We start from the raw sequence: 1,111,400 nt of genomic DNA, 5'->3' as shown, positions 1-1,111,400 counted from the left end.
TTTAAGGATTTTTTTTATAAAATTCGTTTTTTGTATCATTCTTTATTTAAAATGGCAAATACAATTTAAGTTAGTTAATTTTGATAGGTGGATTGAAAACTACTTGCAATCTAATTGGTTGAATGATGTACGACACTTAAAAGTTAAGTTTCTCCAATCACAGATGTTAAAGTTAATTACCTAAAACTGCATTTGCGCTGTTAAATAAAAAATTATACAAAAAACGAATTTTATAAAAAAAAATCCTTAAATCTAATGCATATTTAAAATCTACCTATAACATTAAAATTCTTTCCATCTTATATAGTCTAATGTGTATATAGGATTCTGTAAACTTAAATCTCGTGATTGTGTAAATTAAATGAGGAGAGTAAACACCTGCCCAGGCCAATATCAAACAAGAACAGGGTCCAATTCTTAAAATTATTGGTTAGATATCACCTGTCAAGACCATTGTCAAGTATGAATAGGGTTCAATCCTTGAAATTATATAAGAAAAGTAAATACATACCAAATGAATCCTTAAAATTATCAATAATACCTGTTATGTCAAATTTTAAGTTATAATTTTAAGTAAAATCCTTAAAATTAAAGAAATGTTAACACATACCGAGTCCAATGCCAAGAAAAAAAGAGTCCAATTCATAAATTATCCAGGTAAATTCCATAAAAGAAAAAAGGATAAAATGTAATAAGTTTAGAACAAGAATATCAAACTATTCAGCGACTATTAATTCTTTCCCCTATAGAAAAATTTAAGAATGGAGCTCAGGATTATTAATTCTTCTTTTTAAGATGATTTTAAGTATCAAGCTAAAAAATAAGAACATGACTTTCTGCCAACTATTACTTCTTCTGCCCAGAGAGAATTTAAGTATCGAGCTCAGCACAAGAATTAAACTATTACTCCTTTCTCTTTCTAGTACAGAGGGTTTTAACCTTTAACATTCAATAAAGGATTATTTAGGGTTTAAAGCCATTTATTGAAAAGGGTTATAAGTTGTTTGACCCCTGTAAAGCTATAAGTTCAAGTTCAACAAACAAAAACAAGTATGACAACATCAATAAGTAGCGAAGTACAGAAAAATCCTTGATAGGAATATGGACAAGGCGATTTAAAGAGACACCATGGAAACTGTCCCAATTTTGTATAACTTTTACGGAACATGTTCCAGTTACGTCATATTTTTCTTTCCCGAAAAAGGGAAGGGGGAAAGAAAAAAAAGGGAAGGGGGGAAGAAAAAAGAGATTGGAGAAAAGGGGGTTTTCCCCATCTCTTTTGAAGAGATTTTCTTCCCCCCCTTCTCTTTTTCGGGAAAGAAAAATATGACGTAACTGGAACATGTTCCGCAAAAGTTATACAAAATTGGGACAGTTTCAACTTTCCATGGTGTCATTTAAAGAGCATTTCTTAAAATCAAGAAGCACGAAAACTTTTTCACATAATTTCATATTTTTATATATATATATTTGTATTTTTAGCCTGACTGACAGACCGACGGACAAAGTAAATTACAATCTACATGCTCATTTGTATAGGGAACATTCTAAAAAAAATTGGCTGGTTATCTTGAATAACAAACAATGAAGAGGCCGCGCTAAGATCTCGTAAACGGCTGGAAAGAATACTCTACAATTTTCAGGTTATAGGAGAGACTGCGTAAAGTGGCACCAAAAAATGACATTATATAATTAAGTTAAACAATGAGAGGCCAGTATACACTGTAATTGACCAATGGTAAAATTTATACTGACCTTCCAATGGTTTTTTTATCGTATGACATCATTTTTTGGTGCTTTTTTACGCTGTTTCGTTATAGGACATTTAGAATAGATCATCAACTGCACTATAATAAACATTTCCCCACCCTAAACTTATTCAAGATTTGACTCACCCGTTTGATATAAAAATTAATCGGCTTAACTTTATAAGAGGATTCAGAATATCTTTACTAATTTGCATTATTTCAAATATGTAATTATGTGCATTGTGAATAATGAATGTTTTTTATCTCGGTTTTATTAATTTTAAATTAATCCTCAATCAAATGAATGCAATTAATATTACGTATAATAATTATAAAGTTTCAAATTACATCTAAAAGCAGTATATGCAAAGATTATATATTGGAATTAATAAATTTTATGATTGTAAAAGATAGGGAGATCGTTTCAAAGTAGTAAACTTAACATTCGATTGTTTTTACAAATCAGTAAATAAAAGTATCATTAAAGACATTAGAGTAAAATAATAAAGGGGAAAGGGGTTGAACACAGTGCCGACTTTCAATTGGTTATTTGAATATCAGTCAATAGTGTCGGAATTATATTACCACAGCCTAGTCCTTACGATAATCTACCTCTCCTCCAAAGTTTTGCTCATGCCTGTAAAAGGGGGTGTACATAAATTGTCCTTCTACTTTCCTGAATATTAAGTAAGGCTATATAAAGTGCATGGAAACAATGTGTTTTAATATTCTCCCTGTTGATTTAATTAGTCATTCTATAATAACATAACACTGCCGAAAATAGGAACTTATTTTATTAAAAATAATTTTAAAAATTATTACAGAAAATATTTAATTTTTTTGATAGATTCAGCTTAAAAATAACCAAAGGAAAAGTAATTTGGTCCTAATTAAATTTCTGTATATTTTGATTATTTTATTTTACATATCCTTCCTCTTTTGCTGTTTGATGGTGTATAATCATTTATTGCCACTTATGCCAACAACGAAATTAATTGGAAACAAATCACAAAATATTATACGTGATTTTCAGCAGTCGTTGGTGGGCAAAAACTTAGTAAAATTGACGAACTTTTTTTTCCGCCACCGAAATATTATCTTAGGTTTATTGAGCTTTTGGTTATACATTATTCCTGTTGCTATATTTAATGTTGATAAAATAACAGCATATAAGTTTTCTAGGGTTCATGGTGTTTAAACTTTTAAAAAAATCAAATACAGAATATATATTTTTAAACTTTATCTCTATCCTACAAGACATGGAAGTGAATTGGCCTTGATTTTTTTATATATTGACACAGATATTTCAAGCAAACTATATTTAGGGATCTAAAGGGATAAGACAATGGTCGAAAAATTTATGTTCATCCCCAATAATGATACACAAAATTACCATTTCTATGTATTAAAGTGAGTGCTTGAAATGTTTGAACACCGATGTTATGCCGACATTTTTGATTGGCTATAAAACAGATAATTTCATATACATTACTTTTTGAACCCATCTTGGGAAGGGTAAAATAATTTTCCAGTGTCCTATTTCTGTATATAGATTTGTAAGAATAAAATGTTATGTATATTTACTACCTTATAATAAAATCCTTATTCTACATGTTCGTTAAAAAATAATATATTAACAAGGATGATAACATTAAAAAATAGAAAAATAGCTTGGTCATTAAGCTAATCCTTTCTATACAAACCAACAATAACTTATAATGGTTAGATTATGATACACAAAATTACCCATTCTGTAGATTATAATTAATGATTGAAACACTTAATTATCAAATCAAAATTCATAAACAGTCCCAAAAGCTTTTCAGCCAACGAATAAGAAAACGTTATCATAAAACTTTGGGAACCCAATAAACAGCCCAATTTCCACTCCCTAACTGGACAATTAGTATAATTAAAATTCATTTTTTTTCTATCCCTATATTCGTGTAAAATGTTCTAATCCTGTATAATTGATCAGTTGCAAGTGTAGAAGTATTATTGACGGAGTGGAGAATATATTCAAGTGTTATTTTCTAACCTTGTTATCAGTTATATATTTACAATTTTATTACGATGTTTTATTGATATATTTAATAGTTTATAAAGAAATACTATTTACAGTGTGGCTTCTAAACCGATTGATATACGCTTGACAGTTCTCAGCAATACTGAAAAATCATGTATAGCATCGTAGTACTGATAGTTTTCTAAGAATATGAAAATAAAAATTATAAAATTCAAACCTGTCTATCTGTGTGTAACGAAGGATCTCATCAACCGCTGAATCTATTACAATGCAATGTAGCTTCTCATAGGTTCTGGGAAGGTTTATAGCTATTTTGGTAAACAGCTAATCTTAACATAGATTGACGAAGACCAAACTGCATAACTTTTGCACCACTTTTGACGTCATATTCTCTATCTCTTTTTTAGGGGTTTTCTTTCCCACTTCTCCTCTTATCTTCCTCATTATATGACGTTACAGAAATCAAAAGTGACACAAAAGTTATGTATTTTGGTCTTCGTCCATAGATTGAATAGTATAACGGAATTATAATAAGTTTGTTCAGGTGTTTTATTTAATTTCAGAGCAATTAAATCATTTCATTATGAATCATAGTATTTTATAAATTATTTAACATATAACATTGTTACATTAATGTTATAGTTAAATTTTTTAAATTTAAATAATTTTACAGCTATGACTGTGAAAATTATTTAATAAAGAAGAGTTCAAATAGTGATCATATTATCATTGAACTGCCAATATTATATTGTAAAACAGTTAGGGAGTTGAATCCATTTTTATAGAAGCAGAAATATAATCTATGATTATGGTTTGGACCCTCTAAAACTGTAATCTACCCTTCCACTTTCCCCTCTCTTGGTGAAGATATCTTCAACGCCGATACGATTTTTGAAATATAAGATTCCACTTTTGTCTCTCTTGTTGAAGATATCTTCACCAAGAGAGGCAAAAGTGGAATCTTAAATTTCAAAAATCGTATCGGCGTTGAAGATATCTTCACCAAGAGAGGGGAAAGTGGAATCTTACATTTCAAAAATCGTATCGGCGTTGAAGATATCTTCACCAAGAGAAGGGAAAGTAGAATCTTAAATTTCAAAAATCGTATCGGCGTTGAAGATATCTTCACCAAGAGAGGGGAAAGTGAAAAGGTAGATTACAGTTTTAGAGGGTCCAAACCATAATCATAGATTATATTTCTGCTTCTATAAAAATGGATTCAACTCCCTAACTGTAAAAGCCATCAACTTTTTAAAGAAATTTGGAAGATGATTATGACGTCATACGATACAATAATCAATGAGAGGCCAGCATAAATCGTATGACGTCATAATATGTGGAGGGATTTTAATCATCTTCAAGTTTTGACTAGTAAACAAAATAAAGGAACGAGATTTTACAGAACAGTTTAAAGAAATTCTATATAGAATGCATTTTAAGTAATTTAATCTTTTATTATTGTTAAATTTTATAATCTTGTTATTTCAGACAACCACTGAGTATGATCACATATGATATGATTCTTTTTAACTCATGAAAAAGGTATTTTTTTAAAAATATGATGATACACAAAATTACCCCTCAGTAGATTAGTACAATTAGTGGCTGAAACGTTTTGACACTCAACTAAATGAACCAGCTAATCAAAATTATATAAAAGTCCCTACGATTTTCAACAAATAAGAAAACGTTAATCTAAGACTTTGAAATCTTTGCTATTGATTTGATGATTAACTTGGTGCCTTGAAATTGATCGAGAAGCAGATAGTACAGCCAAATAAAAAATTACGCCATGCCATACAAGTGACCAATGATAGGCCAGTATAGATTGTAATTGACAAATAGTAAAATGTATACTGGCCTATTATTGGTCATTTGCATTGTATGACGTCTTTTTTATTAGGCACTATATGCTGCTTTAATGTTGCTGAACCCTATTTTTATTTTTCAGGCTTTGCTTTTATTTTTCTTGTTGTTGTTCTTGTGAAATTTATATAATGTTTGCTGTACTTAGTTGATATTTTATGCATTATCTTGGTTTAAACTTAGTTTCTAAACAGAACTTTGGCCTCTTTCAGGTTCAAAATATGACGGAAGTTCTTTTTTTTTATGGAAGTTCAAACATGTTTAAAATGGACGTACGCACATTCTTATAACGATTATAGAGTTGTTACGCTTTCTAAATCGTACCCAACTACTACAGGAATCACCATGCAAAGTTTGAAATCGATAGGATTATTATAACATGTCTAAATTAACGAAAAGAGTTAAACTTTACGAACGGACCGACCGTAATTATAAAAAGGCTTCGTTTTAAAAAGGACTACCTCATTATCTGAGACCTGATTTAAACTTTGTTATATAACAAGTATTTCAAGATTTCCTGTTATGACATTGTTGGTCATTTTCCACATTTTGCCTGTCGAACACTGAAACTCCTCCTTAATGTAAAAATTAATTTGAAAATAAATTTATATGTCTAAATCCTACGGGACTCATGCCTACGGTTCCCTACTTTGTTATATAACAAGTATTTCAAGATTTCCTATTATATCATTGTTGGTCATTTCCCACATTTTGCCTGTCGAACACTGAAACTCCTCCTTAATGTAAACATTAATTTGAAAATAAATTTATATGTCTAACTCCTACGGGACTCATGCCTACGGTTCCCTAAACCTGCACGGCTACCCAGTAACCAATAAAACTTAACCAACAGATCTATAGTATAGATGTATATACAGACAACTACCTCCCTTCTTTTTTCAAAGACCTCTTTCGTCTTTCGTCTGCTTCTAAATTATTTTCTGCTACTTTGCTGCGTTAATATTAGCGACACCATTGGTTGATTTTCAATGACCCAATAGAAAGCGAAGCGATGGAGAGATACAGTTATTTATCTCTTTCTCCCTCTAGTGTTTTACTCTAATACTTAACCTAATACCTAATATGAAAAGTAATATATAAACAAACAAAAATTTATTTTCAATTAATTAAAAAAATACAAAGTCGTGTGGTGTTAGAGCACAAAAAGACACTTTAAAGGAAAATCCCACATTGTTTAATGCAAACCCTGCAATCCTAACCCAAATACTATTCTCAACAGAGAAACCGTGGAAAGACAATTAAAGAATATTTTTTTTTTTCAATCTTATTATTATATCTTGGCTTACAAATGCAAATTGAGTAGACAGGGTTGTAGATTTATTTAGTCATTCTAAATAGATTCTAAATGTAAAGAGAAAGAGAGGGGGGTAAAACTTAAAATCTTAATCATAAACATACCTTAGACCTAAATACCAGTCTTATAGAAAAATAATAAGAGGAAGCAGACAATTTAAGAATTCACTTTCATTTTACCTAAGTTTTAGAAATATTGGGTTAAAACCAGACAATGAACAATAAATTGATGTACAGAACATTTTATTATGATTTACAAATTACCCTTTCTAACGAATATAATTATCTTTAAAAATATACAAATTTTGCATGTACAGGGTCTCCGTCCGACCTTGTTAAAAGTTTAAACTTTAAATAACCCAAACACAACTGAGACTTTCCTTACCTTTTAGTAAAAGTTAAAAAAAATTTCTATATACACGAATATCTATATTGCAGCTTGTTACATGTGAATTAAAAAAATATATATGTTTAGATCAATGCCATAAAGAAAAAATGGATAATGTTTATTTTGATGAATTTAGTACATACAGGTAAACAATTCAAAGAAAAAGTTCGGTGCTCAACAAAAAAATTGACTTTCTAGCACTAGAACCACGCCTATTAATTTTTAATGATATTAAAAATAAGGTTACAGTATTTTTTCCTCCAACCTAACACCTTATACGATGGGCCCTAAGTATACTTACTGTGTAATAGCCCTGCAACCCATATATAAACCCCTTCCCCAATTTTTCAATTCATATCAAAAATAAAATATTTTAAAGTAAAAAGTAATACATAAGACACCCATATATAGGTGACGGAGTATATAATGTAATAATCTTTATTAAACTTTAGGTATTTCAGAGTCAGCTGACCGTGACCAAGGTTTGAAAGAGAATCACACAATAATTGTAAAAGCCAATACAACTAAAAATATCATGAAAAACAAACATACATTAAACGTTAGTTTAGCATTGAAATTCCAAGCTAATACAACAGAATCTTCCCTAAATATACAAAATTCATCTTTAGAAACTATGGCTTTAATTACAAACTTAACAACAGTAAAACCAGTTTCAGAAGCATTATTATTACAAACAACAGTAGTGATGTTACCAACCAATCAAACAACTAGAAAACCGCCATTAAATTTAACAACAGTTGTAATAACAACAACTACCCCATCTACTTCAAAGCCAGCAAATAATTCAACAACAACTTTATCATTAAATACAACATCAGCCAAAGCTACAACAACAACCCCTTCTACTTTAGTAAATTCAACAACAACAGTGCCGGAAACACAATCATTAGGTGAGTAACAATGTACATTTTTCTTAAAAACCCGCGACCGTTGCTAAACAAACACGTAGCGTATCCGCTCGCCGTCGAGTTCGAATCTCGGCTTAACACCAAATCATAACTAAGGACATTTAAAATGTATTAAAAGCTATTGATCCATCTCAACGTTTGAAATGATTCTTAATTCGGCTATGTCAGTGAATGGCATAAACAGTATGGGAATGCCTTAGCCCAAAACAGGCGCAACTCAAAGGTCGTGCAATTAAAGAGTTGGTTGTCTGATGGGTGTTACTCAACCTAATGTCCTGCGTGTTTGGACAGAAAAGGAGAGATTTGGCTCCCTCTAGTTATCCTTGTCATTTACAGCCAGGGACTAAGGGAGGGGAAAATGGATCGAATATTCAATCTTTAGGAGTCTCAGACTTTGGGGACTGGCTTAAAGGGAATGTGCAAGAATTTGGCAGTTTCTGACTGAGTTTGGGGACTTGCGCAAGAAATGCCGTTACTCGCTATGTTAGTTTTGAATATATATAGTTTTGCAGACAGAGAGTAGTTCAAATATAAATACACGGCCCCCCTCCCATACTATATTTCACTCCCTTCATCCCCACCTCCTTTTTAAAAGTAGACGAGAAAGGGAAATGGAGAAGGGAGGTGGGGGAAATAAACAGGATAAAAAGGGGCAGGAAGGCATGCGGGTCATATACTTGCCCATCCAGCTACATGCCTGCCTGCCCCTTTTTTCGTGTTCACAATACTTGCCCCCAAATCTCTTTTCTCTTTTCCTGGCATCTGAAGAGATCCAGGGAGATATTTCTAGTAATTAATTACAGAATGGTTATGTCAGTCTGTAATACTGTTAATCTTATTTTCAAATGATTGCTTTTTTTTCTTAGAACTATTTTCTTAGTTTATGGTTTTCTAGATTTAATCAACAATCACTTTACAATTTCCACTATATTTTCGGGATTATTCTGGTTTTCATGGCCTTTCTTCAAAAACTCTTAAAATGAATTAATTGCCCATTGTCCCCTCCCTTACTCCCTGATTTACAGCAGCCTTGCCCGTATGATCTAATTAATGGACATTTTCTAAGACAAGAATAACTTATAACTTTTTAAAATCATGTTTATAGTTAAACTAAAACAATTGTTTCTTTTAGGATGGGAAATACCAACATTTAGGTTATTGATACATTAATTTAATATTAGTTATTTGTTGCATCGTTTTGTAAACAGCTTTATTTTATATAAACTGGTTTTAATCTTATGATTGTATATTTTTATATTCGTAGAAAAATGGATATAAACTGCACTACGTAATTTTTCAGTATGGCTAAGAATCAGTTCTAGTCCATCGGAAATTTATCGGTTTCGAAGCCATACTGAAAAAGTTTTTAAAACAATTCATGTATCAATGTATCAGTACTCTTGGTGGAATTTTTGTTCTTTCCTTAATCATCACTGCTGCAATATTTACAAAGGTAATTAGAATATTTATTGCTTATTGCTTTAGGTCCTGTTAGGTTAGGTTATATTGGGTACTAGGAAGCCCAGTTTCAGTGCATAAAAGCGAAGCACTGAAACGGTAGTACAAACTAAAGGGTGAGCAAAAAAAATGCGTACCTTTTTTTAAATTAAAATTGCGCGGCTTTTGTTAATAGTAGAAAAATGTTACGCATATTGTTAGAACCGTTAGGAAGTCTATTTTTTGGAAATATAAAAACGATTCCTGTGCTACGTATAGTTTAGGAGCTATGTGGTAAAATGTCCCAACTGGCTTAAAACTTGACTTGCGAGTAAATCATTAAAGATGAAATTTTTCCACTTTTCTCACATTTATCAATACAGCTCCTAAACTAAAAATAGCACAAAAATCGTTAGAACCGCTATGAAGTCTATTTTTTGGAAATATAAGAACCATTACTGTGCAACTTATAGTTTAGGAGCTACGTAGAAGAATGTCCCAACTGACTTAAAACTTGACTTGAGAGTAAATCATTAAAGATAAAAAAAGTGTGTGCAAAAATGCGGACATTTTTAAAATTCAAACTGCTCGGCTTGTGTGAATAGTAGAAAAATGCTATGTATATCGTTAGAACCGTCATAAGCTCTATTTTTTGGAAATATAAGTACGATTTTTGTGCTATTTTTAGTTTAGGAGCTGTATTGATAAATGTGAGAAAAGTGGAAAAATTTCATCTTTAATGATTTACTCGCAAGTCAAGTTTTAATTCAGTGGGGACATTTTACCACATAGCTCATAAATTATACGTAGCACAGGAATCGTTTTTATATTTCCAAAAAATAGACTTCATAGCGGTTCTAATGGTATGCATAACGTTTTTCTACTATTAACACAAGCTGAGCAACTAGAATTTTAAAAATGTACGTATTTTTATTTGCATACCCTTTACTTTAATCTTTAATGATTTACTCGCAAGTCAAGTTTTAAGCCAGTTGGGACATTTTAATACGTAGCTCCCCAACCATACGAAGCAGAGGAATCGTTCTTATATTTCCAAAAAATAGACTTCATAGCGGTTCTAATGGTATGCATAACGTTTTTCTACTATTAACACAAGCCGCGCAATTTCAATTTCAAAAAGGTACGCATTTTTTTGCTCACCCTTTACTAGAGGAATCACCATGCAAAGGTGAAATCGGTAGGACAATTCTAACATGCCTAAATTAACGAAAAAAGCTATCCGTTACGGACGGACCGACCCTAATTATAGAAAAGCTTTGCTTTTAAAAATATGCACTTACACAAATATAAACACAGATAAAGGAAAGTAAACAATGGCAAGACACGAGAAAAGAAAGGGGGTAAAGGGTAGAAAAATAATTTTTAAAATGAACACAAAACCAACCGTACTGTTACAAATTCTACCTACTTAGTTAGAATAGTTACTTGAACAACTAAAAAAAATACTTTTAAGCAATTTATTTTGCGGTTTCCATCAACGTGCTGGTCAAGCATAGAAAACCCCCATCCTTTATTTTGAAATTAATTGAAAATAAGGGAGTTGTAGGGGGTTAGTTTTCCTTTTGTTTTCAAATAAGGATAGGTTAGATTTTAGTGGGGTAAATAAATACCCCGCAAGGTTAATGCATAGCGAAAAACAACACCTCCTTTCGTTCAATTTACTTTTGAAAACGGATGGGGGAGGGGTCTCAGTGGTTGGTAGGCACTTCCAGGGAAAGCCCCTATTACTGTACGGATATTATGAATATCTAAAACATTTATATACATTTTCTTCAGACTATGTTAGAAGAACGTCGTTTTAGAGGCCGCTATAATCCCCACAAGCTAGAGGCATTACAGGTCAAAACTTTTATTTTTAAGTTTATTTGTTTTAATTTATGCTAATAAATTCATTGTCTGTCTTCAAAGACAATTTTGAATAAACTTTAAATTGAAACTTGGAATTTAAAGTTTAAAAAATACATACTTTTTAAAAAATAATTTACTCTTTAACTAAGGGTTATGATATTTATCTGTGGCTTACAGTGTAGAAGGATAAAGTGACTCAAAAAGTCATCCATGTGACGTCATAAAAATGAGTGGTTATCCATCTCTTTTTTTAGGGGTTTTTCTTTCCAACTTCTCCTCTCATCTCCCTCATTTTTATGACATCAAATGAGTGGTTATTCATCTCTTTTTTAGGGATATTTTTCCAAGGATATTAGGTTAAGTAACATCCATCAGACAACCAACCCTTTGATTTTACGACCTTTGTTTAAGAAGTCCTAACTGTGCATGGTAATGAGTTGCGCCTTTTTATAGGCCGAGCCCAACTATTACCATTTATGTCGCACACTGACATAGCAGCAATATGAACCATTTTTAACGTCTTTTAGTAATAACGCGTTGTCGGCCCGAGATTTGAACCTATCACCTCTCCCGCGACGAGCGAATGCGCTGCGTGTTGAGCCACGATCGCAGGTTTAGGTTTAGCAGTTAGAGAGATACTTTGGTACATACACACACAGAAAGACATCCTATAACTTTTATTTAAGGATGATTATTTAGGTGGAGAAACAATTGAAACTAGAATTACCAAATCCTGAGAGGCTCATCTAATTATATTTTATTTACATAAATTTTTTATATTTCAAATAAATTATATTGATATATTTTATCTCTTTTTTCAAAAGCGAAGCTTTTCTTTAACTAGACCCGATCCGTCCGTCCGTAACGTAAAGCTTTTTTCTTTAATTTAGGCATGTTAGAATTGTCCTATCGTTTTCAAACTTTGCACGATGATTCCTGTAGTAGTTAGGTACGATTTAGAAAGCGTATCAAATCTATAATCGTTACCATATTAAGTATTTTTTATGTGATATAATATTCCGATTTACTGTACTGATTCCTATGACAATAAAGTACAATATTATAAGAAAAGCCTCTTTTTAATCAAGTTCATTAAATGTAAGTATGTCTTTAAACATTATTCTGTATTAGAGCAGTTTTTCAACAAATTTACTTACAATTTGTTTCGACTTCTATATTCTGATTATTCAGTCCTTCCATTTCAAAGCTTCATTATTATGGATGTTGTCATCCTTGTTTTTCTAATATCCTGTGAAGGTTTCTTTCTGGCAAATATGTACAGTTATGTTATGATGTAAGGTATATTTATGTTTAGACAAATTTCAGGCAAATATCTTTTCCAAATATCACCTATAAAGCCCCCTTTGTTTCTAAATGATTTCTTTTAGTCAATAAAAGTCATATTTTGAAGTTCAAATAAATAAACTATATCACCATGGCAGAGTAGTGAGTGCCTAAAGATTGTTGAATCTAGTGAAGCTGATGAAAGAAGATCCTATACCGTGTGGGCTCAGAAAAATCTATATATCAGAAAACAGTTCCTCGATTGAATTGACCAAAACTACAACTCTCCCAATCAACAAATGATTTTCATTATAATAGAGGTATCTTTACCTTGTATTTCTTAGGTACCATTTATGGAACATAATCGTTATTCAGTGGATATGTTAATTTTGTTTTTGTCCGTCCGTCAGTCCGTTTGTCAGCTCAACCGTCAGTCCATTCATCTGTTCGTAAGTCAGTAACGCTATGGGGGAAATAATTTAAATTTTAAATAATTTAGAATTCTACATATTTTTACCAAGTTTTATAATGACTTGCTTTTTGTTAGGGTGCTAGATTGATTCCAAGATTTTCACGTTTTAGCTTAATGGTTCAAAAGACCATTATAAACTTTTAGATTCAAATCTAAATTTCGTTATTTATGACAATGCTCTATAAATCATTTTTTCCCTATGTCTATCCATAATTTTTAAGCTTCGCTACTTGCCATCCTTGTTGTTTATGTCTTAAACATCTTAAACATAATCTTTATATAATAGTTTTATTAGCTACACTGTTAATCATATATGTATATAATATACATGTATCTTTGTATCGAAATGCAACATGATGTCAAATTGATCTCTTTAGGCCCCAGGGCATTCCCCCCATCCATCACCTCTCTTGTTACCTTGATCTCCCCCCTCCTCCAGTATTAACCCTTTATTTGAGAGGCGATGTTAAACCTCCGATTAGATGTGAGTTGGGCCAGGTGAGGTGAGGTTAGATTCTCCGAGAATTCAAGAGACCAGTGTCCCGGCATTATACTTCATTTAGATCTTTACATCTCCCATAGATGGAAACTGAAATTAAAGGATTTAAATCGTGTAATATGTGAGTGATATTACTATAAACTATTTTGTACAGAACTATGTACAGTGATTTTAATTATAAGGTAAAAGTAATTTTTGTTTTTTACGTCGTTTTAGATTTTTGTTAGTTTAAAGATGATGCATTTCTATTTTTACAAAATGCTTAACTTGAAATTAGAATTAAATAGAATAAGAGAAAAACATTTTTTTTAAAAAGTATTGTTCTTATTGTATTTTAAACCATCAAACACAATAAATATTTTTCCAATTAATATTAATACTATAAAATAATGTATAGCATCAAATTATAGACAATTTTCCACGAATATAAACATAAAATCATAAAAATAAAACCAGTTTTGTTTGACCAGGCCTTCGGCACCTTTGGGCTATCAAAACTGGTTTTAAAGGTTTTCTTTTTATATCCATGGAAAGCTGTCTAAAATACGATCCGATAAGAAACTATATTCCTTTCAGCAGTTTTGTAGAAGTAAATACTAATTCGGTCTTGAACCTTTTAGCCCCAAAATCTACACTTTTTTCTAGACTTTAAGTTATAGAATTTTGAATTTGTTTATCTTATAGGCAAATGAAAAACTTGATTATATAACAGTATACTAATCAACTGTAAGAAATTTGAATGTGCCTTCCTTTTCTCGAAAAATTGGATAAGTTGTCGTAATGAACTTATTACACTAGTCCCCAAAAATTGGTTTAACAACTTTGGGGACTTTTACAGAATTTTTATTCGTTGGTTTATTAAGTTGAGTGTTCATACGTTTTTACCAATAGCTTTATTCCACGGAATTTGTATTTTTATGTTTCATCATCGGGGATGAACATCAATTTATCGGCAATTGTCTTATAACTTTAGATCCATATGTAATTTAAGTGAGATAAATAATAGATGTGGGCTAGAAGAATATTTCACTTGGAATTGTTTGTTTGAATCTTGATCCATTGTCCAAGGCAAATTGTTTGTAAAAATCTGTGTAAATGTAAGTCTTTTTCATGCGGAATTGAAAGATATCCAGTAAATTGAGTTTTGTAAGTTTTGTATACATGTTAAAAGAAGTTATCAGACACTGTTTATAAACAAACAGATTTAAATTACCAATTTTGTCCTGTTCATGTTAATACAAACTAAGTAACAGGGTCCTAGGACACGTCGGAGTTGACTCTTAACCTAACCTTACCTATTTTACACTTTCTCATAGGTTTTTTAAATGCGGGGGACTTATTTGTATATTCATATCTTAACCTAACCTAACCTGTATAGAAATACTTAATTTTGATAATTCAATATTCTAACACTCGAATCCTGCGTTTGTCCACTCCGAAGTTTGGGACTCCTGCGTTTGTACAAGGTTTGTTCTAACTCAAAATAGTTTGTCTCAAAAGCTAGCTGTTTATCAAAACCCAATTATTCCAAGTTTCATGCAGCTAAAGCTTGTTTCCAGCAAAGGGTGGTAAAAAATAGCGGGCTGCCGCAGAGAGAGAGGACAATGGACTGGTTATTACACTAGTGCCAAAAGTTTTTTCTTATTCGTTGTCTTAACAATTTTGGATAATTTTAATGAATTTTGATTGGTTGGTTTAATAGCTTGAGTGTCCAAACGTTTCATAATTTTGTGTATTAACATCGGGGAAGTATATAAATTTATCGGTCGTTGTCTTATCCTTTTAGAACAGGCAGGACAGGTTTTCATGACAGGCAGCTGGTCATATAAACACGGCATAGTACTGACCTTAAGTGCCATGCAATTAAATAGTTGTCTGATCGGCTAGGGGTTTTTAAATACTGGCCTAACAAGTACATATAAATAGTTTATCATTAAGAATATAAAGAAGGACCAAGGAAGAAATTTAACAATATGCTGTTTATTACACTAGTCCCCAAAGTATTTTAATAGTATTTACTTACTAGTTGGCTTTACAACTTTGGGGAGTTCAATGAATTTTGATTGGTTCATTTAAGTTAAGCGTCCAAAAGTTATAATTAGTAGTAATTGTTATATAAAAGTGGGGTAAAGTTGTTTATTATCAATGGGTATGCCCATAAATTTATACTCCATTATAATATCCATGTGATTCCTGTCAGAACCCCTTTTTGTAGCAATCTGCACTGGAACCGAAAGTACGTACATGGACAATCTTCAACCGCAGAAGGCAAAACATAATATACTAATAAAAGAAAACTCAATAAAGCTTCTTTTTCCAAATTTGAATACCTTAAAATTATTATTGGCTGATACCTTAATTATTTAATGTTTGTTGCCATGAAGCCATCTAAACTTCTACACACATATATCAATTAGATTCAACAATCTGACAAACTTTTTTATTTCATTTTGCAAACCCTACCGCTATAAAAAAAAAAGTTTGTTTCATCCTCAAACACTGTAAAAAACTCTCTCATATTTTGGTATTTCTGGCATGGTAATATTTATGGTAGGGTAACACTGTATGGTTCTCCTTTACAGTGAAACTTCTGAGATGAATGAAGGCTATTTTATTTTGGTAAATAAGAATGGGTATGGTATCAGGCTCTTTTTCTATCCTTCCATAATCCTTTGAATATAGAACCCCTAGACGCTACTAAAACATAAAGAAAACGGAGAAAAGTAACAAACCAGGAAATAGGGGACAATTAGCTGTTAATTACACTAGTCCCCAAAGTTTTATGATATTTTTTTCTTTTTCGTTGGTTTAACAACTTTTGGGATTTTTATCGAGTATTGCATGACTGGTTGGTTCAATAAGTTAAGTGTCCAAACGTTTCAGCCCATTATTTTAATCTACAAAAGAGGGAATTTTGTGTATGATCATCGGGGATGTGAATTAATTTATTGACCATTGTCTTAACCCTGTAGATCCCTGTGATAGAACACGTTTTTTGAATATTGACGAATATTTTGATATTGTTTTTACAGTGAGGACAATACTTCATTCATCAAGATGAGGAGGAAAGTCATAAAAATATGTTGCAAGAGCGTACGTAGAGGGTAAAAGCAAATATTTATTAAAACGCACATTTTAAATTTGAAGCTCGTTATAGTGCCTATAAATATAAATATAAAGATTAGATTTTATAATATTTTTGCAAATAATTCAATTTAGGAAACAGCCTATAGTGCCTATACAAAATGATGTCAAACAATACAAATGACAAACGAAAGGCCAATGGCAAGCCAGTATACTTTTCAATTCACCAATGGTAGGCCATTGTGACATTACATCTTATAGGCACTATAAAAAGCTTAAATATGCGACTTTAAGATGGAGAAAAAATCTTCTCTGTCAAAAAAAAAATATGTTTAAAGACATTTAATGTAACAGTAAAACGTCTTAAGAAGTACAAATGCATTTTATTATTCCAACTTTATTGGATTATAATTTTCTAAAAAGAAACCAGCCTTTTCAAATTCAGAGTACATTCTTTTTCATTAAGTTTATATAATACCAGGGGAGTATTCAGGATTTTGGGCAGAGGGGGCAGGGACACAACAAAATCTCTTTTCTGCTACCCCCTAACCCCAAAATATTTTGGTAGAGGTTTCAGATAAAATTCTAACCCCCTTCTTAATTTTTCACATTTTTCTGCAAAATTTAAGTTGGAAGGGATACGTCATCCCCTTTATCAATGGTCTTTTTTATTATTTTCTCTCTCCTACTAACCCACCCCCCCCCCCTGCTTGAACGCCGCTATATAATACATAGTTCTCTAACTAGATTAGTTTCAGTGGAATTTTAGTTTTCTTTTTTTATATGAACAAACTTTTCTGAATAATTCTCTTTCCATTTTTCTTTATAACAAAATACATCTTATAATAAGAAGGGACCATACCCAGCATCTACTAAAGTGGTTTTGTTTCTTTAGAAATGTTGCATTGACATGTCGTTAATTTTCAATACGTCTTTTTTGTGACGTATTTAAAGAAAATGACTTATTAATATGTCTTTAATTGTTTTTTATTTGCAATTATTTTTCTTAAAAAAAGAAATTACAAATTAATGCCTGATTAAATATAAAAATTATGGTTGTTTCAATGCGTCATTTTGTATTTTTTCCACATATTAATATATATGTGTAGAATTACATATTAATGTGACAGTAAATAAAATAAATAATGTTGAATTAAAACGTCCTTATTGTGTAATGTGTCATCTTGATTAATTGAATAATTTTCAAGACACTTTAGGAAATAAGGAAGAGTTCAGAAAAAATTCTGACATAATTATTTTTAAATTTTTTTTTCTTCTTAAAAACTAAAAGTTTGTAACATAAAAATAAAATCAAGAAATCTATTATTTTTATTTTTGAAGTTAAATTTTTCTTATTAAAAGACAAAAAAAATTTCTGAACTATGATCCCCATATAAATATTATGAGTATTTAGTAATGTTTAAACCCTACAAACAAACATTACAATTTATAGGTAATTTAATTTGTGTGAAGAATAAGATTTACTTAATAATAGAACTTCGTTCGTACATGTGATGAGAGAATGAGTTAAATGAATTTTAAAAACATTTTTCCTTCTCTTGTTGCATAATTTCGAAAGGAGATCATAATCGACGATTAATCATGAATATAAGTTTTACAATGTTGAGGTAAGAAGTTAGCTTAAACAACTTTGGGGACTTTAGTGAATTTCAATTGGTTTTATAACTTTAAAGGTAAGAGTTCTATTTTATATCAATCCTATTATATTAATTAGTAAACGTTTTTTGTCTGTCCCAAAGGATCTCGCTAACTGCTGAACCGATATTGTTCTCTTTTACAGTGAAGCTTCTTATAGGTCCTGGGAAGGTTTTTAACTATCTTTTGGGAGGATTCTACACCCCCCTCCCCCCCAAAAAAATATTTTTTAAAACTCTTTTGAAACTCAAATTTAAAATGGGATAAGGTCAACTTTTCCCCCTCCTACCAGTGCCCCTAGAGGCTTCTAACCAATCTGTTCCATGATATTTTGTATGTTGGTCGGTTGGTTAGGCAATAAAAGGCAGAAATTTAAAAATATATATAAAAAAAGATTTTCTGGTATTATCCTCTTAGAAATTTTTTTTTCAATATTGAAAATTTGAGTACCCCCCCCCCCCCCCCCCCCCCAACAGCGAACTATGAACTCTGGCCGCAGCGCTCGGCTCCCTAGCCTGCATAGCCGCAGCGCTCGGCCCCCTTGCCTGCCTAGCCGCAGCGCTCGGCCCCCTTGCCTGCCTAGCCGCAGCGCTCGGCTCCCTAGCCTAAAACCTAACCTAACCTAAAATAGTTGTTCGTTGGTAGTCGGGGGGGGGGGGGGGAGGGGGGGGGGGAAGGGGTGGGGTACAAAATTGAAAAAAATTTTTAAAAAAATTTCTAAGAGGATAACGCCGATTTTCTCGTTTCCTGATTAAGAGTGAGGTCTTATTATTTTCCTGTGTACATTTCTCATATTCAAGCATCTAGATTAATTGCAATTTTTATTAAAATAATCCATTTTTTATTTAACTCAAATCAATTTCTAATTATTAATTAATTCAATGATTTAATTAAAAAAATATTTATTTAATTCAATATAATAATTGTTTAATATTAAATCTAATATTTTATTGATACACATTAAATACCAATTTTGGCGGCCATATTGTTTTTTTTTGACGTTTTACAGTAAAAGAATGACGTTTTGATATGTCTTTATTTAAATAATATGTCATTTAATATTTTTGTTATTTATATTTTTTAGTGACGTATTTTCAGAGTTAAGGCCGCATTTTTAGGATTTAATAAAATATTATTATTTTTAAATTAATATTTGAATTATATTGTCAGTTTGGCGGCCATCTTGTTTTTCTGGACGTTTTAAAGGAAAAATTGACGTTTTAATGCGCCGTTATTTAAGATAACATGTCATTAAATTTAAAATATTGTTATTATTTATATTTTTTTTTGGTGACGTTTTTTTAAAGATAACGATGTATTTTTGGTACACAAAACGTCCTTTAAAAAAATATGAAACGTCATTTGTATAGTAATAAAAAAGTTACGTCATTAAGGACGTATTAATGCGACATGTTTCTTAAAATAATGCGATAAAAGTATATGCTGGGTACCAATAGCTTAAAACCATAAATAAAGCATAAAAGGTATCTTAAGGGATAAGACATGAGCGAAAAATTGATATGCATTTAAAATTATGATTAACAAAATACTATACTTCTTTTGTAGATAAAAAGTTATTGATGAAAAGTTTAAACATTGTTGGTTTGTCACAATATATTAACAAATGAGAGAATGTGTTTTTCTCGTATTCATTCGAATCCGGTGGATAGGAACCGGTTCTCATCCATACGAAAAAACTATGTCTAGCATCGAATTATGTCCATCTTTCTACGAATATAAAAATGTACAATCATAAAATTAAAACCAGTTTTTTAGCCCGTGCCTTCGGCACCTCGGGGCTAAAAAACTGGTTTTAATCTTATAATTGTACATTCTATATCCGCGGAAAGCTGTTTATAATACGATGCGAGAAATAACTATTAAAATTAAGGGAACCAGTACAATGAACATCCAAATGTGTCCTGTCATTCTTTGTAGAACAAAAGCCATTTTCATAGTTGTGGATCCATAACATTCTAGCTGTTGGCAACATCTTAAAATAAATAAGTTTTTTAAAAGCGAAGCTTTTCTATAATTTGGGTCGGTCCGTCCGTCCGTAACGGATAGCTATTTTCGTTAATTTAGGCATGTTAGAATTGTCCTATCGATTTCAAATTTTGCATGGTGATTCCTTTAGTAGTTAGGTACGATTTAGAAAGCGTAGCAACTCTATAATCATTACCAAAATGTCCGTACGTCCAGTTTAAACATGTTGATTTTTTTTACTTTTTTAACAACAAATTTTTATGTGATCCAATCATCCGATTGATCTGATTTTTGGTATATTGATTCCTGGGACAACACAGTATAATGTTATAAGCGACGCAACTCTATAATCAAGTCCTAAAAATGTAAGTATGCCCATAAACATTATCTTGTTTTAAAACAAATTTACTTACAATTTTGCTTCGACTCTTATACATGTATATTCTGATTATTCAGTTCTGACACTATATAAGTGTTAATGTCCGTTTGTCCTACCGTTTCAGTGCTTCGCTTTTATGGATGTTGTCATCCTTGTTTTTCATATAAATTAGGTTTTTCGAATAAGGATTACACTGTCGTTTCTGTAACTCTTCCAATAAAGAATATATCACTAATATCAGCTTCAGTAGCGCAGTTTCCACAAACTACGTCCTAGTAAATTATGGAGTTTATGGCCTTACATCCTTATTCCAATGTAATCACTAGACAAAATATATAATTTTGTCTTCACTGTTAGTTATCTATCCCAATAATTTTCAAGTATAACTTACTGTTTTACGCTTGTTACTGCTGCGCTACTTAAGGATATAATTATTCTTGTTTCTCATTTCTAAAGAAAATATGAAGACATTGTTTGAAGAAAATGGCTCCGTCAGAAGCACTTAAGATCAACAAATTGCTTTTGCTATTTACTTTCAACAAATTTGTAACAGATATAAATGAATGGGAAAAAGGATGATTACGTCCCATGATAGAAAATAAAAAAAGATAGTGACATAACAAATTTATAGTTTTCCCTTAAACCTATGCCGCCCACATCCCCTTCCCCCCAAAGTTTTGCCTTACATTTTAATTGAGAGAAAGTCACAATGGCGTAATTATGCAACTTTTCTTGAAACATATTTTTGATCGGCGGCCACAGGAGCCATCCAAAAGTCATGAATATTTTTAAAAGTGTCTAAAAGATACTCTATCATATTCTTTACGCCTTTTTTGTTCCAATCACAAAAAATATATAATCTTACTAAAGACTTTTTTGACTTTAGTAAGGTCGTTGACAGGTATAACTGGCACCATAATTGAAGGACCTGTTTCCTGGACCATCCTCTTGATATTAACTGACCATAAAATCAACATTTTTTGATAAAATTATTTAAAATTTTATTTTATTTTGATATATATCACATTTCTTTTTCCCGTTACTCTTAGGTCATTTTGCAAAACAGTGGTTGTTGTTTACTACATTCCCTGCCTGGATTAGTGATTTTTTAGAACCCCCTGAAATAGGGTTAAGAACGTAAGGGCGGAATCTAATTTAGGAAAGCTTCGCTTTTAAAATATGCAAAAAAAAAACCTGATAACTCTAAAATTCAAAAAATGCACATTGGAAAATGAGTTTATCTTTATTCTAAAATTTCAATTTTTATTTCTATTTTATTGCGGAAATTGTATTTGGAATTTGCCATCATAGATAAAAAAAAAACTATTTGTAAATTAAACTCGTAATGTTGAGGATGTCTGTCTGTGAGTGTGTATAGCTAAGGAACCGGTAAATGATATGGTTCTCATTTACAGGGAAGCTTCCTGTAGTTTCAATGATTCTTTATAACAATTTTGGAGGAGGGTACCTACAACCTCCCAATAGGTAATCAACTCCCCCCCTTCCCCTAAAAAATATAAAGTTCCGTTCGAGGCCTGTGTTGATGTAGCCGCTATGTATAAAATCTATTAAAGAATAAGATCACTTTTCAATAATTAGTACCACAAAGAAGGTACTTGGGGGATTTCTTTAGGAAGTGATGGGTTATTATGCATAATTCCATTTGAATAATATTTCCCACTGAGCTGTTTCCAATGTTATTGAGTACATTCTAAAAGTGAAAGTTACGCTAAGCGTAAACAAAACGACATAACTTAGAATTTAGCAGATCACCTTTATGTAAAATTTGTATGTCTATTCACTAAGTTCTAATGTAAAAGGAGATATTCATAGTTATACTTGTATACCTCTTCTACACCAATATGGATGTAGAATATACATGAATATTATAACAGAGGAAAAATTGTTGTCAATTTAGCTTGCTAACATGAATGTTATTTATTGGTCAGTTCGTTTATTCATTAGGAGGAGAGGAAATGGGGAAAGAGGGTGGATGTAGGGGATCATTACTTTAGACAGCTACAAGTTTCAATTAGTACATGATATTTTGGTTCAAGAACTATGTAATAATAAATCCATTCATTTGTCCCTTTTTAGATTAAGATAAAAGGTGGAAAAGTTAGCACACTGACATTTTGTACATTTCAATCTTAATCAAACCATAAATGTAAGTATTATTTGATATTCATTTATTCATTCTTTCTGATTACTGTTATATAGTCTGCAGAGCTTATACCAATAACGAAATTAATTCAAAAATATCACAAAACCTAGACGTGTTTTTCAGCTGTCGTTGGGGGGCAACTCATCATAAAACTGACGACCTCTCCATTTGCCTCAAATATTATTTTAGATTTATTTTGCTTGTTGGTTATACCTTATTCCTGAGTATAATCTCCCTTCTCCCGTATCTTTCAAGATTATGAAGCTATGTGAGGCATAATTTAAGTACCTTTTATATAATCACACAACAGCAGTCACTCACAAGCACACAGTGGTCCTCAAGGCAAAAGAAGTTTGACAAAACCTACCATAAAAACGGACTATATGGCCATCAAATATACACATTGGAGGGCCAGGAACTGATTTTCTTAAAATCATAGCTGTTCCTTCTTGGGGTTTATTCCATTTTAAAGTTAACAGACCAAATTCCCTAAAAAATCAAGGTTGTTTGTCACGATTTTGTTGCTTTGGATTCAAACCTTTATAACTTTGGCTGTATGAAAGACTCATGAAAGCTAAACCTACCATTGGAAAGCCTATTGAATGACAATTTCAGACATAGCTTTAAATTTTTTGTAGCTTTCTTACTTTTTGCTCTACAAGGAAAATTGTAACCAAAGGGAGAAAATTTATTGATAAATCTATTCTCAGAAAGGCTTTCACTAGGGTATTTTGATATAAATTTTTCAGGATTTTTCTTATGTTCAGTGATTCTTTTGATGACAAATGCAAAAAAATACACTTTCATACATTTAATTTGGTATATTTGCATTTTTTCTACCTTGTGCCAAAAATTTTTTATAAAAATTATAAGTTGGTGTATATTTTTTTTGTCCAAAATTGTACATAAATTTCAGGAATAAATATTAAGAACCATCAATTGCTACATTTTACATGTGTAGTTTTAAATTTCCTATATTTATGGTTGTGTAGGAGCCTCAAAAATGCTAAACCTACCATTGTAAAGCTTGTTGAACACTCTATCCAAATAAATCTACAACTTTAAAAAAAAAATTGACTTAAAAGGCTTGCACAGGATTTATGTTAGGTGTAATAAATTTCACCAAAAAAGTTTTCTTTCCTACAAAATTTGGAGTAGAAGGGAGGTTACAAAGCAGTAATAGTTATCACATGTCCTGTTTCAACACCAATCTATGGAGGGGGTGTGCCCCCCCCCAAAAAAAAAATGGTGCAGGGCTTAGGTGCCCCCCTCTTTCCCCCCCTAAAAAGGGAGGGGGGTAACATTTTGATAGTTGAAAATAATGCAAAATTTAAAAATTTAAAAAAATATTTTTTTCAAAACTCAACAAGATATAACATACCCCCCCCCTGGCCCCCCTCCCCTATCCCATATCTATGGGGAATAATTTACAGTTGGGGGAGAGGGGGGGTGGGGTGTAAAAAGTGCATGAAGAGTCATCATCATTGCCTCTTAGTTCTCGGCAGAACTTAGGCCATGCACAATGGTTCTCCAATCTTCCTTTGTTTGGGCACGTTTTGAGGCAATGCTGAAAGATGGAATTTTTAAATCTTTCAGTTCACTTAAAGGGACTGTAAACGTAAATTTTTCTCATCTTAATATCAAATCTTAACATTATCTCATTCATGATATCTCACAGATAGAGCAAAACGCGCTTTTGTTTGCTTAAAAAACGGCTTTTTCTGATGATTATTATAAGGTACAGGGAAAGGAAGAAATTTTCGTATTATATAAAATGTGCATTAAATTCTTTTTTTCTCCCATTATAGCTAAAATTAAACTTTTTCACATAGTTCTTGATTTTTCCTAACAGTTAAGCTAACTTTTAACATAATCCTTGCTTTAAACCAATGTATAGTTACTAACAATTGATAAAATAAGCAATATTCTTTATTGAAAACCAAATACAATAACAAAGCTAGAAACTGTTTTTTTAGTATCCAATTAACTTTAGATGGCCCATCTCTCGCCCACCTTTAATTACAAAATTTGTAAATAATAAAGATGCAATATTTCTTTATAAACAGTCTGATAAAAGTTTAAACTAATTCTCCAAAGTGGGTTGTTTATAGTCCAACACAATAAAAAAGGATATTATCACTTCAGATTCAACCCTTTGTAAACAGTAAGGTATTTTTTTGTCAATAGTTGGAACTTAAAATAAATCTTTATTACTTAATTTCTACGTTATTACAGCATGAATTACCAATTTTATGTCATAAAATAAATGCTTAACAGTAAGTAAATAGTTTAAACTATATGTGACAAGTTAAATATCCCTACAAACATTTTAATAAAGAAAAAAGTTCAGATTTTCCCTGTTTTTCCAGTTTTCCCTCCCAAAATACCAAAAAATCAAGGCTTAAATCCTTGATATTTTTGTTAATACGACGTTTTTAGTTGATCAGTTTATTGAAAGGTGCTTAGAAAATGTTAAGATTTGATAATATGATGAGAAATTTTTACCTTTAGACTCCCTTTAAGTGTTCCCTCCTCCAGGTTGTTTTTGGTCTACCTGGTTTCCTCTTTCCTATTTGGGGGTTCCAAGTCAAGGCCTGGATATATCATCATGTCCTTTCCTTAGTGTGTGCCCCAACAATCACCATTTCCTCTGTTTTATTGTCAGTTTAATGTCTGACATGTCACTGCGCTCTAGAAGCTCAGCATTTGTGATCTTATTTGGCCAAAAGATCTAGTGGATTCTCCTGAGACATTTATTGATATATGTCTGTAGCTTGGAGACCACTGCTGTGTTTAGGAACCAAGTTTCAGCCCCATACATCAAAACAGAGAGAACATCTTAACTTGGTCTTTATGGAGATGTTGTTGGAATTCAAAATTTTGTTCAGGCTGGCAAAGGCTGTCCTAGATTTGTTAATTCTAGCTTTACATCTGTTAAAGTGCCTCCAGCTTCATCAATTTTACTTCCAAGATACTCAAAACAATCTACATCCTCAAGAATTTGGTCTCCAATAGTAATTGGTTCTTGGGAATTTGCATTTAATTTGAGTATTTTGATTTTAGGAACATTAATTTCTAGTCCAATTTTCTTGGAAGTTTCAGCTATCATGTTAGTCCTTCTTTGCATTTGACTTCTATTGCTTGTTAACAAAGCAATATCATCAGCAAAGTCCAAAACTCCCAAATATTTTGGATTGCCAAATAGCTCCCAGCAAATGCCATCATTACTTTCACAGTTCTTCATGATCGATCCAGTCAATGGCAAGGAGGAAAAGGAAGGGAGAAAGAAGGCATCCTTGTCTGACGCCTGTTTCAATCTCAAAAAAGGTTGATAGTTTACCTTTATACATTACATTTCCACCTCCTTTATGAAAGATAGCTTTAATGATATTGATTATCTTTTATGGAATGCCATAGTGTCGGCAGATTTTCCAGAGAGATCTGTCTAAAGAATCAAATGCTTTTTTGTAGTCAATGAAGTTTACAAAGAGCTCAGAGTTCCATTCCTTGGATTGCTCTATGATGATTCTTAGAGAGGTTACCTGATCAATATTGGAACGGTTTAGTCTAAATCCAGCCTGATTAGGTCTTAGCTTTTCATTAACCTTTTTCTTTATTCTATTAAGAAAAATCTTACTAAGGATACGGCTAGGTACTGAAAGAAGCATTATCCCTCTGTAGTTTCCACATTGGGTCAAGTGTCCTTTTTTGGCTAGTAATGAGATATGTCCATTCTTCCAGTCCTCTGGGCATAACTCATCATTCCATATCTTTGTGATCAAAGGTAGGAATGCCTCAGCTGATGTATCTAGGTCTGCTTTTATGACCTCAGCTGGTATGTTATCAGGTCCAGTGGCCTTGTTATTTTTCAAATTTTTAATGGCCTCTTTGATTTCCAATAGATTTGGCGCTTGACAGTCAATGTCAAGTGCATCTGAGGGTGGAATCTCAGTTTCTTCCTCTGGAACTGGAAGATTCAGCAGTTCAGTGAAGTCCTCTGCCCATCTATTTGGAATATCTTCATCAGTTTTAAGGAGTGAACCATCCTTGTCTCTGATGTGTGATCCTGATTTGTGTACTTTACCTGCAATGCTCTTAGTAATCTCATAGACATCTTTCATTCTATTTTGATTAGCAGCATTTTCTGCTTGCATAGCAAGGTTTTCCAAGTGTTCTTTTTTGTCAATTCTGACACTTCTTTGGATTTCCCTGCTGAGCATCTTATACAGGGTTTATCTTCTGGAAAGTTTCTAGAAAGTGTCTTTTATCTTACATCTCTTCTTTGATCCATGAGATCAATTGATCTTTTAGTGATCCACGGCTTTTGGTTAGCCTTTTTGAAACCTAATTATTCTTGGCTAGTATCATTATAAACTTTTTTGATACTTTGCCCAATATCTTCAACTCCATCTTCCTCTTGAAGAACAACTTAAATCTGTTCTTTTGAGTGAGCTTAAACTCTTGTAGCTTTTCAGAGTTTTGAAGGGTTGTTAAATTATATTTCTTCCTGGGGTTAGGGTTTGAGTCCTGCTTTTTAAATCTAAGCCGAACTTTAGAAGATAGAAGATAATGGTCTGAATTAACATCAGGTCCTCTTTCAACCCTGACATCAAGGAGAGAACCTTTTATACATCTAGATATACAGATGTGGTCTATCTGTTTAAAGGTTCTTTGATCTGGTGATCTCCAGGTGGCAGTATGAATCTTCTTGTGTTTCAAGATGGTTCCACCAATGACAAGTTTGTTTTCAGTACAAAAACTTACAAGTCTATCACCATTGTCATTTTCCTTGCCATTACTTAAGCCTAGGCCATATTTGCCCATGACTTCTTCTAAATTCTCATTATTACTCCCCTCTTGAGCATTGAAATCTCCTAGGAGCATGGTCAGGTCCTTTTCTTTATGACCATTCTTAAATACAGAGTCAAGCTGGTCATAAAATTTGTTTTTGACCTCTGTATCTGCTTGTTCTGTAAGAGCATATGCTACTATAATTCTCAGATTGATGTTTATATCTGAGGATTTGAAGTAAGCCTCCATGATTCTTGGACCATGGGGTTGGCAACTGATCATGGCCTGCTCTGCTTGCTTGGTCAGCATAAGAGCCACCCCTTGCTTATGTCCTAGATTCTCATTCATATGGCCTGGGATTGTTAGCCCCACCCAAACCCCCTGAACTGGGGGAAGTTACCAGAATTTAGAAGGGAAGAGTTTAAAAAGATGAAAAAAATTCCCAGAGATGTCTAAGGAGGTGTGGGGATGGGTTGAAATCACCCCCCCCCTAATTTTTTTAAAAAGATATATAGCAGATAATACCCCCCCCCCACCCCATAAAAGTGTTACCCCTGGGGTAAATATATTTTAGGAAAATAAAATAAATTTCAGCACTTTTCATGCACTTTTTACACCCCCCCCCCTCTCCCCCAACTATGAATTATTCTCCATAGATATGGGGTAGGGGAGGGGGGCCAGGGGGGGGGGGTATGTTATATCTTGTTGAGTTTTGAAAAAAATTATTTTTTTAAATTTTGCATTATTTTCAACTATCAAAATGTTACCCCCCTCCCTTTGTAGGGGGGAAAAGGGGGGGGGGCACCTGCACCATTTTTTTTTTGGGGGGGGGGGCACACCCCCTCCATAGATTGGTGTTGAAACAGGACATGTGATAACTATTACTGCTTTGTAACCTCCCATCTACTCCAAATTTTGTAGGAAAGAAAACATTTTTGGTGAAATTTATTACACCTAACATAAATCCTGTGCAAGCCTTTTAAGTCAATTTTTTTTTTTTAAAGTCGTAGATTTATTTGGATAGAGTGTTGAACATGCTTTACAATGGTAGGTTTTGCATTTTTGAGGCTCCTACACAACCATAAATATAGGAAATTTAAAACTACACATGTAAAATGTAGCAATTGATGGTTCTTAATATTTATTCCTGAAATTTATGTACAATTTTTGGACAAAAAAATATACACCAACTTATAATTTTTATAAAAAATTTTTGGCACAAGGTAGAAAAAATGCAAATATACCAAATTAAATGTATGAAAGTGTATTTTTTGCATTTGTCATCAAAAGAATCACTGAACATAAGAAAAATCCTGAAAAATTTATATCAAAATACCCTAGTGAAAGCCTTTCTGAGAATAGATTTATCAATAAATTTTCTCCCTTTGGTTACAATTTTCCTTGTAGAGCAAAAAGTAAGAAAGCTACAAAAAATTTAAAGCTATGTCTGAAATTGTCATTCAATAGGCTTTCCAATGGTAGGTTTAGCTTTCATGAGTCTTTCATACAGCCAAAGTTATAAAGGTTTGAATCCAAAGCAACAAAATCGTGACAAACAACCTTGATTTTTTAGGGAATTTGGTCTGTTAACTTTAAAATGGAATAAACCCCAAGAAGGAACAGCTATGATTTTAAGAAAATCAGTTCCTGGCCCTCCAATGTGTATATTTGATGGCCATATAGTCCGTTTTTATGGTAGGTTTTGTCAAACTTCTTTTGCCTTGAGGACCACTGTGAGCAATCACCCTATTATAAAAGTAATTTAAGGTTATTAAACATATATATCTTAGAGTATCTTTCTGAAGATTGCAAAAGCATGAAACTTTAAGTTAAAGATAAGTAAAATTGAAGCAAAAAGCATTGTTTTACTAAAAATATAAATGTTTTTATATTTGATATAGTTTATAGACAAAAATGAATAATATATATTTTTAGTAGCCAAGCTACTCTATAATTCACAATGTCCGTCCGTCCGTCCGTCCGTCAGTCCGTAATTAATGAATTGGGGGAAACGTGATTTTCTCGGCTCGTATAAAAGATAGGGATCTGAAATTTTTTGACAACATTCCCATCATTAAGGAGCACAATTAACTATAAAACATCAATGGCGGTTAGACTGCTTTTTAGCAGGTTTTAGGCTATTTTCTATATTTTCCAATTTTTCCCCATATCTTTGGTGTTTATGGTCCGATTTTCAAAATTTTTTCAGTTAAAGATATCCAAATTAAATTTCCCGTCATTTGAAGAAAACAACAATGGCGGTCAGACTGCCTTTTTGCAGGTTTTTGGCTATTTTTATATTTTTCACATTTTCCCCATATCTTTGGTGTTTATGGTCCGATTTTTGAAATTTTTTCAGTTAAAGATATCCAAATTAAATTTCCTGTTGTTTGAAAAAAAACAATGACAGTCAGACTGCCTTTTTGCAGGTTTTTGGCTATTTTTATATTTTTCACATTTTTACCCAGATCTTTGGTGTTTATGGTTCAATTTTAAAAAAAAATTTTCAGTTAAAGATATTAAAATTAAATTTCTGGCGTTTTAAGAAAGAAACAATGCGGCCAAACTGCCTTTTAGGTTTTTGGCTATTTTGATATGTTTGACATATTTCCCCATATCTTTGGTATTTTTGTTCCTATTTTAAAACTTTTTTGCATTAACAGTTTTAAAAATTTGTTGCCATTGTTATGTGCATCTAGTATGTAATTTATTTTAACCGTCTTCATCATACAAAATAAAACAAGGTTTCGTGTTTAATTTCTCCAATAAATCTATTCTTGATTTTAATAAATACACTTCAAATCTACTTTTACGTATTCCCATCCACAATTTTTTGTGCTTCGCTACTTATGGATGTTGTCATACTTGTTTTAATTGTTACTTACATATAATCAAAAGGTCAAAAAACCTGATATTACTTAATACTTTAGCTGATCTCAAATCTAGGAGAAAAAACTACATAAACAAAATACTGACTTTTAAAGTTTTGCTTTTACAGAAAAATCTGTAAAAGTTTGGGGATTATAATTGCATAATTTTAAAAAGTTTATGTACAAAGTAAATTTTTCTAGCAAGTAAAGAGAAGAGAACATAAACTATTAACTTTAAAAGCTGGTAGTTAATCTCAAATTGAAAATGAGGATAATTTTTTCTGCAAACTTTGATGGTTGAAACTACATTATAACTCATTTCATTTTTTCTAAATTATAGTTGTGAAGCTACTTTTCAATTTAAATGTCTAAGTCTGCCTGTTGGCTGTAAGTCCAACTTTGTAGAGCTTTTAGGATGGAGTTTTCACCTACTAGAAGCAGTTTTGGTTTGTGTTTTTTCATTTATGATTTATATAAAAATGACTTTTTATCATATTTTTTTTGCTAAATTTATTAAAAAATCACTGCCACTGTTAATCTTTCCTATCTTAATTTAAAATTGAACCTTCAAAACTTTATATGTACCTTGTACAAGGGACCAGGACTATGACATATCATTCTAAGCAAAAATTTCCTTTCTTTCCACTCCCCCGCCTCTTCTTATCCACTTCCCTTTAGTTACAAAATAAAACAAGTTTTACACCATCATTACACCATTAGAATATTTAAAATTTACAGCAATTTCAAACAGAATTAATTTGCTGAATCACTGGCCCCTATAATCACATAAAATAGTTTACCCCTAGGAACTCATATTTATATACTATGTTAATGTATAGTTTAGTCAGAAAACCTTAACTTTTATACTGTTGTGTATGTGTTTTATAAGAATAGATGTAGAATATACATAGATATTCTGAAAGTGAGAATATTGTCGTCAATTTATGCTGTTATTTTCCCTGTCATTTATTGGTCAGTTCGTTTATCCTGTAGGAAGGGAGGGGATTGGATAAAGGGGATGGAAGGGTATATCGTTATTTTAACCCGCTGCGTGTTTCACTTAATTAGAGAATATAAAAATCTTGTGTAATATCCAAGTGATAATATATTCATTTATAGAAGTGTAAACTTAACTGATACAATATAAATCGAATTATCCAAAGTTTCAAGAAATAATTGCTCCTTTCCTTTTTTTCTTTGGAACGTTCGTGTATTACTGCTTGTTTATTTGATTTGTATCCTGTTTCACAAAACTTCTTTTGGCTAAATTTCTCCTTTTTAAAAGCAAAGCTTTTCCATAATTAGGATCAGTCCGTCCGTCAGTCAGTCCGTAAGGGTTAACTCTATTCGTTAATTTAGGCATGTTAGAATTGTCCTTTCGATCTAATACTTTGCATGGTGATTCTTGTAGTAGTTAGGTACGATTTAGAAAACGTAGGAACTTTATAATCGTTAACAGAATGTCCGTACGTCCATTTTTAACATGTTGATTTTTAACAACAAATTTTTATGTGATACAATTATTTGATTGATTTGATTTTTGAAATACTGATTCCTAAGACAACAAAGTACAATGTTATAAGCAAAGCATATATATAATCAAGTCCTAAAACTGTAAGTATTAGGGTGGGCCCATTTCCCCCTTTTTTTAGATTTTACTGTTATCATAAGTTGTGGAAGTCATATATATGTATGATAAGCCCCATTCAAGTTTCAAAAGTGACTTAGCTCTTATGGCTGCCGGCGCGCGGGGGGTATAAAAAGTGCCCACCCCCTTATAAAACCAAAAATTTAAATTCCTTCAAACACAGGCATGTTGCATATCAAAATGACCGCATTGAAATGCTTATTACAAATCTGAAAACCGTTTTGAAAAATATTGCTCCTAGTTCGAATAAGATCTCATTAAGTACCTAAAAACAGCTGATTTAGTCAAAATTGTTCATTTTGGTAAGTTATTTGAAATTCATTTCAGACTAAAACAATATTTTTCAAAACGGTTTTCAGATCTGTAATCAGCATTTCAATGCGGTCATTTTGATATACAACATGCCTGTGTTTGAAGGAATTTCGATTTTTGGTTTTATAGGGGGGTGGGCACATTTTATACCCCCCGCGCGCCCGTTGTTTTTGGATTAAAAAACCTCTTTCAAGTTTTACAGGGTTTTATATTGGCCCAGTAATCCTTGCAAATGTCTACTAATGTGCAATTCCAAAATCGACCCACCCTAGTAAGTATGTGCTTAAACAGTATCATGTATTTAAGCAGCTTTGCAAATAAAATACTTACAATTTAGTTTGGACTTATGCTTATATTAATATTCTGCTTATGCAGTTCCGACACTCTAAAAGTGTTAATGTTTGTTTGTCCTTTCATTTCAGAGCTTCGCTTTAATGGATGTTGTCATCCTTGTTCTAGATACAAAAAGTGCTTGAGATTTATGATATAAATTTTGAAATATTTGAAATTAATATATGCAAATTTTTAAAACTTAATTTTGTATCTTTTTGCCCCAACTGTTTACTTGGTTCCTCTTGATGACTTAGAGTAGTTACGCTACTTGGAATAGTAAACAAATGTTTGTATGTATGTATAATGTAAACATGTATACAAATTCACTGCCGCAATGGATATAAGAAATACGTGGATATTGTGCCAGGGGAGAAATTTTCATCTATTTAGATTGCTGACATAAACATCATTTATTGATATGTTCGTACATCCAATAGGAGGGGAGGGAATTGGGTAAAGGAGGTGTATAGTGGGATCATTATTTTAGCCAGCTACGAGTTTCACTTATTAGAGTTCATGATAATCTGGTGTATGATCCAAGTAGTAATAAATCCATTACAGCCGTATTTACAAAATCAGGGAAAACGGAATTGGACAATAGACGATATTTCAGTTTTCCTATTTGTAAAATTCTGCGTTTGCTATCTTAAGAATAAATGTAATAATAAATTCGTAAATGTTTAAGAATAAAAAAGGGTTATAGTTTAGTTAAACCGCTATTATCCCTTCCCTCCCTGTATGAAATACATATAGAATGAGTCATTTATATAAATTTAAAATCATCTGAGTTTCTTTGAACTTTTTCTATGTCGAAAGTTTTGACATTTTTTAATTGATTGCTGATAAGAAAAAAGGTTGAAATCTAGCTCTTTTATAATAGAGTTATAATTTTGTTAGTTGCAATAATTTGTGGTTTACATAATTGGTATACTTGTAGGGTGTCAAATTATCTATTATATACGATTATTTTTGTCAATCCTTATAATAAAGTAACAGGATATTTGTTTGTTTGTTTGTCTGTCTGTTTGTCTGTCTGTACCGAAATATCTCGCTAACCGCTGAACTGATCGGGTTCTCCTTAACAGGGTAGCTTCTCATAGGTCCCGGAACGTTTTTTACATTTCTTTTAAAAATCTAAATTAAGAAAAAATGGATTTTTGGATTCAATTCCCTCCTCATCAAGTGCTCCTAGTAGAATAGATCTTGGTGGTCAATCAATCCGCCAAACTTAAAAAGGTATCCTAAGCAGACAAACCACTTTGTTTATTTGTATATGATTCCTTCTAATAATACGAGTGACAAATTATATTGATGCTTTTTTGTTCGTCTCTATGCTACACCTTAATTTGCAAAGAAGTTGTATCAACTTTTTTTTTTATAGCTAGCCGGTCCTTTTAGTAAGTAGTAGATGTAAAATTTTTCATAGAATTCAGATATGCAATCGGTTTTTATGTAGACCTCTTATTTTTTAAGTAATTTAAGTTTAAAAAAAAAAAAATTAAGTCGATTTTAAGGTACTAAAATGCAACAAAAAAAAGAAAGAAAATGGCCATTATGAACAAAAATAGTAAGATCTTTAATTTGACACCATACTTTTTCAATTCTGTCAGGTAATTATTGAAAAAATCGATTTTTTTAAACCCACGAGAATAAAAACTTTGAACTCAATTTTATCATTTCACAAGTAAAAAAATATGGGTTCATATTTACCTTTAGAATCAGAAAAATATTACGAATCCATTGTAAGCAAAATTGAAAAAAAAAGTTTACAATATAGTATATAAACTACAATAAAAGGAATTATATGAAAATATCATATTATATTGTACAGGCAACGTCTTAACTTTTGAATTGGGTATAAAAATGGGAAGGGGGTATAGAGGGGGTAAAGAGGGGGTAAAAAAGGGAAGACGATAGTGTTGCCAGAACAAAAAATACAATTGGCCATTTTTATATTTTTTAATTTTTTTACTTTTTTTCAATTTTGCTTACAATGGATTCGTAATATTTTTCTGATTCTAAAGGTATATATGAACCCATGTTTTTTATGTCTGTTTGAGAAAATATTTAGGTCTAAAGTTTTTATTAAACCGAGGTTAAAAAAATAGATTTTTTCAATAATTACTCAACAGAATTTTAAAAGTAAGGTGTCAAATTAAAGATCTTACTATTTTTGTTCTTACTGGCCATTTTCTTCTTTTATTTTGTTGCGTTTTAGTACCTTAAAACCGACTTAATTATTTTTTTAAAAAACTTAAATTACTTAAAAAATAAGAGGTCTACAAAAAAACCGATTGCATATCTGAATTCTATGAAAAATTTTACATCTACTACTTACTAAAAGAACCGGCTAGCCATAAAAAAAAAAAAATGATACACCTTCTTTTACAATATTCATAATTTGCTTTAAGTTACAAAATTTTCAATTCAATTTTTTTGGGGCTATAAGTAACTGCAGTGTGTAAAATTTATAGGCTGAAAAAAAAACTGGTCATAAAGCTTTTTTTTACAGAATTATGGCTAAATACATTATCAAACACTAGAGGCTACGCTCCTAGGGGCCTCTAGGGGCACTTGAGGAGGGAGGAATTGAATTTGATAACCCATTTTTTTATTTAAGATTTAAAAAGAAAAAGATAAAATATTTTGTTTATGGGGGGGGGGGGGGCGGCAGGTTCATTTTTTTCGAGGGACGATTCTCCTGTGATAATGGTGGTACCTTCCCCAAAATAGTTATATACCTTTCCGGGACCTAAGAGAGCTACCATGTTAAGGAGAACCTGATAGGTTCAAAGGTTAGCGAGATCAAACAAACAAACAGACATACATTCTACTTTGTATCATAGATGAAGCCCAAGTTATGTTTTACTCTTTAAAGAAGTTGGCAGAATAAAAAATATATTTCAATTAGCATTTTCATATCACAAACCTTAGCATTACATTAATTTTGTTTAATTTTCTTGTTTTTTTTCAGGAACACCATGAAAAGAAATGGATAACTGATGAACCTTGGAAAACAAATTTTCAATACATCAATGTTAGAATAATTTGAATTATGTTAGTCAATGGTCTTACCTCGGGGACCCCTAAAATTTCCAGTAACCAAATAACTCCTGAAAATTGTCAAGATCCTCTTAAAGTGAATCTAGAAGCCAGGGTTGATGAGACTGCAGAACTGAAAGAATTGTCCAACTGCATTGATGCAGCAAAAATGCAGATGCCAGGAATGTATATTATTCATAATATTTTTTTAAACATCAAGCTAAACTCTTTTTGTATAAAATAGTAAGGTTTTTTTTTGTCTGTTGAAAAGGATCAAGCTAACCACTGAACCGGTCTGGTTCTCAATTTACTTTGTATCTTTGCATAGGTCTTGGGAATGTTTATAACTATTTTGTTGAGTGGAACCATAACCCTCCTAAGATAATCTAGAATGTATTTTTGATTTTTAAATAAAATTTAAAAGGGGGGAGGTCTCGACTCCCCTCCACCTATCTCAAGAAGCACTAGGCGCGTTGCCGCTATTTTTTTAATAATGCAACTTTCTTTAAACCATAACTAGGTTAGAAAATTTGTGTATTGAAGGACAAACAGACGGACATTTGAAATTATGGCGTAAAATCTTGCAAAAAAAGTTAGGTGATGTTTTAATAATAACCATTTTTAGTACCTTAAAACAATGCAAAAATCATCCCTAAACCTAATTAAAGCTTCCTTAATTAGAGAACTCATTCGATTATCAGTTTAGTGAGTTTTTATCGGACAAACATTAAAATAAAACACTAGAGGGAGAAAGGGTTAAATAACTGTATCTCCCCATCGCAACCGTCTTGTGCAAACTTTCTATTTGGTCATTGAAAATCAACCAATGTTAGCGCTTATAATAACACAGCAAAGTAGCAGAAAATAATTTAGAAGCAGACGAAAGAGGTATTTGAAAAAGGAAGGGAGGTAGTTGTCTGTATATACATCTATACTATAGATCTGTTGGACAAAGAAACAAAAAATATTACTACTTGACAATTTAGGATTTAATAAAATGTTGTAAATAATCAAATAGAATTCATAAATTTTAGAGAGTCAAACAGAAAAAGAAGAAATGCAGGTAGAATAAATAGGTACACCGACAAACCTCCTAAACCTCCTAAAGGGACAAACCTCATAAACCTCCTAAAGGGACAAACCTCCTAAAGGGACAAACCTCCAAAAGGGACAATTCTCCTATAGAGACAAACCTACTAAACCTCCTATAGAGACAAACCTCCTAAACCCTCTAAAGGGACAAACCTCCTAAACCTTCTAAAGGGACAAACCTCCTAAAGGGACAAACCTCCAAAAGGGACAATTCTCCTATAGAGACAAACCTACTAAACCTCCTATAGAGAGAAACCTCCTAAACCTCCTAAAGGGACAAACCTCCTAAACCTTTTAGAAGGACAAACCTCCTAAAGTACAAACAAAGGAGGTTTGTCGGTGTACCGAAAAAATGTTCAATGTCAAATCCTCCATTTTAATTCGGCCAACAGAAAAAAAAACAGTGTAGGAACATTCTAGCCATGTTATTGGTTAAAAATCGCAGTTATTTTTAAATTTTTATATGTAATAAGTCCACAATAAATAGATGTTATGCTTAGGATATATCAAGCTCCCAGAAAATTATATTTCGTTGCTAGTATTATTGGAATAAATCATAGGTCACTAAATACAAACACAAATCTTTTTAAGTTAATGTATCTAATTTATTGTATGTCCAGCTACATGTCTGTTTGTCTGTTTTTCTGTACCGAAGGATCTCGCTTATCGCTGAACTGATCGGGTTCTTCTTAACAGGGTAGCTTCTCATAGGTCCCGGGAAGGTTTATAACTATTTAGGGAGAGGGTACCACACACTACCAAGAGAAATCGCCAACCCAAATTTTTTTTAAAACTGAAATTAAAAATGGGGTGCAACTCCCCCCCAATTTTTTTTACTTTTTCTTTTAAAATCTAAAATAATAAATTGGATTACCTAATTCGACTCTCCCCTCCACAAGGGCGTAGCCACTAGTATTAGATATACAAGCAAATTGACCATCGTCGCAAATATTATCCAGAGTGATAACGGAATAGCTTTTTAAATCTATAATACAAAATAGAACGATGTCTGTCTGTTTATCTGTATGTCCTTTTGTTTTTCCTAAGCTTAAGATCCCGATAACCGCTGAACCGATAAGGGAAGATACCTACTAGTCATGTGGTGATTTAGGCTATTTTCTTAAAGCCCTCGTAACCCCCCCCCCCCTCAACTTTTTTTTACAAATCAGAATGAACGGTTCTTTATAGGAGGGGGACTTCCAAAAACCTCTTGGGGTGAAGCCCCAAGGCCTAGAGGTTCTAGTTTTTTTTTGTAAAACAGGATGTTTTTAATCATTAATTCCTAATGTCCTGACAAGAATAATAATTGATTTTCCAGTATTGCTTCGAAACCGATTAATATCCGCTGGATTAGAATCGGTTCTAAGCCATTCTGGAAAATCATGTATCGTATCGTATTATATCCAGTTTTCTACGAATATAAAAATGTACAATTATAATATTAAAACCAGTTTTGCTAGCCCGTGTCTTCGGACCTTTGGGGTTAACAAAACTGGTTTTTAAATCTTATAATGTTTCATTTTGATAGCTGACTTTAATACGATGCGATAAATAACTATGACATGATGTTTTGTATTTAGAATGATGTTGATTCTGATGCCAATACAAACACAAACAAAGCAATTAATAACCAAGAAAATGACTCCACATCTCAGGAACAGGGAGATAGATAGATAATGTAATAGAGAAATAGCATTTTTAATATGGATTAGAATCCTATTGAATCCGCTGGATTACAACCGATTCTAAGCCATACTATATAGCATCGTGTTAGAGACAATTTTCCTCGAATATCAAAATTAAAATCATAAGATTAAAAGCAGTTTGTTAGCAAGGGTCTTCGGTGTCTGGGGGCTAACAAAACTGGTTGTAGTCCTATAACTTTTCATTTTAATATCTACGGAAAGCTGTCTATTATACGATAACATAAACAACTATTTTAAGTATCTTGTCGGAAATAAGGTATAATCAACACGCGAAATAAATCTCAAGTAATATTTTGGAGGCAAATGAAAAGGTCGTTAATTCTACTAAGTGTTGCCCAAACGACAGCTGAGAATCACGTATAGGTTTTGTGATTTTTCCCCGATTAATTTCGTTGTTGGTAAAAGCCAGGGATCGGAAGCCTCACGTAAGCCGCGCATAAGCCTCAGTTTTAAACCTGCTTGTGAGCAGAAAAAAAAATTTCAGAAAGAAGAATTGTCTGCTAAAGAGCCGTTTTATACACCCAGCTAAATTTTATAGTGATAAAATCACGATTTCACTGAGGCTTACACGCGGCTTACGTGAGGCTTCCGATCCCTGGTAAAAGCTGGTACCTTATTCTTTCTTAAAAGCTGGCATGATATTTTAAATAGTTTTCTTATCCCTATCTCTGTACTGTATTAGTCCCAGGATAAAGCCTCAGCAGAAAATAAAGGAACAATAATGGAGGCGCTGTCTATATCCAAGTTGTTAGAAAAGAAACAATACACCAAAGATATAAATACAAAAGCCACGTCTCTACAAGATGTATCCACGCCTTTTAGACATTCAGGTATTGTTGTTGTTTTAGTTTAAACTAACGTTTACGCCCCTAGAGGCCTGTAAGGGGAATTTTAGAAGGGGGGGGGGGAGTTTGATTCGATAATAAAAATTTTTATTTTAGATTTTTAAAAAGAATTGGGGGGGGGGGATCAACAACACTTCCACCCCTCCCATTTTAATTTTAGTTTTAAAAAATTAAAAGAAAATTTATTTTGGGAAAGTAATTTTTTTCTAGAAACGATTTTTCTTTGGAGGGTGGTATTACCCTCCTCTAAAATAATTATAAACCTTCCCAAGACCTGTGAAAAGCTACCCTGTAAAGGAGAATCATATTGGCTCAGCGGTAAGCGAGATCCTTTGGTACAAACAGACAGACAGATAGAATTTTCTGAGAATTTAGCTAGGTTTCAACAGGATAAAAAGTAGAATTTATAGCTGCACAATTTAAGGTCAGAAAACACTCCAGTAAGTTGATTAAATATATACATTTTTATGTTTTTCACACAACTAAAATAAAAGTTATAGGGTTAAAATGTCCTATTTTTTTTATTCCAAAAAGTATTGGGTTTGCACGGGTGGCGTTGAAAAAGTAGAGTCCAGGCTTCCAAAATCTTAATTTTAAACCCCCTTCCGCACATTTTAACTCCAAATGAGTATACTATTCTGTAAATATCTGTATAAGTAAAGATATAAAATCTATAAATAACTACCTGGATCCAGTGTTAAGGACCTTTTTCGTCTGCCAGCAAATTTCTCTCTGCTCTTTTGTAGGGACTTTGCTGTGTTAATACTTCCGACGCTATTGGCTGATATTCAAAGACCACTTTAATATTCTGTATAATTTAAGGTGTATCTGACCTAGTATATGTGATACCTCCAGAGCCCAGTTACACAGCCCCCATCCTGTCAGCCTGTACATCAGAACCTAATAACATCCAGCTTCCAAGGAATGCTTAATCCGTCACAGAAATTATAATCTTTATTATAAGTTTGTTTGTTTAAATAGGGTTAGCTTTTATTCAACCCATATGGTAGAAAAATTATTTCTTCTTTAGAATAAAATTATTGGTAAATGTGTTAGTAAATTTGGTTTGAAACTTCTTAAATACAGGATACTGTTTAAGGTCATACCTACATTTTTAGGACTTTATTATAGAAATGCGTCAATTTTAAATTGTATCTTGTTGTAATACTATTCAGTATTCCAAAAATCATATGAATAGACTAATAGGATAATTATAACAACAAAAATTTGTTAGCAAAAAAAGGAAACAAATTAGCATGTTTTAAATGGGATTATTATAGGTATCAGCATGCAAAGTTTTAAATAAATAGGATACTTCAAACCTGTATAAATCTACGAACAGAACTAACTGTCCTAGACGGACGGACGTACCGACTGTAACTATAGAAAAAAATTAAGCATAAATATTCAGGATAAGAAACCCGGTATATTCCTCCGCTACTGGAAAAGACTCAAAGAGTGGTCTTTCTAGGTAAATGAAAATAGTTATTTCTCGCATCCTATTATAAACACCTTTCCGCAATTATATACCCGAGATGCCGAAGGCACGGGTTAAAAAAATGGTTTTAATCTTATGATTGTAAATTTTTATATTCGTAAACTGGATATAATACGATGCTAGACATAATTTTAAAGTATGGATGAGAACTGGTTCTAATCCACCGGACATTAATCGGTTTCGAATGAATACAAGAATAGTTATTTCTCGTATCTCGTAAAAAAAACTAGTTTTAATCTTATGATTGTACATTTCTATATTCGTAGAAAACTGGATATAATACGATGCTAGACATAGTTTTTTCGTATGGATGAGAACCGGTTCCTATCCACCGGATTCGAATGAATACGAGAAACGTTTTTATTTCATTTTTCGGAATGTTGCTGAAAGTTTGATAGCGTCATATAAAAAAAAACCTGCTGCATGCCTTCCTAAATTGTTTTACTTTATTCTTAGTGGTTTTGCTCTTACCATTTTGTGAAAGGGGGAAGAAAATAGCATATATCCTTTAAATAAAATAAGAAAACTACCACGAGATTCGTGTAAAGCTTCTCTAAAAGGATTGTTGTAAATTGGTTAACACAATAAAATCCTTAGAAAAGATATGAAAATGAAAAACAAGAAATGTATCATACAAATCCATTATTAATTTATTTAGGCAATACACGATGCCAAATGTGAGCGAAATCACCACCTCGCCCAACTTGTCTAGACCTCCCTTGCCAGACTACATGTTGCCCCCGCCCTCATACAGGCAGACAACCAGCCAGCAGCTGGCAGAGGAGACACTGGTATCTAGAACAGACAGGCAGACAACCAGCCAGCAGCTGGCAGAGGAGACACTGGTATCTAGAACACACAGGCAGACAAGCAGCCAGCAGCTGACAGAGGAGCCACAGGTATCTAGAACACACAGTCAGACAACCAGCCAGCAGCTGACAGAGGAGCCACAGGTATCTAGAACACCCTCGCCACCCCCCTCACCATCAACTGGCATAATTGCAACTGAAGGAGATGTTGATTTGATGCTTGGGGTCAATTTGTCTATGCCTTCTACCCCTCGGCTACATAACAGGTTAGTGTAATGGATGTAGAATATACGTGGATGATATAACAGGAGAAAAACTGTCGTCAATTTGTATTCCAATTTTCTCCCGCGTTTATTGGTCGGGCCGTTTATCCAGTAGTAGGAAATAGGTTGGGGTATAGTAGGGAAAGTAAAGATCATTATTTTAGCCCGCTACAGAGTACACTTAATATAGAACATGAAAATCTGGTGTAAGATCCAAGTAATAGCACATCCATTGTTATTATATTCCCTCAAAGTTCCAAGCGTGCACATAAACCCATCCATTTTTTGAAAATGATACAATTATAAAGGAGTTGGATTTTTTCCTATGCTTGAGGGATATGTACCTGAAGTGCTTTAACCCTGTACCCAATATAACCTTACCTACAAAGAAATGAAGTCAAATCAAAGTCAAATCAAAGTTATTGCGATCTTTTAAATGATATTTTAAATAAGATAAAATAATATAACTTTCACTTATTTTCAATTTATTTCCAAAAAATCAACTTTTCGGCTAAAGAAATACTGGTATTATTGCTAAAAAATTATACTATTCATCTAACTCTTGAAATGTTGATTCTAAGAACAACAATGTTATATATAAGCAAAACATCTCTATGATCAAGTCCTAATAATGTAAGTATATCCAAAACAGTATCCTGTATGTAACCAGTTTTACAACAGATTTACTTAGAATTTTGAGTAGACTTCTTCTTTTGTATTCTGCTCCTTCAGTTACGACACTATTCAATTGTTAATGTTCGTTTGTCCTCGCTTTTATGGGTTTTTGTACATTTTGAGAATAAATGTGCTTTTATCTACTTAGGTAATTGAATCGATACGCTAAATCTAAGTGATATCTGTCCTCATATAGATATTATAGATTATCTAAATAATGCAAACACTAATTCATTCACTTAGAAAACAAGGAAACCGGGATTAGTCAATGAAAATTTAAATTATATTTAGAATTTCCTTTAGTAGGGAACAATTCAATGTCATACTAGAGACGTTTAAAATAGTACATACTCTTGCTTTGTTAGGCGGCTGACATAAACTGTAAGAATATAGGGAATGCCTTGGCTCATAAACAGGCGTAATTGATTTCTATTAACAATTAGTACTTCCAATAAAAGGTCATGCAATGAACAGGTTGGTTGTCAGTTGGATAACCTAATACACATCAGGCGAATGGACGCTTTACACTTATAAGACGCGTGGACAGGGATATAACGATAGGTAATTGACTTAATTGTAACTTTTAGTGCAATAGGTATAGTTTAGTCTACCTAAGGGATCAATGAAAATTTGTTACTTGTGTTTATGGTTCCATTTATTAGGGTGGTTTAAGTAAGACACCTGCTACTCTCAGAAAACCAAAAATCCTGAGAGAGAGAGAGAGGACAATGGGCTGTTTCTTACACTAGTTCCCAAAGTTTTCATATTTGTTGGTTTCACTAATTTGAGGAGTTTTTACTGAATTTTGATTGGTTGTTTTATTAAGGTAAGTGTTCAAATTGTTCAACCACTAATCTTAATCTAATTTAATGAATATCATCCTGAAATATGAGAACAATGGTCAATATATATTTTCCATCTACCATCCTATGTATTCCTGACTCATAACACACACGCACATACATGAATAATTAATAAACTAAATAAGTGTTTGCATACTATTTCGCACCTTCAAACTAAATTCAATTTTGGTACGGGTAGGTATAGGCATTCAGTAGATTTATCTATCTTATTTTCTTCATTTGAATGGGGTTTTTTTTATCAGAATAATAACCATTCATGGGTTTTAACAAATTAAAATTTAGGAAAATGTAAAACAATTTAAAGAAAAAAGATTCCAGAGACAATATAATTTCCCTTAAACCCTTAACGGTCGGGAGGGAGGGGGCGTTTTTGAATACCTCTATCCTGGCGGGCACAGGATGCCAGCAAACCTGAATTAGTACATCCTCAAATGAAATATAGGTGTTCAAGTCAATTTCAGGTTCCAGGTTGCAGGTCCTGATCCTATAGGGCTACAGAAATCTGTAAAAGGCTCTTGTGACCGCAATATTCGACTTAGATACGTCAGATTTAAAACTTAATCTTGTCTACATGTAGTAATAAAATTAGGCCTTTATTTTCTTCAATTTCGAAATGTATTATAACATAAAAATTTAAATCTTAACCAATCAGATATTATAGCAGACTTGAATCAGTTTATGTTTGTGTAAGCAAAGAAATTTTAGTTTTACAAACCCAACATTAACTTCCATGATTTCATTAGCAAAATCAAGAAGATTGATTTCTTTTGATAAATTGATGTACATCCCCAATGATAAAACACAAATTGAACCTTCCTGTAGATTACAATAAGTAAACGAAACGTTTGGACACTTAACTTAATTAACCAACCCCCAAAGTTGTTAAGCCAATAAATTAGAAAACATTATTGTAAAACTTTGGGGACTAGTGTGATTAAATTTCCTCTCCCTCCCTGTTTCTTTGGTATTTTTAAAGCATCGCATGAATCTATCTATCTCTAGTATGAACTATCAGGGAGGCAGGGAGGGGACATTGGGCTGTTTATTACACTAGTCCCCAAAGTTTTATAATAACGTTTTCTAACGTTTACTTAACAACTTTTGGGACTTTTGATGAATTTTTATTGTTAATTTTATTTGAGTGTTTAAACGTTTCAAATACTAATTGTAATCTTAAGCCGGGGTATCTTTGAGTAATATCATTAGGGATGTACATTAATTTATTGTCTTATTCCTTTAGATCCGTGATGAACTATGGTTGTATGAAATATGAATATTTAATTTATCAATCAATATATAATATCTCTTCCTTAGTTAATATCAAATATCTTTGCAGCAAATCAGCTATACAACTCAAATGTCTGTTTGTATGAGAGGTGGAAAAATGGCCTGAAACCTTCCCAGACTTAAATTTGAAAAATAATATTGCATAAAACCATAGGGGATCTTTGTGAATCCTTTTTAAAAGCGAAGCTTTTCTATAATTAGGGTCGGTCCGTCCGTACGTCCGTCACGGATAGCTTTTTTCGTTAATTTAGGCATGTTAGAATTGTCCTATCGATTTCAAACTTTGCATGGTGATTCCTGTAGAAGTTAGGTACGAGTTAGAAAGCGTAGCAACTCTATAATCATTACCAGAATGTCCGTACGTCCATTTTAAACATGTTGATTTTTTTACATTTTTAACAACAAATTTGTATGTGACCTAATTATCCGATTGGTCTGATTTTTGGTATACTGAAACCTGGAACAACAAAGTACAATATTATAAGCGAAGCATCTCTATAATCAAGTCCTAAAAATGTAAGTAAGTCCATAAACATTATCCTGTATCAAGCAGTTTTTTAACAAATTTGCTTACAATTTTGCTTTGACTCTTATACATTTACATTCTGATTATTCAGTTCTGACATTATACAAGTGTTATTGTCCGTTTGTCATACCGTTTCAGAGCTTCGCTTTTATGGATGTTGTCATCCTTGTTTAAATAAAGAACTGAAGAGGGGGAGGGGAGGTATTTTTTGCAAAACTCCTTACCTAACCCGACATGAGCAAACATTAAAACCAAAAAAAACGAAGACTAACAACCCCAGTCTCCTTATTTTAAATTCATTTTAAATTTAAGCGGTGATCATTTCAGAATTCAAGAAGTTAATTTGTTTATTTACAGTTTATATCAATTATGTCCACTTTATGGTTTAATTTGTCCTTGTTTGAATAAGTTGAAAATGATTATATTAGGGGAGGGTTGGATAATTTTGACTTCTTATTTTAAAAAAACAATGGCCAGGCGGTTCATTGTTTAATTTTAATCAATTAAGTTTACTTGTGGTTTAATTCAACCTTGTTTTTACAAAACATTTGTCTGTATAAAAATTTCTTTTCATGCTAAACAAGATTTTATGCAACTTAATTTTTTCCTAGAGCAAAGATTTCTAGTAATCTACTTATTCTAAAAATAATTTTAATTGCATAAAAATCTTAAACTCTTTGTAGGATCTGGAAGCTACGGTTAGGCAAACAGAAAATAGCCTAAAACCATCCCAGGACCTTTATGAAGCCGTGCCAAAAAATAGAACTAAATTAGTTTTGTAGTTATTAAAATCTTAAGCTACATAGAAAAAACACCTTAAAAATCCTAACATAGATTAATTCCCTTTATTTTACTTTATATGTCTTTTGATTATATACGTCAATATTAGGGATCTAAAGAGATAAGGCAATAGCTGATGAAATTATGTACATCCCCAATGATGATACACAAAATAACTCCTTCTGTTGATAAAAATTAGTGGTTGAAGCGTTTGAACACTCAACCTAATGAAATAATCAAAATTTACTAAAGTCCCCAAAGTTGTTAAGCCAAGAAGAAGATAACGTTATTATAAAAACTTTGGGGACTAGTGTAATAAACAGTCCATTGTCCCCTCTCTCTCTCTGCATAAATATTCTTGTTTTGTTAACAGTTAAAAAAACAATAAAATTACGCAATATTTACAAATTTAAATATCTAACTTGGTTGAAGAAAGAAAAATATTGTTGACTTGTTGAGTTGGCGCTTTTAAGATTTCTCTTCAAAACTTTACATAGTTGAGTTTACTTTTTTTACAATAGCATGTAAAGTTTAACAAGTATGGAAACGTCCATGGGAGAATTGAGTATGAAATCAGAAGTGATAATAAAGGACAAATGGGGTCATTTTTTGGAAAAAACCCATACTGTCCTGTTGTGACGTCTTAAATTTCGGGAAAGGGAAAAGAGAAAGAGAAAGGAGATCCATTTCTCCCATCTACTTTGAAGAGATTGTCTTCTCCTATCCCGAAATTTATAACGTCACAACAGGACAAAATAGACTTTGTCATTTTTGTGCGTATTTTCTGTAAAGTTTAGTCAAATGCGCTTATAAATGTTCTTAATTATGACCATTCCATATATATATTATAATATATATTTATAAACAGTTTGAATTAATAAGCGCATTTGACTAAATGGTTACACACAATTTTTTTGAGAATACAAGAAAAAAATACTTCCTTTTTCATATTAAGATTATTCAGTTTGCCAATCACATCTTAAATGTGATCCACTATTATTTTATGAAGACTTAAATTAAGGCTGAACAAAGGGAATGTCACAGTATGTAAAAAAAATTCCGTATAACCAATGTAATTGTGATATAATATTCTTTAATATATGTGTACATAAATGATTTTTATCCAATTTTTTCTTTAATATTGTGAATGACTTTTAAAATAATATTGTTATACTTTAAATGTAATTTTTGTAAGTAAATTATGAAGAAAAATATAGAATCAAATAATAATAATAATAAGATTAAGGAAATAAAAAAACTAACACTAATTAAGTCTTGATTATAGGATGCCTCCTATAAAATTGTACCTTATCGTTCTAGAAATGAAAATTTTTAAAATATCGCTGTACTACGATAATTTGACAAAATTATAATATTAATCAACTTTAATATTTTTTAGTATTGAATATTGAGTTGCTGTTCTAAAAAAATCATCAAGCAAGGTTTAAAATCGATAGAAAGATTCTAACATGAACATATAATTTAGCATAGCCATTATTACCGGACAAACGGACGTATGGACAGACACACCCTTACCTTGGAAAAGCTTCGCTTTTAACAATCAAAGTTGAACTGTTGAAGTACAAATACTCATTTTCTCAAATATACTTGGACTTCAACACAGTTTTATTTATTTAACAACCGTTTTTTTTAAAAACAGTTCTTTTTAATCCGTGACCGTGCCGCAACTCTTAGCGTATCCGCTCGTCGTCGGGAATGTGATAGGTTCGAATCTCAGTCCGACACCGCGTCATAACTAAAACTTTAAAAATGGTTTCTACTGCTGCTATGCCAGGTGCGCGACTTAAATAGTTAGAGTAGGGAGAATGCCTTGGCCCAAAACAGGCGCAACTCACTACCATGCACAGTTAAGACTTCTTAGACAAAGGTCGTGCAATCAAAGTTTTGGTTGTCTGATTGGTTGTATGGACGCATTACACCGCAATCAAAGGGATTAGGGCTGACAACCCTATCCCATAACTATAAAAAGCCATATTGTTACAGAAACACTGACAAATTGTAAGCGGTCTATGCTACCCCCGTGCAGGGATAAGGGATGGGAAACGTAGGAAAATATTATTTCAGGCCTATTTCAAGCCTAGGCCTATTTCTAGCCTAATAAACCAGTTTTGGGATGGCGCAGTGCTTCGTATAAAACGCTAATAAAAAGCTGTGTGTGTGTGTGTAGATAAAGTATAGAATCAAATTCAGGTAGCTAGTTTAAAGTAAAAAACATAACTTTTTATAAACCTATATATTAATGGCTTTTGTTAAAATGAAGTTTTTTCTCTCCCAAAATTTTTTTATCTTTTACTTTGGTAATTTGAACTGTCAGAAAGCTATCGTTGGGTTTCCCTCAGACAGATTTTAGTTTGTATTATTTGCATTTTTATTAATGAGTAAAAATTTTATTTGAAAATTTCATTGTTAATTAAAATTCAAAATAAATAAATTAATATGCACTTGGGTGACATTCTACTAAGTATTCTTTGGATACTATTGTTGTAGTGATATATTTGTACTGTGTTGTATTGTGTATTGTACAATGTACATATATTAGGGTTAAAGTGTTGTATCAATTTCGTATTAAATTTTTAAAATTCAAAATACAACATCTAATTTATAAACTACCAAATGAAAATTCGTAGCTACCTCCTTTCCAAAAAATAATCCCGTTATTTTTGTTTTTCTATATGGCCCTTTTTTAATGTTTAACTCTAAGCAGATTTAATAATTAAGCTAATGTGATCTAACACCATTTATATTTATTTTTTAGTAGCAGACGAAATCATTATTTTTTCCAGAATTGTCTGCTTCTAAAATTTTCGCCAATTGGTGATTGGTTGTTAAAAACAGGCCGATTCTTATTGGTTTAGAGCAATAGCTAGTTGGGAGCGTCCGCCAGTTTGATAGGAATTTGTAATAGTTGCAATATCCCTTTAGAATCTAGGCCCGGACCTAATTAATGGCCAGGTTTCCTATCCCTTATCCCTGCCCCCGTGGAGTGAAAAGGGCTTGTTACTGTTTAATCTTTTCTACACAAGTTTGGTCTGTATATCACAACGTTAACAGTGCTAAATGACCAATTTAGCAATTTTTTACAATTGATATCATAAAGCTATTCATAAATATAGCTTATCATACAACATTAACACTTAAATTTTTTAGGATAACAAATTGTTCAAGAGCAATTTTATGCATAGCTCTTTTATGGTTTTATAGACGAAATTAATAATTTTATTTGCAAGAAATTTATATAAATTTGAAGCAATTTTGCACGAAAAAAAGGTTTTATATCTGAAGAAAGAAAAGATGGAAAGTTTTAACTTATTTTGATATATCTTGGGGATTAGAGAAGGAACTGTCAACTGCAGAGTTTTAAAAAGCGGAGCTTTTCTATTAATAGGAACGATTTAGAAAGTGAAGTAAATCTATAATCGTTACAATCGTTACAATTTAACCTTTTTGACAACAAGTTTTTATGTAATAAAATTATCCTATTCATCTGATTTTTTATTCTATTACAACATGGTACAATTTTATAAGCGAAGCATCTCTATAATGAAGTCTTAAAACTGTAAGTATGTCCCAAATAGTATCCTCTATTTATGCAGTTTTATTATTCAGTTTTGACACTCTATAAGAGTTAATGTTCGTTTGTCCAATCGTTTCAGAGCTTTGCTTTAATGGATATTGTCATCCTTGTTTGGTAGTGACGCTACTCTATAGATAAACTAAGTGTGTCTGTCTTACTTTTGAATTGTACGTACTTTTCATATTGGTTTGCCTGTCTATATAATGCTTCTCCTCAAGTTAATTAGGTATAGTTATTTATTACATCGTGTTATAGACCTTTTGTAGTGTGGATAACAAAATAAAAGAATAATTACGGTTTTGTTTCCCCCAAGGGGCCGGAGGCCCGTGCAAACAATATAGGGATTAATTTTATTTTTCATTGAATTTTTTTTAATACAGTACAATACATGCTGTTTCAGTGTGGATCATAACCGGTTCTATACCAGCAGAAATTCCCCATATTGTAAGTCATACTGAAATATATTTTTTTTTGTTTCTCTATGATATGAAATGAGATGCCTTTATTTTTGCTTCGACGGTACCCATGGAGTTATATAATGAGATTAGTAATGCATAAAAAGATATCCTGACTTTTAAACTGAACTTTATCACCTTTTATATTTAAAACAATCGTGGTTAGAGTAAGGAATTGTTCCATAATTATAACCTTATTTTATGTTTTAAGCTTAAGATTTCGATAACAACTGAAAAAATAGAGTTCTCCCTTTTCGAAAGCTTCACTTCTGTCCTGGCATGGCTTTAGGTTATTTTAATGGACACAGAAAATACTCCACTCAATCGATTCTGCTTCTCAGGGCACAATATACTGGTTCTATCGTTATTTGATGCTATTTTAATAAAGGTACTAAGAAAGAGGGGTAATAAGGCTCCACCAATAAAAATATCCTGGGAGAACTCGGCAGACCTGCTATTGGGTAGAAACTGTACACATTTTGGTATGAAAGGTCTTATTTTTTTATTTCTTCCCAATAAAAAAGTCGGCTATAAACGGTCGAATTTCTTAATTAAAACCCATAGATCAATTAGTTTCCATAGCTTTCAAATTTCGTTCGGACGGGTGTTAGTGACACTACTCCTTAACTTTTTATAGATTTTTATACATTTAAGAAATAGGAAAAATTTATTAAACTTAGATAATAAAATACGAGTCTATTCCCTTTCCATTTTTATAAGTGCAATTTTTATTTTGAAATTAATTGTCATGATACATTTTTTTTATTTCGTTGGTTCATATATTTTAAGGTGTTGACGCAATAATACCCTCTAATAAAATCAAAACCCTGTATCCGAATATTAAGCATTAATTGTTCTAAATGTTGACGAGATCTGAAAGTTCATACCACGCACAATCTATTTAATATTTTAGAAGTATCTTCTGTAAACTAAAGGAATACAGTTTATAGTCAGGTAGTTAACATATGATATACCAGTTTTAAAAAACAATTATTCGACATCTTTTTTTAAGATAATGTTGGAGTCTTAATTTTCTCATATAAAGTAAAAATAATAATAATAAAGTAACGTGCAATATATTTTTGTAATGTTTAAAAAATATTTTAATTACTAAAAGAATCTAATAAAATAGTTTTAGTCAATACTGAATAAAGGATGATAAATCCTTTTAAAAACTATGTAAAAGTTCCTCTTTGATTGTGACAAATTGTTTTACTATACATTATTCTTCTTGTCTCATAATTCTATTGCTATTTTTAAAGTTTCCCCTAAAACACGCCATATCTATCGATGTAAAAATGAAATCTTTAAATAAGCTTTTGAACTATTCATGAACACGTACTACTTAAGAATAAAATATAAACTATAATTTTTTCTAGTTTTATGTACTTTTCTTTGACTTTTACAGGAAAAGAAAAGTTTTTAGTTCATTTATATTTAATGAATTGCATTTCTAATTAAATTTCTGTAATGCAACCTTTTTAGCTACTTTGAATATGCTTTTTTAAGAGCAGAATACTCTGTATAACAATTGCATTGTGGTATTCGGCAACCGTGAGCCATGCCTATGGCACCCCTGATCTGGGGTTCGGTGGAGGGTCAACGGCCCTCCCCCGAGTCCTGGGGAAGGGGTCTAGTGACCCCCTCCCTACGCTTAGAATTAATGATTGAATCTGTCATGTTTATTATGGTTAACTGTATTCTTAATTCTCCCCCACCCTTTTCAGGGATGGGGGATCATTATTGCCCAAACTGACCATTGTATATGTATTATTTATGCTTTTATGTTATGATTATTTATTCCTATCCATGTTATTATTGTTTGTTGTATATAGCTTCAGTATCTTTTAAACCTTCAATAAAGTGACAACTGAAATTAGATGTTGATCATTATCTAGTGAAAGCTAGAGAAGCGTAGCTTCTCTATAGTAAGGTGTCCACGTCTGTCACACTGCCGTAATCTAATTGAACTCCGGTGTCTGCCATTTATCCTCGGCGGATACCACAACTTTGGTGACAGCTGTGTGAGATTACGGCGAACCACAAGTGTAGAGCAGACGCGCATCTGAGGCTAAGGTACTCCCAGCAGTGAATCTGGCAAAACTGACGCAAGCAACCTGAATTACCCACCCTGGACAGCAAAGTTTAACTCTGCATCCGGCAGTTGTGGAAGCGAGACAGCGAAATTCGACGAATAACCGCGAGCAGCGCTGATATCTAACGGAGAATTGAGCGCCAAAAGGGCTGAAACAGGCCTGCGGACCGGCTGAAACAAGCCAAATAAGTGTAAACGGCTGGAAATAGGCCAACTTTACTGCAAGAAATAGCAGGATCCGAACCAGTGGCGCTAGCAGGACGGGACATTCCCTGCCGCCATCAGCCGGATTTGGATCAGCGGCGCTAGCAGGACGGGACATTCCCTGCCGCCGATAGGCTGAAACATGCCACATAGCTGCAAGCTGCGAGCTAACATACGAGTGTAGTGCACCAGAACAGAGAAAAACTACGTCAACTCCGAGTATCCTGAGAAGCTACAACGCAGCCACCCATCTAGAAAACAGATATTATATCACATTTGCAGGGATTACCACCCTAGTGTGATGGCCAAACAATAGATTTATGAGCAAAGCTTGGCAAACAAATTGTTGTGTTGTGATAAATCTAAGAATAGAACAGGCTTGGATTATTGTGTATTGTGATAACAGCTAAAAATAGAACAGAGTTGGTAAACAAATCTGTTATGCAATTGTGATAAGGACAAAAATAAAAGCTAGATGTAATATAATAAAGACCCTGATATACAATCAAAACAATCTCAAGCCCACAGCACAACAACAATACACCCCTTATTCCAAGGGAAGGGGAGGGGCCCCTCTCCATTGAAGGCAAATACAATCAGGGTGATATAATAGATAAGCCTAGGATTAAGAAGAAAGGCCCTATTACACCAGCACACAGTTACCCCCCTCCCTCACAGGGGGAACGGACGGAGTTACCCCCGTCCCCTCACGCGCTTCCCCCTTCCTACCCACACTAGACTAAGTCCGTCTGTAGTGTGGGGCTAGCGATCGGACACACAGAGCGCCATTCACAGGTAGCGCGACAGAGTGCGGAAAATATCATAAATCCAACGGACGAAAGCGGACCAATGAGAGAGCGAGTTGAGGGGTGAGAGCGCGTTTTCCCCGTGTGCGCGGATTTGACGGCGCGGACGCGCGTTACAAGGACAGGAGATTCCACGCACACACACACACACACACTCACACCGGAGCGGAGCTACTCCATAGCATTTAACAGGGGTATTTTAGCAAATAAAGAATTGCAAGTTTCTTTCCTTCTAGCTCTAGTGTGATAAAGGAAAACCCAATCAGTTCCTGACAGCAGTTCAGACCCTCAACATCTATCTACCTCTACCAGCCTACCCTACAACCTCAACACCTAACTAGTGATAAGTACAGCTAAGTTATATCTTTGCAACTAAACTCCCAACCTAGTGATACAAACAGTGTTGGCTGTTAGGCTAGGAAGCCCCAAGTGACAAACCATTCATTTTAGTACTATATAACTTTGTGCCCGCCGTTTCACCGTTGACCCAATGGACCAGCATCAAGCCCCAGGAGGTGACCAAGCCCCAGGATGGCTCCAGGATGACCCTCAGCCGGCCCCAGCCGAGTACCGCAAGCTGATGCTGAGCAATCTGCCGGAGTTTAGAGGGCCGCCCAAGCAATCCTGGTCGGCACATATCCGCAGACTTGAGATGTAATGGGCGGCTTACCGCGTGCCACCTCATGATTCCCTCAACCGCCGCAACGCCCTACTACTGTCATTGGTAGGGCAAGCGGCGGAAATGGCGTCCCATCTGTTTGGCGAGGCAGGCCAAGCCTTGACCTACGAACAGGTCAAGACCGAGTGTGAATTGCTATTTCGCCCTGCTTTTGAATCCCAAACGCTTAAACAAGCGTTTAGGGATTACAAGCAACACTCGACAGAACCTATACAAGCGTACATATCAACTAAGTGCGCCTTGTATAGGGATGCCTACAACCATGAGGATCTTGAGTTGTTGGTGGACGAATTAAATCGTGGAATTCGTAACGCCAATGTAAAACGCCTCATGATGAACCATGAAATTACGAGTGTACCTGAGTACACTCGTAAGGCCATGTTCACCGTGACCATGGTTACTAAGCAGCTGAAGGAAGGTGTGTGCTTAGTGGACTCGACCGACGGGCTGACTGGATCTGCCTGCATCCAGTTGCCCCAATATGACGAGTCGGAGCCAATGGAGATTGGCTCCTTGGCTCCGGGTCTCCACCAGATGGGGAAGGTCGCTCCAGATGACAAGGTTCCCGGCCGCTGCTACCGCTGCCAGGGGAGAGGCCACCGAGCTCGAGACTGCCCAACGCCTGTGGAAGTTAGCCTAGAGGAGAGACGCACCCAGCCACGCCGTGACCGTTCTGCCAAGTGTGAGCGTTGCCACTATGACGGTCACACGGCGGCCGATTGTAGAGCTGACTGGGCCCAGGTAGCCAGCCGCAGGCGCACCGCCGACAAGGGTGCCCCTCCAGGGAAGCCCAGCAGAGTGGCCCATATGGAAGGGAGCGCGCCCCCAGCACCACCACAGCAAGCAGCCGCCCCCAGAGCTGCGGACCGAGCCGATGGGATGCCGCAGTTCGGGACTGTCCCAGCTAGGATCAACGTACTGGGCGGCGCGGCTGAACCCAACCGGGTTGGCCTAGGCTTCAGCCTTAACCATCTGGGGCCAGAGCTGATACAGCCCAACAACATAGCCGAGCCAGAGGTGCTGAGGCCCCAGCCTTTCAGCCTCAACATGATGGAACCTGCCCGACTGAGCCTACCCAGCAAGAGTGGAGGGGCGCTGCCCAGCGTCCCTGAGACGGTGTATGGGGAGGTCCTGGCAGCCGCCGAACGAGAGAGGCAGGAGGTGCTAGCCAGCACCTCTGCATCGATGTATGGGACGCCACCCGGCGTCGCCACCTGGGATGATGGGGGGGGTGCTATCCAGCGCCTCCCACCTGGTGCCTGGGGCGACAACCGTCGCCGCCACCGAGATACCTGGATCCTGGAACGAGCCAGCCTCCAACCTGATGTCTGGGGCGACAACCGTCGCCGCCACCGAGAGACCTGAGTCCTGGAACGAGCCAGCGGTCCCAGAGGAAGGGGTGACACCCGTCACCCCCAGTCAGCCAGCGCCACCAGCCTGCAGGGAGAGCCCAGCTACATGCCAGCCAGCGCCACCAGCCTGCAGGGAGAGCCCAGCTACCTGCCATCCAGAGCCCCCTGCCAGCCAAGGGAACCCAGCTGCTCAACATCAGGATAAGTTGAATTTGTTAAATGTGTTGTATCCAAAATATTGTAAACACCCAGCCTTGCCTGTGCCCCCTGCACCTGAGGCTGGGGAGATTGAAATTTGGGAAAATAAGGACTTGCCTGTGCCACATGCACCTGAGTTCCTAGGGCAGGGGAGGGCAGTGAGTAAGGGCGAGCCTGTGCCACATGCACTTCAGCCCCATGCCACTGGGCATGCTTTGGACAAGGGAAGGGAGCACTTAGGGCTAGGGGAGCCGACACCCAGGCAAGTGCCAGTCGCTTGCCAGTCTGTCATTGGGGAGGGTATCGGGGTGCCTCGGCCGCATACAGATAACGCTCAATGGAAACTTGTATCTAGCCAGGAGCAGCCCAGCCGTGTCCAGTCCCAGGAAGCAGCCGTGACCAGAGCTGAAGATCCCCAGCCGCGTGTACGAGGAAGATGGTTGCCTGGAAGCCTCTCCCATTGGTGGATGGTCCTGTGGGGCCTCCTGCTGGCAGCCGTGTGGCCTACAACCAGCTACGTCCTGGTGGGGTGGGACTGTGCCAACCCCACCCATGTCACGTCTTACAATAAAGAAAAGATGTGTAACACGGAGCCCCTACACCAAGAGGTGCCCCTGGGCCATGAAGTACACGTCCTGCAGCAAGTCAAGGTGAGGGAAACCACTGGGTACAGTTGTCAGCTCACCGTGTCCCAGTGGACATTCAGGTGTGGGGTATGGGGTCACCTCAAGGTGACCTCGGTCCCCACCCTCATGAGGCCAACCAAGATAGACCCAGAAGCGTGCCGAGACCTGGCCAGGAACCGAGTCTACACGTTGCCAGGCAAGACCCAGCCACTGACGTTCCAGCTGAACCACCCCCTGTTCTTCACCATCGACATGGTGGGCGCCCTCGTCAACAGCCCCGAGGGGGTGGGTTGTGAGGGGGAGGACGTCCACTTTGAGGGCCAGCTATACCGCAACGAATTAGTGCTCCAGGAGCAACGGCTGCTGGTCAAGGAGGAGACCTATGTGGTGGAGGATGGACGGGTGGAGTCCCAGTCTGACCACTTGACCCTAGAGTGTCCCCATTCTGAGCTGTCCTGCATCACTGGAGAAGCAACCTACGTGTGGGACCACCTGGGGAGAGATTGCCCCTTGAGGCTGATCCGCAGCCTCCAGCCCAGCCTGGTGATGGATGCATATCTGGTTGACCATCAGGCTCAGTTTTTCATCAACATGACCAACCCCACCTCGATTGTGAACTGCGACTTCGAGGCCCATGCCACAAACCATCCAGCGCTGTTCGTGGCAGCTGACCCAGCCGCGGCTGCGCTGCCCAGAGTGTCGGCCAGGGATGTTGACGTTCCCCTTCAAGCACAGATACATGCAGGTTATATTGGGTTTACCCTGGAAACGCGCATGAAAAGCACCGCAGCAGAAGGAGTGGCGGCCAACTGCTGGAAGCTCCAGCAACTAGACCCGGCCCACCCGGTGCGTGTCCAGGGGAGCACGTTCTCGGTACTGAGGGGAGACATCCTGCTGCAGCTGACCTGCCAACGTCACAAGTACGTTGTCCGCGAACACAAGGAGTGTTGGGACAAAGTGCCAGTAGAGCCCACAGGTTTTGTAGACGCTGTGACACGGGTATACAGTGAACACGCCACCAAGATTCCCTGCTCCTCCACCTACCCCCTGACTGTGCACGCGGAGGAAGGCTGGATAGAGTTAACCCCCGCTCCCAAGAAGAGGCCACCCCCGCTGGATACGCCTAAGCAGTTGTTGACAGAACCCTTAGATGACTTCAGTTCAGGTGGCTTGTATTCGCAGGCTGAGTTGAACGACTGGCAACAACTGCTGGCGTTCCCAGCATACAAGAGTGCCATGCTGACCGGCCTATCCTATGGCTCCTGCGTTCAGCAAGGCAGCTGTTCGGCCACAGGAGACCATGGGATAGTGTCCTACAACATTGACCGACTGGCGGAGGAAGGAGAGGCAGCCCTGGATGTCTGGGCTGGATTTAGACAAGCCATCCACGAGTGGGGAGATGGCGCAGCCATACTGTGTTTGCTGTTGTTGATCCTCAAACTGCTGGGGGACCTAACCATCATCTCCCTGGCAGCCGCACAAGGAGGAGTCCGAGCAGCCCTGAATGCGATATCACAAGTGTTCCTGTACCATCCAGCTTTATATAGGAAAGCGCTGGCTAGAGCCAGGCTCAACCATGCCAAGTCCCGGGACTTTTCAGTGGACTGGGATGCCATTCCCATCGGCAGGGAAGCAGCAGAGGAAATGGTGTCTATGAAATCCACTGACAGCGGGCATGACCGCCCAGGTAGGCCAGGACCGCCCTCTGGCAGACCCCGCGGCCCCTCAGGAGGACAGGCCGCTGCTCAGACGATCAACCTGACAGCCAGTGCCCCAGCCGCTGCCAACAACAACCAGCAGGCCCCACTGCTGACTGTTCCAGCAACAACTGTGCCACCAGCAAACCTGATACCTGCCGGCGCTGACCAACGTGTCCAACCCAAGCCAGCCGCTGCCTTCTATCCCACATTGGGAGCCCACCAACCCTAAGAAGATACTCACCACTAGGATTCCATTGAATCATTATCGTTTGTATATATTTTAGCCCCAAGGAGCGGGCCGAAGGCCTCAACCACTGTCGGAAGTCTGGTAGGGAAACCCCCTCCCAGCCTTCCGAGGGGAGAGTTGTGGTATTCGGCAACCGTGAGCCATGCCTATGGCACCCCTGATCTGGGGTTCGGTGGAGGGTCAACGGCCCTCCCCCGAGTCCTGGGGAAGGGGTCTAGTGACCCCCTCCCTACGCTTAGAATTAATGATTGAATCTGTCATGTTTATTATGGTTAACTGTATTCTTAATTCTCCCCCACCCTTTTCAGGGATGGGGGATCATTATTGCCCAAACTGACCATTGTATATGTATTATTTATGCTTTTATGTTATGATTATTTATTCCTATCCATGTTATTATTGTTTGTTGTATATAGCTTCAGTATCTTTTAAACCTTCAATAAAGTGACAACTGAAATTAGATGTTGATCATTATCTAGTGAAAGCTAGAGAAGCGTAGCTTCTCTATAGTAAGGTGTCCACGTCTGTCACACTGCCGTAATCTAATTGAACTCCGGTGTCTGCCATTTATCCTCGGCGGATACCACAGCATATCAACCGAACATTCATCGCTATTCAGTAAACAGCTAAATATTTGTTTTTTGAACAAGGATGACAACATCCATAAATGCGAAGCTCTGAAACGGTAGTAAATACGAACATTACACTTGAAGAGTGTACGAACTGAATAATCAGAATATAAATGTATTACAAAATTGTAAGTAGATTTGTTGAAAAACTGCTTAAATACAGAATAATGTTAAAGGAGATACTAACATGTTTTACTTGATTAAAGAGACCCTGCGCTTATAACATTGTACAATGTTATCCTAGGCTAGGAATCAGTATTTTAAAAATCAGATCAATCGGAAAATAATTTGTTCTTTAAAAAGTTAAAAATCAACATGTTTAAAATGGACATATTCGTACCTAACTACTACAGAAATCGCCATGCCAAGTTTGAAATCGATAGGACAATTCTAACATGCCTAAATCCAATCTCCTCCACATCATTTTGATCTAAGGAAGTAATAGATTAGATGATCAATGATCATGAGAATATTCACAAATGATTCATCTATCTATCTTTACTGAATAAGATTATTACTGTAAGAATGAATCCCATAGTATACTGACGGACAGACAGACAAAGTGAATTATAAAGGAGCTTTGCTACTAAAATGATCTTTAGACTATATTTATACTTTTTGTATAATTTAAATGCCACAAAGAGTTAACCTTTCAGATTAGTTCAAACTTAAATTTTCAAGTCTGCTGGTTGATTTTTTAATGGAACATTACAAGTTGTTCTTATAATGATCTACTTTTTTAAATATGTGGCCCGAATAAAGCGAGTAAAAATATTGTGCTCATGACCACAGGATAATTACCTAATGAGTATTATTTTCCTATACTAAAGGGTGTGCAAAAAAAAATGCGGACCTTTTTAAAATTTAGATTGCGGCTTATGTTAATAGTAGAAAAACGTTATGCATACCATTAGAACCGCTATGAAGTCTATTTTTTTGGAAATATAAAAACGATTTCTGTGCTACGTATAATTTATGAGCTATGTAGTAGAATGTCCCTACTGAATTAAAACTTGACTTGCGAGTAAATCATTAAAGATTAAATTTTTCCACTTTTCTCACATTTATCAATACAGCTCCTAAACTAAAAATAGCACAGAAATCGTACTTATATTTCCAAAAAATATAGCTTATGACGGTTCCAACGATATACATAGCATTTTTCTACTATTCACACAAGCCGAGCAGTTTGAATTTTAAAAATGTCCGCATTTTTGCACACACTTTTTTTATCTTTAATGATTTACTCTCAAGTCAAGTTTTAAGTAAGTTGGGACATTCTTCTACGTAGCTCCTAAACTATAAGTAGCACAGTAATGGTTCTTATATTTCCACAAAATAGACTTCATAGCGGTTCTAATGGTATGCATAACGTTTTTCTACTATTAACACAAGCCGCGCAATCTAAATTTTAAAAAGGTCCGCATTTTTTTTTTGCACACCCTTTATCAAAATCATTAAGTAAAAGAATAGAGGGTGCAGGGGTTAAATAGCTGTATTTCCATGTTGTTGGAGACCTTTTACAGACTTTCAATTGGGTCTTTAGATATCAACCAACAACGTCGGAAATATTACCACAGCTACAAAATAGCATAATACAATTTTCTAGCAGACGCAAAAAGTCCCCACCATTAACCCTTAACAGTCGGGCCCCTTGCCGCACCTTAATCAGTCGGAGGGGGGGGGGCGTTCAACGCCCCCCCATATTATCTCAGTTCCTATTAGAGCTAGAGGGCTAATAAATTTTGTGCAAGTCCCCTGTGTTATGATGAATTTCCGACCTTAAGTAAGTCATAGTCAATTTTCGCTTCCTTCACCCTTTTATTTAACAACCTTTGTTTTTAGGTCCTTTTTTACTTAAAAATTTCAAACGGCTGTATTTTTTTAATTTTTGAAGCTAGAATAAAATTTTTTTGGCAGAAAATGTTTATCTTTATGTAAATTTTATATTTTAAATATCAAATATAAATTTCAGCTGCCGCAGCTGTACTTGGCAGCTGCCAGCCGCCGCAGTCGGCGGTCGGCGAGAAAACGGCGGCGGATCTTTATGAAATTTTAATACGTTATGTAGACATGTAAGAAAAGCTTAAGTTTAAAATTTGAAGTCTCTAAGTCAAAAATTGCGGCCACAGGAGCCTTTTAAAGATTTCTGGAGACCTGGAGGATCAGGACCTGCAGGATCATACCTGGAACCTGAAATTGACTTGAACACCTGTATTTAATATGAGGATGTACTACTAGAGGATATTTTAGTATTTTGGTAAGATAAAATGCTTTGTTTAAGTCAAAAAATATTTTTGCTCTTTACCTGGATGACCCTGCAAGGTTTGCTGGCATCCTGTGCCCGCCAGGATGGAGATATTCAAAAAATTTCAACTCTCAGTTATGTGTCATACCCACACTTAAAAAGTCAAGCAGTTTGGGCTCTTTATCTTTCACACACAGAAAATGAGATAGAAAAAACCAGATGGGGGGGGTGTTCAACGCCCCCCCCCCCCCGACCGTTAAGGGTTAAAAACCAGGTAGCTGTCTGGTTTGTACATCTATACTTATACATTTATTCAAAAAAACCATAGGGATAAATATGATTCTTCTATACGAAAATTTGGGGATGGACCACACTGTGCCAAATGAAAAAAAAATTTAAGATTGTCAGATATAACATGACACATAGAATTATTCGATTTAGTATGATGTAGAATCAGATATGTATGTATAGTATATGTGACAAACCCGCTTTGAAGCGGTTTCACCTGAAATTTAATAGCCTTGTGTGTCAGTACACACACACACATACACTCACACACACACACACACATACACTCGCACATACTCACACACACAAACACAAACACTCACACACACACACAACACTTGTTTGAACAGTAATGCAATAAAACCTGTTCAAATAGTTTCCATATTTGCATGCCTTGTTGCTTGCCATTATTGTACCCCTTTAACAGTTCTTCCAGGGATCTAAAAAGATAAGAAAATGGCCGATAAATTGATGTACATCCCCAATTAGAATACACAAAATTACCCCTTCTTTAGATTTAAATTAATTGTTGAAACATTTGAGCACTCATCTTAATAAATCAACCAATCAAAATTCAATAAAGTCCGCAAAGCCAACGAATAAGAAAACTTTGGGGACTAGTGTAATAAACAGCCCATTGTCCCCTCTCTCTCTGCAATTCTTCCTAAATAAAAGCCATGGGGTGCGATCAACTCCACATATTATCGTGTTTTATAATCGCAAAAATACACAATCCTTATAATAAAGTAACACGATCTCTCTCTATCTCTCTCTTTCTCTGTCTGTTTCTAGCTCACAGCTGAACCGAATATTCCTGGGAAGGTTTATAGCTATTTGGGGGGAGGGTACTTCCGCCCTCTCAAATGAAATAGCAAAATATAAAGCGCCGCCTAGTGGGTATTTTTTTTGGTAAACAGCTGATCTTAACATTGATTAAAAAAGAAAACTTTTTTCGTGCCCCTAGAGGCTTCTATGAGCATAGCCACTAGTTGCAAATGAAGTACTAAAGTAAAATGAAAGCAAAGAAAAATAAGAAAAACTGTTTGTGCTGTAATAATAATCGTTAATTCTAAAAATTATACATCTTGCGGATGTATTGACTCAAAACAAACTCTTTCTTAACCTTAAGCTTATTTGTAAACAAGGATGACAAACTGCATGAGTTGAGTTACTTTTTTTTTACTTCTTTCCAAACGTATCTTAATTTAACCCTTGAGTAAGGGTATAGTGGTTGGACTATAAATTATTTTGGTCTCCAACCATCGGCTTATTACCTTTGTTGACTTTTTTTTCTTGATGAATGGTACAGACTTGAATTTTCCAAACTTTTCTGCCATTGATTTTAATCTACAGATTTTTTCTCCTCTTAACTAAACCTCTATCATACCTTACACTACAAAAGTAAAATATTGTGAAGATTTGTAAATGAAAATAACGTACATGTTCTTCTTAACTTTTACAATAACAATTAACTAACTCTTAATTAATTAACTTAAGTTTTTCACTTAAAATAAATAAAATAAGTTAGCGAAATTGCAAAAATAAAGAAAAAACAGTTGATATCTTTAAAATATAAATTTTTCCAGGTATGAAGTTTATAAGAAGAGAACTAAAAAAATTACTATTATTGAAAATGAAATTAGGGGGGGGGGGGGAAGTCACTCAAATATCAGCCACACGACGTCAAAAAATGAGGGAGATGAGAGGAGAAGTGGGAGAGGAAACCCGTATAAAAAGAGATAATCCCTCAGGTGGCTGATTTTTGAGTGATTTACTCTCCCTTTAAATGAAATACAGACATAAAAGTATATTCAGAAAGGTATAAGAAAATTTAAAAAAAAACGTAGTTCCTCCAAAGACATAGTTTTTTTATCGGTAAAAGCACAAACTAATATTGCTCTTTAAAATTGTCACCAAAAATCGAGTATCTACCTTATATAGAAGCTGAGAAAATGATGTTTATTTTTCAGACTGATGGAAGCTTCCACAATATCTGGAAATCCTGAGAACCAGGGGTGAGTAATAGTTTTTTATCGTATTGTTTTTTTGAACAGATTTCCGCGGATATTAAAATGAAAAATAAAAAAGATTGTATGGCTCGAGAGGCCGTGTGGTCAAAGTCCCCGGCTAACAAAACCGGTATTTATCTGGATTTTATTTTAATATTCGTGCAAAATATCTGTAATACGATGCTATATATATTACGTTTCAGTGAGGCTGAGAACCGGTTATCCACCGGATTACAATCTGGTTCGAAGCCATATTGGAAAACATTTTTATTCTATTGCACTATAAAGATAGATCAGTAAAACTATTATTTTTATGTTTTTTTATCTTTTACACTCAGATTCAATTTTATTTTTTAAATTACAAATAGCACAAAAATGATACTTATATTTCCAAAAAACTAGAGTTTTTGACGATTCTAACGGAATGTATAGCACTTTTTTACTATTAACACAAGCCGCGCAATTTGAATTTTAAAAATGTTGCCTTTTTGCACAACCTTTAATTCTGTAAATCTTCGAAAATAAGGCCTTTGAAAACCTGATTTTTAAGGCAAAATTTGCTGATACAATTGTTTTTTTTATGCATAATTAAGTTTTTAGAAATAACGTTTTTCTTGAAACACCATGTATGAATAACCAGTATATAACTTACTTGTTCCGTCGGTTTGCTAGTCATGCTACGAAGATACATGTAAGAACACATATGAAAGGTTTCGTGATATTTTCATCAATAATTTTATCCTTTTAATCTGAAAATCTGCTCTTCAAATCACTTTGTCTGGGTTTCCATCAGTTATTTTTCTGCTTTGTTTCTAATGTTTTCATTATTGATTATATGTAAATGATAGATTTGAATGGATGAAAAGAATAATTAAGAAAAGCTGTTAGTTCTAAATTACAGAGAAAATTTGCTGTTTTTAACACACAAAAGAAAACCATTTTACTTTGAAATATAAGTTAATCAAATACAAGCATTAATGAAGATTTATCAAGAGTTTTTTTATCAGAGAAGGAGAGGACAATGGGCTGTTTATTACACTAGTCCCCAAAGCTTTGCAATAATGTTTTCTTATTCGTTCGTTTAACAACTTTGGGGACTTCAGTTAATTTTGATTCGTTGTTTCATTAAGTTGAGTATTCAAACGTTTTAACCACTAATTTTAATCTACAGAAGGAGTAATTTTATGCATCATCAATTTATCGACCATTGTCTTATCCCTTTAGATTCCTGGGTTTTTATAATGAAACTTACTTCTTCAATATATAAAAGTAATAAATAATGTACACAAGAGATGGCGGAAGTTTGCCAGAGAAATCCTCTCTAGTTAATATTATGTACTAGAGAGACATCTATTAAAAAGAATGGTGCAATACTCTAACAAGTATTTACAATTACCAAATATTAAATCCTTATAATAAAATAACATGATGTCTGTTTATCTGCTGTATCGGAGGATATCGCTAACCGCTAAGCTGATTCGCCTTTACAGGGTAGCTTCTTAGGTAAGTCCTGGGAAGATTTATAACTATTTTTGGGGGCAGGTACCATCACAATCCTGAGAAATCGCCACTATAAAAAAAAATCCACATAAAAAAAATCCAAAATTTTAGTGTATTGCTTCAATTAGATCTGAAATCAATGCCTATGGAATAAAATAAATTAGATATGTTGAGTAGATTTGGGACAAAGACTTTTTTTTAAATATAGAACGAACAAGCTAACAATATTGCTTTATTCACTTATACAAGAAGAATTCATAGAAGATAATTAATTTATGTATCTAAAATACATCTGTAATGAATAGCAGATCATTTTAAACCAAACTCTTATTTTTTCCAATAATATTTTTTGTTTTATGAATTATTTCAGTTTATTTAAAGCTTTTTATTATGCGTAAAAGCAATAAGACATACCAACCAACTTATACGCAATATGTAGGTTGCTTGTAGAGTATATTCGCTGGTAAAATCTGCTTCAGTCCACCTGAATCTTGTCATAACCCCCAGGAAACTGACTGCTATTCAGTATTTTTATCATGAAATGCAGTGGCGTGAAATAGAGGGTGTAGTAAGGTGTCAACACATCCCTTCAAATTTAAAATTGAATGGCCTGCATTCCCCATTTTTTCATTTCTGCTGTGATAGAATCGCTATTCCTTATTTGCAAAGGGCTCGGCAGAAGCCCTTCAAAGGATGCTTTTATTGAATTCTAAAAAAATGCTCTGCTGTAGTTGAATCAACGACGTTTAGCAGCTATAAGCTGTAGTTATTTGTGGTTACAGCTAAGGCTTCCTTAAAAGGAAATCAAAAATGTATTATGGAAAGGAAACGAAGTAGCGTATTTCTTCGTATTTTCATAACAGCTTTTGATAGGTTGAGTTATGTTATGTTATGTTAGGTTAGGTTAAATAAATGTTAATGATTGCCCCGCATTGTTAAGAAACATGCCTCGCATGGTAAGAGGCCTCCGCAGGGGCTATAAATAGGAGAAAAGCTGCAACGAAACCCGCTTATTTGTTTCCTTTCCATGATCCAAAATATTTACATATATCCCAATCTCTGACAACCAGCTTTTCCTTTCTATGATGCATTTTTTATCACAGAGAGGTTTGTTGGCCCAACCCATTAAAAACTTTTCTTTGGTGAGAAGATTCTGGAAGCAGAAATTAATAAGATCAAAAAGACATTTCTTCTCCTTCTAAGGAACATGATAGCATATACGTTTTAAGGGAAACTCGCTTGCTTCACTTTTTAATATTTCAAATAACAACGCTCATTAGATATATGAATGCTTCTTTTAAGTACTTTTAACAAAAACCTACCGAAAGTAATTATACAGTACACATTTTTGAAAGTTTTACTTTTAATTTACATTTAAAATAAGATATTAGAGGGTGTTTTTTAAAAGTAGGACGTCTTTAGCTATAACTACAGAGTATATTTGCTTCATGACCCGACTTGTGAGAATCAGTGGTTAAAATGATTTTTAAACAGAGTGAGTTTTAAAAGGGTTATTTTTAGTTTTAGATTCAATTTCTAAGTGATTTAGAGAACCTTAAACTTATTTTAATTATAAGTTTATAAATTTAACTCTTAGAATATCCTTTAACACTTAAAAGTAATGAATCTAATATAATGAATATTATGTAGACCTTGTCCTTGAATTATGATCAAACTTTTACCCAAAGACTTAAAAAATAAAAGTTTATTAATATCGAATTTAAATAATTTAATGATTTTCTGTCTATCAGACCCATAAGTCTTTACTGTTTTGGAAGGTATTTCATTAGCTAACCCTTCCAAATTTGTAAAAAATTTCATCTTATCATTCATATAAAAAATTTGGGCAGGGGTGTCATATATAGGTTTTATATTTTTTTTTATGAAAGTACATATTACCATTGAGATAAGGCAAGTTTGAGATTGGCCGCGACTAAGGTTCAAATTTTAACGCGTTTGGATGTTTTAAAGTTTTTTTTAGAGGGATTGCCATTTTTGGGTCAGATTTAGACATCCAGCTGATTTTTAAAAATGTAAAAGGTTGATTTCACCAAGGCTTACGGGAAGCTTACCCACCTGCTACCGAGCCCTGACATAAAGACATGAACTGAAATGAGATGAAGTGTTTTAATCTTTTAATTAGGCATTTCTATAACATAATAATTAGCGGTTGCATCCCTAACATTTAAGTTTAAGTTTAAATGGGGGAATAAAATAGTATAGAACCATCCAAATGCTTTAAACTAAAAATAAAATAGCCCCGGGACTTTCCTTAAAAGGCTAATATAATCAGTTGAGTAGTTATTGAAATCTTAAGGATCAAAAAGCAAACTTTACTACTTTAAATTATATAATTACATATATAAACACAAGATATTTTTTTAATATTTTATTAATGTAGCGTAGTTAATTATATTCATATGCAACTCTTTAATTTTTTTCTGAAAAAATGCACAATCGGGACATTTATGATAGCAACTAAAATATGTCTTACACTATTCAAAACCGTCTCTTTTAAAATATCTCAGAGTGAAGGCTAGGAGCAATAATTTTCTACTCCATTAGACTCACATTTTCTTTATAGGCAAGTAATTCATATTTTAAACAATAGGAAAATTATTAAAATGCATTTTTCTGCATTAGACCTGTTAATTTTAGTCTTTTTTTGAAAGTTTTATATAATATTAAGATTTGCTTCAATATAACTTTTAAGTAAGAATCTGCGAATACTAATAACCTCGAGGGATAAGACAATGGGCAATAAATTGATGTACATTGTACGCCAAAATTTTAATTCTAAACTTTAAATTTCCAGTCCAATGTCCAAATCCTTCATTGGATGGCTAAACACAATAAAATAGGCAAGTCATATGGTTTAGTTTGTTAAGTAGAGATTTATCATATATAGGTTTTCATGTTCCCAGGAGTAGGTCTAGGTGTTTTGTAGTAATTCCACCAAAACCTCAAATATAAACCTCTTTTAATTTTGAAAATAGGCTCGGATAAATATATATATTATATATGCATTCCATTGCAAAAAACGTGATCTTTGGTTTGTTTAAATGTTCATTTATTTAGCATTTTTCAAGAATGTCAAGCGTTGGAAAATTTTTAGAATGTGAGAACCATTTATTTTGATTTAAATGGTACATATGATTTTCATTTAAATTCATTTTTTGGACCCATGAGAAAATTATTTTAACGTGAGAACCATTTAATTTTCATTGAATTTCATTTTTTGGAAGTGTGGGAAAAAACGGAAGAAAAAATATGTTTTAGTATAAAGAAATGTTCTATCAGTTTCAAACCTTTTTCATTCGATAGATCATACTGACTTTGGAAAAAAAGTCAGACCAATTTTTGAAATTCAATCTGTATAAAAAAGATATTCAAGTTTTAATTTTTTGTTTTGAAAATATTATTTTACTTGTATTGACGCCATCTTGGATTATGATAATTTTTTTGTCAGAAGATTTTTTTTTCTAAAATATATTTAAAATATTAACTTTTTACAATAAAAAAATCTTTGAACTTAAATTGACCAATAATTCAAAGATTTTTTTTCTTTGATTTGGAAGATTTTTTATGATTTTTATTTTTAATGTCAAATAAAAACACAACAGTGAAAAAAATGAAAATTAAATGAAAAAACGTTTTATGATTTTATTCAAGAAATTATTTGCTAACATCACCTTTTTGTTGCAATAGAATGTTATTTAAGCAAACAAAATTTAAACCTATTTATTTACCAACTCAAAAATATTTAAATATGAAGTTTATTTTGTATTACAAATTGTTTTTATATATATAAATTGAATTTCTTAACCAATGCTTTGCCGATGTCAAACAAACATTTGACATACTATATATAAAACAAAGTTGCTTGATGTCTGTCCGTTTGTCTGTCTGTCCCTCAAGATCTCGGTAGCCACTGAACCGATTGGATTATACTCTTCAGGGAATATACAAACTGGTCCTGTGGTGCCTTAGGTGTTTTCTTGGGGGGTGGGACACCCACAACCCACCCAAAAACAAAACAATACCACCCCATTTTTTTGTTTATATGGAAGTTAGTTCACATAAAACTACTTGCAGCACCAGTAGTACATAATTTTTTTTTTTTTTAATTACCTCTTGGGGCAAAGCCCCCTAGAGGCTAGGGGCGAAACCGCTAGTATATTCTAAACCAACAATAGGAACTTATTGGCTTTACAATCACATGTAATTTGTAAAATTAAATTATTGTACAGGGCTACTTTGCATCTTTGTACTTGGTAATTTCATAAGATAAACTTCAAACTGGTTAAGGTCCAGATAAACCAGTTACGTAATAAAGGTATGCAAAAACATATCCTACTATATAAAGTACAAAGGTTTTTTGGTTGAAGCCCCTAGATGTTAGGGACGTAGCCCCTAGTAATAATACTAAAGTAGAAGCATATCTATCTGTCTATTTGTGATTTTTCTTTCCAAGAAATCTTCCTAAAGCTCTCACGGCTTTCATTCGACCCAACATTAGAGTAAAACACTAAAGTTAGAAGGGGTATGTGAATGCCCCCATCCTAAGGACCTTGTATCGACTCAAAATTGAGTCTTTGAAAATCAACCAATAGTGTTGGTAATATTAACACAGCTAAGAAGCAGAAAACAAATCGATAGCAGACGAAAAAGGACCTTGGAAAAGGGGAGGGGGTTATTATCTGTATATACATCTTTACTATAGATCTGTTGCCCCCCACCTCCTAAATAAAATGATTCATTTTCAATCTAAAAACTATATTTATCCAGCAGGTTACGAGATTTTTTGGTACAAATAGACTGACACAAAAGCAATCTTGCTCCTATGATTTTAATATTATAATGGTGCACTACTTAAAAATTATAATTGATATTTTCTTGCTATAGAATTAGTTTGTTTATGCACATAATATGTGAGTATCCCAACAAACAACAAACCTATTTCTAAAAAGAAAAAAAAGTTTGTCTCTTCAAAATAAGAATACCGTGAAAAACTTTTAGATTCGTTTACAAAGCAACAGATGAAATTATACCCCCCGAGTTTTCCAACCCTTTCACTCATTTTTAGCTGGAAAATTGTTGGTCACTGTCCCCCCATCCTCCCTTTTTTCCTACAATTACTCTGTGAGAATATATATTCTCCTGGTTATATGGCTCTGGGAGGCCTAGGCTCGGAGAATTTGTTTACTTCTCGGAGACAGGACAAGTAAAGTTTGGTTGAGTGTTGAGACATCACGGATACCACCTGACAAAAAATATTCAGATCAAATAAATATCGTTTTTATGTATCAAGCGTAATTTAATGTGAATTAAAATGATGTTTTTTTTTTATTTAAATAGTTTGTATTTGGAAATTATTAACAGATGTTCTAAATAATATTGCTTAGGTTAATGGTTTTTACACTAATATTAAATATGTTAATTTTCAATAGTAAATTTAGATCTTTACTGTACAACTAAAATAAATAACGATCATTTTAATGTTTGTTAAGTGCTACTTTAATTTGAAATGTTCTCATGATTTAAATGGACATAAAAATCAAGGGTTTGAACCAATAGATAGATATTCCTGCTTTTTATCTTTTAAAACATTTACAATTACTCATGTGAAATATGAAATTAACTTGATTAAGACTAGAATAGAACAGTTTTATCAGCCCGTCATTTAATATGTTTATTTGTTTATTTAAATCTGCTAATGTATAATACAAAGTAGAATGATGTTTGTTTGTCTGTCTGTTTGTCTGTCTGTTTGTCTGTCTGTTTGTCTGTCTGTTTGTCTGTCTGTTTGTCTGTCTGTTTGTCTGTCTGTTTGTCTGTCTGTTTGTTTGTAGCGAAGGATCTCGCTAACCGCTGAACCGATCGGGTTCTCCTCACAGGGTAGCTTCTCATAGGTCCCGGGAAGGTTTATAACTATTTTGTTGGGGGGGAAAATGAAAAATACCCCCCCCCCCAAAAAAAAAAAAAAAAAAAAAATTTTTATTTTTTAAAAAATCTAAAACACGAACAATTAGTTTGATAAAACCTCTTGGGGCAAAGCCCCTAGAGGCTAGGGGCGAAGCAGCTAGTAAACAAGAAAGAAACAGTTGATTTCCTCAAATTACTAAGGCAGAACGACGTACAGACAGACCTGAATCATGAAGTAGTTTCTAACAAAAAATCAAAATAATAATAATTTTCATCAAAAAAACACACTTTTTAATCAAATACTTTTTGAATTTTTGTTTTCAAAAGCAAATTATTTACATAAATTTAAAACATTAAATTTATTCAAATTTTAAAAAAGTAAAGTGTTACATGAATTCTTAAAATGTAAACATTTTATGTAACATGTAATTTGCACATTTTTTATCAAAAAATTGAATAACATTGAGAATAAAGTTTAAAATATACATTCACTCTGCTCAGTTGAGAGATTCAAAAGTATAAAATGATGGTCATTAATTAAAAATGTTTTTGCACCAAATAATGTAAACTATTTCGAGAGGGGGGGGGGGGGGAGGTCGTTTCTATTAGTTAAAAATGGCAAAAAATATGCAAATTTGAGTAATTATGTTTTGGGGTTTTCAATTCCTAGCGGCAGCAGGACCCAACAAATGTAAATAAAGAAAGTCACTCAGTGTGACGTCATAAAAATGAGTGATCCCCTGTAAAAGAGATGGATAATCACTCATTTTTATGACGTCACATGTCTAATCCATTTTTAAAGGTGCCTAAAAATACTAAATCACATTCATAAAATGTTTTTTTTTTCAAACACAAATTAAGTAAGCTTACTAAAGCCAATTAAAAGGCTGTTGACACATTGATATGTATACCTGGCACCAGAAGTACCTGGTACCCGGAGCGTCCTGCTTAATATAAAATATACATTTTTTTAATTACATCCTAACCAAACTTAACTTAAGCTTACTAAAAAGTATTTTTCTTAAAAATATCTTTAAGTTGATTAAATCATAAAATTTAAGGAGGCATTTTAAATTTTGCACCTACTTACTTTTTTGATTTTTTGCTCCTAACGGTAAAAGATATCGCTTGGGAGGTATATCACTTTCAATCGTCCTTTGTTTTAATTTTGAGCATCTTCTTTTTTTTAATACAGCAGTGGAGGAGGGATTTTCAGGTGCCCTCCTTTCCCCGGCCCCCTCCTCCTTTTGAATAAATATAAAATTATCTTACATCAACGGTATAAGTTTATAAGATTGCAAAAATAGTAATCTTAGATTAAAGGTAAAAAGATTCAATATTCTTAATAATAATTGGGTGAATATTCATTGAGAAATAATTAATCAAAGGATTTAGGACAGATTTAGTTATTATCATTGTAAATATTCTGGGTTTTTGCAGGAACCGGGACAAATATTCCAATAATTATTCTCATTCGCATATTTCAATGTTTTTCTGGTCTTTATCTGAGAGGGAGGGGACAACAGATCTATTGTATAGATGTATATACAGATAACTACCCCCCTTCCTTTTTCAATGACCTTTTTCATCTGCTACCAAAATGGTTTCTGCTACTTGGCTAATGTTAATTAAAGCGACACCATTGGTCAATTTTCAATTACCCAATAAAGGGACGGCACAAGGACACTGCGATGGGGAAATATAAGGATCTCGCTAACCGCTGAACCGATATGGTTCTCCTTTAGAATGAAGCTTCTTATAGGTCCCAGAGTGGTTTTAGGCTGTTTATTTATTTTTAAAAAGTAGTTGTAAGGTTTTAAGTTATTTTTCTGCACTTTCATGTCCCTTCTAATATACCTAGATACTAGGGACGCAGCCGCTAGTCTTTTATATTTGAATAAAATATAGTTTGCATATCCCAGCAGTAAATGGGTGGTGATAACCTAAAAATTAAAACTAAGATTAAAATCAAATGACTAAATAAGACAACATCACCAAATATTTTAACCCTTCCCTGTAATATTCGGGGGGTGAATAATAATATTGTCATAGTTGGAGTGGTAGTTTGTTGGTAACTACTGATAAGAAAATCAATTAGGATTAGCCTCATACACTGAATAATTATTATAATGTTCATGGTAACTGGGCAAAGTGTCTTAAAAATCAGCCATGTGCCGTCATAAAAATGAGGGATTATGATCCAATGACGTCCAAGGGGGGGGGGGGGTAAAGGTTTGATTATCTCCCAACCAAACGAAAGAATAAAAAGAAGACTTCATTATTATTTTTTATATGCACTAGCGGCTTCGCCCCTAGCCTCTAGGGGCTTTGCCCCAAGAGGTAGTTAATGCAAAAAAAATAAGTACCTGGTGCGAAGCCCCCATTCCACCATTAATTTTAAATATTAGAAAAAAAATGGGGTAGATTTTTTCATTTTTAGGGGGGTTGGGGGTGTCCCATCCCCCAAAAAAAGCTTAAAACCACCACAGGACCAATAGGTATATACCCTGAAGAGTAGAATCCGATCGGTTCAGTGGTTAACGCGATCTTAAGGGACAGACGGACAGACAGACAGACATCGTTCTACTTTGTATTATAGATAAAAAGATACTTTTTAGAATATTAGCACCAAAGGGACGTCCAGGGGGGGTGAAGGTAAAGTGGTGATTCTGTGGTAATACGACAACCAGACGGACAGGCAGTTTACAGAGTTGCTACGCTGTGACTTATCATAACAAACCCACTGCACTAATCTTATTATATCACCATCTATCTCATGACCGATGTTGACCCCGCTATCTAGCGGTCAAACTGGCCTGCCTAAATGTGGGGAGGGACTCAAACATGCAGCTATCACGCGCCCCTCACGCGCTTATATAACCGGGAGGCGCTGCCTCCCCTTTTACCACCGCTGCCCCCACAGCCTGTCTACCGCCGGGAGCTAAGCCCTAGCGTCCCACACCCCCTTCAAACCTAACCATTGTTATAATCTGTTGTATATATATAGTAAACATTGCTTGTAAATATTATTCAGTTAAATATATAATTTCTGTATGACTAAATCCTGCTAGTTTGTTTTGGTAGAATAATTCAAGGCTAGGGCTCGTTGAACTCGAACTCGTTACCCTGTGGGCCGAGAACGCTCGGCTTACCAGAACTTGGTGTCAGCGTGTTTCAATCGAGCCTTACAGAAACTAGCCTATTCTACCTCTGATTGGACCCTTTGGCAAGTAAGGGGACAATCAGCCGCCAACTGAGAAGCCAACTGACCCGTGAGACGGCCTTTTTAGGTCGAATTTCCATCATTTTGAACGCAATATGTGGGCCTCTGGCCTACGGCAAGCAGATTTAGCCTGCTAAAAGCGCCAGTTAAGACGCTTTTTCCGTACCGTGTAGGAGTAGCGCTAGGTGCGCAGCCACGGAAATCGGATAATTTAGCTCAGACGGCTACAGAACTGAGTCTAAATTGGCAAGTGTAGCTGGGACAAGCCCCAGGACACCCAGGCCAAACCTACGAGACAGACAGCTGGGTGCTGGTCTCCTTGAGAAGGCAATGTGTGGCTGCGAAGCCTCAGCACACAAGTAAGCCCTACCACTGCGACGGATAGCAGATTTTGAGCCACAGGCACGGCAGGACGGGACATTCCCTGCCGCTGCCTTCCAGGATTCGAACCCGAGGCGCTGTAGGACGGGCCATTCCCTGCCGCCATTTTCGGGATTCTAACCAGCGGCGCTGTAGGACGGGTCATTCCCTACCGCCGTCACCCCTCTGAACCTTGCAGGACGGACATTCCCTGCTGCCAGTGCTTCCAGAATCACCCCTAGAGCTCCTAGTGATAACAACACATAAGTGTGTATAAATGTCAACCAAGTGATAAAAAGAAATATAAAATTGTTGACCCAGTGATAATTAATAAGCTCTAGTGATTCGAAGCTACAGTCTAAGCCACCATGGTAAGCGATACCACCATAGCTGCGGTTCGGCCACCACCGAAGTTTCTGCCAACCCCAGCCGAACGGGAGGCCCCCTTGTCTCAAGGGCAGGACCTCCACTTCCCCTGCCACATCAGGGTGAGGTTTCCTACTCCTGACCCTGCCCAGCATGTACAGGTTGATGCCATGATCGATTCTGGCAACCGTGTACCAGGGTCTGCTGTAATTTCTGAACACCTCATGCACGCAATGGGCGTGCAACGCATGTTGATTCCGGACAACACCCAAATCCTGACTGCTAACGAGGAAGGCCAGCCCCTCCAGGTAATAGGAAAATTGAAAGAATTATATATGGCAGTCTCACACACCCTTATACTCCATCTTTACCACGTGACCGTGGTCCGGAACCTCTCACACCCTCTGAACCTAGGAGGGTATTTTCTCAAGGAGTTCGGAACTAGGCTCTGTTTCGACATGCAACCACCTTGCTTGTGGGTGCGTGGGGAGTTTATCCCACTCCGTGGCGTCCCCATTGACCGGGAGACAGCCGAGAGAGAGTTGAGCTATGAGGGGCCTCTGCCAGGCCCACTGCCAGAGCAGCCGCGTGTGGTCGAGAAAGGCACGCACTGGGTGGATGCTGCGCTCAACGCCCATAGGGGGGCCAACCTGCTAGCCATGGGGTTGCCCCCAGTGCCCAAGGTGCCGCGGGAGAACCTGCCAACAACGTTCCCTGAAATTGCCAGCCCTCCAGAACCAATCTTCTCCGCCGACACCTTTATCAACGGCCAGCCGTGTCCACCTGGCCCCCTCTACCTGGGACCCCCAGCCAGTCAACCAGCCAAGTCCGAGTCCAGACCCGTCAAGTCGCGGTCTGATGCACCCGGAGCCACACTCAACTCCCAGCGCCTCGGCCTCTCCCAGCGCCGAGCCCGTCAAATCGTGGCCGGACGCCCTCGGAGCCACACTTGGCTCCGACACGTCAGCCCCTCCCGAGGCCGAGCCCGTCAAGTCGCGGCCGGTAGCTCCCGGAGCCGAAGCTGACCCCACACCAGCCACGTATAGGCTAAGGGCTGTCACTCCAACTGACGGCCAGCCACCCCAACTTCGCACGGCCAAGCGGGTGGTCTTGCCTGGCCGCGGTGTCATGGCGGTCCCTGTTGAGTTAGTAGGCCACCGCACCAAGGATGCCATCCAACTAGCTGCCCCAGAACAGAGGTTTGGGGAGGATCTTGTCATCCCAGAAGGCCTGTATGCCCACAGGCCTGGATCCGCCACTGTGTTTCGAGTGCTGGTAGTAAATGAAGGGGAGACGCCCCTCCTGCTGGATGCTGGCCTCCCAGTGGCAGGGGAGCTGGTCAAGCCTGACATTCTAGAGGTTTCTGATAAGCCTCCCCCGAGTCTCCACTCGTTCCAAGAGCCTGTTGAGCCCCCAGATATGCAGGAGTTGTGGGAGGCCCTTGAGATGGAAGACAACGAGTTCCTGCGCAAGGATCCCTTGCTCAAAAAGGAGGTTTGGACCATGTTATCAGAGTACAGGGACGTCTTCTCCAACTCTACCCCCGGCTGCACAGATGTAGTCGAGCTGCAGCTGCGCCTCAAGCCAGGGACCCAGCCGATCCGCCAGAGATTTAGGGATCTGAACCCGCGGCAGGAGGCTGAGCTGGAGAAACAATTGGACACTTGGCTACAGGAGGGAGTCATAGAGCCGTCAGACTCCGCCTGGAGCAGCCCCTTGGTGCCCATCAAGAAGAAGGACGGGAGCACCCGCTGGGCCGTCGACTACAGAGCCCTCAACAAGTGCCTGGAGCTGGATAGCTACCCTCTGCCCAGGATCCAGCAGCTGGTAGAACGAGCTGGAGGGCACCGCGTCTACAGTGCCCTAGACGCGGTGGCCGCATACTACACCATCCGTGTGTCTGAGGACAGCCGGCCCTGCACCGCCTTCACCACCCCCAGAGGCTTGTATCAATGGAAAAGGATGCCCTTTGGCCTGGCTACGGCACCATCTGTCTATTCCAGATTTATTGCAGGGGTCCTAAACCCATTAGGCACAGCCAACCTCCAGTCATACCTTGACGACGTCCTGACCTTCAACCAGGATACCTGGGCCCACCTGGCTAGGCTCCGGGAGGTCTTGGAAGCCCACCGCAGGGGAGGAATCCGCCTCAAGCCAGCCAAGACTAAGCTGTTCCGAGCCAAGGTGGATTATCTGGGCCACACCCTCAGCCGTGAGGGGATAGCCATGCAAGAGGATTATATTGACCGTATCCTGGACTGGCCGGCCCCCAGCACCCCCAAAGATTTGCTGGCGCTTCTGGGGTTCTTTGGATACTACCGCCTGTTCATCCCAGAGTATGCCGACCTCACCTACGAGATGAATCGGCAGAAGACGGCCAAGACCCTAGCCTGGACACCTGAGATGGAAGCCCAGCTGCTGCAGCTCAAGGACAAGTTCCGTCAAGCCCCCATCCGAGCGCCGCCCAGGTTTGACTTACCAGCGGTATTCCAGCTCACCACAGATTTCAGCAGCCGCGCCATCTCTGCCATTCTGAGTCAATGCCAGGACGGCAAGGAGAGGCTGATTGCCGCCGTGGGGCGCAAGACAACCGACCCCGAGACTCGCTACCCGTCCTGGAAGGGAGAGATGGCCGCCATTATGTATGGAATCCGGAAATTCCACGGCATCTTGTCCTACCGCAGCTTCCAGATCAACACTGATTCCTCAGCCTTGCTGCAGATGAAGTCACTGAACACATCCACAGGGATGGTGGCCCGCTGGCAAGAGGAGCTAGCGGCCCTAGATTTTACTGTCTGCCACCGTCCTGGCACCCAGAACACCAACGCTGACGCCCTCAGCCGCCGGGAGGACGCCAACATGCCAACGGCCAGCGCCGAAGAATTAGCAGAGCAGGCTGAGTATATCCACAACCTTGGTCAGCTAGGGGAGTCCGCAGCCAGCCGGCCCCCTGCCGCCCGACTGGACCCAACTAGAGTACTAGAAGCCCAGACACAAGACCCTCTCCTGCTCCGTGTCCGCCAGTGGGTGGCTGATGGCAGAGCCCCAACCAAGGCTGAGCTGCGCGGCAAGGAACGAGACGAGCAGCAGTACGCCAGCCGCTTCCCAGCCCTGGGACTTGACGAGCATGGTTGTCTCACCACCACTGACCAGACCCTGACAGGGGAACGGACAAGATACCTGCTGCCTTTGGCCCTCCAGCAGGACGCGTTCTTTCTAGCCCATGGGACCCCCATGGCCGGACACTTTGGGATGGACGCGACTATCGCCCGCGTTGCCATGCACTTCTGGTGGCCCAACCTGGCCCGTGACGTCCGCCTGATGGTTCAGACTTGTCCTGAATGTGTCCAGAAGGTTACCAAGGAAAGGTTGAAGCAAGGGATACATGTACCCTCCCGCCAGGGGTATCCACAGCAAGTCCTGTTCATCGACCTGGTGGGGCCGCTGCCAGAGACCCCAGCTGGGAACCGCTACATCCTCACCTGCCAAGATGGGTTCAGCCGATTTGTCAGCCTCTACGCCATCCCCAACAAGCGCACCCTCACGGTGGCTGAAGCCCTGCTGCACCGCCACCTGGCCACGTTCGGATGCCCCCTGAAGATCCACTCCGATAATGGGATGGAGTTCACCGGCCAGGTATTCCAGGAACTGGCCTCCAAGCTTGAGATTGGCCTGACACATCCACCACCCTACAACCCGCAGTCCAACCGAGTGGAAAGGTTCCATCGGACGCTCAATACAGGCATGCGTCTGTTCTTAGACAGAGACGACAACAACTGGGAGCCCCACTTGCCTGCCATTGCCTTCGCCTACAACACCAAGGCCTGCAGATCTACCGGCGTGACCCCGTTCCTGGCCTTCTTTGGGAGAGAGGCCAAGCTTCCGGTGGACATGGTGCTCCAGCTGCCAGAAACAGAATATGCCTCGGTTCCAGCCAACGTCCAAGCTCTCCTGCAACGTTACTATGCAGTGTATGATGCCATCCAGCAGAAGGAGGAGGGAGCCATCCGGAGGAGCGCGGCAGCCTACGAAGGCACGGCCAAGTACGAGGTGGGAGATTTGGTCTGGTACCTGATGACAGCCATCCCTATCCGGGTAGGAGCTAGGAGGCCAAGCAACCTGAATCAAGCAGGCGCCCCCATGGAATTTTATGCGCCCTCATCCATCGTCATTCCCCCCTTGGGAACCACCAGAGTTAGCCTAGGCCTCCGTGTCCAGCTACCCGCTGAGGCAGAGCTAGTCCTGCAGACGAGGCAAAATTTCCAGCGCCGGGGCTTAGCCGTCGCCAACCCCCGTCTAGAAGCCAACCAGGAGCTGACAATGCTGATATCCAACCACAGCCAGACCGAGCAACGAGTGTCCCGTGGAGCCTGTGTAGCCAGAGCTGTCCTCCATCAAGCTGTGCCCCAGGAAGAGCCTGTCCTGCGCAGACATAGGTTGTCGTATCCCCAGGTTCAAGGCCTGGTGGCTTGAGAGCCACGCAACCCTTGAAGGGGAGGTTGTGGTAATACGACAACCAGACGGACAGGCAGTTTACAGAGTTGCTACGCTGTGACTTATCATAACAAACCCACTGCACTAATCTTATTATATCACCATCTATCTCATGACCGATGTTGACCCCGCTATCTAGCGGTCAAACTGGCCTGCCTAAATGTGGGGAGGGACTCAAACATGCAGCTATCACGCGCCCCTCACGCGCTTATATAACCGGGAGGCGCTGCCTCCCCTTTTACCACCGCTGCCCCCACAGCCTGTCTACCGCCGGGAGCTAAGCCCTAGCGTCCCACACCCCCTTCAAACCTAACCATTGTTATAATCTGTTGTATATATATAGTAAACATTGCTTGTAAATATTATTCAGTTAAATATATAATTTCTGTATGACTAAATCCTGCTAGTTTGTTTTGGTAGAATAATTCAAGGCTAGGGCTCGTTGAACTCGAACTCGTTACCCTGTGGGCCGAGAACGCTCGGCTTACCAGAATTCCATCCCCCAAATGAGTTTGGGGGTGCCTACATACAAAAGTTTTGATTTTTAATTTTTACCCCCTCCTCCTCAAATACAAAAAAGCTTGGATGTCCTTTCAGCTATGATATAAAAGATTAACCCCCCAAAAATTTTTTCTTCCTTTGTTTTCTCCCCCTCCCCCCCCCCCCCACGTAAAAAAATTGGACGTCCTTAAAGCACCATGTATATGCAAATTATATTATCATTGTAGCTCTTGTACACAGTATGTATAGGTTAGGTTAAGTAAGAGCCAAGCAAGAAACTACACCGAAGGGATTTGAATTCATAATCTTGATTTTAAAAACATCTCTTTAAATCTTCTTGTCCGTATTCTCATCTTTGATTTTTTTTGTGCTTCGCTACTCTTGCTTGTTGTCATACTTGTTTGTATGGGATTTTACTGCAAACACAATCCAATTTAAGATGCAAGTTTTTTGCAAAAAAAAAGGTGGAAAATTTGGCCAATTAACTTTTTTTTTAAATGTAAGATCCCTATATTCTTTTAATGAATAAAAGATGAAACCCCTACTTTTGGTTGTTGTCATACTTGTTTGTATGGGATTCCACTTATCATTATGCAAACACAATCCAATTTTTTATGCAAATTTTTTCCTAAGGTTCGCAAAAAAAGTTGAAAAATTTGGCCAATTAAATGTAAGATACCTATATTTCTTTAATGAACCAATTATAAAAACCCCTTCTCTTTTCTAATTGTCGTGAAGCAATTTATGAAAAAAACATTAGAAATATAATGCTAAAAAAAACTTTATAAAGGGTCGGTTAATGTTGGCTCAACTGGCAAATTTATGGGTAATGCAATGAAAATTTCAATTTAATTGAGATTAAATGGAAATTTTATATAATATATATTGATGGATCTGTCATTTTTTCTAAACTTCTGTAGTTGATTGTATGAGCCTAATAAGCTAAATAAGGACGTAATTAAAAAGTTCTAATGTTAACAAGAATGATAACATTCATACGTAGAACAACTTTGGATCACAAAAACAAAAAAAAATGGACCAAAAATTAAAGCAGCTTATAGTGTCTAATAAAAATGACGTCATAAAAACAAATGACTAATGATAGGCAGTATACGATTATATTGACCAATGGTGAAAAGTATACTGGCCTATCATTGGTCATAAATGGTGCTTTTTTGATGGTGCGACAGGATAGTTTTTTTATACTCTCTAATGGGAATGGTGAAGGAAGTTTGTCCTACACAAAATAACTAAAAAGTGTTGCTCTATTGTAGTCAAGCAGTTACTGAGATATTATTCAACACAAAGTTATATTTAACAACATCCATAAAAGCGAAGCTCTGAAATGGTAGGACAAACGAACATTAACACTTGTAGAGTGTCAGAACTGAATAATCAGAAAATATATGTACAGTTCGAAAGTAAATTTATTGCAAAACTGCATAAATACAGGATACTCTTTAGGGACATACTTACATTTTAGGACGTTAGTAAAGAGATGCTTTGCTTATAATACTGTACGTTGTTGCTACTACAGGAATCACAATGCAAAGTTTGAAAGCGATAGGACAATTCTAACATGCATAAATTAACGAAAAAAAGCTATCCGTTCAAGACGAACGTACGGATGGACGGACACACCGTAATTATAGAAAAGCTTCGCTTTTAATAAGCAAACTTTAGAGCAAAATTTACAATATTTCAAAGTCCTAACAAGCTTAGTATAACTTTTGGAATTTTTGTACTTCAAAATTTACTTGTACTATTCGGCATAATGATACCAACTTGTTTCTTCAATTTGAATTTATGTCTTATGATTTAAGAGATAAATAATGCCTTTCCCCAGAAATGAAGAATTTTTTGAGCCCCTTAAGAATTTTAAAAAGTTGAAGATAGTTTTAAAACTTAAATATGCCGTTCAAGAAATAATTCTAAGAAGCGATAATTAAAAAGTTTTTTTTTCCTTTTTTAATTTAATTTCCTAATTATTTTGAAAAAATAGTTTTTTTACTTATACTGTTTTAATAAGAAATGAATGTTTTCGCCGTTAGCTTTAAGGAACTTTGCCAGTTTTCCATCTATAATACAAAGTAGAAAATGTCTGTCTGTCCTTCTGTCTGTCTGTCTGTCTGATGTTTAAAATTTCAGTAACAACTGAAAGAATATATAGTTAATGATACTGTAGTGGTTAAAAGCTTTTTAAAAAGTTTAAAAGGTTTGAAAACCTCCCGCCCCCAATAAAAGAAGAAAATAATCCCGCTCCCCAAAGAATTAATTTTTAATTTTTGTAAATAACAACAAGTCAGGGGTGTTGGGGAACCCCCACCACACAATGGGGCAAAGCATCAAGATGAAAATTAACCCTACTCCCCCCAATTTTTTTTACGAATCATGATAGTTTACAATCTATTTGTTCGAGTTTTACCTGGGTTTAATTTTGCCAGAAATTTTTTAGATAATAGAGGAAGGAGCGAAGCTAAATTGAATGCATATAATTTGGGTTATTAAATACAAACTGAAGGCATAAAGAAAGCATCTAAACACAGGGAGGGAGGGGACAATGGACTGTTTATTACACTAGGCCTTAAAGTTTATAATAACGTTTACTTTGGGGACTTTTATTGAATTGTGATTGGTTGGTTCATTTAGATGGTTGTCCAATCGATTTAACCACTAATTTTAATACACGGAAGGGGTAATATTGTGTGTCATCATTGGGGATGTACATTGTACATCAATTTATTGGCCATTGTCTTATCCCTTTAGATTCCTGCCCTTTATACATTTGCCCTGATGTGGTTATGATGTATTAAATTGAAATTATCATTTAAGTCTGCAAACTTAAGGAATGATTTTGCAAATCCGCAGTTGCTGTTTATTTTGTATATGCGGGTAGTATCATTCTTTATGGTTGTGTGGACTTAATTCTAAATAGTTAATGTTTTTTTTAACCAATCAAAGATGGCAATACTTATAAAATTAAGCTAAATCATTTATTTAATTACCAAAGTTTTAGCTATAATTATAGAGTTGCCTTGCCTAAATATTTTTACAAAATAAATTGCACATGTTTTAAAATGGACAATTTAAAAGACAAAATATGTTCTTAAGTTGTGACGTAATAATCATAATAAGTATTACTCTTAAATGAGTGATAGAAAAAAGAAAAATATATCTTACACTTTTTAAAAAGTAACGTATAGCTGTCAAAGTTAAATTCTGCGTGTTAAAATTGTCCTTTGGATTTGAAACTTTCCATAAAGAAGTAGGATACGATATAGAAGGCGAAGCAACTTTATAATCGTTACCAGTAAGTCCGTACGTTCATTAAAAACATTTAGGGCAACATTTGTTTTGTATAATTGACTATAAACAAAGCTTTTCTATTAAAAAGTCCTACAAATGTAAGTAATTATACAACGAATATTTATACAATTTTTATTTAGACTTATAAATCTTTATTCTGCTTGTTAAGTTCTTAGACAAGTGTTAATGTTCGTTTGTTCTATTGGTTGATTTTAGAGCTTCGCTTTTTATAGATGTTGTCATCCTTATTCTTGTAAAAAAATTACGTCTAAGATTATGAAATTCAATATTTACAGGATAATTTATCTTATCTGTATGGCTTCTATAAACGAACAAGGATGACAGATCGAAAGCGAAGATTTTAACAGTAGGACAAATGAACATGAACCCTTAACGGTCGGGAGGGGGGGTGTTGAACGCCCCCCCCCCCCCCTCCGGTTTTTTCTATCTCATTTTCTGTGTGTGAAAGATAAAGAGTCCAAACTGCGTGAATTTTTAAGTATGGGTTTAACACATAACTGAGAGTTGGAATTTTTTGAATATCTCCATCCTGGCGGTCACATGATGCCAGCAAACCTGGCAGGGTCATCCAGGTAAAGAGCAAAATATTTTTTTTTTACTAAAACAAAGCATTTTATCATACCAAAATACTAAAATATCCTCTAGTAGTCACTAGTCGCCGGAAGGGAAAAGCAGTTTTTTGAAAGGGGCTATCTGAGATTATTACAGATTCTGATATATACATATATAGACTAATGAAAAATGCAAAAAACGAAATCAAAAGCGTTCCTTCTTGGGAGAAAATCCGGGAAAAAGATTTTAGCTATTTTTAACCTAAAATTCACATTGGCAAGCCTGCAAAAAATATAAAAACATTTTAAACATGTCATTGCTCAGCAACTAGAAGTGGTATAAAAATGCTACGCATACCATTGGAAAGGTCATAACCTCTAGTTTTCATAAAGGTATATAACGTTTTTGTACTATTATTAGTTTTTGAGCTATCCTCTAAAGTATACTCAAGTTCTAAAAATGCAGTTTTTTCATGAATTTTAAGTTTGATACTAGTTACACAAACCTTTTTAAAATTATATTGCTTAGCACTTAGGAGTTATATAATTATTTTATAAAAGTACGGGTACATTTGTATATTTTAAGTAATTTCAATTTTAGCTTAATTAAAAATTGTCTTAGAAATGCGTATAGTTTGTAGTAAGAACCAAGGAGGGAGGGCGGAGTTTATACACTTATAGGAAATGAAATGCAGTATAAAATTAGTAGAAAAAGTGGTAGAAAAATGCTACGCATACCATTGGAAAGCTCATAACCTCTAGTTTTTATAAAGGTATATAACGTTTTTGTACTATTATTAGTTTTGAGCTATCTTCTGAAGTATACACAAGTTTTAAAAATGCAGTTTTTTCTTGAATTTTAAGTTTGATACTTGTTACACAAAACTTTTTAAAACTATATTGCTTAGCACCTAGGAGTTATATATATTATTTTATATAGGTATATTTGTATATTTTAGGTACTTTCAATTTAAGCTTTGAAATGTGTATAGTTTTTAGTAAGAACCAAGGAGAGAGGGGGGAGTTTATACACTAGTAAATGAAATGCAGTATAAAATTTTGCCCTGGTTGTTTTTGTTATAGTTATTGACCGGATTCTTTTTGTAAAATCTTTTATATGATTAAATTCACCAGTAAAACTCTAAAATTTAATTTTGGCACTTTCCTTCTAGGGGCTAGTGGGGTAAAACAGCCCCCAAGACACTGAAATTATAAGAAATGAGATTATTTTCAAAAACATTAAGTTAATTTTTTTAATGTTAACATTTTTGGACATTTTCAATGTCAAGCTAATTTTTTTAATGTAAATTTTTTTGACATATTTTAGCAAAGTAGTCACTAAAGATTTCATTTTGGCACTTTCATTCTTGGGGCCCCAAAACACTAAAATTTAAAGTTATGAGCCTATTTTTAAAGATATCAAGATAATTTTTTTAACTTAAAATTTATTCTCATAATTTAAATATGTAGCCATATGTGACACTTTCCTTCTTGGGGCTTCCTAAAGCATATTAAAATTATAAGTCAGTATCAGATTTTGCCCTGGATGTTTTGGACTTGTTGTTATAGTTATTTTTTTTAAGTTGGTTCTACGATGTGATTGGTTATAAGATATGAGATTATTTTTGAAGACATTAAGCTTATTTTTTTAATGTAAACATTTTTCACATAATTGAACTAAGGAGTTATTACAGATTTCATTTTGGCACTTTCCTTCTAGAGTCTATTGGGGTAAAACACCTTTAAAATACAAAAATTATGAGTTCTGAGCTTATTTTCAAAGATTTCATGTTGAACTTTAATAAAAACTTATTTCAAATCATAGAAAAAAATAATTTAGTCCTTGAAAGAGGTGCCTAATTGAAATCTATAGTGATTATTTAGTTAAGTTATTTGAAGAAAAAAAGTTTTCATTAACAAAATCAGCCCAGTATTTTTAAAAATAAGCCCAGAACTTAAACTTTTAGTAGTTTTGGGGGAAGTTTTACCCCACTAGCCACTAGAAGAAAAGTGTCAAACTTAATGTTTATTGATAATTAATTATATAAGATTACAAAAATAATCAGGTTAATAACTATACCAACTAGCCCAAACATCCAGAGCAAAATTTTATACTAAATTTCATTTCCTAAAAGTGTATAAACTCCCCCCCCCCCCCTTTCCTGTATTTTATAACAATTTGGGGTTGTTTTTTACCCCACTAGCCCTGAGAAAGAAAGTGTTAAAATGAAATCTTTAGTTGCAACATAGCTCAATTATGTGATAAATTAACATTTAAAAATCAGCTTAATATCTCTAAAAAAACCTCAAGTCTTAAATTTTAGTGTTTTGGAGGGTGAAATACCCCACTAGCCCCAAGAAGGAAAGTGCCAAAATGAAATCTTTTGTGGCTACCTAGCTAAATTATGCAAAAAAGGTTTACATTAAAAAAAATTTGCTTGATATCTCTAAAAATAAGCTCAGACATTAGATTTTAGTGTCTTAGGGGCTGTTTTACCCCATTAGCCCCTAGAAGGAAAGTGCCAAAATTTAATTTTCAAAGTTTTACTTGTATATTTAATCATGTAATTTTACAAAAAAAAAAAATAAGGTTAATAACCATAACAACAAGCCCAAAAACATCCAGGGCAAAATTTTATACTGCATTTCATTTCCTATAAGTGTATTAACTCCACCCTCCCTCCTTGGTTCTTACTACAAACTATACGCATTTCAAAGACAATTTTTAATTAAGCTAAAATTGAAATTACCCAAAATATACAAATGTACCTTTATAAAATAGTTAACTCCTAAGTGCTAAGCAATATAATTTTAAAAAGGTTTGTGTAACTAGTATCAAACTTAAAATTCATGAAAAAACTGCATTTTTAAAACTTGAGTATACTTTAGAGGATAGCTCAAAAACTAATAATAGTACAAAAACGTTATATACCTTTATGAAAACTAGAGGTTATGAGCTTTCCAATGGTATGCGTAGCATTTTTCTACCACTTCTAGGTGCTGAGCAATGACATTTTTAAAATGTCTTTATATTTTTTGCATGCTTGCCAATGTGAATTTTAGGTTAAAAATAGCTAAAATCTTTTTCCCGGATTTTCTCCCAAGAAGGAACGCTTTTGATTTCGTTTTTTGCATTTTTCATTAGTCTATATATGTATAAATCAGAATCTGTAATAATCTCAGATAGCCCCTTTCAAAAAACTGCTTTTTCCTTCCGGCGACCAGTGTAGTACATCCTTACATGAAATACAGGTGTTCAAGTCATTTTCAGGTTCCAGGTATGATCCTGCAGGTTCTGATCCTCCAGGTCTCCAGAAATCTTTAAAAGGCTCCTGTGGCCGCAATTTTTTACTTAGAGACTTCAAATTTAAACTGAAGATTTTCTAACATGTCTACATAACGTATCAAAATTTCATAAAGATCCGCCGCCGTTTTCCCGCCGACCGCCGACTGTGGCGGCTGGCAGCTGCCAAGTACAGCTGCGGTCGCTGAAATTTATATTTTGATATTTTTAATGTAAAATTTACATAAAAATATACATTTTCTGGAAAAAATTGTTCTTCTAGCTTCAAAAATAAAAAAATAAATTTTCAAGCAAAAGAGACCTAAAAACAAAGGTTGTTAAATAAAAGGGCGAAGGAAGCGAAAATTGACTTAGACTTATAAAAGGTCGGAAATTCATTATCAAACAAGGGACTTGCACAACAAAAATTAGCCCTTTAGCTCGAAAAGAAACTGAGATAATAGGGGGGGGGGGCGTTGAACGACAAGAGGCCCGACTGTAAAGGGTTAACACTTGTGTCAGAACTGAATAATCGGAATAAAAATTTATATAAATTTTACGTATTTTGTTGAATACAGGATAAAGTTCAAGGACATACTTACATTTTTAGGACTTAATTATAGAGATACTTCGCTTATAACATGATACTTTGTTGTCCTAGGAATCATTATTAAAAAAATCAGACCAAACAGATAATTATATCACATAAAAAATTTGCTGTAAAAAGTTTAAAATAAACATGTTTAAAATATCATTCTGATAACGATTATAGAGTTGGTACGCTTTCTAAATCGTACCTAACCACTTCAGGAATCACCATGCAAAGTTTGAAATAGATAGAACAAATCTAATCTATTTAAAATAATTAAAAGAGCTAACTGTCCGTGACGTACGGATGAACGGACGGACCTACTCTTATTATAGAAAATTTTCGCTTTTAGAAAGAGAAGTACGGGGGAGGATGTACTGAAAATGGATTTTTTCAGCTACTCCGGTCAAATGGAAAATGTATAAACGATTTAAACATTATTCATTCAAAATTCTAATTTTTCAAATTTAGATTTTTTTGGTAAGTTTGAAGCCTTTTTAGCATAGTTTGAGATAGGACGCGGAAGCTAGGTACACTTTCGGAAACTAAAATTCAGTACATCAAGTAGAGGGTTAAATTTTCTTCTGGTAATGAAGGGATATTGTGCTGGTGATTGTTTACAGGAGATAAATCATAATTGACTCTTTGTAATTAATAAAAACAAGTTTAATAACAAATAAAAGTATCCTAGCTTTGAACAATAAATAGGAAGCTCTATATAGTGCCCACTAGCGGCTTTGCCCCTAGCCTCTAGTAGCTTTGCCCAAGAGGTTTGATCAATAAGCTATAAAAATTGGAAAGAATTTTAATGAATATAATAGATTTGAAATCTGCATAAAATAGAATTTTTTATAAAATTCGTTTTGTTGTATAATTCTTTATCTATAAGCGCAAATACAAATTAAGTTAAATAATTTTGACATCTGTGATCTGCGCCCTGATTAGAGAAGCTTAAGTGACGTACATCATTCAACCAATTAGAGCGCATGTAGTTTTCAATCCACCTATCCTATTGGTCAAAATTTATTAACTTAAATTGGATTTGCGCTTTTAAATAATGAATCATATAAAAAATCCTTAAAATTTTATGCAGATTTCAAATCTATTATATTCAATAAAATTCTTTCCAATTTTTATAGCTTATTGATCAATCTAATTTTCCGTATTTTAGATTTAAAAGAAAAATGTTAAAAAGTTTTAAAAAGAAAAGTTATTATTTGGGGGGGGGGGATTTTTAATATTTGAGGGGGTTAGGGTGTCACACCCTCCAAGAAAATAGTTTTAAACTTTCCTGGGACCTATGAGAATCTACACTGTAAAGAAGAACCCGATCAGTTTAGCGGTTAGCGGGATCCTTCGGTACAAACAAACAGACATACAGACATCGTTCTACTTTGTAATAGAGAATAAAAATGACGTCATACCATACAATAAACCAATGATTTGAAAATACCAATGGAAGGCCGGTATGACGTCATTTTTTATAGGCACAATAAAAAGCTTTGACAATCTATGATTAATTTGTGCTCTCCCCCCCTTCCATTTCATCAAGCTTTATGATACGAATTATACCTTTGTTACCTATTAGAATTTCGATTGATTACAACTATGTATCATAATCTTTCAAAGTCAGGCACCTGGCAAAATATCAGAATGTACTTTGTTAGACGTCATCCTATTGGTTGCAATGAATGAATCCCAAACTCATTGAAAGCTGAAAGTAGAAAGAGATTCACTTGATTTACAGCTTCACAAAACTTTTCCATATTTTTTTTCCAGAAGAAATAACACCAGGGCTCGGCAGCTGCTCAATTTAAGTACACCATAGATTTGTTTAGGCTTGGCATGTAGCGCACTGTCAACAAAAATTAGGCTCCTGCAATTAAACTCTGAAGCAGCTTATATTGCCTAACAAAAAATGATGTTATTCAATACAAATGACCAATGATAGGCCAATATACATTTAAATTGACCAACGGTAAAATGTATACTGATCAATCATTGGTCATTCGTATTGTATGACGTTATTTCTATTAGGCACTGTAAGCTTCTTCTTAAGCTTTCGGCTTTCAGTTGCGACAAGCCAAATGTTTTACATGGCAGTTTATTTTTGATTAGTTACTGTTGCAGTTGTTCCAATATGTATAGCGTGCTGTAGAAAGTTCAACTTTAAGAAGCTGAAAAGTCGGCTGCTGAGCCCTGGGAGCAAAAAAGTTAATTGCCTCCATTCTGACGGGAAGAATTGAATTTGTAAGTTTGTTTTACTTACTTTCCAACTAACTCAAGCTTGGGATGGAGGTGACAATGGCAGTTAATAACATGAACAATCTTCTCATCATATAGGCATAATTTGAACTATTTAACGACCATGACGTCACGCCCATTCACCCGCAACAGGAATAATAACCAGGGATCTAAAGAGATAAGACAATGACCGATAAATTGATGTACATCCCCAATGATGATACACAAAATTACATCTTTAATAGATTAAAATCATTGGATTAAACGTTTAAACACTCTACTCAATGAATCAACCATTCAAAGTTCAAAAAACACTATTATAAAACTTTGGGGACTACTGAAATAAACAGCCCATTGTACCCTCCTTCTCTCTCTCTCTCTCTCTATAATTATTAAAACAATCTATATGGTGGATTTATGGTTTAAATATCCCTTAATCCCTGAAGTCACGCTCATTCCCACGCGACACGAATTATAACAATAAAAAAGAAAGTTAATATCCATTGGGGCTTAGCAAAAGTTGTTAATTTTTAGATATCTATAAGCATAGATGTCCAAGCTTTTTTTTTGGGGGGGGGGTAAAATTCTTTTAAGGGGGGGGTAATTCGTTTTTTTGGGGGGTAAAATGGCGCAGGAAGCGCGCCGCAAATTTCCCCCCCCCCAAAAAAAAAAAAAAAATTTTACCCCGGGGGTAAAATTTGCTTGGGGGAGGTAATTACCCCCACTGAAATCTGTTAACAGGGGTAAATTTAGTTTACTCCCCCCAAAAAAAAATTTACCCCCGGGGTAAAATTTTTGAGGGGGGTAATTTAAATTTTATTAAATATTTAGTATAAAAAATTTTTGTTATTAGAGTTTTTTTATTTTGGGGGATAAATACCCCCTCCTAAATGGTTGGGGGTGCCTACGGCACTCCCTGGGTAGGGGTAAATTTTAAATGGGGGGGGGGGGGGTAAAATGAAAAATTTTTTTGGGGTGCCTACGACAATTCCAAAATTGTTTGGGGGGGGGGGTAATCGCCCTATTACTCCCCCCCCCCCCTTGGACGTCTATGTCTATAAGAACAGATCTATAGTATTGATGTATATACAGACAACTATTTCCCTTTCTTTTTCAAAGACCACTTTCGTCTGCTTCTAAATTATTTTCTTCTACTTGGCTGTGTTATTATAAGAGACACCATTGGTTGATTTTCAATGACCCAATAGAAGGGTTGCACAATGTGGTTGCGATGGGGAAATACAGTTATTTAACCCTTTCTCCTTCTAGTGTTTTACTCTAATTTTATAAGTAAATTGCTTCTCCACTTACTGGCGGCTAACTGATGCCTTTTAATTGAATACTGCTAGTATAGTATATGCTATTAGAGTGGCCTTAGCCTCTAGGGGAGGGTGAGGAAGCTCATTAAAATAGCCTAAAACCACCACACAGCATTTGTAAAGCTTCCCTGAAAAGTAATCTCATTCGAACCAGCGCTTTTGAGATCTTTAGCTTCAGACCAAAAAATGTATACAGGGTATAATTCTAAAAATGTTTTTTCAAGAGTAGATTTTTATTTATCTTTGCTAAATTATTGAAAAATTGATTAACGTATCTATCAAATAAATTGTAAAAAAAATTGTGTTTTAAAAAATATTGTATGACTAAATTTAAAGTACTTCATGTAAAGTTGACAAAATATAAACCCTTCAATAGAAAAAAAATCAAAAAAACTCAGACATAGAAAACCAAAAAGTAATTATTAGCGTGTGTCAGTCACTAGAAAGGATATACAATATACGTGGATATTATGACAGGGGGAAAACAAGGAATTCATTTATTGGTCAGTTGGTTCATCAATAGGATGGCAGGGGATGGGGTAAAGAAGTGATAGGGGGGTAGGTCATTATTTTAGCCAGCTGCAAGTTTTACTTTATGAGAGATCATGAAAATCTGGCGTGACATCCAAGTAATAAAATATCCATTGTTACTCATACAGTTGGGGAGTTGATTCCATTTTTATAGAAGCAGAAATATGATAATCTATGATTACGGTTTTGACCCTCTAAAAAACATAATCTACCATTCCACTTTCCCCTCTCTTGGTGATGATATCATCAACGCCGATACGATTTTTGAAATGTACCATTCCACTTTCAATAGAGGCGAAACTGGAATGGTACATTTATGTTTACATATTAGCGTATTCACAAACATTGATAGTAATGGTATATTCTAGTTATTATTTTTATTTTTACATAAAAAAAAATTAATTATAAATAGTATTTTATACATTCCTACGATAAACATAATTTAAAAATAGTATGTATGATTTCAATTATGTTAATGTTAAAAGTGTAAACCACAATTCCAGTTTCGCCTCTCTTGAAAGTGGAATGGTACATTTCAAAAATCGTATCGGCACAGATGATATCATCACCAAGAGAGGCAAAATTGGAAAGGTAAATTACAAAAAACATATCAGCGTTGAAAGGAAAGGGGAAAGTGGAATGGTAGATTACGTTTTTTAGAGGGTCAAAACAGTAATCATAGATTATATTTCTGCTTCTATAAAAATGGATTCAACTCCCCAACTGTCATAAGTAATGAACTAGGCTCGAAGAAAACATTTTTATTTTTCCTCAATTTGATTAAAAGTGCATTGATTATATGCATCTTATTGTACAATAATATGCCTTAAGTTTTATTATCTTGTGGAAAAGAATCAATAAATTTCCTCTTTTATAAAGTTTTCTTCTTAACAAAGATTACAACATCCATAAAAGTGAAGCTCTGAAACGGTATGACAGACGAACATTAACTCTTGTAGAGTGTCAGAACTGAATATGCAAAATCTAAATATATAAGTTTTAACAAAATTTTACGTAAATTTGTTGCAAAACTTCTTAAATACAGAATACTGTTTAAGGACATACTGACATGTTAGGACGTGATTAAAGAGATGCTTCGCTAATAATATTGTACCTTATTGTAATAGGAATCAGTATTCCAAAAATCAGATGAATTGGAATATTATATCACATAAAAATTTGTTGTTAAATAAGTTAAAAAATCAACATGTTCAAAATGGACGTAAAAAAATTCTGTTAACGATGATAGTGTTGCTACGCTGAATCGTACCTAAGTACTACAGAAATCATCATGCAAAGTTTGATATCGATAGGAGAATTCTAACATGCATAAATAAACAAAAAAAATATAAGAGACCGACCCTAATTAGAGAAAAGCTTCGCTTTTAAAAAGTAGTTTGTTAAAATTGTTTTATAGGGGTAAGGGCGAAAGTCATTAAAAACAATAATTTTCAAAAACTCTTACTTTTAACTGACACAAAAGTTGGAGTAACAATCGGTTTTTCATCAAGTGGCATATCCCTCTGTCTAATTATGCTTTTCAACCTTTAACTTGATGTCTCCATTGTGCTATTAGTTTTTTTTTTGTTCTTCAGGGAAAACTTTTGGCTTAGCCGCAAACACAATATAATTAGTTTTCTTTGTGAAGCTAAACTTTTCTATAATTAGGGTCAGTGTGTGTAAGGACAATAGGACAGTTACAGTCACTCAAAAATCAGACACTTTTAAGACTTAATTAAATACTTTTTGCCTACAATATAAGAGCGTAACGTTTTCTTATTCGTTGGCTTATTAATTTAGGGGACTAATTTAATTTAATTTTGATTAACTAATTGTATCCAAACGTTTCAACCACTAATTGTAATCTACAGAAGGGGTATTTCATGTATCACCATTTGTGGTGTACATCAATTTATCGGCCATTGTCTTATCCCTTAAGATCCATGGTAACCAATTCTCGTTTTAGTTTTTACCATATGAATGTTGTCATCCTTGTTTTATTGTTTACAGATTATAATGGAGGAAAAATAATAGAATGTTAGAGAGTGAGAAATTTATTAATTAATATAAAAAATTGTTATTCTTCTTGATAGTTAACAAGGGGGCTATTAAAAAAGATGTCATACATTGTTGTAGCAAAGCTTTTCTACAGACCTTTTGATAAAAGGATATACTTAGATTGTTTAAAATTGCTTTGCTAGCATTTCACTTTTCAGATCAATCAACTATTAGAAAATAAAATATCCAAATATGATTGATTTATTTTTTTAGTGGCGTTGCTGCAAAAGATGTAATGTACAAAAATTCTTTTATAAACCTATTTAGTAATTTAGGTTTTTAGATTGGTAACATTAGACCTTTTGTAGGATTACGTCTTTTGTAGGGTTAGATCTTTTGTAAATAAGGTCTTTTGTAACATTAGACATTTTGTAGGGTTAGGTTTTTGGAGGGTTAGATCTTTTGTAAATTAGATTTTTTGTAGAGATATATCTTTTGTAAGTTAGATTTTTTGTAGGGATAGATCTTTTTGTAAATTAGATCTTTTGTAGGGATAGATCTTTTGTAAATTAGATCTTATGTATCAACGCCTTTTTAATAGCCTCCTTTTTTATAAAGTGCGAAAACCAAATTTGCGTGTGAAATTTTGATCTCAATGCTGGTCTGGCTAAATGAACTGATCAACATGTCCTTCATTAATAATTCACTCAAGAATCTTCTGTCAAGGTAAGTTTTCAGGGAAACGCTGGAAAGTATCATGTGTGACGTCATGAAAATATGTCTGAAGAGATGGCTGGACAAAAATCAGCCATGTGACGTCATAAAAATGAGGGAGATGACAGGAAAAGTGGGTAAGAAAACCCCCTTATAAAGAGATTGACAATCCTTCATTTTTATGACGTCACATGGCTGATTTTTGAGACACTTTGTCCAGCTAAAGGAAAGAGAGGAGAAGTAGGAAAGGAAACGTTTTTTTTATCTCACATATGACAGTTTCCAGCGCTTCGTGTTCGAAGGACCTTGTTCTACAGGGGGTGGCGGTAACCCAACCCATTTAATTAATTGTACTAATAGTTAATATAAAACAACTTATAGTTTGTGCCTTTTGTTTAAAGCATAATCTAATCGTTTCAGAGGTTATCAAGATGGACAGACAAACATTCTTTTTATTTGTTTTATTATTCCATTAAGATCTCGCCAATCACTGAATCGATGGAGTTTTCCTATATAGAGAAAACTTTATTTTTTAATATGCTGCCGAGCCCTACTGTGGATTCTTTTTTTTTAAATTAAGGATCGCTGCATCGTTGGTGAGGAAAAATTGTTATTGTGAAAAATCCTCCAAAATTACATAAAAAATCTACAAAATTAAATACCTAAAATCTAATGTTTTAAACAATTTTGCCTCACCAGCGAGTTTATAGAGTTTAAGAAACTTGAATTACATAAAATGTAAAATAAAATATGCGTAAAATGTTAAAATCCAACGTAAAAATAACATTTTACAAATATAAAAATAAACCAATATATAAACGTTTCCATATATACTTCCCTCATATAAGATCAGAAAATAAATAGAACTTATTTGCTTTTAATTTCAAAGATATTGTATACTTTTCTGGGGTACATGGATGTGGGACAATAGCCGATAAACTCATGTACATTCCCTATGATGATATTCAAAATTACTCCTTCTGTAAATTATAAAAAGTGGTTTAAACGTTTGGACACTTAACTTAATGAACCAACCAACCAACCTAAATTTTTAAGAAATTCCCCAAAGTTGTTAAGCTAACATAAAAAAAATATTATTAAACTGTGGGGACTAGTGTAATAAAAAAAAACCAATGTCCCCTTCCTCCCTGATATTTTTCCGGGAAACAGAGATAGAAAAATAGATAATAAATTAAACTTGCCTTAATTTTTTATATTTAAAACACTGGTTTTTAAGCTTCTATTTAAAAGGTAAACGAAGGATTGTTTGTTAAATAATCTACCATTGTGCTTTCCGTCCTGACATTTTGTAGTCACAATTCTTATACTGCGTTCAGGGTATATTTTGAAGAATTTTGTAGTATTTTCGTTAAATGAAAATACAAAACTCCCAGAAAAAATTTGAAAGATATTTTTAAAGATTACAAGTGTGTGCGTGATTTTATAGTGCCTATAAAATGACGTCATACAATGCAAATGACCAGGCCAGTTTACATTTTATTTGACCAATATGGTAATATATTAGTTATTTCTCGCATCGTATTATAAACGGCTTTCCGCGGATATAGAATGTACAATTATGAGATTAAAACTAGTTTTTTTAGCCCCGAGGTGACGAAGTCACCGGCTAAAAAACTAGTTTTAATCTTATGATTGTACATTTCTATATTCGTAGAAAGCTGGATATAATACGATGCTAGACATAGTTTTTTCGTATGGATGAGAACCGGTTCCTATCCACCGGATTCGAATGAATACGAGAAAATATATTCTTGCCTATTAATGAACATTTGTATTTTAAATTAGATTTTCATGATAAGGATCTAAGATTGCTTTATTTTGTGCTGTTTTAAATATGTGTTAAAATTGTAACATATCATGGAAAACTAAAAATGACTTAATATACTAGAATAGAATGTTTACAAAGACGTATTCAATATACTCTTTTAAAAGTTCAAACTTTGATGTTTAGCAAATTTGAAACAAATATTTGGATACGTCCCTTAATTTTCAAGTTATCCATACTTTCCCCCTCTTCATTAAAAATGTACTTTATAATTGCAAACCTTAGAAAGAAAACACTATAAGTTTTATCCATGAGCATTAAATTTTCAACTATTCCAACTGTAGTTCTTCTATTATTTTCTGGTTTAACTGTGTCTTCATCACCAACATATCTATGGTTGTTTTCATCCTTGTTTTTAATTTTTAAAAGTATCTATAGATTATTCACTGCCGAAATTAGTTATTCTAGCCAATTTACTTATTTGGTTTATAATTTTTTTACATCCTTTTTGTAACAAAATGTGCAATTTATTCAAATTCAAGTTGAAATATAATGGAAAACCAATTTTTATGCAAAATTAAAATTAGATTGCCATGGTACATCATTTAAATTAAAAAAAGGATGACAAAATCCATAGATAGCACAAACAACAAAGTTAGTTATTCAGCAAATGTGACAAAGAGAGGGGTAGGCTTCTGGTAAAATCCGTAAAGGTTATGTGTTATAAGTAAAAAACAGTAGTAGAACGTTAAAAATTTATGTTAACTTTAAAAAAAAAAAATTTCTTTAGTACTTTTCAATAAGAAATACACATATTTAGTGAATATTATCGTTCTACTTCTATTTTTCGCTTTTAAACACACACCTTTACGGATTCTACCAGAAACCTACCCCTCTCTTTATGGTATGATCTAGCACATACTGACATGCCTAGGAAGAACGTCGCTCAACCTTTCTGTTTACACAATCCGCGAAAAACATACACACTCACCCTTATAGACCAGTTCAGTAACATACACTTAGTATATCCATTATATAGAATGGATAGTTTTTTTGTTTGAGTGTTATGGTCGCTCTATCTATATAGCATCATTTGTCCTTTTTTGTCCTGGGATGGTTTTAGGCTATTCTATTTTAGATCAAAACCAATAGGTGGTTTTCTTTCTCTCTCTCTCTCTCTCTTCCTTCGAATACAGTCCTTCTAGATTAAAGCCACCAGTAAGCCTAAAACTTTTGCTTTCTTGACCTTACAAAAATAACTTAAACAATACATTAATTTAGGATAAAAAAATACAAATAAACTGTGCATTGTAATATTTGCAGGGATCTAGAGGGATTAGACAATGGCCGGTAAATTGAATTACATCACCAATGATGATACACAAAATTACAACTTCTGTAGATTACACTTTGTAATTTAAACGTTTGGAAACCAATCAAAATTCACTAAAAATTCCAAAGTTGTTAAGCCAACAAATAAGAGACGCTAATTTGATATTTTGGGGAGTTGTGTAACAAACAGCCCATTGTCCAATCCAGTCGCGACTTAGCTTCAATTTTAAACCCGTTTGGATGCTTGAAAAATTTCGAGGAGGAATTGCCATATTTGGGTGAGGTTTAGACTTCTAGCTGATTTTTAAAATTGTAAAATGTTGAATTTTCTACGGGTTTACAGGCAGCTGCCGAGCCCTGATGTTGTTATGTTCGTGAATGGTACCAAGATAAGAAAAAAAAATAACTTTTAGTATTTTTTTTTAGCTAGGCATATCATAACTTTTTTCTCACATCAAAATTAAGGACTGTTTAGAAAACTAGCGGTTGCACTCAGACCCCTTGGCTAAAAAGTAAAAGTCCTAAAGCTGTAGAACCTTAATAAATGTACAAAAAAATGAAAATTTAATAAGATAGACAGACAGACATCATATTACCTTAGAACATAGAAGGATAGATAAAAAGTTAAACGTAGGGCAATTTGTGTAACCAAATGTCAAGAAAATTACTTCATTTATATGCATCCCATTACAAATATATCAACAACCAACTGTCTTGGACGACATAAAAAGCATGCTTCGCTTCTTAATCATAAAAATCTACAATGTCTATATCAAAATGTTGGGTAAAAATAGATTTGATATTCAAATAAAATCTTATGAAACATTTAAAATGCGTATCTTTTCAATTTTAAAACTCTTATTTGTCTAATTGAATTATTAATATTGTCATCCACAGAATGATGAAAAAAGAATAAAAAGATAATCATCTACAATTGAGATAATAGGAAAAACGAACAAAGTAGAACGATGTCAGTATGTTTGTCTGAAGTTTAAGATCTCGCTAACTGCTGAGTCATGATGGTTCTCCTTTACAGTGAAACTTCTTATAGGTCATTGAAGGTTGTAAAACTATTTTGTGGGAGAGGCATCTCCACTCTCCTGAAGGAAACAGCTGTGCAAATATCTCACAAAAAATTATATTAACCAGTATATTTAAATGTAAAATTAAAATCAAAGGGTCGTATAATAATCTACAACTGCACTGGTACTAACTCTGGTCTATAGAAAAGTTTTGCTGTTAATAATGAGTGTCATGTTTTTTACGAACCTTGAGAAGTTTTTTTTCTCTGGTAGCGTTGTATTAGCAGTGACAGTTGGGAAGTAGAAATAATCCTTGCCATCTTTTATTTTAATTTAACACTTTTTATTTGCAGGGTTGGCTGCTTTTACAACAATTTTTTTTACTTATCCCGTTAAAAAAATTGTGTCTTTAATTGTCAACATGAGTATGTACTTAAACTGTAATTAGACTTTCGATATGTTGATATCAGTGTTAGTCATATAAACAGCAATTTTACAATTATTCTTCACTTCTTTTTTATAAGGTAAAAACAATTAGTACAAAAGTTTCTTTCTTTGTTAGTTTAGCCAAACAATTCTCAGAATACAAATGAAAAATCTAGATATCATTGGTCAAAGCCTGTTTCATTACTACATGCTAATTAACTTTCAACTTTGCAACAACCTTTGCAACTAGAAAAAAATACAATTTCCCTGTATTTGTCAGTTCTTCAGCAAGGCTTTCTAATTTTTGTTTGAAGATTCACTTGACATGGGTGAAATTGAGTTACACATCTATTTTCAATTATAGTTTTAGAAATTAAGTTCTTTTTGGAGAGTGGTGTTACCATCCCCCATTTATTAACATTTCCTGGACCTATTTGAAGCTTTATCGTATAAAAGAACCATATTAGTTTAGGTTTGTAGAAAACTAAATATAATACGATTCGAAACATGATTTTTCACTATGGCTTAGAGTTGGTAATCCATCGAATATTGATCGGTTTCAAAGCGATACTGGAATAGTTATTTCTCGTATCATATTATAAACGGCTTTCCTCGGATATAGAGTGTGCAATTATAAGATTAAAACCAATTTTTTTAGCCCCGAGGTGCTGAAGGCACCTGCTAACAAAACTGGTTTTAATCTTATGATTGTACATTTTTATATTCGTAGAAAGCTGGATATAAAACGATGCTAGACATAGTTTTTTCGTATGGATGAGAACCGGTTCCTATCCACCGGATTCGAATAAATATGAGAATATCTGTTCCCATCACTGATGGTAAAAATGCAATATTGACAAAGACAGCGATGATTGGTTCAGTTAAATATAAACTTGGAAAAACTCAGAGGGAGAGGGGGCAAAGGCTTGTTTATTACACTAGTTTCCAAACTTTTATAATGTATTCTTATTCGTTGAATAAGAACTTTAGTAAATTTTGATTGGTTGCTTCCTTGTGTTGAGTGTTCAACCGTTTCAACCACTTTTTTTTAATCTACACAATTTTGTGTAACATCATTGGGGATGTACATAAAATTTTCGGCTGTTGTCTTATCCCTGGATAAAACTACATACATATTTATAAATAGTTTTCCACGCTATATCTTTTACCAAGACGTCATAGTTCTATTTATAAAAAAAAAAGTATTTTGTAGCTTGGCAAATTGATATGTAACAAGAATGATTTATTGACTATGTCAAAAAGAAGCAAAGATTTAATGTATCAGAATTAAATATGTTCTTCTGTTTTTGCTGCAAATGTAGTTTATACAACAAAAAAAGTTTTTTTTTTATTGCATTGTATTATAGACAACTTTCCGCGGATAATAAAACGGAAAATTATTATATTAAACCAGTTTTGTTGACCACGAGGGACAAAATTAGTATTTATTTCATGATTTTTGTTTTAATATTCGTGGATAATTGTCTGTAATACGATGCTATACATGACTTTCAGTATTTTTCAGAGAACCGGTTCTAATCTAGTTGATATTAATCGTTTCGAAGCTTTATTATAATAATTTATGAATCTCATAACAACAGACATAACAACACATATGGAAAATCTTTTCCTTCAATTGTTTAAATAATTCATGACTGTCATCAAAACAGTTTAATATTTTGTTGAAAAAAAATTGCAATTTTTTTAACATTGTTAATATTTGCATGATAAAATTATGCAAAACATAAAGCAATGTAAATTGATAATTTACAAGGATCTAGAGGGATAAGACAATGACCGATAAATTGATGTACATCCCCAATGGTGACTTACAAAATTATCCCTTCTGTAGATTATAATTAGTGGTTGAAACGTTTGAACACTTACTTAATACACAAATCAATCAAAATTCAGTCCTTAAAAAGTCCTTAAAGTGGAAAAGCCAACTAATAAAAAAATGTTATTCTAAAATTTTGGGGACTAGTGAAATAAAAAGCCCATTATCCCCTCCCTCTCTCTCTCTCTCTCTCTCTCTCTGTAAAATTAAGCTAAACATAAAGCAGTGTAAATTGATAATTTATAGTTCATTATGTCTTTCAACACGCAAGGTGTATTCTATAAGGCTAATAATTCCCTAGTGTTGGAGTCAGGGATCTGAAGGGAACAATGGCGTTAAATTGATGTATATATCCAATAATGATAAACAAAATTAAAACTTGTGTAGATTACAATCATTGGTTAACACGTTTAGACACTCACCGTAATGAACAAACCAATCAAATTCATTAAAAGTTCCCAAAGTTGTTAAGCCAACGAAGAAGCAAATGTTATTATAAAACTTTGGGGACTAGTGTATTGAACAGCCCAATGTCCCCTCCCTCCCTGTTTTGGAGCAGTATTGACGCAAATCAGAAGAAAATAAAAATGTAAAGCTATTTAATTTAATTATAGAATTTATAAAGAGAACGTTGTAATTCTATTTTTTTTCGTTGATTCGTAAGTGCAGGAGGAAAAATAAGCGGTTATTAAGACCATTCAGAAACAAAACATTAAGTCTTAAACCCCTAGAAATAACTTTGAAATAATGATTTTCTTTTCCCTTTAGATTTTACCCATAATGCAATTAAGTCAATTTTAAACCTTTAACCCTTAACGGTCGGGGGGGGGGGGGGGGCGTTGAACGCCCCCCATCCGGTTTTTTCTATCTCATTTTCTGTGTGTGAAAGATAAAGAGCCCAAACTGCTTGACTTTTTAAGTATGGGTATGACACATAACTGAGAGTTGGAATTTTTTGAAAATCTCCATCCTGGCGGGCACAGGATGCCAGCAAACCTGGCAGGGTCATCCAGGTAAAGAACAAAAATATTTTTTTGACCTAAACAAAGCATTTTATCTTACCAAATTACTAAAATATCCTTTAGTAGTACATCCTCATCTTAAATACAGGTGTTCAAGTGAATTTCAGGTTCCAGGTATGATCCTGCAGGTCCTGATCCTCCAGGTCTCCAGAAATCTTTAAAAGGCTCCTGTGGCCGCAATTTTTTACTTAGAGACTTCAAATTTTAAACTTAAGCTTTTCTTACATGTCTAGATAATGTATTAAAATTTCATAAAGATCCGCCGCCGTTTTCCCGCCGACCGCATACTGCGGCGGCTGGCAGCTGCCAAGTACAGCTGCGGCCGCTGAAATTTATGTTTTGATATTTCCAATATAAAATTTACATAAAAATAAACATTTTCTGCAAAAAAATTGTTCTTCTAGCTTCTATAATAAAAAAATTACAGCCGTTTGAAATTTTTAAGTAAAAAAGGACCTAAAAACAAAGGTTGTTAAATAAAAGGGTGAAGGAAGCGAAAATTGACTTAGACTTATAAAAAGTCGGAAATTCATCATAACACAGTGGACTTGCACAAAAAATTTTAGCCCTCTAGCTCTAATAGGAACTGAGATAATAAGGGGGGCGTTGAACGCCCCCCCCCCCCCCCCGACTGATTTAGGTGCGGCAAGGGGCCCGACTATTATGGGTTAATTTTTATTTTAAAAGATAAAAAAGTACTTTATTAATTTTACCCTATGCCCCTTCAAAAGTCCAGGCAATCAATGTGAAGAAAAGATTTACGTTGAAAAGTTTCAATCAGCTTCTTATCCATATTTTCCTCACTGTCAATAGTAGGGGGTGCTTCAAAACTTCAACATTTTTTTGATCATGGAAAGAAAACAAAGTAGCGGGTTTCATCGCAATTTCACAGTAGCTTTTGATAATTTCTTTTAGGTTAGGTAAATGTTGGTCATTGCCCCTCAATGTTAAAGCCCCCCGCATCGGCTAGAAATAGGGAAAAAGCTAATGTGAAAATACAACGAAATACGCTAGTTCGTTTTCTTTCCATGATCCGATTTATTTTTGTTTGTTTTGTTGACCAATGAAATATTCAAACTGTTTCTGCGCTGACTTGAGTCCAAAACACTTAAAATATGAATTTGGATCATGGACAAATTAGCCATGGACAAAATAGCCTTGGACAAAATAGCATCAAGAACGAAATTACCTTTAGGACATTTACTTAAGACAAATAGCCTCAACTGAATAATGATCATGGCCATAGCGTTCAGCCCCCTGGCCTGCTTAGCCGAGGGCGCTCGCCCCCCCTAGTCATATAAACTAACCTAACATAATGGCGTAATTTTTATAGCAATATAAAAAGCTTCATTTTTGATAATTTATATTTTTTTTTATTTTTGTGTCCCACCTATCGACTGCACTTACCGGAAATTTATCCTTTTTATTGGTGCCATTCATTTCCGACTCAATTTTATCTCACCAAGTATAAACATACAATTGATTACCAATTTTTTCCCTAATTTCCGAAGTTGTACGACAGATACCTCAACTATTGCAATAGCTTTTTCAGCTACTCCGGTCAAAGGGAAAGGCTGAAAGGGAAAACAAAGCGATTTATACATTATACAGTAAGGGATATAAGTTTTCCGGAATTTTATTCTAGGGAGTAGATTTGAAATCTGCATCAAATTTTAAGGATTTTTTATAAAATTCGTTTTTTGTAAAATTCTTTATCTAACAGCGGAAATACATTTTAAGTTAATTAATTTTGACCAATAGGATAGGTGGATTTTAAACTACCTGCGCTCTAATTGGTTGAATGATGTACGACATCCAATCAGAGCGCAGATTTTTTAAATCCACCAATCACGGATGCCAAAATTAATTAACTTAATTTGTATTTCCGCTTTTAGATAAAGAATTATACAAAAAACGAATTTTATAAAAAATCCTTAAAATTTGATGCAGATTTCAAATCTACTCCCTAGAATAAAATTCCGGAAAACTTATATCCCTTATTATACAGTTAAAATTTGAATTTTTCAAATTTTGATTTTTAAAAAACTTTTTTAGCTAGTAGTAAATATTGAGATAGGATGAGGGTGATATGTACAAAATTGGAAACTAAGATTCATCTGGTCTCACCAAGTACATAGCACAATGGATTTATAATTGCATGGATCTGACACCAGATTTTCATGTTCTTTAAAAAAGTGAACTCTGTGGTAGGCTAAGATAAAGATCTCCCCACTGTCCCCTCTTTGCCCCACCCCCTCCCTTCCTACTATATAAACTGTCCGACAAATAAATGCGAGGGAAAATTGAAACCTAAATTGACGACAATATTTCCCAATGTCATAATATCCACGTATATTTTACATCCATTCTTAGCACAGAGATGTTATTAGATCTGTATTATCAACTCCACTTAATGCTCAGATAACAAAAAGCTAAACATATAAACCTATCCTTAAGTAGTAAGGTTATTTTTGTCTGTAACGAAGGATCTCGCTAACCGCTGAACCGATAAGTTTCTTCTTTACAGTGAAGCTTTGCATAGGCCTAGGAAAGGTTTTTAACTATTTTGGGTAGGAGTATCTCATTCTCCACCCCCCACCAAAAAAAAAAATTCCCCTCACCCGTAGCCGCTAGTTCTATTATATAAAGTTAAAATGTTGTTTTTTTTTGTCTGAAGCTTCAGATATCAATTACTAATGAACCAATTGGGTTCTCTGTTTCAGGTAGGCTTCCCATAGGCCCTGTTGTGGTTTTAAGCTATTTTTTAGGCTCTCTTTACCCATTTGAATACAGACTCGTTTGATGCTAGGGGCGTATTGCTAGTTATCACAAAAACATTGATATTATATTAGGTATTAATAGATAACCAAATATTTATGATCTAAAATATCAAGAACAATTTTAGATCAGAGAGGGAGGGGACATTTAGCTGTTTATTAGACTAGTCCCCAATATTTGAAAATCATGTTAACTTATTCGTTGTTTTAACAATTTTGGGGACTTTTATTGAATGTTGATTGGTTGGTTCATTATGTTTAGTGTCTAAACGTTTAAAACCCCTAATTGTAGTTTACAGAAAGAATAATTTTGTGTATATTGATTGGGGAAGTGCATCAATTTATCGGCCACTGGCTAAACTTCATAAGGGTTGTTTTTGATAAAATACGTTTGTCAACCTTGCTTTACTAAATTAAGGCTGTAGTTTAAATCTGCAATGTTGATATTTATACGGAAATAATGGCACACCATGTAATCAGACACAAATCAGACATTGTACCATTAAATTTTCCAAATATATCACTATACCTAATACTTTAAATTAAAAGTTATATTTTAGAACAAACAGCAAAAATGCCTCAGTTTCATAATCAATCTGCGTCATTTCGTGGCTAAAAAAATGCTTTTAATATTATATTTGTATATGTCGTATCTGCGGAAAGCTGTTTATAATACAATGCGAGAAATAAATATTCCCATGTCCCTTCGAAACCAATTAATATTCGGTGGATTAGAACCAGTTCTCTGCCATCAGGGCTAAAAAACTGGTTTTAATCTAATAGTTTTTCGTTTTAATATCCGCGGAAACTTGTCTATAATACGATGCGATAACTAACTATTCTTGCATATTTTTATCTTTGTAAGGTTGCGTGATTTATTTGGGATACATTTCTAGACAATGACGTTAACAAGTTGAAATCAATATTTCTTAAATATCATCCTGTGTTACCACATCCAAATATATTTATGGAATACCAGGAATTCTTAATTTGTGGAAATATAAATGTATTAGATTATAAATTTGTGCTCTGTGCTTCTTTTTATTCTCAGTATAGATTATATTTTAGCATTGCAAGGTTTCGTGATTTTTTCATTATATCTAATCTTAAGGTATACTTATCTAGTTGATTAGTCTAGTTTCACCAAGTCTATAAAGTTTCACCAAATTTACAGTTTTGATTTAAACTCGAATCATGTCGGGTTGAAGTAAATAGCATTAAACCAACCCAGACTTTTACTGGCTACTACTTTACTAATCCCTTTTGGAACTCACCAAAGTTGACCTAAATTGTGTTTATATAAGTATCCTTACAAACTTAATTCTGTAATATTTATTTATCGCATCGTATTATAGACAGCTTTCCGTAGATATTAATACGATGAAATATATAATTTTTAATATGGCTCAGAACAGTTTCTAATCCAGTAGATTTTAATTGGTTTCTAAGCGAAACTTTAAAAGTTATTACATATAAAAATCAAAGTTTATCTCAGCCGTTGTGAAAAAGTTTTATTCAGATAAGTAATATTTTACACGACTCTCACATCATACAGCTTTACTAACAGAGAGTTTTAATTAAATACTTATGATTGGTTTGTACAAATATGATGATTTTCAACTTTTTTAACAACTATTTTTTTATGTGATATAATAATCAGATTGATCAATCAAGTAAAAAAAATGTAGGTATTTACTTAAACAATTTTAATCTACAAAACGGATAATTTTGTGTATCATCATTGGAGATGTACATAAGTTTATCGGCCATTGTCCTATCCCTTTAAATCCTTGCCAGGGGTTACCATGATTACAATAATATTTATTACTTTGCTCTAGTAATAAAAAGAGAAGAAGGCAGATATTAAAACAAAAAGTTTTTATCGTGTTGGTACTTTTTACTTTTTATTTGGCCTATTTGTCTCGAAATACCAGAGATACAAAGAATTACAAACACCTCAAAATAATTCAGTCCATTGTATGTCGATAATAGGCTTTAGCGTGCAAAAGAGTGGTTTAGAAAAAGAGTGCACATCACTGATTTTAAGCTTTGTTTTAAATGGTTTTTATACTTTTAACATAAAAATTACTCCAATACAGGAAAATATTACTATAATTTTCATATTCCAAAATGATTAAAACAATTTATTTTCCCTAAATATTTATGCAAATTTTCGGGACTTTGAAATTAATAAACTTGTCTACTTATATTGAATAAAATAACCCCTTCTTTGAAATTAAAACTCTTAATTGAAAAGTTAGGATACATGTTTTGAACCAACCAATCTAATTTCCAAGAATAAGATAACGTCAATATCAACTTTTTAATCTACACTAGCATTTAGGGGCTGGAAAAAGACGTTAGTATTTTATATAATAGGATATCTCCTAAAACAATTTTGTTACAAAGACTTTTGACAAAGCCACACGTTGATTAAAACTTAATAAACCATTAAAATAAAATACTTAAAATTTTAAAAGCCTGTCATAGTATATAAAAATTTTTCATGTGACCTATTTTTTGTTTTTCATTGTTTTTATATGCAGGGAGGGAGGGGACATTAACTTGTTTATTACACTAGTTCCTAAAGTTTCATAATATTATAAATATGGAGTGATTGGTTCATTAAATTGAGTGTCCAAATGTTTCAACCACTAATTATAATCTTTAGAAGAGGTAATTCTGTGTATCATCATTTTGGATGCACATAAATGTATCGACCATTGTCTTATCCCTTTAGATGCCTGCCCTATTTGTGCTTCAATTGTTTTGTTTAATAATTGTAAAAAGAGAAAATCTAGACAACAAAGAATTAATGTAAACCTTACTAAATGAACCACCAGAGAATGGAAACAAAAACAATTGGTGAGCAATAAAATGAGACATAAAGCTTTATGATATTTCATTATGTGGTAATACGACACCCAGACGGACAGGCCGTTTACAGAGTTGCTTCGCTGTGACTTATGATAACAAACCCCCTGCACTAATCCTATTATATCACCATCTATCTCATGACCGCTGTTGACCCCGCACCCAGCGGTCAAACTAGCCTGCCTAAATGTGGGGAGGGGACTCAAACATGCAACTATCACGAGTCCCTCACGCGCTTATATAACCGGGAGGCGTTGCCTCCCCTTTTACCACCGCTGCCCCCACAGCCTGTCTACCGTCGGGAGCTAAGCCCTAGCGCCCCACACCCCCTTCAAACCTAACCATTGTTATATTTTGTTGTATATATATAGTAAACATAACTTGTAAATATTATTCAGTTTAAATATATAATTTCTGTATGATTGAATCCTGCTTGTTTGTTTGGTAGAATAATTAAAGGCTAGGGCTCGTTGAATCCGAACTCGTTACCCCGTGGGCCGAGAACGCTCGGCTTACCAGAACTTGGTGTCAGCGTGTTTCAATCGAGCCTTACAGAAACTAGCCTATTCTACCTCTGATTGGACCCTTTGGCAAGTAAGGGGACAATCAGCCGCCAACTGACCCGTGAGACGGCCTTTTTAGGTCGAATTTCCATCATTTTGAACGCAATATGTGGGCCTCTGGCCTACGGCAAGCAGATTTAGCCTGCTAAAAGCGCCAGTTAAGACGCTTTTTCCGTGTCGTGTAGGAGTAGCGCTAGGTGCGCAGCCACGGCAATCGGATAATTTAGCTCAGACGGCTACAGAACTGAGTCTAAATTGGCAAGTGTAGCTGGGACAAGCCCCAGGACACCCAGGCCAAACCTACGAGACAGACAGCTGGGTGCTGGTCTCCCTAAGAAGGCAATGTGTGGCTGCGAAGCTTCAGCACACAAGTAAGCCCTACCACTGCGACGGATAGCAGATTTTGAGCCACAGGCACGGCAGGACGGGACATTCCCTGCCGCTGCCTCCCAGGATTCGAACCCGAGGCGCTGCAGGACGGGCCATTCCCTGCCGCCATTTTCGGGATTCGAACCAGCGGCGCTGTAGGACGGGTCATTCCCTACCGCCGTCACCCCTCTGAACCTTGCAGGACGGACATTCCCTGCTGCCAGTGCTTCCAGAATCACACCTAGAGCTCCTAGTGATAACAACACATAAGTGTGTATAAATGTCAACCAAGTGATAAGAATAAATATAAAATTGTTGACCAAGTGATAATTAATAAGCTCTAGTGATTCGAAGCTACAGTCTAAGCCACCATGGTAAGCGATACCACCATAGCTGCGGTTCGGCCACCACCAAAGTTTCTGCCAACCCCAGCCGAACGAGAGGCCCCCTTGTCTCAAGGGCAGGACCTCCACTTCCCCTGCCATGTCAGGGTGAGGTTTCCTACCCCTGACCCTGCCCAGCATGTACAGGTTGATGCCATGATTGATTCTGGCAACCGTGTACCAGGGTCTGCTGTAATTTCTGAGCACCTCATGCACGCGATGGGCGTGCAACGCATGTTGATTCCGGACAACACCCAGATCCTGACTGCTAATGAGGAAGGCCAGCCCCTCCAGGTAATAGGAAAGTTAAAAGAGTTATATATGGCAGTCTCACACACTCTTATACTCCATCTATACCACGTGACTGTGGTCCGGAACCTCTCACACCCTCTGAACCTAGGAGGGTATTTTCTCAAGGAGTTCGGAACTAGGCTCTGTTTCGACATGCAACCACCTTGCTTGTGGGTGCGTGGGGAGTTTATCCCACTCCGTGGCGTCCCCATTGACCGGGAGACAGCCGAGAGAGAGCTAAGCTATGAGGGGCCCCTGCCAGGCCCCCTGCCTGAGCAGCCGCGTGTGGTTGAGAAAGGCACACACTGGGTGGACGCTGAGCTCAACGCACACAAGGGAGCTAACCTGCTAGCCATGGGGTTGCCCCCAGTGCCCAAGGTGCCAAGGGAGAGCCTGCCAACAACGTTTCCTGAGATTGCCAGCCCTCCAGAACCAATCTTCTCCGCCGACACCTTTATCAACGGCCAGCCGTGTCCACCTGGCCCCCTCTACCTGGGACCTCCAGCCAGTCCACCAGCCAAGCCCGAGTCCAGACCCGTCAAGTCGCGGTCTGATGTACCCGGAGCCACACTCAACTCTCAGGCCCCAGCCTCTCCCGGCGCCGTGCCCGTCAAGTCGCGGCCGGACGTCCACGGAGCCAAAGCTGGACCCAGCACTTTGGCCTCTCCCAGCGCCGAGCCCGTCAAATCGTGGCCGGACGCCCTCGGAGCCACACCTGGCTCCGACACGTCAGCCCCTCCAGAAGCCGAGCCCGTCAAGTCGCGGCCGGTGGGTCCCGGAGCCAAAGCTGACCCCGCACCAGCCACGTATAGGCTAAGCGCTGTCTCTCCAACTGATGGCCAGCCACCCCAGCTCCGCACAGCCAAGCGGGTGGTCCTGCCTGGCCGCGGGGTTATGGCGGTCCCTGTTGAGCTAGTAGGCCATCGCACCAAGGATGCCATCCAACTAGCTGCCCCAGAACAGAGGTTTGGGGAGGATCTTGTTATTCCAGAGGGCCTGTATGCCCACAGGCCTGGCTCTGCCACTGTGTTTAGAGTACTGGTGGTCAATGAGGGGGAGGTGCCCCTCTTGCTGGATGCTGGCCTCCCAGTGGCAGGGGAGCTGGTCAAACCTGACATTCTAGAGGTCTCTGATACGCCTCCCCCGCGTCTCCACTCGTTCCAAGAACCTGCTGAGCCTATAGACATGCAGGAGTTGTGGGAGGCCCTGGAGATGGAAGACAATGAGTTCCTACGCAAGGACCCCTTGCTCAAGAAGGAGGTCTGGACTATGTTGTCAGAATACAGGGACGTCTTCTCCAATTCTACCCCCGGCTGCACAGATGTGGTTGAGTTGCAGCTGCGCCTCAAGCCAGGCAAGAGGCTGAACTGGAGAAACAACTGGACACCTGGCTACAGGAGGGAGTTATAGAGCCGTCAGACTCCGCCTGGAGCAGCCCCCTGGTGCCCATCAAGAAGAAGGACGGGAGCACCCGCTGGGCTATGGACTATGTTGTCAGAATACAGGGACGTCTTCTCCAATTCTACCCCCGGCTGCACAGATGTGGTTGAGTTGCAGCTGCGCCTCAAGCCAGGCAAGAGGCTGAACTGGAGAAACAACTGGACACCTGGCTACAGGAGGGAGTTATAGAGCCGTCAGACTCCGCCTGGAGCAGCCCCCTGGTGCCCATCAAGAAGAAGGACGGGAGCACCCGCTGGGCCGTCGACTACAGAGCCCTCAACAAGTGTCTGGAGCTGGACAGCTACCCCCTGCCTAGGATCCAGCAGTTGGTGGAACGAGCTGGCGGGCACCGTGTCTACAGTGCTTTAGACGCGGTGGCCGCATACTACACCATCCGTGTGTCCGAGGACAGCCGGCCCTGCACCGCCTTCACCACCCCCAGGGGCTTGTATCAATGGAAAAGGATGCCCTTTGGCCTGGCTACGGCACCGTCTGTCTATTCCAGGTTTATTGCAGGGGTCCTAAACCCACTAGGCACAGCCAACCTCCAGTCATACCTTGACGACGTCCTGACCTTCCACCAGGATACCTGGGCCCACCTGGCCAGGCTCCGAGAGGTCTTGGAAGCCCACCGCAGGGGAGGGATCCGCCTCAAGCCAGCCAAGACCAAGCTGTTCCGATCCAAGGTGGATTATCTGGGCCACACCCTCAGCCGTGAGGGGATAGCCATGCAAGAGGACTATATTGACCGTATCTTGGACTGGCCAGCCCCTAGCACCCCCAAGGATTTGCTGGCGTTGCTGGGGTTCTTTGGATACTACCGCCTGTTCATCCCAGAGTATGCAGACCTCACCTACGAGATGAACCGACAGAAGACGGCCAAGGCCCTAACCTGGACGCCTGAGATGGAAGCCCAGCTGCTGCAACTCAAGGACAAGTTCCGCAAGGCCCCCATCTGAGCGCCGCCCAGGTTTGATTTGCCAGCGGTGTTCCAGCTCACCACAGATTTCAGCAGCTGCGCCATCTCTGCCATACTGAGTCAATGTCAGGAGGGCAAGGAGAGGCTGATTGCCGCCGTGGGGCGCAAGACAACCGACCCTGAGACGCGCTACCCGTCCTGGAAGGGAGAGATGGCCGCCATTATGTATGGGATCCGAAAATTCCACGGCATCTTGTCCTACCGCAGCTTCCAGATCAACACTGATTCCTCTGCCTTGCTACAGATGAAATCACTGAACACATCCACAGGGATGGTGGCCCGCTGGCAGGAGGAGCTAGCGGCCTTAGACTTTACCGTCTGCCACAGGCCTGGCACCCAGAATACCAACGCCGACGCCCTCAGCCGCCGGGAAGATGCCAACATGCCAACGGCTAGCGCCGAAGAATTAGCAGAGCAGGCTGAGTATATCCACAACCTTTGCCAGCTAGGGGAGTCCGCAGCTAGCCGGCCTCCTGCCGCCCGACTGGATCCAGCTAGAGTATTGGAGGCCCAGACACAGGACCCCCTCCTGCTCCGTGTCCGCCAATGGGTGGCTGATGGCAAAGCCCCAACCAAGGCTGAGCTGCGTGGCAAGGAACGAGACGAGCAGCAGTACGCCAGCCGCTTCCCAGCCCTGGGGCTTGACGAGCATGGCTGCCTCACCACCACTGACCAGACTATGACAGGAGAGAGGACAAGATACCTGCTGCCTTCGGCCCTCCAGCAGGACGCGTTCTTTCTAGCCCATGGGACCCCCATGGCTGGGCACTTTGGGATGGACGCAACTATCGCCCGCGTTGCCATGCACTTCTGGTGGCCCAACCTGGCCCGTGACGTCCGCCTGATGGTACAAACCTGCCCTGAGTGTGTCCAGAAAGTTACCAAGGAGAGGCTGAAGCAGGGGATCCACGTGCCCTCCCGCCAGGGGTATCCACAGCAAGTCCTATTCATCGACCTGGTGGGGCCACTGCCAGAGACCCCAGCTGGGAACCGCTACATCCTCACCTGCCAAGATGGATTCAGCCGGTTTGTCAGCCTCTACGCCATCCCCAACAAGCGCACCCTCACGGTGGCCGAAGCCCTGTTGCACCGCCACCTGGCCACGTTCGGATGCCCCCTGAAGATCCATTCCGACAATGGAATGGAATTTACCGGCCAGGTATTCCAGGAACTGGCCTCCAGGCTTGAGATTGGCCTGACACATCCACCACCCTACAACCCGCAGTCCAACCGAGTGGAGAGGTTTCATAGGACGCTCAACTCCGGCATGCGCCTGTTCCTAGACAGAGACGATAACAACTGGGAGCCACACCTGCCTGCCATCGCCTTCGCATACAACACCAAGGCCTGCAGATCCACTGGCGTGACCCCGTTCCTGGCCTTCTTTGGGAGAGAGGCCAAACTTCCGGTGGACATGGTACTACGGCTGCCAGAGACCGAATATGCTTCAGTTCCAGCCAACGTCCAAGCTCTCTTGCAGCGCTACTATGCAGTGTATGATGCCATCCAGCAGAAGGAGGAGGGAGCCATAAGGAGGAGCGCGGCAGCTTACGAAGGCACGGCCAAGTATGAGGTTGGAGACTTGGTCTGGTACCTGGCCCCCCGCCTGGTGCCAGGGAAGGCAGCCAAGATTACCAAGAGATGGACTGGCCCCTGGAAGGTAGTGAGGAAAGCTACAGAAGTCCATTATGTCATTAAACCTGCCTCTCCAGTAGCCAGGATCTCAGAAGTTACCGCGCATGTAGGCCGACTGCGCAAATACACTGGAGATGTGACTGCCCCCCAGATTCCAGCAGACATCCAAGTTGACATGGACGGCGACGAGGATGCCACCGAGCTGCCAGTTGGAGCGGCGGCGCCCGCAGCTAGCAACCCAGGAGAGCTCCCAGTGCACCAGCCAGCCACAGCCGCCCCACAGCCTAGCAGCCAAGATCGTGACCCAGTAGAGGAGAACCTGCAGGAGCAGCCCAACGAACCACCGCCGCCGCCGCCCGCTCCAGAGCCACTCAGAGATGCCATCTGGAACCCTGACGCGGACATGGAGAACCTGCCAGCCAGCAGCGAGCCTGTAGGAGAAGAGCCAGCCACTGCGATGGAAGAAGCCGCCCCAGAAGAAGAAGAAGAAGCCATGTGCCCCCTGCTGATGACAGCCATCCCCATCCGGGTAGGAGCCAGGAGACCAAGCAACCTGAATCAAGCAGGCGCCCCCATGGAGTTCTATGCACCCTTTGCCATCACCATTCCACCCTTAGGAACCACCAGAGTCTGCCTAGGCCTCCGTGTCCAGCTACCAGCCGAGGCAGAACTGATCCTGCAGACGAGGCAAAATTTCCAGCGGCGAGGCTTGGCCGTCGCCAACCCACGCCTAGAAGCCAACCAGGAGCTGACAATGCTGATCACCAACCACAGTCAGACCGAGCAACGAGTGTCCCAGGGAGCCTGTGTAGCCCGAGCTGTCCTCCATCGAGCTGTGCCCCAAGAACTGCCTGTCCGGCGCAGGCATAGGCTGTCGTATCCCCAGGTTCAAGGCCTGGTGGCTCAGGAGCCACGCAACCCTTGAAGGGGAGGTTGTGGTAATACGACACCCAGACGGACAGGCCGTTTACAGAGTTGCTTCGCTGTGACTTATGATAACAAACCCCCTGCACTAATCCTATTATATCACCATCTATCTCATGACCGCTGTTGACCCCGCACCCAGCGGTCAAACTAGCCTGCCTAAATGTGGGGAGGGGACTCAAACATGCAACTATCACGAGTCCCTCACGCGCTTATATAACCGGGAGGCGTTGCCTCCCCTTTTACCACCGCTGCCCCCACAGCCTGTCTACCGTCGGGAGCTAAGCCCTAGCGCCCCACACCCCCTTCAAACCTAACCATTGTTATATTTTGTTGTATATATATAGTAAACATAACTTGTAAATATTATTCAGTTTAAATATATAATTTCTGTATGATTGAATCCTGCTTGTTTGTTTGGTAGAATAATTAAAGGCTAGGGCTCGTTGAATCCGAACTCGTTACCCCGTGGGCCGAGAACGCTCGGCTTACCAGAATTACACGGAACTCTTGTCTTTTAATGGTTGATAAGACAGTTGAGGCGCTGAAAGAATTTCGAAAGTTTGTTTAATCTTCCAAAAGTTGGATTTGCAGTATGGATGCCATTTTTTAAAGATAAATGGAGCGTTTACACAAAGTTGGAACCGGTAGCCCCTCACTAACCTATCTTAAATTAATTGAACACAATTAGGGGGATTGGGCTCCTATGTCTAACCCCTTTGGAGGGTTACACCTACAGAGATATAACATGACTTAAAAAGATAAACAAATGAAAAAACTACCTCACCCCTTTTTTTCAATAATAATGGGTGTGGGGTGGGGGGTATCAGTGCTTAACGACGTACTATGTCTGAAAGCACTTGATACAGCAGTATTACCAGGAATAAATTAATGTACATCCTCAATGATTATGCACAAAATTTCCCCTTATGTAGCTTATAAGTAGTGGTTGAAACGTTTGGACATTCAACCAATCAAAATTTATTAAAAATCCCCAAAGTTGTTCAGACAACGTATAAGAAAACATTTAAAACTTTGTGGAATAGTGTAATAAACAGCCGAATGTCCCCTCTCTCCCTGATTATAAAACACAAAAATCTGTAAACTGTGACAAAGATCAATTTATATTTTTTGCAAAAGTCATGTTAAAACCCTAACTGTAAGATGAAGTATATAAGAATGTAGGTTATACTGTGTGTAAAGAATTTTATAGATGGAAATAGACAAAAGAATTCATGTTTAGTTTTACAAAGTATATTTTTCAAAAGAAGAAAAGCTTTTCCTTAATATAGCTGCTGTTATTTTAAGCATTTTCAATCTTCGTATAATAAATATTTTTATAGTTTGCTTTTTCGAGCCAAGTTTTGAGTTTAAGAACTTTCCTATTAGTTTTTGCTATAAGAGGAATTTCTAGGACAATTAGTGTCACCACTATAACATAGAAACAGTACATTTTTATTTGTTGATCTGGTTCTTTATTTAGCTTCGATTTCTTGACAAGTAAGAGGTATAAACAAGGATGACAACATTCTTAAAAAGGAAGCTTAAATAATCCTAGAATGTGAGTTATTGAGCAGATGTAAAGTGGTAATAAACCAATTTCCGAAACCTTTATATTCCAGAGCATGACCGACGAAGTAACTGGACAAAGTGTCTCAAAAATCAGCCATGTGACGTTTTAAAAATGAGGGAGTATCCAACTCTTTTATAGGGGTTTTATTCCCACTTCTTCTCTCATCTCCCTCTTTTTCATGACGTCACATGGCTGATGTTTGAGACACTTTGTCTCGTTACCAAACGAACCGACAAAGCCCATATTTTCCTGTTGTGACGTAATAAGTTTTGGGATAGGAGAAGGGAAGGAGGGAAGAAAGTCTCTTCAAAGGAGATGGAAGAAATTTGGTTCTCCTTTCCCTTTTCCTTTCCCTTTCCAGAAATTTATGACGTCACAACAGGAGAAATATGGGCTTTTTCCGACGAACCAAGTAAGTTGGATACTGGAATTTCATGTAAAAAAAATCTTGAGTTTCATCACAAATGGCAGTCATGAAAATAACAATTCTTAGAAATCGTTACAGACAGACGGATGTACAGATAAAATTCATAAAACAATAGCTTCGCTACTAAAAGTATTATGTTTAAAAAAGATTTGCAGTAGGTCTAGGTGTTAAATAAATGTTTATAAATATTTTAGCGAGACCCCTGCGAAGTTTAATTTTCATTACTCTCAAGCATGCAACCACATTGTACATTCCACAAGTTATTTCCAGCCGCTAGGCGGCTGAATTGCAGCTTATAGCAAATAACTGCTATTTTGAGAATCGTTGGTATTCATTAGAACCACACAAATGACTTCTTAACTAACAACTAAAGTTTTAAAAAGTTCAAATAATTTAGATATTCATTTTTCATTTGGGGTGAAGGTGCAACCTACATATTTTATAAAATGAGGAAGATAATAAAAAAGATGAAGAAAGTTTTTATGTTGTAATCTTTTATGGGAAGTATTTGCAAAATAGATTGAAACATAAAACGTGTACTAATGGGGTTAGTGGTTTTTGAGATATTATTGAACATACATAAATCCAGCTTTCTTAGTGACATCACATACAAAATAATTAAAATAAATAGGTAAGTTAATTGAATTTAATTCCATTTTCCCCGACATTTACATATCAGTACTGTCACAATTTTTGAAATATTAAAAACACCTTAATTAGATTTGATGTATATTTTTACAGAGAATATGGACCTATAACTATTTTTTTTATACTTCTGGAAAACGCAGTTTTTTTAACACCGTTTACATGTCAATTTTCTAGAAATAAAATCTAAATTTCGGCTGTCTGTGCTTGTAATATTGCAGAAGAATGAATTAATGAATAAAGTTTGTTGTTCATTTGTCTACACAAATTCAAAAACAAACTTGTACACCTGAAAATTAGTAGATAATTATATTCTTTTTGTACTTAATTATTATATTGGTGTAAAATGTCAGTTATATTCATTTGTTACTAAGAATATCTTAAAAGTTCAAAAAAGATTTTTTTTAGTCTAAACACGTTATTTGGGGAATTAAGGGGTATAGTGTCTTTCGTAACATCGCACCTTAAGGGGGCGATTCTTCGTATTTTTCACAGTAGCTTTTCTCCTATTTCTGGGGGGCTCTAACCCTGCTGGGCCAATTACCTAACCCTGTGGGGCAATCACTTAACCCAATATAACCTAACCTAACATAAAAAAAGCTATAAAAAGCCATTTTAAAAATACGACGAATCGCCCCTTATAAGGCGATGTTACGAAAGGAACTATTCCCGAATTAAGGAATTAGAATTAATATAATAAGCATTAATAGTAGATCCCTAAAATCTAACTGCAACTAGACAAAACAAGGATGACAACATCCATAAAAGCGATGCTCTAAAACGGTATAACAAACAAATATTAACTCTTGTAGAGTGTCTTAACTGAATATACAAAATATAGATATATAAGTTTTGATAAAATTTTACGCAAATTTGTTGCAAAACTTCTTAAATACAGAAAACTGTTTAAGGACCTACTGACATTTTTAGGACTTGATTATAGATATGTTTTCCTTATAATAGTGTACCTTATTGAAATAAGAATCGGTACTCTAAAATTAGATCAATCGGATGATTATATCACATAAAAATTGTTGCTAAAAAAGTTAAAATTAACATATTTAAAATGGACGTTCGGACATTCTGGTTACAATTAAAGAGGTGCTACGCTTTCTAAATCGTACCTAACTACTGCAGGAATCATCATGAAAAGTTTGAAATCGATTGGACAATTCTAACATGCCTAAATTAACGAAAAAACTATCCGTTACGGACGTACTGACGGACAGACCCTAAATATGGGAAAGTTTCACTTTTAAAAACGGATATACAGTCATTTATAATCATGGAGTGGGTTTGCTACTAAAAATTAAATTTAGACAAAATTTATGAAAAGTCGAGTATTCATCTTTTTTTGACGGATGATTTCTACTTTCTTTCCTACCATCCATCCTGTGCAGGAATCTAAAGTAATAAGACAATGGCCAATAAATTGTCACACAAAATTACCCCTTCTGTAGATTAAAATTAGTAGTTGAAACATTGAACACTCAACTTAACATTCTTTTTTTATGACGGATGATTTTTACTTTTTCTCCCACCATATATCCTACTCAGGGATCTACAGGGATAAGACAATGGCCAATAAATTGATAAACCAAATTACCCCTTCTGTAGATTAAAATTAAGGGTTATATTGTTTAAACACTCAACTTAATGAATCAACAAATCAAAATTCCCTAAAGTCCCAAAAGTTGTTAAGACAACGAATACGAAAATGTTATTATACAACTTTGGGAACTAGTTTAATAAACAGCTCATTGTCCCCCCCCCCCCTCTCTGCAAACTAAGTAACAGCTTCTCAACAACTAGTATGAAGGGAAGAAAAGTAGTGTTTTAGAGCTTCGCTTCTATGGATGTTGTCATTATTGTCCTACATAAACCTGGTCTTGAGTAATCTGCCCAAACTGGAATTAAATGGGTTTCAACCAGATATAAATATTCACCCCACAAATTTATTCACTCACACACCCAAATTCACTTACACTAGCACACACACATACACACATACTCACCTCCGAGAGGAGCCCGGTTAAATTCTCCGACCAAAAACAAAATTGGTTGACCACGTTTATACTCCTCATGTGATTTCTAGTATTCTCCGTCGATCTCTCTCTCTCTCTTTTTCTCTCTCTCTCTTTCTCTTTTTTATCTTTCTCACTGGCATTTTAACTTTTAACTTTTTCTCCTATTTTCTCTCTCACTTTTTCAATCTCTCTCTCTCTCTCTCTCTCTCTCTCTCTCTCTCTCTCTCTCTCTCTCTCTCTCTCTCTCTCTCTCTCTCTCCTTCTCTATCTCTCTTTCTCTCTCTGAATGTATTACAGACAATTTTCCACAAATATTAAAATGACAATCATAAAATTAATACCAGTTTTGTTAGACCGCGCCTTCAGATCTTTGGGGCTAAAAAACTGGTTTAAATTTTATAAATGTACTTTTATTATCCGCAGAAGGCTGTCTATAATACGATGCGAGAAATAACTATTCTCTTTCTTCTCTCTCAAAGTTACTTCCTTTCCCCCTCTCCCTATCTGTGTGTATCGCTGAATCATCCTTCGCAGGCCTCTTTTTCGATCATTCGTCTGTTCGGACCATGTTAGCCTCCCCTACCCTGTAACCTCTTTTCATCTCTCAACATTAATCTTATTTTATATTTTGTTCTCCTTCACAGTTTCTCTCTCTCTCTCTCTCTCTCTCTCTCTCTTTCTCTCTCTCTCTCTCTCTCTCTCTCTCTCTCTCTCTCTCTCTCTCTCTCTCTCACTCTCTCCTTTTTTTTCTCCTCTTATCAATTATACCTTCCCTGTTCTCTCCTCATTAAATTCTATATTATTCTGTCTTTCTCTCTCTCTCTCTCTCTCTCTCTCGTTATCTCTCTACTTCCGAAACCCCCCTCTCTCTTTCTCTTTATCTCTGTAATTGTAGGTATCCTAAATCCACCAGTTGGAGCAAAGATGGTCCTTGTCCCGGTCCTGTGCCCGGTCATTATAATATTTCCTATTTGACCGTTTTTTCGTGTAGAACCGGGTACAAAAGTTATTGACCATTATTAACAAACATGTTTAGTGTTTAATTATTAGTTGAATATTTCTGTGTTTAATCTCCATATTATATAATATTGAAAGCATTATCAAATCCATAACCTCGTAATTATTAGATTTCAGTTTATTTAAATGAATTAGATAATGGTAATTTGTATTGGTTAAAGGCAAAAGTCACAAAGCTATAATAATACTTATAGATAATGATAGCAAATTAAATGCCAAATAATCATTTTTCTTTATAAATTATCAAATATTTTCATAGTCAAAAAAGTTGACTCAAGTATCTCAAATGGCAAGTATGGATGATAATATCCATTAGGCGAATGAAAAAAGAATTTGACACAAGAAAAGTAATCAAAAAAAAATGAGAAATGAGAAATGCTATAAATTGGAAAAAATAGGACAATTCTACAATACCTAAATTGCGGCAAGTTATTAATATATTAGGTACTAACGACTACGCCCCTAGAGGCCTCAAGGGTAGGGGGGAGATGACTCTCCAACATTTTTAACTTTATTTATCAAAAAGTTTTTTTTTCTAGTGACGATTTAACCCCCACCCTCCCCAAATATAGTTTTAAACCTTCCCAGGACGTATAAGAAGCTTCACTGTAAAGGAGAACCTTAAAGGTTCAGCGGTTGGCGAGATCCTTAGCTTACTACTTTATGTAATAATATATATTTATATTAAACAAAAAAAAATTTCTATACATAAATTATTAGAATTAAACAAAAATTTTAATAAAATTTTAGGTTGAGAAAGATAGCAACTATGTTAAAATTTCTAGAATAAACCAATTTCAAAGATTATGTTAATGATTAAGTTCGCTAATATAATGTCTCTTTCGACATACAATTATTTCTTAAAAATTGTCCACACCATGAATAGAGTGTAAAATATCAGGGATCTTAAGGGATAAGACAATGGCCAATAAATTGATGTACATCCCCAATTATGACACAATATCTGTTGATAAAAATTAGTGGTTGAAACTTCGTGAACACGCAACTTAATAAACCGACTAATCAAAATTCATTAAAAGTACCCAAAGTTGTTAAGCCAACAAAATAAGGTTAAAATAAACTTTGGGGACTAGTGTAATAAAGAGCCCAATGTCCCCTCTCTCCCCGATAAAATATGAATGGGTGTCAAACACCATTCTAAAGTCAAGGTGACTAAAAATTAAACAATGTACGCATGAGTTTGCAAATTATTCAGGGATCTACAGGGATAAGACAATGGCTGTTAAATTAATGTACATCTCCAATAATAATACACAAAATTCCCCCCTTATGTAGATTACAATTAGTGGTTAAAACGTTTGGACGCTCAAGTAATAAACCAACCAATTCAAATACTATGAAAGTCCCCAATGTTGTTAATAGAACGAATAAGAAAAAATATCATAAAACTTTGGGGACAGCCCAATAACTCCCTGCTCCCTGATAATTGCTGCATTCATTTTATGACGTCTACCAAATTATAGACATGGACAAGTATACTGAAAATAAATCTATAGAATAAGTTGTATTCTAGACAACTACCTGTATCCCCCTTTTGGGGACCTTTTTAGCCTGCTAGCTTCACAGTAATAATATTCCCGACGCTATTGGTTGATTTTCAAAGAATCAATTTAAAGACGGCACAGTTCAATTTACAGCTAAGATTGCATGATTTAATTGATAAATATCGAGGGTTTGATATTGAAGTTTTATTTTGTCGAATATTAAACACATTTTCTGGTTATTTTTAGATTGAAGTTTTTGCGACATTTATTTCATATTATTTCTTTTATTTATGCTTCAATTTCTAAAAAAAATATTCAATTTTAAAATAAGTGTTAATATATAAAAATATAAAGAAATATTGAAACAAAGCTTTTAACTTCTACTTATGTCGTGTTTCTACGTTCGATTCTGACATTATGATTTCTGTAATAATTGGGTATTATCTAGAATGTTAATCTGAAACATTAATATTATTTCTCGTATTCATTCGAGTCCGGTGGATAGGAACCGGTTCTCATCCATACGAAAAAAAGTATGTCTAGCATCGTTTTACAAACCGCTTTCTACGAATATAGAAATATACAATCATAAGATTAAAACCACTTTTTTAGCCCGTGCCTTCGGCACCTCGGGGCTAAAAAACTGGTTTTAATCTTATAGTTGTACATTTTTATATCCGCGAAAAGCCGTTATAATACGATGAAAGAAATAACTATTAGCTAATTAGACAATGAATTTGGACAGTCGAAATTTTTCTGCTAATTTAATTTAAAAACGATATGTTCTAAGAGTGATTAAAGACGGTCGGTGATTTAAGCATACCATTTTTAAAAATACAAGCGGCTTCGCCCCAGAGGCCTCTAGGGGTACTTGAGAAAGGGGGAATTGAATCCCAAAACCAATTATTTTAAAATTTAGTTTTTTAGAAATTAAAAATTTTGGGGAGGGGGTAATTTTTTTCTAGGGGCTATTTCTCTTGGAAGGATGATGGTACCCTCCCCCAAAATATTTATAAACCTTCCCGGGACATATAAGAAGCTACCTTGTTAAGGAGAATCCAATCGGTTCAGCGGTTAGCGATATCCTTCGGTACAAACAAACAGACATACAGACAGACATCGTTAAACTTTGTATTGTAGATAACTTTTTGCGTCTATTTAATGCATTATAACTAATATTAGCATTGGATTTGTGTTCTGACTTTTATGGATGCTGTAATCTTTTTTATAACTAAATTCATTTTTAAACAAGGATGACAACATCCAAAAAAAGCGAAGCTCTGAAATGGAGGGACAAACGAACATTAACCCTTATAGAGTGCCAAAACTTAATAACCAGAATATTAATGCATAAGACTAAACAAAATTGTAAGTAAATTTGTTGCAAAATATCTTAAATACATGACACTGTTTGAGGACGTACTTAAATTTTTAAGACTTGATTATAGAGATGATTCACCTATAACAGTGCACCTTGTTGTAATAGGAGTCAGTATACAAGAAATAAAAAAGTAAAAAGTCAGCAGGTTTTAAATGGACGTTCGGACTTTCTGGTAATGAGTTTCTGCGCTTTTTAAGTCGTATCTAACTGTTACAGGAATCATCATGCAATGTTTGAAATCGATAGGACAATTATAACCTAATATTAACGAAAAGTGCTAATTGTTACAGACGGACGGACGGACGGACCGACCCTAACTGTAAAGAAGCTTCGCGTTTAAAAAAAAATGGAAAAGTACAAAGTTTATCATAATAAAACCTGGCACAAAAAGCTGTTGAATTGATAAAGATAATAAAAACTAATATGAAAGTTTTTCTCCAGTTTTACTTCTTTCTTGGTTTTTAAACACAAGAAATATTAAAATTGCACTAGCATTAAATAAGAGTTTACATAATATAAAGCTATTTTTTTTTAATGTTGAATGCTATGTTTTCTAACTTTGACTAATCTTACAAATGTCTGTGTGAGTAAAGCACTTAAAACAAAGCACAAAAATTAGTTCTAGGTTCTGGTCAAAAGATGGTTTCAATAAAAGCTTAAAGCCTGCAGAGCTAAGACCCTAATGGTCCTAAAGATAACTGTATGGGGGGGAGGGGTTACGTTGTCCATGATGATGGGTTCTACCACCTAGGACGTCCAATAGGGGGGGGGGGGTAAGGTGATTACTCCTCCCCCCCAAATGAATTTGGGGTTGTCAAAATATTGAAGTTTTAATCCCCCCCCCCAAAAAAAATGAAAAAGCTTGGACGTCCTTTCCTATATGATATAAAGATCCCCCCCCCCCCAAAAAAAAAATATAAAAGATTGGACGCATGTCTACCACTAGGAAATCTTAATAAAATCTAATTGTCTTTCTATCTCCGTTCTTTTCGGAATAAAAGTTTTATTTTCAGTTATACTCAGGCGTTGAAAGTATAATGAATAAATTAAATTTACATCTCGTTCTCTCCCCCCCCCCCCTCTAAATAAATGACAGCAATCAATAATGACGAATTATGTACAAGATTATTTTATCGTTCGTTTTTATTTATTTTTTATTACACTAGTCCCCAAAGTTTTACATTAATGTTTTCTTATATGTTGGCTAAACATCTTTGGAGACCTAAGTTAATTATGATTGGTTGGCTTATTAAGTTTAGTGTTCAAATGTTCCAACCACTGATATTTTAATGTACAGAAGGTGTAATTTTATTTATCATCATTGTGGATGTACATAAATTTATCGGCCATTATCCTATCCTGTAATCCGTGAATACATTAGACTTATTTTGCCTGTAGGATGTGTCACGGACAAATGGGGTTTAATATCACATTTTATTAAACAAGGATTATATCTTACAGAAAGATTAGGTTCAGGGAATAAAGGAAATGTAAAAAAGAATTTTGAAGCAGCTTATAGTGCCCAATAAAAAATAAGGTCACAAAATACAAATGACAAATGATGGGGCAGTATACATTGGTCATTGGTCATTTTAAAAGTATGGCGTCCTTTTTTATTAGGGACTATAAGCTGCTTTACAGTAAGAAATATGTCATAGATGATCAACACTTTATTATAAACGTTCTTGAATTTTATCAAAATTTTTATCAGCTTGCAATTTTTGCGTTTATTATTATCCTTGTTGTTACATTAAGTCAATCTGGATACAGCGGAAAGTGTCATGTTTGACGTCATAAAAATACATCTAAAAAGGAAGGACGAGAGGAGAAGTGAAAAAGGAAACCCCTAAAATAGAAATGGATAATAGACGTATTTTTATGACGTCATACGTGACACTACTCTCTGTCCCGTCAATCTGTGGATATTAAATACTTTGAATTTGCCATTTACATATCCCAATATCCCTTAACAGAATAAGAGTTGGGTGAATTCTAAGTAAAGTAAAATTACTTTACATTATTATTGTGAAGCAGAGCTATTTATTACAGCTATTCCTACGGGATGAAACTAGCCAAGCGTCTGACAATTATGGACATGCAAAGAATTTAGATTTACAATATGATCTGGAAAATATAATTCTATAATCTAAAGTAGTAAGGTTTATTGCTGTCCTTTAAAGCAACTGAACCGAATCTATTATATTTTGTTTTTTAAAAAGTATTTACCTTCATACATGACAAAACATATACATATTGATCTGTAACCTTGTTTACAATCTAAGATGCATTATTAAGTAGAATGTAAATGCTTCCATTCATGTTCATAATACATCAATTGGTTTCCTTGCAACCTTGAATACCCTGTCAACATTACGAGCTGACTTATTGGGTTATTTGACTTATTTATATCCTTGTTTACAATTTTCTATATATTATGTATCCTATTTTATAAAGTAGTAAGATGTTTTTTGTCTGTAGCGAAGTATCTTGCTGACTGCTGAACCGATATGGTTCTCCTTTACAGTGAAGCTTCTAATAATTAGATTGAAAAGCATCCTCCCCTCTACCTTAAGTGCCCCTAGAGGCTTCTAGGCTAGTAACAAATATTCTAAAAACATAAAACCAACTATAGACAACTTCTTGAAAATCACAATTCAATGAAAACGTTGAACATTTGCGTAGCTTGGCAAAGTATCCAAAAAAATCAGCCATGTGACGTCATAACAATGAGAAATTATACATCTCTTTTTTATGGGTTTTCTTCCCACTTTTCTCCCCTATATTTATGACGTGACATGGCTGCTTTTTGAGACACTTTGAGACAGCTAATGCATATGCTAACAGGGTATAATTATGTGCACAATACTACTTGCATATATCAGTCAATTAGGCATCATCCACCCTCCATACGTTGTCTCTCTTAGCATACTTGAATAGCTCCTCTAATTGTTTATCCATCTGTATTCCCCAGAAATATAAAGGGATAAGACAATAGCTGATACATTGCTGTACATTCCCAATGATGATATACAACATTTCCATTTCTGTAGATAACAATTCACTGTGGGCTACAATTGAATCAAGACAAAAGTAAGTGCCGAGCCCTGGGACCTATGTAGGGTGAAAATATACATAAATCCTTGATGATTCCAGGTGGAGACAAAATATTTTTGCGGGGTCTTTTGGTTTTTTTTCAATTTAAAGTTCTGAAAAAAAATTGAAAAAAATATGAAAATCTTTAATAAAAAACAAACAAAAAATAATTTTTAATATTTTTTTTTATTTAAAGATACAAACAACTTATATAAATACTATAAGCTTTAAAAAAATCACCATTTTCAAATTTAGACTTTCAATATAAAGATTTGTAGAAAAAACCTAACAACAAATTCTAACATATTTCTGATCAACATAGCAATAAAACGTCTTTTGCAAAATCTTTATCATCAAAAATAAATAGCACTTACTAAAGACTTTTTTTCATTTAAACTTATACTTTTCACATTAATTAACTTTAAAGATTGATTTTTAAAAAAAGAAAGGTTGCGTGATTTTTTTATTCATAATTAATTGCCTAATTTTGAGATTCAGATAAAAAACCTTACTGCTTTATATCATTGGATACTCTACTAACAGCGGCTACGCCTCTAGAGGCATATCGGGACCCTTAGGTTGGGGGGGAAGACAAACCCCCCCCCTTACAATTACAGTTTTTTTTAATGAAAAGGTTAAAAACATTTATTTTGGAGAGTTGATTCTCTTGGGATAGTGATGGTACCCTTCCCCAAAATAGTAATAAACATTACCAGGACATATAAGAAGCTACCATGTAAAGGAGAACCATATTGGTTCAGTGGTTAGTGAGATCCCTTGGTGCACAAAGACTCACATAGAACTTGTTACTTTATTATAAAGATACATATATACACAGAAACTCTACAATCAGAGTATGTCTGTTTGTTCATCTGTCTGTATAAAAACATTACAGAATATATTTATTTGGTACTAGCAGCTACGCCCCTAGAGGCCTTTAGGGGCACTTGAGAGGGGAAGAAGTGGTTGAATTCTACAACTAGATTTTTATTTTAGACTTAAAAAGAAAAAGTTATTTTTTGTGTGTAAAATGGGGTCCTTTTTTAGGGGTTGATTTCTCCTAGGATGGTGGAGGTACCCTCCCAAAATAAGTTATAAACCTTCCAAGAACCAATGAGAAGCTACATAGAAAAAAAGAACCATTGATCATTGTTAATTACTATTCAGGGATCTAAAGGGATAAGACAATGACCGCTAAATTGATTTACATTCCCAAATATGATACATGGATAACCCTTCTGTATGTTTTAGTTAATGGTTGAAATGTTGGGCACTTAATTTAATAATCCAACCAAACAAAAATCGCAACAGATCCCCTAAGTAGTTAAGCCAACGAATAACAAATTCCTATATTAAACTATGGGGACTAGTCTAATAAACAGCCCATTGTCCCATCTCCCTCTGATTAATATATTTTTGTATCTGTATATTACACTTGCTATTTTCTTTATTTGTATTCTTTTAAACTTAAGAGCTTCACTAATTATGGATGTTGTCTTTTTCCCTTGCAATTAAATTCAATTACCTAATTCTGGATATTCTTTGAGGTTGATAATTACAATTATATTTTATTAAATGGAAAAAGAACAATTTAATCATAATTCAAGATAAAAATTATTTTATCACTAGCGGTTTTGCCCCTAGAGACATCTAGGGGCCCTTGATAAGTGGGGGGAAGTTGACCCCTCCCCTAATTTCAGTTTTAGTATGTAAAAGAAAAAGTTTTTTTTAAATGTTGGGTAGGAACTAATTTTTTCTAAACTCAAAACTTCTCAGGACCATGAAAAACTTGAACCAAGAAGAACTATATCAGTTAAGCGGTTACAAAGAATCTTCAGTACCGACAGACACCCTCACACACACACACACAAACAGACAGACACAGAAACTGTTACTTTTATATAAGGATTAATAGACACTAAACTACTCCTTAATATGTTGATCCTATTATCAGTCTAAAAGATAGGTCAATAAAGAAGAACCAAATTGGTCCAGCGGTTAGCAAGAACTTTAGGCACAGACAGAAAAAACACACAGACATCCTATCTTTTTTATACAGGGATATAACTTTTAAACGATAGGAAAATTTTTTTTTTCCAGATGATATTTCTCTCCCTGCTTCAAAGCACTATTTATGATACACAATAGATTGATGTCTGTTTGTCCATCTTTCTGATGCTTAAGAACTGATATGGTTCTTTTTTTACTTTACTATGTAGCTTCTCATTGGTCCTTGGAAGGTTTATAACTTTTTTTGAGAAAGAGAAGAGAAATCGCCCCTTAAAAAAGGACCACAACACACAAATAAAACTTTTTCTCTTTAAGCCTAAAATAAAAATATTGTTGTTGAATTCAACCCCTTCTTCACCTCTTAAGTGCCCCTAAAGGCCTCTAAGCAAAATAAATATAGCAAAATAAATATATTCTGTATTGTTTTTATACAGACGGATGAACAAACAGACATACTCTGATTGTAGAGTTTTTGTGTATATATGTATCTTTATAATAAAGTAACAGGTTCTATGTGAGTCTTTGTGAACTATGGTTCTCCTTGATATGGTAGCTTTTCATATGTCCTGGTAATGTTTATAACTATTTTGGGGAAGGGTACCATCACTATCCCAAGAGAATCAACTCTCCAAAATAAATGTTTTGACTTATTCATTAAAAAAACTGTAATTGTAAGGGGGGTTCGACTTCCCCCCCCCAACCCAAGGGCCTCATATGCCTCTAGAGGCGTAGCCGCTGCTAGAAGATTATCCATTAATATAAAGTAGTAAAGTTTTTTATCTGAATCTCAAAATTAGGCAATTAATTATGAATAAAAAAATCACGCAATCTTTCTTTAAAAAAAAATCAATCTTTAAAGTTAAATAATGTGAAAAGTATAAGTTTAAATGAAAAAAAGTCTTTAGTAAGTGCTATTTATTTTTGATGATAAAGATTTTGCAAAAGACGTTTTATTGCTATGTTGATCAGAAATATGTTAGAATTTGTTGTTAGGTTTTTTCTACAAACCTTTATATTGAAAGTCTAAATTTGAAAATGGTGATTTTTTTAAAGCTTATAGTATTTATATAAGTTGTTTGTATCTTTAAATAAAAAAAAATATTACAAATCATTTTTTGTTTGTTTTTTATTAAAGATTTTCATATTTTTTTCAATTTTTTTTCAGAACTTTAAATTGAAAAAAAACCAAAAGACCCCGCTAAAATATTTTGTCTCCACCTGGAATCATCAAGGATTTATGTATATTTTCACCCTACATAGGTCCCAGGGCTCGGCACTTACTTTTGTCTTGATTCAATTGTAGCCCACAGTGAATTAGTAGCTGAAACGTTGGAACACTCAGCTAAATAAACCAACCAATCCTACTTCGATGAAAGTTTTCAAAGTTGTTAGCTAACGTTAAAGAAAACGTTATTGTAAAATTTTGGGGACTAGTGTAATAAACAGCCAAATGTCTTGTCCCTACCTGGTATTCTCTGTACACTTACTATTTTATTCATATTAGATACTTTATGTATTGTTTTAGTAACAAGAGGGTAATTGTACTTTATCTATTTGAAACAGCGTAAAGGTTCAGTAAAAAATGACGTCATTTTTATTGGACACTATACAATGTTTTCTTCATTTTAGTTTTTTAACAATTTAATTTTGAAACAAAGGTGAAAACATTCATAAGTAGCAAAATATATTGGAAAACAATCCCAAAAAAATCTGCAATTTATCTTAATTAGCAGCAGAGAAAATTAAAAATATATTAAAAGTAAAAAAATAAAGCTGCTTTTTCTTTCATCTTCGAAAACAAAGTAAACAAGAACCACGGGAAATTCAATTTTGATACTATTGCTCACAAAAATCAGACCAAAAAGACCAAAGATGTGTGAAAATCAATAGAAATATAGAACCGGCTTAAAAACTGCTATGGATATTCTCATAAATATCCCAGTATGATGGGAATCGTGACCAAAACATCAGAGGACTAGCTTTAATAGCAGCTAAGTAAATCTTATTTCACCCATACCGTTACTGACAGACGGACAGACAAAGTTGATTATAGAGTAGCTTCGCTACTTAAAAACGATTAAAGAAAATGGTTGCTTGCTGTCCTTTGGTAAAATAAGATCAAAATAGTACAGATACACATAAAACTAACAAACATACAGACAAACATGTACAGTAGCTTTGTTAACGGTGAAATTGATTGGCTGAAAAGAAAATTAGACAAAGATAAAGAATACGTTGCATAAAAAGCAGGATATTATGTTGAGGGGAAGGTATAAACAATACATTATGAAAGAAAAAGTAATTGATGAGTAATTTGTTTTTAAAAGCGAAGCTTTTCTATAATTAGGATTGGTCCGTCCGTCCGTAACGGTTAGCTTTAATCGTTAATTTAGGCCTATAACTATTGTCCTATTGATTTCTATCTTCATGATAATATTCCTGTATTGGTTAGGTACGATTTAGAAATCGTAGCAATTCTTTAATCGTTACCAGAATATCTGTACATCCATTTTAAACATTAATTTTTATGTAATATAATCATCTGATTTATTTGATTTTTGGAATACTGATTCTTAGTACAATTAGGTACAATATTATAAGCGAAGAACTATAATCACTTTTAAAAATGTCATTATGTCCTTAAAGAGTATTCTGTATTTAAGAAGTATTGCAAGAATTTTATCAAAAATTATATATATTTATATTTTGCATATTCAGTTCTGACACTTTACAGGTGTTAATGTTCGTTTGTCATACCGTTTCAGAGCTTTGCTCATATGGATGTTGTCATCCTTGTTAATCTTTACCTTATTGATTCATTCTTTTGCAATACAATATATGTAAAGTAAAGGTAAATTAATCTCTCTATTGATATTTTTGTAAAGCCTTCCTGGGTAATGGAACAAAGTGTCTAAAAAAACAGCCATGTGACGTCATAAAAATGAGGGAGATGAGAGGAGAAATGGGAAAGAAACCCCCTTAAAAAAGAGATGGATATTCCCTCATTTTTATGACGTTACATGGCTGATTTTTTAGACACTTTATCCCACTACCTTCCTGTTATTCTACAAAGTATTCTATGATTCCAATGTCTACCTATTGGTTTTTCTTGGCTTAACTTGCTAAATAGTTGTTGTCAAGTCTCTAATGAAAATAAAGTGATAGATATTGGAAGCAACAATAGCTTTTCCATAGAAATTGGGTTGCCGAATTTTTTCTCTGCCAAATATACCTTGATTATAATTCATGCACTTTTACGTTGAGAAAAAAACAGTCCATAAATTCTTAGTAAAAAACAAAAATAAACACCTTTTTGGTTACAATTAACACTAACAATAAGTTGTATCCTCCTCCCCCACACTCAAAGGTTAGGGGTTATATTTTGTCATATAAGATAGTACTCTGGTGGGTTAGATGAGAGCTTTCAGAAAATTTGAAAGTTTGAATTGCTAGAGATTGTTTCTTAAAGGGACTTAGCATGAAAGAATTTCTCATCGTATTATCAAACTTTAACATCATATCATTCATAATATTTGAAAGATAAGACTAAATGATCTCTTGTTTCCTTAAAAAAAGGCTTTTTCAGACAATTTCTAATAAAGCAAAAATTGGAAGAAATTTTTCCAGATCGTATATATTTGAAGTTAAATGTCTTTTTTCCTTCTATAGCTAAAACTAAACTTTTTTCCTTCCCGTTAAGCCTACTTTATACATAAACTTTGCTTTAAACCAATGTATAGTTACTTGGAAATTAGTAAAAATAAGCCATAAAGAAAATTTTGGCATATTGCTAACATAGCAACCATAATATGAAATAAAAATACATAAATACTTATATTCTAACATGGCAACCATGATATGTAATACAAACACATAAATACTAATACTCTAACATAGCAAAGGTGATATGTAATACAAACACATAAATACTGATATTCTAACATGGCAACCATGATATGTAATACAAACACACAAATATTAATATTCTAAAATGGCAACCATGTTACTTAATACAAACAATTAAATACTAATATTCTAACATGGCAACCATGATATGTAATACAAACACATAAAAACTAATACTCTAACATGGCAACCATGATACTTAATACAAACAAATAAATACTAATATTCTAACATGGCAACTATGATACGTAATACAAACACATAAATACTAATATTCTAACATGGCAACTATGATACATAAAACAAACACATAAATACTAATATTCTTGCATGGCAACCATGATACGTAATGTAAACACATAAATACTAATATGCTAACATGGCAACCATGATTGGTAATACAAACAAATAAATACTAATATTCTAACATGGCAACTATGATACGTAATACAAACACATAAATACTAATATTCTAACATGGCAACTATGATACATAAAACAAACACATAAATACTAATATACTTACATGGCAACCATGATACGTAATGTAAACACATAAATATTAATATGCTAACATGGCAACCATGATTGGTAATACAAACACATAAATACTAATATTCTAACATGGCAACTATGATACGAAATACAAACACATAAATACTAATATTCTAACATGGCAACTATGATACGTAATACGAACACATAAATACTAATATTCTAACATGGCAACCATGATACGTAATACAAACACATAAATACTAATATTCTAACATGGCAACCATGATAGGTAATACAAACACATAAATACTAATATTCTAACATGGCAACCATGATATGTATTACAAACACATAAATACTAATTACTAATATTATAACATGGCAACCATGATACGTAATACAAACACATAAATACTAATATTCCAACTTGGCAACCATGATAGGTAACACAAACACATAAATACTAAAATTCTAACATGGCAACCATGATTAGTAATACAAACACATAAATACTAATATTCTTCCTCAATTATTTAGGCTTATCATTTATTCATTTTCGGTATACTCAATGAACACGGATCCAGAGATATAGAAATAGTAATTTATCGAATCGTATTATTGACAGATTTTCGCGGATATTACAATAAAAGTTATACGATTAAAACAAGAGTTGAAACCGAGGGGTCGAAGGCCCGGGCAAACAAAACTGGTATTAATTTTGTGAATTTTATTTTAATATTTGTGGAAAATTGCCTGTAATATGATGCATAATTTTTCAGCATAGCTAAAAACCGGTTCTAATCCAACGGATACTAATCGGTTTCGAAGCCATTCTGAAAATTAATTTTGTAATATTTCCATGCTTATGGCGTATATAAAGGACAGAGTTACAGTTCTTTGTAAACTTTTGGGCAGATTTTGGAAATAATTTAAATTCCGAGACAAGGGTGTTGGAGAGGAGGGTCCACAGGTCGTTTAAAGAAAGATAACCAATAATTTATCATTCAAATAGATTTGAAAGCTATTTTAGTAAATATTGTAAAAAGTAAATATGGCTATATCTACACAATAAAGGAATTTTTATGCTTTGCAGATGCCCCCTAGAAATTGTTACGTTACAATATCATACATTTTCTTTAGCCCAATCATTTGTTCAAAAGATTTTACTCTAAAATGCTTATTTAAACCCTAAGTACATAATTATGTTAAACATTTTTTTGCTTCAGAAAATTATATCAATGTGCTCTTTTAACATGTAAAAGAAGGCAAAAACTTAGTTTCTTGAATTCAACAAGATGATAATCTACATAATAGCGGCGTTGATAAAAAGAAATAATCATCAAATAATAATTATATACAGAGAAGAAACGCTTAATCATTAAGAAAATCAAGAATCTCCATTGCAATTATCTGAATCTATAAAATGATCCTATCATTTTTAAATATCTTAGTTAAAACAGAATAAATTTAATTTTTAAAAGCGAAGCTTTTCTATAATTAGGGTCCGAGACAGATATCTTGTTTCGTTAATTTAGGCATGTTAGAATTGTCCTATCGATTTCAAACTTTGCATGGTGATTCCTGTGGTAGTTAGACACGATTTAGAAGGCGTACCATTACCAGAATGTCCGTACGTCCATTTTAAACGGCTATACTCAAAAAACGCCTATCTCAGAAAACGCCTATCTCAAAAAACGCCCATCTCAGAAAACGCCTATCTCAAAAAAAAAATTATAAAGCAATTTAACATCTTCTATTTAACAATTTAACTTTCCATATTTGATGAATTTTGGGGGAAAAATAGGGTAAGGCTATTTTAATGTCTTATCTCTATATTCCTTCTTATTTTCATCAGATTAAAAAATGATGTTATTTTGAATGAGCTTCAATAATTAAATTCTTTCCTCCAATGAGTTCTCCCTACAATAATTTTCTCCCATTTATTTATATTCTCTTAATATAGCAGCTACTCTTTAGTTTACCATTTTATCCATATTTGTACATAGTTTATTAATTGGTTGATTTGGTAACTGTTTATTTTTGTTTTAAGTAAGAGATCATGAATGACAATTATTGTATTATTCTATTGAATACTATTTATAAATTAGGCTTTATTTTTCAAAAATGTAGTGGGCATTTTATGTAAAAGGCGTTTTTTGAGATAGGCGTTTTCTGAGATGGGCGTTTTTTGAGATAGGCGTTTTCTGAGATGGGCGTTTTTTGAGATAGGCGTTTTCTGAGATAGGCGTTTTTTTAGATGACCCTTTTAAACATATTTTTACTTTTTTTAACAACAAATTTTTAAGTGAACTAATTATCCGATTGTTCTGATTTTTGGTATATTGATTCCTGGGACAACAAAGTAGAACATTATAAGCAAAGCAACCCTATAATCAAGTCTTAAAATGTAAGTATGTCCGTAAAAATTATCATATATCAAGAAGTTTTTCAACAAATTTACTTACAATTTTGCTTTGACTCTTATTTATTTATATACTGATTATTCAGTTCTGACACTATACAAATGTTAAGGTCCGTTTGTCCTACCGTTTCAGTGCTTCGCTTTTATGGATGTTGTCATCCTTGTTCAATGAAAATTAAACGATATTTATTTGGCAAAATATTATTATTACAGAAATAATAATGAAAGATTCTATTGTGTTGCTTCCTGTTAAGGATCAGAGTATAATATATATGTCCCCACCCCGTGGACCCAGTGCCGACTTTTAATTGGGTCTTTGAATATCAGCCAATAGCATCGCAAATATTAACACAGCTAAGTCTCTTCAAAAAGGAATAAAGCAAATTGCTAGCAAACAAAACAGGCCCTCAAAACAGGGACCAATAATTGTCTGGGTTATATGTACATCTATTTGTTACGGTAGCACTTACAGACATTCTAAATTTAAAAAGCTTTGCTCATAAAAGTACTCTTATCAACAAGTTGTGAAGAAAGAATAAATATTTACTGACAGAGAAAGAAAAGCAGGGCTCGGCAGATGCTCACTAGCCGCTGTTTGATTCTTAATTTTTACTAAAAGGTTGAATTGTCAAATTAGAAATTATCAGCTGATTTTAAACTTGTAAAATGTCAAGTTTCTTGCGGCAGATGGGTTGCTTATTCGCGGATGCCGAGCCCCGAGCAAAAGTATGAACAAACTTACACAATTCTTTAGACATCTTTCAATTTTATCTTGTCAATTTTTGGAAACTATGTATTACATGTCATATTCGGTTAAAAATTCGAGTATTTGCTTTTTTTCTTAAAATTTGCATATCATTTTTCTTTTTTTACGGTTGGAAATTTTTTTTACCTTCCAATCAGGGACGTCTAAGGGGTGGGGGTAAAAGGGTGATTACCACCTCCCCCCCCCCAAAAAAAAAAAATTGGACGCCCTTGCTTCCAATATTGTTTTTTTCATCAAAATGTTGTTTTTTATTACTAAGCCATCAGTGGAAATTATTGTTAAAGGGTTATTTTTTAAAATCATATCCGAATTATTTAAAGAGAATGATTTATAGAGAAGCTATGCTAACATATTGAAATATGAGAAATTAATGCATCGATATTGAATTTTCTGAATTTCCAAGTGTTGTACCTTCACCACACACATCATGGTAACTTCAGATTGGGCTATGTTCAAATAAAGAAACCGGATCATGTAAAGAAAACGAAGTTTCGGGTTTCGCTGCATTTTCACAGTAGCTTTTCTCCTATTTCTTCACAGTAGCTTTTCTTCTATTTCTAGTCCCTGTAGGGGGCTCTAACCCTGCGGGGCCTATTTTCTAACCCTGCATGGCAATCATTAACACTTACCTAACCTAACCTAACCTAAAATAACCTTTCAAAAGCTGCTGTGAAAATGCGACGAGACCCGCAAATTTGTTTTCTTTCCATGACCCAAGAAACAAGTAAATAAGAATTGTATCTTCAGCTTGAAATTAAATGAAAATTTGGATCAAGTGCAGTTCACGGTAAAGTGTTCTTGATAACGATTATCTCCAAAAATCTATAAACTTTAAAGGCTTCTTACGGCCAAAAAATTACGGGTATTAAATCACTTTTACATTTTTTTGCACAGGTTTTTATACTAGCACATGATTTAATCTTAAGGTACCCTTGAGGTTCCCTACTCCAAATGTTCACATTATTTCATAGAATAGGGAAAGAATACTTTTTTATTAATTCGAAGTTTTTCTATAATTAGGGTCGGTACGTCCGTCCGTCCGCCCTACGTTCGTAAGTCTGTCTGTAACAAATAGCTTTTTTCGTTAATTTAGGCATGTTAGAATTGTCCTATCGATTTCAAACTTTGCATGGTGATTCCTTGTAATGATGATTGTTTAAATCTTTTAACAACAAGTTTTTTTTGTGATACAATGCTCCAGATGCTCTGATTTTTTTAATACTGCATCCCTATAATCAAGTGCTAAAAATGTCCTTAAATATTACCCCAAATTTAACAAATTGACTTACAATTTAGTTTCGACTTTATACATTTAATGTTAATGGTTGTTTGTCCTATCGTTTCAGAGCATCGCTTTTATGGATGTTGTCATCCTTGAATTTCTACACCCTAGCTTGTGCATTTTAGTCTAATTTTTAATTATTTTGCATTTTTTTTTGAAGATTTTCATAATTTAATTTTACTTTGATATAAATTAAATTGTTTAAAGCCCAGGCTAACAAAACTAATAATAATTTTAATATCCCGTATCCAGTTATATTGAAAATGGTAGAATATCCAAACCAACCCTACATATTAGTGAAACCTTTTCTTTTAAAATTTGTCAAATGAAATTGGATTGACCCCGCGATGCCAAAGAAAGGATCAATCAGCGTCGATAAAATGCAAATTTTTGTTCTTTTAACTTTTTTGCAATATCGATTTGTTAAATATATTTCATAGAATTTAAATTAATGAAGCATACTTGGCGAAAAAAAATTACTTAGTTTAGTAAAACCACTATACAATATTTATAAAAAAAATCTTCTTTATTGACAACTATACTTTTGTACAATGCGATAAAGTAAAACAAAATTCAAATTTATTTTCTCATATTCATTCGAATCCGGTGGATAGGAACCGGTTCTCATCCATACGAAAATTTATTTTCTCGTATTCATTCGTAACTGATTAATATCCGGTGGATTAGAAACGGTCCTCATCTGTACGAAAAAAAAATATGTATAGCATCGTATCATATCCAGTTTTCTACGATATCAAAAGTGTACAATCATAAGATTAAAATCTTATCTCAACTAGAAAGGGAGTAGTGGCCCCCCAAAGACAAGAACCCCCAAAAAATTAAGTTCTTGATACATTTTTTTCTGGAGAAAGCGCATGTTGGGGTGCCATGGCGTTTGTGTTTGTTACAGCATAATTAAAAGATTTTTTATTTTATTCTTCGCGAAATTTAAAACTCCCTTGAAAAACGAAGAAAATAATCATGAAATTCTGATAACTATAAGTGTGGTCAAATTGCTTTCAAAAAGTTCTAATAAAAAAACTTACTGTATTTGTGTTTGCAATAACTAAATATGAATGATAATATTAACAAAAATTTATACCTTTTGCCTTTGGACCATTGCAATGTATTATTATTAATGTAGTGAAATCAATAATGCCATTATACAGTAGAATATACTCATTTATCCAACAAATATTATATAGATAAATATCAGAGATCTAAAGGGATAGGACAATGGCCCAAAAATTGATGTATATCCCCAAAGCTTTTAAATGTTTAAAAATATCTACATTCACTAATGCTCTTTTTTTTGGGTATAGTTCCCTTTCGTGACAACGCCTCTTAAGGGGCATTTCGTCGTATTTTCAAAGGAGTTTTTGATAGTTTATTATATGTTAGGTTAGGTGATTGCCCCGCAAGGTTGGAGCCCCCTGTAGGTGTTACAAATAGGAAAAAATCCACTATGAAAATGCGACGAAACGCCTCTTAAGAGGCGTTGTCACGATCAGGACTATACCCATCTTTTTCGATATAGTAAACTTTTACTGAAATTATTATACAATGAATTTATTTATAAAATAGTATTTATTTAAGTTATCTTTTAGAACTAAAATGATTAATTTACACAATATGTATGAAATAAGAGGTCATAGTTCCGTTTTATGACAATTCTAGGCTTGTACCAATTTTATATTCTGTTTTTCTATTGACAATATTCTTTTTATGTTACTAGCAGCGACGCCCCTAGCATCTAGGGGTTCTGTATTTGAAGTGGCAGACAAGCATGGGCTAGCAAATAGCTTAAAACCATCTCAAGACTTAAATCTGAAAATGAAACAGTCTATAACCACCACAAGACCTATGAGAAGTTTATCTATAATAGCTAAAAATTCAGTAGTTCTCGAGATCTTAAGTTTCAGACTAAAACTCTTACTACTTTTTATAATAGGATTGTAATTTGTAATTCAATAGCAAATTTGCAAATATGTATAGCATTTAGGTAAGGATATATTAGATTTGGTTCAGCGGCTCTTATTAAGAATATGGCCTCATTTGACATATTTCTTTATATCATACTAGCGGCTTTGCCCCTAGCCTCTAGGGGCTTTGCCCCAAGAGTCACAATTACATCTTGTATTACCTACCCAGCCGAAAACAAATTTGTATGGATCGCAAATTTTCGCGAATAAATAGCGAATTCGTAAAAAAAAATTGGGCAGGGATTTTTTGTTGTTTGGGGGGGCCGGGGTGTCCCACACCCCAAGAAAATAGCCTAAAATCACAATAGGACCATTAGATATATTCCCCGAAGAATAGAATCCGATCGGTTCAGTGGTTACCAAGATCTTAAGGGATAGACTGACGGACAGATGGACGGACAGACGGACGGACAGACATACATTGTTCTACTTTGTATTATAGATTGGTACAACCTTAGTAGAAGTAAAAATTGAAGAAAAAAACAGTCATCAATAAAAATGTTAGCTGTAAGCCTGTATGAAAACATCTAATGGTTAGTGTTGGTTAAAAATCTGTTAAAAATGTTGGCGCCCCAAGATGAACAGTTTGATCTGACATACAGTATAGAGGAGCCCTTGCCCTCCCCACCTCCTATATTTACACTAACGTAAGTTTTTAAAAGTTTTATAAAAATGTATAATGCTAAAAGATTTTAAGAAGATGCAATTACAATGAGTATAAATTGATAAAGTGTCTCGAAAATCAGCCATGTGACGTCATAAAAATGAAGGAGATGTGAAAAAGAAAACCCCTAAAAATAAGATAGATAATCCCTAATTTTTATGACGTCACATGGATGATTTTTTGAGACAATTTGTCCAGTTACAACATGGGTACGCAGAGTAAACACCCTCCATAAATTTCATTTTTTTTAACTCTCCCTCAAGCATCACACATCTCTGAAAAAATCCTTTCCAGTATCTGGACCAAGTTTCTCAAAAACCAGCCATGTGACGTCATAAAAATGAGGGATTATCCATCTCTATTTAGGGGCTTTCTTTCCACACTTCTCTTATCTCCCTCATATTTATGACGTCACATGGCTGATTTTTGAGACACTTTGTCAAGTTACCCTTTGCACGCCACTAAAAAGTACACTACAGTTATAAAGATGTCTATTTTAAAATATTCATCTTTTTAGAAATATTGTAAATAAAAGAAATATGGGGGACTAAGTAGAAATAAAAATATAAACCATATAAAGATGCAAATACTTGTTAATATTACGTGGAATCAGGAATGATCCTTCTTGTTGATAGTAGAATGAAAAAAACGCCCACCAATTAAGTAAATCACTGGAGGGGGGAGGAGTTAAATTAAACTGTATGTCCCCATCCTAAGGAACTTGTGCGGACTCTCAATTGGGTCTTTGAAAATCAACCAATAATGTCGGGAATATTAACACAGCCAAGTAGCAGAAAATAATTTGCTAGCAGACGAAAAGGTAGTTAGTGTTGATATTCCCGACGCTATTCGTTGATTTTCAATGACCCAATTGAAAGGCGGCATAGGGTCCTTAGGAAGGGTACAAACGATAATTTCCCTCCTTTATATTATGGGATGATGTTAATTTGTTCATTTATTTTCTAGCTATTATACCTTATGGATGATGTCAACCTTGTTAAAATATTATCGGGTGCAATGGTCATCTACTTTCTCATTACTGGAAAATTCCTGGGATGATCATGCAACTATTTGAAAATAATATTTTCTTTATATGCTGACGTCTTTCTATTGTCAGACAAATATATATTTTATACACCATACATACATGTTAGCATGGTTCATAATTTAATACCTCTAAATCATCAACAGGTAGGGGACAATGGGATGTCTATTACACTAGTCCCCAAAGTTTTTAATAACTTTTTCTTATTCGTTATTTATCAACTTTAATGCATTTTTGATTGGTTGATTCATTAATTTGAGTGTCCAAACGTTTTATCCACTAGTTTTAATCTACAAAAGGGGTAATTTTATGTATCATCAAGTCTTTTCCCTTAAGATCCCTGTAAATCATGGATCTTTAAGGAGAACGATATTAAATGATAAATTTATGTACATCCCCAATGATGTTAAAACAAATTATTCCTGATGTATAGTAGAATGATAGTTTGGAACCAATTAATAAAAATTTATAAAGATTACTTAATTTTTTTAGCTTACGAATATGATAACGTGTTTATAAAGCTTTGGGTACAGATTACCCAAAGCTTTATAACTATGATATTTTATTATTACTAAAATTTAAGTAATTTCATGGACCTGTAATTGGTTTGTTACAAACTAATAGTGTCACGTTTCAACCAATAATTTCATTCTACAGAATAATGAATATTTTGTTTATCAAAATTGGAGATGTATATTAATTTATTCTCCTTTGTCTTATCCCTCAAGATCCTTTGGTATTACTTTTTTACTTTAAATGATTCTTTTAAAGCTTTTTTAAGAATGTCTTCTCAGTATGCTGTTTAAGAAATTTAAGACACATACTAAAATCAGACAAAAAAATTAATATTCTAATACGATTCTTTTATTGCATTTTGACCCAGTCTTTTACTTATTTCATATGTTATATTCTACATAGATTATAAATTGGTGACATTTATACAGGGAAGGAGGGGACATTGGGATGTTTATTACACAAGTCCCCAAAGTTTTATAATATTGTTTTTATTCATTGTCTCGACAACTTTTGAAACTTTTATTAACTCTTGATTGGTATGTTCATTAAGTTAAGTGTACAAACGTTTCAACCGCTGAAATCAATCTACAGATGGGATGATTTTGTGTATCATCATTCTGAATTTATCAGCCATTGTTTTATCCCTTTAGATTCCTAAATACAGGGATTTAGAGGTGAAATAATTAGTTAGTAATAAGTAATTTTTGTGGGGGAAAGAAAGGTTGTAAATTAATTAAACAGAATTATCCCCTTCCTGCTTGCATTAACTAATATTTGTTGCTGATGCATCATAATAGAGATGTAACATATGAATAAGATAAAATATTATATAGGAATTTCACGTAGATATAAGTTGATAGAAGATAGGATAAGATAAAAACAAGGATGAAACATCCCTAAAAATGCTCTGAAGCGGTAGGACAAATGAACATTAACACTTGTAGAGTGTCAAAACTGAATAATAAGAATATAAATGTATAAAAATCAAAACAAATTGTAATTAATTTTGTTGAAAAACTGCTTAAATAAAGTATAAAATTTAAGAACATACTTACATTTTTAAGACTTGATTATAGAGATGATTCGCTTACAACATTGTACTTTGTTATTCTAGTAATCAGTATTCCAAAAATTGCCATGTTTAAAATGTACGTACGGACATTCTGGTAATGACTATAGAGTTGCTACGCTTTCTATATTGTACCTTAATACTACAAGAATCACCATGCAAAGTTTAAAATCGATAGGACAATTCTAACATGCCTAAAGCTATCCGTTACAGACGTACGGACGGACCGACTGTAGAAAAGCTTCGCTTTGAACAAGATTTTAAAGTTGTATTTCAGTATTTGTTATTTTGGTCTAACTGTAATTTTAATTTTGCCCAAAAACATTCCCAAGAAAAATTCTAACAATAAAATAGTTGAAAACCATCCTGATACTTATTTGAGGCTTCCTTAAAATGGGGAACTCACTCAGTTCTGTAGTTATGGAAATCTCTAGCTGAGACAAAAAAAAAGTCTTATTACTTTATGTAATAGGATATATATATTTACTTTTAAATGTTTTAAAGGAAATAAATTAGTTTAGAATGGTCAACTAATAATTAGAGTTAGAATACAACATAATATATCTAGCTTTCCAAATCAATTTATCCTTGTTAAATATATTATTTCCTACTGCAGGTGAAGAGCAAGGTCGAGCTAATATTTCTCTAATTATATTCTCTCTTGTCTACATATTTTCAATAACATCCCATCAGCTACAAATACAAACCCATCCTCCCCTCCTCCGACCAATAAATCTTTAAATATAGATGTATAAGATTAGATTAGATTTATTATTCTTGGGTGTACATATATAGAAAAAAAAAAATAATAAATGAATTTAATAAATATACATTTATATTTACAGTTAAATTTTATTGATATGGTTAATTTATAAAAAAAAATGTCTTCCAAAATGGCAGTTTCCTAAAAGGTAGGAAGTATGCAGTTATGTGTTTTCACACATTGTTTTCATACAGGTCATAACCAGACAACTAACTGGATCCCTCTGTTGGGGACCTTTTTGCGTCTGCTAGCAACTTGATTTCTGCTCTTTTGTAGCGACTTGGCTGTGTTAATATTTCTGATGCTATTGGTTGATTTTCATAGACCTAATTGAAAGTCGGCATATAATTATTTGACTACTTCCCCTTCTATTGTTTTAATCTAATCTCCCACACCATATATTTCATATATTTCTGATAACAAGGCTTTACCATTTTTGTCTTTTTTCTTTAATAACGCTAATTTTCAAATGGAAAAATGATGAAAAGATGCAAAGCAGGTGTTGACATTTTGTGCAATTTAAGAATGAAATATTGTGCAAAATATATACACAGAATACAAGCCTATTATATTAAATAGTCAGGTTTTTTTTGTCTCTAGCATAAAATATCAATAACTACTGAAATGATTAATTTCTCCACTTTAAGTAAGCTTCACATAGGTCCTTTGATGGTCCTAGGCTATTAAGCATCATTAATTACAAGATAAATAGGACTTGAAACATAAATATTTATGTCAGGAGTACCTACTTATTTTAGTTGTAGTTTTTAGATATTTACCTTTATCATTACCTCGTAAGGGCGGGATTCTTCTTCGATTTAAGTGATCATCTAGAGTATCCAAAGCATCATCCATGTGTAATGGGATGTGATACTCTAACACCCAAGGATTTTAGGTTAAGTAACATCCATCAGACAACCAACCCTTTGATTGCACGACCTTTGTCTGAGAAGTAATAACTGTGCATAGCAGTAAGTTGCGCCTGTTTATGGACTAAGGCATTCCCCCTACTCTTACTATATTTGTCGTGCACCTGATATAGCAGTAGTAGGAACCATTTATTTTAACGTCTTTAGTTATGACGCGGTATCGGCCCGAGATTCAAACCTATCACCTCCCTGGCGACGAGCGGATGCGCTACATGTTGAGCCACGATCGCGGATAACTTTTTAGTTTTTAGATATAGGGGGGTTAATTATAATACGTTATTTTCAGAAAATGGGAAGTTGTTTTCTCGTAATAGACTATAATATAGAATATGCCTTTTTCCTGTACTTCTAATAAACATTATTTTTTGCTAGATCAATTGAAATAGCATCATAATACTTAAAAAAGATGTATCTTCCTTTTTTAATTAAGTTAATCTTCAATTCATATATTTAAAGTATTGTTAATTTCCATACAAATAAGAATAATAATAATACAATGATATAATGGTGATTTCAATTACGATAAAACAGTATCATGCACATAAAATCATTTTAACCATCAAGACAAGAACAGTTTAATACATTCCTAAAAGTTTGAAAGTGCATTTCTAATTAATATATTTGTAGACTCGACAAAGTGGCTGAAATAAATGAGCCGTGTGACGTCAGTAGATCATCTCTTTTTAAGAGTTTCCTTTCACAGTTCTCCTCTCATCTCTCCCTTTTATGACGTCACACGGCTCCTTTTTTCAGCCACTTTGTCGAGTCACACAAATTTGACACTAACATTTTATGATTGTACTTTTGAAGAAAAGAAAATAGTTAATTTAGGAAAGTAGATTATAGAGTAGCTAATGATTATTACATACCTAATTCCTTTTTATCTGTAGGATTATCCTAATACGATATATTTGTTCTCAAACATTAGTATTATATTAATAATCATTAGTATAAAGCATTCTTTGGAAAGATTATTATTAAAATCGAAGCTATAATTAGTGTCGGTCCGTCCATCTGGAACTGATAGTTTTTTTTTGTTAATTTAGGCATGTTATAATTGTCATATCGATTTTAAACTTTTCGTGGTGATTCCTGTAGTAGTTAGGCATTGTTTGAAAGCGTAGCAACTCTATAATCATTACCAGAATATCCGTACGTCCATTTTTTAAAATGTACATTTTTAACTTTTTCAGTAACAAAATTTTATGTGATACAATTATCCGAGTGATCTGATTTTTGGAATACTGATTCCTAGGACAACAAAGTACAATGTTATAAGCGGAGCATCTCAATAATCAATATGTAAATATGTCCTTAAACATTATCTTGTATTTAAACAGTTTTTCAAATGATATTCTTACAATTTTGTTTCGACTTTCATACATTTATATTCTGATTATCATTCTTTTTGTTATTGGTTTCCCACCACCAACAAAAAAAAAACAATGTAGAGGGTAACCCTATCCCTCTTGGAATAATTCCTCAAGAGGCTAGGGGCTAAACCACTAGTTAGTTGTAAAATATTTTTGTGAAGTAATTAAATAAATTTCCAAAGTTTAAACTCTACAAGTTCATATTAACCTTGGAATAAGGTGTAAAGAAAATAGAAATATAATGTATCTAGACTTTTTTTATACTAAAAATCAGCAAAAAACTATTATAAATTTTTGGATCTTGGAAAGAAAGCAAAGTAGTATTTTATTTTAGGTTAGGTTAGGTAAATGTTAATGACTGCCCCGAATGTTTAGAACCATCCAGATATTAATCGTTTTTGAATGAATATGAGAAAAATTTTCATTTCCTTTTCGTTTTATTAGAAGGATCTACTAGTTATCTAGAACATGGTGTTTTTAGGCTCTAGGTAATTCTACTCTAATGTAAACGCTAAGGATCAATATAACTTTGCACATTTACATACCTACACACTGCAGGAATCTAAAGGGATAAGACAATGGCCTTTAAATTAATGTACATTCCCAATAAAATTGTCCCCTCCTGTAGATTACAGTTAGTTGTTGAATCGTTTGGACACCAACTGAATGAACTAACCAATCAAAGTCCTCAAAGTTTCAACTAATAAGAAAACACTACTATAAAACTTTGGGGCCTAGTGTTATAAAAAGTCCAATGTCCCCTCCCGCCCTGCCTACATTGGATGCAAGCAAAGGACAATGACCGATAATTTTCTCTTCCGCATATTTAATCAAGGGAATAGTAGCTTTGTAAAATTCAGTAAAGTTGTAAGTAATATTACAGTCAAATGCGCTTATTAGGTCAAACTGTTTTTAATATGAGTTTAACTAGGAACCTAGTAAAAGTGGTTGACTCTGATTATGACGTAGAAAAATTTACCAATGAGAGGCCAGTATACACTGTAATTGACCAATAGTAAAATTTATAGTGGCCTCTCATTGGCTAATTTTTTTTACGTCATAATCAGAGTCAGACTAGGTTATTAGCTATCGTTTGGTACACTTAAGAACAGTTAGACTTAATTTTCGCATTTGACTGGAAGCTTGATCACAATTTTTAGGAATATTGCGAAAGCTACTATTCCCTTTGTGCTTTTGTGCAAGTATATGAACTATTTTTGATGAATTTGCCATTAGAATGTTTTTAGATTTGGTCGATATGTCTGTATTTTCCATTAAAGGCTCTTGAATTAAAAAAATTTTCTATATTTTCTCGTCTTATTGAATATGTTTATCCTCGTTTTTGAAGGCTATAGCTAGAAACACATATCTTATGAACTAGTAGGACAAAGTGTCCCAAAAATCAGCCATGTGACGTCATAAAATGAGGGATTATCTCATCTCCCTCATTTTTATGACGTCACATGCCTGACTCTTTGTCCTACTACCTTATGAACAATCTTAATCTTAATGTACATACCGTATATGTACTTGTAACTTATAAATCTAATCTAACTTTAAATCAAACATTATGTAGATAATTTTCTACAATATAAGAGTAAAAGAGTAAAGAAAGTTAGATTACATACTTTTTAACATTTAGAATAATAAGAACTTCGTTATTTGTTATCTGTTCAATTGATCAATCACAAAAAGAATTTTATAAAGAATATTGTCAACTATAAAATAGTTAAACTGTTTTTAACATATTTTTGAGGGGCAGTTATTCTTTTTCTTGGGGTGATTTCTCTTGGGAGGGTGGTGATTTCCTTCCCCAAAATAGTTAAAAACCTTCTCAGGACCTATGAGAAGCTACCCTATTAAGGAGATCAGAGGAGATATCTTACGCTACAGACAAAAAATGCTTACTATTTTATATAATGGGATAAACTCTAAGTATATTCAACCTCCCTACTGAAAAGCCGCTGAAAATTGCCTAAGTTTCTGCCTAAACTCTTGTTAATGGCTAAAGTACTTGTTGTAGCTAAGCTAATCTATAATTTGAAATGTCCGTCTGTCTGAATCGTTTTGGGAAAACCGTGATTTTCTCGGCTCCTATTCAAGATAGGCAGCTAAAAATTTTAGTAAAGATTCCTGTGACATATGCCCATCTAATCTATACATTGTTTTGGCCATGTGTTATTATTTGAGGTGCTAGATCGATTCCTAGATTTTCAGGATTTTCTTAACTCCTTTTCAAGATAGAAGTCTGAACTTTTTAGGGATTAATATATTATACATTCTACATATTTTCATTAAGTTTTATCATTAAAACGCACAAAATTAAAACCTTTTACTGGGAAAATAAATAAATAAATAAGGAAATTATGCCCCAAAACATGAATATCCCTGTAATAAGGTTTCCCCTCTGGTATACTGGATTTACTTGATTTACCTCACTCAACTTTCTGGCGTGTTGTACAGTGAAAAAACTACCCCCCCCTTATTTTTGATTTTCATCAAAATTAAGGGGGGGGTTAAAAACTACCCCCCCCTTATTTTTGATTTTTGTCAAAACTAAGCGGGGGGTTAAAAAACTACCCCCCCCTTATTTTTGATTTTTGTCAAAACTAAGCGGGGGGGGGGGGGTTTTCGGTGCTCCGGTCTTCACATGTAAGCAAGCACCTTTAATCCTGGTAAAATATCGGTTTAGAATCTATCATAATGGTTACATTAGAATATGTATGTATAGAAATAACAAGTTACACTATTATTTTTATCAACATAAGCCTGTAGTTATAGCGTATAATGTTATTTAGATTACGTCATTGTTTTTAAAAACCAAGCTTTTCTACAATTAGGGTCGGTCCGTCCGTCCGTAGGTCCGACCGTCCGTAACGGTTAGTTATTTTCATTAATTTAGGCATGTTAGGATTGTCCTATTAGAGTTCAAACTTTGCATGATGATTCCTGTAGTAGTTAGGTACGACTTAGAAAGCGTAGCAACTCTATTATCAATTCTAGAATGTCCGTGCGTCCTTTTAAACATGTTGATGTTTAACTTTTTTAACAACAACTTTTTATGCACAATAATTATCCGATTCATCCAATTTTTGGAATGCTGATTCCTAGGACAACAATTTACAATTTTATAATCGAATAATCTCTATAATAAAGTCTCAAAAATGTAAGTATGTTCTTAAACATTATCCTTCTTATAAGCAGTTTACTTACAATTATGTTTTGAATTTTATACATTTATATTCTTATTATGCATTTCTGACACTTTTGTTTAAGAGCTTCACTTTTATGGATGTTGTCATCATTGTTTAAATTAAAATGTCCATTTAAGCATTTTTGCTGCTTAAAGGTGCGTAGATTTGAACATAATCGAACTTGTTTTTAATTTGTGATAGAATTCCAAGAAGACTTTGCTCCTTAATTGACAAATCTGCCCATTATTGAAAACTTAAAATGAGATTTCAGGTTTTGGTTTTGACAACCACAGAATTAACATTGATTTCAGGGATAAGGCATCTTAATATAAAACATTTCTGTGTTTAATAAAATACAAAAATACCTAAAATGTAGGGGATTTAAATGAAAAACAGTACCTTACTCTTTGGAATTAAAGCGAGTTGTAGAAAGGGGGATTTAAACATTTTTAATTCAGGCATTAGAAAATTTATAAATAAGCCACCGTGGATGCTTTTTCTTTTATTCCTGGGAATGAAATATCGGTTATTGTGACACAGCAATGGACCCATCCTCTTACTCATGCCAAGTTCAGATTATTCATTCAGTTTTACAACAGAGAGAGAGAGAGAGGGGGGGGGAATGGACTGTCCATTACACAAGTCCCCAAAGTTTTATAATAACGTTTTCTTATTCGTTGGCTTAACAATTTTGTGAACTTTTAATGAATTTTCATTGCTATGTTTATTAAATTTGGCAGCTGTCATCTAAAGTGATAGAGGTCGAATTTCTTATTTTCTTTCTTTGAAATACCATAATTATCTACCAAAATTTTTTATTTTTAAACTTAAAAAATGAGAGAAAAGTTTTAAAAATGGATTTTTCTATTAATTTTATGGATTCCATACATATAAAACCTTACACATAAATTTGCATATTTTGTAGTATATTCATTAATTTTTCATGGAATAGAAAGATATTTCAAAACTGATTACTTGGGCTTACAAAGAAACTGTTTCAGAAAAAGGACTTTAAATGTAATCAGGAATCCAAAGGGATAAGACAATGGCCGATTAAATTTGTACATACTAAATGCTTATACAAAAAAATTACCTATTCTATAATTTATAATTAGTGGTTGAAAAGTTTGTAACCTCAACAAATAACCAACCAATCAAAATTCTAAAACTTGTTAATCAGAAAACGCTGTAATAAAACTTTGGAGACATAATCAGTCAGACACTATTACTGTGTTCATTTTAAAAACTTGGAAGCAAATTAGGTATATGACTTTTAGATCATTGAATAAAATCGCCGTCAGCATCAATCACCGCCTCTACCCGCCTTCTCAACCGCCGGCAGGCCCAGGTCAGAATGTAACTGTCCAAGCTGGCGAAGTTCTCCTTGATAGTGGCAATGAGGGAGGTCTTTATGGTATGGGTACGTCTATTGGTGCATGCTTCAAATTAGCCCAAGGTCCAAAAGTCCATTGAATTAAGATCGGGCTGCTGGGAGGCCCCATTTCCTTAGGAATGTGAGTAACCGCAGGATCCAAATTCAACCAACTTTCAAGCTACCCTTTGACACGGAGGCTCTTATTTGGACCACAGTTGAGCTAGAACGACGTTCTATACCTTTTTTGGAAATGTCAGGAAAATTCATCTAGGGTTGTCAGCGCAATTCATAGTCTAAAATAAGTTTTAAGTTCCATATGGGTCTCTGACGTCGAGAAACGAGAAATTTTAACGATTTTACACGATTTTTGACGTTTTTGACATCTCTAAATCTGCCACGTTTCACTTTTCCGGAGTACTAAAGCCAAGCCATTTTAGATAAAGAGATGTAGTCTTTTCTAGTGTCTTACTTATGTATCTAACAGTATGCCCAGCAAGTTGCATAACTCTAGCTCATCTACAGATGGGCTGAGGTCCGATTTAGTGGGCCCTAGTTAAGAATCCAGATTATACCACCAGCGCACTTCGAATCTGTTATGTTGAACATAAGCGCGGCCAGCTCGGAGTACGAGTCCATCTTCGCCCAAAGATTTTTTTGTGCTAAAAGGTCATTACCTTAGCTTTTTATAGTTGGGTCAAACGTCCTGATTGGTCAAGTAGTTTTGACGCTATGGCCGTTTTAAAAAAGTGCCTAGATATGTGGTGCACCCTGTATGTCTAGGTTAGACTCTTTAGTCACTTTTACACAGAGAGGCAATTGACAAATTATCATCTCTATTTCAAATTTTTTATCCAGTTTTACACAGTTAGCTGTATTAAACCAACTAAAAAGATTAATTTTCCCACCTTGTTATAATTATCTAGCGAATACGCCCCTAGAGGCATTCAGGGGCACTTGAGAAGGTAGGAGTTGAATTTGATAACCTAATAGCCCCACTCATTTTCGATTTTAGTTTTTAAGAATTTGTTTTAAAAATAAATTTGTTGAGGGGGGGGGGTATAATTTTTCCCGTAAATGGTTATAAACCTTTCCAAGACCAATGAGAAGCTACACTGTAAAGGGTAACCATATCTGTTCCGCGGATAGTGAGATCCTTCGGTGCAAACAAAAAGACAGACAGGCTGTTACCTTATTAATTAAAGTTGTATTTCTTGTTTTTAAACTGTTTTTAACCTTTTTTTGAATGGGGGGTCAAAACTATACTAGGACACCTATAGAATCAGACTGCAGAGCCCAAATTTGAATTAAGTCCCCAATAAACTTTTTTTGGGGGGATTTAAAAATTAATTTTTAGTGTTGCTGTAATCATTTTGACCGAAGCAAAAGCTCTTTTTATACTTCGGGTAATATTGTGGCTTACAGAACATTTTTATATAATTCACTTTATATTGATACAATAAAAAAACATTACTCTGTTCATTTGAAATATTTTTTTTTCCAAAACAATTAATTTCATTGAAAAATCAAACATTTACAATAAAACAAATAATTCTGAAATCTTACCAATAAGAAGTCTTGTTTTATATAATTCTTTACAATTCAAAAAAAGAGTGTTTTCACAAAGTGACGTACTTCCAATGTAGTTAAATATTTTTTGTTTAATTAAAATGAAAAGAATGAAAACCATACACATAAAAGATACAAACTTTTTAAAATTATTTTAAAATATAAGTTTGAATAATCTTATTTTATAACACATTTGTATATGTGACAAAAATAAATTTGTTGTATTGCATAAACATTTGTTGTCATTTAACCCTTTACAGCCATTTTTTATGTTTTTAAAATAAGTGAGAGAACACAAACATGTTCATGTTAATTCGTTGATATATTATAAAGAATTAACTTTTTAGTTAATTTTTATAGTAAAATCATAAGGCCTAATTTTACTCTATACCAGAATACAATATTTATGAAGCAAAACACTCTAAAAGCTACGAATTTTACCCAAATAAAAAAAGACCTTTTGTCTCAGTCAAAATGATCACAGCAATAGTAAAAATTAATATTTAAATCCCCCCAAAAAAGTTTATTGGGGACTTAATTCAAATTTAGGTTCTGCAGTCTCATTCTACTGGTGTCATAGTATATTTTTATATACGTTTTAAAAATAGGTTAAAAACAGTTTACCCAATAACTTTCATTTATAATTCGTACTTTATGTTTATGCTAGAAAACCAGCTTCAACTAAATACACACAAAAAGCAAAATTCTACAAAACTAATAGTTGACATAAATATAATTAAAGGATTACATAAATGAATTTGGTCTGGCAAAATGGACTAATTGGAATAAAATTTCACTTCTTCTAATTTAGAGGTACAGCTGCTTTAAATAATTGTCTGTTTGTTTGCCAATTTGTACGAATAAAAATTAAAATTGTCAAATTCCAAAAGTGGGTCATTTTGTTCTTGTATTTTTGGTGAATTTGGTTGTAACCTTTTAGTTAGATGCTCTTATTTAGTCAAACTTTACATTATAAGACTTTTTAAATTCTTCTTTAGCTTTATTATTTCTAAAATAATATTTTAATCTAAAATTGCAATCATTTGTATCTACAAGGGGGTTATTATTTTGGTGTATTTTCTGTAAAGTTGGTTGTGACCTTTGAGTTAAATGCTTTTATTATTGCAAACTGTTATTAATTATGACTATTTCTAAAATATATATATACATTTGGTCATAATTAAGAACAGTTTGACTTAATTAGATCATTTTACTGAAAGTTAGGACTCTTCTTTACAAAAAATATGCAAAAATAACCTCTTTATGTTTTTTTTTACTTATAAATATGACGTAAGTTCTTTATTGCTTCTTTACTTATGGACAAACAACTGATCTATAGTATAGATGTAAATACATACAACTACCTCTCTTCCTTTTTTAAAGACCTCTTTCGTCTGCTTCTAAATTATTTTCTGCTACTTGGCTATGTTATTATAAGCGACACCATTGGTTGATTTTCAAGGACCCAATAGAAAGGTTGCACAAGGCAGTTGCGATGGGGAGATACAGTTATTTAATCCTTTCTCAAGTCTTAAACAGCCCATTGTCCCCTCTCTCTCTTTGGATTATAATACATAAATAAAAAACAAATCTTTTGATCCAAAAGAAATAATAAGCCTGTATTTACGTATCACATGATTGCTACCCAAACGCTACTAAGGTACCTAGCAAGATGTTTGAACGTTTCACAAATCTTGAAATAACAAGGATGACAACATCCATAAAAGCTAAGCTCTGAAAGGGTAGAACAAACAAATAAGTAGAGTAGAGTGTCAAAACTGAATAAGAAGAATTTATATAAGTCTAAAAAAAATTTTTTGTAAATTTTTTGCTGAACTGCTTTATAAATAATACTGTTTAAGGGCTTACTTACATTTGTAGGGCTTGTTTATAGAGATGTTTCGCATATAACATTGTAAATTGTTGTATTAGGAATCTTTATGCAAAGAAATCGTACCTAATTTTTATAGGAATCATAGATAGAACATTTCTAACATGTTTAAATTAACGAAAAGTGTTAACGGGCGGACGGACCCTAATTATAGAAAATCTTCGCTTTTAAAAAGTGTAAGATTTTTGTGTTAATCTGTAAAGGAATATCATAAAGACGTTAACTTTAAGCCATCTTCCCTTCGTAGGAATTTAAATAAAACTTTTACACTACACACCATGGGGTAAATTCACTTCCCCAATGGGGCGTTAACAGGGTTTTACCAAAATCGAGGAGGTGAAAAGTTGTAATAAAACAAACTATATACAAGAGAGGTGTTATTTTATTTAAACGGAGAAGTGGCTACACCCCCTACACAATCAACATGTCAAAGTCAACCATGCCTCGATTAAGGGGTAAAATGACGCGCGAAGGGCGAAAATTTTTTCACATTCCTTTATTTTGTGAGAAGGGTTGTTAAACTACCTTTATTCACGCCTCTGCTTCTACAAGAAAGAATTAAATTGCTTTTTATCCCTTTCTTGATTATCATGATTAAAAACTCTTCTAATTTATTTGGCATTGCGCATACTTTGCTAATGTCCACTATGTGTAGGGGAACACACACTCCTACACACCGATAGGATTTAACTTTATCATAAAAATGAATTTATGATTTTCAGTATGTAGCAATTTAGGTTGTATTTACATATTAAGAGCATTTTATATGATTTATATACATTAAACCCAGGGACCTGAAGGGATAAGACAATGGCCGATAAATTGATATACATCCTCTATGATTATACACAGGATTACTGCTTCTGTAGATTACAATTAGTGGTTGAAACGTTTAAACACTCAACTAAATGAACAAACTATTCAAAATTAAGCTGCAAATTTGGCTTCTAAATAATGAATATAAATTATTTGCGGCTGGCATGCCCTGCTGTTCTGACATAACACTTTTGTTAGTATTTAAATTTGTGAGGAGGATAACAAAAGGGAATTTTTCGCTCTAGTTTGCTGCGAGTGAATGAGTCAGCATTTTCCGGACTAAATTTTGCTAGTGTGTGTGATTTTATTATCAAATTATACTGGTATATGTATACTAGTAGTGTACAATTTATTCATGACTTGTTCAGCTACGCCCCCTAGATGCCTCCAGGGGCACGTAAAATGTTTTCTTTTCAATCTATGTTAAGATCAGCTGTTTTTCCATAAAAATAGTCTTTCGCCGCTGGATGTTGTTAGTTATGTTTTTTAGTTTTTTTTGCGATTTCTCTTGGGAGGGTGGTGTTCCCTCCCCGAAATATCTATTTCCTATAAGAAGCTACCCTATGAAGTATCAGTTCAGTGGTTACCGAGATCCTTCGTCACACACACACACAGACAGACAGAGAATCTTCTACTTCATTATAAGGTTTAGATAGTGGCAAAGCTTCTTTAAAATTCGTGTTTTTTTTGTATTACATTTCTCTTGTTCATTCAATCGTCCTTTATCAGCAAGTTGTAACTTTAACCACAGATATAAAAAAAAACTTTTATTTAGCCGCATTTTAAAAATTCAAAGCCCTGTTTTCATCTTTTTATCTAAAGAAGTATATTTTTTTTAATCTACACAACAAGAAAAACTAAAGGCTAAAGAAAAAAATAACTATATGTCTTTAAAAATCTTCATAGAACTTTAAATTTGCAAATTCGTTATAATTATTCTACAGTTATTACCTATTTAATTGTCCGAAACTAGAAACATCCAGTTTATCTACAATTTATAAGCTCATTCCGGGCTCAGACTTTTTGGGCAGAGAGTCTGGTAATAAAAGGATGGTTGCAATTTTATTAGCTCACTGCCCTACTTTTTATAGAATAAAAAGAACATCTATCATATTGAGATTAATATATTAATTTTATCAAACATGCATAATTCAATGAAGTTTTTTAATAAAGATAAAAGTTTTTTTATTTTGAAGATGATTGAAGTCCTTCCACAGATTATAATGTCATACGATAGAATAGCCAATGAGGGCCAGTATACACTGTAATTGAACAATAGTAAAATTTATGCTGGCCTCTTATTGGTTATTCCAACGTATGATATCATAATCTGTGGAGGGACTGTAATCATCTTCTTTATTTTCATCAAAAGAAAATTTCAAAATCTTTTTTGCCCATCCAACATAATCGTTAGGCAAAGTTTGGATTAAAGGCTGACATGCAAGAAGTAGGTAGAAACTTTTGTCCGTATTGACATTTTTTGATAAATAGTTTTTTAAGCGCTGGAAAGTTTCATGTCTGACGTCATAAAAATACTTCTAAAAAAGAGGAATGACAGGAGAAGTAGCAAAGGAAACCCCTACCCCTCCCCACCCCCCAAAAAAACCGGATTTAGACGTATTTCTATGACTTAACATATGACAATTTCCAGCACTTTATTTTTTTATGAATTATCACACGCTATTCTTATGTCAAAATGACATTAATCAAGCTTGTAGGATTAAATCTTAGGGATCTAAAGGGATAAGACAATGGCCGATAAATTGATGTACATCCCCAATGAAAATACACAAAATATTTCTTCAGCAGATAAAAATTAGTGGTTGAAAAGTTTTAACACTTAACTTAATGATCTAACCAATCAAAGTTCACTGAAGTCCCCAAAGTATTCTCCCTTCTCTTTCTGATTAATTCTAGTATACAAAGTTGTTAATTGTTTGATAACAAGAACAACAAGAATAAAAATTATAGAGATAAAGATATAGAAATATCAAACGAAGATTTTTAAAGTCCCTCCACAGATTATGACGTCACACGATAGAATAACCAATGAGAGGCCAGCATAAATTTTACCATTGGTCAATTACAGTAAACACTGGCCTCTCATTGGCTATTCTATTATAGGACGTCATAATCTGTGAAGGGACTTTAATCTTCTTCCATTAAACTAATTTTGATCTCATATTTTAAAAGAAATACTTTTGAATAAAAGTTAAACAAAGGGGAGAAAGAGATATATGTACATTGTACACAGACAATTAAGTTTTAAGATAATGACTCAGATATTCTAAATCTGAAATGGGGAAGAAGAAGGTTGTAAACATAAATTCTGTTTTGAATTCCTAATTTAATATTCAGACACAATTAAGCCTAACAAATAGTATATATTATTCATTTAACAATGCTATCCTAGTATAAAAACTAATAGGATGTCTCTTTGTGTGCACTGAAGTATCTCGCTAATCGCTGTAGCTGGACAAAGTGTCTCAAAATCAGCCATGTCACGTCATAAAAATGAGAGTAATTAGAGAAGTGGGAAAGAAAACCCATAAAAAGGAGATTGATAATCCCTCATTTGTATTACGTTATTCAGCTACTAATCGCTAAACCGATATGTGTCTTAGGGGAGTTTCTTGGGAGTGTACCATCACCCTCTCGAGAAAAAAAAAGTTCCCCCCTTCCCCGCCCCAACTTTAAATGCCCCTATAATCCTTTAGGGGCGTAGAAAGTGTGCGAGCATTCATAACCGGCATAATTAAGGTTTCTGAGATCTTAGTGAACATGCATACAAAATCCAGCTCTTCTGTTCGTAGTTATGATATTTTGTCTCAAACTGATGAAACGATTCCATCAAAACCTTTAACTTTATTAAAGGTCAAATATACTCAAATGGTTTAGGAAGCTCTTTATCGTGCGTTTAATAAATGATATCATACTGATCAACCATTATCGATGAAAATGTATACTGGTTATTGGTAATTTAGTATGTGTTACGGCCTATCATTTGTCATTTGTATTGTTTGACATCATCTTATTAATATTTTAGGGAAAGTGGCAGTCCTAGAGATAAATTAGAACTTCTGGAGGCAGAACAGAAACTCTTGCCTGGCAAGGATCAGAACTTTGAAAAAGAGGTGAGCTATTTATAAGTAGCTACTATAGCTACTCTACTCCGTCTTTCCGTCTGAAACTTTTTGATGGAAACGATTCCTCTTGAAGGTAGTTGGTTAAAGATTATTTTGACATTTCAATCATTATGAAACATGTTTTCATAAACTTTTAAGCAGCTCTTATCTTTTACAACTGATTTCCACATATCTTTTGGTGTTTTTGTTCCGAATTCAATATAGCAATTGATAAACTTATTTTTATTTGTTGGTAGAGTACTTACTATAAAATTAAAAACTCCAGTTAGGTATTTTATACAAAAATATTTTTTATGTGTGTATTTAACACAGAGTAGACAAAACAGGAAGCGCTGAAAAGTGTCGTGTGTGACATCATTAAAATGCGTCTAAAAAGGAGGGATCAGAGGAGAAGTGGGAAAGGAAACCCCCTTAAAAACAGATGGATAATGGACCTATTTTATATGACGTCACAAATAAAACTTTTCAGCACTTTACAAAAGAGGAACATATAGATGAAATTACCAGGAATAAGGTATAACCAACAAGCAAAATAAATCTAAAATAATTTTGGGGGGCAAATGGAGAGGTCGTCAATTTTACGATGTGTTCCCCCCCAACGACAGCTGAAAAACACATATAGGTTTCGTGATTTTCTTCCGAATTAATTTCGTTATTGGTATGAGCTGTGAAATTACACTAATGAATTATTTGATATATAAGTTCAAAAAAATGACTGGTGTTTTAAAGATCTAAAAAATAAGAGCTATACCTTTAAAATTATGCCAAATTGTCTTGAGAATCCCCATTATATATATTTAGATAAAAAATCATATTATTATATGTTAATCATTTTATCATCTAAAAGTCTATTTCTTTTAGAACATCATTTTATATAGATGTAAAATATTGTTTATAAACATCAACGTACAACAGACATAAATCAAATCCTTTCTGTTTTATACTAGCCTGGGCTTTATTGCTGTTTTGGATCATGTCAGATTTTAGTCTTTTTTTTTAAAGCGAAGCTTTTCTATTTTTAGGATCGGTACGTCCGTCTGTCCATAACAGATAGCTATTATTGTAAAGATAGGCATGTTAGAGTTGTCCTATCGATTTCAAACTTGGCATGATTTCAGTAGTAAGCGTGGCAACTCTATAATCGTTATCAGAATGTCCGTGCAACCATTTAAAATATGTTGATTTTTTACTTTTTACTTTTTAACTTTTTCACCAACAAATTATTACGATTACAACTTTCTTATTATTTTTATAGTATTTTTTTATGAATATGAACTCTATGCAAATGAGAGACCTAATTCGCAGAGAGAGAGAGAGATAGTGGGCTGTTTATTACACTAGTCCCCAAAGTTTTATAATAACGTTTTCTTATTAGTTGGCTCAACAAATTTGAGGACTTTAGTGAATTTATGTAGATTGGTTGATTCATTAAGTTCAAGGGGTATTTTTGTGTATCGTCATTGGGGATGTACATCATTTTATCAGCCATTGTCTTGTCCCTTTAGATCCCGGCCTAACTCGTATTTTCAACTTGGTCCCCTGTTTCATCTCTGTTGGGCTTGAAATTAAAATTCAGATTGGAAACATATATCATTTCTTATCATTTATCTATGTACATTTTCCTCCGAGAAAAAACAGATAGCTCTATGTCTTTTTAAAAGCGAAGCTTTTCAATAATTAGGGTCGGTCCGTGATTGATAGCTTTTTTTCGTTAATTTAGGCATGTTAGAATTGTCCTATCGATTTCAAATTTTGCATGGTGATTCCTGTAGTAGTTCGGTACCTTTAAGAAAGCTTAGCAATCTATAATCGGACGTACGAACGGACCGACCCTTATTATACAAGAAAAGCTTTGCTTTTAAAATCATCTAAAAGTGTCTGAAATGTAAATTGAAGCTAGAATGAATTAGATATAAACAAAAGGTGTTGTTTAATAAAGCAGAGACATGTATTAATTTTTCAAGTATGGCTTCGAAACCAACTAATATTTGCTGGATTAGAACCAGTATTAGAGCCATACTGAAAAATCATATAAAGCATCGTATTACATACAATTTTTTACAACATTAAAATAAAAACTATAAAATTAATAATAGTTTAGTTAGCCCTGGTCTTTGGACCCTTGGGGTTAAAAAAGCTGATTTAATCTTAAGATTTCTCATTTCAATATCCGCGGAAAGTTAGCTTTAATACGATAAATAAATATTAAAGAGTTAAGATATACTTATATCTATAAATAACTGTTACTTCTTGTTTATTGTCTAATTTCATCAACTTTAAAACATAAAAAATTTAATTAGCTTTTTGAGAAATCCTAAGTGATTTATTGTTTATACCTACCAAAAGTTATTAATCACATTTTGGCTAAACAATTTCTCATCTGCGAGTGATCATCATTGCTGCTTTTGCTATGTGATGATAATAAACAAAATAGTCCCCGTTCAGTCTTCAAAAATAATCAACAGATGTACATTGATGTTCTTTGTAGACAGATAGGGGACAATGGGCTGTTTATCACAAAGTCCCTTAAGTTTTATAATAACGTTTTTCTGACTCGTTGTCTTAACAACTTCTGGGACTTCAGTGAAGTTTTATTGGTTCGTTTATTAAAAATGAGTGTTCAAACTTTTCAACCACTAATTTGAATCTAAATTTATACATCAATGTATCAGCCATTGTCTTATCCCTTTAGATCAATGTGTTCTTTGCCATTCCCTTTCTATTATATTTATCTGGTTCCCGGCCGTAACTTTTGAATGATGAAACCACCAGGGATCTAAAGGAATAAGACAATGGCTGATAGATAAATATTCATCCCCAATGATTAAACCCAAAATTACCCCTTCTGTAGATTACAATTAGTGTTTGAAACCTGGACACTCATATTAATGAACAAACCAACAAAATTTGATAAAATTCCCCAAAGTCAACAAATAAGAAAATACTATTATAAAACTTTTGGGACTAGAGAAATAAACAGCCCATTGTCCACTCCCTCCCTGTATGAAACCACACAGGACTACAATACTATCTCTCTCATCTTTCATTTCCGACAAGGCTTTTGTTTTTAGTAGCGCAGCTATTCTACAATTTGGACCTGGCCGTTTGTTCATTAAATTTTATATTGTTTATTTTTTATAATTAATTGTTTGGATCATGTAAATAAAACGAAGTAGCGGGTTTTGTCGTATTTTCATAGTAGCTTTTGATAGGTTATTTAAGGCTATGAAATTGGCCCCACTGGGTTGAGACCCCCGTACGGGTTAGAAATAGAAAAAAGTTACTTTGAAAATACGACGAAACCCGATACTTCGTTTTCTTTTCATGATCCAATTGTTCTATTATTCTCTATTATAAAGTTTATTTTAATCACAAAGTATTAAATTGTATGATCGTTACAATCTCGCGAATGTTGGACCTATCATTCAATAATTTAATATTGGTTTATGGCAGGTTTTAGGCTCTTTAAGGGCATTCTCCCGTTACCTCCAGTTTATATATGAAGCCATTAATTAAATATTAAATTTTCGGAAGGGGGGAGATTCCCTCCCCCAAAATAGTTAAAAACCTTCGCTGGACCGATAAAAAAGTTACACTGTAAAGGAGAATCATATCGGTTCAGTGGTTAGAGAGATTCTTAGCAACGGATAAAAAAGCTTTCTACTTTATATAATAGGATAGTGTTAAATTTATTGATTCAAAGCTGCATTAGGATACAATTGTCCTTGTTATTTATGATTCATTGTTGATGGATTTTTTAAAAAGAATTTGGTTGTTTATGATTTAATTTAAAAAAAACATTTCTTTAAGAGTAAAGATGTCATAAGATTATTTTCATAATTTTTTTTTCATAAGTTTAAAATTTATGTGTTGTAAATTAATGAAATTTAGATTAAAATAATTTTGGAAAAATCCAAATTAAATAATGAAATAAATAAATGTATTTTTAAATAAATGTGAATCGAGAAACAAATGTAAGGTTAAAAATACTACAAAAAGTTCTCAATTTTGGGGAAGCTTCTCTTACTTCCTGGTATGGTTTTTGACTATATTTTTGCCTTCTCTCTCCCCCTTTCAATACAGAGCCCATATATGTATGGCAGCATGTTTTTAATGGACGTGCGGACTTTCTGGTAACGATTATAGAGTAGCAACCCCTTGCAATACGTGCCTAACTGTTATAGGAATCATCATTACAAAGTTTGAAATCAATAGAACAATTATAACATGCCTAGATTAACGAAAAAATTTAACTGTTAAGAACGGACGGGCCGACCCTAATTATAGAAAAAGGTTTCTTTGAAAATATGTAACTGATTAATTTAATGTGTATTCACAGAGAGAGAGAGGAGACAATTGGCTGTTTATTACACTAGTCCCCAAAGTTTTACATTAACGTTTTCTTATTCGTAAGCTAAGGAAATTTTGGGGACTTTAGTAAATTTTTTTTTGGCTGGATCATTAAGTTGAGTTTTCAAAAGATTCAATTAATAATTTGAAACTGCTGAAGGGTTAATTTTGTGTGCTATTATTGGGGATGTACATAAATTAGATTCTGGTATATTCAAGTCCAGCCTTTTCTTTGTTAATATAACGCCCCCGAGATCTAAACCACACACAACCATTTCCAGGGAGGGAGGGGACAATGGGCTGTTTATTACCCTAGTCCCAAAAGTTTTTTATTAACGTTTTCTTATTTGTTGGACTAACAACTTTGGGGACTTTTACTAAATTTTGAATGGTTGGCTTAGTAAGTTGAGTGTCAAAACGTTTTTACCGCAAATTGTAATTCTAATATATGGTAAATTTGTGTCTTATTGGGGATGTACATTAATTTATCATCCATTGTCTTATCCCTTTAGATCCCTGACCATTTCAGATTTCAATAATAGATTACACAATTCCTTTTAACATAAAATACAAACTTGGAACGGGCAGGCACAGGAACATATAATCCAGGTATAATACAATGGCCGACCAATTTATGGACATCCCCTGCAATGATAATGCACAAAATTACCCCCTCTGCAGATTGCAATTAGTGGTTAAAATTTTTGGACACTCAACTTAATGAACCAACCAATCAGATATCACTAAAGTCTCCAACATTATTAAAACTTTGGGGACTAGTGTACTAAACAGCCCATTGTCCCCTCTATCTCAGCATATAACAGATTTTAATACATTTGAGTCATATAATGTTGTTGTTCTCTTTTTTGCTTGTCATTTTAAAACGGAATGGGGAAATTATATTTTTTTCACTCATTTAAATACATATGTAAAGCTGAGATTACTTTTAATGTTAAAATAAGCCTCTGAAGTTAAAATATAGATTCAATTTTCAGAATATTTGTCCCTCTCTACCCGTGAGAACGCAAAACTAAGTTTTGCCAAAAGCCTGCAAATCATTAAATTCAGATGAATACATTTTTTTGCATTTTAAATTTTATATTTACCCTATTCAATTTTGTTTGTTTATATACACATTCTTTACACATCCAAAAAAAACTGCAGATTTTATGAATCTGCTCTAAGTCCTTACTCCCACATAACAATATAGCAAATCTCTCTTTCTCTCTCTTTTGTCACTCGTTCTCTATCTATCTATATCTATCTATCTATCTCTATCTACTGTATATATCGTTCACTTTCTTCCTTTTCTATATTTACTTATAAAATTTGTCGGTGCTTTCCCTCTATATGCCAGTCGAGGACTGAACCTTACACCCCTTTCGATCAAATATTAAAAAAAATAAAAGAAGTTTGTTTATCCCTGTGCCTAAGTCCTGCTGGGTGTCCTAATTCTGCGTGACCTATACCCCTTGTGGTGACCTAACCCTGCAGAGCTAACCTGACTTAAATTGATAATTTATTTCCATTTATTTTAAAACAAGGATGACAACATCCATAAAAGCGAAGCACTGAAACGGTAGGACAAACGGACATTAACACTTATATAGTGTCAGAACTGAATAATTAGAATATAAATGTATAAGAGTCAAAGCAAAATTGTAAGTAAATTTTTTGAAAAACTGCTTGATACAGGATAATGTTTATGGACATACATACATTTTTAGGACTTGATTATAGAGTTGCTTCACTTATAACATTATACTTTGTTGCCCCAGGAATCAACATACCAAAAATCAGATCAATTGAATAATTAGATCACATGAAAATTTGTTGTTAAAAAAGTAAAAAATGTTTAAAATGGATGTACGGACATTCTTGTAAAGATTATAGAGTTGCTACGCTTTTTAAATCGTACCTAACTACTAAAGGAATCACCATGCAAAGTTTAAAGTCGATAGGACAATTCTAACATGCCTAAATTAATTTAAAAAGCTATACGTTACAAACGGACGGACGTACGGGCTGACCCTAATTATAGAAAAGCTTCGCTTTTAAAAATAATGATAAGGTTTTCTGTGCGTTTTTGAGGAAAATGCCAGATTTTCTAATGATGCTTATTTTCTTTCATTAATACAGATATAAATATTTTAGAAGTTTCGGCCTTTACGGAGAGCCCATACTCGGCACCCCCGACTAGCCAATGGTAGAGTTGGCAACCGCGCTGTGAGTCAAGATTATGGACAGGGTAAGCAATTTCTTTTTTTGCGACTTGGTTTGGAAATTTATACAATAATAATTATTATTGCATCGTATTATAAACGGCTTTCCGCGGATATAAAATGTACAATTATAAGATTAAAACCAGTTTTTTTAGCCCCGATTGTACATTTTTATATTCGTAGCAATCTGGATATAATACGACATAGTTTTCGTATGGATGAGAACCGGTTCTTTTCCACCGGATTCGAATGAATACGAGAATAATTATCATCGCATCGTATTATAAACAGCTTTCCGAGAAAATGAATATGTACAATTAAAAGATTAAAACTAGTTTTGTTGGCCCCGAGATGCTGAAGGCACGGGCTAACAAAATTGGTTTTAATATTATGATTGTACATTTTATTCGTATAAAACTAGATATAATACGATACGATACGACACATAATTTTTCAGTATGATTTACAACCGGTCCTAATCCCGCAAATATTAATCGGTTTTGAGGCCATACTGGAAATGTATAACTAACGATAATGTTATACCTGTAAAGTCCTATAATAAAATTTTTTGTCTGTCCCAGAAAATCGACCAAGTTCACTATTTTATGGTTTGAGCTATTAATCAAAATTAGGAATCTTCTAAAAACTCAATCATTTTTTGATTTTTTTTACGATCTTGTTTTAAGTACGTTTAATCATCCATAAGATATGGTTTATAGATATATATTACTTTCTAGGATAACAAAAAATACAAATTGCACCCATACGATGGGAAATTATTAAATGTTTTGTGTAAGAAATAAGTTTCTAACTCTTTAACAAAATGATTTTTTCTCAAGAAACCTTTACAGTACATGCGTGATACTTTTAGTTTTGTATTAATATTTTAGATTGAGACTTTAGTATGTTAATTTCTTTATACATTTAAATACGATTTAATATTTAGACTTTTAAAAAGAAATTGAGCAAGAAACTGAAATAGTAAATAGAGTCATTTATCACAAATGTTACAATATAAAAACCCTTCAAACTAGATTTTGTTTAGATGTACTAATGTTTTTTTCATAAGAATGTTTTCAATGCTATGCTACCTATGGGTGTAATTTTTGGAAGTTTTTATAGTACCCATAACAAATAACGTCTCACTGGCCTACCATTGGTCAATTTCAAAGTATACTAGCCTGCCATTGATAATTTAGTCTCTGTATTGGCCTAGCATTGGTAATTTGTATTGTATGACATCAGTTTGTTATATGCACTATAAAGAGTGTAATCTTTTTGGTAAAACATGAATGCCTTTTTTCCAAAAGTACTGATTTATATCGATTGTAAACTATTTAATGAGTCAAATGTTTGAGTAAAACTAGGCAAATAATTCAGTGCTTTGATCTCTGCCAAGTTTCAAAGAACAAGTACAAATATTCAGGGAGAAGGGAGTAATAAACTTATCTTTTATCTGTACCAAATTTGAAAGAACAAGTACAAATATTTAGGGAGAAGGAAATACTAATCTTGCTTTTATCTGTACCAAATTTTGAAGAAGAAGTACAAATATTCCGGGAGAAGGGAGAGAGTGTACTACTCTTGCTTTTATCTGTTCCAAATTTGAAAGAAGAAGTACAAATATTCAGGGAGAAGGAAGTACTAAACTTAATTTTTATCTGTGCCAAATTTGAAGGTTCAAGTACAAATATTCAGGGAGAAGGGAGTACTAATCTTGCTTCTATCTGTACCAAATTTTAAAGAACAAGTACAAATATTCAGGGAGAAGGGAGAGAGTGTACTACTCTTTCTTTTTTCTGTTCTAAATTTGAAAGAAAAAGTAATAATATTCAGGAAGAAGGGAGTACTAAACTTATCTTTTATCTGTACCAAATTTAAAGAAAAAGTACAAATATCCAGGGAGAAGGGAGTACTAATCTTATTTTTAACTGTACCAAATTTAAAAGAACAAGTACAAATATTCAGAAAGAAAGGGAGATGTAGTACTAAACCTGCTTTAATCATTGCCAAAAATTAGAAAAAAAATTAAGGGTGAAATCTAGAAATGCAATGCCCTGTGTATTTTATTATATATTGTGTGTAGCTATACAGGGAGGGAGGGGACATTGGGCTGTTTATAACACTATAAGTCCCCAAAGTTTTATCACATCGTTTTCTTATTCGTTGGGTTAACAACTTTGGGAACTTTTATTAAACTTTAATTGGTTTGTTCATTAATTTGAGTGTCCAAACGTTTCCACCACTATTTGTAATCTTCAGAAGTGGTAATGTTGTGTATCATCATTGTAGATCAATTTATCAGCCATTGTCTTATTCTTTAGATCCCTGGTAGCTATATGACAAGGAAAAGATGTAATAAATAGTTGCTGATCTATGAATATAAATAAATATGTACACGAACATATAAATGTCCAAATGTAGTAAAGCTCGATGATCCAGAATTAACAGTAGTATATACATACAATAACACAATGTTAAATTTATACATTAAAAGTTAGGTTTTTAGACAGTTTTTATACTGTTCAGCACAGATAAATGATTATAAAGTTAAAAACTTTGTAGTTAAATATTTAACTGATTATGATATATCAAATCTCAAAATGGAAGATTTTTAGAGTGTCTATTAAAAAGGACGTCATACTGGCCTTCTATTAGTCATTTAAATTGTATATTGGCCTGCCATTGGTAATTTAGTCTGTGTACTGGCCTATCATTGTTTTTTTGAGTTGCATGACGCCATTTTTTATAGGCACAATTAAAAAGCTTCCGCCAAGTGAATTTTGTTGAAATTAAATGATTGTGGATAAAAAGAACAAATGGAAAAAAAACTGTCAACAGTCCAGACAGACAAACAGACATAATCAACGACTTTTAGAGTAGCATCGCTTACTTTATATTCCATGCAATAAATGTCTGAAAGCTTTTATTAACAAACAAATTTTTGAGAAAAGAAAAAGACAATGAATAGTCAGGGAAAGGGCAAAATCTTTTAATCTAACCAACCACACTACCCCCCTCCCCCCCCATCCCTAAATATAATTTGTAAAGTCGGAAAAAAACTTGAATGCTAAAGACGGGGCTGCAGTTGAAAAAATAGACACAAATATATTTTTTAATCAGCCATGTGACCAGGGGCATCGAAGCTTTTTTTTGTGGGGGGGTAAAAATTTTTTAGGGGGGTAAAATGGCGCGCGAAGCGCGCCGCAAACTTTTTTTACCCCCCCAAAATTTTTACCCTGTGGGTAAAATTTGCTTGGAGGGGTAATTACCCCCCCTGAAATCTGTTGGCAGGGGTAAATTTAGTTTACCCCCCCCAAAATTTACCCCCGGGGTAAAATTTTTGGGGGGGGTAATTTAAATTTTATTAAATATATAGTATTAAAAATGCGCGCGAAGCGCGCAAAATTTTTTTTATTAGAGATTTTTTATTTTGGGGGGGGTATTTACCCCCACAAAAATTGTTTGGGGGGGGGGTAATCGCCCCATTACCCCCCCCTTTGACGCCTATGCATGTGACGTCATAAAAATGAGGGATTAGCTAGCTCTTTAATAGGGTTTTTTTCCGCTTCTTCTCTAATCTCCCTTATTTTTATGACGTCAAATGGCTGATTTTTGAGACACTTTGTCTAGTTACAAATATAATTGTACCTATTTTTTCAACCACCCCCCTACCCCCTGTAAAGATTTTTATTAAAGAAGCTACTCTTTAACTAAGGAAATTTCTCTGCTGACAACTGCTGACTTTACTATTCTTGTATTTGCTGCTTTACTTATGGATTTGAAATGACTTTTTCTTATTTCTCTATAAACTCTTCTAGTCTATATTTTATACTATCCTTATAATAAAGTAACAGGATGTCTGTGTGTTTGTTTGTCTGTATGTTTGTACCAAAGAATTTCGCTAACCACTGAACTGATCAGAATCTCCTTTACAGGGCAGCTTCTCATAGGTCCAGGGAAAGTTTATAACTATTTTGAAGGAGGTTAACCCTCCCGAGAGAAATCGCCCCTAGAAAAAAAAATATCCCCCACCGAAAAAAAAATATTTTTATTTTTAAAACTAAAATAAAAAATGGAATTTTGAAGGGGTATCAAAACCACTGCTCTCCCTAAAAAAAAACTCCCCCCCCCCTCAACAATTCAAAAAAGATTTTTTTAATATAAAATAGAAATAAATGGGTTTTGGGATTCAACTCCCCCCTTAAAAAGTACCCCTAGAGGCATCTAAGGGCGTAGTCGCTAGTTAAGAGTAAAGGGCTTCTTTCAATAGCAAAATAAAAGATTTGCCAGAAAGTTTAGTAAATTAGTTTAGTCACTGTCTGGTGTTGGAAAATTTATAAATACAAATTCCAGTATAGCTTCGAAACCGATTAATATCCGGTAGATTAGAACCAATTCTCCCCATACTGAAAAACTATGTATAGCATATATATTATATCCAGTTTTTGGAGAATATAAAAATGAATAATCATAAGATTAAAACCATTGTTTTAGCCCCGAGATGACGAAGGCACGGGCTAAAAACCTGATCTTATAATTGAGCATTTTTATATCCGCGGAAAGCTGTTTATAATACGATGCGAAAAATAACTATTATATCATTAATACACAATCTTTACCTTAAACTTGTAAACTTTAGGATTTAAATTTTTCAAACTTTAAGTTCTGGCAATTTCCTTTGGAAGTTAAATGCTTTATTGAAAAACTAAATTATAAATAGAAAAACAAGGATAACAACATCCATAAAAGCGAAACTCTAAAATCAGTTAACGTCATAAGAACAGGAAGATGAGTAGAGTCCCTCCACAGATTATGACGTCATACGATAAAATAACCAATGAGAGGCCAGCATAAATTTTACCACTGCACTGGTCAATTATAGTGTATACTGGCCTCTCATTGGCTATTCTATCGTATGACGTCATAATCTGTCGAGGAACTTTAATCTTCTTCTAAGAACAGTAAGTCTTGTAGAAAAAAAAACATTTTAATACAGAATAGGAAGGGGAAAAGATTTTATTTACAGAGTCATGTCCTATTAAGAAGCTGTGTTTTATTTAAATGAGTATTTTGCTCACTGCTTTATGTTTAAAGGGTTGGGAAAAATAGCATAAATCTATCCTAAGACTAAAATCGAAAACTTAAGTAGCTTAAAAGAGCACGAGGATCTATCAGGCTTCAGACAAAAAAAATGTTATTACATAATATTTTAGGATTTTATTCATTTAAATTTTGTGTTATGCAAAAAAAGAAACTTTTAATAATCAATTCTCGCATCGTATTATAAACAGCTTTCCACGGATATAAAATGTACAATTATAAGATTGAAACCAGGTTTTTTTCCCAAGATGAAGGCACGGACTAAATTTTTTTTTTATTATTATGATTGTACATTTTTATATTCATAGAAAACTGGATATTATACGATGCTTGACATAATTTTTTCGTATGGATGGAAACCGGTTCCAATCGGATTCGAATGAAAACAAGAAAAAGTTTTCCATATTTTTGTTGAGAACTAAAACATGCAGATTAAAAACAGAATTCAATTCTAAATTTTAAAAAAAATGGATTGCTAGATCATCAAATAGAAATGAATTTCTCGTATTTATGCTCTGAATTTCAATCTAGTATTATAATGAGTAGGCACACCAAATTAGATTAGATCAGCTCAGGGATCCAAGAGATAAGACAATGGCCGATATATTGATGTACATTCCAATAATGATACACAAAATCATCCCTTCTGTAGATTACAATTAGTGGTTGAAACGTTTAGACGCTTAACTTAATAAGCCAACCAATCAAAATTTTGAGTCCCAAAAATTGTTAAACGAATAAGAAAACGTTATTATAAAACTTTGGTTACCGATGAAATAAACAGCCAATTGTCCCCTCTCTCCCTTAGATCATCTAGTTGAATATATATCATTTTTGTGTGTTTTAGAAAGAATAATTATGTCCACAAGAAGCGCAGAATATTGAGAATACAAGATATTAGGGGGGGGGGGGGAAACAGTAATCTGTAATAGATATAATAGCATAGTTGAATATGTACTAGCGGCCACGCCCCTAGAACTATCGAGGGGCACTTAAGGTTGGACCAAAAAAATTAACCCTCCCACATTTTCAATTTGAGTTTTACAAAGAAACAGTTAAAAAATATTTTTTAAGGGGGGGGGGTCCTTTTTTACTGGGAGTGTGGAGATACCCACCCCCAAAATAGTTAAAAACCTTCCCTGGACCTGTAAGAAGCTTCAGAAGAAGGAGAACTTTATAGGTTATGCAGTTAGTGATATCCTTCGCTACAGACAAAAAAAAGCTTACTACTTTATATAGTAGGATAGATGTATTTGACAAACTATCACGGGCCTTTGAAAGTGCATGTTATTGGTGGGTGCAAAGGGGAGTAAGTATAAACTGATCGTGACTCGTTTGAGATGTGCTTTGTAAACAGAGGTAGTCAGAGGTGGATTCTTTAAAAAAACTTTTTGGCTCACTGACTCCTTAAATTAGTGAGGCTCGCTAAAGTATTTTGTGAATCGCATAAAAAATCTACAAAAATTAAACAAATTCATAATAGGGTTATTAACATGAGATTTTGTTTAATTATTGTGAATTTTTTAATGCAATTTTGGAGGATTTTTCACAAAATTTCTTAGCAAGCCTCACTAATTTTAGTGAGGTAGTGAGCCAAAAAGTTTTTTTTAAGAATCCACCTCAGGTAAATATGTGTAATTCATTTGAAAAGGCAGCATGAATAACTTCATAAATTTGAGGGGCTACTTAAATTGATTGAATTGACCAAAAAAAACTTGATCAAAATCAATGGTAATATGTATAGTTTATTACTTACTTTATTACAGCTAAGTAGCAGAAAATGATTTAGAAGTAGACGAAAAAGGTCATTGAAAAAGAAATGGAGGTAGTTGTCTGTATATATATCTAAAGGGTGAGATCTTCTTTGGGATAATAGATCTATAGTATACATACTTTATGTATACTATAGATCTATTATCCCAAAGAATACACAATTAAAATATTAAAAAGTACAAAGAAAAGTTTTGGATGTTCCTGTATATGTCTGTACTTCAATATATTATATGAAGAGTAGAATGTTGAAGAATATTTAAATTTTTAATCATATTACTATCGATATTAAAATCTCATCTTTATGTTCATGAGAATTTTACATAATTTTAATTTTAAGAATATTGTATAATTTTCTTTCTCTAGAAAAAAAGATTTTGATGGAATAATAACTCTTCTCTTATTCATTGAAAACCCATTAATATCCGTTTTTTTTTTTAGCCCGTGCCTTCGGCATTTCGAGGCTAATAAAATGGTTTTAATCCTATAATTATACATTTTATATCCGCAGAAAGCTATTTGTAATACGATGCAAGAAATAACTATTATCAGCTAAGTTTCTCTTTAAATTGTCCATACGTATGTTCGATGGCCAGGTTATCAACTGGCCAAACCTTGTAAAAAAATTTATGCTAGCATAGGGTTTAGGGTTTCCAAAGTCTTAGATATTCCTTTAAAACTTTATGAGGCTCAGGAAATACTTACGGAAGGGCAGAAAAAAAGCCTCAAATCTAAATATAAAATAGCCTAAAACTATCTGGGGGCCTATGTTATGATTCCCTAAAATGGAGAACACAATTCAGTAGTTTTCGAAATATCAAGTCGAAATCATTCCCTTTTAAATTTGAGTTTCAAAAGAGTAAAAAAAATTTTTTTTGGGGGGGTTAGGATGCCCTCCCCAAAAATAGTTTAAAACCTCCTTAGGACCTAAAAGAAGCTTCACTGTAAAGGAGAACATTATCGGTTCAGCGGTTAGCGAGATCCTTCGGGACAGACAAAAAACGCTTACTACTTTATATAATAGGATAGCTTGAAAACATACCAATACTTAAATATGATATCCAAATAGCCTAAAACCAGCCTGGGACCTATGAAAAGCTTATCTAAAATAGATAGCCAAATCAGTTCAGTAGTTATTAAAATATTAAGTTACAGACCAATAATAACCTTACATCTTTATAGAGTACTAGCAGCTTTCTAGGGGCGATTTTATTGGGTGTACCCTATCCCAAAATATTAACTTTCCCCGCGAGAGACTTTTCTATAGAGAAACCCGTTTCTTATACTATCTATAAAATCTAGCGGCTGCTCCCCTAGTATCTAGGGGCTCTTTATTCGAAGGAATCTGGGTGGGCAGAAAAATAGCCCAAAAGCATCTCAGGATCTATAAGAAGCTTCTCTGTAACTGAGAACCATATCGGTTCAGTAGTTAGCAAGATCCTTCATTACAGACAAAAAAAGCTTACTACTTTATATAATAGGATATGCTCTCTTTAATCAAATTAACATGACAATAATGAAATTTTTTATTTAGGTTATCCTGACTATGTAGTGAACGGTATGGCCCGCCGGTCCCAGTCTCTGCGGCTGGGCCGGTCAGAGCCAGGTATTTCAGATGTCAAGGATACCAGAGTGTCCATTGATGGAGATGATACCAGGTAATTTTAACTATGTTTTTGACTAAGATTGTATATACAAATACTTTAGGCCTTTAGGGGCAGCTTAGGCTGGAAAGTGTTTTCGTAAAATAAATTTTTTATTTTAGATTTATAAAAAAAATTTGGGTGGGTGCGGAGGTCGACCTTCCCCCCCCCCCCCCTCCTCCTTTTCAATTTATCTTGGGAGAGTGGTGGTACCCTCTCCCAAAATAGTTATAAGTCTATGAGAAGCTAACCTGTAAAGAAGTACCATATTGGATCAGCGGTCAGCGAGATCCTTCATTACAAACAGACAGACAGACAAATATCCTGTTACTTTATTATAAGGACATCATAAACTTATGAACATTCTAGAACTGAAGTTAACTCATAATTTTTAAATTCAAACCCTGCCATATATTAACATGATTTAAAGTGCATTAAATTTTGGAGATTGACCCCAAAATATTTGGAGTTTCTTACTTGGCATGTAAAGAACTTTTTATGAACACTTTACCCAGGTTTCTAACTGACAAAAAAAAATCCGTCAAACATTGAGAACTGACGGCTTTGTCTGTTTGGAGTATTATATGTACCATTGTACATTATACATTTTTACTCTGTACAAATATCACAATCTAGTTCTGGCGACCATAGTTTTGTATCAGCACTCTGTACAAATATTACAATCCAGTTCTGGCGACCATGCTTATGATCATTCTTCCATGACCTGTACAAATATTATAATCTAGTTCTGGCAACCATGCTTTTGTTCATTCTTTTATGATCTATACAATTATTACAATCCAGTTTTCGTGACCATGGTTTTGTTTATCCATCCATGATTTATACAAATATTACAATCCAGTTCTGGCAACCATGGTTTTTTATCAGTAGTCTGTACAAATATTAAAAACTAGTTCTGGCGACCATGGTTTTGTTTCAGTACTCTGTACAAATATTATAATCTAGTTCTGGCAACCATGGTTTTGTTTCAGCACTATGTGCAAATATTAAAAACTAGTTCTGGCGACCATGGTTTGGTTTCAGCATTCTTTACAAATATTACAATCTAGTTCAGGCAACCATGCTTTTGTATCAGTACTCTGTACAAATATTATAATCTAATTCTGGTGACCATGGTTTTGTTTCAGTATTCTGTACAAATATTACAATCTAGTTCTGGCAACCATGGTTTTGTATCAGTACACTGTACAAATATTAAAATCTAGTTCTGGCGACCATGGTTTTGTTTCAGCATTCTTTACAAATATTACAATCTAGTTCTGGTGACCATGCTTTTGTTCATCCATACATAATGTGTACAAATATTACAATTTAGTTCTGGCAACCATGCTTTTGTTTTTCCATCCATGATCTGTACAAATATTATAATATAGTTCTGGCAACCATTCTTTTGTCCATTTATCCATGATCTTTAGATCCTTATTGACCTACACTCTGTACAAATATTAGAATCTTGTTCTGGCGACCATGCTTTTGTGCATCCATCAATGATCTGTACAAATATTATAATATAGTTCTGGCAACCATAGTTTTGTTTCAGCACTCTGTACAAATATTATAATCTAGTTCTGGCAACCATGGTTTTGTTTCAGCACTCTGTACAAATATTATAATCTAGTTCTGGCAACTATGGTTTTGTGCATCCATCCATGATCTGTACAAATATTAAAAACTAGTTCTGGCGACCATGGTTTGGTTTCAGCATTCTTTACAAATATTGCAATCCAGTTCTGGCAAACATGGTTTTGTTTCAGCATTCTGTACAGATATTATAATCTAGTTCAGGCAACCGTGCTTTTGTTCATCCATACATGATCTTCAGATCTATAGTGTAAAATTATATTTATTTTACATGGATACGGGGGGGTAGGCCTAGGGGTAGGACAACGGTCAAGAAGTTTATTTCCCCTTTTTTCTATAGATTTCTGCCTTTTGTAGCTAGTAAAATAAATAGTGAAGGAAATGTTGTAGTTTGACGTCTTCCTCCCTGACTTAACAATATAATTGTGCAAACAATATAATTTATCATATTTCCTCAGAGACTTCAAGGGGGGGGGGGTTAAATTGGTTATTACCCCTCCAATTTTCATTTTAATTTTTATCCTCCCCAACAAATAAAAAAACTTGGACGTCCTTGGAATTGTGATTTAAAGATTAGACCCCCCCCCAAATAAAAAAGCTTGGACGTCCTTGTATTTCCTATTTAGTCGGGTTTAGCAAACAAAATTGTTTGCACTTCTAAGAAATATAGAAATATTAAAATGCAGAAAAAAATATAAAATATTATCCAAAGTTGGCTTATTCATTTATGATGTATGAATTTATTATAGAAGCCCCGGGCTAACAAAACTTGTTTTAATTTTATGATTCTTTTTGATATTCTTGAAAAATTGTCTGTAATTCGATGCACGATCTTTCAGTGTGGTTGATAACCGGTTCTAATCCACCGGATATTTAAAGGTTTCGAAGCCATACTGAAATAGTTATTTCTCGCATCGTATTATAAACAGCTTTCCGCGGATATAGAATGTACAATTATAAGATTAAACCAGTTTTTTTTAGCCCCGAGATGCCGAAGGCACGGGCTAAAAAAAACTGGTTTTACTCTTATGATTGTACATTTTTATATTCACAGAAAGCTGGATATAATACGATGCTAGACATAGTTTTTTCGTATGGATGAGAACCGGTTCCTATCCACCGGATTCGAATGAATACGAGAAAACTGTAACTCATATCAGATTATTTTTTTATTTTTTCCTAACTTATTGTAAAATAGTATAGTGTGCCAAACTGAATGGTAATGTACAGAGTACAATTTTCATCAATATATTACAGTTGATGGCGATGGTTACAGTTTTGTACTGTATTTCATAGATCTAAGGGGATAAGACACTGGACGATAAATTGATGTACCTCCCCAATGATGATACTTAAAATTACCCCTTCTGTAGATAACAATTAATGGTTGGACACTCAACTTAATAAAACAACCGATAAAATTTTATAGAAGTCCCCAAAGTTGTTTAGCCTATGAATATTCAGAAAACATTTTTTTTAAATTTTGGGACTAGTGTAATAAAGAGCCCAATGTCACCTCCCTCTCTGGCTGTATTATTATAATGCATCCAACATTAAAACTAAATGAATAGATATAGAATATTACGACAGGGGAAAAATTGTCGTCAATTTGGGTTGCTATCATTGCTTTCATTTATTGGCTAGTTAACCAGTTCATGTTTTTATGTCACTAGTAAAATATAGGTTTTTTAGCCAAAAAGATGAATACTCTAGAAATTTGACCAGATATCATTTATTTATACTTATATAGAGAGCGCCACGTTTTTATTTAAATCATAAGTGCATGGCCTAAAGAATAAAATGCATTTGAACTTGAGTGTATTTTTTCTTGAAAAAAAGCTGTAAAATTATGTTTTTTAACTATAAAATTCATTGAAAAAAATCCGCAAGTTAAAAAATGAAAAATCCGTGAAGCTTTTTAGTAATAAAATTCATTCTTAGTGTGATTTATTCTCGAATAATAAAGATGCATAGTTTGCAATAGATCATTGAAGAGATCCAAAATAATTTGTGTTGCTTGTGAAAGAAAAGGCAAGAATTGCCAAGATATGGAGAAAAATGAAACATTGTTCGTTCTTGTAAATCAAGTGCAAATGAAGGAACAAACAGGTCTTTGTAATACTTGTAAAACATATTTATTAACATATTTTTAATTATGAATTATAAATTCAAAGTTATTTGTCATTAAAAGCAAAACTTTTCTGAAAATAGTGTCGGTCTGTTCGTCCGTATGGATAGTTTTTTTTCCGTTAACTTGTGCATCTTAGAATTGCCTTAATGATTTTAAACTTTGCATGGTGATTCCTGTAGTAGTTAAGTATTTATGATTTAGAAAACGTAGCAACTGTATAATCGTTCCAAGAATGTCCGTACTCAGTTTTTCAACAAATTTACTCCAATTTTGTTTTGACATTTAGAATATTTACATATATTATGATTATTCTATAAGTGTTAATGTTCGTTCGTCATAGTGACCTATTCCAGTATGAGAAACTGAATTGCAATAATATTTTTTTTGAAATCTTTATATACTTTGAAATTTATTTCAATTTTTGAATGTCATCTTAGTTAATTAATTTATTTCTATACAAAAAAAACAAATATTTTTGTGGATTTAAAAGAACTTCATATAAAATAAATGAATAAAACTTGTTGAAATGATGTTAGATCTTTGGAAAATAGAGGGTTTTATTATAAAAAATGAAAAAAAATTAGGCCATGCACTTAGAATTTAAATAAAGACGTGGGGCTCTCTATATAGGCATTAATAAATGATATCTGGTCGAATTTTCAGAGTATTCATCTTTTTGGCTAAAAAACCTACATTTTACTAGTGATGTGCAGTTTATTAAACTAGTCCCTAAAGTTTTATATTAACGGCTTCTTAGAGACTTTTGATAATTTTGGTTGGTTGGATCATTAAGTTGAGTGTCCAAACGTTTCAACCACTAATTTTAATCTATTGAACTTAAAGGCCATTAATCTTGACTCGGTAAACATGAAGACACTGCTTAAAAAACTTTCAGGTTCCTAATCTGTATCTATATTTTCAGATCAACAAATCCAAGAAAATTTTATTTCTTCCAATCTGTACCTTACAGTACAAAAAGGGTTACCATTTACTGTTCACCAAATCGGCCATATCAATAAAAGAAAATGAGTTTTTATTACTCATATTTAACATACTGTGTAACAGATATTTCCTCTATCCATCGAATTACTATTTATAAAATGTAATTCTTTAGTCTTTAGATTAAATATTTTTAGCCTTTACTAAAGAGTGTAAGAATATTCAACAACATAACAAGGATGACAACATCCATAAAAGCGAAGCACTGAAACGGTAGGACAAACGGACATGAACACTTTTATAGTGTCAGAACTGAATAATCAGAATATAAATGTATAAGAGTCGAAGCAAAATTGTAAGTAAATTTGTTGAAAAACTGCTGTATACAGGATAATGTTTATGAACATACTTACATATGTAGGACTTGATTATAGAGGTGCTTTGCTTATTACATTACACTTTGTTGTCCCAGGAATCAATATACCAAAAATCAGATCAATCGGATGATTAGATCACATAAAAATTTGTTGTTAAAAAAGTAAAAATATCAACATGTTTAAAATGGACGTACGGAAATTTTAGTAATGATTAAAGAGTTGCTACGCTTTCTAAATCGTACCTAACTACTAAAGGAATCACCATGCAAAATTTGAAATCAATAGGACAATTCTAACATGCCTAAATTAACAAAAAAAAGCTATCCGTTACGGACGGACCGACCCTAATGATAGAAAGCTTCGCTTTTAATAATAAAGTTATTAGGGTGATCTGGTTCTGATCCATACTGAAAAATCATGTATGGTATTGCATTGAAGACAGTTTTCTACTATTAATAAAATATAAATCATAATGTTAATACCAGTTTTGTAAAAATGGTATGATATTATGCTATTTTTTAATGTTGAATATTTTTTTCCACATTCCCACCTAAACAACATAGAAATAAATATGTTTGGTATTATAGATTTAATATATTATACTTTGACATTATTAATCTGATAATAATCCAATTATTTAGGAATTAAGAATATTTTATTTTGGGGGGGAGGGGATTGTTTTTATTCAGTCATAGGGCAAAGACCTCTCTCCCATATAATTGTCAAAAAATGTTTAAAGACTTTTTAAAAGCGAAGCTTTTTCTATAATTAGGGTTGGTCCTTCCGTACGTCCGTAACGTATAGCTTTTTTGTTAATTTAAACAGGTTAGAATTGTCCTATCGATTTCAAACTTTGCATGATGGTACCTATAACAGTTAGGTACGACTTAAAAGTGAAACAACTCTATAATCGTAACAAGAAAATCCGTATGTCCATTTCAAACATACTGATTTTTTTGATTTTTTTGACATAGATTTTTGTAGAATTATCCATTTCATCTGATTTTTAGAATACTGATTCATATTACAACAAGGTACAATGTTATAAGCAAAGCATCCTTATAATCAAGTTCTTTGTTGTCATCCTTGTTTTTATCAAAGCTACTATAGAAGTCTTATTGGTATGAAAATTGTAACAATTTATCAGCAAATTGGCATATTTTAACATTTTTATTAAATCCTATATTATTGTAACAAAAACATACGGACATAAACACTTGTATAGTAAATTTTTTGAAAAACTGCTTGATACAGGATAATGTTTATGGACATACTTACATTTTTAGGACTTGATTATAGAATTTCTTCGCTTATAATATTGTACTTTGTGTCCCAGGAATCAGTATACCAAGATCAGATCAATCGGATAATTAGATCACATAAAAATTTGTTGTTAAAAAAGTAAACAACAACATGTTTTAAATAAACTTAAGGACATTCTGGTAGTGATTATAGAGTTGCTACGCTTTCTGGATCGTACCTAATTACTACAGGAATCGCCATGCAAAGTTTGAAATCGATAGAACAATTCTAACATGCCTGAATTAACGAAAAAAGCTATCCATTCCGGACGGACGGACCGACCCTAATTATAGAAAAGCTTCGCTTTTAAAAAAATCCCAAAACAGTGTGATAATCTATGCATATATTTAGTTTAAATCAGAAACAGTTTGTTTTCAAGTAATTCATTGTAATTCAACCATTGAAAGCTTTGATCTTATGAAATTTTTTGGCAAATAAATGGCAAGCCAAATATACGAGGCAATAGCCCTATGAGATACTATCCTTAAAGGGCTCTTATAATTCTGTTTAACCTACTCTAATCTAAAATTAGCATTATAAATACTTTTTCCAAAGATACGGAAATGGTCATGTGTGACGTTATAAAAAGACGTTCAAATCCATCTCTTTTTTAGGAGTTTTCCTTTCCCACTTCTCCACTTATCCTACCTTTTTTAGGGTATCTTTTTGACGTCACACATGACCCTTTCTGTATCTACCTGCATATTCGGTTTAAGATAAACTGCCTCTGAAGTTTATTTTGTTTGTTTAGAAGATTGCTGGAACGAGGAGCATTACCTGGAGATCAGACTGATACTAAAGTTCATTTCTCAACAGGTATCCTATTATAGAAAAGTAGTAAGCTTTTTGTCTGTAGCGAATGATCTCGCTAACAACAGCTGAACCAATATTGTTCTCCTTTACAGTAAGGCGAATAGTACCGATACAGAGCCATACTTAAAAATCATTTACCGCATAATCATGACAAGAAAAGCAAAGATTATTTATTTAAAATTTTGAACAACTTTGCTTTTATGAAGTCTTTCATAAAACCTCTCTATATATGATTTATTTAAGGCTGAATTACCGTGACCTTAGCAAAGCAACTGATAAAAATGGCCATGAATCAACTAACTTCAGGAGTCGTTTTATGAAGAACTTTATAAAAACAAACTTGTTCAAAATTTTAAATAAATAATCTTTACTTTTCTTGTCATGATTATGCGGTAGCTCCTAGGGGATGAAATTGAACTTGACATTTTCAAATATAATTTTCTCAAAAACGGCTGCATTTTAGATTTTATTGAAAAGTAAAATGAAGTTACCTAACCTAGGGTAATGAAATGCACTATATGTCCCAAAATAAGTTCTGACACAAAAGTCAAAGCATCTTCGAACGCGCTGTAGTATCATAATTTGAACTCGGTTAATGCTAAATGATTGAAAATGCTAGTATTGTCAAAATAAATTTGCGATAATTAAAGCATAATTATATAGTTCATGAAAAGTTTTGATTTGTGTTTGATAAGTTGATAAAAATACAGGATCTAGTGCAGTCCATGGTGAAATGTTTCTGGTAACGATTATTTCCAGAGGCCGATGCACTTTAAATGCCAAAAGGTGGAACTAATATGACATATTTATTACTCAATAATGCACAGTTATCTCGCAGTGCACACAAATTCGCGAAAAAGACTTTTCTATACGTTTTTTTCAGTGAAGCTTTCCCTGTGCATCATGGGATCTTGGCTATTTCAGATTATTTATAGGTCTTCTCATGTCGCATAGAATGGCGTGCGGGCATGACATTTACATTGTACATTCAGCCGTTTTGCTGCTAGAATTCCTCATAGAATTTTGAAGATAATCGTTACCAGATCAACTAAAAATTGATTGCCCATTTCTTCCCTAATTTCCAAAGTTGTACAGCAGATAACCCTAATATTGCAAAACCTATTTTTAACTACTTCGGTCAAAGGGAAAAGCGATATAATGTACAAACGATTTATACATTATACATTAAAAATTTTAATTTTTCAAATTTTGATTTTTTAAAGTTTGAAGCTTTTTTAACGAGTAGTAAAAATTGAGATAGTATGAGGTAACTTTGTACACAATCTGCAACTCAAATTCAGCTGACCCATAACCAGGAACATTATACCGTGAACTGCACTAGATCCAAATTACCAAAATAAACAACAGAAATAATTGTATAATTCATTGGTGATCACAGTGTTGGTAGCTAGCGAATATTGGGAGGAAAAAAAGGTTTGCATATTAATTAAACATCTATGGAAAAAATTGAAATTTAACTGGTAAGTTTATTGATATAATTTTCCTTCTTTTCTTTTCTTTCCTTTACTATTTATTTCCTTGTTTCATCATAACGTATGTTAAATAAACGGGGATATTTTGACAGAAGAAACATTTTCGTCAATTTATGTTGCTATTTTCCCTGTCATTCATTGTTCGGGCCGTTCATCCGGTAGGAGGGAAGGGGGTGTGGTAAAGGGGAGAATATCCCGCTACAAGTTTTACTTTATTAGAGGAAATGAAATCTGATGTATAATCCAAATAATTAAATTTTTATTATTGTTCACCCTTTACTGCTATGAATAAGGTCATACTTTTTTTGCAAATTCTAAAAGTACACGTTTTATAGAAATGATAAAGAAGTAACTTTTTTTGCACAACATAATCCTAATTAGAAATAACAATAAATAAAACACTTTTTTAAAAACCAATTACCAAGTTATTATTTTTAGAAATATTTTGCACATTTTTATCATGTTTCACATATTTAATTTCCTGAAGATTGATGCTTTAGGTTTTAAAAGAAAAAATGTTTAGGTCTTTTTTTTTTTGGGGGGGGGGGTAGGATATTTTTCTATGGGCTATTTCTCTTCGGATGGTTGAGATACCTTCTCTCAAAATAGTTAAAAACCTTCCCTGGACCTGTAAAAAGCTTCCCAGTAAAGGAGAACCATATCAGCTCATTGGTTAGCGAGATCCTTCGTTACTTGCAAAAAAGCTTACTATTTTATATAATACTAGCGGCTTCGCCCCTAGCCTCTAGGGCTTTGCCCCATGAGGTTATTAAAGAAAAAAAATAATTACCTTTGGAGATGCCCCCACAAATTTTAAATAATTTTTAAAAAAAAATAAGTACCTGATGAGAAGCCCCCATTTTAAATAATTAAAAAAAAAGACTAAAAAAAGAGGGGGGGATTTTTTCATTTTTGAGAGGGTTTGGGGTGTCCATTAGGTATATTCCCAGAAGAGTAGAATTTAATCGGTTCAGTGGTTACCGAGATCTTAAGGGACAGACAGACAGACGGACAGACAGACGGATGGACAGACATCATTCTACTTTGTATTATGGATAGCGGCTACGCTCCCTAGAGACCTCTAGGGGAAACTTGAGGAGGGGGGAGTCGAATTTGATAACCCAATTTCTTATTTTAGATTTTTTTAAAAAGGTAAAAAAATTTCGGCGGTTGGATTTTCTTTTTTTTTTAGAAAGGGGTAAGCCTCTCTCCCCTTCCCCCATTTTAAATTTTAGTTAAAAAAAAAATTTGTGGGGGAGGAGTATTTTTCATTTTTTTTTTGGGGGGGGGGGTTGAAGGTGTCCCACCTCCCAAGAAAATAGTTATAAACTTTCCCGGGACCTATGAGAAGCTACCATGTTAAGGAGAACCCGATCGGTTCAGCGGTTAGCGAGATCCTTCGGTACAAACAAACACACAGACACACAAACATCCTGATACTTTAGTATAAGGATGATATCTTTTACCTGCAACGAACTAATTGTTATACGTTTGAGAAATCCTATGATATAAAGTAGTAAGTTTTTTGTCTGTAGCTTTAAATTTCAATGGCTACTAAACTGATTAAGTTCCACATATATGGGAAGCTTCACAATGGTCTTTGGATGGTTTTAGGCTACCTTTCTTCCCTTCCCTACTATTATATAAAAAAAGCCCCTAGAGTCTAGGGGCGCAGCCTTTAGTATAAATCAAATTAAAAGAGATATTCCACTAATTTTGCTATTCTTAACAGTCCATTATTTTGCCTCGTTTTTTTAAAAAGTATAATACCCTAATTCATTCATTTTTTTGCAAAATAAAGTTTGCATTGTGTGAATTAATTTAGCATTGTTTATTTGCTGTGCCAAAGTGTCAGTGACATTTATCTTCTAAGGGTGTATTTAGAATTGTTAAAGTCGGGTAAAAAATAATGGTACACCGACAAACCTCATAAAGGGACAAACCTCCTAGAGGACATCTCTTAAGTAAAACGTCCTAGGATTTTTCAAAAATTATGAAATAATAATTCGTTAATTTGTGCATGTTAGAATTGTCCTATCGATTTCAAACTTTTCATCTAGTAGTAAGGTACGATTTAGAAAGCGTAGCGATTCTATTATCTTCACCAGAATGTCCGTAAGTCTTTTTTAAACATGTTGATTTTTAACTTTTTTAACAACAATTTTATATATTACAATCATCCGATTGATCTGATTTTTGGTGTACTGATTCCTATTACAATAAGGTACAGTGTTATAAGCGAAGCATCTCTATAATTTCTAAAAATGTTAGTATGCCCTTAAACAGTATTCTGTATATTTTAATTTTTAATATTCAGTTCTGACACTCTACAGGAGTTAATGTTCGTCTGACATACCATTTCCGAGCTTCGCTATTATAAATGTTGTCATCCTTGTTTACATTTTAGATAGAGATGATATATCCTTGTATGGAACTCCTAAAGAAGAGATTATACCATTGAATACATCCAGGTAAATAGTAAGCTTATCACGAAACCTATACGTGTTTTTCAGCTGTCGTTGGGGGGCAACACATCGTAAAATTGACGACCTCTCCAATTGCCCCCCAAACATTATTTTCAAATGGTTTCGCTTGTTAGCTATACCTTATTCCTGGTAAAAAAAAATTTTTGTCATTAACAAAGCTAACAGCAAATTATCCCTATGTGATAGTTGACAACATACAAACTTTAATAAAAATTGTATTTATGGTTAGGTTGGGTATGGTAGGATGCTGTAACTTGACAAAGTGTCTCAAAAATCAGCCATGTGACGTCACAAAATGAGGCAATCTCTCTTTTCAAAAAAATTTACAAAGCATCCAAACGGGTTTAAATTCGGGGCTTCGTCGCGGCTGACGCGCGGCTGCCGAGATCTGTTTTCTGTAACACAATACGGCGATATTTATAGGTCCCCTGTGTATTAAAAAAGTGTATTAAATGTATCTTTTTATCCTAAACACGCTTTTAGACATGTTAACCCGACCAGAATAGTTGTTTCTCGCATCGTATTATAAACAGCTTTTCGCGGATATAAAATGTACATTGTACAATTGTGCCGTAGGCACCGGCTAAAAAATTGGTTTTAATCTTATGATTGTCAATTTTATATACGTATATAGAAAATTGGATAAAATACGATGCTAAACGTTTTTTTCGTATGGATGAGGACCGGTTTTAATCCAACGGATGTTAATCGGTTTTGAATGAATATGAGAAAATTAAATTCTTTCATCTTAAACTTATATTAACTCTTTCTTGCAAACTACTTTTCTTAGAAAAGTTTTCCTCTCCGATAAAAATTTTATTTGAATTGAATCGAAGAAAAAGAGAAAGATACTTATTAATGTATTTTCAGCATAAGTATATATATTTTTGTATTAATGAAGTAAAAATAAAACGAGAGGAAATGTCTGATGTCAAAATTAAAGCCATACAACATTTCCTTCTATAGCATATACGCCCCTAGAGGCCTAGGTGTTAGTTATGTTATTATCTTATTGCAAAAATGTCCGCAGGGCGGCGTTTTTTTTTAATTTTATTTTTGTCGATTTCTCTGGGGAGGATGGTGGTACCCTCCCCCAAAATAGTTATAAACCTTCCCTGAGAAGCCACCCTGTTAATGAGAACCCGATCGGTTCAGCGGTTAACGAGATTCTTCGGTACAGACAAATAGACAAACGCACAACCTGTTACTTTATTATATGGATAATAAGGATAAATATGAAGTGAGATATAGAATAGCTTCACACTAGTGATGAAATCATACACACAAAAAAATTGCACCTCTATTTTAAATAGCAGCAAAGATAATCACAATTCCCAATACATTGTAGTCTCTGTTATAATTAAATTATAAACAGCTTTCCTCGGATATAAAAAAATATACAATAGTATATATAAGAAAATACTAGTTTTGTTAGATTCCAAAGGCACGTCCTAAAATAACTGGTTTCAATCTTATGATTTTACATTTTTATATTCGTGGAAAACTGTATATAATACGATGCTATACATAGTTTTTCAGTATTGCTGAGAACCGGTTCTAATCCACCGGATATTAATCGGTTTTGAATGAATACTAGAAAATATTTGAAGCTTCTGGCTGTACTTTGCCATGATATTTGTTACGACACATGCTCTCATGAGTTAATGTGTTTTCCACCGTCTATAATTCAGTTATACTTATTTGGTTAACACTCACTCAGGGATAGGGCAATACAGGATGAAATTATATTTCCCAGAATTCGAAAATGCTAAAGTTAATGCTTAATGCTAAAATATGGCTTTAAATAAAACAATTCAAACAATTATGCTATAACAAATGTGTTCTAAAACAGAATTTTAAACCTTTTTGAATATTAGAATGTTTTTTTTAATTCGTTACCTCCTTTTCTAATAGTTATACAAACTTTAACCAGCTTTTAAGACTTTATGTAATAAAGTTATTTTTGTCTGTAAAAAATAAATAAGCTGATAACAAAAACAATTTCATAGGGTTCATTGGTAGGCAATCTAATAAAAAAGCTGCCATTTTTGTGTCGTTGCTTTACGGTTTTTGAAACTACTAAGAGGATTTTGACCTTGTCATCTGCCAGCCGCCGCAGCTTAAGGTCTACAGAAATATGAAATTAATTTTATATGCCATTTAGACATGTTAGAAAAGCTTAAGTTTAAAATTTGAAGTCTCTAAGTTAAAAATTGCGGTCACAGGAGCCTTTTAAAAAAATGCAACTCTCAGTTATGTGTCATACCTATATTTAAAAAGTCACTCAGTTATGGCCCTCTTTCTTCCACACACAGAAAATTAGATAGAAAAACTGGATTGGAGGGGGTCGTTCACCCCCCCCCCATACCCAACCATTATAGGTTTTCTAAGTTTGTTTGATAGAAGTTATTGAAAGTTAAATTGTTTTTTTAGAGATATTCATGAAATGATCCTTCACTACGATTATGATTTGTAAGTAGAGCCTACAAAAATAATTATTACTCAATAAACTGCTTGAAAATAACTAAAACATTGAATAAAACAGTAAATAAATAAGGATGACAACATTCATACAAGCGAAGCACTGAAACAGTAGGAAAAACGAACATTAGCATTTGTATGGTGTTAGAAGTGAATAATCAGAATATAAATGTATATGAGTCGAAACAAAATTGTAAGTAAATTTGTTAAACAAATGCTTTATACGGGATAATGTTTATGGACATACTTACATTTTTAACTTGATTATAGAGTAGCATAATATTGTACTTTATTGTCCAAGGAATCAATATACTAGAATTCAGATCAATCGGATAATTATATCACTTAAAAATTTGTTGTTAAAAAGTAAAAATATCAATATGTGTAAAATTGACGTAAGTACCGACCCTAATTATAGAAAAGCTTCGCTTTTAAAAGTAAGTTATGAAAATATCACTAATCTATACACCGTGCACCTAAATTAAAACTATTTATTTTATATTTTTCATTCCAACTTTAATTAAAATTTAATTTCCTTTCAAGACAAAATAAAATTACGCATGTAAAAATGAATAGAGCCAGATAAGTAAAACAGGTAAAAATAAAGTTTCTGCAAAGTTTGATAATATTTGTCAGGGTATGCCAGTCGCTGATTCTAAGTAGGTTACATTACCTCGTAAGGGCGGGATTCATATTCCATTTTTATTTGATCTTCTTGAGATTCCAAAGCATCATTCGCTTGTAATGGGATGCAATACTCTAACACTCAAGGATATTAGGTTAGATAACATCCAACAGACAACTAACTCTTTTACTGAGAAGTCCTAACTGTGCATGGTAATGAGTTACAACTGTATGGGCTAAGGTATTCCGCATACTCTAACTTTTTATTTCGCACACATGAAATAGCAGCAGTAGGAACCATTTTTAACGTCTTTAGTTATGACGCGTTGTCGGGATGAGATTCGAACCTATCACCTTCCCATTTTAAAAGATAGCTTTGCTAAAGCTACTACTTACTGCGAATAAAATGTTTTATATTTTCTTAACATTAAGCGCTTAAATTTTCGCTTTACTGCCAAAAATACTGAAAACAAGGATGACAACATCCATAAAAGCGTTGCTACACTTTCTAAAGCGTACCTATAACTACTGTAGGAATCATAATTCAAAGTTTGAAATCGATAGGACAATTAACATGCTTACATTAACGAAAAAAGCTAACCGTTACAGATGTAAGGACGGACTGACCCTAATTATAGAAAAGCTTTGCTTTTAAAATTATGAATTTATTGGCTTTGACTTTGTGCAAAAAAAAGTCAACATGTATGCAGCTGACAATCTCTGCTAATTTTTCTGCTTATTCAGCTAAACAATTTAGATAAAGTAATAAAAGTTTGGAATAAAACTGGAAAGTAATTTTAAATGTCGCTTTAACGTCAAAGTTTTATATTCAACTTGAAGTCAACATGATGTTTGAGTTTTATTTATGAGATAACTTTTACATTATTTAGGAACATTCGCATTTGGATAGAAATAAGAAAAAAAGAGATTTATTAAAATGAAAATAATTTTAATATTTATCTTAAAAACTATGAAACAGCGTAGATGATTTTTGGTTTATATTTTTATTGATAAGATAAAATAAAATTCAACAAAATGCCTAACTTAAAGGGTTAATTGCAGCTTATACCAATAACGAAATTAATTCGGAAAAAAATACGTCTTTTTCAGCTGTCGTTGAGGGGCCACACATCGTAAAATTGACGACCTCTCCATTTGCCCCCCAAATATTACTTTAGATTTTTTTCGCTTGTTATGCTAAAAATAAATGGGTTAGGTAAATAGAATTGTACTTTTAATTTGAAACCTTTTTAAAACTAATAATATAATACAATTACTTATTAAAATATTTTTGGTAAGTCTAATTCATAATTGAATTATACATAGGTATTATATTTTCTCCCCGGGGCCATATAGTTACAAGTTATTGAGGGTACCACAATTCCACAAAAAAAACCCTAAACCTTACATCACAACTATATCAAACTAGCTGCTATTGTCACTAAACTAAATTATTAAATTAACATAAAACAAGGATGGTGCTATCCATAAGATGGGAAGATCAACAATTATGGATTTACGTAAAAAAATCAACAATAGAACAGTGACATCGCTGCAAAATTTCAGACGTCTATCTTGAATAGGCGTCAAGAAAATCATGAAAACTTAAACATCTTAGGATTGATCAAGTATCCCAATCAAATAACAATATGAAGAATGTGAACTTATTTAAGTTCTGAAAATTTCAGGCATCTTTTTTAAAAAGGAACCAAGAAAATCCCCAAAACGGTTAAGACATACGGATGAACAGACATATATTTCAATTATAGAGTATCTTCGCTATTAAAAAGGAAACAAGTCAAATTGGAAAGAATTTGTAATGGTAACTATGTGGAAAATATCTTTCTAACATTCCTCACATTTTCTCCACTTATACAAACCAGGTATATAGGGATTGGACAATGGATCTAAATTTCATTTTCTTGGCTGTCTTAGACTTTGGGTACTGCAACTAATGCAACTTTTCTTATTTTGGCTAATTTTAACAACTATGGCGACAAGTGCACACAATGCTCCTGCATTTGTTATTATCCTTCTAGACAAAAATCAAATCATAGCACTTACTATTTTCTTCAAATTTTCTGGATATATCTGGTTTACATGTCCTTTTAGCAAAAACTCATATAATGAATTAATTTTCCATTGTTCCATCCCTATATACTAACACAATTTGGCCAAAACTAGGGATGGAAAAGATATGGCCTCCGTAAAAATTCTTTAAATATTTGCTCCAGCAAAAGTAATTCTCTTTATACCTAATACAACTCTATATGTGTAACCTAAATCAATTAATTTGTTCTTGCTCATTGCAATTAGAATCGTGCAGAAGGGGGTGTATCCACCATCTGGTAAAACTAAGGTGGATTTAAAGTCTTGCCCCCATAACCTCCCCTTAAAAAACAGCCAAGGTGGTGTTAGTTTTTACATTTTATGTGTCTTACAACCTTTGCACCAACAAGTAAGTGTGTTAAACCTATCTTTAAGGTACAGTTACCCAGTAGACAGAGAATCTACACAAGTTTTAAAAATACAAGAGCATAACATTTTATTTAAAGAAACAAGGTCTATTGTGTTTGTCTTTTTTTATTTCACCAACCACTGAACCTATAAGGTTCTCCAATTTATGAAGGCTTTGCATAGGTAATGGAATGGTTTCAGCCTGTTTCATTTTAAAAATGGTTTTAGATTATTTCTGCCCCCTGTTTTGAATCATGGCCACAAATGCTAGGGATGCATTTTAACTACCAAAATACTGTATCAGAAAGTTAAATTCATATTTTCTGTACATTTAAGTAAATATACCTCTATACAACATTTTAAAACTGTACAAAATCGGTCCTTGATTAACCCCCCCATCATCTTTACGGATAAGAAAAAAACTTTACAAAGTTTGTTTTATTGTTGGAGATTATTTTAAGAATTTCTGTTATAGTTTTCAAATTAACATTCTTATACACAGTTTGAAACTTGCAGGTTTAATCTGAAGGGTTCCCAACCGCAGTTATCTGTATGTAAGTGTATCCACTAGAATCTCATAAATGGCCTGACTGATCGTTCAACAAATTTCCAGATGTTTTTTCCGGGGTTCAGGGAATGTTCCTTGGCTATTTTTAGGGAAGGAGGCGTGTACCACCCTCTCCCCATTCTCCATTGAAGATATTTGGGAAACATTTTATTTTCAGGGCGTAGCCAATATGTGACACCCCTCCCAATTTCTCCATTGAAGATATTGGGGGAAAACCTTTCTGGTTGGAGCTAATACTATTTGTAGTATTTTTAAAAACAAAGTGGTAAAAAAGTTTAAAAGTGTGACATTAGCTACATAAACCTCACTCTCAGATTCTAAAAGATGTATATACAGATAACTATCTGGCCCCATTTATTAAAGACCTTATTCATATGCTAGTAAATTGTTTTATTCTACTTGGCTGTGTTAATATTCCTGACACTAATGGCTGATTTTCAAAGAACCAATTGAGAGCCGGCAAAAAGTCCTTGGGATGGGGACATACAGTTGTTTAACCCCTTCCCCATTTATTATTTTAAGAAAATAATCTACCATTGATCTACTTAAAAATTTATTTTTTTAGTCAATATATACCAAAATTTATTTTGTTTAAAAAACCTTTAAGCAAATTGCTTGAAATGAATTTGTCTCCAGGGAAAACTTAGTTGACTCTGCTTACATAAGGTATATAATTTCATATGCCCCGAAGGGAATAGTAGCTTTCGCAATATTGTGTAAAATTGTGAGCAAGCTTCCAGTCAAATGCACTATTAAGTCTAACTGTTCTTAATGTTGACCAAACAAATATTTAAAAACTGTTTGACCTAATAAGCGCATTTGACTGGAATCTTACTGCTTCTACTATTAACACAAGCCGCACAATTTTGATTTTAAATTTTAAATTTTAGGTTAAAATTGAAGTTAGGCCGGATATCCGGCCATTTTTAATATTCGGTAATTTGCTGGATATCGAACGTTGGCCCTATATCTGATCGGAACCGGATATCCGGCATTACAATTCAGCCGGATATTTGGTATCCGGCCAAAAAAGTAACCGGCCCAACCCTAGTTAAAATCAAATAAGGTATTTTTAGGTATTTCAAAAAATACGTATTTGTGTTCTTTAGACTTTTGCAAAAGGTTTGCTTCAGTTCTTTTGAGAATTTTTTCATAATTATTTTCAAGACTTCTATTTAAGAAGTATTAGCTTAGTCTTAGAAGCTTAAATTATTTGGGAAAGGGCTTTGAGGGGGGAGGGGGGACGATTATCATATATTTTATTTGTAAAAAAAAATGCAGAATATAAATGCCACCTTCCAAAACCTTAAAAAAGATTTATCCAAAATTATTTTTAAGTTATAAACGAAGCATTTTATAATCTATTGTTGTAAGATTGCTTGAGCGTGTTTGTGTATGTGTGTGTGTGTGTGTGCTGGCATAATGTATATTGGAATTCGATGCCCATCTTTTTTGCAAACAAAGCCTAGATGACAAAAAAGGGTTATCTATCTGTGTCTACACCTAACTTGTTATACATATTTACAAAAGGATATATTAACAAGGATGACAACATCCATAAAAGCGAAGGTCTGAAACGGTAGGACAAAAGGGCGTTAACACTTGTAGAGTGTCAGAACTGAATAATCAGAATATAAATGTATAAGAGTCGAAGCAAAATTGTAAGTAAATTTGTTAAAAATTGCTTGATGCAGATTAATGTTGAAGGACATACCTACATTTTTTTAGACTTGATTATAGTGTTGCTTCGCTTATAATTTTGTACCCCGGAATCAGTATACCAAAAATTTGATCAATCGGATAATTAGATCATATAAAAATTATTTTTTTGTTAAAAAAGTGAAAAAATCAACATGTTCAAAAAGGACGTACGGACATTCTGGTAACGATTATGGAGTTGCTACGCTTTCTAAATTGTACCTAACTACTGCAGGGAATACCAAGCAAAATTTGAAATCGATAGGACAATTCTAACGTGCCTAAATTAACGAAAAAATCTATCCGTCAAGGACGGACGGACGTACGGACCAACCCTTATTATAGGAAAGCTTCGCTTTTAACAAGGAAATGTATTTCCATTAGTATGTATGGATATGGTTTAATGTTTGTTTTAACCCTACCATAATGTCCAGTAAAAAATAACATTTGTTGGGATGTGTGTATAAATTTTTTTTTTCTGTGTTGACTAAGATTTCGCAGATAGGTGGACCCATTTTCTTGACCCTTAGTAAGATTTTGATAAGGTAAGGTCAATCGCATCTAAACGAAATTATATCTCCTATAACCCCCCAACCCCCCCAAAAAATCTTTTCATCTCTAAACTTTCGAATCCCCTCCATTTTTTAAAGATTTCCCTAGTAATAGTTATTTTGCTTATTTGAAGGAGTAAGGAAAGTAGGGAAATAACCTAAAACCAAACCTAAATTCAAGAATTAAATAGCTTAAAACCATCCAGAGACCTATGAAAAGCTTCCTAAAACGGAGAACTAAATCGGTTCAGTGGTTATCGAAATCTTAAGCTACAGACAAATAAACTTTACTACTTTATATAAATTTAAATTATTAGTTTTTAAAAAATGTCGTAATCAGTAATAAATCAATATCTTTTATGGTGTTCAAAATAAAATTAAAATAAAAATAAATATGCCCAACCAACAGTGTCAAAGTTACAATAACATTAGCTAAAATATTTTCCATTAACAAATTAGATTAGTTCAATTTTAGGATGTTTTTGCTAATTCCAGTTCATTATACGATATACATACATACTTTGTTGTACTTTCTCATAAAAGGGAGGAATTAAATTTTTTACATTTTTAAAAGCGAAGCTTTTCTATAATTAGGGTCAATTAAATCTTTTCGTTAATTTAAACAGGTTAAACTCCTATCGATATCAAACTTTGCATAATGATTCCTATAACGATTAAGGAAGCGTAGCAACTTTATTATCGTTACCAGAAAGTCCGTACGTCCATTTAAAACATGCTGATTTTTTGCTTTTTTGGCAACAAATTTTTGTATGTTATAATTATCCTATTCATCTGATTTTTAGAACTCTGATTCCTATTTTAGATAAGATAAGTAATTGCAAAATATTTTTTTTAATTCTACGAGCGGCTACGACCGAAGAGGCCTCTAGGGGCACTTGAGGAGGGGGTTAGTTAAATCCAAAAACCCATTTTTTAAATTGGTACCCTCCCCCACAAAACAGTTATAAGCCTTTCCTGAACCTATGAGAAGCTACCCTGTTCAGGAGAACTCGATCGGTTCAGCGGTTAGCGAGATCCTTCGGTACAAACAGACATCCTGTTACTTAATTATAAGAATTTTAGGATACTTAGATATAAAATCCAACTAAAAATCCAACTAGTTTTTTTAATTTAGGTAAAGTGTTTGTCCCTTGATTGAGTTTCCAGTAGTAGATAGACTGGGGTACTTTACAAAGTTTCTCAAAAATCAGCCATGTGGCGTCATAAAAATGAGGGAGATGAGAGAAGAAGTGGTGAAGGAAACCCCTGAAAAAGAGATAGATAATCCCTCATTTTCATGACGTCACATGGCTGATTTTTTAGACACTTGGTAAAGTTAAGTACTTTAAATCATAATTAAAAAGTAGATTTGCCACTGAAATATAAAATAATTTATTGCACTATACAAAAATGCACACTAAAATTTAAACAAATTGTAATTTTAACTGAAAAAAACACAATTTCCATAACAGACACATTCTAAAATGCACTGTAATCATTCTTAAGCTTTATTGAATATATTTAAACTATTCAAATGCACCCATAATGTTCAAGACAATATGCCATAAAAAATGTTGGGTATTGTGGCAACGCCCCTTAAGGGGCGATTCTTCTTATTTTCACAGTAGCTTTTCTCCTATGTCTAGCAGCTGCGGGGGGCTCTAACCCTGCGGGGCAATCACCTAACCCAGTATAACTTTACCTAAAATAACCTATTAAAAGCCATTTTAAAAATACGACGAATCGCTACTTAAGGGGCGTTGCCACAAAAGGGACTATACCCATAAGGTTTTAGTAGGTTAAGAATTAAAAATCAGTGCAGTTGATAGACTTTTTAATGGAATTTCATATAATCTTGTATATAATAACAAGTAAAGCGGTTGCGTCCATTGCATCTAGGGACTTTGTATTGGAAGGCAGATAAGGTAAAAAAAATAGCCTAAAACCATCCCAGGACCCATGTGAAGCTTGTCTGAAAGGGAGAGTCCAATCTGTACAGTAGTTACTACTTTACATAAAAGGATAATAATTTTCTTTTTAGAAATTCCGTATCGAGTGAGTTTAAGCCAGGTAACTCGGGATGGGTGAAGAACCAGCTGCAGAACATCTTCGCTCCCACGGACAACAAGCTGGCCATGAAGCTGTTCGGGTCAAAGAAGGCGCTGATGAAGGAGCGAGTGAGACAAAAGGCCGCGGGCCACTGGATTATTCATCCTTGCTCCAGCTTTAGGTATAACAAAATCGTGGAATCATGGAAAGAAAACGAAGCAACGGGTTTCGTCGTATTTTCACAGTAGCTTTTCGCTTATTTCTAGCCCCTGTGAGGGGTTATAACTCTGCGGGGTTCATTTCCTAACCCTGCAGGGCCATCATTAACATTTACCTAACCTAACCGTACCTCAAAAAAATCAAAAGCTACTGTGATAATACGATTAAACCCGCTACTTCGTTTTTTTTTATGTATTAAGCGTAAAATCAGGGACCGACAGTTGCGCATACGAGCCCGTTTGGGTACTTTTAACAATCATTCGAATGCACCGCAACTGCCGAACCCTGATTTATTTTTACACTTGTTTTCTTGAGCAATTTTTTGTATCTTTTAAGTTCTTAAGGAATCTTATAATTAAAAATGTTAAGACTCTTTATATAAATGAATTAGATTTCTTGCTTACACTTACCTTTAACTAAAAAAGTGGCAAAGCAATAACAAAACTCATACTAAAAACATTCCTTTTTACCTCATATATAGACTGCTACCCTACTATATAAAGTAGTAAGCTTTTTTGTCTGTAGCGAAGGATCTCGCTTACCACTGAACCCTTACAGTAAAGCTTTTAATTGGTCAAGAGAAGGTTTTTAACTATGTAGGAAGAGGGGTTCAATAAAATAAATTTTACATTTTCTTTTCAAAACCCAAATTGAAAATTCCAGGGTGGCGTGGTCGACTTACCCACCCCCCGCTCACCTCAAGTGTCTCTAGAGGCTTCTAGAGTCGCAGCAGCTAGTGTTTCATAAAATATGATTTTACCTATTTCTTGTTTAGATTCTATTGGGACCTGTGTATGTTGTTATTACTTGTTGCGAACCTGATTATTCTTCCTGTGGCCATTTCCTTCTTCAACGACGACCTCTCCACCAGATGGATTGTATTCAACTGTATGTCCGACACCATCTTTCTCATTGATATTGTTGTCAATTTTAGAACAGGTAATTGTGTCTTTTTTTAATACCAATATAACAGAGTTTTTATTGTCGAAGCTACTCGATAATTCGAAATTTCCGTCTGTCTATCCGTCTGTTAGAGACAAAGTGGGATTTTCTCGGCTCTTATTGAGTATAGACAGCTGAATTTTTTAGACATTAAACAAGTTTATATTCGTCATATTTCAACCAAGTTTTATCAAGATTTGCACAATAATTAGGGTGCTAGATCGATTCCTAGATTTTTAGGTTTTCATGATTTTTTCAATTTCTAATCAAGATTGACGGCTGAAATATTCAGGGATCAAATAAATTCACATTCAACAAATTTTCAAATAGTTTCATTATGATTTGTCTATTATTTGCAGTGCTAGATTGATTTATAGCATTTTATGTTTTCTTGATTTTAAAGGTTTTGTGATTATCAAATTTAATATTTATTTTTATGCCACTGCTCTAGAGATATTTTTTCCCCGATATCCATCTATAATTTTTGAGCTTCGCTACATGTGGATGTTGTCATCCTTGTTATATTATTATTAACTAGCGGCTACGGGGAATTTGAGGAGATGAAAGTCGAATTTGATAACCCAATTTCTTATTTCAGATTTTTAATTTTAGTTAAAAAAGGTGTTTACTCTTGGGAGGGTGGTGGTGCCCTCCCCCAAAATAGTTATAAACCTTACCGGGACCCGATCGGTTCAGCGGTTAGCGAGATCCTTCGGTACAGACAAACATCCTAAAATCCTAAAATAGGTCCGATATAAAGCTTTCCTTGAGAGGAGAAATCTGAAGCTTTAGACAAAAAAAACCTTACTCTTTATATAATAGGATTAGAATATAGGCATAAACAAAAAGTTTTTTATGCTTATTGAAAGATACTTTTTTTATGTAATTGTTACTTAACAAGAGTTTATGTTTTATAATCGCAAACACAAAAATATAATTTTTCAATCCATCAGTTTTAGAAAAATGATGTAAAAGGGATGATTTGCAAGTATTTTCCTTCATAAAAATGATAAATTCTGCCGTTGAAAAGGGAAATATTACTATGATCAGACAAGATTTAAAGATTTATGAAACTATGTCTTTGCAAAGTCTAGCCTAGTAGTACCGCATGTAGAAATAATACTTTAAATATTAGGTTAACCATATCTTATCTATAATACAAAGTAGAAGGATGTCTGTCCGTCAGTCTCTCCGTCAGTCTATCCGTCCGTCTGTCCGTCAGTCTGTCCGTCAGTCTGTCCGTCAGTCTGTCCGTCAGTCTGTCCGTCAGTCTGTCCGTCAGTCTGTCCGTCTGTCTGTCTGTCTGTCCGTCCGTCCGTCCGTCCCTTAAGATCTTGGTAACCACTGAACTGATTGGTTTCTACTCTTCAGGGAATATACCTACTGGTCCTGTGGTGACTTAAGGCTATTTTCTTGAGGGGTGGGACACCCCCAACCCCCCGAAAAAAAAATCCCCCCCCCCATTTTTTTTGTTTATGTTGAAGTTAGTTCGATAAAACTACTGGCAGCACCAGTAGTACTTATTTTTTTTTAATTACCTCTTGGGGCAAAGACCCTAGAGGCTAGAGATGAAGTCGCTAGTTATAGATACAAAAGAATACATTATTAGTATAGAAAATTTATAAAATTGACAAAAAGCAAGCTCCTATATTGCGATTTAGCCGGTTATTTTAATGGGTTTTTTTACTTTTTCTCAGCTTGTATGAATGATAATCGTCTAAATTTTTATGTTAATTATAAAATGTGTGCTTTCATAATATTTGTATCCTTTTTTAAAGTAGTTACTGAGTTCTTAATCTTCAGACAGAAAGACGGATAGACAGACAGACATTGTTCTACTTTGTATTATAGAAATAATAAGTTGAAGCACTTCCTCTGAATTAAGGCTGAACACTGAAAATTGTATGAGTATTAATCATATTCAATGACAATAGACAAATAAAAACAAGGAAATTTATTTTCATACGCAGTACAGGAAATGTTTTGACAAAATAAAATTGAAAAATTATAGAATTTCTGTGATATGAACAACCCTCTTTTATTGTTTTCCTGAAAAAAGTACCTTCTGCCGAAAATTTAAAAATTAATTAGCTCGAGTTTCTTTCTGGTGTTATTAGTACTTGAGATAAGGTGATTGGATGGGGTAAAGGGGGTTAATGGGGGCATCGTTATTTAAGCCAGCTGCGAGCATCACTGTAGTACAAGAGTACAGGATAATCTGGTGCAACATCCAAGTAATAATTCAGTGTGAGAGCAGATTACAGACAAGCTGTAGTACAATAATAAAGACAGAATAAAAATGGAATAAATATATTAATATTTATTCTTATTGAAAGTAAACTAAAACAAGTCATACGTAGCGCAGTTATAAAAAACTAATTACATTTTATGAATATCGAATAGTTGTTTATTTATTATAAAAAAAATCATTTCTATACAAAATGTGTTAATAATTTTCAAATTTAAATAAAAGGTTTTCGTTGGTAATGTCAACGAAATATGATCCTTTTGAAAGTTTATTTAATTTCATGAAAAAGGGTCGGTCGAATATAGAGTACACAAACAGACAAGAAACAGATTGTAGCATAGCTCTGCTACAAAAAAAAAGAATATGAATACGCTGTACACCACATTACACATAAAAATTATATAAACTTAACATTAGAATATTAAAAGGGTTCTTGAATAAATAAATTTGGTTCTTTAATGTTATGACGTAATTTGATTTATAACCTTATATAGGCACATGTACAAGATTTTGTTATTGGTAGGGGGAGCGGAGAGTTGGTTGCTGAGAAAATTTATATGCTCATAATGATTTTTAACCATTCCTTCGTTGTAAATTTTATGACTACTGTGAAGGTGTGCTATGGGAGCATTCAACAAAACAAGGACGACGACATCCAAAAAGGCGAAACAGTAGGACAAACGGACATTAACACTTGTATAGTGTCAGAACTGAATAATCAGAATATAAATGAAGCAAATTTGTGAGTAAATTTGTTGAAAAACTTTTTGATACAGGGTAATGTTTCTGGACATATTTACATTTTTAGGACTTGATTATAGAGTTGCTTTGCTTATAATATTGTACTTTGTTGTCCTAGGAATTAGTATACCAAAAATCAGAACAATCGGATAATTAGATCACATAAAAATTAGTTGATAAAAATGTAAAAAAATCAACATGTTTAAAATGGACGTACGGACATTTTGGTAATGATTATAGAGTTGCTACGCTTTCTAAATCGTACCTAACTATTACAGGAATCACCATGCAAAATTTGAAATCGATAGGACAATTCTAACATGCCTAAATTAATGAAAAAAGCTATCCATCTCAGACGTACGGACGGACCGTCCCTAAAAAGGATTAAAGGGTTGTAGCTACATTTACACATTAGATCTTTGATGCGTAGTGTTTCTACATCCTCTTCATTTCGTACGGGGGGGAGGGTCATAACACTGACAAATCCATGTCAAACATGCTTCTGATTTAGAATTAAAGATTTAGCCTGCTTAAAATAAACTGGCGGCTCCGGCTCCAGAACCCTCTGGGACCAGAGTTGTCTGTATTATTTTGAGGGGAGGAGTTGATCCCCTCTATAGACATTGAAGGAGCTTCACTGTAAAGGAAAACCATATTGGTTGAGCGGTTGGCGAGATCCTTTTCTACAGACATAAAAAAAACTTACTGCTTTATATAATAGGATAAAGAATTTCTGAACATTAATTCAATATTTTGATTGTAATATTTTGCCACAGCTGACAAAAAAGATGAATTAATGTTAAAAAGCAAAGATTATTGATAGAATAAAAATGTACGCTGTACCATATGGATCAAGGAATCGGCAAAAAAAGTTTTTTTTTTTAAATTTCATCCTCATATATAAAAGTAAGAAAATTATTTTACATTCTTCTTTTTCGAATACCAAAGCACTTTTTAAAAGCGAAGCTTTTCTATAATTAGGGTCGGTCAGTCCGTCCGTTCGTCCTTCAGTTCGTCCGTAATGGATAGCTTTTTTCGTCAATTTAGGCATGTTAGAATTGTCCTATCGATTTCAAACTTTGCACGATGGTTCCTGTAGTAGTTAGGTACGATTTAGATAGCGTAGCAACTCTATAATCGTTACTAGAATGTCCGTACGTTTATTTTAAACATGTTGATTTTTTTTACTTTTTTAATAGGTAACAATTTTTTATGTGATAAAATCATCAGATTGATCTGATTTTTTAATTATTGATTCCTATTACAATAAGGTACAATATTAAGAGCGAAGCATCTCTATAATCAAGTTTTAAAAATGTCAGCATGTCCTTAAACAGAATTCTGTATTTAAGAAGTTTTGCAACAAATTTACGTATAATTTTATCAAACCTTATATTTGATATTTTTCATGTTCAGTTCTGAGACTTAACAAAAGTTAATGTTCGTCTGTCATATCGTTTCAGAGCTTCGCTTTTATTGATGTTGTCATCCTTGTTTTTTTTATAAAATTAGAGTATTTTTTTCATATTGACATAATAAACAGGTTAGGTAAGAACCCATAAACTGTACAAGAAAGGTTTAAAACTAACCCCTGCAGGAAGACTTATCCTTGTTCACCTTTCTTAATCAAACCTAACTATTTGTAAGAATGAAAAAATATTCTTTAGGGTAATCAAAATTGAGGGATCTATTCTGAATAAAAAAAGTACTTAATGTTAACATGTTAACCGATTGTAACCACTTATGAATAATTTTTTTTATTTGCAAATTTTCATCTATTTACTTGTCCTGACATGCGTGGTTCCAGTATAAAGTTTTAGTTGTGCCAAGAATAACATTAACATGTCTCTCTCTTCCTTTATGCCATGTCCAACTTATTTTAGCATTCGAGTTAGGGATAGAGACATATAATAATGTATAATACAGAGATAGATATGTAGAATATTATATGTCTCTGTCTTATTTATGCCATGTCCAGCTTATTTTAGCATTCAAGTTAGGGACAGAGACATACAATAATGTATAATACAGAGATATATATGTAGAATATTATATGTCTCTGTCATACTTTATGCCATGTCCAACTTATTTTGACATTCGAGTTAGGGATAGAGACATACAATAATGTATAATACAGAGATAGATATGTAGAATATTATATGTTTCTGTCTTACTTTATGCCATGTCCAACTTATTTTAGCATTCGAGTTAGGGACAAAGACAGATATTATTATTCATGTCTGTCTTTCTTTATTTGTCATGGACAGACAGATCAACAGAGACAAATATGTGAAGAGAAGATGTGAGATCATTTTTCTCAGGAGTAAGAAATATAGACATACAAATATTCCTTTATACATTGGTTAGGCATTATGTTTCATGATAAATTTTTACCGAGTGGCCGAATGCCCGCTAACAATGCGTATTAATTTTATTATTCCATTTTAATATTCGTGGAAAGTTGTCTGTATTACGATGCCGTACAGGAAAACTTTATTTTCCCTGATCCAAATCCATTATCCTGGCTGCATATACCTGTCCTTGACCATAAGCGGAACACAATATTAAAAGAGTAAACAATATCAATAAGCATTGATTTTATTAAGAAATACTATACACACAAAAAAATAGTGCCCTAATAGTGTGATAATACAAATAAATACACAAAAAAAATAGTGCCCTAATAGTGTGATAATACAAACAAATACACAAAAATAATAGTGTCCTAATAGTGTGATAATACAAACAAATACACAAAAAAAAATAGTGTCCTAATAGTGTGATAATACAAACAAATACACAAAAATAATAGTGTCCTAATAGTGTGATAATACAAACAAATACACAAAAATAATAGTGTCCTAATAGTGTGATAATACAAACAAATACACAAAAATAATAGTGTCCTAATAGTGTGATAATACAAACAAATACACAAAAAAAATAGTGTCCTAATAGTGTGATAATACAAACAAATACACAAAAATAATAGTGTCCTAATAGTGTGTTTATACAAACAAATACACAAAAATAATAGTGTCCTAATAGTGTGATAATACAAACAAATACACAAAAATAATAGTGTCCTAATAGTGTGATAATACAAACAAATACACAAAAATAATAGTGTCCTAATAGTGTGATTATCTACCTTTTTAAAGGTGAAGCTTTTCTTTAATTGGGGTCGGTCTGTTCGTACGTCCGAAAGAGGGTCATTTTTTTCGCATAATTTCGGCAAGTTGTGTGCGTTTAAGCGCATTTGACTGGAAGCTTGCACCCAACTTTACGGAATTATTAAAAAAGGATGCCGCTCTTAGTGTTTTGATTTGTCACAATCATAAAAAGGGACATATTTCAATTGAAACTCGTTCATACATATTTTTGCAAGCAAAAAAAATCTTTCAATAAATGACATATAATGTACATATGTGTTTTGGTGATCGTAAAGTAAATATTTAAGTTTGTTATATAAACTCTATAAACTTGCATCTCATGAGAGTATATATGTGTGTGTGTGTGTTTGTGTGTGAGTGTGTGTGTGTGTGTGTGTTTTTTAGCAGCATAGCTATTCTATTTTTCAAAGTGTTCTTTTGTCTGTTCTTGAGAAAAAAAGAAAAGAATATACGGGAGTAGTTCCTTTCGTGGCAACGCCCCTTAAGGGGCGATTCGTCGTATTTTTAAAATGGCTTTTTATAGGTTATTTTTGGCTAGGTTAGGTTATATTGGGAAAGGTGATTGCCCCACTGGGTTAGGAAATTGGCCCCGCAGGGGCTAGAAATAGAATAAAAAAATACTGTTAAAATTACGAAGAATCGCCCCTTAAGGTGCGTTGCCACGAAAGGGACTATTATTGAATATACCTATAGTTTAACTAAATTCCCATCAACCTTTTAAAGGGATAGTTGCACGAAGTGTATTTAAATTTGAAATTAGTGAACTGCATATTTTTTTCTGTTCAATAGTTTAAACTTCATCTATTGGACATATATTTGAAAGAATTTAAATTTTCTACCAGGTAGTTTTAAAAATATCAAGACATGAAATTTTTTTTTATATATGCAACATGAATGGCTGTTCTGTTTTCACAAAAAAAAACAGCATGATGACTATTTTGGTGGTGCCTCATTGATTGTTATTCATTGTTAGATGGTATTTCTATAACTTATAACTTATTCTTTTAGGTTTAGTAAGTTTTTTTTAAGGCAATAGCCCCATATAGACAGACTCTTTATATACTAAAAATTTTTGAAAATAATGATTACATTTATTAGCCACGCTACTCATAAATATATCTATCCTTGTTTGAATGTGTTCTAAGTTTAACTTGTTAAATTGGCTATTTTCGTTGTAAGAATTCTAATTTTTCACCGGGAACAATTTATGTTAAGATTGCAGTGTAGACCTTCACACATTTCAAACAAACTTTAGTTTTATATATTCTGCAAACATGTTAATCAGTAAAAAAAAATTTTTTCTTAAATTATAATATATCAATCGCTAAATTCAATAAAAATTACGTTATACTGGCCTACCATTGGTCAATTGAAATGTATACTGGCCTGCTATTAGTAATTTAGTTTATGTATTGACCTATAATTGGTAATTTGTATTTTATGACGTCATTTTTTATAGACACTATAAAGAGTCTACAGTGCCTCAAAAATCAGCCATGTGAGGTCATACAAAAGAGGGCTTATCTATCTCTTTTATTCCAGGTATAATGCAACAGTGAACAGGTCATCCTGGATCCAAAGTTAAATATAATTATTATTCCAGGTATAATGCAGCACGACAACAGTGAACAGGTCATCCTGGATCCCAAGTTAATTATAATTATTATTCCAGGTATAATGCAGCAGGACAACAGTGAACAGGTCATCCTGGATCCCAAGTTAATTGCCAGAGATTATATCAGGAATAGCATATCAAATTTCCCAGGAGTCTTATAATTTTTTTAGCAAAGCTCCTCTATAAGTTTTTTAGAGGTATAGTCCCTTTCGTGGCAACGCCTCTTCAGGGGCGGTTCGTCTTTTTTTGACATTTATTTTTATAGGTTAGGTTAGGATAAGTTGGGTTAAGTTTGCCCCGCAGGGTTAGACAATTGGCTCCGCATGGTTAAAGCCATCCGTAGGGGCATAGAAATAGGGGAAAATCTACTGTGAAAATACGACGAAACGCCCCTTTTTAGTCTTAAGAAAAAATACTTTTTTTAAATCTGGAAAATTAAAAAAGCACCAAAAATATAAAGGCAAAAAATTACTTAATTAGAAAGGTATAAAAAACATTTTGTGAGAAAAGTTTTTACCTATGGTATTTTTATTCTTTGTTATTCAAAATAAAAGATCCCATGGTAATTTCATGCATTCCAAGAAATATTATAATGGGAATAGTACAAATGAATAAATACTTCTCTAACTTCTTGTTCATATCCCTATAATAAAGTAACAGGATGTCTGTCTGTTTGTTTGTCTGTCTTTCTGTCTGTCTGTATGTCTGTACCGAAGGATCTCGCTAACCGCTGAACCGATTGGGTTCTCCTTAACAGGGTAGCTTCTCATAGGTCATAGTTTCGGTATTCAATTCCCTTCTCCTCTATTGCCCCTAGAGGCCTCTAGGGGCGTAGCCGCTGGTATGTATTTAATTTATTTTTTAAAAGGACAGCTAAATTCATTCACATATGGGGTTTTCTTTCCGTCTTCTCCTCTCATCTTCCTAATAATTATGACGTTACGTGGCTGATTTTTTAGTGACTTCCCCCCCCCCCCTTACCTTATATTGGTTTGCAATTTTAATGTTATTATCTTTTTATGTTTTTATGTTGTATCGAAATGATTCCTATATCTTATCTAATGTTTATTTTCTCTAATAATGGGGAGAGAAAAGGAAAAATGAGAGCTAGAGTGTATTATTTTATAAAGGCTCGGCAACCAAACTATTGGTTGCAGTTTGAGAAAAAGGTAGCTCTGTTGTAAGCTCCTTTTTAAAAACTTACTGAAGGCGCCAGTCTACGATTTTTTTTAATGAACGGCTGTTTTGACTGTTTTTTTGCGGTTGAGACTGTCAAATTATGCATCGAAATAGCTAAAGTTAGTCCAAACATTTCTTAATTATATGAAAATAGTGTTATTGGGGATTGTAAAATGATGCAGCTGCCGAGCCTTGTATATTATTTTGCCACAAACATCATTACTTTTGTGAACAAAAATGTGATATTGTGTTGAAAACAATAATACTATCACAAAATAAAGTCAAACAACTCTACTGTATCTATACCAATATATTTACACTTTTGTTTTCTCAACTGCATTATTTAAAACTATCGGCTACGGACCTAGAGGCCTCTAGGGGCACTTGATTAGATTTAACAAGTAATTCTTATTTTAGTTTTTTTTAAAATTAAAATTATTTTGGGGGGGAGGTGGTAATTTTTTCTTGGGGCGATTTCTCTAGGGAGGGTGGTGGCACCTTTCCTAAAAATAGTTATAAACATTAATGGGACCTATGAGAAGATACCCTGTAAAGAAGAACCATATCAGTTTAGTAAAAACAGACACACATCCAGTTACTTTATTATAAGAATTATTGTCTTTCCCCCTTATTTATGCACAATTAGGACAATCATTTTTCCATTAGGAAAATAGCTTAAAACCATTGTATTACCAGTAGGCATACTCTTTGAAAAAGAAAGCCCATCAAGGCGGTTAACAAAGTCCTAATCTCCAGAAGAACGTACGTCCTAAAAATAAAATAAAATAAGATATGAAAACAACAAATTCATGCTGTTAAACGTCATAAGTTCCCAAAAGCAAATTTTTTGTATGTTGAAATTATTCATTTCATGCATTATTTAAAAATACCACCACTGGCGTCGAAAATTATTCTTTGTTGTCAGTGGGAGGTTAGCAAAATGTTCAAAATACCAGTATGACATGTCCTTGACTATAGCACAACAGACAAACCTTTAAAACAATATCAAGAAGAACTTTGCTACAAAAATAAGTTGGAAATTTGAAGACGAAGAAAGTCGCTCAAAAAATCAGCATGTGACCTTAAAAAAATGAGGGATTATCCATCTCTTTTTTAAGGATTTTCTTTTCCACTCCTCCTCTCCTCGTCCCTCATTTTTATGACGTCAGAATTTTTTTTGAACGACTTCTGGAAATTTGATTATAATATAACCTGCGCTAGATCTTGGTTCTTTTTGGATCTAATAAGTTCTGTACCACTGGATTATATCTTCCTTATTTTCAACAGTCTTAGAGGAGAGAAACTGGTGAGTAGAATTTTAGTTTATTTTGGTTAGTTTAAGTTGGGTAGGGTATGACAGGGTTTTGTATGGCTCAGGGGCTGCTATTCAACCAATTAATTCCAATTAGAATTGCCGCAAAATTTAATATTTTGTTGGGGTAAAGTTTGCGTATAACTTTTTTGGGGTACTGAAGAGTAGTGGGTAAATAGGAGGAGAAAAAGGGAAGGGGGTTGTGGGGAAATTTTCTTTTAGAATTGTTTGTCAGATTCTCTTCTCTTTTCCCTGGTATGGCTTTAAATACAACTGGTGCTTTTCCTCTAATAGGCGATTGAGCACTGAAACCCCATACTCCCATTTTAAATTTAAAGTAATAAGAAAACAACAGAAAAATTATCCACCCTCGCCCTTTATTTCCAATTTATTTCTAAATAAAATAAGTCAGGGTGTTTCTGAGCTTGACCAGGCACTATATAAAACAAGTTTAAAGATAAAAGTAGTTTGCAATATAAAAAAAAATTAAGATTGGCTTACCAATTTATTTATTTATATAAGTTTTGATATTTTACAATTACCTAATATTTGGTAATGGGAATTAATATTTGACATTTAACGAGATAGGGAAAGTAGAATTGTTGTTAACTAGTATCCAGAATTTCTACCATTATTAAATCTTCTTTGAACTGTATAATTAGGTGGAATATAAAGATAGGTCAATTGCTAAACAAAATTTAGAAATTGGAACATTTTACATGAAATATTTAATTCGCTCCTAGCATCAAGGGGAGGGCTGAAAAATAGCCTAAAACCACTCTGAGGTATTTATAAATCTTCCCTGAAAAGCACAATCAATTCACACCAACATTTTCCAAGATATTTATAGAAAAAAAACTACTTTATATCAAGTACTAGTAAGTTCACAAAAATTGAAGATGCAACTACTAATTTCAAACTGATTTTTTACAAAAATTTGGGGGATTTTTTTGTGGGGGGGGGGGGTTTAACCCCCAAGAAAATAGCCTAAAACCAACACAGGACCAGTAGGTATATTCCCTGAAGAGTATAATCCGATCGGTTCAGTGGTACCGAGATCTTAAGGGACAGACGGACGGACGGACAGACAGACGAACAGACAGGCATCATTCTACTTTGTATTATAGATTACTAAACCACTGAAACATAAAAAATGGAAAAAAAATTCAACTGCCATTTGCTAATCCCTGATAGATTCTGAGAATGATTATTGCATGTACTAAAATGAAAATACAGTTTATAATTTTAGAATTCAAACATTGATTTCATATTAGAGTAAAACACTAGAAGGGAAAAGGGTTAAATAATTAATACATATATCTCCCCATTGACTTGCAATTGGGTCATTAAAAATCAACCAATGTTGTGGTGTGTATTATTACAGCCAAGTAGCAGAATACAAATTGGTAGCAGACTAATAATGTCATTGAAAAAGGGAGGGAGGGAGTTATTTGTACATACATCTATACTATAGATCTGTTTATTTCATAAATATTTTCATTTCACTAAAGGTTATGTCTTCTTACATAATAAGCTTTTTGTTTTTACCTTTTTTACCAATCAAAAATAATCTTTTAATGCTTTTTCATCAATTATATGTACCTTAGGACCTCAAAACAGTTATCCCCAAAGCATTTCTTCTGTGGTGTCTTTGAAAGTTCGGATTTTACAGACAACTAAATCAACAGTAAATAACAATAACCAAAGTCAATATGTTAAAAAAAGTTTGAGTAACACTCTCATTTTTAACAGTTCAATATCCCTTCCCTTCGTAACTTTACAAAGTGTCTCAAGAATCAGCCATGTGACGTCATAAAAATGAGGGAGATGAGCGGAGAAGTGGGAAAGAAAAATCCAACAATCCCTCATTTTTATAACGTCACGTGGCTGATTTTTGAGACACTTTGTATGGTTCCTTTCGAGGGTAATATTAAAGTCCAAATTACATTTTGTTTAAGAACGAGGATGTGACGAGCTTCCAGATCTTGCACGCGGGGCGGGCCCTCAGAATTCTCCGCCTTGCCAAACTTCTCAGCCTTATCCGGTTACTCCGACTCTCCAGGCTGGTCAGATATGTCAGCCAGTGGGAGGAAGTTTATGTAAGTAAATTATTCTATTTTTGAAAGATTTTTAAGTAAATTATTTTAAGCTTTATTAGGATAACATCCAGTAGCGAAATAACTCATAATTTCCAGTAACCTTTAACTTATAGCAGCTTAAAGATTTTTTTCTATTTAATGTCTTTGAATCATAATATTTATAGGAATTTTAGAGCCTGTTTCAAATTTTCCTAAACGGTTAGAAAAATTGATATATAGAGTAGCTGCGGAACTAAAAAGATAATGCATATCTACAACTTTTATAATAAATAAGTTTATACTAGTAAAGGCAAATTTTCTTTTAAGTATCATTATAAAAAAAACATAGATTGTTACTTTGGTTTTATTAAGAAGCATCAAAATTTTAATATTTAAAAATTAAAGTTCACATATAAATTTTTAACCTGACCAAAACCAAAGCACAGCTTTTTTTATGCGATTAAAATCACTAAAATCACACATTTTACTGCACATTATACATACACAAGCAAACTAATTTTTTCAGAGCCTTTTATAAAACACACTAAAACGTTTTTTAAATACATACACCTATCAACGATAAAAATTGCATGAATTAACTTTTTTTGGAAAGACACGAATATTTTTTCCGTATATTGTGTTGAAAAAATGTTATAATAACTCAGAAAATTAATAAGCATGAAACTATACGGATCAACTGCAGTTCACGGTAAAACATTCCCGGTAACAAATATTTCCAAAAATCTATGAACTTTAAAGGCTGCTAGCTGCCAAACGGCTGAACGTACAGATCATACCCGCACACCATTTTAAGCGGCATAAGAAGGCAAACAAATAATCTGGAATAGCCAAGATCCAATGATGCACAGGGAAAGCTTCACTGAAGCAAAAACGCGTAAAATAGTTCTTTTTGCGCATTTCTCTACACTGCGAGATAATTATGCATTATTAATTTATGGCTATTCCAGATTATTTGTCGGCCTTCTTATGCCTCTTAAAGCAGTTTGCGGGCATGATCTGTACGTTCAGCCTTTTGGCAGCTAGCACCATAGACGTCCAAGGGGGGGGGGGGGGGGAGTAATGGGCCGTAGGCACCCTCAAAATTTTTTTCATTTTACCCCCCCCCCCCCCCCATTTAAAATTTACCCCAACCATTTAGGAGGGGGTATTTACCCCCCCAAACAATTTTGAGGGGGTAATAATAAAAAAATTTGCGCGCTTCGTGCGCATTTTTAATACTAAATATTGAATCAAATTTAAATTACCCCCCCAAGCAAATTTTAGCCCCGGGGTAAAAATTTTGGGGGGGGGGTAGAAAAAATTTCGGCTCGCTTCGCGCGCCATTTCCCCCCCCCCCAAAAAAAAAAAGCTTGGACGTCTATGGCTAGCACTCTATAAAATTCTTAGATTTTTAGAAATATTCGTTACCAGGAATATTTTACCGTAAACTGCAGTTGATCCAACTAATCAATTTTCCCCCCAAACATCAAGAAGTTTCACTTTTATCCTACTTTGTCCCTTCACACTAAAAAAAAGCAAATCATAATGTTGAATTAAAATTGTAACAATTATTTATCGCATTGTATTATAAACAGCTTTCTGCGGATATAAAAATGTACAATTTTAAAATTAAACCAGTTTTGTTAGCCACGAGATGCAAAATAATTTTAATTATCTTAATATTATAACTGTACTTTTATATATTGGTATAAAACTGGATAAGATACGATCCATGATTTTCATTATGGCTTAGAACCGGTTCTTATCCAGTGGATTAATCGGTTTCGAAGCCATACTGGAAAAGATTTATATGACTACCTATCTACTAAAGTAGCTGGTTGTATGTTTGTTTAAATGTATTCCTTAGTAAAATATTTGAGATGGCTGAACAAATCAAGCCACAATTTACATAAAAACGTCCTTCAGGGCAGGATTTAGGTCATTTTCAGGAAAGTAAGGTCCCCTCCCCTCAAGAAAGATAGAGCTCAGAAGAAAAAAAAATATTATCTTAACCCCCCCCCCCAAAAAAAAAAAATCTGTAAACAAAAATCAAAACGCGAAATATTTACCTCCACACCTAGTTTTATGTACTAACGTTAATAAGGAAAATTACACTTTTAAGAATCATAGAATAGTTATTTCTCGCATCGTATTACAAACAGCTTTTTGCGGATATAAATATGTACAATAATAAGATTAAAACAGTGCCTTCGGCATCTCGGGGATAAAAAAAAACTGGCTTTAATCTTATTATTGTGCATTTTTATATTCGTAGAAAACTGGATATAATACGATAGATACTACACATAATTTTTTCATATGGATGAGAACCGTTTCTAATCCACCAGATATTAATCGTTTTTGAATAAATATGAGAAAAAAATATCTGATTTTCTTGATAGTCATTTATTGATATTTAAAAAGTTTTGCTGAAAAGGAATAAGGTTTTACTTTATTAAATCTTTTTTTATTGAAGGAAAAAATATGGGTTGGTTTTCATATATATTTAAATTTTTATTCTAATTATTACTTATTTAATTAATAAATCTATTACAAAAACTTAGAAGCAACTAATTATAGTTTATTAAGAAAATTACTGTCTAGTAGAATCAGGAATACGGGATTAAAAATGGAATAAAGCTTTTTAAGTAAACCAAAAAGGAATAGTAGCTTTCGCAAAATTACGTAAAGCTGTAAACAAGATTCTAGTCAAATGCGCTTATTAGGTCAAACTGTTTTTAAACAAGCGTTTAATTATACTATGCGTTTCATCAACATTAGGAACAGTTACACTTAATAAGTGCATTTGACCTTTGATTTTATTAAATATTGCCAAAACTGCTATTCCCTTTTTAAAAATTTGAGCTAATTCATCTTTCACTGTTCTATCCCTGAAAATAACAAAAAAAAAGACTTTCTTGTTGACCTTATAATAAACAAAAGTTAATAGTTTGAAAACTTTTTTTATTACCCCTTCCTTTCTCTTCCTCTGTGTTCCCTTTTCATACCTTTTTTCCTTAATTTGAATAACTATTATAGTTTAAAGTGTTACTTCTTGACTGTTTCTCTTTTATAAATTTAAAAAAATAGATTTAATGCAGTTCTGTGAACTTAAAAAGCTGCTAGCTGCCAAACAGGTGAACATACGAGTCATGCCTGCACACTCTTTTAAGTCGTATAAGAAGTCCTATAAACAATCTGGAATAGCCAAAATTCATTGATACACAGGAAAAGCTCCATTGAAGAAAAACGCATAAAATATGTCTTTTTCACGCATTTATGCGAGTTCTTTCTTGAGTAATGACTATTCCAGACTATTTACAGTCTTTCATTTGCTGGTTAAAATTTTGTGCGAGTATAATCTATACGTTTCACCTATTGGCCATTAATAGCTTTAAAGTTCATAGATTTTTGACTTTTTGAGATAATCGTTACCTGTAACATATTACCGTGAACTGCACTAGATCCAAGAAATTTAACAAAAAAATTGTACACTGACATAAGGCCTTAATAAATTATTTTACTTGTTTTGATAGAGGGAAAGATATAGGCTAAAAGAAAAAGAAAATTTAAGTCTTTCAAAGATTATTAGGGCTCAGTAATTTTTGACATAAATACATTTGTTATAAAAACATATGTCATAAAAGTACACTTGTTATAAAAACATTTGTCATAAAGGTACGTTTGTCAAAAATTACATTTGTCATAAATTATATTTGTCTTAAAGTGACAAACATAAATTTATGAAAAATGTTTTTATGATAGACATATCTTTATGAGAAATGTTTTTATGAGAAATGTAATTTATGGCAAATGTACGTTTTTGACAAATGTTTTTTTACAAATGTAGTTATGACAAGTGTTTCTTTTATGACAAGTGTACCATTATGACAAATGTATTTATTACAAATATATTTATGACAAGTGTATTTATGACAAAAATTACTGAGCACTATTTTTTTATCCTAAACTAATCAATAATATTACATATTTCCCGATTAATTTCCGGTGGATTAGAACCGGATCTCAGACATACGGAAATAATATTTCTTTATTGATCTATTTTTTTAAAACAACAAAATTTTAAGAAACAAATGAAAAAATAATTCTTTTTCAGGCCTTTGGTATTATAACTTTAGAAAAAATATAATAATGCCTCATTAAAATTAGTGAGGCTCGCTAAATTTTTTGTGAAAAATCCTTCAAAATCGAATTAAAAATCTACAAAAATTAAACAAAATCTTATGTTAGTAGATAACCCTTTTCTGATTTTTAAATAATTTTGTAGATTTTTTATGCGATTTTGGAGGATTTTTCACAACATTTATTAGCGAGCCTCACTAAATTTAGTGAGGCAGTGTTCAAGTTAAAAAGTTTTTTAAGAATCCACTTCTGAATATTTATGGCAAATATAACAATAGCCATAGAGAATATAGTATTACATTAATAAGGCTTTAGCTAAACACTTGCCAAAATCATTAATAAGATGTACTTTTACTTTATATTTCACAAAAAAGTGTAAAATTATCTATAAATTAACTTTTATGGGGTTAAAAAAGGAAGGTGTTATTGTTGTAGAATTTCTCGTAAATAAAGTTATCAAAGAAAATTTTTTTAAATTCATAATATTAATACGGTCATAAATTAGAACTATAAATATTCCTTTCAATTACTGGGTGTTTTACCTAAAAATTATAAACTTTAATAATTATTTTATTGAATTCACATCAAATATGTTTTTCATGTGAAAAAAAAACACACACACTAATCAGTTTCATGGGTTTGAGCAAAACTGTGTTCAGATTTTGCAAAATGCGCGGAAAAAGACGCGGGAAAGGGGATCTATGGAAAGTAGAGACGACAAAAACTGTCTGCTAAAGGTATTCATAATGCAAGGGTCACGTGTGCAATTATCATTTTGCTGTTTTTTTTCATCTTTTATATTTATTTGTTTTTGATCAGATGGTCTTGTTGCAGTGTGGGATTTGAATTGATTTTTATTTAATAAAGAGTGACAAATCTACAAGTTTCTTATACAAATCTTATTACTTTGATTTTTTAAAAACATTACTTAAATATGAAGTATAATATTTTTAATTTGTTGTCGTCTATCAAAAAAAAAATAGAAAGGCATGACTTAAGAAAATTAGAAATTATAATTTGTGTTTGATAAACGCTTATCTTATTACTAGTAACATTTTTTCTGGGCAAAGATCTCTAAAAGAAAAAGGTAGATTAGTCGCTTCATATTACTGAAATCAATTTAAAATCCTCACTGTAGTAGTATATAAATAATAAATTAGTTTGTGTGTCTTATTTATTTAATTATTATTTAAAATTATGTGGTTAGTCCTCCTTATGTTCTCTTTATGTATATTAGTTCATTTATATAAGAAATAGAGAGGTTTTAAAATAACCTAAAGCATTTTTGGCCATCTGATTAGTAAATTAAAACATCATTTGCTATTAAATTAAAGTAACCCTCCCTCTAATGACCCATTTTTTTGGCGCATGTGCGAAATGGTTTGGCATGCGGATTTGCAATAATGTTTATTTATGACCATTTTCATCATTTCTACCTAGCTGCATACTGCATACTCACGCTAGACTTCTTGAAGGAGAAAGTTTAAAGTGGCTTCTGCAAAAAATGAAATTTCAACCTTTTAAAATTTTTGTAGAAAAATTTGATACTGTACGTATTGGTGCAAAAAATGGGGACAATTTTTAAATTGATTTGACGGGGCTGTTTATTTACGTCACAAGTGAGGGGAAAGAAAAGGGAAGGAGGAAAGAAACCCCCTAGAAAAGAGATGGGGGTATGACGTCACACACCAAAACAATTTGAAATTTGTCCCCATTTTTTGCACCAATACGTACAGCATCGACTGTGATTTTCTTTTAGTGTCAGAGCAACTTTCAACTTTCTTTGCATAGAAACACAGCGTGTTAAATATAAATTATAATTTTTATACCATTTTCTGATCTTTCTCTTTTATTTCTAGCTCTGTCATATTTGCATATTTGATATTTGTAGAAAAAAAAACCTTTGAAAATTTACCTTTTTTGAAATGTTTAAAATTCCATTCAAAATGGGATAAAATCTAAATTGGTGCAATTAAATTTTTATTCATATAATGCATGTTTTAATAAAGTATAATTCAGCAAATAATAAAGCTTAATAATCTATATAAAAAAGTGTGAGATTTTTGTGCTGTACGTTTAGCTTTTGTATTTATTCTTTATAAATAATTAGTAAACAACTTGTTTGAATTAATTTCAACGCTTATTTTTTGTTCATTGGTCATTATGAGCAAATTTTTACAGTCTTTTTATATGCCGCCTTTTTTGAGTATACAAAATGAAAAAGAGAAAGAAAAGAAAAGGAATTTAGGGCAAGACCTGGGGCTGCTATTCAGCTAAATTAATTTCATTTGAAATTGAAGAAAATTGAATATTTTGTTGGCGTAAAACTTGTTTTTTAATGTAATTGAAGAGAAGTGGATGAGAAGGGGAGAATTAAAGGAAGGAGTTGTGGGGAAATTTCCCCTAAGTTCTTTGTCAGAATTACATTCCCTTTTCCCTGGGCGGGACCAAACACTTCGGGGCTATCCAGTATTCATTATAACTTAAACAATAAAAACTAACACCTCCCCCCCCCGCACACCTTATTTTCAATTTACTTTCTGAGGGTTTCTGTGCTCACAATGCACAATTGCCCAAAAACCATTAATCATTTTTGCTGAAAGCGTAACATTAATAAGTACACCAGAAAATATTTGTAGAGTAGCTTTGATATTACATTTGAAATAAAACAGAAATTAACATAACTTAAATCATAAAACTTGAAAACAATTATTTTTCTTTTGTAATAAGATTATTAGGGATTTGTATTTTCTGTATATGATAGTTTGGATTTGGGTTTTTAGGGGGATGGAGGTGTTACACCACCCAAGAAAATATCTAAAAACCACCACAGGACTAGTAGATATATTACCTTAAAAGTATAATCCAATGGGTTCAGTGGTTACCAAGATATTGAGCTTCAGACGGACGGACAGACATGAAGCTACTTTGTATTATAGATAATTCACATATACATATATTCCATGTATCAGAAGACATCTTATTGTAATTTATAGAATAAGTAAAGAGCCTCTTCTAATAAGAAGTGAGGCTAATCTAGAATTGTGGTCCTCAGATCTCGTAAACGTAGCTTATCTGCAAAAATGCAAGACAAAGGGTGGGCCAAATAAATTTCAGTGCAGTTCTTAACAACCTAATGTTTTTATTAATTGCTGTACTTCATAAAAAAAAAACAATTACAGAATTTAGCAGACAATCCCCCCCTTTTGATTTTAACTGAAGAGGCATACATACCCATAAAATAGTATGCCACCTGACAAATCTACACACCTCTATGTTATCTAAGGCAAACATGCTTACAACTAATGTTAGGTTTAAGCATAATTCATTATAATTAAACCATTACATTTTCTGACGGTACTACAATTGTTGCGCTGTTTATGAATAAAATCATCCTCTTGTTGATTATTTTCTGCCTTGATTAGCTGGCAAGCATCTATACCTTTCAATCATACAGTAATCACATAAATACAGATAACAGTACATTTTTATGGATTATTCATTTAGTGCCTTGGAAATAAATTTATATGAATGTAGGTAACGCCGCTACTATTTATAACTATAGTGTGTTCCAGTCCGTACGTCTGATTGTTTAAAGTAAAAAATCCTTAATTAAGAAAATACTTTTATTTTAATAAGCTTTGCTATGCTAGTTTAAATTATTTTATTTTGCTTTTTAAATCTTTTTGTATATAACAATCATTTAAGAATTTTCAAAATGCTTTTAATATAAAATACATAATCTTATATAAATTAATTTTTACTAATGAATGCTTCTATGACAAATAATAAAATTATATTAATTATTTGTTGCTTTAAAAAGGATTACACATTATCTAAATTAACCTTCAGTAGATAAAAAGAAATATTTCAGATAGAAAGTGGAGTTTTTCAGACTAAGGTACATATATATATTTTTTGTTACGTTTTACTGGACCCCTATACCCCATTTTCATCATATACATATACATAATATAGTTTGGTATTTGTGTAAGGTTTAATATGTCTTTTTAATTTTTCAACCAATTCCGCGTGTAAAATTTTTCTTTGGCTGATTTTTTGTAATTTTTAGATTGTAAGATTCAAAAAAAGGTTTCATCAAAACTTTATTTGAATTGCTTATGTTTAAGTTTATGTGTTATTTGCCAGGGAGTGAGGGAGGGGACAATGGGCAATTAATTCAATATAAGAGTTATCAAAGAAAGGGCATGAAATCCAGTTTAATCCAATAAATTTGTAGGAAATTATAAAGGGATTGTTAATTTAATAATAGATTTCCATAGCGTCATGTAAAGTGAAATCACAACTTGTTTTTGATGCAATATATTGAGGTTTTTTGGTGTGATTTTTATATTAAAATATTATTGGACCCGGCCAGCTGCTAGCAAGAATATGACTGCTCCTTTTTATTATGTTTATTTCCGTTGCCCCTTGCCTCTTGCCCCCACCTCCCTTCTCCCTTCTCCCCGTCTGCTACATTCCAAACTAACACAACGAGTGTTTATTTCCCTTGCCCCCACTTCCCCTATCCCTTCTCCCCGTCTGCAATATTCAAAACATACATAACGAGTAGCGGCATTTCATGCGCAAGTCCCCAAACTCAGTTAGAAACTGCTAAATTCTTGCACATTCCCTTTAAGCCAGTCCCCAAAGTCTGAGACTCCTAAAAATTGAATATTCGATCCATTGTCCCCTCCCTTACTCCCTGGTTATTTGCGTTCTTAGGTTCAGCTATTGAAATTACTCCCCCCCCCCCCAAAATTGAATTTTAAAGTTTGAATATTAACCCCCACCCCCAAAAAAAATAAAAAAACTTGGACGTCCTAGCCTTTATGGTATTAAGATTACCCCCCCCCCCCAAAAAAAAAAAGAATTTTGAATTTTTACCCCCACCCCCAAAAATGAAAAAGCTTGGACGCCCTCCCTTGGTCCATGACAATATAATTTAACATCAAATGATTGAATTTCAGAATTTGAAAAAGAAAAGAAATTAAAATTTTATAACTTAGTCTGAAATTCGACCACTACTAGAGATAACAATATCCAAAAAGCGAAGAAATTTATTGCTCTAAATATAATAGTGAAATGATGAAATCATGAATTCTAATTTAAGCAACAATTAAAACCAATATAAAGATGACTTTTAGACATTAAATGATCTAATTCGCTTTTTTGTGTTGTTAAATTGGCTTGAAAAAAGTTTCGTTATTTAAATTGCAGGTACTTTATAACAAGGAATTGTTCGCCCTTCTGTTCGAAGAGTTTTTTGGCTTAACTAATGTGACTATAACCTATTTTTATGCATTTAAAATATAACAAATTACTTATTTAGAAGCTTTTTTTACAATATTCTTAAAATTGTTAAAACAAAAATGCTGCGCTGCTTATGAACATATTTTTATTTGTTATCTAATATCAATTAAGTATTACAATATTGACTCGATCTATCCATCGATCTCCTTTCCTAAATTTGGTTTCTTTAATACTTGCTCATGCTCATATATACCCCCTTTTATATAAATAGTGGCAGTGTTTAGTTAATGCCTAATGCTTCAATTTATATGTTAATTCAGGGATGAAAGTAATCTTTCAACTTTTAATAGGTTACAAGTTCCTTTCGTGGCAACGTCCCTTAAGGGGTGTTTCTTCGTATTTTCACAGTAGCTTTTCTCCTATTTCTAGCCCCTGCGGTTAATTGCATAAACCTGTGGGAAAATCAACTAACCCGACGATGGCAATAACCTATCAAAAGCCATTTTGAAAATACGACGAATCGCCCCTTAAGAGGCGTTGCCAAGAAAGGGACTATATACCCAAAATATGTTTTAAACATCCCTAAATTCTCATTGCTATTATACCCCTTTGAGTGAAATTTTTCTGTTCTGTGCATGATTTAAATAAATTACAACAAAAAAAATAAAAAAAACTTAAAATCAACTTATTTATTTCTTTAGTTTGGACTATTCTTATTTTTTTAAAGTATTCTTGGTAACATTTTCATTATAAAATGTGCGCGAACAGATTTTTGCCAGGGGGATTGAATGAAAATGATCCCGTGATTAATAGGAAATATGTTTGATTTAATTGTGCTGTCAGTTTTTATATATTTTTATCTCTCATAATTATATTTCTAAAATTTCATTATCATTAAGTTGCCATAATTTAAAAGTGTTTCGTAACTGTAAAACAGTATCTCATTCTGCATATTCATTTATTAATATTTTCATTATTTGTATTTAGTAGATAATTATTGTTTTATATTTAGGCATTTTAAAGTATACTAGTGTTTCTACTCTATAACATATGTCGTATGTTACTTTGTCTGAGTAAAATAAGTAAAATCAACATTTATTTTATTTATATTTTTAATTCTTCCAAACTATAGATTCCTGAAAATTTAATAGGCTTCACAACATATGTATATTAAAATTCATGAAAACATTTATAAAATTAATCAGATTTCTTTCAAACCTTTATTGCTGCGCTCATTATGGAAATAATTTCATTCTTTTAATTAAAAAATTTGACCAAAGTATATCATAATTCTACACAAAATAGAAAATAGAATTATTTTCAGACATATTTGGTAAAGTTTGCGTAAAACCCCCCTGCTGATTTCCCCCCAACTGGGACTGAACATGTAAAAATACCATCTCGTTAATTTTAGCAAAGGGGACAATCTAGAAGAGGTATTAGAAGCGGATTTTCAAATATTTTGCAATTAGTGCATGTTTGACTTTAACAAAGCTTTTGACATTGTCTTAATAATAGTTTCAATTATAAGATAATAGGCCAAATCTTTTACAATTTCGATTGGAGTTAGGGGTTCTTAAGGCTTACATAACCTTTATTTTAAAGAAGGTTTAAAAACTCTAACTCCTAGTCTAGCCGAGGAAATTTTATTAGATTTTGCTTAATGCATATTTAAAAGACCCATTAACAAATTTAATATCTTTTGTAAAATGTCCCCTTTGAGAGTTAACATAATTTTGTCCCGCATTTTCTTCTTGATGACTGCATTACAAGTAATAACAATTGTGTTTACATCTTTTAAAGAGTAAAATATTCTAATAAATAACTTTGTACAGTTAAATTTAGATTTCATCTTCAAACTTGCTTGATTTTTTTATGTGAATTTATTCAGAGACAATGCATGATTTTTAAATGTAAGAGGGAAAGACTAATGAAAATTGAAAATATATACAGAAATATTAAAGGTTACAGGACAAACGCAGGAGTCTCAAACGCAGGAGTGGACAAATGCAGGAGTGTTAAAATATAGATTTAATTAAGTATTTCTATTCAGATTAGGTTAGGTTAAGATATGAATGTACAAATAAGCCCCTCGAAGGGGTTAGGCATTAAAAAATGTAAAAGATAGTCTAAAAGTTAGGTTAAGTGTCCACTCCTGCGTTTGTCCACTCCTAAGACCATATTAAAGTTTTGACATAAGATGTAGATTGGTTTAAAGTAGTTGCACCCGCTTATTAACTCCACACTAACCCAGTAACCCCTGTCTACACATCAAACAGGTGTACTACATGTCAACTAAAACATTAAATTTCAGTTGTTGAACTCAATTGGTGTGTTTATGCGCATATTCAACCTAATCTGCATGATGCTGTTGGTTGGCCACTGGTCAGGATGCCTCCAGTTCCTTGTGCCCATGCTCCAGGGATTCCCACTTGACTCCTGGGTGGCCATCAACGAACTCCAGGTAAATCCTGGCCCCCATGTAATAATAACCACTCTAACGCAGTGACAATTCTTTTAGTTTCTGAACATGGCGAGTGTGTTCATGCGGATCTTCAACTTGATCTGCATGATGCTGCTGGTGGGCCATTGGTCGGGCTGCCTCCAGTTTCTTGTGCCAATGCTCCAAGGCTTCCCAAGCAATAGCTGGGTGGCCATTAATGAGCTGCAGGTATCATTGTCATGTGTATTGTGTTTGTGTATACACATCATGTTGTTTGTCCGAAACTGTAATTTTTTTTTGAAATGGTTAGAATATTTTTTATTCTATTTGTTTATTAACACTGAATTTTTTTATTCTATAAAAGTATCATTTTTAAGTCTCGTATATGTAAATTATACTACAAAACATATAGCAACCATAAAACAGCTTATATAAAAAAATTTATTGTAAAGATTATTTTAATACTTAGATTCTGTCTTTTAAAATAAATAATGATACTATTATAGATTGATAAATTATACAGACCTCTGCACATTTATAAGTTGGCAAAAAGTTATGCCCATCACACTTTTAGATCCTTTAGGGGCAAAAAGCCTTTTGGAAGTTAGTTGTCAAACGTTTAGGTCCTTGAATAAATGTTCAATCTTTGCACTTTCTTGCTGTCAAATTAGCTTCTTTTAAATATGCATTAAAATTTCAATGCATATTTTGGAAAAGGTTTAATTAATTAGTAGGATCTAATTTGAACCAGGCAAATTAATTAATCTTTTTAGTGCATTAGAAATAAGTTCAAACTACCTGCTTTGCAAACATTCTAACATTATTTACATTGTATTTTTGATGGAAATAAGATATGAATTGAATGAAATTAGGAACATGTGTTATTTACTAGAAAAAAAAGGATGACAACATCCATAAAAGCAAAGCTCTGAAACGGTATGACAGACGAACAATAACTCTTGCAGAATGTCAGGGTTGAATATACAGAATATGAATACATACTGCTTAACTACAGAATTCTGTTAAAGGACATACTAACTTTTTTTGGACTTGATTTTAGAGATGCTTCGCTTAGAACATTGTACCTTGTTGTAAGAGGAATCAGTACTCCAAAAATTAGATCAATCGGATGATAATATCACATGAAAAATTGTTGTTAAAAACATTTTAAAAATCCACATGTGTAAAATGGACGTACGAACATTCTGGTGACGAATATAGAGTTGCTACGCTTTCCAAGTCGTACCTAACTTCTACAGGAATCATAATACAAAGTTTGATATCAATAGGACAATTCTAACAGGCCTAAATTAACGAAAAAAGCTATCTGTTACCTATGGACTGACCGACACTAATTGTAGAAAAGCTTCGCTTTTAAAAATAGTGAATTAAAAAAGCATCAGTTGAAAAATGATATTTCATGAGAGAAAATTAATTTTCTCTGTACCATTATAAATTATGCAAGATGTGCATAATATTTTCATAGATAAAAGAAACTTGCATAATCAGCACTATTCTTAACATATTTAAGCATATTACCATAAGCCCACAAATATGAATTGTGTATCACGCCGCCCTTCAATAAAATTAAGACATATTTGTTGTCTCCTTAGCAAGTTCAATTTCACAATATAGTATTTTTAACAACTCTTAATAATCCAATTTATCTTTAAGAGATTTTTCATGAAAATTTAAACAGTTTTTATCTAAAAATACAATCAGAAGATTTTTATCTTAAGGCCTCGGTGGTCTTTTTTGGTGTTTTAAAATATCTCTGAATTGTATTAAAGGACAGCATGTTCTACACAATAGATTTAGTTGCACTTAGTGTAGATTTACAAATTTATGTTTTGGGATTTCTAGCCGCTTTGATTGTCAGATTTCAAAATTAAATACTCCAATGTATGCACAAAAAAAAAGATGCTTTAAGGCATTTTTTAAGAAGTGTCTATAAAAGTTTCAGGATTTACATATGTATAAGTTGTAATATGGATAATAATTTTAGTAACTATAATATTAGTTGATATATGGACGTACTACTAGCTACTTGGAATTATGGTCACTCATATACTTGTTTGTATGATGAGTATTTACTATTTTCCATGTTGGAATTATGGTCACTCATATACTTGTTTGTATGATGAGTATTTACTATTTTCCATGTTGGAATTATGGTCACTCATATACTTGTTTGTATGATGAGTATTTACTATTTTCCATGTTGGAATTATGGTCACTCATATACTTGTTTGTATTATGAGTATTTACTATTTTCCATGTTGGAATTATGTTCACTCATATACTTGTTAGTATTATGAGTATTTACTATTTTCCATGTTGGAATTATGGTCACTCATATACTTGTTTGTATTATGAGTATTTACTATTTTCCATGTTGGAATTATGGTCACTCAAATACATGTTTGTATGATGAGTATTTACTATTTTCCATGTTGGAATGCACTTAAGAGAATCATACACAGAATATTAAACAAGAACAATACAGATTTTTCTGGCATGTCAGAAAGAAGGGAAGTGTAGTCTTAAAATAATGTTTTAGATATTACAGAATATGTAAACTGTGGGTTTTAATAATTGTCAGTATATATTGTAATCTTTAGAGAATAGTTATTTCTTGCATCGTATTATAAACAGCTCTCCACAGATATAAAATGAACAGTTATAAAATTAAAACCAGTTTTTAGCCCCGAGATGCAAAAGAAAACTTGATATAATACAATGCTAGACAATGTTTTTTTGTAAGGATGAGAACCAGTTTTGAATGAATAAAAAATTCTAAAAATCATTTTTGATTGTTTGTAAAGTCAAGAATAAGAACATAATTTCTCTGTGCAACATCTACATACTCTGTAATTACTAAGACTGTATCTCCTTACTTGATGACATACCAAATGTATTATTATTGAAAACAGGTATTTGAATTTATTTCTGAATTGCAAGCAAAAAGACAAAATTTACAACTTGTAAACCATGTTCCTTTGGGAATTTAGATATTTAGTGCACTGGGAAAAGAAACTGTATAAATATCTTTTATAAATTTTTTTTTGTAAAAATAGAATTCCTGATCAAAATATTTCTGATAATCAAAAGATGTTTGAAAATTGAATAGATTATCTCTAAATCTTCTCAAATATTATATACATTCATTTTGACAATTGGCAACAGAAAAGAAATAGAAACAGGTGTACAGAGTGTCCAAATGTCCTTAAAGGTATCATAAACATAAAAAGTATCTTATTTTCTTACATAAACAGAAGGAAGGACGCCTAAACTAAGATGTGTAATCTTCTGTTTCTTCCTAACTTTAAATGACTTTTGAAATGTATTAAAAAATCAGGAATTGCTACTAAAATCAACTTGTTAATTTACGCAAATTCCAACACTTTTGCAAAAATGTAATTATTAAAAACAAAATAGAAAAAATATGACAAAAAAAAGACAGACATAACAGAATTATTTTCATGTTTCAACTTTTGTTTGCACCTAGGTAGCAAGGCATACAAAACTTTTTCTCTTGTCAAAACTTTAACCTTTCCATTGTTGTAAAGTTTTGTTATAATTAGCAGAAAAATGTTTGTACTTTTATTTTTCCATTTATTTCTATCAATTTATTAACAGAGTAATTAATGATGAGATTGAGGCAGTTGATATAGTTCCAAACCATACCCTACCATACTATTATATCATTAGCCAGAGATGCTATATATGGTTACAGGTGGATAAAATAATTGGTATTTTCTAGTTATTTCTTGTTAATCATCTGTTTAATTATGCAAATAATTGATGTCTGAGAAAAAGTAATTTTTAAGGAATCATTAATATGCAAAGAAAGCTATTTTTATGATTACATTTTTTTTTCTTTCCATAAAATTAATAAATTTTGCTTTAAACTTTTATACATGATTTAGTGTAATTTCTTGGCAGTATTAAGTTTTCTTGGTTAGCTAGACAAATTAATGGTTTGTCTGTAAAGAAAATTAAGTAAATATTTCATTGTAAAATATAAAAAGATATACAAATACAAGAAAGATATCCCACAGGTTTCAGGTAGAGATGTACTTGGAATTGGATAGTAATGTTAATACTTAGAGCAGCAAACCCATCACCTATCTTATTATAGGATAGTTCAACACCACTCCATAGATAAAATCTGTTAGTAGACAGCAGTACAAATATATTTTATGTATTGTCAGTTCTTATTGGTAAAGTTATCCTAATTGTGAGTAGTTTCTCATTTTTATGCACATTATTAATAATTATGAGGGGAAAAAATACCAGAAAGAAGGCCATAAAAATGTTTTAATGATATGCATAAAAATAACTGACACATTCACAGAAAGAGGAATGCTTTAAATTTTATTTCTTTCTTCTTAATCTATTATATCGTAAGCTGTTTTTGACCTATTTTTAAAAGGTATATCAAAAATATGCTATGACACCAGTAGAATCAGACTGCAGAGCTAAAAATAAGAATTGGCCCCAAAATAACCTTTTTGGGGGATTTTAAAGTTTATTTTTACTATGGATATTGGATTGAGAAAAAAAAATTTTCAGAAGGTTTTTTTTTATTTTAGGGTAAAATTCTTTGCTTTATTTTTGAGCCTATTCTGCAGTATGATTCTACTGGTGTCATAGTATATTTTTGATACACCTTTTAAAAATAACAGATCAAAGAAATGTTTTTTTTCTTTTTTCATAATTTTTATCCAGCTTAGTTTCCATTGGTCCTATGTTATATTACTTTATAATAGTTGTAGAGGCTTTCCTGAAATATTTTTTCTTTTTAACATTTTAACTATTTTAGGATGTATCATGGCTAGAACAGTATTCTTGGGCCCTCTTCAAGGTAAACAAAAACTTTTTTATATAATTTGATTATTAACAATATTGAGGAACAAATTGGAACGTTATTTTATTTCAGGATAAAAAAAAATATTTGAACTATCCTGTTTACACAACTAAATTTAGAAATTTTAAATAAAATTATGCAGTCAAAATCTTTAAAAATATTCATAATTTTAAAAATTAAATTTTTAGTATCCATCCTATTCTTTAATTTGAATTGAGGCACTGTCTTAATGTGAATTTATTAGCAATTTTACATATGCCATGTATTCTTGGACACCCTGTCTAAATATTTGTTTATATTTTTGGCAATATCACATATAATGTGTATTTTTGGACACCCTGTATAAATATTTGTTTATACAGCATGACCCTCGAAAAAGTATTTTTAAGCATCTGCAGCCCTTATTTCTCAATGAATTATTAAAAAATGCATATGTCCTTGTTCTCCGTAGTATTCCACGTAAGTAGATATAAAAATATTTTTTTTACCTCCATTAACACCGGAGATTTTTAGAGCTAAAGTTTTGAAAAAGTGACTGAGAAAATGAATTTTTTTTTGTTTCTCATATTTTTTGGATGGTTATATTATTTTTTTCTGGCAACTGAATAATGATACACAAGGAAAAACAAGTTAACTAATTATTTCTTTTTTATTCCACCAAAAAATATGAATTTTTAATGGCAAAAAATACTACTGAATGAATTGATTATTTGCAAATTTTAGGTTATTTATTAACCCTTATTTATAGAAAAGGATTAATTATGACAGTTGCTCCGCCTACTTTTCTGACATCTCAATTATTTAATAGGGGGTAAACTAAGCTTTTTAGACTAAAAAATCATTATGTTTATTTTTATTTTCTTTATAACTTTTTTGTTATTAAAGTTATGATTGTGAAACAAAAACTATTTTCCTGCTATATTCATAGAGATTTATTTGGTTTTTTAATCTTAAACAATTTTGCCTAATAAGTAAGTTTTTCAAAATATCATTAAACTAAAAAGACTCAAAAAATATGTGTAAAAAAATGCTTTTTACTCAAAAACTAAATTTTTTATTTCATTTTTGTATAAAGTTTCTGCTAGTAACAAAAATAAAAGGATTTCTAGCTTAATTTTGCTAAAAAAGTCGTTTCATGTTAAAAGTTACTTTTTCCTCAGTCACTTTTTCAAAACTTTAGCACTAAAAATCTCCGGTGTAAATGGAGGTAAAAAAAAATATTTTTATATCTACTTACGTGGAATACTATAGAGAACAAGGACATATGCATTTTTTAATAATTCATTGAGAAATAAGGGCTGCAGATGCTTAAAAATACTTTTTCGAGGGTCATGCTGTATATTTAGGCAATGTCACATATTATGTGTATTGGTGGACACCCTGTATAAATATTTGTTGATATATTTAGGTCATGTCATATATGTTGTGTATTTGTGGACACCCTGTATAAATATTTGTTTATATATTTAGGCAATGTCACATATGATGTGTATTGGTGGACACCCTGTATAAATATTTGTTTATATATTTAGGCAATTTTACATAGGTTGTTAATAATTGATTTTATTAATCAATTTTTCAAATTTGTATTTGTGGACACCCTGTATAAATATTTGTTTATATATTTAGGCTATGTCACACATGTTGTGTATTGGATATGGACGTTTCCCGCCACAATCTCTGACGGATATGTGGCTCACTATGCTTAGTATGATCAGGAATATAAACAACCAAAGCAACCACAGCTGTTTAGTAATTCATTGACCTTATATTAGTATGTTCTGATATAGCAAGGATAAGAACAGCAGTGTAGCTATCTAAAAGGATAAGACAGGGGCTGATAAAATGATGAACATTCCCGATGATGACAAACAAAATTGCCCCTTTTGTAGATTAAAATTAGTGGTTGAAACGGTTGGTCACTCAACTTCATGAGCCAACCAATAAAATTCAATAAAGTACCCAAAATAAACCCAACGAATAAGAAAATTTTATTATAAAGCTTTGGTGACTAGTGTAATAAACAGTCCAACGTCCCCTCTATCCCTTAGCAAATCACAGAAAGAAAGAAAAAGAATTGAATTTTAAATAAAAGAGCAGAAAAAAAGCAGAAGGACATATCTTAATAAACATATAGACGGACAAAGTGTGTCCAATAGCGTAAATTGACACAGGCGAATCTTTCTTATCTGAACTAAATTTGCTCAGCGTAATAAGGTGATGTGTTCGAATCTGTTCCAAGCCATACGAGAAAATCAACTATCATATCGTTTTACAGACAGTTTCCCTCAACAATAAAATAAAAAATATAAAATTAATCTTATACTTTATCATTTTATTATCCTCGGAAAGCTGTTTATGATACGATTTGATTTGTCGGTCTTTACACCAAATGCATTATTTTTATTTTATTTTATAGCTTATCCTTATTTAATTATTTTTTTTCATATTATTGTGTTTGATTTAATTTAAAAAGAATTAATAAAATAATCAAAAAAATCAGACTCTATGAACACAGTAATAGTGGACGAACACAGTAATAGTGTCTGACTGATTTAACGTAACAAAAAAAATTAGCCAATGAGAGGCCGTTATTGACCAATGGTAAAATTTATAGTGGCCTCTCATTGGCTAATTTTTTTGTTACGTCATAATCAGTCAGACACTATTACTGTGTTCAGACTCTATCCTAAAAAAGCATTCAAAGATTTTTTATTCTGATATTTGACAAATACCATAACTGTAGAATTAAAAATCTTAGTAGTATTATGTTGCATAATACATTGACCTAAATTCTGTTGTTTTCTTTTCTATTTGTCTAATATTGGAGAAAAAAATGTACTATGCTAATAGTTTCTTTCTTTCAAGATCTAATATTTTTTGGTCATTGATACTAAGGGGGCAAGACAATAGCCGATATATTTATGTACATCCCCGATGAATATAACCAAAGTTGCCCCTTCTGTAGATTTAAATTAGTGGTTGAAACGTTTAAACACTCAACTTAATAAACAACCAATCAAAATTCACTAATGTCACCAAAGTTGTTATGTCAACGAAACAGAAAACGTTATTATTAAATTTTGAGGACTAGTGTAATAAACAGACCATTTCTCTTTCTCTCTCTTTCTCTGGAAAGAAATACTTAGATTTTAAAATAAAGGGTAAATGAGTTCAAAAGAATCTCAGAAATTAAATTAAATTTGAAGAAGAAAAGCTGTTCAGAGAAATAGACAATAAACAAATAAAAACTAAAAATTTAAATATTGAATAAAAATATCATTGCTTTGGTTGATTGATTGATTGATTGGTTAGTGGGGCAACTTGTTACGCCATGTTTCTTGGTCACGCCACCAACCTTATTCAGAGCTTGGATTCTTCTAGACGTCAGTATAGAGAGAAGGTAATATAATCTGCAGACACACAGGGATAAGACAAGTGCCGATAAATTGATGTACATATCCAATTATGATGCACAAAGTTACCCCTTCTGTAGATTAAAATTAGTGGTTAAAAGATTGAACACTCAACTTAATGAGCCAACCAATCAAAATTTACTAAAGTCCCCAAGGTGGTTGGAGCAATGAATAGGAAAACGTTATTGTAAGACTTTGGGACTAGTGTAATAAATATACCATTGTCCCCTCTCTCTCTCTCTCTGGCAGACAGTACTCTGCTTTTCTTATAAAGAACTACAGGTTCAGCCATAAAAAAGATACCAATTGATAGCTAACATTTAAAGCATAATTTAACTTCATGGAACACTTTACTTGTCGTTTTTACTCAAACTAATTTTTTATGAAGACATTTCTAGTCCCTGAAGGATCTTAAACCTTGCAGGCAATAAAAATACGCTCGTCTAGTCCAACCTCTATTTATGTTTAAATATTGTAAAGTTCCTATTACATTTGGACATTTTCTAAATCAATGTATTTTATCAGTTTTAACAGTATTATTTTCATTTTTTTATATTATTATAATATTTTAGTTAAAGCAAGTAGAGGAGTATATGGCCTATAGAAAGCTTCCACGAGATACAAGAAACAGAATCACTGAATATTTTGAGCACAGATATCAGGTATGCCTCAATTAACTTAGGGATAACACAATGGCCGATAAATTGATGTAAATCCCCAATGAAGATATGCAAAATTATCCCTTCTATAGGTAAAATCAATATTTGAAACGTTTGAACAATCAACTTATGTATCAACCATTCAAAATTTACTGAAGCCCCCGAAGTTCTTAAGCCAACGAATAAGTAAATGTTACTATAAAACTTTGCTTATTCAGTTCTGACACTCTACAAAAGTTAATGCTCTTTTGTCCTACAGTTTCAGATCTTTTATGGATGTTGTCATCCTTGTTTTTATTTTATTTAAGTTGTTTGTTGAATCAATGATTGCTTATGCAGAAATTAGCATACTAATGTATAATAAGGGTGCTAGAGTGTAAAATTAAGTTTTTATTACCATTGTTAGTTAAGACAGTGCAAAATGGCACCAAAAATGACGTCATACGATAAAATAACCAATGAGAGGCGAGTATATATTTTACCATTGGTCAATTACAATGTATACTGGCCTCTCATTGGACAACTTTACTGTATGACGTCATTTTTTTGGTGCTATTTTCGCTTTCTCTTGTTACTTCTGTTATGAAAATATAAAATTATGTTTATGTTTAAGAAAAAGAAGAGAAAATATCCTTTCTTTTTAGGAAAACTTCATTTTCTTCACATTATCTTAATAAAATTGATATTTTATCGTGGCATATAAGAATTAATTTAATAAAATTCTGGCACCCTTAATATAAAAAGCTAAATTTAGACCTTTTTTGTTAGTTTAGTACACAAGGTTTTGTTGGGATAAAATGTTTTCTTAATCCATGTAGATCTCAGGGATTTAAAGGGATAAGACTATGGAATCCACTTGATTATCTCTTTTCAACATTATATTTATTGATGTAACTTTGTACAATATAATCATGATTTAATATTACCATTCCTAAGTTAATAGAGCTAACAAACAATCGATTAAAACTTAAAACTTTGGGGACAATAATTTAATGTTGATGGCACCCCTCCCTCCCTGATGTAAACCCCATTTCCTTTTCTTTAATCCTAAGCTAATGGAATTCACTTGGAAATTCTAATTGAAGGAAGATAAGAAGTTTTGCAGGGATACGAGGGATAGGGTAATGTGAACACAACTCTTTCCTGTTTATAAAAGGGAAATAATTGGTGTACATCCCCAATGATGACACACAAAAATACCCCTTCTATAGATTAAGAATAATGGTTAAAACGTTTGAACTCTCAACAATAGAAGTCCCCAAAGTTGATAAGCCAAATAAGAAAATGTTATTATAAAATTTTTGGGACTTTTGTAATGAATAGACCATTGTCCCCTATCTCTATGAACTTTTCCAAATTCAATGGGAGTCTTTATATCCTTATAAGATAGATCATGCTCATTATTGGGACATGTCAAAATCATCCTTGATTTTAAATATCTCAAGACCTATAAGAAGCATCACTGTAAAGGAGAACCATATCGGTTCAGCGGGTAGCGAGATCCTTTGCTACCGACAAAAAGCTCACTACTTTATGTAATATGATTAGGCATCCTTGACGCAAGAGATTTAGCTGCACTTACAGAAAGACAGAAGTAAAGACACGAGCGCTTATTGAGTAGCATTGCTACTAAAAAGAACAATCTACGAGTGACGTTTCACTTTTTCCCTGATTTTTCTCTTACATAGGATTTTAGATTTGCAATCATGTCACTTTATATTTTACATACTTAAACCTATGTATCAATCAATTCTATTTATTTTAATAGTTAAAGAAAATCTAAGAGGAAAGAGGGAAAAATTACAAATTTTGGGCTATAGTCCCTTTTGTGGAAACGCCTCTTAAGGGGAGTTTCGTCGTATTTTCACAGTCGCTCTAACACTGCGGGACAATCACCTAACCTAAAATAACCTATCCAAAGCTAATGTGAAAATACGACGAAACGCCCCTTAAGAGGCGAAAAGGTCTATACCCAAATTTTGCCAAATGATCATTACGTAGACCGTACGGCAATTTTACAAAAGTGTGATTCGTAATTTTCATGTATTTTAAACGAAAATGTATGAATTCCATCATTACTTCTTTATACAGTAATACTAACATAATCGTTTTAATTAAGATAAAAACCTTTGAGTTTTATTTGTACTTTTATATACAAGACTGTTTCAAATTTTAGTGAAAATTCCAAAAGGAATAATGAATTTCTTAAAAATCAATAAATTAAAATATTTAAAACTTTGTAACTGATACTCTTAACTATAATCGGAGAGAATTAACGAATAAATTGCTGGCGGGGCATTTTTAAACCTTTTGAAAAATATATGCTTATTGTTTTTACATTTTCCACTTATTTGCAATTTTTATATAATATCTTCAAACCGTTGGATTTAAAGCAATTTGGATTTTGTTTTTCTTTGAATCTGTCACACTTTTTAACATTATGGCATATGTCTCTCGTTTTTTTTAATGGGATTTTTAAGTTATTGATATTAGTTATTTCTCGCAACGTATTATAAACAGCTTTCCGCGGATAGAAGCTGTACAATTAGAAGATTAAACCCGTTTTTTTAGTTCTGAGATGCTGAAGGCACGGGCTAAAAAACTGGTTTTAATCTTATGATTTGTACATTTTTATATGCGTAGAAAACTACATATAATATGATGCTACCCAGGTTGTCCTTAGTATAGGTAGAATTTTTTTTTTGTATTATAAAAATTATACAAAACATACAAAAGTACTATTGTATCAATTTTTTAAAAACTTTGTACAGTAAATTTTTTTTGGCAAAGTCCCCTTGTACATGTTGTATCAATTTTGTATACAATAGTACTTTTCTGTTTTTTTTTTACTAATTAGTATATTTTTTTTTGTATATGTTGTACACTTTTTTTTTCATTTTCGTACTAATACCATTTTCCTGATTGTATATCTTGTATTCATTTTTTGTACAATAGTATTTATTTCAAAAATTTGGCAGAGTCCAAACATTTTTTACTATTTGAATATTTTAATATGTATACTAAAGTAACAAAAATAATTAGGTTATAATTTGTGGATTTAAAACAGTTTTTTGTTTCATGCTTTTTATATTAATTTTTTTATACAATAGTACAAAGTTTTGGAAATTTGGCTAAGTCCAAATTTTAGGACTTTGCCTAAAAATGAACATAGTATTGATTGTATAATTTTTTTTTGTATGATAGTATATTTCAAAAATATTTTCCAATATTCCAATATTTTGACTCTAACAAAATTTTAAAAATGTATACAATTGGACAACCAAAAACATACAATAACCTAAATTTTGATAAGTTCCAAAACTGAAAACTTAGGAAATATTTTTAAAAACATTTTTTGAATATGAAAAAAAATTTAGAATTTGCCAAAAAAATTGTTTAATTCTACAATTTTAATTTTATTTTTGAGTACAAATTTTTTTTTAAGTAAAAAATTTTGGGACTTAGCCTGATAATTGAAAAAGTGTACAACATATACAAAAATTAAATATGTTACTATAAAACATAAAAGTACTATTGTAGACAAAATTGATACAACATGTACAAGAAAAAGATTAAGGGACTTAGCCAAAAAAAAGGACAGTACAAAATTTAAAAAATAATAATAGTACTTTTGTATATTTTGTATAATTTTCATAATAAAAAAAAATTCTACCTGATATAGTTCAAATTTTTGTTGCTAGGTGTCTTTCACTTTTTAGAATTTTTTTTTTTAAATATTGTCTAACTCTACAATTTCAATTTTGTTTCTTGGTTTTTTTAAGTACAAAAATGGACTGTACAAAATTACAAAAAAATAATACAATAGTACTTATTTATGTTTTGTATAATTTTCATAATACAAAAAAATTCTACCTATACTAAGAACAACCTGGAAAGACTCTTAATCTTTTTATATAAAGTAATAACGATTTTTTGCCTAAAGCTTAAGATTACATAGACTACTGAACTGATTGAATTCTCCTTTTAAGGGAAGGTTCACATAGGTCCTGTGATGGTTTTATGCTATCTTATTTTTAGATTTAAGCCCCTAGATGGTAGAGGCTATTTTTATGTCGCCTTATTACACTAAAAGGGGGGCAGCTGCACAATGGGTGATTACCCCCCCAAAATGAATTTGGGGGTCACCCCCAAAATGAATTTGGGGGTCATCCCCAAAATTTTGGATTTTCAATTTTTACCCCCCCCCCCCCCAAAATTTGTATTTTCAAAATTTTACCCCCCCAAATAAAAAAGCTTGGACGCCCCTGCTGCAAGTGAATAATAACAAGGATGACATCAGCCATAAAAGCTATTTTCTGAAACGGTAGGACAGACAAACTTAACCCTGATTGAGTGTCAGAACTTTATTTACAAAATAGAAATATAAAAGTTTTGAAAAAAATATATGTATATTTGTTGTAAAACTTATTAAAATACAGAATTCTGTTTAAGGACATACTGGCATTTTTAGGACTTGATTACAGAATTGCTTTGCTTGAAATCTTGGTACCTTATTGTAATAGGAATCAGTACTCCAAAAATTATATCTATCCGATGATTATATAACATAAATATTTGTTGTTAAAAAAGTTAAAAATCACAATGTTTAAAATGGACATACGGACATTCTGGTAACGATTATAGAGTTGCTACGCTTTCTAAATCGTACCTCCGCAGGTATCATTTTGAAAAGTTTAAAATCAATAGGACTATTATAACTTGCCTAAATTAACATAAAAAAGCTATCTGTTACGTACGGACGGACGTACGGACTGACGCTAAATATAGAAAAGCTTCTCTTTTAAAAAGATATACATAGAGAAATATAAAAGAAGAATTTTATTATGTAAAGCAGTAAGGCTTTATGTTCTGAAACTTAAGATCTCAATAACTACTGATCAGGCTTTCTATTTCAGGTAAGCCTAATATTTGTCTTGTGATGGTTTTAGGCTATTTTATTTTCAGTCGTAGATTGGTTTTATGCTATTCTATTTTAAGTTTTGGGAAGGTTTTAGCAGGGTTCGGAAGCCGCGCCTCAGCCGCGCATAAGCCTCAGTTTTAAACCTGCTTGTGAGCAGAAAAAGAAATTTTTGAAAGAAGGATTGTCTACTAAAGAGACAGTTTTATACATCCAGCTAAATTTTATAATGATAAAATGACGATTTCACTGAGGCTTACACGCGGCTTACGCGCGGCTTCCGATCCCTGGGTTTTAGGCTTTTTCTCTCCCCTTTAAATACAGAGCCACAAGATTCTAGGGGCGTAACTGCTAGTATTATATAATGGGTTATTATTAAATGGATTTTACACCAGATTATCATGTACTTTAATAAAGTGAAACTTGTAGCTGGCTAAAAGAACAAACAAAGAACCCACTTTACCCCACCCCTCCCCTCCTACTGGAAGAACAAACTATCAAATAAATGATATTCAAGTTGTGAACCATCCAATGAAAATTCAATAAAAGTACCCAAAGTTGTTAAGCAAACAAACAATTCTAAGACTTTGGGGACTAGTGTAAAAAACAGCCCAAAGTCCCCTCCCTCCCTGTGTATAAAATTGTGGTGAGCTGGCTTTTATTCACTTTTCAATGCACATTTTAAATGGATTGTAACAATTTTCTACCTTATATAGTTAAAATTTTCGCCGCTAAATGTCTCTTACTTTTTAGAAAAACTTTATTTTTTTTTTTTTTTTTAAATATATGGTTGTTTAAAAATGCAAGAAGTAAATCTTATTTAAATTTGTTTCCCTTTTAATTGTTTTTTTTTCAATATTTTGAAATATTTTGATTTTAATAGTTACAAAATTTAAACTATAGAGGTAAGTCAATCAAATCTAGTCAAGAGTTAAGTTAAGTCATGATAGAGTTGAAAATAAAATGTTTCACCCTACTTCAAATTATGAAGCAAAGGATGAGAATATTCCAAGTACTCTTATTATGCTAAAACAGAGTTAAACACATGGAAATATATCCCTTAACTCAATAATATTTTTTGAGGAAATATAATTCTGTTCAAACTGTCTGGATGGCATCACATAAAAATTACAAAATTGGTAGTACTCTTGGATAGAAATGTAAACATTTTGGGCTTACTTTTGCATCCCTTCGTATCAATTTTTTAAATGTCGTACGAAATTTGCAAGGGGTCCTAAATTTTTTCTTTTAAATTTGTCGTATACATTTTTTGTGCTTTGTACTAATTTTTATTTGTATTAATTTTTACTGCCTCGTACTAATTTTCTAACCCACTGGATCACGGCCGAAAAATGGCTTTCGTATATAATATATGTCTCTAGTACTAACAAAATTTCTCGTACTCTCGTAAGAATTATTGCATAACAATGATATACTTTCGTAGAACCAACAAATTTTCTATACTATAGTATAACAAAATTGATACAATTTTAGAGTAAGACCATATATACTATTGTAAACAAAATGATATACGAAAAAAAATTTCCACCTATACGAATGATAACCTGGGTAGACATAGTTTTTGAACACAGTAATAGTGTCTGACTGATTATGACGTAACAAAAAAAAATAAGCCAATGAGAGGCCACTATAAATTTTACCATTGGTCAATAACGGCCTCTCATTGGCAAATTTTTTTTTTGTTACGTCATAATCAGACACTATTACTGTGTTCATAGTTTTTTCGTATGGATGAGAACCGGTTCCTATCCACCGGATTAGGATGAATACGAGAAATAGAATTTTTGTACTTTATTCGAAGTTGTTGAGGGGTTTGTTCACAAAAACTTATTAAATGAAATATTTTGAATTTTCAAGATTTTGAAATTAGTTTTTATTAATCTTAAAGGCGTAAGCTTACATGGAAACTAATCTTGATCTTATTTTTCAATATTTCAGGGCAAATTTTTCGATGAAGAGGCAATATTGGGAGAGTTATCGGAGAAACTCAGAGAGGTGAGAACAATAGATTTAATATAATAGAGTATCACATACAGTTTATAGAAATATTGAGAGAGTTATCATAGAAACTCAGAGAGGTGAGTACAATAGAGTTAATATAATAGAGTATCAAATACAGTTAATAGAAATATAAAGAGAATTATCATAGAAACTCAGAGAGGTGAGAATAATAGAGATGATATAATAGAATATCACATACAGTTTGTAGAAATATTAAGAGAGTTATCACAGAAACTCAGAGAGGTGAGTACAATAGAGTTAATATAATAGATTATCACATTTAGTTTATAGAAATATTAAGAGAGTTATCATAGAAACTCAAAGATGTGAGTACAATAGAGTTAATATAATAGAGTATCAAATACAGTTAATAGAAATATAAAGAGAATTATCATAGAAACTCAGAAGGTGAGAACAATAGAGTTAATATAATAGAGTATCACATACAGTTTATAGAAATATTAAGAGAGTTATCATAGAAACTCAGAGAGGTGAGAATAACAGAGTTAATATAATAAAGTATCACATACAGTTTATAGAAATATTTAGAGAGTTATCATAGAAACTCAGAGAGGTGAGAACAATAGAGTTAATATAATAGAGTATCACATACAGTTTATCGGAGAAGTAAGGTAATAGAGTTAATATAATAGAGTAGCATAAAGAGATAGGACAATAGAGTTAATAGTTGAGAGTCAATGTCTTATTCTACCTCCTCAGAAATAAATCACAACAATCTGTTTAAAACTAGTTGAATATAAGAAACTTATATTCTAATCTTTTCTAAATAATTTCCTTTTGCTAGAAATTAATAAAGTTGTACTTTTTACCATCATCAAGCAAATTTTCATTTGTCATATAATGTATGCTATCATTAATTTTTAATTAACACAGCTTTTTAATACGTTTTGCTAAATTATTTACAATTATAAAGTAATTGTTAGAAAAATTATTTGAAAATTTAAAAAATATAATTTTGTATAATTAATCTCGTAAGCACTTTAAACTGTTTCATTATTAAGTGAATAGCTGGTGAATAAATAGAATAAAAAAAGAAATTTTTTGAAACGCCTAAAGTCTTTGAATAGAGATTGATTTTTTTTGTCAAGATCATTTAAAATGTTTATGGTTTTCAAAGTTAACCTTGTAATCTTAAACCTACCAAAGTAATTATTAAATTAGTATCTCCATTAAAAAAATCTTTAAAATCCAAAGATTCAAGAGCAAATAGCTATGCTATTAGAAATAATTTTAATAACTACAAATAATTCAGTAAAGATTTTTGAAACTACCTTTGGATCATTGAAAGAAAACGAAGTAGCGGATTTAGTCGTATTTTCACAGTAGCTTTTCTCCTAATTTTAGCCCCTGCGGGGGGCTCTAAATCTGCGGGCTAATTTCCTTACCCTGCATGGCAATTATCAACATTTACCTAACCTAGAATAACCTATCAAAAGCTACTGTGAAAATAAGACGAAACCCACTACTTCGTTTTCTTTCCATAATCCATTCCTTTTTTTTCAAGACACATCCTAATTACTATTGAGAAAGTATAAAATAATGATATTACTCCTTTTGAAGGCATGTTTCTGTATTTTTTCTTCTAGATAATTACAATTCTTAGGAATAAGACTATCAGAGTTGTTAAATTTGCGGCTGGCGAAACCTGGGAAATAAAATATTAAAATTGGCATGGATTTGCTTTGTATGGTGTCAGAGAGTCTAGAATATGTGATTAATAGTTTGCATGGTAGTAAAGTTAATGGCACTAAATGCACAAGAAACCGAAGAAAACTAAGAAGACAAGATAAATGACTGTTTATTTTTCAGGGAAAAAGCAATAAATAAAAATAATAAACCCTAATGCTATTTTAAAGCTAGAAGAAAATTGGGGTATAGTCCCTTTCGTGGAAACGCCTCGTATTTTCACAGTAGCTTTGGATATGTTATTTTAGTAGGTTAGGTAATTTCCCCGCGCAGTTATGCAATTGGCTCCGCAGGGTTAAAGCTCCCTAAAGGGGCTGGAAATAGGGGGAAAGCTATTGTGAAAATACGACAAAACGCTCCTTAGTAGTCGTTGTCACAAAAGAGACAATACCCGAAAAATGTACTTTGATGATATTTTCATATTTTACTTTTTAGGAAATACACACTGGATATAAAATATACGTGAATATTTTGACAGGGGGAAAATTATCGTCAAAAAAATCAGTCTTGCGACGTAAAATAAGGGATTATCCAACTATTTCTTATCTTTCCCATTTCTCCTCTCATCTCTCTCATTTTTATGACGTCACATTGCTGATTTTTGAGACACTTTGTCCAGTTGAACATATTTCATAAAAGTTTTTTGGATGATACTTTGTAATGTGTATATATCAGTCCAGTAAGTCGGACTGACATCAGCAGTCTACATAAAAATAAAAATTTACTTTTCTCTCTTTGCCTGCAATTACACAGTTATAATCATTTATATTTAAAAACATTTCTTTTCCAAGTCTCTTTTTCTTATCAAAAGAATTAGGACGTTGGAAAAGATTTACTGTTTATCATTTTTAGTAGCGAAGCTACTATATACTTTGAAATGCCTGTCTGTATGTCTGAAACGTGACGTCTCATCTCCTACAAAAGATAGAAGGCTGAAACTTTTTGTTCATCAAAATGGAGCATAATTGAGTATACAACATACGTTGCGGTCTGACTGCTTTTAAGCAGCTTTTTAGCCGCTTTTTCTTTTTACAACATATTTTTCCGGCTCCAACAAAAGATACACAGCTGAAACTTTTTGCCAACATTCTCCCTACATTATGCACCATAATTAGGTATAAAAAAAATTATGGTAGTCTGACTGCTTTTAAGCAGCTTTTTAGCTGCTTTTCTTTTTACAACTTTCATATATAATTACCTTTTTTTATATTTTCGTGATTTTAAGTTTTTGGATATACTCTCTCTTTCTTTTCTTTGTTATGATAACATATAATCTGCTCTAAGTCACTTTGTCCGTTTGTCTATGTCACAAATTTTTGCTGCGATACTTATGGGTGTTGTCATCCTTATTATATTTTAACTTATTGTTGAGTAATTGTCTTACAGAAAATTATAATTTCATTATTAAGTTTCTTTCTTCAAGCTTTTTATAGTGCACATCAAAAATGATGTCATACTGGCCTAACATTGGTTAATTAAAATTTATACTGGCCTGTCATTTTTGATACAGTCTGTTTATAGGCCTATCATTGGTTATTTGTATTGTATGACGTCATTTTTATAGGCACTAAAAAGAGCTTCTTCTTTCCTTATATCTAATGAGTATCTGATTGTATTTTTCTTTGAATTATTTTCTTATAATATTCTATTATCCAAGCTAAGCTACTCATTTATCTACCCATCTACTAATCTCTCTAATCCTTTAATCTATGTATCAACAGATCTATAGTATAGATGTATGTATGTATATACAGACAACTACCTCCCTTTCTTTTTCAAAGACCTCTTTCGTCTGCTTCTAAATTTTTTTTTGCTACTTGGTTTTGTTAATATAAGCGACACTATTGGTTGATTTTCAATGACCCAATAGAAAGGTTGCACATTAACTAGGTGGTTGCGATGGGTAGATACAGTTATTTAACCCTTTCTTTATCTAGTGTTTTACTCTAATTATTATCTAGGACGTGGTGAACTATAACTGTAGAGCGCTGGTCGCTTCTGTACCATTCTTCGCGCACGCTGACCCCTCCTTTGTTTCTGAAGTTGTTACCAAGTTACAGTATGAAGTATTCCAACCAGGTAGCTATTATCAGGGATCTTAAGGGATAAGACAATTGCCGAGAAAATTGATGTACATCCCCAATGATAATACACAAAATTATAACTTCTTTAGAATACAATTAGTGGTTGAAACATTCGGACGCGATAGTTAATGAACCAACCAATCAAGATTTAATAAAAGTCCCAAAAGTTGTGTGAGACAACGCATACGAAAACGTTAATATAAAACTTTAGGGACTAGTGTAATAATATCCTAATGTCCCCTTCTCCCTCAGTTATTATTAAAAGGGATAAATGAAAAGTAGTTCGCGGATTTTTTTTATGAACCACAGGTTTTGGGAGTTTTATTCCTCTCCAAGAAAAAACATTCGGTGGTACCTGTGAAACGACAAACTTGTTGATAAAAATTTTATTGGTGGCGGTGTTATTCGCCCCTTTACACCCCTCCCCCCGTAGACATTACTGATATCATATACAAAAGTTTACAAGCTCCCCCCCCCCTTCTTTATTTTAGAGGTTTAAGGTCAATAAAATTGCAAAAAAACACAAAGTTATAAAAGCTAGCCAGAAACTATATACTGGGACCTATGTAAAGCTTTTCTCAAAATGAAGTACTCAATTAATTCAGATTATTGTTTGATTTCATAATTTTTAGGGGACATAATCATCAAGGAGGGCACCATCGGGTCAAAGATGTACTTCATCCAGGAGGGCATTGTCGACATTGTCATGAGCTCGGGCGAGGTCGCCACCAGTCTGTCCGACGGCTCATACTTTGGCGAGATCTGCTTGTTGACAAACGCGCGCAGGGTGGCCAGTGTGCGCGCGGAGACGTACTGCAATGTGTTCTCCTTGTCTGTTGAGCATTTTAATGCCGTGCTTGAGACGTATCCGCTGATGAGAAGGACTATGGAAAGCGTTGCGGCTGAAAGGTAGGGAAAATGTATTTACATTATTAAAATTCTTTGTTTAATAAGAGAGATTTTTAGAAGCAGCTCATACTGCTGATAAAAAATGACGTCATACAATACAAATGACCAACAAAAGGCCAATATACAATGTAATTGACTAATGGTAAAATATATACTGGCCTGTCATTGGTCATTTGTTTTGTATGACGTCATTTTTTATTAAGCACTATAAGATGCTTCAGATTTTTAGTTTTTTACTTTTTTGTGATTTTAAAGATTCAACGTTTTGTTTTGAGTTTGGTAAATTTGAATTAATAGAGTTTCTGGCATGGTTTTTATCTAAATTTATGTTTCGTTACTTTTAGAAATACAATTTTCTTTTTTTTTATTTTTTCTGTCACAATTCATTCATTTGTAAATGCAATTCTACCATTCAAATTTTATCTTTTCTTCTTTTAAAATTGGGGATTTAAAAGTACATTCAGAAAGATGCTTTGTACTTAAATAATTTTAAAAGAAAAAGGGGTCATAGCTTAATTTTTTAATGGCATTTTAAAACGACTATTAGATAAAAGATGCTGTACATAGCTAATTAAATAGGCATTTTAAAGCAGGGGGACATTGGGCTCTTTATTATTCTAGTCCCAAAAGTCTTATAATAACGTTTTCTTATTCGTTGGCTTTACAACCTTGGGACCTTTAATAAATGGTTCATTTAAGTATGTGTCCAAACATCCCAACCACTAATTGCAGTCTACAGAAGGGGTAATTTAGCGTATTATAATTTTGCCATTGTCTTATTCCTTTTATATCCTTAATTACTTAACAAAAATTTTTAACTGAGATAATTAAGTTTTTTATATAAGGGAATAGTAGCTTTTACAATATTCCGTAAAATTGTGAGCAAGCTTCCAGTCAAATGCGCTTATTAAGTCTAACTGTTCTTAGCGTTGACCAAAAGCATATTAAAAACAGTTTGACCTAATAAGCTCATTTGACTGGAATCTTACTCAAAACTTTAGGGAATTTTGCGAAAGCTACTATTCCCTTTTTTTTGGATTAATACAATTTTCGTCCTTTTTTTATTTGTATGAAAATTATGAAATGCAAGTCTTTACCCGAACAATCACATATATAATTTTATTTGTTTTCTTTCTTGAGATGCACTTTCAACTTTTCTTTCTTATTTTATTTAGTTATAGGAATCAAATGCATCATTTTTTACATTTATATATTGCATATTTTGGTTTTATAGTTTTTGGGTATTAAAGTTATATTTTCGGCATGGCAGTCAAGTGTCTATCAGTGGCATTAGACAACCCCCATGTCGAGCGGCTGCCGATCTTTCAACCTTTATTATTTGGAATTTTTAAAAGTAGATTTTAAAAAAACTTTGGGTATAGTGCTTTTGTGGCAACGCCTATTAAGGGGAATTTTGTCGTATTTTCACATTAGCTTTTCCCCTATTTTTTGCCCATGCGTGGGGCTCTAACCCTGCAGGGGCAAATGCCTAACCTTGGGTGCAAATACCAAACCCAACTTAACCTAAAATAACCTATTAAAAGCTACTATGAAAAGAGGCGTTGTCACGAAAGGGACTATACCCCAAACTTGTAATGATTTAATCTGTTGCTTAGTTTTTGGTTTTTAGTCGTTTTCCTCTTTATATTTTATTTTATATTTTGTTTTGTTTAGTAATGTATATTATAAATAATTCATACATTCTTATACATTATAGTTATCGCTATATGTTAATTACATAAAACAAAGTTACAGACATTTAATCTTAATTTCATTAGTTTGGTATTATTTTTTAAATTTATTTCCTAGGCTTCTCATGTGGAATATGTAAGATAATTGTGCTACCCTTGGAAAAAAAAACTATTTTTGTCAAATGCTTTACTTAATTCATTTAATTTACTTAAAAGAACATTGTTTTACTCTTAAGCATCTGATAAAATTTAAAAACAGTTTACATGGAGACCACATATAAATTTTAAAAAATATTAATTCCCCCCTTTTTTTAAGTATGAACATTTTTAGTTGTTTGATATATTTATTTAAGAATATGGTAAAAATACTATACATATAAAATCTATATACCCATGTAGTATAAATATTTTTTCATACGCTGTAAATATTTAAACTCAATACTGATTTTTATTTCTGCAGCTTTTTTTTAAATTTTCCATAAGCAAATTTTGTCCTGCGTTATATTTAAAAGGGAGGAGTAGGTTGCGCTAAAAATCTGTAAAGGTTGTGAGTTTTAAGTTAAAAACAGTAGTAGAACCAAAAAAAATTGTGTTAACTTTAAAAAGAAAAAATTTTGTCTATAGTTCTTTTCAATAAGAAATACACATATTTAGTGAATATTGTCGTTCTATTTTTTAAGCCTTAAAACTCACACCTTTGCGGATTTTTAGCGCAACCTACTCCTCCCTTTATTTTACGATATAATAAAAAAATATTTTTTATACACAGAAAATAAACCTTTTCCTTTCGCTTTTTTGAGTTTATAATGTTTTCAGGATATGAAAAAGACAATTAAAGTTACTATAAATATTTATTTTAAATCAGGATAACAAAATGGTACCCTAACCTAAATCTGTCGAATATAATTAGGTAATCAAGGATCATGTTGAAAATATGAAGGAAGATTTTTTTTTGTCATGATTTTAAAGGCTGCTTAGTGCTATAGATTGGTCCCTCGTTTTCACTTATAATAACTATTATTAAAATCATTAGAATTTTATGTTATTATCCGTGTGGAATTGCCTATAATACAATGCAATACATGACTTTTCAGCATTACCATAAAGCCATATTGAAAATATAATTCGCATGAAAAATTAGCATTCTAGCGTCTTTTCGTTGGCTTGACTTGTGACTTTTAAATTTTAGTTTTTAAGTTGTGCGACCTGCCCTTTGGCATATAGTAGCCTTTAAAATTATTTTAAAGAATAATTGGATCATGGAAAGAAAAGGAAGTAGCGGATTTCGTCTTATTTTCACATTATCTTATTTTAGGTTAGGTAAATGTTAATAATTGCCCTGCAGGGTTAGGAAATTGGCCCCGCAAGGCGAGAAATAGGAGAAAAGTTACTGTGAAAATACGATGAAACCCACTACTCGCCTTCTTTCCATGATCCGAATGATCTTTCTTTGTAATTTGTACATGATCCTGCAATGCAGCACAATAACTATAAGAAAAATTATCAATGTAAACCTATAACACCCAGCACTAATATTTTACTTATTTGTAAAACTTATTTTTTTTTATATTGATATTTAGCCCTGTTGGACCCCTTGTTAAGTTTAATTACAAAGTAATAGGCTGTCATACTGTTATTAAGATCTTCGAAATGCTAAAAACAAATGCAAACTTGTAAACCCCTCTTATCTTATAATTTATTGTTTCTCAACTTTATCAAATCATTATATTATCTTTAAAATAAAGGCCCTTAAGATAATATATATACCTTTTAAATATCCAAAAAAAAAATTTAATACTTTGAAAAAATTGCAAAATAATCAATTTTTCTATTAATTTTTCAAAGTAAAGAAATTGAATTAATCTAAGAAAATTTTGTCCTGTCCATAAAGTTTTCAAAGAGAACATATTAAAAATGCACAAAACTGAAAAGCACAATGAAAATTAAATTGAACATAACAAAATATGTAGTAATGTCTAAATGTTACGTAAAACAAGGATGACAGCATCCATAAAAGCAAAGCACTGAAACAGTAGAACAAACGGACATTAAAACTAGTATAGTGTCAGAACTGAATAATCAGAATATAAATGTAAAAGAGTCGAAGCATAATTGTAAGTAAAATTGTTAAAAAACTGATTGATACAGAATAATGTTTATGGGCATACTTACATTTTTAGAACTTGATTATAGAGTCACTTATAATATTGTACTTTGTTGTCCCAGGAATCAATATACCAAAATTCAGATCAATCGGATTATTAGATCACATAAAAATTTGTTGTTAAAAAGTAGAAAAATCTACATGTTTAAAATGGACGCACGGACATTCTGTTAATGATTATAGAGTTGCTACGCTTTCTAAATCTTACCTAACTACTACAGGAATCACCATGCAAAGTGTGAAATCAAAAGGACAATTCTAACATGCCTAAATTAACGAAAAAAGCTATTTGTTACGGACGGACAGACGTACGGTCGTACTGACCATAATTATAGAAAAGCTTCGCTTTTAAAAATCCACAAGGAAAACAGCTTTCAAAGCAGCTTTAAATGTTACGTAAAAAATACTGTTATAATAAGGTTTCCAGTATAGCTTTCAAACCGATTAATATCCGGGGGATTAGAACCGGTTCTCAGCTGTACTAAAAAGTTATGTATAGCATAGTATTATATCCAGTTTTCTACGAATATAAAAATGTAAGATCATAAGATTAAAACCAGTTTTTTAGCACGTGCATTCGGCAAATCATGCTAAAAAAGCTTGTTTTAATCTTATAATTGTACAGTTTTATATCCGCGGAAAGTTGCCTACAATACGATGCGAGAAATAACTATTACTGTTTTTATATAAAGAAAAATTTATTCTGATTTTTCACCCTTTGATTTTTTATGTAGTATTATATTTTTTAGAAAGATTAAAGTAAGATCTATATTGTAAGCAAAAAAAATGAAGTTAATTAATAATGTACAAATTAGCACGCTTTTGTCTATTAACATGCATAACACTTGATAGGCTATATTTAAATGCTAAATGTAAAATCCACCACAGCAAAGCAAAGCTTCTCTTTAAATTATACTAGCGGCTACTTAAACTCCATTTTTATCTTAGTTTTTAAAAAAGGGGCAATTTATCTTTGGAGGGTGGTAGTACTCTCCCCAAAAATAGGTACAGACAAACAAGCAAACATCCTTTTACTTTATTAAAAGGATTGACATCCTCTTAGATATCATTTAGCTCCAAATAATCTGGACAAAACACAAATTTTGTAGCTGGACAAAGTGTCTCAGTCTTGTGACGTCAAAAAAATGAGATATTATCAATTTCTTTTTTTCAGGGGTTTTCTTTACCACTTCTCCCCTCATTTTTATGATGTCACATGGCTGATTTTTGAGACACTTTGTTCAGCTAAATAAACTTTTTCTAGCTAAACTTTCTTTAAAGTGAAATTGAGGAAACGTTGTGAGAAAAATTTCTGTATGAAGACCTTAGGATGTAATTAAATTGTAGCATATCTAAAAATTACAACAAACCCTTAAATAGCACGTCGTTTGTTATTTGTTTCTATTGACAAGGTAAAAAAACAAAATATATAAACTAAATCCTTACAAAAATAAAAATAAAAAATTTTAATCAAATGCTATGCAAAAGTCGAAAAAAAGTATCAAAGGCATAATTTGATTTAAAAACCGCAGTGCTACACAATTAAATAAATAAAACAACAATTATTTCTTGCAGAGAGAGAGGGGACAATCGGCATTTTATTATACTAGTCCCCAAAGTTTTATAATAACATTTTGTTAGTCTTGGCTTAACTACTTTGGGGGAGGAATGAGAAACTGTCCCAATTTTGTATAACTTTAGCGGAACAAGTTCCAATTCCAGTTCCAAGTTCCAAGAAGGGGGAAAGAAAAAAAAGGGAAGGGGGGAAGAAAAAAGAGATGGGAGAAAAGGGGGTTTTCCCCATCTCTTTTGAAGAGATTTTCTTCCCCCCCTCCCTTTTTCGGGAAAGAAAAATATGACGTAATTGGAACTTGTTCCGCTAAAGTTATACAAAATTGGGACAGTTTCTCATTCCTCCTTTGGGGACATATACTGAATTTTAATTGGTTTGTTTATTAAGTTGACTGTCCAAACGTTTCAACCATTAATCTTAATCTAGAAAATAGGTAATTTTGTGTGTCATCATTTGGGATGTACATCAATAAATCAGCCATTGCCTTATCCCTTTAGATCCCTGGTTTCTTGTCACTTGCTGCAGTGCTAATGGAATTTTTTTCCTTCTGCAGTTGGTAGGAAAACCAGATTTTTAAAACTTCCAATCAAAGATATCTTTTTACCTCATATACAAAAAAAAGTCTGGCGCATCCCAAATAGTAATAAGTTATGTTATGTTATTTAATTTACACTGTTAAATATAAAGGTGCTTGCTTGCTTATTACACCAATTGAAATATTTCTTATAATACATCTAAACTAAATCAATAAAAAAATAAAGTAAAATGATCTCTGTCTGTCTGTCTGTACCGAAGGATCTCGATAACCGCTGCACTGATATTGTTCTCCTTTACAGTGTAACGGATTTTTTTTGGTAAACAGCGATCTGAAAATAAATTGAAAAGAAATCATTTTATGTTCCTTACAGGCCTCTTTAAATATAAGGAAGTAGAGAGATTGAAATGTATAAGTAAATCTGTATTCTTAACCAGTTCAAGACAACCAATCCTTTTGTTGCACGCGGTTAAAAATTTTATAATTAGCTTGGACTGGTTTGGGCCCAAGCATTAGCCTATTTTTGCCTATTACACAATAGAATACTTGTATCATTCTAACTTAATTTATCAATATTCCACTTTTATACATCAGATCACAATAAAAACAAGGATGAAAAAATGCATAAAGATAAAGCATGATTATTTGTTAAAGCTACCAAAAAAAATCATAGTAATGTCCTTTTGAATCGTTATTCTCATTAAACATTTATAGCATTTTCATTTTAAGAATTAAACCAATAGAGTGTTCAATCCTTATCGATAGATTGATTGTCGAAAAAAGTCGATCTAAAATTAAATTCATATGAAGTTGCCTCGCTATAGATATTATCACGTCTAAGTACAGGAGTCTCATGATTATATATAGAAACACAACTTATTTTTTTCCATCTTACTTATGAAATACAATTGTTTCACTAATTAATAGATCATCAGTTCAAATAAAAATGTTAAACAAGTATGAAAACATCCATAAGTATCGAAGCTCAAAAATCATGGATAAATATCTAGAAAAAAAGAACTTGAGAGAAGTTTCAGCCGTCTATCTCGAATAGGATTAAAGGAAATCATGAAAATTTAAAAATCTAGGAATCGAACTGAAACCCCAACCAATCGACAAATCTCAATAAAACTTAATTTAAGTATTCAGAATATTAAGGTATTCAATCTATGAAAATTTCAGTCGTCTATCTTGAATAGGAGTTGAGAAAATCGTGAAAACTTAAAAATGTATGAAACAATCTAGCACAAAAATTAATTGACGAATCTTTATGAAACTTGGTAAAAAGAAGAATAGTAACATATTTAATCCCTGAAAATTTCAGCCTTTTGTCTTTTATAGTCTTTTATAGGAGCCGAGATCGAAAATCACGTTTCCCCCGCTTCGTGATTGGCGGACAGTCGGACGGACGGACATTTCGAATCATAGAGTAGCTTCGCTACTAAATATAAGTAGTCTGAGGGGGAGGTAAAAAATATGTGTTAAATTGTTACCACCTACAGGGTTTTTCAAGGTATATCCTGAATGGGCTAGGGGAAATGCATTTTGATTGAAAGTGGAGGGAGAGGTATATAACTGCAATATGTACAAAATTACAGACGGACTTATTTTGTTTATTAAAAAGTTTTCCTTTTATCAATTGTTATTGGGAATCTAAGAGAGAATGTTATTATGTTATCTATATGTGTATTTGATTAATCCAAATTATAGTGTTTAATTGAGCAAGTAATAATAACAAGAGATAATGGGGACAATGGGCTGTTTATTACACTAGTCCCCAAAGTTTTATTTAAACGTTTTCGTATTAGTTGGCTTAATTACTTTGGGGACTTAAGTAAATTAGGATTGGTTGGTTTATGAAGTTGAGTGTTCAATCGTTTAAACCACTAATTTTACTCTAAATTGGGGTAATTTTGTGTATCATCATTGGGGATTTACATCAATTTATCGGCAATTGTCTTATGCCTTTAGATCCCTAGTTTTATTTAGCAAGTAATAATAACAATAATGATATTGATAATAATAAAAAACTAAATATAAAACAATTAATTTTTTATATCTTAACAAGGCTTGCAATATGCATAAAAGAGGAACTCAATAGATTAATAGCAATGCCTTTGTTGTGGAGAAAAAAATAAGGGCGAAAAAAATCCACTTATCTTCATGGAAAAAGTCATTTTTAGTACGAATATGCTATGATGTCAAAAGTTTTTGAAAAAAAACTCAAGAATTTTATACCAGTTGTAGAAAACGATTTCCAGTATGGCTTCCGTACCGATTAATATCTGCTAGTTTAGAACCGGTTCTCAGTCATACTGAAAAATAAATTATAACATCGTTTTACTGACTATTTTCCACGAATATTAAAATGTAAATCATAAGATTAATACAATTTATGTTAGCCAGGGGCTAACACAACTGATTCATTTTTTTTTATTTTATTATCCGCGGAAAGCTTATAATACTATACGATAAATGACTATTATAGATTTTAACTAGCGGATGCGTCCCTAGTATTCCATAGAAAAAGAAAGGATGATCAGAAAAATTGCCTAAAATCATCAAAAGACTCAAAATCAAAAAATTAAATTATCCTAAAACTATCCCGGGGCCAATGTGAAGCTTCCATAAAATCTAGAAGTCTTTTGGTTCAGAAATTCTCGAAATCTTACGCTACAGACAAAAACCTTACTACTTTATATAATAGGTCAATACGTTAAGACGTACATACATAAAGAAAAGCTTAAATGTTTTAAACTATGTTGCATTTTTAAACTTATCTAATTACATTAAAGACATCAATAGAGAGAAGGAAAATAACCTTTAAAATAATTAAACTGTTTTTAACCTATTTTTAAAACATATATCAAAAATATACTATGACACCAGTAGAATTAAACTGCAGAGCCTAAATTTGAATTAAGTCCCCAATAAACTTTTTTGAGGGGATTTAAAAATTAATTTTACTGTTGCTGTGGTCATTTTTGATCAGAGCAAAAGGTCTTTTTTTATTTGGGTAAAATTCGTAGCTTTTAGAGTGTTTTGCTTCATATATATAGTATTCTGGTATAGAGTAAAATTAGGCCTTTTGATTTCATCTAAATTAATTCATTAAAAACTTAATTCTTTACAATATATCAATGAATTAACTTTATCGTGCTTGTTTTCCATCACTTATTTAAAACACAAAAAAATTGGCTGTAAAGGGTTAAATAGTGAAAGATGACAACAAATGTTTACGCAATATAACAAATTTTTTTTTGTCACATATACAAATATGATAAAATATAAGATTATTCAAACTTATTTTTTTAAATATTTTTAAAAAGCATGTATCTTTTATGTGTATAGTTCTCATTCTTTTCATTTTAATTAAATAAAAATTATTTAACTACATTGGAAATAAGTCACTTTGTGAAAACACTCTTTTTGAATTGTAAAAAACTGAAATGAAACAAGGATTCTAATTGGTTCAGACTTCAGAATAATATGTTTTATTTTAATGTTAAATTTCTTCTATATAAATTATTGTTTCAGAAAAAAAATTAATTGCATCGAACAGAGTAGAGTTTTTATTATTGTATTGATATAATCTGAATCACATCAAATTGTTCTGTAAGAAACAATTTAACCCTAAACTAAAAAATGCTTTTGCTTCCATCAAAATGATCACAGCAACATATAAAATTGATTTTTAAATCCCCCAAAAAAAAGTTTATTGGGGACTTAATTCAAATTTGGGCTCTGCAGTCTGATTCTACTGGTGTCATAGTATATTTTTGATATATGATAAAAAAATAGGTTAAAAACAGTAGTATTTGTTTCATCTCTATTAAAAGAACTTAAACATTTTTATTAAAATTAAAAATAATTAGAATGCATGATTGTTATATCAAAATTGATACATATTTTGTTGTTATATACATATATTTTTGGATATAAATTAAAAAGGAAATAATTTTTACATTCAAAAATATACATTTAATGACTTAAAAAATTATTTCCTTTTTCATTAAAATACTTAATAGACAATTTAAATAATAAAATTTCTTTTTTTAGGTTAAACAAAATTGGAAAGAACCCACATCTGGTATCAGACAGGTAATTAATAGTTATTTCTTTCATCGTATTATAAACTGCTTTCCGCGAATATAGAATGTACAATTATAAGATTAAAACTAGTTTTTTTTAGCCCCGAGTTGCCTAAAAAAACTTGTTTCAATCTTATGATTGTGTATTTCTATATTCGTAGAAAGTTGGATATAATACGATGATAGACATAGTTTTTTCGTATGGATGAGAACCGGTTCCTATCCACCGGATTCGAATGAATACGAGAATAGTTATTTCTCGTATCGTATTATAAACGGCTTTCCGCGGATATAGAATGTACAATTATAAGATTAAAACTAGTTTTTTTAGCCCCGAGGTGCCGGAGGCACCGGCTAAAAAAAACTGGTTTCAATCTTATGATTGTACATTTCTATATTCGTAGAAAACTGGATATAATACGATGCTAGACATAGTTTTTTCGTATTCATGAGAACCGGTTCCTATCCACCGGATTCGAATGAATACGAGAAAAAATATTAAAAAACAGGTCAGTTGAATTTGAATTGCCGAATGTGTACACAGTTTCCTTGGTGATTTCTCATCCTACTTCAAGTTCTGAGAATAAAATAACTAATCTGAACCCGGTATTAGTGTCTTAGAAATTATCTTAGTGACGTAAAAAAAATAGGATGTGTCGATACTACTAGGATTTTTAAGAATTGTTAATATAGGCCTGAAATCAAGGTTTTTTGTGCTTTTAAAAAATATTAAAAATATTTCTAAAAATTCTACATTATTTTTGCTCACTTTTAAAAAACAAAATCAACTTTTTTTTATTTTTTTTATAAAATTATCTTTCAAAATTGAAATAAGATCTATCATCTGATATTGTACTTCTTACATAACTCAAGAGTTGACTTACAATGTGTAAATATTTTATAGATTATTTAGCAAAATAATAAAAAAACTATATGTAATTTCGTGATTAATAATTGGCTTAATCTTACATTAAACATTGAATGATTTTAAATAATTTTCAAATATTTGCTTTTATAATTATACTTATTGTATAAACATCTCATAAGTTAGCGCAAAATGCTATATATTTTATCACATATGAACTATTTTTTAAGCCAGCTTTTTAGTCAAAATTTCAAACCAATAACAATTAAATCAAAAGATATTAGGTTAAAACTATATATAAACGAGAGTAAAGAAATAAGATATTGCTATCAACAACAACAAAAAAGGGTTTTGTCTAGTTTTTGGTAAAAATAACGCATATTTATCATTTTAAATTAAAGCTATCTTTTCAAGATTACATCTATAAATTCGTCTGTATTTTATAACTTATAACTGTTACCATGAAGAATCAATTGATTTTCCATAATAATTTTATTTCTATATTAAATTTAGAGACAGCTAATTTTTCTTTAAATATAATGAGATGTTTATCAGAAATTTTTAATTAAGCATAATAATGTATATATAAAAAAGACAATTACGAATAAAAACAAAACAATCAATTATTAGATTATTTATATCAATAAATTTAACGGAATTTGAACGTAATTGTTAAAAAAGCTAGCTTAAACAGTTTTGCCATTAAAAAATAACCTTCTTTATGAATGGTACATTCTAACAAGGGTAATGATATCCAGTAGAGCAACATATTTAACAAATATGTCTTTAAATAATCAGTCTATTTAACAAATATCTTTTTAAAATGCATAAGTTATATTACCTCTCACAAGATTGTTTAGTCCTTTGACACTGTACATAATTATTATTTGATTGATCTATCCTTAATTTTTATTCATATTCAATTTTATTGTTTGTATATAAATATTTAATACCTGTATTATAATACGGTTATTATTTTTTTGCTATGTTTTTATAAAATAAATATCTAAGCAAATGTTACCAATTCTTATAATTATCTGGAATTGAAAAGAATTACTTTCATTCGGTTGCTTAAAAGAGGAGAAAAAGAAATGTATTGAGTCAGATAGTAGCCTTAACCTGTACAGCTTTACATTTATTTCATAGATAAATTGAAATTGAAATTAGATAAAATTATTAATTGATTTTAGATTATTAAACAAGACATGTTAGAATTATCCTATCAATTTCAAACTCTTCATGATGATTCCTATGACAGTTAGGTATAATTTAGAAAGCAACTCTATCATTGTTAACAGAAAGTCAGTACGTCCATTTAAAACATGCTTTGTGTGTTTTTTGGCTGCTATTGAAGAAAGACAACTGAAATTTTAAGTGAAAAGGTCTTTTAAGAGGTGTTTTAATGTATTTTTTTTTACAGTAGCTTTTGATGGATTATTTTAGGTTAGGTTAGGTGATTAACCTGCAGGGTTAGGAAAATGGCCCCGCATGGATAGAGCCCCCCCCCCCCGCAGTGGCTAGAAATAGGATAAAATCTACTGTGAAAATACCAAGAAACGTCCCTTAAGAGGCATTGTCATGAAAGGGACTATACCCAAGATATATGTGCATCTACTTAACGACTTCCAAAATTTGAGGGTGCCCTCAAGTAATCACCCCTTCCCCCCCCCCTGCATCTACTCTATACATTATTTTGTCTGTCTGACTGTCGGTCATGCTTAAAAAACCTTATTGTTGGAGAAATGTTATTTTCACGACTGCTTTTTTAGATAGCCAGCTGTAAGTTTTAGTCAAGATACCTTATATTTATACAGATCTGCTCCATATATTTATTGTCTGTCTGTCTGACAGATATACTTAAAAGGACAATTTAGTTTTAAAAGAAAAAAATTTAAAAAATGTTGGTGGTTTTTTTTCTAAGCGCGTGAGGGTGCAGGTACCCTATCCTAAAATAGTTATAAACCTTCCCATGACCTATGACCTATGTCCCTGCAAAGGAGAAGCATATTAGTTAGGAAGATCCTTCCATATAAATAGACACACACACACAAACATTCTTTTACTTTGATATAAGGATTAGCATTTTGTTACTGTATCCTATTACTAGCGGCTACGCCTTAGAGGCCTCTTGGGGCACTTGAGGAGGAGAGAGTCCAATTTAATAAACCAATTTATTTTTCTAGATTTTAAAAGGAAAAGACAAACAAACAAACAAAGAGACTTTATTATATCCTATTATATAAATTAGTAAGCTAAGCTTTTTTTGACTGTAGCAACGGATCTTGTTAACCGCTGAACCTAAAGGGTTCTTCTTTACAGTGAAGCTTATTATAGGTATAGAGAAGTTTATAACTATTTAGGAAGAGGGCTCTCCACTCTCCAAAAAAAATAACACCTAGAAAAAAAGTACCATCTCCGCAATTTTACTTTTTTGTTTTAAAACTTAAATTGAAAATTGGAAGAATGAACTTTCCCCCTTACCACCCTAAAAGATTCTAGTGATGTTACTGCTAGTGATAATATATTATAGTTTATATCAACATAATATGCGGATTTTAAGAAAAATTTAATCAAATATGCGGACTTTTTTCAACCTTTTTTTGACAACATTTATTAGACATATTAGAATTATACTATTGATTTCAAATTTTGCACGGAAGTATGTCCTTTTACTGTATGCTATATTTACGCAATTTTGCAACAAATTTATGTGCAATTTCATTTAGACTTCAAAATTAATATTCTGCTTATTAAGTTCTGACACTCTAGCTATTGTGCGTTTGTTCTACCTTCTGATTTTTGTGCTTCGTTTTTATGGATGTTGTCATCCTTGTCTAGAAAATACAAATTAATTAATCTATGGTAGAAAGTACAGAGAGTATAAATTATTTCCTACATTTTCTTTATCAATTATCAATTATCAATCACCTCTATTATCCATCTCTTTTTTAGGGGTTACCTTTCCCACCTCCCCTCTAATCCCTCGTTTTTAGTTACGTCACTAAGATAATTTCTAAGACACTAATACCGGGTTCACTAATCTTTCAAAATTTTCTGTATTAAAATTTGATTCATGCAAATTTGTTATGTAAAGATGTATAGTACATTCTAGGTCCAATGGTGTGTCATCACCTATGCATAAAAATAAACAGCTATAACTGCTGGATATTAGATTATTCAACTATCTAATTTATGAAAAATTTGTCTATGTTGCGTTCAAGTCTCTACGATTTTTTTGTGATTTCTCTTAAGATGGTGGTGGTACCCTCCCCCCAAATAGTTATAAACCTTTCCGGGAGCTATGAGAAGCTAACGTGTTAAGGAGAACCCGATCGGTTTAGCGGTTAACAAGATCCTTCGGTACAAACAGACATCCTTTTACTTTATTATAAGGATAATACTGGCTTATCTCATGTGAAAATAGCAGTATTAAGATTTTAAACATAATGTTGGTTGCCTATTATGCTGTTTTCTTAATCTTTATTGCGCCTGTGATGGGACACCATGTACTCTGTTTAGATCAACTAAAAATGGATTTTCCATTTTTTTCCTAATTTCTGAAGTTCTAAAACAGATAACCCAACTATTGCAAAATCTATTTTCAGCTACTCCAGTCCAAGGGAAAGGCTGAAAAAAGTTTAATAAAACGTAAAAATAACTTAATTTGTGAAAACAAAGCGATTTATACATTATACAATCAAAATTTTAATTTTTCAAATTTTAATTTTTCTTTTTAAACTTTGAAGCTTTTTTAGCTAGTAGTAAATATTTAGATAGGATGAGGGTGATACGTACACAATCGGAAACTACATTTTAGCTGACCTATGTTTATGGTTAAAATGATTTATTATTGCTTGGGCTAGATAGAAAGAAGAATAGGCTAATAACTCAGGGATCTAAAGAGATAAGACAATGGCCGATGAATTTATGTACATCCCCAATGCAACCCCTTCTGTAGATTACACTTAGTGGTTGAAATGTTCGAATCATGAACTAAATGAATCAACCAATCATTTCACTAAAGTAACCAAAGTTCTTAAGCTAACCAATAACAAAGCATTATTATAAAACTTTGGGGACTTCTGTAATAAACAACCCATTGTCCCCTGTCTCTGCTAATAATGGGTTCAGTAATTATTGAAATCCTAAGCTACAGACAAAAAAACTTACTTACTACTTTTTTTAAATGTAACCAAATACTTGGTTTTTTTACTTACTTTGGTAGATGAAACGTTTGTACACTGTACAGAGATTTCATAAGCATAATTACCAAGAATACCCAAGAATAAATAATCACCAAATTAAAATTAGGTTTTATTCTAGTTTTAACATACAACTATTATTTCTCTTTTGATTATTCAATTGTTTTTTTTTGTAGGAATATAATTTGGACTTATTTTTCTAATTTTGATTATAGAAAAACAAGGATGACAACATCCATAAGTAGCGAAGCTCAAATATTATGGGTGGACATCTGGAAAAAAAGAACTATAGAGCAGTGTCATAAAAGATAAACGTTAAACTAAAATAAATCACGAGTGTTTTTAAAATTGATCGATCTAGCACCCCAACCAATAAGCAAATCTTAATGAAACTTTGTGGGAATATGTAAAATGTTAATTCATAGTGTAATAAACACCCCATTTCCCCACTCTCTCTCTCTCTCTCTCTTTAAATAATATTTAATTTCTGAGTATCTATCCCTGTCCCCCCTGACGCAGACTGGATATTAGAGGATACATAATCTGTCTCGTGTTTGCTTTGGCACGGTTACACTTGGCTAACAACATTAATACGCAAGATATAACACTCAGTCAATCCAGGGAGGGAGGGGACATTGGGCTCTTTATTACACTAGTCCCCAAAGTCTTATAAAAACGTTTGTTTTTTCATTGGCATAACAACTTTGGGGACTTTAATAGAATTGGATTGGTTGGTTCATTAAGTTGAGTGTCAATACGTTTCACCCACTAATTGTAATTTACAGAAGGGGTAATTTTGTGTATCATCATTAGGGATATACATCAATTCATTGACCATTGTCTTATCCCTTTAGATACCTGCATTCAATCACATTATCAAAACATTTTTATCATAAGGGCGCATTTGACCTTGGAATATCATTAACATCCACCAGACAATCAACTAGTGAATTGTACTATATTACACCTGAAATTATTACGCCAAGAAATGCCACAAAAATTAAACCGCTTACTTTCAAATTATTAGCGCTGCTGCTATGTCAGGTGCACAACATAGTTAGAGTAGTGGAAATGCCTTGGCACATAATCAGGCGCAACTAATTACCATGCACAGTTAGTACTTCTCAGACAAAGGTCACGCAATCAAAGGGTTGGTTGTCTGTTGGATTATGCTTAACCTAATATCCTTGGATGTATCGCATCCCATTACAAGCATATGATGTTCTGGATTCTCTTGATAATCACTTTAAAAATCGAAGGAGAATACGTTTATACCGTCTCATTAAAACAGAATTTCTTAACAGTAAATACAATTAAAACTTTCTGGATTGAAATAAAATAGGAATGAAAAGAAAACTATCCCACTTTAAACTTTATAAAACTGAATGCATAAAAGGATTCAATAACTTTTTTTTATACATTGTTAGTGTAATTGTTTCTTTTCCAGCAATGTAAAAGGTCTAAATTATAAACTTGATAAACGCTATTTTCAAGTCAAACTTACACAAATTGACACTTTGGGGATTTTTTATGAATTTTGATTGGTTAGTTCAACAGATCTATAGTATAGATGTATATACAGAAAACTTCCTCCCTTCCTTTTTCAAAAACCTTCTTGGTCTGCTTCTAACTTGTTTTCTGCTACTTGGCTGTGTTAATATAAGCGACACCATTGGTTGATTTTTAATGACACAATAGAAAGGTAGCACGATGTGGTTGCGATTGGAGAATACAGTTATTTAACCCTTTCTCTCTCTAGTGTTTTACTCTAATGTTGGTTCATTATGTTGAGTGTCCAAACGTATGAAAAAGGGCTCCACAGATTATGACGTCATACGATAGAATAACCAATGAGAGGCCAGCATAAATTTTACCAATGGTGTAAATCTCTGCTGGCCTCTCATTGGCTATTCTATCGTATGACGTCATAATCTGTGGAGTATTTATATAAATTTATTTGCCATTGTCTTATCCCTTAAGATCCCTGGATTAAAATAATGGTCCTAAAAATATGGTTTTTATTATTATAATAGCTTTTAGTTAATTATCATATTATTTTTTTTCTATTTCTATATTTACTAATCATTGATTTGAAACTCTTTCATGAGTAAAAATACACTAATAATTATTTTACAAAAATATTAAATTTTTTCATAAATGAAAATCAATTTATTTTAACCAAGTTTAGACGTGTAAGGTGTAAGGGGTAACAAAAACAAAACACTATACTTGGCTTGAATCCAAAAAACCTTTGTTGTAAAAGATAGGTTAACAAGGATGACAACATCCATGAAAGCGAAGCTCTGAAACTGTAGTACAAACGGACATCAACACTTGTATAATGTTAGAACTGAACAACCATAATATAAATGTATAAGAGTCGAAGCAAAATTGTAAGTAAAATTGTTGAAAAACTGCTTAATACGGAACAATGTTTATGGACATACTTACATTTTTATGACTTGATTATAGATTTGCTTCGCTTATAATATTGTACTTTGTTGTCCCAGGAAGCATTCTAAATCGTACCTAACTACTACAGGAATCACCATGCAAAGTTTGAAATCGATAGGGCAATTCTAACATGCTTAAATAACGAAAAAAGCTATCCGTAACGGACAGACGTACGGACCGACCCTAATTATAGAAAAGCTTCGCTTTTAAAAACATGTTTTGTTGTGTACTGATAACTGATAAGTAGTAGCAAGGATTTAGAGATAATTAATGGAATGAACAGGAAATAAATAATCTTCAGTAACTTATCCCTTCTTCCTTGGTAAATAGAGTCAGAGAGAGAGAGGGGGACAATGGGCTGTTTATTACACTAGTTTTATAATAACGTTTTCGTATTCGCTAGCTTAACAACTTCAGAGACTTTTAATGAATTTTTATTGGTTGGTTTATTAAATTAAGTATCCATACGTTTCAACTACTAATTGTAATCTACAGAATGGGTTATTTTGTGTATTAACATTGGGGTTATACATCAATTTATCGGTCATAGATCCTTTTAGATCCCTGAAATAGAGTAAAGAGGAACTAAATGGTCTTTATTTCCTCTAGCCCCGCCTTCTTTAATCCAGGGAGGGAGGAAACATTAGGCTGTTTATTACACTAGTCCCAAAAGTTTTTTAATAACCTTTTCTAACTCGTTGGCTTAACAACTTTGAGGACTTTTATTCTATTTTGATTGGCAGAGTATCCAAACGGTGTAATCACTAATTGTAATCTACAAAAGAGACAATCTTGTGTAGCATCATTGGGGATGTACATCAATTTATCGGTCATTGTCTTATCCCTGTAGGTCCTTGATATAATCACTGATCTTCTAACCAAACAGATTTACAATAATAAAGCAACAAAAACAATAATATCCATTAGACGTAAAGCAATGACAAGCTAAAAATATTTTTGTTGTAAATAAAATAAAAAATACATTTTATTGACTGTCAATTTATTATTACGATTAAATAGGTAATATTAAACAGGAATAAGGTATAGCCAACAAGCAAAATAAATCCTAAATAATATTTGGGGGGGGGGCAGATAAAAAGGTCGTCAATTCTATTAAGTGTTGCCCCCCAACGACAGCTGAAATTCACGTTTAGTTTTATGTTTTTTTTAGAATCAATTTCATTGTTGGTATAAGATGAATTTTAAACAGTTTTTAAAATGTGCATAAAAAAGTGAATATAAAACTTACATACTATCCTATTATATAAAAGAGTAAGCTTTTTTGTCTGTACCGAAGGATCTCGCTGAACAATTTTTTTTTTCCTTTGCAGTGAAGCTTTTTTGCAGGTTCAGTAAAGATTTTTAATTATTTTTTTTGGGAGGATATCTCTATCCTCCAAAAGTAAAATTTTGAATACTGTTTAAAATTTAATGAATATGGAGGAGGGTTGGATACCCCCCCCCCCCCCAAACCTTTATGTCCCCTAGGCTTCTAGGGACATTACTACTGTTATAAAGTAGCTACAACATCACGATTTAACATTATTGCCTGACAACCCAACTCAGTAGAGTATCTTTGCTTTATAAAACTATTCTTATAGCTTCGCTCCTAGCATCTTGGCGCTTTGCCTCAAGACTGTAATTAAAAACAATAGAATAAGTACCTGTTGTGGAGCGACCACCAAAGTTCTAATTACCAGCCTTAAAAAATTGGGAGGGGGGTATTTTTTGTTTTTTTTTGGGGGGGGGTGGGGTAGGGGTGTCTCTAAAATATCCTAAAACCACCACAGTTCCAGTAGATATATTCCCTGAAGAGTAGAATCCAATCGGTTCAGTGGTTACCGATATCTTAATTGACAGACGGACGGACAGACAGACATCAATCTACTTTGCATTATAGAAGATAATATGAAATGAGACGTATGTATTTGAGAATATACAAAGAATTACATCTCTTTTGATGAGTTTACATTTTTAAGACAAGAGCTTACTTCACGGCAAAAAAAAGATGCTCTATGGCTCTTCAGATAATAACAGATCTATAGTATAGATGTATATTGTATAACGTATATACAGATACTACCTCCCTTCCTTTTTCAATGACCTTTTTCGTCAGCACTTTTTACAGTTATAAATCTATCTCAACCATAACATTTAAAAATTAGTAACTACTGCTGCTTCATAACGAAATATATTTCAAAGATAAAAATCTTCATTATTAATTGCATCTCTTGTAGAAGTGAATCAAGCAATATTAGCTTGGTCGTTTCGTCAGACACAAAACAAACATCTAACTACTTTTTAAACGTACTTTTAAGAGGTTGCGTGATCTTTTTACTTTTTTAAAGATCAGAATAGTTATTTCTCGCATCGTATTATAAACGGCTTTCCGCGGATATAGAATGTACAATTATGAGATTAAAACTAGTTTTTTTAGCCCCGAGGTGACGAAGTCACCGGCTAAAAAAATCTTATGATTGTACATTTCTATATTCGTAGAAAACTGGATATAATACGATGCTAGACATAGTTTTTTCGTATTCATGAAAACCGGTTCCTATCCACCAGATTCAAATGAATACGAGAAAAATAATTAAAATTATTTATAAATGTAGCTGGACAAAGTGGTTCAAAAAATGAGGGATTATCCATCTTTTTTAAAAACTTTAATTTATTTCTTTGTCTATATTTATTTTACTGCCCTGATAATAAACATTAGTTTTCAAAGAACTAAGTCATTTAGAGTTTTTTTTTATATAAGATCATTCAAAATTGATATGGAAATGAAAGAAATTAAGAGGATATTAATATCATATTTTTGTCAAGTCTCTGCTTTTAAGTTTTTTTCATTCCCACGAAATGACGAGTATATTACGTCAAGAAAAACAAGGATGACAACATCCGTAAAAGCGAAGCTCTGAAACGGTTGGGCAAACGAACATTAACACTTGGAAAATGACAATGCATAAGTATTAAAAATAATGTAAGCAGTTTTGTTGCAAAATTTCTAAAAAATTGTAGGTCTCGATTATAGAAATGCTACCTTTTAACATTGTAAATTGTTGAAATAGAAACTTCTACTCTCATCTCCCTCATTTATATGACGTCACGTGGCTTATTTTTGAGAAACTTTGTCTAAAGGAAAGTGAGTCATCTGCACTTCTTCTATCACAAACAGACAGACAGACAGAATCACATATATAGTAGCTTCGCTTCTTGAAAATCACAGTTGATCCTTTTCTTTTTATCATTTATATTTCATTGACAATAGTCAGGGATCTAAAGGAATATGACAATGGCCGATAAATTGATGTACATTCCCAATGATGATACAAAAATTAAAATTAGGGGTTGGAACGCAAGAACAATCAAAATATTAAACTAACCAATCAAAATTCAAAATATCATTTATATTTCATTGACAATAGTCAGGGATCTAAAGGAATATGACAATGGCCGATAAATTGATGTACGTCCCCAATGATGATACAAAAATTAAAATTAGGGGTTGGAACGCAAGAATAATCAAAATATTAAACTATCCAATCAAAATTCACAAAATTCAAAAGTCCCCAAAGTGGTTAAGGCAACGAATAAGAAAATTTTATTATAAAACTTTGGGGACCAGTGTAATAAACAGCCCATTGTCCCCTCTCTCTCTGAATACTAGTATTGTGCAAGCGGATTGTAATAAAATAATACGAAAGTTGATTATTTTTTTACAAAGAATTTTTTAAAATTTTCACATTTCTCTTTGTTTTATAATCTGCTTGCGGCTACTCCCTTAGAAGCCTCTAGGGACACCTAAAGTGAGAGGGGGGGGAAATTGATCCCCATCCCATTAAATTAAACTTGGGTTTAAAATTTTTTTTAGGGGAAGTATATTTTTTTATTAGGAGAGTAGTGATACCCTCCCCCAAAATAGTTAAAAACCGTCCAAGAACATATAAGAAGCTTTCCTGTAAAAGAGAACCATATTGGTTCAGCGGTTAGCGATATCTTTCGCTACAAAGAAAAAAGCTTACTTCTTGAATCTTTATATAATAGGAATATTAGAATTAAATTATTTTTATGGAACTTTTTTCATATTTTTGAATATGAAACAATATTTATTTCTCTTATGATTGTACATTTTTATATAAGTTGAAAACTGGATATAATACGACATATAATAGACATAATTTTTTCGTATGGATAAGAACCGGTTCTAATCCACCGGATATTAATCGGTTTCGAACCCTACTTTTAAAAAAATATTATATATATTTATAAAATTGTGAAAGATATCTTCTCGTATAAAGCTAAATAATTCCAAGATTTCTTCCTAAAACCTTATAATACTTTTCCGATAATTCTTTAGTTGGTCAGATTTTGGTGGATTTTTTAATCAACTAGATTTTAAATCCCTAGCAATCAGGATGGCAACATCCATAAAAGTGAAGCTTGATAAACAAAACATATAGGGAACAAGGATGACAACATCCATATAAGCGAAGCTCTTATATCAGGAGGAAGGACAAACGAACAATGACATTTGTAGAGTATCAGAACTTCGCGCGCCATTTTACCCCTTCCCCCCCCCCCTCCCAAAAAAAAAAAAGCTTGGACGCCCCTGTCAAATTCAGTTACTTTTTTAACTTTAAAAGTATACTAGCGTCTACGCCCCAAGAGGCCTCTAGTGACCATTGATGATGGAGGGGAGTCGACCCAATCCACTTTAAATTTTAGTTTTAAAAATTTTATGGGAATCATTTTTCTTGGGACTTTATTATTCTAGGGAGAGTGGTGGTACCCTCCCCTAAAATAGTTAAAAACCTTCACAGGACCTATGAAAAGCTACACTGTAATCAAGAGTCTTCGTTACAGACAAAAAAAAACCTTACTACTTTAAATAATAGGATTGTATTTCACGTATAATTTCTATGGTAATTTTTAAAGTTTGCATATGAATCACAGAATGTTAAAAACTTATTTTTTGGTTCTGGAAAGACATTTTTATTGCTTATTATGATCGTTAGAATATTAATTCAAAACAAATTTTGCTATGAGGTTTTGGAACATATCATTTTTGTTTAACATTGTGTCAAATTTTTACATATTACATGTTATGTTATCTTATTTTTCTTCATGATTAATGAAATTTTCCAGAAAAAGTTTTCTCACAAGATAATGATTTAAAGTTTAAAAATTTGTTTAAAACCAAGGCCGCATTAAAACAGAAAGAATAATTTCATAGCAATTTAATAAAATATCTTTTAACGCCTCGTATTATAAACAGCTTTCCGCCGATATACAAATGAACAATTATAAGATTGAACCCAGTTCTTATCCACCGGCTATGTATCGGTTCCGAAGCCATTCTTGAAAAGTCATGTAAAATACAAGGATAAAAGACAAGCTAAAGGCTTTTGTGAGTATTTTTAAAAGCGAAGCTTTTCTATAATGATGTTCGGTCCGTCCGTCCGTACGCCCGTCCGTCCGGATCGGATAGCTTTTTTCATTAATTTAGGCATATTAGAATTGTCCTATTGATTTCAAACTTTGTAAGGCGATTCCTGTAGTAGTTAGGTACGATTTAGAAAGCTTAGCAGCTCTATAATCAAGTCCTAAAAATGTAAGTATGTCCATAAATATTATCCTGTATCCTGAAAGTTTTTCAACAAATTTACTTACTTTTTTGCTTCGACTCTTATACATTTAAAATCTGATTATTTAGTTTTGACACTATTCAAGTGTTAATGTCCGTTTGTTCCACCGTTTCAGTGATTCGCTTTTATGGAAGCTGTCATCCTTGTTAAGTAAATTTATTGCTTTAAAACACCTGTTTAAGTTTAAGTTTAAAAGTATTCAATATAATCAATAACTAATATTTAAATGAATATAGAATATACGTGGTTATTATGACTTCGGTTGCTAACATGGACATTACTTATTGGTTAGTTCGATCATCCAGTAGGTGGAGTGGGGATAGGGTAAATGGGGTGGAAGAGGGTCGTGTAGCCTGCTGCAAGTTTCATTTTATTAGAGTACATGATAATCTGGTGAAAGATCCAAGTAATAATAAATCCAATAATATTTATCTCAACATTGATGAATTCTAGATGTGCAACCAAGAAAATGCATTGTAAAAGTTAAACTATTTCTAGCATAACAAGGATGACAACATCCATAAAAGCGAAGCTCTGAAATGGAAGGACAAACTAACATTAATACTTGTCAGAACTGAATTAGCAGAATATTAATGCATAAGTACAAACAATATTGTAAGTAATTTTGTTGCAAAACTGCATAAATAGATGATACTGTTGAAGGACATACTTACATTTTTAGGACTTGTTTATAGAGATGCTTCGCTTATAACATTGTACCCTGTTGTAATAGGAATTAGTATTCAAAAAATTAGATATACGGGATAATTTTAAAGTTTGAAATCGATAGGACAATTCTAACCTGTTTAAAAGAGCTTACCGTTACGGACGTACGGACCGACCCTAATTATAGAAAAGCTTCGCTTTTAACAAAGCTCCAGGGCTCGGCAGCCACATTTGCTCATTGCCACAGTTTTGACAAGACCTCAAAGGGTCCATAGTCAATCTCGCAGTTCTGAAAAGTGGCAATTGCCAAAGCTGTAGCAGCAAAAAAAAGTCAAAATTTTTCATATAAAAGCCGTTTTTTTACAACATTAATTTTCTTCTAAATTCCAAAGACGAAGCTGCAACCGAATTATCCTAAAAACAGGCGGCTGCCAATTCCTGCAAAAACTTTCATTTTTTGATATGACTTTTGACAAAGAAAAAAAATGGCTCTTTGAAATATTTTGTTTTGCATCAAATGTCCTAACTTTGAAGAAAAGTTCTCTTTTTATGCAATAAATTGATAAAAATATGGATCGATTGAAAGATTTTTTTCAATGTCGAATTTTAAACTTTTTCAGTGCATATCAAAAGTCATTTTTGATACTTTCAACTAAGATAAAAAGGTTATTTTTTTCATTTATAAAAATATTAAGAATATATTTTAAGCGTAGGCTATTTTTTTACGTCTGCTAGCAAATTGCTTTCTGCTCTTGCCTGTGTTGATATTCCCGATGCTATTGATTGATTTTACTAGACCCAATTGAACGTAGAGTGTCCTCGGGGCGGGGAAATACAGTTATTTAACCTCTATTGTTTTTCTCTAATTTGATAATAATTATATTTTCAGGGAAAATCTTGAGTCTGATTGCCAGGCCGTGAATGCAATAGTGAACTCCTTGACCAAAGGAGATGGCAGTCTGGAATCTTTGATAGCTGAAGCTAAACATTCACCCAGGCAAACAAACAGATTTTAATGTTAATTTTTAATTTTTAGAAGGAATTATATTTGCCTATTTTACAAATTTACACACTTTTGGGACACCCTGTGCATGTTTTTAAAAAATGGTGGTTTTTGCCCCTTTTTGGGGGGAAGGGGTCATTTTAGGGCCAGAGACTATTTCTTCATTTTTGTACAACTTTTCAAGGCACATAATTTGTTATTTATACATCAACCGCCTCCGGCGAACCGTTTTGCCGTTATTCACCGCCAAAGGCGGAATTTTGACCTTTTTTACCGTTCTCGAGGTTTTAACGGGCATTTTTGGTAAGAAGGCGTTGATTTATCAAAATCACTCTGAAATACTTTTATTTAGGCTATTTTATTTACTAAATTTCATGTGAAGTAGAAATTTTTGTGCATCTAACCGTTTTTCGTCAAGATGGATTTCAATTGTTAAAACAAGTGAATGAAGTGAATATAATATTAATAATTGATACAACATTAGTAATAAAAGAAACATAAATCACGTCCATTTAAAATTCCTTTTGACAAAAATGGGTTGTATATACAAAAAAATTTATTTCACATGAAATTTAGTAAATAAAATAGCCTAAATAAAAGTATTTCAGAGTGATTTAGATAAATCAACGCCTTCTTACCAAAAATGCCCGTTAAAACCTCGAGAATGGTAAAAAAAGGTCAAAATTCCGCCTTTGGCGGTAAATAACGGCAAAACGGTTCGCCGGAGGCGGTTGATGTATAAATAACAAATTATGTGCCTTGAAAAGTTGTACAAAAATGAAGAAATAGTCTCTGGCCCTAAAATGACCCCTTCCCCCCAAAAAGGGGCAAAAACCACCATTTTTTAAAAACATGCACAGGGTGTCCCAAAAGTGTGTAAATTTGTAAAATAGGCAAATATTATTGTTATTAGTCAAAATCTGTATCTATATGACAGTTTTAGGTAACTTAAAAAAACAAAAAAAAATTTAAAAAAACAAAAAAAAATTTCTCATTTTTTTGAAAATACAGGGTGTCCAAAAAATATAAAAATTGTAATCTGGTCAGAAAACACTATGGCCTAACACACTTAGATACTTTGTATGCTAATTTGAAAAAAATAATCAATTTGGACCAATTTTTAGCTCTACAGACGCAAAAATCACTTTTACAGGGTGTTTCAAAAATTTCTCAGGTGTCCAAATTTGGAGTTACCACGCCAAATTTACTTCATATGTGTTGTAAAATGGATGATATTCACTCTCTAGGCAAGAAATGGGCAAACTTCGTTTCCTGACAGTGTCAAAAGTTTAAAAAACCTGTTTTGACATTTTTCTTAGGACACCCTGTAATTCATGATTTTTGTGATTTTAAAGACAAATTCTATATTGTACCCATCTGGGGGATAAATTTGATATATAAAACATGTCTGTAAGTTGAAAATTAATGTAAAAATTTTAAACTTGAAAATCATGAAAAAATGCCTTTTTTTCATTGTGAAAACACCACAGTGAGAAAATGCGCGAAAAATCGGACTTTAAATGGATTAAAAAGGTTAAAAATCACCCAGCCCTTAGTTTTATGACCAAATGAAGGGGACTGGAAGTTTTTATCAAAATCTGAGACCTCATGCAGAAAAATGTTTTTTTCGTAAATAATGTGCCATATGAAAGATAAAAAATATTTAAGTTCCTCTTAAAATCTCATCTCCTTCATAGCGTTACAGACTGATTGACGAACGAACGTGCAGAAAAGTGAACTATAGAGTAGCTTCGCTGATAAAAAGAATTTTTAGGTATAGTCACTTTCGTGGCAACGCCTCTTAGCTTTTCCCCTATTTTTAGACCCTGTGGGGCAAGCACATAACCCAACTTAACCTAACATAAAATAACCTATAAAAAGCTACTTTAAAATTACGACGAAACGCCCCTTAAGAGGCATTGCAACGAAAGTGACTATACCCGAATGTTTTACATTTTGTACGGAAAGAAATGTTTAAATTATCCTTATAGCAGAAGACCAAATAAAATTACAGAATATCCTCTTAATGAAAATGATAAAAAGAAAAGATTTATTTGATGAGCAGCTAATCTATACATAGGGTATGTCAGACCGTCTTTTTGACCTTCTATCTTTTTGTTAGATTGGTATAGTCTACTTTAAGTCTCTGTAGAGTGATCACCCAGTGAATGGACTGTTTATTACACTGGTCCCCAAATAACGTTTTCTTATTCGTTGGCTTAACGACTTTGGGGACTTTAATGAACTTTGGTAGGCTGGTTAATTAAGTTGAGTGTCCAAAAGTTTCAATCACTAATTTAAATTTACTGGAGGGGTAATTTTGTGTATCATCATTGGGGATGTGCATCAATTTTTCATTCTACAGTCTAACCTCAGCATTTGCGAGATTTCCTAAATATAACTCTTTTTCTTAAACTATTAGAGATTGACAGGGGTTAAATAACTGTATGTCCCCACCCCGAGGTCCCTGTGTAGACTTTCGATTGGGTCCTTGAAAATCAACCAATAATGTCGGGAATATCAACACAGCCAAGTCGTTACAAAAGAGCAGAAAGAAATTTGCTAGCAGACGAAAAAGGTCCCCAACAGGGGTTAGTTGTCTGGTTACACAGCTATATTTATATATTTGTTGCGCTACTTATGAACAAGTTTTTCCTTGATAGAAGCGAAGCTACTCTATAATTCACTTTGTCCGTCAGTCAGTCCGTAACGCTATGGGGGAAATGAGATTTACTCAGCTCCTATAAAAGATAGAATGCTGAAATTTTTTGACAACACTTCTATTTCTAAGGAGCATAATTAACTATAAAACATCAATGGCGGTCGGACCGCTTTTTAGCATGTTTTAGGCTATTTTTTGTATTTTTCACATTTTTCTCCATATCTTCGGTGTTTATGGTCCGATTTCCAAAATTTTTTCAGTTATAGATATCAAAATTAAATTTCCTGTCCTTTAAAGAAAACAACCATGACAGTCAGACTGCCTTTGTGCAGGTTTTTGGCTATTTTTAATTTTTCCCCTTATTTTTCAATTTCTCTTATATATATAGTCCGATTTTCCAAATTTTTAAAGTTAGGGATATAGAAATTAAATTTCCTTTCGTTTTAAGAAAACAACCATGGCGGTCAGACTGCCTATTAGTAGGTATTTGGCTATTTTTATATGTTTTACATATTTCACCATATCTTTGGTGTTTTTGGTCCAATTTTTAAACTTTTTGGGATATCAGTATCTAAATAATTTTTCCCATTGTTATGAGCATCTTTTATGTAATTTACTTATAAAACAAGGTTTCATGTTTATTTTCTCCAATAAATCTTTTCAAATACACTTTTAATCTACTTGTATGTATTACCAATCCATCCATGATTTTTTGTGCTTCGCTACTTATGGATGTTGTCATCCTTGTTTTTATATGAATGTTCTGTAAGATTGTTAGAAAGAAAGTTAATTAAAAGATTTTTTTCTTATTAAACTTTCAAAGATTAATGTTGAGAACTGCATTTTTCATTATTTTTATCATTTATGCTTTTTTAGTGATTTTTAAGAAGACAAAGATTCATTTGTAGTGCCTAAAAAATTACGTCATACAATACAAATGACCAATAATAGGCCAATTTTTATCGTTGGCCTAACAAGTATGAACTCTTTAGTGAATTTAAATTGGTAGATTCAAAGTTAAGTGTTCAAACGTTTCAATCACAAATTTTAATCTACAGAAGGGATAATTTTGTGAACCATTACCGTGGATGTAAATGGATTTATCAGCCGTTGTCTTATCCCTTTAGATCCCTGCATCTACACATTTCCGCAATAGAATATTATACAAGATTTATTCACCAATCCAATCTCAGAAATTAGCTCTATCCACAAAATATGTATAAACCTAACCTAAAGTGGGAAAAAATATCTTGTTAATTTTTTTACTACTAATAGAATGTAATAATAAATAACAAGGTTGACAACATTAATAAAAGCGAAGCTCTGAAACGGTAGGACAAACAAACATTAACTCTTGTAGAGTGTCAAAACTCATTAATCAGTATATAAAAGTCGAAAAAATTAAAAGTAAATTTGTTAGAACCTGCTAAAATACAGTATAATGTTTAGGGACTTACTTACATTTTTAGGACTTGATTATAGAGATGCTTCGCTTATGACATTGTACTTTGTTGTCCTAGGAATTAGAATTCCAAAAATCAGATCAATCGGATAATAATATCACATACAAATTTGTTGTTATAAAAGTTAAAAATTGACATTTTTAAAATGGACGTACGGACATTCTGATATTGATTATAAAGTTGCTACGCTTTCGAAATTGTACCTAACTACTATAGGAACCACCCTGCAAAGTGTGAAAACGATAGGACAACTCTAACATGCTTAAATTAACGAAAAGAGCTATCAGTTCCGGACGGACGGACCAACTCTAATTATAGAAAAGCTTCGCTTTTAAAAATATAGGATATCTTATTTTTCTTCCTTTCTTTACAAATAATCATTTGGTTTAAATAATAAAGGCTTTGAAAAAAACCTAAGAATTTTATTTATGACCAAAAGCATTGTGAAAATTAGGATAATTAAGATTTAGTTAAATGTGTTACATTAAGTTTAACAGTAAGTAATTAAAATAAGCAACTAATACATTAGTCTAGTCTATGAATAATTCAAATTATCTATGCCTACATATATCAGGGCTCGGCAGTCGTGCGTCAACCGCTTGTAAGCCCCAGTAAAATCGTAAAATTAGAACACAGTAATAGTGTCTGACTGATTATGACGTAACAAAAAAAAATTAGCCAATGAGAGGCTGTTATTGACCAATGGTAAAATTTATAGTGACCTCTCATTGGCTAATTTTTTTTAAGTTAAGGCTTTTTCACGGCTGAGGAACGGCTGCCGAGCCCAACTATATATCCGTTAGGAAATTAGTATATGGGGGGAAACGGGAATTTCTCAGCAGCTATAATGAGTTTTTGTGAAGAATCCCCTGACCAATAGCATTTAACTGTCTAATAGATTTGAAAACTTGGTTTTGTCTGCTGCGTAATGGAAAATAATCTACTACCTATTGTCTGTATGTCCGTCATTAAGCTCAATTAAAAATAAAACTTAAAATCTGTTTATTGCTGCAGGAAAAACTCGAACCTCTCGCACCTGTCCAGGATGATCATTAACGCCAAGTTTAGTGAGATCCCTCGCGCCTTGTCCCAGGGCCACCTCGGCCCACCCTCCTCCAACCAGCCGAGTCTCAACCACAGCAGGTCAGAGATCTGCCTGGAGAGGCAGCAGCCGGCTGATCAGGACAGGTTCACCGGCCAGCAGCGGCAGTTTGTTGGCGGATTTTATAACACTATTTTACAGCAAACAATATCAAAGGATAATCCGAACGATAACCGTCAAATTCAAGACTTTAAATATCCAAACAGAGCGGCTAATAACAAGGAGCAAATTCCGACAAATCCGCCGCCGCCATATGCGGAATGTAGCGGTAGCGGCAATAATACTAGCACTGCTGGTGCAAGCACCTCTGCTAGCAAAGAAGCCAAAAATTCGGACCTATGTCCCGCCATGGAGATGGCGACTATGGCCGCCGACAGGGCGGGCCACTGCGGCGGCAGTGAAGGTAGTGAGCGGGCGGTCAACAGTGGCCCTGCCAGCGGCAAAAACGTGTCAAGACATTTTTCTACTGGAATTAGTGATCAGTATAGTCAGAAATTAGCTTCCCAGTCATAAATATGTATACATATTATAATAAATATATCAATTGTAGTTGTCGATGTTATCCCGCCATTTTTATCACGTGACACCAGGTAAGTTTATCACGTGACACCAGGTAAGTTTAAAGGCCTAACCATGGCTTTGTTAATGTCACTAAAATGGCAAAAAAATGTAATAGTAGTTTATAGAAATATATCAAATTTATTTAAAATAATGATTAAAGTTTTTATGACTTAAAATTGCATTTGTTTTCATTTAAATTAATAATAGCATTTATTTTAAAAAAGCTGTTTTATTAGAAAATGTACAAAAGTAGTTGATAACCATAATCTTTCTTAAAATATGCATAAAGAAATTCTATCTTTCTGTGACATTTGAAATACTGAAATTTCCCTTAAACAACCTATATACTATTATATTTAAAGTAGTAAAGGTTTAGATTAAAGCACGTTTTTATATGATACTCAAATAAATAAAAAGATATTTACGATAATGAGTATTTTTCTTTGACATTTAATCAAAAGCATATCTTTATTTTGCATATATAGTTATAAAGTTATGTTTCGTGCAATGTAAATAGTATAATTTAACATTTAAAGGGCATATTCTATAGATCTTATAATCTTATTTTTCGTATTCATTCGAAACCGATTAATAGTGGTGGATTAGAACCGGTTCTCATCCAAACGAAAAAATATGTCTAGCATCGTATTATATCGGGGGCGTCCAAGCTTTTTTTTGGGGGGGGGGTAAAATGGCGCGCGAAGCGCGCCGCAATTTTTTTTACCCCCCCCCGAAAAAAAAATTTTTACCCCGGGGGTAAAATTTGCTTGGGGGGGGGGGGGGTAATTACCCCCCCTGAAATCTGTTGGCAGGGGTAAATTTAGTTTACCCCCCCCCCCAAAAAAATTTACCCCTGGGGTAAAATTTTTTGGGGGGGTAATTTAAATTTTATTAAATATATAGTATAAAAAATGCGCGCGAAGCGCGCAAAAATCTTTTTTATTACAGATTTTTTATTTTGGGGGGGGGGGGGGGTATTTACCCCCTCCTAAATTGTTGGGGGTGACTACGGCACCCCCAGGGTAGGGGTAAATTTTAAATGGGGGGGGGGGGTAAAATGAAAAAAAAATTGGGAGTGCCTACGGCACCCCCAAAATCGTTTGGTGGGGGTAATCGCCCCATTACCCCCCCCCCTTGGACGTCTATGTATTATATCCAGCTTTCTACGAATACTAGCGGTTACACCCCTAGAATCCTCTAGGGGCACTTAGGGGTGGAGGGGGAAAATTCGACCTCGTCCATTTTAAATTTGAGTTTCAAAAGAGTAAAAAATATTTTGGAGGGAGGAGGGGGGTGAAGACACCCTCCCCAAAAATAGTTTAAAACCTTCCCAGGACCTATAAGAAGCTTTATTGTTAAGGAGAACCATATCGATTCAGCGGTTAGCGAGATCCTTCGGGACAGACAAAAAACGCTTACTTCTTTATATATTAGGATAAAAATGTACAATCTAAAGATCTATAATTGTACATTTCATATCCGCAGAAAGCTGTTTATAATACAATGCGAGGATTAACTATTATAGTTTATTTAATGTAACACGCCATAACTTAATACAATTAAAAAGTCTTGTCAAGTATCATTATGGCACAATCAGACCATAAATTAGGCTGCCTTTGGCGCATTTCCTGAAAAAAATAATTATATTGAAATGTTAATAATATCACATTAGACATTGTATTAAGCCTTGAATATGTAGTGGGACAAAGTGTCTCAAAAATCAGCCATGTGAAGTGGGGAAAGAAACCCCCTAAAAAGGAAAAGGATAATCCCTTATTTTTATGACGTCACATGGCTGATTTTTTAGACACTTTGTCCAGTTACGTATAAAATAAGGTTTTGTTTTTTGATTGTTTTTTGTACTCTGCAAGATATCTTGGTTGTTTCAAAGAAAAGGCGTGGCGGTTCAGTTCAACTTTTTGTACTGTAGTGATATTAAAAGAATAGGGTGTAGTCCCTTTCGTGACAACGCCTCTTAAGGGGCTTTTCGTCGTATTTTCACAGTAGACTTTCTCCTGTTTCTAGCCCCTGCAGGGGGCTCTAACCCTACGGGGCCGATTGCCCAACCCTACGAGGCAATCACCTAACCTAACCTAAATTAACCTATTAAAAGGTACTTTAAAAATTAGACGAAACGCCCCTTAAGAGGAGTTGTCACGAAAAGTACTATACTAAAATTACTTTCTGAATTTTTTTCTGCTTATTTTTAAGTTAATTTCTTGATTTGAAATGTGAAATGTTGTAGAAAATTTCTCCTGCCAAAAAAAAATATTTCATTATTAGCTTCCAGTAGCTGTGGTAAATAAGAAAACATTATTATAGTAGCGAATCTTCTTTATAATTAGGTTATATCAGTACGTCCGTTAATTTCATCTGCTATTTAAGATCCTTGTTATTATCTGAAATTTGTATTGCTGCGCTTCTTTCAAACATAGTTGTTCTTGAATTATGTAGAAACAAGGATGACAACATCCATAAAAGCAAAGCTTTGAAAAAGCAGGACAAACGAACATTAACACTTGTTGAGTGTCAGAACTGAATAATCAGAATATAAATGCATAGAATTCGAAACAAAATTGTAAGTAAATTTGTTAAAAAGCTGCTACATGCAGGATAATGTTTAAGTACATACTTACATTTTTAGGACTTGATTATAGAGATGATTCGCTAATAACATTGTACATTGTTGTCCTAGGAATCAGTATTTCAATAATCAGATCAATCGGATAATTAATTATAATGCATAAAGATTTGTTGTTAAAAACGTTAAAAATCAACATGTTAAAATGGACGTACGGACATTCTGGTTATTATTATAGAAATGCTAAGCTTTCTAAATCGTACCTAACTATTACAGGAATCGATAGGACAATTCTAACATACCTAAATTAATGAAAAGCGCTAACCGTTACGGACGTACGGACCGACCCTAATTATAGAACAGCTTCGCTTTGATAAAGACATATTTTATTTATAAATGTTACCATTTATTGTATAGTATAAAAAAAGCATATTTTAAATTTGTTTCGTAGTTTTAAATTTTAAATTATATAACATTAATATTAAAAAATTTATTTAAAGTTCTATACATTCCAAATTTTATTTTAAAATATTAGATTTAAATTTCATTGCATTATTGTTTATATCAAATTTTATTATATATATTATTTTTATTGTAAGTTTATTTTGAAGATTATTGAATGATACCAAGATATATATACAGGGTGCGGCACATAAATCCGGACTTTTTCTAATTTGTAAACAAACGAACATAAAATTGTCAATTTTAAAGATTTTATCGAATTTTAAAAACTGAGAGGCAAAATAGGTATATGACTATTAGATTATTCAATAAAATCGCCGACAGCCCCAATTACCGCCCCTAGCCGCCCCCTGAACCGCCTGCAGGCCCTGGCCACCATGTTCCCGTACAAACTAGAGAAGTTCTCCTTGATAGTGGCAATGGGGGAGGTCTTTGTGGTATAGGCACGTCTATTGGTGCATGCTTCAAAGTAGCTGTGGGTCAAATAGTCTAATGGATTAAGATCTGGGCTGCTAGGAGGCAACATTTCCTTAGGGACGTGAGTAACCGCAGGATCTAAATTCCCATCTTTCAATTAACCCTTCGACACGGCGGCTCTTATCTGGGCTACAGTTGAGCTAGAACAAAGTTTTATACCTTTTTGGAAATGGCATGAAGATTTAGCAAGGGTCGTCAGCGCAACCCATAGTCTAAAATGAGATTCAAGGTTCCATATGGGCCCCTGTAGACGAGAATCGTGAAATTTTTAAGATTTTTATCGTTTTTAACATCTTACAATCTGCCACGTGTCAATTTGCCGGAGTACTACGGCCAGGCAAACTTAAAAAAAGAACTCTAGTAATTTCTAGTACCTAACTTATGTATCTAACAGTACCTTCAGCAAGTTTCATGAGCAACCTGCGCACTTCGAATTTGCCTAGTTGAACATATGCGCTGCCAGCTAGTAGTACACGTCCTACATCGTCCAAAGATTTTTATGGGTAAAAAGATCATTACCTAAGCTTTTCATAGTGGGGTCAAACGTCCTGATTGGTCAAGTAGTCTACGCGCTATGGCCGTTTAAAAAAAGTCCGGATTTATGTGCCGCACCCTCGTATCGATGGAGTTTCCATCGATACGAGTCATGGCGTAGATGTATATGGTTCCATTGGAATTCAGCCCACACGGGATTCAACCCACGGAATTCAGCCCAGTGGGATTCAACCCAACGGTATTCAGCCCACACGGGATTCAACCCACGGTATTCAGCCCAAACATGACTCAACCCACGGAATTCAGTCCATACGGGACTCAACCCACGGTATTCAGTCCATACGGGACTCAACCCACGGAATTCAGTCCATACGGGACTCAACCCACGGAATTCAGTCCACACGGGATTCAACCCATTATATATGATGAACTGAAAATAGTTGCCGAATGTGTACGCAGTTTCCTGAGTGTTTCCTCATCCTAGCTCAATATTTACTACTAGCTAAAAAAGCTTCAAACTTCAAAAAAAAAATCAAAATTTAAAAAATTCAAATTTATAATGTATAATGTATAAATCGTTTATACATTCAAATTTTGATTTTTTTAAGGGAAGTTTGAAGATTTGTAGCTAGTAGTAAATATTGAGCTAGGATGAGGAAACACCCAGGAAACTGCGTACACATTCGGCAACTATTTTCAGTTGATCTTATATATATATATAAAATTCTCAGTTTTAAAAAATATTTTTTTTCAAATTTGAGAACAAAATTTTAGAAAATAATTTTTGTTCTCTATTTTTTTTATAGCATATTTTATAAGAAAATTTTTTAAAAATAAATTTACATTAACTTTTTTCAAAACTTGAAAAAAAACTTTTTGTCTAAAAATTTTGTTCTCAAATTTAATTTTTTTTTAAACTGGTAATTTTATATATATATTGGGCTGAATTCCATGGGTTGAGTCCCGTATGGACTGAATTCCGTGGGTTGAGTCCCGTATGGACTGAATTCCGTAGGTTGAATCCCGTGTGGGCTGAATTCCGTGGGTTGAGTCCTGTGTGGGCTGAATTCCGTGTGGGCTGAATCCCTTTGGGTTGAATCCCGCTGGGCTGAATTCCGTGGGTTGAATCCCGTGTGGACTGAATTCCAATGGAACCGATGTATATATAACTTTTCTAACAAATTAAGCCCCAAACATAAAACACGTTTTTCTAAAAAATTTAATTTTGTACAACCCTTTAGAAATATAATATAAGAGAAAAAAATAGTTTTTAACATTTTCTGTTTTGTATTTTGATATTCTCTTGATTAGCAATTTGAAGTTTTTAACTAACATTTTTGCATTCTTTTTTTTCAATTATAATTTTGACTATTTTTTGGCAATACAAAAAAATATCTAAAACACAAAGTGGAACGATTTTTGTCTGTCTGTCTATTTGTTTCTTTGTACAGAGGGATATCGCTAACCACTGAACCGATCGGGTTCTCCTTAACAAGGTAGTTCTCATAGGTCCCGGGAAGGTTTATAACTATTAAAATCTAAATAAAAAAAAAATAGTTTTTTGGATTAACTCCCCACTCTTAAGTGCCCCTAGAGGCCTCTAGGGGCGAAGCCGCTAGTTAAAATATAAAGTTTTACTTAAATCAATTTTAAAGTAAGATAATAACTTATAAAAATGTATTATTACCTTCAATTTTTCCTTGAAAATACTACAAATGTGAAAAAATACTTTGTGTACAACGAGAATAGATATTCAAATTTATTCTTTCTTGTTATATAAACTGTTAAAAATGTATCTATATAAAGAAAACGCCGTACCTTAATTCAATCAAGACATTTCATCAAAAGACCAAAAATGACTGCATGTGAATGTAATAAAAAGGCTTTCTATAAGACATCATAAGTATGAATATGTTAACAGTGTATTTTAAGATAACTGGCTTTAATAATTGTCTTTTGGTTGGATTTATAAATTGGCAATGAATCAAATGCTTTGCTGATATCAAGAAATCAATTATTTAGGTATATTCTATTTTTAATTAATATTGAAAATTTTAGTTTTTTTTTCGCTCATCATAATAGAATTTTTGGATATAGCCCCTGCGGGGGGGGGGCTCTAACCCTGCGGGGCAATCACCTAACCTAACTTAACCTAGAATAGCCTCTCAAAAATAACTTTTAAAATACGGCGAATCGCCCCTTAAGAGGCGATGCTACATCAAGTAGGTTGTGTGAAAACTGCTGGTGGGTTGAAAACCAATGTTAAATTTTTATTCGAGTTATCTCAAAATACATTAAAATACTATAATTTTCAATGCAAATAATTATGTTAAGAAAAAAAGAGGTAGGTTGTGCTATTGTGGTATGCGGCAGCTCTGGACCATGCAGAAACCAAGACATTATAGTGATGCTACGCACCTAGCTAAATCCTGTTATTCTACAATTATAAAGCCACCTGAAAATATGTTAGATAACGGTACTGATTTCATCTCCCAGTTGTCCTGCAAATGGAGGGAGGGGTGTTACCCCTCCCTCTCCCATCTTAAGCACCGGAACCTTCCCCTTCAACCACCAAGTTATCAGCACCACCTCAACCCTGAGGATAAAGGATCTAAACCTGCCCTCACCTGATAGAATCACCCCCACACAGACTGTTGTTGTCACAAGTAATCATCAAACCTTCCCTCTTTAGTACCCAGACCTACCACTCAACCCCTCTATGCTTATCTACCTATTGTGCTGCTCCATGGGCTATCCTGCCTGCCCCAGACAGGGATAGCCATCTACCTAACCATTGCAATTATCTATGTTTTACTGTATGATTTATCTTTAACTATCTTTATTCCTAATCCATCTGTATTTATATTATGGTTAACTGTATTCCTAATTCCCCCCACCCTTTCCAGGGATGGGGAATCATGATTGCCCAAACTGACTATTGTATATGTATTATAATGCTTTTATGTTATGATCATTTATTCCTATCCATGTAGTTATTGTTTGTTGTATATAGCTTTAGTATCCTTTAACCCTTCAATAAAGTGACAACTGAAATAGATGTTGATTCTTGTCTAGTGAATGCTAGAGAAGCGTAGCTTCTCTATAGTAAGGTGTCCACGTCTGTTCACACTGCCGTAGTCTTTATTCGAACTCTGGTGTCTGCCATTTACCCTAGGCGGATACCACAACTTTGGTGACAGCTGTGTGAGATTACGGCGAACCACAAGTGTAGAGCAGACGCGCATCTGAGGCTAAGGTACTCCCAGCAGTGAATCTGGCAAAACTGACGCAAGCAACCTGAATTACCCACCCTGGACAGCAAAGTTTAACTCTGCATCCGGCAGTTGTGGAAGCGAGACAGCGAAATTTGATGAATAACCGCGAGCAGCGCTGATATCTAACGGAGAATTGAGCGCCAAAAGGGCTGAAACAGGCCTGCGGACCGGCTGAAACAAGCCAAATAAGTGTAAACGGCTGAAAATAGGCCAATTTTACTGCAAGAGATAGCAGGATCCGAACCAGTGGCGCTAGCAGGACGGGACATTCCCTGCCGCCATCAGCTGGATTTGGATAAGCGGCGCTAGCAGGACGGGACATTCCCTGCCGCCGATAGGCTGAAACACGCCACATAGCTGCAAGCGGCGCTAGCAGGACGGGACATTCCCTGCCGCCGATAGGCTGAAACACGCCACATAGCTGCAAGCTGCGAGCCAACATACGAGTGTAGTGCACCAGAACAGAGAAAAACTACGTCAACTCCAAGTATCCTGAGAGGCTACAACGCAGCCACCCATCTAGAAAAAACAGATATTATGTTACATTGCAGGGATTACCACCCTGGTGTTATGGCCAAACAATAGATTTATGAGCAAAGCTTGGCAAACAAATTGTTGTGTTGTGATAAATCTAAGAATAGAACAGGCTTGGATTATTGTGTATTGTGATAACAGCTAAAAATAGAACAGAGTTGGTAAACAAATCTGTTATGCAATTGTGATAAGGACAAAAATAGAAGCTAGATGTAATATAATAAAGACCCTGATATACAATCAAATCACCTCAAGCCTATAGCACAACAACAATACACCCCTTATTCCAAGGGAAAGGGAGGAGCCCCTCTCCATTGAAGGCAAATACAATCAGGGTGATATAATAGATAAGCCTAGGATTAAGAAGAAAAGGCACTATTATACCAGCACACAGTTACCTCCCTCCCTCACAGGGGAAACGGACGGAGTTACCCCCGTCCCCTCACGCGCTTCCCCCTTCCTACCCACACTAGACTAAGTCCGTCTGTAGTGTGGGGCTAGCGATCGGACACACAGAGCGCCATTCACGGGTAGCGCAACAGAGTGCGGAAAATATCATAAATCCAACGGACGAAGCGGACCAATGAGAGAGCGAGTTGAGGGGTGAGAGCGCGTTTTATCTGTGTGCGCGGATTGACGGTGCGTAAGCGCGCTGCACGGAAAGGAGATTTCACGCACACACACACACACACACCCACACAGGAGAGGGGCCACTCTCTAGCATACATCAGAGATATTTTTTTAGGAGAAAAACTTGCAAGCTCCTCCCTCCCTGTCTACAGTGTGATAAGGGAAACTAAACCAGTTCCTTGAACCCGCTCAGACCCTCAACATCTCCTAGCCCTGCCAACCCTACTTCAAAGCTGAGTGGTTAGTGAAACAAATATATGTATATATAAATACCCAAGTGATAATTAATGTTGTTTTTTTTGTATCATGGGTACAAGCAAGTGAATACTAACCTCACCAAACAACACTGGAAACTGATATGGTAACTGAACGAAAGTACGCCCCCCCTGTGGACATAGCCTGACTTGCTGCCCCACACTGGGCAGTGGTGGTGTGTACCTGGACCATCGACCCTCATAGTTGTGAACTATATACAGAGGAAGCGTGATTTTTTTTGGAGCAAGGAGGAAAAGCTAGCTAGCTCTGGGGATATTCCTATACACGTATATATATATATATATGGGCGTGTAGCCATGTATATATATAGATAGCCTACCTATCCATATATCTACTAGCGGATACGCTCCTAGAGACATCTGTGGATGCCTAACATATTCCCTGTTACCTTTAAGCTAAGATCCGCTGGTTACCACAGAAATCAAGAGCTATACTGGAAAGGAGAACAACTCAGGCTCAACAGTTAAACAAGACGCTGGCACCAACAGACCAACACCCTGCTACTTATCATGGGGGCGCGCCAGCCACAGAAACTCTTGAGCCAGGAGGACCGAGCCTACGGCTACGTGGACTACCACCCTAATTACACGGCTATAGTATTTATACTAGGGGTGAGCCGGCTCGAACCCCCTTGCGGCGCGGCTACTCTACTCTGCTTCTATATCTACAAGATACTACTTCTGTTATTACTTTGGCCTACTGTGTTGAGTACAGTGAACATCAAACACATGCCAGGTCACAGACCCCTGGTCCCTGAGATGCCCTTGTCTGGAAGGGTGACTGAATGTCCGCTGCACAGCTCCTGTTCAGTTGGTGTTCAACGCACGAGAAATAGCAATACTGGACTGGGGATTGCTGAACCTGTAGGTGTCCTCCTGGGGGTGTTGAACGATGCAACTGAGCCTAATGAGAAGGTGACAAGCTTCAGAGACTTAGTGGCCAGCCCCAAGATGGACACTACCACCAGAACTGAGACTCCAACGGGGCCCAGCCCTAGGGCCAGTACCACCTGTTTCTGGGGTGGAAACGTCCTCCCTGGCGCTGGCCTCACCAAGCTGGAGGATGGGGAGCTGTCCCAGGGGAATAGGCTCTTCACCCAGATGCCCGACGCGTACCTGGGGGTGGGGGAGCCGCCACCCAAGCCTCCCTGGGAGCCCCCAGGCATGGAACGACTGGGGACCGGCCTAAGGATGGGGACTGGTGACCTGCTGCAGTGGAAGACTTTACCCAGCACGGAGGGAGCAGGGTTGACCAGCAGCAGTGAGGCTGTTCCCCCACACTCCAAGACCAGATGCCGCTACTCTGTTGAACCACTGCACATGTCCCAGCCAAGTTCCCCCATGCTGCTGAAGATGGAGGCCCACCAGGATGCAGAGCTCCAACCAGGGAAGTCAATAAGAAGGCCACCCCTTGCCAAAACCAGAACCACCGCAGGGGCTCCCCACCAGCAGCTGATGGAGCCTGGCAGGGACGCAATACCAGCTGGCAACTCTGGCCCAACTCAGGTGGCTACCAACAGTCTGCTGACAGTCCGGAATACAGTTCAGGCTACCATCAGTATGGCATCTTCTGGGCCTTGCTGGCCCACCTGTGGGTACCTGTCCACACACTGGCCACAGGTACCCCCCAGAGATCATAGCCCCCTTTCCGACTGGCACCATCAACGGCCTTTGCTACCAACCACCTGGCATACCCAGAGGCAGGATCCCTCATGTGGAGAAGCACCTGCAGAAGCTAAGGCCGAGGCTGGCCTCGCCACCCAGGGGAGGAGAGCCGCTGTTGGATGGAAGGAACCTGTGTGTATGGGGAGGAGGCTGAATGTAACCAAGGAGCCACCACAAGCAGCCCAGCACCGCCTGACCCCTAGTAGGGGAGACCCTGTTTGTCAGCTGGTGCCCCAACTGGAGGAGGAGAGACCTGGCAGGTTGATACACCCTGGGGAAGCCGGCCTGATGGGACCCAGCTGGACGAAGGGGCGCTGCCGCTTCAACGGCCACACAGCCGCCAAGTGTAGAACCGGTTGGGACCGGGCAATGAAGAAACACCAGGCCGCCCAACAACCTGCATGCAACCAGTCTGCCACCCAGGTCCACCTGGAGGGAGATGCCCAGCAGTCACCCCAACTAGCTGCCGCCGCTGGGGCCGCGGCTACCCAGGAGTCTGTGTCTCAGATTGGGACCATGGTGGCCAGGATCAACGTGCTGGGAGGAGCGGCTGAACCCAACCGGGTTGGCCTGGACCTCAGCCGCAACCACAGGGGACCGGTGTCCGTAACCCCTGTCACCCCCAGCAAGAGCCGAGGGGCGCTACCCAGCGCCACCGGGACGGTGTACGAGGAGGTCCTGGCGGCTGCCGAGTGGGAGAGGCAAGAGGCGCTAGCCAGCGAGTCTGAGTCGATGTATGGGACGCCAACCGGCGTCGCCACCTGGAAGGAACGAGAGGTGCTTCCCTGCACCACCAAGCTGATGTCTGGGGCGACAACCGTCGCCGCCACCTGTGAAGACTGGGGGGTGCTATCCAGCGCCCCACGCTGGTGCCTGGGGCGACAACCGTCGCCGCCACCGAGAGACCTGGACCCCTGTGAAGACTGGGGGGTGCTATCCAGCGCCCCCACACTGGTGCCTGGGGCGACAACCGTCGCCGCCACCGAGATACCTGGACCCCGGAATGAGCCCGCAGCCCCAGAGGAAGGGGTGACACCCGTCACCCCCAGCCAGCCAGAGCCCCCAGCCAGCAGGGAGAGTCCAGCTGTCCCTCACCCTCAACTGCATCCAGCTGTCTACCTCCCTCAACCAAGCCAGGGTAATTGTATTGCACTGGTGTACCAGGAAGTTTGGGCTGGGCCAAACTTGCCTGCGCCCCCTGCATCTGCCCCAGGAGCCAGGGTATCAGCCATTACCAGCCAAACTGAAGAAGCTTTGACCGCTGCCTGGGGAGTACTAGATGCGCCAAGTGCTGAGCCTAACCATAGAAGTAGAGGATCCCCAACAATTATGTCTACCCAAGATGGAGACAATGTGCCTGGACCCCTTCAGGCTAGGGGAGGAAATCCGGAGCCTTGTGCCTCCAGTCCACCAGCAGCAGTGTCCGTGGATGGGCCTGTCTCCCAGCCAACTAGAGCGGAGCCACCCTTGCAGATCCAAGACAGCCTCCGGCATAAAGGATGGACTGTTACCTTTCCCTACCCCGCAGGTCGGACTGCCATGCACCACCCTGCCAATGTCCAGAATGAGCCTGAAGGAGGCAACGCTCCTACAGTATGGCAACCACCACCTGCCCCCGTTGACAGAGACCCTGGAAGCCGAATGAACCTGACCAGCCCCGAGGGCGAAGAAACTGCGCCTGCATCCAGTAGCCAGCCTGCCAGCAGCAAGGTGACCAACACGATGGAGACCACCAGCCCAGTGGAGAAACCTGAAGAGGTGTATACCAGGCGGCTGTTGGTCCAAGCCCCCTCATGTGCTGTGCCACCCCTGGAGGTTGCCAGGGTGGCCTCAGAGGTACACATCCAACGGCCAGAATATCCAACAGGACCAGCTGCTCCAGCAGATATAGCCGATTCCGTTAGACCTGGGGAGGGCTGGAGTCCACCACCGTCCAGCAACTGGTATCCTGGCGGACCCATTCCACAAGGACAACAAACTGAAGGCCGCAACCACTGTCGGAAGTCTGGCGGTGCAGACAACCCCTCCAGCCTTCCGAGGGGAGAGTTGTGGTATGCGGCAGCTCTGGACCATGCAGAAACCAAGACATTATAGTGATGCTACGCACCTAGCTAAATCCTGTTATTCTACAATTATAAAGCCACCTGAAAATATGTTAGATAACGGTACTGATTTCATCTCCCAGTTGTCCTGCAAATGGAGGGAGGGGTGTTACCCCTCCCTCTCCCATCTTAAGCACCGGAACCTTCCCCTTCAACCACCAAGTTATCAGCACCACCTCAACCCTGAGGATAAAGGATCTAAACCTGCCCTCACCTGATAGAATCACCCCCACACAGACTGTTGTTGTCACAAGTAATCATCAAACCTTCCCTCTTTAGTACCCAGACCTACCACTCAACCCCTCTATGCTTATCTACCTATTGTGCTGCTCCATGGGCTATCCTGCCTGCCCCAGACAGGGATAGCCATCTACCTAACCATTGCAATTATCTATGTTTTACTGTATGATTTATCTTTAACTATCTTTATTCCTAATCCATCTGTATTTATATTATGGTTAACTGTATTCCTAATTCCCCCCACCCTTTCCAGGGATGGGGAATCATGATTGCCCAAACTGACTATTGTATATGTATTATAATGCTTTTATGTTATGATCATTTATTCCTATCCATGTAGTTATTGTTTGTTGTATATAGCTTTAGTATCCTTTAACCCTTCAATAAAGTGACAACTGAAATAGATGTTGATTCTTGTCTAGTGAATGCTAGAGAAGCGTAGCTTCTCTATAGTAAGGTGTCCACGTCTGTTCACACTGCCGTAGTCTTTATTCGAACTCTGGTGTCTGCCATTTACCCTAGGCGGATACCACACTATAATTCCGTAAAGTTTAAACTTAAGAATTTAAAATAAAAGTAGAACTCTAAATTTTGTATGGCGGTTGCTCTAATTTAGTACAATATAGTACATATCCACGTTTTACCCCCATTAAAGCAACTGCCATGCCAAATTTTAGAGTTCTCCTTCTATTTTAAATTCTTAAAACTCACAACTTTACGGAATTTTAGCACAACCTACCTCCCCCTTTGTCTGACTTATTACCAAATTGTTATTTATTGGTGCCATATAAAATTGTCTTGTTTGGATTAAGGTATGTTGTGAGAGAAAAGTATATGCAAATGATAATGTGTTAACATGAGAAATGTATCTTTTTATTAAAATAATATATTATACGAACATGGTATTTATACACTGTTTGTTCTTTTTAAAAGCGGTCCGTCCATAAGTCCGTCCGTACATCATTACGTCCGTAATGGTTAGATCTTTTTGTTAATTTAGAATTTTCCTATCGATTTCAAACTGCATGATGATTCCTATAACAGTATGGTAAGATTGAGAGAGCGCAGCAACTCTGTAATCGTTACCAGAAAGTCCATACGTCCATTTGAAACATGATGAATTTATACTTCTTTGACAACAACTTTTTGTATGTTAGAATTATCTGATTTTTGTAATTCTAATTCCTATTACAACAAGGTACATTATTCTATAACTTATTACGTCGGCAGCTGTATGAGATCATAATCATTGCCTTTTTAGTTCTTATTAGAACATAGGCTACGCACAATGGTTCCCCAATCTCCCTTGGATTGGGCACGTTTTTAGGCATCACTGTTTTGTGATATTTAGATTTTCTTATCTTTTGGTTCATTTAGGAGTTCATTCCTCCAGGTATTTTTGGTCTACCTGGTTTTCTTTTTCCCCCTTGGGGATTACATGTGATGGCTTGATTGGCTAGATCACCATGCACTTAAAGTGTGCCCCAACCATTTTCTCTGTTTTATTGTGAGTTTGATGTATGATATATCACTGCGCTTTAGTTAAAAGCTTAGTATTTGTGATCTTGTGATTTGGCCGAAAGATCTTGGCTGTATAAGATAGGTTACAGAAAATTCTTGTTAGGATTCTCTAACCCCCCGCCAAAAAAAAAAAATTGGGTTTCAAATTCAACTTCCCCCCTCAAATGCCCCTAGAGGCTCTAGTATCCTAAAACATACCAACCATGTCTGCAGTCAGCAAAAACAAAACACTAGGTATACTTTTAAATGCGTGAAGTAATACCTCAAGTAGATAATCCTACCTTTTTGATTATAGCTCTTTCAGAGTTCAGCGTCGATTTAAGAAAATGATTTTATATAGTTGAAACAATATTAAATGTCGTCTTGAGCATAAGATAAATAAAACTAAAACAAATGTTTAGTAATATTATTATACAGGGATCTAAAGGGATAAGACAATAGCCAATAAACTTATGTACATCACACGATACATGATACACAAAATTACCCCTTCATCAAATTGAAATTGGTGGTTTGGAAACTCAACTTAATTAACCAACCAATCAAATTCTGATAAAGTCCCAAAAGTTGTTGAGCCCAACGAAAACCAGAGTTGCGGAGCCGGAGCCGGGAGCTGTGGAGCCTCCATATTTTGCTGGAGCCAAAGGCAGAGCCGTAATTATCGCATAAAAACTGCTCCGGCTCCGGACTAGATAAACAAAGAGATTTTTAATAAATTATAATTTGGTAACTCTGTTTTGTCATGTGCAAATGCCCCTTTTAAGTTTTTTAAGTCCATTTTTATCAAAATTGAACTTTTAAAACCTTCAAAAGTCAAAAATAGACGTGGGAAAAAAAATTGTCGAGTTTTTCTTTATTTTAGGTCGGAGCCAGAGCCGCACCAAAATCAAACGGCTCCGCAACGCTGACGAAAACAATATGTTATTATAAAACGTTGGGGACTATTGTAATAAACAGCCCCCCTCCCTCCCTCAATATTTTGTTTATGGTTTGGTTAGGTTATTTTAGGTTAGGTTATGTCACAATAACCAACATAAACTAACCTAATATAATCACGCAACCTCTACTATTGGATACGGTTATAAGATTCCAATGGAACAGCTCTTTATATTGCCAGGGGATAAAAAAAAACTTTCCGAAATATCCTGTATGACATCATATTAAAACATTCAATTAATTACATACCCTTATTTGCAATAAAGTCTCTAAATAACAAAACTCAAATGCCTTCTCAGTCAAAAATGTTTTTAAAAGGTTGCGTGATTGTGTTTTCAAAATACTGAAGAATTTCATGTATGCCTTATTAAACATAAAAAACATTTATTCAGTGACAGATTACGTCCTACGAAGCAGTACATACAATAGTACACCAAGCTACTGCTTAGTACCAGGTGTACTTTACAATTTTTCATAATATATATGTATAAAATTTAAATTGTATGACTATTAAGATTGAAATTGCGCCAAATATTTTCTCAAGGGCTAATTGTAATATAGAATTTGGCGCAATTTGTACAGGATGTATAGTAAACAGAAACAACAAGTTAGGAAAAAACAAAATATATAAATTGAATAAGCATTAATTTAGAAAAACAGGAAATAATAATGTTTCACCTGATTAGCACGCAACTATACTTGTTGTTTGTCTTAAATCTTGCAGTAGCGCAGATACTTTAAGATTAGCTTGTACGTCCTTAAGACAGTCATTGTCTGATAGAACATTAAGGAATTGTCTCAGAAATCTAAAGGGATAAGACAATGGCCGATAAATTGATGTACAACCCCAAAGATGATACAATAAATTACCCCTTCTGTAGATTAAAATTAGTGGTTGAAACGTTTGAACAATTAACTTCAATTGTAGATTACAATTAATAATTGAAATGTTTGTACACTTTGTAAACTTCATGAACTAACCAATCAAAAGTCCCCAAAGCTTTTATGCTAACGAATAAGAAAAAGTTTTTTAAAAAGTTTGGATATTAGGGTAGTAAACAGCCCACTGTCCACTCTCTCTCTGAATTGTCTGCTATCTTACTTGACTCTGACATTAGGCTTTTTATTACACTTAATAATAGCTTTAAAAACTTTGGGGACTTTTGATTGGAAAGTTTATCAAGTTGAGTATATAAACGTTTCAACTACTAATTGTAATCTATCGAAAGGACAATTTTGTGTACCATCATTGGAAATGTACGTACATCAATTTATTGGCTCTTTAGATCCCTGCATGTGTATTATCTTTCGCTCTTGTATAACATTGTCAAATTATTTGAACTAAAACTAGCGGCTTCGCCCCTAGCCTCTAGGGGCTTTGCCCCAAGAGGTTTGATCGAACCAATTTTTCGTATTTTAGATTTAAAACAAAAATTTTTACAAAAAATTTCTTTGGGGGGAGATTTTTTTTTGGGGGGGGGAGGGTTGTCGATCCCACTATTTTAATTTTAGTTTTAAAAAGAAAAAAAAATTTGTAAAGGAGAACCCGATCGGTTCAGCAGTTAGCGAGATCCTTCGCTACAAACAAACAGACAGACAAACAGACAGACAGACATTGTTCTACTTTGTATTAATTGTAGATAAACCCTCTCTTGTTATTTATTACTAGCGGCTATCCACTTGAGGCCTCTAGAGGTCCTTAAAGGGGGGGGGGGGAGTAGACAAGCCACGCTTACAATTTTAGTTTTAAATGGAGGTAAAAATATATTTTTTGATGGGGGGAGAGTAATTTTTCCCAGGGGTGATTTCTCTTGGGAGGGTCGAGGTACCCTCCCCCAAAATAGTTATAAACTTTGTCAGGAGCTATGATAAGCTATATTTTAAAGGAGAATCTTATCGTTTCATCGGTTAGCAAGATCCTTTGGTACAGACAGACAGACAGACTTATCCTTTTACTTAGATAAGGATTGTGTTTTCGAATTTAAAAGGTATGCAGATGTTGTGATATGCGGAAGGGAATACACACCCTTATATCTAATAATTAATTCTGTCTATAAAAGGTTATCCACCTGATTTCTCATTTGACCAACTGACCGCTACCGTAATCCCGATTCCCTTCCCTTTTTTATAATTCATCATCTTCTTATTCTACCCCCTTTTTACAACCATTTCCTTCCCCCTTTCATACTCTTTCTTCTTATTATTATACCCCCTTTTTTTTGACTTTACAATTACTTCCTTTTCTACCGTTTTGTATGTTCTCATAATTCTTATGGAATTTTTTAAAAGCATTAAGTAAAACTTTAAACAAATTTTGTAATGCGATTTGATATTGAATATAATGTTTTATATATAACAAAAAATCAGAAGTAGACTTTAAATTGTAGACAAGTATAAATTTCTTATGTTATTTCTTTGTTATTTTGACGAAATCGACGTTTTTAAATCCTGTCAAATTTAAATAACTGCTAGGTAAATTTTGGAACCAGATAACATTATCCAAATGGAAGAAATTAAGGTGAGGAAATACTTTGTTTCTGAAATATTTTACTATTTTAAAGGAACACCACTTGTAGTAATAATGTGGGAATTATCATTATTGTTATTATTATTATTTAAAGTTTATTGATGCATGCAATAAAAATTAAAAATAACCATTTCCTCACTTTAAAATGCAATTAATACAATACATATTTAAAGTGAAGCTTTTCTATAGATAGGAAAGAAATTAATATATATTCGTTTTTTTTAAAGCAAAGCTTTTCTATAATTAGGATCCGTCCGTCCGTCCGTACGTACGTACGTAATGAATAGCTCTTTTCGTTAATTTAGGCATGTTAGAATTGTCCTATCGATTTCAAACTTTGCATGATGATTCCTATAGGAGTTAGGTACGAGTTAGAAAGCAAAGCAACTCTCTAATCCGTACGTTCATTTTAAACATGTTGATTTTTAACTTTTTTAACATCAAATTTTTATGTGATCTAATTATCCGATTGAGCTGATTTTTTTTATGGTGATTCCTGGGACAACAAAGTATAATGTTATAAGCGAAGCAACTCTATAATCAAGTCCTAGAAATGTAAGTATGTCCATAAACATTATCCTGTATCAAGCAGTTTTCCAACAAATTTACTTACAATTTTGCTTTAACTCTAATACATTTATATTCTGATTATTCAGTTCTGACACTAAACAAGTGTTAATGTCCGTTTGTCCTACAGTTTCAGTGCTTCGCTTTTATGGATGTTGTCATCCTTGTTTAATATATGAAAAACAGCCTAGGAAATACGGAAGGACAGATAAACGGACGTTTAAAATTAAACATTAAATTGCAATACAGTAAAGCTACTGACAATTAGTCAGTTCTGTAAATTTTTTGAAGCAGAAACCGTGTGCAGTGTAGATACTGCGCTTAACCCAAGGATCTACAGCGATAAGACAATGGCCGATAAATTGTTTAACATCCCCAAAGACGATACACAAAATTACCCCTTCTCTAGATTACCATTAATAGTTGAAACATGTAAAACAACCAATTACAATTCATTAAAAGTCCTTAAAGTTATTGGGCCAATGAATTAGAAAATATTATTACAAAACTTTGAGGACTAGTGTAATAAACAGCCCATAGATCTATGTCTATAGAATCTAGTGCAAATGAAAATGACTACATACTGGCCTACCATTGGTAAATTAAAATGTATACTAGCCTGCTATTGGTAATTTAGTCTGTGTGTATTGGCCTATCATTGGTCACTCGTATTGTATTTTTTATTGTCATTTTTTATAGGTACTTTAAAGAGCTTCAGATTTATAAAAACTGCACTACTGAAAAAAGTTGTATTTCATGTTAATTGAAAATATTTTAAAATGCTATTAACACTTTGATGTGAATTTATTAGAGGATATTATTTTTATTGTCATAGTGTTTTCACAATCTTGCGAACATTTTGGACACCCACTAGATGCCAGAGAGGGAGAGGACATTGGGCAGTTTATTACACTAGTTAAAGTAGTATAAACGTTTTCTTAATCGTTGGCTTACCAACTTTGGGAACTATCATCGAATTTTGATTGGTTGGTTCAAAAAGTTGACTGTCAAAACGTTTCAATCACTAATTTAAATCATATAAAGGGGTAATTTTGTGTTTCATCATGGGGCTTGTTATGCTTTTGGTAGCTGAAATTAATTTGTGAAACAAAAATCCAAATCATGGATTAAACAATACGAAATTTTTTTCCAGTATAGCTTTGAAACCCCCTGTTGAAACCGTTTAATATCCGCTGTTTAAGAACCGGTTTTCAGCAATACTGAAAAATCATGTTTATCATCGTATTGGACACAATTTTCCACGAACATTAAAAAAATCAACTATTAATACCAGTTTAGTAAGCCCATGTCTTCGGCCCCTCGGGGATAACAACACTGGTTTTGATATTATAATTTTTCTTTTAAGTATCTGCGGAAAGCTGCCTATAATAGGATGCGATAAATAACTATTCTTAATATATTTATTCTGGATTATAGGAACAATAGTTTAGATGTACTAAATTTATCAAAAGGACAGTTTAAAATCTTTAAGGTATCATGAAAGGTTTAAAAGGACACTACGTTCTAATTTTAACTAAATTCTTTAAAAATAAAGCATTTATATATAGAAAACATCATTTACTTCAACTGTTTAGCCATTATAAATAAAAGTCTTTTTTTTATATTATACCTTTTTAATAATCTTAATATTTAAATTATTTTATATGAGTTGTTTTCCTTTATTGGTAACAATAATAGCAGGGTTGTTCAGAAGGGGAGTTGGAGGGGTGTATTTACCCCTGGCAAAATTAAGGGGATGGATACACCATAATATTACACCACTCTTGTTGTTTCTTTAACGCCCCTCAACATATGTAGGTTTAAGGGAGGTGTCAAAAATCGTAAGGGGTGTCAAATTTTTAGGGTTCGCTTCGGGCACCTTTTCCCCCCTTGCAAAACCCTGTGGACGCAACAGAATAATAGCATGCTTATAGAAAAAAATAGCTAGATTCCCTTTTAGTGGAAGAAAACAGGGATCTAAAGGGATAAGACAATCAAATAAAATTATATACATCACCAATGATAATACACAAAATTACCTCTTTTGTAGATTAAAATTAGTCTTTGGAACGTTTGGACACTTAACTAAATCAAAATTCAATAAAGTCACCAAAGCTATCAATCCAACAAATAAGAAAACATTATTAAAAATTTGAGGACTAGTGTAATAAACAGCCTAATGTCCCCTCCCTCCATGTATATAAAAGAGAGATTTCAAGGGGGCGGATTTTAATAAATTAGTCCTAAATGATTTAGCATATATCTGTGAAATTTTTTACAAAATTTTTCTCACCATATAGCATGCCATTGTCCTCACAAAACGGCTAAATTAGATAAGCAAAAAATAGAGTGAAACACAAATAATATAATTCTGGTTAAATGTACAGGACCTCGAAAGGCAATCTCCTACCTTTTGCTTTTCATTTCATTCGCCTGGCATAGCAGATTAGGACGATTACTCTTGGGTTGGTGGTGGTACCCTCCTTCAATATAGTTATAAACCTTTACAGGACCTATGGGAAGCTACTGTGCAAAGGAGAACCACATCGATTCAGCAATTAGCGAGATCCTTCGGTACATAGAGACAGACAAACAAACAAAATGACAGAGATCCTGCTACTTTATGATAAGTACAGCTATCCTGTTATACCTGATAACAATTCCTACTTCGACAAACCTACCCAGAAAAGCTACATTTAAACTGGGGGCTTAACGGAGGGGGGTGACTGACAACACCACTCTATATCACATTTTACCTTATAGATGCTTAGACTGCATTTGCAAATCCCTGTGCACGCCTCTGATTAATAACGCGAACAAAAAACAAGAAGCTTCTAGTGCTTAATAAAATATTACGTCATACAATACAAATGACCAATGATAAGTCAGTATACATTTATACTGACCAATGCAATGGTAAAAACAATTGGTAATAATGAAAAAACGTCTGATCAGAAACAAATTACTAGATATTGGTTTACAAAGTGGCTAGGACACATATAGCGGTTTAGTAATTAATTTTATCCTTAAAAATTGTTGAAAATTATTTTCTAGGTTTGTTTAGTGTGTACATTAAACTAAGGAATCTATAGGAACAATGGCCGATAAAGTGATGTACATCCCCAATGCTGATACATAAAATCACCCCTTCTGTAGCGTAAAGTTAGTGGTTAAAATGTTTGAATACTCAAGTTAATAAACCAATCTATCAAAATCAAAAAAAAATTTAATATTTATCCATACATTAAAGTAACAGGATGTCTGTGATTCTATCTCGCTAGTTTCTCGCTAACCACTCACCGATATGGTTTTCCTTTCGAATGTCCTGGGAAGGTTTATAACTATTTGTGGGATGGCGCCACCTTTCTCCAAATAAAAATTATTTTTTTATCTGCTACTAAAACAAAGATGAAACATAATATCTGTAGATCATCAATAACAAGCTGAAAAACAGTAAAAATCACTCAATATGATATTTATATTTCCACTCAAGGAGCAAGGAAGCGGATATTGGACCAGGGATCTCAAGTCAAAAAAAATTTTTACCCTACTTTCATAGCAAAAATACACGACTTTATAAGACTTTTTAAAAGGGGAAGGGAGGGGTAGAAAAAAGGGGGAAGGGGTAAAGTAAAAAGGGGGAGGGGGTAAAGGGGGAAATTTTTACTTGCATCCCGATTTTTAAGTCAAAATAAGTAACATTCAGATTAAGCTATAATATCGATTCTTGCCCAAAAATCTGCTGTGATTTCATAGAAAAAATTTTTTTAATTTTTGGATCTATGTGTTCCATTTAATAAGTCACAAAAGAGATAAATTTAGGGAATTGCTGGATGACGTTTAAAATACCCCCTATGGTGAAATATAACACCAAACAATAAAAAATGTGCACTTCATTTTTCAGATTTGGGTTCAAAGAGAATTTTCTTGGGACATATTTCAAAATTTGAGAAATACACGACATTTTTGGAAATTACACGACTTTTAGGCCAAAAAAAGGTCATGTCACAACTCAATAATTTTTACACGCAACCAAAGTGAAATACACGACTTTTAGGCAAAAGTCGTGTAAAAAACACGACATTGTGATCCCTGTATTGGACTTAAATTATGCTCGTCTCAAAGATTACTGAGCTATTTCTTTAAATCATTTTAGTGTTGAGCCAGATCAGGGTGCGCCAATGGTGATCTGGAGGTTGGCCGAAGGTGAGCCACAGCCACTGCTAAAAAAACATTGATCTTTAAAAGACTTTTGGTCCGGTGTTGCCAGATCACTGGCGACATTCAATACAATATCAATCTGTGCCGTAATAAATATAAAAATATTTTCACAATAGTTTTGCAATGAAATATTAAAACTAATTGAAAAAACTATTAGTTTATTAAATACAGCTCACCCCAATCCAGCTCAGTGGCTATACCAAAGGAGTGTAGCCGGTGTGCCAGAGGTGATCCACTTGGTGAGCCGGATCACCAATGCCATTTTGATTTAAAGATCAATATGAGGTGCGCCAATCTGGATCACCTCTGGCGCACCCCGATCCAGCTCGATTTAAAGATCCAGCTCTGTTCTGTTTTACACTAAAATGTTGTTAATTTGTTGTTATTCCTCTAAAGTCTAAAATTGTCTAAAGTTTTAATAAATACTGTACAACAGTACATATTTTGAAAATAATACTCAAAAATTCTTTAAAGATACATCTTTGATGAATAATTATTTTTTCTTTCATAATTTTTTTAATGTATTTTAGTATGTATGTTATAAAGTACTTAAATACACGTTCAAAGCATTATACTAGTATAGTAAACTGTGGGACTTAGAGGATTTTATTTTTCTCTACTTGTAGTTGTAGAAGGTTTGGACACCCAACATAATGAACCAACCAACCAAATTTAATAAAAGTCCACAAAGTTGTTAGACCAACGATTTAGAAAACGTTATTATAAGACTTCGGGGAAAAATGTAAATAAACAGCCCAATGTCCCCTCCCTTAGTGGTCTCTATGTCTATCTCAAACTCGATTATAAAAATATATTAATTTTTTGGACACACATAACAAATAATAATAATTACGGTATTATAAAACAAGTATTAAATAGTTAAGGGGTTATAAGTAACAAGTTAACTCTAATATTAAAAGAGTATTTAGGGCAAGTTTTTTATTTTCCAAAATTTATTCCAAATTTTAAAATATAGTGTTCAGATATTGTGGCAAAAAAATACATATGTTGATAAAATAGAAATTTAAAGGGGAACTTTTAAATATTCTATTATTTTCTTTATTGATAACAATTATATCACATCATTAGATATTACAATAAAAAGAGGTTATTTTGACCGAAAAGAATTGTAAGTGTAATATTTAATTTTAATAAAATCTTTGGAAGGGGATGAATTGACTTTTTAGACTATTTTACAAAATTTGTAGAATATCAAGGAAGGAGGGGACATTGGGTTCTTTATTACACTAGTCCCCAAAGTTTTCTTATCCTTTGGCTTAACAACTTTGGGGACTTTTATTTAATTTTGATTAGTCGATTAGTTATCAAAACGTTTCAACCACTAATTGTTTTCTACAGAAGTGGTAATTTTATATCTCATAATTGTGGATATACAACATTTTATCGGCCATTGTCTTATCCTTTTGGTAAAATCTACTTGTACCAAGTTATGAATTATGTTAAATCTGGTGATCTTTATCTAACTGAACTTTAGTCGTCAAACTACGACACATAGACACTAGTTTAAGTAGATAGAAAGATAGATCACGCTTGGTTTTTTATTAAATGAATAAGTTAGGGTACAATGTTTGGCACTTTCGATACAAGTAAATGATAATAAAAAACCCATAGAATGCGATAATAACTTCAGAAAAATCGAAGAAAATAGTTTTAATACTTAATTAACGTTTTTAAGTTTTTCTTCAAAAAGTTTAGATAAGATGTCTTTAAAAGTCGTCTATGATTTTGTCAGGGATAAAAATGTAACTTTAAAATAAGAATTACAACATATTTTTTCAATTAGTACAAAGTAAAATTTTGAACATTTTATTGATCAGTATATTTTTTAAAATGTGAAGTAGAAACCTGAATATTTTATCATGAAAATTGTGTTATGATTTGATTGTCTGCTAGATTACAAGAAAAAAGATACTGACAGTACTTGTTGGTTCTTTAAAAATAATTAGGTAGATTACTTTCAGAACCCCTCTTTTTGCAACGTTATTTCAATAGAACAGAGCCGTAGTCTTAGTGTACTCAATATCTAGACAGCCAACCATTGTTTTAGAATTGTTCAATTTTTTTAACTTCTTATAAAAACAGAATTAATGGTATTTTTGTAAATATTATACCTCCAAGAAATGGCTATACTTCCCAATCATATGTTGTGTGATATTTAAGAGGAATTATTTTGATATAATGTCATTAAAATATTCGTTGAAAAAAGTGCTATTCTAGCTTATACTTTACATTTTAATGTGTATGATAATTCAAATAAAAGATAATGAAGATTTATATTATATTTAATTGTTATAATTATAAAGAAAAACCTGGAAACAGTAAAAAACTGACTTTATTTTATTGACGTAGGGAAAATTTTGTCAAATATTTGAATAAAATAACAATACAAAACAAAATAAATTATTTTTAATATAGTCACAAAAAGGCTTAATGAGTTTAGGAAATATTTCATTCAATAATCATGTCATTTAAACTCTATCACACAGAATACAGTGTAAAAAGATGTTCTCGTTTTAATTTTAAGTAATTTCAAATGCATTTTAATACCTTTTAATGATTTATTTTTTGAAACATCTTTTTATAAAATGTTATTGGTTTTTGAAGTTATATGTTAAAATGTTTTTAAATTTTGTTAACATTTTGTTTTAAATGTAGAAAATTGGTAATTCTAAACATTCAAAAAATGATTTTATTAAATTTTCATCACTTAAATTGCATGTTTGATGAAATTTTCAACTGATAATTCAAGAAAAATCGTTTAAGTTTTATTATATTTTACTTTGAAATGTTAAAAAAATATAATTATTGTCAAAAATGTGGAAGTTATACTTTCCTCAAAAAAAGACCTAAAACATGCAAATTAACACGTGTAATGAGATTTTTTTTCTTTCAGGTTTAATTTTAAGTAATTATTGATATTTTTTGTAAAAAGGATTTTATATAAAAAGTTTTAAAACTCGAGTTATGTAGTGGTTCTAAAAAAGGTTGCGAATTTATGCAATTTTCTTGCAAAAAAAATTTTCTAGGATTTTAAAAATAGCAAAGGGTGTTATTAGACGTACTTACAGATACAATTGCAAAGTCATTTTGGCCAAACACTAAAATAAAGTTTTGACATCTGAGGGTCCAACCGTGAGATATAAATATATAGATGTAAAAATCGATATATTATTATTTGGATGTTGCACCAGATGTTCATGTACCCTGAAAAAGTGATGCTCCCGGATGACTAAAATAACGATACCCCCCATCCACCTTCTTTACGCCTCCCCTCAGGATGAACAAACTATACAATAAATAAGGTCCATATTTGCAAGCTAAATTAATGACAATTTTTCCCTGTTGTCAATATATCCACGTATATCATATATCCATTGGTGTAGGATAGACAGATAGATTAACCCGCGACCGTGGCTTAACACATAGCATATCCGTTCGTCGTGGAAGAGGTGAGAGACTCGAACTCGACTCAATACAGCGTCATTACTAAAGACGTTAAAAATTGATTCCTACTGCTACTATGTGAGATGTGTGACATTAAATAGATATTGAAAGGAAATGCCTGGGCCTAAAACAGGCACCATGCATAGTTTCATCATCTGCAAATGACTTCCAGATAAAGTTCGAGCAATCAAAGAGTTGGTTGTCTGTGTAATAATAACCTAATACCTCGGGTGTCTGCACAGAAAAGGGGATAGATTGGCCAGAGATCTAAAGGTATAAGACAATGGCCGATAATTTGATCTCTAATACACAATATTACCCCTTTGGACACTCGACTTAATAAATCAACTAATCAAAATTCACTAAAGTCCCCAAAGTTGTAAAACCAACGAATAAGAAAATGTTATTTTAAAACTTAGGGGACATAAAACAGCTCTTTGTCCCCTCTCTCTCTCTGGTTTTTAATCTATCGCATTGCAAGGAAAGTAAGATAGGTAGGGTAGCTACGCTTCAAAAATATTTGCTCACGAAATTGTCTGCAAAAAATACAAAAAGATTTTTATCAGTATAAAATTAAGCTGTCTATTTATGTATCCTATTATATAAAGTAGCCAGCTTTTTTGTCTGTGGCGAATGATCTCGCTAACCGCTGAACCGATATGGTTATCCTTTACAGCAAAGCTTTTTATAGGTCCCGTGATGGATTTAGGCCAATTTTTCACCCATGGATATCTGGATATGAAGTCTGGATATGGTTTTATGTTATTTTTCTGCACTTTCATATCCCTTGGAATATAGAGCCCTAGATGCAAGGACGTCCAATGCGGGGGGGGTGTAATTGGGTTATAACGACCCCCACCCCCACCCCTCCCCCCAAAAAATTTAAAACCTTGGACGTCCTTGCCTTTATAATATAAAGATTAACCCACCCCCCCCCCAAAAAAAAAAAATAATTTGAAATTCTCCCCCCCAAAAAATGAAAAGGCGCATCTGCAAGTTGTATACTATAAAACTAATAAAAAATCTTTACTCGGCCAGGCATGTGACATGCAGGCATTTAGTAGCAAAGTTACTCTATAAATCCTCAGAAGATTGCCTTATTGTAATGTACTTTGTCTGTCTGTTAGTTATTAAAATATTTTTTAGTAGCGAAGCTACTCTATAATTCGCTTTGTTAGTAGCGAAGCTACTCTATAATTCGCTTTGTCCGTCAGTCAGTCCGTCAGTCAGTCAGTCCGTAACGCTATGGGGGAAATGGGATTTACTCATCTCCTATAAAAGATAGAATGCTGAAATTTTTTGACAACATTCTAATCATTAAGGAGCACAATTAAGTATAAAACATCGATGACGGTTGGACCGCTTTTTAGCAGGTTTTAGGCTATTTTTGTATTTTTCACATTTTTCTCCATATCTTCAGTGTTTATGGTCCGATTTTCAAAATTTTTTCAGTTATAGATATCAAAATTAAATTTCCTGTCGTTTAAAGAAAACAACTATGACGGTCAGACTGCCTTTAGGCAGGTTTTAGGCTATTTTTGTATTTTTCACATTTTTCTCCATATCTTTGGTGTTTATGGTCCGATTTCCAAAATTTGTTCAGTTATACATATCAAAATTTAATTTTCTGTCCTTTAAAGAAAACAACTATAATGGTCAGACTGGCTTTCAGCAGGTTTTTGGCTATTTTTAAAATTTTCCATTATTTTTCCATATCTCTGATACATTTTGAGATATCAGTATTAAAATAATTTTTCCCATTGTTATGAGCATCTTTTATGTAATTTACTTTGACCATCATCGTTATACAAAATAAAACAAGGTTTCGTGTTTATTTTCTCCAATAAATCTATTCTTGATTTTGATAAATACACTACTTTTACATAATCCCATCCATGATATTTTGTGCTTCGCTACTTATGGATGTTGTCATCCTTGTTTTAATTTAAAATGTTTGCAAATTATGAATGTTGTCATCCTTGTTCTAAAGTACATTGATTTAAAAGCCTGATGTAGCAACATAAAAACAAGGATGACAACATCAATAAAAGCGAAGCTCTTATATCTTTTGCAAAATTGTAAATACAGGATATACTTACAATTTAAGACTTGATTTAAAAGGACAATTCTAACATGCCTAAATCAACTTCAAATAAAGGCTGATTGGTTTGTTTATTTTTATTGAGTGTTCAAATGTTTCAACCTCTAATTGGAATCTACAAAATCTAATTTTGTTTATGATCATTTGGGATGGACAGTAAATTATCGGGTATTGTCTTATCCCTTTAGATCCTGAATCTACATTAATTGAATATTCAAGTCTTGCGTTGACAAACAAACCCATGTACAACCATACGCTATTTAGAATGTAAAGTAGCTAATAATGTCAAAACACAAAAAAAGTCTTGAAATTTTGTGTACTTTGTTGATTTATATGTCTGAATAAGTTGATGTTAGATGTTAATTTAAATCAACAAAAAAATCAAATTATCCAGCTTATTCAATTTTTTTTTGAGAAGCTGCTTTTTATAGTGCATAATTCTTTTTCAAAACCGATTAATATCCGCTGGATTAGAACCGATGCTAAGCCATACGGAAACATCATGTATTGTATCGAATTATATCCAGTTTTCTACTAATATAGAAATGTACATTTAACATATTAAAACCAGTTTTGTTAAACCGTGACTTCGACATCTCAGGGCTAGCAAAACTAGTTTTTGTCTTACAATTGTATATTTTTATATCCGTGAAAAGTTGTTTATAAAACGATGCGATAAATATTAAATAACTATTCCTGTTTTAGGATTATAATCTATATAATTTTGCATCATTGTTAAAACACTTTCATATAAATAACATTAAATTATAAAAATGAATTTAACACATGGAAAATCTTTTTAGGGTTCATTGAGTTCATTAATCGCAATTACTCTATAAATATAATTGTGCGTTTTTTAAGGGATCTAAAGTGCTAAGACAATGGTCAATGAATTAATGTATATCCCAAATTATAATACACAAAATTACCCCTTCTGTAGATAAAAATTAGTAACAGAAACATTTAGGTCCCCAAAGTTGTTAAGTCAACGAAAAAGAAAACGTTATTATAAAACCTTTGGGACTAGTGTAATTAACAGCACATTGTCCCCTCTCTCTCTGCATAACCCTGAGATTTCTCGCTGGATCTTTAAATCATTTAGTGGTGCGCCGGATTGGGGCGCGCCAGATTTGGCGCACCTCATATTAATCTTTAAATTAAAATGGCATTGGCGATCCGGCGCACCCAGTGGATCACCTGGCGCACCGGCTTCACTCGTTTGGTTGGCTCACCTTCAGCCCACCTCCGGACCACCTCTGGCGCGCCCCGATCTGGCGCACCACTAAAATGATTTAAAAATTGTCCTTTGGTCTATTCTTAGATTTATTATTACATGGATCTTATACCAGATTACCATATACTCTAATAAAGTGAAACTTATAGCTGGCTAAAATAAGGATCCCTCCATTCACACCCCTTAACCCCATCCCCTCCCCTCCTACTGGATAAAATAAATGACAAGGAAATTAGCAACCTAAATATTCGCCTGTCATAATATCCATGTATATTCTACATCCATAATTCTTAAAGTTCATAACATATAGATAGTGTCATACTTGTTTGTACTTTTATTTAATATAGTTTTTTGGGGGGATAGATTTTTTTTTAGTAGTTTCTTGTATTCTTAGAAGAGGATAGCTATAACTGTGTTTGTGTACAAAGTACATTACTCTCTACCAGCACACGCAAAAAGTCAATGACCCAGAAGCTGTTTGCTAAAAAAAAGGTTTTGTTTGTATTATTATAAATTTGTTATATTTTGAGTTGTTTAAAAGATATTGTTAGTTTATAATTGGTGCGCTAATCAAAGAGATAGAGAGGGAACAATGGGCTGTTTATTACTCTAGTAACCAAAGTATTATAATAACGTTGTCTTATTCGTTAGCTCAACAATTTTAGGGGCTTTTATTAAGGTGGGTGTTTAAATTTTTCTACCACTTATTTTAATCTACAGAAGGGTATCATCATTTGGGATGTACATTATTTTATCGGTCATTGTCTTATCCTTTTAGATCCCTGGTTTTTATTACAGACTAATTTACCGCACCCCCCAACCAAACTATCCTAATCTTTTAGCAAAACTTACAAATAAATCAAAATGACACAATTTAGACCTTAAATTAAGGATAAGAACCCTAATTATATTTGGTTTTAATTTTAGGCCTTTCTTCTCTTTCTCCATCTCTTCCTTACCCTCTTCTATCTCTTAGCCTTTCCCCTCTTCTAATCTTTTAACAAAAACTTATTATTAACTAAACCAAAATTACATGAATTTAACCTTTAATTACAGATGCTTATAATCATTGCTCTTTCTTTCTAATCCCCTACCTAACCCCATTCTTTTTGTCTTCCCGCCCAATGCTTCAGCCCAAGGAGAGAGGGGACATCAGGCTGTTTATTATGCTAGTTCCCAAAGTTTTATAATAACGTTTTCTTATTAGTTGACTGAACAACTTTTTTTATTTGTTGGTTCGTTGAGTTAAGTGTCATAACGTTTCGACCACTTATTGTGATCTAAAGATTGGGTAATATTGAGTATCATCATTGGGAATGTAAATATATTTATTGGCCATTGTCTTATCCCTTTAGATCCCTGGCTTAAGCCACTAATTTTTCCGCCCATTGACCTAATGACACATAGGCAACGACATGCATAAAGGAATGGAAAAAAATAACTAGAAAACAGAAAAAAATCTTATATTGAAATTGTGTAATTAGCCAGAGAATGGGCTATTTATTTATACACTAGTTCCCAAAGGTTTTATATTACCGTTTTCTTAAAACTTAGACCTTTTACAATTTTGGGGACTGTGTCAAATCTAAAGACTTTAAGAATAGTTCCTAACTTGCAACTACTGCTACGTTAGGTGTGTGACAATAGAATTTTAGGGGATACGACTCATTTTTTATGCATAGTTTTTACTTAGTAAGCCAATTTTATTTAATTTGCGCCCCTAGCTTTTAGATGGACTAAGGTGGACAGAAAAAAGTCTTAAAACATCCCAGAACCTATGTGAAGTTTCTTCAAAACGGAGAACTCAAACAGTTCGACAGTTATCAAAATTTTAAGCTTCAGACAAAATAAATCTATTTTAAATGAGTTATAGACCTGTAATAATGTCAGAAAGTTGGTTTCCAAACCCTTTGATCGAAAATAGCCTAAAACCACCACATGCCTACGGACAATCGGAGCTAACAACTTGTCATAATCTTGAAATTTTTCATTTTAATATCCGCGGATCGCTTTCTAAATTTTACATGATCCTGTATCCCTGCAGGAGCTGTGTCCAATGCTCAAGTTTCGTCACCTTGCTCCCTATAATTAAATTCTAAAGGATGATTCGCACAGATAAATAGATAGGAATATGAAAGTAAAAATATTTCCAAAAATGACTAAAAATTTATAAAAGTAACTTTTTTTAGATAAAAATTAAAGCTATTTTACTTTTTTGTTACAAGCACGAAAAAGTGTCACCAAATTTTTTTTTTTTTTAGATTAAATATCCCAAATTTTTAAAACTCAACCAATCTATCAAATGAAAGTATGTAGGGTCATTTTATCTTTCTTTTATCTATCCCTACATCCGTGAAAACTCGTCATCTTTTGTCCCTGCAATTATAAATAAAATTTGCCGTCACACTTCAAATGTAGATGAAAATTATAAAAACAAACAATAAAACAGGTGGGATGCACCAGTTTTATATCAAACTAAAGGCTGCGCCCCTAGCATCTATAGACTTAAAAGGATATAAAGAGGGCAGAAAAATAGCTTAAAACCTTCCCAAGACAAAATCAAAAACTATCCCTAGACTTTCCTGAAATAGAGAACCCTATCAGTTCGGTAGCTATTTTGATCTTAAGCTTCAGACAAAAACCATTACTATTTTTTAAAAACGAAGCTTTTCTATAATTAAGGTTCGTCTGTCCGTCCGGAACGGACAGCTTTTTTTTGTTAATTTAGGCATTTTAGAATTGTCCTATCGATTTCAAACTTTGCATGGTGATTCCTGAAGAGTTAAGTACGATTTAGAAAGCGTCCATTTTAAACATATTAATTTTTTTTACTTTTTTAACAATAAATGTTTATGTGATTTAATTGTCCGATTGGTCTAATTTTTGCAATACTGATTACTGAGACAACAAAGTACAATATTATAAGCGAAGCAACTCTATAATCAAATCCTAAAATTGTAAGTATGTCCATAAACATTATCCTGTATCAAGCAGTTTTTCAACAAATTTATACTCTTATACTTTTATATTCTGATTATTCAGTTCTGACACTATACAAGTATTAATGTCCGTTTGTTCTACCGTTTCGGAGCTTTGCTTTTATGAATGTAGTCATCCTTGTTATAAAAAGGATTATAGGTATATCCATCAAAGAAGATTTATTTTGATCTAGTATTCAAAACTTAACGAATAATAAATGAAGATTGTATTATGATATTAAGATTAATAATAATTCCAACATTTTAAATGCTCAACAGGTTTTATATTTGTTTAAAAGATTAAAAAAATTTCAGACGATAATTCATAGTTGTAAAGTTCAGCTTCTAACCTTACTTAGAGTATATCCTATCGAAATCTACAGGGATTAGACAATGGTAGTAAAATTGTTGTACACCCCCAATGTCGAACACACAAAATCACCCCTTCTGTTGATTAAAATTAGTGGTTGAAACGTTTGGACATTCATTAATGAACCAACCAATTAAAATTCACTAAAGTCCCCAAAGTTGTTAAGCTAACGAATTGGAAAACATTATTATAAAACTTTGAGGACTAGTTTAATTACCAGCCCATTGTCCTCTCTCTCTTTCTCTCTGAGTTATTAGGTAGGTTATTAGTCACCTGTTTTTCCCATTATGTCTTTGAGACGATGCACCCCACCCCCTTCCCCAAAAACAGCAAAAAATATTTAAAATGAATCTTGATACAGAAATATTTTAGAAAAGCCGCAGTATTCATTGAATATATAATTCAATTAACGAAAGATAAAACAAAGATTTCAAAAATCTGTAGATTTTGTTGTTTCGTTGTATTTTGTGAACACTGGGTCAGATTGGCTAATAATCCCCTAAGTCAGATGGTTTGCTGGGAGCGATTGTCTGTTGGTCAAACTATACTTAACCTGTACTTTAAAGCAGGGACTTGAGAAGGGGGGTATTAAAGGGTCAAGGAGGTAGAATAGGGGAGGGGGAAAATGAATTAGATAGTTATTAAGCAATATACAATATGATGCAGTTATTGTACCTTTCTATTTAGTTTAATAAGTTTTTTTTTCAAAAATAAAAACTAACTTCCTGTTTATTTAAATACCATGAAAGATGCTGAGTTAGAGGGGACAATGGGGCCATGGGCTGTTTATTACTCTAGTCCCCAAAGTTTTATTAACGTTTTCTTATTCGTTGGATTAACAACTTTGGGAACTTTTAATGAATTTGATTAGTTGATTCATTAAGTCAGGTGCCCAAAAGTTTCAGCCAATAATTGTACTCTACAGAAGATAGAATTTTGTGTCGAATTTGATTGGTTGGTAAATTTTAAGTTGACTTACATTGTAAAGGAGAACCATATTGGTTCAACGGTTAGCGAGATTCTTCTGAACAAACAGACAGAAAGACATCCTGTTACTTTTATATCAGGATTATTCTAAACGAATTTATTGTATCATGATGAAACCTATTTGGAAGGAAATGAAATAAATCTTCTTTGTAATACAAATATGTTAAATGCTTTATTGACCACGCCTCTTTTTAACATAAGTTTTAGAAAGGGCTGTTGGTCTAAAACTCCACCTCTTTCATCATAAAAATGTAGAACAACCCTACCCCTATGAGATGCCTTTGAAGGGCGGCGTAACCGCTAGCAATGAATTTAAAAATGTTAATGTGAAAGGAAATGGAAAATTTCAACAAACCTTTTTATTGACAACTATAAAATATGTGAAATGCTACCCTGACTCCACCCATTTTTATGCTCAACTCCTCCGTATAAAAACCTAAGGGTCTAATGGAAGAGGGTAAGTAGGCGGGGACAATCAGGTTGAACAGCCATATTAAAAATAATGAAAACTTATATCGTTTTAACAAAAATACTAAAAAAAAATTTACTTCTAAACGGAAAAAGTTCAAACAAACAAAAAAATTCTAAGGTAATAAAAAGTAGTAAGGTTTGATTTACTTTTCTGGAAGATTTATAAATGTCTCAAGATGTTTTAGGCTATTTTCCTGACTTTCCCTCGGCCTCCCCTAGAATCTACTAGTCACTTTATATAACAACAAGGATGACAACATCCATAAAAGCGAAGCACTGAAACGGTAGGACAAACGGACATTAACACTTGTATAGTATCTGAACTGAAAAATCGGAACATAAATGTATAAATGTCGAATCAAAATTGTAGATAAATTTGTTGAAAAACTGCTTAAAAACAGGATAATGTTTATGGATATACTTACATTTTTGGACTTGATTATAGAGTTGCTTCGCTTATAATATTGTTCTTTGTTGTCCCAGTAATCAATATACCAAAAATCAGATCAAACGGATAATTAAAACACTTGAAAATTTGTTGTTAAAAAAGTAGAAAAATCAACATGTTTAAAATGGACGTACGGACATTCTGGTAATGATTATAGAGTTGCTACGCTTTCTAAATCGTACCCAACTACTACAGGAATCATCATGCAAAGTTTGAAATCGATAGGACAATTCTAACATGCCTAAATTAACGAATAAAAGCTATCTATCTCGGACGAACGGACGTACGGACCGACCCTAATTATAGAAAAGCTTCGCTTTTAACAAGTGGAAAAACAGAAAACTAGAACAAACCATATGTTGTTTTATCCTTATAATAAAGTAACAGGATGTTTGTGTGTTTGTATGTTTGTACCGAAGGATCTCGCTAACCGCTGAACCGATCGGGTTCTCCTTAACAGGGTAGCTTCTCATAGGTCCCGGGAAGGTTTATAACTATTTTCTTGGGGGGTGGGACACCCCCAACTCCCCAAAAAAATGAAAAATCCCCCCCCCCCCATTTTTTTTTATTTTTCTTTTAAAATCTAAAATAAGATATTCAATTATTAAATTCGACTCCTCAAGTGCCCCTAGAGGCCTCTAGGGGCGTAGCCGCTAGTTTAACCTAAAATATTAAGCAAATTTTTAAAAATGCATGATTGTAGGACAATAATTTTCTATAACAATTGTGTGGGATTCTTTCAAAGGTGAAGATTTTATTATTATTTCCTCATTTTAAACTTTTTCATTTGGAGAGCAAAGGGTGATTATTACAGAGGGGTGTTAAATAAAATCCACCAAAAACTTCACTGACTTTCAAAAACACTAATTTACATAAAAATTGTCTATCAGATCAAAAAAAGGTTAAAATAAAATATCAAGTAACTCAAAATTTGTTATACATTTTTTTTGTAAAATTGTATAATTTATCAGCTTCCAAAGGAAATATTTACATGTCTTTTGTAGCATGACTAGACAGACAGACCAAGTCAACTATATAATGCATACTTGCAATGCGAATCCCAAAAATTTAGGGCGTCTCTCATAAATAGCAACAATTTATTGTCTACTCCCTACCATTTCCAAAAGACGGGCCTAATATCTAATTATAGAGTAGCTTCGCTTCTAAAAATTTATTCGGATTCTATGGAACACCTTAAAAAGGTTTGTAAAAGGTTTACGGAAGGTCCAAAGAAGGAAGGAAAGGGGGAGATTCAATAATAATTACAATAAAGGCAATTTTCAATATAGAATACAGACAAGTAGTCTGAAATAAAAACTATTTTGTAAATGATTGGAGAAACAATAACAAACTAACAAAATTTGTAAAGAAAGGAGAACATAATGCAGTAATAATAATGAAATTTGTTAAATTAATCTATATTACAAGGTAGAATGATGTCAATCTGTACGTCTTTCTATCTGAAGCTTGTGATCTCAGTAACCACTGAACCGATTAGGCTTTCTCTTAGGTGAATAAGCTAATGGTCCTGCGGACGTCTTATATAAAGAAGTAAGATTTATTTGTCTGAAGTTTAATATCCTAATATCTGCTGAACTGATTTACTTCTCCTTTTTGGGAAAGCTTCAATAATACAAAAAGACTTGATATTGCCGGAATTATAAAAAGAATTAAATCTTTTATGGACGTTGTTAAATATTTCATAAAATTCTATTCAATCTGAGTTTAAATTTGTTGAAATCCGTCAATTAACTAGGAAAATAAAATCAATTTTGATAATAATCTTTTAATGACGAAAAGTTTGAATAATATAGGATAGTTCAATAAAAAGTATGATAATTCAAGGAGGGAGAGGACAATGACCTGTTTATTACACTAGTACCCAAAATTTCATAAGAGTGTTTTTTTTTCGTCGGATTAAAACCTTTGGGAACTTTTCATGGTTTTGATTAGTTGGTTCATTAAGTTGAGTGTCCAAGCGTTTCAACCTTAATTTTAATATACAAAAGGGGTAACTTTGTGCATCATCATTGGGCATTTACAATGTACATCAATTTGTTGACCATTGTCTTATCCCTTTAGATCCCTGTTTCCCCCCCCCCCTCTTAGATTTTAAAGGTTTCTTGTTCCCATCCTTGTTTTGAATATTGTTTTTTTTTATGGGGTGGATAGGGGGGGAGGGATGTTGACTCCTGAAATTTGCATGGGAAAGGATGTGAATTTGTTTATGTGTATGAGGATAATAATAAAAATTCTTTCCATAATTATTTATGATTATTTAATGAAATTATGTAAAGGGTGTATAACCAGAAAGAGAGGGGAAAATAGGCTTTTATTACTCTAGTACCATTAGTTGTATAATAACGTTTTCTTATTCGTTGGCTTTGCAACTTTTGGGACTTAAGTAAATTATAATGTTGTTTTATTAAGTTGAGTGTTCAAACGTTTCAACCACTGCACTGATTATAATCTACTGAAGGGGTAATTTTGTGTGTCATCATTAGAGATGTACATCAATCTATCGGCCATTGTATTACTACTTTAGAATCCTAGTTAAAAACAGCGAAGCTTTTCTACAATTAGGGATAGTTTTCCATAATTTCGTCCGTAATGCATACGCTCTTATCGTTAGTTTAGCTAAAAGCAAAGCATCTCTGTAATCAAGTTTCAAATGTAAGTATGTTTATATTAAAGATTCTGTATTAGTCTGTTAGTCTGTTTGTAATGCTCTAGAGTATATCAAATAAAGAAAATAAATTTTGTTGAAAATTTGTTGCTAAATGCTAGCTGCACATCTACTCTTTAAATCAAACTTTCCGTCAGTCTATCGGCTATGGTCTAAAATAATCATCAAAAATTTAGTGTAAATATTTGTACCATTGAGCATCATTACTTACTATGTCCTTTGCTTTGTGCTGTAATGGCTATCAGCAAGGAATAATAAATGACAACTAGCGGCAACGTTTACGGCAAAATAGTTTAAAGAATGTGTTGACTTTCAAAACCAACCCAACATGCCTAACATATCTACCTCTAAAGTTTTGTCTTTAAATTGTTGTTTATACACATGTTAATTAAATTGTTTGTAAGAATTTATTAGGACCAAGGGAAAGCGGAAGCAAAGTCGATCACATATCCCTCACATGACCATATCCTACACACACACTCATGCACACTCACACACACAAACACACACTTACACATGAACACACACACACACTCACACACACTCACACACACACACATACACACACACACACACACACACACTCACACACACACACTCACGCACACTCACACTCACACACACACACACACACTCACGCACACTCACACTCACACACACACACACACACACACACACACACACACACACACACACACACACACACACACACACACACACACACACACACACACACACACACACACACACACACACACACACACAGACACTTTGTGTGACCAAAACTTTCATCATAAGTATGGTTGGTCATTCCAGGGAGGGAGAGGACATTGGGCTGGTTATGATAACGTTTTCTTAATCGTTGGCTCAACAACTTTTATTGAATTTAGATTGGTTCATTAAGATGAGTGTCCAAACGTTTCAACTACTAAATATAGTCTATAGAAGGGGCACTTTTGTGTACCATCATTGGAGATGTTCATAAAATTTATCGTTCATTTTCTTATCCCTTTAGATACCTGATAGTTAGTCATTTCTCTTACACACGCTACTAGGCCGGGTACAATTGAAATGGTTTCATTTCCTCCAATTATATCAATTACTAGCGGCTACACTCTCTAGAGGCCTCTAGGGGCACTTGAGGTGGTGTGAGGGTTGAATTTGACCCCACTCCAAAACTTTTAAATTTTTAGTTTTAAAAAGAAAAATATAATAATAAGGGTAGATCCGTCCGTTCGTAACAGTAAACTTTTTTCGTTATCAGAAAGTCTGTACGTTCATTTAAAACATTTTCGGAATAATGATTCCTAGTGCAACAAGATATAATATTATAAGGCATCTCTATATTCAAACCAAAAAAATTTGGCTCGCTTCGCGCGCATTTTTACTACTAAATATATCATAATTAGGTAGGTACCTTTTTACATTATTCAATTACCCCCATAAAAAAAATTTTACCCCGGAGGTAAATGTTTTCTTTGGGGGGAGAACAAAATATACCCCTGCCAACAGATTTTAGGGGGGGGGGGGGGTAATAACCCCCGGGGTAAAAATTTAGTGGGGGGGTTAAAAAATTTTCGGACCGCTTAGCGCGCCTTTTTACCCCCCAAAAACCAAATTACCACCCCCCTTAACAAATTTTTACCCCCCCCCCCCAAATAAAAAAGCTTAGACGCCCCTGGGCTGTGAAGATTAAATTTTAAAAGACTTATTTATTTCACAAGGTTATTATTATAATACGTACCCAAAAAGGTGCAAAAATCATTCATGACAAAATGTGTGGGATTTTTCCCACAAATAATTGTCTTTTTAACTTTTTGTTAATATTCTAAGTAGCGAAGCTACTCTATAACTTACTTTGTATGTCCATCCTTTAGTTCGTCTGTAACACTTCAAGAAAAACGTGATTTTCGTAGCTATTACTTAAGATAAAAGATTGATTTTTTTATAAATATTCTCTATATCAATATGAATCTAGACATATTTAGACAACCACTAAACAAATTTTCTATCACGAATTTTGTTTGTTTGTCCATCCATATTTTTTGTGCTGTACTTCTCATGGGAACACAGTAATACTGTCTGACTGATTATGACGTAACAAAAAAAATTAGCAAATGAGAGGCCACTATAAATTTTACCATTGGTCAATAACGGCCTCTCATTGGCTAATTTTTTTTGTTACTTCATAATCAGTCAGACACTATTACTGTGTTCTTCTCATGGATGTTGTCATTCTTGTTTTAGATATGAGTTTATTGAAGAACTTCTTGAAATTTTTTCCCAAAGAAAATATCTGTGTAAGACTATTGTTAAAATTGACCTCAGGGGAAAACAATGTTTAAAAAATCTAAAATTTTTCTAGAAGAGTTAGAAAAAAATCCAAAGACATTTTTGCAATCGCCCATTACTTCATCCTATTGGTCTAAAGACATTAAATTTAGCAGTAGAGAAAGTATAATCCTTGATAGATGTAATTTAAAGACTATTGCTTCTATATTAAAAAGTATAACAATTCAGCAAAAATATCTTTATATTCCTGTTATTAAAGAAAATTTGATAGAAAATTTAGCCAATCACCAGGAAATTTATGCAAAACTAAAAGAGGTGGTTATAAACATTTCAAATGAGTTTGAGTTTAGTTCCTTACAATGTTTATCTTTGCATAAGAATAAAAATGCAGAAAAACCTCTTTTTTATCTTACATATGAGACACCATCAATTTTTTCGCTTTTTTTCAAACAAATGCATAAGAAAAAAATTGCTAGTATTCATCCTTCAATAGAAACTAGAAAGGTAGATAAAAAATGGTTCCCAGATATTGAAAGTTTTCAAAATAGTTTTAAGATTGTTCTTGATCTACCTATAACTCTATATTATAAAGGATTCCTTTTTGAACAATACATACGCACACTGGTAAGTTGTACAAAATTATTCAAATGGAATCTAATAGATAGTGATATTTGTACTAAATGTTATGTAAAAAATGATTCAGATCATGCAATTTTTTTCTGCAAATTCCCGAAATACTTCGCCCATACGTCTTCTTCCCTCTTTTGACGGCCAGGAAGCATCCTACGTAAGTTTTAAAGACAATTTTAAAAAGCTTACTGTAGGACAGGACCCGTCGTATTTGCAGTTATTGTTGAGCAGTGAGAAGGTCTGTAAAAATAAAGAGCTGAGACTCCAATTAACTCAGATTCAATCGCATGAATCTCAGTGGGCTTACCTTGACTCGCGTTTCAAGTCTAAGACACGTCAAATGCTCTGCCTTTTCAACCAATGGGAGAAGAAGTCTAAACCGTCGGACTCCAACCAGATTGTGACTGTGTTAGCAGAGTTTGGTGGTGCAGTTAGCCAGCTGGAGCAGCTGACTAAAGATGATGAAGATGATGAGGTTACCACCAGTCAGTGGTTGACCGTGATCCTTTTGGAGATGTTATCCAAAAAGTTACCTCGAGATTTTCAAGATAAGCTTAATTTGGCGTTGGGCTCAATGGACGTCCCAAATTTGCCAAAGTTGATGCAGATTATCGAGGAACAGAGGGGCGCTATTTTAATGCGGTGCTCGACTGATATGGACACCCCCTCTAAGAAGAAAGGTAATCCTGCGACAGCAGCTACCGCCGTAGGTAAACCTGGTAAATCTAAGATGAAGCAGTCATGTTTTGTTAATGGCTGTAATGATATGCACTTACTTTACAAGTGCCCAAAATTTCATGACCTGTCAGTGCCAGACAGGAAGAGTTTTGTGGAGAGTGCTGGATGCTGTTGGCTTTGTTTGCAGAAAGGGCATAAATCTGTGGATTGCCCGAAGGCAAATGTAATAGGCGGATGCAAAGTGGATAATTGTGGTCAGACCCATAACAACCTCATCCATGAGAGTGTTGATATGGCTGCCGCCGTCTATGAAGCACATACTTCCCCTGAGGCGAACCTAATGTTAATGTTACAACAATTAGACGTCGTTGATATTAATCGCCAGGAGGTCCCAGTGACCGCCATGTGGGACACTGGTTCAACTATCACAATGGTAACCCAGTCACATGTTAATAAACTTCAGTTACCTTTTACTGGGCGTTCAGCAAGAATTTCTCTAGCTGATGGTGAAGTTAAATGTCTCCCGACGGTCAAGCTATGTTTAGTTGATCGACACAAGAATTATCACATGTTAGAACCTGTGGTAGTGCCTCTCATTGGTCCTAAAGAGGCAATATGCTCCATGAATCCTGTGGAGGCAGCTGTTTTGTTTGATATGAAACCTGAAGATTTTACTTTGGTTAATGGGCAGGTGGATTTGCTCATTGGGCACCTGCGCCCGTCGATGTTTCCCTACTCTGAACGCTCAGTAGGAGAAACCATGCTTTACTCCAGCCTGTTTGGATCTGGATATTTTGCTGTTAGTGCTAATGGATTAGCAAAGAGTAGGTATGTTGTCTGCTCAGATTTCGAGTTGGAAAGTGAAGCTATAGGGTTTTTAAAACCAGAAAGCTCAGATGTTCAGCCGCAGCCGACTGTTGGTGCTGCTTGTGATGCTATTATTGAACCTGTTGGTTCTGCTTGTAACGCTGTTGATGAACCTTTTGGTTCTGCTAGTGCTGCAGCCGTTGACAACATGGCTACGGCGGGTGTTGCCGTGGTTATTACTGATAATGATGTTAGTTGTGCTGCAGTTATTCCTGATGATATTGGTGACGATAATGTGGCCGTTGATAACATTGTTACGGCGGGTGTTGAGCCGATGAATGATTCGGTTCCAGCCGGACAAGAGCCGACTGGAGTTTCGGTTCCGGCTAGACAAGAGCCGATCAGAGTTTCAGTTCCAGCTGGACAAGAGCCGACGGGAGTTTCGGTTCCAGCTGGGCAAGAGCCGATAAGATATTCGGTCCCGGCCGGACAAGAGCCGACGGGAGTTTCGGTTCCGGCCGGACAAAAGCCGGTAGATGATTCTAAGTTTTATGACAGCCACACTTGGCTGCTGCCAACCTTGCCGCCCGACACAGGGTAAGAGGCCTGCAAATGGCGGGTGGAAATATGGCGGGTGTTGCCGCCAGAAAGTCATTGAAAATTTTCAAACCACACATATCTAATCTACAACATAAACTATTTCTGTGTGAAAATGATCTTTAAAGAAAAAATATTACAAGTTATATGTTGAGCTTGTGAAAGGAACCTAAATCGGTTCTGTAAAGAATAGGTATTCATTATTCAACTAATTTTATTGTTCATACCTAAGCACAAAAATTCTACAAAACTGTTTAGACTTTTAAAGCAGATTTAAAAAGACTTTGTTTCTTTAAGTATGATTTTGAAAAGCAAAAGTTCGTGTGTTTTAACTACCAAATGATTTTTGCAGAATTTAAATCGAGAAAAATAGATTTTTTGTACAAATTATTTTTCGAGGTATTTTTTTATGGTTCACGTTTACTTAAAAAATGTTATTTCTCAGATTCTCATATGAAATAATGCATTAAAGTAAAGAACACAACATGTAATATTATTATGATAATGTTTAAAATATTCTTCATTATTATTTTAAAAGATTATCGCAAAAAATCAAGATATTTGTTTAAATTTGTAAGCAAATCAAAGATTTTCTTTCATTCCGGAGGCAGAGATTTTTAACAATTCATGTACAAAAGTTTTTCTTTCACTCCGGGAGCTGGGATTCCTATTAATCCACGCGTAAAGATTTTTTTTTCATTCCGAGAGCAGAGATTCGTAGTAATATACGTACCTAGCGATTTCGGACAATTTTAAACCTTGAGAAAATACTTTTAGCAATTATTTTCCTAGGTACATATATTTTCGTTCATGTTTAAGCATTTATAATAATGAACACGATGTATGATATTATTAAAATATTGATTATTATTTTATATGAATATCACAGAATTAATTTAAGATAAACTATGCATATTTTAAATTAAAACTTTACCTTCATTTTTATCGCAGATATTAAAATTGAAGCAGTATTTTTTTTAAAAAAGAAATTACCCATTTCTTAAGATTTATAAGTAACGCAAATTTTGATACAATTTCGTTTAAACTTTCAAATCGATGCAAGATTTTTTTCATTTGAAATGCAAACTTAAGTTTTTTATACGTTTTCGCAAGTTCTTTCAATGATTTAAGTCTTTCCGAGACCTGGGATTTTTTCGAGGAAAATTTCCTAGGTACCTACACAGATATAAACATTTTTATCCTTGTTGGATTGAAATTTGATATGATAAGAAATTAACAAAATGAGATTTTTACATCATTTAAATATTTCTTTATGATTTATTACAATCACATAAATAATTTAATATTACATGCATATTAAAATTATTACTATTTACCTTTGAACTGATGTATCTAAAGAAAAATGCAGATTTTTTTCACGATGAATTAAGTAGATTCTTTGATTTCGTAGAATTAAGCTTAATAAGACCGCTTTACGCCGTACCTAAGCTCTGTTTCCTCGGCCAGGCATGACACAAAACGGCAAAACTAAAGCATAAGATAATTTATTTAATTTCGATTTGCTTTGATTGATGATTTAAAAGTTTCTTTGAATTATTTCATGATTCTTTTTATTTTTTGATTAGAATTAAACATCACTAATTATGTTTGTTTCAGTTGATGCAGCCCTGCGCCAGAAATCCTGTTGGAAATTATGCAGTATCAAAAGATGTGATGGAAAGTCATAACGTCCGACAGGATAGCTGGAACAAGGCATTTATTAATATTTGATGGATGTTGTTAGTTTGTATCTTGAGGGATTCATTCTAACTGAGGCCCAAGTTGCCTTTAATTATGACTGTATGAATATGTATATGTTGCTTTCTTCTTAAAACAGAGAGAAATTGAAGATTCAGCATTTTAGAAAAGTTCTTTTCTTACGTTGAGCTTTTGTTTTATTTTAGTAAATTTAATTTGCACATTTCAATTGCAATTTTAATTTTACGCAATTCTGATTCACGAAGATTTAAAATTATGAAATTTTAATTTCCAAAGTTTGATGATTTTTTTTACAGTCATATTTTATTTAGATTTAAGCATCTATTTTATTAAAACATGTTTAGATTTAAGGATCTTACTTATCTTATCTGAAAATGTTTAGATGTAAGAGCAATTATTTTTCTGTCAGAGAAAAATTCTAATTATTGAGAAGTTTTTATGCAATTTTACTTTTCTTTTCTAGCAAAAAGATTTAGTAGAAGAAATGTTATTATTTAATCTTTCTTTCTTTTGATGAAAAAAGTTTGAGTTGATTATTTAATTATCGATGCGATTTTTAGTATAAAAATCATTTACCTATTTATTATGTAGGTACCTAATTGAAGTTTAGGTACTAATGATTATTAATTCATGTATTCGCAATTACATGGTCTGTAATTCTAATTTTATTTGAGATTATGAGGCCATGATATAATGAGATGTGTGAGTGGTAAATGTGCAATTCATGAATGTTGAATGCTTTTCCCATTCCTTATTCCTGTCCTTATGTGGTAGCTGAGGCGGTTTGAGTTATTGTGGTATTCGTAAGTTACCATAACCAATTTTAGGCCTTATGGCCATGACATTTTAAACTCTTGTAATTTATGTGTTATGAGATTGTGATTTCGTGGACACTGTCTGCACGTATATTGCAAAGATGAGGTATTGTGTTCGATTCCCAGTGAATAGACGGGTGTGTGTCGGTATGTATTTCTTGTATTCCCTGGCAAGTTCGAACCCATTAATCCCTTTTCCTTACACCAGAATTCCCCAGAGAATGAGTGTGTTACGCGGCATTCCTAACTATCTCCGCGCGGCGCGTGGCTTGTAAACGAACAAAAGAGACGCGCACTTTTCCTTTGATAAGTCCCACGTGAGGAGCTACGTGAATGAAAATAATGTATTGCTTGAATATACATGCGCTCTGATGTGTGGAATATCTCAAATAAGCCTTCCTGCTTAGTTTGACATCATATGTGGTAAGAATTTATCTTTTAATTCTTGAAAATAAGCGTAGAATGGTACAATTTTATGAAGAAATTTAAATCATTAATTTTTCAACAAATAGACCATTTAACTGCTAAGTTTTGATATACGAATATTTACTTTTATATTATTGATCATTTTATTCTAAAATTATCAATTTCTGATGCGATTTAATATGATTCGTGCCAATTTAAAGTTTTTTAGAAAATTCATATTTTTTATTAAATTGAAATCACGCAACCTCGATGTTACAAAATAATAACAATTAATTTTATGTAATTAATTCTTATATTTTTGTTTTAGACTTACTGTTTTCATGGTAATAAATACACATTCGTAAACTTCACTATGTTGGTCATTCGGAGGGCTTCGAGATAAGATTTCGAGAACGGCTAGGCATTGCGTTCCGAAACAGTGGTATATCAACATATCTCATTGAAAAATTTATTAATTTTGTTTTGAAATATAAAGACAACACAAAATATTTTAGTATTTGATTTTCAAACTGTCTCCAAATATAACTAGATATTTTTTTACAATATATTATAATATCGCTTGTTATTATCAATTTATGTGCTATTTTATAAACTGTATATATTAATAATTCAAGACTATGTGATTTAATTATGTATAGTTTGTTCTTAAAGGAATAAATTATTAAATAAGAAAAAAAAAAAAAAAAAAAAAATATGGTCAGAAGCTCTTTGGGAAATGTAGTGGCTTTTAATAAGGCGTGGGACTCACAATGTTAAGAAAAAAATGATAAAAAAAAGAGGAAGAGAGAGAGAGAGAGAGTGAGTGAGAGAGAGAGAGAGATAGAGATAGAGAGATAGAGAGAGAGAGAGAGAGAGAGAGAGAGAGAAAGAGAAAGGGAGAGAGAAATAGAGAAAGAAAGATACTAAAAAATAATTTAGCTGGTCAAAAGCCATATGGGAAATGCCATGGCTTTAAATGAGGTCAGGATGTGATATTGTCGGAGCGTGTGTGATATAGGAAAGAAAGTTAATTTAACAAGGATGGTAACATCCACAAGGAGTAAAGCATGGAAACATTATCAAGAACAACCAAATAGAAAGAGGTACAAATTTTCTTTTTTTATAAAACTGAACTCTACAATATATAAATGCATTTGAGAAAAAAATCTTCAAATTCTATCCAAATAAAGCATTCAAATAAACAGGCCTACCTTGGATAAAGCATAATAAAAAAATGTCCGTTTTAGAAGAAGTTAATCATTTCAATTGAAGCTTTTGTATGAAAAGGGTCGGTTCGTCACTCCGTAACGGGAAGCTCTTTTCGTTACTAGAAATTCCGTACTTTCATTTGAAACATGCTGATTTTAACTTTTTGGCAAAAAATTATGCATGATATAATCATCCTATTTATTTGATTTTTTAATACTGGTTCTAAGGAAAACAAGGTAAAGTATTGTATGCTAGGCATCAAATCCTAAAAATGAAAAAGTGTCCTTTAGCTTATTAATATTCTTATTATTAGGTTTAACAATCTACAAGAGTAATTGTTCGTTTGTACTTCCTCCTGGTATTAGAGCCTCGCTTTTAAGGATGTTGTCATCCATGTTTTTTTTGTTAATTTTACTAAGAAAATATGCACTAGATATCAAGCTTATCAAACATAACAAGAGATTATGAATTTGATAAGATATTATCTTATCAAGGATAACAACATCCAAAAATGCGAAGCTCTAAAAAATCAGAAAGATAGAAAAACGAACAATAACTTTAGTTGAGGGTCTGAACTTAATAAGCAGAACATTAATTTGTAAGTCTAAACAAAATTGTACATGAATTTTTGCAAACTTGTGTGATTACAGGATTTTGTTTAAGGACATACTTACATGTTTAGGACTTGTTTATAGAGATAAGAGATGCTTGGCTTAAATTATTGATAATATCGTTTTAAATGAACGTGTGGACTTTCTGGTAACGATTATAGAGTTGCTTTGCTTTATCAATCGTACCTAGCTGTTAAAGGAATCATCACGCAAAGTTTGAAATTGATTGAACAATTTTAACAAGTCTAAATTAATGAAACGAGCTATACGTTATGGGCGGACGGACCTACCCTAATTATAAAAAAGCTTCGCTTTCATTAATCATATAATTCTATAGATATATCTTATGTAGATATTACAAAGTTCGATAAAAAATTACGTTAAGGATAACAACATCAATAAAAGCGGAGCTGTATAATCAGAAGGAAGGACAAACGGACAATGACTCTAGTAGAGTGTTAGAGCTCAATAAGCAGAGCATTAATTTAAAATTCTAAACAAAATTGTACATAAATTTATGAACACAGTAATAGTGTCTGACTAATTATGACGTAACAAAAAAAATTAGCCAATAAGAGGCCGTTATTGACCAATGGTAAAATTTATAGTGGCCTCTCATTGGCTAATTTTTTTTTTGTTACGTCATAATCAGTCAGACACTATTACTGTGTTCAAATTTATTGCATACTTGCGTAAATACAGGATTCTGTTTAAGGACAAACCTACATATTTATGTCTTGATTATTCGGTTTATCAACATGTTTTAAACGGGCGTATGGACTTTCTGGTAATGATTATAAAGTTGTTACTCTCGATAGCAAGCATTATTCAAAGTTTAAAATCGATAAGACTATTCTAACATGTCTAAATTGATAATTTACAGACTGACGGACGGAGCGACCCTAATCATAGAAGAGCTTCGCTTTTATTAATCATATAGTTCTGTAGATATATTTTTATTTTATGTAGATATTTCAAAGTCTCATAAAAATTAAGAATATACAAGGACATTAATCTGCATAGACAACTACTCATTAAGAACTACCTTCGCTTGAATCTCTTTATAATGCATATAAAAAATGACGTCATATTAGAATAGTTCATTATTCTAATAAGACGTAATTCGAAATTTTTCGGCCAAAAATTTTGAAATTTAGTGTCTATAAAAAATGGGATAGTATAAGAAAAAATTTCGCATGAAAATAACTAATTACGTCATATTTCTATAGTCTATGAGTATGACGTCATAGGCACTACAAAGAGCTTCCCTTCGCATCCAAATTGATCAAACAAAAATTAATTAGATCTACAACCATTACCCAAGAGGTGATCCAAAAAAAAATAAGGCGAAATTCGTAAAAGGACAAAGACACAAATCTGCAGCAAAAAAATGGAGAAAAAATGGAAAAGCTTCGCTTAAAAGCCTAAATTAGATACAAAGTAGCTGACTTATCAAAAATCTTATATTTCATGTGTTAATGTTTTTCTTAGTAAATAAATGCATTTAAATCAAGTTTTTAGGTGTAAAAATCATAAATAAATATTTCTAAAAGTACTAATGGCGGCGTCCTTCACATATAGGGCCACATTAAGTTTATTCTTTTTACAGAGGAGACTTTACAAACAGGGAAGCAGGTGACGTTCGGCTGTTTATTTTAATGGTCCCAAAAGTTTTACAGTAACGTTTTCTTATTCGTTGGCTCAACAACATTGAATACAATATTGAATTTTATTTGGTTGATTTATTAAGTTGAGGGGGTAATTTTGTGGAATATCATAGGGAATGTATATCAATTTATCGGCCATTATCTTATCCCTTTAAATCCTTGGGGTAAAAATCTGTTTAATGTTTATTGATGCATTTTTTTCAACAAAATGTTTTTTTAGGCTTTGATGTTTGATGCAGTAATAACAAAAACATGTTTTTTTTATAGAGTTAAAGCTACTATTTAAAAGTTTATATTTAAGACTAGCTGCTGTGCCCCTCGAGGCACCTAAAATGGGAGAGGGAAAAGTTGCCTCCCCCCATTTTATTTTCATTTTTAAGAAGAAAAAGTAAAAAAATTATTTGTGTTTTTTAGGGTAAGGGTTTCATTTTTTATTCTCTGTAAAGGAGAACCATATCGGTTCAGCAAGGAGCGAGATCCTTCGCAAAAGACAAAAAGGCTTACTACTTTATATATTAGGAATTACGTCTATTTTAGCTAATTGTTTTATTTATGAGCTGAACAACGTTACTTGCTATGAATGTTGCCAACCTTGTTTAAAGAAACATATGTAAATAATTTTTAAATTTAAGATTTCAGAATTCTTATATAACATTGTATTTTTTTATTTAAACTGCATTCTAATAAAATAAAATTAGTTGTTTTTCCATTTTATTTCTAATAACTGGCTAATGAATTGATGTAAATCCCCATTGATGATACACAAAACTACCCCTTCTTGATAAACCAATTAATCAAGATTCAATAAAAGTCCGCATAGTTGTTAAGCCAACAAATAAGAAAAATTTGGGGACTAGTGTAATAAACAGCCCATTGACCCCTCTTTTCCTGGTAACCGTGCTTTTAAAAAGCTTCACTGAAAATGCTCTAACTGTATCAGCCTTGCCCAAAGTGAAGCTTTCCTAAAATTAAGAACTCTAAATGTTCCTCGTTTAGCTTGTCATAACAGACAAACACAAAAAAAAACTTACTACTTTTTACATTAGGTTGTTATCTTTAAGTTTGAGAAAGATAAAATTATGTCTTATCTCTTATTTACCTAAAACATAAAAAAAAACAAGAATAACTGTGTTCATATAAATATATTGTTTTTATTTAGGTATCAGTTTTTTTTCTATCTGATATGTCTGGAGAGAGAGAGGACAATGGGCTATTTATCACACAAATCAACAAAGTTATATAATAAGGTATTCTTATTCGTCGGCTTAAAAACTTTTGGGACTTTTGAATTTTGACTGGTTGGTTAATTAAGTTGAGTGTTCAATAACTCATTCGGCTTAATCTACAGAAGGGGTAATTTTGTAAATCATCATTGGGGATTTACAATTCAAGTCAATATATCGGCCATTGTCTTATCCCTTTTGATCTTTGGATGTATCTCAACTAGCTGCTTCGTCCTAGCATCTAGGAGCTCTGTTTGTAGGAGTAGGGCACAAAAATACATTAAAACCATCAAGTCCTACCACAATAAGTAAAATAGCCTGAATCCTCCACGGGACATATGTGAAGCCTCGTTATAATAGAAAACTCAATCATTTAAGTAGTGATCAAAATCTTAAGCTACTGACAAAAAACCTTATTACTTTATATGATAAAAAAGTCATCCCCCAACTTTATCAATAGCACAAAGCAAATTTAAGGTATATATTTCAATTTTTGTAAGAGTAGCTTAAAATTTATGAGATAAAGATTTTTATTAAACTTCAATTTAACTTTTAACAATAGATGTCACTTTTCCATGTCGTTTTTAATACATTTTGATATTTAAAAAGATTTTAAATCATTTTTTTGGTAAAAATGCATGACTCAATTTAAAATTTTATCTTGAATAAACAAAATTATAAAAGCATATCAATGTAATTAAAGTTATAGAATAGTATTTTGACTTTAAAATTATTAGTAGATATTTTTTAAATGAATTTAGAATCATATTATAAAGAATCGCAATATCTAAAATAACAATTTTATTTCGAAGCAAAGCTTTTCTACAAATATGATCTGTGTATTTTAACTCATGGATCTAAAGGGATAAGACAATGGCCAATAAATTGATGTACATCCCCAATGATGATAATTCACAAAATTACCTTTTCTGTAGATTATAATCAGTGGTTAATTCATTTGGACACTCAACTGAATGAACCAACCAATCAATATTCAATAAAAGTCTCCAAGGTTGATAAGCCAACGACTAAGAAAACTTTGGGAACTAGAATAATAAACAGCCCAATGTCTCCTTCCACCCTGATTAGAATTACTTATCGAAAAGTTAGGGGGGGGGTTATGTAAGCATTCTGGTTACAAAGTTTTATTAACACGTTTCCTCATTCGTTGGCTACTATGGATACTTAATTCTTTATGTGAAAAATTGTTCACTGATAATTTTAACCTACAGAAAGGGTAATTTTTATGGATTATGAGGGATCGTCATGCAAAGTTTGTAGTCGATAGAACAATTCTACCATGTCTAAATTAACGAAAATAGCTAACCGTTACGGACGTACGTAGGAACGGACAGCCTTATCATAGAAATGCTTTGCTTTAAAAAAAATCATTAATCTAAATCTTATATGATAAGCGCAAATGTTATCAAGCAAAATTGATTAAACTGAAACTTTATGAAATCTAACACTTCTCAATAATGATATGACTCAAATCAAAATTCAAAGTAACTCATACCATTTGGCAGGGAGGGAGGGTACATAAAACAGGTACCCAAAGTTTTATTCTTATTTGTTGGCTTAAAAACTTTTTAAAAGTAATTGTAACCGTTTGGCAGGGAGGGAGGGTACATAAAACTGGTACCCAAAGTTTTATGATCATGTTCGCTTACTAAAATTTTAGGTACTTTTTTGAATCTTGATAGGTTGGTTAAGAATTTTCAACCGACATCTAAAGCTATTAGAATTGACAATTTTGTTTGTCATGGCTGGGACTGTATATCAAATTATCGAAATTAATATTTTGGCAACTTTTGCAATAGTACGAAATCTTAACTTTAAGTTTGAAATGTTTCATGTTATTAATAGGTTAGCTTTGTTAAGATTAAATTTAATTTTTAAAATTAAAACCTAGGTAAAATTTTTATTACATTAGTCCCCAAAGTCTTATAATAACCATTTCTTATTTGTTGACTTAACAACCTTGGGGACTTATTCATTATGGAATTTTAATTGGTTGTTTCGTTTAGTTGAGTGTCCAAACTTACCAACCAATAATTTAAATCAAAAGGGGTAATTTTGTGTATCATCATTGATGATGTACAATGTACATAAATGTATCGGCCATTGTCTCATCCTCTAGATCCCTATAAAATTGTATATTAAAAATCACGCAACCTTGAGACCCAAAATTGGATATATGTTTGTTAGCTCAAGTCACAGAAGCCAAAGCTTTTTTTTAATTTTGTTTTTCATTTTAACCCCCCTATATAGAGCGCAAATTTGTTCATTGCTAGTTGGTTTTATGACACATATTTTGAACATTTATTAAAATCAGACTGAACTATATATTTTTATTATACATCTACGCCCTTTTGACCGCTTTCGTTCTTATTCCTAATCATGTCAGTCAGGCCCTCGGATATATTTTTACTCTCATTAAAATCACGAAACCTCTTATCGAAACCCAAAAGATTTATGTCTATATATTTATAGCTTTTCCAAATGTCCATTATGGTTATGAAACCAAATATCCGCTGGATTTGGACCGGTTCTAATCCATACGGGAAAATGGTGTTTACAATTTTCAAAGAAAATTATAAAAAAAATAGAATCAATACCAGTTACTAAATGTTAGCTTGTTCCTTAAGGGCTAGTTACACTGGAATGTAATTTTAAAAATTCTTTTTACTATCCGCGGAATTCTGCAAGTTTTGAATTGATCTTACAATTAATTTGTTCAGCTTTCTATGATAAATAGACATTCTCTATGTGTAGATTAAATTTTTAAATATAAATAATAATAATCACCAAACTTCTCCTATTTTTTTTTACAAAATAGAATTAGTAGGGCATTTATACTTTATTTTTGACTTGCTTAACCTTATACGCATTTGTTGACCTCTAGAACTATAGCATTGACGCAAAATATACGCTTTTGTTTGTTTTAAGTCTTAAAATTATGATTAGTTCCAGATAACATTTTTATGACCTCAATATATGAAGATGAATTAAGACCGAATGAAAATTTTCTCCCAGCTTTCGACCCCTCGGGTCTAACAAAACTGATGTTATCTTGTAATTTTTCTTCAATATCCGCGAAAACTGTCTATAATACGATGCGTTAAATACCTATTCTACTGAAACCGTAAAGAAAAGGGATCATACTACTTTAAAAAAGTGGAATTTAAACATTTTTATAACATAATACTCCATTTATTTCGAGCGAATTATTTCTATAAAGCCAAAATAAGAAACTAATGTATGTATATAATTTTTATCATAAATTTATTTTTTCATAATTAAACTAATAATATCATAATAATAATAATAATGAGATACAATATTTTCTTTTTTATAACTCTTCTCATAGTTATTCTTTGGTATTCAGCTTTTCAGTAGGAATTTTAGTGTGATTTTTCAATGACTGGGTTTTTATTTCTGTTACAAATAAGCTCTGTGTGGTTGTCTTGACTGTGTGTATAGCTTTGGTTCAGGGTAAGTGGGTATATTTCATACATAATTAAGCTCTGTATGTACGAATAACATCCCTAATGGTGGCCCTACACAGGGGACACTCTCCAGAGCTGTTAAACTGCTGGACAGCACAGGTGAAACACATGCACATGTGGCCGCAGCTGTACAACACACAGTCAACATCTTGCTCGTAACAGATAACACAATCATTGCTGCTGGTCAGACCACTGCTGCCGCCAGCAGAGTCGTGGCTGATGTCCAGCGACGAGTTGACGGAGCACGGGAGGCTGTGGGGGTCGGTGATGATGCAGGATTTGGGGCGGGGAGCAACTCCGTTGTTGGAACGGATAGATTTGCGGTTGAGTGAAGGAGTATGACTAGATTTCTTGAGGTTGGGAGTGTTGTTGATAGCCGGGGCCACCCCAAGGAGTTGGATCTTTAGGGGCACACCATAGATATCAATAAAGGGACGGGTGGGGATGGAGATGTCACTGTGGAACAAAACTCTATCAGGACCATTGTTGATGGAGCAGAGAACAGCTCCGTCCAAGCCAAGGGTGAAGCAGAGCTCATCTCCAGCATAAGGAGCCGGAATGACATCCTTGGAGAGCACCCAGTACTCAGGTCTCTGCAGGAGTAGCTCACTGTCCTCGGGCAGGCTGCCGGCAGTCATGTTACGGGCAGCAGGGTCGGCAGAGGTCAGACCAAAGGTCAGGCTGCCGACATAGGTGCTTTCTGTCTCCAGCACACGGATGACAACACTTTCTCCGGGCTGCAGCAGGCTGTCAAGGAAAACATAGCCGTGGCAGAATTCAGTGTCTAATCTGGAGGCCACGGTGCCGTTGTTATTTAAAGTCACGTGTTGCCCGACACAGCCACGGTGGAAGGCGGCTCTGGCCAGCCTACGGCTGCCATAATAACTACTGTTGCTCTGTTGGGTGTTAGAGTTAGCATTGACACTGCAAGGAGTAATTCTACCACAAGATTCGGACCTTCTAAGACCACTATTATTATTATAACTATTGTAACTTTGTTGGTTAGCGGCCACAGGACGCTCTAAAGTGTGGTTATAAACAGGCTTTTGTTGTTGTTGGGATAACATATTGTTTAAACTACGGCGGGGATCCACTAATTCAATAACATTGCTGTTGCCATAAACATCGACAAGTCCCCACAACTGGCGGCGGGTGTCAACACCGCTGAAAAAGACGCCCTTGTCTTCGCCGTTCACGCCGAAAACAACATCACCACCGTTTGTCACATAATAATACATAACACTGTCTTTATCGGCAAACTTTTCGGACAAAGCCTTGGCCCAAAAGCCGGGTCTGTTGGTGAGATCTGGGCAGGCATACTTGGGCAGCTGACCGGCCATTGAGCGGGGATCAACGGCTGAGAATCCGAAGCGGATAGAGCCGGACCACTGGTCGGATTTGGTGATGAAACGGATGAAAATTTTCTCGTTGACACGGACTGGTCTGTGTGTGAAAACTACGGCTTTGCAAAAACTTTCAACTCTGAAAAAAATAAAATAAAATTAGTTAAATAAAAACAAAATTAATAAAATTATTCGGTTGGAAAAATAATCTAAAACTTAGAAAAGCATGAAGGGTGAAAATAAAGGCTAATTTTTCTACAAGTTTGAATCATTAAAGATAAAATATCTATCTATTTAAGTTAACTTGCAGGTAAAAATTAACCAAGCAAATCGAGAGAAAAGCAACCAACCATAAAGTTTTGACTATCATTATACCAAGACCTACTTTTAAAGCTTGGATTTCTATGAAATTATAACCGTAAAAATACTTGTTGATAAACTTTTCTATGTATATAATTAAGAGTTTTAGACTTAAAAAAGTTTTTTTTTAATAATGAAATGTAAAAATTATTACCTTTCAGCAATTGTATTTCCTTTTGTTAAAAGGACATTATCCCCGTGCACAGGATGAAATTCTAAGGGTTGTCCAGGGGGGCAGATAAGCCCCTGTTTGGTGGACAGGCCAATTCTTTGTTTAATTTTCTTTAACACTTTCATGTTTGCTTGTTTAGCACAAACTGATTTAGTTGGGAGCAGAGCGCGTTCCACTACTCTATCTCTCTCTCTGCTCGTACCGTCCCGTCTCTCTCAGAGCTCCCCAGGATAGATAGATACTAGGGGGGTGGGGGAAATAATAGATAGATATTAGGGGTAACAAACAGGGGGGAAATATCTCCAGAGTTAGGAAGAAGGAGGTGCTAGGGGTTGTCCTCCCTAAGGGGGAAGAAAAGGGGGTGGCAGATGCCAAATTTCCTGCACCTTTCAGTTTAATAACACACTCTCCTTTACAAATATAACCCCTACTCCACCCCCTCTCTTCTACATCCTTTATTATTATGTGTGCACCCGGCTTGTGCTTCCACTAGCAAAGTGTTGTTTCAATACAGTATATAAAAAGTATATAGAATATTTTTACAAGATTTTTTTCTATTTAAAATCTTGAAAACTTTTTTTCAAAAGTTATAGGAAACATTTTTTTTTCAATTTTGAAAAAATATTTTTTTTGCTATTTTTATGTTTTTTTGAAATATATGCACATCTAACCGGTGGCTTGTGCTATCAGTTCTATACAATATTAAACCCCCACCTCCTATTTAACAATCCCCTATCTAAAAACCCTCCATCCCTTGATTTACTACCCCTATTTCCCCCTCCTGTTTAATATTATTTTGCTTCTGTTTAGTAGTTCAAGTATAAAACATATATTTTTTGTCGACTGCTTGAAAGCTAGCGCAACTTTTATACTTTGATTTTGTGTACTTTTATCTTAAGAAAAACTTTGCTGGGGGTTTCTGGTGTCTATTTAGCCCAGATCACAAAAATTAAAACCTAAGGTTATATTTCTGTACTTAGCTGTAAGGTTAGGTTCTTTTCTTGATTTGTGGGACACACTCCAACCCAAAAAAAGCAAATTATCTCCCCAAAAATGTTTTTTCGGGAATTTCATATTTTTTAAAAAAATTTATTTTATCTAATTTTTTTTAACTTCTAAAAACAAATAAATGTTTAAGAACATTGAAAAATGTAAAGTTGCACTATCCCTTGACAGAAGGCGCACATCTGAATACTAAAAGTTGCCCTATCCCTTGACAGAAGGCGTACATCTGAATATTAAAAGTTGCACTATCCCTTGACAGAAGGCGCACATCTGAATACTAAAAGTTGCCCTATCCCTTGACAGAAGGCGTACATCTGAATATTAAAAGTTGCACTATCCCTTGACAGAAGGCGCACATCTGAATGGCCATCTGCTCTCTCCATGGTAGGAACATTTGCTCCAGGTGCTTACACAAACAAGGACAATTATATTCAAAGAGAGAGAGGGGACAATGGGCTGTTTATTACACTAGTCCCTAAAGTTTTAAGATAACGTTTTCTTATTTGTTGTATTAACAATTTTGGGGACTAAAGTAAATTTTGATTGTTGAGTCGAACGTTTCAACCACTAATTTTAATCTACAGAAGGGGTAATTATCCTTCTAGATGTACATCAATTTATCGTACATTGTTTTATCACTTTAGATCCCTGATGATTGTATCAGTAAGTAACAACATTTAAGTTAGATTTAAAAGAATTCCTACAGAATAATATTTTATTCTGATATCAATGTTTTCAAATTGAACATATATTAAGAAAAAATTTCCAATTTTTGGTAGGTATTGTAGATAAATCACTAAATTTGACGCAATCTCAGCTGCTATCTTATAAAGTGTTAAGCAACAAAAATTTAAGATTTTTAAATAACTTCAATATTCAATTTATAAATATACTTTCCTTTGCAAGGAAAAGCATATACTTAAAAAAAACCTAATTGTATATGAGCTTCGCTTTTAAAATAGGGGGAATCTAGTGGGGGGGGGGGAATGGGGAAAATTGAAAGGGGATTATTATGGGGGGGAAAGAAAAAGGGGGGAAATCAATCTAAAAACATGAAGAAAATATATATTACATTTCAGAAAGAAGGTTTCAGAACGGGTTAAGACTGAGGAAATCAAAAAAAGGGGTGGAAAAATTTACTGGGAGGTTTTTTTTTGTTTGGGGGGGGGGTAATGACCACTTTTACACACATACATACTATTATAATACACAGGCTACTATTAATTTCATTTTTCTTTAAGCCTACCCCTTTTTTCTTAGACCCTTTTTTGGATATCTTATATTACAGTTAGTGTAAGTGTGTGTGTGTGTGTGTGAATGTGTGTGTATGTGTATGTGTTTTTTTGTGTGTGTGTGTGTGTGTTCTCGCGACCATTTCCTTTTGGATATCCAATTCGTCATCCGGTCACACACGCACACACAGGGAAGAGGATAAATAGTCTCAAGAAAATTTTATTTTATATCTTATCATCTCTGTAATCTTTTTTTCATAGCTTTACTTTGACTACATCAAACAATTTAAGATATAACTAAGAGCTATATATTTGAAAGAATTAAAATAGCCTAAAACCAAACTTGGATATCTAAATATAATAGCCTAAAACCTCCAGGGACTTATAAGAAATTCTATAAAATGAAAAACTCAATCGATTGAGTAGTTATAGAAATCTTAAGCTACAGACAAAAATAAACTTTAATAATTTATTATATTTATTTCTGTCAGTTGTTCTACTATTTATACCTTTTACATAACTCATTTATTTCCCCAAAAACATAAAAAGAAGCTCCTTGACTTTTTAGTATATAAAATACAAATGACCAATGATAGGCAAATACACGGACTAAATTACCAATGGCAAACCAGTTTACATTTTAATTGACCAATGGTAGGCCAGTATGAATTCTTTTTTTATAGGCTCTATAAAAGGCTTCAACATTAAACTTTATTAAATACATGTCCCTAGAAAAACACATACAAACCCCTGAGGAAGTCAAAGGGTGGGGGGGGGGGGGGTAAGTAATGAGAAAGAAGGAAATGGGTGGAGTAATGCGAATTTTATTGTAAACAATAAGTGGCGCACACGCTCACACATAGATAGATAGATAGATGATTAGATCAGGGAAAGAGGGGACATTGGGCTGTTTATTACTCTAGTCCCCAAAGTTTTATAAAAACGTTGGATTAACAATCATGGAGACTTTCATTGAATTTTGATTGGTTGGTTGATTTAGTTGAGTAATTGCAATCTACAGAAGGGACAAGTTTATGTGTTATCATTGGGGATGTACATCAATTTATCGGCCATTGTCTAATCCCTTTAGATCCCTGGATAGAATTACAAGTTATCGTGAGACAAAAGAGAGAAATCTAAGACAGGATATGATTAAATTTCAAGACATTTATATGGGTTCTGGCGCATTCATTGTTTGTTAGATAGAAAGATAGACAGACAGACAGGTTGATAGATAGATAGTCATATATATTTTTTCAGGTATAAGACAATGGCCAATAAATTGATGTTCATCCCCAATGATAACACGGAAAATTTAACCCATTAACTCATCTTAATGAACCAATCAATCAAATTTCAATAAAAGTCCCCAAGGTTGTTAAGCCAACGAATAAGAAAACGTGAGTTATAGAGTAAATGCCCATTTTTCAGAAGAATCACCACATACATATTAGTTTATAGGATAGATGACCTTTAGTCAAATGAAATTTCAGAGGTCTTGAGTTGAGTTTCAATAAGGTGTTTCAGACAAACATATGGATATTTCGAAATATAGAGAATCTTTGCTTTTAAAACGAATATGAATCCTATCATATAAAGTAGTAAGATCTCTTGATTGTAGTGAAGGATCTCGCTAACTGCTGAACCGATATGGTTTTCCTGTGAAGTGAGCTTCTTATAGGTCCAGGGAAGTTTTTAACTATTTTTGGGGATGGTATGTTCACCCTTCTAATAAAAAATGACCCCCAACAAAATTTTTACGTTTCTTTTTAAAACTTAAATTGAAAATTAAAAATTGACTCCCCCCCCCCCCCCTCACCAACTTAAGGAAAGTAAGATCTAGGGGCGTTGCTGCTAGCAGATAATAAGATATCAAATAGAAGGGATAGATAGATATAAAATGTAGGTCAAGAAATCGGACAATAAACAAAGAGACAGGAAGAAAGAGAGATAAAAGGAGAAATCGGTCATTTTCAAAATAGCCCCGGAGAGCGATAATTAATAGCTAAATAGATAATTAATAGATAAATCTAAATTATGTCATTAAGGCTAAAAGGGCTTTATGACATACACATATATAGACAGGAAGTTGGGGGAGGGAGGGGCGGGGGGCGTGGTTACGGTAGCGTGAGCACATATACAAGTATAGGAAGGAAGTTACCCCCCCCCCCTTCCCCTCCGGGAGATAGATAGATACTTAATAAGGTATTTTTTGGATAGATAGATACTTAGGTAAGGTGTCAGGAAGTTAATTTTTTTAGGGGGAGGAGTCAGAAAGAAAGATAGATAGAAAAATAAATAAGGATCTTTTTTTGGAGAAAGGGGGGAGCAGGGAGGAAATCACAAAAAACGGAATTTCTACTTTATGATTGTAGAATTCAAGCTTTCATTTAAAATAGTTAAAAATTTTGTTATATAAATCAGCATTTTTTTAATGGACGTACATACTTTCTAGTAACGATAATAGAGTTGCAAATTGTTATAGGATTCAACATGCAAAATTTGAAATCATTCTGACAATTCTAACATGTTAACAAATTAACGAGAAGATAATCTGTTCAGATAGACGGACAGAGCGGCTCTAATTTAAGAAAAGCTTCGCTTATAATAATTATGGTTTTAAGCTCCATGAAATAATATTACATACTTATTTTGAAGTTAATGTCATGATTTTAGATAAAACAAGAATGACAACACCCATAAAAGCAAAGCTTGGAAGCGGTAGGACAAGAGAATATTAACTTTTTTTAGTGTCAGAACTGAATAAGCATAATATAAATGTATAAGTTTTGACAAAATTGTACGTAAATTTTGTTGCAAAACTATTAAATACAGGATACTTTTTAAAGGACATACTTACATTTTTGGGACTTAATTATTGAGATTATCCGCTTAAAATATCCTGGGTTGTCCTAGGAAAGGAATCGTTGTTACAAAAATTAATTAAATAGGATTGTAACAAAATATCACAGGAATCATCATACAAAGTTTGAAATCGATAGGACAATTCTAAGATAATCAGATATTTTATATTATTTTAGTAAAAAAAACTTTAAATTTATTTTTAATTAATCTATTTTATTTTAAGCCTATTAAATATTAATTTATTTTTATAAAACATTTAAACAAAAAATTCATATGTTAATTTATATAGGATCTAATACTAGTTTAAAATCAAATAGTTAAGGAACTGGTCTGCCTGAATCATTAGAGCTGAACGTATCAATGGATCTGATGCTCCTTGGCCGCTCAGGTGACTCGCGGAATCCTGCAGATGAACTTCTGGTGGCGGGGGATGATCCAGGGGTAACCTTAACTTCTTCCATTTGAATGCTCTCGTCTTTTCCACCTCCGATTCTTGTAAAGAGCCGGAATGCAATGATGAGCAGGGTAGCAAAGATGCAGGAAGCACAGAAAATTGTTGAAATGACCAGAACTGTCAAAGTTATATTTCTGGTACAGTAATAATCGCTTGCCTCGTCTGTATACGTTATATTTTTAAACGTAACAGCAATGTAGATGAAGAAAGCGAAGAATATTATAACCTGGGACAGAAGCATTGCATGGTGCGAATTAATCATGAGCCAGACCACAATACTCTCTTTTCTGGATAGCATTCCATCAGTCCAGGCATCCTCTACCATAATCTTACAAGCCAGGCCAATGATGACAGTAAACAGAGATATACATCCAGCAACTAAAGCGAAATCCAGGAACCCAACGTTGCACTCTCCGGGATCATGAGCAACATACAAGAACCAGAGCAGGTTAGCAAATGACAGGGGCAGGATGGGCCCGGACAGCTGGGCCGTGTTCAAATGCGGGCTGTCATAGGGCGGGTTCATGGTCAAATCCAAGTTGTATTTATACCAAGGCATGTTTTCGGCTGATTCACTTCTTTGTAGTCTAAAAAAAATAAAAATAATACACAAAATTTAATTTAATAATAACAAATTTAAATACTTACGTATAAATTATATTCCAGTATGGCTTGGAAACCGATTAAATATCCGCTGGATTAGAACCGGTTCTCAGACATACTAAAAAATCATGTATAGCGTCTTACCACAGACAATTTTTTACGAACAATAATAAAAATCATATATTTAATACCAGTTTTGTTAGCCCGGGCATTCGGCAGTAGGATTTAACAAATACGGTTTGAATCTTATTTTCTATTTTAATATCCACAGAAAGCTGTCTATAATGCATTGCGATAAATAAATATAATAAATTAAGTAAAAAAAAATAATTACCTTTCTTGTCGGAAGTTTTAAATGTACTATGACAATATAAAAAAAACTTTAGACCAAATTTAATTTCGTTGATTTTTTTTGTTTTCAGTTGGCAGATTTTTTCCCCCAAATTAATTATTATTTTTCAAAAATCAATATTTATCTAATTCTAAAATTAGCAATCTGTTTATAATTTTCAAGCACTCGCTTATCCATCTCTATTAAAATTTAACTAACAACTTAACTAAGGGCTCGGCAGCCGCCTATAAGCCTCAAGGAAATAAGCCTTGTACAATTTGGCAATCCCTTTAAAATCCAAAGCTAATAAAAGGGTTCAAGTTTGAGTCTTAGTCGCGGCTGAAGCGCGGCTGCCGAGACCTACCGTATATCTTCTAAACAAAAGTAACTTGCTAATTATAAAAAAGCGTCGCTTTTAAAAAGAAGATAAAGTTAACATTTATTACTTTTGGGCATCTAAAATTTTTAATTTATTACATAAATAAGCTGTTTAAATACAGAATACTGTTGAAAGACATACTTACATTTTTAGGACTTGATTATTGAGATGCTTCGCTTATCATATTGTACCGTGTTATAATAGGAATCGGATTATTATATCACATTAAAATTTTTGTTTAAAATCAACATGTTAAAAATGGAAGCACGGACATTCTGGTAACGATTATAGAGTTGCTACTACAGGAATCATCAAAAAAAGTTTGAATTCGATAGGACAATTCTAACATGCCTAAATTAACGAAAATAGCTATCCGTTACGGGCGGACGGACGGACCGACCCTAATTATAGAAAAGCTTCGCTTTTAACAAGGAAAGCGAAGTCTTGGATCGGTAGGAAAAACGAACAGTAACACTTATAACATTATACCTTGATGTTATAGGAATTATTATTCCAAAAATCAAATGAATAGGGTAATTATAAAGCTTTAAAAGCTAACCGTTACGGACGGACGGAGCAATCCTAATTATAAAAAAAGCTTCGCTTTTAATGAACTATTTCTAGAAATTATTATGCTATTCTTTGTTTATACTGATTAAATTACCTTCCGTTCAAGTTTACATTTATTGCATTCATTGACATGTTATAAGTTGCTATTCTTAAAAGCAAAGCTTTTCTATAATTAGGGTCGTTACGTCCGTACGTACGGAACGGATAGCTTTCTTCGTTAATTTGGTAATGTTAGAATTGTCCTATAGATTTCAAACTTTGCAGGATGATTCTGTAGTAGTTGGGAGCGATTTAAAAAGCGTAGCAACTCTATAATCGTTTCTAGAATGTCCATGGGTCCATGTTGATTTTTAACGATTTTTTACAACAAATTTTTATGTGATGATTATCCGATTGATCTGATTTTTGGAATACTGAGTCTATAGGATAAATGTCAATTTTTTGTTTATGCTGCGCTACATATCTTTAACAATTCCTTTTTAAGAAGAATACTTTTTTACTGATTAAATAGAGAAAACTTATCTCAAGAAAACCATTTGCAAGTCTCACAGAAAAATCACTGAATGATAAAAAAATTATTGTTTAAAAAAAACAAGGATGACAACATCCATAAAGCACAGAAACGGTAGATATTTAAAAGAAACTATTGGCGAAAAAGTTAAAAACAAAATAGTACCGCTATCTACAGGTTTATGTGAAAATATGAGGACTGTTTCATAAATTCTTTAAGAATTTTAATCTTTAAAACAATATTTTCTTTAATAATTGAATTAAGAATGTTCGGATATTCTTCAAACTGTGAACATTTCCGCATTAAAATTAATATAACAAAGAGATTTGTTTTAAAATTAAGAAAATTAAGAAAACCCAAAATTATTTAAATCGTCTTAAATCTTCATATCAAGGCAGAAAATTTTTACAATAACGTTACAACAGCTTTGGGGACTTTTATTGAATTTTGATTGGCTTGTTAATTAAATTGATTGTCCAACGTTTCATCCACTAAATATAATCTATAAAAGGGGTAATTTTGTGTTTTATTATTGAGGATGTACATCAATTTATCGGCCATTGTCTTATTCCTGATATCAAGGTAATAGATTAATTTTAGTTTTTCAAAAATTGTTTTCTGAAAAGCTAAAGGTGTTTTAAATCGTTATGTATCGATGGACGTGCGCCCAGACAATTATTATCGAAAAGCTTTTAAAAAGACCAATAGAAAAACTATTTCATAAATTAAAACAGTTATAAGCAATAACAATGGTCCACAGGTTAAATTCCTGCAAAATAACATTGTTCTTTCTAAATAATTACATTTTAACAAGAGATTAGCCCAGATTTCCTCCAATTCTTTTTGTTAGAGTTATTCTTTTATATGAAAATGAATATAAATTTATAATATTGCATTTGTCGAATGCCATGTGCATTGTTGTAAGTATAGTTATATATCGCATCGTATTATAGACAGCTTTCCGCGGATATTAAAATAAAAAAATAAACCAGTTAAACCTCGAGTGGCCTAAGACCCGGGCTTACCAAACTGGTATTGATTTTATGATTTTTATTTTAATATTCATGGAAAAGTGTCTGTTAAACGATGCTATACATGATTTTTCAGTATGGCTGAGAACCGGGTCTATTCCAGCTCATAATTATCGGTTTCAAAGACATGCTGGAAAGGATTCTGAAACCATATAACAAATTTACAAAAAAGTTTTTAATCTAAAGTTTTACATCGTAAGATAATCAATTGTAATTAAATTTAAAAATAATATTTAGTTAAGAATTATTTACTAATTTTATTAATTTACAAAAAGAAAATTTCTTGAGAAAAAATCTAAGCTAAAAAGGGGAGGAGTTTCATAAATACATTTAACCTTTTCTTAATCCTTGCTTAATCCTTTCAAGAATGTCGTAAAAGAAAAGATTTTTAAAGTTTTTATATTTATAATATCCCCGCCTTTTTCCGTCCACCTTGCTTTTATATTATTCCGTTCTTCCGTTTTGTTTTAGGAAAAGTTAGTGTTTATTTGATGTTACAAAATAAGAATAGCTATATATGTCATCGTATTATAAACAGCTTTCCACGGATAACAAACTGGTTTTAATATTATGATTGTACATTTTGATTATCGTAGAAAACTGGATATAATACACTGCTCTGCATAATTTTTCAGTGTGGCAGAATAACAGGATCGAATTCGAAGGAAGATGAGATAATCTTTCAAAGACTTATCTCTCTAGTCCTTATATGAAAATAACACGTAGAGTGTTGGTTTGTTTGTCTTTACCGCTTAACCTTTATGGTCTTCATTTACAGTGAAGATTCTCATAGGTCACAGGAAGGATTTTATTTATTTTGATGGAGGGTTCTTCTACAAGAGGATTCCCTCTCGAAAATCTCCCCCCACCCCCCCCCCCCCCTAGATATACCACACTTTTCTGGGATCTTGCTGAGTCAAGTATCAACTGTTGGGAATATCAAAGGATGACTCCATGCAAAATTTGAGCCGGATCCGGCCAAAACCGGCCGTGAATTTTATGAAAAACCGGTTTTTTCCGGTTTTTAGGAGGTATCTGTAAATCGATTCAGCTGGAGCAAAACCGGTTGGAGGTACAAAAAATTTTACTTCACATGAAATTTAGCCAATGCAATTGCCTACAAAAATGTACTTCATCATCAACTTGATTGGACAACTCTTTCCCCTCCTAAATGTCCATTTAAACCTCGGAAACGGCAAAAATCGCCAAAAATCAAGCCTTCGGCGGCAAATAACGGCTAAACGGTCAGCCGGAGGCGAATGAAACATAAATAAAGAAATGTCAGCCTCAAAAAGTTGTTCAACATCAAAGAGATGCTTGAAGTCTCTAAAACGACTCCTTCCCCTCCTTTAAGGGGAAAAACTGAAAAAACGTGATTTTCAAAAGTATGCCCACTTCGTGGGTGTGGGGGGCACTGAACCCGTCACCCCAGGGTCACCAAATATAAAGTCTAGGCGGCCCACAATGCTGAATTTTCACCAAGTGAAAGTCTTGTGTCATTATCTCTTATGAGAAAAAAGTTATTAATTAATTAAAATTTCAAATTGTGATTTTTTGATGGATTTCTTTGATGAAATGACAGGCCGGTCAATTTTTAGGCCATTTTTTGCGGTTTTTGGGCCGCCACGCCCAAACGGTTTGAGATAATCTCACGGGACCTTTTGCCCAACCTAAGTCTGGTTATTTGTGAGGTCTAGGGAAAAAAACAGACTTACGCAAAAGATTATAATTATAATCTTTACACAGAAAAATGGCACGAGGTGAGGGTTTGAGGGGGCAAAATGAGCCGACCAGCGATTTTTGACAGCGCGCAGCAACGTCGTGCTTTATTCAATCAGGGATTTTTTTTTTTCTTAGACCTTACAAATAACCAGGCTTAGGTCGGGCAAAAGGTCCCGTGAGATTATCTCAAACCGTTCGGGCGTGGCGGGCCAAAAACAGCAAAAAATGGCCTAAAAATTGACCGGCCTGTCATTTCATCAAAGAAATCCATCAAAAAATCACAATTTGAAATTTTAATTAATTAATAACTTTTTTCTCATAAGAGATAATGACACAAGACTTTCACTTGGTGAAAATTCAGCATTGTGGGCCGCCTAGACTTTATATTTGGTGACCCTGGGGTGACGGGTTCAGTGCCCCCCACACCCACGAAGTGGGCATACTTTTGAAAATCACGTTTTTTCAGTTTTTCCCCTTAAAGGAGGGGAAGGAGTCGTTTTAGAGACTTCAAGCATCTCTTTGATGTTGAACAACTTTTTGAGGCTGACATTTCTTTATTTATGTTTTATTCGCCTCCGGCTGACCGTTTAGCCGTTATTTGCCGCCGAAGGCTTGATTTTTGGCGATTTTTGCCGTTTCCGAGGTTTTAATGGACATTTAGGAGGGGAAAGAGTTGTCCAATCAAGTTGATGATGAAGTACATTTTTGTAGGCAATTGCATTGGCTAAATTTCATGTGAAGTAAAATTTTTTGTACCTCCAACCGGTTTTGCTCCAGCTGAATCGATTTACAGATACCTCCTAAAAACCGGAAAAAACCGGTTTTTCATAAAATTCACGGCCGGTTTTGGCCGGATCCGGCTCAAATTTTGCATAGAGTCATCCTTTGATATTCCCAACAGTTGATACTTGACTCAGCAAGATCCCAGAAAAGTATGGTATATCTACCCCCCCCTCACTTCAATTATTTAAAGTTTTCCTAGATGCATTAGCACTTAAATATTTTCATCCCTAAATTTTCAACTAAAACGTATGAACATAATTTGTTTGATCTTATTCCGCCCTTGACAAAAATTAAGACGGACATACAGACGGACGAATATAACGGAAACAATAAAATAAGAAATATGCAGCCAAAGTTTCTTTGTAAAAGTATATAATTGTCAAAAATGCATACGCCAAAGCTGAAACCTCTAAAAAAACATAACTTTTTAAACGCACAAAGAACAAGGATGACAACATCCATTTCAACGAAGCTTTAGAAAAGAAAGTATGTAAAACGAACATAAACAATTGTAGAGTTTTAGAACTTAATATGCAGGTCTAAACAAAATTGTATATAACTGTGATGAAAAATTTCTTAATACAGGATATTGTTTAAGGTCATACTTATATATTAGGACTTGATTTTGAAGACGCTTCACTTATAATATTGTAGCTTGTTATACGCTTTCTAAATTGTACCTTACTGTTACAGGAATCATAATGAAAAGTTTGAAATTGATAGGATAATTCTAAATTAACGTAAAGATCTATCCGTTACATACTGTCGGACGGACGGACTGACAAAAAGGTGGACGTGCGGACAGACCCTAATTTTAGAAAATTTTATATTTCTTGTAAAAACTTTGAACTCTAAATAAGATGCCGACATAGAATCACACTTCATCAAACAAAGGAAAATATAAACCTGTAAAATATTTCATTATTTTCATGGCTTAAGATTTTTAATAACTACTATGTCCTTTTTTTTCTTTCTTTGATCTTAATGTTATCTTTTAGTCGCCTGTATAAAAGGAATCTACATCACGTAGCGCATCCTCTCGTTGTCGGAGAGGTGATATGTTCGAATGCCTTGGCCAAATCATTACCACGCACAGTTAGGACTTCCAGCCAAAGGTCGTGTAATCAAAGAGTTGCTTGGCTAATGGGTGTTTGAGAGAAAAGGAGAGATTTGACTTTCCTTAGTTATTTATCCTTGGTTGTTGGACCTGACGATAAAGTGTCATGTATGTATGTAGCCATGATTATCTGAAGTTAGGATTCAGATGCACGAGGAGATTGGAGGTGAGAATCCTTTGGCCAATCCTAGATTGGTAAGCTTCGCGCACAGCTGAGTGCATTCTATGTTACATTACAAGCTGACCCGCAATTATCGTGGAAGCTACTCAATTATTACATCACCCTGGCCTAGAGTTTTGGCAGGTGTTCCTTATTAGACCATCCTAATTAATGGCACTCTCATATGAATGAGGAGCATGGACGAGGGAAAGCACGATTACAGTTGCTTGATAGGTAGGATCCTAACTTTCTACAAATCTCCCTCCTTACAACCTAAGGGCATCACAGGGAAGGTTGCGTGATTATATTTTGACAAACTGCAACAGCATTTGTCATCCAAGTGCAATATCTATGAGGGGACTTGAACTCAGATTTTCCCAACCACAGTGTAGTGCGCTAACCACTACTCTATGGGACACCCTAAAGTGTGATGGACAGCAGCCTCGCCCATTTGAGTAAATTGATATGTATAGTTGCTATGCTTATATTTGAGTAAATTGATATGTATAGTTGCTATGCTTATATTTGAGTAAATTGATATGTATAGTTGCTATGCTTATATTATCATGTTTGATATTGTCCATATGCCTCCGAGATTATAAGAAAGTGAAAATTTCATTAGTCAAAGGAAGGGAAAATATTTTGTAAAAAAAACAAATAAAAAATAGATCTTTCCCTATTTAAAACTTTAATTAGCAGTTACGCCCCTAGAAGCTTTTTTTGAAAAACAGTTTTAAAAATTGTTGGTGGTGGTCATTTTCTTATTGGATGGGAGAGGTGCCCTCCCCCAAAATAATTAAAAACCTTTCCTGGACCTATAAAAAACATCACTGTAAAGGAGAGCCATATCGATTCAGCAGTTAGCGAGATCCTTCTCTGCAGACAAAAACCTTACATAACAGGATATTTTGTTTTGGTTTTCTAATTTGTTTTTTAGATTTTTTATCTTCAAATGTTTGGCTTGATGTCCTAGTAGGTGCAAATTTGGAGTAAGAGAGACACAGAGAGAGAGACAGAGAAAGAGAAAGAGAGAGAGTTTAAGTGGTCGAAAGAAGAGAGTAGAAAAATTCTTTCTGAATATTTCAAACTGTCAATCATTTTTGGCGATTCCTAAGGCGAACTAAGCATATTATAATAACTGCATAGTTACACTTTATTCCAGACTAGAAATCTATTGTGATCCTATGATTTTCATAACTATTAAAATAATAATTTAATATTCATATGATTGTAGAGATGTGTTGATTTCTCTATTAGACTTTACTTAGACTAGACCAGAAATTTTCTTTAATTAAGTAAAATGGGTTTTAAAGGTTTATTGAAGCTTTTTTTACTACCAATTAAGCCTAAATAAACAAGTATTGCGGAAAAGGGTGTCAACAGCCCTCCCCTTTTCCCCCACTCAACAATACCCCCCCCCCTACCTTGTAAAACCCTGTGCACGCCTCTGAACAAGAATATAACTACCATAAATATCGCAGCCACAATAATAAAAAAGTTTTAAAAGAATAAACAAACGTTAAAATTGAATAGAAATAATTATGTACTAGCAAAGCTACATACTGGCCTCTACGTGTTGTGTGTTTCTGTTTATTAGCAAGTTACTTAGTCGTACATACAAACAGACCTTAGTTATGGAAAAGTTAACCAATACATTTTTTTATATATCATATTTTTTTTATAAATCATGAGTCTATAGGTTCCAAGTCTAATGTTTTGATTATTGCCATGGGACTCCTTAGGATAAAAGTATGAAACTTACACGAGTTAATCATTTATCTATCTATCTAAGCAACTTGTGTTAACAATTATCCATTATCTATCATATTTATGTTCATCTATATTCTGCGATCAATATAACATTATCTATCCATTTATATCTATTTGTCTATCCATTATTCTAGTTTCTACCTATAATACAAAGTAGCTTAATGTCTGTCCGTTCCTTGAGATCTCGGTAACCACCGAACCGATCGGATTCTACTCTTCAGAGAATATACCTACTGGTTCTGTAGTGATTTTAAGCTATTTTCTTTGGAGGTGGGACACCTCCAACACCCCCCCCCCTTCAAAAAAAATTCAAAAAATCCCCCTTCAGTTTTCTTTAGGTAGGCTGTAGCAGTACCTATTTTTTTTTATTTAAAATGTAGTAGTTGCAGCACCAGAGGTACTTAATCTTTTTTTAAATTAAATCTTGAAGCAAAGCCTCTAGAGGCTAGGAGCGAAGCCGCTAGTTTATCTATTAATTTATCCAACCAAATAGCTACCAAGATGGTTTAAGGCTATCATTTACATCATTCTTTTAGAAAGGTCAAAAATGTCTTGGGATGGTTTCATGCTATTTTCCTTCCCAGCAAACTCTAAAAAGACAAGGATGACAAAATCCATAAAAGCAAAGCTATGAAACGGTAGGACAAACGAACATTAACACTTGTAGAGTGTTAGAACTCATTAATCAGAATATAAAAGTATAAAGGTCGAAAAATTTAAAAACTGCTGAAATACAGGATTATGTTTAAGAACATACTTACATTTTTAGGACTAAATTATAGAGTTGCTTAGCTTATAATATTGTACTTTGTTTTCCCAGAAATCAGTATACAAAAATCTGATCAATTGGAAAATTAGATCACATAATAACTACTACAGGAACAACCATGCAAAGTTTGAGATAGGACAGCTCTAACATGCTTAAATTAACGAAAAGAGCTATCCGTTCCGGACAGACGTACGGACCGACCCTAATTATAGAAAAGCTTCGCTTTTAAAAACCTAAAGGATGGGGGAGAAACGAGCAATGCCTATTTAGGACATAAATAAATTTGGTCATTTGTGTCAGATTTGATTACCTCAAAAATTGGCAATGTTATGATAATAAAATTAAAATTATATAAAATTATTGTTAAAAATATAATTTTATTAAAATTTTGTTTTAAAAATAAAACTATTCTTTAAGATGCAATTTAAGCATATATTCATAAAGTCAAAACTTCATATGTTTGTTAATTTAAAATAAAGTGGGACTTAACTTTAATATGAAACTATATAAAAAAGCAGGTTAATTAAAGAGACATCTATAGTATATTAATTTTAACAAAAAAGGGCATAAATTTATATTTATTTTGTTATCTTTTGTAAATAAATCTAAATATTTTATACTGAACTATGTTGCTCTATAATTCAGAGTTCAAACAAAAAGAGAGAAGATAGATGGAGTAAAATACAAGATTTGAAATAGATGTATGGACATGTTTGTTTATAATTATAGAGTAGCTATATAAATGTGATACCAAAAATCAACATTAAACAATATTATGCCAAGTTTTATTTTTTCAATTTTCAGTAAACCTATTTTTCTAGGCCGAACTGTAGAACGGACAGAACCTATTTATACTTTGCTTTGAATGGGCTATTCCTTGTTTCAAAGTAAGAAAGCTTTATCTTTTATAGAAAGATAAAGAAAATATTATCTTTGTTAATGTAAGATTATTATTCAGGGATCTAAAGGGATAAGACAATGGCCGATAAATTGATCTACATCCCCTATGATGATACACAAAATTACTCCATCTGAGAGTTAGTGGTTGAAACGTTTGAACACTCAACTTAATAAATTAACAAATTAAAAGTCCCAAAAGTTGGTAAGTAAACGAATGATAAAACGTTATTATAAAACTTTGGGGACTATTGTAACAATCAGACCATTGTCCCCTTCATCCCTGACTTTTCCTATATTCTTATCTCTCTTTGTTAAAACTAAATTTCTATATTTGGTATCGGTCCGTCCGTAATGTAAGCCTCATATAATTAGTTTAAAGCATATTGTTAGAGTTATAGAGTAGCTACGATACTAATTACATACATACTACATATGTTTGCTTAACTAATCAAATTTCCGCAGGTATTGAAAGAAATATGTTTATACAATTCTGACATAAAGTTAAATATTTTTTTGCTAAAAAAATTATTTTTGTTTATAACTCTTCACTGAAGAAAATGGTTTAGCTGAATAATTGTTTTACTAAAAAAAGTTAAGCGCAACTACGCCCCTAGTATCCAGGAGCTCTGTAATCGAAGGGACAGAAAGGCTAGAAAAATAGCTTAAAACCATCCAAAGATTTAAATCTGAAAATAGTATAGCCTCAAACCATCACAAATCCTATATGAAGCTTACTTAAAAAAAAGAACCAATTCGGTTCAGTAATCATTGAGATTGAGTTTCAGACAAAAACTCTTACTACTTTATTAAATAGAATAAGTTATAAATTTCTAGATATACTTTTTGGTTAAAACGAACGCCGACCCTTGAAAGGGGCAAACTTTGACTTAGGGCTTTAATTACACATTAGAGTCTTAGGATCATATTCTAACACGTTGAGAAACTGCGACTTGATTTTTTTAGTGGGTTGATTCACAGAGAGAGAGGGGACACTGGGCTGTTTATTACACTAGTCCCCAAAGTTTTATATAATAACATTTTCTTATTCCTTGGTTTTTATTAAATTTTGGTTTGTTCAGACGCTTTAACCACTAATTTAAATCTGCAGAAGGGATAATTTTGTGTATCATTAGGGATGTACATCAATTTATCGGCTATTGTCTTATCCCTTTAAATCTCTAGTTGATTCAGCACCAGAGGCATGCAGATTTGGTGTCAAGGTGGGTGGATACACAAACCTATGAGTCCCCCACACCCCCTCTGACTTAAAATTACACCACTCTTGTTGTATTACACCCCCTTAGAGCTCAAAGTCCCTTCTTTCAAAAAATACACAAACTTTGAAAATTTTAAATTTTATGTCATCAACATATGCTTCAAAATTTAGTATGAAGAATTAAAAATGAGTAACGTCTTGGCCTAAAAAAGGTATTTATAGCTATTTAAAAAGTGAATCTCCTAACCCTAATAAAAACCTATGCACGCGTGTGATTTCTAAACTTTAAGAAAAACATCCCTAGCCTATGTACTAAACTAATTTTCTTTTATAATGTAGATTATTTACCTACCCTTAAGCCAATAGACTTGATTATTTGATTTCACCCTTGTGTTAACATGGTTAATACAAGAACGACAACATTCATAAAAGCGAATAATAAGGAACTAAAACGAGCAATAACTCTTTTAAAGTGTAAGTACTTAATAAGCAGAAAATAAATTTCTAACTCTAAACAAAATTCGCTGCATAATTACGTAAATACAGAATACAGTAAAAGGATATACTTTTATTAGGATTTGATTATAGAGATGCATCGCTTATAATGTTTTACCTTGTACATAAAAAGTTTGAAATCGATAGGACAATTCTCATATGTTTAAATTAACAAAAAGAGTTGACCGTTACAGTCGGACGGACGGACCGACCCTTATTACAGAAAAGCTTCGCTTAAAAAAGGGGGAAAGAAATTCAAAAGCTTTGCTACTTATAAAATTTTAATAACATTAAATTAGTAAATAATAATTTAATGTCTAAATGACACAATATAATTAATTATATACATATAAACAATAAACATGCCACATAACTTTGTCAATCAAATTTACCTCACAAACCGTATTCAAAAGTATCAGAAAGTTTGTCTGTCTGTGTGTACCGAAGGATCTAGCTATCCGCTTAACTGATATGGTTCTCCTTTACAATGTAGCTTTTCATAGGTCCTGGAAGGGTTTAAAACTATTTTAGGGGAGGGTACCATCATCCTCCCTAGAAAAATCGCATCCAGATAAAAAAAAAACCCTCCACCCCCCCCCCCCCTGTTTCTTAGAATCAATGCAACTTTCTTGCCTATTGCATTAAAAAATAAAAATCTAAATGTCCATTAAAATGTCATAATCTGTGATTAACAGACAAGGACAGAAAAAGTTTGTTTAATTTGTCATAGTTGCTCTAATTTTGGGATATTAGGTTTTTAACAAATTCTTTTTTATTTTTCTAAAACCTTTTATTTTTATTATCCTTATTTTTCTATCAATTAATTTGTTTCTGTAATATGAATAAAAATATTTGTATCTATCTCTCTATTCTTTCGTTGAATTCTCTTTTCTATCTAAATTTTATTTTCATTTGTCCATTTATTGAGGGGCTAGTCCAGCCGTTTATAAGATCTTACTGAAAATACAGACCTACATACGTGTCGTTATTTAGGTATTTTTGATAAAAAAAAAAACTCATAAATAATAAGCAGCTTACAGTGACTATGGAAAAAAAATAAAAACTTTCCAATAAACGAGTATAATTGTACAATGTACATGTAATCAAACGATTTTCCCTAAAAAAAAATTACTTCTTGTAAATAGATTTTTAGCACCCCAACCCTTTTTCCCTCCTAAATATTTTTTTTTACATCCAACCCTTTTTCTTCCTAATAAGCCAACAAAAGCAGGGAGGAAAGGGACATTTGGCTGTTTATTACACAAGTCCCCAAAGTTTTATAATAACATTTTTCTTACTCGTTGGCATAACAACTTTGGGGACTTTTATTGAATTTTGATTGGTTTACTCATTAGGTTGAGTGTCCAAACTTTAAACCCACAAATTGTAATCTACATAAGGAGTAATTTTGTGTAACATCATTGGGGATGTACATTAATTTATCGGCCATCGTCTTATCCCCTTAGATCCCTGCAACACAAGTGTATGCTAAAACGTTCATCATGCAACTAGACGTTTTAGTTAAGTAACAAATTTGAGGAGGAAAAACTACAAAAATGTAAAAAAAAAACAGAATAAAAAGATAAAAAGAAGAGATAGAGTGAAAATAGAGAAAAGAGATATTAAAAGAATAAACAAGAAAACATATAGCGGGAAAAAGAAAAAGTTAAAAAATAAGCAAGTCATAAAATTAACAAAACTGGTAATTAATTTATAAATCTAATTTTATATTCGTGGAACATTGTCTGTAATACGATGCTGTACATGAAATTTCAGTAAGGCGGAGAACCGGTTCTAATCCACTGGATATAAATCGATTTCAAGGCGATACTGGAAAAATAATTTCCACATGGTATTATCAGCCGTATTGTAAAAACACGTCACACACCCGCAAAAATCTTTGCTACCCTTTCTGTAGAATTAACAGGGAGGAAGGGAGGGGTCATTGGACTAGAAATTATTCCTATACCCAAAATTATAAGTTCGATAATTCGTTGGCTTTAAAATTTTGAGTACTTTTATCTCATCTGGATTGGTTGGTTTCAAACTAACAATATCCAAAGTTTTAAAGGAATGATGAAGGATTGATTTTGTTTAACATCATTGTGGATATCTTAAGATTCCTGGTACTAAAGAATGCTTGTGAAAACTTGTCTAAACCAGGGAGGGAGGGGACAATGGGTTGTTTATCATACTAGTCCCCAAATTTTATAATAAAGTTTTCGTATTAGTAGGCTTAGCAACTTTGAGGACTTTCAATGAATTTTGATAGGTTGAGTGTCCAGACGAGGAAATTTTGTGTATTATCATAGGGGATATACATCATTTTATCGCCCATTGTCTTATCCCTTTATATCCCTGTGTCCAATCCCTATAATTTTATTTCTGAACAATGAAACTTGCCAAGTAAGTCAATTTTACCTATTTATCTATCTAACTATCTATTTATCTATCTATCTATTTTTAAAAGCGAAGCTTTTCTATATTTAGGGTCGGTCCGTCCGAGATAGATAGCTTTTTTTCGTTAATTTAGGCATGTTAGAATTGTTCTATCGATTTCAAACTTTGCATGATGATTCATGTAGTAGTTAGGTACGATTTAGAAAGCGTAGCAACTCTATAATCATTACCAGAATGTCCGTACGTCCATTTTAAACATGTTGATTTTTCTACTTTTTTAACAACAAATTTTTATGTGATCTAATTATCCGTTTCTTCTGATTTTTGGTATATTGATTCCTGAAACAACAAAGAACAATATTACAAGCGAAGCAACTCTATAATCAAGTCCTAAAAATGTAAGTATGTCCACAAACATTATCCTGTATCAAGCAGTTTTTCCACAAATTTACTTACAATTTTGCTTCGACTCTTATACTTTTATATTCTGATTATTCAGTTCAGACACTATACAAGTGTTAATGTCCGTTTGTCCTACCGTTTCAGTGCTTCGCTTTTATGGATGTTGTCATCCTTGTTTTTATCCATCTATCTATCTATCTTATTAGTTGGCATAACAACTTTGGGGGCTTTTTAAAAATTTTGAAAGGTTGATTCATTAAGTTGAGTGTTCAAACGATTCAACCACTAATTATAATCTACAGAAGTGTTAATTTAGTGTATACTCATTGGGTATATTCATCAATATATCGGCCACTGTCTTATCCCTTTAGATCCCTGACCTCTGATGTTAATGAAAGCTGTCCAAAATGTCAGCTCCTGAGCTGCTGTTATAATAGAAAAAGTGGATGAACTGAATTTAGTTTCCGAAAGTGTGAGTAGCTTCCGCGTCCTATCTTAATATTTGCTACTAGCTAAAAAAGCTTCAAACTTCAAAAAAAAATCAAAATTTGAAAAATTAAAATTTTTGAATGTATAATGTATAAATCGTTTATACATTAAATCGCTTTTCCATTTGACCGGAGTCGCTGAAAATAGGGACTGCAATAATTGGGTTATCTGCTGTACACTTTAGGAAACTAGGGCTCGAATAGGAAATTTATTTCAGCTGATCAAAAAGTGAGAGTTGTTATCAGGGATACAGGAATGTGTAAATGCAAATAAATAAATTGGAAAATTAAGCAGGGATCTGAAGGTATAAGACAATGGCCGATAAATTGATGTACATCCCTAATAAAGATACACAAAATTATCCCATCTCTAAATTACAATCAGTGGTTGAAACGTTTTGACACTGAACTTGATAAACCAACCAATCAAATTCAATTAAATTCCCCAACGTTGTTTAGCCAACTAATAAGAAAACTTTAGGGACTAATTTATTAAACAGTCGAATGTCCGCTACCTCCCTGGGGAAAATGCACCCCTCTCCCTAGAAACCTAAGTTTTCCCCCCTGCTTTCAAAGTTTTGGGGGGTAAATATGTTGTTACCTTTATCCCTAGATAACATAAATTACGATCAAGGGTATGGTATCAAACCGTCAAAGGCTTGTGTTAGAAATAATCAGGGAGAAAGGGAATATTGGGTACTTGCTTACATGTGGTAGACTGTAAGTAAAAGGTTTTAATTTTGCGCAAAATTAAAACCTTTTACTGGCCCCCCTCCTCCTTATTTTCTGTTCAGGGATACATCAATTACTAAAATCAGTCAATAAATAAGGAAATTATGCCCCAAAACATGAATATCCCTGTAATAAGGTTTCCCCTCTGGTATACTGGATTTACTTGATTTACCTCACTCAACTTTCTGGCGTGTTGTACAGTGAAAAAACTAACCCCCCCCCCTTATTTTTGATTTTCTTCAAAATTAAGGGGGAGTTAAAAACTACCCCCCCCCCCTTATTTTTGATTTTTGTCAAAACTAAGCGGGGGGTTAAAAAACTACCCCCCCCCCCTTATTTTTGATTTTTGTCAAAACTAAGCGGGGGGGGGGGGGTTTTCGGTGCTCCGGTCTTCACATGTAAGCAAGCACCGAATATTGAACTGTAAATTATTATGTTACAAAAGTTATTTTGTTAAAAGTGAAAGTGTTCTAACAATTCAACCACTATTTGTAATCTACAGAAGGGGTAATTTTGTTCTTCATTATTGGAGATATACATTATTTTTTTCCAGTGTCTTATCCCTTACGATCCCTGAGTTTGATTCAGATGAAATATCCCTACTTAAGTAAAACTCAGAGAGGGAGGATACTTTGTGCTGTTTATTACACTTGTCCCCAATGTTTTATAACAACGTTTTATAATAACTTTGGGGACTTTTTGGAATTTATATTGGTTGGTTTTTCAAGTTGAGTGTCTAAATATTTCAACTACTAATTATAATCTACAAAAGGGGTGATATACATTGGGGAATGGGATGTACATCAATTTATCGGCCATTGTCTTATTCCTTTAGATCCGTTCTTTTTACCCAATCTCATATTCCTGAAAATATATAGGTGGATTATTTATCGGCCAATGTCTTATCCCTCTAGATCCCTGGGGTAAAACCTGTCAACGGGCTTGTGTCGGCCCCTGGTGTTGGTATGAATATTAGAATTGGCAAAGAAAGTAAGTTTTAATTTATTGCAGGTTCCATTTCCTTATGCTCTTGGTACATTTGCTAAACAAGGATAAAATTTAGTAAAGTTATAATGAAATGATATTGAGATCCCGAAAGAGAGAAAAAGAGATATTACAAAAAAAAAGCTAAAAAAGATATATAGAGATGGAAAGAAATATAGGCAGAAAGAAAGAGAAAAAGATTTTTTAAAAAGAAAGAGAGAGAGGGAGAGAGAGAGAGAAAGAGAGAGAAAAAAAAGAGAAAGAGAGAGAAAAAAAAGAGAAAGAGAGAGAGAGAAGGGAGAGAAATGAGAGAGAAAAAAAGAAAGGACGAAAAAGAAAGAAAGAGAGAGAGAGAGGGAAAGAATTAACGAGAAAAAGAACAATAAAAAAGACTATATAAAGATATACACTCAATACAAAAAAAAATAAGACTTTAGAGGAAATTGAACATTTATGCAAGCTGTCAATCAATTTTCCAAAATTGCCTGTATAATTAAACTAGAGTATAGATAGAGTAATCAAATATTTATTTTGGAAACCAACGTACCCTATTGTTTGATATTTAAATTAATCCTCCATTGTCTTGTCCCTTGTTTCCAACATGGTTTCAACCCCTACGACTATTATCAGAATGCTCCTGACATAACAGCAGTAGTAAAAAAAGAAAGCGAAGAAGCGGATTTCGTCGGAGTTTTACAGTAGCTTTTGATAGGTTATTATTGGTAAGGTTAGCTAAATGTTAATGATTGCCCTACAGGGGCTAGAAATAGGAGAAAAGCTATTGTGAAAATATGACAAAACCCTCTACTTCGTTTTCTTTCCATGATCTAAGCTTTTTACTCAACTAACTTTATTGGGTTTTTGAACAATCTAAAAATTAAAATTTTCTAGCTCTAATATTTGAATTTTATTGAGGAATTTTAACTATAAAGTAAAACAAATATTTTATAGACACATTCTTTTGTATAGCTACTGGGTGCCAATAATTAATTAGATAGATAGCGAGATACCAAGATAGATAGATATCTTAAATATATATTTCTTTTATATAGAAGGATAGATAGATACCAAGATTGATAGATATCTTAAACACACATTCTTTTATATAGCTACTGGGTGCCAATAATTAATTAGGTAGATAGCGAGATACCAAGATAGATAGATATCTTAAATATATATTTCTTTTATATAGAAGGAAAGATAGAAAGCAATATACCAAGATAGATAGATATCTTAAACACACATTCTTTTATAGAGAAACTTGGTGTCAATAGTAAGATGGATAGATAATAGTTTACAGAAGGAAGGTAGATAGCGAGATACCAAGATATCTTAAAGACACATTCTTTAATATAGCTATTGGGTGCCAATAATTAATTAGATAGATAGTGAGATACCAAGATAGATAGATAGATAGATATCTTAAATATATATTTCTTTTATATAGAAGGATAGATAGATACCAAGATACCAAGATTGATAGATATCTTAAACACACATTCTTTTATATAGCTACAGGAAGCCAATAATCAATTAGAATAGGGTCCGTACGACCGTCTGTCCTTAACAGTTATTTTTTTTTATTTAGACATGTTTGAATTTTCATATCGATTACAAACCTTGCCTGATGAGTCCTATAACACTTATTCAGTTCTTACACTCTGCGAGTTTTAATGTTCGTTTGTCCTACTATATCAAAGCTTCGCTTTTATGGATCTTGTCATCCTTGTTATCAAATAGCTACTTAATGTCAATAACTAATTAGATAAATTGTATAATAGAACAGCTTATTGAAGGATATATCTAGATATATTAAAGACACGTTACTTTATATAGATCTTTTAAGGTTTAATTCTATAAAGCTTTTAAAAATATATCTGATTTAGAAATCTAAAACAAATTGTCCCACATATTTTGTCGTATTTAATAATGTATCATAAATCCTTTAATCTATTTACATATCTCATAACTAATTAGTCCCTACCATCTTTTTGTTTAAAACCAGAAATCTAAAGGGATAAGACAATGGCCGATATATTGATGTACAATGTACATCCCCAATGGTGATACACAAAATTACCCATTTTGTAACAATTTGTGGTTGAAATGTTAGGACACTCAACTTAATAAACCAACCAATCAAAATTATTAAAAGTCCCCAAAGATGTTAGGCCAACGAATAAGAAAACGTTAGTGTAAAACTTAATTAACAGCCCAATGACCCCTCCCTCTCCCTGATTTAAAACCCTCATTTTGACCATTGAAAAATTTAAATCTGCCATATTTAGAATAATTATGCAGCACCTATATTTGTCATCAGGCCCTCATAACTATAGATAATGATAAAATATAAGGATAGGCAATCAATATAATAAAGTATCTCTATATGTCTGTCACTCTGTACTGAAGGATCTCTCTATCCGCTGAACCGATATGGTTCTCCTTTACAGTGTATCTTCTTATATGTAGGTCATCGGTAGGTTTATGACTATTTATCTAAAGGTTAATGGTCGATAAATTGATGTGTACATCCCCAATGATGATTCACAAAATGACCCATTCTGTAGATTACGATTGGTGGTTGACACGTTTGAAAACTCAACTTAATGAACCAACCAATCAAAATTCAATAAAAGTTCCTAAAGTTGTTAGGCCGATGAATAAGAAAACTTAACTATAAAACTTTGGGGACTAGTGTAATAACTAGCCCATCGTATAATTATTATGCAATATACCTATCCCTATATTAGCTAATACCCTTATTTTAGCATGTAAGATCAAAATCTTACATCTGTAGGCGAATAAACATTAATCCTTTATTTATTAAACATTAGAGCTAATAATATTAGATTGAGCAATTTAAAGGGCCTAAGGTTTCTATTTTTAGATAAAACCTCGTCATAGAAAAGACGTTAAATCTGATATGGTTACAAATTAGAATATTATAGGTGTAATATTTTTGTCAAAAAACAAATACAGCTTTTATCGATTAATCAATGGGTTTGTTTCCGGATGGATGTTACTTTTATGCCCTTAGCGATTATACAATAATAGAAAAAGAAATCAACTAAGGATCTTCAAAAATGCTGGTTTGGATGGGTTGTAATTTTGTGAGAAATGTCTTAGGGTAGTTTTAGGCTATTTTCCTAATCTCTCCTAGATGCTATAGGCGAAGCAACTAGTATTGAAAATAGTATAAAGCGACTCTTGCGTAAATTTGAAGCCTTCCTGAAAATAACAACAGAAATATTCGTTTGTATGAGAGACATTCTTAAATAAGTTCATTTGTTATGATAAAGTCGAAAAAATATCATCCTTGACTACTTTTAATAAATGCCACAAAGTCGTTGCTTCTTTTCGTTTTTTTTTATGTATTTGATGACTCTAACTAAAACGTCTACTACCTCAAACCCATATTTGACACTAGAGCTACAGAAAATCAAACCCTTTGGTCAAAGAGAATTAAAAATTTGTTTTAATCCCTCATATTTCATATTTATTTTAGATAAACCATTTGATTAAATATTGTTACTTTAAATCCAGGGATCTAAAGAAATAGGACAATGCCTGATAAATTTATGTAAATCCCAATGATGGTACACAAAATTACACCTTCTGTAGATTATAATTAGTAGCTGAAACGTTTGGACACTCAACTTAATAAACCAACTAATCAAAATTCAAGAAAAAGTCCCCAACGTTGATAAGCCAACGAATAAGAAAACGTTATTATAAAACTTTGGGGACTTTGATAGAAAAAAACAGCCCATTGAACCCTCCCTCACTGCTTCAAATATATGTACCCGTAATATTTCTTATGGGAAATATTTTTTGTAAAAAGATTGAAATCATAAAATCTGAAACAGTGTCCTTAGTAGATTAAAATCAAAACTGTGTTTACACAAAAAGAAAATTATTTTAAATAGCCAAATTCTCAATTAGGTTTAAGACAAATGACATAAATTAACCAGTTTATTACAATAGTTCCCAATGTTTTAAAATAACGTTTTCTTATTCGTTGGCTTAAAATCCTTTCTATTAAATTTTGATCGGTTGGTTCATTAAGTGTTGTCCAATCGTTTCAACCACTAATTGTAATGTACAGAAGGAGCAATTTTGTGCATCCTCATTGGGGATGTACATCAATTTATCAAATATTGTCTTATCCCTTTTGATATTCACAAATTATAGATTAACTTTACCTAAACGTAGAAACATAAAATCCTGCAAAACAAACAGCTAGGATCATGGGGGGTGACAACGACCCTTGCTAAATCTACATAAAAAAATTTACAAATGTTTGATAAAGATTAAATATTTGATTCTAGTCATATCAAACAATTTTATCTTGCTTTTTTCCTCATTTTTATTAAATCTTCTAAAACCTTTAAATTTTTGTAATGTTCAAAGGAAAAATCCATTTTTCTTTAAAATATACAAGCGGTTGCGCCCATAGTATCAAGGCGCTTTATACTTGTAGGGATATGGAAGGGCATAAAACCATACCCAGACTTATTCATAGAAACAAAATAGCCTAAAACCATCTCAGGGCCTATAAGAAACTTGACTGTAAAGAAAAACCATATTGGTTCAGCGGTTAGCGAGATCCTTCGCTACAGACAATAAAGCTTACTATTTTATATAATAGAATAGAATGAGCTCAATACTCAAACCTGTAACCACCCTTTAAGAAATAGCTAAAAACCAATCACAGAACCAGTCATTAATTGTGTATCCCCTAATAAAATGCAAAATCGGTTCAGCGGTTACCGAGATCTAAGCTTCAGACTGACGTACAGACTAACATTGTTCTAATTTTGTATTAAAGAGTGAGTGAATTTTTTGCAATAGATATGAAATGCGGTTTTGAATTATAGATAAAAATTTTATAACCTTCCATTTAATTAGACAAGGATAATAATCTACATTAAAGGGCAACTTAGAAAGAAACATTATTTGAAAGCGAAAAAGTCATTTTAAAAGAATAATAGAGAAGAAAGATACAATGAAAGAATAACATAGAAAAAGAAAGAGAAATAGAGAAAATACGATAAATATAGGAATGCAAAAGAAACAAAAAAACATTACAAAAAAAGATATGAAAGAGTAAGAGAAAAAGAGAGAGAGAGAGAGATAAATATAGAGAGTAGGAGAAAGAAAGAAGAAAGAGAGAGAGATAAATATAGAGAGTAGGAGAAAGAAAGAAGAAAGAGAGAGAAGGAGCTAAGGTTAGTTAGAGAGATATAGTGAAAGAGAGACAGAGAGAGAGAGAGAGAGAGAGAGAGAGAGAGATAAAAAGAAAGAAAGAGAGAGAGAGAAAGAAAGAAAGAAAGAAAGAAGAAATATAGAAGGAGAGAGAGAGAGAGAGAAAGAGACAGAAAAAAGACAAATCAAGAGAGAGAGAGAGAGAGAGAAAGAATGAATGCGGAAGAGAAATTAAAATTAAAGAGTCGGAAATTAAAATATTTGAATGAAAACATCCAATTAAATTTTGCCCAAACATTGAACAGGATGAAAATTCTTTCAATTATTTTTCTCTTCCCATCAACTATTTATTAATAGGGGACATTAGGCTGTTTATTACACTAGTCCCCAAAGTTTTATGATGGCGTTTTCTTATTTTCTTAACAACTTTGGGGACCTTTATTGAATTTTTATCGGTAACTGCGTTAAGTTGAGTGTCTAAACGTTTCAACTACTAATTGTATTTTACAGAAAGGGTAATTTTGTTTTAAAAGTTTTCTTATTAGTTCACTTTACAATTTTGATTGGTTGGTTCATTAAGTTGAGTTTCTGAACGTTTCAACCAGTAGGTATATTCTCTGAAGAGTAGAACCCAATCGGTTCAGCGGTTACCGAGAACTTAAGCTTCGTACAAACGAACGGACAGGCAGACATTGTCTACATCAGTTAGGGAGTTGAATCCATTTTTATAGAAGCAGAAATATAATCTATGATTATGGTTTGGACCCTCTAAAACTGTAATCTACCCTTCCACTTTCCCCTCTCTTGGTGAAGATATCTTCAACGCCGATACGATTTTTGAAATATAAGATTCCACTTTTGTCTCTCTTGTTAAAGATATCTTCACCAAGAGAGGCAAAAGTGGAATCTTAAATTTCAAAAATCGTATCAGCGTTGAAGATATCTTCACCAAGAGAGGGGAAAGTGGAATCTTACATTTCAAAAATCGTATCGGCGTTGAAGACATCTTCACCAAGAGAGGGGAAAGTAGAATCTTACATTTCAAAAATCGTATCGGCGTTGAAGATATCTTCACCAAGAGAGGGGAAAGTGGAAAGGTAGATTACAGTTTTAGAGGGTCCAAACCATAATCATAGATTATATTTCTGCTTCTATAAAAATGGATTCAACTCCCTAACTGTACATTGTATTATAGATATTAGCGCATTTCCAATACAGCTTTCGGACCGTCTGCTAGTCTTCTAGTCGTTACTTTTACTACGTTGACAAAGATTTTAAAAACTTTAATACAAATATTTTTCAGACTGTTTTGTTATTGTTTGATTTCCTGCCTATCCCACTTCCCCTTGATTTCCACCCTCCTATCCCACTACCCCTTGATTGCAACACCTGTAATTTTCTCCCTAGTTCCTCGTATGCCAATTAATTTACAACTATTTTATAAAATCTCAGGAACCTAAGAATAAGTCAATAGTTAGTTTTTAGATTGATACTCCCTTATATAGAGATACAGAAAGTGTCATGTGTGACGTCATAAGGAAAGGTCTAAAAAGAAAGGATGAGAGGAGAAGTGGGAAAAAAATAAACAAGCCATTTACTGTAAATCCCCTGATTCAAGTAAGCAATTTCACCTTTTAATTTTTATTATTGATGTAGATAAATTATTTCATTTTTATTTATAGCATTAAAATATTAAAATGCAAAAAATATTTTTGTCAAATCATCTATGATTTGCGAAAAGACTAAAACAAAAATCTTTTCTTTATAGTTAAATTTAATCAATGAATCTTTACCAGAATATAAATAGCAAGATTAGTTTAATATTATTCCTTTATCCATCACCTCCCCCTCTCTCTCTCTTTTACATTCTCAAATTTTCAAACTCATTTATGTCCTATTCTTTTAAAACATGAGTATTCCTTCAAAATCGGTGAATTTCTTTAATTTATAATTATTATGTTTTCACTTTTCTATAGACATTTTGTTTTTTTATCAGATATAAAAGGCAAAGATAAAATTCAATGTAGGGATAGTTTATTTTACTGACCATTTTCTTGGAACCATTTGGCAGTGATGATTAAATGGAGGTTCTATAAACGGAGTAGTAAAGGTATAGATTGCTGAAGAAAAAAAGAAAAGAAATCAACAACTAATCAATTTAAATTAATTGAATATTGACCATTTTGCTAAAATGTTCCTTTCAATAAATCTTTTAAGCTTGAGTGTATGCACATGGTGCAAACATGAATGCTTATATTTCAATAAGCGGTACACAAAGCATATGAAAAGTGAATATTCCTTATTTCCGGTACAAAGAAAAGAAAGATAAACAAAACAATTCACTTGATTTGTTTTTAAAATTTGAGTATTCCCGCTACTCTATAAGTTTGTACACAGGTTTTTTGTCACTAGCAATAATAGCACACATCTTTAACAGGGATCTAAAGGGGTAGGACAATTACCGATAAATTGATGTACATCCAAAATAATGATACACAAAATTACCCTATCTGTAGACTCTCAACTTGATGAACCAACCAATCAAAGTGCAAAAGTTGTAAGTTGTAAAGCCAACTAATAAGAAATCGTTATTTTTTAACTTTGGGGGCTAGTGTAATAAACAGCCCATTGTCCCATTAGCAATAGTTACTTTTTTTGTTTTTTTTTTGGAAGAATAGAGAAAGCATACTCAAAAATAGTTAAAATCCTTCACTTGTAACTCTAAGAAGCTTCACAGTATATAAGGAAGAACCATATCGGGTCAGTGGTTAGCGAGATCTTACGATACAAACAGACCTGTACATACATAGACAGACAAACAAACTTCCCCTTACTTTTGCATAACAAAAAAAGAATTAGTTTACCGTCCTATCCGAACAAAAATTCACAATTTAAATTTGATGAACTTTAGATTTAGAATTTTGTTTTACGTCCAGAATAATTTGAAACAATTCTTATTCGTTGGCTTTGCGACTTAGGGGACTTTTAGTGAGTTTTAATTGGTTGGTTTTATACGTAGAATGTCCAAACGTTTAAACCACTAATTGTAATCTACAGAAGGGGTAATTTTGTGTATCATCATAGGAGATGTACATCAAATAATCAGCTATTGTCTTATCCCTTTAGATCCCGGATCATATTATCTTTCTCTATCTATAATTCATAATACAGGAGCGCAGCTAATCGTAACTCATAATTGTATTCATTATTATAATGTTTTGAATTAGTTTTTATATCTGCCACATTGCTTATAATAGAGTTCTTACGAAATGAAAAAAATCCAAGATAGAAAATATTGTAAAATTTTGTAGCAGCTTTTATGGTATGTTTCATCAGGCGGTATTTTTATCTCATTAAAACACCAAAGGCAAAATTTTATTTTTAAGAATATCTTTTTTAAATCTTTAAACTAAACTTTAAAGCAAATATTTCATACAAAAAAAATGATTAAAGAGTATTTGTAAATAGAATTGGCTTTATATTGTAGTTTCTCTATGAATAAACTATTAGGAATTACTGTTAAAAATAAAAATGATGCAACTACGTTATTACCCAATAACTTTTATTCTAATTCAATGTCCTTTATTAACTTGTTATTTATATGGGCTTTATTGGTTAATTCAATTTTTTCCTAAAATTAAAATTACGCAATGTTGTATGCATACTTACTATGATCTATGAATGGTTGGTTATGAATTGTTGAAAAGTAATTATAAATTATTGTATAATAGTAATTAAACCTTTAATTACTTTTTTTATTCACTGCAGGCGCATATATCCTGTGCTTTATGTGCTTTATATGAGCAAGGTGTTAATTTGGTCAGTGTCTAAGGTAGAGTAAGGGGGGGGGGGGGGGGGGGTGTAAATTACCCCACCCAAAAACTTAGATTAAACTCCCCCCATATTTATAGTATTTTACTTCTAACAAAACAAAAAATCATCCATTCTCGTTTATTTTAATCTTAGGGATATATTCAGCTTTGGTGGGGGGTTAAGGAAATAATAAAGCCCTGGAATGGGTTAAAAAACGAAGCCTAACAAGTTACATATCTGTCTGTTTAGGAATTAGGCATTAGCTGCCAACTACAGCAGCAAATTGCCCTTCAAAATTTAGCCGTACTGTATTACACCTTTATAAGAGAAAACTGTCCTACCTGACATCAAAACAGATAAAAAATCTAAAGCAAACATAACCTAGACTGAGATTGATGCAACAAAAACATCTACTCTACTTCTTAATATAGTTATTTATTAATTTTTAAAACATTCATTTTAATGATATTTTAAGAAAAAAAGTTTTTCTTCTTTATCTTTTTTATAGTACAACTTAAGAAATAATTAGTTAGGACATCTAGTGACAAAGTTTAACACTAAATTTGAAAATCTTCAGGTCATAAAAAAAGATTTTTGGGGGAACAAGGACTTTGAAATTTGAGAATTTTACTACAAAATTTATTACTTTTTAGCGACACAGCAACAATTTACAGATTTTGCAGCTGCAATGGCACATATTAGTCTGGTTTTAAGCCGTTTTTTTTATTCTAGGATTTTCTGAAGAAAAAACATACAATTGCAATGGTAAATCATTTGCAATACATAAAGAGAGAGGTGAAAATGGGTTGCTTATTACACTAGTCCCTAAAGTTTTACAATAACGTTTTTTTTCGTTTGCTTAACAACTTTGGGGACCCTTACTACTGAATTTTGTTTGGTTGGTTTATTAAGTTCAGTGATCAAACGTTTCAACCACTAATTTTAATCTACAGAAGAGGTAATTTTGTGTGTCATTATTGTGGATGTAAATCAATTCATCGGCCTTTGTCTTATCCCTTTAGATCCCTGGCTTACATGTGATTAGGAAGCAACCGTTTAATGGATCTTAAGACTATCATTCGAAATTTCTTAAAGGATATATCTTCCAATCCCAATAGATCTAAAGAAACTTTAAATTCTTAAAATCTGTAGAAATATGTGATTGTGAAAATGTTTTTGTTTGGTATGTAACATTTCTGTATGTTATTCTTAAAATGCAGCTAAAATTTATAATTATCAAGAGCTCATTAACCAGGGATCTAAAGAGATGATACAATGGCTGATAAATTATTATACATCTCCAATTATGATACATAAAGTTAACCCTTCTGTAGATTAAAATTAGTGGTTAAAACTCTTAGAAATTAAGCTTAATGAACCAATTAAAATTCATTAAAGTTCCAAAGTTGTTATGCCAACGAATAAGAAAACGTTAGTTCATTCCTGACAAATACATAGTAATAATGCAACGGATTAGAATTTTTGCTAATTTCACAAATTATTTTTTTCAAACTGTTTCGTTTGAACACTCCCCCCCCCCCCTACACAGAATAAAATCAAGATAACAAGAACAACTGCAAGTAAAAACATATGACACATCCAATTGAGAATACTATCTATGGAAATTATCAGCACAAATATCCCATTCCTCCCCCCCCCCCCATACACTTCCACTATTTTCGCCTATTTTGTGTGTCCATTAAAAATAACCAATAAAATCTGGTGATTATTAACTTTCTAAAAAACAAGGCTTTACGATAGTATGTCAGGTTTTTATGTATTGAAGTACTAGATTAAAAGAATAGAGGGGAAAGGGGTAGTATGCTTTGATGACCCTACCAAGTGTACTCTGTGCCGACTCTCAAGAGGGTCTTTGAATATCAGCCAATAGGGTCTTTAAATATCAGCCAACAGTATTAAAAATATTAGAACAGAAATCACTAGCAGACAAGAAAAGTATTTTTAAAGCTTCTCTAGTATGGCATGGTGTGCTGTTTTAAGTTAATCTGTCCTGTTTGATAGTGACACCCTAGTGCCTACTCCATATCTGTTCTCTCCCACAAGGATGAGCTGCAATCTTGATTGCGAAGTTTTTCCTTGATTATAATCTGTTTCATTGTGTTTGTGGGTGTGTGTGTATGTGTGGAGAGGGGGATGGGCGCGTGCGTGTGTGTGTGAATCAGGTTGAATTTCGTAGAGAGAGACCCAGGGCCGTTTTTAAGATCTTAACTGACCTAAATCATAATAAATAATGAAACAAAACTTATTTTATCGAAAAAGCGGAAATACTCTTTTAGAATAGCGTTATTAAGTAAATATGTTATACTAAGTTGCATAATGTCAATGTAAATATCAGACAAAGCCTTTGATTTGACGTTTATTCTAACGGCTTCTTAGATTTTAATGTACAAAAGAACACACAAACAACCTTCTACTAAACATTTTGATATGCAAAGTATTTATTTCATATGTGTCAATCTATGATTTGTTATAAATACCTGCGGTTTTTACAAGAATATGTAAATGTAATTAAAAATCTAAAGATTATGCATATTTTTTTTTTTTTTTTTTTCGCGGTAGGGGTTGGATTTTTTTGTGATAGTTGCATAGTCATATATAATTTTCGTTTAGATTAAATTATATTGAATACCTATCAAATGCTCTATTTTTGTTTTAGTATGTTCTCTCCCTCTGATTTGCTGAGCTTTGCGTTTAAGGATGTTGTCATTCTTGTTTTTATCAGAGAGAGAGGGGAAAATGGGCTGTTTATAATACTAGTCCCCAAAGTTTTGTAATAACGTTTTCTTATTCGTTGGCGTAACAACTTTAAGGACTTAAGTGGGTTTTGATTGTTTGTTTCATTAAGCTGTGTGTTTAAACGTTTTAACCACTAATTTTGATCTACAGAAGGGTTAATTTAGTGTATCATCAATGAGGATAGTTGCAATCTCTTTCAGGAAGAAACCTAGTACCTTTATTAATATGCAATCTCTTTCAGGAAAAAAATCAATTAGTTATAAAAATTGTAACTTTATTAGTAACTCGCCCTATTTATATGCACCTTAGAGGAAATAAATCTTATCTTATCTTATCTTATCTTATCAATTTATCGGCTATTGTCTTATCCCATTAGATCCTTGTGAAAAGGTATAGGTGGCTTATTCCTATCATGATTAAAGTTTAAGGTTAAAAGGTTGTCATGCATTATCGCTTAAGAATTCTACACGAACAAAAAAACTTTTATCTTATTACATTATTATAACTGTTATAACTAACTTCTATAATTTTCAACTAATATATTTTTAAAGGCGAAGTTTTTCTATAATGACAACGGTCCGTTGCGTCTGTAACTCTTTTCCTTAATTTAGACATGTTAGAATTGCCGTATAGATTTCAAACTTTGCATGATGATTCCTATAACAGATAAGGAAAAGTAGAAACATCAAAGAAAGCGAGGCAACTCTATAATTAAATCCTAAAAATAAAAAGAATTCCTCTTTTACTGTATTCTGTATTAAAAATAAATAAATAATTCGCTAATGTCCGTTGCTTTTTGGTTGATTTTATTTTTGTCAGATGGGGGTGGGGGATTTATGTATGATGTGACATATATGAATTCTTTAGATTAAAATCACATGGGTGCTACCCCCCCCCCCCCCTCCCTTTCTCATAATCCATGAATAATTTAGAATTTTCAGAAGGGTTAAATTGTTTACTTTAAGGGTTAAACCACAGAAAGGATAAATATATGCATTATATCGGAAATAAATTTACCTCAAATAAGTGGTCAGGTTTTTTGAGATGATTAGACATTTATACTTTTTCTGATTTTATACATAGCCCACTATTAGATCCGCACTAAATACTTTTTAAAAGCTTTGATTTTTTATAATTAGAGTCGATCATTCAGTCCGTAACATATAACTCTTTAGTTTAGGCACGTTAGAATTGTCCTATCGATTTCAAACTTTGCATGGTGATTTCTGTAGTAGTTAGGTACAATTTAGAAAGAATAGCAACTCCATAATCGTTACCAGAATTTTAAAGATGTTGATTTTTAACTTGTTAATATCAAATTTTTATGTGATGTAATTATTTGATTGATCTGATTTTAGGAATACTGATTCTTAGGACAAATAAGTACAATGTTATAGGCGAAAATTTTTGAAGGGTTTTGGCTGTTTTCTACCCCTCCATCTTTCATTGAATACTAGAGGCGAAGGCACTATCATCTTGATTATCATCGTGTCTTGAAAAAGGTAGGAAAGGATTTTCAAAAAAGCTTTCGATTCGCAATCTATGTAAGTTTTAGTACATGAATCATATGTTACATACCATTGGAATATTTTTAAAGATTCAAAACTACTGATTCTAATACTAAGGTTTGACACATACTATGGGCTGTTCCTAAGAATTTTCATTATTTGCTATTACAGTGGCAATTGGTCTAGTGGTTCAAGTTGCCTTTCGACACTGACAAAACAAATAGAAAATGAGGGAGGAGGGGAAGATTTATTTTCTTTCCCTTACTTTTCAAACAAATTAAAAAGAAGAAGGGATATTTTTTCCTATGTTTAAGAGAAAACACCTATTATTCCCATATCTAAAAGGATAATAATAGGTTTTATTACTTTTTGTCGATTACAAGGGCTTGTCTATTTTTATTAACCTACTAATGTTTTATAATCCAAAACAATTATATCATAGTTTAAAGCTCAGAAGATGAAATTTTCCAAACAAAAATCTAATTGCGCTTATATTGGGATTTATCAAGACCTTGCCTTTCTACGCTTTATATAAACCCCGAACCACTTCATTATGCAATCTACATTTTCCTGGATATTTTGTCTACGGTAGCCCATAAGTGTACAGCTTTACAGTACATTGTTTCTATTTGTTAAAGCAACACGTATGATAAAAGAAAAAGATTCTTTTTAAAGTAAAATGCTTGTATTTCAATCAAAATCTATATTTTTTTATTTTTTACCGATCCACGTCATTATGCAAATCAAAAGAAAATCAATGAGAAAACGTTCTTTTTTAATATTGCTTGGCTGGAGGCTGCTATGACTACAAAAATTGGACCATAGTTCAATATATAAGTTTTCTTCAAGGGCATGCACTTTGATAACATTTAGCTCACCATCACCACCAGTAAGAGCATCTTAAAGGCCATCATCCTCAAAATCAAGATTTTAAAATGGATTATTTTAACACATCAAAAAACATTTTTGTATACTTTTCAGACAAATTTTTATTTTTTACATGTATTTAGCTTCATCCATAAGACTGGGGGTCGGCAGCTGTCCTTTAAAGTGATAGGGATAGAATTTCTTTTTTTCAATTATTTCTTATTTAGAAAAATCAATAAAATCTACCTTAAACTGTTTTTCATTATAATTAATGCATAAATCTCTTAAAAAATTGTTATTTTATCAGAATTGATTTTAAAAAGTGGAGAAAAGGGCAAAACAAACGTTTTCTCATTGATTTTCTTTTGATTTGCATAATGAAGTGGATCGATAAAAAATACAAAAATATAGATTTTGATTGAAATATAAGCATTTTACTTTAAACAGAATCTTTTTCTTTTATCATATGTGTTGCTTTAACAAATAGAAACAATGTACTGTAAAGATTTACACTTATGGTCTACCGTAGACAAAATATCCAGGAAAATGTAGATTGCATAATGAAGTGGTTCGGGGTTTAGACATGCTTGTTCCTGTTTATAATCAAAAGTTATGAAAACAACCATTTTCCACAATCATTAATTTTCTGCTGTTATAGCGAATATAATATTTTTTTAGGATCCCAATTTCAAGTATGTATGTGTTAGTGGGTGGGTTAACAAGTCCCCCCCCCCCCTCACCTTTTTTCTCATATCAGATCAAATTGGGAGGAAGATCAACAATTTAGATCAAAATTATGCATCTTTAAACAATTTTAAGGAATTTTAGAATCTTTGCGAAGAAATTCATAGAAATAAATCAAGATTTTTTCATTAAACAATTTCCTAAATGGAAACTATGTTAGAATTGTCCTATTGATGATTCCTTTAACAGTTAGGTATGATTAAGAAAGCGTAGCAACTCTTAATCTTTGCCAGAAAGTCCGTACGTTCATTTGAAACTTGCTGATTTATAACTGTTTTGTCAACATTTTTTATATGATTTAATTATCTTATTCATACAATTTTTGGAATAATGATTCTTAAGACAACAAGGTAGAATATTAAAATTATGTCCTGTACTTACGCCTTTTTGCAACAAATTAATGAACAATTTCGTTTTTACTTAAAAATCAATGTTCTACTTATTGGGTACTGACACTCTAAAAGAGTTATTTTTCGTTTGTACTTCTCTTTTATGGATTTTGTCATCCTTTTTTATAATTTAAATAGGTAGAAACTGAAATATTATAATTATAATCCTTAAAAATATGCAAGGTGTTTTATAATTAAATAAAATTGATTCAAATATTTTTTTTTATTTTATGTGTGATGAAATAAGGCGGAGTCATTGAATATTTCATTTATCTCCACATGTTTAAAAGAGGCGGAGATATTAATTTTTAAACAAACACTTTGAAATACCAAATTTACCCAAGGATCTAAAGGGATAAGACAATGGCCGATAAATTGATGTAAATCCTCAATCATGAAACACAAAATTACTCCTTCTGTAAATTACAATTAGTGGTTGAATAGAAATAGGAGAGAAGAACTATAGTGTGAACCCCTTTTTCGTAAATCTGACAAAGGAACTCCTCCAGCTGACAAAAAACTTTAAAATATATGATTTCTAGAAAGCTAACTTTATATTAACCCATTAGTGCCGAACCGGGTTTTAAAACCCGGTGCCAGAAAATGTAAAAAAAACCGGTTTCCGGCTTCATAATTGCATCATTCTCAGTATGAATCCCCCCTCTACTACCCTGGCTTTCATTTCCCCCTGGAGCAGGCAGTTTTGCTTACTTCCGTTTGCCGGTATAGATCAACAAAGTTTGAAAATCATGACAATTCAAAATACCCCATCTAACTTTTTTGTTTTTATAGTAAAGTCGCTGATTTTTTTCGTTAAATCTAAAGTTTATTGACAAGTACATCTATTTGTGAATTCGTTTTATTTAAATTATTATTTTTTATATGATTTTTTTATCGTTTTTTTACGCCCTATATAGGCCCGGTTTGGCATTTCCATTTTGAGTCTGAAATTTTTATTACCCGGTTTCACTAATAGATCTTTTTTGACAACAACAACAAAACAGGGTTTTTTTACCCGAAATCGCCGGCTAAACACGAAATTTGAAATAAATCGCTTCGTATTATACTTGTAGCTCTTTAGATTACATGAGGTTGTGTAGTTTTCAATTACGGATCGTATCAAAGTTCTAAAAATTGTTCATCTCACTTTTGGCGTTCAAAAATTACATTTTTCGATTTTTGGTCAAAATAACCGGGTTTATACAGGTCAACCGGGTTTTAAAACTGGGGGAAAGCACCAAAAACGGGTGTTAATGCCTGGTTGGTATTTATGGCCAAGCCGAACCGGGTTTTTTTGCAACTTTCCTGTGCACGCCACTAGAGCAAAACAAAAAAATACAAATTCCGTTTTGACCATTATAAAGCTTCCCTGAAACTTACAGCTCGATCGGCCCATAAAAGTGGCGCTCGGCACTAATGGGTTAAGGAATTCAACAATTCATAGCTAACTTATTAAAGGATTTGTAATATGCTTTACACTATACTAGAAAATAAATTTTAACACGATATCATTTACGTGAGAAAAGCTTTATCTTAAGAAATGCGACTATTTACAGCTGACTCTTTATATGAACAAAATGAAAAAAATATGCCCTTTCCTCTTACACATGTGTGTACAGTGTATACACAGTACAACGCTAGGTCCTGTTGAAAACATAACGAACGTACTGTTGAATTGCTATTTGTTGTTATTTTATTTTTATATAACTTATTTCAGGGTAAACATCAAACAAATTATGAATTTATGTATTTTAAATGTTTATAATAGATACGAATTACGAATTAAAGATTATAAATCATGTACATTTGAAGTCCGAGATATTTTTTTTTGTTTTAATAGAAACTCAAGAAAAAAATATAATTTTTTTAACTTAAATTCATAAAGGTATTTTTATTTTTTTACAACGATTGCAATAGATGAAGCATATTTATTATTAATGCACAGATAAACATAGATGTGAAACAACAATATAAAGAACAGCTCTAGTTAACTCTAATGAAAAAACTAGAAAACGTCAGTTTAATTCAACCAATGAGATTTCATGTATGCTCCGATGCGATTCATTTATTGGCTCATTTAGACATTACCTCTCTTTCTTAGTACCTTTATTAGTGGTTGAAACGTTTGGACACTCATTTTAATGAACCAACCAATCCAAATTCAATAAAATTTCCTGGCGTTGTTAAGTCAAAGAATACAAAAACGTTATCATAAAACTTTGGGGACAATGTCCCTTCTCTCCCTGAAATTTACCTAATATTTTTTTTATTTACTCAAGAATTTTCACACAGCTGAAACATAATTATGAGTTTTATATTAAAATAGGCGGAGATTTTGAGTTTCATATAAGAAATTATATTAAAATCTTTTAAAAAGGGGATAGTTAATAGTCATATGAATCTTTTATTTTGGACTTTTTTACATGGTTGATAAAAAGAAATTGCTTTATTCACTTCTACAAGATACTGTTAAAAGTCTTCAAATTCAAAATATATTTAGATTAAAGTGACTTTTTTCAATTTATATGGGTGAAGATTTTCTGTAACTATTAGAAGATTTGAAAAATACAAACATATTTAATATATAAATTCGTCTTTTTACCGCTGATCTAAAATGATGATTTTCCCAGGAAGAAAAGAGACATTGGGCTGTTTTTTACTCTAGTCCCCAAAGTCCAAAGTCTTAAAATATCTTTTATTAAATTTTGATTGGTTGGATGTCTAAACCACTAATTGTAATCTAGAGAAGCGGTAATTTTGTGTATCATCATTTGGGATGTTCATCAATGTATCGTCCTTTGTCTTATCCTTTTAGATTCCTGTGATTAACCACATGGAAAGAGGCGGAGATTTCATGGATATTACAGATAAAGAATCTTCAATGTAAACATAATGAAAAAGGCGGAGTCTTATAAAGTTTTCACACACCTGATTCATAATAAATGGGCGGAGTTTCTAATCAAAATTTTAGATAATTAGTTTGTTAAAGTAAATATGATGAAAAGAGGCGTTGTCTTTGATAAAACAAACATCTTTATACAGATAATTAATCCTTGGAACTATTTTCGTTATTTCTTATACTTATCCTTATAATAAAGTAAAAATCTCTGTGTTTTTGTGTTTCGTTAATCGTTATAAACCGAAGGATCTAGCTAACCGTTGAATCAAAATGATTCTCTTTTACAATACAGATTTTCATCCTGGGAAAGTTAATGTGGGGAGGAGGTTGTTAATTCAACCCCTACCATCTCAAGTATCCCTAGATGCCTCTAGGAGCGTAGCCACAAGTGGAATATAATTTGATTCCTCTAACTATTCTTTTTAAAGTTTTGATAAAATATTCTAATGTAGCAAAGGCAATCTCTGAGATTGGAGATGCGATCCTCAATTTTCAAATTCTTTGAACGTACATATGAGACTTTTACAGAAATGCTTCGCATCCACGACTATCTATCTATGCTTGATATAAAGTTAACACTTTATAGATCATATTATGAACCTTTGATTGACACGTGCCCTGCAATTAACTAGTAGCACTCAGGGGCAAGACACAATTACTTTAGCTAGGCCCAAGGCATTATTTGTATCAATTTATGCATTCATAGGCCTATCCTTACCTATATGACACCATATATAGGTAACGCTAGCCTATTCGTGGTAATCTGTATGTGATTTGCTAATAGTATATGTTTATTAAAGATATTATGTTTATAGTTAATGTAATCTTATAAACAACCAGTTCAAATATGTATGCCTACAACCATGCCTGATTTACGTCACATATTAACACACAGATATTTAATTGCACAGACAAACACTAAAATCCTGGTCCAGAGCTAATGTTATAGCATGTACCTCTTGAATTTATTCAGTTATTTACTAACTCTCCTACCATCAACTTCTCTTTCTGGCTTTAAAAAGGTAATGACTTAGTTGTTTGGCATGCATTGTAGTTTAAATTTAGGCCCCTTAGTACTTAGCATGAATTGAGCTCAGGCCTTATGTTAGAACTCTAACACTTAGCACAATTCACTGCTTGGGACTTAGGGCACATTTCTGTCCTACTCTACTTATAATTTTAACACTTATCCTGTAAATATTTCCATACTTAACTTATGCACTTGTGATATAAATACACTTTATAAAAACATTTTCCTTCCTTAATACTTAATATACTTATATGATTCTGATCGAATATCAAAACCAACCATTTATTCTTAGGTTAAAGCAACCTAATACTTCGCGTGGGTCTTTTGTTGAGCTTCCACCAGCTCAACCAAATTCGTATTATACTTGTGGGAATAGAGGGTTAAGCATTCTAAATAAGCGAACCGACGATGAGAATGTCTATGTGTATTGCATTAAAATTAGGATTTAGTAGTACTCATAGAAGAGCGGTCTCCATACCTAACTATGGACAAACGCCCCATTCGCACCCACAATGGTGCAACTTACCGGTTGTATCTTGAAAAAAATTTTACTTCATAAATTTTTTTTTCTTTTTTCCTTACCGTACCCGAACCGCCTAAGGCAGGTATTTTTACCAAAATCGAATAATTGTAGTTATGGCAAAATCGGATTTACCAAAACCTGTGATACTATTTGAGAGCAAGGTTAGGACTATGAGGCGTTTGAAGAGATAGGGACTGAAAGGCACGACACAAATGCAATTGAGAGCCTCGTGTACGAGCAGTTGCACTAGCTGACACTCTAGAGGCCCTAGAGAATGCTAGCATATTTGTGGCCATTGGTCGCCGCCCTATAAGGACACTCGCACTGGTTGACACTCTAGAGGCCCTAGAGAATACCAGCACACCGGCACCTCCATGTCCGCCTCTCTTTAGTAAAACACTTGATTTGGAATAATCTATGATTGAGCTATGTGCAAAATTTTGATTTCTGGACTTAGTCAGAATTTTGAAATTTAGGAGTTGTGCTAGGTGGCGGAGTATATATATATAAATCTTCGGACTTAGTATGATTTTTACTTATTCGGGAATTCTCTAAGTGTTGAAATACTTGAATCTTTGATACTTAAACTAGAACTTATTAAGAATCAAGCATGGAGTAACTTTTCATTTATAAGCTATCAAAATACTATTTGGAAAGGACCATTTTGAACTGCCTTATTAAATGAAAACTTAGGAGCAAATCCTATAGAACACGGGAAACGCTGTTAGTTGGGATACATATTGTCTTTGGAGCCATGTTTCTGAAACAATATGCCGAAAGCAGTTAGTACTCTTGAGTCGTAGTAAAGGGCCAAAAGATTATTACAAACTTGTAGCATTTATACTCAAGTTAAACTGTACTAATACTTTGGTGCCGTTAGAACCGATTTTCTGAGATTTGCACTTACTTATACATGCCTAGGACTTATATTCTTAATGCAATTCTGATTTATACGCGGATGTATCAAAATAACTATTGCCTCCAAAAATTTTGAGTTAAACAAAATATTTCAAAGTCTCAAAGATATTCTCAACATCGATCGGTCGGAATGATATAAGTGTAGACAAATTGCTGTATGCAATCAGAGAAATAACTCCAGAGACTTCCTGAGACTCTGAGCAAAATATTCCACTTTTGGACTTAGCACCATTTCTATTTCTTTTGTTACAGAGAGAATCTCGAATTTCTGGACTTATAGTAATCTCTATGAAATTGTGAACTTGGTTGGAAATTTACCAAAATTCGGACTTGTAATAATTACGATTTTTCCAACTAGATTAACAAATTTCATTTACCACACTTAAAAGAAAATTTTGTCTAAGAGTATTTTTGTCTTAGCCAAAATATTCCAATTATGGACTTAGAGAGATTCTATTTCTTTTGGTGAAGGATAATTCTAACACTCTAATACTTTATAATTTTAAAATCCTTAACTTAGCGAGATTTGCATTTAGTCAAAATATTCCAATAGTGGACTTAGAGTGATTCTATTTCTTTTGACTTATAGGCAATCTCTAAAGTAGCTTTGTGAATGAACTGTTAGGAAATTTCATCTCGGACAAAATACTCCACGTCTGGACTTAGAGTAATTCTATTTCTTTTGTCTCAAGAAAAAAAATTCACTAATTTTGTACTTAGCATAATTTCATTGAAAGGTTTTGGACTTAGTCAAAATTCACTAATTTTGTACTTAGCATAATTTCATTGAAAGGTTTTGGACTTAGTCGAAATTCACTAATTTTGTACTTAGCATAATTTCATTGAGAGATTTTGGACTTAGTCAAAATTCACTAATTTTGTACTTAGTATAATTTCAATAAGAAAACTTTTTTTGATTTAGTCAAAATTTATTAATTTTGCACTTAAAATATTTTCAGAATTTTTTTTCCCTAAGCCGAAATTTGTTGATTTTTGTACTTAGAATAATTTCATTAGAAACTTTTTGGACTTAGTCAAAATTTTCCAACCTTGGACTTAGAGTGATTCTATTTTATTTTGACTTAGAAAGTTTTAATTCAATCTTAACTTAGAAAACTTTTGCTTGTATGTTCCTTACAAATACATACATAAATACAATAAACAGTTCACTCAACAATAAGTAGGACATGAAAACTAAATTTTTACTTGCTTTGTTAATGCTAACATTTCTATTTCATGTACCACCAGGATTCAGCAGTGAAAGTGAAGACAAGTTAATTACTAGTGATAGTGACCATTAGTGATATAAAAGTATAGTCAACAATATAGGCCCTATATGTACTGAATAGCACACTTTAAGAGACAAAGTTCTATACACCAAACGCAGCAGGAGGTTGCAGCAGCCTACCTTGGGAGAGTAGGACGTCTCTAAAAGAAGTAGCAGAAGTACTACGGAAAAGTACCCTACTGTCTTTAAATATCCGGAATCATAAACTTTTTTATATCGAGAAACGTATGTTTACTTAGGCTTACTAGCACATAGACTATAACCAAGTAACATAAAAGTGTGTCTACATATAGCCCAGAGTTTTTATAACCTAACAAATTACTTTTAGATAAGTTAGAAAAAAAGTGCACTAAAATCAGTCAGATTAGTTTTCAAAAAAGTATAAGTATTGTTTAATTCAAAGTTGATAGGCTCCTTTGAAGTTTGATTGACAACCTCCACATTATAGGTTGGCCACCTAGTGTAGGATCTCACACTTCCTCAGAGTAAACTTGCACTTGAATACTGTATTACTACTAATTATAATTAGATTACATCCGGTCAGATAATTTTGAAAACAATCTTTACATATATAAATATAGGAATATCTAAATTGTATATCCCACTACAGTTATAAGAATTGAAGTCATAAGTGAAGCCCCAATTTTGCGCAAATTACGTTATAGGATTGGAAGGAAACCCCTAATACAACTATAAGTAAGAGGTGGCGAGATCTTTGACATTCAGGCAAAATTGTTGCAATATTATTAGAATATAGACGATCCTTTGGGAGTGAACCTTAGTAAGTTATATTCATAATAGCCTTACAGGAATAAGTAGATCGTAGGCTATAAACACATATCCTAGAGTGAAGTAAGAGTTCAACAAGGATTATAAATTGCTGTTTCTTTTCTCGACAACCATAATTTGCTAGGAAAGTCGACTCCTGAGCAAACTAAAAGTTAATTTGCGATAGTATATAAGCATACCCAAATTAACTCCGCTGCAAACATTACTTAACTTAATAACCAATTTGAATAGCTAACTAGCTCAAATTGACTCCATAAATAAAACTATATAAAAGTTAAGTAGGAGTGTTTCTACAGTTGAGCTTAATTAAGGATAAGGGTGCATTAGCGCACATCTTTAGAATATCAATCAAAAGCTCACACGCACGTATATACGACGTAGAAACAACTATAGGTGAAGCATATATCATACCCATCTATAACTAAACACAATTTAAAGCAAAGAATTGTTAACTTAAACAGATTCTTGATTGTTTTAAACTATACTCATTATTTGTACTCCTCTCGAACTCCCGCTATTTTTATCATAAAAATAGTACAACATTCCACTGGCATCTAAAAGAACTTACAATTAGTTCTAAGACTTTACAACTATTATCATGTCATCTGCCCGCAAGCAAGGCCAGCAGGATGATAAAGCTGGTAAGGAAACCACTCCTTGTCGGGGACGCTCGACAACACCTGGTATAAACACCCCTTCAGCTGATACAGACATTAGAGACTCCGATGCTTATGAGGAAATACAAATATCCAATCTAGAAGAATCAGAACAAATTGGCAAGAGGAGTATGAGCCCTGAAGTGAATGCAATATCTCTGGCCTCACTATCAACTCAAGCTAACTTAACAGACTCATGGAAAACTGTTTCCCGCAGGCAGACAAAAGTAGCAGAACCAGCAGAAGAACTTCTACTCTCGCAGAAACTGAACACAATACAACTTGGTAGACCTAACACGAGTGGTTCACTTGAAGTTGGAAGGAATCTCTGCACAAACTGTACAACGAGTATAGAACACAAGAGAATCCACACCACCAACACTTCGAAATCTAAAGAGAGAAGAGCTAACTACAGAGACAGACAAATTGCCAAAATAGAGGCCATCTCAAATTATCATAGAAGAAAATCCACCGTTAAAGAAATGGCTACAAAATCACCCAATCCCAAACCTCATCACAGAGATAACAGGGACAGGCATTTTCAGAGGAATACCAAGCGGGATTATCAGGCTTCTTATAGGTTATCACCTGGACGCTACTGTGTAGCATGTGGACAATATTCTCACAACATATCTGATGGATGTAGATTATTATGCGATGATACAGGGCGGTTATACCCAACGGTATTGACATCAGCTTTCTGTACAAACTGTTATAAGACATATGGTAAAGAGTTATACCATTCTCGACACTTATGTCCTGGAAGGCCAGCCATGATGGAATTATACCATAGTGGTAAGGTGAAACCTAGTGGTGTCTTCAGGCAAACATATGAAGACTGGGCTAAAGCCAATGCTGAGGAATCATCTAGAGATTGTAACCTCAGTGGAATCACAGCTACCACAGCGAAAATAATTCCCAATGAGCCTAAAGATCAAGTAAGAGATAACATTACACCAACAAAGGAGGAAGAAAGAAAATTGTACCTTCATTGCTCTGGTTGTATGCCAGAAGAAATAGATTGTAAATATGACTATGATGTACGCATGACAGCTTTACTTGACTCAGCAACAGATAAAAACATCATATCAGCCAGGTACTATAGCAAGTTGTTTGGCATAGTAATGAACGATGATAAAAATCAGCTGGAAGAAAGTCATGATCTACCAGTTACATGTGCAGACCACAAGATTCCCGAACCCAGAGAAGTAACTCTCATGATTCGCCCCACATCACTCTCAAGCCGTCATTACCCAATTCCCTTTTCAATTGTAGCTGAAGACCATGAGGATGTCGCACCTCTGATAATTGGACTAAATGGTATTAGAAGCCTACAGCTAACATGGACGCCTGTCACAGACAAATACCGGTTAGCACCGTGTTTGTATTCTATTCTTCACCCTGAAGGACCGCTGAGCAGTATCTTCTGTTCTGAACTTGAGCTCCAGCTCTGTACAGGAGTAGTTAAAAAGATCAAAGCTAAAGAAACCCAAGTGATAGTAATGAATATCAACCACTTTTTCAACCTAGCACCTGGAACACAAGTAATCCTCAGCGACGATCATATTTCAAACGAAAATGCAGGAATTAAAATCTTACCTGGACAAACACAACTCATTATCAATGATGATGGACAACTCAGTGGCAGAGCTTTAATAATCAACAACTCCAATCACACTATCACCAACACAGTTATCACTGGTTACATAGAGTCCAGCGACCAATCTATTGTCAGAGAGGTAGTCGTTGATTTTGACTTCTCAGGATCATTCATATATGGACTACCTATGCTACCAGAAGTAGACGAATCTGATGACGAATTGGATCAACTTGCCATAGCACGAAACACGCCAGCTATTAATTAGATCACTCTAATTACTAGTAGCCAACCCAATAATACTCTTATACCAATCTGAAAAACAAAATCAATAATTACATTGATTAACTTATTAAGCTGATAGATACACTTTAATTCATACAGCTATCGAACAAGGGCACTCACATATCATGAGTGATCTTAATCTGATTATCATCTTAATGCTAAATAAAAACTCCAGTCTCATCTACTCCTGAATACAGTAAATTCATTGAACACATAGATGATGTTGTAGAAATTAGGTTAAGGTGTATGGTCAAGATTGAAAATTTCACACACTACTATTTCAAAAAAAAAAAGAGAGAGAAACTTGAATAGTAATATAGCTAATGTTTTATGGCATAATTCTAAAATCTTCATACATTCACATGTAGACAAAAGAAAAGGTCCTGAACAATCAACAGTGCCAAAATACCACTGGGACTTTGTCTAAAGACTATCATTACTTGTGAAGCAAACTTTACACTAAAACTCAACCTAAGACAGACAAGACAAAATTGTAAAACAAAAATATATATATTAAGGACATGACCTAGATAGTACACTCCACCCCAGGAGCCCAGTATACTTAGGGAGTATCATTAAATTGATTGAACTATCTAAAACCGAAGTCAGAATTACTGAGCATACATTTTGAATATTCTGAAGAAAGTTGTGGAGAATACGCACATAAAAGATAGAAAATTTAGTCTGAGAAAATTTCACTTACCTTGAAAAGTTGTAACTTTTCCTTGGTTCTAGGTTTACATGTCTATCGCAGTATAAATTGAAAACAAGCATAGCAGTTTTCAAAAGATATATGGACTTACAGATTTTACTGAAAAAAAAAAAAAGAGACTTTTTACGCGCATATTCACAACAATAGGCATAAATGAACCTATAGCACATTCGATCTCACTTATACTTTCGGGTTGGATGAGCTTTTGTCTCAATCCTAGCACAATGGTGAAACTTAGAGGACACTAAGAAAGTTTGGCAATTGGACCAGTTTTGGTAGAATTAACTAGCACATTGACATGTAAAATAACCCTGTCAAATAAGGCTAGTACCACCTCTAGCTTTTATGTAATAGTCTTATTATACACTGCATTATCAGAACTCACAGACCACTTTTATCACCTGATCTAATCTTTATATGAGCATACAATACTATATCACTCCTGGTGATAAGATACCAAGCTTATCGTTGCATTTGCAAGCAAGGGAAAACAGTATTGAATCGCTTGAATTTAAATTTTAATTATCTCGAAAACCCTATGAATTATAATTCCCAAGTAACCTTGCAGTTAACATTAAGTCTAAGAAACACATCCAGGATACTTAACCCATCAGCCTTTAATAATGCCTGAAACATGTACCCAAAACTATGCTGCGGCAAAAGTGCATCTAATTTGTATATAATTGTGATAAAGACAAAAACTATCGATTAGGATCTGTACGAACAAAACTATATTTTTAATGCTCTTATTTAAGAACACAGCAACAGTATACATTGTGATATGCCACAATTTCACCCATCAATGATTTTATTTAAAAATCTAGTAATTAAGCAAAAACCATTGCCTACCCTCAAAGAAAATTTCAATCAAAACAAGATTAAGTTTTCTTTCTTGCATATTGTACTCAGACTTCTTTAAAAACTTTAAACTTCAGAACTATAACATAACCCAAATACCAATGCATCTTGTCAACAAATGATTAACAGGCATATTACAGTTCTAACCAAATTAGATTTGAACTGCTATAACAGCAACACAACTAATAATAATACCATAAAATATTTAAGTTATAAACCATATGAACTAATTATAACTCATACTATAAGAAGGGAACACTTTTGCTCTTCTTTCCTTACGCGATATTATATGCTGTACGCAATTTTTGATAAAACAGGGATATTTAAAAGTTTAAATAATAAAACTCCCCTATATCTATTTTAAACTGTTTTTAACCTATTTTTTTATCATATATCAAAAATATACTATGACACCAGTAGAATCAGACTGCAGAGCCCAAATTTGAATTAAGTCCCCAATAAACTTTTTTTGGGGGATTTAAAAATCAATTTTATATGTTGCTGTGATCATTTTGATGGAAGCAAAAGCATTTTTTAGTTTGGGGTTAAATTGTTTCTTACAGAACAATTTGATGTGATTCAGATTATATCAATACAATAATAAAAACTCTACTCTGTTCGATGCAAATAATTTTTTTCTAAAACAATAATTTATATAGAAGAAATTTAACATTAAAATAAAGCATATTATTCTGAAGTCTGAACCAATTAGAAGCCTTGTTTCATTTCAGTTTTTTACAATTCAAAAAAGAGTTTTTTCACAAAGTGACTTATTTCCAATGTAGTTAAATAATTTTTATTTAATTAAAATGAAAAGAATGAAAACTATACACATAAAAGATACATGCTTTTTAAAAATATTTAAAAAAATAAGTTTGAATAATCTTATATTTTGTCATATTTGTATATGTGACAAAAAAAAATTTGTTGTATTGCGTAAACGTTTGTTGTCATCTTTCACTATTTAACCCTTTACAGCCAATTTTTTTGTGTTTTAAATAAGTGATGGAAAACAAGCACAATAAAGTTAATTCATTGATATATTGTAAATAATTAAGTTTTTAATGAATTAATTTAGATGAAATCAAAAGGCCTAATTTTACTCTATACCAGAATACTATATATATGAAGCAAAACACTCTAAAAGCTATGAATTTTACCCAAATAAAAAAAGACCTTTTGCTCTGATCAAAAAAGACCACAGCAACAGTAAAATTAATTTTTAAATCCCCTCAAAAAAGTTAATTGGGGACTTAATTCAAATTTAGGCTCTGCAGTTTAATTCTACTGGTGTCATAGTATATTTTTGATATATGTTTTAAAAATAGGTTAAAAACAGTTTAAAAGATGCCAAAACCTGTTTTAATTGCTAACTAAAAATAACATTACAACTAAAAATCACATAAAAAAAATATAAAGGTAAACTTACAGAAAATTCATGAAATTAACTAAATACTTTCCACGTAAACCAATCCTAATATCACACATATCCTCTCACAGTATTAATAAATTGCAAGTTTTCAAAATAAACATGGTTGAAAGGAGATCTGATATAAATACAGACAAGTTAAATACCCTTTCAAAATCAAAGAGTTTCAAACCAATTGGCTAATATTTTGACACTTTCATAGAGAATACAAAAGAGTAATTATAAAGTCTTACAATAAAGTCATGGACTAAAGATAATTAACTAAACGAGACGCTTCCGCTTATAATTTTGGCCAAAGCAAATTCTGCGACTAAAAATAGGTGCACAGTCATCCCTTTATGCACAAATAAACAGCAGAATGACTGTCATTATAACAAAATGCAAATTTAATTAATACAAAGCCTATAATTCTGCACACGTACAGAATTCATATCCATAAAACATTAAACATAAATTATAATATCAGATTTCGAGAGATATAAATCAAGTCTAATAACAATCACTTGCATTTCCGTTTACCCTGTAAACTCGGGAACAATATAATAGTATGTTATTCTAATCTGATAACAGATATATCATAATTTATGTAGAATTTTCCCACTCAAGGTTATATATCCAGTGGTAAAATTTACGTCTTCTCTCTTGACAGGGGGAGACCAACCATATACAATACACGTCGACTAAATAAGTCGATCCCTTCAAAAATATTTATACACAAAAATATATAAAAGGAAAATTGTATATGTATAAGTTTTGAATCTGTATAATCTAAACAGAGTCAAACGTGTAATACAAACTGTACAAATATACGCATGTCACTGCGTAACCCAATATATACAAAATTGAGTTAAAAGTTAAAATATCTAATGCAAACTACGTAAATCACAAAAGCATAAAATATTATTAGACAACCTATATATATATGCCTTGAATTAAGATGAACTTGATTAGTTATTAAGCTTATAACCAATCTACATACAAAAAAAATATGTCAAAAACTTTAATTATAGTTAGAAACCGGAAACGCCCACTCAGGATCTAGCAGTAGCGAAAGTGGGATAATAAATAGATTTTGGAAAAATAAGTTAGTTTATCATAGAACTCCAAGCAGTGAAGACCTTAACTATTAGTGTAAGTGTACCAGTCAGAAAAGTAACTTTTGATTGTGGATATAAGCATCTATTAAATAAACTTAACTGTTTAACAATGTATTCTAAGATAATATTAATAATACTAAGTACGTACTACTATAGTACAACAGCAGACACAATGACAGACTTGATACCCACTCACTATCAAAGTGGAGAATATATAGGCTACACGGCTGTAGCAATTCGATCCATTCAAGTTGATATATCTGTAGACAATACAGCGCCTGAAATAGCAATCTATGATGGCCTGAAGACTCAATTAGACATTAGCTATGATGGACGCACATTCACTTCAGCACAAACTAAACTTATAGGCAAGTTATATACCAAAAAGATTAAGGACTTGCTTAATGAAGTAATAAAACTTATCCGCAAAATCAAGGAAGCTATTGAAACAGTAACTCCTTTAATAAGTTCTAACAGCATTGAAGTGACTAATAACGTAAATAAACTTTCTTATAAGCTAGATCATGATAAGTTTGATTTTACACAGTTATTGCTTGCGGAGATAGTACCACAAATTGTAAGTGGTATAATTCTTCATGCCAAAGCAGCTAACTTTGTGCAAACAGCAGAATACTCTTATGTTGATAGCTTGAGCAACTTAGCCATCACGAACTTAGAAGAGCTTAAAGCAGACTTAAACTTCAGACTTACTCTAATTCAAGATCTTGCAAAGACAGACATCACAGACTCTATTAAAACTTTTGTAAGGCAAGAGCTTAACTTGGACTATACTCATAATCTTGGATTGGAAGTCCAAAGTCGTTTAAGTGGTGGTACCACATCATTCACCACTATCCTATCCATGGAATTAAGTTCTGAGCCAATAAAAATCTACAGATACGCACCAATTCCTTTTGATGAGTGCTATATCGATTCCATTTATTACTTGGATAAAACCAAAAGAGTTTACAGACAATCTTACTATAACGCTTATCTACCGGTTGAAGCTGACCAGTGCCTTAAGGGACTACTTAGCGTTAATGAAACATTGATAACCAAGCACTGCCCTTTGGCAAAACAGACTTATCCCTACGCTCATGTGCAAGATGGAATTGTCTTTACTAGCTTGAGCGAGAATACTAATCGCAGTTTAGAGAATGCATCAATAACTATTACATCCACTCCTTTTATTATAACAGGAGGATCATATAATCTCACATTGGGAGATACGATCGCACAGTTCGCATTAGGATATGACCGACAGACCACGGCACGAACTTTACCATTTGCGTCAGAATCACTGTGCCCACCAAAACCTAAAGAACCATTGACCATTAGAACTATCTTCGCTCATATAGAAGAAATAGCTATATACGTGTCAATAACAATTATCATGGTCATAATATTAGACAGGATCACTACATTCCTAGTCAGACTCTTGAAAAGAATATTGAGAGTATTTCAGAGGAATTTGCGTATACGCGGTAGAACGCTTGTCCCTCAACGACCAGATGCACATCATCATAACCTAACGGTAATCTACGGCAGGAGAGGTCATCCCGCCGCGACTACCGCTAGTTATCGACCTAGAAACTCAAACAGAATAGTTAGATAAATATACAAGTTAACATGATTCCTATGACTTAACTTCTAATGCATCCAGATGGAAAGACTTACGGACATTCCCAATGATATAAAAGACTTTGCCAAACGGAAAATATAATACTCTCGTAGTTACCTATACAATATTGTACTTATATTCTTGTACGTTCTTATAAAAATCTCCACGTTATTATTATATGAGTTATCTAAAAGGGTAATGATAGAAACGGTAAGAAAATAAACCACATATATGGTAACTATGATACCAAAAGAACATAGTAGGTAATGTTATTACTCATTTAATTGTTATAAAATAAGCGAACTTTAAAATTAGGCTAAACGCTTCATAAAGGTAACAATTTAATTTAATCATTATCACTACTAACGTGACAAACGAACAAGTAACGCTTATAGAGTAAGCTACGTAAATAGGATCTTACACAACATATATTAAACCAGTAATTAACAAGTATATATGTAACTTAACATCTCTATATTTATTTTAACAAAAGTAGATAATCTTTAGAAAAAGGTATAAAATTTTGACAAATATTTCTCTTTGATGAAAATTATAAAGTTAAGACAATTTCGGAAACAGAATATAAACTTTCATTTAACAAAATCTTTGGAAAACAAAATTGTGATAATAAAAAAGATTTCTGACAAGTTTTAACAAATTTAGTTAATATATTTCTTTTCTTGACTTAAGCTGTATACTGGCACATAAGAAAAAATTCCGAGATCATTAAAAATAATTGAGCAATAAATGCAAAAACTTATATATATATATAGGCACACAGCCTATCAACGACTCTACTTGAATCAGGAAAATTCTATTTGGTGGAAATAAAAATTTAGATTTAACTTTAATGACAGGCCTAAGAAAATTTTACCCCGAAACTTAAGTTTTACGGCTATTGTAGTAAGAATTAAAGGGATGTAAAGTTCTATAGTTTTGAAGAGGAATGATATATACTCTAAACCTTAATAAGTTAAATAATCTTCCTTAATGAAATTACCCGATCAATGAAACTACTTTAATTGCTCAAATATTAAAATTTACAAACAGTCTTTACATATCTCTCTTATAAGTACTTGAATAAGCATATTTGAATAGCTTTGTCTAACGTCAGTCCTTCAGTCTACTTAGATATTGGTTACAAAAAAAATATATGCTATTTACAGGTCCTCTATATATATCACAGCACAATTAAGATTCACGATTAATGCACAGGGATGGATATAAATGAAAGATCAGAGAAAAGGTACTGAGGCGCAAGTTCGATTAAATATCTATATACATAACCCTTAAAAGCTAACAAGAATGAATACATTGTGATATAAGGCTGAAAATTAAAATTGTTAATATAATATTGAGAAAAGAAATTTAGTTCAACTATGACGAAAGTAATTGAGATTACACAAAATTTTAAATTAGGGGAAAGAGAATACAACCTTATACCATTATCTCCTTACATACTAAGTTCCTTACAAGCTAACATGTAATGATATAACAAAATAACAATGGTGTAAATTATTTGGTCTTGTACAGTATAAAAGTCATAACGTCTAATATTTTACTAAATAGTAATCACTATTTTTGACTAGTTACATAGATTAAGAATTTTGTCACACGTGTCTGAGCAGTCTTTGTCTAATAAAATTTACAATGTCTATGACCAAGCTAACATTCGCCACTTCGGCGCGTACTCTTAGGGCCGGCAGAACCCCGTCGCCGAGGGACACCTTCAGCATCGGACTCCTCCCTGCTGTTATCCGACGAACGCGCAACTGAAGTCAGGCTAGCCGTCTCTGAGGCAGTCTCTGGCGGAAGAGATGGGGTGGGAGTCTCGACTGTAAGACACAGCCGCTCTAAACCTCCAACTACTCTCTCTGGCAATGGGAACCGAATCTCACTACCCATGGAACCGAACTGGCTGGATGGTATATCAATCTCGAACACGTTCACCAGAGGAAGTGTAGTTTCCGCTTCCTAAAATAGGAAAAAAAAAAAATTAGTTAAAACAGAACATCTTAGCAAATAATCAGGGAGAAATATAATAATGCTTACCCATATAGATAATTAAGCAGCCCTGATACTTTTAGAAAATTTTTATTAACTCCGCTAAAGTCATGATGCTAACCAATGGAACGGGAATAGCACCATGATTAAAATAACTTATTGTATATACGCATAGCTAAAGTCACCAAATTCTTTACCTCAAGTCACGTAGTTTTGGCGACTAATAATATTAAACGAATGTAGCAAACTTACCGCTGAAAGGTCCGCTGCAGATGGGGAATCAATGCGACTCAAGCATAGAGACGAACTATAGCTGGATCCTTCTGCAGACCCTCCAGAACTGGGTGGGCTAAACCTTAGCATGTTTGTATAGTGTTCCTCCAGATTGACTGAGTTGGTCGCCTAAAATATAATAGATCTTATTAATTTAATCGCAACGCCAACAAAGAATCTAGGAAAATCAGGAAATAAGAATGCCTAAAATCCTGAAAAGTTATATGATTAGGTAGCAATTCAACCCACTTTATACTAGAATTAAAATCTTAGATCGGTTCAAAAATGCTTATGCAACCATACATTTTAAGATTAATACTCTACCAATAAAAGAATTTTAGTTGCAAATACCTCTAGATATGTGTACAAATATACAGCCTCTTTCTGAAAATTAATAGAAAACTAAAGCATGGATACTTACATGTAAACGCTCTGTTTGATCAACGATCAACGGACGGAAGCCAGGACTTCCCGTCGAGGCTTCCAATCCCGCAGGCACATTACTTCCAGTAACTCGATCCTCAGTGGCAGACAGACGGTGTACGGCAAACAGCCCAATTCTGGACCTTACTTCTGCTGGAGTCAATGGACTAGCAGAGGGAGCCTAAAACAAAAGGAAAACATTAAAGTCTTGATCTAACATTTAAACCCCAATGAGAAACGTGCGGCACGAGCAAACTCTTAACCTTCCCAGAGGGAAATAATATTAGGTTGCTACTTAAGATTTTAGTAAATGTTAACTGGTATCTCAAATTAATTGCGGTAACAGAGCGGATTTCTCTGGCGACATAAAACGACGACAAACGGTGAGCGATATATATGGAAGAGCCGAAAGTCAACGTTGAGGAAGTGAGAATAGGACAGAACAACCCTGCAACAACATGATGCTTTATTAGACAAAACGGGTGGCTAGAAAAAAAAATTATACAAAACAAAAAAAGAAATATACAACAGAAGAAAACTCACCTGTGTATCTGACAGAATATCATCAAGCTCAGAGGACGCGGCTTCATACATGGTGTCCGACGGCTCCGCAGTTGGCGACATAGCCCCAGATCTAGTCCTGTTGGTCCTGTTACCGCAGTGAAGAAGCTCAATGGTCCTGACGCCTATGTTTCGGAGGCGCGTACATACATCTCTTATCCAGCGAGCCAGCGACCTGTCTGAGGTGTTGTCAATACGTGTTAGAGTCTCAAGCCCTACAGCGCCGAAGAAGACCACTATGAGAGCACATGAAAACAAGCCTAAACCCAACAACATGTTAATTAAGCCATCCATGTTGAATGTGTCCAGACTCGTCTTCTGGTCTCTCCTCGACTCGGCAGACCCAGAATCACCTCCGGCAACATCGTCACCAATGTCACCGCAGGAGTTCTGCATCACCGAGTTGAGGAGAGACCAGATGATTTGTATCGTTCTACTAAGCATCAGTGAGAGATGCTCGTTGCCAAACATCTCCCCTTGACCCCTTTCGGACTCTACAGTATCAAAAGTACTTGTACTCCCATAGTCATCGACATCAGCAAGGCTTGGCATCCCAGACTGGTCGCTGTACACTGAACTCGAGTCGTCTAAGGAGTTTTCAAGAAACGAGGAATTGGCAAGAGTGGCCGCAGCCGCCCTCATTGATTCCTCGAATCTTTCCTTAATATTCTGATGCGCGTCCAGGCTGTCAGGCACATACATTATGAGCGAATGTAAATTTAAAATAGAGGACTAGTGATTCTGAAAGGCAATATAGTAAAGTTAATTTTATGAAAAAGACTGTACACACGAATTTTTTTTGTATTCTAAGCAACTATGGTTGAACCTCCTAACCATTGAAACTTTGATTTATCATCTAAAAGTAAAATTCTTTAAGTTAAAGAATATGTAATTAATCTTACATGATTCAACGCTTAAAAATAGCTATCGTTAAGCTATTCAAACATTAAAACTTTGTTTTATTAGATTCAATTAAGTTAAAGAATATGTAATTAATTTTACATGATTCAACGCTTAAAAATAGCTATCGCTGAGCTATCAAAAACATATTCATTATGATGTATCAAGCAATTAAAAACTTATATACTAGCTAAATCTGAATATCTTCAATGATGTTTTAAAAACACTTTCGATAAAGCTAGCTAAATATAATTTTTGTAAGCGATCATTTTTTAATATGGTTGAGTTACTCGTAACATAAATAACCTATCAATTAACGTCATTATACTTGAATTAAGTAAAAAGAAAATCTTATTTTAAAACCTATAGTAAAATTGTTTTAGAAAATTTGAATCAGGACTCAATAAGTTTTGATTATAAAAAGGGAATGCTGTAATCAAAAGTTAAAACGAATAGAATGATGGAACATATCTGTGTCAATATAAGTTTTGTTTACGACGAACGAATTTAACTTTTGCAGACGGAAAACGTAAACAAAACAAGGTACGTCAATTTACCTGATGACTCAGATATGTCCTATCAAAACTACAAATATTATATAAAATAAAAATTGTCATATATCGAAGATGTACCCATATTGCTTCTAACCCACTTTCGTTTAAAAATACAGTGATAAAGGCCTTATCGACGAAGAAAATAAGATTCTTGAGTCTTAAATAGCGGCTAACGAATGCAATAATGGGCATATCAACAATCTATAACATAAAAACATTCATATAAAACAAACGGGTTACTATATTTTATCACTTTTATATAAACTCTCTTGGAATTTAGCGGTAAAATTAAACACTCGAACGCAAGCTCCGCTCGCAAAGACAATTATTATATAAATGAGCATAATTACTGGGCCGCCAGCTTTTTATAACCTCGCTCAAATCCAACCCCTATCACTTTTGACCGCCCAAACATAAACAAAGGGTTGACAACTTATTGTTACGTAAAATTTAATTACGGACGTCGAACGATATATTTTGTAGATATTAAGTCTAAAAGGTACACTTGATAGCGACGTAATGTAAGATATTAGTCTTTAAAATGATTAAAATTTATTCATGTTAAAAATAACATAAATACAGCTAACGCCAACAATGGTATAAACCATATGTACATATACAAAATATACAAACAAAGGGTTACCAACTATTGTTAGTAAAATCTTATATTTTTACATACATACGAGTAATGTAACCAAAGAAAATAATACGATATGTAAATACTAATTGTACTTATACATTTTATATAAAATATTGTTTATATTCAGGAAACAGTTATATTTAACAGAAATAGAGATAACTAACCAATCCATTATAGGTCTATCTGTAACGAAAGAATTTCTAGAATATCCCAGGGATAAAAGGATTAATAAAAGATTATTAAAACTTCTTTTGTTTAGATTACCATAGCCAGGATACCCCAAGGAACCGGTTGGAGCACGCGCACTAACTCTTTTTAGGATCTACCATGGACCAGCCTGGAGATAACCTAGATGATCATGGAGTATTGGAGCCCTACCACCACCCTACCTTGGACGGATTGCGGTTGTGTTCCTGTCAACACCTTGACACTATAGATGAGAACAACAACATTATCACCACACCAGAGTACGATGGATTCTCAGAGAACCTGTCCATCACCATCAGGAATTTCTTGTTAAATACAGCCCTGAATACCACAGAAGATAGTAGAGTGGAGACCGATAGTGACATTAGCTCCAGCAGCACACTATCCCTCTCTACAAATGACCTCAACCAACTCTACTATGACCTGGAAAATCACTCAATCACCTTGGACGAGAATGGAAACGAGGTAGCACAAGTGGACGCCCTTGGCTACATATCTACCTCACCCCCAACCTCAACCTACACTTCGAACGAGAGCACTTCACCACCTAGTTCATCATCAGAAGAAACTGAACTATCCAGAATAACCAACGCAAAAACATTTATTGATGTGACAATGTTAGATAAAACTAAACCCCTCAAGAAAAGAATGTATTCTATTTGGGAGGTTTATCATCTTGTATACCCAGCTATGAAAATACGCAAAGCATACTTTCTTAATGGAAAGCGTATTTAACTTAGCTTGGAATACATTATAGTTTATTATATATGCCTATATACTGGGACTACTAAACTTTTTCTTTTTCTCTTTTTTCTTTTTTAACAACTTACCCCCATTGGAGATGCGATCCTCAATTTTCAAATTCTTTGAACGTACATATGAGACTTTTACAGAAATGCTTCGCATCCACGACTATCTATCTATGCTTGATATAAAGTTAACACTTTATAGATCATATTATGAACCTTTGATTGACACGTGCCCTGCAATTAACTAGTAGCACTCAGGGGCAAGACACAATTACTTTAGCTAGGCCCAAGGCATTATTTGTATCAATTTATGCATTCATAGGCCTATCCTTACCTATATGACACCATATATAGGTAACGCTAGCCTATTCGTGGTAATCTGTATGTGATTTGCTAATAGTATATGTTTATTAAAGATATTATGTTTATAGTTAATGTAATCTTATAAACAACCAGTTCAAATATGTATGCCTACAACCATGCCTGATTTACGTCACATATTAACACACAGATATTTAATTGCACAGACAAACACTAAAATCCTGGTCCAGAGCTAATGTTATAGCATGTACCTCTTGAATTTATTCAGTTATTTACTAACTCTCCTACCATCAACTTCTCTTTCTGGCTTTAAAAAGGTAATGACTTAGTTGTTTGGCATGCATTGTAGTTTAAATTTAGGCCCCTTAGTACTTAGCATGAATTGAGCTCAGGCCTTATGTTAGAACTCTAACACTTAGCACAATTCACTGCTTGGGACTTAGGGCACATTTCTGTCCTACTCTACTTATAATTTTAACACTTATCCTGTAAATATTTCCATACTTAACTTATGCACTTGTGATATAAATACACTTTATAAAAACATTTTCCTTCCTTAATACTTAATATACTTATATGATTCTGATCGAATATCAAAACCAACCATTTATTCTTAGGTTAAAGCAACATAATACTTCGCGTGGGTCTTTTGTTGAGCTTCCACCAGCTCAACCAAATTCGTATTATACTTGTGGGAATAGAGGGTTAAGCATTCTAAATAAGCGAACCGACGATGAGAATGTCTATGTGTATTGCATTAAAATTAGGATTTAGTAGTACTCATAGAAGAGCGGTCTCCATACCTAACTATGGACAAACGCCCCATTCGCACCCACAAGATACCCCTAGAGGCTGGTGGCGCTCAACCGATGGCAATTAAAAGCAGATTTGGCGAAAATTTTCATAAAACAAATATCTTTACTTTAAATCCCTAAAATTATTTATCGCCATGATTAAGAAATCAATTGAAATTACATTTAAGAAGTTCAAATAAGGTCTCTATATTTAAAATTTTATCCTTTTTGTCATACATGTTATGTATAATTTAAATGGGCGGAGATTTTAATAAAAAAAAACACCTTCTGGTTTTAATCCCCAGAATTATTTTTATCGCAATTTCTGATAATTAAAAGTTCACATAAAGTCTAATAATTAACAATTAAAATTACATTTCAGAAATTCAAATAAGGTCTTTATATTTAAAATTCTATCCTATTTGTCATACATATTAAATATAATTTAAATAGGCGGAGATTTTAATAAACAAACACCTTCTGTTTTTAATCCCCAGAATTATTTTTATCGCAATTTCTGATAATTAAAAGTTCACATAAGGTCTAATAATTAAGCTTACAGTATGGAATTTGTATTGGCTATGGTGTAGTTAAAACAAAAATTGAAAAGTTTCTTTTTTCATTTTTAAAAAATCAGGTGCTTTCACCCAAAGTATGCTGGTAAGAAAGGTAATATCAGCATGCCTAATCGTTTAATTAATCAGCATTTCCAAATATTTATGTCAAAATGGTTACATAAATAAAATTTTAAACATAACTTACTGTCATTTATAAATTCAGAGTGTCTAGGTTCCTAAATTATACCTTATGATTCTAGGAATCTGCATACGTGGTTCAAACTTTGATGGATGATTCTAACACAATTAAAGCTAGTCGTTTGTCAGAGATAAGTTTCTCTATGAAAAAGATATTCTGCTTAAGTCCACATTTGTCCAATTAAATTCCACACTAGGTTAAGTGATGAAATAAGGCGGAACTTATTCTAAATTAAAACAGAAATACCATGCAAAGGTGTTTCATAAGATTATCTTTATTAGAAATTTGGCCGCTATCTAAGATATTATATTTGTTTGATTAAGAAGTTTAAACTTGTAATTAAAGGGATAAGACAATGGCCGATAAATTGATGTACATATCTAATGATGATACACAAAATTACCCCTTTTTACAATTAGTGATTGAAACGTTTGGACGCTCAAATTAAAGAACCAACCAATCAAAATCCATTAAAAGTCACCAAAGTTGTCAAGCCAACGAATAAGAAAACGTAATTCTAGTGTAATAAACAGCCCATTGTCCCCCCTCTCTCTGATTTTACTTTCTGTTATTTTTTTCAAAAAACCTATTATTTTCAATTTACCATTCCATACCATTGTATTATCAATAAACAGATGCTCAAATATTTCCGCCTTTTTGTAACAAATATATCCCTGTCATGTTACATGGAGGGAGGGGATATTGGGCTGTTTATTACACTAGTCCCCAAAATAAGATTTTTACTTTTTTTTATTTTAATGTAACTATCTAGTTATTCAATAGTTTCAGAGTATTTACACAGCAATAGCGTTTTAATGGGAAAGTTTATTCCATACTAAATTTATAGGGTATAGTCCCTTTCGTGGCAACGCACCTTAAGGGGCGATTCTTCGTTTTTTCACAGTAGCTTTTCTCCTATGTCGAGCCCCTGCGATGGTCTCTAACCCTGCGAAGCAAATTGCCTAACCCTGTGGGGCAATCACCTAGCCCAATATAAGCTAAATTAACCTAAATCAAAAGCCATTTTAAAAACACAACGAATCGCCCCTCAAGGGGCGTTGCCACAAAAGGGACTTTACCCAATTTTTACATTTCCCATGAAATATATTGACACTAGTGGGCTCTGAATTCAAAGGTGCTAGAATTATATAGCTTAAAACTATCCAAAGACTTTAATCTGAAAATAAAATAGCATAAAACCATCACGGGACCTATGTGACCTATCAGTTCAGTAGTAATTGAGATTTTAAGCTTCAGACAAAAAACCTTTACTAATTTATATATTAGGATTATTGTATACACACCCACGCACGCGATTTCTTTAAAATAGGCCTGAAAATATGCACACACACACACACATGTACATTCAACAACATTCTTTTCTATTCTTTCTTCCATTGTCCTATTCAATAAACAGGTTCAAAATAAACAATTTCCATTTTTTAGGGGGGGAAGGGTCAAAGACATATTTTATTATATATTATAATATATTTTTTCTATACTCAAATTTTTAGCATATTTTGTAAATACAATTAGAATTTTCTTTGATAAAATGGTATTCCTTTCTCGTATTCATTCGAATCCGGTGGATAGAAACCGGTTCTCATCCATACGAAAAAACTATGTTCAGCATCAAATTATATCCAGCTTTCTACGAATATAAGAATGTACAGTCATAAGATTAAAACAATTTTTTTTAGCCCGTGCCTTCGGCACCTCGGGGCTAAAAAACTTGTTTTAATCTTATAATTGTACATTCTATATCCGCGGAAAGCCGTTTATAATACGATGAAAGAAATAACTATTCTTAAATTCTTTTTCCAAGCTTTATTTGCTTATTTATCTGATCTTCACATAATAGGTTTTTTATTCCAAATATTTGCTTTGCCTGAGCCTCTAGGATTTTCATATTTTTTTTTACGAGGGTTGGAGATAATTTTTAATTTAAGGCTGTATCTCTGAGGGTGGTAACTTACCCCCTTCCCTCCAATTAAAAAAACATGTTTTTCATAAGAAAAGGAAAAAAATTAAATTTTTCCAATAAATATCATATTTAATTAAATGACATGTGCCTTAAATCTCTGTCTCTCTCTCTCTGTCTCTGTCTCTGTCTCTCTCTCTCTCTCTCTTTCTCTCTCTCTCTCCCTCTTCTAAATCAACATCTTTATCTCTGTTGTATGAAATGTTTGCCTGTATGACATGTGCCTCAATTCTATTTATTTTATGTTACACATTTATTGACAATATGTCATATTTTTATAAGCGTAGCTATTCTAAAATGACCTAATGCGTCTGTAGCAATTGAAAATGGTAAGCTTTACTCGGCTATTGTCAGATATTACTGGCAGATATTTTTGTGAAGGGTCAATTTACAAAAGAACCTCTATCTACTCATTTTGACCGTCTATACTCTATTCTTACCAATCTATCTAATTGTTATTCTGTGGTCTACAGCGCGCTTTTTAATTAGACAGTAAATCCTACCTATGTGCTAATCTAACTAATTATTATTCTATGGACTAGAGCACACTTATTATTAATTAGACAGTAAATCCTACCTATTTACCAATCTTTCTAATTATTATTCCATGGTCTAGAGCACGCTTATTAATAAGACAGTAAAACATACCTATTTAACAATCTAACTAATTATTATTCCATGTTCTACAGCGCGCTTCAATAGGACAATAATCCAACCTATTTACTAATCAACTTATTTTTCTGGGATCTAGAGCACGCTTATTTATTAGACAGTAAAACCTTCCTATTTATAAATCTAACTAATTATTATTCCATGGTCTACAGAACGCTTGTTAATTAAACAGTAAATCCTACCTATGTGCTAATCTAACTAATTATTATTCTATGGCCTAGAGCACACGCTTATTAATTAGACAGTAAATCCTGTAATGTTTGTTCTATGTTATAAAACTAAATCCACATACAAATATTGATCTATTAGTCAGGGATCTTAGGGGATAAGACAATGGACGATTCATTTATATACATTTTCATCAGTCATGGTCAAATCTATTGTAGCTGAAAATTATCAGTATATAGGCAATTTACAGTGAGGGAGGGGATATTGAGCTATTTATTACACTAGTCCTCAAAGTTTTATAATGACATTTTCTTATTCGTTGTCCTGACAGCTTTGGGGACTTTTATTGAATTTGATTGGTTGTTACATTAAGTACAAGCCTTTCAAGCACTAATTGTAATCTATAGAAGGGGTAATTTTGTGTATTATCATGGGGGATGTACATCAATCTATCGGCCATTGTTTTATCCCTATAGATCCCTGATTAATTTATCTACGTTTATTAATGTGAGGTTTTTGCCATCAATATACAATATTTTTTTAGCTATTAAACATTTTAAGTAGCGAAGCTGCTCTATAACTCTACAACTTTGGGGATTTTTAAGAACTTTAATCGGTTGGTTTATCAAGTTAAATATCAAAACTTTTCATCCAATTAATGTAATCTACATAATGGGTGATTTGGTGTTTTTTGGGATTTACATAAATTATTGGCCATTGTCTTATCCCTTTGGATCCCTGAAAGATGTCTCTTAACAGTTTCTTAATGTCAACATAAGATGACAAATTTATTGAAGATTATTATCATACAGGGATCTAAAGGGATAAGACATTGACCGATAAATTGATGTATATCTACTATTATGATAAACAAAATTGCCACTTCTGTTGATTACAATTAGTGGTTGAAAAGTTTGGACACTCAACTCAATGAAAAAATCAATCAAAATTTATTAAAAGTACTCAAAGTTGAGCCAACGTTTTATAAACCATTATTATAGGACTTTTGGGACTAGTGTAATAAACAGTCCAATGTCCCCTTCCTCCCAGCAAATTTATTATTATCATAACTGTTTATTTAATAGCACATGGCTAGCTTTTTTTTAAAGCGAAGCTTTTCTATAGATAGGGTACGTCTGTTACGGATAGCTCTTATCGCTAGTTTGTGCATGTTAGAATTGTCCTATATATTTCAAGTTTGGAATAAGTAATCCTGTAACATTTGGATACGATTTAGAAAGAGTAGCAACGCTTTAACAGTCATCTGAAAGTCCACACGTCTATTTAAAATTGGCTTAGAGACAAATTTAGATAACAAAAAAATAGGGTGGATAAAATAAACAAAATCAATCACATTTAACACAACAGGGATGCCGAATTAAAACAAAATACATAGAAATATCGATTTTACAATGATTTAAAATTTCATAAATATCCGTTAGACCTTTTTTTGTTAAGTATAGCAATAAAGTACCAATAAATGATAACAAAAACTGACGTTATTGTAATGATGTACAAAACCTATTTATAGAATAGCTTTGCCATAAAAATTATAAAATAAACTGTTATATGATTTTCTGACACATTAATTGCATCAAGAAAGCGTGACAACAACAAAATATGGAAAACAAGGATGACAACATTCATAAGTAATGAAGAACATCCTATTATATAAAGTAGTATGCTTATTTGTCTGTAGCGAAAGATCTCACTAACCGATGGCTCTCGGTTACAAAGAATCCTCTTGGACCCCCCCCCCCCCCGCAAAATATTTTCCTTAATCGTCATAAATCTGAAATTGAAAAGAGGGGTCGACAGCGGTAGCAGCACAGAAAAAAATTTTCCATACAAAACACATGTCTACTAAATTATTAAACACTAACCGACAAACCTAGTGATAAGTTTACTAGATGTTTATTGGTCAGCACAATCTTCAGTAAAAATGAGCCGTCTATATTCAGTAACAGTAGTGAAAAATATACTGTCTATCTCTAATAAGAGTAAGTAAATCTCATATCCCCCCATTGAACAGATAGAAGGACCTATGGACGGACATACAAATTGAGACAAAGAGAAGCTTGACTACAAAATGACATAGGATATAAGGTAAGAGAAAGATAGATAAAAGAGAAAAAGGGGGAGAGAGAGAGAGAGAGAGAGAGAGAGAGAGAGAGAGAGAGAGAGAGAGAGAGACATAGTACAACAGAGAAAGCGAATAAATTAAATATAATAGCAAAACATTACAGCAATAACAATTTATATTTCTGTTTTATAGCCAATTTTATGCTTTTTAAACATTAATTTTCAAATTTGCAATTTAGTTAGAATAACATAACAAACCCTTTTATGGCCATATATCTTAAAGTGTAACAGTAGTTGATTTCCATGAAATTTAAATGAAAGGAAATTAAATTGATTAAACTGTGCGTCAGAAATATAAGGATAGTACATTGGACGAAAATTAAAATTTTCTCCCAAATCTAATAAAAACATTGTTTTTGCAGACATGGACTTTTAATTAAAATATTGCAATATTAAACCTGTTTATAGTGCCTATAAAAATGACTTTACTGGCTTACCATTGGTCATTTAAATAACAACTGGCATGCCATTGGTGATTAAGTCTGTGTATTGGCCTATCATTGGTCATTTGTATTGTATGACGTCATTTTTATTGGCACTAGAAACAGCTTATGTAACATTAGACAATGACCAATGTAAAATATTATAAGATGGCTATTCCTTGTATCTCTGACTTTTAACCCATCAGATGAGTCCGTCCGTCCGTCCTTCCAATGAATGGTTAGCTAATTGGTTTATATGGCTTGGGTTTGAGCACACACTAAACAAGATGTTCCTACAGTGTATCAAAGTTTTGCTAATATCTCCAAATTGATAAAAAAAAAGTATAACCAAAGAAATAGCAAATTGTGTAATATACAAGCAACTGCGCCCCTAGCATCTAGAGGCTCTTTATTCAAAGCGATATGCAATGGGAGAATATAGCCTAAAACCATGTCCATACCCCAACCTTTCATATAAAAATAAAATATCCTAAAAACCATCCTAGGACCTATAAAAAGCTTCACTGTAAAGGAGAACCATATCGATTCAGCGGCTAGAGAGATCCCTAAATTAGGATATTAATCTCCATTAAAGCGAAGCTCTGAAATAGCTTTCTAAATTGAACTGTTATATATAGGAATAATGATGAAAAGATTTAAATCTATCGGACAATTCTAACATTTGAGGAAAAGGACTAATCTTTATGGATGGATGTATGGACGGACGAACCGACCCTAATTATAGAAAATCTTTGCTTTTAAAAAGTTGGTAATTTTACAGGTATAATTTTACTTGATTATATAATAGGCGGATGTATAAACTTACTACATGTTTGCTTGTAGTTTATAACAACGTTTATACAAAATATATAACGATTTTTGCCTCAAAACAGCAAAGCAATAACAATATATGATTTTAGGTAAAACAATGATGACAAAATCCATAACAGCGAAGCTCTGAAATGGTAGAACAAACGAACTTTAACACTTGTAGAATGTCATGACTGAATAAAAAGAATATAAAAGTATAAGGTTAAACAAATTGTAAGTAAATATGTTGCAAAAGTGCTTAAATACTGGATACTGTTGAAGGACATGCATGCATTTTTAGGACTTGATTATAGAGATGCTTCGCTTATAACATTGTACCTTGTACCATATGAATATTTTATAAAAAAAACTGTCAAAAAGGTTAAAAATGGGAAAAATGGACGTACGGACATTCTGGTAATGATTTTAGAGTTGCTACGCTTTCTAAATCCTAGCAAACGAATTCAGGAAGTTCAAAATCGATAGGAAAATTCTAACAAGCCTAAATTAACAATGACATCCATAAGAAGCACAGAAACAATTAATAAATAATTTAGAAGTATCGTAAGGACACTTTTGTCTCATATACATGTATAATTTGATTTTATTATCAGAACATTAAATCTCTTATAGAAGGCCTTAATTTTATTATAGGGTTGTTATTTCAATGCTGTAGTTTATCAAATATTTTAATTAACATTGTGGTCTGTCTGAAGCTTAAAAACTCAGTAATAGCTAGGACCAATTGTTGAAGCTTGCTTTTTAGTAATAGTCCTGAGCTGGATCTTCAAATCATTTAGTGGTGGGCCGAATTTAGGTTTTAGGCTATTTCATTATAAGGTGGAAAGTTTGGGTTTGTTAGAAAGGGAAGCACTTGTTTAAGTTGATTGATAACATAAATGGTGTCCGTACATTACCGTTAAAAATATAAATCTTTCAAAAGCCGAAAGACTGAGGCAATTTTTCTAATATTGGTCAAATATTCTGTTGTTTTGATTAAAAATACTTCCTAACCAACTTTTAAATTTTACAAATTTTAATTGCTCCAAAATAATTTTTATAATGAAAGGATTTTTAAGATATTTATTTTTAGCACCTTTAGATTTACACAGTTTTAGCTAGAAATCGAACTTGTCACCATTAAGATAATAATTGATATAAAATTAAGGACAATTATAGCATTAAGTAACTATCATGTACAAAATAACTTAATAAATAGAGTATTTTGAAATCTTTTACTGGCAGTCGTACAATTACCAAAGTCAGACCTTTGTTATTATCAGGTCTCGGCAGCCGCGCCTCAGCCGCGCATATGCCTCAAATTAAAACCGAGCCCTGGTTACTATTAAACAAAGTTAGGGAATAGATCTAAGGACATACCCTAATGCTTTAGTTTACACATTATCGATAACTTTTTGCATCATTAAAAAAACACCCTGTATTTGTTATACAATTGATTGATAAGTCTAATTCATTTGATTTTAATTTTCGGCTTTGGTCACTGGTTAGATAAAGGGTACGTGTGTTGTATTATGCAGGAATCTAAAAGGATAAGACAATGGCCGATACATTGAAAACAGATTTACCCCTAGTGTAGATTACAAATAGTGGTTGAAACGTTTGGACACTCAACTTAATGAACCAAACAATCAAAATTCTATAAAGTCTCCAAAGTTGCTAAGCCAACAAATAAAAAATTTAAAGTCCATACATAGGAGAACAATACTTCTTGCAAGTATGAACTACCATATGCTTTTTATTACACTAGTCTCCAAAGTATTATAATAACGGTTTTTTATTCGTTGGCTTAACAACTTTGGAAACTTGCATAGTATTTTGATTGGTTTGTTCATTTAGTTGAGAGTCCAAACGTTTCAAACACTAATTTTAATCTACAGAAGGGGTAATTTTGTGTATCATCATTCGGAATGTCACATTTCTCCTTGTTTATAGTACGATTTTAAAGCTTTTAAAGTTAGTAACTTGAAAGGTATATGATCCTGTGGCATATGAACAAGTAAAATTAACCCCCCCCCCCCCCCCCAATTAATTCTCAATATCTATCTATCTCAAAATCAAACCAAAACTTGATTTGATTTTGATTAGTCATTTCTTGGGGGTTTGCGGTTTATTAAAAGCGAAGCTTTTCTATAATTAGGATCGGTCCGTCCGTCCGTCACAGTTAGCTTCTTTCGTTAATTTAGAATTGTCCTATCGATTCCAAACTTTGCATGATGATTCCTGTAGTAATAAGGTACAATTTAGAAAGCGAAGCAACTCTATAATCGATACCAGAATGTCTGTATGTCCATTTTAAACATGTAAATGTTGAAATTTTTTGACAACAAGGTACAATGTTATAAGCGAAGCATCTCTATAAACAAGTCCCAAAAATGTAAGTATGTCCTTAAACAGTATCATCTATTTATGCAGTTTTGCAACAAATTTACTTACAATATTGTTTATACTGATGCATTAATATTCTGCTAATTCAGTTCTGACAATCTACAAGTGTTAATGTTCGTTTGTCCTTCCATTTCAGAGCTTCGCTTTTATGGATGTTGTCATCCTTGTTATAGAGAAATTTATACAAATGTTTTCATGAAAACTATAATAATTTAACTCTCATTTTGAGTTTTTTTTTATGATTCGTTATACTAGAGACGGTCAATAATGATACATAAAATTCCCCCTTCTGTAAATTACAATTAGTGATTGAAACGTTTGGACATTCAACTAAATGAACCAATGAACCAATCAAAATTTCAAACAAAAAAAAGTCCCCAAGATTGTTAAACCAACGAATAAGAAAAAATTATTATAGGACTTTGGGGACTAGTGTAATAAACAGCATAATGTCCCCTCACTCCCTGCGTTTTTCAGATTATGTGTCCCTGTATTGAACATAAGTCAAAAGGTTAAAAAAGAAATTAGCCTAAAAGAAATTGTTAACAAATTACATTTTAATTCATAATCATTGAATTATTGGAATATGAATCAAATAAATTATATAACATTAATGTAATGCAATTTAGGGATCTAATGGGATAAGATAATGGCCAATAGATCGGTGTTCAACCCCAATGATGATACACAAAATTACCCTTTCTTTAGATTACAATTAGTGATTGAAAAGTTTGACACTAAACCTAATATACCATTAAATTAAAATTGAATAAAAGTACTCAAAGTTGTAGGCAAACGAATTACAAAAAAGTTATTGTGAAACTTTGGGGACTAGTGTAATAAGCATCCCAATGTCCCCTGCCTATCTGTTTATAGCGCAGGTTAATAAAAGACAAACTTTTGGTTTTGTTAAGGAGGTAAACTATTTTCTATTGGATTATCTCTATAGACTAGCCTCTACTTACCTCGCCACAAGATTTTTTCAGAATATTTTTAAAAGCGAAGCTTTTCTATAATTAGGGTAGGTCCGTTCGTCCGTCCATCCGTCCGTCCGTCCGTAACGGATAGCTTTTTTCATTAATCTAGGCATGTTAGAATTGTCCTATCGATTTCAAATTTTGCATGGTGATTCCTTTAGTAGTTAGCTACGATTTAGAAAGCGTAGCAACTCTATAATTATTACCAAAATGTCCGTACGTCCATTTTAAACATGTTGATTTTTTTACTTTTTTAACAACAAATTTTTATGTGAACTAATCATCTGATTGATCTGATTTTTGGTATATTGATTCCTGGGACAACAAAGTATAATGTAATAAGCGAAGCAACTCTATAATCAAGACCTAGAAATGTTAGTATGTCCATAAACAAATTTACTTACAATTTTGCTCTAACCCTTATACATTTATATGATGATTATTCAGTTCTGACACTATACAAGTGTTAATGTCCGTTTGTCCTTCCGTTTCAGTGCTTCGCTTATATGGATGTTGTCATCCTTGTTCTTTTGAGATTTTTAACAGCTGCTTAACCCATTTCTTTATCTTTACAATTATTAATTGATTTTTATCTTTTACGTATAAAAATTGTCAGGGATCTAAAGGGTTATGATAATAACCGATAATTTGATGTACAATACATCCCCAATGATGAACACAAAATTACCCCTTCTGTAGATTTAAATTAGTGGTTGAAAAGTTTGAACACTCAGCCAATGAGCCAATCAATCAAAATTCAATCCTCAAAGTTGTTAAGCAAACGATTAAGAAAACGTTATAATAAAACTTTGGGGACTAGTGTAATAAACAGCCCATTGTTCCTTCCCTCCCTGAAAATTGTTCTGTATATATGTTTATCTAGCCTTGTTATCTTAAATGGCAGCTGCTCAAATCTTGCACCTTGAATATACTTTATATTTATAACAGAGAGAGAGGGGACAATGGATTGTTTAATACAATAGTCCCCAAAGTTTTATAATAACGTTTTCTTAATTGTTGGCTTAACAACTTTTGGGACTTTTGATTGGTTGGTTCATAAAGTTGAGTGTCCGAACTATTCAACTACTAATCTTTATCTACAGAGGGGTAATTTTGTGTATCATCATTAGGGATGTACATCAATTTATCGGCCATTGTCTTATCCCTTTAGATCCTTGATTTATAAATTTAAAGTAGATAAACCAATATGGTTCTTCTTTAACCGTCCCTAGTTATAAAAAAAGCTTCGCTTTTAAAGAGCTTTACTTAATCAATCATAGGAGGGATTTACAAAAGATTAAAATATTTATATATGAACTAATTTTGTCATTTGTTATGTTTTTAAAAGCGAAGCTTTTCTATAATTAGGGTCGGTCCGTCCGTACGTCCGTACGTCCGTCCGTCCGTCCGTCCGTACGTCCGTACGTCCGTACGTCCGTAACGGATAGCTTTTTCCGTTAATTTAGGCATGTTAGAATTGTCCTATCGATTTCAAATTTTGCATGGTGATTCCTTTAGTAGTTAGGTACGATTTAGAAAGCGTAGCAACTCTATAATCATTACCAAAATGTCCGTACGTCCATTTTAAACATGTTGATTTTTTACTTTTTTAACAACAAATTTTTATGTGATCAAATCATCGGATTGATCTGATTTTTGGTATATTGATTCCTGGAACAACAAAGTATAATGTAAAAGGCGAAGCAACTCTATAATCAAGTCCTAAAAATGTAAGTATGTCCATAAAAATTATCCTGTATCAAGCAGTTTTACAACAAATTTACTTACAATTTTGCTTTGACTCTTATAAATTTATATTATGATAATTATGATATTATGATAAACACTATACAAGTGTTAATGTCCGTTTGTCCTACCGTTTCAGTGCTTCGCTTTTATGGATGTTGTCATCCTTGTTCATATTGATATTTATTGATTTTTTGTAGGTGTTAGACACGCGTTTAGGGAATTTCTCTTTATCTAAATTTTTTTTCCTTCTCTCTCTCCCTCCCTCCCTCCCTCTCTCTATCTATCTATTTGTCTGTACACGCGCCTAAACTATTTGTGAAATTATTGATTGATATTCATTTTTATTGATTTTAATATTTCTTTACAAAAGTTTTATAAGGGCTCGGCAGACGTGCCTTTATCATTCAGTGATTCATATTCTAAAATAAGGTAGGTCTGTACGTCCGTCTGTCAGTAACGGATAGCTCTTATCGTCAATTTAGGCATGAGAATTGTCTTATCGATTACAAACTTTGCATGAAGCTTACTGTCATAGTAAGGTATGATTTAGAAAGTGTAGCAACTCTAATCGTTATGAGAAAGCCCGTCTATAACGTGCAGATTTCAAAAATCTTTATTTGACAACAATTTTTAGTACAATTTAAAAAAATTTGACACATAATGTTTAAATTTATAGTTTAAAATTTACAATAAAAATTTACACTGTTTTTTATATTGTGTTTTGTATTTTTTAATGATTTTTTACATTGTCACTGATCTACAAGCTATTAAAAACATAAAGTTACATTAGAATTGAAGCCATAAACGTGGACTTATCCTATGTTCTACTACTGTGACACAGTTTGTTTCTAAAACCCACCTAATCAGGGTTATGTGTTAATGGCTTACACGCGTAGATGGAATTTTTTCCCCCATATGGTTATCGTTCGATTAAACAAAATTTCAGCTATTTTAAATATTATTTTTATAGTCCATTGGTTTGCTGGTTTGTTACTATAGCAATTGTTAACAAAAGAATGGTACACGTACCAAAACGGCTGAGCTATGATAACCTATCCTTATATAAAAATAACATTATATCTTTTTGCGTGCAGCGGATGATCTCGCTAACTGCTATATATATAAGATATACATAAATTTAGCTTATAAAAAAAACAATGAAAGTGTGTTAAAACAGTTTTTTGTCTTCTTTTTTTTCTTTAGCCTTTTTTTCCGTTTTTATGGACAACCAAATTTAACAGCTGTGGTTTGTTAAAGAAAATACTATTACTCATATAGGAATTTGTGTTATTCTGTATCTTTTATTGATTTTTACTTGTCATATTGTGTGTAGTATTTTGATGATTTGGTTCATGCGTAGCATCTCTTTAGTTTTTTTATTCCCTTAATTACTTTAAGGTAATACTAGCGGCTATGCCATTAGCATCTAGAGTCTCTGTATTCAAAAGTGCTAGAAATATAGCTTAAAACCATCCCAAGACACAAATTTGAAAATTAAATAGCCTATATCCATCAAGGGACCTCAAATAGAGAACCCAGCCAGTTTAGTATTTATTGAGATCTTAGGCTTCAGACAATAAAAATTTACTTCTTTATATAATTGGATAACAGATGGAGATTTCTTTAATTGATTATTATTGATTTTCATTTCTCCCCATTTTTCTTATTTTATCAAATTATCAGTAACTTCCCCATTCAATTCCACAAAAAATGATAATTAAATTTATTTTTTGCTGCCATATATTCATAAACATAATTGTCCTTGTTATATGAATCCACAATGAAAACAGTTTTTGCTGATTTGGTAATAACTTTTATTTTTATTATTGCCATACATACATGTATGTTTTGAGGGAATTCAACATTCAATTCAGCATCTTTAGTTCTTCCAAACCTAATTCATTTGCCCAAAAATTTAGTTGTTTACTGGTGGATTTTGAAAAATATCATTACATAAATCTTAATTTTATATGATTTTATGAGACGAAAAGCTTTTGTGGTTTAAATTGAATCATGATTGGCTGGTAAAAATTATCAGTGTCTACTTTGTTTTCTTTCCATGATCACAATAATCTTCGTCTGTTAGAAATTCCTTTTTAATTAGACGGATCATTTTGTCTGACTGGCCATTTATGGTAATAGATCTTTTACTGCAACAAAAAGTTTGTTACAAATTTTGAAGGTCGTAAATTACTTAAAAGATGTGAAGGGGATATTTTTTCTATAGAAAAATTTTTGTCCTTAAGCTTTACAAAATTTTCTTACATTTTTATTGATTTTAATTATAGCAGTTTACATGAAGTAAAAAGTATAACAAGTCTTCATATAAATCTTTAAATTGTGGTAAAAAAAAGAAATAATCAAAAATATTTCTTTGGTTATCTATCCCTATATCGTTAATTAGTATGTCAATATCCAAAAAAGCGAAGCTCCAAAAACAGTTTCGGATTTTAATTAGCAGAATAGTAATTTGTAAGTCTAAACTAAATCATACATTAATTTGTTGAAAAATAGAGTAAATTCGGGATACGGTTAAAGGATATACTTTCAATTGTAAGATTTGTTTACAGTGAAGCCTCGCTTATAATATTGTTGTCCTAGGAATCATTGTTCCAAAAATCTTATGAATATAATATTCATATCATAAAAAATGTTGTTGTCAAAAGAGTTAAAAATCAGCACTTTTTGATTGGACGTATGGACTTTCTGGTAATAATTATAGAAGTGCCGCGCTCCAAAATTGTACCTAACTATTATAGAAATCACCAGGCAAAGTTTGAAATTGATAGGACAATTTTAACTGTCTAAAGTAATAAAAAGAGTTATCCATTTTGAACAAGACAAACAAATCCTAATTACAGAAAAGCTTCGCTATTAAAATTGGTTATTTATGGGTTTAACAATTAGGATGTTCTTGTCTTGGACAGAAAGGTCTTGGAAATAGGGATAGGGAAATGGAAATTAAATATATGTTGTTCCCAATAACCATGTCTTGACAACCCAAACTTTTTGTTTGAATGGCTTCAGATAAAAAGTTGATGGCTGATACATTGTCGGCTTGCCAAAATTGGTAACCCAAATCTAATAATAACATCATGACCCATCCCCGTTCTTCCCAAGAATCATGCAAATCGATGACATGTTGGTTTATTTATTGGTAAGGGGGGGGGGGGCGGCGTCCCGAAACATTTTACTCCTATGCAGATATAACCCTCCAGGGGGGGAAAATTAGAAGTGGGGGGGGGGGGGGGAATTACAGACCCCGAACATTTAAACATTTTATACTCCATCTCAAAAAAGTAAAAGCTTGGATGTCATTTCTTAAGATTATCCAATAGAATAACAATTTATATTTTGTTGAACTATTAATTTTCGCTCAAACTATTCCATTTTCCTTGTTTGAATGGACTAAAATTAACTAGACAAGGTGACAAAGGTAGATAAGAAAAGAGACAAGGCGAAAATTAGTAGAAAAACAAGGATGACAAAATCCATTAAATCAAAACTGTGAAACTCTACATAATACAAACGAATATGAACACATAGAGTGTCAGAACTGAATAAGCAGTAAATTTGTTTTAAAACTTCTTAAATAGGATAATGTTTAAGGACATACTTACATTTTTAGGACTTGATTATAGACACCTAGATGCAGAGGCGAATTATACTATCCACACCTTTCCGCAAGAATCCGCAAAGTGTGGCGATAAAATTAAGGCCTATATTTCATGTTTTCATTTACAGTTAAATCCTTCTTTCCCCTTCTTCAGAGATATTTAGTTTTTTTAAAAAAATTAAAATCCTTATCATGAAAATCACTAAGACGACTTTCAATTTTTAGGATTAATATATTGCCTATCAAAAATATATTATATTGAAATACGATTATTGACAATTAATTAGATTATCTTTCAAAATGAAAAAAATTCTAAACTTATTTTTTATATCCCTGAAAATTTTACCTTTGTAAATTGAAATAAAAAATTGTCTGCTAATATGTTCATAACATTCACATAAAGAACTCCCAGTGGTAAAAAAAAATAATATTAATTTGTTGTAATTTATAATAGATTTTTAATGTAATAGCGTTCGTATTTGATTTTATAAGATATAATCATTTATAAAAAAGTGTTATTAGGCAATTAGCATTGGAGTTTTTTTTATTACAGTCATAGCAGTGCCGCATTATTGCGGTAACCAAGACGAAATTTAAATTATCTCCCGCAAACATGTATTCAATTTGCAAATGAAAAAATAGGGCCCAGATGCAGTAGTCAGAAAGGATAGTTTGAATTATCTAGGTTAAATGTTAAAATTTTTATAAATGGGGGGGGGGGGAGTTCTAACACTTTTACGTAAACAGTGATTATAGGCTTTGTCTTTGGAGTGAGAGGATAAATTATTTCACAAAAAAGTTTCCTTTTGGGATGAAGTTTTCCTATTCAAAAAAATTAGGATTTGCCTCCAGGTCCAGGTACTGCAGGCCTCCAGGTGGATTCTGGACAGGTAAAAAAAGTTCAAGTCAGAACAAAACTTATTTAACAAAAGTTGCTACTTTATGGGCAGTATGAACTTATTTGAAGAAAATTTTGAAATCATGCTCCAGGTTCAGGTACTGCAGGCCTCTAGGTGGATCCTGGACAGGTAAAAACTGAAAATTTTTACTTTTGAAGTCAGAATAAAACTTATTTAACAAAAGTTGCTACTTTATGGGCAGTATGAACTAATTTGAATAAAGTTTTTAAATCAGGCTCCATGTACAGGTACTGCAAGCCTCCAGGTGGACCCTGGACAGTTAAAAACTGAAAATTTTCACTATTTAAGCTAGAAAAAAACTTTTGTAACAAAAGTTGTTACTTTATGGATGGTATGAACTGACTTGAAGAAAATCTTTTTAGCTAGTTTACCTAATAAGCTTAAGATCTCGGTAACCACTGAACCGATCGGATTCTTCTCTTCACGGTATATACCTGTATAGGTCCTGTGGTGGTTTTAGGTTATTTTCTTTGGGCGTGGGACACCCCCGAACCCCCCAAAAATAAAAAAAAATTCCCCCTCATTTTTTTTTGAAGATGTAGAGCCAGTGCCTCAATTTTTTTTTTGATGATGCAAATTATGAAGATGAAGATCCACCCCATGTACTACATTTTTTTTAATTACTTCTTGGGGCAAAGCCCCTAGAGGCTAGGGGCAAAGCCGCCAGTAAATTTAATAGTAGAAATTTTAGGTTTTAACTGTCCAGGATCCACATGGAGGCCTGCGGTACCTGAACATTGAGTCTAATTTCAAAATTCAAAAAAGTAGCAACTTTTGTTAAATAAGTTTTGTTCTGACTTCATTCAAAAGTAAAAATTTTCAGTTTTTACCTGTCCAGGATCCACCTGGAGCCCTGCAGTACCTGAAACTGGTTTTAATTTTTTTTTTCAAATCAGTTCATACTATCCATAAAGTAAGTTTTTTTCTAACTAGAATTTTTTTACCTGTCTAAAATCCACCTGGAGGCTAGCAGTATCTAAACCTGGAGGCCAAATAAATTATTTTTTTAGAATAGGAAAACTACATCCCAAAAGGATTTTTTTGTGTGAAATAATCTCTCCTCTCACTCTAAAGACAAAGCTTATAATCACTGTTTAGCAAAAGTGTCAGAACTTCCCCCCACCCCCCCCCCCTCTTAACACTAATTGAAAGGCCATAATTTATTGAATTAAAATGTGATTATCTTCCTATTAAATAAAGTAGTAAGCGTTTTTTGTCTGTCCCGAAGGATCTTGCGAACCGCTGAACCTATATTGTTCTCCTTTACAGTGAAGCTTCTTATAGGTCTTGGGAAGGTTTTAAACTATTTTTGGATAGGGTGTCTTCACCCCACTCCCCCCCAAAAATATTTTTTTATTCTTTTGAAACTCAAATTTAATACCTATGGGATGAGGTCGACTTTTCCCCCTCCTAAATTAAGTGCTCCTAGAGGCTTCTAGGGGCGTAGCCGCTAGTATTATTTAAAGTAGTAAGCTTTTTTTGTCTGTAGCGAAGGATCTTGCTAATCGCTGACCCGATATGGTTCTTCTTTACACTGAAGCTTCCTATAGGTCCTGACGTGGTTTTAGGCTATTCTATTTTATAGATAAAGTCTGGGTATGGTGTAAGGCTATTTTCTGCCCTTATTTATCCTTTAGAATAGAGCTTCTAGTTGCTAGGGGCGCAGCCGCTTGTATATATCAAAGAGCGAAGCTTTTTTATCATTATTAAAAGCGAGTTTTTCTATAATTAGGGTTGGTCAGTCTGTTCGTTCGGAACGGATAGCTCATTTCGTTAATTATGGCATGTTAGAGTTGACTATCAATTTGAAACTTCATATGTTGATTCCTTTCATAGTAAGGTACAATTTAGAAAGCGTAGCAACACTATATTCAATACCAGAATGTCTGTATGTCCATTTTAAACATGTCGTTTTTTTACTTTTTCAACAACAAATTTGTATGTGATGTTATTATCCGATTGATCTGATTTTTGGAATACTGATTCCTAGGACAACAAAGTACAATTCCATAAGTAAAGCATCTCTATAATCACCTCCTAAAAATGTATGTATGTCCTTAATTATTATCCTGTATTTCAGCAGTTTTTAACAAATTTACTTACAATTTTTTCGTCTTTTATATATTGATTAATGAGTTCTGACAATCTACAGGTGTTAAACTTCGTTTTTCAACTGTTTCAGAGCTTTGCTTTTATGGATGTTGTCATTCTTGTTTTTTAATGTCTATTTTTGGGGCGTCCAAATAATTACTGTTTGGAGGGAACAGGGGGCATAACTTCATTTTTCACACAATTGAAATGAGAGTGCGATCTAAATTTATGATCCAAGTATGTTAATGAAATTTTCAAACTTAATCTTATTAATATAAATATAGTTTTTAATTGAAATAACAGGGTTTAGAAGCTGCGGGTAAGCATCAGTGAAATCGTCATATTATAACTTTAGAATTAAGCTGGATATCTAAAAATGTTTCTTAACAGCCATTCTCCTGATTAAAATCTTTTTTTTGCACACCTGCGGAATTTGAGGCTTGTGTGCGGCTGTCGATCCCTTGAAATTACTATTCTAAGCCCAACATAAGAAAACTGTATATTCTTTGATAACAGCTGATTTAGTAAACAAAACTTCCTTTTAATGAAAAATTATCTATTTTTGCAAAAATCGTGTTATAAATTTTTTTAAAAAGTTAGACAGCTTAAAAAATAAAAATAAATTATTTTTATTTTACACCTTTTTTTATTTTGCTGCCTTAATAAGGAAATATTTAATATATTTGAATCGGCTTAATGCAATTTTTTTCTTTTTTTTAAGATTATTCAATACGTATGAAAAAGTAACATTTAAAAATCTCGCCACAAGAAGATTTAACAAACAAAATATTGATTTTGAGTACAATTTGATTTTTAAGTTTTAGAAAAACTATAGAAATATTCATAGTTAAGTGTATGTTTACATTTTGAAAAAATTATTTTGCCCTGTTCTATTTAATTAGAACTTTTCAAAAAAAACTTCATTTAATAAAAGATTAATATTTTTTAATGTTTTTTAAAACATATTACTTTAGATTGGTTAAAAGTTTATTTTTCTATGTGATTTAGGGGTTGCAATTTTTTTTGCAAATTACGTTTTTTGGCTTTTCATTCAAATAAGTTGCACAATTCTGGTTTTTACTGTATAAATTTATTAAATGGCTTCAGAAAAACATATTATAATCCTTACATTTACTTTTTTTTCTAACAATCTATTTTTTAGGAGACTTTTTATATCGCTGACAAAAATGGCATTATTCTGCAAAAAAATATTTTTTTTGCAAATTTAAAGATATGAAAGTATTTGATAAATGGTTAACTTTAATTTTTGTTTTAGCAAAATAGATTATTATTTCTTATAAGATGAAAATAAGGTATCGCAAATATTTGTTGCAATTTTAATGCGATTTTATTGCAAATAGGAAGACATAGGATTTTAGTTTTAACAGATTATGATTCTGGACCCAAAATTACATAGGACTGAAGTTTTCGTTTGTTGATTGCTGAAAGTTAAAGTTTCTTGCTCTAGAATCGCTATGTGAGAACTTACAACATTGGACTTGTAAAAAAGGAATCATTATTACAAAAATCGGATGAGTAGGATAATTATAACATACAAAAATCAGCATGTTTTAAATAGACGCATTGACTTTCTGGTAACGATTATTAATTGAACAATTCATTCTGGACGAACGGACGGACCGACCCTAATTATAGAAAAGCTTTGCTTTTTAAAAATTAAGACACAAAAAAATAACAAGATCAGTTGTAAATTTTAGAGACACAAAAATAGATAAAGGGAGAAAAAGTGAAAAAAAGAAAGATAGACGGATGGCTAGAACGATGGATAAATGGATAGATAGATAGATAGATAGATATAAATGGATGGATAATTAGATAGATGGATAGATAGAAAGATGAATGGATAGATGAATGGATGGATAGATAGATGGATGTATAGATAGATAGATGAATTGATAGATGGATGGAAGGATGGATGGAAGGATGGATTGATTAATAGATAGGTGGATTGATAGATTGTTAGATGAATAGATAGATAGATGGACAGAAAGATAGATGGATGGATGAATATATAGATGGATGAATGGATAGATGGATTTTGTTTCAATGTTTCACTTAAGTAATCAGTTCAGCGGCTACCGAGATCTGTAGCTTCAGACGGACAGGCAGACGGACAGACATTGTTCTACTTTATAACAACCTTGAATTAGTTACCTTAGTGTTAAAGTAGTTGGTCAATTTAAAAACTGATTTTTTTAAAGCAAAGCTTTCTTAAAATTTCTTTAACAATTTTATCTGTCTATCTCCTTAGGTGACCTTTCTTTTGAAGTCCTATTAATTCTAAAACCAAAAGTATTAATGTGTTTCTTTAAAGACATTCCTTGAATCCTTATATAATAATACAAAAAAAAAACTTTTTTATTCTTGTCTTTTTTTTATATATGACTTTTAACATTAAATAAAGAAACGAATCGATAAGATCCGGCCACTTATTTTGCTCCTTTAAACATTTTCTATAGATTTAATGTAAGATTTTATCTGCCCATAATTTACCTATCCTTGTAATCCCCCTGAACTCTTTAAGATTCATTGTCCTTTAAAATGACCCTGTCTTGACCATTTTTAGGAAGCTCCCTATTCATTCTGTTCAATTAATTCAAGGACTTTCGGACAGTATAGCTATACAATGGCTAAAGAATACAAGGGAAAATTTTTCATCAATTTAAGTTGTTATTATAATCCTCAATACGTTCCTCCATGGTCAGGGCAGGGCATGGTGTAAAGTCATGAAGGCTATGGGATCGTTATTTTAGACAGCTGAGAGAAACGTTGTATCAGGGTAAGCGAGAATCTCTCACAATATCAATCTAAGTCAGGCGATAATTAAAGTAGAATAAGAGCATTAGACAAAAAATGAGCTTTTTAAAAGGGAAAAAATTAAAACACTCTATTGAATATACTTTCTGACTCTAAGTACACAATGCTCTTCATATTTAGATTTTTCTTATATACTTCCAAACAGACTTGCTACTAGCAGACGTAATCGTTCCTGATTTACCTACCTCAGATTTTTAAGCTAGTAATTATTGTGTCAATTTGACACAGTTTTATGGCACGGTCAATCCCAGGGAACTGATGAGATAAGACGATGGCCGATAAATTGATGTACATCCCCAATGATTTTACACAAAATTACTCCTTCTGTAGATTACAAAAAGTAGTTGACACTCAACTTAATAAACCAACCATCAAAGGTTCATAAAAAGTTTTTAAGCTAACGAAAAAGAAAACGTTATTAAAAAACTTTGGGGACTAGTGTAATAAACAGCCCTGTTCTCTCCCTCCCTGAGGTTCTTCATAAAGATTATTTTGACCTTGCAGTTTGTTTAAATCACTTGGAATGAATAAACAAGGACTCGGCAGCCGCGCGTCAATCAACCTTTTACAATTTTGAAAAAAAAGCTGGAAGTCTATACCTTGCCCAAATATGACAATCCCTCTAATGATCTAAACTGTTAATCTAATTTTGACTCAAAATAAGTTTTATATTTTAAAAGACAAACTTCCTATAAATATTAAGGAAAATGTTTTAAGCATGCTGTGAAAATTAAATATTTAATTTTTCATGGATTAGCGGAATAAATATAGAAAGAAAAAAGATTGAGATAGAGAAAAAAGATGAAAGTGGTAAGTTTTCTGACTCTCTCTCTCTCTCTCTCTCTCTCTCTCAATCTCAATCTCAATCTCTATTTATCGCAATCTACATTTTATTATTCATAAATGTATTTCCTGTTACCTTACAAATTAATCTTTGGGTGGTCCGATTTCATAAAGTTTTGGAAGTACTCAATTGTTGGCAATTTTTTATAAAAACTTGATAATAAATAAATGAAAGAATAGAAATCTAGATTGACAGACAACATAGTTTGTTATGCTTGTGTGTGTGTGAGAGAGAGAGAGAGAGAGAAAGAGAGAGAGACAGACAGAGAGAGAGAGACAGACAGAGAGAGAGAGAGGGAGAGACAGACAGAGAGAGACATAGAGAGAAAGAGAGAGAGAGAGAGAGAGAGAGAGAGAGAGAGAGAGAGAAAGAGGCAGAGAGAGACAGAGAGAGACAGAGAGAGACAGAGAGAGAGAGACAGAGAGACAGATAGAGACAGAGAGAGAAAGAGAGAACGAGACAGAGAGAGATAGAGATGGAAAGAGTTAGAGAGAGTGAAAGAGAGAGAAAGAGTGAAAAAGAGAGAGACAGAGAGAGAGAGAGAGAGAGAGAGAGGGAAAGAGAGAGAGAGACAGACAGACAGAGAGAGACAGTGAGAGACAGTGAGAGACAGTGAGAGACAGAGAGAGACAGAGAGAGAAAGAGACAGAGAGAGAGAGAGACAGAGAGACAGAGAGAAAGAGAGAGAGAGAGAGAGAGAGACAGAGAGAGACAGTGAGAGACAGTGAGAGACAGAGAGAGACAGAGAGAGAAAGAGACATAGAGAGAGAGAGAGAGAGAGAGAGAGAGAGAGAAAGAGACAGAGAGACAGAGAGAGAGACAGAGAGAGAGACAGAGAGAGACAGAGAGAACGAGACAGAGAGAGACAGAGATGGAAAGAGTTAGAGAGAGTGAAAGAGAGAGAGAGAGAGAGAGAGAGAGAGAGAGAGAGAGAGAGAGAGAGAGAGAGAATCACAGAAAAAGAACAGAAGTGATCAACTACTTTAGAATACGAGTTGCATGTTTATAAATAAATTTTAATACATGTGTAAAGAATTAAATCATAAAAATCTGGGTCAATAGATACACATAAATTGAATATTAGATAATTCATATTTTACATGTGGTTTATATAAGTAATATTTTAAATTACTTCACGGATGATAACATGCATCAAAGCGAAGCTTTACAAATCATACATTTTAAGACTTGACTATAGGGATATTTTGCTTATAGATTTGAGCCAAAACAGTGTTCTAAATCGTCCTAAGAATCTCCATTTCAAAAGTAAGAACAATTTGAAACATTAAAAATGTGTTAAAAATGCAGGAGGAGGAAATAATTAAGGCAAGATTGTTGGCGGAATAGTTGTTTATTGATGAAACTTTCTGTAATTAACCTAATTTTTGTAAATCATGAATATAAGAAGTTGAATAAGAGAAGTGAAGTTATTATTTAGAAGAAAATATCATGTTTCAAAGAAAATATTTGTTTGAAATTGCTAAAATTAGATCCATGTTATTTCCTTAAATTTCATTCATAATTTGTTTTCAGCAGGGTAAAGGGAAAATTAAACACAAAAAAATACCTAGACACAATATCATTAGAATAAATTTTAGAGAGAAAGAGGGGACATTGAGCTGTTTATTTCACTTGTCCCCAAAGTTTTATAATAATATTTCCCAATTTGTTGACTTAAACAACTTTGGGGGCTTAAGTGAATTTTGATTGATTGGTTTATCAAGTTGAGTGTTCAAACGTTTGAACCACTAATTGTAATCTACAGAAGGGGTAATTTTGTGCATCATCATTTAGCATGTACACCAACTAATCGGCCATTGACTTATCCCTTTCGACCCCTGCAGTAAATCGTTGTAACTCTATGCTTGTTAATATTACTTTGTCTGTAGGATATGTTGAGTAGGATATAAAAGTTGGAAGGAATTTTAATGTTAGGGGGGGATTTGAAATCTGCATCAAATTTTAAGGTTTTTTTTTATGAAATTCGTTTTTTGTATAGATTTTATCAAAAAACGGAAATACAATTTAAGTTCATAAATTTTGACTAATAGGTGGATTGGAAACTACCTGCGCTCTAATTGGTTGAATGATGTGCGACACTTATAATAATTTTCGATCCACCAATCACAGATGTCAAAATCAATATTACTTAAATTGTATTTCCGCTTTTAGATAAAGAATTATACAAAAAACGAATTCTATAAAAAAAAATCCTTATAATTTGATGCAGATTTCAAATCTCCCTCTAACATTAAAATTCTTTCCAACTTATATATCTTAATGTTGAGCTATGCTGTTATGTTGTCATGGCTTATTAAAGCACATATCAAATATTTTTCCTTTTCTTTGAAATTCAATCTCAAACAATAATTGTTCATTTTATGTCTGACTGATTAGGTACAGGTGAAAAAGAAGTTATTTTTATTGATAAACTAGAGTTGGGCTCGATATAATTATCTCGCTATTGGCTAGGTTTATTCAATGTTTTATTTACTTCTTTTGGTTATCTGAATTCTGAATATTAACCCTATTCTTCCATTATCTTCTCCCTGACGGTTTATTGGAGCACTATGAGTTTTAAACATTTATTGCTTGGAAAACTTGAGCTCATATATAGACTTTTATTTCCTATATAGATCTGGATCTTGATGCAATAAAGCAGACTGTTTTGTAAATGTTAAAAATTGGAAGATTTCATTAAACAAAAGTTCCCGCAAATATAAGTATTAAATAAAGAAATAAGGATAACAACATTTATAAATAGCGAAGCAATAAACAGAAAGTGAGTTATGTAGTTATGTTTGTCGGACATTGGAATCGTTATAAGCTACATTTCAGAAGCGTATCTCTTGAGAAGAAATAAAATAGATGGGGGGAAATCAATCAAGATTTTAGATTTCATTAATAGTACCTATATAAATTCAGAGATAAAATGTTAAATTGATGTACAACTTCTTCTGTACATTAGTGGAATTAGTGGTTAAAACGTTTTAACACTCAACTTAATGAATCAACTAATAAAAATCAACGAATAAAGTCAACGAATAAGAAAACGTTATTATAAAAATTTAGGAACTAGTGTAATAAACAGCCCATTGTCCTCTCACTCTCTCTGATACAAATTCATTTTAATATTCCTGGGTGGTTTGGAATGAAAATAAAAGTAAGAAAAATTTGACGCCTCAAGGTGGTCCTTCAGCTGCAACTTTGTATGATATTGTTCATCATATTTTTTTGTCATGCCTTGACAGTAAATTATTTAAAGCCATTTCTTTGCATGTAAATTCAAAAATTATACCTGCAGCGGCTTTTGCAGATGATTCTTGGAAATTTTATTGCTTCAAAAATAACACAGATGTTGAAAAAGTTTTTACCTTGCTTTCAAAATTAGAAGAAACAACTGGATTAAAAGTAAACTTCACCAAAACTAAGATATTAACTAATGGTATTGAACCTGCTAACCTAGATATAATTGGAAAAGTTCAACCTTATTTTAAACACCTTGGTATAATTATTTCTTTTGATATGGCACAAGGAGCAAAACTAACTTATGATGAACTAATCCAAAAACTAGATAGGAAGGCAAAACAGTATCCACTATTTAGTAACTATAGTATAATAAAACGTAGAAACCTTTGCATGTCACTTTTAAATTCCATGTGTTTTCATATTTTTCGTGTATATTCACCTAATAGTACTCAAACTAAAAAACTATGGAAAGTTATGTCTAAATTCTTGTGGTCATCTAAATCGAATGAAGGTATAAGCTACAGATACAAGGTTGCATCTAAACAAATTGAGCTTAATCTTTGGCAGGGGGGTTTAAAGATCTTAAAACCCGAAAGTCAAAGCATCTCAATTTTTATGCCAAGCCTGCTACATCTCCTAAACCATGCCCGTCTATATCCCTCTTCTTCCCTGGGTATACTACTAAAATTTTACAAAGTTGACATCAATTTTTTACTTAACAATTTTGGTGTAAAGACACTACAAAAAAATCGCAAATTTTTAAAACTCCTCTACCCAGGATCAACCAAAATATACTTTGACAAAACAGTACAATTTTTGAAAAATCTAGAATTAAACAAAAACACAATGCTTAAAACATTAATTGCTTCTTCTTTTTGGGCAAAGAGGTTTACAAAAAATCAGATACAAATTTTAGCAGATAACTCACTTGTAACTTTGTTCGATTTACTTGAACACAGAATAATAGGAGATAGAATTATGCTTTTACCGACTATTCGTTCTGACATTCATACTTTAATACAAGATAGTAGACTAGTTAAAAAACTTCAATCTTATGTAGAAGTAATAAGTAGTAAACAAAATATATTATGCCTAGATACAATTGACCAAAAGAAATTAAGTAAGATAAGATTACCTCTTATAAATGTTAATGATTTTAAGCCTTCCATTTTATCATTGCATTTTAAATGGTTGCAGAGAGAAAAATACGATCAACATGCCCCAAGTATTAAAACAAGGAAAAGAGATGGTCTTTATTTTCCAGATATTGAAAGTTTTGAAAACAGTTTTAAAAAAGTAATGTCATTACCTTTAATTTTGCATTATAAATCTTTCTTAGTAGAACAGCTTAATAGAACCCTTGTAAGCAGAAAAAAGTTAATGCATTTTGGCTTACTTGACAATGCTATTTGTCCAAAATGCAATGCAGAATCAACAACCGAACATGGGATTTTTTATTGCTATTTTGCTAAGTACTTTATTCATGCATTGGCACTATTTCTAGACCAAAAATATAATGATGGGAATCCAGAATTCATTTTTTTAAAAGAAAACTTTTTCCTTTTTAACATCATTTATCCTCAATTCAATGATAAAGATTTTCTTCAAATTTCAACAATCATTTTAGTAGCCAAAGACAGAGCATTGAAATCTAGCAAGGACGAAGCTATAAAAAAATGGACTGTTAATAATTGCTACTCTCAAACTCTTTTTGTTGCCCAATTTGCCATAAAAATTTTAGAAAAAACTTCTTCATATATTAACATTTTTTTTCCAATGAAGTAAAATTTTAACTGTTAATACAAACAAAATATTAAACATATTGTTTCATTAATGCAAAATATTTTACTGTATTTTTATTATAAAAAAATCCAAAAATATTATAGTTTATTTCATGTTCTTTGTAATTATATTGAAATAAATTAATTTATAAATAAATAAATAATTTAAGTATATATATATAACAATTGAATAAAATATAAATAAATAGTTCTGTTATATTTATTTTCATGCTTTTATTTGTATTATTGCATTATATTCTAGTAGCGGATCTACTCTATAGGTGGGGTATGTCAATATTCTTTATTACATTAGCATGCAGAAAGAAACCTGTATAGACTAAAACACGTTTCAAGGTGCTGTGTAATGGCTTTTTGAGTGTTAAACTTTACAAAAAATTAGTTGGTTAGCCAAATATAGAACTACTAGCGGTTACACTCCTAGAGGCCACTAGGGGCCATTGAGGTGGAGTGGGGGAGGGGAAAGTCGAAACCCTTTCTACTTTTAATTGTTGTTTTAAAAAGAAAAAAATCGCAACTCTTGTAGGAAGGTAACTCAATAAAGCTACTATGTGAAGGAGAATCATATCGGTTCAACGGTTAGCGAGATCCTTTGGTACAGACAGACAGAAAGATACAGAGATATCCTGTTACTTTTATATAAGGATTACAAATTACAATATACCTGTCCTTTAATAGAGAACAGTTGTGCTGACCAATAGATTTTAAAATGTGGTCTAATTTTTGGACAATTCTTTTATAAATTCTAAAAACAGCATGACCCCTATATTGTGAGTGAAAGGGGGGGGGGGGAGAGGTGTGCACTTCCCTCATTTATATTGACCTATTTAATAGAGTATATTTAGATTTTTGAATAGACAATATGTATTAGGCAGTTAATGGTCAATTGTATTACTGTTTTTATATATGAACTATTTTACATAAATTACATTAATATAAAATACAAATAAGCTAATTTTATAATATATCAAAGCTATCAAACTTAATAAAATATGTTGTTAGCTACTTATGAACAAGATTTTGATTTTTCAACAAAAATGTAAAACCTGTTTTTGATTAATCTAAAATTATAGGTCTAATATTTCATTCAATTGCAAAGTCCATTGAAAAATGTAAATTAATTCCCTCTGATTTTCCATTGTGCTTTCATTGTTAGTGACAGTTTTTTTTTAAAGAGAAGCTTTTCTACATTTAGGTGTGGCTGTCAGTCTGTCTGTCCGTTACTCATCCCCAACATAGACATGTTAAAATCGTTCTTTTAAATTGAAACTTTATATGACAACCTTTCAATCATTAACTGAATTTCCAGGGATCTAAATGGATAAGACAAAGGCCGATAAATTGATGTACATCCCTAATCCTAATACACAAATTACCCTTTCTGTAGATTGCAACTAGAGGTTTAAAATTTAGACACTCATCTTTATGAAAAACCAAACAAAATACATTAAAATTCCCCAAAGTTGCTAAGCCAACGAACAAGAAAACTTTGGGGACTAGTGTAATAAACAGCCGTTTTAACTTCGCTTTTATGGATGTGTCCACCCTTGTTTTTACAATGTTGTTGCATCCGTTATATTTAGAAACTAGAGAATAAAAGATAGAAAAATATATAAAAGTATATATAAAGGAAAAACTACAGAGATAGTTCAATAGAGGATAAATTAATCTTCTTTTCATTTGAAAAGCACTACGAAGTCCCAACTTTGTATGATAATGATTTATGTCAGTGCAAGGTCCTTTCCATTCTAATAAAAATATTCTAAATCAAAAGCATGATTAATTTATCTCCTATTGCCCCATCCCTATATTCTTTGAAAGATGTAATCACTTCCTATAAAATAGTATTATGTCCCCAAATTGAAATTCTTTATTTCCCGCTGCGAATCTATTTCATTATTTTTTAGTAGAGAAGCTACTCTATAATTCACCAGTCAGTCGGTCCGTAACGCTCTTAGATATAATAATATCTATGATATTTTTTCTGTATTCAAGTTTTGATAATTTCTGTATTTGATATTCACGACTTTTTAGGTGATTCACAACTTATGGATGTTGTCATCTTTGTTTATTTATTAAAAATAGTAAACAGTAAATCCCCTAGTGTATCTTTTCTGTATTTAAGGAGTGTCCGTACGTGGTGTTTGACATAGAGGATATATATACGATCTAGTGCGGTTCACGGTGAAATGTTCCTGGTAACGATTATCTCCAGAAAAAAACTCTAGAGGCTGCCAACGGTCAAACGGTAGAATGTACAATTTATGCTCGCACTAAATTTTAACCTACAAAAGAAGGCCTACAAATAATTTAGAATAACCATGACTTAATAATGCTCAGTTTTCTCGCAAAGCACATGAATGCGCGAAAAAGAATTATTTTACGTGTTTTTTCAGTGAAGCTTTCCCTGTGCATCATTGGATCTTGGTTATTCTAGATTATTTGTAGACCTTTTTGCAAATGATTTCATGAATTGCTTCGAAAACAGCCGATATCCGCTCGATTATAAACGGTTCTCAACCTTACGGAAATAATATTACAAACAATATTCCACGAATATTAAAATTAAAATCATAAGATTAATACTAGTTTTAATCTTTAAATTTTTTATTTTATTAGTCCCGGAAAGATGTCTATAATACGATGCCATAAATAACTATGAACACGCTTCAATTATTAAAACCTGGTTTAAGCACATTTCTGATATTTAATTGTTATTTCCGTCTTAAAAGCTAAAGGATTAATAACAATCTTAAAATAACTAAACTTTAAGATAACAATTATACATTCCTTGGTTTGTTATTATTATTATAAGAAATTCTATAGACGCCTTTCATGTTTAATCATTTGTAATCTTTATTATATCAATTAAATAATTCAAATTTGTCTAAGATTTAAATGCTTGTCTGTAAATAAACATTAACATTTGATTGATTGGATTATTTAGAAATTTTTTGATTCCAAGATTTTATTGTTTACTTAAATTACATAAAAGTTATTTATCGCATCGTATTATAGACATCTTTACGCGGATTTTAAGATTTGTATGATGATTCCTATAACATTGGGTTCAATTTAGAAAGCATAACAGACGTTACCAGAAAGTCCGTACGATCATTTAAAACTGTTGCTTCTTAACCTTTTTAACAACAATTTTTTATTTGATATAATTATGTTAATGGTCGTCTGTCCTACTATTTTAGACCTTCGCTTTCATGGATGCTGTCATCCTTGTTTTTAATTAAAGTGTCTATATTAGGCCTGACGTCTGATGGTGCTTTATGTACTTACTAGCGGCTTCGCCAAAAAATTATTTTTTTTTTTTGGGGGGGGGGGTATTTTTCATTTTTGGGGAGGTTAGGGGTGTCCCACCCCCCAAGAAAATAGTTATAAACCTTCCCGGGAACTATGAGAAGCTACCCTGTAAAGGAGAACCCGATCGGTTCAGCGGTTAGCGAGATCCTTCGCTACAAACAAACAGACAAACACACAAACAGACAGACATCGTTCTACTTTGTATTATAGATAATCTAAAGAAGTGATACAAAAATTTGTTCTGAATAATAAATACAATATTTAGTTTGTCATAACCCATTTACATTTAAAGATACAAGTAGCTTGTAGTGAAATATAAAAAGACGCCATACAATACAAATGACTAATGATAGGCCAGTATACATTCCAATTGATCAATTACAATGTATACTGGCATATCATTGTTCATTTTTATTGTATGACATCATTTTTTATTATGCACTTATGCTGCTTCTCTGAAAGATGATTTGATTTTCTTTCTTTTACTTATTCATATTTTGAAGATCCCCAAGATTTTGAAAGCATATGATAGCTCCTTTTAACTCATTAAGTCCAATTGTATCATAATCACACCAAGGTTACAAGAGCGAAAGATAAAAACTCACTGTTATTTTATATATAAACTGATTTTAGAATCCACTTAACTTTTGTGGTTAGGTGCCATTTGGTCACTAGGACTTTAAATAGTCAAAACATACTAGTGTTCCTTCATTACAATAAAAAATATTTGACAACTTACTTATTCAGGGATCTAAAAGGATAAGACAATGGACTATAAATTTATGCACATCTCCATGTTAATAACCAAAATTATTCCTTCTGTAGATTATTATTAGTGGTAGGAACATTGGGACACTCAACTTAATGAACCAACTAATCAGAAAATTCCCCAAAGTTGTTGAACCAACGAAGAAGAAAACTTTATTATAAAACTTTGGGTAGTAGAGTAATAAACAGCCCATTGTCCCCCCCTCCCTCTCTCTCTCTCACTCTCTCTCTCTCTCTCTGCTAGGGGGGCAGAAAATAGCCTGAAACTATCCAAGTACTTATGTGAAGCATCCTCTACAGGGATAACTCAATCGATTCTGTGGTTTTCGAGATCTTACAGACAGACGAAGAAAACCTAACTACTGTTTTAGTTTTATGTTTTAGTTGTTTTATGGAAACATCTATCTATATTAAAAACTTAAGACAGGGGTTTGTTTCCTGAAAAGCAGACATAATAGGGGGGGGGGGGGTGGTGGATGACATATGGTTAAAGATTACCCCCTCCCCCTAAAATCTAATTACTTAACCTTTCCCCTCCCATTTGTTTTTATTGAATGGCTGCGCTTAATAAGTAAAAATTAAGCTCAATTAGAAGTGAAGCTTTTCTTCAATTGATGTTTTTACGTCAGAAAGTCACTAAGTTACGGAGATTAACTTAAACTTTCTTGTATCAGTAAGCGTTTTGAATCAACAAATAATTCTAAACTTTTCACAGTAATTTTTTATTTTTTTACATGAAAAAAAATGTTTTGTCCTAATTTCTTAATTTCATAGATATATTCCAAAGTTTTATTTTAGTATGTTAAAAGAAGTTTATGCAACTAATTAGTATTCGCTTAAATTATATTGTTAACCTTGTTTAATAAATGGTTACATAGTAATGCACTCAATAAAGCACCAGGACTATGTAACAGATGTCCTAAACCATATATACTTTTAAGCAGAAAGGGAGGGGAAATTGTTTTTTAGTCGTCAAAGTTTTATATTAGGATTTCTTATTGGTTGGCTACACAACTTTGGGGACTTTTATTGAATTTCAATTGGTTGATTCATCAAAATACGTGTCCAAACGTTCCAACCACTAGTTATAATCTAATGAAGGGATAATTTTTTTGTATTATCATTTGGGATGTACATTAATTAATCGGCCATTGTCTTATCCCTTTAGATCCATACTTTTAAGTCCTGACTATATACCAGATTTTAAAAAAGTGCCCTAAATGTCGTGTTCAGCCGTTATTGATATCTTACCAGACATGCATACAATTAAGTACTTATATTTTTGGATATAATGCCTTTTCGACCATTACTTCGCAAAGGTCTTTTGATTCTTTCATTCTAATAACTCCTCCTTCTTTAAGTGGGAGGTCAATAATCCCCCCCCCCCTCCTTTAAAAATCTTCTTATAATAAATAGTTCTTTATTGAGCTATTAATAAACACATTTGCCCTCAATTATTTTATTCACAGATGATTTTTATAATGTTATCCAAGCAAAACCGCTAAAAAAGTAAATCTCATGAAATTCTAATGGTGGCGATTCAAGGCGGAGAGAGAGAGGACAATGGGCTGTTTATTACACTTAGTCCCCAAAGTTTGAAAGTGACAATTTCCTATTTGTTGGAGTAACAACTTTGGGGACTTTCTTTGAATTTTGATTGGTTGGTTCATCAAGTTAAGTGTCCAAACGTTTTAAGATCTTATTGTAATTTACAGAAGGGTAATTTAGTGGTTCATCAATATATTGGCCATTGTCTTATCCCTTTAGATCCCTGACAATTCTTTTCAGTTTAGCTAATCTATAATTAATGTAATAATGTATGAACACCAATTAAAGCGACCACCCCAGGACCACCCAACATAGTATTATAAGTGTCAGAAAACCAACAAACATTTACCTTTTATTTATTCAGATAAAGTCTAATTTTAGTTTTATTATCTGTGGAATTAAAGAATGCTTTTGTTTATTTGTTTTGTTGTTGTGTATATTCAAGTCATAAAAATTGAATTTACCAATTATTTCAATTAAAATCGCCAACACAGGAATTTAAATATTTATGGTAAAATTAAAAAGTGTGAATTATAAATACTTTTATAATAAAATAAGTCTTTAAATTAGACTTTAAGCAGGAAAACATTTTGCGATTAAATTCGCAAAATTCGTAAAATTCGTAAAATTCATAAAATTCGTAAAATTTGTAAAAAAAAAAAAAAAAAAAAAAAAAAATGGGGGGGGGATTTTTTTGTTTTTGGGGGGGTTGGGGGTGTCCCACCCCCCAAGAAAATAGCTTAAAACCACCGCAGGACCAATAGGTATATACCCTGAAGAGTAGAATCCAATCGGTTCAGTGGTTACCAAGATCTTAAGGGACAGACAGACGGACAGACGGACAGACATCAAGCTACTTTGTATTATAGATAGATGGACGTAAAAACGAATTGATAATTTATAGAGTAGATGCTAACGATTTTATCAAATATCAGAGTATTTAAAGATCTTGAAAGATGCAAAATAAGGACAAGCAATCATCATGACGGTCAAACCAGGAAGTCAATGTTTCAAACTTCTGATGGTCAAACTAGAAGGTCAAAATATTCAATTTCCGACTGTAAAACTAGGAGGCCATGTATCCAACTTCTGACGGTCAAGCCAGGAATCAATGTATCCATCTTCTGACGGTCAAACCAGGAGGACAATGTAACCCACTTCTGACGGTAAAACTAGGACGCCAACATATTGACTTTCTGTCGGTCAAACAAAGAGGTCAAAATATTAAACTTCTGACGATCAACTAGGAGGTTAATGTATTAACCTTCTGACGGTCAAACTAAGAGGTCAATATATTAATCTTCTGTCGGTCAAACTAAGAGGTCAAAATATTAAACTTCTGACGATCAACTAGGAGGTCAATGTATTCAACTTCTGGCGGTCAAACTAGGAAGTCAATGTTTCCAACTTCTGGCGGTCAAAGGTCAATGTATCAACCTTCTGACGCTCAAACTAGGAGGTCAATGTATAGTATACAACTTCTAACGGTCAAACAAATGGTTTCAAACTTCTGACGGTCAAACCAGAAGGTCAATGTATCTAACTTCTGACGGCCAAACCTCTCCAGATGTTGAGCATCCAAATTTTTCATCTGGGGGGTCTCTAGATCCCAGGAGTTTAGATGCGACACTGATCAATTAAAATAGGGATAATATTTCACAATATTGAAGTCAAAAACAAAACAAAAATAGATTATTTAGATAGGTTAATTGAAAATTAATTATTTTTTACTTAAAATAAGAAGATGATTTTAAAGTAAAGAGCGGATAAAAAATTTCCATTGATCCACAAAAGTATTTCTTAATTATACATTTTTATCGTGTATTCTGCCGTTTAAAAAATGATCTTAATTAAAATCATTTTATGTTTTATCATCTTTTTATATTAATTTATTGTTTGTTTTGAAGATGAATTGTTCCAGAGTCGACTTTGTCTTTGAAAATAGATAGGTCGGGGGAAGGTGTGATATCGGGGGCGTGGTTGATATTTATTAGGGGCATATGCTCCCCCCCCCCCTTCTCCACCACTGGATGATTAATATATCTGATCAAGGCCCTTTTATTTACTTTGGTAACTTATCAAAACTGCAAAAAAAATATTTAAGGCCATTACGCAAAAGGATGTACTTCCCCAATGATGATGCACAAAATTTCTCCTTCTGTAGATTACAATTAGTGGTTGAAATGTTTGGACAAGTAAATAAAGCAACCAATCAAAATTTAATAAAAAGTCCCCAAAGTTGTTAAGCCAACGAATAAAAAAACGTTGTTAAAAAACTTAGGGGACAAGTGTAACAAACAGCCCATTGTCCCCTCCCTCTCTAGCCAAAAGTAATGCAGCAATAACAAGCTAACATCAACCAATCAAATCTTATTACATACACATTAAATGTTAAAGCAGAATATCTTTGTTTTATAAATTATTTTTCAGTATTTTAATGTACATTTTTGAAGAAATACTAATAAGCTTTGAAAATAGGGAGGAGTTATTTGATTTCTTTATTTGATCTTTAAAATGATAATTATTTTATATACAGATGCTAAAGAAATAATTAGATTAATGAGTTTATTGGTAGAATTATAGATTTATCAAGAAAAGACTCCTTTACTTTTGAATTGATACGTTTGTCTTATTTTCTGCAATTAAGAATAGCTTTTCCAGTAAGGCTTCGAAACTGATTAATTTACACTGTATTAGAACCGGTTCATGTATTTCATCGTATTACATTCAATTTCCCACGAATATTAAAACAAGGATGACAACATCCATAAGTAGCGAAGCACAAAATTTCGTGGATGGGACTGACGGTCATTGTTGTTTTCTAAAAACGACGGGAAATTTAATTTTGATATCTTTAACTGAAAAAATTTTGAAAATCGATTAATAAACACCAAAGACATGGGGGAAAATGTAAAAAATATAAAAATAGCCAAAAACCTGCAAAAAGGCAGTCTGACCGTAATTGTTGATTTCTTCAATTGAGCGGAAATTTAATTTTGATATCTTTAACTGAAAAATTTTTGAAAATCGGTCCATAAACACCAAAGATATGGGGGAAAATGTAAAAAAATATAAAAATAGCCAAAAACCTGCAAAAAGGCAGTCTGACCGTCATTGTTGTTTTCTTTAAACGAAGGGAAATTTAATTTTGATATCTTTAACTGAAAAAAGTTTGAAAATCGGACCATAAACACCAAAGATATGGGAGAAAATGTAAAAAATATAAAAATAGCCAAAAACCTGCAAAAAGGCAGTCTGACCGTCATTGTTGTTTTCTTCAAACGACGGAAAATTTAATTTTGATATATCTAACTGAAAAAATTTTGAAAATAGGACCATATACACAAAAGATATGAGGAAAAATGTGGAAAATAAAAAAATAGCCTAAAACCTGCTAAAAAGCCGTCCGACCGCCATTGATGTTTTATAGTTAATTGTGCTCCTTAATGATGGGAATGTTGTCAAAAAATTTCAGCATTCTATCTTTTATAGGAGCTGAGTAAATCCCATTTCCTCCATAGCGTTACTGACGGACGGACTGACTGACAAAGTGAATTATAGAATAGCTTCGCTACTAATAAGGATAACAACATTTATAAATAGCGAAGAAATAAACAGAAAGTGAGTTATGTAGTTATGTTTGTCGGACATTGGAATCGTCATAAGCTAAATTTCCAATAAGAAACATTCCACTAAATAAATAAAAAATCAGTTTCTTAAAATATTAATAAGAAGTTGAATAATTGAAATTGTAAAATTAGATTAAAGCAAGGATGAAATTACCCATTATTTTGTCACAACAAAAAATGCAGAAGGATCTGTTTAGATAATAAAATAAGTTGATGGTAAGAGTAAGTTATAGAGAAAATCTGTTTTCTAATTTTTTTATGGGGCGTTTTTTTCTACGGTGATTTTTCTTACTAGGGTGGTGGTGAAACAGTTTATAAACCATCCCACGACCTATGAGAAGCTATCCTGTAAAGGAGAACCAAATCAGTTCAGCGAGATCCCTCGCTACAGACAGAGACAAGACATTAGATAAAATTACGACAGTATTCAATAAGGTTTTAAAGTGTCCGCCAATAATAAAAAATGTTAAAATCAAGATTAACTTTTTAACTGGTGTCATATTTAGGTCCAGACATTGTTTCCTCTGTTTTTTTTTTAATCTTTTCTTTTCCATGGGATTATCCTATTCATCTTTTTTTTGGATTACTGATTCCTAGGACAACAATTTTATAAGCTTCTCCATAATCAAGTCCTAAAAATGTTTGTCTTGAAGCAGTATCCTGTATTTAAGTAGTTTGGTAACAAATGTACTAATTATTTTGTTTTTTTCTTATTCTGTTTTGACACTCTACACTTGCTATTGTTAGTTTTTCCTAATATTTCAAAGCTTCGCTTTTCTGGATGTTGTCATCCTAGTTTATTTGTAAACTACTCTATATAGTCTTTACGTTCATTTATAGATGTTAAAATTGATTTAAATTTTTAACAAGGATGACAACATCCATAAGTAGCGAAGCACAAAAATTGTGGATGGGAATACGTAGAAGTAGATTTAACGTGTATTTATTAAAATCAAGAATAGATTTATTGGAGAATATAAACACGAAACCTTGTATTATTATGTATGATAAATTACATACTAGATGCACATAACAATGGGAAAAATATTTTAAACTGTTAATGCAAAAAAGTTTTTAAATTGGACCAAAAATACCAATTGGACCAAAAAAGATATGGGGAAATATGTCAAACATATAAAAATAGCCCAAAAATTGCTAAAAGGTACTTTGGCTGCCATTGTTTCTTTTCTTAAAACACCAGAAATTTAATTTTAATATCTTTAACTGAAAATTTTTTAAAATTGGACCATAAGCACCAAAGATATGGGTAAAAATGTGAAAAATATAAAAATAGCCAAAAACCTGCAAAAAGGCAGTCTGACTGTCATTGTTGTTTTCTTCAAACAACAGGAAATTTAATTTTGATATCTTTAACTGAAAAAATTTCGAAAATCGGACCATAAACACCAAAGATATGGGGAAAATTGTGAAAAATATAAAAATAGCCAAAAACCTGCAAAAAGGCAGTCTGACCGTCATTTTTGTTTTCTTCGAATGATGGGAAATTTAATTTTAATATCTTTAACTTAAAAAATTTGAAAATCGGACCATAAACACCAAAGATATGGGGAAAATTTAGAAAATATAAAAAAATAGCCTAAAACCTGCTAAAAAGCAGTCCGACCGCCATTGATGTTTTATAGTTAATTGTGCTCCTTAATGATGGGAATGTTGTCAAAAAATTTCAGCTCTCTATCTTTTATAGGAGCCGAGAAAATCACGTTTCCCCCAATTCATTAATTACGGACGGACGGACAGACGGACGGACGGACGGACGGACGGACGGACATAGTGAATTATAGAGTAGCTTCGCTACTAAAAACACACGGATGTAAAGATTTTAAAGTGTCTGCCAATAATAAAAAATCTTAAAATCAAGATTTATTTTTTAACTTTGGTGTCATATTTTGGTCCAGACGTTGTTTCCTATATTTATCTTTATCTTATCAATATTTCTATCTCTTTGTACATCCAACTAGCGGATACACTTCAGGGTATGGAGAATAAGTCGCCCATCCACTGTCAATTTAGTTTTGAAAGTTTAAAAATACAGACGGACAGACAGAGATCCTTTTATTTATTATAAGGATTCTTTCTGAGCGTCACTGTTTCTTTATTTTTCTATCCATCCGTTTATCTGACCGTCTACCTGGCTCTCTCATGATCTTTCTCTATCCTTATATTCTTTTTTTTTATCTTTTTTGCTAGTCCAAATATTTTATTATTATTTTAAAGTTCTAAAATATATTGTACTAGCGGCTTCGCTCCTAGCCTTGTTCCAAGAAGTGATTTAAAAAAAAAATTAAGGCAAAATTCATAAAAGGACCAAGAAAATGTTTAACAAATTCTTTTTAAAAAAAAAAGAGGGGGGATTTTTTGTTTTTTGGGGGGTTGGAGGTGTCCCAACCACCCCCCCCCCCCAAGAAAATAGCTTAAAACCACCACAGGACCAATAGGTATATACCCTGAAGAGTAGAATCCGATCGGTTCAGTGGTTACTCAGATCTTAAGGGACAGACGGACAGACAGACAGACAGACAGACGGACAGACATCAAGCTACTTTGTATTATAGATTGCTTAAGTAGGTTACTATTTACTAATAAAGCTATCAGTTAACTAATTAACATACATTTTAACTACCTAACTATCTAATATTCTAGAGTAAAATTAGAATGCTCACTTACTGAATTCCAAACATTCAAAATAATATTGAAAGGTTTCAGAAATAGTTCTAAATATTGGTCCTCTAGCGTCCACGTGAATAACGATAATTGATATTATCATATAAATTATATTTACCAAATGATATACTATTGCATAAGTAGGAAGGTTTTTAAATTGATACTTCGCTAACTACTTAAGTTCTAGTATTTGGAAAGGTTTAGTCTGTTTAAATCCCCTCCTCCCTTCCGAAGATACAAGGGGCGTAGCTGCTAGTTAAATATAACAAGTGAAAAAAACATCTACTATATTTCTATTGCTATACAACTATTTTGCAGGGAACTAACGGGATAAGGTAATGGTCGATAAATTGATATACTTCCCCAATGATGATACCCCTTTTGTAGATTACAATTAGTGACTGAAACGTTTGGACACTCGACTTATTGAAGAATTCAGAAAGAGTCCCCAAAGTTGTTAAGCTAACACATAAGAACACATTATTATAAAACTTTGGGGTCTAGTGTAACAAACAGTCCAATGTCCCCTCCCTCCCTCCCTGGCCATATTGTATCTATATTTAAGATCAGTTGAAAGTCATTACTTTTGTCTTAATCAGATACTTAATCAGCAATGGGGTTTATTCATTTGAGTTTAACTTTGGTAAATTGTAGTTAGCTATTTATATAAATCTTAATGTTTAACTCAATTAAATAATTTGGTTCTGTAGATTATAGTAAAAACAGAGATGACGACTTTCATAAAAGAGAAGCTCTAAATGGTAGAAAAATCAAACATGAATACTTGAAGAGTGCCATAACTGTATAATCAGAATATAAATGTAGAATATTAATCAAATTGTAAGTAAATTTGTTGCAAAACTGATTCAATACAGAATAATGTTTAAGGACATAATTACATTTTTAGGACACGATTATAATGAAGCTTCGATAATGACATTGTACTATGTTTTCCTAGGAATCAGAATTCCAAAAATCAAAAGAAAAGGATACCCTATAATGTTTTAAATGAAAATACGGACACTCTGGTAACGATTATAAATTTGCTACACTTCCTTAATCGTACCTTACTGTTATAGGAATCATCATGCAAAGTTTGAAATCGATAGTAAAACTCTAACATGGTTAGATTAATGAAAAAATTGAAAATAAGTTTTGCTATTAATTTCTGGCTGTCTCAAATAATTTGTTGTACTGTATAAAAACAATGGCTTGCTTTGAGTTTCTTAAGAATTTTCATTGCAGATCTTAAGCTCAGATAAATTAACTTAATTTTCATAAATCTTAGAAAGGTAAAATAAACAAACCTTAAGTAGCGAGGCTATTCTATAGTTTAGTTTTGTCTTTGTGACTGTTTGTTCGTCAATTTATATATGAAAATTATGACCTAAGTTTTGATGAGGTGCAACTTCACAAAAGCTAGCTATTTTTTTTAAATTCAGGGATCTAAAGGGATAAGACAATGCCGATAAATTTATGTACATCCCCATCCCCAATGTTTATATACAAAATTACCCCTTCTGTAGATTACAGTTAATTACAGTTAGTTTGGACAATCAACCGATCAAAATTGATCCACTGAACCGATATGGTTCTCCTTTACAGGGTAGCTTCTAATAGGCCCTGGGAAGGTTTATAGCTATTTTGGGGGTATCATTACAATCTCAATCGCCGTAAAGTCAAAAATATTTTTAAAAAAACATTTAGCGACCAGAAAAAATATTTTTTGGTAAATAGCTGATCTTGACATAGATTGAAAAAGATATTATTCGTGCCCCTAGAGGCCTCTAGGGGCGTAGTCGATATCATTTTTATAGAAAAATATAAAAAAAAATAGAAGTAAAAGACAATTACTAGGGCGAACAAATATTTTACTTTCCATATCTTCTTTTAAGATCTACAAATGTTTACAAAAATGTCAAATTTATATATCCTATTGAGGATATTTATATAGGGAGGATGGGGACATTGGTTTGTTTATTACAATAGTCCCCAAGTTTCATTATAACCTTTCCTTGTTTGTTGGTTTATACAACTTTGGGGACTTTTATTGAACTTTGATTGTTTTTTCTTTAAGTTGTGTGTCCAAACATTGTAATTTGTAGAATGGGTAATCTTGAGTATCATTATCGGGGATGTACATCAATTTATGGGCCATTGACTTATACATTTAGACCCCTGCTTTAATGCAGTATAGCTATACCACACAAATGATCTATTATTGCTGATTTGAAAATCTTTTTTGCTGCATATATCTTAAAAATTTAAGTATTCACTTCAATTGAATATTATAACATTTGATCAATTATTTTAAAATTAAATCCTTACAAAGCATCATATTAAATTAGATTATCGGAATCAAAGAAAAAACGTCGGGTTTATTTCAATTAAAGGCCTTTGGCGGATTTACCGACAATGATCCAGCGGATTTTCTACAAAAGCATTTAGAAATTGTGTAACAAAAGGCAACAAAAGACTAATTTTCAGGTGTTAAAATTATTAATAAAAGGGTGTCTTTAAGAAGTTAAGATATCCTGCTAGGCTTTGGACGAAGGGTGGATTCTTAAAAAAAAAAATGGGTCGATGCATCGTTGCCTCACCAAATTGTTTTTGTGAAAAATCCTCCAAAATCAAATAAAAAACCTACAAAAATAAAATAAAATCATAGGGTTATTAACATAAGATTTTATTTATTTTTTATAGATTTTTTATGTGATTTTGCAGGATTTTCTCAAAAAATATTTTGATGAGGCAGCGATGCAGCGACTCAATTTTATTAAGAAACCACCTCAGAAACAAGAACAATTTTGACCATAAGTAGCGCAACATCTAAGTGAATAAAAATAGAAGTTATACAGAAAGATATGTATATTTAGATCCTCACAATCTTTCCATGTTAAAACGTGATGATCTTAAATTTACAAGTTTTGGCAGGTATTATAAAAAAAACAACTAAAGAAGATATTTTAGTTATACAGGTACTTAAACTTTAAGCTCCCCATGTTTCAAAATTTTTTTAATGTGACAATAACACTGCGAACCAATTAATAAGCCAGCAGCTGCGCTATAGATCTTCAAAGTTTTTTTGTCTGTAACAAATGTTTTCACAAAACGCTTAACCGATAATGTTCTCATTTACAGAAAATCTTCTTATAGGTCCATCGAAGGTTTATAACACTTTTAAGGGAGAGTATCTCCATCAACCCAAGAAAATTACAACTAAAACAAAATAACCCCCCCCCCCCCTCCCCCAACACCAAATTTTGTGTAGGGGGGGGGGTCTGTTTTAAACTTCAATTAAATAACTCTAATGAAGTGACGAACTGGCTTACGAACAAACTCCAACTATAATGTAGCTGCGCTACTTTAAAATTGAAAGCCCAGCTGTTGGATAACAATTGGTTTTTGGTATCATTTCAAAAAGGGGTTAGGGAAGTGAGGGGTAGGGGGTAAAGGAAGCATGAAGGGGTAAGGGGTTAATTTGAACATAAGGCCTAATTTAGGGATCTTAAAGATAAGGTCTATGTTTTAAATAATCGAGTATAAATAAAAACACTTTCGCCTCATTTCTGAATAAAGCTCATAAAGAAAAAAAATTTAGGTCTAAATATTAATTGGGAAATTAAAACATAGTGCCGTGGAGGGAGGGGACATTGGGCTGTCTATTACACTTGTCCCCAAAGTTTTATGATAACGTTTTCTCATTCGTTGCCTTAACAATTTTGGGGACTTTTATTGAATTTTATTGTTGTAATTTACAGAAGGAATAATTTTGTTTATCATCAATGGGAATGTAAATCAAGTCATCAGCCATTAAGGCCATAAAGTCTTTCTTCACAGCAGAAAACCTGTTTTAGATTGGTCTATTTATATTACATATACGTCTAATATTTGATTAGTAGCATGTGCGACAACTGCCTGGGTTGCTTTGTTACCGGGGTGTAACAAAGTGGCAGCAGGTGCCCTCCCCCCCTCTACCCCACCCCCATTACTATTTATATCATTATTTCCTTAATCCCCCATGCCCTTTTTATGAGTCCAGGTGCTTTGACCCCCTTTAACCCCCCTCTCCCTCCTATTTTAAGGGGCAGGTGACTTGACATAAGGCCAAATGGTTGTTGTTTCCTATTTTAAACATTTATAAAATTCTAAAATAGCCAAAAACAACGAATAAGGATTTTACATAAACAATAGATATACTAAAATGTCTATGTATTTTTGGGCAAAATTTTCATTTACATTTCTGTGTAAAAGTGAATTTAAAAATAGGTAGTTTTTGCTATTTCTAATATTAGTTGACACATTATGTGAACGTCGCCGTATGCCAATTGTTGTGTTATTATTATTTTGGTTTTTGATACTTGTATGATTTTAGTAATAAATATAATATTCAGTAGAATACATAGATAGATAGATATGTAGAACATCTGCTATTAGTTCACATTACATTTTTAATTTATTTTGTAATATCAAATAGAACTTAAAGTTTTATATATCTTTTAAAGCATTAGGAGCCAGAGTTTAAATATGATGTTTATTACACTAGTCCCCAACGTTTTATGATAACGTTTCCTTGAGGACTCAATAGGACAATGACCAATAAATTTATGTACATCCCCAATTATGATACGCAAAAGTACCCCTTCTATAGATTACAATTAGTGGTTGTAGCTTTTGAACACTCGACTTCATGAACCAACCAATAAAGTCTCAAAGTTGTTAAGCTAACAACTAAGAAAACGTTATTGTAAAACTTTTGGGACTAGTGAATAAACAGCCAATGTCCCATCCCTCCCTTGTTTAAATATGATTTCTATCCCATTCTCAAATGTTTTGGTGAGACACCTGTGAAAAATCAGATTGCTGGCTAGGACATTTGCCATCTTAATCTATTTCTAAAGAACAATCTATTTATAATTCAAGATCTGGGAAATTGTTCCAGCTGGTGGGAAACAGCGGATTTGATGAGTATCTCTTGACTTCTAGGGATCTAAAGGGATAAGACAATGGCCGATTAATTAATGTACATCCCCAATGATGAAACACAAAATTACCCCTTCTGTGGATTTAAATTAGTGGTTGAAACTTTTAACACTTAACTTAATGATCCAACCAATCAAAATCAAATAAAGTCACCAAAGTTGTTGAGCTAACGAATAAGAAAACGTTGGAAACCAGTGTAATAAACTTTTGGGACTAATGTAATAAACAGTCCAATGTCCCCTCCCTCCCTCCCTGAGATTTGACTATTATCTCTTGACTTCTCTTCTTAATCCTTTCCTTCACATCTATAAATAACTGAAAATTACATCTTGGGAAAAATTAGGTCTTTTTTTAGGGGGTGGGCATTAAACCTCTCAATTGTAAGAGCCCCAAGAATATATTCCCTCAATGTCTTTTATGCATGACCGACAGACTGACGGACAAATTATTCAATTGGTGCTTATTGATACAGGGAATATTCAGCAGAGAAAATCGTATTTCCCCCATAGCGTTACGGTCGGACTTACGGATGGACAAATTGAATTATAGAGTAGCTTCGCTACAAAAAAGGAAATGGACATAAAAGTAAAATCTCAATTTTCACGGCACACTTTTAACCCTCAAAAATAACAAAGGACATTTATTAACAACCTGACATACAGAAGAACAGACAGACTGACGAACAGGAAGTCCTAAAATATAGGTTCAGGTTTCAACAATGAAAGGTCTCTCAAAAATTCACCCAATAATTGAAAAATTGAGATGTTTCCAGAGAAAAATGGAGAAAAAAATCAACTGCATAGCGCATCCGCTCGTCGTTGGGGAGTTACTAGGTTCGAATCTCGGCCGTGTCATGCGTTAAAAATGGTTCCTACTGCTGCTATGTCAGGTGTGCGACATAATTTGTAACAAAAAGGGGAATGCCTTGGCTCATAAACACAGAGATGTGTTTTGATAAAAGATTTAAATTGGAGTTTAAGACTATATTTCATTAAATCTATTATTATTTATGATAAATAAAACATGACCAATAATAGACCAATATATATTGTAATTAACCAATGGTATAATGTATACTGGCCTATAATTGGTCATTTGTATTGTATGACGTCATTTTTTATTAGGCACTATAAGCTGCTTCAAAAAGATTCCATTAAGCTATTCCTATCTTCCTGCTCCCTATATTGTGTTAAAAGCCCCGAATTTTGTTAATTTTTGGGGGTGACCTCAAAAAGAGCTCGACATTTGTTCACAATATGTTACTGGTGTCCCTTCACTTCTGCATATTGTATTTGGAGACTAGCTCAATGTCTCCCCCCCCCCCCCCCCTCCTGATTGCACCCACTAACTGCAAGTAAGTCACTAAACCTTTGGGTAGCCTAATCAATATGTTGGGCATGCCTAGATTTATGAAAATATGCCTTAACCTAACCTAACATATGTTTTGTGAAAGAAGTACAATCCCTTTCGAGTGCGATTTCACGTTCGCCACTCAGTTGAATGTTATAGCATTTACGCAGTTTTCTTTTCGGTTCATATAAACCTCTGTTTTTCAAAGTTTTGTTATTATACATTTAAAAAAAATAAAAATACTTTTTTTGGGGTCATGTGAAGAAAACGAAGTTGTAGGTTTCGTCGTATTTTCACAGTAGCATTTGAAAGGTTTAGCCAATTGGCCCCGCAGGATAAGAGCCCCTAGCAGGGGCTAAAAATAGGAGAAATGCTTTCTGTCTATTTATATTCTTATGCAAGAGAAATGAAAAATTTATAATAGAAAATATATATCATAAAAGTTCGAATCTTTTATTAAATTTTTATTAAGGGGTTGAATATTAAGTGTATAGGATGTTAAAAATCTGGCCAACAGCGCATTGAAGAAGAGATCAAAAAGAGAAATATTTAGTTTAAGGCATCCGGTAACATTTTGTTACACTCATAGATAAACTATTCTTAAGCTAGATTATTTTAGGATTTTAAAGAAAAGGTTTCGTGAATTTTATCCAAATATTTTACTATATAAGTTGCTAGCTACTCCATCTAGAGGCCTCTAAGGGCACGTAAGAGGGGAGGATGGTTTTCTACTCCCCTCTCTCCATTTTCAATTTACTTTTAGGACATCAATTTTTTTGAGGGGTTTAAATTAAGCAATTTCTAAGGTTTCAGGGGGTAATCTATAGTTTTTTTTAACTTAGAGGTTTCATACTTTTTGGTGGGTAAACACACTTAACCCCCCCCCCCCCTCCCCCCTGGAGTCTATGCAGTGGTGTATTTATCGGGTTCTAAGCCCTAATTGATATAAAACTTAAGAATTTTTAATATTCGTCAATAATTATCTAAATTAAATATCTATTGAAATAACATTTTAAATAATTCTTAAATCATAATTCTAATCTAAATTTTAAAATGTAATATCTATTTCTAAGCTTCTTCATCTATGGACAAAAGGACGCCAAGATTGAATTACAAAGCACTATGCTTGTATGCATGTGTGTGTGTGTGTGTGTGTGTGTGTGTGTGTGTGTGTGAGTGTGTGTGTTGTGTGTGTGTGTATAGTGTATCCCTCAAAGCATCCCTATAAATTTCTTTACTGCTTAACTCACAATGGACTGTACATAAAACAAAATTCAAAAAAATATTATTTAAGAGTACGTTTTTCTAATTGATGAAATTGTTACTTAAATCTTTAAGAAATGTTTTAAAGTGTAAGACTCCAGGGCGGGAGGGGACATTGTCTTTTTATTACACTAGTCCTCAAAGTTTAAAAAAAAACTTTACTTATTCGTTGGCTTAAGAACTTTTGGGACTTTTGATTGGTTGGTTTATTAAGCTGAGTGTCTTAACGTTACAACCTCTAATCATAATCTACAGAAGGGGTAATTTTGTAAATTAGTATTTGGGATGTACATTAATTTCTCAGCCATTGTATTATCCATTTAGATCCCAGGTAAGACTTCAATAGAATAAAGCATAGATTTAAATATTTTGACCAATTTCAACCCATTGTACGGAGCTCTAAAAAGCACATATGTGTCTAATGTATTAAATGTTTCTGTTTATCTTTAAAGTAGCAAAGCTTTCATATAATTATAAATGTCTATCTGTTCATCCGTTCGTCTGTCGGAAACGTGTTTTTCTCAACTGGTATTTAAAATAGAAGTCTAAATAGACCTTAGGTAATGTAATGGTAGACATTTTGTTGGAAAAATTACATTTACTTAAATTCTTTTTAGACAGAAAGCTAAAATTTACTCAAAAATGAATTTTATTATTTCTGTTCTTCGCTAATTATGGATGTTGTCATACTTGTTATTATTTATATGGCTTGAAACGTGCTCGTTATATTTAATAAAGGCAATTAGATCTATTTATCTATCCATTTGCTATCCATCTATCTATCGATCCATCCATACATCTATACATCTATCCATCCATCAATTTCTATCTATCTATCCAGAAATCTTTCCTTATTAAATTGAGTTAGTGAACCCCTAAATTTAACCTCTAATTTACTAAAATAACAAGGAGGACAACATCCATAAAAGCGTACCTTGAAACATAAGACAAACGAACGTTAACACTTGTAGAGAGTCACAACTTAGGCAGAATATAAATACATCAAAATAGTAAGTAAATTTTTTGAAAAACTGCTTAAATACAGGATATTGTTTTATGGACAAAGTTTATAATAAAAAGGAATAATAAAGGAAGGGGACATTGGGCTGTTTATTACACTAGTCCCCAATGTTTTTTATTAACATTTTCTTATTCGTTAACTGATCAACTTTGAGGACTTTTATTGAATTTTAATTTGTTTTGTTTTTTATTGTAAACGTACAGACTCTAGTTGTAGATTAGCTACGCTACTAAAAATGCTAGCTCTATCCCTTACTCTACAATTATAGCACTTTGGGGAATTTCTTGGCTTTCTTCAAGCAATTAGGAAATTTTCTAGTGTTTTTATTATGTAAATATAGTAAAATAGCAGAAAATTTTATGATTTGAGCCGTGATGTCATTAAATTTGATTATGACATCATGTATTATAAGGGATAAGACAATGGCCCCAATGATGATACACAAAATTACCCCTTCTGTAGATTACAATTAGTAGTTGAAACGTTTGTACATTTAACTACATGAACTAATAACCATTAAAAATTCATTCCCTAAAAATTCCCTAAAAATGTTAGGCTAACAAATAAGAATACGTTATTAAAAACTTTGGGGACTAGTGTAATAAACAGCCCATTATCCCCTTCCTTCCTGATAATGTTGGTAAAGTCAGAAATCAAATACTAACTAAATAGTAACACTAAATTGTTGTCAAAATTTAGCTAAAACTCAATTTACATGAACACCCGTTTTTTTTTAGCTTCCAAGAAATGTAATCTTAAAGGGTGGGGGGGATTTGATGAGTTCTAAGGCCATTTTCTCATACAGAATTACAATAATATCATTCTGGTAAATTCAGATATTTTTTAATGTGATATTGTAGAAAAATTTTACTTTGAAAACCAACTTAAAATATCTCCTGAAATATTTATTAAAAGCGAAGCTTTTCTATAATTAGGGTCGGTCCGTCCGTACGTCCGTCCGTACGTCCGTAACGGATAGCTTTTTTCGTTAATTTAGGCATGTTAGAATTGTCCTATCGATTTCAAATTTTGCATGGTGATTCCTTTAGTAGTTAGGTACGATTTAGAAAGCGTAGCAACTCTATAATCATTACCAAAATGCCCGTACGTCCATTTTAAACATGTCGATTTTTTTACTTTTTTAACAACAAATTTTTATGTGATCAAATCATCGGATTGATCTGATTTTTGGTATATTGATTCCTGGGACAACAAAGTATAATGTAATAAGCGAAGCAACTCTATAATCAAGCCCTAAAAATGTAAGTATGTCCATAAAAAATTATCCTGTATCAAGCAGTTTTACAACAAATTTACTTACAATTTTGCTTTGACTCTTATAAATTTATATTATGATAATTAAGTTCTAACACTATACAAGTGTTAATGTCCGTTTGTCCTACCGTTTCAGTGCTTCGCTTTTATGGATGTTGTCATCCTTGTAGTTAGCACATGTGGTGGGGTGCTAATAAACATTATTTATCCATTAATTTCACTTTTATCTATCTATCAACTTATCAAGCAATTTTAGTAAAAAAATTATAATAAACTTTCAGAAAACAAGGATGACAACATCCATAAAAGCGAAGCACTGAAACGGTAGGACAAACGGACATTAACACTTGTATAGTGTTAGAACTTAATTATCATAATATAAATGTATAAGAGTCAAAGCAAAATTGTAAGTAAATTTGTTGAAAAACTGCTTGATACAGGAAAATTTTATGGACATACTTACATTTTTAGGACTTGATTATAGAGTTGCTTTGCTTAATACATTATACTTTGTTGTCCCAGGAATCAATATACCAAAAATCAGATCAATCCGATGATTAGATCACATAAAAATTTGTTGTTAAAAAAGTAAAAAAATCAACATGTTTAAAATGGACGTACGGACATTTTGGTAATGATTATAGAGTTGCTACGCTTTCTAAATCGTACCTAATTACTAAAGGAATCACCATGCAAAATTTGAAATCGATAGGACAATTCTAACATGCCTAAATTAATGGAAAAAGCTATCCGTTACGGACGTACGGACGGACGGACGGACGTACGGACGGACCGACCCTAATTATAGAAAAGCTTCGCTTTTAAAAATATATGAATGAAAAACCAATTAATGGGAAAAATCTAAATTGTTTAGGTAATACATTCTTTTTTTTGTCTTTTTTTGGTTTATAGTTATGAAAGATTTCATACCTATCCAAATTCCCTGTAAAAACTGTTTACGTTCTATCGATATGCAATTTAAGGGTTTTTGTCGACTATACATATAACTTAACAAGGATGACAACTGAAACGAAAGGACAAACAGACATTAACACTTGTATAGTGTCAGAACTGAATAATCATAATATAAATGTAAAAGAGTCAAAGCAAATTTGTTGAAAAACTGCTTGATTCAGGATAATGTTTATGGACATACTTACATTTTTAGGACTTGATTATAGAGTTGCTTCTCTCATTACATTATACTTTGTTGTCCCAGGAATCAATATACCAAAAATTCGCTTTTAAAAAGTGGTCTTAGCTGACATGTTTTTTTTTCTCAAATAATTTGACTACATAAATATATTTTCGTATGTTGACCAACTTTTTTTTACTTTATTAGTGTTCATATTCTTTTAAAGGCACACAGACTAATCAACCAACCAAAAAGACAGTAGCATGATGCTACTAGCATCGCAACTCAGGGAGGAAGGGGACATTGGCTGTTTATTACACTAGCCCCCAAGGTTTTATAATAACGTTTTCTCATTTGTTGGCTTAACAACTTTGAGAACTATTATTTAATTTTGAATGGGTGGTTCATTGAGTTGAGTGTCCAAATGTTTCAATAACTAATTGTAACCTACAGAATTGGTAATTTGTGTATCATCATTGGGGATGCACATCAATTCATCGGCCATTGTCCTATCCCTTTAGATCCCTGGTGGCAACTGCAAATTCCTTGAAACAAGTAAATTGGAATAATTGGCTTGACAAAAAAATGTGTCAATTTGAACCATTTTTCCTTCAAATTAGAGCATTTTTCTCCTAGTTTATTGTCTTTTTGTCGTACTAGTTAGCTCCTTGAATTTTGACAATAGACTTTTTAGAATGGATAGATAAATTACTTTCTCGTATTTATTCGAATCCGGTGGATAGGAACCGGTTCTCATTCATACGAAAAAACTATGTCTAGCATCGTATTATATCCAGCTTTCCGCGGATATAAAAATGTACAATCATAAGATTAGAACCAGTTTTTTTAGCCCGTGTCTTCGGCACCTCGGGGCTAAAAAAAACTATTTTTAATCTTATAATTGTATATTCTATATCCGCGGAAAGCCGTTTATAATACGATGAAAGAAATAACTATTCTAGTATGGCTTCGAAACCGATTAATATCCGCTGAACTAGAACTGGTTTTCAGCCATACTGAAGGCTTCGTATCCACTTTTCTACGAGTATGAAATATACAATCAAAATTTTAAAACCAGTTTTGTTAGCCCTCTTTTTTGCTATTAAAACTGTCTACTAACTTTAATTTAAGTTTTAAAGTCAATCGAGATTTTAAACCGTCCCATTAAAAATATTTTTGGGCTTCCTTCTTTTACCGAGATCTTTCAGTTCAAATATGGGATGCTGCCACTTTTACAACTATCAAAAGTTCAGTCACTGTTATTTTGACAATTTCGTTTTTGTTGTATTTTTAAGCAATATTTTTTACCCACTGTCAAATTTATATTTTTACCGCTGACACAGTTTTATTGCACATTTTCCCACTAATGAAATTCAAATTGTTAAATTCACTGCTTTTTATGACAAAAATACACAGACTAAATTACTAATGGCATGCCAGTATATATTTAATTGATCAATGGTAGGCCAATATAACGTCATTTTTTATAGACTCTAAGAAAAACTTCGTTAAAAATTGTCTAATCTTAAAAGTCTAATGACAAAGAAACAAATTGGTGTAATAACTAACACATACTTTCCTTTTGTTTTTATAGACAACATCCATAGCTAGTAAAAATGAAGGGAGAAAAGGTATATTGGTCTTTTTATTACACTAGTCCCCAAAGTTTTAGAATAATGTTTTCTTGGCTCAACAACTTTTGGGAAATTCATTCACTTACTTTTATCTGCAGAAAGAGTAAATTTTTATATAACAAAGTCTTATCCCTACAGACAGACACATAGAGAACCTCTTATTAAAAGCGAAGCTTTTCTATAATTAGGGTCCGTCCGTCCGTAACGGATAGCATTTTTTTGTTAATTTAGGCATGTTAGAATTGTCCTATTGATTTCAAACTTTGCATGGTGATTCCTGTAGTAGTTAGGTACGATTTAGAAAGCGTAGCAACTCTATAATTATTACCAGGATGTCCGTACGTCCATTTTAAACATGTTGTTTTTTTACTTTTTTAACAACAAATTTTTATGTGATCGAATAATCCGATTGATCTGATTTTTGATATAAAAATTACTGGAACAACAAAGTATAATATTATAAGCGAAGCAACTCTATAATCAAGTCTTAAAAATGTAAGTATGTCCATTAACATTATTCTGTATCAAGCATTTTTTCAACAATTTTACTTACAATTTTGCTTCGACTCTTAAACGTTTATATTCTGATTATTCAGTTCTGACACTATACAAGTGTTAATGTCCGTTTGTCCTACCGTTTCAGTGCTTCGCTTTAATGAATGTTGTCATCCTTGTTTTAATATTAGGACAAAAGATTTTTAGGCCTTTGTTGTATATCCAGATTTTAAGCCCATATAACATCCAAATGCAAAGCTGTATAAACAAACATAAACAATTCAAAAATAGAGAAATTAATGCAAGGTTTTGTATCGATTAGGGATTGGGGTTAACGCCAGGGATCTAAAGAGATAAGACATTGGCCGATAAATTGATGTACGTCCCAAACGATAATACATAAGGTTACCCCTTCTGTTGAAACGTTTGGACACTCAACTTAATTAATAAACCAATCAAAGTTTCATAAAAGTCCACAAAGTTGTTCAGCCAACAAATAAGAAAACACTATTATAAAACTTTAGGGACTAGGGTAATAAACAGCCCAACGTCCCCTCCCTTCCTGGGTTAAAGCAATGATTTGAGCTAGTTAATCAACGGTTGAAAACAGCGGGAGTCAAACTCAAATACTTAACAACCTAGTGTCCTCACAAAATATATAATTTTATCATTTATTAAATTACTTCAAAAAGAAATAATAATAACTTAAATATAAAGTGTATAAAAAGTAAAAAAATAGAAGGCAAAGAGTTGAATGCGCATGGGGAAAAAATTCTTCTCTCTAATTTTTTTGTAGAGAGAAGGGCAGTTTATTCTAAGGTTGATTTCTCTTGTTAGGGTGGTGGTGCCCTCCCCCAAAAAATTCATAAAAATTCCCAGGACCTATGAGAAGCTATCTTTTAAAGGAGAACCATATCGATTCAGTGGTTAGCGAGATCCTTCGGCAAACACTCACACAGAGATCATACCTATTAACATTATTGTGAAAAGTCTTAATTTCAGGTCCTTAATATCAAAGGATTTTGTTGTGATATATAAACTACCAGGGAGGGAGGGGACATTGAGCTGGTTATTACACTAGTACCCAAGGTTTTATAATAAAGTTTTTTCTTATTCGTTGGATTAACAACTTTGGGGACTTTTATATAATTTTGATTGTTTAGCTTATTAAGTTGAGTGTCCTAAAGTTTCAACCACTTACTTTTATCTACAGATATTAACATGGGAGATGTACACCAATTTATCGACCATTGTCTTATCCCTGTAGAACCCTGGATTTAGAAACTACGGAAAATTTGTCAGGATAAAGTGGTAATTAGCTTGGATGTAGAATATGCGTGACAATCTAGCTTGCTAACATGGAACTCGTTTTATGGTCAGTTCGTTAATCCAGTAAGAGGGAAGGAGATGGGGGAATCGTTATTTTAGCCTGTGTAATTTTCACTTTATTAGAGAACACGAAAACCTGGTGTAAGGTCCAAGAAATATAATATCAATTTTAGTTGTTTGTCTCATAGAGAAGCTCTGTATTGATCCTAGACAGTTTTAAGGATATCTTTAGGGAAATCAAAAATTTCTTTTAAAATATAAAATACAAAAAAAAAACTTTGTTATGGAATTCAACATCCCCCTTCTTTAGTACACCTAGAGGCCTGTAGGGGCGTAGCCGCTAGTAAAAGATACAGTGACTTTATTTTAAAAATTTATCATATTCTGTTTAAAAAAAAAATTATATTTTTATTGAATTTAATGTTACCTTTATCTGAGTATTTGATATACATTCTCTGCTTGAAGTATTTTAATAAGTAATTTTAACAAGAATTTTTACAATTTTTCCGAAGATTAATTTCATAAGTTTATGGACAATATAAATTCTATGTTTTAATTGGCATTTTTGAACAAAATGTATTTAATAAATTTTATAAAAATATTCTGTGATTTATCAAAAGGTGAACATGATAGAATCGCTCTATCGATTAGAAACAATGAACTTCGTTGTTAAAGAAATATTCTGAATTATGATGGTTAATACTAGATAGCTCTAAATTGATTATACCTCAATTTTACAGAAATCTTATTCTTTATATGATGTTTGATACGTAAATATTTCAGTGACAGCTTGACTCAAAATTTCTTCATTTATGAATAACTGTTATTTCATAGAAATTATAATTATTAAAGGATTTTGTTACATAAATTCTTTCCTATTATACTTTTATTAAAATCAAAGCTTTATACAATCAGCACGTTTTTTGATCATTAATTAAAGCATGTTAGAAACATCCTATCGATTTCAATTGATGATTCCTAAAACAGTTAGGTACAATTATAAGCGAATCATCTTTAGATATAATCAAGACTAAAATCTTTACTATATCCATATACAATTTCCTGCATTCAAGCTTTTTATTGCCATGATTTTATGATTTATAAGTATGATTTAAGTTGACGGCTGTATGGATGTTGTCCAAGCTTTTTTAAAGGGGGGTAATCTAATGATTTTTTTTGAAATTTTAGCGGGGTAAAATAAGGGATTTCAAAGTTTAGGTGGAAAACACCCTTACACCCCCCCCCCCCCCATTGGACGTCTAAGTTGTCATCTTTGTATTATAAATTAAATTGTTGCTTAAATTGAATCGTACTTATAGCACACTTTAAACAAATATTTAGATGCCTATATCGCATAGCAAATATTTCATATTAAAAATTCCTTTTCTATTATATCTTATTTATACCAGTCTAAATCCATTTTTGTTATATCTCTCAGCAGGAATATTTGTATTTTATATAACACAGATGTATTGCAGGAAAACAAGTGTTTTCTTAATTCAGTAAATATTTTATTTTATTGTCATAGTAATCATTGTTCAAAATCATATGAATAGTATAATTTTATCATACAAAAATTGTTGTCTAAAAAGTTGGCATGATTTTATTGATTTGTTTACGAATATAGAGTTGTGTTCTAAATCGTACTAATTGTTACAGGAATCACCATTCAATCATTTTAAGTTTTAAATTGATAGGAAAATTATAACATGCCTAAATTAACAGCTAACTTTAACGTACGGACGTACAGATCCCAATCATAGAAAATCTTCGCTATCAAAAATAATTTTAAATCATTGTGGAAACATCTAGAAACTATTTATACAAAGCAACTGTGAATTTTCAGGAATTTGGGTTAAGAATAGACTTGATGAAATAAAATACATCAGGGAGGGAGGGGATATTGGCTGTTAATTTCACTAGTCCCCAAAGTTTTAAAATAACGTTTCTTATTTGTTGATTTGACAACTTTCTTTAGGGATTTTTTATTGGTTCTTTTATTAATTGAGTGTCCAAACGTTTCAACCTCTTATTGTAATATAAAGAAATGGTAGTTTTGTGTATCATCATTGAGGATGTAAATAAATTTATCGGCCATTGTCTTATCCTTTTAATTCCCTAGAATTTTCTGGAATTTGGTTTAAGAATAGACTTGATGAAATACTATGTATACATGTACATATAAACCAAATTCCTGAAAAAGCGTGTTATTTCAAAAGAATAAAGTAGTTATAAATCAGGGATCTAAAGGGATAAGACAATGGTCAATAAATTAATTTACATCCCCTCTGATGATACACAAATTAACTATTCAGTAGATGACAATTAGTGGTTGATACTTTTAATTAATTAACAAATCACAATTCAATAGAAGTCCCCAAAGTTGTTAAGCCAACATAACTTATTGTAAAACTTTGGGGACTAGTGTAATAAACAGCCCACTGTCCCCTCCCTCCCTGGTCATGAATACTGTTGTACCGAGAATCAGGGAGGGAGGGGACATTGGATTGTAAATTATAATAGGACCCCAATATTTTGAAAATACTCCCTCAAATCGTTCCCATAAAAACTTTTGGTAATGTTATTAAATCTTAATTGTTTGTTTAAATTTTTCAACCAATAATTTTGTTTATCATCATTGAAAAAGTACATCAATTTATCTCCTCCTGAAAGTTAGGATAGGTAATGGTTAGTAAAATGCAGGAAAGGCCTGGTTAGCCCAATTTAAATACCTAGATGGATAAATTACAACAAAATAGCTGTGTTAACTTAGCACCTGGGGTGGATTAAAATAGTTTAAATAACATTCAATAAATATATTTGTGGTAAAGCCACTCTTTACCACAATATGTACCTCCTTAAGATATCCCATGAACTAGGGAACCTTATTATCACTAGGTAGGTACTTGGAAGATGTAGGCCTGGAGGACTTCTGGGATGGAAGGTCAGCTTGGTGAGGGTTCTTCAGGCAGGAAGGTCTTCTTGATGGACTGCTACTTCCTTGTTATATTACAAAGATAATATTTGTTGAATAACAAAGATTTCTTTGGAGTTATATATTTATTTTGACTGTTAACAGTTTCAAAGCAAATACAGAACTGATTTATTACAATAAATATCTCAGCTTTTATACCCGTCAATTCAAATCAGCTGACAAAATATTGCCTTCATTTTTAAAATGGCTGCTCCCATGATTCAAAATGGCTGCCTTCATATTCAAAATGGCTGCCTTCATATTCAAAATGGCTGCCTTTTGTTAACAAAATTTGAGTTGACAATAAGAAGATCAGAACATCAATATAGACATTATATACATCATATACATATCATTTATATACATAAAATTTATGATACTAGTATTCAATCTATTGTGTTGTGCTCATTTTCAATGCTAGGAGATCAGAAAATGCAGTATGTGTGTATCAGAGTTCATGCATATTGATTTTTATTGAACTTTGCATTTTTACAATAGAGAATGTGAAGAGTATTAAGGTTATATTGCACCTTTATACATAGTTTTGTAATCACACAAGTTTTGTTCTTTGACCACAAAGGTATACTAAGTTCTTCAATCACAAAGATAAGTCTTTAACCATAAAGGTCACTTCAGTTGACCACTAAGGTCTTTGCACAAAACCACAAAGGTTTGTCCTGGACCACAAAGGTCCCTTGATCAACCACTAAGATTCATCCTTGACCACAAAGGTCCAGTCTATCACAAAGATACAATATATATGTCTTGGACCACAAAGGTCCCTTGATCAACCACTAAGATTCAGCCTTGACCACAAAGGTCCAGTCTATCACAAAGATCCAATATATATGTCTTGGACCACAAAGGTCCCTTGATCAACCACTAAGATTTATTTTATCACAAAACCACCAAGGGTAAACATTAACATAGTATTCAAGCTTGGCAAATATGACTAACTTTTTATATTGCCTTGCTTAATATTCCACTATATAATTTCAATTGTTTAAAATCTTGATAACAGAAATTTGTTTATTTATATGCGTCATGATTCATAGTTTCTATACAAGGATGCTTTACTACATTTTATACCCCTCGGCAGGTTTTTAAAATTTATTCTATAGAAGAAATTTTAAAACCAATAGTCTAATACCAAGGGTTGTTGGTGGGATTTAACTCTGGAGTAGGAACTTCTCCAGGTACACTGGGGTCAGGAGGCGAAGTGTTGGTATCCAAGGAAGGATCCATCACAGGCATATTGGCAGTACTCTTCATATTAAGGTCCATAGGTTTTTCTAACAACACTTTTATCTTCAACAGGTTCACAGTTTAGTATGCCCTCTTCATTCTCGTATACAAACATGATTTTACCTGCTCTTCCTCCCTGTTTGTGAAGGGACTTTGTCTTGAATTTATTCTTTGGAAACATCTCGGAAGTATATCTTGGTCCATTGTATTTTACAGGTCTTGAGCTAATATTGTTAATTTTGTCTTTATTAACAACTACTGTTGGTGGTAGACCTGCAGCTTTTCTTGGGCACTGCGATATGAAATGCTTTGGATCTCTGCAGTGATAACAGGTTCTGATTTTAGAATCTGACAGAGCATTTACAGCACCCCCAGGATTTTGTTGAGCTGCATTGATTGTAGCATAAGCTTCAGCACCCATGGCTTCAGCTTCTGAAATCTCCCCATCCAGGTGTTTTCTCCTAACAATAGTTGCGATCTCCATGATGTTCTCTCGGAACAGCTTATAGTTGTCAATTGGCTTGGGTAGATTTAATCTCAGATGATTTCTCATTTCTAGGTTGATAAGGCCCACAATGACCTTGTTGTAGAAGAATTGATAATCTCTGTGAGTCTTCTTATAGGCTCTGTGAAACAATCCTAGTTTATTTTGGAAATAATCGGCAGGATGTTCTCCTTGAAGTTGGATCCGCTGCTCAAATGTCAGTTTGGCTTGGCCACTTTCACTTTCTGGTTCAAAGAGGTTTCCCAACTTCTTGGCATAGTGGATAAAAGATAGATCTTTGAAGTCTGGTTTCATGGGATGGTAATCTGGACTGGCCATTTGGAAGGCTTCTCCCACCAGTTTTGAATAGAGGATTTTTTTTGCAATCATCATTACTTAGCAGTTTGTAATCTGTTTTTTCTGTCACAAATAGATCCATATACATATCCCATGACATTTTGCCTCTTACAAAACTCGGTGCCAACTTTTTGAAGTCTGCTCTCTGTTTTCCAACAGCATTTTCATACTGGTAATTCCATCCTGCTGGCAGTTGGTTTGGTGGATTTTGTCCTTGTTGATCAAAAACATTGTCAAAGTTTGGAAGATCATTCATTTTGAAAGCTGCTGTGGGCACTGGCTGGCTATTGGAACTGAAAGAAAGTTGTCACTATTTACAGTGTTATATCACACACTATTGGTAAACTGGTAACAGGTACTGGCAGTAAGTACTAGCTTTGGGCACTGAAAGAAAATTGTCACTATATCACACTAGGGGTAAACAGCAGATCCTGGTTGTAGGCACTGGCTAGCTATTGGAACTGAAAGAAAGTTGTCACTATTTACAGTGTTATATCACACACTATTGGTAAACTGGTAACAGGTACTGGCAGTAAGTACTAGCTTGGGCACTGGCAGCAGACACAGGCAGTAGGCACTGGCAGTAGACACGGGCAGTAGGCACAGGCTGTGGGTACCGGCTGTGGGAACTAGCTGTGAGAACTGAAAAAAATAGTCACTATTTATAGCTGTATTATCTCACAGCTGACACCATTTGTGGTAAAGCCACTCTTTACCACAATATGTACCTCCTTAAGATATCCCATGAACTAGGGAACCTTATTATCACTAGGTAGGTACTTGGAAGATGTAGGCCTGGAGGACTTCTGGGATGGAAGGTCAGCTTGGTGAGGGTTCTTCAGGCAGGAAGGTCTTCTTGATGGACTGCTACTTCCTTGTTATATTACAAAGATAATATTTGTTGAATAACAAAGATTTCTTTGGAGTTATATATTTATTTTGACTGTTAACAGTTTCAAAGCAAATACAGAACTGATTTATTACAATAAATATCTCAGCTTTTATACCCGTCAATTCAAATCAGCTGACAAAATATTGCCTTCATTTTTAAAATGGCTGCTCCCATGATTCAAAATGGCTGCCTTCATATTCAAAATGGCTGCCTTCATATTCAAAATGGCTGCCTTTTGTTAACAAAATTTGAGTTGACAATAAGAAGATCAGAACATCAATATAGACATTATATACATCATATACATATCATTTATATACATAAAATTTATGATACTAGTATTCAATCTATTGTGTTGTGCTCATTTTCAATGCTAGGAGATCAGAAAATGCAGTATGTGTGTATCAGAGTTCATGCATATTGATTTTTATTGAACTTTGCATTTTTACAATAGAGAATGTGAAGAGTATTAAGGTTATATTGCACCTTTATACATAGTTTTGTAATCACACAAGTTTTGTTCTTTGACCACAAAGGTATACTAAGTTCTTCAATCACAAAGATAAGTCTTTAACCATAAAGGTCACTTCAGTTGACCACTAAGGTCTTTGCACAAAACCACAAAGGTTTGTCCTGGACCACAAAGGTCCCTTGATCAACCACTAAGATTCATCCTTGACCACAAAGGTCCAGTCTATCACAAAGATACAATATATATGTCTTGGACCACAAAGGTCCCTTGATCAACCACTAAGATTCAGCCTTGACCACAAAGGTCCAGTCTATCACAAAGATCCAATATATATGTCTTGGACCACAAAGGTCCCTTGATCAACCACTAAGATTTATTTTATCACAAAACCACCAAGGGTAAACATTAACATAGTATTCAAGCTTGGCAAATATGACTAACTTTTTATATTGCCTTGCTTAATATTCCACTATATAATTTCAATTGTTTAAAATCTTGATAACAGAAATTTGTTTATTTATATGCGTCATGATTCATAGTTTCTATACAAGGATGCTTTACTACATATTTATAAATAAATAGATAATGAAAACGAATTATGAAAATCAAAATATTTAAATATGTAGAACAAATAACATTTAAATCTTGAAGCAGCTTATAGTGCCCAAAAATGACGTCATACAATACAAACGACCAACGAAAGGTTGGTATACATTTTAATTGACCATTTTAATTGACATGGTAAAATGTATACTTGGCTATCATTGGTTATTTGTATTGTATGACGTCATTTTTTGTAGGCACTATAAGCTGCATTTAAATCTTCCTTCCAATTTTCTTCTCTATATTTTCAACTATTTTCAACATAAAAAAAATCACAAATCCTCTTTAATTTACAGGGGGGGATGGGGAACACTAATTAATTTAACAACTTTTGACAGCTCCCCTTAACTTTCAATTTAACAACGACATATAGAGGAGCTTCGCTATAAAAATCTCTTTCAAGAATCTTATTGCATTACATAAATCACTTTTTAAAGTAGCAAGTAAATTTTAACCCTTAAACGATTATGTAAGCTTTCCAAAAAGGTAAAAAATGACTCTATCAAAGATGATAACCTGCCCTGTTAAAAAAATATACAGATTTAGGGATAAATAAATTCTCTGTTAATTTCAATAATAGCATTGGCATTAATGCAGGGAGGGAGGGGACATTGGGCTGTTTATTACACTAGTAACCAAAGTCTTATAATAACGTTTTCTTATTTGATGGAATAACAACCTTGGGGTCTTGTAATAGAATTTCGATTGGTTGGTTCATTAAGTTAAGTGTCCGAATGTTTCAACCACTAATCATAATATACAGAAGGGGTAATTTTGTGTATTATCATTGGGGATGTACATCAATTTATCGGCCTTTTTCACTTAAGATCCCTGGGTTCTACGTTGCCTTTTTATTTATCTCGCTATCCCCGAAGAAAAAAAGAAGCTACCCCCAAAAATAATAATTTATGTAAAATCTATACCATGTTGAAAAAGTCCTTATTAGCCACCACTAAAAATTCTCTAAATCATTCGGTAAAAAATGCGCCCGGATTTTTAAAGATAACAATTTAAAATCATATTATTAACGTATCCAATTATTAAAAGCAGGGCTTTTCTGTAACTAGGGTCGGTCCGTCCAGACAGGATAGCTTTATTCGTTAATTTAGGCATGTTAGAATTATCCTATCGACTCTGCATTGTTATTCCTTTAGTAGTAAGTTACGATTTAAAAAGCTTAGCAACTCTAAAGTCGTTACCAGAATGTCCGTACGTCCATTTTAACTCTTTCAACATCAACTTAATGTGATATAATTATCCTAATGATCTGATTTTGGAATACTGATTCCTAAGATAACAAAGTACATTATTTTAAGCGAAGCGTCTCTATAAGCACTTTTGCAACTTACAGTTTTGTTTCGACTCATACATTTATCGTTTGTCCTACCGTTTCAGAGTTTCGCTTTTATGGATGTTATCATCCTTGTTTGTAAGAATCTGGTAACGTAAACTATTTCAAGAAAAGATTCGCAACATACAAAAAAATATTTTAAAATGTGACCATCTCATTGTTTGAACCTAATCTTCGGTGATCTAAATTCCATTGTAAAAATTCATAATTTATGAGAGAGTTTATACAATGTTTTAAATAATAATTTAGCAGCATCCTTATACTAAAGTAACAGGATGTCTGTGTGTTTGCATGTCTGTGTGTTTGTACCAAAGGATCTTGCTAACCGCTGAACCGATCGGGTTCTCCTTAACAGGGTAGTTTCTCATAGGTCCCGGGAAGGTTTATAACTATTTTGGGGGAGGGTACTACCACCCTCCTAAGAGAAATCACAATAAATCGAAATTTTTTCCCCTCGAATAGAGACTCCTACGTAACATTCCAAAGTATCGTAGCAATTTATTAGAGACTACATCGCAACATTGCAAGGTATCTTATTATTTTTTAAAACACCAAACATTTAAAGTGCCACTAGAGGCCTCTAGGGGGCGTAGCCGCTAGTATTGTATAATGTTTTAAGTTATATATTTATTTACTAGCGGCTACGCCCCTAGAGGCCTCTAGGGGCCCTTGTGGAGAGAAGAGTGGAATTTGAAAACTCAATTTCTTATTTTAGATTTTAAAAGAAAAAGTTAAAAGTTATTCTATTTTTAAATTTATGTCTTAGGATGGTTTTAGGCTATTTTTCTGCTTTCCCATTGGAATACAGGGCTCCTGGATGTTAAGGGCACAGCCAATGGTAATAAATATAAAATAATATTAAAACTTTTATTTGCTTGAAAATATTTTCTCGTATTCATTCGAATCCGGTGGATAGGAACCGGTTCTCATCCATACGAAAAAATATGTCTAGCATCGTATTAAATACAGCTTTCTACGAATATAAAATGTACAATCATAGGATTAAAACCATTTTTTTGCCGGTGCCTTCGGCACCTCGGGGCTAAAAAACTGGTTTTAATCTTATAATTCTATATCCGCGGAAAGCTGTTTATAATACGATGCGAGAAATAACTATTCTTTATTCTTTTGTTTTTTCAAATGTATAATGATTAAATAAAGTTTGGATACATTCAACCCATAAGTAAGGATGGCCGTACGTCGTATAGAACTTATTATAATGTAGCTGTTCTGTTAATAAATCACAGTGTTGAAGCAACATTTTATGGACAAGTTTGAAAAGAAGATTTGGGTTCGAATACTCTAAGGCAAAATGGAAAAAAGGAGGTTTAGTGATAATAACTGCTACGACACGATGCTATTGTATAAAACTAGAAGCCTTTAGGGGCACTAGAGGTTGTAAGGGGTTGAATTCGACCCCTCTATTTTTTTTTATTTTAGTTCAAAAGTAAAATTCTCCCCTGATTTTTAAAAAAGTTATAAACTTTTCCAGGACCTAAGAGAAGCTACATTGTTAAGGAGAATCATATAGTTTTGGCGGTTAGCGAGATCCTTCTATACAAACAAACAGACAGACAGACATCCTGTTACTTTGTTATCAAATATCTCACAAAGAAAAGATCTAAGTAAATAGCATTAAAATTTATAAAATTACAATAACCCTTTGCTTACTGTTAGGGAATGCTGAAGTTAAATATAAAGTGAAATTTTAAAAAACAGTTCAACCAAAAGATTTTCCCGCCAAGTGAGCTTGGTATTAGTCCATGTTATGTTTTTATCATCCTTATAAAAAGTCTTACCTTTCCTGGTAAGAGCGTGATTCTCCTTCGATTTTTAAGTGATTATCTAGAGAATCCAGAGCATCATCTATTTGGTTAAGTAACATCCAACACCCAACCAACTCTTTGACTGCACGACCTTTGTTTGAGAAGTCCTAAATCTGCGTGGTAATGAGTTGCGTCTGTTTAAGGACTAACTCTAACTATTTATGTCGCGCACCTGACATAGTAGCAGTAGGAACCGTTTAGTTATGACACGGTGCCGGGCCAAGATTCGAACTTATTACCTTCCAGACGACGAGTAGATGCGCTACATTTTAGGCCACAGTCGCGTTTCTAAAATGTCCTCTGTTGGAAGAAAAACTTTATAAATAATAATGATATTCTTCAATCATTTTAACTGCAGGAGGTTAGGTTATATGTTAAGTTAACCATAGGAGGACAGGGATCTAAAGGGATAAGACAATGCCCGATAAATTGATATACATCCCCAATGTAGATGAAGAAATTATTCCTTAGGTAGATTACAATTAGTGGCTGAAAGGTTTGGACACTTAATTTAATAAACCAACTAATAAAAAATCAATAAAAGACCCCAAAGTTGTTAAGCCAGCGAATAAGAAAAAGTTATTATAAAACTTTGGGGACTAGTGTAATAAACAGCCCAGTGTCCCATCCCTCCCTGCTAGGTTACACGTTAACCCCAGGGGTGTTTGTGGATTCATTGGAGGGGGGTTAGTAGGATAATTATTATCCTTTCAAGGGATTCTCTGTACTAGTCTTTTATTTTACACTAGCGGTTGCGCCCCTGGTATCAAGGGGCTGTGTATTAAAAGAATATCTCAAAAAAATCCTAATACTTAAACCTGAAAATGAAATAGCCTAAAACCACCACGGGATCTATGTGAAGCTACTTTTATTAGAGAACTCAATCAGTTCAGTAGTTATTTAGATCTTAATCGTCAGAGAAAAAAAACCTTACTACTTTATATAAAAGTATATTTTAGAACTTATTGATGTTGTATTGACAAATTCAGGGATGAATGGAGTCTAATTTACGGCTTTGTCTTTTTTTCCCTGTTCGAAAAAAGTTACTAAATAACCCGAAATTGACTTGAATACCTATATTTCATATTAGAATGTACTACTGTATTCTATTTTAATATTTTGGTAACATATAATACAACAAGGATGACAACATCCATAAAAGCGAAGCACTGAAACGGTAGGACAAACGGACATTAACACTTGTATAGTACCTGAACTGAATAATCAGAATTTAAAAGTATTAGAGTCGAAGCAAAATTGTAAGTAAATATGTTGAAAAACTGCTTGAAGCAGGATAATGTTTATTGACATACTTACATTTTTGAACTTGATTATAGAGTTGCTTCGCTTATAATATTGTTCTTTGTTGTCCCAGGAATCAATATACCAAAAATCAGATCAAACGGATAATTAGAACACTTGAAAATTTGTTGTTAAAAAAGTAGAAAAATCAACATGTTTAAAATGGACGTACGGACATTCTGGTAATGATTATAGAGTTGCTACGCTTTCTAAATCGTACCCAACTACTACAGGAATCATCATGCAAAGTTTGAAATCGATAGGACAATTCTAACATGCCTAAATCAACTAATGAAAGCTATCTATCTCGGACGGACGTACGGACGGACCGACCCTAATTATAGAAAAGCTTCGCTTTTAAAAATAATATTTTTGTTCTTTACAAGAAAAAAAGGCCATTAAATCGTATATATCCTAATCTTTGAGCAATCAAAAGGAAGCTGTATAATATACTGTAACAGATCTATATGAAAACAAGGATGACAACATCCATAAAAGCGAAGCACTGAAACGGTAGGACAAACGGACATTAATACTTGTATAGTGTCTGAACTGAATAATCAGAATATAAAAGTATAAGATTCGAAGCAAAATTGTAAGTAAATTTGTTGAAAAACTGCTTGATACAGGATAATGTTTATGGACATACTTACATCTTTAGGGCTTGACTATAGAGTTGCTTCGCTTAAAATATTGTTCTTTGTTGTCCCAGGAATCAATATACCAAATATCAGATCAAACGGATAATTAGATCATATAAAAATTTGTTGTTAAAAAAGTAGAAAAATCATGTTTAAAATGGACGTACGGACATTCTGGTAATGATTATAGAGTTGCTACGCTTTCTAAATCGTACCTAACTATTACAGGAATTACCATGCAAAATTTGAAATCGATAGGACAATTCTAACATGCCTAAATTAACGAAAAAAGCTATTTAAAAAAGTAAAAAAAATCAACATGTTTAAAATGGACGTAGGGACATTTTGGTAATGATTATAGAGTTGCTACACTTTCTAAATCGTACCTAACTACTACAGAAATCACCATGCAAAGTTTGAAATCGATAGGACAATTCTAACATGCTTAAATTAACGAATAAAAGCTAACTATCTCGGACGGACGTACGGACGGACGGACGGACGTACGGACGGACCGACCCTAATTATAGAAAAGCTTCGCTTTTAAAAATTTATGTTTTATCATTGGCAGCAAATATTACCCTTAATTTCATCATTCAATAATAGCTATAAAATTCTTTGTGTAGTAGCCAACGGTTTTTAGACTATAGATACATTTAAAATCATCCAGAGGTGTATCATATATTTATAAAAATCATGTGCAGATTCCCACTTAAGTCATAGATAAACAAGGATGACAACATCCATAAAAGCGAAGCACTGAAACGGTAGGACAAACGGACATTAACACTTGTATAGTATCTGAACTGAATAATCAGAATTTAAAAGTATAAGAGCCAAAGCAAAATTGTAAGTAAATTTGTTGAAAAGCTGCTTGAAGCAGGATAATGTTTATGGACATACTTAAATTTTTTGACTTGATTATAGAGTTGCTTCGCTTATAATATTGTTCTTTGTTGTCCCAGGAATCAATATACCAAAAATCAGATCAAACGGATAATTAGAACACTTGAAAATTTGTTGTTAAAAAAGGATAAAAATCAACATGTTTAAAATGGACATACGGACATTCTGGTAATGATTATAGAGTTGCTACGCTTTCTAAATCGTACCCAACTACTACAGGAATCATCATGCAAAGTTTGAAATCGATAGGACAATTCTAACATGCCTAAATTAACAAACAAAAGCTATCTATCTCGGACGGACGTACGGACGGACGGACCGACCCTAATTATAGAAAAGCTTCGCTTTTAAAAATGTCTAAAATCGACCTACCCTTTAATGTACCCTCCTCAAAAATAGTTTTGAAACCTTCTCTGGACCTATAAAAAGCTTCACTGTAAAGGAGAACATACTACTTTGTATATTACTAGCGGCTTCGCCCCTAGCCTCTAGGGGCTTCGCCCTATATAGTTTTGGGAAGTCAACCCTTCTTAATAGAAATATTCAAAAAAATATTCTTTGTTTAATTACTCTGTGATAAAATTAAACCCAGGTTGTGCGCTTTATGCACAAAAATTTTAATTTGTACAAATTAAACCCAGGTTGTTTGCCGTATACAAAAAAATTTCAATTCGTAAAAATTAGACCTAGGTTGTTCGCATACACAAAAATTAAAATTTAAAAAAATATATTTTGATTTTTTTTGGGGGGGGGATTCATGGGGGCTTTGCCCCATGTTGCAGTGGGGTTCCCCCACCCCAATTACTGGTTTTTGTTTAAAAAAATTTAAAAAAAAAAAATTTTGGAAGTGAAATTTTTTTTATTTTTGGGGGGGTTGGAGTGTCCCACCTCCCAAGAAAATAGCTTAAAACCACCAGAGGACCAGTAGGTATATTCCCAGAAGGGTAGAGCCCAATTTGATCAGCAGTTACTGAGATTTTACAAAAAATGTAAAAAAAAAATTTTGGGGGTTGGATTTTTTTTATTTTTGGGGGGGTTGGGGGTGTCCCACCCCCCAAAAAAATAGCCTAAAACCACCACAGGACCAGTAGGTATATTCCCTGAAGAGTAGAATCCGATCGGTTCAGTGGTTACCGAGATCTTAAGGGACAGACAGACAGACGGACAGACGGACAGACGGACAGACATCAAGCTACTTTGTATTATAGATTCATAGAAACAATGTTTAGCTTTTTTCAGGGCTCATCAGTATGGAATGATCAATTGATCAGAGTTAATTTTTGCACGTGGCAGGGCTTAAACCAGGAACCCTTTAGAGTATCCTCACCTCGAAATTCAAGAAGGCTAAATGTATAATGGCCCTAGTCCCTAGTCTCTTGTACATATAAGGCCATCAAGATTAAAACAAGTACATATAAGGCCATCAAGATTAAAACAAAAACCAAAAGCAACCACTTTATATCAATCATATGTTCTTGATATTAATGTAATAACTACATACATATGGCCTGCTCTCCATGTAGTTATCAGGGGGGTTATTTGGGTTGATTCCTGTTTCCTCGTGCGATTTATTATCTCTTTAAAAATCCAAGTTCTATAATTGATTATCTTTAGTAATTATAACATTTCCTTATATATTTATATCATTTAATACTTGTAACATAAAACGGAGAGGGACAAAGTGTCTCAAAAAATCTCATGTGGCGTCATAAAAATGAGGGATGAGAGAGGAGAAGTGGGAAAGAATACCCCTAAAAAAGAGATGGATAATCCTTCTTTTTTATGACGTCACATCATATTTTTTAGACACTTTGTCCCCTTCAAACAAGTGAATTTAGATTAAGCAATATGAAGACTCGGGTCTTTAGTTGAAAGCAATCCACTCGTAACCTTCACTGTAATCCCAAAAAGTGTCCTACAAGGAGAACTTTAGGGGCCTGCTCTTAATTGTGGGCACGGCCCTATGCCCACCTCTGCAGGGGGTTAACAGGGCTCGTATATTGGGGTTAGGTGTTCCTATGAAAAGCCATAGTAGAAACTTTAGTCATAGCTATATAGTCCTTATAATAAAGTAACAGGATGTGTGTTTGTCTGTCTGTTTGTTTGTACCGAGATATCAATAACCGCTGAACCGATTGGGTTCTCCTTCACAGGGTAGCTTCTCATGGTTTATAACTATTTTGGGGGAGGGTACCACAACCCTTCCAAAAGAAATCACAAAAAATCTATTTTTTTTACGCAGAGACTTGAACTTAACATAGAAAGCTTACATATTATTTTTAAAAAACATTTAAAGTGCCACTAGAGGCCTCTAGGAGCGTAGCATAATAGGTGTACATATCTCCGAAATATAACAATGAATTTTACCTTATACATAAAAAAAATTGACAAATGACAAATTTACTTTCAAATGTCTGGTCTTGTATGTTGTGCTTTTGAGCAAAGCTTAATATAAGTCCTTGGATGGTTTTTTGTTATTTTGTGAATCAAAACTTTAAAAGCCTAAGGATCTACTCCGCCATTAATAGCATAAAAGGTTATGAGTTATTAAAAATGTAAAAGATTACTCATGTAACTTTGTTCGAACACTTATTTCATTTTTTTAGGGCGGAGGGGGGGGGGGGGTTGTAGTTAACCCAACTCTGTGGGGGCCTTGATAGGAATCCCAGTTGGATATTGATCATGTCCACCCACAATTATTTATTGGTCAAATGTGCCAGGGAGGGAGGGGACATTGGGCTGTTCATTATACTAGTACCAATATAGTTTTATAATAACGTTTTCTTATTCGTCGGCTTAACAACTTTGGCAAAATTTTGATTGATTGGTTCAGTGAGTTGAGTGTCCAAACGTTTCGACTACTAATGTAATTTACAAAAGGGGTAATTTTGTGTATCATCATTGGGGATGTACATAAATTTATCGTTTGTTGTCTTTGACCCTTTAGATCCCTGGGTCAAATGTGCATAGATAGATAGTTAAATATTGTATTTAGTGTATTCCTTATTGATAGATGGATTTGAAAGATTTAATGTAGAAATATAACCTTAAATTATCTTTTTAAAAGCAAAGCTTTTCTATAATTAGGGTCGGTCCGTATGTAACAGATAGCCCTTTTCGTTAATTTAGGCATGTTAGAATTGTCCTATTGATTTCAAACTTTGCATGATTCCTAGAGGAGTTAACTACGAGTTAGAAAACAAAGGAATTCTATAATCGTTACCAGAAAGACTGTACGTCCATTTTAAACAACAAATTTGTGTATGATATTATTAACCCATTGATCTGGTTTTGGAATACTGATTCCTAGGACAACAAAGTACAATGTTATGAGCGAAGCATCTCTATAATCAAGTCCTAAAACTGTAAGTATGTCCTTAAACGTTATCCTGTATTTCAGCATTTTTTAACACATTTACTTACAATTTTTTCGACTTTTATACTTTTATATTCTGACACTCTACAAGTATTAATGTTCGTTTGTCCTGCCGTTTCAGAGCTTCGCTTTTATGGATGTTGTCATCCTTGTTCTATAGAGAAGCCACGCTTAAACCTAACGCGATACTGCGTCATTAAAACAAAGATACACGTTACCTCATTACAAATTCAATCTTAAGTAAATTTGCTTAAAACCCATGGGACGATTCTATAATACATTATAAAATGACCTACAGAGCAATATACTCATTCTATACCATCTCCTAAGGAGATAAATAGATACAGTGTGGCACTTGAGTTTACTGAGGTGTAGTTAAGAGATTAATATTTCAGAAGTTGGTGTAATCATAATTATGTGCTAAAAATGCTTTTAAGAAGTACTTTAACAATTAATGATTTATATTATGCTAGTGGTTATGCCTCTAGCATCTATAGGCTCCGTATTCGAACGGAAAAAATGGGCCGAAAAATAGCCTAAAACCATACCGAGACTTGGATAAAAAAATAAAGTAGCCTATAACCATCTCAGGACCTATATGAAGATTCCCTGCAATTGAGAACTCATTGGGTTTAGCCATGATCGATATCGTATGCTACAGACAAAAAAACCGTATTGCTTTATAACAATCAAAAACAATAATTCACAAACAAACTCGTCATTTTTAAAACTACAAAATCTGAAGAAGCAAATATTACCAATGTAATTTTTATGCTCTTTAAAACTTATGTACCTTCAATTACACCCTAATAGAATTACGGCTGGTTTTTTTTTATCTAAAAACACCAGAATAGTATAGATAATATTATAGATAATCACCTAAATACCAAACAGTCAGCTTAAATTCCACACCAATATAGATAGATAGATAGTAATTATCTTTCTATTTGATATCCTAGGTTGATATTAAAAGTCATGGGGCGAAGGACATGATTATTTTTGATGATCTTTTCCCAATATATAATGATCTCTTGCACAGGGAAACAAATGGATGTGTGTTAAAATAGCTTGGTTGATTTGAAATTTCAAAAATGTTCATCGGTCTGTCTTTAAAAGAAAAGCATTTACTTAAACTCACTTTTTCGTGCGTTATTAATGCTTGAACTGATTGGTTTTTCTTTTTTAGGTAAGCTTCATATAGGTGCCCTGATGGTTTAGGCTATTTCATTTTCAGATTTTAATTCATAGCCCCTAGATGTTAGGTACACATCCGCTAGAATTTCTATAAAATGTTAGCCAACCATGTTTTTCATATATTTCTCCATTTTTAAAAGAGAAGCTTTTCTATAATTAGGGTCGGTCCGTCCGTCCGAGATAGATAGCTTTTATTCGTTAATTTAGGCATGTTAGAATTGTCCTATCGATTTCAAACTTTGCATGATGATTCCTGTAGTAGTTGGGTACGATTTAGAAAGCGTAGCAACTCTATAATCATTACCAGAATGTCCGTACGTCCATTTTAAACATGTTGATTTTTCTACTTTTTTAACAACAAATTTTCAAGTGTTTTATTTATCCGTTTGATCTGATTTTTGGTATATTGATTCCTGGGACAACAAAGAACAATATTATAAGCGAAGCAACTCTATAATCAAGTCCAAAAATGTAAGTATGTCCATAAATATATCCTGTTTTTAAGCAGTTTTTCAACAAATTTACCTACAATTTTGATTCGACATTTATACATTTATGTTCCGATTTTTCAGTTCAGATACTATACAAGTGTTAATGTCCGTTTGTCCTACCGTTTCAGTGCTTCGCTTTTATGGATGTTGTCATCCTTGTTTTATTTCTTCCTTTATTCGAATCTCTCTAAGTTTAATGCTAAATATTTTCTTTATGAGGTTCCTTGAAATAGCCTAAAACCTTATCATGAACAACACAACAATGAACACTTGTCCAGAAATTTGTGAGTTAAAACTGGACACACCCAAATGTACAAACATCCTATTACTTAAGTCTAAAGTATGCACATTTTATCCCTGCTAAGAGATGGTCAAACTTTAAAACTACAGGAGTTCAAAAAGTTAAACACAGAGAAAAGTATTTTTAAAAAAAGAAATAAATAATTTATATTGTACATAGAGAAATAATTACAGACGGACAGACATTAAAATAGCATTATTAAAACTTTTGTTTCTTGTTTTTTCCCAATGCATATCACAAACCCTCGAGGGAGTTCTGAATAAATTAGTAACATAGATAACATATAAATGTCCATATAATATAATATTTCAGCTATTTTTTTTAAATAAAGGTAGCTAAATAGTCTAAGATTTAGGACAACTTCGTCTAGTAGCGCATACAAAAATATCAGTATGGCATCAAGACCGCTGGATTAGTAGAACCGGTACTCAGTCATGCTAAAAAATCAGAGCATCGTATTACAGACAATTTCCCACGAAAATTAAAATGAAAATCAGAAAATTAATACCAGTTTTGTTAAAATTAAGATTGCCGTTATAGCATGTTTTCTTTTAATGAGGAGGGTGTCTAAATAGTCCCCATTAAAATAGCTTAAAACCACCACAGGACCAGTGCAGATCTTCTCTGAAGCAACCCATTAATTCAGAGGTTGTAAGCAAATGTAAAAATTATCGAGTTGTAAAATGATTTTATTTATGAAATAGCTAAAAATTAAATTAAATTCGAGATTTACATACAAACAGACAATTCGGAATTATAGAGAAACTGTAATAATAGAATACTCGTTTAGTTAATATATAATTATATTAACTTTTGGCAACCTTATTATGAATTTTCATTTCTTCGGTAACCATGTTTGAAGCATAAACCGCGGCATTATGCGCATTTTTAGGGGTTGCCGTAACAAAGTCATTTTAACTTTTAAAAATAATTATTCATAATTCATAAATAAGAATTTTAATTATAATCTACTCGTTTAATAAAAATTTAGCTTTTTTTTGAAAAAGTAAAATTCTTATATTTTTAGAATTTATAATATTTGTAATAAAAATTTGGCAACTCTGTCCGAAAGTTCCATGTTTCAGTTTAGGAACACAACAACGATTTTAATTTAAATTTTGAGAAAATAAGCTATTAGTATTATTTTTAAAGTGATATTAATGTGATTATTTAATTTAATTTATGGAACATTGTACTGGCGAGATAAGTGATTTTAATTTAGTTAATAATATGAAATAGTGTATTATTGTTAATATTATTTAAAAATATGTCATAACGTGATGAAATCAAAATATATGAATAATATTTATTTTAAAACGTATTAGTTTATATTGTGTTATACGAGATAATTTTTCCATATCTTATTTGAAGATAATTCAATTTATTCTAAACTATATTATTATGAATGAAAGTGCTAAATTTTGAAACCAAGGCAATTTATACGTACAGGGCGACCACTGCATACTATATATACTATTTATACTATATAGGATGAATTTAGATACTATATCATACTATATGACCAAAATTTACTATATATACTATATATTATTACCTTTACTTGACCAAAATTTACTATATAATATTACATTTATATAACCAAAAACGAATATTGTCAGTTTTGTGACTACGCCCCTTAAGGAGTGTTTTGTCTTATTTTCATAGTAGGTTTTCTCTTATTTCTAGCCCCTGCGGGGGGGCTCAAAAGTTACTGTGATACGACAAAAATGCATAAAGCTCTACAGTAAGAAAGGTATGAAGAAAATCCTTTAAAATATATTTTTGTTTGTGATTATGATTTAAATATCAGTTATTTTTCATAGAATTAACTTAAGGGTGAGGGGGAAGTTTTGCCACTTTCGCTTACTCCGTGATTATTAGGCTAGGTATTAATGTGAGACTATAGGTTATTTGGGATAAAAGTTTACTTTTAGGTAGTAGTTCACTTATATTTATTATTTTTTTGGATAAGTCTCCAGGTTCAGGTGCTGCAGGCTAAAAGTGGTTTCTGGACAGGTAAAAAAATTGTAAAATTTAGAGATCAACAGTTATCTTATTAAATGTGCATTTTTTAGGATGTTATTAACATATCTGAAGAAAAAAATAAGAGTTAGAGGTCTATTTTATTCATATAAGAGAATATGCATTTTTTTTTTTGATAATATTAACATATCGGGATCCAAGTTCAGGTTCACTCAGGACAGGTAAAACTGAATATGTATTTTTTTATCTATAACATATCTGAAGAAAATATATAAATCGGCCTCCAAGTTTAGGTCCTGTAGGCCTTCTGGTCCACTCTGAACAGGTAAATAATCAAATTTCTTTAACGGAGAGTTAGAGATCTATTTATATAACAGAATAATATGCATTTATTGGAATAATATTAACATATCGGGATCAAAGTTCATGTTCACTCACGACAGGTAAAAGATTCGAATTTCTTATTTGAAGAGTTCAAGTTCAGGCCTGCAGGTGTTTTCTGGACAGAGTCTAAATGGAGGCCTGCAGCACCTGGACCTGGAGGTCAATTGTATTTTTTCTTCAGATATGTAAATAACATCTAAAAAGATGCTTATGGTGTAACTAACCTCTAACTCTATAAATAAGGAATTTTTATTTTACATGTCTAGAGTCCACCTAAAGGTTGATTGTCTTTTTTTCTTTAAACATATAAATAGCATCTATAAAGATGCTTATGTTGTTTAATAAACTAACCTCTAACTCCTTAAATATAAAATTTTTATTTTATTTGTGTCTAGAGTCCACCCGAAGGCCTGCAGTACTGACGTATGAGGGGATGTACAGACAGACTGGAATACGAGTATAGAGTAGCTTCGATACAATTAAATATCAATAATATAACAAAGGTATTTCTAAAAAATACAACATTTATTAAGCAATTAAAACTGGTTAGAATAGGCAGATTTATGGGATTATTATTATAGGATATATTTAATATGATATCAATTAAAGGCTTGGACGTCCTGTTTCTTAGTTAGGTAAGAAACGACGTACTTGAACACGTGGGAAATATAGATACCGCCAGCCTAGACTTATAGGCTTGTATCTAACCGAATGCAGACGGGAGAGAAGTATTCACTCTTTGGCCTGCAACAATCAACTAGCCCTCAACACAGCAGGATGGAGTATAGTGGCGGTTACAAGTGGAGGTCTGACTCAGCCAGAGAAGTATAGGAATGTGGACAGGGATGGGGATACATAAACTTGGATGGTGATTACCACACTCGCCCCCTTCTGAGGGAATATGAAATATTCCCTCACAGTTGACCTGCACGCCTGCTTCTGCGGGTTGCTGTTGTACTCGCAGGTTCTTCGATTGCGGCCATAGCCCTCTCTACGATATCAACAGGATTGGGTTCTAAGGAAGTAGGATCTTCTGGAGCTGCTGGAGGCTCTGGAGCAACAGCATTCTGGAGGGCCAACACGCCCTCACAGGGAGCCGTGGCTACTGGATCTTCAGGGGCAGCGCCAGCCTGCGGATTAACAGGTAGATCAATTCCAGATGGAAAGAGCTCACTGATTTGAGCATCGAGCTCTGTGTCACTGTTTTCCTCTGCAGGATCCAGGACCTCTGGATTGCCTTCTCTATCAGTGGGCCTGTACTCATCAGAGCACTCAGAACCGCCATAGTGAGAAATCAGCTCAACTCCATCATCATCTGGCCGGGATACGTCCCCAGTGGGAAGGGATGCCTCTATGGTTGCCACATTCTGCCCAGGTACATTCATAATATTACAACGAGTATTGATATATTTAATTACCCTGTCAGAGTTTTGGTCCAACAGTCGACTAGTGGCCTCAATGACCGTGGTCATTCGTGATTTTAACTCAACGGTCGAGTCCTCAGAGACAGTGCGAATTTTTTCGCGCAAAGTTTTGCGGTTCCGCAGTAATTCTGCGGAAATTTCAATAAGGCGCTTGCCATGTTGTATATATGCTTTCTCAACAAATGAAGCATTGCTAGCAATTTTAGATTTCAGACTTCTCTGGAAAGGGAGAAGGGCTTCCTCCATTGCTTCTTTTACAGTGGAGGATAGGACTTTTTTCCATTCCTCAGCAGTCACCCAAAAAGCCTTAGGCTCAATTTTGCTTTCTGCTAATGTCTCTTTCTTTTTAGGGGGTAATGGAGGCGGTTGAGTTTCCACCTTAGCCTTCTTGGCTGCTGGGCCGCCGCTGCCTGTTGGTGTTGGCGGACGTTTTTCTACCGCTTTTGGGGCTGATTTTACGGCGACTACCTCCAATTCAGGTGAGGCACTACGTTTTGGTGGCGATTCCACCCGATTTTTTTGCGGTTCCCCTCCCCTATTTTGTTCCATTAGAGGCCTGGCCCTAGGCCTGGCTTTATCGGAATATTCGTTGGCCTCTAAATTTTTAGCCTGCCGCAATTTTTCTTGCAATTCAAGGAGTTCCTTTGGAACCTCTTTTCTCGCGGTGCGGTAGACGTGGATCGATCTTGAGACGCATTGAAGTTCACTGAGGTTTTCAGGGTTGCATGGCGGTTTTACTCGTGGCTGATACCTGTTTTCGTCAGGTTCATAGTAGGCTTCCTCAGGGCCGCCCTGGGGATAGCCATGATTGCTGTCGTAATAATAGTCCTCTTCATTGTAGAAGGGTGCCTCTTCATATTCTCGACGGTATGAAGAGTGACCGGCCCCATGGGAGTGGTGAAAACCCCTTGAAAAATTCCGCCTGGGATATCCTAAAATAAAAATAATAAACTTAAAATTAAGGGTCATTAATTCCTTATATCGAATAAGGAAATATTTTTACAAAGACGACCTTTAGGGACGACAATCTTATAGGTATATATGTCTGATACAGGTCGTCCGTTTTTGGGGATTAGTTTTCCCCATTATTTGTAAAATCCCGCAATTCGTGTGTTTCACTCGTACCTCCTTCTTTGTACGCGTGAATTTTGGTGCAGGCTAATATGTAAATGATAAAAGCGACGCATAATAACGACTCTATTCCTGTAAGGATGGCTGCTACTACAAGCACTATATGATACCAAGTACTAGATAGAAAATCAACCACCTTATGATACGTTTGAATAAACCAGGAGTCAGTTATTTTTACTTCAAAATTATTGGAGTCTGCGGCAAGTTGGCTGAGGTATAATTCCTCGGCACTTTCTGAGAAATTAGTTTTTTCTAGGCTTTGCCAAGAATGATAAAGAAATAGGCTAATCGGTTTATCCATAAGATATTGGTTTACATTTAGTATTTGCATACCATGCCCTTGATTCCCAAGGAATTTTCCTTGGTACAAATGTAAGAAAATTGGATTTTCGGAACATTTAGTCGGAGTTAAATGGGTGGTGTTAACCAATCGGCGTGAAAATGGTGATATTCCCATAGTCTTATTATTGATTGAAACCGAGAAATGATCCACAAAACAGGGTAAATTTTCTCCCAAAGAAACATTGATTTTAAGACTATCGCACTGTATTACTAAATCCAGCTCACCGAGCGCCCTAACTAGTTTTTTACGATGAGTCTGAATGCTACTTTTAGACAGAAAATGGTTCTGTAAACAGCGAGTTTCGGGGACAATTAATTTATTATATTGTTGGTAGGAATAGAAAATCTCTAGTGGTAACATGTCATCCTTTTCTTTAGCATTTAAAAGTGGGAAATATGGTTTTATAGAATTCGTGAACCATACCATTAAGTTATCAATATTAGTTTTGTAGTAAAATAATTCGGGAATTAGATTTTCAAAAATGTTTTTTATCTTTAAGTTCTAGTGCTAGCGTAATTTGGGGATCGATCACTAGATATTTTTGGGCACCCTGTTCTCCTTCAAATGTAAACAATGAAATATTAAAGATGTCTACCGTTCGCCAAGGAGAAGTGAATTTTTGTGCGCTATCAGATTTATCATCTGAGATAATTCTATCGTAGCCTATTCTAAGATTGTGATCTAAACAATTGTTTCCCACCCAGTGACTGCCCAGGTAACAGCCCGCTTTTGTTTGTAATAATTCAACAGGCTCAGCCTGGACCCCTATTTGTTTTTCCTCAAATGTCCCAGGGATAAAAATGCCGTTAATGATTACGCCGTTTCCTTCGCAGGCGGGGTCGATGCCGTTAAGGAGGTTGTTGGGGTAAGTAAGCGTCCCGTTTACCAGGAAACGCGTGTATGACATCTGGTGTTCATACACTGAGACTGATTTTCCTTCAAAGTTAAATATTTTAGTTTTGGACATGGTGTAACAGTCTTCATAAGTTACGAGGCTCGGTATCTCCACGAGTGCTGGAGCAGCGAGGTGTATGTGGCTATATCTGCCACAATACCAGTAATGAGTACTGGTTCGGAGGTGGCAACGAATTCCAGGTATAATTTTTCTTTCAACCTTTTGAAGCAGGTGAAATTGTTTTTGTTCAATATTGGTAATATTAAGAAACGCAGCGCATTCAGAGATTTTCAAACGCGGATTTTCATTTGCTACACATTGAGTCGCATCTATTTGTATTATTTCGGACGCATTTGATTTTGCCAAAATAATAAAAAGCCCCAAGAATCCCAAAATAAATTTACCTCGAGCTCCTGGTGCCTTTGCCAAATGATGCTGCATTTTATTTTTATGCTTCTCGTTTTTCTCTGAAATATGTTAATTAGTTAGTTTTAACATATATTTTTTTTGTTTATTTTCGTTATTATACATACGTAGATTAAGCTATATACATTTGCCACCTTGGTTTTATATAATTATACATTTTATATACATTTTATTTCTTCCTTTTAATTGGATTATGCAGTCCGATTTGGACATGTATGCGGTTATCCCCCCCTTGTGACCTAGTTTTTCTTTCTTCTTCTAATATATACTTGGGTACTATGCTTTGTTTGTTAACATTAATAACCTTTTCAGGGCTGGATTGTTTGGGTCTTTGTGCGAAGAAAGAAGCCTCGGACGGGACGGTTTCTTCCAAGAAACTATTTTCGACGTGGATGTGAGGACCGGATGACCGATCTGCGCCAGGGGGTTCTTGGTCTTTGGGCTGTGGCTCAAATGGTGAGTTTTTTTCCATTATATCCCCTCCCCCATCACAATCCACCTCCCCCTGGGGTAAGTTCTGACTAGTTTCAGGGTTTTCTTCTATAAAATCGTCACCATCGTTATCTAGGTAGGTAAAATCGTCATTTTCCATACCTTTATTATCGTTTATTTCGGTTTGCCCGGTATTATCTATGGTCAAGGTTATTTCCTCAGACGGGACAATTTCCTCAATTGGAAAGACGTTAAAGGAAAGTGTTTCCCCCAATAATTCTACTTTAGAATCTATTTTTCGTATTTTATCCCTACTGACAACTTGGTTAGTTTTTATTGGATTTGATCCAAAGGGACTGAGTTCAAAAAGGGCCTCTGAGAATTTTTTTGTTACAATAAAAGGACCCCCATAGAAAGATTGCAATTTTTTACTGACCCCTATCTTGACTAGGTTAAAAAATGCAAAGCATACGTCGTTAACGAAAAGGGGAGATGAAGCCTTCCTAGATTTATTTTGAAACTCTAAATAGATTTTAGATTTTTTGGAAACCTGTGCAATAATTTCTTCCAAATTTTTTAGGTAGTTTAAGTAAGACCTGCAGTCAATGTCCTGCCTTTTCTGCAGGATTGGAGAAAAGAAATCGAGATTGAGAGTTGGTTGTCTGCCGAACATAAGGTAATATGGCGTATACCCCGTTCTTCTGGACGTACTAGAGTTAATTACAAAAGTGGTCAAAGCTAATTTTCTTGCCCAGTCTTTACTTTCGAATCGGTCATCGGATCTTAGACCTGCATAAATGCTTTGATTATGCCTTTCACATGGGTTACTATTAGGGTTTCTTGGGGGAATAAGTTTAGTTTCGATACCTAGTTCATCCATAACTTTTTTGAAAACTTCCCCAGTAAAATTTGTTCCCCTGTCACTCCTCAATGACCGAAATAAGCCGTAGGTGGGTACCACCTGTTCAAGGATGACCTTCACCGTGCTTTCCACGGTGGCGTCCTTGATGGGGTGGGCGATTATGTACCTAGAGAATAGGTCAACTAGGATAAATATGTAACGGACATGTTGTCCTTGGAAATAGTTAGGGGTTAAAGGACCGATAAGGTCTACTGATACCTGGCCAAAAATCTCGTGACTAATGGCTGAATGGGTGATAGGTTGTTTGTGTTTAGGTACCTGCCCTATTTTTCTTAGGCAGGTAATACAATTTTTGATGCGTGATTCGACAAACTTATTAATTCCTATAAGGAAGAATCTTTCATTTATCTTGCGTATTGTTTCGTTAACCCCCTTGTGACCTATACTATTATTATGTGCTAATTCAAAAACTTTATTATATAATCCAATGGGTACGACGGGTCTTTCAATGAATGTTCCATTGCTAAGAGGTTGTCTAAATATTAGAAGTCCTTCCATAACGTATAAATGTTCTATTAATTTAAAAAGGACCTCTTTCCGGCCGGTTAGTTCAGCTTTTTCAAAACTCGACAACTTCTTTTTTTCGAATATCCACCTACGAATTTCAGATAATACTTGATCTTTTTGTGTTTCAGATTGCCAAACATTGTGCACACCGACTTCCGAAGCCGCATGTAACTCAAAAATCTGGTCTTGGTATGGACAATCCTGTTCATAAGGATCCAAGGTAAATGACCTAGTACATTTTTCACAATCGGTTTCCTTATGTTCTTTGCATAAAAATTGCCCTCTAGATAGATTGTCGGCATTGCAATGGTCCCTACCCTTCCTATGAATTACTGTAAAGTCAAAACTTTGGATAAAGAAAATCCATCTCAGAGTTACACCATTTATTGTTCCTTTTTGCCATTTTTTGTAATGAACTAAGGAAATCGAATCTGTACGCACAATAAAGTTTCTAAATCTTAAATAATGAAGAAAGGTTTTAAGAACAAATACTAGACATGCTAATTCGCCTTTATAACTTGGATAATTTTTCTCTGCCCCGTTACATTTTTTGGAACATATTCCAATAATTCTTTCTTCCCCCCCCTGATTTTGGCTGAGAATTCCAGCGAAATAACTTGTAGAAAAATCTACATCTACTATAAAGGGGTTAGGATTATCCCACTGGGGATAGCCTTTACTTATAGAATTTGAGAACATATTTATGAAATTTTCCCAATCTTTTGATAGGGAATTGGTCCATTCGATAACTTTATCGTTTCTGTGTTCGTCTAGGGTACAAGAATTTTTCGCATAGGATGGGAAATAGGCCCTATAATAATTGGAGAAGCCCAGGAAACGCTGGAGTTCCTTGCCTGTCCTGGGCCTGCTCCAATTTTTAATTTGTTCTAAATATGCGGGGTTCATTTTAAGTCCTTGGGAACTGACTATATGACCTAAATATGTACATTCGGATGTGAAAAATTTACATTTGGCTAGATTTAACTTAAGTTTTGCTATTTTTAGGACTCCGAAGAGTTTTCTGAGATGCTTCAGATGTTCCTCAACATTCTTTGAGAATATAATAAGATCATCAAGGTAAGAAATTATAAATTCGTATAAGCCAGGGATAAGGGTTAGGACTCTGTCCATCAAATGGCAGAAAACACTTGGCGCGTTACACAGTCCGAACGGCAGTTTCTTGAAAAGATACTGCCTGTTAAGGGCTGTGAACGCTGTCAAGTGTTTACTTTCCTCCGAAATGGCTAGCGCATGGAATGCGCTAGTCAAGTCGAGGGTGGTAAATACATTGCCAGTGCCTAATTTTTCTAAATTACTAGAAATCAGGGGAAGGGGCCAATTAATTTTTCGTGTTACACTATTAAGCGCACGAAAATCGATAACGAACCTAAGCTTGCCTTCCCCCCCAGCCGTTGGTTTTTTCTTTACCGCAAAGATTGGGGAGGACCACTCGCTGTAGCCCTCCTCAATGACGCCCCCCCTTAGCCAATTTTCAATTTGTTCTTTTAATTTGGCTTCGTATAATGGGTTTAATTGAATGTTTCTAGCCTTAATAGGTTTAGCCCCGGGGATCAAGTCTATTTTATACTGTAAGAGATCGCAGTTACCGATATCGGCATCGTCAGTCGAAAATATATCGAAATGATCAAGGCATAATTTTACTACCTTTTCCTTCATCCCTGGGTTATTTTTGATAAGATCACTATTTTCTAAGTCTAATTTTTCTTTAATGAATTTAATTCTTTTAAGAAGTGTAGTTCCTGACAATTCATTTATTTGATTAATACTTTTATTGCAGGAATTTGGGGAATCTGATTCGAATTCAAAGCAATATCCAACTTTAACGTTATTCAATAAGGTAATATTTTTTCCTGCTAAATTGACAAAATTTACCCAACATTCTCCCTTCTCATTTACATTATAAATACCCTCCATAAGCATCAAGCCGTTATGGCTTGTCATTTTAGAATTATTTGGGGATATATACAGCTTCCTATTTTTTTGATGGATAGGTATTGTTATCACTGTTGTATTCCCCCCCGGCAAGAATGTTGTTTTCTTTGCTAATTTTACGCATGTTTTATTTTGTTTTAATGTCCCAGTCCCCCCCTGGTTACTCCAATTTATTCCTGGGATAAGGGAGTTTTGTTCCGTATGAACATTATTTGTAGGAATTAAGGGTATGTTTTTACTTTCTTCAACTATGTTAATTGTTGAATTTTCTATTGGGATTTGCTCGCCAGTAGGGAGCTCAAAGGAGAACTTATCTAGTAACAAATTAATTCGATTAACTTTGAGAAATTCATATCCTAGATTTATAATTTTAGACGTCGTTTCAGGGATGTAAAATGTTTCTTCGAATATTTTATCTGACCCATCAAAGCTGAATTTTAAACTCACGTGTCCTATGATATTTACTGGTTTTAAATCTACAGACAGAGCGCTAAGATTGGCAGGGGTGAATGTGATTTTATTATCATCTAAGATTTCTTTAGAAATAAGGGACCTAAAGTTGTTTCCTGTATCCACTAAAGTGTGTTGCAGGAATTCCCCCCCCACGGGATTAAGAACTTTTAGTTTTGCACAGATAGGCATTATAAAATAAATTATATTTTTAGTCGAAGCCTAAGATGCATATTTTCCAAGATCCCCACCTCAGCGGTTAGACGATGGTAATCCTCACACAGAGATTTCCTGTGTTCCAGGTATAGTTGTCTGTCGAATTTTTTCAAATAATGAAATGTTTTAACAATATGGTTAATTGTTAAAATAATTTTATATAACTTTCTGGGTTTCATTAAGTTTTTTATTAAGCGCTTTTCAGCTCCAGAAATTTCTTAATAAGCATGAGAATGTTGATAGTTCTAAAGAAACTACTAAACTTTAATACGGGTCCTTATTTATATACTTGGATATATGATAAAAACCTATCGGAATGAAATTGAACTAAAAAGTTTTCGAAAGATTGAAAGGCTACAAAGTAGCTTAAAAATAAGTGTTCAGCTTGCAACTAACAAGACATTAAAAACAGACTGACCTATTTTTCGATTTATATCTGTATTTATACAAAATATGGTTTTACTAGTTAGTATTTGATTCACAATATCAAATAATATAAAGTTAGCGCTGAATTACAGCTCAAAAAAATATTAGATATGACTAATATAATAAAGAGGGTCAATGATGACTGATTTATTATTCTGATATTGTCAGTATTTATACTTAATTTTTCCACCTATGGGGTAGAACAAGTTCATATATTTACTAAAGTATAATTAATGCTGAATATCAGCTTCAAAAATAAGATGTGGTTTGTAGTAACTGCTTTGATAGTAACTGGCCTTGATTAATAATATGCATTCACTTTTATATAGACCTTTTATTCCGCTGGTAATCCTAGCGGAAGCTAATAGAACTAAGTTTATGTTTATTTTATTCTGCTAGTAATCCTAGCGGAAAATAATTTAATCAAAATGTTTTAAGATTTTATTAATCACGTTTTAAGTGATTAAAGTTTTTTAATTTTTAACTGCTGCTTAATTGCAGCTCAAAAAATCAGAGAGTAAATGATAACAACAAAGAACTGAAGGACAACTGAATTAGATTTGGAAATTTGCTCGTATTTATACAGATTTTCCAGTAGACCCCCCCCCCTTCTTATTATTTACTTATACGGACCGCGGTAGCATTCTAGGCGACATCTTTCGGATACATAATAAATTAAATATAGTTCTATTATTGTCACTGTACAAAATGCAATAATATTTATCCATATGAATAAGTTATTATACATAATTGCTGAAATATTTCAGCTACAAAAATCAGAGGCTAAGAGTGTGCAACTCTCAGATAAAATTGATACTGAGGATTTAACTCAAAAATCATTGTTTATATACAGATAATTCGCTTAAGGTCCCCTAGCGGTTAAAAATTGAACTAGAATGTTTTAGATTCTAATATATATACACTCAAAATATACGGTATTTACATTTTAGATAGATCATGCGATATTAAAAATAAATACTACTAAATAGAAAATAGGTATTCACTTGTTAGCTTCTTTATAAAGACTATTAGATTTTAAAAAATGGAAATATTAAGTGCATGTGAAATGCTCCTCAGGTTACTTCCCTATTTCCCCCAATTTCCTGTATCAGCTACATTTGGATAGGGAAAGGAGGGGGAGGAGTTTATTTTGTGTTGCTTAGTCAGACTTAATAATAACAATTTGTTTTATTTTTTTCGCGCCAAAGCATTGCTTGGCAAGGGATATTTGATATTAAGGAATTTGCAAGTTTAGCTTGGCATGGGATATTTTGTTTATCTTTCATATCAAAATATGAAATTCATTCAGCAAATTTTTATTTTCTGGGATAGGGACAATTAATATCGCATAAATCCACTTATTTTTTACATCTAGTGGACGTGATTTTTAACAATCGCTTGTACATATTTATCTATTTCAGATTCCTCGCTGGCTTCCTGATCCATTTGGTTGATAGTTTTACGCGCATACTGCTCAGGTATTTTATTACTATTACTTGGAGCTTTTCTGGGTGTGAATCTACTCCGTGTTTTACCAAAGCGGGACTCAGGATGTGGGGGCTCCCCAGCTTTCTTTTTGTTGCAATTCTGCACTACATGGCCAGGGATATTACAATGCCAGCATTTAATATTTTTACTCCTCCCATTAAAGGCTCCTATAACGCCCTCGATTTGATCCCAAGCAATAGGATCATCCTCATGATCTACCCAAGAGGGAACCTCGTCAGGTTCTTTGGTTAAGTTTTCCTTATACATTGCCGTGTTAGTGGGGATATTATCTTCGATAATGCTGATTATGGGTTGTTTTTTCGTTTCCGCAGAATTTTTAGGTAGGAACATTTCCATGGCTTGGGAATAGCAAGCCGAAAGGTTTTCCTTGCTAATATGACCAGACCCATCCCAATTAACGTATCTTTGTCCGAGGTTAATAAGTTTATTTAAGTAAGCGTTGTAATCGTCCAAAAATTGCATACTCTCAACGTAATTGGCCATGTCCATGGCAAGGTTGGTATACAGCAGATTTTTGCTAACGTTAAGATAGAATTCTTTCCACTTCTTTTTAGGTATGAGGCCAGGATTCATGAGTTTGAACACCCTAAGTTTGTTTTCAAAATAGGTGTCAAGGGGTTGATTAGTCTCCTGTTTTAGGTTGTAGAAGTACTGCGAGGCTACTTCTGGATCCGAGAAAGGAGTGACCAGCCTCCTAATCATCAGGTAATAACTTAAAGCAGATAAGGCCTGATTTCTTTCAGGCGTAATTAAGTCTCCTAATCGTTCCCCTCTAGAGTCATAAATTCGCTGGTATAAAATATCCTTAAAAAGAATTGGGTCACAGATTCTGTATGTCTTTGCAACCCTCCACATATTAGAAAAGAAATTATCAAAGTCGGCCCTGCCGTCCCACCTAGGGGCATCCCTTGCAAAATCGGAATCCCATTTTTGTCCCTTAATAAAGCATTCTTTAATAAAGTCATCGTCGGCGGTGCTAGTTGTTGCCGTCGCGAATGTGCCTGTGTTTGGCGTGTTTCTTGTAGAGGGTCTTGTTGCTACATTGGGTGCAGACCGTGTAGGTCTACGGAGGGGCTCTAACGACTTAATCCTATCAGGGATAAAGGGAATCCTTTCTAATAAGGTTTTTTCATATTCCGTTAGAGAGGTTTCTCTTACATTCATCCAATTGTCATTATCCGCCGGACCTATAAAGCCTACAATTGAATAGGCCATACAACCTGGGGCTGTCATCCTATCCTTGGCGACCCATTCGACCACGTTTATCTTTTGTTGGACCGATATCCGGTCATAAAAAGTGGCATTAATTGAATCATCACCTATGGTGTTAAAATGAGTCATGTTAAGACTTTCGTTTAACGTTTTTTCCGCAAACAATGGGCCAAGATTTCCGTCCGCTGGGAGTTTTGATACTCTACGTTTTAGATCTAAGATGTCGGTGTCGGCTAATAATCTGCGATGTGATTCCATGTCCTTAAACCCTGCCCATTTTGTTTCTATTTCGAGCTTCATAATCTCGGATTCTTGTTTTATTATATCTCTATAATGTGACGAGTATTCGTTTAACTTATCATTTAACGCTTCCGTTATGAGTTTTTTGATTTTTTCAGGGGAAAGCGGGTCAGCCTGCTGCTGCGAGGTACCAGGGACGGCCGGAGCCGGTGGAGGCGGCGGATTTTTGGTTTTATCATTATCCCCTTTCTTGGCATTATCGGTCATGGTGCTGGAGTGTAGTGTTCGTTAACACTGCTTTGTCTACCACGAAACTTTTTTAAGAACTTGGGAATATCCCTTTCTTCCTGTTTTAAGGAGAAAATATGGAAATGTGTGAAATTAAATACTAGTGTGAAAATAAAAGGCGGGTTCCTTTTTATCTTTATTTGGCAGTTTGCCACGAAATAATTATTAGAAATATTCTGTAACAAATTGTTACTGTAAACTGTTTCCGTGAATAAACTTAGTTATCAGGAAAATATTAATTTCACTTTGCAATCGAAGCTACTTTACAATTTAATTTTGTCTGTACGCTAATTATCTATACCTTCCCCCCTCAAAAATTGAGTGGTAGACAAGACTGCGCCAAAATGACGTATGAGGGGATGTACAGACAGACTGGAATACGAGTATAGAGTAGCTTCGATACAATTAAATATCAATAATATAACAAAGGTATTTCTAAAAAATACAACATTTATTAAGCAATTAAAACTGGTTAGAATAGGCAGATTAATGGGATTATTATTATAGGATATATTTAATATGATATCAATTAAAGGCTTGGACGTCCTGTTTCTTAGTTAGGTAAGAAACGACGTACTTGAACACGTGGGAAATATAGATACCGCCAGCCTAGACTTATAGGCTTGTATCTAACCGAATGCAGACGGGAGAGAAGTATTCACTCTTTGGCCTGCAACAATCAACTAGCCCTCAACACAGCAGGATGGAGTATAGTGGCGGTTACAAGTGGAGGTCTGACTCAGCCAGAGAAGTATAGGAATGTGGACAGGGATGGGGATACATAAACTTGGATGGTGATTACCACAGTACCTTATCCTGAAGGCCAATTTTATTTTTTCCTTCAAATATATAAATAACATCCAAATATAAGCTCATTTTGTTTAACAAATATACCATTAACTGTTCTATTAAGGTAAGTTTGATTTTTGACTGTCCAGAGTCTGCAGGTCGATTTAAATTTTTTTCTTCAGTTATGTTAATAACATCCAAAAAGATGCATATTCTTTATTATAAGTTGACTTCTAACTCTTCAAATAAGAAATTTGAATTTTTACCTCTCCAGAGTTGACCTAGAGGCCTACAGGACCAGAACTTGGAGGCCGATTTTAATTTTTTCTTCAGATATGTTAATAGCATTCAAAAAGATGCATATTCTGTTTTATAAGTTGGCCTCTAACTCTTTAAATAAAAAAAATACCTATAACCTGTCCAGATTGGACCTGGAGGCCTGCAAGACCAGGACTTGGAGGCCTATTTTAATTTTTTCTTCATTTATGTTAATAACATCCAAAAAGATGCATATTTTATTTTATAAGTTGATCTCTTACTCTTCAAACAGAAATTTTAATTTTTTTACTTGTCCAGAAACCCCCTTCCAGATAGCTTGCATGCAGCACTTGAACCTGAGACCTAACCAAAAAAATGATTAAATATATGTGAAATACTAACCAAAAGTAAACTTTTATCCTAAATAACCTATAGTTTCACATTAATACCTAGCCTAATAATCACAGAGTAAGCCCCTTAAATGTGTGTGTGTAGCCATAGTTTCTTAGTGTTTGTACCTAAGTAGTCATAGAGTAGGATGAGACACTTTTGTATGCTAGCACCAGGGCCAGCTCAAGGTCCACGCTCAAGTACAAGTACTTGACCCGCTGTCTCAAGGGACCTACTCTTTATTACCTAACCCTTGCCGAGTATGGCAGGTGTCCTAAATTAAGTCACCTTAATGAATGACGCTCTCCACGTGAAATTTGTACTTATGTGATATTGATATTTGTGAAATTGCTTTGATAACAGCTTTGCTTGGAGTTATTATTGAAGATGTTTATACTATGTATTACTAAATAATTCTAAGTCCGATACTATATCATACTATATGAGTTTAAAAAAATATACTATATATACTATATGGATTTTAAAAATATACTATAAAAATACTATATTTTTTTTTGTTTTGGAGTGGTCGCCCTGGTAATATTAATATATTAATTCATTGGTATTTTGTGTCAAAGCTTTTATTATTTAATTGCTTATGTTCTGATTGTTATTAGCAAGTTACTAACTTTAGTATAAAATCTTAAGATATATATACGTATAATGTAATTCTTATCAGTGTGTGTGTGTGAAACCATTAGACTGTATTAAAAGGGAAAAACATGCCCTCTTGATTTTAATTATAATTGGGGTATTGACACCCGCGTACCTCGATTTAAACTAGTTTCATTTTATTGTCAACTCGACTTTAAATATTAATTTGTACTTATAAAGCCATCAAATCGGCTGTGATCATTTTTACGGTTAAAGCTCGATCCATTGTGGACCATGTTTTCTTTATTAAAAAAATAATATTTAAAATGTTATTTCAGAGAATCTATTAAGGGAAAATTTGCAACATCAACCATAATACAAATAAATTCATATTATAATGGCATCTCTGTTTTCTGCAATTTTACCCGATCATTTGAAAGAGAAGCTGGGCATGCGGACGTCTAAAGAAAGAGACAAATCAGGAATGTTCTTACTTAAACTATCTATACAGGGATCAAAATTATGGGATATGGCAAATTGCCATTGGCGGCAATGGCCTATAAATTGATGAACGTACATCCAAAGTTGATATAAAATTTCTGTTGATTACAAGCAGTGGTTAAAATGTGACACTCAACGAAATGAGCCAACTAATCAAAATTCAATAAAAGTCCCCAAAGTTGTTTAACCAACGAGTAAGAAAACGTTAATATAAAACTTTGGGAACTAGTGTGATAAACAGCCCATAACCCCTCACTCTCTGTAAACTTTAGCTATTTAATTCATTACAGAAATTCAATAGCTGTTATGATCACTTGAAACTCAGTAATAAATAAAATACCTACCTATACCCATAAAAATAAAAGAAATGTAAAAAATGAAAAAAAATACCCCGCAATAAAATAACTTAAACCCACCGCAATAACTAAAATAAGACCGAGATCTTAAGCTTCAGGCAGATGGACAGACTGACGGCCAGACAGACATCAAGCTACTTTTTATTATAGATAAGTTCAGTAAGAATATAAAACTAACAGGGTTAAATAGTCCAGCTAGAAAACCTTTGGCTACAAATAACACAACACAACCGAGACTTTCCACAGAACTAAGATCACAGGTATTGTAAACATTTTGAACACAAATCTGGAATTAATTTTATAACACTTAAATCTTAAATATTTATTTTTTCTGAGGTTATAATAAATCTATGTAGAGTGTACCTAGGTACGGTACCCTCCTCCAAAATAGGTAAAATAAACTTCAATACCTTCAAGAAGGTTCCATGTAAATGTGACACAAAGGATATCTGTTTATTTTTTTATACGAAAATTTTAAAGCATTCAATTAAGAATCATGTTTAATCGTTAGAATTTAATGTTAAAGTGTATTCATGATTTATTATTAATATTATTACAAAAAAGCCTCAGACAAAATAACTTCTAGGACAAAATATCCTCTTAAGGGAAATAGCCTCCTAGCCATATAACCTAACCGAAACTAGAAATTGTAAACAAAAAATATTAAAATTAAAAAATCTACCAACCACTTATTGAAAATCCACGAAATTCTAAACCACCTATGTATTAACAGTTGAGGTTATTTTCCATTAGTAAATGTCCTGAGGCTTTTTTTCTCCTAGGGGCTGAGGCTATTTTGTCCAAGATCCTTCATTAATATCTTGTGAAAATTTTCAGGTTCAAAGTCCTGGATTTACATCAAGATTATCGAGTCTAGCTAAACATGAAAATGACATGGAGGTATGCTTTCGTCTATTTTCATATTTATTAATCTTACCTAAAAAAGAAACAATGGCGAAGCTATTTGAAAATATATAAATTGCAAACCATTAAGAGTAAGAGAGAAATATATATAAATAAAAAACAAAGAGAAACAATCCAGGGAAAAATTGTGAATGTTAATACTTATTTCTGTAACCGCATATCGCTTGTCATATCCCGTTTAACGCACATTCACCGAGTAGAGTTGTGCAATTATTTATATGTTCAATGTTCATGGGGACAACCCTAGCATTACCGACATACAAACAGAAAGATATACAGACACAAACAAACACTACGTTACTTTAAAGAATTACCTTTCGATAAATGTATCTTTTGCGAGGATAAATGTTAACTTTTCAGATAAACAAAACATTATGTTTATTACAAAACATATTTTTATTAACAAAAATACCAGAGATGGCAATCTTTAGATCATTGTTATAGCTATAGTATAGTTGGGACTCAATCTAAACATGTTACCTTAAGTTTTTCAATATTGATAGCCGATTTTTTTATTTAGAGAAGAAATCTGTCCCCTCGTTACAGTATGGTGGGGAATCTACCTAAAGTTGCATTAAGAAATCAAGTTCTACCAAAGCTAGATAGCAAAAGGTAAGGTGTTGATAATATATTAGTTTTTAAAAGTTGTTTACTAAATAGTAAAAAGTTAGTTGCGAACGAATAAATCTTTGGTTCAATTGACAGTATATGTATGTTAAAATTATTATTTTAAAGCGTTTGCTTTTGCAGTCTTTAATTCTACGCTGATTGATACTTCAGATTAAAACAGTGGTGTATATTCTACAAAGATTTATTTTTTTCCCCGACTAAAAAATATTTTATTTTATACCCCCTAGTTTTCTCCCCCCGAGTAGGGGGGGGGGGGATGTTTTAATAACTCTTTATTTTGTTATTTTTCCCCCACCGGCCCCCCATGGTTTTTTTACCCCCCCCCCCCCCCCCCCTTTATCTTGGGACCCCATGCAGAATGTACACCCATGCTGCCTGCCCTTATGAATGTAGCCTATAAGTAATGCTTATTGATAGTTTTTGATCTTTTGCAAATACTTTTTATAATGTTGAATTTTTATTTCAGACGAGTTTCGCGTGGAAGTCCAAATGTAACTGTAAGATTAGCCCCTTCGGATCCTTTCAGTCCATTCAAGAGAAGGTAGGTTTTTGATGTCGCAAACTTATCATAGGAGGGGTTTTAATGCTCCAAATAGAACTAGTTAATTTTTTTCTACGGAGATACCCTTCCCTGGAGCTTCACTGTAATATAGAACCATATCGGTTCAGCGGCTAGCGAGAGTCTTCACAACGGACAAAAAACTTACTACCTACTTTATATTATAGGATAGGTAAGTATAAAGGTTTTTTCAAATTAAGTTCCGAATTGGGTGGATAAGAACCGGTTTTCATTTATACGAAAAAACTATGTCTAGCATCGTATTATATCCAGCTTTCTACGAATATAGAAACCTCGGGGCTAATAAAAAACTGGTTTTAATCTTATAATTGTACATTCTATATCCGCGGAAAGCCGTTTATAATACGATGCGAGAAATAACTATTCTTGTTTTCAGATTAAGTTCCGAATCTCAGCCCAGAGAAAGAATAAGCGGAGAAGATGATAAAAGAAATATTTCCACAGACCCTAGGTAAAGATTCCAATATGGCTTCGAAACCGATTAATATCCGCTAGATTAGAACTGGTTCTCAGCCATATTGAAAAATAATTTATAGCTTCGTATTACAGACAATTTTCCACGAATAAAAATCATTGAATTAATACCAGTTTGTTAGCCTGGGACTTTTGTCAATAATTTATCGGGATCTAAAGGCATAAGTCAATGGGCGAAAAATTAATCCCCAATAATGATGCATAAAATTACCCCTTTTGGAGATTTGTTGAATCGTTTGGACACTCAACTTCAACTCAAACAATCAAAATTCAATATTATTCCCCAAAGTTATTAAGCCAACGAATAAAACGTTATTGTAAAACTTTGGGGACTGTAATGCAATAAACAGCCCAATGTCCCCTACCTCCCAATTAAACATTATATTTTTCAAATTTTTAGGTCTGTTATCGCAGTTTTAGCTGAACTGTCCAAAAAGAGAAAAACTTTAAACGACGATCAGTCGGAAACAGGTGAACTGATGTTACTTTTTAATTGTGAAGATTAATTTTGCCATTATTAGTAGCAAAGCTGCTCTATAATTCGAAATGTCCGTCCGTCCGTCTGAGACAGAAAGGGGGAAACGTGATTTTCTCGGCTCCTATAAAGGATAGATTGCTGAAATTTTCAGGGATTAAATATGTTAACCTTCTTTAAATTTTCACCAAGTTTCATTAAGATTCGTCAATTGGATTAAGTGCTAGATCGATTCCTACAGTTTTAAGTTTTCATGATTATCTCAACTCCTATACAAAGTTTAGGTTTTTTTTTATGAAACTGCAATAAAGTTAAATTTTTTCCGGATATCCATCCATAATTTTTGTTTGTTTGTCATACTCTCTACAGGGAAATTTAATATCTACCTACCTATGGAGATTGGGAAATATTAATTTACTCGGATTCTACAGAAGAAAAGCTTCTTTTCTTATGATTTTCTCATCCTTATTTAATCAGGGATCTAAAGGTATAAGACAATGGTCGATAAATTGATGTATATCCACAATGATGAAGCAAAAAATTACCCTTTCAGTAGATTACAATTAGTGGTTGAAACGTTTGGACACTCAACTAAATGAAACAACCAATCATAATATTAAATGTCCCAAAGGTTGTTAAGCCAACGAATGAGAAAAAGTTATTATAAGTCTTTGGGGGACAAGTGTAATAGCAGCCCAATGTCCCCTCTATGCCTCCCTGTTATTTAATACTAAATGATTATTTAGGAAGTAAAAGAGCGCGTCGAGATAGTTCTTCATCCATTGGTTCTTCCCTTTCTATGGAGATGCCACCCTTGTTCTCATCTGGTGTTGTAGGACAGACAACCAGTCATCTAGTCAATAGGTATGTGTGTGTGTGTGTGTGTGTGTATGTATGTGTAGCCATCTGGTGTTGTAGGACAGACAACCAGCCATCTAGTCAATAGGTACAGCGTGGCCATATTCTTCAGTATACTGAAAATCTTCAGTATTCTTCAGTATTTGGAAATTGGGGCTTCAGTATTTTCAGTAAATACTGAATATTCAGTATTTGAAAATTTTATTCAGTATTTTTCAGGTTTTGGAAATTTTCATGATTCAGTATTTTCATTATTTCTTAAATTCCAAAAAATTTTGCATAAATAAGATGTTTTTTCAAGTAGTTGATGTCAGATTTTTTTCGGCGCTTCGCGCCTCACTTTACTTTCCTTTAAATTACCCTATAACTTTGTACATTAATTTTGTTTTTTTTATGGTAATCATAGACGTCCAAGGGGGGGGGGAGTAAAGGGGCGATTACCCCCCCAATTTTTTTTTCATTTTACCCCTCCCCCCCCCCCCGTTTAAAATTTACCCCTAACCTGGAGGTGCCGTAGGCACCCCCAACCATTAAGGAGGGGGTATTTACCCCCCCCCAAACAATTTTGAGGGGGTAAATACTAAATACCCCCCCCCCCAAATAAAAATCTCTAACAAAAAAAATTTTGCGCGCTTCGCGCGCATTTTTATTACTAAATATTTAATAAAATTTAAATTACCCCCCCCCAAAAAAAAATTTTACCCCAGGGGGTAAATTTTGGGGGGAGTAAAAAAAATTTACCCCTGCCAACAGATTTCAGGGGGAGTAATTAACCCCCCCAAGCAAATTTTACCCCCGGGGTAAAAATTTTGGGTGGGGTAAAAAAAATTGCGACGCGCGAATTTTACCCCCCCCCCCCCCAAAAAAAGCGAATTACCCCCCCCCCCCCCCAAAAAAAAAGCGAATTACCCCCCCCCCCCCCCCCTTAAAAAAATTTTACCCCCCCCCCCAAAAAAAATAAAAAGCTTGGACGTCTATGATGGTAATATACATTTTTTTTCTATTTCATCTCAAATATAAATTTTTTAGATATTTGAGATGCTTTTATACAGTATTTTTTTCAGATATTTTTTTTGTCTATTAATAGAATGAATAATCTAAGGTGAGTACTTTGCATGATTATTAAAGGTAAAGTTTTTTAGCATGCTCTTAAATTAACTAAAAAGTATTTAAGTTTTGTAATCATTTAAAATATTTATCAGTCATTTTCTGCTTAATTGGTGCAAGAAAATCTAAGAGGCAAAATTAAAAGGTCTTTAAAATATCCCCCAAATTATAAACGTATGATATATGAAATTTTAAAATGAGGAATCATATAAAAAAAATACTTATTCAGTATTTGTATTTTTTTGTTCAGTATTTCAGTATTTTTTTTATTTTAGGATTCAGTATTTTCAGTATTTCCTATTTTTTCTTCAGTATTTTCAGTATTTTTTCTTATTTTAGGATTCAGTATTTTCAGTATTTCCTTTTTTTTCTTCAGTATCAGTATTTTTTTGGTTGTGGCCACACTGTAGGTATGTGTGTGTGTGTGTGTGTATGTATGTGTAGCCATCTGGTGTTGTAGGACAGACAACCAGCCATCTAGTCAATAGGTATGTGTGTGTGTGTGTGTGTGTGTATGTATGTGTAGCCATCTGGTGTTGTAGGACAGACAACCAGCCATCTAGTCAATAGGTATGTGTGTGTGTGTGTGTGTATGTATGTGTAGCCATCTGGTGTTGTAGGACAGACAACCAGCCATCTAGTCAATAGGTATGTGTGTGTGTGTGTGTGTATGTATGTGTAGCCATCTGGTGTTGTAGGACAGACAACCAGCCATCTAGTCAATAGGTAAATTTGCATATCTAGCTTTCTCATTATTTCACTACTAGCGGCTACGCCCCCCCTTAGGCTTCTAGGGGCACATGAGGGGTTTATTTCGACTACCCATTTTTTTAGATTTAAAAAGAAAAATGAAAAAATGGGGGGGGGGTCGATCATCCCCCCCCCCACTCCATTTTTTTATTTGGTTTTGAAAAGTAGATACAATTTTCTTTTTTTTGGGGGGGGGGGGGTGGTGATTTTTTTGGGTGATTTCCTTCCCAAAAAATAGTTATAAACCTTCCTTGGACCTATGAGAAGCTACTGACAAACAGACAGACATAGATATTGTTACTTTATTATGAGGATTAACCTATTCATATTTTCAGAGAAGCCGATCTTTCCCTTGGTTCTCTTTTATCGAGGAATCAATCAATGTTTGGTCATTCGAATACAGGTAATTTTGTTACTTTTTCATTAATTATTTTCTCCATTTCGGTGGAGTAATTTTTTAAATAGTTATTATATTATTATAAAAATATATCTATTAAGTATAGATGTATAATCAGATAACTACCTGGATCCATCTGTTGGGAACCTTTTTCGTCTGCTAGCAGATTGCTTTCTGCTCTTTTGTAGCGACTTGTCTGTGTTAATATATTCTACGCTATTGGTTAATTTTGAAAGACACAATTGAAAGTCGGCACGGGGTCCTCATGGTGGGTAGATATGGTTGTTTAACCCCTTCCATCCTCTATTGTTTTACTCTAATTTCATAGTTTATTCCTTCATTTAGAAGATAGAAAAACTAAAAATAAGTCAACAACTCGACTCTAGATATTTTATATGCCAAACAATTTTCTACAATTGCATTAATCAAGATTCTTTTTTAAAAAGATTTTTGTTTAGGTATGGGTGCATCAAATATAACTATATCAACTATGAGTAGCATACCTTCTTCTATCAGTATGGCAGGTATCCTACCTTTTAGATGCACACCTTTTCTATGTGTCCCAGTCATATATTACTAAGATATCTTTAATTTTTAAAAGCAAAGCCGTAAGGTCTGTAACGGTTAGCTTATTCCGTTAATTTAGACATGTTAGAATTGTCTTATCGATTTAAAACTATGCATGATGATTCCTATAACAGTTAGGTACAATTTGGAAAGCTTGGCAACTCTACAATTATTTCCAGAAAGTCCGTACGTCCATTTAAACATTTTTTTGTAATTAAGGTGTGCATAATCCTGGCATAATGGGTCAGGCAGGCGTCCGACATAACAGCGGGAAGGATTCAACCATTACTACGTCCGCTGGATCAGCAGCTGCCAGGAATGGACCGCCAGGTATTCATTTAATTTTTTTCCAGTGTGGCTTCGAAACTGATTAATATCCACTGGATTAGATCCAGTTCTTAGCCACACTAAAAAATCATTTATTGTATCGTATTACAGACAATTTTCCATGGTAATTAAAATAAAAATAATAAAATTCATATTATTTTTGTTAGCCAGGGCTCAGCCTCTCGGGTCTAATAAAACTGGTATATTTCTTTAAATATTTCATTTGATTGTCCGCTGAAATCTGTCTAGATGTGTTTCAATTTTTGTCTTTGATGACAAGAAGGGCTATAATTTATTTTAAACGGCATTGTCCCCTTCATGCCTAATATAAACTACATTTTAAGATTTATTTATTTGTTTTTTTATATAATAGGTAGCAGAGGTATACCCGTCATGAACAGAGCTGGAACTATAATTGGAAGAAGTGGTTCTATTGCAGATAATACCATCCCTAAAAGGTTGAAAAGCTCAGGTAACCTAGAATATTTGCCTCATTAAAGAGTTATTGATATTTAGTAGTCGTTAAGTCTCCAAGAAATTAAGCAACAAGTAGACCCAATGCCCCGAATTTTAAGCCTTCAGCTTCAATAACAAAAAAGTTATAGGCATTTTAAAATGACATTTGAGGTAGATGAAATCTATAATGAGTGCTGGAAAACTTTTAAATAATCTACCTAAAACGTTATTTTAAAATAACTAACTTTTTTGTTATTTAAGTTTTAGGCTTCAAATTTTGGATGTTAAATCTTCTTGTGGCCGTCTTTTTAAGCAGTTAAAGTAGTATTTTTTGCAGGCTTCCTTTAAGGGTCTAGAAATCGATGACAAACTAATTTTTTCTCTAATTCTAATGAGAAAACTTGTCTTTAGTAGCTGGTACTTTTAGCGAAAAATAGAGTTTATAACTTATATTGCAAACTTTAATGATACAACTTTTTAATTATTAGGTATTTATTATTATTGAATGTCCATGTCCATTTTATTATAGGAAGTGACAATGTGCGTACAGAACTGTTAGCCAGCCTGTCCAGTTCTAGGTGTATGCTCCAGAAACGCAAGCGCGATGCCGCGGATAATTCTGACGGCGATGATTCTGATGAGTCTGAGTATAATCTTGACACACCTAAGGTAAAAGGGATCAGGGATTTGTAGGGATAAGACAATGGCCGACAAATTAATGTACATTACCAATTATGATAACCCCTTCTGTAGATTATGATTAGTAGTTGAAACGATTTGACACTCAACTCAATGAATCAACCAATCAAAATTCAAAGTCCCCAAAGTTGTTGAGCCAACTAATGAGAAAACGTTATTATTTAACTTTGGAGACTTCTAGTATCTTAAACAGTCCAGCGTCTCCTTCCTCCCTGAAAGGGAAAGTTGATAAGATTGAACTTAAATTCGCGGATTTAAGATTTAAATTTTTATTTTACTTTTTAATGCTAGTTTCCACCTACTATAACTTCTATAGCACGGGAGATTCTCAAAAATCCAAGGGTCTTTTTTTTTAATAATTTTAAATCTGAAAGTATAAATGATATATTTTATTTCAGCCGAAGCGACCCAACAATTCCTTCCGTCTTGGTGACATATTCGCCAGTAGCGGCTCCAAGCAGCAGTCACGAGACAGCAGCCGCCGTAGCAGCCGCCAGTCATCTGACGGCGGCAGTCCAACTGCTGGCGGAGAGACTCCGCTGTCTAGAAGCAAAGATCGTTCCTCCTCGACACCTGCTAAAGATAGTGGTCTGGCTTTAGTTCTACCATCCCCTGCGGATATGATTAGGCCGCTTAGCAAGGTAATTTTTAAAGGCGAACCTTTTCTATAATTAGGGTCAGTCCGTCAGGGATGATTAGCAAATGTTCTTTTCCATACTAGAGGAGTTAGATATTAAATAATAGGATATACTATTGAATTGAAGCAACAAATAGGTCACAGTTTTTATGTCATAACAAAATCATCAAGTAAATACATTCAATAGGTATCAATATAGCATGAAAATTAATCACATATATTTTTAGGCCAAGAATAACAAAGCACGTATGGTGACAAAGGAAGATCTAGACAAAGAAAAAAGTCTTCAGAAAAAACGCCTTGACAAACTTCTTAAAGCTTTTGATGATGATAACAAAACAGCAGCACCAGCTGATGAAAATGTCAGTCAATCAGCAACAATCACAACAACAACTTCATCAACAACTCCTGCAGCTGGTGGCTTCGCCTTTAGTTTAGGCTCACCAGTTACTAGCCAAGCTCAAAACGCGGCTCCTGGATTTACTTTTGACCTCAACAAAAAAGCTGATGATAAAAAAGATAACACAGAAAATACAACTGAGAAAAAAGATGATAAAAAAGAAGAAACAAAAGCGAGTGAAGCAAAAGCAGACAATGCCGAAGTTGCTAAAGCTAAACCAACTGTTACATTTTCATTTGGAGGTGATTCCAGTAAGGAAAAAGCCGCCGGAGGCGGCGAAAATAGTAACCAAGATTCTGCTGCTCCTCCACCTTACACATTTAAAAGTCCAACAAGTGGAATTTTAAAGCCAAAGAGTGATAGTAACACCACCACAGCTTTGCCTGCATATGGAGCTGCTAGCAGCGGCTTGACTGCTACAGATTCAGCCGCCCCAGCAGCAAAGCCTTTGTCTTCAAATCTGCCAGATATTGCACAGGTCAGCTCAGCTGCATCTTTTTCATTTGGCAAAACTTCCTCAGCAGCCGCTACAACTACTAGTGATTCTGCGGCCGTGACTACAACCTCAACTGCAAGTTCAGCGGCCGCACCACCACCAGTTTTCAGCTTTGGTTCATCTTTGGCAGGTCCTACAGCGGCTAAACCTGCTGCTACTACCCAACAGGTGAAGTTTGATTTTCCTGTTTTCGATCATGGTTTTTAATAATTTCTTTAAAAAATAACACATATTTTACCTAAAATGTGTAAGTTTGCCTTTATTATGACGAATGTATAATCTCTCTTTCTGACAAAAAGCTTTGCTTTAATACTATAAATATTTTTTTTCAGAGCACTGCACCATCATTCTCATTTGGAAGCACAGCAGCATCTAGTGGAGAAACTAAGAAAACAGAAACAAGTATAGCTGCTCCTGCCTTTTCTTTCGGTGCTACCACACAAGCTGTGAGCACTACCGCTGCGGCAGCTGGTGGCCCAACTGCTACCTTTACTTTTGGATCAGCCGCAGCATCAAAGACTACATCAACTGCTAGCGCTGCTGGAATAAGCAGCCCAGCTGCTTTCTCATTCGGCGCTGCCACTACTAACTCATCAACAACACCCAGTTTCTCATTTGGAGCGTCTTCTAACACAACTGCAAGCAGCCAGAAGCCGCCAACTACAGCCGCCTCAGCTGCTTCCAGTTTTTCATTTGGTGCTGTAGGCATTACAACTGCAGGTTCTACAGCTACGGCCCCTGCAGCCACTGGGCTATTTTCCTTTGGTGGAGCAGCTGCTGCTACTACTACAACTGCTTCAGCAGCCGCGCCAAGCTTTTCGTTTGGATCTAGTAGCACTCAACCAGCAGCTACAGAAAAGCCAAAAGACGCCTTCACGTTTGGTGCGGCGGCGGCTTCAGTCGCCCCGAGCACAACTAGCGCTGCTCCCACGTTCTCATTCGGAGCGGCTAGTTCAAGTTCGGCAACTACTGGTGGTTCAGCTGCCAATTCAGGTAGTGGACTATTTTCTTTCGGCAAAACTGCTGCGGCTGCAGAGCCAGCAGCTAAAGCAGGTGTGTTTTCGTTCGGCGCTGCTCCGGCGGCTGGCAACACAAACACTCCTGCGGGAGATAATAAGCCATCAAGTGGACTCTTTTCATTTGGCGGAGCTGCGGCGGATAAACCTGCGCCACCAGCGTTCGGTGCAGCCGCGGCCACAACAACTGCGAATACTGCTTTCACGTTTGGAAGCAGTTCTGCTGCTGCACCTGCAAGTTCTGCATTTGGGGGTGGGGCTTCAAATACCTTTGGCAGCAGTCAACCAGCGGCTAGTGAATCAAACCTGTTTGGGTCAGCCCCAGCTGCTACGCCATTTGGAAGTAGTTCAACAGCTTCAAGCAATTCAAATACCGGAGCATTTACATTTGGTGCCTCCAACACACAAAATCAAGCCTCAAAGCCGCCAGTGGCAGCTGCATCGCCGTTTTCTTTTGGCGGGGCGGCTTCAGCCACCCCACAACAGCCAGCAGCAGCAGCTGGTAGCAGCAGTGGATTGTTTTCATTTGGTGGAAGTACTGCATCATCACAACCAGCAAGCAGCAGCCAAGCCGCAGCTTCGCCATTTGCATTCGGCGGTGGAGCCGCAAGCAGTCAACCTGCAGCTGCTCCTACTGCTGGAGGTGCATTTTCATTCGGCGCTGCTGTCACTCAACCCGCTGCAGCAAAGACAGGATTTAATTTTGGCCAGCCGGCCACAGGACAAAGTCAACAACAGCCGACTGCCGGAGGTAGTGGTATGTTCAACTTTGGCGGCTCTTCAGCTGCTGCTACACCTGCTTTTGGTGCAACATCCCCGCCCCCAGCCTTTGGAGCTACATCACCTTTTGGTGCAGCACCCCAAGCGGCTGTGGCCTCACCGTTCGGAACCCCACAGGCGGCAACTTTTGGCTCGCCGCCAGCTGGACAAGCTCCGGGAGGCGGCAGTATGTTTAGTATTGGTGCAGGTGGCTCTCAATCACGAGCTGGCCAACAGCCAAGGAAGTATGCTACAGCCAGAAGAACAAGAAAATAGAAGAAAAAAATTGTCAAAATATTTGTATGTAATGTTAATTATGTTAAATTATATTTCATGTGAGGATAGGGAAAAATATTCTTTATTTAATTTCAATGTTAAAATAACAATCTTTCTAATCTTTTTTCCCTGTCCTCTATACAAGGTACTTTGTTTGATATTGTACTTTAAAAAGATAAATTATTGTTAATTTGTTGGTTTAAAATATAAACTGCTTGTGATATTTATTTTCAACAATTAAAAACAAGTTTTTAAATTATCAATTTCAAGCGTGTTAAAAAGCAGTTCATATTTTCTTAATATTCTAGTTTTTTAGTGCTTAATGAAAAGAAATCAAGCAAGTTACAAAAAATACATTCTTAAATAAAAAGCCATTAATGGAATTCATTCTTTATTTAAACCTATCTTGTTAAAACAATCTTGATTTCTTTACAGGCATTTTGTTTTATATTGTCAATTATTTAAAAGTTAGGAATTTAGGACCAGAAGAAAAACTTAATTGTCTCAACTTTTCTGCCAGTGAAAAACGGTCAAAAAGCTGAAGGCAAAATATTTTTTTTTGTGTTCTATATTCCTTACCCTTAACATTTATGTAAAGTAAACTGAGTGCTTAACAAATTCTTTGGGCTTGGGTTCGAACCCTATCTCATTCAACTGCTGTGATATTTAGCAACAAATTATTTTTATCTCTCGCATGAGGACTCATTTTACTTCATTTTTATAGTTTTTATTATAATTACATTTTTATTCGGTTAACTTGGCTGTCTAAAAATGTATTTTCTGCTTGTCATGTTAGATTTGCTGTTATAAAAAATCTAAGTTGAATTTGAAAAATTACTTTTTATTTTAAAAATAGCAAATCTGATATTTTTATCTTAGTCAGAGCTTAATTTCACCTTTTTATTCAACAGAAATAACCAAATGAGGATTTTTTCATAAAATAGTTATTTATCGCATCGTATTATTAACAGCTTTCCCGGTGGATATTAAAATGAAAAATAATAAGATTAAAACCAGTTTCGTTTAACTAACAAAACTGGTAAGTTTTAATTTCACGATTATATTTTTTAATTATGGAAAATTGTCTAATACGGTGCTATTCATGATTTTAAGAATGGCTGAGAACTGAGGTGAATTCTTTAAAAAAATTTGCCTCACTAAAATCAGTGAGGCTCACTTAAAATTTAGAGAGGATAACTTTGCGTCACTAAAATTTTAGTGAAGCAAAAGTTTTTTTTAAGGATTCACCTCTGGTTCTAATCCAGCGGATATTAATCGGTTGCGAAGCGATAAAGGATATTACCTAAATTTTAAGTTTACGTTAAGCGAATTGGGTTGGGTCAAAATTACCTACAATTTTTTTTCTCATGAGAATACTCCAATTTTGGTTATTTTCTGTAAAGTCATTAAACCAAATCTATAAGGTGACATTTTGTTCGTTATTAATATTGTACTTTTTTTTTGTTACTATGTGATGTACCTTAAATAAACCATAGAATATTCATAACTTCTATTTTTTAAAAATAACCTAAAAATTTGTAGAGTATCCTATGGTTTATAAAAAAAGCTTCCGGTATAAAACCCCTGTTCCAAAATATTTTTATCATTGTCATGCTTTTGATTTACACATATTTTTTTCCAACAGAAACGGGCATTAGTTTTATAATTAACTGTTATTGCAAAAGTTGTTTTTTTGGAAAAATAAGAAGCAATAATTACCTAACTTCAAAACAAAATGATTTAATTTTGAGCAACTTTTATTATTTTTATTTGAATAGGTATTAAAGAAAGGAAGTATATTTTACAATTTAAATCGTTTGATGTTTCAAATTATTAGACGGGGTTCTATATTATGCACAAGATTAATTCCCCCCCCCCCCCCCCCAGTACTTTTTATTTTATTCATTTTTTACCTCTTCCACATACTTTTTACGTCCCCCCCCCCTCCCAAGGACATAAAAGGGAAAAAATGTTTTCAGTACTCTTTCCCCCCCCCCCACACCCTTTAGCAATGGATCCCATTTAGAATATATACCCGAATTGTCTTCGGATGCGGATTGTCATCCCTGAATTAAAGGGGGATTAATAGAAGACACATGGAAAATTCTACAAACATTACTAGATTAAAATTGCTAATATTCCTTAAAGTCAAAGATTTAGAAGATAAATTCTAAGCAAGTGTGGAGGGAGGGAGGGGAAACTGGACTATAAATTACACTGATACCCAAAGTTTTATAACAGGCTCTTTGGTTTGTTGGCCTTAAAAACTTTTGGTACTTTTTTGTGTCCAATCTCTTCAACCAAAACTTTTTGTACATAATCATTGGGATTACTTATTTTATCTTCTTTATCATTGACTAATTCAAAATTACACCTATTTATAATAGTTTTTTTATCGCATCTATTATAAACAGTGAGCTTTCCGCAGATATGAAATTGTACAACTATAAGATTAAAACCAGTATCGTTAGCCCCGATGCCGAAGGCACGGGCTAATAAAACTGGTTTTAATTTATGATTGTACATTTTTATATTAGTAGAAAACTGGATATGATACAATGCGATTCGTGATTTTTCAGTGTGTATGAGAACCGGTTCTAATCTAGCGGATATTAATCGGTTTTAAAGCCATACTTTAAAAAAAATACTAAATTCTTGTGATTATCCACAAATATGAAAATTATTTTATGTATTCACCTTACAATCAGATTATTTAATTTCAGACACTAGCTTATTTTTATCACAATGTTGTTAAGAAATGATGACTTTTTATCCAGGTAGATTTTTAAAATCGTCCGTAACGGATAGCTTATTTTGTTAATTTAGTCATGTTTGTTTGAATTGTCGCATCGATTTCAAACTTTGCATGAAGATTTATGTAACAGTAAGGTTACGATTTTGAAATTCTTAGCAACTTTATAATCGTTACCAGAAAGTCGTACGTCCAGTCAAAACATATTGCTTTTAAATAACAAATTTTTATATGTTATACCTAATTATCCTATTTATCTGAATCTTTATTTTTTGTACTGTATAAATTATGGAAAGAAATTACACCCCCCCCCCCTGCACTGGTTCTTATTATAAATTAGGTTGGGAGGGGACATTGGACTAGTCCCTGAAGTTTTCTTATTAGTTAGCTTAACAACTTTGGGTATTTTATTGAATTTTGACTTGTTGGTTCATTAAGTTGGGTGTCCTAACGTTTCAACCCCTAATTGTAATCTACAGAAGGGGTAATTTTGTTTTCGCATCATTGGGGATGTACAACAGTTTACCGGCAAGTTTCTTATCCCTTTAGATCCCTGTTAAAAATTGTCTTTGTATTAAGGTTGACCCTGATGTACGATGCAGCCCGTATTAAAGGTCACGTCGATATTTGTATGAAACGTTACGATGGAAGAACCAAACCTACGCCGAAACCTCGAGTCAATATGAAACAGAAAGGGAAAAATATTCCCGTAAGTATACCTATGTTTTTATTATTTTCTTTTACCTCTACTTACATATTTTTTTTGGTGCGGGACTTTTTTTTCTGGCTGAATTGTAAAACATCTACCAGATTTTAAAACAATATTAATATGTCAAATGACAATCTTTTCTTAAATGTTATGTTTTTCACAGTATGGATTCGAAACCGGGCATTAATATCCGCTGGATTTGAACCGGTCCTCAGTTATACTGAAAAAATCATGTAAATCAACGTATTACAGACTATTTTCAACGAATTTTTAAATAAAAATCATAAATAAAAAACCTTCAGCCTTTCTGGGCTAAAATTAACTGGTTTTCATTTTATAATTTTTCATTTTAATAACTGCGGAAAGCTGTTTATAATACGACGCGATAAATAAACATTTTCAGTTGGCGAAACTTCCTCCCGCATCTGAGCCTGAACCTCAACCTGAAGAATATATGTGTCTTATTAGGTAGGTTTCACCAGGGATATAAAGGGATAAGACAATGGCAGATAAATTGGTTTACATCCCCAGTTATGATACACAAAATTACCCCTTCTGTATATAGATTAAAATTAGTGGTTTAAACGTTAGAACACTCATCTTAATGAATTAACCCCAAAAATTCAATAAAAGGCCCCAACTTTGTTAGACCAACGAATAAGAAAACGTTATTATAAAACTTTGGGAACAGGTGTAATAAACAGTCCAATGACCTTTCCCTCCCTGGACCAATCCCCATCTTAAACACATCTCCTCCCCACTGTTCACAAAAATCTAAATAGATTAATTAAAATGTATATTTAAAAGCGTAGCTTTTCTATAATTAGGGTCGGTCCGTCTGTAACCGATAGCTTTTTTCGTTAATTTAGGCATGTTAGAATTGTCCTATCGATTTCAAACTTTGCATGGCGATTCCTTTAGTAGTAAGGTACGATTTAGAAAGCGTAGCAACTCTATAATCATTACAAGAATGTCCGTACGTCCATTTTAAACATGTTGATTTTTTTACTTTTTTAACAACAAATTTCTATGTGATCTAATCATCCGATTGATGTAATTTTTGGAATGTTGATTCCTGGGACAACAAAGTATAATGTTATAAGCGAAGCAACTCTATCAAGTCCTAAAAATGTAAGTATGTCCATAACATTATCCTGTAGCAGTTTTTCAACAAATTTACTTACAATTTTACTCTTATACATTTATATTCTGATTATTCAGTTCTGAAACTATAAAAGTGTAAATGTCCGTTTGTCCTGCCGTTTCAGTGCTTCGCTTTATAGATGTTGTCATTCTTGTTTATTCAAAACCCCAAGAGACAAAATTCAATGATAGACCTTATAACAATGTCTGTTCATTTATTGGAAATATCTACCCAAATAGAATTAAATTATTTTAAAGCTACGTTGAAGAACACCAGGATTACTATCGTTATAACAATGTCGTATTTTGTGATTTATTGACAATATGATTTGATTGTTTTAGAGCTACTTTTAAGAAGACCAAGATTAGTACTGTTGTCAATGCAAAGGATATCAACAATTTTCAGGTATAAATCCTTATAATAATGTAACAGAATCTCTGGCTGTCTGTTTTCTGCTGAAATATCACTAATCGCTGAAACGATATGGTTCTTCTTTACAGTTAAGCTTCTTATAGGATCTGGGAAAAATTATATCTACTTTAGGGGAGGGTATCTCCCCCTCACAGAAGAATGATCCCTCCACCCCAAAAAACTTCTTTTTTAAACTTAAAATGAAATTAGGGGGGGGGGGACTTCTTTCTCCCAAACTAAAGTGCACCTAGTGGCTATTTTCTGAAATTAATACTCAAACAAAAGTTTATTTTAGGGGGGGGGGGACTTCTTTCTCCCAAACTTAAGTGCCCCTAGAGGCTATTTACTTAAATTAATACTCAAACAATAGTTTACTTTATGTTAAAAACATGTATGCTGGGTTAGGTTAAGAAAGGGCTGTGAAAGTCCCTTAGGGATAGAACAAAAAATATTTTGAATGTTGAAAACGAGAATGTAGGTCGGTTTAAGGAACTTAATATCGAAAATTCCGAGTTGTAATTAAAAATTACAAATCTTAATTTCATAAACAACTTTTATAACTATTTTATTTCAGATATTGTACGGCAATCTACTGAAATCTAACATCGATGGATTGAAAAGGGCGAAAAAGATAAAGCCTAAGAAAGTCAACAAAGACTAGGGAAAAAAAACTTTAATTGTATTATGATGATAATTAAAATTGCCCCCTTCTGTAGTTTGAAACTATTGGTTGAACGGTTTTGACACTATTATTTTGGAACAACCAATCAAAATTCAATAAAATTACCCCAAGTTTTGTGATAACGAATAAGATAACTTGGTTAGGTATAAAACTTTGGGTGATAGTTTAATTTTCAGTCCTATGTTTCTACCCTCCATGAGTAATACCAAAGTTAACATTTACATTTATAAATGCAATTTTAAATAATAAGTTAACAGATTTTTTTATGCTCACAGGCATAAGCCATCCCCAACATTGAATGCTGTGATAAATCTCCTTCCTGGCACCTGCAGCTGCTCAACCTTCCCGCCGCTGCTGGACTGGGGGAGTACCTTGGCTCTAGAGACATCCCTACTGCAACCATTTCTGTGTTTTCTGTTTGGTGTAGTTGTACTGTTCTACTGTACAATAATGCCGCGGTTAATTTGTTTATTAGCCAGCTGAACATGTAACAAACAAAATTGTGGACTAAAATTCAACATTGCATTTGTTTATGTTAATTCTTAATATTATCCGGGATGACAATCCATTTATGATTCAGATTCTAGCATTTGGGTAAAAAATAGACACGAATTTGGATTGTCATCTCTGATTATTTATTAACAGCTGATCAATGCCGTTAATGTCAGCTGTTTTTTATGGTGTGACGTCATGAATCAGCTGATTATTATCTTTTAAATAGTTTTTAATCATCCTATTTTTAATAAGATACTGTGACGTCATAAATCAGCTGTTTATTGACTTCATGTCATACATCAGCTGATTTTTAGTTATGTAAGTAACTTTAAAAGTAATCTTGCCCTAAAGTTGAATTATGCCAATGTATTGTTGTAGATAGAAAATAAAAAAGGGGCCGCTTGATGGCCTGCCACCGACTATAGTTGATGTGTAATATTTATTATTATTGTTATAGTTTTCTTATTGCATGTGTTATTCATTCAGAGTCGGAAACGAAAGTTTTAAAGGCAGGCTTGTTCTGTGTATTTTTTTATTATGTATGTGTTATAGAATTTTCAGGATTGCAGGGAAAGATAAATGGAAATGAATTAACTTTCCTCCTATATTTTAGTACTTACCCCTAAGCCCCAAACTAGTTGGACCCTTTGCTTGAAAACTTAAATCAAGTTAGATTTGTTTCAGCTAGCTAGGAAGGGGATAATGGGCTGTTTAATCCTCAAGCCCCTAAAGTTTATAGTAATGTTTTCTTATTCGTTGACTTAACAACTTTTGGGACTTCTGTAGGTAGAATTTTTATCGATTGGGTTATTCAGTTAAGTGTTCAAACTTTCAACTTGTAATTGTTATCTACAGAAGGGGTAATATTGGGCATCATCATTGGGGATGTACATCAATTTGTCGGCCATTGTCTTATCCCTTTAGATCCCTGAAAATTCTAGACACTTTTAGATAATCATCTTCATGACAATATTCAATTGTAATCTGTTACTTTACAGCTAAAACATGACATAGAATTGCGCAATGGATTTTCAAATGAGCCAACGGTCAATGTAGAATCATTCAAATTCTCTGATATATATATTTCAAACATTTTTATGCAATTTTGTTACTATTTTTGTAGGTATTATCAATCAATTTTATGTTTCCTTTTTTCTGTAAACTTTACCAGTTACTTACTTCTATATTTATTTGATAGTTGTAAAAATGTATGTTTTGATGTAAATTTCTGTAAAAGAGTATTTAGGCTAAAAATTTAAAAATAGTATTTTAAACTTTCTTTTAATGAATTTATTTTAAGAATTTTTGGAGCTTGTTGTCCAAATTTTCTTTGGTTAGGGATATTTAATGATACATGGATAAATAAATGGAGAATGAAATAATTTTCTGTTTATTACCCCTTTATTCCTTAATAAATTGTTTATATGTTTTGTTTATAATAGGCCATAATTTGTGTAATAGTTATAAAAAATTAATACGCATTTATTTTTAAGATTTTTTATATTAATAAATTTTTTGTTGAAATTACCCTCCCTATTATTTTTGTGAGGTTGGTATTACCCACCCAGGCGGGTCTTGAAATGACCACGGATATTTTAAGCTTAAGATATTTGTTGAAAGTTTTCGCGTCGTATTTTAGACAGTTTTTCGCGGATATTGAAATGAAAACTTACAAGATTAAAACCTGTTTTGTTATCAACGAATGGACGAAGGCCCGAGTTAACAAAAATGGTACCTAATAATTTTAGGATTTTATTTTAATATTCGTGGAAAAATTTCTGTTGTACGATACTATTTATGATTTTTCAGTAAGGCTAAGAACTGATTCTTATCCAGCTGATATTTATCGGTCTCAAAACCATACTGAAAAATTCTTTATATTATTTTTAAATCAGATTCCAAATACTTTCGCTTAAAATAATCCAAATCATTTCCCCCCAAGTTCCCCTCGGAATAATAATGAAATATTTTTATTTATGTTGTTATTTTCAGAGTGTAGAAGTGAAATGTTCTAAGTTTACAAATGGTTACCTATCATGCACAGACAGATATCATCAGATATTAATATTGGTCAGAGTAAGTTTATTACAATTTTCATAGAGCGATTGTTGAAGGGAACTTCTATAAATGGTGATAAATGAGTTGTGCATTATATTTATTTCATCCCAGAGATCGTAAGGGATAAGATAATGGCCGACCAATTGATGTCCATCCCATTTACAAATGATGATACACAAAATTATCCCCTCTGTAAATTGTCCCCCCTCTCTCTGCAAATGAGAACTTAAAGTTTGTGTTGTTGCATTTATATTAGATTATTTTTCTTTGTAGTAGTGTGATTCATTTCTTATTTATTGGCTTAACAACTTTGGGGACTATTATTGAATTTTTATTGGTTATTTTTATATGTTGATTGATATAAGGTTTCAAGCGCTATTTGTAATCTACAGAAGGGATAATTTTGTGTATTATTATTGGGGATATACCTTAATTTATCGGCCATTTTCTTTTCCCTGATTACAAGTGCCTAAGTGAATGCACACTACTTATAAAATACACATAAAAGTAATAATTTTGGTTTTATTGTAGATTACAGGGGTGTATCTGCAAATTTGACCCAATAATTAAATTACCTATGAATTAAATAAAGAGTTTTGAAAATATTTTTTCGTTTTATTCCCTTCCTTGCTGGAAAAAACTAGGAGGGAATTTTTTTTTAAATTTGCAGCAGGGAAAAAAATTAATCTTGTGCAGTAAAGCGTAAGGGAGTTAGGGAATACTTTACAACTTTGCTTCTCATATTAGCATCATAATTTGAATATTATATAAAAACATAATTCTTCTTAGATACCTACCTAATAAACTATTATTTTCTAGAAGCCACGCACAGAGATCCATATTTGTTCTGTTCTGATACTAATAGAAGTGATTCAGGTATTAGTTTTCCAGTATGGCCTCGAAACTGATTAATATCCGCTGGATTAGAACTGATTCTAAGTCTTTGTAGTATATCCAGTTTTCTACGAATATAAAAATATACAATCATAATGTTATAAACAGTTTTGTTACACCGTGCCTTCGGCATCTCAGAGATAGTAAAACTGGTTTTAATCTTAATTTTGGAGACGTATATTGATTATTGGTCATTGTCTTATCCCTTATGATCCCTGACTTTAATGTACTTTCGATAAATATGAAATGAGAGTAAAATAACTAAACTATTTTATTGTTATCAAGATTTTGAAGTCACGAAGCAGACAAAGAAATTACCTTCGAGAACTAAAAAGAAAGAGGCGATAACTAGGATACAAGCTTATGCAAAGGTATTATTATACAGATTGACCCTCGAAAAAGTATTTTTAGCATCTGCAGCCCTTATTTCTTAATGAATTATTAAAAAATGTATATGTCCTTGTTCTCTATAGATTTCCACATAAGTAGACATAAAAATATTCTTTTTACCTCCATTAACACCGGAGATTTTTAGAGCTAAAGTTTTGAAAAAGTGACTGAGGAAAAAGTAACTTTTAACATGAAACGACTTTTTAGCAAAATTAAGGTAGAAATCTTTTTATTTTTATAAAGAAAATAAAATTACAACATAATGATTTTTTAGTCTAAAAAGCTTAATTAACCCCCTATTAAAATATTGAGATGTCAGAAAAGGGGGCGGAGCAACTGTCATAATTAATCCTTTTCATAAATAAGGGGAAATAAATAACCTAAAATTTGCAAATATTCAATTCATTCAGTAGTTTTTTTTTGCCATTAAAAATTTATATTTTTTGGTGGAATAAAAAATAAATGATTAGTTAACTTGTTTTTCTTTGTGTATCATTATTTAGTTGCCAGAAAAACATAATATAACCATCCAAAAATTATGAATAACAAAAAAAATTCTTTTCCTCAGTTACATTTTCAAAACTTTAGCTCTAAAAATCTCCGGTATTAATGGAGGTAAAAAAAAATATTTTTTATGTCTACTTATGTGGAAATCTATAGAGAACAAGGACATATACATTTTTTAATAATTCATTGAGAAATAAGGGCTGCAGATGCTAAAAAATACTTTTTCGAGGGCCAATCTGTATTTTAAGTTTTCCTTGCTTTAATAATCTTATAGTGTAGACAAATGAATAAAATACCAGGGAGGGAGGGGACATTGTGCTGTTTATTACACTTGTCTACAAAGTTTTATAAAAACATTTCCTATTACTTGACTCGTAAATTATGGGGACTTTTATTGAATTTTGATTGGTTGGTTCATTAAGTTGAGTGTCCAAACGTTTCAACCACCAATTGTAATCTACAGAAGGGGTAATTTTGTGTATCATCATTGGGAATGTACATCAATTTATCAGTCGTTATTTGTCTTATATCTTAGATCCCTTTGATAAGAAGATGAATTGCCTAGGTACCTATTTAATCTTATTTATCTATAGGCGATAACAAGTTCCTCGGACGAGTATTTTTCCCCAATCGCTGTCAAGAAGCAGAGGTAATATTAAAGGGGACTATGTGCTAACGAGAGCAAGTGATCTTAAGCACCATCCAGCAGTTATTCAAGGCATTTTTAAAAAAGTTTTCGTACTTGGTTTCTGTTATATAGGGGTAAATGAATGAAAAATGTTAATGGTCTAGGCAAAAACAGTTTGAAAATGTTTGACGAGTTGAGATTGTAAACCATTAAAAGCATTGACACTTAAGTATACTTATAAAATGAAAAATATAATTAGCAATTATAAGAATGTAAATAGTTTGATTAATATAATATACTTTTGCATTTTAAAAGGTTTTGCCATGTTTTTTTTATAATTTTGCCTTTTGAACTTAACAAAACATTTGATAATATGTCTATGCAAAAATTGCTTTACATTTTAATAGACTTACATTTCAAAGATCTTTAGCATAAAACCAAGCGAAACTTATTCTTTTAGATAATATAACTAATAAGTAATAACTATATAAAACATTTATCTAGTATAATCACTAAATATACTGAAATATTTGTTGGAAGGTGCTTAAAATCACTTGCTCTCATTCGTTCATAGTCCCCTATAGTTCAACTTTTAAAATTCATAGAGGGAGAGGGCAATTGCAGACTTTTACTTAAAATTCCCTAAATCTTTCCAACTTTGAAGCATTTTGTATTAATATTAATTTTTAAGTTATTTACTTTTTTCATTTCAGAAAAAAGTTTTTTCTGTCATCCCGACCTTCGGCAGCACCTCCATTGATCAACCCCAACCTTTCTCCCATAGTTCTAAGTGGGGCTAACAGAGAGCTACAAAGTAGCCCAGAATTATTACGTGGTGAGAGCCCTAAAAATCCAGTACTACAAGAAATTCAGAATAGCCCTACAAAACTTGATGAAAGATTGAAATCAAAGGTAAATAATTAAAAAATAAATGCACATTTTAAGTACCATCATTTAACACCTATAGGTATATATATTCTCATTTTTGAACGTTAATTTTAATTCACTTTTTATTTTAATGTTAAGTTTATGTACATCAATCGCTTCAATTTTTACTACTTTTCAAAGTAGACCCCACTCTTCTCCCCCTTCTCTATATAAAGACTAGCGGCTACGCCCCCTAGAGGCCGCCGGGGGCATTTGAGGAGGGGGGGGGGGGGAGTTGAATCCTAAAACCCATTTTTTATTTTAGATGTTTTTAAAAGTAAAAAAAAACGGTTCAGCGGTACATACAGAAAGATAGACAACCTGTTACTTTATTATTTGGATTTTAAACATTTTGCGTATTTTAAATTTATAATTCCGTTGTATTTTAGTTATCTACAAACCGGAGTGTAAAAGGTATCAAATGCCTTGAAAATGTGCTAAGCAAAGAAAACGCATCTCCCCAAAAGAAAGCTACTACTTCTAACTTACAGGTATCACTATATAAGGGTGTATTTCAATACAGGGATCTAAATGGATAAGACCATGGCCGATAAATTGATGTAAATCGCCAATGATGATTAAAAAAACCTACCCCCCTGCTGTAGATTGCAATTCGTGGTTGAAAAAACGCTTATACACTCGACTCAACTTAAAAAAGCAAACAATCAAATTTCAATTAAAGTCCCCAAAGTTGTTTAGTCAACGAATGAGAAAACTTTGGGGACTTTTGACCTCAATTTAAAAAAAGATTTCTTCAAGATTTACCTACCTACCAAAAGAAGAAAAAAATGATAGAAAAAATCTCTGAAATGAATTTGAAAAAATCTTCTAATTTAAAATATTATTTAAGTTTCTATTTTAGTTGCCTCAAAGTCAAAGCTACTTAACTTCAAAGTTCTTGGTAAGTTGTATATTACTTAATTCTATATCAATTTTCTCGACTGCTCTATAGTTCCCCCTTAGTTGTAAAGCCTAAACTAAGGGTTTTATCAGTCGTAGATCAATATAATTTGTCATATGCTTCACCCATGTAGCTTCATTTTAGTAAGCTAGTCTGGTTTTAATTATGATACATTTACCAGAGTTCAGAGTTTTAAGTAAAGTAGCGAAGCTACACTATAATTCACTTTTTGTGTCTGCGCGTCAGTTAGTCCGTAAAGCTATGGGGAAACGTGATTTTTTTTGGCTCCTATTCCAAGCTGAAACTTTTCCGGATTAAATAAATTCACTTTGTACATATTTCAACAAAGTTTTTTTTCGAGATTTGCCCATTAATTGGGGTACTAGATCGATTCCTATTTATTAGGTGTTATTAGAAAAATAAGTATTTTTCTATTATATTATTTGTATAGCATGTATATGAATTAGAGATAGGTATGTAAATTAAAAAATACTTGCCTTTGAAAATCGTTATAAAATACTGGAGAAAATGAAAGGCAAATATTTTTTTTCAGTTTATATTTTCAACCCCATATCTTGCAAAATTTAGAGTTTTTTTTATCTAAAAGTTAACAATAAGCTAACTTATTACATCTTTTTCTCTATTTGTACTTTAGGTGTTTTTATTTAAAGGAATAAAAGTATTACTTCATTAAATCCACTTATCAATGACAGAAGTTAATAACCAATATCTCATTTTCTTCATTAATGTGGGGAGTTTTATATCCGAAAACTCTTTCAATGAAGTAACTGAGATATTGATTATTCTGTCCATGGTAAGTGGGTTATATCCGGTTAAATAAAGCAATACTTTTGTTCCATTAAATAGAAACACCCTGTATTTAGAATTCAACCTGTGCAGCCAAATCTGCCTCCATCTACGGTCAGCCACAGGACTGGAATTTGTCTGTAATTTCTAGGAAAGTCCTTTCAGAAATAGAAATAAAATTTTGTATTGGCAAGAAACCTAATAAGTTTTTTTTTCATTTCATAACGGCGTATTTTTCAATGAAGTTCCTAGGTTTTATAAATATCCTTCTTTGTAACAAACTAAGAAAATTGTAATCTTTCAGATCCAGTCGAGTCGGTAATATAAAGAAAGTTTTTTTTCTCTACAATTCTATAAAAATTAATAATATTCAACTCACATCAATATTGCGAAGCAAAATCGCTGCGCATGAAAATTCACAATTGAAAAAAATTAATCTTACGCGAGTTTTATCGGTCAGCGCATTTTATATTTTTATTTAAAAAAGGATGTAACAGAAGATTAACAAGTACAAGTGAATTATCTGAAGCGGGATCCTCAGAAAAACCGGTATTTTTTTCATTCTTTGCACAAATTATAAAGAAATGTACGCCTGTCCGTCTGTAAGCCTGTCAGTCAAAGAAGTGCAAGCTTTTTTATTTTGTGGGAGGGGTTAAATTTGCGCGCCGAATTTATATCTTTGAGATGTATCTCTCCCCTTCCAGTTTGTTTTAATGATTTTTTGCTATAATATTTTTTATGTATTGCAATTAACCAGGGAGGGAGGGGACAATGGGCTGTTAATTACAATAGTCCTCAAAGTCTTATATTTTCATTTTCGTTTGCTTAACAATCTTTGGGACTTTATTAAATTTTTATCGGTTGGTTCACTTAGTTCAGTGTCACTGTCCAAACGTTTCAACCACTAGGTAATTGTAATCTACAAAAGGGATAATTTTGTGTATCATCAATGGGGATTTACATCAATTTATTGGTCATTGTCTTATCCCTTTAACAATTAATTAATACTATGTTCAGAATATATTTGGTGAAGAGCCGACTCAGCATAAAGAGATACCACGCCTAACCTACAGGAAGGTGGTTACCATAAGAAAACCAATAAAAGTGGAAAAGGTACTAATAAAATATTGTAATTTTAAGTGTGAAAATATCATCATGAGTGATCTGTATATTACTATTAGTAGCATTTAATTAGGGGGGGGGGGGTAATAAAACCATCTCGTAATCAGTGTGCAAATGGCACTAAGAAGCCGAATTTTGTACCAGTTGCTTACCGGCAAAAAAAACCGGCTAGGAGTGACCAAGAGTATAATGTGTAGATCGGGTATGTGATGGATTGTACTGAAAAAAAATTGGATAAACGGCTGAGATGCCAGCCATTAGCCGTTACTTTTCACACTTTGTTCGATTTAGAGAATGATGACTTATATCAAGTTTCATAAAAAAAAATTGGATTCCAAGTACCATTTGCACACTGATTTGGCATCTCAGGACTAACAAAACTGGTTTTAATCTTAAATTGTACATTTTTATTTCCGAGGAAAGCGTCTTTAATACGATGCTTTAATTAACTATTCCGTATTTATTTATAAGATGTGTTTTTAGGATATATACAACTTTACCTCCGAGTCGGATTCAGATTTTGTACAACGCAGCCGACCGAGAAAACTACCGAGAAAAGCCAATATTTCACAGCCAGAAGAACCTGTTGTTGAGTCATCTTGTGACACAGTAAGTTTAATCCTTCGATTTTTTAGTGATCATCTTGAGAATCCAGAGCATCTTCCGCTAGTAATCTGATGCGATACTCTTATGATTATTGATATTAGGTTAAGTAACATTTAACAGACATCCACCCCTTTGATTGTATGACCTTTGTCTGAGTAGTAGTAACTTTGCATGGTAACTAGTTGCGCCTTTTTTATGGGCCAAGGCATTTCATTCACTCAACTATTTATGTCGCCCACTCACCTGACATAGCAGCATAGCATAGCAGTCCGTCATTCAGTAACAAGTTACTCAACGCCACTTAAATTTGTTTTTCTTATATTCTACACTCTATGATTATGCATTACTGTCTGGGAAGGATGCTGTATCCCCCGAGATGTTTAGGACTTACAGACTGGATAGTTATAGAGTAGCTTTAGCTAATATAATTTACCTGTATCTGCAACGCAGGGATGATCAAAGTTACCACAAGAATCTCCAGAGGTTATCCAAAGGGTGCAGGGGGGCCAGGACGGGAGTTACGGTTAGGGTCTCCAGGCGGGGCCTCAGGGCATTAATGGATTTATTCTGGAATTATTGTAATTGTCTTGATGTTGTTCCTAAACAGAACATATTATAGATTTGGTCAGGTGGTTGAAGCCTAGCTACACCCGGCCTACACTAACATCCTATTCTCCCCCCATATTGTAAGTACAGTGTTTGTTAGTATGGAAAGGGGAAAGGGTTAATGATATTCAGAGAATTAAGCTGTACAGTGTACCTGGATGATAAATCTGGACAGCTTAGTTCTCCAAAGAGCCGGCAGACATTATAATTAAGCGGTCTGAAAAATGAAAATCTTTAATTGCTGTTTGCAACCGCGAAATTAGAATGTCTGCCGCAGTGAGCCGCAGGCAACCCGTTGTTCTTCTCCAGTGAATTGGTGGCCTGAAATTGTACATACATTAGTGTACATGACAATTACGCTTTACTCTTCTTTAACCTTTAATATCCTTTTTAAAAATTAAATAAGCTTATAGCTGCGCTACTGAATGGATGAAAATAATCGACCTTGTTATTTAGGTATGGATATATTATTATTTGGATGTTACACTAGATTTTCATGTTATCCAATATAGCGAAACATGCAGCGGGCTTAAATAACGATTCCTTTCTTCCATCTTCTAAACCGGATCCCCTTCCCTTTAAATAACTATTCCGTATACTATTTCTAAACAAACTGACAAATAAACGAGTTCCACGTTAGCCAGCTAAATTTTTTCTTTGTCATAATATCTTTGTTTATTGTACATCCATTTCTTTAGGTGAGTAGTTGCAGTCAAACCGTCCTAAGTACCACAGCTGGATATAATTCTGATTCTATGGGCAACTTTAAAGCAAACAAGGCAATAAGATACATGTATGGATTATTGTGGTTAGGAAAACTTATTATGTTTCCTTTTTTTTAAAGTTCTACATCTACAATCTACATACATATTTATTAGGGATGCGAATCCGTCGAATTTTTGGGCCGGATTCGGATTCCGGATTCCTTCGGAATCCGTCAAAAAAAGTGACGGATTCTTGCGGATTCCGGATTCTTATTTTTGACGGATTCCGGATTCGGATTCCGGATTCTAGCAGTATATTTCAGTATATTTTTATGTCATGTGATCACTGTACAGCCAATTAGAGGGTTTAGTTGATGTTGAGTGGATTACACTTCATCACGTGATCATTGGCTGTCCAATCTGAGGTCTTGGAATTGAATAGCTCATCACTCGATCGCTGGCCTGACAATGAGAGTGTGTATATTTTTATGTCACGTGATCACTGTACAGCCAATTAGAGGGTTTGTTGATGTTGAGTGGATTACACTTCATCACGTGATCGTTGGCTGTCCAATCTGAGGTCTTGGAATTGAATAGTTCATCACGTGATCGCTGGCGTGACAATGAGAACTCTGTGCTATTAGCTGGTATATCAACGTTGTTTATGTGGGAAGAAATGGGGGGGGGGGGAAGGTGGTGTGTTGGGGGGGGGGGTGATCTTTGCTTTCAAAAAGAGGGAGTTGTAAGAAAAAACTCAAGACGGTAATTTTAGCCTACCAATTTAGAATCCGGAATCCGCTATAAAAAACGGATTCCGGATTCGGATTCGGATTCCAAAATTGGCCGAAAATTGGGCGGATTCCGGATTCCGGATTCGGATTCCGGATTCGGATTCGCATCACTAATATTTATACATGTTTATTGGTTGGTTTATTAAGTGTTCAAACGTTTCATTCACTTATTGTAATCTAAAGAAGGGGTAATTTTGTATGTCATCATTATGAATGTACATTAATTAATCGGCCATCATCTTATCCCTTTAGATCCCTGGTTAAAACTAACTAGTCCATATCAGACTACTAGATTGATAGTGGCCTCTTAGATGAAAAATGTTAATAATCTCTATTTCTAAAATCATTTAATTTGATGAGAACTGTTCACCTTAAGATTACATGATATCAAACCGGTTTCTTTCTTTTGAGTGTTCTAAATCAAATTAACCAAAAAAAACTTTTTCCTCCGACATTCTTCTTAAAGCTTAGTAATCCATTTGCGTATCTAATGCTCAGAGTCTCGCCATGCCATCTGAGAAGGATGTGATTGTCATCACTGACGATGACGTGGAACCTGGTAAAAAGAACAGACATAGTTCAGGTATTATTTATGACATTATAAGGTTGTTTTATTTTCTGGGGACATGAACACAGGGATCTAAAGAGATAAGACATTGGCCGTTAAATTGATGTACATCATCACCAATGATAATACACAATACACATGATACCTCTTCTGTAGATTTTGATAAGTAGTTGAAAAATTTGGACAATCATTTTTTTGTACCAACCAATCAAAATTCAGTAAAAGTACCCTAAGTTGGTAATCCAACTAATAAGAAAAAATGTTATTATAAAACTTTGGGGACTAGTGTCATTTTAATTATTAAGTATAATGTAAAAAAATGTTTCTTCTATAGGTTGTTTTAATTTTTAGACTCCAGTAAGAATCCGGTTCTGTTGCAGTATAAGGAGATATCAATTTTCGAAGAAGATTATAAAAGTTTAGAGGTAACGTTTTTAGCCATAGTAAAAAAATGCTTTTTTTTTCCCCCGTAATTTAAGTGAAAAAATATGTTTCCAATGTATTTACCGCATCATAATATTAAGAGTGTGCTAAAATGACCCTTTGTTATGTCTTATAAGAAAAATACATCTAGTCCACTAATTCAAAAAAATCAATACTTTCTCTTCATTTGTATGGCCTTTGGGACATCTTACACGATGGTCCTCAAAAAGTTTTTCCGTCCATTCGTCTGTTAGTTTGTGTATTTGTTACGCAATATACTTGAAATAGGGTGCTTTACCATCCACTTTTTTATTTTGATTAAGCTTTTGTAATTAATAAGGCCGGTGAAACGATTAATTATCCTTATTTGTTAGATTGTTTAGTCGATTTATTAACAGGGGTGTATATTCTGCACAAGATTCATTTTTTTTTACCCTGAAGCAAAATTTCTATCTTTTTACCCTCTTATTTTTTTAAAGGAAAAGTGGGAAAAAATGCATTTCAGTTCTCCTAATTTTTACATTTTTTCCCCCCAACCACATTTTTAAAATTTTTTACCCCCCCCCCCCCCTTTAGCAGGGTCAAATTTGCAGAATATACACCCCTGTTTATTAAGCTTCATATTTTTATCCTTTTTTTCTTTTGAATATTTTCTTTAGGAGGGCGAGTTTTTGAATGATAACATCATAGATTTTTATCTTACCTACCTAAAAGAAGAAGTACTAGCCCCGGATTATAGATCAAAGGTAATCACAGGGTGGGAGGGGACATTGGGCTGATTATTACACTAGTCCCCAAAGTCTTAATATAACTTGTTCTTATTCATTGGCTTAATAACTTTAAGGACTTAATGAATTTTTATTGGTTGATTCATTTAGTTGAGAGTCCAAAAGTTTCAACCACTAATTGTAATAAACAGAAGAGGTAATTTTGTGTATCATTGGGGATGTATTGGTATTTAATTGTCTAATGCGGCCAAGTCAGACGTGTGATAACATAATTTGTCACATGTTCCCTTTCCTATATCTCTGCCAATTTACCCTCTAATTTTTAAAAAGTTTTTGTTTAATTTCTAGTTTTTGAATAATTTCAATCTTAATATTAGGTATATTGTGATGTATAGTCCCTTTCTTCCTGTCTTGAGAGCATTATATGTATTTTGTATATTAGCAGTCAGTTCTTGTGTCAACCGTTTCGGAGCAAGTCATTGCTCTGCAACTCGGCACGAACATAAAAGTGAATACTTGCTATTAAATTAATATTATTATTGTATGTTTAACTTGTCTTGAATTAATACACTTTATTAGAATATTTAGCTGTTTATTCTTGCTATTACTACACGTCATTTTGGCGCAGTCGGTAGGAGAGTGTATAGGTGGAGAGGACCAGGTAACAGTCAAGGAGATGGTGAACCAGGTCGAACCTCTGGAGGAGGAGAGACATGTGATGCTGGACCAGGTCGAATTCCTGGACCAGTTATGCTTGAAGAATGGAGAGATGGTGAACCAGGTCGAACCCCTGGTGAAGGAGAGATATGTGATGGTTAAGAACACCATGTCATTGAAGGACACCACGACACCATCCTGTCTAGTGAAGGACAACATGTGGGTGGAGGACACCAACATAATGTCCAGGGAAAGATATGTGCCGCCCTGGACATGTACTATGTTGGTGGAGGACACCATGAAAGGGGAAAAGGTGCCGCCCTGGACATTGCAGGACAACATGTGGGTGGAGGACACCAACATAATGTCCAGGGAAAGATATGTGCCGCCCTGGACATGTACTATGTTGGTGGAGGACACCATGGTGGAGGACACCATGAAAGGGGAAAAGGTGCCGCCCTGGACATGTATCAGCAGGGAGAGAAGGATAGACATGTGTTGTTAAAAATATATCCTTTTATAGTTTGTTTCTACAGGGAGACGAGGACAGTTGAGTATTGTTAAAATTTGTATTCTCTCTACAGTTTATTCCTTTCTACAATTTGCAGCCCTGGACATGTATCAGCAGGGAGAGAAGGATAGACATGTGTTGTTAAAAATATATCCTTTTATAGTTTGTTTCTACAGGGAGACGAGGACAGTTGAGTATTGTTAAAAATTGTATTCTCTCTACAGTTTATTCCTTTCTACAATTTGCAGGGAAGCAAGGATTACATGTATCGTAAACAAGGACAGACGTGTATTGATTAAACGAGTATTTCTTTCTACAATTTGCAGGGAAGAAGGATTTTCTCTACAGTTTTGTATTTGACGGCGGTGTGGCGGCGATCGATTTTTGTAGTTTTGCAATTAAGATATCTATAATTGAATAAGTTTTGTATCTGATAGATTTGACGGCTTATAAAAATGTATAGAAGTTGTGCTTCTGGAAGTATTTTTAGGAAATATAACTCGGAGATGTTATGTTACAAATCATATAGATTATTTGTGGAGCAACTTTTTCTAGAATGAACGAAAATTTATCTGCTATTGTTATATCCCTGTATATTACTGATCTTACTCGATTTTTTGGGAATGAACGTCAATTTATTTTCCATTGTTGTATCCATTGCTAATCAATGTAGATCTCTGATATTATTCGAATTAGTGGGATAAATGTTAATTTATCTGCCATTGTGGTGTCCATGCATAAGGTTAGAATTTATAACATATAATTTGGAAAGCGCTGACATTGTTTAAATAATAAGGAGAGAAACGAAGCAACTCTATAAAGTTTGTGATGGAAAATAATTTGATTTATGGTAATTATTTGAATTCTGGAAATATAACATTTTGTTAACTATTGAATACGAGTTTATGAGATTATGTTATTATGAAAATCAAAATATATGCATTTATATTTTTTGTTTTGTTACACTGGAATTGGATATTTGGATATATTTATTTTTGTTTCAGACTATTGTGGTGTCTAACAGAGATAAGAATAATAAAAAATTGAAGATGGATTAATTTCAACGAAAATAGGAATACAATTTTGTAAAATTGTTAATGGAAGAAAATTGATTTTATTAAATGTTAATATCGTGATTTTATGAAAATTGGATAAAAATTTGAAATTAGATACTTTAAAAAGTATTAGAATTTTGATGAAAGGCTGTAAATTGTTTTAAAAGTTGAGTCAGTTATTATGGTTCTAAGTATTTAATTTTAAAACAATTATATTGCGGTTTATGTATAAATAAGAGTAAAGCTACTCTTAAGTTTATATGTATGGAAACAAAATATTTTGAATATGGTTAAAATGTGCTATGAATAATAACGATTGTACTTGCGTGAAGATAGATATGTGATCTTTGATCTGTGATATATTATTCATAGTACGAAATTTCTATTATAGATAGAACAGAAATTTTGTTTGTTTTGTTTTTGAATTTACGTTGATTTGGATTGATACATACTTGTCATCATGATCAGTAGAATGTGATATTTGATTGGTGGGCGGAATTTTTGTGCATTTAACTAGATTTATTTTAAACAATTAAATGGCGATTTAAGATTGGAATGTATAACTCAGCAAAAATTTTTAATGAAGCAAAAATTGTTATTCAGTATTTGATTATGATGTGAGATAGAGAGAGAGAGAGGGAGAGAGAGAGAGAGAGAGAGAGAGAGAGAGTGAGAGAGAGATATGTGTGTAGAATTGGACATATTATATGTGGATTAATTATGATATGTGTGCAGAATTGAAATGTATAATGGACATATTATATATATATGAATGAATTATCGGAAATATTTGTATAGTAGGAAATGAATGTTATTGGAAATATTTGTATGGAGAGAAGAGAAAACTTGTTGATGTGTGTACAATGGATATATTATTTATGGATGTTTGTTGAAAATAAAACTTTGTGCAAGTTTTGACAATAGATCTATTATATATAGGATTGTGTAGGGAAGAGATGTCTATTGTGTATATCTATATCCAATGATGGGTGATGCAATATAGATTAATACTAAATGTGTTGTTTAGACTTAGTGGTTAAATGTTGCAAGTTTAGTTTGACTTATATATGACTTCTATTGTAATTGAAACGTTTTCGAATATGATGTATAAACCAAGGATATTAATATTCATAAAAATGAAGCATCAACACTTGTGTAGTGTCAAAATTAAATAATCAGAATATACGCGTATAAGATTCAATGCAAATTGATTTTTATTGTAATGAGGATATGATGCAAAAATAAATAATCAGAATATACGCGTATAAGATTCAATGCAAATTGATTTTTATTGTAATGAGGATATGATGTATAAAAACAAAGATGACAGCATCAGTAAAAGCGAAGTATTGAATGGTAAGGCAAACGAACATCAACACTTGCATAGTGTCAGAACTGAATAATCTTTGTAAAAAACAAGGAAGACAACATTAACAAAAGCGAAGCATTGAATGGTAGGACAAACGAACATCAACACTTGTATAGTGTCAAAACTGAGAAAATAAGTGCATAAGAGTCGATGTAAAATTGTAAGTAAATTTGTTAAAAAAGAACTGATTGATACAGATTGATGTTTTACTTACATTTTATGAGCTTGCTTATAGAGTGGCTTCGCTTGTAACCCACTTAACACGTAGCACATCTACTTGTCGTTGGGTAGGTGATAGGTTTGAATCTCGGTCTGACACTGAGTCATAACTAACAAAGTTAAAAATGGTTCCTACTGCTACTATGTGAGATGTGTGACGTAAATAGTTAGAGTGGGGGAATACCTTGGGCCAAAACATATCATTATTATGCATAGACGTTAAAGTTGGTTCACTGCTACAGTGTCAGATGATTAGTTAGAGTGAAAGAATGCCTTGGGCTAAAACAGGCGCAATTCAATACCATGCACAGTTAAGATTTCTCGAAAAAGGTTGTGCATCTCAGAGTGTTGGTTGTCTGAAGGGTGATTGGATGCTTGACACTGTAATCATGAAGTATTGTACTTTGTTGTCCCAGGAATCAATATACATCAAATCAATCAGATAATTAGATCATATGAAATTATTGACACCGCAATCATAAAGTATTGTGCTTTGTTGTCCCAGGAATCAATATACACCGAATCAATCGGATAATTAGATCATATAAAATTATTGGATAATTAGATATTTTAACTGCTTCGATTATAATGTTGAATTTTGTTGTTCCCGGAATTAGTATACAATCGGATAATTAGATCATATAGAAATTTGTGGTCAAATCAACATGTTTACAAATGGAAGTACGGACGTCCTAGAAATGATTATAGTGTTGCTACGTTTTCTAAATTGTACCTACCTGCTGCAGAAATCACCATGTAAAGTTCGAAATACAAAAAGTAGATAGATGTAAAGTATGGATGGGCGGACCGAATCTAATTATAGAAAAAACAAATATATCAATAACACAGGGTGGTGAATCAAAATGGTCGTATGGATGGGCGGACCAAACCTAATTATAGGAGAAGCAATTATATAAATAACACAGGGTGGTGAATCAAATTGCACTCAAACTTGAAATTGAAACATTATGTGTTGCTAAATTTTGGATGAATCAAATTAAAGTGAATAGATGTGGGCGGATTTCAATCTATTTAAAAACTTGGAATATAATGAACGTATTGCGAAAGTTTTGGTGGATCAGAATAAAATGGAAGAATATTGAGGGGCGGATTGAAATCTACTAAAACTTGGAATTATAATGGATGTGTTAAGTTTTTGTTTAAGCTTAAATTTTATTAAGGACACTCGATATAGAATAGTATATATTGCGATTTAGTGATGTTGATTCAGCAAAATTATTTATGAAGCTTAGAATTTCATGAAGCAAAATTGTTATAATGCATTAGATATTTGTGTGGAGCTGTCTCTCTTCATGGAGAAGGGGGATGGGCAATAATTTGGCAAGGAAAGTTTGCACTGTCTCTCGGAGTTGGTATGCGCAAAAGTTGAGCTGCGCAAGAAAGTGCTCTCAGATTGGTCAAAAAGAGGAGTAGTTGTGGTGGTTGAGATACAGTATTACCTGTTGATCGGCCGCAAGAGAAGTAGTTGGTGGTGACTGAAATCTAGTTTTGAATTTGGCCATTGTTTTGTGTTGACATTGATATTATTTGTAGGTGAGTGATTTGTTTTGTTTTATGATATAGTTAAAAGGTGTGAGAGAGAGTGGAGGCTGGTACATGATACACTTTGCTCTGACCGATTATATGTTGAATTGTTGGTGGAGAGAGAGTGGAGGCTGGTACATGATACACTATGGTACATGACCGATTGTTGAATTTTATCGATATTAAAGGAGCATTATTTATGATTGTTTAGTAATTGGGTCAGTAATATTGTGAAACATGCTATTGCTGCTGGAGAATCTGTTTATAGATTAGATGTGAAGTCTGTTGAAGTTCAGGATGCTAAAACTGCTCTCAATAATGCGGTCAAGAAGCTTGGAGTATCACCAGGAAGGTAGATATCAAGTTCAAGGTTCCTGTATTCTCTGGCAACTATAAGGAGATTTAGTGATCATGAAAAGTACCTGAAGCTAACAACTGAGTGCTTGCACAAAACTCCAAAGGAAGCCTGTGCTGGATTGACAACATATTTGGAATGTATGGAGCTGCTGGAGTTTATGGATGTTTATGGATTTACTGATATTCTGTCTATTGTGCAACAGAATATGTTTCCTCATGATGTATTAGAGCTGAAGAAGAGAGTTAAAAGTAAAAGGAGAGCTGATGATGTTACAGATTAAAGGGCGAATATAGGTTCGATATGATATGAGCTTATATGAAAGGTGCCATTTCATACTTTAAGAATATCTATGCCAAATTTAAAAATTCAAAAAAATCCTTAAGTAGATTTTGCAATTTTCTGTTTCAATTGAACATATGATAAATGAGATTGACGACAAACCGTTTATTTTAGCCCTTTACAAGACTTTTTTTCACTATTTTTCTTAAATCAATTTGATTGTTATATTGGCATGCATCTTATAAGATAATTTAAATGTTTATTTGTTTTAATTATATATTATTTTATTACATTTTTAATTTCCATCAAAATATTTTACGCAAGAGTGCCTCAAATATAGGGTCAAGGGTAAATAATACATTTTAAAATTTATTTTTTCTATGAGGATCTGTGATTAATTCCTTATAAAATATTTACCCTAATTACGATACGTAACACGAACATACATACACAAACATGATGCAACTTTTAGCAAAAAAAATAATATTTTAATTTTTAAATATTTTTTTTAATTAGTGGTTCAGCCCTTACTTTTTCAATGTACTTTTACAAAATTATTTTATGAAAAATTTATTTGATCAAAAGTAAAAGTTGCAGCATCCAATGTCTGTCAAATCCTTTCCTCTTCATTATGACTATGATGGAACAGAAGCTTTATAATTCAACCTTCAGACACAGCCTTGTGTGATGCAGTGATGTTTGGATTTCTTAGGGAACTACATTGGTTACGCAAAATGACGCAATTCTAACAACGAATTGGATCGGTTTTTGGCTAGAAACAGACTTATACAGTTAAATATGTCAATGTCTTTAAGTTATTTATAATCTATATAATGGCACCTTTGATATAAGCTCATATTATATCAAACCTATATTCGCCCTTTAAATACTTGCAAACAATGATTGATGAAGCTATCTTTGAGCTTGAATATGATATCTCTATATATGGGAAGACTATTACTGATCTTGGCACGAAGAGTCTTAAATCAACCAGTAGTGGCAAATCATATGCAGCTAATGATAGTACTGGTGATAGTGATGATCATAATCCTACTGAAGCAAGTCAATCTGTTGGTACTGTTGTTGCAACCCTTTCTCAACCTGTTACAAGTACTCCAATCAACAGTCCAACTGCTGCCAAGGAGAAGAAAAGTAATTTAGATTTATAGATTGCTAGATTTATAATAACCGTTGAAAAGTTTTGAAGACTTGGAGGTGTTAAATTTAAGCATTTAAGCAACAGTTGTGGATAATAAGACGTCGGAGAGTAGTTTTGAAGCTTAATTTGAAAATTGAGGATTCGTATGTCAAGGATAATGAAATAACATTGAGTTAAACGAATATGTTGATATTGTAACATTTTGAACAGATGTGCACAGTGTGTCAGGAGGATGCAAATAAATGCACAGTGAGTCAGGTAGCTACAAAGAGATGAATTTACAGTTGTCAAAATGAGAAGTATTTAGTTGATAGATAATGATATACAGAGATATACACCATGGGCTAGAAGCTATTGTGAAGTTGTGCAGAATTTTCAATAGCATGCATTGTATCTTAAATATATTTATGACTGATAAAACGGATATTTGTAAGTTGTTAATACAGTGGGCAGTTAAAGTAAACTGCTGGTTAGTGAAATTTTAGCTGTTCTAAAGAAGGCGGGGCTTAAAGATGATGTGACTGTTGTAGATTTGACTGCCAGGATTGGATATCTTACTTGTCAATAGCTGGTGTTTTTGTTGATAGTTAGTATTGAAAAACGAAATGGATCAGATTTTGAATTAATCTATGGCGAAGGTTTTGGTTGTTTTTGTTCGGCTGCAGTTTTCTCTGTGTTTGTTGTTTCTGTTCATTGTTTTCAACGTTATCATTGGTTGGAGTGTCGACAGTAGCATCATTGTTATAACGGAAATCATTGGCAGTTTCTGTATTTTGAATGACATGTCGATTTTTGGATTCTAACAGAGATGTTAATAGCAGTTATTGTGGTTGTCATTATTAGGCTTAAGTCATGCCTGACTATGCAATAGATATAATCTCCTGGATGATAAGTTTATATGTTATTATGTCATTTGTGAGATGTTGATGGATTGATGGATAATGATGGATTGATGGATATGAATGATACTACTATGGTTGGTATGGTTATATCATTTGTGAGATGTTGATGGATTGATGGATAATGATGGATTGATGGATATGAATGTTACTACTATTATCAAGAAAAATCTGGCAAAAGAAAATGAATCATATAATCAAGAATAATTATAGTTTTACTGTGTATTAATTCATATTTTATTTTATTTTTATGTATTAATGTTTAAGTATTTGTTGAGGCAGTAGTAGTCTCGAAAGGTTTAATATTAATGCGTTTATAACAATGCATCTCTAATGACATGTTTTTAAATCAATGCATTCTGATGATTATATGTTAATCAATGTTTTTTTTTAAAAAAAAAATAATAAAAAAAAAAAAAAAAAAAAAAAAAACACATAAAGAGAAAAAAAGGAACATATAAAAAACATAAAAGAGTTCTAAGGAACCAAAACAAAAAGAAAAAAATGTATATGAAATGTTTAAAGATCTGGAAATAAAATTAAAAAAAAAAAAAAAAAAATTATGGCAGGTGTCATACCAGATCAATTATTATCTATTATAAGCATTCAATGCTATTTATAATATATTTGATAATTAACATGTAATAAACATATTGTTATATTCAATCTGTAATGTTACAGTTTCGAAATTTATGTTCATGTTAAAGCCGGGGAGAAATGTGATGTATAGTCCCTTTCTTCCTGTCTTGAGAGCATTATATGTATTTTGTATATTAGCAGTCAGTTCTTGTGTCAACCGTTTCGGAGCAAGTCATTGCTCTGCAACTCGGCACGAACATAAAAGTGAATACTTGCTATTAAATTAATATTATTATTGTATGTTTAACTTGTCTTGAATTAATACACTTTATTAGAATATTTAGCTGTTTATTCTTGCTATTACTACACGTCAATATCAATTAAAAAGTAGTCTGTTATTTTTTTTATTTCTTGGTCATGTTTAGAATTAACTGTTTTATAAATAAAGGACAATAGGCCTGTATGGGTATTATTAATTTTAGAGTTGGCAATCTGTCTAATTTTTGGACTGGATTCGGATTCTTACAAGAATCCGTCTAAAAATAAAACGGATTCTCCGCGGATTCAAAATTCTTTTTTTGACGGATTTCGGATTCTAGCAATATTTTAAAAGGCTTTAAAGAAAAATAAATTAAGGGATTAAATTATACCGGTTACTGTAAAGAATCTAAAGCTGCGTTTTATCATATTTTCTGATCTCTCCACTTGGTGGTGTAGGTGGGGAGAGATGGTAGGTTTGGTGATCTTTGCCTTCAAAAAGGGGGGGGGGGGGGTTGAAAGGAAAAACTCAAGACTCTAATTTTAGCCTAACAATAAAGAATCCGAATCCGCTATAAAAAAAAAAGGATTCCGGATTCGGATTGCCAACCCTAATTAATATATTATTATTAAACTAATATTGTTTGTTTGTACCTTTATGAACTTTTTTTGTATTTAATGTTTTTATTTTATTTAAGGTTTATTTATTTTCTACACACTTCTATGGATGTCTGACAAAACCCAAGAAATTTATGGAGTTTGAAAAGGACAAAAATCTTTCAAAACCACAAAAACAGGGATAATTTAGATGAATTAAATATTTGTACTGAGCAGACAGATGATGCTTATAGAGTAGGTTGCTCTCTAGATAACACATACCTGAGTCTCAGCTTTTTAATTGAACAAACCTCTAATCGATTGTCTTTCAACATCAATGTACCATATCATATTTCACATCTTTAGTTCTTTAGTATGAAAAATGAATTGTATGGTTAACATCATATGGAATAAGGTTGAAAAAGTCCTAAAAAATAAGACAATTAATATTACGATATAAATAATTCATTATAGACAGTTGATAGTGAAGGTTATTACAGACAGTAAGATTTATAATGGGAAGAATGCCCTATCAAAGTACTTGGGATGCTAAAGTTGTTTACACCCAGATACTTGTTTACAATATGATTCTCACCTCTTTGCAAAAGTAGGTGAGCCACTGTTATAGGAAAGCAACAGTCATTTTATTTATGTGCTTTCTGAAAAGAAAACAATGTAAGCACATAAATTGATTAATATGATTGTTGCTTTTCTTTCACAGAAATTTGGTGCGTGGTGGTTTTGCAGTCTTATCTTCACAGTGTACTCCCTATAACAGAGGGGTACTTTACATTGGGGGGGCCAGAAAACTGACAAAACCAACATGCATAAATTACAATACATTGTTAAGTCTCCCATGTTTAAAATGTTTACAGGGAGTCACAAAATGTTATTTAAAAATAAAATAAATGTTTTGAGATTGTTGATTGGTTTTAATGACAGCCAGTACTCAACGTACCTTAGGCTGCATTTTCATACAAATTTTTAATATATTCTTTTTCAAAGGGTAAAAATGATTGATAATTTAAACTGATGTTAAAATACATGATATAATATAAAATATTGCACATATTTAATTGGTTGTCATGCAAAACAAAAAATATTGTTAAACATCACTATACATAATTAAAATATTAATAGATATTGAAGGACTATCTTCAGGATTGAAGGAGAATCTTCAGGTATCCACTGACTGGCCTTCTTGGAATTCTGGGGTGATTGGCATGGAGATAGGTAGAGGGGGTACATATTATTGTATAATTACCAGATCTTGTAGAGATCCTTGTAATGACACTTTTTTTTTTTTTTTTTTTTTTTTTTTTTTTTTTTTTTCATGGTGTATTTAATAGATATCAAGATATCTTGATAAATCACCTATATACATTATTTTACATTAATTCTGCTGCTGTTCAAGAGGACTCAATGCAACAGCTGAGTGTGATGCCAAGGTTAATATCAGGGAAAGTAGATATGTAACACTGGTCTGGGTAATTCATAACCATGTGGTGGTCTGCCTTGTGTGCTGCTTCATTCAGCTGGTCAATTAGGGTTAGTTCATCCTCTGAGAAGAGCTTTGCTATGTGTCGAACTGAGCGTGTTGTGGTCCAGAATGGCTCATTCCAATCCTTTCTCCAGCGAATCACCACCTTTCTTGTAATGCCATCATCAGAAGGAAGTAGCTCATCAATCTGACCTAGTCTCCAGAGATGGTCATTTACCAGCTCATCTGGGCTTCTCAAGAAAACAACAGTGTCTCCTTCTTTTTTTAAATCTACAGTTGTCTCTTTAAATCGTTTAGGAACAGGAATATATGACTGTATTCGTTCATATGTCCAGACTTGCCACCATGAACGATACAGTATCTCCTGCTGCTCCAATAATCTTCCTGGGTTGGGAATGGCAATGGGACCTGTAGGGGACCGTCTATTGTTGTGTCCAAATAATAGACGGTTTGGGGTTATCAGGTCAATTTCTCCAGAATTTTCAGCTGAAACTGCCAAACATAATGGCAGAGAATTCATTTCATTGGCAATATATAAGAAAGCACTCTCATAGCCTAAGACATCTAACTTTAATCCATAGAATGATGCATATAGTAAAGCTTTCATATCTTTTATGCTCCTTTCAACAGAGCCTTGCCAGTTGTGTGCTTGTGTAGGGCCAATCTCATGTTCTATTGAGATTTGATGCCTGGAGTTCAAGGTTCTGGTAATGTCGGCAAATTTGATTTCTGATTTCTTGGCAGCCTTTATCAGTTGTGTTCCTGCATCCAAGTACAAAACAGCTGGAAATCCAAAGCAGTGGCTGAAGCGTAGAATGGCAAGCACAACTGCATCTGTATCCATTTTGGAAAGAGCATGAATAGCAATTGCTCCTGTTGCTGGGTCTTTGAATACCATTGCCCAAACTTTCACAGTTGACCTATGATTGTGCTCACAGATGGCTTGATAGGGTCCTGCCAAGTCTATCTGACAATGGTAAAAAGGGGGTGCAATTGTAAGCCTGTTCTGATGAACTGGAGCCATTTCAGCCTGCAGCAGTTTAGCTCTATAGCGAGTGCAGTGTACACAGGCTGCTCTAACCTCTTTAGCTAAGGACCTTCCATCCAGAATGTAGCCGATAGATCGGGATTCGAACAATGTTGTGTTTACATTTCTGTGGTGGGCAAGCTGCTGGTGGGCATGGAGCATAATGCTATATGCAATTGGGGAATACCTGTCAATGATTGGTCTAACAAAGTGAAGTGGTTTGACATCTAGCAATCCATTAATGTCTTCCACTTTAAGTCCCTCAACAATCCTTCCTTTATAAAACAGGATTCCATCTTTTTCTACTGCCTGATCTTTGTATTGCTTGGGGTCAGAAAATTTCTTTACTTCTTTTGTTGCAAGCCTGAAGTAATAATTTGTTCCCTGCTCTAACTCACCATCAGACAGCTGGATGGCTGTGGGTTGTATTACAGGTTTTGGTTTAGATTGTTTTTTGTCAATCCTACAAAACTTTGTAACAATTGACATAACGCGAGTAGATTTTCTCCAAGGTAATCTGCATGGGTTGTATAGGTATTTGCTGTATGCTGCTCGTTCTGTTACTTTCTCTATTCCAGATTTAGTGTCAGCATGTAATACCTTTATTTCACGGGCTACCTGTTTCTGTTGATCATTTGTTAGGTTGATCTCCTCAATTGGTCTGATTGGCATTTCACAATAGGGCTTGTACATCCATGATTTGCCCATCTGCCACTCAGAATCAGGTCCAATATCCTGTTGTGTAGCAAGCATTCTAGTGCCTAAGTCAGCAATGTTGTTTTCAGTGTCAACATGGAACCACTCACTTTTTTGTGTAAATCTCCTTATTTCAATGACAGCAGAACGAAATCCTAGGGCTAAAGGTCTGGTGTCTGAGTTAAGCCAAGATAGTACAATGCTACTATCTGACACAAAAATACGGCGTCTGACCTTACCTTGAAGATTTTTGGTTGCAACATCTGCAAACACTGCAGCAGCTACGGCTGCTCTGAGTTCAGCACGAGGAATGGTTGATCCAGTGACTATTTTTGATTTGCCAGCTACTAATCTAACAGAGACTTGTCCAGCCAGGTCAACGACCCTTGCGTGGATAGCAACAATAGCCATATTTTGGCTTGCATCACATGACACTATAAGATCTATATCTTTGTGCGCATCCAGTGTGACAACAGATCTTTTAAATCTAATTGAAGGCAAAAGTGCCATAGATTGGATATTTTCAGCCCATAATTCAAGATATTTGTCTGGAATTCTGTCATCCCAGTCAATGTTTTCCTCCTGAATCAGGGTATGGTAATCATATTTGTATTTCCCTGTGCATGGAACATACAGGCCTATAGGGTCAAAGTTTCCAGAAACTTGAGATAAGATAGTACGCTTTGTGAAATGCTCTTTTAGTTCCTCAATGAGTGGACCAGTGATTGGTTGTGGTTTCTTCCCTCTGACACTCTTTCCAAAGAAGATCTCTTTTGGAGCCAATGCAATTTCGTCTTCTTCTGAATACCAAGTGTAACCCAAGAAGGATACACTTTTGCCATCTTTTGATACTTCAGCAGGTGGTGGTTCATGAGAGAGAACATAAGCTTTTGCAGCCATCTGACCCTCTGACAGTGTAAACCGTACACTTTCAACAGTAGCTGCTCTTACTTCTTTACAGTCAAAGGAATCAGACCCATCATCTACATAGAGTTTCTTATCAACTAGTTCTGCTCCTTCTTTATGCTGAGGGTAGTTCTCCTTCACATGTTGGGAAAGCAGATGTAGACCATGAGCTGTCTGGTTTCCTGAAGGTTTAACACCATAGATTGTGGTTAACAGGAACATTTCAGTAAGGGGGCTGTTCAAGTCCAAATTTTCATGCCATAGATAGCGCTGATAGGACCAATGCTCAGGTTTCAGTTTGATTTGGTTGTATGCCATCTTTATGTCAAAGGTGACAGCATAATAGCCTGCTCGGAAGTTTAGATGGAGTGCTAAAATCTTTTCCAGCTTGTTTAGTCCTTTAGCAAGGATGCAATTTAGGCTCTTTCCAGTTTTAGTTCGCATAGATGCATCAAAAACTACTCGACACGGCGTTGTAGGGGAGGAGGCTTTGACAACATATCTCCAAGGTAAGTAATATTTCCCAGGACAGGCATCAACGATGCCCTGTTCCTCAGGGGTTAATTCATCAGCTCGCTTGGTGTATCCATTTAATACAAGTTTGTGGTGACTTTCCAGCACAGTTTGTTTGGCAACAGGGTCTTTAGAAAGTTTCTTAAGCTGTGAATTCAGCACTTTCTCAGCTGCTACTCTGTTATCCTGAAGTTCATTTGTTGGTTCTTTTGTGAAGGGTAGTAATGCTGATACTGTCTTTGTTGAAGCATTATAGGAGACAGATTGCTCAATCAAACTTTGCTCTCGTTCTTCAACAAATGAGACCTCTTCCAGACTTAAGGACTGTTTGCATGCTGGGCAACCTCTGCAGTTGATACATCGATAGAGTGAAGTAGTTCCAAGGTCTTCAAATTCCTTCCACTGCCGTTCAATTTTCTTTGCACGCAATGACCTGTCCTGAATTTGTTTTTTATTCAGTATCTCTACTTTGGGTTCCCTTGACACTAGGATAGTTGTTGTATTAGGGTTTTCCTTTGTGTCATCCTCATCAGTTTCAGTATCTGAATCAGCTGCTACCCAACAGCGGCCACTGTTGATTATGGATTCAGAATGATAACGGAGTGCTCTCAGCTCATTTGTAAGGAAACAATTGGCACCCATGAAGTGAGCAGTTTCTTTAGCTTTAGCCCATGCTTTGTGTGGCCCACCTAGTACGCCTTGGTGACCATCAGGAGCTTTGATTGGGCTAACATAAAGAGATAAGCCTGAAGGTAATGAGCATAATCGGCGTGGAAAATACTTGGAATATTGGATGCCCAGTATTATATCAACTGGCACACCTCCAGTGGTTTTAGGAACTGTGGGCAATTCCTCATGACCTTTATAATGAGAAACAAGCTCGTTGTAAGCCTGAGTGAGATGCCATTGAGGGAATGGAGCAGTAATTTCGTCCATTTTAGCTCCTATAATTGAAGCAGAGTGAACAGAATCTGTTAATGGAAGTTGAAAGCGATCATGGCCATAAGGAAGCTTTACAATTTGGCCACCAGCAACATTCATTATTGTGGGACCTGGTCTGTATTCCACAGAGTTGAGTTCAGCTGCAGCTGCAGTGGATATGGCTGCTGTGCCACAGCCACTGTCAAAAAAGACAAACAAAGGTTGGCCTGATGGTGCAATAGTAAATTGGCACATGAAGATGGAGGAGCCCTCAGGTTCAGGTATAGAATTTGGATCCTCAAGTGGTTTTGGGTTGTTCACATGGTAATTCCTATGTTCCATAAAAAGGAGATTACCCTGTGGAAGTTGAATGTCCTTAGGGACTGACTTTTTGAAGTCATTGATTCTACGTTTGTTTGCATCAATATGCTTACCACAAGTCAATATATGTTTTTGACGACGATGGGTCAAGGAGGCGCATTCACTGTATATGCAAACATACTCAGTGCGGCAGTTGTTCTTGTGGTTGTTCCACCATTCCTCAAACTTTTGCACGATCTTTTATAGGTGTTTGAATGAAATTATTGCATTCGTATAGGTACAAATGTGTTGTATTACATGGTTTGCATTGAACCGGAGTTGGGGTTGTTGCAGCTTTGGTATAAGTAAGTAAAGGTGTAGGGGATTTGTCACGTCGAGAAACTCCATTTTCACCATTGACTTTGCTACCATCTCTTGAACTTTGTTGATGCACATTTGCAGTGTTAGATTCAGAGGTTGCATATCCAAAAGCTTGTTGATTGTTGGATTTGGCATTGGTTTTTCTCTGGTCATGTTTACCATCCTGGTTGCGATCTGCCATTTGTTTGTGTGAGTTAGCAATAGCAGATTCATTTTCATAGTGTGCTATTGAGAATGATATTTGGCAAAGTTCATCTGTTATCCAATCAAGCATGGCTTGGTAGCAGGCTTTGCGATCCTGAATTCCTGAAGTGTTTGTGCATGCACGAAATTTCGACACCATAGTTTGGTACTTGTTGCCACGTAAGAGGGATAGCACTGCATTGGGTAGGTCAGCCCTTTCATATAAAGCTGATTCCATACCGTTTTCAATAGCAAACTCTTGAGTTGTGGTAAGAATAGCGCGGATTTGCAGTAGCCATTCATACTGTGTATGCCAACGACTGGGATGGATGGATCCTTGTGACATTATTTCGCACCTTCTCCTTGCAAAGATTGCATCAACTGAGCCAAAGTGAACTTGTAGGAGATTCATACAACTGGTGACTGATTTTTCAGAGGCACATAAGGTGCGTGCATGTCCTTTTAAGCACTTTGCTTTTAGGATCTCTGCCTGCTCTACAGCTGCAAGGGCAGGCATTGATTCGATGTATATGGTGAACTTTTTACGAAAAGTGTAAAAATCATATTCATCCACATAGTGGTCACCTGAGAAAGTTGGGATGGGTAGGTTGGTGTTCTTAAAAGATTGTGAATATTGTGTTGGAGCAATGCCTAGACATTCCTTTATTTCATCTAGGTGTTTTTCAGCATCAGATATTTGAGTGTCGAGATAAGTTATCTGTTCATCAATGGCCTTTGCTTCATGCTCCAGATCTACTGCACAAGCATCATCTACAAGCTTAGAAGCTTTGTTGATGGATCTGTTGGCTTTTGCCATGGAATCTGTGAATTTGGCATTTAGTCTGTGGAAGGATGCAACAGATGAACATGTGACACCTAAGATTTCAGTAAATGCCATGGCCAAGTCGTCCAACTCATTTATTGTTGGCTTTAATTTTTGGGTGACTCTGGCAGTTTTCACAATTGCAGCTGTGGTGCTGGATCTGGGCGCTGGAGTTGGTAATGTTTTATCTGTGTCGACAGACATGTCAGTCCTTTGTGTTGGCACAGGGGGGTTCAGGTGTCTGCTGCTAGCAGATTGAGAATTTTCATGAGAATTAATCAATTCTACAGTTGGAGGATCAGGCTTGGGTTGTTGACGCTCAGTAGACCTAAGGTGTGCCTGAATTGCCTCACTTTTGGCAATTAATCTGCTCTTCAGGGCTATGGCTTCCAGTTTGTCATTATCTGTAAATGCAGCATTTGGGAACCTTCTGAAGTAGTTTAGGATTTGACCTAGTTTTTCTGCTGCAGTATCCAGTTTAGATACTTTTTCATTCAGTGATGATGCAGTTCTGTTGTCAAGGCTATCCATAATTGTCTCGACATCTGTATCAAGTGTTTGACAATTGTCACACTCCAGTAACATTTCCTGTGCATCCGGCATGATGAATGATTTAAGGGGAACCAATATATCTGTTGATACGTTATAGGTCTCAGAGGTTGTATTGAGATCTCCAGGTAGTTGGTCGTGGAGTCCTTCCTCTGTAATTGGATACTGCTCTATCAATGATTCCTGCAAGTATAACTGGTCAAGGGCTTCCTCAAGTATACCTCTGAGCTCTTGAAAGCTTAGGTCCTGGCTGAAGTTGTCCCACTCGAGTTCAGCCTCAGCCTCTGTTTCAGCTGTCTCCTCTTGGTTGAAGGAGAAATGTTTAGGTTGGCTGGGAGTTGTAGGGGTGGTGGGCTGGAGGGGATGTTCCGTAGTAGGGATAGGGGTGGGTGCACGAGAACTTGTGAATGAAGGGCTGGGTGGATTAGAAGTAAAGTTAATTGGAGTACTACCTCTGGGGGTGCATTCAAGCAACAGTTCCTTTGGTGCAGTGGTTGTTCTGCTAGGCAGCCTGTGCTCAGATGTTGACCTCCTTGTTGGTTTGCTAGACTTATCTAGAGGTGTTTGACGGCGTAGGTTTGTTGGCCTTGCCGCAACTCTGGATGGGCGAGGGGCTGTTTGGTGGGTTATCCACTCCTCTCTTATAGGACGCTGGGTTGTTTGGAAAGGTTTGGTCGGGGTTGGCAGATTAGGCTCCGATTGCAATCTCTTACGGGCAGCTTTGGTGTTGTCCCTGAAGAGTTTTGGCCTGCTGAAATTCAGAGGAGGAACAAGACTTCGTTTTTTAGCCCTTGTATTAGGTCCTGGATGGTGATCAGGATTCATGGGTTTGAGCAGATTTTTGGTAGGGTTCAAATAGCCAGGAGATTCTCCCTGTGGCCATATAGTTGTGTAGAAGGTTGGGTTTAGATATTGTCTCAGGATTGCTCCCTTAGTCAATATCAGTTGATTTTAATTGTGAGGTAGTGGCTAAGACTCCTTTTGCAGAGGTTAATTTTTCAATGTACTGAGCAGACAGATGATGCTTATAGAGTAGGTTGCTCTCTAGATAACACATACCTGAGTCTCAGCTTTTTAATTGAACAAACCTCTAATCGATTGTCTTTCAACATCAATGTACCATATCATATTTCACATCTTTAGTTCTTTAGTATGAAAAATGAATTGTATGGTTAACATCATATGGAATAAGGTTGAAAAAGTCCTAAAAAATAAGACAATTAATATTACGATATAAATAATTCATTATAGACAGTTGATAGTGAAGGTTATTACAGACAGTAAGATTTATAATGGGAAGAATGCCCTATCAAAGTACTTGGGATGCTAAAGTTGTTTACACCCAGATACTTGTTTACAATATGATTCTCACCTCTTTGCAAAAGTAGGTGAGCCACTGTTATAGGAAAGCAACAGTCATTTTATTTATGTGCTTTCTGAAAAGAAAACAATGTAAGCACATAAATTGATTAATATGATTGTTGCTTTTCTTTCACAGAAATTTGGTGCGTGGTGGTTTTGCAGTCTTATCTTCACAGTGTTCTCCCTATAACAGAGGGGTACTTTACAATATTTATTTTCCCTTTTTTTCAGGGGTGTTTATTCAGCATAAGATCCCCGGCTAAAGAGAGGGGGGGGGGCAAAATATGTGGTAGTGGGGAAAATTTCTACTCCTTTCCCCCCCCCCCCCCCCCCCCACGGGAAAAAAATTAAGAAATATGTGGGAGGGGAAAAAATGAGTAAAAATGTTTAATTTATAAGAAATATTTTAAAAGTCTTCTCTAGGTAAATAGCTTCCAAAACAAAAGTTTAATATAAGTCAAATCATCTATATTATGAAATATTTAGTATAAACGGGTAGAAAGATGGACTAAGAATATTAATCTATTTGAAAAGGTATTAATATTTTTTAGGTTGTGAATTAGTAACATTTAGCTTATTAAGTAATCGTATTTTTTTCTTGATTTTAAGAAGCCTTATTCATGTGCAGTGCGGTGCATTGATATTATGTGAATGTGTTTAGTGTCTGTTTCCATTCTGTTTGAGAAAGACTACATAGCTTTTTCTTTTTAAGGGGGAGGGGAAGGGGGGTGTAGTACAGTTTAGTGTATAGGAAATAAAAAAAGGGGGGGGGGGGGGTTAATGCAACCATCTCGTAATCAATGTATAAATGGCCCTTAGAATTCGAATTTTGATACGAAATTTTGCATGAGTAATCCTTGGTAGATCTATTTTCCCTAAATCGAACAAAAAGTTAAAAAAGTAACGGCTGGCGGCTCAGCCGGTAAGCCGTTTTTTTTGCCTATTTTTAGGGCAAATCTATCATAAATTACATAGAAATCAACTTTTTAAAACATATTTTTGCTTTAAATCATGTGAAATCAATGATACAAAAGACCATTTTTTAGACTTATAGTACCAGCAACTACCGGCTAGAACCGTTTGAAAACGTTTTGGATTAGCAAAGAGTATTAAGTGGAGATAGGTTTCGTGATAAATATGCCCTAAAAAAAGCCAAAAAATGGCTAAACGGCTGAGCCGCCAGCTGTTAGCCGTTACTTTTACAACTTTTTGTTCGATTTAGGGAAAATAGACCTACCAAGGATTACTCATGCAAAATTTCAGATCAAAATTCGAATTCGAAATTGATTACGAGATGGTTGCATTAAACCCCCCCCCCCCCCCCTTTTTATTTCCTATACACTAAACTGTACTACACCCCCCTCCCCCTTCCCCTCCCCCTTTAAAAGAAAAAGCTATGTAGTCTTTCTCAAACAGAATGGAAACAGACACTAAATGGTTGCATTAACCCCCCCCCCCCCCCCTTTGTTATCTTATTAGGCTCCATATTATGTCAATAATCATTAGTACATTTTATGACGACTTACGAGTGATTGTAAAATCCCCCAACCCATCTTTCTTTAGTATCTGAACTTGACGAGTGTCTCCATTTATTTATCCATTAAACAGACAACTTTGTTTCGGTTTTAAGCCCTTACAACAGGCTAGAGGATAATAGTTATTTCTCGCATCATATTTAGGACTAGCTGCTTAGCTCCTAGCATCTAGGAGTTCGGATAAAAGGGGTAAGAAAAGAAGAAAAATGGCATTAAGCAATCCAAAGACTTAAATCTAAAAATTGAATACCCTAAAACCTTCGCTGGACCTATATATTAAGCTTCTATAAAATGGAGGAGAACGTGATCTGTTTAATAGTTATTGAAATCTTAAGCTACAGACAAAAATATATTTTATATTATAGGATATGGTGATCTTTCCAATCTGTGAGGAAGCTCATTGGAGCCTTATAATTGTCATCAAACCTGGGCAAATCAACGTAAGTACATATGTGCTAGTTGTCTGGTTTAATCAATAAAGAGGGAAGGGGTTAATTAACTATTAAGTCCCCACCCCCAAGAACCCTGTGCTGACTTTCAATTGGGTCTTTGAAAATCAACTAATAGCGTCGGTAATATCAACATAGCCAAGTCGCTACATAAGAGCAATTTGCAAGCAGACAAAAAAGGTCGCCAACAAGGGGATCCAGTTAGATCTATATGTATAGATTTATCAATCTTTCTACACGAACAATTTATAATTTTAGATTCCTGAAGATTCTGAGGACCGGATTATCAAGGGGCAGCCGTTCATCATCGTGTTAGACAGCATGGGTGGCGGCAAGGAGAAATTGGTGGACAAAATCAGGCAGGGCTTAAAGGATGTTTAAATAAGACAGAGCGAAAAGGGAAAATGGGCTTTTTATTACACTAGTCTCTAAAGCAGGGGTGTATATTCTGCACAAGATTTATTTTTTTTCCCCTGCTACAAAATTTTTTATTTTTCTTCCCCCCCTAGTTTTTTCTCACCAAGTAGGGGGAAAATGGAAAAATATTTAAAGAACAATATATTTTATTTATTTTATCCCTCCTACCACACATTTTTAAAGTTTTTTTCACCAAGGAGGGGGGGAAATAGAAAAAATGTTTTCAGTTTTCTTAATTTTTACATTTTTTTTCCCTCCAACAACCTATTTTTTATTCCCCCCCCCCCCCTGAGCAGGGGATCCCATGTAGAATATACACCCCTGCTCTAAAGTTTTACAATAACGTAATCTTAAAGGTTGTCTTATCAACTATGGGACTTTTACTAAATTTTGATTGGTCTTCAAACGTTTCCACCACTAATTTTAATATACAGAAGGGATGGTTTTGTTTGTTATCATTGGGGATGCACATCAATTTATCGGCCGTTGTCTTATCCCTTTAGATACCTGACTTTTACCTACCTTATTAATTTTCTGCTTCACGCCAGGCTACAATTGAATCAAGATAAAAGTAAGTGCCGAGCTCTGAGACCTATGTATGGTGAAATTAGACATAAAACCATAATGATTCCAGGTAAAATCAAAATATTTCAGCGGGATCTTTTTGAGAAAATTAGATTTGAAAATTTCAAGTTCAATTTTTACCCCCTAGGAGTTGCCGCATAATCATGACAAGAAAAGCAAAGATTATTTATTTAAAATTTTAAACAAGTTTGCTTTTATAAAGTTCTTCATAAAACAACTCCTGAAGGGAGTTAATTAATGGCCATTTTTATCAGTTGCTTTGCTAAGGTCACGGGAATTTAGCCATAAATAAATCATATATAGAGAGGTTTTATGAAAGACTTCATAAAAGCAATGTTGTTTAAAATTTTAAATAAATAATCTTTGCTTTTCTTGTCATGATTATACGGCAACTCCCAGGGGGTGAAAATTGAACCTGAAATTTTAAAATCTAATTTTTTAAAAAAGATCCCGTTAAAATATTTTGGTTTTACCTGGAATCATCATGGTTTTATGTCTAATTTCACCATACATAGGTCCCAGAGCTCGGCACTTACTTTTGTCTTGATTCAATTGTAGCCTTGCGTGGCTTACTTATCCTTTATCCCTGATATCAGACAGTATATGACAGAGGAATACCGGACAAAGACAGGTGGCACTGAAACTTTTTCTAAACGAAATGTCAGGTAAATGTTCGCGGATACGTAAATACCACAGGTATTAAAAGCTGCGATTTAAAATTTACGTCACCATGAGCAAACTTTGTAAAAATAGCAAAGGCAAAGTTTTTCTTCACGGTTTATAATCTCTTTAACTGAATTTACAGTTTTTTCTTTCTCGAATAGCTTACGTAGCTTTGGTTTTCTTGATTTTGTTACAGGGGTGTATATTCTGCAAAATTGACCCGGCTAAAGGGGGGGTAAAAAAAATATTTAAAAATATTTAAAAATGAATCTTGTGCAGAATATACACCCCTGTTTTGTTAAAACCCTAATTTATAGTATTGCTTTTAGACCGTTTAATATCCGGTGGATTATAACTGGTTCTGAGCAATATAGAAAATTCATGCTTAGCATCGAATTGCAGGCTATTTTTTCTACAAATATTAAAATGAAGATCATAAAATTAATACCTGTTTTTTTAGCCCGGGCCTTTGGTCCCTCGGCCCTAACAAAAGTAGTTTGAATCTTTGAATAATTGTTCATTGGTTTTAATCTTATGATTGTACATTTTTATATTCGTAGAAAATTGAATATAATACGATGCTGGACATAATTTTTTTCGTATTGATGAGAACCGGTTCTAATCCAATGGATATTAATCGGTTTCGAATGAATACGAGAAAAAACTTATATTATTATCAGGGTAGTGAAACCACACAAGCCGGAACAGCTGAACTTTTACGACTGTGGAGTCTTCCTTCTTCATTACGTAGAGAAAATGTTTGGTAAGTGAGATATTGTATAGGTCACCTTAATACTTGCTCTTGGGTTTCAGAAAGAGTGGGGACAATGGGCTGTTTGTTACATTAGTCCTCAAAGTTTTATAATGAAGTTTACTTATTTGTGGGGATTTTTATTAATTGGTTGGTTCAATAAGTTGAGTGTCTAAACGTTTCAACCACTAATTGTAATCTATAGAAGGGGTAATTTTGTTTTTCATCATTGAGGATGTACACCAATTTATCGGCCATTGTCTTATACCTTTTGATCCCTGATTGCTGAATATTATGACATTATTATATATTTAGGAAATGTGACGAAATTTTACCTGCCCAAGCTACCTGACCTGTCAGACTGGTTTCCCCAGGCGGAGATCCAGGTCAAGAGATACCAGATGGCAGAACATATTCAAGTAAGTTTTTCAATGAAGTTTTCTACAATGGCTTTTAGTTTAATATAATTTAGCTGCTGTGCCCCTAGGATCTAGGGTCTTTGTATACAATGGGACAGAAAGTGGCTAGAAAAATAGCTGAAAACCACCCCATGACTTAAATCTGTAAATGAAATAGCCTGAAACCATCCCGGTATCTATGTTAAGCTTACTTAAAATAGAGAACCCAATCAGATCAGTAGTCAGTGGGATTCTACGCGACAGACAAAAAAAACCTTAATAGGGTATCTACCTACATAAAAAAATTTAAAATTTTCCTATAAGCGGTCGTTAAATATGTATACACATACTTTGTCCTAAGAGGGAGATGATAAGGAAATAGTTATTTCTCGCATCGTTTTATAACCAGCTTTCCGTAAAATGTACAATTATAAGATAAAAACCAATTTTGTTAGCCCCAAGATGCTTACCTAACCTTTTTACAAAAACTTCACTATTCGACGGAACTGTCCATGTTATTATATACAAATTTTTTACCATTAACCTATCCCTGTTGAGCCTTAGTATCTGGATATAATGAAAAGTTTTACTTAAAAAACTTGATGTAAAAAGGTTTTGTCTACCAGTGAATATTAATTAGACACTTCATATGGAAGAGAGGGGACAATGGGCTGTTTATTATAATAGTCTCCAAAGTTTTATAATAACGTTTTCTTATTTGTTGGCTTAAGAGCCTTTGAGGACATTTTGATTTGGTTAGTTTATTAAGTTGTTTGTCCAAACGACTTTTAACCATCATTTGTTATCTACAGAATTGCTAATTTTGTGAGGCATCATTGGGAATGAGCATAATTTATTGGCCATTGTCTTATCCCTTTAGATCCCTGCACTTGATAGACACACAGTTTATACATTTTATTTTCTTCGTTGCAGTTATTTAACACGCAAAGTTTTATCTATAAAAGTTCATTTACTTCGTTTCCTGACACAATTTAAAGATTATCTAATTGTTGGGGGGGGGGGGGGGGGATTTTTTTTTAGTTGATTGAATTATATAAAATTAGTAGTTGAACCCTCAAATACTGTTTTTTTCTTCTTATTTTTTGGGGCTCTGTAGGATAATTTAAAAAAAAAATTTACCTATATAAAAATTTGAGTAAGAGTTTTGTTTATTTTTCAAGTAGCAAAGTGTCTCAGTGTCTATCTGTCTGTCTGTCTTCAATGAATGTAGAATATACGTGGATATTAAGACTGCAGTAAAATTCAGTTTGCTAACATGGAACTCATTTATTGGTCAGTTCGTTCATCTAATAGGAGGGGATGGGGTAAAGGTGTGTATAGGTGGATATCGTTAATTTGGCCTGCTGCAAGCTTCACTTTATTAAGGAACACAAAATTCTAGTGTAACATCAAATTAATAATAAATCAATTTCTAAGACTTATTTTATTTTGTAGAATATGGCGAGCTCTGAGAGACCTGGGGTAAATATAAAGTTTCCTCAAATCAAGCTCAACAAAAAACCTTCAAAAGCCACGAGAAGGGTAAGTTAATATTCTTATTGCTTCTATACTCTATAAATCCGGTTTTTGCTTAGATTTCTTCGTATTATATTGAATAGGACTCCATTCAAAAAGCTTACAGATTTAAAGCTTTATTTTTCTAATGCCTTTTTTAGGTAATTACGTAGCTGAAAAAATGTAACATTTTCATTTTTTGACACAAAATTATATAATTTGCATTTTTTTTTATAAAATTGCATGGTGGAATTTATATATGTGATAAAAATTGCAATCTTTAAACTATAAATCTATTTAACGGAAAAGTTATGATTGAGTTCTTTATATTTAGCATATTTAAAAATTCTCTAAATAGGATTTTTACATAATTCATCCCCACCTATTCTAAACAAGTTTTGGATTAGTGCAGTTCACGGTTAAAATGTTCCTGGTAACGATTATCTAAAAATAATTTAGTACCTTTAAAGGCTTCTAGCTGCCAAACGGCTGAAATTACATTTTACTTGAACAGGCATATGAAAGCATATAAATAATTTTGAATAGCCAATATTCAATGATGCACAGCGAAAGCTTCACTTAGAAAAAAACGCGTTAAATAAGTATTTTTCGCGCATTTTTGTAAACTGCTAGAAAACTGTCCACTATTGAGTAATGACTATTTAGATTAATTATGTGCTAGATTAATATATACGCTCCAACGTTTGGCCGTTAGTAGCCTCTAATGTTCATGAGTTTTTGGAGATAATCGTTATAAGAAACATTTCACCGTGAATTGCATTAGATCCCAAGTTTTTATTTGTTTAAATTAGGGTTTTTATTGTTATACTTATTTTTCTTTTTTAAGAGTTCAAGGCAGAATTACGATGAAGAAATGCTTGATCTGATGGCGTTCTCTGACTCTTTTGATCGACCAAGTAAGTTTTATTTATTACAATAATATTAAAGGTGGCTACTGGCTATCTATAATACAAAGTAGAACAATGTCTGTTTGTTTGTAGCGAAGGATCTCGCTAACCACTGAACTGATCGGGTTCTTCTTTATAGGGTAGCTTCTCATAGGTCCCTGGAAGATTTATAACTCGCTAACCGCTGAACCGATCGGGTTCTCCTTTATAGGGTAGCTTCTCATAGGTCCCGGGAATGTCTATAAATATTTTCTTGGGGGGTGGGACACCCACAACCCCACCAAAAATGAAAAATAACCCCCCCCCCATTTTTTTTTTTCTAAACTAAAATTAAAATAGTGGGGTCGACTAACCCCCCCACCCAAAAAAAATATTTTTTTAAATTTTTCTTTTAAATCTAAAATACCAAAAATTAGTTTGATCAAACCTCTTGGGGCAGCGCCCCTAAAGGCTAGGGGCAAAGCCGCTAGTTTCTAATATAAAGTAGTACCTTCTACGGTTTTTTGTCCTTAACTCAGAGGTTAGAAATTGCTTTTCCAAAGTGGTTGAACTTTTTAGGGAAGCTATTTAAATGTCATGGTGTGGTTTTAGGCTATTTGCCTTATCTTTAACGCCTCTCATATCAATCAAAACTAGTAACATTTATAAAGTATCATTTGTCGAAGTAGCTAAACTCCTTAATTGCACTTCTTGAAAACTATTCCTTTCCTGCAATGAAAACATGAAAATTTTTCTGGTTCTCTAATATATATTTTTTGTTTTTCTTTTGATATTATCAAAGAATTGATTATTAGAAGCTTCCGTACAAAAACTGGGATATAAGGAAAGGATATCTATGCAGGGATCTAAAGGGATAAGACAATGGCCGATAAATTGATTTACATCTTCAATGATGATAAACCAAATTACACATACTGCATGTAAAAATAGTAATGCAAAAGTTTACTTTAAACCAATCAAGATTTAATAAAGTACCCAGAGTTTTAAAACGTAACAAAAAACTGGGTACAAGTATAATTTACATTCCAATGTGCCTTCTCTCCCTGCCGAAAATTAGGATCATAGAAAGAAAACAAAGTAGTGGATTTCATCGTATTTTCACAGTAGTTTTTCTCATACTAGCGGCTACGCCCCCTAGAAGCCTCTAGGGGCACTTAAGGTAAAAGGGAGGGGGAAAAGTCGACCTCATCCCATTTTAAATTTGAGTTTCAAACGAGTAAAAAAAAAATTTTTTTGGGGGGGGGGGGTGAAGACACCCTTCCCAAAAATAGTTTAAAACCTTCCCAAGACCTATAAGAAGCTTCACTGTAAAGGAGAACAATATCGGTTCAGCGGTTAGAGAGATCCTTCGGGACAGACAAAAAACGCTTACTACTTTATATAATAGGATTTCTAGCCTCTGGAGGGGGCATTAACCCTGCGGCAGGGGTGTATATTCTGCACAAGATTCATTTTTTTCCCTGCTGCAATTTTTTTATTTTTTTACCCTCCTAGTTTTTTCCAGTACCTAAGGAAGGGGATAAAACGTAAAAATATTTTCAGAACTCTTTTTTTTTTTATTCATATTATGCCCAACCACATATTTTTATTTACCCCCCCCCCCCCCCCCCCCCTCAGCCAGGTCAAATTTGCAGAATATACACCCCTGCGGCCTGCGGGGACTATTTCCTAACCTTGCGGGTAAATCATTAACATTTACCGAACCTAACTTAAACTAAACTAATCTATGAAAACATACTGTGAAATATTCTATTCTTATATTCCTGCAATAAAAAGGTTCCTCGGGAAAACCTTTGATCTTGATTTCTTTCTTAGGATTTGCACAACAACAAAAATTCTATCAGTTGTTGGCTTTCAAACTTTTAATAAGATGCAAACTTGCACACACATACATACAATAACTAAAAACAAAAAGACTACCTAAAATGAATAAAACTGCAGTAAAAATACCTTCTTTAAGTAAAAACAACACACACCTAAAAAATTTTATAATAACCACTTTGTTTTCTTTCTTTTAAAAGGGTAGCTTTATCATCCTGAAGTTTCCAAAATGCTACTATACATTTAACATTATCCAACAAAAAATTTTTTGTCTGAAGCTTAAGACTACAAAACTGATTGATTTCTCCCTTTAAGGAAAGCTTCACAAAGTTCCTTGGATGGTTTTTGGCTATTCTATTTTTATATTAAAGCCTTGGGATGATTTTAGGCTACTTTTCAGTCCCAATCTTGCACCTTTAAACCAGAGTCCCTAGATGCTAGGGACGCAGCCGCTAGTATCTTATAAGTACACAAATTTTAATTATTAAATTATCTTTTTTGGCAAATAGTTGGATATAAAGGAATAAAGAGGCAAAATGATATTTGTATTCACTTTTCAAGTTAGAGGCTAACTTTTGCATTCTTATAATCTTTGCAATACAAGAAGCTTCTCTGTAAAGCAATTACAACCTTTTCGTAAAGTTAGATTTTTAATTCCGTAATTTAAGACGACAAATCTTTTATGTTATAGAATATCTGTAGCTTAAAAAACTGTTTTAATTGAGACATTTCTCGTTTTTTAAATGCTAGTTTATTCGGAAGGGTGTAGGTCAAGGGGTCTTGATCCTCCTCAAACATTTAGCTTCATTTACCTCCATCAAATTTTTAAAAGTAAATTAGATTGCCCCCTCAAACCTTTGAAACCCCTTATTTTACCCCCATCAAATTAAAAAAAGCTTGGACGTACCTGGGATGGAGGGTACTCCCACCTTTGGTTTTTAAATAGGATTTCATTTTGAGTAGGATGTGGGGGGGGGGGGTGGCTGTAAACAACAAAACCAAAGCCCTCTAGACCACTACTAACTATCGATCTAGCCATTCACAAGATATTATTGGAAAGAAGGTGTATCAACTTTTTTTTATAGCTAGCCGGTTCTTTTAGTAAGTAGTAGATGTAAAATTTTTTATAGAATTCAGATATGCAATCGGTTTTTTTGTAGAACTCTAATTTTTTAAGTAATTTAAGTTTTTAAAAAAAAGATTAAGTCAATTTTAAGGTACTAAAACGCAACAAAAAAAAAGGAAGAAAATGTCCATTATGTACAAAAATAGTAAGATCTTTAATTTGACACCTTACTTTTTGAATTTTGTCAGGTAATTATTGAAAAAATTGATTTTTTTAAACCCACGAGAATAAAAACTTTGAACTTAATTTTATCATTTCACAGGTAAAAAAATATGGGTTCATATATACCTTAAGAATCAGAAAAATATTACGAATCCATTGTAAGCAAAATTGAAAAAAAGTAAAAAAATAAAAAATAAACAAATGGCCAATTATATTTTTTGTTCAGGCAACACTTTCGTCTTCCCTTATTTACCCCCTCTTTATCCCCTCTTTACCCCCTTCCCATTTTTATACTCAATTCAAGAATTAAGACGTTGCCTGTATAATATAATATGATATTTTCATATAATTCCTTTTATTGTAGTTTATATACTATAGGGTAAGGGGGGGAAATTTCGGTTTTTTTTCGTTTTTTTTGAAAAAAAAATGGGGTAAATATTAATATTTTCAAATGAAACCAAGACCAGTAGAAAGCTTACGGAAAGGACTATCAGGTCCTAAAAGGACGTTATCCTAGGACTTTTAGAAGTTTGCCGAAAATGACCGCAAAAAAGTTACCGAAAATTCCCCACCACCGGGGGAAATATCGGTAATTTTTTTCAACCTAAAAAAATCGATGAAAAACGGCCAAACGGCCAGTCGAACATAAATAATCATAATTAGTATAGGTTATAGGGATTATCCACAAAAAGTTTCATAATGATCGGACTATTCCTTCTATGTTAAAAATGAATTTTTTTGAAAGACGCAAATTTTTGATTTTTTATTTTCGAAAATTTTTTTTAAAAAAACTTAAAATTAATATAAGAAAAAAACGTATTTTATTACTTTTTAGGCCTGATCCTAAAAAAGCTCACATTGAACTATAGATTTAGCCCAAAAAACATGAAAATTGATTAAAAATTGACCTCAAAAATTGAATTTGAAGCAAAAGTGTCATCTTTGACAAAAATTCACCATTTTCACCCTGCATACATTTTCATTTTAAATATTTCTTTCTGTTCACTTTTATCTAGGAATAACATGATATTGTGTCAAAATGTTGTTTATAACATCAATAGGGTTCATCTAGGTTGTGAGTAGGTAAGATATTCAGGCTCAAAAAAACCCTAAAAATGAACCTAACCTTAATTAAAATTTCTTATTTAAATTTTGAGCCCCGGAGGGTTAGGGGTTAGCGGCAGTGGGGTGACTTCTAAACTAGAAGTTAGTTTACAAGCATGAAAGCTTAAGTATAAGAAATCATCTCTCTTGGTCAAATAGTTCCTGAGAAAATTAAGGTTAGGTTCAATTTTAAATTTTATTTGAGCTCCGAAGGGCTAGGGGTTGGCGGGGGGGAGGGGGGGGGGGTGACTTATAAACTAGAAGGTAGCTTAAAAGCATAAAAGCTTAAGTTTAAGAAATCATATCTATTGGTCAAATGGTTCCCGAGAAAATTAAAGTTAGGTTCATTTTTAGGGTTTTTTGAGCCCTGGAGGGCTAGGGGTTGGTGGCAAGGGGGTGACTTCTAATCTAGAAGTTAGTTTATAAGCATAAAAGCTAAAGTTTAAGAAATCATCTCTACTGGTCAAATAGTTTCTAAAAAAAATTAAGGTTAGGTTCATTTTAAGGGTTTTTTGAGCCCCGGGGGGCTAGGGGTTGGCAGCAGGGGGGCAACTTCTAAACTTAAACTTAGTTTATAAGTATAAAAGCTTAAGTTTAAGAAATCATCTCAATTGGTCAAATGGTTCCTGAGAAAATTAAGGTTAGGTTCATTTTTAGGTTTTCTTTGAGCCCCAGAGGGCTAGGGGTTGGTGGCAGGGGGGTGATTTCTAAACTAGAAAGTAGTTTATAAGCATAAAAGCCTAAGTTTCAGAAATTTTCTCTATTGGTCAAATGGTTCCTGAGAAAATTAAGGTTAGGTTAATTTTTAGGTTTTTTTGAGCCCCGGAGGGCTAGGGGTTGGCGGCAAGGGGGTGACTTCTAAACTAGAAGGTAGTTTATAAGCATAAAAGCTTAAGTTTAAGAAATCATCTCTATTGGTCAAATGGTTCCTGAGAAAATTAAGGTTAGGTTAGTGAAATACATATAGTAAATTATTTTGGAAATTACCGATTTTTCCCCCGGCGCCAACTTTGGTCATTTTTGAAAAAAATATTAATCCGATTTTAAAGCTCTCAACGGATTTGGAAAAAGCGGGCAATTCTTAGTTCAAAAAGTTTTTTGGATCAGCTCTAGGTCTTACCAATTTTTGTGTAGGTCGATCTTTACACACCTACTAAAAAATTTTTGAAAAACAATTTTTTTTCGTCCGACTTTGAGACCCAATAAGTACCCTTAATATTCATCTCACAAAAAATTCATTTCATACTTTTTTGTAGGCAATTTAATAAGGAACAAATTTGCTTTTATGTTTTTTTCTGTCATTTGAAAGGAACATGGAGAAAAAGGTCATTTAATGAAGGTAGGTCGAAATTACCGAAAATAGCCCCTTACCGAAACTTCCCCCCCCCCTTACCCTATTGTAAACTTTTTTTTTCAATTTTGCTTACAATGGATTCGTAATATTTTTCTGATTCTAAAGGTATATATGAACCCATATTTTTTTACCTGAGAAATGATAAAATTAAGTTCAAAGTTTTTATTCTCGTGGGTTTAAAAAAATCGATTTTTTCAATAATTACCTGACAGAATTGAAAAAGTAAGGTGTCAAATTAAAGATCTTACTATTTTTGTTCATAATGGCCATTTTCTTTTTTCTTTTTTGTTGCATTTTAGTACCTTAAAATCGACTTAATTTTTTTTTTTTTAAACTTAAATTACTTAAAAAATAAGAGGTCTACAAAAAAACCGATTGCATATCTGAATTCTATGAAAAATTTTACATCTACTACTTACTAAAAGAACCGGCTAGCTATAAAAAAAAGTTGATACACCTTCTTTATAGATATCATGTAAATTTATGATATAATATAAATCATTCTTGTTGTTAATATAAAATCTCTCTTGTTTATGATTTATATTGATATACTCGTGCAAATGGGGTACACTGTACATACAGTACAAAAACCTAGCTGAAATATTCGCTTAAACTGAATATAAATCCTTAAATAAAGTAGCATGATGTGACGATGTCTATCTGTGTGTGTCTATTTGTACCGAAGGATCTCGCTAACTGCTGAACCTGTATGATTCTCCTTTACAATATAACTGTTTATGGTCATAGGAAGGTTTATAACTATTTTGGGGGAGGGTATAGTACCAAAGAGAAATAGCCCTTAGAAAAAAAATCCCCCCCCCCACAATAAGTTTTTTTTTTAAATTTTTTAATTTAAAATTGGGTCTTCAAATTTAACCCTCTCCAGCACCTCAAGTGCCTCTCGAGGCCTCTTGGGGTCATCAAATCCATAAAGTATTTGAAATAATATAGTCTTTTTTAATTTCAGGTAGAAAGAGAAAAGATAGTCCTCGGAAGAAAATGTCTCTTGAGACCTATAACAAGAGGACAAAACGCAGCAAAGATTCAGGTAATTTTAAAAGCGAGGCTTATCTTTAATTAATGTCAGTCCGTCCATCCATAACGGTTAGCTCTTTTCCTATCAATTCTAAACTTTGCATGGTGATTCCTATAGTAGTTAGGTAAGGGAAGTCCACCTTTCACTTGAAATTTCAATATTAAAAAGAAAAAGTCGAGATTTTTTTTTTGGGGGGGGGGGGTGGAATGGTAAATTTTTCTAGGGAAGACTTCTCTTAAGAGAGTGTTAGTTCCCTCCCCCAAAATAGCTATATACCTTTCGAGGACCAATGATAAGCTATATACAACTATATTGGTTAGCAAGCTTCGGTGCAAACATAAAGACAAGCAGACATCCTGTTACTTTAGTATATTATATAGATATTTTATCTTTTAAAAGTATATCAAAAAGTTATTAAATTACATACATTGAATTTGTAAAAATGAATATAAGACTTTGGTTTATCCCTAGTTAACATATAAAGTATTTCAGGTAAAACAAAACCTGGCCATGGAACAGAAAGTGGAGATGAAGATTCCCAGGAAGAATTCGGTGATCCTTTGTTGAGGTAAGATGTATATCTGCGCAGAGAGATAAGAGACAATGGGCTGTTTATTACACTAGTCTCCAAAGTTCTATAATAACGTTTTCTTATTCGTTGGCTTAACAACTTTGGGGACTTCAGTTAGTTATTTGAGTAGAGTATTCAAACCTTTTAGCTTTTAATTGTAATCTACAGAATGCGTAATTTTGTTTATCATAGTTTGAGATGTACATCAATTTATCGGCCATTGTCTTATCTTTTTAGATACCTGTATTTCAACTAAACCTAAGATGTATGGTCTAGTGAACGGGACTTTACTATATAAAAAGAATTATTAAAAATAAGGGTTTATTTTTCAGTGCCAAGCAGAAGTTAGCCCAGTCGTATAAGATACCCCGTCGGGGCGACAACCTAACCTCAGACCAGATATTGTCCAAGCTGGAAACTGTTGAGAAACAAGATTTCCCAGAGATGTACAAGGATAAGGTAATAGATATAGTATATTTATATGCTCCATGTGAACCCATTTTTCGTCAAACTTATAAAAGGGATATTCAGCAGACAAAAACCATTGTTTATTTTTTATATAGGTATTCAAGAAATAGTGTTATGAATTTTTTGATGATATAATTTTTAGAAAGCTAACTTTATCCTTAGAAATTCAACTATTTATAACTATCCGGTCCCGCTGCCGTTTTTTTTGAACGATACCAAAACTTAGGGTAATTAGGGACACAACTAAAAAGATTTCACCTAATTATCTCTAAAACCAAGTGAGTAGCGCTCAAAATAAAATTGCTGCCCCTTCCCCTTTTTATACAAGAAATGCGACTTTTTATAGTTTACTCATAATGCGAACTAAATGAAAAAATTATGCCCTTACGTACCATAATCTGTAAAATGTATCAACCAATGAGGTGTCGTGAATGTACCTATAGTTTTCTCCTATTGGCTGATTCAGACAGTATGTCTCTATGTTATCTCTGTTGATAAGGTGAATGCAAAGGAGGAGAAGAAGAAAAAGGAGAAACACAAGACAAAGGAGAAAGCTAGTTACAACAACAAAACTGTGATAGACCCAATAACAAGGTTGGTGCACTCCTCTTTTCATCCAGTATCAAATCATGATAATATTAAGTAAAATGGATCTGTCTGTTTGTTTGTTGTTGTTGTAGCCATGATTCTCTGAAGATAGGACTCAGATGCACACGGAGACTGGAAGTGAGAATCCTTTGGCCAATCTTATATTGGTAAGCTTCGCGCACAGCTGATTGTATTCTATTTTACATTACAAGCTGACCCTCAATTCTCGTGGAAGCTACTCAATTATTACATCACCCTGGCCTAGAGTTTTGGCAGGTGTTCCATATTAAGCCACCCTAATTAATGGCACTCTCATACGAGGAGCATGGGTGTGAGGGAAAGCATGGTTAGAGCTGCTTGATATGTAGAATCCTAACTTCCTACAAATCTCCCCCCTTACAACCCTAGGGCATCTTAGGGAAGGTTGTGTGATCATAATCTGACAAATTGCGACAGCATTTGTCAACCAAGTGCAAAGTCTATGTGGGGACTTGAACTCGGTTTTACCCAACCACAGCGTAGTGCGCTAACCACTACACTATGGGACACCCTGTCTGTTTGTTTGTACCGAAGGATCTCGCTAAATGCTGAACAGATATTTTTATCATTCACTGTGAAGCTTCTCATGTGTCCAGGGATGGTTTATAACTATTTTTGGGGAGAGTACCACAACCCTCCCTAGGGAAATCGCCACTAGAAAAAAAAACATACTTCCTCCCCCTAAAATTTATTTTTACTCTTTTGAAATTTAAAATAAATACCCCCCCTCTAAGTGCTTATAGAGGCCTCCAGGGGCTTAGCCGCTAGTCATAATTATAGAATTAAAATGTATTCGTTAAAGCTTAAGTGTTAGTGTAAATCATCTAGAATAGGCAAATGAAATATTTTATCTGATCCCATTCCCCACTGTCAGGGAGTGGACATTGGGCTGTTAATTACACTGGAACCCAAAAGGGGGAGGCGGATGTGCCACTTTTTGAAACCAAAAGTAAAACAGCTCTAATATTCGGCACAGCAGTTGCTTTTGTGGAGAACAGTATGGAACTGTGAAGAAATAGCGGCGGAACAGCCGCTCCCGCCGAAATTTTTTTTTTTTCCTTTTCCGCCAAATTAGACAGTAAGATCATGCGCGTTTTACTTTTGGTTTCAAAAAGTGGCACATCCGCCTCCCCCCTTTATAACCTCAGTATTCATTGGATAATTAACTTTGGGTACTTTTTCTGAAGTTTAATTGGTTAGTTAAAATTATTCAACTTATAATTAGGGGTGTATATCAATTTATCGTCTATTGTCTTATCCCTTAAGATCCCTGGGTTTGTGTTAATCTAGTTTACATAGAGAACTTGTTTACTATTATTTAGGGAGAAATTACCAATTGGTGAAGTACCTGATGCAGATTTGCTAGATGCTTACAAGGTTTCCAGTAGTAACAAGGACCACAAGGTTCCAAACAATTCAGCTGCTACCTGTTCTACAACAGATGGAACTGATTTCAAACTGTATTTATCTCAAAAAGAGTCCGCTGAAAAAGGAAAAGAAAATATATTGAATGAATAATTTAGAACTTTTGATAAATAAGAAAAGGTCGTCAGGTGATAGTTAGGTAAAAAAATATCCTAGTGGTCTGAAACATAAGATTTCGATAACTACATAGGAAAGCTTCACAAATGTACCAGGATGGTTTTATGTTATTTTTTTTAGATATAAGCCTTGTGATGATTTTAGGCAATTTTTCTGCCATTTTAAAACACCTTTGAAGATAGGGTCCCTAGATGCTAGGGGAACAGCCGTTTGTTATCTTTAAAGTATTATCACACTAAAAAAATCATATTTTTTACATCATACCCCATAAAGTTAATTGATTTTTTAATAGACAAATTTTAATCCTCAAAACCTTAATTTACATTATTATACTTGTATGGTTTGTTTTTCATGTATTCTTAATTTTTTTCTTTAAAACAGGCAAAGCAGATAAAGAAGAGTTTTTCAATTATCTCAACAAAAAATCAAGGTAAGATTTTAGATATAAACATACAACTGAAAATCAGGTAGGGAGGGGACATAGGATTGTAAATTACACTGGTACCTAAAGTTTTATAACTATTTTTCTTATTCGGTGGCTCAAAACATAGGGTGTTTTATTTGAACCCCTACCCCTCCTGAATCTGGGGATAGAACCGTCATATTAGAAACTTTAAATATGGCATGTAGCATAAAAAAGGAAAAGTGCCTATTAAAATAAACAGGCGTAACCAAAATTCCAAACAAAGGTTAAGACTCACAGACAAAGACCCTGCGACCTGAGAGTAAGTTGTTTTAAATTTCATAATATCAGAGTCCAGTAAAAAAAAAATTTTTTTAAAGAGTAAGATGTCAGCTTATGAGACAAAATATGTATGTTTTTTCTTCAAATATGTGAATAACAATCAAAAAGTATATTTTGTTTAAAAGTTAACTTCTAACTCTTCAAAAAAAAATCTTAACTTTAATTTTTACCTGTACAACAGAAACCACCTGTAGGCCTGTAGCTCCGGAACCTTGAGGCCTATCCAAAAAATCTTAAATCTGGGGGAAATTCATCATATAAGAATGATTTTATCCCTAATAACCTATCCTCTCAGTCCAAAGACAAAGCCTATAATCACTGTAAAAGTTTCAGAACTCCCCCCCCCCCCCCCTATATTAAACTTAAAGCTTTTCACAACGTCAGTACCTTTTTATAATTGTCTGGTCGTTATAAACTGTATTGTGTGACCTCCGACAATTCCTGAAAAGCTTCACTGTAAAGCATAATCATATAGGTTAAGCGGTTTGCGAGATACTTCGCTACACACACACACAAAATAGACATACCATCATTCTTTTACTTTTATATAGGAATTGTTTTTAATAGTTTATTTTCCCTTCCGTGACTAGACCTAGATAGTTGATACTCTTATAATTAGATCACAAACTTTGAACATTTTCTTTTTCCTATGCACAAAAATACACTCATAAATAATTTATCCGTGTTGAAATCAAAGTTTTAGAGAGGACAATAGCTCAAATCTTATTTGAAGTTGTGTATATAGAATCTAGGACACACCACCAGGGATACAGGGATGTTGATGACATAATGAAAATTAATTTTTATTATAGGAAACATGAAAATGCATCAGCGACTGAAAACGGCTCCCACAGTAAATCTTACAACTCTGACAAATATAAAGACTCCAGAGAAAATTCACCAAATAAGGCAAGGATAATTGGATAAGTTCAAACATTTTTTGGATCATGGAAAGAAAACAAAGTAGCGGGTTTCGTTGTATGTTCACAGTAGCTTTTTTCCTATTTCTGGACCCTGCGGGGCAATTAACATTTACCAAACCTAAATATCCTATGAAAAGCTACTGTGAAAATACGACGAAACCCGGTTCTTCGATTTCTTTCCATGATCCTGTTTATTCCTTACTCCCAGCTGTTGGCTACCAAAAATTTCTATAATTAATAATGACTATATTTTTAAATAACAACTATCTTCTTTAATTTTATAGAATCCTATTTATTTTTTAAGAAAAAAAAGTATATTAGTCAGTATAGCTTTTGAGGCGTACTTTATTTTGCAATATTTTATCCATTTATGTTTATATTAAGATGTTAAAAAGATCTGCAAGACATAGTAACAACGGATCTCCACGGGTACCTTCAACTCCCACAGGAAGCAGCCAGGCAGAGTCTCCACAGGTACAGTGGTGTATATTCTAAAAAAGATTCATTTTCCCCTCGTTTTTTTCAAGTTTTTTTCTAGGGATATAATTATCACATTCATTTGATTTATGGAAAACTGATTCTTAAGACAACAATGTTATAAACGAAGCTTCTCGAATCTCTATAATCAAGTCCTAAAAATGATATAAGTCCTTAAACAGGATTCTGTATTTAAGCAGTTTTTCAACAAATTTACTTACTATTTTGTTTAAATACATTTTTACTCTGCTTTTTTAGTTTTGACACTGTACAAGTGTTAATGTTTGTTTTTCCTAAGATTTTAGAATAGCTTTTATGGATGGTATCATCCTTGTTAAGGATCACATCTACGATTTTTAGGAGAAGAACAACAGCAAAGTTATGAGTGACAACGGGCATGCTACCATGAAAAGCGAAAGGAAAGAAGAGAAGAGCAAGCTAATGAGAAGAAAAAGCAAATCAAATGTATTGCAACAGCTCAAGAAAGATTGGTCTGACTCAGGGTAAGTATCTCTTATATTCTTATAATGAAGTAACAGGATCTCTGTCTGTCTGTGTGTACCGAAGGATCTCTCTTACCGTTGAACTGATATGGTTCTCCTTTACAGTGTAGCTTCTCATAAAAAAATCTATTTTTAGCTAACCTGGAGCTGGAGCCTTTTTTGAACGAAAATTCCGGCTCCAGCAAAATATGGCGGCTCCACAACGCTGCCTTGAAGTCCTAACTGTGCATGGTAATGAGTTGCGCCTGTTTATTGGCCAAGTCATTCCCCCTACTCTAACTATTTATCTCGCGCACCTGACATAGCAGCAGTAGGAACCATTTTTAACGTCGTTATTTATGACGTGGTCTCGGCCCGAGATCCGAACCTATCACCTCCCCGGCGACGAGCGTATGCGCTACGTGTTGAGCCACGATCGCGGGTAAGCCCTGGTAAAAAACTGTTTTTTATTTTATTTTATGAACATTAATTTTAATATCCACGGAAAGCTGTCTCTAATACGATGCGATAAATGACTATTATCTTTGAATAAATTAAAAGTGAAGGGGTGTATTTTTTTCATAGTTGAGCAGATTAGAAAAGTATGGTTAGTTTTTAGTAGTTTAAACAAGGAAGATTATGTCCAAAATTTGCAGGCTCCGAAAAGTTAAACATACAATGTAAAGTTATCAAAGAGAGAAGAGGGCTTTAAAAAGGGCAGGGAGAAATGTGAGTAGTAATATTGCATAAAAAATGTGTTAAAATTGTAATGATAGGAAAATATTCAGAGAGAGAGAGAGAGGACAATTGGCTGTTTATTCCACTTGTTACCAACGTTTTATAAATACGTATTCTTAATCGGTTTAACAACTTTGGGGACTTTAGTGAATTTTGATTGGTTGGCTCATTAAGTTGAGTGTTTCAACCACTAATTGTAATATACAGCAGGGGTAATTTTGTGTCATAGCATTGGGTATTTACATCAATTTAATGGCCATTGTCTTATCCCTTTAGATCCCTGGATATATTACTTTAAGAGTAAATATTAACTTTTAATATATTTTTAGATCTGAACCTTCGCCATCAAGACCTAAGAGAATACCTGTTCCAAATGGAAAAAAAGATTCTCCAGATTCGCCCCCCTTTTACCCGAGCTTGCCAAGTGCACCTACAGACAAAGCAACCCCAACCACCCATCAGACAACCAAGAAATCTAAATCAGCAACAAAACTGACAGGGTGTGTATCCTAAATTGTCTTTAGAAACATAATCCTATCATATAAAGTATTAAGGTTTATTTATCTCAAGCTACTAAATCGATTGAATCTATTTAAGGGAAGCTTCACCTTGGTCCTTGGTTAATGGATGGTTTTAGGCCATTTAATTTTTAGACAAAGTCTTGGGATGGTTTAAGTTTATTTTTTTCTTTCCCCACCCATTCAGTGCCCTCAAATGCTAGGGGCATAGTCGCTAGTTCAATAGATAAGAAAAAATATTTACTGTCTGATTATATGTGTTTTAACACTTCTTTAAAAGGACTGCAAGTTTTGTTTTAAAAAGTTTTAGGTAGATTAAATTATTTTTTTAAAATTTTAGAGAAAAAAAGACAATTTAGGTAACGTGTCGTGTAATTAATCCAGTCAACAGCAACAGATTTATTCAAAATTGATGTCAAGTCGTACGAAAAAACGCTCACTTAAATCTAAAGCAAAGGTAAAGAAAGGTTATTTTTAACAAGGACGGGTATTTCAGATAGTTTAAGGGTATATGGCTTATAATCAGAGAAGTGGGTTATGCAAAAAAAGAAAATATAATTATTTTCGTTAGGGTTTCATGATTTTTATCATTTTAATATCTTCAAGTCTTGTTTCTTATCTTTTTATGATCACAGAACATTAGCTTGATTAACTTTTTCCGTTTGTCAATATATTTCTTAAAGATTTTTTTTTTGATGTTGTTATCCATGTTACAATGTACGAACTTTTTAGAGTAAACGTTTCCCTAAACATCTATTCATGAGAAACATCTAAAGGAAGTTTTTTTTTAGAAATACACCGCTTTAATTGCTGAAAGACTGTCACAAATAGATCCAATACCCCTTCAGCATCAATAACAACAAAGTTGAAGGTATTTAGATTTGTATTGGTCTAATTGGTCTACTTGTGGCAGTCTTTCAGCAGTAAGATCGGTGTATTTCTTGCAGGCTCTCATTAAAAGTTGCTTGCATATCCAAACATTTTAAATACTGCCAATACTATTTCCCTAAGGTTGTATTGAACTCAACATCAGCTTCCCTATCACATACAACTCTGCGTGGAAATCCGGGAAAACTTTTCACAGAGTCTACCACAAGCCTTTCAAGCACCACATCAGCTGATCAAGATAAATCAGCTGATCGGTCAGCTGATTCAAATCCTTCGCCAGGCAGGGTCGGCGGCCAGCAGAGAGGCGCTAGACTAGCGGTTACAACAGGCAGGGATAAAGGTTTCAAGAACTTGATAGAAAACTTTATTTTTGTTGTTTATAACACTGGATTTTTTCTTTGTTTCTTCATTGTTCTATTACTCATCAATTTAGATATACCTAGTGTTTTTTAGAAAGTAATTTTTTGATTAATAACTCAAAAAGGGCATTAATATCGTCATTGTTTTTTTTATTAGTCACATTAATGAAACCTTTCATCCCTGGCATTTAGGTGGAAATCAAGGATTTAGACTTTTCTCAGCAAGATCTTCCACATCCAGCAGACGATCTAGTCTAGGTGATGTATCCAGCTGATAAGAGATAATGGGATATGACAGTGGCAGATAGATTATTATTATTTCAATATCATAGACAGAAAACTGGCAACTAGATATATTTTTCTGCCATTGTCATCCCTACTCCCTTTATTAAAAGTGTATTCTGTTTTCTAGGATTTAAGGGACAAACCATTTTAATAAGAATTTTAATTTTTTTGTCTTACTAGGTATTATTGTATTACAGACAGCTTTCCGCGGATATTATAATAAAAAAAATAAAAGATTAAAACACGTTTTGTTAGAGCCGAGGTGCCGAAGGCCCGGTCTAGCAAAAATGGTTTTAATTTTATGATTTTTGTTTTCATATTCGTTGAAAATTGTCTATAATACGAATGATGCCATATATGATTTTTCTGTATGGCTAAGAACCGGTTCTAATCCAGTGGATATTGATCTATTTCGAACTTTTTATTCAAATGAGTATTCCTTTATTTCCTTGCTTTTAAATAACAGTCAACTTTATCTTAATACAGCTACAACTATTTGTCAAATATTATTTAATTTAATATTTATTTTGAAGCATTTTTTTTATAGTTTTGACGACTTTTCAAATTTTTTATTATGTAATTTCATATCAAATTTTGACATTTTCCCCTCTTATATTTCTCTACTAATGAACTGGTCATAGTTCCGAAATGTTTTATTATAAATTCTTTGAAAAATTAATTAAATTGTAAAAATTAATTAGGTGAATCAACTCTTTTGTAGCTCGTTTTGTTACATTTATATGTCGTCTTTCTGTCAATGTTTTGTTTATGTTTAAATGTTAATAAATTATCGTCTCGATATAATAATTACGGTTTTGTTACAAAAAAAAGATTATTTGTTTCCAGGGAGGGAGGCTATATTGGGCTGTTTAGTGTATATTACCCTAGTCCCCAAAATCTTATTATAACGTTGTGATATTCGTCGAATTTTGTTGGGACTGTTGTAGAATTTTGATAGGTTCATTCATTTAGAGGCTTCTAGGGGGTGTATCCGCTTGTTACTTATATGATGATGACAATGAGTATAAGACAAAAAATAAACCAATAATCAGTTAATACTCAGGGATCTCAAAGAATAAGACAATAGCCGATAAATTGATATGCATCCCCGACATTAATACACAAAATTACCTCTTCTGTAGATTACAATTAGTGGTTGAAACGTATGGACATTCAATTTAATAAACTGACCAATCAAAATTCATTAAAAGGCCCAAAGTTGTTAAGTCTTCAAATAAAAAAACGTTATCATAAAACATTGGGGACTTGTGTAATAAAGAGTCCATTGTCACCTCCCCTCTCTATGACTAAGCATGGTATCTTATGTCGTAAAATGCTTTGTTGTTCCAACCCCCTGTAATTTCAATTTCGTCGGAAATGCCTGCAAATATATCGAAACACATTTTTTGTTAAAAACAAGTTTTCGTATCTTTGACGTCATGACTGTATTGAATAGTTCCTAAATGTATGTTGCACTATGTTTAACAATGAATTTTTCAATTAGACAGCCTGCTATATAGCCGTTACAATACTATGAATAATGGACTTTGGAAATCTTCTAAAAATAGTTATCAAAATTTCCGAAATTATGAACTATTCAGGAATCTAAAGGGATAAGACAATGGTCGATAAATTAATGTATATCTCCAATGATAATACACAAAAATACAATTTCTGTATATTACAATTAGTGGTTGAAACATTTGGACATTCAAACGAATAAGAAAATGTCATTATAAAACTTTAGGGACAATTGTAATAAACATCCCAATGTCCCCTCCCTGCCTGTGAACTGCAACAAACATAAATCTCTTCTTTGTCAAACTAGATTGTAAGAATAGAAATAGATTTTTAAAAAATCAAATAAGTTTTTTTACTTTTTATGTACAAAAATATTTAACTTTTACTAAGTATTATATTTTTCATAATTCTAAAATGTAAAGTTTAATGTTGAAACTAGTGATGGGAATCCGGATCCGGAATCCGAATCCGGAATCCGCCCAATTTTCGGCCTTTTTTGGAATCCGAATCTGGATCCGGAATCCGTTTTTTATAGCGGATTCCGGATTCTAAATTGGTAGGCTAAAATTACCGTCTTGAGTTTTTTTTACAACTCCCTCTTAAATTTTTTTGTACATAACAAATTTTAATAATTACTAATGTGATGTAAATGTTTAACACTTTAACACTTTAAACAAATCAAGGCTTCAACCAAGTAACATAGTGTTAAAGGGGGGGGTTTTTAATGCAACCATCACGTAATCAATGTATAAATGGCACTTAGAATTCGAATTTCGATCTCAAATTTTGCATGAGTAATCCTTGGTAGGTCTATTTTCCCTAAATCGAATAAAAAGTTGGAAAAGTAACGGCTGGCAGCTGGCGGCTCAGCTGTTTAGCCGTTTTTTGCCTATTTTCAGGGCAAATTCATCATTAATTACATAGGAATCAACTTTTTAAAACATATTTTTGGTTTAATTCATGTTAAATGATAGCAATAACCATTTTTAAAATTTCTTGTACCAGCTGCTAAACGGCTAGAACCGGCTGAAAACGGCTGGGAGCTGCCAAGAGTATGAATAGTTGATAGGGCATGTGACATGTCTAGGGGTAGGTTTTTATGGTTGCTGAGCTCAAAAATACTACCAAAAATAGTGGCAGCTTATCCATATAGCAGCTGGGTAACGGCCGCTGCTAAGCTGGGAGCGGCCAAGAGTAGAATTGGTAGATAGGGCTTGTGACATGTCTAGGGGTAGGTTTTTATGGGTGCTGAGCTCAAAAATACTACCAAAAATAGTGGCAGCTTATCCATATAGCAGCTGGGTAACGGCCGCTGCTGAGCTGGGAGCGGCCAAGAGTAGAATGAGTAGATAGGGCTTGTGACGTGTCTAGGGGTAGGTTTTTAGGGGTGCTGAGCTCATAAATACTATTAAAAATAGTGGCGGCCCATCCACATGGCAGCTGGGTAAAAGCTACAGCTCATCTGGGAGCGGCCAAGAGTAGAATGAGTACACAGCGCTTGTGAGGTGTCTAGGGATAGGTTTTATTGGGTGCTGAGCTCAAAAATACTACCAAAAATAGTGGCCGCCTATCAATATGGCAGCTGGATAACCTTTTTTTAAATTTCTATTACCAGCTGCTAAACGGCTAGAACAGGCTGAAAACGGCTGGGAGCTGGCAAGAGTATTAAGTTGATAGGGCATGTGACATGTCTAGGGGTAGGTTTTTATGGTTGCTGAGCTCAAAAATGCTATCAAAAATAGTGGCAGCTCATCCATATGGCAGCTGGGTAACGGCCGCTGCTCAGCTGGGAGCAGCCAAGAGTAGAATGAGTAGATAGTGCTTGTGACGTGTCTAGGGGTAGGTTTTTAGGGGTGCTGAGCACATAAATACTATTAAAAATAGTGGCGGCCCATCCACATGGCAGCTGGGTAAAAGCTACAGCTCATCTGGGAGCGGCCAAGAGTAGAATGAGTACACAGCGCTTGTGAGGTGTCTAGGGATAGGTTTTATTAGGTGCTGAGCTCAAAAATACTACCAAAAATAGTAGCCGCCTATCAATATGGCAGCTGGGTAACAGCTGCATCTAAGCTGGAAGCGGCCAAGACTAGAATGAGTTCATAGGACTTGTGACGTGTTTAGGGGTGGGTTTTCATGGTTGCTGAGCTCAAAAATACTAGGTACCAAAAAAAGTGGCCGCCCATCCATATTGCAGCTGGGTAACAGCTAAGCTTAGCAGTAAGCCGTTATTTAAGACTCATTGACTATTGGGACTATTGAAGGATAACCAAATATTGAATATTTCAGTATAAATACACTATTGTCATTTTATATTATTAATAACAACACCTTACCAATGTATTGATTTAGTTGTTAAACGGCTGAAATTGGCTGAGAACAGTTACCAACGGATAAAAGTAAACGTTTAAGACATAGCTTGTGATGTGTCAAAGAGGTGTAAGTTTTTATAGGTGCCAAGCTCATTAATACTCCCAAAAATAGAAAAGCCCATCCACATGGCAGCATGGTAAGGGCTGCTGCTCAGCTGTAGCTGTTACCCAGCTGCCATATAGACAGGCCCGCACTTTTATTGGTAGTATTTTAGAGCTCAACACCCATAAAAACCTACCCCTAGACACGTCACATGCTATATATAAGAGTTATTAGTAATATATCCATGAAAAAAAAGGTAAAATGTTAATTGGGAGAAGTTTAATTCCACTGAAATAATCAATTTTTTAAGCCTCAAAAGACAGCTGAGCTGTGGCCATTACCCAGCTGCCATATAGAAGGGACGGCACTAATTTTTACTATCTACTCATCTACTTTTAGCCCCTCCTAGCTGAGCTGTAGCTGCCATGTGGATGGGCCGCCACTATTTTTGGTAGTATTTTTGAGCTCAGCACTCTGAAAAACCTACCCCTAGACACGTCACAAGTCCTATCTATTTATTCTACTCTTGGCCGCTCCAAGGTGAGCTGCGGCCATTACCCAGCTGCCATATAGAAGGGACGGCACTAATTTTTACTATCTACTCATCTACTTTTGGCCCCTCCTAGCTGAGCTGTAGCTGCCATGTGGATGGGCCACCACTATTTTTGTTAGTATTTTTGATCTCAGCACCCCTAAAAACCTATCACTAGACACATCAAAAGCCCTATCTACTCATTCTACTCTTGGCCTCTCACAGCTGAGCTGCAGCCATTACCCAGCTGCCATATGGTTGGGCGGCTACTATTTTTTTGTAGTAGTATTGAGCTCAGCACCCATAAAAACCTACCCCTAGACACGTCACAAGCCCTATCTACTCATTCTACTTTTGTCCGCTCCCAGCTGAGCTGCAGCTGTTACCCAGCTGCCATATGGATGAGCCACCACTATTTTTGGTAGCATTTTTGAGCTCAGCACCCCTAAAAACCTACCCCTAGACATGTCACAAGCCCTATCTACTCATTCTACTCTTGGCCCGTCCAAGGTGAGCTGCAGCTGTTACCCAGCTGCCATATGGATGGGCGGCCACTATTTTTGGTAGTATTTTTGAGCTAAGCACCCCTAAAAACCTACCCCTAGACACGTCACAAGCCCTATCTACACATTCTACTCTTGGCCGCTCCCAGCTCAGCAGCGGCCGTTACCAAGCTGCCATATGGATAAGCTGCCACTATGCCACTATTTTTGGTAGTATTTTTGAGCTCAGCACCCATAAAAACCTACCCCTAGACTCGTTACAAGCCCTATCTACTCATTCTACTCTTGGCCGCTACCAGCTGAGCTGCAGCTGTTACCCAGCTGCCATATGGATAGGCTGCCACTATTTTTGGTAGCATTTTTGAGCTCAGCAACCATAAAAACCTACCCCTAGACATGTCACATGCCCTATCGACTTCATACTCTTGGCAGCTCCCAGCCGTTTTCAGCCGGTTCTAGCCGTTTAGCAGCTGGTACAAGAAATTTTTAAAAAAAGGTTATTGCTATCATTTAACATGAATTAAACCAAAAATATGTTTTAAAAAGTTGATTCCTACGTAATTAATGATGAATTTGCCCTAAAAATAGGCAAAAAACGGCTAAACGGCTGAGCTGCCAGCTGCCAGCCGTTACTTTTCCAACTTTTTGTTCGATTTAGGGAAAACAGACCTACCAAGGATTACTCATGCAAAATTTGAGATCGAAATTCGAATTCTAAGTGCCATTTATACATTGATTACGAGATGGTTGCATTAAAAACCCCCCCCTTAATGAAAAAAGCTATCCCTCTGTGACGGACGGCCTTTTAAAATACTGCTAGAATCCGGAATCCGCCAAAAATAAGAATCCGGAATCCGCAAGAATCCGTCACTTTTTTTGACGGATTCCTCCGGAATCCGAATCCGGTCCAAAAATTCGACGGATTCCCATCCCTAGTTGAAACAGACTACAATAAAAGGGGGAAGGGTAGGAAAAGAGAGAGATAGAGGTAGAAAAAATGATTCTATATTTATATACTTTTGTATAAAGATTAGCAGGGAGGAAGGGGACATTGGGCTGTTTATTATACTAGTCCCAATTATACTATGGGGACTTTTATTGACCTTTGAGTGGTTGGTTCATTATGTTGATTGTCCAAACGTTTGAACCACTAATTATTATATACACAAAGGTTATTTTTGAATGCTGCAAATTTAAATTTGATACCTATGGATTAAAATGTTTTCTTTTTAACTTTTTTTGGCCCCCAATTTTGTGCGTTCCCTCCCTTCTCCTTGGAAGCGCACTGGCAGCAATCAACGCAGCCAAATAGGTGTTTTAAGAAAATGGTAAAATTTTTGAATAGCGAATTGAATATTTTTACAGTGAGAAAGGGGACATTAAGCTGTTTATTACCCTAGTCCGCAAAATTGTATAAGATTTTATTCTTATTCGTTGGCTTAACAACTTTGGAGACTTTAGTGAATGTTGATTGGTTGGATTATTAAGTTGAGTTTTCGAACGTTTCAACAACTAATTTTGTGTATCATCATTTGGTATGTATACCAATTTATCGGCCATTGTCTTATCCTTTTAGATCTCTGAATATTTGTACATTTATGAAGGAGTAAGATAATGGCTAAAATTATGTTCAACTATTTGTTATTATGTTAAAACTACTACTTCGTTCTTTCTAGCTAGTTCTTAAAGACTCTGAGTGTGGTGTCTAAAGTTTCATAAATTCACAGTTCGCTTACTTAGTAGTTTAAGTTGTAACTGTATTGTTATAGGGGGGTAAATATAGTTTTAGACCCTTGTCCTAGGTTAGACATAGTGCTCTAGCTGCCTATGGTAGATCAGTCTATGATTTCTCATATACATACACCAAAGTTTAGACTCATGTATTATTATATATATTTCATAAGCTGTAGTTAACAAATATAAACCCGGATATAATATACAAGTGTTTTAATTAATCATACTAAAAAGATTATTTTAATGATAAAAAACTAGAAACCTAAATAGAAAATATGACGTAAGTTTTTGTATAAATAAGTTACATTGTGAACATTTTAAGTGTGATACGTGATTTTAAACTTGTTTTTAATTTATTCAAAAATTAATTTAGTGCTTTTTATATATTGCTTTATAATTCTTGAGTTAAGACTTTTATTTTAATTTAGTCTTTGTTTCAACAAAAGAGCTCGAATTAAGTAGTGAAATTTAATGTAAAGGTTATTCTGAGTTTTAGACTAATCACCAAGTCATTTCTTGACTCTCACAGTATAATTATTTACTAAGACGTGAAGACTACCAATACATTTCAATAATGCCGTTTTAAATGTATAAGAATATTGCAACTTGAGAAACACTTGACTGCAGCCATTTTAGAAAAATGTAATTAATGAAACAAATTGTTTTTAAGGGAGACCACATTTTTTTTGTTTCGGTTCCATATCACTTTCTCTTGTAAATGTGATAAAATCGTCCTATCATATTTTAATTTACAGAACTGAGTATTATTAGTTATCAATATCTAATTAGATGTAAACAACATGATAATCTTGACTTAAAGACACGAAAATTTTAAATTTTAAAGGTCGAACCACCCCTCCCTCTCAGTCTCCCTATAGGCTTCAAGTGGCGTAGCTGCTAGTAATAAAAACAAATCAGCAGCTTTTGTTTCTTTTTTCAGTTTTATGTTTTTTTTCAATTCACAAATTTTATAAATTGTTCTAAATTACTGACCGACAAACAAACTTGTAAGCAGCTTCGCTACTAAAAAATTGACGCACTTTTCCGAGTGAAACAATTAACAATGACGACAAGAACGGACATGACAATAGGAGTGAAAACATTAATGATGACGGATTTTAGAAAAGGATTGTTTGATCAGTAACAGTGACTGCTTTTAAAGAAAAATAATGTTGGCTTACTTTTACATTTGTTAAAGAAATGACTTTCTTAAAGAGGCCGGAAAAATATTTCAAATTTTTCATAAAACAGAGGACAATGGGCTATTTATTATGCTGGTCCCCAAAGTTTTATGATTACGTTTTCTTATTCAATGGCTTGACAATTTTGGAGAATTTAGTGGATTTTGATTGGTTGATTCATTAAGTAGAATGTTCGAACGTTCATCCATTAATTTAAATCTATAGAAGGTGTAATTTTGTGTATCATAAATAGGGATGGTTATTTATTTATCAGCCATTGGCAAATCACTGTGAATTTTGTTCAAATTTCCTTTCTCTGTTCCTGAATTGTAGACAACATATGGTTTGAATGACTCATTATTGCAACAGCGTTATTTCAACATCATTGTAGTTCCACAGTTAGAATTTAACTTTCATATACCAAAGTAGTTGGATGTGTGTTTAATTATGTGTTTTTCAAATCTCAAAAAATGTAAAGAATAAAATAAGTATTCGGCCCAAACCTAGTTAGAATACCTATTCTATCAAAAAATAATTAAGTTAATTATTAAAATTGAATAAGTAAAGAGATGATATATGAATTTCATTTAAACATCATCTTGAAGAAGATTTCGTCTTCCCTCCTCCTTGGCCACCAGCATGGCGTAGAACCTGGCAAACTGCTCCTCCACATCACCTACTAGCCCAATAAGGGGAATTCAAGAAGAAAGATATTTGTCATCTGCGTAGAGAATAGTTATATAATTTATCGCATCGTATTATAGACAGCTTTCTGCGAGTAAAGAAATGAAAAATTATGAGATTAAAACCAGTTTTGTTAGTCCCGATTGGCCGAAGTCCTGGGTTAACAAAACTGGTATTGATTTTTTAAATTTAAATAATTGGCTGTAATACGATGCTATACATGATATTTCAGTATGGTTAAGAACCGGTTCTAATCCAGTGGATATCACTCGGTTTTCGAAGCCATACTAGAAAACAAGTCTCAAAATATTTATATTTTTATTAAATCCATTTCTGTAGATTTGTTGTAACGTGAAACTACATTATCTAATAGATATGAAAATGATTTATGGCAACATCTTTTTTTTCTAGTGGACAACTTTTAAACCCCATTTTCAGGGCGACCACTGCATACTATATATACTATTTATACTATATAGGATGAATTTGGATACTATATCATACTATATGACCAAATTTTACTATATATACTATATATTATTACCTTTACTTGACCAAAATTTACTATATATACTATATAATATTACATTTATATAACAAAAAACGAATATTGTCAGTTTTGTGACAACGCCTCCTAAGGAGCATTTTGTCTTATTTTCATAGTAGATTTTCTCCTATTTCTAGCCCCTGCGGGGGGCTCAAAAGATACTGTGATACGACAAAAATGCATAAAGCTCTACAGTAAAAAAAGAGATGAAGAAAATCCTTTAAAATATATTTGATTTTGTTTGTGATTATGATTTAAATATCAGTTATTTTTCATAGAATTAACTTAATAGTCGTAAACGCAACTACTCTATATTTTAACTATTATATTATGAAACGTTAAATTCTCCTAGCCGATTAAAATACTTATTAATAGTAGACTAAATTTCTACAACACAAGGCCTATAACAAAGATTTCTTTCCAGTTCAAACGGACTAAGTTTAATTATAGAGTAGCTCTGGATCTATCTAACCAAAAAGATTTAACAATTTATATAGTCGTAAACGCAACCACTCTATATTTTATCTATTATATTATGCAACGTTAAATTCTTCTAGCGGATTAAAACACTTATTAACAGTAGACTAAACTTCTACAACATAAGGCCTATAACAAAGATTTTTTTTTTTTTTTTCCAGTTCTAACGGACTAAGTTTAATTATAGAGTAGCTTTGGATCTATCTAACCAAAAAAGATAAATATTGTTGAGTGACTAGTTTTAGCCGATTGAGTTTTTATTGTTATCATTGTTTTTATTAAACATATAGGAGTATTCAAATTAGTTTAATCATTCGTGCACATAATGGGATGGTGAATATACATATATAGGAGTAATGTTTGTTCTTATTATAAATGCATAGTTAAGTTAAGTTTGATGGCAAACGAATTAAATTAAAGTAAACTAATCCAGAATCTCGACGCTAGGCTCGCGCCGCTCCTCGTGTTCGGATTCGGAGTCTTCTTCGAAGGTAGGGCCGTCGGAGATCTCTGATTCAGCACGGGGGGCGGCATCGTCTCCAGCTACGCCAACGTCGGACCTAGCCCCGGCGGATCCAGCCTCTGACTCGGAATCCATAGACCAATCATCATAGACCTGGCCATCGAGGTCGGGCTCGCTGTCACTGATCTCGATGGTCGACTCGAGGTCCAGCACAATATCATACGCAGAGGTGGCCATTAAGACCGCCTCCTTGTATTCATTGCACTGAGCCTCGAGGACCGACAGCTCATGTATGTTGTCCTCACGCGAGCGGTCGACAGTAGGCATTGCATCGCCAAGAAGGCGATGCAGCCGAATGCCTTCGTCGACGAGTTTGAGTGACTCGCGGTTAGGTATCTCCTGCAGGCCCGCGCGGAAAGCCAAGCGACATGCGTCGCGGAAGCTAGCGCGCAGGCCTTTCCCAAAGTAATACCAATCTGGCATTTCACTTGAGAAAACTATCGGCGGAGCTGGCAGAGGATCTGGAGCCGCAAAAGGAATAGGGCCGTCAACATCGGGTTCGGGAGAAGGAGCCAGGACCTCCTCTGCGGCGTCGATCAATAGCCGCAGGTTGCTATGATCAACCATGGCAGAATAAACAATTTAGTATTAACTTAACGGCAAACTTTAAAAATAAACGTAAATTTGATGGTAATCGTATGAGCACCGGAAGAACAATGATTAGCTAACAATAAAGACGCAATTAAATAGAATTAATCATGTCACGTGACATGTCCCGGCAAGCCTTTACAAATAGGTTTAATTTACCCCTATTTTCATATCAAATAATAACAAACAAAGACAAAACCGGCCGGGTCAAAGAGCATAACTTGCGCAAAGGCAGCTTCCTCCCCAAAAATATTCTTTTTTCTCCGCCCCCTTTTATTACCACCCGGGTCAACCATTTTTCAAGACGACACTTTCGGCTTCTTTGACCTCACTGACACCTCTAGTGAATTCTTAAGTATTGCTGTCAAGTGGAATAAAAAGGGGAAGGGATGCCAAGGATGGATTTCCCGGGAACCTAGTAACAACAACAACGCACGCCTATAACATATGGGTTGTATGTTCGTCACATACTTTGATGTATGAAAAAGTTAATGCGTGTGTTTGTATTTGTGTTTGTGTGTATGCAAAAACTGGCCACCCAAAACTCCTTAACCTCCCCAATTTGCACGATACCTACTCTACCCCAATATTATTATCATCATTTTTATACTACTCAAAAATTTTCTAAATTCTTAGAAATGTTAAAGGTTAGATTGAAATTCAACGAATTTTTTCTACCCATATTTTTTCAAATTTTTAAAATACTTTAACAATAATCAAGTCCAAGGTCAATTTTTTACTTTCTGCTTTTGTCTCCACAAAAATTTCAATAATTTAATAATTCTTAAAAATGTCTTAACGATGCCCCGAATTTGGAGATCGACTTTACTACTACACAAATAAATTAATTAATTTAGTTGACACAGTGGGTCATGACTCGATAATTGCTACAGATCTCTGATTAGCAAAGATCGAGTCAAATATAGCCAATTATTTCACCTGGGAACCCCACCTCTAAACCCCCCCCCCCCCGTAAACCCACCATTGGGAAACCAACGGTCACATGGTCACACCGTGCTCTTTGATGCTTGGATCTGGTGCATGACGCCTTTTTCAGGATAAGGACAGCACGGTGTGTGAACTAACCAAATGGCATGTCGGTCCTATGGACCATAATCACAGCAGTGATTGGTGTGATATTATCATATTATCACAACCACGACATCCCCTATAGGCAACCAGTCGATACATGATATATGGATGCAATTATACTTTAAGTATAAATTATAAATTATATTGTAAATTGTAATAGTATTTTTTGTAAACGGATGGAATAACAGCACGCACAGTGTTTTTACTCGATCCGTATAGCCATGTGGCTATTTTCCATTGCAATCATTGTATTCTTCTGTTTTTCCGAAATAAATTATTATTATTATTATAAGTTTTATCACTTTCGCTTACTCCGTGATTATTATTAATGTGAGACTATAGGGTATTTGGGATAAAAATTTACTTTTGGGTAGTAGTTCACTTATACCTATTTGATATTTTTTTGGATAAGTTTCCAGGTTCAGGTGCTGCAGGCTAAAAGGTAGTTTCTGGACAGGTAAAAAATTGTAAAGAAAATATAAAAATCGGCTTCCAAGTTCAGGTCCTACAGGCTTTTAGGTCCACTCTGAACAGGTAAACAATCAAATTTCTTATATGAAGAGGTCTATTTATATAACAGAATATGCATTTATTTGGATAATATTAACATATCGGGATCCAAGTTTAGGTTCATTCAGGACATGTAAAAGACTCAAATTTCTTATTTGAAAAGTTCAAGTTCAGGCCTCCAGGTTTTCTCTGGACAGAGACTACATGGAAGCCTGCAGCACCTGGACCTGGAGGTCAATTGAATTTTTTCTTTAGGTATGTAAATAACATCTAAAAAGATGCTTATGGTGTTTTATAAACTAACCTCTAACTACATAATTAAGAAAGGGGGGAGGCGGATGTGCCTCTTTTTGAAACCAAAAGTAGAACGTGCATGATCTCATCCCATAAAAGAGTTACATAATTTTGCACAGCAGTTGCTTTTGTGGAGAAAAATATGGAACTATGAATAAACGGCGGTGGAACCGCCACTCCCGCCAAAAACCGCCGTTTTTCCGACGAATTTTTTTGCCTTTTCTTGCCATAATAGACAATTTTCAATCATATGAGATAAACTTTTTTTTCTCATAAATTTCGCTTATATTTTCACTTGACAATTTAATGAGAAAAAAAGTTTATCTCAGATGATTGAGAACTGTCTAATTTTGCGAAAAAAAGCAAAAATCGGCAGGAAACGGCGGTTCCACCGCCACTTCTTCACAGTTCCATATTGTTCTCCACAAAAGAACTCTTGTGCAGAATTTCAGAGCAGTAACTCTTTTATGGGCTGAGATCATGCACGTTTTACTTTTCGTTTCAAAAAGTGGCACATCCGCCTCCCCCCTTTTGATTTTTACCTGCCCAGAGTCCACCTGGAAGCCTGCAGCATCAAAACCTGGAGGTCGATTGTCATTTTTTCTTTAAACATATAAATAGCATCTATAAAGATGCTTATGTTGTTTAATAAACCTCTAACTCCCTAAATTTAAAATTTTTATTTTATTCGTGTCCAGAGTCACCTGGAGGCCTGCAGCTCCTAAACCTGAAGGCCAATTTTATTTTTTCCTTCAAATATATAAGAACATCCAAATATAAGCTCATTTTGTTTAACAAATATACCATTAACTGTTCAATTAAGGGAAGTTTTATTTTTACCTGTCCAGAGTCTGCAGGACCTTTTATTTTTTTTTCAGTTATGTTATTGTCATCCAAAAAGATGAATATTCTTTTTTATAAGTTGACCTCTAATTCTTTAAATACGAAATTTGAATTTTTTACCTGTCCAGAGTGGACATGGAGGCCTACAGGACCAGAATTTGGAGGCCGATTTAAATTTTTTATCTTCAGATTTGTTAATAGCATTCAAAAAGATGCATATTCGATTTTATTAGTTGGCCTCTAACTCTTCAAATAAAAGAAATATATATTACTTGTCCAGAGTGCACCTGGAGGCCTGCAAGACCAGAACTTGGAGGCCTATTTAATTTTTTCTTCATTTATGTTAATAACATCTAAAAAGGTGCATATTTTGTTTTATAAGTTGATCTCTAACTCGTCAAACAGAAATTTTTTTTTTTTATTTTTTCAGATAGCCTGCAGCACCTGAACCTGAGACCTAGCCAAAAAATGATTAAATATATGTGAAATACTAACCAAAAGTAAACTTTTATCCTAAACAACCTAAAGTCTCACATTAATACCTTGCCTAATAATCACAGAGTAAGCTCCTTATATGTGAAATTGCCTTGATAACAGCTATGCTTTGAGTTATTATTGATGATGTATATTCTATGTATTACTATATAATTCTAAGTCCGATACTATATCATACTATATGAGTGAAAAAAAATATACTATATATACTATATGGATTTTAAAAATATACTATAAAAATACTATATTTTTTTTGTTTTGGAGTGGTCGCCCTGCATTTTAAATTTAATTTGAAAGCCATAAAAAAAACTAAAAAATAATGCTTCTGATAGGTTAACCAATCGAGTTGAAAGTGTTAGTAGTTAAGTTTTGTGATTTTTTGTTTGGCTTAGAAACCGATAAATATTAAAATTGGTTCTTAGTCATACTGTAAAATCATGTACCTAGACAATTTATTACGAATAGTAAAATAAAAAAAAAACATAAGATTAATACCAGTTAAAATAGCCTGGGCTTCCGCACACTAGGAGCTAACAAAACCGGAATTAATCCTATAATTTAGTTTTGCTATTCGCGGAAAGCTGTCTATGATACGATGTGATAAAATACCTCATCACTTGACATAAAACATTAGCCAACACAACAATAAAGAGGGAGGGGGGATTTTAGGTTGTCCACTAGCTGCAACATTTTATACCAGATGAAATATTATCTATTCTATAGGTACATGCATTTTTATTACAATGAATTGTTGAATTAATTTTCAAATTTCAGATTATTTAAACATTAGTTAAAATGCCAGAAGAAGGAGGAACCCGTGGCAGTCCTAGTAATTCCAGGTAAAAAACAGGACCAAGATTGTCGCGCCAAGTCTTATGCTACCGAAAGTAACAAAGTGTCCAACACTCCCTTTATTATTCTACTAGCGGCTACGCCCCTAGAGGCTTCTAGTGGACTATTTCAACAAGCCATAAAAATATTTATCGATTATCATGATGTTTATATTTTAAAAGTGTTTCAAGAATTTTAGTATTTACAGTTTACACATGCACTTGAAAGATTTAGCGATTCTCATTAAGATTTAAATGTATTTTTTTCAAGGTTTTTATTGTTTAAAATTTTTTTTCAATGTTTCCCTAGGATTTTTTTCAAAATTATTGTAAGAAAACAAATCTTCGAACCCAAAAAAATCCTCCAATGAAAACAGTTTTTATACCTAGTTAATATTTGATTAATGCAAATAAACTTATTGTTATTCAGGACTAACAGTCTACCAACTCAGTTGCAAGCATTTTATCAAAACCTTCACAGAGTCAGAATGGAGTTGGACATTGAGAAAATTACAAGACACACCATGGCTACTTTAAAGTAAGTCAACTTGAACCTTTGTCGTAGCTCAAAACGTAGCGCATCTGCGCGTCGTTGGGTAGGTGATAGGTTCGAATCTCGGCCAGACATCGCGTCATAACTAAAGACATTAAAAATGGTTCCTACTGATGCTATGTCAGGTGCGCAACATAAATAGTTAGGGTAGGAGGAATGCTTTGGTCCATGGACAGGCGTAATTCATTACCAGGAACTATTAGAACTTCTCAGACAAAGGTCATGCAATGTAAGGGTTGTTTCTCTTTTGGATGTTACTTAACCAAACCTAATATCCTTGGGTGTTAGAGTATTGCATCCCATTACAAGCGGATAATGCTCTGGATTTCCTAGATAATCACTTAAAAATCGAAGGAGAATTCTGCCCTTACGAGGTAAGGTTAAGTAAACATGAAGTTACAGGGTGGAAGGACATAAAAGAGTGTATTGTGACACACCACAAAGCAACAGTGTATGCACATGACCTAGACCATTTTCTAGGCGAATAGGATCATTTTATTGTCTCGTAAAAAAAAACTTTTTTTATTGTGCCACCTTTGAACTTTTTTTAAGCTTTCACATTTTCAGAAATTCACACAAAATTTGCATATAATGAGTGTAAAATGCAGGGAACTAAAGGGATAAGACAATGGTCGATAAATTGATGTACATTCCCAATTATGTTACATGAAATAACCCCTTCTGTAGATTACAATTATTGATTGCAACGTTTGGACACTCAACTTAGTGCTTAAAGTTGTTTTGTCAACGAATAAGAAAACGTTATTATAAATCTTTGGTGACTAGTGTGATAAACTATGTTCTCTTCCACCCTGGTTAAATGAGATGTATAAATAATGTGTAAATCCCTCCTGGGGAAACTGGTTAATTATAAGTCATATTTCATACTAGGGTTAGCAATCCGGATCCGGGATCCGCCCAATTTTTGGTCAATTTTGGAAACCGTATCCGGAATCCGTTTTTTAATAGCGGATTCGGATTCTTAATTGGTAGGGTAAAATTAGCGTCTTGAGTTTTTTCTTTCAACTACGCCTTTTTGAAGGCAAAGATCGTCATCATTATATATAATATCTTTTAAAATTTGGTTCTATTCTCGGAAGTGAATTATAGAGAACACCAAGAACATAAATTTTTAGGACACATTTATCAATTAAATTTTTTAGACGGATTCTTGTAAGAATCCGAATCCAGATCCGGTCCAAACATTTGACGGATTGCCATCCCTATTTCATACATAAAAGTGCATAAAGATTCCGGTAGGGAGGAGACATTGGGATGTTCATTACCCAAGTCCCCAAAGTTTTATAATAACGTTTTCTTAATCGTTGGCATAACAACTTTGGGGACTTATATTGAATCTAAGTGTCCTAACGTTTCATCCACTAATTGTAATATAGTACAAAAGGAGTAATTTTATTTATCATCTTTGGGGCCGTACATCAATTTATCGGCCCTTGTCTTATCCCTTTAGATCCCCCTGATAAAGATTCTTTACCATTCTCCAAAAGAAATACGAAGATTGATAAATGAATGATTTAGGGAATTCCACTTGAATCTTTTTGAAAGATTATTGGTTAATATTTGTTTCACTTATTTTAAAGCTACAATAAAACAGAAAGAATATTTATTTTCATTGGTTGTGTCTAATCCCTATGCATCAAATCTTGTTAAAACATTTTTATCCTAATTTTTGCTCATATTGATGTTTATATTTTTTTATTTTAGATTGTTGATTTTCTTCGATATCTGTTACTTCATAGCCAGTATAGTTCTAGTTTGTGTCGGATTCTCAACTAACACACAGCAAAGGGTAAGTTTTATAATAGGGTTGCTCCACTCTATAAGGGGACTATGCACGAACGAGTGCAAGTTATTTTAAGCATCTTCCAGCATGAATATTTTTTAGTCTATATAACTATTAAAACCTAGTATATTCAGGAAAAAATACTCAGGTGTAATGCTGGAAGGTGCTTAAAATCACTTTATCTTGTTCGTGCATAGTCCCCTTTGGCCTCTCTGTCTGTACATCAATATTTGTAACGTTATAGCTAGTTTAGTTCTAGCATGTATGGGTTCCTTAAATAATAAACAACAAATGGTAAGTTTTTTAATAGGGTTGTTACTAAATTGCTGGTCCTGTCAATATATCTGATTTATTACCTTTTAATTTTGTATGTCTTTATTCTCATTTTGTAACAAAAAATTGTTTTCCTGAAACTCAGCCCAACCCAACTATTTTTTAGCAGAGAGAGGGGACCACGGGTTGTTCATTAAACTAGTCCTCAATGTTTTATAATAACATTTTCTTATTCGTTGACTTCAAAACTTTGGGGAGTTTAGGTATTGAATGTTTATTGGTTGGATCATTAAGTTAACTGTTCAAACGTTTTATCACAAATTTAAATGTACTGTAAGGGTAATTTTGTATATCATCAATTGTTGGGCCAATGTCTTATCCCTAAAGATCCCTGATTTATTGGCATGAAGTTGTATAAAATATGATATGACAGGATAATGCCCCAATGTAAAATTCTCACATAAAAGGTGCACAACCCTTGAACCTGAATTGAAGGGTAGGGGCGCATGCAGTATTCATAGACGGGTAAATCAGAGATAGAGAAAGGACAATGGGCTGTTTATTACACTAGTCCCCAAAGTTTTGTTATAATGTTTTCTTATTTGTCGGCTTAACAAACTTTGGAACTTTTTTAAAATGTTGATTGGTTGGTTCATTAAGTTAATTGTTCAAACGTTTCAACCACTAAATATGAATTTGTGTGTCATGATTGGGGATGTACATCAATTTATCGGCTACTGTCTTATCACTTTAGATCCCTGTTTTCCTACCATTGTAAGCTTCCTTGTCTACGCCTTTATAACTGAGTAAGCAAAAGAAAATGGCTTCCTCAGATTTTATAATCAATTCCAATATTTCAATGGATCATACAAGAATTAATTTTTTTCTCGGAAATTTGTTTTTACTTAGTAAGAGATTTATGTCTGAAAACTTTTATAAGCGACTGTTTTCTATATGTAGTGTACCTAGCGTACTTTTATTTGTAAAAGATCACTTTACTCGTTAATTTATAATATACTAGAGGCTGCGCCCCTAGAATCTAGGGTATATATTCAAAGGGATATATATGGAAAAGCAGTAAAATAGCCTGAAACCTTACCTAGACTTATTTTTTAAAAAAGAAATCTTAAACTATCTCAGGATCTTTAAGAAGCTTCACTATAAAGGATAACCATATCGGTTCAGCGTTTAGCCGATTCTTCGCTACAGTCAAAAGAAGCTTACTACTTTATATAATAGGATTTCTCGTTACAAGATTTTTATAGGGACAATTTATCCTGTAATTTTATTTGTTGTTTCTTTTAATACCTGTTTACCTATTGAATTAAGAAAAAGATATTAGGGTTATTTATTTTTTTTTACTTCCCGCAAAAAGATAAAAACTTTCTAAAACTAAAATAAATCATCCATCTAATATATCTCTTTATTTACCTATATTTTTGTTGAAATATCAAAATTCAAGGTGTAAAATTTAATATTTTAAGGATGAAACATGTGTTAAAAGATTAATGATAAAATACCTATATTGTCATATTTCACCAGAAAAAAATAAATAGAACACGATTGAAAATAATATCCTTGAAAAATTGTCCAGTTGTTAAAAATACTTCATAGTAGATTGTCTGTATAATATAAGCTTTAAAAAAATTAATTTTTTTTTGCCTTATCTACAAATCTATTAAAAATCGGACCAAAATAACCAAAGATACGAGGGGGGGGGGGGGGGATGAGAAAAATAGCTAAAAAAAGCAGTCCGACCGCCGGCCATTGATATTTTACAACTATTTGTGCTCCATAATGATGGAAATGTTGACAAGAAGAATCAGCCACCTATCTTAAATAGCAGACGAGAAAATCACATAAGTCCCACTTCGTGCCTTACGGACGGACATGTTGAACTATATAGTAGCTTCGCTAGGTACTAAAAATTGGCGATATTTTTATGAACATAATTCCAATTACAAGATTTTTTTTAATTTATCATTTTTAGGATTCTTTGACAATAGCAGGAGGAATCCTGGGACTTTTCTCAATCATTACATTCAGTTGCAACAGGTATCTTACCTTTTATTTATTTTAACCTATGCATATGTAGGCACAGGGGGTCCTCAAAGTTTTTAAAGAACGTTTTCTTTTTCGTTGATTGAACAACCTTGGGGAATTTTATTAAATTTTTATTGGTTGGTTTATCAAGTTGAGTGTCCAAACGTTTTAACCTTTAATTATGATATATAGAATGGGTAATATTGTTTCTCATCATTTGTGATGTACATCGATTTATCGGCCTTTATCTTATCCCTTTAGATCCCTGGAAATACAGAAATTTCGCCTCGTACAAATCTGAAATTCTTTATTTTTTTTCAGTCTTGCTGTTCACGGCCTGCGTACCTGGAAGCGGCTGCTGCTGGTGCCCTGGCTCATCTTCTGGCTGGTCATCCTGGGCACCCTGGTCTTCCAGCTCATTACATCTGTATTCTTCAGAACTGGACACCATAACATGCCTGGATTTCAACAGGTAGGGTATAGTTATTTTAATTATGCTTTGTCAGACGTGTGAGTACAGGAATTTCTTCGCCTATCCTTTGGTATTTTTGTTTGATTAGCCATAGTTTCTTAGGGTTTGGACCTGACTCCTGGAGTATGTTGAGACACTTTTGCATAGCCACCGGGGCCAGTTTAAGCTCCACGTTCAAGTATGACTTGACACTTGTCTCATGAGAGCTCCTCGTTATTACCTCACCCTCGCCGGTTTTGAGTATGGCAGGTGTCCCAGATTAAGTCACCGTAATGAATGACACTCTCCTCAGAGGAGCCTGGGATTAAGGGAAGTGATGGAATTATACACTTGATTATTAGGCATCCAAACTACATAACAATCTCCCTTCCAACGCAACTGGGGGAGGTTGCGTGAATACACATTGGAGAATTCGAGACAACATGTTGTGATTGCAACATGCATGGGTTTGAACTCGAATTCTCATCACCGTAACTCAGTGCAGTACCACAGAGCTACGGCTACGGTATAACATATTTTGGATCATAGAAAGTAAACGAAGTAGCGGGTTTCGTCGTGATTTTAATTTACAGGGGTAAATTTGTGTATCGTCATTAGGGATGTAATTCAATTCATCGGCCATTATCTTAAATGTTTTTTTCTTTCAGGCTTTAGAACTGATCTTGTGTTTCTGTGTGTTTTCTGTGTGGTGTAATATGAGGAAACAAGTTGCACTTATGGCCCATTCTAGAGAGGAGTTACAGGTAAATATATATAGTAACATGATGTCTGTCTGTCTATCTCTCTGTCTGTCTGTGTGGTGTAATATGAGGAAACAAGTTGCACTCATGGCACATTCTAGAGAGGAACTACTTGATTATACAGATGCTTCGCTCATAACATTGTACCTTGTTGTAATAGGAATAGGTATCCTAAATCAGATGAATAGGATATTATTCATAACTTACATTAATTTTTGATTAAAAAGTGAAAAATAAATCAGCATGTTTAAATGGACGTCCGGACCTAAATCGTACCTACCTAATTGTTATGGGAATCATCATGCAAAGTTTGAAATCGATAGGACAATTCTAACCTGTAAAAATTAACGAAAAGAGCTAACTGTCTCGAACTAAAAAACAAAAAAATCATAATTCAGGGAAGGGTTTAATATATTTTTATTTCAGAGTGCCTTTAATGTGGACAACATCACCATAGCCCGTGATCTCTTTGCCTCGACCACCACCTCGGGACAATCCAGAGTTGATCCCGCCAAAGATATGCCGCCCAAATACGAGGACTGCACTGACGCGCCGCCAGCCTACAACGTGGAAACAATGCAAGTTGTGGCGGGAAACAGTAACAGTCTTAGCGCAGATGCCGCGCTCCCAAGCTATGCAAGCGTAACTGCGGTGCTGACTGACAGTGGTGTGGCTACTACAACTGCGGCGGCTCCCCGCAACAACGCGACAGCTACCGAAACTGCGGTTGTTATGGCAAGTAATGACGAGCCCGCAGTTTTGACTGTTACAATACCTAAAGATAAATAGATTAAAAATGTAAGAAAACCTAATATGAATGAAAAGGGGTAGTTCCATGGAAAGCATTTAAAAATACTAGTTATCTACCTACTTATTTCCTACTTTAATCTTGTATACCTATGAAATGTGTTTTAAATGATTAGAATAGGTATTTTTTACGAGTTAAGCTTTTTTTCTGGAGTTAACTTATTTAACTGAGACAAGTTTTCAATTAGCTGAACTTATTTCATAATTTCCATGGAACTATTTACCCCGTAAATTCATTTGAACATGCAATTTAATCACAAAACTTCTTATTACTTAAGAAAATACCTTAAATTTTTGTGTGTAAAATTTTTTTAATACAATAAATCATATTCTTTTGATTTTTTATGTATGATATAAATTAAATATAAGTGTACTACCTAAAAAAAAGATAGTACCTATCAACTTAAAGTTTTGGCAAATCTGAATGTTTTTCGTCTTTCCTTTTCTATTCTAGATCTGGTACTTATTATTAGGGTTGGGCCGGATATCCGGTTTGGCCGGTTATCCTGCCATTTTCAATATCCAACCGGATATTGAAATTATCCGGATCTCTGGCCCTACTTATTATGTTTTCAGTTAGAAGGCATTTATTATAATATTGTAAAATTTTTGTTCTTTATTGTGATACCTTAACTAAACATTACATACATATTACATACCTACTTATTTTAACTACTTATGATAATATATGAATATGAAGAAAAACGGTTTGGCCCCTCAACTTCCGTTTTCATAATTTTGAAATACAAGTTTTAGATTTTTTTAGATAGCAAATTCGACATACTACTTATAGAAAATACACATCACAAAAACTTTATCATTAAAAATTACTTTTTTTTCACTGGCAGAAAAGTTGGAGGCAATGGGCTTTTCTTAAGATGATATATCAAACTATTAAGATATTTGAATTAGTGATGGGAATCCGGATCCGGAATCCGAATCCGGAATCCGCCCAATTTTCGGCCAATTTTGGAATCCGAATCCGGATCCGGAATCCGTTTTTTATAGCGGATTCCGGATTCTAAATTGGTAGGCTAAAATTACCGTCTTTTTTCTTACAACTCCCTCTGTTTGAAGGCAAAGATCAAAAAAAAAATTTCTACATAACAAATTTTAATAATTACTAATGTGATGTAAATGTTTCAGTTATGCTGGAAGTCAACACTTTAAACAAATCAAGGCTTTAACCAAGTAACATAGTGATAAATTAACGAAAAAAGCTATCCCTCTGTGACGGACGGCCTTTTAAAATACTGCTAGAATCCGGAATCCGAATCCAGAATCCGCCAAAAATAAGAATCCGGAATCCGCAAGAATCCGTCATTTTTTTTGACGGATTCCTTCAGAATCCGGAATCCGAATCCGGCCCAAAAATTCGACGGATTCCCATCCCTAATTTGAATTGAAAAATTTTTGATATGTTAATAAAAAATATTAAGATGTTTAGCTGAAGAAAGGGGCTTACGTAGCTTGATTTAATCTCCACTGTCCTCTCCCTCCCCGAAAAGTTTAAAGTTGCTAGAGTAAAGAAGAATTTAACTTTGCCTTGTTATCCAAACTTTCATATCATAAGATAATTCAGGAAAAAGAGGATAGGTCATTGGATTTAAAAAGTAAAAAATTCTGTTTATTAATTCAGGGAGTGAGGTGACAATGGGCTGTTTATTACACTAGTCCCCAAAGTTTTACAAAAAGTTTTCATTTTCGCTGGCATAACATCCTTGGGGACTTTTATTAAATTTTGATTGGTTGGGTCATTTAGTTGAGTGTCCAAACATTTCGTCAGAAGGGGTAATTTTTGTATCATTATTGGAGATGTACATCAATTTATCGGCCATTGCCTTTTTATCTCTAAATTTATTTAGCTATCCCTGTATCTCCAAAACAAAAATATCACATATTTCCATTTTTTTTCTTAAAATATTTTCTTTTTTATTATCCTAAAGTATAACTTCATATTTATATATCAATTTTTTATGAATATATGCATTGTCACGTTAGAATGTAAGATCTCGTGTTTTTTTGTGTTTTTGTTTATAAAAAAAATTAAGAATATTTTGAGTGATTTTTTTCTTGCCCTATCCATTGGTTTACTGGGGAAGGTCCACTGAAGATAAATTATTTTTACCCCAATACCTTGTGTATTATTTACAAAGGGAAAGTCTATCTTCGTTCACCTATCCTTGTCTACTTACCTATAGCAAATATTGTCAGAAAAAGCAAAATATTTTTTTTTTGAAAAATCAACTTATGTAAAAAACACTAAAATGTTATAAAATTGGAAATATTCCAAAATAGAATAGCTATAATATTGTATAAATGTACAGGGAGGGAGGGAGGGAGGAGACAATGGCCTGTTTATTACAATAGTTCCCAAAGTTTTATGACTACGTTTTCTTATTCGTTGGCTTTGGGGACTTTTATTAGTAGGTTCATTAAGTTGAGTGTCGAAACGTTTCAACCACTATTTGTAATCTACAGAAGGTCTAATTTTGTGTATTATTATTGGGGATGTACATCAATCATCGGCCATTGTCTTAACCCTTTAGATCCCTAGTAGATGTATGTAATACCTCACTTTTTATACACACTTCAAATTTTTTACATCACCCTTTATAAAAACTTATTGATTTTGAAATAATAATAAAACTATGTAATTTTTAAAAAAATTCATTATGTTATAATTTTCAAAAGTTACCCTTATCAGAGAAACAGAGATGGTTAATGGAATATAATTTAATCTCCCTACTTTGGGCTGTTACACAATGCCAACTTTTTCCAGTATTGCTTCAAAACCGATTAATATCCACTGGCTTAGAACTGGTTTCCAGCCCTACTGAAAGATCATGTATAGCATCGTATTTAAGACAATTTTCCACAAATATTAAGATAATATCATAAAATTAATACCAGATTTGTTAGCCTGGTTTTAATCTTACAATTTTTCATTTTAATATCCATGGAAAGCTATCTATAATGCGATGTGATAAATAAATAACTATAACCGATTAAAATTTTTTAGGAAGTTTAATATATGTTCCATTTACACTGAAAATAAATAGATGCAAGCAATTATTTTTTCTTGTAACATAATATTCCTGTGATTTATAATTATGTGCCTTAGTAATTTGATGGGTGGGGGGACGATTTTCCACGGATTGATTCCCAAAGTGACTTCAAGAAAGGGTAAAAAATGACCTTTTTGTAATGTAGACTGGCAAATATGAATAGCAACCAGATAGAGAGAGGGGACATTGTGCTGTTTATTACACTAGTCCCCAAAGTTTTATGGTAATGTTTTCATATTCGTTGGCTCAATAACTTTGGGGATTTTATTGAATTTTGTTTATTATCCTTGGAGATGTAAATCAACTTTTGGACCATTGTCTTATCCCTTTATGACACCTGTGTAGCTACTGTATTTAAGTTAGCCTACATTTTAAAAGAGTTTTTTTTTCTTTCCAATTTTAACTGAAAAGAAATATCTCCCCCCCCCCCCCCCCCACCCCATGAATTAAATAGTAATATATGGATGATTTATTATTATTATTATTAATTGTCTTTAAAACACATCACTGTATAACGAAATAAATATTATTAAATGTTCATATGATTTTATTTAATGATTTGCCTGATGAAACTGAATATGATTAGATAAGAGAGCGGTAGGTTGCGGGTAAAATCCGTAAAGGTTATGTGGTTTAAGTAAAAACAGTAGTACAATGGTAAAAAATTATGTTAACTTTTTAAAAAAATTGTCTATAGTTCTTTTCAATAAGAAATACACATATTTAGTGAATATTATCGTTCCACTACTGTTTTTAAGCCTTAAAACTCGCACCTTTACGGAATCTTAGCACAACTTATCTCCCCATTTGTTATGATCATTAGCTAAACAAATTTGGTATGTCTTGAGTAGATACTGTTTGACTCTTTTTGGTTATTTCTTCTGTAATTCACGGAACAAAGTAAAAACATGATATTTTATGTAACATCCGTATAGAAACATAGATAGGTACCTATGATTCAACTCTAAATAATCAGGGAGGGAGGGGACATTGAGGTGTTAATTACACTAGTCCCCAAAGTTTTGAAAACTTTGGTGACTATTATTTAATTATGATTGGTTGGTTCAATGAGAGTTTAATCGTTTCAACCACTAATTGAAATTACAAAAATTTTGTGTATCATCATTGAGGATGTACAACAATCTATCGGCTATTGTATTGTCCCTTTATATCCCTAGCTCGTCTATGAATCATGATTTCGAAGCTGCGCGCTTATCGATGGGAAAGGTGAAATTGTGGTAATACGACACCCAGACGGACAGGCCGTTTACAGAGTTGCTTCGCTGTGACTTATGATAACAAACCCCCTGCACTAATCTTATTATATCACCATCTATCTCATGACCGCTGTTGACCCCGCACCCAGCGGTCAAACTGACCTGCCTAAATGTGGGGAGGGGACTCAAACATGCAACTATCACGAGTTCCTCACGCGCTTATATAACCGGGAGGCGTTGCCTCCCCTTTTACCACCGCTGCCCCCACAGCCTGTCTACCGTCGGGAGCTAAGCCCTAGCGCCCCACACCCCCTTCAAACCTAACCATTGTTATAATCTGTTGTATATATATAGTAAACATAACTTGTAAATATTATTCAGTTTAAATATATAATTTCTGTATGATTGAATCCTGCTTGTTTGTTTGGTAGAATAATTAAAGGCTAGGGCTCGTTGAATCCGAACTCGTTACCCCGTGGGCCGAGAACGCTCGGCTTACCAGAACTTGGTGTCAGCGTGTTTCAATCGAGCCTTACAGAAACTAGCCTATTCTACCTCTGATTGGACCCTTTGGCAAGTAAGGGGACAATCAGCCGCCAACTGACCTGTGAGACGGCCTTTTTAGGTCGAATTTCCATCATTTTGAACGCAATATGTGGGCCTCTGGCCTACGGCAAGCAGATTTAGCCTGCTAAAAGCGCCAGTTAAGACGCTTTTTCCGTGTCGTGTAGGAGTAGCGCTAGGTGCGCAGCCACGGCAATCGGATAATTTAGCTCAGACGGCTACAGAACTGAGTCTAAATTGGCAAGTGTAGCTGGGACAAGCCCCAGGACACCCAGGCCAAATCTACGAGACAGACAGCTGGGTGCTGGTCTCCCTAAGAAGGCAATGTGTGGCTGCGAAGCTTCAGCACACAAGTAAGCCCTACCACTGCGACGGATAGCAGACTTTGAGCCACAGGCACGGCAGGACGGGACATTCCCTGCCGCTGCCTCCCAGGATTCGAACCCGAGGCGCTGCAGGACGGGCCATTCCCTGCCGCCATTTTCGGGATTCGAACCAGCGGCGCTGTAGGACGGGTCATTCCCTACCGCCGTCACCCCTCTGAACCTTGCAGGACGGACATTCCCTGCTGCCAGTGCTTCCAGAATCACACCTAGAGCTCCTAGTGATAACAACACATAAGTGTGTATAAAATTGTTGACCAAGTGATAATTAATAAGCTCTAGTGATTCGAAGCTACAGTCTAAGCCACCATGGTAAGCGATACCACCATAGCTGCGGTTCGGCCACCACCAAAGTTTCTGCCAACCCCAGCCGAACGAGAGGCCCCCTTGTCTCAAGGGCAGGACCTCCACTTCCCCTGCCATGTCAGGGTGAGGTTTCCTACCCCTGACCCTGCCCAGCATGTACAGGTTGATGCCATGATTGATTCTGGCAACCGTGTACCAGGGTCTGCTGTAATTTCTGAGCACCTCATGCACGCGATGGGCGTGCAACGCATGTTGATTCCGGACAACACCCAGATCCTGACTGCTAATGAGGAAGGCCAGCCCCTCCAGGTAATAGGAAAGTTAAAAGAGTTATATATGGCAGTCTCACACACTCTTATACTCCATCTATACCACGTGACTGTGGTCCGGAACCTCTCACACCCTCTGAACCTAGGAGGGTATTTTCTCAAGGAGTTCGGAACTAGGCTCTGTTTCGACATGCAACCACCTTGCTTGTGGGTGCGTGGGGAGTTTATCCCACTCCGTGGCGTCCCCATTGACCGGGAGACAGCCGAGAGAGAGCTAAGTTATGAGGGGCCCCTGCCAGGCCCCCTGCCTGAGCAGCCGCGTGTGGTTGAGAAAGGCACACACTGGGTGGACGCTGAGCTCAACGCACACAAGGGAGCTAACCTGCTAGCCATGGGGTTGCCCCCAGTGCCCAAGGTGCCGAGGGAGAGCCTGCCAACAACGTTTCCTGAGATTGCCAGCCCTCCAGAACCAATCTTCTCCGCCGACACCTTTATCAACGGCCAGCCGTGTCCACCTGGCCCCCTCTACCTGGGACCTCCAGCCAGTCCACCAGCCAAGCCCGAGTCCAGACCCGTCAAGTCGCGGTCTGATGTACCCGGAGCCACACTCAACTCTCAGGCCCCGGCCTCTCCCGGCGCCGTGCCCGTCAAGTCGCGGCCGGACGCCCACGGAGCCAAAGCTGGACCCAGCACTTTGGCCTCTCCCAGCGCCGAGCCCGTCAAATCGTGGCCGGACGCCCTCGGAGCCACGCCTGGCTCCGACACGTCAGCCCCTCCAGAGGCCGAGCCCGTCAAGTCGCGGCCGGTGGGTCCCGGAGCCAAAGCTGACCCCGCACCAGCCACGTATAGGCTAGGGTTGGGCCGGATATCCGGTGTGGCCGGATATCCGGCCGGATACCGGATATTAAAACTATCCGGCCGGATATCCGGCAATATAATCTTTTATATTTTACAACAAAAATCTTTGTTTTTTTTAATCTTAAATGGTTGTAATTTTCTTTATTATTGAAGCTAGAAGAAAATTTTTTTCTGAATATTTTTATCTTTATGTAAATTTTATATTAGAAATCTCAAAACATAAATTTTGGCGGTGGCAGCAGTACTTGGCAGCTGCCAGCCGCAAACCGACGGTTGGCAGGTAAACGGCAACGGATTTTATGAAATTGTAATAAGTCATGAAGATATATAAAAAAGCTTAAGTTTAAAATTTGAAATCTTCAAGTAAAAAGTTGCGGTCACAGAAACCGTTTAAAGATTTCTGGAGACCTGGAGGTTCAGAACTTGCAGGATTATACCTGGAACCTGAAATCGACTTGAACATCTATATTACATATGAGGAATGAGGATGTACGACCATAGGATATTTTAGTATTAGATAACATGAAATGCTTTGTTTAAGTAAAAAAATATTTTTATTTTTTACCTGAATGACCTTACCAGATTTGCTGGCATCCTGTGCCCGCCAGGAAGGAGGTATTAAAAATTTTCAACTCTTAGTTATGTTTCATACCCATATTTCGAAAGTCACTCAGTTGTAGCCCTCTACCTTTTATACACAGAAAATGGGATAGAAAAAAACAGAGGGGGGGGGGGGGCAGGCATTTAACACCACCTCCCCGCCCATCCTCCAACCATTAGGGGTTGATATTACATATTGAGGGTAGTAATAGTTAATTAGATTTATTTGCTATGGAGATTTAATAGTTACTAAATTTTTAAGTTTTAACCTTAATTTTATCCTATTATATAAAGTAGTAAGCTTTTTTTTGTCTGTAGCGAAGGATCTCGCTAACTGATGAACCGATATGGTTCGATATGGTTCTCCTTTTTAGGTCCCAGGGTGGTTTAAGTCCGTTTAATTTTTATAAAAAAGTCGTTGTAAGGTTTTAAGTTATTTTTTCTGCATTTTCATGTCCTTTCTAATATCCCTAGATTCTAGGGACGCAGCCGCTAGTATAATATAAAACACCAGTTTATGAAGAATTTTTTTTGCGATTATTCGTATTTTCACAATAGCTTTCCTCCTATTTTTAGCCCCTCGCTTGCGGGGCCAATTGCCTAGCCCTGCAAGGCAATCACCTAACCAAATATAACCTAACCTAACCTAAAATAACCTATTAAAAGCAATTTTAAAAATACAACGAATCGCCCCCTAAGGTCCGTTGCTACGAAAGGGACTATATCCTTTTTTGATACTTTAATATGTAGTAATTTGGCCGGTTATCCGGCCGGATATCCGGTAATTTGGCCGGATAACCGGATATCCGGCGTTGGCCGGATATCCGGCCGGATACCGGATATCCGGCATTTAAAATCGGCCGGATATCCGGTATCCGGTATCCGGCCAAAAAACTATCCGGCCCAACCCTAGTATAGGCTAAGCGCTGTCACTCCAACTGATGGCCAGCCACCCCAGCTCCGCACAGCCAAGCGGGTGGTCCTGCCTGGCCGCGGGGTTATGGCGGTCCCTGTTGAGCTAGTAGGCCATCGCACCAAGGATGCCATCCAACTAGCTGCCCCAGAACAGAGGTTTGGGGAGGATCTTGTTATTCCAGAGGGCCTGTATGCCCACAGGCCTGGCTCTGCCACTGTGTTTAGAGTACTGGTGGTCAATGAAGGGGAGGTGCCCCTCTTGCTGGATGCTGGCCTCCCAGTGGCAGGGGAGCTGGTCAAACCTGACATTCTAGAGGTCTCTGATACGCCTCCCCCGCGTCTCCACTCGTTCCAAGAACCTGCTGAGCCTATAGACATGCAGGAGTTGTGGGAGGCCCTGGAGATGGAAGACAATGAGTTCCTACGCAAGGACCCCCTGCTCAAGAAGGAGGTCTGGACTATGTTGTCAGAATACAGGGACGTCTTCTCCAATTCTACCCCCGGCTGCACAGACGTGGTTGAGTTGCAGCTGCGCCTCAAGCCAGGGACCCAGCCGATCCGCCAGAGATTTAGGGATCTGAACCCGCGGCAAGAGGCTGAACTGGAGAAACAACTGGACACCTGGCTACAGGAGGGAGTTATAGAGCCGTCAGACTCCGCCTGGAGCAGCCCCCTGGTGCCCATCAAGAAGAAGGACGGGAGCACCCGCTGGGCCGTCGACTACAGAGCCCTCAACAAGTGTCTGGAACTGGACAGCTACCCCCTGCCTAGGATCCAGCAGTTGGTGGAACGAGCTGGCGGTCACCGTGTCTACAGTGCTTTAGACGCGGTGGCCGCATACTACACCATCCGTGTGTCCGAGGACAGCCGGCCCTGCACCGCCTTCACCACCCCCAAGGGCTTGTATCAATGGAAAAGGATGCCCTTTGGCCTGGCTACGGCACCGTCTGTCTATTCCAGGTTTATTGCAGGGGTCCTAAACCCACTAGGCACAGCCAACCTCCAGTCATACCTTGACGACGTCCTGACCTTCCACCAGGATACCTGGGCCCACCTGGCCAGGCTCCGAGAGGTCTTGGAAGCCCACCGCAGGGGAGGGATCCGCCTCAAGCCATCCAAGACCAAGCTGTTCCGATCCAAGGTAGATTATCTGGGCCACACCCTCAGCCGTGAGGGGATAGCCATGCAAGAGGACTATATTGACCGTATCTTGGACTGGCCAGCCCCTAGCACCCCCAAGGATTTGCTGGCGCTGCTGGGGTTCTTTGGATACTACCGCCTGTTCATCCCAGAGTATGCAGACCTCACCTACGAGATGAATCGACAGAAGACGGCCAAGGCCCTAACCTGGACGCCTGAGATGGAAGCCCAGCTGCTGCAACTCAAGGACAAGTTCCGCAAGGCCCCCATCCGAGCGCCGCCCAGGTTTGATTTGCCAGCGGTGTTCCAGCTCACCACAGATTTCAGCAGCCGCGCCATCTCTGCCATACTGAGTCAATGTCAGGATGGCAAGGAGAGGCTGATTGCCGCCGTGGGGCGCAAGACAACCGACCCTGAGACGCGCTACCCGTCCTGGAAGGGAGAGATGGCCGCCATTATGTATGGGATCCGAAAATTCCACGGCATCTTGTCCTACCGCAGCTTCCAGATCAACACTGATTCCTCTGCCTTGCTACAGATGAAATCACTGAACACATCCACAGGGATGGTGGCCCGCTGGCAGGAGGAACTAGCGGCCTTAGACTTTACCGTCTGCCACAGGCCTGGCACCCAGAATACCAACGCCGACGCCCTCAGCCGCCGGGAAGATGCCAACATGCCAACGGCTAGCGCCGAAGAATTAGCAGAGCAGGCTGAGTATATCCACAACCTTTGCCAGCTAGGGGAGCCCGCAGCTAGCCGGCCTCCTGCCGCCCGACTGGATCCAGCTAGAGTATTGGAGGCCCAGACACAGGACCCCCTCCTGCTCCGTGTCCGCCAATGGGTGGCTGATGGCAAAGCCCCAACCAAGGCTGAGCTGCGTGGCAAGGAACGAGACGAGCAGCAGTACGCCAGCCGCTTCCCAGCCCTGGGGCTTGACGAGCATGGCTGCCTCACCACCACTGACCAGACTCTGACAGGAGAGAGGACAAGATACCTGCTGCCTTCGGCCCTCCAGCAGGACGCGTTCTTTCTAGCCCATGGGACCCCCATGGCTGGGCACTTTGGGATGGACGCAACTATCGCCCGCGTTGCCATGCACTTCTGGTGGCCCAACCTGGCCCGTGACGTCCGTCTGATGGTACAAACCTGCCCTGAGTGTGTCCAGAAAGTTACCAAGGAGAGGCTGAAGCCCTGTTGCACCGCCACCTGGCCACGTTCGGATGCCCCCTGAAGATCCATTCCGACAATGGAATGGAGTTTACCGGCCAGGTATTCCAGGAACTGGCCTCCAGGCTTGAGATTGGCCTGACACATCCACCACCCTACAACCCTCAGTCCAACCGAGTGGAAAGGTTTCATAGGACGCTCAACACAGGCATGCGCCTGTTCCTAGACAGAGACGATAACAACTGGGAGCCCCATCTGCCTGCCATCGCCTTCGCCTACAACACCAAGGCCTGCAGATCCACTGGCGTGACCCCGTTCCTGGCCTTCTTTGGGAGAGAGGCCAAACTTCCAGTGGACATGGTACTACGGCTGCCAGATACCGAATATGCGTCAGTTCCAGCCAACGTCCAAGCTATCCTGCAGCGCTACTATGCAGTGTATGATGCCATCCAGCAGAAGGAGGAGGGAGCCATCCGGAGGAGCGCGGCAGCTTACGAAGGCACGGCCAAGTATGAAGTTGGAGACTTGGTCTGGTACCTGGCCCCCCGCCTGGTGCCAGGGAAGGCAGCCAAGATTACCAAGAGATGGACCGGCCCCTGGAAAGTAGTGAGGCAAGCTACAGAAGTACATTATGTCATCAAACCTGCCTCCCCAGTCGCCAGGATCTCAGAAGTTACCGCGCATGTAGGCCGACTGCGCAAATACACTGGAGATGTGACTGCCCACCAGATCCCAGCAGACATCCAAGTTGATATGGACGGCGACGAGGATGCCACCGAGCTGCCAGTTGGAGCGGCGGCGCCCGCAGCTAGCGACCCAGGACAGTTCCCAGTACACCAGCCAGCCGCAGCCGCCCCACAGCCTAGCGGCCAGGATCGTGACCCAGTAGAAGAGAACCTGCAGGAGCCGCCCAACGAACCACCGCCGCCGCCGCCTGCTCCAGAGCCACCCAGAGATGCCATCTGGAATCCTGACGCGGACATGGAGAACCTGCCAGCCAGCAGCGAGCCTGTAGGAGAAGAACCAGCCACTGCGATGGAAGAGGCCGCCCCAGAAGACGAAGCTGAAGCCATGTGCCCCCTGTTGATGACAGCCATCCCCATCCGGGTAGGAGCTAGGAGACCAAGCAACCTGAACCAAGCAGGCGCCCCCATGGAGTTCTATGCGCCCTCTGCCATCGTCATTCCCCCCTTAGGAACCACCAGAGTCAGCCTAGGCCTCCGTGTCCAGTTACCAGCTGAGGCCGAGCTAATCCTGCAGACGAGGCAAAATTTCCAGCGGCGGGGCTTGGCCGTCGCCAACCCACGCCTAGAGGCCAACCAGGAGCTGACAATGCTGATATCCAACCACAGTCAGACCGAGCAACGAGTGTCCCGGGGAGCCTGTGTAGCCCGAGCTGTCCTCCATCGAGCTGTGCCCCAAGAAGAGCCTGTCCTGCGCCGGCATAGGCTGTCGTATCCCCAGGTTCAAGGCCTGGTGGCTCGGGAGCCACGCAACCCTTGAAGGGGAGGTTGTGGTAATACGACACCCAGACGGACAGGCCGTTTACAGAGTTGCTTCGCTGTGACTTATGATAACAAACCCCCTGCACTAATCTTATTATATCACCATCTATCTCATGACCGCTGTTGACCCCGCACCCAGCGGTCAAACTGACCTGCCTAAATGTGGGGAGGGGACTCAAACATGCAACTATCACGAGTTCCTCACGCGCTTATATAACCGGGAGGCGTTGCCTCCCCTTTTACCACCGCTGCCCCCACAGCCTGTCTACCGTCGGGAGCTAAGCCCTAGCGCCCCACACCCCCTTCAAACCTAACCATTGTTATAATCTGTTGTATATATATAGTAAACATAACTTGTAAATATTATTCAGTTTAAATATATAATTTCTGTATGATTGAATCCTGCTTGTTTGTTTGGTAGAATAATTAAAGGCTAGGGCTCGTTGAATCCGAACTCGTTACCCCGTGGGCCGAGAACGCTCGGCTTACCAGAAAATATTTTAGGTGCATTTGGAAACAAGTTAGGCGTAGTGTGAATTCACTACTGCATTTTATATAAAGAAAATATTAGATTTGGTATGAAATCCCGCGACTGTGGCTCAAAACGTATCCGCTCGTTGTCAGGGAGGTGATAGGTTCGAATCTCTGTTTTTCAACGCGACATAATTAAAGACGTTAAAATGGTTCCTATTGCTACTTACATATTTACATCCATAATGATAATACACAAAATAACTTTTTCTGTAGAGTAAAATTAGTGGTTGAAACGTTTGAACACTCAACTTAATCAACCTACAAATTAAATTCATTAAAAGTCCCCAAAGTTGTTAAGCCAACGGATAAAAAATGATATTATAAAACTTTGGGGACTAATGTAATGAACAGCTCATTGTCTCCTCTCTCTCTCTCTAAAATGTATCATAATCTTCTAGTTGCTTTGCTAACAATGATAAAAGGTTTATTTGTGATTTTGTATGTACGTCGCTCGCTCAGACTCGTAACGCAGGTAAAAATGAAAAGGATAAAATTTCTGCTACTTTACTTCTTTCTCCTGGCATTTAGGGATACATTCATTGAGCATAATTCTATTTGTAATGATTTATTGAATTTCTTTATAGAGCCTATAAAAAAGACGTCATACAATACAAATGGCCAATGATAGGCCAATACACAGACTAAATTTGAATTACCAATGGCAGGCCAGTATACATTTTAATTGACCAATGGTATGTCAGTATGACGTCATTCTTCATAGGCACTATAAAATCCTTCTGATTTACTTTATACTTACCTAATTCTTCTATTACATTCACAATAGTAAACTCAAATAGCGCTTAAAATAAATCTGCTAAAACCAAAATGAATTTATTTTGTTTAAGATTTTACTAGTCTTATTTTTAAATCAATTTCTGGGTTGTTTTATTTCCTAATTTTTTTAGGAAGAGTGGTCCTGAGATTGTTTTAGGCTATTTTTCAGCCTCGCCCCCCCCCCCCTTTTTCGAAACCATTCAACAGCCACTAATTCTAAAAATAGCAACAGATTTTGGTTTGATACCTATGATGTTGTTAAAAACAATTTAAATTTCTCTCTATCCCAAACTTTCAGTCACCCCTCTATGCAACGTTACGTGAAAAGAGGAGTGGGGTAGGTCTATTTTCCAGGGATAAGACAATGTCCGATAAATTGATGTATATCCCAATGACGATACACAAAATTACCCCTTTTGTAGATTAAAATTTGTGGTTGATGAACCAACCAATCACAATTCAATAAAAGTCCCCGAAGTTGTTAGGCCAACGGATAAGAAAATGTTATTGAAAAACTTTGGGGACTAGTGTAATTGAACAGTCAAATTCCCCCTTTCTCCCTGTTTATTTTCACACACGCACGCATACCTTACCCCCCTTTTCTAAATATACCTTTCTCCCCCCCCCCATCTCTTTTTCAAAAACATCACTAGTTTAGAGAGAGCTCTAATTTCAAAGTCTTTCATTTTTATCAATATTACAACTAATGTCCTAGGCTTTATAGCATAATATTTAATTGTGATTTTAGGATGCAAGCAACTCTAAAACCCACTAATTTTGTCTCTTTCCTATTTGAAAATCTAAACATTACTCAGTTGCTTTTAAAATTTAGTGATACGTCTAAAGACTTCTATTAGTATCTAAGTTTTATTATATAGAAAGAACTATTTTGCCCCTCAGTTTCATTAATATAAATTAAGCATATTTTTTACTGCAAATTATAAAAACAATGCACTTTATTACAATAATGATTTGATTACAGAAAAGTTTTTTTTGGGGAAAAAAAGATTTTTTTTACAGATGAAATTTCTTCTTAGTACGTGTTATTTTTAGTGATTTTAACGCCAGAAAAGAAAAGGTGTTCTTTTTTTAGTGAAGGAATTATCTGTGACGTTTTAGTTATTTATCACATCTTATCATAAACAGCTTTCCGCTGATTTTAAAATAAAAAAAAATTATAAGATTAAAAACTCGGGCCTAAAAATACTGGTATTAAAACTTATGATTTTTATTTAAATATTTGTAGAAAAACTGTCTTTAATAAGATGCTGTACATGATTTTTCCAATAAACTTAGAAAATGGGGGAAGAATAATTAATCTTGCATTGTCCTGTCCTTTCTTCTGTGATTATTTATAGAGTTCTAACAAAGAGGAATCTTTTTGCTCAGTTTTTGTGAAAAAATAATTTTGATTATCCACTGGATTAGAACCGGTTCTCAGCTATACAAATAAAATTATGTGCAGCATCGTATTTCAGACAATTTTCCACAAATATCAAAAATAAAAATCTAAAATTAATGCCTGTTTTGTTAGTCCCGAGGGTTTTAATCTTTCAATTTTTCATTTTAATATCCTCGGAAAGCTGTCAATATTACGATGCGATAAAAAAACTATTTTTGCTTTAAATAAATTATATACGTATTTTAGTGATTTTATATATTAATTAAATCATTTTTATTTAGTTATAGAGAAAAAGTTGTTTTAATAATATGTCTTAAAATGATAAATTTTGACATTTAACCCTAACCAAAAGAAAACGTATTTTTTGGATCTCGCATTGACTGTGAAAATTAATATGATATTCTTTAAGTTTATTATTACAAGTTTTATCAAAACTATGAATCATCAGACAATGGCCGATAAATTGATGTACATCCCCAATAAGGATACACAAAATTACCCCTTCTGTATATAACAATTAGTGGTTGAAGCTTTTGTACACTAAATAACTTAAACAATCAAAATATGCTAAAGAAAAAGAAAACTTTATTATATAACTTTGGGTACCATTATCATAAACAGCCCATTGTCCCCTCTCTCTCTCTCTGATGACTCATCGGAAATATTTAGAATTGATATATGTAATGTCAGTTATATATGATCAGTAAAGTAGTGACTTTTAAAGTAAAGCTTTAAACAAGGATGACAACATCCTTAAGTAGCGAAGCACAGAAACATTAAAACAAATTGATGTTTCATAGTTAATTATGCTCCATATTAATGGAAATGTTCACACGAATTTTCAACATTCTAACTTGAATAGGAGCTGAGCAAATTACGTGGAAATACAGATATTTAACCCCTGCACCCTCTATTCTTTTACTATAGAGTAGGTAAATATTTTTATTGATAATAAAATACTGTAATCAAAAATATCTGATTATTAATCTATTTCTGTATCAGCTTTCACTATATTTTGGAATTCTTAGCAGTTACGGTGTAGATATTTATTGAAAAGTATTTTTTAAAGCAAAGATTTTCTACATTTTAGGTTAGTATGTTCGTAACGAACTGAACAGTTTTTATAGAACTAATCCTCTTGATGTTTTGAAGAATGTTACTAGAGCTGGATCTTGAAATCATTTAGTGGTGAGCCAGATCGGGGTGAGCCAACTTTCCACTAATGAGAGCACATAATTTTATGAAATGTCGCGCTGTGATTGGCTGAAATTCGGCTCACCCCGATCTGGTTCACCACTAAAATGATTTAAAGATCCAGCTCTGGACAATAAGTGAAGCATGTATTTAATCCAGTCCTAAAAATATAAGTATATCCCTAAACAAGTATCTTGTATTAAAGAAGTTTTTTTAAAAGAATTTTCTTACAATTTTGTTTAGACTTTTGCATTACTAAACTGCTTTTTCAGTTCTGACATTCTACAAGTGTTAATGTTCGTTTGTCCTACCGTTTCAGGGATTTGCTTTATGAATGTTGCCATCCTTGTTTTGCAGACATCTCAAGTGCACATACCGTGAAAAAGATGGTGTTTATTTTGGTCGACAAAGGGACCTTTTTAATGCATTATTATCCGAGCTTAGATTCTACTTTTGTTTAGTTTATTACTGTCATATTGTTAATATTTAGCCATTGGCCTCTTTTATATACATTGCTTTTGTGGTGGGCGAACAGATCTATAGTATAGATGTATATACAGACAACTACCCCCCTTCATTTTTCAAAGACCTCTTTCGTCTGCTTCTAAATTATTTTTTGCTACTTGGCTGTGTTAATATAAACGACACCATTGGTTGATTTTCAATTACCCAATAAAAGGGTTGCGATGGGGAGATACAGTTGTTTAACCCTTTCTCTCTCTAGTGTTTTACTCTAATGGTGGGCGGGTGTAGAATCTTTTGTAGAAGCCATTTATTTTTCGTTTGGTTTACCTACCACACTCTTAGCTAAATTGGGTTTATCCTGCTTAAGGCCACTACAATGCTTCCCTAAAAATTTAGGTACAATGTCGATAGTTATAAGCAGCGTTGATATGGCTCAGTAAATTTTGTCATAAATACATTTGTTATAAAAGTACACATGTCATAAAAACATATGTTATAAAAGTACACTTGTCATAAAAAAAATAAGGTACATTTGACACAAAAACATTTGTCATTAAGGTACGTTTGTCATGAAATACATTTGTCATAAAGGTACGTTTGTCATAAATTACATTTGTCAGAAAGGTATATTTCTCACAAATTATATTTGTCATAAATGTACATTTGTCATAAACTTTTTTGTCATAGATTTACATTTGTCATAAATTATACATGTCATATAGGTACGTTTGTCATAAAGGTACTTATTAAATAACATATTGGGTCCATTGTATGTCGACACAATGCATATTTAAATCCAAAGGATAATCAGTTACGAAACATACTTTATTGCTACAGCTACAAAATTCCTCCTGCCCTGTTAGTTTTTATTCCCCCTTATTGCTTAAGTGCGTATGGAAGAAACATAAATTGCCTAATAAAAATGACGTCACAAATGACCAATGTGTGTGTGTGTGTAACCCATTATACATTTTACCATTATTCAATACAAATTTATAATGGTTTATCATTGGTCATTTGTATTGTATGACGTCATTTTTAGGCACTATAAGCTGCTTATGCTTTTTGCAGTTTCTGCTAAACACCAAAAAATCTTGCTTGTCATTTTTATTGTTCTAAAGATGTTGTTGCACTTATGTTTTTCTTCAAAAAATATTTTCTCCTTTCAAAATAAAAAATGCTATTTACTCAAATCCTTAGGAATAGGATAAATTATGAATCGCACCGGAAAAGTTTGAAATCGTTACGCACAAACGGATGGACGTACAACAGACCTTAATTAAAGAAAAGCTTTGCTTTAAAAAGTACATTATACAGTTAGGGAGTTGAATCCATTTTTATAGAAGCAGAAATATAATCTATGATTAAAACTGTAATCTACCTTTCCACTTTCCCCTCTCTTGGTGAAGATATCTTCAACGCTGATACGATTTTTGAAATGTAAGATTCTACTTTCCCTTCTCTTGGTGAAGTTATCTTCAACGCCGATACGATTTTTGAAATGTAAGATTCCACTTTCCCCTCTCTTGGTGAAGATATCTTCAACGCCGATACGATTTTTGAAATTTAAGATTCCACTTTTGACTCTCTTGGTGAAGATATCTTCAACAAGAGAGACAAAAGTGGAATCTTATATTTCAAAAATCGTATCGGCGTTGAAGATATCTTCACCAAGAGAGGGGAAAGTGGAAGGGTAGATTACAGTTTTAGAGGGTCCAAACCATAATCATAGATTATATTTCTGCTTCTATAAAAATGGATTCAACTCCCTAACTGTTATAAATGCATATATTTTCTTATAGAATGATATTAAATATGCTTCTTTCAATAATGTTTTTCTTTAAAAACTATAGAAATATTATTAGCCAGAACAAAAAACTGATTTCAATTGAAAGCGCAACTTTTAGGCGGATTCTATAGTTATTCAACCACTGTATTTAGTAAATGACGACTGATATTTCCATCGACATAAATAATTTAATACTTTAGACACATTTCCTGTTTGGCTTCGATTCCGATTAATATTCGCTGGATTAGAACTTGTTCTTACCCATACTGAAAAATCATGTATAGCATCGTATCACAGACAATTTTACATGAATATTGAAATAAAGACCATAAATCTTAATCTGTTAACGGCACTAAAATTTAACGTAGAACTGTAATTAACTTTTTTATAACCACTCTAGAACCCAGCTTATAAATTTCATTATAAATAGAAATTATCAGGGAGGGAGGAGTCATTGGGCTGTTTATTTCACTAGTTCCTAAAGTTTTATAATAGCGTTTTCTTATTCGTTAGCTCAACACCTTTGGGGACTTTTTATTGAATTTTGATTGGTTTGTTCATTAAGTTTAGAATCTAAATGTTTCAACCAATTGTTGTAATTTAAAGATTGGGTAATTTTGTGTATCATCTTGGGTTAATACATTAATTTATCGGACATTGTCTTATCCCTTTAGATCCCTGATAAATTTCGTTATAAATAGAAATTCTGGTTTTGTAAGCTTGCCGTATAAAAAAATGTATTTAAATGAACTAGTCAACCATTCAATAAAAAGCAAAAATAAATAGATACAAATTTATGCTCTTTTTTCAAGCGAAGTGTTTTCTGCTTATGAATTTTTTATTTTTGTTTAAGTACAAGATTGAAAACAATCTTAAAAGTGAAGCTCACCAAATTAGAAGAACAAAATTGAACAATTACACTTTTTAAAAAAGCCACTAACTTCATATTACCCTGTAAAATTTGGTGTTAAAATAGCCAAAACTGTACCTGTTAAAAAAATGGCAAACATATTTTTTTGTTCAATGAATATAGATTTGTAACTTTCAAAATTATACTCTTTATTTAATTACTCTTTGAAATTGTCTAGAATACGATACATGACATGCTTTTTCATCATGGCTAATAACCGGTTCTAATCCAGCGGATATTAATTGGTTTCAAAGCCATACTGAAATAACTTTTACGATATTGTTAAAACACAAATTTCTATGGAAGCAGACGGAAAAAAATGTACAAAAACTTTTTTTTATTAACTCAACAAGATCTTTTATTATTAGTGAAGCGAAAAATTATCTTAACAACTATTTTCATTCCTGATTCATTATTTTACTTGCTTCCGAGAATTAGTATTAAAAAGCTAAGCTTTTCTAAAATTACGGTCAGTCTGTCCGTGAGGATTAGATATTTTTTGTTTGTTAATATAGACATGTTAGAATGCTTTATCGATTGCAAACTTTGCATAACAGTTAGGTACGATTTAGAAAGCGTAGCAAATATATAATCGTTACCAAAAAGTCCCTATGCTAATTTAAAACATTCAGATTTTTTTGATACCATTTTTATCATAGGTATAAAATGGGTTAATTTTTGTATTTTCATCCTTAACTTTTTTTAAGGAAGCTAGATAACAATCTTATTTTTAACAGATCAGTTTAAAATAAAAAAATTATAACTTCCTAGAAATATAGTTCCGCTAGTAAAATATATGATACATGCGGTCACGCCCCTAGAGGCCTCTAGACACGGCTGAGGGAATAGGGGGAGGGGGGAAGTCGATCCTTCAATTTCAATTTTAGTTTTATAAAGGAAAAGGAAAATTTTTTTTTTGACGGGGGCATTTTTTCTTGGGGCGATTTTAAATAAATATTAACCTACCCTGAACCTTTAAAAAGCTTCACTGCAAAGGAGAAACAAATCGCTTCATTAGATTTTCAAGTTTTCTGTTATCATAAAAAAGAAAGGAAGAAAGTGAAGAAGGGCATAAGAATAGAAGAATTATTTAAAAATCACGAAACCTTCCTAAAAAATAATATGGCCCAAAATGATGGGATTGTTGACAAGAAAAACAAGAGGTAACAGACTGACGGACGGACAAATTTAATTATAAAATTGCTTCGGTGCTAAAAATCCAAACGAGACTGGATTTTTTGTGTGTGCATATTAGAGAGAAAAAGTGAAATCTTTTGATTCCGGTTCATATTTGTTTAGCCTAAAAAGTGGGTTGTACACAATAGAACTTTGTTGTTTTAGACTGACTAACCAGGGATCTAAAAAGAAAAGACAGTGGCCGATAAATTGATGTACATCCCTAATGATGATACACAAAATTACCCCTTAGATTATAAGTAGTGGTTGAAATGTTAGGATAGTTAACTTAAAGGAACCCTGCAAGAAAATACACCGATCTAAATGCTGAAAGACTGTCACAAGTAAACCCCTTACCTTAAATTTGAAGCCTTCAGCTTCAAAATTTGAAAATGGGAGACAGTTGATCCTCCTTTAGTGTCCTTAAAAGCCTTTAGGGGCATAACAGCTAGTAATAAAGATATGAAGCTGTGAAATAGAAAATAAATATAGACAATACTTTTTAAAATAGAGGATATCAACAGGGTCTTCAGATAACAACCACAAGTAATACAAATAAAATCATCATCAATTGACAAACGGACAAATTGAGTTATTAAGCTGATGTTTATTTGTCATAATGTGAAAAGAAGAGTATTATAAAAGAAAGTAAGAAAATAGGTATGTGAAAATGACCTACAGATTAAGTAAATTAAATACTGGATGCTTACTGGTACAAAGCAGAAATCTTAAGAGATAAGACAAAGGCCAAAAGGCCAAAATTACCCATATTTTAGTTTATTAATTATTAAGTTTCAATGTTGTTAAGCCAACTAATATGAAAACGTTATTTTAAATCTTTGGAGACTAGTGTAATAAACATCACATTCTCCTCTCTCTCTCTCTCTAGAACACTACATATAGAAAACATTCTCTGGAAAGACCCAGTATATTCCTATAGACAGTTTATTTATAGTGCAATAAAGTGTATATAGATAGTAGAACATAGCACCACATAAATCTTAATAATTTAGATATTACATTCTTTTCTTTCTCTCTCTACCTCTCTCTCTTCCACCGTCTCTGTCTCCTTCTTTCTTTCTCTCTTTCTCTCTCTCTATCTCTATCTCTTTCTCTATCTCTCTCACTATCTCTCTCTCTATCTCTCTCTCTATCTCTCTCTCTATCTCTCTCTCTATCTCTCTCTCTATCTCTCTTTCTCTTTCTCTCTCTCCTTTTCTCCCACTCCCTCTCTTATTCTCATCTCTCTCATTTTTTGGGGGAGAGAAAATAGAATAATAAGCGCAGCATTATCTTTCTTATTCGTTGGCTTAACAATTCTGGGGACTTTTATATGTCTCTCCTTTGTACAGTAATGTCCTTGTTTCGACTTTAAATAGATAGTTTTAAAATTACTCACTTTATATGTATATTAGTCACTTTTAAACAATTCAACCTCTTTAGTGCACAACACACATGTTAAACTTGTTATAAAAGTCAAAATAAAAATATTAGTGTTCATAATTAACCTTATTAAAAGAGTACCTTTTCTACAATTAGGTTCGGTCCATCCGTCCGTAACGTTTAGCTCTTTTAATTAATTTAGACATGTTAAAATTGTCCTATCGACCTCAAACTTTGCATGATGAATCCTAAAACAGTTAGGTACAATCCGGGGGGGGGGGGGGAGGTTGTGTGACAAGGTAGTTTTTAGGAAACATACATACAATCCTTCATATTTTTGGCATCTTTTGCAGTCTTAAATTGCAAAAGTATTAGTCATTGAGAAACGCAAAAACTTGTTTTATGTCTTATACTAAATATTATATGACTGTTTTATTTTCCTTTAAACGTGGAATTTTGGATTATTTAAAGAATTTTGAAAACCAGAATTAAATTTGCGCTTTTTAGATATCTAATTTTATGAATTCATTTTGATATTAAGTCATGAAAAAAACAGTTTGACAGATTTTTAAATATTTTATAATGTTATACACATAAACTTTGAAAGCCATAAAAGAACTCATTAGAACTAAACCTTCCTATTTTTGTTTCCGATGATTATTGACAGGTATCTAAAGGGATAAGATAATGACAGACTACATTACAATAACTAAAAAAACAACCAATCAATAAATTCAATAAATGTTCCCAAGAACGTTAAGCCAATGAATAAGAAACCGTTATTAAAAAGACTTTGGGACTAGAGTAAGAACAGCCCAATGTCCCTTCCCTGACTATATATTTATTTAATATGTACTTATTTCAGATATAGAAAAATGAATGGTTGAAAAGAGGTGAAACGCAAAATAACCAAGAATTAAAAAAATGAAGTATTCCCTGCCTTTCGTCTTGCTACAAGGAATCAAGAAATTTTATTTCTAGTATGGCTTCGAAACCGATTAATATCCACTGGATTATTTCCGTTTCTAAGATATAGTACAAAATCATGTAAAATAAACAAACAGGGTACTCTCTAGTTATAGTATAGTTGCGCTACCTAAATTATTGACTATGATAAAAATAAGTGACTGACGGACAGACCCTAGTTAGAAGTTACATGGTAGCTGTTCTTCTAACCAGAGAGAGAGAGGGGACAATGGGCTGTTTATTACACTAGACCCCATAGTCTTAAAATAATGTTTTCTTATTCGTTGGCTTTAGTGAATTTTAATTGGTTGATTCAATAAGTTAAGTGTCCTAACGTTTCAACCACTCATTGTTATCTACAGAAGTGGTAATTTTGTGTATCATAATTGGGGATGTACATCAATTCATCCCTTTAAATCCCTGGATACAAGTGTATTAAAATCTCCAATTTCTTGATTGTTTATTTTCTTACTAGGATTTATATATTTCACTCCCATTTATTCATTTCAACTTACAAAGGTAAAATTTACAACAACAAAAAACAAGGTTGACAACATTCATAAAGGTTAAGTTCTAACATCAGAAGATGGGACAAACGAACAATAATTCTTGAAGAGTGTCAGAACTTAATAAAGAACGTTAATTTTTAAGTCTAATCGAAATTGTACATAAATCTGATGCAAAATTGCGTTAATATAGTATACAGTTCATCTTATGGAAAAATCATACATAATAAAATACAAACAATTTTCCCCAACGCCTCCGCCATCTACAATCTACATCTAATATAGGATACAGTAGGGTTTGATTATAGAGTTGTCTCGCTTATAATACGTTACCTTGTTTTCCTAAAAATCAATATCTCATAAATTAGATGAATAGGATAACCATATCATACAAAAAAAAACCATTTAAAAAATCTTTTCTAGTAGGGCTTTGAAACCGATTAATATCCGCTGGATTAGAAACGGTTCTCAGCCATACTAAAAAAATCATGTAAAGCATCGTATTGCAGACAATTTACCACGAATGTTAAAATAAAAATCATAAAATTAAATCCTTTGGCCCCTCGAAGGTAAGAAAACTCGTTTCAATCTTACAAATTTTTTATTTTAATATTCCCGGAAAATAGCTCTTTTCTGTTTTAGGTTGATCCTGGAATAGTTTCAGTGGCCCCTGGAGAATCAGTCAGGAATATTTCAAATATTTCATCGAATAACCTTTGACAGGATGTCCCTATTTATATCCAGGGATCTAAAGGGATAAGACAATGGTTGATATATTGATCTACATCCCCAATGATGATACACGAAATTAACCCTTCAATAGATTACAATTAGTAGTTGAAACGTTGGAACACTCAAATAAATTATCCAACCAATGAAAATTCACAAAGTTGTTATGCCCACGAATAGGAAAACGTTACTGTAAAACTTTGGGGACAAGTGTAATAAACAGCCCAATGTCCCCTCCCTCCCTGATTTATACCCCCTTGCTGTTAGAGAATTAAATATAACTATTCCTTAATATTTAAATCAGAATGGTGGGGTTAGAAAGCATTCAATTCACTTTTAAGAAATGGACTTTGGAGTGACTTTAACATTTTCCAGCCGAGTAAAGTTTTAAAGTTTTTTTAGTTTTACATGCTAAGGTGTTTTTATCTCTTATACTAACTTAGGATTAGAGCAAAGTATTCAAAATACATTTTTAAAAACATTTCATGATTTTTATAAATTTGATTTATGGTTTTTTGGTTGTTTCTTTGTGGAGGGGGGGGGGGGGGGTGGTCTAAAATGTAATTTTCGTAGGTATTTAAAAAACCTGCATATTCCACCGCTTCATATAGCTATTTAAAATTAGATTTATATAAAATCAGCCAATAAACAAATCATTCAGAAGGAATTTTCAATAACGGGTTGGGAACTCTGTGCCGACTTTCAATCGGGTCTTTCAATATCAGCCATTAGCGTTGGTAATATAAAAACACGGCCAAGTCGTTACATAAGAGCAGAAAACAATTTGCTAGCAGACCAAAAAAGGTCTCCACCACTTGGGGCAGGTAGTTATCTGGCCGGGTTATACATCTATACTATAGATTTATTAGCCTAACTAATAATTTTTCTCCGAATATTAAACACTTTCCTACAACCTAAACTAGACTAAAAACTTAGCTCTTAACTTTTACTTACACACACGTATATATATTTCAGGGATTAGACAATGGCCGATAAATTTATGTACAACCCCTACTTAATATTGCAATTAATGTTTGAAACGTTAGGGCACTCAACTTAATGAACCAACCATTCAAAATTTAATAAAAGTTTCCAAAGTTGTTGAGCCAACGAATAAGAAAATGTTATTATAAAACTTTGGGGACTATAATAAACAGCCAAATATCTCCTCCCTGACTGCATACATATAATACTTAAAAATTACATGAAATTCTTAAAACAAAAATTATTGAAGAATAATAAACAATAGGTTTTGGATCAAAATTTTTGTATAAATCTTAATAGACCTTCGCTACCAATAGACAATAGACCATACCTAATTATTTTTGTTGATTTTTTAAAATTTTATTCCTTTTTTTACTAATCCATTGACCGGACATCTTTCCAATAAAACTTTGGACACAGGAAAAATTAAAATACAAGGATAGAGCAATGGGAGATTAAAATTAAAAAAAACTACAAAATTTTGTATTCTATATTGTTATATTGATAAGCCAATCGATTGAAATTTCGTTTCTTATTTGTTGGTTTAAAAACTTTTGGGACTTTTCTTGTATTTTGATTGTTTCATTAAAATGATTGACAAAATGTTTCAACCACTAATTGTAATCTTATAAAAGGGGTAATTTTATATAATATCATTGAGGATGTACATTAATTTATCGGCCATTGTCTTATCCCTTTAGATCCCTGGATGGAAAGAAAGTTAGAAGAAGGAAAATAAAAATTATAAATAAATTCTATGAATTTATCCTATTGTAGTTTACCAAAACTTTTTCAAGACTTGTCTGCGATTTATTTGTAGCGCTGCCACTCTTTAGATTGATAAAAAAATCCCGCAAATTTATCTACTTTTGCTATATGTTCAAAAATTTTGAGATTTTTTTTCAATTTACAAAAGAAATTTTATATTAAATGTTCTAAATTACATAAACTTGTATAAAACATTCTACTAAAAATCATAGAGAGAGGGGAAAATGGGCTGTTTATTCACTGTAATAGTAAAGTTTTATAATAACGTTTTCTTATTCATTGGCTCAACAACTTTATACTAACCAACGTTTCAACCACTAATTGTAATTGAATTTTGATTGGATTTTTCATTTAGTTGAGTGTCTAAACGTTTCAACCACAAAATGTATTCTAAAGATGGTTAATTTTGTGTATCATCATTGGGTATTACATTATTTATTCGGCTATTGTCTTATCTCTTTAGACCCCTGAATACTTATAAAGTCCTGATTTAGAGCGAAGATTTGAAAATATAAAATGTCTGCAGTTTTAAATGTGTTGTGGATGGGCATTGGGAGTATTGTAAATTTACTGGTCCCGCCCCCAACTACAGCGAGTGTGATTTCGAATGGAAACGGCTGGCTAACGGTGTTAAGAAACAGGTAGGATAACTGTACTCTACATATTTTGTACAGGTACCCCAAAAGTAATTTTTTTCATGGGACATTTCTTTTTTAAGTTCAAATAGACAAACCCCAGAAAGATTATCGTATTTCCCCTTTTTAAAAGCGAAGCTTTTCTATAATTAGGGTCGGCCGTACGTCCGTCCGTCCGAACGTCCGTCCGAGATAGATAGCTTTTATTCGTTAATTTAGGCAGGTTAGAATTGTCCTATCGATTTCAAATTTTGCATGATGATTCCTGTAGTAGTTAGGTACGATTTAGAAAGCGTAGCAACTATATAATCATTACCAGAATGTCCGTACGCCCATTTTAAACATGTTGATTTTTCTACTTTTTTTAACAACAAATTTTTATGTGATCTAGTTATCCGTTTGATCTGATTTTTTGTATATTGATTCATGGGACAACAAAGAACAATAGTATAAGCGAAGCAACTCTATAATCAAGTCCTAAAAATGTAAGTATGTCCAGAAACATTATCCCGTATCAAGCAGTTTATGAACAAATTTACTTACAATTTTGCTTCGACTGTTTCGATTCTTTTATATTCTGATTATTCAGTTCAGACACTATACAAGTGTTAATGTCCGTTTGTCCTACCGTTTCAGTGCTTCGCTTTTATAGATGTTGTCATCCTTGTTTCACCTATGTGGCTGAGATTAATATTAATTGATTTTTTTTTTTTTGGGGGGGGGGGTAGAACTAGCGCAACTTTCCTTATTTCAGCATATTTTTGGGTTTTTGGAGTTAGTTAAGCGCAGAATGTCGTTACCTTTTTATAATTCATAGAGCATATCCTAAAATATAAAGTAGTAAGGTTTTTTTTTATCTGAATGATAAGATTCTCGAAAATTAATGGCAGAAAATAGGTTGCATTTTTCAGGGATGCTTTATGAATGTGTAAGGGTAGTTTTAGGCTATTATCCTGACATCCGTAGTCCTCTCCTGGAAGCTAGGTGCTGAGCAACTGTGTATTAATCAGCGTTGCGGAGCCGTTTAATTTTGGTGCGGCTCCGGTTCCGGCTCCGCGGATCCGTCTGTGATGATGGCGGCTCCGGATTTGGCTCCGGCTCCGACCTAAAATCAAGAAAAACTTGACATATTTTTTTCCCACGTCTATTTTTGACTTTTGAAGGTTTTAAAAATTAAATTTTTTATAAAACTGGACTTGAAAACCTTAAAAGGGGCATTTGCACATGACAAAACAGAGTTACCAAATTATAATTTATAAAAAAATATCTTTATTTATCTAGTCCGGAGCCGGAGCCGTTTTTTAACAAAAATTACGGCTCCACAGCTCCCGGCTCCGACTCCGCAACACTGGTATTAATATTTGAACACTTTCTTCAATCACCATATCCATGACAAGCAGATATGATTTTTTTTTTTTAAATTAAAAATTGGGGAGAGGGTATATTTTTGTCTCTTGGTAAATACCCTATCCCAAAATAGTTATTAATATTCACAGGACCTGTGTTAAGCCACACAGCAAATATAATTTATTTTTAATCACTTTAATGATATTTTGATAAGTTTAAAGACTTCTAAAATCTAAAGTTTTATATTTTTATTTTTAGACATGTCAGATTGACGAAAGAGTAGAATTTTATGGTGTTTATAATGACAAAGTAAGTAGATAGAGAGATGTAGTCGGGGAGGTTAAAGGTTCGAATCTCGTCATAACTAAAGCCGTTAAAAATGGTCATTACTGCTGCTATGTCAGGTGAGTGACATTAATTAGTGAGGGAAATTATCATTACCATGCACATTTGGGACTTTGCAAAGTTCGTTCAATCAAAGAGTTTGTTGTCTGAAGGGTGTTATTTCACCTAATACCCCGGTTGTTTGGACAGAAAAGGAGATATTTTGCTCCCCTTAGTTATCATGGGTTGTTTGACCTAAGTGTCAAGCAGCCTCGCCCGTATGAGGTAATTGATAGGCAGATAGATTTATAAACTGACGTACAGCCAAACGTACGCACTGACATATTTAATTTTTACTTGCTACGCTACTAGAAATGGATCATCATAACAAAATTGATTAAAACAAACAACATTTAGAAAATGAATAAACGTCAGCAATAAAGTAATAGTTATTTATCGCTTCGTATTATAGACAGCTTTCCGCGGATGAAAAAATGTACAATTATAAGAGTAAAACCAGTTTTGTTCGCCCCGAGATGCCAAAGGACAACAAGTACAATATTATAAGTGAAGCACTTCTATAATCACGTCCTAAAATGTAAGTATGTCCTTTAAACTGTATCCTATATTTAACAGATTTGCAAAAATTCTGACTCTCTACAAGAGCTGATGTTCCTTTGTCCTTCCGTTTTCAGAGCTTTGCTTTTATGGATGTTGTCATCCTTGTTTGTTGATCAACCTGTATCATAATTATAAAATGACATCTCTATATACCTGAAAAATGTCAGGGATATAAAGGGATAAGACAATGGCCGATAAATTGATTCCTTATGATGACACACAAAATTACACCTTCATTAAATTATAATTAGTGGTTAAAACTTTTGGACACTAATCTTAATGAACCAACCAATGAAGATTCAATACACGTCTCTAAAGTTTATTATAACACTTTGGAAACTAGTGTAATAAAAAGACCACTGTCCCCTCCCTCCCTGATGCATGCTCTTAGTTGATGAAATGTAAACTCTTCCCTGATTATTAAATGCATCAATAAAAGCAACAAGGATGACTGCAACGTTGGGTAGCGAAGCACAAAATATAAAATGAAATCCTTTCATGCACATAAATATTACAATATCGAAGTCCCATTTTAAAAGCGAAGCTTTTATATAATTAGGGTCGGTCCTTCCGACAGCTAGCTCTTTTCGTTAATTTAAACAGGTTAAAATTTTATTATCGATTTAAAACTTTGCTTGATGATTTCTATAACAATTAAATACGATTTAGGAATCGTAGCAGCTCTAAAATCGTGACCAGAAAGTCCGTACGACACGAGTCCGGTAGTACTAACAGTGCATGGTAATGAATTGAACTTTTTTTGTCTAAGTCATTACTCTAATTGCCTAATATTGCCACTACTCTAACTATTAATATCGCGCATGTGACATAGCAGCAGTAGGAACGATTTCTGACGTCTAAAGTAATGACGCCGTGTTGAGCCGAGATTCGAACCTATCACCTCCCCGGCGGCGAGCGGATGCGTCATGGTAACATGTTAGGAACCTTTTTTTTTAAACAATGGTAATTTTTTTGTTGTTGAGATTATAAAAATATTTTAATAAAACTGAACTAGTTATACCTATTTGTTGTAGGAATGTGGAATGACTTTAACCAATGTTCAACCAGAGGACTCAGGTAATTAATATTTCCAGTATGGATTCCAAACCGATTAATATCCGGTGAATTAGAACCGGTTCTTAGCCATACCGAAAAATCATATATATCATCGTATTACTATTAATTTTCCACGGATATTAAAATAAAAATCATAGAATTATTACCAAATGACACCTTCGGCCCTTCAGTGCCAACAAAAATGGTTTTAATTTTATAAAAACTATTTTACTCATTCTCTTAACCTGTAATTGTACAACTATATTAATTTATTATCTTTCTACTAATCTCTTTATCTATCTGTATCAATATATTAGCACATCTAAATTATTTCTCTTGATCTATCTATCTAACTGTTTGAAAACCAGCCTTTTTATCTGTCTACTATTTTGTTCACTAGTCTATTTAGGTCTATGCCTGCCTATCTTTCTTCTATCTATCTGTCTATCTCCATAACTCCGTTTGTCCAACAGTGTCTGTCTGTATGTCTGCATAACCATGATTCAGTCTATCTATCTATCTGTTTATCTATCTGTCTATCTATCTGTCTATCTATCTGTCTATCTATCTATTTTTCCGTCTATCTATCTGTCTATTAATCTGTCTAGCTCTCTGTCTATTAATCTGTCTATCTATTTATCTATCAGTATATCTATCTGTCTATCTATCTGTCTATCTGTCTATCTATCTGTCTATCTACCTGTCTATCTATCTGTGTATATGATGAAGTGAATTTGAAAGTTATTAAATAGTTGAAAGTTTGTTAGAGGTCGGGTCAACGTTTTTTCAAACCTCACGCAAAATTAATTAACTCTAAACCTCTGGGACAAAGATACTGCTCCTGAAGAATAATTTTTATGATTTAATCTTTTTTGCCTATACTTTTTAGCAGTTTTTTTCTTTTTGGTGACATATATCTTCTAGTTTTTAAAGAGAAACAAAAAATACAAAAATGCTTACAAACCTAAAAGTGTTTCATTAATATATAAACATTATTTTTAAAAATTTAAATTGAAAACTGGTTTATGTTCCCGAATGTGGGGGCTTAGATGCTCTTCTCTGGTGCAATCTTTCTTAGGCATTTTCCATGAAATCATACCTGGGTCTTTAAGATCCTGTTGTGTCAAGTGTTAATTTTAAGGTCAAAGTGCAGTTCACGGTAAAATGTTCCTAGTAACAATTATCTTCAAAAATCGATCTTGCAGCTCACATAAATGCACAAAAAGACTTATTGTAAGCGTTTTTTCTTCAGTGAAGATTTCCCTGTGCATCATTAGATCTTCGCTATTTTAGATATTTTGTAAGCCTTATTATGCCGCTTAAAACGGAGTGCGGCATGATATTTACGCCAAGCCGTTTGGCACCTAGCAGCCTTCAAAATTCATAGATTGTAAGAGATAATCGTTACCTGGAACATTTTACCTTGAACTGCACTAGATTCAATTATGGCATTCGATTTTTAATCAATATCACGGCTGACATAATATTTATATTACTTACTTAATCATTAAAGTAAAATAATAGAGGGGGCATGGGCCCACAGGGAGTGGACCCTGTCTTAATTTTATATTGGGTCCTTAAAATCAGCCTTGAGTCTCCACTAAAGAACAGAAAGTAATTTGCTAGTAGGCGAAAAGGGTTTCCACTACTTGGGCCAGGTAGTTGTCTGGATTATACATCTATAATTATACATTTTTTATTTAAACAATAATTAACACAACTTTAATCTCATAAACTAAATTTTATTTTCAGTTGTACAAAAGATAAGATCTCTAAAATGTCTTTATATATTATTCAAAACTATCATGTATAGGTCAATGGCAGATTTTAGACTATTCTGTTGGTTGTCAAGCAAACCACCCTAAAAGGAATATCAATTTGAAGAGGGTTAGGGGTTGTTTTCACCCCCTCTAATGTAAAAACCCCCCAAAGGGTGTTGAAAGAAAGTGCCATGATTATTTTTTGTGCTAAAGTTGGGACCACAAAATTTGCAAGCTCACAACCTAGCAGCTTAATAAACCCAGAGAGGGAGGAGACATTGGGCTGTTTATTACACTAGTCCTCAAGCTCACAACCTAGCAGCTTAATAAACCCAGGGAGGGAGGAGATATTGGGCTGTTTATTACACTAGTCCTCAAGCTCACAACCTAGCAGCTTAATAAACCCAGGGAGGGAGGAGATATTGGGCTGTTTATTACACTAGTCCTCAAGCTCACAACCTAGCAGCTTAATAAACCCAGGGAGGGAGGAGATATTGGGCTGTTTATTACACTAGTTCTCAAGCTCACAACCTAGCAGCTTAATAAACCCGGAGAGGGAGGAGATATTGGGCTGTTTATTACACTAGTCCTCAAGCTCACAACTCAGCAGCTTAATAAACCCAGAGAGGGAGGAGACATTGGGCTGTTTATTACACTAGTCCTCAAGCTCACAACCTAGCAGCTTAATAAACCCAGGGAGGGAGGAGATATTGGGCTGTTTATTACACTAGTCCTCAAGCTCACAACCTAGCAGCTTAATAAACCCAGGGAGGGAGGAGATATTGGGCTGTTTATTACACTAGTCCTCAAGCTCACAACCTAGCAGCTTAATAAACCCAGGGAGGGAGGAGATATTGGGCTGTTTATTACACTAGTTCTCAAGCTCACAACCTAGCAGCTTAATAAACCCGGAGAGGGAGGAGATATTGGGCTGTTTATTACACTAGTCCTCAAGCTCACAACTCAGCAGCTTAATAAACCCAGGGAGGGAGGAGATATTGGGCTGTTTATTACACTAGTCCTCAAGCTCACAACCTAGCAGCTTAGTAAACACAGGGTGGGAGGAGACATTTGGCTGTTTATTACACTAGTCCTCAAGCTCACAACCTAGCAGCTTAATAAACCTAGGGGAGGGAGGAGACATTGGGCTGTTTATTACACTAGTCCTCAAGCTCACAACCTAGCAGCTTAATAAACCCAGGGAGGGAGGAGATATTGGGCTGTTTATTACACTAGTCCTCAAGCTCACAACCTAGCAGCTTAATAAACCCAGGGTGGGAGGAGATATTGGGCTGTTTATTACACTAGTCCTCAAGCTCACAACCTAGCAGCTTAATAAACCCAGGGAGGGAGGAGATATTGGGCTGTTTATTACACTAGTCCTCAAGCTCACAACCTAGCAGCTTAGTAAACACAGGGTGGGAGGAGACATTTGGCTGTTTATTACACTAGTCCTCAAGCTCACAACCTAGCAGCTTAATAAACCTAGGGGAGGGAGGAGACATTGGGCTGTTTATTACACTAGTCCTCAAGCTCACAACCTAGCAGCTTAATAAACCCAGGGAGGGAGGAGATATTGGGCTGTTTATTACACTAGTCCTCAAGCTCACAACCTAGCAGCTTAATAAACCCAGGGAGGGAGGAGATATTGGGCTGTTTATTACACTAGTCCTCAAGCTCACAACCTAGCAGCTTAGTAAACACAGGGTGGGAGGAGACATTTGGCTGTTTATTACACTAGTCCTCAAGCTCACAACCAAGCAGCTTAATAAACCCAGGGAGGGAGGAGACATTGGGCTGTTTATTACACTAGTCCTCAAGCTCACAACTCAGCAGCTTAATAAACCCAGGGAGGGAGGAGATATTGGGCTGTTTATTACACTAGTCCTCAAGCTCACAACCTAGCAGCTTAGTAAACCCAGAGAGGGAGGAGATATTGGGCTGTTTATTACACTAGTCCTCAAGCTCACAACTCAGCAGCTTAATAAACCCAGGGAGGGAGGAGACATTGGGCTGTTTATTACACTAGTCCTCAAGCTCACAACTCAGCAGCTTAATAAACCCAGGGAGGGAGGAGACATTGGGCTGTTTATTACACTAGTCCTCAAGCTCACAACCAAGCAGCTTAATAAACCCAGGGAGGGAGGAGACATTGGGCTGTTTATTACACTAGTCCTCAAGCTCACAACTCAGCAGCTTAATAAACCCAGGGAGGGAGGAGACATTGGGCTGTTTATTACACTAGTCCTCAAGCTCACAACCTAGCAGCTTAGTAAACACAGGGTGGGAGGAGATATTGGGCTGTTTATTACACTAGTCCTCAAGCTCACAAAGCAGCAGCTTAATAAACCCGGAGACACAGGGATAGGTTGAAAGGTTTATTAATAAACTAGAGGCTACGCCCCCTAGAGGCCTCTAGGGGCACTTGAGGAGAGTCGAATTTTATAACCCAATTTTATTATTTTAGATTTTAAAAGAAAAAGTAAAAAAAAAATTTGGGGGGGAATTTTGTTTTTGTTACACACCAATTTATTTTAGTTATAAAAAAAATTTTAATAATTTTTTTTTTGGGGGGGGGATTTTTTCTAGGGGCGATTTCTCTTGGGAGGGTGGTGGTACCCTCCCCCAAAATAGTTATAAACCTTCCCGGGACCTATGAAAAGCTACCCTGTTAAGGAGAACCCGATCGGTTCAGTTGTTAGCGAGATCCTTAGGTACAAACACACAGACATCCTGTTACTTTAGTATAAGGATTATATTATTTACTAGGCACTATAAAAGGCTTCCTGTTTTAGGTGTTTGGAGTTGTCACGTAGAGGAATATGTTCTACTAGGTTTCAGAGGTTCAGGTAATGCAAATTTTCCAGTATGGCTTCCAAACCGATCAATATCCGTTGGATTAGAACCGGTTCTTAGCCATAATAAAAAATCATATACGGTTTCATATTAGAGACAATTATCTACTATTAGTGAAATAAAAATCATTATATTATTATCAGATTTGTTAGCCCGGGCTTTCGGCCCGTCGGGGCGAACAAAACCGGATTTAATCTTATAATTTATCGTTTTACTATCCCCGGAAAGTTGTCTATTAAACGATACGATAAATTGCTATTCAAGCTTTCACATAGGAGCGCCTTCAATATTAATATAAAATTATTTTAAAATTTAGTAACTTAAACTAAATTTTTAAAGCAACTTTTGCTTTGGAAAATTAATTAATTGATTTGAAAGTTTTGTTTCATGTAAAGAAAACGAAGTAGCGGGTTTCGTCGTATTTTCACATTAGCTTTTGATTAGGTGATTAGGTTAGTTTAGGTTAGATCCTCACACAGGTGCTAGAAATAGGAGAAAAGTTACTGTGAAAATACGACGAAACCCGCTACTTCGTTTTCTTTACATGAAACAAAACTTTCAGCTACTGTATGAGAAATAACTTTATTTTAATAATTATTCTAAAAATGCACTGATTTTAGGAAATCAAGTAGTTGGAACTATCAACATAACTGTTCAAGCAACCACCACAGAAAATCCTAAATTTACAGGAATAATTAGTGAAAAATTAATTAAAGAAATTTTTTTATGTGTTTTATTCGCTTTTCAAACTAAATTGAAGTTAAATATTTTATGTTCTTTTTGTCGAAGCTCTTTATAGTGCATATAAAAAAGGAGTTAAGTTAAAAAAAATATGGCCAAAGTATCACAAATGACGTCATATTAGCATAATCCATTACTCTAATATGACGTCATTAGGCCGAAGTTTTTTATTTATCCCCTTTTTTGTAGGCACTGTAAAGAGCTTCCTTTCTTTTGCCTCAAAATAGCGCCTAGAGGCTAATAGCGAAACTTGTAAAAGTTTGTGAAATTGAAATTATTACTTTTCATTTCATAAAAAAAAACACATTTTTAGTAGCGTTACTACTTTACAACTGTAGTCTTTCCTTCTTTCTGACATAGGCAGATTATTAAAACAATTTTCTATCTTTTTCTTGATATTATAAGGTTGAGTGTTTTTAGTCCATTTACCCGCAACCGTGGCTCAACACGTAGCGCATCCGCTCGTCGTCGGGAAGGTGTTAGGTTCGAATCTCGGTCCGACACCGCGTCATAACTAAAGACGTTAAAAATGGTTCCCACTGCTACTATGTCAGATGCGCGACGTAAATAGTTAGAGTGGGGGGAATGCCTTGGCCCAAAACAGGCGCAACTCGTTACCATGCACAGTTAGGACTTCTCAGACAAAGGTCGTGCATCACAGAGAGTTGGTTGTCTGTAATGTACTGTACCACGGGTATGAGGTGAAGGACCAAGAGTCTGGCCTTGAGTTGACAAGTTGACTGTTCAGTCCAGGTGCAACTCACCCATACGACATTAGCATTTTAGTCCATTTAATATATAAACGTTTGGTCATAATTAAGAACATTTTGATTTAAAAAGCGCATTTGACTAACTGTTACACACAACGTAAAATACGCGAAAAAAATTACCCCATTCAAATTTTTGTATGACCCTGTGATAATATTTTTCTTCACTAATTTATTATTTAGAAACCACAACAACTTTTATTAAACCCTCCCCAACTCCTCCTACAATAAATATTCAGGCAAGATTATCAATTAATTTTTATAACAATAGTGCATTGTTGAAGCTTCTTATAGTGCATATAAAAAAATGACGTCATACTGGTCTGCCATTGTTCAAATAAAATGTATACTGGCCTCTATTTTAATAGGGTTGTTAATACCCCTCACCACATGTTATTAGAAATTATTTATCGCATCGTATTATAGTAAGCTTTGCGCGGTTATCAAAATGAAAAAATATAATATTGAAACCAGTTTTGTTATGCCAGAGGTGTCGAAATATCGGGCCAACAAAACTAGTATCTATCTTATGTTTCTTATTTTAATATTCGTGGAAAATTGTTTATAATACGATGCTTTACGTGATTTTACAGAATGGCTAAGAACCGGTTCTAATCCTGTGTATATTAATCGGTTTTGAAGCCATACTGGGCATTAAATTTTGATATATCCTGATATTTTGATTAACAAAATGAAACAAATCTATTGAAAATCATAGGAGACTACTGAAATAAAAACTGTTCCAAAAGCTTCAACAGAAGGTGATGAAGTATCAATGGATGATGGTGAGAATATAACTGCTGCTAACACTGAAAACAAACCCAAGGCAAAGATATACAATTAGATTATTTCTAGCCCCTGCGGGGATCTCTAACCCTGCTGGGACTTCATTAACATTTATCTAACCTAACCTAACATAACATTACCTACTGCCGAAACCAGCTACTTCGTTTTCTTTCCTTGATAAGATCATTGTTTACAAGGTGGAAAGGTGGAAGAATACAATGGCAAAAATATTTACCTGCGTCTAAATTTCTCTCTGAAAATTTGAATTACTTTTACAGTATTTGTCTGAGAGCAATAAGGTCAATGCATCAAGGGGCGCCGTGGCTCAGTGGTAGCACACTGAGCTACGGTGGTGAGAGTTCGAGTTCAATTCTTCGTGTGTTGTCTTGAATTTCTCATTCGCAATAATAATTACGCAACTTCCCCTGGTTGTGTTAGAAGGGGATTATTAAGTAAGTTTGGATACTCAATAGTCACGTACATAATATCAGTACTATCCTTATCCCAAACTCATCTGCGGAGAGCGTCATTCATTACGATGACTTAATTTGGGACACCTGCCATACTCTGCGAGGTTGAGGTAATAATGAGTAGCTCCCATGAGATAGCTGTCATAATGTGCTTGAACGTGGAGCTTGATAGTCCTAGTGACTATACAAAAGTGTCTCAGTCATGTCCAAACCCTAAGAAACTATGGCTAATCAATCAATCAATCAATGCATCAAAGGCATTAAAGTTTGTTTCTTGTATTATCATAAATTGATAGCATAGAGAAATAGATATATTGATTAAGTTAGGAATCTAAAGGGACAATGGCCGATAAATTGATGTACATCCCCAGTTATGATACACAAAATTATCCCTTCTGTAGATTACAATTAGTGGTTGAAACGTTTTCATGGCCTAACAACTTTGGAGACTTTTGATCAATTAAGTTGAGTGTTCAAACGTTTCAACCGCTAATTTTAATCCACAGAAGGGGAAATTTTGTGTATGTACATTATTGGGGATGTACATCAATTTATCGGTTGATGTATTCTGGAAACAATATGTATATTCTTTTGAAAGGATGAAACAGTTGATGTGATTATAGAGCCTAAGAAAACTAAGAATGTAGTGGTCCCTCCAGGAATATTGTCAATTTTTATGCTTTAAAAAACTGGAAGGATCTAGTGTAGAACACAGTTATATATTCCTGGTAACAATTATCTAAAAAAAAACTATGATCTTTAAAGGCTACTAACGGCAATATGGTGTAACGTATGGATTATGCTCGCAAGACTTAGTTTTTAAGGCGTTTTTCTTCAGTAAAGCTTTCCTTGTTCATCATTTGATCTTTGCTTTTCATTATCATGCCCTTCAACAAGACTCATCCTATTTGTATTATAGTTTTTTTTTTTTTAAATTCGTGGTTGAATTTTTTTCTAGGTGCGTTTTCTCTTGGGAGGGTGGTGATACCCTCTCACAAAATAGTTATAAACCTTTCCATGACCTATGAGAAGGTTCCCTGTAAAGGAGAACTTTATCGCTTCAGCAGTTAGGGAGATCCTTCGGTACACATAGGCAGACAGATAGAGATCCTTTTACTTTATCATAAGAACTAGCGGCTTTGCCCCTGGCGTCCAGAATTCAAAGGGACAGAGAGGGCTAAAAAATAGCTTCATACATTTCCAAGTCTTAAATCTTAAAATGAAATAGCATAAATCCACCACATGACTAACTTAGAGAACCGAATTGGTTTTAAAAAAACCCACATTTTTTATATTATAGGCTAATGGTTTCATAAATCCACCACATGACTAACTTAGAGAACCGAATTGGTTTTAAAAAAACCCACATTTTTTATATTATAGGCTAATGGTTCATAGGCTATTGAATTTAATCCTTTTTGACAGTTGAACTTAATTAAATGACTATTCAATTTTATTGATTGCTTGATAAGCATTAAAATAAAAATAACTTGCGTAATGATGATAAACAAATTCATTAGTAGCGCATCTATAATGTATACAAAAGGTACAATTTACAATTTATAACAGGGATCTAAAAGGATAAGACAATGGCCGATTAATTGATGTACGTCTCCAATGATGATATATAGAATAACCCATTCTGTAGATAACAATTATTGGTTAAACGTTTGGACACTCAACTAAATAAATGAATTAACCAATTAATATTCTTTACAAGTCCCCAAAGTTGCTCAGCAAACGAATAAGAAAACGTTATTATAAAACTTTGGGGACTAGTGGAATAAACAGCCCAATGTCCCCTCCCTCGCTGGGTTCATAATATCATTTCTACTACCATATACTAAATTTGCACAAAGTTTTTAAATCTTACTTTTGAGTAATAGCGTGACCATTAGAATACTGTGATGGAGGGGTATTTATTACACTTGTCCCCAAAGTCTTGATATAACCTTTTTTATTCATTGGCTCAATATCCTTGAAATATTATTGAATTTTTATTGGTTTGTTCATTTAGTTGAGTGCCCAAACGTTTAAACCACTGAATTGTAATCTACAGAAGGGGTAATTTTGTGTGTCATCATTGGGAATGTACATCAATTTATCGGAAATTGTCTTATCCCTATAGATTCCTAATTAATAACATTGTTATAGGATAGCTGTGCTACTTAAATAATGTTACGTAATAAAAATGATAATGTATTTATAAATGGAATTTATATATGTACTTCAGCTATAACTACGTTGCATTTTTAAAGTACCTAATTTGATTTAGTTGTAATGTACATTTGTCTTGTTTGACAAATTTCATATCATAAAATCGCAAAATTATTCTTATGCTAGTAAATATTAAATATAATAAAAATTTCTGATTATTAGGTTACGTAAACCTATATGTAACATAACAAGGATGACAACATCCATAAAAGCAAAGCTCTGAAACGGTAGGACAAACGGACATTAACACTTGTATAGTGTCAGAACTGAATAATCAGAATATATATGTATAAGAGTCGAAGCAAAATTGTAAGTAAAGAAAAACTGCTTGATACAGGATAATGTTTATGGACATACTTACATTTTTAGGACTTGATTATAGAGTTGCTTCGCTTAAAACATTATACTTTGTTGTCCCAGGAATTTATATACCAAAAATCAGATCAATCGGATGATTAGATCACATAAAAATTTGTTGTTAAAAAGTAAAAAAAAATCGACATGTTTAAAATGGACGTACGGACATTCTGGTAATGCCTATAGAGTTGCTACGCTTTTTAATTCGTACCTAACTACTATAGGAATCACTATACAAAATTTGAAATTGATAGGACAATTCTAACATGCCAGAATTAACGAAAAGAGCTATATCTCTGTGACGGACGGACGGACGTACGGACAGACCTTAATTATAGAAAAGCTTCGCTTTTAAAAACGATCACTGCTTTAGGATGCTTTGATCATTTGCTCCCATTTATTAATTTGATAGGGTAGTGTAGATTTGTAGGATTCAAAGAATATTTTGATTAAACCGCCTTTGACAAATCTTCTTTTGACTGGTACTTGAATAAATCAATCTTATTATATAAAGTAGTACGATGTCTGTCTATCTGTCTGTCCGTCTGTCTGTCTGTCTAAAGCTTAAGATCTCCGTAACCACTGAACCGATTGGGCTCTACCCTTTAGGGAATATACCTACTGGTCCTGTGATGGTTTTAAGCTATTTTCTTGGGGGGTGGGACACCCACAACCCCCCCCCCCCAAAAAAAAAAAATTAAAAATACCCCCTCCCCCCCCCAAAAAATTTGTTTTAAATCTTAATAACAAAAATAGGTTGATCAAACCTCTTGGGGCATAGCCTCTAGAGGCTAGGGGCGAAGTCGCTAGTCTTATTATAAAGAAGTAAGTTTTTTTTGTCTATAGCTTAATATTTTGATAAATACTAAACAGTTTGACTTTTCCATTTAATGGAATCTTTTGTAGGACCCTGAGTGGTTTTCAACGATTCAATTTGTATATATTAGTTTAGTTTTAGGCCATTTTCCTGCGTCCCTTACTCCTTTGATTACAGAGCTTCTAGATGCTAGGAGCGCAACCGCTAGTACCTTAAAATTGGATAGAATTTATTGAGATTGACAATATTACTGATGAAATAGATGATACTCCTTTTACTGAAGACCCTGAAGAAATATCAGAACCAGTTCCAAGAGTTGAAGAAGCAAGCTCCAATATGTCTGCAGTCATAGGTTAGTGGTAGCGTAGCTACTCTGTACGGTTTCTATGTTCTTACGTCCTAAAAACTTATGAATAAAAAAATACTGACTTCAAAAGGGTGTCATATAGACTAATGATATAGATTGCTGTTGAACATATATGTTGTAATGTTCAGGACTTGGGTCAGGGGAATATACACAAGAAAATATACATAACTTAGTGATTCATCTAGGCAGACATCCAGATAACACACTAATGGACTGAAACTAAGATAACAAGTCATAATTTTCACACTGCCTCTATTTTTTTTGGTGGTGTTTTGTTTTTTGGGTAAATTCTTAACTTATTATTATGGCCGATAAATTGATGTATATCCACGATGAAAATTACTATTTCTGTAGATAAAAATTGAACACACAACTTATTGAACCATTCAATCCAAATTTACCCAAAGTCCCAAAAACAGCCCATTGTCCTCTTTCTCTCTCTTTGTTACACCCCTCTAAAACACTCCACTGTTTAATTCATTTTTAATTCATATATAATTTTGTTAAGGTGTCATTTGTGCTGTAGCTTTAATTGGCATACTCGGCCTGGCCGCCATGGCCTGGAAGAAGCGGCAGCTCAACCGCCAGCGGCCAGATGCAGCCGCAGCTGTTGTGTACGACCGCGAGGCGCGGGCTGTCAACGATGAGCGCAACATGATGAACGGCGGGAGCTCTAATAATGCCTCAATTGCCGGCTCTCAACAGCTTAATAATAAGGATAATAATTATCACGAGTTTTTCCCACCAAATTTGAATGGTGGTCAGAGTGCAACAACGACATACAATTCTGTTTAGAAGATGCTTTTGTTTGATTTCAAGGGTCAGTTTAGGGATAAAGGAAAGTGAAACATGACATAATTATAGTTGAAGTGAATCATAATAAAATATATACATCTTCAGGCAATGTCCCACACCTCTTTAACACATTTTTCAGTTTTCACCCCTTAACTTATATTATCTAAATCAGGAACAGTCCTCCTCCTAATGTATTAAAATAGCAAGTTGAATATGTGCTGCATGTCCACTAAAATCTCGCTAACGGCTAGACCGATCATTTTAAATTTTCAGGAATATTTTGGGGAAGGTTTTAGGATAATTGGCGGGGAGGCTGGTGGTAAGACACATTCTCTGAAAAAAATTGAAAGGGACACTTCAGGAAGGAAGGGGGCAATGGGCTGTTTATTACACTATTCCCAAAGTTTTTGATAACGTTATTAGCTTAACAACTTTGGGGACCTTTATTGAATTTTATTGACTGATTCATTAAGTTGAGTGTTACTTTTCAATTGTCTCAACCAATTATTATGATCTGTAGAAGAGGAACTTTTTTGTATCATTAAATGGGAATGGGATTTACTACATCATTTATCGGCCATTGTCTTATCCCTTTTAGATCCCTGGGGACATTTAGCTTTTACTATGAAATTATACTCCAAAATACAGTTCTTTAATCATTTCCAGCTAGCTTCGAAACCGATAAATATCCGCTGGATTAGAACCACTTCAAAGCCTTACTTAAAAATCATGTATAGCATTGTATTACAGAAATTTTCCACGAATATTACAATAAAAATCATAAATTTATACCAGTTTTGTTAGCCCGGGCCTTAGGCATCTCGGGTCTAACAAAACTGGTTTTAATCCTTTAATTTTTCATTCTAATATTTGTGGAACGCTGTCTATAATACAATGCGATAAACAACTATTCTGTTTTTTATTTTAATAAACATACAAAAATGTGATATTAGGTTTTTAAGAAAATAATCATTTTTTCTTTGTATTTTGTAATTTTTAAATTGCTTATTTTCATCTTTAATTAGTTTTCCAATCATTTAAGAAACCAAAAAGTATTAATCTATAAAAATGAACGATCATGACTATGAAAACCAACATTTTTATTACAACATTTAAAACATTTTATTCTTATGACATTTATATTAATTGTTTTTTTTCTTCAAAATTTGCATTTTTCATGACGATAAAATATATGTTTAGATTATATTTTCTATTGTATTATTTAGATTATTTGTAATCATTTATCGTGTTTTATGTTAGAAATAAATCATAAAAAAATATAATTTTAGTTCAGGGAGGGGAAGACATTGGGCTGTTTATTGCACCGGTGACTATAGTTTTATAATAGCGTTTTCTTGTTTGTTGTATATATACAGTGTGTTTTTTTATGAGAACTTTTTTGAAAGCAATTTTACCCTACTTATAGTCATCAGAAATAAATGATTAATGGCTTATTTTCTTCGTTTTTTAATGCAATTAATAGAACAACAAAAAAATATTTCAGTTTTTATTTAAAAAGTACAGTAAAATCTAAAATTCAAAACTTAGGTGTCAACATCTAAAAATGGTTTTAGCGCATTTTCTTATGCTCAAATAATCAACCTTTTGCAAGAATGGCTGCTAAACACTTCAAAGTTGAGATATAGAGCTAAAAATATATACAGATATTATTAGGGACATGTACTCATATCAAAGTTTGAAGGTCATATCTCAACCAGGGAGGGAGTACTGGCCCCTCAAAGTCGACTACAGAAAATCCATTTTTTTAAGAAAAATATAATAAATAACCCAATGTCTGCTCCCTCCCTGCACACACACACAATACACACACACAAACTCCCTAAAACTTACACAAACAAACCTAGTGGGGGAAAACAAATAAAAATATTTGCATCAAAGAGCTCCACACACCAGGGGGGAGGGAGGGGATATTGAGCTATTTATTATAACACTAGTCCCCAAAGTTTTATAGCAACGTTTCTTATTCGTTGGCTTAACCACTTTGGAGACTTTATTGATTTTTGATCGGGTGTTCATTTATATAGTAAACGTTTTAACCATAAATTTTAATATTTAGCAGGGGTAATTTTGTGTATCATCATTGGGAATGTACATCAATTTATCGGTCATATTCTTATCCCTTTATATCCCTGGGTTCACACTAATTAAGATGAGGTTTTTACTTGTGCAGCTTCTATATAAAACTATGCGAAAAATAAATAATTCCGCATGGCTTCTAAACCGATTAATATACGCTTGATTAGAACCAGTTCTTGACCATACTGAACAATCGTGTAAAGCATTGTATTGTAGACAGTTTTCCACGAATATTAAATAAATATCATAGAATTGATATCAGTTTTGCTAAATCGGGGCCTTGGTCCCTCTGGCTTAACAAAACTGGCTTTAATCTTATAAATTTTCATTTTAATATCAGCGGAAAGTTCTAAATAGTATGATGCAATAAATAACTATGGCCAGTATGGATTCGAAACCGTTGAATATTTACTGAATTAGAACCGGCTCTGAGCCATACTGAAAAATGATGTATCGTATCAAAGATATAATAAAAAATAATAAAATTAAGATAAAATCAAAGGCCTGGGTTTAAAAAAAATGGAATCAATATTATGATTTTTAATTTTTCTATCTGAAGGAAATCTGTCTAATGTGATAAATAACAATTTTCACATTTTGTCGGCTATAATAAAGGGTGTGCAAAAAAAATGCGGACATTTTTAAAATTGAAATTGCGCGGCTTGTGTTAATAGTAGAAAATTCTTATGCATATCGTTAGAACCGTTATGAACTCTAGTTTTTGGAAATATAAGAACGGATCCTGTGCTACGTATAGTTAGGGAGCTACATGGTGAAATGTTCCTATTGCCTTAAAACTTGAATTGCGAGTAAACCAGAAAATTAAAAAAAAATATTGAAAAAAATAAACCTATTTTTAAAGCTTTTTAAATATTTGTATTTATTTGTCATAAAAATCTTCTAATTGAATAAGATAAAATCTACGAATATTTGTACTAAAATCATTCTTTTACAATGGATCCTTCATGCAACAAGGTATCAAATAAAAGTTGAAATTGAAACTTTTATGAATAAGTACCCTGGAGCAAGCATAAGAGAGGTTAGACAATTTTTGAAAAGTGGATCTGCATCCCAGGTATGGAATAATTTTACAAGACAAACAAGATCTTCATTCCTGGTGAGAAATTACACTAAATGCCAAGAAACAGGTTCGTCGTTAAAGCATAGAGGATTTAATGGACGGAAGAAAACACCAGAGAGTGTACAGAAAAGAGTGAAAAAAATGTTATTGAATAAAAAAACACCTGGATTAAGAAAAGTTGCTGCCACTACAGATGTTTGTGTTTCTACTGCTAGAAATATTCTAAAATCATCAAAGGCTAAACGGTACCACAAATATAGAACACAAAAAATAAATGATGCCCAAAAAGGGCAGAGGGTTCAGTTTTCTAAATATTTACTCCAATGTTTTGGTTCTTGTCCCAGAATTGGAATTTTTATTCAATCTTTTTATACTTTGATATTTGATAATTTACTCGCAAGTTAAGTTTTAAGGCAATAGGAACATTTCACCACGTAGCTCCCTAACTATACATAGCACAGGATTCGTATATTTTATTAAACTAGAGTTCATAACGGTTCTAACTATATGCATAAGAATTTTCTACTAGTAACACAAGCCGCGCAATTTCAATTTAAAAAATGTCCGCATTTTTTTTGCAAACCCTTTAATTATGTTGAAATGAGACTGCATAAGCACAATATGACAGTGATAAAAAAAACACCTTTACCAGGCTAAATCCATTTCAAATAATAGTAAATATCAGAGCTCGGAAGCCGTTTGTAATAAGAAAAGTCAATTTTCATTAAAATCAATAAAAATTTTGGAATTATAGTGCAGAAGTTACCTTTTATAATACAAATAAGGATTTTAATTGCCATTTATCTTAAAAGTGTATTTTCTCAATATGAAACGCTTAAAAACATCGGGTTTTTAAAACTAAATTTTTTTGTAATAAGTTGTACTAAAACAGTAGCTTTAGGTCTTATTATAATACAAATAACGAAAAACTGCGGCAAATCTACGTTTAAAGACATAAAACAGGAAAAAGTATTTAAATAAAGTTCATGTCTCAACAGACATTGTCGCCAATTAAGAAAGAAATATTTAAATAAAAAAAATTAATGTAGGTTAAAACGTGTTCTACAATTAGTCTCATATTCAATAACTTTCAAAAAAATTATACTAAATACAAAAAATAATATTACACAAAATAACTATATTGTTTATAAATGAACCAGGAATAAAGGCTAAGGTAAATCTTAAATTTTTTACTTCAATAATTTTGCAGTATGAATTAGCTTTCCTCAAAGATTGTAATTTTACAGAAATATATTTTAATCCTTTTTTCTTCATACTTTTATCCCTGGTGATTTATATTTTATATCATTGTTTTTAAAATTTATCAGACGAAAGCTGGTATAAGACATTCTTAATTGGGGAAGATAAGATGAAAGAAAAGTGTGATTTAATATCAATTTAATATAATAAAATATTTTTTTTAATTATGAATTATTATTTAACTGTCTTTAATAAAGTTTCTGCAATATCATTCCAAGGAATAAAAAATATTAACTGCACCTGGCAGTGCACCTAGTGTGTAAGCCTCAGTGAAATCGACATGACATAACTTTAAACTCCAGCTGGATGTCTAAACCTGTTCCTAAACACAGTTATAGAATCTCAACGACAAAGATTTTTTTATCCAATCTTGACAAGTGAGGTATTTTTGGAAATAGGAATATATATAGAAAACGCCTATGAAAATTAGAAAATCCGCAGAAATCATATTTGCAAGTTATTTGCAAAAATCTGCAATGCTAATTTGCAAAATTAATTTCATGCCTTAAATGACTTATTTAGAAAAAATCTTTTTATGAAATGTGTTTATCTATAAGTTTAGAACATACTTAGGGCAAAAAAAATTTCTTTAGTGTTACTTTTTTCACCTTATATATGAAAAAAGCAGTTTCTCACATTTTATGATAAAAAAGGTATAGAAACAAAAAATATGATTTTTCTTGATGTAAACACAATAATTGGCATAAAATCTATCATCCTAAATGTAAAAATCAGATATAAAATCCTTTTTAGAGCTAATATAGTGCAAAAAGTAACCAAGACATTTTTGCAAAGTATGAAAATCTGAAGAAAATAGTTCTTTTTGCTTTTGATATACATATCAGATAAATGTATATGAAATTAGTGATTAAAAACTATAAAACATGTTATAAGTTTTTTCAACACTGTCATTGATTAAATTGCACTTTTAGGTTTAAGAATTACTGAAGTAGTGCATAAAAACTCTTTTAATGATGTAATTAAACAAAATAAATGCCAAAAAAAACAACTACAAAATGGTCTACTGCATTATAAAAAACGCCTAATTGTTGATTTGAATTTATTTTGTTTAATAACTTAATAAAAAGAGTTTTTATGTGCTACTTTGGTAATAATTAAACCTAAAAGTGCATTTTAATTAATGATAGGGTTGAAAAAGTTATAACTTGTTTTATAGTTTTTGATCACTAATTTTATATACATATATCTGATATGTATATCAAAATCAAAAAGAACTATTTTCTTCAGATTTTCATACTTTGCAAAAATGTCTTGGTTACTTTTTGCACTATTTTTGCTCTAAAAAGGATTCTATATCTGATTTTTACATTTAGGATGATAGATTTTATGCCAATTATTGTGTTTACATCAAGAAAAATCATATTTTTTGTTCCGGTACCTTTTTTTATCATAAAATGTGAGAAACTGCTTTTTTCATATATAAGGTGAAAAAAGTAACACTAAAGAAATTTTTTTTGCCTTAAGTATGTTCTAAACTTATAGATAAACACATTTCATAAAAAGATTTCTTTTTAAATGAGTCATTTAAGGCATGAAATTAATTTTGCAAATTAATATTGCAGATTTTTGCAAATAACTTGCAAATATGATTTCTGCGGATTTTCTAATTTTCATAGGCGTTTTCTATATATATTCCTCTTTCCAAAAATACCTCACTTGTCAAGATTGGATAAAAAAATCTTTTTCGTCGAGATTCCATAACTGTGTAAACAGACAATCTATCGTTTAGAAGAAATTTTGTCATACTACGGGTTTAAGTTTAAGGCTTTTGCGCGGCTGAAGGCGCGGCTTCCAAGCCTTGGTAAAAATAATATTTTTTCACTAGAAGGTGTTAGAAAAAACGGGTATAGTCCCTTTCGTAACATCGCACCTTATGGGGCGATTTATCGTTTTTTTAACAGTAGCTTTTCTCCTATTTCTAGCTCCTGCGGGGGGCTCTAACCCTGCGGGGCCAATTACCTAACCCTGTGGGGCAGTTACCTAACCCAATATAACCTAACCTAACCTGAAATAACCTATAAAAAGCCATTTTAAAATACAACGAATCGCCCCTTATGGGGCGATGTTACGAAATGGACTATTCCCGAAAAAACTTTATATCAGAAACTGATTTTCAACTTTTACATAAATGGAGTTACCTGTTTTATAAAAGTTTTAACAAAGTAGTATTATAGAAAAAAGAAAATAATAAGATTATTTCAAAATAATACACACAATATACTTTTAAAACTCTATTTATTTGCGCAAATTTAAGTTATCATATTCCCATACTAGTGGCTACGGGGCCGTAGCCTCTATGGGATTTGTATTTGCAAGATTAGAAAATAGAAGAAAAATAGCCTAAAACCATCCAAAGATTTAAATCTAAAAATTAAAATAGCCTAAAACCATCCTGGGACCAATGTGAAGCTTTCCTAACTTGGAAAACTTAATCGATTTGAAATCTTAATCTTCAGACAGAAAAACCTTACTACTTTATATTTTAAGACAAGGATTATGATAAATTATTGTCGATAAAAAATCAGCTATGGCCACTTTTGTCCAAAGCCAAATATTCAGAAAAACAGGATGACAACATATATAAGTAGCGAATCATGGAGTTGAGAGTTAAGACTTGGTGTTGCTTCGGGTACTAGACCTCTCTCCACGCACCTTGAAACATACTCCGCTTATGATAGCGGTGTAAAGCGTCCATTCACCCATCAGACAACCAACTCTCTGATATGCACGACCTTTGTCTGAGAAGTCCCAACTGTGCATGGTAACGAGTTGCGCCTGTTTTGGGCCAAGACCTTCCCCCCCACTCAAACTATCTACTTCGCGCATCTGACATAGCAGCAGTGGGAACCATTTTTAACGTCTTTAGTTATGACGCGGTGTCGGACCGAGATTCGAACCTATCACCATCCCGACGACGAACGGATGCGCTACGTGTTGAGCCACAGTCGCGGGTAGCGAATCATGGAAGGACAAACAGACAAAATGAATTATAGAGAAGATGCAATAATTCGTAATAGAAATCACGAAATCTTTCCAAAATATTAATAAAAGATATTTTCAATGACTTTTATGCATGACCGACAGTCCGACAGATTATATTATACTACATATGGTCAGCCATCTATCTTCAATAGCATCCGAGAAAATCACATTTTCCAAACATATAGTTACGGACGGGATACTATAGAACATCGAAATGGCATATCAACATTTACTTTATGTTTAAGACTTATAAGGGTGGTGTTACCCTCCCTAAAATGATAATTTTTTCAACCCTACTCTGGTGAATCTCTGTGCACTCCACTATTTGGATCTAAAGGGATATCACAATGGCCCATAAATTGATGTATATCTCCAATGATGATAAACAAAATTATCTATTCTGTAGGTTACATTTGAAACTTTTGGACACTCAACTTACTGAACGAAACAATCAAAATTATATTAAAGTCCCAAGAGTTTTTAAGCCAACTTATATAAAAAAAAACTTTATTATAGAACTTTGGGGACTAGTGTAATAAACAGCACAATGTCCCTCCCTTCCGGAAGAAAAATAGTTGTCATGACTGTTTGAGATGAAATTGTAGAAAGTATGGTATTCATTGCCAGGGAGGGAGGGGGCATTGGGCTGTTTATTATACAGGTCCCCAAAGTTTTATTATAACTTTTCATTTATTCGTTGGCATAGCAACTTTGCGAACTTATATTGAATTTCGTTTAGGTGATTCATTTTGTTAAGCGTCCAAACGTTTCAACTACTAATTGTAATCTACAGAAGGGGTAATTTTGTGTATTATCAAAGGGGATGTCCATCAATTCAATGGCCATTGTCTTATCCCTTTCGATTCCTGATTTAATGCATCTAAACATTAATCTTGTAAATTGTCAAGTTGTTATCAGACAGGTATGTCAAATGTGAATTTAAAATGTTTATCAAATACATTTTTTAGTATTTTCTCTCAGATTCCCTTGTTGAGCACATAAACCCCTTGTTTTTAAAATTAATTAAAAATAGTCCTTTGTTTATTCGTTTTGGTCAGGTTAGGATAGGTTATATTAGGACTGATTACCCACCCCCCCCCCCCACCCGCTGTGATAAGGTTTTAGAAAATACATCCCCTCCTTATTATCCATTAGTTTAAAAATAAGGAAAGGGGAGAGGAAAGTTTTTATTCTCATTCCATTCTTTCCAGAATATCACATACTAGAGTTGGCTCGATAAGATTATCTCCCTATTGGCTAGTTTTCTATATGCATATCTATTTCTCAATAAATCTATTTTCCTCACCCGGCATTACTATCTAAAAGAAAGTAAATATTTGATAATTTAAATGATTTTAAAAAGATTTTTTAAATTATATTTTTTCCTTTACATTACCATCACCAAAGGGTTAATGATGATGATTACAATTTTAGTTTAATATTTGACCACACAAAATGTCGCCATGTTCTTTTAAAACAGAGTTTTCTTAAATTTATTATATTATAAATTTAAATTTTCTTTTTTATGATTAGAAATTAAGTACATCAATATAAGGTAAATAGCAACATGAAATTAAAAAAATGAATTTATTTTTAATAAAGTAAAATAATGGGTCTTATCGTTCTGGGCAATGAGAGTTTATTATGGATTATTGGAGCACTATGAGTTTTAATCATATATTCCTTGGAAAACTTGAGCTCGTTTATAGACATTTATTTCCTATATAGATCTGACATGGATCTTGAAGCAATTAAGTAGGCCGTTTTGTAAATGTTAAAAATTGGAAGATTTCATTAAATAAAAGTTATCGCAAATATACTTAGTAAATAAAACGTATTTTTCCTTTTTTAGATTAGGTTAGGTTAAGTAATTAGTAATTACCCGTAGTACAACAAAGGTTTCTCTCAAATTAGTTCTGTTTTGCTTATCCATGTAGATTAGATTAGATTTATTATTCTTGGGTGTACATACATAGAAAAAAAAACTACAATAATAAATGAATTAAATGAATATTATATACATTTATATATACAGAAAAATTTTATTGATATGGTTAATTTATAAAATTTTTTCTTCCCAAATGGCAGTTTCCTAAAAAATAGGAGTATGCAGTAATGTGTATTCACACATTCTTTTCATACAGGCCATATAAATAAGACAAAAAAAAGATAATAAGCAATAAATGAAATCATATTGGAGAGGAAGGAATGATAATAGGAAGGATTGATTAGGGCATACAAGTCTCACACCATTATTGCAATAATAGAAATTCAAAAAATTTTAAACAAATAAATTTTGATTAATTTATCAGATTTCAAACAATATTGAAAAGAAATATAAATTTATCTACATTCTTGACATAATGGGTTGTTACACACTAGAATTAAGCTTGATAACAAAGATTCTTTTAGATTTTTAATAAATTTTTTTCTTGGTTGATTGTGGGTTAATAAATCATTATTACAATGGTTATTCCATAATTCTTGAAAATGATACTTAGGAAATCTTTCGATAGATTTAAACTTCGGCTTTTTAACATCAAACATATTTGAGTTTCTAAGATTTCTGGTATGTAATTGGTTACGGCGAAGCCATGTACCTTGAAAGGAACTTGGTAGCTTACTGTTTATAAAATCATACATAAATAATAATTTCAAATAATTAGCTGATTCATGTAAAGGAAGGACATTCATTTTTTTAAATAAAGGCATTGTGTGTGAGATGTGTTTCTTACTAAAAACAATTCTTATTGCCTTTTTTTGCAATTTAATTAATGGTTCTATAGTAGATTTAAGACCACAACTCCAGGCAGGTAAACAGTAAAGTAAATGACTATTTATAAGGGAATGAAAAAGCATTTTTTTGCTATCTAAATTCAGTATATGTTTAGCTCTATTTATAAGAAATAAGGAACTAGAAATTTTTTTACGTAAATGTTCTACATGATATTTAAAATTTAAAGAAGGATCTATAAATACACCTAGGAATTTAATTGCAGGAATATTGCTACTTGAATTGACATAATTTAAGATTTTTATTTTCTCAGGATCAAACTCATTTTCATTGTTAAAGTTTAGCTTAATATTAAGAGCATTCCAATCAATAGTATTTTCGTTTTTATTAAATATCATAATTTTAGTTTTATCAGGATTTAAGCTCATTTGATTACTCCTAAACCAATCAGATATCTTTTTAAGTTCATTGTTTAATTTCAGTTTTATTCTGGTAAGCCGAGCGTTCTCGGCCCACAGGGTAACGAGTTCGGATTCAACGAGCCCTAGCCTTGAATTATTCTACCAAAACAAACTAGCAGGATTTAGTCATACAGAAATTATATATTTTACTGAATAATATTTACAAGCAATGTTTACTATATATATACAACAGATTATAACAATGGTTAGGTTTGAAGGGGGTGTGGGACGCTAGGGCTTAGCTCCCGGCGGTAGACAGGCTGTGGGGGCAGCGGTGGTAAAAGGGGAGGCAGCGCCTCCCGGTTATATAAGCGCGTGAGGGGCGCGTGATAGTTGCATGTTTGAGCCCCTCCCCACATTTAGGCAGGCCAGTTTGACCGCTAGATAGCGGGGTCAACATCGGTCATGAGATAGATGGTGATATAATAAGATTAGTGCAGTGGGTTTGTTATGATAAGTCACAGCGTAGCAACTCTGTAAACTGCCTGTCCGTCTGGTTGTCGTATTACCACAACCTCCCCTTCAAGGGTTGCGTGGCTCTCGAGCCACCAGGCCTTGAACCTGGGGATACGACAACCTATGTCTGCGCAGGACAGGCTCTTCCTGGGGCACAGCTCGATGGAGGACAGCTCTGGCTACACAGGCTCCACGGGACACTCGTTGCTCGGTCTGGCTGTGGTTGGATATCAGCATTGTCAGCTCCTGGTTGGCTTCTAGACGGGGGTTGGCGACGGCTAGGCCCCGGCGCTGGAAATTTTGCCTCGTCTGCAGGACTAGCTCTGCCTCAGCGGGTAGCTGGACACGGAGGCCTAGGCTAACTCTGGTGGTTCCCAAGGGGGGAATGACGATGGATGAGGGCGCATAAAATTCCATGGGGGCGCCTGCTTGGTTAAGGTTGCTTGGCCTCCTAGCTCCTACCCGGATAGGGATGGCTGTCATCAACAGGGGGCACATGGCTTCAGCTTCGTCCTCTGGGGCGGCCTCTTCCATTGCAACAGCTGCTTCTCCTCCTACAGGCTCGCTGCTGGCTGGCAGGTGCTCCATGTCTGTATCAGGGTTCCAGATGGCATCTCTGGGGGGCTCTGGAACTGGCGGTTGCGGCGGTGGTTCGTTGGGTTGCTCCTGCAGGTCCTCTTCTACTGGGTCACGATCCTGGCCGCTGGGCTGTGGGGCGGCTGCGGCCGGCTGGTGCACTGGGAACTGTCCTGGGTCGCCAGCTGCGGGCGCCGCCGCTCCAACCGGCAGCTCGGTGGCATCCTCGTCGCCGTCCACGTCAACTTGAATGTCTGCTGGAATCTGGTGGGCAGTCACATCTCCAGTGTATTTGCGCAGTCGGCCTACATGCGCGGTAACTTCCGAGATCCTGGCTACTGGAGAGGCAGGCTTGATGACATAATGGACTTCTGTAGCTTTCCTCACTACCTTCCAGGGGCCAGTCCATCTCTTGGTGATCTTGGCTGCCTTCCCTGGCACCAGGCGGGGGGCCAGGTACCAGACCAAGTCTCCAACCTCATACTTGGCTGTGCCTTCGTAGGCTGCCGCGCTCCTCCGGATGGCTCCCTCCTCCTTCTGCTGGATGGCATCATACACTGCATAGTAACGTTGCAGGAGGGCTTGGACGTTGGCTGGAACCGAGGCATATTCTGTTTCTGGCAGCCGGAGCACCATGTCCACCGGAAGCTTGGCCTCTCTCCCAAAGAAGGCTAGGAACGGGGTCACGCCGGTAGATCTGCAGGCCTTGGTGTTGTAGGCAAAGGCAATGGCCGGCAAGTGGGGCTCCCAGTTGTTGTCGTCTCTGTCTAAAAACAAACGCATGCCTGTATTGAGCGTCCGATGAAACCTTTCCACTCGGTTGGACTGTGGGTTGTAGGGTGGTGGATGTGTCAGGCCAATCTCAAGCCTGGAGGCCAGTTCCTGGAATACCTGGCCGGTGAACTCCATCCCATTATCGGAGTGGATCTTCAGAGGGCACCCAAACGTGGCCAGGTGGCGGTGCAGCAGGGCTTCAGCCACCGTGAGGGTGCGCTTGTTGGGGATGGCGTAGAGGCTGACAAACCGGCTGAACCCATCTTGGCAGGTGAGGATGTAGCGGTTCCCAGCTGGGGTCTCTGGCAGCGGCCCCACCAGGTCGATGAACAGGACTTGCTGTGGATACCCCTGGCGGGAGGGTACATGTATCCCTTGCTTCAACCTTTCCTTGGTAACCTTCTGGACACATTCAGGACAAGTCTGAACCATCAGGCGGACGTCACGGGCCAGGTTGGGCCACCAGAAGTGCATGGCAACGCGGGCGATAGTCGCGTCCATCCCAAAGTGTCCAGCCATGGGGGTCCCATGGGCTAGAAAGAACGCGTCCTGCTGGAGGGCCGAAGGCAGCAGGTATCTTGTCCGTTCCCCTGTCAGGGTCTGGTCAGTGGTGGTGAGGCAACCATGCTCGTCAAGTCCCAGGGCTGGGAAGCGGCTGGCGTACTGCTGCTCGTCTCGTTCCTTGCCGCGCAGCTCAGCCTTGGTTGGGGCTCTGCCATCAGCCACCCACTGGCGGACACGGAGCAGGAGAGGGTCTTGTGTCTGGGCTTCTAGTACTCTAGCTGGGTCCAGTCGGGCGGCAGGGGGCCGGCTGGCTGCGGACTCCCCTAGCTGGCCAAGGTTATGGATATACTCAGCCTGCTCTGCTAATTCTTCGGCGCTGGCCGTTGGCATGTTGGCGTCCTCCCGGCGGCTGAGGGCGTCAGCGTTGGTGTTCTGGGTGCCAGGACAGTGGCAGACGGTAAAATCTAGGGCCGCTAGCTCCTCTTGCCAGCGGGCCACCATCCCTGTGGATGTGTTCAGTGACTTCATCTGTAGCAAGGCTGAGGAGTCAGTGTTGATCTGGAAGCTGCGGTAGGACAAGATGCCGTGGAATTTCCGGATTCCATACATAATGGCGGCCATCTCTCCCTTCCAGGACGGGTAGCAAGTCTCGGGGTCGGTTGTCTTGCGCCCCACGGCGGCAATCAGTCTCTCCTTGCCGTCCTGGCACTGACTCAGAATGGCAGAGATGGCGCGGCTGCTGAAATCTGTGGTGAGCTGGAATACTGCTGGCAAGTCAAACCTGGGCGGCGCTCGGATGGGGGCTTGACGGAACTTGTCCTTGAGCTGCAGCAGCTGGGCTTCCATCTCAGGTGTCCAGGCTAGGGTCTTGGCCGTTTTCTGCCGATTCATCTCGTAGGTGAGGTCGGCATACTCTGGGATGAACAGGCGGTAGTATCCAAAGAACCCCAGAAGCGCCAGCAAATCCTTGGGGGTGCTGGGGGCCGGCCAGTCCAGGATGCGGTCAATATAATCCTCTTGCATGGCTATCCCCTCACAGCTGAGGGTGTGGCCCAGATAATCCACCTTGGCTCGGAACAGCTTAGTCTTGGCTGGCTTGAGGCGGATTCCTCCCCTGCGGTGGGCTTCCAAGACCTCTCGGAGCCTAGCCAGGTGGGCCCAGGTATCCTGGTGGAAGGTCAGGACGTCGTCAAGGTATGACTGGAGGTTGGCTGTGCCTAATGGGTTTAGGACCCCTGCAATAAATCTGGAATAGACGGATGGCGCCGTAGCCAGGCCAAAGGGCATCCTTTTCCATTGATACAAGCCCCTGGGGTAGATATACCACACTTTTCTGGGATCTTGCTGAGTCAAGTATCAACTGTTGGGAATATCAAAGGATGACTCCATGCAAAATTTGAGCCGGATCCGGCCAAAACCGGCCGTGAATTGTATGAAAAACCGGTTTTTTCCGGTTTTTAGGGGGTTTCTGTAAATCGATTCAGCTTGAGCAAAACCGGTTAGAGGTACAAAAAATTTTACTTCACATGAAATTTAGCCAATGCAATTGCGTACAAAAATGTACTTCATCATCAACTTGATTGGACAACTCTTTCCCCTCCTAAATGTCCATTAAAACCTCGGAAACGGCAAAAATCGCCAAAAATCACGCATTCGGCGGCAAATAACGGCTAAACGGTCAGCCGGAGGCGAATGAAACATAAATAAAGAAATGTCTGCCTCAAAAAGTTGTTCAACATCAAAGAGATGCTTGAAGTCTCTAAAACGACTTCTTCCCCTCCTTTAAGGGGAAAAACTGAAAAAACGTGATTTTCAAAAGTATGCCCACTTCGTGGGTGTGGGGGGCACTGAACCCGTCACCCCAGGGTCACCAAATATAAAGTCTAGGCGGCCCACAATGCTGAATTTTCACCAAGTGAAAGTCTTGTGTCATTATCTCTTATGAGAAAAAAGTTATTAATTAATTAAAATTTCAAATTGTGATTTTTTGATGGATTTCTTTGATGAAATGACAGGCCGGTCAATTTTTAGGCCATTTTTTGCGGTTTTTGGGCCGTCACGCCCAAACGGTTTGAGATAATCTCACGGGACCTTTTGCCTGACCTAAGTCTGGTTATTTGTGAGGTCTAGGAAAAAAAAACAGACTTACGCAAAAGATTATAATTATAATCTTTACACAGAAAAATGGCACGAGGTGAGGGTTTGAGGGGGCAAAATGAGCCGACCAGCGATTTTTGACGGCACGCAGCGACGTCGTGCTTCATCCAATCCGGGATTTTTTTTTTCTTAGACCTTACAAATAACCAGGCTTAGGTCAGGCAAAAGGTCCCATGAGATTATCTCAAACCGTTTGGGCGTGACGGCCCAAAAACCGCAAAAAATGGCCTAAAAATTGACCAGCCTGTCATTTCATCAAAGAAATCCATCAAAAAATCACAATTTGAAATTTTAATTAATTAATAACTTTTTTCTCATAAGAGATAATGACACAAGACTTTCACTTGGTGAAAATTCAGCATTGTGGGCCGCCTAGACTTTATATTTGGTGACCCTGGGGTGACGGGTTCAGTGCCCCCCACACCCACGAAGTGGGCATACTTTTGAAAATCACGTTTTTTCAGTTTTTCCCCTTAAAGGAGGGGAAGGAGTCGTTTTAGAGACTTCAAGCATCTCTTTGATGTTGAACAACTTTTTAAGGCAGACATTTCTTTATTTATGTTTCATTCGCCTCCGGCTGACCGTTTAGCCGTTATTTGCCGCCGAAGGCGTGATTTTTGGCGATTTTTGCCGTTTCCGAGGTTTTAATGGACATTTAGGAGGGGAAAGAGTTGTCCAATCAAGTTGATGATGAAGTACATTTTTGTACGCAATTGCATTGGCTAAATTTCATGTGAAGTAAAATTTTTTGTACCTCTAACCGGTTTTGCTCCAGCTGAATCGATTTACAGATACCCCCTAAAAACCGGAAAAAACCGGTTTTTCATAAAATTCACGGCCGGTTTTGGCCGGATCCGGCTCAAATTTTGCATGGAGTCATCCTTTGATATTCCCAACAGTTGATACTTGACTCAGCAAGATCCCAGAAAAGTGTGGTATATCTACCCTGGGGGTGGTGAAGGCGGTGCAGGGCCGGCTGTCCTCAGACACACGGATGGTGTAGTATGCGGCCACCGCGTCTAGGGCACTGTAGACGCGGTGCCCTCCAGCTCGTTCTACCAGCTGCTGGATCCTGGGCAGAGGGTAGCTATCCAGCTCCAGGCACTTGTTGAGGGCTCTGTAGTCGACGGCCCAGCGGGTGCTCCCGTCCTTCTTCTTGATGGGCACCAAGGGGCTGCTCCAGGCGGAGTCTGACGGCTCTATGACTCCCTCCTGTAGCCAAGTGTCCAATTGTTTCTCCAGTTCAGCCTCTTGCCGCGGGTTCAGATTGAGAGTGGTGTTAAAAACCGGACAACCCCTGGCAAAATTATATTTAAAATCTAACTAAAAATTAATATATTAAGGAAAAAGTAATTTTATAGCTCTAAAAAAATCTGATATTAAAAATCCTGAAAACAAAGATTGCTAAAAAAGGAGTGTTGAAGTCGTTAAAAATCTATTTTATATAAACAGGAAATATGTAGAATGTAATAAATCTCTATCTCTAATAGAAGTTGAGATAGTATTATGCAAAGGGGGGGGGGGTGGGATTAACAATATTAACAAAGGTACCAAAGGATATCGCTAACCCCTAAACCGTTATAGTTTTCCTATAGGTCCTGAGAGGGTTTACAACTATTTTGGGGGAGGGTAGAACCACCATCCCAAAGGAAATCGCCCCTGAAATTTTTTTTTCTGATTAAAACTACAATGGAAAAATGGGGGTTACCCCGCCCCCTCAAAGGCCCCTAGAGACCTCTATTGGCGTAGCAGAACCTAGTTTTAATCTCAGTAGATCTTTCCCTTAATTCCTGAGCCTGTAATTTTCTTGTATATTGGTATAAACCATTAAAAAAGTGACCGCAACATTTTTTTTATCTTTCACAAATTTCTAGGATGCTTTCATCAACATAGAAAAAAAACAGGGAGGGAGGGGATATTGGGCTGTTTATTATACTAGTCCCCAAAGTTTATAACAACTTTTTCTTATTTGTTGGCTTAAAAGCTTTATATAATTTGATTGTTTGGTTCATTAATTTGAGTGACTAAACGTTTCAACCTCTTATTGTAATCTACAGATGTTGTAATTTTGCGTATCATTATTGCATATGTACATCATGTCTTATCCCTTTAGATCCCTGGAAATACAAATACAACTTAACCCTTAACATATCCTCTTGTTGTCGGGGAGTTAAAGGTCTAAGTTGTAGCCTACAGGGATCTAAAGGGATAAGACAATGGCCAATAAATTAATGTACATCCCCAATGATGATCCACAAAATCACCCATTCTGTAGAGAAAGATTAGTGGTTGAAACCTTTGAACACTCAACTATATAAACCAACAAAACCAAATGCATTAAAGTCCCCAAAAATGTTAAGCCATCAAATGTTTTTATAAAACTTTGGGGACTAGTGTGATAAACAGCCAATTGTCCCCTCTCTCTCTCTGATCGACAATGGGTTAAACAGCTTTCTTTATTTTGAAATTGTTCCTGCCATCTTCCTAGTTTCATACAGGTCCTTTTTAAGGAGCGAAGCTATTCTGTATTTGATATCCCGTATGTCTAAATATTTTTCCTACCCAGAGAGAGAGTAGGGACAATGGGCTATTTATTGGAATAGTCCCCAAAGTTTTATAATAACGTTTTCTTATTTGTTATCTTAACAACTTTAAGTGTTCAAACATTTCGACCACAAATTGTAATCTACAGAAGGGATAATTTTGTGTATTATCATTGGTTATGTACTTCAATTCAACGTCCATTTCCTTATCACTTTAGATCCCTGGCTCATACCATTACTCAGGAATATTTCACCAGATTTTTCAATAAAACTTATTTTTGAAAAGTATTAAATAAATAAACATGGATTAGTCTTTTTCTTAATGTCTTTAATTTTAGAACTTTAACATAGGCTTCGCAATTGTATCAAGCACAAGATATCGTCCCTGTTTTAAAAAATAGCTTCGCTTACAGAAAGCTAAGATGAAAATACTGATAATTTAGGGGGTGGAATATTTAAAGAAACAAGGATGACAACATCCATAAAAAAGAAGCTATGAAACGTTAGGACAGACGAACATTAATTCTTGCAGAGTGTCAGAACTAAATATGCCAAAAGTTTTCACTTACATCTCTAGGGCTTAATTACAGAGATGATTCGCTTGTAATATAAATCAGTAATCCAAAAATCAGATCAATCGGATTATTATATCACGTAAAAAATTGTTGTTAAAAAAGTTTAAAATCAACATGTTTAATATGGACGGAATTCTGGTAACAATTATAGAGTTGCTACGCTTTTCAAGTCGTACCTAACTCCTACAGGAATCATCTTCCAAAGTTTGAAATTGATAGGACAATTTTAACATGCCTAAATTAACGGAAAAAGCTATCCGTAACGGACGGACGGACGTACGGGCCGACCCTAATTATAGAAAAGCTTCGCTTTTAAAAAGTATACATACTTCGGATCATCCTTCTTTTGTAAAGCCGGTCAAAAATTATGGTTGGTTGATGCATATGTTCATTCAGATATTATAAACAGCTGGAACAATAAGAGCGTCAGAACTGAATAGATAGAATATGTATAAAATTTAAATAAAATTGTAACTAAATTTGTTGCAAAACAGGATATTGTTGAAGGACATACTTACATTTTTAGGACTTGATTATAGAGATGCTTCCTTTATAACATTGTACCTTGTTGCAATAGGAATCAGCATTCAAAAAGATCAGATAATTATTTCACATTAAAAATTGTTGTCAAATAATCAACATGTTTTAAATAGACGTACGGGAATTCTAGTAACGAAAATAGAGTTACTATGCTTTCTAAATCGTTCCAAATTATTATAGGAATCATTATGCAAAGTTTAAAATCGATAGGAAAATTAGGAAGAGCTATAAGTTACACGAAAAAGTAAACCGTAAAAGACGGCCCGTTAGATCCTAATTAAAGAAAACCGTTGCATTCAAAAAGGACCTGCCCTAAAAGATTTTTAAATGATAAGAATAAGTTTAGGGGTAACTTCAAAAGAAAATGTACTTTTAGAGCCTTAGATACAGTTTTTTTTTAGAGACCAACTAAAATTTAAAAGTCATCAATTAGTTGTTACAAAAGCAAACTTTAAGTACAATAATAATCCTTATAATAAAGTAACAGGGCGTCTATTTGTCTGTATGTACCGAAGGATCTCGCTAACCGATGAACCGCCTTGAACGCAATATAGACATGTTACGTATTATTTTAAATAAAACGAAACATTTAAAGTGCCACTAGAGGCCTCTAGGGGGCGTTACCGCTAATTGTAAATAAATAAATAACTATGATGATTTATTATCAAAAAGAAATCTTGTTAAAAAAAGGAAAATTCTGTTATTTTATAGTTTACTAAGCTCTAAAAAAGATCTGAACTCGAATGAGGACGAATTGAAATACTATCTAATATATGAAGTAAAAAAGACACTGGTTAATGAAGCCATTATCTTTCAAGACTAATTAATTGCTTGTTTCATTGAACCAGGAATTCAGGCATATGTAAATGGAAGATGAATTGACAATTGTCTTTTTTTTAAACTCACGCACAAAAAGGGATTTAAAGGGATAAGACAATGGCCGATAAATTTATCTAATTCCCCAATGATGAAGTTACCCCTTCTTTAGATTACAATTATTGGTTGAAACGTTTGAGCTCTTAACTTTATGAAATAACCAATCAAGTTCAATAAATGTCCTCAAAGTTATTAAGCCAACGAAAAATATACGCTATTATAAAACATTGAAGACTTGTGTAATAAATATCCCAATGTCCCCTCCCTCCCTGCTGTATACCTTTCTCTCCCTTATTTTATTCTATTGTTTAAACTCCTAAATATCTTGATTTTGTTTGAATCAGAGATACAGGCAGAAGCATATTTTAAATATTTATAAAAACCTGAAAACCATTCCTATTCACTTTAATGTGTGTCTTTCTGTCTATGCTAGCTGATCTTTTACATGTTGGATTATAGTGTCATTCTCGTATTAATTTGAAACCAATTAATATCCGGTGGATTAGAACCGGTTCTCATCCATAAGAAAACTATATCTAGCATCGTGTTATATCATAAGATTAAACCCAGTTTTTTAGCCTTCGGCATTTTGGTTCAAGAAAAACATTTTATATCCGCGGAAAGCTGTTTATAATACTAAAGGGTGTGCAAAAAAAAATTAAAATTGCGCGGCTTTTGTTAACAGTAGAAAAATGTTACGCATATCGTTAGAACTGTTAGGAAGTCTATTTTTTGGAAATATAAAAACGATTCCTGTGCTACGTATATTTTAGGAGCGATGTGGTAAAATGTCCCAACTGCCTTAAAACTTGACTTGCGAGTAAATCATTAAAGATTAAAGTATATAAAAAATATGTACCTTTTTAAAATTCAAATTGCGCGGCTTGTGTTAATAGTAGAAAAATGTTACGCATATCGTTAGAACCGTTAGGAAGTCTATTTTTTGGAAATATAAGAACAATTCCTCTGCTACGTATAGTTACGGAGCGATGTGGTAAAATGTCCAAACTGACTTAAAACTGGACTTGCGATTAAATCATTAAAGATAGAAAAAAGGGTGTGCAAAAATGCGGACATTTTTAAAATTCAAACTGCTCGGCTTGTGTGAATAGTAGAAAAATGCTATGTATATCGTTAGAACCGTCATAAGCTCTATTTTTTGGAAATATAAGTATGATTTTTGTGCTATTTTTAGTTTAGGAGCTGTATTGACAAATGTGAGAAAAGTGAATTTTTTTTTTAGTTTTAAGTCAGTTGGGAGATTCTACCACATAGCTCATAAAATATACGTAGCACATGAATGGTTCTTATATTGCAAAAAATAGAGTTTATAGGGATTCCATAGGTATGCTAAACATTTTTCTACCATTAACACAAGCCGAGCAATTAGAATTTTAAAAATGTACGTATTTTTATTTGCATCCCCTTTAATTTAATATTTAACAATTTACTCGCAAGTCAAGTTTTACATCAGTTGGGACATTTTAACACGTAGCTCTGTAACTATACGTAGCAGAGGATCAATTCTTATATTCAAAAAAAATTGACTTCCTAGCGGTTCTAACGATATGCGTAACATTTTTCTACTATTAACACAAGCCGCGCAATTTCAATTTTAAAAATGTCCGCATTTTTTTTTGCACACCCTTTATGTTAGAAATAACTATTGTTCCATGTTAATTCACAATTTCAATGTTTGATTTTATTCATTTCAATGATGAAAATATTTTTATTATTTGTTTTACATAAATACTATATACCTTTATTCTTAAATAAAATATATGGTTCAGGTCAAGAAAATGAGATGTGAGACAGATATAACTACAGGGATAAGACAATACACATTTTTGTACACCCTAATGATGATACAAAGAATTAACCCTTCTTTGCATTACAATTATTGATTGAAACGTTGGACACTCAACTCAACGTTAAAACGTTATTATAAAACTTTAGGGACTGGTGTAATAAACAGCCCAATGTCCCCTACCTCCCTGCAGATATAGATATGTGGAGAAATTTAGAGGGTACTCTTAAAATTCAACGGTTAGGGGCTTAATCATATTAAAAGTAAAATGTACTATACTAATAGGAGAAATAGATTGAAAATGAAAGGGGCGGGGGGGGGGGAAGGCTTGAGGCCCTCCTTTTATAATCTTTCAAAAAGAAAACTAAAATTTTAGGGAAGGTTTCTCTTGGGAGGTTAGTAGCACCCTTATGTTAAAATAGTTGTAAACCTTCGCTAGATAAAGCCTCACTAAAAAGGAGAACCCTATCGGTTCAGCGGTTACAGAGATCCTTTAGTACACTCATTCAAACAGACAAACATCCTGTTACTTTTATATAGGGATAATAAATGCCATCATAAAATATTATTTTGCTATCAAGAAATAGCGTAATTTTAATAGTTTGTATGAACACTGATAAGGGGTTTGCAGGACATTAAGGAAGAATCAGTTTTTAAACAACATGAAAAGAAATATTGTTTTGTTTGAATCATTTTGGAAAGTTTCTACTGTTTTAAATAGACATACGAACATTTTTGTACTGTCACAAGAATCATCATGTAAAGTTTAAAATCGATATGACAATTCTATCATATTGAAACATCAAAAGATCTATCCGTTACGAACGGACGGACAAAAGTACGGAGTATCCGACCCTAAGTATAGAAAAGCTTCGCTTTTAACAATCTAAAAAGATTTAATTAAATATTGACCTCTTGGGTTTTCCTGAATGTTAGGGGATGAAAGTTTAATATATTCTACAAAAAAATATTTTTACAGAAAGCAAAGGTTTTTTCAGTTAGACTCTGTCTGTACTATGCAGGATCGTTAGTTCATCCGTAACTGATAGACTTGATCGTATATTTATGCGTATTAAAGAATGTAAAAGTCGATTCTATACTACTAAATATATTTTGATTTAGAAAAAATAATTCTTTTTTAAGGGGGGTGGTATATTTTGTTGGTTCGATTTCTCTTAGGCGGGTCAATGTTCCTCCTCTTTAAAAGTTTTATAAGCCTGTTAAGACCTACAAGAAGCTTCACTGTAAAAGGGGAATCATATCGTTGCAGTTTTTTTTTTTATAAATTAAGTAAACATTTAAGGCAAAGCAAGAAAGAAATAGAAGATAGGTTGTACTCAGAGGGAGAGTGAGGGGACAATGGGCTGTTTATTACATCAATTTATGTGCCATTGTCTTATCCCTTTAGATCCCTGAGTTTTACTACTATGAAATGTTGTGTAACTATCTACCCCTGTTGAAGTAAAATATGTATCTAAATGTCAAAATCAAGTCTATAAATGGTCCGCGTTCAATCCGTTTGTTTCTCTGTAGCAAAATGGCTGTGGCTTTGGTTAGTACTTTCAGTTTTTTAGGGATTTTGTTAAAAAAACTTTTTTTTTTGGGGAAGAGATTAGGCCAGAGTTTCATATATATTATTTTAAAAAGTTTCAATGCTCAAAACTTTAATAATATTATATTGTGTTTCCTTTAGCTTATACATTTATTCCTACGCTAGCCAAGGAAATTTTATAGATTAATTTTATTTTTTATCCTCGTGAATTTTTAGGTAACTTTATTGTCTGTATGCCTGACTGGTCTCACCAGCGCAGAACTTTTAGGGACTGGAACCGGACCTAACAGCTGCAGTGCCCCTCCATACAGGTAACTATATATTGGCTGTATGCCTGACTGGTCTCACCAGCGCAGAACTTCTAGGTGAAGGAACCGGACCTAACAGCTGCAGTGCCCCTCCATACAGGTAACTATATATTGGCTGTATGCCTGACTGGTCTCACCAGCGCAGAACTTCTAGGTGCTGGAACTGGACCCAACAGCTGCAGTGCCCCTCCATACAGGTAACTATTTATTAGCTGTATGCCTGACTGGTCTCACCAGCGCAGAACTTCTAGGTGCTGGAACTGGACCTAACAGCTGCAGAGCCCCTCCATACAGGTAACTATATATTGGCTGTATGCCTGACTGGCCTCACTAGCGCATAACTTCTAGGTGCTGGAACTGGACATAACAGCTGCAGTGCCCCTCCATACAGGTAAACTATTTATTGGCTGTATGCCTGACTGGACTCACCAGCGCAGAACTTCTAGGTGCTGGAACTGGACCTAACAGCTGCAGTGCCCCTCCATACAGGTAACTATATATTGGCTGTATGCCTGACTGGTCTCACCAGCGCAGAACTTCTAGGTGAAGGAACCGGACCTAACAGCTGCAGTGCCCCTCCATACAGGTAACTATATATTGGCTGTATGCCTGACTGGCCCCACTAGCGCATAACTTTTAGGTGCTGGAACTGGACCTAACAGCTGCAGTGCCCCTCCATACAGGTCACAGGTCTCCTTAGCAAAACCTTAGATTAAAAAAAATCTCGAAAGAAACGGACAACAGGGCCTTCAAATAGGGTACTGTGGTGGTCAGAATCCGTTGGAGATTAAATCTTAGCTGCTCCTTCTTGCCAGATATTGCAATTTGAAGTTTTGTGGTAAAAATGCCTATAATTACAAGAATTCCAAGGATATATGCATAAGTGAACACCTTAATTCATCAAATAAAAAGGGCGAGTTTAACTTTTGAGGAGTTTAGATATCTCTTCATTTGTAAACTACACACTTCATCCCCATTTAGAACAATTTTTACTACTATAAATGATGTTTTTAACTTCAATAAGAGTAATAAACAAGGTACTATAAGCTTAAAGAGGTTTGCCCAATTTACAACTTTATCCCAAAGGCTGTTACCCTGGAAAAAACTTAAGTTTAAGTTTACATATGGCCCAAGTTACTTTTAGTAATTCTGCTTCCCCCCCCCCCCCATACTCTCACAACCTACCAACTTTAGGGTGGAGGGGGGGGGGGGGAGCATAGTAATACTATTATGTGTTTCTCAAAAACTAATTGAAGTATAGTGGGAAAAATTTTTATGTAAGGTTTTTTTGCCAAAATTTTGTAGAAATTATGTTGACCACCTTCTCTCCCCCTCCCCCTTGTCCTGACATAATTGGGGGGGGGGGTGGCGGAAGATCATTCCAATGTGTTTTAAGAAAATATTAGAGATACATATAAAGCTTTTGGATTTGTATTGTTGTGGGACCCAAAGCACTTTTACATATATTACTGACCTCTTCCCCTCCCCTCATAAATCAAAAACATATCATTTTGTAAAGAGAGAATGGTTGGGTTGCAGTTGAAAGGTTACTACTATGGTGTGTTACTAAGAAACCACTAGAATTGTAGCAGCAAAGCAAATATGCTTTGTTACGACAAAAGTAATTTTAACAAATTTTGCTGAATTCTCCTTCCAAGCCCCCTTTCCCTCCCTATTGCTTTACAATCTCTCCCCCCCCCCTCCCTCCAAATAAGTAATAGAAGGGAGTATAGCAATACCCTTGTGATTTACTTGTAGATTACTCAAGATATAGAGTGCTTTTGGATTTAAACTTTAGTAGGTCCATAATTACTTCATAATTGAACAAATATTGCTGACCTTTCCCCAACCCCATCCAGAAAAATTATATTGCTGCTAAATTTCCTCCACCCCCATAAAAAAAAAGTTAAAATATTGCTTGCCCTCCCCCTCCCTCTCCAGCTACCCTCCATACAACCTCACCACCTGTGTTTTACTCAGAAACTACTATAGCAATAAGGAGCAAACATTGGAATAAAACTTTTAGATTTCAAATTGCTTCATATGTATTACCTATTCAATGTTTGGGGAAGGAGCAATGGGTTGACCATATTTATTTTATTAGTCCAATAGGCTAGAGGAGATTATATAGCAAAATAATTGTACTAGATTGGGAGGGTTGTAGTTGAAATAGATATTTATAAAATTAAATATACCCTGAATATCACCAGAGGTTTCTAATAATATACAATATTATTTACCTATGCCACTAGCCACTACTTCCAACAGACGGAGGGGGGGGGGGGGGAATCCAGCAATATTTGTAAAAGTAACGAATATCCCAAAAAAGCTTAAATCCAAAGTTATATTTTCCATGTCCATTGCCCCCCTCCTAATAATTTGTGGTCTAAGAAGGAGGGAGTGGGTTGGTTGCAGCAATATTTGCAAGAGATTTTGATGGCTACTAAAGTTTACGTACTAAAGCTTATATTTCCAGAAACTTTGGGCCTAAGAATCTTACATATAATGTTTTCTTTCAATACTTCAAGTAGTTTTGAGTAAAACATAATACTATTACTTTGCCCTCCCCCCTAAAATTTATGGGTTGCAAGAGGGGGTTGAAGGGGGGGGGGGGTTGAGAGTATTTTAAATATTAACTTTAGCAATATGTAAACTAGAACTGAGGTTTTCTTTACTGGTTCCAGGGTAACAGCCTCTAGCTTAAAGTTGTAAACAGAACAATGTACCTTTTCATTAAATAATTTCTTTAAAGAAACAATATTTTCTAAATGGGGAGGGACTGTGTAGTTTACATATGCAGAGACATATAAACTCCTCAAATGTTAAACTCACCCATTTTATTTGATGAATTAAGGTGTTTTCTTGTGCATATATCCTTGGAATTCTTGTAATTTTAGGCATTTTTACCACAAAACTTCAAATTGCAATATCTGGCAAGAAGGAGCAGCTAAGATTTAATCTCCAACGGATTCTGACCACCACTGTACCCTATTTGAAGGCCCTGTTGTCCGTTTCTTTCGAGATTTTTTTTAATCTAAGGTTTTGCTAAGGAGACCTGTGAGGTGACTATATATTGGCTGTATGCCTGACTGGCCTCACTAGCGCATAACTTCTAGGTGCTGGAACTGGACCTAACAGCTGCAGTGCCCCTCCATACAGGTAACTATATATTGGCTGTATGCCTGACTGGCCCCACTAGCGCATAACTTCTAGGTGCTGGAACTGGACCTAACAGCTGCAGTGCCCCTCCATACAGGTAACTATATATTGGCTGTATGCCTGACTGGCCTCACTAGCGCATAACTTCTAGGTGCTGGAACTGGACCTAACAGCTGCAGTGCCCCTCCATACAGGTAAACTATTTATTGGCTGTATGCCTGACTGGACTCACCAGCGCAGAACTTCTAGGTGCTGGAACTGGACCTAACAGCTGCAGTGCCCCTCCATACATGTAACTATATATTGGCTGTATGCCTGACTGGTCTAACCAGTGCAGAACTTCTAGGTGCTGGAACTGGACCCAACAGCTGCAGTGCCCCTCCATACAGGTAACTATTTATTAGCTGTATGCCTGACTGGTCTCACCAGCGCAGAACTTCTAGGTGCTGGAACTGGACCTAACAGCTGCAGTGCCCCTCCATACAGGTAAACTATTTATTGGCTGTATGCCTGACTGACCTTAGCAGCGCAGAACTTCTAGGTGCTAGAACTGGACCTAACAGCTGCAGTGCCCCCCCATACAGGTACTGAATGTTTAAGGATGAAAGTGGGAGCTAAGATGGGACCATTGAGAGAGGGGAGAAGTAGACCCCGTCCCTTTCAATTGTAGGGGCTTTTTCTCTTGGGCCTCTCCCAAAATAGTTGTAAACCTTCCCAGGCCTTTGTGAAGCTACCCTGTAAAGGAGAACCATACCAGTTCGTCGGTTAGAGAGATCCATCGGTACAGACAGACAGACAGAGATACTTCTACTTTATTATAAGGATTTACATCCAATAGATAACACAGGTTTAGACCTTGAAGACCCTTTTGAATGGCTTCGAAACCGATTAATATCCGCTGGATTAGAACCTATTCTCAGCCATACTGAAAAGACTTGTAGAGTATCTTATTACAGACAATTTTCAACAAATATTAAAATAAGATTAATACCAGTTTTGTTAGCCCGGTTCTTCGTGGCTTATAAAGCTGGTTTTAACCTTATAACTTATTATTTTAATATCCGAGGAAAGCTTATAAATGCGATAAATAACTAACAAATGATTTTGATATTTTAGAGCAAGATGGGTGGCCAATTTCCGTGGATGTCCCCAAGAGAAATCATGCTGCAATGAATATGGCTACTGCAAGACAGTGGTAAGGACTAGTTATTTATTGCATCGTATTATAGACAGTTTTCTGCGGGTGGTAAAATGAAAATTAAGCGAATAAAATCAGTTTTGTTATCGCTGAAGGGACTGAAGGCTCGGTCTAACAAAACTGGTTTTAATATTATGGTTTTTATTTTAATATTCGTGGAAAATTGTCTGTCATACGGTGGAATACATGATTTTTCAGTATGACTGAGAACCGGTTTTGATTCAGCGGATATTAATCGGTTTTGAAGCCATACTGGAAATTTAACTTTAGCATGACCCTAATTACTAATCATCTTAGAAATCACTATTTCAAAAATAAAAATATTGGTTATTAAATTTTTACCTTTAGTTTTAATTTAGATTTTATTCATAGAGACTGTATAGTATTATAAAATTTTTTCGACCATTAATAACCAAAGAAAGTCAAACACAAAAAAAGTGATGAAAGCTAAGATTTATTAAACACATTTTGCATACTTCCATTTTTGACATTGATTTTTAAAAGTAAAGTTTTCCGTAACGTTTAGCTCTTTTCATTAATTTAGACATTTTATAATTGTCCTATCGATTTTAAACTTGATAATTCCTATAAGCAGTTATGCAACACTTTTACTTACAATTTTGTTTAGAATTTATACATTTATATTCTGCTTATTAAGTTCTGACACTCTACAAGCGTTAATGTTCGTTTGTCCTACCATTTTAGTGCTTTGCTTTTATGGATATTTTCATTCCCATTTTTATGAATTTTTAGGAAGCCTGGCAGAGAGGAGAATTTCGTGATTGCAACGGAATAAGCAATGGCTTCTCCCTCCCTACACAAACTATTCAGGACGAACAAAACGCCGCCAATGCCGGTAAGTGCATTTCCAATATGTCTTCGATACCGATTAATTCCCGGTGGATAAGAACCAGTTTTCAGACATACTGAAAAAATCATGTATAGCACCGTATTGTATCCGGTTTTCAATTTAAAAAAAGTTACAAATATAATATTAAAACCAGATTTGTTAGGCCCGAGGGGCCGAAGGCACGGGCTAACATAACTGATTTTAATCATATAACTGTACATTGTATAATTGTATTTGCTATTTATAATACGATGCGATAAATAACTTTTTAAGTTTTACAAAACCTTTATATTTACAGCAAGTTTATTGCCATTTTAAGCAGAGATAAGACAGACCTTCTAAATTAAAGAAAGAAATTACAATCCCAATTATTCTCAATATTTTTATATGTTTATAATTTGTTGTTTGCATTAAATCTTTGTAAAGAAAAATCTTCATAATGTAAGAAATAAATATATTACACCTTTGTAACATTGTAACAAATATTTGCAGTAAGGCTTCGAAACCGATCAATACCCTCTGGATTGGAACCGGTTCTCAGCCATACTGAAAAATTATGTATAGCATCTTATTACAGACAATTTTTCATAAAAATTGAAATAAAAATTTTAAAAGTAATACCAGTTTTGTTAGGCCTGGGCTTTGGCCTCTAGGGGATAACAAAATTTGTTTTAATCTTATAGTTTTTGATTTAACATCCGCGGAAAGCTGTCTATGATACGTTACAATAAATAGTTGTTTTCTTATAGGTGATTTGAGTGGCCTTCATCTTTTGTCTGTTCCCAGAAACCGCCAATTCTTCTCCGGAATCTTCCAGGGAATCGGCGCTGGTGTCGGCGGTATCCTCAACGGTTTCGGAAGCGCAGTCGGCGGTATTGTTAGCGGTGTCGGTGGAGCCGTGGGTGGCGTTGCTTCTGGAGTTGGTGGTGCCATCGGCGGTGTAGCTAGCGGCGCCGGAAACGCTGTCGGCGGTATTGCCTCTGGGGCTGGAAACAGTGTTGGCGGCGTTGCTCATGGTGTTGGATCCGTCGTTGGTGGGGCTGCCAATGGAGTTGGTGGAGCTGTCAGCGGAATTGCCGCCGGTACCGGTGGAGCTGTGGGCGGTGTTGCCAGCGGCGCTGGCGGTGCTGTTGGTGGTGTTGCAAGCGGTGCCGGTAACGCTGTCGGCGGTCTTGCCTCCGGCGTTGGTAATACTGTGGGTGGAGTTGCCCAGGGAACTGGCAACTTTGTCGGCGGTGTGTCCAACGGGATTGGCAACACTGTTTCTAATGTTGTCGGCGGCAACAGAGTGCCCGTTCGCCGTCCCAGCCGTCCCTTTTACTTCCAATCCACCCGCCCCTACACTACAGTATACACCCCCACAACCTTCACCAACACAGGCAACTTTGTAGCCCCCGTGGACCCCATTCCCAACCGTCCCACCACCTTCACCACCATTGTTGATCCCAGGCCCCAGGTGCAGACTGTCACGTCTGGACAGTACATTGTTGACCCCAAGCCTGAAGTTATCAGAGCCAACAAAATCTGCAAGAAATCTGACGGCTGGTATTACTGTTAACTAGTTAAAAATATGACAAAACCCAATCTGTACCACTTTTTGATTCTTGTGATGTCATAAAAATGAGGAATTTTCTTTCCCACTTCTCCTATCATCTCCCTCATTTTTATGACGTCACAGGAATCAAAAGTGGTGCAGATTGGGCTTCGTCTAAAAATATGATCCAACTTAAGAATCTCCTTAAAAATACCTAAAGTAAAAAAACTCATATCTGTAAAACTCCCTGTTATTATTGTCTTTGTTATGTTACAGTCTTCCAATTTGTTATGAATGTTGCTCCTTGTTATAAATGTTAATATTAAATATTAATAAATATTAATATCCTCTTTTTTTTTGAATTACTGGCGGCTGTGCTCCTAGCACCTAGGAGCTCTGTATTCGAAGGAGTAAGTAAAGTAGGAAAATAGCCCCAAAACAAATTAAATATCTTATAACTATCCAGGGACATATAAGAAGATTCCATATATGGAGAACTTAATCGGTTCAGTAGATATCGAAATCTTAAGCTAAAGACAAAAATTATACTACTTTATAAAATAAGAATAGCGGTTGCGCCCCTACGATATAGTTATTATTTAATTAAATCAATGAGTAGGGTAACAAACACCATCCTAATCCAAACATTTCAAAATCAAATTACCTAAAACCATATCGGGACTTATTTAGAGCCTCCCTAAAAGGGATAGCTCAATCAGATCAGTAGTAAATGAAATCTTAATATTATTAAAACCTTACTACTTTATATATTACAACTAGCGGCTACGCCCTTAGAGGCCTCTAGGGGCACTTGAGGAGGGGGGAAGTCGAATTTGATAACCCAATTTCTTATTTTAGATTTTAAAAGAAAAAGTAAAAAAATATATTTGGGGGTGGAAATTTTTTTTTTTTTGGGGGGGATTTTTCATTTTTTGGGGGATTGGGTGTGTCCCACCCCCCCAAAAAATAGTTATAAAATTTCCTGGGACCTATGAGAAGCTACCCTGTCAAGGAGAACCCGATCGGTTCAGCGGTTAGCGAGATCCTTCGGTACACACAGACACACAGATACACAAACAGACAAACATCCTGTTACTTCAGTATAAGGATAACTATCTGACTAAAACCCAAGTTATCTTTAAACAGATAGGGAGCTTATCTGAAAATAAAGTCATTTAGGACTTTAATATAAAGATACGAAAAGGATAAGACCATGGGAAAATAGTAAATGTATCATGATATACAAAATTACCACTTTTCTTTATTTTAATAAGTATGAAAACGTTTGGGGACGGACAATAAGTGATTTTTGAGTAAATTTGCTACTGAAAATATTTTTGATCTAAAGAGATAAGACAATGACCGATACATTGAAGTACATCCCCAATGATTATACAACAAATTACCCCTTTTATAGATTACAATTAGTGGTTAAAACGTTTGGACACCAACATATCAAAAGTCCCCAAAGTTGTGGAGCCAACGAACAAGAAAACACTGTTATAAAACTTTGGGGACTATTATAATAAACAGCCTAATGTCCCCTCCCTCTTTGACAAAGTTATAGAGCTGATATTTAGTTGTTATAAAAAAATAAAACAATCGTAAATTAACAATGCAATAGGAATAGGATCAAAGAAAAAAATTACGAAACCATTATAGAAAGTATTTATGTTTTTTTTTATTTATCCTTATAATAAAGTAACAGGATGTTTGTGTGTTTGTGTGTTTGTCTGTACCGAAGGATCTCGCTAACCGCTGAACCGATCGGGTTCGCCTTAACAGGGTAGCTTTTCATAAGTCCCGGGAAGGTTTATAACTATTTTCTTGGGGGGTGGGACACCCCCAACCCCCCCAAAAAATGAAAAACCTCCCCCCCCGAAATTTTTTTAAAAATTTTTTTTAACTAATATTAAAAATGGGGGGGGGGGGCACCCCCCCAAATTTTTTTTTACTTTTTTCTTTTAAAATCTAAAATAAGAAATTTAATTATTACATTCGACTCTCTCCTCAAGTGCCCCTAGAGGCCTCTAGGGGCGTAGCCGCTAGTGTCTAATATAACAACCGAAAAAATCACATTTGCTACATATCTTAACAGACATACTGACAGACACATTAAGTGATTTATAGAGTAGCTTTGCTACTGAAAATATACATTTACTGTTTCCATTAGAATAAAGAACCTGAGCAATTTTAAGAATGCAAAATGAAATTATTCTCCATTTAAATGAATTTACTGGGGAAATTAGAATTCCAGATAAAATTAGAATAAACATGATACCAAGCTCAGGGCGGGTACCTATGTCCTAAGAGTTATTTATCGCATAGTATTATAAACAGCTTTCCGCGGTTATGAAAATGAAATATTATTATATTAAAACCAGTTTTGCTAATATTCAGTAGCTAATCAATTCAATGCTACCAATCCTGAACTTCAATGGATATAAAATACGTGGATATTATGAAAGATTATCACAAACATTGATTATATGTTTCTCCCGGCTGGCTAATATAACTATAATCCCATTCTAACCAACTTTATGACTTTACCCCATCACCTCTCATGACTATGGAGGATCATATTGACCAAAATCTGAGGACTATATTAACAACCTATATATATTGACAACACTATACCCACAAGATCTAATAATCTCACATATAAAAGATGTTATTTTTTTGTTGAGGGGGGGGGGGGGAGTTAAAAAATATTATGAAATTAATATGGCTAAAATTATTAATTTCTTTAATCTATGTCCCATCTACTTTTAGGTTTTTTCTTTTCTTTCCAAAGATAAACTTAAAACAAACAAAACATTTTACATACATTCATGTAGTAACACAAACTTAGTATTTTATAACAACTCTAAAAGAAATTAAAGAGTCATTAAATTAAAGTAAAAGAAGCCTGTTTGTCTTTCTGCAAACTTTATTTATGACTACATTTACTTGATGGTATAAGTCGATAAATAGAATGTCTTTGATGTTCATTATAAATTTTCTTATATTAGCCATAGTCACAGTTACTTAACCCATAAAAGTCGGGCCCCTTTCCACACCTCACCATTCGATGAGGGGGGGGGGGGAGGGCAGGGGCTTTAATTCAAATATCTCAGCTCCTATTAGAGCTAAAGGGCTAAACAATTTTTTGCATGTCCTTTGTTTGATAAAGAATTTCCGACTATTAATCAGTCAAAGTCATACTTTGCTTTCTTCACCCTTTTATATCAAAACCTTTGTTTTTAGATCCGGAAGGTGGGCCCCCCTTCCCCTTCACGACCGCTAAGGGTTAATGTCATTTAGTCGACATTGACCTTTGAAATTACATGTCAACACATTGCTGCAAGCTTTACTAAGAACTTTCCTTAATATTTATTTTTTATGGGGTGGAAAACCTCTGGAAGTTTGGGTTGAAATTGATGCTATAAAGAATAGGGGCGCAGCCAGTAGTCTATTCTATATACATCCAGTTTTTGTCTGAAGCTTAGGATCTCAATAACTAATGAACAAATTGGGTTTTCTATTTTAAGTAATCTTAACATAGGTTCTGTGATAATTGTTTTAGATTTAAGACTTGGGATATTTTTATTACCTCTCTACCCTTTCGAATAAAACTCCCTATGCTAGGGGCGCACCCAATAGTGTTTACAATATAGTATTATTTGTAACTACCATTCATGCATAATAATTAACTTTAAGGATTTGAACAATTATTCTAAAAATTACAATTTTGTCAGAGAGAGAGAGAGAGGGGACAATGGGCTGTTTATTACACTAGTCCCAAAAATTTTATAATAAAATTTTCTTATTTTTTGGCTTAACTTTTTTGGGGACTTTGGTACCCACCCAGGACCTAGGAGATGTAACCCTGTAAAGGAGAACCATATCGGTTTAGTGGTTAACGAGATCTTTCGGTATACACAGACAGACACAGATCCTGTTACTTTATGATAAGGATTTTTTTAGATAAGCCTGTCCTGTCTGAATTATGCAAAGTTTACTTGCTGAATTTTAACAAAATATTTGGCAGGATCACTTATCTAGCGAATGGGTTAGCAATCAGGAGGGGAGAGGACATTGGACTGTAAATTGTAATGGTTTCGAAACTTTTAAAAAATATATCTCAATCGATGGTTTAAAAACTTTGAAGATCTTTTTTGATTTTGGGAAAACTGATCTCTAGAACAAGTAGGTACAATAGAATAAGCGAGGCATCTCTATAATCAAATCCTAAACATGAAAGTATGTCCATTTACTGTATCCTGTTTTAACCCAATTTTGAAACAAATTTATGTTCAATTTTGTTTAGACTTACAAATTATTTTTCTGCTTATTAAGTTCTTACACTTTACATCAGTTAAAGTTCGTTTGTCCTTCCATCTGATTTTAAAGCTTCAGTTATATTAATATTGTCATCCTTGTTAAAGAAGGTTAATTTGGGCCAATCTCTGGCAAAATAAAAGATTTTTTCAAATATTTGTAACACGGTAACAACACAGAGAGGGAGGAGATATTGGGCTGTTTATTACACTAGTCCCCAAAGATTGAAAATAATGTTTTCTTATTCGTTGGCTTGAAACCTTTGTGGACATTTATTGATTTTTGATTTGTTGATTCACTACGTTGAGTGTTTAATTGTTTCAACCACTAATTTCAATCCACAGAAGGGGTAATTTTGTGAATCATCAATTGGAATGTACATCAATTTATCAGCTATTGCCTTATCCCTTTAGATCCCTGAGTAATACTAAATAATAATATGCAACCTAAATATTATATTTATTTACAATTATTTAATTTATAATCTTAATTCAACATTTAAAATTATTTTAGCAGAATATTAGACAGGTTTTCTCCTTTTATTTAAAAAAATGTTATTATTTGTTTGTGTAGTTTGTTGCAAAAACGAGAAAAAAAGATTTATTTTACGTCTTTTTTTCTTCAGTGACGCTTTCCCTGCGCACTGTGGATCTTGGCTATTCCAGTATAATTAATTAGCCTGTGTTAGTACCTGTTTTTAGTGCCCTAGGAAAATGGGGATAGAAGTCACAGCTTTTGGTCTACCTATTCTATTGGGAAAGAGAAGTGTAAGGGGAAAAGAAATCCCCTGACGTCAATAGAATAGTGGGCCAAAAGCAGTGACATCATTCGCCATTTTGCTAGGGCACTATAGACAGCCACGACTTTTTTATGCTGCTTAAAACGGTAGCAGGCATGAGACGTTCGTTCAGCCGTTTGGCAGCTACTATCCTTTAAAGTTCATAGATAATCGTTACGAGGAACAATTTACCGAGAATTGCATTGGATAACATAATAGAACTAAATTGTACGATTTGATTTGCCATTCCAGAGATGTTGATGGATAAACTAATATTATCTTATATAAATATTTTACCTAAAACTATATACAAGATTTCTAATGTGAAAACATAATTCCGAGATTACATGGTTATGCCTATGTAGGAATATAGGCATAAGAAAATAGACTAGAGGTGGATTCTTTGAAAAAATTAGGCTCGCTACTCGCTGGTTAGGCAAAATTATTTTTAAGAAAAATCCTCCTATATCGTATAAAAAATCTACAAAAATTAAATAAAATCATAAAAGGATATTACCATACGATTTTGTTTAATATTTGTAGATTTTTAATGTGATTTTAGAGGATTTTTCACAAAAATATTTGTGCCTCACCAGTGATTAGCGAGCATAATTTCAAAAAAAGAATTTACCTTAATTTTAAAAAAATTTAGTATTACGGACCGACAGACGGACAGACCATAGGCGTCCAAGGGGGGGGGTAATGGGGCGATTACCCCCCCCCCAAACGAATTTGGGGTGCCGTAGGCACCCCCAAATTTTTTTATCATTTTACCCCCCCCATTTAAAATTTACTCCTACCCTGGGGGTGCCGTAGGCACCCCCAACCATTTAGGAGGGGGTATTTACCCCCCCCAAACAATTTTGGGGGGGTAAATACCCCCCCCAAAATAGAAAATCTCTAACAAAAAAAATGTTTAATACTATATTTTTGATCAAATTTAAATTACCCCCCCCAAAAATTTAACCCCGGGGGTAAATTTTGGGGGGGGTAAACAAATTTTACCCCTGCCAACAGATTTCAGGGGGGGTAATTACCCCCCCCAAGCAAATTTTACCCCCGGGGTAAAAATTTTGGGTGGGGGGTAAAAAAATTTGCGGCGCGCTTCGCGCGCCATTTTACCCCCCCCCAAAACCGAATTACCCCCCCCTTAAAAAAATTTTACCCCCCCCAAAATAAAAAGCTTGGACGCCCCTGGGATAGACGCAGTGAGTTATAGAGTAGTTCTCACAAATACGGTCTAATCTTGCATGGCTCCGTAGTCTATATCATAAAATATATCCTAGTTTAGAATAATGAAAATATTATATTAACCTATACCTCTATCCCTGTAGCCTATATCATAAAATATATCCTAGTTTAGAATAATGAAAATATTATATTAACCTATACCTCTATCCCTGTAGCCTATATCATAAAATATATCCTAGTTTAGAATAATAAAAATATTATATTAACCTATACCTCTATCCCTGTAGCCTATATCATAAAATATATCCTAGTTTAGAATAATAAAAATATTATATTAACCTATACCTCTATCCCTGTAGCCTATATTATAAAATATATCCTAGTTTAGAATAATGAAAATATTATATTAACCTATACCTCTATCCCTGTAGCCTATATTATAAAATATATTCTAGTTTAGAATAATGAAAATATTATATTAACCTATACCTCTATCCCTGTAGCCTATATCATAAAATATATTCTAGTTTAGAATAATGAAAATATTATATTAACCTATACCTCTATCCCTGTAGCCTATATCATAATATATATATTCTAGTTTAGAATAATAAAAATATTATATTAACCTATACCTCTATCCCTGCATAGTTCTGTAGCCTATATCATAAAATATATTTTAGTTTAGGATAATAAAAAATTATATTAACCTATACCTCTATCCCTGTAGCCTACATCATAAAATATATCCTAGTTTAGAATAATAAAAATATTATATTAACCTATACCTCTATCCCTGTAGCCTATATCATAAAATATATCCTAGTTTAGAATAATGAAAATATTATATTAACCTATACCTCTATCCCTGTAGCCTATATCATAAAATGTGTCCTAGTTTAGAATAATGAAAATATTATATTAACCTATACCTCTATCCCTGTAGCCTATATCATAAAATGTGTCTTAGTTTAGAATAATGAAAATATTATATTAACCTATACCTCTATCCCTGTAGCCTATATCATAAAATGTGTCCTAGTTTAGAATAATGAAAATATTATATTAACCTATACCTCTATCCCTGTAGCCTATATCATAAAATGTGTCCTAGTTTAGAATAATGAAAATATTATATTAACCTATACCTCTATCCCTGTAGCCTATATTATAAAATGTGTCCTAGTTTAGAATAATGAAAATATTATATTAACCTATACCTATATCCCTGTAGCCTATATCATAAAATGTGTCCTAGTTTAGAATAATGAAAATATTATATTAACCTATACCTATATCCCTGTAGCCTATATCATAAAATGTGTCCTAGTTTAGAATAATGAAAATATTATATTAACCTATACCTCTATCCCTGTAGCCTATATCATAAAATGTGTCCTAGTTTAGAATAATGAAAATATTATATTAACCTATACCTCTATCCCTGTAGCCTATATCATAAAATGTGTCCTAGTTTAGAATAATGAAAATATTATATTAACCTATACCTCTATCCCTGTAGCCTATATCATAAAATATGTCCTAGTTTAGAATAATAAAAATATTATATTAACCTATACTTCTATCCCTATATATCCTAGTTTAGAATAATAAAAATATTATATTATCCTATACCTCAATCCCTGTAGCCTATATCATAAAATGTGTCCTAGTTTAGAATAATAAAAATGTTATGCGATGCTGGCATAACCAACAAACACGGGATAAAAATTATTATTCTAAAAAGAAATTTCAGAAATCTATAATACAAAGTAGAACGATGTCTGTCCGTCCTTCCCTTAAGATCTCAATAACCACTGAACCGATTGGATTCTACTCTTCAGGGAATTTACCTATTGGTCCTGTGGGGGTTTTAGGCTATTTTCTTTAGGGGTGGGACCTCCCAACCTACCCAAAAACAAAAAAATCCACCCACCATTTTTTAGGCAGTTATTTTATTGAGGTATATTTATTTCAAAATAAATGGCAACACCAAAAATACCTAATTTTTTTTAATTACCTATTGTTGCAAAGCCCCTAGAGGCTAATGGTGAAGCCGCTAGTAATTAAAATAACAATTGTTTTATCATTCTAATGAAATTCAGACTACGTAATAATGTTAACTTAATAATTACAATAAATTTTACATGTCAAATCAAAGAATCCTTATCCCTACACACACATACACACACACACAAAATGGCAAAAATGTAAGAAAAGAAAATATTTTTATAGGAGAAGAATTTAGTTGCAATGGGAGGCAGTTTAATACCAATTTCAACAGATTTGTTAGCAAAACAACAACAACAATATAAACAAGGAAACAAGTTTCCATAAAATGCATTGACCCGCGACCGTGGCTCAATACGTAGCGCATTTGCTCGTCATCGAATAGGTTATAGGTTCTAATCGCGGCCCGACATCGCTTCATAACTAAAGACGCCAAAAATGGTTTCTACTGCTACTATGTCAGGTACGCGACAGGATATAAATAATTAGAATTGGGGGAATGCCTTGGCCCAGTTAGAACAGATCAGACAAAAGCCGTGCAATCAAAGATTTTGTTGTACGAGCAAAATGTGTACGATACGCCGTTTGGCCGTTATTAGCCTTTAAAGTTCATAGATTTTTGGAGATAATCATTACTAGGAACATTTCACCGTGAACTGCACTAGATCTTCTTTTAAAAATATAAGTACAAATTAGGTAATATAGTAAGTTACATATTTATAAAGACGATCTTCTGTCTGTTTTCTCATCAATATCTCAGGAAATGTTGCATAATATAAAACATTTAAGTAGTATTCTTTTCAGCATGTATTTTTTTTACATTAGAAATGTTAGATAAATTTAAAGACATGTTTTCTTATGAAACAAGTTTTAATAGACTGTTTGCCTATTAAGATCTCAGGAATTGCAATACGAAGATATTTATCTAGCTTGCGATTATAGGTCATAGTTTAAATGTCCAATATCATTAGAAGAATAATGGTCTCCATAAATAAAACAAATATAAAAAAATATGACAACACATCTGACACTTTTAGTATCTTCGATAGTATGTAAATTATAACAATAAAATGCCATCGGATCACAAGTAATTCATGTCAACAAAGCCCCTCCAGGCTAACCAGGGTGTATGTAGCTGCACTATTCGACCTTTGTTTAATGAATAAAGTTAGTGTATGTGTAAGTATAAATTGGTCAGATACATGTGCAGTAGGGGTGGACTATCATTTCCCGAAAAAAAAATATTTTTATCAAAAACACTATTAAACCTTTTTGGAAATAAAACCGATTTCTGTCTGTTGGGCCTTTAAGATCTCGTTAACTGTTGGTCTGATCATTCAACAATTAATTCATAGTTTAGAATTGGTGCAGCGTTGGAAAGTGTCATTTGTGACGTCATAAAAATACGTCTAAATTGGAGGGATGAATGGAGAACTGGGAAAGAAGACCCAAAAAAAGATGAATAATAAATATATTTTTTATGACGTCATACATTACACTTTCCAGAACTTCATCTTAGGACATTGAAAACGTATTCAAGATTTTTTGAAAACATTAAAAAACGTTGAAATAGATACACCGAAACCTAATATTTATAGGCTCGATATAACTTCCGTGTAAACATTGAAATCTCAAAACAGATGAACTGAATTTAGTTTCCGAAAGTGTGCGTAGCTTCCGCGTCCTATCTCAATATTTGCTACTAGCTAAAAAAGATTCAAACTTCAAAAAAAAATCAAAATTTGAAAAATTAAAATTTTTGAATGTGTAATGTATAAATCGTTTATACATTAAATCGCTTTTCCATTTGACCGGAGTCGCTGAAAATAGGGTCTGCAATAATTGGGTTATCTGCTGTACACTTTAGGAAACTAGGGCTCGAATAGGAAATTTATTTCAGCTGATCTCAAAACATTAATAATAACATTTAAAACTTAATCTTTATGGGAATCGCTAAAATTGTCTAGTGCTCATTTGTCGCCACCAGTAATTGATGAATGTTTTTCTAATTTTAGCAGTTTTTTTTAAAGTGGTTAATTTGTGGACTAACATGCACAGCAGTTTACCAAGGGAAGGAGGGACATTGGGCTGTTTATTACACTAGTCATTAAGGTTATATTATACCGTTTTTTTATTCGTTGGCTTGACAACTATAGTGACTTTTATTGATTTTTGATTAGGTTGAGTGTCTAAACGTTTCAACTATTAATTGTAATCTATTGAAGGGTTAATTTTGTTAATTATCATCGGGGATGAACATCAATTTTTTGGCAATTGTCTTATCCCTTTATATTCCTGAGTTGAGTATGCCAACCATCTACACTACACACACATGCAACTAGATGTACAACTTCAATTATTAAGTAGACACTACACACTTTTGGCTTAGTTGTTTTTGATTCAATAAAAGACAAGTGTACCACATTTAATCAAGGATCTAAAGGGATAAGACAATGGCCGACTAATTGATGTACATCCACAATGATGATACCCAATGTTACATTTTCTGTAGTTTACAAATATTGGTTGAAACGTTTGACACTCAATTTAATGAACCACCCAATAAAAAAATCATTGAAAATCCCCAACGTTGTTATGCCAACGAATAAGAAAACGTTGTTGTAAAAATTTGGAGACTAGTATAACAACAGCCCAATCTCCCCTCTCTTCCTGCATTTTAATATTTTTCAAAAAAAGGTTTATTTAAGTGTAATAAATTGTAATTGACATTTCTAAAAATTTTACCTTCTGTAGCTTTATCAGTTGACATTGAAGGTAGTATGAGAAGGGAGAATGCCATGGCCTATAATAGGGAATATTGAAGGGGTACTTTTGTGTATCATAATTGGGGATATAAAGTACATAAATTTATATGCCATTGTCTTATCCTTTAGATCCCAGAATGTAATATATTTTCAAATGTTTAATATCATCTTTTTTTCTAGTACTTTATACCTTTTTTTATTAAGATTTTATCAAACCAAACTGGATGTTTGTCCCTTTATTTGAATAAACAATAATACATACATTGCCTGTATTTGACACTTTCCCTGCTTGTGCGATTATCATATCAAAACTTACATTCATCATCATGCCCGTGCTGTACATTTTAAATTAATTTAAATGCATTCAAAAGTTATGGAATCAGATTTCCATTATGGCTTCGAATCTGATTTATATGCGCTGGATTATTACTGGTTCTGAGCCTAAAAACTGCAAAATCTTTTATCTCATCATATTACAGACAATTTTCTTACAATAATAATAAAAAATCATTAATTTAAGTTTTGTTAAAAATATCTGTGTATCTAAATCTGTGAATCTAAATATTCAAAAACAAGTCTGATTGTTTACTAAGATCTCGTTAACAGAACCAAAAAAACAACCCACCTTACAAATTTACAATTTTAGCTTTTATCTAAAGTTAATATTAGATGTTATTCAGGGATAAGACAATCGTAATGATGATACACAAATTACTCCTTTTGGAGATTTCAGTTAAAACGTTTAGACATTCAACTTAATGAACCAACCAATCAAAATTCCAAGGTTGTTCAGCCAACAATAGGAAAACGTTATTGTAAGACTGTGGGGACCAGGCGTAATTAACAGCCCAATGTCCCCTCCATCCCTCAGTATGGAACTGTTGATAAGATATTTGTTCAAAAATATTCTAATATTTGAAATAAGGAACAAATATGGAATACATAAACTTGTTATTTTCTAAAATATTTTGCCACTCCAGCTCTGAACCTAGATTTTACCAGCAGTTTACATACTCAGGTTGTAAACAAAATATACATTTTATACCAGGGAGGGAGGGGACATTAAGCTCTTTATTACACTAGTCCCCAAAGTTTTAAAATACCGTTGTCTTATTCGTTTGCTTAACAACTTTGGGTACTTTTGTTAAATTTTGATTAGTTAGTTTATTACGTTAATTATCCAAACGTTTAACCACTAATTATAATCTAAGAGGTAATTTTGTAATTTACAGAAGGGGTAATTTTGTGTATCATCATTGGGAATGTACATCAATTTATCGGCCATTGTCTTATCCCTTTAGATCCCTTCATTTTATACACATTCCCATGTTTATGTAGTGTTTCTTTAGATTTAATAGTGTTTTGCCGGTTATTCTTTATATATATTTCATGCCAAGTATCTAAAGTCCACAAAGTCCACAAACAGAATAACGTTATTATAAAACTTTGATAACTAGTGTAATAAACAGCCCATTGTCCCCTTCCCACTCTAATATCATGCAAATCTTGTGCTTTTAGATTTTAAAGTTATAGGGTTATTTGATATTAAAATGATTTAGTTTTTCATAGTTCTGTGAAATTATATATCTTTTTTGCATTCATTTTTATATAGAATTATAAGAAAGTCTAAAACGACCAAGCTAATATTGCTTGATTCACTCAGTCATATTAGAAAATAAAAAAAAAGCAAAACTAATCAACCTATAATTAAAGTATAAATATTGAGTATTTTCTTGGCTGCAATAATTGCCTGAGAGTTTTTAAATAACGTTTTCTTATTTGTTGGCATAACAACTTCGGGGACTTTAGTGAATTTTTATCGGTAGGTTTATTAAGTTAAGGATTCTAACGTTTCAACCACTAATTTGTATCTACAAAAGGGATAGTACATGAATTAGTCGGCCAATGTCTTATCCCTTTGGATCCCTGAATAATTGTGCCAAGCCTAGAATAATGTTATCCTGAGTAAGGTAATAAAAACAGGAACTAGGCTGCGTATTTCATGGCAGATAACACCAAGGAAAACTACACAAGGATAAATATCAGGGCTCGGCAGCCGTGCATAAGCCTCAAGTTTAAACCAGCTTGTGCGCAAAAAAAACAATAAATTCCGAAAAGATGGATTGTTTGTGTGGTAACAGATTTAGCTATCTTAAAGAATTTTCACTAAGCCTTACACGAGGCTGCCGAGCCCTGATAAATATGAGTGTGTTATCCTTAACTAGATATGTGAATAAAGCTTAGATCATATGACGGCTGCACATTTTTTTTTATTAGTTTAGGGCAGGTTTTAGACAATTTTGTTTTGAGGAGGAAAGTGCAACACACTTATAAATGGCTACAAGGACCTAAGGAAAATCTTACCCCAACCCCTAAAAACCATAATATACATCAATAATAAAAGTAGGTGGAATACCTTTGACCATAAATACAATTACCATGCAAAGTTAGGACAAAGGTCATGAAATCAAATAATTAGTTGTGTTACTTAGGTTAAAACTAAAGGTAATTTACAAAATAGCCAAAATTACGCTATGACATATAAAGAATATGTAAATGAAATGTTTCATAATTTAAATACAAAAACGTATAGTTTACTTTTTAATTTGTCAAAATTAGGTTAATTTTAACAATGATAATATGTCCTGATTACTGAAGCCAAGTGCTTGATTCATGTTTGTTTTGTTCTTCACTCATTTACTCTCATATTTACATATCTGTGAGTTGATGAAAACTAAAGATGAGAAATAGCTCCATAAATGAAACATACAAGAGGTTAATAAACATATTTTATCCATGAACAGTAACATTCAACTTGAAACTACAAATAAATTCACATCTATAGTACAAAGTATAATGATAATATATGTCCATATGAATCTTAAGATCTCAATAACCACTGCCTACTTTTCATGGAACATATCTACAAGAATTTAGATGGTTCTAAGCTATTTTCTTGGGGGATGGAACACCTCACCCAATTAAAAAAACAAAACAAATAGGTTGTGGAAAGAAAAACCCACAACATCTTAGGGTGATCACAAAGGGAAAAAAATGCCAAACCACCAAATTTTTTTTCAAACAAAAAATGGTGTTGGTTTTTTGGCAGTACTTGTGACGTAAATAAAGGTTTCATACAAAAACTACACAGACCCACCATTTCTTAAAAAAGAAATATTGGAGGCAGGGTGGGGGCACCTTCTTTGGGCAGTCTTGCTTAAGACAAAAAATGTTGTCCCTGAAATTGTTTTAATGCAAAGACCCTGAAGGCTAGAGGCAAACACACTAGTACATCTCATACTTGACTTTTATTTTTTAGAGAGTAGAATATCTCATCTCTATTACTTCTTGCTCATGTATAGAATGCATGGTGCTGGAATATTGTTCCTTGTAAGGAAAAAGTTGTTGCAAATATAGGAATTGACTTGGCCAAAAAGGGGAGCACATTTCACCTCTATTACTCCTTGCTCATGTATAGAATTAATTGTTCTAGGCATCCATAAAATTGCGATAAAGGTTAGCACATTTCACCTCTATTACTCCTTGCTCATGTATATAATGCATGTAAAAAATTGCGATAAAGGGTAGCACATTTCACCTCTATTACTCCTTGCTCATGTATAGAATGCATTGTGATAGGGCATGTATAAAATAAAGGGTAGCACATTTCCCCTGTATTACTATTTATTCATGTATAGAATATGTGGTGCCGGGGCATGTATAAAATTTAGTGATAAAGGGTAGGACATTTCACCTCTGTTACTCCTTGCTCATGTATAGAATGCATGGTGCTGGGGCATGTATAAAATTGCGATAAAGGTTAGCACATTTCACCTCTATTACTCCTTGCTCATGTATAGAATGCATGTAAAAAATTGCGATAAAGAGTAGCACATTACACCTCTTTTACTATTTATTCATGTATAGAATGCATGGTGCTAGGGCATGTATAAAATTGCAGATTATGTTTAACAAAGTTTGTTGTTGGAATTTGGCACACACATCAACACAAGATACAAAATTTATGCAAAATCTTCCAATATCAATACACACACAACATACACACACACACACACACACACACCATTATAACCAATCACTCTGTGCTCCTGGACATTTAAACTCTGAAGTTATTCCCACATAATTTTAGTAAAGAATCATAGTGTGTTAAAAAGTCCCTCAAAGTTCCTAGTCGAGCTCAAAAGCCCCCCTCTTATTTTGAAATTTATTGAAAATTGAGAAAAAGGGGGGGGGGGAAGGAGGTTATTTTTTCGTGTTTTTGTTGATTATTAGTTTAGATTATTTACTAAATATATTTGCGATTACTTTTATTTAATGAAATCTTCCAATTTTTAACATGTACAAAACGGCCTGCTTAATTGCTTCAAGATCCATGTCAGATCTATATAGGAAATAAATGTCTATAAACGAGCTCAAGTTTTCCAAGGAATATATGATTAAAACTCATAGTGCTCTAATAATCCATAATAAACTCTCATTGCCCAGAACGATAAGACCCATTATTTTACTTTATTAAAAATAAATTCACTTTTTTCATTTCATGTTGCTATTTACCTTATATTGATGTATTTAATTTCTAATCATAAAAAAGAAAATTTAAATTTATAATATGATAAATTTAAGAAAACTATGTTTTAAAAGAATTCGATTGTGGCGACATTTTGTGTGTTCAAATATTAAACTAAAATTGTAATCATCATCATTAACCCTTTGGTGATGGTAATGTAAAGAAAAAAATATAATTTAAAAAAATCTTTTAAAAATCATTTAAATTATTAAATATTTACTTTCTTTTAGATAGTAATGCCGGGTGAGGAAAATAGATTTATTGAGAAATAGATATGCATATAGAAAACTAGCCAATAGGGAGATGATTATATCGAGCCAACTCTAGTAATATACATATTAGGTACTAGTAGCCTTGCAGGTATAAAGCACCGCAGGGAAAGATTGACTGCTAGGAAAAAAGCAAATTTGTATGGATAGATTGAAAAAATAAAAAGAATTAAGATTTATTTTTTTTATGTAGGACATTAGTTTCCGTTTTGTGTAAGAAAAAGTTTATTCGTCTAGGATAACAGCGTGCAATGAAACATGAAAACATGAGAAAAGTTTTTTATCAAAAATGAATTTGTTGGAAAGATTAAAATGCTATTTTAGATATTTTATGATTTTTATTTATCTTCAATGTATGCTCATTTTAAATTTTTTGTGTTATAAAAAGAAGGTATAAAACTGCTGGGGTCAGTACAACAGATCTATAGTATAAATGTTTATACAGACAACTACCTCCCTTCCTTTTTCAAAGACCTCTTTCGTCTGCTTCTAAATTATTTTCTGCTACATGGCTGTGTTAATATAAGCGACACCATTGGTTGATTTTCAATGACCCAATGGAAAGGTTGCACAAGGCGGTTGCGATGGGGAGATACAGTTATTAAACCCTTTCTCCCTCTAGTGTTTTACTCTAATGTCAGTACGTACGGTTGGGGCTTTAGGTAGTTGAATTTAAATCTAATGGCTGGATCCGTATTGGTAACATAGGACATTCGAGGATATTTTGACATGGGAAAATTTGTCGTCAATTTAGCTGCCTAATTTGGACCTCATTTATTGGCCAGTTCGTTCATTCGGTAGGAGGGGAGAGGATGGGGTAAAGGGGTTGGTTTGTTATTTTAGCCAGCTGGGCGCATCACTTTATTAGAGTACGGGGAAATCTGGTGCAACCTCCAAGTAATAAAAAATCTATAGTATACAAAAGTCTAACTTTAATATAAAATTTCCATTACAAATAAATATCCTTCATATTTTATAACAACATGAACATTGAACATGTATTCATTGTGTCATTACAATAGCGTTATTACAAAAATATGTCTGCCTGCCATAGCCATTATCATTTGGTCATATAGTTGACATAAACCATCAAAATTGTAAGTCAAAAGATCAGCCGTGTGACGTCATAAAAATCATCTTCTTTTTTAGGGATTTCCTTTCCCACTTCTCCTTTCATCCCTCATTTTTATCCGTCACACGACTGATCTTTTGATACACTTTGTAAAGCTTCAAAACTTAAAATACTCTAGATTCATATTATGATTTTGAATTTAAGAATATTGTTATTTGACAATGTTGACTCAAATTTAATATTATTTCTGTTACATAGACATAGACAGTCAAGGGCGTACAGTACATACGATATTGGATTGGAGGGGTAACAAGCGCCAAATTATTTCTAACAAGCTCCCGTGAAAAAATATCTTGTAAAATACAACCACCTTCCACAATTTTCAGGGTTTGTTACTAGTGAGGGAGGAGACATTCGGAGGTTTATTTCATTAGTCTCCAAAGTTTTATAATTACGTTTTCACATTCGTTGGCCTAATAACTTTGGGGACCCAACGATTTTTTTTAGTTGGGTGTCCAGACGTTTAAACAAATAATTTTAATATACAGAAGGGATAATTTTGTTTATTATCATTAGGGATGTATATCAATTTATTGGCCATTGTTCTATCCTTTTAGATATGTTAATCGTGGTTATGGAAATATTTCTCTCCCCCCCCCCCATGTGATTGTGGACGCCTATATGTAGAAGACAGATGCACTATATATGTCTAGCAACATTTTATTCATGAAAACATTGTTTCTATTTTAAGAATCAGACTGACAAAAGACACTTTTATTTCCTTCTTTTTATGGGACGAGCGGTTACGCCCCTGGAAGCCTCTATGGTCACCAAAGGTGTTTGGGTAGTCGACCCCCCCCCCCTTTATTTTCAATTAAGTTTAAAAGAAACAGCGTACAAATTTTTTGAGGGTAATTTTTTTTCTAGGGATGATTTCTCTTGGGAGGTGGAGATACCCTTCACCAAAATAGTTCATTCGCTACAGACAAGAAAAGCATACTACTTTATAGAATAGTACTAGCGGCTGCGTCCCTAGTATCTAAGTATATTAGAAGGGACATGAAAGTGCAGAAAAATAACTTAAAACCTTACAACGACTTTTTTTTATAAAAATTAAACAGCCTAAAACCACCCTGGAACCTATAAGAAGCTTCACTCTAAAAGAGAACCATATCGGTTCAGCGGTTAGTGAGATCCTTCGCTACAGACATAAAAAAGCTTAGTACTTTATAGAATAGTAGAGGATGTAAATTTTACAAGCAGATCGAAATTGATAGCAACCCAAGATAAAAATCCTAATTTATTTTAAAAGTTGAGCTTTAAATATATTGATATAAAATTTTAAAAAACGTTGAACTATCTTTTCATATAATGACACTTTAAATTATCAAACTATTTTTAAAAATTCCATTTATGACATACAAAAAGAAAAGTGCTAAAAATACTAAATACTAGTTTATTATGTATGTAAAACATGATATATTGAATAATATGACATGAGAGATCAGGGAGGGAGGGAACATTGGCTGTTTATTACACTAGTCCCCAAAGTTTTATATTAACATTTCTTATTTGTTGGCTTAGCAACTTAAAAAAAATTATTAAATTTTAATTGGCAAAATGTTTCAACTACTAATTGTAATCTACAGGAGGAATAATTTTGTGTATCATCATTGGGGATGTACATCAATTAATCGGACATTGTCTTATCCCTTTATATCCCTGAGTAGAGATACAAATTTTCTTTTTCTTTGATGTAAAATTTCAAGTAATATTGGCGACAACATGAATATACCTGCAGTTTTCTTACCACTTTATTTTATTACTAGCGGATACGCCACTAGAAGCCTCTAGTGGCACTTTAAATGTTTGGTGTTTTGTTGCGTTCAAGTTTCTACGATATGTTGCGTAAGAGTCTCTTTATATGATACCTCGCAATGTTACGTAGGAGTCTCTATACTTGAAATAAAAAATTATTATTTCTCATGGGAGGGTGGTGGTACCCTCCCCCAAAATAGTTATAAACCCTCCCGGGACCTATGAGAAGCTACCCTGTTAAGGAGAACCCGATCGGTTCAGCGGTTAGCGAGATCCTACGGTACAAACAAACACACAAACATCCTGTTACTTTAGTATAAGGATTTTTCTTCAGAAAAAGTTTTTAAGCTGATAAGTTAAATGTATTTTCCTATATGCCATTTAAAGTTATGATTGTTATCATTAATTGTTGAAATTTTGATCTTATTTTAATTTAAGAGTTTTAAATTCCTCAAGTTTGATTTTAAAATATTTAATAGTTATTCATCGCATAGTATTATAAACAGCTTTCCGCGGATATTAAATGATAAAATTATAAGATTAAAACCAGTTTTGTTAGCCATGAGGTGCTGGGGCCCGTGATAACAAACTGGTATTAATTTTATGGCTTTTATTTTAATATTGTGGCAAATTGTCTGTAATACGATTCTGTTCATGATTATACAGTATAACTGAGAATCTGTTCTAATCCAGAGGATATTAATCGGTTTTAAAGCCATACTTGAAAACACTTTTCTAAAGTCAAAGTGACATTAAATGCCTTAACTCTCCAAAAATTACATCATGAAATTAATGTATGAATATCTTCTATAATACAAAGTAGAATGATGTCCGTCCGTCCGTCTGAAGCTTAAGATCTCGATAACCACTGGACTGATTGGATTCTACTCTTCAGGGTATAACTCTATTGGTACTGTGGTGGTTTTAAGCTTTTTTCTTGGGGGGTGGGACACCCCCAACCCCCCCAAAAATGAAAATTTCCCCTCCAAAAAAAAAATTTTCGTATTTTTTTCTAATTTTAATTTTTTTTTTTATGTTTTTGTATAATTTTATAAATCTTTATTATTTTTTATATCTTTTTATATTTTTTTATACTTTTTAAATTTCTTTTCTTCTTTTAAACTTTGTTTTTTTCAAATTCAAAAAGATTGTAAAACCTTCCTTCTCCTGTAGGGGCGAAGCCCTAAAAAGGCTAATGGCAAAGAAATCTTTAAAAACATTAAAAAAGAGAAAAATTCGAAGATTTTAGAAAATATAAATTAATATAAAAAGTTATAACAAGTTATAAAGAGTTATAAAATGTTATAAAGAGTTACAAAAAGTTATAAAATACATAAAATATCTAAAAAAAATGAAATTTTTTAAAAAATTCTTCCTGGAACCATTAGGGAAAAAGCCCGTAGAGGCTAGGGGCGAAGCCGCTAGTATTAAATAAAGTAGTATGTTTTTTTTTGTCTGTAGCTTAAGATTTCAATATTTACTGGTTCAGTAAGGTTTCAATTTTAGTTGAGCATTCTATAGATCCCAGGATGGTTTTAGGCTTTTTATTTGAAGATTTGAGCCTAGGGATGATTTTAGTCTATTTTTCTGCCCTTTCATATGCATTACCCCATTACAGAACTCATAGATGATAGGGGTTTAGAATCTAGTTTAAAAATAAAAAATGAAATAATCTTTCTTTTACTATTCCCTGCATCCATGTTTCATAAAATTATTTTAAATATGAATGAATCCAATTTCTATTTGTATTCTTAAAATGAATTTAATGGAACAAAAGACGGCACTATTGTTGAAAAGAGACTATCCACAAAAAAACAAGCTCAAAAAAGGATTTTTTTGATGAGTCTATAATAAATCAGATACAAAATTTTAAAAAAAGTGACGAAACAATAAATGGTCAAAGAGTGCTTGAAAAAATTTACAATCAAAACAAAGAATTTTGGGATATAGTCCCTTTCGTGAAAATGCCTCTTATGGGGCGTTTTGTCGTATTTTCACAGTAGCTTTTGATAGGTTAATTTAGGTTAGGTTAGGTGATAGCCCCACAGGATTAGGTCGCCCCCCCACAGGGGCTAGAAATAAGAGAAAATCTAACGTGAAAATACGACGAAACGCCCCTTGAGCTGCGTTGTCACTGATGGGACTAAACCCCTTTTCTCTTTTTTCCCCTTAATTCTTTTTTTCTTGAATTGATTTATCATACATTAACTTATCCTTTTACCCGAGTGAAGGAACGAAAGAAAACAATTAGTTTTCCCCAGTTGAATAATTAAATATTCAAAAAACTTATTTTTCCCTTTTTTTTTTACTAGTAGATGCATCTTTCTTTAGGGAGGGAGGGGACATTTAACTGTTCAATACACTAGTCCCCAAAGTTTTATAGTAACGTTTTCTTATTCGTTGTCTTAACAACTTTGTGGACTTTTATTGAATTTTAATTGGCTAGTTCATTAAGTGTCCAAACTTTTAAACCACTAATTGTAATCATATACCATATTGTTTACCATCAATGGGGATGTAAATTAATTTATCAGCCATTGTCTTATTCCTTTAGATCCCTGATCTTTTTCTGCTATTTTAATTTCAAATTCATATTCTGAATATTAGAATAGAAAATATTATTTAATGAATTAAATTTATATTTAAAGAGATATTACATAGCATTCGATAAAATAAATAATATGATGGAAGGTAAATGGTATAGTGTTGGTGAATTGGAACACTAGAGGCCTCTAGGGGCAGTTGAGCGAAATATTTCTTGGGAGGGTGATGGTACCCTACTTAAAATATTAATCTTTTATAAGCTTCAATGTAAAGGAGAACCATGTAAGTTCAGCGGATTGCGAGATCCTTTCTAACTCGAAGACAGATAGGGAGATATCCTGTTACTTTTATTAAGTACAAGCGGCTTTGTCCCTAGTCTCTAGGGGCTTTGCCCCAATAGGTAATTAAAGAAAAAAAATAATTATCTCTGGATATGCCCCCACAAATATTAAATAATAATAAAAAAATTAGGGGGGGATTTTTTCATTTATTGGGGGGGGGGTTGGGGGTGTCCCACCCTCCAAGAAAATAGCTTAAAACCACCACAGGACCAGTAGGTATATTCCCTGAAGAGTAGAATCCGATCGGTTCAGTGGTTACCGAGATCTTAAGGGACGGACATACAGACAGACAGACGGACAGACATCATTCTACTTTGTATTATAGATAAATTTTTCTTAAAAATCAATCGTTGAGCTTTGAAAAGTTGATTTATTGTCCTGATACGGTACTATTTAAAAAAAAATAGTACCGTATTTTTCCAGTATGGCTTTGAAACCGATTAATATCTGCTGGTTTAGAACCAGTACTCAGCCATACTTAAGAATTTTGTATAGAATCGTATTACAGACAATTATCCACGAATATTAAAATAAATATCAGTTTTGTTAGCCCGGGATTGATTAATAATTTTTCATTTAAATACAGGGTGCGCCACATAAATCCGGACTTTTTCTTATTTAAAAAAAAATGAACATGAAATCGTCAATTTCAAAGATTTTATTGAATTTTAAAAACTGGGAAGCAAACTAGCTATATGACTATTAGATTATTCAATAAAATCGCCGCCAGCCTCAATCACCGCCTCTACCCGCCCCCTGAACCGCCCCCAGACCCTGGTCACCATGTCCCTGTCCAAGCTGGCGAAGTTCTCCTTCATAGTGGCAATGAGGGAGGTCTTTGTGGTATGGGCGCGTCTATTGGTTCATGCTTTAATGGCGCTCCAGGCCCAAAAGTCAATTGGATGAAGATCGGGGCTGCTGGGAGGCCATATCTCCTTAGGGACGTGAGTAACTGCAGGATCCAAATTCACCCATCTTTCAAGCTACCCTTCGACACGGCGGCTCTCATTTGGGCCACAATTAAGCTAGAATAACGTGCAATACCTTTTTGGAAATGGCATGAAGATTAAGCTAGGGTTATCATCGTAACACATAGTCTAAAACGAGTTTTAAGGTTACAAATGGGCCCATGTAGTCGAGAACCGAGAAATTTTCACGAATTTTCACGATTTTTGACGTTTTTGACCTCTCAAAATCTGCCACGTTTCACTTTGATGGAGTACTACGGCCAAGCCATTTCAGATAGAGAGCTCTAGTCTTTTTTAGTGTCTTACTTATGTATCTAACAGTATCCCCAGCAAGTTGTATAACTCTACCTCACCTACAGATGGGCTGAGGTCAGATTTAGTGGGCCCTAGTCAAGAATACAGGGTAAACTATCAGCGCGTTTCGATTCTGCCATGTTGAACATAAGCGCTGCCAGCTTGGAGAACACGTCCTCCATCGTCTAAAAATTTTTATGGGCAAAAAGATAACTACCCAAGCTTTTTATAGTGTGGTCAAACGTCATGATTGGTCAAGTAGTTTTGGTGCTATGGCCGTTTGAAAAAAGTCCGGATTTATGTGGCGCACCCTGTATACGCGGACACCTGTTTATAATACGATGCAATACATAACTATTGTACTGTACAAAAAGCAGACCATCATAACTGATAACTGCACAATCTGTTTGAATTGAGGCCAAGTGCTTAGTTTTCAAGAATTGTAAATATAGAGAACATAATTGTAAAATGCTTATGTAAATCTTTCTCAGAATACAGGGTGGCTATATAAAAGATTTTGTATAAAGCGCTGGAAAGTGTCGTATGTAACGTCATAAAAATGTGTCTATTATCCATCTCTTTTTTAGGGATTGTTCAGTCGATCATCATAATTTATAAAAATGTTAGATAAAGCTAGGAGTAGATGATGGAATTTTAAATAGCTATTTATCGCATTGTATTATAGACAGCAATTGAGAAAGGAGAAATGAATAAATGATTAATCAATTAAGATTAAAACTGGTATTAATTATACGATTTTTATTTTAATATTAGTGGAAAATTGTTTGTAATACGATGCTATACATGATTTTTCAGTATAGCAGAGAACCAGTTCTAGTCAAGGGTGTAGTAATCGGTTTTGAAGTCATACTGGAAAAAAAGTTAAAAGTTTTTATGCAACATGCGCCACCCTGATTATAATATTGCCTACCTACACATATCAATTTTGGAAAGTAAATACTTTCCGGATTCCAATCCTTATGAGGAAGGTATTTTTAGAAAGGGGAAAATGTGTAGAAAACACCCATGTAAATTAGAAAATCCGCAGAAATCATTTTTAAAAGTTATTGGCAAACATTTGCAATGTTAATTTGCAAAATTAATTTTATGCCCTAAATGACAAATTCTGAAATAAATCTTTTATGAAAGTTTATTATCTATGAGTTTAGGACATGCTTAAGACAAAAAAAATATTTTCAGTGTTACTTTTTTCGCCCTACATGTGAAAAAAGGCATTTCTCACATTTTATTATAGAAAATTGCATATAAACAAAATAATTTTTTTTTTCTACAGTCAACATAATAATTGGGATAAAATCTTTCATTTTAAATGTAGAAGTCAGATAAAGAATCCTTTTTAGAGCAAATATAGTGCAAAAAGTAACCAAGACGTTTTAGCAAAGTATGAATATCTAATGAAATAGATACTTTTAAATTTTGATATACATATCAGATAAAAATATATAAAAAAAGAGATCAAAAACTATAAAACAAGGTATATATTTTTTTCACTCTGTCACTGAATTAAGAGCACTTTTAGGTTTGATTTTAACCAATGCAGCACTTAAACACTCATTTTTCAAGGTAAATAAACAAAATGAATGCAATTATACAATTAAGTCAGTTTAATAATACAGTAAGCCTTTTTGTAGCAATTTTTTTTTGTTGAAATTATTCTTTATTTCTATAATAAACTGTATTAAAATCTAATGATTTGAAAATTCGTAATTAAGAACTTCATTTTTACACTGTTTAGACATATAAATTACAAAGAAAAAGATTAAATCCTTTAAGTTTGAATAATACTTTATATATTTACATAATAAAAACATTAAAATTGTTAAAGATTAAAAAAAAGATAAAAATAAGTAATTTTTAAAATCATTTTGTGTCGTCTTCATAAACTATTCCCCTTTTATATTTTAGTCTGGTAGAATTCATAATTATAAATAACCTTTCTTGAGCATATATATGTTTTATTGAAATTAATTATAAGAATGTAAAACATTTTTTGATTGATTTAATATTAACAATTCACCTAACATTTTGTTATTTTACTATTTTTTGAAACTTTTTTATTCTTATTAATAATTCTATTTAACACAAAAAGCTCATAGGGAGTTGATAACCTTTATTTCTTGCTTTGTATTCTAATCAGGTATTTTATTTGACTAAATTTTTTAAAACTATACAGCATGCATGTTTGTGTCAATAATGAAGACATTACGGGTTTTTATGTACAAAAAGTTGTTTTAAAGCAAGAAAAATAATATAATCTTTCTAGTAACTAATATACAATTTCGTAGTTTTAAATATGTCTGTATTTTGGTTTCTAAAAAAAGTACTATACCAACAAACATGCATGCCTGAAAATTAGTTTTAATATTCGAATTAAACAGGAAAAAGAAACTAAGTCGTCGTTATAATTATTGTTTGTTATTTTTGGTGTAAGGTTTTTTTTAATGAAACTTTTTTGGATCTCGTTAATTCGATTTCTGCGGATTTTCTGGTTGCCAGAAATGAAATCTACGCATCTTTTTTAGCTAGATGGCATTTGTCTGGTTAAGATTGGATAAAAAATTCTTTGGTTGGTTAAATTTAATAAGTGTGCCTAGCTAGTGCATGAATCAGACAGATGTTCAGATAATTTCATACATGCAGGACAGGTCAAGATTATAGTAAAAAATAAATTTTTAGACTTGCGCGTCTATTCTGAGATGGGTTTTCATATAAAGAATGGCGCGTTTTTTCGATTCGCGAAATTTAAACAGAAAATACAACTATTTATTTAATTATTTCGCTTTTGTTGATACGACCTTCATAGAAGAAAAACAGATTATCTTCAATCCATTTTTGCTGCATATTAATTAATGCATCTTTTTAGGGCTGTAATAGACATTATACAAATGGCTAAAATAATAATTTTAAAATTTTGAATTCTTAAGTTGTATACTCTGTTGAAATCCTACAGGGCTTATCATAATAATGATTGATTGAACGAAGACGATATCGTCTTCGTTTAAAAAATGTCGAAAAAACGCGGCATTCTTTTTATGAAAACCCCATCTCTGGAACACTTATTTTACTTTTAGGTAAGGGGTAGACACCTAGGGGTGCATAACCACCATCTGACACTTAAAATACACAATCTTGTTGTATTTAACATACCCCCTTACGCCATCTTCAAGGTTTAAACGGGTTTGCACGCCACTGAATGGAAGTCAAAGATGAATGCAAAAGGGAACAAAATAATAAGCATCATAAATATTATAGCTCTAAATTTAAAAATTAGAAAAAAATGGCCTTAAAATTTCTGAAATATTTTTCCGCTTTGTTTTAAAATTTATTTAAGAATACAAATCTGTGTCCATAGTTGTGATCAGGGATCTCAAGGGATAAGCCAATGACCTATAAATTGATGTACATCCCCAATGATGATACACAATCTACCCCTTCTGTAAATTACAATTCGTGATTGAAACGTTTGAAAGCCTAATTTAATGATTAAACCAATTAAAATTCAATTAAAGTCAACAAAGTTGATGAGCCAATGAATAATAAAACGTTATTATAAAACTTTGGGGACTGGCGTAATAAACAGGCCATTGTCCCCTCCCTCCCTGAGTTGTGATGCTTGTTAGAGGAGTGCTTTGAAGTTGAGCCTGGAAAATAATTGATTCAATATTATCTCTCAGATAGATCATTACACCCCACATTTTAAGCTCTGATCTTTGCATTGCCTGGCACATTTCATCTGGACCGCGCTGTAAGATTTTCCTCTTTTTCTAATAAATACATTTTAAGACTTGAATACTGTATAGTAGCGAAGCTACTCTATCATCACTTTGTTTGTCCGGCCATCAGTCCGTACGTCCGTAAATATATGGGGTATAGTTCCTTTCGTGACAACGCCTCTTAAGGGGCGTTTAATCGTATTTTCACAATAGCTTTTGATAGGTTATTTTAGGTTAGGTTAGGTGATTGCCCCGCGGTTTTAGAGCTCCCCCGCAGGGGCTAGAAATAGGGGAAAAGCTATTCTGAAAATACAACAAAACGCCCCTTAAGAGGTGTTGCCACGAAAAGGACTATAACCATTATTTGTGATGATAACTATAAAGACATAAAATTAAGAACCCTAATTCCCTATTAAATATATTTTTAGAACCAGCTTACAGTGCTTAAAAAAAAATAACGTCATACAATACAAAAAACCAATGATAGGCTAGTATGCAATGTAATGGTAAAACATATACTAACCTATCATTGGTCATTTGTAATGTAAGACGTCATTTTTTATTAGGCATTATAAGCTGCTTCAAATTTCTACCCTAAATTAAAGGGGTTGAATATGACTGGGTGAAATAAAGTCATAAAGAAATTGATTTGAGCATCTTAGTTCTCTGCTTATATACTTATGCATTTATTCACCTCTTTTAATTCCAGATTTCATAATTCCATCACAAATATAGGATAGGCAAAATACAGGGATCTAAAGGGATAAGACAATGGCTTATAGAATATAAATTTATGTATATCCACAATGATGATACACATAAATACTCCTTTAGATTACAATTGGTGGTTTAGATATTTAGACACTCAACTTAATGAACCAACCATCAAAGTTCAAGGTAAGTCACCAAAGTTCCACCGAATAAGAAAACGTTATTACCAAACTTTAAGGACTAGTGTAATAAACAGCCCAATGTCCCCTCCCACCCTGGGGAAAATATCTTGATTTTATTAGTAGTTACCTATTCAGGATATAATTATCAACCTTTTCTAATAAAAACCTAAAAAGCAAAGCTTAATCGATCCAGTAGTTAGCAGAATCTTAAGCAGGATTGACTGGTCGACAGGAGGATAGATATTGATCTACTGTGTAATTAAATTTACTAAATCCTAATATAAGTTGCAACCTAAAATATTTTAAAAATTTAAAGTAAATATGAAATTTTAATATATTGTTTTATATTTTCCCCATATTTTTTTTGTCATTCTCTGATTTGATAGAAAAGGGATCCATATGTAGCATAAAAAAAACGTTTAAAGCGAATATTTAAAGTATCTCCCTAAAGAGAGATTTTTGTCAATATAGAACAGAAAACTTGGATCTACTGCAGTTCATGGTAAAATATTGCTGGTAAGCAATATTTTCAAAAATCTATTAATTTTAAAGGCTGCTAGCTGCCAAACGGCTAAACGTACAGATCATATCCGCACACCATTTTAAGTGGCATAAGAAGGCCTACAAATAATCTGGAGTAGCCAAGATCCAATTATACACAGGGAAAGCTTAACTGAAGAAAAAACGCGTAAAATAGGTCTTTTTTCACGAAATTCTCTGCACTGCGAGATAATTATGCACTATTGATTTATGGTTATTCCAGATTATTTGTAGGCCTTCTTATGCCGCTTAAAACAGTGTGCGGGCATGATCTGCACCAGCAATATTTTACCGTGAACTGCAGTGCAGTAGATCCGAAAACTTTATCAGCTTTTATGCTCTATACCTTTTCAAATTTACAGTTAGATCAAGCAATCTTTATACTAAATAAATTATAAGTAGGAATAATTGAATATTTATTTATTAAAATTAAAGTCCAACTAAGAGAGGGTGATGAGTTACTGCTGGATGACCATCCTTGTTAAAGAGTAGATGCACAATTAAAAAGGGGGTAATTTTTTTTGCGTATTTTCCATAAAGTTGTGTGTTAGCGTTTAGTCAAAAGCGCTTGTTAAGTCAAACTGTTCTTAATTATGAACATTTCATAGAGATACATTTGGTTACCCTCTTTGTCAAACTCCATTTGAGACAAATTTTATGTATGTAGTACTTATGTGAATTTAGTACCCCTTAATTTGCAATAATATACATGTTATATCAGGGATTTAAAAGGATAAGACAACGGCCGATAAATTTATGTACAGATCCAAAATGACGATACACAAATTACCCCTTCTCTAAATTACAATTAGTGGTTGAATCGTTAGGACACTCAACTGAATGAACCAACCAATAAAAATTCAAAGTAGCCCCCAAAGTTTTTGAGCCAACGAATAAGAAAACGTTGTTGTAAAACTTTGGGGACTAATGTAATAATCAGCCCAATGTCCCCTCACTCCCTGATACATGTATGTCCTATATAGTATATACATTGGTTTGAAGTTAAACTTTGTATTGGGCAAATTGACTTTGTTTCTGTGTTTATGTTATGTAAACTTTCAATTGATTATCTCATACGATTTAGACAGGAAGAGAGGGGTCATTAGGTTTTATATTAAACTAGTCCCCAAAGTTTTATGTTATTGTTTTGTAATTCGTTTGTAGTCTACGAAAGGGTTAATTTGTGTATCCTCAGTGGGAATGTACATCAATTTATTGGCCATTGTCTTATCCATTTAGATCCCAGAATTGAGAGGTGGTCATTATCGTTTAAGTTTCATTAATAATAATCAACTTATAACAAAAAACATTTGATCATTTTGTAAAAAAGGTTATATCAGAAGCTCGACAACCGCAGTCGCAGCTGTGCGGCTAACAAAAATCAACCAATAAGCTACATCCGCAGAAGTACGGCTTTAGGAAAAAAACATCCTTCAATGTCAAATTTACTTTAACCGCAGCTGACATGTTTTAATAAGCTGCTGTCGTTTTATGAAGTCTTGATGCTTTTTATTCGGAAGTGATATCTTACAGATTTAGAATACTTTATCATACAAATGCTAATAGGGGGTGAAACTCTGTCAAAGGAATAACGCAGTGATCTAAAGAGATAAGACAATGGCCGATAAATTGATGTGCATCTCTAATGATGATACACAAAATTACCCATCTGTAAATTACAATTAGTGGTTGAAACGTTTAGACACTCAACTTGATGAACCAACCAACCAAAATTTAATAAAAGCCCCCAAAGTTGTTAAGTCAACGAATTAGGCAACATTATTATAAAACTTAGGGGACTAGTGTATAACAGCCCATCGTCTGTGGGGGAATTTCGGTCAAGGACTTACGTGATGGTAAGTTAGATGTTTAATAAATACAATTGTTAAAGGCGAAGCTTTTCTATAATTATGATCGGGCCGTCAGTCTTTTTTCGTTAATTGAGACATTTTAGAATTGTCCAACTGATTAAAAACTTAGCATGATGCTTTCTATAACAGTTGGGTATAATTTAGAAAGCATAGCAACTCTATAATCCTTACCAGAAAGTCCTTACGTCCATGAAAACATGTCGATTTTTAACCTTTTTAACAACAAGGTACAATTTTGTAAGCGTAGCATCTCTATAATCAAGTACTAAAATTTAATTATTACCTTAAATAGTATTATGCATCTAAGCAGTTTTGCAACACATTTACCTATAATTTTGTTTAAACTTATACTTTATATAATCAGCCTTTCAGTTCTTACAATTGTCAAAATTGAATCATAGGATAGAAAACAAAATATTTGGTTTTACAATAATTTTTGAATACCTAAGCACGCTTAATTATCATTTATCTCATTGAAACTAAATTATAACAAGGTAACGGAACACATTTGTAAATAGATTTACAATGTATTTTCTTTATATAAAACAGGTACAATCTCTGTTTGTCTGTTCCAAAAGATCTCAATAACTTATTTTCATAATGCTTCATAATGCATTTAAAAAATCTACTATGTTGGGATTAACCCAACCTCCATCCAAGTTTTTCTTATTTAAAAAAAAGTTATACGTTGACCGAAGGGCGGGAGGAGGGGGGATGAAGGGATTTTGCATTAAAAGATATACAGACGGACAGGATAAGGATTCAAAACTCCTAATTAAGGAGAAAGGCTAATAATTGTAAAAGTAATTTTATCTTAGAATCCTTTTAATTGGTCTATTTTGGTTGTATGCAATTAACAAGAAATTTATAAATAAATAGAATGGATGTATCTAATCTATTTATGAAGGGAGGAAATTTTGGACTGTAAATTATAATGGGTCCCAAAGCATAGACGTCCAAGGGGGGGGGGTAATGGGGCGATTACCCCCCCCCCATTTAAAATTTACCCCTACCCTGGGGGTGCCGTAGGCACCCCCAACTATTTAGAAGGGGGTATTTACCCCCCCCCAAACAATTTTTGGGGGGGTAAATACCCCCCCCAAAAAAAAAAAAAAATCTCTAATAAAAAATATTTTTGCGCGCTTCGCGCGCATTTTTAACACAATATATTTCATAAAATTTGGGGACTTTTATTCGAACTTTATTTGGTTATAAAAACAAGCAGTTTAATAATTCTAATCTACAGAACGCTTATTTTTAAACTCATATATACTGACATACATGATTATAGAGATGTTGCATTTAAAAACTTATATTTTGCTGCAGGTAGGGAGGGGATATTGGGCTGTTTACTACACTAGCCCCTGAATTTTTATTCGTTGGCTTTACAACTTTGGAGGCTTTTATTGAATTTTGAAATTGTGAGTAGTTGGTTTATTAAGTAAAGTGTTCAAACGTTTCAACCACTGATTGTGATCTACATAATTTTGTGTATTATCATTGGGAATGTATATCAATTTATCCTCAAATATGCATTTATTATTTCCAGTTTAGATAGATAGATATATCAACTTTGTTGAATTTAGTGAATTAAGATTGGTTGCTTTTTAAGTGAGTGTTGAAACGTTTCAACCACTAATATTAATCTACAGAAGGGATAATTTTGTATTAACATTGGGGATTGACATAAATTAATTGCCATTGTATTATTCCTTTAGATCCCTGGTATAATAATGAACAACTTATCTTGCATTGCAATTCATGATAAAGACAATTAATTAATGTTGTACTTAATCCTAGCTGCTAACTGTCAATCAAATTTGGTTCCAAGGACTTCTCATTAACTAATATTACAGTTGATATTTTGGATGCTTAGCAAACCAGCAAATTATTCAGGTTTGTCTGTCTGTGACGCCAACAACATATAAAATTATATTAATTATTTATTTGATTTATTTTAAAGAGCTTCACTTTTATTGAACGTTATTATCATTGTTTTATTGTTTTATCTTCTGCTCTTGTGTTCGAGAAGGGAAGGAACATTTGACTGTTAATACAATAGTCCCCAAAGTTTTAAAAAACTTTTTCTTATTCATTGAGTAACAACTTTGGGAACCTTTCATTGAATTTCGATTGGTTGGCTCATTAAGTCGAGTGTTCAAGCGTTTAAACCACTAATTGTAATTGTAATTGTAATTTTTCATCATCATTGGGGACATTTATCAATATATCGGCCATTGTCTTATCCATTTAGATCCCTGTTTATTGTTGCTATACTGATGTTTTCAAGACTCTAAACCTCATCCTTATGCTGTGAAATGAAGTGCCAAAAATTTAGTGCAATAATTCACTGAACGCAGCACATCGAGTGTGGAACATAATTCTTGAAAATAATTTAATGGAGAAATTGTCCGGAAATTTTCAACAGATAACTAACCTTTTGGTAGTACATGATAATGCAGAGATCTACATTGATAAGACAATGGCCGGTAAATTAATGATACATATGATACATACAATGATGATACACAAAATTAACCTTTCTCTAGATTACAATTAGAGCTTAAAATGTTTGGCCATCCAACTTAATGAACCAGCCAATAAAAATTCAATAAAAGTCCCCAGGGTCGTCAAGCAAACGAATAAAAAACGTTATTTCAATACTTTGGAGACTAGTGTAAGAATACTCCAATTTACCCTCCAATGATATTGCGTTGCGCCTGTTTATCGCCCAAGGCATTCACCCCTATACTATTGATTTCACGCGCCTGACATAACAGCCATATAGACCAAAGGCAGGAAGGGGACATTAGCTGTTTGTTACACTTTAGTCCCCAAAGTCTTATAATAACGGTTTCTTATTCGTTGGCTTAACAATCTTGGCGAGTTTTAAATTTTGATTGGTTGGTATATAGAAATCTACAGAAGGAGTAATTTTGTGTATCATCATTTGGCATGTAAATCAATTATTAATTTATCGGTCTTTGTTTTATCCCCTTAGATCCCTGCCATGTTAGATATCTCTGATGTCCAAGTCGAAAGGAATTAAACAACCATCAAATGGCACTTTATACCTTCCATTGGATTTTTAAATTTTCCTAAAATTATCCCCATTCGTGTCAAATATAATGAATAAAGAGATCTAATGAACTACAAAAGGGGGAAGGGGCCTATTCATAATATCAAAGTTATTTTGAAAAGTATTCAGTGCACTGGAAAACATATCTCGGAGATTTTAATATATTAAATTTTTCTGTTATTAGTGGGTGCTGTTGAGATTTCTTACTTATTTTAAACCTTACTTACCCTTTTAAGGGGAAAAAAACAAAGGTCGTTTTAATCCAATTGGTGCTTTTCTTCAAAATGCCTAGGGCTCACTTATTTTTTTTTTGTTGAAAGGGGTTACCCTGTACCTTAAATAACCTAACCTAACTTGTCTTAAAGTAAAAAAACAAACACAACAAAAACTGCCCCACCCCCTTATTTGAATTTATTTCAAAATAGAGGGGGGGGGGGAGGTGGTCTACGTATTTGTTTCAATGATACTTTTCTATAGCTACTTTGGAGTTTATTGTTTGAATTTGGATGAGAGTTTAGGGACAAAATTTATCTCGAATGTAGGGATAGATATATCGGTTCTGAATTTTTTCTCCAGATGCAATTTTGATATTGGAATTGATTTGAAGAGGAATACAAATTTAGGGGTGTTGCTTTTTACCTTACACCCTTCCCCCTCCCTCCGTTGGCTGTATTAAGGGGGGTGTTACTGAAGGGTTTACACCCTGTGCCTGTGAATACCTAGGGTGTTGTACCAACCTACCTTAATTTTGCCATGGGGGTGGATACCCCCCCCCCGTCTGCACATTTCTGGCTTTATAACATAAAATTTCACGTGTAAAAGCTAATTGGTTGGAAGCTAAATTTTTATGTTGCCTTTGAGAGTTCTAATTGCCTTGAACTTAATGATATTGTTATTTGGAATTTTTTTTATTGAAATCTTTACAAGAGGCTAGTATCATTCCTTAGATTTTACTAGAATCCTTTACAAGGATAATTTAAAAAGAAAAAGTAACGCAGGGTTCATTTTTTTCTTGGGGCGTTTTCTCTTTGGAGGATGGAGGTGGGTTACCCTCCACCAAAAAGTTATAAACCTTCCTAGACCCTTTGAAAAGCAACACTGTTAAGGAGAATCAGTGCATAAGTTAGAGAGATCCTACGTTACATATAAACAGACATATAGACATTCTGTTACTTTATATGCGGATAATCAGTACTTTACCCCTCCTTTTATTTGTATAAAGGAACAGAGTTCACAGTTTGCATCCAATTTAATTTTAGATAAGGACCTCATACACATTCATACTATAAAAATATTACACAATTTTTTTTAAATTCTAAAAATTAAATAGATTTATTGAAATTTATGCTAATTCCTAAGATTATTGCAACATTTTAACTTCGAACCATACCTGTTGAAATTTTCAAATAATAAGGAGATAGCATTTTATAGTGCCCATAAAAAAATGGATAAACTTGTAAACTTTTGACCAAAGTATATTGAATGACGTCATATTAGAATAGTTCATTATTCTAATATGACTTCTTTCGGGAATTTTTGGCAAAAAATTTTAAATTCATTCTTGTAGGCACTAAAAAGAGCTTCAATAAGGACTTTCATGATATACACAAATTGCATAAAATCCTAAATTTTAAATTTTATTAACCTTTGTTAAAGACATATAAATTGAAATTCACTAAACTAAGAAAGTGGTTTAGGCATTTGATGGGAAATTATGTCTTTTCATCAATAAGAGATTTATTTTTAAAAATAAATAGCAAATCTTTTTTACAGTGAATGTACTATGTATACAATTTTACTATACAGTATACTCACAAACACACAGACATACACCCACACATACACACACACACACACACACACACACACACTAACACACAAACGCCCAATTAAGCTCTCTAGAGGGTGGATATGATGCAGGCAAAAAAAAGCTATTTACAGGGTGTCGTATCATTGACCTTAAGGGATAAGACAATGTCCGATAAATTGATGTACATCCTCAATGATGATACACAATGTTACCCCTTCTGTAGCGAAATATAAGTGGTTCAAATGTTTAGACACTCAATTTAAAGAAGCAACCAATCAAAATTCCCAAAGTTATTAAGCCAACAAATAAGAAAACGTTTTATAAAACTTTGAGGACTAGAGTAATTGACAGACCATTGTCCCCTCTCTCATGGTGTCTTATGCTCCACTGGGTACTCTGACCAAATTATTCAGGGATCTTAAAGGATAATAAGACAATGGAGATAAATTTATGTACATCCCCAAGTAATTACTTCATCTATAGATTCAAGTTATTGGTTGAAAAGTTTGGACACCGAAGGTTTGTACAACCAAATCAAGATATAGTAAGTAAGCGTTTAGGCCAACGAATGAGTTTTTATTGTTCTATCAATTTCAAACCTTGCAATTACATATAATTTTAGAAGTGGCCAACTCTATGAGCACTAACAAAAGGTATGTACTTCCATTTTAAACATATTGATTGATTCTATGTCTTCTAATTAAATTCTAGAAATTAATAGAAGCTTAATTTAATCTGTTCATTGGCCTATCATTGGTCATTTGTATTGTATGACGTTATATTTTTATAGGCGTTATAAAGAGCTTCATTTCGACGATTAGTTTAAAAGAAGTACCCTGAAAAGCACACTTTTGCGCCCCCTGTATTTGCAAAAAAAAGCTACATGGTTGCAAAATTGTATACAAGGTATCAAAGTGCATACTTCACGGTGGGTGGGGGGAAAGGGTTTGGGTGGAATTAATTGCTTTACACCCCTTTCATACCCCATATATTACTATTTATGAGAACTTTATAAAAAATGATTTAATATTGTTTATCCTATCCCCCAGTACCTGCCATATTTGCATTTTGACAAGGAAGTAGAGAAATTAAAAATCAACACACACAACTCACAACTTTAATTGGTTAAGCTATTCCCATGTCAAATTTTAGTGCAGTTGTTATGTCATCATAAACCCACGATCGTGGCTCGTAGTCGGGGAGGTGGTAGGTTCGAATCCCGGCCCGACACTGCGTCATAATTTCCGACATTAAAAATGGTTCGTACTGCTGCTATTTCAAGTGCGTAAATAAATAGTTAGAGTAGGGAGAATACCATGGCCCATTAAAAGGTACAACTTATTTCCATGCACTGTTGGCGATGATCACTTGAAATCGATAGAGAACCGAACCTGCCCCAATTAGGTAATCGGTAATAATAATGTCAACATAATTCTAATTGTAGAATAGGTTAGGTTAAATAAGGGTTAGGAAAGCCCCAAACAGATAAAGGTTCCTGTAGAACTAAATAACAAAATAAATAATTGAGTTTTATAAGGTCCAATTCACCGTTAAGAATATTTTACACATCATATTGAATGTTTCTTTTTCAATATGGCTCCAAATCCGAATAATTTCCTCTGGTTTAAAACCGCTTCTGTGCCATGAAGAAAAATCATGTTCCGTGTTATAGAAAATTAATAAAAATTGAAGGAATAATACTAGTTTTGTTAGATCCACCAAGCCAACAAAAAAGAGATTTTTCATTTTACTTTCTGTAAAAAACTCACATACACACAGACCTTTAAAACAAAAATTTTAAATAAAAAGTTTGTTTAAACTTTTAAATATCCTGTAAAATAAAGATTTGTTTGTCTGAAGCTAACGATATCTGAAAATATTGATCCAAATAAATATATAAATGTTTTGAGGTGGTTTTAGGCTATTTTCCTGACATCCCCTGTGTTTCCCTAGAGACTAGTATTCTATAAGCAACTACTCTTTTATAAGATACTCTATAAATCTATATATATCTAAATCTATCTAAATATAGATGTATAACCAGACATTTACCTGAATCCCTCTGTTGGGGACCTTTTTCGTCTGCTAGCAAATTGTTTTCTGCTCTTTTGTAGCGACTTGGTTGTGTTAATATTCCCAACGCTATTGGTTGATTTTCAAAGACCCAGTTGAAAGTCAGCACAGGGTCCTCGGGATGGAGACATACAGTTATTTAACCCTATTGTTTTACTCTTATAATTGGGCAATAAAATGTGGAAGCTTAATATTGGGCACAATAAAACAATTTCCTTGTAGATTTTTGAAATATTGAAAATAAATGACCAACTCAGAAATTTCAAGAATTTTTCCATATTCTAGGAAAAAGTGTTTAAGCATTAAAAATTGAAAATTAAAGAAAGCAAAAATATGATACAACGATTTTCAGTTTAAAGAAAAGTTCTACTTCAGTGTAGTAGCTATCAGGGATCTAAAGGGATAAGACAATGGCTGATAAATTGATGTACATTCCCAATGATGACACACAAAATTACCCCTTCTTTAGATTACACTAAGTAATTAAAACGGTTGTATACTCAACTTAAAAAACCAACCAATCAAAATTCAATAAAAATCCCCCAAATTGCTTTAGCCAACGAGTAAGAGAAGATTATTACAAAACTTTTAAGGAAAATGTGTAATAAACAGCCCAATTTCCCCAATGTCTCAGACAGACATACAGACGAACGTTCTGAATTACAAAAAAATGACAGTTTTATATGGCAACCTGTTAGATATAAATCAAATAGCATTGACTCTGATTTACTTTAACAAAATATATCTTTGCACAATTTCACTTTTACAAGAAGCGAAGCTACTCTGCAAAAAAGGTTTGCACATCATTATCAAAGTAACTTCAAGCTATTTGTTAGGCTTGACGCACGTAGTTTTTATTTTATTTTCAGCTTTAATGTTTTGTAATGATTTCTTTCGACATCATAGCATTAAATAAAAGTTAGTATTGCTGACATATTATTGAATTCAAAATGCATAATTCATATCATCCTATAATATAAAGTAATAAGCTTTTTTTGTCTGTAGCGAAGAATCTCGCTAACCGCTGAACCGATATGGTTCTCCTTTACATTGAAGCTTCCTATAGGTCCTGAGGTGGTTTTAGGCTATTCTATTTTATAGATAAAGTCTGGGTATGGTGATAAGCTATTTTTCTGCCCTTATTTATCCTTTAGAATAGAGCCTCTAGATGCTAGGGGCGCATCCGCTAGTATTATATAAAGCAGTGAAGGTTTTCTTGTCTGAAGCTTAAGATCTCAATAACTACTGAACTGATTAGGTTCTCTATTTCAGGAAAGCTTCACATAGGTTCAGTGATGGTTTAGACTATTTTATTTTGGGATTTAGGTCTTTGGATGGTTTTAAGCTATTTTTCTAGCTCTTTTCTGCCCAAATTCTAAACTAGGGGCGCAGCCGCTAGTGGCTATACAGGAATAGGAAAATGGTAAACAAATATGTTCAGCGTTGATGGTCCTCTTTATATGATTTTCAAATACTCTCTGAATATTTCAATAGTATCATTATAATTACAAGAATATAAGATAAACTAAATCATTTTAGTATCTTATTTTAAAACTTCGCTGTAATGGACATCGTTTTTCTTGTTTATGCAAAAGTTTCAGTTTTGCAAAGAAAGAAAGTTATTGTCAATATTGTTTTTCTTTTATTTCTCTTACTTTTTATCATACTTAATCTTGGAATAAACTATAAAAGAGAAAAAAAGGGTTGTAGTAGGAAAAATTAATAATTCGATAATATATATGTCTGTAAACCCGCGACCGTGGCTCAACACGTAGCGCATCCGCTCGTCGTCGGGAAGGTGATAGGTTCGAATCTCGGTCCGACACCGCGTCATAACTAAAGACATTAAAAATGGTTCCAAGTGCTACTATGTCAGATGCGCGACGTAAATAGTTAGAGTTGGGGGAATGCCTTGGCCCAAAACAGGCGCAACTCGCTACCATGCACAGTTGGGACTTCTCAGACAAAGGTCGTGCATCTCAGAGAGTTGGTTGTCTGATGGGTGATTGGACGCTTTACACCGCAATCATAAGTATTGTACGTATGTTCCAAGGTGCGTGGAGATAGGTCTACTACCCGAAGCGACACCTAGCCCCCTAGAGTCTTAGCTCTTATATATATGTCTGTAAACGTAGCTTTTCTATAATTAAGGTCGGTTCATCGATCCGTCACGAGGAACGGTTAGCTCTTTCCATTAGTTTAGACATGTTAGAATTGTCCTATCGATTTAATAAACCATTTAACAATAATTTTTATGTAATATAATTATTCTATATTTCTGATTTTTAAAATACTGATTCCTAGGACAACATATTACAATGTTAAACACGAAAAACCTCTATAATCAATTCCTAAAAATGTAAGAATGTCCTTAAACATTATCCTGTATTTATTCCGCTTTTCAACAAATTTACTTACAATTTTGTTTAAACTTTATACATATATGTTCTAATTATTTAGTTCTGACACTGTTCAAGTGTTAATGTTAATTTGTCCTACCCTTTCAGAGCTTTGCTTTTATATATGTATGTTGTCATCCTTGTTTTGTCTAAAGTTGCGCATTTGTGTCATACCTATCATTCTCAACTTTAAGTTTAACTCTTTTGTTTTACTCTAAGCTTAATGTGTACTCAAAAAGTTAAAAATCTGTTAAGCAAAAAAGGGTTAAAGGTGCAAGTACCTTTTTATAACAATATTCTCACTTTTACTTACTATTGATGTGTTCCACTTTTTGCTTGGAGCGAAGCGACTCTTAAATATATCATCAAGTTTCAAGGATCTTAAGGGATAAGACTAAGGCCAATGATGATACACAAAATTGCCCCTTCTATAGATTACAATTATTATCAATTTAATAAATTAACCATTCAAAATTCATGAAAACTTCCCAATGTTGTTGAGCTAACGAATAAGAAAACTTTTATAAAATTTAGGGGACTAGCGTAATAGACAGTCAAATGTCCCCTCCCTCCCTGATCAAGTTTACTTATACATTATGCTTAGAATCTTATTAGAATTAAAATCTTCTTGAAAAACTATAAAAAACAAGGATGACAACAACCATAAAAATAGAATCTAACTATTTCATAAAAAAACTATGACCGACATAAGGCTTTCTGAAAAAGAATAATTTCTCTGGATATTACTGGATACAAATCTAGCATGCACAGAATTATTAAAAAGTTCCTGGATAATATTATTCTTGTTAGCTTGAGGTTTTAGAAAGGAAAAGCTTTTCTATACATAGGGAATGTCTGTATATATTAAATATATAAATCTTTGTATGATCGGATTGGCCTATTAACTCAGTGCGAAGGGGGGACATTGGGCTTTTTATTACAATAGTCCCTAAAGTTGTGTTTCATGATGTTGAGTGTTCATACGTTTCAACCACTCACTGGGATCTACAGAAGGGGTAATTTTGTGTATCATCATTGGGAATGTATATAAATTTATCGGCCATTCTTTAACCCCTTCATCCTTGTTTTTCAGTGCAAAGTGCAGCGCGTCAAAAATATGTCAAGAAAATTGCAGTTTGGCTGTGACCTGCCCAAATGGATGAAAAAAGGAAAATTGACAAAAAAATATAATAATAGAAAAAGTAAAAACGTTTTACATTAATATTAGTCCGTACGGCATGATAGATAGCTCTCAGATATTTAATTTAGGTGTTTAGATTTATTCGTTTTTATTAGAATTATGTTTAAAAAATATTTTGTTTCCTAATTGGTTCAATATTGAAATCGTTGCAACTGTATACTTGTTTTAAGGGGGTGGGAGCATAAAGTGTTTACCCCCGAAACGAATATTTCGCATTTTCCTTCCTAGATATGTGTTTTTACGCCTAGGAGTAAATATTTTGTACTCCTCCCTTAATATATTGAAAAAACAAAATTTAATGTTCTTAGTTTGTTTGACCCTTCTGTCTTCTTGTGAAGTTGTTTGTTTACAGACAATTTTGCAACAAAAATTAATTTGTAAAAAATCCAACTTGTATGTGTCAAATGCTATGACGAAGTCAAAGTGACAATAATGTATACTTACAATAAAGTTACAGAAACTCACTAAGCGCTGAACCGATATGGTACTTTTTACAGAGCAAATTTAATTAGATCCTATTATTATAATCGAAAATGTACATAAATTTGTTGCAAAATTGCCTAAAATTAGGATACAGTAAAAGGGCATATTTTCAATTTAAGGATTTTATTTTGGAGTTGCCTCGCTTATAATACTTTACCTTGTTGTTCTAAGAGCCATTATTCCAAACATAAAATGAATAATAGGATAATAATATCATACAAAAAAAGATGTCAAAATGTTAAAAAATCAAAAAGTGCTTCCGGTAATGATTATAGAGTTGCTACGCTACATAAATTGTACCTAAATGTCATCATGCAAAGTTTAAAATCGATAGAACATGTCTTAATTAACGAAAAGACCTAACCGTTACCAAACCGTTACTGACAGACGGACCGACCAGTCTTTGCTTTGCTTTTAAATAGAGGATGACAAAAAAAGAAAGATATATAAAAATGTTAAAATAGAAAGTAAGAGAGGATGAAAATTTAAAATGCATTGAAGTGAAGCTTGCCTCAGCTTGCCTGCCTATCTTTTAATGTATACCAAAAATCTATTAAAGGGCAAAATAGTAAATCAACGTGGCTTGAAAATTGCAAGATTTTTTTTATATAAAACTTACAATAAAATGATTAATACTTTGAGGTGCATAAGATTTTTACGATTTCAGAAACCCTAACCCCTTAGACAAATATTTAGGGGGGGGGGGGGTATCTTGCTGTGAGACTTAAAAAATGGATGTTTAGGTGGTAGTGAATTGGCCTTTAAGAGAGTTTAAACAAAAAATCATTATATAATAAAATCACTAAGTGTAATTTTGAATGAAGCAATTAATAGATTTACTACTTCACAAAAATACTAACAGTATCTACTTGTAAGTCTAAGGGCGAAGCCACTAGTTAAAGTCGGATATTTAAAAATCCTTAAAAATAAAAAAATTAAGCAATAATACTTCCTAGGAAAGACAAAACACATATTGTCCTTATGTGACGTCATAAATTTTGGTAAAGGTTAAGAAGATGATTAAAGTCCCTCCACCGATTATGACGTTATACGATAGAATAGCCAATGAGAGGCCAGTGTATACTGTAATTGGCATCTCATTGGTTATATTATCGTATGACGTCATAATCTGTGGAGGGACTTTAATCATCTTCAAGGTAAAGGATAACCCTATTTCTCTCATCTCCTTTGAAGAGATTTTCTATACCCCTTCCCTTCTCCTATCCCGAAATTTATGACGTCACTAAATGACAATATAGGCTTTGTCCTAAGGAGTTCACACAAATTTTTACTTTTTACTTAGCAGAAAGATTTTCTCGCTGATTTTTGGTGACATGAGAAAATTTAGTGTACTCTAGGTATTTAGTGTTTGCAACAAATACTGGATGGTAAAAAATTTTTTTGATAATTTTGCAAAAAGGTTAGAATGTATGAATGCTTATTTGTTAGTTAAAAATGATATCCTATTTTAAAAAGTAGTAAACTTTTTCCTGTAGGGAAAGGATCTCTCTAACCGCTGAACCAATATTGTTCCTCTTTACAGTGTAGCTTAATTGTATGTCCAGGAAAGGTTTTTAACTCTTTTGGCGTAAGGTATCTTAATCTCCAAACAAAAATGATAATTTTTTTTTTTACTTTTTCTCTTAAAAACTTGAATTTGAAATTTTTTTTTACCAACCTGTACATAAATATACAGGAAAGGGAAATGAAAATTGTAAAGGTGTAAAATAAGACAGGAATACAAGTATTCTGTTGCTAAGTGAGGTGGTTGAAAAACGAAGCAGCTTATAATACCTAATGAAAATGACGTCTTACAATACATATGACCAATTATAGGCCAGTATACATTTTACCATTGGTCAATATAAATGTAAATTGGCCTATCATTGGTTTATTTTTATTGTATGATGTCATTTTTTTGGCGCTTTATGCTGCTTCTGAAAATTTTATGTACTAAAGAAATGGTCTTTTTTAGTATATTTGGTAAGATATAGTAAACGGCAGGATAATTTTGAAAGAAATTCAGTATTGAATCAAAGTAAATTTAGGGCTTTATGAAGGGATGTCATCCGAAAATGCCGAAAAATGCATCCCAAAAAAAGAAAGATTTCTATCCATAAAATTTTACCTCCCTCCCCCATGTAATATAGCTAGCCTTTAGTACAAATTATAGAAGACCCACCAATATTATAGACAGCTTTCCACGTATATTAAAATGGGTAATTATAAGATTAAAACCAGTTGTGTTAGCCCCGAAGTGCCGAAAGCTCTGGTTAACAAAACTGATATTAATTTTATGATTTTAATTTTAATTTTCCTAATCAGGTATCTAAAGAAATAAGACAATGCCCAATAAATTGATCCCCAATGCAATGTTAATATACAAAATAATCAGTTTTGTAGATTTAAATCACTGGTTAAAACGTTTGGACACTCAACTTAATAAACCAACCAATCAAGATCAATTAAAAGTCCCCAAAGTTGTTTAACCAACGAATAAAAAAACGTAATTATAAAACTTTGGGGGCTAGTGTAATAAACAGCCCATTCCTGATACCTCTAAACCTGGAGAGTGAAAGGGACATTGAAGAAAGTAAAATATCAAGATTGATTATATTAGTGTTAGTGAACTCTACTGCACAATTTATACTTTAAATACTATTTCCTTAACAAAATTAAACTTAAAGAAAATCAGTCTTTCCTGGAAGTTTAAAATTAAGATGATTTATTTTGTAAACAAATTCTTATTTTTAATTTCTAACAGTTAAAAATTTGACAGAAATTTTCATTGCATTCTTCATTTTACGTCAATTTTAAGTCCTATTTATTTACTATGATATTTGTCAAATGACTGACTAATTAATTTCTTTAAAAAATTTCCTTATGAAATTTCCATACTTTTGCTAAGTATATTTGTCTTGTTATCATCGTATCTACTCAATGTTTCTAGGATGTCCGTACTTCCTTCCGAAGGTTGGAAAATCGAAAAGCGTCACTCCGCGCAGTACAAAACATCAGTCCTAAACAAAAATCTTACTCCCTTGAACTCTTGTTATTGCTTTGCTACTTATGAACATAGTTGTCCTTGTTAATAGCGAAGCGTTTCTATAATTAGGTTCGGTCCGTCCATACGTCCGGAACGAATAGCTCTTTGCATGTTAGAATTGTCCTATCGATTTTAAACTTGACACGATGATTCTTTTAACAGTTATTTACGAATTAGGAAGCGTATCAACTTTATAATTGTTACCAGAAAGTCCGTACGTCAATTTAAAGCATGTTGCTTTTCAACCTTTTTATCAACCTTTTTATTTCATTTTTACACTTATACATGCTTATTTAGTCCTAGTCCTAAAAGTGTTAATGTTCATTTGTCATGCGTTTTCAGAGCTTCGCTTTTATGGATGTTGTCATCCTTGTTTTCTTTATTTCTTAGGCAAAAACTACTGGCAAGACTGTTGGTTCTGTTTTAATTTGTTGTAATAGTTTGTTTAACCTCTTCAAGGGTCCCCCGGGGTTTAACAAAACAGATAGAACAATGTAACATCCTATACAATTAATTTTCATCTATGTAAATGGCAAATATATTTGTCTTTAGGTTTGTTTATCAGGCAACTTTACTTTGACAAGTGGAGGTACCCTTCCTCAAATATTGCAATAGTTATTTATCGCATCGCATATTGATGTGAAAAATCATAAGATTAAAACCAGTTTCATTTGTCCCAAGGGGTCGTAGGCTCTAACTAATAAAACAGACATTTATTTTATGATTTTTTAAATTTTAGATGCGTGGAAAATATCACTAATAATGCTATAGTTACATGATTTTTAAGCTGTCTATAATACGATGCGAAACATAAATTTTATTAATTAATTACATTAATGATTGATTTATAAGGATTTACAAAGTTAGTATCATTGTAAACAAAGAGGAAATTGCAATCTTTGTTTTTCTTTGTTGAGTATTTTTGTCACCTTTCCAAAAACCTTCTCTGATACTTCTTTCAATTTTCACACAACTACGTATATAAATCCAACATTTTTGGAAATGCATTTGTGGTATTCGGCAACCGTGAACCATGCCTATGGCAACCCTGACCTGGGTTCGGGGAAGGGCCAATGGCCCTCCCCCGAGTCCTGGGGAAGGGGTCTGCCGACCCCCTCCCTATGCCTAAAATTAATGATAGATTCTGACAGCCTTATTATGGTTAAGCTGTATTGTTAATTCCCCCCACCCTTTCCAGGGATGGGGGATCATTATTGCCCAAACTGACTATTGTATATGTATTATATTGATGTTATTTATGATTGTTTATTCCTATCTGTGTAGTTATTGTTTGTTGTATATAAAGTTAGTAATCCTTAGACCTTCAATAAAGGAACAACTGAATAGACTCTGTTTATTATTTAGTGATTGCTAGAGAAGCGTAGCTTCTCTATAGTATAGGTGTCCACGTCTGTTCACACTGCCGTAGTCATTTGAACTCTGGTGTCTGCCATTTGTCCTAGGCGGATACCACACATTAAATTAAAATTTTATGTAATTTTTCTATTAAAATTAACAAGGTGAAAAAATGCACAAACGAATATTAATATATGTATGTAGTTGGTTTGTGCTTTTCAAAATAAAGAAACTACATTTTCTCCAAAAGTAGATAAGATACACTTCACATACCTACAAATACCATTAGAAATCAAAATAATAAGATAATAAAGTGAGTCATGGAGTAGATGTTCAGTTTTAGTTGTCAAAAAGGAAAAAAAGTATGATAACTTAAATAACTCCTGATCCCCCTAAGGGCTTAAACCAAAGTGGGGATAAAAGAGCGGCGATATCAGTCAGATCGATCTTGGACAAAGTAGCTTCAGACAAAGTAGCTTCGGACAAAGTAGCTTCGGATAAAGTAGCTTCATGACAAAGTAGCTTCAGGACATTTACTTAAGAAAAGTAGCTTCCTAAGAAAAATAGTCTCCAATATGGCCGCAGCGCTTGGCCCCCTGGCCTGCCTAGCCACGGGCGCTCGCCCCCTAGCCTATAACCTAACCTAACCTATGTTAGCCTCAGAACATTTATTTAAGAAAAATATCATCAACTGATAATACATAGGTGGTTTGGAATTTCGTGGATTTTGCAAAAAGTGGTTGATAGATTTTTACAATTTTTAATATTGTTTTTACAAGTTTTGATATTTTTTTTTACAGTTTTTTGGTTAGGTTAGGTTAGATTATAGGCTAGGGGGCCGAGCGCCGCGGCTAGGCAGGCCAGGGGGCCGAGCGCTGCGGCCATGGCCTTTATTAACAGTGGAGGCTACTTTTCTTAAGAGGTTACTTTGTCCTTGAGCTACTTTGTCCTGAAGCTACTTTGTCCTGAAGCTACTTTGTCCTGAAGCTACTTTGTCCGAAGCTACTTTGTCTAAAGCTACTTTGTCCAAGATCCGTTGCTAACCAAAAACTTTACAGAATTCTAATTGGAACTATTTAGGATCATTGTACGGGCGAATGGACAGAGAAGGGGATACAATAGAGGAAATACAAACTGTCCCAATTTTGTATAACTTTTGCGGAACAAGTCCCAGTTACGTCATATTTTTCTTTCCCGAAAAAGAGAAGGGGGGAAGAAAATCTCTTCAAAAGAGATGGGGAAAACCCTCTTTTCTCCCATCTCTTTTTTCTTCCCCCCTTCCCTTTTTTTTCTTTCCCCCTTCCCTTTTTCGGGAATGAAAAATATGACGTAATGGGAACATGTTCCGCAAAAGTTATACAAAATTGGGACGGTTTGTATTTCCTCGATACAATAGCTTTCCTTAGTTATCCTGGGCTGGTGGACCTGGATACGTTGGTTCTGGACATCAGCCTCGCCTTTTCTAGGTATTTTACAGGTATGAATAACTCACGAAATCTTTATATGTCAATACATAAATATCTTTTGTAGCATAACCGACAGACTGAAGGAAAAAGGATGTTTTATCTTGGATACTCTTTGGCAAGGGGTATCTTTATGAAAAAGCTGCAGTAAATCCTAAATAGCAGCTGAGATAATCACATTTTCCCCGTAACTTATAAATGTATTTTATTAAAGGACATATGCATAGACGTCCAAGCTTTTTACTTTGGGGGGGGGGGGTAAAAAATGTTTTACCCCCCCAAAAAAAATTTTTACCCCAGGGGTAAAATTTGCTTGGGGGGGGTAATTACCCCCCTGAAATCCGTTGGCAGGGGTAAATTTAGTTTACCCCCCCCCAAAATTTACCCCTGGGGTAAAATTTTTTTGGGGGGGTAATTTAAATTTTATTAAACATTTAGTATTAAAAATGCGCGCGAGGCGCGCAAAAAATTTCTTTATTAGAGATTTTTTATTTTGGGGGGGAGGGGGTATTTACCCCCCCAAAATTGTTTGGGAGGGGGGGTAAATACCCCCTCCTAAATGGTTAGGGGTGCCTACGGCTCCCCCATGTAGGGGTAAATTTTAAATGGGGGGGTAATCGCCCCATTACCCCCCCCCCTTGGACGTCTTTGGACATATGAATTTTTTGTTAATCATTGTAGAATTACTCAGAGAGAGGGAGAGAGAGTGTATATTGGGCTGTATATTGCACTAGTCCCCAAAATTTTATAATAACGTTTTCTTATACGTTGGCTCAATAACTTGTTGGGACTTTTATTGGATTTTGATTGATTGGTCTATATAGTTAAGTGTCCAGACGTTTCGTCCTCTAATAGTAATCTAAAAAGGGGTAATTTTGTGTATCATCATTGGGGATGTACATCAATTTATAGGCCATTGTATTATACCTTTAGATCCATGTAAACTACCAAACTTAGCAATAATACTGACTTTGGACTAATCATTTTTCCCGAACTAAAAGTACAATCAAAATTGAATTTTCTCCATTTAATTTAGCATATGAACAATCAATTTCAGTTGAACATGGTGTCCTGAAAATTTAAAAAGATAGAATGATTAAGTCTTGTTTCAGCCCTTATCATTCTAAAGACGTAGAAAAGTAATAAAGGCTAAACCGATTTTATAAAATACACAGTAACAAACAGTATTATTGCCACATACTAAAAGCTTTTTATAGTGCATATAAAAAATGACGTCATACTAGCCTACCATTTGTCAATTGAAATGTATACTGGCCTGTCATTGGTAATTTAGTCTGACTATTGGCCTATCATTGGTCATTTGTATAGTATGATGTCATCTTTTTTTATAGGCACTATATATAGCTTTCATAAACTATGTCTGATAATGATCATTATCATTCATGCGTCGGACAAAGCAACAATAAATGCCGTTTTTAGCATCTCTTGGATGACAATTTTAGACAGACTCGCAAACATATCAAAACCATTTTTAAACACTCTATAATAGAATCATATATGTTGTATATAAAGATAAAAGGAAAGGACATATTTTATTGCTTTTGATAGGATGTTCTATTACGCCTGCAAATTTTTTCGAAGAGCGTCATTATTTTCGCCAAATTCCTTAAAATAGGGTTCAAGCTTCCAGTCAAAGGCACTTGATAGGCCAAACTGTACCAAACGCATAGTATAATTAAACACAAAATTAAGTGCAGTTTGACCTAATAAGCACATTTGACTAGAAGCTTGCACCTAACTTTACTAAAGGTCAACAACGTACAATAAGCGAAGAATCAAGTCCTAAAAATGTAAGTAAGGTGAATAGCTATTTATATTGAACTTTTAGCTACATAGGGAGAGGAGACAATGGACTGTTTAAACCACTAATTTTTATCTATAGAAGGGGTAATTTGTGTATGATCATTGGGTATCTACATCATGAATTAATCGGCCTATGTCTTATCCCTTTAAATCCCTGGCTTTTGGCTGATATGGTCGAACATCTAGTTGCTAGAACAATACTAAATTTGATACTCATAAATCATATTTGACAATTTGATCAAAACTCAAGGAACACAGGGATCTAAAGGGATAAGACAATGGCAGATAAATTGATGTACATCCCCAATGTTACAAAATTACCCCTTCTGTAGATTACCATTAGTGGTTAAACGTTTGGACACACAACTAACCAATCAAGATTCATTTAAAGTATCCAAAGTTGTTAAGCCAATGAATAAGAAAACTTATTATAATACTTTGGGGACTAGTGAAATAAACAGCCCATTGTCCCCCCTCTCTCTCTCTGCAAGAAACACAACAGTGGATTAGAGATAAGATAAATTATCTAAATAAAACAAGGATGACAACATCGATAAAAGCGAAATTTAGCAAATCAAATAGAAAATATATTAAATACAGGATGCATAATATTAATGTATTATATATGTAGAGAATCTTCGATTAATTAAGACAAATGATTCTTTCTATATATACTTTTGGGGAAGGATTCTAATATACAATGGTTCTACAGGTTAAATTTAGATTGCTTACAATAACACAGTTTTATAATATTTTCATTTTCATAGGCATCGTAACTACTCGGTTTATAGGTTTGTGAGCAACACTATGAATATATTACTTTATACCTGGAATCAAACACAAGGGTAGTTTTTAAGTATTTCCACGGACAATGCAACAATCCATTGCAAAACCAGTGGCCATCAATCCGTATGCTACTCCAGCCATTTATGTCGACTAAATAGCATTGCAAAAGTTGTCATTGGTGACAAAATAATGACATGCATCTTTTAATTCGTAATTTAATCATTAAGTATGTAGAATTTAGGAAAAAATTGCCATGTCTGACATAAAAAAAAAGACAAAGAACTATTCATTTATCGCATCGTATTATAGAAAATTTCCGCGTATATTAAAATGAAAATTAAAAGATTAAGACCAGTTTTGTCAGACCTGGGAGGCCGATGGCCCTGGCTAACAAAACTGGTATTAATTTCAGGATTTTCATTTTAATATTCGTGAGAAAATGTTTGTAATACGTTGCTATATATGATTTTCCAGTATGTATGAGAAAGGTTCTAAGCCAGCGAATATAAATAGGTTTTGAAGCTATAGTGGAAAAAAGTTAATCCATAGAAGCATATTGTTTTTTTTTCAACAAGACAGGACATGCGTTAAGATTACTCCCCCCATATATAATATTTACCAATTTTTAAATAAAATCTTGAGGTACAGACAGGCGACATTTTTATACTTGAAAATTCAAATCAGACAAATAAAACTTTAACATGGAACAATATAAAAATAAGAATAATAAAAATATTAAAATCTTTTGATCATGGCCAAAATAGATTTTACACTTTATACAACCTGTCGTAAAAAACCTCGTAAAACTGGTCAAAAATAGCACTGGAGAAAAAAAGTTATAGATTAAAGAAAAACAAGGATTGCAACATCCATTCAGTTGCAAACAAGAACACGAAAATTTACTGCTTATTAAATGAATGGGGAAATGAAAGTATGTGATCACAGGTATCCAAAGGGATAATACAATGGTCGATAAATTGATGATGATAAATCCCTTATATAGATTACAATTAGTGGTTGAAGCGTTTGAACACTCAACCTAATGAACATGATTCACTCATGTCCCCAAAGTTGTTAAGCCAACAAATTATGAAACATTATTATAAAATTTGGGGACTAGTGTAATAAACAACCCAATGTCCCCTCTCTCTCTATGATATGATCATTAATGGGAGGTATTTTCGAAAATTTTAAAGTCGTTTTGATAAAGCAGCCGATAAAAAAGTACATTATTCTCCGCATTAATCATGGTGAACAATAGATTAGAATCTTAAAGGTCAGAGGTAATGAATGCTGGATTAATCTTCCCCAAAATTCTAAGGCATAAACTCTTCTTTTTGCATAAGTATTTAAGGAGGGCAAAACACATTAATTGTCGTTGTCCTTTAACTTATATTAGCGGCTACGCCTCTAGAGGCTTCTAAGGGCACTTGAAAAGAGGGGAGTTGAATTCGATAACCCATTTTTTTTAGATTTAAAAAGTAAAAGTGATAAAATTTTCTGTGGAGGGTGGTGATACTGTGGTATCTGCCTAGGGTAAATGGCAGACACCAGAGTTCGAATAAAGACTACGGCAGTGTGAACAGACGTGGACACCTTACTATAGAGAGGCTACGCTTCTCTAGCATTCACTAGACAAGAATCAACATCTATTTCAGTTGTCACTTTATTGAAGGTGTAAAGGATACTAAAGCTATATACAACAAACAATAACTACATGGATAGGAATAAATGATCATAACATAAAAGCATTATAATACATATACAATAGTCAGTTTGGGCAATCATGATTCCCCATCCCTGGAAAGGGTGGGGGGGATTAAGAATACAGTTAACCATAATATAAATACATATGGATTAGGAATAAAGATGGTTAAAGATAAATCATACAGTAAAACATAGATAATTGCAATGGTTAGGTAGATGGCTATCCCTGTCTGGGGCAGGCAGGATAGCCCATGGAGCAGCACAATAGGTAGATAAGCATAGAGGGGTTGAGTGGTAGGTCTGGGTACTAAAGAGGGAAGGTTTGATGATTACTTGTGACAACAACAGTCTGTGTGGGGGCAGGTTTAGATCCTTTATCCTCAGGGTTGAGGTGGTGCTGATAACTTGGTGGTTGAAGGGGAAGGTTCCGGTGCTTAAGATGGGAGAGGGAGGGGTAACACCCCTCCCTCCATTTGCAGGACAACTGAGAGATAAAATCAGTACCGTTATCTGACATCTTTTCAGGTGGCTTCATAATTGTAGAATAACAGGATTTAACTAGGTGCGTAGCATCACTATAATGTCTTGGTTTCTGCATGGTCCAGAGCTGCCGCATACCACAACTCTCCCCTCGGAAGGCTGGAGGGGTTGTCTGCACCGCCAGACTTCCGACAGTGGTTGCGGCCTTCAGTTTGTTGTCCTTGTGGAATGGGTCCGCCAGGATACCAGTTGCTGGACGGTGGTGGACTCCAGCCCTCCCCAGGTCTAACGGAATCGGCTATATCTGCTGGAGTAGCTGGTCCTGTTGGATCTTCTGGCCGTTGGATGTGTACCTCTGAGGCCACCCTGGCAACCTCCAGGGGTGGCACAGCACATGAGGGGGCTTGGACCAACAGCCGCCTGGTGTACACCTCTGCAGGTTTCTCCACTGGGCTGGTGGTCTCCATCGTGTTGGTCACCTTGCTGCTGGCAGGCTGGCTACTGGATGCAGGCGCAGTTTCTTCGCCCTCGGGGCTGGTCAGGTTCATTCGGCTTCCAGGGTCTCTGTCAACGCGGGCAGGTGGTGGTTGGCATACTGTAGGAGCGTTGCCTCCTTCAGGCTCATTCCGGACATTGGCAGGGTGGTGCATGGCAATCCGACCTGCGGGGTAGGGAAAGGTAACAGTCCACCCTTTATGCCGGAGGCTGTCTTGGATCTGCAAGGGTGGCTCCGCTCTAGTTGGCTGGGAGACAGGCCCATCCACGGACACTGCTGCTAGTGGACTGGAGGCACAAGGCTCCGGATTTCCTCCCCTAGCCTGAAGGGGTCCAGGCACATTGTCTCCATCTTGGGTAGACATAATTGTTGGGGATCCTCTACTTCTATGGTTAGGCTCGGCACTTGGCGCATCTAGTTGTGTTACTCCCCAGGCAGCGGTCAAAGCTTCTTCAGTTTGGCTGGTAATGGCTGATACCCTGGCTCCTGGGGCAGATGCAGGGGGCGCAGGCAAGTTTGGCCCAGCCCAAACTTCCTGGTACACCAGTGCAATACAATTACCCTGGCTTGGTTGAGGGAGGTAGACAGCTGGATGCAGTTGAAGGTGAGGGACAGCTGGACTCTCCCTGCTGGCTGGGGGCTCTGGCTGGCTGGGGGTGACGGGTGTCACCCCTTCCTCTGGGGCTGCGGGCTCATTCCGGGGTCCAGGTATCTCGGTGGCGGCGACGGTTGTCGCCCCAGGCACCAGTGTGGGGGCGCTGGATAGCACCCCCCAGTCTTCACAGAGGTCCAGGTCTCTCGGTGGCGGCGACGGTTGTCGCCCCAGGCACCAGCGTGGGGCGCTGGATAGCACCCCCCAGTCTTCACAGGTGGCGGCGACGGTTGTCGCCCCAGACATCAGCTTGGTGGTGCAGGGAAGCACCTCTCGTTCCTTCCAGGTGGCGACGCCGGTTGGCGTCCCATACATCGACTCAGACTCGCTGGCTAGCGCCTCTTGCCTCTCCCACTCGGCGGCCGCCAGGGCCTCCCCGTACACCGTCCCGGTGGCGCTGGGTAGCGCCCCTCGGCTCTTGCTGGGGGTGACAGGGGTTACGGACACCGGTCCCCTGTGGTTGCGGCTGAGGTCCAGGCCAACCCGGTTGGGTTCAGCCGCTCCTCCCAGCACGTTGATCCTGGCCACCATGGTCCCAATCTGAGACACAGACTCCTGGGTAGCCGCGGCCCCAGCGGCGGCAGCTAGTTGGGGTGACGGCTGGGCATCTCCCTCCAGGTGGACCTGGGTGGCAGACTGGTTGCATGCAGGTTGTTGGGCGGCCTGGTGTTTCTTCGTTGCCCGGTCCCAACCGGTTCTACACTTGGCGGCTGTGTGGCCGTTGAAGCGGCAGCGCCCCTTCGTCCAGCTGGGTCCCATCAGGCCGGCTTCCCCAGGGTGTATCAACCTGCCAGGTCTCTCCTCCTCCAGTTGGGGCACCAGCTGACAAACAGGGTCTCCCCTACTAGGGGTCAGGCGGTGCTGGGCTGCTTGTGGTGGCTCCTTGGTTACATTCAGCCTCCTCCCCATACACACAGGTTCCTTCCATCCAACAGCGGCTCTCCTCCCCTGGGTGGCGAGGCCAGCCTCGGCCTTAGCTTCTGCAGGTGCTTCTCCACATGAGGGATCCTGCCTCTGGGTATGCCAGGTGGTTGGTAGCAAAGGCTGTTGATGGTGCCAGTCGGAAAGGGGGCTATGATCTCTGGGGGGTACCTGTGGCCAGTGTGTGGACAGGTACCCACAGGTGGACCAGCAAGGCCCAGAAGATGCCATACTGATGGTAGCCTGAACTGTATTCCGGACTGTCAGCAGACTGTTGGTAGCCACCTGAGTTGGGCCAGAGTTGCCAGCTAGTATTGCGTCCCTGCCAGGCTCCGTCAGCGGCTGGTGGGGAGCCCCTGCGGTGGTTCTGGTTTTGGCAAGGGGTGGCCTTCTTATTGACTTTCCTAGTTGGAGCTCTGCATCCTGGTGGGCCTCCATCTTCAGCAGCATGGGGGAACTTGGCTGGGACATGTGCAGTGGTTCAACAGAGTAGCGGCATCTGGTCTTGGAATGTGGGGGAACAGCCTCACTGCTGCTGGTCAACCCTGCTCTCTCCGTGCTGGGTAAAGTCTTCCACTGCAGCAGGTCACCAGTCCCCATCCTTAGGCCGGTCCCCAGTCGTTCCATGCCTGGGGGCTCCCAGGGAGGCTTGGGTGGCGGCTCCCCCACCCCCAGGTAGGCGTCGGGCATCTGGGTGAGGAGCCTATTCCCCTGGGACAGCTCCCCATCCTCCAGATTGGTGAGGCCAGTGCCAGGGAGGACCTTTCCACCCCAGAAACAGGTGGTACTGGCCCTAGGGCTGGGCCCCTTTGAAATCTCAGTTCTGGTAGTAGTGTCCATCTTGGGGCTGGCCACTAAGTCTCTGAAGCTTGTCACCTTCTCATTAGGCTCAGTTGCATCGTTCAACACCCCCAGGAGGACACCTACAGGTTCAGCAACCCCCAGTCCAGTATTGCTATTTCTCGTACGTTGAGCACCAACTGAACAGGAGCTGTGCAGCGGACATTCAGTCACCCTTCCAGACAAGGGCATCTCAGGGACCAGGGGTCTGTGACCTGGCATGTGTTTGATGTTCACTGTACTCGACACAGTAGGCCAAAGTAATAACAGAAGCAGTATCTTGTAGATATAGGAGCAGAGTAGAGTAGCCGCACCGCAAGGAGGTTCGAGCCGGCTCACCCCTAGTATAAATACTATAGCTGTGTAATTAGGGTGGTAGTCCACGTAGCCGTAGGCTCGGTCCTCCTGGCTCAAGAGTTTCTGTGGCTGGCGCGCCCCCATGATAAGTAGTAGGGGGTTGGTCTGTTGGTGCCAGCGTCTTGTTTAACTGTTGAGCCTGAGTTGTTCTCCTTTCCAGTATAGCTCTTGATTTCTGTGGCAACCAGCGGATCTTAGCTTAAAGGTAACAGGGAATATGTTAGGTATCACAGATGTCTCTAGGAGCGTATCCGCTAGTGGATATATGGATAGGTAGGTTATCTATATATATACATGGCTACACGCCCATATATATATATATACGTGTATAGGAATATCCCCAGAGCTAGATAGCTTTTCCTCCTTGCTTCAAAAAAATCACGCTTCCTCTGTATATAGTTCACAACTATGAAGGTCGATGGTCCAGGTACACACCACCACTGCCCAGTGTGGGGCAGCAAGTCAGGCTATGTCCACAGGGTGGGCGTACTTTCGTTCAGTTATCATATCAGTTTCCAGTGTTGTTTGGTGAGGTTAGTATTCACTTACTTGTACCCATGATACAAAAAAACAACCTTATTTATCACTTGGGTATTTATATATACATATATTTGTTTCACTAACCATTCAGCTTTGAAGTAGGGTTGGCAGGCTAGGAAGATGTTGAGGGTCTGAGCGGGTTTAAGGAACTGGTTTAGTTTTCCTTATCACACTGTAGACAGGGAGGGAGGAGCTTGCAAGTTTTTCTCCTAAAAAAATATCTCTGATGTATGCTATAGAATGGCCCCTCTCCTGTGTGGGTGTGTGTGTGTGTGTGTGTGCGTGGAATCTCCTGTCCTTGTAACGCGCGTCCGCGCCGTCAAATCCGCGCACACGGGGAAAACGCGCTCTCACCCCTCAACTCGCTCTCTCATTGGTCCGCTTCGTCCGTTGGAATTATGATATTTTCCGCACTCTGTTGCGCTATCCGTGAATGGCGCTCTGTGTGTCCAATCGCTAGCCCCACACTACAGACGGACTTAGTCTAGTGTGGGTAGGAAGGGGGAAGCGCGTGAGGGGACGGGGGTAACTCCGTCCGTTCCCCCTGTGAGGGAGGGGGGGTAACTGTGTGCTGGTGTAATAGGGCCTTTTCTTCTTAATCCTAGGTTTATCTATTATATCACCCTGATTGTATTTGCCTTCAATGGAGAGGGGCCCCTCCCCTTCCCTTGGAATAAGGGGTGTATTGTTGTTGTTGTGCTGTGGGCTTGAGATTGTTTTGATTGTATATCAGGGTCTTTATTATGTTACATCTAGCTTCTATTTCTGTCCTTATCACAATTGCATAACAGATTTGTTTACCAACTCTGTTCTATTTTTAGCTGTTATCACAATACACAATAATCCAAGCCTGTTCTATTCTTAGATTTATCACAACACAACAATTTGTTTGCCAAGCTTTGCTCATAAATCTATTGTTTGGCCATCACACTAGGGTGGTAATCCCTGAAAATGTGATATAATATCTGTTTTCTAGATGGGTGGCTGCGTTGTAGCCTCTCAGGATACTCGGGGTTGACGTAGTTTTTCTCTGTTCTGGTGCACTACACTCGTATGTTAGCTCGCAGCTTGCAGCTATGTGGCATGTTTCAGCCTATCGGCGGCAGGGAATGTCCCGTCCTGCTAGCGCCGCTTGCAGCTATGTGGCGTGTTTCAGCCTATCGGCGGCAGGGAATGTCCCGTCCTGCTAGCGCCGCTTATCCAAATCCAGCTGATGGCGGCAGGGAATGTCCCGTCCTGCTAGCGCCACTGGTTCGGATCCTGCTATCTCTTGCAGTAAAATTGGCCTATTTTCAGCCGTTTACACTTATTTGGCTTGTTTCAGCCGGTCCGCAGGCCTGTTTCAGCCCTTTTGGCGCTCAATTCTCCGTTAGATATCAGCGCTGCTCGCGGTTATTCATCAAATTTCGCTGTCTCGCTTCCACAACTGCCGGATGCAGAGTTAAACTTTGCTGTCCAGGGTGGGTAATTCAGGTTGCTTGCGTCAGTTTTGCCAGATTCACTGCTGGGAGTACCTTAGCCTCAGATGCGCGTCTGCTCTACACTTGTGGTTCGCCGTAATCTCACACAGCTGTCACCAAAGTTGTGGTATCTGCCTAGGGTAAATGGCAGACACCAGAGTTCGAATAAAGACTACGGCAGTGTGAACAGACGTGGACACCTTACTATAGAGAGGCTACGCTTCTCTAGCATTCACTAGACAAGAATCAACATCTATTTCAGTTGTCACTTTATTGAAGGTGTAAAGGATACTAAAGCTATATACAACAAACAATAACTACATGGATAGGAATAAATGATCATAACATAAAAGCATTATAATACATATACAATAGTCAGTTTGGGCAATCATGATTCCCCATCCCTGGAAAGGGTGGGGGGGATTAAGAATACAGTTAACCATAATATAAATACATATGGATTAGGAATAAAGATGGTTAAAGATAAATCATACAGTAAAACATAGATAATTGCAATGGTTAGGTAGATGGCTATCCCTGTCTGGGGCAGGCAGGATAGCCCATGGAGCAGCACAATAGGTAGATAAGCATAGAGGGGTTGAGTGGTAGGTCTGGGTACTAAAGAGGGAAGGTTTGATGATTACTTGTGACAACAACAGTCTGTGTGGGGGCAGGTTTAGATCCTTTATCCTCAGGGTTGAGGTGGTGCTGATAACTTGGTGGTTGAAGGGGAAGGTTCCGGTGCTTAAGATGGGAGAGGGAGGGGTAACACCCCTCCCTCCATTTGCAGGACAACTGAGAGATAAAATCAGTACCGTTATCTGACATCTTTTCAGGTGGCTTCATAATTGTAGAATAACAGGATTTAACTAGGTGCGTAGCATCACTATAATGTCTTGGTTTCTGCATGGTCCAGAGCTGCCGCATACCACAATACCTCCCCTAAAATAGTTATAAACCTTTTCAGGCCTATGAGACACTACCCTATGAAGGAGAAGCATATTGGTTGAGAGGTTAGGGAGATCCTTCGTTACGTCAGACACACAAACATCCTGTTACTTTATTATAAGGATAAATTATATTTATACTTTAGTGAATATATTATTACCCATTGCCCTAGCACTGTATCCTTGGTAGGTAGCTAACTAACATAAGATTCCAGACAGTATGTTTATACTTTAGTGAATTTATTATTAACCATTGCCCTAGCACTGTATCCTTGGTAGGTAGCTAACTAACATAAGATTCCAGACAGTCTGTTTATACTTTAGTGAATTTATTATTAACCATTGTCTTAGCACTGTATCCTTGGTAGGTAGCTAACTAACATAAGATTCCAGACAGTATGTTTATACTTTAGTGAATTTATTATTACCCATTGCCATAGCACTGTATCCTTGGTAGGTAGCTAACTAACATAAGATTCCAGACAGTATGTTTATACTTTAGTGAATTTATTATTAACCATTGTATTAACCTTGTATCCTTGGTAGGTAGCTAATAACATAAGATTCCAGACAGTATGTTTATACTTTAGTGAATTTATTATTAACCATTGTATTAACATTGTATCGTTGGTAGGTAGCTAACTAACATAAGATTCCAGACAGTATGTTTATACTTTAGTGAATTTATCATTACCCATTGCCATAGCACTGTATCCTTGGTAGGTAGCTAACTAACATAAGATTCCAGACAGTATGTTTATACTTTAGTGAATTTATTATTAACCATTGCCCTAGCACTGTATCCTTGGTAGGTAGCTAACTAACATAAGATTCCAGACAGTATGTTTATACTTTAGTGAATTTATTATTAACCATTGTCCTAGCACTGTATCCTTGGTAGGTAGCTAACTAACATAAGATTCCAGACAGTATGTTTATACTTTAGTGAATTTATTATTAACCATTGCCCTAGCACTGTATCCTTGGTAGGTAGCTAACTAACATAAGATTCCAGACAGTATGTTTATACTTTAGTGAATTTATTATTACCCATTGTATTAACATTGTATCCTTGGTAGGTAGCTAACTAACATAAGATTCCAGACAGTATGTTTATACTTTAGTGAATTTATTATTAACCATTGTCCTAGCACTGTATCCTTGGTAGGTAGCTAACTAACATAAGATTCCAGACAGTCTGTTTATACTTTAGTGAATTTATTATTATCCATTGCCATAGCACTGTATCCTTGGTAAGTAGCTAACTAACATAAGATTCTAGACAGTATGTTTATACTTTAGTGAATTTATTATTAAAGGGCGAATATAGTTTCAATATGATATGAGCTTATATGAAAGGTGCCATTACATACTTTTAAAATATCTATGTTAAATTTAAAAAATCAAAAAAATCCTTAAGTAGATTTTGCAATTTTTGCTTTTACTTCAACATATGATAAATGAGAAAGTCAACAAAATCGTTTATTTTACCCCTTTACAAGACTTTTTTTGACTAGTTTTCTTAAGTTTAATTGATTATTACATTGGCATGCATCTTAATTGATAATTAAAGTGTTTATTTTTTTTATATTATATACTATTTTATTGATTTTTTAAAAAGCATAAAATAATTTGCGTCAATTTGCGTCCGGAGTAATTACTAGGGTAAATAATACGTTTTAAAGTTTTTTTTCTGTATAAAGATCAATGATTAATTCTTGATGATATAATTACCCTAGTACGCATTTTTCAACACACACACACAAACGCACCGATCGCCAGATTTTCTCCAGAAAAAAATATAAGAAAAAAAACACTATTCACCTATTATTTTTGTCCTCTTTAAATTAATTATAACAATTGCCATATAATTTTCATACTTACATGAAATAAAATTTCTCCTGTAAAGGTTTTTTTTTTTAAATAAAATTCATATACTTTACACTTTGTTGGGGAATATTGTCAAGGAAGAAACAATCCACAATACAAAAAAATAGATTGATAACTGGTTTCCACTTTTATTACGACTATCATTTAACGAAAGCTTTTTAATTCAACCTTAAACCGAAGCCTTGTGTGATGCTAGGGTGTTTGGAGTTCTTAGGGAACCACACTTATTACATAAATTTATCCTGAGAATGTTCAGGTTTTAAGCTATAACAGACTTATACATTTGGATATGTCAATATCTTAAAGTTACTTATAATCTATGGAATTGCACGGTTTTTTTGAGCCCATATTATATTAAACCTATATTCGCCCTTTAACCATTGTATTAACATTGTATCCTTGGTAGGTAGCTAACTAACATAAGATTCCAGACAGTATGTTTATACTTTAGTGAATATATTATTACCCATTGCCATAGCACTGTATCCTTGGTAGGTAGCTAACTAACATAAGATTCTAGACAGTATGTTTATACTTTAGTGAATTTATTATTAACCATTGTATTAACATTGTATCCTTGGTAGGTAGCTAACTAACATAAGATTCCAGACAGTATGTTTATACTTTAGTGAATTTATTATTAACCATTGTATTAACCTTGTATCCTTGGTAGGTAGCTAATAACATAAGATTCCAGACAGTCTGTTTATACTTTAGTGAATTTATTATTAACCATTGTATTAACATTGTATCCTTGGTAGGTAGCTAACTAACATAAGATTCCAGACAGTATGTTTATACTTTAGTGAATTTATTATTAACCATTGTATTAACATTGTATCCTTGGTAGGTAGCTAACTAACATAAGATTCCAGACAGTATGTTTATACTTTAGTGAATTTATTATTAACCATTGTATTACCCTTGTATCCTTGGTAGGTAGCTAATAACATAAGATTCCAGACAGTCTGTTTATACTTTAGTGAACTTATTATTATCCATTGTCTTAGCACTGTATCCTTGGTAGGTAGCTAACTAACATAAGATTCCAGACAGTATGTTTATACTTTAATGAATTTATTATTAACCATTGCCCTAGCACTGTATCCTTGGTAGGTAGCTAACTAACATAAGATTCTAGACAGTATGTTTATACTTTAGTGAATTTATTATTAACCATTGTATTAACATTGCATCCTTGGTAGGTAGCTAACTAACATAAGATTCCAGACAGTCTGTTACTTTATTATAAGGATAAATTATATTTATACTTTAGTGAATATATTATTACCCATTGCCCTAGCACTGTATCCTTGGTAGGTAGCTAACTAACATAAGATTCCAGACAGTATGTTTATACTTTAGTGAATTTATTATTAACCATTGCCCTAGCACTGTATCCTTGGTAGGTAGCTAACTAACATAAGATTCCAGACAGTCTGTTTATACTTTAGTGAATTTATTATTAACCATTGTCTTAGCACTGTATCCTTGGTAGGTAGCTAACTAACATAAGATTCCAGACAGTATGTTTATACTTTAGTGAATTTATTATTACCCATTGCCATAGCACTGTATCCTTGGTAGGTAGCTAACTAACATAAGATTCCAGACAGTATGTTTATACTTTAGTGAATTTATTATTAACCATTGTATTAACCTTGTATCCTTGGTAGGTAGCTAATAACATAAGATTCCAGACAGTATGTTTATACTTTAGTGAATTTATTATTAACCATTGTATTAACATTGTATCGTTGGTAGGTAGCTAACTAACATAAGATTCCAGACAGTATGTTTATACTTTAGTGAATTTATCATTACCCATTGCCATAGCACTGTATCCTTGGTAGGTAGCTAACTAACATAAGATTCCAGACAGTATGTTTATACTTTAGTGAATTTATTATTAACCATTGCCCTAGCACTGTATCCTTGGTAGGTAGCTAACTAACATAAGATTCCAGACAGTATGTTTATACTTTAGTGAATTTATTATTAACCATTGTCCTAGCACTGTATCCTTGGTAGGTAGCTAACTAACATAAGATTCCAGACAGTATGTTTATACTTTAGTGAATTTATTATTAACCATTGCCCTAGCACTGTATCCTTAGTAGGTAGCTAACTAACATAAGATTCCAGACAGTATGTTTATACTTTAGTGAATTTATTATTACCCATTGTATTAACATTGTATCCTTGGTAGGTAGCTAACTAACATAAGATTCCAGACAGTATGTTTATACTTTAGTGAATTTATTATTAACCATTGTCCTAGCACTGTATCCTTGGTAGGTAGCTAACTAACATAAGATTCCAGACAGTCTGTTTATACTTTAGTGAATTTATTATTATCCATTGCCATAGCACTGTATCCTTGGTAAGTAGCTAACTAACATAAGATTCTAGACAGTATGTTTATACTTTAGTGAATTTATTATTAACCATTGTATTAACATTGTATCCTTGGTAGGTAGCAAACTAACATAAGATTCCAGACAGTATGTTTATACTTTAGTGAATATATTATTACCCATTGCCATAGCACTGTATCCTTGGTAGGTAGCTAACTAACATAAGATTCTAGACAGTATGTTTATACTTTAGTGAATTTATTATTAACCATTGTATTAACATTGTATCCTTGGTAGGTAGCTAACTAACATAAGATTCCAGACAGTATGTTTATACTTTAGTGAATTTATTATTAACCATTGTATTGACCTTGTATCCTTGGTAGGTAGCTAATAACATAAGATTCCAGACAGTCTGTTTATACTTTAGTGAATTTATTATTAACCATTGTATTAACATTGTATCCTTGGTAGGTAGCTAACTAACATAAGATTCCAGACAGTATGTTTATACTTTAGTGAATTTATTATTAACCATTGTATTAACATTGTATCCTTGGTAGGTAGCTAACTAACATAAGATTCCAGACAGTATGTTTATACTTTAGTGAATTTATTATTAACCATTGTATTACCCTTGTATCCTTGGTAGGTAGCTAATAACATAAGATTCCAGACAGTCTGTTTATACTTTAGTGAACTTATTATTATCCATTGTCTTAGCACTGTATCCTTGGTAGGTAGCTAACTAACATAAGATTCCAGACAGTATGTTTATACTTTAATGAATTTATTATTAACCATTACCCTAGCACTGTATCCTTGGTAGGTAGCTAACTAACATAAGATTCTAGACAGTATGTTTATACTTTAGTGAATTTATTATTAACCATTGTATTAACATTGCATCCTTGGTAGGTAGCTAACTAACATAAGATTCCAGACAGTCTGTTTATACTTTAGTGAATTTATTATTAACCATTGTATTAACATTGTATCCTTGGTAGGTAGCTAACCAACATAAGATTCCAGACAGTATGTTTATACTTTAGTGAATTTATTATTAACCATTGTCCTAGCACTGTATCCTTGGTAGGTAGCTAACTAACATAAGATTCCAGACAGTATGTTTATACTTTAGTGAATTTATTATCAACCATTGTATTAACATTGTATCCTTGGTAGGTAGCTAACTAACATAAGATTCCAGACAGTCTGTTTATACTTTAGTGAATTTATTATTAACCATTGTATTAACATCGTATCCTTGGTAGGTAGCTAACTAACATAAGATTCCAGACAGTATGTTTATACTTTAGTGAATTTATTATTAACCATTGTATTAACCTTGTATCCTTGGTAGGTAGCTAATAACATAAGATTCCAGACAGTCTGTTTATACTTTAGTGAATTTATTATTATCCATTGTCTTAGCACTGTATCCTTGGTAGGTAGCTAACTAACATAAGATTCCAGACAGTATGTTTATACTTTAGTGAATTTATTATTATCCATTATCCTAGCACTGTATCCTTGGTAGTTAGCTAATAACATAAGATTCCAGACAATCTGTTTATACTTTAGTGAATTTATTATTATCCATTGTCTTAGCACTGTATCCTTGGTAGGTAGCTAACTAACATAAGATTCCAGACAGTCTGTTTATACTTTAGTGAATTTATTATTAACCATTGTATTAACATTGTATCCTTGGTAGGTAGCTAACTAACATAAGATTCCAGACAGTATGTTTATACTTTAGTGAATTTATTATTAACCATTGTATTAACCTTGTATCCTTGGTAGGTAGCTAATAACATAAGATTCCTGACAGTCTGTTTATACTTTAGTGAATTTATTATTATCCATTGTCTTAGCACTGTATCCTTGGTAGGTAGCTAACTAACATAAGATTCCAGACAGTCTGTTTATACTTTAGTGAATTTATTATTATCCATTGTCATAACCTTGTATCCTTGGTAGTTAGCTAATAACATAAGATTCCAGACAGTCTGTTTATACTTTAGTGAATTTATTATTATCCATTGTCTTAACACTGTATCCTTGGTAGGTAGCTAACTAACATAAGATTCCAGACAGTATGTTTATACTTTAGTGAATTTATTATTAACCATTGTATTAACCTTGTATCCTTGGTAGGTAGCTAATAACATAAGATTCCAGACAGTCTGTTTATACTTTAGTGAATTTATTATTATCCATTGTCTTAGCACTGTATCCTTGGTAGGTAGCTAACTAACATAAGATTCCAGACAGTATGTTTATACTTTAGTGAATTTATTATTAACCATTGTATTAACATTGTATCCTTGGTAGGTAGCTAACTAACATAAGATTCCAGACAGTATGTTTATACTTTAGTGAATTTATTATTAACCATTGTATTAACCTTGTATCCTTGGTAGGTAGCTAACTAACATAAGATTCCAGACAGTATGTTTATACTTTAGTGAATTTATTATTAACCATTGCCCTAGCACTGTATCCTTGGTAGGTAGCTAACTAACATAAGATTCCAGACAGTCTGTTTATACTTTAGTGAATTTATTATTAACCATTGTCCTAGCACTGTATCCTTGGTAGGTAGCTAACTAACATAAGATTCCAGACAGTATGTTTATACTTTAGTGAATTTATTCATTAGAAGGAGTTGTCCCATGAGAGTTTTAAAGACAGGGCCAGTTAAACTTAAAAATAAATACAAGAATATATTAAAATATAAAAGTAGCATTATGTGTCCAATATGGTTTCTCCTTTACAATGTAGCTTCTCATAAGCCCTTAGAAGGTTTATAATTTTTTTTAGGGAGGGTACCACCACCCTCTCAAGAGAAATACCCCCCAAAAATGCCCATCCTTCCTTACATCAAGTGCCCCTAGAGGCCTTAAGGGACGTAGCCGCTAGCGGTATTTGGATCAATGGAAATATATTGTATTTTATTTTATCGTATTAATTTTTCAGAATATTCATTCCCGTCCCTTGGGAGCCATAATATTCTATAAACTTACATTATTAGACATTCAAATCCGTAGGTGCTAGACCAACTAACAAAGCCATATTCTATAAACATCTTTATTAATTCAAATCCGTAGGTGCTAGACCAACTAACAAAGTCATATTCTATAAACATCTTTATTAATTTAAATCCGTAGGTGCTAGACCAACTAACAAAGTCATATTCTTTAAACATCTTTATTAATTCAAATCTGTAGGTGCTACCCAACTAACAAAGTCATATTCTATAAACATCTTTATTAATTTAAATCCGTAGGTGCTAGACCAACTAACAAAGCTATATTCTATAAACATCTTTGTATTAATTACAAATCCGTAGGTGCTAGACCAACTAACAAAGCCATTTTCTAAAAACATCTTTATTAATTCAAATCCGTAGGTGCTAGACCAACTAACAAAGCCATATTCTATAAACATCTTTATTAATTCAAATCCGTAGGTGCTAGACCAACTAACAAAGCTATATTCTATAAACATCTTTGTATTAATTACAAATCCGTAGGTGCTACCAACTAACAAAGCCATTTTCTATAAACATCTTTATTAATTCAAATCCGTAGGTGCTAGACCAACTAACAAAGCCATATTCTATAAACATCTTTATTAATTCAAATCCGTAGGTGCTAGACCAACTAACAAAGCTATATTCTATAAACATCTTTGTATTAATTACAAATCCGTAGGTGCTAGACCAACTAACAAAGCTATATTCTATAAACATCTTTGTATTAATTACAAATCCGTAGGTGCTAGACCAACTAACAAAGCTATATTCTATAAACATCTTTATTAATTCAAATCCGTATTTATTTTTGTGGGGAAGGAAATACAAATCTTAATATGGGGGTTATAAATCCATTTATTAAAAATTTATCTGAAAACAGGCTTGAACAAAGGTGGTTTCTACATAACGACAAACTTTGCAAGGGGTGGGTGTCTGATTATTACATATCCCCTTGAGACGTCATCATCGACACTGACATTTTCAACTTTGATACATTTTGAATATTATTAATAATTAATGAGTGAGATGACTGAGAAAATGATGAATATATCCCATGTCTAGAAGCTAGACGACTTACATCTATTATATTATGTTATGTTGTGTTCATTTTAAGATGCTATTTAATTAGTTTTTCATGAAAGCAAAGAATTTCGTGGCATTGACGTTGTTTATTACTGTAAAACTCCTTATTTTACCCCCACAAATTTATAAAAGTACAATTTAAGATGCTATTTAATTAGTTTTTCATAAAAGCGAAGTATTTAATGGCATAGACGTCCGAGGGTGGGGGTAAAGGTAAGAAAATACATTAGATTACCCACTCAAACCATTGAAACCTCTCATTTTACCCCTCATCAGAATAAAAAGCTTAGACGTCCCGGCTTCATGGTTAGAGCTTATCCGTCCTTATGCATAACCCAAATAAATATATAACCCCTTGGACTTATAACCCTCTTTTAAAAGGTAATGATTTGCACATGTTTATGGCCCAAGGCATTTCCAATACTCATAATATTTATGTCGCGCACCTAACATAGCATCAGTAAGAACCATTTTAACGTCTATAGTTATGAAGCGGTGTCGGGCTTAGATTCGAACCAATGTATGTGCTACATGTTGATCCACATTGCTTGTTAAAAGTTAGGTTTATATTTCTGTATTGTAGAAACTCTGTAGACATGAGAGACAGTAAGGTTACTCAAAACTCAATTTAAACAAATGACAACAAATTTATTCATAAATAAGTTTTGCAATATTCTTATCTTTTATTTCCTTTCCTTCCTTCTTTCTCTTTTAAGTATGGAAGCTAATTTATAGTTCACTTTTACTGTCTATTAACTGAACACCATCTCTATAATTCACTTTGTTTGTTTGTTCAACCATGTTTTATTGTACTTCTCTAATTACGAATGTTGTTATCATTGTTTTCTTTATTTCGTTTTTACTTCTTTCCTTTTCTTTTCTTCTTTATATCTTAAATCAAAGTTAAAGACTTTACCTTTCAAAAAGGTGCATTTATATTTCGATCCTATTATATAAATCAGTAAGGTTTCTTAGTATAAAGCTTAAGATCTTCATGACTACTGAACTGATTGAGTCCTTCTTTTTGGTAAAGTCTTACCCAAGTCCTGGGATGGGTTAAAGATGTTCCTTAACCAGCTGTTCCACTGTCTAACAGGAATTATCAGAGATCTAAAGGGATAAGACAATAACTGATAAATTGATGTACATACCCATTGATGACACACAAAATTACCTTCTCTGTAGATTAAAATTAGTGGATGAAACGTTGGGACATTTAAATAAAAGTCCCAAAAGTCAAAGAATGAGAAAGCGATTTTATAAAACTTTAAAGACCAGCGTAATAAACAGCCCAATGTCCCCTCTATCCCTGAGAATTTTAGTTATAGTTTTGTGTCTCTTAAATAACTAAAATTGCGTCAACCCGATGTTCCTCTGTCTAACAGGAATTATAGTGCTTTTAGGAAGGGGACAATTGGCTTTTTTTTACACTAGTCCCCAAAGTTTTATGACAACTTTTTTTATTTGTATGCTTAACAACTTTGGAGAATTATTGAAATTTGATTGGTTTGTTCCTTAACTTGAGTGTCCAAACATTTCAACCACTAATTATAATCGACAGAAAGTGTAATATTGGTGTATATATTAAAGGTACAGATTAATTTATCGGCCATTGTCTTATCCCTGATTCTAGTGACAGTATATGTATTGTTTCTCAGGGGAGCACAATTAATGGATCTAAGAAGAAGACAGCTACAAAAGAGACAAGGATGTCAACATCCATAAGTAGCGAAGCGGATAAGAATACGGACAAGAATACGGACAAGAATACGGACAAGAAGTTTTAATGAGTTTTTTTTATTAATATAAAGAATTGATTTATTGGAGAAAAAATCACGGAACCTTTCTCAAGCATTTTTTGATTTAAATATATATATTTTGTATGAAAACGGACAAACGGACATTTTGAATTATAGAGTAGCTTCACCACCAATGAGTGAAGGGCTAGGATATGAAAAACTCCTGTAAAGGAGAACCACATCGGTTCAGCGGTTAGCCAGATCCTTCGGTACAAACATACAAAGAGACATCCTGTTACTTTATTAATAAAATAATACATACTCATTTGAGAACATACATTAATAAGTTATAGAACAGCTGCGCTGTAAAAAAATAACAAGAAATAAAAAACAAAAATGTTTTTTTGTAAATGATGATTTATATTAACTAACATGATATTTTTAACAAGGAATATTTCACTTGAAGAAAATTACGCAGAAAAAATATGCCAGAAAATGGCATTAAACTTAGAGACACACAGATTTTTCTTCAAATGAAATATATCTTTCTATGAATGTTATGATATAAATAAATTAATTTACAATTTGGCACAATATGTTCAGCATTATTAATTTTTTTTCACCGGTTTTTAGCTATGTTCTTCAAAGAACCAAAAAGTTCGTTTAATAAAATTTTTTTAGAATAAATAAAAACTCGGATATTTTAATTAACTTCGAATTCTTAAAATATGGTTTAAAAATGTAAAAAAATACTAATAAAAATAATAAAGAAATATATATATTTTAAAATTTTAAAGACAGCTTCAAAAATACACAAGAAAACTTTTTTGTTAGACGTTTGTTTATACTAAAAGAATTTATTTACTTTTATAAAGGGGGTCATTTTTTTCGCGTATTTTCCGTAAAATTATGTGTTACCATTTAGTCAAATTTATTAAGTCAAACTGTTTTAAATTTATCCTAATGTGTATATATGAAACGTTCATAATTAAGAACAGTTTGACTTGATGAGCGCATTTGACTATATGGTAACACATAACTTTAAGGAAAATACATGAAAAAATGACCTTCTTCCTTTTTTTCAAAGTAATAGGTGAAAGTAAAAATAAAATAATATAATAAATCAATAGTTAAAGACATAAGTGGCTTTGTTTATTGGTTAAAAATTCAATTGCGGGACATTACATTGTACATTTAGAAACATATATCTATTGGGATTCATTCAAAAAAGCTAGAATTGAAATTATAGAAAAAATATTGCATTGCCGTTCCTGGAACTGTTATTTATAGCATCGTGTTATAGACAGCTCTCTGCGTATGGTAAAAAGATAAATTGTAAGAATTATTCCGGTTTCCCGGCTAACAAAACTGGTATTAATATTATGACTTTTCATTTTACTATTCGTAGAAAATTGTCTAAAATACGATGCTATACATGATTTTTCGGTATGGCTGTGAACCGGTTCTGATTCAACGGATATTAATCGGTTTCAGGTTATTTATTAGCCAATCCATATCCCTTTGAAAATAGAGTTGATACTAGAAGCGCATTTGCTAGTGTTTTAAAAAATATTTAATATTTATTTAATTTAATATCTAAATTTAACTTTAACAGCAACATTTGTTGTCAATGAAACATTCATTACTAGCAAAAACTCTCCGTAAAATTTTGTTAATGGATGTTTTAATTGAATTATTATCAGGGATCTAAAGGGATAAGACAATTGCCAATAGATTAAGGTACATCCCCAATGATCATAAACAAAATTACACCTTCTGTAGAATAAAAATTAGTGGTTAAAACATTTGAACAAAACTTAATGAAATAACTAATAAAAATTTATTAATAAGTACCCTAAGTTGTTAAGCCAACGAATAAGACAACGTTATTATAAAACATTGGGGACTAGTGTAAGAAACAGCCCATTGTCCCCCCCCCTTTCTCTCTCTGATTATTATGCAGTAACCTCCATTTTCACAATATTGGATGTTTTATGTTAACATATTTTATTGAAAGTTGTAAGTATTGAATTGTTGTGTATTGCCAATTTAATTTCCCAGGGAGAGAGATATGGCATCTGATAAAGATGTTTTGCATGTCAAAAATAAAAAAATTAGTACTAGTCCTAGATACCTAAGTAATTTAATATTAACTATCGGTTACGCCTCTAGTATCTAGGAGCTCTGTAATTTAAGGGGACAAAAATGCCTAAAACCATCGGCTTAAATCTGGTAACAAAATCCAAGGTCCTATATGAAACTTCCCTTGAAGGGATAACTCAATCATTTCAGTAGTTATTGATATCTTAAGCTTAAGACTAAAAAACATTACTACTTTATATATTAGGATTCAATGTAGTTTTTAGACTTTTTAAGGAATAAGGGAACCTATATGGACATTAAAGCATTATCAAGCATTGAATTTTGGAAATGGGAAGGTAAATTTCCCCCAACAAATTTACCTTTGGGATAAAATTTATTGTGGGGGAGGGAGGAGGGGGATACAAAAATTTTAGATGCAGAATTTTTAAAAGCGAAGCTTTTCTATAATTAGGGTCGGTCTGTCCGTCCGTCCGAGATAGATAGAGATAGCTATCCTATCGATTTCAAACTTTGCATGATGATTCCTGTTGTAGTTAGGTACGATTTAGAAAGCGTAGCAACTCTATAATCATAACCAGAATGTCCGTATGTCCATTTTAAACATGTTTTTCTACTTTTTTAACAACAAATTTTTATGTGATATAATTATCCGTTTGATCTGATTTTTGGTATATTGATTCCTGGGACAACAAAGAATAATATAATAAGCGAAGCAACTCTATAATCAAGCCCTTAAAACGTAAGTATGTCCATAAACATTATCCTGTATCAAGCAGTTTTTCAACAAATTTACTTACAATTTTGCTTCGACTCTTATACTTTTATATTCTAATGATTCAGTTTAGACACTATACAAGTGTTAATGTCCGTTTGTCCTACCGTTTCAGTGCTTCGCTTTTAAGGATGTTGCCATCCTTGTTCAATTTTATTTTCCTGATAATGATATTACAACATATGAAAAAACTGGAATCACATTGGGGCAAATCAACCAAAAAGGGGATTTAATTATTTAGTACCCTTAAAATTCATCTCACAAAAATTTCATTTTATACTTTTTTGTAGGTAATTTAACAACAAACAAATTTGCTTTAATGTTTTTTTCTGTCATTTGAAAGGAACATGGAGATAAAGGTCATTTTATGAAGGTAGATAGAAAATTACCAGATTAACCCCTCCCGAAAATAGCCCCCCCCCCTTACCCTATCCATTTATCTATCCATCAATCTATCCATCTATCTATCCATATATCTATCCATCTGTCTATCCATCTTTCTATCCATCTATCTATCCATCTATCTATCCATCTATCTATCCATCTATCTATCCATCTATCTATCCATCTCTCTATCCATCTCTCTATCCATCTATATATCGATCCATCTATCTATCCATCAACTAGTCATCTCTTTATTCATCAACTATCAATTTATCCATCCATCAATCTATCCCTCTATCTATCCATCCATCTATCCATCTGTCTATCCATTTACTTATCCATCTATCTATCCATATATCTATTCATCTACCTATCCATCTATCTATCCATCTATCTATCCATCAACTATCTTGAATTTCGTGTTTAAAATGTCTAATTAGGGGTTTTGGTTATCAGAGCAATATGAGAAATTTTTAGTGGCGCAGCTACCCTATCACTAGCTTTATGGGCCCTTTAAAGTGTAACTAGGTTAATTATAGTACGATTTTAGTGTTCAAAGTGTCAAATTTGGGGTCATGGAATTCATTTCAGTAGGAGGGGAGGGGATGGTGTAAATGGGGGTGGATGGGGATCCTTATTTTAGCAAGCTACAAGTTTCACTTTATTTTTATGTTTAATAAATCCATTATAAATGTGGGCATGATTAACATAAATTTTTATTAACTAATATCTATATTTATAATGATATTATGATTCTTGTTTACTGTTTATATGTATACTAGCGGCTTCGCCCCTAGCCTCTAGGGGATATGCCCCAAGAGGTAATTAAACAAGGATGACAACATCCATGAAAGAAGCGAAGCTCTGAAATGGAAGGACAAACGAACATTAACACTTGTGAAGTGTCAGAACTGAATATTAATGCATGTCTATACAAAATTGTAATTAAAACTGATTCAATACATGTTACTGTTTAAGGACATACTGACGTTTTTAGGACTTGATTATAGAGATGCTTTGCTTATAACAATAGACGTTATTGAAATAGGAATCAGTATTCAAAAAATCAGTTGAATAGGATATTTTTAACATTCAAAACCATTATTTGTTGTCAAAAAAGTAAAAATCAGCTTGTTATAAATGGATGTACGGACTTTCTGGTAACGATTATAGAGTTGCTGTGCTTTCTAAGTCGTACCTAACTGTTGTAGAAATCAGCATGAAAAGTTTGAGATCGATAGGACAATTCTAGCCTGTTTAAGTTAAGTAAAAGAGCTAACTGTACCAGACGTACGGACGGACCGACCCTAATTATAGAAATATGAAAAAATTGAGGGGGATTTTTATTTTTGAAAAAGATCTTTAAACAACCACAGGACCAGTAGATATATTCCCTGAAGAGTAGAATTCAATAAGTTTAGTGGTTAGCGAGATCTTAAGGGATGGGCGGACAGACAAACTGACATCAAGCTACTTTGTATTATATATTAACACCTAGGGATCTAGGGAACAAAGCAATAACCGATTAATATGTACATCCCCAATATTGATACATATTTAATAAATACATATTTAATAAATTATATTACAAAATTATTTGTCTGTAGATGACAATTAGTGGTTGAAAAGTTTTGACACTCAACTTAATGAACCAACCAATAAAAAATCAATTTAATTTCCTGAAGTTCTTATGCTAACGAATATAAAAACGTTATTATAAAACTTTGAAGTTTGGGGACTAGTGTAATTAACAGTCCCCTCCCTTTCTAAATAAAACTGCAGACTTTAAACATGAATACCCTGTAACTACATAATTTAAAAACAAAGCATTACCAATAGACAGACAGATAGACTACTTGCTAATTCAAATTTAGAATGATTATAAGAACCTCACGTTATTTGCATATTAACTTTACCTTTTCGCAGTGAGGTAGGGTACATTGGGCTGTTTATAACACTAGTCCCCAAAGTTTTACAGTTGTGTGTTCAAACGTTTTAACTACTAACTTTAATCTACAAAAGGGGTAATTTTGTGTATTTTCATTGGGGATGTACAACAATTAATTGACCTTTGTCTTATCCCTTTAGATCCCTGATATTTGTAATAATCTATAGAAACGATTATTTAGTTACATTAAAACATCAAACATAAAGAGGTTAGATTTAGGTTTAGCCCCCCCCCCTCTCCTCTCCATCATTTAGTGCAATAGAACTTGAAAATATTTATTATTAACTTTAATTCTAAGTCAGAATAAATATTTCCCAATATGTCTATGTTTCTGTGTCTTTTATTTATTTGAATTATATCTTAAGTTTTGACTTTAAAAGCGCATTTAAACGCCTTTTCTTACAAGCTTTTCGTGCACCCACGTTCAGAAAACAGGCTAAAAACCCCTACGGGGGCGCGGGGGGGTAAATGAAACCAGTACTGGCGATTGAAATATGTCTTTGGGTAATCAAATATCGTTTTTTTAGCCGGTGGCAACCAGTGAAAACATGTTTCCTCTTACTGTCTTCTTAAATGTTGATTGAAAAACAAACAAATAAAAACTAAAATCTTGACTTCAACTAGAATTATTTAGGACTAATTTCTTCAATTTGTGTTTTTTTCTTTTATACTGTCAAAATATATGTAATGCATGATTCATCAGAAGTTATTTTGTCTAATTACGTTAATTCTAAGAGATTTTATAATACTTTTAAAATTGTTGGTGAAACACAAAAAGTATGCCTTTTTCTGTAAGAAAATTTTTGCATTTCTTGACTTCCATGCATTAGAATGCTTACTTAAAAAGCGTATTTTTACGATTCCTTTGAAATCTGATGTACATTGGGTATGATAATACTCATAGAATGTTTAAAACTTGATTTGGGGGTGGTGAATTGTTGCCCCTTGTTGCCCCTATGTGGAATGTAAGAAATATTCAGATGATGGAAAAAAACGAAGTAGTGGGTCTCGTATTATTTTCACAGTAGCTTTTGATAGGTTCATTTAGGTTAAGTAAATGTTAATGATTGACACCGCAGGGTTAGAGCCACCCCCCCCCCCTCCCCAAGAAGCTAGAATTAGGAGAAAAGCTACTGTGATTCTTTCATCGATCAAAATTTTCCTCAGATGCCGCATTCCTGTCCCTGAATCTGGCCTAACACAGTATCTGCAATAATTCAGAACATTGAGGTTTTAAGGTAATGGGCACAAACAAGGGAATCTAAAGGGATAAGACAATGGCTGATAAATTGATGTACATTCCCAATGATGATACACAAAATTTCCTTCTTTAGACTACAATTAGTGGTTGAAACTTTTGGACACTTAACTAAATGAACCAACAGATCAAAATTCAAACGTCCCTAGGGTTATTGAGCCAACGAATAAGAGACGTTATTAAAAGACTTTGGGGACTAGTGTAATAAACAGCCCATGACCCCTCCCTCTCTGAGCAAATCATCTAATTTGTTTGTTGTAAAATGTTTTTTATTGCCTTTTTATAATAGGTGTTAAAAATATTAATGATTAACTTAACTCTCCTAACATATTATACATAAAAATTATCAAAATCACAGTAAGTAACAGATAAGGTAGTTTTTGATAACTAAGAAAGATTATTTTCAACTATGTAAAAAAGATCTTTTAAAAATATTAAATCAAAACAATATAAATTATTTCTTTTTAGTTTCCATGAGAAGATAGTAAACGTTGACCACAGATAAACTTTCATTTTTACAATTCATTAGTCTTGCCCATTTTCGAAGCTCTTTCCTATTATTATAAAAAAAGCATAAACAAAAAGCCATTTTTTGTGGTCAAATTTAAGTTGAAATAAAAATTCCCTACAAATATTTAACTCCTGATAAAAATAAATACATAGAATACTAAAGATTTGGGTATACTTGATTAAATAGGAATAGAATCAGGTATGTGATGCTTAATATTTTTCTGTGAACTTTGATCTTTGAACTGAGAAGGTACCGGAATATCAGATAACAATGGCACATCTGAACACATGGCCATTTTAGTGTCAACTAGAATACTGCCCCCACTAGGCTCCACCATGCCGCCACTCCCATAGGCAGACAAGCCAACAGTCGTGCCTGTACGTGAAACATTATTCTGTCCTTGCTGTTTTGCGGCGCACTGAAACGTGCTTGCTCCGCCAACAAGGCCTGTGTTGTCGTTTGCGCGGCCCGCCTGACGCAGATCAGCTGATCCCGGGGGTCCTGGACTGGCACGGCGCTTGTACTGTAGTGTGTAGTAGTCAGCTGATGTTTTACCACGTTGCTGCTTATCATCCAACATCTGAAACCAAGGAAAGTTATTAAAAACCTTTAAGATATTATTTTCTTACTTTTGTGCTTAGCAACTCAAAGACCTATTTAATTTATAGAATTATTAATAATTAATCAAAAGGCAATACTTTTAAATGCAAAGTGCATGTTTACAGCATAGTGTTATTTTTTGGTAAAAAAAGTAATTTGTAGTTGCTAAATTTCTTAAGTTTTAATTATGATTATATATATTTTCTGTGATACATAATTTATATATAAAATTACCGGATATCCCAATTCACTAGAGCTATGGTGTCTATCTGGATGTTTTGCTTGTCTATGCAGAGTTGCTGTTCTCATGGGCGGGGTAAAACCAGTCAAAATCTAAAATGAAATATAGTTCTATATATTTTAGTTAGATCGTAATGTAAACAATCACTATTGATAGATTAATCTAATTCTAAATCTTAAATAATTCATATTTACTTAATTCCTTTAAAAATATTTTCAATTATAAAATATTCTAACACTTAAAGATATCAACCTTGCAAAAAAAGTTGCTATCCTAAAAGTCACCAAGGTTAATTTACTTTGTGATCTTCTATTAGAAATACTATAGAAATCTTGAGTTATTAAATTTGAAATTTGATGAAATGCTTTATTAAAATCCAAGTGAGTGAAATTAAAATGTTGACTGCACACTTGCACCTGTGACTCGGAATTTGCAAATCCTTCACTTGAACCTCGTTGCTCCATCTCCCAGCGGGATCTGAAAATTATTAATAACATCAACTTGATTGTAAGTTTAAAAATTATGTTATGTGTCAAATAGAAAATTTATTTTTCTTCATAAAAAGGAAAATAAATTTTAAAAAAATACATGTAAAAAACTCATAGAATTATAAAATCAAAATTAGGGAAGATGATAGTAAGATCTTTTCAGAGGTTATCAGACAGAAAGACAGATAGAAATACATAGTTCTATATTGTTTTACAACAAATATAGAAAATAAAGATTTGTTGGGTGAATTGCAGAGATGCCAAGCTTATTATATAACAAAATCATGGATCTATAGGGATATGACATTGGGCGATAAATTGGTGTACATTTCCAAAGATGACACACAAAATTATACATAATATAGATTACAATTAGTGGCTGAAACGTTTGTACACTCTACTTGAGCCAATGAATAAGAAAACGTTAAAATAAAACTTTAGGGACTAGTGTAATAAAAAGCCCAATATACCCTCCTTCCCTGATAACGCATACTAACCTGTTTGTTTGTCTATTATAGCAGATACAGAATATGAAGACAACATTGATGGTTAAGAGAGTACTGCCAATTATTATTCCAAGTGTAAATGTTTCTCTGTGATCCCTAAACAAATATTAAAACTAATAGTAACACAATAAATGTAATAAGTATAACCCAGCCAACTACCTGGCCTCAGTCTTGGGGACCTTCTTCGTCTCCTAACAAATTGCTTTCTGCTCTTTTGTAAGATGCCATTGGCTAATATTCAAAGACCCAATTAAAACTCGGCACAGGGTCCACGGGGTGGGGACATAATGTTATTTAACCCCTTCCCCCTCAATTGTTTTACTCTAATCATATAGTTTTAAACAAAATTGCAGGGAATGTGTATTCTATATTAATCAAGAACATGTCTTCTCACCCTTTTCTATAATGTAGAATAATCATAAAATATTTTAGAGACTTTGAAGAGTAAAAAAGATAATTAGTAGAATATTAAAATATAGGAAAGAACATGAAATGCTAAAATTGTAAATGCGATTGTTGACCTTTAAAATGTCAATCATTTTTCATTTCAAAAGCAATCTTTAATTTCAGACATGACATGGGGCAAGTTTTAAATCAAACATATTGATTTTGGAAAGAAAATCTGATAAATAAAGATATTTTAAATCTGTCTAAATTTGAGTTTACAAGGCAGACAATCTTATTTGATTCTTAGAAAGTCAATTTACCCCATTCTAAACTGAAAATGTAGTAGAACTCAAATTTAAGAAATGGAATATTTTTACCTACTGCTGTTGATTATAATTAGGAATGCCTTAGCCAATGAAAAAGCAATACCCTAATCACCTATAAGAGCACACAATCAAAGAAATAGTTGTCAGTATAAAGTTGGTTGATTTGTTGGTTCATTTAGTCGAGTGTCCAAATGTTTCAATTACTAATTGTAATCTACAAAAAGGGTAATTTTGTGTATCATCATTTGGGATGTACATCCATTTATCGGCCATAGTCTTATCTCTTTAAATTCCTGATAAAGTTGGGATATTTTAGTAGGGTGTAGGAGTTTAAATACTAGATGACTAGGTCTCTATGAAACTCTGCTGTCAGACACTAGACAAAGCTGCAATTCCTATAAATCGATATTCTGCAATCTACATAATTATACAACTAAATAGCTCGTAACATGCGATAATTTCATACAGGGTGCTCCAACATAAAAATCTACATAATTATTCAACTAAATAATAGCTCGTAACATGCGATAATTTCGTACTGGGTGCTCCAATATAAAAATCTACATAATTATACAACTAAATAGCTCGTAACATGCGATAATTTCGTACTGGGTGCTCCAACATAAAAATCTACATAATTATACAACTAAATAGCTCGTAACATGCGATAATTTCGTACTGGGTGCCCTAACATAAAAATCTACATAATTATACAACTAAATAGCTCGTAACATGCGATAATTTCGTACTGGGTGCTCCAATATAAAAATCTACATAATTATACAACTAAATAGCTCGTAACATGCGATAATTTCATACTGGGTGCCCTAACATAAAAATCTACATAATTATACAACTAAATAGCTCGTAACATGCGATAATTTCGTACTGGGTGCCCTAACATAAAAATCTACATAATTATACAACTAAATAGCTCGTAACATGCGATAATTTCATACTGGGTGCCCTAACATAAAAATCTACATAATTATACAACTAAATAGCTCGTAACATGCGATAATTTCGTACTGGGTGCCCTAGCATAAAAGGGATAAGATAATTGCCGATAATTTGATGTACATCCCCAATGATAATACTTAAAATTACCCCTTCTGTAGATTACAATTAATGGAAGAAACGTTTTGACACTGTATGAACCAACCAATCAAAATTCAATAAAAGTCTCCAAAGTTGTAAAGAAACGAATAAGAAAAAGTTATAAAAACTTTGGGGACTGGTGTAATAAACAGCTCAATGTGCCCTCCCTAAATAGTACAAAACATAAAATATACAATTAAAATTTTAAAACAAAAAATCAAAATACTGAACCTAATAAAAACACTTGACTATTATTTTATCTTTTTTTTGTCTTTAAAATAACTTTTTTGAAAAAGTTTTAGAAAATTGTCATGCATTTTAAAAATCATATCATGTAATATTTCACCTAAAATCTTAAATTTTCTTTTGTTTGTAATTTTTACCGGAGAGAGAGGGGACAATGGGCTGTTTATTACACTACTCCCCAAAGTTTTATAATTACGTTTTCTTATGAGTTGGCTTAAAACCTTTAGGGGACTTTTGATTGGTTGGTGTTTAAACGTTCTAACCACTAATTGTAATCTGCATAAGGGGTAATTTTGAGTATCATCATTGGGGATTAACATTGTATTATTGGCCATTGTCTTATCCCTGAATTATTACACCCAAATATCCTTGTTTTATCCTAAACTGATCAAAATATCTTGAATATTTATGTGTGATAAAGTTTCAATATAAATATATATGTAATGTATATATAGATATGGCCACAAAGTTTGAAATTTTAAACTAGATTACATATGACATTGGAAATATCCTTGCCCTATATATATGTATCTTTAGGGAGGGAGGAGACATTGGGCAGTTTATTACACTAGTCCCTAAAGTTTCATAATAACATTTACTTTTTCGTTGGCTTAACATCTTGGGGGACTTTTATTGAATTTTCATTGGTTGATTCATTTAGATGAGTGTCCAAATGTTTCAAACACTACTCTAATCTACAGAAGGGGTAATTTTGTGTATCATAATTTTGATGTATATCAATTTATTGGCCATTGTCTTATCCCTTAAGATCCGTAATGTATCTATCTCTTGCATGAATATCAATTATACTTGGTGACTAGAAATATCATTTTACATAATATTAGTTTTAAATATTGTTTAATTAAGTCAAAGTTAAAAAACCAAAACTAAAAAAATGATATCATTAAGTTCACAGGCCACAGGCTGCCTTTATTTTTAAAATTATTCATTATTGTTTGTTTTCAGTAATTTGATGCATTGGTAAAACTTACAAGGAACCCTGTATTTTTTTAATCTCTGAAGATACTAGAACTAACCTTTCAGATACCCTGTATCCTAATAATAAATTAACAGAATGTCTGTCTGTTTGTTTGTCTTTGTGTTTGTCTGTATGCTTGTACCAAAGGATCTTGCTAACCGCTGAACCGATCGGGTTCTTCTTTACCAACACACTTCGAAAATAAATCGCCCCTAGAAAACAATTCTCCCTTCAAAAAAATTCAATTTAAACTAAAATAAAAAATGTGGTTAGGAAGAGTGGTCAACCACTTTTTACTTTAAAAAAAATCTAATATAAAATATTAGTTATTCTATTCCTCCCTCCTCAAGTGCCCCTAGAGGCATCGTTGGGGAATCGCCGCTAGTACAAGAATAAAGCATATTAGATACCATATGTACTAAGCATTATTCCAAGATATTGGCTACAATTTCAGACATTGTCCAAAAAAAACAAAACATTTCAGATGCAAGTATTTTTATAGTTTTTTTCCATACACCCTGTACATTACCCTAGGACATTATGCAACATGTAAACTACATTTTTGCAACACCCTGTACATTACCCTAGGACATTATGCAACATGTAAACTACATTTTTGCAACACCCTGTACATTACCCTAGAACATTATGCAACATGTAAACTACATTTTTGCAACACCCTGTACATTACCCTAGAAAATTATGCAACATGTAAACTACATTTTTGCAACACCCTGTACATTACCCTAGGACATTATGCAACATGTAAACTTCATTATTGCAACACCCTGTACATTACCCTAGGATATTATGCAACATGTAAACTACATTTTTGCAACACCCTGTACATTACCCTAGGACATTATGCAACATGTAAACTACATTTTTGACCGTGTAATACTGTACTGTGTAATGTATAGAATAGAATATTTTATGCATAATGTTATATGAAAGGGATATATGGATAAGAAAATTGGGTTTAAATTACTATAGCACCCCATAAAATTTTTTTGAGATAAGACATTGAGAAGACATAGGTATAGGTTCTTCTCAATAGCCTTCACCTTAAAAGTAAAAAATCTAAAGGGATAACACAATGGCCGATAAATTAATGTACATCCCTAATGATGATACACAATATTACCCCTTCTGTAGATTAAAATTGATAGTGGAAACATTTAAACACTTAACTTAATGAGCCAACCAAACAAATTTCAAAGTCCTTAAAGTTGTCAAGCCAACGAATGAGAAAACGTTCTTGAAAAACTTTGGGGACTAGTGTAATAAAAAACCCATTGTCCCATCTCTCCCTGTTAAAAGGACTAACCTTTTGCTGCTCAGAGAAGCTTTATATATGCATTGTGATGGTTTCAGGGTATTCTTTTATTTAGCTATTTCTATTATTAAGCGACAAGAAAAAACAAATCATGAAATTTTAAATTTTAGTATCTTTTATTTTACAAACCTATTATGCTGTCATTATATCATGATAATACTGTAATCATGAGATAAGTATTATGTCATGTTATAGATAAAAAAAAATAAGAAAGAGGGTAACTTTTTTGTGTATCTTCGTAAAGTTGTGTGTTAGCGTATAGTCAAATGCGATTATTAAGTTAAACTGTTCTTTATTTTGAAATAATGTTTTTACGGATAATAATGGAAAAACGACCCTCCTAAAGGAATCCCTATATCTGAGCATAATATTACAGTGACATACACTTTGAAATTAGTCTAGACACACAAAATAACCTGCACCAAAACTCAGATAAATATTTAATTATGCCAAAAATGGCTTGTTTTATCAATTTATATTACCCTCAAAAAATTGCCCGAGCTGACATAAATCGATTCAGCAGTTTTTAACGAACATAACCAATTTTTTTTCGAATGTATGGTACTAAATTAAAATGTTCATTGCTGTCATATAACAACATTTTTAACATTATTATTATAGGTTTATGAAAACCAATGTAAAAGAATAATCCGAAATAATGATATTGTTTAAACTATTTTCTTGAGCCAATCTAAAATATTTTAAATCAGGCCAGACAAAATTTTGTAATTTAAAATATATACCATGTCTACATTGTTAGGAGAAAGTGAAAGTCGAAAATTTTGAAAGATGGCTTTGAAAGGAAAAGTGCTTGTATTTTTTATATCTGAGCATATTGTAAAAGGTAAACTAAAAAGACTCTATAAACGTAAAGGGTAATCAAATTTATGATTCAGGAAAGCCTAAAACCACCGCAAGACACACATAAAGCTTCCGTTAAACGCAAAAATCTCATAACATTGCAAAAGATTGCAACAAAAAAAAAGATTTTTACTTTTTACAGTAACAAATAAAGTAGACAAAAAGCAGCTTATTTTGTAAATAAATAGACAGATGGAAAATCTATGGATCTAAAGAGATCAGACATTGATCGATAAATTAATGTACGTTCCCAATGATGATACACAAAATTACTCTGTTGAAACGTTTGGACACTCAACTTAATTAACCAACCAATCAAATTGAATTATATCCCCAACGTTGTTAAGCCAACGAATAAGAAAACCTTAATTAAAACTTTGGGAACTAGTGTAATAGACAGCTTATTGTCCCCTCTCTTTGAGGAAAACCAGACATATAGACCATAATTATAGAATAGCTGAGCTACTTATGCTTATAAATATTACTTGTCTGCGTTCGCATCCTCTTTCTTGTCCTTGCAAGCAAATTTATCCCCAAGGGGCATTTGTTGGAACTCGTGCATGTTGGTTAGGTTCCTTGTGACACCCCACAGGGTTCCTGCCTCTCCCGGGCCTTGAGTACCTAGATAGATACATAGATAAATATTAATGTATGTTGGTTAGGTTTCTTGTCACACCCCACAGGGTTTCTGCCTCTCCCGGGCCTTGAGTACCTAGATAGATACATAGATAAATATTAATGTATGTTGGTTAGGTTTCTTGTCACACCCCACAGGGTTTCTGCCTCTCCCGGGCCTTGAGTACCTAGATAGATACATAGATAAATATTTATGTATGATGGTTAGGTCTCTTGTCACACCCCACACAGGGTTCCTGCCTTTCCCGGGCCTTGAGTACCTAGATAGATAAATAGATAAATATTAATGTATGTTGGTTAGGTTTCTTGTGACACCCCACAGGGTTCCTGCCTCTCCCGTGCCTTGAGTACCTAGATAGATACATAGATAAATATTAATGTATGTTGGTTAGGTTTCTTGTCACACCCCACAGGGTTCCTGCCTCTCCAGGGCCTTGGGTACCTAGATGGATGCATTATGATTAGGTTTCTTGCCACATCCCACAGGGTTCCTGCCTCTCCAGGGTCTTGAGTGCCTAGATAGATACATAGATAAATATTTATGCATGTTGGTTAGGTTACTTGTGACACCCTACAGGGTTCCTGCCTCTCCAAGGCCTTGAGTACCTAGATATATACATAGATAAATATTATTACATTATGATTAGGTTTCTTGTCACACCCTACAGGGTTCCTGCCTCTCCAGGACCTTGAGTACCTAGATAGATATATAGATAAATATTATTACATTATGATTAGGTTTCTTGTCACACCCTACAGGGTTCCTGCCTCTCCAAGGCCTTGAGTTCCTAGATAGATACATAGATAAATATTTATGCATGTTGGTTAGGTTTGTTGTGACGCCCCACAGAGTTCCTGCCTCTCCAGGGCCTTGAGTTCCTAGATAGATACATAGATAAATATTTATGCATGTTGGTTAGGTTTGTTGTGATGCCCCACAGAGTTCCTGCCTCTCCAGGGCCTTGAGTTCCTAGATAGATACATAGATAAATATTTATGCATGTTGGTTAGGTTTCTTGTGACACCCCACAGAGTTCCTGCCTCTCCAGGGCCTTGAGTTCCTAGATAGATACATAGATAAATATTTATGCATGTTGGTTAGGTTTCTTGTGACACCCCACAGAGTTCCTGCCTCTCCAGGGCCTTGAGTTCCTAGATAGATACATAGATAAATATTTATGCATGTTGGTTAGGTTTCTTGTGACACCCCACAGAGTTCCTGCCTCTCCAGGGCCTTGAGTTCCTAGATAGATACATAGATAAATATTGATGTATGTTGGTTAGGTTTCTTGTCACATCCCACAGGGTTCCTGCCTCTCCAGGGCCTTGAGTACCTAGATAGATACATAGATAAATATTAATGTATGTTGGTTAGGTTTCTTGTCACACCCCACAGGGTTCCTGCCTCTCCAGGGCCTTGGGTACCTAGATGGATGCATTATGATTAGGTTTCTTGCCACATCCCACAGGGTTCCTGCCTCTCCAGGGCCTTGAGTGCCTAGATAGATACATAGATAAATATTTATGCATGTTGGTTAGGTTACTTGTGACACCCTACAGGGTTCCTGCCTCTCCAAGGCCTTGAGTACCTAGATATATACATAGATAAATATTATTACATTATGATTAGGTTTCTTGTCACACCCTACAGGGTTCCTGCCTCTCCAGGACCTTGAGTACCTAGATAGATATATAGATAGATATTATTACATTATGATTAGGTTTCTTGTCACACCCTACAGGGTTCCTGCCTCTCCAAGGCCTTGAGTTCCTAGATAGATACATAGATAAATATTTATGCATGTTGGTTAGGTTTGTTGTGACGCCCCACAGAGTTCCTGCCTCTCCAGGGCCTTGAGTTCCTAGATAGATACATAGATAAATATTTATGCATGTTGGTTAGGTTTGTTGTGATGCCCCACAGAGTTCCTACCTCTCCAGGGCCTTGAGTTCCTAGATAGATACATAGATAAATATTTATGCATGTTGGTTAGGTTTCTTGTGACACCCCACAGAGTTCCTGCCTCTCCAGGGCCTTGAGTTCCTAGATAGATACATAGATAAATATTGATGTATGTTGGTTAGGTTACTTGTGACACCCCACAGGGTTCCTGCCTCTCCAGGGCCTTGAGTACCTAGATAGATACATAGATAAATATTTATGCATGTTGGTTAGGTTTCTTGTGACACCCCACAGAGTTCCTGCCTCTCCAGGGCCTTGAGTTCCTAGATAGATACATAGATAAATATTGATGTATGTTGGTTAGGTTACTTGTGACACCCCACAGGGTTCCTGCCTCTCCAGGGCCTTGAGTACCTAGATAGATACATAGATAAATATTAATGTATGTTGGTTAGGTTTCTTGTCACACCCCACAGGGTTCCTGCCTCTCCAGAGCCTTGGGTATCTAGATAAAAACAAACATTTTCACTTAAACCATGGATCTAAAGGGATAAGACAATAGCCTACTCCTTACTCTTTCTGTAGATTATAATTAGTGGTTGAAACGTTTGGACACTTAACTAAATGAATCAACCAATCAAAATTCGATAAAAGTCTCCCAAAGTTGTTAAGCAAACGATTAAGGAAACGTTATCTTAAGACTTTGGGGCTAGTGTAATAAAGAGCCCAATGTCCCCTCCCTCCATGGTTTAAAGGATTAAGGCAAAAGCAAGCACAGACACATAAATAGAGAGGAAGCTCTTTAAAGTGCCTATAAAAAAATGACGTCATACAAAATATGACAAATTACCAAAAACAGACTAAATTACCAATGACAGGCCACTATATTTTATTGACCAATGGTAGGCCAGCGTGACATCAGTTTTATAGGCACTAGAAAAATTTCGATTGAGAGCAATGAAAGAGAATTTAAAGGAAACATCTACCTATATTAGTGCTTTGATTTTGGAAATAGGGCTAATATTCAGACAGGCATTAAGGGATTGATAAATACATTAAAGAGAATAAGAAAACAAATATTAGAGGAATGTTTACTTTTCAGTTAATGCTTTAATTATAGAATACGGGCCAAAATCTGTTATCAAGAAAAAATTTAATAGTTTTATTAGCATTATTTTGTATAAATGGTTTAGGTTCAAAATAGCTAAATGGTAATTGAAACCTATTAGCTTGCAATTATAGTCACAATTTCATTTAAAGAATAGCATTGCTTGGTAGATATAGGTTGCTTAACGTGGGACTTATTGTCATTGTAAATATAACAATTCAAAACATTTTAGGGTAAACAAAATGGACACAACCCAATCTGTCCCGATTTTGTATCACTTTTGTGACGTCATATAAAAAGGGAAGTGGGGAAGAAAATCTCTTCCCTTTTCCCCCATCTCTTTTGAAGAGATTTTCTTCCCACCTTCCCTTTTTCTTTCCCGAAACGTATATGACGTAACTGGAATCGCACTTTTCAAAGTGATACAAAATCGGGACAGATTGGGTTGTGTCAACAAAATGCATTCAAGTTGTTTGTTAACAAACTGACTTAAGGTACAGCAATGGGATAGCTTCGTGGATAAAGGTTACTAGTAGTAAGTTTCCCAGTCAGATTACCTATCTCTAGCCCGGCTCTGCCCTTTTGCCTAATGGTTGAGATTGGGTGAATTTAAATCAAACAAACACACAAATTAGTTTACATTGAAAGCTTCACTCAGTGTAGCATTTGAATAGGCTTTTGTTTACTTGTGAGGATAATATGAAGCTCTTTATTTTGCCTTTAAAAAGGGGATGAAATAAGAATAATTTTTGTACAAAGTATCTTGAATGACGTCATATTAGAATAATCCATTAATCTAATATTACGTCATTTGGGATACTAGGGAAAAAGGTGTTTAAATTTATCCCTTTTTTATAGGAACTGTAAAAAGCTTCCAATAATATAATTTATATTTTATAGATCTCAGTGATGCTTTTCCTCAAAGTGCCTAACGAGTAAAGAACCTATACCACCCTCCTTATATGAATAAATATAAAAATAAGTGGGGGTAGTTTTGATTGCACGACCTTTTTCCTATCTGTCAACTTTGAGCTACAGTAACAAAACAAAACTGAAATAAAGGAGATGATTTTTTTTGTTTAACCTTACTTTTTGACCACTGAAATTCCACCTTACACTATTTTTAAAGCGTCCGCTTGTGGCTTTACTTGACATCAAATAATCATCAAAAATATTTTTTGTTCTCAAAAATTTCATTGTCCAGATCAAATATGAGTAAAACCGTCTAGGTGATAGAACTGTATATTAGCCCAGCTATCTAGACAATGGGCGACTAATTTATGTATATCCCCTTCACACAAACAAAGTTACCCCTTCTGTATATTACAATTAGTGGTTCAAACATATGAACACTCAATTTAATAAACCAATCAATCAAAATTCATTAAAAGTCCCCAAATATGTTAAGCCAACGAATAAGAAAGCGTTTTTATAAAACTTTAGGGACTTGTGTAATAAACAGCCCATTGTCCCCTCTCTCTCTGATAATAGCCACACAAGTAAACTGGAGTTCACTTAAATTGCTCACCAACTCTCCCTCTCTCTCCTCTCTCCCTCTATGGGATGCTTTAGTTTGTTTAAAGTTTGATTTAGATTTGCGAGACCATGAATACCTTGCAAAAGCTGTGCAAATAATGTAACAAGGACAATGTTGTACTAAACTAGCACAACAGAAACAAACTTAAATGTAAATAGTTTAAACAAACATGAACAGTTAACAATTACGTAATACTTACAGCAAGTATCTGTACTTTAGTACATCCAGAATAAATAACTACAATTTTAGAGCTAGTTGTCTTAAAGAGCTTTTGGATACTAGATTATGATTTTAAGAAAAATCTTCCTAATTTTAATTTCATGAATTCAGAAATCCTAATAATATATTTGAGTGTAGGTAGAATTTTGACTATGGTTCCTATGTTTAATTCAAATTAATCAAATCCCTTAATAGAAAAGTTGTTTTTACATCAAAAAAAAATCTGTAAATTAACAGAAAAACCATGGCCCATTAGGCTACAACGTTTTAGATATCTTTAAACACATGCAAGTACTATATTACTCCCATCTAGCATCTAGGAATTCTGTACTTAAAAAGGGAGAGAAAAGAGCTGAAAACCATCCCAAGACTTAAATATTTAAATATTTTAGCCTAAAACCATCGCATGATCTATGTGACAATTACATTAAAAAGAAAAATTTTATCGGTTTAGTAGTTATTGAGATCTTAAGCTTCAGAACTTTAGTACTTTAAAAATAGGATATTTGTTAATATAAATAAATACTTGATGCAGGAAGCTAATGTATAAAAATTTCAGGGATGGAGGGGACATTGGACTGTTTATTATACTAGTCTCAAATGTTTTACAATAGCGTTGTTTTATTCGTTGTCATAACAACATTGGGGACTTCTATTAAATTTGATTAGTTGGTTTATTAAAATAAGTGTCCAAACGTTTCAACCGCTATTTGTAATCTACAGAAGGGGTATTTTTTTATCTTCATTGCATATGTACAATATGATATCGGTCATTGTCTTATCCTTTTAGATCCCTGAAATTTTGAGGTGGGAGGGAGGGGGGGGGGAGGGGTGTAGAAGGTTAGAAGGTATATATAGGGGGAGGAATTCAGATTGTAAAATTGCAGATAGAGAAGGATTGATAAATATTTAGATAGAAATCAGGGATCGGAAGCCTCACGTAAGCCGCTTGTAAGCCTCAGTGAAATCGTGATTTTATCACTATAATATTCAGCTGGATGTATAAAACGGCTCTTTAGCAGACAATCCTTCTTTCTTAAATTTTTTTTTCTGCTCACAAGCAGGTTTAAAACTGAGGCTTATGCGCGGCTTACGAGAGGCTTCCGATCCCTGATAGAAATGGATAGATAGACAGATATCTAAATCTCCCGGGATTTAAAGCGATATGACAATAGCCGATAAATAAATTTACATCCCCATAGATGATACACAAAATTACCCCTTCTGTAGATTAGAGTTAGTGGTAAGGTTTAGCTTTACCACTCCCCCGCATGGATGCAGTTCCAATAAAACCAGATAAATAATGAAATTTACGGATAAAAAAAAATTTATAATCAAGAGTCCAAACTATTTTGGAGGAAGGTGGTCGACTTCCCCAACAAAATTTATTCTTTAAATTTTTTGTTTTAAATCTAAAATGAACAAGGATGACAACATCCATAAAAGTGAAGCTCTGAAACGGTAGGACAAACGAACATTAACACTTGTATAGTGTCTGAGCTTAATAATCACAACAATAACTGCTTGATACAGGATAATGTTTATGGACATACTTACATTTTTAGGACTTGATTACAAAGTTGTTTCGCTTATAACATTATTCTGTGTTGTCCCAGGAATCAATATACCAAAAATCAGATCAATCGGATGATTAGATCACAAAAAATTTTGTTGTTAATAAAGTAAAAAAATCAACATGTTTAAAATGGACGTACGGACATTCTGGTAATGATTATAGAGTTGCTACGCTTTTTAAATCGTACCTAACTACTAACGGAATCACCATGCAAAGTTTGAAATCGATAGGACAATTCTAACATGCCTAAATTAACGAAAAAAGCTATCCATCTGTAACGGACGGACGGGCGGGCGGAAGTACGGACCGACACTAATTATAGAAAAGCTTTGCTTTTAAAACTTGGGGTTGAAGTATCAGGGGGCGTATCCGCTAGTGTAACATATATAGAGGAGCATATACTCTGAGAAAAGAAATATCAAGAATGTGCAAATCACGAAACCTAGCTATATGACAGAAATTGTATTATTAGGCTTTATAGGAATCACCATGCCAAGTTTGAAATCGTGAGGAAAATTCTTACATGCCAATTTAACTATAAAGATTTCGGTTATGGACGTACGGACGGACCGACCTTAATAATGAAAAAGCTTTGCTTTTAATGAAAATTAGAAAATGAAATATAGAAAAAAAAACATTTTTAAATATCTTATTATTCCCTTCCAGACAAACTCAATAAAAATACAATAGATTCTTTAAAAAGACTTGTTTTATCTTTTATATTTCAAACTATTTGTGTTTGGCTCTATGCTTCAGTGTTTTCTAATATACCCAGATGACCAAACACATACATATACATAACCAATGGCACACAAATCAAGTGCAAAAAAAATCCACAAAATTTTCTTGAATTTGATAAAATTAATCAAAGATTGTGCAATATGTTTGTGTGTGTGTGTTTGTATGTGTGTGTGTGTGTGTTTGTGTGTGTGTGTGTGTTTGTGTGTGTGTTTGTGTGTGAATGGTCGTGTGCATTAAAAAAACTTTATCCTGATTTTTGTTCAAGGATTTAAGTGTTAGAAAGTGTTGGGGTTACACATTTTAAAATAGTATTTTTACAATAAATTTGATGTTAAAAGGGATAAAAGCGAATTTTTGGACCTGTGATTTTAAAGGGTCAAGGGCCATTTCAGGTAATTGGGGAGAGAGCTCCCGCAGGGGAATGGTGAGGCAAACAAACATTATTTTTCAAGGTTAAGAGGATAAGTGAATGCAGGGTAATGCATTCAGTTGGATCGACAATTTTTTTTTGATCATTGAAAGCTTTTGATAGGTTATTTTAAAATAGGTTAGGTAAATGCTAATGATTGCCCAGCAGGGTTAAGAAATAGAAACAGCAGTGTTAGAGCCCCCTAGAAATAGTAGAGAAGCTACTATGAAAATACAACGAAACCCGATTCTTTCCATGGTCCTATTTAAAAAAAAAATATTTCCATATGAAAAAAAAACAAATAAGTGGAGATTTTTATCGAAAACAGTAAAAGTGTCGAACTATGACGTCAGAAAAAATTAACAATTAACCAATAAGAAGCCAGTATTCTCTGTGGTAAAAAATATAGCGGCCTCTCATTGGTTAATTGTTAATTTTTCTGACGTCATAGTCCGACACTTTTACTGTTTTCTTTTTATCGGGTTGAATCGTAAAATATTTGAATATTTGTAGGAATTAAAACATTTTGGTAATTGTTATCAGGAAGGGAAAGGACATTTGGCTGTTTTTTTGCACTAGTCCCCAAAAGCTTTATCATAACGTTTCTTTTTCGTTGGCTGAACAAATTTGGGGAATTTTATTGAATTTCGATTGTTTGGTTTATTAACTTAGAGTCATAATATTTCAACCAATAATTATAATCTACAGAAGGTGTCATTATTGGGGATGTCCTTCAATTTATCGGCCATTGTCTTACCTTTATATTAGAGAGTAGCTGCATAACCTGAAAGTTATAATTTAATTGCAAATTACACTAATACGATGCAAAAAAAACATGTGTAATTAAAAAATGCATTTGATTTTATCTACCAATCAATCAATCAATCAAGGTTTTCATTAACTAATTTCATTAATCCATTATAATCAAAGATTTTTTGGTCATCCTATCCTAAGATTTTTTGTATAACCACTGAACCGATCGTCTTATTTCTGTTAACGAAGCTTCACATTGGTCCAAGGATAGTTTTAGGCTATATTATAATCTTATGAAAAGGGCCCAAAATAGAATAAGATTAATAATTTTACCTCTTGAAAGAGAAGGAGTGGAATGTTCTAGATCTGGAATTAATTGTAACCACAGCTGAACTTCGTGCTCCTAAAATTTATTAAATTTAAAACATTTAAAAAAAATAATATTAAATCACGAAGCAGCTTAAAATCCTAATATAAATGAAGTCATACAATACAAATGACCAATGATAAGCCAGCATACATTGTAATTGACCAATGGTAAAATGTAAACTGGCCTTTGGTCATTTGTATTGAATGGCGTCATGTTTATTAGGCACTGCTTCATAATTTTTGTTTTTGATTTAAAAGGAATTTCTGTTTCTAATGTTAGTCTCTAAGTAAAAAAACCTTACAGTCCCAATACCTTAAAAAAAAGCAATATTTATTTTTAAAGTTTCTGGCATTCAAGTTATACTTAGATAATTTAAGGTTATCCTAAATGGCATAACAAAATATAAAAAAATTTTTTCAGGCACTCAACAATTGTTAAACTTATTGATCATTAGTTCATTTTAAACAGAGGAAAATAAAGATGCAAAATTGAATTTAGAAAAAGATTTTTGGTTAGTTGACAAAGGCTTTGTTGAAGTCTTAAGTGCATAAATAACAATATTTATTAGCCTTTCAAGAAGCTCTTTATAGTGCCTATAAAAAGACCGAAGTATCCTTAATGACGTCATATTAAAATAGTACATTCTTTTAATATTACTTCATTCGCCGTTTAATTTATAATGTATCTTAACTTCTTTAGTCCAAATATATGAAAATGATATCTGTTTTTCTCGATGTATTTTTCAGTTTTTTTCTAAAAAGCTAAAAATGTTGGTGTTTTTTATATCTGTTTTTACTTTTTTTCTTATGCATAACAAATTAACTCTAAGCAAGATATGTTGCATCAACATAAATGCATGTTTTTCAGGGATCTAAAGGGATAAGACAATGGCCAATAAATTTATATACATCCCCAATGATGATACACAAAATTACCTCTTCTTTAGGTGACAATTATAGATTGAAAACTCTTGACTCTCAAGTAAATGAACCAACCAAACAGAATTCTATTAAAGTCCCCAAAGTTTTTAAGCAAATAAATATGAAAATGTTATTATATAACTTTGGGGACTAGTGATATAAACACCCTAATGTCCCCTCCCTCCCAGGATAATAAGTATATAAAAAACACTGTTCTCTTTTGATAAAAACGTAAAAACAGTAGCTGGACAAAGTGTCTCAAAAATCAGCCACGTGACGTCATAAAAATGAGGGAGATGAGAGGAGAAGTGGGAAAGAAAACCCCTAATAAAGAGATGGATAATCCCACATTTTAATGACGTCACAGGGCTGATTTATAAGATACTTTGTCCAACTACAAAAACCAGGCATAACTGGCAACAATATTCAATATGAATTATGTTTTCAAGCTACAATAATGCATATTAGCATAAAAAAATATTTTCCAATACCCTATCCCTGTATACACAGAGATGTAAAATAAATTATTCATTGTTATTCCCGCATCACTTTTTTTCTCAGGGAGGGAAGAGACAATTGGCTGTTTATTACACTAGTCCCTCAAATTTTTACAATAACATTTTATTACTCGTTGGCTTAACGACTTTGGTGACTTTTAGTGAATTATTATTGGTTGGCTCATTAAATTGAGTGTCCAAACGTTTTATCCACTAATTTAATCTATAGGAAGTTTTATGTACCATCACAGGGGGGAACATTATTTTATCATCCGTTATCTTATTCCTTTAGATCCCGGAAGGTTACTTTTTCTTATTAGGTTACAGGTTAATTGGTTAAGGATACTATTCCAATTTTCTTCCATTTATTTTTCATACTATTTTTGTACTAGCGGCTTCGCCCCTTAATTAAGTACCTCTGGTGCTGCCACCACTAATTTCAAACAAAAAAAATTGAGGGAGAATTTTTTTTTTTTTGGGGGGGGGTTGTCCTATCCTCAAGAAAATAGCCCAAATTTCATACAAGATTAGGGATTCTTTCATTTAAATTAAATTCTCAACCCTCGAAACTCCACCCTATTCTGGGTTATTTTATTTTTTTTTCAATTAAGTCTAAGGATGATTTTTGGCTGTTTGTTTATCTTCTACAAAAATTCATCGCTAATTATGAGACAAATTTGAGGTATGCAAGTTTTAAGTCATTGAACTATCCCAGTAACCCTGAGGTTAGCATCAGGAATCTAAAGGGATAAGACAATAGTTGATAAATTGATGTACATCCCCATTAATGTCACACAAAATTCTTTCTTTTCTGTAGATTATAATTATTGGTTGAAACTTTAGACACTCAACTCAATATATCAACCAAAAAGTCTTCAAAGTTGTTAAGACAACGAATAAGAAATCTTTATTAAAAACTTTGGGGACTAGTACATTGAACAATCCATTGTCCATTGTGTTAGCATATTATATCCCACATAAATTATTAAAATTATAGAATGAAAGAAATTTCTAATTTAAATGCTAATGAATCTACCAAAGTATTGTTAAAAAGGTTTCAAATCTAACTTTGCTTTGTAAAAATATTACTTATACATACATATATATATTTGTATGCATGGTAATGAGTTGCGCCTGTTGAGAAGACATTCCCCCTACTCTTGCTAGCAGCAGTAGGAACAATTTTTAACGTCTCTAGTATGACGCGGTGTATCCCAGACTCGAACCCGACACCTCCCCAACAGCAAGCCAACACGTTACCAACAATGCTAATGCCGCGGGTTGTATCAATTTTGACATGGTTTTAAAGGGATAAGACAATGACCGATAAATCAATGTACATTCCAAATGGTGACACACATAATAAATCACCCCTTTTGTAGATTACAATTAGTTAACTCAACTTAATGAACCAACCAATCAATATCCATTAAAAGTCCCCATGGTTGTTAAGCCAACGAATAAGAAAACGTTATTATAAAACTTTAAAGACTAGTGTAATAGACAGCCCATTGTCCCCTCTCTCTTTGTCTGCAATTTTGCTACTTCCAGTTTGAAAACTTTTGACGTCCTTACCTTGAAATTTTGTTCCATCTCGGGCTTCACGTCTGAAACATTGAACAAAGTTATCATACAATTTTACTAAAATATTATTACTATAAAGAAAATTTGTTGCAAAACTTCTTAAATACAGGATACTGCTTAAGGTCATTTTACATTTTTATGACTTGATTAAAACATGTACTTTGTGGTAATAGGAATCAGTATTTCAAAAATCAGATGAATAGGATAATTATGGCATACAAATAATGTTTTAAATGGACGTACGGACTGGTAACAATTTTAGAGTTGCTACGCTTCCTAAATCGTGCCTAAGAGTTATAGGAATCATCAGGCAAAGTTTGAAATCATTAGGGCAATTCTATCGTGTTTAAATTTACAAAAAGAGCTATCTGTCCTGTACAGACTGACGTACAAACGGACTGACCCTAATTATAGAAAAACTTTGGTTTTTAAAATAACTTTTTCTTATTATTAAAAATCATTGTTGAAAGAATTGCTTAAATCTTATTACATGTACCTTAGATAAAAATCAACAATAAATGTATAAGTATAGAAGTATAACTCATATATCTACTTCCTGGCCCAAGTAGTGGGGACCTTTTTCGTCTAATAGCTAGCAAATTGCCTTCTGCTCTTATGTGGCGACTTGGTTGTGTGAATATTTTTGACGCCAGTGAGTGATATTCAAAGACCCAATTGATAGTCGGCACAGGGTTAAAGTTACATATAGCTGGTGCCCCCCTATTCTTTAATAAACATAAATTTTAAAACAAACTTTGCTATTAAAACAAACTAACCCACAAAGTATGGACTCTAAATATTAAATGATAATGAGAAAGGTTTATACCACGGAAAAGCTGAAAAGAAAGTTAGAATAGAAAAAGAAAGAAAAGGAGCGAAAAATTACTTTTAATATGATTCATTGTAGTTAACCTTTTGTATCCTATTTTTAGTAGGGGAGCTACCCTATAATACGAAATAACCCACAAAGTATGAACTCTAAATATTAAATGATAATGAGAAAGGTTTATACCACGGAAAAGCTGAAAAGAGAGAAAGAATAGAGAAAAGGAGAGAAAAATTACTTTTAATATGATTCATTGTAGTTAACCTTTTGTATCCTATTTTTAGTAGGGAAGCTACTCTATAATACAAAATGTCCGTTAGTATGTCTGCATAAAACTTTTTGAGTAAAAGTTGATTTTCTCATCTACTATTTATGATAATCAGCTGATATTATTTTTTGAGATGATTCCTTACAGCATTGACTATCAGCATATACTTTACTTTGTCCGTAAGGTCTGTTCGGCATGCTAAAAAATACGAAAGTATTTAAAGGTTTCGTGATTTTCTTATTATCTATCTTTTCTCCTTATCTATTATGACAAATGAACATCTGCTTTATTGATTACTTTTACCATTAGTCCAAAATTCGTTTTGTTTGTTACTTGTTTTAATGCTGGGCCATGGTCAGAAAATTTAGCCAAATATAAACTGACCAAATATAAAAAGGGAAAACTAACATTACAATAACAAAAGGTCATTCTATTAATCTGACTGTGGCGCTCATTGTCGGGAAGGTGCTAAGTTCGAATATCTGCCTGACACTGCGTCAACTTTAAAAGTAATTCCTACTGCTGTTATGTCAGGTGTAAAGAGTAAGGGGAATACCTTGGCCTAAAACAGATGCAACTCTTTACCATGCATAGTTAAGACTAAATTTTAGTTAGGGGAAGCCGAAACATTCAGCTAAATTCTCCTAGGAGTCATCAGACAAAAAATTAAACTAGTAATATTATTGTTGATATTGGTATTTTGTAAATAAATGTATAAGTATAGATGTATAACCAAGACAACAACCTGGCCAAAGTGGTTGGGACTTTTTTGTCTGCTGGCAAATTGATTTTTGCACTTTTTTATTAACCTCAGAATTTTACCTCAGAAAATTATCCAAATATTATGTGAATAGATCTATTAAAGTTATTTTTATAATGGGCACATCAATAAATTTATAGTATAGATGTATAAACAGACAACTACCTGGATCCCCTTGTTAAGAACCATTTTCGTCTGCTAGCAAATTTCTTTCTGCACTTTTGTAGCGACTTGGCTGTGTTAATATTCCCGACGTTATTCGTTAATTTTCAAAGACCTAATTAAAAGTCTGCACAGGGTCCATGGGAATGAGACATACAGTTAATTAACCCCTTCCCCCTCCAGTGTTTTACTCTAACGAAACATGAACCTTACAGTTAGAGACAGAAAAATGGACAATTGAAATTTTTATTAAAGAAGTATTAGATCGAACGACAAGAATTAAAAGCATGTTTATGAGATAAGATACCTAAACAGCTACACAAGAACACAGTAAAAGTGTCGGACTCATTATGACGTAAAAAAATTAGCCAATGAGAGGCCACTATAAATTTACCATTGGTCAATAATGGCCTCTCATTGGCAAATTTTTTTGTTACGTCATAATCAGTCCGACACTTTTACTGTGTTCCTACATAATATTTCTGTGGTTTCTCTAATGTTGCGCCAGGACCACAGAAAAACCAGCTTATTGATACTTATTTCAGGTGAGGTTAGGTTCAATCAATGTTTGAAGAGGCTAGGGATTCCGTAGGAAAAGGTTTTTGGGGTTAGGCCAATGTATATAAATTTAATGAGTGTGTGTGTGTGTGGGGGGGGGGGGGGGAGATATCATTTTTGTCCATAAGTGTCTGCTTATATCAGGGATAGTTATTTCTCAAATCGTATTATAAACATCTTTCCGCGGATATAAATTGTATAATCATAAGATTAAAACCAGTTTTTTTTACACTCGTTTGATTGTATATTTTTATATTTGTAGAAAACTGGATATAATACGATGCTAGACATAGTTTTCTCGTATGGATGAGAACCGGTTCTTATCCACCGGATATTAATCGGATTAGAATGAATACGAGAATAATCTTTAACAATTTTTGTAAGGCGCAGTGGATACAATTACACAGCCAGGAATGGCGGATAGAAAATTTTAATCTTATTTTTCTAAAATGAATTTTCGTTGACCTATCCTTGAATCCTTGCTACGAGATTGTATTTTCGCATTGTTCTTTCTAAATTGGATGTTTTGTCTCGTTGTTAGAGAGCTACAGAAATTAAAAGATATATAAACACAGCAATATTGATACACTCATACTATTATATAAAGTAGTAAGCTTTTTTTGTCTGTTGCTAAGGATATCACTAACAGCAGAACCGATATGGTTCTAATTTACAGCGGAGCTTCTCATAAGTGCAGGGGAGGTTTTAAACTATTTTATGGTTGTGACCCTAGAGGCTTCTAGGTGCCTAACCGCTAGTTGATTATATAAAATAAAATAAAATTTAATATATATTCCAAAATATCGTTAGTTTTTGTCGACTGAATGTCATAAAATATAATTTGGGGTCATAATTGACAATCTATCAACAAGCCACTAATCTATAGATCTATAGACATAATTAATATCTTTGTCGACTAGATGATATATTATGAAAGTTGTCAATTCTGAAATACGTTTTAAAAACCTTATGATGCGATGTACCTACGTATTTAATTGCTAATTTATTATAAAATCTGTTATTTTGAAATTGTTAATGCTAAATCTAATCAGGGTAGAACTACCTGTCCCTTTTTTTCTCATCACAACATTTTAGCGGATCACTTTTACTATATTTTTAAAAGCGAAGCTTTTCTTTCATTAGGATCGGTCTATCTGTACGTCCGAGACGGGTACCTTTTTTCGTCGATTTAGGCATGTTAGAAGAGTCCTATCGATTTCAAACTTTACATGGTGATTCCTGTAGTAATTAGGAACGATTTAGAAAGCGTAGCAACTCTATACTCATTACCAGAATGTCCGTACACTGTAAAAATATCGCTTTAAATTTTATTTTAGTAAAATTATTTTGACTGCCCTATTTTGATTACTTCCTTTTGATAATATGAACCTTAGGTATATTAAATTTTTCTTTCTGCATTGTAGCTTATTTTGTTTTCCTTGTTTTCTCCCATAAAAAGTGTTAGCTTCTTTCCCATTTTTTATATGGGAGTTTTTAGTAATGCGGTCAATTCTAGATTATCGCAGGGATCTGAAGGGATAAGACAATGGACGATAACTTGATGGACATCCTCAATGACGATACACAAATTGACCCCCTCTATAGATTGAAATTAGTTGTTGAAACGTATAGACACTCCACACAGAACCAACCAATCAAAATTCAATAAAAGTCCCCAAATTAGTTGAACCAACGAACAAGAAAACATAAAACTTCGGGGACTAGTGCAGTGTAATAAACAGTCCAATATCCCCTTTCTCTCTGAGATTTTTGGGAGTATTGGATTGATACCCTGCAATAATCCAGTTAGAATTGTGTTGAAATTTGGTTCATGTTTTATATGGGGTAGAAAATAAAATTGGTTGATTTCAGTCGACTATATCGATTATACTGCAATACATGTGACAATGGCTCCTTTTTAAAAGCGAAGCTTTTCTATAATTAGGGTCGGTCCGTGCATCCGTACGTCCGTAGAGGTTAGCTCTTTTTTTCTATCGATTTCTATCTTTGCATGATGATTCCTATATTGCATTATGTACGATTTCATTTTTTCATCCTTGTTTATTTTTACATTTTCTAAATTTTAACTTCATTATTTAAATTTAAATTTAATATCACTTAGGGCTTTAAACATATGGTCATGTATAAAATATTATTCTTATAGCTCTGTTGCCGTTACTATTTCTTATGATTTAAATATTAAATGCATGATGTCATTCTTAAAATTGGATAATGCTCAATGTTCTTCCTTGAATGTTTTGTTAATGTTTAATAATGTGAAAGGCAAACGTGATAATAATTATAATTCTATACATTTGCATAAATAAAGCCATTTCATCCTTCAATTTCATAGGAATAGACATTCTATTTTCTTTAATATACTCCTGTATCCCTGATTTTTATAGGTTTTTATCCATACTAACTTATGCTATAGGAAAAACTAATGGAATCCAATTTGGTACAAATAACAGAAACTCATCTTTTGCAACTTTTTGGTTAGGGATATGACAATGGTTGCTAAATGATATACATCCCCAATGTTGATAATCAAAGTTACCCTTTCATTATATTAAAATTACAGTTATGATATCCCATCCCTTACTGATTTTATGTATTCCATGCAAGGATAAGAGGCTAAAGACGGGAAAATTGTTTTTTTGGGAGTAGGGAGTTGCTTTTGTAAACGTTACTTTTATTGTTTTCAGTTCAGGTAACCAATCATTTTAAAGCATTTCTTTCAATTTATATAAATGTAAATGTAGGTCTCTAATTTGAGTTATATTATCATCACGAAAGTGCAAGCATAACACTTTTTTTTACCTACGAAAACTTACTCGGTGTAAATGAACAACATCTAAATATACCTTTCAGCAAAATAAAATAAACATTAATAAGATAAAATTTTGTACGTTTAGAAAATGACCTTTTAATAATATTACTTAGACCTGAGAGAATTTTACTGTACAAAATTGGACCCTGAATTAATCAACCAAACAAAAAATCGAATCAACTGAAAATTTATTTCCCATTTGTTTCCTAATTTTCAAATTTTGATTTTTTTTTGGAAGTTTGAAGCTTTTTTAGCTAGTAGTAAATATTAATACGTACACAATCGGAAACTAAGATTCAGCTGACCAAAATTCTAGTGTTCCACCTCAACTTTGTTTATAAGATATCAGTTACATATATATGGTTATTTTTAGATCTATTAAAAGTTGCTAAAAGTTTAAGTTGTGATTATCTGAACAATTATGTAATAACAAGGATAAAAACTATAAGATAATAAAGTGTATTAATATAGAATATAGATATTAATATACAAATTTGAATTAAGAAATTTATTTCTTATCTGTCTGTCTGTCCGTCCGCCTGAAGCTTAAGATCTCAGTAACCACTGAACCGATTGGATTCTACTCTTCAGGGTATATACCTATCGGTCCTGTGGTGATTTTAAGCCATTTTCTTGGGGGGTGGGACACCCCCAACCAACCCCCCCTAAAAATGAAAATTCCCCCCCCCCCAATTTTTTTTGCAGAAGATTTCCTTGGTCCTTTTTTTATGCAGAAGATTTCCTTGGTCCTTTTACGAATTTCGCCTAATTTTTTTTATCATCTCTTGGGGCAAAGCCCCTAGAGGCTAGGGGCGAAGCCGCTAGTAATATTAAAAGTGCAGACAAAACGATGTCTGTCCATCTGTCTAAAGCTTAAGATCTCGGTAACCAATGTACCGATTGGGTTCTACTCTTCAGGGAATATACGTTCTGGTCATGTGGTGGTATTAGGCTATTTTCTCAGGAGGTGAAAAAATAGAAAATGAAAATTACAAACAAACGCTTCTTTATTGGAGGGGGAATTCCCAATATCTCTGGGGGCTAGTAATATTATAAAGTAGATTCACTACTAAAACTGCAGCTAATGAAAGCTGCAAAAAGTATGGTATATGTTTGTCAGGGATACAGAGATAGGATCATCAAAGATAAAATATGTTTTTTTTTCATGTAAAAACATATATTTCAATTTATTGCGAAGCTTTCTGTAACAGACAGAAAACAGACAGACAAACAGACAGACAAACAGACAGACAAACAGACAGACAGACAAACAGACAGACATACAGACAAAAAAAAGACAGACAAACAGACAGACAAACAGACAGACAAACTGACAGACAAACAGACAGACAAAAAGACAGACAAACAGACAGCCAAACAGACAGACATCCTGTTACTTTATTAAGGATTGTTGTATCCCTTAATCCCTGTGTGTTTGGTAAGTTGGTCAATCTTAGAAAATGAAGTGCATTCTCTAACTAGTCAGTTCTTAGGGATAGGCCAATATGAAATTAATATCTTCCTGATAAAATTATTTTGTAAAACTTTATAATATGTAACTACTTTCTTTTACATAGGAGCTTCCTTATAACAATGATTCAGTGATTCTTGTACAGGGTAATGATTAAAGTAAAACACTAGAGGAAGAAAGGGTTAAATAACTGTATCTCACCATCGCAACCGCCTTGTGCAACCCTTCTATTGGGTCATTGAAAATCAACCTGCAATGGTGTCGCTTATATTAACAGAGCCGAGTAGCAGAAAATAATTTAGAAGCAGACGAAAGAGGTCTTTGAAAAAGGAAAGGAGGAAGTTGTCTGTATTAACATCTATACTATAGATCTGTCTGTTTGTACATGGACAAAAACTAAGTTCTCAATTTTGAAATTCTGCCTTGACAGCTGAAGTTTTTTGGGGAAAGAGAGATTGTAATTGCATTGACCCCTCCCTCCCTGTAACTAATTGCTGTGTAAGCAGATGTGTTTTTTAGGTTTTCGTGTTAAACAAATCTTTAAGAAACTACTCAGCAATTTAAACTTAACTTCTCTTAAGTGCAATTATAAGTACAAAATAAAGAATGTTTTACAAATGTGTAAGAAAATATCTCGGTTATGGCATGTCTAAAATAGTGTAATTGAAAAAGATTTATGTTAGTTCATACCCCTTCTATAGCAAATATTACATCTATATTGTCTAAAGCTGATGAACTCAAAAACTAATGACCCCCCCCCCCTCCACAAAAAATACCACAAAATAAATAGAAGACTTCTCATATCCTTTTGGGGCGTGGAGCAAAGCCACTAATATTTTTAATAGCATATCTACCCTTTAAATAGGTAAGAAGCATAAAGCTATTATAGTCGTTCAACAAAGTGGCTGAAGACTCTTTATTTAATTACAAAATTTTAAATTATAATAGGAAAAAGATTTATCTATAATGCAAGGTAGAACGATGCATGTCTGTCTGTCTCAAGATCTCGGTAACCGTTGAACCGATTGGGTTCTCCTCTTCAGGGAAACCCCCACCGCACCCTGCTTAATAAATATGCAGTTATAGATAATGTTATAGAAATAACAAAAAGACGAACAAACAAAATGCGTAAGAGAGCTGATATTCACTGATCAGGAGAATCTTTAGAAGAAATTATAGTAAATTAAGTAAATTTCATTTTTAAATAGAAAGTCTACTGCGTGAAAAGCATAATAGATAGATGGGCAGACAAATTGAGTTGTAGAGAAGGTTTTCTTTGGGTGGAATATCCCTTCCTCTAAATAATACTTTACTGGCCAGACAGAGAGATTATTACTAGAAACTTTTCCAACCAACTTTTCGCCATTTCATTCAGCTAATACATAGAATAACATAGACTGTTAAAGATGAAAAGTTAGGTAGCTTTATCACCAAGCCATAATAATTCCCTTTTCTCTTTGTTCTTTGTGAGAGGAGTATAGCGAATGTTTTTCAAAATAATAGCCTAAAACTCTCCATCCCCCTACTCCTCTCAAGTTATATAAAAAATACTTCATTAATAGCCAAGACATTTTTATTTTATACAATCAAGTAGAAATTATTAATGTCAATGATGTCATTTGAAGGAGGGCAAAAGCACAAAAACCCATGGGACAAAATTCAGGATTTTGCTTTAGCTGCATGCATACTCTAAAATTGTCTCTGCTACCTGGATTGTACAACTATTCAACTAAAGAACACTTACAAATTAGTCTAATGTCTAGAGGTTTTAGGCAGGGATCCAAAATGATAAGACTATGGCCGATGTATTAATATAAATCACAAATGATGATACACAAAATTTCTCCTTCTTTAGAATAAAATTAGTGGTTGAAACATTTAGAAAATTACATAAAAGTCCCCAAAGTTGAGTCAACATATAATAAATGTTATAAACTTTGGGGCTAGTGTAGAAAACAGCCCAATTTCCCCTCCCTCCCTGGGTTTTTGGTTTTAGCAAAGATGGAAGGATTGATAGACAGGTGAAGCTTGCATGATCTTAAAACACGAGAACAGTGAAAAAGACAATTGCTTCCTAATAATTGTTCATTCTTTATGAGATCTTCATGAACGCACACACAAACACTTCCACATACTTTACTATATAGAATTTATGAGAGCTATTTTGATTTTCCTTCCTTAATTTTTATGGCTTGGTCAGCATTTTAAAATGTAAGCACGCAATTGTTATATTGTTTAGGATATACATCAGACTTTTCATGCCAAGGATGAAATAATAGGTTAATAATTAATCTAATTAACGCTTGGGGGCTTATGGGGTACATAAAAAAAATACCAAGAAAAAATTCTTTTAGCTTAATATATAAAGGAGATAAATTGATGAATATAATTTATTAATTCTCATTTTATTTTAGACAATTAGTATTCACAATTAACTGAAGATAAGTAAGCATTTTAGCTCAAAGTAATCAAGAATCCCCACAGCTTTGTTCTTGTCACCTATAATTGGAGATGAACAAAACATTCCACTGTGCTTAGTACTTTGACTACACTCCCACAATATCTTCACAGCTGTCCCGCATTTAAAAGTCTGAGTATTGTCTTGGCACTGAATCTTATAACTTGACAAACTTGCAACAGTTGCAGTAAGTTAGTAAGGTAGATAGCTAATTTATTTGCAGTCAGTTAGTAAGTTAGATAGCAAATAAATTTGCTATCAATGCTGAAAGATGTATCTTGACTAAATGTAATTTTTCTTTAATATTAATAATGGATAATATTATTCTTAAAAAGTAGGAGTTTTGCTTCCATTTCCTCTCAGGGATATAGGGATAAGTTCATTTACTGTTAAATAATTTTGATTAGCTGATTCGGTGTCCAGACGTTTCAACTAATAGTTGTAATCTACAGTAGAGTGAATTCATTGTATCATCATTGGGGATGTATATTAATTTATTGGCCATTGTCATATCCCTTTATTTCCTGATTTTTTTTCAACTATTTTGTATGAATTAAAAGTTAGTAATGGCTGATGTAATTTCTACATACATTTCAATCCTAACTTTAATTCAAGATCAGTAACTATACTAAAAAAGGACAGGAAGGATTATTTTATTTGCAATTTATCCATCCCTGCATCCCTTACATCCTGTTTTTTTCATAAGATGTATGTCAAATATTATGATGGAATTTTAAGGTATACAGAAGGAATAAATAATATTTTTACCATGTTTATTTTTAAAAAGAGAGTTATACTTCCAAAATTTATTTTCTTAAGTACAAGTTGTATTCTGTAACTTCACATTATAAGTTTGGTAATACAATTTCAAGTATGGCTTTGAAACCAATAAATATCTGGTGAATTAAAACTGGTTCTCAGCCATACCGAAAAATTATGTATTTCATCTCATTACAGACATTTATCCACAAATATTGAAAAAAGAAAAAATAATACCACTTTTATTATCCCTGAGTCGCCTAAAACCCTAAAGTTTTAATCTCATAATTTTTTATTTTATTATCTGCAGAAAGCTGTCTATAATAAATAATTATTATATTTTACTGAAAACTTTTTATTTTAGGTGGGAGTTCGTCATTTTAATTTTGCTTCTTATTTTTGAAAATAGATTCATTAACTTTAAGGATCTTCTGTCTCAGAAGTTTTAGATAGTTGAAAATTAAATATATGGGTCCTACCCCAAACGTAAGAGTCCCAAACGTCAGAGTGGACAAACGCAAGAGTCCCAAACGCAAGAGTCCCAAACGCAAGAGTCCCAAACGTCAGAGTGGGACAAACGTCAGAGTGGGACAAACGTCAGAGTGGACATTGCTTAAGTAAAACATCAGAGTCTATGCTATTTTAATTATATGACAAAAAATAGACAGTTAGGCCCCCTAGCCTGCCTAGCCGCGGGCGCTCGGCCCCCTAGCCTATAACCTAACCTAACCTAATCATAAAGAAAATGACTCTGGCTGCAGCACTCAGCACCCTGGCCTACCTAGCCGCAGCGCTCGGCCCCCTAGCCTGCCTAGCCGCGGGCGCTCGGCCCCCTAGCCTATAACCTAACCTAACCTAATCATAAAGAAAATGACTCTGGCTGCAGCACTCAGCACCCTGGCCTACCTAGCCGCAGCGCTTTAATGATTATAAAATCGAGACTCATACGTTTTACTTATAAAATGTCCACTCTGACGTTTGTCCCAAAAATCCTGCGTTTGTCCACTCTGACGTTTGTCCCACTCTGACGTTTGGGACTCTTGCGTTTGTCCACTCTGATGTTTTTCCACTCTGACGTTTGGGACTCTTACGTTTGTCGTGGAACCAATATATGTTATACTTAGGTAATGTTAACTCTAATGTTCACTAAATCTAAAAGAATGCAGAAAAACTTGTAATTTATGGGGCAACTATGCATTCTTTATCTTACAATTATAATATTTCCTCCTACAACCCAGGGATCCAAGGGTATAAGCCAAAAGACAATAAATTGATGTACATCCTCATTGATGTTACACAAAATTACCCCTTCTGTTGATTGCACTTAATGGTTAAATTGTTTGGACACTCAACTTAATGAACTCACCAATCAAAATTCAGTAAAAGGTCTCCAAAGTTATTAAGCTAATGAATAAGAAAATGTTATTAAAAAACTTTGGGGACTAGTGTAATAAACAGCCCCATGTTTCCTCCCTGCCTTGGAACAACCCCTTATTTAATGTATGAACCTTCAATTCCCTCCCCCTACATACAATTTTAATATTTTTTTCTCTTATGCATTCGAATCTGGTGGACAGGAACCGGTTCTCATCCATACGAGATGTTTAGCATCGTATTATATCCAGCTTTCTACGAATATAAAAATGATAAGATTGAAAAAACAGTTTTTTTAGCCCGTGCCTTCGGCACCTCGGGGATAAAAAAACTGGTTTTAATCTTGTACTTTCTATATCCGCGGAAAGCTCTTTATAATACGATGCGAGAAATAACTATTTTATAATTACAATTTTCATTAGGTTGTCTTTTGTACTCTATCCCAACATACAACAATATGTTATTTAGGCTACCTTAAAGGATATTCGTTATTTTTTTGGCTTCTGTTTGATTTAGATTGGTGGAGTGGAACTACTATATTACATTTTAAACCATAAATTACAATAAATAGTATAATTTTATTAAAAGAAATACCTTTGAAATATAGTATTTACTAAATTAAGATAAATTAAGATACATGAAAAACAGTCCCATAATATATATTTTAATTCTAGTTGCGCATTTTTGCACACATATACTTGGTCTAACAATTTATATTTCCTGAACAGCAATAGCATCGAAGCAATATTGTTGTTTGGAAAATTATGATATCCAGAAAAAGAGGTAGAAAGATTGAAATGTTTCTTATATTTCACCCAGCTTGTCTATTCTACGTCAAAAAATGGCTATTAGACAAAAACGAAGTAAGTGTACAGTAAACGGATTCTGATAAACCTACGATGTATTTATCGTTCGATTCGTACTATATTTTCTTCCAACCATTGAAAAATAGATAGGTTGGGTAGAGTATACTTTTTTTTTTCCATTTATGCATTTTTAATGATAATAACTATACAACCAACAAAAAAAAAACACATGTTAATAAATCTTAAAATACCACCAGGATTTACAAATTGTATTGGTTCTTGTCAGGTTAAATGCTAAGTACATTCTAAAGGGATAAGACAATGGCGGATAAATTGATGTACACATACCCCTTCTGTGGATGAAAGGTATGGACACTCATGTTCCAGAATCAACTATTCAGAATCAGTCCATTGCCCCCCCCCCTCTCTCTCTCTGGGTCTTTTTAATAGAAGAAAGAGTATACCAACCTCCTAACTGTAAACTGGTTAATATAACTGTCTTTATTACCAAATATTTGGGTTCATAAATTATAATAAAACGTCTGAAAGGTCTTATTATTTTTCGGCAGTAAATTTACTCTTTAATTTGTGTTCGTCTTGCCTGTTTTAATTAAGCAAAATAATAAAAAAACGCAACAGCTATTAATATTTCCAGTATGGTTTGAAACCGATTAATATCAGCTGGATTAGAACCAGTTCTAAGCCATACTATGTATCGTGTTATATCCAGTTGTCTACAAATATAAAATTGTATTATCATGATATTAAAACCAGTTTTGTTAGTACGTTCATTCGGCATCTAGGGGCTAACAAAACTGGTTTTAATCTTATAATTGTGCATTTTTATATCCGTAGAAACCTGTTTATAATACGATGCGAGAAATAACTAATATAATCTATTTTTTTCTCTGTTTTCTTACTATCAGTTTATTGCAATTATTGAGTATATTTATTGTAAAAAGAATAACAACACTTAGCTTTGATATTTTCTACACTTTAACAAACGGGGTAATTTTTAGCAAGTTCGGTCGATTTAGTCGATCAGTCAATTAAGACCATTTTATATGCATTTGGTATTAATTAAGAATAGTTAGACTTAAAAAGCGCATCTGAATGAACGCTAACACACACCTTTATGGAAAATACGAAAAAAATGACCCTTTTATAATTATCTATGCATATCTACATATGCATCTATTTTTTTTACTTTCGGTGTCGTTGCTTCTCTACAACTATTGTCTGTGTGTCTCATTAATATGCAGGGCAAAGTCAGTTACAGAAAATCTTTCTACATATATTATGCCTTTTGTAGCTTGACAAACAGACTGACGGACAAAGTAAATTATATACTGGATGCTCATTAGTACAGAGAATCTAAAAACAAACATGGATGACAACATCAATAAGCAGCAAAGCTTAAAAATTATGAATGGACATTGAGAATCTAGACTTATAAGTTATTGAATAACTAAAAATTTCAGAAATCTATCTTTAATAGGAGCTGAGAAAATCACGTTTCCCCCATAGCGTTAAGGTCTGACCAACAGACAGACAAAGTGAATTATAGAGTAGCTACTAAAATTCAGATTTTGACTTTTAGATTATCTTCGCCACTAATAACATGTGTGTATGACAAAATGTACATAAAAACAGAACAAACAATTGGTCATTGTAAAGAAATTGTCTGGGAAAATAATGAGTTATGGCTAGAGCAGCTTGGCAGGATTACAGACGTAGGTACATGAAGAATAAGTTTTTCTTTTTACCCTTTTCCGGTAACACCCATTACACAACCAACTCTTTGATTGCACGACTTTTGTCTAGAAGTCCTAACCGTGCATTGTAATGAGTTGCGCCTGTATTGGGCCAGGGCATTTTACCCACTCTAACTATTTATTTCTCACATCTGACAGCAGTACGAGGCATTTTAACTTCCTCTTTAGTAATGTCGCGGTGTCAGGCCGAGATTCGAACCTATCACCTTCTCGTCAACGGGCGGATGCGCTACGTGTTACGCAACAGTCGCGGTTTTTATGAAGAATAGATATAAACCAAATGAAAAAAGATGCTATTAAATAATTGTAAAAAAAAACAATTACTCATTGATTGGCCTATCTCTAGATCCATGAGATTTACCAATGTGTTTTCTGAGTTTACATTAAAGTAAAACAATACAGGGGGAAAGGGTTAAGCAAATGTATGTTCCCACCCCGTTACTTTCAATTGGGTCTTGAATAGCAGCCAATTGTGTCAGAAATATTAACAAGCTGCTCCAAAAGAGAAGAAAGCAATTTGCAAACAGACAAAAAAAATCCCCAAGACTGGATCCAGGTAGTCTTTTGGGGGTATACATCTATACTTAATACATTTATTGAGTTTACTCCAATATAGAAATTCCTATGTGCAGGGTCATACGACAATAATTTATCTTTTTCGAATTATAAAAAGTATTTTAAATTAAATATTTTCAGCGCAGCTGCAAGTTCAAATAAAAAGATTACCTCATTGAAAACAAATATCTACAATATAATCTATAATATAATGTAAAACGATGTCTGTCTATCCATCTGAAGCTAAATATTTCGATAACCGCTGAACCGTTTGGGCTCTACTCTTCAGGGAATATACCTACTGATCCTGTGATGGTTTTATGCTATTTTCTTGGGGGGGGGGGGGGGTACGGACACCTCTAACGCCCCAAAAAGAAAACAAATAAACCCCCAATTTTATTTCAGGCAGGTATACAATTAAAAAAATTTTTGGTTGCACCACCACTGGAGCTTAAGTTTTTAAAATTACCTCTGGGGGCAAAGCCCCTAGAGGCTAGGGACGAAGTCGCTAGTATAAATATAATGAATAAAGAATATTGACCCCGTGCAATTCATTAATAACACCAGGAAATCTGTATAGTATATTACACATAATAGAACCGTACTTTGATCTCGAGACCTTTGTCTTAATGTCTTGCATTTATTGCAGGCAATGTATATAAATCACTAATTATGACAAATATATTTACTAGTTGCTTTGCCCACACGTTGTTGAAAAAGAAACACCCCCCCCCTCATATTAAAGTAAAACAATAGAGGGTTAAGATTAATATCAGCCAATAGCGTCGGGAATATTAATTAACACAGCCAATTTGCTACAAAAGAGCAGAAAGCAAATTACTAGCAGATGAAAAATGTCTCCAACACTGGATCCTGGTAGTTGTCTGGTTATACCTCTATACTTTTACATTATAGAAATTGACGTCTCGCATAAAAATCAGAGAATATATATTTGTAAATGGGTTTACCTATATGAAGAAAGTTGGATTTTCTTTCCACAAACTTCTCCCATTCAGTTAATTTGATCCGTTTGGCATCATTCCTCGTAGCCAGGATCTTATCTATACTCTCCGGTTGGTGAGGATCACTAGGATAGATAGATAGATAGATAGATATATAGATAGATAGATAGATAGATAGATAGATAGATAGATAGATAGATAGATAGATAGATAGATAGATAGATAGATAGATAGATAGATAGATAGATAGATAGATAGATAGATAGATAGATAGATAGATAGATAGATAGATAGATAGATAGATAGATAGATAGATAGATAGATAGATAGATAGATAGATAGATAGATAGATAGATAGATAGATAGATAGATAGATAGATAGATAGATAGATAGATAGATAGATAGATAGATAGATAGATAGATATATAGATAGATAGATAGATAGATAGATAGATAGATAGATAGATAGATAGATAGATAGATAGATAGATAGATAGATAGATAGATAGATAGATAGATAGATAGATAGATAGATAGATAGATAGATAGATAGATAGATAGATAGATAGATAGATAGATAGATAGATAGATAGATAGATAGATAGATAGATAGATATATAGATAGATAGATAGATAGATAGATAGATAGATAGATAGATAGATAGATAAGTAGGTAGGTAGGTAGCTAGAAACTCTTACCCAGTTTTGATGAAATTAGCAAAGTAGGTGATCATAATGGCTGAGAGAGCAGCTTCACTCCGTGTGTACTTTCTTGTCTAAATTACAATAAAATTATTACATTCATTAATAAAAAGCTTTTTTTCATTTATTACAAAATGTAAATGATTACGAATAATGTAATTACAATATAAATATTTATAAATGTTTTGTCAATTATCTAAATAATATTGCATATTTTCTATCAGTATACTCATTTGTCAAATTTTTGGGCATCGCTTTTAATGATTTTGTTATGCTCTTTTTGATCAAAGTAAGGAAAAAATATTGTTGGTAAAGATAATCTCTAAAATTTATGTACACAATGTATTATTGAGTGATGACTATTGACCAGATAATTTGTAGCCATTCTTTTTGTGGTTAAAAGTTCAAAGCCTTTAAAGTTTAACGATTTTTGGAGATATTCGTTACCAGGAATATTTTACCATGAACTGCACAGATTAAAAAACTACTTACTGGATGTTGCCAGACATTGCAGATAGGAATTCCAAACAAGTATGGAACCTCGTCTCCGTGGAGGCTTCCAAGATTCTAAAATAATTATTGTATTATAGACAGCTTTCCGCGGATATTCAAAGGAAAAATCATGTAAATAAAGATAGTTTTTTAGCCTCTATGGGCCGAAGTACCAGGCTATCAAAACTGGTATCAATTTAATAATTTTTATTTTAATACTTTTGGAAAATTGTCTGTGATACGATGTTATTTATTATTTTTTAGTATGGATGAGAACAAGTTCTAATCCAGCGGATATTAATCGGTTTCGAAGTCATACTGGAAAAATCTTTTAATCATTGGGATTACAAGTTTTTGTTTGATCTTAATATTCTCATTACAAAAACATTTAAAACACATCAATAAACTTTACAACATATCGAAAAGCCATTCTTTTAATCAAATAATAAAAAATCATGTATAGCATCGTATTACAGCTAATTTTCAAAGAATTTTGAAATAAAAAAATAAAATAAAAAAAGTTTTGTTAGCACGGGCCTTCGAACCCTCGGGGCTTCTAATACTGGTTTAAATCCTATATTTTTTTATTTCAAAAAACGTGGGAAGCTGTCTATAATACGATGCGATAAATAACTATTATGATTGACCCATATAAAATGCTATTTTAACCAAATAGGTAAATCAAATTAATTAATTACAAAATATGGACATTAAAATTTGATTAGGTATGAGGTTAACAGCATGCAGAGTAGGAGGGGTCAATAGTCTGTTTATTACACTAGTGCCCAAACTTTAGTTGATACAACAACTTTGGGGACTTTTTGTGAATTCTGATTGGTTGCATCATTAAATTAAGTGTCCAAACATTTCACCCATTAATTGCAATATACAGAAGGGGTAATTTTATGTATCATCATTGGGGATGAATATCGATTTATCGGACATTGGCTTATCCATTTAGATCCCTGGGTTTACTGTACTGTAAGGTACAACACATCAAACACAATGATTATTTAAAGTACACATAAATGCTTAAATCACATTAGAGTGTTGAAAAAACAATTTGCATTGAATTTTTTATTAACTTTTTTATGCTTGACTATTTTCAGTACACAATTAGTTCATGTAGTTTAAACCTTTACCTTTGTTTTACCTTTAACAAACAATTTTGACTTTGTGTACATATATTGTTTGATTGGTAGATATTTATAAGTTTTGAAAAAATCTTTTAAAAAGGTCAGTGACATAATATTTACTGTCATATTTTTGAAACTATTTATAGTGCCTATAAAAATGGCGTCAAACTGGCATACCATTAGTCAATTAAAATGTATACTGTCCTGCCAATATTAATTCAGTCTGTGTATTGACCTTTCATTGGTCATTTGTATTGTATGACGTAATTCATTTATAGGCACTGTATAGAGCTTCCTATAATTTTATTTCTATGAATTATTAAACCTTCTAATACTTAATGTACATAGTATAATTAACCTTTGAGTTTGAATTAGTCTTTGAAATATATGTGAGTTAAATCAGAGAGGGAGGGGACATTGGGCTGTTTATTACACTAGTCTCCAAAGTTTTATAATAGTGTTTCTCGTATTCATTTGAATCCGGTGGATAGGAACCGGTTCTCATGAATACGAAAAAACTATGTCTAGCATCGTATTATATCCAGTTTTCTACAAATATAGAAATGTACAATCATAAGATTAAAACTAGTTTTTTTAGCCGGTGCCTTCGGCACCACGGGGCTAAAAAAACTAGTTTTAATCTTATAATTGTACATTCTATATCCGCGGAAAGCCGTTTATAATACGATAAGAGAAATAACTATTCTCGTATTGATTCGAATACGGTGGATAGGAACCGGTTCTTATCCATACGAAAAAACTATGTCTAGCATCGTATTATATCCAGCTTTCTACGAATATAAAAATGTACAATCATAAGATTAAAACCAGTTTTTTTAGCACGGCACTCGGCACCTCGGGGCTAAATAACTGGTTTTAATCTTATAATTGTACATTTTTATATCCGCGGAAAGCCGTTTATAATACGATGCGAGAAATAACTATTCTTTTCTTCGGCTTATCAACTTTGTGAATTTTGATTGGTTGGATCATTAAGTTGAGTGTTTAAACGTTTCAACCACTAATTTTAATCTACAGAAGGAGTATTTTTGTGTATCATCATTAAGGATGTATTGCACATCAAATTATCGGTCATTGTCTTATCCCTTTAGATCCCTGGTGAAATTGTTAATCATTTATTATAAATATGAGTTCTGTTGTTTATTACACTAAAAATTCTTGATGACAATATCCATGAAACAATCCAGATAATATCTCTATCCTAAATTCATTGTCATTAAATGTTAAAGATTTATATCCTATTATATAAAGTATATAAAGTTGCTAATCCCCCCAAGCCCATGTGGGATGTAAGTTGTAAAAAACCCTGCAGGGGGTACAATTTTCTAACACTTCTTTCTTATTATTTAGTCTATTAAAAGGATTCAAAATGCAAGGACATATTTATATTTTTTTAACTCTTATTTTATACATCTTAATTGGAACTGATGATCTATTTTAATAGTGAAACAATTGTATTCCATCAATAAAAATGTTAAAGAAATAAACTGTGTTTATATATATAATAATCTTTATACTAAAGTAACAGGATGTCTGTGTCTGTGTATCTGTGTGTCTGTACCGAAGGATCTCGCTAACCGCTGAACCGATTAGGTTCTCCTTAACAGGGTAGCTTCTCATAGGTCCCGGGAAGGTTTATAACTATTTTCTTTGGGGTGGGACACCCCCAACCCCCCCCCCCCCCAAAAAAATGAAAAATCCCCCCCTCAAAAAAAAAAAATTTAAAATTTTTTTTAACTAAAATTAAAAAAGAGTGGGGGGGGGGGGGAAATTCCCCCCCCCTTAAAAAAAAATTTTAAAATTTTTTTTAACTAAAATTAAAATTTTTTTTTCGTCCCCCCCAAAAATTTTTTTTTACTTTTTGTTTTAAAATCTAAAATAAGAAATTGGGTTATTAAATTCGACTCTCTCCTCCTCAAGTGCCCCTAGAGGCCTCTAGGGGGCGTAGCCGCTAGTATTATATAAAGTAGTAAGCTTTTTTTGTATGTAGCGAGGGATCTCGCTTACAACTAAACCGATATTGTTTTCTTTTACAGTGAAGTTTCCTATAGGTCCAGGGAATGTTTATAACTATTTTGACAGAGAGTATCTAAACCCTCCCAGGAGAATCCCCAATAGAAAAATTACACCACTAAAATTTAAAGTTATGTACATCGACTCCCTAAAGCTTTCCTTGAGGCCTCTAGGGTAGTATAGTATAAAATGGTTAATTTTTAGTTTGTTTGAAGCAAAGGATATCTAAAATATTAGTTGTGTTTAGTTGTGCTTTTCAGAGAAGCTTAGCATAGCACTACAGTCTATGGACGCAGCTGATATTAAATCTTAATTGGAAACGATATGACTCTTCTAATGAAGTCTAATATAGTTTTTATTATTTAAAACATCTCTCAAATTCTAAAATAGTATGAAACGATCCACAAATACATACATCTCCCAAATCTATTCCGAAATTTATTGGTTTTTAAGATTTATTCATCCGGATGGTGAAAAGATATATGGTCAATGCTGAATATGTGTTGGAGTGGATTATACCTCTCTGCTGTTCATCAGGGAGTGGGGGGAGATTGGACTGTTTATTACACTAGTCCCCAAAGTCTTTGGATCAACAACTTGGGGGGCTATAATTGAATTTTATTTGGACAGTTCAAAAAGTTGATAGTCTAAACGTTTCAACAACAAATTTGAATATACAGAAGGGGTAATTTTGTGTTTCTTCATTGGGGACGTATATTAATTCATTGGCAAATGTCTTATCCCTGTAGATCCATGACTGTTCATGCAGAAGGGTTCATATAGATAGAGAACAGTAGTACACTATTGTGCATTCAATGTATTGAAAACCAATATAAATCAAAACTGCATTCTCTCAATGCCCCTTTACATACATAAATATTTGTGATGGCCAAGCCAGGGGGAAATATGTTCAGGGAAAATATGTTCATAGCAGTGGTCAGGCAGGGGATATATAAAGGGGAAGTTTTGGACCTGAGTGAGTTATAGAATATATTAAAGAGTCATTAGATTAAAGTGAAGGTCAGTATAGGAATTTCAAAATAATGGGATAGTTCCATGAAGTAAAATTAATGAACAAAACTACTTAAATGTTTGGGCTTTTATAATTGTTTCAGAAAAAAATCGTTTTTTATTTACATCAAAGAATTTGTTATTTAATTTATATTTTTTTTTGTAGATAATGAGTGTCATGATTTAATTATATTGGTTTGTAAGCTTTTTTTGTCTGTAACAAAGAAATTTGCTAACTGCAGAACCATGGATCTCCTTTACAGTGAATCTTCTTATTTGTCCATGGAAGGTTTATAACTACTTTAAGGGAGGGTATCTCCACCCTCCCAAGAGAAATCAACACAAGATCTATTAGGTAAAATTTTAAAGACAAAATACAAAATAGTATAGCTTTATTATTTAAAGTTATGAGACAAAACAGATTATAACTCTATTATCTAAAGGTATAAGACAAAATACAATATAGTGTAACTCTACACAGTATAACTCTCTTATTTAAAGGTATGAGACAAAATACAATATAGTGTAACTCTACACAGTACAGCTCTATTATTTAAAGGTATGAGACAAAATGCAAAATAGGGTAATCCTACACAGTATAGCTCTATTATTTAAAGGTATGAGACAATATAGTGTAACTCTACACAGTATAGCTCTATCATTTAAAGGTATGAGACAAAATACAATATAGTGTAACTCTACACAGTATAGCTCTATCATTTAAAGGTATGAGACAAAATGCAAAATAGGGTAATCCTACACAGTATAGCTTTATTATTTAAAGGTATGAGACAAAATACAATATATTGTAACTCTACACAGTATAGATCTATTATTTAAAGGTATGAGACAAAATACAATATAGTGTAACTCTACACAGCATAGCTCTATTATTTAAAGGTATGAGACAAAATACAATATAGTGTAACTCTACACAATATAGCTCTATTATTTAAAGGTATGAGACAAAATACAATATAGTGTAACTCTACACAGTATAGCTCTATTATTTAAAATACAATATAGTATTACTCTACACAGCATAGCTCTATTATTTAAAGGTATGAGACAAAATACAATATAGTGTAACTCTACACAGTATAACTCTATTATTTAAAGGTATGAGACAAAATGCAATATAGTACCATCTACACATTGTTATAAATCAAAATATACATCATGTGCACTTACACACCCACACACAGTCACACTCATACACACACAGCCACACACAAACACAATGGAATAATGCAACACCAATAGATACATCAATAACAAATTTATTGTGTTAAAAATTATGCAGAAAAAACATTGCACTAGAATTATATAATATCAAATCAAGGACACAAATCAAAATTGTGCACAAAAAACAACAAAAAAAAAATTGGATCATCATTTAGGTTTTATATTACACACTTTTCCTTAGATAGTAGTATTAGATTTAAATTAATTCTGCCATATTTGAGATCTTTTTTTGCAAGAAAGAATAACAAACTTATAGAGCATTGTTATAGAAGATAAACATGAAATTTCAGTCATCTTTGGAAGCATTACAGTCAGACCGACAAGCCGTACATGAGTATTTTTAGGGGTATATTAGATAATGTTTGTTGTCAGAAATTTGAAAAGCTTTTAAAACCGTATTAACCATATTAATTGATAGTAAAGAAAACGGGAAAATCTATGATTTGATCTAGCACCCCAACCAATCAGCTAACTAATAAGTTAACTAAAATTAATGTAAATATGTAGAATGTGAAACTATTTAATCACTGAAAATTTTAGCTGTCTATCTTGAAGGAATGACTGACGGGTGTACGGACAAAGTGAATTATAAATGTCTTACCTGAACACTTTGACCAGCATATTTGTCTGAGTGTGTCCATTCATAAACATAGGTGTTGTTTCGCCTCCTAAAAGACATTTATATTATTTAATTTTACTATCCGCGTAAAGCTGTCTATCATACGATGCATATTTGTCTGTGTGTGTCCATTCATAAACATAGGTGTTGTTTCTTCTCCTTAAATATATTTATTTTAATTTTTATATCCATCGGCCCCTCGGGGCTCACAAAACTAATCTTAATCCTAATATTTTAAATTTTAATATCCGCGGAAAGTTTTCTAAAATACGATCCAATAAATCACTAATTCTGTATATTAAAGTATTAATCAACATACATACATCCCTCAACTATATACAAATACAGGATATGTCAACCATTATGATTTGGGAGGGGGGGGGGGAGGGGGTGGAATTAACTTGACTTATTTAAAATAAGTATTTAGGGGGGTTTTCATTGCAGATATTTTTTTAATAATGAAAAAGATATAGCAAAATGATATTTAGCAGGAATAAGGTATAACCAACAAGCGAAATAAATCTAAAATAATATTTGTAGGGCAGAAAAGTCGTCTACTATTTGTTGCCCCCCAACGACTGATGAAAATTACGTATATGTCTCGTGATTTTAAAATAATCAATTTTGTTGTTGGAATCAGCTGGATGTTTAAAAACAAAGAAAAAAATACTCTCAATTTGTACAGCATGTAATTGTACATATATTTGAAGTTTAAAACTGCACATTGAAATGTGAATATTGTCTTGGCCACCTCGTTAATATTTAATATTCATTGACCTACAATATTATAAGGTTGAGAAAGTATATTCAAATATGTATCTATCTATGTTGTATAACCACAAATCAGAAAATATTCGTTTATTTGAATGAAAACGAAGTAGCGCATTTCGTCGTATTTCCACAAAAGCTTTTGATAGGTTATTTTAAGTTAGGTTAGGTTAAGAAAATGTTAATAATTGTCACGCAGAGTTAGGAAATTGGTCCCGCAGGGGTTAGAAATAGAAGAAGAGCTACTGTGAAAATACGACGAAACCCGCTACTTAGTTTTCTTTCTGTGATCCAAATATTCTTTAAACAACAAATTAAAGCAGTCAATATGGCTTTCAATGACATTTACTTTACAAAAAAATATATCAATTTCAAATCCTAAAATTTCACTAAAATTGAAAGTATGTTTTAAACTTTTCAAAACTATTTTCTATATTATTTGAGAGAATGATTGTGGGAGGTTGTAGTGTGAAAAAAAAATTCCTAAGCTTTTTTATTCACAAATTTTACATTTACAAAAGAAGCATTTTAAAGCTATGTTTTCGCCATAGCCAAAACGACATATTAACTAACCAAGCAAGTTGTAGAGTATCTCTGGTATTAACAAGGATGACACCATCCATAAAAGCAAAGCTTCCCAATCAAAAGGAAGGACAAACATACAATAACTCATGTAGAGTGTCAGAACTAAATAGGCAGAACATTTATATTAAATTTGATGCAAAAACACGAAAATACAGGATACATTTGCAGGACTTGGTTATAGGACTTGAATAGGATAATTATATCACATATAAAAAACGTGGTCAAAAAGGTTAGAACATATTTAAATATACGTACTTTATGGTAGAGATTATAGAGTTGCTACGCTTTTAAAAACTGGAATGAAAATATATTTGAACTGTATGCAATTAAGGATGCATAAAAGAATAGGAAAAAGGTTTAACCTATATTTGGACTACAGCAGAGAGGGAGGGGACATTGGGCTGTTTATTACACTAGTACCCAAAGTTTTATAATAACATTTTCTTTTTGGTTGGCTCACCATCTTTGGGAACTTTTGTGAATTTTAATTGGTTGGTTCATAGAGTTGATTGTCTAAACGTTCATCAACCAATTGTAACCTACAGAAGGGGCAATTTTGTGTATCTTCATTGGGGATGTACTTAAAAGAATCGGCCATTATCTCATCCCTTTAGATCCCTGCATATTTGAACTACAGCCCCACGATACAGGGATAGGTTATTGAAAAAAATATGAAATAACTTAAACATATACAGGGTGAGTCAGAAAAAACTGAGTTTTTCGATTTTCAGAAACAACCAGAAGGAATACAGAAAAAATAATTATATGTCCTTGTTCTCTGTACAAAAGCACATCAAACTTGTAAAAGGTATTTTTCATTATCTCTAAAAATGCGGCCTCTATAATAGGTGTATGGTGTCAAAAAATGCCTTGTGTGAAAAATGTTGATAAAGAAAAATTAAAATAACTCATCCATTTTGTATAAAAAAAATTTTTAAAACTTCAATATTTATTTAGAAAAAGGTCTAAGAAAAGTACTTTAATGAGTTTTAAAGGTAAAATGCTTTTTGGCTCCTCACAAAAGCACTTTTAGAATACTGCAATTTGTCATTTTTTCATATTTCTTGATTGTGATGCATCTGGTTTAAAAGAATCTTCTGTAATAATGTAGCTTATAGTAACAAGAAAAAAAACCTTTTTATTTGACAAAAAAATCTCTTAAGATAAAAAAGTTATCAAGGTTTGAATTTTTAAAATAAAAATGCCTTTTAGAAACCCTACCCTATTTAAATAAAGATATTATGATGGATTATAACACACAAGTATAAGTTGTCAAAAGAGGGCGGAGATTTTGGAGATTAAATCCAGTCTTGCACCAAATATAGAGGAAATTCAGGGGGAGGGGGGAGGAATTTAGGTAACAAGATGAAATATTTCTGGTCATGAGCTGGTTTTCCGGTCATGGGGTATTAAATCTTAACAATAGATTACAACAAAAGGTTTGATTTATAATGTAATAATTTAATTTAAATAAATTGTATTTTCAAGATGTTAAATATTTACAATCTGTTGAATAAAAATTTTAATAATCAAAAAAAATATGTTTATCTTTTTAGAATGGTAGACATTTTGTATTATAAATAAATCTACCTAAAAAGTACAAAATAATGGCCGAAAAAGTCACCACACACACTTTTTGAAATCTTTATGCTCTAAAAAGCGCCGTTGTTTTCAGAGATATTCAAAAACACCTTTTCTAAGTTTAATGTATAATTTTATAGAGAACAAGAACCTATAATTGTTTTTTCCATATTCCTACTGGTTGTATCAGAAAATCGTAAAACTCAGTTTTTTTCTGACTCACCCTGTATTTGGGCTTTAAAACAAATATTCAATAATAAGAAATATCAAAATCTATGTGCATAAAAAAATAGACTAAAAAATAACATGGTATTTGAACCACAAAAATAAAATTTTATACCTTCTTTAAAGTTGTGTTTAGTCAAATGCGCTTATCAAGTCAAATGTATATATATAAAATGGTCAAATATAACAACAGTTTAAATTAATAAGCCCATTTGACAAAATGCTAACATACAACTTTACAGAAAATATGCGAAAAAATGACCCTCTATCCAATTGTGTTGTTGCCTTTTAAATATTTCCGATAAAGCCCTTGTGTTGTTTTTAAGAATTTAACACATATTTTGAACAAAGGGGGGTAATTTTTTTTGCGGATTTTTTGTAAATTGTGTAACTGTTTAGTCAAATGCGCTTACACACAACTTAAAGAAAAATACGCCAATAAATGAGCCTCTTTATGGCAAATAATGAATACAATATGACAAAGGGCTTTATCCCTAATCCCTGGTTTCCATCCACATGCACTTTGGTTACATTTGACTTATTTAACAGGCTCATCAAATATTGGGTTAGCAGTCTTTTTGTTCAGGGACCTAAAGGAATAAGACAATGGGAAAAAAATGAAGTACTCCCCAATGTTAATGCACAAAAATATCCCCTCTGTTAATTGCAATTTGTGGTTAACTTAATAAACCAACCAATCAAAATCAAGTAAAAGTCCCCAAAGTTGTTTAGCCAACGAATACGAAAACTTTATTATGAAACTTTGAGGCCTAGTGTAATAACAGCTCATAGTCCCCTTTATCTTTGGGTTAGCAGTCTTTTTCTTTCGTTTATTGAGATTTTTAAAAGCAAAGCTTTTCTAATATTTAGGGTTGGTCGGTCCGTCCGTACATCCTTTTTTAGTTAATTTATGCATTTTATAATTGTCTTATCGGTTTCAAACTTTGCATGGTGATTCCTGTAGAAGACAGGTATGATTTAAAAAGCGTAGCAATTGTATAATGGTTAACAAAACATTGTGATTTTAACTTTTTTTAACAACAAATTTTTATGTGATATAATTATCCGATTGATCTGATTTTTGGAATACTAATTCCTAAGACAACAAAGTAAATTTTACTATAAATGTTATAAGCGAAGCGTCTTTAAAATCAAGTCTAAAAATGTAAGTATCTCCTTAAACAGTACATATCTTATTTATTTCTGACACTCAAAAAGTGCTAATTTTTGTTTGTCCTAGACATTTTAATGCTTCACATTTGATATTGTTGCCATCCTTGTTTCATATTAAAAGGCTGAGTATGAATCAGGGCAAGTTGCTTAAAAATTGTTTTTAGAACTGTGTTGGTTGGAAAAATTAAACTTAAAAGTAAACTACCACCCTTTTCTTGGCTACAGACGAATGAACTAAAGTTAGTATGTTCAAAAAGCTTGTATAATATTCCAATTAAATTATTTTTGTTTATATTAACAATTTATAAAGCCAGCATTTTCAGAATCAATAATTACCAGAAGAAGATATTTTTTTTCTCACAATTTTTGAAGATGATTAAAGTCCCTCAACAGATTATGACGTCATACGATAAAATAGCCAATGAGAGGCCAGTATACACTGTAATTGACCAATAGTAAAATTTATGCTGGCCTCTCATTGGTTATATTATCGTATGACGTCATAATCTGTTGAGGGACTTTAATCATCTTCAAGATTTTCTTTAAAGTTTTGTGTAACTGTTTAGTCAAATGCGCTTATTAAGTCAAATTGTTCTTAATTTATATTTGATATACATTTGGTCAAAATTAGGAACAGTTTGACTTAATAAGCGCACTTGACTAAATGTTAACACACAACTCTAGATGAAAAAAATAATCCTTTTTATTTGAAATGAAATAAATATGTTATGTACTGTCAATTAGAATATAATAGCAAATGTAGAGTTTATAATACCAAAATAACTGGACAAATACCAGGAACCTGGGACCAGACCAATGGATTTATTATTATCTGGATCTTACACCAGATTATTATATATGTACTCTAATAAGTATACTTAGTAGTGGGCTAAAATAACGATTTCCCCCATCCATTCCCTTTACCCAATCCCCTCTCCTCTTAATGGATTAACAAATTGACCAATTAATTACAGGGAAAATAGCAACCGAAATTGACGAAAATTTTTCCCCTGTCATAATATCCACGTATATTCTACATCCATTCTGGGACCAGACTAAAAAGTAAAGTTTTGAGACAGAGAGCACTACCTATTATTTCAACTATGTTGAGGTTTTATTTCATTTAGGGATCTAAAGGGATAAGACAATAGCAGAAAAGTTGATGTACAACCCCAATCATGACGCACAAAATTACCACTTCTGTAGATAAAATCAGTGATTGAAACGTTTGAACACTCAACTTAATAAACCAACCAATTAAAATTCAGTCTATAAAGTTGTTAATCCAACGAATAAGAAAAGATTATTAAAAAAAATTGGGGACTAGTGTAATAAACAGCCATTGTCCCCTCTCTTTCTGGGTTACTTGGGCTTGATTCAAAGATTATCATAGTGAAAGGGATAGGTAGCTAATTAGTAACGTTTCAGTGTAAAATGGCACTTTTAATTCATTTGTGTGGATATTTCAATTCATTACATGGGTTAATATCATAAATTATTGGGGGATAACCCAATTTTTTATTTTAAATTAAAAAGATAATTTAAAAAAATAGGGGAGGGATCGGATCACTCCCCCCCCCCCCTATTTTCATTTTTAGTTTTTGAACCCAGTAAAAGTGTCGGACTGATTATGATGTAAAAAAAATAATTAGCCAATGAGAGGCCACTATAAATTTTACCGTTGGTCAATAATGGCCTCTCATTGGCTAATTTTTTTTACGCCATAATCAGTACGACACTATTACTGGGTTCTTAGTTTTTAAACAAAAAATGGGGAGGGGGTGTCAATTTCATTTGGGAGGGTGGTGTTGCCCTTCCTCAAAATAGTTATAGACCTACCCAGGACCTATGAGAGAGCCATTTCGATTTAGCGGTTAGCAAAATCTTCGGTACAAACATATAGACATCCTGTTACATGCTAATCTGTTTTCAATGCTGAGAAATGGAAACAATTTTAGTTTGCAATTATTCTATAAAGAATTATTCTATGATAGTTGTATAGTTTTCAATTCTGAGTAACACTAGGGACAAAAGTTTGAACATTACAATTTTAAGTTTTATTTACTTTGCTTTAAACTTATTTTAAATGCTTTAGTTTCTAAATATTGCGTTAAGTAGTGTAATTTTTTAGCAAAAGAAAATTCTAATTTTTTTCTATTTTCAGGGAAAAGGTTCCTTTTTCAGATATGCAAATTAATTACAGATTAATAAAACACTATCCCTAATTCCCTGGTCTTTTTTATTTATCGACAGTTCATTATAGAAGAAAATCTAAGCAAAACATGAGATAAAAGAGATTATTATGAGAATTTTAGTTTTTTTTATTAATACTAAACACTTGAGGGGGTGGGAGGTTATATTCGACAGCCTAATTTTTATCTAATTTTTTTGGGGGGGAAAGCAAATTTTTTCTAATGGAAATTCATTTTGGGTGGGTAGTGGTACCCTCCCTCAAAATAGTTATAAACCTTCCCAGGACCTATGAGAAGCTAACCTGCACTGTATAGGAGAACCATATCTATATAACGGTTAGCGAGATCTTTTTCTACAGACTCAAAAAGCTTACTAGGATTATCCTACCCCTGTAGTTGTTGTGTAATACTACTCTATCCCTGTATCCCTGTAGTATTGTATAATATTACTCTATCACTTTATCCCTGTAGTATTTGTGTAATATTGACCAAATAAAAATTATGCCACATAACCTTATTACCTCATAAACCTCTCCAAATAAGAAAAAATATTATCAGAAATTAAGAAATTATTATATGTATCCTTATATTAAAGTAACTGGATCTCTGTGTGTCTGTAGATAAGATCTTGCAGTGAAGCTTCTCAAAAGTACAGAAAAAGTATTCAAGTATTATGGGGAAAGATACCTCAATCTTCCTAATAGAATTCGTCCATAGAAAAACTTCCCCCCTAATAGAATAAGCTGTTTTCTTAAACTACAAATAAATGACAAATTAAGGGTCGTCACTCCCTCCCCCTAGAGCCTTAAGGGATGTAGCTGCTTGTATTTAAATGAACAGAAATTTATAAAAAACAAAGATATGTAGAATAAAATCCATAAGTATTATACTATCTAATGTTGGACATAACGTAAATGTAATTAAAGGTATGAAAAAAGTCATTATTAAGCTTCCATATTCAGCAAAAAACTGGATGTTTTAATGACGCATTCAACATGCCTATATCTACACCCCTGCATAATATATTTTATTTTATTATACTTTCCTTTCACCAATCATAAACTTATGGAGAGGACTCAACCTGAATTTTTATCAGCAAAAACGTCTGGCAAATAAATCTTCTAAACAAGATAATAGACTTGAAAATGCGCCATTTTTTCAAGTATGGCAGCCATTTTGAATTTTAGACAAGACATTGTCAGCGCATAAAAAGAAAAACATATCGTACTTATGGCTTAGTATGTAGTATAGATTGCTTGGTAAGATCTCTTTAAACTAAATAACAGGTCTATAAATTTGATAAAAAATTTTTTTTTAAATTAAGACTTTATTGCCCTAAACAAGAAATTTAAAAAATCTCTTTTCTCTTCCTTTTTTATTATTTTAAACAAAAATGTTTTTTTTCTCCAATAGAAGTGAATTCAAAGTTTACATAAATCTGATGAAACCTTACATAAGATTTGATTAATTAAAATCAGGGCTAAAGTTATATTTTCTTTCATGTTGACTTTAATGGTGAATGTTTTTACTTCTTTTGCTTGAGAATTTAATTTATTTACATAAATGTTTTAATTTTGAGCAATACAAAAAGAGAAAGGGGACAATGGGCTGTTTTTTTTACACTAGTCAACAAAAAGTTTTATAAAAACTTTTTCTTATTCATTGGTTTACTAACTTTGGGGACTACCACTACTTTTAATCTACAGAAGGGGTAATCATCATTGGAAATGTACATAATTTATTCGGCTATTGTCTTATCCCTTTAGATCCCTGGATGTATCCCTCTATTCCTGTAATAATATAAATATTCTTATTGATGGTGTATATAATGAGAGGGATGCATTAAATTCCAACCATCCAATTCTTCTCAATTCAGAACTCTCTAGGGTGTGCACCTAAAACTACACTAGAAAAAGAAGGTAATTTTTTGCATAATTTCATAAAGTTGGATGTAGTCAAATGCTCTTATTAAGTCAAAATGTCATTAATTATAACCACATGTCATGGTCCAAAATTAAGAACAGTTTGACTTAATAAGAGCATTTGACTACAACCCAACTCATGCCCCTCTTTATAGCATTCTGTCAACATGTAATTTAAGAGTTTTATCTTGACTTTTAACATTTAGTAAAAGTTATCAAAGCAATCTTTTTTGTGATCCTATTATATAAAGTAGTAAGCTTTTATTGTCTGTAGCAAAGGATCTCGCTAACCGCTGAACCGCTCTGGTTCTTCCTTCAAATTTGGTTGTTCTTGAGTCCTTAGAAGACTTATAACTATTTTTAGGGAGTGTACCACATCCCTCTCAAAATAAAAATGGGGGGAGGGTCAACTTCACTCTCACATACACCAAGTTCCATTAGAGGCCTCTAGGGGCGTATCCGATAGTATATTATAAACTAACTTAATTTAAGTTGCAGGAAGGTTGTTAAGAATCTGGACGGATAGATATAACATCTGTGTTATTTATAAAAAATATTTGCTGTTGAAAAAACTGTAAATTTATAGAAACTCTACTTTAGTTTGGCTTTCATTTAAACTCAGGCAAAAGGAAATGAATTGAAAAGCATGGAAGCATGGAATATCAGTGGTTAGAATTGACCTAGGTAGGTTGAGCATTATGTAACTATAAATTATCTAAATTTAGAATGTTTTCCAACCTATTTTTAATAGAAAAATACGCTATACAAAAACACATGAAGATATATTTCGATTTTACCAATCATTTACAATTCATTTTGCCTTAAAATATAGGTATGAGACCTATTAGATAACAACAAATATAATCAAAGATATTTGACAAAAGTTTATAAAAAAATTGTCACAAATTATGTTGAAACTTATCAACAGGATGATAAAATGAAAACTGAAGAAAGATTAAATTTTATTGGGAAGAGTTTTGGAAAATTTTGACTTTGTTTGTATTTACCATGGGGTGGGGCAAATTTATTGTCAGAGGAATTTTGAAATGGTTAAGAAATAGGCGGAGATATGATAGGTAAATTTGTTGAAGGAGGAGAAAAAACTATGAATCTGAATAGTAAACCTTCACTTCAATGGTCTTACGAGGGTTTATGTTAATTTGATGATTATTCAATGGGTCAACGTAAAACATTAACACTTCTGAATCATGGAAAGAAAACGAAGTAGCGGGTTTCGTCGTATTTAAATAGTAGCTTTTGATAGGTTTGATTTGGTAAAAGTTATTGATTGCACCGCAGAGTTAGGAAATAGGCCCTGCAGAGTTAGAGCTCCCTGCAGGGTCTAAACCCGCTACTTCGTTTTCTTTCCATGATCCACAATTTTGATACATCTTAAAATGATTTCAACATGTTTTAAGAAGGAGTCAAAATATTAGATTATTTGTTGTCTAATATTAATTTTTTTGTCAAGAGTGAGCCATTTCAATAAAAACCAGAAAGAGAGAGGAATATGGGCTGTTTATTACACTAGTCCTAAAGTTTTCAATATCGTTTTCTTAGCTTAGCAACTTTGGGGACTTTAGTGAATTTTTATTAATTGGTTTATTAAGTTGTTTGTTCAAAATTTTTAATCACTAATTTTATTCTTCAGAAGGGGTAATTTTGTGTATCATCATTAGGGATGTACATCAATTTATCGGCCATTGTCTTATCCATTTAGATCCCTAAATAGAAACTAAGGTTCTATTGTTTTATCCTGTGAAAAGGAAATAAATGTATGCAATTCATCCTTTAAATTAGCCTCCCCTCAATAATAATTACATTTTACAACATTAATTATTTCACTCAAAATAATTGTTTGTCTTTTATTTTAATTAATTTTAATGAAAACTGAAATAAATTTTATTTTACTCATGGATGAAATACATGTCTAAAATATAAATCTTCTTTCCTTCTAAAAGTTTTGTAGCTTAAATAGCTTCGGCATCTCGGGTCTAACAAAACTGGTTTAAATGTATTTTTTTTTCATTTTAATTTCCACAGAAAGCTGTCTATAATACGATGCAATATATAACTATATAACTGTAATAAATAACTATTCTTACTTGACAAAGGTGCCAGCGCTATGTATAGCAGGTGCAGTGTAGAGAGCATCAGTTATGGCTGCTAGGGTCTGGTTTAACATCAACCTTGCGGGGTCCACTGATTCCTCCAGCTAAAATAATACATAGTTATGGCTGCTAGGGTCTGGTTTAACATCAACCTTGCGGGGTCCACTGATTCCTCCAGCTAAAATAATACATAGTAATGGCTGCTAGGGTCTGGTTTAGCATCAACCTTGCAGGGTCCACTGACTCCTCCAGCTAAAATAATACATAGTAATGGCTGCTAGGGTCTGGTTTAACATCAACCTTCCGGGGTCCACTGTCTCCTCCAGTTAAAATATTACATAGTAATGGCTGCTAGGGTCTGGTTTAGCATCAACCTTGCAGGGTCCACTGATTCCTCCAGCTAAAACAATACATAGTAATGGCTGCATATCTTTTTAGCTAATGCTAATAAAACACTAAACCTTAGACTAAACTAAAATTTTTCATAAGATTTGGCCCACTGTCGATCAGATTTGTGCTTTCAATCTGAAGCCTACAAAAATTTGAAAACTTTTGGCCGAAATGTCCCGAATGACGGCTAATAAGAATAATTCAATATTCCCAATCACTGTACTCCTGCTATTTCTTTACAGTTTTCTTGTGAAATTGTGCTTTTAAAACTTGATTAAAAACAATTTGCATAAAATGAAGGTGTACCATGGCTTCCGCTGAAGTGTCCTATCTGCAAAGTATTTTATATATTAGCCATTCGAATGGATATATTATTACCAGATTATCTAATAAAGCCAAAAAACACAGCAGTCTAAAATAACAAGTTCCCCCTTCCACCCCATTTATCCAACCCCCTCCCATCACATTGGATGAACGAACCGACCAATAAATGAGTACCATGCTAGCAACTAAATTAACGACAGTCTCCCCCCTGTTATAATATCCACGTAAATCCTACCTCCATTTCCATATGGAATAACAACCCCAAAAAGGTTTTAAATGAAGTTTATACCGTAATAACAAATTACAGAACTATGCTTATAAAAAATGTGAAAGTGATGTTTCTTTTACAGTGGTGTAACAAAGAAACAAGGATGGCAACATCCATAAGAAGCAAAGCACAAAAAATTATAGAAGGATTTACGGACATAGAGATTTAAAGAGCATAAATTGTTTAAACCAAGAACACCTTTCACACATTTTTCTTATTTTTGTAGCATGACTGAGAGACCGACGGACAAAATAAATTATAAACTGACACTTATTGGTAAAGTGTATCATTACAAAAACAATCTGCCGTCTATTTTCAATGGCAGCCGAGAAAATCCCAGGACCTATGAGGAAGCTTTACAAAGGGTATAAAGAAATCAGACATGTGACGTCAAAATAATGAGGTATTATCCATATCTTTTTTAGGGGTTTTCTTTCCCACTTCTACTCTTGTTCCTCATTTTTGTGACGTCACATGGCTGATCGTTTTAGACTCCGTGTAAAGCTTCCCTATGAGAAGCTATCCTGTAAAGAGAACCATAACAGTTAAGCGGTTAGCGAGATCATTAGGTACAAACAGACATACATACAGGCATCCTTTTACTTTGTGATTTACTAATAATTAATAAATTATTGATTAGTTAATTAACAAAAAATCTAACATACCTCTTTATAATCAGTGTACTCGTTTTTGACAGCCAGGAATATTTCTCTCAGATGATTATTGTAGATATTTGTTACTAGAATATTCAATACTTCATCTCTGAAAATAATATATAGATAAGAAATATTCATACCATATTCATATTATAGATATTTGTTACCAGAATATTCAATACTTCATCTCTGAAAATAACATATAGATCAGAAATATTCATATTATAGATATTTGTTACTAGAATATTCAATACTTCATCTCTGAAAATAATACTTAGATCAGAAATATTCATATTATATGATTACTAATAGATATGTGTTACTAAAATATTCAATACCTCATCTCTGAAAATAATATATAGATCAGAAATATTCATATTATATGATTATTATAGACATTTGTCACTAGAATATTCAATACTTCATCTCTAAAAATATAATATATAGATCAGAAATATTCATATTATTGTAGATATTTGTTACTAGAATATTCAATACTTTATCTCTGAAAATAATATATAGATCTATATTACAATGTTATTAGCGAAGCTTTTCTATAATCAAGTCATAAAATGTAAGTATGTCCTGAAACATTAGTCTGTTTTTAAGCCGTTTTGCAACACATTTACTTACAATTTTATTAAGACTTAACATTTATATTATACTTATTCAGATCTGACACTCTACAAGTATTAATGTTCATTTGTCCTCGCTTTCATGTATGCTGTCATCATAGTTTAATGTTTAAAGGAAAAAGACAGAATTTTTTATGTTAAAAATTATTATTTAAGTTTGTACCAACACAAGGTTAACTTTCTTCTTTAATAATTTGATAAATATTTCAGGAATAAAAAGTTAAGTAAAGAGAATAAAAAAAAGGATTTATACCAAGGTAAAATTATTAGGATTAAAATTTATGTAACATAACAATGAATTAAGTTAGTTTTATTTTTAAAACAAAACGGATCTAGTGCAGTTCAAAGTAAAATGTTCCTCATAACGATTATCTCCAATAATCTAGGAATTTTAAAGGATGCTAGTTTTTAAAGGGCTGAACGTACATATCATGCACGCACACCGTTTTATGCGGCATAAGAAGGCCTTTTAATAATCTGGAATAGCCAAGATCCAATGATGCTCAGGGACAGCTACACTAAGGATGCACTGCGAGTTAACTGTGCATTATTGAGCATAACTATTCCTGATTATTATAGCTTTTCTTTTGTCGGTTAAAATTTTGTCCGAGCATAATCTATACGTTGCACCGTTTTGGCGTTAGAAACATTTAAGGATTTTGGAGATAATTGTTACCAGGAACATTTTACCGTTTACTGCACTTGACCCAGATTTTTATTTTCCTTTCTCTCTGTGATGTATTGTGTGAAGTTATAATCTTGTTTGAGCATAATTAAATCTTCCCCCCACAGCTTTAATAAATATCAAAACATTTTTCAACTTTTATAATTTTATCAAAGTGAACAATGTATATTTTGAAGGTCAAGGCAAAGAGAGAGGGGACAGTGGGCTGTTTACTACACTAGTCTCCAAAGTTTTATAATAACGTTTTCTTATTTGTTGTCTTAACAAAGTTTTAAGGACATAGTGAATTTTGATTGGTTGATTTATTTAGTTAAGTGCTCAAACGTTTGAACCACTAATTTTAATCTACAGAGTGGGTAGTTTTGTGTATTATCATTGGGGATGTATATCAATATAAACAAGGATGACATCATCCTTAAGTAGCAAAGCACATAAGTATAATAGAGTTTAAATAGATATCACGGAAGGCAAAAATCCCAAGGATCTAAAGACAATGACTGAAAAATTTATATAAATCTCCAATAATGATACACATAATTACCCCTTCTGTAGATTACAATTAATGGTTGAAACGTTTAGACACTCAACTTAATACCAACCAATCAAAATTCAATAAAAGACCCCAAAGTTTTTAAGCTAACGAATATGAAAAAGCCTGCAAAAACCCTCTACTCCTTCTTTTGGCGAAGTCCACTTAAAATTGTTCCGTATCAGTTTAAGGCATCTTGTACATATATATTTAAAATTTCATTGTATCTAAACTTAAGCTAGATAGATAGATATATACATATAGGTAAAAGAATAGCTATTGTTATTAGTTCATTGTTAGATCATAAGTAAGATAGATAGATATACAGATAAATATAAAATTAGATAGGTAGATATAATTGAAATATAATTGTTACCTTTCTTTAGGGGTTAGCCCCTGTCTGAGTTTAGTTTCTCCCAGTTGATGCGCCCATTCTACATGGTTGATGCCGATAAGTGTATCATATGACCTGAATTAATTTATGATATGTTAAAAAGTTTAGATGTAAATTTGGCAAGAAATATATGTATATTTGACAATTTTAGATGTATAATTGCGAGTGATAGATGTATTTTTGACAGTTAATTTGAGTAAGACTGTATTTTTGGCAGAGTTTTTCACATTTTGACACAAAGAATTTAACATCTAGCTGTATTTCTGCCGGTTGTATAAACGCCATGCATCCATTAAAAACAAATATCAAAAACGTCTCAACTATATTCGTAGAATGTGAGAATTTTTCAACAAAAAATTATCAAAAACATCTTGCAATATTATGACCACGAATAAAATTATTGAAAAAATAAATTTTTGCTTATTTCAGGTTAGGTTAAGTGAAAATAAGCCGTTGAAGAGACCTGCAGGGATGGGGCCCGTAAGAATTCATAGCTCACCGCAGAGACTAGAAATATGTTTTTTATATGAAAAAAGGTGGGACCCAATTAGATTTGAGTGAAAGCCCTAAAATTAAGCGCCTAGTCGGTTGAAATTTATTGGAAATTAGAATGGGTGTTGTTCTTCGTAGGTCAAATTACCGCAAGGATTAGCCATTAAGAAAACAAACATATTATACTCCTTGTTTTAAATTAATTCAAACATTAGGGGTGGTGCATTCGATGTTCACTAAAGAAAAAGTACAAGTTTTATATTCTTGTCAATCCTCAACTGTTATATAATTTTATATAATGGATATATAATTATTAGTTGGATCTTACACCAGATTTTCTTTCATAAAGTGAAATGCGCAGCGGGCTAAAATAACGATTCTTCCCTTACATCTTTTTTACCCTATCCCCTCCCCTCCTAAAGGATGAACAAACTGACAAACAAACGAATTCTTAGCAAGCTAAATTAACGACAATTCTCCCCCCTGTCATAATATCCACGTATATTCTACATCCATTTGTTAGATATACTCCCAGCTTCCTATAGCCTCAGAATAAATTGTAAAATTCCTTAAATTTCCCAGCAGGCAGTTATTGGAACACAACAGGGATATAAAGTGATAAGTTAATGGCCGTTAAATATATGTACATTCCCTATGATAATACACAAAATTACCCTTTCTGTAGATTACAATTAGTTATTGAAACGTTTGGATACTTAACTAAATGAACCAACCAATCAAAATTCAAGAATAGTCCTCAAGGTTATTAAGCTAACACATAAAAAACGTTATTAAAAGACTTTGGGGACTAGTATGAACCACTTCCTCTCTGGGAACACAAGCACAACAATTAGGGATAAGAAAATGGCTGATAATTTGATGTACATAACCAAAGATGATACACAAAATTACCCCTTCTGTAGATTACAATTAGTAGTTGAAACGTTTGGACACTCAACAATAAGAAACAATAAGAATCAAAATTTAACAAAGTTAAGTTGAGCTAACGAATAAGAAAACTTTATTAAAAAACTTTGGGATCATTATAATAAACAGCCCAATGTCTCCTCCCTCCCTGGTTTTCAGTATATTTGTCCGTGCCAGTGCTAAGATGTGAAAACAAATACTATTTCAAGTTCTAGGTTATAATATAACTTTACATGAATGAAATAGATAATCTTATAGTATACATATTAACAAGGGCGTTTGTGTATATTACTGGTAATTTATTCTGTGTGTTGGCCTACTAATGGTCATTTGTATTGCATGGCGTCATTTTATAAAGGAACTATAAAGAGCTCCCACAATACACATTTTGCAATATCAAATAACTGACAGTGTAGAAATGCCTTGACACATGATAAGAAAAAATATAAAGACTCTCTTACGGATAGAGTGCCATTATAGGGTTGATCGATTACCCCTAAGTTTTTTTTATCAGATGTCTCTTGGAAGGTTGGTGGTACCCTCCCCAAAAAAGTTATGAACATTCCCAGGGCCTATGAAAAGCTACAATGTAAAAGAAAACCACATCGGTTCAGCGGATAGCGAAATCCTTCGGTACACACACAAAGATTTTTTTACTTTATTATAAGGATATATTCTTGTGTTAAGTATTACCTCGATTCAAAGCTACGTCTAAATCTCTTATTTCTTCTGATGTCATTAAAATTATGTTTCAATGTTACTCCATCAATGCTCGGACCTGAACATTAACAATATAATTATACTCTAGCGGATACGCCACTAGAAGCCTATAGGGGCACGTAAAATGTTTTCTTTTCAATCTATGTTAAGATCAGCTGTTTACCAAAGAATATTTTTTCGCCGCTAGATTGGGTTAGTTATGTTTTTTTTGTGATTTCTCTTGGGAGGGTAGTGGTACCCTCTAATAGAATAGCTCTAAATCTTCACAGGAGAATATACATTGTTAAGGAGAACCATATCGGTTAAGAGATTAGTAAGATCCTTCCGTACACACAGAAAAATAGACAAAGATCCTGATACTTTAATATAAGGATTCATACACTAGTCTCGACCCTAGGGGAGTCCGAAGCGGGTCAAAAAATGCCTAACACCACCAAAAGTCTTTTATGAAGCTTCTCTGAAAAGTACAATTAATTCGCACTACCAGATTCCAAATATATAGCCTCATCATAGTTAATATGTATATTTAAGTTGTTAAAAGATCAAAGATAACTTAATTAATACTCAGAATGTCTATCATTACCTACCTATATGTGTTAGAAAGGTGGGCATCGAACCAAGATCCACATTCAGCAGAGAATCTAAGATACAAATAAAAAATTATAAACGTGACATTATGACTTTAGTTGATATAATTATCAGGGATGTAAAGGGATAAGACAATGGCCGATAAGTTTATGTACATCCCCAATGGTGACACACAAAATTACCCCTTCATTAGATTAAAAATAGTGGTTGAAACGTATTAACACTCAATTTTATAAACCAACCAATATAAATTTAAGTCCTCAAAGTTGTTAAGCCAACAAATAAGAAAATGTAATTATAAAACTTTGGGTACTTAATATACAGCCCATTGTTCCCTCTCTTTCTGCATTAAACGTGACATTATGACTTCAGTTGATATAATTATAATTCAGAAGTTTGACAAGAATTAAAAATTTGCAATTCAATATAATGCTTAGTAATAAAATTGAACGTTTCTGAAACGTTTTTATGTTAGTTTTAATCCATTTAATTTATATAACAAAGATGACAAAATCCATAAAAAGCGAAGCTTATAAATGAATTATATCAATGCTGATAAAAGTGAATGTATCACAAAAGTGAAATCAAAAGGTTTTGTCTATTATTGTTTAATGTTTATTAGACTAGCCCCTAAAGTATTATAATAAAGGTTTCCTATTTGTTGGCTGGACAACTTTGGGGACTTTTGATTGGTTGGTTTATGAGTTAATTGTTGAACTGTTTCAAACAATAATTTTAATCTAAAGAAGGGTCAATTTTATGTATCATCATTTTTGATATACATCACTTTATCGGTCATTATCTTATCCCTTTAGATCCTTGCAAGCAATTAGTTGTTATAATTTACATTTATTCCTCCAAAAATAACATATTTAAAAAAAGGAGTTTTATATAGACATTACATAGTAGCTACGCTATTAAAAATGCACCGCTGTCTTATGTCTATCAATCTGGGCAGGGTAAAAAAGTTTGTTTGCTGCTAACTAAAAAAATGCACAATCCTGTTGGATACACTTTGCTGCCAGGCGTAAGGATGGTTGGAGAATTTTTACAAGAATAATTCAATAGCTGGGAAGCTTTTTATAGGTCTTATACAAAATGTCGTCATGCTTGCCTACCATTGGTCAATCAAAATGATTACTCGCCTGCCATTGGTGATTTAGTCTGTGTATTGTCCTAATATTGGTCAATTGAAATGTATACTGGCCTGCCATTGGTGATTAAGTTTGTGCATTGGCAAATCATTGGTCATTTTTTTATAAGTACTATAAAGAGCTTCAATTACTGGTATTAAAAATGAGCTTTTTACAATACTTGAGCATAAAACCAAAACAAAATCTAAATATAAATAATAAAGTAACCTAAAACCATCCCAGGACTTATGTGAAGCTTCCTTAAAATGGAGAACTCAATCAGGTCAGTAGTTATCAAAATCTCAAGCTTAAAAAAACCTTACTACTTTATATAATAGGATATAATCCCTTATTCTTGATCTTTCTGTACATATATTTTAAAACTTTTAAGTTGTTCTCTTTGAATAAAACTACAAGTTGACAATTCTTGACAGGATACAAACTGCATTCCTCCCACTCTACTTCTGGAACCCCTCTTTTGTTGTTTGCAATAGAGATACTGTAAAGACATATTGTCTAAATCAGCCAAAAGGAGAATACTGATGGTACATTAAAGACATCTCATTGGGTGAAACATTTTAAAGATATTGGTACATAAGACATTATTTTTTCATTTTGTTCGCATTATGAGTCAGCTATAAATTGTTATATGATTTAGGATAAAGCTTTTCATGGGCAAATTTATTCTTTCCTCATACAATGTGAAGCACATCACAACACATAATAAGCATCTCGTATATATCAAAATGTAAACAACGGCTTTTGTCTGCTAAAATTCCCTTTTTGTTTTACAAAAAATAGGGTTAGATGGATTATCTAGATATAATATATCTACTGTTGTTTGCTTCTCATATTGTCACACACAAGTCTAATATTTCAAGTTAAAACAGGTATTTATTTAACTTCTGAAGGAAGAGTTACAAAATAGACAACTAGGATTATGTCAAATATATATTACAAACTATATAATTAAAATAAGTAGCCTTACACCAACAAGAAAGTAATGAATCGCATCGTATTATAGACAGCTTTAGACTTTATTAATTTAGAACAGAAAGGTTAGACTTTATAAAAGCGTTTGATACTATCTTAAATAATAAATTAAATACAAAAATTAGATACAAATAAACAAGTTTCTATATATATATTCAACCATTAGATCATTTTCTTGACCTGTACCTGTTTTTATTTGTGTTATGTTTAGTTTGTTTCAAGTTTGTATTAATTATCTTATACACTTCTCTAGGTGCGCATATACTTCTGCAAGTTTGTTTCAAGTTTGTATTAACTATCTAATACACTTCTCTAGGTGTGCATACACTTCCGCAAGTTTGTTTCAAGTTTGTATTAACTATCCTATAAACTTCTCTAGGTGTGCATACACTTCCGCAAGTTTGTTTCAAGTTTGTATTAACTATCTAATACACTTCTCTAGGTGTGCATACACTTCCGCAAGTTTGTTTCAAGTTTGTATTAACTATCTAATACACTTCTCTAGGTGCGCATACACTTCCGCAAGTTTGTTTCTAGTTTGTATTAACTATCTTATTCACTTCTCTAGGTGCGCATACACTTCCGCAAGTTTGTTTCAAGTTTGTATTAACTATCTAATACACTTCTCTAGGTGTGCATACACTTCCGCAAGTTTGTTTCAAGTTTGTATTAACTATCTAATACACTTCTCTAGGTGCGCATACACTTCCACAAGTTTGTTTCAAGTTTGTATTAACTATCTAATACACTTCTCTAGGTGCGCATACACTTCCGTAAGTTTGTTTCAAGTTTGTATTAACTATCTTATTCACTTCTCTAGGTGCGCATACACTTCCGCAAGTTTGTTTCAAGTTTGTATTAACTATCTAATACACTTCTCTAGGTGCGCATACACTTCCGCAATTTATTAATCTTTGTCTTATCTGGTTGTTGGTACACTTCAACATCTTATAACATCCCCAAATTGTTTCATAATTGCAAGAGTCACTATATATAGAAACAGGGATCTAAAGGGATAAGACAATGGTCAATAAATTGATGTACATCCTCGATGAGTATACACAAAATTACCCCTCTGTATTTTCAATTAGTGTTTGAAACGTTTGAACACTCAACTTAATGAACCAACCAATCAAGAATTTAATTAAAGTCCAATAATATTTTTTAAGCCTACAAATAAGAAAACGTTTCCTTAAAATTTGGGGACTAGTGTAGTAAACACAGCCCTATGTCTCCTCCCTCCCTGATAGCAATACATCAAGAATGTGTTTAATGTTTATTTGGTAGCTGAGAGAAGGGGTAGTTTTTGGCATACAGTTTTAGGTTCTGGTAAATTTACTTGCGGATGTGAGGGACCACCACCTCTCTGTTCTACTAGGGCCAATAAAGTTTAGATGCGGATGTGAGTGACCACCACCTCTCTGTTCTACTAGGGCCAATAAAGTTTAGGTGCGGGTGTGAGGGATCACCACCTCTCTGTTCTACTAGGGCCAATAAAGTTTAGGTGCGGATGTGAGGGACCACCACCTCTCTGTTCTACTAGGGCCAATAAAGTTTAGGTGCGGATGTGAGGGATCACCACCTCTCTGTTCTACTAGGGCCAATAAAGCTGAAAACTTTACAACTGAATGCTGTATAGTAGACATATGATTGATCGACGTATCACCAGCATATTTTCACAGGCGAACATTGAATATCATTAGCAGAGAGAGAGAGAGGGGACAATGGGCTGTTTCTTACACTAGTCCCCAAAGTTTTATAATGACGTTTTCTTATTCGTTGGCTTATCAACTTTAGGGACTTTAGTTAATTTTTAATTGGTTGGTTATTTAAGTTGAGTGTCCACACGTTTTAATCAATATAAATGTACAATTTTGTGCATCATCATTGTGGATGTACATCAATTTATCGGCTATTGTCTTATCCATTAAGATCCCTGGAATGTTGGACATCCTAAACGATTTTTATTAGTAAAGTTTTATAATGTATGACAATATTATAAGTTATGGACATTTTCTCATACTAGAGGCTACGGCCCAAGGGGCCTCTAGGGGCACTTAAAGGAATGGGATGTCGATCTTCCACTTTTTATATGAATTTAAGGTCCTACGACAAACGCAGGAGTCCCAAACGTCGGAGTGGACAAACGTCGGAGTGGACACTTAACCTAACCTAACCTATTTTAGACCGTCTTATAGGATTTTAAATGCCTAACCCCTGCGGGAGGCTTATTTGTTCATTCATATCTTAACCTAACCTAATCTGTATAGAAATACTTAATAAAATTAATATTTTAACGCTCCTGCGTTTGTCCACTCCGAAATTTGGGACTCCTGCGTTTGTCCTAGAACCGAATTTAATAATACAAAGCTACATATAGGCAGACATCCTGATACTTTAATGTAATGATTTTGATACTGCAAATAAGGATTCCAATAGCTCTAGTGCAACTCAATTATGCTGTGATCTTGTTACTAAAAGATTTAGCCTCTCCAACAAAGTTACTAAACTTCCTAACTGGTAAAAACTGTTTCCTATAAAATAATTGATGTTCCTACTCCCAGTTAATTCCAGGGTTAGACTCATTCATTGGTTATTATTTAGTCAAAGACTAAAGATAGATTATCCTTATTCTTATAATAAAGTAACAGGATGTATGTTTATCTGTACCGAAGGATCTCGCTAACCATATACATAGATGTAAACAATATAAAATGATAGATTTAAGACAGCTTTGATTTTATATCAGATTATAAAACAATTAAACAGTTGGACATTAAGAAGGAGGGATATTTTACAAAGAAACAGTACACAAAAATGATTAAAAAAAGAGAACAAAAAGAGAAAAAAAATATAAGTAGCATAGGGAAATAATAAGTATTAAATGAACTAGTAATCACTTAAGAGTTAGACGGAAAACTAAGAAAAAATAAAATACTAAAAGAATTAACAGAATAAAATTGTGCTGAGGAAGAAAGACAAACAAATCTAGTAAACAATTATACAAATGGAACAGAGAAAGCGAAATCTTGAGTAATATCCAACAAAACGCTTTTGACAAACTTCTTTCGACCCCCTTTTCATTAATTTTGAACAATACTTATTTTTGTGATTATGCAGGTCTAATAAAAACGCTAAAATAGTTCCTACTGTTGCTCCATGAGGTAAGGTGAATGTGTTTATCAAATAAATATTTCATGCAACCAAAACGTTTTGATTATTCATAGGTGCAAAAATGACCAGGGATTTAAAGGGATAATACAATGGCCGATAAATTGATGTATATCTCCAATGACGATTCACCAAATTACCCCTTCTGCACATAGATAAAAAGTAGTGGTTGAAACATTTAACCAGGCAACTTAATGAAGCAACAAATCAAAATTTACCAAAGTCCCCAAAGTTGTTGAGTCAACAAAAAAGAAACCGTTTTTATATAACTTTGAAAACTAGTGTAAGAAACAGCCCGTTGTCCCCTCTCATGGAAAGATAACCATAGCCTTTGTCCCTTGGAGGGAAAGACAAGGGCAACCAAACAATGGGCAGGTGTATTTCAAAGAAGAACAATGTATGTCCGTTAGTCCATCTGTCTGTCTATCTGCCTGAAGCTTAAGATCTCGGTAACCGCTGAAAAGATTAGGCACTACTGTTCTGGGAAAATAAATACTAGTACTGCTATGATTTTAAGCTATTTTGTTTCGGGAAGGAGGTGTTTTGATCCTCGGGGGGTTATTATAAGTTTTATACCAATAATTTATTTTAACCCTTTACAGTCGGGCCCCTTGCCGCACCTTAAAGGAAACCTGCAAGAAATACCACGCTTTAACTGCTGAGAGGCTGCCACAAGTAGACAAAATACCCCAAATTTGAAGCCTTCAGCTTCGATAACAAAAAAGTTCTAGGCATTTTAAAATGACATTTTATGTACAATGGAAATTTTGAAAGAATTGCAATGCTCATGTTGAAAACTTTAAAATTAAACTACGTGGCCTAGAAACAAAATTATAAGCTTATTTTTGTTATAAATTTAGGTTTCCAGTAACTAATTATAATTTTACAATAAAAATACCCATTTTTATAGTCAAAATCATTAAAAAAAATTAAGTTTTACTTGCGTTGTACCGAATGTACTGTAGCCAATCAGAAGGCTGAATCAGCTTAACAACCAATCACAGCTAAGCTTGTATTAGTTTACCCCTTTGTTTCCGCTATGATTTTTGTTTAAAATGCAATTTAAATCGAATTTTTTTCATAGATTTTGACTATGAAATGTGGTGTTTTTATTGTAAAAGTGTAATCAGTTACAGGCAATCTAAGTTTCTGACAAAGATAAGGTTATAATTTTATGTCTAGGCAACGTAATTTAATATTGTTTTTTCTTTTTTGAGCATTGGAAATCTTTCAAAAATTCCATTGTACATAAAATGCTATTTTGAAATGCCTAGAACTTTTTTGTTATTGAAGCTGAAGGCTTATAATTTGGGGTATTGGGTCTTCTTGTGGCAGTCTTTTAGCAGTTAAAGCGTGTTATTTCTTGCAGGCGTCCTTTAATCGGTCGGGGGGGGGGGGGGGGGGGGGCGTTCAACGCCCACCCTATCATCTCAGTTTGTATATATTTATGTGCAAGTCCCCTGTTTGATAATGAATTTCCGACCTTTTATAAGTCTAAGTCAATTTTCGCTTCCTTCACCCTTTAATTTAACAACCTTTGTTTTCAGGTCTTTTTTTACTTAAAAATTTCAAACGGTTGTAATTTTCTTATTTTTGAAGCTAGAAGAACAATTTTTTTCAAGAAAATGTTTATCTTCATGTAAATTTTACATTAGAAATATCAAAATATAAATTTCTGCGGCCGCAGCTGTACTTGGCAGCTGCCAGCCGCTGCAGTCGGCGGTCGGCGGGAAAACGGCGGCGGATCTTTAATATTTTAATACGTTATTTAGACATGTAAGAAAAGCTTAAGTTTAAAATTTGAAGTCTCTAAGTCAAAAATTCCGGCCACAGGAGCCTTTTAAAGATTTCTGGAGACCTGGAGGATCAGGACCTGCAGGATCATACCTGGAACCTGAGTGTGACTTGAACACCTGTATTTCATATAAGGATGTACTACTAGAGGATATTTTAGTATTTTGGTATGATAAAATGCTTTGTTTTAGTCAAAAAAAATATGACCCTGCCAGGTTTGCTGGCATCCTGTGCCCGCCAGGATGGAGATATTCAAAAAAATTCCATATCTCAGTTGTGTGTCATACCTATACTTAAAAAGTCATGCAGTTTGGGCTCTTTATCTTTCACGAAAATGAGATAGAAAAAAACGGAGGGGGGGCGTTCAACCCCCCCCCCCCCGACCGTTAAGGGTTAAAAGAGGAGAAGAGGTTCACTATTAGATAAGGAGGATATTACCAAATCTTTTTGTGATTAAAGAATATCCAAAAGTTTTCTCTGTAAACAAGAGACAGGTTTTTAGCCAGTGACATGGATTACACAGTAAACACCTTAAGATCATTTATGTCTTTTATTAATTAATTAAGTACAGGAATGGATATAGAATATACGTGGGATATACAGGGGAAAAAATATTTGTTAATTTAGCTTGCTAACATATATTTTGTAAATTGGTCAGTTCGTTCATCCAGTTGGATGGAAGAGGATAGGATAAAGAGGGAAGATGGGGGAATGATTTGTCCCGCATCAGGTTTCAGGTTAAGGATACTAATAATAATACATCCACTGGTAAAGGTGATCATGGCTGATAAATTGTCGACATGGCTTTATTTTGTTAAGTTAACATTATGACAGTATATTGATATTTTAACAAAGATAAAGGCATTTTTAATAATAGTTGAAAAAAGGGTGTAATTTTTTTTGAGCATTTTACATACAGTTTTGTGTAAGCTATTAGTCAAATGCGCTTATCAAGTCTAACTGTTCTTAATTTTGACCAAATGTATGCATATATGAAATGGGCATAATTGAGAATATTTAGACTTAACAAATACATTTGACCAAACGGAAACAAACAATTTTCAGAAATATGTGGTAAAAATTACCCAATTTACTTGATGACTCTTATTCCTTTCCTGTTTTTAGTAACTTCGTAACTGCTATGTCTCATATTAGAATAAGAAATGTTATTCTTTAGAAAATATTAAGCAAAATTTAATCAATGACTGTCAAAATATCTAAATTAAAATGTTCTTAATTTTATAAAACCAACATATTATTAAAGTACAAAATATACGCACATGGTTGTTATGGCAGGTGGTGCAGGAATTTAACCATAGCAATTTTTGACATTCACTTAGACTAAAAATCGATTTTGATGAAGAAATTGTATTACAAGAGAGTAATTTTTTTATAAAATAAGGAGGGTGGTTAGGACAAAATTTTGTTTTACACCCCTATACACAGCTGTATCAAGAGGGTGCATACACACTTTTCATTTTGCATGGGCTGGATACACCCTAGGGTGGGTCGATTTTGGACATTTTTTTCTGAGACCAAAGCGGGGATCTGCAAATGATTTGTTTAAGTACAATACACCTCTGGATGATTTAAAATTTATCCTAAGTCTTAAAACCGCTGACGACCAGACATTCAATTATATAGCTATTTGTAAATGGGAGTCAAATTTTTTAAATCAGAACTATGGCTTCATGGTGCTCCCAGGAAAGGCATTGAGGAGTAGAATCAGGAACTTTTGTCCGTTTCAAAAAATCTCGTTCCTAGCCTGAGAAAATCTAAAAAAAAACTCTACAAATTAGACAATTCTCAATAAACCTTAAAAAATTGTGGTTTTTTAGTGATTTCTAAGGCTATGAACGAGATATTTTTAAACAGACAAAAGTTCCTGATTCAGCTCCTCAAGGCCTTTCCAGGGAGCACCATGAAGCCATAGTTCTGATTCAAAAAAAATTTTGAATGTCGTCTTTGCATATTAATAAGTAATGAAATATATTTTTTAGTGGTCGCATTCTAAAACTCAATTTTTTAAGATTCTTTTTCGGTCAGAAATGTTTTTAAGGTTAATTTTATCTGTTGCATATCCCCTCTTTGTCTAATTCCGATATGAACCCGCCCTAATACACCCCACTTCTGCACGCCTCTTGGTGATATATAAATTCCTTACCTAATGGTTTTGATTTAAGACAATGTATAATCTCATTGTGGTTAGTTTTCAGATCCGCAGGTATTGAACATCCAAGCTTACGTGCCACTGTAACCGCAACCTGCAATATTAATATTGGTTTAGGGCAGGAATCTAAAGGGATAAGACAATGGCAGACTAACTGAACATTCAAGAATACGTGCCACTTTAACCGCAACCTGCAATAATAATATTGGTTTAGGGCAGGGATCTAAAGGGATAAGACAATGGCAGAATAATTGAACATCCAAGCTTACGTGCCACTGTAACCCCAACCTGCAATATTGGTTTAAGGCAGGGATCTACAGGAATAAGTCAATGGCGGACTAATTGAAAATTCAAGAATACCTGCCACTGTAACCGCAACCTGCAATATTAATATTGGTTAAGGGCAGGAAACTACAGGAATAAGTCAATGGCGGACTAATTGAACATTCAAGAATACGTGCCACTGTAACTGCAACCTGCAATATTAATATTGGTTTAGGGCAGGAAACTACAGGAATAAGTCAATGGCGGACTAATTGAACATTCAAGAATACGTTCCACTGTAACCGCAACCTGCAATATTAATATTGGTTTAGGGCAGGAAACTACAGGAATAAGTCAATGGCGGACTAATTGAACATTCAAGCTTATGTGCCACTGTAACCGCAACCTATAATATTAATATGGTATAGGAAATGACAAGGGATAGATGTTCTAATGAGGTTTGGTGATTTTTATATACGCCAAAGAAGACGATTACAACCAAATAAGTATAGGTTGCATCTTCACACATGCCACCTTCGCCAATAGGTTTAGTGAACATCCAAGCTTATTTGCTGCTGTAACTGCAACCTGTAATATTAATATGGTATAGAAAGAAACAAGGGATGTTTTGATGAGGTTTGGTGATAGGGTTATTTTTTTATTCACCAAGGAAGACGATTACAATGAAATATATATAGGTTGCACACTCCCACACGCCAAAAGGTTTCCTGAACATTTTCCTAGAATTGTTGGCCTGATAACTTTTGTAATTTTACTTCTGGCTATGCACCTAGCATCTTGGAGTTAAGTATTCAAAAGAGTAAGGAGAGTAGAAAAATAGCCTAAACTTAGACATAAAATTAAAACCATCAAGATACCTTTAAGAAGCTTCCATAAAATGGAGTACTCAATCAGTTTTGTAGTTTTTGAAAATCTTACGCTTCAGACAATAAAAACCTTAGTTCTTTATATAATAGGATAAGAATACTAGGGTAGCTTAGTGTTTATTAAATCTATAGTTATAACCTGTCCCGATTTCAGTATTACCATTGGACGTAATCGTCCTTGTACTTCTATAAAAAAATAAACACTTTACAAAGCCTAGAAAAATATAAATGGAAAGGAATCACGGCTAAACAATTGAGAGATTATATAGTTTTTTGTGCAATTTTTATGCAAATTTAGAGAGAAAGAGAGATTTGCGCAATTGAAAGTCAATGAAAGGTTAAATGTTTATCAGCGATGGTAAATGCATTACACTACATTTACATATACTGTTGGGCTAGCAGATATTTTGGGTAAAGTAAAGATAAGCTGTTCGTGAATCTCTGAAACGGTAGGACAAATGAACATTAACACTTGTTAAGTGTCAGAACTGAAAAAGCAGAATATTAATGCATAAGTTTAAACAAAATGTAAGTTAATTTGATGCAAAACTTCTCATTTATGGGATACTGTTTACGACAAACTTACAGTTTAAAAGCTTGATTAAAGAGATGATTCGCTTATAGATTGTACCTTGTGGTAATAAAGAGCAGTATCCCAAAAATAAAATGAATAGGATAATTATAACAACATTGTTTTTGTCAAAAAAGTAAAAAAATCAGCATGTTATGAATGGCCTTACAGACTTTCTGGTATCGTTTCTAAAAGAGCTGACTGTCTCGGACGAACGGGCCGACCCTAATTATAGCAAAAATTTGCTTATAAAATGTATTCCTGATAATTGTCTCTTTAAAGGAAAGTGTCATGCAATTTGTTTAAAAGAAAATGCATAAAGTGATTTGTAGGTCATATTGGAAAACAAAATTCTAACCATTTTTCAATAACAAGGATGATCAAGTCATTTAGAAGCGAAACACAAGTTAGTAACAGTTATTTTACAGATTACAGACAGCCATGTGGTGTGGAAACAGCGTATAGTGTCCAATAAAAAATGACGTTATACAATACAAATGACCAATGATAGGCCAGTATATAATGGTCAATTACAATGTATACTGACCTATCATTTGTCATTTGCATTGTATGACGTCATGTTTTATTGGACACTATTCGCTGTTTCAGCCATGTGTATTTCAATTGGAAATTTAAGAACAAGAAAAGTCAAGTCGAGACTTTAACAATGTCATTTAATGGACTATCGACATGTAATGCAATCCTCAATGAAAATCATTTACATTTTTATACAACACAGTACTTTTAGGTTTTACACAGATTATCCAAAGGGATAAGAACATCCTCAATTATGACACACAAAATTACCATTTCTGTGGATTAAAATTAATGGTTGAACACTCAACAGATAAACCAACCAATTTAATTCAGTAAAGGTCCCCAAAGTTGTTAAGCCAACGATTAATAAGCACCCTATTGTCCCCACTCTTTCTCTTTCTCTCTCTGGGTTTTACAAGTCTATTTTCTTTGCCATTCTCATGTACTGTACAATTACATTTCACATTACAATGATTTATATTCGTCTGCAGTACATAACTTTTATTTCAATAAATATGTTATGCTCACAATTAGTTTATACAGATTTATTTGTCTATTGAAAAACAACTTGTTTATTTTTAACAAAAGACTTAGCTTCCGGGGGTGGGGGGGGGAGGGGACAATGGGCTTTTAATTACACTAGTCCCTAAAGTTTTATAATAACTTTATCTTATTCGTTTATCTTACGACCTTGGGGACTACATTGAATTTTTATTGGTTGGTTCATAAAGTTGAGTGTTCAAACGTTTCAACTACTAATTGTAATCTATAGATGTGGTAATTTTGTGTATCATTATTTGGGTTGTATATCAATTTATCGGCCATTGTCTTATCCCTTTATATCCCTGCTAGGCTTCACAAATTAAATTTAATTATCATAAAGATAATCATTATATTAATATAAATCTTTTAATTGTGAGCCACTAGTAAAGTTAATATTACTAAGAAGGTAAACTCTTTCCAATATTAACCCAATAAAAATGCAACTAATATTTTAATATAAATTTTAAAATTTATGCAGGACTGTGTGAAAACACAGAGATCTAAAGGGATAAGATAATGGCCGATAAATTGATGTACATCACCAATGATATACAATATTACCATTTTTGAAGATTAAAATTAGTGGTTTGAACACTCAACTTAATGAATCAACTAATCAAAATTTTCTAAAGTCTCCAAAGTTATGAAGCCAAAGAATAAGAAAATGTTGTCATTAACAGCCCATTGTCCCCTCCCTCCCTGCATTTAACCCTAATTAACACCGTATAAAAACAGTGACTACATAAATAACAATTTAGCTAAGATTTTTGAGATATGTTTGCTAAAATGTAAAACCAAGAACATACATTTTTGCAACAGTATGTCGCAAAAGAGAAAGAATGCTCGCAAAACATTTTTTGCCAGTCGCAAAAACTTTTCCAAAAGATGCCAATATGAAAAACACAGAGGAAATTTTCTGAATGCTGATTTATAAACAATAATAAATATTTATATGCAAATAGAAAAACCAATTGACCTCTTTTCCCCCATAACTTAATGATTCTTTTAAAATTCGTGTTGAAATCGACCCCCCTCCCCCTCCCCATTTTCAATTTTAGTTTTAAAAAGCTAATTTTTTTTAGGGGGGGGGGGGTGGTGGTAATTTTTAAACCAAAATATCTATAGACCTTTCCAGAACCTATGAGAAGCTACCCTGTAAAGGAGAACCATATCGTTTCAGCGGTTAGCGAGATCCTTCGGTGCACACAGATAGACTTCCTGCAACTTTATTATAAAGATTTTCCACTGTGAAAATAAGAATATAAAAAGGGAGAAAAACGTCCAGCGAAACTTGTCAAACACTGTAAGTAATATCTTTCAACTTTAGTTTAGAAAATATTTATTTGTCTGTACTTTAGGAGAGATCTAAGGGGATAAGACAGTGAAGTGGTCGATAAACTGATGTACTGTACAATGTACATCCCCAATGATGATGCATAAAATTAAAACTCTGTAGGTTACGATTAGTGGTTGAAACGTTAGGACACTCAACTTTATGTATCAACCAACTAAAATTCACTAAAAGTTACCAAAGTTGTTGAGCCAACGAATAAGAAAGCGTTATTATAAGACTTTGAGTACTAGTGTAATAATCGACCCAATGTCCCCTTCCATCTATTTCTGATCAAATACAAACAATTTAAAACTTACAGCAAGTACAGATCTAAGGTGGGTTCTTAAAAAACCTTACCCCACTGAACTTTGGAACACTCATTTGGAACACTTAATTGCTCCCTTATTTTCCCATTTTTTTGAAACATCAAATGGGGGAAATGCAAATGTCATTCTTAAAAAAAAATTTAATTGAAAAAAATAGTGGGCCAAAATAATGTTCCAAAAGACCGAGTGGGGTAGTCACAATTAAATTTGGAATATTTTTTTTTTTTTAATTCAGAGATTTTTCAAATTTTCAAATATTTAAATTAAGCATAAACAAGGATGACAACATCCATAAGTAGCGAAGCATAAACAATTAAATAAGAATTTAGATATTAGTTGACAAAAGCATGCATATTAGGAAAAAATCACGAAACCTTTTCAACATTTGTTAATTTCTTAATATTTATTTATATTTCAGTACTATGACTAACAGACTGACGGTCAAAGTAAATTACATACTGGATGCTCAAAACAACGTGAAATTTAATTTTGATATTTATAACTACAAAAATTTAAAAAAAAGGACCATAAACACCAAAGATATGAAGAAAAATGTGAAAAATATAAAAATAGCCAAAAACCTGCAAAAAGGCAGTCTGACTGCCATTGATGTGTTCTTGAAACGAAAGGAAATTTAATCTTGATATCTATAACTGAAAAACTTTGGAAATTGGGCCATAAACACCAAAGGTATGGAGAAAAATGTGAAAAATAAAAAAATAGCCTAAAACCTGCTTAAAGGCAGTCTGACCGTCATAGTTGTTTTCTTGAAACGACAGGAAATTTAATTTTGATTCTATAACTGAAAAAATTTTGGAAATCGGACCATAAACCCCAAAGATATGGAGAAAAATGTGAAAAATACAAAAATAGCCTAAAACCTGCTAAAAAGTGGTCCTATCGACATTGATGTTTTATAGTTAATTGTGCTCCTTGATAATGGAAATGTTGTCAAAAAAAATTAGCCTTTTATCTTTTATAGGAGCCGAGATAATCACGTTTCCCCCAAACTAAGATGGACAGACGGACAGACGGACAGACGGACAGACGGACATACGGACAGACGGACATTTCAAATTATAGAGTAGCTTCGCTACTAAAAATATGCCAAAAAAAAACAAAGACAAAAAATCTTCCAAATTTCAAAATAGTGTTCTAATGGGGATATTTTATCCCCACTCAAAAAATCATTTTGGAACATTATAATCAGTGGGGTAAAAGTTTTTTAAGAATCAATATTACCAAATTTTTTATTTGCCCCACTGGTTATATTGTTCAAAAGTGATTTTTGTGGGGTAAAATTCTTTTAAGAACCCACCTCTGTTTAAATTTACAAAAGGACAATTTTTTGTTCATTGTCCTATCCCTGTAGGTTCCTGGAAATATCACTCTATTATACTTTTATAACCGTGTCTAAGTTAACTATAAAAAATGGTCAGTTCTACCATAAAGAGACTCCTTTTAGCACTTGATACTATCTATGTATCTGTATAAGTAGAAAAGCTGTAATATGTGGTGCTTTTGAGTAAAAATTAAGAAATGCAAAAAATTTGCTGGTGCAAAAATTAAGGCGATCCCAACCAATGAAATTAAAAAAAATAATAGTTATTTATCGCATCATATTATAATCAGCTTTCCGCAGATATAAAAATAAGAAAACATAAGATTAAAACCATTTTTGTTTGGCCAGATTTAACAAAACTGGTATTTATTTCATGTTTTTTTATTATTAGTGGACAATTGTGTAATACAATGCTATACGTGATTTTTCATTATAGCTGAAAACCAGTTCTAATTCGAAGCCATACTGGAAAAGCTTTATCTATACCTGAACTGGATTATTAACAATGGCCCAGAGAGCAAACATGAAACCTGACATATATCTATCTATCTTTATCTATGCCTGAACTGGATTATTAACCCTAGCCCAGGGAGCAAACATGGAACCTGACATATATCTATCTATCTATCTATCTATCTATATTTATACCTGAACTGGATCATTAACCCTGGCCCAGGGAGCAAACATAGAACCTGATATCTATCTATCTATTTATATATATCTTTCTATCTATCTATCTATATCTATCTTTCTATCTATCTTTCTATATCTATCTATCTATATCTATACCTGAACTGGATTATTAACCCTGGCCCAGGGAGCAAACATGGAACCTGACATATATCTATCTATCTATCTATCTATCTATATTTATACCTGAACTGGATCATTAACCCTGGCCCAGGGAGCAAACATAGAACCTGATATCTATCTATCTATTTATATATATCTTTCTATCTATCTATCTATATCTATCTTTCTATCTATCTTTCTATATCTATCTATCTATATCTATACCTGAACTGGATTATTAACCCTGGCCCAGGGAGCAAACATGGAACCTGACATCAGTATGACCCGCTGGAAATGGGATTGCCTGAAATTAAATAAAAATTGTAATTTTATATTCTTTTTAAAAGCGAAGCTTTTCTATAATTAGGGTCGGTCCGTCCGTACGTCCGTCCGTCCGTACGTCCGTCCGTACGTCCGTCCGTCCGTCACGGATAGCTTTTTTCGTTAATTTAGACATGTTAGAATTGTCCTACCGATTTCAAATTTTGCTTGGTGATTCCTTTAGTAGTTAGGTACGATTTAGAAAGCGTAGCAACTCTATAATCATTACCAAAATGTCCGTACGTCCATTTTAAACATGTTGATTTTTTTACTTTTTAAAATAGCTTTTTTCGTTAATTTAGGCATGTTAGAATTGTCCTATCGATTTCAAATTTTGCATGGTGATTCCTGTAATAGTTAGGTACGAGTTAGAAAGCGTAGCAACTCTATAATCATTACCAGAATGTCCGTACGTCCATTTTAAACATGTTGATTTTTTTTACATTTTAACAACAAATTTGTATGTGACCTGATTATCCGATTGGTCTGATTTTTGGTATACTGATTTCTGGGACAACAAAGTACAATATTATAAGCGAAGCAACTCTATAATCCTGTCCTAAAAATGTAAGTATGTCCATAATCATTATCCTGTATCAAGCAGTTTTTCAACAAATTTACTTACAATTTTGCTTTGACTCTTATAAATTCGCATTTTGATTATTCAGTTCTGACATTATACAAGTGTTTATGTCCGTTTGTCCTACCGTTTCAGAGCTTCGCTTTTATGGATGTTGTCATCCTTGTTTAAAAGCAAAGCATTTCTAATATTAGGGTCGGTCCGTCCGTCCGTCACGGATAGCTTTTTTCGTTAACTTAGGCATGTTAGAATTGTCCTATCGATTTAAAACTTTTCCTTTAGTAGTTAGGTACGATGTAAAAAGCGTCGCAACTCTATAATCATAACAAGAATGTCCGTACGTTCATTTTAAACATGTTGATTTTTTTACTTTTTTAAAAACAAATTTTTATGTAATCTAATCATCCGATTGATCTGATTTTTGGTATGTTGATTCGTGGAACAACAAAGTATAATGTTATAAGCAAATCAACTCTATAATCAAGTCCTAAATATGTAAGTATGTCCATAAACATTGTCCTGTATCAAGAAGTTTTTTCATCAAATTTGCTTACAATTTTGCTCCGATTCTTATACATTTATATTCTGATTATTTAGTTCTGACACCATACAAGTGTTAATGTCCGTTTGTCCTACCGTTTCATTGCTTCGCTTTTATGGATGTTGTCATCCTTGTTCTATTAAAAAGCAGAAATCTAAAAAGCGAAGTTTTTCTAAATTGGGTTAATCCTTCCGTCCGTCAGTCCGTAACGGTTAACTCTTTTCGTTAATTTAAACATGTCAGGATTTTCCTATATATTTTAACTGGATAATGATTCCTATGACCGCACAATGTTATAAGCGAAGCATCTTTATAATCAAGTCCTAAAAATGTAAGAATGTTCTTAAACAATATCCTACAATTAAGCAGTTTTGTAACAAACTTACTTACAATTTTGTTTAGACTTTTACATTTATATTTTTGCTTTTTTCAGTTTTAAGTATTGATGTTCGTTTGTCCTACCGTTTCAGAGAAATGCTTTTATGGATGTTATCATTCTTATTTATTTCTTTGATATATTGTCGTTCTATCACCATACATTTCTTTATAATTATTTTTTTGATTAATTTTTAATAACTTAATTTGAATATTAGGAATCATATATTTTTTCATTATTAAAAAAAAAATAATTTTATAATAAGTCTACATATAATATACAATATAATATACTAGCAGCTAAGCCCCTAGGTTCGCTTAAGGGGGGGGGGGGGGGTAAGCAGTTGAATTCAATTTTTATTTTAGATTTTAAAAAGATATTTATATTTAGTTTTAAAAAGAAATATCTAAAAAATTTTGATATTTGGTAACTTTTTCATTTTGGAGGGTGGTAGTACCCTTTCTAAAATAGTAATAAACTTCCCAATACCTATGATAAGCTACAATGTAAAGGAGAACCATATTAGTTCAGCGGTTAGCGAGATCCTTCTGAACAGACAGACAGAGATCTTGATTCTTTATAAGAAATGTATAATTATCTTTGATAAATGTTTTCTCTACAATATTCATTGCAAGCGGCTACACCCCTAGTGGCCTCTAGGGGCACTTGAAGAGGGGGGCGTTGCATTTGATAACCCAATTTTTATTTTAGATTTTAAAAAAGGAAAAAATATTGTTGGGAGTATTTTTTTATTGAAAAATATAAATAGAAATAAGCCTAACACCTTTTTTGAAAAAGAAAAACAAATCGCATTCATAAATATCATAAAAATAAATGATTTAGATCTTAACTTATAAAATGAGCGATGAAATTTTATATCTTTGCATGGTTTAATATTATGATAGTATGCATAATTTTGATGAAAAATGACGTGTTAGGATAAAAAACGTCTACGTAACCCTCACATAAACCTTTCAAAATTCAAATTTAAATTTTCTTTTCTTCAATTTTTATTATTTGAGAATAAAGTTTTAAAGTTTCACAGAAAAGTTAAATAAAATAACAATCATCTTTAGATTTTTTACTTTTTTGTGTAAGCGAATTTATATTATTTTTTTTGTATCGAAGTTACAATGTGTTTCTGTCTGTGTATCTTTATAATAATTTAAAAGGATCTCTAGCTTTGTGTGTTCCAGAGGATCTTACTAAGCAATGAACCGATGTGGGTTTCCTTTATCGATCTTGTGATATGTGTACCTGGAAGGTTTGTGACAATTTTTTTTTGCTTTTTTTATTTCTAACACAAAGCCGTCATACTAAAATTAAAAATAGTAATTGATTTCCTCCTATATGGACATGATGAATTATTATGTACTGGATGCTCATTGGTATAGGGAATTTCAAACCCTTAATCTTAAATTTTAGTTGAGAAATCACCCCTAGAAAATTATTACTCCCCCCCCCCCCAAAAAAAAAAAAACTCTTTTTCTTTTTTCTTTTTAAAACTGAAATTGAAAGTTAGGGTAGAGGGTTACCTCCCTTCAGCTAGGGAGACTTCAAGGGGCAAATTCTCTATACAATAAATATTTTTCTTAGAAAAGATAAAAACAAAATCTTAGCGTAGCATCACTGCTAAAATAAATATATTTGGAAAATAAGGATGTAAATATATATCTAGTGATAAAAATCTTTTTATATGAAAATGTTAGGATTAGCTATAAATCTTTATACAGGAAGAGACAGTGTATATTATAACCAGGACAAGCTTTATATTAGCGAAATCAAATATGACGTCATTGGGGATTTTTGACCAAAAGTTTTAAAATTTCTCACGTTTTTCCAAAAATTTTTTTCAATCATTTAATACCCAAATTCCTGTATCAAACTCTACTGTCCATTTCCACTTTACAATCTGTGTTTGCTTTCAAGTTTAAAACTTGAATCAAGAATGAAAAGTTCATATAATAATACTGTACAAAATGGTATATTCTATCCAAATCTGGTACAGCCTAAGCTAGAATAATGCTAGAATAGATTATTTATTAAAAGTAAAAATATTGCTGGAATCGATTATTTATCAAAATAAAAATTTGCTGGAATCGATTATTTATCAAATTAAAAATGTTGCTGGAATCGATTATTTTAACAGGGTTCGGAAGCCGCGCCTCAGCCGCGCATAAGCCTCAGTTTTAAACCTGGTTGTGAGCAGAAAAAAAAATTTCAGAAAGAAGGATTGTCTGCTAAAGAGCAGTTTTATACATCCAGCTGAATTTTATAGTGATAAAATGAAGATTTCACTGAGGCTTACACGCGGCTTACGCGCGGCTTCCGAACCCTGATTATTTATCAAAATAAAAATTTTGCTGGAATTGATTATTTATCAAAATAAAAATGTTGCTGGTATCGATTATTTCTAGAAATAAAAATGGCGCTTGGAATCGATTGTCAAAATAAAAAAATGCGTCTGGAAAAGATTATATACACAATTTTAAAAAAATACTTTAATGGCTGCTATATTACAGGAATACAGGTGTAAAACAATGATAGTCACACATACCAATATATGTTAATTATATTTAATGGAAGCATAATTTAATATGAAAATAGAGGGAAATGTTAAACACCCTAAAATCCCTTAAAAAGGAAATCTTAAAAAATCCCACCATTTTTTAAAGTAGATCATTTTTCTTTCTTTTAAAACCATTTCTTCACAAAAAAAATTTAAAATGCAACTTCATTTTTTACAAAGAAACTGATCAAACCCAGTCAATTACCACTAGGGGCTAAGCTTCTAGAGGCTAGGGGCGATGCTGCTAGTAAAATTTAAAAAGTGACAAAAATGAGTAAATTTTTTTAATATATTTTACTTGACATGTTTAAAATGTTGCCACCTTTGGATATCATATAAAATTCTTAGAGGCAATATTACCTTTTTCAATCCATTCTTTCTAATATAAATTTTATCTATTGTTTAATATTTCTTTTTTATCTTATTTATAGGGCCTGTATGAAAACAATGTGTAAATACACATTACTGCATACTTTCACCTTTTAGGAAACTGCCATTTTGTAAGAAAATATAAATTAACCATATCAATTAATTCTTTTCATTTGTTGTTGTACTTTTCATGTATATTCACCTAATATATCTATAAATCTGTCTAATAAATCTAATATTTAGAAGTCAATTTTCTGAAAAGGAAAACAAAAGTATTTGTTAATAAGTGAATTTCCCCTGCTAATTTATCTTCCTCTCAAACATATTTCTACCAATATTTCAATTCAATTCAATTTTACAAAGTTCCGGTAAAAGCCATGGAATAATTTAAATCAAAAATGTTAGCAGGTAGGGTTAAGATAAACAAGGATGAAAACAAAGAGAAGCCCTGAAATGACAAACGAACACTAACACTTGTAGAGTGTCAGAACTGAATAAGGTACGTTGAATGCCCCCCATCCTATTTTTTTCTGTAGTATTTTCTGTGTGTGAAAGAGTTGAAATTTTTTGAATATCTCTATCCAAGCAGGCACAAGATGCCAGCAAACCTGGCATGGTCATCCAGGTAAAAAGCAAGAGAGATGAAAAATTACTCTTTAATTTTCTTGGTCCACCTTTCTATCTGTGAATATTTCTCTGAATGTCATAAAAGTTACCAAAAGACATTTATTAAATAACCAGAACAGTTTCTAAAACTAAGTATTCTATGTTTAAAAATCTTACTTAGAGGAGAAAGTTTATATACTATTGTCCGATAGTTTTAGTATAGGGTTACATAGGGAAAGGTTTAGTTATTTATTGCATATTATTATAGACAGCTTTCCGCGGATATTAAATGGAAAATTTTTATGATTAAAAGCAGTTTTGTTAGTCCTTGTCTAACACAACTGGTATTAATTTTATGATTTTTATTTTAATATCCTTAGAAAATTATTAAAACAATGCTATACATGGTTTTCTTGTATGGCTTTGAACCAGTTCTATTTTTTATCAGTTTTCAATGCATAAGTTTGATTCTTTTTCTCTGAAATGTTGTCCTTTACTTTTAAACAAAGAGAGAGGATAGGTTCTAATACTTCCAAATAAACAATGTTATTCAATTATTTTATAAATTTAATCTTTTATTGATACAAAGCAAGATATTTTTCAAGTAGGGGTTGTTGAAGTTGAATCTAAAGTTTACAAGGATGACACCATCCATATAAGCAAAGATAGGAAAAGGTAGGACATACAAACTTGTAGACTATCAGAACTGAGTAAGCAGAATATCAAGCTTAAATCTAAACAAAATTGTAAATTTGTTGCAAAACTTCATAAATACAGGATGCTGTTTATAGACATACTTACATTTTTAAGACTTGATTAAAGGGATGCTTCGCCTATAACATTGTTCCTTGTGGTAATAGGAATCAGTATTTCAAAAAACAGATGAATAGTATTATTGTAACATACAAAAAAATTGTTGTCAAAAAGTAAAAAATCAGCATGTTTTAAATGGACGTGAGGATTTTCTGGTAACGATTATTGGGTTGTTACTTGTCATTAATTATAATATATAGTATAGTTCTAAGTATAGATCCTAAAATTATAATATGTGCCTTGTACTGATATTATTTCCTTTTAATATAGATAAAATATTAAGAATAGTTCTATAAAATTCAAAGAATTGTTTCATAAACTTGAAATGTTTTAAAGTTTTCTGGAGATATGATAAAAGTATGGTTCTATAGATCTTTAATTCTCTAAATATTACAGTTTACCCAGTCTGCCTCAAAGTTTGAAAGTCAGCTATAATGTAATGATATATAGTATGCATGAAGGAAGGGGACGATGGGATGTTAATAACACTTGTCCCCAAAGTCTTATAATAACGTTTACTTATTCGTTGGTATAACAACTTTAGAGAATTTTATTGAATTTTGATTAGTTGGTTTATTAATTTGAGTGTGCAAACGTTTTAACCAATTATTGTAATCTACAGAAGGGGTGATTTTGTGTATCATCATTGGAAATACACATCAATTTATAGGTTATTGTCTTATCCCTTTAGATCCCTAGATAGTATGCACAATTTAACATATGGACATATTGTTCCAGTTGGCATTCTTAGATGTTATGAATGATGATACACAAAATTACCCCTTCTGTAGATCAAATTAATAGATGAAAGGTTTGAACACTCAATATAATGCCAACCAATCAAAATTTACTAGAGTCCCCAAGGTTGTTAAGCCAACGAATGAGAAAATGTAATTATAAAAGTTTGGGGGCCAGTATAACAAACAGCCCACTGTCCCCTCTCTCTTTGTGAAAAATGCCTCTGAAACCTGCCTTTGAAAGTTTGAAAGTCAACTAAACTATAACTATATTGTACTGATAGCATGTACAATTTTCCTTCACTTGAAAATTGCATTTTTAAATCCTTATAATGAAAAGTTATCTTTGACTGAACTGATAGAGTTCTTCTTTTTAAGGAAGATTCACATAGGTCACATTAGAGGTGTATGAATATTACATAAGGTTTAGATATCATTTCACAATTTTATGAGACATTGAAAAAATTTTTAAAAAATTATTGATTTAACCTTTTACCACTTAATATTGTACTTTTCAACCAATGTCTTGCAAAATAAATAAGTAAATCGAATCTAATTGTTATTAGATTTAGCACCAGACATTTTTACATTAAAAGTTTCTATCAGTACAGCCACATTTTTAAAGATATTGTTATTTCATGCTCTTTCTAGTTGATTTACAAAACCTGATATCCCGATGATTTAAAATACCGGATATCCAACAGATTACCGGAAAACCGGATATTGAAGTAGCAATAAAATGGTGTTTTATTATACAAAAAAATAAGTAACCATTAAGTTGATCTTACTTCTAAGCATTAAATCTAAAGAACTAATATCTTGTATCCGGCCAAAAATAACTGGCCGGATATTCGGCTAAGCTGGATATCCGACCCGACCCTAGTTTGTATGTGGTATAAAATTAGATTACATATATGTAATATAAAAGATGATACAAACAGAATACAAACAATATGCCAGAAACTTAAGTTTTGCGAACTACACAGCTACTCTTATAATCATTTGTGTGCCTAATCTTTCTTTCTAGCCTCATATAGATTTTATTTTGAAAAAAAAGTAAAAAAAATTGGTTGGGTGTGGGGGCCGGGGGGGGGGGGATTAAATCCCAACCCACACCACCTAAAGTGCCCCCAAGAGGCCTCCAGGTGGCAAATTCTTTAGTAATTAGATTTTTAATGACAGATAAATACAAATTAGTAGAAAATGTTTTTATATACATTGATTTATATTTATATTTGTGAATCTGCTAGCTTATCATTCCTTAAATTTTTGTTAACCACTGCACTGTTTGAAAATTTTTTTTTAAAACAGAAAATAGGCCAACAATTCTTCTTTTCTGATAAAAAATTTCTTCTTTTATGAACATTTTTATCCTTGTTATGTAATTCCGCCAACTTTTGTGCATGTCACAGTTTTTGCTGATGAAAAACTTATCTTATTACAATTCTGCGTAGCTAGGTTTTTTTTGTAAAGAATATATGTAACAAACAGGTAGTACAAAAATAATATTAGATTACATAAAAACAAGGATGTATATAATCTATAAAAAAAAATGTACCAGATAGTCAACTTTTATCAAATCTTTTAGATATAAATATTTAGATTGTAAAATCAATGGTAAGAAGTTGCTCCTGTTTGCGCCATTAGCCTAGGGAAAACTTTTATCTTACTTTTAACGCCATAATACTGACAAAGCAAAAGGAAATTTTGAAAAATATCATTGTATAGGTTAATAAATAACATATTTACGATGCGTAAACTCCAGAGAGAGAGGGTACAATCGGCTGTTTATTACACTAGTCCAATCCAAAAGTTTTATAATAACGTTTTTTTTATTCGTTTGCTTAACATCTTTGAGGACTTTTGAGTAATTGATTCACTAAGTTGATTGTTTAAACGTTTCAACCACTGGTTTTAATCTACAGAAGAGGTAATTTTGTGTATAATCATTGGGGATGTATATGAACTTAACGGCCATTGTCTTATCCTTTATATCCATGTGTAAACTTACCTTATCATTGGAGAATGTACCAGAAGTTCTACTGCGGCTGCGCCATGTCCATGTCCGACAAGAGTCACAGATTCTAAACAGAATTAACATAGAAATATACAATATATAACAAGGATGACAATATTCATAAAAGCGAAGCTCCGAAACGGTAGGACAAACGAACCTTAAAACTTGTGTCAAAGATGAATAAGCAGGATATTTATGCATAAGTCAAAAAAAATTAAGAAACTTTGTTGCAAAATTTTTTTCAATAAGGGATACATTTTAAGTACTAACAAAACTGGTATATAATTTATGATTTTTATTTTAATATTTGTGGAAAATTGTCTTAAATACGATGCTATACATGATTTTTAGTATAGCATAGAAACGGTTCTAATCCAGCGGATATTAATCAGTTTCAAAGCCATACTGGAATAATATTACCTGGATTCCCACCAAAAGAGTGGATGTTTTCATTGACCCATTGAAGTGCAGCCATTTGATCAACCAATCCATAATTTGAAACTGACCCTCGAGTCTCAGGGTTGGGATTCGGGTTCAGGAAACCTAAAAAAAATATATCATTTTATTAAAATTTATATTAGTTGTTTGGCCCCTAGCCTCTAGAAGAGGGCAGTTGAGGTCATAATAATAATTTTAACCGCCTAATGGCAATTATAAAGATTTCCTGAAAAGTACAGGCCATGTAGTCAAGCAACTTCTGAGATATATATCTTCAGACAAAAAACCTTTATATTATAAGATAACTAAACTCATTTAATCTGCGAAAAGTTTTTAAATTGCGATGCGATAAATAGCTTCCTAATATATTAATCATTTTAATGTACCACGTATAAATACATATATCCTATAATAAGTATTGAGTGTTTTAAATATTCTTAATCTACTGATCAATTGAGGATCAATTTATTGAGGCTTTACATATGTTTTGGGATGATTTTAGGCTATTTTTTCACCATGGTCCAGAAACAGTTTTTTGAAGATTATTTTAAAACCGTTATAATGTTTTAATAATACAATTAAAGTAGGTTTGACTTTCGCGAAGTGTTTGACCTTTTCATTTATATTTTAAAACTTTACTTTGTATAAGTTTTTATTTTATATGAGGAAAAGTTTCATTGCACGATAGATACATAAATAGTTTTAGATACCCTATCATATAGTGTAGAAAGATTTATTTGTCCGTAGTTAAGAGATCAATAAAAAATAAACCGATTAACTTTACCATTTTAGGGAATCTTCCTTGGCTGGTGTTAGGATGTTTTATTCTTAGACTTAAGCCTTGGGATGAGTTTAGGCAATTTTAATTCCCATTACTTACCCCTGTGAGTACAAAGCTAGGGGCAAAGACTTAATTCAATAATATCATAAAATCTATTTTTTTTATTTTTGAAACAAGAAAAATATATCAAATTCATGATTGTTATTTTTGATATTTAATAAAGACACCTTCCAAAAGGTTACAGTTTGACCGCAAAGCAGCAGTGAATATATCAATGAATTATTTACTATTTTTAATGTGAACTAATGTTTCTGTACTCCTTGTAAGTAGTATGCACTTACGTGCAATAATTATTGACCTAGAAGTATTTCAAGCATCAATTTCTCCTGTTGTTAAATTGGACCGGGCAAGTTTTTAACAATCATTTTTAAGATAGGAGGAATAGGAAAATAATGCTTTGATCAATTTACAACCCTTATTTTCTATCTATTAAAGGCAGAATTACTAAAGAATAGGATAATTAGAAGTGAAAATATGAAATAGATTTCCAGATGATAACATGTTAACTTTGATAGATGTTTATGTACGGATTAGTCTAAAGGGAGAAGTTTAGGCTATTAATCTGTAGATTACAACTTGATTTAAACGAAATTTTAGTTTATTATGTTAATTCTGAGATCTTATATCCTACTTCATTGGTATATAAGGCACTGGTAGCTAGGACACTCGAGGCCTCTAGGAACTTAGAAATTACTTTATTGGGACGAGGAGGGTAAGTAAACAATAACAGTTAAACATACTTTTATAAATGGATAGAGAAAGCAATAGGCGGAAGATTAAAAGGTTGGGGAAATGGACAGGGGGTCCAACTTTAGAAAAATGGAAATTACCGTACTTAGCATTCATGACATGCGCCACAACAAATTAACTAGAAACTTAAAGAAACAGAGGTAAAAGTGCATTCAAGGCATTCCTGAACATTTTAATTGGTAAAATTTTATGTGCACAATAATTCAAATAAACTTTGCTATCACAAAGGAATAAAACATTGCAAGCTAGGAATGCAAATAAGTGGTGTAAAGGGTGGAAAGAGTTGGGATAATAGGCGGTTTATTACACCAGTCCCCAAATTTTTACAATAACGTTTTCTGATTTGTTAGCTTAACAACATTTAGGTTTTTCACTGTATTTCGATTGGTTGGTTAAGTTAAGTGTTCAAACGTTTCAACACACAATTTTAATTTACAGAAGGGGTATTTTTGTTTGTCATTATTTTGGATGTACTTCAATTTATCTGTCATTGTCTTATCCTTTTAGATCCCAGGGAAAAGAGGGCATTTCATGAAGTGAATATGAAAATAAAGATCTTTTATCCTAATTAATAGAGGAACAAAAAATATTATCTACTCTCCATTATTTGTAATATTTTCTTAGAACAGATAAAAAGAGTGCAAGCTAAAATCTGGCAAATTATTTGTTGCAATTTTTCTTAGTAATGTACACAAAAAAGCCAACATCTATTTGTGGTAATTTTATATCATTATAAATGTCTGTCCATCTGAATTCAAACTTTGAAAGATTTAAATCTTCAATATACTGTAAATCTTACTTTATTGTCTAAATATTAAAGGAATTATAAAACAACTTTTTAACACCTCATAATGAACTCTTCAATAAGTGTAATATTTTAAATCTCATATTTTTCTAAATCTTTTATATTTTATTGTCAAAAAGCAGTAGAAAGTTTGTGTATTATTTCTATCTAATAATTTATTATTTTTATTTTATCCATAAGCTTCAAGCTTTTAATTAGTTTTACATAATAAAAACAAAAAAATATCAAAACCCACCGAGTACAAACTGTTAATCTATACTACCATATCTGAGTTATTCAAGTGATTCTTCAACCAAACCAAAGCAATCAAACACAGTGAAATATATTTGGAACTTTAATTCTATTATCATAGTATGATATTAGTTGTTAGTAAAACATATTACCAACTAAAAAAGATGAATATTCACAATTTAGTTGTTAGGTCTAAATATGTTCAATAGTAAATTGAAGGTGAAAACAAATTGATATCTATTAGGTGAATGCAGTTCACTATCAGAAATAATGAGATAAGTATATTTCATCATATTTAAAAGGACTCTCCACAGAAAAATCAACTTTGGATTTTTGAAAATCTAACCTGAAATTATTATTCTCTGTTCAATTTTAGGCATTTTTTGTTTTTGTGGCATCGCGATCGAAGCCCTTTGAAATTTTTTATCTCCTTTAAGTGAATCCTCCCGCCATTTAATTTGTGCTGCTTTAGTGGTTTTTAGCTTCTATTTTTGCCGCCGTTGCCGCATTCATCGCCCTTCTCCGCCGCTACTCCGCTGTACGTCGCTTTTTAATACATGCTCCCCTCTCCCTTGTTCAGAAATTAAATGGAGGCTGGGGGTGTTGTGTATAGCTACGTACGCAATGTATAGCGGAGTAGCGGCGGAGAAGGGCGATGAATGCGGCAACTGCGGCAAAAGATGGTTATATTTGGCGGAGGCGAACACAAAATGGAGGCGGCAGGATTGTCCAGTCAAGGAAGAGGATAAATCGTAGAGCGGCCGGTTGCAATGGAGCAAATGTTCTTTAGCGGCGAACACATATTGAGTGGAGGAAAGTGTAGTATATATTGTTATAGCGGCAGTACAAATAGGCGGCGGACAAAATTTTCAAAGGGCTTCGATCGCGATGCCACAAAAACAAAAAATGCCTAAAATTGAACAGAGAATAATAGTTTCAGGTTAGATTTTCAAAAATCCAAAGTTGATTTTTCTGTGGAGAGTCCTTTTAAAACAATAATGCTACAAAACACCTGATTACAATAAAAGGTCTAATTACAAAAAAAAACTGAATGTTGAGCTTGATTTTGTGCCAATATATTCCCCCTCCTCTCACTATAAGTACACATGCCAGACATAGCAGCAGTAAGTAACATATTAAACGTCACCAGTATGATGAAATGTGAACCAGACTCAAACCTGACACCTCCCAGATAGCAAGCAGGCAACTATCATTTATGCCGCAGGATACAAAAGTAATAGGTCTCCCCCACGCTTCTACAGTTTTACAGATCTTCAAACTATAATTATATATCTCTTAGCCTTTTTACTTTTCACCCTTTCCTAAACCAAAATGCTAGACCATTATAATATATCAATAGGAACATGAGTTGTGTTAGTATTTGTGGCTTGTTTGTATCTGGCTTTGGATTGAAGAAAAAGAACAGTAAAGCAAAGAAGGAAAAGAAAGAAAGTTCCTGGATTAAACAATGAGATTTAAAAACATTAATATACCTAATACAATTTTGAGAATAAAATAGGAACTATTTAGAAAAACCTAAAAGATACTGTTGTGTTTCCAACTTTGCATTTTTCAAATGGTGGAAGATAAATTTTGAAAGATAATCCCCTTTAAGCCACAAGTTATCTCTACAATCAATACAAACACAGATTGAAACAACAATGTAAATTTAGATATTTCCATGAAAAAGCAAATATAAATAGGCATTTGAATTAAATTTTTAGAAACACAGATACTATTGTTATATCTGTACGTAAGTAACTGTAAAGTAAAACACTATCTTGTTATTCTGTTCTGCTCTCCTATTTTATCCTATAATTTAAAGTACTAATTTTTTTTGTCTGTAGCAAAGAATCTCGCTTAACGCTAAACCTTTATGGTTCTCCTTTACAATTTAGTTTTTCTTAGGCCCTGGAAAGGTTTATAACTATTCTTGAAAAGGGTACCACCACCCTCCTAACAAAAAAATTGCCCCCACCCCCCTAAAAAAATGTAAACTTTTTAAAAACAAAAATTAAAATAGTGGAAATTAAACTTATTCTTACTTAAGTTAAGTTCCCTTCGAGGCATCTAGTAGTGTAGCCGCTAGTCTAAGTATAACAAAATTGAAAAATCTAAAGTAAATGATCGTCCTACTTTTATTGTGCCTGTACAAAAGTATTGAATGAAGAATCTAAACTTGAATACATACAATACATAGTCAAGGTTATGGTTACACATATTCTTCAATATTTACACAAACAAAATGATAGATAAATCAATCTTTCCTCCAATTATAATAGTTTTCAAAATTTCTATAGATTGAAAATATTAGAAAAAAGAATGGGAGATTTTCTCCTCTAACCCTGCGGGGCAATCATTAACATTTCCTTAACCTAGCCTTACCTAAAATAATGTTTCAAAAGCTACTGTGAAAATACGATGAAACCCGCAACTTCGTTTTCTTTCCATGACCAGACTATTAAATGACGTCATTAGAGATGCTTCGGACAAAAGTTTTTAAATCTATCCCCTTGTTAAAAGCACTATAAGTGCTTCATATTTTTATTTTCAAACTTCCATTTTATCATATTAATACCATATATGTTTCCTTTAATTCTTGGAAACCTAGAAATATTTAAATTTTGAGTGTAAATATTCTAAATGTTATATTATGACTGTAATCTTTGGTGACAGGCCACCTCCTTGGCACAGGGATAAAGTTTATACATAAATTGTATTTCCAATTTTTTAAATGTCAATCCATGTAAATTTCTTGTGTTCATAACAATTTAACAATTTGTATAAAGAATTTTATTTTCTTGTTATTTATAATTTTTGACAAGAATACGTGATTAGACTCCAGAAGTTTTTTCCATATGCCATATCCAAGTTTTAGCATAGCACCTTTAATATTCAGATTTTAATTTTAACATAATATTTTAATCTAAAAGCTTTCTGAAAGAATAAGTTAGTTTACTAAAAATAATTAAAAGCATGCCATCTTTGACAAAACTGTTTAAATAATCACCCAAAGAATTTTTGGAAGAAAATGAAATAAGAACAAAAAATTAACTGATAATTGTAAAATTGTTAAAAAAATTGTTCTTTTTCATTAATTACGGACTAGCATTAATAGGTGGGTGTGAATTCGTCTCACCAACCCTTGTGAGAGAAAAAAATGGGAGGAAGAAATTTTTTCTATTTCCTTACTCTCTACTATATACCTTTACTAGCTGATACGCCCCTAGAAGCCTCTAGGTGCATGTAAAAGTTTTCTTTTCAATCTATGTTAGATTTTTTTACCGTTAGATTGGGTTAGTTATGCTATTTTTCGATTTATCTTGGAAGGGTGGTTGTACCCTTACTCAGAATAGCTATAAGGACATATGGGAAGCTACATTGTAAATAAAAACCATATTGGTTTTGCGGTTAGCGAGATCCTTCAGTACATATAGACAGACAGACAAGACATCTTGTTACTTTATTATTGTTACTAAGGATTTTGAGTAAAATAACATTCACACAAAATTGTACCCATTTCCCAATGAATGAAGAGACAGAGTATAAAATCCTAAGCATTAAAGCAATGGTTTTACTGGGTGAAAATTACATTTGGAAATATTCTCTGCCTTTATATAAAGTTTTATAGGTGTTAGGGGAATATGGAAAAAGATTGGTATATATTTTATTCTGCGGCGTAATGTTTAAATTCAAATATCATTCTCATTTTTTCAAGGGTGAGAGGAATAAGTTAGAAGAAGATAAAAAATATATTTAAACTTAAAAGTAGACAAGTCAGTATACTAGAAAAGTTTTTGGTTGTAGGTAAGGTTAATTGTTTTTATTGTAACTTTGATACTACTTTGTAATAGACTAGCTGCTGCACCCCTAGCATATAGTGGTTCTGTATCGGTTGGAGTAGGGAAGGGCAGAAAAAAGCTTAAAACTATCAGAAATAATAAAAAAAACTGATCCTATGCATATGTATTTTAATATATATTTATAAATAGATGTTATAGTACTTCTAATGCTAGGCTTCTTTTTTAAAATAATTACTATATCTAAAAAAAATTTTAACAGTGTGTTATTCAAGTTCAAAGAAACTTTTGCAATATTTGATCCCACCCAAAGATTACGCAAATCCTTGAAAAATTGTCATTTTTTTTACAAAGTAACATAATAGTTAATGTACCGTATAACAGAGAGTTTTCCGCGGATAGTAAATTAGATATTGTAACTGGTCGGTCTAACAAAACTGGTACTTATCTTATAATTTTCATTTTATTATCAGTAGAAAATTGTCTATAGTACGATATGATTCATGATTTTTTTAGTATGGGTCAGAACCGGTTCTAATCATGTGGAAATTAATCGAAGCCATAGTGGAAAAGCCTTTCATAAGAGGAAAACTGATAACATACACAATTTTCAAATGTAAATATAAATATAAATATTTCAGAGTCATGGTCTTCGACTTGGGTCAAAGGAAATTTTAATATTGGATGAAATATCAGGAATCTAAAGGGATAAGACAATGGCCGATAAATTGAAGTACATCCCTAATGATGATACATCAAATTACCTTCAGTAGAATACATCAGTGGTTGAAATGTTTTGATACTCAATTTAAATAAAACATTCAATAACAAATTTATAAAAGTCCCCAAAGTTATTAAGCCAACGAATAAGCAAACGTTATTATAAAAACTTTGGGGACTAGTGTAATAAACAGCCCAATGTACCCTCCTCTGAAGGAGTGAAGGTTTTACATATATTAGGATGAACTAATGCAATAAGTCTTCTATTTTCTACTGAAAACCTTATATATCATATACTAAATGATATGAAGAAAATTAAATACTTATACTAAAGTAACAGGATGTTTGTGTGTTTGTTGTTTGTTTGTACCGAAGGATCTCGCTAACCGCTGAACTGATCGGGTTCTCTTTAACAGGGTAGCTTCTCTTAGGTCCCGGGAAGGTTTATAACTATTTTGGGGAAGGGTACCACCACCCTCCCAAGAGAAATAATAATTAATCGAAATTTTTATTTTAAGTATAGAGACTCCTACGTAACATTGTTAGGTATCGTAATAAGAGACGCAACATATCGTAGAAACTTGAACGCAACAAAAAAAAAACCATTTAAAGTGCCACTAGATGCTTCTAGGGGCGTATCCGCTAGTCTATTATAAAAGTAGTAAGGTTTATTGTTTGTTTGAAGCTAAGGATTTCTAAAATTACTGACGCATGTTGTTATAATGAAAGCAAGAAACTTTTATAGCATAAAACTCATGAATCTAAAGAGATAAGATAATGGCCAATAAATTTATTGACATCCCTACACAAAATTGCCCCTTGTAGATTACAATTAGTGGTTCAAACTTAATGATTCAGCCAATCAGGATTCACTAGAAGTTCCCAAAGTTATTAAGCCAACGAATAAGAAAACGTTTTTATAAAACTTTGGGGACTAGTATAATAAACAGTCCAATGTCCCCTCCCTTCACGGTAAAACTATAGTACAACTACGTCATGTTTACCTTTATAATAAAACTCTAACTATAAGAAAAAAAGGGTAGCATCACATTTCCAAAAATAAATAAATCTAAATGTGTGATATCTGACTCTACTGGGTGTGGAACTAAAGTTGTCCCATTTAAAAAAAAGGATGACAGAAACACATAAATGAAATATTTAGACCCGACAGATCAAGTAAGTTATGAACTAAATGCTTAATGTTGTATTTAATTTTTACAAAAAAGTTTAAACTTCTATATCAGCAGATGAAAAAGGCATAGAGAGAGGTGGCAATGGGATGTTTATTACAATAGTCCCAAAGGTTTTATAATAACATTTTTTGACAACTTTGAAGACTTTAGAGAATTTTAATTGGTTGGTTCATAAAGAAAAGTGTTCAGACGTTTCAGCTACTAATTTTAATCTAAAGAAGGAGTAATTTAATGTATCATCATTAGGGATGTACATCAATTTACCAGCCATTGTCTTATCCCTTTAGATCCCTGCAACTAAATGTTGAATGTTGTATTTAATTTTTACAAAAGAGTTTAAACTTCTATATCAGCAGATGAAAAAGGCATAGAGAGAGGGGGCAATTGGATGTTTATTACAATAGTCCCAAAGGTTTTATAATAACATTTTTTGACAACTTTGGGGACTTTAGAGAATTTTAATTGGTTGGTTCATAAAGAAAAGTGTTCAGACGTTTCAGCTACTAATTTTAATCTAAAGAAGGAGTAACTGGATGTATCATCATTAGGTATGTACATCAATTTACCAGCCATTGTCTTATCCTTTTAGATCCCTGCAATGTCGTGTTTAATCTTTACAAAAGATTTAATACTTTTATATCAGCAGTTGAAAAAGGTCTTTATCTTACAAGAGTGTTATGAACGGACAGACGGAAACCCCAGAAATTTATATATGACACCCTGTGTGTTTTAATGTAATGTATCTATTAGACAAACCCTAAAGCAAATATAACAAGCTTTCACAAACACCAATAATAAAAGGATATTTTGTCAGAAAAAATTGTATTTGTTTCTTATTTGGGGCAAATCTTTAGGACTCGTTGCTAAGCCTCTTATTTTAGCGGCTTCTCGTATGAAATGAAACTTTTATGATAATTTCTAGCATCCCATAGTTTAATCCAGTCATAGCAAAGCAGATATCAATCTTATTTTTTTACTTTTGGGTGTAACATTATTAACGTTTTTTTTGTGAGTGATAGACATATTACCTCATTTTTACACTCAGTACTACAAAGATTTCCATTAACATTATTAGATGAATTTTTCTCAATGTTCCTTGAAAACCGACAGAACTGTGAACTCTGGCAGCGGCGCTCGGCACCCTTGCCTGCCTAGCCGTAGCGCTCGGCCATATAGCCTATAACCTAACCTAATTGTAAAAATAAAATTTTTTTTCTCTGTCAGAGTCATAGTTCTGTTGGGGGGGGGGGGGGGGGTATAAAAACTTTAAAAATTTAAAACAATATTTCTAAGAGGATAACGCCACATTTCCTTAATGTTTTATTTTTAAGGTGAACTATCCCTTATATCTTTGATGAAAGCTCTTAGCCTAGAAATTACATTTTATACTTTACCAAAGTCAAGATTGAGAAAACATGTATGCGTCTATGCAGTTTAAATTTTACCAAAATATTTTCTGAAAAATCCTTAGATTACGTAATAAAAATCTATTGCACATAATACACGATAATCCTTATATAAAAGTAATAGGATCTGTGTCTGTCTGTCTGTCTGTACAGAAGGATCTCGTTAACCGCTGAACCGTAATGGTTCTCCTTTACAATTTAGCTTCTCATAGGTCCTGGAAAGGTTAACCACCTACTAAGAGAAGTCAACCCTAGAAAAATACCATTTTCAGACTAAAATAAAAAATAAGGGGATGAATTAAACACCTCAGATGCCCCTAGTTAAAATTGCTAGTTAAAACAAAATTACATAAACATAGTTAATACAAAATTGCAATTATTGAAAAACATTACTTGTTGAAAATAAAAAGAATTTTGGTATACTGCTTACCCCAACCAACAATTTTACGTAAATTCAAGATCAAAGGTTTGAGCTAAACTCTATAATAAAATACTGTTTAGTTTACTGTAGGGTATGATGTGTTAAAATATGTGATATACTAGCGGCTGTGCCCCTAGCATCAAGTGGATCTGTATTCGAAGATGAAGAAAAATAGCCTAACCACCTGAGACTTAAAACTATAAGAAAATTTTTAAAACATTTTTTGGGGGGGCGGAGCATTTTTTTAGGGGCGATATCTCTTGGGAGAGTTGTGGTACCCACCCCCAAAACAGTTATGAACCTCTTCATGACCTATGAGAAGTTATTATGTAAAGGAGAACCATATCGGTTAAGTAGGTATTAAGATCCTTTGTTACACACACACAGACAGAGATCATATTACTTATTATAAGGAAAAAACTTACTTATTGACACCATGACTTTGAATTTTAAACATGAACGTTGTATGAAAATAAATTATGTAATTTTTATCTATTCAAGTGAACATGGCTTTAGAAAACTAATTATCAAGCTATTCTATGATTTGTTATTTTGTTGTACGTCAGTTTGTCCGTCAATTACGGTGAGTAAAAGAACATTATTGCAATTATCCTTGCTTAGTGCCTGATTATAGTGTTTTTATGGACAATACCCGCCAAATATTGTCTATGTCATTGAATTCAAAGAAATTTAATTGAATTTTGTAATTACTTTGTAGTATTGTATAACAATTTACTGTTCATGAATGTTGCTGCGCTACTTATCTACATGCTCGACCTTGTTATCTATATTCACCCAGGTATCTAAAGGGATGATACAATGGCCGATAAATTGATGTACGTCCCCAATGCTGATACTAAAAATTACCCCCTTTGTAGATTACAATTAGTGGCTGAAACGTATGAACATGAACCAACAAATTTAATAAAGTTTCCAAAGTTTGAAGCTAACGAATATGAAAACGGCATTATAAAACTTTGGGGACTATTTTCACCCAGGGATATAACGGGATAAGACAATGGATGATAAATTGATGTACGTCCCTAATGCTGATACTAAAAATTACCCCTCTGTAGATTCAGTTAGTGGTTGGACATTCAACTTCATGAACCAACCAATAAAAATTTAATAAAAGTCCCAAAAGTTGTTGAGCTATAGAATAAGAAATTTGTATTATAAAAGTTTGGGGACTATTGTAATAAACAGTACAATGTCCCCTCCCTCCCTGATGTTCAGCCTGACTTGAGATAACAGTTTATCAACTCCTATTCGGATCAAATTCTTGGTGGAATCCCCCCACACGATAGTGGATCAACAATAATATCTAAATTTCCTGACATTTTAAAAATATTTTTCTATGCCTTTACATTAACTCTCACCCCTGTAAAACGTTAAATAACAATTATTTCAAGCGCTTAAGTTTACTTTTCAATTTTTATCAACAAGCTAATGTTAGGTGTAATTTGATATTTACGCCGATATTATGACCACCAAAAATCACTAATTTAATCATATATCTACCATGACGAAATGAACTAATATAATTATTACTATGATTTTGAATTTATATAATATTAAAGTTTGAAAATTATTTTTGGGAAGCATCGAATCAGGGGATGGCAGCCGCGCAAATGTAGCTGTGGCTAAATACATTTTGCGACTGCAGCTGATGGTAAGAGAGGTCTAGGGCGGCCGTGTCGACAACTCTCTAAAGAAGGGAAATGTGTAAATCTGTAACATGTGCAAAAGTTACATGAATATTGGATATGCATTAAAGGTAAAGTCCGCCATTTTAAATTATTTGAAATAAATTAATTTTAATTTTTTAATCAGGATTTTAAATGGACGGTTAAAACGAATATGAAGAAGAATCTTATAGGTAAAGAGACTCTTTTCAGGAAATTCCAGATGTCTATTTCATATCCTTATAATAAAGTAGCATTATGTCTGTTTGTTTGTTTGTCTGTCTGTACCGAAGGATCTCGCTAACCGCTGAACCGATCGGGTTCATCTTAACAGGGTAGTTTCTCATAGGTCCCGGGGGGGTTTATAACTATTTTGGAGGAGTGTACCACCAAACTCCCAAGAGAAATAACCGAAAAATTGAGAAAAAAATTAAATATTCGTAGAGACTTGAACGCAACATAGAAATCGCACAATTTAAAAAAAAATTTCTTTTAAATTTGGCTGTTGGATTTCAACTCCCCTCTTTTCAAGTTTCCCTAGAAGCCTCTAGAGGCGTAGCCGCTAGTAACAAATACGTTAACAGCATTTTCTAAAATTAGTTACCTATCCTCTATAGCGTTAAAAAGTGATGAACAGACAAAGAAAGTGAATTAGTTGATGCTCATTGATCTTTGGTTAGATTCGTTCAAAATGAATAAAAGAAACATCAGAGAGAGAGGGAATAATAAGCTGTTCATTACACTAGTCCCAAAAAGTTTTATAATAACGTTTTCTCATTCGTTGACTTATCAGCTTTGGGGTCTATAAAGAATTTTGATTGGTTGGTTCATTTAATTGAGTGTTATAACGTTTCAACCACTTATTTCAATCTTTAATAGGAATAGTTTTGCGCAATCTCATTGAGGATGTACATCAATTTATCAGCCATTGTCTTATCCTCTGAAAATTTAAGCTCAATTGGAAATATTAAAGAAAATGTAAAACAACGATATTCCCTTTAAATTGTGCAAAAATATGTTCTGTATTACATTTGAAAAGAGTTTTACATTTAACTGCAAATAATAAAAATAGATAATTCATTTTACATTCACCTTTTTTCGGGGATATAATAATTATATGCATGATAAATATTAGTCATCCAAAATCCTGCCTTTCGGTAAAAAAGGGAATCAAAGTGAGTTAGATTATTTTTAGTATACATAGATTTTCTTTCTCCCTGGCATTTCAGCTTTATATTTGTAGGTACAATATGAAAAAGAAAATTTTATAAAGCTTTTACTTCTGAAGTCTACTGATATTTTCATTTAAAAACATATTGGGTTCGAATCCCACATAATACAGATACATTAGGGTGGGTTCATATCGGAATTAGACAAAGCGGGGATATGCAACAGATAAAATTAACCTTAAAAACATTTCTGACCGAAAAAGAATTTTAAAAATTGAGTTTTAGAACACGACCACTTAAAAATATAATTTATTACTTATTAGTATGCAAAGACGACATTCAAAAAATTTTTTTGAATCAGAACTATGGCTTCATGGTGCTTCCTGGAAAGGCCTCGCCTTAAGGTACATTGAGAATTGTCCAATTTGTAGAGGTTTTTTTAGATTTTCTCAGGCTAGGAACGAGATTTTTTGAAACGGACAAAAGTTCCTGACTCAGCTCCTCAAGGCATTTCCAGGGAGCACCATGAAGCCATAGTTCTGATTCAATAAATTTTTGACTCCCATTTACAAATAGCTATACAATTGAATGTCTGGTCGTCAGCGGTTTTAAGACTTAGGATAAATTTTAAATCATCCAGAGGTGTATTGTATCTATATAAATTGAGTGCAGATCCCCGCTTTGGCCTCAGAAAAAAAATGTCCAAAATCGACCCACCCTAAGGTACATATATGTCATGCTAAAGATATTTATGATATTATCTACAGCGTCAAAATAAGAAGTTTTATACAATAAATAAACCATTGAATCTTACAGTTGGAACTTTTAGAAAAAAAGATCATGTAATCAAAATGATCAAAATGGCTTGAAAGTGATATTTCATCGGAAACGAGCCATGCTTTTTCTGCAGAGAACAATGAGAGTTAATTATAAATTATATATATAATTGTCTTATCGTTGACCAAAATAACAATTAATGCATCAAATTAAAAACAGCTTTCCGCGGATATAAAAATGTTCAATTACAACATTAAAACTTGTTTTGTTAGCCCCGAGATGTTGAGTTACGGACTAATAAAACTTAAATTTTATGCATGTACATTTTTATAATCATAGAAAACTGGATATAAAACGATACGATAAATGATCCAGCTGATGTCAATCAGTTTCGATTTTTTTCGTATTTTTCTACCCCTAATAAAACAATAATGCTACCAGTTACATAATATTATTTAGTTTGCACCACTTAAATAGCTTTAGCTTTGCTTAGACTAAGGATATAATAACAAGTATGACAACATTATTGTAAGAGAAGCGATCAAAGAGAAATTCTACAATATAAAGAGGTGGGCTTTTTTGCTTGTAGCTAAGGATCTCCATAACCACTGAACCGATATGGTTCTCCTTTACAGTTAAGCATCTTATAGATCCAGGGAAGGTTTTTCACTATTTTATCTCCACCCTTCTAGTAAAAAATGACATTTCCTCAAGATTTTTAATTTTTACATTTTCTATTAAAACTCAAATTGAAAATGATTGGGGTAGACTTTTCCTCCTTTCTTATTAAGAGCCACTAGAGGCTTTTAGGGGGCGTACCCTCTAGTAAGTAAATAAAGTAATATAATAAGAGGGTAATTTTTTCTCGTATTTTCCGTAAAGTTGAGTGTCGCCGTATAGTCAAATGCACTCATTAAGTCAAACTGTTCTTAAATATGGTCATTTCATATATATACATTGGTCAAAATTAAGAACAGTTTGACTTATTAAGCACATTTGAATAAAAAGTAACACATAACTTTACTGAAAATACGCGAAAAAGGGAACGTACAGACATATACTAGATTATGGAGAAGCGTAGCTATTCTAAATGCATCCAGTGTGTGTTGTTTATCTTTATTTGTTTGTTTACTGTGCAACTAGATCAACCATAGATTTATGGACAATTCATACAATTTGTTGATAGATAGATGGATGGATAAATGATATTATTGTAAATGTTTAAATGGCTTCAAATCAATCTATATAGTTATATATAATACAAAGTAAAATGATGTTTGTCCGTCTGACTGTCTTAGGCTTAAGATCTCGGTAACCGCTGAACCTAATAGATTTTACTCTTCACGGAATGTACCTACTGTGGTGGTTGAAAACTTTTTTATTGGGAGATGGGATACCCACAACCCCTCCCCCCAAAAAAGAGAAAATCCCCCGATTTGTTCACAAATAATTCAATTTTTTTTTGTAAACAGATGTGATCACAAAAAATAGTAAGATCAGTCAGGTAGTACATCTAAAACCAAAAAAAACTGTTACCTAGAAGTCCAAGCCTGTAGTTGAAGGTAACCACCACTATATCCGCGAGAGCGGAGAGGACTCTGGCGTCATATAGACCAGCGGACCCGTAGCTGTAGCTCTGACCGTGGATAAACACCATCACTGAGATACCTACACAGTTTGATAGATAGATAGATTGATAGATAGATATATAGATAGATAGAAAGAAAGATAGATAGATAGATAGAGAATTGAAGGAACGGGAATTATCTAAACTTTTGCCCACCCTAACATTACAGACACGAATAATTATAGAGCAATCTTTAAACTAATATATAACATATGGATAAAAAAATCACCTTTCCGAGCGTTTCCATTGATTCCTCCATCTGAAATAAAGAAATCATTTATTAAAGATTTTGCCAGATGTATCTTCAGCTTTCCAATTTCATAAATGGGGTAATATTTTTCTCGCATATTTTCCGTAAAGTTAAGTTTAATTAGTCAAATGCTCTTATGAAGTCAAACTGTTCTTAACTATGACCAAATGTATATCTAAGGAAAATACTATTAAGGAAAATACTATGACAACATCCATGAGTAGCGAAGCTTAAAAATTATGGATGGACATACGGAAAAAATGATCTTTAGAGCAGTGTAATAAAAATTTAACATTAAAATAAAATAAATCACGAAACCTTTTATGATTTATAATGTGAAAATCTAGGAATCGATCTAGCACTAAAACCAATTAGTAAATCTTAAAGGAATTTTGTTTAAATATGCAAAATGTTAACTTATTTAATTTCAGCCGTCTATCTGGACTATGCGTTGAATAAAACCTTGAACACTTATAAAACTAGAAATCGATCTAGCAACCCAATCAATAAGCAAATCTCAATGAAACTTTATAGAAGTATTTAGAATTTGAAATTAGTTATCCCTGAAAATTTCAGCCGTTTATCGTGAATAGGAGTTGAGAAAATTATGAAAATCTAAAAATCTAGGAACCGATCTAGCACACCAATTGATTGACATATCTTAATGAAACTTTATGAAAATATGAAGAATGGGAACATATTTAATCCCTTATAATTTCAGGCGTCTATCTTAAAAAGGTGCCTAAAAAATCATGTTTCCCTTAAAACGTTTCTGACGGACAGACGGACATTTCAAATTATAGAGTAGCTTTGCTACTAAATATGTACTCATGTACTTAACTCAGATATGTATAAATGTACTCATCTTAGTCCAATTACATACCAAATCACTCCTTTTTTATACTAATTTTATTATAAATAATAACATTAATTTTATGAATAGTAAGATGAATGTGTAAATAGATTCCTAATTTAAGGAAAATATTATTCCTGATAACATTATGTTAATTTGGATCTGGTACTGTTCACGGTAAAATGTTCCTGGTAACGATTATCTCCAAAAAATCTATGAACTTTTAAGACTGCTAATGACCAAACGGCCAAACGGTCGAACGTATTAATTTTAACCGACAAATGAAGGCCAATCTAGATCCAATAATGCTCATGGGAAAAAAAGTAAGTCTTTTTCGCGCATTTATGTGCACTGCGAGATAACTATGCATTATTGAGAAATTACTTTTCCAGATTGTTTGTAGGCCTTTTTTGTCAGCTTAATCTTTATGTTCCACCGTTTGGCCATTAGCAGCCTTTAAAGGTCGTTGTTTTTTTAGATAACTCTTACCGTGAACTGCACTAGATCCATTAATTTGAACAGTCCGTACATCTATTGCATATATTTTCTTAGTAATTCAACCAAATTATCTTTTTTTAACCAATAGTACTTTTCCGGGATCTAAAGGGATAAGACAATGGCCAATAAATTGATATACACCCACAATATTGATACAAATATTAATTCAATCTGTAGATTACAATTATTGGTTGATATGTTCGGACACTTAACTGAACCAACCAATCAGAATTTAATCAAGTCTCCAAAGTTGTTAAGCCAGCGTTATTATAAAACTTTGGGGACTAGTCGTTATTATAACTCTATTGTATCACCATTCTATGAAGTTTTAAATCATGGAAAGAAAAACGAATTAGTGGGTTTTGTCGTATTTTTACAGTAGAATTTGATGGGTTATTTTAGATTGGGTTATGTTAGGTAAATTTTAATAATTGCCCACAGGGTAAGAGCCCCTCGCAGTGGCCAAAAATAGGAGAAAATCTACCGTGAATATACGATGAAACCCGCTACTTCGTTTTCTTTCCATGATCTTAATATTCAATTCATTTTCTAATATTATTTTGATTCATTTTATTTATGAATGTAATTGCCTGTAATAATTTTATCATTTTATTTTCATTTATATTTAGGGGACATTGGGCTGTATATTACAACAGTCCCCAAAGTTTTATAATAATGCTTCTTATTCATTGGCTAACAACATTGGGTACTTTTATTGAATTTAGATTGATTGGTTCATTGAGTTGATTGTACACACGTTTCAATCACTAATTGCAAGGAGTAATTTTGTGTATCACTATCATTGGAGATGAATATAAATTTATCGTACATTGTCTTATCCCTTTAGATCCTTGTGGCTACATCTTGTTTTTCCAATAGAATTTTTATTTGATCATAAACCTTATAAAATTATGTGTAGAATTATAATAGAAATTCTGTTGGTTTATTTTTTGGTGCAGTCTTTAGATTTATCCAACTCTATAAGGAAAATGATGTGTTCAACAATATAAAACATTTTTTTTTCTCCAATAATAAAGGATAAATTAACTTACGAAGTGTCTCAAAAATCAGCCATGTGACGTCATAAAAATGAGGGATTATCCTTTTCTTTTTAGTAGTTTTCTTTCCTAATTTCCTAATTCTCCTCTCATCTCCTTCAGTTATATGACGTCACATGGCTGATTTTTGAGACACTTTGTAAAATTACTTTATAAATAACGTTCAAATTATTTTTCAATATCGCTTTAAACCCTGTTCTTCGACAAACTGAAAAATTTTAGCATCGTATTATATCCAGTTTTCTACGAATATAAAAACTGGATTTAATCTTATAATTGTACATTTTTATATCCGCAGAAAGCTGTTTATGATACAATGCGATAAATAACTATTCTTGAATCCCAAGATAGAAAATTGTAAAATTTGAAATAATTGCCTTGCACGTTTTCCTAGCAAATGGTGCACTGGACATAAATAGTGTGACCTATTACTGGCAATGTGGCAATGCTGGTTCCAGTAGGGACAATAAAATGATATTAGTATAGTAGAGTAAAAATAATAATGTGACCTATTACTGGCAATGTGGCAATGCTGGTTCCTGTAGGGAAAATAAAATAATATTGGTGTATTTGAGTAAAATGATTAGTGTGATCTATTACTGGCAATGTGGCAATGCTGGTTCCAGTGGAAACAATAAAATAAAATTGGTATTATAGAGTAAAAATAAATAGTGTGCTCTATTACTGACAATGTGGCAATGATGGTTGAGGGACAACAAAATAATATTGGTAAAGTAGATTAAAAAAATAGTGTAATATATTACTGGCAATGTGGCAATGCTGGTTCCAGTAAGGACAATAAAATAATATTGGTATAGTTGAGTGAGAATAAATAGTGTGACCTATTACTGGCAATGTGGCAATACTATTTCAGTGTGGACAATAAAATAATATTGGTACAGTTGAGTGAGAATAAATAGTGTGACCTATTACTGGCAATGTGGCAATACTGGTCCAGTGTGGACAATAAAATAATATTGGTAGAGTTGAGTGAGAATAAATGGTGTGACCTATTACTGGCAATGTGGCAATACTGGTCCAGTGTGGACAATAAAATAATATTGGTAAAGTTGAGTGAGAATAAATAGTGTTACCTATTACTGGCAATGTGGCAATACTGGTCCAGTGTGGACAATAAAATAATATTGATATAGTAGAGTAAAAATAAATAGTGTGATCTATCCTTGGCAATGTGGCAATGCTGGTTCAAGTGGGGATAATAAAATAATATTGGTATAGTAGAGTACAAATAAATATTGTGACCTATTACTGGCAATGTGACAATGCTGATTCCAGTGGGGACAATAAAATTATATTGGTATAGTTGAGTTCCAATAATTAGTGTGATCCATTACTGGCAATGTGGCAATGCTGGTTCCAGTGGAGAATGTAAAATAATATTGATATAGTTGAGTGAAAATAAGTAGTGTAATACTGGTCTGTTTCTATGAATGTGTTTATGTGTTAGCATTAATAAAAAATACATTTTTATTATTCATTTTATACAATGATCGGCAATCACACGTCATCCACCTGTAAGTCTCAGAGAAAAAACCAAGTCAAATAAAATTTTTAAAATCAGCTAAAAATCTAAACCAGACTTAAGAGTGGCATCCCCTCTGTTTAAAAACAATTTTCAGAGCATCCTTACGGGTTTTAATTTGAGGCTTCGTCGCGGCGACATAGCCCTGATTGCATCCTATTATATAAAGCTTAACATAGGTCCTTGATTTGTTTATGTTATCTTTAATTATTCAAATTTAAGCCTGGGGATAATTTCATGTTATTTTTCTTTGCATCGTTTCAGCTACTTTAAGCTACAAAGTTTTTTATACTTGATTCTATATATTTTTATCCTAACCTTTTCATTTAGATATTTTATGAATTACTAGCGGCTTCGTCCCTAGCCTCTAGGGGCTTTGCCCCAAGAGATGATAAAAAAAGTTAAGTTAAAATTCGTTAAAAAAAAAAATAAGAAGGACCAAGGAAATCTTCTACAAAATAAAGGACCAAGGATATCTCCTACAAAAAAAAAAAAAAAAATGGGGTGGGGAATTTTTTTTTTTTTTTTGAGGGTTGGGGGTGTCCCACCCTTAAGAAAATAGCCTAAAACCACCACAATACCAGTAGGTATATTCTCTGAAGAGTAGAATCCGATAGGTTCAGTATTTACCGAGATCTTAAGCTTCAGACAGTTGGACAGACGGAGGGACAGACGGACAGACATAATTTTACTTTGTATTATAGATATAAGATCTGTGAAGGAGAATATTAAAGAGAAGGGTTGGCTTAACTAAACTGTAGTCAATTCAAAAATAACTGGGTGATACCCATTTATTGCATTAAAGTTCTGCAGTAGACCATCAAAACAATTATCATATCTGCTGATGGGTTAAGCTTAAGTTCAAATAGATTAAACTCCGCTAATAAAAGATAAATAAAAAGATAAATTTTTAAAAAAGTATAATCTTTTTTGTGATAAAATCAACAAGAGTCTGTATTTCGTTTTATAGAATAAACTTATAAAACAAGCAGTGCAGTGAATGGGAAAAATCTGAAGACAAGATATATGTCTATATCATATAGAAGAAGATTAAATGTTCTTTTTATGTGTCTTTTACCACAACATAATATTATAGAAAATCTTCCAGGAAGGGAAGAGACAATGGCTGATCAATTGACGACTTCCACAGTGATAATACACAAAACTTACCCCTTCTGTGGATTAAAGTTAGTGGTTGAAACTTTTAAACAGTCAACTTAATGAGCCAACCAATCAAAATTCACTTAAGTCCCCAAATTTGTTAAGCTAACTCACTGAAATCTTCTAGAGAGGGAGAAGGCAATGGACAAGAAATTAATCTTCTCCTGAAATGATAGAACGAATTTATTTCTTAAGTAGTTTGAAAATTAAAAGGTAAAATATAATTTATTTTTACCCGTTAGTTTTGATCTATTAAAGGCAAGGGAGGGAGGAGACAACGAAAAGTAAATTGTACTTCTCAAAAAAGTGATTAAACATGTTAGTATACTAAAAAGTATTGCTTAAATCTAAGACATTGACAATTTTAGAATGTCAAATAAAAATTTCCAAATTCTTTGATAAATAAAGTACTTGTCCTATATTCATACCCAACATGATAGGTTTCTTTCAAATATTTTCAATTCTTAAAATTTCTTATCAGTCAAATTTCTAAGTATAATTCTATCAATGTTAAGTTCTGAAAGGTTTTTAGAAAAAAATGATTGAAAGACATAATGAAAAGACGGCTTACTATTTAAAAATATTTTTTTTTCTTTTAATTATAAGAAAATTGTAAAAAATAAAAATAAAAATTCGACGGTAATCTATCGTATATTTTAATTATTTTATACCTTCGTGTCATATCGTCGTAGGAATCACAATATTATAATAATAAACTTCAAAAGGGACAGAAAGAAAGACACACATTCAGACGTTCATTTGAGTAGCTAAGTTACTAACAAGGATGACAACATCCATAAAAGCGAAGCTCTAAAAAGTTAGGACAAACAAACATTAACACTTGTAGAGTGTCAAAACTTAAAAAGCAAAATATAAATGTATTAGTCTAAACATTTTTTTGGAAAAACTGCTTAAATACAGGATACAGGCTCGATTATAGAGATCAATTGTTACAAAAACAGTTAAAAATTAACATGTTTTAAATTGACATTCTAATAACGATTAGAGGTGATATGACATCATCGTACCCAACTACTACAGCAATTACCATGTCAAGATCGAAATCGATAGGACAATTCTAACATATCTAAATTAACGAAAAGAGCTCGCCGGACGTACGGATGGACGGGTGTTCGGACGTACGGACCGACTGACCCTATTTATAAAAAATTTCGTTTTTTTCAAATAAGGGAAAATGTTAATGCTTGTATAGTGAAAATGATTTAAAAGTATATATTTTGAAGAGAATAGGAAAGTTTAATACTAAACTTTTCAAGGGCTTTACATACAATGGCCTGGGATAAAGATATCATCAGCTATGTATAATCAAGGACAATTATATCCATAGTTATTATAGTAACGCAGCTAAATGTAGTTTTCAGACAAAAAAGTAATAATAAATTTTACTATAAAATGATTAAAGGGTGCACTTTACTTTCAGGGGAAGTGGCAAAATGTTTTACATGTCCACCGAAATAAATCGTTAGATATATTTTTTTAAATTTTAAAACAGAGGCTTGTATTTCTTTATCAGTGTTCATTGTACAAAATAATCCAAATTCTCGCCTTTCACCTCTTTTTATATTTATATTCTAAATTTCATATTCTAAGAATTTCAAAATATTTTCAAAGTCGACGCTATTTTGTACTTAGGAAGAGTCCGTCAATCTAAATTAGTTGTAGTATTATTCTTAAATTTTTTTTATAGATTTTTGTTAATATTATATCAATATACGTAATCATCATCAAAATAGTAATTCCAAGAAAATTAGGCCATATGTTGAAGCTATAGATTTTACGACAAATTTCATAAAAAAATTTTACAGACTTCTAATTCTTACATTCTGTTTCGTCAATTTTGCAAGCTTTGAAAATATACAGTATGACCCTCGAAAAAGTATTTTTAAGCATCTGCAGCCCTTATTTCTCAATGAATTATTAAAAAATGCATATGTCCTTGTTCTCCATAGTATTCCACGTAAGTAGATATAAAAATATTCTTTTTACCTCCATTAACACCAGAGATTTTTAGTGCTAAAGTTTTGAAAAAGTGACTGAGGAAAAAGTAACTTTTAACATGAAACGATTTTTTTAGCAAAATTAAGCTAGAAATCCTTTTATTTTTGTTACTAGCAGAAACTTTATACAAAAATGAAATAAAAAATTTAGTTTTTGAGTAAAAAGCATTTTTTACACATATTTTTTGAGTCTTTTTAGTTTAATGATATTTTGAAAAACTTACTTATTAGGCAAAATTGTTTAAGATTAAAAAAACAAATAAATCTTTATGAATATAGCAGGAAAATTGTTTTTTTTTTCACAATCCTAACTTTAATAACAAAAAAGTTATAAAGAAAATAAAAATAAAACATAATGATATTTTAGTCTAAAAAGCTTAATTTACCCCCTATTAAATAATTGAGATGTCAGAAAAGTAGGCGGAGCAACTGTCATAATTAATCCTTTTCTATAAATAAGGGTTAATAAATAACTTAAAATTTGCAAATAATCAATTCATTCAGTAGTATTTTTTGCCATTAAAAATTTTTATTTTTTTGTGGAATAAAAAAGAAATATTTAGTTAACTTGTTTTTCTTTGTGTCTCATTATTCAGTTGCCAGTAACCATAGTATAACCATCCAAAAAATAAGAGAAACAAAAAAAAATTCTTTTTCTCAGTCACTTTTTCAAAACTTTAGCTCTAAAAATCTCCGGTGTTAATGGAGGTAAAAAAAATATTTTTATATCTACTTACGTGGAATACTATGGAGAACAAGGACATATGCATTTTTTAATAATTCATTGAGAAATAAGGGCTGCAGATGCTTAAAAATACTTTTTCGAGGGTCATACTGTATATTTGATTATACTTTATGATTTGCTAAGCTTCGCTTGTTATTTGAAATGACGTGATACAATATAAATATCCAATGATAGGCTAGTATACAACATTCACATTTACCATTGGTAAGATATATACTGGCCTATCATTGGTATTTGTACTCCAATTCATTTAATCTTAATATTATATGATATTTGAACTCTAAAATTCGTACTTAGTCCCCATGGTGACACATTTTCCATGCCGAACTTTAACCTATTCAGAATATTAATTATTTACTAAGTATATTTGCAATTACTTTTATTTAATGAAATCTTCTAATTTTTAACATGTACAAAACGGCCGGCTGTATTGCATCAAGATCCATGACAGATCTATATAGGAAATAAACGTCTATAATTGAGCTCGAATCTTCCAAGCATACAGTGTTAAAAACTCATAGTGCTCCAATAATCCCTATTAAATTCTCATTGACCAGAACAATAAGACCCATTATTCTACTTTTAGCATCATTAATTCAGTTTTTTTAATTCATGTTGATATTTGAATAACATTGAAGTATTTGATTTCTATTCATAACACAGCAAATTTAAATTTATAATATAGTAAATCTAAGAAAACTTAGTTTTATAATGAATTGATTCGTGCGACACTCCCCGTAATGCGGTCAGATATTAAACTAATCATTTTAACCCTTTCAGGACGAAAATTTTAAATGAAAAATATTAGGATTTTAATCTTTAAAAAATTATATAAAAATGAAGCAAAACGTTAAATCGTGTATTGTTACATTGGGTGTAAATATAAAACAAATTACTGAATAAATAAGTTAACAGATATTCAAAGACGTTAAAGTTGTAGTAATCTACGTGTAACTTTTGAGTTTGTTTTGTATTTTGTTGAGTATGAAGAGAGAGAGAGAGAGAGAGAGGGAGGGAGGGAGAAGCGAGAGAAAGAGCGAAAGAAAGAGAGGGGGAGGGAGAGAAAGAGAACGGGGGGGGGGAGAGAGAGAGAGAGAGAGACAGAGCGAGAGAGACAGAGAGAGAGAGAGAGAGAGAGAGAGAGCGGGGAGAAGGACAGAGAGGGGGGGGGAGAGAGACAGAGAGAGTAACTATATCATTTAATAGCTTAAATACAAGATATTTTATTTGGACATACTAACGTCATGGTGATAGGGCAACTATGTAAAGCAATGGTAAAAAATAAAGATTTTTACTTTGACTTCAATGCAGGACATAACAGTTTCAAGAATTTTATTGTCGAGTTTAAATTCAATAGGACAATTCTAATATGCCTAAATTAACAATCAGAACTATCTGTTAGAGACGTACGGATGGACAGACAAACCCCCACTGTAAATTTTTTTTGCTTTTAACAAGAAATTGATCATTAACAACATTATACAACCCTTTTACCCCATTTCCTTCCCTATTACTGGATGAATGAACTGACCAATAAATGAGGCCCATACTGGAAAGCTAGGTAGGGAATATTTGCACAACTTTTCAGCCATTGAATAGCAAATGAGAAAATCACATTTTCCTCTAATCATAGCCAGCAGACGAACGGAAGTACATTTTGAATTAAAGTTAATCTTCGCTACTAAATGAATGAAAATGAATTTTGCAAATGTGTCATTATAATCTTGATTAAAAATTTAAACCATCTAATTTTGATAGCAGCTGAGAAAACAAATATTTTAGCTATTAAAATATGAAATCTTGATCCAAGAGACTAATGGACCATGTGAATTATAGAGTAAGAAGGATAGTTTCAATACCAGAATTTCTTTAGCTCAGGGAAGGAGGGAACATTTGACTGTAAATTACACTGTAAACCAAAGTTTAGTAACCACTTTGACTAAAAAAAACTTGATCTGTGTTTCGTCACTTCTAAACAAGAAGTGTCCAAACTTTTCAATCAACAGAAGGCTTACCTTTATTTATCATCATGGGGGATGTAAAATAAATATAGTACATTATCTCCTAAGATCCTTGAGTTAAAAAGTTTAATTGTAAAAGTAAAAACACAAAAGCAAAAAGAAGGAAAAGGGGCATAACCGACAGAATGACGAGCAATGATCAGTGTAGTGGTCATACAAATCTTCAAACTAAATATTAGCAGTCTTTGACATCAGAAAATAAAGTTGTGTTTATGCAGTACTGATTGATCGACGGTTATGCGGGCAGAAGTGCATTGGTCTAAAAAAATTCAATCTTCTATTTAAATAGCAGAAGGGAAAATAAACACTTTCCCTACAGAAATCTTAATAATTTCAAAGCACTATAGACAGAATAACGAAGAAGGTGAGGAATAAAACTTTTAACAAATAAATAAGGATGACAACATCCATAACTATAGAAGCTCTTGAATTAAAAAAATAAGGCAAATGAAAGCAAAAATGGTACACAACAGACAGACATAGTAAATAATGATGCTTAGTGGTATTTGAATATTTACACAACATTTAAAAAGATTATCATTGATAAAAGCTGAAAAAAATATTTTAGAGCATCAGGCCCTATACGAATTCTTAATTACCGGATTTTATACTCATATAATTGCATCAGCCTTATACCTTTTCCCTACAGATATTTAATGTTCTCAATAGCATTACAGACCAGCGAACAACGTGAGCTGTAGGCTAGTATATATATATGTGTCTGCTGCATATTTGTTCAGGGATCTAAAGGGATAAGACAACAGTAGATAAATTGTTGTACACCCCTAATCATGATACACAAAATTACTTCTCTGTGTAGATTACTGTTATTGGTTGAAACGTTTGAACACTCACTTGAATGAACCAACTTATCAAAAATAAATAAAAGTCCCCAAAGTTGATCAGCCAAGGAATAAGGGGACTAGTGTAATTAACAGCTCAATGTTTCATCCCTTCCTGATATTTTTACAGATGAAATGAATAATAAGTAGAAAAGTTTAAATATTAACGTAAAGATTATACCTTCATAAAAAATGACATCCGAAGTAGTAAAGAAATTTTAAAACAGTTTAAATTAGCAGGGTGGGAGGGGACATTGTGCTGTTTATTACAGTGGTCCCTAAAGTCTTATAATAACGTTTTCTTATTCGTTGGCTCAACAACCTTGGGGACTTTTATTAAATTTTGATTGGTTGGTTCATGAAGTTGGGTGTTCAAACGTTTCAACCCCTAATTGTAATCCGCGTAAAGGGGTAATTTTGTGTATCATCATTGGCGATGTACATCAATTTATAACTTTACATTTTTGCGAGTCAGGTGTAAATGTCCTTTTTTTATCTAATCCTTAAACATTACCTTTTAAAGTTGGACCACTGGGACCAACTTTTTCTAGTCATTTCAAATTAACATGAAAAGAACAGAAAATTGTATATTTTGGATAAGTCGACTCTCAATCCTATAGGAGACCACTCACCCCCCCCCCCCTCCCGTTCCTTTAACATTATCAGCAGTATGAATTACAAGGTTTTAGTTAAATAATATTTATCTAAAACAAATTTAAAGGTTAGGTTAATCAATGGGTATTTTCCTGAAAAATAAAAAAAATCACATGGTAAATGCAATCCAGAGAGGGGGGGGAGGGGTTGGGGTTGTTGTTGACCTAAGAAAAAAAAGATTTTTTTCAGCTGTGAATTTAACAAAGAGAATTTAAAAGTTTATTTAATTTTCTTTCATTTTCCCCCATGTTATCACTCAGATGTTGGAGACATGGATATGACAATCGAAACAAAATTCAATTAAATTTGCTGGGTATTTGAATTGTTCAAATTATCTATAAATAATGACGCCATACAATACAAATGATCAATTATAGGCCAGTACACAGACTAAATTACAATTGACAGGCCAGTATACATTTCAATTAACCAATGTAGGCCAGTATAATGTCAATTTTTATAGGCACTATAAAAAATTAAATTAAAGAGCATTAAAAAGAAAAGAAATTAAATAATCCTTACACTAAACTTTCTATTTCTATAAGTAGGAAATTCCAAATCTTATTGACATGGTACAAAGTTAAAAATGGAAGAAAAATAATTTTTTTTTAATTCCTATCCCAAACCATGAACAGACGTATGTTTATTTTTGAGTTTTATATTCATGAAATTTAAGTAACCAAGAAGAGGAAAATTTAACTTAAATTTAAAATTTTCACTATTCTTTTTATTTTAATTTTTTAAATATTATCAAAAAATATTAAAAATATGTCCAACTTCAAAGCGCAATACTGATCTAATGTTATATAAAATAGGAAAATATATAAAGAATAGTAATTTATTTTTTAACCCCAAGAATTTTAAGCTTTCTTCATTTTTCTTATAAGAAAGAAAACAATTTTCATAAGGTAAAATTTTTCTTATATTTAATTACTTTATTGTAATCAATGAGATTATACGTTATGCAATACAATGTTGTTCTTCTGATACCAAAAGAAATTAATGAAAGTTTTGCCAGGTGTGTTAGTTTTTCAAGTTTAGTTTGGTACTTAAATTTTATCAACAGGGCAAATGTTTATTGTTAATTTGTAAAATCCCCTGACACATCTTTGGGTTGATATAACTAACAAGAAATTATTCCATGGAATGGAACAAAGAAAGGATTTAGTTCAATTACATGAAGATATATCAATCTCTAAAAGAAAACCTGAAAAGAGAATAGACACTATCTTAGACTTATTTTGGAAGTGTTCATCCTTGTTATCTCTAGGATTAGTTTTATCTTCATTTGGCAAATATGTAGCACACCAGTCTCGGAGTGTGCCATGTCTTCCACCAAAGCATCATGAATGCATAGTGTATCAACCAAAAGACAAACAAGGAAACGATGAATTGAGTTTAGTTTAGTTGCAGTTTGTGTGGTTTAGAGAATTTTCATTGATTTATTATGCAATTAATAAGACATTTTGCTGAAGTGATGTTTCATTCAGTCTTTGAGCTTTGACAGTAGGGCATTTGTATTGATTACTGATTTTTTGTTCGTTTTCTTTACATTTCTGTAAAACTAAAATTACGGCGTTTCAATACTTTACTATGTAGGGAATTATCGACTAACGACTTTAAAAAATGTATTGCAGTTGTATGTACAGGGTGTCCGTTGGAAACTGTTTTTTTTTTTAAACACTTATTACTTCCTTAGTATTTGAGCTATCTTAATAAAATAAAAAGTATTTAGCAGCGTACTACTGACCATATTATGGGATTATGATGAAAAATCCACAAAATAAACAGGAAAATTCTACGAGGTAGTACATAAGAGGTTTATATTATTGAATTTATACTAACACAGAAAAAAATATTTGCTATTTGAACTTTAGGATGAGTTAGGGTCCAAACAGCTGGTCTCTCAGACTTTCCAAGCACACCAATAGAACCGGCTTGACATGGCAAACAAAAATTTCCAATATTCAAGAATCTGATGTGTAATTAAATTGAACAATGTGTTAAATAAGCATACTATTGGTCTTCTCTGTTAATTTTTCATGAGAGCTCGCTTCAAATGCACACAAGAACCCGAAATATACCAGATTTTTTAATTAGACTACAATGCCAGTTCTCATAATGTCTGGAGTAAGTCTTTGTCCACCGTTTGACCACCAGATGCTTTATAAGTTAACTAAGGCACATTTATCTTTTGGATTAGTCTTATATCCACTAAAATCAGCCTGTCATGTATTATCCTATAGATTTTTTTCTGTTAACTTTGCAGATTTTGCATCACTTTACTATAAAATGGTCAGTAGTAGGCTGCCAAATACTTTTTATTTTACTAAAATAGCTCAAATATAAAGGGAGTAATAAGCGTTTAAAAAAAACAGTTTCTGACGGACACCCTGTATTATGCTATTTGGTAGAAAAAAAAACATAGCATTGCAGACTTTGTTGAAGGACGGACAGACAGAATGTATTACAGAGTAGCTCGCTACTTAAACAAGGATGACAACATCCATAAAAGCGAAGCACTGAAACGGTAGGACAAACGGACATTAACACTTGTATAGTGTCTGAACTGAATAATCCGAATATAAAAGTATAAGAGTCGAAGCAAAAGTGTAAGTAAATTTGTTGCAAAACTGCTTGATACAGGATAATGTTTATGGACATACTTACATTTTTAGGATTTGATTATAGAGTTGCTTCGCTTATAAAATTGTTCTTTGTTGTCCCAGGAATCAATATACCAAAAATCAGATCAAACGGATAATTAGATCACATAAAAATTTGTTGTTAAAAAAGTAGAAAAATCAACATGTTTAAAATGGACGTACGGACATTCTGGTAATGATTATAGAGTTGCTACGCTTTCTAAATCATACATAACTACTACAGGAATCACCATGCAAAGTTTGAAATCGATAGGACAATTCTAACATGCCTAAATTAACGAATAAAAGCTATCTATCTCGGACGGACGTACGGACCGACCCTAATTATAGAAAAGCTTCGATTTTAAAAATAAAAAAAAACATATATTTGCTACTCAGGCAAGACATAAGCTATTCAAATTCCTTTTTTGGGCTGCATTAAGACATAAATAAGATTAGACACTGTACAACAATGGCTAGAATTTTCATGGTTAGCGCCGCAAAAAATTTATTTTAAATAGAAACATATAATTTGTATCAAGTAAATATCTAATAAATGTAAGTAATAAGTAATACAATCTATCATTGTAAAAAGGTAATAATTTTTCTTCTATAGCTTAAGATTTCGAACAGTTGAGGTCTTCGTTTTGAAGAATTCTTTGGGTGGTTTTAGGCTATTTTTTTCTGCCCTTCGATACACATTTTAAAAAATTCATTGATACTGGAGGTTCAGTTTCTTGTTTATAATTAAACCAAAATTTTTGCATTATTGACGGATGGACGGACATACATTTAAAGACTTATTAATGATAAGCTCAGCTTTGAAAAATAACTAATGTACAGTAAATAAATGAAATGGAAAAAGATAAAAGATTATATGATAAAAGAAAATTTGTACTCATAATTCTATAATGTAAAATAAAGAACACCTTTCTTAATACAACAAATTATTACAAAAAAAATATCTTTTTTTAGCGAAGCTTTTCTATAATTAGGGTGGGTCCGTCCGTACGTCCGTCCGTCCGAGAAAGATAGCTTTTATTCGTTAATTTAGGCATGTTAGAATTGTCCTATCGATTTCAAACCTTGCATGATGATTCCTGTAGTATTTAGGTACGATTTAGAAAGCGTAGCAACTCTATAATCGTTACCAGAATGTCCGTACGTCTATTTTAAACATGTTGATTTTCTACTTTTTTAACAACAAATCTTTATATGATAAAATTTACTTTTAATTTTGCTTTGAATCTTATACATTTATATTCTGATTATTCAGTACTGACATTATACAAGTGTTAATGCCTGCTTGTCCTACCATTTCAGTGCTTCGCTTTTATGGATGTTGTCATCCTTGTTAATTCTAAAATTAAATAAAAAAGGTGGGGGGGTTGGGTGGGGGGGGTGGCATTCAATCTCATACACGTGTGGCTAGAAGGCATAGTTGTAATAAAACTTGACTGTTGAGAAAATTAAAGTTGTTAATTTTGTGTAATAGGATTTGTTAATTACTCTTTTTACGGCTTTTATTTGTCTAATGGTGGTTACAATTTGACAATATGACTGCTAGAAATGTGGAGCCATATTTTGGGTATTGGGTCGGCTGGCATATTCTCCTCACCTACGATTTTAGGAAACAAGGATGACAAGAGAACAGTTATGTTAAGTATAGCTGTATTTTTATCAAAGGTTTGCCAATAAAAAAAACATTAAGCTTTAATTCTGCCGGTTTTAAAAATGGCAGCATCCTGGCTATAGTTTAAAAATAACAAAGCTACTAGCATAGTAAAAAAAATCAACAATTAAAATTGTAAAAAATCAGAATTATAATTTAGGATTTGGGGGTTGGGATAAGATTAACAATGGTTGTCTTATCTCTGTATTAGTGAAACATAGCAGAGACTTCATTACAACTAATTGTTTAAACAAGGGATAAAGAGATAAATTCTTTTTGGTATTAAAGGCTATGTCTATTTTTCAGTTTTCTAATAAAAAGTCATAGCAATATTATTTATAAATAAGAGGGAGGAATTATGATAGACTGATAAAATTTAACTTTTCTTTGATAAATAATTAAAAAGCAATCAAATTTAAATCAATTTTCAGCAAAATCTAAATTATTTTTTGTAGCTCATCAAGCATATTACGTATTTTGACTGAAGTAAAACTTTTATTTGTTTAAAAAATCATTCTTCCGGCATCCTTAGAAAAAAACAAAGAACAAACGTCCTGGCATTGAGTAACAACTAACATAAAAACAAATAGTACGTCTAAATATAATACGTAAGCATTTTAATTATCATTTATTATAATTATATAATTAATAAGCAGTTTGACTCAAGAACAACATTTGATAATCAAACTAAACTTTTTTATTTTTACTTTTACAAGTTTGTTGTGCTTTTGATATAGAAACTCTGGATATAATACGATACTATACATCAATTTTCAGTATGGCGAAGAACCGGTTCTAATCCACCGGATATTAATCGGTTTCGAAGCGATACTGGAAAAAAAATTACCTGTTCCAGCTGGTGTATACACATTCAAATACAGACAATCCTCTGACATCGAGAGTGTTGAAGTTCTAAAATTAGAATAATAAAGTCTTCTTTTCTTTTATAGAAAAAGAAGAAAAAAATTCTGAAGCGATTTTTCCCTTAATATAGTCAAAAACCTTCCGATAAGAACCTTTGCTGTAAAGGAGAATCGGTCTAGCTTTCAGCTAGATCTTAAGGCATAAGCACACAAATAGTCATCTTGTTACTTTTATTAGGAATTTATACATTCCTAACCTAAATCCAATAATTGAAAAATACAGTCCTTTTTATTGTTTTCAACATGAGTTACAGACATTCAATTGACGTTACAGCTTTAAAAACTAAAAAATATAAGTTTTTAATGGTAGCAGCCAAACACCATCCCATGACCTATGTGACCTTTCTCTTAAATGGAGAAGCTAATCGGTTTTGTGGTTTACGAACAAAAAAAAGTTGCTAATTATTTATAGTGTAAAAAAGTTTTAAGGGATTAGGCAATGAAAGAACATGTTGTGTAATTACAAATTATTATAATACTAGATTCTTTTTATTTAAAGCTCAAACATTGACCAGAAAAACAAGAGAGATTTTATTACACTAGTCCCCAAAGGATTACAATAACATTTTCTTATCCGTTGGCTTAAAATCTAAGTGGACTTTTACTCAATTTTGATTGGTTGGTTTTTTAAGTTTAGTGTTCAAACGTTTCAACTAATAATTACAATCTACAGAAGGGGTAATTTTGTGTGTCATCATTTGGGAGGTACATCAATTAATCGGCCATTGTCTCATCCCTTTAGATCTTCTATTTATATCTTCTATAGTCCTTTCCTACTTTGTAATTTATAATTTTGTAAAACAAAGCTTCATTTGTTTACAAACCTAATTTCATACCCCTATCAAAGAACTAACAATTGCCACAATCTAACAAAAATAATAATACTCAATTCTATGACGAAGTTTTCTTTGTTTACGAACTTAATTTGTATCACAGCTATCATTCGAAGCAGTACAAATGACCATTGATAGGTTAGTATACATTGTAATTGACCAATGGTGATTTGTATTCTGGCTTCTCATTGGTCATTTGTATTGTTTGACTATACACGATAAACTGCTTCCTAATATTTTGAATATTTTAAAATATTTTTGGTATCTACTACAGAATTAATTTTGCCTTAAGCTTTTCTGCAAGTTGGAAAAGCCTATCCAGATCAAATGTAATTAATATAAAACTACAGTAGTTTATTTAATTATAATAACAGCTTAAAACCTGCCACTTTAAGAAATCCCTATAAATGTATGACCTAATGATTTATTCAACTAATTTGATGTATGGGATATTTAATGCTATCTTTCTAAAAATTTGTTTTGGTGTTTTCCAGAAATAATATAAAGCAGCCTAGGGAGGGAGGGGACAATGGGTTGTTTATTACACCAGTCCCCAAAGTTTTCTTATTCGTTGGAGACTTTATTGAACTATGATTGGTTCATTAAGTTGTTTGTCTAAACGTTTCAGCCACTAATTGTTATCTACAGAAGGTGTAATTTTGTGTAACATTATTTGGGATGTACATTAATTTATCGGCCATAGTCTTATCCCTTTAAATCTCTGGTAAAGCATCCACTTGTGAACTACTAATCAAAGCTAATTTTGTTTACCCAACCACAAGTACTACTAGAATATTTATCCTATATACATATGAAACAGAATGTTTGTTTGTCTGTCTGTTAGCCCCATAAGCATTGTAAAACGTTTCAGATAAGCTTTTAGGTTTTTTTTTAACAGGATTTGATCAACCACTCGCCAAATAACATAATTGTCATAAAAGATAACTAAAAAACAAGAAAAATATGTTCACAGTTAAGACTCTTGAGAAAAAAGTCATGCAATCAAAGGGTTGTTTGTCTGTTGGATGTTACCTAACCTAATATCCACCAGTGGGCTTTTGAGTATGGCACACGTTACAAGCAGATGATACCCTTGGGTTCTCTAGATGATCACTTAAAATCGAATGATAATATCACCCAAAGAAGGTAATACACAGGTAGTAGCTGAACTACCATTCAACATTATGCAATGATCAAAAGCACAATTTAAGCTTCAAAAGATAAAATTTTATATTCAAAATGAAGAATAAAATACCTTTTTTTTCAAAGCAAAGCTTTTCTAACATTAGGGTGTTCACATCCGTACGTCCGTAACAGATACATTAAATAGTTATTTAAATCTAATATTAATATCATAAAGTTAATATGTCTATTTTAAATATTGAGAGTTTTTAGCAATTTCAAATCTTTTTATACTTCTTAATAATATTTATTAAAATTATTTTTCTTATTTTTATGGATGTTGTCATCCTTGTTCTTTTAAGTTTAAAGTGTTTTCTTACTCCACAAAGATAACAAAAATATTTTTTTTTACCCTGCTGTTTTAAATACATTTTTTTATAAATACTTTCAGTGTAATTTTTGCAAATAAAATAATAGTTATTTCTTTCATCGTATTATAAACAGCTTTCCGCGGATATAGAATGTACAATTATAAGATAAAAACCAGTTTTTTTAGCCCCGAGGTGCCGAAGTCACGGCTAAAAAACAGGTTTTAATCTTATGATTGTACATTTTTATATTCGTAGAAAGCTGGATATAATACGATGCAAACATAGTTTTTTCGTATGGATGAGAACCGGTTCCTATCCACCGGATTCGAATAAATACGAGAAAATAAGCTTAGACACCCTGACAATCAAACTAAAATTATACATCAAATATAAACCTAATTAATGAAGCATAAAGGTTTCTGAAGCTCTACAAAGTGTCCGAAAAAATTAGCCGATTGACGTCAATATATCCATCTCTTTTTAAGGGGTTTCTTACCCACTTCTCCTCTCATCCTTTATTTTTATGACGTCACATGGCTCATTTATTCGGATACTTTAAAGAGCTTTCTAAAAATCAAATAGCTTTTAAACCATCCTAGGACCAATTTGAAGATTCCATAAAATGTAAAATCAGTTTGATGGTTATTCAAATCTTAGGCTACAGACAAAAAAAAACTAAATCTATAATACAAAGTAGAATGATGTCTGTCCGTCCGTCTGTCTGTCCGTCTGTCCGTCCCTTAAGATCTTGGTAACCGGATTCTACTCTTCAGGGTATATACCTATTGGTCCTGTGGTGGTTTTAAGCTATTTTCTAGGGGGCTGGGACACCCCAAACCCCCCAAAAAATAAAAAAAATCTCCCACCCCCCCAATTTTTTTTTATTTTTTTTTTTGCAGGAGATTTCCTTGGTCCTTTTTGTTTTTACAGAAGATTTCCTTGGTCCTTTTTTTGATGAAGATTTCCTTGGTCTTTTACGAATTTCGCCAAAAAAAATTTTTGATCACCTCTTGGGGCAAAGCCCCTAGAGGCTAGGGGCGAAGCCGCTAGTACTTTATATCATAGGATAAATTTATGAATAAATATGCTACGTTGAAAAAGCTTTTCTTTTAAAATTATGATGTGTTGAGCAGAAAGAAAAGGGACAGTGGGCTGTTTATCACACTAGTCCCAAAAGTTTTAAAATAAAGTTTTCTTATTCGTTAGATTACCAATTTTGGGGACTTTGAATTGTAATTTGCTTATTAAATTGAGTGTTCAAACGTTTCAACCACATTTTTTTATCTACAGAAGGGATAATTTTGCGGATCATCATTTGGGATGTAAATCAATTTAACGGCCAGTGTCTTATCCCTTTAGATCCCTGCATGTTGAGTTTCTTTTAGTGTTTCTTTTAAATAGTTGAATAGTAGAATATTTCTTGCTATGAAACATTTATGGGGCTTTTTTTGCTGCCTTCCTTTGAATACTGTCCTCATTGTTTTTGTATGATTTTGGCCAGGGATCCAGGGATAGATCATTGGATGATAATATTCTACCACATTTTACGTAGATTAACTTCAGGGATTTAAAGGGATAAGACAATGGCCGATAAATTAATATACATCACCAATGATAATACACAAAATTAGATTAATATTAGTGGTGAATACGTTTGAACACTCAAGTTAAAGAACTAACTAATCAAAATTCACTATAGTCCCCAAAGTTGTTAACCCAACGAATAAGAAAACGTTATAATAAAACTTTGGGGACTAGTGTAATAAACAGCCCTATGTTCCCTCCAACAATTTCTATGTAGTTTAACTTTATATGACCTTTAAAGGAAAGCTTCACAACTCGATCTTTGAAGGACAATGTCCCTTTGATTGCATATACCTTTGACTGGGATTACGACTTTACAAGTTACTTGGTAGTAAAGGTTTTGTGGTGCTTCCACTAAAACTTATTTTTGAAACAATAACCCACATTTCTCCCAAAAACATTCGTTTTAAATTCTGGAACTTAAAATGAGCAACCAAAACTTTTTTTAAAAAGTTTGTTTGTAGTCCATGAATAATATGTTTTTTAGGGATCATTATACCCATTCCTTGGCATAGCAGCAGTGGTAAATTTAAATCTGTTGACCTATCCCCCCATCCAGAGAGTTGATAGTTCTTGTAGAGCAAATGTATTTTCCATTTGAATGAAAAGAATTTTGTGTGCTTTAGACTGGGTAAAAACATTTTTGGAAAATGGTTCAAAGGATCTTTTATACTCTAGAATCACAACAAACTACATAAGTCCAAAAGTAGCGATGCAATAAACATCAGAGAATGGGGGGGGGGGAGCATTTTGCTGTTTATTAAACTAGTCCCCGAAGTCTTATAATAATGTTCTCTTATTCATTGGCTTAAAAACTTTAAAGATTTGCATTGTGATTGGTTGGTTCATTAAGTTAAGTGTCCAAACGTTTCAACCACTAAGTTTAATCTAAAAAAGGGGTAATTTTCTGTATGATCATTTGGTATGAACATCAATTTTTCCCTTTAGATCCCTGAAGAAAATCTCATTTTTACACAGCAATGCTAAAGTTAATAAAATCATTAGAACAGACCGGTTAACAAAAAAAAAAGAGCTGGTTAGCTGTATCATGTTTTTTTTGCACAAGAATTAGTTTATCCAAAGCAAGATAGGAACTGTTTGTAATAAACAATGTCAAACATTTCTTCTTTTATATTAATCTTATGCAAGAAATGTTATTTAAACTACTATGGTAAAAAATAGATGACTGAAAATTTCAAAGCATATACTCTGTATGTCTATCAGTTTGTCTCTAATTTTATTTCATTTCTGTAAGGAAAGCTTACTTTTTTCAAACAGTTTAATCACATGAAGGGGGGGAGGGACTTTGCACTTACAAAGATACCAGTACCCAAAGATTTACAAATAAGCTAAAATTACCTTTATCAAATCTCAATTGGTTAATTGAAACTAAAGGTGTCTAAACTTTTTAACTAATTACTTTAATCTACAGAGGGAGTAACTTCAATTTATCGTCCATTGTCTTATCCCTCTAGATCTATGGTTCGACTTTTCTAAATATTTTATTTGAGTCTAATATTTCTGGGCTTCTCTTCTTCCTATTACAAAATATTTGCTGATACATTTCATATTCTTTTTTTATTTATGATTTATAAAATTCTTAGATTCAAAAATTCTACTATTACAGCTCTGTACAAAAAGTACCAGGATCAATTATAAGAAGATGAAAAAAAATACTACAAACAATAAACATTTTTTTGTGATTTTTCATAAGCCGTTAGTCTGCAAATTATACAATTATCCAAAGTTTTTATACAAGTTTTTTTCATTTGTTGGCTAAAAACTTTATTAAATCTTAAGTTTTTTTGTTCAGACTAGTAGTGTACAAACATTTCAACCAATAATTCTTATTATAGAAGGATTATTTAGTGATGTACATCAAATTATCGTCTTATACCATAAGATCTTCGTTTTTTTCTATGCTTTTTTCCAACAAATAAAAGTTTATATTTCGGCCTTGTATTTCTATACGGTTATATGACTTTAAAAGCATAGTGAGATCTATGGATTAAAATCATTGATGGAAAAGTTAGAACACTGCTAGTTTGTAATAATAAATTAATGTTTAATAAAAAAAAGCTTTTTATAGTACCAATAAAATACGTCCTACTGGCATACTACCGGTCAATTAAAATACCAGCCACTAATGATTTAGTCTGTGTATTGGCCTAACATTGGTCATTTGCATTGTATGACGTCTTTTTTACTAGAAACAGCTTCGAATAAAAGTCCATAATGTTCAACCAAAGATAGAACATTTTTATTAATCTTCAAATTCAGTATAATTTACAGTCCAATGTCCCCTCCCTCCCTGGTCAACCGTAAAGTGTACGAAAAATAAAAATATTGAACAGGCCTGAGGTGGATTCTTAAAACAATTTAGGATCGCTAAATCTGCGAGGGTCGCCAGATCACCAAATTTGTTTTTGTAAAAAAAATCCTCCAAAATCTTATAAAAAATCTACAAAAAAAATTTTTTTTAGTAATAATACTTCTATTAATTTAAACACCTTTCTTTAAATTTATAAATACATTATTATAATACCCTCGCCGATTTAGCGATCCTAAATTTTTTAAAGAATCCACCTCAGGCCAATGTGTATATATATTTTATCTGACCATATTTTATCCTGGCATTGAGAAAATTTTTCAACTCTTCCAGACTCCTGCTAACAAATTCATAAATTCCAATGTGTTATTTCAGTTCCGCCAAATATATCAATAAAACAAATTCGCTAAATATACAACATTACCATAAACAATACAGTGTTTTTTTGCGAATATAAACACTTTTTTAAATTTTTTAGATCTCTTAAGATTCAAATGACTAAATTACATTACTTGTTATATTTTTAAGTAAAACGCAACTATGGTTATTATTTTATAAAATTACTAGATGCTACGCCCTTGGAAGCCTCTAGGGGTAGTTAAATGAACTGGGTACGGAAGGGAGGTGTTGACCCTTCACTTTGAAGTTCTAGTTTTTACAAGAAGGTTTTTTTGGTGCGGGTGTATTTTTCGCTTTGGACGGTGGTGGTACTCTCCCCAAAAATATTAATAAACCTTGCCCTAGAAATTAGTGAGATCTTATTATAACAGCATAGAAGTTAGGCAGGGTGAGATCAGAAAGAGAGGGGACGATGGGCTGTTACATAAGTCCCCAAAGTTTAAAATAACGATTTCTCATTTGTTGGCCTAATAACTTTGGGGACTTTTAATAAATTTCTTTTAAATAGTTTAATAAATTGAGTGTTCTTACGTTTTAACCACTAATTTTTACTTACAGAAGGGGTAATTTTGTGTATCATTGGGGATGTACATCAATATATCGGCCATTGTCATATCCCTTTAGATTCCCTGGGGTAAAATGCATTTCCTGACATTAGAGAACAAAAAACTGACGGCTTAACCCCCAAGAATCAAAAGAAATATTCAAAAGTTCCTACAATGTAAATGCCTTTATTTAATTATTTAGCGCAAAGTTTATAGTTATAATTATTAGACAATCATTGAAAGATTAAATTGAAAAATTAAACCCCTTTTAAAATAAACAAAATTTCCCAACCTCTATGATTAAAGGTGAAAACTGCTAGTTTATACAACCGAATCAAGAAAAAAAATCCCTTCATATTAAAGTGTTAAAAAGATTAAGAAATAAATAAATCCCAATCTTTTAAAAAATTAAGTTTAAAAGTTTTAATCTTGTTCTAAGCCTATAACCAAACTTTAATATAAAAATTAAAGATCCTAAAACTATCCAGCTATATGGAAACTATAAGAAGCTTCCATAAAATGGAGAACTCAATCGGTTAAGTATTTAACGAAATCATATCATACTTTATATTATAGGATATACAATTTATTTGCTAATAATTTACACTAGCTTTTTATCATTTTGACCGTGAACTTCAACATATGCCAACTATCCAAACTTATCTAAATAAATGGAATATCCCTGTAAACACAAGTGGACCATTGATGCCCTCTAATAAGGCTTAACTATGACTTTTAGACGAAAGATTATGTTATTGTGTGCTACTTTTATGTTAGATACGGCGGGGGGGGGGGGGGTGTTTTACCGTAGATTAGGTTAAATTGGTTACAGGATAGCCTAGAGGGTTAGGATCTTCCACAAAGGTAAGGAATTAAGAAATAAAGCTGGTATTTTTAATTTATTTACATCTGTTTTTTAAAATATGAAGGACCCATCCCCCACTTTGATATAGGACCCAATAGGCAGGAACGAAACTACTAGTAATTAGGTATCTAAAGGGATAATACTGATAAATTTATGTACATCCTCAATGTTAATACACCAAATTACCCCTTTTGAAGATTGCAATTATTGGTTGAAACATTTGAACACTCAACTTAATAAATCAACCAATCAAAATCCATTAATTTTCTCCAAGTTGTTTAGCCAACGAATAATAAAACGTTATCATAAAACTTTGGGGACTAGTGTAATAACAGCCCATTGTCCCTCTCTCTCTCTCTCTCTCTATCTCTCTCTCTCTCTCTCTCTCTCTCTCTCTCTCTCTCTCTCTCTCTCTCTCTCTCTCTCTCTCTCTCTCTCTCTTTCTCTTTCTCTCTCTCTCTCTCTCTCTCTCTCTCTCTCTCTCTCTCTCTCTCTCTCTCTCTCTCTCTCTCTCTCTCTCTCTCTCTCTCTCTCTCTCTTTCTCTCTCTCCCTCTCTCTCTCTCTCTCTCTCTCTCTCTGACTAGTATTGCATAAAAGACAGGTAAAACTGAATACATTGTATTGAATAGGCTTAAAATGTTCTGTCAGAATTTGGTCAAGAGTTACATTGTAGAAAGTTTTAAACTTCAAATAGAATAGGAACATTTTATCAGAAAAGAATAGTATTTTTATGAAGCAGCTTATAGTGCCTATAAAAAGACGTCATTCAAATGACCAATAGTAAAATATATACTGGCCTATCTATGGTCATTTTTATTGTATGACTTCATTTTTTATAAGCACTGTAAGTTACTTCATTTTTTAAAAATGAAATATGAAAAATGTTGGGATTTAGATTTAGAATATAGTCATGTCGATAAAATGTCAGCTATAGCCACCACTTTTGTTTAGATTTATGATCAATATAATAAATAAGAAGTTATCTTTAACTCAGACAACTACCTGGTTCCAGTGGTGGGAACCGTTTTCGTCTGCTAGCAAATAACTTTGCTAACATACAGTTATTTAACCCTTGCGTTGATGTGTGCAACGACTAAGGCTTTTAATAAACCAAGTGAAATAATTTTCCAGATTATTATAACAGAGAAGCATATATAAAAGACAAAATGTTTAGAGCAAAACTTGTTGAAAAGTAAGGGGAAAAAGTTTTTTCTTTTGCTTGAATGTGCTTCAGTGTTCAAAAATTGGTCGAGAATAAAAATGAAAGTTTTCCATGTATATTTGAATAAACTTAGAAATATAGTAGAATATGTAACTTATTATATACCTTATGAAATCGTATATTGATTTTCCTTGCTACTATTGCCTAATTTTTCCTTATCTTTAAACTTTACAGTAAAATTTGATAAATTATATAATACTAGCGGCTTCGCCCCTAGCCTCTAGGGGCTTTGCCCCAAGAGGTTTAATCAAACCAATTTTTCATATTTTAGATTTAAAAATAAAATAAAAAAAATTGGGGGGGGGGTATTTTTTTTAAGGGGGGGGGGGGTTTAAAAAAATTTGGGGGGGAGGGGTATTTTTATTTTTTTGCACCCCCACCCCAAAAAAAAATAGTTATAAACCTTCCCTGGACCTATGAGAAGCTACCCTGTAAAGGAGAACCGGATCGGTTCAGCGGTTAGCGAGATCCTTCGCTACAAACAGACAGACAAACAGACATCGTTCTACTTTGCATTTGCATATGACCTCTAGCGGTCGAAAAAAAAAAGGTGAAGTCAGTTCTTTCCAATTACCTGTTTTTTAAATGTTTTTTTTGAAACTCTTTTGGCTATATATTACATTGAACATTGTATTAATACTACTTTTAACAAAACTATTGGCTAGTATCTAGGGGATCTGTATTCAAAGTGTTATATAACTGACAGAAAAACAGCCTATAACCATCCCAAGAATGAAATCTAAGTATAAAACAGCTTAAAACTATCCTGGGACCTATATCGAGCTTACCTATAATAGAGAACCCGATATGTTCAGTGGTTATCAACATTTTAAGCTTCATACATAAAACTCTTACTACTTTATATCATAGGGACAGTGGACACTATCCTAAAGTTTAAGGTTTAAGTTAAACAAAGGCAGTTAAATTCATAAGTAAAGCAGCATTAAAACTTTTGGTGAAAGTATAAAAAATCAGAGAGAGATAGGGGCTAATGAATTTTTTTTTACACTAGTCCCCAAAGCTTTAGAATAACGTTTTCTTATTCGTTGGATTTACAACTTTGGGGACTTTGGTGAATTTGGATTGGTAGATTCATTAAGTTGAGTGTCCAATCGTTTCAACCAATAATTTTAATCTACAGAAAGGTCAACTTCCGTTGGGGATGTACATGAAATTATCGGCCATTGTCTTAACTCTGACTTTTAACCTAACAAAATAGCATAGAAACACTATCCCAAATTTAAAGATTAAAGTTAAACAAAGACAGTTAAATTCATAAGTAGCACAGCATTTAAACTTTAAAGTAAATATAAGAGTAAACCAATAGAGGGGGCAGGGGTTAAAAACTCTATGTCCCCTTCATGAGGACCCTGTGCTGACTTTCAATTGGGTACTTGAAAATCAATCGATAGCGTTGGGAATATTAACACAGTCAAGTCGCTACAAATTTGCTAGCAGACGAAAAAGGGGGAATCCTGGTAGTTGTCTGGTTATATATCTAAATTTATAGATATATTTAAAAAAGTATAAAAAAAAATGGAAGCTCTCACCTTAAATTTTTTATATGAGTGATAAAATCTGCCGAATATCTGGATAGTGCCTCAGTCTCGTTATCAATTCTAAACAAATATATTGATTCAAAATTCAAAAAGAAGTGTATGAAAATACGGTATATGAACGAATAAGTTTTTTTGTCTGATCTTTATTCAAGGGAAGATTTTCAAATATTGGGATGTTTTAAGCTATTTTTCCACAAATGTAACATGTTCCTAGAGGCGATGGACGAAGTCGTTGTTTTATTAAATCTAGATGTCTAACGATCCAGCTATCTGCTTTTTTCACTTCTCCTGCTTTGCTTATTTCGCTTTCAATGTATTTTCTATTGTTTATTACTTTTAATTCCTGTTTAGGGTCCTTTAGTCCTATTCAATATACTTTCATGGAAGAAGGGGATAGTGGATAAAAAATGTTACTAGTATTCAAAGTTTTATTTCAAGTTCTCTTAGTCCAAACTCCAAAGAGGACCATATCAGCCTAGCAGTCTAGCAGATCGACATCATTTTATTTTTATATAAAGGATTTCTTATTATTATAGTAGAAAAGGAAAGTATGTAGTTGTGTAAAGACTAATAGGAAGATTAATTTATCTGCCATTGCCATTTTAGAAAATCCCTCTTAGGGAAAAGCTTATTGATAAGAATATTTATTAATTGGGGAAAGATTAATCTCTCTTTCATTGTCCTATCCCTTTCTTCCTAATTTTATTCCTCTTTATTATACTCTCTCTATTCTTTTGCAGGGAGGGAAGGGACATTGGGATGTTTATTATACAAGTTCCTAAAGTCTTATAATAATGGGTTTTTTTATTCGTTGCCTTAACAACCTTGGGAACTTTTATTGAATTTTGGCTGGTTGGTTTATTTAATTGAGTGTCCAAACGTTTGAACCACTAATTTTAATCTGCAAAAGGGGTAATTTTGTATATTATTATTGGGGATATACAATGTACATCAAATTATTGGCCAAAATTACCCCTTCTGTAGATTACAATTAGTGGCAGAACATTTGGACTAGGGACTAGTGTAATAAACAGCCCAATGTCCCCTCCCCTCCCTGCTTTATTCCTCTTTATTATATTCTCTCTATTCTTTGGCCAGTTGGTTGGCAGATGCACTTTAGCCCAGGAAGAAAGGAGTTACTATAAGAATATGGTAATGGCTTCGTTTGCAGGGATCTAAAGAGATAAGACAGTGGCTGATAAATTGATGTGTATTCCCAATAATGATACACAAAATTATCCCTTCTGTAGATTAAAATTAGTGGTTTAACGTTTGGACACTGAACTGAATGAACCAACCAATTAAAATTCAATAAACGTCCCCACAGTTGTTAAGCCAGCGAATAAGAAGAAGTTATTATTAAACTTTGGGGACTAGTGTAATAAACAGTCCAATGTCCACTAGATTTGAACCATGAAATTATCTACTAATATCTAAATTTTTTGCACAATATTTAGTTATCACTGTATTACTGATATTGAAGCACTATGTTAAATCATTACATATCCCTAAATCTCTGGTAATTTTTAAAAGCGAAGCTTTCTGTAATTAGGGTCGGTCCGTCCAGAACGGTTAGCTCTATTCTTTAATCTTAATATAATACATATATAGAATTATCCTAACAATTACAGACTTTGCAGGATGATTCCTTTAACAGTTAGGTACGAATTAGTAAGCGTAGCAACTCTATAATAATTACCAGATAGTCCGTGTGACCTTTTAAAACATGTTGATTTTAACCTTTTTAACAAACATTTTTAATGTGATGAAATTATCCTAATCTTCTGATTTTTGACATACTGATTCCTGTTAAAGCAAAGTACAATATTAACAGCAAAGCATCTTTATAATCAAATCTAAAAATGTAAGTATGTCCTTAAACAGTATTCTGTAATTAAGCAGTTTTGCAACAATTTTGTTAATCATTTGACATTTATAATCTGCTTTTTCATTTCTGTAACTTTAGTTTTAATGTTCGTTTGTCCTATCGTTTTAGAGGTTCACTTTTATGGAGGTTACAATAAATTTAACAATCCCTGTAACTCTGATCTTTTTGCACTTGGTTTGATTTTGCACACAGGAGAAGGAAGGTAAAATTTCACAAGATTTTAACAAAGATAGGAATAGAGATTTTGAAGAAAATAAATATTCAATCAACCAAAAAAACAGTTTCATATTATATTATGTGTAATTAGCGGCTACGCCCCTAGTGTCTAGGTGCTCTGTGTTCAAAGGGGAATAAAAGGGGCTTTAAAAAAAGCTAAAAACCATCCCAAGACTTATATATGATAATCAAATATCAGCTTTTCTAATCAGTTCACTAGTTATTGAGATCTTAAGCTTCAGACAAAAAAACTTTATATAATATATAAAAGTATGTTAGTATAAGATTATAATCCTTAAATTGATATTATTTTTTAATATATCACAAATTATATCATTTAACATAGAATCGCTGATCTGTTAAGTATACCATTTTTTTGAAAGAAGGTCATTTTTTCCGTTATACCTTAAAGTTAGGATATAGTCAAATGCTCTTATTATGTCAAAGTGTCCTTAATAATAATCAAATGTTAATAATTTAGAACAGTTTGACTTTATAAGAGCATTTGATTACAACCTAAAACCCAACTTTACAGAATTATGCGAAAAAATAACGCTTTTTAGTTTTAACTTTTTGTTGTAGAATTATTACTGTCCACGAAAAGCGGCACTTTAATTAAGAATGTAATTGTTTGGGGATGATTAATGCTTACAAAAGATTTAAATTAAGCTATTTCAATTTCACAAGAAAAAAAGAAGTTACATAAATTAAATTCTTATAGTCTTAAAAAGTATGCCGAATTATTGTTTAACCTGAACCCAAATTGACACTGATTTTCATTGATTTAGTCGACACGATAACTTTTAATACAAGTTCTAAAGGCTGACATATATTTGTATAAAGATCTAATTTTGTTAACAACATTCATACTTTTATAAAAAAAAAAAAAACAGTAATCAGTCAAAACAAAATTGTAATTATTTTTTTTTTTTGGCAAAACTCCTTAAAAACAGGATACTGTTTTAGGACATACTTACATTTTTAGCACTTGATTATACAGATACTTCGCCTATAACGTTATGCCTTGATGTAATAGGAATCATTATTCCAAAAATAAATGAATAGGATAACTATAACACATAAAAAAGTGTTGTTGAAATTGATATTACAAATCTAAAATGTATAACTTAATGAAAAGAGCTAACCGTTACGGATGGACGCATGGACCAACCCAAATTAAAGAAACGCTTTTAATAAACATAGAAATGCTTCGATTTTAAAAACATCAACTTTTTTTGCCGGAAATACCAATTGCCCTAGATCACTTGAAAGTCGTTTTTCTTTGAAAATATTTATTTGTAAAGTAGCTGGGATATTGTTAAAGATACAATTTATTTAAATTCAAGTGTGTGTGTCTGTCTAGTCTTTTAATTAAATTTGCTATTAGATAAACTATATACTATGGATGTTAGAGGCTTTTATTTACAATTACTGCAGGCCTTTAGGGATTAGAATATATAATAGTATGTGTATGTGTGTGTGTGTAAGAACCCTACTTAAATAGAAGCAGAATTAAGGGATTTTAAGGGAGAAATGACAATGGCCGAAATATTGATGTACACACCCAATGATGATATACAAAATCATCTGTAGATTAAAATTAGTGGTTGATTCTTTGAACACTCAATTTATTGAATCAAACAATCAAAATTCACTTATGTCTCAAAAGTTGCTAAGCCAACGAATAAGAAAACGTTATTATTATAAAACTTTGGGGACTAGTGTAAAAAACAGCAAAATGCCCTCTGCCGCCTTTATATCATCCCAAAAGTTTTACTATCCCCAATTTAGATGTGTTTCCCCTACAAAAAAAAACTTAGACGTCCTTGAACGTTTAGCATGAGCCTATAGCACTTTCACGTCCGGCAAATTTACTGTAGATTTATTTTTACCTAAATAGTTTAATGTTTTTTCATGTCATAAATACATCCAATAAAAATTTATATCAATTGTCCATTGTCCTATCCCACCACCACTTCAATTATGTAGATTTAAAGTTTTACATTCTGGTTTTTCAATGTCATACAGCAGTTAAATAAAATTTCCCCTAAACTACTACCATAAAATAGATACGAGCTTTGCTACTTTATGTGCTACTAGCAGCTTCACCCATAGCATCTATGGGCTATGCCCGCACCAGGAGGTAATGAAATTCGTTTTATCAGTTTCTCTGTAGGTAATTAAGTTACTTTTTTAAAAATGTTTATGAACAACATACAAAAAATAATAATACAAAAAACAAGATTTAATGAATTTTTTGTGAACACAAATGTTTTTAAAAAAAATGTGGAAAGGTTTCTTTTTTTTTGGGAGGGGGGTAGGGTCGGGGGTGTTCCCCCCCCCCCAAAAAAAATAGCTTAAAACCACCACAGGACCATTAGGTATATACCCTGAAGAGTGAAGTATGGGTATAGCTTATACCGTGATCATAAGCTTCAGACAGACAAACGTACGGACGGACAGACATAATTCATTATAGATATTTAACTAAGTTCATCCGACTGACCGTCAAATAGTCTGGACCTGTAAGTTAAGCACTTGAATAAAGCTATTCCTTTCATGTAAGAATTGAAAAGAATTAAAAAAATAAAACAACATTTTTCTTGGTGTACAAATTTCCTTTAATGGTATCTAAAATACTAACAGCTACGACGGTAGCATCTAGGGTATCTAAGAAGCAGAAGGAGCTAGAAAAAAAATTAAGATATCAAGCTTCAGACAAAAAATCTTAATACTTTATATAATAGGATTACTTTTTTCAATAAAGACCTAATTAAGTATAAAGTGTTATAGTTATACTTTTCTATTTTGCTCCACATCTATGTGATTTTGTTGTTTTTATTATTGCTGTAAAATGTAGAATAAACTGTTACTTGAATAGCTGGTTCAATTTATACAAGGAAAATAAGTAATTTTTTCCTCTCTGAACAAAATAGCCTAATACCTGCCTGGTGTTACAATACAAATCTTCCCTAGAGAGTAAAGAGCCACAAGGACTTTTGGACTTTTTGGTATTATTTTCTATGCTTGGAAAATAGTTTTAGTATTTGATAAGAGCATTTTAAGCTATGTTATAACACCAACATTTTTAAAAAATATACAAAGTTTTATTACTACTGTTTTTGTTTTCATTTGCAAAAAAATATTATCATTTATGATTTTTAACAACGTAGTTCCCAATCTCATGAATCAAAAAATAAATATGTCTCTTTAAGTCTGAGGAGAAAATAGGAAGAGGAGAAAAGTAAATAATTATCAAATAATATGATTCCCTCAAACTACCATCATCTACATATATACATGAAAGCAAATAACGTTTTCTTAATCATTGGCTTAACAAAATTGGGGACAATAGTGAATTTTTATTGGTTGGTTAATTAAATTAAATGTTTTAACCACTAATTCTAATCTACAGAATGGGTAATTTTGTGTATCATCTTAAGGAATGTAAATCAATTTATCGGCCAATGTCTTATCCCTTTAGATCACTGATAAAAGATTAATATGACTCTTTAAGTCTGATAGTGGAGGATCATTCTAGCAAAATTGATAAAATATGCAACAAGGAAAATTATATTCCAAAGAAAGGAATAAAGATCCTGTAAAAAAAACAATTACATCAAATAATAGTTTTATAAAGAATGATTTCAATTATTTATTTATCATTTATATGGCGTTAGGTAAAAATGGCTGTTCGTGACATAACATCCAAAATGTTGATATATTTGATATGACCAGAGCATGGATCTAAAGGGATAAGATAAAGGTGACAAACAAAATTACTCTTTCTGTAGATTAAAATCATTGGTTGAAACGTTTCAGCACCAACCAATTAGAGTCTCCAAAGTTGCTTAGCCAACGAATAAGATAACGTTATTTTAATACTTTGGGGACTAGTTTAATAAACAGCCCATTGTCCCCTCTCTCTCTAAATAAAGATCCTGTAAAAACAAGGACAATTATATCAAATAGTAGTTTTATAAAGAAATTCAATGGCAATGATTTTTTTCGAATTTAAAGGATACTGTTTATTAAGGGCATACATATCTTTTTAGGACTTGATTATAGAGATGCCACGCTTATAACATTGTACCTTGTTGCAATAGGAATCAGTATTCCATAAATTACATGAATAGGATAAATATATCACATAAAAGCATATTAAAAGAGGTTATAAATCAGCATGTTTTAAATTGACGTACAGACTTTCTGGTAACGATTATAGAGTTGCTACACTTTCTAAATCGAACTTAAAATTATAGAAATCATCAAGCAAAGTTTGAAATCGACAGGACAATTATAATATGTCTAAATTAACGAAAAGAGCGAAGCATTACAGACATATGTACGGACGGACCGACCCTAATTATAGAAAAGATTCGCTTTTGAAAATATCCTCGTCTAAGGGTTATTTATCAAATATGTGTATAAGATAATGGTATTTAATATCCTATAAATGTGCATCATATTTTAAATATTCAGGGAATTCAAAGGAAGATAGATCAAGGCTGTCTTAAATTCATTTATCTATCCTTAAATTATATAAAAGTATGTCTGTCTGATAATCTAAAAGAAAACGTCCATAGGAAAAAATATTTCCCCATATACAATAACGTTTTCTTATTCGTTAGCTCAAATACTTTGGGGATTTTAATTAAATTTTAATTGGTTGGTTTATTAAATTGAGTGTCAAAACATTTCAACCACTAATTGTAATTTGTGAATCATCATTGGGAATATACATTATTTTATCAGCCATTGTCTTATCCCTTTGGATCCTTTGAGTTATTACAGAATGGATATTATGACAGGGAAAAATTGTCGTCAATTTAGGTTGCTACGTTGACTTCACGTATTGGTCATTTCCTTCATCAAGTAGCATGAAAGGAGAGGGGATAAAAGTAATGGATAGAGAGGATCATTATTTTAGCCAGCTGCAACTTTCACTTTCTTAGAGTACAAGATAATCTGGTGTAGAATCCATTAATTAAAAGTCTGATCGTTTTACATTTTAATGAAATTCAACTACAAATGTACAAATATTTATAATGTGAAGGTAGAAAAAAAAATTATTTAACAGATTGAATTGAAAATAGTTGTGTGGAAATTAGAGTAAAACAATAAAAGGGGGAGGGGGTTATATATCTGATCCCAACCCGAGGACCCTGTGCCGACTTTCAATTGGGTCTTAAACCAATAGCGACGGGAATATTAAGACAGCCAAATCGCCACAAAACAGCAGAAAGCAATTTGCTAGCAGACAAAAAATTCCCCAACAGGGGGAATCCAAATATTTGTCTGATTATACATCTATATTTATATATTTATTTTGTGAAATATAATTTGATTATATAACAGATTCAAAACTCTTGTGAAATGATTTTCTAAAGTCAACAATGTTTACTTTACTCTCAAACAACAGAGAGGGAGGGGACATTGGGCTGTTTATTACACTAGTCCCCAAAATCTTGTAACAACGTTTTCTTATTCGTTCGCTTAATGACCTTGGGAACTTTTATTGAATTTTGTTTGATGGATTTATTTAGTTGAGTATTCAAACGTTTCAACCATTAATTGTAATCTGAAGAAGGGATAATTTTGTGTATCAACAATGGGGATATAAATCAATTTATCTGCCATTGTCTTATCCCTTTAGATTTCTGCTCAACCCAAGTTACAGGGATAGGGGTGTAGAAGATATACATATTAATCTTTCATATTCTTTACCCCTCATAAGATTCTTTTGACATGGATCTAAAGGGATAAGACACTGGACGATAAATTGATGTACATCCTCAATGATGATACACAAAAAAAACTCTTTCAGTAAAATAAAATTAGTGGTTGAAACGTTTCGACACTCAACTAAATGGTCCAGCCAATCAAAATTCATTAAAAGTCCCAGAGGTATGTAACCCAACGAATACGAAAACGTTATAATTGTACTTTTAGCTAGAGATTGGATTATATCTAATTTTCCTTTGTCAGCCGCATGTTAACTATAAATAGACTATAAATGTATAATTCTACAAAACTAAATTGTAGGTTAATGTGTTGCCAAACTTCTTAAAAAAAGGATACTTACATGTTTAGGACTTGATTATAGAATGTTTTGCTTTGTTGTATTTTGTTGTCCTATGAATCAGTATTACAAAAATCAGATGAATAGGATAAAAGGTTAAAATCAATTCCTGATTTAACGATAAGAGCTATCCGTTATGGACGAACGGAATCAGCAAATATAATTTTTAAAAATGTTTGCAAGGTCACTAGTATACAAGAAAATAGACTTAAAGACTAAAATTGTCACAAACATTATAAATAATTGAACTAGCTAGTAATAATTAAAGAAAATTTAAATCTAAAATCACTATTTGAATCCTATTTTGTTGAACATATGTTTATATAGAGATCAAGGATTCTACTTGGAAATTCAATTTGAGGCAAATTCAGCAGATTCTGGAAATGAATCAATGATAGCAACAAAGTCACATAGCGTCAATAGAAGCAAAGATGCATTAAAACAAATGGAAGAAAATATACAAAAAGTACATAATAATTTTTTTAAAGTAAATATTAATTTAAATTAGTAATTATAGTTGTGTAATTCAGTCAGTCTGTGAGGGGGAGTGAGCCAATTATAGATATTCTAGACACCTTTCCGCGGATATTAAAATAAAAAATTAAAGGAGTCGGATACAAAACCAAGTTTTATGGTTTTTATCTAAATATTTGTGGGAAATTGTTTGTAATACGATGCTATACATGATTTTTCAGTATGGCTGAAAACAAGTTCTAATCCAGCAGATAATAATCGGTTTTGAAGCCATCTGGAAAATATTATCTATAGCTAATTCTTCTGTGATGCAAAAAAAGAAATAAGTTCAGAAACCGCATATGTTAAAATCTGTTGAAATCTTTTCTAGATACTGATTCATTAGGGTTTACCAAGGATAAGAGGATGAACAAATTGGGATAAAAAAATTTTCTAGCCCCTATAAGGGTGGGTGGTTTAACACTGAGATTCATGATGTTTTACCAGGGGTAAGAGGATAGGTAAATTGGAATAAAAACTATAAAATTTCAATTGAAATAAACCAAAGCTAATTATAAATTTATGTTTATGATATTCATAATTTTATTTACAATTTCTTTTCTTGCCTTTTTTTGGCTAGAATAAATTGGTTCTTGTCCCTATAAAGAAGAGGGTGGTTTAACTCTTTGGCTAAATAGCTCTAGTCCAACCTAAATTATACATAAAAAAAAGTAATATGAGGGAAACCGTCATACAATACATTATATGTAAAAGTTAAATAAATTTGAATTTATCAGACAAAACTAGTTTTCTTTAAGTTTTCTTATGCATTTTAATACAAAGAAATCAATAGAGATAATCTAGAGACATACTCTCTAATTCAGCCAATAGGAGAACAGTAAAGGTACTTTCCACACATTTCATTGGTTGAACTTGTGTACATATTTTGGTATTTAAGGGCATTTTTTCTTCGTATAATTAGTTCGCTTTAAAAAAAAGCATTTCTGAAGCTTTTCTGTAAAATATTTATTTCATTGTATAGTGTAACATAGGAAAAGTTAGCTATGAATAGTTGAATTACGTAGGATAAAGTAAGCTTTCTAGAAAATATATCCTCGAAAAATTTCGTCTCTTGCAAAAAATAAATAAAGGTGTTCGTCTGTTATGAAATCCTTTTATAAGTTTGACGAAGAACACAGTAATAGTGTCTGACTGATTATGACGTAACAAAAAAAATTAGCCACTATTACTGTGTTCTTTGACGAATTTTGGGTTCAGATGGACCATCTATATGTATTATGTCTATTGACAAATCAAACGAACATACATACAAAAATAAATCTACACACACACACAATGATTTAAAAGTTATGCATCAAAATAAATATTTGCATGTCTGAACACATTCTAGTGTTTTGTTTGGTGTATCTTTCTATCTATCTATCCAACAATTTAAATATCAATCCATATATCTATCTATCTATCCAACAATTTAAATATCCATCCATCTATCTATATCTATCTATATTTAAATATTTAGAAAAGCAGTCAATTTGAAATTATCATGTAGGCCTACTTATAAAAATAACTATCCTATCTATCTATATACCTGGAAAAAGTCTGGTGACAGGCAGGTCCGGGTGGGGGTGCCTGCAGGAACCCTGGCCAGAGTAAGTATCCTAACTTTCTTTATACCTGGTACAAATCTGTGGACAGGTAGGTCTAGGTGAAGTTGCCTGCAGGAATCCTGGTCAGTGTAATTATCCTAATTTTCTATTAAGCTGGGAAAAGTCTGGGGACAGGCAGGTCCAGGTGATGTTGCCTGCAGTACGCCTGGACAGAGTAACTATCCTAACTTTCTATATACCTGGGGAAAGTCTGAGGACAGGCAGGTCCAGGTGAGGTTGCCAAACGGCCTCCTAGACAGAGTAACTATCTTAAATTTCTTTATACCTGGGAAAAGTCTGGAGACAGGCAGGTCAAGGTGAGGTTGCCTGCAGGACTCCTGGACAGAATAACTATCCTAACTTTCTTTATACCTGGGAAAAGTCTGGGGACAGGCAGGTCCAGGTGAGGTTGCTTGCAGGACTCCTGGCCAAGGTGGCAGATCTTGGGTTGGACTAAACCTAAAATTATAAAAATCATAAAAAAAAGTCTCATTAATTGTTATCAAAAATTACTAGCTTTATTAGATTTTAGGCTGTTTGTCCCTTTCTCCTCCACCCTAGTTTTTTTAAAATATCAATTCAGACAGATTTTTAAAAAGATGTTTTCTATTAAGTTTTTTTTGTTTGTCACTGAAAACTTTTATTCATTTTATTATAATATAGCTCACTATTTTAAAAATTAAAAAGTATTAGCTCTGTTTTTATGAATATTGATATTCCTGTTTATATTACTTTCCCATATCTGCATGGCCTTGATATGATAATTGAGACCTACACACAAAATAATAATAATAGCCATAGTCAAAATAAACAAATGTAATAGAACTAATTATATTGGATGGACACTACAGACAATATAATACTCCTAGTCAAAATATCAACAACAAAAAACATTAGCTAAAGGCATAAAATAATAACTATCAGAAAGAGAGAGGGAACAATGGGCTGTTTATTACACTAGTCATAAAAAATTTATAATAACGTTTTCTTATTCCATGGTTTACCAACTTTGGGGACTTTTAATGAATTTTGATTGGTTGCTTTATAAAGTTGTGTGTACAAACGTTTCAACTATTATTTGTAATCAACACAAGGGGTATTTTGTATCATCGTTGGGGGTGTACATTGTACATCAATTTATCATTGTCTTATCCCTTTAGATCCATAGTTTTAACCATAATACAAAAAATATAATAAACCCTTTCATTGAATGTTAATTTTCAAAAATTAATTGCATCAGGTTCAATATCATTTATCCATGTGTTATTAGATCCAAAGTCTCAGTTATAATAACCCCCAGTCAAAGACAATGAATAAACAGTAATATAAGGGAATGGATACCAATATTTCTGTGTTACTATTAGAAGAGTAAAATATATAAACTTTAGTCTAGAATCAAAAATATATTTATCAACCCTATTCATACATTAATAAAGAGGGTATTTTTTTAAGTTGTGTGTTAGCGTTAAGTCAAATGCGCTTATGAAGTCAAACTGTGCTTAATTCTGACCAAATGTATATATGTATATAAAAGGTAAACAGTTTGACTTAATAAGCGCATTTGACTTAACGCTAACACACAACTTTACAGTAAATACGACATAATATAACCCACTTTATTATATTTTTTTTATTATATATCTCTTACATCTCTGTGACTGGCATAATAATAAAAGCTATGCCTAGTAGCTGAACCAGGGATCTAAAGGGATAATACAATGGTCGATAAATTGATTTACATCCCCAATGATGATACACTAACTTCCTTCTTCTGTAGATTGCAATTAGTGGTTGATACATTTTGACAATCAACTTAATAAACCAACCAATCAAAATTCAAAAATACCCTAAACTTGTTAAACCAACGAATAAGAAAATGTTATTATGAGACATTTTGGACTAGTGTAATAAACAGCCCAATGTCCTCTCCCTTCCTGGCACAGAACCAAAGATACAGGAATAGGTGAATAAAAGATAAATAACACTTTACTAACATTTTCTTTGAATATTTTTAGTTGCACAATGTAGGGTAGTGCGGGGTAATTCCGGTCAAGTTTTTGCTTCAACTTAAAAAAAACATACTTCCCAAAAACTGTTTCCGGTTTTTAAGAGTGCAAATGAACGATATGGCAATAACGAAGAAGCCTGTCTTGGTCCCATTAAAGTCTCGCAACTAGAAGTCGGTCAAAAATCGGTTTAAAGGGCGGCGGTTGGCCTATACCGGAATAACCCCACCGGTGGGGCTATTTCGGTCAGTTGACTTTGGGGGGGTGGAACACCCCCTTAAAATATTTTTTTTAACATTTTAAACTATGAGTAGAAAGCTGAGGTCATTAGCTTTCTAACAGTACTAGTCGCATGCAGATCAGACAATTTTTTGACAACATTTTCCCCATTTTAAAAAAGTCGGTAAAATCGCAAAAAAAACATCAATTTTTTTCATGCAAACTTTTTTTTAAAAATCATACTTTTTATTATATGATAAGGTTTTTTTAAGCTTTATACATAAATTAGAGGCAATTTCTGATTCGCAGGTCTTGGAATTTCTTGAAAAAAGTGATTTTTTCCCAAAAAAATTTTAATTTTAAAAATCCTGCCAGTTTTGACAGCAGTTTTTGATACATTTTTTCTTGTCTCAAATTGGCTAGGATTGACCTACAAGGGTGGTTAAGGTGTCTAAAGATGCAAAATTACATGCCTGACAATTAACTCGAAATGATATGGGGTCTAACTCTAATATTTCAACACATTTTATGCAACAGGAATTTTGAAAATGCAAAATCTTGAATATGTACTCTAAATCTTGGAGATAGAACCCATATCCTGGGGAGTTTTTGTTAGGACATGCAAAGAGCTTTCTATGGACACCTTAAACACCTTTTCAGCTTAATCCTAGCCGATTTGATATAAAAAATCCAAACCGCGCAAAAATCACGAACACCCTCTTATACAAAAAAAGATGCAAGGGTTTCATATGGAATTTTAAATCTTCTAGCGGTCTTTCTAATAGACATACCCCTTCTTACATGAGCTAATGCAGCTGATACATCTTCAGGCAAATATTTAAGGCGTTCCTTTGGGTGATATACTCTTCCCATTACTATAAAAATGTGTCTGAAAAATTTTTAATGTCTTTACAAATTGAAAACCTTAGGCAACAAAACATGACATAATACAAGCAGTAAAATGACTAGTAATGTACATCACACAACATTAGGGTATTATACAGTTATAAATACAGTAATAAAAAAAAGTAAAAAAAGTGACCAGAATAGACCATTTTTTTTAGACGAAAAAAAAATTATGAAAAAATCAAGTTAGAACAACGCCTCCAATTGCAAACGATAAATGAATGCCATATCTTTCATTTTACAAAAACCCGGGGGTCGATAGGACTTACCATTTTTTCACAATTTTAGATTGAACATGGCCTATTTTGAAATTTTTTTTTTGCTAATTTTTTGCAATTTTTTGAGGGCAAAAAAATCATAGAAGGAGTGATCTGATAAAAATTTGCTGAAGTAAGAAATGAAAGTATAGGCAATAAACTACAATTTTGCTATTCTGAAGATCTCTCGCAAACGTTTAGAACACCGGTAAAAAACGGTTTTAAAAAAGTTGGTCGTTTGACCGGAATTGACCCGATGACCGCATTAACCCCGCACTACCCTAAAATTTTGAAATTTCAGTTTTTCTCTCATAAAAATTATAAATCATATTTTTTTAAATTTTATTTGTTAAAGACAGTTTCAGCATGATTCTGTATATATCATTCAGAAAAAATTAAGAAATAAATCTCGTTTATTCCCTGTGTATCTGTAAGGGACAGACATTTTAATATAGTCAACCAATATAGGTTATATAGATTAGAGAGGGGATCTTCACAAAAATGTAATAATGTTTATTGTATATATTACAGGGTGTTTTATATTACATATTGTAGAACTTATTATTTTAACCAAGATATTCTTGATAATGTTATAAAGTTTGTTTTCTAAATTTGGCTTTGTTGTTATGCTGACACGGAATAATTTATGTATGACGTCATAAATTACGTCTAAAATGGAAGGATGAGAGTAGAAGTCGTAAAGGAAACCCCTAAAAAAGAGATAGATATAGACGTATTCTTATGACGTCACACATGACACTTGCGTATCTCCAATTTGAACCTTTTTTTAAAAACTTTTATTGTGTGAAAAGACAAACGAAATATTAAAGATAAAAATAGCCAGAATTTTTTCAGCACCTTGTTATATCACAATAAGGAAGACATGCCATATTTATCAGGAATTAAATGGATAAGACAATGATGTGCATCCCCAATAATACACACAAAATTACCCCTTCTGTATATTTCTATTTATGATAAAAGATTTGAACACTCCACTTAATTAACCAACCAATCAAAATTCAATAAAAGTCCCCAAAGTTGTTTAGTCATCGAAAAGAAAACAACATTAGAAAAATTTCGGGACTAGTGTAATAAACAGCCTAATGTCCCCTCCCTCCCTGCATATTTATTTATACAGAATATCATAGGTTATTTTTCTATATTAATATTATCTAATAAACAACATTGGGGGATTTTTTGTTCTTTTTGGCTTACTTTCATTTTATTATTATGCTAGTTTTCACTTTTATTGACATCAGTAAAAATGTTTTGTTATTTTTTTGGCTGTCTGTTCATGTATATCAATTAATCTTTTATATATTTGACAACTTGTTTGTGCATGAGAAATATAAGAAAAGAAAAGCAAAGAAAATTTTTAAAGGAATCTTGTGCTAAGTAAATATAAGAAAATAAAAGTATATATATTAATTGTACATATATAATATTACATGAAAATCATGTGGAAAAAAACTAAAATCATTTTCGATATTATTACATTCATTTCATCCTGAGCTATACCAAAATATCCATTATTTTGCCAGATGAGGTTTAAAAGCCTCAATTCCTTTTTTTTTAAGTATTTTAATTTGGTACAGGATATATAAGGGTACCATATATATAGTTAGAATCTAGGCTTGGCAGCTGCGAGTCTGCTGCGTGTAAGCCGATGTAAAATCGTCATTTTATAACTTTAAATTTCAGCTGGATGTTTAAACCTCTTCGGAATTTGAGGCTCATGCGCGGCTGAGGTGCAGCTGCTTAGCCCTGGTTATACCTCATTTTAAAGACCATAAATCTAAATTAAGGAGGGTGGGGTGGGAGGTTTTCGTTCTTTCATGGCTAAAAATGTGTTTATGTTTGTTATTCATTTAATAATTGCATATTTATAACATAATGTTAGATTAATTTGTTTACGTATGGCCCTATAATATATTTATATTATTCTCACCCCCCAAAAAACAAACAAAAAGTATATCCATATTCATATGGTTGTCATGTAGTATTGTCAAACTTATAATGGCTGTATGCATATATACATACAGGTACAACTTCTTATTTATAGTATCCAAGCTTCTTTATATGTTGATTCGTGGCTGAATAAAGAAAATTTGGGCATACCCTTCCGTGACAACGCCTCCTTAGGGGCGTTTCGTCGTATTTTCACAGTAGATTTTCTCCTATTTCTAGCCTTTGTGGGGGGCTCTAACCCCATGGGGGCAATTACCTAACATAACATAATCTGAAATAACCTATCAAAAGCTACTGTGAAAATACGACGACACGCCCCTTAAGAGGCGTTCCTACGAAAGGGACCATACCCGGAAAATCAAATCAAATTAAACAAGACTTTTTGTTTAGGGTTGGGCCAGATATCCGGCCATTTTCAATATCTGCACGGATACTAGATATTTAAAATATCTGGCCGTATACTGGATATTGAAACTATTTGGCCGGATACTGGATATTGAAACTATCTGGCCAGATATCTGGCAATATATTCTTTTATATTATATAACAAAAATGCAAACATACAGTCACAAGCATTATTTCTTAAATTCTTGGTAACAATACATTAAAATTACAGATTGACAAACATACGACCAAAAAATTAAGGCAAAATTTGTAAAAGGACCAGGGAAATCTTCAGCAAAAAAAGGACCAAGGAAATGTTCTGCAAAAAAAGGACCAAGGAAATGTTCTGCAAAAAAAAAGGACCAAGGAAATGTTCTGCAAAAAAAGGACCAAAGAAATGTTCTGCAAAAAAAAGGACCAAGGAAATGTTCTGCAAAAAAAGGACCAAGGAAATGTTCTGCAAAAAAAAAAGGACCAAGAAAATGTTCTGCAAAAAAAATGGAGGGGATTTTTTGTTTTTTGGGAGGTTGGAGGTGTCCAAACCCCCAAGAAAATAGCCTAAAACCATTGGGACTGGTTTGATAATCAGTCCATTGTCCCCCCCCCCCTCTCTCTCTCTAATATAAACCTATCTATATGTCAACATAATTAAAAATAAACAGAATATTACAGCCAAGGAAAGTTTAAAATACAACAATTCCAGCATGCTTAATTGACCAACGCAGTATGATTTTTGTAATTAATGATATTCAATATCGCTTGAATTACTACAGAAAAGCGCATTAAAACAGCATTTAAATGCTAAAAAAATATATTTTACAGTATCTATATACTTGATTAATGTAAAGCTAATTATGGTACTAATGTATTAGAATCAATATTACATGAGTATGTGTTTGTCTTTTACATGATTCAGGGGTAAATATATCTGTAATATGAAGATAATTATGGTATTATTGTATTGGAATCAATATTATATCATTCAGGGGTAAATATATCTGTAATATAAAGCTAATATTCAGGTTTAAATATATCAGTAATATGAAGATAATTATGTTACTATTGTATTGGAATCAATATTATATTATTCAGGGGTAAATATATCTGTAATATATAGCTAATTTTGGTACTAATGTATTGGAAACAATATTACATGAGTATGTGTTTGTCTTTCACATTATTTAGGGGTAAATATATCTGTAATATAAAGATAATTATGGTACTAATGTATTGGAAACAATATTACATGAGTATATGTTTGTCTTTCGTATTATTCAGTGGTAAATATATCAGTAATATAAAGATAATTATGGTACTAATGTATTGGAATTGTAGATTTTTATGTTAAGTAATGTCATTGACTATGTTTTCAGTGGGAATACAGCAGTATTCTTCAACTTACTATCCCTTTTCCTTGACAAGAAGATAATGTCTTAATAACTGAATAATAATTAATAGTTTCTGTAGTTGATATTGTCTTATTCATAGTTTAAACATATGCTCATATTGTATTCATTAAAAATCTAAACCTATAATATCTAAAAAAAAAAAAACAATGCAGATCTCAAATACAAGTTTTATATACATTCTCTTTTAACCATATTGTTATCCATTTATCCGAGAGACAGAGAGAGAGATAATGTCTTGATATCCAAATAATTAGATAAGTATTTCTCTATGTAAATACATAAATATATTATTAGCTTTTTTATGAAACGTATATATGTAGCTTCTCTAGGGTAATTTTCATCAGTGGTAAATCAGTCTCTTCCCTTACAAACCTTCTACCTGGACCAGTAGGAAACTTCTTTCAGTTATCTCAATAAACAGTTAGAAATTGAATGAATTCATGACCATTAGGGGGCTTGGTGGTGCTTCTGTTCTAGACCTTTCTTTCCATCTTGAAACATACTCCAAAATGTTCCAATTGTGGTATAAAGTGACATTCGCCCAATAGACCACCAACCCTTTGATTGGATGACCTTTGTCTTAAAATGCCTATCTGTTTTGCCTATTTTGTGTCTCAAAACAGGCACCCCTGCAAACTATTTATGTCGCGATCTAAACATACATAAGTCTATTAATCTGTAATAATATTGAAATGTTACTTACTTATTGAAATATAGTACTAAGAATTTAAGAAATAATGATAGTGACTGTTTGTTAACAGTCATTATAATGCCGGATATCCGGCAAGATAGTTTCAATATCCAGTATCTGGATGGATATAAAAAATGGACAGATGTCCAGCCCAACCCTAATCAAAAGGTATTGTTTAACTTCATTTGATTTTCAGGGTATAGTCCCTTTCGTGGCAACACCCTTTAAGGGGCATTTCGTTGTATTTTTTCAGTAGCTTTTCCCCTATTTCTATCACCTAACGCAACTTAACCTAACCTTACATAACCTATCAAAAGCTACTGTAAAAAAAAGCTGAAAGAGGTGTTGTCACAAAAGGGACTGTACCCGATTTTCCTTTATTCCATATGTATCTAATAAATGTATAAGAAGTTATAAATGAATAAACAGTGTATAATGTCATGTTACTTAGCTTTAATTAATATTCAACATATTTTATCTTAGTTTTTTTTATACATTTGCTTTCAGAGGTCATAAGATATTTATAATAACATACTTAGATGGTTAGATAAATAGGAAGAGAGATCTCTAGAAATTACAGGGATCTAAAGGGATAATACGCAAAATTACCCTTTCTTTGTATTACAATTAGTTGTTGAAACGTTTGGATACTCAACTTAATGATCCACCAAATCAAAATTCAATTAAAGTCCCCAAAGTTGTTGAGCCAACGAATAAGAAAACGTTATTATAAAATTTTGGGGACTAGTGTAATAAAAAGCCCAATTCCCCAACCACCCTGAGAAAAATAATCATATAGACAGACAGATAGATAAAAAAGTATGTACAAAATTAGATATACAGAATATGAATCTAGGGATCTAAAGGGATTAGACAATGGCCGGTAAATTGATATACATCTCCAATTATGACAAACAACACTACCCCTTCGGTATATAACAATTGGAATAAACAAAAATTGATGTACAGAATATAAATCTGTATAAACAGAAAGTAAATGCTGAGAAAGTAATAAATATATCCTTATAAAAAAGTAATAGGATTTATGTATGTCTGTCTCTGTGTACCAAACCGATATGGTTCTCTTTTACATGGTAGCTTCTCATAGGTCTTAGGAAGGTTTATAACTATTTTGAGAGAGGGTACCACCACCCTCTCAAGTGAGATCGCCCTTAGAAAGAAATGTGCCTCCCAAAATAATTTTATTTTTATTTTTAAATTTATTTGTTTAAAACTACAAGTTGAAAGTTGGGGGGTAGACTTGCCCACCCTAAGGGCCCCTAGAGGCCTACAGGGGCGTTTATGCTAGTTGATAGATAAATAAACAAGCTGCATTATGCAGTTCCAAGTTTATGATAAAGTTTGTCTCTTGTTTTATGTCAATTAGCAGAACAATTGTGCTGTAAGGCAGGGAGGGAGGGGATACTGGGATGTTTATTACACTAGTCCCCAAAGTTTTATAATAAGTTTTCACTTTCGTTAACTCCATAACTTTGGGGACTTTTATTGAATTTTGTTTGGTTGGTTAAAGTTGAATGTCCAAAAGTTTCAACCAATAATTGTAATCTTCAGGAGGGGGAATTTTGTGTATCATCATTGGAAATGTTCTTCAATTTATAGGCCATTTTCTTATCCCTTTAGATTCCTGGCTGTTTGGGCATGACAAATATTATGAAAAACAATTTATAGAAGATATAAGGTGCAGTATCATATCATATAATTTTATTTATTAAAATTACACTTCCTATATTTTGGCACTAGCGGTGGTTTCTTCCCTGGACCTTTAAGCAGTTCCAATTGAAGGATAATCATATCTTTAATGCGGTGAGGGAAAAGGTTTTATGTAGACAGACAGGCATCATGTTACTTTTATAAAAGGATCAAGGAGATACGGAAAGTGTCATGTGTGATGTCATAAAAATACGTCTCAATCCATCTTTATTCGGGCTGGTTTCCTTTTCCACTTCTCCTTTCATCCTTCCTTTTTAGACGTAGTTTTATGACGCCATACAATCACTTTCCATAACTCCAAGGATCAACTGAAAATCAAAGGCGCACAATCAACTAACCTCCAGACCCCTGTGGGGGGTAAAGCATATGGAATGCCAAGAAACACATTTACTGGTTCCAGCGGATATGCGCCACCCTTCAACGATATGGTTCTTCCTTGTAGATCACCTTTCCTGAAATAATAATTTACTTTTTAAACTCGAGGAAGCTTACAGAGAGAGGAGACAATGGGCAATTTATTACACAAGCCACAAAAGTTTTATAATAACGTTTTCTTATTAGTTGGCTATACAACTCTGAGAACTTTAGTGAATTTTGTTTGGTTGATTCATGGGTAGTTTCACATAGGTCCTGAGATGGTTTTTGGCTATTATAATTTTAAAAGTTTTATAATTTAGTCTTAGGATTGTTTTAGGCTATTTTTCTGTCTTTCCCTAAAGTTTCAAACACAGAGTCGCCATATGCTAGACGCGCAGCCACAAGTTATTTTTATAACATTTTTACAGTATAAAACTGGTACCATCGTTGTTAATAGTTATTTATCTTATTGTATTATAAACACCAGCTTTCCGTGGATATTAAAATGAATAATTATAAGATGAAAACCAGTTTAGGGACCGAAGGACCGGGCCAATAAAACTGGTATGTATTTCATTACATTATTTCAATATTCGTGGAAAATTGTCGTTACTACGATGCTATACATGATTTTTAAGATTAATGTCTAAGAACCGGATAAAATCCAGCGGATATTAATCGGCATTGAAGCTATACTGTATTATTTTTTTGTGTGTTTCTTTTACCTAAATTTAAATGAAAAACTATATTAATTTTAGAACGGTTATGAATAAAATATGAAACTCTGAATATTCTAATCATTGAAAGAAAAATATATTTCCATATTAGTTAGATAACAAGGATTCATAAAATGTTGTCCTAGGAATCAGTATTCCAAAATCAGATGAATAGGATAATTATACCATATAAAAATTGGTTGTCAAATGAACGTAGGGACTTTCTGGTAACGATTAAAGAGTTGCTATGCTTCCTAAATCGCACCTTACTTCCTGTAAAGTTTGAAATCAATAGGACAATTCTAACGTGCCTAAATTAACAAAAAGAGCTAACCGTTTATATAAACCCTAATTATAGAAAAGATTCACTTTTAGAAATATATTTCCATATTAGCTAGATAAATATATGCATAGACTTCCTGTAGATTTCTACCAATAACCCATTTCCATAACTTTGTAACATAGTCCTTTATTTTGCAGATGTGTTGCTAATCTACCCTACACCCATTTCCAAAACTTTGTAACATAGTTCTTTATTTTGCAGATGTGTTGCTAATCTACCCTACACCCATTTCCAAAACTTTGTAACATAGTCCTTTATTTTGCAGATGTGTTGCTAATCTACCCTACATCCATTTCCAAAACTTTGTAACATAGTCCTTTATTTTGCAGATGTGTTGCTAATCTACCCTACATCCATTTCCAAAACTTTGTAACATAGTCCTTTATTTTGCAGATGTGTTGCTAATCTACCCTACATCCATTTCCAAAACTTTGTAACATAGTCCTTTATTTTGCAGATGTGTTGCTAATCTACCCTACACCCATTTCCAAAACTTTGTAACATAGTCCTTTATTTTGCAGATGTGTTGCTAATCTACCCTACACCCATTTCCAAAACTTTGTAACATAGTCCTTTATTTTGCAGATGGGTTGCTTATCTACCCCGCACCCCCTCGTATCAATTAGTTTTGGACAAATTACTTTTTTGTAGAAATATATGTTTGAATTGTAGGTAAACTTTTTTTCTGGCAATATTCTTAAAATTGCTTAACAATATAGCCTTATACCCAGGGATCTAAAGGGACATGACTATGGCCGATAAATTGATATTATTCTCTTATGATGACTCACAAAATTACCCCTTATGTAGATTGAGTTTAGTGGTTAAAACGTTTAGACACTTAACTTGATGAACCAACCAATCAAATTTAAATTTAAGTCCCCAGAGTTGTTAAGCCGACGAATAAGAAAATTTACTATAAAAGTTTGATGACTAGTGTAATAAATACTAAATAGCCGAATGTCCCCTCCCTCCCTGGTAATAGTTAGTTTTTATTTCCTCTGAAATTTTATACTTTTTATATACATACTGATGCTAATTATTGATAGTGAAGTTTTAAATGATGTTTGCAAAGTACTCCACAACTTAAAAGCTTCCCTCAGAAGCTAAACCATTCAGGGATTTAAAGGGATACGACAATTGCCGATAAATGAATGTACATTGTACATACCCAATGATGATACACAAAAATACGTTTGAACACTCAACTTAATAAACCTACCAATCAAAATTCCATTAAGTCCCAAAAATTGTTAAGCCAACAAATAAGAAAACGTTATTGTACAACATATACCTTTGGGGACTAGTGTAATAAATAGCCCATTGTCCCCTCTCTCTTCGTAAAAAATGTAGTAGGAGGGTTGGATAAATTTTTTTACTTTCATATTTTGAGACTTTATCGAAATATTTTTGCATTTAATTAAATTCGTAGAATAATAAAAATAAACTAGTTCTACGATTATACAACAAATATTTTTTAGAGAAACGGAAAGTGTCATGTGTTACGTCATAAAAATACTTCTAAATCCATCTCTATTTTTAGGGATTTTTTTCCTACTTCCCACCTCATCCTTCCTTTTTAGACTTTTTTTTATGATGAGGCTAATCGGGTTATTAATAAACAATTAATTTGGTTTCTTAATTTTATTTTATCTCAATCAGGATTTATTATCAATGACGTCACACATGACACTTTCTTTATCTCCAGTATTTTTTTGATGTGACTATAAATTTATTTTAAACGTCTCATGAGGATTCATACAACAATTATACAGCAAAGCAACCCTATGTTCTTCAGGGAAGTCAGGACGTTCATTATATAAAGTAGAAAGCTTTTTTCTCTTGTTGCAAAGGATCTCGTTAACCGCTAAACCGATATGGTTCTCCTTTACAGGTTAGCTTTTTATTTATCCTAGGAAGGTTTATAGCTAAAAGGTACAACCAAGTCCGACCAGAAAATTTCGAGATCTTTAGCATTGAACAAAAAATTATACTACTTTAAGATTAATTTACCTTGTAGTTATTATCTTCGTCCTGGGAAAGGTATCTTCTAAAGATCCAACTTGGATTATCGTCTGTACAATAAACCAAGAATTAATTTATGATTCTTTTTTTATATCTAATAAAAAGCTAACGGTTAGGATTAAACAACAAAAGATTTGATTTTTGACTTTTTTACAACAATTTCTATGTGATAAAATTATCAGATTCATCTGATCTTTTATACTGATTCCATGTACAACATAGTACAGTGTTATAAGTGAAGCTTCTCTATAATCAAGCCAAAAAAAGAAAGTATGTACTTAAACAGTATCATGTATTTGAGCAATTTGGTAAAAAAATATTTACAATTTTGTTTATGCTTATGAATAAATATTCTGCTTATTCAGTTCTGACACAATATAAGTGCTTTCTTTCATTTCATAACTACGCTTTTATGGACGTTTTCATCCTTGTTTTTAAAAGATGATTTATTAAGTCTTGGTTCCTGAGTTAATAGTAGAATTGGTAACATTAACTTCAACATTTTTCTTTTTTTAATCCATTTTTTATCTGAAAATAAGAATTATTATAATTCAGAGTACAAGATAAAAGGTGCCAAGGTTTTTCGTGGATTATTTTTTGTGCGTTTGCATGTCTATTCTTAATTAATTCTTTAGATATTAGAAGATATTTTTTGTTGATTTAATTGTAATTGTGAAGTGATAAAACGTTTATCCCATCTATTGATGTTAGAGCTTTTTTTCTAGGTTGTCACCCTTGTTTGAAAGAGGATATAACTAAACTTTTAACATTTCTGTTTGATTATTTTCATTTTTGATGATATATTCAGAATTGTTAATTTTGTAAAAGCAATCAGATTATTAAATAATCTTATGTAAATATTTAGATTACAAAATCTTCCAGTTTTTTGTGGAAAATAATATTTTGATTTTTGTTTCAGTTTTTAATTCATTCTTAATAATATTTGTTAATAATAATTCACATTTTTAGATAATAATAAACAATAAAAAGGTTGCTAGGTGGATATGCAAAAAATGTTTACTTTAATTAGGTAAAAACTATAAATGTATATAAATATATTTGAGTCCTTCTATAATTGTATGTACATTATATACAACTAGCGGCTTCGCTCCTAGCCTCTAGGGGCTTTGCCCCAAGAGGTAATTAAAAAAACAAAAAAAGTACTACTGGTGCTGCCAGTAGTTTTATGGCACCAACTGCCTCATAAACAAAAAAAATAGGATAGGATTTTTTTTTGTTTTTTGGGGGGGTTGGTGCTCCAAGAAAATAGCCTAAAACCACCACAGTACCAGAAGGTATATTCCCTTAAGAGTAGAATACGATCGGTTCAGTGGTTAACGAGATCTTAAGGGACAGACGGACAGACATCATTCTACTTTGTATTATAGATATTTTTTACATAATGTTTGTAACTTAATAAGGACAATTGTATCTTAATTAGGGTGCCGATACAATGTTTCTTGACTCAATAAAAATTGAAGATAGCTTGGGCAAACTCCAAAAAAGGAGAAAATGATATTACTAATCAATCCTTAAAACAGAATCTCTAGGGAAAGAGATATCCAAGTAGAATAAAAGTAACATGAAAAAGAGAACTCGAAAATGACTAAGACTGGAGAAAATCTCATCTTTCAGCAATGCCTCATAAAGACTATAAAGACAATTTTGAAAAATAAGAGATACAAGGAAATGATGATTTCATAATAAGCGAGGCAGCAGAAAGTTTTAAAAATAATAAACCTGTAGAGTACATATATGAGCAAACTCTTTTTGTGATGTCTTACAACATATGATTTTAAAAGTTCAAACTAACTCAATCTTATCATGTTTCGAAATTTAAAACTGTCAAACGTACGTGCATTCTCTGTATAAGTGCTATGCTTCAAGTAATAAAATAGTTTCTAATTGTATTACTGTAGATATTATTGGGCTAATTAATCTTAATACTAAAGTATACTATATATTATATGATCATTTGTTATACCTTTTTTTATATTTCTTTTATTCATATTTTTATTCATTTAATTTGTTTCATATTTGTGTTTATAATTAATAGGGAACGAATGATGTTCAGGGAGGAAAGGGATATTGGGCTGTTCATTATACTCGTCCCGGTTTCATATTCGTTGGAGAAGCAACTTAATTTTAATTGGGTGTAAAGGTTTATTAAGTTGAGTGTCTTTAAACTTTTCAACCTCTAATTGTAATATACATAATAGGTAATTTAGTGTATCATCATTGGGGATGTACATTAATTTATCTATCATTGACCTATCCCTAGAACCCTGAATAGTGTTACTTTAATAGAAAAGGAGATAAAGAACTGTTAAGGGCTATTTTAAAGTCAAACTGCTATTAGTTAAGTTAAAAAATAGGCTTTCGAGGAAGAGATTAAAGTAGCATTTTGGAATTTATTACCTATTGTTAATACAAAGTAGACCAATGTCTATCTGTCTGTCTGTCAGAAGCTTAAGATCTCGGTAACCTCGGAACCGATTGGGTACTACTCTTCAGACTCTTTAGACAAAACAAATAATTGGAGTGGGGGGAGTACTGTCAATATTTACCTAAGGAAGTAAGAGGCATACAAATTGGTCTAACTTAAAAGGTAAGCATATAGTAACCTATCTAATTAGCACTTAGGGATCAGAGGATACGTGCTATAATTTTTCTAAACAAAGGGTGGTGGTATCCTTTCTTAAGATAGTTAAAACCTTCCCTGGACCTACAAGTAGCTTTACTGTAATATAGACCTATATCTGTTAAGTGGTTTTCGAGATCCTTTGCTACAAACAAAAAACACTTACTACTTAATGCTATAGAATAACATAGACATTATTTCCGTAAAGAAGAAAGTATACAAACAATAACCCTCAACAGGTAAGATTCTAGTAATCTATCTAATTAGTCATGGAACATGGATCAGTATACTCAACATTATAGTAAAATTGTTCGATACATTTGGTTATAAAAAATAAATGTAAAAAAGGTCATCCAATTAATATTATTATACATTGTAATTTATCACTTATATCAATTTCTATATTTCTTAGGGGGGTATAGTCATAAAAAAATGCGCCTCATTTTTTATGCACATTCCCCCTTCTGAAAAAAGCTTAAACGTCCCCACAAACATTGTTGACATCAATTGTTGATAATTATAGCTTGTTTTTCAGTATAGAGAAACATTTACATTACATTCTTGATTTTTTTATATTTTTTTTTCTCGAGCCCTGATAATATGCCCCACCTAACCTTGGTATATTGTTTACTAAATAAACAAATAAACAAAATGTTAGACGTAATTAGTCAGCACTTAACACCCAGACCTACAGGGAAGCCAGGGATAATGAAAAAAGGTAGCGGGTTACGTAGAATAATCCCAGTAACTTTTGATAGGGGCTAGAAATAGAAAAAAAAGGCTATTGTGAAAATAGGACGAAACTCTCAACTTCGTTTTCTTCAATGATCCCACAAAAAAAATACAGCCGCTAGTTAAAAAATGAAGATGGTTTTTTATCAAATGGTCAAAATTAAATCAATATGAATGAATGAACAATCTTCAAAAAAATACAATGAAAAAATTGTCCATAAAAGACTGCAAAGTGATCCAAAGGATTTTTCTAATTGTGCTTTATCTATCTATTTATCTTTTCTCTATCTGTCGATTTTTCCACAGTTTGAAATTTGAATAGACTATTGTTTACTTAAGCTAGCCGCACACACATATTAGGGATCTAAAGGGATAAGACAATAGCTGATAAAGTTATGTCCATCCCCAATGATGATACACAAAATTACCCCTACAGTAGAATAAAATCAGTGGTAGAACCGTTTGAACACTCAACTGAATGATCCAACCAATAAAAATTCACTAAAGTCCCCAAAGTTGATATGCAAATGAATGAAAAAACATTATTATAAAACTTTGGTGACAAGTGTAATAAACAGTCCATTGTCCAATCTCTCTCTTCATATTTATACATTATTACTGTTTCTCTCTAAAGCTCTAGGGTCCAAGATTAGAGTAAAACAATTGAGGGGAAAGGGGTTACTGTATGTTCCCACCCCGGTGATCCTGTGCCGATTTTCTATTGGATCTTTGATTATCAGCCAGCAGTTTCGTAAATCAACAGAGCCAAATCTCACAACAACAAAAAGCAGTTTTCTAGCAGACAAAAAAGGTCCAGGTAGTTACCTTTTTAATTTTGTCCTAAAAGGTTATATGAGGTTATCCCCAAAGAAAATAGCATAAAAATTTATATGGCCAGCAGGTAATTTCCCTGAAAAGCAAAGTTGACAGACGGACATACTCATAAACAAGGTGCAACTTTATAAAAGTACTAGCGGCTACGCCCCTAGAGGCCTCTAGGGGCACTTGAGGAGAGGAGAGTCGAATTTGATAACCCAATTTCTTATCTAATTTTAAAAGAAAAAGTAAAAAAAAATTTTGGGTGGGGGGAGTAATTTTTTTCTTTTTATTTGGGGGGGGGGGTAATTTTTTTCTTGGGGCGATTTCTCTTGGGAGGGTGGTGGTACCCTCCCCCAAAATAGTTATAAACCTTCCCAGGACCTATGAGAAGCTACCCTGTTAAGGAGAACAATATCGGTTCAGGGGTTAGCGAGATCCTTCACGACAGACATAAAACGCTTACTACTTTATATAATAGGATAACAGTCCTCGAGAGGTTATCTTGACTGAATCAAGTGCCTTACTGTTTTCCAGGGGGGATTTGGATAATTGCATTCAATTTCTTTTATTGTTCAATGTATCTCTTTTAAATTTGCACCCTTTTATCAAGAAGGAAGTTTTCTTTTTAAGGAAAAAGTATTTCGCATTTATATGTTTCGTAATTTTTAGAAATCTAGTATCTCTAAAGACTTCTTTTTTCAAATTAAAAAAATTTACATTTTTAAAAACTTTTTAAACGCGATGCTTTTCTATAATTAGGATCGGTCCAACCGACCGTCCGTAACGATAAGCTCTTTCCATAATTTGGACGTGTAAGAATTATCCTATGGATTTTAAACTTTGCATGATTCCTAAAACAGTTAAGTACGATTTGGAAAGCGTAGAGACTCTAAATTCGTTACGAGAAAGTCCATACGTCCATTTAAAATCTGTTAATTTTTATCAACAATTTTGTATGTGTTATAATTATCCTATTCATCAGATTTTTAGAATAATGTTTCCTATTATATTAAGGTACAATATTATAAGCGAAGCATCTCTATAATGAAGTTCTAAAAAATGTAAATATGTCTTAAACAACATCCTTTTGCAAAAATAATTATTTACAATTTTGTTTATACCATCATTTCTATTCTGCGCGTATTTAGTCCTGATACAAGTATTAATGTACGTTTGTCATACCGCTCCAGAGCTTAGCTTTTATGGATGTTGTCAGGGATGAAAAGAAATTTTTTTAGGTTTTTAATCTGTATAATAAAGTAAAAGGATCTCGCTAACCACTTGAACGACATAGTTTTCTTTTACAGGGAAGCTTCTCATAGGTCCTTGGAAGGTTTATAATTATTTTGGGGTAGGGTACAACCACCCTATCTAGAGAAATCTGCCCTAGTAAAATATTCCTCTAACTCGCCAAAAAAAAAATTTGTTGTTTTACTTTGGTTTGCTTGCTGAACAAAGTAATTAAATTTTTAATTTGTGTTTTGAAATATTATTGATTTTATGCAAAGCTTTTGTTTTGGTGTAAAATAAGGTTTTACAAAAAGCCTATATCACTTTACTCTTGGTACACTCTACAAATACGTAGTTTTGAATGAATAGCTAAATAGGTTTTTTTTTTTTTTTGGATAGTGCCTATAAATGGGGTATTCCTGTCCAGTTTTTTGTTTAGGAATGAATATTTCTTACCCGAGGGAATAAATGATGGACCGATATGTCATCATTTATTCACGAGGGTAAGAAATATTCATTCCTAAACAAAAAACTGGACAGGAATATCATTCTCATTTAAACAAAAAACTCATTTTTATGCTAGTAAAATGTGGTTTAATTTTGGTTTTTAAATTTCATTTATTTCCCTGGTATAATTTTTCTTTCTTTTAGTAATTAATAAAAATTCTAAAATCTTCCAAAAAAAATTAAAAATCTTCTAAAATCATACCAGGGATATAAATGAGATACCAGGGAAATAAATGAGTTATTTAAGCAAACAAAATTTAGCATAAATGGATATTTAAATCCCAAGGTATTAAATGATCGAGCGTTAGCTCATCATTTAATACCGAGGGATTTAAATATCCATTTATGCTAAATTTTGTTTGCTTAAATAACATTCTATTGCAACAAAAAGGTGATGTTAGCAAATAATTTCTTGAATAAAATCATAAAACGTTTTTTCATTTAATTTTCATTTTTTTCACTGTTGTGTTTTTATTTGACATTAAAAATAAAAATCATAAAAAATCTTCCAAATCAAAGAGAAAAAATCTTTGAATTATTGGTCAATTTAAGTTCAAAGATTTTTTTATTGTAAAAAGTTAATTTTTTAAAAACATTTTAGAAAAAAAATCTTCTAACAAAAAAAAATTATCATAATCCAAGATGGCGTCAATACATGTAAAATAATATTTTCAAAACAAATAATTTAAACTTGAATATCTTTTTTCACAGATTGAATTTCAAAAATCGGTATGATCTATAGAATGAAAAAGGTTTGAAACTGATAGAACATTTCTTTATACTAAAACATATTTTTTCTCCCATTTTTTCCCACACTTCCCAAAAATGAAATTCAATGAAAATTAAATGGTTCTCACGTTAAAAAAATTTTCTCACGGGTCCAAAAAATGAATTTAAATGAAAATCATATGTACCATTTAAATCAAATTAAATGGTTCCCACACTCGAAAAATTTTCCCACGCTTGACATTCTTGAAAAATGCCAAATAAATGGATATTTTAACAAACCCACTATCGCGTTTTTTGCAATGGAATGAATATTTACATCCACTATTTAAGGGGTTGTTTATATGGGAATGACGTCTCACTGGCCTACTATTGGTCAATTAAAAATTTATATTGGCCTGCCATTGGTAATTTAGTCTATGTATTGGCCTATCATTAGTCATCTATAATACAAAGTAGAACGATATCTGTCTGTTTGTGTGTGTGTTTGTTTGTCTGTTTGTTTGTAGCGAAGGATCTTGCTAACCGCTGAACCGATCGGGTTCTCCTTTACAGGGTAGCTTCTCATAGGTCCCGGGAAGGTTTATAACTATTTTCTCGGGGGGTGGGACACCCAAACCCCCCCAAAAATTAAAAATACCCCCTCCCAAAAAAAAAAAAATTCTTTTTTAAAACTAAAATTAAAATAGTGGGGTCGACTAACACCCCAAAAAAAAAAAAATTCCCCCCCCCAAAAAAATTTTTTTTTCTTTTTTATTTTAAATCTAAATACGAAAAATTGGTTTGATCAAACCTCTTGGGGCAAAGCCCCTAGAGGCTAGGGGCGAAGCCGCTAGTTTGTTTATATTGTATGACGTCATTTTCTTTCGAAATTGAGATTATAAATTCTAACCCTATGCAATTGAAAGCAGGATTGAAAGCTTGAGCATGACATTATATCAATAAAATTTCAATAAATAGATAAGCAAAGTTGTGATTAAAAAAAAACTTAAATAACTTAGATAACATGTTTTCGAGGATTTTGGGGTAGATTACTTTTATGTCCTCTCCCTCCATATAGTTAACGTTAATTTTTATTAATGATTGCATTTTTTGCGTGTGCGTGTTTATTAATATTAGCATAAATTAAACAAAGAAAAAGGAAAAATAAATAAATGCAAAAGAACACATATAAGCCCAAAGAAATTAACAAAAGTGCCTGCATATTGTTGACAAGCCAATAATATAATAAGCAGAGGCATGTAGAATGTATGCAGTCGGGAGATATATTCACCCCCCCCCCCCTAGGTGTCAACCCCCTCTGGAAATGAATCACTGATACCTCCCCCTAAAACACCCAAATGGGTGCCAGGGCAAAAAAAGTCACACCCCATTGACGCATTTAAAACTAGGACTTTTATAATAATTAAAGCTACTTTTAAAGTGTTCCTGCCTATCTGGACAGGTTTCCGCGTAAAAATATCTGTACAACGATGCTATAAATGATTTTTCAGTATTTCTGAGCACCGCACCGGTTCTAGTCCAGTGGAAAATTACCAGATTTCGAGGCCATACTGGAAAACTGATTTCTCAACAACTTACTTATCGTTTTTCTCCAGAGAAATGATAATGTAAATAAATGGTTGAATAATTGATATGTAACTCTATTAGTCAGGTTAATTTAAAGGGATAAGACAATGGCCGATATATTGATGTACATTCCCAATGATGATAAACAAAATTACCCGTTCTGTATATTATAATTAGTGGTTGAAACAATTGGACACTCGACTTAGTGTACCAACCAATCAAAGTTCAATAAAAGTCCCCAAAGTTTTGAACCCAATGAATAACAAAACGATATAATAAAACTTTGGTGACTAGTGTAATAAACAAACAATTGTCCCCTCCCTCCCGGAACTTTATTAGTAAAGTTAATTTAAAGTACGATTACATCCATGAGTAGCAAAGTACCAAACCCAACGAGGGGTGCCATAATGGTCTTCATTGACACCCCCCACCCCCCCCTTAAAAAAATGTGGACATCAATAATTTAAACCAGTAAATAGTATTTTTTTAAATATCCCATACCTAATTTTCTCCACGTTTCACATAAATTCATTATGTAAATAACGTACCAAATACACATATATTAAATATGCATGTATTATAAACATCAAAAAAGCTTTTAAGGCGTTTTTTTAAGCCACACAAACTACTTAATGCTGTGCATCCCCTCCTCTCCCATTAAAATACAAATTCAAGGCCAAGGATAATTCTTCTGAAATTGTTTTATTTATTTTGGGCAAAGTAGACAGAGTCATTGTGGGCAAAGTAGACTGATCCACAGTGGCAAAGTAAACAGATCCACAGTGGCAAAGTAAACAGATTCACAGTGGCAAAGTAGACAGATCCATAGTGGGCAAAATAGACTGATCCATAGTGGGCAAAGTATACAGATCCATAGTGGGCAAAGTAGACAGATCCATAGTGGGCAAAGTAGACAGATCCACAGTGGGCAAAGTAGACAGATCCATAGTGGGCAAAGTAGACAGATCCATAGGGGGCAAAGTAGACAGATTCATAGTGGGCAAAGTAGACAGATCCATAGTAGGCAAAGTAGACAGATCCATAGTGGGCAAAGTAGACAGATCCATAGTGGGCAAAGTAGACAGATACATAGTAGGCAGAGTAGACAAATCCATAGAGGACAACGTAGACCGATCCATAGTGGACAAAGTAGACATATCCATAGCAATCTATTCATAGTTACCTGGGCAGTACTGATTAGGATATATGTTGTTTATTGTTATAGTAATATTAATTCAAAATATATCTGTATCAAGTATTTTAGATTTTATGACTTTGTAAAAATTTGAATGCTGAAACAAATATGTTTATGTTAAGTTCTGCTATTTTATTAACCTCATACACCATGTGCACCGAAGGATTTTGCTAACTACTAGACAAATATGATTCTCTTTACAGTGAAGCTTCTTTTAGGTCCTGGGAAGGTTATATAGACTGCCGCCCTAATCAAACTTTTGTTTCGTGATTAATTATCCATCTCCACACCCACATACACGCACACCACTTCACCTTGTTGTTTATTTTCCAGTGAAAACTTGGACTTGAGTGTCCAACAACCAAACTCAACTTCAAGCTCTTTCCAAAATTGTCACGACTCTAATATCACAGTAGAATTACAATCTTTAAAGAACCTTAAACAATCTATAATTCCAATGTTTTGTGAATATGAGAAACCGGCCTATGGTTTAATTCAATTCTTGATAAACTGTGAGAGTTAGGTGGAGTGTTAGGGCAGTACAAGGGCAACCACAGCCCTGTTAAACGTTTCACTTCAATGCTGACACTATTTCAAAGGCTTGTAAAAATTAGAAAGAGAGGGGACAATAATTTATAATTACATTAGTCCCCATAATTTTTAAATAACGTTTTCTTATTAGTTGGCTTAACAACTATGGGCCTTTTTATAGATTTTGATTGGTAGGTTTGTTAAGTTGAGTGCCCAAACGATTTAACCAATAATTGTAATCTAAAGAAGGAGTAATTATGTGTATTAACATTGGGGATGTTCATAAATTTATCGGCCATTGTCTTATCCCTTTTGACCCCTGATAATAATAACTACATACAATAAGTTATTTAGTATAGGCACTATCAACAGCTTCATCTATCATTCTTTTAAAAGATGTTTATTTTTTAGTTTCTAATAGAAATTTGCAAACCTATGTACTGACAACAAAAACAAGCATACAATTTAATGTTTAGGCCTGTTCATTTTTATTTTCCTTTTTAGTAGCGTGGTCACTTAATAAATAGGGCAAGCCCGTGTGTCCAATCCATTCCTAGTCTGTCACTTTACATCCATATTAAATCATGAAGGACAAAAAATTCTTTAAAAAATAGAATATGGAACAGGTCTCTTTTGCATGTACATAATAATATAATTAGATTGTACATAATATTCATTTTCATAAACATAAAGGGTGATATCATATACAATATACAAATAGTAAGCATGTAGAGGTAATACAATTAGATTGATCAACATTTAGTATAACAAACATGACGCCTAAATATGCTAGTTTTTTATGTCTATCAATTTAAATATCACTCTATTGTTCTCTGTATACACAAGCTCAAATATCCAAACCCAGTCAAGTATAAAATTATGTTTACCACTCTAAATATAACTCTATTGTTCTATGCATACACATATAAAAATATCCTAATTAAGCCAAGAATACAATTATGCTTACAACTCCAAATATCACTCTATTGTTCTATGTATACACATTTAAAAATATCCTAATTCAGCCCAGTATAAAATTATGTTGATCACTCTAAATATCACTCTATTGTTCTCTGTATACACAAGCAAAAATATCCTAATTCAGCCCAGTATAAAATTATGTTGATCACTCTAAATATCACTCTATTGTTCTATGTATACACAAGCAAAAATATCCTAATTCAGCCCAGTATAAAATTATGTTGATCACTCTAAATATCACTCTATTGTTCTCTGTATACACAAGCAAAAATATTCAAATTCAGCCAAGTATAAAATTGTATAAAATTGAGGATGTTATTTGTTACAGCAAAACAACATAAACATATTTTTTAGAAGCCTTGCATCTACTAAAGTCTCCTTTTCCCTCACTGAATGACTAACTTATTCAACTATGACCCTGACTCGGTGTAAGAGATCACTTATATAACATTTAGCTAGGCATCATTGTATAAAATTAACAGGATCTGTGTCTGTCTGTTTGTGTGAACCAAAGGATCTTGCTATACTGCTGAACCAATATACCTCTTCTTTACAGTTTAGCTTCTAATAGGTAAGTCCTTTAAGATCTCGTAAAGAGTGTGTTAGTATTAGCATGGGAAGAATTTATATTTGTAGGGTAAATCTACCCCCCCCCCCTCCCCATTATGACGGGGAGATATGGCTCATAAAATATATCAACCTCGTAAATTTTTTTGACATTTTTGTGCTTGTTTATACTGGCAGAATGCATTTTTTGTTGTTGTTTGTAACATCTATAGAGAAGATTTGGTAGAATTATAGTAACTAGTGGCTTCTACCATAGCTTATAAGGCAGGAAGCAATGGGCTGTTTTTTACACTAGTCACAAAAGTTTTATAATAACTTTCTTATTCTTTGGCTTATCAACTTTGGGGACTATGATTGGTTGGTTGTGTGTCTAAGCGTTTCAATCACTAATTGTAATCTACAATAGGGGTAATTTTATGCATCATTATTGAGGATATACATTAATTTATTGCAAGGAGATTACGTTATAAAAACTTAGTTTGAAGGATTACTTTGGGGATAGAATGGAATCAAAATTTTTTTTAAGAAATTTTTGTTTTTTGAGATCTTACTGATGTGCAACTATTTGCTAATTAAATTTCTTTATAATTCTTTACTATAATAACAATAAATAAGATCAGATTCAGCATGAGTAAATTAAAGCAGTTTAAACCATTAAAAGGATGTAAAAAGTGAGAAAAAATGGCTTTGGAGATATGCTGATATAAAAATTAAGTATGTAATAACATAATATAATTATTTTTAATTATCAGATAATTTTCTATCTTTACCTGGGAGATATTAAAATATCTAAAGTAAAAGTGTTCTTTAAAGTGTTATTTTTATTATTCCCAGGAGACTTCTTAATAGTGCATCAACTCATTAATATACTTTATACTGTGTGTTTCTTTATGAATTTCTGCAAAATGTTTCCTTTAAAAACAAAATTAGGTATTTTTTTCATTTCTATGGCCTACCAAGAAGTTTAGTTTACAATGCACCGGTATGTCGATAATATTATAACAATAATCACTATTCTAAGATGTTAACTTTTCGACAAAAGCAATTGCAAGTGTATGTCAACATTAGGGTTGAAAGTATAACAGGGAAGTCCCAGGGATCTAAAGGGATAACACAATGGCCGATAAATTGATGTACATCCCCAATGATGATACACAAAGTTACCCCTTCTGTAGTTTACAACTAGAATAAACCTATCAAAGTTGAATAAAAGTCCCAACAGTTGTTAAAACAACAATTAAGAAAACTTCATAATAAAACTTTGGGGACTAGTGTAATAAACATCCCAATGTCCCCTCCCTCCCTGGGTTAGTCCCCTGTGGGGCCTTGTTGAAAAGTTTGTGACATATTTCACTCCCAGCACAAACTAATATTATAATATTATACAATATTCATTACATATTTTACTTTTAGCAGCTACTCTATAGTTTGTTACCGCCCCTTGAGTCCTCTAAGGACCCTTGAGGAGGAGGGGTGGGGGGCGGAGGAAGTTGACCCCATCTCTTTTTCAATTGAAGTAATTAAAAGAAAAAGAAAAAAATCTAGGGTAAATTTTTTTCTATGGGCGATATATCTTGGGAGGGTGGTTGTACCCTTCCATAAAATAGTTATTAAACCTTCCCAGGACTTGAGATAATTTACCCTGTAAAGGAGAGCCATATCGGTTCACACACACACACACACACAGACAGACTTTATTATAAGGATATACAGGGTGCGCCACATATCTAGGGACTTTTTTAAAACGGCCATAGCGTCAAAACTACTTGACCAATCAGGACGTTTGACCACACTATAAAAAGCTTAGTTAATGACCTTTTAGCACAAAAAAATCTTTGGGCGAAGATGGGCTCGTACTCTGAGCTGGCCGCGCTTATGTTCAACAAGGCAGTTTCGAAGTGCGCCGGCGGGGCGGTATAATCTGGATCTTAACTAGGGCCCACTAAATCGGACCTCAGCCCATCTGTAGATGAGCTAGAGTTATGCAACTTGCTGGGGATACTGTTAGATACATAAGTAAGACACTAGAAAAGACTACAGCTCTTTATCTAAAATGGCTTGGCTTTAGTACTCTGGCAAAGTGAAACGTGGCAGATTCAGAGATGTCAAAAACGTCAAAAATCGTGTAAAATCGTGAAAATTTCTTGTTTCTCGACGTCAGAGACCCATATGGAACTTAAAACTCATTTTAGCCTATGAATTGTGCTGACAATCCTAGATGAATCTTCCTGCCATTTCCAAAAAGGTATAGAACGTCGTTCTAGCTCAACTGTGGTCCAAATAAGAGCCTCCATGTCAAAGGGTAGCTTGAAAGTTGGGTGAATTTGGATCCTGCGGTTACTCACATTCCTAAGGAAATGGGGCTTCCAAGAGGCCCGATCTTAATTCAATGGACTTTTGGACCTTGGGCTACTTTAAAGCATGCACAAATAGACGTACCTATACCATAAAGACCTCCCTCATTGCCACTATCAAGGAGAACTTCGCCAGCTTGGATAGTTATATTCTGACCTTGGCCTGCCGGCGGTCGAGGAGGCGGGTAGAGTCGGTGATTGATGCTGGCGGCGATTTTATTCAATGATCTAATAGTCATATACCTAATTTGCTCTCCAGTTTTTAAAATTTAATAAAATCTTTAAAATTGACGGTTTTATGTTCATTTGTTTACAATTTAGAAAAAGTCCCTAGATATATGGCGCACCCTGTATAATGTAGTCATCATGATGTATTTTAACATAAATTAGATGTATAATAGACTATAAAATTTTTAAAGATTTTTAATCAATATAATAGATTTGAAATCTGCATCAAATTTTAAGGATTTTTTATAAAATTCGTTTTTTGTATAATTCTTTATCTAAAAGCGGAAATACAAATTAAGTTAATTAAGTTTTGCATCTGTGATTGGTGGATTTAAAAAATCTGCGCTCTGATTGGATGTCGTACATCATTCAACCAATTAGAGCGCAGGTAGTTTAAAATCCACCTATCCTATTGGTCAAAATTAATTAACTTAAAATGTATTTTCGCTTTTAGATAAAGAATTTTACAAAAAACGAATTTTATAAAAAAAATCCTTAAAATTTGATGCAGATTTCAAATCTACTCCCTACATTAAAATTCCGGAAAACTTATATCTCTTAGCATACATATTTGACGGCATATTCTACAAAATTCAGCAAAATACTGTCGTTTATACAACATACAAACAATTTTAACAAATAACATTCACTGTATTTCCGGCGGTTCTAATAATGGCAGCATTCCGTTAGAGTTGATACATCCATTTCAAGCCTAACATGAGGAAGAATTTATCCTGCAATTTTGAGAGAAAAATTAAGCATTAATACTTTTTAATTATAATCAGGTTATTTAAATCACGTTAGATTTTTGGTTATGTACTAGTTGCTTTGTTCCTAACCTCTAGGGCTAGGGAAAAAAAAATAGCATAAAACCACTCAAAGTATTTATTAAGCTTACCTGATAAGTAAAACCAATTCAGACCGAAAATTACTGAATTTTTAGCTTAAGACTATTTTATATTATAGGATTATTAAATGGGGGGCAATCTATGATTATTAATGTACGAGCTTATTTGTTAAATTTGTAGAGATTCGCTTTCATTAATGCTGTCATGCTTGTTGTTTTAACTTTTAAATGCATTATATATGTAGAAACATATTTTTTATTTAGAAACTTGTTAATAGTGCTTAAGCATTTTACAATAAGTCCCCTAGGGGCTTTGCAAAAAAGGGGGTTAGGGGCAAGGGCGTCCAAGCTTTTTCATTTGGGGGGGGGGCCGGGGGGGGGTAAAAATTGAACCCCCCCCCCCATTGGTCGTCCTTAGTAAAAATTTTGTATATTGTAGGGAATGGCGTCAAGCACAAACACACATACAACTTTTTACAATAAAATGATAGAAGAACATATCCGGCCTGTATTTGTTGCTAATCATCAGTTTTGAGATTACTTTTCCAATTTCTGGACAGATCAAGGATTGCTTTACAAATAAAACAAGAACCATTGCGTTCAAAGGTGGCTTATATGAATTCTGGACCAAAAAAAGTAACAATAATGTGTTGTATATACTGTATTATACTGCGGAAATAGAGGGGACATTGGGCTGTTTAGTGTTTAATGCACTAGTCTCCGAAGTTTTATAATAACGTATTCTTATTCGTTGGCTAAACAACTAAGGGGACTTTGCTGAAGTTTGATTGGTTGGTTCAATAAGTTGAGTGTCCAAACGTTTCAACTACTAATCGTAATCTACAGAAGATGTTATTTTAAGTATAATCATGGGGAAGGTACAATTTATACAATTTATAGGCCATTTTGTTCTCTCTTTAGATTCCTGATTATACTGTATGCGATACTGTGAAGACATTTAAGAAAACTAATAACGTATTACGAAACAAAGGAATCTCACCCATACGGAAGTGCACCAACTAACTGCTTCCATACCCATAGCCCCTTCAAGGGCCTAAACCATTGCGTGGAACCAACTGTATACTAATTGTAATAAACCTTAACTAAATCAATTTAATTTTATAATTAAAGAGTATCTTCATTTTATACGTTTCCCTTACTAGTCAAAGAAAAGCTTCGCTTTCAAGAAGTATATATTTATTTTGTCACTGCAAAGGAGGGCAAATTAAAAGACGATTATAGAGCATTAAGTAATAATTATTTATTGGGGATAGTTATAATTAGGGAGAAGAAAGGGGAGTTAATCAGAGAGAGAGAGGGGACAATGGGCTGTTTATTACACTAGTCCCCAAAGTTTTCTTATTTATAGCCTTAATAACTTTGGAGACTATAATAAATTTTGATTGGTTAGTTCTTTAACTTGAGTATTCAAACGTGTCAACTACTAATTTTAATCTACAGAAGGGGTAGTTTAGTGTATCGTTATTGGGGATTTACATTAATTTAAAGGCTATTGTCTTATCATTTCATATCGCTGTAATTAAAGCCAGTCTTATTGGAAATAGTTAGATAATTAATGACAATTTGACCTTAGTCTAGCGTTCGACAATAATATATAACAAACAATATTAATTGATCTTTAACAGGGAGAAAGGGGAGGGACTATGGAAACAGCGTGTAGTGTCCAATAAAAATGACGTCATACAATACAAAAAACATTGATATGCCAGTATACATTGTAATTGACCAATGGTAAATTGTATACTGGCCTATCATTGGTCATTTGTACTGTATGACGTCATTATTTATTAGACACTCTTTTTCGGGACTTTATCGTTTTTAGTTTTACAACTTTTGTTTCCTCCATAAAATTACAAAAAAAAAAAAATTATACACCTACAGTCTATGGGGAAAATTTATTGAATATCCATTGCCCCATCCCTTAATACTAGGACCATCAGAAAGTCTAGAAAACAACATAATAATTGATGCAAAACAAGGATGACCACATCCATAAAAGCGAAGCTCTGAAACGATATGACAGACGAATATTAACTTTTGTTGAGTGTAAGAACTGAATATACAAAATATGAAAATATAAGGTTTGACAAAATTATACGTAAATTTGTTGCAAAACTTCTTAAATACAGAATTCTGTTTAAGGACATACGGACATTTTTAATACTTGATTATATTATGCTTCGTTCATAATTTTGTACATTTTGGTAATAGTAATCAGTAATAAAAAAATCAGATCAATCGGATGATTTTATCACATAAAAAATTGTTATTAAAAAAGTAAAAAATCAACATGTTTAAAATGGACGTACGGACATTCTGGTAATGATTATAGAGTTGCTACGCTTTCTAAATCGTACCTTACTATTACAGGAATCGCCATGCAAAGTTTGAAATCGATAGGATAATTCTAACATGCCTAAATTAATGAATAAAAGCTAACTATCTCGGACGGACGTACGGACGGACCGACCCTAATTATAGAAAAGCTTCGCTTTTAAAAATCATCTAAAAAAAACAAGCAAACTTTTTCTACATCACTCGTTCTTCTATCTAAATACACATAAAATATTTTTGAAATTATCCTATAATATTTTTTTATATATATCATGCATAATATTCATTACTACAAAGTACATATTGCCTTTTTATGTGTTAAATAAGAAACATTAGTCATATTAAATGCCTCACCACCTTTCCCTTTTTATTATACAAAATCACCCCCCCCCCCCACTTATTCCTTACCTCCACTGTAGGAAAAAAATCATCTTTTGTTTTAATAAACAGTATAAAATTTATGCTCATTAAAGCATCATGTCTTTTTATTTATAACCAACTGAAGATTGTGTTTAACATGAAACACTGTGTATTGGACTTATCAAATAAAAATAACATGTTTAATTAAACTTTGTTGATCACTCTATGTTATAATATAAATCAGTAAGGTTTTTTAGTCTGTAGCTTAAGATTTTAATACCTACTGAACCGAATGGGTTCTCTATCTTAGATCTTTAGATGGTTTAATGACAATCTCTGCCTCATCGAATATAGAACCCCTACGAAGCTAGGGATGTAACCGCTAGTATAATATAATGTGTTAAATGAATGCGAATGGGACTGGCGAAAAGTAAAGGGTGAAATATCTTCAGATGACATATCCCTCCCGGGAGCGAGAGCGTGTTGTAATGAATTGAAAATTTGTTCTAGATAAAGTTTAAACAAAACTGTTTCAAGTTCTGAATATCAGATGAAAACACCTACCGCAAATTATAGTCAAGGTTTTTTTTAAGTGCCCCCCAAAACATACTGTTATTGTGTTCTTCATGTGATTAAAAAAATACTAATAAAGACAAATAGTTTTTGATCCTATCGTATTATAGACAGCTTTACGCAGTTATCAAAATGAAAATAAATAGTTGATTTAAACAAGTTTTGTTAGTCCGGAAGGGGCTGAATGCCGGTTCAAAAAAAAACTGGTATTAATTTGATGATTTTTTTATTTTGATATTGGACGAAAATTTTCTGTAATACGCTGCTATACATAATTCTACAGTATGGCTGAGAACCGGTTCTAATCCTGCAGATATTTATCGGTTTCGAAGCCATACTGGAAACATATATCCTGTTCAAGACATGTGTGGAGAACGAAAAGTTTGAAACCATTTTTTCCCACTTGAGCTTCCTACTTCTTCTCCTAGGAAACTTGATATCTGATTAATTTCTAGCAGATAACATATCCCAAGGGAGGGAGGGGACACTGGGCTGTTTATTATACTAACCGTATTATATTAACCGTCCATTGTCTTATCACTTTAGATCCCTGCATATACCATCCTTTTTTCTTCCCCTTTTACTCGCACTATCATAAAGTATTTTTGTTTTTCAGTTAAGATCTCGCTTACTATCAAACTGATTAAGTTCTCTATTTCAATAAAGCTTCACATAGATCCCGGAATGGTTTAATACATTTTTAAGCCATCTTCCTCCCTTTCCAATACAGAGTACCTAGATGCTACTGGCGCTTTCGCTAGTGTAATTATAAATTAAAAAGGCATAATAACCATGTTAGTATTAACAGAAAAATCAAATTAAACTTCTAACATAGCTTAGAAAGATTTAATATAAGCATATTTATAGATGATCTATTAAAAACAAACAAAAATAGTGTCCTGTCATGTTTTAATACTTGTAGTACTTTACCTACATTACTTCACAAGATTAAATTAAAACATATATTCCTTAACGTATAACAAGGATAAGTATGTCTATAAAAAGAGCAACATTAATGGATTTATCATTACTAAGATCTTACTCAAGATTTTCATGTCTATATTAAAGTGAAACTTGCAACGGGCTAAAATAATGATTCCCCCTTCCAACACCTTGATTTAGCATTATTAGGCCTTTTAAACGTTAAAACCAGATGAGAAAAAAAAACTACTTTATAGCTTATTTTCAAATCCCCAAATCTCTGAGAATGAAAGTGTGATAAGAAACGTGTATATTAAGAAGAGATAAATAAGCCAGGATTTAAAGGAAATGACAATTGCCGAATAATTGATGTACATCCCCAATGATGATATTTAAAATTACCCCTTATGTGGATTAAAATTAGTGGTTGAAACGTTTGGACACTTAACTGAATAACCCAACTAAGCAAAATGAATAAAGAAACAATATTATAAAACTTTGGGGACTAGTGTAATAAACAGCCTTTTTCCCCTCTCTCCCTGAAATTTACCATCATAGATTAACTAGAGGTAAATGACCAGAAATTAAGTAGCGCCACAATAACAAGCAATTAAAAATAATTTTTTTTTAAAAACAGCATAATTTAAGGAATGGCTTCGTAACCCATTAATATCCGCTGGATTAGATCCAGTTCTTAGCCCTACTGAAAAATCATGTATTAAAGACAACTTTTCACGGATATTTAAATAAAAACCAGAATATATGCATTTACTGCTTATTACAGAAGGCATTTTCAAACATTAAATGAGATGAGAAAAAAATAATTTACAATTTACCTATTTGTCAATCCATAAATCTCTGAGAATGAAATTAAGAAGGATGTATAAATTAAACATCATAGATTAAGAAGAGATAAATAAACATAAATTATGTCACACTGCAATAACAAGCAATTAAAAATTAATCCTCTGGATTAGTACCAGTTCTCAGCCATGCTGAAAAATCATAAATAGCAAGTATTAAAGACAATTTTCCATAAATGTTGCAATACAAATTATAAAATAATACCAGTTTTGTTAGCTCGGCCCTTCGGTCCCTTAGCGCTATCACAACGGATTTTACTTTTATCTTAATATCCGCGGAATGCTGTCTATAATACCATGCAAGAAATAACTATTCCCATCCACAAACCTCTGAGAATAAAAGTGTCTTAAGAAGCATGTATGTAAACCATCATAGATTAAGAAGAGATAAATAAACATAAATCAATTAGAGCTGCAATAACAAGTAATCAAAAAAGTTTAAAAGAACAGTATGATTTCCAGTATGTCTCCAAAACCGATAAGATCCACTGGATAAGAACCAGTTACCTGCCATGTCTGAAAAAATTGTGATTTTTATATCGAAAATTAACTATTCCAGTATGGCTTCGAAACCGATTAATATCCGGTGGATTATATAGAACAGGTTATCAGCCATACTGAAAAATCACATATAGCATTTGTATTTTAGATGACTTTTCACGGGTTTTAAATAAAAATCATAAAATTAATATTAGTTTTGAGAAAATGTAAGTCACTAGACACCGTAGAGAACTACAAGGAGGATAACCTTATTCGTTTAGCGGTTTAGAGATACTTTTGTACAGACACAGAGATCCTGTTACTTTTATATAAGGAAAAAATAAATTGATTTATAAAGTTTAGTAGCATACAAAGTCAGAATTGTACCAAATAGTCCATATAGCATATAGCATATTCCTGCATTCATGGTAATGTTAGCTAAGAAGCAGAAAAAGTAAATGTAAATAAAAAAAATCTAATTATGTAATGAAGATCTTATAGTGGATGTGCGATCTTTTTCGCTAATAAACTTATAGAGAATTATAGAGTATTTTCTCGCAGGGGTCTAAAGGGATAAGACAATGGCCGATAAATATACAACCCCAATGATGATACACAAAATTACCTCTTCTTTAGATTACTAGTTGAAATGTTTGGTCACGCAACGAAATGAACCAAAAATCCCCAAAAGTCCCCAAAGTTGTTAGGCCAACGAATAAGAAAATATTATGATAAAACTCTGGGGACTAGTGTAATAAACAGCCCAATGTCTCTCCCTCCCTGGCAGAAATTACATTATAACTACAAAAAAATAAGCTTAACACTCTTCTGTGTTTTGATAGAACAGCCATCTAGTATAAGAATATCATATTAGTAATACTATATAAACTCTGGGAGGGAGAGGACATTGGGTTCTTTATTATAATAGCTCCAAAGTTTTATAATTACGTTTTCTAATTCGTTGGCTCAACAACTTTAGGAACTTTATTAAACTTTTGGTTCATCTAGTTGAGTGTCCAAACATTTCTACCACTAATTGTGATCTACAAAGTGATAATTTTGTGTATCATCATTGGAGATGTACATCAATTTATCGCCCATCGTCTTATCCCTTTATATCCCTGATATAAACTACACTTAATGTAGTATGTATGTATACATTCTTGTTGTGCATATTTGAGCTCCGTGTTACTTTTAGAAATGTATATAATCAAACAAGGATTACAACATCCATAAAAGCGAAGCTGTGAAACGTTAGGACAAATGAACGTTAACACTTGAGTAGAGTTTCAGAACTGAATAATCAGACTATAAATTTACTAAAGTCGAGCGAAACAAAATTCTAAATAGATATGTTGAAAAATACAGGATATTTTTAAGTACATACTTACATTTTGAGGACTTGATTATAGAGATGCTTCGCTTATAACAATGTACTTGAAATCGATAGGACAATTCTAACATGCCTAAATTAACGAAAAAAGCTATCCATCTCGGACGGACCGACTCTAATTATAGAAAAGCCTTGCTTTTAATAAGCCTTAGTAAATTTTCCATACAAAAAGAATGATCGATCCAGCAATTTGGAAGATCTTATTGGACAATAAAAATATACACAAACACACACACACATGGAGAGATATCCTGTTACTTCATTTAGAACTAACCTATGCGCCCCTAATATCTAGGGGCTTTGTATTCGAAGGAGTAGGAAAGAACATAAAAATAGTCTAAAACCAGCCGACGATTAAATCTAAAAAAAATAGTCTAAAACCATCCCAAGACCTCTGTGAAGCTTCTCTAAAATGGAGAACTCGATCGGTTCAGTAGTTATTAAAACCTTACACAAAAAAAACCTTAATACTTAAAACAGATAATCTGTAAATGCTTTGTATATAGTGTTTATAAATGTACATACATGCAATAAATATGCAGGGATCTAAAGGGGTAAGACAATGGCTGGTAAATTAATGTACATCCCAAATGATGATACACAAAATTACAACTTCTGTAAGTTACAATTTGTGGTTAAACCGTCGAGACACACAACTTAATAAATCAACAAATAAAAAGTTGTTAAGCCAACAAATATCAAAACGTTATTATAGACTTTGGAAACTAGTATAATAACCAACTCATTGTCCCCCCTCTCTAGGTAAATATGTGTATCAATTAATTAATCAGTCTATATAAAGTGCTATACAAGGACACAATAATTTATACTTAGTTCATTCTGCACTGATAAGCCTGAGCAAATATGTAGGTTTTTTCTGTGCAATATCATAAATTTTGGCTGTGATTGAAATGACTAATAAGTCAATGTTTAGATATTTTTTAAGAGTGATAGTATAATGACTTAAAAGTGAATCTTTTTTTGGGTATTAGGATTACTTTCGGCTACGCCTTATAGGATTCTAGGGTCACTTAAAGTGGTAGGGTGGAATCTTACTTTAATTTATTTAATAGGTGGCAATATTTTAGCAACTGAATAAAATATCCCTTGGTAAGTAGCTGCTATGTCCGTGGAATGAACCAGAGATCTAAAGGGATAAGACAATGGCCGATAAATTTATGGACATTCTCTATAATGAGAAACAAAATTCCCTCTTCTGTAGATCAAACATTTGGACACTCAAACCAACCAATCAAATTCAATAAAAAATCCCCAAAGTTGTTGAGCCAACGAATAAGAAAGCGTTATTATAAAACTTTGGCGACTAGTATAATAAACATCCCAATGCCCCCTTCCTCCCTGTAAGTAGCTGCTATGTGCATGGAATGAACACTATCCGCAAACAAATTATGTCATACAGGAAACAATGTCAGAATTATAATATTACACAACTTCCTTACAGAATATATTATTACAGGGTGTACCATAATGTATTAATACAGGGTGTACCATAATAATAAATTACAGGGTGTGCCAGAATATATTAATACAGGGCGAACCAGAAAATATTAATACAGGGTGTGCCAGAATATATTATTACAGGATGTACCAAATTATATTAATACAGAATGCACCAAAATATATTAATACATGGTGTAACAGAAAATATTAATACAAGGTGTACTAGAAAAAATTTTAATACAGTGTGTACCACAATATAGTAAGACAGGGTGCACCAGAATATATTAATACATTGTCTACCAGAATATATTAACACAGGATGTACAAGAATATATTATTACAGGAAGTACTAGAATATATTTATACAGGATGTACCACAATATATTGATGCAGGGTGTACCACAATATATTAGAACAGAGTGTACCAGAATATATTAATACAGGGTGAACCAGAATAATACAATAGTACAATGTGTACCAGAATATATTAATACAGGTGTGTAAAGAAACGGAGGGGATGCAAAGGGCGTTACAGGGAATGTTTGGAAAGAAGGTGAATTTTGGGAGTAACATGCTGGTTAAAAATGTAAAAAAAAAAATATAGAGTAATTTTTTTGTCATAATTATTTCTTAGGCCAAATTGGTCTAGAGAGAGAGGGGACAATGGGCTGTTTATTACACTACTTCCTAAAGTTTTATAATAACGTTTTATTATTCGTTGACTTAGAAACTTTGGACACAGTGAATTTTGATTGGCTGTTTCATTAAGGTAAGTGTTTAAATGTACATAAATTTATCGGCCATTGTCTTATCCTTAAAATCCCTGATTTAAATATGTGATGACAGAGCCTTTTGTGGGCATGTCAGGTCAAACTAAAGAATATTTGCAGCACAAATTTTATTATTCTGACATAACGTCATGCATGGCTCTCAAGGAAATTTAGCTCCAGGTATGAGTAATTGTATTTCATTGCTTGTCCAAATAATAAAGTAACTATGTCATGCACTTAAAAGTTGAAAATTAATATGACTTGCAGCAATTTTTTTTTAAGGATTGAATTTTAATGTTTTTAAGCGGTGTAATTATATCCAGTGATCTAAAGAGATAACACAATAGCCGTTTAATTGATGTTTATCCCCAATAATTATACACTAAATTACCCCTTCTGTAGATTAAAATTAGTTGTGGAACACTCAGCTAAAAGAAGTCCTCAAGGTTGTTAATTCAAAATAAATAGAACATGAAACAACAACTTTTATCATTATTAAAGTATTTTGTAATAAAAATATTGCAAAAATAATGATAAATGCACTATCCCAATATAAAAGATATTAAATAGAATGTATAAGATAGTTTACTGCTCTTGTTACAAATAGTTGTGTGTGTGTGTGTGTGTCCTGTAAAACAATAATCATAACATCCAATAGTAGCAAAGCCTTTTCAAAAAGTTAAACCAAAGTTCTAAATCTGCAGAGGGGGGGGGGGCATTAGCCTTTGAATTATTATGATGCCCCTAGGGGCTTTTTTCCTGAAGGTTAGGGGGAGAGTTTTAAAAAATTACATTTTTTTAGATATTTTCTGTATTTTATAACTCTTTATAACATTTTATAATTCTTCATAACTTTTTATATTTATTTATATTGATTTATGCTATTTAAAACTTTTTAATTTTTTTTTCTTTTTTTTAATGTACTTAAAAATTTCTTTGCCATTAGCCTTTTTGGGGCTTCGCCCCTAAAGGAGAAGGAAGGTTTCACAATCTTTTTTAATTTGATAAAACAAAGTTTAAAAGAAAAAGAAATTTAAAAAGAAGAAAAATAATTGAAAATATAAAGAAATATAAAAAAAGTATAAAAAGATTTTTTTTTAAATATATAAAAACATACAAAACATTAAAGTTAGAAAAAAATATGAAATTTTTTTTAGGGGGGGGGGGTTGAGGTTGATCCCCCCCCCTCCCCCGAGAAAATAGCTTAAAACCACCAATCGGTATATACCCTGAAGAGTAGAATTTAATCGATTTAGTGGTTACCGAGATCTTAAGCTTCAGACGGACGGACGGACAGACATCATTCTACTTTGTATTATAGATGGTATAGTTTTTAAATTATACTATCTCAGTAGAAATGGAATAATAATCTATAATACAAAGTATAATAATGTCTTATATACTGTATATCTGAAGCTTAAGATATCGGTAACCCCTGATCCGATTGGGCTGTACTACGCATAGAATATATAATAAAACCTGTGATGGTCTTAAACTATTTTCTTGTTAGTGAGACACCCCCATTCCCACTGAAAAAAAGAATTACCCCCCCCCCCCCCCAATTAAGGGAGATGTGTACAAGAATTTAACATGTATAGTTGAGGACCAAGAGACGGACAAACCAACAAAAGCTACTTAAAGAGTACCATCACTTCTATTAGTATTCTTGATCAAATTCCGTGAAAGAAAATGTCACTTTGATAAGTACAGACACACTGGTCAACACATGTTTTTTTTATAGAATAGCTGCGCTTCTATTACTATTGCTGTTAAAATATCTAGTTTTTACATGCCGCCTAATTCCTTGTTAGAAAATGTCCCTTTGATAAGTACAGACCAACAGACGGGCCATTTTTTTATAGAATAGCTGCGCTTCTATTATTATTGTTATTGTAATATCTGCTTTTTACATGCCATCAGTTTCTGTGTAAGAAAAATATCAGAGATCTAAAGGGATAAGATACTGGTCGATGAATCAATGTTTATCCCAAATGATGATACACAAAATTATACCTTCCGTAGTTTACATTTAGTCATTGAAACTTTTGAACGCTCAACTTAATGAATCCGCCAATTAAAATTTCCCACAATAAAGCCATCAAAGTTAATATAAAACTTTGGGGACTAGTGTAATAGACAGCCCAATGTCCCCTTCCTCCCCGGGAATAATAAAGAATAATGTTAATAAAGGAGAGTATAACTTTAAATTAAAATGTCATTTTATGGCCATTTTCTTAACAACTTGTTTTACATAAAAAAAAAGTAATTTACTTTTTAGAGGTTTAGTCATAATTTTAGAATTATTACTATGACATATAACAAGAGAAACATAAAAGTCTTCAATTTTTGATAATGTTTGGTAATACACTAAATGGTCAGAGAGGGAGGGACATTGGACTGTTTATTACACTAGTCCCCAAAGTTTTATAATGCATTAGCTTATCAACTTTGGGGACTTTTAATTAATTCTGATTGGTTGGTTCACTAAGTTCAGTGTCCATCGTTTCAACAACTAATTGTAATCTACAGAAGGGGTAGAGAAGGGGTGTTTTTGTGTATCATCTTTCAAGGTGTACATTAATTCATCGGTCATGGTCTTATCCCTTTAGATCCCTGAATAACAAGAGAGACATAAGTGTCTTCAATTTTTAAATATGTTTGGTAATATTCAAAAAAGTCAGGGAGGTAGGGGACATTGGGCTGTTTATTACACCACTCCCCAAAATTTTATAATTCGTTGGCTTAACAACTTTGGGAAATTTTAATAAATTCTGATTGTTTTTTTTAAATAGGTTTCAACCACTTATCGTAATATACAAAAGAGGTAGTTTTGTGTATCATCATTCAAGATGTACATTAATTTATCGGCCATGGTCTTATCCCTTTAGATCCCTGAATAACAAGGGAGACATAAGTGTCTTCATTTTTTTTTAATATGTTTGGTAATGCACAAAATAGTTTAGAAAAATGCGATTTTACAAATCTTATGAGACATTTTAAAATTGGTAATTCAATTTCATAGGTATTAATATAAAGGACATGTTGTTTATATTAGTTAATTAGTTCTAATTTTGATACATGGCTTTGGTAATGCAAATATTAGTTGAGGAAAAATGCAATTTTAAAACCAGGGATGGGGACATTGCTCTTTATATTACACTAGTCCCCAAAGTTTTATAGTAATGTTTTATCCTCGTTGGCTTGACAACTTTGGGGACTTTTAGTGAATTATGATTGGTTGTTTCTTTAAATTAGGTGTTCAAACGTTAACCATTGTAATCTACTAACGAAGTAATTTTGTATTTCATCATTGGGGATGTACATCAATTTATCGGCCAATGTCTTATCCCTTTATATCCCTGTAAGATTACACAGTTACCTTTTACAGTTGTAAAATTTGGAGACACAAAAGTTATTATTCAGATGCCCTATCCCCTCTAAAGTATATTTCTAACCATTCAACTCTGAGTGGTTGAAAACTTGGAAACACAATAGTTGTTATTCAGATGCACTATCCCCTCTATTCTATATTTTTAACCACTCAACTCTGAGTGGCAAAAGCTTTAATCTAGGAAAATATATTTATCATAAACTATCAATTGTCAGGGATTTAAAGGGATACGACAATGACCGATAAATTGATGTACATCCCAAATGATTTTACATGATAATAATTCTTCTGTAGATTACAATTAGTGGTTGAAAAATATCAAAATTCAATAAAAGTCTACCAAAAAAAAACTTAAATTACGGGTAGAGGGTCGATCATCCCCCCCCCCCCCTCCATAAAGTGCCACTAGTAGCCTCAAGGGAATAAAATGCGGATAATCAATTGATTCACTTCTACAAGAGACAAAATGAATTGAAAATGATTGCTAAAATCGAAATATATCTTCATGTCTTAGAATAGTGTATTTTTTTTGTAAAATAGGTTGAAAAACATACTAACTTTAAAATAGAGCAGATAATCAAAAAAAAGAAAATACATATGTTTTAAATTTTCACAGCTAGTGAAATGGTGTGCACGCTACTACATCTATGATAGTGCAAGCTGAAAATTTCCACAACTATTTGACACATTTCATACTCTTCTATTTCAATTAAAATTCAATTTCAGTACATCTACATTATTGTAATGTCAGTATATTATTTCAATTTTTAACAGCATTAGTTATACCTCGTTTTTTTCGAAAGTCGAACCAATATAAAGAGAATAGTAGATTACGCAATAATCCGTAAAGTTGTGAGTAAAATTCCGGTCAAATGCGCTCATTAGATCAAACGGTTTTTAAATATGCATTTAATCATACTATGCGTTTGATCAACATTAAGAACAATTAGACTTAATGAGCGCATTTGACTGGAAGCTTGCCAATTTTACGGATTATTGTGTAAGCTACTAATACTTTATCACTCGATCCCTTATTTAGTCGATTTGAAGTTTTTTTCATCCATGTGTTACAACAATAATTTTAGTAAGAACGGTCAGGGATCTAAAGGGATAAAACAATTGCCGATAAACTGATGTACATCCCCAATGATGATACATAATATTACCCTTCTGAAGGTTAAAATTAGTAGTTGAAACTTTTGAACACTTAACTTTATTAACCAACCAATCAAAATTCACTAAGGCACCAAAAGTTGTTAAGCCAACAAATAAGAAAATGCTATTTTAAAACCTTGGAGATTAGTGTAATAAAGAGCCTATTGTACCCTCTCTTTCTTGGTGAATTTACACAAATATTATATGATCAAAATCTTATGTTTAAATCCCCACCTTAAATGTAAAATAATACATCTTTATACAATACAAATAAGTCGAGTTTTAGGGTTGTTTGCTGGAATAGTGTTACAGAGAAATATGAATCTAAATCAACCTGTAGTTTGAATAAAATTTTATCTGTTTTAAACGCTAGGAATTTTGTAGTTTAAGGGTTTGAAGCAATTTTTCGCTTATGTTATATCTATAATAACCCTCTTACTCAAGACAACGTTGTTTAGTCCCCAAACTTTTATGAAAACGTTTCTTATTCGTTGGCTTTATAACCTTGGTGAACTAAGTGAATTTTAGTTGGTGTTTCATTAACTTGAGTGTTCAAACATTTTAACCACTAATTTTAATCTACAGAAGAGTTACTTTATGTATCATCTTAGGGGATGTACAAGGATTTATCTTAATTGTCTTATCCCCTTAGGTCCCTGAAAGAAACTACTCAACAAAACCTAACTATTATTTTTTGCTGTAATTTCATCGACATATAATTTCATAATAGAATAGTGTAACATAAAATATAATATGGCATAATTTATACTAGTGACTGCACCCCTAGCATCTGGGGGCTCAGAAAGAAAAATAGTGTAAAACCATACTAGGATGAATGTAATGCTACCCTATTCGGTTAAAACTCAATCGGTTCAGTATATGATTTAAGTCTTAAGCTTACTACTTTATATAATAGGATTAGTATAAGGGAGGGGGGAGGGGGCTAGTCCATGTACAAAAAAATGGGATAATACCGTCCAGTGTTTGCTTAACAAATAACATTTATATCAGATTTTCTACAAGGGCTGGGTTAAACTAAATATTTTCTACAGGGGCTGGGTTAAACTAAATATTTTAAGGCTTATGGAAAAATGATAACATGTTTATTTGTCTGTCTGTCTGTCTGTCTGTCTGTTAAACAGTTCTTTCTTTGATTAACGAAAAAAAATAGGTACATTTCTTTTAAGATTTTGCGTCCGCTTATGTAAGGATGCAATTTTCAAGATTTTCTTTTGGTCCTACAAATAAAAGATGGGAATAGTTATTTATCGCTTTTCGCTGATATAAAAATAAAAAAATTGGAAGGTTAAAACCAGTTTTGTAAACCCTTATGAGCGAAGGCCTGGTAAACTGGTAATAATATCATGATTATCATTTTTAATGTTCGTGAAAAATTGTTTGTAATGCGATGCTATAAATGATTTTTCAGTATGGCTGCTAACCGGTTTCAATCAAGCAGATAATAATCAGTTTCGAAGCCATATTGGAATATAAATTTAATTCATGGAAATATACCAATTCCTTGACTCATTTCTGCCAGACCAAAATAAGATATTGAAATTCTTTCAAAGTCTATTCAATATCTCTCTCCATTAGTACACAGCTTGGGACATTTCTTCTCAGGAAAAATATATTGCCCGCATTTTTCCATCAGTTATATTTTAAGGGTATTTTTTAAATAGAATAACCCATAACAAGCCGCAAAACAATATGATTTGTCTTAAAACTGAATAATAACTTTTATTAGAAGTTAAGTTTAAGGAATATTTCAATTTTACACGTATATTTTGCTTTTTAAGAAAAAATACAACCTGAAAAATGTTATATCAGAATAACTAATTTAATTACAAATGAATGATTTAAAGTTTTAATCCGAACAATTGTTTAAAAATGAGACAATATTAACTAACAAAAAACTTTCATCGTTTTTGATAAAGTTTTTTGGGTATAGTCCTTTCCATGACATCGCTCCATATGGGGCGATGATTTTCTATAGCTCCTTCAAGGAGCTATAGCATAGCCTCTTATCATATGGAGCGATGTGATAGCCCCTTTTAAGGAGCGTTCATATCGCCTCTTATGATAAGAGGCTATGCTATAGCTCCTTCATGGCCTCTTAATAGCTCCTTTGAAGGGGCGTTAATATCGCCTCTTATGATAAGAGGCTATGCTATAGCCCCATGATGGCTCCTTCATAGCCTCTCCATCGCCCCTCCGTAGTCCCTTACCTTAATTTATATAACAACCCACTTGATGGCCCCTACATCGCTCCTCCATCGCCCCTTCTCCAAATTTATATATCATTGTACTTTGATGGCCCCTACATCGCTCCTACATCGCCCCTACATCGCTCCTACATCGCTCCTTCATCGCTCCTTCTCCAAATTTATATTAAATTGTACTGTGATGGCCCCTACATCGCTCCTACATCGCTCCTTCTCCAAATTTATATTAAATTGTACTGTGATGGCCCCTACATCGCTCCTACATCGCTCCTTCATCGCTCCTACATCGCCCCTTCATCGCTCCTTCTCCAAATTTATATTACATTGCAACTTGATGGCCCCTACATCGCTGCTACATCGCTCCTTCATCGCTCCTACATCGCCCCTCCATCGCTCCTACATCGCTCCTTCTCCAAATTTATATTAAATTGTACTGTGATGGCCCCTACATCGCTCCTACATCGCTCCTTCATCGCTCCTACATCGCCCCTTCATCGCTCCTTCTCCAAATTTATATTACATTGTACTTTGATGGCCCCTACATCGCCCCTCCATTGCCCCTCCATCGCTCCTACATCGCCCCTCCATTGCTCCTTCATCGCTCCTTCTCCAAATTTATATTACATTGTACTTTGATGGCTCCTACATCGCCCCTCCATCGCTCCTACATCGCCCCTCCATCGCTCCTACATCGCTCCTTCTCCAAATTTATATTAAATTGTACTGTGATGGCCCCTACATCGCTCCTACATCGCTCCTTCATTGCTCCTACATCGCCCCTTCATCGCTCCTTCTCCAAATTTATATTACATTGCAACTTGATGGCCCCTACATCGCTCCTACATAGCTCCTCCATCGCTCCTCCATCGCTCCTTCATCGCTCCTACATCGCCCCTTCATCGCTCCTTCTCCAAATTTATATTACATTGCAACTTGATGGCCCCTACATCGCTCCTCCATCGCCCCTTAATAGCCCCTTACCTTAATTTATATAACAAAGCTCCTATATGGCCTCTCTATCGCCCCTTAATAGCCACTTAATTTAATTATATAACATTGCCCCTACATAGCCTCTCCATCGCCCCTTAATAGCCCCTTACCTAAATTTATATAACAAAGCTCCTATATAGCCTCTCCATCGCCCCTTAATAGCCCCTTACCTTAATTATGTAACATAGCCCCTACATAGCCTCTCAATCGCCCCTTAATAGCCTCTTACCTTAATTTATATAACATAGCCCCTATATAGCCTCTCCATCGCCCCTTAATAGCCCCTTACCCTAATCTATATAACATAGCCCCTACAAAGCCTCTCCATCGCCCCTTAATAGCCCCTTACCTTAATCTATATAACAAAGCTCCTACATAGCCTCTCCATCGCCCCATAATAGCCTCTTACCTTAATTATGTAACATAGCCCCTACATAGCCTCTCCATCGCCCCTAAATAGCCCCTTACCCTAATTTATATAACATAGCCCCTACATAGCCTCTCCATCGCCCCTTAATAGCTCCTTACCTTAATTTATATAACATAGCCCCTACATAGCCTCTCCATCGCCCCTTAATAGCCCCTTACCTTAATTTATATAACATAGCCCTACATAGCCTCTCCATCGCCCCTTAATAGCCCCTTACCTTAATTTATATAGCATAGCCCCTACATAGCCTCTCCATCGCCCCTTAATAGCCTCTTACCTTAATTTATATAATCCTTACCTTAATATATATAACATAGCCCCTACATAGCCTCTCCATCGCCCCTGAATAGCCCCTTACCCTAATTTATATAACATAGCCCCTACATAGCCTCTCCATCGCCCCTTACCTTAATTTATATAACATAGCCCCTACATCGCCCCTCCATCGCTCCTACATCGCCCCTTCATCGCTCCTTCTTCAAATTTATATTAAATTGTACTGTGATGGCCCCTACATCGCTCCTACATCGCTCCTTCATTGCTCCTACATCGCCCCTTCATCGCTCCTTCTCCAAATTTATATTACATTGCAACTTGATGGCCCCTACATCGCTCCTCCATCGCCCCTTAATAGCCCCTTACCTTAATTTATATAACAAAGCTCCTATATGGCCTCTCTATCGCCCCTTAATAGCCACTTAATTTAATTATATAACATTGCCCCTACATAGCCTCTCCATCGCCCCTTAATAGCCCCTTACCTAAATTTATATAACAAAGCTCCTATATAGCCTCTCCATCGCCCCTTAATAGCCCCTTACCTTAATTATGTAACATAGCCCCTACATAGCCTCTCAATCGCCCCTTAATAGCCTCTTACCTTAATTTATATAACATAGCCCCTATATAGCCTCTCCATCGCCCCTTAATAGCCCCTTACCCTAATCTATATAACATAGCCCCTACAAAGCCTCTCCATCGCCCCTTAATAGCCCCTTACCTTAATCTATATAACAAAGCTCCTACATAGCCTCTCCATCGCCCCATAATAGCCTCTTACCTTAATTATGTAACATAGCCCCTACATAGCCTCTCCATCGCCCCTAAATAGCCCCTTACCCTAATTTATATAACATAGCCCCTACATAGCCTCTCCATCGCCCCTTAATAGCTCCTTACCTTAATTTATATAACATAGCCCCTACATAGCCTCTCCATCGCCCCTTAATAGCCCCTTACCTTAATTTATATAACATAGCCCTACATAGCCTCTCCATCGCCCCTTAATAGCCCCTTACCTTAATTTATATAGCATAGCCCCTACATAGCCTCTCCATCGCCCCTTAATAGCCTCTTACCTTAATTTATATAATCCTTACCTTAATATATATAACATAGCCCCTACATAGCCTCTCCATCGCCCCTAAATAGCCCCTTACCCTAATTTATATAACATAGCCCCTACATAGCCTCTCCATCGCCCCTTAATAGCCCCTTACCTTAATTTATATAACATAGCCTCTACATAGCCTCTCCATCGCCCCTTAATAGCCCCTTACCTTAATTTATATAACATAGCCCTACATAGCCTCTCCATCGCCCCTTAATAGCCCCTTACCTTAATTTATATAGCATAGCCCCTACATAGCCTCTCCATCGCCCCTTAATAGCCTCTTACCTTAATTTATATAATCCTTACCTTAATATATATAACATAGCCCCTACATAGCCTCTCCATCGCCCCTGAATAGCCCCTTACCCTAATTTATATAACATAGCCCCTACATAGCCTCTCCATCGCCCCTTAATAGCTCCTTACCTTAATTTATATAACATAGCCCCTACATAGCCTCTCCATCGCCCCTTAATAGCCCCTTACCTTAATTTATATAACATAGCCTCTACATAGCCTCTCCATCGCCCCTTAATAGCCCCTTACCTTAATTATGTAACATAGCCCCTACATAGCCTCTCCATCGCCCCTTAATAGCTCCTTACCTTAATTTATATAACATAGCCCCTACATAGCCTCTCCATCGCCCCTTAATAGCCCCTTACCTTAATTCATATAACATAGCCTCTACATAGCCTCTCCATCGCCCCTTAATAGCCCCTTACCTTAATTATGTAACATAGCCCCTACATAGCCTCTCCATCGCCCCTTAATATCCCCTTACCTTAATTATATAACATAGCTCCTACATAGCCTCCCCATCGCCCCTTAATAGCCCCTTACCCGATTTTATATAACATAGCCCCTAAATAGCCTCTTCATCGCCCCTTAATAGCCCCTTACCTTAATTTATATAACATAGCCCCTACATAGCCTCTCCATCGCCCCTTAATAGTCCTTTACCTTAATTTATATAAAATAGCCCCTATATAGCCTCTCTATCGCCCCTTAATAGCCAATTTATATAACATAGCCGCTACATAGCCTCTCCATCGCCCCTTAATAGCTCCTTACCTTAATTTATATAACATAGCCTCTCCATCGCCCCTTAATAGCCCTCCATCGCCACTTAAAAGCCCCTTACCTTAATTTATATAACATAGCCTCTACATAGCCTCTCCATCGCCCCTTAATAGCCCCTTATATCCTCCTTCAAAACAGTTATACACCTTCCCAGGATCTATTGGAAGCTACCCTATAAAGGAGAACCATATTGGTTCTGCAGTTAGCGATCTTCTTTGATACATACAGACAATGATCCTGTTACTTTTTATAAGGATTAAAAATAAAATGGCCTAAAGCCATCTCATTACCCATAGGAAGCTTCACTGTAAAGGAGAACCATGTCGGTTTAGTGGTTAGCAAGGTACAGACAGACATACATACAGACAAAGATCCTGTTACTTTATTATAAGGATTAAAATAAAATAGTTATTAACCTCCCCAGGACCTATGAGAAGCTACCCTATTAAGGAGAACGATCTCAGGACCTATAGGAATCTTCACTGTAAAGGAGAACCATATTGGTTCATCGGTTAGCAAGATCCTTCGGTACAGACAGACATTCATACATACAGACAAAGATTCTGTTAATTTATTTTAAGAAATACAGATAAAATTGTTATAAACCTTTCCAGGCCTAAAACCATCTCAGGACCTAATTTCTGCCGTTGACAACTCGAGTTAAGTTACTATATTATTTTTACAATGTTTAACTTATCTGTTATTATTGGCTGACGAAAAGTTTGGGCAAAAAAAAAATTTATTCTTCAATGAAATATCTCTCCAGTATAATTTTGCCAAGTGCTAATTTATTAAGAATAAAGTTTGCCACAAATTTACCAAAAAATCTCATTGTCATTTCGCCAGGGAGGATTAGGATAGTTCCCAAAGTGTTATAAGTTGGCTTATCCAAGAGTGCTGTCTAGTCTCCAAAGTTTTATAATACCGTTTTCTTATTCGTTAGATTAACAACCTTGGGGACTTTTTATTGTTTTGTGATTGTTTAGTTCATTAAGTTGAGTGTCTAAATGTTTCAACCACTAATTCTAAACTAAAGAAGGGGTAATTTTGTGAATCATCAATGGGAATAATTAATATATAAACATACATATATATACAGTGTTTTTTTTTATGAGAGCATTTTTGAAAGCAATTTTACCCTACTTATAGTTATCAGAATTTAATGATTAATGGCTTATTCTCTTCGTTTTTTATAACCATTAACAGAAAAGCAAAAAAATATTTCAGTTTTTATTTAAAAAGTACAGTAAATTCAAAATTTCAAAACATGGGTGTCAACATCTAAAATAGTTATTTCTCGCATCGTATTATAAACGGCTTTCCGCGGATATAGAAAGTACAATTATGAGATTAAAACTAGTTTTTTTAGCCCCGAGGTGCAGAAGGCACCGGCTAAAAAAACTGGGTTTAATCTTATGATTGTACATATCTATATTCGTAGAAAGCTGGATATAATACGATGCTAGACATAGTTTTTTCGTATGGATGAGAACCGGTTCCTATCCACCGGATTCAAATGAATACGAGAAATGGTTTTAGCGCATTTTTCTTATGCTCAAATCTTCTACCCTTTCCAAGAATGGAGGGAGTACATTGGGCGGCCAGTATTCCCTCCCTGGTTGAGATATGGCCTTCAAATTTCAAAATGTTCTAGTACATGTCACAAGTAGTATCTATATAAATTTTTAGCTCAATATCTCAACTTTGAAGCGTTTTGCAGCCATTCTTGCAAAGGTAGATTATAAGAAAAATGCACTAAAACCATTTTTAGATGTTGACACCTAAGTTTTAAATTTTTTAATTTACTGTACTTTTTGAATAAAAACTGAAATATTTTTTGCTTTTCTATTAAAGGTTATAAAAAAGAAGAGAATAAGCCATTAATCATTAAATTCTAATAACTATAAGTAAGGTAAAATTGCTTTCAAAAAAGTTCTCATAAAAAAACACACTGTATATATGTATATATATCATTTTATCGACAATCGTCTTATCCCTGTAGATCTCTGATTATCAGAGCATTTTTGAAATATTTGCTGCTTATTTTTTGGCTGCCTTTGGCAAAATAATTTTTTTTCATAAAAAATGTATACAAAATTATCGTATTAATTTGGTAAATATATCATTGCACTTGAATTATTTTTAAGTCACTAACGGCTAATCCCATAGATGACCCTAGGAGTACTTTAATGAATAGATGTGGTGGAGAGGGGGGGGAGGGGGAAGGTTAAGAATTTAAGGGAAGTGATACCTTCCGGGGGCTGAAAGTGTTAGTCCCCTCCCCAAAATGAAAACTTTTCCTGCGAGTAAAATAAGCTTCAATGTAAAGGAGAAGCATATCGGTTCAGTTGATACTGATAAACATCCTGTTACTTTAATGTAAATATTAGTTTAAGGATAGTCTGTATAATCTCAGGGATAAAGGAAACATTAGGCAATTTTTACAATAGTCTCCAAAGTTTTATAATGAAGTTTTCTTATTCGTTGGCTCAAAACTTTGGGGACTTTTGTCATATTTTGGTTGTAGTGTTGCAATTTTGTGTATCGTTATTAGGGATGGATAAAAATTTATCGGCCATTGTCTTATTCCTTTAGATCCTTGGTATAATCAACTGAATAACAGTTCCAACAACAAAAATTAAGATATTGCTTCGCTTTTTATGGACAAATATCCTGTTATTTTATTATAAGGAAAAAAAATAAACTATCTTAAAATCATCTCAGTACTCAGCGGTTAGCAAGATCCTACGGTATAGACAGACAGACATACATCATATCGGTTTAGCAGCAAACGAGATCCTTTGCTACAGACAAAAAAAAACTTTGTATATCGACTAGCGGCTACGCCCCCAGCATCTATTGGCTCTGTATTCAAAGGGGAATGAATAAAAGCCTAAAGCCTTCCCAGGACTTAAAATAGAATAGCCTAAAACCATCCCTCGACTTAAAATAAAATAGCCTAAAGCCATTACAAGACAAATATTAAGCTTACCTGAAATAGAAAGCCCAATCTGTTTAGTAGTTATTGAGATCTTAAGTTTCAGAACAGAAAGCCTTACTAACGTGGACAAACACAGGATATTTCGGACAAATGTCGGAGTGGACATTATATAAGTAAAACGCAGAAGTGTCTATAATATCTTAAAAATTAGGTTTCAACAACATTTGTTTAGTTATTTCTACACAGGTTAGGTTAGGTTAAGATATAAATATACAAATAAGCCCCCTGCAGGGGTTAGGCATATAAAAAAACCTATTTGACAGTTGTAAACAATGTGAGAAAAAAATATGTTTTAGTTTAATGAAATGTTCTATCTGTTTCAAACCTTTGCCTTTCGATAGAACTTACCTACTTTGGAAAACTGTTAGACTGATTTTAAAATTTCAGTCTGTGAGAAAAGATATTCAAGATTTTTTTTTGTTTTGAAAGATTTTTATCTTATAAATAAAATAAAAGACACTCCTGCGTTTTACATAAGCAATGTCCACTCCGACGATTGTCCCATTCCTAGGTTTGTCCACTCCAACGTTTGTTTATGTTTTACTACTTTATATAATAGGATAATATGTATTCTTCTTTTATATTTCTCTTTTCTTATTCACTTGCAGCTGCGCTCTTTTTAATGTAAGGAGGCAGAAAAATAGCCTAAACCAATTAGGGGCTTAAATCTGAAAATGAAAAAGCAAAAAACCATCCCATGACCTATGTGAAGCTTCCCTTAAATGGAGAATTTAGTCAGTTTATGAAATTTTTAAGCTTCAGACCAAAAAAAATACTTTTTTTGTTAAAAGAGAGACTTTTCTACAATTAGGGCTAGTCCTTTCGTCATTGCTCTTCTCATTAAGTTAAGCATGTGGTTTTCTCTGCTATTGTTAAAGATAGACTGTTGAGATTTTTAGTGAATATTCCCATGACATATGTATATCCAGTCTATAAATTATTTTGTCTGTCTCTCAATTATGCTTCAAAAGACTTAGGTTTCGTGATAATCTTTGAGTAATAGCATATTCTCTTAAAGTCTGCTCTATAACTTACTTTGTCTGTTTGTCCATTATATGATCCTTATTCAATATTCTATTTAACTAAAAAATTTCATTCTCTTAGTTTATTTTTTTTCTTTATTTCATTATGTTATTATATTATTTATATTTATTTTATTAATTCATTATATTTTCATTATAATTTTCCTTTTTAAATGCGAAACTTTTCTATAGTAAGGATTGGTTTGTCCGTACGTCCAAACGGTTAGACGACATTTTCTTTAATTTAGACATGTTATAAATATCCTATCGATTTCAAACTTTGCAGAATGATTTCTATAACAGTTGGGTACAATACTATATTCATTACTAGAAAGTATGTACGTCCATTTTTTTGTATAATATCATTGTCCCATTCATCTGGGTTTTGGAGTAATGTTTCTTAGGACAACAAGGTTTAGTATTATAATCAAATACTAAAAATAAAATTATGCCCTTTTACTATATTCTATACTAGCAGATTCGCCCCTAGCCTCAGGGGCTTTGCCCCAAGAGGTGATAAAATTTTTTTTTGGCGAAATTCGTAATAGGACCAAGAAAATCTTCAGCAAAAAAAAAAATGGGGGGGGATTTTTTTGTTTTTGGGGGGGTTGGGGGTATCCCACCCCCCAAGAAAATAGCCTAAAACCACCACAGGACCAGTAGGTATATTCCCTGAATAGTAGAATATAATCGGTCCAGTGGTTACCGAGATCTTAAGGGACTGACAGACGGACAGACAGACGGACAGACAGACGGACAGACAGACGGACAGACAGACAGACGGATGGACAGACATCATTCTACTTTGTATTATAGATTTACGCTAATTTTAACAAAATTTATGTTTGACCTCCTGATTTTAGAGCTTTGCTTTTGTGAATGTTGTTATCCTTGTTATCTTGCTTTTTTTTCCTTTTTCATAACCTATTATATAAAGTAGTAATCTTTTTTTTGTCTGTAGAAAAGCTAACCGCTGAACCTATATGGTTCTCCTTTACAGTGAAGCTTCTTTTAAGTTCATAGAGGGTTTATAATTATTTCGAGGGAGGGTATCTCCACCCTCCCAGAAAATTCACCCCAAGAAAAATATTACCCCATCCCCTCAAAAAATCTTTTTAACTTTTTAAAAGCAAAGCTTTTCTATATTAAGGATCAGTCCGTACGTCCGTAACGGTTAGCTATTTTCGTTAATTTAGGCATGTGATTCCTGTAGTAGAAAGGTACGATTTAGAAAGTCTATAATCATTATCAGAATATCCATACGTCCATTTTAAGCATACTAATTATTAACTTACAACAAATTTTTATGTATCAAAATTATCCGATTAATCTGATTTCTGGGATACTGATTCCTAGGACAACAAAATAGAATGTTATAAGCGAATCATATCTATAATCAAGTCCAAAAAATGTGAGTACGTCCTTAAGCATTTTCCTGCATGTTAGCAATTTCTCAATAAATTTACTTACAATTTTGTTTCGAATTTTAAATTTATGTTCTGACTATTCAGTTCTGACACTCTACATTATTAATGTTCATTAAAGGACGCCTGCAAGAAATAACACGCTTTAACTGCTAAAAGACTGCCACAAGAAGACCCAATACCCCAAATTATAAGCCTTCAGCTTCAATAACAAAAAAGTTCTAGGCATTTCAAAATAGCATTTTATGTACAATGGAATTTTTGAAAGATTTCCAATGCTCATAAAAGAAAAAACAATATTAAATTACGTTGCCTAGACATAAAATTATAACCTTATCTTTGTCAGAAACTTAGATTGCCTGTAACTGATTACATTTTTACAATAAAAACACCACATTTCATAGTCAAAATCTATGAAAAAAAATCGATTTAAATTGCATTTTTAAACGAAAATCATAGCGGAAACAAAGGGGTAAACTAATACAAGCTTAGCTGTGATTGGTTGTTAAGCTGATTCAGCCTTCTGATTGGCTACAGTACATTCGGTACAACGCAAGTAAAACTTATTTTTTTTTAATGATTTTGACTATAAAAATGGGTATTTTTATTGTAAAAATATAATTAGTTACTGGAAACCTAAATTTATGACAAAAATAAGCTTATAATTTTGTTTCTAGGCCACGTAGTTTAATTTTAAAGTTTTCAACATGAGCATTGCAATTCTTTCAAAATTTCCATTGTACATAAAATGTCATTTTAAAATGCCTAGAACTTTTTTGTTATAGAAGCTGAAGGCTTCAAATTTGGGGTATTTGGTCTACTTGTGGCAGTCTTTCAGCAGTTAAAGCGTGGTATTTCTTGCAGGCTTCCTTTAAACTTTTTTCTACCGTTTCAGAGCTTTGCTTTTATAAATGTTGTCATCCTTGTCATCCTTTTAAAACTTAAATTTAAAACTGTAGAGGGTCACATTCCTTCCTTACCTTAATGCCCTACCTTCTATAATGAAGGGGCAATACAATTACAGAGGCTGTACAGGAGCCATAAAGGGCCTATGTTATATAAATTAAGGTAAGGGGCGATGAAGAGGCTATGAAGGGGCTATGTTATATAAATTAAGGTAAGAGGCTATTAAGGGGCGATGGAGAGGCTATGTAGGGGCTATGTTATATAATTAAGGTAAGGGGCTATTAAGGGGCGATGGAGATGCTTTGTAGGGCCTATGTTATATAAATTAAGGTAAGAGGCTATTAAGGGGCGATGGAGAGGCTATGTAGGGGCTATGTTATATAAATTAGGGTAAGGGGCTATTTAGGGGCGATGGAGAGGCTATGTAGGGGCTATGTTATATATATTAAGGTAAGGATTATATAAATTAAGGTAAGAGGCTATTAAGGGGCGATGGAGAGGCTATGTAGGGGCTATGCTATATAAATTAAGGTAAGGGGCTATTAAGGGGCGATTGAGAGGCTATGTAGGGGCTATGTTACATAATTAAGGTAAGGGGCTATTAAGGGGCGATGGAGAGGCTATGTAGAGGCTATGTTATATAAATTAAGGTAAGGGGCTATTAAGGGGCGATGGAGAGGCTATGTAGGGGCTATGTTATACAAATTAAGGTAAGGAGCTATTAAGGGGCGATGGAGAGGCTATGTAGGGGCTATGTTATATAAATTAGGGTAAGGGGCTATTCAGGGGCGATGGAGAGGCTATGTAGGGGCTATGTTATATATATTAAGGTAAGGATTATATAAATTAAGGTAAGAGGCTATTAAGGGGCGATGGAGAGGCTATGTAGGGGCTATGCTATATAAATTAAGGTAAGGGGCTATTAAGGGGCGATGGAGAGGCTATGTAGGGCTATGTTATATAAATTAAGGTAAGGGGCTATTAAGGGGCGATGGAGAGGCTATGTAGAGGCTATGTTATATAAATTAAGGTAAGGGGCTATTAAGGGGCGATGGAGAGGCTATGTAGGGGCTATGTTATATAAATTAGGGTAAGGGGCTATTTAGGGGCGATGGAGAGGCTATGTAGGGGCTATGTTATATATATTAAGGTAAGGATTATATAAATTAAGGTAAGAGGCTATTAAGGGGCGATGGAGAGGCTATGTAGGGGCTATGCTATATAAATTAAGGTAAGGGGCTATTAAGGGGCGATGGAGAGGCTATGTAGGGCTATGTTATATAAATTAAGGTAAGGGGCTATTAAGGGGCGATGGAGAGGCTATGTAGGGGCTATGTTATATAAATTAAGGTAAGGAGCTATTAAGGGGCGATGGAGAGGCTATGTAGGGGCTATGTTATATAAACTAGGGTAAGGGGCTATTTAGGGGCGATGGAGAGGCTATGTAGGGGCTATGTTACATAATTAAGGTAAGAGGCTATTATGGGGCGATGGAGAGGCTATGTAGGAGCTTTGTTATATAGATTAAGGTAAGGGGCTATTAAGGGGCGATGGAGAGGCTTTGTAGGGGCTATGTTATATAGATTAGGGTAAGGGGCTATTAAGGGGCGATGGAGAGGCTATATAGGGGCTATGTTATATAAATTAAGGTAAGAGGCTATTAAGGGGCGATTGAGAGGCTATGTAGGGGCTATGTTACATAATTAAGGTAAGGGGCTATTAAAGGGCGATGGAGAGGCTATATAGGAGCTTTGTTATATAAATTTAGGTAAGGGGCTATTAAGGGGCGATGGAGAGGCTATGTAGGGGCAATGTTATATAATTAAATTAAGTGGCTATTAAGGGGCGATAGAGAGGCCATATAGGAGCTTTGTTATATAAATTAAGGTAAGGGGCTATTAAGGGGCGATGGAGGAGCGATGTAGGGGCCATCAAGTTGCAATGTAATATAAATTTGGAGAAGGAGCGATGAAGGGGCGATGTAGGAGCGATGAAGGAGCGATGGAGGAGCGATGGAGGAGCTATGTAGGAGCGATGTAGGGGCCATCAAGTTGCAATGTAATATAAATTTGGAGAAGGAGCGATGAAGGGGCGATGTAGGAGCAATGAAGGAGCGATGTAGGAGCGATGTAGGGGCCATCACAGTACAATTTAATATAAATTTGAAGAAGGAGCGATGAAGGGGCGATGTAGGAGCGATGGAGGGGCGATGTAGGGGCTATGTTATATAAATTAAGGTAAGGGGCGATGGAGAGGCTATGTAGGGGCTATGTTATATAAATTAGGGTAAGGGGCTATTCAGGGGCGATGGAGAGGCTATGTAGGGGCTATGTTATATATATTAAGGTAAGGATTATATAAATTAAGGTAAGAGGCTATTAAGGGGCGATGGAGAGGCTATGTAGGGGCTATGCTATATAAATTAAGGTAAGGGGCTATTAAGGGGCGATGGAGAGGCTATGTAGGGCTATGTTATATAAATTAAGGTAAGGGGCTATTAAGGGGCGATGGAGAGGCTATGTAGGGGCTATGTTATATAAATTAAGGTAAGGAGCTATTAAGGGGCGATGGAGAGGCTATGTAGGGGCTATGTTATATAAATTAGGGTAAGGGGCTATTTAGGGGCGATGGAGAGGCTATGTAGGGGCTATGTTACATAATTAAGGTAAGAGGCTATTATGGGGCGATGGAGAGGCTATGTAGGAGCTTTGTTATATAGATTAAGGTAAGGGGCTATTAAGGGGCGATGGAGAGGCTTTGTAGGGGCTATGTTATATAGATTAGGGTAAGGGGCTATTAAGGGGCGATGGAGAGGCTATATAGGGGCTATGTTATATAAATTAAGGTAAAAGGCTATTAAGGGGCGATTGAGAGGCTATGTAGGGGCTATGTTACATAATTAAGGTAAGGGGCTATTAAGGGGCGATGGAGAGGCTATATAGGAGCTTTGTTATATAAATTTAGGTAAGGGGCTATTAAGGGGCGATGGAGAGGCTATGTAGGGGCAATGTTATATAATTAAATTAAGTGGCTATTAAGGGGCGATAGAGAGGCCATATAGGAGCTTTGTTATATAAATTAAGGTAAGGGGCTATTAAGGGGCGATGGAGGAGCGATGTAGGGGCCATCAAGTTGCAATGTAATATAAATTTGGAGAAGGAGCGATGAAGGGGCGATGTAGGAGCGATGAAGGAGCGATGGAGGAGCGATGGAGGAGCTATGTAGGAGCGATGTAGGGGCCATCAAGTTGCAATGTAATATAAATTTGGAGAAGGAGCGATGAAGGGGCGATGTAGGAGCAATGAAGGAGCGATGTAGGAGCGATGTAGGGGCCATCACAGTACAATTTAATATAAATTTGAAGAAGGAGCGATGAAGGGGCGATGTAGGAGCGATGGAGGGGCGATGTAGGGGCTATGTTATATAAATTAAGGTAAGGGGCGATGGAGAGGCTATGTAGGGGCTATGTTATATAAATTAAGGTAAGGGGCGATGGAGAGGCTATGTAGGGGCTATGTTATATAAATTAAGGTAATGGGCTTTTAAGGGGCGATGGAGAGGCTATGTAGGAGCTATGTTATATAAATTAAGGTAAGGGACTATTAAGGGGCAATGGAGAGGCTATGTAGGAGCTTTGTTATATAAATAAAGGTAAGGGGCTATTAGGGGCGATGGAGAGGCTATGTAGGGGCTTTGTTATATAAATTAAGATAAGGGGCTATTAAGGGGCGATGGAGAGGCTATGTAGGGGCTATGTTATAAAAATTAAGGTAAGGAGCTATTAAGGGGCGATGGAGAGGCTATGTAGGGGCTTTTTTATATAAATTAAGGTAAGGGGCTATTAAGGGGCGATGGGGCGATGGAGGAGCGATGGAGGAGAGATGTAGGGGCCATCAAAGTACGATGTAATATAAATTTGTGGAAGGAGCGATGAAGGGGCGATGTAGGAGCGATGGAGGAGCGATGGAGGAGCGATGTAGCAGCGATGTAGGGGCCATCAAGTTGCAATGTTATATAAATTTGGAGAAGGAGCGATGAAGGGGCGATGGAGGAGCGATGTAGGAGCGATGTAGGGGCCATCAAGTTGCAATGTAATATAAATTTGGAGAAGGGGCGATGTAGGAGCGATGAAGGAGCGATGTAGGAGCGATGTAGGGGCCATCACAGTACAATGTAATATAAATTTGAAGAAGGAGCGATGAAGGGGCGATGTAGGAGCGATGGAGGGGCGATGTAGGGGCCATCAAAGTACAATGTAATATAAATTTGAAGAAGGAGCGATGAAGGGGTGATGTAGGAGCGATGGAGGGGCGATGTAGGGGCCATCAAAGTACAATGTAATATAAATTTGGAGAAGGAGCGATGGAGGAGCGATGAAGGGGCGATGTAGGAGCGATGTAGGGGCCATCAAGGGACTAAGATATATATAATAGTGAAGGGGCCATGAAGAGGCGATATTTAATTAAATAGCCCCTTGGGATAAGAGGACATATCATCTCCTCTTTAGAAGGGGCGATAAAGGAGCGATAAAGGATCATTTAATCGCCTCTTAGGGCAAGGGGCTATTAAATCGCTCCTTTCAAGGAGTCATAACATCGCCTCTTGTTATAAGGGGCTATTAAATCGCTCCTTTCAAGGAGCCATTACATCGCCCCATGTCACAAGAGGCGATCAATTAAAATCATCGCCCCATATGGAGCGATGTCATGGAAAGGACTATACCCAGTTTTTTTTGTCTGTAGTTTAAGATTTCTATAACTACAGAACCGATTGAGTTTTTAATTTTATGGAAGCTTCTTATAAGTCCCTGGATGGTTGTAGTCAATTTAATTTTTATATTTTTATTTTTAAGTTCAGTTTTAGGCTAATTTCAAATATCAAGCTCCTAGATGCTAGGAGCCCAGCCGGTAGTGTAATATATCTTTCAGATCTTGCTGATTTGATGATTGAGTTCTCCATTCTATAAAATCTTTATATTGGTCCTTAGCAGATTTGAGCAGCTATTTTTTCTACATGATGTAAGATGCCCCGAAAGGTTAGGGGGACAGGAAAGTCAATGGTATTTGATAATTCCAGGTACTAGGGAATGTGATTCAGACAAAAATTATAAGTGAAAATTTCCCAACAACCCTCTTCCCTTATTTCTTGCCTTCTTACCCACTTTCCTTCAGCTACATAAAACAAGTTGTACGCCAACTAAACGCCAACAAAATATTTAATTTTCGGTAATTTCAAATGAAATTAATTGTCTGAATCACAGCATCTGGATAATTCTATGAAAATTATGTGAGACAGAAATATTAGTTTGAAAGATTTGAAGGAAATTAGATTCCAATAAAATTTGAAATGATAAAAAATACCATGTTGATTACACTGCAATTGTATTGTAATACAATTGTGACTAAATGACTTTAGAAACAACGTAAATAAACTTCCAACACACTGTTCTTGAGCTTAAAATAATAAGGTAGGAAGGGGACATTGGGCTGTTTATCACTCTAGTCCCTTAAGTTTTCTTTTTTGTTTGCTTAACAACTATGGGGACTTTGATTGAATTTTATTGGTTGGTTCAATAAGTAAAGTGACCAAACGTTACAACTACTTATTGTAGTCTAAATATAGGGTAATTTTGTGTATCATTATTGTGAATGTATATCAATTTATGGTCGTTTTTTTTTCTTTAGCTCCCTTTAAAATAATACTTTTAAGGTTCACAAAAAAGTTTGATAATGAAATCTAACCGAATTTAAGCATGAAAAACAAGAATTTTGCAAAATTTTGAATTAGAGATATCACTTCTAGATATATTTTGCTATGTCAACCCCCCCCCCCCCCCAAAAAAAAAAACATATTATAATCACATTATATGAAAATTGCTTTAAAAGGTTTGAATATGAAACTTTAAAAATATTATTGATTTAAGAAAACTTAATGATTGATTTGAAAAAGTGATTTGAAAAATAAATTAAATCTGTTTGCCCCATCCTTATTGTTACACTTATTTTGTATTCTATTACAGTGTGATTTTCAGGGAGGGAAGGGACATTGGGCTGTTTATTACACTAGTCCCCAAAGTCTTATGAGAACGTTTTCTTAATCGTTGGCTCAACAACCTTGGGACATTTATTGAACTTTGATTGGTTGGTTGTTTGTCTTGAGTGTCCAATCGATTAAACCAACAGTTGTAATCTACAGAAGGGATTTTTTTTATATCATCATTCGGGATATACATTAATCTATTGGCCATTGTCTTATCCCCTTAGATCACTGCTTTCTCTTATTATTAGACTTGTTTTGAATTCTAGTAGAGTGTGATTTGAGAATATTTGAATATTTGAGTAAGTAGGCCAATTAATGTGGAATAATTCATAGGATTAAATCATTCTTAAGTGCTCTCTTCATCTTCAAGGATACAGGGAGTTGGCAATGGCATTACAATCAATGTGGAATAATTCACAGGAACAAATCAATCTTAAGATTAAAACTAATGTAATATAGTGCCCTAGCAAAATGGGGATAGATGTCATTGCTTTTGGCCTTCCAGGAAATACCCATCTTTTTTTCCAATGGGTTTCTTTCCCACTTGCCTTTCTCTTTCCCTCGATGATGTCAATAGAATAGGTCGGCCAAAAACGGTTACATCTATCCCCATTTTCCTAGGGCACTAAACACAGCTACAGTTGAATATATAAATTTATATTAAGTAAAATTCCATGTAACTTTACAAAAAATTAGCCATGTGACGTCATAAAAATAAGGGAGATGAGAGGAGAAGTTGGAAAGAAAACCCCTAAAAAAGAGATGAATAATCCCTAATTTTTATAACGACACATGGCTGATTTTTTGAGACACTTTGATAGACCAGATAAATTTATATGAAATAAAATTCCATTGTCTTATCCCTGTGCTCCTTGAATCTCACTTGACACCTTACCATTCAAACAAATCTGTGTCAAAACAAAGAAAACATTATTCAAAGGAAGAAAAATAAATATTACAGGTAAGAACAAGGAAAAATATTCAAGAACAAGGATGACAACATCCATAAAAGCGAAGCACTGAAACGGTAGGTCAAACGGACATTAACACTTGTATAGTGTCAGAACTGAATAATCATAATATAAATGTACAAGAGTCAAAGCAAAATTGTAAGTAAATTTGTTGAAAAACTGCTTGAAAAAGGATAATGTTTATGGACATACTTACATTTTTAGGACTTGATTATAGAGTTGCTTCGCTTATTACATTATACTTTGTTGTCCCAGGAATCAATATACCAAAAATCAGATCAATCGGATGATTAGATCACATAAAAATTTGTTGTTAAAAAAAGTAAAAAATGCACGTGTTTAAAATGGACGTACGGACATTTTGGTGATGATTATAGAGTTACTATGCTTTCTAAATCGTACCTAACTACTAACATGCCTAAATTAACGAAAAAAGCTATCCGTTACGGACGGACGGACCGACCCTAATTATAGAAAAGCTTCGCTTTTAAAAAGCCAGCATAAATATTTTTAATTTTGAAAAGCTAAGCTTTTCTATAATTTAGGTCGGTCCGTACGTCCGTCCGTCCGTCTGTAACGGTTAGATTTTTTCGTTATTTTTAACATGTAAGAACTGTCCTATCGATTTTAAACTTTGCATGATGATTCCTGTAGCATTTAGGTACGATTTAAAGCATAGTATTCTATAATCGTTACCAGAATATCCGTATGTCCATTTTAAACATGTTGATTTTTAACTTTTTTAACAACAAATTTTTATTTTATTTCTGTCATACTGATTCCTATTACAACAAGGTACAATATTATAAACGAAGCATCTCTATAATCAAGTCCTAAAAATGTAAGTATGTCCTTAAACAGTATAATGTATTTAAAAAATTTTGCAACAAATTTACCTACAATTTTGGTGATTTTGGGGGGTGATTTCTTTTGAGAGGGTTAAGCTGCTCTTCTCTAAAACAATTAATCCCTTGACTTTTAATAAGCTTCACTGAAAGGGAGAATCATAAAGTGGTTAGCTAGCGAGATCCTTTGCTAAACAAACATCCGGTTACTTTTATATATTGATGGTTAATTTTTCCTACTTTTGAAGTAAAACAGATCATACTTATCTATAGTTTATCATAGCCATTATTCCATGCAAACGATTATTAATCGACACAGTACTTATTCCAGGGATCTAAAGGGATAAGACAATGGCCGATAAATTGATGTACATCCCCAATGATGATAGACAAAATTACCCCTTCTGTAGATTAAAATTAATGGTTGAAACGTTTGAACAATCAACTTGAGAACCAACCAATCAAAATTAACTAAAAGTCCCTAAAGTTGTTAAGCCAACGAATAAGAAAAGAATATTGTAACCCTTTGAGGACTAGTGTAATAAACAGCCCATTGTTCCTTCTCTCTCTGCTAATTTCCAGTTTTACAGGGATAGTTAAATGGCATAAAAAAATCCTCCTAAAACTAAAAAGGTTTGTTACAAGCCCGATAAAATGACATAAATTAAAATTAAAAATAATTCTAAGAGATTATGCATTTTAAACAAATTTTAAATGATTTAGCCAATTCTAAAATAAAGCGTTTCAATTATGTCTCTAATATTTGGAATAACTTTGTAGCCAATGAAAAAAGCTTTTCATGTTATCTATGTGCTGTTATTCTAATAAAATATGACTTAGATAACAATAATATATGTAGTTGGTATAGGTTGTGATAATAAAGCTTAAGATTTTTTTGTAATGATTACTTTAAATAGTTGACCCAAACTATTTAATTGGTTCGTTGCATTAGAACAATCGTTTTTGCAGAGAGTGTGGGGACAATGGGCTGTTTATTACACTAGTCCTCAAAGTTTTAAAGTAACGTTTCTTATTCGTTGGCTTAACAATATTGAGGACTTTTACTGAATTTTGATTGGTTGCTTTAATAATTTGAGTGTTCAAACGTTTCAACCACTAATTTTTAACTTTTTGTGTTTCTTGAATCTTCGTTGGGTGTATACATCAATATATTGGTCACTGTCTTATCCCTATAGCTTCCTGTGTTTTTGCCTTTTTCTGCCACAACGTACGAGAACCAACTCTTATCGGCCTTCAAACTGGTGAAGTCAAAGATTATCGAAATTCTATACAAAATTTATATATTCAAATATTCAAAATAATAAAATACTGCTAGGGAAAGGAAACAAAAATTCTTCAGAACAAATATATAATCCTTTATTTATGACAATTAGAGCATTCTTATTACATTAAAGGCAATGTTTATTACCCTTTCCAGGACATTGAATAGATAAATGAAATAGCCTAAACCCATCCCGGGACTTTTTTGAAGCTTTTCTAAAAAGGAGACTTTAATCGGTTCAACAGTTACTGAAATGTTCCTAAGCTTTATGTAACAGAATAAATTTAGTTATTTCTTTACGTAAAATTAGCTAATCCACCCCTAGCATCAAGGGACTCTGTAATCAAAGGGTATGAGAAGGGAAGAAAAATAGCCTAAAACTATACAAATACTAAATTCTAGAAATAAAATAGCCTAAACCATCCTAGATCATATTTGAACCTTCCCTAAAGTGGAGAACCCAATTGGCAAAGCAGTTATCAAAATCATAAGGTACAGCATAGAAACCTTGCTACTTTATATAATAAAACTAGTGGCTTCGCCCCTAGCCTCTAGGGGCTTTCCTCCAAGAGGTTTGATCAACCTAATTTTTCATATTTTAGATTTAAAAAGAAAAGGGGTGGGGGAGGATTTTTTCCTTTTTTAGGGGGGGGGGGGGTTAGTCGACCTCACTTTTTAAATTTAGTTTTAAAAAAGAATTTTTTTTTTGGTGGAGGGTATTTTTCATTTTAATCTTTAGACGGACAAACAGGCATCGTTCTACTTTGTATTATAGATAATTCATATAAATTATCAGATAAGTTTTCAGAATAATATGTATATAATTATATTATTGTCTTAAGCAATTATACACAATGTCATTAAATAAATACATTTTTAAAGAAATATAAGAAATTATCTATATAATAAATGTTGTACGTCAGTCTGTCTACAATGTTTTCTAGGTATTATACTTTTTTCCAGTAAAAATGTTGTTCTGACAAACAATTCTAAGTGAAAACTTTCCCTTAACCCTCTTCCCTTATTTCTCCCCCCTTTTTACCCATGTCCCTTCAATTAAATAAAAAACAAGTTTTACGCCAACTCTACGCCCCTTTTTGTATTTCACTAGCCTCTAGAAAAGTAAATTAGTCCAGAAATTTGACGAAGAAAATAATGTTTATAAAGTTATTTTTTAAACAACACTTTTTTAAAAAACCTAAAAACTTCTCCAAAATATTGATAAGTAATTCGAACATCCGTTAAAAAAAACTGGATCATGGAAAGAAAACAAAGTCATTCCTTAATTAGGACAGAAGTCACCTTCCTAGGAAGGACATAAGTAGCTTCCCTTATGTGAGAATTTGTTAGAAAAAGGGCATAACTTGTCTCCCTTAACAAAGATTTTGCAAGATGGAGGACATAAGTAGCCTCCCAAGTGTCCCCCCCCCCCCCCCAAGAGAATAGCTTAAAACCACCACAGGACCAATAGGTATATACCCTGAAGAAAAGAATCCAATCAGTTCAGTGGTTACCTAGATCTTATGGGACAGACGGACAGACGGACGGACAGATAGACATCGTTCTACTTTTAAAAGTAACTAGCGGCTTCGCCACTAGCCTCTAGGGGCTTTGCCCCAAGAGGAAAAAAAAATTTAGGCGAAATTCGTAAAAGGACCAAGGAAATCTTCTGCATAAAGAAAAGGACCAAGGAAATCTTCTGCAAAAAAAGGACCAAGGAAATCTTATGCAAAAAAAAATGGGGAGGGATTTTTATGATTTTTGGGGGGGTTAGGGGTGTCCACCCCCCCCCCTAGATATACCACACTTTTCTGGGATCTTGCTGAGTCAAGTATCAACTGTTGGGAATATCAAAGGATGACTCCATGCAAAATTTGAGCCGGATCCGGCCAAAACCGGCCGTGAATTTTATGAAAAATCGGTTTTTTCCGGTTTTTAGGGGGTATCTGTAAATCGATTCAGCTGGAGCAAAACCGGTTAGAGGTACAAAAAATTTTACTTCACATGAAATTTAGCCAATGCAATTGCCTACAAAAATGTACTTCATCATTAACTTGATTGGACAACTCTTTCCCCTCCAAAATGTCCATTAAAACCTCGGAAACGGCAAAAATCGCCAAAAATCACGCCTTCGGCGGCAAATAACGGCTAAACGGTCAGCCGGAGGCGAATGAAACATAAATAAAGAAATGTCTGCCTCAAAAAGTTGTTCAACATCAAAGAGATGCTTGAAGTCTCTAAAACGACTCCTTCTCCTCCTTTAAGGGGAAAAACTGAAAAAACGTGATTTTCAAAAGTATGCCCACTTCGTGGGTGTGGGGGGCACTGAACCCGTCACCCCAGGGTCACCAAATATAAAGTCTAGGCGGCCCACAATGCTGAATTTTCACCAAGTGAAAGTCTTGTGTCATTATCTCTTATGAGAAAAAAGTTATTAATTAATTAAAATTTCAAATTGTGATTTTTTGATGGATTTCTTTGATGAAATGACAGGCCGGTCAATTTTTAGGCCATTTTTTGCGGTTTTTGGGCCGTCACGCCCAAACGGTTTGAGATAATCTCACGGGACCTTTTGCCCAACCTAAGTCTGGTTATTTGTGAGGTCTAGGAAAAAAAAACAGACTTACGCAAAAGATTATAATTATAATCTTTACACAGAAAAATGGCACGAGGTGAGGGTTTGAGGGGGCAAAATGAGCTGACCAGCGATTTTTGACAGCACGCAGCGACGTCGTGCTTCATCCAATCCAGGATTTTTTTTTTCTTAGACCTTACAAATAACCAGGCTTAGGTCGGGCAAAAGGTCCCGTGAGATTATCTCAAACCGTTTGGGCGTGACGGCCCAAAAACCGCAAAAAATGGCCTAAAAATTGACCGGCCTGTCATTTCATCAAAGAAATCCATCAAAAAATCACAATTTGAAATTTTAATTAATTAATAACTTTTTTCTCATAAGAGATAATGACACAAGACTTTCACTTGGTGAAAATTCAGCATTGTGGGCCGCCTAGACTTTATATTTGGTGACCCTGGGGTGACGGGTTCAGTGCCCCCCACACCCACGAAGTGGGCATACTTTTGAAAATCACGTTTTTTCAGTTTTTCCCCTTAAAGGAGGAGAAGGAGTCGTTTTAGAGACTTTAAGCATCTCTTTGATGTTGAACAACTTTTTGAGGCAGACATTTCCTTATTTATGTTTCATTCGCCTCCGGCTGACCGTTTAGCCGTTATTTGCCGCCGAAGGCGTGATTTTTGGCGATTTTTGCCGTTTCCGAGGTTTTAATGGACATTTTGGAGGGGAAAGAGTTGTCCAATCAAGTTGATGATGAAGTACATTTTTGTAGGCAATTGCATTGGCTAAATTTCATGTGAAGTAAAATTTTTTGTACCTCTAACCGGTTTTGCTCCAGCTGAATCGATTTACAGATACCCCCTAAAAACCGGAAAAAACCGGTTTTTCATAAAATTCACGGCCGGTTTTGGCCGGATCCGGCTCAAATTTTGCATGGAGTCATCCTTTGATATTCCCAACAGTTGATACTTGACTCAGCAAGATCCCAGAAAAGTGTGGTATATCTACCCCCCCCCCCCAAGAAAATAGCCTAAAACCACCACAGGACCAGCAGGAATATTCCCTGAAGAGTAGAATCCGATCGGTTCAGTGGTTACCGAGATCATAAGCTTCAGACGGACGGACAGACAGACATCAAGCTACTTTGTATTATAGATAACTACATCCATAACAGCGAATGATAACCAATCAAGGAATCTAAATTTATAAAGTATAAGATTAACATTAAGACCTAGCTCTCTTTTCTTTGCCTCTAACCTAATTGACCTTGGTGTATACTTGCATAAGAAATAATGTACTACATAGCATATGATTATTTTATTATATCAATCATAACAACATCCATAACAGCAAAGGATAATCAATCAGACATCTAAAACAAAGTAACGGTTTTTATATTGAAGAAACGGATTGGTACCCCAATTAAAAGTCTAAACAAATATGTAGGATCATGGAGATCAAACAAAGTAGTGGGTTTCTTCATATTTCCACAGTAGCTTTTCTACAATTTCTAACACCTGCGGGGCAACCTAACCCTTTCTAAAATAGCCTTTCAAAAGCTACTGTGAAAATACAATGAAACCCACTTTCAATGATCAAAAATTTGTTATTATACGTGTTATCATGTCTAATAGTTCTAATAATAACCATTTGTAACTCGTTTTTGATAAGATATGATAATCATGAAGCATTTTTAAAAAAACAAGCAAAAAAGACAAAATGTTTAGAAATTAATTGATGTACATTTTCCAAGATAGCGGGACAAAGTATCTCAAAAAGCAGCCATGTGACGTCATAAAAATGAGGGATTATCCATCTCTTTTTTAGGGTTTTCTTTCCCACTTCTTCTATCATCTCAATCATTTTTATGACTTCAAATGGCTGATTTTTGAGACACTTTGTCCCGCTACTTTCCAAGAGATGAAAATGGTAGGAAGATTCTTACGTGGCTAAATTTGGGTTCAAACATGACTCTGATAACAATAATCTAACAATATTATTGAGTATTAATACATTAATAATTTGCGTGTCTCAAGACAGAAAGCTTTCACAATCCTACATTCAATAGACCGTTGTTTGTTCATATACTGTTTACTGGAATAGTTACACTACTGAAAAAAACTGATGTACTACATGGCTATACTTACTATTAAGGCATACATATAATATAATTTTATTATAATAATCTAATAAATATTGTCATTAGGCTAGACATATGTATAAAAGCTTTATTAGGCAAGCATATGAAAAAATGTATCTTAAACAAAAAAGTCAAAGTTATTTGACCCCCCACCCCTCACCCCCATCTTATTTTAAAACAAAATTTGATAATAAGACAGTAGGTAGGCCCCCTGTCTGGGTTAATTATATGATGAAATAACTTGCCCCCTCCCTTATTTTCAACTTTTTGGGGGGGAGGTTAATTTTTTTCTAGGGGCAATTTATCTTGGAAGTGTGGTGGTACCATCCCCCAAAATAGTTATAAACCTTCTTGGAACGAATGAAAAGCTACCCTGTTAAGGAGAACCCAATCGGTTCAGCGGTTAACGAGATCCTTCGGTGCAAACATAAAAACACACAGAGAGACATCCTGTTACTTTATTATAAGGACTAGCGGCTACGCCCCTAGAGGCCTCTAGTGGCACTTTAAATGTTTGTTTATTTATTTCAAAATGTACATATGTCTAATTTCTATGTTGCGTTGAAGTCTCTGAAGATATTTTTTAAAATTTTGATTTTTTGTGATTTCTCTTGGGAGGGTGGTGGTACCCTCCCCCAAAATAGTTATAAACCTTCCCGGGACCTATGAGAAGCTACCCTTTTAAAGAGAACCCGATCGGTTTAGCGGCTAGCGATATCCTTTGGTACAATCCTATTACTTTATTATAAGGATACAAATAAAAAGTAAAAGTATTTAATTTTTACAATCAAACGCTTTAATTTAGTCAAAGTAACACTAATTTTAACATCTAAAAAATAGATAAAATATGTTCACTTACAGTTTTACTGATTTTTTTACTAAATGAAATCATCAATATTATGTTATAAATTGACAAAAAAAATTATTTCGTTATAACCATTACTTAAAGCCAACAGCCGTTTTAAAAAAGGGATTTCCTAAAATCAATTTTACAAAAAAAAGTTTTTTCAATTTCTAAAATTTGCCTATGTGCACACCTTTAAAATTACTAATTACAGTTTCCCTATAGAACCCAGGGCATTACGTTGACCAACAATTTCATGAGATTTTGTCGAGAAGATTTTTTAGTGTTGCGATTGGGGACATATTTCCAATTTTACGAGATTAAGACGATGGTTGTAACTCAGGGATCTAAAGGAATAAGACAATGTTGGTTGATAAATTGATGTACATCCTCAATGATAATACAAACATTACCCCTTCTAGTAATCAAAATTAGTGGTTGAACCATTTAAACACTTAACTTAATAAACCAACCAATTAAAATTCATTAAAAGTCTCCAAAGATTTAAGATAATGTAAAAGAAAACGTTATTATAAAACTTTGGAGACTAGTGTAATAAACAACCCATTGTCCCCCCTATCTTTCTGCAATTGTTGACATTTATATATGAGATTAAACAATCTTGATATGTAGTTGCAACTATTTTTTAGGATGTAATGTCATACTAAAAACTAGCAGCTACGCCCCCCCCCCCCTCCCTAGAGGCCTCTTGATAGGATTGGAGGGAGGAGGGGGTTGAATTTGACAACCCAATTTTTCATTTTATATTTAAAAGAGAAAGTGAAATAGAAAATACAGACAAATACTATCCTGTTACTTTATTGGATGACATTTTTACTGTAAGCTTTTGTCAGGGATCGGAAGCCGCGCGTAAGCCGCGTGTAAGCCTCAGTGAAATCTTCATGTTGTCACTATAAAATTCAGCTGGATGTATAAAACTGCTCTTTAGCAGACAATCCTTCTTTCTGAAATTTCTTATAATGCTCACAAGCAGGTTTAAAACTGTGGCTTATGTGCGGCTTCCGATCCCTGGCTTTTGTCGATATACTATTAGCTGCAAAGTTTGGCAGGAGTATGCATAAAGTAAAAGTTAACGAGTCCCTATTATCATAAATTAAGAGAAGAATAGTTTGCATATCCAGGGATTAAAGGGATAGGACTCTGGATAATAAATTCCAGTATGGCTTTGAATCCGATTAATATCCGTTGGATTAGAACCGGTTCCAAGCCATACTGAAAAATCATGGATCGTATAATGTCCAGTTTTCCAGGAATATATGAAATGTACAATTATAATATAAAAACCAGTTTTATTATCCCGTACCTTTTTGCATCTCGGGTTAAACAAAACTGGTTTTAATCTTTTAATTGTAAATTTTTATATCGGCGGAAAGCTGTTTATAATACGATGCTTTATATAACTATTACAAAACATGGATAAAGGGATAAGACAAAGGATGGTCAATTAAGTGAAATATAGTTTACATGGCCAGGGATACAAATGAAAGATAATGGATAAAATATTATGTTAAATTCAGTCTACATATTTAGAAAATAAAGGATAATTACAGATACATATTTTTGTATACCAGGAATAAGGGATTGGACAATGGATGAAAAATCAATATAAATAAAGTTTATATACCCAAGTATACAGGGTTATAATGATAGATGCCAAATCAATTGAAAAACAGTGTGTAAATAAAATGAAATAATTCAGTTATCTAAAGGGATTAGACAATGGCTGATAAATTTATATATATCCCGGATAATGAAAAACAAACTTACCCCTTCTGTGGACGTCACCGAAACTGTCCCAATTTTGTATAACTTTTGCGGAACAAGTTCCAATTACGTCATATTTTTCTTTCCCGAAAAAGAGAAGGGGGAAAGAAAAAAAAGGGAAGGGGGGAAGAAAAAAGAGATGGGAGAAAAGGGGGTTTTCCCCATCTCTTTTGAAGAGATTTTCTTCCCCCCCTCCCTTTTTCGGGAAAGAAAAATATGACGTAATTGGAACTTGTTCCGCAAAAGTTATACAAAATTGGGTCAGTTTCGGTGACGTCCTTCTGTGGATTAAAACTTGTGGTTGAAACGTTTGAACTTAATGAATCAACTAATCAAAATTCAAAAATTCTCCAAGTTGTTAAACCATGTTAAAATCGACCCATAGATTATTAACCTTGCTATACAAGGATTCCCATAGAAATTAGGCATAGAGCATGCCAACTCTAATTAAAAACTATACGTCTATTTAAGCCATTAAAAATTTACTTTTTTATTTCATTTAAGACATTTAAATGGTGAGTCCTATAATGATTAAATTTTAGATTATTTGTTTTTGGTGAATACCAGGTATCTAAAGGGATAAGACAATGGCCGATAAATTGATATACATCCCCAACACAAAATTACCCTTTTAGTAGATTACAATTAGTGGTTGAAATTTTCAGGGATCGGAAGCCGCGTGTAAGCCTCAGTGAAATCTTAATGTTATCACTATAAAATTCAGCTGGATGTATAAAACTGCTCTTTAGCAGACAATCCTTCTTTCTGAAATTTTTTTTTATGCTCACAAGCAGGTTTAAAACTGAGGCTTATGCGCGGCTGAGGCGCGGCTTCCGAACCCTGGAAATTTTCGACAATCAACCAATCAAAAATAAAAGTCCCCAAAGTTGTCAAGCCAACGAATAAGAAAACATTATTATAAAACTTTGGGTACTATGGTAGTGAACAGCTCATAGTCCCCTCTCTCTCTCTGGTTGACTACACACTCTCACTACCTCACACAGATATATTTTACAGTATTAACTTTCAGAGGATTAAACTGTTTAATTTCTTCCTTACTGTTACATGCTAAGCTTTTATGCTAGTATTATATCAACGTAACACTAAAACCATAATGACGTTTTTGGTAAATTAATTTTCATGGATCTGAAGGGATAAGATATTAGTCGCTAAATTGATGCACATTCCTATTAATAATACTAAATAAATCCCTTCTGTAGATTACAATTAGTGGTTGAAACGTTTAAACACTTAACTTAATGAACCAACCAATTAAAATTCAATAAAAATACTTATTTTAAGTGTTGTTTCTTCAGTGAAGCTCTCCCTGCGCATCAGTGGGTCTTGGCTATTCCAGATTATTTCTTATGCCTTTAACACATGTAAGTTAAGCCGTTTGGCAGCTAACAGTTCTTTAAATTCACAGATATTTATAGATAATCGTTACCAGGAACATTTCACCATGAACAAAATTTTTATGCTAATTTAAAAGATAGCCTGACACTTTATTTCACTTTGTCCGCCAGTTCTTTTTTGAAAACAGTAAAAGTGTCTGACTATGACGTCAGAAAAAATTAACAATGAGAGGCCGCTATATATTTTACCATTGTGAATACTGGCTTCTCGTTGGTTAATTGTTAATTTTTTCTGACGTCATAGTCAGACACTTTTACTGTGGCCTTCTTTTTTTATTATATTATTAGCTTCGCTTTTTTTGGATGTTGTCATACTTTTCCATATCATTAACATATTGCATATTTGTCAAGGTTTAATTATCTAAAGTTGGAAAATAAAGTTAAATTTTCCACATATGTACTATTCTTTTTTTTATCAATACCATCCTATTACATAAAGTTTGTTTTGTCTGAAGCTTAGGAACTACTGAATTGATTTGGTTCTCCATTTTAAGTAAGTTACACAATACACATAGATCCTGTGGATGCTTTAGTCTATTTTATCCTCAGATTTAAGTCTTGGGATAGACATAGTTTTATGCTATTTTTCTAGCCCTTTCGAATACAGTGGGTTTGGCCGCTAGTTATCAAAATGCTAACACTAATGAATCACCCCCCCCCCCCCAACAAGATGAGCTTTTATTTTTTGTCAAAAAGAGTAAAAAGAAAAATATGTTGTTTTTTCCGAGATCTTATCGTACATTCAGACTAACATTCTGTTTTTAGCTTAAATTTAGTTGATAGAAATTAAATATCTTATTTCCAAAGAAGCAGCAAATCTATTCTATAACTTATGTTTTCGATATATTCTCTCGTATGTAATACAACTTAGGGGGTAGCGTGATTTCTTAGCTACAAATAGACATTCGATGATAATATATTTTTGTATTATTTATGGATCTAAAGGGATAAGACAATCGCCGATAAATTGATGTACATATTCAATAATGAAACACAAAATTACCTTACTTTAGATTGCAAGTAGTGTTTGAAAAGTTTGGACCCTTATTATAAAAAATCGACCAATTAAAGTACTAAAAAGGTTTAAAGTACTAAAAATCTCCAAAGTTGTCGAGCAAACTAATAAAAAAATGTCGTTGTAACACTTTGTGGACTAGTGGAATAAACAGCCCAATGTCCCCTCCCTCCCTGGTATCATATATTTTGTTCCCTAAAGAGCTAACCTTAACTTTAGAATACTTAGCAGAAAGGTAGATTATATTATTTTCCATATTAGCATAATTAATCAGTTAAAAAGAGTTTTCCTTCGTGGCAAAGAATTAGTTTCATTTCCGTTGGATACAAACCGGTTTTTAACCATGGAGAAAAATAATATCTCACATTTATTTCGTAAATGTAAATGAAATTAATACATATAATTTTTTTAATTTTCAAAGTTTGTTAGTAACAATTAATAATCCTTACGAAGATTCTCATTAAGTTAAGTGTCCAAACGTTTCAACCACTAATTGTAATCTATACAGGGGGTACTTTTGTGTAACATAAATGGGGATGTACATCAATTTAGAACCCTGAGATTTAGCTTCACAAGTCAGCTACTTTGAAAAATACATCTACATATAATACCTTATGAAAAATCTTTTGGGATTTCTAAAAAAAAGTTTTGAAAATAAAGATTTGATATCGAACCTTGTTTGAGTTTTGTTAGCAATGCTACTGTATAATTTTACTGTACAGGTTGGTCTTATTAATAAAACAAGTAACGTTTACTATAGATTAATCTTATATGCTTACCTTACTATTTCACAATTTTTAATCAAATTATTTCAAAATGTATGTATAATTTGCTTAAATATTTTTAAAAAAATTTTGGGCGCCGTGAAATATAAATTTAAAATAATTTTGTTTTGCCAAAAAAAAATATCATTAATATAAGCAAAATGCAAATACATGTTATTATTGCAATTAGTGAAGAAATTTGACAATTAACTTTACCTAGCAGAAAAGAAAAGGGCAAATAAGTTTTTCTTCGGTAATAAAAATTTAAAAAAACCTTTCAACCAAAAAATACATTTTGTAATTTAGACGTTAGTATATAAAGCACTGTAACGGGTTTTGCCTACGTTGTGAGAGGGCTTCAAGAAACTAAAATATCTCCGAGAGTACCCATATACATCTCCGAGGGAGTGTTAGAGAGAGAGAGAGAGAGAGAGAGAGAGAGAGAGAGAGAGAGAGAGAGAGAGAGAGAGAGAGAGAGAGAGAGAGAGAGAGAGAGAGAGAGAGAGAGTAAGAGAGAGCGAGAAAAGATTGAGAGTTGGTGTAAAGACCAACATCTATGAGCGTTGAATGCAATGGGTATAAGACCCCAGGAAGGCAAGGATCTAAAAGGATAATACAATGGCCGATAAATTGATGTACATACCCAATCTTAATACACAAAATTACACCTTCTATAGATTAAGATTAGTGGTTGAAACGTTTGGACACTCAACTTAATAAAGCAACCAATTAAAATTCATTAAAAGTCCTGTAAGCTGTTAAGCCAACGATTAAGAAAACGTTATTATAAAACTTTGGGGACCAGTGTAATAAACAGCCCATTGTTTCCTCTCTCTTTGCCAGCAAGGGAAAGGACAGTGATGATTAAATTAATCCACAACCAATACTTCTCCCCTCATGTGTGCTAGCTACCCATAACATTGATAAGAAGCTTATTTTTTTCTTCCGTGTCCTTTCCATGGTTCCCTGGCATAAGACCATCTCTTTCTCTCTCCCTCTCTCTCTCTCTCTCTCTCTCTCTCTCTTTCTCTCTCTCTCTCTCTTTCTTTCTCTCTCTCCCCCCCTCTCTCTCTCTCTCTCTCTCTTTCCTACACCTAAAATACATTGGTCATATAAAGTAACACTACATGTCAAACTAAGACAGACGAACATACGGACAGACGGAGAGACGGACAGACGGACATTTCAAATTATAGAGTAGCTTCGCTACTAAAAATATCAATTTATACATTTAACTCTGCAAATTTATTGTTGTGACTGTTATATTTTTTAGTTTGTAGAAACCGTCGCTAGGATTCCGAGAGATTTCTCTGTCCGGGACTATTACACCTCTCAGAGCCGATACTAATGGCCATAGCTCCGGTACAGTTTCAACGGAATACACACAGGGATAGTTCAATGAAAGATAATCAATATTATCACTCGTACTTTGTATATCATCTGGTTTAACACTTCATTAACAGTTAATATTCCTTTTTTACTCTCTCTCTCTCTCTCTCTCTCTCTCTCTCTCTCTCTCTCTCTCTCTCTCTCTCTCTCTCTCTCTCTCTCTCTCTCTCTCTCTCTCTCTCTCTCTCTCTCTCTCTCTCTCTCTCTCTCTCTCTCTCTCTCTCTCTCTCTCTCTCTCTCACTATTTTTCTCTCTCTCTCTTCTTACTCATTGACTTAACAACTTTGGGGACTTTTAATGTATTTTGATGGGTTGATTTAGTAAGTTGAGTGTCCAAATGATTCAGCCACTAATTATAATCTCCAGAAGGGGTAATTTTGGCTATTAAAATTGGAGAATTACATCAATTTATAGGCAATTGTCTTATCCCTTTAGCTCCCTGGGAAAAAGCCTTATCGCCTTATGAAAAGAAAACCTTTAACTTTGTTATTATTCATAGAAGGTGTAATTTCACTTCCGCAATGTGTATCACATATCATTTCAATAGCAAAAATAGTCAGGGATCTAATTTCTCAAGGAAAGACAATGGCGGATAAATCCCTAATAATGACACACAAAATTTTCTCTTCTGTAGCGTAAAATTATTGGTTAAAAGTGACATTTGAACACCCAACTTACTGAACCAACCAATCAATTAAGCTAACGAATAAGAAAACGCTATTGTAAAACTTTGGGGACTAGTGTAATAAAAAGCCCATTGTCTTCTCTTTCTCTGAAAAATAGTGCTTTCCCCCAAAGTGCCGATTATCCACTGAAAATCCTCCCCTTTTTTACATTTTAAATAAATTCAATTAAATGGTGGGGGGGAACATTTTTCTTCTTTATGCCTGCTGGGGTCATAACCATGCAGGGCTTATACCTGATGTATCCTAACCTTAAAGCGTTAATCTGAACCCAATGTAATCCAACCTAAACTGGCATAAATTGAAACACGAAAAACACCCCCTTCCCCCGCCTTTTTTTTATTTTTATAAAAATTACGAGAGGAGGGTTTTTGTACACGACAAATTTAATGGCTATTTACTCATTTTGCAAAAGACTGCAGATATGCATGCAGAAGTGATGACACACCTTTATAGAAATGTTTTGGCCCTCCTGGGAAAAGATATGAAATGCAGAGAGAGAAAGAGAGAGAGAGGGGGGGGACATTGGGCTGTTTATTACACTAGTCCCTAAAGTTTTATAGTAACGTTTTCCTATTCGTTGGTTTAACAACTTAGGGTACTTTTACTGATACGTTGGTTCAATATTAATAAGTTGAGTTTCCAAACGTTTCAACCACTAATTGTAATCTACAGAAGGGGTTTAGTTAGCATTTGGAATATACATGAATAGCTAAAAATAACCTTAAACAAGGATGACAACATCCATAAAAGCGAAGCGCTGAAACGGTAGGACAAACGGACATTAACATTTGTATAGTGTCAGAACTGATTAATCAAAATATAAATGTATAAGAGTCGAACCAAAATTGTAAGTAAATTTGTTGAAAAACTGCTGGATACAGGATAATGTTTATGGACATACTTACATTTTTAGGAATTGATTATAGAGTTGCTTCGCTTATAACACTATACTTTGTTGTCCCAGGAATTAATATACCAAATATCAGATCAATCGGATGATTAGATCACATGAAAAGTTGTTGTTAAAAAAGTAAAAAAATCGACATGTTTAAAATGGACCTACGGTCATTCTGGTAATGATTATAGAGTTGCTACGCTTTCTAAATTGTACCTAACTACTAAAGAAATCACCATGCAAAGTTTGAAATCAATAGGACAATTCTAACATGCATAATTAACAAAAAAAGCTATCCGTTACAGACGGACGTACGGACGGACGGACCGAACCTAATTATAGAAAAGCTTCGCTTTTTAAAAGCTAATGTGAAAATACGACGAATCTCGCTATTTTGTTTTCTTTCCATGATACGATTATTGTATATACTGCCCTATAGGAGTCTTGCTGTAATGCTATTAAGCTATAAATAATATCCATTTCTGGTTATAGAATAAAATTACGTCAGAAGTGGTAGAAAAACTCTAAAAATGCCTCTGAACAATATAAATATAAAACTGTAGAACGATCGGATTATAACAGAATGAAAGATACAGTCAAAAATACCGGTAGCTGATAAATAGACATATTCTATTTATTTAATACTAGCGGCTGCACCCCCCTATAAGCCTCTAGGGGCATTACAGGTGGGAGTTTGATTTGTAGAACGAAAATTTAAAGTAAGTTTTTTCTTTTGTGGGGGGGGGGGGGGATGGGGGTGTAATGTTAATTGGAAGGGTGAAGACACCCTCCCCCAAAATAATTAAAAACCTTCGTTGGACCTATAAGAAGATTCGCAGAAAAAAGGAGAACCATATTGATTCAGCGGTCAGCCTGCTCCTTCGCCACGGGCAAAAAAGGGTTACTTTATAAGATGATATAAGTCCCTCCACAGATTATGACGTCATACGATAGAATAGCCAATGAGAGGCTAGTATAAAATTTATGCTGGCCTCTCGTTGGCTATTCTATCGTATGACGTCATAATCTGTGGAGGGAATTTTATCATTTTTCTAACTTTACTTTATATAATAGGATATTTTCTCTGCTAGTAATGGTCAACAAGGATGACAACATTCATAAAAGCGAAGCACTGAAACGGTAGGACAAACGGACATTAACACTTGTATAGTGTCTGAACTGAATAATCAGAATATAAAAGTAAAAGAGTCGAAGCAAAAGTGTAAGTAATTTTTTTTGCGAAACTGCTTAATACAGGATAGTGTTTATGGACATACTTACATTTTTAGGACTTGATTATAGAGTTGCTTCGCTTATAAAATTGTTCTTTGTTGTCCCAGGAATCAGTATACCAAAAATCAGATCAAACGGATAATTAGATCACATAAAAATTTGTTGTTAAAAAGTAGAAAAATCAACATATTTAAAATGGACGTACGGACATTCGGGTAATGATTATAGAGTTGCTACGCTTTCTAAATCGTACCTAACTACAACATGAATCACCATGCAAAGTTTGAAATCGATAGGACAATTCTAACATGCCTAAATTAACGAATAAAAGCTATCTATCTCGGACAGACGGACGTACGGACCGACCCTAATTATAGAAAAGCTTCGCTTTTAAAAAGTACAATATCTTTTATCAATTGTCATTTTTTTAATGTGAGAAAGTTAAAAATTTAGTAATATTTATTTACGGAAATCACCAATTAAGGTAAAATTCAAAGGGATCTAAAGGGATAAGACAATGGCCGATAAATTGATTTACATCCCCAATGATAATACATAAAATCAACCCTTCTGTAGATTATAATTAATTGTTGAAAAATTCAACTAAATTCTCCAAAGTTGTTAAGCCAACGAATAAGATAACATTTTTATAAAACTTTGGGGACTAGTGTAATAAACAGCCCAAGGTCCCCTCCCACCCTTTAAAATTCCTGCGGCCAATTATACGTAATCAATTTTAAGTCGCTTTAGAACCTTACTCGAGATAAGACGACAATATAGTTTTTGATAAGGGGTTTAAACAAGGGGAGGTGGGGAAAGGCAACAAAAAATCAGGGTAAATTGCCCCCTAATAAACGCAATGGGAGGTAGCTTATTTTTTGGGGTGGGGTTTATTATGCTGTGTGTGCGTATGTTTGTGTGGGTCTGTGTGTGTGTGTGTGTGATGTATTTATGCGCCTAAAATTAAGGAAAGGGGTAATTTTTAAGGGGGAAAAGAGTGTAAAAATAATAAGTAGTGGGAAGGAAAAGGAGGAGGGACAGTAAGGGACAAGGGTGCATTTTTCTCAGTTTGGTTTGGCAGATTAACATGTAAACATTTCAGTTCAAAATTTTTGTACCGGTTTAATTTATGAATTTTTAGATTTAGTAATTAGTATGTGAAATATTATATTAGAATGTGTTTTTTAAAGTTTTATATTTAGCGTTTTCTTATTTGTTAGCTTAAAAACTTTGGGGACTTTTATTGAACTTTATTTAATTGGTTGGTTCATTAAATTGATTGTCTTCCATTTTTTGCCTTAAGGTTTGAGTAGTAAATGTTTTAATTTAGTTAGTTTATATTTTAAACAAAAGATCTCGGAAATGTCAGATTGGATTAAGCTAATTTTAATGTATGTTTTTAATCTCTTACAAAACGAGTCACTGCCATTATTTTATTTGTAATATTATATTATTACGCTCTTTTGGTCTTTATGGCCCCTATTATATAAGGGGAATGCCGGGGCCAAGATCCTTTTAGTTTTAAAAAGAATTTCTTTGTTTTCGGGTGGGGACTGGGGTGGAAGTTTTTCACTATGAGCGATTCCTCTTGTGAGTAAGAAACCATCATTCGACCTACAAAAAAACATCATTCGACCTACATAAAGCTTCACGGCCGTCAAGAAAAAACCATTTTGGTCCAGCCGTAAGTGATATCGTTCGTTACACGCAGATACAGGGACAGAAAGACAACCTGTTACTTTTTGTTATCCACTTATATTTCAGAAATTAAAAATCTATTATAAAAAATGAGAACCCCCAAGGGACCTAAGGGAGGAAGGGGGGCCAGCGCCAAGACCGAGGTCAACAAGCTCAGAAAGAAGGCAATGAAAAATAAAATGATGAAAAAAACTATGCTGGCTTTAGATGATACTAAGGTGAGTGAGTACTTTCACAGAAAGAGAGAGAGAGAGAGAGGAGACAATGGGCTCATTGATACACTGGTCCCCAAAGTTTTAATAACGTTTTCTTATTTGTTGACTTAACAACCTTGGGGACTTCTAATGAATTTTGATGGGTCGATTCATTAAGTTGATTGATTAAAGTTTCAATCACTAATTTTAATCTAAAAAATGGGTAATTTTGTGTTATTTACCTACTAAGTATATTTGCGATAACTTTTATTTAAAAGATTCTTCCAATTTTTAACATTTACAAAACAGCCTGCTTTATTGCTTCAAGATCCATGTCAGATCTATATAGGAAATAAATGTCTATATATGAGCTTAAATTTTCCAAGGAATAAATGTTTAAAACTCATAGTGCTCCAATAATCCATAATAAACTCCCATTGACCAGAATGATATGACCCATTATTTTACTGCTTGAAGAATAAATTCTTTTTTTATTTCATGTTGCTATTTGAATTATATTGAAGTATTAAATTTATATTCATAAAACAGAAAATTTAAATTTATAATAAAGTAAATAAAAAAAAACTTAGTTTTAAAATAACTTGATACTAGCGATACGTGCGTAATGTGGTCAGATATTGAACTAAAATTTAACAGTTACCTAAACATTTTAACCCTTTTAGGGCGATAATTTGAAATAAAAAATATTAGGATCCTAAAATATTTTAAAGAAAGAGGAAATACTTTAATACTTTAAACAGGGATAGGACAATGGAAGAAAAGATTAATATTTAATCTAGCTAATAGCGGAATAATTTTAGAACGCCATCTCTAGTATCATATATAGGGGATGTACATCAAATTACGGGCCATTGTCTTGTAGAATGTAGATAGATAGATCATAGATACCTATTGAAAATAAAAATTAAAGATAGATAGATAAATCTACTCTAAGCCCATTATCCTTTCACTTCTCTATTTAACTCTCACTTTTTTTTACAAAAAAATGCATTCAATAAAAATCTGCGGGGATTGTAATCCTGAAGAAAAAGTACAAGCTGGTTGATTATTAACTAATTAAAGACGTCCAAGCTTTTTATTTTGACATGAGTAAAATGAGAGGTTACAAAGTAAACACCCCTTTACCCCCACCCTTTGGCGTATATATATATAAGAGGGGGGGAAGTTTTGACACATTTGCGTAAACAGTGAGTATAGGCTTTATCTTTGGACTGAGAGGATAGGTTATTAGGGATAAAATCTTTCTATATGATGAATTTTCCCAAGTTTTAAGATTTTTTGGATAGGCCTCCACCTGTTCAGAGAGGACCTGGAGGCCTGCAGCTCCTGAACTTGGAGGCCAATCAAAAAATCTTAAAACTTGGGAAAATTCATCATATAAGAATGATTTTATCCCTAATAACCTATCCTCTCAGTCCAAAGATAAAGCCTATACTCACTGTTTACGCAAATGTGTGTCAAAACTCCCCCCCCCCCCCTTAATGCATCCTTTTTTATTTTTTTTATCTCATGCGTCTAACACTGCAGATCTAGATGGGCATTTACAAGGATGTCTGGTGATGGTTGGGAGGGTGGTGTAAAACGACATTTATTTAGAACTTATTTTCCTTACATGGATTTTTAATCCCCCAAAAATATCAGGGGGGGGGGGTAGGTGCCCTGCTCTCTCAATGTATTGTTACTACATGGGGAAGGAGAAATTTTACACCCCCCCCCCCCCAAAGAAAAAGCTTGGATGTCCTTGAGTATTTATTAACTTTTTTTATAAAGATTATTCCCATATATTTTCTGAAAAACAAACTAAAAAACCTATCTATCTATTTGAATTTGTTATTTTGTCACCTGAAACATCTTTGGTTTATAATTGTTAGAAAACTTGGGAATACTGATCCTTATTCGTGCAAGTACACTGATTTTGAATTCTATTTCAATATCCCCCCCCCCCCCCATTGCACATAATCAGTCATACCCACTTACCTTTTTATTCAGGGAGGAAGGGTATATCCCCCCCCCCTTACACATTATCAGTCATACCCACTTACCGTTCTATTCAGGGAGGAAGGGTATATCCCCCCCTACACATATTCAGTCATACCCACTTACCTTTCTATTCAGGGAGAAAGGGTTTATCCCCCCCCCCCCCCACCTTTTGCACATTATCAGTCATACCCACTTACCTTTTTATTCAGAGAGGAAGGGTAGATAGCCCCCCCAACCCTCCCACTTATAAAAAACTAAAATGGATTAAGTAATAAGTCTAAAAGTAGAAATAAATACACAAAGTTCTGTAGAGCAATCATTAATATTTACCAAACCTAAAATAATCATAAGTATTATTTCCATGATCCAATTATTCATCTAATACATCAGAACGATAACAGTTATAAAAGCATGGCTCAACAAATCAGACACACTTGATTTTTAGAATATCGATTCATAGGTTATTATTAAACCTTTGGGAATGGTGTAATAGACAGCCCAATGACCCCTTGCTTCCTGGGTATAAAAAAAACCTTCTTAGGTACCTTGAAATTAAAGTTTCCTATGCAAAAATTTGTCTACCTTGAACTGAACTAGTAAGTAAAAGTTAGAACGTGTTAATCCTATTATATAAAGTAGTAAGTTTTTTTGTCTTTAAAGCTTAAGATTTTATTAACTACTGATTCAATTGAGTCCTTTATTTTGAGTAAGCTTTACATAGATCCTGTGATGGTTTAAGGCTAACTAATTAATTTTCAAGATTTAGTATTGTTTAAACTTTAAACTTAAAGTGTTTTTTTCTGCCTCTTATAATACAGAGCCCCTAGCATCTCCTGGTTATGTATTCCAAGGAGTAATTAAGAAAAGAGTATAAAATAGCCTAAAATCATTCCAGGACCCATATAAACCTTCCCTCATTATTTTTAGGATGATTATCGTGGATTAATGAACGACAGCAACTTATCATCTATCAGCATAATCGGCAGCCCGGCTCCAAAACAGCAACGCCAGCAGAAACCTAAAAGTCCGGCCAGAAAAAAGGTCGCAAAGTCAGGTAAAATCCTTTATATAATTTTTTCAAATTTAAAATCATGGTAGGACAAACAGACAAAATGAATTATAGAGATGTCCAGTTGATAATTATCGCTGAAATTTCCTAACCTTACTGAGAAAAATGTCTGATGCATGATCGATTGACTGACAAAGTAAATTATACACTTCATGCTTATTGGTATTAGGAATCATCACTAAAAATATCAACCATCTATTTGCAGCAGAGTAAATCGCATTATGATTTGCCCCATAGCGTTACAGACGGACTGAGTGAATTATAGAGTAGCTACGATACTAAAAAAAGTTCATGGGGCGATTTTTTGGAAGGTACCCTCCCCTGAAATAGAAAATAACCTTCCCGGGATGTCTAAGAAACTATATTGTAAAGTGTAAAGATAGGTACAATCTTAGGTTAGGTGTTGTGTATATTATCAGAGATCTAAAGGGATAAGACAATGGCTGATAAATTGATGTACATCCTTAATAGTTATTCACAAAAGCACCCCTTCTGTATATTACAATTAGGGGTTAAAACGTTTAGACACTCAACTAACCAATCAATCAAAATTCACTAAAAAAGTCCTTGAAGTTGTTGAGCCAACGAATAAGTAACCGTTTTTGTAAAACTTTGGGGACTAGTGTAATAAACAGCCCAATGTTCCCTTCCCTCTGATATTTGTACTATTATACTCTTGAGAAGCAAATATTTATTTGTATAAAAAAATCAATTACTGCTGGCGTAATGGTAAGAATGGCTACCATTATGCTCTCTTAATTGGTTTACCCAAGCTATTCTCAATGCTTTTTACGTATATTAAGTGGTGTTGCTTTTCTATAATATAGTCATATCTGTACTAAACAGCACTATATAGATATACAAGCGGCTATGTCCCAAGCTTCTAGGGACTCTGTGTTCGAAGGGATGGATAAGGAAAGAAAAATAGCTTTAAACCATCCTTGGAATTAAATTTAAAATTTGGTTTGTCAAAAACCATGCCGTGACCTATGGGAAGCTTCCCAAAAGTTGAAAAATCCACGTTCTAATTTATTGGGGGGGGGGGGGGGGGGGATACTACAATCTCGTAATCAGTGCACAAATTGCTTTTACGTTTTTTCTTACTATGAAAAGGATTTTCCTTGTTTTTTTTTATTATTGATACATTTTCACCTTTCCATTAATAGACAAATGTAATCATAAGATATATTTTTGGAAAGTACTTAAGTAACATATATTAGTAAACTTTAAATTTAGAGCTGAAAGAAATAAATGTACATCCCCAGTAATGATACAAAAAATAACCACTTCTATAGATTGAAATTAGTGGTTGAAACGTTTGAACACTCAACTTAATAAACTAACTAACTGAAGTTGTTGAACCAGCGAATAAGAAAAAGTAGTTTAAAATTTCTATAAAGACAGGCGGACATAGTAAGTTAGTATAGAATAGCGACTTCGCTATAAAAAAGTATTGTAATAGGTATAAAAATTGTATACAGACTTCTGATTGTCATTAATATACAGACAGACGGACAATGCTAATTATAGAACAGCAACTCCGCTATAAAAAGTATTGTAATAGGTATAGAAAATTGTATACAGACTTTAAATTGTCGGCAAGTTGACATAAATGTAAACATAAAATGAGACAAACATACAGAAAATTTATCTCAACGTATTATTAACTTTTTCAAAAGAAAAATTAAAGGTTTAAATCCAGTTTTTGTCGCGAGTGACCAAAGGCCATGGCCAACAAAACAGTTAAGAATCCTATAGCTTTTATAGTCTATAATATGATGCATGGTTTTTTAGTATAATTGCAGGGATCTAAAGGGATAAGACAATGGTCGATAAATTGATGAAATAGTCCTTTATGATTATACACAAAATTACCCCTTCTGTAGATTAAACTTAGTGGGTAAATAACTAAATAAATCAACCAATCAAAATTCGATGAAGTCGCTCTAAGTTGTTATGCAAACGCATAAGAAAACGTTATTATGAAACTTCAGAGACAGAGCCTATAACAATCTAACTCTTGATATAATTGTCCTAGTATTTGAGAATATTGCTCCTTCTCTAAATGTTACCGGAAAGGCAATAAAATAGATTTTCTAATTTCATTTACACACACAACATTTAGCCTATAAACAATTTAGATACATTATACTCTGTGTAAAGAATAGAAGGGCGTTTGTTTGTTCGTCAAGATCTAGAAACGGCTAGTGACTTAAACAAAATTCAGATACATTTAGTTATTTCTATAAAGCGGTTGGATGTGTGTGTGGCTGTCTTAAGATCTTGGAACGGCTGTTAAGTTAATATTCTTGGAACAGCTATTTTTCTTATTAAACCTTTTTAGTTGTTACATCGATAAATTTATATGTATAGAAGTATAACCCAGACAACTACCTGGATGCAGTATTGGGGAACTTTTTTGTCTACTAGCAAATTTCTGCTCTTTTGTAGCGACTTGGCTGTGTTAATATTCCCGACGCTATATATTGGCTGTTATTTTTAAAGACCCAATTGAAAGTCGGCATAGGGTCCACGGAGTTGGGGGAGGGGACTTATTGTAATTTAACCCCTTCTTTTGTCTTACTTTCATATTATATCAACCTAAGATGTTAAAACTTCATTATTAGTATTGAGTTATTTAGTGGTAAAAAGCAAATATTTATCAGGCAATATAACATAATGTAGTTCACCTAAAGTCCGTAATCTAAAATGTCGGTCAACATAAACCAATAAAATTATAGAGATGTCATCACCTTGCATCTTGATTTGACAGAGGTTTTCTCTAATGATTTAAAGGGATAAGACAATGGCCGATATATTGATTTACATCCCCAACGATAACACACAAAATAACCGCTTTTGTTGATTACAATTAGTATTTAAAACTTTTGGACACTCAACTTAATAACCAAACAATCAAAATTGATTTATAGTCCTCAAATTATTAAGCTAACAAATATGAAAATTATTAGGTATAAAACTTTAGGGACTAGTGTGATATACAGCCCAATGTCCCATCCCTCCCTGTATGATATCACTGGTAAATTATGAAAAGGTACCTAATTCTTTAATATTTAGAATCCAGCTTATCCCTGAAAAATCTGAGTTCACAATTATCCAGACGAACTAGCAGAAGAAAATTAAAAGAGGTAAGGTTAGGGATCTTACGGGATAAATTACGATAAATTTATAAAAAGTGGAAATATTAATAAACAAGTTTTTTCTGTTTATTATAATTATTGGTTTAAAAGTTTTGACACTGCTAGCCTAAACCAATGAATAAAGATTTAATTAAAGTACCATTCAATTTTATCATATTCATACCCGGTTAAGACTATCAGATAAAGGCCTTAAAGGTTATTAGTTACGATAATTTTACGACTTTGTATTTAGTCACTGGTTTGCAAAAAATTGCATTAATAGCAAGAAGCTTTTTATAGTGCCTATAAAAAATGTCACCATACTGGCCTTCCATTGGTCAATTTAAATGTTTACTGGTCTGCCATTGGTAATTTGTCTGTGTATTGGACTATAATTGGTCATTTGTATTGTATTACGTCATTTTTTATATGAACTATAAAGAGCTTCTATTAGTAAATATATGTTTTAATTAGGAGCCAGTATTAGAAACGTATGCCAACATGGAGGTTATGGAGACGAACGGGGACGAAGCTCTTGCCAAGCAGGGCAACACTCTCAAAGTTGTCAAGGTTCAGAATGGTGACCATCAGAATGGAGCTGCTAGTAATGGCGTTCATGAAGAGAATGGTCATGCCGAAGGTAACATTCAAATACCTAGCCTATAAAATAACGAGAATGACAACATCCATAAAAGCGAAGCTCAGAAACTGAAGGACAAACGAACATAATCAGAAAACGTACATATAAAAGTCAAAACGAAATTGTAAGTAAATTTGTTGATAAACTTACATTTTAGGAAATTATGACTATTATTCTGACTTGCCAAAATCAACGATAAGTGCTACGGATTGGCCCAAAGTATAGAAAGGCTTTACTTATAAATATTTTGTGTTTGATTCAACTTACACAGACGTAATTTAGGTTCACTTAACATTAAAGTTTATACCTATTCATAATTTCTGGGTACCTATTAAATGTAATTATTACATACTTGAACAAGAATGATTATAATAACGTTTTCTTATTCTTTGGCTTAACAACTTTTGTGACTTTAATTAAATTTTGATTGCTTGGATCTTTAAATTAAGTGTCAAATCGTTTCAACCACTAATTATAATTTACAGAATGGGTAATTTTGTGTATCATTATTGAGGATGTATGTTAATTTAAAGGCCTATGTCCTTATCCCTTTAGATTCCTGATTAATATTACATATGCATATGAGTTAGGAACAGCACTAGTAACCTAAATACTATGCAAACAATATTAATAAATATAATATATGTTATGTGTTGATATTATTTTAAACGAACATTTAATAAAATAATTAATACTAGAGTAGAGCCCTCTATTAGCACACTTGAAGCGTGTGGGGGGGGGGGGAGTCAACCCCATCATATTCAATTCTATTTTTAAGAGGAAAATTTTTTCTAGGGGTTATATCCTTTGAAAGGGTGGTGGTACCCTCCCCTAAAATAGGACCTATGAGAAGCTACATTGTACAGGAGAAACATACCTAGTGGTTTAATGGTTAGATAAATCATTTGGTACAAATAGACAGCAGACTCATATATATCCTGTTACTTTAGTATAAGGATATACTACCTATCGTTTTCCATAACTATGAGTTAAATATTATTATAGTTATTCTGTTGAATCCTTATAATAAAGTAACAGGATGTCTGTTTGTACCAAAGGATTTCTAAAATCTGAACCGATGTGGTGCTCCTTTAGAGTGTAGCTTCTCATATGACCTAGGAAGGTTCATAGCTATTTTGGGGAAGGGTACCACCACCCTTCCAAGAGAAGTCGCTAAAAATAAAAATAAAAACGACGCCCTGCGGATATTTTTGTAATTATTTAAAATGTAAAATCATAACAAACAACATCTAGCGGCGAATAAAACATTATTTGTAAATACTTAATTTTAACAAAGATTGAAAAGAAACACCTTTTTTTTCGATTCCATAGAGACCTCTAGGGGCGTAACCGCCAGTAACTATAACTACAGTACCTTATTGTACTCTATTATCATAAGTTATACCTTCTTTATAGACAGACATATAATTATTTTTATCTCACTTAGGTATTGAATACATTAATGTTAATCATTTCCTAGGGATAAAGGGATTGGAAAATGTAAGATGAATATTTATGTTGGGGACCCCTAAGTTTAAACTTGAATAAGGGTTTTAATGATAAGAGATTTATTGTTGGCTCCTGCTATAACTTGTCAGGGACTTCTAATTCTTACTTTACCTAATATCAAATAATCATTAGATACTGTTATTATCGCTAGCGGCTACGCCCCTAGAGGCTTCTACCAATTTTTTCGCCCGCTGCATGGATGAGTTTGGTTGTAATTTTTTGGGTTTTTTCTCTTGGGATGATGGTTGAACCCTCTAACCTTCCCAGGACCTATGAAATTCTACACTGTAATGGAGAACCATATCGGTTCGAATGTTAGTAAGATCCTTCGGTGCAGAAAGCAACCCTGTTATTTCATTTTAAGAATTTGTCTCGACAAATCCCTATATTTCTGATGTTATAGGTTATATTCATATGGTATTTGATTTACATAATAAATCTCTTTGTATATTATCTCCAAGTTATTGTACTTACATGGATTTACCTTTATAAGGGATAAGACTACGGCCGATAAATTGATGTAAATCCCTAATAATGATACACAAAATTCTCTCTTTCCACTTTTGGACACTCAACTCAATAAATAAAACCAATCAAAATTAATTACATGTCCCCAAAGTTGTTAAGCCAACGAATAAGAAAACTTCATTAAAAATTTGGGGAACTAGAGTAATAAACAGCCCATTGTCCCCTATCTTCCTGATATCAGCTACTATGTAATAAGCATTAATACAATTCTCAAATTATAAACGGTTAACTCTATTCTCAATACCTAAAAATGATCTTCTTTTTAAATAAAAGTACTTAAACAGATAACTTTTCTCATTTCTTTGCCCCTTTAGAGAATGCATTTGCTTTATTTCGAAAGGTTAATAGCCTAAAACCTGCCTAGTGCAGATAAACTTAAAACTAACGGTACACTGCGTGATCTTACATGACTAACAAATGAAATGCACATCCTGTTATTTTTTACAGTTAGGTAAATAACTTAAGTATAAATGCTTAACCATTTTTTTTTATTTTCAGAAGGTGCATCCCGGTTCCAAGGTGTGAAGAATTTGATTAGCTCGGCTGTTTGGGGCGTACCTTATGCTAAGGTGAGTTTAGTGTTTAAATTTTTATCTTACTAGTGGCTACGCCCCTAGAGGCCTCTGTGTGCACGTATGATTTAGAATGTTAAAATCAGCTGTTTACCAAAAATAGCTAAACCTCCTCAAGGTGGTGCTAGTATGTTTTACGTTTTTTTTTGCGATTTCTCTTGAGAGGGTGGTGGAACCGTATCCTCAAATAGTTATAAACCTTTACAGGACCAAAGAGAGGCTTATGCACTGAAAAGGAGAACAATTTTGGTTCAGCGGTTAGCAAGATCCTTCGTTACAGATAGACAAATAGAGATCCTGCTACTTTTATATAAGGATTATAGATTTATTTCCCTAATATTCAACGCAATATATTTTGTTTCTTATTCAACTTGTTAAAACGCTTGACACAATTTGGAAGTGTTATGCATTTGTTGTTATTTTCTATTAAGTATTCAAAAATTGCAGCCTGTTGGCATATTAGAATTTTTACAATATAGCATTTTGTAATATAACATCCCCCCCCCCCATACTTCAAAGTTCAGACAACTTTTAAAAGGACACGTGACTAACTAAAAAATAAGTAGTAGGATATATGTGTGTCAGTCTAAAATTCGCGTTCGTGGCTTTACACGTAGCGTATCTGCTCGTCGCCGTGTAGGAGATTGGAATCCAGGAATAAGGTATAACCAACAAGCGAAATAAATATAAAATAATATTTGGGGGGGCAAATAGAGAGGTCGTCAATTTTACGATGTGTTGCCCGCCAACTACAGCTGAAAAAACACATGTAGGTTTCGGGATTTTTTTCCGAATTAATTTCCAATCTTAGCTCACCCCCCGCGTCATAGCTAAACGAACATCAGATCTATAGTATAGATGTATATACATATAGGATCTACTGCAGTTCACGGTAAAATATTGCTGGAAAGCAACATTTTCAAAAATTTTAAAGGCTGCTAGATGCCAAACGGCTAAACGTACAGATCTTACCCGCACACCATATTAAGCGGCATAAGAAGGCCTACTAAAAATCTGGAATAGCCAAGATCCAATGATGCACAGGGAAAGCTTCACTAAAGAAAAAACGCGTAAAATAGGTCTTTTTCGCGCATTTCTCTGCACTGCGAGCTAATTATGCATTATTGATTTATGGCTATTCCAGATTATTTGTAGGCCTTCTTATGCCGCTTAAAACAGTGTGCGGGCATGATCTGTACGTTCAGCCGTTTGGCAGCTAGCAGCCTTTAAAATTCATAGATTTTTGAAAATATTGCTTACCAGCAAAATCACCGGTGTCCTGGATAGAAAACAGGTTTTTTTTTGACACTTTAATAAAATCCAGTTATGATCACGTAACCAGCATTCACATTCACTCTAGTAATAAGCTACTATTATTTTCTTCAAGCTATGAGCCAAGTGCTTTCCTGTCAGTTAGCTGCTCTTACACTATCTTGAATACACTATCTTGCAAATTATTCATCCAGCTTAGAATCCAATATGTATCTATAATCATTCTATAGGTTCACCTATGTAAAACCTTCCATGGTTCTCACTATGACATTTAATCAGTAGTAAAGACAAGCAGTGTGTACAAAAGGCAGAGACTCAATCAAGACCAACTATAGACTGGTCTTTACACGGATTCCAAGTTCATGTCAAACACTTACAAGTGATAATCCCACTTGTTAAAAATATTAACCTTCTACTAAGCTCTTTTGAACCAAGGACTGGTTGTATATTCAATTGTAGCCTGGTATATATGGTAATATAGGACTTTAAACATGGCAACTGTGGTTGTGGATATATATGTTATACTCCATGCAGATATTGTTTTGATGTTAAGACATCAAATCAGCCAGGAACCAATATTGAGCAGGATAACTTGTTAATATTTCAAGGAAACTTGTTTTAAAAATATAATATGTCATGAGCCATGCAACAGGGACATGAAATATTTTTTAAAAAGTTAATTACTAGAGTTGTTTAAACATCAATTCAAATATTTACTTCAAATAACTCTTATTTCATTTCTAGACTACAAATCTTAGATTATTCAAGATTCTTAAAGATTTTGTTATTAATGATAACACAGTTTTTTAGTTCAGCTGTATTTATTATACTTTTCTTGTGTAAATTTAAGTTAACTAAGCTGCAAATGTGAGAAAATTGTGATTTTTGAAGGAAAAACTATGAAAATTTGGGTATAAAAGTAATTTTCAAAAAAAAACCACAAAAATGATCAGCTGTGATTTAACGAAAGTCATGTACTGAACCGTCATTGTCTCCCGGTCATGACTACATAGGTCTTGTGAGACGTATGTCAAAAAAACCTGTTTCCTATCCAGGACACCGGTGATATTTTACCGTGAACTGCAGTAGATCCTGCATATTTCTACCTCCCTCCCTTATTCAATGATCTTTTTTATATGCTACCAAATTGTTTTCTGCTACTTGGCTGTGTTATAATATATTATTCGCGACACCATTGGTTATTGTTTAACACATTCTCCTCTATTGTTTTACGAATCAAAATCATTTATTCTCCAAAATTTGTATAACTCTTTTAAAAAACTAGCGGCTTCGCCCCTAGCCTCTAGGGGCTTCGCAGGTAAGGGGAATATCTAAGGTAAAGGGAAGTCAACCCCCCTATATAGAATTTGTTTTTTAAAAATAGGCTCTGCTACAGGCTGACGCCTTGATGCCTTTGAATTTAAAAAAAGGGGGTTGAAGGATTTTTTGTGGGTTTGGGGTGTCCCACCCCCCAAGAAAATAGCTTAAAACCACCACAGGACCAATAGGTATATACCCTAAAGAGTAGAATCCAATCGGTTCAGTGGTTACCGAGATCTTAAGCTTCAGACGGACGGACAGACAGACAACAAGCTACTTTGTATTATAGATTGTATAAATGGGATATAAAGTAGCTTATAGAATCCATGTTATTTTCTAGATTATCTTTTCTTTGGCTGGGGTTACTTTAACCTTTCTTCAAACTTTTGCATCAAATTATTACAACCTACAAACTTTAGAAAAAGTGTTTTCACAATGATGCTACCCTTCCTGACTTAACAAATTTTAATGAATTAGTAGATCAATAGTTAATATATTTTGATTTAAATTTTTTACTTACAGCTTTTTAAAACAGTAAGTTAAATTAAAGGGCTTTGCTGTTACTAATTTATAATAATGATGACATCTACACTGGATAAGGAGGGGGTGGGGCAATGAGCTGTTTATTACACTCCCCAGAGTCTCATTCGTTGGCTTAACAACTTTGAGAACTTTTAACGAATTTTGATTTGTTGGTTCATTAGGTTGAGTGTCAAAATATTTCAACCACCAAATGTAATCAACAGAAGGGGTAATTTAGTGAATTATCATTCATATGAACATCAATTTGACGGTCATTGTCTTATCCCTTTAGATCCCTGTTTATCTACACAGTAGAGAGAACGTAATAGAGAAAAACAGAATACTCAACTACCCCTAGAGTATTGTAGCTTTACCAATAAAAATTAAAAATTGTTGAATTCGGGGAACGCCTTAGTTTTGAGAGGTTTTGGAAAATGCCTATTCAATATAAACCTCATTTTCTCATCCTTACCTACTCTCTTTCTTTCTCCTCTCCCTCTTTTTTTCTATATCTCTTTCTTCCAGGCCTTTGCAGCCGTTGTTAGCCGCTTTTTTAAAGTACAACATTGTGGATAAATCATTAATTTTCCTATTGAGAATCCGAAGACTTTTAACAAATCAGCTATTAACAATATCAAGATAAAAATTGCCATTTCCCCCCCTATTTTCACATTGATGGGACATTTGAATGTTTATTTCAGAAGTTCCAAAAGTTTTATAATCACGTTTTCTTATTCGTTGAATAACCAACTTTGGGGACTCTTATTGAATTTTGATTGGTTGGCTCATGTTTCAACCACCAATTTTAATCTACAGAAGGGGCAATTTTGTGCATCATCATTGTGGATTTACATTGATTTATCGGCCATTGTCTTATCCCTTTAGATCTCTGCGGCTGAAGGGTCTTACTTTCTTCACCTTTATTACTTTTAGAAAGTTGGTTTGCAATATAATTTTTTACTCTAATCCCAAACAAAATAAGTTCTAAAAGCTTACATGAGCAAAGAAATGTGTAGGAGAGAGCTTTTTGTTTCAGGATTAATAAAACAACAAGGGAAAATATGTCAATATACAGCGCAGCTATAACAGAATTTTACGAATTAGGAAGCGTAGCAACTCTATAAACGTTACCAGAAAGTCCGTACGTCCATTTCATTGATGTTTAACTTTTTTAACAGCAAATTTTTAGGTGATATTATTATCCTATTCATTTGATTTTTGGAATACTGATTCCTATAACAACAAAGTACAATGTTGTAAGCGAAGCATCTCTATTATCAATTCCTAAAAATGTATGTATGTCCTTAAACAGTTCCCTGTATTTAATCAGCTATATTTTCTTAAAATTTTGTTTTGACATGTTTATTTATATTCTGCTTATTAAATTCTGACACTATACAAGTGTTAATGTTCATTTCAGAGCTTCGCTGTTTGGATGTTGTCATCCTTGTTTTGGATTAAAGCTTATATAGTTCCCCTACAGTTCATTAAACTAATAGAAGAAAAATCTCTCAAATATAAGATTTACATTAAAATCAACACACCTTTTATTTGTTTTGTTTTTGTAGAAGTTGAGGATAATATTTGTTTAATGAAATTAATCTATATAAACTCATAAAAATCTTTAAAATCTAGGGGGATACATACTTTAATGATATTACATAAATATTAAAATTATAGTGCCGCTTCCGTTAGAATCTAAATATATCAAGTTAGATAAACAACTAATTAATTGTTACCATTACAGGTGGTGGAAGATGGTCACGAGGTTGAGGCTAACAGTTCAAAGCTCAGCACTAAATCCGAAACTGCCAGCGGCTGCATAATTTCATAAATTAGATGAAATTACAGAAATAGGAACAATGGATGATTAGTGATTTATCGCATCGTATTATAGACAGCTTTCCGCGGATATTAAAATAAAAAAACGTTTTGTGAGGCCCGAGGGTCCGAAGGCCCTGGTTAACAAAACTGGTATTAAATTTAAGATTTTATTTTGATATCAATGGAAGGTAATTGTAGGTAATACGATGCTATATATGAGTTTTTAGTATGGCTTAGAACTGGACCTAATCCAGCGAATATTGAACGGTTTCGAAGCGCAAAATGAAAAGTTATTCTTCTAAACAAGTAATTTGACAATTCTATACCTTACAATTGTGCAAAGAGCATGCAAGGCGATCGTTGACTAAGAACAAAAGAAGAACGGCTATAAATCCATCTCTGCAAGAAATATATATCAAGCTGGTTTTAAATATGGGTATTAAATCCTTACATAAATCTTCAAAATTGAATTAACTCAAATGTTTTTGCTCTATTTATATATTATTATTCTTCAAGCAGTTGAGGATATGAATTTATTTTTAGAGTAATTTGAAAATTGTAAATGTCTTCTGTCTTGTCTTTATATTTTCAGTATTGCTTCCAAAACTATCAATATCCGCTGGATTAAAACCAGTTCTAGGAAATACTTAAAAATCATGTATCGTATCGTATTACAGCCATATTATTTCGAATGTTTGGCTCCTCAGAGTTAACAAAACTGGTTTTAATCTTATTTTTGATTATCCACGGAAAGCTGTCTACAACACGATGCGATAAATAACTATTATGCATCAAAATGTACAATAGCATGCAGCATTTGTAAGCATAGATCATTTATTTAATAATATTAGATCAATGACTATAATAATTAAAAGTTGGTCACGTAAAAATGTGAAACTTTTTAGAGTGCCTATAAGAAATGACGTCATACTGGTCTAAAATTGGTCAATTAAAATGTATACTGGCCTGCCATGTTGCGTATTGGCCTAACATTGGTCATTTGTATTGTATGGCATAATTTTTTAGTCACTTTGAACAGTTTCAAAAAATGTATACCTATTTTAACAAATATTATAAGGGGGGGGGGGTTAATGCAACCATCTCGTAATCAGTGAGCAAATGACACTTAGAATTCGAATTTCGATCTGAACTTTTGCATGAGTAATCCTTGGTAGGTCTATTTTCCCTAAATCGAACAAAAAGTTGGAAAAGTAACGGCTAGTGGCTCAGCCATTCAGCCTTTTTTGCCTATTTTCAGGGTAAATCCATCATCAATTACGTAGGAATCAACTTTTTAAAACATATTTTTGGTTTAATTCATGTTAAATGATAGCAATAACCAATTTTAAAACTTCTAGTACCAACAGCTACCGTCTAGAACCGTTTGATAGCGTTTTGGAGTAGAAAAGAGTATTATGTTGAGAGAGGTTTCGTGACTAATTTGCAATATAGATAACAAAAAAATGGCAAAACACCTGAGCCGCCAGCCGTTAGCCGTTACTTTTCCAACTTTTTGTTAGATTTAGGGAAAATAGACCTACCAAGGATTACTCATGCAAAATTATAGATGGAAATTCGAATTCTAAGTGCCATTTGCTCACTCATTACGAGATGGTTGCATTAAACCCCCCCTCCCTTTGCCGCCTAGCCTAAATTGGAAAACCTAATTTTTTAAGTGTTTTCACCGAAGGTATTTTTTATATAAAAAAAAACTTAAATACATATCATTGTTGTGACTTTTATTGACCATATTTATTTTATAAATATTGTTTTACTTAGTAAATTAATTAATTTTGTAAATATGTAACTTAAAGGGTAAGTTTCATGAAGAGAGTTTAAGAAAAGCTTGAATTTTTGTTACATCTGTTACTCTTTATAATGTAGATTTTAAAATTTGACCTATTCCAAATGAAACTAATGTAATTTATATACTCTTGTGTTTAATGTCATTATGTTTTACATAATGGTAACTTTAACAGACACAAACAGGCATTTTATATATATTATTAGTTTGGATAGCTAAACTCTTGAAATTATCCTCATGGAACTAGCCCTAACATACTCAAACTGGTTAAAAGATCTCATAAATTTTTTATAAAATGCCCAATTGCAATCAAAAATCTGGTTCAAAATAGATATCTTTTTTAAAGTTGTCCTAATACTTTAGTACCTTTCTTTTATAATATTTATTGTATTGTATTTTTCTTTTAATTTCTTTTAAACTTTTTTTTCAAAATATCTTTCCAAATGAATTATATTATTTAAAACCTAAAAAGCCTGCCTTAGAATCTGACATATCATATTTTTTTATTATAAATGAATTTGTTGTTTTTTAATTAAATAAAATGTTATTTTTCGATAATTTTTCTTTGTTTAAATCCTGCATACTAAAGAAGTATATATAGTGTTTGTATGTGTTTTTCCGTGTGTCAAAATTCATTGAAAAAATAATTTTTATGTACTAGCGGATGCGCCCCTGGCATCTACGGTCTCTGTAGTCAAGTGGACAGAAAATTGGCATAAAACCACCCCAGTGCTTAATTAAAGAAATGAAATAACCTAAAACCATCATAAGACCTGGGTACCATATCAGTAGTTATTGAAATTTTTAGCCTCCGACAAAAACTTCACTTTATATTATTAAGTGTGGGGCGAAGCCTCCTTCAAGTTCCAGCAATCGTCTATTGGTGTATCGTTCATTTAAACTGAACTAATTGTAGTCTTCAAAATGGGTTATTTTGTGTATCAACATTAGGGATACACATCAAGATACCACCCATTGTTTTAACCCTCTAATCCATGGGTTTGTCTATATATGGACTAAGGCATTACGTAATTCCTTGCAGCTTGGTAGTGCGAATGGGGCGCTTGTCCAAAATCTGGTAAATGGAGATCGCTCTTCTTTGAGTACTACTTAAATCCTACTTTTACTGTAATACACATAGACATTCTCAAAGTTGGCTTGTCAGTGAAGAATGCTTTTCCTTTTATTCCCACAAGTATAACACGAATTTGGTTGAACCCGTTGCAGTCCAACAAATACCCATCCACGGTATTATATTGCTTTAAATTAAGAATAAATGGCTGGTTATGATGTCCGATCTATATCATATAAGTATATCAAGTTCATAAGAAGGAAGATGGTTTTATAAAGTGTATTTATATTACAAGTGAATCAATTAAGTATGAAAGTTACAGGATAGGAGATAATAAACATAAGTAGTGTAGGACAGGAGATTGCCTTAAGTCCAAAGCATCTAATTGTGCATAGTGTTAAGCCTCTAACATTAGACCTAGGCACAATTCATGCTAAGTACTAAGGAACCTAAATTTAAACTATAATGCATGCTAAATTAACTAAGATCATTACCTTTAAGAAAGAACTTCATAGTTCAAGAGTTAGTAAATAACTGACTGATTTTAAGGTGCAAGCTATAAAGACAACTTATTACCTGGATTTAATTCTTGTCTGTTCAATAAAGTGTCTGTGTGTTAAGCTTGTGACGTAAATGTAGCAGGGGCTTTAGGTATACTTAGTTTTACATAATTGTTACATGGTTATGTTATCAATAGATACAAAGTTTACTTTAAACATATAACATTAGTTAATCACATATAGATTACCATAGATAGGCTAGTATTACTCATATATGGATGTATATTGGTAATAATGGGCCTGAAAAAGCATAAAGGTGCATTAAAATGCCTAAGGGTTGACCATTTTAGCTATTTCTTGTGCCCTGAAGCACGAGAGATAATTACTCTAAACTGTCAATCAAAAGTAGACTAATATTTTATGTAGTACCAATTTATAGAGGGTATAAATAAAGCGATCTAGATGCGAAGCATTTCTTTAAAAGATTTGTCTGTACGTTCAAAGTATTTTGAAATTTAGATGTCGCATCTCCAAGCTATTGTACAGCGTCCTACTTGCTTGAATAAACTATCTTTAATTAGGGATCTAAAGAGATAAGACTATGGCTGACAAACTGATGTAATCTCCAGATTCACATAATTACCCCTTCTGTAGATTAAAATTAGTCGTTGAAACGTTTGGATACTCAACCTAATGAACCAACCAATCAAAGTCGTTAATCCAACAAAATGAAAAAAAAACGTTATTATATAACTTTGGGTCTAATGTATTAAACAGTCCACATTGTCCCCTCTTTCTCTCTGATTTATAACATCTTTTATGTTTTTGTAAGGTACATATTATCTAAATTTATTAAGTAAATACATTATCATGAACATTAAGTTATATAATTTCAAACTTTTCTTTCTGCAAGTTTAAATGTGCAAACAGTACTATACAGGGTGGCTAGAATCTAAAGGGATAAGACAATGGCCGATAAATTGATAAATCTCCAATGATGATATACAAAATTACCCCTTCTGTAGATTTAAATTATTAGTTGAAACATTTGAACACTAAATTATTGATTCAACTAATCAAAACTCACTAATGTCCCTAAACTTGACGAAAAATGAAATATTATTATGAAACTTTGGGGACTAGTGTAATAAACAGCCCATTGACAACTCTCTCTGGGTTAGTATACAGATGCAGTGGCGTGCACAGCAATTCACGAAGGGACTGTAAAGTATTAGGGGGTGAAAAAAGGGGAAGTTTGGCCTTTCCAATTTAAATTACAAAGGGGGTGTTGACAAAAAATATGAATGTCAATTTTTAGTTATGCATACTTTGCTTTTATGCATTGACGTATTTTTAAAAAAGAACATTTTTAATGATTTTAAGATTATCCTTATACCACCTTTTGGTAAATAGCTGATTTTAAAATAGATTGAGTAGAAACAATTTTACGTGACCTTAGAGGCCTCTAGGGGCGAAACCGCTATTAATCAAATATGATATTTAAAAAAATTGTATAAAAGCACCCTGTAATAGTTTTGTGCTAAAAATATAATGTGCTAACATGTTTGGTGTTCTTCAACATCAACAACGCAAATTATTAATACCGCTAAAATCAGAGTAGCCTATATCAGGAATCTAAAGCGATAAGACAATGGCCGATAAATTGATGTTTATTCCCAATGATGATTCACAAAATCTTTTGTGAAGAGTATTTAAAATACAACTTACTTGGCCTGTTAGACTGTATGTCTTGTGTCAAAACCAATTTACAAATTCATATGTTATTTTGTATAGTTTATATCCTCCCTCCCACCCTTTTTTGTGACTTCTAAAGAACCAACTGAAATAGCAGCAGTAGGAACCATTTTAACGTCTTATGACGCAGTGTTAGGTCGAGATTCGAACCTAACATCTTCTCGGCAAAAAGCGGATGCGCCACAGTCGCGGGTTTATTATTTTGCAACTAGTTTTCAGCCAGGAATAGTCATAACCAACAAGCGAAAAAAAATCTTAAATAATATTTGGGGGGCAAATGGAGAGGTCGCCAATTTTACGATATGTTGCCCCCCAACGACAGCCAAAAAAAACACGTATATGTTTCGTTATTTTTTCTGATTTAATTTCATGTGTGGTATAAGCTTGTTTTCAGCGGCTGTCAAGTCATAACTATATGTTAAACTTGGTGTTTATTTTTAATCTAATGACTAATGGTCTAAGTTAGAGAACATACTATTCAAGTACAAATGCAATGCAGGGAGGGAGGGGACATTGGACTGTAAATCATACTAGTACCTAAAGTTTAATAAAAAACATTCGGGTATAGTCCCTTTCGTAATATCGCTCCTTATGGGACGATTCTTCGTATTTTTCACAGTAGCTTTTCTCCCAATTACCTAACCCTGTGGGGCAATCACCCAACCCAATATAACCTAACCTAACCTAAAATAACCTATAAAAAGCCATTTTGAAAATACGACGAATCGCTCCTTATGGGGCGGTGTGACGAAAGGGACTATTCCCAAACATTCTCTCTTTTTTTGGTATTTTTTAGAAATCTCGGTTGGTTTGTTCAAACTATCATTATCCACACTTTTCAACCAATATATTTAATCTACATAAGAGGTAATATTGTTTATTAGCATTAGGGATGTACATTAATTACCATTTTGTTGTCTTATCCCTTAATATCCCTGACAAGTGCAGTTATTATAAGAGCAAAGCTTTTCTAAAATTTATATTACGTCATCAATAACATGCGGCATTAGTATAATATCTACATACTAAGGTGCTATAACTGGTATCTCCTGTCGCTATGTTCGGCTCTAGCATGAAACTCTTAACCAAATACAAGAATCTTTATGTTAAATAGTCTTACTACCAAGTTATTATTACCTCTTAAAAAAGAAAAATTAACTTTGTTAAAATTGAAAGTGGAGAGGGATATGCGCCTCCCCTTCCCCCCCCCCCAAAAAAAAAAATAATTAATTAATACCCTAACAAAAAATTATTTACTTTTTCCCTTTAAGATTAAAATGAAATATGGGATTGAATCGAATTCAAGTGCCTCTAGAGGCCTATAAGGGCAAAGCAGCTGGTATAAGTATGTATATAGTCGCACATAAGGTCAATACAATATTCGCGTGTCAGTCTATCAAACTATCTATTTTCATACTTTTTAATTAAATTCTTTTTTAAAAATATGTGTGGAAATATATCTCTAAAATGGCTGTAATTATTTTTGCTTTTCTAGGAATCTTGTCAGTGTGTCTGCGGTGGATTAATGCTATTTCAACAAATTAAAGGAATTACTTTCCTTTATTCAAACCTAATTCCTTTTATTTAGCCTTATTCTATTTCCTGTCAGGGATCTATGGGGATAAGACAATGGCCAATAAATTGATGTACAACCCCAATGATGACACACAAAATTACCCCTTCTGTAGATTACAATTACTCGTTAAGAAGGTTTGGGCACTAAACTTAATGAACCAACCAATCAAAATTTAATGACAGTCCCCAAATTTGTTAAGTCAACGAATTAGAAAAAGTAATTATAAAAATTTAGGAACTAGAGTAATAAACAGCGAAATGTACACTCCCTCCCTGCTAATTCCTGTAAGAAGTTGTAAGATGACATATTTATGAATACTTTTCAATTCAACATGGTCAGTAATGTTGAGCATTTAAACAGGGTGGGAGGGGACTTTGGGCTCTTCATTACACTAGTCCTCAAAATTTCATAATAAAGTTTTCTTATTCGTTTGCTTAACAACTTTTAGGGACTTTTGTTAAATTTTGATGGCTTAACAACTTTAGGAACTTTTATTAAATTTGATTATTAAATTGAGTGTCGAAACATTTCAACCACTGGTAATTTGTGTGTATTATCTATGAGAAGTACATCAATTTATCGGCCATTGTCTCTAAAGACTCTAAATAGAAGATGCACAGCTGGTGGCAGTCGTAATAAAAAAGTGAAAGTTATTTTCCATCCTACATCCAGTAAGGTAGGGGACATTGGTCTGTTGCTTACACTAGTCCCCAAAGTTTCAAAATAACGTTCTTTTATTTGTTGGCTCAAAAACTTTGGGTACTTTTCTTGAACTTTGATTAGATGGTTCATTCAGTTTAGTTTCAAAAAGTTTCAACCACTTTCATACGGGAATTTTGCGTATCATGATTGGAGATGTAGATAATTTTTTTTATCAGTGTCTTATCCCTTTAGATCCCTGATAAAATCCAAAGTTAAATTGAACTGAAGTTCTTGTTTCTAAATTGTAATGTAATATATTTTCACATTAGCTAAGACACAAATTACCAGAAGGTCACGAGATAGAGGGATAATTAAATGTATGTTTTTGCATATTATTTTACATTGGCTGCTTTTAATAAACCACACTGATTATCTATTAAAAACTATTAAATTGTATTGACATTAGATTATATTTGATTTTTGAAAGTAGTTAATTTACTTTATTTCAAATCGTTTTACTTCAGTAAAAAGAGATATAAAAATAATTAGCATTTCGATCTTTCGATGCTTTTTGCTACGTATATGTGACAAACCCTAGATACGTCAAACAGTAGATGCGACAAACGCTAAACAGACAAACAGTATATAGGACAAACTCTAGACAGACAAACAATATATGGGACAAACCCTAGACTACGACGGCTACAAATGCTAGAATTTTAAATTCGCAGATGCGACATACGCGTTTGACGTGGTACCGTATATTCTATTATAGCTGAATATCTAACTATCCACAATATCTTTTCTTGTTATTGTTGCTCTACTTATGAGCATAAAAGCTTCTTAATTGACTAAACTGATCATCTCCTAGTCCCTGGACCCAAAAAACTTTTTTTCAAGTCAGCCCATACATATTACATTAGGATTCACTTGTATATATTTCGGCTATGCTTGCAAAGTCAAATAAAAAGATTTTCACTGGCCTACAAAAATGACGTTATACTGGTCTAACATTTGTCAATTAAAATGTATACTGGCCTGTAATTGGTAATTTTGTCTGTGCATTGGCTATCATTGGTTTGTGTAACGTAATTATTTTTTCATAAGAACTAAATATAAACAGCTTTCGTTAACTATAACGCTTTTATACAGGGATCTAAATGGATAATGGTCTATAAATTGATGTACATTTCCAATGACAATACACAAAATTGCCCTTCTGTAGCTTAAAATTAGTGGTTTAAACGCTTGAACACTAAACTTAATGAAACAACAAATAAATATCAAAAGTATCAAAAGTTGTCAAGAATAAGATAAAGTATGAGAAAATATTAATTTAAAGCTTTGGGGAGTAGTGTAATAAACAGCCCAATGTCCCCTCCCTCAGGGGCGTCCAAGCTTTTTTTGGGGGGAGGGGTAAAAATTTTTTAAGGGGAGGGGGTAATTCGTTTTTAAGGGGGGGTAAAATGGCGCGCGAAGTGCGGCGCAAATTTTTTTTTACCCCTCCCCCCCAAAAAAAATTTTTTACCCCGGGGGTAAAATTTGTTGGGGGGGGGGGGGGGTAATAACCCCCTGAAATCTGTTGGCAGGGGTAAATTTCTTTTACCCCCGGGGTGAAATTTTTTGGGGGGGAGGTAATTTAAATTTTATTAAATAATTTAGAATTATAAATGCGCCAAAAAAATTTTTGTTAGGGATTTTTTATTTTGCCTTTGCCTCCCTCCCTGAATAATAAGACTGGAGGTGTTTATCCCCTAAGATCCCTGGTTGTAAGATGTAAATAAGAATTGAGCCGACATAAGACTTGGCACCAACCACATATGTAGTCACAGAAGGTTAAATCCTAATCCCCCATCGATTACATGCATTTAGAAATTATAATTCTACTATCTTTCTATTCTTCTGTAAGTTCATCTATCTATCTATACATCCTTAAATATTGTAATATATGTATATATAGCTAATTATCTATCTACCTATCTAAATATCTATTTAATTCAAGTTTAGAGAAAAGATGGCATAAAATTAATTCAACAAGGATGATAACATAAATAAAAGTCCAACATGACAGATAAACGAACATTATCAAATTTAGGGTGTTAACTTATAAGTCTGAACGACAATTCCGTATAAATCTATCAAAAAATTGTTTAAATACATGATGCTTTAAATGGTCCTACTTGCTAAATAGTACCTAATTGTTCTAGGAATCAGTATTCCAAAAATCAAGTCAGTAGGATAATTACATCATATTAAAACTAATTTTAAAAAGCTACAATATCATTATATAAAAAGAACATTTTTGGTAATGATTATTAAGTGGCTACTCAATCTAAATCTAAACTATCTGTAAAATCATGCCAAGTTTGAAGGCGATATTACAACTTGCCTAAATAAGAATAGTCCTAATTGTAGAAAAGCTTCAAATTAACCAATATTATGTAGGAAAAGTAATTTGAAAAGATAAAGTGAAGAGATTATAAAAAGTTTGTTAGTATTCATTGAGAGTCACAAAGACTCGGAAACTAAATAAAATGAGGATGATAACGCTTTGGACCGGTAGGACAAACTAACATTAACACTTGTAGAGTGTCAGAACTGAATATAAATGTATGAGTCTTAACAAAATTTAAAATATTTTTTTCTGCAAAACTGCTCAGTGCTTAACCACTTTTTATTTCCCGAATACTCGTCCTTACATGTTTGTATGAGAATAGTTCATATGGTTCTAATTTTGTAAAGAGAGTTACTTATAGGACCATGTCAGGAGATAAATAGATAGATAGTCTGTTTTTTTTCACTATTCCCCAAAGTCTTATAATAACAACCTTGGGAACTTTTATTGAATTTTGATTGTTTGGTTCATTCAGTTGAGTGTCAAAACGTTCAATCACTAATATCCTCATTGTAGATGTACATCAATTGATCAGCCATTGTCTTATCCCTTTTGATCCCTGATAAGTTTGCCTATTAATTGATGTTATCAAATATATTGTGAAGTAGCCTAGTGATTAGACATAGTTCAGTATTATTCATTACAGATGTGCGGATCAAATATATTGTGAAGTACCCTAGTGATTAGACATAGTTCAGTATTATTCATTACAGATGTACGGATCAAATATATTGTGAAGTACCCTAGTGATTAGACATAGTTCAGTATTATTTATTACAGATGTGCGGATCAAATATATTGTGAAGTACCCTAGTGATTAGACATAATTCAGTATTATTCATTACAGAAGTGCGGATCAAATATATTGTGAAGTACCCTAGTGATTAGACATAGTTTAGTATTATTCATTACAGATGTACGGATCAAATATATTGTGAAGTACCCTAGTGATTACACATAGATCAGTATTATTCATTACAGATGTGTGGATCAAATATATTGTGAAGTACCCTAGTGATTAGACATAGTTCAGTATTATTCATTACAGAAGTGCGGATCAAATATATTGTAAAGTACCCTAGTGATTAGACATAGTTTAGTATTATTCATTACAGATGTACGGATCAAATATATTGTGAAGTACCCTAGTGATTACACATAGTTCAGTATTATTTATTACAGATGTGCGGATCAAATATATTGTGAAGTACCCTAGTGATTAGACATAGTTCAGTATTATTCATTACAGAAGTGCGGATCAAATATATTGTGAAGTACCCTAGAGATTAGACATAGTTCAGTATTATTCATTACAGATGTACGGATCAAATATATTGTGAAGTACCCTAGTGATTACACATAGTTCAGTATTATTTATTACAGATGTGCGGATCAAATATATTGTGAAGTACCCTAGTGATTAGACATAGTTCAGTATTATTCATTACAGAAGTGCGGATCAAATATATTGTGAAGTACCCTAGTGATTAGACATAGTTCAGTATTATTCATTACAGATGTACGGATCAAATATATTGTGAAGTACCCTAGTGATTACACATAGATCAGTATTATTTATTACAGATGTGTGGATCAAATATATTGTGAAGTACCCTAGTGATTAGACATAGTTCAGTATTATTTATTACAGATGCGCGGATCAAATATATTGTGAAGTACCCTAGTGATTAGACATAGTTCAGTATTATTCATTACAGATGTACGGATCAAATATATTGTGAAGTACCCTAGTGATTAGACATAGTTCAGTATTATTCATTACAGAAGTGCGGATCAAATATATTGTGAAGTACCCTAGAGATTAGACATAGTTCAGTATTATTCATTACAGATGTACGGATCAAATATATTGTGAAGTACCCTAGTGATTACACATAGTTCAGTATTATTTATTACAGATGTGCGGATCAAATATATTGTGAAGTACCCTAGTGATTAGACATAGTTCAGTATTATTTATTACAGAAGTGCGGATCAAATATATTGTGAAGTACCCTAGTGATTAGACATAGTTCAGTATTATTCATTACAGATGTACGGATCAAATATATTGTGAAGTACCCTAGTGATTACACATAGATCAGTATTATTTACTACAGATGTGTGGATCAAATATATTGTGAAGTACCCTAGTGATTAGACATAGTTCAGTATTATTTATTACAGATGCGCGGATCAAATATATTGTGAAGTACCCTAGTGATTAGACATAGTTCAGTATTATTTATTACAGATGTGCGGATCAAATATATTGTGAAGTACCCTAGTGATTAGACATAGTTCAGTATTATTTATTACAGATGTGCGGATAAAATATATTGTGAAGTACCCTAGTGATTAGACATAATTTAGTATTATTCATTACAGATGTACGGATCAAATATATTGTGTAGTACCCTAGTGATTAGACATAATTCAGTATTATTTATTACAGATGCACGGATCAAATATATTGTGAAGTACCCTAGTGATTAGACATAGTTCAGTATTATTCATTACAGATGTACGGATCAAATATATTGTGAAGTACCCTAGTGATTAGACATAGTTCGACAGTATTATTCATTACAGATGTACAGATCAAATATATTGTGAAGTACCCTAGTGATTAGACATAGTTCGACAGTATTATTCATTACAGATGTGCGGATCAAATATATTGTGAAGTACCCTAGTGATTAGACATAGTTCAGTATTATTCATTACAGATGTACGGATCAAATATATTGTGAAGTACCCTAGTAATTAGACATAGTTTAGTATTATTCATTACAGATGTACGGATCAAATATATTGTGAAGTACCCTAGTGATTAGACATAGTTTAGTATTATTCATTACAGATGTACGGATCAAATATATTGTGAAGTACCCTAGTGATTAGACATAATTCAGTATTATTTATTACAGATGCACGGATCAAATATATTATGAAGTACCCTAGTGATTAGACATAGTTCAGTATTATTCATTACAGATGTACGGATCAAATATATTGTGAAGTACCCTAGTGATTAGACATAGTTTGACAGTATTATTCATAACAGATGTGCGGATCAAATATATTGTGAAGTACCCTAGTGATTAGACATAGTTCAGTATTATTCATTACAGATGTACGGATCAAATATATTGTGAAGTACCCTAGTAATTAGACATAGTTTAGTATTATTCATTACAGATGTACGGATCAAATATATTGTGAAGTACCCTAGTGATTAGACATAGTTTAGTATTATTCATTACAGATGTACGGATCAAATATATTGTGAAGTACCCTAGTGATTAGACATAGTTCAGTATTATTTATTACAGATGTATGGATCAAATATATTGTGAAGTACCCTAGTGATTAGACATAGTTCAGTATTATTCATTACAGATGTACGGATCAAATATATTGTGAAGTACCCTAGTGATTAGACATAGTTCGACAGTATTATTCATTACAGATGTACAGATCAAATATATTGTGAAGTACCCTAGTGATTAGACATAGTTCGACAGTATTATTCATTACAGATGTACGAAGTAAATTTTAAAATGTAACAAGAACGACGACAATTGTGTCATAAAGGAGCGTGGCAATTACAACCTAGAATAATAAACAAAATAAATTGATAATCTTTTTATAGAAATAACAGGATATGTGCTTGTATGTTTGTACCGAAGGATCTCAATAATTACTCAAATGTAATAGTTCTCCTTAATAGTGACGCCTCTATTAGACCCAGTGAAAGTTTTAAACTATTTTTAAGGATTAAGCTACACACCCCTCCCCCCTCCACCCTAGAGAAATCGCCAATAGAGAAATAATGGCCCTTGTCTTATCCCTGTTAGCTTAGCTACTAAAAATCTGTAAATGAATACAGAGCCGCACCCCTGCATTAATCAAAACATAGTTAGAATATATATTCACTAGTGGCTTCGCCCTAAGCCTCTAGGTGCTTTGCCTCAAGAGAAAATTGAAAAAATGATGTAAGTATGAAAATTTAATGACGAATTCACAAAGAACAGACAAAAAAATTCTATAAAAAAATTTGAGGGGTATTTTTTGGGAGGGGGGGGGTTAGGATGTCACACCCCAAAGAAAATAGCCTAAAACCACCACAGGACCAGTAGGTACATTCCCTGAAGAGTAGAATTCAATCAATTATGGTTACCGAGATCTTAAGGTACGGACGGACAGACATCATTCTACTTTGTATTATAAAGAATAAATGATTACGGAGCCGCACCCCTGCATTACTCAAAACATAGTTAGAATATGTAATCATAAATACCAATAACTATCTCAAACAATATATAAATAACAAGGACAATTTTGTTTAAATATCCAAGAGTAGCGCAGCTTTAGAAGTCCACACAAAGAAATTAAATTTAAACTAGGGGTGATAGTTTTTCATTAGATTGTAACTTTAAGTCAGGTTTAGTTGGGTTATATTGGGTACTGGAAAGCCCTGCAGGGTTAGGGCACAGCAAGTATAGGCCCCACAGGGGTTAGAAGTAGATAAAAAGGTACCCCCCCCCGGGCCCCCCCCCCCTCTTATTTTCTATAAAAAAAAAGCGAGATTGGTAAACACTACACACCTTGCGAGAAAGCTCTATATTCAAACTAGCGGTTGCGCCCCTAGCATATGGGGGTTCTGTATTCAAATGTAAAGAATATTGCAGAAAAGTAGCTTTAAACCATCCCAAGGCTTAAATCTAAAAAGATAAATAGCCCAAAACCATCACAGGACATATGAGAAACTTCGATTTACTCAGTTTAGTAGGACCTGAAATCTTAAGCTTCAGACAAAAAACCTTACAACTTTATATAATAGGATAAGGACGTATATACACTAATTATATAGAAGCCTCGCTTCTATATCTAGGTCAAAGTAAGAGTGAAATCAAAATGTATGCCCTCATTAGTAACCTCTTTGAAGCCAATCATATGTATAATGTGTCAGAAACCACTGGACTACATGGTCCACAATTTCAAATGGATTTTTTGAAGGATGAAATTTAATTCATAGATAGAAACAAAAAAAAACTTAAACATTATATGTTTATTTATCTACAGGGTGTTTCAATAGAAATGTCTTTTTTAAAATCTTAATTAGGCAAAGAAAATAAAACAATTATGTAAAATGGTTTATATATTTGGAAAACATATTGTGGGACATTTATGTTTCAAATATTTAAAAATGGTTATTTCAACAAATTATGCCCTAAAAACCGGTTTTTTCCTAAGGCCTTTTTTCGAAGATTTATGGATTTAAAGGTTGTGCAAAAAATGTGCACATTTTTAAAATTCAAATTGCGCGGCTTGTGTTAATAGTATAAAAACGTTATACATACCGTTAGAATCGTCATAAGCTCTAGTTTTTCGATATATAAGAACAATTCCTGTGCTGCGTATAGTATAGGAGCTACGTGGTAAAATGTTACAACTTACTTAAAACTTTTTAATCTTTTTCTCACATTTTTCAACGTAGCTCCTAAAGTACAAATTGCACAAAAACGGTACTTATATTTTCACAAACTAGAGCATATGACGGTTCTAATGATATGCGTAACATTTTTCTACTATTAATGCAAGCTGCGCAATTTGAATTTTAAAAGTGTGCTTTTTTTTGCACAACTTTTATATCCATAAATCTTTGAAAAAAGGCCTTTGGAAAAAACCGGTTTTTAGGGCATATTTTGTTGAAATAACCATTTTTAAATATTTGAAACATAAATGTCCAACAATATGTTTTCCAAATATATAAACCATTTTACATAATTGTTTTATATTCTATGCCTAATTAAGATTTTAAAAAAGACATTTCTATTGAAACACCCTGTACCACTCAAGGATCCAATATTTATTATTAACCTAGTCTGTAGGTTGCTGTATCACCCAACCAGACAACCAACTCTTTCATTAATTAAACTAGTGCACCTGATAAAACAGCAGTAGAAACCAATTTTAACGTCTTTGGTTGAGAATCGAACCCATCCGATGAACGAATGAGTTACGTGGTATATTTTGTGTTAGTCTAAAGTTTAAGAATTTAATAATCGTACTTGATGAATTCAAATATAAAAAAAAATCATCACTATAACTGTTTGCAGAGAGAGAGAAAGAGAAGACAATGGGCTGTTTATTACACTAGTCCACAAAGTTTTATTAAAAAGTTTTCTTATTTGTTAACTAAACAACTTTGGGGCCTTTAGTTAAATTTAGTTGGTTGGTTTCTTTATTTGAGTGTTCAAACTTTTTAGCAACTAGTTTTAATCTATAGAAGTGGTAATTTTGTGTACCATCATTGGGGATGTACATTAATTTATTGGTCATTATCTTATCCCTCTAGATCCCTGAACTGGTTGTCTAAATGGTGTCATGGCCCACAAGGCAGAGCTGACAGGTAGTTCAAAGGCAATGTTCGAAGTTTAAAGACTTAGAGTAAATTTAATAAGTCATATTTTGACAATATTTGTCTAGAACTTTAATTGAAAACTACCCCCTGTTCTTTAATCTCTTTTATTGTTACCAGGGCTCGGCAGCAGCACATAAGCCTCAAATTAAAACCAGTTTGCCATAGGGGAGGTAGGTGACCCCAATTAAATATTCAGGAGGATGACAACACCCCCTTAAGTCGCTTGTAAACTTATTGAAAATAGAGGGTGTTAGACTCCCCCCCCCCCCCAATTTTTCTTTTATTTCTTCATTGTAAATCTAAAGAAGATTGGGTTGTCGAATTCAACCACCCCCCCCCCCCACCCTCTAGGGGAGTAGTCGTTAGTTTATTATAAAAGTGATAGTAACAATTGAACCAATCACATAGTCCTTTGAATGTTTTGGACCGTTTGGTTGGTTCAGTGGGTTAGGTCAGCCGCCACCCTAAAATATTAGCTAACTCATACCTACACAGGAGACTGACTGACATACAAATATCTTGTAGAGAAACAACCCTTAATCCTACAAAACAAAGACAGGAAGGGAAGGGACATTGGGATGTTTATTACACTAGTCCCCGAAATTGTATACTAACGTTTTCTTATTCAAACGTTGATTGGTTGGTTCCATGAATTAAGTGTTTAAACGTTTCAACCAATAACTTAAATCTAGAAAGGGATAATTTTGTGTATCATCATTGGGAATTTACATCAAATTATCGGCCATTGTCTTATCCCTTAAGATCCCTGGTTTCTACTACAACTCAAAGCACAAAAGTCCAAGATTTGTAGAAGAAAAAGTAGAAAAAGTTTAACAAATGTAATATTTTTTGTTTTGGGGCTAATTACACTTTATTGTTTTTTTCATTTCCTACTTTTTCATATTTTTTGTACTCTTGCCTTTTTATCTCTCTTGCAAAAATAAAGCTCTTCTAAATAAATACTGTACGTACGTAGGTTCATTGCGTTGTGGATGTCTTAATTGTATTAACAAATACTATTTGCTAGGGTTGGGCCGGATACTTTTTTGGCCGGATACCGGATACCGGATATCCGGCTGATTTTAAATGCCGGATATCCGGCAAATATCCGGTTATCCGGCCAAATTACCGGATAACCGGCCAAATTACCAGATATTAAAGTAGTAAAAAAAAAATTTCTTCAGAAATCTTATATAAATTTACATAAGGTTAAACTTATTCAGAAAAAATGTTCTTCTAGCTTCAATAATAAGAAAATTATAGCCATTTAAGATTTTAAAAAGCAAAGATTTTTGGTGTAAAGTATAAAGATATATAGAGCCGGATATCCGGCCGGATAGTTTTAATATCCGGTATCCGACCGGATATTGAAAATGGCCGGATATCCGGCCACACCGGATATCCGGCCCAACCCTACTATTTGCTAGCGCCCTACCATCAATTCAAGGGGTTTCGTATTTGAAGGGAAACACATGGGCAAAAAATGGCACAAAACCATTTAGAGACTTAATTTTTAAAAAATTATAAAAATGCTTAGACACATGTGAAGCTTCCCTTAAAAGTAGAACTCAATCGATTGAGTAGTTATTGAATTTGTAAGTTTCAAACAAAAAAACTTACTACTTTATATTGTAGGATATATAAAACTATAAGGCAAAAACGTAATTCTGATAGTGATACTTATTTTAAGTTAGTTAATGGATAGAGGAGACCTGAGAGAAAAGTCAGGGAGGGAGGGGACATAGTTTTAGTCCATATTCAATTTGAGAGAATCCGCCAACAGTTTTCACTTTAAAATTACTATTACTCTGATAAAGGTTTTTACACACCAGTTTAAAAGTTGTTCAATATTCATTTAAATCTGTGTAAAATTATATTATTGTATTTATTTAATTTAGAGATCTTTATTCACACACACACACGTATCCCAAATAAAAGTACTATAATGTTTAGATAATAAGTTATCGCTAACCGCTGAACTATTATGGTTCTCCTTTACAGTGAAGCTTTCCATAGGTTCAGGGAGAGTTAATTTTTTGGGGGAGGTTATTTCCATTTTTCCATAAGGGTAGCCACTGGAAAAAAATCTCCTCTATCCCAAAATAATTTCTTTTTTCTTTTCTTTTTAGAATTATAGTCGAAAGTGGAGGCCTCTAGGGGCTTAGCCGCTAGTATATGTATATAAAAAAAGTAAGTTTTAAAGTTATTTAATTTACATTTGTGTAAAATGTCAGTGATATATGCACTTACCTGTACAGTCTTTATTTTTAGTTTTAAGTTTCACAATACAGCATTTAATTTTAATTATCATTTCTATACTTTACTAATACGTACAAACATTACACTCAGTCATCTATAGGTAGAAGAGAATGGCCGATGAGTTGACGTATATCCCCAATGTTGATACACATGATTATCCCTGATGTAGATTAAAATTGGTGGTTGAAACGTTTGGACACTCAACTTAATGTACCAACCAAAGAACATTCGATAAAAGTCCCCAAAGTTGTAAAGCCAACCAATATGAAAATGTTATTGTAAAACATTGGGGACTAGTGTAATAAACAGCCAATTGTACCCTTTCTTCCTGCATTAAACTACCCTGATAGGTTATAAAAAAAAACTCGATCTTTGTATATTTCAGAGTAAAGAAGTTTATCTGCTGTCTGTTTTTACCCAGGTATAAGGTATAACCAACAAGCGAAAAAAATCTTTAAAAAATATTTGGAGGGCAAATGGAGAGGTCGTCAATTTTACGATGTGTTGCCCCCCAACGACAGCTGAAAAACACGTATAGGTTTCGTGATTTTTTCCCGAATTAATTTCGTTATTGGTATAAGCTGGTTTTTACCTCCCTTACTCCTGGACATGTCTATATATTCTCATTGAAAGTGAAGCTCCATATAAGTCTCCAAATTATTTTCCTATCTTTTTAAGGATTGTAGCTCCATATATTTGAGAGTACTTGCATCATGGATAAAACAACGGCCGATAAATTGATATACATCTACAATTATGATACACAAAATTACCCCTTCTGTATATTTTAACCAGGGGTTAAAACGTTTGGACACCCAACTAAATGAACCAACCAATCAAAATTCATTGAATTCCCCAATGTTTTAAAGCCAACGAATAAGAAAACGTAATTAAAAGTCTAAAATGGGGAATAGTGTAATAAACAGCCAAATATCCCCTCTCTCTCTCTGCGTAATTTGTTGTATAATTTAGTAAAGCTTCAGTAAATTCATCTTAATTTTTATCTTAAACAGTTGCTAACTTTGTCTTGAAAAACTTTAAAAAATTATACTGCACAATTACTGACCTAGATTAATAGTTTACAAAATTTGCAAGTGGGGTATCTTTTACCCCCCTTCCCCCCATTTAAATATATATGGTTCTAATCCTTATAATAAAAGTAAAACAATAGATGGGGAAGGGATTAATTAACTATATGTCCCCACCCCGTAGAACCTGTACTTGGGTCTTTAAATGTCAGCCAATAACGTTGGAAATATTAACACAGCCAAGTTGTTACAAAAGAGCAGAAAGCAATTTGCTAGCAGACGAAAAAAGAACCCAACACTTGATCCAAGTAGTTATCTGACTTACGTATCTATACTTATACATTTATTTCCTTATCTTGCTAACCTCTAAATCGATAAGAATCTTCTCCACAGTTAAGGTCCAGGAAATTCTTTACTTTAGGGCACCAAAGCACTCCCAATAAATTCGCTCCCTTAATAAATCCCCTTCCTCTCCTTAATAAAAAAATATTTTCCTACTTATTCTGTTTTATACTAAAATTAAAAGAGAAGGGTCAAATCCCCCTCTTACCTCTTTCCCACAAGTGCCGATAAATGCTCTTAGAGGCGAAGCCGCTAGTAATTTCATCCTTATAATAAAGTAAAAGTTTCTTGCTAACCGTTAGACTGAAATGGTTTTCCTTTAAAGTGTAGCTTCTTTATAGAAAGGTTATAAAGGAAGGTTTATATCTATTTTGAGGAAAATCCCATGAGAAATCGCCAAAAAAATTTGAAATATAGGTAACCCTATCTAGCGGAGGTAAAAATATTTTAGGTAATCAGCTGATCTTTACATAGATTGAAAAGAAAACATTTTACGTGCCCCTAGAGGCCTCTATGTTTAATTTTATAAAAATAGTCAATTATGCGGAAGTGAATGGCCACCACCCTCAGTATATATACACAAATTTGCATGTTTTGGTGGAGAAAATATATGATTTATAGACAAGCAATATATGGGAAATAGACTATAAGGTTTTTATAATATGGTGAAAGTGTATGCTTTGAAAACCAGGGAGGGAGGAGACATTGGTCTGTGTATTACAATAGTTCCCAAAGTTTTATAATAACGTTTTCTTATTCGTTTGCTCAAAAACTTTGGAGACTTTTAAAATTTTGTTGGTTCATTAAGTTTAGTGTCCAAACCTGTCAACCACTAATTGAAATCTACAGAAGGCGCATTTCTGTGAATGATCATTGGGGGTGTACATCAATTCATCTTATACCTGTAGATCCTTGTTTGAAAACCATGTTAGACTTGTAATATGGCAATAACATACATTATCAATGTTTATATTTTATGTTGACATATACAGGGAGGGAGGGGACATTGGACTGTTTATTATTATTAAAGTCAATTTCATTGCAAGACTAAAATCTGGGAATGGTTTATTTTATTATAGGTTGATTCAAATAAACAGTGTCCAAAATTTTCAACCAATAATTATAATCTACAGGTTATGTTCATCATCATTTGAAACATCATCAAATTCGTCAATTTGCTGTTATTCGCGCTTATTAAGTTATTACCTTATAATTACGTCGACATTGTGTCCAACTATTAGCATTACTACTGGAAACCTATTCCTTTGTCGAAATATTTGCCGAAAAGTAAAAGCATATTGCTTTATATAAAAAGGCAAACAAATATCAAAACAAATATTTAAAGTGAAAAATTTGCCCAAAAACATAACATACGCCTTCAGGCCCCTCCCCCCCCCCCTTCTAAAAGAAGCATAAAACCTACCCTGGGCCTAAACCAATATATTGGAGATAGTTCCTCTTAAATTGATCAAGTATGACGACTTTCCTTGTTTCATTTTTCAGAATTTAATTTTTTATGTAAATTTTGCCTAAAATATTTAAATTTTACTAATGTAATGTATCATGGATCTAAAGAGATAAGACAGTGGTCGATAAATTGATGTACATCCCCAATGATTACTCCTTCTACAATTAGTGGTTGAAACGTTTGGACACTCAACTTAACTGACAATCCAATCAAATTCAATAAAAGTCTCCAAAGTTGGTAAGTAAACACTTTGGGGACTAGTGTAATAAACAGCCCAATGGTCCGTCCCTTCCTGGGTTTGTATGGTCATTAGGAAAGCCAAATTACTTTTTGTAAATAGCGCATTAAAAGGAAATCCTACACTTTTAAAAATGTATACTTGCATTGTCAAAATCAGCCACACCGTACCCCGACCCCCCCCCCCCCCCCATCCCCCAGATGTCAAAAGTTTGTTAAAGTGTTAGGCTAAAATGAGATGCTGCGCAAAATGGTACAAAAAAATTGACGTCATATGATAAAATAACCAATGAGAGGCGAGTATATATTTTACCATTGGTCAATTACAATGTATACTGGCCTCTCATTGGACAACTTTTTAGTATGACGTCATTTTTTTGTACCATTTTGCGCAGCATCCAAAAATGACTTTGCAATTGTATCTGTCAGTACGTATAATAACACCCTTTGCTATTTTTAAACTGAAAAAATTTATCTGCAAGAAAATTGCAAATGTTTGCAACCTTTTTTTGCACCACTACTTAAATCCAGTTTTTAAACTTTAAAAAAGAAAATAAATTTTACCAAAAATTTAAATTAAATTACTCATTATAATTTTGATAATATTTTTGTAAGTCACACCCCACTAATATCAGCAGCGAAGTTTTTCTTTACTTTGTGTCTTTTCTTTCTTTTGTGTAATAGTAACGGAAAAGGTTGGCAGCTGTCCTCTGAAGTAAAGGGGTCAAATTTCTTATTTTATAAATTTTCTTTCTTTGAAATAACAATAATATCCACCTAACATTATTTTATAATCAGTGCACAAATCCGTTTTAAAAAAGTTAATTGAAAAGAATCAAACATAAAAATTAGAAAAAAGGTCTAAAAAAGAGATTTTTCTATTGATTTTTATGGTTTCCATACAAATAAAAAGTTACATTGTTTATTTTTTAGTATTTTCAGTAGTTTTCTATGAAATAGAAAGATATTACAAAACTGATTACTTGGGCTTATAAAGGAACTGTTTCAGTATCTTAGGTCAAAAATTGTCTTAAGAAAGTATTTTGACAGAGTTATGGCCAAATACATGATCGAAAATATAAAAAAAACTTACAGACTTCAAATGATACATGTTACAGTTGTGAGTTTTGCAGTTATTAATGTTGGCCTTCTTGTATCATGTATATATTTGATAACAAAAATTGATTTTATTTAAACTTGATCGTAATTATTATATCAAAGTCAGTATCATTTTCATGATGGAACTGTAAGATCCATACAAAAGAAGAAAAAATGAAATATTCATATTTTCTTTGTATTTTTTACTTATCACTTTCCTGGCAAATTTGCCAGGGATTTAAAAAATGTTGTCCACCAGGAGAAATATTAGATAAGGTAGAGATTTTATGAGTAGAGACGAAGATGATGAAAGTCTATCAACATATTATGGCGTCATACGATAGAATAGCCAATGAGAGGCTAATGACATCATAATCTGTTGAGGGACTTCAATCATCTTCCTAGAGACAGTTACTGTTTTACATGTGGGTGTTTTCTTTTAAAATACCAGTCTCAACACTGAAACCCCTTCCCCCTATATGCCTAAGTCTTTTGTGGGTTTTAACCCTGCAGGGCTACACTGTACCCAATATAATAGAACCAAAATTAGGGGAGTGAAGCGAAGATCAGGATTTTCTGTGTTCGACTAGGCTTTTTTAGGAAACCACTTAGCGAAGCTCAACAAATCAGGAAGTTGAACCCCCCTCCCACCATTGACCTTCAATTATATATTTACAAGCATCAAGGAGCAAAAATAGGGAAGGGCGAAAATAGCCTAAAACCACTCTTTAACATATGTTAAGATTCCTACTGCTTTATATAATAGGATTGATCCCTATATGATAGTAGCATGATAATTGTCTGTGTGTACCACAGGATCTTTGTTTACTGCTGAACTGATATGGTTCTCCTTTACAATTTAGCTTTGTCCTTGAAAGGTCATGATAAAACTATTTTGATGGAGTGTACCACCAACCTCCCAAAAGATATTGCCCTTTGAAAAAAATAACCCCCCTCCCTTAAAAAAATATTTTGTTACTTTTTCTGGATCATGGAAAGAAAACAAAGTCATTCCTAAATTAGGACAGAAGTCACCTTCCTAGGAAGGACATAAGTAGCCTTCCTTAAGTGAGAATTTGTTAGATGAAGGGCATAACATGCCTCCCTGAACAAAGATTTTGAGGTTGAGATTGAGGACATAAGTAGCCTCCCTTCACCTCACAAAACCTAGCTTTTTGATCCTTAACATAGCAAAATCTTGCATAAAATTGGTTTTTGGTCCATCACATAGCAAAATATTGGAAAACTTAGCTTTTCTGTCCTTCACATAGCTAATTCTTGCAAAACATAGCAAATTCTTGCAAAACATAGCAAATTCTTACAAAACATAGCAAATTCTTGCAAAACATAGCAAATTCTTACAAAACATAGCAAATTCTTGCAAAACATAGCAAATTCTTACAAAACATAGCAAATTCTTGCAAAACATAGCAAATTCTTACAAAACATAGCAAATTCTTAGAAAACTTAGCTTTTTTGTCCTTCACATAGCAAATTCTTGCAAAACATAGCAAATTCTTGGAAAACTTAGCTTTTCTGTCCTTCACAAATTCTTGCAATGAGGGTCCCAAACTCAAAAACGAATTTTCAGCGCGATCTGACCACCGGTTCTTGAGATACGGTGACCTGGTGTCCTTGGTACCGACAATAAGATTTGGGAAATGGTTCGAATCTTTAGTAAATTAGTAAAGTCCAAATATTTTTTGACACTTAGAATATTTTCGACCTAGTGTCCCTTCAGTAGGTACCTTTGGTGTCACCTGGGTATTTTTTCTTCAAAAATTTGACGAAGTGTCAAAATATTTATGGACTTGAAAATGGGGTAGGGTTCAAATTCGCCCCTCCCCATCTCAAGTGTCCCCAAAGGTCCCTATGGGTGTAGCCTCTAGTTTATTTTTATTGCTATCATTATCATTATTATTATATTTTAGGTTTCCATTACTTGTACAGAGTATGGCGCCTCTAATGTTATTGATACAGGAGTGTTTTAAGAAATTTTATTTATTGTTTAGTTTTCTTAGTGCAGCTACTCCATGACAAAACCCGCAACTGTGGCGTAATATGTAGCACATCCGCTCGTTGTCAGAAAGGTGATAGGTTCGAATCTCGGTCCGCCACCGCGTCATAACTGAAGATGTTAAAAATGGTTCCCACTGCTGTTATGTCAGGTGCGCGACTTTTGTTTGGCACACAACCATGTTGTGGTATGCTGCACATCTTTGGACCAATAATTATTATTTGAACTATTATTGTTTTCAAATCTTTATTTTTAACATTTTTTTTATACTTGCTATGGATTTTTAGTCAATTATCCCTTTATAAAAGTAACAGGGTGTCTTTCTAGCTGTGTGTCTGTTGCAAAGATATTGTTAATGCTGGACTAATATGGCTCTCTTTAAAAGTAAAAATGATTATAGGCCCTGTGTGTTTTTATCTATTTGGGAGTAAGAGTAATTGCTTCTAAAAAAATCCCCCCCCCCCCTCCTCCACAACCAAGAGTTTCTCTGGAGGCCTCTAGGGGTGTACACTCTATTATAAGATTAAATAGAGTTATTTGAACAAAATTTATTATTCTTAGCCTCAATTAGGGAATATTTTAAAATATTATGGCACTTACTTCTTAAAATCTCAACTCAGGCTTTCTTTTGGGACAGAAAACACCATCTTTGTTTGAACTTCCTACCTGTAATCAACTTGAAGTGTTCAAAGTAAGTATCTAGTTTTATTCAGGGATAAGACAAAGGCCGATAAATTGATGTACATTCCCCAATGTTGATACACAAAATTATCCTTCCTGTATATAACAATTATTGGTCAAAACGTTTGATACTTAACTGAATGAATCAACCAATCAAAAAGTCCTCAAAGTTGGTAAGCCATCGAATAAGATAAGAATATTGTTTCCTTGCTCGCTAAGTTTAATTGTTTACAAGAAAACTTTTGCAATCGTGGATTAGTTTTTAAAATATCTATATACTAGAAGTTACGCCCCTTGCACCTAGTTGGCTATGTATTAAAATGGGTAGACATCTTCAAAAAAAAATGCCTAAAACCATCCAAAGGATTAAATCTAAAATAAAAATAGCCTAAAACCATCCCGGAAACTTATGTAAAGCTTCCCTATAAAGAAGAAAGTAATGAGTTTAGCAGCTATTGAAATCTTAAGCTTCAGACATAAACCTTAGTACTCTATATATTAGGAATAAAAGACCAATTTACAAGGTATACCAACCAATCTGTATAGACAAAATAACTTTGAGTACAGCTCGCTTTCAAGCTTACAGAAACTGCACTATCAGCTGTTTGACAGCTTGCTGAATGTCAAGTTAGTATGTAGAAAAAATGACATTTTAATTTGTTCTTAAAGCTTTATTATTTCAAAATTAACTTTGTTAAAAGGAAATATACTTTAACTTACTTCATCTGCCTGTCTGTCTTTTATGCTGTGGTTTATAGGAATTTCAAATTGTGATTTTTGATGGATTTCTTTGATGAAATGACAGGCCGGTCAATTTTTAGGCCATTTTTTGCGGTTTTTGGGCCGTCACGCCCAAACGGTTTGAGATTATCTCACGGGACCTTTTGCCCAACCTAAGTCTGGTTATTTGTGAGGTCTAGGAAAAAAAACAGACTTACGCAAAAGATTATAATTATAATCTTTACACAGAAAAATGGCACGAGGTGAGGGTTTGAGGGGGCAAAATGAGCCGACCAGCGATTTTTGACGGCACGCAGCGACGTCGTGCTTCATCCAATCCGGGATTTTTTTTTCTTAGACCAGGCATAGGTTGGGCAAAAGGTCCCGTGAGATTATCTCAAACCGTTTGGGCGTGACGGCCCAAAAACCGCAAAAAATGGCCTAAAAATTGACCAGCCTGTCATTTCATCAAAGAAATCCATCAAAAAATCACAATTTGAAATTTTAATTAATTAATAACTTTTTTCTCATAAGAGATAATGACACAAGACTTTCACTTGGTGAAAATTCAGCATTGTGGGCCGCCTAGACTTTATATTTGGTGACCCTGGGGTGACGGGTTCAGTGCCCCCCACACCCACGAAGTGGGCATACTTTTGAAAATCACGTTTTTTCTGTTATTCCCCTTAAAGGAGGGGAAGGAGTCGTTTTAGAGACTTCAAGCATCTGTTTGATGTTGAACAACTTTTTGAGGCAGACATTTCTTTATTTATGTTTCATTCGCCTCCGGCTGACCGTTTAGCCGTTATTTGCCGCCGAAGGCGTGATTTTGGCGATATTTGCCGTTCCCAACAGTTGATACTTGACACAGCAAGATCCCAGAAAAGTGTGGTATATCTAGCCCCCCCCCCCCCCCCGACCATTAAGGGTAATTATATTTCTAAGTTGATATTAAAACAATGTTAGTGTAAAGATATTTATAAACATAGATTGTCTACTCTTTTCCTTTCTTCTTCTATCCATCTGCTTGATTGTTCTTATATCTAAGAGCTTGCTCCTTAATGATGCTGTCATCCTTATTTTTAAGGTTTCTGAAGATGACTACAATGCTGCCAGTGATACAGTAAGACTGAGAAAGTATAAAGACCCCATACCCTCAGACGGTTACTGTGTGGATAGAGATAATAACTCTACAGAACTAGTTGTCACTTGTGATAAGTGCAAACAGGGCATACCTTGCATCCACAAGTGCTGTCCTTTCAATAAAAAGTTTGATAACTCTCTTCCTGATCTTGGTTATATTTATGAAGATTATGAAATTGGTTCAACACTTGATAATTCTTCAATAACAACTCTGGGATTATCACTTTTACCAGAATTATTACCCAACTCAATATGTGTAGATTCTGATGATCCAATGCCAATAATTCCATTCATTGATCCATCAACTCAAGAAACTCTTGATTGGAAAGAAGGAATAGATTATATAATTGTAGGGCCAACTGAAGAAAGTCCCAATAATGGAAAAGGAATCCTTTTCACGTGTCCTGTTAAAGAAAACCTGTGGTATCCCGACGGAGATGATTTATTTCTTGACAAATTTGGCAGAGTTAATGGTGTAATTAACCCTAAAACTAACAAGACAGATATGAGATATATCCCAGGAACCTACTGCGTCTTTGAGAATGATAATGCAGTTGGAATAAACATTTGTTATCTTGAGAATGCAATTGAACCCAATGATTGTGAAATCATGAGATGGCACACCTTCAACATTGCCTTCATTATTTCAATCATCTTCATTATTCTTGCCATTCTTGCACATTTCATTGAGAAACAGTTGAATGCTACAGTATTTGGAAAAATTTCGATTGTATTCTTATTCAATTTGTTGGGAAATTTTGTTACAATTATGGTTGAAAGGATGAATGGGTTTGATAATGAATCAGCACCTTGTGTGTGGGTTGCCTACTTGTTTCAATACTTTGGACTTGCGATTTTCTTCTCAATAAATACCTTGGCTTTTATATGTTTTCGAACAGTTAGAGAAATGGCGGATGAAGCAGACAACAAAACTCTTGCAGCAATTGGAAACTTCCTTGATCCAAAGAAAAAATATTTCTTGCTGAAGGGCATAGCCTACATTCAAGGTTTCCCACTGATCATAGGCCTTATTACCTATGCAATAGATATGGAAGGAAAGCGAAGAATGGCTGCAAATGAAAGAGATTTGAATTTATTTCCGAATGCAGGTGTTGTGTTTTGTCACATGTCATTCCAAAATCCGGGACAGGACATAAATTATTTTGTGACTCCAGAATTCATTTACCTCCAGTCATTTCAACTATTCATCATCTTTGTCAACTTTGTCATTTTTGGTGCCACTGTCAATAGTTATTTCAAGTTCAAAGTGACCCCCAAGAATGTGGAAAGAAGAGAGCAGCACAAGAAGGATTTGAAGATTATTGTCCAGCTCTACTTAACCATGCTTTGCTTCTGGGTTTTTGAGATCATCACCTCAGCTATCAACACAAATTATGGAACATATGAGTCATGCCCAGTTAGATTTGTCCTGGACACACCGAATGCCTTCTTTGGACTGCTGGCATTCCTGGTGCTGGTGTGTATGAAGCCCACAGTTGTCAAGTCTCTCCGGGTAAACATTACAAGCACATTTGTTGGCCCCAAGTAGTACAAACAAGAATGTCAACAATGAAAGGATCAAAGTCCCAGAGTATTTCTACCATCAATGCATAGATGACCAATTTAAAAGAACACATTAGTATAAATGACTTCATTTCCTTCATATGATCCAAATTAGATATTAATCACTTAAAATTTTTTGTACTTAAGAATTTTTATAGTACTTCTAATTGTATTTGTATTTGTAATTTAAAAATTTTGTTATATTCAGTTAAATAATTCTAAATTTAATTGGGTGTGTTGCCGCCAGTCGCTAACTTTTTGATGTTTTATTGACTTAAAATTACAATATGATTTATGCTTGGAATCTTGCTTTCAATTTTATATTAAAATTTTACAAAAAAGTGTTTACTTTCTTTAATCAAAAGTAAGCTATTCTATATTTCTCCATTCAAGACAAGAGATTTTTAATTCTAGTTTTAAAGAGAAAAGGTAGAAAAAAAGAATTTTTTTGAGGGGGGGGGGATGTTCTTTTTATCCGGGGGCGATTTCACTAGTGAGTGTGTTAGTACACTCCCCCATATTATACATGTAGAAGATACATTGTAAAGGAAAACCATATTGGTTCAGTGGTTAGCAATATCATTCGGTGCAAACAGACGCACAAACTCACATACATCATGTTACCTTTATATAAGGACTAGGCTAGAATAAAAAGTTACAAATCATAATGTTTTAAATGGACGTTTGGATTTTCTGGTAATGATTATAGAGTTGCTTCACTTTCAATGTCGTATCTAACTGTTATAGGAATCATCATACAAAGTCTTAAACTGATAGGATAATTTTAACGTGTAATAATTACCGGAAAGAGCTAACTAAAGAAAAACTTGGCTTACAAAAAATGCTTAGGATACTTAGGATGCATAGCTTCTATATAAGTCGTCTATTTCAGTCTGTGTATAAAGCTTATGTGTATTTAAACCTATCTCTTATTATTATTAAATACAAAAAGTGCGAGCATACAAAAGTATATTTATCCTATTTGACAAACTGACAAGGATGACAACATCCATAAAAGCAAAGCTCTAAAATCAGAAGAAAGGACAAACGAACAATAACTATTGTAAAGTGTCAGAACTTAATAGACTGAAAATTAATTTGTAAGTCTAACCTAAATGTACATTTATTTGTTGCAAAATTGCGTAATTACAGGATGAAGTAAAGGGACATACAATACTTTTATTTTCAGCATTTCATTATATGTATTTTTCTATTTAAGATGCCTCGCTTATAATATTGTAATTTGTTGATCAAGAATTATATCATTATTCCAAATATAAGATGAAAAAATAATTATATCATACAAAAAGTATTTTTGTCCAAGAAAGTTAAAAAATATCATGTTTTTTTATAAACGTATGAATTTTCTGGTAACGAATATAGACTGAGTTGCTACGCTTCCTAAATCGTATCCAACTGTTAAAGGAATAATCATACAAAGTTTGATATTGATAGGACAATTCTAACATTCTGACAAAAAAGCTAACCGTTTCCAATGGACGGACTGTTTTTAGTTCTCTTCTTTTTGAAGACGACATTAGTACGAATCATCGGATATAGTCCCTTTCGTAACATCGCACCTTTTGGGGCGATTCTTCGTATTTTTCACAGTAGCTTTTCTCCTTTTTTAGCACCTGCGAGGGGCTCTAACCCTGCGGGGCCGATTACCTAACCCATTGGGGCAATCACCTAACCCAATATAACCTAACCTAACCTAACCTAATAACCTATAAAAAGCCATTTCAAAAATATGACGAATCGCCCCTTATGGGGCGATGTTACGAAACGGACTATTCCCGAATAACCTAATAAAGCAATATCAAATTTATCATTTTAAAAATTAGGATCACAGTATGAAAACGAAGAAGCGGGTTTCGCCGAATTTTCACAGCACTATTTCTTCTATTTATAGCTTAATTAACCCTGCAGGCCCAATTTCCTAACTCAAAGGGGCAATCATTAACATTTACCTAACCTAACCTAAAAAACCTATCAAAAGCTACTGTGAAAAGGGAGGGGACAATGGGCAATTAATTCAAATTAAGAGTTTTGCTGAAAAGCAATAAAAACCAGATTTATCCAGAAAACTTAACAAAAATTGTAAAGGGATCATGGTAATATAATTTAGAACCAAATTAGTTCTAAAAAAAAATCATTTACTTGAAAATAAAATTACCAGTACATCACAATGTAGTAAACATTCTGTAATTAATCACAAGAAAAATCACCCTTAGAACTTCGACAACCCTTCTAATATATTTTTAATTGCTACCTAAATTCAAGGGGTTCTTAGATTGTTTAATACATAAATATCAAAGTAGAGTTTCTATACATGAAATGACATTTTCTTGAGAAAAATATTTGTTAAAACCAGTCATCTAATAACAAATTTTTCTGTCTGCTATATTCAAAACTTACTCAGCTAATTAACGGTGCATTGATGCGCTAGTACTCAAAGTCAGTCAGAACCTGCTGAATTCTTGCACATTCTCTTTAAGCCAGTACCCAAAGTCAGGGACTCTTAAAAATTGAATATTCGATCCATTGTCCCCTCCCTTACTCCCTGATTAAATTGCTATAATACATCCTTCATGATGATACACAAAATTACCCATTCTGAAAATTACAATTTGTAGTTGAAACGTTAAGAATACTCAACGGCATTGTCCACCAATCAAATATCAATAAGGGTCCCCATAGTTCCTATTTTCTTCTTTAGATTGAAGTATAGTTTTCAGCTATTTTTCTGCATAACTCTTCTACTTTGAATACGAAGCACCTAGAAGCTAAGGGCATAGCCGATAGTTATTGAAACAGTATTTAACTAAATTGTATTTAACAACAAAAAGAAATATTTATTATTAAAAGAAAACACAATATTTAACTATCACAGATTTAATAAATCGTTTCAAGGACAAAACTATTCTTAACAAAAGTAGAAAATTACGCTTATAGTTGAAATTCAATTTTAGTTAGGTAGGTATCAAAGTTTACTAGACAAACAGATTTTTCTTGTACATTATTGACAACTATAAAAAAAACATTAATTTAAATTTACACAAGTATTAAGGTAAGATACCACTAACTTAAAATAAATTCTATTCTCTTATTCATTCGAAACCGATTAATATCCGGTGGTTTAAAACCGGTTCTCATCAATACGAAAAAAATATGTCTAGCATTGTATTTTATCCAGTTTTAAAAAGCTGTTTATAAGACTATGCGAGAACTAACTATTATTGTTTCACCTAAATTCACTGGTTTAAAAAAGTAAAAAAATATTTTGCGTTAATTTTTTCCAGACATGTAATACTTTTCATGGAATATTGTCTTATATAATTATTTATCCACATGTTGTTATCTTGAGTATATGGGAAGGCAGGTAATATCCTTCAGCTGACCGTCTACCTGCCCGCCTCTGACTCAAGTGAATCTCAGATATTTCAACATCAGAAAACCTAAAATATTTATATCTTGAAATGTACGTTTTTAACAAGATAATGTGGTTTAATACAGCGAGCTTTAAAGGATAAGACAATGGCCGATAAATTGATGTACATCCTCTTAAATATGATACAAAATTTCCTATTCTGTAAATTAAATTTAGTGGTTGAAACGTTTGAACTTAATGAATAAGCTAATCAAAATTCACTAAGGTCCCGTAAGTTGTTATGCTAACGAATAATAAAACGATTTATAAAACTTTGGGGACTAGTGCAATAAACAGCCAATTGTCTCGTCTCTCTCTAAGATATTGTAGTTTAATTAAGCTTTACGTTGGTTAATTGTAATCAACAAGTAATATTTCCGTAGGTAATAAATTAAGGCAATAAAAACCAACCCTTTAAAAAACTTTTTTCTTCGATTTTAATGTATTGTAAATAATACTTAAATGCTGGTCCCCAAAGTTTATAACACCATATCTCAATTGTTGGCTTAAAAACTTTGGGGACTTTTATTAAATCTTAAATTATTATATTAAATTTAGGAGTAAGATTAAAGAGAGAAGTATAAAAAAATTGGGAGTGGTAATTTTTTTCTATGTGCCATTTTTCTTTGGAGGGTGGAGATACCCTCCCCCAAAATGATTACAAACATTCTCTGGACCTATAAGAGAAGAACAATATCGTTCTAAAGGTCATTAATGGTTAGTGAGATCCTTCGCTAAAGACAAAAAAAGATTACCTAGTACTTTTTAAAATAGGATTATTACATACCTTCTATCAGAGTACAAATTTAAAATTGTTCTTGCATCGAATGATTCTCTGTTATCTGGATCATTCTTATCTCCAACATCATTCTTGTCTTTCCTTAAATAAATGGGGTAATTTTTTTGGTTTTTTCCCCCGTTTTTTCTTAATTTTAGCTAACTGTATATGTTAGTGATGGCAATCCGTCAAATTTTTGGACCGGATTCTTACATGATTCCGTCCAAAAAAAGGCGGATTCACTCGGATTTCGGATTCTAGCAATATTTTAAAAGGTTTTATGGTACTTGCTTACATGTGGTAGACTGGAGCACCGAAAACCCCCCCCCCCCCCGCTTAGTTTTGACAAAAATCAAAAATAAGGGGGGGGTAGTTTTTTAATGTCTGGACAACGGCAAGGAGGAAAAAAGCTCAGCAAGGCAAAGACTTAACCCCCCCCCTTAATTTTGAAGAAAATCAAAAATAACTACCCCCCCCTTATTTTTGATTTTCTTCAAAATTAAGGGGGGGGGGGTTAAAAACTACCCCCCCCTTATTTTTTATTTTTGTCAAAACTAAGCGGGGGGTTAAAAAACTACCCCCCCCTTATTTTTGATTTTTGTCAAAACTAAGCGGGGGGGGGGGGTTTCGGTGCTCCGGTCTTCACATGTAAGCAAGCACCGGTTTTATTTTAAATCAAAAAATTTAAGTGCTACATATGTCCTAAAAATTAATGTTCTTGGTGTTCTCTATAAATCACTTCCGTGAATCAAACCAGATTTTAAAAGATATTATATATAATGATGATAATTTTTGCCTTCAAAAAGGCAGAGTTTTGTACAATAGCAAATCAATTCTAGTATGACATAGCCTAAAACCTGCCCTAAGGCAGTCTGACTGTCAAATTTGTTTTCTTTAAACAAAAGGAAATTTAATTTCGATATCTATAACTGAAAAAATTTGGAAATCGGACCATAAACACCAAAGATATGGAGAAAAGTGGGAAAAATATAAAAATAGCCTAAAACCTGCTAAAAAACGGTCCGACCGCCATTGATGTTTTACAGTTAATTGTGCTCCTTAATAATAGGAATGTTTCAGCATTCTATCTTTTATAGGAGCTGAGTAAATCCCATTTCCCCCATAGTGTTACGGACTGACGGACAAAGTGAATTATACAGTAGCTTCGCTAATAACAAAGTGAATAATAGAGTAGCTTCGCTAATAAAAACTAACTGTAGTACCAAAATGAGCTGCATTTGTGTTATTATTCATATCTAGGAGCTCTGTATTCGAAGGAGTAAATAGTGTAATAGCTTAATATCAAAATTAAATGGCTTATAACCATCAAGGGATCTATAATGGTGATCTCAATTGGTTCTAAGTTACAATTATGAAAAATGGTGTATTAAAATAAAGGTATAAACTTACCTAAACAAAGTGTTCATCAGTGTAACATGGAATTTTATTCTGTCATATTCTCTTTTCATCAATCCTACGTCAACAAACCTAAACAAAGTATTCATAAGGGTGACATGGAATTTTATTCTGTCATATTCTCTTTTCACCAATCCTACGTCAACAAACCTAAAGTTAAAAAATCGTCAAGTGCTTTGTTTTTTTAAAGAGCATTTAACTACAAACCAACACTCAACTTTACAGAATTACGCGAAAAAAATGACCCTCTTAAACTTGAAGAATAGTTTCACAATTACGTGAACTGAAAACATTTTTTTCCATTTTTCCCCTCCTTGGTGAAAAAAACTAAAAGAATATGTGGGAGGGGGTATAATATGAATAAAATAAAGAGTCCTGAAAATATTTTTCCAATTTTTCCCTTTCTTGCTAGAAAAAAACCAGGCGAGGGAAAAAATAAAAATTTTTGCAGCAGGGGGAAAAAATAAATCTTGTGCAGAATATACTCCCCTGAAAATATTTAAATTTACCTGTCAACAATTCTTTCGGCCACTTCTTGAAGGTTCCCTTCTGGGTCCTTGACCTTGCCATACAGCACATCCACTTCACCTGGGTCGTCATTCATTATCTCTAGACCAGCTATCTCGATCTGAATTTTTTTAGTTTTTGCATATTTAAGAAACTGATGATAGTGTCTAAAAAATGACGTCATACTAGCCTACCATTGGTCAATTTAAATGTATACTGCCTATTCTTGGTCATTTGTATTATATGTCGTCACTTTTTTAGGCAATACCATCAGTGTCCATATTTAATAATGAAACCTCATCCTACTAATATTTTCTTGAAGAAATTTTTCAAATAAATTCCATAAAGCTCTAATACGACAAGGCCAACATCCAAAAGTACCGAAGCACAGCAAGATGAAAAACGCAAGAATAGCCTGAAAGTTAGAAGTTTAAATTGAGTTTAACAACAGTTGCTCATTTGTCTTGCAAATCTACAAATAATACCAGAAGCAAATATTTTAGTATAGTAGTTTAGTGTATACATTTACATATTAGCATTATGAACATACAAATTCAGATAGTAGGACTAGAAAGTAATAGAGTATGTGCTCTATAGTATTAGTCAATGAAGCATCACAAGAAACTTTAGAATTAACTTACTAGGTACTATCTATAGAACAAAGTTATAACGTTTTTTTTGTCTAAAGTATTTCCTAAATTATTAGGTACCTACAGACGCTTTGTTTTGCTTAATTTTTCTTACTTTAACGAAATAAAAGAAATGAAAATAGCCCAAAACCATCCAAATAATAAAATCTAAAAATAAATAGTCAAAAAACATCCCAGAACCTTCCCTAAATTGGAGAACCGAATCGGCTAAGCTGTTTTCAAAATCTTAAGCTACAGACCAAAAAACATTACTACTTTACATATTAGAATTAATTAACAGAAAGTTTTCTTACCTGAAAGGGGTTTTCACCTTGCCTGGGAAGGATCAGGGTCTCTTTGCAATCCTATACTTATAATAATTCATTATTCAGATATTACCTATCTTTTTAACAAGGACGATTACGGCACCGATTAAAAGGGATAAGACATTGACCAATAAATTGATGTACATCCCCAATGATAATACACAAGATTACCCCATCTGTAGATTAAAATCAGTGGTTGAAATGTTTGAACATTCAATTTATTAAACCAACCAATAAAAATTAACTTTAGTCCCCAAAGTTGTCAACAAATACGAAAATATTATTATAGAACTTTGAAGACTTGTGTAATAATGTTACGTCCAATAGTTGCGAAGCTGATCATAAGGCCATACATAAAAAGATAAATAAGAAATGAAAAGGAAGGGTATGTTAAGAGAAAATATGATGTTCCTCTAGGAACAAAACTTACAGAGGTCTTCGCTACTAAAAAAGTAAATTTTTAGTCATAATGACCTTTAATAAATATTAATGCTGATTATCAGAGAAAAATTAAATGTCAAAAGTAAAATCTTAGTTGAGAGAATTATTTACCTGTAATATTTGTCTAGCAAGCTCTCTTTCTCTCTCATCCATAAGAACCATTGTACCAATTGTCAGATGAAGTAAGGTGCTTGTCTTAAGAAATATAAACATTAAATCAGTGGCTTGCAGAGGGTTTTTGCACCCCCCCCCTCATGATTTTTGACACCCCATTGATTTAAAAATGTGTGTGGGAGATAAAGGGTTATATTACAGACAACTGCCCGTTGAAGAGGTGTGCCATTTTACCCTTACACCACCCTTGGCCAAGATCTTTGGGTAACATTCATCTAGCAAACTACTCTTTCATTTATCAACCTTTGTTAGGATGTCCTATCCGGGTATATACATTACAATAAAAAATGATATCAACACTAAAAATAAAATTAAATTCTGATTGTTTTTACCTGGAAAATAGATTCCTCAACTCCTCTGCATTCTGAACATGTATCTAGAACCTAAAAAAACTCATTAATTTAAACTATCATTAACTTTAAATTTTTTCTCTCTTAAATACAGGGTTTCGGATCCGGATCCGCAAGGATCCGCATATTTTCGAGTCCAAGGATCCGGATCCGGATCCGCAAAAAAATGCGGATCCGGATCCTTGGACTCAAAAAAATGCAGAAAAAAGGGAAAAATCTACCTAAATTTATATACAATCTCAGACATTCTCTTGATGAGAGCCAATCTTTAAGGTTTAGGGTCAGACTTGAAAATTAAAAGTATTTTTGACTTCGAATTAAAGAATAAATATTTTTGAAAGGTTTGGTGATTTTATTTTTATTGTCAAGGATCCAGAACAGGATCCGGTAGGATCCGGATCCGCATCCGGATCCGCACTGACCAAATTTTGAGGATCCGGATCCGCAAAAAATCAATGCGGATCCGAAACCCTGCTTAAATATATACCTACCTAATCTTTTTTTACATTTGTGTTTCGTTGCAATATCTTATTATTTTAGTTTTAAAAAGCAAAGTTAAAAAAAGTTTTGTTGGGGGTTCGTATTATTTAAGGGGCGATATATCTTGGAAGGGTGGCGGTACCCTTTCCCAAAATAGTTATAAACCTTGCCATGACTTACAGATGAGAAGCTACATTGTAAAGGAGAACCATATCTCATCAATGGTTATCAAGATCCTTCAGTATAAACATATAGACATCCTGTTTCTTTATCATATGGATAAATATTATACCTCAGATTTAAATTGTAGAAAGGCATCCTGCATTTGTTTGGAGTTGACTGGCAGAGATATAAAATGTGTGAATCCATGCTTTTGACGTGCTGAAGCAACGATAACATCAAGCCTAAATTGTTTATAAAAAATTATAGATAACTAGCGGATACGCTGGCCTCTAGGAGGGAGGGTTGTTGGGGAAAGGGTGATGGTTGAATTCTTCAACCCAATTTTTTATTATCACTTCTTCATCACTTCCACTAAGTTACAGCACAAAATAGGTTTTACACCAAGTTGCGTATCCAATTTTACAGCAATTTCAAATAAAATTAATTTGCTGAAGCACAGCTTCTAAGTAAGAGTGTTACTTTAAGTCAATGACTTTGTTAAAATCGAGATAAGTTTTATTAGTTGAATGTAATGAAGAATCCAGAGAGAGAGTGAACAAAGGACTGTTTATTTATTACACTAGTCCCCAAAGTTTTATAATAATATTTTCTTATTCGTTTACATATCAAATTTGGGGACTTTAGGGAAATTTGATTGGTTTCATCTTTAAATTGAGTGCTCAAACTTTTCAACCACTAACTCTTATCTACAGAAGAGCAATTTTGTGGATCATCATTGGGGATGTACATTAATTTATCGGCCATTGTCTTATCCCTTTAAATCCCTGTGTTAAATACCTATTACAACATCTGATAACATTCTGTCTCTGATTGCCCGACACAACAATATCACCCTCCACTCCCTTACGTGGAATATTTATCTTGGTATTCGTCTCCTTCTCCAATCTTATCTAAAATGATAAATTAAAAGCTATGCTGATATCAAGAAAAATGTTGAAAATTGGACCAAAACCATCAGATATGAAGAAATGTTTGAAAAATCAGCAGAAGGTCCTTTCATCTACAGACAAAAAAATTACTTTTAGTGATGGGAAATTTTTTTTAAAATAGGGGGGGGGGATATATTTTTTGCAGCAGGGGAAAAAATGAATCTTGTGCAGAAGATACACCCCTGAAGGTATGGGAGAACTAATATAGGTAACTTTGATTGCCATATTAATTTTGTTTATAAATTTCTTAATCAACATGAAAGGAATTCTTTGTAGGTAGTACTTAGGCATGTAAGGAAAAATATCTTTAAATAATAATCTAATATCTTTAGACTTGTACATAGCGTTTGATGAATAACATACACCATGCTTTTCATTTCTCTATGTAATAATATTTTAACGAGTTACTATAAGACAACTTAGGACACAACAATTAATAAGAACAGAGACATGTACAGCGATTTACCAGGGACAGAGATGTCCAAGCTTTCTATTTTGAAGTGGGATAAAATGAGGAAGTAAGAGGGGTAAAGGGGGGTTTAAGAGGGGTAACCACCCTTTTACCCCTCCCCCCCCCCCCAACATTGGACGTTTATGACCAGGGGGGGCATTAGAGGATAAAAAAAGAAAAAAAGGCTTTCCCAATTTCAATTTTGTCACCCCAAAAAAAAACATCTATTTATATCCTATTACCTTGGTTTGTCCGCCTTTACCAATAAGTTGTGGAAAGAAATTTGATGAAATGTGAAGTTTTGCTCTGAATCCTCCAGCATACTCCTCGAGTTCGTGCTAAAAATTTAAATAGATACTGAGTGAAGACAGTAATATCTCTAAAACAGTAACAATAGAGTTTTTAAGTTACCGGCTGTGTGTGTGTAGCCATTAGTGCTTGGATCTAAGTGAACATGGAGAAACTTTAGTATGCTAGCCACAAGGGCCACCTCAAGCACCACGCTCAAGTACAAGTACTTGACCCAAAAGTTACCGGCTAGATTATCGATATGGGTAAGCTTACACAATAAAAACTTCCTCATTTCTCTTAACAATAAAATACAACTTTTTAAAAACTTTGTACCGAACCTTATTGATATATAAAGTCATTAGAGCTACCTGAGGGTGTCCCATTGTGTAGTGGTTAGCGCACTACGCTGGTGTTGGGAGAAACCGAGTTCAAGTCCCCACAAAGACTTTGCACTTGGTTGACAAATGCTGTCGCAATTTGTCAGATAATGATCACGCAACCTTCCCTAAGATGCCCTAAGGTTGTAAGGAGAAAGATTTGTAGGAAGTTAGGATTCTACCAATCAAGCAGCTTTAACCATGCTTTCCCTCGCCTATGCTCCTCTAAGGAGAGTGCCATTAATTAGGGTGGCTTAATATGGAACACCTGCCAAAACTCTAGGCCAGGGTGATGTAATAATTGAGTAGCTTCCACGAAAATTGCGGGTCAGCTTGTAATGTAACATAGAATACAATCAGCTGTGCGCGAAGCTTACCAATCTAAGATTGGCCAAAGGATTCTCACTCTTCCAGCCTCCGTGTGCATCTGAATCCTAACTTCAGAGAATCAGGGCTACAACAACAACAACAACATTAGAGCTACCTCATCCCTACATAAAATTAACAGGATCACGGTAATCGCAGAACCGATATTGGTCTTCTATACAGTGAAGCTTTTTTTAGAGAAAGCGGAGGAAAAAAAATTATAAAAACTTTAAACTTTTGCTTAGTACCTAGCTAAATAATTAAGGATGGATTCCCAAAATTATAAAAATACAATAATACAATGGTTTTATAATAACATTTGATTTTCATATTCGTTGGCTTAACATTTTTGGAAATTAGTTAGTTTATTAGGTTCAGTGTTCGAACGTTTCAAGGGGGGGGGAAGTTTGTACAGTTATAGGAAATGAAATTCAGTGTAAAAGTTTGGGAGGGCCGTGTGGGCTTGTTTTTATAGTTATCAACCTAATTCTTTTTGTAAAGTCTCTTATATGACTGGACGTACACATAAAACTTTGAAAATTGAATTTCGGCACTTTCCTTCTTGGGGCTTGTGGAGCACAAAAACCCCCCAAACGCTAAAAATATGAGTTCTTAGCTTATTTTTAAAGATATCAACCTGATTTTTTTAAATAATACTTTTTTAACATAACTGAATCAACGAACCATTACAGATTTCATTTTGGGACTTTCCTTCTTGGGATTTGTGGAGCACAAACCCCCCCCCCCCAAACACTACAAATATGAGTTCTGAGCTTATTTTTAAAGATACCAACCTGATTTTTTTTCAATAATACTTTTTAAACATAACTGAATCAACGAACCATTACAGATTTCATTTTGGGACTTTCCTTTTAGGGGCTTGTGGAGCACAAAAACCCCCCAAACACTAAAAATATGAGTTCTGAGCTTATTTTTAAAGATATTAACCTGATTTTTTTAAAATAATACTTTTTTAACATAACCGAATCAACGAACCATTACAGATTTCATATTGGGACTTTCCCTCTAGGAGCTTGTGGAGCAAAAGATCCCCCCAAAAAAACTAAAAATATGAGTTCTAAGCTTATTTTAAAATTTATCAACCTGATTTTTTAAAATAATACTTTTTTAACATAACCTAATCAACGAACCATTACAGATTTCATTTGGGACTTTCCTTCTAAGGGCTTGTGGAGCAAAAGACCCCCAAAACACTAAAAATAAGAGGTCTAAGCTTATTTTTAAAGATATCAACCTGATTTTTTTAAATAATACTTTTTTAACATAACCTAATCAACGAACCATTACAGATTTCATTTGGGACTTCCCTTCTAGGGGCTTGTGGAGCAAAAGACCCCCAAAACACTAAAAATAAGAGTTCTAGGCTTATTTTTAAAGATATCAACCTGATTTTTTTAATAATACTTTTTTAACATAACCGAATCAACAAACCATTACAGATTTCATTTTGGGACTTTCCTTCTAGGGGCTTGTGGAGCAAAAGATCACAAAACCACTATAAATATGAGTTCTGAGCTTATCTTAAAGATGTCAACCTGATTTTTTTTAAAGAAAACTTTCTTAACATAACTGAATTAAGGAACCATTACAGATTTCATTTTGGACTTTCCTTTTAGGGTCTAGTGGAGCAAAAGACCCCCGAAAACACTATAAATATGAGTTCTGAGCTTATTTTTAAAGATATCAACCTGATTTTTTTTAAATAATACTTTTTTAACATAACCGAATCATTGAACCATTACAGATTTCAATTTGGGACTTTCATTCTTGTGATTTGTGGAGCAAAAGACCCCCAAAAACAATAAAAGTATGAGTTCTGAGCTTATTTTAAATATATCAACCTGATTTTTTAAAAAATAATACTTTTTGGGGGTCTTTTGCCCCACTAGCTTCTAGAAGGATAGTCCCTAAATGAAATCTGTAAAAGTTACCAAGTTCGGTTATAACTTATGTTAAAAAAGTGTTCTTAAAAAAATCAGGTTGATATTTAAAAATAAGGTCAGAACTAATAATTTTAGTGTTTTGTGGTTCTTTTGCTCCAGAAGCCCCTAGAAGGAAAGTCCCATTTTTAGTGTTTTGGGGGTCTTTTGCTCCAGTAGACCCTAGAAGGAAAGTCCGAAAATGAAATCTGTAATGGTTTCTTAGTTTGGTTATGTTAAAGAAGTATTATTTTAAAAAATCAGGTTGATGTCTTTAAAAATAAGCTCAGAACTATTTTTAGTGTTTTGTGGTTCTTTTGCTCCAAAAGCCCCTAGAAGGAAAGTCCCAAAATGAAATCTGTAATGGTTCTCTAGTTTGGTTTATGTTTAAAAAGATTCCTTAAAAAATCAGGTTGATATCTTTAAAAATAAGCTCAGAACTCATATTTTTAGTGTTTTTGTGGGTCTTTTGCTTCACAAGCCCTTAGAAGGAAAGTCCTAAAATTAAATCTGTAATGGTTCCTTAGTTCGGTTATGTTAAAAAAGTTTCCATAAAAAAAATCAGGTTGATATCTTTAAAAATAAGATCAGAACTCATATTTTTAGTGTTTCTGGGGGTCTTTTGCTCGACAAGCCCCTAGAAGGAAAGTCCCAAAATGAAATCTATAATGGTTCGTTGATTCAGTTATGTTAAAAAAGTATTATTAAAAAAAATCAGGTTGGTATCTTTAAAAATAAGCTCAGAACTCATATTTTTAGTGTTTGGGTTTTTTTTTGCTCCACAAGCTCTAAGAAGGAAAGTCCCAAAATGAAATCTGTAATGGTTCGTTGATTCAGTTATGTTAAATAAGTATTATTGAAAAAAAATCAGGTCGATATCTTTAAAAATAAGCTAAGAACGCATATTTTTAGTTTTTGGGGGTCTTTTGCTCCACAAGCTCCTAGAGGGAAAGTCCCAAAATGAAATCTGTAATGGTTCGTTGATTCAGTTATGTTAAAAAAGTATTATTTAAAAAAATCAGGTTAATATCTTTAAAAATAAGCTCAGAACTCACATTTTTAGCGTTTGGGGGGTTTTTGTGCTCCACAAGCCCCAAGAAGGAAAGTGCCGAAATTCAATTTTTAAAGTTTTATGTGTACATCCAGTCAAATAAGAGAGCCTACAAAAAGAATTAGGTTGATAACTATAAAAACAAGCCCACACAGCCCTCCCAAACTTTTACACTGAATTTCATTTCCTATAACTGTACAAACTTCCCCCCCCCTTAATAATCTTAATCTACAGAAGGTGTAATTTTGTGTATTAACATTGGGGATGTAATTGTACATCAATTTATTGGTCATTGTCTTATCCCCATAGATCCATGAGGTATATATGAATCACTGGTATTAATACCTGGAATTCTTGTTGGTCGTCTTCGTTGACCTCATTTGAGTCCTGGTAATCTTCCTCTTCTCCTGTGTATCCAGATCTTATGCTGTATTCGGTCTAAATAAACCAGCTTATACCAACAACGAAATTAATTCGGGTAAAAATCATAAATCAAAACGTGATTTTCAGCTGTCGTTGGGGAAACACTTAGTGGAATTGACAACCTATTTATCGGTCCCCCCAAATATTATTTTAGATTTAGTTTGCTTGTTGGCTATACCTTATTCCTGTAAATAAACATAATTGGTACCTAATATTTTTCACTGAGGTAATTTTATTTGTAATGAACTTTCAAGTTCGGCTTCGTAACCGATTAATATCCGTATGAGTATAAACGGTTCTGAGCCTTACTGAAAAATCATATGTCGTTTCATTGACAATTTTCTACACATAATAATATAAAAATATTATTCCCAGCTTTGCTAGACCAGAGGGCCTTTAGAAAGCTATCAATAGGTAATAGGACGCGATAAATATTTTCCGGTTCAATTAAATTTTTTTATTTTAGACCTTGGAAAAAGAATAGGTAGTTATTTCTAATCTATAATACAAAGTAGAACGATGTCTGTCTGTCCGTCTGAAGCTTAAGATCTCGGTAACCACTGAACCGAATGGGCTCTACTCTTCAGGGAATATACCTACTGGTCCTGTGGTGGTTTTTAAGATATTTTCTTGAGGGGTGGGACACCCCTAACCCCCCCAAAAACAAAAAAATCCCCCCCTTAGGGGAGACTTCAACGTCAAATAAGGTGGTATCGTACATAAAAAATTAAATTTAACAAACAAAAACATTTAAAGTGCCACTAGAGGCCTCTAGGGGCGTAGCCGCTATAGTAGTATTATAAACAGCTTTCCGCGGATATAGAATGTGCCAGAAGGCATGGGCTAAAAAACTGGTTTTAATCTTATAATTGGACATTTTATATTCGTAGAAAGCTGGATATAATACGATGCTAGACATAGTTTTTTGTATGGATGAAAACCGGTTCTTATCCACCGGATTCGAATAAATACGAAAAAAACTGTATTATCAGACAACCTAGCCAGCAGTGCAATCTAATAGGAAATGGAAAATGAAATAAACTAAGCCAATTCAACCTACCCGATCTAATAAATATTATAAGCAAATCAAACACTACATATCAGCCGGTTTTTCTTCAACTACTCTACTAAACGATGAGAGATAATTAGCGGCATTCAAAAGCAGCTGAGCTGCCATATTCCACCCGAATTTACCCTAGAAATTACAGGTTAAGACTTTTATAGTTCTATTCCTAGTTTTTTTAGGTTTAACAGTTGATAAAAAGCATATTCTTTTTGTGAATACCTCATTATTTTTCCTAAAACATCTATTTCCCAACCAAATCAAAGGCGGGTTTAAAATATCAGCCATTTTGATTTTAATCTGAAATTTATATTAACATAACACAAATTACTGTTCATAATAATAATCAAAAATAATAATTTATTTCTAAAAATAATAGGTAATTATAATATATATTGTAAAGTATATAACATATATCAATAAATTTTGACAAAATACTCATGATCAACGGTATTCTTAACTTACTTTAGTAGGCAAAATAAAATATAATTTGAACTTTATGAAAAAAAGAGGCTCTGCATTTTGAATGTAATTGGCCTCAAAATTTTGTACCTAATGATTTGCCTTAAAAAATTTATCACAAATTTAAATAAAACTTTGGCTTACATAATTTAGTTTTATATAAAATAACTAGCGGCTACGCTCCTAGAAGCCTCTAGGGGCATTTAAGGTGGGGGTGAAAAGCGACCTCCCCCACCATTTCAATTTTAATTTTAAAAAGAAAATTACCTAAAAAACATTTTTATTTGTGATTTATTTTAAATATTTTAAAACCTTCCCTGAAGAAGCTTCACTGTAAAGGAGAACCTTATTGGTTCAGCGGTTTTCGAGATCATTTACTACAGACAAAAAAAAGCTTATCAATTTAAATAATAGGATAGGTAAGAAGGGATAAAATGCATTTTTTTGGGACAGGCTTTCAATGTCATTTTTTTGCATTTGTGTATGAGCTGAAGGAAAAACTCGACTGTCTCCAAATAACTGCAAATTCATAAAGCAAGTTAGCATAATTATCACAATAATATGGACAATGGATGGCTACATAATGAAAAATAATATTAAATACGTTACAGGTAGGCATATATTATATTTTTTATGTAAATTATATCTGCTTAGGTACGGTTCTCAGCTTTCAAATACGGGTTTCTAAACGTTTGTCTGGATTTTTAAGTGAAGCTAGAAGTGTTTTTCTGTTATATAGAAGATCTACCAATTTAAATCAAAAAGTAAATCTTCTTTAACAGCAAAAACTAACAGGTCCGTCCAGCCAATAATGACTTTTTAAAACTTTAACAAACAGAAAAACGTCCAAATACTTTTTATTATATACATTAAAGATTTAATAGGATAGAATTATTGAAAACCCTAATTTTAAAACAAATAAATTCATACCTACCAAAAATAATAAAAACATTTTCTTTTTTGAATGGGATAAAGCGAGAACGAAAGCAAGAAGAAGCACCTTACAGCAAGGATAAAAAGAAAAAGACCAATAATGACTTTTTATCACTACAATAAAATGCTTTAATCCCATTTAATGACAATTTATCAAAAATTTAGTAGATCAAATATAAAATATGATTTCTGGAATCTGCCCATCTTCAACACTGGTTCCATTGTTCTGACCGGCCGCGTAGCTGAACTGAAAGGTCACCTTCTCACCACTGTGACATTCCAAGGAGACCTAAAAGTGAAAAAAAACACATCATGATCATTGCCAAAGACAATAAATACAAGAATTGAAGTTTTAAAGCTAGACTTGAGTAGAGTTAGATGAAACAACATTTTAAGAAAACGAAAAATAGAAAATGATTAAATCATGTAACCAGGGAAACATAAGAGATAAGAAACATCCTACTTCAGTGAATTCTACTTTAATAAAATATCTCTCGAATTCTTACTCAAATAGTTAATGTCTTAATTTTACAAACTAATGACCGGACGTACAGACAGACTTTTGGGACCATCGTTTTAGATATCCCAGGGGTCAAAGAGATGACGAGAAAGCATTGTAACATATTTTTAAATTGATGGAAAAGCGAAAACTAGATACCTTTTTTCCAAAAGGAATAAAAAATAATTGGAACTATTTTACCTTTCTCTGTCCTTTGGTACCATAATGAGAATCCAGCCCCTTGAGAGTAGAAACTGCTGTATAATTCGTTCCAGCCTGCACTTCTATTGGCTCCTAAATAAATGGATATATCATTAATTGGATCTTATACCAGATTTTCAAGTTCTCTAAAAAAAGTTAAACTTGCAGCGGGCTCAAATAACGATTTCCCCCTGCTACCCCATCCCCTACCCTCCTACTAAACGAATTGATCAATAAATTAGTTATATAAAAGAAAGCAAAATTGACGGCAATTTTTCCCCTGTTGTAATATCCAGGTATATTTTACATCCATTCCTGAATAGTAATACATTTTTGACAAAGCAGCTACTTTATAGTTTTAGTAAACGTGAAAGTTGTGAGAGATTCTCGCATACCCTGATAAAAAGTTTCTCCCAGCTGGATAATATAACGAAACCCCAACCTCTTATCCAATCCTCTCCCCTGACCACAGAGGAACGTATTGATCAATATCTGATGACTATATTAGCAACTTACGTCACAATATTCATGTAATCTATATCTATTAGGTTTAAAGTAGTAAAGCTTAAAAATTCTAAAATAAAATAATTTTCACAGTCCCTATTTCTTACCTTAAACATGACTCTAAACGACGAATTAGACCCGTCACTGTTGAATGTTATCTCATTGGAGCCAAGAATCCGTCCCGATCCGGTGTGCAACAGCTGAATTGTGACGTCATACTCGCTGGGCCCGTGTATGGACCCGTACAACCCAAACCCGACGACGAAAATGCGCGTGTCGACTATAAATCTGATCTTGTCGGAGGAGCCGCTGTAACCCCAGCGAGATTCTATTTGTTGGAACCTAAAACAAATATAAATGTATAAATTTAAAATAAAATAAAATCAAATGTCTTTTGGCCAAGCCTACATAGCTTATTGGTGTGAGCTAAAGTCAATTCAAAATTAGTATTATCATCAAATTGCTCTACATGCAGAGACCTTCAAGAAGATAATAGTAATTCTCCGTATTATAAACAGCTTTCCGCGGATATAAAATGTACAAATATATGATTAAAACCAGTTTTATATTTGTAGAAAACTGGATATAATACAATGCTAGACATAATTTTTCGTATGGTTAAGAACCGGCTGTAATCCACCGGATAATAATCGGTTTAAAAAATATGAGAAATTGATGTACAATTCACCAAATTATGATACACAAATATTACCCCCACTGTGGATTAAAATCATTGTTGAAAAGTTTGGACATTATAGGTTTTTAAGCCATCAAATGAGAGAACTTGTTTTTTAACTTTGGGACCAGTTTAATTTACAATCCATTGTCCCCTCCCTCACTATATTTAAGTAAAACCATTGAGGGGGAAGGGGTTAAATAACTGTATGTGCCCACCCAGTGGACCCTGTGCCGACTTCTAATTGGGTCTTTGAATATCAGCCAATACCGTCGGGAATAATAACCAAGCCAAGTCGCTACAAAAGAAAGAAAATTGCTAGCAAAAGAAAAGGGTCCCCAACACCAGATCCAAGTAGTTGTCTGGGTTATACATACATATTTAGATTTATTCTCACTATAAAAAAGGGACTAGGTATTTTTATTTTTTTCCAATAATGTGACAACTGATAATCCTTGCCTGCAAATTGACAGCTCCTGCCCACTCATGGAGCATCTAGGTTAGGGGATTTTTTTTTCCCGGCTTTTTTTGAAATTCAAGTAGTGCCGTTGCAATTATTATGCCTTTTGGTGAAAAAACACTTGTGTAAAAATTTTAACCATTTTGGACAAGTATTATGCCCAGTAATTTCACTTTGAAATTTTGACGCCCCCCTTATGGGGGTCAAAAAATCATTGCATCAGAACTATGGCTTCATGGTGCTCCCTGAATAGGTCTTGAGGAGTAGAATCAGGAATTTTTGAAATTTTGAAAATATCTCGTTCCTAGCCTGAGAAAAGTTCAAAAAACCTATAAAAATTGGCCAATTTTCAAAAATGGCGTTTTTTAGGGGTTTTTTGAACTTTTCTCAGTCTAGGAACGAGATATTTTCAAAATTTCAAAAATTCCTGATTCTACTCCTCAAGACCTATTCAGGGAGCACCATGAAGCCATAGTTCTGATGCAATGATTTTTTGACCCCCATAAGGGGGGCGTCAAAATTTCAAAGTGAAATTACTGGGCATAATACTTGTCCAAAATGGTTAAAATTTTTACACAAGTGTTTTTTCACCAAAAGGCATAATAATTGCAACGGCACTACTTGAATTTCAAAAAAAGCCAGGAAAAAAAAATCCCCTAATCTAGGTACATCCAGGAATCCGTCTGGAGGACGCAGGTTCACAGTATAGTGCAGGAATAAAGATACCGTCTCCCTTAAATAAAAAAAAAAGATTGCATATGATAGACATTTAATACTTTTAACATTATGTAAAAAGTAAAATGTCGTTTCAATTACTGAAACAACTAGACAATGATTTAGAAAATCTACAGACGTTTTCAGAGAGGTTTAAAGATTTTAATGACAAAAGTACCGTTGCTAGAATACCAAAAAATAGGTAGAATTTAATACCTAGTTATTTATCGCATCGTATTATAAACAGCTTTCAGCGAATATAAAAATATACAATTATAAATCAAAATCTGTTTTTTTTTAACTAGAAAAACTGATTTCGAAATATTGTACATTTTTATATTCCTAGAAAACTGATTATAACATGATGCTATACATGATTTTTCAGTATGACTGAGAACCGGTTCTAATCCACCGGATATTAATCGGTTTCGAGGCCATACTGGAATAAATATTTTACTTGTCAGTAAGAACTCCAGACTGGGCCGGGCCCTGAGCAAACTCTTTCACTGTCATCAGAGGAAATCGAATCTAAATATGAAAACAATAAGCCAATATTAACACATCTTTTAACAAAAAACATTACATAGATTATTTCTGGATGAATTGAACATAAAGTGGGTAATTTTTTTTGCATATTTTCCGTAAAGTTTGTTGTAAACTTTTAGCCAAATGATCTTATTGAGAACAGTTTGACTTAAAAAGAGCATTTGACTAAATAAAAAGGTTACACCCTATTTTACGGAAAATATGCAAAAAAATAACCCCCTTTATTTTTTATGCATTCATTATATTGTATATTTTATTTATCTTTAAATGTTTTTAAATTTGAGCATTACCTGAAAAAGGAGACGTCCAAGGGCATTCCTTTTATTTTCGCCAGTTAGAGCCAGGCTTTTCCGAAGACACTGAGCCTCTGCCCATCTAAATACAAATTAAAATAATAAAATATCATTTAAGTTTAACAAAAAAATTGCTCTAAATGGAAATAAATGTTTAAAGAAAATAATATATATTAAAACTATAGGTAAGTTTCCTAATAATTAAACATTTTTTAAAAATCACTGGAGATTTTTAAATCCATGCAATCAGCATAAAATTATTTTTAGAAAAATGGGTGTGCACCAACTCAATTTTAGGCGTGACAAATTTTAAAGACACACGATCTGATTTTAGAGTTCTTCCAAATTATTGAACAAGTCAGGGAATCTTTTCCCCTACATGAGAGTGTGATGACGCAAGGATCTAAAGGGATAAGACAATGGCCGACAAAATTGATGTAGAGTACATCCCCAATGATAATACACAAAATTACTTCTTCTGTAGATTAAAATTAATGGTTGAAACGTTTGAACACTCAACTTAATGAATCAACAAACCAAAATTTACCCAAGTTCCCAAAGTTGTTTAGCCAACAAATAAGAAAACTTAACTTTGGAGACCAGTAAATAAACAAAAAAGCCCATTGTCCCCCTCTCTCTCTCTGCTGATGACGCGCATAATCATATTCCCCTTTAAGTTGTATATGTACCTGAGAACAGCTCCAAATAGTTTGGACTCTTTCATCCTGAGAGTATCTCTATCAAGAACAACAGAAAGTGTATCAGGATCAAGATCTGTAAAACCATCAGCTGACAAAGCCTAAAATTACAAAATGTCATGAACAAAACAGCTCATAATAAAGGAAAAAAATATTATTTTCAAGAGATATTAAGGGAAATTGAATTTATTTACAAAGGGGGCAAATCAGTGAGCAAATGGCACTTAGAATTCGAATTTCGATCTAAACTTTTGCATGAGTAATCCTTGGTAGGTATATTTTCCCTAAATCGAACAAAAAGTTGGAAAAGTAACGGCTGGCGGCTCATCCGTTTAGTCAGTTTTTTTTGCCTATTTTCAGGGTATATCCATCATCAATTACGTAGGAATCAACTTTTTAAAACACATTCTTGGTTTAATTCATGGTAAATGATAGCAATACAATTTTTAAAACTTCTAGTACCAACAGCTACCGTCTAGAACCGTATGATAGCGTTTTGGAGTGAAAAGGTTATTATGTGGAGATAGGTTTCGTGACTTATTTGCAATATAGATATCCAAAAAATGGCAAAACGGCTGAGCCGCCAGCCGTTAGCCGTTACTTTTCCAACTTTTTGTTCGATTTAGGGAAAATAAACCTTCCAAGGATTACACATGAAAAATTTCAGATCAAAACTCGAATTCTAGGTGCCATTTAATCATTGATTACGAGATGGTTGCATTAAAACCCCCCACTTATTTTTGACAGACAGATAATTCCTAATATCAATAGGTTAAAGATTAAAAATGTTTTACCTCTGGAGTGTTTTTATCAATCATCTCAAGACACAGAGCAGAAAGTTGGGGCTCATCAAATAATCTTGCCTACAATAACATTGATACATGTAATATGTCATTGTACACAGGGATATATAGACGATAGATTGATGTACATTCCCGATGATGATATACAAAATTACCCATTCTGTAGATTAAAATTAGTAGTTGAAACGTTTGAACATTCAACTTAATGAATCATCCAATCAAAATTCACTAAAGTCGCCAAAATTGTTAAGCCAACGAATAAAAAAAAACGTTATTATAAAACTTTAGGGACTAGTGTAATAAACAGCCCATTGTCCATTCTCTCTCATTTTGTACTCGAGAGAGTACAAAAAATAATCTTATTTTAAAGTTAAGATATTTGTCTATAAAAAATTTACAAAAAAAACACTTACCTGAGTTAGAAGCATGCATGCATTATCAGGAGATAAATTTTTCTTGAGAAAATCTACACAATGTCTCTCGAGAGTGGGCACAGCATATTTCTTGGCTGTGTACAGAGTTGACATCACAGTCTCCGGACCTATCTGCACCTCATCACTGAACAAAATATTTAATTTGAAGTTGAATTGTTCCAAAAAGTACACCATAATTACATCAAGGTGGCAAGGAGTCGCATTTGATTCTAGACATCTCCATGCACCTTCAAACATGATTGCGGTGTAAAGCGTCTATTCGCTCTATAGACTCCGAACAATTTGATTGCAAGACCTTTATTTACAAGTTCTAACTGTGCATGGTAATGAGTTGTGCCTGTTTAGGGGCCAAGGCATTCCCCCTACTCTTACTATTGATGTCACGTATCTAAATTAGCAGCAGTAGGTGCCAATTTTATCGTCTCTAATATGACGAGGTGTAGTCCAGACTTGAACCCGACATGTGATACATGCAACTTAAGAATATGGTTCATTTTCAACGAATTAATTACATTGGTAGTACCTAGTTAATATTTGAAAACTGTTTCCTCTGTTATTTCAGGTTAATAAATGTGGGTAAGTTGTGTAGAATAATTTACATGTAATCAAAACGGTAAAATAATTAAAATTAATCAATTACCTGTATAGAAACCTCAGTAGGGCTAGAAAAGCTTGTGGCTCTACATCAGGAAGAGGTATCTCCTCCTCAGACATAGCCAGGGCAGAGTTGAACATGGCATCGAAGACAGCACTACCAACAGAAAGGACAAACTTGTGGGCGGGGATAGTTTGCTCAGCTCCTGGCCGCCCAACCTGAAGTTTTAAATCTTGCTTGATTATCTATTTTTAGAATAATCTCAAAATCAACCTTGACTAGCGCATCTACTTCATCAAATGTTCAGTTCACCTTATACCCTATATACTTTCTTTCATATTCCGAAAAAATACATATACTTGAAAACTCTAACCCAATGAATGATCCCACAAAATTTACTACTTTAAACATTTTATTAAATACGCAATAATCTGTATCTTTCACTTTGTTTATTCTACAGATATTGTCCCACTGTGAAATGGTGTCCATACAAACTGGCAAATATTGGAGCAAAATAGCAGCTAAGAAATTAATTCAAAATGAACACAAAATATTGTAAAAGAGTTTTATAAAAATAATGTATACTGTGTACTATATAAATATATATTTAATCATTGGAGCCTCTGTTAATCTTACACTATGACTGTACCCAGCCATCCTGTAATGCATTAACAGAGACTCCTGTTTATTGCAGGTTATTTAGATAGATATGGCTAGGGGCTTCTTAAGCGCTTAGATATAAGTTACATTCCAACAACATCCTTGTGTGTCATCAGTAAATCTTCATTCAACAGCATAGAGGCGTACACAGTGGGGGCTGACGTCAAACCAGCTCGCACCACAAACAAAACTTAGCTGTTGGAGAATATCTGCTGAACTGTAACAACACACAATACTTTGAAAGGTGTGTATACTTACGTGGTGGCAGCGGTATTTATACCCACGCAAAATGTCAAAAATTAAAATTGACCCTCCCAGCCAACTTCCCAGCTCTGGTATTACAGCAATACAGTACAAGCAGTAGAAAGTAGCACTTAAAATATTTCTCCAACAAACTTCAGAATTTCGTGAATTCTATCCCGGAGGTAAATATCCACAATGGGAGGCTCTTGAAGACAACCCGCTAAGAATATCCAAATTAGCCAGTTCCGACAAAAAAACAACAGCCACTTCTGATGAATTGGTGGAACACCTTGCTCAACGTCGAATTTATCTCGAAACCTTCCTTGGTATTATTGCCAGATACTCAGACGAAGGAGACTTCGATGACATTCTTGAAAAATCAACAAGTTTGGAATTTATATTCCAACTACATGAACGGCGATATGGAATCCAAAGAAAGGGGAGATACTTCCATAGATTAGATTCCATCAGATTTGATAAATCAACAATGACTGATCACTACAAATTCTACACTGACTTACGTTCATGCTTTAAAAGTAACCTTCTCAAGAAAGGTGATCCTGTAAAATCTAAAAATTCTGTGATGGCTGAAGATGAGAAAATTACTCCAACAACCGAATGTCTGCTCATTTCAATTGCCCTGGAAAGAATAGATCCTAGACTTCCATCTGAAATTGACCGTATTTTTGGACATCGAATGAACGAAGGAACCACACTACTTGATCTTCATAGTGAAATTTTATCTTATGTCCCCAGAGCACTTGAAGCTTTAGACAGAGATGAAATGGTCTGCAATGCCTACATGCTTCAACAACAACAAGAACCAGAAAATGATAACAATGAAGATATTGACTTAAATTCATTCTCCTACAATAAACCTAGAATGAATACACGTCCAAACAGATCCTTTAAGCCTAACCAACAACGAAACCAAGCAAAAAAGTTTTGCAAAGTATGTCAAGCGCTTGAGATGCCAACATATATTATTAACAGTCATAACCCCTCTGACTGCAGAAAAAAACACATGCTTCAACAGATTGCCATTGATGATGCCGAAATACAGCAAAATCCTGAACAAGATTGACTAGCACAACAGCCAATAATGGCTGGCCTCGAAACAATAAAAACTTTAGATCCACAACCTTCACAAATTCTTACTGTTTTTACAAAATCTGTAAACCCTGTCTATATCACCTTGGATGGCGGTGCCACAGGCTCATTTATAACAAACAAGTGTGCTGATGAGAATAACTTTAAAATATGGAAAAACAACCAATCTGCTGGTCTTGCTGATAATTTAACAAGTGTTAAATCTGTTGGTTACATTGAAGAAACTCTTTATCGAGATAAATGGTCTGTTATTTTCAAAGTATTAGTTGTTGATAACTTAAAAGCCCAAGCCTATGGTGGCCAACCTTTTTTGATATCCAATGATATAATTCAACGTCCTGCAAAAAACCTCATAACAATCCATGGCCAATATACAGTTCTGCAAACAAATGCAAATATACCTGCAACCATGCCAAATTCTGCTGCTCTGATAACTGTCGCTAATATGAATTTGAAGAAAGAAGTTCTATACCCTGGACAATCCATCAACATACCCATACCTCCAACTATCATCTCTCCCAAAGTATCTGTTCTGCCATGGATGGAAACTAAGGTAAATAATTTTCCTAAACTTCAAATTGTTGATAATAAGCAAGGTTATGTTGAAATTGATAATACCACAAATGAGCCCATTATTATTGGTAGCGATTTAAATGTCATTGGATTAAGGGAATGTATAGAAACTGATTTAGCTGAAATCCGTCAAATCCCTCATACTAAACGTTCATTTGCAAAAACAAACAATCACATAGATCAGATAAATGCAAAAATCAAGGAAACGGACATCCTTTCTGAAAAACAAATAAACATGTTAAAATCTTTACATAATGATTATAATAATGTTTTTGATGGACAACTTACAGGATACAATCACCATTTTGGTAAACATACAGCCTCAATTCAATGGGCTGATGATTCTAGACCTAAATCTGCAAGGGCATATTCGCCAAAATGGTCCTCTGCAACTGATAAACTTTTACAGGAAAAGATTGATGAGCTAACTGAGATGGGTGTACTTACTGATCCCTACGAGAATGATATTCAGATTAAATGTATCCATCCATGTTTCCTACAGAAGAAAGCAAGAGCTGGAAGTAAACCACTGGACCAATGCAACACTGACGAGGTAAGATTTCTTACTGCAGCTAATGCTGTTAATGATAAATGCCGTCAAGTACAGACTAAAGTCCCTGACCAAAATGAGATCTTTAGATTTGTTGCACACAACCCCTTCATAATTTATGCAGATTTATATGAAAGCTTTTTCCAAAACCATTTAAATCAAAAAGATTGGGGCTATATGGCTATTATTCACCATTCAAAGGGTTAAGAGTCTATACAAGATCAACCCAGGGTTTGCTTAATCAAGATGAGGAACTAAACAACTACTCTCTAAAGTTCTAGGAAAACTAATAATGGAGGGCCTATGCATGAAAATCGCCGATGACCTTTTAATTGGGGGCGAAACTATTGAGGATGCTATTGAAAATTGGGGTAAAGTTCTGAAACAACTGTCTCTGTCCAATCTTAAACTGTCTCCTGGAAAAGTTAGGATTTTCCCCAAAGAAGCAACAATTTTTGGTTGGGTTGTCAAAAATGGCAAAATAACTCCAGATCCCCACAGACAACTAGCTCTAACCAAAACCAAATACACTGATATCATCAAAATCAAAGATCTACGTTCATGGATGGGTGTGTATAAAACATTTTTGATTGCTATGCCAAATTTAGCTGGTTTAATGGACCCTCTTGATAAATTTGTCGCCAGTGTTAAAGACAACAAATATGATATTATTTGGACTAATTCTCTTATTCAGGCATTTGAGACAGCAACTGAGAGGGCAAAGGATTCTATAAAATATTTAGCTCTGCCTAAGAGAAATGAACAGTTAATCCTGATGCCTGATGCCACTGTGAAGAACCCAGCTGTTGGATTTACTATGAATGTTGTGAGGGACAATCAACTTTTGCCGGTAATTTTTTATAGTTTTAAATTATCTGACCAACAAAAAGACTGGTTTCCTTGTGAAAGAGAGTGTTAAGCTTTATCCACAGCCGTTAAAAAGTGCTCACACTATATTATTGAGTCAAATTTACCAACATTAGTTTTGACTGATAGCAAACCTGTCATGGAAGCCTCAAAGTTAATTAAACAGGGTAAGTTTTCAGCATCTTCTAGAATGTCGTCTTTTCTATGCTCTATTAGTAGATACAAAATTGATATACAACATGTTTCTGGAAAATTTAAAAACAACATTGCTCCAGATTATCTTTCCAGAAATCCAGCCAAATGTAATAATAATTCCTGCCAAGTGTGTAAATTTATCAATGAAACTGCTACTTTAGCCGCTAATAATGTTGAAAATGATATAAATGCTATTCCTCTAGGCTCTGTTGATTCGTGGAAAAAAATGCAATTTGAGGATTATGCTTGCTCTGAAGCCTACAGAAGACTTAAATCTGGACAACAACCATCCAAAAGAGGACAAAATTCCAACGATATTAGACGATACTATGGTACATGTCAGGCCAAAAATCTTTTGGTTGTAGAAGATAAAATCCCAAATACAACTCAGGTAAATTTTCGTATTGTTGTTCCCAAAGATTTTGTTCCAGCTGTCATAACACATTTACACAATCAAGACAATAAGCATTTATCATCTTATCAATTAGAAAAGACTTTCAATCGACATTTTTTCGGTATCCATGTGAAACTAGCCATTAAAGAAACTCTAGACAACTGTACTCTTTGCAAAGCAAATAAACAGATTCCCATTAAAAACGCAAATCCCACTTCTGTTTGTAATCCTGAATCCCCTGGGCGCATTTTTAATGCTGATGTAATCAAACGACACCAACAGAAAATTCTCGAATGTACTGACCTTTTCTCGTCATATACAACTGCATGTTTAATATCTGATGAAAAAGCTGAAACTTTGAAAAATGCATTAATCAAACTAATTACACCAATTAGGAGCCAAATGAATGTTTTAATCAGAACCGATTCTGCCACGGGATTTAAAGCTTTGATAAATGATCAATCTTTTCAAAAATTACGCATTTTAATTGAAACCACTGACCCCTCCAACAAAAATTCGATTGCCACTGTAGATAATGCCATTAAAATGCTTGAAAACGAAATTGTCAAAAATGCCCCTCATTCCACTCAAATTAATGAAACAATACTTGCTCTTGCCCTCACAAACCTAAATTCTATGATTAGAAATCGTGGTTTATCTGCACATGAAATTTTGTTTTCCAGGGATAATATTTCAAATAAAAATCTCATTTTTCAGACAAACAACTTGCTGAAAAACAAGTTTCTATCAAAACAACAAACAATGTGAAACAAGATGATGAAAACAAAGCCACTACTTCCTTCAAATCAGGTGATTTTATTGCAATAAACAATGAAAAATCTAAACATAATACTCGTGATGTATACTTAGTAAATAAAGTATTTGAGGACAAACTACAAGTCAATAAAATTATAAGATTCCATTCTGAAAATTCTAAACTCCAAACTAAGCCCAGAATTGTAAGAAAAAATGACGTATTTTCTGTTATACAACACAAAACTACCTACAAATCTACAGAAAAATATCATGAAAATGTTCCTACAAAACCACAAACAAATAAACCAGTTTTTCAAAAATGGAATCCATTTCCAAACTATGATGATATTGAAGACAGTGATGATGATTATACAAAACCTGAAAACAATTCTGATCCTTATTCTGACCTAAGATTGTGGGAAGAAAATCAAAGATTACATGCTAGAGAAACTTTAATATTACATGCTTCAACTCCAAGACAAAAATCACAAAGTATAAGTGATTTCCGAGCTACACGTCAAGATTCAACCTCAACCCAAGACGAGTGGGATCATAATTTTGACACAAACAATCCTCAATACCAAGAATCTGATGATGAATCATTTCATGATGTGTTTGATGAATTTGAAACTATTATGAATGAAACTTTAACTCCAATGAACCAAGTACAGTCTATTGATAATCTTTACCAAACCCATGGTTTAAATGTCAACACAAATCTATGCCAAAATGTTTCAAACATTCTTCCACCTGCTACAAACCAATCAAAAAAAAGAATTTCTCCTCCAAGACAACTTTTGCCGTTGGAAAAAGAACAACATGGAATTGAAACTAGAAGAATGAAACAGGTAAGATTAACATGCTCCAATGATAGCCTCGAAACCCTTGGAAAAGGGGAAAAAAAGAAGAAAAGTGGAAATGCGCAATAATCTGTATCTTTCACTTTGTTTATTCTACAGATATTGTCCCACTGTGAAATGGTGTCCATACAAACTGGCATATATTGGAGCAAAATAGCAGCTAAGAAATTAATTCAAAATGAACACAAAATATTGTAAAAGAGTTTTATAAAAATAATGTATACTGTGTACTATATAAATATATATTTAATCATTGGAGCCTCTGTTAATCTTACACTATGACTGTACCCAGCCATCCTGTAATGCATTAACAGAGACTCCTGTTTATTGCAGGTTATTTAGATAGATATGGCTAGGGGCTTCTTAAGCGCTTAGATATAAGTTACATTCCAACAACATCCTTGTGTGTCATCAGTAAATCTTCATTCAACAGCATAGAGGCGTACACAGTGGGGGCTGACGTCAAACCAGCTCGCACCACAAACAAAACTTAGCTGTTGGAGAATATCTGCTGAACTGTAACAACACACAATACTTTGAAAGGTGTGTATACTTACGATATTTATAATTTGAGATTACGAGAAAAAGGGCTGAGTAGCTTGACTTTAAAAAAATATTTGCTGTATCATTAATTTCAAATCTTAACCCTTAACGGTTGTTGAACGCCTCTCCCTCTCCGGGTTTTGCCATCTAATTTTCTGTGTGTGAAAGATACAGGGCTATAGGTAACTAAGTGACTTTTTAAAGATGGGTATAACACATAGCTGAGAGTTGAAATTTTTTGAATCCCTTAGAGCCTAAAAAATGGTATCTACTAATTTTTAATTTTTATATCCGCTGTCTTTAATACGATGCGAAATTTTTTTTTATTGAATTTTAAATGTAATTTACCTTAAAATGAATATCTGCAAGAAGTTCATTATTGAACATAAAAGCAAATCTTTCATGAACAGATGTTTTGGAGGCCTGCCAGTTGTAGAGAGGACCTGCACTGCCTCCAGAAGAACTACAACCTGTACCAATACTTCCACCAACAACAGAATTACAACTAAACATAATATTTTGATTTGTTAATACAATCAAAAACCAGTCCCCAAAGTTTTATTATAACGTTTTCTTATTAGTTGGCTTAACAACTTTGGGGACTTTCAATGGATTTTGATTGGTTGGTTTATTATGTGAGTTTCCAAACGTTTCAACCAAGAATTGTAATCTACAGAAAGGGTAATTTTGTTTATTGACATTGGGGATTTACATTAATTTATCGGCTATTGTTTTATCCCTTTGGATCCCTATTAAAAAATAAAAGAAATTTAATGATTTTATTAAGTTGAGCATCAAGATTCAAATATACATAGAACAGTTTTTTTTGTATTTGTGTCTTCAACTAATTCTCCAAACCACTAAGAGAGGGGTAGGTTTCTGGTAAAATCCGTAAAGGTTATGTGTTATAAGTAAAAAACAGTAGTAGAACGATAAAAATTTATGTTAACTTTAAAAAAAAACTTTATGTCTATAGTTCTTTTCAATAAGAAATACACATATTTAGTTAATATTATCGTTCTACTACTATCTTTAAGCCTTAAAACACACACCCTTACGGATTCTACCAGAAACCTAACCCTCTCTTTTATTTTCCCCCTTTCAAACTTACAACTTTAAAAAATAATTTAATTAAATATCAATTGAATTTACAATTTAAATTATACGTTTTCATGATATACCCTTTCTATTAAAATCTGAAAATGAAACCCAAGAATTTTACCTGGAATTTGAAGAACTTTGAGGATTATTGAGATAGGCAGCATTTCTTCTTTCTGTTCTTGGTATGGCCCCTGCACTAGCTGCTGTACAGATATTTACATTACTGATGCTAGCTGCCTGGCTGGCGTCGCTCCCACTCCTGCAAAATATGTTTAGTGTCATAATTCAATCCAAATTAAAACAAAGTATGAAATATAACTTTAAGTACCTAGGTATAAAAACATTTGATAAAGAGGGTATTTTTTTTCGTATTTTCCGAAAAGTTGTGTGTTAGCGTTTTATTCAAATGCGCTTGTTAAGTCAACCTGTTATTAATTTTTTACCAAATGTATGTATTTGAAATTTTTTATAATTAAAAACAGTTTGACCTAATAGGCGCATTTGACTAAACGCAGATAACTTCACGAAAAATACGCAAAAAAATGATCCTCTTAAGTGAAAATTTACATTTGTTTGAACACTTTACCTGTTCTGATTAATAGGCTGTTCAGCTGCCGACTCAGCAGGACCCAGAGACAAGCTGCGGTACAGTTTCTCCAGCCGTTCACTTCTATCTGCCCGGTTCATGAACGGCAACTCATAGTCACGGTTTTCTGACCTAGACAATCAAAAAACAGGATGTAAATCCTATAATATAAAGTAATATGTTTTTCTTTCTGTAGCTTAAGATTTATATAACTTATTAACCGATTGGGTTTTCCATAATAGGCTAGAGGCGAAACCGCTAGTATTTTTAGAGTTTGACCAGCAAAACTAACGACGTAGTTAGGATTAACATCTAATTCCACACTGATTCGCAAAGCAGAACTAAGACAAAATTAAACAATATCCACTTTCATCTAAAATTGACAAATGTGGTAAAAAGAAAGGACCAAAGGATATACTGTATATTCTGCACAAGATTAATTTTTCCCCTGCTACAAAATTTTTAATTTTTCCCTTCCTAGTTTTTTCCAGCAAGGGAAAAAAGGGAAAAATATTTTCAGAAATCTTTATTTTATTCATACCATCCCCCTTCCATATATTCTTTGAGTTTTAATGTTTTCAGATCTCTTAATCTTAACATTATTTCCCCTCAATCACATATTTTTTATCCCCCCCCCCCCTTTTAGCAGGGTCAATTATGCAGAATACACACCCCTGAAAATACCCCCCCCCCCCTTTAATTATATGAAAAATTACCTATCTGAAGATTCTTGACCATTGGCATTTACTATGTTTCTAGAACTTGATGGTAGAGATGCATCCTGTTTCAATGAACAAAAATAATATTTCAAGAAACATTCTACCTAAGCAGGGAACGTTCAATAGGAAGTAAATGAGGTTATGTTAAAAACTAGGTAATTTTTTTCTCATATTTTCCGTAAAGTTGTGTGCAAGCTTTTAGTAAAATGCGCTTATCAAGTCAAATTGTTCTTAATAAGCGAATTAGACTAAAAGCTTACGCACAACTTTACGGAAAAATACGCGAAAATATGACCCTCTTTGTCACATCAAATAATACTTTTATTTAGGTAGGTGAATCCTAACTTCAGAGAATCAAGGCTACATACATACATTTAGATAGGTACCTAAGTAGTAAGAAGTCAATTCCAATGTATTTTTCATACTTTATCATTCATTATGTCTCATCCCAGAACTTTTTTTTACATTTAGAATTTTTAAAAGCAAACAGACATCTTGTTACTTTTTTATAAGGATACTCTTTGAATGTCATTTGGGTAAAGAACTGAACTTAAAATGCTTTAACAATAAATATTATAATGAAATATATTAGTGCCTGATTGTCCGCGGCTAGCCAGGAAACAGATACACCAGAATTTGCAGCCCCGCTCTTCTGCACATCTGTTCCTATATCATAATTGTACATGTTATTAGCAAATTATCAAGTTATTAGGAAATAGCAAGGAATGTGATCCCTGACTATTAGACCCAGCGTTTCGGAGCCGGAGCCGGGAGCAGCAACATTTTTGGCGGAGCTGGAGCCGTATTTAACGAAAAATACGGCTCCGGCTCCAGATTAGCTAAAAATGATTTTTTAAAAGTAATATTATAATTTGGCAACGGTCTATTTCTATATAATATACTGAAAAACTATTGTTACTTAACAAATAGACACACATCCTTCTACTTTTATATAGCTGGTCTGGTAGCTTTTTTTTTAGCAATATGTCAAATTCGATTTTCATAAAAAAGGGGAAGGGTCCCCCCTGGGAAGAATTTTTTTTCTTTCAAAGTACCTATGGCTTTATATACCTTTCTGAATTCGTCTTGAAGAGTAGATTGAATAACTGTCAAAATCAGCTGATTTTGCAAAAATGGCCAAAATTGTCAGTCTTTTGATGATAACTTTTGCAAGGGTCTATGGTTTTAAAAATCGTTTTTGATCCTTAATGTACTCTTCAAGACAAATTCAGGAAGGTATATAAAGCCATACTTTAAAAGAAGAAAAATAAATTCTCCTCCAGGGGGGACCTTTCCCCTTTTCTATAAAAATCGAATTTGACACTTGTTTTTGGTATCAATGGTCATTATATCATAAAAGGAATGGGTTGGAATGGGGCTATAGCACTTACACATCCAGCAAACTTACAGTTGATGTATTTTTGGTAAAATGTTTTCTTCCTTTTTCTCATGCCATAAATACATCTGACACTGGCATTTACACATTCATACTTTTTCAATTATATGTCATAAATACATCCAACACTGGCAAATACACATCTAGATTAATTTATATGAATATTTGTTTACAATTAATTAGATTTTGTACAGTATGTATAGGTTTTAAACTTTTTACCCTATTTTAGTTACTCTCCCCCTATTTACTTCCCTTTTTCTCAAGATGCTCCCAACAAAACATTATCGATACATTTGCGCATGTGGTCAAATTATTGCTATAGAATATACTAGCGGATTCGACACTAGCATCATAGGGGCTTCATCCCAAGACACGTATGAAAGTCCAATCCCCTCCCCTTATTGTTGTTTTGTGTGTCATTATCAGCGTAGTATATAAAACAATGTCATCGTTTTTACTTTAAGCGAAAAAGTGGGGATTTTTTTTTAATCTTGGGGGGTTGCGGTGTCCCTACTAAAAAAGTGTTTAACTACACAGTAAATATATGCTCGCTACTTAACAACTATATAATAATATCATAATATTTCTTTTTAAAAACGGATATTCCAAATTATAGAGTAGCTTCGCTACTAAAAAGGGTTTAACGAAACAGTACATATATGCTCGCTACTTTACAACTGTATAATAATATCATAATATTGTATTATGTATATAGTATTTATGACAAATAATTAAAAAAAGTATGGATGTGTAAATGCCAGTGTCAGATGTATTTTTGACATACGTTTAAAAATGTTGGATGTATTTTTGCCAGTGTTGGATGTATTTATGGCATGAGAATCGATTTTACTGTCATTTATACAGTAAAAATTCAGTTTGTCATTAATACATCCATTGTACTGGCATAAACACATCCACTGTAAATTTGCTGGATGTGTAAATGGCAGTCCCCCGTTGGAATAGCGTGTCCATTGAATTTTTTAAAAAGTGGTAATTCTGAGTCGGTTTACTGACTATTTCATAAAATATTTGACAAAATAGGTTACCAATATTAGTATTTATATTGGTTATGCATTTTAATGGATAAGAAGTTTTGTTATTGTTCTTATATATCTAATACCATTGGTTAAAAATGCTTAGTTGCTGAAAAGATGACCCTATAATTTGGGGGGAGGGGGGGGGGGGGGGAGGGAATCCATGGAATATAACATTGTTTTTATAAGCGAACGAAAGGAGGATTGTCAAAAACCCTGCTAAAATTAATATTCCAAAGTACTGTTCCAGTTTTCCCACACCCTCAAAAACATGAACCCCTGGCAAAACGTCAAACTAAAAAAAGACGCATGAAATTATTTTTATATATGCTTCTTTAGATAAAAAAAAAACTGGTTTAAATTGTACATTTTATATCCGCGGAAAGCTGTTTATAATACGATGCGATCAATAACTACTATTAGATTACTACCTGGCCAAGTAGCCATCATATTGACAGCACTGACAGAGGGTCTCTCCTCCCAAATATTAACATTGGACGCTCCAGAAATACCAACAGCTCCGTCAAAAGGATTCATAACAAGGTCATCCTTGTTTTCACCTTCTCTGTTTGCCTCCTAAACATTTAGATAAGCTTATTTTTTAGTAACGAAGCTACTCTAAATTCACTTTATCTGTCCGTCCGTAACGCTATGCGGTAAATGTGATTTATTCAGCTGCAATTCAAGATAGACGGCTAATTTTTTTGTGTGGAGATCTCGTATACTAAGAAGCATCCAGTATACAATCTACTTACTTAGTCTTTCGATCATGCATCATTAGGTTTTTCTGAAGGTTTCGTGATTTTTATAATTTATCGCTTATCTCTTATTTTCTTCTTTTACAACTGAATATTAACAAAGAAAATCTGCTATATAGATCACTTTGTACATTTATTAATCCATGATTTTTTATGTGCTTCGCTGATTATGAATGAAGCCATCCTTGTAATATCATTGCTTATTTTATTGCAAGATTGGATTCTTGTGTACTGGGAGAGCTTATAAAAACTAATATGAATTATCAATTGTGATTAATAATAAGAGACGCCTGTTTATAGACCAAGAAATTATTGCCATTAAAATCTGTTTACCTCCATATCCTGGTCGTGTTCCGAGCTGAGACTGTTATCTCCCCTGAGTTCTGCCCGAAGTTCACGTCTTTGGTCAACACGACTGCGGTTACGAGCTGATCGAATGTACCAAGCCTACCAATATGTAAAATAATTAATATAGAAATAAAATTGATTAAGGGAACTTAGGTACTTTTTAGGGTGAGACAAAAACATAGGAGTATTATTTTATCTCAAGAAAAACTTATCTGTCTACCTACCTATACCTTTTTATAAAGTCAAAAGTGAATTTAGTCAAGAAAGAAAACATGAAATTCTCAAAGTGTGTACTGTAATATTTCATGGATAAAAACCGGTTCTCAGCCACACTGACAAATCTCGGATCTAACACAACTGGTTTTATTCTTATACAGTGTGTTTTTTTTATGAGAACTTTTTTGAAAGCAATTTTAACCCACTTATAGTTATCAGAATTTAATGATTAATGGCTTATTTTCTTCGTTTTTTAAGGGAAATTATGAAACAACCAAAAAAATTACAGTTTTTGTTGAAAAAGTAGAGTAAAGTTGAAAATTTAAAACTTAGGTGACAACATCTAAAAATGGTTTTAGCGCATTTTTCTTATGCTCAAAATTGGATTTTCAGTAGTCGACTATGGGGGGCCAGTACTTTCTCCCTGATTGACCTATTCTAGTACATGTCCCCAATAGTATCTGTATAAATTTATAGCTCTATATCTCAACTTTGAAGCGTTTTGCAGCCATTCTTGCAAAAGGTAGAATATTTGAACAAAAGAAAAATGCGCTAAAACCATTTTTAGATGTTGACACCTAAGTTTTTAATTTTCAACTTTACTGTATACTTTTTCAACAAAAACTGTAATTTTTTTTGGTTGTTTCATAATTTCCCTTAAAAAACGAAGAAAATAAGCCATTAATCATTAAATTCTGATAACTATAAGTGGGGTAAAATTGCTTTCAAAAAAGTTCTCATAAAAAAACACACTGTAATTGTACGTTTTTATATCCGCGGAAAGCTGTTTATGATGCGATTAATAACTATTCTTCATTACCTGAAAGTTGCTGGGCTCATTAGGATCATCCTCCAGCCTGATAGCATGATCAATTTCTCTTTCTGGTCCATCATCTAAATAAAGATAAGAACAAGGATGAGATCCAAATTTTTCTGCTCAAGATTAAAGATGGTCGACAGGGTCCACTTACACATTCCCCTCTTCAAGTGCCCCTAAAGGCCTCTGGGGGGGGGGGGGGGGCGTAACCGCTAGTAGCTCGTACGGGCGGGATTGCAGTCAAGGACCTTTTTCGACTTAATGTACTGTCCAGGTCCTGGTCTTGGTCCAGCAATCCAGGAGAACTAGGGATGACTGTTACGCACCCTTCTATGTACAAACACCCAAGGATATTAGGTGAAGTAACATCCATCAGACAACCAACTCTCTGTGATGCACGACCTTTGTCTGAGAAGTCCCAACTGTGCATGGTAACGAGTTGCGCCTGTTTTGAGCCAAGGCATTCCCCCTACTCTAACTAATTATGTCACGCATCTGACATAGCAGCAGTAGGAACCATTGTAATGTCTTTAGTTATGACGCGGTGTCGGCCCGAGATTCGAAACATAACCTTCCCGACGACGAGCGGATGCTTTACGTGTTGAGCCACGGTCGCGGGTTTGCTGGATGGATAGATTAAAAATACCTGTTGTTAAGACATCTGCATTTCTGTCCAGTACTTGTTCTTCCACATCCTCCACAGGCTGATTAGCCACTGAAAATAAATTCTCGGTTATATTAGATACTTTTCCTCAAGTGCATATCAAGAACTCATCCCCCTCTACTTATTTGAGAATTTAAAACATGGATAAAGTATTTTTATACTTATTCATAGAGTTCCTACCCATACGGGGTTACGTAGTATCCAATATAACCTAACCTGACCTTAAAAAAACGAACAATTACTTTCACATTATTTTCAAATTATTTTTAAAAATCAGGTTCTGAGCTCAACAATGCACTTCATAGGAAAACGTAATTGCAGCTTGTCTATAGAAAAAAAATATCTTAATTACGGCTGTGTCGTTTGGGTTCTACTTTTAAAGAATTAGTTATATGATATTGTTTATTATATTATTTAGGTACTTTTCTATGAAAACTAATGTAAAACGTTATTCTTGTGATTTATGCCAGTGATCTTTTTTAAATATGGTAACCTTAGCAATCACAAAGGGAATTTAACTGTTTTAAATATGTTTTTGATTATACTCCGCGTTTGATCAACATTAAGTACAGTTAGACTTAATAAGCGCATTTGACTGGACGCTTGCTCATAATTTTACGCAATATTGCTAAAGCAACTATTCCCTTTGACATATTTAGGCGCACCTCTAGAATTTTTCTTTCGAATATTTCTACTGCTTCCCCTTAATTAATATATTCAAAAAAATATTTTAAGGCTTAGGTAGGTACTTTATGAACCTCACTAATTTAAATACATTTCTTGCAACTATCCCTTTACATGGAATTCTAGTTTACCTTGCACAATATCCTCTTGTTGAGCAGGTTGATTGGCAACAACTTCACCATCCTCTTGGGGCTGATTAGCTGCCCCACGATTGTACATCAGCGCCTAAACAAAATATATTGTTTTTCTTATACCAAAAGAGAAATTGTTTGGGTAGATTTAAGTCTCATTCTTTGAAGTCACCTGGGTAGGTTGTAATTATATGATATAAATAATAAGCCAGGGGTGTATATTCTGCACATTCACAAGATTCATTTCCCCCCCCCCCCCATATTTTTTCCCCTCCTGTTATTTTTCCTGCGAGGAAGGAGAAAAATGGAAAAATATTTACAGAACTCTAAATTTTATTTATATTATCCCCCCTCGTTCGTATTATTTTAGCTTTTTACACCAAAGAGGGGAGAAAAATGGAAAAAAATTGTTTTCAGTTCTATTAATTTTTACATTCCCCCCCCCCCCCCCCCCAACCACATATTTTTATTTCTTTATCTCTCCCCCCCCCCCCTTAGCAGTGTCAATTTTGTAGAATATACACCCCTGCAAAACCATTCACTTGTCAGATTTCTTTTCAAAATGATCTACGCTGACTATTCAATGAGTAGAATTTTAAGAGGGTATCAAGTTTAAACTCAAGGAATCAAGACATGAAATAATCTATGGCAAATAAATTTATGTACACAAAATCACCCCTTCGGTAGATTACAACTAATGGTGGAAAATTTGGATACTCAACTTAATGAACTAACCAATCAAAATTTAATGAAAGTTGTTAGGCCAACGCATAAAAAAAGATATAAAAAATTCAAGGACTAGTGTAATAAACAGGTCAATGTCCACTGCCTCTCTGTATTTTCACACCGCACCTGATTGATGGGAGGATCCATATTTGCAGGATCATTAGCTGGCTGTTCATCCTGGTTCAATGACATCCTCCTGTCACCACCTGCACCAGACATCACAAAAAATCTGACAATTCAAAGTCTAATTTCTACTGGTACCTAGTTAAATCATTTTGTTTCTGAAATAAATAATAAGCTAGGTATAGCAATAAAATAGTGCTGAATAAATCATAAAATTTTTAACATATCAAACGTCGGTGTATTATTTATAAAACCAAAATATATCTAGATTATTGTATTATTACCTATCAATTTATCCATTTAATCCGACTTTTATCCTTTGATTACACGACCTTTGAATGGTAGTTTAACGGCTCGCCCTATTCCATTACCTCTTACTTTTTATGTCATTTATTTAATATCAATAAATAACATCTTTAGTCATAATGAGTTTTGGCCGAGATTCGACTCCATCACCTTCCATTTCCAAACAACTATCGGATGCGATACAAAACTGGTTAATATTAAAGGAAGCCTGCAAGAAAATCATCGTTCTAACTGCTGAAAGACTGCCACAAGTAGATACAAAAGTAATACCCAGTATTTAAAGCTGATGGCTTCAATAACCAAAAAAAGTTAAAGGCTTTTTAAAATGACATTTTAATTTGGGGTATTGGGTCTACTTGTGGCAGTCTTTAAGCAGTTAGAGCGTTGTATTTCTTGCAGGCTTCCTTTAGGCACTTTAACAAAATTAAAATCCAGGATCCCAGGAGGTTTTTTCTCGTTGCAATCTTTTAGTATAGCAAATGATTGAATCTCCGGTGTTGAAATTTATATTGACATCATCAACTTTGAGACCACACTCTTGTCCGTTCTTCACTTCATCAACCTCATCCTGGAATAATTATTCATCGCATCGTATTATAAACAGCTTTCCGCGGATACAAAAATGACAATTTTAGGATAAAAAACAGTTTTTTAGCCCCGAGATGCTAACTGGTTTTAATGTTTAACGGTTTCAAAGCGATAATGGAAACATTGAGTTTACCCATTTCATGTGGAATGGGTATGATTAAAAGAAAAATATAATGATTCTAAGTTTTTAACCAATAAGCTATTTCTATCTTTTGTTTAATGATACTGTTTGATCTCTATTCTAGAGGGTGGAAGGGGGGGGGGGGGGGTGGTGCTAGGTGCCGGATGCTCGTAAACCGTGAGCAAAATGAACTTAAATATTGGGATCTACTGCAGTTCACGGTAAAATATTGCTGGTCAGCAATATTTCCAAAAATCTATGAATTTTAAAGGTTGCTAGCTGTCAAACGGCTGAACGTTCAGATCATACCCGCACACCATTTTAAGCGGCATAAGAAGGCCTACAAATAATCTGGAACAACCAAGATCCAATTATGCACAGGGAAAGCTTTACTGAAGAAAAAACGCGTAAAATAGGTCTTTTTCGCGCATTTTTCTGCACTGGGAGATAATCATGCATTATTGATTATGGCTATTCCAGATTATTTTTAGGCCTTCTTATGTTGCTTAAACAGTGTGCGGGCATGATCTGTACGTTCAGCCGTTTGGCAGCTAGCAGCCTTTAAAATTCATAAATTTTTGGAAATATTGCTTACCAGCAATATTTTACCGTGAACTGCAGTAGATCCAAATATTGAGCTAGAATTTTGAAACTTGGTACAAGCCTAGTCCAATAGTTACTACATCTAAATGGAAAAAAATCAGAAATTTTACTTTTAGGTTAGGTTAGGTAAGAAAAACCCTGCGGAAATGAGGTTTTTAGTCCTTTTTTGGTCTATTTTGATTTGGAAACTTACTTAAAATTGCTTGTTTTTTTCGTAGGTTTTTTCCAATTGAATACACTGTGTCTATTGATTAGGTAATTATTTGAAATGATTCAGCAAATAAGTGCATACCCCAGCGGGCTAGGTGGGTTGGCGATAGTTAGCTTTTATTAAATAAAACCAATAAACTTCATGTAGTAACAAAATTTGTATAAAACAAACCTTATGATGTTTCAACATTAACAGAGGGCCATCATAAATAGTCTCTCCGTTTCTTTCAACTCTCACCATGGAATTTCTAGAGATTTTTCCTGACAAAAAAAGTATTTATTTTTCATGAAAATCTCATGTGCATGGTTAAAAAAACAGATTTTTATTAGCAAATCTACTATTTAGACGTTACTAGCGAGGCCTCTAGTCTAGATGCCCTTGAGTGGGGTGGGGGGTGTAGGTCCCTCCTATTAATTGTAGTTTTAAAGAGGAACTTAAATTATTTTTTTTTTTGTGGGGGGGGAATTTTTTTTAGGATTTCTCTTCGTACCTTTATAAACCTTCTAAAGGTCTATGAGAAGCTACCCTGTAAAGGAGAACTAAATCGGTTCAGTGATTGGCGAGATCTTTCGGTGCACACAAACAGACAGACAGAGATAGTTTTACTTTATTACAAGGATAACATCTAATTCAAAAAAAACTTCCACACAATCGCCCTGTTAAAACATAATTAATCACCTTGAATGACTTTAGTTCCCGCAACTGGAACTTTCTTCTTATCAATAGTAACAATAAACTCCTGAAAAACATTTCATTATAATTAAAAAATGGGCATTTAAAACTTTCATGCATCTGTTTATCAAATACAATATCTTCTTTCTCTTAAATTATTCAAGTAAAATATTAATTTAGGTACATATGAACCAAACCAGAGGTGAATTCTTAAAAAACTTAAAAATCAGTGAGACAAACAAAAAAATTAGAGGGGATAATTTTGCCTCACTAAAATTTTAGTGGGGCAAAAGTTTTTTTAAGAATTCACCTCAGCTTATACCAACAAAAAAAAATCAAGAACCCTTCTAATTTTATATATCGTTGGGGGCCAAAAGTAACACTTAGTAGAATTCAATTGACGACCTTTACATCTGCTCCCTAAATATTATTTTAGATTTATTTCGCTTTTTGGTTATACCTTATTCCTGGAACCATACGTTTACTAAATAGGTTTCGTTCTTTAAGGCGAATTAAAGTAAATCTTTCATCAAACTAAGTATATATTAGATTTGAGACAGGAAGCTCCAACCTAGGCTAGGGAGGGAGGGGACATAGGGCTGATTTTTTTACGCTAGTCCCAAAGTTTTATAATAACGTTTTCTTATTCGTTGGCTTAACTGCTTTGGTGACTTTGAAAGAATTTTGAATGGCTGGGTCATGAAGTTGAGTGTCCAAACGGTTCAACCAATAATTGTAATGCACAGAATAGGTAATTTTGTGTATAAACATTATGGAATTGGATGTTGTACATTAATATATTGGCCATAGTCTTATCCCTTTAGATCCCTGTGTATCTCCTCCGTATAAATAGGAACAAAGCAGTCAACACAACAACAGCTTATATTACCTGAAGAACTGTTCCTTTGCCGGTAATATCTTCAACTTCAAATTCTGGCATTTCATCATTGATAACATTCTTGAGGTCATTTGTTAAATGGTAGATAACATTAAATTGCCTGAATAAAAAATATTCATATTTAAAGTGTGCATGATAAAGAGTAAGAAACAAAGCTACTCAATAACTGAAGTTATATGTCTATCTGAACAGCTTTATGGTTTTTTTAGCTTCTTAGGTATTTGGCTTAACTTTCTTATTTTTTTTTCGACTATTTTTACTTATAAACAAACAATCAATACTTTTTTTTGTCCGTCTGTCTGTATGTAATACTGAGAGAAAATGTTAAAAGTAGGTTTGATACTTTTAATTCTTTAAAAGCTTATAATTTCTGGGTAATTAATAAGTTTGGGTAACTATTTTTTCAAAATCAGATTGTTGTTGTTGCGCCAACTAAGGAAAAAGTTGTAGTAATTTTTTAAATAATAGCGGCTGCGTCCATAGAATTTATTTTCAAATGGGCAAAGAGGGGCTAGAAAAAAAGATTAAACTACCCCAAGACTTAGATCTGAAAACAAAATAGCCTAATACCATTTCAATAACTATGTGAAGCTTTTTGAAAACAGATAACCCAATTGGTTCAATAGTTCCTAAGTTCTTAAGCTTCAGACTAAAATAATAGGATAATTAAGACTAGATTTCAAATAGATTTAACCTGATGGAAACATCTTTAGTCTCAGCTTCTTTTGCCACTTTAGGTTGAACAGAAGTATTGAAAGCATAGATTATTGCATCGAATTTTTCAGCCATCACTAAATCTGATTCACTCACCTTAAAAAACACAAAATTATGTTCTAACATACTCAGGATTGCCATTGAAGGCAATTTTTAAAGCTTTTTGATAATTTAAAATATATTCCTAAGGTTCTGGTGAGCTACTTTGAATGTTGTACATGGCACTATGTCAGTCTCTTCTTACCCATGGAGGGAGGAGACATTGGGATGTTTTTTTTTCAATAGTCCACAAAGTTTTATAATACCGTTTTATTATTCATTAGATAGCTCAACAACTTTGGGATCGGTTGGTTAATTAAGATGAGTGTCTAAACGTTTAGCTACTAATTGGAATCTATAGAAGGGGTAATTTTGTGCATTATCATTTGGGATGTACATCAATTTATCGGCCTCTGTCTTATCCTTTAATATTCCTGCTTGTTACCTCTCCAACTCCAAAGCTGACAATATCCAGTTCAACATCTGGACAGGTATACGTTTCCAAACAATCCAAAATAGCCTAAAACAAGACTATTTCAATTTTTTTAGAGGGATGTATAATTTGCACAAGATGAATTTTTCCCCCAGATGCAAAATAATTCATTTTTAATATTCATTTAACTCATTTTTTGTTACCCCTCCCATGTTTTTTTCTAGTTTTTTTTCCCTAGGGAGGGGGAAAATTGGAAAAAATGTCTTCAGCCCTCTTTTTTTTCATTTCTCCCGGCCCCTCCATCACATTTTAAAGTCTTTTCCCTCCCTCTTTAGCAGGGGATCCAATGCAGAATATAAACCTCTGAATAGGTTGGCAACAGGTTATTTGACGTGCTTTTATTTCAATTATTTGATGCTAAAATATAGTTTTAAATATAATATTTACCTCTACACTGCCATCTACATCACCCTTGATTATAATAGAAACTTTGGGATCTTCAGAATCATCCTCGGATTCTTTTAATCGTGGATTAAATTCATTGTCAAACCTGCATAAAAAAAACAGACATCATATAAATATATATGTTTGGTAGGGAAGCTACTCTATAATTCACTTTGTCTGTCTGTCAATCCATAACGCTAAAGGGGAAACGTGATTTTCTCGGCTCCTATTAAAGTAGAATTTTGTTCAGGGATTGAATAAGTTAAAATTCTACATATTTCCACAAGGTTTCATTGAGATTTGATTATTGGTTGGGGTGCTAGATCGATTCGTAGATTTTAGAGTTTTCGTGATTTTCTCGTCTTCCATTCAAGATGGACGGCTGATTTTTTAAGGATTGATTAAATTCAAATATTACATATGTCCATCAAGTTTCATTGCGATTTGAATAATGGCTGGAATGCTAGATTTTTAAGTTTTTGTAAATTTCTCGATTTTTTCCCGATTTTCATCCATAATTTTTAAACTTCGCTTCTTATGGATGTTTCACCCTTGTTTGCTATTAAAATCAAATTATAAAAAATTAATTATTCTGAGAAAACAAGAAAGGATATATACATAAAAGACAATACAGGAGTGTTTTTCTATTTCACCACTCATATATTTCTTTCAGCAGTTTATATAGTAAAAATACAGGATATCTCCTTATTTAAAATCCCCCCCCCCCCCCAAATAAAAATTCGGAAGCCCTTATTTTGAAATTCCCAAACAGTGCAGAGGTCAACCTAAAGATTGCTAGCTTCTATTAGATATGCTATTAACTAATTTACCTAGCTTTTCTGAGACCACGTTTAGCTAGAACTTTTCTTAAATTTGTATATTTTTCATGGTGTTCTTTTCTTTTCTGTTCAATAGTTTCTAATTGTAATTCTGCATTCTCCTTTATAAAATTAAATGGTTGAGTGACAATAAAAATGTTATAAACTAATGTTAAAAAACAACTATATAAATACTTCTCAAGTTAAAACATATTTGATTTAGAGAGTTGTCCTAAATGGTGTGTTCTCAGAATGGATTGAAGTTCTTTCAGGTGTACCACAGGGAAGTATCCTTGGTCCAATCCTGTTCATAATTTTCATCAATGATATTGATTGTAAAATACTTATAGATTTGATGAAAAAGTTTGCAGACGACACCAAAGGAGCCCACAAAATAACCAGTGATGAGGACAGAAAGATTATTCAAACAACACTTGATAATCTTTTCAATTGGAGTATTCAGTGGGGCATGGAATTCAATAAAAGTAAATGCAAAGTTATGCATATTGGACGTAAAAACCCTAAATTTGAGTACTTTATTGACAATGTTAAACTCCAGAAAATTGACAGTGAAAAAGATCTTGGTATTCTAACCTCCAGCACATTAAAACCATCGCAACAATGTCAAGAAGCTGCAAGAAAAGCCAACTTTGTTCTCAACCAGACCCTGAAAGCTTTTCATTACAGCTATATTCGGCCCCACCTGGAATTTTCTACAGTAACTTGGAACCCCTGGACTGCTGCAGATGTTGAAATACTAGAACAAGTCCAGAAGAGAGCTGTAAACTCTATCTGTGGCTTAAATAGCTCAAATTATGCTGATAAACTGAAGGAACTAAAAATCACATCATTGGAGGACAGACGTACCAGATTTGACATGATCCAAGTCTACAAATTCTCAACAAAGTTGACAAAGTTGAAGAAAACATCTGGTTTACAAGAGCAAATGTTAATTTGGGAAGAGTCACTAGACTAGCTGCCAACCCACTCAACCTGAAGAAAAAACGGGTAAACACAGATGTCTACAAAAACTTTTTTTTCCAATAGGGTCATCGACCTATGGAACAATCTACCAGATAACGTAAAAGCTGCAAGAAACCTGTACATTTTCAAGAAAGAATATGATAAACTTTAAAGACTTTTAACAAAACCGTTAATGTGAAGAATATTCTATTAGTTGTACTTATATCTGCGTAATAATCCAAGATTCTAACTTGCATTATTATCTTAGGATGCTTGGATCCACTTCACTGCAGCATGAAGATTTAATGAGTATTTACAATTAAGAAAATCAAAGCCAAAACATCCAACCTATTATATATTATTTTATCGAGATTATCTTAAAGACATTTTAGTGATTTTAATTAATTTTAATCCATTTTATCAATCTTATGATTTTATCCATAAAGTATAATAATAAGGCATCCCATTTCTAAATCATAATAAGAAGGACATTTTTAATTAATTATGAATTTAAACTAATCACTGGAGCCTCTGTTAGCCTGTACCATAAAACCTTGTACTCAATTATTGTGATTTGTGATTGAAGCTAATAGCAATGTTTTTGTACACAAAGTTTTGTGTTACACGTGTACAGGGCTCCAGTTCTTTAATCCATTCAGATAAGGATGTATGCCATGGAGTAATTTGGGCGCTTAAAGTTAGACTACAACATTTGTTTCATCTGTGGAGTTTGTACCTGGCAACTGGACTAAAACAACAAGGCCTCCAGCCGGAGGTCTCTGTCTACCTAGCCCACCAACATTGCTAGGCAATAAGCTTCACAACACAGGAGTGTGTGTTTACGTGACAGGAGTGTGTGTTTACGTGGTGGCAGCGGTAACCTTTCCTACCTCTCATAAAGATTAATATCTTGAACACGGCAACCATGACTTCAAGAATCCGAGTTGAACCTCCTAATCAACTTCCAAGTACTGGACTTACATCCATACAATATAAACAATGGAAGGTGGCATTAAAAATCTTTCTCCAACAAACGGCGGAATACCGTGAATACTTTCCTGGTGGATTATATCCTACCTGGACACCTATGGAAGACAACCCCAACAGAATATCAAAACTGAAAGATGATGATAAACCTGATGGAATTACAGCTAAAGAACATCTAGCCCAAAGGAATATAAACCTTGAAACATTCTTAGGAATAATAGCACGTTATTCTGATGAAGGTGATTTTGATGATATCCTAGAAAAATCCTCCAGCCTAGAATGGATACATCAATTACATGAAAGAAGATATGGAATACAGAGAAAAGGTAGATATTTTCACCGAATGGATTCCATAAGATTTGACAAGGCAACCATGACTGATTATTACAAGTTCTACTCAGATTTGAGATCCTGTTTCAAGAGTAACTTGATGAAATCTGGCGACACTGTTAAATACAAACAACAAACTCTAAAAGAGGATGAGAAAATTTCACCAACTACTGAATGCCTCCTGATACAAATTGCCTTGGAAAGAATTGATCAACGTCTCCCGGCTGAAATTGACCGCATTTTTGGTCATAGGATGAATGATGGGACAACACTTATGGATCTGCATACAGAAATTTTCTCGTATATTCCACGGGCACTAGCTTCCCTCGATAGAGAGGAAAATATTGCATGTTCAGCCTGTCATATGCATCATAATGATACAGACATAGAACAAGAAACTGTAAACATAAATGCTATGTCTTATAGAAACCCTAGAATGCAAACAAGATCTGCAAACAGACAACCGGCAAAATTCAATGGTGGTGCTACAAAACAAACAAATTTTCGCAACAAAAACTGCAAGATATGTGAAGCGCTCGAATTACCTCCATCTGTTTGCAATAGCCACAACTCAAATGAATGCAGAAAAAAAACCTTACTTCAAGAGTTGTTTATGGAAATGCCAAACAATGATTACAACACTGAACATGCAAACCATCAGGAAGATTGACTAGAACGCCAGCCTCTAATGGCTGGCCTCGGAGCTGAACCTACAAAAGTCCTAGAACCTAAACAATCACAAATTTTAACTATGTTCACCAAACAAGGCCAAGCATTACACATCACACTAGACGGCGGAGCCACCGGATCTTTTATCAAACATGAATGTGCCGTGAAAAATAAATTCAAGATATGGAACAATAATCAGACAGCAGGACTAGCTGATAATAAAACTAGTGTGAAATCTATTGGCTACGTTGAGGAAACACTTTTCCGGGATAACTGGTCTGTAAAATTCAAAGGTCTTGTCGTTGAAAACTTAAAAGCAGATGTCTATGGAGGTGTGCCATTTATGATAGAAAACGACATTATACAAAGACCAGCAAAAAATACAATAACAATACATGGAAAATACACTGTTCTTCAAACAAATCCAACAATCCCAATAACACAACCCAACTCAGCAGCTTTAATTACTTTATCGAACCTCAACATACAATCAGATATCCTGTTACCTGGCCAGAATATCAATATTCCACTTCCACCAACAATTACCTCAGAAAAAGTTTGTATCGAACCAAGACTTGAAAACATTGAGGACTCTTGGCCAACACACAACATCTACGACAATAAAGATGGATGTGTTACACTTCACAACACAACAAACAAAACAATTCACATTGGAAAAGAAGTAAACCTAATCAACGTTACTGAATGCAACCAAATAAACATGGATGATATAATATCAACAAAACACAATCCAACAGAGGTTAAACAAAGTGAAAACCAAATTCACTTAATAAACAAAAACGTTGATAATATAAAAGAAACTTTGTCCACAACACAATACAACAAACTTTATCAGATACACCAGAAATATCAAGAGGTATTTGATGGTAATTTAACAGGATATAATGGATTCTATGGCAAACATTTGGTATCTATCAATTGGGCTGATGATACTAGGCCAAAATCCACAAGGGTGAACATACCAAAATGGTCATCAAATAGTGATAAATTGCTACAAGAAAAGATTGACCAGCTTACCGAAATGGGTGTCCTTGCTGACCCATATGAGCATGACGTGCAAGTCCGATGTGTACATCCATGTTTCCTGCAGAAAAAGGCCAGAGCTGGAGACAAACCTATGGAGGACTGCAACATAAATGAGGTAAGATTTTTAACAGCTGCAAATTCGGTCAATAACTTATGTAGACAGATTCAAACAAAAATCCCTGACCAAAATGAAATTTTTAAATTTGTTGCTAATAATCCCTTTGTAATTTACGCTGATTTATATGAAAGTTTTTTTCAAAACCATCTGCATAAGCGTGACTGGGGATACATGGCAATCAATTCCCCATTCAAAGGTCTGAGGGTGTATACCAGATCCACGCAGGGATTACTGAATCAAGATGAAGAACTTAATCAATTATTGTCTAAGGTTTTATGTGAAGTACTGATGGAAGGTTCCTGTATCAAGATAGCGGACGACTTACTGATTGGTGGACAGACACTGGATGACGCTATAAATAATTGGGAAAAAGTTCTATTAAGGCTGTCTAATGCTAATCTAAAATTATCCCCAGCAAAAGTTAGAATTTTCCCCAAAGAGGCTTCCATTTTTGGATGGACTGTAAGACAGGGCACCATTTCCCCAGATCCTCATAGGCAATTAACCTTAACCAAGATTAAACACACAGACATAAAGACAATTGGAGATTTGAGATCTTGGATGGGAATCTATAAAACTTTCTTAATTGCCATGCCAGGCGTTGCTTTTTTGATGGATCCCTTTGACAAATTTGTTGCAGGTGTCAAGGACAGTAAAGCTGAAGTGGTGTGGACAGAAGCCCTGGTACAAGCCTTCAAAACTGCGGCGGACAGAGCAAAAGATTCGGTAAGATTTTTAACTTTACCCAAAAAGCATGAACAATTAGTGCTCATTCCAGATGCCACTGTAAAAAATCCAGCAATTGGTTTCATTTTGAATGTAGTTAGAGACAACAAGCTACTTCCGGTCATTTTTTACAGTTTCAAACTAACAGACCAACAAAAGGTATGGTTTCCATGTGAACGAGAATGTTTGGCATTAGCTACGGCTGTAAAAAAATGTTCACATTATATATTAACCTCCTCTAAACCTACCCTGGTTCTAACAGACAGCAAACCAGTTGTTGAAGCAGCATCTTTAATCAGAAACGGTAAATTTTCTAACTCTGCTAGAATATCTGCTTTCCTATGCTCTGTAAACAGATACAAAATTGAAATCCAACATGTATCTGGCAAATTTAAGCACAATATTGCCGCAGATTTTCTTTCTCGTCATCCAGCACAATGCAAGGACGGTCAGTGTCAAGTATGTAAATATATTCATGAAATGTCTAATGTCTCTCTTGAAAACATAAATGTCGAAAATCAAATTCCTTTTGGTACAATCGAATCATGGAGAAAATTACAAGAAAATGACTATGCATGCTCAGAGGCTTTTAAACGACTAAAATCTGGCCAACAACCTGCTAAAAAGGGACAAAACTCAAATGACATCAAACGGTATTTTAATGCTTGTCAAGCTAAAAATCTATTGGTTGTTGTTGACAAAATACCTAATACAACTCAAACAAAACATCGCATAGTTGTCCCAAAAGATGTTGTACCCGCTGTAATGACCCATTTACACACAGCCGACGATAAACATTTATCTATCTATCAACTTGAAAAGACATTTAACAGACATTTCTTTGGAATTCATACTAAACAAATTGCTCAAGATACGTTTAATAATTGCATTATTTGTCAGGCTAACAAAACAATACCCAAAAATGTTTTTTATCAGAGTTCCAGTGACCCTCAACACCCTGGATGTATCTTCAATGTGGATGTTATCAGAAGACACCAACAAAAAATTCTGGTATGTACTGACTTATTTTCATCATTTACAAATGCAATTATAATAGCAGACGAAAAATCTGACACTTTACGCGATGGCATTATTCAAATTATAACTCCGATTAGAGCCCAAAATAATGTCATAATAAGGACTGATTCGGCAACTGGTTTCAAAGCTTTAACCAAATGTCCTATGTTAATAAAACTAAATATTGAAATTGAGCCAACTGACCCGTCCAATAAAAACTCAATAGCCACCGTTGATAACGCAATAAAACAGCTAGAAAAAGAAATTGTAAAAATTGCCCCACATTCAACACAAATTAATTCTGCTGTTTTAGCTGCGGCTATCAAAAATATGAATGCCTTAATCAGAAATAGAGGACTGTCAGCCCATGAAATTTTGTTTTCTAGAGAACATATCTCCAATAAAAACTTGCACTTTAAAGACAAAGATTTATTTGTTAAACAAAAGGAAAATAAACAAATAAATAATCTACAAAAAGCAAGTCCAAAACAAATATGTGAAGAATTTAAAATTGGAGATATTATCGCTATAAAATCGGATTTCAACAAACACAACATTAGAGAAACATTTCTTGTAACTAAAATATTTGAGGATAAGTTACAAATAAACAAAATTATTCGATTTTTGTCTCCAAATGCTAGAATTCAAACAAAACCGAGATTTGTAAGAAAATGTGATGTGTTTATTGTTAATTCTAGGTCGATGTTTATACCTGCACAAACAAACACACAAACTGACAAACAAACTTACAAACAAAACAATATTCCAAAATGGTCTGCATTTAACCATTTCTCTGTTGAAACTGATGATGAATGTGAGGACAAGAAACACAATGATGATCCTTACAAAGCTCTCAAACAATGGGAAATTAGACAAAGACAACATGCCAAACAATCAAAATCATACCAAATTTGCTCCCCAAATCAGTCAACAACGAGCCTAATACAAAATGTTGATCTTTCAAATTTGACCAATAGACGTGAATCAAATTCCAGTAATTGGGATCATGGTGCTGACATAAATAGTCCTGTTTATTGTGACAGTGACAGCGATGATGAGGTGTTTTATGACGTGGATGTAGACAATCTAGATCATACCTTAACAGATATGAATATGGTACAAAATATTGATCAATTATATGACCACCATGGATTGAATATTGATACAAACATTTGTCAAAATCTAGAAAGTATTCTACCACCTCCTATAAATGAAATCAATCAAACAAAGAAAAAGAAAGTTTCTCCTCTTAGAAAAGAACTACCAATTGAAAGAGATTTGAGGACAGGAGTGGTAACAAGATCCATGTCATCAGAAAAAGAGGTAAGGTTTTCATGCTCCAGTGATAGGGATACGCCTAAATCTCGATATTCAAAATTAAAAAACACACAAGGAGAAGAAGGAGGAATGCGTAATAATCCAAGATTCTAACTTGCATTATTATCTTAGGATGCTTGGATCCACTTCACTGCAGCATGAAGATTTAATGAGTATTTACAATTAAGAAAATCAAAGCCAAAACATCCAACCTATTATATATTATTTTATCGAGATTATCTTAAAGACATTTTAGTGATTTTAATTAATTTTAATCCATTTTATCAATCTTATGATTTTATCCATAAAGTATAATAATAAGGCATCCCATTTCTAAATCATAATAAGAAGGACATTTTTAATTAATTATGAATTTAAACTAATCACTGGAGCCTCTGTTAGCCTGTACCATAAAACCTTGTACTCAATTATTGTGATTTGTGATTGAAGCTAATAGCAATGTTTTTGTACACAAAGTTTTGTGTTACACGTGTACAGGGCTCCAGTTCTTTAATCCATTCAGATAAGGATGTATGCCATGGAGTAATTTGGGCGCTTAAAGTTAGACTACAACATTTGTTTCATCTGTGGAGTTTGTACCTGGCAACTGGACTAAAACAACAAGGCCTCCAGCCGGAGGTCTCTGTCTACCTAGCCCACCAACATTGCTAGGCAATAAGCTTCACAACACAGGAGTGTGTGTTTACGCTGTGATAAAATTAACATGTTTTGATGATGCCCTAATATTCTCGATATGCTCCAGTAGGGGCCATGAGAATTATATAAACATAAACATAAACATAAACATAAACATAAACAAACAATGTATATATCTATAAACTAGCCTAGAGGCCTCTAGGGGCACTTGAAGAGGGAGGAGTTGAATTCGATAACCCAATATCTTATTTTAGATTTAAAAAGAAGTAAAAAAATTATTGGGAGGCTTTTTTGTGTGGGGGAGGGTTGGTGGGCGAACACCCCCCCCCCTGCATTTTCAATTTTAGTTTTAAAAATATTTTTTTTGCGGTGGGGGTATTTTTTTCTTTGGGCGATTTCTCTTTTGAGGGTGGGTGGTGGTATCCTACCCCAAAATAGTTATTAACTTCCTAGGACCTGTAAAGGAGAACAATGTCGGTTCAGCGGTTAGCGAGATCCTTCGGTACAGACAAACAAACAAACAAATAGACATCTACTTATTAATCTATTACAAGGATATAAATGGTTAATAAAGACGTGACCGCTCACCTGCATTTCTTTATTTTTTCTCCATTGCACCACCTCTTTTCCTCTGGTCTCATTCGTAACACCTAAAATTTCTGAACCGGCACTTGGAGCCTAAAAAGGAAGTCTTAGAGTTTATATTTGTTGACCTTGCTTATTTACTTCCCAAGTATATTACTTTTTTCAAACTATTGCGGACTTTAGCTAATAATATTTTTTCTTAAGAGTTTTTTATTTTTATAAATAAATCCTTGCTCTTCTATAAAGCCCTTTTTTAGCTATAAATTTTTTCATAATATAAAAAAAGGAGAGGATGTGACACTTTTTGAAACTAAAACTAAAAGTCAAAGGCACACACTAACGAAAAAACTGCCGTTTTCGGCGAAAGCGGCGATACCACCGTCGTTTCTTCAGTTTCAAAATTTCAGTGATGTAACTTTTTTAGTTAAGTTCCTTTGACTTTTAGTTTGGGTTTCAAAAAGTGTCCCATCTGCCTTCCCCCCCCCCCCCCTCCCTTTTTTTCTTATTTGCCATAGTTTCTTAACGGTTGGAAAAATTCGTCTTGGAATTGGTTGGGACACCGTTATCACTATAGATTAAAGATATCTAAAAACAAAAAAGTATTGACCTGTTCTTTCCAGCCCACCACTTTAGCTGCCTGACTTGGTAAAATTTGTTTTAATTGGTTTCCCCGGTCGTCAAGCAGTAATCGTACTTTACACATTGACTAAATTAACATTTTATTAAAAGTTGAAACAAAAGTTTTCCTCCAATTAATTTATAGGTACCTATTTTCTTTTTAAAGTAATTTTTATCTATATTGTAGGTATATATCTGAGAGAATTGTATATAAAATATTTCCTCACAACTTTTCATCAGAAAAAAAAGATTTTAGCCCGTGCCTTCGGCATCTCGGGGCTAAAAAAACTGGTTTTAATCTTATAATGTACATTTTGATATCCGCGGAAAGCTGTTTATTCTAATAACTATTCTAATAATAATCTACCTTGTCTCCAACAATAAAATTAGAAGGTTTCAAAACTCCACGTTGAAGTAATACAGTGGCAGTCCTTCCAAAACCTTTTTCAACCTAAAAATTAGAAAAACATGATCAAACAAGCAAAACTTCTTTACTATATACTAGCGGCTACGCCCCTAGAGACCTCTATTGGAGGGGAGGGGGAAGGTGTAGTGGCGATTTCTCTTAGGAGAGTGGTGGTACTATCCCCCCAAATCAGGGTTGGCATAAAAAAACCCAAGTTGGGTTTTATTGGGTTTTTTAACTCAAAAAAACAAAACAAAAAAACCCGGATTTTTTTAAAATGTACCTTTTGTCGATAATGTTAACTCTATTTTGACTCATAAGAAGTACTATTTTCAAACAAACAATAGAAATTATAAAAACATTTTATTTTAACTATTGTATAACTGCATTGTAACTGCTTATTTTTATAAGTAATGGAATGTATGTCTATATGTACCAAAATAACTCCCTAACCACTGAACCGATATGGTTCTCAATTACAATTAGCTTCTCACGGGTTCGTTGAAGATTTTTAACTATTTTGTGGGGGGCCTGGCAGATTTCTCTTAGGAAATTTGTGGTGCCCTCCCCCAAAATTGAAATAAACCTTTCCTGGCCCTATGAAAAGCTACCCTGTACACTGTACAGGAGAACCATACCGATTAAGCGGTTAGCGAGATCCTATGGTAAAACCCAATGGGTTGGGTTATTTAAAAAAAAACCCGGGTTTTTACCAACCCTGCCCCAAATAGTTATAAACCTTCCCATGAGAAGCTACATTGTAAATGAGAACCATATCAGTTAAGTGGTTAGTGAGATTCTTCGGTACACACAGACAGACAGAGATCATGTTACTTTTATATAAAGATTACCCAAATTAATGCAATTAAAATCAACAGACCTGTGATTCAATAACAACTCCTTCAGCCAGACCAGTTTTATCACATTTGAGTTCAAGAATTTCAGCTAGAGTTAACACCTCTTCAACTAGTTTGTTTACATTTGTTCCCTGAATATCAAAAACAACTGTGAATTATGTTTCTTTTTCAAAACAGGTTAAAAACCTTAAGCACAAAAAAATCTTTTACTGTACAAAAAAATTATCTCTATTGGAAGTAGGGAAAAGATATCCAACATTATCGCCAGAAAAAAAGGATAGTTTACGTAAAAATGGCGTTATTTTTTTTGCTAATAACTATGCATAATAAAATAAAGAAATACAATAACATCTTTAGAAAATGATTAAATATTTTAAAATATCAGAAAAGTTGAAGGTAAGGCAAATAATTTTGTTGAAATCTATTTCTGATAGAAATCTTTCAGAAAACAAGATACCTATACTTTTAACCCAGCTGTAACAAACAACGGAATTAATTCGAATAAATATTATGTAATTTTAGCTCATTTTTCGTGATTTTGAGTAGCAATGCTTCGTAGTAAAGACGACTTATATACCTGCCCCCTAAATATTATTTTAAGGTTTATTTTGCTTGCAGATTGAACTTTATTCATGCTTTTCACCTGTTTTGCAGAGATGGGTACACATTGCACCTCCCCTCCATGTTCCTCGAGAAGCACACCCTCCTCTTTCAGTTGTTCTTTCACCATGTCTACGTCACTATCAGGCTTATCAATCTTGTTTAGAGCCACGATAAAAGGAGCCTTTGCCTGACGGATCATTCGCAAGGATTCTGAAATACAACATTTTAAGGTAATGTTAATCATAGTGAAAGAAAGAAGTAACCTGGAAATAAGAAAAAAATTCTTTACTGTACGAGTAGCAGATACTTGGATCAAAATCCCAGGTGATATGAAAAACATTTAATTTACCAGAGCACAAGTTTAAAAAGAGTCTTAAACAGTGCAGTGGATGAACGATAGAGCAGACCTTACAAGAAACTGAAATCTTCGCCAGAGCCTTACACAGAGGACACTGAAGATAATCTCTACAAGTATACCCAAGTAAGTAATCCTATTTCATAAAGTTGTAAGGGTTTCTCATTGTCTGAAGTCTAAGATGATCTCAATAACTAGTGAACTGATTTGGTTCTCTATTATAGGTAAGCTTAAAAAAGGTCCCGTGATGTTTTTTTAGGATATTTCATTTTTAGATTTAGATGTTGGGATGGTTTTAAGCTATTTTTCTAACAGCCCCTTTAGGTCTCTTTGAATAGAGAGCCCCTAGATGCTAGGGGCACATCTGCTAGTGTAAAAAAAAGCAAAGAATCTTTATGATAATAGGCTAAATTTGGAAATTTGTAGGCAAATTAAATATTAGTCTATTAAACCTATATGTTCAATTCTAGGTCAGTTACCTAGTTTTTTAATTAATTTTTTTGTTCAAATTTATTCTATAGGTACCTTTTTATCTATTTGTGCTGAAGTTTTAAATACTCGATCAAAACAACAATGAAATTTTCTACTGAAGTTCTAGTACTTGTTTACCTTTTGTTTGTTCCAGAATCCCTTCACATGAGTCAATAATCAATATGACAATATCTGTGATATTAGCTCCCCTAGATCTCATCCCAGTAAAGGCAGCATGGCCAGGCGTATCTATGAAGGTTACAGCTTGGCCAGTTTCTGAAATAAAGGACATTTTTATATCATTACTAGAAAAAGGATTTTTTACAATCTTCCGTGTTTTTAGACTTTAAAACAGGAGTAGAACTCTAAAATTTGGTATGACAATATATACAATAAGGTACAATATAGAACTGTGAAGAAACGGCGGTAAGCCGCCGCTGACGCCGAAAAACGGAATATCCCGCCAATTTTCTCTCTCTAAATTACACAAATTTTGATCATTAAAAATAATCTTGTTAGGTAGGTATTTTCTAAGAAAGTTGTTATTTTTAGATTTTAATATTAAACACATGAAAAAATGTCTGAAATGATTTTCGGCGAGAGCGGCGCCGTTTTTTCACAAATCCACATTATACCCCATTAAAGTAACTGCAATACCAAATTTTAGGAAATCTACTCCTATTTTAAATCTTCTAACATACGGAATATTGTGAAAAAAATCCCCTTATTTTACATTTACAAAGGAAGATCAATTTTTAAATCAGGCACACAGAATAAAGATAAATGTCAATAAAACAAATCTGCCTTCTAGTTTTTACACGTTCGGCCTTTGATGAAAGGAAAATAATGTGTGACGAGTAAGATACATGATTTCTAATTTACCTACCCCATTCCTACTTACAAAAAGTACCTATTTTGTGTTTGTTTGACTTAAGAAATGTGTTTGATGGTATTCCATTTAAATCATGGTATATTTTAGACAAAATAGCTACCTACTAGAGCTTTAATTTAATACTTTGTTAGCAAACATAAAAATAGATTTTATGGACCTAAGAGATCTTTAGTATAAATGTATATACAGTTAACTACTCCCAAACACCTTTTCCAAGGACCTTTTCGTCTCCTAGCAAATTGTTTCCTGCTATTTGGCTGTGTTAATGTTTCCTACACTATTGGTTGAATTTTAAAATTCCAATTGAGAGTCGGCACAAGGTCCTTGGGATGGGGAGATACATTTATCTAACCATTTCCTCCTTAAATGTTTTACGCTAATGTTATGGTAATTGTTTGATAGAAAAGATTTTGTTACCTAATTTTACCGTGAATGCTCCAATATGTTGAGTAATACCTCCATGTTCACCCTCCACTATCCGACTCTTTCTCAGATAATCTAACAAACTTGTCTTGCCATGGTCAATGTGACCCATTATAGTTACAACCGGTGGTCTAGAAATATAAAGAGGGTTATTTTTGGCGTATTTTCCGTAAAGTTGTGCGTTAGTCAAATGTGCTTATTAAGTCAAAATGTTCTTAATTTTGACACTTGTATATTATACATAATATAAAATAGTGATAATTATGAACAGTTTGAATTAATAAGCACAACTTTATAGAAATATGCATAAAAATGACCCCATTTTATGTTTGCATGTTTGTCCTCAAAAAATCAATAGGTACCTACTTTTCAAACAAATTTAATTTTTATCAAAGTTAAGTCATGAAAAATACATCTAAAAAAAGCATATTTGCTTTAGTCTTTTCTGTCAGTCAAAATTTACAGTTCTATAGATCTTACCTCGGTTCTAATTGATTTGGAAGGGGAGGTGGCCGTTTCTTGGCATCCTTATCCACAACTTTCTCAACCTTCTCTTTGCTGGGAGCAGCTATGAATAGAGCTCTGAAGCCCAACTTTAGTAATATAAATGTTAGGTCGCGCATTTCTTCAATTCTAAAATTTGTGTTTCTTATTCTCTTGGATAAATGATTCATTCCAAACATTATTTCAAGAATGTCGTCTGTGTCTCGTTTCATTTGAACACCTTATCAAGAAAAAAATATGAATTTCATTTATTTTATTGTAGATTAAAAGATTGTTTTGTATTGACTAATTCATATTCCCTTATTCTTCAATATGAGTATTTATGCAGATTCCTTTTTAACTACTACATATATTCTTCTAGCATATACAGTAAGCTATGTTAAAAGTTTATCATTTTTAGGTAAGACTCCAGAGGAAGCCATATATGCATTAATAACTATCTACCTATTAATAAAAACAATAATCCCGCCCTTAAACAACTTTACCTACTTCCTCTTAAATACTATATTCACAGGTCTCCTTAGCAAAACCTTAGATTAAAAAAAATCTCCAAAGAAACGGACAACAGGGCCTTCAAATAGGGTACAGTGGTGGTCAGAATCCGTTGGAGATTAAATCTTAGCTGCTCCTTCTTGCCAGATATTGCAATTTGAAGTTTTGTGGTAAAAATGCCTAAAATTACAAGAATTCCAAGGATATATGCATAAGTAAACACCTTAATTCAACAAATAAAAAGGGTGAGTTTAACATTTGAGGAGTTTAGATATCTCTTCATATGTAAACTACACACTTTATCCCCATTTAGAACAATTTTTACTACTATAAATGATGTTTTTAACTTCAATAAGATTAATAAATAAGGTACTATAAGCTTAAACTTTATTCTAAAGGCTGTTACCCTGGAACCAGTAGAAAAAACTTCAGTTTAAGTTTACATATGGCCCAAGTTACTTTTAGTAATTCTGCCCCCCCCCCCCCCCATACTCTCACAACCTACAAACTTTAGGGTGGAGGGGGGGGGGGGGGGCATAGTAATGCACTAAAATAATTGTACTAGATTAGAAGGTTTGTAGTTGGAATAGATATTTATAAAAGTAAATATGGGCCTACATAAGTTAAAATATTGACCCTGAATATCTCCAGAGGTTTCTAAATAATATACAATATTATTTACCTATGCCACTAACCACTATTTCCAACAGATGGAGGGGGGGGGGGGGAATTCAGCATTATTTGTAAAAGTAACTAATATCCTAAAAAAAGCTTAAATCCAAAGTTTGCTTAGTATAATTCAGTGATTTCCAAGTAACACACATCCACTGCCCCCCTCCTAATAATTTGTGGTCTAAGAAGGGGGAGGGGGTTGGTTGCAGCAATATTTGTAAGAGATTTTGATGCCTACTAAAGTTTAAGTGCTAAAGCTTATATATTTCTTTAGTGATATCTAAAGAACTCTTCTGTCTCTTCACTTCCTTCCAATTAGATTTCATAAGGAGGGGGGGGGGTCAACAATATTTCCAGAAACTTTGGGCCCAAGAACCTGAAATATAATTTTTTCTCACAATACTTCAAGTAGTTGGACCATTTTCATTATTTTCCAACTACAACCCTCCTAATCTAGTACAATTATTTTGGTGCATAATCTTTTCCAACCTATTAAGACTAATAAAGAAATATTGTCAACCCATTACTCCTTCCCAAAACATTAAATAGGTAATACATATAAAGCAATTTGGAAATCTAAAAGCTCTATTCCAAAGTTTACTTCTTATTGCTATAGTGGTTCCTGAGTAAAACACAGGTGTTGAGGTTGTCTGGAGGGTAGCTGGAGAGGGAGGGGGAAAGAGAGCAATATTTTAATATTTTTTATGGGGGTGGAGGAAATTAAGCAGCATTATAATTTTTCTGGGTGGGGTTGGTTGAGGTTGGGGAAAGGTCAGCAATATTTTTTCAAGTATGAAGTAATTATGGACCTACTAAAGTTTAAATCCAGAAGACCTCTATGTGTTAAGTAATTTCAAAGTAAATTACAAGAAAATTGCTATACTCCGTTCTATTACTTAATTGGAGGGTGGGGGGAGATATTAAAGCAATAGGGAGGGAAAGGAGGCTTGGAGGGAGATTTCAGCAAAATTTGTAAAAGTTACTTTTGACCTACCAAAGCATATCTCAAGCATATTGCTTTGCTGCTATAATTCTATTGGTTTCTTAGTAACACACTAAAGTAGTACCCTTTCAACTGCAACTCCCCCCCCCCTTTCTCTCTTTACAAAATGTTATGTTTTTGATTTATGAGGGGAGGGGAAGAGGTCAGCAATATATGTAAAAGTGCTTTGGGTCCAACAACAATTCAAATCCAAAAGCTAATATATATCTCTAATAGTTTCTTTAAACACATTGGAATGATCTTCTACCACCCCCCTCCCTCCCAATTATGTAAGGACAGGGGGGGGGGGGGGGGTGAGAGAAGGTGGTCAACATAACTTTTCCAAATTTTGGCCTAAAAACCTTACAGGAAAAATTTTTCCACTATACTTCAATTAGTTTTTGAGAAACACATAATAGCATTACTATTTCCTCCCCCCCTCCACCCTAAAGTTTGTAGGTTGTGAGAGTATGGGGGGGCAGAATTACTAAAAGTAACTTGGGCCATATGTAAACTTAAACTGAAGTTTTTTCTACTGGTTCCAGGGTAACAGCCTTTAGAATAAAGTTTAAGCTTATAGTACCTTATTATTACTCTTATTAAAGTTAAAAACATCATTTTTAGTAGTAAAAATTGTTTTAAATGGGGATGAAGTGTGTAGTTTACATATAAAGAGATATCTAAACTCCTCAAATGTTAAACTCACCCTTTTTATTTGATGAATTAAGGTGTTCACTTATGCATATATCCTTGGAATTCTTGTAATTTTAGGCATTTTTACCACAAAACTTCAAATTGCAATATCTGGCAAGAAGGAGCAGCTAAGATTTAATATCCAACGGATTCTGACCACCACTGTACCCTATTTGAAGGCCCTGTTGTCCGTTTCTTTGGAGATTTTTTTAAATCTAAGGCTTTGCTAAGGAGACCTGTGTATTTTTAAAAGTTTTGCACAAGAATAAAATTTAGATTTTTCTTTCCTAATTGTTTGATTGTAATACCAGTCCAAACATCTACTTGTGGCAGATTAGATTTCTTGTCTATGTCCTTTCCTATATCTAAAAATATAATTTCATTAGATTTTTGCTAGGTATCTAAAGGGATAATACAATGGCTGATAAATTGATGGATTTCCCAAATGCTGATACTTAAAATGACTTTCCTTCTAGGGGCTAGTGGGGTAAAAGACCCCCTCCCCCCCCCCCAAACACTAAAATTTTAAGTCATGAGCTTATTTTTTAAGATATCGAGCTGATTAGCCATCCCATATTTCATTTGTGCACTTTACTTCTAGGGGCTTGTAAGCTCAAAACTTATAAATTTTGTATTTTGGGGGGTTGTTTTACCTTAAAAGCCTCTAAAAGTGAAGTGCAAAACTGAAATATGGGGTGGCTAATCAACTCATCTATGTAAAAAAAGGTTCCATTTAAAAATTTTAGTGTTTGGGGGAGGGGGTCCTTTGCCCCACTAGCCCCTGAAAGGAAAGTCTTAAAGTTCAATTTTCAAAGTTTTACAGGTAGATCCAATCAAATAAGAGAGTTTACAAAACGAATTAGGTTGAGAACTATAAAAACAAGCCCAAACGGCCAGGCCAAAATTTTGTACTGATTTTTCATTTCCTATAACTGTACAAACTTCCCCCCCTCCTCCCCTTAATCAAACAATCAAAATTTAATAGTAGTCCCAAAAATTGTTAAGCCAACGAATAAGAAAACGTTACAATAAAACTTTGAGGACTACTGTAATAAACAGTTCAATGTCCCCGTAAGATGTAATACACCTAACCTCCAGGAGAGGGCAATTCGATACAGCTATTTCAGAGATTTTTAGCTTCAAACAACACAACAGTACCTAATACGTTTTATTATAGGAAAATATAAAATAATGCATTTTAATAGACCGACGTGGGGGATTGTAAAATTTTAAAAAATATTTACTGTATCTTTTTATTCTTTTCTTTTCTTGATTTTCTTTGAAGGCTGCATATTTGGAAGATATTGTGGTTACTTTATCTTCAACTGTTTCTTTTTCTTTGTAAAAACAACAGGACGTTGAAAATGTTCTTGAAATATTTTTATCACTATTAACTCTAAAAGTTCGATCATGTATTATGTGTAATGAATTATAACTCTGTGTTTCAAAATTATAAAGAATTGCACTAGAAGTTTTTATATACTTTGAGCATAGCAAATGCAACCTGAAAATTGACATTTTTATCTGAAAAAAATCACATTATAAAATGCAATTTGAGAACTGTTTTATAAAAATATAAATACATATAAATAAAATAAATAACAGCAGGTACAATAAATTAAATTATACTTTTTATGTAAATAATACTGAAAAATACATGTTATGTGAAATAGAGTGGGTCGATTTTTAATGTTTGATTTCTTATTTGGAATTAATTAAAAATAAATTCTAGAAAAATAAGGTGTCTGCATTGAAATCTGAGGTATCTTTATCTAAGTCACTACTGTTATTTTGATTTTGATTGATACGTTGGTCTGACCTTTCTCCATTGTGCTTCTCAATGTCACCTAAATATATATAAATCAACATTCAAATATAAAAAAAGGGAAAACAGCCAAAGATTGATAAAAAATCATGTCCTAAAACAACAGCCTAATTTCACCGGTAGATTTAATCTAAGCCATTTTGTTAAGTATATAGTTAAAAGTTATAAGCATAAATATATCAAAAATATTAAAAGATTCGTGGAGAATGAATATTGAAACAGACAACCAATTAAACAAAGTTTTTGACAAACCACCAATGGTGGCATATAAACAACCTTCTAATTCCAGCCTACGTCAAATTCTTGTTAAATCCACACTCCCTGACAGGGAACACAGAATTCTACCGGGACTCAAACCATGTAATATGAATATATGTAATATATGTCCATACATTGATGCAAAATCTACAACCACAAGTTCAAACGACAACAATATAAAGATATCAATAAACCGCGAGGCCACCTGTCTTACAAAAAATATTGTATATTGCATAACCTGCTCTTATTGCAAACAACAATATATTGGCGAAACTGGACGCACTCTAAGAACCAGAATTGGCGAACATTTGAGATATATAGCAAATAACAAAAACACGGCAACAGGACAACATTTTCAACAACCAAATCACAACATGAAAGTTACAATTTTACACGTTCTGAAATATGAAGGAGAAACAGAGAGAAAGATTAAGGAGGCAAGATGTATCAATCTATTCAACACAAAGACAATAGGCCTTAACAATAGATAATAAAATTAGTAAATGATTAGCTAAATATTTTTTAAAAAATTTTTTTGTTTGTTCAACAACATTTTTAAAAAAACTTCTTTTAGTTTACATAATAAAACAATAAATGAAAATATGAACTAATTCATTTTTTTAAAAAGAAATTTTCCAACAATTTGCTCAATGTTTTTTGTCAATATAACGGATATAGTAAATAATAGCTAATGGCAAAATAATTTTTTTATTTTACAAGACCAAAAATTCTTACTTAAATTTTATTATCATATTTATGTATATACCTAGTTATCTCTTTTTTTTAAAAAATATTTTTGGAAATATAATAGACATAGTAAATGATAAATAACTCCAATATCAAAAACCTTTTCCACACAATTTTTTTAAAATGTCTTTTTTTGATTATCAATAATAATGTATAAACAGTTTAACTTTTAAATACCAATTTTTTGTCAATATTATGGATATAGTAAATGATAGCTAATAGCAATTTAAAATTTTTTTATCTTTACAAGACCTAAACTTATAAACAAAAACTATTTATTATCATAATTATGTATAAACAGTTACTTCTTTAAAAATCTTTGGAGTACTCTAATAGATATAGTAAATGATAGCTCACTCCGTTTTTTAACCATCAATAATAATGTATAAACAACTTGACCTCTAAATACTAATTTTATTCTACAGTATCTATGCAGCATAACCTAATTCTAAATACTTTATCAATAAAAGTAAACTTTAATTTTGAATGATAATTTAATAAAAAAGAAAAGAGTTTTTTTCATATAAAAATGTTAAATAATAAAATTCATGTATATTAATGTATTTTTTAAACACCCCCCCCCCCTGCTGATTATTTTCTCCTGCTAAAAAAAAATTCCTTTCAGTTTACTTTTAACATCCAACTAAACTCAAGGTTGATCATATTATTTTCTTCTTTTTTTAGCAACATTTTCTGCCTTTATATTTCTACAAATTTCTTTATTTTTACCTATCTTTTAATATGTAAATTAAATTAATATGATTTATGTCATTTAGACTGAAGAGGGTGCAATGTCCACCGAAATATATTTCAATAAATAGCTGGGAAGTATCAAAGACTTTTTCACTCAGTGAATTTATCATAATTAAAAACTTCAGCACGGACCTAAATGGATAAGACATAAAATTAAGTCTTCAGTAGAAAAATATAAATAGTGGTTGAAAAGTTTAAACACTCAGCTTCATGAACCAACCAATAAAAGTTTTAAAAGAGTCCCCAAAAGTCAGCGAATAAAGGAACGTTATTAACAAACTTTGGGGGCACGTGTAATCAAAAACTCATTGTCCCCTCCCTCCCTAATTTTTCAGTATTTATAGTGACATACCAATATGCTAAGGTACATTTTATTTACCTGAATGATCCAGGCCACTTGCAGGTTGTTCCTTTACATTTGTACCTCCGAGTTCCTGGCGTGTCACAATATTCGTAGCAACCAGATTTACTACCCCGTTATCGTTTGGCTCGGCAAAGTTAATGTCAAAGTTTGGTGTTTTATTTTTGTGCTGTGTGTGGCTATTCTGGTTATTTCCCTGTAATATTTAAACATTCATGTTGTGCTCTGGTGGTTATTTTATAACAATGACACTAGAACTGGTTTTAAGCCTAAAATTAAATATAGCCGTTGTTTACAGGGATCTAAAGGGATAATGGCCGAAAAATTAGAAATCATTACGTTTGGGCACTCAACTTAATGAATAATCTAATCAATTTCATTAAAAGTCCCCAAAGGTAATAAGCCAACGAAGAAAAAACTTTGGTGACTGCTGTAATACAAAGTCTGATGTCCCCTTACTTCCTGCTTTGTTTAACTAACTAACGCGATCGTGCATTGACCTTTAATTTGTTTAGTTTTAATAATATGACTTTGATTCAAATCAAACTTAAAATGTTTATTTTCCTGTAGAGTTTTAAATTGATTTCTTTGGTTTCCATTTTCTTTAAATTTGGATTCAACTTCCTGAGAAATAAACAAGGATGACAACATCCATAAGTAGCGAAGCTCAAAATCTATTGATAGACATCTGGAAAAAAATAATCTTTTGAGTATGTTGAAAAGACTACGAATCGATCTAGCAGAAACGTGTAGAATGTTGACTTAATTAATCCCTAAAAATTCCAAATGTTTATCTTGAACAGGAGTTGAGTTAATCATGAAAACTAGGAATCTATCTAGCACCACAATCAATATTCAAATCTTATTGAAACTTAGTAAAAAATATGTTAGGATGCAAATTTACTTAATTCTTGAAAATTTCATTAGTCTGTCTAGAAAAGTAGTCGAGAAAATTACGAAAACAAAAAAAATCTAGGAATCGATCTAGCACCCCAATTAACAAACAGATGGACAAAACAATGTATAGATTAGATGCGCATATGTCATAGGAATTTTCACTAAAAATTTCAGCTGTTTATCTTCAATAAAAGCCGAGAAAATCACGTTTTCCTAATTTGTCTCTAACAGACAGACGGACATTTCGAATTATAGAGTAGCTTCGATACTAAGAAAGATAAATATTTATGTTCGTCATTCTCTACCTTACTTTATCTTTATTTACCCAAATTTTTTTTTAACATTACCAAATAATTTAATTTCAAACTTCTTTGATTTCAATATTGAAGTTAAAAAAAATAATAGTTAAAAAAATCTACGAAATTAATTAATTTGGAAAAAAAAATCATCCGCGAACTAAAATTGAAAAAATCCTCGAATTCAAATTTAAAAAATCTACGAGTTTATAAAAAGGGTCCCAATTTTATTTTTGTCTCATTATTTTCCTGACTATCGTCAAGAAAGGTTATCTGACTTTTGTCAACAAAGGTAATTTTTTACTTAATTTATAATAGTTATTTATTGCATCGTATTATAAAGCTTTCTGCGGATATTAAGATAAAAAGAATTCAAGGTTCAAACCATTTTGTTAGATCCTATGGGATGTGCTGAATTTTAATTTCCAAATGTGTACGCAGTTTCCGCGGTGTTTCCTCATCCTATCTCAATATTTACTATTAGCTAAAAAAAAGCTTCAAAGTTTTGAACGTATAAACGATTTATACATTAAAAATTTTTATTTTTAAAAATCTTATTTCTTTTCGGAAGTTTGAAGCTTTTTTAGCTAGTAGTAAATATTGAGAAAGGATGAGGAAACACCGCGGAAACAGTGTACACACTTGGAAATTAAAATTCAGCACATCTCCTAGGGTCTAACAAAACTGGTATTAATTATATGATTTTTATTTAATTATTTGTAAAAAATTTTTGTGGTACAATGCCATACATGATTTTTTAGTATGGCCGAGAACCGGTTATTAATCAAGCGGTTATTAATCGGTTTCAAAGCCATACTAAAATATAATATACAAGCGGCTTCGCCCCTAGCCTCTAGGGGCTTTGCCCCAAGAGGTATAAATACATCTTCTATTACTTACCCAGCAGAACGGATCGCAAATTTTCGCACCTACCCAGCAGGAAAACATTTTCTCGATTAAATAACGAATTCGCAAAATTCGTAAAAAAATAGTCTAATTTGTTCTCAAGAAAATTACTACTGTTGCTGCTCATAGTCTAATGTGTTCTCAATAATTTTTTTTTTTGGGGGGGGTAAATTTTCATTTTTTGGGGGGTTGGGGGTGTCCCACCCCCAAGAAAATAGCTTAAAACCACCACAGGACCGATAGGTAGATACCCTGAAGAGTAGAATCTGATCGGTTCAGTGATTACCGAGATCTTAAGGGACGGACAGACAGACATCGTTCTACTTTGTATAATAGATACGTAAGTATTTAAATTATTTTATGAAAATTAGATTTTGTGTATTATTTATATTTATTTTTTAGACTACAAAGAAGTGAATCAGCCGAAAACATGACTTGGAATAAATACAACCCGTCATATGACAGCCCGCATCTGTGAACGCGGCGCAGCTGTTAGGGCCCATCCTGCCGCTGGTATCTGCCACCTTGCAATTGATGCTGTATGTTACCGGAGATCCCGGAGAGTGCAATGTTGGTTTCTTGGAGTTTGCTTTGGTTGCTGGATGTATATCTATGTTTACTGTCATCATTGGCCTGGCTTGTAAGATTATGGTAGAGGATGCCTGGGCTGATGGAACGCTATCAAGAAAAGGAAATACTGTTGTCTGGCTTATGATTAATTCGCACTATGCGATGCTTCATTCCCAGGTAATAATATTCTTTGCTTTCTTTATCTATGCTGCTGTTACTTATAGAAATATAACGTATATGTATATGAACAAGGACAGCAAGTACTATTGTGCTGTACATATAACTAGGAGCGCCTACATTATTTCAGCAATTTTCTTTGCTTCCTCTCTCTTTGCAACCCTGTACATCTTTGCATTCTGGGTATTTACAAGAAAGGGTGGGTTAAACGACGATAGCATCCAATTGGAAGAGGTAATAGTTTCCCCTGCATCCTCCCCCGCCACCAGAAGTGCATCTGCAGGATTCCAAGCGTCACCTGAGCCGGCAAGGAGCATCAGATCCATGGATACGTCCAGTTCTGATGATTCTGGCAGACCAGTTTCCCCTGGATTCTCCCCCGCCATCAGAAGTGCATCTGCAGGATTCCAAGCGTCACCTGGGCGGCCAAGGAGCATCAGATCCATGGATACGTCCAGTTCTGATGATTCAGGCAGACCAGTTCATTAACCATTTCATTTTAAACCAGTATTAGATAATGATTTTATGTATGTATTATTGTATTTACATGTATATCTTGTTGTATTATTGTATTGATATGTATATGTATACCTTTTATTTATGTTAGTAATCAATATAATGTCTCGTATTTATTCAAATCCGGTGGATAGTAACCGGTTCTCGTGAATACGAAAAAACTATATCTAGCATCGTATTATATCCAGCTTTCTACGAATATAAAAATGTACGAATATTCGTGGAAAGCTGTTTATAATACGATGCGAGAAATAAACATTATTAAATGTCTAAAATATATAATATTTTAAAGTTAGTACTTATAATACGATGCGAGAAATAAATATTATTAAATGCCTAAAAGTTAGTATGTTTTTCAACCTATTCTTTAAAAAAAAATACACTATTCTAAGACATGAAGATATATTTCGGTTTTAGCAATCATTTTCAATTCAATAAATAATAATATAATATATTTGAATTTTTTTTCTAAAGTCCTATAATATAAAGTGGTAAGGTTTTTGTCTGAAGCTAAAGATCTCGGAAATTACACGTACGAATAGGCTGTGCTTTTTTGAAAAGCTGTATAAATATCTTGAGGGGGTTTTAGGCTTTTATTCTGACATCCCACGCCCTCCCCTAGAGGCTAGAAACGAAGCAACTAGTCCTTATAATAAAGTAAAAGAAAGTTTGTTTGTCTGTACCGAAGGATACGCTAACTGCTGAACCGATCGGATTCTCCTTAACAGGGTAGCTTCTCATATGTCCCGGAAAGTTTTATAAATATTTGGGGGGAGGGTACATCCACCCTTAAAAGAGAAATCGCCACTTAAAATAATTAGGTTTTCATACCACATTATTTCAAAGTAGCTGGATGTCAGATTATCCATTAATATTTGGATAACTGATCGCTAGTTATGTGTATAAAGTTAGATTATTATTGCACCTCCTTGGAAGGTTTAGATCTATTTTTTTACCTTATCTTATTTTATAAAGTACTAAGTCTTTTTTGTCTGTAGCTTAACTACTCAGGCGATTGAGATAATAGGAAAGCTTCACAAAAGTCCCTCGATGGTTATAGGCTATTTAATTTGTAGATTTAAGTCATGTGGTGGTTTTAGGCTACATTTCTGCTTTCCTTACCCTTCAAATACAGAACAGCTAGATGCTAGGGGCACAGTCGTTAGTACAATTATAACAAGGATGACAACATCCATGAGTAGCGAAGCTCAAAAATTTATGGATGGGAATACGCTTGTTTTCTTAAAACGACAGGAAATTCAATTTTTATATCCTTAACTTAAAAATTTTGGAAAATCGGACCATAAACACCAAAGATCTGGAGAAAAATGTGAAAAATACAAAAATAGCCTAAAACCTGTTTAAAGATAGTCTGACTGTCATAGTTGTTTTCTTTAAATGACAGGAAATTTAATTTTGATTTCTATAACTGAAAAAATTTTGGAAATCGGACCATAAACACCTAAGATATAGAGAAAAATGTAAAAAATACAAAAATAGCCTAAAACCTGTTTAAAGGTAGTCTGACCGTCATAGTTGTTTTCTTTAAACGACAAGAAATTTAATTTTGATATCTTTACCTGAAAAATTTTTGGAAATCGGACCATAAACACCAAAGATATGCAGAAAAATGGTCCGACCGCCATTGATGTTTTATAGTTAATTGTGCTCATTACTAATAGGAATGTTGTCAAAAAATTTCAGCATTCTATCTTTTATATGAGCTGTGTAAATCCCATTTCCCCCATAGCGTTAAGGACTTAGTGACGGACAGACAAAGTAAATTATAGAGTAGCTTCGCTACTAAAAAATAATACCTAAGTATTTATTTGAATAATATTTACTCTAAGTAATATTCACACAATCTTATATTTTCAATTTACTACTAGCGGATACGCCCCTAGAGGCCTCTATTGGCACATGAAGAGGTGAGAGTTGAATCACAAAACCTTTTTTTATAATTAGATTTTTTTAAAAGTAAAAAAACCCCATTTTTTTTATCTTAGTTTAGAATTTTTTTTTTTTTTTTTTGGGGGGGGGTAGGGTAATTTTTTCTAGGCGCGATTTCTCTTGGGAGGGTGGTGGTACTCTCCCCAAAAATAGTTATAAACCTTCCCAGGACTTATGAGAAACTACCCTGTTAAGGAGAACCCGATCGGTTCAGCGGTTAGCGAGATCCTTCAGTACAAACAAACAAATAGACATCCTGTTACTTTATTATAAGGATTTAAGAATGGAAATTTTTATTTACCATATTTTACCTTTATAGAAACATTATGATGTTTAATATAATGACTAGAAAGCCAATCTCGAACTTTAAACCTAAAACACAAAAATAATTAACTTTTGTACTTGTTTTCTTAATGAGTTGGTAGTTGGATTGAATTTTGATAAAAAAAGTTAATTTTAGTTTTCTCTTTAATAAAAAACATCAAAACATAATTTGTAACATCGAATTTGAGAGTAAACTAGAACAGTTATTTATCGCATTGTTTTATAGACAGCTGCCTACAGATATGAGAAATTTTAAGGTTAAAACTGGTATGAATTTTATTAATCGTAGAAAATTGTCTGTAATACGATGCTATACATGATTTTCCAGTATAGCTAAAAACTGGTTCTAATTCAGAGGATATTAATCTGTTTTAAAGAAATACTGGAATAAAAAGGTTTCTACCTGGCATCACAAATTTGGCAGAAATGAGGTCTCTCATTAGTATGAGTTGCTTGGTGGTTTAATAAATGCTTTCTATCTATAAACCTGAACAAATATTTATAAAGTAGTAAGGTTTTATGTTTTGTTTGAGACAGAAGATCTCGAAAACGTCTGGTCGGATTGAGTTATGTTCCTCAGGGAAGTCTTATAAATATGATAGAGTTGATTTAGGCTATTTTCTTTTCCATTGTAGAGCCCTTAGAGGCTAGGGACGCAGCCACTAGTGTATTTCACATTCAACATAATTTAGTAATCAGAATTTAAATACCTTCACAAAATTAAATAAAACATTTTTTATATTGGTAGAACTATAAGTTTTACTTTGGAGTAAAATATAATTTTAAAATGTACTTTTAAATCATTCCAAGTTGCCATATTTTAGTTTTGAATATAGGAGAATTTATACATTTTAGAATTAAATAACAGAGCTCGACATCTGCTGCTGAATACTTACGAAAATAGTGAAAATAGTTGCTTGACTGCGGTTTATGTATTTTTTGACAAATATGGCAAAAGATTAATAAATAATTTCAGTTCGGCTGCGGATTCATAGCGACTGTGGCTTGTCGAAAGAGAAGTATAAAGGTACGAACGAGAGCAAGTGATTCTAAGCACCTTCTAGCAGTGATTCTGAATGTTTTTTGTGTGAATATACTTGGGTAATTTACAGCATTTGATTATGTTTTTGCGTGTATTTTATTTGAACCTTGGAACCCAACAAAACATTTGATGATTTTTATAAAAATGCTTAACATTTCTAAGTTTTATTAATAAAAAACAATGGTGAAAGTTTTTTTTTAAAATTTATATAACGATATTAAACATAACCATAGAATATTAACACAAAAAAATAATTAAAATCACTGCTGAAAGGTGCTTACAATCACTTGCTCTCGTTCGTGCATACTCCTCTTTCGTTGCTAGAACTACGTTGTTTTTTTTTGCTCTAGCTGAAAAAAAATACAGCTAAAGAGCTATGATAAAACTTGACCTACCTTAGTCCACAAATATTACAGCCATGGGGTCTATTTTCAGGCGCCACATGAATACGCATGTGCATACGCAAATTGTTCTTTCCATAGAATTCTTTACCACATTCATCACAGGAGAAATTCTTAACGCCTATGTGCTGCTTTACAACATGATCCTTAAACAAAAGATAGTTTTTAGTACCGAAGCTACTCTATGATTTGAAATGTCCGTTTGCCCGTCTGAGAGTTTTTGGGAAAACGTAATTTTTTCGGCTCTTTTTCAAGATAGACACCTCAAGGGATTCAATAAGTTCACATTTTACATATTTTCACCAAATTTCATTGAGATCGCATTTAATTGGGGTGCTTGATCGATTCCTAGATTTTAAATTTTTCATGATTTTCTCGACTCCTATTCAAAATAGATGGATAGAATTTTCAGGGATTCAATAAGGTAACATTTTACATATTTCTACAAAGTTGCATTGAGATTTGCTTATTGGTTGGGGTGCTAGATCGATCCCTAGATTTTCACGTTATACCTAAATTTCGTGATTCATTTTTATGACACTGCTGTGAAGTTATTTTTTTCCGGATGTCCATCCATAATTTTTTTTTCTGTCATGGCTACCTTTTTTAAAACTAAGTAAACAGGTAGCCATTTCTGTGATTATCTAACTATGAAAAGGTAAATAAATAACAATCACATTATTATATTTTAGATTTCAATTTGGCAACAATGAATAAAAATCTAGGGATCTAAAGGGATAAGACAATGGCCGATAAATTGATGTACATCCTTAATGATGATACACAAAATTACCCCTTATGTATATTACAATTAGTGGTTGCAATGTTTAAACACTCAGCTTAATATTCCAACCTATCAGAATTCAATAAAAGTCATCAAAGTTGTTAAGCCAACTAATATCGAAATGTTATCAAAAACATTTTGGGACCAGTGTAATAAACAGCCCAATGTCCCCTCCCTTCCTGATAAAAAGCCCAAATATATTTCCCTCTCTCTATACAAAACTTTGAATATTTGTATGTGTTTGGTTTTGGCATTTTAAAATCTGTGAAATACGTCCTCCAAAAATTTGCAATAGGCAAACTTGTCAAAAGAAGAAATATTTTAGCAGAAATTTCACAAACATTTACAATAAACATACACTAAATAAACAGGGATCTTAAGGGATAAGATAGTGGCCGATAAATTGATGTAAATACCTAATGTCAATACACAAAATCACTCCTTCTATAGATTACAAATAGTGATTGAAACGTTTGAACACTCAACTTAATTTGCCAACCAATCAAAATTCACTAAAGTCCCCAAAGTTGTTACGCCATCAAATAAGAAAAAGTTATTTCAAAACTTTGGGGACTAGTGTAATAAACAGTCCATTATCCAATCTCGCTCTGTTTGATTAAACATAAGGTATATAGTAATGTATGTACATAAACTTAAAATCAAAATACAAATTTTCATATTGTTATACGTATAAATAAATTAAAATACAAAATTCTAAAACCTCAATGTTGATCATATTTGCAGAAATTTTAAAATAATTTTGTGAATAAAATATCTATTTACGGGTATAGTCCTTTCCACGACATCCCTCCATAAGGGGCGATTCTTCGTATTTTTCACAGTAAGTTTTCTCCTATTTCTAGCTCCTGCGGGGGGCTCTAACCCTGCGGGGCCAATTACCTAACCCTGTGGGGCAATCACCAAACCCAATATAACCTAACCTAACCTAAAATAACATATAAAAAGCCATTTTCAAAATACGACTTATCGCCCCTTATGGAGGGATGTCGTGGAAAGGACTATACCCCTATTTACTTTAAAAAATTACATAAATAAACTTTTGTTTTTCATTTTAACCAACAAAATTAATTTTGGTGTAAACAATCATATTTTATTCAATAATAAAATCAGGGGAAAAGAGATTTCAAAATCTGTCAAAGATAGAATTCATTCAAATCTTTTAATGTTTTTTATCTTAGTAAGTTTGTCCTCTACATATATCTAAGTGTCATTATTAATTTTAAGCCTTTTGCTTTTTTCAATTGTTAAAATAATTCAATAACATGGTAATATCCAAGTAATAAAATATCCATAATAATATAAACAAGTGAATTAAAAAGTAGCTTTAAAAAACTAGAGTCAATTTACTAATGTTTGTTTTACAATCATTAGATAACAATACTGGTTTTAATCTTTATTTGTACATTTTTATATCCGCGGACAGCTGTTTATAATACTATGGGATATATGACTATTCCTGTATGCCATAATTCCTGGAAAATTAATAAATTGTGTAGTTGAGAGTTGACAGTGAACCCAGGGAGGGACGGGACATTGGGCTTTTATTACACTAGACCCCAAAGTTTTCAATAATCTTTTCTTTTTCGATGGCTTAACAATTTTGTAGACTTTTATTGTATTGGATTGGTTGGTTGATTAAGTTGGGTGTCAAAACGTTACAACCTCTATATGTAATCTACAGAAGGGATAATTTTGAGCATCATCATTGGGGAGTACATCAATTTAGCGGCCATTGTTTTAGCCCTTTAGATCCCTGAGTTAAAAGTTGACAGTGTGGACCCAAATTGTAAACAAGATGATTGAAGATTGTCAAGTGAGGAAGGGAAGTGGAATAGATGGATAGTTTTCATAATCAAATTACCTTTCTATCTCACAGAGTAAAGCTTAAGATTATCATGGGAGGGAGGGCAATCGTAGAAATCTCTTAAATCAAGATATAAAGTGCAATTAAACAATCGAAGGCAGCAATTGCTTAATTTTATATGTGTAATTAGAACTGATAAAATATCTTTACAGAAGGTTATTTTTTTTCGTGTAATTCCGTAAAGTTGGGTAGTTTGTTGTAGTCAAATGCTCTTATTAGGTCAAAGTGTTATTAAAAATAACCAAATGGCCTTGGACCTAATAAGAGTCAACACCCCAACTTTACGGAACTACGCGAAAAAAGGCCATCTTTGTATATTTTTATAAGATTCTACCTCTTTATCATATTACTTTATATATGATACACAGAGAGGGACAGCAATAATAAAATATATTAAAATTTGCATATTTCTGTAAGATTTCACCTCTTTATAATGTTACTTTATCCTATTATATAAAGTAGTAAGCGGTTTTTTGTCTGTCCCGAAGGATCTCGCTAACCGCTGATCCTATACTGTTCTTCTTTACTATGAAGTTTCTAATAGGTCCTGGGAAGGTTTTAAACTATTTTTATTCTTTTGAAACTCAAATTTAATATGGGATGAGGTCAACTTTCCCCCCCCCCCCTAACTTAAGTGGCCCTAGAGGCTTCTAGGGGCGTAGCCGCTAGTGTTACATATAGAGCGACAGCAATGATAAAATATATTAAAATTTGCATATTTCTGTAAGATGTCACCTCTTTATCATATTACTTTATGATACATATAGAGCGACAGCAATGATAAAATATATTAAAATTTGCATATTTCTGGCATAAAAGGGGGATGTGGAAAATAACCATTTGGGCAGGGGGGGGGGGTTTACTCGAGAACCCTTAGAGCTAGAGGGAGCTAATTTTGGATATAAGCTTCTATGGGGCCAAAGTTACTTTTAAAATTATCGTCGACCCCCCACCCCCCCCCCAAAAATTATTTTTTTTTTGGGGGGGGGCGGGTGGATTATACTATAGGATGTTTCTCATAAACGACTTGGGATAAATGAAGCAAACCTTGGGATACAAGTTTTGTAGGCCTATATTTGATTTTAAAATTATCGTTGACCACCCACTCACCCCCAAACCCCTAATTTTTTTTTTTTTTTTGGGGGGGGGGCGGGTGGATTATACTATAGGGTGTTTCTCATCAACGACTTAGATAAATGGAGCAAACCTTGGGATACAAGTTTTGTAGGCCTATATTTGATTTTAGAATTATCGTTGACCACCCACCCACCCCCAAACCCCTAATTTGGGGGGGGGGGGCGGGTGAATTATACTATAGGGTGTTTCTCATAAACGACTTGAGATAAATGGAGCAAACCTTAGGATACAAGTTTTGTAGGCCTATATTTGATTTTATAATTATAGTTGACCACCTACTCACCCCCAAACCCCTAATTTTTTTTGGGGGGGGGGGGGCGGGTGGATTATACTATAGGGTGTTTCTCATAAACGACTTGCAGCAATTTTATTTTGGGTGCTACTCCCTTAGTTTTAGAGATAATTGGATGAAATCTTTTGGGCTGGGTCACTAATTACCCCAACTCTTGGTATCTTTTAAAAAAAACAGCTGCGAGACCGCCGCTCCCGCCGCCGTTTACCGCCGCCACCAAAAATTTTTTTTTTATTGCATTTCTCGCCGAATTAGGCAATTTGGAATCATTTGAGACCATGTTATTTTTTTCAAAAATTTTTTGCCTGCAACCCTGCGGGGGATTTAGTCATTTTTTTCAAATTCTCGAAAAAAATAACATGGTCTCAAATGATTCCAAATTGCCTAATTTGGCGAGAAATGCAATAAAATTTTTTTTTTTGGTGGCGGCTGTAAACGGCGGCGGGCGGCGGGAGCGGCGGGAGCGGCGGTCCCGCCGCCGTTTTTTTTTAAAGATACCAATATTTGGGGTAATTAGTGACCCAGCCCAAAAGATTTCATCCAATTATCTCTAAAACTAAGGGAGTAGCACCCAAAATAAAAGTCGAAACAAAATTGTAAGTAAAGGGGGGGGGGGGGAAATGTGGTGATTCGTCACACGACATACCAGCAATTTTATTTTGGGTGCTACTCCCTTAGTTTTAGAGATAATTGGATGAAATCTTTTGGGCTGGGTCACTAATTACCCTAACTATTGGTATCTTTTTAAAAAACGGCGGCGGGACCGCCGCTCCCGCCGCCCGTCGCCGTTTACCGCCGCCACCAATCCCCCGCAGGGTTGCTTGTAAGGCGAAAAATTTTTGAAAAAAATAACATGGTCTCAAATGATTTCAAATTGCCTAATTCAGCGAGAAATGCAATAAAAAAGATTTTTTTGGTGGCGGCGGTAAACGGCGACGGGCGGCGGGAGCGGCGGTCTCGCAGCTGTTTTTTTAAAGATACCAATAGTTGGGGTAATTAGTGACCCAGCCCAAAAGATTTCATCCAATTATCTCTAAAACTAAGGGAGTAGCACCCAAAATAAAATTGCTGGTATGTCGTGTGACGAGTCACCACATTCCCCCCCCCCCCCCTTTACTTACAATTTTGTTTCGACTTTTATTTTGGGTGCTACTCCCTTAGTTTTAAATATAATTGGATGAAATATTTTGGGCTGGGTCACTAATTACCCCAACTATTGGTATCTTTTTAAAAAAACGGCGGCGGGACAGCCGCTCCCGCTGCCACCAAAAACATTTTTTTATTGCATTTCTCGCCGAATTAGGCAATTTGGAATCATTTGAGACCATGTTATTTTTTTCGAGAATTTGAAAAAAATGACTTAAATCCCCCGCAAGGTTGCTTGTAAGGCGAAAAATTTTTGAAAAAAATAACATGGTCTCAAATGATTCCAAATTGCCTAATTCGGCGAGAAATGCAATAAAAAAATGTTTTTTTGGTGGCGGCGGTAAACGGCGACACATTTGCGTAAACGGTGATTATTGGCTTTATCTTTGGACTGAGAGGATAGGTTATTAGGGATAAAATCATTCTTATATGATGAATTTCCCCCAGATTTAAGATTTTTTGGATAGGCCTCCAGGTTCCGGAGCTCCAGGCCTCCAGGTGGTCTCTGTACAGGTAAAAATGAAAAAAAAAAATTTTTTTTAAAGTTAAAAATCAACTTATAAAACAAAATATGCATATTTTTTCTTCAAATATGTGAATAATATTAAAAAAGATGCATATTTTGTTTTATAAGTTGACCTGTAACTTTAAAAAAAAATTTATTTTTTTTTCAATTTTACCTGTACAGAGACCACCTGGAGGCCTGGAGCTCCGGAACCTGGAGGCCTATCCAAAAAATCTTAAATCTGGGGGAAATTCATCATATAAGAATGATTTTATCCCTAATAACCTATCCTCTCAGTCCAAAGATAAAGCCAATAATCACCGTTTACGCAAATGTGTCAGAACTTCCCCCCCCCTTATAGAGTAACCACACTTCAAACAAATAAGCTTAAGAATTACCTTTAATGATTTTCTGTTTCTGAACGACGCCGAGCATTCAGTACAGCTGTAACATTGATCACTGTGTACCTAATTATGCATACATTTAAAACTTTCTGTAGTTTTTAAATTATATTATAAACCAGTTGAAGCACCCCTAGCCTCTAAGGGTGGATGGGTATGTCAGGATAATAGCATAAAACCCCAAGACATTTATAAACCTACCCTGAAAAGAATTATATATTCGGACCAGCAATATCCGAGATTTTTAGATACAGACAAAAAAATACTTTACTACTTTATATTAGGTATAGAATACAACTATTCAAACATTTACACTGCAAGTCACAAAACCTGGAGATTTTAAACAATACCTGCTGAGAAATCATTAAACAATTTGAGGTAAAAATTACATTTTCATTGTTACAGTATACGTTACAAAAAATGACCGGTCTTTGAAATGCTCTTGCCCCCCTTCTCATAAAGTTTTAACCATATTTTTTGTGTGTGTGCTCTGTATACATATGTATGCTTGTGTTTGTTGTGGTCAATGAGATTAAAGTAAATTTACCCACATTTGGCAGGCTATAAAAGAAGATATTCAAAGTGTCAAAAATCAACCAATTGTGTATTTTGAGTGAATTTTTTCCTACCTCTACCGAAGCGGTCTCACTAAAAGTTGTCTCAGCGCCTTGATAGTTGAGATATCAAGCTACCAAGCTAGGATAGTACACTGAGATACCACAGTGAGAGGGTAGAGAAGACTAAACTTCAATATCTCAACCCTAACTCCACTTATAGCGAGCTAAAGTCAAAGCAAAGACTCATACCTGGAATCCTAAAAATTGACAAATGAAAATGTATCGATTCTAGCCTATAAGAAGCCCTAAGGGTACTCTAAAGTCATTTTAGACTATGGGTTCAAATTGTAACTGACTTTTATTTCTTCTGCCATTACCAAAAAGCTAATGAACTTTTTTCTAGCCCTTCTGTGGGCTGAAAATTGGGCACCCTGGGCACAAAGCCCAAATTTCATTGATTTTGAGTTCTTGATACATGCTTTTTGTGCTCAAATGACTTGTGTGAGAGCTAGGAAGCTGAGTAAGGTGTCTTTAGAAGCAGAATTTTATGCTTTAGATAAAACTCTGAATAACCCATGGGCTAAAATTAATTTTACTATGTGATTTTTCGGCTTAAGTAAAATTTTCTTTAAAAAATAAGGGTCTGAATTTTTTCATTTTGTATATTTTCTTTCATAGCCTGCTTAATGTCAGAAAATGTTCTTTAGTCTAATTGACCGATAGAAACACAAATATACATTAGGGTGGGTCGATTTTGGACATTTTTTTTCTGAGGCCAAAGCGGGGATCTGCACTCAATTTATATAGATATAATACACCTCTGGATGATTTAAAATTTATCCTAAGTCTTAAAACCGCTGACGACCAGACATTCAATTGTATAGCTATTTGTAAATGGGAGTAAAAAATTTATTGAATCAGAACTATTGCTTCATGGTGCTCCCTGGAAATGCCTTGAGGAGCTGAGTCAGGAACTTTTGTCCGTTTCAAAAAATCTCGTTTCTAGCCTGAGAAAATCTAAAAAACCTCTACAAATTGGACAATTCTCAATATACCTTAAAATGTTTTGGTTTTTTAGTGATTTCTAAGGCTAGGAACGAGATATTTTGAAACGGACAAAAGTTCCTGATTCAACTCCTCAAGGCCTTTCCAGGGAGCACCATGAAGCCATAGTTCTGATTCAAAAAAATTTTGAATGTCGTCTTTGCATACTAATAAGTAATGAATTATATTTTTAAGTGGTCGTGTTCTAAAACTCAATTTTTTAAAATTCTTTTTCGGTCAGAAATGTTTTTAAGGTTAATTTTATCTGTTGCATATCCCCGCTTTGTCTAATTCCGATATGAACCCACCCTAATATACATGTATATAAAGATCACACACACACAAAATAGGGTTACAACTTCATTACAGTGGGGGCTAGACCATTTTAAAGACCCGTCATTTTTTGTAACGTATACTGTAGGTAGCAAATACTAAAACTTTTTAATTAAGAGGTCAAAATATAGGGATCTAAAGAGATAAGACAATGGACGATAAATTGATGTACATCCTCAATACTCCTACACAAATTTACCCCTTCTTAATTACAATTAGTGGTTGAAACGTTTGGACAATCAACTTAATAAACCATCCATCAAAATCAATTAAAAGTCCCCTAAGTTGTAAAGCCAACGAATAAAAAATGTTATTATAAAACTTTGGGGACTAATGAAATAAACAGCCCATTGTTCCTTCTCTCTCTAATAAAAAGTAAACATTATTATGTAAGCTATACATTATTTATTCTAGATGACAAAGACTATTCTTCAATCAAAATTCAGGAAAACTTTGCCACAAAGCATTCAATAAAAGAGACAAATATCCTGTAAATTAAATAAACGAGTTTTTAATAAAGATTCCTGAAATTATTAGGCACTTTATTTTAAGCAAACCATCACTAATATCAAGTCTTTAATAGTAAGTATGTCTCTATTAAGCATTCTGTATTAATTGTGGGACTTACTTGCACGGAATTTTTATTACAGACATTTAGATATATTACTTTTACTTTTATCTTACACCAGATTATCATGTACACTATTAAAGTAAAACTTGTAGCTGGCTAAAATAACGATCATCCTCCTATCCACCCCCTTTACCCCATCCCCTCCCCTCCTACTGGATGAAAGAAGTAAACAATGATTATGTCCATGTTAATACGTTGTTTCTTTATGGTTAACAATGTTTGTTGTCATCCTTATTATATTTTATTTTACTTTTAATATTTTGTTATTCTTTAGAATATTTCTCCCTCTCTAACTAGATATGGGCATATTTTGGCGCAAAATGATTAAAACAGAAAAGTTTCTATCAAATATATATCTGAAGCATGGCTTTGTTATATAAAGATTCTACAATCAAAATATATTATTGCTGTGGTCTTTATATAAAAATAAAATAACAAAGGGATTTAAGTCACACACACACACAAGATGTCTGTCTATCTGTATGCGTAATTGTCCGCTAAGATCTTGCAAATGGGTCGATCAACCGTTAAGGTTTAAGGCTATGTTAAGAGTCCTTTCAAAAAAAAAAGGAAGGGGATGCCTTCCGCACTCCCTCCACCTCCCTCTATCTCTACTACCTGAGGCTTTTTCCGAGTCACTCAATTAATAACTATTTTTAAAAGCGAACACCAATCCAACCTCCATCCTCAAGTCCAAATTAACGGCTCCACCCTTCCCCTTGAGAAAACCCCTAAAATCCTTGGAGTTACATTTGACACCTTTTTCAATTTCAGTTCCCATGTCTCCACCATTTCCTCAAAAATTTCCTCCCGCCTTAGAATCCTCAAATGTCTGGCTGGCACCAAATGGGGCCACCAGAAGGAGACCCTCCTTACCACCTACAACACCCTCCTCCGCCCCATCACCACCTATGCCTGTCCTGTTTGGTTCCCTAACACCTCCAAAAACAACATTGACAAACTCCAAGTCCTCCAAAACCAAGCCCTCCGCATCTGTACTGGTTCCACTAAAAAATCTCCTATAAGCCACCTCCACCAAGAAACCAAAATCCTACCAGTACGGAACCACCTTTCCCTTTTATGTTCCCAGTACCTGGCCTCCTCCCTCCGCCCCTCCCATCCATCCTTCCACAATGTCACAACCCCCCCTGGCCCTAGATCCAAAAAATCCACCCTTCAATCCATGTTCCTTCCTACCCTACAACCTTTTCTTTCACCCGACAACACCCTCCTTCCTACAAACTACAAATCCACAATCTCCAGACTCCACACCTCTGCTGTTACCCAAGCCATAAATTCCTACCCCCCAAATCCTGTCCTCAACCACGAACCCCCTGACATCAACCCTTCCGAGACCCAACTTCCCAGGCACTACAGAACCATCCTCTCCCAATTAAGATCCAACTATTGTCCTAAACTCCAAAGCTACCTCCATTCCATCAACGCTTCTCTTACCCCCAACTGCCTATCCTGTCCCGCCAATCCTACCCCAGAAACTGTCCAACATCTCTTTTCCTGCCCAAATAATCCCACAAATCTCACTCCTATGGACCTTTGGCAAAATCCCTCCCATGTAGCTGCCTTCCTCTCCACCCATCCAAGTTTCACTAGTCTTCCTCCCCTCCTCCGCCCCCCTCCAGAGCCCCCACCATAAGCCCCCCCCCCCCCCCCACCATCCTTCTGATGACAACCCGGACCGGAAACGGACAAAGAACAGCCAATACAACAACAACAAAAGCGAAGCTTTTCTATAATTAGGGTCGGTCTGTCCATCCGTCCGTCCGAGATAGATAGCTTTTAATCGTTAAGTTATGCATGTTAGAATTGTCCTATCGATTTCAAACTTTGCATGATGATTCCTGTAGTAGGTAGGTACGATTTAGAAAGCGTAGCAACTCTATAATCATTACCAGAATGTCCGTATGTCCATTTTAAACATGTTGATTTTTCTACTTTTTTTAACAACAAATTTTTATGTGATCTAATTATCTGTTTGATCTGATTTTTGGTATATTGATTCTTGGGACAACAAAAAACAATATTATAAGCGCAGCAACTCTATAATCAAGTCCTAAAAATGTAAGTATGTCCTATATCCTGTATCCTGTATCAAGCAGTTTTTCAACAAATTTACTTACAATTTTGCGTCGACTCTTATACTTTTATATTCTGATTATTCAGTTCTAACACTATATAAGTGTTAATGTCCGTTTGTCCTACAGTTTCAGTGTTCTTTTTAAGGATGTTGTCATCCTTGTTTCTTTATGAATGCTTTGGTATTCATTCCCAGGGCCAATAACATCACAACTCGGGAATAAAAATGACGCAAATAGTGTTATACTAGAGTTGGCTCGATATAACTATCTCCCTATTGGCTAGTTTTCTATATGCATATCTATTTCTCAATAAATCTATTTTCCTCACCCGGCATTACTATTTAAACGGAAGTAAATATTTAATAATTTAAATGATCTTAAAAAGATCTTTTAAATTATATTTTTTTTTCTTTACAGTACCATCACCAAAGGGTTTATTATATGATTACAATTTTAGTTCAATATTTGAACACACAAAGTGTCGCCACAATCGAATTCTTTTAAAACAGAGTTTTCTTAAATTTATTATATCATAAATTTAAATTTTCTTTTTTATGATTAGAAATTAAATACTTCATTATAATGTAAATAGCAACATGAAATGAAAAAAATGAATTTGTTTTTAATAAAGTAAAATAATGGGTCTTATCGTTCTGGGCAATGAGAGTTTATTATGGATTATTGGAGCACTATGAGTTTTCAACGAATAGTCCTTGGAAAACTTGAGCTCGTTTATAGACATTTATTTCCTATAAGATCTGACATGGATCTTGAAGCAATTAAGCAGGCCGTTTTGTACAGGTTAAAAATTGGAAGATTTCATTAAATAAAAGTTATCGCAAATATACTTAGTAAATAAGTGGTAATAAGGAATAAGAATATACGTTCTAAAAACAAAAGACATCTACCAGGGGGATCTAAAAGGGGATAAGACAATGGCCTATAAATTGATGTACATCCCCAATGTTATTGCACAAAATTACACCTTCTGTAGACTTTAATAACAAAAAGAATACGACGAACCCCGCAACTTCGTTTCCTTCACATAACCCCAAAAAAGTTATAGGCATCTTAAAATGACATTTTAGGGAGTACAAAATCTTTAAATTTTCCAGCCCTTATATCATATGAGACATTTTATTATGAAATTACACCAGCTAGAAACTAAATTATAAGCTTATTAAGAGCACTAAGTTTCTTTTTGTTATTTCATTGTATTGATCTCACCCTTAAAGTATATCCTAGTCTTTATATCAAACATATTTATAAGGCCAGAGTTTCTTTTCAACTGTTGGACTAAATTCAGGGATATAAAGGGATAAGACAATGGCCGATAAATTGATGTACATCCCCAATGATGCTACACAAAATTACCCCTTCTATAGATTAAAATGTGTGGATGAGACGTTTGAAAACTCAACTTAATGAAATAACCAATCAAATTCAATTAAAGCCACCAAAGTTATTAAGAAAACCAATAAGATAGCGTTATTATAAAACTTTGGGGACTAGTGCAATAAACAGCCCAATGTCCCCTGCCTCCCTGGACCAAATTAGTAAAGTTTGATAGTTCTGTGTGCTCTGTGGGGCTCTGGCGTGCTGTGCCGTGCAGCCTAGAGACCAATTACAATTTTTCATCCTTTAAACAACTTCTTCGTGTCCTTTAGAAGATTCCATATTTTATCTGTTAATTTTCCTAACTTTGGACAAACTTTTTATGTAAAAAGTAAAAGTTGAAAGGATACTCGGATGCTTTAAAGTGTTTAAAAAAGATAAATGACCTTAAATATTATGCAAAAGTTTTGTTTTGCATAAAAAAATTGTATCCCTATTTTGGAAGTGTTGATTTCGACCATTTATCTTAATTAATGGAAATCACTTGACTTACGATCTCAGCCAAATGCAATTATATACAATACTAGCGGTTGCGACCCTAGCATCTAGTGACTCTGTCTTCAAAGGGACAAGAATGTGGCAGATAAGTAACCTGAAACCATCAAAAGGCTTAAATCTGAAACTAAAAAAGCCTAAAAACATTCCTGAACCTATGTAGCCACGTAGAAAATTACATAATCTACATGAACCTTTTTTTTCTAAACTTCTGTAAGACAGTCTGTGTTACCAGTGTACAAAATGTGCAGAAATATTCAAAGAAGAAATTTTAAAATTCAAAATGTATTTCCTGATTGACATGTCTCTTGAGTTCATCATTGGTTAGGAACGTGTGTGGACAGTCACTACACATCAATCTTTCTAAAACAAAATATCAAATTCAGATGTTTCAAATATCTGACTCTAATTCAAGGAAAGATAACCTACAAATTCAATTCTTTAAATGGATACCTAGGTAAAAAATAGGTGAAAAGGAACCAATGCATGGATCTAAAAATCTGAGGAAAATTATAAAAAAAATCATTTTTAAAAATGTTAATAAATATAGGTACAAAATATGTTACTTTGATTGTATTTTTTTTCTTGAAGATATAACCTATTCTTAGATTTTTACTCAAATCTTCGTTTAAATGTTGGCCTTGCAACGCTGATTAACTCGCCACATTATGCGAACCTTACGTGTTTAAAACCAAAAAAGGTCAAAGAGATAATATGATTTCTAGTATTCATTCGAATCCGGTGAATAAGAACTGGTTCTCATCCATACGATAAAACTATGTCTAGCATCGTATTATATCCAGTTTTCTACGAATACAAAAATGTATAATCATAAGATTAAAATCAGTTTTTTTAGCTCGTACCTTCGTCATCTAGGGGCTAAAAATAACTGGTTTTAATCTTATAACTGTACATTTTATATCCGCGGAAAGCTGATTATAATGCAATGCGAGAAATGACTAATTCATCATTTAGGATTCAACTAACCTGGCAGTAAAGTTGCATGAACAGATTCTAAATGTTCTCTGAATACTCTGTACTCTGTAAACCTAGAATAGTGAGGAACTTGAATATACTTACACTTCCAGTTTGTGACGGCTTTTGAAAGATAGGATTCAATCAATCAAGGGGGGGGGGGGGGAGTTCTGACATTTTTGCGTAAACAGTGATTATAGGCTTTGTCTTTGGAGTGAGAGGATAGGTTATTAGGGATAAAATCATTCTTATATGATGAATTTCCCCCAGATTTAAGATTTTTTGGATAGGCCTCCAGGTTCTGGAGCTCCATGCCTCCAGGTGGTCTCTGTACAGGTAAAAATGAAAAAAAAAAATTTAAGAGTTAGATGTCAGCTTATGAGACAAAATATGTATGTTTTTTTTTCTTAAGACATGTGAATAACAATCAAAAAGAAGCATATTTTGTTTTATAAGTTAACCTCTAACTCTTCAAAAAAAATCTTATTATAATAATCACTGTTTACGCAAAAGTGTCAGAACTCCCCCCCCCCCCCCCTTTAAGTCTCTGGAACCAAGTGTCTATAAACGAATAGGAGTGTAGCAGTCCCGGTAGTTCCACCGCAATTTCTCACAAATCTGCATCTCAATGAAGCACTTGCAATGCCTAATTTTAGCGTTCTACTCTTACAATAATTACGGATACTATGCTTTGGCAAAACCCTCATAGATTATGTTAAAATTTCATGTTTTTTAATCAAAAAATAGCAAAACTAAGACCTATTAAAGACAACAGTAGAAATGCTACCTTACTACACTGTAATACACACAATAGCCCAACTTTTGTAAAAAACATTAATACAAACATAGAAATCAGGGAGTAAGGGAGGGGACAATGGGCAATTAATTCAATATAAGAGTTATCAAAGAAAGGGCATGAAATCCAGTTTAATCCAATAAATTTGTAGGAAATTATAAAGGGATTGTTAATTGAATAATAGATTTTCATAGCGTCATGTAAAGTGAAATCACAACTTGTTTTTGATGAAATATATTGAGGTTTTTTGGTGTGATTTTTATATTAAAAGATTATTGGACCCGGCCAGTTGCTACCAAGAATATGACTGCCCCTTTTTATTCTGTTTATTTTCCTTGCCCCTTGCCCCCACCTCCCTTCTCCCTTCTCCCCGTCTGCTACATTCCAAACTAACACAACGAGTGTTTATTTCCCTTGCCCCCACTTTCCTTATCCCTTCTCCCCGTCTGCAATATTCAAAACATACATAACGAGTAGCGGCATTTCATGCGCAAGTCCCCAAACTCAGTCAGAAACTGCTAAATTCTTGCACATTCCCTTTAAGCTAGTCCCCAAAGTCTGAGACTCCTAAAAATTGAATATACGATCCATTGTCCCCTCCCTTACTCCCTGCACAGAAATAGTGGTAATAAAAATTAAATATGCATCACAAGAACTCATTTGGCACCTTACAAATTGCACATTATTCAAGATTATTTGAATTTGTAAAAATTAAACTTGTATGCTCATATTTCAGTTAGGTATATAAAAGATTCTTCTAAGATTTTCAGTAACTACTATAAAATATGGGCAACACTATTCTCAACTAGGAATATCCTGGAGAAAGAGGGTCATATATTTTCGTAATTCCGTAAAGTTTGGTGTTGGGTTGTAGTCAAATGCTGTTATTAAGTCAAATTGTTCTTAATAAGGTATGAACCATATCATACATCTACATTTGACGAACATTTGACTAAAACCCAAAACCTAACTTTACGGAATTATGCAAAAAATTGCCCTCTTGGTAGGTGGTAATTGAGTGAAGTCATTGGTTAACGGCAATGCGCTAAAAAAGTGTGAAATTTATTAAAATCAAGACTACTTTTAACTTTCAATTCTGGAATATCATGCAAGGATTTAAAGGTATGAGACATTGGCCGATAAATTGATGTACATCCCCAATGATAATACACAAAATCACCCCTTCTATAACGAAAAATTAGTGGTAGAAAAGTTTGAACACTCAACATAATAGACTAACCAATTAAAATTCACGAAAGTCCCCAAAGTTGTTAAGCTGGAAAAAAAGAAAACGAAATTATAAAACTTTGGGGACTAGTGTAATAAACAGCCCATTGTCCCGTATCTCTCTGTATATCATGTCAATAGAATTAGACACAACATTTTACCCACCCTCCTTTTGGTATTGGTTGAGAATGGGGTAACCAGCACGTGTGATTTTAATAACATTTACCTTTGAAGGCAAGCAAGGCACTGTATAGGATTTGTAACTGTATAAAACATCTTCCTAAATAAACAAAATTAAACTTCAAGAAATGAAGGGGCAGTCAGCAAGCTATGATGCTAAAAAGAAATCCTTTAAATTGTGTTTGTTTAGATCATATTTTGGTTAGATTGGTGAAGAACAGAAAGAATTGTAGCACAGACAAGTAAGGGGAAGGTACGTTGCATTTCAGAAAAATTATTTTAAGCATAAGTTACAAGTATACCATAAATCAAAAATAATTTCGTTTTACAATAAATAACAAACAATTAGACATCAATAAATAAGTCGCCATGCTGTTTTTGTAAAAATATGCCAGCTACATAAATTCAATTGCATACATCACAATAATAAGATTTTCAATTCTTAATATTTTTAAAACTACATGGTAGAAAATTGAAATTCTTTCAAATACATGCCCCATAAATGCAGCTTAAACCATTAAAATATAAAGTTAAATAAATTCAAGATTAAATGCATTTCGTGCAACTACCCCGTTAAATACTTTAGAATTAATGAAACATTGCTAATGCCAGGAATAAGGTATAACCAACAAGCGAATCAATTATTTAAGCCTATTTCACCATAGTTGCTTAAAACCTGTTTTTTGGAAGATTCAATTGTTAGCATCAAAATACTTTGGTAAACGATATATTATTACATGGATATTGCACCAAATAAATATGTACTCTAATAAAATTATACTCTCAGCTGGCTAAAATAACGATACCCCACATCTTTGTCCTATACCCAATCCCCTCCCCTCCTACCAGTTGAACGAACTGACTAATAAATGAGTACCATACAATCAAAGAGAGAGTTGAAAATGGACTGTTAGTTCCCAAGAATGTTAATTAAATCAGTCCCCAAAGATTTATATGAATGTTTTCCTATTTGTTGGTTTATTACTTTTGTAACATAAGTGAATTTTGATTGGTTGTTTCATTAAGTTAATTGTTAACATATGTCAACCACAAATTTAAATTTACAGAAGGGGTAATTTGTGTACCATTATTGGGGATGTAAATCAATTTATCGGCAATTGTCTTATCCATTTAGATCCCTGTATAAAAGCACTCTAAAGTGGCAAAAAATATTCTCCTGTCAATTTATCCACATATACTACATCCATTATTATGGTGGATAATGATGATGAATTATAGTTCAACGGAATTTGAGTTTCCAATTGTGTACATAGTTTAATCATCCTATCTCAATATTCACTACTAGCTAAAAAAGCTTCAAACTTCCAAAAAAAATCTAAATTTGAAAAACTAAAAGTTTGAAGCTTTTTTAGCTAGTAGTAAATACTGAGATAGGATGAGGAAACTATGTACACAATCAGAAACTCAAATTCAGTTGACCGAATTATAATGTGTAAAGTTGTCATTGGTTGTTGAAGGGAATCTTTTCTATATTAGATGTGATCTAGAAATATACTCTCTAAATCCGACAATAGGAACAAAAATAGGAATAATCTCTACATATGAATGATTATGAAAAATTCAGATTTTGTTAGATAAGGGTAGTAATTTTGTTATTTCGTTTGCTATAAATGGATATATATATATCGTGTACAAATTTCTTCCCATTTAATGTGAAGCATATGACATTACATATTCGTCATTCATATTAATGGAACCAATTCTATATAAGTATAAATAAACAAAAAGGTTTTAAGATAGACAGATTAAAAGTCCAGATTGACCATCTAGATATACTATGTCTATTCAAATTATAGTTAAAACTAGAATCTTTATTTTTAAAGGACTGTCCTTAATAAAAAAAACTAATTATGGAAACTTTTAACTTTATTCCTTAAACTATTTCTGTTTTATTTTAAGCGAATATGAAAACCCTTTGAAAAATGTAACCTCTAATTATTAGGTTTTCTTACGGGTGCATATAGCGATGAGAGAGGCAAAGTTACGAGAGAGAACTACAAAGGTTACCACTAAAAAAAGAGTAGGGTTAACTTATCAGTAGGAGGTCAGAATTTTGATCATGATTCTTTCAAAATAAAATCTTCTTAATTTTTTTTTCTGGCAGTGGACAGTCCTTTATTATTCTTACTTCAACTTTTGTCTGCTATTATTGAATTTTTTTGTTTACAAAGAATGCACAAGATTTATAAAATGCCGCGATCTACCTCGATATCTTGATGGTGAAATACAAATTTGCCCCCCAACGACAGCTAAAAAAGTCAATCTAATAAAGGTTGCGTTATTTTGCCCCCCAAATTAATTTTCGAATTTATTTGCTTGTTGGTTATACCTTATTCCTGTGCTAATGCTGTTATTTACCTACAAATGAGAGAATGAACAAGAAAGCTAAGGATACTTTTCTTAGCTTCAGTATATTTGTTACAACCGTTGCAGAAAAATGCCTTCGTGTCTTTCTTGTAAATGGGACTATGAAGCAACTTGTTTTCAACACCCTATAAAAAAAAATAACATTAATCTATTACTTATTTCTTGAACTTAATTTCAGAACTAGCAAATATTTACCTTTATTTACTAAAACCTAATCTACTGTAAGTTGATTTAATGATTGGCCTATGCAATAGTTTCGTTAAACAGATTACCTAATGAAAAGGGGGAAACTGATAACCAATCAAAATATAATTTAGTCCCCAAAGTTTTTGACCCAACAAATAAGTAAACATTAATATAAAACTTTAGGGACCAGTGTAATAAACAGGCCAATGCCCTCTCTCTCGGTGGGAACAAATACCAGGCTAGAAAGAATATTATTATTTTCGTTTGTAAATTACTCATTTGACATTATTAGTGCAAGAAAAGTTAAGTTTTTACCTGATGTTCTAATTTTGAATGCTTTACAAGTTCTGAATTCATACTGAACAACTTCAAACACACAAAACATATGCTGAAATAGATAAAAAGTATCGAGGACAATCTTATTATATTAGAAGATTTTTTACCGTGTGTAATGGACAATATAAACATAGAATTAGATATGTTTTGTACGTTGGTATCCAATTGATAAGAATTTTGAAAAATGTTTTTAACAATATGTTAGCATATTAAAGTAAAACTATAGAGGGGGGAGGGGTTAAATAACTGTATGTATGCCCTCATCCCATGGACTTTTAATTGGGTCTTTGAATATCAGCTAATAGCATCGTGAATTTTAACACAGCCAAGTCGCTACAAAAAGAGCAGAATATAATTTGCTAGCAGACGAAAAAGGTCCCCAAAGACAGGGGCCAGGCAGTTGTCTGGATTATACATCTTCTATGCTCAATACATTTATTGCATATTTATATATTATATATAGGTAAAGAGCTATATTGGTAAGAATGTACATATTAAACACCTTTTACAATTTACTAAAGATGATCATTAATCACACGATTTTTGTATAAAATTATATTCAATTTTATTATTCAATCCTTAACCTTAATTGTTAATGTTTGTTTGCCCTCTAATCTTATTAGTGAATTTTCGCTTTTATAGATGTTCTTGACTTTGTTATTTATATAACTTTTTGTCATATTCTTTTTTATACAGAAAGAACTTGTGACCTTTTTGTAAAAATTTTAAAAACTTAGGAGGACCAATGATCAATTTAAATAATTTTGAAAGGCGAAGCTTTTTCTATAATTAGGGTTGCATGGGTCCGTACGTCCATCCTTGCGTCCGGAGCGGATAGCTTTTTTCGTTAATTTAGGCATGTTAGAATTGTCCTTTTGCTTTAAACTTTGCATGGTGATTCCTGAAGTAGTTTAGAAAGCGCAGCAATTTTATAATCGTTACCATAAAGTTCTTACGTCCATTATAAACAAAGGGGGGGGGGGGGGAAATGTGGTGACTCGTGCCACGACATACCAGCAATTTTATTTTGGGTGCTACTCCCTTAGTTTTAGAGATAATTGGGTGAAATCTTTTGGGCTGGGTCACTAATTACCCCAACTAGAGGTATCTTTCAAAAAAAACGGCGGCGGGTCCGCCGCTCCCGCCGTTCGCCGCCATTTTCCGCCGCCGCCAAAAAAAATATATCTTAAATTCAGTGCCTCTCCTAAGCTTTTAAAGATATTGAGACAAAACCTTTTGAGGTAGATCAGTAAAAAATATTTGAATAAAAAATGGCGGCGATACCGCCGCTCCCGCCGTCCACCGCCATTTTCCGCCGCCGCCGCCAAAATTTTTTTTATTGCATTTCTCGCCGAATTAGGCAATTTGGAATCATTTGAGACCATGTTATTTTTTTCAAAAATTTTTCCCCTTATAACCAACCCTGCGGGGGGACTTAGTCATTTTTTTCAAATTCTCGTTTATCAGGGTATATCTTAAATTCAGTGCCTCTCCTAAGCTTTTAAAGATATTGAGACAAAACCTTTTGAGGTAGATCAGTAAAAAATATTTGAATAAAAAATGGCGGCGGTACCGCCGCTCCCGCCGTCCACCGCCATTTTCCGCCGCCGCCAAAATTTTTTTTATTGCATTTCTCGCCGAATTAGGCAATTTGGAATCATTTGAGACCATATTATTTTTTTCCAAAATTTTTCCCCTTACAAGCCGTCCTGTGGGCGGCGGAAAATGGCGGTGGATGGCGGGAGCGGCGGTATCGCCGCCATTTTTTATTCAAATATTTTTTTGCTGATCTACCTCAAAAGATTTTGTTTCAATATCTTTAAAAGCTTAGGAGAGGCACTGAATTTAAGATATACCTTAATAAACGAGAATTTGAAAAAAATGACTGAGTCCCCCTGCAGGGTTGGTTATAAGGGGAAAAATTTTTGAAAAAAATAACATGGTCTCAAATGATTCCAAATTGCCTAATTCGGCGAGAAATGCAATAAAAAAAAATTTGGCGGCGGCGGCGGAAAATGGCGGTGGACGGCGGGAGCGGCGGTGCCGCCGCCATTTTTTATTCAAATATTTTTTACTGATCTACCTCAAAAGGTTTTGTCTCAATATCTTTAAAAGCTTAGGAGAGGCACTGAATTTAAGATATACCCTGATAAACGAGAATTCAATATCTTTAAAAGCTTAGGAGAGGCACTGAATTTAAGATATACCTTAATAAACGAGAATTTGAAAAAAATGACTGAGTCCCCCCGCAGGGTTGGTTATAAGGGGAAAAATTTTTGAAAAAAATAACATGGTCTCAAATGATTCCAAATTGCCTAATTCGGCGAGAAATGCAATAAAAAAATTTTTTTTGGCGGCGGCGGAAAATGGCGGCGAACGGCGGGAGCGGCGGACCCGCCGCCGTTTTTTTTGAAAGATACCTCTAGTTGGGGTAATTAGTGACCCAGCCCAAAAGATTTCACCCAATTATCTCTAAAACTAAGGGAGTAGCACCCAAAATAAAATTGCTGGTATGTCGTGGCACGAGTCACCACATTTCCCCCCCCCCCCTTTTATGTGACATAATTATTATCCGATTGGTCTGATTGGAATACTATTCCTAGGACAACAAAGTACAATGTTATAAACAAAGCATCTCTTCAATCAAGTCCTGAAAATGTGTGCATGTCCTTGAACATTATCCTTCGCTTGGCTCTATGGATGTTGTCATCCTTGTTATGTTTGTAACTTACCTAACTTGAGATTGTATAGAACTAGAATTAGTTAGAATAGCAGCGCACCATAGTTTTTGGATTGAGGGAGTCCCTTGTTTTAACATAATTCTAAATAAATACAAGACTAGGTATAAATAGCAGGTTATATTTGTGTTTGTTTTTATAAACATATGTTTTTATTTCCTTGTTAGTTGTAAAAATATTTCCAGTATCGCTTCCAAACCGATTAATATCCAGCGGATTAGAACCGGATTATCAGCTATACCGAAAAAAGTATGTATAGAATCATATTATATCCAGTTTTCTACATATTTAAAAATGTACAATCATAAAATTAAAATCATTTTTTAGACCGTGATTCCTGCAGTTCGGGGCTAAAAAAGATTTGTTATAATCTTATCATTGTACATTTTATATCCACAAAAAGCTGTTTAAAATACGATACGATAAATAACTATTATCATTTATTATACCTATATGCTGCTCTATCTGATATTTTTCCTTGGTCTGTTAGAGATTCTGTTGTTCTATTTAACAAATGTGGAGATTTTTCGCTGCATTCTTCAATTGCCTTAAAAATACAGAAAAAATAAACACTGAGGCTGTTTATTAAACTAGTCCCCAATATTTATAATAACGTTTTACTATTCGTTTGCTTTGAATTAAGATTGTTTGGATCATTAAGTTAGTGTTCAAACGTTTCAACCACTAATTGTAATCTACAAAAAGGGTAATTTTGGTTAAAATTATTGGGGATGTACATCAATTTATCGGCCATTTTCTTATCCTTTTAGAATCCTGGTAAACACTTAGGAAACCTAAGTTGCTTCATTTCTAAAGTGTAAAAGTTCTAGGATGTCTTTGTACTTATCCCTCTTTTATTTTTCAGATAACTGAACTTAGACTGAAAAGTAGATACGGATCAACATTTTAAAAATGTAATATGATTTTAAAATACCTACCTATCAATTTCCTTACCTTTAAATGTTTCTTTGATTTAGCATGATCTAGTATGTGACTTTTTCTTTGCCAACCAACTAAGCAACGACAAAATACACATTCGGCCTCTTCTATATTTGGAATTTTCTCCAACCAAGGATAGTCTTTTAATCTTTGGCTAAGTTTTCCCTAACATTACAAAAAAAACATTACCTATATGTATACTTTAGTTAGTATAGAAGAGAAAAAATAAAAAGCAAGAAATATGTGTCTTTAATAAGGATACTGAAAGATAGTTTAAATAACTTGTCTTCTTAAGCGGAGTGAACAAACTTTATGTAAAAATTTATTTTAAAGCCATGTTCAAAATCTATAAAAAAAAAAGCAGATAGGTATAAAGTTACAGTAAATAAAAATACCTGAGTGTTTTCGGATGTTTCATTATTTTGATTATCATATATTTCGTGTGGGTTTTCTAACATTCTTATCTGATTCTCTAGTTTAGCTCTATAGAATGAAAATTAGTTAAACTAAATACGTATAAATTGTAGTAAATATTTTTTTAAGAATTGATAAATATTAAGGAGGAAGAGGACATCATTGCATTTTTTGCTAAACAGGGTAGACTTAAGAAATCTGAGAATTTTGGAGTTTAAGGGGTGGGGGGGGGGGGGGGGGTCGCGTAATGACATCTGAACTTAAACAGTGAGTAAAATGGTCTAAATATTGAGCTAGATTCTTGAAACTTGGTACATAAGCCTGGTCCTATAGGTACTACATCTAAATGAAAAAAAAATCTGAGCAAATGGGGTTTTTATGCCTTTTTTGGTCTATTTTGATGTAAAACTTACCTTTAATTGTTTTTTCTTAGGTTATTTTCCATGAATACGCTGTGTCTATTCACAAGGACATTATTTAAGATGATTCAGCAAGTCGGGGACCGACCCCAGCGGGCTAGGTGGGTGGCTTGCAGGGTTTACGTGCATTTTTTTCATAGTTTGTGTTGTCAGATATAAAATTTTAGGTTTTTTAAGATTCGAACCCCAACTTTTTAAATCATCCTAAATAGTGTCCTTATGAATAGAATAATAAAGATATATTGTATTCAAGGAAAAATACTTAAGAAAAAAAAATAAAAGTAAGATTCTACATCAAAATAGACCAAAAAAGGCCTGAGATTCCCATTTCCGCAGGGTTTTCTTATCTAACCTAAAAATAAAAAATCTTGAATTATTTGTCATTTAGATGTAGTACCTATAGGACTATGCCTATATACCAAGTTTCAAGAATATAGCTCAATATTTTGACCATTTTGCTCACTGTTTAAGTTCAGATGTCATTACGCCCCCCCCCCCTTTTTATTATAAATTATCCTGACCCTATTAGCATTGTGTTTGTAAGCATCTGTTTAGTACCTATCTTTATCTGTTAGTTGGAAATCATCTGGTTTAAATTGAGAAGCTCGATTCAGATGCTTTTGACTTTTCATATGATCATTTACACGACTTCGTTTGGTCCAATCCAACAAAATTTTGCATACCTAAAAAATTGAAAATATACCTAGAAGTTGTCATTAACAAATAACTACTTAAGAATTTTGAAATGCTTGCATGGACGTATATAAATTAGTTAATCAAAAGTACCTTCATCACAAAAATTTTACTACATTTTAAAATTTGATTCCTTACCTTACATATTGTATTGCTTTTAAACTCCATAAGATGAGGATATTGTTTCAAGCGTAACTTTAAAGAAATTCTAGATCCAAGACACTTTCTCTTCTTTCGTTTGGGCTTTAGAATATCTACATTTTCCTGATCAGAAGTTTCTACAGTTTCATCAAAGTCACTTCCATTATATTTGTCAATGTTTGGTGACTTTATACTTTTAATATTTGATGATACATCTTCAGATATATTTTTTTCCTCTGAACTTTCACATTTTACTAGGCATTCTTTTTCAAGCTTTATATTTAAATTTTCAGGTACGTTTGAGTTGTTAAAAATGCAGTTGTCATCTTCAAAATGTCCCATAAAAGAAATGTCATTTAGAAAATTGATTATTGATTGTTTTTCTTGATTGTCGACACAGTTAACAAAACCTAACAAATGTAACAATGAAGTAACTTACATAAAATGAATGAAAACAACAATTAAAAGTGAATACGTACCTATCATGTATAAATAATACAATTTAGGCCTAGCATATGATATTAATTTAAAGAGGGAGGGCTGGGGCGGATGAGACACTTTTTTTAAAACCAAAACTAAAAGTCAGAGGAAGTTAACTAAAATAAGAGTTACAGAACTGAAGTTTGGAATGGCAGTTGCTTTGTCTAATTTGGCAAGAAAAGTTTCACATTGTACCTCTTTAAAGCAACTACGATGAAAAATATCAATGCTGTGGCTCTTCTTTGTTGAGTCCCTTTTTTTTAGTATTAGTTTAAAAATGTGTCATAATATATCCTCTCCCCCGCTCCCCCTTTATAACATTAAAATAGACCAACCTGTAGATAAAAACTTCAAAGATTTCTTAACAATATTCTTTTCTACATTATCACATATTATAAAATAATGATCCACATCTTCATTGTGTTTCTGTATTAGTTTTGTAAATATTTGTAAAGGTAGAAGATTACAGCTAATGATTCCATCTTTGCAACGAATCTCTAAGTCTCCCTGAGAATATATTAGAAAGATCAGTGGAAATTGACAAAAATCGGCATTTTGTTCATTTCAAGTTAGTAAATATATGTGTAAAAATATTAACAAACCACGATTATTTGTACTATCCTGACTGAACAAAACTAGGTTTAACAGGATCTGTTTCCTTTTGATAAAAATTAAACTTAAAACCTCTTAGGTAATATATGGGTAAAATGTTTAAAATAAAATAAATATTAATTTGAATGGTAAGAGCTATAAAGTTATAACACACGAAAATAATTCAACTCAGGTATAAGGTATACCTAAGGAAAAGCGAAATGAATCTAAAATAATATTTGGGGGGCAAATGGAGAGGTCGTCAATTCTACGATGTGTTGCCCCCCAACGATAGCTGAAAAACACGTATGGGTTTCGTGATTTTTTTCCAAATTAATTTCGTTATTGGTATAAGCTGAATTCAACTAACAAGTATGAAAGCAAAATATATGTTTGATTAAGGAAATAAATGCACATTACAGAAGTTCTTTTACTTTGATGTAAACTCCTAATAAGCATTTTATTAGAAAAGGACTATATTTATATTAGTGATGGGAAAAAAAGCTATCCCTCTGTGACGGACGGCCTTTAAAATACTGCTAGAATCCGGAATCCGCCAAAAATAAGAATCCGGAATCCGCAAGAATCCGTCACTTTTTTTGACGGATTCCTTCAGAATCCGGAATTTAGCCCAAAATTCGACGGATTCCCATCCCTAATTTATATAATATTTTGTGATTAAAATAAGAATAAAAATATATGACCTACCTGGTTGGTAATGAAAAGAGATTTTAAATGCTCCTCTAAAGATATTCCATGCAAGATGTTTGTTAGCGTAACTCTTTCATTTTCTTCCATTTTGCCCCTAGAAAACAAATTACCTAGGTAATTATATTTTTTTATTTAATTCCCCTATTTTTACTTTACTTCCTAATTAAGTAATGTACTTATCTAAGTTGGAAGGTTATAACAATATAAAATATTGATAGCTAAACTTAAAATGTATTTATAAATGGTTTTATATTTAGTGCACTGCAGTTTTGTCAAGTATAATGCGCGCACTGTGGGATGAGCATTCTGCAAAATACACAAAATCTCCGATTTCAACTCCGACCCGTCACGGAAGAGCGCATTTTTTACGAAAAATAGGGCTTTTTAAATCTTATTATTAAGTGATTTATGTAAATATTTTAGAACTTTTTTTCCGAATATCTACTTTTAATTATTTGAATTTAATATAAATGCTTTAAAAAAATAATTTTTGAGCACAAATAAACAAAATTACCCCTGAAAAATTACCAATAACGGCGCTAAAATATCTGTTAATTACTTGCCTTGCAAATACAATAGAGATATAAAAAAAGATGTTTGAGATAAAGAAATTCTTAATGAACATTTAAAAAAAAAAAAAAAATTCAAATCGGTCAACTCTAAGTCCACCGAATTTTACCGAAACTAATGTTCACTTTTTTAGCCTAAATTTCGTAAAAAACGGTTTTTCTTCGACTTTCTGTTATCAAATTAAAAAAATTTTAAAAATATTCTGAAACTACTAATAATGGAGATTTAAATAATCCAATTATTATTTATCTATTTTAAAGCTTGTAGGAGATATGGTCATTTTTATTTCACTGCCCCAAAATTTTTGCCTCCATTGGTTACAAAGCTGCGCGCAGTGATATAAAATCGAAAATTTAACAATTTTTGCGATTAAAAGCTTAAAAACCACTTTTTTGTCAACGTTGAAGAATTTTATACATAATATTTGATTTTGCTAAACAATTAACAAGTATTCGTGTGTAAATTACTTGATTTAGAAATTTTCCGTAAATTTCTGCGAAAAGTTATCATTTTTAGCATAAATTTTGTTAAAAAGTGTTTTTTTTCGACTTTTTGCTTAGTAAATAAAAAAATAAAAAAGGTTTTTCTAAAACTACTGTTAATAGGGAATTAAATGATTCAAATATTATTGATCTATCTTAAAATTTGGAGGAGTTATGATGATTTCTATTTCTCTACCCCTAATTTTCAACCTACAGTGACGACAAAGCTGCAGTGAGTGATGATTTGTTTTGGCAAAAATAGCAAAAATAACTCGCCCCCCCCCCCCCCCACTCCCTTCATATGTCATATTTGTAACATAAACTCGATCGTAACATCTTTTGGGACGCTTTTTTGAGTCTTGCCTTTCATATTCCAGGACATATAACTAACGTCATACAATGAAAAATCTAAGATTTATTTTTACGAAAAATAATATATTTGTTTTCACTCTTTCTTGCAGAAAGAAAAATGAAAGGTAAATACAGCGGCATTAGCGCAGAACATGGTTGCCAAAACAAAAAACGTATCTTCAATTTTCTCCTTTGATTTCACTATACCTTGCGCTCCCGCACCCATTGGGGATAATAAAATAGGAGATCAGAGAAAAGATAACCCCCAAATCTTAATTTAATTTTTTAAAAATTATTTAGGAGGGAAGGGGGTGGGTTGATAAGATGCGAATTTTTGTCAGATTGTAAATATTTTTAGCCTCCCTAAAAATAAATAAAACTTCACCGAGTCCCTTCTGATGAAAAGCCATATAGTTGAGTAATTAGTGATATCTTATGATGGCAGAAATACAAGAACGGAAAGACATCCATGAAAGATTTGTTGTATTTAAACTTTTAATGTTGGCAACTCTGAAATATTGAACGCGGCATTCAAAACTAAACTGCGCATTGTAAACAAACATCAACCAAATTTTCACATCTTTAACAAATTTATACATTTTTGACTAAAAAGTTATAAAAATATGTTATTTTCTACTTTAAATACATAATATTTTGAAAAAAATATATATTTTGAAGGAAGCGTTACAATGGTTGTAAGTCGAAAAATGAAGGATTAAAGCTGTTTTAATTGGTTTACTTTATTATTCATTTTTCTCGGTGGGGGTATTTTTGGTGTCAAGTATTTCATCATAGCTATAGGACAACCAACTGAAATTAATTCAACTTTTCAACATACGTTTTAACCACTTCGAAGCTTGCATTTGATTATATTAATGGCAGTATTTCTATTTTTAGATGTATATATAGGTAATAGATTACAGAGAATTAACGTTTACAATTTAATTCAGAGAATACAAAATGTTAAGATGACCAGCTTATTACAACCATTATCTAATGCTTTCAGCAGGTACCAAAATTATGTTATCCGATGCACCACCGTTTGGCTTTAAAGGTTCGAATCTGTACATACATAGCGCGCATAATAAAAAGTGCGACTTTGGGCATGAGAATCGAAAGAGAAGGAAAAAATCAGCTTAAAACATGTCCTTCCGATACTTAGATTAATTAAAATTAATAAATTATCTAAACCTCCTAGGGGGAAGTATATATAATCTTCCATGTACTGCATAGAGAACTCAATCGTTTCAGTAGTTAATGAGGGACTTTAATGGACATACAACACACTAGCTACCTCATATAAAAGAGAATTTAAGATTAAATTTCCTGTTTTGTGCCATTGAGATATATATAAGCTTGCTAGCTATATTTTTACAAATCTCCGATAAAAAATGTGTACTTTAAATCTTCCTTTAGATAGCTTAATTAACTTAAAGATTATATTAGAATACTTGGCCCTCACGAGTCACAACTATCTCTAATATTTTATTTTACCCATTTTTAAAAAATATATTCTAAAAAAACCACAAGATTTTTACAATTTACATGTTTAAGGAAGTCTCATCTTTTTTCCCGTTATGAGTTATTTTGTTAAATCTCCTCAAAGCTATCACTTATTAATATCTAACATGATTCATTTGTTTATATTTTCAGTGCTGGAAACTGGGTCAGCGATACATTTACAAAAGTTGTGGTTGTAAATTACCATGTGGGAGGCACAATATTCTCAATCATACAATATTTTTATTTATTAATACACAGGTAAAGTAATTTAATTATTATCTAGCAAGGTACTTAATAATTTTTATTTCTTTTTTGTTTGTATTAGAGCAGAAATATCATCCTGCCAATACCTTTCTTCACGTCTAAAGCAAGAAATTAAAAATTCTGTATTGTCATCAATTATTTCTTCATTTAGATTAACGTCTTATGTTTAATAGTTATGTTTTTTTTTTTAGTTTCATATCAACGATTGTGAACGGACTCAGTTTAGCACTCGAGGATTTAGTTGTGTTCCTCTTAGAAATATCTCAAGTTCTTTCTTATTTTATTGATATCGTTGTTCAGGAATGGAATTATTATTTTTTTACTTTTTAAAGAGAATTAAATAATAATTTTTAATTTAAACTTTTAAGGTTTGTTAAAGTAGCTCTGGCTTTTTAGTGACGTCAGCGACATTTTATATGAGTATTGATCCTTATATTTAATTTTCTATTTACCCAAACCTCATTGATTATAATTCCCGGTCTATTTGTTCTTAAATATTTTATCAACGTAGTATAGCGGAACTATTTCATTGAAATAATTGTTCTTTTTTTCATTCAATAAACGCAGAAAAGATTGCTTAAAATGAAGTTGTAAAGAACACAAGTCACAAAAGTAGAAAATCAGAAACATTTTTCATGGAATTGTTTATTATATTATATGAAATAATAATTCCATGTAATTAACAGTCTGTTGAGACAATCGTCACCAGCCTAACAAACTGTGGCCAATTCACCATTGACTGTGTATTTTCTTTCTTCCATAAGCTCGGCGACATTGTGGTACAAATATGCAATTTTGGTCAACTATGCTGGACCAGCGCGATGCTGTTCATGACAATGTTGGGACGGAGTGTGGTCATGTTGGGAGCCCTGTTCTCACAAACTGTGTATATAATATTACAGCTGGTCAAGTCGTCATTTGTGACAGCTATAACAAACAGCAAAGCATTTTCTCAAAAGGTACATGTTTTTGTTAGTGCTTACAATTAAATAAGTTTGATCAAAAGCACAAATTAGATTATAGTTTAGCCGCTACATAGAACTTAAAAGACTGACAAGATGAGTATGGATACCTACTCAAAGAATTCAATTGATTAGGTAATAGTAAAAACATTATAGACAATGTTTAACCCTCACCCTTGATTTATTTTTTTTTGAAAATTTTCAAATCATGTTTATCATTTAGTTATTCGATGATTTGTACTCTGCACCATTTGAAGTTTACATCGGATTGTTGGTAGCTCTAGTTTCAACTGTGTTCCTCAGCAAACTTGTTGTAAGGTAATATTACACTAGAAATTATTTTAGTACCTACTGTACTTAAGGAAATACTGTCATAAGTAAAGCATATGTTGTTAAATGAATGCTTTTTTAGTTGCAGAAATAAGGTAAAGTCAACAAGCGAAATAAATCTAAAATAATAAAAGGTCATCAATTCGACTACGTGTTGCTCACCAACGACAGCTGTAAATCACGTATAGGTTTTGTGATTTTTTTTTCTTCTCTCGAATAAAGTCGTTGTTGATTTAAGCTGATTTAATGGCCTGAAAAACTTGTTAACAATAAACTTAAATACTAATGAGTTTGTAGCAAAAATCCTACTCTACAACTTGCTATTATTCAATAATTGTGATATATAAAGAATTTCAATATTATTACTGTTCATTAAGTATATTCTAAAGATAACTTCTTTATATTTTTAGGAAAATCCAGGAGAGCAATTTGACCCTGGAGAGTGTAGCCTCGTTTTTACTCTTTATACTGAGCACGGCATATGTCATGATGATTAGAACTTGTGCAAGGTATTTTTTTAAAAATTGTACAAGGGGGGGGGGAGTTCGACAGTTATAGGAAATGAAAATTCAGTATCAAATTTTTTTTAAACTCTTTTTTTTAAACTCTCTTATATGGTTGGATCTACCTGTAAAACTTTGAAAATTGAATTTTGGGACTTTCCCTCTAGGGGCTAGTGGGGCAAAAGACCCCCCTAAACACTAAAATTTTATATTATGCGCTTATTTTTTAAGATATCGAGCTGATTTTTTAAATGGAAGCTTTTATTGCATAAATGAGTTGATTAGCCATCCCATATTTCATTTTTGCACTTTACTTCTAGGGGCTTGTAAGCTCAAAACTTATAAATTTTGTATTTGGGGGGGTTGTTTTACCCCAAAAGCCCCTAGAAGTTCCATTTAAAAATCAGCTCGATATCTTAAAAAATAAGCTCATAACTTAAACTTTTAGTGTTTGGGGAGGTCTTTTGCCCCACTAGCCCCTAGAGGGAAAGTCCCAAAATTCAATTTTCAAAATTTTACAGGTAGATCCAATCATATAAGAGAGCTTACAAAAAGAATTAGATTGATAAATATAAAAACAAGCCCAAACGGCCAGGGCAAAATTTGATACTGAATTTTCATTTCTTATAACTGTACAAACTCCCCCCCCCCTTTATATTCAACAAGCATAGAGAAAATAATAAAAGAGAGGAATCGAGATATTTGGAGGACTAAAATAGGCAGTGGGCCTAGAGGCCTATAATGAGCAATTGCCGCACTGAATCTTTATTGTTATGCCACCACTTTTCAAAATGGGAATATTTTAAAATTAGATGTAATTTCAAGACAATTATAGTTGCTGTTTAAAGCATACATCTGATTTTTATAGGATGATATAGAAATATATGGAAATATTACCAATTCTGATAAAATTTGATGAAAGAATATAAAACTATCATGATTAATTTCTCTTTACTTTGATACTGACTTTAATCATTACAATTGTTATTAGTTTATAAGATTTATATTGCAGTCTATCTAACTTTTATTTACTAAGTATATTTGCGATAACTTTTATTTAATAGATTCTTCCAATTTTTAACATTTACAAAACAGCCTGCTTTATTGCTTCAAGATCCATGTCAGATCTATATAGGAAATAAATGTCTATAAATGAGCTCAAGTTTTCCAAGGAATAAATGTTTAAAACTCATAGTGCTCCAATAATCATCATTAAACTCTCATTGACCAAAGCGATAAGACCTTTATTCTATTTGTTTATGGAATGAATAAAGTTTTTCAATCCATGTTGATATTTGAATAACATTGAAGTATTTAATCTTGATTTAATAAACAAAAAATATACGTTCATAATATAGAAAATGTAAGAAAACTCTGTTTTAAAAGAATTCGATTGTGGCGACACTTCCGTAGTGTTCAAATATTAAAACTAAAATTTTAATCATATTAACCCTTTGGTGATGGTAATGTAAATAAAAATATAATTGAAGAAATCTTTTCAAAATCATTTAAAATATTAAATATTTACTTCTTTCTTTTAGAAAGTAATGGCGAGGGAGGAAAATTGAAATAGATAAATAGTTATGTACTTATAGAAAACTAGCCAATAGTGAGATAGTTATATCGAGCCAACTCTAGTTTCTTAATAAATAAACGTTTTTACAAATTAATATAAACATTTGATTGTAAATCATAATAATCAGTTTTTTAGTGCTATCTAGCTTTGGATGTAGAACTATAATATCAAAGTGTTCCATCTATTTTTATTTTGTCTGTATTTTTCTTGTTTTGGATTTTCGTCACTAAAGGGCCAAACCCTGAGAGCTAAATAACATCACTTGAAAATGTTAAAAATATTGTAAAAACGAGTATTATCTTAGAAAAAACGTAGATAGCATTACAGATTATTCACTAATTTATATTATACAGTTTTGAAATATTTTATTTAATATTTATCCATAGTTTACATGTATGTCTTTGAAGTAGACAACTAGTGATCCTGGTCAGGGAGTAAGGGAGGGGACAATGGATCGAATATTCAATATTTAGGAGTCTCAGACTTTGGGGACTGGCTTAAAGGGAATGTGCAAGAATCTAGCAGTTTCTGACTGAGTTTGGGGACTTGCGCAAGAAATGCCGTTACTCGTTTTGTTAGTTTTGAATATATATAGTTTTGCAGACAGAGTTCAAATATAAATACACGGCCCCCCTCCCATACTATATTTCACTCCCTTCATCCCCACCTCCTTTTTAAAAGTAGACGAGAAAGGGAAATGGAGAAGTGAGGTGGGGGAAATAAACAGGATAAAAAGGGGCAGGAAGGCGTGCGGGTCATATACTTGCCCATCTCCAGCTACACGCCTGCCTGCCCCTTTTTTCCGTGTTCACATCACTTTCCCCAAAATCTCTTTTCTCTTTCCCTGTCATTTGGAGAGTTCCAGGGAGATTTTTCTAGTAATTAATTACAGAATGGTTATGTCAGTCTGTAATACTGGTAATCTAATTTTCAAAGGATTGCTTTTTTTTCTTGGAACTTTTTTCTTAGTTTATGGTTTTCTAGATTTAATCAACAATCACTTTACAATTTCAACCATATTTTCGGGATTATTGTGGTTTTCATGGCCTTTCTTCAAAAACTCTTAAATTTAATTAATTGCCCATTGTCCCCTCCCTTACTCCCTGGATCCTGGTGGCTTATAACTGAACTATTATTTTTTTATTAGTAAACATTTAAAAGTTTTATTTTGTTAATTAGATTTAAATATTACATTTAGGCTAATTGGAAAAAAAGTTATTTTCGATCATAAAAGGTAAATCCTCCCGTTTTTAAACTAGGTGTAACAAACATTTATGCCACACCAAAGCCGCCCAGGGCTGTTTGTTATTTAAGATCCTAAATCAAATTGTATTTTAAATATTTTCTAAAATTTTTTTTTAAAACCTAATGATAATAATAAGATAAATTTATTTTCAAATTTTTAAAAAATATATAGAATAGGTTATGATTACGATGCAAAAAGCCGTGGGCGGCTTAGATGAATAGCAGACGAATTATTTTACTAGGGGGGAAGTAGTATTTTACAATAAAAAAAGGGTGAGTATCCATCCTCTTATCCTTTTTCCTTATGCCAACAAGTCATGTGGACTAACTAAAAATGATAAAAAGTACTGCATATTTAATCCTTATATAAAAGTAACAGGATCTGTGTCTGTGTGTGTGTATCGAAGGATATTGCTAACCGCTGAACCGATATGGTTCTCTTTTACAGTGCAGCTCCTCATAGGTTCTGGGAAGGTTTATAACCATTTTGGGGAAGGTTACCTTCACCACTAAAAGATTCTTAAAAACTAAAAGTGGGTAAGTTGACTTTCCCTTACCTCCTCACCTCCAGCGCCCCTAGAGACCTCTAGGGGCGTAAGCTTGTGTTGATTAAAATAAAAGGGTAGTTACACGAAATACATTTAAACTTAAAGTGGTGTACCAGATACTTTTTCATGTTCTATGATATCATATGCATTTATTAAGTATTTTTATTATATTAGTTTTCAAAATATTAAGACTTCATGATTATCATAATTTACAACAACAAAAAATAGGTTCACTGATTAATTATCCCTTTGATGTAAATATTTCTTTGAATATAATAGCTTTCATACAGGATATCTTATAGGTAGCTATTTACGTTTTAAGACTTGGTTATAGAGAATCTTTGCATATTGCATTCTAAATGCCTTCATGATGACCAATCGTCCTTTGTGGCGTCATTTAAAAATCATAAAAAATTATTGTTAAGACACTTCCACAATAAATAGAACAAATGGTTTCCGACTATCTTAATAATTGTTGTTGTTTTGCAGAGTGATTGGTCTAATCTTCACAATGATAGAAATAACAGTCAACAATATACGTCTGCCAATGTTTTCTCATGCAGGTATGTAATGTTATCATAAATTTAAAGATGAACACATTGTATTTGAATGTTGTAAGTTCAGATGTCATTGCCCCCTCTCCCTCTTAATCTAATAACCCTCTCAATACATTACTTTGTACTTATTTGATAAATCAATTTTTATTTAAGGTGAATCTGATGAAGACAGTGAGGATGAGGATAATGAGAGTATAGGTAATACATACACAGCTTACATTAACAACAAAATTAATTCGCAACAAAATCACGAAACCTACACTACTTTTTAGCGGTCGTTGGAGGTCAATTAACACATAGTAGAATTGACGACCTGCCTCCAAATTTTACTTTATATTTATTTCGCTTATACCCTATTACTGAAGTAATAAAATGGGTCTTATAGGTACCTCCTGTTTAAACGTGATTTAAAAAAAACACAAAAATGAAGAAAAGGACTATTTTCGCCTATTTGGGGGTAGGGAGTGGGAGTTCGTGTCTATACATCTAAAAAAAATTAAGTGGCAAATTTTAATTTCTGTTAACGAATAGCTCGACCTTAAAAATGAATCTTTTTTCGATTAATGCAACCATATCGATAGTTTGAAAAAGTATATACATAAAAAAAATATGCAAATTGTTTAGGTAATTTCCTGATAAATTCAAAACCAAAGGAAAAATGTGTAAACACTTCAAGGCCTAGAGATTTTATTACATTACATTTCAAATACTACCTAGTTTTAATAAAAAAAAAAGTACAATGAACTTCAAAGAATGAGATTGAAAATTTCATGCAAATTTTGATTATTTTATTGCAGATTACATCCCCCCCCCCCCCCGGATTATGTCTTAGAAAGTGTGTTTGATTAACTTTTTAATTTTAGATGGTTCATCAAGGTTGAAAAGATTTGATATTCTTGCAAATGCGGGACTTGACACAGGTATGCACTGGCTGCCACACAGATAGATATTTAGACTACCAAGGACAATTTTGTTTATTAGAAGCGTACCGCTATAGATTACAATGTGATAAATGATAATTATTTAGTTTTATAATAGCGAAGCATAAATGCACAACATTTTTATATGGCCCTAAAACTAATATTATACGGGCGGTTTAGTCTCTTAGAAAGGTTTAGACTCTTTTTGATTTCCTACACTATTTCTAAATACTTGCATAAAACAAACTTTCTCCTCTTTTTCCCCTTTTTACATAGTTTTTTTAAGAAAATTACTCCCTGTCCGACTATGCACTAAATTGATAATACATGAAGAATGGCTATAGTAAGTCTAGATATTCAATCCCTAGATTGGTCCTATTGGAACACAGCATTAGAACAGTCAAATTACAGTATTAGTTACAAAACAGAATCTACAGTATATATGTATATACAGACAACTACCTCCCTTCCTTTTCAAAGACCTCTTACTTCTGCTTCTAAATTATTTTCTGTTACTTGGCTGTGTTAAATTAAGCGACACAATTGGTTGATTTTCAATGACCCAGTTTTACTTTATTTGTTACATGGTGTTTACATTTTGGTACGAAAGAGCAATTATTTTATTTCTTTTCCTCTGTGAATCTGTATAATAGTCTTATGACAAGGCTTTGCTTGGAGCAACTTAATTGTTCGAAACTTCGTCGCTTGTAATATGTGAATGAATCATATCCCATAGTGTAAAGTAGTAAGCTTTTTTTGACTGCAGCGATTGATCTTGCGAACCGCTGAACCGATATGGTTCTCCTTTACAGTGAAGCTTCCTATAGGTCCAGGGAAGGTTTATAACTATTTTTAAGGAGGATATCTCTAGGTACCATCACAAGTTAAATCGCCCCTTGGAAAAAATAATGTCCATCCCAAATTTTTTTATTTAAAACTAAAATTGAAAAATTATAGGGTGGCTTGTCGACTTCCCCACACCACCTTAAGTGACTCAAGAGCCTGCTACTGTTTATATATAGAAACAAATCTTTCGTCTCTAAAACTTCCATTTTCAAGTTGGTTAGATTTATGTGTCTAATTGATCATCTATGGTTAACAAATCTTTTGTATCAAGATAAGGAAAATTTTTTCAAATTTTTGCCCTTTTATCATTGAAATAAAAGAATGATATTCACTTTGGTGAGAAACAAATGTTTTATCATGCTTATCTTTCATTTCTTTGTAGTGTACATATGTAGAACAGAAGTATATGTACGTACTAAACATAAATACCTATGATTTTGTACTACAATAAATAACAAACAATTGGACATTGCTAAAGTAGTCGTCATGCTGTTTTAAGCCAGCTATATAAATTGTATATATCACAAGAATACGATTTTCAAGTCTTGATATTTTAAAACTATGTGGTAGAAAATTTCAATTCTTTCAAATATATGCCCTATCAATGTAATTTATACTTTTGAACAGTAAAAAATATGCAGTTCATTAAATTGAAGTTTAAATGCATTTCGTGAAACTACCCCTTTATTAAGTTCTTTTTATTTATTTAGAAAATAGCCTGGAAGGTGAACTGTTACGGCAGGTTCAGCGAGAAAGAGAAGACAAACTTTGTGTTGTTTGTGTGGACAAAAGTAAATGTGTTATGATGCTACCATGCAGGTCAGTTCCTTCTATTTGGATAATATGTGTGTGTGTGTCTGTGCATCTCTGTGTGTGTGTGTGTGTGTGAGTGTGTGTGTGAGTGTGTTTGTGTGGCCAAAAGTAAATGTGTTATGATGCTACCTTGCATGTCAGTTCCTTCTATTTGGATGATATGTGTGTGTGTGTGTGTGCATCTGTGTGTGTATATGTGTGTGTTTGTGTGGACAAAAGTAAATGTGTTATGATGCTACCATGCAGGTCAGTTCCTTCTATTTGGATAATATATGTGTTGTGTGTGTGTCTGTGCATCTGTGTGTGTATGTGTGTGTTTGTGTGGACAAAAGTAAATGTGTTATGATGCTACCATGCAGGTCAGTTCCTTCTATTTGGATAATATATGTGTGTGTGTGTGTGAGTTTGTGTGATTAAAAGTAAATGTGTTATGATGCTACCATGCAGGTCAGTTCCTTCTATTTGGATAATATATGTGTTGTGTGTGTGTCTGTGCATCTGTGTGTGTATGTGTGTGTTTGTGTGGACAAAAGTAAATGTGTTATGATGCTACCATGCAGGTCAGTTCCTTCTATTTGGATAATATATGTGTGTATGTGTGTGAGTTTGTGTGATTAAAAGTAAATGTGTTATGATGCTACCTTGCAGGTCAGTTCCTTCTATTTGGATAATATATGTGTGTGTGTGTCTGTGCATCTGTGTGTGTATATGTGTGTGTTTGTGTGGACAAAAGTAAATGTGTTATGATGCTACCATGCAGGTCAGTTCCTTCTATTTGGATAATATATGTGTGTGTGTGTGTGAGTTTGTGTGATTAAAAGTAAATGTGTTATGATGCTACCTTGCAGGTTAGTTACTTCTATTTGGATAATGTGTGTGTGTGTGTCTGTGCATCTGTGTGTGTGTGTATATGTGTGTTTGTGTGGACAAAAGTAAATGTGTTATGATGCTACCCTGCAGGTCAGTTACTTCTATTTGGACAATATGTGTGTGTGTGTGTGTGTGTGTGTGTGTATGTATGTGTGTATGAGTGTGTATGTCAGTTCCTTCTATTTGGATAATATGTGTGTGTGTGTGTCTGTGTATCTGTGTGTGTGTGAGTGTGTTTGTGTGGTTAAAAGTAAATGTGTTATGATGCTAACCTGCAGGTCAGTTTCTTCTATTTGGATAATATGTGTGTGCGTGTGTGTGTCTGTGTATTTCTGTATGTGTGTGTTTGTGTGGACAAAAGTAAATGTGTTATGATATTACCCTAATATGTGTGTGTCTGTGTATCTGTGTGTGTGTGTGTTTGCGTGGACAAAAGTAAATGTGTTATGATGCTACCCTATGTATAGAAGAAGTTGCTTCTATCCAGAAACAAGTGACAAAGCGGCCTTAGGCCGCCTTAGGGTCCGAGTTATTAGAAAAAAACAGAGGGATATTTCAAATTATATAGTAGCTTCTCTACTAAAAAATATTTTAGCGGAAAATCTTACATGAACTTTGTATGTCTGTCTGGTACACAATCAGAATTATGTTTTACTTTAAAATAAAAATAGAAAGCAAATTTGTCTGTGAGGATTTCGCTGACTAAAAACCATCATATATTCAATTAACTTTGTCAGTCAGTCCGTCCATTATGCTAGATTTTTAGTAATTAGATTTTTATGGTTTTAGAGATGTATGTTTAAAGTTTACTGTATATATTTCTATTGACATCTGATGTTTTAACCACATTTTCTATCTTATTAAACCCAGAACCACTTCATTATGCAATCTACATTTTCCTGGATATTTTGTCTACGGTAGTCCATAAGTGTACAGCTTTACAGTACATTGTTTCTATTTGTTAAAGGAACACGTATGATAAAAGAAAAAGATTCTTTTTAAAGTAAAATGCTTAAATTTCAATCAAAATCTATATTTTTGTGTTTTTTACCGATCCACTTCATTATGCAAATCAAAAGAAAATCAATGGGAAAACGTTTGTTTTGCACTTTTCTCCACTTTTAAAAAATGATTCTGATAAAATAACAAATTTTTAAGGGATTTATGCATTAATTATAATGAAAAACAGTTTAAGGTAGATTTTAATGATTTTTCTAAATAAGAAATAATTTAGAAAAAGAAATTCTATCCCTATCACTTTAGAGGACAGCTGCTGACCCCCAGTCTTATGGATGAAGCTAAATACATGTTAAAGATAAAAATTACCCTGAAAAGTATAAAAAAATGTTTTTTGATGTGTTAAAAAAATCCATTTTAAAATCTTGATTTTGAGGATGATGGCCTTTAAGATGCTCTCACTGGTGGTGAAGGTGAGCTAAATGTTAACTAAGTACATGACCATTACAACAACTTGTTTTTTAACCTATGTACCATTTTTTGTAGCCATAGCAGCCTCCAGTGGAGCCTCTTGACATGAAATATAACCATTATCTAAAAACTACATTATTTACTTTATAAATTTTAGTAATTAAAATTGCAATTTTTTTCTTTTTTGATATTGCTTGGCTGGAGGCTGCTATGACTACAAAAATTGAACCATAGTTCAATATATAAGTTTTCATCATGGGCATGCACTTTGATAACATTTAGCTCACTATCACCACCAGTAAGAGCATCTTAAAGGCCATCATCCTCAAAATCAAGATTTTAAAATGGATTTTTTTAACACATCAAAAAACATTTTTTTATACTTTTTATGCTAATTTTTATTTTTAACATGTATTTAGCTTCATCCATAAGACTGGGGGTCAGCAGCTGTCCTCCAAAGTGATAAGGATAGAATTTATTTTTTTCAATTATTTCTTATTTAGAAAAATCATTAAAATCTACCGTAAACTGTTTTTCATTATAATTAATGCATAAATCCCTTAAAAAATTGTTATTTTATCAGAATTAATCTTTAAAAGTAGAGAAAAGGGCAAAACAAACTGTTTCCCATCGATTTTCTTTTGATTTGCATAATGAAGTGGATCGGTAAAAAATACAAAAATATAGATTTTGATTGAAATATAAGCATTTTACTTTAAACAGAATCTTTTTCTTTTATCATACGTGTTGCTTTAACAAATAGAAACAATGTACTGTAAAGCTGTACACTTATGGACTACCGTAGACAAAATATCCAGGAAAATGTAGATTGCATAATGAAATGGTTCTGGGTTTAGATTTTTATTGACTTCACAAAGTTTATGGGTGTTATCATATGTTTCTTTGTACTCTAATTGAAATGTCTGTCTGTCTGTAAGAAACCGTAAAGGAGTAAACGTGAATTTCTCTTCAGTTATTAAAGATAAATGGCTGGAATTAAAAAAACATCCCCATGCTGATGATCATCCAGTATAAAACTTCTTTTGTCCGTCCGTCTGTTGGAATGCTTTGATATGCATCTACTATCAAAGATATTGTATAAATTCTATTGTAAACCTTTCCATATTTTTTAGCTTTACTAAGGACCTATAAATGATGTCATAGTTGTTAAGCTTTAAAATTTTTTTGAAATTCTATATATTCTATAATTAATCCTATCAAGAGTAAAGGCACATCAAGTGTAAACCTCGGTGGGTTAGGGCCCCCTGCAAGAGTTAGGCTTATGGGAAAAACCTATCCCTTCTAATTTACAATTTATTTATAAAATATGGAAGTGTATTTTCAATGCTTGATATGTACTCGATATGGGAAAGCACCCTAAACCTTACTTTGGCTGTCCTTGCTTAATTATTATTAATTTTTTTAACGCGAAGCACCTCTATAACTAGAAATGTCCGTCTGAGGGTAAAACACAATTCTTCATCTGCTATTAAAGATAGACGGCTTTAAACTTTGAGAATATACTCTATACCTTTGAGCTTCCAATATGTGATTTACTTATTCCGTCAGCCTGTCGGAAATACCCTGCAAGGCATTTAATTTAAAATATAAAAATTTTATTTATCAAATGCTAAATTAGATAGGCGATAGATTTTTTCTAGGGAAGATTTTCCTGAGAAATGAATATCTACTCTCTACCTTATTTAGTCGGTTAGTCTGTATGTAACCCTCCATATGACATCAATTTCTGTAGGGAAATGTGCCTTTTCTTTTATTGAAATGAAAGTAACAGGATCTCGCTGTTGTGTGTGTCTGTCTGTATTTAAAGATCTCTATAAACGCAGAATCGATATGGTTCTCCTTTACAAATAAGCATCCATTATTTAATTTACCTGGTCTGTCAGTCTATCGGTAATGCTTTGATGGTCATTTGATTGATAGAAAGATGATTTTTACCCGGGTAAAATTTTACAGGGCGATGAGCACCTACTCTACATCTCAATTGGCCGGTCAGTCTGTCTGCAGTAGTCTAGAGGCCACACATTTTTACCGGCGGCCTGTCAGTATAGTTTTTAGTATTTCCGGGAAGACTTTATTATCTTAGCTTCTATTCAAGTTTTGTATGATTTACAACATAAAACAATAAATAACTAATAAAAATATTTTTATTTGTAAATATATTGTCAATTTGATTTCAATGTCTCATTCTTAATATCTAATCTACTTAACTGATTGGGTTCTCTATTTATATAAACTTAACATCGGTCCCGTGATGGTTTTAGGCTATTTAATTTTTAGATTTAAGTCTTGGGATGGGTTTAAGCTTTTTTTCTAGTCCGTAGATAATAAAGTTTTTTTGTCTGAAGGTTTAAATCTCAATAACTACTAAAGCGATTGGGTTCATAATTTTAGGTAAGCTTCAAATAGGTCTCATGATGGTATAAGGCTATTTAATTTTCAGATGGTTTTAAGCTATTTTTTCTAGCCATTTTCTGCCCCTTTAATTACAGAGCCCCTGGATGCTAGGTACGCATCCGCTAGGTATGCATTTTTTTATTTAGAATTAGAAATATGGATTTTGTTAAAATTTCCCTGACAATTCCTAAGCCCCCTTTTTTTTGGGGGGGGGGGGGGTTCACTGTATATTCACAGGGGAAATATTAGAAAATAAATATAAATATATTAACTTGCATATAAAGATTACTTCAAGTTCAACTACTTACGTTAAAATTTCTGTCCGGCTGATTTTAGTTATTTATTTTATAATACCTATAAGCCTTTGATACTATGAACGTAATAACATTCTGCCTTAGCGTTTTCTTGTTTTTTTTTTTTTAATCTCTCTCACACTTGCTTTTTCTTCCATTTTTCTTTTGATTTCTTTATTTAATCTTCAGATACGTATTTATAACAATGCTTTTTTCATTCTTTCAAAATTGAAATTTGAATTATGGAATTTATTTTCCAATATATATTTTTTTATATAACCGTCATGAAAGGGTTAAAATGTTTTTAATTTTTGTTTGTAAATCTGAACACATTAAAAGTGGCGCTAGAATCAATTTATTTTAAAACTAAGTTTTCTTAAATTTACTATATTATGAATTTAAATTTTCTGTTTTAAGAATAGTAATTAAATACTTCAATATTATGTAAATAGCAACATGAAATAAAAAAATGAATTTATTCTTAATAAAGTAAAATATTGGGTCTTATCGTTCTGGGCAATGAGAGTTTATCATGGATTATTGGAGCACTATGAGTTATAAACATTCATCCCTTGGAAGACTTGAGCTCATTTATAGACATTTATTTCCTATATAGATCTGTCATGGATCTTGAAGCAATAAAGCAGGCCATTTTGTAAATGTTAAAAATTGGAAGAATCTGTTAAATAAAAGTTATCGCAAATATACTTAGTAAATAAAGTTAAGGATGTAATTTAAAATCTTACGAAGCCTTATTTTAAAATATTGCTAGAGATTTTCATTAATTTAGACATTTGTGCGTATGTGAACGATGTTGGCATCAACTAGAAGCAGCTGACAGAAACAGCACTTGTCCTCTCTGCAGGAAACCTGTACAGCAAGTTATTAAGGTATCATGTTATACATATTTATATTGGTAGCAGCTGCAAGCAGCAGTTTTCACTGTAGGAAACCTGTTTAGCAAGTTATTAAGGTAGGATATTATATTAATATTGGCAGCAGCTGATAGAAACAGCACGTGTCCTCTCTGTAGGAAACCTATTTAGCACGTTATTAAGGTATGATATTATATTAATATTAGAAGCAGCTTATTAAGGTAGGAAATTGTATTAATATTGGCAGCAGCTTCAAGCAGATGTTTTCACTGTAGGAAACCTGTTTAGCATGTTATTAAGGTAGGATATTATATTAGTATTGGCAGCAGCTGATAGAAACAGCACGTGTCCTCTCTGTAGGAAACCTGTTTAGCACGTTATTAAGGTATGATATTATATTAATATTAGAAGCAGCTTATTAAGGTAGGAAATTGTATTAATATTGGCAGCAGCTTCAAGCAGATGTTTTCACTGTAGGAAACCTGTTTAGCATGTTATTAAGGTAGGATATTATATAAATATTGGCAGCAGCTTATAGAAACAGCACGTGTCCTCTCTGTAGGAAACCTGTTTAGCAAGTTATTAAGGTATGATATTATATTATATTAATATTGGCTGTTCTCACTATAGGAAACCTGTTTAGCATGTTATTAAGGTAGGATATTATATAAATATTGGCAGCAGCTGATAGAAACAGCACGTGTCCTCTCTGTAGGAAACCTGTTTAGCAAGTTATTAAGGTATGATATTATATTAGTATTAGAAGCAGCTGATAGAAACAGCACTTGTCCTCTCTGTAGGAGACCTGTTCAGCTAGTTATTAAGGTATGATATTATATTGATATTGCCAGCAGCTTCAAGCAGCTGTTCTCACTGTAGGAAACCTTTTCAGCAAGTTATTAAGGTAGGATATTATATTATATATTGGTAGCAGCTGCAAACAGCAGTTCCCACTGTAGGAATCATGTTCTGCAAGTTAACAAGGTAGGATTGGTAGTTGCTAAAAGGATGAGATAGACCGCTTTAGCCCACCTGTTGAAGTAAATAAGGTCATTTACTTTTCAAGTTTTCCAATTTTAGTATGACAGCTGTTTCATGATTAAGGTATGTCCAATCGCACAACTATTTGTCCAAAACGGTTATCCGTTCCTTTTCTATATTTGTCAACGATTTTAAAATCAATAAGATTTCTTAACTGCTTATTGATCTGTATTTGTTAGTATGTTGCTGCGCTTCTTGTGGATTTCACATGTGGTATGAAGTATAATATTTTACTTTTATTTTCTTTATAAACTTAATTTTATTATGTAATAAAATAAAAGATTACATTTGTTAGTTGAAATGTAATTGTAATGCAGAGAAAAAAGTAAAGTTTTGAGTATCCAGGGTTGCATGGATAGAATAATGGATTCTTATTTGTGAAAATTTGTTTTTGGAAGCTGATAAACATGGGTGGGGAGGGGGGGTAGAAAGGTTTGTAGATTGAATTAGATTGGCATAACCCCCCTTCCTTATGTGTGTAAGAGAATATAATTTAATGAATTTTGATTGGTTTGGTTATTAAATTGAGTCTCTATACGTTTAAACCACTAATTGCAATCTACAGAAGGTGTAATTTTGTGTATTAACATTGGGGATGTACATAAATTTATTAGTTAGTGTCTTATCCCATTAGATCCCTGGTCACTGCCCCTCCATCTATGTATAGGAGAAGATAAAAGAAAGGGAAGAGTGTTGTATCTTTTGTTTCCTATCTATTAAAATAGAGTAAATATTTTCTAATGCAGTTCTTTTTGCCATAAATCTGCGGGTTTTGTGCAAATTTACTGCATTGTGGAGAGCTAGGTGGTGGCTTAATAAGACATACTGATCCCTTCCATGCCTCTAACTTTCAATCTTTAAATGTCAACATATAATCAGGGATCTAAAGGGATAAGACAATGGCCGATAAATTGTTGTACATCCCCAATGATGGTACACAAAATTAGTGGTTGAAATGTTTGGACACTTAACTGAATGAACCAAACAATCAAAATTCAATAAAAGTCCCCAAGGTTGTTAAGCCAACGTATAAGAAAACGTTATTAAAAAGACTTTGGGGACTAGTGTAATAAACAGCCAAATGTCCGCTATCTCCGTGACATTTAATACACCTTTTTATTAGCGCAGCTACTCTATAACAAGGGAATGGCCTGTTGTAGGTATAATTAACTACCCGCAACGCCCCCAGCTTTTAGGGGCTCTGTATTCGAAGAGGCTAGCTTAAAGCCAATTCAAGACTTAGTTCACATGAACTATGTTAAGCTTACCTTGAAAATAAAATTCAATCGGTTCAGTAGTTAATGAGATTTTAAGCCTCAGACAAACTCCTTACCATCTACTTTATATAATAGGATTTTTTTTCAGGCATATTTGTGATTTCGATATTGCTGTGGTTTCAAATTCAACCTACCAATTATGTTTCTAAACCAAAAATTTAAAAATACGCTCAATTGTAATGTTTTCTGAAGTAATAAAGTAATATATAATGCAAAGACATTTCGTATGTAAAAAGATTTGTTCTAGAAGATATTTTATTTCATACTTATTACATGTAAAATAGATGAGTTTGTTCATTGCAAAACTTAAAATAAAAATCGTTGCATACTTATGTTTGTCACTATTCATTGTTAATTTTTTATTTTTTTATTATAAAAAAAGTTTTTTTTGTATAATAGTCTTTTTTCCGTTGAAAAGTTCATAATAATGCTAAAATTATGATCAATATGTACAAAAATATCCTAATCAGAAACCATATCAAAATATGTTCAATTTGGTTATAAAATAAATTAAAACATATATACATTCTTGAAACTCATACAACATTAACTAGAAAAATAAGGTATAGTCCCATTCGTGGCAACGCGTCCTAAAGGGCGTTTCGTCGTATTTTCACAGTAGCTTTTCCCTTATTTCTAGCCCCTGCGGGGGCTCTAAGGCTGCGGGGCCAATTGCCTAACCCTGCGGGGCAATTACCTAACCCAACTTAACCTAAAATAACCTATCAAAAGTTACTGTGAAAATACGACGAAACGCCCCTTAAGAGGCGTTGCCACGAAAGGTATTTTACCCGAAAAATGTATATTTTATTTCATTAGTACCTTGCAATTTCATAAAATAATTATAAAAATGTTGTAAAGAAAATTATTTGTAGATATTTGTATGTTTATATATGTAATTATTATTATGGAGTAGTTATTATTTCTGTTATTGCTATATGAAAATAAATCATATTTGTATGAAGTTAAGCATATCTTGTTTTTTTTATTTTTTTTAGATCAAATAGGCAGGGATCTAAAGGGATAAGACAATGGCCGATAAATTGATGTATATCTCCAGTGTTTATAAACAAAATCACCCTTTCTGTAAATTACAACCAATCAAAATCCATTAATAGTCCCCATTGTATTTTAGCCAACGAATAAGAAAACGTTATTATAAAACTTTGGGGACCAGTGCAGTGTATAAAGAGCCCATTGTACCCTCTATTTGGGTAATATGTAACAAGGGAGATTGTATCCAAAATTAGCAAAGCATTTAAACAATAATAGGCTGATATATCAGCGATGTTGAGCCGAAGCAAAATTTTTGGATCCAAATAAAATTCAAGAAAACTTTCGGTAATATCCTCTTAAAAACCCGCATCATTGAATCAAATGGCCTTTTGTTGATGTAGATAAGAAAAAAATTGAAGAATCCAAGTTATGATCCAAGCAGGCTTTTTTTACATTTCAGAAAATTATTTTCAGTATGGCCTCAATACCGATTAATATCCGAAAATTGGATTAGAACCGGTTCTCAGCCACACTGAAAAATCATGTATCGTATCGTATTATAACCAGTTTTCTACGAATGTAAAAATGTACAATCATAAAATTGAAACCAGTTATTTTAACCCGGGCTAAAAAACTTGTTTAAATCTTGAAAATTGAATTTAAAGAATGAAGGTAGTGGCACTACACTGGCCCCCAGAATCAGGTTAATCCAAATCCCAGGTGGAATCTGGCAGCCAGAATAAAGGGGGTCTTAGTACTTGCAGTCACCGTATTTTATTATACAGTAACAGCCTTGTCTGGACCAATAACTTACTGTGATTGTACATTGTTCAGCTTTTTTTAGAACACCTGTCAAGTCACATTCGATGGATTGCATGCAAAATCAATTTGTGCCATTTACTTTTTGCCTGCCAGAAATTACACTTTTACTTAACTTTCATTTTAAAAAGTTCCTCCTTAATGCAATACAATTTTATAAGAACGCAACGTTTTTAGTTCATGTAGCTAACGACTTTTATTTTATTTTATGTAACAAAAAGGAATGGTAAAAAGCAACAATTTCAATTTACAGTCTAAGACGCTTAATAATATTAGAAAAGGTACAACTTTCGAGTCCCAATCATGTTTTAAAAAAACCTATTTTCCAGTATAGATTAGAACTAATTTTTAGGCATATTGAAAAATCATCTATAGAATCGCATTATAAACAACTTTCCACGAATAATAAATAAAAATTGTGGAATTAATTCCATTTTTGTTGAAATGTGCCATTTTATAACATTATAAATCCATATAACACTGGTATGTAAAATTATGTTAGCTTCAAATATTAACTAAAGGATAAATAGTTCCTGTTAGAATTACATAAAGTATGAAGTCATGAATTTATTTGAGGCCTATACCTACCCACATACATATGTATAGTATAGTGTTCAGTAGCTTCAGCTAAAGTCTTAAACTAACTAAAAATAAGAACAGCAATTATGCAGGAATCTGAAGGGATAATACTATGGCCGATAAATTGATGTACATCCCAAATGATGATGCACAAAATTACCCCTTCTGTAGATTGCAACTTACAAAGGATGAAACGTTTAGACACTAAACTAAATGAAACAACCAATAAAATTCCCAAGATTGTTAAGCCAACGAATAAAAAACGTCATCATAAATCTTTGGGGACTAGTGTGATAAACATCCCAATGTCCCCTCCTTCCCTAGCAATTATGGGTATTTAATGATGTGAGTGAATTTAATAATCTAATGGAATAAAGATACTAAGAAAAAGAGGTAATGTCTGATTGAGCCAATAGGCGAGTTTCAACCAATACTTGTTATCTAAAGAAGAGGGAATTTTGTCTATCATCATTGGGGATCTGCACCAATTTATAAGCCATTGTCTTATACCTTTAGATCCCTGTCAGAGTGTGCTAAAGTAATTATGTGTAGAACTCCAGGCTTTTAACAAAAAGAAAAAAAAGACTTTTTGCGGGATTGATGTTTCACCAATATTTGTGTAACCCTAATTGGATTTACTTTTAGAATCCAGGTATGGTAAATATTTTATGCTGCATATCTGCCATTTAGTTATGTAAGAATTCTCAGTTATGTGTATTAGAGCACCTTAGAAATCAACCATGGTTAGATATAAAAACCAGACCATTTAATACGAGAGGTGACATTTTAGTCTTAATATTAAGCAATATTGGTCTGGGGGGAGGGGACAAAGTTTTATATAACGTTTTTTATTAGTTGCTTTAGCAACTTTGGGGACTATTATAGAATTTTGATTGGTTGATTCATTTAATTGAGTGTTCAAACGTTTCAACTATTAATTGTAATCTAAAGAAGGAGTAATATTGTATGTCCTCATTTGTGATATACATCAATTTATAGGCCATTATCTTATTTCTTAAAAAAACCATAGTGAAACTTATTTTTTTTAGTTGATATAACTATAGGTATTAAACATAAACTTAGTATATTCCACAAAAAATAACTGCTGGAGGGTGCTCAAAATCACTTGCTCTCGTTAGTGCATAGTCCCCTTGAGGAATTTAGGGTCAGTTTTTAGTACTCTGACATGAACAAAATCCTGACAACCTATGATATAAACTCATAAATTCAATATTTACTCCAGGAGTATATTTGTACATAATATTTCTTGTGTAAGTTTAGCTTTAGTTCCTTTTAAACAAAAACATGCCTCCAACTTACAGGATCCATTCATCGTATTGCTATAGCAAATACATTCTGGTTTATTTTTTATTACAGAATTGGTACACTTTCTAAATTGTAAGTTACTATAATAATAAGAATGATTATGTATAGTTTAGAATCTAAAGGATAATTCTAACATGCATAAATTAACGACAAGATATATCCATTATGTACAAACTTACGGACTTAAATGTAGAAAAGCTTTGTTTAAAAAACAAGAAATTTTATTCATAAATTGTTGATTCAGTTTCAGGTCAGCTTAATTTGAGTTTCCGATTGTGTACGTATCACCCTCATCCTATCTCAATATTTACTGCTAGCTAAAAAAGCTTCAAAATTCCAAAAAATAAATCAAAATTTTGTTTATATAATTTATAAATCGCTTTGTTTTCCCAAATTTACCTACTTAATTAACGTAAGCTAAAAATAGCTTTTGCAATAGTTGGGTTATTTGTAGTACAACTTCGGAAATTAGGGAAAAAATGGGATATCAATATTCAGTTGATCAAGTTTTACCGATTAATAAAAGAGAACAATAACCATGAATCGATTTGTTATTACTTGGACATGTACTCTAATAAAGTGTTGTCGCAGCTGGCTAGAATAACGATACCTACCCCCACCCCCCCGTCCACCCCCTTTACCCCTACCTACCTAACCTCCTACTCGATGAACGAACTGACCAATAAATGATGTCCATATTAACAAGCTAAATTAACGTCAAATTTCCCCCTGTCAGTATTTCCACGTATATCCTATATCCATATAACCACGTAATAAAATTATGCTATTTAAGTAAATTATTTTCTGAAGATCTTCTATATTTGATAGAATTGTCACAAAAGACTGAGTGAATGTGGAGTTAAATTTACTGAAATGGCACACACACACACCACTACCACCACACATACACACACGCACTCACATTTTGCGGAATTTAGGCTTTATTTATGTTTTCAATTTTCTTTCTTATTTTCTCTTCAGCATTGACTCTATATGTATGTTAGAGTGTTTCAAAATTATTCAGTTACAAATCTTTCTCAACCCAATTATAAGGAAAAAAAGTCCACTTTATTATTTAGAAATACATTTCAAGTAAAAAATACTCATTATCAATCACATCTGGAAAAAAAACAGAATAAGTATATAATAAAACATTCTTTAAAGGTAAAGCATTTAAACTTAACTTTAATAACAAATAATTCTGAACTAAATTCAAAAGTTTTTTGAACATATATAATGTTCTCTATTTTCAAAGTTATTTTTGTGCTTTCCCTCAAAGTGTCTATCGAGCACTCAACCCTCCCACTTTTCTTATTTTTTAATTAAATTAAAAATAGGAGGGGCTCAGTTTCTGTAATATATATATCCTTATAACAAAGTAACAGGATGTCTGTGTGTTTGAATGTTTGTACCAAATTATCTCGCTAACCGCTGAACCAATAAAGTTCTCCTTAACAGGGTAGCTTTCCATAGGTCCCGGGAAGGTTTATAACTGTTTTAGGGGATGGTACCACCACCCTCCAAAGAGAAATAAAAAAAATCAAAAAAAAAATTACGCACAGAGACTTGAACTCAACTTAGCTAGGTATCGTAGAGACTTGAACGTAACATAGATAATTATCGTATTGTTTAAAAAAAACAAACATTTAAAGTGCCACTAGAGGCCTCTTGGGGCGTAGCCGCTAGTTATAGTTAATTTAACCTAACTTGACCTAAAGTAACAAACTGAATAACTAACCTTCCCCTTATACTCTATTTATTTCAAAATATGGGGAGGTTTCTTTGTTGGACACTTTAAATGTATGCCATAGGCAACTTTTCTAATTTTTCATCGAACTCTTTTGAGAGACTAAACCGCAATCTGTAAGTACAACCAAAGATTACAAACCTTAAAGTAGTAGAACGATAATATTTACTAAATATTGTTCACTTATATTTTTGCCTATAGTTCTTTTCAATAAGGAATACACATATTTAGTGAATATTATCGTTCTACTACTGTTTTTAAGCACTAAAACTCACACCTTTACGGAATTTTAGCACAACCTACCTCCCACTTTGATTTATATCTTCGACCTCAGTAACTTGATAAAATTCAAAAATTATCTCATATTGCAACACTCTAATGTTATATATATGCAGACAATATAAAGTGGTTAGGTCTTGGCTTTTATCTATTTATATTCATGGACTGTAAATAGAATGATAGTTTAAAATTTTCAATCTTGAAAGGTATAATGCGATATTTAACTTTTTTAAAGAATATATTAAAATTACTATTGCTTCTAAATTTAATGATCTTTAAGTTAAATTAGTAATTACTTACAGTTTTAATATTTGATTATGTCTAATCGTCCTAGGATCTTATGTAGAATATCCAAGATAATAGGTTAATCATATCATGCAAAAAATTGGTGCATCCACAATTATTAACCCTTCTAATTGCGTAAGATTATTAATGTAGGACGCCCCTTTACTTTACTCGTCTATAGTGTAGCTTCGCTCCCAGCTCTACCTTTTTGTTTATTCCCTTTATGCTACGGGGGAAGTCATTGTGTGTAGATCAATATGATGTATATGGTTCTGTATAGCTATTATGCCCTTAATTGTGTTTATCTGATTAGTTATACATCTGCCGCTCCCTCCCTGGATTCAGGGAGGGGATCAGCCTTGTATAACCACCTAATTAATATGATATCTTTTCTATGTAATTCTTTTTTTCTATGTGTATCCTTAATCCCTTTCCAAATAAACATCAAACTGGAATTACCGTCAGTTACTGTTATAGGTAGATTAGCAAAGCTGACCTTCAATACGTGATTATAGTCTGGCTGTCTACCGAGCTCGTGATCTAGAACCCCTGAGGCTTCAGCGGGGATACTCCCACATTAACATATTTCTGATATACTTATTGTTACTTAAAGAGTAAAAATATTTTTTCTTTTTTTAATGTTTGTTTGTCCATTTGTTACAGTTTAAGCTTCACCCATATGGATATTGTCGTCCTTGTTCAGACATGAATTTATACATCTATGACCTAATATCTGAATTGATTTATCTGTTGGATAAAAATAGTTGAATCAAATTGCCATCATTATTCATAAATTCAATCTTCTTGACTTAACCAATGCTTTTGTTCAAATCTATCTTAAGCCTAAACATTAAACAATATTGCAAGAAAGTCTACAAAGATTTGATTTAAAGGATAAAGTAAAATAATAGAGAGTCCACGAGCTAATTGTAACTCTTTCCACGGAGTGGGGACCCTGTGCCAAATTGCAATTGGGTCATATCAGCCAATAAGGTCGGAAATATAAACACAGCCAAGTCGCAACAAAAGAGCAGAATACCATTTGCTAGCAAACAAAAAAGGTCCCCAACACTTGGGCCAGGTAGTTTTCTTGGTTACACATCTACACCTTTACATTTATTATTTAAAGTAAGAAATACATGTAATATAAGTATATTTAAAATTTATGTATAGCAAATAATTAATCAACCTCTGAAGAAGTGATTTGACTGAGGTGGTGAGAAATATATTATGTTTCTATTTCTTATTTTAGCTACTAGTGGATGTTGTCATCCTTGTTTTCTTTTAAATTAAAATCAAAATTCAAAATGGCTTCTATATTCATTTTTAATTAATTTTAGTTAAAAAAATACATGTTTATGACTAAATGTAATTTCATATTTTGTTATTAGTATTTAATTAAAAGCGAAGCTTTTCTATAATTAGGATCAGTCCGTCCGTACATCCGTCCGTCCGTAACGGATAGCTTTTTCCGTTAATTTATACATGTTAGAATTGTCCTATCGATTTCAAACTTTGCATGGTGATTCCTGTAGAAGTTAGGTACGAGTTAGAAAGCGTAGCAACTCTATAACCATTACCAGAATGTTCGTACGTCCATTTTTTTACATTTTAAAAACAAATTTGTATGTAACCTAATTATCCGATTGGTCTTATTTTTAGTATACTGATTCCTGGGACAACAAAGTACAATATCATAAGCAAAGCAAATCTATATTCAAGTCCTTAAAATGTAAGTATGTCCATAAACATTATCCTGTATCAAGCAGTTTTTCAACAAATTTACTTTCAATTTTGCTTTGACTCTTATACATTTACATTCTGATTATTCAGTTCTGACATTATACAAGTGTTAATGTCCGTTTGTCATACCGTTTCTGAGCTTCGCTTTTATGGATGTTGTCATCCTTGTTTTATACTAGTAATTGTTTACATTATATATCTTGTAAATAGAATATTTATTTTAAGTATAATGTCGCAAACATTGTATTATGTAAAATGTTCTCTCACAGTAGTCTTGAATTGGAACTTTAAAAAAAGCAGTGGAAAGTGTCATGTGTGACGTAATAGAAATACTTATAAAAAGGAGGAATGAGAGGATAATTTGGGGAAAAAAAATCCTAAAAAGAGATGCATAATAAAAGTATTTTAATGACGTTACACATGACACTTTCCAACGCTTCAATTTAAAAAATAACATTGGCCCTAATGAATAAAAACTTTATTTTTGGGAAAAGTAGAAAAAAAAGATAAAAAAACTCATAATTTTCTTGTAAAAATTTCAATTTCAAATAGGTGAGTAAACAGATACAGTAGGTTTGATAGATTGGATAATCAACCCAAAGCATTACCCGATAGAATTCTGGCCCCTTGCCCTTGAAAATTTGCTAGACACAAAATAATAAGATTTAATATTAACATTAGTTTTGAGAAAACAAAATACTAAAACAAATTTGGTTCTTTATGAAATTAATTTTATGCAGGTAAAAGCAAACTGTATTGCAAATTTTAGTAGTGAAGCTTTTGGCCAATAACTCCTCCCTCACAATAACCTACCCTAAAATAGATAAAAACCTTCTGAGATCTGTAAAAATATTAACTACAAATGAGAGCCATATCTATTCATCAGTTAGCAAGAACTTAATTTTTAAACTCATTTGTCCTTATTAGTATTTCCAGGGATAAGGGATGGGAAACGTAGGAAAATATTATTTCAGGCCTATTTCAAGCCTAGGCCTAATAAACCAGTTTTGGGATGGCGCAGTGGTTCGTCCTAAATGCTAATGAAAAAGCTGTGTGTGTGTGTGTAGATAAAGTATAGAATCAAATTCAGGTAGCTAGTTTAAAGTAAAAAACATAACTTTTTATAAACCTATATATTAATGGCTTTTGTTAAAATGAAGTTTTTTCTCTCCCAAATTTTTTTTATCTTTTACATTGGTAATTTGAACTGTCAGAAAGCTATCGTTGGGTTTCCCTCAGACAGATTTTAGTTTGTATTATTTGCATTTTTATTAATGAGTAAAAATTTTATTTGAAAATTTCATTGCTAATTAAAATTCAAAATAAATAAATATGCACTTGGATAACATTCTATCAAGTTCTTTGGATACTATTATGTAATGATAGATCTGTACTGTGTTGTATTGTACAAATATTAGGGTTAAGTTGTTGTATCAATTCCGTATTAAATTTTTAAAATTCAAAATACAACATCTAATTTATAAACTACCAAATGAAAATTTGTAGCTACCTTCTTTCCAAAAAAGTAATCCCGTTACTTTTTGTTTTTTTCTATATGGTCCTTTTTTAATGTTTAACTCTAAGCAGATTTAATAATTAAACTAATGTGATCTAACACCATTTATATTAATTTTTTCGTAGCAGAGTCTGTTTATTATTATTTTTTCTAGAATTGTCTGCTTTTAAAATTTCCACCAATTGGTGATTGGTTGATACAAAACAGGCCGATTCTTATTGGTTTAGAGCGATAGCTACTTGGGAGCGTCCGCCAGTTTGATAGGAATTTGTAATAGCTGCAATATCCCTTTAGAATCTAGGCCGGGACCTAATTAATGGCCAGGTTTCCTATCCCTTATCCCTGAGTATTTCCAAAAGCTCTTTAAAGACATGGGTCTAAAGGAATAAGACAATGGTTGATAAATTGATGCACATTCCCAATGATGATGCACAAAAAAACACCTTCTTAAGATTGAAATTAGTGGTTGAAACGTTTGAACACTCAACTAATGAACCAACCAATTAAAATTCAATAAAAGTCCCAAAAGTCGTTTGGCTAACAAATAAGAAAAAGCTATTATAAAACTTTGGGGACTAGTGTAATAAACAGCCCAATGTTCCCTCCCTCCCTGCATATATTGGAATTATCGCCCTTGACTTTTTCCTACCTCTGTTTCAATTCCACTGTGGGTACTCGACCATTACTATTTACATAATTTCAACATTATAACTTGGCCTACAACAGTATTTAGTCGGGTCTTCAATAGCTTTTACACAACTAGCGGATACACCACTAGCATATAGAGGGCTCTGTATTCAAAGGATCAGAAAGAGGCTAGGAAAATAGCTCAAAACCTTCGCAAGAAATAAATTAAGATCCTAAAACCAACATTGAACCTGAAATTGAGAACCTAAACAGTTAAGAAGTTATTGAGATCTTAAGCTTTAAACAAAAGACCTTACTACTTTATAAAATAGGTTGTGCTTGTATGTCTTTGTCGCAGATATTAAGCAATTAGACTTCTACAGGATCGCTGTTCAATAGAAAAAATATATGCTATTTTATGTTGATATGCTTCGCTTTAATTATGTTGTCATCCTTGTATAAGGTTATATTATACATCAGAGAGAGAGGGGACAATCGCTGTTTATTACACTGGTCACCAAAGTTCAATATTAACGTTTTCTTATTAGTTAGCTTAATAACTTTGGGGACTTTTGATTGGTTGGTTAAGTAATTTGAGTATTTAAACGTTTCAACAACTAATTTTTTTCTACAAAAGGGATAATTTTTACTGGGAATGTAAACCAATTTATCGACAATTGTCTTATCCCTTTAGCTCCTGATACATATGTATAATGGATGCTACAATTTTGTAAATGTTTTTGTTTTCAATTATGCAGTCAGACATATAAAATAGGTAAAAACATACACTTTGGAATAACAATATTATCTCCGAAGCAGCTTATAGTGCCTGATAAAAATTACGTGATGCAAAACAAATGACCAATGATAGGCTAGAATTCATTGTAATTGATCATTGGTATGTATACTGGCCTATAATTGGTCATTTGTGTTGTATGACGTCTTTTTTTTAGGCACTATAAGCTGATTCTTTCTGTAATAGTAGCGGCTTTGCCCCATGAGGTAGTTTTTAAAAAAAATAAAAAATATAAAAAAATTCGGGGGCTGCGAACCATACTCTCACCCCCCAATTTTTTTTAGGGGAGTGGAGGGGAAAATTTCAATTTTGAGGGGGGTTGAGGGTGTCCCATCCCCCCAAGAAAATAGCTTAAATCCACCACAGGACCAATAGGTATATACCCTGAAAAGTAGAATCTGATCGGTTCTGTGGTTACCGAGATCTTAAGCTTCAGACGGACGGACGGACAGACAGACATCAAGCTACTTTGTATTGTTGATATACTTAATAACCTTATAAAAGCACAGGTATGTCTGTCTCAACAATGTTTTATGGCACAGGCTCCGTTGAAAATACGATATCCACTCTGGATCTCTCTCCACATAGGTTCCAGAGTGGGAGAAATGTGGAGCCATCATTACTAGTGGAGGTGGTGTTGCTCCAGCTTTAGGTCCATTAAATAAAGACTACTTCAGCTCCCCTTCACTGGTCCGTCTATCTATAATGCAAAGAAGAACAATGTTTGTCGGCCCGTCTGTCTGTCTGAAGCTTAAGATCTTAGGGAATATGAATAAGAAAATTTTGCACCTTTCCTTAATTTCTCCTCTAATGTGGCAATAAAGTGTGGAGTTAAAGTTAATGTTTTTATATATTTAACTTTTCTATCAAATGCTATGATGATGTTAAACTGTCGCTGAGTTTGATTAAGTGTGTCGTTGAGTTTGCAACAAAAATACTTTATGATTTCGTAGTAACTCTATAAGTATTATTATGTTTCTATATCCGTAATGATTGAATGCTTTTGAGATATTTTTACACTTGGGTAAAAAATTTACATTTGCTCTTTAGCTTATTAAATTCATACTTAATTAGATTCATATTTTGTTTTTTCAATTTTGTACATCTTTGCAATTTACCTTCTGTTTATTTAGAACTTTGATTGGTAAAGATTCGTATTTACATGAATGTTGTCGTTCTTGTTATTCTTCAATCTGTGTGAAAAAAAGAGTATGTTTGTGCTGGTTTTAATTGGCGTAACAATTCAGGGATTTAAAGGGATAAGACATTGCTCGATAAATTGATGTACATCCCTAATGATAATACACAAAAAAATTCCCTTGTGTAGATTAAAAAAGTTGTTAAAACGTTTGAACACTCATATTAATTAATCTACCAATTCACCAAAGTCCCCAAAGTTGTTAAGCAAACAAATAAGAAAACGTTATTATAAAACTTTGGGGACTAGTGTAACAAACAATCCATTGTCCCCCCTCTCTCTCTGGCAACAATTACCCCAGATTTTGGCAAAACTATTATTTGTCCCCATTAAAAAGTTCACTAATTTGCATTAACCCAAATTTTAATTTCATTCTATGTGCGGGTAAACAAATGGTGGGACATTTTATTTTGTAGATATTCCATAATTATCTGGATTTTGGGAAGTTCTTTATTTTTAGTACTGAGATCTTAAGCTTCAGACGGACGGACAGACAAACGGACAGACATCATTCTACTTTGTATTATAGATAAAATTTGTAGGCCAAACTAACTTTGAATTTACCCTTATTAGCTTTCTATCTTTACACCTTTCATGAATGGTTATATCTTGATGTTTCATAAGCGTGATTAAGAATAAGCATATGGGCATTATTACTAATTACATTTACCTATTTTCTAGGTATTCTTGTTTTATAATATAAGTTACACAATAAAGTTATTTATACTTTTTGTGTTTTTCAATGTACTTACAAAAAAAAAGAACACAACATACATCTAACTTACACTAAAAACTATTTGAGAAAGGTTTAAAACAATAGAACGATTATATTTCTGCAAATTTAGAGGAATCTGTTGCGAAAAAAACGGAAATAAAAAAAAGAATTTTGATTCTGTTTATTGTTTACTTTTTAAAAGAGAAGTTTTTTTTATAATTAATTATAATTAAGGAATTTTCTGATTTTAATTTTGGGTCAGGTTACATTCCCCCTTTGACAAGAGTATAAAAGAAAGATGAATGTTTGAGGCAAGGAAGTAAATTGATGCAAACATTGTACATATTAGAACAGGGATCTAAAGGGATAAAATAATGGCCGATATATTGATGTACATCCCCAATGATTATACACAAAATTATCTTTTCTGTAGATTAAAATTAGTGTTTGAAACGTTTGAACGCTCAACTTAATGAGTCAACCATTAAAAGTTTACCATTTAGTCTCCAAAGTTGTTAATCCAACGAATAAGAACACTTTATAATAAAACTTTGGGGACTAGTATGATAATCAGCCCATTGTCCCCTCTCTCTCTCTCTCTGTAAGGAAGTAAATTGGTGCAAACATTGTACACATTAGAATATGTTACAATCTCTATTCATATTCTAAAATTACAGTATAGAAGCCAATACATATTGAATGGTGGGCCTTGGCTTCAATAGCTTGGTAGTAGGAAATTGTGAGTTTCCTAGTGAAGTGTATTAACCCCCCCCCCCCCATAATGTCAACTTAAAATTTTGTCACAAACATTGAGCCCAATCTAAAAAATTTAAAAAGAATCAGCTTATAGTTCCTGTAAAAAATGATGACATACTGGCCTATACTTCGTCAATTAAAATCATATTGACCTATCATTGTTCATTTGTATTGTATGACGTAATTTTTTTATTAGCACTATAATACAAAGGTATAATGAAATATGTAAGACTTTTAGAACACTCCTGACGCATTCAAGAAGTTTACCCAGTTACATTCAATGACTTGTATATGGTTTTATGAAAAGGGTTTAAACCTTTAGGGGATAAAAAAAAGAGAATGACAGACCTTAAAAATTTAATTTTACGGGGGTTTTGACATTTCTTTTCCGCCATGCTAGAATTAATTCGAATAAAGATAGGTGAAAAGCTACTGTGAAAATACAACGAATCCCTCTACTTCGTTTTCTTTCCATGATAAGGTTATTCTAATAATTATCAAGATGAACCGCTGGGGGTGGGGGGTATTATTATGATTATAGAGTTTATTTCCTTTCCTTATAGAGAAAGTGCCTCTAAAATTTAGTATGCATTGTAACATAGCATTCATTTTAATACAAGCTTGCCAAAAATTAAACATTACTTCGTACAGGAGCATTATTCACTTTGTAGGACACTATGTAGGACTTTGGGAGGTGACATTTTGGGGACTGGCAGTAAATTCTTATGGGTACGAACCTAGTAATAGTGTCAGACTGATTATGACGTAAGAAAAAAAAAATAGCCAATGAGAGGTCATTATTGACCAATAGTAAAATTTATAGTGGCCTCTCATTGGCTAATTTTTTTTCTTACGTCATAATCAGTCAGACACTATTACTAGGTTCTTATGGGTACCCAAAGTTTTTAAACATCACTGGCTTTATTAAGTCTTGAGTGGTTGATTCAATCTACCTTTTCCTTTACCAGTTTTGTGTTTTTATTTAATATCCGCGGATAGCTGCGATAAATAACTAGCATAATTTCCTTTACACGTGTACGAACACAAGATACCTATTATCCATTAGAAATTTTTAAAAAGTGAAAAATAATTGGCGAAAACTCTTACAAATGGGTCTATTGTATGTTTACAAAACTCGATTCGGTTGATAATATATTAAAGTAACAGGATGTCTATCTGTATGTATATCCACTAGGATAATTGAAAACAACTGGGCCGATTTTTCCATTCCAAAATATTACAGGTTGGCAGGTTTCAGGCTATTTGGAGGGGGAGTATGACACCCATTTTCCTTAGATACAGCCCAAAGAAAAATTTCCCCCCCCCCCCTCCCCAACCTATATGAATATGTAAATGTTACACCCCATCTCCCCCGAAGCTCCTAGGGGCAAGGGGCGATGCCAGCAGCTCTAAAAATGATGATCAAAGAATACCAATATTGTAGAAGGTAAAGACAGCTTGGAAAAACAGGGATCTAAAGGGATAAGGTAATGACCGAAAAATTGATGTACATTTAAATGGCGATACACAAAATTACCCCTGCTGTAGATTACAATTAATGGTTGAAACTTTTGAACACTCAACTTAATGGAACAACCAATCAAAAAACACTTAAGTCCCCAAAAATGTAAAGCCAACGATTAAGAAAATGTTAATATAAAACATAGATGACTAGTGTAATAAACAGCCCATAGTCCCCTCTCTCTCTCTCTGGTGGGAAAAAGAAAACTTTTCCAGCATTACTCCAACCCACCGGAACCAATAAATTTTACCTGGAACAATTTTCAACTTTGGACTTAGCGGGGTCAGGGATCTAAAGGGATAAGTTAATGGCCGATAGATTGATGTATATCCACAATGATGATATACAAAATTACCATTAATGTGGAAAATAAGTGGTAGAAACGTTCGAACACTCAACTTAAGTAACACTCCAATCATTATTTACTAAAATCCCCAAAGTTGTTAAGCCAACGAATAGGAAAACGTTATTATAATTTTTTTGGGGACTGGTGTATTAAACAGCACATTGTAACATCTCTCTCTGTAGCGGGGTACAGGGAGGGGGAGGGGATAATGTTAGTTAAATTAATCTACAATACTTTCTTCT

General features: G+C 33.5%; 18 protein-coding genes and 2 long non-coding RNA genes across 57 annotated transcripts; 12 read left to right on the top strand and 8 right to left on the bottom strand.

The window, feature by feature from the left end:
- The first annotated feature begins 5,239 nt into the window (after window positions 1-5,239).
- On the top strand, window positions 5,240-12,380 carry LOC145312719 (uncharacterized). 2 transcript variants are annotated; one of them, XM_080151971.1, is made up of 7 exons: window positions 5,240-5,316; window positions 7,430-7,487; window positions 7,804-8,253; window positions 9,404-9,425; window positions 9,667-9,724; window positions 11,506-11,568; window positions 12,277-12,380. In XM_080151971.1, the coding sequence occupies exons 1-7, from the start codon at window positions 5,308-5,310 to the stop codon at window positions 12,325-12,327; spliced, it is 711 nt and encodes a 236-aa protein (XP_080008097.1). In that variant the 5' UTR covers window positions 5,240-5,307; the 3' UTR covers window positions 12,328-12,380. The 2 variants fall into 2 exon arrangements, with proteins under 2 accessions (XP_080008097.1, XP_080008096.1); XM_080151970.1 differs by having other exon boundaries at window positions 7,795-8,253.
- A 27,201-nt stretch (window positions 12,381-39,581) lies between these two features.
- Window positions 39,582-40,672, top strand: LOC145312402 (uncharacterized). Its single transcript, XR_013877002.1, has 2 exons — window positions 39,582-39,725; window positions 40,563-40,672. It is a non-coding gene; the product is annotated as an uncharacterized LOC145312402 (long non-coding RNA).
- A 1,227-nt stretch (window positions 40,673-41,899) lies between these two features.
- Window positions 41,900-271,088, top strand: Ih (hyperpolarization activated cyclic nucleotide gated potassium channel Ih). 4 transcript variants are annotated; one of them, XM_080146939.1, is made up of 26 exons: window positions 41,900-42,313; window positions 63,534-63,578; window positions 156,939-157,026; window positions 163,543-163,636; window positions 172,018-172,141; window positions 179,229-179,293; window positions 183,191-183,254; window positions 185,703-185,741; window positions 193,690-193,878; window positions 194,692-194,855; window positions 202,693-202,762; window positions 205,036-205,120; window positions 207,085-207,225; window positions 215,222-215,248; window positions 218,915-219,064; window positions 223,869-223,910; window positions 225,543-225,631; window positions 227,229-227,316; window positions 227,902-227,991; window positions 234,866-234,922; window positions 238,597-238,714; window positions 239,352-239,628; window positions 242,185-242,229; window positions 249,651-249,692; window positions 264,407-264,514; window positions 269,660-271,088. In XM_080146939.1, the coding sequence occupies exons 1-26, from the start codon at window positions 41,907-41,909 to the stop codon at window positions 270,258-270,260; spliced, it is 3,309 nt and encodes a 1,102-aa protein (XP_080003065.1). In that variant the 5' UTR covers window positions 41,900-41,906; the 3' UTR covers window positions 270,261-271,088. The 4 variants fall into 4 exon arrangements, with proteins under 4 accessions (XP_080003065.1, XP_080003057.1, XP_080003074.1 ...); XM_080146931.1 differs by lacking the exons at window positions 185,703-185,741; window positions 215,222-215,248 and adding an exon at window positions 212,007-212,084 and having other exon boundaries at window positions 269,660-271,083; XM_080146948.1 differs by lacking the exons at window positions 41,900-42,313; window positions 63,534-63,578; window positions 215,222-215,248 and adding exons at window positions 139,168-139,338; window positions 212,007-212,084 and having other exon boundaries at window positions 269,660-271,081.
- A 52,389-nt stretch (window positions 271,089-323,477) lies between these two features.
- On the bottom strand, window positions 323,478-325,747 carry LOC145305312 (protein neuralized-like). Its single transcript, XM_080146922.1, has 2 exons — window positions 325,576-325,747; window positions 323,478-325,200 (listed from the first exon to the last, which is right to left on the bottom strand). The coding sequence occupies exons 1-2, from the start codon at window positions 325,716-325,718 to the stop codon at window positions 323,730-323,732; spliced, it is 1,614 nt and encodes a 537-aa protein (XP_080003048.1). The 5' UTR covers window positions 325,719-325,747; the 3' UTR covers window positions 323,478-323,729.
- A 5,140-nt stretch (window positions 325,748-330,887) lies between these two features.
- Window positions 330,888-332,179, bottom strand: LOC145305302 (uncharacterized). The gene is made up of 2 exons (XM_080146915.1): window positions 332,087-332,179; window positions 330,888-331,736 (listed from the first exon to the last, which is right to left on the bottom strand). Exon 2 carries the CDS (start codon window positions 331,706-331,708, stop codon window positions 331,013-331,015), a length of 696 nt encoding a protein of 231 aa, XP_080003041.1. The 5' UTR covers window positions 331,709-331,736; window positions 332,087-332,179; the 3' UTR covers window positions 330,888-331,012.
- A 34,059-nt stretch (window positions 332,180-366,238) lies between these two features.
- LOC145305445 (uncharacterized) lies at window positions 366,239-710,975 on the top strand. Of its 6 annotated transcripts, none has more exons than XR_013874599.1 (38): window positions 366,239-366,259; window positions 496,847-496,931; window positions 497,733-497,789; window positions 498,093-498,178; window positions 499,298-499,353; window positions 500,046-500,244; window positions 500,649-500,750; window positions 501,122-501,160; window positions 502,045-502,118; window positions 502,465-502,516; window positions 502,985-503,080; window positions 503,573-503,698; window positions 505,000-505,080; window positions 506,295-506,379; window positions 506,716-506,789; window positions 507,447-507,533; window positions 517,102-517,200; window positions 526,649-526,696; window positions 528,063-528,137; window positions 528,405-528,505; window positions 529,745-529,813; window positions 530,492-530,574; window positions 530,878-530,981; window positions 532,416-532,502; window positions 533,323-533,392; window positions 539,918-539,998; window positions 540,479-540,554; window positions 540,890-541,016; window positions 541,525-541,619; window positions 542,975-543,145; window positions 543,577-543,624; window positions 544,752-544,848; window positions 545,247-545,336; window positions 545,700-545,842; window positions 546,889-547,059; window positions 547,437-547,534; window positions 548,089-548,293; window positions 548,517-549,433. XR_013874599.1 is itself a non-coding variant. In XM_080147065.1 (38 exons), the coding sequence occupies exons 2-38, from the start codon at window positions 496,892-496,894 to the stop codon at window positions 548,597-548,599; spliced, it is 3,450 nt and encodes a 1,149-aa protein (XP_080003191.1). In that variant the 5' UTR covers window positions 366,239-366,259; window positions 496,847-496,891; the 3' UTR covers window positions 548,600-549,476. The 6 variants fall into 6 exon arrangements, 4 of the variants coding, with proteins under 4 accessions (XP_080003191.1, XP_080003218.1, XP_080003198.1 ...); XM_080147065.1 differs by having other exon boundaries at window positions 547,462-547,534; window positions 548,517-549,476; XR_013874598.1 differs by lacking the exon at window positions 548,517-549,433 and having other exon boundaries at window positions 547,428-547,534; window positions 548,089-548,164.
- Window positions 476,292-491,384, top strand: LOC145305385 (uncharacterized). 16 transcript variants are annotated; one of them, XR_013874595.1, is made up of 19 exons: window positions 476,292-476,460; window positions 477,016-477,094; window positions 477,672-477,734; window positions 478,279-478,370; window positions 478,855-478,929; window positions 479,345-479,419; window positions 479,843-479,913; window positions 480,664-480,781; window positions 482,968-483,035; window positions 483,488-483,553; window positions 483,816-483,926; window positions 484,297-484,395; window positions 484,909-485,048; window positions 485,477-485,719; window positions 485,943-486,779; window positions 486,944-488,807; window positions 490,205-490,440; window positions 491,050-491,075; window positions 491,200-491,384. XR_013874595.1 is itself a non-coding variant. In XM_080147005.1 (16 exons), exons 1-16 carry the CDS (start codon window positions 476,375-476,377, stop codon window positions 488,660-488,662), a joined length of 3,942 nt encoding a protein of 1,313 aa, XP_080003131.1. In that variant the 5' UTR covers window positions 476,292-476,374; the 3' UTR covers window positions 488,663-491,384. The 16 variants fall into 16 exon arrangements, 2 of the variants coding, with proteins under 2 accessions (XP_080003131.1, XP_080003181.1); XR_013874590.1 differs by adding an exon at window positions 488,933-488,999 and having other exon boundaries at window positions 489,098-491,384; XR_013874588.1 differs by adding an exon at window positions 488,971-488,999 and having other exon boundaries at window positions 486,944-488,855; window positions 489,098-491,384.
- On the top strand, window positions 563,259-573,673 carry LOC145305481 (uncharacterized). Of its 4 annotated transcripts, none has more exons than XR_013874602.1 (8): window positions 563,259-563,384; window positions 563,806-563,913; window positions 565,654-565,738; window positions 567,996-568,060; window positions 568,370-568,520; window positions 569,168-569,263; window positions 569,687-570,526; window positions 570,644-573,673. XR_013874602.1 is itself a non-coding variant. In XM_080147103.1 (7 exons), exons 1-7 carry the CDS (start codon window positions 563,341-563,343, stop codon window positions 570,047-570,049), a joined length of 912 nt encoding a protein of 303 aa, XP_080003229.1. In that variant the 5' UTR covers window positions 563,259-563,340; the 3' UTR covers window positions 570,050-573,673. The 4 variants fall into 4 exon arrangements, 1 of the variants encoding a protein (XP_080003229.1); XR_013874601.1 differs by having other exon boundaries at window positions 569,687-570,541; XR_013874600.1 differs by having other exon boundaries at window positions 569,687-570,774; window positions 572,014-573,673.
- LOC145305292 (uncharacterized) lies at window positions 592,535-612,836 on the top strand. Its single transcript, XM_080146904.1, has 13 exons — window positions 592,535-592,649; window positions 593,133-593,174; window positions 593,804-593,847; window positions 596,169-596,283; window positions 597,883-597,933; window positions 599,604-599,646; window positions 604,181-604,234; window positions 604,862-604,930; window positions 605,933-605,988; window positions 606,468-606,575; window positions 607,604-607,664; window positions 610,659-610,748; window positions 611,272-612,836. The coding sequence occupies exons 1-13, from the start codon at window positions 592,614-592,616 to the stop codon at window positions 611,556-611,558; spliced, it is 1,056 nt and encodes a 351-aa protein (XP_080003030.1). The 5' UTR covers window positions 592,535-592,613; the 3' UTR covers window positions 611,559-612,836.
- LOC145305282 (uncharacterized) lies at window positions 634,484-641,953 on the top strand. Its single transcript, XM_080146894.1, has 5 exons — window positions 634,484-634,554; window positions 634,771-634,865; window positions 639,138-639,216; window positions 639,973-640,075; window positions 640,819-641,953. The coding sequence occupies exons 1-5, from the start codon at window positions 634,540-634,542 to the stop codon at window positions 641,625-641,627; spliced, it is 1,101 nt and encodes a 366-aa protein (XP_080003020.1). The 5' UTR covers window positions 634,484-634,539; the 3' UTR covers window positions 641,628-641,953.
- Window positions 692,772-697,515, bottom strand: LOC145305262 (uncharacterized). 3 transcript variants are annotated; one of them, XM_080146882.1, is made up of 2 exons: window positions 697,178-697,515; window positions 692,772-697,147 (listed from the first exon to the last, which is right to left on the bottom strand). In XM_080146882.1, the coding sequence occupies exon 2, from the start codon at window positions 696,654-696,656 to the stop codon at window positions 693,402-693,404; it is 3,255 nt and encodes a 1,084-aa protein (XP_080003008.1). In that variant the 5' UTR covers window positions 696,657-697,147; window positions 697,178-697,515; the 3' UTR covers window positions 692,772-693,401. The 3 variants fall into 3 exon arrangements, with proteins under 3 accessions (XP_080003008.1, XP_080002991.1, XP_080002999.1); XM_080146865.1 differs by having other exon boundaries at window positions 692,772-697,158; window positions 697,197-697,515; XM_080146873.1 differs by having other exon boundaries at window positions 697,197-697,515.
- A 3,441-nt stretch (window positions 710,976-714,416) lies between the features above and the next one.
- Window positions 714,417-867,623, bottom strand: LOC145305374 (neuroligin-4, X-linked-like). The gene is made up of 27 exons (XM_080146995.1): window positions 867,565-867,623; window positions 864,474-864,587; window positions 854,934-855,020; window positions 844,247-844,315; window positions 833,350-833,414; window positions 816,772-816,801; window positions 816,452-816,583; window positions 801,100-801,222; window positions 800,674-800,746; window positions 791,976-792,054; window positions 785,150-785,249; window positions 775,894-775,947; window positions 775,280-775,364; window positions 773,150-773,242; window positions 770,934-771,030; window positions 769,281-769,390; window positions 758,712-758,778; window positions 752,685-752,759; window positions 752,190-752,266; window positions 751,496-751,614; window positions 735,917-735,948; window positions 732,888-732,957; window positions 724,158-724,293; window positions 718,431-718,535; window positions 717,862-717,922; window positions 717,439-717,537; window positions 714,417-717,184 (listed from the first exon to the last, which is right to left on the bottom strand). The coding sequence occupies exons 5-27, from the start codon at window positions 833,396-833,398 to the stop codon at window positions 716,783-716,785; spliced, it is 2,268 nt and encodes a 755-aa protein (XP_080003121.1). The 5' UTR covers window positions 833,399-833,414; window positions 844,247-844,315; window positions 854,934-855,020; window positions 864,474-864,587; window positions 867,565-867,623; the 3' UTR covers window positions 714,417-716,782.
- Window positions 867,624-934,314: 66,691 nt separating this feature from the next.
- Window positions 934,315-949,239, top strand: LOC145305247 (uncharacterized). The gene is made up of 6 exons (XM_080146846.1): window positions 934,315-934,490; window positions 937,395-937,521; window positions 940,615-940,685; window positions 941,151-941,316; window positions 943,852-943,922; window positions 948,787-949,239. Exons 1-6 carry the CDS (start codon window positions 934,362-934,364, stop codon window positions 948,871-948,873), a joined length of 651 nt encoding a protein of 216 aa, XP_080002972.1. The 5' UTR covers window positions 934,315-934,361; the 3' UTR covers window positions 948,874-949,239.
- Window positions 949,240-950,511: 1,272 nt separating this feature from the next.
- On the top strand, window positions 950,512-951,225 carry LOC145305256 (uncharacterized). Its single transcript, XR_013874557.1, has 2 exons — window positions 950,512-950,678; window positions 950,915-951,225. It is a non-coding gene; the product is annotated as an uncharacterized LOC145305256 (long non-coding RNA).
- A 20,339-nt stretch (window positions 951,226-971,564) lies between these two features.
- Window positions 971,565-978,774, top strand: LOC145305240 (uncharacterized). Its single transcript, XM_080146841.1, has 4 exons — window positions 971,565-971,745; window positions 973,401-973,450; window positions 974,108-974,177; window positions 975,975-978,774. The coding sequence occupies exons 1-4, from the start codon at window positions 971,644-971,646 to the stop codon at window positions 977,577-977,579; spliced, it is 1,827 nt and encodes a 608-aa protein (XP_080002967.1). The 5' UTR covers window positions 971,565-971,643; the 3' UTR covers window positions 977,580-978,774.
- A 1,653-nt stretch (window positions 978,775-980,427) lies between these two features.
- LOC145305223 (activating signal cointegrator 1 complex subunit 1) lies at window positions 980,428-993,502 on the bottom strand. Of its 3 annotated transcripts, none has more exons than XM_080146822.1 (12): window positions 993,421-993,502; window positions 992,058-992,150; window positions 987,930-988,025; window positions 987,085-987,197; window positions 986,417-986,528; window positions 985,627-985,677; window positions 985,232-985,315; window positions 984,668-984,718; window positions 983,727-983,845; window positions 983,290-983,367; window positions 981,811-981,903; window positions 980,428-981,051 (listed from the first exon to the last, which is right to left on the bottom strand). In XM_080146822.1, the coding sequence occupies exons 1-12, from the start codon at window positions 993,484-993,486 to the stop codon at window positions 980,937-980,939; spliced, it is 1,071 nt and encodes a 356-aa protein (XP_080002948.1). In that variant the 5' UTR covers window positions 993,487-993,502; the 3' UTR covers window positions 980,428-980,936. The 3 variants fall into 3 exon arrangements, with proteins under 3 accessions (XP_080002948.1, XP_080002941.1, XP_080002956.1); XM_080146815.1 differs by lacking the exon at window positions 983,290-983,367 and adding an exon at window positions 983,212-983,289; XM_080146830.1 differs by lacking the exon at window positions 983,290-983,367 and adding an exon at window positions 983,212-983,289 and having other exon boundaries at window positions 983,727-983,839.
- Window positions 993,503-994,660: 1,158 nt separating this feature from the next.
- Window positions 994,661-1,017,242, bottom strand: LOC145305183 (BTB/POZ domain-containing protein 1-like). Its single transcript, XM_080146734.1, has 22 exons — window positions 1,017,074-1,017,242; window positions 1,016,222-1,016,315; window positions 1,015,389-1,015,457; window positions 1,014,746-1,014,819; window positions 1,013,695-1,013,808; window positions 1,013,035-1,013,179; window positions 1,010,769-1,010,839; window positions 1,010,171-1,010,235; window positions 1,009,455-1,009,586; window positions 1,008,990-1,009,127; window positions 1,008,116-1,008,272; window positions 1,001,062-1,001,234; window positions 1,000,401-1,000,545; window positions 999,979-1,000,047; window positions 999,176-999,285; window positions 998,484-998,568; window positions 998,105-998,175; window positions 997,599-997,666; window positions 996,933-996,972; window positions 995,905-996,139; window positions 995,294-995,386; window positions 994,661-994,882 (listed from the first exon to the last, which is right to left on the bottom strand). Exons 1-22 carry the CDS (start codon window positions 1,017,164-1,017,166, stop codon window positions 994,763-994,765), a joined length of 2,361 nt encoding a protein of 786 aa, XP_080002860.1. The 5' UTR covers window positions 1,017,167-1,017,242; the 3' UTR covers window positions 994,661-994,762.
- mIF2 (mitochondrial translation initiation factor 2) lies at window positions 1,017,221-1,040,829 on the bottom strand. 5 transcript variants are annotated; one of them, XM_080146796.1, is made up of 19 exons: window positions 1,040,546-1,040,829; window positions 1,039,591-1,039,666; window positions 1,036,439-1,036,684; window positions 1,035,953-1,036,089; window positions 1,034,782-1,034,919; window positions 1,033,858-1,034,027; window positions 1,033,238-1,033,345; window positions 1,032,319-1,032,402; window positions 1,031,941-1,032,039; window positions 1,031,337-1,031,426; window positions 1,022,930-1,023,039; window positions 1,022,103-1,022,205; window positions 1,021,668-1,021,742; window positions 1,021,164-1,021,279; window positions 1,020,461-1,020,569; window positions 1,019,578-1,019,638; window positions 1,019,071-1,019,159; window positions 1,017,791-1,017,944; window positions 1,017,221-1,017,584 (listed from the first exon to the last, which is right to left on the bottom strand). In XM_080146796.1, exons 1-18 carry the CDS (start codon window positions 1,040,817-1,040,819, stop codon window positions 1,017,801-1,017,803), a joined length of 2,229 nt encoding a protein of 742 aa, XP_080002922.1. In that variant the 5' UTR covers window positions 1,040,820-1,040,829; the 3' UTR covers window positions 1,017,221-1,017,584; window positions 1,017,791-1,017,800. The 5 variants fall into 5 exon arrangements, with proteins under 5 accessions (XP_080002922.1, XP_080002931.1, XP_080002903.1 ...); XM_080146805.1 differs by having other exon boundaries at window positions 1,017,221-1,017,563; XM_080146777.1 differs by having other exon boundaries at window positions 1,017,452-1,017,584; window positions 1,017,774-1,017,944.
- LOC145305194 (uncharacterized) lies at window positions 1,040,819-1,076,345 on the bottom strand. Of its 2 annotated transcripts, XM_080146747.1 has the most exons (20): window positions 1,076,237-1,076,345; window positions 1,075,273-1,075,444; window positions 1,074,455-1,074,867; window positions 1,074,182-1,074,306; window positions 1,073,186-1,073,273; window positions 1,072,806-1,072,955; window positions 1,072,301-1,072,398; window positions 1,071,846-1,071,935; window positions 1,069,093-1,069,165; window positions 1,068,583-1,068,716; window positions 1,066,250-1,066,303; window positions 1,064,013-1,064,074; window positions 1,063,320-1,063,388; window positions 1,056,472-1,056,542; window positions 1,050,319-1,050,470; window positions 1,049,285-1,049,368; window positions 1,048,869-1,048,929; window positions 1,043,815-1,043,869; window positions 1,043,264-1,043,446; window positions 1,040,819-1,041,148 (listed from the first exon to the last, which is right to left on the bottom strand). In XM_080146747.1, exons 1-20 carry the CDS (start codon window positions 1,076,324-1,076,326, stop codon window positions 1,041,030-1,041,032), a joined length of 2,343 nt encoding a protein of 780 aa, XP_080002873.1. In that variant the 5' UTR covers window positions 1,076,327-1,076,345; the 3' UTR covers window positions 1,040,819-1,041,029. The 2 variants fall into 2 exon arrangements, with proteins under 2 accessions (XP_080002873.1, XP_080002883.1); XM_080146757.1 differs by lacking the exons at window positions 1,040,819-1,041,148; window positions 1,043,264-1,043,446 and having other exon boundaries at window positions 1,043,839-1,043,869; window positions 1,048,859-1,048,929.
- Window positions 1,076,346-1,078,562: 2,217 nt separating this feature from the next.
- LOC145305126 (uncharacterized) lies at window positions 1,078,563-1,096,877 on the top strand. Of its 2 annotated transcripts, XR_013874523.1 has the most exons (13): window positions 1,078,563-1,078,651; window positions 1,079,296-1,079,403; window positions 1,079,601-1,079,709; window positions 1,080,096-1,080,368; window positions 1,080,595-1,080,689; window positions 1,081,112-1,081,210; window positions 1,085,063-1,085,136; window positions 1,085,284-1,085,328; window positions 1,085,994-1,086,050; window positions 1,087,607-1,087,715; window positions 1,093,506-1,093,605; window positions 1,095,997-1,096,471; window positions 1,096,674-1,096,877. XR_013874523.1 is itself a non-coding variant. In XM_080146733.1 (12 exons), exons 1-12 carry the CDS (start codon window positions 1,078,611-1,078,613, stop codon window positions 1,096,006-1,096,008), a joined length of 1,122 nt encoding a protein of 373 aa, XP_080002859.1. In that variant the 5' UTR covers window positions 1,078,563-1,078,610; the 3' UTR covers window positions 1,096,009-1,096,877. The 2 variants fall into 2 exon arrangements, 1 of the variants encoding a protein (XP_080002859.1); XM_080146733.1 differs by having other exon boundaries at window positions 1,095,997-1,096,877.
- The last annotated feature ends 14,523 nt before the right edge of the window (window positions 1,096,878-1,111,400 follow it).

The sequence above is a fragment of the Acartia tonsa genome, chromosome 2 (genome assembly GCF_053477335.1).
Source record: "Acartia tonsa isolate MP-2025a chromosome 2, ASM5347733v1, whole genome shotgun sequence".
NCBI lineage: Eukaryota > Metazoa > Arthropoda > Copepoda > Calanoida > Acartiidae > Acartia > Acartia tonsa.
Note: the sequence above shows the minus strand (reverse complement) of the source record. Positions and strands in the feature narration are given on the sequence as shown.

What these genes read in the sequence shown, in the direction of transcription:
- LOC145312719 (XM_080151970.1), top strand. An exon ending in GATGAATTTAGTACATACAG is followed by an intron (nt 7,488 to 7,794) that starts GTAAACAATTCA and finishes ATTAAACTTTAG; the next exon opens with GTATTTCAGAGTCAGCTGAC. An exon ending in CTGCTGCAATATTTACAAAG is followed by an intron (nt 9,725 to 11,505) that starts GTAATTAGAATA and finishes CATTTTCTTCAG; the next exon opens with ACTATGTTAGAAGAACGTCG.
- Ih (XM_080146931.1), top strand. Translation starts at nt 41,907, where the DNA reads ATGCCAAATGTGAGCGAAATCACCACCTCGCCCAACTTGTCTAGACCT. An exon ending in GAGTCAAGATTATGGACAGG is followed by an intron (nt 163,637 to 172,017) that starts GTAAGCAATTTC and finishes TTTTTTATTTAG; the next exon opens with GTTATCCTGACTATGTAGTG. An exon ending in GTCTTAGAGGAGAGAAACTG is followed by an intron (nt 205,121 to 207,084) that starts GTGAGTAGAATT and finishes ATTTTGTTTAAG; the next exon opens with AACGAGGATGTGACGAGCTT.
- LOC145305312 (XM_080146922.1), bottom strand. Translation starts at nt 325,718, where the DNA reads ATGAAAGTGTTAAAGAAAATTAAACAAAGAATTGGCCTGTCCACCAAA. An exon ending in GGAAATACAATTGCTGAAAG is followed by an intron (nt 325,201 to 325,575) that starts GTAATAATTTTT and finishes TATTTTTTTCAG; the next exon opens with AGTTGAAAGTTTTTGCAAAG.
- LOC145305302 (XM_080146915.1), bottom strand. Translation starts at nt 331,708, where the DNA reads ATGCCTTGGTATAAATACAACTTGGATTTGACCATGAACCCGCCCTAT.
- LOC145305385 (XM_080147005.1), top strand. Translation starts at nt 476,375, where the DNA reads ATGGCATCTCTGTTTTCTGCAATTTTACCCGATCATTTGAAAGAGAAG. An exon ending in TTCAGTCCATTCAAGAGAAG is followed by an intron (nt 478,930 to 479,344) that starts GTAGGTTTTTGA and finishes TCTTGTTTTCAG; the next exon opens with ATTAAGTTCCGAATCTCAGC. An exon ending in CGACGATCAGTCGGAAACAG is followed by an intron (nt 479,914 to 480,663) that starts GTGAACTGATGT and finishes ATGATTATTTAG; the next exon opens with GAAGTAAAAGAGCGCGTCGA.
- LOC145305445 (XM_080147065.1), top strand. Translation starts at nt 496,892, where the DNA reads ATGCACAGACAGATATCATCAGATATTAATATTGGTCAGA. An exon ending in AGATGGCAGAACATATTCAA is followed by an intron (nt 530,982 to 532,415) that starts GTAAGTTTTTCA and finishes TTTATTTTGTAG; the next exon opens with AATATGGCGAGCTCTGAGAG. An exon ending in AAAACGCAGCAAAGATTCAG is followed by an intron (nt 539,999 to 540,478) that starts GTAATTTTAAAA and finishes AAAGTATTTCAG; the next exon opens with GTAAAACAAAACCTGGCCAT.
- LOC145305481 (XM_080147103.1), top strand. Translation starts at nt 563,341, where the DNA reads ATGCCAGAAGAAGGAGGAACCCGTGGCAGTCCTAGTAATTCCAG. An exon ending in GGCAGTCCTAGTAATTCCAG is followed by an intron (nt 563,385 to 563,805) that starts GTAAAAAACAGG and finishes ATTGTTATTCAG; the next exon opens with GACTAACAGTCTACCAACTC. An exon ending in CACACCATGGCTACTTTAAA is followed by an intron (nt 563,914 to 565,653) that starts GTAAGTCAACTT and finishes TTTTTATTTTAG; the next exon opens with ATTGTTGATTTTCTTCGATA.
- LOC145305292 (XM_080146904.1), top strand. Translation starts at nt 592,614, where the DNA reads ATGAAGTATTCCCTGCCTTTCGTCTTGCTACAAGGA. An exon ending in TGTTCAACCAGAGGACTCAG is followed by an intron (nt 599,647 to 604,180) that starts GTAATTAATATT and finishes TTCCTGTTTTAG; the next exon opens with GTGTTTGGAGTTGTCACGTA. An exon ending in GAATGTAGTGGTCCCTCCAG is followed by an intron (nt 607,665 to 610,658) that starts GAATATTGTCAA and finishes CTGATGAAATAG; the next exon opens with ATGATACTCCTTTTACTGAA.
- LOC145305282 (XM_080146894.1), top strand. An exon ending in TGCAGTGCCCCTCCATACAG is followed by an intron (nt 634,866 to 639,137) that starts GTAACTATATAT and finishes TTGATATTTTAG; the next exon opens with AGCAAGATGGGTGGCCAATT. An exon ending in ATGGCTACTGCAAGACAGTG is followed by an intron (nt 639,217 to 639,972) that starts GTAAGGACTAGT and finishes ATGAATTTTTAG; the next exon opens with GAAGCCTGGCAGAGAGGAGA.
- LOC145305262 (XM_080146882.1), bottom strand. Translation starts at nt 696,656, where the DNA reads ATGGGGGCGCGCCAGCCACAGAAACTCTTGAGCCAGGAGGACCGAGCC.
- LOC145305374 (XM_080146995.1), bottom strand. Translation starts at nt 833,398, where the DNA reads ATGTCAGAGGATTGTCTGTATTTGAATGTGTATACACCAGCTGGAACA. An exon ending in CTCTTTTGGTGGGAATCCAG is followed by an intron (nt 800,747 to 801,099) that starts GTAATATTATTC and finishes AATTCTGTTTAG; the next exon opens with AATCTGTGACTCTTGTCGGA. An exon ending in CACCTTTCTAACACATATAG is followed by an intron (nt 775,365 to 775,893) that starts GTAGGTAATGAT and finishes GTTAATGTTCAG; the next exon opens with GTCCGAGCATTGATGGAGTA.
- LOC145305247 (XM_080146846.1), top strand. Translation starts at nt 934,362, where the DNA reads ATGAGAACCCCCAAGGGACCTAAGGGAGGAAGGGGGGCCAGCGCCAAG. An exon ending in TGGCTTTAGATGATACTAAG is followed by an intron (nt 934,491 to 937,394) that starts GTGAGTGAGTAC and finishes CATTATTTTTAG; the next exon opens with GATGATTATCGTGGATTAAT. An exon ending in GGGGCGTACCTTATGCTAAG is followed by an intron (nt 943,923 to 948,786) that starts GTGAGTTTAGTG and finishes TTACCATTACAG; the next exon opens with GTGGTGGAAGATGGTCACGA.
- LOC145305240 (XM_080146841.1), top strand. Translation starts at nt 971,644, where the DNA reads ATGAAATATTCATATTTTCTTTGTATTTTTTACTTATCACTTTCCTGG. An exon ending in CAGGAGAAATATTAGATAAG is followed by an intron (nt 971,746 to 973,400) that starts GTAGAGATTTTA and finishes ATTATATTTTAG; the next exon opens with GTTTCCATTACTTGTACAGA. An exon ending in ATCAACTTGAAGTGTTCAAA is followed by an intron (nt 974,178 to 975,974) that starts GTAAGTATCTAG and finishes CTTATTTTTAAG; the next exon opens with GTTTCTGAAGATGACTACAA.
- LOC145305223 (XM_080146822.1), bottom strand. Translation starts at nt 993,486, where the DNA reads ATGGCTGATATTTTAAACCCGCCTTTGATTTGGTTGGGAAATAGATGT. An exon ending in TTCTACAATTTAAATCTGAG is followed by an intron (nt 985,678 to 986,416) that starts GTATAATATTTA and finishes GAGTTTTTTTAG; the next exon opens with GTTCTAGATACATGTTCAGA. An exon ending in TTGCTAGACAAATATTACAG is followed by an intron (nt 984,719 to 985,231) that starts GTAAATAATTCT and finishes TTATAAGTATAG; the next exon opens with GATTGCAAAGAGACCCTGAT.
- LOC145305183 (XM_080146734.1), bottom strand. Translation starts at nt 1,017,166, where the DNA reads ATGTCTGGTGCAGGTGGTGACAGGAGGATGTCATTGAACCAGGATGAA. An exon ending in ATGAGCCCAGCAACTTTCAG is followed by an intron (nt 1,013,809 to 1,014,745) that starts GTAATGAAGAAT and finishes ACATATTGGTAG; the next exon opens with GCTTGGTACATTCGATCAGC. An exon ending in CAAAGTTCTTCAAATTCCAG is followed by an intron (nt 1,008,273 to 1,008,989) that starts GTAAAATTCTTG and finishes TATTATGTTTAG; the next exon opens with TTGTAATTCTGTTGTTGGTG.
- mIF2 (XM_080146796.1), bottom strand. Translation starts at nt 1,040,819, where the DNA reads ATGTCAATTTTCAGGTTGCATTTGCTATGCTCAAAGTATATAAAAACT. An exon ending in GATTCTGGAACAAACAAAAG is followed by an intron (nt 1,034,028 to 1,034,781) that starts GTAAACAAGTAC and finishes GTTGTATTTCAG; the next exon opens with AATCCTTGCGAATGATCCGT. An exon ending in TACCCATCTCTGCAAAACAG is followed by an intron (nt 1,033,346 to 1,033,857) that starts GTGAAAAGCATG and finishes TTTGATATTCAG; the next exon opens with GGAACAAATGTAAACAAACT.
- LOC145305194 (XM_080146747.1), bottom strand. Translation starts at nt 1,076,326, where the DNA reads ATGGAAGAAAATGAAAGAGTTACGCTAACAAACATCTTGCATGGAATA. An exon ending in TCTATACAATCTCAAGTTAG is followed by an intron (nt 1,069,166 to 1,071,845) that starts GTAAGTTACAAA and finishes TATCTATTTCAG; the next exon opens with CATATGTTTTGTGTGTTTGA. An exon ending in ATTCAAAATTAGAACATCAG is followed by an intron (nt 1,068,717 to 1,069,092) that starts GTAAAAACTTAA and finishes TTTTTTTTATAG; the next exon opens with GGTGTTGAAAACAAGTTGCT.
- LOC145305126 (XM_080146733.1), top strand. Translation starts at nt 1,078,611, where the DNA reads ATGACCAGCTTATTACAACCATTATCTAATGCTTTCAGCAG. An exon ending in CTCAGCAAACTTGTTGTAAG is followed by an intron (nt 1,080,690 to 1,081,111) that starts GTAATATTACAC and finishes TTATATTTTTAG; the next exon opens with GAAAATCCAGGAGAGCAATT. An exon ending in ATGATTAGAACTTGTGCAAG is followed by an intron (nt 1,081,211 to 1,085,062) that starts GTATTTTTTTAA and finishes GTTGTTTTGCAG; the next exon opens with AGTGATTGGTCTAATCTTCA.